Source organism: Sturnus vulgaris, chromosome W (genome assembly GCF_052056855.1).
Source record: "Sturnus vulgaris isolate bStuVul1 chromosome W, bStuVul1.hap1, whole genome shotgun sequence".
Taxonomy (NCBI): Eukaryota; Metazoa; Chordata; class Aves; order Passeriformes; family Sturnidae; genus Sturnus; species Sturnus vulgaris.
In genome coordinates, this window is record NC_142282.1 from 13,669,500 (window position 1) to 14,822,932 (window position 1,153,433).

Below are 1,153,433 nucleotides of genomic sequence, written 5' to 3' on the forward strand. Positions count from 1 at the left end.
GTTCCATGGGATGGGATCCCTGGGATGGGATGGGATCCCTGGTGTGGGATTCCTAGGATGGGATGGGATGGGATGGGATCCCTGGGATGGGATCCCTGGGATGGGATGGGATGGGATCGGATGGGATCGGATGGGATGCGATCCCTGGGATGGGATGGGATGGGATCCTGTGATGGGATGGGATCCATGGGATGGGATGTGTTGGGATGGGATTGGATCCATGGGATGGGATGGGATGGGATGGGATCCCAGGGATGGGAACAGATGAAATGGGATCCCTGGGATGGGATGGGTTGGAATGGGATGGGATCCCTGGGATGGGATGGGATGGGATCCCTGGGATGGTAACAGAAGAACTGGGATCCCTGGGATGGGATGGAATCCCTGGGATGGGATAGCTGGGATGCGATGGGATCCCTGGGATGGGATGGGATGGGATGGTATACCTGGGATCGGATCCCTGGGATGGGATGGGATGAGATCCCTGGATTGGGATGGGATCCCTGGGATGGGATCCCGGGGATGGGATGGGATGGGATGAGATGGGATGGGATCCATGGGATGGGATGGGATCCCTGGGATGGGTTGGGATCCATGGGATGGGATGGGTTGGGATGGGATTGGATCCATGGGATGGGATGGGATGGGATCCCAGGGATGGGAACAGCTGAAATGGGATCCCTGGGATGGGATGGGATCCCTGGGATGGGATGGGTTGGAATGGGATGGGATCCCTGGGACGGGATGGGATGGGATCCCTGGGATGGGAACAGATGAAATGGGATCCATGGGATGGGATGGAATCCCTGGGATGGGATATCTGGGATGGGATGGGATCCCTGGGATGGGATGGGATGGTATGGTATCCCTGGGATGGTGTCCCTGGGATGGGATGGGATGGGATGGGATGGGATGGGATGGGATGGGATGGGATAGGATAGGATGGGATCGGATGGGGTAGAATGGGATGGGTTGGGTTGGGATGGGATCCCTGGGATGGGATGGGATCCCTGGGATGGGATCTCTGGGATGGGATGGTATCCATGGGATGGGATGGGTTGGGATGGGATGGAATCCCTGGGATGGGATGGGATGGGATGGGATCCCTGGGATGGGATGGGATTGGATGAGATGGGATGGGATCGGATGGGATCCCTGGGATGGGATGGGATGGGATCCCTGGGATGGGATGGGATCCCTGGGATGGGATATCTGGGATGGGATGTGATGGGACGGGATGGGATGGGATGGGGTGCGAAGGGATGGGATGGGATGGGTTGGGATGGGTTTGGATGGGATGGTTTTGGATGGGATTTGATGGGATCCCTGGGATGGGATGGGATCCCTGGGATGGGATCTCTGGGATGGGATGGTATCCATGGGATGGGGACCCGGGGATGGGATGGGATCTCTGGTATGGGATCCCTGGGATGGGATGGCATGGGATGGGATGGGATTGGATGGGATGGGATGGGATCGGATGGGATCCCTGGGATGGGATGGGATGGGATCCTTGGGATGGGATGGGATCCCTGGGACGGGATAGCTGGGATGGGATGGGATCCCTGGGATGGGATGGGATCCCTGGGATGGGTTGGGATCCCTGGCATGGGATGGGATGGGATGGGATGGGATGGGATGGGATGGGATGGGATGGGATGGGATAGGATGGGATGGGATGGGATCCCTGGGATGGGATAGCTGGGATGGGATGGGATCCCTGGGATGGGATGGGATCCCTGGGATGGGATCCCTGGGATGGGATGGGATGGGATGGGAACCCTGGGATGGGATGGGATGGGATCCCTGGTGTGGGATGGGATGGGATGGGATGGGATCCCTGGATTGCGTTGGGATCCCTGGGATGGGATGGGATCCGTGGGATGGGATCCGTGGGATCGGATGGGATGGGTTTGGATGGGATGGGATCCCTGGGATGGGATGGGATGGGATGGCATGGCATGGCATGGCATGGGATCCCTGGGATGAGATGGGCTGGGATGGGATCCCCGGGATGAGATGGGATGCGATGGGATGGGATGGGAATGGGATAGGATGGCATGGGTTGGCATGGGATGGGATGGGATCCCTGGGATGGGATGTGATCCCTGGAATGTGATCCGTGGGATGGGATGGGATCCCTGGGATGGGATGGGATCCCTGGGATGGGATCCCTGGGATGGGATGGGATCCCTGGGATGGGATGGGATGGGATGGGATGGGATGGGATGGGATGGGATGGGATGGGATGGGATGGGAAGGGATGGGATGGGATGGAATGGGATGGGATGGGATGGGATGGGTTCCATGGGATGGGATCCCTGGGATGGGATGGGATCCCTGGTGTGGGATTCCTAGGATGGGATGGGATGGGATGGGATGGGATGGGATGGAATGGGATCCCTGGGATGGGATCCCTGGGATGGGATGGGATGGGATCCTGTGATGGGATGGGATCCCTGGGATGGGATGTGATCCCTGGAATGTGATCCGTGGGATGGGATGGGATCCCTGGGATGGGATGGGATCCCTGGGATGGGATCCCTGGGATGGGATGGGATCCCTGGGATGGGATGGGATGGGATGGGATGGGATGGGATGGGATGGGAAGGGATGGGATGGGATGGAATGGGATGGGATGGGATGGGATGGGTTCCATGGGATGGGATCCCTGGGATGGGATGGGATCCCTGGTGTGGGATTCCTAGGATGGGATGGGATGGAATGGGATGGGATGGGATGGAATGGGATCCCTGGGATGGGATCCCTGGGATGGGATGGGATGGGATCCTGTGATGGGATGGGATCCATGGGATGGGATGTGTTGGGATGGGATTGGATCCATGGGATGGGATGGGATGGGATGGGATCCCAGGGATGGGAACTGATGAAATGGGATCCCTGGGATGGGATGGGATGGGTTGGAATGGGATGGGATCCCTGGGATGGGATGGGATGGGATGCCTGGGATGGTAACAGAAGAAATGGGATCCCTGGATTGGGATGGGATCCCTGGGATGGGATGGGATCCCTGGGATGGGATCCCTGGGATGGGATGGGATGGGATGGGATCCCTGGAATGGGATGGGATGGGATCCCTGGTGTGGGATGGGATGGGATGGGATCCCTGGATTGGGTTGGGATCCCTGGGATGGGATGGGATCCGTGGGATGGGATGCGATCCGTGGGATCGGATGGGATGGGTTTTGATGGGATGGGATCCCTGGGATGGGATGGGATGGGATGGGATGGGATGGCATGGCATGGCATGGGATCCCTGGGATGAGATGGGCTGGGATGGGATCCCTGGGATGAGATGGGATGCGATGGGATGGGATGGGAATGGGATAGGATGGGATGGGTTGGCATGGGATGGGATGGGATCCCTGGGATGGGATGTGATCCCTGGAATGTGATCCGTGGGATGGGATGGGATCCCTGGGATGGGATGGGATCCCTGGGATGGGATCCCTGGGATGGGATGGGATCCCTGGGATGGGATGGGATGGGATGGGATGGGATGGGATGGGATGGGATGGGAAGGGATGGGATGGGATGGAATGGGATGGGATGGGATGGGATGGCTTCCATGGGATGGGATCCCTGGGATGGGATGGGATCCCTGGTGTGGGATTCCTAGGATGGGATGGGATGGGAAGGGATGGGATGGGATGGGATCCCTGGGATGGGATCCCTGGGATGGGATGGGATCGGATGGGATCGGATGGGATCGGATGGGATGCGATCCCTGGGATGGGATGGGATGGGATCCTGTGATGGGATGGGATCCATGGGATGGGATGTGTTGGGATGGGATTGGATCCATGGGATGGGATGGGATGGGATGGGATCCCAGGGATGGGAACAGATGAAATGGGATCCCTGGGATGGGATGGGATGGGTTGGAATGGGATGGGATCCCTGGGATGGGATGGGATGGGATCCCTGGGATGGTAACAGAAGAAATGGGATCCCTGGGATGGGATGGAATCCCTGGGATGGGATAGCTGGGATGCGATGGGATCCCTGGGATGGGATGGGATCCCTGGGATGGGTTGGGATCCCTGGGATGGGATGGGATCCCTGGGATGGCAGGGGATCCCTGGGATGGGGGCAGATCCCTGGGATGGGATGGGATGGGATGGTATACCTGGGATGGGATCCCTGGGATGGGATGGGATGAGATCCCTCGATTGGGATGGGATCCCTTGAATGGGATCCCGGGGATGGGATGGGATGGGATGAGATGGGATGGGATCCATGGGATGGGATGGGATCCCTGGGATTGGATGGGATCCCTGGGATGGGATGGGATGGGATGGGATGGGATGGGATGGGATGGGATGGGATAGGATGGGATGGGATGGGATCCCTGGGATGGGATAGCTGGGATGGGATGGGATCCCTGGGATGGGATGGGATCCCTGGGATGGGATCCCTGGGATGGGATGGGATCCCTGGGATGGGATCCCTGGGATGGGATGGGATGGGATCCCTGGTGTGGGATGGGATGGGATGGGATGGGATCCCTGGATTGCGTTGGGATCCCTGGGATGGGATGGGATCCGTGGGATGGGATGGGATCCGTGGGATCGGATGGGATGGGTTTGGATGGGATGGGATCCCTGGGATGGGATGGGATGGGATGGCATGGCATGGCATGGCATGGGATCCCTGGGATGAGATGGGCTGGGATGGGATCCCCGGGATGAGATGGGATGCGATGGGATGGGATGGGAATGGGATAGGATGGCATGGGTTGGCATGGGATGGGATGGGATCCCTGGGATGGGATGTGATCCCTGGAATGTGATCCGTGGGATGGGATGGGATCCCTGGGATGGGATGGGATCCCTGGGATGGGATCCCTGGGATGGGATGGGATCCCTGGGATGGCATGGGATGGGATGGGATGGGATGGGATGGGATGGGATGGGATGGGAAGGGATGGGATGGGATGGAATGGGATGGGATGGGATGGGATGGGATGGGTTCCATGGGATGGGATCCCTGGGATGGGATGGGATCCCTGGTGTGGGATTCCTAGGATGGGATGGGATGGGATGGGATGGGATGGAATGGAATGGGATCCCTGGGATGGGATCCCTGGGATGGGATGGGATGGGATCCTGTGATGGGATGGGATCCCTGGGATGGGATGTGATCCCTGGAATGTGATCCGTGGGATGGGATGGGATCCCTGGGATGGGATGGGATCCCTGGGATGGGATCCCTGGGATGGGATGGGATCCCTGGGATGGGATGGGATGGGATGGGATGGGATGGGATGGGATGGGAAGGGATGGGATGGGATGGAATGGGATGGGATGGGATGGGTTCCATGGGATGGGATCCCTGGGATGGGATGGGATCCCTGGTGTGGGATTCCTAGGATGGGATGGGATGGAATGGGATGGGATGGGATGGAATGGGATCCCTGGGATGGGATCCCTGGGATGGGATGGGATGGGATCCTGTGATGGGATGGGATCCATGGGATGGGATGTGTTGGGATGGGATTGGATCCATGGGATGGGATGGGATGGGATGGGATCCCAGGGATGGGAACTGATGAAATGGGATCCCTGGGATGGGATGGGATGGGTTGGAATGGGATGGGATCCCTGGGATGGGATGGGATGGGATCCCTGGGATGGTAACAGAAGAAATGGGATCCCTGGATTGGGATGGGATCCCTGGGATGGGATGGGATCCCTGGGATGGGATCCCTGGGATGGGATGGGATGGGATGGGATCCCTGGAATGGGATGGGATGGGATCCCTGGTGTGGGATGGGATGGGATGGGATCCCTGGATTGGGTTGGGATCCCTGGGATGGGATGGGATCCGTGGGATGGGATGGGATCCGTGGTATCGGATGGGATGGGTTTTGATGGGATGGGATCCCTGGGATGGGATGGGATGGGATGGGATGGCATGGCATGGCATGGGATCCCTGGGATGAGATGGGCTGGGATGGGATCCCTGGGATGAGATGGGATGCGATGGGATGGGATGGGAATGGGATAGGATGGGATGGGTTGGCATGGGATGGGATGGGATCCCTGGGATGGGATGTGATCCCTGGAATGTGATCCGTGGGATGGGATGGGATCCCTGGGATGGGATGGGATCCCTGGGATGGGATCCCTGGGATGGGATGGGATCCCTGGGATGGGATGGGATGGGATGGGATGGGATGGGAAGGGATGAGATGGGATGGAATGGGATGGGATGGGATGGGATGGCTTCCATGGGATGGGATCCCTGGGATAGGATGGGATCCCTGGTGTGGGATTCCTAGGATGGGATGGGATGGGATGGGATGGGATGGGATCCCTGGGATGGGATCCCTGGGATGGGATGGGATCGGATGGGATCGGATGGGATCGGATGGGATGCGATCCCTGGGATGGGATGGGATGGGATCCTGTGATGGGATGGGATCCATGGGATGGGATGTGTTGGGATGGGATTGGATCCATGGGATGGGATGGGATGGGATGGGATGGGATCCCAGGGATGGGAACAGATGAAATGGGATCCCTGGGATGGGATGGGATGGGTTGGAATGGGATGGGATCCCTGGGATGGGATGGGATGGGATCCCTGGGATGGTAACAGAAGAAATGGGATCCCTGGGATGGGATGGAATCCCTGGGATGGGATAGCTGGGATGCGATGGGATCCCTGGGATGGGATGGGATCCCTGGGATGGGTTGGGATCCCTGGGATGGGATGGGATCCCTGGGATGGCAGGGGATCCCTGGGATGGGGGCAGATCCCTGGGATGGGATGGGATGGGATGGTATACCTGGGATGGGATCCCTGGGATGGGATGGGATGAGATCCCTCGATTGGGATGGGATCCCTTGAATGGGATCCCGGGGATGGGATGGGATGGGATGAGATGGGATGGGATCCATGGGATGGGATGGGATCCCTGGGATTGGATGGGATCCCTGGGATGGGATGGGATCCGTGGGATGGGATGGGATGGGATCGCTGGGATGGGATGGGATCCCTGGGATGGGATCCTTGGGATTGGATCACTCAGAAGGGATGGGATCGGATGGGATCGCTGGGATTGGATCACTGGGATGGTATCGGATCCCTGGGACGGCCTCCCAGGGATGGGATGGGATCCCTGGGATGGGATGGGATGGGATGGGATGGGATGGGATGGGATCCCTGTGATGGGATGGGATCCCTGGGATGGCATGGGATCCCTGGGATGGTATCCCTAGGATGGGATGGGATCCCTGGGATGGGATGGGATGGGATGGGATGGGATGGGATGGGATGGGATGGGATGGGATGGGATGGGATGGGATGGGAAGGGATGGGATGGGAAGGGATGGGATGGGATGGGTTCCATGGGATGGGATCCCTGGGATGGGATAGGATCTCTGGGATTGGATCACTGGGATGGGATGGGATCCCTGGTGTGGGATTCCTAGGATGGGATGGGATGGGATGGGATGGGATCCCTGTGATGGGATGGGATCCCTGGGATGGCATGGGATGGGATCAGATGGGATGGGATGGGATGCGATGCCTGGGATGGGATGGGATGTGATCCCTGGGATGGGATGAGATCCATGGGATGGGATGGGTTGGGATGGGATGGGATGGGATGGGATCGCAGGGATGGTAACAGAAGAAATGGAATCCCTGGGATGGGATGGGATGGGATGGGATCCCTGGGATGGGATGGGATGGGATGGAATAAGATGGAATGGGATGGGTTCCATGGGATGGGATCCCTGGGATGGGATGGGATGGGATGGAATCCCTGGGATGGGATAGGATCGCTGGGATTGGATCACTGGGATGGGATGGGATGGGATCCCTGGGATGGGATGGGATGGGATCCCTGGTGTGGGATGGGATGGGATGGGATGGGATGGGATAGGATGGGATGGGATGGGATCCCTGGGATGGGATCCCTGGATTGGGATGGGATCCCTGGGATGGGATGGGATCCCTGGGATGGGATCCCTGGGATGGGATGGGATGGGATGGGATGGGATCCCTCGGATGGGATGGGGTGGGATCCCTGGTGTGGGATAGGATGGGATGGGATGGGATCCCTGGATTGGGTTGGGATCCCTGGGATGCGATGGGATCCGTGGGATGGGATGGGATCCGTGGGATCGGATGGGATGGGTTTGGATGGGATGGGATCCCTGGGATGGGATGGGATGGGATGGGATGGGATGGGATGGCATGGCATGGCATGGCATGGCATGGGATCCCTGGGATGAGATGGGCTGGGATGGGATCCCTGGGATGAGATGGGATGCGATGGGATGGGATGGGAATGGGATAGGATGGGATGGGTTGGCATGGGATGGGATGGGATCCCTGGGATGGGATGGGATGTGATCCCTGGAATGTGATCCGTGGGATGGGATGGGATCCCTGGGATGGGATGGGATCCCTGGGATGGGATCCCTGGGATGGGATGGGATCCCTGGGATGGGATGGGATGGGATGGGATGGGATGGGAAGGGATGGGATGGGATGGAATGGGATGGGATGGGATGGGATGGGATGGGTTCCATGGGATGGGATCCCTGGGATGGGATGGGATCCCTGGTGTGGGATTCCTAGGATGGGATGGGATGGGATGGGATGGGATGGGATGGGATGGGATGGGATGGGATCCCTGGGATGGGATCCCTGGGATGGGATGGGATCGGATGGGATCGGATGGGATGCGATCCCTGGGATGGGATGGGATCCTGTGATGGGATGGGATCCATGGGATGGGATGTGTTGGGATGGGATTGGATCCATGGGATGGGATGGGATCCCAGGGATGGGAACAGATGAAATGGGATCCCTGGGATGGGATGGGATGGGTTGGAATGGGATGGGATCCCTGGGATGGGATGGGATGGGATCCCTGGGATGGTAACAGAAGAAATGGGATCCCTGGGATGGGATGGAATCCCTGGGATGGGATAGCTGGGATGCGATGGGATCCCTGGGATGGGATGGTATACCTGGGATGGGATCCCTGGGATGGGATGGGATGAGATCCCTGGATTGGGATGGGATCCCTGGGATGGGATCCCGGGGATGGGATGGGATGGGATGAGATGGGATGGGATCCATGGGATGGGATGGGATCCCTGGGATTGGATGGGATCCCTGGGATGGGATGGGATCCATGGGATGGGATGGGATGGGATCCCTGGGATGGGATGGGATCCCTGGGATGGGATCCTTGGGATTGGATCACTCAGAAGGGATGGGATCGGATGGGATCGCTGGGATTGGATCACTGGGATGGTATCGGATCCCTGGGACGGCCTCCCAGGGATGGGATGGGATCCCTGGGATGGGATCCCTGGGATGGGATGTGATCCCTGGAATGGGATGGGATGGGATGGAATGGGATGGGATGTCTGGGATGAGATGGGATCCCTGGGATGGTATCCCTAGGATGGGATGGGATCCCTGGGATGGGATGGGATGGGATGGGATGGGATGGGATGGGATGGGATGGGATGGGATGGGATGGGATGGGAAGGGATGGGATGGGAAGGGATGGGATGGGATGGGTTCCATGGGATGGGATCCCTGGGATGGGGTAGGATCTCTGGGATTGGATCACTGGGATGGGATGGGATGCCTGGTGTGGGATTCCTAGGATGGGATGGGATGGGATGGGATGGGATGGGATGGGATGGGATGGGATGGGATGGGATGGGATGGGATGGGATCCCTGTGATGGGATGGGATCCCTGGGATGGCATGGGATGGGATCGGATGGGATGGGATGGGATGCGATGCCTGGGATGGGATGGGATGTGATCCCTGGGATGGGATGGGATCCATGGGATGGGATGGGTTGGGATGGGATGGGATCCATGGGATGGGATGGGATGGGATGGGATGGGATGGGATGGGATGGGATGGGATCGCAGGGATGGGAACAGATGAAATGGGATCCCTGGGATGGGATGGAATCCCTGGGATGGGATGCCTGGGATGGGATGGGATGGGTTTGGATGGGATGGGATCCCTGGGATGGGATGGGATGGGATGGCATGGCATGGGATTCCTGGGATGAGATGGGCTGGGATGGGATCCCTGGGATGGGATGGGATGGGATGGGATGGGATGGGATGGGAATGGGATAGGATGGGTTGGGTTGGCATGGGATGGGATGGGATCCCTGGGATGGGATGGGATCCCTGGGATGGGATGGGATCTCTGGTATGGGTTGGGATCCCTGGGATTGGATCCCTGGGATGGGATCCCTGGGATGGGATGGGATCCCTGGCAAGGGAAGGGATGGGATTCCTGGGTTGGGAATGGATAGGTTCCCTTGGATGGGACGGGATGGGATGGGACCCCTGGGATGAGATGGAATCCCTGGGATGGGATAGCTGGGATGGGATTGGATCCCTGGGATGGGATGGGATCCCTGCGATGGGTTGAGATCCCTGGGATGGGATCCCTCGGATGGGATAGGATCCCTCGGATGGGATGCCTGGGATGGCATGGGATGGGATGGCATGGCATGGGATCCCTGGGATGAGATGGGCTGGGATGGGATCCCAGAGATGGGATGGGATGGAATAAGATGGGATGGGATGGGTTCCATGGGATGGGATCCCTGGGATGGGATGGGATGGGATCCCTAGGATGGGAGAGGATCGCTGGGATTGGATCACTGGGATGGGATGGGATCCCTGGTGTGGGATTCCTAGGATGGGATGGGATGGGATGGTATGGGATGGGATGGGATGGGATGGGATCCCTGGGATGGCATGGGATCCCTGGGATGGCATGGGATGGGATCGGATGGGATGGGATGGGATCCCTGGGATGGGATGGGATGGGATGGGATGGGATGGGATCCCTGGGATGGGTTGGGATCCATGGGATGGGATGGGTTGGGATGGGATTGGATCCATGGGATGGGATGGGATCCCAGGGATGGGAACAGCTGAAATGGGATCCCTGGGATGGGATGGGATCCCTGGGATGGGATGGGATGGGTTGGAATGGGATGGGATCCCTGGGACGGGATGGGATGGGATCCCTGGGATGGGAACAGATGAAATGGGATCCATGGGATGGGATGGAATCCCTGGGATGGGATATCTGGGATGGGATGGGATCCCTGGGATGGGTTGGGATCCCTGGGATGGGATGGGATCCCTGTGTTGGGATCCCAGGAATGTGATCCCTCGTATGGGATGGGATCCCTGGGATGGGGTGGAATCCCTGGAATGGGATCCCTGGGATGGGATCCCTGTGATGGGATCCCTGGGATGGGATGGGATGCGATGGGGTAGGATGGGATGGGGTAGGATGTGATGGGATGGGTTGGGATGGGATGGGATCCCTGGGATGGGATCTCTGGGATCCCTGGGATGGGATCTCTGGGATCGGATGGTATCCATGGGATGGGATGTGTTGGGATGGGATGGAATCCCTGGGATGGGGACCCGGGGATGGGATGGGATCCCTGGTATGGGATCCCTGGGATGGGATGGGATGGGATGGGATGGGATGGGATCCCTGGGATGGGATCCCTGGGATGGGTTCCCTGGAATGTGATCCCTGGAATAGGATTGGATCCCTGGGATGGGATGGAATCCCTGGGATGGGATCCCTGGGATGGATGGGATGGGTTGGAAGGGGATGGGATCCCTGGGTTGGGATGGCTTCCATGGGATGGGATCCCTGGGATGGGATGGGATGGGATGGGATGCCTGGGATGGGATGGGATCCCTGGGATGGGATGGGATGGGATCCCTTGGATGGGATGGGATGCCTGGGATGGGATGGGATGGGATCCGTGGAATGTGATCCGTGGGATGGGATGGGATCCCTGGGATGGGATGGGATCCCTGGGATGGGATCCCTGGGATGGGATGGGATCCCTGGGATGGGATGGGATGGGATGGGATGGGATGGGATGGGATGGGAAGGGATGGGATGGGATGGAATGGGATGGGATGGGATGGGATGGCTTCCATGGGATGGGATCCCTGGGATGGGATGGGATCCCTGGTGTGGGATTCCTAGGATGGGATGGGATCGGATGGGATCGGATGGGATCGGATGGGATGCGATCCCTGGGATGGGATGGGATGGGATCCTGTGATGGGATGGGATCCATGGGATGGGATGTGTTGGGATGGGATTGGATCCATGGGATGGGATGGGATGGGATGGGATCCCAGGCATGGGAACAGATGAAATGGGATCCCTGGGATGGGATGGGATGGGTTGGAATGGGATGGGATCCCTGGGATGGGATGGGATGGGATCCCTGGGATGGTAACAGAAGAAATGGGATCCCTGGGATGGGATGGAATCCCTGGGATGGGATAGCTGGGATGCGATGGGATCCCTGGGATGGGATGGGATCCCTGGGATGGGTTGGGATCCCTGGGATGGGATGGGATCCCTGGGATGGCAGGGGATCCCTGGGATGGGGGCAGATCCCTGGGATGGGATGGGATGGGATGGTATACCTGGGATGGGATCCCTGGGATGGGATGGGATGAGATCCCTCGATTGGGATGGGATCCCTTGAATGGGATCCCGGGGATGGGATGGGATGGGATGAGATGGGATGGGATCCATGGGATGGGATGGGATCCCTGGGATTGGATGGGATCCCTGGGATGGGATGGGATGGGATGGGATGGGATGGGATGGGATGGGATGGGATAGGATGGGATGGGATGGGATCCCTGGGATGGGATAGCTGGGATGGGATGGGATCCCTGGGATGGGATGGGATCCCTGGGATGGGATCCCTGGGATGGGATGGGATGGGATGGGATCCCTGGGATGGGATGGGATGGGATCCCTGGTGTGGGATGGGATGGGATGGGATGGGATCCCTGGATTGCGTTGGGATCCCTGGGATGGGATGGGATCCGTGGGATGGGATGGGATCCGTGGGATCGGATGGGATGGGTATGGATGGGATGGGATCCCTGGGATGGGATGGGATGGGATGGCATGGCATGGCATGGCATGGGATCCCTGGGATGAGATGGGCTGGGATGGGATCCCCGGGATGAGATGGGATGCGATGGGATGGGATGGGAATGGGATAGGATGGCATGGGTTGGCATGGGATGGGATGGGATCCCTGGGATGGGATGTGATCCCTGGAATGTGATCCGTGGGATGGGATGGGATCCCTGGGATGGGATGGGATCCCTGGGATGGGATCCCTGGGATGGGATGGGATCCCTGGGATGGCATGGGATGGGATGGGATGGGATGGGATGGGATGGGAAGGGATGGGATGGGATGGAATGGGATGGGATGGGATGGGATGGGATGGGTTCCATGGGATGGGATCCCTGGGATGGGATGGGATCCCTGGTGTGGGATTCCTAGGATGGGATGGGATGGGATGGGATGGGATGGAATGGAATGGGATCCCTGGGATGGGATCCCTGGGATGGGATGGGATGGGATCCTGTGATGGGATGGGATCCCTGGGATGGGATGTGATCCCTGGAATGTGATCCGTGGGATGGGATGGGATCCCTGGGATGGGATGGGATCCCTGGGATGGGATCCCTGGGATGGGATGGGATCCCTGGGATGGGATGGGATGGGATGGGATGGGATGGGATGGGATGGGATGGGAAGGGATGGGATGGGATGGAATGGGATGGGATGGGATGGGTTCCATGGGATGGGATCCCTGGGATGGGATGGGATCCCTGGTGTGGGATTCCTAGGATGGGATGGGATGGAATGGGATGGGATGGGATGGAATGGGATCCCTGGGATGGGATCCCTGGGATGGGATGGGATGGGATCCTGTGATGGGATGGGATCCATGGGATGGGATGTGTTGGGATGGGATTGGATCCATGGGATGGGATGGGATGGGATGGGATCCCAGGGATGGGAACTGATGAAATGGGATCCCTGGGATGGGATGGGATGGGTTGGAATGGGATGGGATCCCTGGGATGGGATGGGATGGGATCCCTGGGATGGTAACAGAAGAAATGGGATCCCTGGATTGGGATGGGATCCCTGGGATGGGATGGGATCCCTGGGATGGGATCCCTGGGATGGGATGGGATGGGATCCCTGGAATGGGATGGGATGGGATCCCTGGTGTGGGATGGGATGGGATGGGATCCCTGGATTGGGTTGGGATCCCTGGGATGGGATGGGATCCGTGGGATGGGATGGGATCCGTGGGATCGGATGGGATGGGTTTTGATGGGATGGGATCCCTGGGATGGGATGGGATGGGATGGGATGGGATGGCATGGCATGGCATGGGATCCCTGGGATGAGATGGGCTGGGATGGGATCCCTGGGATGAGATGGGATGCGATGGGATGGGATGGGAATGGGATAGGATGGGATGGGTTGGCATGGGATGGGATGGGATCCCTGGGATGGGATGTGATCCCTGGAATGTGATCCGTGGGATGGGATGGGATCCCTGGGATGGGATGGGATCCCTGGGATGGGATCCCTGGGATGGGATGGGATCCCTGGGATGGGATGGGATGGGATGGGATGGGATGGGAAGGGATGGGATGGGATGGAATGGGATGGGATGGGATGGGATGGCTTCCATGGGATGGGATCCCTGGGATAGGATGGGATCCCTGGTGTGGGATTCCTAGGATGGGATGGGATGGGATGGGATGGGATGGGATCCCTGGGATGGGATCCCTGGGATGGGATGGGATGGGATCCTGTGATGGGATGGGATCCATGGGATGGGATGTGTTGGGATGGGATTGGATCCATGGGATGGGATGGGATGGGATGGGATGGGATCCCAGGGATGGGAACAGATGAAATGGGATCCCTGGGATGGGATGGGATGGGTTGGAATGGGATGGGATCCCTGGGATGGGATGGGATGGGATCCCTGGGATGGTAACAGAAGAAATGGGATCCCTGGGATGGGATGGAATCCCTGGGATGGGATAGCTGGGATGCGATGGGATCCCTGGGATGGGATGGGATCCCTGGGATGGGTTGGGATCCCTGGGATGGGATGGGATCCCTGGGATGGCAGGGGATCCCTGGGATGGGGGCAGATCCCTGGGATGGGATGGGATGGGATGGTATACCTGGGATGGGATCCCTGGGATGGGATGGGATGAGATCCCTCGATTGGGATGGGATCCCTTGAATGGGATCCCGGGGATGGGATGGGATGGGATGAGATGGGATGGGATCCATGGGATGGGATGGGATCCCTGGGATTGGATGGGATCCCTGGGATGGGATGGGATCCGTGGGATGGGATGGGATGGGATCCCTGGGATGGGATGGGATCCCTGGGATGGGATCCTTGGGATTGGATCACTCAGAAGGGATGGGATCGGATGGGATCGCTGGGATTGGATCACTGGGATGGTATCGGATCCCTGGGACGGCCTCCCAGGGATGGGATGGGATCCCTGGGATGGGATGGGATGGGATGGGATCCCTGTGATGGGATGGGATCCCTGGGATGGCATGGGATCCCTGGGATGGTATCCCTAGGATGGGATGGGATCCCTGGGATGGGATGGGATGGGATGGGATGGGATGGGATGGGATGGGATGGGATGGGATGGGAAGGGATGGGATGGGAAGGGATGGGATGGGATGGGTTCCATGGGATGGGATCCCTGGGATGGGATAGGATCTCTGGGATTGGATCACTGGGATGGGATGGGATCCCTGGTGTGGGATTCCTAGGATGGGATGGGATGGGATGGGATGGGATGGGATCCCTGTGATGGGATGGGATCCCTGGGATGGCATGGGATGGGATCAGATGGGATGGGATGGGATGCGATGCCTGGGATGGGATGGGATGTGATCCCTGGGATGGGATGAGATCCATGGGATGGGATGGGTTGGGATGGGATGGGATGGGATGGGATCGCAGGGATGGTAACAGAAGAAATGGAATCCCTGGGATGGGATGGGATGGGATGGGATCCCTGGGATGGGATGGGATGGGATGGAATAAGATGGAATGGGATGGGTTCCATGGGATGGGATCCCTGGGATGGGATGGGATGGGATGGAATCCCTGGGATGGGATAGGATCGCTGGGATTGGATCACTGGGATGGGATGGGATGGGATCCCTGGGATGGGATGGGATGGGATCCCTGGTGTGGGATGGGATGGGATGGGATGGGATGGGATAGGATGGGATGGGATGGGATCCCTGGGATGGGATCCCTGGATTGGGATGGGATCCCTGGGATGGGATGGGATCCCTGGGATGGGATCCCTGGGATGGGATGGGATGGGATGGGATGGGATCCCTCGGATGGGATGGGGTGGGATCCCTGGTGTGGGATGGGATGGGATGGGATGGGATCCCTGGATTGGGTTGGGATCCCTGGGATGCGATGGGATCCATGGGATGGGATGGGATCCGTGGGATCGGATGGGATGGGTTTGGATGGGATGGGATCCCTGGGATGGGATGGGATGGGATGGGATGGGATGGGATGGGATGGCATGGCATGGCATGGCATGGCATGGGATCCCTGGGATGAGATGGGCTGGGATGGGATCCCTGGGATGAGATGGGATGCGATGGGATGGGATGGGAATGGGATAGGATGGGAAGGGTTGGCATGGGATGGGATGGGATCCCTGGGATGGGATGGGATGTGATCCCTGGAATGTGATCCGTGGGATGGGATGGGATCCCTGGGATGGGATGGGATCCCTGGGATGGGATCCCTGGGATGGGATGGGATCCCTGGGATGGGATGGGATGGGATGGGATGGGATGGGATGGGATGGGAAGGGATGGGATGGGATGGAATGGGATGGGATGGGATGGGATGGGATGGGTTCCATGGGATGGGATCCCTGGGATGGGATGGGATCCCTGGTGTGGGATTCCTAGGATGGGATGGGATGGGATGGGATGGGATGGGATGGGATGGGATGGGATCCCTGGGATGGGATCCCTGGGATGGGATGGGATCGGATGGGATCGGATGGGATGCGATCCCTGGGATGGGATGGGATGGGATCCTGTGATGGGATGGGATCCATGGGATGGGATGTGTTGGGATGGGATTGGATCCATGGGATGGGATGGGATCCCAGGGATGGGAACAGATGAAATGGGATCCCTGGGATGGGATGGGATGGGTTGGAATGGGATGGGATCCCTGGGATGGGATGGGATGGGATCCCTGGGATGGTAACAGAAGAAATGGGATCCCTGGGATGGGATGGAATCCCTGGGATGGGATAGCTGGGATGCGATGGGATCCCTGGGATGGGATGGTATACCTGGGATGGGATCCCTGGGATGGGATGGGATGAGATCCCTGGATTGGGATGGGATCCCTGGGATGGGATCCCGGGGATGGGATGGGATGGGATGAGATGGGATGGGATCCATGGGATGGGATGGGATCCCTGGGATTGGATGGGATCCCTGGGATGGGATGGGATCCGTGGGATGGGATGGGATGGGATCCCTGGGATGGGATGGGATCCCTGGGATGGGATCCTTGGGATTGGATCACTCAGAAGGGATGGGATCGGATGGGATCGCTGGGATTGGATCACTGGGATGGTATCGGATCCCTGGGACGGCCTCCCAGGGATGGGATGGGATCCCTGGGATGGGATCCCTGGGATGGGATGTGATCCCTGGAATGGGATGGGATGGGATGGAATGGGATGGGATGTCTGGGATGAGATGGGATCCCTGGGATGGTATCCCTAGGATGGGATGGGATCCCTGGGATGGGATGGGATGGGATGGGATGGGATGGGATGGGATGGGATGGGATGGGATGGGATGGGATGGGATGGGAAGGGATGGGATGGGAAGGGATGGGATGGGATGGGTTCCATGGGATGGGATCCCTGGGATGGGGTAGGATCTCTGGGATTGGATCACTGGGATGGGATGGGATGCCTGGTGTGGGATTCCTAGGATGGGATGGGATGGGATGGGATGGGATGGGATGGGATGGGATGGGATGGGATGGGATGGGATGGGATCCCTGTGATGGGATGGGATCCCTGGGATGGCATGGGATGGGATCGGATGGGATGGGATGGGATGCGATGCCTGGGATGGGATGGGATGTGATCCCTGGGATGGGATGGGATCCATGGGATGGGATGGGTTGGGATGGGATGGGATCCATGGGATGGGATGGGATGGGATGGGATGGGATGGGATGGGATGGGATGGGATGGGATGGGATCGCAGGGATGGGAACAGATGAAATGGGATCCCTGGGATGGGATGGAATCCCTGGGATGGGATGCCTGGGATGGGATGGGATGGGTTTGGATGGGATGGGATCCCTGGGATGGGATGGGATGGGATGGCATGGCATGGGATTCCTGGGATGAGATGGGCTGGGATGGGATCCCTGGGATGGGATGGGATGGGATGGGATGGGATGGGATGGGAATGGGATAGGATGGGTTGGGTTGGCATGGGATGGGATGGGATCCCTGGGATGGGATGGGATCCCTGGGATGGGATGGGATCTCTGGTATGGGTTGGGATCCCTGGGATTGGATCCCTGGGATGGGATCCCTGGGATGGGATGGGATCCCTGGCAAGGGAAGGGATGGGATTCCTGGGTTGGGAATGGATAGGTTCCCTTGGATGGGACGGGATGGGATGGGACCCCTGGGATGAGATGGAATCCCTGGGATGGGATAGCTGGGATGGGATTGGATCCCTGGGATGGGATGGGATCCCTGCGATGGGTTGAGATCCCTGGGATGGGATCCCTCGGATGGGATAGGATCCCTCGGATGGGATGCCTGGGATGGCATGGGATGGGATGGCATGGCATGGGATCCCTGGGATGAGATGGGCTGGGATGGGATCCCAGAGATGGGATGGGATGGGATGGAATAAGATGGGATGGGATGGGTTCCATGGGATGGGATCCCTGGGATGGGATGGGATGGGATCCCTAGGATGGGAGAGGACCGCTGGGATTGGATCACTGGGATGGGATGGGATCCCTGGTGTGGGATTCCTAGGATGGGATGGGATGGGATGGTATGGGATGGGATGGGATGGGATGGGATCCCTGGGATGGCATGGGATCCCTGGGATGGCATGGGATGGGATCGGATGGGATGGGATGGGATCCCTGGGATGGGATGGGATGGGATGGGATGGGATGGGATGGGATGGGATGGGATCACTGGAATGGGATATGATGGGATCCCTGGGATGGGATGGGATCCCTGGGATGGGATCTCTGGGATGGGATGGGATGGGATGGGATGAGACACCTGGGATTGGATGGGATCCCTGGGATGGCATCCCTGGGATGGGATGGGATCCATGGGATGAGATGGGATCCCTGGGATGGAATCGCTGGGATGGGATTGGATCACTGGGATGGGATGGGATGGGATCCCTGGAATGGGATCCCTGGGATAGTATGGGATTCCTGCGTTGGGATCGAATCCCTGGGATGGCATCCGTGAGATGGGATGGGATCTCTGACATGGGATCCCTGGGATGGGATGTGATCCCTGGGATGAGATGGGATGGGATGGAATGGGATGGGATCCCTGGGATGGGATGGGATCCCTGGGATGTTATCCCTGGGATGGGATGGGATCCCTGGGATAGGATGGAATCCCTGGGATGGGATCCCGGGGATGGAATGGGATGGGATGGGATCCCTGGGATGGGATCCCTGTGATGGGATCACTGGGATGGGATGGGATGGGATGGGATGGGAAGGGATCGGATGGGATGGGATGGGAAGGGAGGGGATGGGATCCCTGGGATGGGATGGGATCCCTGGGATGGTGTCCTTGGGATGGGATGGGATGGGATGGGATGGGATGGGATGGGATGGGATGGGATAGGGTGGGATGGGATTGGCTACAATGGGTTGGGATGGGATGGGATCGATGGGATAGGATGGGATGGAATGGGATCCCTGGGATGGTACGGAATGGGATCCCTGGGATGGGATGGGATACCTGGTATGGGATCCCTAGGATGGGATGGGATGGGATGGGATGGGATGGGATGGGATGGGATGGGATGGGATGGGATGGGATGGGATGGGATGGGATCCCCGGAATGGGATGGGATGGGCTCCCTGGGATGGGATGGGATCCCCGGGATGGGATATCTGGGATGGGATGGGATGGGATGGGATGGGATGGGATGGGGTGAGGAGGGATGGGATGGGCTACAATGGGATGGGATGGAACGGGATGGGATCCCTGGGATGGGATGGGATGGGATGGGATGGGATGGGATGGGATGGGGTGGGGAGGGATGGGATGGGCTACAATGGGATGGGATGGGATGGGATGGGATGGGATGGGATGGGATGGGATGGGATGGGATGGGATGGGATGGGATGGGATGGAATGGGATGGGATGGGATGGGATCCCTGGAATGGGATATGATGGGATCCCTGGGATGGGATGGGATCCCTGGGATGGGATCTCTGGGATGGGATGGGATGGGATGGGATGGGATGGGATGGGATGAGACCCCTGGGATGGGATGTGATCCCTGGGATGGCATCCCTGGGATGGGCTGGGATCCATGGGATGAGATGGGATCCCTGGGATGGAATCCCTGGGATGGGATTGGATCACTGGGATGGGATGGGATGGGATCCCTGGAATGGGATCCCTGGGATAGTATGGGATTCCTGCGTTGGGATCGAATCCCTGGGATGGCATCCGTGAGATGGGATGGGATCTCTGACATGGGATCCCTGGGATGGGATGTGATCCCTGGGATGAGATGGGATGGGATGGAATGGGATGGGATCCCTGGGATGGGATGGGATCCCTGGGATGTTATCCCTGGGATGGGATGGGATCCCTGGGATGGGATGGAATCCCTGGGATGGGATCCCGGGGATGGAATGGGATGGGATGGGATCCCTGGGATGGGATCCCTGTGATGGGATCCCTGGGATGGGATGGGATGGGATGGGATGGGATGGGAAGGGATCGGATGGGATGGGATGGGATGGGAAGGGAGGGTATGGGATCCCTGGGATGGGATGGGATCCCTGGGATGGTGTCCCTGGGATGGGATGGGATGGGATCCCTGGGATGGGATGGGATCCCTGGGATGGGATGTGTTCACTGGGATGGGATGGGATCCCTGGAATGGGATGGGATGGGATGGGATGGGATGGGATGGGATGGGATGGGATGGGATGGGATGGGATGGGAAGGGATCCCTGGGATGGGATGGGATCCCTGGGATGGGATGTGTTCACTGGGATGGGATGGGATCCCTGGAATGGGATGGGATGGGATGGGATGGGATTCCTGGGATGGGATGGGATGGGATCCCTGGAATGGGATCCCTGGGATAGTATGGGATTCCTGCGTTGGGATCGAATCCCTGGGATGGCACCCGTGAGATGGGATGGGATCTCTGACATAGGATCCCAGGGTGGGATGTGATCCCTGGGATGAGATGGGATGGGATGGAATGGGATGGGATCCCTGGGATGGGATGGGATGGGATGGGATGGGATGGGGTGGGATGTTATCCCTGGGATGGGATGGGATCCCTGGGATGGGATGGGATGGGAAGGAATGGGATAGGATGGGATGGGATGGGATGCGATGGGATGGGATGGGATGGGATGGGATGGGATGGGATGGGATCCCTGGGATGGGATGGAACGGGATGGGATACCTGGGATGGAATGGGATGGGATGGGAAGGCATCCCTGGGATGGGATGGGATCCCTGGGATGGGATCCCTCGGATGGGATCCATGGGATGGGATGGGTTGGGATGGGTTGGGAACCGTTGGATGGGATCTTATGGGATCCCTGGGATGAGATGGGATGGGATTGGATCCCTGGGATGGGATGAGATGGGATCGTAGCGATGGGATCCCTGGAATGTGATCCCTCGTATGGGATGGGATCCCTGGGATGGGATGGAAGCCCTGGGATGGGATCCCGGGGATGGAATGGGATGGGATGGGATGGGATGGGATGGGATGGTATGGGATGGGATGGGATGCGATGGGATTGGAAGGGATGGGATGGGATGGGAAGGGATGGGAAGGGATGGGATGGGATGGGATCCCTGGGATGGGATGGGATCCCTGGGATGGCATGGGATGGGATCGGATGGGATGGAATGGGATGGGATGGGGTGGGATTGGTTGGGATGGGATGGGATCCCTGGGATGGGAACGGATGGGATCCCAAGGATGGGATGGGATCCCTGGGATGGGATCCCTGGGATGGGATGGGATCCCTGGGATGGGATGTGTTCACTGGCATGGGATGGGATCCCTGGAATGGGATGGGATGGGATCCCTGGGATGGGATCGGATAGGCTCCCTGGGATGGGATGGGATTCGATCCCTGGGGTGGGATGGGATCCCTGGGATGGGATGTGTTCACTGGGATGGGATGGGATCCCTGGAATGGGATGGGATTCCTGGGATGGGATGGGATGGGATCCCTGGAATGGGATCCCTGGGATAGTATGGGATTCCTGCGTTGGGATCGAATCCCTGGGATGGCATCCGTGAGATGGGATGGGATCTCTGACATGGGATCCCTGGGATGGGATGTGATCCCTGGGATGAGATGGGATGGGATGGAATGGGATGGGATCCCTGGGATGGGATGGGATCCCTGGGATGTTATCCCTGGGATGGGATGGGATGGGGTCCCTGGGATGGGATGGAATCCCTGGGATGGGATCCCTGGGATGGGATGGGATGGGATGGGATGGGAAGGGATCGGATGGGATGGGATGGGAAGGGAGGGGATGGGATCCCTGGGATGGGATGGGATCCCTGGGATGGTGTCCCTGGGATGGGATGGGATGGGATGGGGTGGGATGGGATTGGCTACAATGGGTTGGGATGGGATGGGATCGATGGGATAGGATGGGATGGAATGGGATCCCTGGGATGGTACCGAATGGGATCCCTGGGATGGGATGGGATACCTGGTATGGGATCCCTAGGATGGGATGTGGTGGGATGGGATGGGATGGGATCCCCGGAATGGGATGGGATGGGCTCCCTGGGATGGGATGGGATCCCTGGGATGGGATATCTGGGATGGGATGTGATGGGACGGGATGGGATGGGATGGGATGGGGTGGGAAGGGATGGGATGGGCTACAATGGGATGGGATGGGATGGGATGGGATGGGATGGGATGGGATGGGATGGGATGGGATGGGATGGGATGGGATTGGAAGGGATGGGATGGGATGGGAAGGGATGGGAAGGGATGGGATGGGATGGGATCCCTGGGATGGGATGGGATCCCTGGGATGGCATGGGATGGGATCGGATGGGATGGGATGGAATGGGATGGGATGGGGTGGGATTGGTTGGGATGGGATGGGATCCCTGGGATGGGAACGGATGGGATCCCAAGGATGGGATGGGATCCCTGGGATGGGATCCCTGGGATGGGATGTGATCCCTGGGATGGGATGTGTTCACTGGCATGGGATGGGATCCCTGGAATGGGATGGGATGGGATCCCTGGGATGGGATCGGATGGGCTCCCTGGGATGGGATGGGATGGGATGGGATGGGATGGGATGGGGTGGGATGGGATTGGCTACAATGGGTTGGGATGGGATGGGATCGATGGGATAGGATGGGATGGAATGGGTTCCCTGGGATGGTACGGAATGGGATCCCTGGGATGGGATGGGATATCTGGTATGGGATCCCTAGGATGGGATGGGATGGGATGGGATGGGATGGGATGGGATCCCCGGAATGGGATGGGATGGTCTCCCTGGGATGGGATGGGATGGGATGGGATCCCTGGGATGGGATATCTGGGATGGGATGTGATGGGACCGGATGGGATGGGATGGGATGGGGTGGGAAGGGATGGGATGGGCTACAATGGGATGGGATGGGATGGGATGGGATGGGATGGGATGGGATGGGATGGGATGGGATGGGGTGGGGAGGGATGGGATGGGCTACAATGGGATGGGATGGGATGGGATGGGATGGGATGGGATGGGATGGGATGGGATGGGATGGGATGGGATGTGATGGGATGGGATGGAATGGGATGGGATGGGATCCCTGGAATGGGATATGATGGGCTCCCTGGGATGGGATGGGATGGGATCCCTGGGATGGGATGGGATCCCTGGGATGGGATGTGTTCACTGGGATGGGATGGGATCCCTGGAATGGGATGGGATGGGATTCCTGGGATGGGATGGGATGGGATCCCTGGAATGGGATCCCTGGGATAGTATGGGATTCCTGCGTTGGGATCAAATCCCTGGGATGGCATCCGTGAGATGGGATGGGATCTCTGACATGGGATCCCTGGGATGGGATGTGATCCCTGGGATGAGATGGGATGGGATGGAATGGGATGGGATCCCTGGGATGGGATGGGATCCCTGGGATGTTATCCCTGGGATGGGATGGGATCCCTGGGATGGGATGGAATCCCAGGGATGGGATCCCGGGGATGGAATGGGATGGGATGGGATCCCTGGGATGGGATCCCTGTGATGGGATCCCTGGGATGGGATGGGATGGGATGGGATGGGAAGGGATCGGATGGGATGGGATGGGAAGGGAGGGGATGGGATCCCTGGGATGGGATGGGATCCCTGGGATGGTGTCCCTGGGATGGGATGGGATGGGATTCCTGGGATGGGATGGGATGGGATCCCTGGAATGGGATCCCTGGGATAGTATGGGATTCCTGCGTTGGGATCGAATCCCTGGGATGGCATCCGTGAGATGGGATGGGATCTCTGACATGGGATCCCTGGGATGGGATGTGATCCCTGGGATGAGATGGGATGGGATGGAATGGGATGGGATCCCTGGGATGGGATGGGATCCCTGGGATGTTATCCCTGGGATGGGATGGGATCCCTGGGATGGGATGGAATCCCAGGGATGGGATCCCGGGGATGGAATGGGATGGGATGGGATCCCTGGGATGGGATCCCTGTGATGGGATCCCTGGGATGGGATGGGATGGGATGGGATGGGAAGGGATCGGATGGGATGGGATGGGAAGGGAGGGGATGGGATCCCTGGGATGGGATGGGATCCCTGGGATGGTGTCCCTGGGATGGGATGGGATGGCATGGGATGGGATGGGGTGGGATGGGATTGGCTACAATGGGTTGGGATGGGATGGGATCGATGGGATAGGATGGGATGGAATGGGATCCCTGGGATGGTACGGAATGGGATCCCTGGGATGGGATGGGATACCTGGTATGGGATCCCTAGGATGGGATGGGATGGGATGGGATGGGATGGGATGGGATGGGATGGGATGGGATGGGATCCCCGGAATGGGATGGGATGGGCTCCCTGGGATGGGATGGGATGGGATCCCTGGGATGGGATATCTGGGATGGGATGTGATGGGACGGGATGGGATGGGATGGGATGGGATGGGATGGGGTGGGATGGGATGGGATGGGGTGGGGAGGGATGGGATGGGCTACAATGGGATGGGATGGAACGGGATGGGATCCCTGGGATGGGATGGGATGGGATGGGATGGGATGGGATGGGATGGGATGGGATGGGATGGAATGGGATGGGATGGGATGGGATCCCTGGAATGGGATATGATGGGATCCCTGGGATGGGATGGGATCCCTGGGATGGGATCTCTGGGATGGGATGGGATGGGATGGGATGAGACCCCTGGGATTGGATGGGATCCCTGGGATGGCATCCCTGGGATGGGATGGGATCCATGGGATGAGATGGGATCCCTGGGATGGAATCCCTGGGATGGGATTGGATCACTGGGATGGGATGGGATGGGATCCCTGGAATGGGATCCCTGGGATAGTATGGGATTCCTGCGTTGGGATCGAATCCCTGGGATGGCATCCGTGAGATGGGATGGGATCTCTGACATGGGATCCCTGGGATGGGATGTGATCCCTGGGATGAGATGGGATGGGATGGAATGGGATGGGATCCCTGGGATGGGATGGGATCCCTGGGATGTTATCCCTGGGATGGGATGGGATCCCTGGGATGGGATGGAATCCCTGGGATGGGATCCCGGGGATGGAATGGGATGGGATGGGATCCCTGGGATGGGATCCCTGTGATGGGATCCCTGGGATGGGATGGGATGGGATGGGATGGGATGGGATGGGATGGGATGGGATGGGATGGGATGGGATGGGAAGGGATCGGATGGGATGGGATGGGAAGGGAGGGGATGGGATTCCTGGGATGGGATGGGATCCCTGGGATGGTGTCCCTGGGATGGGATGGGATGGGATGGGATCCCTGGGATGGGATGGGATCCCTGGGATGGGATGTGTTCACTGGGATGGGATGGGATCCCTGGAATGGGATGGGATGGGATGGGATGGGATGGGATGGGATGGGAAGGAATCCCTGGGATAGTATGGGATTCCTGCGTTGGGATCGAATCCCTGGGATGGCACCCGTGAGATGGGATGGGATCTCTGACATAGCATCCCTGGGTGGGATGTGATCCCTGGGATGAGATGGGATGGGATGGAATGGGATGGGATCCCTGGGATGGGATGGGATGGGATGGGATGGGGTGGGATGTTATCCCTGGGATGGGATGGGATCCCTGGGATGGGATGGGATGGGAAGGAATGGGATAGGATGGGATGGGATGGGATGGGATGCGATGGGATGGGATGGGATGGGATGGGATGGGATCCCTGGGATGGGATGGAACGGGATGGGATCCCTGGGATGGAATGGGATGGGATGGGAAGGCATCCCTGGGATGGGATGGGATCCTTGGGATGGGATCCCTCGGATGGGATCCATGGGATGGGATGGGTTGGGATGGGTTGGGAACCGTTGGATGGGATCTTATGGGATCCCTGGGATGAGATGGGATGGGATTGGATCCCTGGGATGGGATGAGATGGGATCGTAGCGATGGGATCCCTGGAATGTGATCCCTCGTATGGGATGGGATCCCTGGGATGGGATGGAAGCCCTGGGATGGGATCCCGGGGATGGAATGGGATGGGATGGGATGGGATGGGATGGGATGGGATGGGATGGGATGGGATGCGATGGGATTGGAAGGGATGGGATGGGATGGGATCGGATGGGATGGGATGGGATGGAATGGGATGGGATGGGGTGGGATTGGTTGGGATGGGATGGGATCCCTGGGATGGGAACGGATGGGATCCCAAGGATGGGATGGGATCCCTAGGATGGGATCCCTGGGATGGGATGGGATCCCTGGGATGGGATGTGTTCACTGGCATGGGATGGGATCCCTGGAATGGGATGGGATGGGATCCCTGGGATGGGATCGGATGGGCTCCCTGGGATGGGATGGGATTCGATCCCTGGGATGGGATGGGATCCCTGGGATGGGATGTGTTCACTGGGATGGGATGGGATCCCTGGAATGGGATGGGATGGGATTCCTGGGATGGGATGGGATCCCTGGAATGGGATCCCTGGGATAGTATGGGATTCCTGCGTTGGGATCGAATCCCTGGGATGGCATCCGTGAGATGGGGTGGGATCTCTGACATGGGATCCCTGGGATGGGATGTGATCCCTGGGATGAGATGGGATGGGATGGAATGGGATGGGATCCCTGGGATGGGATGGGATCCCTGGGATGTTATCCCTGGGATGGGATGGGATCCCTGGGATGGGATGGAATCCCTGGGATGGGATCCCTGGGATGGGATGGGATGGGATGGGATGGGATGGGATGGGATGGGAAGGGATCGGATGGGATGGGATGGGAAGGGAGGGGATGGGATCCCCGGGATGGGATGGGATCCCTGGGATGGTGTCCCTGGGATGGGATGGGATGGGATGGGGTGGGATGGGATTGGCTACAATGGGTTGGGATGGGATGGGATCGATGGGATAGGATGGGATGGAATGGGATCCCTGGGATGGTACCGAATGGGATCCCTGGGATGGGATGGGATACCTGGTATGGGATCCCTAGGATGGGATGTGATGGGATGGGATGGGATGGGATCCCCGGAATGGGATGGGATGGGCTCCCTGGGATGGGATGGGATGGGATCCCTGGGATGGGATATCTGGAATGGGATGTGATGGGACGGGATGGGATGGGATGGGATGGGGTGGGAAGGGATGGGATGGGCTACAATGGGATGGGATGGGATGGGATGGGATGGGATGGGATGGGATGGGATGGGATGGGATGGGGTGGGGAGGGATGGGATGGGCTACAATGGGATGGGATGGGATGGGATGGGATGGGATGGGATGGGATGGGATGGGATGGGATGGGATGGGATCACTGGAATGGGATATGATGGGATCCCTGGGATGGGATGGGATCCCTGGGATGGGATCTCTGGGATGGGATGGGATGGGATGGGATGGGATGAGACACCTGGGATTGGATGGGATCCCTGGGATGGCATCCCTGGGATGGGATGGGATCCATGGGATGAGATGGGATCCCTGGGATGGAATCGCTGGGATGGGATTGGATCACTGGGATGGGATGGGATGGGATCCCTGGAATGGGATCCCTGGGATAGTATGGGATTCCTGCGTTGGGATCGAATCCCTGGGATGGCATCCGTGAGATGGGATGGGATCCCTGGGATGGTGTCCTTGGGATGGGATGGGATGGGATGGGATAGGGTGGGATGGGATTGGCTACAATGGGTTGGGATGGGATGGGATCGATGGGATAGGATGGGATGGAATGGGATCCCTGGGATGGTACGGAATGGGATCCCTGGGATGGGATGGGATACCTGGTATGGGATCCCTAGGATGGGATGGGATGGGATGGGATGGGATGGGATGGGATGGGATGGGATGGGATGGGATCCCCGGAATGGGATGGGATGGGCTCCCTGGGATGGGATGGGATCCCCGGGATGGGATATCTGGGATGGGATGGGATGGGATGGGATGGGATGGGATGGGATGGGATGGGATGGGATGGGGTGGGGAGGGATGGGATGGGCTACAGTGGGATGGGATGGGATGGGATGGGATGGGATGGGATGGGATGGGATGGGATGGGATGGGATGGGATGGGATGGGATGGGATGGGATGGAATGGGATGGGATGGGATGGGATCCCTCGAATGGGATATGATGGGATCCCTGGGATGGGATGGGATCCCTGGGATGGGATCTCTGGGATGGGATGGGATGGGATGGGATGGGATGGGATGGGATGGGATGAGACCCCTGGGATTGGATGTGATCCCTGGGATGGCATCCCTGGGATGGGCTGGGATCCATGGGATGAGATGGGATCCCTGGGATGGAATCCCTGGGATGGGATTGGATCACTGGGATGGGATGGGATGGGATCCCTGGAATGGGATCCCTGGGATAGTATGGGATTCCTGCGTTGGGATCGAATCCCTGGGATGGCATCCGTGAGATGGGATGGGATCTCTGACATGGGATCCCTGGGATGGGATGTGATCCCTGGGATGAGATGGGATGGGATGGAATGGGATGGGATCCCTGGGATGGGATGGGATCCCTGGGATGTTATCCCTGGGATGGGATGGGATCCCTGGGATGGGATGGAATCCCTGGGATGGGATCCCGGGGATGGAATGGGATGGGATGGGATCCCTGGGATGGGATCCCTGTGATGGGATCCCTGGGATGGGATGGGATGGGATGGGATGGGATGGGATGGGATGGGATGGGAAGGGATCGGATGGGATGGGATGGGATGGGAAGGGAGGGGATGGGATCCCTGGGATGGGATGGGATCCCTGGGATGGTGTCCCTGGGATGGGATGGGATGGGATGGGATCCCTGGGATGGGATGGGATCCCTGGGATGGGATGTGTTCACTGGGATGGGATGGGATCCCTGGAATGGGATGGGATGGGATGGGATGGGATGGGATGGGATGGGAAGGGATCCCTGGGATGGGATGGGATCCCTGGGATGGGATGTGTTCACTGGGATGGGATGGGATCCCTGGAATGGGATGGGATGGGATGGGATGGGATTCCTGGGATGGGATGGGATGGGATCCCTGGAATGGGATCCCTGGGATAGTATGGGATTCCTGCGTTGGGATCGAATCCCTGGGATGGCACCCGTGAGATGGGATGGGATCTCTGACATAGGATCCCTGGGTGGGATGTGATCCCTGGGATGAGATGGGATGGGATGGAATGGGATGGGATCCCTGGGATGGGATGGGATGGGATGGGATGGGGTGGGATGTTATCCCTGGGATGGGATGGGATCCCTGGGATGGGATGGGATGGGAAGGAATGGGATAGGATGGGATGGGATGGGATGCGATGGGATGGGATGGGCTGGGATGGGATGGGATGGGATGGGATCCCTGGGATGGGATGGAACGGGATGGGATACCTGGGATGGAATGGGATGGGATGGGAAGGCATCCCTGGGATGGGATGGGATCCCTGGGATGGGATCCCTCGGATGGGATCCATGGGATGGGATGGGTTGGGATGGGTTGGGAACCGTTGGATGGGATCTTATGGGATCCCTGGGATGAGATGGGATGGGATTGGATCCCTGGGATGGGATGAGATGGGATCGTAGCGATGGGATCCCTGGAATGTGATCCCTCGTATGGGATGGGATCCCTGGGATGGGATGGAAGCCCTGGGATGGGATCCCGGGGATGGAATGGGATGGGATGGGATGGGATGGGATGGGATGGGATGGGATGGTATGGGATGGGATGCGATGGGATTGGAAGGGATGGGATGGGATTGGAAGGGATGGGATGGGATGGGATCGGATGGGATGGGATGGGATGGAATGGGATGGGATGGGGTGGGATTGGTTGGGATGGGATGGGATCCCTGGGATGGGAACGGATGGGATCCCAAGGATGGGATGGGATCCCTAGGATGGGATCCCTGGGATGGGATGGGATCCCTGGGATGGGATGTGTTCACTGGCATGGGATGGGATCCCTGGAATGGGATGGGATGGGATCCCTGGGATGGGATCGGATGGGCTCCCTGGGATGGGATGGGATTCGATCCCTGGGATGGGATGGGATCCCTGGGATGGGATGTGTTCACTGGGATGGGATGGGATCCCTGGAATGGGATGGGATGGGATTCCTGGGATGGGATGGGATCCCTGGAATGGGATCCCTGGGATAGTATGGGATTCCTGCGTTGGGATCGAATCCCTGGGATGGCATCCGTGAGATGGGGTGGGATCTCTGACATGGGATCCCTGGGATGGGATGTGATCCCTGGGATGAGATGGGATGGGATGGAATGGGATGGGATCCCTGGGATGGGATGGGATCCCTGGGATGTTATCCCTGGGATGGGATGGGATCCCTGGGATGGGATGGAATCCCTGGGATGGGATCCCTGGGATGGGATGGGATGGGATGGGATGGGATGGGATGGGATGGGATGGGATGGGAAGGGATCGGATGGGATGGGATGGGAAGGGAGGGGATGGGATCCCCGGGATGGGATGGGATCCCTGGGATGGTGTCCCTGGGATGGGATGGGATGGGATGGGGTGGGATGGGATTGGCTACAATGGGTTGGGATGGGATGGGATCGATGGGATAGGATGGGATGGAATGGGATCCCTGGGATGGTACCGAATGGGATCCCTGGGATGGGATGGGATACCTGGTATGGGATCCCTAGGATGGGATGTGATGGGATGGGATGGGATGGGATCCCCGGAATGGGATGGGATGGGCTCCCTGGGATGGGATGGGATGGGATCCCTGGGATGGGATATCTGGAATGGGATGTGATGGGACGGGATGGGATGGGATGGGATGGGGTGGGAAGGGATGGGATGGGCTACAATGGGATGGGATGGGATGGGATGGGATGGGATGGGATGGGATGGGATGGGATGGGATGGGATGGGGTGGGGAGGGATGGGATGGGCTACAATGGGATGGGATGGGATGGGATGGGATGGGATGGGATGGGATGGGATGGGATGGGATGGGATCACTGGAATGGGATATGATGGGATCCCTGGGATGGGATGGGATCCCTGGGATGGGATCTCTGGGATGGGATGGGATGGGATGGGATGGGATGAGACACCTGGGATTGGATGGGATCCCTGGGATGGCATCCCTGGGATGGGATGGGATCCATGGGATGAGATGGGATCCCTGGGATGGAATCGCTGGGATGGGATTGGATCACTGGGATGGGATGGGATGGGATCCCTGGAATGGGATCCCTGGGATAGTATGGGATTCCTGCGTTGGGATCGAATCCCTGGGATGGCATCCGTGAGATGGGATGGGATCTCTGACATGGGATCCCTGGGATGGGATGTGATCCCTGGGATGAGATGGGATGGGATGGAATGGGATGGGATCCCTGGGATGGGATGGGATCCCTGGGATGTTATCCCTGGGAAGGGATGGGATCCCTGGGATAGGATGGAATCCCTGGGATGGGATCCCGGGGATGGAATGGGATGGGATGGGATCCCTGGGATGGGATCCCTGTGATGGGATCACTGGGATGGGATGGGATGGGATGGGATGGGAAGGGATCGGATGGGATGGGATGGGAAGGGAGGGGATGGGATCCCTGGGATGGGATGGGATCCCTGGGATGGTGTCCTTGGGATGGGATGGGATGGGATGGGATGGGATAGGGTGGGATGGGATTCGCTACAATGGGTTGGGATGGGATGGGATCGATGGGATAGGATGGGATGGAATGGGATCCCTGGGATGGTACGGAATGGGATCCCTGGGATGGGATGGGATACCTGGTATGGGATCCCTAGGATGGGATGGGATGGGATGGGATGGGATGGGATGGGATGGGATGGGATCCCCGGAATGGGATGGGATGGGCTCCCTGGGATGGGATGGGATCCCCGGGATGGGATATCTGGGATGGGATGGGATGGGATGGGATGGGATGGGATGGGATGGGATGGGATGGGATGGGGTGGGGAGGGATGGGATGGGCTACAATGGGATGGGATGGAACGGGATGGGATCCCTGGGATGGAATGGGATGGGATGGGATGGGATGGGATGGGATGGGATGGGATGGGATGGGGTGGGGAGGGATGGGATGGGCTACAGTGGGATGGGATGGGATGGGATGGGATGGGATGGGATGGGATGGGATGGGATGGGATGGGATGGAATGGGATGGGATGGGATGGGATCCCTCGAATGGGATATGATGGGATCCCTGGGATGGGATGGGATCCCTGGGATGGGATCTCTGGGATGGGATGGGATGGGATGGGATGGGATGGGATGAGACCGCTGGGATTGGATGTGATCCCTGGGATGGCATCCCTGGGATGGGCTGGGATCCATGGGATGAGATGGGATCCCTGGGATGGAATCCCTGGGATGGGATTGGATCACTGGGATGGGATGGGATGGGATCCCTGGAATGGGATCCCTGGGATAGTATGGGATTCCTGCGTTGGGATCGAATCCCTGGGATGGCATCCGTGAGATGGGATGGGATCTCTGACATGGGATCCCTGGGATGGGATGTGATCCCTGGGATGAGATGGGATGGGATGGAATGGGATGGGATCCCTGGGATGGGATGGGATCCCTGGGATGTTATCCCTGGGATGGGATGGGATCCCTGGGATGGGATGGAATCCCTGGGATGGGATCCCGGGGATGGAATGGGATGGGATGGGATCCCTGGGATGGGATCCCTGTGATGGGATCCCTGGGATGGGATGGGATGGGATGGGATGGGATGGGATGGGATGGGATGGGATGGGAAGAGATCGGATGGGATGGGATGGGATGGGAAGGGAGGGGATGGGATCCCTGGGATGGGATGGGATCCCTGGGATGGTGTCCCTGGGATGGGATGGGATGGGATGGGATCCCTGGGATGGGATGGGATCCCTGGGATGGGATGTGTTCACTGGGATGGGATGGGATCCCTGGAATGGGATGGGATGGGATGGGATGGGATGGGATGGGAAGGGATCCCTGGGATGGGATGGGATCCCTGGGATGGGATGTGTTCACTGGGATGGGATGGGATCCCTGGAATGGGATGGGATGGGATGGGATGGGATTCCTGGGATGGGATGGGATGGGATCCCTGGAATGGGATCCCTGGGATAGTATGGGATTCCTGCGTTGGGATCGAATCCCTGGGATGGCACCCGTGAGATGGGATGGGATCTCTGACATAGGATCCCTGGGTGGGATGTGATCCCTGGGATGAGATGGGATGGGATGGAATGGGATGGGATCCCTGGGATGGGATGGGATGGGATGGGATGGGATGGGGTGGGATGTTATCCCTGGGATGGGATGGGATCCCTGGGATGGGATGGGATGGGAAGGAATGGGATAGGATGGGATGGGATGGGATGCGATGGGATGGGATGGGCTGGGATGGGATGGGATGGGATGGGATCCCTGGGATGGGATGGAACGGGATGGGATACCTGGGATGGAATGGGATGGGATGGGAAGGCATCCCTGGGATGGGATGGGATCCCTGGGATGGGATCCCTCGGATGGGATCCATGGGATGGGATGGGTTGGGATGGGTTGGGAACCGTTGGATGGGATCTTATGGGATCCCTGGGATGAGATGGGATGGGATTGGATCCCTGGGATGGGATGAGATGGGATCGTAGCGATGGGATCCCTGGAATGTGATCCCTCGTATGGGATGGGATCCCTGGGATGGGATGGAAGCCCTGGGATGGGATCCCGGGGATGGAATGGGATGGGATGGGATGGGATGGGATGGGATGGGATGGTATGGGATGGGATGCGATGGGATTGGAAGGGATGGGATGGGATGGGAAGGGATGGGAAGGGATGGGATGGGATGGGATCCCTGGGATGGGATGGGATCCCTGGGATGGCATGGGATGGGATCGGATGGGATGGAATGGGATGGGATGGGATGGGGTGGGATTGGTTGGGATGGGATGGGATCCCTGGGATGGGAACGGATGGGATCCCAAGGATGGGATGGGATCCCTGGGATGGGATCCCTGGGATGGGATGGGATCCCTGGGATGGTGTCCCTGGGATGGGATGGGATGGGATGGGGTGGGATGGGATTGGCTACAATGGGTTGGGATGGGATGGGATCGATGGGATAGGATGGGATGGAATGGGATCCCTGGGATGGTACCGAATGGGATCCCTGGGATGGGATGGGATACCTGGTATGGGATCCCTAGGATGGGATGTGGTGGGATGCGATGGGATGGGATCCCCGGAATGGGATGGGATGGGCTCCCTGGGATGGGATGGGATGGGATCCCTGGGATGGGATATCTGGGATGGGATGTGATGGGACGGGATGGGATGGGATGGGATGGGGTGGGAAGGGATGGGATGGGGTGGGAAGGGATGGGATGGGCTACAATGGGATGGGATGGGATGGGATGGGATGGGATGGGATGGGATGGGATGGGATGGGATGGGATGGGATGGGATGGGATGGGGTGGGGAGGGATGGGATGGGCTACAATGGGATGGGATGGGATGGGATGGGATGGGATGGGATGGGATGGGATGGGATGGGATGGGATCCCTGGAATGGGATATGATGGGATCCCTGGGATGGGATGGGATCCCTGGGATGGGATCTCTGGGATGGGATGGGATGGGATGGGATGGGAACCGTTGGATGGGATCTTATGGGATCCCTGGGATGGCATGGGATGGGATTGGATCCCTGGGATGGGATGAGATGGGATCGTAGCGATGGGATCCCTGGAATGTGATCCCTCGTATGGGATGGGATCCCAGGGATGGGATGGAAGCCCTGGGATGGGATCCCGGGGATGGAATGGGATGGGATGGGATGGGATGGGATGGGATGGGATGGGATGCGATGGGATTGGAAGGGATGGGATGGGATGGGAAGGGATGGGAAGGGATGGGATGGGATGGGATCCCTGGGATGGGATGGGATCCCTGGGATGGCATGGGATGGGATCGGATGGGATGGGATGGGATGGAATGGGATGGGATGGGGTGGGATTGGTTGGGATGGGATGGGATCCCTGGGATGGGAACGGATGGGATCCCAAGGATGGGATGGGATCCCTGGGATGGGATCCCTGGGATGGGATGTGATCCCTGGGATGGGATGTGTTCACTGGCATGGGATGGGATCCCTGGAATGGGATGGGATGGGATCCCTGCGATGGGATCGGATGGGCTCCCTGGGATGGGATGGGATTCGATCCCTGGGATGGGATGGGATCCCTGGGATGGGATGTGTTCACTGGGATGGGATGGGATCCCTGGAATGGGATGGGATGGGATTCCTGGGATGGGATGGGATGGGATCCCTGGAATGGGATCCCTGGGATAGTATGGGATTCCTGCGTTGGGATCGAATCCCTGGGATGGCATCCGTGAGATGGGATGGGATCTCTGACATGGGATCCCTGGGATGGGATGTGATCCCTGGGATGAGATGGGATGGGATGGAATGGGATGGGATCCCTGGGATGGGATGGGATCCCTGGGATGTTATCCCTGGGATGGGATGGGATCCCTGGGATGGGATGGAATCCCTGGGATGGGATCCCTGGGATGGGATGGGATGGGATGGGATGGGATGGGATGGGATGGGAAGGGATCGGATGGGATGGGATGGGAAGGGAGGGGATGGGATCCCTGGGATGGGATGGGATCCCTGGGATGGTGTCCCTGGGATGGGATGGGATGGGGTGGGATGGGATTGGCTACAATGGGTTGGGATGGTATGGGATCGATGGGATAGGATGGGATGGAATGGGATCCCTGGGATGGTACCGAATGGGATCCCTGGGATGGGATGGGATACCTGGTATGGGATCCCTAGGATGGGATGTGATGGGATGGGATGGGATGGGATCCCCGGAATGGGATGGGATGGGCTCCCTGGGATGGGATGGGATGGGATCCCTGGGATGGGATATCTGGGATGGGATGTGATGGGACGGGATGGGATGGGATGGGATGGGGTGGGAAGGGATGGGATGGGCTACAATGGGATGGGATGGGATGGGATGGGATGGGATGGGATGGGATGGGATGGGATGGGGTGGGGAGGGATGGGATGGGCTACAATGGGATGGGATGGGATGGGATGGGATGGGATGGGATGGGATGGGATGGGATGGGATGGGATGGGATCCCTGGAATGGGATATGATGGGATCCCGGGGTTGGGATGGGATCCCTGGGATGGGATGGGATCCCTGGGATGTTATCCCTGGGATGGGATGGGATCCCTGGGATTGGATGGAATCCCTGGGATGGGATCCCGGGGATGGAATGGGATGGGATGGGATCCCTGGGATGGGATCCCTGTGATGGGATCCCTGGGATGGGATGGGATGGGATGGGATGGGATGGGATGGGATGGGATGGGAAGGGATCGGATGGGATGGGATGGGAAGGGAGGGGATGGGATCCCTGGGATGGGATGGGATCCCTGGGATGGTGTCCTTGGGATGGGATGGGATGGGATGGGATGGGATGGGATGGGATGGGGTGGGATGGGATTGGCTACAATGGGTTGGGATGGGATGGGATCGATGGGATAGGATGGGATGGAATGGGATCCCTGGGATGGTACGGAATGGGATCCCTGGGATGGGATGGGATACCTGGTATGGGATCCCTAGGATGGGATGGGATGGGATGGGATGGGATCCCCGGAATGGGATGGGATGGGCTCCCTGGGATGGGATGGGATCCCCGGGATGGGATATCTGGGATGGGATGGGATGGGACGGGATGGGATGGGATGGGGTGGGAAGGGATGGGATGGGCTCCAATGGGATGGGATGGGATGGGATGGGATGGGATGGGATGGGATGGGATGGGATGGGATGGGGAGGGATGGGATGGGCTACAATGGTGATACCGAAATTATGAGAAAAAGGACTAATGTAGATATAGTAGTAGTCATGCTAAGGCTTAGAAAACTGCAGTTCTCAGACAGGCCCTGGGAACCAGCCCTGGGAATGAGCTGGGGACTGTGGAAACAATAATTAAAGATAATTAAAGAATTTAGTGGAGCATATAAGAACATCTAGAAACTTTCAGGATAAGGCTAAAGTATAATAATAAATAAAGGGTTCTGGTGATGGGAAAACATGCAAGCGGGAATTAAAGGGGGGTAGCCTATAGTTTTGAATAGACAAGCATGCAAAATTTATAACTTTTAGGAATGATATCTACAAGATTTATGTATCTGTATTGTCTTGAAGAATGTGTACCTCTGTACGTAAACTACTTTGTAAAAAGGTATAAAAAACTTGACGAAAAAGGGAACTGTGGGACCCTGACTTTGGACGCTAGTCCGCAGGTTCCCCGGGCCCTGAATAAAGCACCGCATAAACTGACACTCTGTTAGTTTGTGTTCTGTTTGGGGCATCGGGCAGCAGTTTTCTGGCGACCCAGATGGGACTCCGGAGGCGGCAGGGGCGGTTCGCGAGCTGATCCACTCCACGCCGGCACCAGGTGATTTCTGGGGAGGACATCAACCCGTGCCCGACCCCGCGCCTGACGGACGACCAGGAGGTAAGCCCGAAGGTGCTTTATTCCTTTTATCGAGGGAAAGGGGGGCCTGCCGATTAAGTCGGAACGGCGTTTCCGCACGGGGGTCACAGACGTCTTTAAGGTTGTGGAAAAAGCCTCGGCGCTGACCGTCAGACGCAGCAGTGACTGCGCAGGTTCAGCACTTGCCACTCGCAGAGACGAGAAAGGCAAGATTTGTGGAAAGGGTGTGAGTGTAAAGGGTGTGAGTGTTGTGTGTGGTGTGTATTGGAAAGGGTGTGAGTGTTGTGTGTGGTGTGTATTGTGTTAAAAAAAAAAAAAAAAAAAAAAAGAAAAAAAAAGAAAAAAAAAGAAAAAAAAAAAGAAAAAAAAAGAAAAAAAAAAAAAAGAAAAAAGTGTAATGATGTCTTTAAAAACGTTTAAAACTCTAGCAAGTACCGGGATGGAAATCCCGGACGATTCACCATTGGGCTGTTTATTACAACACTGGAATGCGGGGAACTTTGGTCAAGAATTAAGTAAAAGGAAATTGATTGATTTCTGTAATCATGTATGGCCTTTATATGAACCCGATGGTATGCAATGGCCTAGGAACGGTACACTGAATCCTGACATTATTACACCTTTGATGCATTTCCTGCAAAGTAATGAAAAATGGGATGAAATACCGTATCTAGACCTCTTTTATTATTTGAAAGATAAACCAGAGTGGCAAAAGGAGTGTGGGATCATGGTTTCGAAAACATTAAACCTGAATTGTGAAGGATGTAAGGGGTGGCAGAAAGAGAAGGAATGCTCATTTAATGGTTCTGCTTCGTGAAGCAGTCGGGCCGCAGGGGGAACGGGTCATAGTGAAAGTTCCCTTTTCTCCGAATGATTTGCTAATTTGGAAACAATCAGCGGGGGCGTATCGGGAGGATCCTGAACGAACTGCGCGGGTGGTAAAAATGGTAATTAAGACTCAGAACCCAGATTGGAATGATTTACAAGTTCTGTTAGACACAATAATGGATTCTACTGAAAAGGAAATGGTGTTTAAAGCCATGACAGAGAAAGCACGGGAAATGATTAGGTTGCGGCTTGCGGATGGTACAGTAAATGACTTAGTGCCTAGGGAAGATCCGGAGTGGGATCCCAACTCGACGGGCGGGTCTCGGAGACTTAAAGCTTATCAGGATTTGTTAACAGAAGGAATACGGAATGGAATACCAAAAACTTTGAATTGGTCTAAGTTATATTCGGTCAGACAGGAAAAGAATGAGTCTCCATCAACCTTTTTAACAGCAAGTGGCTGGAAATAATATGAGAGGAGGGAGTCGTGGACGTGGACGAGGAAGGGGAAGAGGAATAGCAAAGGGGGAAATGCCAATGGGGGCGGGAGGACTCATGGGACAATTGAATATGGGAAGAGGAAGAATGCAGCTGGGGATAGATCAATGTGCTCTATGTAAAAATAGAGGACATTGGAAAAATGAGTGTCCTCTCAACCAAGGAATGGGTTTTGGGGGAGGAATTATAGCCAGTGGGGATGGAAATCAGGGACTGATGAATAATACAGGTGCTTTCCCGGGAAATCCACAAGGTGCCGCCCAGGCCTTTATGATGGGGAATTACCAGAATCAGAGCTGACTAGACCAGGATTTAAAGGTAATAATGGAAGTAGATGGGGAACCGTTAGAATTTAGAGTAGATACTGGGGCATCATTCTCAGCTGTCAACACTAAGATAGGACCTTTGAGTGATTCTACTATTCAAGTAGTGGGAGTTACGGGACAAGTTGAGGAACGAACATTTTTGCGGCCATTAGATATAAAATTTGGGGGGAAGGAATTTGACCATCGATTTTTATATATGCCAAATAGCCCAAAATCACTATTTGGGAGGGATTTATTGTCAATGTTAGAAGCAAAGATAATATTTGAAAAAGGTAGAGTAAGATTGGAATTTCCCGAGGAGAATATTGCTAAGCTGTTTGTAGTGAAAGAAGTAGAAGCAGTAGAAATACCACAAGAAATAGAGCAAGCTGTAGTACCATGGGTATGGGAAACAGGAGTACCTGGAAAATCAAAAGCGGCACAACCAGTTGTAATAGAACTAAAAGAAGGAGCCTCCCCAGTAAGGGTAAAACAATATCCTTTGAAATTGGAAGCATGAATAGGAATAGCACCTATGATTGAACAATTTCTTAGCTTAGGAATTTTACAGGAATGTGAGTCAGAATTCAATACTCCAATATTCCCAGTTAGAAAGCCAAATGGTAAGTATAGATTAGTTCAAGATTTAAGAGCAATTAATAATATCACTAAAGATATACACCCAGTAGTAGCTAATCCGTATACATTGTTGACAGCTGTGTCGGAAAAGTTTAAGTGGTTCACAGTGATTGATTTGAAAGATGCATTTTTCTGTATCCCCTTGGCACTTGAAAGTAGGAAATACTTTGCTTTTGAGTGGGAGAACCCAGACACGGGACGCAAGAAGCAGCTCACCTGGACGCGTCTACCACAAGGATTCAAAAACTCACCAACTATTTTTGGAAATCAATTGGCTCGAGAGTTAGAGGAATGGAAGATGACTCAGGTAAAAGAATCACCTTTTTATATGTTCTCCTACAATATGTTGATGATATCTTTATAGCCTCCGCAGAAAAGGATGTTTGCCTTAGACTCACCATTGAACTACTTAATATGCTGGGACAAGCTGGATACCGAGTATCGAGAGAAAAAGCTCAGCTGGTAAGAACCCAAGTGATTTACTTAGGCTGCGAAATCTCACAAGGGGTACGAAAGTTAGGAATCAATCGAGTACAAGCAATTTGCACCATACCCACACCACGAAATCCACAAGAGTTAAGATCCTTTTTGGGCATGATAGGGTGGTGCCGCTTGTGGATTCCGGAATTTGGACTGAAAGCAAAACCCTTGTATGAAGCAGCCAAAAGCCCTGTGTTTCAGTGAGGACAAACGCAAGAAAAGGCATTTCAGAGTCTGAAACAAGCTTTAAAGGAAGCCCCAGCACTAGGATTGCCAGATCTCACAAAACCTTTTCAACTATACGTAAATGAAAGACAGAGACTGGCAATAGGGGTTCTCACCCAAAAATTGGGCTCATGGAAATGCCCGGTGGGGTACTTCTCAAAGCAGCTAGACTCTGTAAGTGCCGGATGGCCCAGTTGTCTTAGGGCTGTGGCAGCAACAGTGCTCCTAATTCGAGAAGCCAGAAAATTGACTTTGGGAAAAAGGATGGAAGTATTTGTTCCCCATATGGTCGTTGCAGTTTTGGAACAAAAAGGGGGGCATTGGCTCTCGTCGAGTCGCATGTTACAATATCAGGCACTCCTCCGAGAACAGGATGACATTGAATTAAAAATAACCAATCATCTTAATCCAGCAGAATTTCTTAGGAGCAGCAGCCAGGAAGAAGGAGGCGAATTGACACATGATTGCGTAGAAATCATTGAACAGGTATATGCCAGCCGGAAGGACCTGAAAGATGAGCCTTTGGAAAATCCGGAATGGGAACTGTTTACAGATGGATCCAGCTTTGTGGAAAACGGAATCAGGTATGCGGGATACGCAGTAGTGACTTTGACACAAATAATAGAAGCTCGAGCTTTAACCTCGGGAACTTCAGCCCAGAAAGCTGAGATACAAGCTCTGGTAAGAGCCTTAGAATTGAGTCAGGGGAAAAGAGTAAACATTTGGACTGATTCAAAATATGCCTTTGGAGTAATACATGTACATGGAGCACTGTGGAAAGAAAGAGGACTGTTGAATTCTCAAGGATCAGAAATTAAGCACAAAGAACAAATATTAGCACTATTGGAAGCAGTGCATAAACCTCAGGCAGTAGCAGTGATGCATGTAAAAGGACATCAAAAGGAAGAGGGAAAAGCGTTCCAAGGAAACCAGCTGGCTGACAGAGTTGCCAAACAGGTTGCTCGAGAGGTATGGACACAATTAGCTTTATTGCCAGTGCGAATTAACCCTGCCACTTCTTTTCTTGAGCAGAAACCATGGTATACACATGAAGATGAGAAGCTTGCTCAATTTGTTCAGGCCCAGAAGAATGAAAAAGGATGGTATGTCACAGCTGAAGGTCAGGTTGTATTGCCAACAAAAGTAATGAAAACAATTTTAGAAATCGAACATAACAAGTGCCATTGGGGAGCAGACGCATTGGTACAGTTTTTAAAACGTGAGATAATTTCCAATCGGATGTTAACAATGGCAAAGCGGATTAACGCCATGTGTCCAGTCTGTATTAAAAATAACCCAGTGACACGAAGGCAGATACAACTAGGAAAGTTACAAGTGGGGCCGCAACCAGGAGACTATTGGCAAATAGATTTCTCAGAGCTACCAAAAGCACAAGGGTACCGTTATTTACTGGTGTATGTGTGTACCTTTTCAGGGTGGCCAGAAGCCTTCCCATGCAGGACTAACCAAGCAAAGGAAGTAATTAAAACTTTACTACGGGAAATCATCCCTAGATTTGGAATCCCATTAGGAATGTCCTCAGATAGAGGACCTCACTTTGTAGCTAGAGTAGTCCAAGAGGTAGCCAGAGTGTTAGGGATAGTTTGGAATCTCCATACGCCCTGGAGACCACAATCTAGTGGCCAAGTGGAACGGATGAATCAGACATTAAAAGGGCAAATTAAGAAAATTTGTCAGGAAGCGAAGATACAGTGGCCTCAGGCACTACCTCTAGCCCTGCTAAGAATCAGGATTAAACCCAGAGAAAGGATAGGAGTAAGTCCATACGAAATTTTGTATGGCAAACCATATCATGCTACAACCTACAAAGGGGACCCTCACTTAGTAGGAGATCAAGTATTGTTGAGTTACATTTTGTCTTTAAATAAAGTCCTTACAGCGCTGCGAGGAGCATTGCAGTGGAACCGGCCTCTGCCCTTGGAGAATCCTGTCCATGACATACAGCCAGGAGATCAAGTATATGTGAAAAACTGGAATACGGAACCCTTGAAAGGAGTATGGGACGGTCCTCACCAGGTGATCATGACTACCTACACGGCAGTGAAAGTCCAAGGGATCGAAAACTGGATTCACTACACTCGAATCAAGAAGGTCCCGTCAAGATGGGAAGTACAGCCTCTGTCAGCAACAAAGCTGGTGTTCAGGGCAAGGCCTTAGTTCTTTTAACATTAGTCTGTATAATGCAGGTGGGAGAAGCGTTTGTTAAAATTACAGTTCCGGAGCCAGATGTAATGGTGCCTGAGGGTGCGGGAGTAAATTTAACCTGTTTGTTTTCTGACAACCAGAGAACTGGATTAAAAGAAGTACATGCAGCCTGGAGACAAATCACCACAGACGAGGTATTTACAGAAGGAATTGTGACACTTTGGGATATGGAACAGCAAAGAGGTAACACCACATTGACAATATCTCATATGCAAGCTGATCAGGTAGGACAATTCTCATGCATTGTGCGGATTAGAGAAAGTTTTGATTATGGGAACATAAATGTAGGTATTCTAAAAGAGAATGGGAGAACATGGCAGGTGACAGAAGCTGGAAAAACACAACAAGAATTGGGACAAGAAAATTTAATAGTGGGATTAGTTAGGGATTTTGGACAAGTACAAAATACTACGTCCATCACTGCATGTTTACCTTTACCTAAAGCTGCGGGAGATCCAATACCATGGGGCATCATTCCCGTTGGGGAAATGCCTCCAGTAACTATAAATGGGACAAAAAGATGTAATAAAGAAGTACGGAATCATACTAAGATGATAGAGGAAACCTATACAGTTCGAGGGAAATGGTCAACACCGGGACAAAAGAGTGAGTGCCTAAAATTACTAAATCCAGTTTTTACAAGAATTGGACGGTTCAAGAATGTAGGATGGTGTACTTATGACATAAGACAAAAAAGACAAAAAACCAGTCACAGAATTTTCTTATGAGATAGTATGTCAAGAAGGGAAGGAAGAATGGGAACATTGGAAAACGATTTGGGGTCCTAGTTTGTTAGAACCTTACAGTTACATAGGACCAGTACATTGGTGTGTCGAATGGTCAGGCCAGAGAGAGCAAGGACATCTAGGAGTGTTAGGAACTGAAACAGTAAGACGGGATCGAGTGACCCTCACACCTAGCTGGAATTGTAGCAAAATCATCACCTGTGATACCCCTGAATCCCAAATTGGTTTAGTGCCAGTACGGATACTATTGAAATGGGGCTGTGAATGTCAAAGGTATAATCATACAATAACAGGTGAAATAAAAGGGGCATGGAAAGATTGTCAGACGACTACCATCAGGAGTCCAGGGCATTCAGTGTGGGTAATGGGGCACGGACAGTGGACTACTCATATGCCTATTAATGGCCCGGTCACACAGATTACTTTAGGAGTCCCTACACTTTGCCCTTTTTGGAAACAGTCTAAATTAACGCAGAAAGAGATGCAGTCACGAACAAAGAGAGAAACAAATGAAGTGGCAAAAGAACTAGGATTGGGAAATGAAGATGAATGGCATGAACCCTCATCAGGAGTTAAATTTGGATGGGTATTGGAGTCCTTGTTTGCACCAATTTCTACATATAGAAACCGGGAGATGCTGTACAAATTAGTAGGACAAACTGAGAGGCTAGCCGCAGTTACAAAGAAAGGATTTAAGGATCTAAACTTACAGTTGCAGGCAACGACAAGAATGACAATTCAAAATAGAGTGGCATTAGATTTGCTTTTATTAAAAGAACATGGAGTCTGTGGGTACCTCCAAGGAAAGGTTGACCATTGCTGCGTACATATCCCAAATGTCACAGAAGAAGTAGAAAAAGACATAAGTCAATTAGAACAAATTAAAACAAAAGTGCATGAAGTCCAGGAGGAAGCTGAACATAACTGGGTAGGAGCACTGTTTAGCTCCCTAGGAATCCAAGTCTCTGGTTGGATATCATCAATTGTACAATATGTAATAATGATTGTATTGATTATTGTAGTATGCATGATTATGTATAGATGTCTTTTAGGAATGATTGCCAGAGAAGGAACTCATACTCGACGTGTTATGAGAGCACTGACCCGGAAAGAAGTAATCCTGCCAACTCGAAAAGAAGACTCACCATCCTACTTAGAAACCATAACTTGAAGAATTGAGCATCCTTGCAGAAAATCTGAAGAATGCTCAAAAGGGGGGAGTTGATACCGAAATAATGAGAAAAAGGACTAATGTAGATATAGTAGTAGTCATGCTAAGGCTTAGAAAACTGCAGTTCTCAGACAGGCCCTGGGAACCAGCCCTGGGAATGAGCTGGGGACTGTGGAAACAATAATTAAAGATAATTAAAGAATTTAGTGGAGCATATAAGAACATCTAGAAACTTTCAGGATAAGGCTAAAGTATAATAATAAATAAAGGGTTCTGGTGATGGGAAAACATGCAAGCGGGAATTAAAGGGGGGTAGCCTATAGTTTTGAATAGACAAGCATGCAAAATTTATAACTTTTAGGAATGATATCTACAAGATTTATGTATCTGTATTGTCTTGAAGAATGTGTACCTCTGTACGTAAACTACTTTGTAAAAAGGTATAAAAAACTTGACGAAAAAGGGAACTGTGGGACCCTGACTTTGGACGCTAGTCCGCAGGTTCCCCGGGCCCTGAATAAAGCACCGCATAAACTGACACTCTGTTAGTTTGTGTTCTGTTTGGGGCATCGGGCAGCAATGGGATGGGATGGGATGGGATGGGATGGGATGGGACGGGATGGGATGGGATGGGATGGGATGGAATGGGATGGGATGGGATAGGATGGGATGGGATGGGATCCCTGGGATGGGATCCCTGGGATGGGATCCCTGGGATGGGATGGGATGGGATGGGATGGGATGGGATGGGATGGGATGGGGTGGGATGGGACGGGTTGGAATGGGATGGGATCCCTGGGATGGGATGGGATGGAATGGAATCCCTGGGATGGGATGGGATCCCTGGGATGGGATATCTGGTATGAGATGGGATGGGATGGGATGGAATGGGATGGGATGGGATGTGACGGGATGGGATGGGATCCCTGGGATGGGATGGAATCCCTAGGATGGTATGGAATCCCTGGGATGGGATGGGATGGGATGGGATGGGATGGGATGGGATGGAAAGGGATGGGATGGGATGGGATGGGATGGGATGGGATGGGATGGGATGGGATGGGATGGGATGGGATGGGATGGGATGGGATGGAAAGGGATGGGATGGGATGGGATGGGATGGGATGGGATGCCATGGCATGGGATCCCTGGGATGAGATGGGATGGGATGGGATCCGTGGGATGGGATGAGATGGGATGGGATGGGATGGGATGAGATGGGATGGGATGGGATGGGATCCCTGGGTTGGGATTGGTTGGGATGGGATACCTGGGATGGGATGGAATCCCTGGGATGAGATCGCTGGGATGGGATGGGATGGGATGGGATGGGATCCCTGTGATGGGATTGCATGGGATGGTATCCCTGGGATGGTGTCCCTCGGATGGGATGGGATGGGATGGGATGGGATGGGATGGGATGGGATTGGATGGGATGGGGTGGGATGGTATGGGATTGGCTACAATCGGTTGGGATGGGATGGGATCGATGGGATGGGATGGGATGGAATGGGATCCCTGGGCTGGTATGGAATGGGATCCATGGGATGGGATGGGATACCTGGTATGGGATCCCTAGGATGGGATGGGATGGGATGTGATGGGATGGGATGGGATGGGATGGGATGGGATGGGATGGGTTGGGATGGGATGGGATAGGATGGGATGGGATGGGATGGGATAGGATCGCTGGGATTGGATCACTGGGATGAGATGGGAACCCTGGGATGGGATCCCTGGGATGGGATGGGATGGGGTGGGATGGGATGGGATGGAATGGAAAGGGATGGGATGGGATTGGATGGGATGGCATGGGTTGGGATCGGTTGGGAACCCTGGGATGTGATGGGATGGGACTTGATCCCTGGGATGGGATGAGATGGGATCCCAGGGATGGGATCCCTGGAATGTGATCCCTCGTATGGGATGGGATCCCTGGGATGGGATGGAATCCCTGGGATGGGATCCCGGGGATGGGATGGGTTGGGATGGGATGGGATCCCTGGGATGGGTTGGGATGGGATGGGATCCCTGGGATGGGATGGGATGGGATGGGTTGGGATGGGATGGGATCCCTGGGATGGGATGGGATCCCTGGAATGGGATCCCTGGAATGGGATCCCAGGGATGGGATGGGATGGGATTGGATGGGATGGGATGGGATGGGATGGGATCCCTGCGCTGGGATGGGATCGGATGGTATCCCTGGGATGGGATACATGGGATGGGATCAGATGGGATGGGATGGGCTAGAATGGGTTGGGATGGGATGGGATCGATGGGATGGGAGGGGAGGGGATGGGATGGGATGGGATGGGATGGGATCCCTGCTATGGGATCCCTGGGATGGGATGGGATCCCTGGGATGGGATCCCTGGGATGGGATCCCTGGGATGGGATGGGATGGAATGGGATGGGATGGGATCCCTGGGATGGGATCGGATGGGATGGGATGGGATGGGATGGGATCCCTGGGATGGGATATGTGGGATGGGATGTGATGGGACGGGATGGGATGGGATGGGATGGGATGGGGTGGGAAGGGATGGGATGGGCTAAAATGGGATGGGATGTGATGGGATGGGATGGGATGGGACGGGATGGGATGGGATGGGATGGGATGGGATGGGTGGGGATGGGATGGGATAGGATGGGATGGGATGGGATGGGATGGGATGGGATAAGATCGCTGGGATTGGATCCCTGGGATGAGATGGGAACCCTGGAATGGGATCCCTGGGATGGGATGGGATGGGATGGGATGGGATGGAATGGGGTGGGATGGGATGGGATGGAATGGAATGGGATGGGATGGGATTGGATGGGATGGCATGGGTTGGGATGGGTTGGGAACCCTGGGATGGGATACCTGGGATGGGTTTGGATGGGATTGGATGGGATGGGATCCCTGGGATGGCTTGGGATCCCTGGGATGGGATACCTGGGATGGGATGGGATGGGATGGGATCGGTTTGGATGGGATGGTATCCCTGGGATGGGATGGGATGGGATGGGATGGCATGGCATGGGATCCCTGGGATGAGATGGGCTGTGATGGGATCCCTGGGATGGGATGGGATGGGATGGTATGGTATGGGATGGGATGGGATGGGATGGGATGGGAATGGGATAGGATGGGATGGGTTGGGATGGGATGGGATCCCTGGGATGGGATGGGATCCCTGGGATGGGATGGGATGGTATCCCTGGGATGGGATTAGTTGGTATGGCATCCCTGCTATGGGATGGGATGGGATCCCTGCTATGGGATGGGATGGGACCCCTGCGCTGGGATGGGATGGGATCCCTGGGATGGGATACCTGGGATGGGTTCGGATGGGATTGGATGGGATGGGATCCCTGGGATGGGTTGGGATCCCTGGGATGGGATGTGTTCACTGGGATGGGATGGGATGGGTTTGGATGGGATGGGATCCCTGGGATGGGATGGGATGGCATGGCATGGGATCCCTGGGATGAGATGGGATGGGATGGGATCCCTGGGATGGGATGGGATGGGATGGGAATGGGATAGGATGGGATGGGTTGCGATGGGATGGGATGGGATGGCATCCCTGGAATGGGATGGGAAACCTGGAATGGGATGGGATGGTATCCCTGGGATGGGATTGGTTGGGATGGGATCCCTGGGATGGGATGGAATACCTGGCATGAGATAGCAGGGATGATAGGGATGGGATGGGATGGGATGGGATGGGATGGGATGGGATGGGATGGGATGGGATGGGATGGGATGGGATCCCTGCTATGGGATGGGATGGGATCCCTGCGCTCGGATGGGATGGGATCCCTGGGATGGGATACCTGGGACGGGTTCGGATGGGGTTGGATGGGATGGGATGGGATCCCTGGGATGGGATGGGATCCCTGGGAATGGGATGTGTTCACTGGGATGGGATGGAATCCCTGGAATGGGATGGGATGGGATTCCTGGGATGGGATGGGATGGGATCCCTGGAATGGGATTCCTGTGATGGGATGGGATCCCTGAGTTGGGATCGAATCCCTGGGATGGCATCCGTGAGATGGGATGGGATCTCTGACATGGGATCCCTGGCATGGGATGTGATCCCTGGGATGAGATGGGATCCCTGGAATGGGATGGGAAGGGATGGGATGGGAAGGGATGGGATTGGATGGGATCCCTGGGATGGGATGGGATCCATGGGATGGGATGGGTTGGGATGGGATTGGATCCCTGGGATGGTATGGGATCCCTGGGATGGGAAGAGATGAAATGGCATCCCCGGGATGGGATGGAATCCCTGGGATGGGATAGCTGGGATGGGATGGGATCCCTGGGATGGGATGGGATGGGATGGGATGGGATGGGATGGGATGGGATGGGATGGGATAGGATGGGATGGGATGGGATGGGATCCCGGGGATGGGATGGGATCCCTGGGATGGGATGGGATAGCTGGGATGGGATGGGATCCCTGGGATGGAATGGGATCCCTGGGATGGGTTGGGATCCCTGGTATGGGATGGGATCCCTGGGTTGGGATCCCAGGAATGTGATCCCTCGTATGGGATTGGATCCCTGGGATGGGTTGGAATCCCTGGGATGGGATCCCTGGGATGGGATGGGATGGGATAGGATGGGATGGGATGGGATGGGATACCTGGGATTGGATGGGATCCCTGGGATGGGATGGGATCCCTGGGATGGGATGGGATGGTATCCCTGGGATGGAATTGGTTGGGATGGGATCCCTGGGATGGGATGGAATACCTGGCATGAGATAGCAGGGATGATATGGGATGGGATGGGATGGGATGGGATGGGATCCCTGCTATGGGATGGGATGGGATCCCTGCTATGGGATGGGATGGGACCCCTGCGCTGGGATGGGATGGGATCCCTGGGATGGGATACCTGGGATGGGTTCAGATGGGATTGGATGGGATGGGATGGGATCCCTGGAATGGGATGGGATCCCTGGGATGGGATGTGTTAACTGGGATGGGATGGGATGGGTTTGGATGGGATGGGATCCCTGGGATGGGATGGGATGGGATGGCATGGCATGGGATCCCTGGGATGAGATGGGCTGGGATGGGATCCCTGGGATGGGATGGGATGGGATGGGATGGGATGGGATGGGATCCCTGGATTGGGATGGGATCCCTGGGATGGGATGGGATCCGTGGGATGGGATGGGATCCGTGGGATGGGATGGGATGGGATCCCTGGGATGGGATGGGATCCCTGGGATGGGATGGGAACTCTGTTATGGGTTGGGATCCCTGGTATTGGATCCCTGGGGTGGGATGGGATCCCTTGAATGGGATGGGATCGCTGGAAAGGGAAGGGATGGGATTACTGAGTTGGGAATGGATGGGATCCCTTGGATGGGATGGGGTGGGATAGGATGGGATGGGATGGGAATGGGATAGGATGGGATGGGATGGGATGGGATGGGTTTGGATGGGATGGGATCCCTGGGATGGGATGGGATGGGATGGGATGGGATGGGATGGGATGGCATGGCATGGCATGGCATGGCATGGCATGGCATGGCATGGCATGGCATGGGATCCCTGGGATGAGATGGGCTGGGATGGGATCCCTGGGATGGGATGGGATGGGAATGGAATAGGATGGGATGGGTTGGGATAGGATGGGATGTGTTGGGATGGGATGGGATGGGTTCCCTGGGATGGGATGGGATCCCTGGGATGGGATGGGATCCCTGGGCTGGGATGGGATGGTATCCCTGGGATGGAATTGGTTGGGATGGGATCCCTGGGATGGGATGGAATACCTGGCATGAGATAGCAGGGATGATATGGGATGGGATGGGATGGGATGGGATGGGATCCCTGCTATGAGATGGGATGGGATCCCTGCTATGGGATGGGATGGAATACCTGGCATGAGATAGCAGGGATGATATGGGATGGGATGGGATGGGATGGGATGGGATGGGATGGGATGGGATGGGATGGGATGGGATGGGATGGGATCCCTGCTATGAGATGGGATGGGATCCCTGCTATGGGATGGGATGGGAAGCCTGCGCTGGGATGGGATGGGATCCCTGGGATGGGATACCTGGGATGGGTTCAGATGGGATTGGATGGGATGGGATGGGATCCCTGGAATGGGATGGGATCCCTGGGATGGGATGTCTTCACTGGGATGGGATGGGATGGGTTTGGATGGGATGGGATCCCTGGGATGGGATGGGATGGGATGGGATGGGATGGGATGGGATGGGATGGGATGGGATGGCATGGCATGGGATCCCTGGGATGAGATGGGCTGGGATGGGATCCCTGGGATGGGATGGGATGGGATGGGATGGGAATGGGATAGGATGGGATGGGTTGCGATGGGATGGGACGGGATGGGATCCCTGGGATTGGGTGGGATCTCTGGGATGGGATGGGATGGTATCCCTGGAATGGGATTGGTTGGGATGGGATCCCTGGGATGGGATGGAATACCTGGCATGAGATAGCAGGGATGATTGGGATGGGATGGGATGGGATGGGATGGGATGGGATGGGATGGGATGGGATGGGATGGGATGGGATCCCTGCTATGGGATGGGATGGGATCCCTGCTATGGGATGGGATGGGATCCCTGGGATGGGATACCTGGGATGGCTTCGGATGGGATTGGATGGGATGGAATCCCTGGAATGGGATGGGATGGGATCCCTGGGATGGGATGTGTTCACTGGGATGGGATGGAATCCCTGGAATGGGATGGGATGGGATTCCTGGGATGGGATGGGATGGGATCCCTGGAATGGGATTCCTGGGATGGGATGGGATCCCTGGGTTGGGATCGAATCCCTGGGATGGCATCCGTGACATGGGCTGGGATCTCTGACATGGGATCCCTGGCATGGGATGTGATCCCTGGGATGAGATGGGATCCCTGGGATGGGATGGGATGGGATGGGATGGGATGGGAAGGGATGGGATGGGAGGGGATGGGATCCCTGGGATTGGATCCCTGGGATGAGATGGAATACCTGGCATGAGATAGCAGGGATGATATGGGATGGGATGGGATGGGATGGGATGGGATGGGATGGGATGGGATGGGATCCCTGGGATGGGATCCATGGGACGGGATGGGTTGGGAACCGTTTGATGGGATCTTATGGGATCCCTGGGATGAGATGGGATGGGATTGGATCCCTGGGATGGGATGAGATGGGATCCTAGGGATGGGATACCTGGAATGTGATCCCTCGTATGGGATGGGATCCCTGGGATGGGATGGGATCCCTGGGATGGGATGGGATGGTATCCCTGGGATGGGATTAGTTGGTATGGGATCCCTGCTATGGGATGGGATGGGATCCCTGCTATGGGATGGGATGGGATGGGATGGGATGGGATGGGATGGGATGGGATGGGATGGGATGGGATGGGATGGGATGGGGTGGGATGGGACGGGTTGGAATGGGATGGGGTCCCTGGGATGGGATGGGATGGAATGGAATCCCTGGGATGGGATGGGATCCCTGGGATGGGATATCTGGTATGAGATGGGATGGGATGGGATGGACTGGGATGGGATGGGATGTGACGGGATGGGATGGGATCCCTGGGATGGGATGAGATGGGATCCCTGGGATGGCATGTGAAGCCTGGGATGGGATGGGATCCCTGGGATGTGATGGGATCCCTGGGATGGGATGGGATCCCTGGGATTAGATCCCTGGGATGGGATGGGATCCCTGGAATGGGATGGGATGCCTGGAATGGGATGGGATGGTATACGATGCCTGGAATGGGAACAGATGGGATGGAATCCCTGGGATGGGATGGAATCCCTGGGATGGGATAGCTGGAATGTGATTGGAACCCTTGGATGGGATGGGATCCCTGGGATGGAATGGAATCCCTAGGATGGTATGGAATCCCTGGGATGGGATGGGATGGGATGGGATGGGATGGGATGGGATGGGATGGGATGGGATGGGATGGAAAGGGATGGGATGGGATGGGATGGGATGGGATCCCTGGGATGGGATGGGATGGGTTTGGATGGGATGGGATCCCTGGGCTGGGATGGGATGGGATGGGATGCCATGGCATGGGATCCCTGGAATGAGATGGGATGGGATGGGATCCGTGGGATGGGATGAGATGGGATGGGATGGGATGAGATGGGATGGGATGGGATGGGATCCCTGGGTTGGGATTGGTTGGGATGGGATACCAGGGATGGGATGGAATCCCTGGGATGAGATCGCTGGGATGGGATGGGATGGGATGGGATCCCTGTGATGGGATTGCATGGGATGGTATCCCTGGGATGGTGTCCCTCGGATGGGATGGGATTGCATGGGATGGGATGGGATCCCTGGGATGGGATGTGTTCACTGGGATGGGATGGAATCCCTGGAATGGGATGGGATGGGATTGGATTCCTGGGATGGGATGGAATGGGATCCCTGGAATGGGATTCCTGGGATGGGATGGGATCCCTGGGTTGTGATCGAATCCCTGGGACGGCATCCGTGAGATGGGATGGGATCTCTGACATGGGATCCCTGGCATGGGATGTGATCCCTGGGATGAGATTGGATCCCTGGGATGAGATGGAATACCTGGCATGAGATAGCAGGGATGATATGGGATGGGATGGGACGGGATGGGATGGGATGGGATGGGATGGGATCCCTGGGATGGTATGGGATCCCAGGGATGGGATCCCTGGGATGGGATCCATGGGATGGGATGGGTTGGGATGGGTTGGGAACCGTTTGATGGGATCTTATGGGATCCCTGGGATGAGATGGGATGGGATTGGATCCCTGGGATGGGATGAGATGGAATGGGATGGGTTTGGATGGGATGGGAACCCTGGGATGGGATGGGATGGCATGGCATGGGATCCCTGGCATGAGATGGGCTGTGATGGCATCCCTGGGATGGGATGGGATGGCATGGCATGGGATCCCTGGGATGAGATGGGCTGTGATGGGATCCCGGGGATGGGATGGGATAGGATGGGATGGGATGGGATGGGATGGGAATGGGATAGGATGGGATGGGTTGGGATGGGATGGGATGGGATGGGATGGGATCCCTGGGATGGGATGGGATCCCTGGGATGGGATGGGATGGTATCCCTGGGATGGGATTAGTTGGTATGGGATCCCTGCTATGGGATGGGATGGGATCCCTGCTATGGGATGGGATGGGACCCCTGCGCTGGGATGGGATGGGATCCCTGGGATGGTATACCTGGGATGGGTTCGGATGGGATTGGATGGGATGGGATGGGATCCCTGGGATGGGTTGGGATCCCTGGGATGGGATGTGTTCACTGGGATGGGATGGGATGGGTTTGGATGGGATGGGATCCCTGGGATGGGATGGGATGGCATGGCATGGGATCCCTGGGATGAGATGGGCTGGGATGGGATCCCTGGGATGGGATGGGATGGGATGAGATGGGATGGGAATGGGATAGGATGGGATGGGTTGCGATGGGATGGGATGGGATGGGATCCCTGGGATGGGATGGGGTCTCTGGGATGGGATGGTATCCCTGGGATGGGATGGAATACCTGGCATGATATAGCAGGGATGATTGGGATGGGATGGGACGGGATGGGATGGGATGGGATGGGATGGGATCCCTGCTATGGGATGGGATGGGATCCCTGCGCTGGGATGGGATGGGATCCCTGGGATGGGATACCTGGGACGGGTTCGGATGGGGTTGGATGGGATGGGATGGGATCCCTGGGATGGGATGGGATGGGATGGGATGGGATGGAATCCCTGGGATGGGGTCCCGGGGATGGGATGGGATGGGATCCCTGGGATGGGATGGGATGGGATGGGATCCCTGGGATGGGATCCCTGAAATGTGATCCCTCGTATGGGATGGGATCCCTGGAATGGGATGGAATCCCTGGGATGGGATCCCTGTGATGGGATGGGATTCCTGGGATGGGATCCCGGGGATGGGATGGGATCCCTGGGATGGCAGGCTATTCCTGGGTTAGGAGTACATCCCTGGGATGGAATGGGATGGGATGGGATTTCATGGGATGGGATGGGATGGGATGGCATCCCTGGGATGGGATGGGATGGCATCCCTGGTATGGGATCCCTGGGATGGGATGCGATGGGACGGGATGGGATGGGGTGGGAAGGGATGGGATGGGCTACAATGGGATGGGATGGGATGGGATGGGATGGGATGGGATGGGATGGGATGGGATGGGATGGGATCCCTGCTATGGGATGGGATGGGATCCCTGCGCTGGGATGGGATGGGATCCCTGGGATGGGATACCTGGGACGGGTTCGGATGGGGTTGGATGGGATGGGATGGGATCCCTGCTATGGGATGGGATGGGATCCCTGCGCTGGGATGGGATGGGATCCCTGGGATGGGATACCTGGGACGGGTTCGGATGGGGTTGGATGGGATGGGATGGGATCCCTGGGATGGGATGGGATGGGATGGGATGGGATGGGATGGGATGGGATGGGATGGGATGGGATGGGATGGGTTTGGATGCGATGGGATCCCTGGGATGGGATGGGATGGCATGGCATGGGATCCCTGGGATGAGATGGGCTGTGATGGGATCCCGGGGATGGGATGGGATAGGATGGGATGGGATGGGATGGGATGGGATGGGAATGGGATAGGATGGGATGGGTTGGGATGGGATGGGATGGGATGGGATCCCTGGGATGGGATGGGATCCCTGGGATGGGATGGGATGGTATCCCTGGGATGTGATTAGTTGGTATGGGATCCCTGCTATGGGATGGGATGGGATCCCTGCTATGGGATGGGATGGGACCCCTGCGCTGGGATGGGATGGGATCCCTGGGATGGGATACCTGGGATGGGTTCGGATGGGATTGGATGGGATGGGATGGGATCCCTGGGATGGGTTGGGATCCCTGGGATGGGATGTGTTCACTGGGATGGGATGGGATGGGATGGGTTTGGATGGGATGGGATCCCTGGGATGGGATGGGATGGCATGGCATGGGATCCCTGGGATGAGATGGGCTGGGATGGGATCCCTGGGATGGGATGGGATGGGATGGGAATGGGATAGGATGGGATGGGTTGCGATGGGATGGGATGGGATGGGATCCCTGGGATGGGATGGGATCTCTGGGATGGGATGGTATCCCTGGGATGGGATGGAATACCTGGCATGATATAGCAGGGATGATTGGGATGGGATGGGACGGGATGGGATGGGATGGGATGGGATGGGATCCCTGCTATGGGATGGGATGGGATCCCTGCGCTGGGATGGGATGGGATCCCTGGGATGGGATACCTGGGACGGGTTCGGATGGGGTTGGATGGGATGGGATGGGATCCCTGGGATGGGATGGGATCCCTGGGATGGGATGTGTTCACTGGGATGGGATGGAATCCCTGGAATGGGATGGGATGGGATTCCTGGGATGGGATGGGATCCCTGGAATGGGATTCCTGGGATGGGATGGGATGGGATCCCTGGGTTGGGATCGAATCCCTGGGATGGCATCCTTGAGATGGGATGGGATCTCTGACATGGGATCCCTGCTATGGGATGTGATCCCTGGGATGAGATGGGATGGGATGGAATGGAATTGGATCCCTGGGATGGGATGGGATCCATGGGATGTTATCCCTGGGATGGGATGGGATCCCTGGGATGGGATGGGATGGGAAGGGATGGGATGGGAGGGGATGGGATCCCTGGGATTGGATCCCTGGGATGAGATGGAATACCTGGCATGAGATAGCAGGGATGATATGGGATGGGATGGGACGGGATGGGATGGGATGGGATGGGATCCCTGGGATGGTATGGGATCCCTGGGATGGGATCCCTCGGATGGGATCCATGGGATGGGATGGGTTGGGATGGGTTGGGAACCGTTTGATGGCATCTTATGGGATCCCTGGGATGAGATGGGATGGGATTGGATCCCAGGGATGGGATGAGATGGGATCCTAGGGATGGGATCCCTGGAATGTGATCCCTCGTATGGGATGGGATCCCTGGGATGGGATGGAATCCCCGGGATGGGATCCCAGGGATGAGATGGGATGGGATTGGATCCCTGGGATGGGATCCCTGGGATGGGATCCCTGGGATGGGATCGCTGGGATGGGATGGGTTGCGATGGGATGGGATGTGTTCACTGGGATGGGATGGAATCCCTGGAATGGGATGGAATCCCTGGAATGGGATGGGATGGGATTCCTGGGATGGGATGGGATGGGATCCCTGGAATGGGATTCCTGGGATGGGATGGGATCCCTGGGTTGGGATCGAATCCCTGGGATGGCGTCCTTGAGATGGGATGGGATCTCTGACATGGGATCCCTGGCATGGGATGTGATCCCTGGGATGAGATGGGATGGGATGGAATGGAATTGGATCCCTGGGATGGGATGGGATCCCTGGGATGTTATCCCTGGGATGGGATGGGATCCCTGGGATGGGATGGGATGGGATGGGATGGGATGGGAATGGGATAGGATGGAAGGGGATGGGATGGGATGGGATCCCTGCTATGGAATGGGATGGGATCCCTGCTATGGGATGGGATGGGATCCCTGCGCTGGGATGGGATGTGATCCCTGGGATTAGATACCTGGCATGGGTTCGGATGGGATTGGATGGGATGGGATGGGATCCCTGGGATGGGATGGGATCCCTGGGATGGGATGTGTTCACTGGGATGGGATGGAATCCCTGGAATGGGATGGGATGGGATTCCTGGGATGGGATGGGATGGGATCCCTGGAATGGGATTCCTGGGATGGGATGGGATCCCTGGGTTGGGATCGAATCCCTGGGATGGCATCCGTGACATGGGCTGGGATCTCTGACATGGGATCCCTGGCATGGGATGTGATCCCTGCGATGAGATGGGATCCCTGGGATGGGATGGGATGGGATGGGATGGGATGGGATGGGATGGGATGGGATGGGATGGGATGGGATGGGAAGGGATGGGATGGGAGGGGATGGGATCCCTGGGATTGGATCCCTGGGATGAGATGGAATACCTGGCATGAGATAGCAGGGATGATATGGGATGGGATGGGATGGGATGGGATGGGATGGGATCCCTGGGATGGGATCCATGGGACGGGATGGGTTGGGAACCGTTTGATGGGATCTTATGGGATCCCTGGGATGAGATGGGATGGGATTGGATCCCTGGGATGGGATGAGATGGGATCCTAGGGATGGGATACCTGGAATGTGATCCCTCGTATGGGATGGGATCCCTGGGATGGGATGGGATCCCTGGGATGGGATGGGATGGTATCCCTGGGATGGGATTAGTTGGTATGGGATCCCTGCTATGGGATGGGATGGGATCCCTGCTATGGGATGGGATGGGATGGGATGGGATGGGATGGGATGGGATGGGATGGGGTGGGATGGGACGGGTTGGAATGGGATGGGGTCCCTGGGATGGGATGGGATGGAATGGAATCCCTGGGATGGGATGGGATCCCTGGGATGGGATATCTGGTATGAGATGGGATGGGATGGGATGGACTGGGATGGGATGGGATGTGACGGGATGGGATGGGATCCCTGGGATGGGATGAGATGGGATCCCTGGGATGGCATGTGAAGCCTGGGATGGGATGGGATCCCTGGGATGGGATGGGATCCCTGGGATGGGATGGGATCCCTGGGATTAGATCCCTGGGATGGGATGGGATCCCTGGAATGGGATGGGATGCCTGGAATGGGATGGGATGGTATACGATGCCTGGAATGGGAACAGATGGGATGGAATCCCTGGGATGGGATGGAATCCCTGGGATGGGATAGCTGGAATGTGATTGGAACCCTTGGATGGTATGGGATCACTGGGATGGTATGGAATCCCTAGGATGGTATGGAATCCCTGGGATGGGATGGGATGGGATGGGATGGGATGGAAAGGGATGGGATGGGATGGGATGGGATGGGATGGAAAGGGATGGGATGGGATGGGATGGGATGGGATCCCTGGGATGGGATGGGATGGGTTTGGATGGGATGGGATCCCTGGGCTGGGATGGGATGGGATGGGATGCCATGGCATGGGATCCCTGGGATGAGATGGGATGGGATGGGATCCGTGGGATGGGATGAGATGGGATGGGATGGGATGAGATGGGATGGGATGGGATGGGATCCCTGGGTTGGGATTGGTTGGGATGGGATACCTGGGATGGGATGGAATCCCTGGGATGAGATCGCTGGGATGGGATGGGATGGGATGGGATCCCTGTGATGGGATTGCATGGGATGGTATCCCTGGGATGGTGTCCCTAGGATGGGATGGGATGGGATGGGATGGGATGGGATGGGATGGGATTGGATGGGATGCGGTGGGATGGTATGGGATTGGCTACAATCGGTTGGGATGGGATGGGATCGATGGGATGGGATGGGATGGAATGGGATCCCTGGGCTGTTATGGAATGGGATCCATGGGATGGGATGGGATACCTGGTATGGGATCCCTAGGATGGCATGGGATGTGATGGGATGGGATGGGATGGGATGGGATGGGGTTGGATGGGATGGCATTCCTGCGATGGGATGGGATCCCTGCGATGGGATCTCCGGGATCGCATGGTATCCAGGGGATGGGATGGGTTGGGATGGGATGGAATCCCTGGGATGGGGTCCCGGGGATGGGATGGGATGGGATCCCTGGGATGGGATGGGATGGGATGGGATCCCTGGGATGGGATCCCTGAAATGTGATCCCTCGTATGGGATGGGATCCCTGAAATGGGATGGAATCCCTGGGATGGGATCCCTGTGATGGGATGGGATTCCTGGGATGGGATCCCGGGGATGGGATGGGATCCCTGGGATGGCAGGCTATTCCTGGGTTAGGAGTACATCCCTGGGATGGAATGGGATGGGATGGGATTTCATGGGATGGGATGGGATGGGATGGCATCCCTGGGATGGAATGGGATGGCATCCCTGGTATGGGATCCCTGGGATGGGATGCGATGGGACGGGATGGGATGGGGTGGGAAGGGATGGGATGGGCTACAATGGGATGGGATGGGATGGGATGCGATGGGATGGGATGGGATGGGATGGGATGGGATGGGATGGGTTGGGATGGGATGGGATGGGATAGGATGGGATGGGATGGGATGGGATAGGATCGCTGGGATTGGATCCCTGGGATGAGATTGGAACCCTGGGATGGGATCCCTGGGATGGGATGGGATGGGGTGGGATGGGATGGGATGGAATGGAAAGGGATGGGATGGGATTGGATGGGATGGCATGGGTTGGGATCGGTTGGGAAACCTGGGATGTGATGGGATGGGACTTGATCCCTGGGATGGGATGAGATGGGATCCCAGGGATGGGATCCCTGGAATGTGATCCCTCGTATGGGATGGGATCCCTGGGATGGGATGGAATCCCTGGGATGGGATCCCGGGGATGGGATGGGTTGGGATGGGATGGGATCCCTGGGATGGGATGGGATGGGATGGGTTGGGATGGGATCCCTGGGATGGGATGGGATCCCTGGAATGGGATCCCTGGAATGGGATCCCAGGGATGGGATGGGATGGGATTGGATGGGATGGGATGGGATGGGATGGGATCCCTGCGCTGGGATGGGATCGGATGGTATCCCTGGGATGGGATACATGAGATGGGATGGGATGGGATGGGATGGGATGGGATGGGATGGGATGGGATGGGATGGGATGGGATGGGATGGGATGGGATGGGATGGGTTGGGATGGGATGGGATAGGATGGGATGGGATGGGATGGGATGGGATGGGATGGGATGGGATGGGATGGGATAGGATCGCTGGGATTGGATCCCTGGGATGAGATGGGAACCCTGGAATGGGATCCCTGGGATGGGATGGGATGGGATGGGATGGGATGGGATGGGATGGAATGGAATGGGATGGGATGGGATTGGATGGGATGGCATGGGTTGGGATGGGTTGGGAACCCTGGGATGGGATACCTGGGATGGGTTCGGATGGGATTGGATGGGATGGGATGGGATCCCTGGGATGGCTTGGGATCCCTGGGATGGGATGTGTTCACTGGGATGGGATGGGATGGGTTTGGATGGGATGGGATCCCTGGGATGGGATGGGATGGCATGGCATGGGATCCCTGGGATGAGATGGGATGGGATGGGATCCCTGCGATGGGATGGGATGGGATGGGATGGTATGGTATGGGAAGGTATGGGAATGGGATAGGATGGGATGGGATGGGATGGGATGGGATGGGATGGGATGGGATGGGATGGGATCCCTGCTATGGGATGGGATGGGATCCCTGCTATGGGATGGGATGGGATCCCTGCGCTGGGATGGGATGGGATCCCTGCGCTGGGATGGGATACCTGGGATGGGTTCGGATGGGATTGGATGGGATGGGATGGGATCCCTGGGATGGGATGGGATCCCTGGGATGGGATGTGTTCACTGGGATGGGATGGAATCCCTGGAATGGGATGGGATTCCTGGGATGGGATGGGATGGGATCCCTGGAATGGGATTCCTGGGATGGGATGGGATGGGATCCCTGGGTTGGGATCGAATCCCTGGGATGGCATCCGTGAGATGGGTTGGGATCTCTGACATGGGATCCCTGGCATGGTATGTGATCCCTGCGATGAGATGGGATCCCTGGGATGGGATGGGATGTGATGGGATGGGAAGGGATGGGATGGGAGGGGATGGGATCCCTGGGATTGGATCCCTGGGATGAGATGGAATACCTGGCATGAGATAGCAGGGATGATATGGGATGGGATGGGACGGGATGGGATGGGATGGGATGGGATCCCTGGGATGGGATCCCTGGGATGGGATCCATGGGATGGGATGGGTTGGGATGGGTTGGGAACCGTTTGATGGGATCCTATGGGATCCCTGGGATGAGATGGGATGGGATTGGATCCCTGGGATGGGATGAGATGGGATCCTAGGGATGGGATCCCTGGGATGGGATGCCTGGGATGGGATGGGATGGGATGGGATGGGATGGGATGGGATGGGATGGGATGGGATGGGATGGGTTTGGATGGGATGGTATCCCTGGGATGGGATGGGATGGCATGGCATGGGATCCCTGGGATGGGATGGGATGGGATGGGATCCCTGGGATGGGATGGGATGGGATGGGAATGGGATAGGATGGGATGGGTTGGGATGGGATGGGATCCCTGGGATGGCTTGGGATCCCTGGGATGGGATGTGTTCACTGGGATGGGATGGGATGGGTTTGGATGGGATGGGATCCCTGGGATGGGATGGGATGGCATGGCATGGGATCCCTGGGATGAGATGGGATGGGATGGGATCCCTGCGATGGGATGGGATGGGATGGGATGGGATGGTATGGTATGGGAAGGTATGGGAATGGGATAGGATGGGATGGGATGGGATGGGATGGGATGGGATGGGATGGGATCCCTGCTATGGGATGGGATGGGATCCCTGCGCTGGGATGGGATGGGATCCCTGGGATTGGATACCTGGCATGGGTTCGGATGGGATTGGATGGGATGGGATGGGATCCCTGGGATGGGATGGGATCCCTGGGATGGGATGTGTTCACTGGGATGGGATGGAATCCCTGGAATGGGATGGGATGGGATTCCTGGGATGGGATGGGATGGGATCCCTGGAATGGGATTCCTGGGATGGGATGGGATCCCTGGGTTGGGATCGAATCCCTGGGATGGCATCCGTGACATGGGCTGGGATCTCTGACATGGGATCCCTGGGATGGGATGTGATCCCTGGGATGAGATGGGATCCCTGGGATGGGATGGGATGGGATGGGATGGGAAGGGATGGGATGGGAGGGGATGGGATCCCTGGGATTGGATCCCTGGGATGAGATGGAATACCTGGCATGAGATAGCAGGGATGATATGGGATGGGATGGGATGGGATGGGATGGGATGGGATGGGATGGGATGGGATGGGATCCCTGGGATGGGATGAGATGGGATCCTAGGGATGGGATACCTGGAATGTGATCCCTCGTATGGGATGGGATCCCTGGGATGGGATGGGATCCCTGGGATGGGATGGGATGGGATCCCTACTATGGGATGGGATGGGATGGGATGGGATGGGATGGGATGGGATGGGATGGGATGGGATGGGATGGGATGGGGTGGGATGGGACGGGTTGGAATGGGATGGGATCCCTGGGATGGGATGGGATGGAATGGAATCCCTGGGATGGGATGGGATCCCTGGGATGGGATGAGATGGGATCCCTGGGATGGCATGTGAAGCCTGGGATGGGATGGGATCCCTGGGATGGGATGGGATCCCTGGGATTAGATCCCTGGGATGGGATGGGATCCCTGGAATGGGATGGGATCCCTGGAATGGGATGGGATACGATGCCTGGAATGGGAACAGATGGGATGGAATCCCTGGGATGGGATGGAATCCCTGGGATGGGATAGCTGGAATGTGATTGGAACCCTTGGATGGGATGGGATCCCTGGGATGGTATGGAATCCCTAGGATGGTATGGAATCCCTGGGATGGGATGGGATGGGATGGGATGGGATGGGATGGGATGGAAAGGGATGGGATGGGATGGGATGGGATGGGATGGGATGGAAAGGGATGGGATGGGATGGGATGGGATGGGATGGGATGGGATCCCTGGGATGGGATGGGATGGGTTTGGATGGGATGGGATCCCTGGGCTGGGATGGGATGGGATGGGATCCGTGGGATGGGATGAGATGGGATGGGATGGGATGAGATGGGATGGGATGGGATGGGATCCCTGGGTTGGGATTGGTTGGGATGGGATACCTGGGATGGGATGGAATCCCTGGGATGAGATCGCTGGGATGGGATGGGATGGGATGGGATCCCTGTGATGGGATTGCATGGGATGGTATCCCTGGGATGGTGTCCCTCGGATGGGATGGGATGGGATGGGATGGGATGGGATGGGATGGGATTGGATGGGATGGGGTGGGATGGTATGGGATTGGCTACAATCGGTTGGGATGGGATGGGATCGATGGGATGGGATGGGATGGAATGGGATCCCTGGGCTGTTATGGAATGGGATCCATGGGATGGGATGGGATACCTGGTATGGGATCCCTAGGATGGCATGGGATGGGATGGGATGGGATGGGATGGGATGGGATGGGATGGGGTTGGATGGGATGGGATGGGGTTGGATGGGATGGCATTCCTGCGATGGGATGGGATCCCTGCGATGGGATCTCTGGGATCGCATGGTATCCAGGGGATGGGATGGGTTGGGATGGGATGGAATCCCTGGGATGGGGTCCCGGGGATGGGATGGGATGGGATCCCTGGGATGGGATGGGATGGGATCCCTGGGATGGGATCCCTGAAATGTGATCCCTCGTATGGGATGGGATCCCTGGAATGGGATGGAATCCCTGGGATGGGATCCCTGGGATGGGATGGGATTCCTGGGATGGGATCCCGGGGATGGGATGGAATCCCTGGGATGGCAGGCTATTCCTGGGTTAGGAGTACATCCCTGGGATGGAATGGGATGGGATGGGATTTCATGGGATGGGATGGGATGGGATGGCATCCCTGGGATGGTATGGGATGGCATCCCTGGTATGGGATCCCTGGGATGGGATGCGATGGGACGGGATGGGATGGGGTGGGAAGGGATGGGATGGGCTACAATGGGATGGGATGGGATGGGATGGGATGGGATGGGATGGGATGGGATGGGATGGGATGGGATGGGATGGGATGGGATGGGTTGGGATGGGATGGGATGGGATAGGATGGGATGCGATGGGATGGGATAGGATCGCTGGGATGGGATCCCTGGGATGGGATCCATGGGATGGGATGGGTTGGGATGGGTTGGGAACCGTTTGATGGGATCCTATGGGATCCCTGGGATGAGATGGGATGGGATTGGATCCCTGGGATGGGATGAGATGGGATCCTAGGGATGGGATCCCTGGGATGGGATGCCTGGGATGGGATGGGATGGGATGGGATGGGATGGGATGGGATGGGATGGGATGGGATGGGTTTGGATGGGATGGTATCCCTGGGATGGGATGGGATGGCATGGCATGGGATCCCTGGGATGGGATGGGATGGGATGGGATCCCTGGGATGGGATGGGATGGGATGGGAATGGGATAGGATGGGATGGGTTGGGATGGGATGGGATCCCTGGGATGGCTTGGGATCCCTGGGATGGGATGTGTTCACTGGGATGGGATGGGATGGGTTTGGATGGGATGGGATCCCTGGGATGGGATGGGATGGCATGGCATGGGATCCCTGGGATGAGATGGGATGGGATGGGATCCCTGCGATGGGATGGGATGGGATGGGATGGGATGGTATGGTATGGGAAGGTATGGGAATGGGATAGGATGGGATGGGATGGGATGGGATGGGATGGGATGGGATGGGATCCCTGCTATGGGATGGGATGGGATCCCTGCGCTGGGATGGGATGGGATCCCTGGGATTGGATACCTGGCATGGGTTCGGATGGGATTGGATGGGATGGGATGGGATCCCTGGGATGGGATGGGATCCCTGGGATGGGATGTGTTCACTGGGATGGGATGGAATCCCTGGAATGGGATGGGATGGGATTCCTGGGATGGGATGGGATGGGATCCCTGGAATGGGATTCCTGGGATGGGATGGGATCCCTGGGTTGGGATCGAATCCCTGGGATGGCATCCGTGACATGGGCTGGGATCTCTGACATGGGATCCCTGGGATGGGATGTGATCCCTGGGATGAGATGGGATCCCTGGGATGGGATGGGATGGGATGGGATGGGATGGGATGGGATGGGAAGGGATGGGATGGGAGGGGATGGGATCCCTGGGATTGGATCCCTGGGATGAGATGGAATACCTGGCATGAGATAGCAGGGATGATATGGGATGGGATGGGATGGGATGGGATGGGATGGGATGGGATGGGATGGGATGGGATGGGATCCCTGGGATGGGATGAGATGGGATCCTAGGGATGGGATACCTGGAATGTGATCCCTCGTATGGGATGGGATCCCTGGGATGGGATGGGATCCCTGGGATGGGATGGGATGGGATCCCTACTATGGGATGGGATGGGATGGGATGGGATGGGATGGGATGGGGTGGGATGGGACGGGTTGGAATGGGATGGGATCCCTGGGATGGGATGGGATGGAATGGAATCCCTGGGATGGGATGGGATCCCTGGGATGGGATGAGATGGGATCCCTGGGATGGCATGTGAAGCCTGGGATGGGATGGGATCCCTGGGATGGGATGGGATCCCTGGGATTAGATCCCTGGGATGGGATGGGATCCCTGGAATGGGATGGGATCCCTGGAATGGGATGGGATGGGATACGATGCCTGGAATGGGAACAGATGGGATGGAATCCCTGGGATGGGATGGAATCCCTGGGATGGGATAGCTGGAATGTGATTGGAACCCTTGGATGGGATGGGATCCCTGGGATGGTATGGAATCCCTAGGATGGTATGGAATCCCTGGGATGGGATGGGATGGGATGGGATGGGATGGGATGGGATGGGATGGAAAGGGATGGGATGGGATGGGATGGGATGGGATGGGATGGAAAGGGATGGGATGGGATGGGATGGGATGGGATCCCTGGGATGGGATGGGATGGGTTTGGATGGGATGGGATCCCTGGGCTGGGATGGGATGGGATGGGATCCGTGGGATGGGATGAGATGGGATGGGATGGGATGAGATGGGATGGGATGGGATGGGATCCCTGGGTTGGGATTGGTTGGGATGGGATACCTGGGATGGGATGGAATCCCTGGGATGAGATCGCTGGGATGGGATGGGATGGGATGGGATCCCTGTGATGGGATTGCATGGGATGGTATCCCTGGGATGGTGTCCCTCGGATGGGATGGGATGGGATGGGATGGGATGGGATGGGATGGGATGGGATGGGATTGGATGGGATGGGGTGGGATGGTATGGGATTGGCTACAATCGGTTGGGATGGGATGGGATCGATGGGATGGGATGGGATGGAATGGGATCCCTGGGCTGTTATGGAATGGGATCCATGGGATGGGATGGGATACCTGGTATGGGATCCCTAGGATGGCATGGGATGGGATGGGATGGGATGGGATGGGATGGGATGGGATGGGATGGGGTTGGATGGGATGGGATGGGGTTGGATGGGATGGCATTCCTGCGATGGGATGGGATCCCTGCGATGGGATCTCTGGGATCGCATGGTATCCAGGGGATGGGATGGGTTGGGATGGGATGGAATCCCTGGGATGGGGTCCCGGGGATGGGATGGGATGGGATCCCTGGGATGGGATGGGATGGGATCCCTGGGATGGGATCCCTGAAATGTGATCCCTCGTATGGGATGGGATCCCTGGAATGGGATGGAATCCCTGGGATGGGATCCCTGGGATGGGATGGGATTCCTGGGATGGGATCCCGGGGATGGGATGGAATCCCTGGGATGGCAGGCTATTCCTGGGTTAGGAGTACATCCCTGGGATGGAATGGGATGGGATGGGATTTCATGGGATGGGATGGGATGGGATGGCATCCCTGGGATGGTATGGGATGGCATCCCTGGTATGGGATCCCTGGGATGGGATGCGATGGGACGGGATGGGATGGGGTGGGAAGGGATGGGATGGGCTACAATGGGATGGGATGGGATGGGATGGGATGGGATGGGATGGGATGGGATGGGATGGGATGGGATGGGATGGGATGGGATGGGATGGGATAGGATGGGATGCGATGGGATGGGATAGGATCGCTGGGATGGGATCCCTGGGATGGGATCCATGGGATGGGATGGGTTGTGATGGGTTGGGAACCGTTTGATGGGATCCTATGGGATCCCTGGGATGAGATGGGATGGGATTGGATCCCTGGGATGGGATGAGATGGGATCCTAGGGATGGGATCCCTGGGATGGGATGCCTGGGATGGGATGGGATGGGATGGGATGGGATGGGATGGGATGGGATGGGATGGGATGGGATGGGTTTGGATGGGATGGTATCCCTGGGATGGGATGGGATGGCATGGCATGGGATCCCTGGGATGGGATGGGATGGGATGGGATCCCTGGGATGGGATGGGATGGGATGGGAATGGGATAGGATGGGATGGGTTGGGATGGGATGGGATCCCTGGGATGGCTTGGGATCCCTGGGATGGGATGTGTTCACTGGGATGGGATGGGATGGGTTTGGATGGGATGGGATCCCTGGGATGGGATGGGATGGCATGGCATGGGATCCCTGGGATGAGATGGGATGGGATGGGATCCCTGCGATGGGATGGGATGGGATGGGATGGGATGGTATGGTATGGGAAGGTATGGGAATGGGATAGGATGGGATGGGATGGGATGGGATGGGATGGGATGGGATGGGATCCCTGCTATGGGATGGGATGGGATCCCTGCGCTGGGATGGGATGGGATCCCTGGGATTGGATACCTGGCATGGGTTCGGATGGGATTGGATGGGATGGGATGGGATCCCTGGGATGGGATGGGATCCCTGGGATGGGATGTGTTCACTGGGATGGGATGGAATCCCTGGAATGGGATGGGATGGGATTCCTGGGATGGGATGGGATGGGATCCCTGGAATGGGATTCCTGGGATGGGATGGGATGGGATGGGATGGGAAGGGATGGGATGGGAGGGGATGGGATCCCTGGGATTGGATCCCTGGGATGAGATGGAATACCTGGCATGAGATAGCAGGGATGATATGGGATGGGATGGGATGGGATGGGATGGGATGGGATGGGATGGGATGGGATGGGATGGGATGGGATCCCTGGGATGGGATGAGATGGGATCCTAGGGATGGGATACCTGGAATGTGATCCCTCGTATGGGATGGGATCCCTGGGATGGGATGGGATCCCTGGGATGGGATGGGATGGGATCCCTACTATGGGATGGGATGGGATGGGATGGGATGGGATGGGATGGGATGGGATGGGGTGGGATGGGACGGGTTGGAATGGGATGGGATCCCTGGGATGGGATGGGATGGAATGGAATCCCTGGGATGGGATGGGATCCCTGGGATGGGATGAGATGGGATCCCTGGGATGGCATGTGAAGCCTGGGATGGGATGGGATCCCTGGGATGGGATGGGATCCCTGGGATTAGATCCCTGGGATGGGATGGGATCCCTGGAATGGGATGGGATCCCTGGAATGGGATGGGATGGGATACGATGCCTGGAATGGGAACAGATGGGATGGAATCCCTGGGATGGGATGGAATCCCTGGGATGGGATAGCTGGAATGTGATTGGAACCCTTGGATGGGATGGGATCCCTGGGATGGTATGGAATCCCTAGGATGGTATGGAATCCCTGGGATGGGATGGGATGGGATGGGATGGGATGGGATGGGATGGGATGGGATGGGATGGAAAGGGATGGGATGGGATGGGATGGGATGGGATGGGATGGGATGGAAAGGGATGGGATGGGATGGGATGGGATGGGATCCCTGGGATGGGATGGGATGGGTTTGGATGGGATGGGATCCCTGGGCTGGGATGGGATGGGATGGGATCCGTGGGATGGGATGAGATGGGATGGGATGGGATGAGATGGGATGGGATGGGATGGGATCCCTGGGTTGGGATTGGTTGGGATGGGATACCTGGGATGGGATGGAATCCCTGGGATGAGATCGCTGGGATGGGATGGGATGGGATGGGATCCCTGTGATGGGATTGCATGGGATGGTATCCCTGGGATGGTGTCCCTCGGATGGGATGGGATGGGATGGGATGGGATGGGATGGGATGGGATGGGATGGGATTGGATGGGATGGGGTGGGATGGTATGGGATTGGCTACAATCGGTTGGGATGGGATGGGATCGATGGGATGGGATGGGATGGAATGGGATCCCTGGGCTGTTATGGAATGGGATCCATGGGATGGGATGGGATACCTGGTATGGGATCCCTAGGATGGCATGGGATGGGATGGGATGGGATGGGATGGGATGGGATGGGATGGGATGGGGTTGGATGGGATGGGATGGGGTTGGATGGGATGGCATTCCTGCGATGGGATGGGATCCCTGCGATGGGATCTCTGGGATCGCATGGTATCCAGGGGATGGGATGGGTTGGGATGGGATGGAATCCCTGGGATGGGGTCCCGGGGATGGGATGGGATGGGATCCCTGGGATGGGATGGGATGGGATCCCTGGGATGGGATCCCTGAAATGTGATCCCTCGTATGGGATGGGATCCCTGGAATGGGATGGAATCCCTGGGATGGGATCCCTGGGATGGGATGGGATTCCTGGGATGGGATCCCGGGGATGGGATGGAATCCCTGGGATGGCAGGCTATTCCTGGGTTAGGAGTACATCCCTGGGATGGAATGGGATGGGATGGGATTTCATGGGATGGGATGGGATGGGATGGCATCCCTGGGATGGTATGGGATGGCATCCCTGGTATGGGATCCCTGGGATGGGATGCGATGGGACGGGATGGGATGGGGTGGGAAGGGATGGGATGGGCTACAATGGGATGGGATGGGATGGGATGGGATGGGATGGGATGGGATGGGATGGGATGGGATGGGATGGGATGGGATGGGATGGGATGGGATGGGTTGGGATGGGATGGGATGGGATAGGATGGGATGCGATGGGATGGGATAGGATCGCTGGGATGGGATCCCTGGGATGAGATTGGAACCCTGGGATGGGATCCCTGGGATGGGATGGGATGGGGTGGGATGGGATGGGATGGGATGGAAAGGGATGGGATGGGATTGGATGGGATGGCATGGGTTGGGATCGGTTGGGAACCCTGGGATGTGATGGGATGGGACTTGATCCCTGGGATGGGATGAGATGGGATCCCAGGGATGGGATCCCTGGAATGTGATCCCTCGTATGGGATGGGATCCCTGGGATGGGATGGAATCCCTGGGATGGGATCCCGGGGATGGGATGGGTTGGGATGGGATGGGATCCCTGGGATGGGATGGGATGGGATGGGATGGGTTGGGATGGGATGGGATCCCAGGGATGGGATGGGATGGGATTGGATGGGATGGGATGGGATGGGATCCCTGCGCTGGGATGGGATCGGATGGTATCCCTGGGATGGGATACATGGGATGGGATGGGATGGGATGGGATGGGATGGGATGGGATGGGATGGGATGGGATGGGATGGGTTGGGATGGGATGGGATAGGATGGGATGGGATGGGATGGGATGGGATGGGATGGGATGGGGTGGGATGGGATGGGATGGAATGGAATGGGATGGCATGGGATTGGATGGGATGGCATGGGTTGGGATGGGTTGGGAACCCTGGGATGGGATACCTGGGATGGGTTCGGATGGGATTGGATGGGATGGGATGGGATCCCTGGGATGGGATGGGATCCCTGGGATGGGATGGGATCCCTGGGATTAGATCCCTGGGATGGGATGGGATCCCTGGAATGGGATGGGATGCCTGGAATGGGATGGGATGGTATACGATGCCTGGAATGGGAACAGATGGGATGGAATCCCTGGGATGGGATGGAATCCCTGGGATGGGATAGCTGGAATGTGATTGGAACCCTTGGATGGGATGGGATCCCTGGGATGGTATGGAATCCCTAGGATGGTATGGAATCCCTGGGATGGGATGGGATGGGATGGGATGGGATGGGATGGGATGGAAAGGGATGGGATGGGATGGGATGGGATGGAAAGGGATGGGATGGGATGGGATGGGATGGGATCCCTGGGATGGGATGGGATGGGTTTGGATGGGATGGGATCCCTGGGCTGGGATGGGATGGGATGGGATGGGATGCCATGGCATGGGATCCCTGGGATGAGATGGGATGGGATGGGATCCGTGGGATGGGATGAGATGGGATGGGATGGGATGAGATGGGATGGGATGGGATGGGATCCCTGGGTTGGGATTGGTTGGGATGGGATACCTGGGATGGGATGGAATCCCTGGGATGAGATCGCTGGGATGGGATGGGATGGGATGGGATCCCTGTGATGGGATTGCATGGGATGGTATCCCTGGGATGGTGTCCCTCGGATGGGATGGGATGGGATGGGATGGGATGGGATGGGATTGGATGGGATGGGGTGGGATGGTATGGGATTGGCTACAATCGGTTGGGATGGGATGGGATCGATGGGATGGGATGGGATGGAATGGGATCCCTGGGCTGTTATGGAATGGGATCCATGGGATGGGATGGGATACCTGGTATGGGATCCCTAGGATGGCATGGGATGGGATGGGATGGGATGGGATGGGATGGGATGGGGTTGGATGGGATGGCATTCCTGCGATGGGATGGGATCCCTGCGATGGGATCTCCGGGATCGCATGGTATCCAGGGGATGGGATGGGTTGGGATGGGATGGAATCCCTGGGATGGGGTCCCGGGGATGGGATGGGATGGGATCCCTGGGATGGGATGGGATGGGATGGGATCCCTGGGATGGGATCCCTGTAATGTGATCCCTCGTATGGGATGGGATCCCTGAAATGGGATGGAATCCCTGGGATGGGATCCCTGTGATGGGATGGGATTCCTGGGATGGGATCCCGGGGATGGGATGGGATCCCTGGGATGGCAGGCTATTCCTGGGTTAGGAGGACATCCCTGGGATGGAATGGGATGGGATGGGATTTCATGGGATGGGATGGGATGGGATGGCATCCCTGGGATGGGATGGGATGGCATCCCTGGTATGGGATCCCTGGGATGGGATGCGATGGGACGGGATGGGATGGGGTGGGAAGGGATGGGATGGGCTACAATGGGATGGGATGGGATGGGATGCGATGGGATGGGACGGGATGGGATGGGATGGGATGGGATGGGAAGGGATGGGATGGGATGGGATGGGATGGGATGGGTTGGGATGGGATGGGATGGGATAGGATGGGATGGGATGGGATGGGATAGGATCGCTGGGATTGGATCCCTGGGATGAGATTGGAACCCTGGGATGGGATCCCTGGGATGGGATGGGATGGGGTGGGATGGGATGGGATGGAATGGAAAGGGATGGGATGGGATTGGATGGGATGGCATGGGTTGGGATCGGTTGGGAAACCTGGGATGTGATGGGATGGGACTTGATCCCTGGGATGGGATGGGATGGAATCCCTGGGATGGGATCCCGGGGATGGGATGGGTTGGGATGGGATGGGATCCCTGGGATGGGATGGGATGGGATGGGTTGGGATGGGATCCCTGGGATGGGATGGGATCCCTGGAATGGGATCCCTGGAATGGGATCCCAGGGATGGGATGGGATGGGACTGGATGGGATGGGATGGGATGGGATGGGATGGGATCCCTGCGCTGGGATGGGATCGGATGGTATCCCTGGGATGGGATGGGATGGGATGGGATGGGATGGGATGGGATGGGATGGGATGGGATGGGATGGGATGGGATGGGATGGGATGGGATAGGATGGGATGGGATGGGATGGGATGGCATGGGTTGGGATGGGTTGGGATGGGTTGGGAACCCTGGGATGGGATGGGATGGCATGGCATGGGATCCCTGGGATGAGATGGGATGGGATGGGATCCCTGCGATGGGATGGGATGGGATGGGATGGGATGGGATGGGATGGGATGGGATGGGATGGGATGGGATGGGATGGGATGGGGTGGGATGGGATGGGATGGGGTGGGATGGGATGGGATGGAATGGAATGGGATGGGATGGGATTGGATGGGATGGCATGGGTTGGGATGGGTTGGGAACCCTGGGATGGGATACCTGGGATGGGTTCGGATGGGATTGGATGGGATGGGATGGGATCCCTGGGATGGCTTGGGATCCCTGGGATGGGATGTGTTCACTGGGATGGGATGGGATGGGTTTGGATGGGATGGGATCCCTGGGATGGGATGGGATGGCATGGCATGGGATCCCTGGGATGAGATGGGATGGGATGGGATCCCTGCGATGGGATGGGATGGGATGGGATGGGATGGGATGGTATGGTATGGGAAGGTATGGGAATGGGATAGGATGGGATGGGATGGGATGGGATGGGATGGGATGGGATCCCTGCTATGGGATGGGATGGGATCCCTGCTATGGGATGGGATGGGATCCCTGCGCTGGGATGGGATACCTGGGATGGGTTCGGATGGGATTGGATGGGATGGGATGGGATCCCTGGGATGGGATGGGATCCCTGGGATGGGATGTGTTCACTGGGATGGGATGGAATCCCTGGAATGGGATGGGATTCCTGGGATGGGATGGGATGGGATCCCTGGAATGGGATTCCTGGGATGGGATGGGATGGGATCCCTGGGTTGGGATCGAATCCCTGGGATGGCATCCGTGAGATGGGTTGGGATCTCTGACATGGGATCCCTGGCATGGTATGTGATCCCTGGGATGAGATGGGATCCCTGGGATGGGATGGGATGTGATGGGATGGGAAGGGATGGGATGGGAGGGGATGGGATCCCTGGGATTGGATCCCTGGGATGAGATGGAATACCTGGCATGAGATAGCAGGGATGATATGGGATGGGATGGGACGGGATGGGATGGGATGGGATGGGATGGGATGGGATGGGATCCCTGGGATGGGATCCCTGGGATGGGATCCATGGGATGGGATGGGTTGGGATGGGTTGGGAACCGTTTGATGGGATCCTATGGGATCCCTGGGATGAGATGGGATGGGATTGGATCCCTGGGATGGGATGAGATGGGATCCTAGGGATGGGATCCCTGGGATGGGATGGGATGGGATGGGATGGGATGGGATGGGATCCCTGGGATGGAATCCCTGGGATAGGATGGGATCCCTGGAATGGGTTGGGATGGGTTGGAATGGGATGGGATCCCTGGGATGGGTTGGGATCCCTGGGATGGGATCCATGGGATGGGTTACTTGGGATTGGATAGGATCCCTGGGATGGGAGAGGTTGGGATGGGATGGGATGGAATGGGATGGGTTGGGATGGGATGGGATGGGTTGGGATGGGATGGGATCCCTGGGATGGGATGGGATCCCTGGGATGGGATCCCTGGAATGTGATCCCTCGTATGGGATGGGATCCCTGGGATGGGATGGGATCCCTGGGATGGGATAGGATCCCTGGGATGGGATGTGATCCCTGGGATGGGATAGCTGGGATGGGATTGGATCTTTGGGATGGGATGGGTTCCTGGGGAAGGGATCCCGGGGATGGGATGGATGGGATGCCTGGGATGGGAGCAGATCCCTGGGATGGGATGGGATGGGATGGGATGGGATGGGATGGGATGGGACGGGACTTGATGGGATGGGATGGGATCCCGGGGATGGGATGGGATCCCTGGGATGGGATGGGATCCCTGGGATTGGATGGGATCCCTGGGATGGGATGGGATCCCTGGGATGGGATAGGATCCCTGGGATGGGATGTGATCCCTGGGATGGGATAGCTGGGATGGGATTGGATCTTTGGGATGGGATGGGATCCCTGGGATGGTATGAGATCCCTGGGATGTGATCCCTGGGATTGGATAGCTGGGATGGGATTGGATCTTTGGGATGGGATGGGATCCCTGGGATGGTATGAGATCCCTGGGATGGGATCCCTGGGATGGGATAGGATCCCTGGGATGGGATGCCTGGGATGGGATGGGATGGGATGGGATGGGATGGGATGGGATCCCTGGGATGGGATGGGATGGGATGGGATCCCTGGGATGGGATGGGATGGGATGGGATGGGAATGGGATAGGATGGGATTGGTTGCGATGGGATGGGACGGGATGGGATGGGATCCCTGGGATGGGATGGGATCTCTGGGATGGGATGGTATCCCTGGGATGGGATTGGTTGGGATGAGATCCCTGGGATGGGATGGAATACCTGGCATGAGACAGCAGGGATGATTGGGATGGGATGGGATGGGATGGGATGGGATGGGATGGGTTGGGATGGGATGGGATGGGATGGGATGGGATGGGATGGGATCCCTGCTATGGGATGGGATGGGATGGGATCCCTGCGCTGGGATGGGATGGGATCCCTGGGATGGGATACCTGGGATGGGTTCGGATGGGATTGGATGGGATGGGATGGGATCCCTGGGATGGGATGGGATCGCTGGGATGGGATGTGTTCACTGGGATGGGATGGAATCCCTGGAATGGGATGGGATGGGATTCCCGGGATAGGATGGGATGGGATCCCTGGGATGGGATCCCTGGAATGTGATCCCTCGTATGGGATGGGATCCCTGGGATGGGATGGGATCCCTGGGATGGGATAGGATCCCTGGGATGGGATGTGATCCCTGGGATGGGATAGCTGGGATGGGATTGGATCTTTGGGATGGGATGGGTTCCTGGGGAAGGGATCCCGGGGATGGGATGGATGGGATGCCTGGGATGGGAGCAGATCCCTGGGATGGGATGGGATGGGATGGGATGGGATGGGATGGGATGGGATGGGATGGGACGGGACTTGATGGGATGGGATGGGATCCCGGGGATGGGATGGGATCCCTGGGATGGGATGGGATCCCTGGGATTGGATGGGATCCCTGGGATGGGATGGGATCCCTGGGATGGGATAGGATCCCTGGGATGGGATGTGATCCCTGGGATGGGATAGCTGGGATGGGATTGGATCTTTGGGATGGGATGGGATCCCTGGGATGGTATGAGATCCCTGGGATGTGATCCCTGGGATTGGATAGCTGGGATGGGATTGGATCTTTGCGATGGGATGGGATCCCTGGGATGGTATGAGATCCCTGGGATGGGATCCCTGGGATGGGATAGGATCCCTGGGATGGGATGCCTGGGATGGGATGGGATGGGATGGGATGGGATGGGATGGGATGGGATGGGATGGGATGGGATGGGATCCCTGGGATGGGATGGGATGGGATGGGATCCCTGGGATGGGATGGGATGGGATGGGATGGGAATGGGATAGGATGGGATTGGTTGCGATGGGATGGGACGGGATGGGATGGGATCCCTGGGATGGGATGGGATCTCTGGGATGGGATGGTATCCCTGGGATGGGATTGGTTGGGATGAGATCCCTGGGATGGGATGGAATACCTGGCATGAGACAGCAGGGATGATTGAGATGGGATGGGATGGGATGGGTTGGGATGGGATGGGATGGGATGGGATGGGATGGGATGGGATCCCTGCTATGGGATGGGATGGGATGGGATCCCTGCGCTGGGATGGGATGGGATCCCTGGGATGGGATACCTGGGATGGGTTCGGATGGGATTGGATGGGATGGGATGGGATCCCTGGGATGGGATGGGATCGCTGGGATGGGATGTGTTCACTGGGATGGGATGGAATCCCTGGAATGGGATGGGATGGGATTCCCGGGATAGGATGGGATGGGATCCCTGGAATGGGATACCTGGGATGGGATGGGATCCCTGGGTTGGGAACGAATCCCTGGGATGGCATCCGTGAGATGGGATGGGATCTCTGACATGGGATCCCTGGAATGGGATACCTGGGATCGGTTCGGATGGGATTGGATGGGATGGGATGGGATCCCTGGGATGGGATGGGATCCCTGGGATGGGATGTGTTCACTGGGATGGGATGGAATCCCTGGAATGGGATGGGATTCCTGGGATGGGATGGGATGGGATCCCTGGAATGGGATACCTGGGATGGGATCCCTGGGTTGGGAACGAATCCCTGGGATGGCATCTGTGAGATGGGATGGGATCTCTGACATGGGATCCCTGGCATGGGATGTGATCCCTGGGATTAGATGGGATGGGATGGAATGGAATTGGATCCCTGGGATGGGATGGGATCCCTGGGATGTTATCCCTGGGATGGGATGGGATCCCTGGGATGGGATGGGATGGGAAGGGATGGGATGGGAGGGGATGGGATCCCTGGGATTGGATCCCTGGGATGAGATGGAATACCTGGCATGAGATAGCAGGGATGATATGGGATGGGATGGGACGGGATGGGATGGGATGGGATGGGATGGGATGGGATAGGACGGGATGGGATGGGATGGGATGGGATGGGATGGGATGGGATGCGATGGGATGGGATGGGATGCGATGGGATGGGATGCGATGGGATGGGATCGCTGGGATGGGATGGGATCCCAGGTATGGGATGGGATCCCTGGGATGGGATCCCTGGGATGGGATGTGTTCACTGGGATGGGATGGAATCCCTGGAATGGGATGGGATGGGATTCCTGGGATGGGATGGGATGGGATGGGATCCCTGGAATGGGATTCCTGGGATGGAATGGGATCCCTGGGTTGGGATCGAATCCCTGGGATGGCATCCGTGAGATGGGATGGGATCTCTGACATGGGATCCCTGGCATGGGATGGGATCTCTGTCATGGGATCCCTGGCATGGGATGTGATCCCTGGGATGAGATGGGATGGGATGGGATGGAATTGGATCCCTGGGATGGGATGGGATGGGATGGGATCCCTGGGATGTTATCCCTGGGATGGGATGGGATCCCTGGGATGGGATGGGATCTCTGGGATGGGATGGGATGGGATCCCTGGGATTGGATCCCTGGGATGAGATGGAATACCTGGCATGAGATAGCAGGGATGATATTGGATGGGATGGGATGGGATCTCTGGGATGGGATGGTATCCCTGGGATGGGATTGGTTGGGATGAGATCCCTGGGATGGGATGGAATACCTGGCATGAGACAGCAGGGATGATTGGGATGGGATGGGATGGGATGGGTTGGGATGGGATGGGATGGGATGGGATGGGATGGGATGGGATGGGATGGGATGGCATGGCATGGCATGGGATCCCTGGGATGAGATGGGCTGGGATGGGATCCCTGGGATGGGATGGGATGGGAATGGGATAGGATGGGATTGGTTGCGATGGGATGGGACGGGATGGGATGGGATCCCTGGGATGGGATGGGATCTCTGGGATGGGATGGTATCCCTGGGATGGGACTGGTTGGGATGGGATCCCTGGGATGGGATGGAATACCTGGCATGAGATAGCAGGGATGATTGGGATGGGATGGGATGGGATGGGATGGGATGGGATGGGATGGGATGGGATGGGATGGGATCCCTGCTATGGGATGGGATGGGATGGGATCCCTGCGCTGGGATGGGATGGGATCCCTGGGATGGGATACCTGGGATGGGTTCGGATGGGATTGGATGGGATGGGATGGGATCCCTGGGATGGGATGGGATCCCTGGGATGGGATGGGATCCCTGGGATGGGATGTGTTCACTGGGATGGGATGGAATCCCTGGAATGGGATGGGATGGGATTCCTGGGATGGGATGGGATGGGATCCCTGGAATGGGATACCTGGGATGGGATGGGATCCCTGGGTTGGGAACGAATCCCTGGGATGGCATCCGTGAGATGGGATGGGATCTCTGACATGGGATCCCTGGAATGGGATACCTGGGATCGGTTCGGATGGGATTGGATGGGATGGGATGGGATCCCTGGGATGGGATGTGTTCACTGGGATGGGATGGAATCCCTAGAATGGGATGGGATGGGATTCCTGGGATGGGATGGGATGGGATCCCTGGAATGGGATACCTGGAATCGGTTCGGATGGGATTGGATGGGATGGGATGGGATCCCTGGGATGGGATGGGATCCCTGGGATGGGATGTGTTCACTGGGATGGGATGGAATCCCTGGAATGGGATGGGATGGGATGGGATTCCTGGGATGGGATGGGATGGGATCCCTGGAATGGGATACCTGGGATGGGATGGGATCCCTGGGTTGGGAACGAATCCCTGGGATGGCATCTGTGAGATGGGATGGGATCTCTGACATGGGATCCCTGGCATGGGATGTGATCCCTGGGATTAGATGGGATGGGATGGAATGGAATTGGATCCCTGGGATGGGATGGGATCCCTGGGATGTTATCCCTGGGATGGGATGGGATCCCTGGGATGGGATGGGATGGGATGGGAAGGGATGGGATGGGAGGAGATGGGATCCCTGGGATTGGATCCCTGGGATGAGATGGAATACCTGGCATGAGATAGCAGGGATCATATGGGATGGGATGGGACGGGATGGGATGGGATGGGATGGGATCCATGGGATGGGATGGGTTGGGATGGGATTGGATCTTTGGGATGGGATGGGATGGGATCCCAGGGATGGGAACAGATGAAATGGGATCCCTCGGATGGGATGGAATCCCTGGGATGGGATAGCTGGGAAGGGATGGTATCCCTGGAATGGGATGGGATGGAATGGGTTGGGATGGGATGGGATCCCTGGGATGGGATGGGATCCCTGGGATGGGAACAGATGAAATGGGATCCCCGGGATGGGATGGAATCCCTGGGATGGGATAGCTGGGATGGGATGGGATCCCTGGGATGGGATGGGATGGCATGGCATGGGATCCCTGGGATGAGATGGGATGGGATGGGAATGGGATAGGATGGGATTGGTTGCGATGGGATGGGACGGGATGGGATGGGATCCCTGGGATGGGATGGGATCTCTGGGATGGGATGGTATCCCTGGGATGGGATTGGTTGGGATGGGATCCCTGGGATGGGATGGAATACCTGGCATGAGATAGCAGGGATGATTGGGATGGGATGGGATGGGATGGGATGGGATGGGATGGGATGGGATGGGATCCCTGCGCTGGGATGGGATGGGATCCCTGGGATGGGATACCTGGGATGGGTTCGGATGGGATTGGATGGGATGGGATGGGATCCCTGGGATGGCATGGGATCCCTGGGATGGGATGTGTTCACTGGGATGGGATGGAATCCCTGGAATGGGATGGGATGGGATTCCTGGAATGGGATGGGATGGGATCCCTGGAATGGGATACCTGGGATGGGATGGGATCCCTGGGTTGGGAACGAATCCCTGGGATGGCATCTGTGAGATGGGATGGGATCTCTGACATGGGATCCCTGGAATGGGATACCTGGGATCGGTTCGGATGGGATTGGATGGGATGGGATCCCTGGAATGGGATGTGTTCACTGGGATGGGATGGAATCCCTGGAATGGGATGGGATGGGATTCCTGGGATGGGATGGGATGGGATCCCTGGAATGGGATACCTGGAATCGGTTCGGATGGGATTGGATGGGATGGGATGGGATCCCTGGGATGGGATGGGATCCCTGGGATGGGATGTGTTCACTGGGATGGGATGGAATCCCTGGAATGGGATGGGATGGGATGGGATTCCTGGGATGGGATGGGATCCCTGGAATGGGATACCTGGGATGGGATGGGATGGGATCCCTGGGTTGGGAACGAATCCCTGGGATGGCATCTGTGAGATGGGATGGGATCTCTGACATGGGATCCCAGGCATGGGATGTGATCCCTGGGATTAGATGGGATGGGATGGAATGGAATTGGATCCCTGGGATGGGATGAGATCCCTGGGATGTTATCCCTGGGATGGGATGGGATCCCTGGGATGGGATGGGATGGGAAGGGATGGGATGGGAGGAGATGGGATCCCTGGGATTGGATCCCTGGGATGAGATGGAATACCTGGCATGACATAGCAGGGATGATATGGGATGGGATGGGACGGGATGGGATGGGATGGGATGGGATGGGATGGGCTGGGATCCATGGGATGGGATGGGTTCACTGGGATGGGATGGAATCCCTGGAATGGGATGGGATGGGATGGGATTCCTGGGATGGGATGGGATGGGATCCCTGGAATGGGATACCTGGGATGGGATGGGATCCCTGGGTTGGGAACGAATCCCTGGGATGGCATCTGTGAGATGGGATGGGATCTCTGACATGGGATCCCTGGCATGGGATGTGATCCCTGGGATTAGATGGGATGGGATGGAATGGAATTGGATCCCTGGGATGGGATGGGATCCCTGGGATGTTATCCCTGGGATGGGATGGGATCCCTGGGATGGGATGGGATGGGAAGGGATGGGATGGGAGGAGATGGGATCCCTGGGATTGGATCCCTGGGATGAGATGGAATACCTGGCATGAGATAGCAGGGATCATATGGGATGGGATGGGACGGGATGGGATGGGATGGGATGGGATCCATGGGATGGGACGGGTTGGGATGGGATTGGATCTTTGGGATGGGATGGGATCCCAGGGATGGGAACAGATGAAATGGGATCCCTCGGATGGGATGGAATCCCTGGGATGGGATAGCTGGGAAGGGATGGTATCCCTGGAATGGGATGGGATGGAATGGGTTGGGATGGGATGGGATCCCTGGGATGGGATGGGATCTCTGGGATGGGATGGTATCCCTGGGATGGGATTGGTTGGGATGGGATCCCTGGGATGGGATGGAATACCTGGCATGAGATAGCAGGGATGATTGGGATGGGATGGGATGGGATGGGATGGGATGGGATGGGATGAGATGGGATGGGATGGGATGGGATGGGATGGGATGGGATGGGATGGGATCCCTGCGCTGGGATGGGATGGGATCCCTGGGATGGGATACCTGGGATGGGTTCGGATGGGATTGGATGGGATGGGATGGGATCCCTGGGATGGCATGGGATCCCTGGGATGGGATGTGTTCACTGGGATGGGATGGAATCCCTGGAATGGGATGGGATGGGATTCCTGGGATGGGATGGGATGGGATCCCTGGAATGGGATACCTGGGATGGGATGGGATCCCTGGGTTGGGAACGAATCCCTGGGATGGCATCTGTGAGATGGGATGGGATCTCTGACATGGGATCCCTGGAATGGGATGGGATGGGATCCCTGGAATGGGATACCTGGGATGGGATGGGATCCCTGGGTTGGGAACGAATCCCTGGGATGGCATCTGTGAGATGGGATGGGATCTCTGACATGGGATCCCTGGAATGGGATACCTGGGATCGGTTCGGATGGGATTGGATGGGATGGGATCCCTGGAATGGGATGTGTTCACTGGGATGGGATGGAATCCCTGGAATGGGATGGGATGGGATTCCTGGGATGGGATGGGATGGGATCCCTGGAATGGGATACCTGGAATCGGTTCGGATGGGATTGGATGGGATGGGATGGGATCCCTGGGATGGGATGGGATCCCTGGGATGGGATGTGTTCACTGGGATGGGATGGAATCCCTGGAATGGGATGGGATGGGATGGGATTCCTGGGATGGGATGGGATCCCTGGAATGGGATACCTGGGATGGGATGGGATGGGATCCCTGGGTTGGGAACGAATCCCTGGGATGGCATCTGTGAGATGGGATGGGATCTCTGACATGGGATCCCAGGCATGGGATGTGATCCCTGGGATTAGATGGGATGGGATGGAATGGAATTGGATCCCTGGGATGGGATGAGATCCCTGGGATGTTATCCCTGGGATGGGATGGGATCCCTGGGATGGGATGGGATGGGAAGGGATGGGATGGGAGGAGATGGGATCCCTGGGATTGGATCCCTGGGATGAGATGGAATACCTGGCATGACATAGCAGGGATGATATGGGATGGGATGGGACGGGATGGGATGGGATGGGATGGGATGGGATGGGCTGGGATCCATGGGATGGGATGGGTTCACTGGGATGGGATGGAATCCCTGGAATGGGATGGGATGGGATGGGATTCCTGGGATGGGATGGGATGGGATCCCTGGAATGGGATACCTGGGATGGGATGGGATCCCTGGGTTGGGAACGAATCCCTGGGATGGCATCTGTGAGATGGGATGGGATCTCTGACATGGGATCCCTGGCATGGGATGTGATCCCTGGGATTAGATGGGATGGGATGGAATGGAATTGGATCCCTGGGATGGGATGGGATCCCTGGGATGTTATCCCTGGGATGGGATGGGATCCCTGGGATGGGATGGGATGGGAAGGGATGGGATGGGAGGAGATGGGATCCCTGGGATTGGATCCCTGGGATGAGATGGAATACCTGGCATGAGATAGCAGGGATCATATGGGATGGGATGGGACGGGATGGGATGGGATGGGATGGGATCCATGGGATGGGACGGGTTGGGATGGGATTGGATCTTTGGGATGGGATGGGATCCCAGGGATGGGAACAGATGAAATGGGATCCCTCGGATGGGATGGAATCCCTGGGATGGGATAGCTGGGAAGGGATGGTATCCCTGGAATGGGATGGGATGGAATGGGTTGGGATGGGATGGGATCCCTGGGATGGGATGGGATCTCTGGGATGGGATGGTATCCCTGGGATGGGATTGGTTGGGATGGGATCCCTGGGATGGGATGGAATACCTGGCATGAGATAGCAGGGATGATTGGGATGGGATGGGATGGGATGGGATGGGATGGGATGGGATGAGATGGGATGGGATGGGATGGGATGGGATGGGATGGGATGGGATGGGATCCCTGCGCTGGGATGGGATGGGATCCCTGGGATGGGATACCTGGGATGGGTTCGGATGGGATTGGATGGGATGGGATGGGATCCCTGGGATGGCATGGGATCCCTGGGATGGGATGTGTTCACTGGGATGGGATGGAATCCCTGGAATGGGATGGGATGGGATTCCTGGGATGGGATGGGATGGGATCCCTGGAATGGGATACCTGGGATGGGATGGGATCCCTGGGTTGGGAACGAATCCCTGGGATGGCATCTGTGAGATGGGATGGGATCTCTGACATGGGATCCCTGGAATGGGATGGGATGGGATCCCTGGAATGGGATACCTGGGATGGGATGGGATCCCTGGGTTGGGAACGAATCCCTGGGATGGCATCTGTGAGATGGGATGGGATCTCTGACATGGGATCCCTGGAATGGGATACCTGGGATCGGTTCGGATGGGATTGGATGGGATGGGATCCCTGGAATGGGATGTGTTCACTGGGATGGGATGGAATCCCTGGAATGGGATGGGATGGGATTCCTGGGATGGGATGGGATGGGATCCCTGGAATGGGATACCTGGAATCGGTTCGGATGGGATTGGATGGGATGGGATGGGATCCCTGGGATGGGATGGGATCCCTGGGATGGGATGTGTTCACTGGGATGGGATGGAATCCCTGGAATGGGATGGGATGGGATGGGATTCCTGGGATGGGATGGGATCCCTGGAATGGGATACCTGGGATGGGATGGGATGGGATCCCTGGGTTGGGAACGAATCCCTGGGATGGCATCTGTGAGATGGGATGGGATCTCTGACATGGGATCCCAGGCATGGGATGTGATCCCTGGGATTAGATGGGATGGGATGGAATGGAATTGGATCCCTGGGATGGGATGAGATCCCTGGGATGTTATCCCTGGGATGGGATGGGATCCCTGGGATGGGATGGGATGGGAAGGGATGGGATGGGATGGGATGGGATGCTATGGGATGGGCTGGGATCCATGGGATGGGATGGGTTGGGATGGGATTGGATCCTTGGGATGGGATGGGATGGGATCCCAGGGATGGGAACAGATGAAATGGGATCCCTCGGATGGGATGGAATCCCTGGGATGGGATAGCTGGGAAGGGATGGTATCCCTGGAATGGGATGGGATGGAATGGGTTGGGATGGGATGGGATCCCTGGGATGGGATGGGATCCCTGGGATGGGAACAGATGAAATGGGATCCCCGGGATGGGATGGAATCCCTGGGATGGGATAGCTGGGATGGGATGGGATCCCTGGGATGGGATGGGATCCCTGGGATGGGATCTCTGGTATGGGTTGGGATCGCTGGGATTGGATCCCTGGGATGGGATGGGATCCCTGGGATGGGATGGGATCCCTGGAAAGGGAAGGGATGGGATTCCTGGGTTGGGAATGGATGGGATCCCTTGGATGGGACGGGGTGGGATAGGATACCTGGGATGGGAACAGATGGGATAGGATCCCTGGGATGGGATGGAATCCCTGGGATGGGATAGCTGGGATGGGATTGGATCCCTGGGATGGGATGGGATCCCTGGGATGGTATGAGATCCCTGGGATGGGATCGCTGGGATGGGATAGGATCCCTGGGATGGGATGGGATGGGATGGGTTTGGATGGGATGGGATCCCTGGGATGGGATGGGATGGCATGGCATGGCATCGCTGGGATGAGATGGGCTGGGATGGGATCCCTGGGATGGGATGGGATGGGATGGCATGGCATGGGATCCCTGGGATGAGATGGGCTAGGATGGGATCCCTGGGATGGGATGGGATGGGAATGGGATAGGATGGGATGGGTTGGGATGGGATGGAATGGGATGGGATCCCTGGGATGGGATGGGATCCCTGGGATGGGATGGGATGGTATCCCTGGGATGGGATTGGTTGGGATGGGATCCCTGGGATGGGATGGAATACCTGGCATGAGACAGCAGGGATGATATGGGATGGGATGGGATGGGATGGGATGGGATGGGATGGGATCCCTGCTATGGGATGGCATGGGATCCCTGCGCTGGGATGGGATGGGATCCCTGGGATGGGATACCTGGGATGGGTTCGGATGGGATTGGATGGGATGGGATCCCTGGGATGGGATGTGTTCACTGGGATGGGATGGAATCCCTGGAATGGGATGGGATCCCTGGGATGGGATGTGTTCACTGGGATGGGATGGAATCCCTGGAATGGGATGGGATGGGATTCCTGGGATGGGATGGGATGGGATCCCTGGAATGGGATACCTGGGATGGGATGGGATGGGATCCCTGGGTTGGGGACGAATCCCTGGGATGGCATCCCTGAGATGGGATGGGATCTCTGACATGGGATCCCTGGCATGGGATGTGATCCCTGGGATTAGATGGGATGGGATGGAAAGGAATTGGATCCCTGGGATGGGATGGGATCCCTGAGATGTTATCCCTGGGATGGGATGGGATCCCTGGGATGGGATGGAATCCCTGGCATGGGATAGTTGGGATGGGATGGTATCCCTGGAATGGGATGGGATGGGATGGGATGGGATAGGATGGGATGGGATGGGATGGGATGGGATGGGATGGGATGGGATGGGATGGGATGCGATGGGATGGGATGCGATGGGATGGGATCCCTGGGATGGGATGGGATCCCAGGTATGGGATGGGATCCCTGGGATGGGATCCCTGGGATGGGATGTGTTCACTGGGATGGGATGGAATCCCTGGAATGGGATGGGATGGGATTCCTGGGATGGGATGGGATGGGATGGGATCCCTGGAATGGGATTCCTGGGATGGAATGGGATCCCTGGGTTGGGATCGAATCCCTGGGATGGCATCCGTGAGATGGGATGGGATCTCTGACATGGGATCCCTGGCATGGGATGGGATCTCTGTCATGGGATCCCTGGCATGGGATGTGATCCCTGGGATGAGATGGGATGGGATGGGATGGAATTGGATCCCTGGGATGGGATGGGATGGGATCCCTGGGATGTTATCCCTGGGATGGGATGGGATCCCTGGGATGGGATGGGATCTCTGGGATGGGATGGGATGGGATGGGATGGGAGGGGATGGGATCCCTGGGATTGGATCCCTGGGATGAGATGGAATACCTGGCATGAGATAGCAGGGATGATATGGGATGGGATGGGACGGGATGGGATGGGATGGGATGGGATGGGATCCCTGGGATGGGATGGGATGGCATGGCATGGGATCCCTGGGATGAGATGGGCTGGGATGGGATCCCTGGGATGGGATGGGATGGGATGGGAATGGGATAGGATGGGATTGGTTGCGATGGGATAGGACGGGATGGGATGGGATCCCTGGGATGGGATGGGATCTCTGGGATGGGATGGTATCCCTGGGATGGGATTGGTGGGGATGGGATCCCTGGGATGGGATTGAATACCTGGAATGAGATAGGAGGGATGATTGGGATGGGATGGGATGGGATGGGATGGGATGGGATGGGATGGGATGGGATGGGATGGGATGGGATCCCTGCTATGGGATGGGATGGGATCCCTGCGCTGGGATGGGATGGGATCCCTGGGATGGGATACCTGGGATGGGTTCGGATGGGATTGGATGGGATGGGATCCCTGGGATGGGATGGGATCGCTGGGATGGGATGTGTTCACTGGGATGGGATGGAATCCCTGGAATGGGATGGGATCCCTGGTCTGGGATGGGATCCCTGGGATGGGATGTGTTCACTGGGATGGGATGGAATCCCTGGAATGGGATGGGATGGGATTCCTGGGATGGGATGGGATGGGATCCCTGGAATGGGATACCTGGGATGGGATGGGATCCCTGGGTTGGGAACGAATCCCTGGGATGGCATCCGTGAGATGGGATGGGATATCTGACATGGGATCCCTGGAATGGGATACCTGGGATCGGTTCGGATGGGATTGGATGGGATGGGATGGGATCCCTGGGATGGGATGGGATCCCTGGGATGGGGACGAATCCCTGGGATGGCATCCGTGAGATGGGATGGGATCTCTGACATGGGATCCCTGGCATGGGATGTGATCCCTGGGATTAGATGGGATGGGATGGAATGGAATTGGATCCCTGGGATGGGATGGGATCTCTGACATGGGATCCCTGGCATGGGAAGTGATCCCTGGGATTAGATGGGATGGGATGGGATGGGAGGGGATGGGATCCCTGGGATTGGATCCCTGGGATGAGATGGAATACCTGGCATGAGATAGCAGGGATGATATGAGATGGGATGGGACGGGATGGGATGGGATGGGATCCGTGGGATGGTATGGGATCCCTGGCATGGGATCCCTGGGATGGGATCCATGGGATGGGATGGGTTGGGATGGGTTGGGAACCGTTTGACGGGATCTTATGGGATCCCTGGGATGAGATGGGATGAGATGGGATCCTAGGGATGGGATCCCTGGAATGTGATCCCTCGTATGGGATGGGATCCCTGGGATGGGATGGAATCCCTGGGATGGGATCCCGGGGATGGGATGGGATGACTGGTATGGGATTCCTGGGATGGGATCCCTGAGATGGGATGGGATGGGATGGGATCCCTGGGATGGGATGGGATCCCTGGGACGGCATGGGATGGGATGGGATGGGATGGGATGGGATGGGATGGGATGGGATGGGATGGGATGGGATGGGATGGGATGGGATGGGATGGAATGGGATGGAATGGGATGGGATCCCTGGGATGGGAACAGATGAAATGGGATCCCTGGAATGGGATGGAATCCCTGGGATGGGACAGCTGGGAAGGGATGGTATCCCTGGAATGGGATGGGATGGGATGGGATGGGTTGGGATGGGATGGGATCACTGGGATGGGATGGGATGGGATCCCTGGGATGGGAACAGATGAAATGGAATCCCCGGGATGGGATGGAATCCCTGGGATGGGATAGATGGGATGGGATGGGATCCCAGGGATGGGATGGGATCCCTGGGATGAGTTGGGATCCCTGGGATGGGATGGGATGGGATGGGAATGGGATAGGATGGGATGGGATGGGATGGGATGGGATGGGATCCCTGGGATGGGATGGGATGGGATGGCATGGCATGGGATCCCTGGGATGAGATGGGCTGGGATGGGATCCCTGGGATGGGATGGGATGGGATGGTATGGGATGGGTTGGGATGGGATTGGTTGGGATGGGATCCCTGGGATGGGATGGAATCCCTGGGATGGGATAGCTGGGATGGGATGGGATCCCTGGGAAGGGATCCCGGGGATGGGATGGGATGGGATGCCTGGGATGGGATGGGATCCCTGGGATGGGATGGGATCCCTGGAATGGGATGGGATCCCTGGAAAGGGAAGGGATGGGATTCCTGGGTTGGGAATGGATGGGTTCCCTTGGATGGGACGGGATGGGATAGGATACATGGGATGGGAACAGATGGGATGGGATCCCTGGGATGGGATGTAATCGCTGGGATGGGATAGCTGGGATGGGATTGGATCCCTGGGATGGGATGGGATAGCTGGGATGGGATTGGATCCCTGGGATGGAATGGGATCCCAGGGATGGGATGGGATGGGATTGGATGGGATGGGATGTGATGGGATGGGATGGGATCCCTGCGCTGGGATGGGATCGGATGGTATCCCTGGGATGGGATATATGGGATGGGATCGGATGGGATTGGATGGGATGGGATCGGATGGGATGGGATGGGCTAGAATGGGTTGGGATGGGATGGGATCGGTGGGATGGGAGGGGAGGGGATGGGATGGGATGGGATGGGATCCCTGGGATGGGATCCCTGGGATGCGATCCCTGGGATGGAATGGGATCCCTGGGATGGGATCGGATGGGATGGGATGGGATGGGATCCCTGGGATGGAATCCCTGGGATAGGATGGGATCCCTGGAATGGGTTGAGATGGGTTGGAATGGGATGGGATCCCTGGGATGGGATGGGATCCCTGGGATGGGATCCATGGGATGGGTTACTTGGGATGGGATAGGATCCCTGGGATGGGAGAGGATGGGATGGGATGGGATCCCTGGTATGGGATGGGATCCCTGGGAAGGGATCCCGGGGATGGGATGGGATGGGATGCCTGGGATGGGAGCAGATCCCTGGGATGGGATGGGATGGGATGGGATGGGATGAGATGGGATGGGATGGGATGGGATCCCTGGGATGGGATGGGATGCCTGGGATGGGATGGGATGGGATCCCTGGGATGGGATTGGTTGGGATGGGATACCTGGGATGGGATGGAATACCTGGCATGAGATAGCAGGGATGATTGGGATGGGATGGGATGGGATGGGATGGGATCCCTGCTATGGGATGGGATGGGATCCCTGCGCTGGGATGGGATGGGATCCCTGGGATGGGATGTGTTCACTGGGATGGGAAGGGACCCCTGGAATGGGATGGGATGGGATACGTGGGACGGGATGGGATCCCATGGATGGGATGGGATGGGATGGGATCCCTGCGATGGGATGGGATGGTATGGTATCCCTGGGATGGTGTCCCTGGGATGGGATGGGATGGGATGGGATTGGCTACAATGGGTTGGGATGGGATGGGATCGATGGGATGGGATGGGATGGGATGGAATGGGATCCCTGGGATGGTACGGAATGGGATCCCTGGGATGGGATGGGATTCCTGGTATGGGATCCCTGGGATGGGATGGAATGGGATGGGATGGGGTAGGATGGGATGGGACGGGTTGGGATGGGATGGGATCCCTGCGATGGGATGGGATCCCTGGGATGGGATCTCTGGGATCGGATGGGATCGATGGGATGGGATGGGTTGGGATGGGATGGAATCCCTGGGATGGGGACCCGGGGATGGGATGGGATCCCTGGGATGAGATCCCTGGGGTGGGATCCCAGGCATGGGATGGGATGGGATGGGACGGGATGGGATGGGATCCCTGCGATAGGATGGGATCCCTGGGATGGGATGGGATGGCATGGCATGGCATCGCTGGGATGAGATGGGCTGGGATGGGATCCCTGGGATGGGATGGGATGGCATGGCATGGCATGGGATCCCTGGGATGAGATGGGCTAGGATGGGATCCCTGGGATGGGATGGGATGGGAATGGGATAGGATGGGATGGGTTGGGATGGGATGGAATGGGATGGGATCCCTGGAATGGGATGGGATCCCTGGGATGGGATGGGATGGTATCCCTGGGATGGGATTGGTTGGGATGGGATCCCTGGGATGGGATGGAATACCTGGCATGAGACAGCAGGGATGATATGGGATGGGATGGGATGGGATGGGATGGGATGGGATGGGATGGGATGGGATGGGATCCCTGCTATGGGATGGCATGGGATCCCTGCGCTGGGATGGGATGGGATCCCTGGGATGGGATACCTGGGATGGGTTCGGATGGGATTGGATGGGATGGGATCCCTGGGATGGGATGTGTTCACTGGGATGGGATGGAATCCCTGGAATGGGATGGGATCCCTGGGATGGGATGTGTTCACTGGGATGGGATGGAATCCCTGGAATGGGATGGGATGGGATTCCTGGGATGGGATGGGATGGGATCCCTGGAATGGGATACCTGGGATGGGATGGGATGGGATCCCTGGGTTGGGGACGAATCCCTGGGATGGCATCCGTGAGATGGGATGGGATCTCTGATATGGGATCCCTGGCATGGGATGTGATCCCTGGGATTAGATGGGATGGGATGGAAAGGAATTGGATCCCTGGGATGGGATGGGATCCCTGAGATGTTATCCCTGGGATGGGATGGGATCCCTGGGATGGGATGGAATCCCTGGCATGGGATAGTTGGGATGGGATGGTATCCCTGGAATGGGATGGGATGGGATGGGATGGGATAGGATGGGATGGGATGGGATGGGATGGGATGGGATGGGATGGGATGGGATGGGATGGGATGGGATGCGATGGGATGGGATGCGATGGGATGGGATGCGATGGGATGGGATCCCTGGGATGGGATGGGATCCCAGGTATGGGATGGGATCCCTGGGATGGGATCCCTGGGATGGGATGTGTTCACTGGGATGGGATGGAATCCCTGGAATGGGATGGGATGGGATTCCTGGGATGGGATGGGATGGGATGGGATCCCTGGAATGGGATTCCTGGGATGGAATGGGATCCCTGGGTTGGGATCGAATCCCTGGGATGGCATCCGTGAGATGGGATGGGATCTCTGACATGGGATCCCTGGCATGGGATGGGATCTCTGTCATGGGATCCCTGGCATGGGATGTGATCCCTGGGATGAGATGGGATGGGATGGGATGGAATTGGATCCCTGGGATGGGATGGGATGGGATCCCTGGGATGTTATCCCTGGGATGGGATGGGATCCCTGGGATGGGATGGGATCTCTGGGATGGGATGGGATGGGATGGGATGGGATGGGATGGGAGGGGATGGGATCCCTGGGATTGGATCCCTGGGATGAGATGGAATACCTGGCATGAGATAGCAGGGATGATATGGGATGGGATGGGACGGGATGGGATGGGATGGGATGGGATGGGATCCCTGGGATGGGATGGGATGGCATGGCATGGGATCCCTGGGATGAGATGGGCTGGGATGGGATCCCTGGGATGGGATGGGATGGGAATGGGATAGGATGGGATTGGTTGCGATGGGATGGGACGGGATGGGATGGGATCCCTGGGATGGGATGGGATCTCTGGGATGGGATGGTATCCCTGGGATGGGATTGGTGGGGATGGGATCCCTGGGATGGGATTGAATACCTGGAATGAGATAGGAGGGATGATTGGGATGGGATGGGATGGGATGGGATGGGATGGGATGGGATGGGATGGGATGGGATGGGATGGGATGGGATGGGATCCCTGCTATGGGATGGGATGGGATCCCTGCGCTGGGATGGGATGGGATCCCTGGGATGGGATACCTGGGATGGGTTCGGATGGGATTGGATGGGATGGGATCCCTGGGATGGGATGGGATCGCTGGGATGGGATGTGTTCACTGGGATGGGATGGAATCCCTGGAATGGGATGGGATCCCTGGTCTGGGATGGGATCCCTGGGATGGGATGTGTTCACTGGGATGGGATGGAATCCCTGGAATGGGATGGGATGGGATTCCAGGGATGGGATGGGATGGGATCCCTGGAATGGGATACCTGGGATGGGATGGGATCCCTGGGTTGGGAACGAATCCCTGGGATGGCATCCGTGAGATGGGATGGGATATCTGACATGGGATCCCTGGAATGGGATACCTGGGATCGGTTCGGATGGGATTGGATGGGATGGGATGGGATCCCTGGGATGGGATGGGATCCCTGGGATGGGGACGAATCCCTGGGATGGAATCCGTGAGATGGGATGGGATCTCTGACATGGGATCCCTGGCATGGGATGTGATCCCTGGGATTAGATGGGATGGGATGGAATGGAATTGGATCCCTGGGATGGGATGGGATCTCTGACATGGGATCCCTGGCATGGGAAGTGATCCCTGGGATTAGATGGGATGGGATGGGATGGGAGGGGATGGGATCCCTGGGATTGGATCCCTGGGATGAGATGGAATACCTGGCATGAGATAGCAGGGATGATATGGGATGGGATGGGACGGGATGGGATGGGATGGGATCCGTGGGATGGTATGGGATCCCTGGCATGGGATCCCTGGGATGGGATCCATGGGATGGGATGGGTTGGGATGGGTTGGGAACCGTTTGACGGGATCTTATGGGATCCCTGGGATGAGATGGGATGAGATGGGATCCTAGGGATGGGATCCCTGGAATGTGATCCCTCGTATGGGATGGGATCCCTGGGATGGAATGGAATCCCTGGGATGGGATCCCGGGGATGGGATGGGATGACTGGTATGGGATTCCTGGGATGGGATCCCTGAGATGGGATGGGATGGGATGGGTTGGGAAGGGATGGGAAGGGGTGGGATGGGCTGGGAAGGGATGGGATGGGATCCCTGGGATGGGATGGGATCCCTGGGACGGCATGGGATGGGATGGGATGGGATGGGATGGGATGGGATGGGATGGGATGGGATGGGATGGGATGGGATGGAATGGGATGGAATGGGATGGGATCCCTGGGATGGGAACAGATGAAATGGGATCCCTGGGATGGGATGGAATCCCTGGGATGGGACAGCTGGGAAGGGATGGTATCCCTGGAATGGGATGGGATGGGATGGGATGGGTTGGGATGGGATGGGATCCCTGGGATGGGATGGGATGGGATGGGATCCCTGGGATGGGAACAGATGAAATGGAATCCCCGGGATGGGATGGAATCCCTGGGATGGGATAGATGGGATGGGATGGGATCCCAGGGATGGGATGGGATCCCTGGGATGAGTTGGGATCCCTGGGATGGGATGGGATGGGATGGGATGGGAATGGGATAGGATGGGATGGGATGGGATGGGATGGGATGGGATGGGATGGGATGGGATCCCTGGGATGGGATGGGATGGCATGGCATGGGATCCCTGGGATGAGATGGGCTGGGATGGGATCCCAAGGATGGGATGGGATGGGATGGTATGGGATGGGTTGGGATGGGATTGGTTGGGATGGGATCCCTGGGATGGGATGGAATCCCTGGGATGGGATAGCTGGGATGGGATGGGATCCCTGGGAAGGGATACCGGGGATGGGATGGGATGGGATCCCTGGGATGGGATGGGATCCCTGGGATGGGATGGGATCCCTGGAATGGGATGGGATCCCTGGAAAGGGAAGGGATGGGATTCCTGGGTTGGGAATGGATGGGTTCCCTTGGATGGGACGGGATGGGATAGGATACATGGGATGGGAACAGATGGGATGGGATCCCTGGGATGGGATGTAATCGCTGGGATGGGATAGCTGGGATGGGATTGGATCCCTGGGATGGGATGGGATAGCTGGGATGGGATTGGATCCCTGGGATGGAATGGGATCCCAGGGATGGGATGGGATGGGATTGGATGGGATGGGATGGGATGGGATGGGATGGGATCCCTGCGCTGGGATGGGATCGGATGGTATCCCTGGGATGGGATACATGGGATGGGATCGGATGGGATGGGATGGGCTAGAATGGGTTGGGATGGGATGGGATCGGTGGGATGGGAGGGGAGGGGATGGGATGGGATGGGATGGGATCCCTGGGATGGGATCCCTGGGATGCGATCCCTGGGATGGAATGGGATCCCTGGGATGGGATCGGATGGGATCCCTGGGATGGAATCCCTGGGATAGGATGGGATCCCTGGAATGGGTTGAGATGGGTTGGAATGGGATGGGATCCCTGGGATGGGATGGGATCCCTGGGATGGGATCCATGGGATGGGTTACTTGGGATGGGATAGGATCCCTGGGATGGGAGAGGATGGGATGGGATGGGATCCCTGGTATGGGATGGGATCCCTGGGAAGGGATCCCGGGGATGGGATGGGATGGGATCCCTGGGATGGGAGCAGATCCCTGGGATGGGATGGGATGGGATGGGATGGGATGGGATGGGATGAGATGGGATGGGATGGGATGGGATCCCTGGGATGGGATGGGATGCCTGGGATGGGATGGGATGGGATCCCTGGGATGGGATTGGTTGGGATGGGATACCTGGGATGGGATGGAATACCTGGCATGAGATAGCAGGGATGATTGGGATGGGATGGGATGGGATGGGATGGGATGGGATGGGATGGGATGGGATGGGATGGGATCCCTGCTATGGGATGGGATGGGATCCCTGCGCTGGGATGGGATGGGATCCCTGGGATGGGATGTGTTCACTGGGATGGGAAGGGACCCCTGGAATGGGATGGGATGGGATACGTGGGACGGGATGGGATCCCATGGATGGGATGGGATGGGATGGGATGGGATCCCTGCGATGGGATGGGATGGTATGGTATCCCTGGGATGGTGTCCCTGGGATGGGATGGGATGGGGTGGGATGGGATGGGATTGGCTACAATGGGTTGGGATGGGATGGGATCGATGGGATGGGATGGGATGGGATGGAATGGGATCCCTGGGATGGTACGGAATGGGATCCCTGGGATGGGATGGGATTCCTGGTATGGGATCCCTGGGATGGGATGGAATGGGATGGGATGGGGTAGGATGGGATGGGACGGGTTGGGATGGGATGGGATCCCTGCGATGGGATGGGATCCCTGGGATGGGATCTCTGGGATCGGATGGGATCGATGGGATGGGATGGGTTGGGATGGGATGGAATCCCTGGGATGGGGACCCGGGGATGGGATGGGATCCCTGGGATGAGATCCCTGGGGTGGGATCCCAGGCATGGGATGGGATGGGATGGGATGGGATGGAATGGGATGGGATCCCTGCGATAGGATGGGATCCCTGGGATGGGATCTCTGGGATCGGATGGGATCAATGGGATGGGATGGGTTGGGATGGGATGGAATTCCTGGGATGGGGACCCGGGGATGGGATGGGATCCCTGGGATGGGATCCCTGGGATGGGATGGGATGGGATGGGATTGGATGGGATGGGATGGGATGGGATCCCTGCGCTGGGATCCCTGCGCTGGGATGGGATCGGATGGTATCCCTGGGATGGGATACATGGGATGGGATTGGATGGAATTGGATGGGATGGGATCGGATGGGATGGGCTAGAATGGGTTGGGATGGGATGGGATCGATGGGATGGGAGGGGAGGGGATGGGATGGGATGGGATGGGATGGGATGGGATCCCTGGGATGGGATCGAATGGGATGGGATCCCTGGGATGGGATGGGATCCCTGGGATGGGATCCCTGCGATGGGTTGGGATGGGATGGGATGGGATGGAATGGGATGGGATGGGATCCCTGAAATGGGATGGGATGGGATGGGATGGGATGGGATCCCTGGGATGGAATCCCTGGGATAGGATGGGATCCCTGGAATGGGTTGGGATGGGTTGGAATGGGATGGGATCCCTGGGATGGGTTGGGATCCCTGGGATGGGATCCATGGGATGGGTTACTTGGGATTGGATAGGATCCCTGGGATGGGAGAGGTTGGGATGGGATGGGATGGAATGGGATGGGCTGGGATGGGATGGGATGGGTTGGGATGGGATGGGATCCCTGGGATGGGATGGGATCCTTGGGATGGGATCCCTGGAATGTGATCCCTCGTATGGGATGGGATCCCTGGGATGGGATGGGATCCTTGGGATGGGATAGGATCCCTGGGATGGGATGTGATCCCTGGGATGGGATAGCTGGGATGGGATTGGATCTTTGGGATGGGATGGGTTCCTGGGGAAGGGATCCCGGGGATGGGATGGATGGGATGCCTGGGATGGGAGCAGATCCCTGGGATGGGATGGGATGGGATGGGATGGGATGGGATGGGATGGGACGGGACTTGATGGGATGGGATGGGATCCCGGGGATGGGATGGGATCCCTGGGATGGGATGGGATCCCTGGGATTGGATGGGATCCCTGGGATGGGATGGGATCCCTGGGATGGGATAGGATCCCTGGGATGGGATGTGATCCCTGGGATGGGATAGCTGGGATGGGATTGGATCTTTGGGATGGGATGGGATCCCTGGGATGGTATGAGATCCCTGGGATGTGATCCCTGGGATTGGATAGCTGGCATGGGATTGGATCTTTGGGATGGGATGGGATCCCTGGGATGGTATGAGATCCCTGGGATGGGATCCCTGGGATGGGATAGGATCCCTGGGATGGGATGCCTGGGATGGGATGGGATGGGATGGGATGGGATGGGATGGGATGGGATGGGATGGGATCCCTGGGATGGGATGGGATGGGATGGGATCCCTGGGATGGAATTCCTGGGATAGGATGGGATCCCTGGAATGGGTTGGGATGGGTTGGAATGGGATGGGATCCGTGGGATGGGTTGGGATCCCTGGGATGGGATCCATGGGATGGGTTACTTGGGATGGGATAGGATCCCTGGGATGGGAGAGGATGGGATGGGATGGGATGGGTTGGGATGGGATGGGATCCCTGGGATGGGATGGGATCCCTGGGATGGGATCCCTGGGATGGGGTGAGATCCCTGGGATGGGATGGAATCCCTGGGATGGGATCCCTGGGATGGGATGGGATCCCTGGGATGGGATGGGATGGGATGGGATGGGATGGGATGGGATGGGATGGGATGGGATGGGATGGGATGGGATGGGATGGGACGGGACTTGATGGGATGGGATGGGATCCCGGGGATGGGATGGGATCCCTGGATTGGGATGGGATCCCTGGGATGGGATCACGGGGATGGAATCCTGGGGATGGGATGGGATGGGATCCCTGGGATGGGATCCCTGGGATGGGATGGGATCCCTGGGATTGGATGGGATCCCTGGGATTGGATGGGATCCCAGGGATGGGATAGGATCCCTGGGATGGGATGTGATCCCTGGGATGGGATAGCTGGGATGGGATTGGATCTTTGGGAAGGGATGGGATCCCTGGGATGGTATGAGATCCCTGGAATGGGATGGGATCCCTGGAAAGGGAAGGGATGGGATTCCTGGGTTGGGAATGGATGGGTTCCCTTGGATGGGACGGGATGGGATAGGATACATGGGATGGGAACAGATGGGATGGGATCCCTGGGATGGGATGTAATCGCTGGGATGGGATAGCTGGGATGGGATTGGATCCCTGGGATGGGATGGGATAGCTGGGATGGGATTGGATGCCTGGGATGGAATGGGATCCCAGGGATGGGATGGGATGGGATTGGATGGGATGGGATGGGATGGGATGGGATGGGATCCCTGCGCTGGGATGGGATCGGATGGTATCCCTGGGATGGGATATATGGGATGGGATCGGATGGGATTGGATGGGATGGGATCGGATGGGATGGGATGGGCTAGAATGGGTTGGGATGGGATGGGATCGGTGGGATGGGAGGGGAGGGGATGGGATGGGATGGGATGGGATCCCTGGGATGGGATCCCTGGGATGGGATCCCTGGGATGGAATGGGATCCCTGGGATGGGATGGGATAGGAATGGGATGGGATGGGATCCCTGGGATGGAATCCCTGGGATAGGATGGGATCCCTGGAATGGGTTGAGATGGGTTGGAATGGGATGGGATCCCTGGGATGGGATGGGATCCCTGGGATGGGATCCATGGGATGGGTTACTTGGGATGGGATAGGATCCCTGGGATGGGAGAGGATGGGATGGGATGGGTTGGGATGGGATGGGATCCCTGGGATGGGACGGGATCCCTGGGATGGGATCCCTGGAATGTGATCCCTCGTATGGGATGGGTTCCCTGGGATGGGATGGGATCCCTGGTATGGGATGGAATCCCTGGGATGGGATCCCTGGGATGGGATGGGATCCCTGGGAAGGGATCCCGGGGATGGGATGGGATGGGATCCCTGGGATGGGAGCAGATCCCTGGGATGGGATGGGATGGGATGGGATGGGATGAGATGGGATGGGATGGGATGGGATCCCTGGGATGGGATGGGATGCCTGGGATGGGATGGGATGGTATCCCTGGGATGGGATTGGTTGGGATGGGATACCTGGGATGGGATGCAATACCTGGCATGAGATAGCAGGGATGATTGGGATGGGATGGGATGGGATGGGATGGGATGGGATGGGATGGGATCCCTGCAATGGGATGGGATGGGATCCCTGCGCTGGGATGGGATGGGATCCCTGGGATGGGATGTGTTCACTGGGATGGGAAGGGACCCCTGGAATGGGATGGGATGGGATACGTGGGACGGGATGGGATCCCATGGATGGGATGGGATGGGATGGGATCCCTGCGATGGGATGGGATGGTATGGTATCCCTGGGATGGTGTCCCTGGGATGGGATGGGATGGGATGGGGTGGGATGGGATGGGATTGGCTACAATGGGTTGGGATGGGATGGGATCGATGGGATGGGATGGGATGGGATGGAATGGGATCCCTGGGATGGTACGGAATGGGATCCCTGGGATGGGATGGGATTCCTGGTATGGGATCCCTGGGATGGGATGGAATGGGATGGGATGGGATGGGGTAGGATGGGATGGGACGGGTTGGGATGGGATGGGATCCCTGCGATGGGATGGGATCCCTGGGATGGGATCTCTGGGATCGGATGGGATCGATGGGATGGGATGGGTTGGGATGGGATGGAATCCCTGGGATGGGGACCCGGGGATGGGATGGGATCCCTGGGATGAGATCCCTGGGATGGGATCCCAGGCATGGGATGGGATGGGATGGGATGGGATGGGATGGGATGGGATGGGATGGGATGGGATCCCTGCGATAGGATGGGATCCCTGGGATGGGATCTCTGGGATCGGATGGGATCAATGGGATGGGATGGGTTGGGATGGGATGGAACCCCTGGGATGGGGACCCGGGGATGGGATGGGATCCCTGGGATGGGATCCCTGGGATGGGATGGGATGGGATGGGATGGGATGGGAGGGGTTGGGATTGGATGGGATGGGATGGGATGGGATCCCTGCGCTGGGATGGGATCGGATGGTATCCCTGGGATGGGATACATGGGATGGGATTGGATGGGATTGGATGGGGTGGGATCGGATGGGATGGGATGGGCTAGAATGGGTTGGGATGGGATGGGATCGATGGGATGGGATCGAATGGGATGGGAGGGGAGGGGATGGGATGGGATGGGATGGGATCCCTGGGATGGGATCGAATGGGATGGGATCCCTGGGATGGGATGGGATCCCTGGGATGGGATGGGATCCCTGGGATGTGATCCCTGCGATGGGTTGGGATGGCATGGGATGGGATGGGATGGGATCCCTGGGATGGAATCCCTGGGATAGGATGGGATCCCTGGAATGGGTTGGGATGGGTTGGAATGGGATGGGATCCCTGGGATGGGTTGGGATCCCTGGCATGGGATCCATGGGATGAGTTACTTGGGATTGGATAGGATCCCTGGGATGGGAGAGGTTGGGATGGGATGGAATGGGATGGGTTGGGATGGGATGGGATGGGTTGGGATGGGATGGGATCCCTGGGATGGGATGGGATCCCTGGGATGGGATCCCTGGAATGTGATCCCTCGTATGGGATGGGATCCCTGGGATGGGATGGGATCCCTGGGATGGGATAGGATCCCTGGAATGGGATAGCTGGGATGGGATTGGATCTTTGGGATGGGATGTGTTCCTGGGGAAGGGATCCCGGGGATGGGATGGATGGGATGCCTGGGATGGGAGCAGATCCCTGGGATGGGATTCGATGGGATGGGATGGGATGGGATGGGATGGGATGGGATGGGATGGGATGGGTTTGCATGGGATGGGATCCCTGGGATGGGATCCCTGGGATGGGATGGGATGGGATGGGATAGGAATGGGATGGGATGGGATGGGTTGGCATGGGATGGGATGGGATGGGATCCCTGAGATGGGATGGGATCCCTGGGATGGGATGGGATCCCTGGAATGGGATGGGATCCCTGGAAAGGGAAGGGATGGGATTCCTGGGTTGGGAATGGATGGGTTCCCTTGGATGGGACGGGATGGGATAGGATACTTGGGATGGGAGCAGATGGGATGGGATCCCTGGGATGGGATGTAATCGCTGGGATGGGATAGCTGGGATGGGATTGGATCCCTGGGATGGGATGGGATCCCTGGGATGGGATGAGATCCCTGGGATGGGATCCCTGGGATGGGATAGGATCCCTGGGATGGTATGCCTGGGATGGGATGGGTTTGGATGGGATGGGATCCCTGGGATGGGATGGGAAGGCATGGCATGGGATCCCTGGGATGAGATGGGCTGGGATGGGATCCCTGGGATGAGATGGGCTGGGATGGGATCCCTGGGATGGGATGGGATGGGATGGGATGGGATGGGATGGGATGGGATAGGAATGGGATGGGATGGGTTGGCATGGGATGGGATGGGATCCCTGCTATGGGATGGGATGGGATCCCTGCTATGGGATGGGATGGGATCCTTGCGCTGGGATGGGATGGTATCCCTGGGATGGTATCCCTGGGATGGTTTCGGATGGGATTGGATGGGATGGGATCCCTGGGATGGGATGGGATCTCTGGGATGGAATGTGTTCACTGGGATGGGATGGGATCCCTGGAATGGGATTCCTGGGATGGGATGGGATCCCTGGGTTGGGATCGAATCCCTGGGATGGCATGCGTGAGATGGGATGGGATCTCTGACATGGGCTCCCTGGCATGGGATGTGATCCCTGGGATGAGATGGGATGGGATGGGATGGGTTGGGATGGGATGGGATGGGATAGGATGGGACGGGATGGGATGGGATGGGATAGGATCCCTGGGATTGGATCCCTGGGATGAGATGCGAACCCTGGGATGGGATCCCTGGGATGTGATCCCTCTTATGGGATGGGATCCCTGGGATGGGATGGAATCCCTGGGATGGGATCCCGGGGATGGGATGGGCTCCCTTGGATGGGATCCCTGGGATGGGATGGGATGGGTTGGGATGGGATGGGATCCCTGGGATGGGATGGGACGGGACGGGATGGGATGGGATGGGATGGGATCCCTGAGATGGGATGGGATCCCTGGAATGGGATCCCTGGAATGGGAACCCAGGGATGGGATGGGATGGGATTGGATGGGATGGGATGGGATGGGATCCCTGCGCTGGGATGGGATCGGATGGTATCCCTGGGATGGGATAAATGGGATGGGATCGGATGGGATTGGATGGGATGGGATGGGCTAGAATGGGTTGGGATGGGATGGGATCGGTGGGATGGGAGGGGAGGGGATGGGATGGGATGGGATCCCTGGGATGGGATCCCTGGGATGGGATCCCTGGGATGGAATGGGATCCCTGGGATGGGATCGGATGGGATGGGATGGGATGGGATCCCTGGGATGGAATCCCTGGGATAGGATGGGATCCCTGGAATGGGTTGAGATGGGTAGGAATGGGATGGGATCCCTGGGATGGGATCCCGGGGCTGGGATGGGCTCCCTGGGATGGGATCCCTGGGATGGGATGGGATGTGTTGGGATGGGATGGGGTCCCTGGGATGGGATGGGACGGGACTTGATGGGATGGGATCCCTGGGATGGGATGGGATGGGACGGGACGGGATGGGATGGGATGGGATGGGATCCCTGAGATGGGATGGGATCCCTGGAATGGGATCCCTGGGATGGGATGGGATCCCTGGGAAGGGATCCCGGGGATGGGATGGGATCCGTGGGATGGGAGCAGATCCCTGGGATGGGATGGGATGGGATGGGATGGGATGGGATGGGACGGCATTTGATGGGATGGGATGGGATGGGATGGGATGGGATGGGATGGGATGGGATGGGATGGGATGGGATGGGATAGGATGGGATGGGGTAGGATGGGATGGGATGGGTTGGGATGGGATGGGATCCCTGGGATGGGATCCCTGGGATGGGATCTCTGGGATCGGATGGTATCCATGGGATGGGATGGCTTGGGATGGGATGGAATCCCTGGGATGGGGACCCGGGGATGGGATGGGATCCCTGGTATGGGATCCCTGGGATGGGATGGGATGGGATGGGATGGGATGGGATGGGATGGGATCCCTGGGATGGGATGGGATCCCTGGGATGGGATCCCTGGAATGTGATCCCTGGGATGGGATGGGATCCCTGGGATGGCATGGAATGCCTGGGATGGGATCCCTGGGATGGGATAGAATCTCTGGGATGGGATCCCTGGGATGGGATGGGATGGGATGGGATCCCTTGGATGGGATCGGATGGGATGCCTGGGATGGGATGGGATGGGTTTCGTGGGATGGGATGTGATCCCTGGGATGGGATGGGGTGAGATGGGATGGGATGGGATGGGATGGGATGGGATTGGTTGGGATGGGATACCTGGGATGGGATGGAATCCCTGGGATGAGATCGCTGGGATGGGATGTGATGGGATGGGATGGGATTGGATGGGATCCCTGCGATGGGATGGGATGGTATGGTATCCCTGGGATGGTGTCCCTGGGATGGGATGGGATGGGATGGGATGGGGTGGGGTGGGATGGGATGGGATTGGCTACAATGGGTTGGGATGGGATGGGATCGATGGGATGGGATGGGATGGGATGGGATGAAATAGGATCCCTGGGATGGTACGGAATGGGATCCCTGGGATGGGATGGGATACCTGGTATGGGATCCCTAGGATGGGATGGGATGGGATGGGATGGGATGGGATGGGATGGGATGGGATGGGATGGGATGGGATGGGATGGGATGGGATGGGATAGGATGGGATGGGATGGGATGGGATGGGATAGGATGGGATGGGATGGGGTAGGATGGGATGGGATGGGTTGGGATGGGATGGGTTCCCTGAGATGGGATGGGAACCCTGGGATGGGATCTCTAGGATGGGATGGTATCCATGGGATGGGATGGGTTGGGATGGGATGGAATCCCTGGGATGGGGACCCGGGGATGGGATCTCTGGTATGGGATCCCTGGGATGGGATGGGATGGGATGGGATGGGATGGGATGGGATGGGATGGGATGGGATTGGATGGGATGGGATGGGATCGGATGGGATCCCTGGGATGGGATGGGATGGGATCCCTGGGATGGGAGCAGATCCCTGGGATGGGATGGGATGGGATGGGATGGGATGGGACGGCATTTGATGGGATGGGATGGGATGGGATGGGATGGGATGGGATGGGATGGGATGGGCTGGGATGGGATAGGATGGGATGGGGTAGGATGGGATGGGATGGGTTGGGATGGGATGGTATCCCTGGGATGGGATCCCTGGGATGGGATCTCTGGAATCGGATGGTATCCATGGGATGGGATGGGTTGGGATGGGATGGAATCCCTGGGATGGGGACCCGGGGATGGGATGTGATCCCTGGTATGGGATCCCTGGGATGGGATGGGATGGGATGGGGTGGGATGGGATGGGATGGGATGCCTGGGATGGGATGGGATCCCTGGGATGGGATGGAATGCCTGGGATGGGATCCCTGGGATAGGATGGGATCCCTGGGTTGGGATCGAATCCCTGGGATGGCATCCCTGGGATGGGATGGAATCTCTGGGATGGGATCCCTGGGATGGGATTGGATGGGTTGGAATGGGATGGGATCCCTGGGTTGGGATGGGTTCCATGGGATGGGATCCCTGGGATGGGATGGGATGGGATGGGATGGGATCCCTGGGATGGGATGGGATGGGATGGGATGGGATGGGATGGGATCCCTTGGATGGGATCGGATGGGATGCCTGGGATGGGATGGGATGGGATTCGTGGGATGGGATGTGATCCCTGGGATGGGATGGGGTGAGATGGGATGGGATGGGATGGGATGTGATCGCTGGGATGGGATGTGATGGGATGGGATGGGATGGGATGGGATGGGATCCCTGCGATGGGATGGGATGGTATGGTATCCCTGGGATGGTGTCCCTGGGATGGGATGGGATGGGATGGGATGGGATAGGATGGGATGGGATGGGGTAGGATGGGATGGGATGAGTTGGGATGGGATGGGTTCCCTGGGATGGGATGGGATCCCTGGGATGGGATCTCTGGGATGGGATGGTATCCATGGGATGGGATGGGTTGGGATGGGATGGAATCCCTGGGATGGGGACCCGGGGATGGGATCTCTGGTATGGGATCCCTGGGATGGGATGGGATGGGATGGGATTGGATTGGATGGGATGGGATGGGATCGGATGGGATCCCTGGGATGGGATGGGATCCCTGGGATGGGATGGGATCCCTGGGATGGGATATCTGGGATGGGATGTGATGGGACGGGACGGAATGGGATGGGGTGGGAAGGGATGGGATGGGCTACAATGGGATGGGATGGGATGGGATGGGATGGGATGGGATGGGATGGGATGGGATGGGATGGGATGGGATTCGATGGGATTCGATGGGGTGGGATGGGATGGGATGGGTTTGCATGGGACGGGATCCCTGGGATGGGATGGGATGGGATGGGATGCCATGGCATGGGATCCGCGGGATGAGATGGGATGGGATGGGATGGGATAGGTGGGATGGGATGGGATCCCTGGGATGGGATGGGATGGGATGGGATGAGATGGGATGGGATGGGATGGGATGGGACGGGATCCCTGGGTTGGGATTGGTTGGGATGGGATACCTGGGATTGGATGGAATCCCTGGGATGAAATCCCTGGGATGGGATGGGATGGGATGGGATGGGATGGGATGGGATGGGATGGGATGGGATGGGATGGGATGGGACGGGATGGGATGGGATGGAATGGGATGGGATGGCATGGGGTGGGATGGGATGGGATGGGACGGGATGGAATGGGATGGGATCCCTGCTATGGGATGGGATGGGATGGGATGGAATGGGATCCCTGGGATGGTACGGAATGGGATCCCTGGGATGGGATGGGATACCTGGTATGGGATCCCTGGGATGGGATGGGATGGGGTAGGATGGGACGGGATGGGATGGGATGGGATCCCTGCGATGGGATGGGATCCCTGGGATGAGAGGGGATGGGATTGGATCCCTGGGATGGGATGAGATGGGATCCCAGGGATGGGATCCCTGGATTGTGATCCCTCGTATGGGTTGGGATCCCTGGGATGGGATGGAATCCCTGGAATGGGATCCCGGGGATGGGATGGGATCCCTGGGATGGGATCCCTGGGATGGGATCCCTGGATTGTGATCCCTCGTATGGGTTGGGATCCCTGGGATGGGATGGAATCCCTGGAATGGGATCCCGGGGATGGGATGGGATCACTGGGATGGGATCCCTGGGATGGGATCCCTGGGATGGAATGGGATGGGATCCCTGGATTGGGATGGGTTCCATGGGATGGGATCCCTGGGATGGGATGGGATGGGAGAGGATCTCTGGGATTGGATCCCTGGGATGAGATGGGATCCCTGGGATGGGATGGGATGGTATGGGATCCCTGGGATGGGATCCCTGAAATGGGATGCGATGGGATGGGATCCCTGGGATGGGATCGGATGGGATGCCTGGGATGGGATGGGATGGGATCCCTGGGATGGGATGTGATCCCTGGGATGGGATGGGGTGAGATGGGATGGGATGGGATCCCTGGGATTGGATGGGATGGGATCCCTGGGATGGGATGGGTTGGGATGGGAGGGAATCCCTGGGATGGGGACCCGGGGATGGGATCCCTGGGATGGGATCCCTGGGATGGGATGGGATGGGATGGGATGGGATGGGATGGGATCCCTGGGATGGGATGGGATGGGATGGAATGGGATCCCTGGGATGGTACGGAATGGGATCCCTGGGATGGGATGCGATACCTGGTATGGGATCCCTAGGATGGGATGGGATGGGATGGGATGCGATGGGATAGGATGGGATGGGATGGGGCAGGATGGGATGGGATGGGTTGGGATGGGATGGGATCCCTGGGATGGGATGGGATCCCTGGGATGGGATTTCTGGGATCGGATGGTATCCATGGGATGGGATGGGTTGGGATGGGATGGAATCCCTGGGATGGGGACCCGGGGATGGGATGGGATCCCTGGTATGGGATCCCTGGGATGGGATGGGATGGGATGGGATGGGATCCCTGGGATGGGATGGGATCCCTGGGATGGGATCCCTGGAATGTGATCCCTGGGATGGGATGGGATCCCTGGGATGGGATGGAATCCCTGGGATGTGATCCCTGGGATAGGATGGGATCCCTGGGTTGGGATCGAATCCCTGGGATGGCATCCCTGGGATGGGATGGAATCTCTGGTATGGGATCCCTGGGATGGGATTGGATGGGTTGGAATGGGATGGGATCCCTGGGTTGGGATGGGTTCCATGGGATGGGATCCCTGGGATGGGATGGGATGGGATGGGATGGGATGGGATGGGATGGGATCCCTGGGATGGGATGTGATGGGGTGGGATGGAAAGGGATGGGATGGGATGGGATGGGATGGGATCCTTGGATGGGATCGGATGGGATGCCCGGGATGGGATGGGATGGGATCCGTGGGATGGGATGTGATCCCTGGGATAGGATGGGGTGAGATGGGATGGGATGGGATCCCTGGGATCTCTGGTATGGGATCCCTGGGTTAGGATTGGTTGGGATGGGATACCTGGGATGGGATGGAATCCCTGGGATGATATCGCTGGGATGGGATGGGATCCCTGCGATGGGATGGGATGGTATGGTATCCCTGGGATGGGATGGGATCCCTGGGATGGCATGGGATGGGATCGGATGGGATGGGATGGGATGGAATGGGATGGGATGGGGTGGGATTGGTTGGGATGGGATGGGATCCCTGGGATGGGAACGGATGGGATCCCTGGGATGGGATGGCATCAATGGGATGGGATCCCTGGGATGGGATGGGATCCCTGGAATGGGATGGGATGGGATTCCTGGGATGGGATGGGATGGGATCCCTGGAATGGGATCCCTGGGATAGTATGGGATCGCTGCGATGGGATCGAATCCCTGGGATGGCATCCTTGAGATGGGATGGGATCTCTGACATGGGATCCCTGGGATGGGATGTGATCCCTGGGATGAGATGGCATGGGATGGAATGGGATGGGATCCCAGGGATGGGATGGGATCCCTGGGATGTTATCCCTGGGATGGGATGGGATGGGATGGGATGGGATGGAATGGGATGGGATCCCTGGGATGGGATGGGATGGGGTGGGATGTTATCCCTGGGATGGGATGGGATGGGAAGGGATGGGATAGGATGGGATGGGATGGGATGCGATGGGATGGGATGGGATGGGATGGGATGGGATGGGATGGGATCCCTGGGATGGGATGGAACGGGATGGGATCCCTGGGATGGGATGGGATGGGATGGGATGGGATGGCATCCCTGGGATGGGATGGGATCCCTGGGATGGGATCCCTCGGATGGGATCCATGGGATGGGATGGGTTGGGATGGGTTGGGAACCGTTGGATGGGATCTTATGGGATCCCTGGGATGAGATGGGATGGGATTGGATCCCTGGGATGGGATGAGATGGGATCCTAGCGATGGGATCCCTGGAATGTGATGCCTCGTATGGGATGGGATCCCTGGGATGGGATGGAATCCCTGGGATGGGATCCCGGGGATGGAATGGGATGGGATGGGATGGGATGGGATGGGATGGGATGGGATGGGATGGGATGGGATTGGAAGGGATGGGATGGGAAGGGATGGGATGGGATCCCTGGGATGGGATGGGATCCCTGGGATGGCATGGGATGGGATCGGATGGGATGGGATGGGATGGAATGGGATGGGATGGGGTGGGATTGGTTGGGATGGGATGGGATCCCTGGGATGGGAACGGATGGGATCCCTAGGATGGGATGGGATCCCTGGGATGGGATCCCTGGGATTGGATGGGATCCCTGGGATGGGATGTGTTCACTGGCCTGGGATGGGATCCCTGGAATGGGATGGGATGGGATTCCTGGGATGGGATGGGATGGGATCCCTGGAATGGGATCCCTGGGATAGTATGGGATTGCTGCGATGGGATCGAATCCCCGGGATGGCATCCTTGAGATGGGATGGGATCTCTGACATGGGATCCCTGGGATGGGATGTGATCCCTGGGATGAGATGGGATGGGATGGGATCCCAGGGATGGGATGGGATCCCTGGGATTTTATCCCTGGGATGGGATGGGATCCCTGGGATGTTATCCCTGGGATGGGATGGGATCCCTGGGATTGGATGGGATGGGAAGGGATGGGATAGGATGGCATGGGATGCGATGGGATGGGATGGGAAGGGATGGGATTCCTGGGATGGGATGGGATCCCTGGGATGGCATGGGATGGGATTGGATGGGATGGGATGGAATGGGATGGGATGGGGTGGGATGGGATTGGTTGGGATGGGATGGGATCCCTGTGATGGGATCGGTTGGGCTCCCTAGGATGGGATGGGATGGGATCCCTGGGATGGGATGGGATCCCTGGGATGGGATGTGTTCACTGGGATGGGATGGGATCCCTGGAATGGGATGGGATGGGTTTCCTGGGATGGGATGGGATGGGATCCCTGGAATGGGATCCCTGGGATAGTATGGGATTCCTGCGTTGGGATCGAATCCCTTGGATGGCATCGGTGAGATGGGATGGGATCTTTGACATGGGATCCCTGGGATGGGATGTGATCCCTGGGATGAGATGGGATGGGATGGAATGGGATGGGATCCCTGGGATGGGATGGAATCCCTGGGATGGGATCCCGGGGATGGAATGGGATGGGATGGGATCCCTGGGATGGGATCCCTGTGATGGGATTCCTGGGATGGGATGGGATGGGATGGGATGGGATGGGATGGGATGGGATGGGATCCCTGGGATGGGATCCCTGGAATGAGATCCCTCGTATGGGATGGGATCCCTGGGATGGGATGGGATTCCTGGGATGGGATGGAATCCCTGGGATGGGATCCCTGGGATGGGATGGGATCCCTGGGATGGGAGCAGATCCCTGGGATGGGATGGGATGGGATTGGATCCCTGGGATGGGATGAGATGGGATCCTAGCGATGGGATCCCTGGAATGTGATCCCTCGTATGGGATGGAATCCCTGGGATGGGATCCCGGGGATGGAATGGGATGGGATGGGATGGGATGGGATGGGATGGGATGGGATGGGATGGGATGGGATGGGATTGGAAGGGATGGGATGGGAAGGGATGGGATGGGATCCCTGGGATGGGATGGGATGGGATTCCTGGGATGGGATGGGATCCCTGGGATGGGATGGGATCCCTGGGATGGGATGAGTTCACTGGGATGGGATGGGATCCCTGGAATGGGATGGGATGGGATTCCTGGGATGGGATGGGATCCCTGGAATGGGATCCCTGGGATAGTATGGGATTCCTGCGTTGGGATCGAATCCCTGGGATGGCACCCGTGAGATGGGATGGGATCTCTGACATAGGATCCCTGGGTGGGATGTGATCCCTGGGATGAGATGGGATGGGATGGAATGGGATGGGATCCCTGGGATGGGATGGGATGGGGTGGGATGTTATCCCTGGGATGGGATGGGATCCCTGGGATGGGGTGGGATGGGAAGGGATGGGATAGGATGGGATGGGATGGGATGCGATGGGATGGGATGGGATGGGATCCCTGGGATGGGATGGGATGGGATGGGATGGGATGGGATGGGATGGCATCCCTGGGATGGGATCCCTGGGATGGGATCCCTCGGATGGGATCCATGGGATGGGATGGGTTGGGATGGGTTGGGAACCGTTGGATGGGATCTTATGGGATCCCTGGGATGAGATGGGATGGGATTGGATCCCTGGGATGGGATGAGATGGGATCCTAGCGATGGGATCCCTGGAATGTGATCCCTCGTATGGGATGGGATCCCTGGGATGGGATGGAATCCCTGGGATGGGATCCCGGGGATGGAATGGGATGGGATGGGATGGGATGGGATGGGATGGGATGGGATGGGATGGGATGGGATGGGATGGGATTGGAAGGGATGGGATGGGATGGGAAGGGATGGGATGGGATCCCTGGGATGGGATGGGATGGGATCCCTGGGATGTTATGGGATCCGTGGGATGTGATGGGATGGGATTCCTGGGATGGGAATGGGTGGGATGGGATGGGATGGGATGGGATGGGATCCCTGGGATGGGATACCTGGGATGGGAATGGGTGGGATGGGATGGGATCGGATGGGATTGGATGGGATGGGATGGGATCCCTGGGATGGGATGGGATGCGATGGGATTGGATGGGATCCCTGGGATGGGATCGGATGGGATCCCTGGGATGGGATGGGATGGGATGGGATGGGATGGGATGGGATGGGATGGGATGGGATGGGATGGGATGGGATGCGATGGGATTGGATGGGATCCCTGGGATGGGATCGGATGGGATCCCTGGGATGGGATGGGATGGGATTGGATGGGATGGGATGGGATCCCTGGGATGGGATGGGATCCCTGGGATGGGATGGGATCCCTGGGATGGGATGTGTTCACTGGGATGGGATGGGATCCCTGGAATGGGATGGGATGGGATGGGATGGGATGGGATGGGATGGGATGGGAAGGGATCCCTGGGATGGGATGGGATCCCTGGGATGGGATGAGTTCACTGGGATGGGATGGGATCCCTGGAATGGGATGGGATGGGATTCCTGGGATGGGATGGGATCCCTGGAATGGGATCCCTGGGATAGTATGGGATTCCTGCGTTGGGATCGAATCCCTGGGATGGCACCCGTGAGATGGGATGGGATCTCTGACATAGGATCCCTGGGTGGGATGTGATCCCTGGGATGAGATGGGATGGGATGGAATGGGATGGGATCCCTGGGATGGGATGGGATGGGGTGGGATGTTATCCCTGGGATGGGATGGGATGGGATGGGATGCCATGGCATGGGATCCGCGGGATGAGATGGGATGGGATGGGATGGGATAGGTGGGATGGGATGGGATCCCTGGGATGGGATGGGATGGGATGGGATGAGATGGGATGGGATGGGATGGGATGGGACGGGATCCCTGGGTTGGGATTGGTTGGGATGGGATACCTGGGATTGGATGGAATCCCTGGGATGAAATCCCTGGGATGGGATGGGATGGGATGGGATGGGATGGGATGGGATGGGATGGGATGGGATGGGATGGGACGGGATGGGATGGGATGGAATGGGATGGGATGGCATGGGGTGGGATGGGATGGGATGGGACGGGATGGAATGGGATGGGATCCCTGCTATGGGATGGGATGGGATGGGATGGAATGGGATCCCTGGGATGGTACGGAATGGGATCCCTGGGATGGGATGGGATACCTGGTATGGGATCCCTGGGATGGGATGGGATGGGGTAGGATGGGACGGGATGGGATGGGATGGGATCCCTGCGATGGGATGGGATCCCTGGGATGAGAGGGGATGGGATTGGATCCCTGGGATGGGATGAGATGGGATCCCAGGGATGGGATCCCTGGATTGTGATCCCTCGTATGGGTTGGGATCCCTGGGATGGGATGGAATCCCTGGAATGGGATCCCGGGGATGGGATGGGATCCCTGGGATGGGATCCCTGGGATGGGATCCCTGGATTGTGATCCCTCGTATGGGTTGGGATCCCTGGGATGGGATGGAATCCCTGGAATGGGATCCCGGGGATGGGATGGGATCACTGGGATGGGATCCCTGGGATGGGATCCCTGGGATGGAATGGGATGGGATCCCTGGATTGGGATGGGTTCCATGGGATGGGATCCCTGGGATGGGATGGGATGGGAGAGGATCTCTGGGATTGGATCCCTGGGATGAGATGGGATCCCTGGGATGGGATGGGATGGTATGGGATCCCTGGGATGGGATCCCTGAAATGGGATGCGATGGGATGGGATCCCTGGGATGGGATCGGATGGGATGCCTGGGATGGGATGGGATGGGATCCCTGGGATGGGATGTGATCCCTGGGATGGGATGGGGTGAGATGGGATGGGATGGGATCCCTGGGATTGGATGGGATGGGATCCCTGGGATGGGATGGGTTGGGATGGGAGGGAATCCCTGGGATGGGGACCCGGGGATGGGATCCCTGGGATGGGATCCCTGGGATGGGATGGGATGGGATGGGATGGGATGGGATGGGATGGGATCCCTGGGATGGGATGGGATGGGATGGAATGGGATCCCTGGGATGGTACGGAATGGGATCCCTGGGATGGGATGCGATACCTGGTATGGGATCCCTAGGATGGGATGGGATGGGATGGGATGCGATGGGATAGGATGGGATGGGATGGGGCAGGATGGGATGGGATGGGTTGGGATGGGATGGGATCCCTGGGATGGGATGGGATCCCTGGGATGGGATTTCTGGGATCGGATGGTATCCATGGGATGGGATGGGTTGGGATGGGATGGAATCCCTGGGATGGGGACCCGGGGATGGGATGGGATCCCTGGTATGGGATCCCTGGGATGGGATGGGATGGGATGGGATGGGATCCCTGGGATGGGATGGGATCCCTGGGATGGGATCCCTGGAATGTGATCCCTGGGATGGGATGGGATCCCTGGGATGGGATGGAATCCCTGGGATGTGATCCCTGGGATAGGATGGGATCCCTGGGTTGGGATCGAATCCCTGGGATGGCATCCCTGGGATGGGATGGAATCTCTGGTATGGGATCCCTGGGATGGGATTGGATGGGTTGGAATGGGATGGGATCCCTGGGTTGGGATGGGTTCCATGGGATGGGATCCCTGGGATGGGATGGGATGGGATGGGATGGGATGGGATGGGATGGGATGGGATGGGATCCCTGGGATGGGATGTGATGGGGTGGGATGGAAAGGGATGGGATGGGATGGGATGGGATGGGATCCTTGGATGGGATCGGATGGGATGCCCGGGATGGGATGGGATGGGATCCGTGGGATGGGATGTGATCCCTGGGATAGGATGGGGTGAGATGGGATGGGATGGGATCCCTGGGATCTCTGGTATGGGATCCCTGGGTTAGGATTGGTTGGGATGGGATACCTGGGATGGGATGGAATCCCTGGGATGATATCGCTGGGATGGGATGGTATGGTATCCCTGGGATGGGATGGGATCCCTGGGATGGCATGGGATGGGATCGGATGGGATGGGATGGGATGGAATGGGATGGGATGGGGTGGGATTGGTTGGGATGGGATGGGATCCCTGGGATGGGAACGGATGGGATCCCTGGGATGGGATGGCATCAATGGGATGGGATCCCTGGGATGGGATGGGATCCCTGGAATGGGATGGGATGGGATTCCTGGGATGGGATGGGATGGGATCCCTGGAATGGGATCCCTGGGATAGTATGGGATCGCTGCGATGGGATCGAATCCCTGGGATGGCATCCTTGAGATGGGATGGGATCTCTGACATGGGATCCCTGGGATGGGATGTGATCCCTGGGATGAGATGGCATGGGATGGAATGGGATGGGATCCCAGGGATGGGATGGGATCCCTGGGATGTTATCCCTGGGATGGGATGGGATGGGATGGGATGGGATGGAATGGGATGGGATCCCTGGGATGGGATGGGGTGGGGTGGGATGTTATCCCTGGGATGGGATGGGATGGGAAGGGATGGGATAGGATGGGATGGGATGGGATGCGATGGGATGGGATGGGATGGGATGGGATGGGATGGGATGGGATCCCTGGGATGGGATGGAACGGGATGGGATCCCTGGGATGGGATGGGATGGGATGGGATGGGATGGCATCCCTGGGATGGGATGGGATCCCTGGGATGGGATCCCTCGGATGGGATCCATGGGATGGGATGGGTTGGGATGGGTTGGGAACCGTTGGATGGGATCTTATGGGATCCCTGGGATGAGATGGGATGGGATTGGATCCCTGGGATGGGATGAGATGGGATCCTAGCGATGGGATCCCTGGAATGTGATGCCTCGTATGGGATGGGATCCCTGGGATGGGATGGAATCCCTGGGATGGGATCCCGGGGATGGAATGGGATGGGATGGGATGGGATGGGATGGGATGGGATGGGATGGGATGGGATGGGATGGGATGGGATTGGAAGGGATGGGATGGGAAGGGATGGGATGGGATCCCTGGAATGGGATGGGATCCCTGGGATGGCATGGGATGGGATCGGATGGGATGGGATGGGATGGAATGGGATGGGATGGGGTGGGATTGGTTGGGATGGGATGGGATCCCTGGGATGGGAACGGATGGGATCCCTAGGATGGGATGGGATCCCTGGGATGGGATCCCTGGGATTGGATGGGATCCCTGGGATGGGATGTGTTCACTGGCCTGGGATGGGATCCCTGGAATGGGATGGGATGGGATTCCTGGGATGGGATGGGATGGGATCCCTGGAATGGGATCCCTGGGATAGTATGGGATTGCTGCGATGGGATCGAATCCCCGGGATGGCATCCTTGAGATGGGATGGGATCTCTGACATGGGATCCCTGGGATGGGATGTGATCCCTGGGATGAGATGGGATGGGATGGGATCCCAGGGATGGGATGGGATCCCGGGGATTTTATCCCTGGGATGGGATGGGATCCCTGGGATGTTATCCCTGGGATGGGATGGGATCCCTGGGATTGGATGGGATGGGAAGGGATGGGACAGGATGGCATGGGATGCGATGGGATGGGATGGGAAGGGATGGGATTCCTGGGATGGGATGGGATCCCTGGGATGGCATGGGATGGGATTGGATGGGATGGGATGGAATGGGATGGGATGGGGTGGGATGGGATTGGTTGGGATGGGATGGGATCCCTGTGATGGGATCGGTTGGGCTCCCTAGGATGGGATGGGATGGGATCCCTGGGATGGGATGGGATCCCTGGGATGGGATGTGTTCACTGGGATGGGATGGGATCCCTGGAATGGGATGGGATGGGTTTCCTGGGATGGGATGGGATGGGATCCCTGGAATGGGATCCCTGGGATAGTATGGGATTCCTGCGTTGGGATCGAATCCCTTGGATGGCATCGGTGAGATGGGATGGGATCTTTGACATGGGATCCCTGGGATGGGATGTGATCCCTGGGATGAGATGGGATGGGATGGAATGGGATGGGATCCCTGGGATGGGATGGAATCCCTGGGATGGGATCCCGGGGATGGAATGGGATGGGATGGGATCCCTGGGATGGGATCCCTGTGATGGGATTCCTGGGATGGGATGGGATGGGATGGGATGGGATGGGATGGGATGGGATGGGATCCCTGGGATGGGATCCCTGGAATGAGATCCCTCGTATGGGATGGGATCCCTGGGATGGGATGGGATTCCTGGGATGGGATGGAATCCCTGGGATGGGATCCCTGGGATGGGATGGGATCCCTGGGATGGGAGCAGATCCCTGGGATGGGATGGGATGGGATTGGATCCCTGGGATGGGATGAGATGGGATCCTAGCGATGGGATCCCTGGAATGTGATCCCTCGTATGGGATGGAATCCCTGGGATGGGATCCCGGGGATGGAATGGGATGGGATGGGATGGGATGGGATGGGATGGGATGGGATGGGATGGGATGGGATTGGAAGGGATGGGATGGGAAGGGATGGGATGGGATCCCTGGGATGGGATGGGATGGGATTCCTGGGATGGGATGGGATGGGATCCCTGGGATGGGATGGGATCCCTGGGATGGGATGAGTTCACTGGGATGGGATGGGATCCCTGGAATGGGATGGGATGGGATTCCTGGGATGGGATGGGATCCCTGGAATGGGATCCCTGGGATAGTATGGGATTCCTGCGTTGGGATCGAATCCCTGGGATGGCACCCGTGAGATGGGATGGGATCTCTGACATAGGATCCCTGGGTGGGATGTGATCCCTGGGATGAGATGGGATGGGATGGAATGGGATGGGATCCCTGGGATGGGATGGGATGGGGTGGGATGTTATCCCTGGGATGGGATGGGATCCCTGGGATGGGGTGGGATGGGAAGGGATGGGATAGGATGGGATGGGATGGGATGCGATGGGATGGGATGGGATGGGATCCCTGGGATGGGATGGGATGGGATGGGATGGGATGGGATGGGATGGGATGGCATCCCTGGGATGGGATCCCTGGGATGGGATCCCTCGGATGGGATCCATGGGATGGGATGGGTTGGGATGGGTTGGGAACCGTTGGATGGGATCTTATGGGATCCCTGGGATGAGATGGGATGGGATTGGATCCCTGGGATGGGATGAGATGGGATCCTAGCGATGGGATCCCTGGAATGTGATCCCTCGTATGGGATGGGATCCCTGGGATGGGATGGAATCCCTGGGATGGGATCCCGGGGATGGAATGGGATGGGATGGGATGGGATGGGATGGGATGGGATGGGATGGGATGGGATTGGAAGGGATGGGATGGGATGGGAAGGGATGGGATGGGATCCCTGGGATGGGATGGGATGGGATCCCTGGGATGTTATGGGATCCGTGGGATGTGATGGGATGGGATTCCTGGGATGGGAATGGGTGGGATGGGATGGGATGGGATGGGATCCCTGGGATGGGATACCTGGGATGGGAATGGGTGGGATGGGATGGGATCGGATGGGATTGGATGGGATGGGATGGGATCCCTGGGATGGGATGGGATGCGATGGGATTGGATGGGATCCCTGGGATGGGATCGGATGGGATCCCTGGGATGGGATGGGATGGGATGGGATGGGATGGGATGGGATGGGATGGGATGGGATGGGATGGGATGGGATGCGATGGGATTGGATGGGATCCCTGGGATGGGATCGGATGGGATCCCTGGGATGGGATGGGATGGGATTGGATGGGATGGGATGGGATCCCTGGGATGGGATGGGATCCCTGGGATGGGATGGGATCCCTGGGATGGGATGTGTTCACTGGGATGGGATGGGATCCCTGGAATGGGATGGGATGGGATGGGATGGGATGGGATGGGATGGGATGGGATGGGAAGGGATCCCTGGGATGGGATGGGATCCCTGGGATGGGATGAGTTCACTGGGATGGGATGGGATCCCTGGAATGGGATGGGATGGGATTCCTGGGATGGGATGGGATCCCTGGAATGGGATCCCTGGGATAGTATGGGATTCCTGCGTTGGGATCGAATCCCTGGGATGGCACCCGTGAGATGGGATGGGATCTCTGACATAGGATCCCTGGGTGGGATGTGATCCCTGGGATGAGATGGGATGGGATGGAATGGGATGGGATCCCTGGGATGGGATGGGATGGGGTGGGATGTTATCCCTGGGATGGGATGGGATCCCTGGGATGGGGTGGGATGGGAAGGGATGGAATCCCGGGGATGGGGACCCGGGGATGGGATGGGATCGATGGGATGGGATGGGTTGGGATGGGATGGAATCCCTGGGATGGGGACCCGGGGATGGGATGGGATCCCTGGGATGGGATCCCTGGGATGGGATGGGATGGGATGGGATGGGATGGGATGGGATGGGATGGGATTGGATGGGATGGGAGGGATACCTGGGATGGGATGGGATGGGATGGGCTCCCTGGGATGGGATGGGATGGGTTCCCTGGGATGGGATATCTGGGATGGGATGCGATGGGACGGGATGGGATGGGATGGGGTGGGAAGGGATGGGATGGGCTACAATGGGATGGGATGGGATGGGATGGGATGGGATGGTACCCTTGGATGGGATGGAATGGGATCCCTGAGATGGGATGCGATCCCTGGGATGGGATGGGATTGGATGGGATGGCATGGGTTGGGATGGGTTGGGAACCCTGGGATGGGATGTTATGGGATCCCTGGGATGAGATGGGATGGGATTGGATCCCTGGGATGGGATGAGATGGGATCCCAGGGATGGGATCCCTGTGATGGGATCCCTGGGATGGGATGGGATGGGATGGGATGGGATGGGATGGGATGGGATGGGATGGGATGGGAAGGGATGGGATGGGATGGAAAGGGATGGGATGGGATCCCTGGGATGAAATAAGATCCCTGGGATGGGATGGGATCCCTGGGATGGCATGGGATGGGAAGGGATGGGATGGGATGGGATGGGATGGGATGGGGTGGGATGGGATTGGTAGGAATGGGATGGGATCCCTGGGATGGGATCGGAGGGGCTCCCTGGGATGGGATGGGATGGGATCCCTGGGATGGGATGGGATCCCTGAGATGGGATGTGTTCACTGGGATGGGATGGGATCCCTGGAATGGGATGGGATGGGATGGGATGGGATTCCTGGGATGGGATGGGATGGGATCCCTGGAATGGGATCCCTGGGATAGTATGGGATTCCTGCATTGGAATCGAATCCCTGGGATGGCATCCGTGAGATGGGATGGGATCTCTGACATGGGATCCCTGGGATGGGATGTGATCCCTGGGATGAGATGGGATGGGATGGAATGGGATGGGATCCCTGGAATGGGATGGGATCCCTGGGATGTTATCCCTGGGATGGGATGGGATCCCTGGGATGGGATGGAATCGCTGGGATGGGATCGCGGTGATGGAATGGGATGGGATGGGATCCCTGGGATGGGATGGGATGGGATGGGATGGGATGGGATGGGATGGGATGGGATGGGATGGGATGGGATGGGAAGGGATGGCATGGGATGGGAAGGGAGGGGATGGGATCCCTGGGATGGGATGGGATCCCTGGGATGGCATGGGATGGGATCGGATGGGATGGGATGGAATGGGATGGGATGGGGTGGGATGGGATTGGTTGGGATGGGATGCGATCCCTGGGATGATATGGGATGGGATGGGATGGGATCCCTGGGATGGGATGGGATCCATGGGATGGGATGGTTTGGGATAGGATTTCTGGGATTGGATCCCTGGGATGAGATGGGATCCCTGGGATGGGATCCCTGGGATGGGATGGGATGGGATGGGATGGGATGGGATCCCTGGGATGTTATGGGATCCGTGGGATGTGATGGGATGGGATTCCTGGGATGGGAATGGGTGGGATGGGATGGGATGGGATGGGATGGGATGGGATGGGATGGGATGGGATCCCTGGGATGGGATACCTGGGATGGGAATGGGTGGGATGGGATGGGATCGGATGGGATTGGATGGGATGGGATGGGATCCCTGGGATGGGATGGGATGCGATGGGATTGGATGGGATCCCTGGGATGGGATCGGATGGGATCCCTGGGATGGGATGGAATGGGATGGGATGGGATGGGATGGGATGGGATGGGATGCGATGGGATTGGATGGGATCCCTGGGATGGGATCGGATGGGATCCCTGGGATGGGATGGGATGGGATTGGATGGGATGGGATAGGATCCCTGGGATGGGATGGGATCCCTGGGATGGGATGTGTTCACTGGGATGGGATGGGATCCCTGGAATGGGATGGGATGGGATGGGATGGGATGGGATGGGATGGGATGGGATGGGATGGGAAGGGATCCCTGGGATGGGATGGGATCCCTGGGATGGGATGAGTTCACTGGGATGGGATGGGATCCCTGGAATGGGATGGAATGGGATTCCTGGGATGGGATGGGATCCCTGGAATGGGATCCCTGGGATAGTATGGGATTCCTGCGTTGGGATCGAATCCCTGGGATGGCACCCGTGAGATGGGATGGGATCTCTGACATAGGATCCCTGGGTGGGATGTGATCCCTGGGATGAGATGGGATGGGATGGAATGGGATGGGATCCCTGGGATGGGATGGGATGGGGTGGGATGTTATCCCTGGGATGGGATGGGATCCCTGGGATGGGGTGGGATGGGAAGGGATGGGATAGGATGGGATGGGATGGGATGCGATGGGATTGGATGGGATCCCTGGGATGGGATCGGATGGGATCCCTGGGATGGGATGGGATGGGATTGGATGGGATGGGATAGGATCCCTGGGATGGGATGGGATCCCTGGGATGGGATGTGTTCACTGGGATGGGATGGGATCCCTGGAATGGGATGGGATGGGATGGGATGGGATGGGATGGGATGGGAAGGGATCCCTGGGATGGGATGGGATCCCTGGGATGGGATGAGTTCACTGGGATGGGATGGGATCCCTGGAATGGGATGGAATGGGATTCCTGGGATGGGATGGGATCCCTGGAATGGGATCCCTGGGATAGTATGGGATTCCTGCGTTGGGATCGAATCCCTGGGATGGCACCCGTGAGATGGGATGGGATCTCTGACATAGGATCCCTGGGTGGGATGTGATCCCTGGGATGAGATGGGATGGGATGGAATGGGATGGGATCCCTGGGATGGGATGGGATGGGGTGGGATGTTATCCCTGGGATGGGATGGGATCCCTGGGATGGGGTGGGATGGGAAGGGATGGGATAGGATGGGATGGGATGGGATGCGATGGGATGGGATGGGATGGGATGGGATGGGATGGGATGGGATCCCTGGGATGGGATGGGATGGGATGGGATGGGATGGGATGGCATCCCTGGGATGGGATCCCTGGGATGGGATCCCTCGGATGGGATCCATGGGATGGGATGGGTTGGGATGGGTTGGGAACCGTTGGATGGGATCTTATGGGATCCCTGGGATGAGATGGGATGGGATTGGATCCCTGGGATGGGATGAGATGGGATCCTAGCGATGGGATCCCTGGAATGTGATCCCTCGTATGGAATGGGATCCCTGGGATGGGATGGAATCCCTGGGATGGGATCCCGGGGATGGAATGGGATGGGATGGGATGGGATGGGATGGGATGGGATGGGATGTGATGGGATGGGATGGGATTGGAAGGGCTGGGATGGGATGGGAAGGGATGGGATGGGATCCCTGGGATGGGATGGGATCCCTGGGATGGCATGGGATGGGATCGGATGGGATGGGATGGGATGGAATGGGATGGGATGGGGTGGGATTGGTTGGGATGGGATGGGATCCCTGGGATGGGAACGGATGGGATCCCTGGGATGGGATGGCATCAATGGGATGGGATCCCTGGGATGGGATGGGATCCCTGGAATGGGATGGGATGGGATTCCTGGGATGGGATGGGATGGGATCCCTGGAATGGGATCCCTGGGATAGTATGGGATCGCTGCGATGGGATCGAATCCCTGGGATGGCATCCTTGAGATGGGATGGGATCTCTGACATGGGATCCCTGGGATGGGATGTGATCCCTGGGATTAGATGGCATGGGATGGAATGGGATGGGATCCCAGGGATGGGATGGGATCCCTGGGATGTTATCCCTGGGATGGGATGGGATGGGATGGGATGGGATGGAATGGGATGGGATCCCTGGGATGGGATGGGATGGGGTGGGATGTTATCCCTGGGATGGGATGGGATCCCTGGGATGGGATGGGATGGGAAGGGATGGGATAGGATGGGATGGGATGGGATGCGATGGGATGGGATGGGATGGGATGGGATGGGATGGGATCCCTGGGATGGGATGGAACGGGATGGGATCCCTGGGATGGGATGGGATGGGATGGGATGGGATGGGATGGGATGGCATCCCTGGGATGGGATGGGATCCCTGGGATGGGATCCCTCGGATGGGATCCATGGGATGGGATGGGTTGGGATGGGTTGGGAACCGTTGGATGGGATCTTATGGGATCCCTGGGATGAGATGGGATGGGATTGGATCCCTGGGATGGGATGAGATGGGATCCTAGCGATGGGATCCCTGGAATGTGATGCCTCGTATGGGATGGGATCCCTGGGATGGGATGGAATCCCTGGGATGGGATCCCGGGGATGGAATGGGATGGGATGGGATGGGATGGGATGGGATGGGATGGGATGGGATGGGATGGGATGGGATGGGATGGGATTGGAAGGGATGGGATGGGAAGGGATGGGATGGGATCCCTGGGATGGGATGGGATCCCTGGGATGGCATGGGATGGGATCGGATGGGATGGGATGGGATGGAATGGGATGGGATGGGGTGGGATTGGTTGGGATGGGAAGGGATCCCTGGGATGGGAACGGATGGGATCCCTAGGATGGGATGGGATCCCTGGGATGGGATCCCTGGGATTGGATGGGATCCCTGGGATGGGATGTGTTCACTGGCCTGGGATGGGATCCCTGGAATGGGATGGGATGGGATTCCTGGGATGGGATGGGATGGGATCCCTGGAATGGGATCCCTGGGATAGTATGGGATTGCTGCGATGGGATCGAATCCCCGGGATGGCATCCTTGAGATGGGATGGGATCTCTGACATGGGATCCCTGGGATGGGATGTGATCCCTGGGATGAGATGGGATGGGATCCCAGGGATGGGATGGGATCCCTGGGATGTTATCCCTGGGATGGGATGGGATCCCTGGGATGTTATCCCTGGGATGGGATGGGATCCCTGGGATTGGATGGGATGGGAAGGGATGGGATAGGATGGCATGGGATGCGATGGGATGGGATGGGAAGGGATGGGATTCCTGGGATGGGATGGGATCCCTGGGATGGCATGGGATGGGATTGGATGGGATGGGATGGAATGGGATGGGATGGGGTGGGATGGGATTGGTTGGGATGGGATGGGATCCCTGTGATGGGATCGGTTGGGCTCCCTAGGATGGGATGGGATGGGATCCCTGGGATGGGATGGGATCCCTGGGATGGGATGTGTTCACTGGGATGGGATGGGATCCCTGGAATGGGATGGGATGGGTTTCCTGGGATGGGATGGGATGGGATCCCTGGGATAGTATGGGATTCCTGCGTTGGGATCGAATCCCTGGGATGGCATCGGTGAGATGGGATGGGATCTTTGACATGGGATCCCTGGGATGGGATGTGATCCCTGGGATGAGATGGGATGGGATGGAATGGGATGGGATCCCTGGGATGGGATGGAATCCCTGGGATGGGATCCCGGGGATGGAATGGGATGGGATGGGATCCCTGGGATGGGATCCCTGTGATGGGATTCCTGGGATGGGATGGGATGGGATGGGATGGGATGGGATGGGATCCCTGGGATGGGATCCCTGGAATGAGATCCCTCGTATGGGATGGGATCCCTGGGATGGGATGGGATTCCTGGGATGGGATGGAATCCCTGGGATGGGATCCCTGGGATGGGATGGGATCCCTGGGATGGGAGCAGATCCCTGGGATGGGATGGGATGGGATTGGATCCCTGGGATGGGATGAGATGGGATCCTAGCGATGGGATCCCTGGAATGTGATCCCTCGTATGGGATGGAATCCCTGGGATGGGATCCCGGGGATGGAATGGGATGGAATGGGATGGGATGGGATGGGATGGGATGGGATGGGATGGGATGGGATGGGATGGGATTGGAAGGGATGGGATGGGAAGGGATGGGATGGGATCCCTGGGATGGGATGGGATGGGATTCCTGGGATGGGATGGGATGGGATCCCTGGAATGGGATCCCTGGGATAGTATGGGATTCCTGCGTTGGGATCGAATCCCTGGGATGGCATCGGTGAGATGGGATGGGATCTTTGACATGGGATCCCTGGGATGGGATGTGATCCCTGGGATGAGATGGGATGGGATGGAATGGGATGGGATCCCTGGGATGGGATGGAATCCCTGGGATGGGATCCCGGGGATGGAATGGGATGGGATGGGATCCCTGTGATGGGATCCCTGTGATGGGATTCCTGGGATGGGATGGGATGGGATGGGATGGGATGGGATCCCAAGGATGGGATCCCTGGAATGAGATCCCTCGTATGGGATGGGATCCCTGGGATGGGATGGGATTCCTGGGATGGGATGGAATCCCTGGGATGGGATCCCTGGGATGGGATGGGATCCCTGGGATGGGAGCAGATCCCTGGGATGGGATGGGATGGGATTGGATCCCTGGGATGGGATGAGATGGGATCCTAGCGATGGGATCCCTGGAATGTGATCCCTCGTATGGGATGGGATCCCTGGGATGGGATGGAATCCCTGGGATGGGATCCCGGGGATGGAATGGGATGGGATGGGATGGGATGGGATGGGATGGGATGGGATGGGATGGGATTGGAAGGGATGGGATGGGAAGGGATGGGATGGGATCCCTGGGATGGGATGGGATCCCTGGGATGGCATGGGATGGGATCGGATGGGATGGGATGGGATGGAATGGGATGGGATGGGGTGGGATTGGTTGGGATGGGATGGGATCCCTGGATGGGATCCCTGGGATGGGATGGGATCCCTGGGATGGGATGTGTTCACTGGCATGGGATGGGATCCCTGGAATGGGATGAGATGGGATTCCTGGGATGGGATGGGATGGGATCCCTGGAATGGGATCCCTGGGATAGTATGGGATTGCTGCGATGGGATCGAATCCCCGGGATGGCATCCTTGAGATGGTATGGGATCTCTGACATGGGATCCCTTGGATGGGATGTGATCCCTGGGATGAGATGGGATGGGATGGGATCCCAGGGATGGGATGGGATCCCTGGGATGTTATCCCTGGGATGGGATGGGATCCCTGGGATGTTATCCCTGGGATGGGATGGGATCCCTGGGATTGGATGGGATGGGACGGGATGGGATAGGATGGCATGGGATGCGATGGGATGGGATGGGAAGGGATGGGATTCCTGGGATGGGATGGGATCCCTGGGATGGCATGGGATGGGATTGGATGGGATGGGATGGAATGGGATGGGATGGGGTGGGATGGGATTGGTTGGGATGGGATGGGATCCCTGTGATGGGATCGGTTGGGCTCCCTAGGATGGGATGGGATGGGATCCCTGGGATGGGATGGGATCCCTGGGATGGGATGTGTTCACTGGGATGGGATGGGATCCCTGGAATGGGATGGGATGGGTTTCCTGGGATGGGATGGGATGGGATCCCTGGAATGGGATCCCTGGGATAGTATGGGATTCCTGCGTTGGGATCGAATCCCTGGGATGGCATCGGTGAGATGGGATGGGATCTTTGACATGGGATCCCTGGGATGGGATGTGATCCCTGGGATGAGATGGGATGGGATGGAATGGGATGGGATCCCTGGGATGGGATGGAATCCCTGGGATGGGATCCCGGGGATGGAATGGGATGGGATGGGATCCCTGGGATGGGATCCCTGTGATGGGATTCCTGGGATGGGATGGGATGGGATGGGAAGGGATCGGATGGGATGGGATGGGAAGGGAGGGGATGGGATCCCTGGGATGGGATGGGATCCCTGTGATGGGATCCCTGGAATGAGATCCCTCGTATGGGATGGGATCCCTGGGATGGGATGGGATTCCTGGGATGGGATGGAATCCCTGGGATGGGATCCCTGGGATGGGATGGGATCCCTGGGATGGGATGGGATCCCTGGGATGGGATGGGATGGGATGGGATGGGATGGGATGGGATGGGATAGGATGGGATGGGATGGGATGGGATGGGATGGGATGGGATGGGATGGGATGGGATGGGATGGGACTTGATGGGATGGGATGGGATCCCGGGGATGGGATGGGATCCCTGCATTGGGATGGGATCCCTGGGATGGGATCCCGGGGATGGGATCCCGGGGATGGGATGGGAAGGGCTGGGATGGGATGGGATGGGATCCCTGGGATGGGATGGGATCCCTGGGATTGGATGGGATCCGTGGGATGGGATAGGATCCCTGGGATGGTACGGAATGTGATCCCTGGGATGGGATGGGATACCTGGTATGGGATCCCTGGGATGGGATGGAATGGGATGGGATGGGATGGGATGGGATGGGGTAGGATGGGATGGGACAAGATGGGATGGGATGGGATCCCTGGGATGGGATCTCTGGGATCGGATGGGATCGATGGGATGGGATGGGTTGGGATGGGATGGAATCCCGGGGATGGGGACCCGGGGATGGCATGGGATCGATGGGATGGGATGGGTTGGGATGGGATGGAATCCCTGGGATGGGGACCCGGGGATGGGATGGGATCCCTGGAATGGGATCCCTGGGATAGTATGGGATTGCTGCGATGGGATCGAATCCCTGGGATGGCATCCTTGAGATGGGATGGGATCTCTGACATGGGATCCCTGGGATGGGATGTGATCCCTGGGATGAGATGGGATGGGATGGAATGGGATGGGATCCCAGGGGTGGGATGGGATCCCTGGGATGTTATCCCTGGGATGGGATGGGATCCCTGGGATTGGATGGGATGTGAAGGGATGGGATAGGATGGCATGGGATGCGATGGGATGGGATGGGAAGGGATGGGATTCCTGGGATGGGATGGGATCCCTGGGATGGCATGGGATGGGATTGGATGGGATGGGATGGAATGGGATGGGATGGGGTGGGATGGGATTAGTTGGGATGGGATGGGATCCCTGGGATGGGATCGGATGGGCTCCCTGGGATGGGATGGGACGGGATCCCTGGGATGGGATGGTATGGGATGGGATGGGATGGGATGCCATGGCATGGGATCCGCGGGATGAGATGGGATGGGATGGGATGGGATGGGATGGGATGGGATGGGATGGGATTGGATGGGATGGGATCGGATGGGATCCCTGGGATGGGATGGGATGGGATCCCTGGGATGGGATGGGATCCCTCGGATGGGATATCTGGGATGGGATGTGATGGGACGGGATGGGATGGAATGGGGTGGCAAGGGATGGGATGGGCTACAATGGGATGGGATGGGATGGGATGGTATCCTTGGATGGGATGGAATGGGATCCCTGAGATGGGATGCGATCCCTTGGATGGGATGGGATTGGATGGGATGGCATGGGTTGGGATGGGTTGGGAACCCTGGGATGGGATGTTATGGGATCCCTGGGATGAGAAGGGATGGGATTGGATCCCTGGGATGGGATGTTATGGGATCCCTGGGATGGGATGGGATGGGATGGGATGGGATGGGATGGGATGGGATGGGATGGGATGGGATGGGATGGGATGGGATGGGATGGGAAGGGATGGGATGGGATGGAAAGGGATGGGATGGGATCCCTGGGATGAAATAAGTTCCCTGGGATGGGATGGGATCCCTGGGATGGCATGGGATGGGAAGGGATGGGATGGGATGGGGTGGGATGGGATTGGTTGGAATGGGATGGGATCCCTGGGATGGGATCGGATGGGCTCCCTGGGATGGGATGGGATGGGATCCCTGGGATGGGATGGGATCCCTGAGATGGGATGTGTTCACTGGGATGGGATGGGATCCCTGGAATGGGATGGGATGGGATGGGATGGGATGGGATGGGATGGGATGGGATTCCTGGGATGGGATGGGATGGGATCCCTGGAATGGGATCCCTGGGAAAGTATGGGATTCCTGCATTGGAATCGAATCCCTGGGATGGCATCCGTGAGATGGGATGGGATCTCTGACATGGGATCCCTGGGATGGGATGTGTTCACTGGGATGGGATGGAATCCCTCGAATGGGATGGGATGGGATGGGATGGGATGGGATGGGATGGGAAGGGATCCCTGGGATGGGATGGGATCCCTGGGATGGGATCCCTGGGATGGGATGTGATGGGATGGGATTCCTGGGATGGGAATGGGTGGGATGGGATGGGATGGGATGGGATGGGATGGGATGGGATCCCTGGGATGGGATACCTGGGATGGGATCGGATGGGATTGGATGGGATGGGATGGGATCCCTGGGATGTTATGGGATCCGTGGGATGTGATGGGATGGGATTCCTGGGATGGGAATGGGTGGGATGGGATGGGATGGGATGGGATGGGATGGGATGGGATGGGATCCCTGGGATGGGATACCTGGGATGGGATCGGATGGGAATGGATGGGATGGGATGGGATCCCTGGGATGGGATGGGATGCGATGGGATTGGATGGGATCCCTGGGATGGGATCGGATGGGATCCCTGGGATGGGATGGGATGGGATGGGATGGGATGGGATCCTTGGGATGGGATCCCTGGGATGGCTTAGGATGGGATTGGATGGGATGGGATGGGATCCCTGGGATGGGATGGGATCCCTGGGATGGGATGTGTTCACTGGGATGGGATGGGATCCCTGGAATGGGATGGGATGGGATGGGATGGGATGGGATGGGATGGGATGGGATGGGAAGGGATCCCTGGGATGGGATGGGATCCCTGGGATGGGATGTGTTCACTGGGATGGGATGGGATCCCTGGAATGGGATCCCTGGGATAGTATGGGATTCCTGCGTTGTGATCGAATCCCTGGGATGGCACCCGTGAGATGGGATGGGATCTCTGACATAGGATCCCTGGGTGGGATGTGATCCCTGGGATGAGATGGGATGGGATGGAATGGGATGGGATCCCTGGGATGGGATGGGATCCCTGGGATGTTATCCCTGGGATGGGATGGGATCCCTGGGATGGGATGGAATCCCCGGGATGGGATCCCGGGGATGGAATGGGATGGGATGGGATCCCTGGGATGGGATGGGATGGGATGGGATCCCTGGGATGGGATGGGATGGGATGGGATGGGATGGGATGGGATGGGATGGGATGGGATGGGATGGGAAGGGATGGCATGGGATGGGAAGGGAGGGGATGGGATCCCTGGGATGGGATGGGATCCATGGGATGGGATGGGTTGGGATAGGATCTCTGGGATTGGATCCCTGGGATGAGATGGGATCCCTGGGATGGGATCCCTGGGATGGGATGGGATGGGATCCCTGGGATGTTATGGAATCCGTGGGATGTGATGGGATGGGATTCCTGGGATGGGAATGGATGGGATGGGATGGGATGGGATGGGATCCCTGGGATGGGATACCTGGGATGGGATCGGATGGGTTTGGATTCGATGGGATGGGATCCCTGGGATGGGATGGGATGCGACGGGATTGGATGGGATCCCTGGGATGGGATCGGATGGGATCCCTGGGATGGGATGGGATGGGATGGGATGGGATGGGATGGGATGGGATGGGATCCTTGGGATGGGATCCCTGGGATGGCTTAGGATGGGATTGGATGGGATGGGATGGGATCCCTGGGATGGGATGGGATCCCTGGGATGGGATGTGTTCACTGGGATGGGATGGGATGGGATGGGATGGGATGGGATGGGATGGGATGGGATGGGATGGGATGGGAAGGGATCCCTGGGATGGGATGGGATCCCTGGGATGGGATGTGTTCACTGGGATGGGATGGGATGCCTGGAATGGGATGGGATGGGATGGGATTCCTGGGATGGGATGGGATGGGATCCCTGGAATGGGATCCCTGGGATAGTATGGGATTGCTGCGATGGGATCGAATCCCTGGGATGGCACCCGTGAGATGGGATGGGATCTCTGACATAGGATCCCTGGGTGGGATGTGATCCCTGGGATGAGATGGGATGGGATGGAATGGGATGGGATCCCTGGGATGGGATGGGATGGGGTGGGATGTTATCCCTGGGATGGGATGGGATCCGTGGGATGGGATGGGATGGGAAGGAATGGGATAGGATGGGATGGGATGGGATGCGATGGGATGGGATGCGATGGGATGGGATGGGATGGGATGGGATCCCTGGGATGGGATGGAACGGGATGGGATCCCTGGGATGGAATGGGATGGGATGGGAAGGCATCCCTGGGATGGGATGGGATCCCTGGGACGGGATCCCTCGGATGGGATCCATGGGATGGGGTGGGTTGGGATGGGTTGGGAACGGTTGGATGGGATCTTATGGGATCCCTGGGATGAGATGGGATGGGATTGGATCCCAGGGATGGGATGAGATGGGATCCTAGCGATGGGATCCCTGGAATGTGATCCCTCGTATGGGATGGGATCCCTGGGATGGGATGGGATCCCTGGGATGGCATGGGATGGGATCGGATGGGATGGGATGGGATGGAATGGGATGGGATGGGGTGGGATTGGTTGGGATGGGATGGGATCCCTGGGATGGGATGGGATCCCTGGGATGGGATGGGATCCCTGGGATGGGATGTGTTCACTGGCATGGGATGGGATCCCTGGAATGGGATGGGATGGGATTCCTGGGATGGGATGGGATGGGATCCCTGGAATGGGATCCCTGGGATAGTATGGGATTGCTGCGATGGGATCGAATCCCTGGGATGGCATCCTTGAGATGGGATGGGATCTCTGACATGGGATCCCTGGGATGGGATGTGATCCCTGGGATGAGATGGGATGGGATGGAATGGGATGGGATCCCAGGGGTGGGATGGGATCCCTGGGATGTTATCCCTGGGATGGGATGGGATCCCTGGGATTGGATGGGATGTGAAGGGATGGGATAGGATGGCATGGGATGCGATGGGATGGGATGGGAAGGGATGGGATTCCTGGGATGGGATGGGATCCCTGGGATGGCATGGGATGGGATTGGATGGGATGGGATGGAATGGGATGGGATGGGGTGGGATGGGATTGGTTGGGATGGGATGGGATCCCTGGGATGGGATCGGATGGGCTCCCTGGGATGGGATGGGATGGGATCCCTGGGATGGGATGTGTTCACTGGGATGGGATGGGATCCCAGGAATGGGATCCCTGGGATAGTATGGGATTCCTGCGTTGGGATCGAATCCCTGGGATGGCATCCGTGAGATGGGATGGGATCTCTGACATGGGATCCCTGGGATGGGATGGGATCCCTGGGATGTTATCCCTGGGATGGGATGGGATGGGATCCCTGGGATGGGATGGAATCCCAGGGATGGGATCCCGGGGATGGAATGGGATGGGATGGGATCCCTGGGATGGGATCCCTGTGATGGGATCCCTGGGATGGGATGGGATGGGATGGGATGGGATGGGATGGGATGGGAAGAGATCGGATGGGATGGGATGGGAAGGGAGGGGATGGGATCCCTGGGATGGGATGGGATCCCTGGGATGGTGTCCCTGGGATGGGATGGGATGGGATGGGGTGGGATGGGATTGGCTATAATGGGTTGGGATGGGATGGGATCGATGGGATAGGATGGGATGGAATGGGATCCCTGGGATGGTACGGAATGGGATCCCTGGGATGGGATGGGATGGGATACCTGGTATGGGATCCCTAGGATGGGATGGGATGGGATGGGATGGGATGGGATGGGATGGGATGGGATGGGATGGGATGGGATCCCCGGAATGGGATGGGATGGGCTCCCTGGGATGGGATGGGATCCCTGGGATGGGATATCTGGGATGGGATGTGATGGGACCGGATGGGATGGGATGGGATGGGGTGGGAAGGGATGGGATGGGCTACAATGGGATGGGATGGGATGGGATGGGATGGGATGGGATGGGATGGGATGGGATGGGATGGGATGGGATGGGATGGGATGGGGTGGGGAGGTATGGGATGGGCTACAATGGGATGGGATGGGATGGGATGGGATGGGATGGGATGGGATGGGATGGGATGGGATGGGATGGGATGGGATGGGATGGGATGGGATGGGATGGAATGGGATGGGATGGGATGGGATCCCTGGAATGGGATATGATGGGCTCCCTGGGATGGGATGGGATGGGATCCCTGGGATGGGATGGGATCCCTGGGATGGGATGTGTTCACTGGGATGGGATGGGATCCCTGGAATGGGATGGGATGGGATTCCTGGGATGGGATGGGATGGGATCCCTGGAATGGGATCCCTGGGATAGTATGGGATTCCTGCGTTGGGATCGAATCCCTGGGATGGCATCCGTGAGATGGGATGGGATCTCTGACATGGGATCCCTGGGATGGGATGTGATCCCTGGGATGAGATGGGATGGGATGGAATGGGATGGGATCCCTGGGATGGGATGGGATCCCTGGGATGTTATCCCTGGGATGGGATGGGATCCCTGGGATGGGATGGAATCCCAGGGATGGGATCCCGGGGATGGAATGGGATGGGATGGGATCCCTGGGATGGGATCCCTGTGATGGGATCCCTGGGATGGGATGGGATGGGATGGGATGGGATGGGAAGGGATCGGATGGGATGGGATGGGAAGGGAGGGGATGGGATCCCTGGGATGGGATGGGATCCCTGGGATGGTGTCCCTGGGATGGGATGGGATCGATGGGATAGCATGGGATGGAATGGGATCCCTGGGATGGTACGGAATGGGATCCCTGGGATGGGATGGGATACCTGGTATGGGATCCCTAGGATGGGATGGGATGGGATGGGATGGGATGGGATGGGATCCCCGGAATGGGATGGGATGGGCTCCCTGGGATGGGATGGGATGGGATCCCTGGGATGGGATATCTGGGATGGGATGTGATGGGACGGGATGGGATGGGATGGGATGGGATGGGGTGGGATGGGATGGGATGGGGTGAGGAGGGATGGGATGGGCTACAATGGGATGGGATGGAACGGGATGGGATCCCTGGGATGGGATGGGATGGGATGGGATGGGATGGGATGGGATGGGATGGGATGGGATGGGATGGGATGGGATGTGATGGGATGGGATGGAATGGGATGGGATGGGATGGGATCCCTGGAATGGGATATGATGGGATCCCTGGGATGGGATGGGATCCCTGGGATGGGATCTCTGGGATGGGATGGGATGGGATGGGATGAGACCCCTGGGATTGGATGGGATCCCTGGGATGGCATCCCTGGGATGGGATGGGATCCATGGGATGAGATGGGATCCCTGGGATGGAATCCCTGGGATGGGATTGGATCACTGGGATGGGATGGGATGGGATTCCTGGAATGGGATCCCTGGGATAGTATGGGATTCCTGCGTTGGGATCGAATCCCTGGGATGGCATCCGTGAGATGGGATGGGATCTCTGACATGGGATCCCTGGGATGGGATGTGATCCCTGGGATGAGATGGGATGGGATGGAATGGGATGGGATCCCTGGGATGGGATGGGATCCCTGGGATGTTATCCCTGGGATGGGATGGGATCCCTGGGATGGGATGGAATCCCTGGGATGGGATCCCGGGGATGGAATGGGATGGGATGGGATCCCTGGGATGGGATCCCTGTGATGGGATCCCTGGGATGGGATGGGATGGGATGGGATGGGATGGGATGGGAAGGGATCGGATGGGATGGGATGGGAAGGGAGGGGATGGGATCCCTGGGATGGGATGGGATCCCTGGGATGGTGTCCCTGGGATGGGATGGGATGGGATCCCTGGGATGGGATGGGATCCCTGGGATGGGATGTGTTCACTGGGATGGGATGGGATCCCTGGAATGGGATGGGATGGGATGGGATGGGATGGGATGGGATGGGATGGGATGGGATGGGATGGGATGGGAAGGAATCCCTGGGATAGTATGGGATTCCTGCGTTGGGATCGAATCCCTGGGATGGCACCCGTGAGATGGGATGGGATCTCTGACATAGGATCCCTGGGTGGGATGTGATCCCTGGGATGAGATGGGATGGGATGGAATGGGATGGGATCCCTGGGATGGGATGGGATGGGATGGGGTGGGATGTTATCCCTGGGATGGGATGGGATCCCTGGGATGGGATGGGATGGGAAGGAATGGGATAGGATGGGATGGGATGGGATGCGATGGGATGGGATGGGATGGGATGGGATCCCTGGGATGGGATGGAACGGGATGGGATCCCTGGGATGGAATGGGATGGGATGGGAAGGCATCCCTGGGATGGGATGGGATCCCTGGGATGGGATCCCTCGGATGGGATCCATGGGATGGGATGGGTTGGGATGGGTTGGGAACCGTTGGATGGGATCTTATGGGATCCCTGGGATGAGATGGGATGGGATTGGATCCCTGGGATGGGATGAGATGGGATCGTAGCGATGGGATCCCTGGAATGTGATCCCTCGTATGGGATGGGATCGCTGGGATGGGATGGAAGCCCTGGGATGGGATCCCGGGGATGGAATGGGATGGGATGGGATGGGATGGGATGGGATGGGATGCGATGGGATTGGAAGGGATGGGATGGGATGGGATCGGATGGGATGGGATGGGATGGAATGGGATGGGATGGGGTGGGATTGGTTGGGATGGGATGGGATCCCTGGGATGGGAACGGATGGGATCCCAAGGATGGGATGGGATCCCTGGGATGGGATCCCTGGGATGGGATGGGATCCCTGGGATGGGATGTGTTCACTGGCATGGGATGGGATCCCTGGAATGGGATGGGATGGGATCCCTGGGATGGGATCGGATGGGCTCCCTGGGATGGGATGGGATTCGATCCCTGGGATGGGATGGGATCCCTGGGATGGGATGGGATCCCTGGAATGGGATCCCTGGGATAGTATGGGATTCCTGCGTTGGGATCGAATCCCTGGGATGGCATCAGTGAGATGGGGTGGGATCTCTGACATGGGATCCCTGGGATGGGATGTGATCCCTGGGATGAGATGGGATGGGATGGAATGGGATGGGATCCCTGGGATGGGATGGGATCCCTGGGATGTTATCCCTGGGATGGGATGGGATCCCTGGGATGGGATGGAATCCCTGGGATGGGATCCCTGGGATGGGATGGGATGGGATGGGATGGGATGGGATTGGATGGGATGGGAAGGGATCGGATGGGATGGGATGGGAAGGGAGGGGATGGGATCCCTGGGATGGGATGGGATCCCTGGGATGGTGTCCCTGGGATGGGATGGGATGGGATGGGGTGGGATGGGATTGGCTACAATGGGTTGGGATGGGATGGGATCGATGGGATAGGATGGGATGGAATGGGATCCCTGGGATGGTACCGAATGGGATCCCTGGGATGGGATGGGATACCTGGTATGGGATCCCTAGGATGGGATGTGATGGGATGGGATGGGATCCCCGGAATGGGATGGGATGGGCTCCCTGGGATGGGATGGGATGGGATCCCTGGGATGGGATATCTGGAATGGGATGTGATGGGACGGGATGGGATGGGATGGGATGGGGTGGGAAGGGATGGGATGGGCTACAATGGGATGGGATGGGATGGAATGGGATGGGATGGGATGGGATGGGATGGGGTGGGGAGGGATGGGATGGGCTACAATGGGATGGGATGGGATGGGATGGGATGGGATGGGATGGGATGGGATGGGATGGGATGGGATGGGATGGGATGGGATGGAATGGGATGGGATGGGATGGGATCCCTGGAATGGGATATGATGGGATCCCTGGGATGGGATGGGATCCCTGGGATGGGATCTCTGGGATGGGATGGGATGGGATGGGATGGGATGAGACCCCTGGGATTGGATGGGATCCCTGGGATGGCATCCCTGGGATGGGCTGGGATCCATGGGATGAGATGGGATCCCTGGGATGGAATCCCTGGGATGGGATTGGATCACTGGGATGGGATGGGATGGGATCCCTGGAATGGGATCCCTGGGATAGTATGGGATTCCTGCGTTGGGATCGAATCCCTGGGATGGCATCCGTGAGATGGGATGGGATCTCTGACATGGGATCCGTGGGATGGGATGTGATCCCTGGGATGAGATGGGATGGGATGGAATGGGATGGGATCCCTGGGATGGGATGGGATCCCTGGGATGTTATCCCTGGGATGGGATGGGATCCCTGGGATGGGATGGAATCCCTGGGATGGGATGTGTTCACTGGGATGGGATGGGATCCCTGGAATGGGATGGGATGGGATGGGATGGGATGGGATGGGATGGGATGGGATGGGATGGGATGGGAAGGAATCCCTGGGATAGTATGGGATTCCTGCGTTGGGATCGAATCCCTGGGATGGCACCCGTGAGATGGGATGGGATCTCTGACATAGGATCCCTGGGTGGGATGTGATCCCTGGGATGAGATGGGATGGGATGGAATGGGATGGGATCCCTGGGATGGGATGGGATGGGATGGGGTGGGATGTTATCCCTGGGATGGGATGGGATCCCTGGGATGGGATGGGATGGGAAGGAATAGGATAGGATGGGATGGGATGGGATGCGATGGGATGGGATGGGATGGGATGGGATGGGATGGGATCCCTGGGATGGGATGGAACGGGATGGGATCCCTCGGATGGAATGGGATGGGATGGGAAGGCATCCCTGGGATGGGATGGGATCCCTGGGATGGGATCCCTCGGATGGGATCCATGGGATGGGATGGGTTGGGATGGGTTGGGAACCGTTGGATGGGATCTTATGGGATCCCTGGGATGAGATGGTATGGGATTGGATCCCTGGGATGGGATGAGATGGGATCGTAGCGATGGGATCCCTGGAATGTGATCCCTCGTATGGGATGGGATCCCTGGGATGGGATGGAAGCCCTGGGATGGGATCCCGGGGATGGAATGGGATGGGATGGGATGGGATGGGATGGGATGGGATGGGATGGGATGGGATGGGATGGGATGGGATAGGATGGGATGGGATGCGATGGGATTGGAAGGGATGGGATGGGATGGGATACCTGGTATGGGATCCCTAGGATGGGATGGGATGGGATGGGATGGGATGGGATGGGATCCCCGGAATGGGATGGGATGGGCTCCCTGGGATGGGATGGGATGGGATCCCTGGGATGGGATATCTGGGATGGGATGTGATGGGACGGGATGGGATGGGATGGGATGGGATGGGGTGGGATGGGATGGGATGGGGTGAGGAGGGATGGGATGGGCTACAATGGGATGGGATGGAACGGGATGGGATCCCTGGGATGGGATGGGATGGGATGGGATGGGATGGGATGGGATGGGATGGGATGGGATGGGATGGGATGTGATGGGATGGGATGGAATGGGATGGGATGGGATGGGATCCCTGGAATGGGATATGATGGGATCCCTGGGATGGGATGGGATCCCTGGGATGGGATCTCTGGGATGGGATGGGATGGGATGGGATGAGACCCCTGGGATTGGATGGGATCCCTGGGATGGCATCCCTGGGATGGGATGGGATCCATGGGATGAGATGGGATCCCTGGGATGGAATCCCTGGGATGGGATTGGATCACTGGGATGGGATGGGATGGGATTCCTGGAATGGGATCCCTGGGATAGTATGGGATTCCTGCGTTGGGATCGAATCCCTGGGATGGCATCCGTGAGATGGGATGGGATCTCTGACATGGGATCCCTGGGATGGGATGTGATCCCTGGGATGAGATGGGATGGGATGGAATGGGATGGGATCCCTGGGATGGGATGGGATCCCTGGGATGTTATCCCTGGGATGGGATGGGATCCCTGGGATGGGATGGAATCCCTGGGATGGGATCCCGGGGATGGAATGGGATGGGATGGGATCCCTGGGATGGGATCCCTGTGATGGGATCCCTGGGATGGGATGGGATGGGATGGGATGGGATGGGATGGGATGGGATGGGAAGGGATCGGATGGGATGGGATGGGAAGGGAGGGGATGGGATCCCTGGGATGGGATGGGATCCCTGGGATGGTGTCCCTGGGATGGGATGGGATGGGATGGGATCCCTGGGATGGGATGGGATCCCTGGGATGGGATGTGTTCACTGGGATGGGATGGGATCCCTGGAATGGGATGGGATGGGATGGGATGGGATGGGATGGGATGGGATGGGATGGGATGGGATGGGAAGGAATCCCTGGGATAGTATGGGATTCCTGCGTTGGGATCGAATCCCTGGGATGGCACCCGTGAGATGGGATGGGATCTCTGACATAGGATCCCTGGGTGGGATGTGATCCCTGGGATGAGATGGGATGGGATGGAATGGGATGGGATCCCTGGGATGGGATGGGATGGGATGGGGTGGGATGTTATCCCTGGGATGGGATGGGATCCCTGGGATGGGATGGGATGGGAAGGAATGGGATAGGATGGGATGGGATGGGATGCGATGGGATGGGATGGGATGGGATGGGATCCCTGGGATGGGATGGAACGGGATGGGATCCCTAGGATGGAATGGGATGGGATGGGAAGGCATCCCTGGGATGGGATGGGATCCCTGGGATGGGATCCCTCGGATGGGATCCATGGGATGGGATGGGTTGGGATGGGTTGGGAACCGTTGGATGGGATCTTATGGGATCCCTGGGATGAGATGGGATGGGATTGGATCCCTGGGATGGGATGAGATGGGATCGTAGCGATGGGATCCCTGGAATGTGATCCCTCGTATGGGATGGGATCCCTGGGATGGGATGGAAGCCCTGGGATGGGATCCCGGGGATGGAATGGGATGGGATGGGATGGGATGGGATGGGATGCGATGGGATTGGAAGGGATGGGATGGGATGGGATCGGATGGGATGGGATGGGATGGAATGGGATGGGATGGGGTGGGATTGGTTGGGATGGGATGGGATCCCTGGGATGGGAACGGATGGGATCCCAAGGATGGGATGGGATCCCTGGGATAGTATGGGATTCCTGCGTTTGGATCGAATCCCTGGGATGGCATCAGTGAGATGGGGTGGGATCTCTGACATGGGATCCCTGGGATGGGATGTGATCCCTGGGATGAGATGGGATGGGATGGAATGGGATGGGATCCCTGGGATGGGATGGGATCCCTGGGATGTTATCCCTGGGATGGGATGGGATCCCTGGGATGGGATGGAATCCCTGGGATGGGATCCCTGGGATGGGATGGGATGGGATGGGATGGGATGGGATGGGATGGGATTGGATGGGATGGGAAGGGATCGGATGGGATGGGATGGGAAGGGAGGGGATGGGATCCCTGGGATGGGATGGGATCCCTGGGATGGTGTCCCTGGGATGGGATGGGATGGGATGGGGTGGGATGGGATTGGCTACAATGGGTTGGGATGGGATGGGATCGATGGGATAGGATGGGATGGAATGGGATCCCTGGGATGGTACCGAATGGGATCCCTGGGATGGGATGGGATACCTGGTATGGGATCCCTAGGATGGGATGTGATGGGATGGGATGGGATGGGATCCCCGGAATGGGATGGGATGGGCTCCCTGGGATGGGATGGGATGGGATCCCTGGGATGGGATATCTGGGATGGGATGTGATGGGACGGGATGGGATGGGATGGGATGGGGTGGGAAGGGATGGGATGGGCTACAATGGGATGGGATGGGATGGGATGGGATGGGATGGGATGGGATGGGATGGGATGGGATGGGATGGGGTGGGGAGGGATGGGATGGGCTACAATGGGATGGGATGGGATGGGATGGGATGGGATGGGATGGGATGGGATGGGATGGGATGGGATCACTGGAATGGGATATGATGGGATCCCTGGGATGGGATGGGATCCCTGGGATGGGATCTCTGGGATGGGCTGGGATGGGATGGGATGGAATGAGACACCTGGGATTGGATGGGATCCCTGGGATGGCATCCCTGGGATGGGATGGGATCCATGGGATGAGATGGGATCCCTGGGATGGAATCGCTGGGATGGGATTGGATCACTGGGATGGGATGGGATGGGATCCCTGGAATGGGATCCCTGGGATAGTATGGGATTCCTGCGTTGGGATCGAATCCCTGGGATGGCATCCGTGAGATGGGATGGGATCTCTGACATGGGATCCCTGGGATGGGATGTGATCCCTGGGATGAGATGGGATGGGATGGAATGGGATGGGATCCCTGGGATGGGATGGGATCCCTGGGATGTTATCCCTGGGATGGGATGGGATCCCTGGGATAGGATGGAATCCCTGGGATGGGATCCCGGGGATGGAATGGGATGGGATGGGATCCCTGGGATGGGATCCCTGTGATGGGATCACTGGGATGGGATGGGATGGGATGGGATGGGAAGGGATCGGATGGGATGGGATGGGAAGGGAGGGGATGGGATCCCTGGGATGGGATGGGATCCCTGGGATGGTGTCCTTGGGATGGGATGGGATGGGATGGGATAGGGTGGGATGGGATTGGCTACAATGGGTTGGGATGGGATGGGATCGATGGGATAGGATGGGATGGAATGGGATCCCTGGGATGGTACGGAATGGGATCCCTGGGATGGGATGGGATACCTGGTATGGGATCCCTAGGATGGGATGGGATGGGATGGGATGGGATGGGATGGGATGGGATGGGATGGGATCCCCGGAATCGGATGGGATGGGCTCCCTGGGATGGGATGGGATCCCCGGGATGGGATATCTGGGATGGGATGGGATGGGATGGGATGGGATGGGATGGGATGGGATGGGATGGGATGGGATGGGGTGGGGAGGGATGGGATGGGCTACAATGGGATGGGATGGAACGGGATGGGATCCCTGGGATGGGATGGGATGGGATGGGATGGGATGGGATGGGGTGGGGAGGGATGGGATGGGCTACAATGGGATGGGATGGGATGGGATGGGATGGGATGGGATGGGATGGGATGGGATGGGATGGGATGGGATGGGATGGGATGGGATGGGATGGAATGGGATGGGATGGGATGGGATCCCTGGAATGGGATATGATGGGATCCCTGGGATGGGATGGGATCCCTGGGATGGGATCTCTGGGATGGGATGGGATGGGATGGGATGAGACCCCTGGGATTGGATGGGATCCCTGGGATGGCATCCCTGGGATGGGCTGGGATCCATGGGATGAGATGGGATCCCTGGGATGGAATCCCTGGGATGGGATTGGATCACTGGGATGGGATGGGATGGGATCCCTGGAATGGGATCCCTGGGATAGTATGGGATTCCTGCGTTGGGATCGAATCCCTGGGATGGCATCCGTGAGATGGGATGGGATCTCTGACATGGGATCCGTGGGATGGGATGTGATCCCTGGGATGAGATGGGATGGGATGGAATGGGATGGGATCCCTGGGATGGGATGGGATCCCTGGGATGTTATCCCTGGGATGGGATGGGATCCCTGGGATGGGATGGAATCCCTGGGATGGGATCCCGGGGATGGAATGGGATGGGATGGGATCCCTGGGATGGGATCCCTGTGATGGGATCCCTGGGATGGGATGGGATGGGATGGGATGGGATGGGATGGGAAGGGATCGGATGGGATGGGATGGGATGGGAAGGGAGGGGATGGGATCCCTGGGATGGGATGGGATCCCTGGGATGGTGTCCCTGGGATGGGATGGGATGGGATGGGATCCCTGGGATGGGATGGGATCCCTGGGATGGGATGTGTTCACTGGGATGGGATGGGATCCCTGGAATGGGATGGGATGGGATGGGATGGGATGGGAAGGGATCCCTGGGATGGGATGGGATCCCTGGGATGGGATGTGTTCACTGGGATGGGATGGCATCCCTGGAATGGGATGGGATGGGATGGGATGGGATTCCTGGGATGGGATGGGATGGGATCCCTGGAATGGGATCCCTGGGATAGTATGGGATTCCTGCGTTGGGATCGAATCCCTGGGATGGCACCCGTGAGATGGGATGGGATCTCTGACATAGGATCCCTGGGTGGGATGTGATCCCTGGGATGAGATGGGATGGGATGGAATGGGATGGGATCCCTGGGATGGGATGGGATGGGATGGGGTGGGATTTTATCCCTGGGATGGGATGGGATCCCTGGGATGGGATGGGATGGGAAGGAATGGGATAGGATGGGATGGGATGGGATGCGATGGGATGGGATGGGATGGGATGGGATGGGATCCCTGGGATGGGATGGAACGGGATGGGATACCTGGGATGGAATGGGATGGGATGGGAAGGCATCCCTGGGATGGGATGGGATCCCTGGGATGGGATCCCTCGGATGGGATCCATGGGATGGGATGGGTTGGGATGGGTTGGGAACCGTTGGATGGGATCTTATGGGATCCCTGGGATGAGATGGGATGGGATTGGATCCCTGGGATGGGATGAGATGGGATCGTAGCGATGGGATCCCTGGAATGTGATCCCTCGTATGGGATGGGATCCCTGGGATGGGATGGGATCCCTGGGATGGCATGGGATGGGATCGGATGGGATGGAATGGGATGGGATGGGGTGGGATTGGTTGGGATGGGATGGGATCCCTGGGATGGGAACGGACGGGATCCCAAGGATGGGATGGGATCCCTGGGATGGGATCCCTGGGATGGGATGGGATCCCTGGGATGGGATGTGTTCACTGGCATGGGATGGGATCCCTGGAATGGGATCGGATGGGATCCCTGGGATGGGATGGGATTCGATCCCTGGGATGGGATCCCTGGGATGGGATGTGTTCACTGGGATGGGATGGGATCCCTGGAATGGGATGGGATGGGATTCCTGGGATGGGATGGGATGGGATCCCTGGAATGGGATCCCTGGGATAGTATGGGATTCCTGCGTTGGGATCGAATCCCTGGGATGGCATCCGTGAGATGGGATGGGATCTCTGACATGGGATCCCTGGGATGGGATGTGATCCCTGGGATGAGATGGGATGGGATGGAATGGGATGGGATCCCTGGGATGGGATGGGATCCCTGGGATGTTATCCCTGGGATGGGATGAGATGGGATCCCTGGGATGGGATGGAATCCCTGGGATGGGATCCCTGGGATGGGATGGGATGGGATGGGATGGGAAGGGATCGGATGGGATGGGATGGGAAGGGAGGGGATGGGATCCCTGGGATGGGATGGGATCCCTGGGATGGTGTCCCTGGGATGGGATGGGATGGGATGGGATGGGGTGGGATGGGATTGGCTACAATGGGTTGGGATGGGATGGGATCGATGGGATAGGATGGGATGGAATGGGATCCCTGGGATGGTACCGAATGGGATCCCTGGGATGGGATGGGATACCTGGTATGGGATCCCTAGGATGGGATGTGGTGGGATGGGATGGGATGGGATGGGATCCCCGGAATGGGATGGGATGGGCTCCCTGGGATGGGATGGGATGGGATCCCTGCGATGGGATATCTGGGATGGGATGTGATGGGACGGGATGGGATGGGATGGGATGGGGTGGCAAGGGATGGGATGGGCTACAATGGGATGGGATGGGATGGGATGGGATGGGATGGGATGGGATGGGGTGGGGAGGGATGGGATGGGCTACAATGGGATGGGATGGGATGGGATGGGATGGGATGGGATGGGATGGGATGGGATGGGATCCCTGGAATGGGATATGATGGGATCCCTGGGATGGGATGGGATCCCTGGGATGGGATCTCTGGGATGGGATGGGATGGGATGGGATGGGAACCGTTGGATGGGATCTTATGGGATCCCTGGGATGAGATGGGATGGGATTGGATCCCTGGGATGGGATGAGATGGGATCGTAGCGATGGGATCCCTGGAATGTGATCCCTCGTATGGGATGGGATCCCTGGGATGGGATGGAAGCCCTGGGATGGGATCCCGGGGATGGAATGGGATGGGATGGGATGGGATGGGATGGGATGGGATGGGATGCGATGGGATTGGAAGGGATGGGATGGGATGGGAAGGGATGGGAAGGGATGGGATGGGATGGGATCCCTGGGATGGGATGGGATCCCTGGGATGGCATGGGATGGGATCGGATGGGATGGGATGGGATGGAATGGGATGGGATGGGGTGGGATTGGTTGGGATGGGATGGGATCCCTGGCATGGGAACGGATGGGATCCCAAGGATGGGATGGGATCCCTGGGATGGGATCCCTGGGATGGGATGTGATCCCTGGGATGGGATGTGTTCACTGGCATGGGATGGGATCCCTGGAATGGGATGGGATGGGATCCCTGGGATGGGATCGGATGGGCTCCCTGGGATGGGATGGGATTCGATCCCTGGGATGGGATGGGATCCCTGGGATGGGATGTGTTCACTGGGATGGGATGGGATCCCTGGCATGGGATGGGATGGGATTCCTGGGATGGGATGGGATGGGATCCCTGGAATGGGATCCCTGGGATAGTATGGGATTCCTGCGTTGGGATCGAATCCCTGGGATGGCATCCGTGAGATGGGATGGGATCTCTGACATGGGATCCCTGGGATGGGATGTGATCCCTGGGATGAGATGGGATGGGATGGAATGGGATGGGATCCCTGGGATGGGATGGGATCCCTGGGATGTTATCCCTGGGATGGGATGGGATCCCTGGGATGGGATGGAATCCCTGGGATGGGATCCCTGGGATGGGATGGGATGGGATGGGATGGGATGGGATGGGATGGGATGGGATGGGAAGGGATCGGATGGGATGGGATGGGAAGGGAGGGGATGGGATCCCTGGGATGGGATGGGATCCCTGGGATGGTGTCCCTGGGATGGGATGGGATGGGATGGGATGGGGTGGGATGGGATTGGCTACAATGGGTTGGGATGGGATGGGATCGATGGGATAGGATGGGATGGAATGGGATCCCTGGGATGGTACCGAATGGGATCCCTGGGATGGGATGGGATACCTGGTATGGGATCCCTAGGATGGGATGTGGTGGGATGGGATGGGATGGGATCCCCGGAATGGGATGGGATGGGCTCCCTGGGATGGGATGGGATGGGATCCCTGGGATGGGATATCTGGGATGGGATGTGATGGGACGGGATGGGATGGGATGGGATGGGGTGGGAAGGGATGGGATGGGCTACAATGGGATGGGATGGGATGGGATGGGATGGGATGGGATGGGATGGGATGGGATGGGATGGGATGGGATGGGATGGGGTGGGGAGGGATGGGATGGGCTACAATGGGATGGGATGGGATGGGATGGGATGGGATGGGATGGGATGGGATGGGATGGGATGGGATGGGATTGGATGGGATGGGATCCCTGGAATGGGATATGATGGGATCCCGGGGTTGGGATGGGATCCCTGGGATGGGATCTCTGGGATGGGATGGGATGGGATGGGATGGGATGGGATGAGACCCCTGGGATTGGATGGGATCCCTGGGATGGCATCCCTGGGATGGGATGGGATCCATGGGATGAGATGGGATCCCTGGGATGGAATCCCTGGGATGGGATTGGATCACTGGGATGGGATGGGATGGGATCCCTGGAATGGGATCCCTGGGATAGTATGGGATTCCTGCGTTGGGATCGAATCCCTGGGATGGCATCCGTGAGATGGGATGGGATCTCTGACATGGGATCCCTGGGATGGGATGTGATCCCTGGGATGAGATGGGATGGGATGGAATGGGATGGGATCCCTGGGATGGGATGGGATCCCTGGGATGTTATCCCTGGGATGGGATGGGATCCCTGGGATAGGATGGAATCCCTGGGATGGGATCCCGGGGATGGAATGGGATGGGATGGGATCCCTGGGATGTTATCCCTGGGATGGGATGGGATCCCTGGGATAGGATGGAATCCCTGGGATGGGATCCCGGGGATGGGATGGGATGGGATGGGATGGGATGGGATGGGATGGGATGGGAAGGGATCGGATGGGATGGGATGGGAAGGGAGGGGATGGGATCCCTGGGATGGGATGGGATCCCTGGGATGGTGTCCTTGGGATGGGATGGGATGGGATGGGATGGGATGGGATGGGATGGGATGGGATGGGGTGGGATGGGATTGGCTACAATGGGTTGGGATGGGATGGGATCGATGGGATAGGATGGGATGGAATGGGATCCCTGGGATGGTACGGAATGGGATCCCTGGGATGGGATGGGATACCTGGTATGGGATCCCTAGGATGGGATGGGATGGGATCCCCGGGATGGGATATCTGGGATGGGATGGGATGGGACGGGATGGGATGGGATGGGGTGGGAAGGGATGGGATGGGATGGGATGGGATGGGATGGGATGGGATGGGATGGGATGGGGAGGGATGGGATGGGCTACAATGGTGATACCGAAATTATGAGAAAAAGGACTAATGTAGATATAGTAGTAGTCATGCTAAGGCTTAGAAAACTGCAGTTCTCAGACAGGCCCTGGGAACCAGCCCTGGGAATGAGCTGGGGACTGTGGAAACAATAATTAAAGATAATTAAAGAATTTAGTGGAGCATATAAGAACATCTAGAAACTTTCAGGATAAGGCTAAAGTATAATAATAAATAAAGGGTTCTTGTGATGGGAAAACATGCAAGCGGGAATTAAAGGGGGGTAGCCTATAGTTTTGAATAGACAAGCATGCAAAATTTATAACTTTTAGGAATGATATCTACAAGATTTATGTATCTGTATTGTCTTGAAGAATGTGTACCTCTGTACGTAAACTACTTTGTAAAAAGGTATAAAAAACTTGACGAAAAAGGGAACTGTGGGACCCTGACTTTGGACGCTAGTCCGCAGGTTCCCCGGGCCCTGAATAAAGCACCGCATAAACTGACACTCTGTTAGTTTGTGTTCTGTTTGGGGCATCGGGCAGCAGTTTTCTGGCGACCCAGATGGGACTCCGGAGGCGGCAGGGGCGGTTCGCGAGCTGATCCACTCCACGCCGGCACCAGGTGATTTCTGGGGAGGACATCAACCCGTGCCCGACCCCGCGCCTGACGGACGACCAGGAGGTAAGCCCGAAGGTGCTTTATTCCTTTTATCGAGGGAAAGGGGGGCCTGCCGATTAAGTCGGAACGGCGTTTCCGCACGGGGGTCACAGACGTCTTTAAGGTTGTGGAAAAAGCCTAGGCGCTGACCGTCAGACGCAGCAGTGACTGCGCAGGTTCAGCACTTGCCACTCGCAGAGACGAGAAAGGCAAGATTTGTGGAAAGGGTGTGAGTGTAAAGGGTGTGAGTGTTGTGTGTGGTGTGTATTGGAAAGGGTGTGAGTGTTGTGTGTGGTGTGTATTGTGTTAAAAAAAAAAAAAAAAAAAAAAGAAAAAAAAAGAAAAAAAAAGAAAAAAAAAAAAGAAAAAAAAAGAAAAAAAAAAAAAAAGAAAAAAGTGTAATGATGTCTTTAAAAACGTTTAAAACTCTAGCAAGTACCGGGATGGAAATCCCGGACGATTCACCATTGGGCTGTTTATTACAACACTGGAATGCGGGGAACTTTGGTCAAGAATTAAGTAAAAGGAAATTGATTGATTTCTGTAATCATGTATGGCCTTTATATGAACCCGATGGTATGCAATGGCCTAGGAACGGTACACTGAATCCTGACATTATTACACCTTTGATGCATTTCCTGCAAAGTAATGAAAAATGGGATGAAATACCGTATCTAGACCTCTTTTATTATTTGAAAGATAAACCAGAGTGGCAAAAGGAGTGTGGGATCATGGTTTCGAAAACATTAAACCTGAATTGTGAAGGATGTAAGGGGTGGCAGAAAGAGAAGGAATGCTCATTTAATGGTTCTGCTTCGTGAAGCAGTCGGGCCGCAGGGGGAACGGGTCATAGTGAAAGTTCCCTTTTCTCCGAATGATTTGCTAATTTGGAAACAATCAGCGGGGGCGTATCGGGAGGATCCTGAACGAACTGCGCGGGTGGTAAAAATGGTAATTAAGACTCAGAACCCAGATTGGAATGATTTACAAGTTCTGTTAGACACAATAATGGATTCTACTGAAAAGGAAATGGTGTTTAAAGCCATGACAGAGAAAGCACGGGAAATGATTAGGTTGCGGCTTGCGGATGGTACAGTAAATGACTTAGTGCCTAGGGAAGATCCGGAGTGGGATCCCAACTCGACGGGCGGGTCTCGGAGACTTAAAGCTTATCAGGATTTGTTAACAGAAGGAATACGGAATGGAATACCAAAAACTTTGAATTGGTCTAAGTTATATTCGGTCAGACAGGAAAAGAATGAGTCTCCATCAACCTTTTTAACAGCAAGTGGCTGGAAATAATATGAGAGGAGGGAGTCGTGGACGTGGACGAGGAAGGGGAAGAGGAATAGCAAAGGGGGAAATGCCAATGGGGGCGGGAGGACTCATGGGACAATTGAATATGGGAAGAGGAAGAATGCAGCTGGGGATAGATCAATGTGCTCTATGTAAAAATAGAGGACATTGGAAAAATGAGTGTCCTCTCAACCAAGGAATGGGTTTTGGGGGAGGAATTATAGCCAGTGGGGATGGAAATCAGGGACTGATGAATAATACAGGTGCTTTCCCGGGAAATCCACAAGGTGCCGCCCAGGCCTTTATGATGGGGAATTACCAGAATCAGAGCTGACTAGACCAGGATTTAAAGGTAATAATGGAAGTAGATGGGGAACCGTTAGAATTTAGAGTAGATACTGGGGCATCATTCTCAGCTGTCAACACTAAGATAGGACCTTTGAGTGATTCTACTATTCAAGTAGTGGGAGTTACGGGACAAGTTGAGGAACGAACATTTTTGCGGCCATTAGATATAAAATTTGGGGGGAAGGAATTTGACCATCGATTTTTATATATGCCAAATAGCCCAAAATCACTATTTGGGAGGGATTTATTGTCAATGTTAGAAGCAAAGATAATATTTGAAAAAGGTAGAGTAAGATTGGAATTTCCCGAGGAGAATATTGCTAAGCTGTTTGTAGTGAAAGAAGTAGAAGCAGTAGAAATACCACAAGAAATAGAGCAAGCTGTAGTACCATGGGTATGGGAAACAGGAGTACCTGGAAAATCAAAAGCGGCACAACCAGTTGTAATAGAACTAAAAGAAGGAGCCTCCCCAGTAAGGGTAAAACAATATCCTTTGAAATTGGAAGCATGAATAGGAATAGCACCTATGATTGAACAATTTCTTAGCTTAGGAATTTTACAGGAATGTGAGTCAGAATTCAATACTCCAATATTCCCAGTTAGAAAGCCAAATGGTAAGTATAGATTAGTTCAAGATTTAAGAGCAATTAATAATATCACTAAAGATATACACCCAGTAGTAGCTAATCCGTATACATTGTTGACAGCTGTGTCGGAAAAGTTTAAGTGGTTCACAGTGATTGATTTGAAAGATGCATTTTTCTGTATCCCCTTGGCACTTGAAAGTAGGAAATACTTTGCTTTTGAGTGGGAGAACCCAGACACGGGACGCAAGAAGCAGCTCACCTGGACGCGTCTACCACAAGGATTCAAAAACTCACCAACTATTTTTGGAAATCAATTGGCTCGAGAGTTAGAAGAATGGAAGATGACTCAGGTAAAAGAATCACCTTTTTATATGTTCTCCTACAATATGTTGATGATATCTTTATAGCCTCCGCAGAAAAGGATGTTTGCCTTAGACTCACCATTGAACTACTTAATATGCTGGGACAAGCTGGATACCGAGTATCGAGAGAAAAAGCTCAGCTGGTAAGAACCCAAGTGATTTACTTAGGCTGCGAAATCTCACAAGGGGTACGAAAGTTAGGAATCAATCGAGTACAAGCAATTTGCACCATACCCACACCACGAAATCCACAAGAGTTAAGATCCTTTTTGGGCATGATAGGGTGGTGCCGCTTGTGGATTCCGGAATTTGGACTGAAAGCAAAACCCTTGTATGAAGCAGCCAAAAGCCCTGTGTTTCAGTGAGGACAAACGCAAGAAAAGGCATTTCAGAGTCTGAAACAAGCTTTAAAGGAAGCCCCAGCACTAGGATTGCCAGATCTCACAAAACCTTTTCAACTATACGTAAATGAAAGACAGAGACTGGCAATAGGGGTTCTCACCCAAAAATTGGGCTCATGGAAATGCCCGGTGGGGTACTTCTCAAAGCAGCTAGACTCTGTAAGTGCCGGATGGCCCAGTTGTCTTAGGGCTGTGGCAGCAACAGTGCTCCTAATTCGAGAAGCCAGAAAATTGACTTTGGGAAAAAGGATGGAAGTATTTGTTCCCCATATGGTCGTTGCAGTTTTGGAACAAAAAGGGGGGCATTGGCTCTCGTCGAGTCGCATGTTACAATATCAGGCACTCCTCCGAGAACAGGATGACATTGAATTAAAAATAACCAATCATCTTAATCCAGCAGAATTTCTTAGGAGCAGCAGCCAGGAAGAAGGAGGCGAATTGACACATGATTGCGTAGAAATCATTGAACAGGTATATGCCAGCCGGAAGGACCTGAAAGATGAGCCTTTGGAAAATCCGGAATGGGAACTGTTTACAGATGGATCCAGCTTTGTGGAAAACGGAATCAGGTATGCGGGATACGCAGTAGTGACTTTGACACAAATAATAGAAGCTCGAGCTTTAACCTCGGGAACTTCAGCCCAGAAAGCTGAGATACAAGCTCTGGTAAGAGCCTTAGAATTGAGTCAGGGGAAAAGAGTAAACATTTGGACTGATTCAAAATATGCCTTTGGAGTAATACATGTACATGGAGCACTGTGGAAAGAAAGAGCACTGTTGAATTCTCAAGGATCAGAAATTAAGCACAAAGAACAAATATTAGCACTATTGGAAGCAGTGCATAAACCTCAGGCAGTAGCAGTGATGCATGTAAAAGGACATCAAAAGGAAGAGGGAAAAGCGTTCCAAGGAAACCAGCTGGCTGACAGAGTTGCCAAACAGGTTGCTCGAGAGGTATGGACACAATTAGCTTTATTGCCAGTGCGAATTAACCCTGCCACTTCTTTTCTTGAGCAGAAACCATGGTATACACATGAAGATGAGAAGCTTGCTCAATTTGTTCAGGCCCAGAAGAATGAAAAAGGATGGTATGTCACAGCTGAAGGTCAGGTTGTATTGCCAACAAAAGTAATGAAAACAATTTTAGAAATCGAACATAACAAGTGCCATTGGGGAGCAGACGCATTGGTACAGTTTTTAAAACGTGAGATAATTTCCAATCGGATGTTAACAATGGCAAAGCGGATTAACGCCATGTGTCCAGTCTGTATTAAAAATAACCCAGTGACACGAAGGCAGATACAACTAGGAAAGTTACAAGTGGGGCCGCAACCAGGAGACTATTGGCAAATAGATTTCTCAGAGCTACCAAAAGCACAAGGGTACCGTTATTTACTGGTGTATGTGTGTACCTTTTCAGGGTGGCCAGAAGCCTTCCCATGCAGGACTAACCAAGCAAAGGAAGTAATTAAAACTTTACTACGGGAAATCATCCCTAGATTTGGAATCCCATTAGGAATGTCCTCAGATAGAGGACCTCACTTTGTAGCTAGAGTAGTCCAAGAGGTAGCCAGAGTGTTAGGGATAGTTTGGAATCTCCATACGCCCTGGAGACCACAATCTAGTGGCCAAGTGGAACGGATGAATCAGACATTAAAAGGGCAAATTAAGAAAATTTGTCAGGAAGCGAAGATACAGTGGCCTCAGGCACTACCTCTAGCCTTGCTAAGAATCAGGATTAAACCCAGAGAAAGGATAGGAGTAAGTCCATACGAAATTTTGTATGGCAAACCATATCATGCTACAACCTACAAAGGGGACCCTCACTTAGTAGGAGATCAAGTATTGTTGAGTTACATTTTGTCTTTAAATAAAGTCCTTACAGCGCTGCGAGGAGCATTGCAGTGGAACCGGCCTCTGCCCTTGGAGAATCCTGTCCATGACATACAGCCAGGAGATCAAGTATATGTGAAAAACTGGAATACGGAACCCTTGAAAGGAGTATGGGACGGTCCTCACCAGGTGATCATGACTACCTACACGGCAGTGAAAGTCCAAGGGATCGAAAACTGGATTCACTACACTCGAATCAAGAAGGTCCCGTCAAGATGGGAAGTACAGCCTCTGTCAGCAACAAAGCTGGTGTTCAGGGCAAGGCCTTAGTTCTTTTAACATTAGTCTGTATAATGCAGGTGGGAGAAGCGTTTGTTAAAATTACAGTTCCGGAGCCAGATGTAATGGTGCCTGAGGGTGCGGGAGTAAATTTAACCTGTTTGTTTTCTGACAACCAGAGAACTGGATTAAAAGTACATGCAGCCTGGAGACAAATCACCACAGACGAGGTATTTACAGAAGGAATTGTGACACTTTGGGATATGGAACAGCAAAGAGGTAACACCACATTGACAATATCTCATATGCAAGCTGATCAGGTAGGACAATTCTCATGCATTGTGCGGATTAGAGAAAGTTTTGATTATGGGAACATAAATGTAGGTATTCTAAAAGAGAATGGGAGAACATGGCAGGTGACAGAAGCTGGAAAAACACAACAAGAATTGGGACAAGAAAATTTAATAGTGGGATTAGTTAGGGATTTTGGACAAGTACAAAATACTACGTCCATCACTGCATGTTTACCTTTACCTAAAGCTGCGGGAGATCCAATACCATGGGGCATCATTCCCGTTGGGGAAATGCCTCCAGTAACTATAAATGGGACAAAAAGATGTAATAAAGAAGTACGGAATCATACTAAGATGATAGAGGAAACCTATACAGTTCGAGGGAAATGGTCAACACCGGGACAAAAGAGTGAGTGCCTAAAATTACTAAATCCAGTTTTTACAAGAATTGGACGGTTCAAGAATGTAGGATGGTGTACTTATGACATAAGACAAAAAAGACAAAAAACCAGTCACAGAATTTTCTTATGAGATAGTATGTCAAGAAGGGAAGGAAGAATGGGAACATTGGAAAACGATTTGGGGTCCTAGTTTGTTAGAACCTTACAGTTACATAGGACCAGTACATTGGTGTGTCGAATGGTCAGGCCAGAGAGAGCAAGGACATCTAGGAGTGTTAGGAACTGAAACAGTAAGACGGGATCGAGTGACCCTCACACCTAGCTGGAATTGTAGCAAAATCATCACCTGTGATACCCCTGAATCCCAAATTGGTTTAGTGCCAGTACGGATACTATTGAAATGGGGCTGTGAATGTCAAAGGTATAATCATACAATAACAGGTGAAATAAAAGGGGCATGGAAAGATTGTCAGACGACTACCATCAGGAGTCCAGGGCATTCAGTGTGGGTAATGGGGCACGGACAGTGGACTACTCATATGCCTATTAATGGCCCGGTCACACAGATTACTTTAGGAGTCCCTACACTTTGCCCTTTTTGGAAACAGTCTAAATTAACGCAGAAAGAGATGCAGTCACGAACAAAGAGAGAAACAAATGAAGTGGCAAAAGAACTAGGATTGGGAAATGAAGATGAATGGCATGAACCCTCATCAGGAGTTAAATTTGGATGGGTATTGGAGTCCTTGTTTGCACCAATTTCTACATATAGAAACCGGGAGATGCTGTACAAATTAGTAGGACAAACTGAGAGGCTAGCCGCAGTTACAAAGAAAGGATTTAAGGATCTAAACTTACAGTTGCAGGCAACGACAAGAATGACAATTCAAAATAGAATGGCATTAGATTTGCTTTTATTAAAAGAACATGGAGTCTGTGGGTACCTCCAAGGAAAGGTTGACCATTGCTGCGTACATATCCCAAATGTCACAGAAGAAGTAGAAAAAGACATAAGTCAATTAGAACAAATTAAAACAAAAGTGCATGAAGTCCAGGAGGAAGCTGAACATAACTGGGTAGGAGCACTGTTTAGCTCCCTAGGAATCCAAGTCTCTGGTTGGATATCATCAATTGTACAATATGTAATAATGATTGTATTGATTATTGTAGTATGCATGATTATGTATAGATGTCTTTTAGGAATGATTGCCAGAGAAGGAACTCATACTCGACGTGTTATGAGAGCACTGACCCGGAAAGAAGTAATCCTGCCAACTCGAAAAGAAGACTCACCATCCTACTTAGAAACCATAACTTGAAGAATTGAGCATCCTTGCAGAAAATCTGAAGAATGCTCAAAAGGGGGGAGTTGATACCGAAATAATGAGAAAAAGGACTAATGTAGATATAGTAGTAGTCATGCTAAGGCTTAGAAAACTGCAGTTCTCAGACAGGCCCTGGGAACCAGCCCTGGGAATGAGCTGGGGACTGTGGAAACAATAATTAAAGATAATTAAAGAATTTAGTGGAGCATATAAGAACATCTAGAAACTTTCAGGATAAGGCTAAAGTATAATAATAAATAAAGGGTTCTGGTGATGGGAAAACATGCAAGCGGGAATTAAAGGGGGGTAGCCTATAGTTTTGAATAGACAAGCATGCAAAATTTATAACTTTTAGGAATGATATCTACAAGATTTATGTATCTGTATTGTCTTGAAGAATGTGTACCTCTGTACGTAAACTACTTTGTAAAAAGGTATAAAAAACTTGACGAAAAAGGGAACTGTGGGACCCTGACTTTGGACGCTAGTCCGCAGGTTCCCCGGGCCCTGAATAAAGCACCGCATAAACTGACACTCTGTTAGTTTGTGTTCTGTTTGGGGCATCGGGCAGCAATGGGATGGGATGGGATGGGATGGGATGGGATGGGATGGGATGGGATGGGATGGGATGGGATGGGACGGGATGGGATGGGATGGGATGGAATGGGATGGGATGGGATAGGATGGGATGGGATGGGATCCCTGGGATGGGATCCCTGGGATGGGATGGGATGGGATGGGATGGGATGGGATGGGATGGGATGGGATGGGATGGGATGGGATGGGGTGGGATGGGACGGGTTGGAATGGGATGGGATCCCTGGGATGGGATGGGATGGAATGGAATCCCTGGGATGGGATGGGATCCCTGGGGTGGGATATCTGGTATGAGATGGGATGGGATGGGATGGAATGGGATGGGATGGGATGTGACGGGATGGGATGGGATCCCTGGGATGGGATGGAATCCCTAGGATGGTATGGAATCCCTGGGATGGGATGGGATGGGATGGGATGGAAAGGGATGGGATGGGATGGGATGGGATGGGATGGGATGGGATGGGATGGGATGGGATGGAAAGGGATGGGATGGGATGGGATGGGATGCCATGGCATGGGATCCCTGGGATGAGATGGGATGGGATGGGATCCGTGGGATGGGATGGAATCCCTGGGATGGGATCCCTGGGATGGGATGGGATTCCTGGGATGGGATCCCGGGGATGGGATGGGATGGGATCCCTGGGATGGCAGGCTATTCCTGGGTTAGGAGTACATCCCTGGGATGGAATGGGATGGGATGGGATTTCATGGGATGGGATGGGATGGGATGGCATCCCTGGGATGGGATGGGATGGCATCCCTGGTATGGGATCCCTGGGATGGGATGCGATGGGACGGGATGGGATGGGGTGGGAAGGGATGGGATGGGCTACAATGGGATGGGATGGGATGCGATGGGATGGGATGGGATGGGATGGGATGGGATGGGATGGGATGGGTTGGGATGGGATGGGATAGGATGGGATGGGATGGGATGGGATAGGATCGCTGGGATTGGATCACTGGGATGAGATGGGAACCCTGGGATGGGATCCCTGGGATGGGATGGGATGGGGTGGGATGGGATGGGATGGGATGGGATGGGATGGAATGGAAAGGGATGGGATGGGATTGGATGGGATGGCATGGGTTGGGATCGGTTGGGAACCCTGGGATGTGATGGGATGGGACTTGATCCCTGGGATGGGATGAGATGGGATCCCAGGGATGGGATCCCTGGAATGTGATCCCTCGTATGGGATGGGATCCCTGGGATGGGATGGAATCCCTGGGATGGGATCCCGGGGATGGGATGGGTTGGGATGGGATGGGATCCCTGGGATGGGTTGGGATGGGATGGGATCCCTGGGATGGGATGGGATGGGATGGGATGGGTTGGGATGGGATGGGATCCCTGGGATGGGATGGGATCCCTGGAATGGGATCCCTGGAATGGGATCCCAGGGATGGGATGGGATGGGATTGGATGGGATGGGATGGGATGGGATGGGATGGGATCCCTGCGCTGGGATGGGATCGGATGGTATCCCTGGGATGGGATACATGGGATGGGATCGGATGGGATGGGATGGGCTAGAATGGGTTGGGATGGGATGGGATCGATGGGATGGGAGGGGAGGGGATGGGATGGGATGGGATGGGATGGGATGGGATGGGATCCCTGCTATGGGATCCCTGGGATGGGATGGGATCCCTGGGATGGGATCCCTGGGATGGGATCCCTGGGATGGGATGGGATGGAATGGGATGGGATGGGATCCCTGGGATGGGATCGGATGGGATGGGATGGGATGGGATGGGATCCCTGGGATGGGATATGTGGGATGGGATGTGATGGGACGGGATGGGATGGGATGGGATGGGATGGGGTGGGAAGGGATGGGATGGGCTAAAATGGGATGGGATGGGATGGGATGGGATGGGATGGGATGGGATGGGATGGGATGGGATGGGATGGGTTGGGATGGGATGGGATAGGATGGGATGGGATGGGATGGGATGGGATGGGATGGGATGGGATGGGATAAGATCGCTGGGATTGGATCCCTGGGATGAGATGGGAACACTGGAATGGGATCCCTGGGATGGGATGGGATGGGATGGGATGGGATGGGATGGGATGGGATGGGATGGAATGGGGTGGGATGGGATGGGATGGAATGGAATGGGATGGGATGGGATTGGATGGGATGGCATGGGTTGGGATGGGTTGGGAACCCTGGGATGGGATACCTGGGATGGGTTTGGATGGGATTGGATGGGATGGGATGGGATCCCTGGGATGGCTTGGGATCCCTGGGATGGGATGTGTTCACTGGGATGGGATGGGATGGGTTTGGATGGGATGGGATCCCTGGGATGGGATGGGATGGCATGGCATGGCATGGGATCCCTGGGATGAGATGGGCTGGGATGGGATCCCTGCGATGGGATGGGATGGGATGGGAATGGGATAGGATGGGATGGGATGGGATGGGATGGGATGGGATGGGATCCCTGCTATGGAATGGGATGGGATCCCTGCGCTGGGATGGGATGGGATCCCTGGGATGGGATACCTGGGATGGGTTCGAATGGGACTGGATGGGATGGGATGGGATCCCTGGGATGGGATGGGATCCCTGGGATGGGATACCTGGGATGGGATGGGATGGGATGAGATCGGTTTGGATGGGATGGTATCCCTGGGATGGGATGGGATGGGATGGCATGGCATGGGATCCCTGGGATGAGATGGGCTGTGATGGGATCCCTGGGATGGGATGGGATGGGATGGGATGGGATGGTATGGTATGGGATGGGATGGGATGGGATGGGAATGGGATAGGATGGGATGGGTTGGGATGGGATGGGATCCCTGGGATGGGATGGGATCCCTGGGATGGGATGGGATGGTATCCCTGGGATGGGATTAGTTGGTATGGGATCCCTGCTATGGGATGGGATGGGATCCCTGCTATGGGATGGGATGGGACCCCTGCGCTGGGATGGGATGGGATCCCTGGGATGGGATACTTGGGATGGGTTCGGATGGGATTGGATGGGATGGGATCCCTGGGATGGGTTGGGATCCCTGGGATGGGATGTGTTCACTGGGATGGGATGGGATGGGTTTGGATGGGATGGGATCCCTGGGATGGGATGGGATGGGATGGGATGGGATCCCTGGGATGGGATGGGATGGGATGGGATCCCTGGTATGGGAAGAGATGAAATGGCATCCCCGGGATGGGATGGAATCCCTGGGATGGGATAGCTGGGATGGGATGGGATCCCTGGGATGGGATGGGATGGGATGGGATGGGATGGGATGGGATGGGATGGGATGGGATAGGATGGGATGGGATGGGATGGGATCCTGGGGATGGGATGGGATCCCTGGGATGGGATCGGATGGGATCCCTGGGATGGGATGGGATCCCTGGGATGGAATGGGATCCCTGGGATGGGTTGGGATCCCTGGTATGGGATGGGATCCCTGGGTTGGGATCCCAGGAATGTGATCCCTCGTATGGGATTGGATCCCTGGGATGGGTTGGAATCCCTGGGATGGGATCCCTGGGATGGGATGGGATGGGATAGGATGGGATGGGATGGGATGGGATACCTGGGATTGGATGGGATCCCTGGGATGGGATGGGATCCCTGGGATGGGATGGGATGGTATCCCTGGGATGGAATTGGTTGGGATGGGATCCCTGGGATGGGATGGAATACCTGGCATGAGATAGCAGGGATGATATGGGATGGGATGGGATGGGATGGGATCCCTGCTATGGGATGGGATGGGATCCCTGCTATGGGATGGAATGGGACCCCTGCGCTGGGATGGGATGGGATCCCTGGGATGGGATACCTGGGATGGGTTCAGATGGGATTGGATGGGATGGGATGGGATCCCTGGAATGGGATGGGATCCCTGGGATGGGATGTGTTAACTGGGGTGGGATGGGATGGGTTTGGATGGGATGGGATCCCTGGGATGGGATGGGATGGGATGGCATGGCATGGGATCCCTGGGATGAGATGGGCTGGGATGGGATCCCTGGGATGGGATGGGATGGGATGGGATGGGATGGGATGGGATCCCTGGATTGGGATGGGATCCCTGGGATGGGATGGGATCCGTGGGATGGGATGGGATCCGTGGGATGGGATGGGATCCCTGGGATGGGATGGGATCCCTGGGATGGGATGGGAACTCTGTTACGGGTTGGGATCCCTGGTATTGGATCCCTGGGGTGGGATGGGATCCCTTGAATGGGATGGGATCGCTGGAAAGGGAAGGGATGGGATTACTGAGTTGGGAATGGATGGGATCCCTTGGATGGGATGGGGTGGGATAGGATGGGATGGGATGGGAATGGGATAGGATGGGATGGGATGGGATGGGATGGGTTTGGATGGGATGGGATCCCTGGGATGGGATGGGATGGGATGGGATGGGATGGGATGGGATGGGATGGGATGGCATGGCATGGCATGGCATGGCATGGCATGGCATGGCATGGCATGGCATGGCATGGGATCCCTGGGATGAGATGGGATGGGATCCCTGGGATGGGATGGGATGGGAATGGAATAGGATGGGATGGGTTGGGATAGGATGGGATGTGTTGGGATGGGATGGGATGGGTTGCCTGGGATGGGATGGGATCCCTGGGATGGGATGGGATCCCTGGGATGGGATGGGATGGTATCCCTGGGATGGAATTGGTTGGGATGGGATCCCTGGGATGGGATGGAATACCTGGCATGAGATAGCAGGGATGATATGGGATGGGATGGGATGGGATGGGATGGGATCCCTGCTATGAGATGGGATGGGATCCCTGCTATGGGATGGGATGGAATACCTGGCATGAGATAGCAGGGATGATATGGGATGGGATGGGATGGGATGGGATGGGATGGGATGGGATGGGATCCCTGCTATGAGATGGGATGGGATCCCTTCTATGGGATGGGATGGGAAGCCTGCGCTGGGATGGGATGGGATCCCTGGGATGGGATACCTGGGATGGGTTCAGATGGGATTGGATGGGATGGGATCCCTGGAATGGGATGGGATCCCTGGGATGGGATGTCTTCACTGGGATGGGATGGGATGGGTTTGGATGGGATGGGATCCCTGGGATGGGATGGGATGGGATGGGATGGGATGGGATGGGATGGCATGGCATGGCATGGGATCCCTGGGATGAGATGGGCTGGGATGGGATCCCTGGGATGGGATGGGATGGGATGGGATGGGAATGGGATAGGATGGGATGGGTTGCGATGGGATGGGACGGGATGGGATCCCTGGGATTGGGTGGGATCTCTGGGATGGGATGGTATCCCTGGAATGGGATTGGTTGGGATGGGATCCCTGGGATGGGATGGAATACCTGGCATGAGATAGCAGGGATGATTGGGATGGGATGGGATGGGATGGGATGGGATGGGATGGGATGGGATGGGATGGGATGGGATGGGATGGGATGGGATCCCTGCTATGGGATGGGATGGGATCCCTGGGATGGGATACCTGGGATGGGTTCGGATGGGATTGGATGGGATGGAATCCCTGGAATGGGATGGGATGGGATCCCTGGGATGGGATGTGTTCACTGGGATGGGATGGAATCCCTGGAATGGGATGGGATGGGATTCCTGGGATGGGATGGGATGGGATCCCTGGAATGGGATTCCTGGGATGGGATGGGATCCCTGGGTTGGGATCGAATCCCTGGGATGGCATCCGTGACATGGGCTGGGATCTCTGACATGGGATCCCTGGCATGGGATGTGATCCCTGGGATGAGATGGGATCCCTGGGATGGGATGGGATGGGATGGGATGGGATGGGATGGGATGGGATGGGATGGGATGGGAAGGGATGGGATGGGAGGGGATGGGATCCCTGGGATTGGATCCCTGGGATGAGATGGAATACCTGGCATGAGATAGCAGGGATGATATGGGATGGGATGGGATGGGATGGGATGGGATGGGATGGGATGGGATGGGATGGGATCCCTGGGATGGGATCCATGGGACGGGATGGGTTGGGAACCGTTTGATGGGATCTTATGGGATCCCTGGGATGAGATGGGATGGGATTGGATCCCTGGGATGGGATGAGATGGGATCCTAGGGATGGGATACCTGGAATGTGATCCCTCGTATGGGATGGGATCCCTGGGATGGGATGGGATCCCTGGGATGGGATGGGATGGTATCCCTGGGATGGGATTAGTTGGTATGGGATCCCTGCTATGGGATGGGATGGGATGGGATGGGATGGGATGGGATGGGATGGGATGGGATGGGATGGGATGGGATGGGATGGGGTGGGATGGGACGGGTTGGAATGGGATGGGGTCCCTGGGATGGGATGGGATGGAATGGAATCCCTGGGATGGGATGGGATCCCTGGGATGGGATATCTGGTATGAGATGGGATGGGATGGGATGGACTGGGATGGGATGGGATGTGACGGGATGGGATGGGATCCCTGGGATGGGATGAGATGGGATCCCTGGGATGGCGTGTGAAGCCTGGGATGGGATGGGATCCCTGGGATGGGATGGGATCCCTGGGATGGTATGGGATCCCTGGGATTAGATCCCTGGGATGGGATGGGATCCCTGGAATGGGATGGGATGCCTGGAATGGGATGGGATGGTATACGATGCCTGGAATGGGAACAGATGGGATGGAATCCCTGGGATGGGATGGAATCCCTGGGATGGGATAGCTGGAATGTGATTGGAACCCTTGGATGGGATGGGATCCCTGGGATGGTATGGAATCCCTAGGATGGTATGGAATCCCTGGGATGGGATGGGATGGGATGGGATGGGATGGGATGGGATGGGATGGGATGGGATGGGATGGGATGGGATGGGATGGAAAGGGATGGGATGGGATGGGATGGGATGGGATGGGATGGGATGGGATGGAAAGGGATGGGATGGGATGGGATGGGATGGGATCCCTGGGATGGGATGGGATGGGTTTGGATGGGATGGGATGCCTGGGCTGGGATGGGATGGGATGGGATGCCATGGCATGGGATCCCTGGGATGAGATGGGATGGGATGGGATCCGTGGGATGGGATGAGATGGGATGGGATGGGATGAGATGGGATGGGATGGGATGGGATCCCTGGGTTGGGATTGGTTGGGATGGGATACCTGGGATGGGATGGAATCCCTGGGATGAGATCGCTGGGATGGGATGGGATGGGATGGGATCCCTGTGATGGGATTGCATGGGATGGTATCCCTGGGATGGTGTCCCTCGGATGGGATGGGATTGCATGGGATGGGATGGGATCCCTGGGATGGGATGTGTTCACTGGGATGGGATGGAATCCCTGGAATGGGATGGGATGGGATTCCTGGGATGGGATGGAATGGGATCCCTGGAATGGGATTCCTGGGATGGGATGGGATCCCTGGGTTGGGATCGAATCCCTGGGACGGCATCCGTGAGATGGGATGGGATCTCTGACATGGGATCCCTGGCATGGGATGTGATCCCTGGGATGAGATTGGATCCCTGGGATGAGATGGAATACCTGGCATGAGATAGCAGGGATGATATGGGATGGGATGGGACGGGATGGGATGGGATGGGATGGGATGGGATGGGATGGGATGGGATGGGATCCCTGGGATGGTATGGGATCCCTGGGATGGGATCCCTGGGATGGGATCCATGGGATGGGATGGGTTGGGATGGGTTGGGAACCGTTTGATGGGATCTTATGGGATCCCTGGGATGAGATGGGATGGGATTGGATCCCTGGGATGGGATGAGATGGGATGGGTTTGGATGGGATGGGATCCCTGGGATGGGATGGGATGGGATGGCATGGCATGGGATCCCTGGCATGAGATGGGCTGTGATGGCATCCCTGGGATGGGATGGGATGGTATGGAATGGGATGGGATGGGATGGGATGGGAATGGGATAGGATGGGATGGGTTGGGATGGGATGGGATGGGATGGGATGGGAATGGGATAGGATGGGATGGGATGGGATGGGATGGGAATGGGATAGGATGGGAGGGGTTGGGATGGGATGGGATGGGATGGGATGGGATGGGATGGGATGGGATGGGATCCCTGGGATGGGATGGGATCCCTGGGATGGGATGGGATGGGATGGGATGGGATGGGATGGGGTGGGATGGGTTTGGATGCGATGGGATCCCTGGGATGGGATGGGATGGCATGGCATGGGATCCCTGGGATGAGATGGGCTGTGATGGCATCCCGGGGATGGGATGGGATAGGATGGGATGGGATGGGATGGGATGGGATGGGATGGGAATGGGATAGGATGGGATGGTTTGGGATGGGATGGGATGGGATGGGATGGCATGGGATCCCTGGGATGGGATGGGATCCCTGGGATGGGATGGGATGGTATCCCTGGGATGGGATTAGTTGGTATGGGATCCCTGCTATGGGATGGGATGGGATCCCTGCTATGGGATGGGATGGGACCCCTGCGCTGGGATGGGATGGGATCCCTGGGATTAGATACCTGGCATGGGTTCGGATGGGATTGGATGGGATGGGATGGGATCCCTGGGATGGGATGGGATCCCTGGGATGGGATGTGTTCACTGGGATGGGATGGGATGGGTTTGGATGGGATGGGATCCCTGGGATGGGATGGGATGGCATGGCATGGGATCCCTGGGATGAGATGGGCTGGGATGGGATCCCTGGGATGGGATGGGATGGGATGGGATGGGAATGGGATAGGATGGGATGGGTTGCGATGGGATGGGATGGGATGGGATCCCTGGGATGGGATGGGATCTCTGGGATGGGATGGTATCCCTGGGATGGGATGGAATACCTGGCATGATATAGCAGGGATGATTGGGATGGGATGGGACGGGATGGGATGGGATGGGATGGGATGGGATGGGATGGGATCCCTGCTATGGGATGGGATGGGATCCCTGCGCTGGGATGGGATGGGATCCCTGGGATGGGATACCTGGGACGGGTTCGGATGGGGTTGGATGGGATGGGATGGGATCCCTGGGATGGGATGGGATCCCTGGGATGGGATGTGTTCACTGGGATGGGATGGAATCCCTGGAATGGGATGGGATGGGATTCCTGGGATGGGATGGGATGGGATCCCTGGGATGGGATGAGATGGGATCCTAGGGATGGGATCCCTGGAATGTGATCCCTCGTATGGGATGGGATCCCTGGGATGGGATGGAATCCCCGGGATGGGATCCCAGGGATGAGATGGGATGGGATTGGATCCCTGGGATGGGATCCCTGGGATGGGATCCCTGGGATGGGATCGCTGGGATGGGATGGGTTGCGATGGGATGGGATGGGATCCCTGGAATGGGATGTGTTCACTGGGATGGGATGGGATCCCTGGAATGGGATTCCTGGGATGGGATGGGATCCCTGGGTTGGGATCGAATCCCTGGGATGGCATCCTTGAGATGGGATGGGATCTCTGACATGGGATCCCTGGCATGGGATGTGATCCCTGGGATGAGATGGGATGGGATGGAATGGAATTGGATCCCTGGGATGGGATGGGATCCCTGGGATGTTATCCCTGGGATGGGATGGGATCCCTGGGATGGGATGGGATGGGAAGGGATGGGATGGGAGGGGATGGGATCCCTGGGATTGGATCCCTGGGATGAGATGGAATACCTGGCATGAGATAGCAGGGATGATATGGGATGGGATGGGACGGGATGGGATGGGATGGGATGGGATGGGATGGGATGGGATGGGATGGGATCCCTGGGATGGTATGGGATCCCTGGGATGGGATCCCTGGGAAGGGATCCATGGGATGGGATGGGTTGGGATGGGTTGGGAACCGTTTGATGGGATCTTATGGGATCCCTGGGATGAGATGGGATGGGATTGGATCCCAGGGATGGGATGAGATGGGATCCTAGGGATGGGATCCCTGGAATGTGATCCCTCGTATGGGATGGGATCCCTGGGATGGGATGGAATCCCCGGGATGGGATCCCGGGGATGAGATGGGATGGGATTGGATCCCTGGGATGGGATCCCTGGGATGGGATGGGATGGGATGGGATGGGATGGGATGGGATGGGAATGGGATAGGATGGGATGGGTTGGGATGGGATGGGATGGGATGGGATGGGAATGGGATAGGATGGGATGGGTTGGGATGGGATGGGATGGGTTGGGATGGGATGGGATGGGATGGGAATGGGATAGGATGGGAGGGGTTGGGATGGGATGGGATGGGATGGGAATGGGATAGGATGGGATGGGTTGGGATGGGATGGGATGTGATGGGATGGGATGGGATCCCTGGGATGGGATGGGATGGCATGGCATGGGATCCCTGGGATGAGATGGGCTGGGATGGGATCCCTGCGATGGGATGGGATGGGATGGGATGGGATGGGATGGGAATGGGATAGGATGTAAGGGGAAGGGATGGGATGGGATCCCTGCTATGGAATGGGATGGGATCCCTGCTATGGGATGGGATGGGATCCCTGCGCTGGGATGGGATGTGATCCCTGGGATTAGATACCTGGCATGGGTTCGGATGGGATTGGATGGGATGGGATGGGATCCCTGGGATGGGATGGGATCCCTGGGATGGGATGTGTTCACTGGGATGGGATGGAATCCCTGGAATGGGATGGGATGGGATTCCTGGGATGGGATGGGATGGGATCCCTGGAATGGGATTCCTGGGATGGGATGGGATCCCTGGGTTGGGATCGAATCCCTGGGATGGCATCCGTGACATGGGCTGGGATCTCTGACATGGGATCCCTGGCATGGGATGTGATCCCTGGGATGAGATGGGATCCCTGGGATGGGATGGGATGGGATGGGATGGGATGGGATGGGATGGGAAGGGATGGGATGGGAGGGGATGGGATCCCTGGGATTGGATCCCTGGGATGAGATGGAATACCTGGCATGAGATAGCAGGGATGATATGGGATGGGATGGGATGGGATGGGATGGGATGGGATCCCTGGGATGGGATCCATGGGACGGGATGGGTTGGGAACCGTTTGATGGGATCTTATGGGATCCCTGGGATGAGATGGGATGGGATTGGATCCCTGGGATGGGATGAGATGGGATCCTAGGGATGGGATACCTGGAATGTGATCCCTCGTATGGGATGGGATCCCTGGGATGGGATGGGATCCCTGGGATGGGATGGGATGGTATCCCTGGGATGGGATTAGTTGGTATGGGATCCCTGCTATGGGATGGGATGGGATCCCTGCTATGGGATGGGATGGGATGGGATGGGATGGGATGGGATGGGATGGGATGGGATGGGATGGGATGGGATGGGATGGGGTGGGATGGGACGGGTTGGAATGGGATGGGGTCCCTGGGATGGGATGGGATGGAATGGAATCCCTGGGATGGGATGGGATCCCTGGGATGGGATATCTGGTATGAGATGGGATGGGATGGGATGGACTGGGATGGGATGGGATGTGACGGGATGGGATGGGATCCCTGGGATGGGATGAGATGGGATCCCTGGGATGGCATGTGAAGCCTGGGATGGGATGGGATCCCTGGGATGGGATGGGATCCCTGGGATGGGATGGGATCCCTGGGATTAGATCCCTGGGATGGGATGGGATCCCTGGAATGGGATGGGATGCCTGGAATGGGATGGGATGGTATACGATGCCTGGAATGGGAACAGATGGGATGGAATCCCTGGGATGGGATGGAATCCCTGGGATGGGATAGCTGGAATGTGATTGGAACCCTTGGATGGGATGGGATCCCTGGGATGGTATGGAATCCCTAGGATGGTATGGAATCCCTGGGATGGGATGGGATGGGATGGGATGGGATGGGATGGGATGGGATGGGATGGGATGGGATGGAAAGGGATGGGATGGGATGGGATGGGATGGGATGGGATGGGATGGGATGGGATGGGATGGAAAGGGATGGGATGGGATGGGATGGGATGGGATCCCGGGGATGGGATGGGATGGGTTTGGATGGGATGGGATCCCTGGGCTGGGATGGGATGGGATGGGATGCCATGGCATGGGATCCCTGGGATGAGATGGGATGGGATGGGATCCGTGGGATGGGATGAGATGGGATGGGATGCTATGAGATGGGATGGGATGGGATGGGATCCCTGGGTTGGGATTGGTTGGGATGGGATACCTGGGATGGGATGGAATCCCTGGGATGAGATCGCTGGGATGGGATGGGATGGGATGGGATCCCTGTGATGGGATTGCATGGGATGGAATCCCTGGGATGGTGTCCCTCGGATGGGATGGGATGGGATGGGATGGGATGGGATTGGATGGGATGGGGTGGGATGGTATGGGATTGGCTACAATCGGTTGGGATGGGATGGGATCGATGGGATGGGATGGGATGGAATGGGATCCCTGGGCTGTTATGGAATGGGATCCATGGGATGGGATGGGATACCTGGTATGGGATCCCTAGGATGGCATGGGATGGGATGGGATGGGATGGGATGGGATGGGATGGGGTTGGATGGGATGGCATTCCTGCGATGGGATGGGATCCCTGCGATGGGATCTCTGGGATCGCATGGTATCCAGGGGATGGGATGGGTTGGGATGGGATGGAATCCCTGGGATGGGGTCCCGGGGATGGGATGGGATGGGATCCCTGGGATGGGATGGGATGGGATGGGATCCCTGGGATGGGATCCCTGAAATGTGATCCCTCGTATGGGATGGGATCCCTGGAATGGGATGGAATCCCTGGGATGGGATCCCTGTGATGGGATGGGATTCCTGGGATGGGATCCCGGGGATGGGATGGGATCCCTGGGATGGCAGGCTATTCCTGGGTTAGGAGTACATCCCTGGGATGGAATGGGATGGGATGGGATTTCATGGGATGGGATGGGATGGGATGGCATCCCTGGGATGGGATGGGATGGCATCCCTGGTATGGGATCCCTGGGATGGGATGCGATGGGACGGGATGGGATGGGGTGGGAAGGGATGGGATGGGCTACAATGGGATGGGATGGGATGGGATGGGATGGGATGGGATGGGATGGGATGGGATGGGATGGGATGGGATGGGATGGGTTGGGATGGGATGGGATGGGATAGGATGGGATGGGTTGGGATGGGATGGGATGGGATGGGATGGGAATGGGATAGGATGGGATGGGTTGGGATGGGATGGGATGGGTTGGGATGGGATGGGATGGGATGGGAATGGGATAGGATGGGAGGGGTTGGGATGGGATGGGATGGGATGGGAATGGGATAGGATGGGATGGGTTGGGATGGGATGGGATGTGATGGGATGGGATGGGATCCCTGGGATGGGATGGGATGGCATGGCATGGGATCCCTGGGATGAGATGGGCTGGGATGGGATCCCTGCGATGGGATGGGATGGGATGGGATGGGATGGGATGGGAATGGGATAGGATGTAAGGGGAAGGGATGGGATGGGATCCCTGCTATGGAATGGGATGGGATCCCTGCTATGGGATGGGATGGGATCCCTGCGCTGGGATGGGATGTGATCCCTGGGATTAGATACCTGGCATGGGTTCGGATGGGATTGGATGGGATGGGATGGGATCCCTGGGATGGGATGGGATCCCTGGGATGGGATGTGTTCACTGGGATGGGATGGAATCCCTGGAATGGGATGGGATGGGATTCCTGGGATGGGATGGGATGGGATCCCTGGAATGGCATTCCTGGGATGGGATGGGATCCCTGGGTTGGGATCGAATCCCTGGGATGGCATCCGTGACATGGGCTGGGATCTCTGACATGGGATCCCTGGCATGGGATGTGATCCCTGGGATGAGATGGGATCCCTGGGATGGGATGGGATGGGATGGGATGGGATGGGATGGGATGGGAAGGGATGGGATGGGAGGGGATGGGATCCCTGGGATTGGATCCCTGGGATGAGATGGAATACCTGGCATGAGATAGCAGGGATGATATGGGATGGGATGGGATGGGATGGGATGGGATGGGATCCCTGGGATGGGATCCATGGGACGGGATGGGTTGGGAACCGTTTGATGGGATCTTATGGGATCCCTGGGATGAGATGGGATGGGATTGGATCCCTGGGATGGGATGAGATGGGATCCTAGGGATGGGATACCTGGAATGTGATCCCTCGTATGGGATGGGATCCCTGGGATGGGATGGGATCCCTGGGATGGGATGGGATGGTATCCCTGGGATGGGATTAGTTGGTATGGGATCCCTGCTATGGGATGGGATGGGATCCCTGCTATGGGATGGGATGGGATGGGATGGGATGGGATGGGATGGGATGGGATGGGATGGGATGGGATGGGGTGGGATGGGACGGGTTGGAATGGGATGGGGTCCCTGGGATGGGATGGGATGGAATGGAATCCCTGGGATGGGATGGGATCCCTGGGATGGGATATCTGGTATGAGATGGGATGGGATGGGATGGACTGGGATGGGATGGGATGTGACGGGATGGGATGGGATCCCTGGGATGGGATGAGATGGGATCCCTGGGATGGCATGTGAAGCCTGGGATGGGATGGGATCCCTGGGATGGGATGGGATCCCTGGGATGGGATGGGATCCCTGGGATTAGATCCCTGGGATGGGATGGGATCCCTGGAATGGGATGGGATGCCTGGAATGGGATGGGATGGTATACGATGCCTGGAATGGGAACAGATGGGATGGAATCCCTGGGATGGGATGGAATCCCTGGGATGGGATAGCTGGAATGTGATTGGAACCCTTGGATGGGATGGGATCCCTGGGATGGTATGGAATCCCTAGGATGGTATGGAATCCCTGGGATGGGATGGGATGGGATGGGATGGGATGGGATGGGATGGGATGGGATGGAAAGGGATGGGATGGGATGGGATGGGATGGGATGGGATGGGATGGGATGGGATGGGATGGAAAGGGATGGGATGGGATGGGATGGGATGGGATCCCGGGGATGGGATGGGATGGGTTTGGATGGGATGGGATCCCTGGGCTGGGATGGGATGGGATGGGATGCCATGGCATGGGATCCCTGGGATGAGATGGGATGGGATGGGATCCGTGGGATGGGATGAGATGGGATGGGATGCTATGAGATGGGATGGGATGGGATGGGATCCCTGGGTTGGGATTGGTTGGGATGGGATACCTGGGATGGGATGGAATCCCTGGGATGAGATCGCTGGGATGGGATGGGATGGGATCCCTGTGATGGGATTGCATGGGATGGAATCCCTGGGATGGTGTCCCTCGGATGGGATGGGATGGGATGGGATGGGATGGGATTGGATGGGATGGGGTGGGATGGTATGGGATTGGCTACAATCGGTTGGGATGGGATGGGATCGATGGGATGGGATGGGATGGAATGGGATCCCTGGGCTGTTATGGAATGGGATCCATGGGATGGGATGGGATACCTGGTATGGGATCCCTAGGATGGCATGGGATGGGATGGGATGGGATGGGATGGGATGGGATGGGGTTGGATGGGATGGCATTCCTGCGATGGGATGGGATCCCTGCGATGGGATCTCTGGGATCGCATGGTATCCAGGGGATGGGATGGGTTGGGATGGGATGGAATCCCTGGGATGGGGTCCCGGGGATGGGATGGGATGGGATCCCTGGGATGGGATGGGATGGGATGGGATCCCTGGGATGGGATCCCTGAAATGTGATCCCTCGTATGGGATGGGATCCCTGGAATGGGATGGAATCCCTGGGATGGGATCCCTGTGATGGGATGGGATTCCTGGGATGGGATCCCGGGGATGGGATGGGATCCCTGGGATGGCAGGCTATTCCTGGGTTAGGAGTACATCCCTGGGATGGAATGGGATGGGATGGGATTTCATGGGATGGGATGGGATGGGATGGCATCCCTGGGATGGGATGGGATGGCATCCCTGGTATGGGATCCCTGGGATGGGATGCGATGGGACGGGATGGGATGGGGTGGGAAGGGATGGGATGGGCTACAATGGGATGGGATGGGATGGGATGGGATGGGATGGGATGGGATGGGATGGGATGGGATGGGATGGGTTGGGATGGGATGGGATGGGATAGGATGGGATGGGATGGGATGGGATAGGATCGCTGGGACTGGATCCCTGGGATGAGATTGGAACCCTGGGATGGGATCCCTGGGATGGGATGGGATGGGGTGGGATGGGATGGGATGGAATGGAAAGGGATGGGATGGGATTGGATGGGATGGCATGGGTTGGGATCGGTTGGGAAACCTGGGATGTGATGGGATGGGACTTGATCCCTGGGATGGGATGACATGGGATCCCAGGGATGGGATCCCTGGAATGTGATCCCTCGTATGGGATGGGATCCCTGGGATGGGATGGAATCCCTGGGATGGGATCCCGGGGATGGGATGGGTTGGGATGGGATGGGATCCCTGGGATGGGATGGGATGGGATGGGATGGGATGGGATGGGATGGGTTGGGATGGGATGGGATCCCTGGGATGGGATGGGATCCCTGGAATGGGATCCCTGGAATGGGATCCCAGGGATGGGATGGGATGGGATTGGATGGGATGGGATGGGATGGGATGGGATGGGATGGGATGGGATGGGATCCCTGCGCTGGGATGGGATCGGATGGTATCCCTGGGATGGGATACATGGGATGGGATGGGATGGGATGGGATGGGATGGGATGGGATGGGATGGGATGGGATGGGATGGGATGGGATGGGTTGGGATGGGATGGGATAGGATGGGATGGGATGGGATGGGATGGGATGGGATGGGATGGGATGGGATGGGATAGGATCGCTGGGATTGGATCCCTGGGATGAGATGGGAACCCTGGAATGGGATCCCTGGGATGGGATGGGATGGGATGGGATGGGTTGGGATGGGATGGGATGGAATGGAATGGGATGGGATGGGATTGGATGGGATGGCATGGGTTGGGATGGGTTGGGAACCCTGGGATGGGATGTGTTCACTGGGATGGGATGGGATGGGTTTGGATGGGATGGGATCCCTGGGATGGGATGGGATGGCATGGCATGGGATCCCTGGGATGAGATGGGATGGGATGGGATCCCTGCGATGGGATGGGATGGGAAGGGATGGGATGGTATGGTATGGGAAGGTATGGGAATGGGATAGGATGGGATGGGATGGGATGGGATGGGATGGGATGGGATGGGATGGGATCCCTGCTATGGGATGGGATGGGATCCCTGCTATGGGATGGGATGGGATCCCTGCGCTGGGATGGGATGGGATCGCTGGGATGGGATACCTGGGATGGGTTCGGATGGGATTGGATGGGATGGGATGGGATCCCTGGGATGGGATGGGATCCCTGGGATGGGATGTGTTCACTGGGATGGGATGGAATCCCTGGAATGGGATGGGATTCCTGGGATGGGATGGGATGGGATCCCTGGAATGGGATTCCTGGGATGGGATGGGATGGGATCCCTGGAATGGGATTCCTGGGATGGGATGGGATGGGATCCCTGGGTTGGGATCGAATCCCTGGGATGGCATCCGTGAGATGGGTTGGGATCTCTGACATGGGATCCCTGGAATGGTATGTGATCCCTGGGATGAGATGGGATCCCTGGGATGGGATGGGATGTGATGGGATGGGAAGGGATGGGATGGGAGGGGATGGGATCCCTGGGATTGGATCCCTGGGATGAGATGGAATACCTGGCATGAGATAGCAGGGATGATATGGGATGGGATGGGACGGGATGGGATGGGATGGGATGGGATGGGATGGGATGGGATCCCTGGGATGGGATCCCTGGGATGGGATCCATGGGATGGGATGGGTTGGGATGGGTTGGGAACCGTTTGATGGGATCCTATGGGATCCCTGGGATGAGATGGGATGGGATTGGATCCCTGGGATGGGATGAGATGGGATCCTAGGGATGGGATCCCTGGGATGGGATGCCTGGGATGGGATGGGATGGGATGGGATGGGATGGGATGGGATGGGATGGGATGGGATGGGATGGGATGGGATGGGATGGGATGGGATGGGATGGGATGGGTTTGGATGGGATGGTATCCCTGGGATGGGATGGGATGGCATGGCATGGGATCCCTGGGATGGGATGGGATGGGATGGGATCCCTGGGATGGGATGGGATGGGATGGGATGGGATGGGATGGGATGGGATGGGATGGGATGGGATGGGAATGGGATAGGATGGGATGGGTTGGGATGGGATGGGATCCCTGGGATGGCTTGGGATCCCTGGGATGGGATGTGTTCACTGGGATGGGATGGGATGGGTTTGGATGGGATGGGATCCCTGGGATGGGATGGGATGGCATGGCATGGGATCCCTGGGATGAGATGGGATGGGATGGGATCCCTGCGATGGGATGGGATGGGATGGGATGGGATGGGATGGTATGGTATGGGAAGGTATGGGAATGGGATAGGATGGGATGGGATGGGATGGGATGGGATGGGATGGGATCCCTGCTATGGGATGGGATGGGATCCCTGCGCTGGGATGGGATGGGATCCCTGCGCTGGGATGGGATGGGATCCCTGGGATTGGATACCTGGCATGGGTTCGGATGGGATTGGATGGGATGGGATGGGATCCCTGGGATGGGATGGGATCCCTGGGATGGGATGTGTTCACTGGGATGGGATGGAATCCCTGGAATGGGATGGGATGGGATTCCTGGGATGGGATGGGATGGGATCCCTGGAATGGGATTCCCGGGATGGGATGGGATCCCTGGGATGTTATCCCTGGGATGGGATGGGATGGGATGGGAAGGGATGGGATGGGAGGGGATGGGATCCCTGGGATTGGATCCCTGGGATGAGATGGAATACCTGGCATGAGATAGCAGGGATGATATGGGATGGGATGGGATGGGATGGGATGGGATGGGATGGGATGGGATGGGATGGGATGGGATCCCTGGGATGGGATCCCTGGGATGGGATCCATGGGACGGGATGGGTTGGGAACCGTTTGATGGGATCTTATGGGATCCCTGGGATGAGATGGGATGGGATTGGATCCCTGGGATGGGATGAGATGGGATCCTAGGGATGGGATACCTGGAATGTGATCCCTCGTATGGGATGGGATCCCTGGGATGGGATGGGATCCCTGGGATGGGATGGGATGGTATCCCTGGGATGGGATTAGTTGGTATGGGATCCCTGCTATGGGATGGGATGGGATCCCTGCTATGGGATGGGATGGGATGGGATGGGATGGGATGGGATGGGATGGGATGGGATGGGATGGGATGGGATGGGGTGGGATGGGACGGGTTGGAATGGGATGGGATCCCTGGGATGGGATGGGATGGAATGGAATCCCTGGGATGGGATGGGATCCCTGGGATGGGATGAGATGGGATCCCTGGGATGGCATGTGAAGCCTGGGATGGGATGGGATCCCTGGGATGGGATGGGATCCCTGGGATTAGATCCCTGGGATGGGATGGGATCCCTGGAATGGGATGGGATCCCTGGAATGGGATGGGATGGGATACGATGCCTGGAATGGGAACAGATGGGATGGAATCCCTGGGATGGGATGGAATCCCTGGGATGGGATAGCTGGAATGTGATTGGAACCCTTGGATGGGATGGGATCCCTGGGATGGTATGGAATCCCTAGGATGGTATGGAATCCCTGGGATGGGATGGGATGGGATGGGATGGGATGGGATGGGATGGGATGGGATGGGATGGGATGGAAAGGGATGGGATGGGATGGGATGGGATGGGATGGGATGGAAAGGGATGGGATGGGATGGGATGGGATGGGATGGGATGGGATCCCTGGGATGGGATGGGATGGGTTTGGATGGGATGGGATCCCTGGGCTGGGATGGGATGGGATGGGATGCCATGGCATGGGATCCCTGGGATGAGATGGGATGGGATGGGATCCGTGGGATGGGATGAGATGGGATGGGATGGGATGAGATGGGATGGGATGGGATGGGATCCCTGGGTTGGGATTGGTTGGGATGGGATACCTGGGATGGGATGGAATCCCTGGGATGAGATCGCTGGGATGGGATGGGATGGGATGGGATCCCTGTGATGGGATTGCATGGGATGGTATCCCTGGGATGGTGTCCCTCGGATGGGATGGGATGGGATGGGATGGGATGGGATTGGATGGGATGGGGTGGGATGGTATGGGATTGGCTACAATCGGTTGGGATGGGATGGGATCGATGGGATGGGATGGGATGGAATGGGATACCTGGGCTGTTATGGAATGGGATCCATGGGATGGGATGGGATACCTGGTATCGGATCCCTAGGATGGCATGGGATGGGATGGGATGGGATGGGATGGGATGGGATGGGATGGGATGGGATGGGGTTGGATGGGATGGGATGGGGTTGGATGGGATGGCATTCCTGCGATGGGATGGGATCCCTGCGATGGGATCTCTGGGATCGCATGGTATCCAGGGGATGGGATGGGTTGGGATGGGATGGAATCCCTGGGATGGGGTCCCGGGGATGGGATGGGATCCCTGGGATGGGATGGGATGGGATCCCTGGGATGGGATCCCTGAAATGTGATCCCTCGTATGGGATGGGATCCCTGGAATGGGATGGAATCCCTGGGATGGGATCCCTGGGATGGGATGGGATTCCTGGGATGGGATCCCGGGGATGGGATGGGATCCCTGGGATGGCAGGCTATTCCTGGGTTAGGAGTACATCCCTGGGATGGAATGGGATGGGATGGGATTTCATGGGATGGGATGGGATGGGATGGCATCCCTGGGATGGGATGGGATGGCATCCCTGGTATGGGATCCCTGGGATGGGATGCGATGGGACGGGATGGGATGGGGTGGGAAGGGATGGGATGGGCTACAATGGGATGGGATGGGATGGGATGGGATGGGATGGGATGGGATGGGATGGGATGGGATGGGATGGGATGGGTTGGGATGGGATGGGATGGGATAGGATGGGATGCGATGGGATGGGATAGGATCGCTGGGATTGGATCCCTGGGATGAGATTGGAACCCTGGGATGGGATCCCTGGGATGGGATGGGATGGGATGGGGTGGGATGGGATGGGATGGGATGGAAAGGGATGGGATGGGATTGGATGGGATGGCATGGGTTGGGATCGGTTGGGAACCCTGGGATGTGATGGGATGGGACTTGATCCCTGGGATGGGATGAGATGGGATCCCAGGGATGGGATCCCTGGAATGTGATCCCTCGTATGGGATGGGATCCCTGGGATGGGATGGAATCCCTGGGATGGGATCCCGGGGATGGGATGGGTTGGGATGGGATGGGATCCCTGGGATGGGATGGGATGGGATGGGTTGGGATGGGATGGGATCCCAGGGATGGGATGGGATGGGATGGGATGGGATGGGATTGGATGGGATGGGATGGGATGGGATGGGATGGGATGGGATGGGATCCCTGCGCTGGGATGGGATCGGATGGTATCCCTGGGATGGGATACATGGGATGGGATGGGATGGGATGGGATGGGATGGGATGGGATGGGATGGGATGGGATGGGATGGGTTGGGATGGGATGGGATAGGATGGGATGGGATGGGATGGGATGGGATGGGATGGGATGGGATGGGATGGGATGGGATGGGTTGGGATGGGATGGGATAGGATGGGATGGGATGGGATGGGATGGGATGGGATGGGATGGGATGGGATGGGATGGGATGGGATGGGATGGGATGGGATGGAATGGAATGGGATGGGATGGGATTGGATGGGATGGCATGGGTTGGGATGGGTTGGGAACCCTGGGATGGGATACCTGGGATGGGTTCGGATGGGATTGGATGGGATGGGATCCCTGGGATGGCTTGGGATCCCTGGGATGGGATGTGTTCACTGGGATGGGATGGGATGGGTTTGGATGGGATGGGATCCCTGGGATGGGACGGGATGGCATGGCATGGGATCCCTGGGATGAGATGGGATGGGATGGGATCCCTGCGATGGGATGGGATGGGATGGGATGGGATGGTATGGTATGGGAAGGTATGGGAATGGGATAGGATGGGATGGGATGGGATGGGATGGGATGGGATGGGATCCCTGCTATGGGATGGGATGGGATCCCTGCTATGGGATGGGATGGGATCCCTGCGCTGGGATGGGATGGGATCGCTGGGATGGGATACCTGGGATGGGTTCGGATGGGATTGGATGGGATGGGATGGGATCCCTGGGATGGGATGGGATCCCTGGGATGGGATGTGTTCACTGGGATGGGATGGAATCCCTGGAATGGGATGGGATTCCTGGGATGGGATGGGATGGGATGGGATCCCTGGAATGGGATTCCTGGGATGGGATGGGATGGGATCCCTGGGTTGGGATCGAATCCCTGGGATGGCATCCGTGAGATGGGTTGGGATCTCTGACATGGGATCCCTGGCATGGTATGTGATCCCTGGGATGAGATGGGATCCCTGGGATGGGATGGGATGTGATGGGATGGGAAGGGATGGGATGGGAGGGGATGGGATCCCTGGGATTGGATCCCTGGGATGAGATGGAATACCTGGCATGAGATAGCAGGGATGATATGGGATGGGATGGGACGGGATGGGATGGGATGGGATGGGATGGGATGGGATGGGATCCCAGGGATGGGATCCCTGGGATGGGATCCATGGGATGGGATGGGTTGGGATGGGTTGGGAACCGTTTGATGGGATCCTATGGGATCCCTGGGATGAGATGGGATGGGATTGGATCCCTGGGATGGGATGAGATGGGATCCTAGGGATGGGATCCCTGGGATGGGATGCCTGGGATGGGATGGGATGGGATGGGATGGGATGGGATGGGATCCCTGGGATGGGATGGGATGGGATGGGAATGGAATAGGATGGGATGGGTTGGGATAGGATGGGATGTGTTGGGATGGGATGGGATGGGTTCCCTGGGATGGGATGGGATCCCTGGGATGGGATGGGATGGGATCCCTGGAATGGGATTCCCGGGATGGGATGGGATCCCTGGGATGTTATCCCTGGGATGGGATGGGATGGGATGGGAAGGGATGGGATGGGAGGGGATGGGATCCCTGGGATTGGATCCCTGGGATGAGATGGAATACCTGGCATGAGATAGCAGGGATGATATGGGATGGGATGGGATGGGATGGGATGGGATGGGATGGGATGGGATGGGATGGGATCCCTGGGATGGGATCCCTGGGATGGGATCCATGGGACGGGATGGGTTGGGAACCGTTTGATGGGATCTTATGGGATCCCTGGGATGAGATGGGATGGGATTGGATCCCTGGGATGGGATGAGATGGGATCCTAGGGATGGGATACCTGGAATGTGATCCCTCGTATGGGATGGGATCCCTGGGATGGGATGGGATCCCTGGGATGGGATGGGATGGTATCCCTGGGATGGGATTAGTTGGTATGGGATCCCTGCTATGGGATGGGATGGGATCCCTGCTATGGGATGGGATGGGATGGGATGGGATGGGATGGGATGGGATGGGATGGGATGGGATGGGATGGGGTGGGATGGGACGGGTTGGAATGGGATGGGATCCCTGGGATGGGATGGGATGGAATGGAATCCCTGGGATGGGATGGGATCCCTGGGATGGGATGAGATGGGATCCCTGGGATGGCATGTGAAGCCTGGGATGGGATGGGATCCCTGGGATGGGATGGGATCCCTGGGATTAGATCCCTGGGATGGGATGGGATCCCTGGAATGGGATGGGATCCCTGGAATGGGATGGGATGGGATACGATGCCTGGAATGGGAACAGATGGGATGGAATCCCTGGGATGGGATGGAATCCCTGGGATGGGATAGCTGGAATGTGATTGGAACCCTTGGATGGGATGGGATCCCTGGGATGGTATGGAATCCCTAGGATGGTATGGAATCCCTGGGATGGGATGGGATGGGATGGGATGGGATGGGATGGGATGGGATGGAAAGGGATGGGATGGGATGGGATGGGATGGGATGGGATGGGATGGGATGGAAAGGGATGGGATGGGATGGGATGGGATGGGATGGGATCCCTGGGATGGGATGGGATGGGTTTGGATGGGATGGGATCCCTGGGCTGGGATGGGATGGGATGGGATGCCATGGCATGGGATCCCTGGGATGAGATGGGATGGGATGGGATCCGTGGGATGGGATGAGATGGGATGGGATGGGATGAGATGGGATGGGATGGGATGGGATCCCTGGGTTGGGATTGGTTGGGATGAGATACCTGGGATGGGATGGAATCCCTGGGATGAGATCCCTGGGATGGGATGGGATGGGATGGGATCCCTGTGATGGGATTGCATGGGATGGTATCCCTGGGATGGTGTCCCTCGGATGGGATGGGATGGGATGGGATGGGATTGGATGGGATGGGGTGGGATGGTATGGGATTGGCTACAATCGGTTGGGATGGGATGGGATCGATGGGATGGGATGGGATGGAATGGGATACCTGGGCTGTTATGGAATGGGATCCATGGGATGGGATGGGATACCTGGTATCGGATCCCTAGGATGGCATGGGATGGGATGGGATGGGATGGGATGGGATGGGATGGGATGGGGTTGGATGGGATGGGATGGGGTTGGATGGGATGGCATTCCTGCGATGGGATGGGATCCCTGCGATGGGATCTCTGGGATCGCATGGTATCCAGGGGATGGGATGGGTTGGGATGGGATGGAATCCCTGGGATGGGGTCCCGGGGATGGGATGGGATGGGATCCCTGGGATGGGATGGGATGGGATCCCTGGGATGGGATCCCTGAAATGTGATCCCTCGTATGGGATGGGATCCCTGGAATGGGATGGAATCCCTGGGATGGGATCCCTGGGATGGGATGGGATTCCTGGGATGGGATCCCGGGGATGGGATGGGATCCCTGGGATGGCAGGCTATTCCTGGGTTAGGAGTACATCCCTGGGATGGAATGGGATGGGATGGGATTTCATGGGATGGGATGGGATGGGATGGCATCCCTGGGATGGGATGGGATGGCATCCCTGGTATGGGATCCCTAGGATGGGATGCGATGGGACGGGATGGGATGGGGTGGGAAGGGATGGGATGGGCTACAATGGGATGGGATGGGATGGGATGGGATGGGATGGGATGGGATGGGATGGGATGGGATGGGATGGGTTGGGATGGGATGGGATGGGATAGGATGGGATGCGATGGGATGGGATAGGATCGCTGGGATTGGATCCCTGGGATGAGATTGGAACCCTGGGATGGGATCCCTGGGATGGGATGGGATGGGATGGGATGGGGTGGGATGGGATGGGATGGGATGGAAAGGGATGGGATGGGATTGGATGGGATGGCATGGGTTGGGATCGGTTGGGAACCCTGGGATGTGATGGGATGGGACTTGATCCCTGGGATGGGATGAGATGGGATCCCAGGGATGGGATCCCTGGAATGTGATCCCTCGTATGGGATGGGATCCCTGGGATGGGATGGAATCCCTGGGATGGGATCCCGGGGATGGGATGGGTTGGGATGGGATGGGATCCCTGGGATGGGATGGGATGGGATGGGTTGGGATGGGATGGGATCCCAGGGATGGGATGGGATGGGATGGGATGGGATGGGATTGGATGGGATGGGATGGGATGGGATGGGATGGGATGGGATGGGATGGGATGGGATCCCTGCGCTGGGATGGGATCGGATGGTATCCCTGGGATGGGATACATGGGATGGGATGGGATGGGATGGGATGGGATGGGATGGGATGGGATGGGATGGGATGGGATGGGTTGGGATGGGATGGGATAGGATGGGATGGGATGGGATGGGATGGGATGGGATGGGATGGGATGGGATGGGATGGGTTGGGATGGGATGGGATAGGATGGGATGGGATGGGATGGGATGGGATGGGATGGGATGGGATGGGATGGGATGGGATGGGATGGAATGGAATGGGATGGGATGGGATTGGATGGGATGGCATGGGTTGGGATGGGTTGGGAACCCTGGGATGGGATACCTGGGATGGGTTCGGATGGGATTGGATGGGATGGGATCCCTGGGATGGCTTGGGATCCCTGGGATGGGATGTGTTCACTGGGATGGGATGGGATGGGTTTGGATGGGATGGGATCCCTGGGATGGGATGGGATGGCATGGCATGGGATCCCTGGGATGAGATGGGATGGGATGGGATCCCTGCGATGGGATGGGATGGGATGGGATGGGATGGTATGGTATGGGAAGGTATGGGAATGGGATAGGATGGGATGGGATGGGATGGGATGGGATGGGATCCCTGCTATGGGATGGGATGGGATCCCTGCTATGGGATGGGATGGGATCCCTGCGCTGGGATGGGATGGGATCGCTGGGATGGGATACCTGGGATGGGTTCGGATGGGATTGGATGGGATGGGATGGGATCCCTGGGATGGGATGGGATCCCTGGGATGGGATGTGTTCACTGGGATGGGATGGAATCCCTGGAATGGGATGGGATTCCTGGGATGGGATGGGATGGGATCCCTGGAATGGGATTCCTGGGATGGGATGGGATGGGATCCCTGGGTTGGGATCGAATCCCTGGGATGGCATCCGTGAGATGGGTTGGGATCTCTGACATGGGATCCCTGGCATGGTATGTGATCCCTGGGATGAGATGGGATCCCTGGGATGGGATGGGATGTGATGGGATGGGAAGGGATGGGATGGGAGGGGATGGGATCCCTGGGATTGGATCCCTGGGATGAGATGGAATACCTGGCATGAGATAGCAGGGATGATATGGGATGGGATGGGACGGGATGGGATGGGATGGGATGGGATGGGATGGGATGGGATCCCAGGGATGGGATCCCTGGGATGGGATCCATGGGATGGGATGGGTTGGGATGGGTTGGGAACCGTTTGATGGGATCCTATGGGATCCCTGGGATGAGATGGGATGGGATTGGATCCCTGGGATGGGATGAGATGGGATCCTAGGGATGGGATCCCTGGGATGGGATGCCTGGGATGGGATGGGATGGGATGGGATGGGATGGGATGGGATGGGATGGGATGGGATGGGTTTGGATGGGATGGTATCCCTGGGATGGGATGGGATGGCATGGCATGGGATCCCTGGGATGGGATGGGATCCCTGGGATGGGATGGGATGGGATGGGATGGAATGGTATGGTATGGGATGGGATGGGATGGGATGGGATGGGATGGGAATGGGATAGGATGGGATGGGTTGGGATGGGATGGGATCCCTGGGATGGGATGGGATCCCTGGGATGGGATGGGATGGGATGGTATCCCTGGGATGGGATTAGTTGGTATGGGATCCCTGCTATGGGATGGGATGGGATCCCTGCTATGGGATGGGATGGGACCCCTGCGCTGGGATGGGATGGGATCCCTGGGATGGGATACCTGGGATGGGTTCGGATGGGATTGGATGGGATGGGATCCCTGGGATGGGTTGGGATCCCTGGGATGGCATGTGTTCACTGGGATGGGATGGGATGGGTTTGGATGGGATGGGATCCCTGGGATGGGATGGGATGGCATGGCATGGGATCCCTGGGATGAGATGGGATGGGATGGGATCCCTGGGATGGGATGGGATGGGATGGGAATGGGATAGGATGGGATGGGTTGCGATGGGATGGGATGGCATCCCTGGAATGGGATGGGAAACCTGGAATGGGATGGGATGGTATCGCTGGGATGGAATTGGTTGGGATGGGATCCCTGGGATGGGATGGAATACCTGGCATGAGATAGCAGGGATGATAGGGATGGGATGGGATGGGATGGGATGGGATGTGATCCCTGCTATGGGATGGGATGGGATCCCTGCTATGGGATGGGATGGGATCACTGGGATGGGATACCTGGGACGGGTTCGGATGGGGTTGGATGGGATGGGATGGGATCCCTGGGATGGGATGGGATCCCTGGGATGGGATGTGTTCACTGGGATGGGATGGAATCCCTGGAATGGGATGGGATGGGATTCCTGGGATGGGATGGGATGGGATCCCTGGAATGGGATTCCTGTGATGGGATGGGATCCCTGGCATGGGATGTGATCCCTGGGATGAGATGGGATCCCTGGGATGGGATGGGAAGGGATGGGATGGGAAGGGATGGGATTGGATGGGATCCCTGGGATGGGATGGGATCCATGGGATGGGATGGGTTGGGATGGGATTGGATCCCTGGGATGGTATGGGATCCCTGGGATGGAAACAGATGAAATGGGATCCCCGGGATGGGATGGAATCCCTGGGATGGGATGGGATGGGATGGGATCCCTGGATTGGGATGGGATCCCTGGGATGGGATGGGATCCGTGGGATGGGATGGGATCCGTGGGATGGGATGGGATGGGATCCCTGGGATGGGATGGGATCCCTGGGATGGGATGGGATCTCTGGTATGGTTTGGGATCCCTGGTATTGGATCCCTGGGGTGGGATGGGATCCCTGGAATGGGATGGGATCGCTGGAAAGGGAAGGGATGGGATTACTGGGTTGGGAATGGATGGGATCCCTTGGATGGGATGGGGTGGGATGGGATGGGAATGGGATAGGATGGGATGGGATGGGATGGGATGGGATGGGATGGGTTTGGATGGGATGGGATCCCTGGGATGGGATGGGATGGGATAAGATGGGATGGGATGGGATGGGATGGGATGGGATGGCATGGCATGGCATGGCATGGCATGGCATGGCATGGCATGGCATGGCATGGCATGGCATGGCATGGGATCCCTGGGATGAGATGGGCTGGGATGGGATCCCTGGGATGGGATGGGATGGGATGGGAATGGAATAGGATGGGATGGGTTGGGATAGGATGGGATGTGTTGGGATGGGATGGGATGGGTTCCCTGGGATGGGATGGGATCCCTGGGATGGGATCCCTGGGATGGGATGGGATGGTATCCCTGGGATGGAATTGGTTGGGATGGGATCCCTGGGATGGGATGGAATACCTGGCATGAGATAGCAGGGATGATATGGGATGGGATGGGATGGGATGGGATGGGATGGGATGGGATGGGATGGGATGGGATGGGATGGGATGGGATGGGATGGGATGGGATGGAATGGGATCCCTGCTATGAGATGGGATGGGATCCCTGCTATGGGATGGGATTGGAAGCCTGCGCTGGGATGGGATGGGATCCCTGGGATGGGATACCTGGGATGGGTTCGGATGGGATTGTATGGGATGGGATGGGATCCCTGGGATGGGATGGGATCCCTGGGATGGGATGGGATTGGATCCCTGGGATGGGATCCCTGGGATGGGATCCCTGGGATGGGATGGGTTGCGATGGGATGGGATGGGATGGGATCTCTGGGATGGGATGGTATCCCTGGGATGGGATTGGTTGGGATGGGATCCCTGGGATGGGATGGAATACCTGGCATAATATAGCAGGGATGATTGGGATGGGATGGGATGGGATGGGATGGGATCCCTGGGATGGGATGTGTTCACTGGGATGGGATGGAATCCCTGGAATGGGATGGGATGGGATTCCTGGGATGGGATGGGATGGGATCCCTGGAATGGGATTCCTGGGATGGGATGGGATCCCTGGGTTGGGATCGAATCCCTGGGATGGCATCCTTGAGATGGGATGGGATCTCTGACATGGGATCCCTGGCATGGGATGTGATCCCTGGGATGAGATGGGATGGGATGGAATGGAATTGGATCCCTGGGATGGGATGGGATCCCTGGGATGTTATCCCTGGGATGGGATGGGATCCCTGGGATGGGATGGGATGGGAAGGGATGGGATGGGAGGGGATGGGATCCCTGGGATTGGATCCCTGGGATGAGATGGAATACCTGGCATGAGATAGCAGGGATGATATGGGATGGGATGGGACGGGATGGGATGGGATGGGATGGGATGGGATGGGATGGGATGGGATCCCTGGGATGGTATGGGATCCCTGGGATGGGATCCCTGGGAAGGGATCCATGGGATGGGATGGGTTGGGATGGGTTGGGAACCGTTTGATGGGATCTTATGGGATCCCTGGGATGAGATGGGATGGGATTGGATCCCAGGGATGGGATGAGATGGGATCCTAGGGATGGGATCCCTGGAATGTGATCCCTCGTATGGGATGGGATCCCTGGGATGGGATGGAATCCCCGGGATGGGATGGGATGGGATGGGATGGGATGGGATGGGATGGGATGGGAATGGGATAGGATGGGATGGGTTGGGATGGGATGGGATGGGATGGGATGGGATGGGAATGGGATAGGATGGGATGGGTTGGGATGGGATGGGATGGGATGGGTTGGGATGGGATGGGATGGGAATGGGATAGGATGGGAGGGGTTGGGATGGGATGGGATGGGAATGGGATAGGATGGGATGGGTTGGGATGGGATGGGATGTGATGGGATGGTATCCCTGGTATGGGATTGGTTGGGATGGGATCCCTGAGATGGGATGGAATATCTGGCATGAGATAGCAGGGATGATATGGGATGGGATGGGATGGGATGGGATGGGATGGGATGGGATGGGATGGGATCCCTGCTATGGGATGAGTTGGGATACCTGCTATGGGACGGAATGGGACCCCTGCGCTGGGATGGGATGGGATCCCTGGGATGGGATCCCTGAAATGTGATCCCTCGTATGGGATGGGATCCCTGGAATGGGATGGAATCCCTGGGATGGGATCCCTGGGATGGGATGGGATTCCTGGGATGGGATCCCGGGGATGGGATGGGATCCCTGGGATGGCAGGCTATTCCTGGGTTAGGAGTACATCCCTGGGATGGAATGGGATGGGATGGGATTTCATGGGATGGGATGGGATGGGATGGCATCCCTGGGATGGGATGGGATGGCATCCCTGGTATGGGATCCCTGGGATGGGATGCGATGGGACGGGATGGGATGGGGTGGGAAGGGATGGGATGGGCTACAATGGGATGGGATGGGATGGGATCCCTGGAATGTGATCCCTCGTATGGGATGGGATCCCTGGGATGGGATGGAATCCCTGGGATGGGATGGGATGGGATTGGATGGGATGGGATGGGATGGGATCCCTGCGCTGGGATGGGATCGGATGGTATCCCTGGGATGGGATACATGGGATGGGATGGGATGGGATGGGATGGGATGGAATGGGATGGGATGGGATGGGATGGGATGGGTTGGGATGGGATGGGATAGGATGGGATGGGATGGGATGGGATAGGATCGCTGGGATTGGATCCCTGGGATGAGATGGGAACCCTGGAATGGGATCCCTGGGATGGGATGGGATGGGATGGGATGGGGTGGGATGGGATGCGATCCCTGGGATGGGATGGGATGGGATGGGATGGGATCCCTGGTATGGGAACAGATGAAATGGGATCCCCGGGATTGGATGGAATCCCTGGGATGGGATAACTGGGATGGGATGGGATCCCTGGGATGGGATGGGATCCCTGGGATGGGTTGGGATCCCTGGGATGGGATGGGATGGGATGGGATGGGATGGGATAGGATGGGATGGGATGGGATCCCTGGGATGGGATCCCTGGATTGGGATGGGATCCCTGGGATGGGATGGGATCCCTGGGATGGGATCCCTGGGATGGGATGGGATGGGATCCCTGGGATGGGATGGGATGGGATCCCTGGTGTGGGATGGGATGGGATGGGATGGGATGGGATCCCTGGATTGGGTTGGGATCCCTGGGATGGGATGGGATCCGTGGGATGGGATGGGATCCGTGGGATCGGATGGGATGGGTTTGGATGGGATGGGATCCCTGGGATGGGATGGGATGGGATGGCATGGAATGGCATGGCATGGGATCCCTGGGATGAGATGGGCTGGGATGGGATCCCTGGGATGGGATGGGATGGGATGGGAATGGAATAGGATGGGATGGGTTGGGATAGGATGGGATGTGTTGGGATGGGATGGGATGGGTTCCCTGGGATGGGATGGGATCCCTGGGATGGGATCCCTGGGATGGGATGGGATGGTATCCCTGGGATGGAATTGGTTGGGATGGGATCCCTGGGATGGGATGGAATACCTGGCATGAGATAGCAGGGATGATATGGGATGGGATGGGATGGGATGGGATGGGATGGGATGGGATGGGATGGGATGGGATGGGATGGAATGGGATCCCTGCTATGAGATGGGATGGGATCCCTGCTATGGGATGGGATGGGAAGCCTGCGCTGGGATGGGATGGGATCCCTGGGATGGGATACCTGGGATGGGTTCGGATGGGATTGTATGGGATGGGATGGGATCCCTGGGATGGGATGGGATCCCTGGGATGGGATGGGATTGGATCCCTGGGATGGGATCCCTGGGATGGGATCCCTGGGATGGGATGGGTTGCGATGGGATGGGATGGGATGGGATCTCTGGGATGGGATGGTATCCCTGGGATGGGATTGGTTGGGATGGGATCCCTGGGATGGGATGGAATACCTGGCATAATATAGCAGGGATGATTGGGATGGGATGGGATGGGATGGGATGGGATCCCTGGGATGGGATGTGTTCACTGGGATGGGATGGAATCCCTGGAATGGGATGGGATGGGATTCCTGGGATGGGATGGGATCCCTGGAATGGGATTCCTGGGATGGGATGGGATCCCTGGGTTGGGATCGAATCCCTGGGATGGCATCCTTGAGATGGGATGGGATCTCTGACATGGGATCCCTGGCATGGGATGTGATCCCTGGGATGAGATGGGATGGGATGGAATGGAATTGGATCCCTGGGATGGGATGGGATCCCTGGGATGTTATCCCTGGGATGGGATGGGATCCCTGGGATGGGATGGGATGGGAAGGGATGGGATGGGAGGGGATGGGATCCCTGGGATTGGATCCCTGGGATGAGATGGAATACCTGGCATGAGATAGCAGGGATGATATGGGATGGGATGGGACGGGATGGGATGGGATGGGATGGGATGGGATGGGATGGGATGGGATCCCTGGGATGGTATGGGATCCCTGGGATGGGATCCCTGGGAAGGGATCCATGGGATGGGATGGGTTGGGATGGGTTGGGAACCGTTTGATGGGATCTTATGGGATCCCTGGGATGAGATGGGATGGGATTGGATCCCAGGGATGGGATGAGATGGGATCCTAGGGATGGGATCCCTGGAATGTGATCCCTCGTATGGGATGGGATCCCTGGGATGGGATGGAATCCCCGGGATGGGATGGGATGGGATGGGATGGGATGGGATGGGAATGGGATAGGATGGGATGGGTTGGGATGGGATGGGATGGGATGGGATGGGATGGGAATGGGATAGGATGGGATGGGTTGGGATGGGATGGGATGGGATGGGTTGGGATGGGATGGGATGGGAATGGGATAGGATGGGAGGGGTTGGGATGGGATGGGATGGGAATGGGATAGGATGGGATGGGTTGGGATGGGATGGGATGTGATGGGATGGTATCCCTGGTATGGGATTGGTTGGGATGGGATCCCTGAGATGGGATGGAATATCTGGCATGAGATAGCAGGGATGATATGGGATGGGATGGGATGGGATGGGATGGGATGGGATGGGATCCCTGCTATGGGATGAGTTGGGATACCTGCTATGGGACGGAATGGGACCCCTGCGCTGGGATGGGATGGGATCCCTGGGATGGGATCCCTGAAATGTGATCCCTCGTATGGGATGGGATCCCTGGAATGGGATGGAATCCCTGGGATGGGATCCCTGGGATGGGATGGGATTCCTGGGATGGGATCCCGGGGATGGGATGGGATCCCTGGGATGGCAGGCTATTCCTGGGTTAGGAGTACATCCCTGGGATGGAATGGGATGGGATGGGATTTCATGGGATGGGATGGGATGGGATGGCATCCCTGGGATGGGATGGGATGGCATCCCTGGTATGGGATCCCTGGGATGGGATGCGATGGGACGGGATGGGATGGGGTGGGAAGGGATGGGATGGGCTACAATGGGATGGGATGGGATGGCATCCCTGGAATGTGATCCCTCGTATGGGATGGGATCCCTGGGATGGGATGGAATCCCTGGGATGGGATGGGATGGGATTGGATGGGATGGGATGGGATGGGATCCCTGCGCTGGGATGGGATCGGATGGTATCCCTGGGATGGGATACATGGGATGGGATGGGATGGGATGGGATGGGATGGAATGGGATGGGATGGGATGGGATGGGTTGGGATGGGATGGGATAGGATGGGATGGGATGGGATGGGATGGGATAGGATCGCTGGGATTGGATCCCTGGGATGAGATGGGAACCCTGGAATGGGATCCCTGGGATGGGATGGGATGGGATGGGATGGGATGGGATGGGATGGGATGGGGTGGGATGGGATGCGATCCCTGGGATGGGATGGGATGGGATCCCTGGTATGGGAACAGATGAAATGGGATCCCCGGGATTGGATGGAATCCCTGGGATGGGATAACTGGGATGGGATGGGATCCCTGGGATGGGATGGGATCCCTGGGATGGGTTGGGATCCCTGGGATGGGATGGGATGGGATGGGATGGGATGGGATGGGATGGGATAGGATGGGATGGGATGGGATCCCTGGGATGGGATCCCTGGATTGGGATGGGATCCCTGGGATGGGATGGGATCCCTGGGATGGGATCCCTGGGATGGGATGGGATGGGATCCCTGGGATGGGATGGGATGGGATCCCTGGTGTGGGATGGGATGGGATGGGATGGGATGGGATCCCTGGATTGGGTTGGGATCCCTGGGATGGGATGGGATCCGTGGGATGGGATGGGATCCGTGGGATCGGATGGGATGGGTTTGGATGGGATGGGATCCCTGGGATGGGATGGGATGGGATGGCATGGAATGGCATGGCATGGGATCCCTGGGATGAGATGGGCTGGGATGGGATCCCTGGGATGAGATGGGATGCGATGGGATGGGATGGGAATGGGATAGGATGGGATGGGTTGGCATGGGATGGGATGGGATCCCTGGGATGGGATGTGATCCCTGGAATGTGATCCGTGGGATGGGATGGCATCCCTGGGATGGGATGGGATCCCTGGGATGGGATCCCTGGGATGGGATGGGATCCCTGGGATGGGATGGGATGGGATGGGATGGGATGGGATGGGATGGGAAGGGATGGGATGGAATGGGATGGGATGGGATGGGATGGGTTCCATGGGATGGGATCCCTGGGATGGGATGGGATCCCTGGTGTGGGATTCCTAGGATGGGATGGGATGGGATGGGATGGGATGGGATGGGATCCCTGGGATGGGATCCCTGGGATGGGATGGGATGGGATCGGATGGGATCGGATGGGATGCGATCCCTGGGATGGGATGGGATGGGATCCTGTGATGGGATGGGATCCATGGGATGGGATGTGTTGGGATGGGATTGGATCCATGGGATGGGATGGGATGGGATGGGATCCCAGGGATGGGAACAGATGAAATGGGATCCCTGGGATGGGATGGGATGGGTTGGAATGGGATGGGATCCCTGGGATGGGATGGGATGGGATCCCTGGGATGGTAACAGAAGAAATGGGATCCCTGGGATGGGATGGAATCCCTGGGATGGGATAGCTGGGATGCGATGGGATCCCTGGGATGGGATGGGATGGGATGGTATACCTGGGATGGGATCCCTGGGATGGGATGGGATGAGGTCCCTGGATTGGGATGGGATCCCTGGGATGGGATCCCGGGGATGGGATGGGATGGGATGAGATGGGATGGGATCCATGGGATGGGATGGGATGCCTGGGATTGGATGGGATCCCTGGGATGGGATGGGATCCGTGGGATGGGATGGGATGGGATGGGATCCCTGGGATGGGATGGGATCCCTGGGATGGGATCCTTGGGATTGGATCACTCAGAAGGGATGGGATCGGATGGGATCGCTGGGATTGGATCACTGGGATGGTATCGGATCCCTGGGACGGCCTCCCAGGGATGGGATGGGATCCCTGGGATGGGATCCCTGGGATGGGATGTGATCCCTGGAATGGGATGGGATGGGATGGAATGGGATGGGATGGGATGGGAAGGGATGGGAAGGGATGGGATGGGAAGGGATGGGATGGGATGGGTTCCATGGGATGGGATCCCTGTGATGGGATGGGATCCCTGGGATGGCATGGGATGGGATCGGATGGGATGGGATGGGATGCGATGCCTGGGATGGGATGGGATGTGATCCCTGGGATGGGATGGGATCCATGGGATGGGATGGGTTGGGATGGGATGGGATCCATTGGATGGGATGGGATGGGATGGGATGGGATCGCAGGGATGGGAACAGATGAAATGGGATCCCTGGGATGGGATGGAATCCCTGGGATGGGATGCCTGGGATGGGATGGGATGGGTTTGGATGGGATGGGATCCCTGGGATGTGATGGGATGGGATGGCATGGCATGGGATTCCTGGGATGAGATGGGCTGGGATGGGATCCCTGGGATGGGATGGGATGGGATGGGATGGGAATGGGATGGGATGGGATGGGATGGGATGGGATGGGAAGGGATGGGATGGAATGGGATGGGATGGGATGGGATGGGTTCCATGGGATGGGATCCCTGGGATGGGATGGGATCCCTGGTGTGGGATTCCTAGGATGGGATGGGATGGGATGGGATGGGATGGGATGGGATGGGATGGGATCCCTGGGATGGGATCCCTGGGATGGGATGGGATGGGATCGGATGGGATCGGATGGGATGCGATCCCTGGGATGGGATGGGATGGGATCCTGTGATGGGATGGGATCCATGGGATGGGATGTGTTGGGATGGGATTGGATCCATGGGATGGGATGGGATGGGATGGGATCCCAGGGATGGGAACAGATGAAATGGGATCCCTGGGATGGGATGGGATGGGTTGGAATGGGATGGGATCCCTGGGATGGGATGGGATGGGATCCCTGGGATGGTAACAGAAGAAATGGGATCCCTGGGATGGGATGGAATCCCTGGGATGGGATAGCTGGGATGCGATGGGATCCCTGGGATGGGATGGGATGGTATACCTGGCATGGGATCCCTGGGATGGGATGGGATGAGATCCCTGGATTGGGATGGGATCCCTGGGATGGGATCCCGGGGATGGGATGGGATGGGATGAGATGGGATGGGATCCATGGGATGGGATGGGATCCCTGGGATTGGATGGGATCCCTGGGATGGGATGGGATCCGTGGGATGGGATGGGATGGGATCCCTGAGATGGGATGGGATCCCTGGGATGGGATGGGATCCCTGGGATGTGATGGGATGGGATCCCTGAGATGGGATGGGATCCCTGGGATGGGATGGGATCCCTGGGATGTGATGGGATGGGATCCCTGGATTGGGATGGGATCCCTGGGATGGGATGGGATCTGTGGGATGGGATGGGATCCGTGGGATGGGATCCCTGGAAAGGGAAGGGATGGGATTCCTGGGTTGGGAATGGATGGGATCCCTTGAATGGGACGGGGTGGGATAGGATACCTGGGATGGGAACAGATGGGATAGGATCCCTGGGATGGGGTGGAATCCCTGGGATGGGATAGCTGGGATGGGATTGGATCCCTGGGATGGGATGGGATCCCTGGGATGGTATGAGATCCCTGGGATGGAATCCTTGGGATGGGATTGGATCCCTGGGATGGGATGCCTGGAATGGGATGGGATGGGATGGGATGGGATGGGATGGGATGGGATCCCTGGGATCAGATGGGCTGGGATGTGATCCCTGGGATGGGATGGGATGGGATGGGATGCGAATGGGATAGGATGGGATGGGTTGGGATGGAATGGGATGGGATGGGGTGGGATGGGATTGGATGGGATGGGATGCGATCCCTGGGATGGCATGGGATGGGATCCCTGGGATGGGATAGGATCCCTGGGATGGGATGCCTGGGATGGGATGGGATGGCATGGGATCCCTGGGATGAGATGGGCTGGGATGGGATCCCTGGGATGAGATGGGCTGGGATGGGATCCCTGCTATGGGATGGGATGGGACCCCTGCGCTGCCATGGGATGGGATCCCTGGGATGGGATGGGATCCCTGGGATGGGATGGGATGGGATCCCTGGAATGGGATTCCTGGGATGGGATATGATCGAATCCCTGGGATGGCATCTGTGAGATGGGATGGGATCTCTGACATGGGATCCCTGGCATGGGATGGGATCCCTGGGATGTTATCCCTGGGATGGGATGGGATCCCTGGGATGGGATGGGATGGGATGGGATGGGAAGGGATGGGATGGGAGGGGATGGGATCCCTGGGATTGGATCCCTGGGATGAGATGGAATACCTGGCATGAGATAGCAGGGATGATTGGGATGGGATGGGATGGGATGGGATGGGATGGGATGGGATGGGACTGGATGGGATGGGATGGGATGGGATGGGATGGGATCCCTGGGATGGTATGGGATCCCTGGGATGGGATCCCTGGGGTGGGATCCATGGGATGGGATGGGTTGGGATGGGTGGGGAACCGTTTGATGGGATCTTATGGGATCCCTGGGATGCGATGGGATGGGATTGGATCCCTGGGATGGGATGAGATGGGATCCTAAGGATGGGATCCCTGGAATGTGATCCCTCGTATGGGATGGGATCCCTGGGATGGGATGGAATCCCTGGGATGTTATCCCTGGGATGCGATGGGATCCCTGGGATGGGATGGGATGGGATGGGATGGGATGGGATGGGATGGGATGGGATGGGATGGGAAGGGATGGGATGGGATGGGATGGGATCCCTGGGATGGGATGGGATCCCTGGGACGGCATGGGATGGGATCGGATGGGATGGGATGGGATGGGATGGAATGGAATGGGATGGGGTGGGATGGGATTGGATGGGATGCGATCCCTGGGATGGGATGGGATGGGATCCCTGGGATGGGATGGGATCCATGGGATGGGATGGGTTGGGATGGGATTGGATCCATGGGATGCGATGGGATGGGATGGGATCCCAAGGATGGAAACAGATGAAATGGGATCCCTGGGATGGGATGGAATCCCTGGGATGGGATAGCTGGGATGGGATGGTATCCCTGGAATGGGATGGGATGGGATGGGATGGGATGGGATCCCTGGGATGGGAACAGATGAAATGGGATCCCCGGGATGGGATGGAATCCCTGGGATGGGATAGCTGGGATGGGATGGGATCCCTGGGATGGGATGGGATCCCTGGTATGTTTTGGGGTCTCTGGGATGGGATGGGATGGGATGGGATGGGATGGGATGGGATTGGATGGGATCCCTGGGATGGGATGGGATCCCTGGGATGGGTTGGGATCCCTGGGATGGGATGGGATGGGATGGGATGAGATGGGATAGGATGGGATGGAATGGGATGGGATGGGGTGGGATCGGATTGGATGGGATGGGATGCGATCCCTGGGATGGGATGGGATGGGATCCCTGGGATGGAATGGGATCCATGGGATGGGATGGGTTGGGATGGGATTGGATCCATGGGATGGGATGGGATGGGATGGCATCCCAGGGATGGGAACAGATGAAATGGGATCCCTGGGATGGGATGGAATCCCTGGGATGGGATAGCTGGGATGGGGTGGTATCCCTGGAATGGGATGGGATGGGATGGTATGGGATGGGATGGGTTGAGATGGGATGGGATGGGATGGGATGGGATGGGGTGGGATGGGATGCGATCCCTGGGATGGGATGGGATGGAATGGGATCCCTGGGATGGGAACAGATGGGATGGGATGGGATGGGAAGGGATGGGATGGGCTGGGAAGGGATGGGATGGGATCCCTGGGATGGGATCCCTGGGATGGGATGGGATGGGATGGGATGGGATGGGATGGGATGGGATGGGAAGGGATGGGATGGGATGGAATGGGATGGGATGGGATGGGATGGGATGGGATGGGATGGGATGGGATGGGATGGGATGGGATGGGGTGGGATGGGATTGGCTGGGATGGGATTGGATGGGATGGGATGCGATCCCTGGGATGGGATGGGATCCCTGGGATGGGATGGCTGGGATGGGATGGGATCCCTGGGATGGGATGGGATGGGATGGGTTGGAATGGGATGGGATCCCTGGGATGGGATGGAATGGGATCCCTGGGATGGGAACAGATGAAATTTGATCCCTGGGATGAGATGGAATCCCCGGGATGGGATGGGATGGGATGGGATGGGATGGGATCCCTGGATTGGGATGGGATCCCTGGGATGGGATGGGATCCGTGGGATGGGATGGGATCCGTGGGATGGGATGGGATGGGTTTGGATGGGATGGGTTCCCTGGGATGGGATGGGATGGCATGGCATGGGATCCCTGGGATGAGATGGGCTGGGATGGGATGGGATGGGAATGGGATAGGATGGGATGGTTTGGCATGGGATGGGATGGGATCCCTGGGATGGGATGTGATCCCTGGAATGTGATCCGTGGGATGGGATGGGATCCCTGGGATGGGATGGGATCCCTGGGATGGGATCCCTGGGATGGGATCCTTGGGCTTGGATCACTCAGAAGGGATGGGATCGGATGGGATCCCTGGGATGGGATCCCTTGGATGGTATCGGATCCCTGGGATGGCCTCCCTGGGATGGCATGGGATCCCTGGGATGGGATCCCTGGGATGGGATGGGATTGGATGGGATCCCTGGGATGGGATGGGATCCCTGGGATGGGTTGGGATTCCTGGGATGGGATGGGATGGGATGGGATGGGTTCCATGGGATGGGATCCCTGGGATGGGATGGGATGGGATGGGATGGGATCCCTGGGATGGGATAGGATCGCTGGGATTGGATCACTGGGATGGGATCCCTGGTGTGGGATTTCTAGGATGGGATGGCATGGGATGGGATGGGATGGGATCCCTGGGATGGGATCCCTGGGATGGCATGGGATGGGATCGGATGGGATGGGATGGGATCTATGGGATGGGATGTGTTGGGACGGGATTGGATCCATGGGATGGGATGGGATGGGATGGGATGGGATCCCAGGGATGGGAACAGATGAAATGGGATCCCTGGGATGGGATGGGATGGTTTGGAATGGGATGGGATCCCTGGGATGGGATGGGATGGGATCCCTGGGATGGAATGGGATCCCTGGGATGGGTTGGGATCCCTGGCATGGGATGGGATCCCTGGGTTGGGATCCCAGGAATGTGATCCCGCGTATGGGATGGGATCCCTGGGATGGGATCCCTGGGATGGGATGGGATCCCTGGGAAGGGATCCCGGGGATGGGATGGGACCGGATCGGATCCCTGGGATGGCAGGGGATCCCTGGGATGGGGGCAGATCCCTGGGATGGGATGGGATGGGATGGGATGGTATACCTGGGATGGGATCCCTGGGATGGGATGGGATGAGATCCCTGGATTGGGATGGGATCCCTGGGATGGGATCCCGGGGATGGGATGGGATGGGATGAGATGGGATGGGATCCATGGGATGGGATGGGATCCCTGGGATTGGATGGGATCCCTGGGATGGGATAGGATCCCTGGGATGGGATGCCTGGGTTGGGTTGGGATGGGTTTGGATGGGTTGGGATCCCTGGGATGGGATGGGATGGGATGGGTTCCATGGGATGGGATCCCTGGGATGGGATGGGATGGGATGGGATGGGATGGGATCCCTGGGATGGGATAGGATCGCTGGGATTGGATCAATGGGATGGGATGGGATCCCTGGTGTGGGATTCCTAGGATGGGATGGCATGCGATGGGATCGGATGGGATGGGATCCCTGGGATGGGATGGGTTCCCTGGGATGGAATGGGATGGGATGGGGTGGGATGGGATTGGATGGGATGGGATGCGATCCCTGGGATGGGATGGGATGGGATGGGATCCCTGGGATGGGATGGGATCCATGGGATGGGATGGGTTGGGATGGGATTGGATCCATGGGATATGATGGGATGGGATCCCAGGGATGGGAACAGATGAAATGGGATCCCTGGGATGGGATGGAATCCCTGGGATGGGATGGCTGGGATGGGATGGGATCCCTGGGATGGGATGGGATGGGATGGGAAGGGATGGGATGGGCTGGGAAGGGATGGGATGGGATCCCTGGGATGGGATGGGATCCCTGGGACGGCATGGGATGGGATCGGATGGGACGGGATGGAATCGGATGGAATGGAGTGGGATGGGATTGGATGGGATGGAATGGGATGGGATGGGGTGGGATGGGATTGGCTGGGATGGGATGCGATCCCTGGGATGGGATGGGATGGGATGGGATCCCTGGGATGGGAACAGATGGGATGGGATGGGATGGGAAGGGATGGGATGGGCTGGGAAGGGATGGGATGGGATCCCTGGGATGGGATGGGATCCCTGGGACGGCATGGGATGGGATGGGATGGGATGGGATGGGATGGGATGGGATGGGATGGGATGGGATGGGATGGGATGGGATGGGATGGAATGGGATGGGATGGGGTGGGATGGGATTGTCTGGGATGGGATGCGATCCCTGGGATGGGATGGGATGGGATGGGATCCCTGGTATGGGAACAGATGAAATGGGATCCCCGGGATTGGATGGAATCCCTGGGATGGGATAACTGGGATGGGATGGGATCCCTGGGATGGGATGGGATCCCTGGGATGGGTTGGGATCCCTGGGATGGGATGGGATGGGATGGGATGGGATGGGATGGGATGGGATAGGATGGGATGGGATGGGATCCCTGGGATGGGATCCCTGGATTGGGATGGGATCCCTGGGATGGGATGGGATCCCTGGGATGGGATCCCTGGGATGGGATGGGATGGGATGGGATCCCTGGGATGGGATGGGATGGGATCCCTGGTGTGGGATGGGATGGGATGGGATGGGATGGGATCCCTGGATTGGGTTGGGATCCCTGGGATGGGATGGGATCCGTGGGATGGGATGGGATCCGTGGGATCGGATGGGATGGGTTTGGATGGGATGGGATCCCTGGGATGGGATGGGATGGGATGGCATGGCATGGCATGGCATGGGATCCCTGGGATGAGATGGGCTGGGATGGGATCCCTGGGATGAGATGGGATGCGATGGGATGGGATGGGAATGGGATAGGATGGGATGGGTTGGCATGGGATGGGATGGGATCCCTGGGATGGGATGTGATCCCTGGAATGTGATCCGTGGGATGGGATGGCATCCCTGGGATGGGATGGGATCCCTGGGATGGGATCCCTGGGATGGGATGGGATCCCTGGGATGGGATGGGATGGGATGGGATGGGATGGGATGGGAAGGGATGGGATGGGATGGAATGGGATGGGATGGGATGGGATGGGTTCCATGGGATGGGATCCCTGGGATGGGATGGGATCCCTGGTGTGGGATTCCTAGGATGGGATGGGATGGGATGGGATCCCTGGGATGGGATCCCTGGGATGGGATGGGATGGGATGGGATGGGATCGGATGGGATGCGATCCCTGGGATGGGATGGGATGGGATCCTGTGATGGGATGGGATCCATGGGATGGGATGTGTTGGGATGGGATTGGATCCATGGGATGGGATGGGATGGGATGGGATCCCAGGGATGGGAACAGAAGAAATGGGATCCCTGGGATGGGATGGAATCCCTGGGATGGGATAGCTGGGATGCGATGGGATCCCTGGGATGGGATGGGATGGGATGGTATACCTGGGATCGGATCCCTGGGATGGGATGGGATGAGATCCCTGGATTGGGATGGGATCCCTGGGATGGGATCCCGGGGATGGGATGGGATGGGATGAGATGGGATGGGATCCATGGGATGGGATGGGATCCCTGGGATTGGATGGGATCCCTGGGATGGGATGGGATCCGTGGGATGGGATGGGATGGGATCCCTGGGATGGGATGGGATCCCTGGGATGGGATCCTTGGGATTGGATCACTCAGAAGGGATGGGATCGGATGGGATCGCTGGGATTGGATCACTGGGATGGTATCGGATCCCTGGGACGGCCTCCCAGGGATGGGATGGGATCCCTGGGATGGGATAGGTTGGAATGGGATGGGATGTCTGGGATGAGATGGGATCCCTGGGATGGTATCCCTAGGATGGGATGGGATCCCTGGGATGGGATGGGATGGGATGGGATGGGATGGGATGGGATGGGATGGGAAGGGATGGGATGGGATGGGTTCCATGGGATGGGATCCCTGTGATGGGATGGGATCCCTGGGATGGCATGGGATGGGATCGGATGGGATGGGATGGGATGCGATGCCTGGGATGGGATGGGATGTGATCCCTGGGATGGGATGGGATCCATGGGATGGGATGGGTTGGGATGGGATGGGATCCATGGGATGGGATGGGATGGGATGGGATGGGATGGGATGGGATCGCAGGGATGGGAACAGATGAAATGGGATCCCTGGGATGGGATGGAATCCCTGGGATGGGATGCCTGGGATGGGATGGGATGGGTTTGGATGGGATGGGATCCCTGGGATGTGATGGGATGGGATGGGATGGCATGGCATGGGATTCCTGGGATGAGATGGGCTGGGATGGGATCCCTGGGATGGGATGGGATGGGATGGAATGGGAATGGGATAGGATGGGTTGGGTTGGCATGGGATGGGATGGGATCCCTGGGATGGGATGGGATCCCTGGGATGGGATGGGATCTCTGCTATGGGTTGGGATCCCTGGGATTGGATCCCTGGGATGGGATGGGATCCCTGGGATGGGATGGGATCCCTGGCAAGGGAAGGGATGGGATTCCTGGGTTGGGAATGGATAGGTTCCCTTGGATGGGACGGGATGGCATGGGATCCCTGGGATGGCATGGGATGGGATCGGATGGGATGGGATGGGATCCCTGGGATGGGATCGGATGGGATGGGATGGGATGGGATGGGATGGGATCCCTGGGATGGGTTGGGATCCATGGGATGGGATGGGTTGGGATGGGATTGGATCCATGGGATGGGATGGGATGGGATCCCAGGGATGGGAACAGCTGAAATGGGATCCCTGGGATGGGATGGGATCCCTGGGATGGGATGGGATGGGTTGGAATGGGATGGGATCCCTGGGACGGGATGGGATGGGATCCCTGGGATGGGAACAGATGAAATGGGATCCATGGGATGGGATGGAATCCCTGGGATGGGATATCTGGGATGGGATGGGATCCCTGGGATGGAATGGGATCCCTGGAATGGGTTGGGATCCCTGGGATGACAGGGGATCCATGGGATGGGAGCAGATCCCTGGGATGGGATGGGATGGGATGGGATGGGATGGGATCCCTGGAATGGGATCCCTGGGATGGGATGGGATCTCTGGCATGGGTTGGGATCCCTGGGATTGGATCCCTGGGATGGGATGGGATCCCTGGAATGGGATGGGATCCCTGGCAAGGGAAGGGATGGGATTCCGGGGTTGGGAATGGATGGGTTCCCTTGGATGGGACGGGTTGAGATAGGATACTTGGAATGGGAACAGATGGGATGGGATCCTTGGGATGGGATGGAATCCCTGGGATGGGATAGCTGGAATGGGATTGGATCCCTGGGATGGGATGGGATCCCTGGGATGGGATGAGATCCCTGGGATGGGATCCCTGGGATGGGATAGGATCCCTCGGATGGAATGCCTGGGATGGGATGGGTTTTGATGGGATGGGATCCCTGGGATGGGATGGGATGGGCTGGAATGGGATCCCTGGGATGGGATGGGATGGGATGGGATGGAATAAGATGGAATGGGATGGGTTCCATGGGATGGGATCCCTGGGATGGGATGGGATGGGATGGAATCCCTGTGATGGGATAGGATCGCTGGGATTGGATCACTGGGATGGGATGGGATCCCTCGTGTGGGATTCCTAGGATGGGATGGGATGGGATGGGATGGGATGGGATGGGATGGGATGGGATGGGTTGGGATGGGATGGGATGGGATGGGTTGGGATGGGATGGGATGGGATGCGATGGGATGGGATCCCTGGGATGGCATGGGATGGGATCGGATGGGATGGGATGGGATGCGATCCCTGGGATGGGATGGGATGGGATTGGATCCATGGGATGGGATGGGATGGGGTGGCATGGGATGGTATGGGATGGGATTGGATGGGATGGGGTGGGATGGGATGGGATCGATGGAATGGGATGGGATGGGATGAAATGGGATCCCTGGGATGGTACGGAATGGGATCCCTGGGATGGGATGGGATACCTGGTATGGGATCCCTAGGATGGGATGGGAGGGGAGGGGAGGGAATGGGATGGGATAGGATGGGATGGGATGGGGTAGGATGGGATGGGATCGGTTGGGATGGGATGGGATCCCTGGGATGGGATGGGATCCCTGGGATGGGATCTCTGGGATGGGATGGTATCCATGGGATGGGATGGGTTGGGATGGGATGGAATCCCTGGGATGGGGACCCGGGGATGGGATGGGAACTCTGGTATGGGATCCCTGGGATGGGATGGCATGGGATGGGATGGGATTGGATGGGATGGGATGGGATCGGATGGGATCCCTGGGATGGGATGGGATGGGATCCTTGGGATGGGATGGGATCCCTGGGACGGGATATCTGGGATGGGATGTGATGGGACGGGATGGGATGGGATGGGGTGGGAAGGGATGGGATGGGATAGGATGGGATGGAATGGGATGGGATGGGGTGGGATGGGATTGGATGGGATGGGATGCGATCCCTGGGATGGGATGGCTGGGATGGGATGGGATCCCTGGGATGGGATGGGATGGGATGGGTTGGAATGGGATGGGATCCCTGGGATGGGATGGAATGGGATCCCTGGGATGGGAACAGATGAAATGGGATCCCTGGGATGAGATGGAATCCCCGGGATGGGATGGGATGGGATGGGATGGGATGGGATCCCTGGATTGGGATGGGATCCCTGGGATGGGATGGGATCCGTGGGATGGGATGGGATCCGTGGGATGGGATGGGATGGGTTTGGATGGGATGGGTTCCCTGGGATGGGATGGGATGGCATGGCATGGGATCCCTGGGATGAGATGGGCTGGGATGGGATGGGATGGGAATGGGATAGGATGGGATGGTTTGGCATGGGATGGGATGGGATCCCTGGGATGGGATGTGATCCCTGGAATGTGATCCGTGGGATGGGATGGGATCCCTGGGATGGGATGGGATCCCTGGGATGGGATCCCTGGGATGGGATCCTTGGGCTTGGATCACTCAGAAGGGATGGGATCGGATGGGATCCCTGGGATGGGATCCCTTGGATGGTATCGGATCCCTGGGATGGCCTCCCTGGGATGGCATGGGATCCCTGGGATGGGATCCCTGGGATGGGATGGGATTGGATGGGATCCCTGGGATGGGATGGGATCCCTGGGATGGGTTGGGATTCCTGGGATGGGATGGGATGGGATGGGATGGGTTCCATGGGATGGGATCCCTGGGATGGGATGGGATGGGATGGGATCCCTGGGATGGGATAGGATCGCTGGGATTGGATCACTGGGATGGGATCCCTGGTGTGGGATTCCTAGGATGGGATGGCATGGGATGGGATGGGATGGGATCCCTGGGATGGGATCCCTGGGATGGCATGGGATGGGATCGGATGGGATGGGATGGGATCTATGGGATGGGATGTGTTGGGACGGGATTGGATCCATGGGATGGGATGGGATGGGATGGGATCCCAGGGATGGGAACAGATGAAATGGGATCCCTGGGATGGGATGGGATGGTTTGGAATGGGATGGGATCCCTGGGATGGGATGGGATCCCTGGGATGGAATGGGATCCCTGGGATGGGTTGGGATCCCTGGCATGGGATGGGATCCCTGGGTTGGGATCCCAGGAATGTGATCCCGCGTATGGGATGGGATCCCTGGGATGGGATCCCTGGGATGGGATGGGATCCCTGGGAAGGGATCCCGGGGATGGGATGGGACCGGATCGGATCCCTGGGATGGCAGGGGATCCCTGGGATGGGGGCAGATCCCTGGGATGGGATGGGATGGGATGGTATACCTGGGATGGGATCCCTGGGATGGGATGGGATGAGATCCCTGGATTGGGATGGGATCCCTGGGATGGGATCCCGGGGATGGGATGGGATGAGATGGGATGGGATCCATGGGATGGGATGGGATCCCTGGGATTGGATGGGATCCCTGGGATGGGATAGGATCCCTGGGATGGGATGCCTGGGTTGGGTTGGGATGGGTTTGGATGGGTTGGGATCCCTGGGATGGGATGGGATGGGATGGGTTCCATGGGATGGGATCCCTGGGATGGGATGGGATGGGATGGGATGGGATCCCTGGGATGGGATAGGATCGCTGGGATTGGATCAATGGGATGGGATGGGATCCCTGGTGTGGGATTCCTAGGATGGGATGGCATGCGATGGGATCGGATGGGATGGGATCCCTGGGATGGGATGGGTTCCCTGGGATGGAATGGGATGGGATGGGGTGGGATGGGATTGGATGGGATGGGATGCGATCCCTGGGATGGGATGGGATGGGATCCCTGGGATGGGATGGGATCCATGGGATGGGATGGGTTGGGATGGGATTGGATCCATGGGATATGATGGGATGGGATCCCAGGGATGGGAACAGATGAAATGGGATCCCTGGGATGGGATGGAATCCCTGGGATGGGATGGCTGGGATGGGATGGGATCCCTGGGATGGGATGGGATGGGATGGGAAGGGATGGGATGGGCTGGGAAGGGATGGGATGGGATCCCTGGGATGGGATGGGATCCCTGGGACGGCATGGGATGGGATCGGATGGGACGGGATGGAATCGGATGGAATGGAGTGGGATGGGATTGGATGGGATGGAATGGGATGGGATGGGGTGGGATGGGATTGGCTGGGATGGGATGCGATCCCTGGGATGGGATGGGATGGGATGGGATCCCTGGGATGGGAACAGATGGGATGGGATGGGATGGGAAGGGATGGGATGGGCTGGGAAGGGATGGGATGGGATCCCTGGGATGGGATGGGATCCCTGGGACGGCATGGGATGGGATGGGATGGGATGGGATGGGATGGGATGGGATGGGATGGGATGGGATGGGATGGGATGGGATGTGATGGAATGGGATGGGATGGGGTGGGATGGGATTGTCTGGGATGGGATGCGATCCCTGGGATGGGATGGGATGGGATGGGATCCCTGGTATGGGAACAGATGAAATGGGATCCCCGGGATTGGATGGAATCCCTGGGATGGGATAACTGGGATGGGATGGGATCCCTGGGATGGGATGGGATCCCTGGGATGGGTTGGGATCCCTGGGATGGGATGGGATGGGATGGGATGGGATGGGATGGGATAGGATGGGATGGGATGGGATCCCTGGGATGGGATCCCTGGATTGGGATGGGATCCCTGGGATGGGATGGGATCCCTGGGATGGGATCCCTGGGATGGGATGGGATGGGATGGGATCCCTGGGATGGGATGGGATGGGATCCCTGGTGTGGGATGGGATGGGATGGGATGGGATGGGATCCCTGGATTGGGTTGGGATCCCTGGGATGGGATGGGATCCGTGGGATGGGATGGGATCCGTGGGATCGGATGGGATGGGTTTGGATGGGATGGGATCCCTGGGATGGGATGGGATGGGATGGCATGGCATGGCATGGCATGGGATCCCTGGGATGAGATGGGCTGGGATGGGATCCCTGGGATGAGATGGGATGCGATGGGATGGGATGGGAATGGGATAGGATGGGATGGGTTGGCATGGGATGGGATGGGATCCCTGGGATGGGATGTGATCCCTGGAATGTGATCCGTGGGATGGGATGGCATCCCTGGGATGGGATGGGATCCCTGGGATGGGATCCCTGGGATGGGATGGGATCCCTGGGATGGGATGGGATGGGATGGGATGGGATGGGATGGGAAGGGATGTGATGGGATGGGATGGGATGGCATGGCATGGGATTCCTGGGATGAGATGGGCTGGGATGGGATCCCTGGGATGGGATGGGATGGGATGGAATGGGAATGGGATAGGATGGGTTGGGTTGGCATGGGATGGGATGGGATCCCTGGGATGGGATGGGATCCCTGGGATGGGATGGGATCCCTGGCAAGGGAAGGGATGGGATTCCTGGGTTGGGAATGGATAGGTTCCCTTGGATGGGACGGGATGGCATGGGATCCCTGGGATGGCATGGGATGGGATCGGATGGGATGGGATGGGATCCCTGGGATGGGATCGGATGGGATGGGATGGGATGGGATGGGATGGGATGGGATCCCTGGGATGGGTTGGGATCCATGGGATGGGATGGGTTGGGATGGGATTGGATCCATGGGATGGGATGGGATGGGATCCCAGGGATGGGAACAGCTGAAATGGGATCCCTGGGATGGGATGGGATCCCTGGGATGGGATGGGTTGGAATGGGATGGGATCCCTGGGACGGGATGGGATGGGATCCCTGGGATGGGAACAGATGAAATGGGATCCATGGGATGGGATGGAATCCCTGGGATGGGATATCTGGGATGGGATGGGATCCCTGGGATGGAATGGGATCCCTGGAATGGGTTGGGATCCCTGGGATGGGGTGGAATCCCTGGGATGGGATCCCTGGGAAGGGATGGGCTCCCTGGGAAGGGATCCCGGGGATCGGATGGGATGGGATGGGATGGGATGGGATGGGTTCCCTGGGATGGGATGGGATCCCTGGGTTGGGATCCCAGTAATGTGATCCCTCGTATGGGATGGGATCCCTGGGATGGGATGGAATCCCTGGGATGGGATCCCTGGGATGGGATGGGATCCCTGGGATGACAGGGGATCCATGGGATGGGAGCAGATCCCTGGGATGGGATGGGATGGGATGGGATGGGATGGGATCCCTGGAATGGGATTCCTGGGATGGGATATGATCGAATCCCTGGGATGGCATCTGTGAGATGGGATGGGATCTCTGACATGGGATCCCTGGCATGGGATGGGATCCCTGGGATGGGATGGGATCTCTGGCATGGGTTGGGATCCCTGGGATTGGATCCCTGGGATGGGATGGGATCCCTGGAATGGGATGGGATCCCTGGCAAGGGAAGGGATGGGATTCCGGGGTTGGGAATGGATGGGTTCCCTTGGATGGGACGGGTTGAGATAGGATACTTGGAATGGGAACAGATGGGATGGGATCCTTGGGATGGGATGGAATCCCTGGGATGGGATAGCTGGAATGGGATTGGATCCCTGGGATGGGATGGGATCCCTGGGATGGGATGAGATCCCTGGGATGGGATCCCTGGGATGGGATAGGATCCCTCGGATGGAATGCCTGGGATGGGATGGGTTATGATGGGATGGGATCCCTGGGATGGGATGGGATGGGCTGGAATGGGATCCCTGGGATGGGATGGGATGGGATGGGATGGGATGGGATGGAATAAGATGGAATGGGATGGGTTCCATGGGATGGGATCCCTGGGATGGGATGGGATGGGATGGAATCCCTGTGATGGGATAGGATCGCTGGGATTGGATCACTGGGATGGGATGGGATCCCTCGTGTGGGATTCCTAGGATGGGATGGGATGGGATGGGATGGGATGGGATGGGATGGGATGGGATGGGTTGGGATGGGATGGGGTGGGATGGGTTGGGATGGGATGGCATGGGATGCGATGGGATGGGATCCCTGGGATGGCATGGGATGGGATCGGATGGGATGGGATGGGATGCGATCCCTGGGATGGGATGGGATGGGATGGGATCGATGGGATGGGATGGGATGGGATGAAATGGGATCCCTGGGATGGTACGGAATGGGATCCCTGGGATGGGATGGGATACCTGGTATGGGATCCCTAGGATGGGATGGGAGGGGAGGGGAGGGAATGGGATGGGATAGGATGGGATGGGATGGGGTAGGATGGGATGGGATCGGTTGGGATGGGATGGGATCCCTGGGATGGGATGGGATCCCTGGGATGGGATCTCTGGGATGGGATGGTATCCATGGGATGGGATGGGTTGGGATGGGATGGAATCCCTGGGATGGGGACCCGGGGATGGGATGGGAACTCTGGTATGGGATCCCTGGGATGGGATGGCATGGGATGGGATGGGATTGGATGGGATGGGATGGGATCGGATGGGATCCCTGGGATGGGATGGGATGGGATCCTTGGGATGGGATGGGATCCCTGGGACGGGATATCTGGGATGGGATGTGATGGGAGGGGATGGGATGGGATGGGGTGGGAAGGGATGGGATGGGATGGAATGGGATGGGATGGGATGGGATGGGAAGGGTTTGGATGGGCCGGGATCCCTGGGATGGGATGGGATGGGATGGGATGGGATGGGATGGGATGGGATGCCATGGCATGGGATCCGCGGGATGAGATGGGATGGGATGGGATACGTGGGATGGGATGGGATCCCTGGGATGGGATGGGATGAGATGGGATGGGATGGGATGGGATGGGATGGGATGGGATGGGATCCCTGGGTTGCGATTGGTTAGGATGGGATACCTGGGATGGGCTGGAATCCCTGGGATGAGATCCCTGGGATGGGGTGGGATGGGATGGGACGGGATGGGATGGGATGGGATCCCTGCCATGGGATGGGATGGTATGGTATAGCTGGGATGGTGTCCCTGGGATGGGATGGGATGGGATGGGATGGGATGGGATGGGATGGGATGGGATGGGATTGGATGGGATGGGGTGGGATGGGATGGGATGGGATTGGCTACAATGGGTTGGGATGGGATGGGATCGATGGGATGGGATGGGATGGGATGGAATGGGATCCCTGGGATGGTACGGAATGGGATCCCTGGGATGGGATGGGATACCTGGTATGGGATCCCTGTGATGGGATGGCATGGGATGGGATGCGATGGGATGGGGTAGGATGGGATGGGATCCCTGCGATGGGATGGGATCCCTGCGATGGGATGGGATCCCTGGGATGAGATGGGATGGGATTGGATCCCTGGGATGGGATGAGATGGGATCCCAGGGATGGGATCCCTGGATTGTGATCCCTCGTATGGGTTGGGATCCCTGGGATGGGATGGAACCTCTGGAATGGGATCCCGGGGATGGGATGGGATCCCTGGGATGGGATCCCTGTGATGGGATCCTTGGGATGGGATGGGATGCGATGGGGTAGGATGGGATGGGGTAGGATGTGATGGGATGGGTTGGGATGGGATGGGATCCCTGGGATGGGATGGGATCCCTGGGATGGGATCTCTGGGATCGGATGGTATCCATGGGATGGGATGTGTTGGGATGGGATGGAATCCCTGGGATGGGGACCCGGGGATGGGATGGGATCCCTGGTATGGGATCCCTGGGATGGGATGGGATGGGATGGGATGGGATGGGATGGGATCCCTGGGATGGGATCCCTGGAATGTGATCCCTGGAATGGGATGGGATCCCTGGGATGGGATGGAATCCCTGGGATGGGATCCCTGGGATGGATGGGATGGGTTGGAATGGGATGGGATCCCTGGGTTGGGATGGCTTCCATGGGATGGGATACCTGGGATGGGATGGGATGGGATGGGATGGGATCCCTGGGATGGGATGGGATGGGATGGGATGGGATGGGATCCCTTGGATGGGATGGGATGGGATACCTGGGATGGGATGGGATACCTGGCATGGGATGGAATCCCTGGGATGAGATCGCTGGGATGGGATATGATGGGATGGGATGCGATGGGATGGGATCCCTGCGATGGGATGGGATGGTATGGTATCCCTGGGATGGTGTCCCTGGGATGGGATGGGATGGGATGGGATGGGATGGGATGGGATGGGATGGGATGGGATGGGATAGGATAGGATGGGATCGGATGGGGTAGAATGGGATGGGTTGGGTTGGGATGGGATCCCTGGGATGGGATGGGATCCCTGGGATGGGATCTCTGGGATGGGATGGTATCCATGGGATGGGATGGGTTGGGATGGGATGGAATCCCTGGGATGGCATGGGATGGGATGGGATCCCTGGGATGGGATGGGATTGGATGAGATGGGATGGGATCGGATGGGATCCCTGGGATGGGATGGGATGGGATCCCTGGGATGGGATGGGATCCCTGGGATGGGATATCTGGGATGGGATGTGATGGGACGGGATGGGATGGGATGAGGTGCGAAGGGATGGGATGGGATGGGTTGGGATGGGTTTGGATGGGATGGTTTTGGATGGGATTTGATGGGATCCCTGGGATGGGATGGGATCCCTGGGATGGGATCTCTGGGATGGGATGGTATCCATGGGATGGGGACCCGGGGATGGGATGGGATCTCTGGTATGGGATCCCTGGGATGGGATGGCATGGGATGGGATGGGATTGGATGGGATGGGATGGGATCGGATGGGATCCCTGGGATGGGATGGGATGGGATCCTTGGGATGGGATGGGATCCCTGGGACGGGATAGCTGGGATGGGATGGGATCCCTGGGATGGGATGGGATCCCTGGGATGGGTTGGGATCCCTGGGATGGGATGGGATGGGATGGGATGGGATGGGATGGGATGGGATGGGATAGGATGGGATGGGATGGGATCCCTGGGATGGGATAGCTGGGATGGGATGGGATCCCTGGGATGGGATGGGATCCCTGGGATGGGATCCCTGGGATGGGATGGGATGGGATGGGAACCCTGGGATGGGATGGGATGGGATCCCTGGTGTGGGATGGGATGGGATGGGATGGGATCCCTGGATTGCGTTGGGATCCCTGGGATGGGATGGGATCCGTGGGATGGGATGGGATCCGTGGGATCGGATGGGATGGGTTTGGATGGGATGGGATCCCTGGGATGGGATGGGATGGGATGGCATGGCATGGCATGGCATGGGATCCCTGGGATGAGATGGGCTGGGATGGGATCCCCGGGATGAGATGGGATGCGATGGGATGGGATGGGAATGGGATAGGATGGCATGGGTTGGCATGGGATGGGATGGGATCCCTGGGCTGGGATGTGATCCCTGGAATGTGATCCGTGGGATGGGATGGGATCCCTGGGATGGGATGGGATCCCTGGGATGGGATCCCTGGGATGGGATGGGATCCCTGGGATGGGATGGGATGGGATGGGATGGGATGGGATGGGATGGGATGGGAAGGGATGGGATGGGATGGAATGGGATGGGATGGGATGGGATGGGTTCCATGGGATGGGATCCCTGGGATGGGATGGGATCCCTGGTGTGGGATTCCTAGGATGGGATGGGATGGGATGGGATGGGATGGGATGGAATGGGATCCCTGGGATGGGATCCCTGGGATGGGATGGGATGGGATCCTGTGATGGGATGGGATCCCTGGGATGGGATGTGATCCCTGGAATGTGATCCGTGGGATGGGATGGGATCCCTGGGATGGGATGGGATCCCTGGGATGGGATCCCTGGGATGGGATGGGATCCCTGGGATGGGATGGGATGGGATGGGATGGGATGGGATGGGATGGGATGGGAAGGGATGGGATGGGATGGAATGGGATGGGATGGGATGGGATGGGTTCCATGGGATGGGATCCCTGGGATGGGATGGGATCCCTGGTGTGGGATTCCTAGGATGGGATGGGATGGAATGGGATGGGATGGGATGGAATGGGATCCCTGGGATGGGATCCCTGGGATGGGATGGGATGGGATCCTGTGATGGGATGGGATCCATGGGATGGGATGTGTTGGGATGGGATTGGATCCATGGGATGGGATGGGATGGGATGGGATCCCAGGGATGGGAACTGATGAAATGGGATCCCTGGGATGGGATGGGATGGGTTGGAATGGGATGGGATCCCTGGGATGGGATGGGATGGGATGCCTGGGATGGTAACAGAAGAAATGGGATCCCTGGATTGGGATGGGATCCCTGGGATGGGATGGGATCCCTGGGATGGGATCCCTGGGATGGGATGGGATGGGATCCCTGGAATGGGATGGGATGGGATCCCTGGTGTGGGATGGGATGGGATGGGATCCCTGGATTGGGTTGGGATCCCTGGGATGGGATGGGATCCGTGGGATGGGATGGGATCCGTGGGATCGGATGGGATGGGTTTTGATGGGATGGGATCCCTGGGATGGGATGGGATGGGATGGGATGGGATGGCATGGCATGGCATGGGATCCCTGGGATGAGATGGGCTGGGATGGGATCCCTGGGATGAGATGGGATGCGATGGGATGGGATGGGAATGGGATAGGATGGGATGGGTTGGCATGGGATGGGATGGGATCCCTGGGATGGGATGTGATCCCTGGAATGTGATCCGTGGGATGGGATGGGATCCCTGGGATGGGATGGGATCCCTGGGATGGGATCCCTGGGATGGGATGGGATCCCTGGGATGGGATGGGATGGGATGGGATGGGATGGGATGGGATGGGATGGGAAGGGATGGGATGGGATGGAATGGGATGGGATGGGATGGGATGGCTTCCATGGGATGGGATCCCTGGGATGGGATGGGATCCCTGGTGTGGGATTCCTAGGATGGGATGGGATGGGATGGGATGGGATGGGATGGGATCCCTGGGATGGGATCCCTGGGATGGGATGGGATCGGATGGGATCGGATGGGATCGGATGGGATGCGATCCCTGGGATGGGATGGGATGGGATCCTGTGATGGGATGGGATCCATGGGATGGGATGTGTTGGGATGGGATTGGATCCATGGGATGGGATGGGATGGGATGGGATCCCAGGGATGGGAACAGATGAAATGGGATCCCTGGGATGGGATGGGATGGGTTGGAATGGGATGGGATCCCTGGGATGGGATGGGATGGGATCCCTGGGATGGTAACAGAAGAAATGGGATCCCTGGGATGGGATGGAATCCCTGGGATGGGATAGCTGGGATGCGATGGGATCCCTGGGATGGGATGGGATCCCTGGGATGGGTTGGGATCCCTGGGATGGGATGGGATCCCTGGGATGGCAGGGGATCCCTGGGATGGGGGCAGATCCCTGGGATGGGATGGGATGGGATGGTATACCTGGGATGGGATCCCTGGGATGGGATGGGATGAGATCCCTCGATTGGGATGGGATCCCTTGAATGGGATCCCGGGGATGGGATGGGATGGGATGAGATGGGATGGGATCCATGGGATGGGATGGGATCCCTGGGATTGGATGGGATCCCTGGGATGGGATGGGATGGGATGGGATGGCATCCCTGGGATGGGATAGCTGGGATGGGATGGGATCCCTGGGATGGGATGGGATCCCTGGGATGGGATCCCTGGGATGGGATGGGATGGGATGGGATCCCTGGGATGGGATGGGATGGGATCCCTGGTGTGGGATGGGATGGGATGGGATGGGATCCCTGGATTGCGTTGGGATCCCTGGGATGGGATGGGATCCGTGGGATGGGATGGGATCCGTGGGATCGGATGGGATGGGTTTGGATGGGATGGGATCCCTGGGATGGGATGGGATGGGATGGCATGGCATGGCATGGCATGGGATCCCTGGGATGAGATGGGCTGGGATGGGATCCCCGGGATGAGATGGGATGCGATGGGATGGGATGGGAATGGGATAGGATGGCATGGGTTGGCATGGGATGGGATGGGATCCCTGGGATGGGATGTGATCCCTGGAATGTGATCCGTGGGATGGGATGGGATCCCTGGGATGGGATGGGATCCCTGGGATGGGATCCCTGGGATGGGATGGGATCCCTGGGATGGCATGGGATGGGATGGGATGGGATGGGATGGGATGGGATGGGAAGGGATGGGATGGGATGGAATGGGATGGGATGGGATGGGATGGGATGGGATGGGTTCCATGGGATGGGATCCCTGGGATGGGATGGGATCCCTGGTGTGGGATTCCTAGGATGGGATGGGATGGGATGGGATGGGATGGAATGGAATGGGATCCCTGGGATGGGATCCCTGGGATGGGATGGGATGGGATCCTGTGATGGGATGGGATCCCTGGGATGGGATGTGATCCCTGGAATGTGATCCGTGGGATGGGATGGGATCCCTGGGATGGGATGGGATCCCTGGGATGGGATCCCTGGGATGGGATGGGATCCCTGGGATGGGATGGGATGGGATGGGATGGGATGGGATGGGATGGGATGGGATGGGATGGGAAGGGATGGGATGGGATGGAATGGGATGGGATGGGATGGGTTCCATGGGATGGGATCCCTGGGATGGGATGGGATCCCTGGTGTGGGATTCCTAGGATGGGATGGGATGGAATGGGATGGGATGGGATGGAATGGGATCCCTGGGATGGGATCCCTGGGATGGGATGGGATGGGATCCTGTGATGGGATGGGATCCATGGGATGGGATGTGTTGGGATGGGATTGGATCCATGGGATGGGATGGGATGGGATGGGATCCCAGGGATGGGAACTGATGAAATGGGATCCCTGGGATGGGATGGGATGGGTTGGAATGGGATGGGATCCCTGGGATGGGATGGGATGGGATCCCTGGGATGGTAACAGAAGAAATGGGATCCCTGGATTGGGATGGGATCCCTGGGATGGGATGGGATCCCTGGGATGGGATCCCTGGGATGGGATGGGATGGGATGGGATCCCTGGAATGGGATGGGATGGGATCCCTGGTGTGGGATGGGATGGGATGGGATCCCTGGATTGGGTTGGGATCCCTGGGATGGGATGGGATCCGTGGGATGGGATGGGATCCGTGGGATCGGATGGGATGGGTTTTGATGGGATGGGATCCCTGGGATGGGATGGGATGGGATGGGATGGCATGGCATGGCATGGGATCCCTGGGATGAGATGGGCTGGGATGGGATCCCTGGGATGAGATGGGATGCGATGGGATGGGATGGGAATGGGATAGGATGGGATGGGTTGGCATGGGATGGGATGGGATCCCTGGGATGGGATGTGATCCCTGGAATGTGATCCGTGGGATGGGATGGGATCCCTGGGATGGGATGGGATCCCTGGGATGGGATCCCTGGGATGGGATGGGATCCCTGGGATGGGATGGGATGGGATGGGATGGGATGGGAAGGGATGGGATGGGATGGAATGGGATGGGATGGGATGGGATGGCTTCCATGGGATGGGATCCCTGGGATAGGATGGGATCCCTGGTGTGGGATTCCTAGGATGGGATGGGATGGGATGGGATGGGATGGGATCCCTGGGATGGGATCCCTGGGATGGGATGGGATGGGATCCTGTGATGGGATGGGATCCATGGGATGGGATGTGTTGGGATGGGATTGGATCCATGGGATGGGATGGGATGGGATGGGATGGGATCCCAGGGATGGGAACAGATGAAATGGGATCCCTGGGATGGGATGGGATGGGTTGGAATGGGATGGGATCCCTGGGATGGGATGGGATGGGATCCCTGGGATGGTAACAGAAGAAATGGGATCCCTGGGATGGGATGGAATCCCTGGGATGGGATAGCTGGGATGCGATGGGATCCCTGGGATGGGATGGGATCCCTGGGATGGGTTGGGATCCCTGGGATGGGATGGGATCCCTGGGATGGCAGGGGATCCCTGGGATGGGGGCAGATCCCTGGGATGGGATGGGATGGGATGGTATACCTGGGATGGGATCCCTGGGATGGGATGGGATGAGATCCCTCGATTGGGATGGGATCCCTTGAATGGGATCCCGGGGATGGGATGGGATGGGATGAGATGGGATGGGATCCATGGGATGGGATGGGATCCCTGGGATTGGATGGGATCCCTGGGATGGGATGGGATCCGTGGGATGGGATGGGATGGGATCCCTGGGATGGGATGGGATCCCTGGGATGGGATCCTTGGGATTGGATCACTCAGAAGGGATGGGATCGGATGGGATCGCTGGGATTGGATCACTGGGATGGTATCGGATCCCTGGGACGGCCTCCCAGGGATGGGATGGGATCCCTGGGATGGGATGGGATGGGATGGGATCCCTGTGATGGGATGGGATCCCTGGGATGGCATGGGATCCCTGGGATGGTATCCCTAGGATGGGATGGGATCCCTGGGATGGGATGGGATGGGATGGGATGGGATGGGATGGGATGGGATGGGATGGGATGGGATGGGATGGGATGGGATGGGAAGGGATGGGATGGGAAGGGATGGGATGGGATGGGTTCCATGGGATGGGATCCCTGGGATGGGATAGGATCTCTGGGATTGGATCACTGGGATGGGATGGGATCCCTGGTGTGGGATTCCTAGGATGGGATGGGATGGGATGGGATGGGATGGGATCCCTGTGATGGGATGGGATCCCTGGGATGGCATGGGATGGGATCAGATGGGATGGGATGGGATGCGATGCCTGGGATGGGATGGGATGTGATCCCTGGGATGGGATGAGATCCATGGGATGGGATGGGTTGGGATGGGATGGGATGGGATGGGATCGCAGGGATGGTAACAGAAGAAATGGAATCCCTGGGATGGGATGGGATGGGATGGGATCCCTGGGATGGGATGGGATGGGATGGAATAAGATGGAATGGGATGGGTTCCATGGGATGGGATCCCTGGGATGGGATGGGATGGGATGGAATCCCTGGGATGGGATAGGATCGCTGGGATTGGATCACTGGGATGGGATGGGATGGGATCCCTGGGATGGGATGGGATGGGATCCCTGGTGTGGGATGGGATGGGATGGGATGGGATGGGATGGGATGGGATAGGATGGGATGGGATGGGATCCCTGGGATGGGATCCCTGGATTGGGATGGGATCCCTGGGATGGGATGGGATCCCTGGGATGGGATCCCTGGGATGGGATGGGATGGGATGGGATGGGATCCCTCGGATGGGATGGGGTGGGATCCCTGGTGTGGGATGGGATGGGATGGGATGGGATCCCTGGATTGGGTTGGGATCCCTGGGATGCGATGGGATCCGTGGGATGGGATGGGATCCGTGGGATCGGATGGGATGGGTTTGGATGGGATGGGATCCCTGGGATGGGATGGGATGGGATGGGATGGGATGGGATGGGATGGCATGGCATGGCATGGCATGGCATGGGATCCCTGGGATGAGATGGGCTGGGATGGGATCCCTGGGATGAGATGGGATGCGATGGGATGGGATGGGAATGGGATAGGATGGGATGGGTTGGCATGGGATGGGATGGGATCCCTGGGATGGGATGGGATGTGATCCCTGGAATGTGATCCGTGGGATGGGATGGGATCCCTGGGATGGGATGGGATCCCTGGGATGGGATCCCTGGGATGGGATGGGATCCCTGGGATGGGATGGGATGGGATGGGATGGGATGGGATGGGAAGGGATGGGATGGGATGGAATGGGATGGGATGGGATGGGATGGGATGGGTTCCATGGGATGGGATCCCTGGGATGGGATGGGATCCCTGGTGTGGGATTCCTAGGATGGGATGGGATGGGATGGGATGGGATGGGATGGGATCCCTGGGATGGGATCCCTGGGATGGGATGGGATCGGATGGGATCGGATGGGATGCGATCCCTGGGATGGGATGGGATGGGATCCTGTGATGGGATGGGATCCATGGGATGGGATGTGTTGGGATGGGATTGGATCCATGGGATGGGATGGGATCCCAGGGATGGGAACAGATGAAATGGGATCCCTGGGATGGGATGGGATGGGTTGGAATGGGATGGGATCCCTGGGATGGGATGGGATGGGATCCCTGGGATGGTAACAGAAGAAATGGGATCCCTGGGATGGGATGGAATCCCTGGGATGGGATAGCTGGGATGCGATGGGATCCCTGGGATGGGATGGTATACCTGGGATGGGATCCCTGGGATGGGATGGGATGAGATCCCTGGATTGGGATGGGATCCCTGGGATGGGATCCCGGGGATGGGATGGGATGGGATGAGATGGGATGGGATCCATGGGATGGGATGGGATCCCTGGGATTGGATGGGATCCCTGGGATGGGATGGGATCCGTGGGATGGGATGGGATGGGATCCCTGGGATGGGATGGGATCCCTGGGATGGGATCCTTGGGATTGGATCACTCAGAAGGGATGGGATCGGATGGGATCGCTGGGATTGGATCACTGGGATGGTATCGGATCCCTGGGACGGCCTCCCAGGGATGGGATGGGATCCCTGGGATGGGATCCCTGGGATGGGATGTGATCCCTGGAATGGGATGGGATGGGATGGAATGGGATGGGATGTCTGGGATGAGATGGGATCCCTGGGATGGTATCCCTAGGATGGGATGGGATCCCTGGGATGGGATGGGATGGGATGGGATGGGATGGGATGGGATGGGATGGGAAGGGATGGGATGGGAAGGGATGGGATGGGATGGGTTCCATGGGATGGGATCCCTGGGATGGGGTAGGATCTCTGGGATTGGATCACTGGGATGGGATGGGATGCCTGGTGTGGGATTCCTAGGATGGGATGGGATGGGATGGGATGGGATGGGATGGGATGGGATGGGATGGGATGGGATGGGATGGGATGGGATGGGATGGGATCCCTGTGATGGGATGGGATCCCTGGGATGGCATGGGATGGGATCGGATGGGATGGGATGGGATGCGATGCCTGGGATGGGATGGGATGTGATCCCTGGGATGGGATGGGATCCATGGGATGGGATGGGTTGGGATGGGATGGGATCCATGGGATGGGATGGGATGGGATGGGATGGGATGGGATGGGATGGGATGGGATCGCAGGGATGGGAACAGATGAAATGGGATCCCTGGGATGGGATGGAATCCCTGGGATGGGATGCCTGGGATGGGATGGGATGGGTTTGGATGGGATGGGATCCCTGGGATGGGATGGGATGGGATGGCATGGCATGGGATTCCTGGGATGAGATGGGCTGGGATGGGATCCCTGGGATGGGATGGGATGGGATGGGATGGGATGGGAATGGGATAGGATGGGTTGGGTTGGCATGGGATGGGATGGGATCCCTGGGATGGGATGGGATCCCTGGGATGGGATGGGATCTCTGGTATGGGTTGGGATCCCTGGGATTGGATCCCTGGGATGGGATCCCTGGGATGGGATGGGATCCCTGGCAAGGGAAGGGATGGGATTCCTGGGTTGGGAATGGATAGGTTCCCTTGGATGGGACGGGATGGGATGGGACCCCTGGGATGAGATGGAATCCCTGGGATGGGATAGCTGGGATGGGATTGGATCCCTGGGATGGGATGGGATCCCTGCGATGGGTTGAGATCCCTGGGATGGGATCCCTCGGATGGGATAGGATCCCTCGGATGGGATGCCTGGGATGGCATGGGATGGGATGGCATGGCATGGGATCCCTGGGATGAGATGGGCTGGGATGGGATCCCAGAGATGGGATGGGATGGGATGGAATAAGATGGGATGGGATGGGTTCCATGGGATGGGATCCCTGGGATGGGATGGGATGGGATCCCTAGGATGGGAGAGGATCGCTGGGATTGGATCACTGGGATGGGATGGGATCCCTGGTGTGGGATTCCTAGGATGGGATGGGATGGGATGGTATGGGATGGGATGGGATGGGATGGGATCCCTGGGATGGCATGGGATCCCTGGGATGGCATGGGATGGGATCGGATGGGATGGGATGGGATCCCTGGGATGGGATGGGATGGGATGGGATGGGATGGGATCCCTGGGATGGGTTGGGATCCATGGGATGGGATGGGTTGGGATGGGATTGGATCCATGGGATGGGATGGGATGGGATCCCAGGGATGGGAACAGCTGAAATGGGATGCCTGGGATGGGATGGGATCCCTGGGATGGGATGGGATGGGTTGGAATGGGATGGGATCCCTGGGACGGGATGGGATGGGATCCCTGGGATGGGAACAGATGAAATGGGATCCATGGGATGGGATGGAATCCCTGGGATGGGATATCTGGGATGGGATGGGATCCCTGGGATGGGTTGGGATCCCTGGGATGGGATGGGATCCCTGTGTTGGGATCCCAGGAATGTGATCCCTCGTATGGGATGGGATCCCTGGGATGGGGTGGAATCCCTGGAATGGGATCCCTGGGATGGGATCCCTGTGATGGGATCCCTGGGATGGGATGGGATGCGATGGGGTAGGATGGGATGGGGTAGGATGTGATGGGATGGGTTGGGATGGGATGGGATCCCTGGGATGGGATCTCTGGGATCCCTGGGATGGGATCTCTGGGATCGGATGGTATCCATGGGATGGGATGTGTTGGGATGGGATGGAATCCCTGGGATGGGGACCCGGGGATGGGATGGGATCCCTGGTATGGGATCCCTGGGATGGGATGGGATGGGATGGGATGGGATGGGATGGGATCCCTGGGATGGGATCCCTGGGATGGGTTCCCTGGAATGTGATCCCTGGAATGGGATGGGATCCCTGGGATGGGATGGAATCCCTGGGATGGGATCCCTGGGATGGATGGGATGGGTTGGAAGGGGATGGGATCCCTGGGTTGGGATGGCTTCCATGGGATGGGATCCCTGGGATGGGATGGGATGCCTGGGATGGGATGGGATCCCTGGGATGGGATGGGATGGGATCCCTTGGATGGGATGGGATGCCTGGGATGGGATGGGATGGGATCCGTGGGATGGGATGTGATCCCTGGGATGGGATGGGGTGAGATGGGATGGGATGGGATGGGATGGGATCCCTGGGATTGGATGGGATGGGATTCCTGGGTTAGGATTGGTTGGGATGGGATACCGGGGATGGGATGGGATACCTGGCATGGGATGGAATCCCTGGGATGAGATCGCTGGGATGGGATGTGATGGGATGGGATGCGATGGGATGGGATGGGATGGGATGGGATGGGATGGGATGGGATGGGATAGGATGGGATGGGATCCCTGGGATGGGATCCCTGGGATGGGATGGGATGGGATGGGATCCCTGGGATGGGATGGGATCCCTGGGATGGGATCCCTGGGATGGGATGGGATGGGATGGGATCCCTGGGATGGGATGGGATGGGATCCCTGGTGTGGGATGGGATGGGATGGGATGGGATCCCTGGATTGCGTTGGGATCCCTGGGATGGGATGGGATCCGTGGGATGGGATGGGATCCGTGGGATCGGATGGGATGGGTTTGGATGGGATGGGATTCCTGGGATGGGATGGGATGGGATGGCATGGCATGGCATGGCATGGGATCCCTGGGATGAGATGGGCTGGGATGGGATCCCTGGGATGAGATGGGATGCGATGGGATGGGATGGGAATGGGATAGGATGGCATGGGTTGGCATGGGATGGGATGGGATCCCTGGGATGGGATGTGATCCCTGGAATGTGATCCGTGGGATGTGATGGGATCCCTGGGATGGGATGGGATCCCTGGGATGGGATCCCTGGGATGGGATGGGATCCCTGGGATGGGATGGGATGGGATCCTGTGATGGGATGGGATCCATGGGATGGGATGTGTTGGGATGGGATTGGATCCATGGGATGGGATGGGATGGGATGGGATCCCAGGGATGGGAACAGATGAAATGGGATCCCTGGGATGGGATGGGATGGGATGGGTTGGAATGGGATGGGATCCCTGGGATGGGATGGGATCCCTGGGATGGTAACAGAAGAAATGGGATCCCTGGGATGGGATGGGATGGGATGGGATCCCTGGGATGGGATGGGATGGGATGGAATAAGATGGAATGGGATGGGTTCCATGGGATGGGATCCCTGGGATGGGATGGGATGGGATGGAATCCCTGGGATGGGATAGGATCGCTGGGATTGGATCACTGGGATGGGATGGGATGGGATGGGATGGGATCCTGGGATGGGATGGGATGGGATCCCTGGTGTGGGATGGGATGGGATGGGATGGGATAGGATGGGATGGGATGGGATCCCTGGGATGGGATCCCTGGATTATGATGGGATCCCTGGGATGGGATGGGATCCCTGGGATGGGATCCCTGGGATGGGATGGGATGGGATCCCTGGAATGGGATGGGATGGGATCCCTGGTGTGGGATGGGATGGGATGGGATGGGATCCCTGGATTGGGTTGGGATCCCTGGGATGGGATGGGATCCGTGGGATGGGATGGGATCCGTGGGATCGGATGGGATGGGTTTTGATGGGATGGGATCCCTGGGATGGGATGGGATGGGATGGCATGGCATGGCATGGCATGGGATCCCTGGGATGAGATGGGCTGGGATGGGATCCCTGGGATGAGATGGGATGCGATGGGATGGGATGGGAATGGGATAGGATGGGATGGGTTGGCATGGGATGGGATGGGATCCCTGGGAGTGGATGTGATCCCTGGAATGTGATCCGTGGGATGGGATGGGATCCCTGGGATGGGATGGGATCCCTGGGATGGGATCCCTGGGATGGGATGGGATCCCTGGGATGGGATGGGATGGGATGGGATGGGATGGGATGGGATGGGAAGGGATGGGATGGGATGGAATGGGATGGGATGGGATGGCTTCCATGGGATGGGATCCCTGGGATGGGATGGGATCCCTGGTGTGGGATTCCTAGGATGGGATGGGATGGGATGGGATGGGATGGGATCCCTGGGATGGGATCCCTGGGATGGGATGGGATCGGATGGGATCGGATGGGATCGGATGGGATGCGATCCCTGGGATGGGATGGGATGGGATCCTGTGATGGGATGGGATCCATGGGATGGGATGTGTTGGGATGGGATTGGATCCATGAGATGGGATGGGATGGGATGGGATCCCAGGGATGGGAACAGATGAAATGGGATCCCTGGGATGGGATGGGATGGGTTGGAATGGGATGGGATCCCTGGGATGGGATGGGATGGGATCCCTGGGATGGTAACAGAAGAAATGGGATCCCTGGGATGGGATGGAATCCCTGGGATGGGATAGCTGGGATGCGATGGGATCCCTGGGATGGGATGGGATCCCTGGGATGGGTTGGGATCCCTGGGATGGGATGGGATCCCTGGGATGGCAGGGGATCCCTGGGATGGGGGCAGATCCCTGGGATGGGATGGGATGGGATGGTATACCTGGGATGGGATCCCTGGGATGGGATGGGATGAGATCCCTCGATTGGGATGGGATCCCTTGAATGGGATCCCGGGGATGGGATGGGATGGGATGAGATGGGATGGGATCCATGGGATTGGATGGGATCCCTGGGATTGGATGGGATCCCTGGGATGGGATGGGATCCGTGGGATGGGATGGGATGGGATCCCTGGGATGGGATGGGATCCCTGGGATGGGATCCTTGGGATTGGATCACTCAGAAGGGATGGGATCGGATGGGATCGCTGGGATTGGATCACTGGGATGGTATCGGATCCCTGGGACGGCCTCCCAGGGATGGGATGGGATCCCTGGGATGGGATGGGATGGGATGGGATGGGATGGGATGGGATCCCTGTGATGGGATGGGATCCCTGGGATGGCATGGGATCCCTGGGATGGTATCCCTAGGATGGGATGGGATCCCTGGGATGGGATGGGATGGGATGGGATGGGATGGGATGGGATGGGATGGGAAGGGATGGGATGGGAAGGGATGGGATGGGATGGGTTCCATGGCATGGGATCCCTGGGATGAGATGTGCTGGGATGGGATCCCAGAGATGGGATGGGATGGGATGGAATAAGATGGGATGGGATGGGTTCCATGGGATGGGATCCCTGGGATGGGATGGGATGGGATCCCTAGGATGGGAGAGGATCGCTGGGATTGGATCACTGGGATGGGATGGGATCCCTGGTGTGGGATTCCTAGGATGGGATGGGATGGGATGGTATGGGATGGGATGGGATGGGATGGGATGGGATCCCTGGGATGGCATGGGATCCCTGGGATGGCATGGGATGGGATCGGATGGGATGGGATGGGATCCCTGGGATGGGATGGGATGGGATGGGATGGGATGGGATGGGATGGGATCCCTGGGATGGGTTGGGATCCATGGGATGGGATGGGTTGGGATGGGATTGGATCCATGGGATGGGATGGGATGGGATCCCAGGGATGGGAACAGCTGAAATGGGATCCCTGGGATGGGATGGGATCCCTGGGATGGGATGGGATGGGTTGGAATGGGATGGGATCCCTGGGACGGGATGGGATGGGATCCCTGGGATGGGAACAGATGAAATGGGATCCATGGGATGGGATGGAATCCCTGGGATGGGATATCTGGGATGGGATGGGATCCCTGGGATGGGTTGGGATCCCTGGGATGGGATGGGATCCCTGTGTTGGGATCCCAGGAATGTGATCCCTCGTATGGGATGGGATCCCTGGGATGGGGTGGAATCCCTGGAATGGGATCCCTGGGATGGGATCCCTGTGATGGGATCCCTGGGATGGGATGGGATGCGATGGGGTAGGATGGGATGGGGTAGGATGTGATGGGATGGGTTGGGATGGGATGGGATCCCTGGGATGGGATCTCTGGGATCCCTGGGATGGGATCTCTGGGATCGGATGGTATCCATGGGATGGGATGTGTTGGGATGGGATGGAATCCCTGGGATGGGGACCCGGGGATGGGATGGGATCCCTGGTATGGGATCCCTGGGATGGGATGGGATGGGATGGGATGGGATGGGATCCCTGGGATGGGATCCCTGGGATGGGTTCCCTGGAATGTGATCCCTGGAATGGGATGGGATCCCTGGGATGGGATGGAATCCCTGGGATGGGATCCCTGGGATGGATGGGATGGGTTGGAATGGGATGGGATCCCTGGGTTGGGATGGCTTCCATGGGATGGGATCCCTGGGATGGGATGGGATGGGATGGGATGGGATGGGATGGGATGCCTGGGATGGGATGGGATCCCTGGGATGGGATGGGATGGGATCCCTTGGATGGGATGGGATGCCTGGGATGGGATGGGATGGGATCCGTGGGATGGGATGTGATCCCTGGGATGGGATGGGGTGAGATGGGATGGGATGGGATGGGATGGGATCCCTGGGTTTGGATGGGATGGGATTCCTGGGTTAGGATTGGTTGGGATGGGATACCGGGGATGGGATGGGATACCTGGCATGGGATGGAATCCCTGGGATGAGATCGCTGGGATGGGATGTGATGGGATGGGATGCGATGGGATGGGATGGGATGGGATGGGATAGGATGGGATGGGATGGGATCCCTGGGATGGGATAGCTGGGATGGGATGGGATCCCTGGGATGGGATGGGATCCCTGGGATGGGATCCCTGGGATGGGATGGGATGGGATGGGATCCCTGGGATGGGATGGGATGGGATCCCTGGTGTGGGATGGGATGGGATGGGATGGGATCCCTGGATTGCGTTGGGATCCCTGGGATGGGATGGGATCCGTGGGATGGGATGGGATCCGTGGGATCGGATGGGATGGGTTTGGATGGGATGGGATTCCTGGGATGGGATGGGATGGCATGGCATGGCATGGCATGGCATGGGATCCCTGGGATGAGATGGGCTGGGATGGGATCCCTGGGATGAGATGGGATGCGATGGGATGGGATGGGAATGGGATAGGATGGCATGGGTTGGCATGGGATGGGATGGGATCCCTGGGATGGGGTGTGATCCCTGGAATGTGATCCGTGGGATGGGATGGGATCCCTGGGATGGGATGGGATCCCTGGGATGGGATCCCTGGGATGGGATGGGATCCATGGGATGGGATGGGATGGGATACTGTGATGGGATGGGATCCATGGGATGGGATGTGTTGGGATGGGATTGGATCCATGGGATGGGATGGGATGGGATGGGATCCCAGGGATGGGAACAGATGAAATGGGATCCCTGGGATGGGATGGGATGGGTTGGAATGGGATGGGATCCCTGGGATGGGATGGGATCCCTGGGATGGTAACAGAAGAAATGGGATCCCTGGGATGGGATGGGATGGGATGGGATCCCTGGGATGGGATGGGATGGGATGGAATAAGATGGAATGGGATGGGTTCCATGGGATGGGATCCCTGGGATGGGATGGGATGGGATGGAATCCCTGGGATGGGATAGGATCGCTGGGATTGGATCACTGGGATGGGATGGGATGGGATGGGATGGGATGGGATGGGATGGGATCCTGGGATGGGATGGGATGGGATCCCTGGTGTGGGATGGGATGGGATGGGATGGGATAGGATGGGATGGGATGGGATCCCTGGGATGGGATCCCTGGATTGGGATGGGATCCCTGGGATGGGATGGGATCCCTGGGATGGGATCCCTGGGATGGGATGGGATGGGATGGGATCCCTGGAATGGGATGGGATGGGATCCCTGGTGTGGGATGGGATGGGATGGGATGGGATCCCTGGATTGGGTTGGGATCCCTGGGATGGGATGGGATCCGTGGGATGGGATGGGATCCGTGGGATCGGATGGGATGGGTTTTGATGGGATGGGATCCCTGGGATGGGATGGGATGGGATGGCATGTCATGGCATGGCATGGGATCCCTGGGATGAGATGGGCTGGGATGGGATCCCTGGGATGAGATGGGATGCGATGGGATGGGATGGGAATGGGATAGGATGGCATGGGTTGGCATGGGATGGGATGGGATCCCTGGGATGGGATGTGATCCCTGGAATGTGATCCGTGGGATGGGATGGGATCCCTGGGATGGGATGGGATCCCTGGGATGGGATCCCTGGGATGGGATGGGATCCCTGGGATGGGATGGGATGGGATGGGATGGGATGGGATGGGATGGGATGGGATGGGATGGGATGGGATGGGATGGGAAGGGATGGGATGGGATGGAATGGGATGGGATGGGATGGCTTCCATGGGATGGGATCCCTGGGATGGGATGGGATCCCTGGTGGGGGATTCCTAGGATGGGATGGGATGGGATGGGATGGGATGGGATGGGATGGGATGGGATCCCTGGGATGGGATCCCTGGGATGGGATGGGATCGGATGGGATCGGATGGGATCGGATGGGATGCGATCCCTGGGATGGGATGGGATGGGATCCTGTGATGGGATGGGATCCATGGGATGGGATGTGTTGGGATGGGATTGGATCCATGAGATGGGATGGGATGGGATGGGATCCCAGGGATGGGAACAGATGAAATGGGATCCCTGGGATGGGATGGGATGGGTTGGAATGGGATGGGATCCCTGGGATGGGATGGGATGGGATCCCTGGGATGGTAACAGAAGAAATGGGATCCCTGGGATGGGATGGAATCCCTGGGATGGGATAGCTGGGATGCGATGGGATCCCTGGGATGGGATGGGATCCCTGGGATGGGTTGGGATCCCTGGGATGGGATGGGATCCCTGGGATGGCAGGGGATCCCTGGGATGGGGGCAGATCCCGGGGATGGGATGGGATGGGATGGTATACCTGGGATGGGATCCCTGGGATGGGATGGGATGAGATCCCTCGATTGGGATGGGATCCCTTGAATGGGATCCCGGGGATGGGATGGGATGGGATGAGATGGGATGGGATCCATGGGATTGGATGGGATCCCTGGGATTGGATGGGATCCCTGGGATGGGATGGGATCCCTGGGATGGGATCCTTGGGATTGGATCACTCAGAAGGGATGGGATCGGATGGGATCGCTGGGATTGGATCACTGGGATGGTATCGGATCCCTGGGACGGCCTCCCAGGGATGGGATGGGATCCCTGGGATGGGATGGGATGGGATGGGATGGGATGGGATGGGATCCCTGTGATGGGATGGGATCCCTGGGATGGCATGGGATCCCTGGGATGGTATCCCTAGGATGGGATGGGATCCCTGGGATGGGATGGGATGGGATGGGATGGGATGGGATGGGATGGGATGGGATGGGATGGGATGGGAAGGGATGGGATGGGAAGGGATGGGATGGGATGGGTTCCATGTGATGGGATCCCTGGGATGGGATAGGATCTCTGGGATTGGATCACTGGGATGGGATGGGATCCCTGGTGTGGGATTCCTAGGATGGGATGGGATGGTATGGGATGGGATGGGATGGGATGGGATGGGATCCCTGTGATGGGATGGGATCCCTGGGATGGCATGGGATGGGATCGGATGGGATGGGATGGGATGCGATGCCTGGGATGGGATGGGATGTGATCCCTGGGATGGGATGAGATCCATGGGATGGGATGGGTTGGGATGGGATGGGATCCATTGGATGGGATGGGATGGGATGGGATGGGATGGGATCGCAGGGATGGTAACAGAAGAAATGGGATCCCTGGGATGGGATGGGATGGGATGGGATCCCTGGGATGGGATGGGATGGGATGGAATAAGATGGAATGGGATGGGTTCCATGGGATGGGATCCCTGGGATGGGATGGGATGGGATGGAATCCCTGGGATGGGATAGGATCGCTGGGATTGGATCACTGGGATGGGATGGGATGGGATCCCTGGGATGGGATGGGATGGGATCCCTGGTGTGGGATGGGATGGGATGGGATGGGATAGGATGGGATGGGATGGGATCCCTGGGATGGGATCCCTGGATTGGGATGGGATCCCTGGGATGGGATGGGATCCCTGGGATGGGATCCCTGGGATGGGATGGGATGGGATGGGATGGGATCCCTGGGATGGGATGGGGTGGGATCCCTGGTGTGGGATGGGATGGGATGGGATGGGATCCCTGGATTGGGTTGGGATCCCTGGGATGCGATGGGATCCGTGGGATCGGATGGGATGGGTTTGGATGGGATGGGATCCCTGGGATGGGATGGGATGGGATGGGATGGGATGGGATGGCATGGCATGGCATGGCATGGCATGGGATCCCTGGGATGAGATGGGCTGGGATGGGATGGGATGGGATGGGATGGGAAGGGATGGGATGGAATGGGATGGGATGGGATGGGATGGGTTCCATGGGATGGGATCCCTGGGATGGGATGGGATCCCTGGTGTGGGATTCCTAGGATGGGATGGGATGGGATGGGATGGGATGGGATGGGATGGGATCCCTGGGATGGGATCCCTGGGATGGGATGGGATGGGATGGGATGGGATGGGATGGGATCGGATGGGATGCGATCCCTGGGATGGGATGGGATGGGATCCTGTGATGGGATGGGATCCATGGGATGGGATGTGTTGGGATGGGATTGGATCCATGGGATGGGATGGGATCCCAGGGATGGGATCTCTGGGATGGGATGGGATCCCTGGGATGGGATGGGATGGGATGGGATGGGAAGGGATGGGATGGAATGGGATGGGATGGGATGGGATGGGTTCCATGGGATGGGATCCCTGGGATGGGATGGGATCCCTGGTGTGGGATTCCTAGGATGGGATGGGATGGGATGGGATGGGATGGGATGGGATGGGATGGGATCCCTGGGATGGGATCCCTGGGATGGGATGGGATGGGATCGGATGGGATCGGATGGGATGCGATCCCTGGGATGGGATGGGATGGGATCCTGTGATGGGATGGGATCCATGGGATGGGATGTGTTGGGATGGGATTGGATCCATGGGATGGGATGGGATCCCAGGGATGGGAACAGATGAAATGGGATCCCTGGGATGGGATGGGATGGGTTGGAATGGGATGGGATCCCTGGGATGGGATGGGATGGGATCCCTGGGATGGTAACAGAAGAAATGGGATCCCTGGGATGGGATGGAATCCCTGGGATGGGATAGCTGGGATGCGATGGGATCCCTGGGATGGGATGGTATACCTGGGATGGGATCCCTGGGATGGGATGGGATGAGATCCCTGGATTGGGATGGGATCCCTGGGATGGGATCCCGGGGATGGGATGGGATGAGATGGGATGGGATCCATGGGATGGGATGGGATCCCTGGGATTGGATGGGATCCCTGGGATGGGATGGGATCCGTGGGATGGGATCCTTGGGATTGGATCACTCAGAAGGGATGGGATCGGATGGGATCGCTGGGATTGGATCACTGGGATGGTATCGGATCCCTGGGACGGCCTCCCAGGGATGGGATGGGATCCCTGGGATGGGATCCCTGGGATGGGATGTGATCCCTGGAATGGGATGGGATGGGATGGAATGGGATGGGATGTCTGGGATGAGATGGGATCCCTGGGATGGTATCCCTAGGATGGGATGGGATCCCTGGGATGGGATGGGATGGGATGGGATGGGATGGGATGGGTTCCATGGGATGGGATCCCTGGGATGGGGTAGGATCTCTGGGATTGGATCACTGGGATGGGATGGGATGCCTGGTGTGGGATTCCTAGGATGGGATGGGATGGGATGGGATGGGATGGGATGGGATGGGATGGGATGGGATGGGATCCCTGTGATGGGATGGGATCCCTGGGATGGCATGGGATGGGATCGGATGGGATGGGATGGGATGCGATGCCAGGGATGGGATGGGATGTGATCCCTGGGATGGGATGGGATCCATGGGATGGGATGGGTTGGGATGGGATGGGATCCATGGGATGGGATGGGATGGGATGGGATGGGATGGGATGGGATCGCAGGGATGGGAACAGATGAAATGGGATCCCTGGGATGGGATGGAATCCCTGGGATGGGATGCCTGGGATGGGATGGGATGGGTTTGGATGGGATGGGATCCCTGGGATGGGATGGGATGGGATGGCATGGCATGGGATTCCTGGGATGAGATGGGCTGGGATGGGATCCCTGGGATGGGATGGGATCCCTGGGATGGGATGGGATCTCTGGTATGGGTTGGGATCCCTGGGATTGGATCCCTGGGATGGGATGGGATCCCTGGGATGGGATGGGATCCCTGGCAAGGGAAGGGATGGGATTCCTGGGTTGGGAATGGATAGGTTCCCTTGGATGGGACGGGATGGGATGGGACCCCTGGGATGAGATGGAATCCCTGGGATGGGATAGCTGGGATGGGATTGGATCCCTGGGATGGGATGGGATCCCTGCGATGGGTTGAGATCCCTGGGATGGGATCCCTCGGATGGGATAGGATCCCTCGGCTGGGATGCCTGGGATGGCATGGGATGGGATGGCATGGCATGGGATCCCTGGGATGAGATGGGCTGGGATGGGATCCCAGAGATGGGATGGGATGGGATGGAATAAGATGGGATGGGATGGGTTCCATGGGATGGGATCCCTGGGATGGGATGGGATGGGATCCCTAGGATGGGAGAGGATCGCTGGGATTGGATCACTGGGATGGGATGGGATCCCTGGTGTGGGATTCCTAGGATGGGATGGGATGGGATGGGATGGGATGGGATGGGATGGGATGGGATCCCTGGGATGGCATGGGATCCCTGGGATGGCATGGGATGGGATCGGATGGGATGGGATGGGATCCCTGGGATGGGATGGGATGGGATGGGATGGGATGGGATGGGATGGGATCCCTGGGATGGGTTGGGATCCATGGGATGGGATGGGTTGGGATGGGATTGGATCCATGGGATGGGATGGGATGGGATGGGATCCCAGGGACGGGAACAGCTGAAATGGGATCCCTGGGATGGGATGGGATCCCTGGGATGGGATGGGATGGGTTGGAATGGGATGGGATCCCTGGGACGGGATGGGATGGGATCCCTGGGATGGGAACAGATGAAATGGGATCCATGGGATGGGATGGAATCCCTGGGATGGGATATCTGGGATGGGATGTGATCCCTGGGATGGGATGGGATTGGATGGGATGGGGTGGGATGGGTTGGGATTGGCTAAAATGGGTTGGGATGGGATGGGATCGATGGGATGGGATGGGATGGGATGAAATAGGATCCCTGGGATGGTACGGAATGGGATCCCTGGGATGGGATGGGATACCTTGTATGGGATCCCTAGGATGGGATGGGATGGGATGGGATGGGATGGGATGGGATGGGATGGGATGGGATGGGATGGGATGGGATGGGATGGGATGGGATGGGATGGGATAGGATAGGATGGGATGGGATGGGGTAGGATGGGAAGGGTTGGGTTGGGATGGGATCCCTGGGATGGGATGGGATCCCTGGGATGGGATCTCTGGGATGGGATGGTATCCATGGGATGGGATGGGTTGGGATGGGATGGAATCCCTGGGATGGGGACCCGGGGATGGGATGGGATCTCTGGTATGGGATCCCTGGGATGGGATGGGATTGGATGGGATGGGATGGGATCGGATGGGATCCCTGGGATGGGATGGGATGGGATCCCTGGGATGGGATGGGATCCCTGGGATGGGATATCTGGGATGGGATGTGATGGGACGGGATGGGATGGGATGGGGTGCGAAGGGATGGGATGGGATGGAATGGGATGGGATGGGATGGGATGGGATGGGAAGGGTTTGGATGGGACGGGATCCCTGGGATGGGATGGGATGGGATGGGATGGGATGGGATGGGATGGGATGCCATGGCATGGGATCCGCGGGATGAGATGGGATGGGATGGGATACGTGGGATGGGATGGGATCCCTGGGATGGGATGGGATGAGATGGGATGGGATGGGATGGGATGGGATGGGATGGGATGGGATGGGATCCCTGGGTTGCGATTGGTTAGGATGGGATACCTGGGATGGGCTGGAATCCCTGGGATGAGATCCCTGGGATGGGATGGGATGGGATGGGATGGGGTGGGATGGGATGGGACGGGATGGGATGGGATGGGCTGGGATCCCTGCGATGGGATGGGATGGTATGGTATAGCTGGGATGGTGTCCCTGGGATGGGATGGGATGGGATGGGATGGGATGGGATGGGATTGGATGGGATGGGGTGGGATGGGATGGGATGGGATTGGCTACAATGGGTTGGGATGGGATGGGATCGATGGGATGGGATGGGATGGGATGGAATGGGATCCCTGGGATGGTACGGAATGGGATCCCTGGGATGGGATGGGATACCTGCTATGGGATCCCTGGGATGGGATGGCATGGGATGGGATGGGATGCGATGGGATGGGGTAGGATGGGATGGGATCCCTGCGATGGGATGGGATCCCTGCGATGGGATGGGATCCCTGGGATGAGATGGGATGGGATTGGATCCCTGGGATGGGATGAGATGGGATCCCAGGGATGGGATCCCTGGATTGTGATCCCTCGTATGGGTTGAGATCCCTGGGATGGGATCCCTCGGATGGGATAGGATCCCTCGGCTGGGATGCCTGGGATGGCATGGGATGGGATGGCATGGCATGGGATCCCTGGGATGAGATGGGCTGGGATGGGATCCCAGAGATGGGATGGGATGGGATGGAATAAGATGGGATGGGATGGGTTCCATGGGATGGGATCCCTGGGATGGGATGGGATGGGATCCCTAGGATGGGAGAGGATCGCTGGGATTGGATCACTGGGATGGGATGGGATCCCTGGTGTGGGATTCCTAGGATGGGATGGGATGGGATGGGATGGGATGGGATGGGATGGGATGGGATGGGATCCCTGGGATGGCATGGGATCCCTGGGATGGCATGGGATGGGATCGGATGGGATGGGATGGGATCCCTGGGATGGGATGGGATGGGATGGGATGGGATGGGATGGGATCCCTGGGATGGGTTGGGATCCATGGGATGGGATGGGTTGGGATGGGATTGGATCCATGGGATGGGATGGGATGGGATGGGATCCCAGGGACGGGAACAGCTGAAATGGGATCCCTGGGATGGGATGGGATCCCTGGGATGGGATGGGATGGGTTGGAATGGGATGGGATCCCTGGGACGGGATGGGATGGGATCCCTGGGATGGGAACAGATGAAATGGGATCCATGGGATGGGATGGAATCCCTGGGATGGGATATCTGGGATGGGATGTGATCCCTGGGATGGGATGGGATTGGATGGGATGGGGTGGGATGGGTTGGGATTGGCTAAAATGGGTTGGGATGGGATGGGATCGATGGGATGGGATGGGATGGGATGAAATAGGATCCCTGGGATGGTACGGAATGGGATCCCTGGGATGGGATACCTTGTATGGGATCCCTAGGATGGGATGGGATGGGATGGGATGGGATGGGATGGGATGGGATGGGATGGGATGGGATGGGATGGGATGGGATGGGATGGGATAGGATAGGATGGGATGGGATGGGGTAGGATGGGAAGGGTTGGGTTGGGATGGGATCCCTGGGATGGGATGGGATCCCTGGGATGGGATCTCTGGGATGGGATGGTATCCATGGGATGGGATGGGTTGGGATGGGATGGAATCCCTGGGATGGGGACCCGGGGATGGGATGGGATCTCTGGTATGGGATCCCTGGGATGGGATGGGATTGGATGGGATGGGATGGGATCGGATGGGATCCCTGGGATGGGATGGGATGGGATCCCTGGGATGGGATGGGATCCCTGGGATGGGATATCTGGGATGGGATGTGATGGGACGGGATGGGATGGGATGGGGTGCGAAGGGATGGGATGGGATGGAATGGGATGGGATGGGATGGGATGGGATGGGAAGGGTTTGGATGGGACGGGATCCCTGGGATGGGATGGGATGGGATGGGATGGGATGGGATGGGATGGGATGCCATGGCATGGGATCCGCGGGATGAGATGGGATGGGATGGGATACGTGGGATGGGATGGGATCCCTGGGATGGGATGGGATGAGATGGGATGGGATGGGATGGGATGGGATGGGATGGGATGGGATCCCTGGGTTGCGATTGGTTAGGATGGGATACCTGGGATGGGCTGGAATCCCTGGGATGAGATCCCTGGGATGGGATGGGATGGGATGGGATGGGGTGGGATGGGATGGGACGGGATGGGATGGGATGGGCTGGGATCCCTGCGATGGGATGGGATGGTATGGTATAGCTGGGATGGTGTCCCTGGGATGGGATGGGATGGGATGGGATGGGATGGGATGGGATTGGATGGGATGGGGTGGGATGGGATGGGATGGGATTGGCTACAATGGGTTGGGATGGGATGGGATCGATGGGATGGGATGGGATGGGATGGAATGGGATCCCTGGGATGGTACGGAATGGGATCCCTGGGATGGGATGGGATACCTGCTATGGGATCCCTGGGATGGGATGGCATGGGATGGGATGGGATGCGATGGGATGGGGTAGGATGGGATGGGATCCCTGCGATGGGATGGGATCCCTGCGATGGGATGGGATCCCTGGGATGAGATGGGATGGGATTGGATCCCTGGGATGGGATGAGATGGGATCCCAGGGATGGGATCCCTGGATTGTGATCCCTCGTATGGGTTGGGATCCCTGGGATGGGATGGAACCTCTGGAATGGGATCCCGGGGATGGGATGGGAACCCTGGGATGGGATCCCTGTGATGGGATCCCTGGGATGGGATGGGATGCGATGGGGTAGGATGGGATGGGGTAGGATGTGATGGGATGGGTTGGGATGGGATGGGATCCCTGGGATGGGATGGGATCCCTGGGGTGGGATCTCTGGGATCGGATGGTATCCATGGGATGGGATGTGTTGGGATGGGATGGAATCCCTGGGATGGGGACCCGGGGATGGGATCCCTGGTATGGGATCCCTGGGATGGGATGGGATCCCTGGGATGGGATCCCTGGGATGGGATCCCTGGGATGGGATCCCTGGAATGTGATCCCTGGAATGGGATGGGATCCCTGGGATGGGATGGAATCCCTGGGATGGGATCCCTGGGATGGATGGGATGGGTTGGAATGGGATGGGATCCCTGGGTTGGGATGGCTTCCATGGGATGGGATCCCTGGGATGGGATGGGATGGGATGGGATGGGATGGGATCCCTGGGATGGGATGGGATGGGATGGGATGGGATGGGTTCCCTTGGATGGGATGGGATGGAATGGGATGGGATTGGCTACAATGGGTTGGGATGGGATGGGATCGATGGGATGGGATGGGATGGGATGGAATGGGATCCCTGGGATGGTACGGAATGGGATCCCTGGGATGGGATGGGATACCTGCTATGGGATCCCTGGGATGGGATGGCATGGGATGGGATGGGATGCGATGGGATGGGGTAGGATGGGATGGGATCCCTGCGATGGGATGGGATCCCTGCGATGGGATGGGATCCCTGGGATGAGATGGGATGGGATTGGATCCCTGGGATGGGATGAGATGGGATCCCAGGGATGGGATCCCTGGATTGTGATCCCTCGTATGGGTTGGGATCCCTGGGATGGGATGGAACCTCTGGAATGGGATCCCGGGGATGGGATGGGAACCCTGGGATGGGATCCCTGTGATGGGATCCCTGGGATGGGATGGGATGCGATGGGGTAGGATGGGATGGGGTAGGATGTGATGGGATGGGTTGGGATGGGATGGGATCCCTGGGATGGGATGGGATCCCTGGGATGGGATCTCTGGGATCGGATGGTATCCATGGGATGGGATGTGTTGGGATGGGATGGAATCCCTGGGATGGGGACCCGGGGATGGGATCCCTGGTATGGGATCCCTGGGATGGGATGGGATCCCTGGGATGGGATCCCTGGGATGGGATCCCTGGGATGGGATCCCTGGAATGTGATCCCTGGAATGGGATGGGATCCCTGGGATGGGATGGAATCCCTGGGATGGGATCCCTGGGATGGATGGGATGGGTTGGAATGGGATGGGATCCCTGGGTTGGGATGGCTTCCATGGGATGGGATCCCTGGGATGGGATGGGATGGGATGGGATGGGATGGGATCCCTGGGATGGGATGGGATGGGATGGGATGGGATGGGTTCCCTTGGATGGGATGGGATGGAATGGGATGGGATGGGATGGGATGGGATTGGCTACAATGGGTTGGGATGGGATGGGATCGATGGGATGGGATGGGATGAAATGGGATCCCTGGGATGGGATGGGATACCTGGTATGGGATCCCTAGGATGGGATGGGAGAGGAGGGGATGGGATGGGATAGGATGGGATGGGATGGGGTAGGATGGGATGGGATGGGTTGGGATGGGATGGGATCCCTGGGATGGGATGGGATCCCTGGGATGGGATCTCTGGGATGGGATGGTATCCATGGGATGTGATGGGTTGGGATGGGATGGAATCCCTGGGATGGGGACCCGGGGATGGGATGGGATCTCTGGTATGGGATCCCTGGGATGGGATGGGATGGGATGGGATGGGAAGGGATGGGATGGAATGGGATGGGATGGGATGGGATGGGTTCCATGGGATGGGATCCCTGGGATGGGATGGGATCCCTGGTGTGGGATTCCTAGGATGGGATGGGATGGGATGGGATGGGATGGGATGGGATGGGATGGGATCCCTGGGATGGGATCCCTGGGATGGGATGGGATGGGATGGGATGGGATCGGATGGGATGCGATCCCTGGGATGGGATGGGATGGGATCCTGTGATGGGATGGGATCCATGGGATGGGATGTGTTGGGATGGGATTGGATCCATGGGATGGGATGGGATCCCAGGGATGGGATCTCTGGGATGGGATGGGATCCCTGGGATGGGATGGGATGGGATGGGATGGGAAGGGATGGGATGGAATGGGATGGGATGGGATGGGATGGGTTCCATGGGATGGGATCCCTGGGATGGGATGGGATCCCTGGTGTGGGATTCCTAGGATGGGATGGGATGGGATGGGATGGGATGGGATGGGATGGGATGGGATGGGATCCCTGGGATGGGATCCCTGGGATGGGATGGGATGGGATCGGATGGGATCGGATGGGATGCGATCCCTGGGATGGGATGGGATGGGATCCTGTGATGGGATGGGATCCATGGGATGGGATGTGTTGGGATGGGATTGGATCCATGGGATGGGATGGGATCCCAGGGATGGGAACAGATGAAATGGGATCCCTGGGATGGGATGGGATGGGTTGGAATGGGATGGGATCCCTGGGATGGGATGGGATGGGATCCCTGGGATGGTAACAGAAGAAATGGGATCCCTGGGATGGGATGGAATCCCTGGGATGGGATAGCTGGGATGCGATGGGATCCCTGGGATGGGATGGTATACCTGGGATGGGATCCCTGGGATGGGATGGGATGAGATCCCTGGATTGGGATGGGATCCCTGGGATGGGATCCCGGGGATGGGATGGGATGAGATGGGATGGGATCCATGGGATGGGATGGGATCCCTGGGATTGGATGGGATCCCTGGGATGGGATGGGATCCGTGGGATGGGATCCTTGGGATTGGATCACTCAGAAGGGATGGGATCGGATGGGATCGCTGGGATTGGATCACTGGGATGGTATCGGATCCCTGGGACGGCCTCCCAGGGATGGGATGGGATCCCTGGGATGGGATCCCTGGGATGGGATGTGATCCCTGGAATGGGATGGGATGGGATGGAATGGGATGGGATGTCTGGGATGAGATGGGATCCCTGGGATGGTATCCCTAGGATGGGATGGGATCCCTGGGATGGGATGGGATGGGATGGGATGGGATGGGATGGGTTCCATGGGATGGGATCCCTGGGATGGGGTAGGATCTCTGGGATTGGATCACTGGGATGGGATGGGATGCCTGGTGTGGGATTCCTAGGATGGGATGGGATGGGATGGGATGGGATGGGATGGGATGGGATGGGATGGGATGGGATGGGATGGGATGGGATCCCTGTGATGGGATGGGATCCCTGGGATGGCATGGGATGGGATCGGATGGGATGGGATGGGATGCGATGCCAGGGATGGGATGGGATGTGATCCCTGGGATGGGATGGGATCCATGGGATGGGATGGGTTGGGATGGGATGGGATCCATGGGATGGGATGGGATGGGATGGGATGGGATGGGATCGCAGGGATGGGAACAGATGAAATGGGATCCCTGGGATGGGATGGAATCCCTGGGATGGGATGCCTGGGATGGGATGGGATGGGTTTGGATGGGATGGGATCCCTGGGATGGGATGGGATGGGATGGCATGGCATGGGATTCCTGGGATGAGATGGGCTGGGATGGGATCCCTGGGATGGGATGGGATCCCTGGGATGGGATGGGATCTCTGGTATGGGTTGGGATCCCTGGGATTGGATCCCTGGGATGGGATGGGATCCCTGGGATGGGATGGGATCCCTGGCAAGGGAAGGGATGGGATTCCTGGGTTGGGAATGGATAGGTTCCCTTGGATGGGACGGGATGGGATGGGACCCCTGGGATGAGATGGAATCCCTGGGATGGGATAGCTGGGATGGGATTGGATCCCTGGGATGGGATGGGATCCCTGCGATGGGTTGAGATCCCTGGGATGGGATCCCTCGGATGGGATAGGATCCCTCGGCTGGGATGCCTGGGATGGCATGGGATGGGATGGCATGGCATGGGATCCCTGGGATGAGATGGGCTGGGATGGGATCCCAGAGATGGGATGGGATGGGATGGAATAAGATGGGATGGGATGGGTTCCATGGGATGGGATCCCTGGGATGGGATGGGATGGGATCCCTAGGATGGGAGAGGATCGCTGGGATTGGATCACTGGGATGGGATGGGATCCCTGGTGTGGGATTCCTAGGATGGGATGGGATGGGATGGGATCCCTGGGATGGCATGGGATCCCTGGGATGGCATGGGATGGGATCGGATGGGATGGGATGGGATCCCTGGGATGGGATGGGATGGGATGGGATGGGATGGGATGGGATCCCTGGGATGGGTTGGGATCCATGGGATGGGATGGGTTGGGATGGGATTGGATCCATGGGATGGGATGGGATGGGATGGGATCCCAGGGACGGGAACAGCTGAAATGGGATCCCTGGGATGGGATGGGATCCCTGGGATGGGATGGGATGGGTTGGAATGGGATGGGATCCCTGGGACGGGATGGGATGGGATCCCTGGGATGGGAACAGATGAAATGGGATCCATGGGATGGGATGGAATCCCTGGGATGGGATATCTGGGATGGGATGTGATCCCTGGGATGGGATGGGATTGGATGGGATGGGGTGGGATGGGTTGGGATTGGCTAAAATGGGTTGGGATGGGATGGGATCGATGGGATGGGATGGGATGGGATGAAATAGGATCCCTGGGATGGTACGGAATGGGATCCCTGGGATGGGATGGGATACCTTGTATGGGATCCCTAGGATGGGATGGGATGGGATGGGATGGGATGGGATGGGATGGGATGGGATGGGATGGGATGGGATGGGATGGGATGGGATGGGATAGGATAGGATGGGATGGGATGGGGTAGGATGGGAAGGGTTGGGTTGGGATGGGATCCCTGGGATGGGATGGGATCCCTGGGATGGGATCTCTGGGATGGGATGGTATCCATGGGATGGGATGGGTTGGGATGGGATGGAATCCCTGGGATGGGGACCCGGGGATGGGATGGGATCTCTGGTATGGGATCCCTGGGATGGGATGGGATTGGATGGGATGGGATGGGATCGGATGGGATCCCTGGGATGGGATGGGATGGGATCCCTGGGATGGGATGGGATCCCTGGGATGGGATATCTGGGATGGGATGTGATGGGACGGGATGGGATGGGATGGGGTGCGAAGGGATGGGATGGGATGGAATGGGATGGGATGGGATGGGATGGGATGGGAAGGGTTTGGATGGGACGGGATCCCTGGGATGGGATGGGATGGGATGGGATGGGATGGGATGGGATGGGATGGGATGGGATGCCATGGCATGGGATCCGCGGGATGAGATGGGATGGGATGGGATACGTGGGATGGGATGGGATCCCTGGGATGGGATGGGATGAGATGGGATGGGATGGGATGGGATGGGATGGGATGGGATGGGATGGGATGGGATCCCTGGGTTGCGATTGGTTAGGATGGGATACCTGGGATGGGCTGGAATCCCTGGGATGAGATCCCTGGGATGGGATGGGATGGGATGGGATGGGGTGGGATGGGATGGGACGGGATGGGATGGGATGGGCTGGGATCCCTGCGATGGGATGGGATGGTATGGTATAGCTGGGATGGTGTCCCTGGGATGGGATGGGATGGGATGGGATGGGATGGGATGGGATTGGATGGGATGGGGTGGGATGGGATGGGATGGGATTGGCTACAATGGGTTGGGATGGGATGGGATCGATGGGATGGGATGGGATGGGATGGAATGGGATCCCTGGGATGGTACGGAATGGGATCCCTGGGATGGGATGGGATACCTGCTATGGGATCCCTGGGATGGGATGGCATGGGATGGGATGGGATGCGATGGGATGGGGTAGGATGGGATGGGATCCCTGCGATGGGATGGGATCCCTGCGATGGGATGGGATCCCTGGGATGAGATGGGATGGGATTGGATCCCTGGGATGGGATGAGATGGGATCCCAGGGATGGGATCCCTGGATTGTGATCCCTCGTATGGGTTGGGATCCCTGGGATGGGATGGAACCTCTGGAATGGGATCCCGGGGATGGGATGGGAACCCTGGGATGGGATCCCTGTGATGGGATCCCTGGGATGGGATGGGATGCGATGGGGTAGGATGGGATGGGGTAGGATGTGATGGGATGGGTTGGGATGGGATGGGATCCCTGGGATGGGATGGGATCCCTGGGATGGGATCTCTGGGATCGGATGGTATCCATGGGATGGGATGTGTTGGGATGGGATGGAATCCCTGGGATGGGGACCCGGGGATGGGATCCCTGGTATGGGATCCCTGGGATGGGATGGGATCCCTGGGATGGGATCCCTGGGATGGGATCCCTGGGATGGGATCCCTGGAATGTGATCCCTGGAATGGGATGGGATCCCTGGGATGGGATGGAATCCCTGGGATGGGATCCCTGGGATGGATGGGATGGGTTGGAATGGGATGGGATCCCTGGGTTGGGATGGCTTCCATGGGATGGGATCCCTGGGATGGGATGGGATGGGATGGGATGGGATGGGATCCCTGGGATGGGATGGGATGGGATGGGATGGGTTCCCTTGGATGGGATGGGATGGAATGGGATGGGATGGGATGGGATGGGATTGGCTACAATGGGTTGGGATGGGATGGGATCGATGGGATGGGATGGGATGAAATGGGATCCCTGGGATGGGATGGGATACCTGGTATGGGATCCCTAGGATGGGATGGGAGAGGAGGGGATGGGATGGGATAGGATGGGATGGGATGGGGTAGGATGGGATGGGATGGGTTGGGATGGGATGGGATCCCTGGGATGGGATGGGATCCCTGGGATGGGATCTCTGGGACGGGATGGTATCCATGGGATGTGATGGGTTGGGATGGGATGGAATCCCTGGGATGGGGACCCGGGGATGGGATGGGATCTCTGGTATGGGATCCCTGGGATGGGATGGGATGGGATGGGATTGGGTGGGATGGGGTCGGATGGGATCCCTGGGATGGGATGGGATGGGATCCTTGGGATGGGATGGGATCCCTGGGACGGGATATCCGGGTTGGGATGTGATGGGACGGGATGGGATGGGTTGGGAAGGGATGGGATGGGATGGGATGGGATGGGATGGGAAGGGTTTGGATGGGACGGGATCCCTGGGATGGGATGGGATGAGATGGGATGGGATGGGATCCCTGGGATGGGATTGGTTGGGATGGGATACCTGGGATGGGCTGGAATCCCTGGGATGAGATCCCTGGCATGGGATGGGATGGGATGGGATGGGATGGGGTGGGATGGGATGGGACGGGACGGGACGGGACGGGACGGGATGGGATGGGATGGGATGGGATGGGATGGGATGGGATGGGATGGGATGGGATCCCTGCGATGGGATGGGATGGTATGGTATAGCTGGGATGGTGTCCCTGGGATGGTATGGGAGGGGATGGGATGGGATGGGATGGGATGGGATGGGATGGGATTGGATGGGATGGGATGGGGTGGGATGGGATGGGATGGGATCGGCTACAATGGGTTGGGATGGGATGGGATCGATGGGATGGGATGGGATGGGATGGGATGGAATGGGATCCCTGGGATGGTATGGAATGGGATCCCTGGGATGGGATGGGATACCTGGTATGGGATCCCTGGGATGGGATGGGATGGGATGGGATGCGATGGGATGGGGTAGGATGGGATGGGATCCCTGGGATGGGATGGGATCCCTGGGATGAGATGGGATGGGATTGGATCCCTGGGATGGGATGAGATGGGATCCCAGGGATGGGATCCCTGGATTGTGATCCCTCGTATGGGTTGGGATCCCTGGGATGGGATGGAATCTCTGGAATGGGATCCCGGGGATGGGATGGGATCCCTGGGATGGGATCACTGTGATGGGATCCCTGGGATGGGATGGGATGCGATGGGGTAGGATGGGATGGGATGGGGTAGGATGGGATGGGATGGGTTGGGATGGGATGGGATCCCTGGGATGGGATGGGATCCCTGGGATGGCATCTCTGGGATCGGATGGTATCCATGGGATGGGATGTGTTGGGATGGGATGGAATCCCTGGGATGGGGACCTGGGGATGGGATGGGATCCCTGGGATGGGATCCCTGAGATGGGATGGGATGGGATGGGATGGGATGGGATGGGATGGGATCCCTGGGATGGGATCCCTGGGATGGGATCCCTGGAATGTGATCCCTGGGATGGGGTGGGATCCCTGGGATGGGATGGAATCCCTGGGATGGGATCCCTGGGATGGGATGGGATCCCTGGGATGGGATCTCTGGGATGGGATGGTATCCATGGGATGGGATGGGTTGGGATGGGATGGAATCCCTGGGATGGGGACCCGGGGATGGGATCTCTGGTATGGGTTCCCTGGGATGGGATGGGATTGGATGGGATGGGATGGGATCGGATGGGATCCCTGGGATGGGATGGGATCCTTGGGATGGGATGGGATCCCTGGGACGGGATATCTGGGATGGGATGTGATGGGACGGGATGGGATGGGATGGGGTGGGAAGGGATGGGATGGGCTACAATGGGATGGGATGGCATGGGATGGGATGGGATGGGATGGGATGGGAAGGATTTGGATGGGACGGGATCCCTGGGATGGAATGGGATGGGATGGGATGGGATGGGATGGGATGGGATGGGATGGGATGGGATGCCATGGCATGGTATCCGCGGGATGAGATGGGATGGGATGGGATACGTGGGATGGGATGGGATCCCTGGGATGGGATGGGATGAGATGGGATGGGATGGGATGGGATGGGATCCCTGGGATGGGATCACTGTGATGGGATCCCTGGGATGGGATGGGATGCGATGGGGTAGGATGGGATGGGATGGGGTAGGATGGGATGGGATGGGTTGGGATGGGATGGGATCCCTGGGATGGGATGGGATCCCTGGGATGGCATCTCTGGGATCGGATGGTATCCATGGGATGGGATGTGTTGGGATGGGATGGAATCCCTGGGATGGGGACCTGGGGATGGGATGGGATCCCTGGGATGGGATCCCTGAGATGGGATGGGATGGGATGGGATGGGATCCCTGGGATGGGATCCCTGGGATGGGATCCCTGGAATGTGATCCCTGGGATGGGGTGGGATCCCTGGGATGGGATGGAATCCCTGGGATGGGATCCCTGGGATGGGATGGGATCCCTGGGATGGGATCTCTGGGATGGGATGGTATCCATGGGATGGGATGGGTTGGGATGGGATGGAATCCCTGGGATGGGGACCCGGGGATGGGATCTCTGGTATGGGATCCCTGGGATGGGATGGGATTGGATGGGATGGGATGGGATCGGATGGGATCCCTGGGATGGGATGGGATCCTTGGGATGGGATGGGATCCCTGGGACGGGATATCTGGGATGGGATGTGATGGGACGGGATGGGATGGGATGGGGTGGGAAGGGATGGGATGGGCTACAATGGGATGGGATGGCATGGGATGGGATGGGATGGGATGGGATGGGATGGGATGGGAAGGATTTGGATGGGACGGGATCCCTGGGATGGGATGGGATGGGATGGGATGGGCTGCCATGGCATGGTATCCGCGGGATGAGATGGGATGGGATGGGATACGTGGGATGGGATGGGATCCCTGGGATGGGATGGGATGAGATGGGATGGGATGGGATGGGATGGGATCCCTGGGTTGGGATTGGTTGGGATGGGATACCTGGGATGGGCTGGAATCCCTGGGATGAGATCCCTGGGATGGGATGGGATGGGGTGGCATGTGATGGTATGGGATGGGATTGGATGGGATGGGGTGGGATGGGATGGGATGGGATGGGATGGGATTGGCTACAATGGGTTGGGATGGGATGGGATCGATGGGATGGGATGGGATGAAATGGGATCCCTGGGATGGTACGGAATGGCATCCCAGGGATGGGATGGGATACCTGGTATGGGATCCCTAGGATGGGATGGGAGGGGAGGGGATGGGATGGGATCCCTGGGATGGGATGGGATCCCTGGGATGGGATCTCTGGGATGGGATGGTATCCATGGGATGGGATGTGTTGGGATGGGATGGAATCCCTGGGATGGGGACCCGGGGATGGGATGGGATCCCTGGTATGGGATCCCTGGGATGGGATGGGATGGGATGGGATGGGATGGGATCCCTGGGATGGGATCCCTGGAATGTGATCCCTGGAATGTGATCCCTGGAATGGGATGGGATCCCTGGGATGGGATGGAATCCCTGGGATGGGATCCCTGGGATGGATGGGATGGGTTGGAATGGGATGGGATCCCTGGGTTGGGATGGCTTCCATGGGATGGGATCCCTGGGATGGGATGGGATGGGATGGGATGCCTGGGATGGGATGGGATCCCTGGGATGGGATGGGATGGGATCCCTTGGATGGGATGGGATGCCTGGGATGGGATGGGATGGGATCCCTGGGATTGGATGGGATGGGATTCCTGGGTTATGATTGGTTGGGATGGGATACCGGGGATGGGATGGGATACCTGGCATGGGATGGAATCCCTGGGATGAGATCGCTGGGATGGGATGTGATGGGATGGGATGCGATGGGATGGGATGGGATCCCTGCGATGGGATGGGATGGTATGGTATCCCTGGGATGATGTCCCTGGGATGGGATGGGATGGGATGGGATGGGATGGGATGGGATGGGATGGGATGGGATGGGATTGGATGGGATGGGGTGGGATGGGTTGGGATTGGCTAAAATGGGTTGGGATGGGATGGGATCGATGGGATGGGATGGGATGGGATGAAATAGGATCCCTGGGATGGTACGGAATGGGATCCCTGGGATGGGATGGGATACCTTGCATGGGATCCCTTGGATGGGATGGGATGGGATGGGATGGGATGGGATGGGATGGGATGGGATGGGATAGGATAGGATGGGATGGGATGGGGTAGGATGGGATGGGTTGGGTTGGGATGGGATCCCTGGGATGGGATGGGATCCCTGGGATGGGATCTCTGGGATGGGATGGTATCCATGGGATGGGATGGGTTGGGATGGGATGGAATCCCTGGGATGGGGACCTGGGGATGGGATGGGATCTCTGGTATGGGATCCCTGGGATGGGATGGGATGGGATTGGATGGGATGGGATGGGATCGGATGGGATCCCTGGGATGGGATGGGATGGGATCCCTGGGATGGGATGGCATCCCTGGGATGGGATGGGATCCCTGGGATGGGATATCTGGGATGGGATGTGATGGGACGGGATGGGATGGGATGGGGTGCGAAGGGATGGGATGGGCTACAATGGGATGGGATGGGATGGGATGGGATGGGATGGGATGGGATGGGATGGGATGGGATGGGATGGGATGGGATGGGATGGGATGGGTTTGGATGGGATGGTTTTGGATGGGATTTGATGGGATCCCTGGGATGGGATGGGATCCCTGGGATGGGATCTCTGGGATGGGATGGTATCCATGGGATGGGATGGGTTGGGATGGGATGGGATGGGATGGGATCGGATGGGATCCCTGGGATGGGATGGGATGGGATCCTTGGGATGGGATGGGATCCCTGGGACGGGATATCTGGGATGGGATGTGATGGGACGGGATGGGATGGGATGGGGTGGGAAGGGATGGGATGGGATGGAATGGGATGGGATCCCTGCGATGGGATGGGATGGTATGGTATAGCTGGGATGGTGTCCCTGGGATGGTATGGGAGGGGATGGGATGGGATGGGATGGGATGGGATGGGATGGGATTGGATGGGATGGGATGGGGTGGGATGGGATGGGATTGGCTACAATGGGTTGGGATGGGATGGGATCGATGGGATGGGATGGGATGGGATGGGATGGGATGGAATGGGATCCCTGGGATGGTATGGAATGGGATCCCTGGGATGGGATGGGATACCTGGTATGGGATCCCTGGGATGGGATGGGATGGGATGGGATGCGATGGGATGGGGTATGATGGGATGGGATCCCTGGGATGGGATGGGATGCGAAGGGGTAGGATGGGATGGGATGGGGTAGGATGGGATGGGATGGGTTGGGATGGGATGGGATCCCTGGGATGGGATGGGATCCCTGGGATGGCATCTCTGGGATCGGATGGTATCCATGGGATGGGATGTGTTGGGATGGGATGGAATCCCTGGGATGGGGACCTGGGGATGGGATGGGATGCCTGGGATGGGATCCCTGAGATGGGATGGGATGGGATGGGATGGGATGGGATGGGATGGGATCCCTGGGATGGGATCCCTGGGATGGGATCCCTGGAATGTGATCCCTGGGATGGGGTGGTATCCCTGGGATGGGATGGAATCCCTGGGATGGGATCCCTGGGATGGGATGGGATCCCTGGGATGGGATCTCTGGGATGGGATGGTATCCATGGGATGGGATGGGTTGGGATGGGATGGAATCCCTGGGATGGGGACCCGGGGATGGGATCTCTGGTATGGGATCCCTGGGATGGGATGGGATTGGATGGGATGGGATGGGATCGGATGGGATCCCTGGGATGGGATGTGATCCTTGGGATGGGATGGGATCCCTGGGACGGGATATCTGGGATGGGATGTGATGGGACGGGATGGGATGGGATGGGGTGGGAAGGGATGGGATGGGCTACAATGGGATGGGATGGCATGGGATGGGATGGGATGGGATGGGATGGGAAGGATTTGGATGGGACGGGATCCCTGGGATGGGATGGGATGGGATGGGATTGGATGGGATGCCATGGCATGGTATCCGCGGGATGAGATGGGATGGGATGGGATACGTGGGATGGGATGGGATCCCTGGGATGGGATGGGATGAGATGGGATGGGATGGGATGGGATGGGATCCCTGGGTTGGGATTGGTTGGGATGGGATACCTGGGATGGGCTGGAATCCCTGGGATGAGATGTGTTGGGATGGGATGGAATCCCTGGGATGGGGACCCGGGGATGGGATCTCTGGTATGGGATCCCTGGGATGGGATGGGATTGGATGGGATGGGATGGGATCGGATGGGATCCCTGGGATGGGATGGGATCCTTGGGATGGGATGGGATCCCTGGGACGGGATATCTGGGATGGGATGTGATGGGACGGGATGGGATGGGATGGGGTGGGAAGGGATGGGATGGGCTACAATGGGATGGGATGGCATGGGATGGGATGGGATGGGATGGGATGGGATGGGATGGGATGGGATTGGCTACAATGGGTTGGGATGGGATGGGATCGATGGGATGGGATGGGATGAAATGGGATCCCTGGGATGGTACGGAATGGGATCCCAGGAATGGGATGGGATACCTGGTATGGGATCCCTAGGATGGGATGGGAGGGGAGGGGATGGGATGGGATCCCTGGGATGGGATGGGATCCCTGGGATGGGATCTCTGGGATGGGATGGTATCCATGGGATGGGATGTGTTGGGATGGGATGGAATCCCTGGGATGGGGACCCGGGGATGGGATGGGATCCCTGGTATGGGATCCCTGGGATGGGATGGGATGGGATGGGATGGGATGGGATGGGATCCCTGGGATGGGATCCCTGGAATGTGATCCGTGGAATGTGATCCCTGGAATGGGATGGGATCCCTGGGATGGGATGGAATCCCTGGGATGGGATCCCTGGGATGGATGGGATGGGTTGGAATGGGATGGGATCCCTGGGTTGGGATGGCTTCCATGGGATGGGATCCCTGGGATGGGATGGGATGGGATGGGATGGGATCCCTGGGATGGGATGGGATCCCTGGGATGGGATGGGATGGGATCCCTTGGATGGGATGGGATGCCTGGGATGGGATGGGATGGGATCCCTGGGATTGGATGGGATGGGATTCCTGGGTTATGATTGGTTGGGATGGGATACCGGGGATGGGATGGGATACCTGGCATGGGATGGAATCCCTGGGATGAGATCGCTGGGATGGGATGTGATGGGATGGGATGCGATGGGATGGGATCCCTGCGATGGGATGGGATGGTATGGTATCCCTGGGATGATGTCCCTGGGATGGGATGGGATGGGATGGGATGGGATGGGATGGGATGGGATGGGATGGGATGGGATTGGATGGGATGGGGTGGGATGGGTTGGGATTGGCTAAAATGGGTTGGGATGGGATCGATGGGATGGGATGGGATGGGATGAAATAGGATCCCTGGGATGGTACGGAATGGGATCCCTGGGATGGGATGGGATACCTTGTATGGGATCCCTTGGATGGGATGGGATGGGATGGGATGGGATGGGATGGGATGGGATGGGATGGGATGGGATGGGATAGGATAGGATGGGATGGGATGGGGTAGGATGGGATGGGTTGGGTTGGGATGGGATCCCTGGGATGGGATGGGATCCCTGGGATGGGATCTCTGGGATGGGATGGTATCCATGGGATGGGATGGGTTGGGATGGGATGGAATCCCTGGGATGGGGACCTGGGGATGGGATGGGATCTCTGGTATGGGATCCCTGGGATGGGATGGGATGGGATTGGATGGGATGGGATGGGATCGGATGGGATCCCTGGGATGGGATGGGATGGGATCCCTGGGATGGGATGGCATCCCTGGGATGGGATGGGATCCCTGGGATGGGATATCTGGGATGGGATGTGATGGGACGGGATGGGATGGGATGGGGTGCGAAGGGATGGGATGGGCTACAATGGGATGGGATGGGATGGGATGGGATGGGATGGGATGGGATGGGATGGGATGGGATGGGTTTGGATGGGATGGTTTTGGATGGGATTTGATGGGATCCCTGGGATGGGATGGGATCCCTGGGATGGGATCTCTGGGATGGGATGGTATCCATGGGATGGGATGGGTTGGGATGGGATGGAATCCCTGGGATGGGGACCCGGGGATGGGATGGGATCTCTGGTATGGGATCCCTGGGATGGGATGGCATGGGATGGGATGGGATTGGATGGGATGGGATGGGATCGGATGGGATCCCTGGGATGGGATGGGATGGGATCCTTGGGATGGGATGGGATCCCTGGGACGGGATATCTGGGATGGGATGTGATGGGACGGGATGGGATGGGACGGGGTGGGAAGGGATGGGATGGGATGGAATGGGATGGGATCCCTGCGATGGGATGGGATGGTATGGTATAGCTGGGATGGTGTCCCTGGGATGGTATGGGAGGGGATGGGATGGGATGGGATGGGATGGGATGGGATGGGATGGGATGGGATGGGATTGGATGGGATGGGATGGGGTGGGATGGGATGGGATGGGATTGGCTACAATGGGTTGGGATGGGATGGGATCGATGGGATGGGATGGGATGGGATGGGATGGAATGGGATCCCTGGGATGGTATGGAATGGGATCCCTGGGATGGGATGGGATACCTGGTATGGGATCCCTGGGATGGGATGGGATGGGATGGGATGCGATGGGATGGGGTATGATGGGATGGGATCCCTGGGATGGGATGGGATCCCTGGGATGAGATGGGATGGGATTGGATCCCTGGGATGGGATGAGATGGGATCCCAGGGATGGGATCCCTGGATTGTGATCCCTCGCATGGGTTGGGATCCCTGGGATGGGATGGAATCTCTGGAATGGGATCCCGGGGATGGGATGGGATCCCTGGGATGGGATCACTGTGATGGGATCCCTGGGATGGGATGGGATGCGATGGGGTAGGATGGGATGGGATGGGGTAGGATGGGATGGGATGGGTTGGGATGGGATGGGATCCCTGGGATGGGATGGGATCCCTGGGATGGCATCTCTGGGATCGGATGGTATCCATGGGATGGGATGTGTTGGGATGGGATGGAATCCCTGGGATGGGGACCTGGGGATGGGATGGGATGCCTGGGATGGGATCCCTGAGATGGGATGGGATGGGATGGGATGGGATCCCTGGGATGGGATCCCTGGGATGGGATCCCTGGAATGTGATCCCTGGGATGGGGTGGTATCCCTGGGATGGGATGGAATCCCTGGGATGGGATCCCTGGGATGGGATGGGATCCCTGGGATGGCATCTCTGGGATGGGATGGTATCCATGGGATGGGATGGGTTGGGATGGGATGGAATCCCTGGGATGGGGACCCGGGGATGGGATCTCTGGTATGGGATCCCTGGGATGGGATGGGATTGGATGGGATGGGATCGGATGGGATCCCTGGGATGGGATGGGATCCTTGGGATGGGATGGGATCCCTGGGACGGGATATCTGGGATGGGATGTGATGGGACGGGATGGGATGGGATGGGGTGGGAAGGGATGGGATGGGCTACAATGGGATGGGATGGCATGGGATGGGATGGGATGGGATGGGATGGGAAGGATTTGGATGGGACGGGATCCCTGGGATGGGATGGGATGGGATGGGATGGGATGGGATGGGATGGGATGGGATTGGATGGGATGCCATGGCATGGTATCCGCGGGATGAGATGGGATGGGATGGGATACGTGGGATGGGATGGGATCCCTGGGATGGGATGGGATGAGATGGGATGGGATGGGATGGGATGGGATCCCTGGGTTGGGATTGGTTGGGATGGGATACCTGGGATGGGCTGGAATCCCTGGGATGAGATGTGTTGGGATGGGATGGAATCCCTGGGATGGGGACCCGGGGATGGGATCTCTGGTATGGGATCCCTGGGATGGGATGGGATTGGATGGGATGGGATGGGATCGGATGGGATCCCTGGGATGGGATGGGATCCTTGGGATGGGATGGGATCCCTGGGACGGGATATCTGGGATGGGATGTGATGGGACGGGATGGGATGGGATGGGGTGGGAAGGGATGGGATGGGCTACAATGGGATGGGATGGCATGGGATGGGATGGGATGGGATGGGATGGGAAGGATTTGGATGGGACGGGATCCCTGGGATGGGATGGGATGGGATGGGATGGGATGGGATTGGATGGGATGCCATGGCATGGTATCCGCGGGATGAGATGGGATGGGATGGGATACGTGGGATGGGATGGGATCCCTGGGTTGGGATTGGTTGGGATGGGATACCTGGGATGGGCTGGAATCCCTGGGATGAGATGTGTTGGGATGGGATGGAATCCCTGGGATGGGGACCCGGGGATGGGATGGGATCCCTGGTATGGGATCCCTGGGATGGGATGGGATGGGATGGGATGGGATGGGATCCCTGGGATGGGATCCCTGGGATGGGATCCCTGTAATGTGATCCCTGGAATGGGATGGGATCCCTGGGATGGGATGGAATCCCTGGGATGGGATCCCTGGGATGGATGGGATGGGTTGGAATGGGATGGGATCCCTGGGTTGGGATGGCTTCCATGGGATGGGATCCCTGGGATGGGATGGGATGGGATGGGATGGGATGGGATCCCTGGGATGGGATGGGATCCCTGGGATGGGATGGGATGGGATCCCTTGGATGGGATGGGATGCCTGGGATGGGATGGGATGGGATCCGTGGGATGGGATGTGATCCCTGGGATGGGATGGGGTGAGATGGGATGGGATGGGATGGGATGGGATCCCTGGGATTGGATGGGATGGGATTCCTGGGTTAGGATTGGTTGGGATGGGATACCGGGGATGGGATGGGATACCTGGCATGGGATGGAATCCCTGGGATGAGATCGCTGGGATGGGATGTGATGGGATGGGATGCGATGGGATGGGATGGGATCCCTGCGATGGGATGGGATGGTATGGTATCCCTGGGATGGTGTCCCTGGGATGGGATGGGATGGGATGGGATGGGATGGGATGGGATGGGATGGGATGGGATTGGATGGGATGGGGTGGGATGGGTTGGGATTGGCTAAAATGGGTTGGGATGGGATGGGATCGATGGGATGGGATGGGATGGGATGAAATAGGATCCCTGGGATGGTACGGAATGGGATCCCTGGGATGGGATGGGATACCTTGTATGGGATCCCTAGGATGGGATGGGATGGGATGGGATGGGATGGGATGGGATGGGATGGGATAGGATAGGATGGGATGGGATGGGGTAGGATGGGATGGGTTGGGTTGGGATGGGATCCCTGGGATGGGATGGGATCCCTGGGATGGGATCTCTGGGATGGGATGGTATCCATGGGATGGGATGGGTTGGGACGGGATGGAATCCCTGGGATGGGGACCCGGGGATGGGATGGGATCTCTGGTATGGGATCCCTGGGATGGGATGGGATGGGATGGGATGGGATCGGATGGGATCCCTGGGATGGGATGGGATGGGATCCCTGGGATGGGATGGGATCCCTGGGATGGGATATCTGGGATGGGATGAGATGGGATGGGATGGGATGGGATGGGATGGGATGGGATCCCTGGGTTGCGATTGGTTAGGATGGGATACCTGGGATGGGCTGGAATCCCTGGGATGAGATCCCTGGGATGGGATGGGATGGGATGGGATGGGATGGGATGGGATGGGATGGGGTGGGATGGGATGGGACGGGATGGGATGGGATGGGATCCCTGCGATGGGATGGGATGGTATGGTATAGCTGGGATGGTGTCCCTGGGATGGGATGGGATGGGATGGGATGGGGTGGGATGGGATGGGATGGGATTGGCTACAATGGGTTGGGATGGGATGGGATCGATGGGATGGGATGGGATGGGATGGGATCCCTGGGATGGTACGGAATGGGATCCCTGGGATGGGATGGGATACCTGGTATGGGATCCCTGGGATGGGATGGCATGGGATGGGATGGGATGCGATGGGATGGGGTAGGATGGGATGGGATCCCTGCGATGGGATGGGATCCCTGCGATGGGATGGGATCCCTGGGATGAGATGGGATGGGATTGGATCCCTGGGATGGGATGAGATGGGATCCCAGGGATGGGATCCCTGGATTGTGATCCCTCGTATGGGTTGGGATCCCTGGGATGGGATGGAACCTCTGGAATGGGATCCCGGGGATGGGATGGGAACCCTGGGATGGGATCCCTGTGATGGGATCCCTGGGATGGGATGGGATGCGATGGGGTAGGATGGGATGGGGTAGGATGTGATGGGATGGGTTGGGATGGGATGGGATCCCTGGGATGGGATGGGATCCCTGGGATGGGATCTCTGGGATCGGATGGTATCCATGGGATGGGATGTGTTGGGATGGGATGGAATCCCTGGGATAGGGACCGGGGGATGGGATGGGATCCCTCGTATGGGATCCCTGGGATGGGATGGGATGGGATGGGATGGGATGGGATGGGATCCCTGGGATGGGATCCCTGGGATGGGATCCCTGGAATGTGATCCCTGGAATGGGATGGGATCCCTGGGATGGGATGGAATCCCTGGGATGTGATCCCAGGGATGGATGGGATGGGTTGGAATGGGATGGGATCCCTGGGTTGGGATGGCTTCCATGGGATGGGATCCCTGGGATGGGATGGGATGGGATGGGATGGGATCCCTGGGATGGGATGGGATGGGATGGGATGGGATGGGTTCCCTTGGATGGGATGGGATGGAATGGGATGGGATGGGATGGGATGGGATGGGATGGGATGGGATGGGATTGGCTACAATGGGTTGGGATGGGATGGGATCGATGGGATGGGATGGGATGAAATGGGATCCCTGGGATGGTACGGAATGGGATCCCTGGGATGGGATGGGATACCTGGTATGGGATCCCTAGGATGGGATGGGAGAGGAGGGGATGGGATGGGATAGGATGGGATGGGATGGGGTAGGATGGGATGGAATGGGTTGGGATGGGATGGGATCCCTGGGATGGGATGGGATCCCTGGGATGGGATCTCTGGGATGGGATGGTATCCATGGGATGTGATGGGTTGGGATGGGATGGAATCCCTGGGATGGGGACCCGGGGATGGGATGGGATCTCTGGTATGGGATCCCTGGGATGGGATGGGATGGGATGGGATTGGGTGGGATGCGGTCGGATGGGATCCCTGGGATGGGATGGGATGGGATCCTTGGGATGGGATGGGATCCCTGGGACGGGATATCCGGGTTGGGATGTGATGGGACGGGATGGGATGGGATGGGGTGGGAAGGGATGGGATGGGATGGGATGGGATGGGATGGGAAGGGTTTGGATGGGACGGGATCCCTGGGATGGGATGGGATGGGATGCCATGGCATGGGATCCGCGGGATGAGATGGGATGGGATGGGATACGTGGGATGGGATGGGATCCCTGGGATGGGATGGGATGAGATGGGATGGGATGGGATGGGATGGGATCCCTGGGTTGGGATTGGTTGGGATGGGATACCTGGGATGGGCTGGAATCCCTGGGATGAGATCCCTGGCATGGGATGGGATGGGATGGGATGGGATGGGATGGGATGGGATGGGGTGGGATGGGATGGGACGGGACGGGACGGGACGGGACGGGACGGGATGGGATGGGATGGGATGGGATGGGATGGGATGGGATCCCTGCGATGGGATGGGATGGTATGGTATAGCTGGGATGGTGTCCCTGGGATGGTATGGGAGGGGATGGGATGGGATGGGATGGGATGGGATGGGATGGGATGGGATGGGATGGGATGGGATGGGATGGGATGGGATGGGGTGGGATGGGATGGGATGGGATGGGATTGGCTACAATGGGTTGGGATGGGATGGGATCGATGGGATGGGATGGGATGGGATGGGATGGAATGGGATCCCTGGGATGGTATGGAATGGGATCCCTGGGATGGGATGGGATACCTGGGATGGGATGGGATGGGATGGGATCCGATGGGATGGGGTAGGATGGGATGGGATCCCTGGGATGGGATGGGATCCCTGGGATGAGATGGGATGGGATTGGATCCCTGGGATGGGATGAGATGGGATCCCAGGGATGGGATCCCTGGATTCTGATCCCTCGTATGGGTTGGGATCCCTGGGATTGGATGGAATCTCTGGAATGGGATCCCGGGGATGGGATGGGATCCCTGGGATGGGATCACTGTGATGGGATCCCTGGGATGGGATGGGATGCGATGGGGTAGGATGGGATGGGGTAGGATGGGATGGGATGGGTTGGGATGGGATGGGATCCCTGGGATGGGATGGGATCCCTGGGATGGCATCTCTGGGATCGGATGGTATCCATGGGATGGGATGTGTTGGGATGGGATGGAATCCCTGGGATGGGGACCTGGGGATGGGATCCCTGGAATGTGATCCCTGGGATGGGGTGGGATCCCTGGGATGGGATGGAATCCCTGGGATGGGATCCCTGGGATGGGATGGGATCCCTGGGATGGGATCTCTGGGATGGGATGGTATCCATGGGATGGGATGGGTTGGGATGGGATGGAATCCCTGGGATGGGGTCCCGGGGATGGGATCTCTGGTATGGGATCCCTGGGATGGGATGTGATGGGACGGGATGGGATGGGATGGGGTGGGAAGGGATGGGATGGGCTACAATGGGATGGGATGGCATGGGATGGGATGGGATGGGAAGGATTTGGATGGGACGGGATCCCTGGGATGGGATGGGATGGGATGGGATGGGATGGGATGGGATGCCATGGCATGGTATCCGCGGGATGAGATGGGATGGGATGGGATACGTGGGATGGGATGGGATCCCTGGGATGGGATGGGATGAGATGGGATGGGATGGGATGGGATCCCTGGGTTGGGATTGGTTGGGATGGGATACCTGGGATGGGCTGGAATCCCTGGGATGAGATCCCTGGGATGGGATGGGATGGGGTGGCATGTGATGGTATGGGATGGGATTGGATGGGATGGGGTGGGATGGGATGGGATGGGATGGGATTGGCTACAATGGGTTGGGATGGGATGGGATCGATGGGATGGGATGGGATGAAATGGGATCCCTGGGATGGTACGGAATGGGATCCCAGGGATGGGATGGGATACCTGGTATGGGATCCCTAGGATGGGATGGGAGGGGAGGGGATGGGATGGGATCCCTGGGATGGGATGGGATCCCTGGGATGGGATCTCTGGGATGGGATGGTATCCATGGGATGGGATGGGTTGGGATGGGATGGAATCCCTGGGATGGGGACCCGGGGATGGGATGGGATGGGATCTCTGGTATGGGATCCCTGGGATGGGATGGCATGGGATGGGATTGGATGGGATCCCTGGGATGGGATGGGATGGGATCCTTGGGATGGGATGGGATCCCTGGGACGGGATATCTGGGATGGGATGTGATGGGACGGGATGGGATGGGATGGGGTGGGAAGGGATGGGATGGGATGGAATGGGATGGGATGGGATGGGATGGGAAGGGTTTGGATGGGACGGGATCCCTGGGATGGGATGGGATGGGATGGGATGCCATGGCATGGGATCCGCGGGATGAGATGCGATGGGATGGGATACGTGGGATGGGATGGGATCCCTGGGATGGGATGGGATGGGATGAGATGGGATGGGATGGGATCCCTGGGTTGCGATTGGTTGGGATGGGATACCTGGGATGGGCTGGAATCCCTGGGATGAGATCCCTGGGATGGGATGGAATGGGATGGGATGGGATGGGATGGGGTGGGATGGGATGGGACGGGATGGGATGGGATGGGATGGGATGGGATCCCTGCGATGGGATGGGATGGTATGGTATAGCTGGGATGGTGTCCCTGGGATGGGAGGGGATGGGATGGGATGGGATAGGATGGGATGGGATGGGATGGGATGGGATGGGATGGGATTGGATGGGATGGGGTGGGATGGGATGGGATTGGCTACATATAGGTTGGGATGGGATGGGATCGATGGGATGGGATGGGATGAAATGGGATCCCGGGGATGGTATGGGATCCCTGGTATGGGATCCCTAGGATGGGATGGGATGGGATGGGATGGGATGGGATGGGATGGGATGGGATGGGATCCCTGGGATTAGATGGGATGGGATCCCTGGGATGGGATGGAATCCCTGGGATGGGATAGCTGGGATGGGATTGGATCCCTGGGATGGGATGGGATCCCTGGGATGGGATGGAATGGGATGGTATGGGGTGGGATGGGACGGGTTGGGATGGGATGGGATCCCTGCGATGGGATGGGATGGTATGGTATAGCAGGGATGGTGTCCCTGGGATGGGATGGGATGGGATGGGATGGGATGGGATGGGATGGGATGGGATGGGATGGGATGGGATTGGATGGGATGGGGTGGGATGGGATGGGATGGGATTGGCTACAATGGGTTGGGATGGGATGGGACGATGGAATGGGATGGGATGGGATGGAATGGGATCCCTGGGATGGTACGGAATGGGATCCCTGGGATGGGATGGGATACCTGGTATGGGATCCCTGGGATGGGATGGGATGGGATGGGATGGGATGGGATGGGATGCGATGGGATGGGGTAGGATGGGATGGGATCCCTGCGATGGGTTGGGATCCCTGGGATGGGATGGAACCTCTGGAATGGGATCCCGGGGATGGGATGGGATCCCTGGGATGGGATCCCTGTGATGGGATCCCTGGGATGGGATGGGATGCGATGGGGTAGGATGGGATGGGGTAGGATGTGATGGGATGGGTTGGGATGGGATGGGATCCCTGGGATGGGATCTCTGGGATCGGATGGTATCCATGGGATGGGATGTGTTGGGATGGGATGGAATCCCTGGGATGGGGACCCGGGGATGGGATGGGATCCCTGGTATGGGATCCCTGGGATGGGATGGGATGGGATGGGATCCCTGGGATGGGATCCCTGGAATGTGATCCCTGGAATGGGATGGGATCCCTGGGATGGGATGGAATCCCTGGGATGGGATCCCTGGGATGGATGGGATGGGTTGGAATGGGATGGGATCCCTGGGTTGGGATGGCTTCCATGGGATGGGATCCCTGGGATGGGATGGGATGGGATGGGATGCCTGGGATGGGATGGGATGGGATGGGATGGGATGGGATCCCTTGGATGGGATGGGATGGGATGCCTGGGATGGGATGGGATGGGATCCGTGGGATGGGATGTGATCCCTGGGATGGGATGGGGTGAGATGAGATGGGATGGGATGGGATCCCTGGGATTGGATGGGATGGGATCCCTGGGTTAGGATTGGTTGGGATGGGATACCTGGGATGGGATGGGATACCTGGTATGGGATGGAATCCCTGGGATGAGATCGCTGGGATGGGATGTGATGGGATGGGATGCGATGGGATGGGATGGGATCCCTGCGATAGGATGGGATGGTATGGTATCCCTGGGATGGTGTCCCTGGGATGGGATGGGATGGGATGGGATGGGATGGGATGGGATGGGATGGGATCCCTGCGATGGGATGGGATCCGTGGGATGGGATGGGATGGGATCCCTGGGATGGGATGGGATCCCTGGGATGGGATCCTTGGGATTGGATCACTCAGAAGGGATGGGATCGGATGGGATCGCTGGGATTGGATCACCGGGATGGTATCGGATCCCTGGGACGGCCTCCCAGGGATGGGATGGGATCCCTGGGATGGGATCCCTGGGATGGGATGTGATCCCTGGAATGGGATGGGATGGGATGGAATGGGATGGGATGTCTGGGATGAGATGGGATCCCTGGGATGGTATCCCTAGGATGGGATGGGATCCCTGGGATGGGATGGGATGGGATGGGATGGGATGGGATGGGAAGGGATGGGATGGGAAGGGATGGGATGGGATGGGTTCCATGGGATGGGATCCCTGGGATGGGATAGGATCTCTGGGATTGGATCACTGGGATGGGATGGGATCCCTGGTGTGGGATTCCTAGGATGGGATGGGATGGGATGGGATGGGATGGGATGGGATGGGATGGGATCCCTGTGATGGGATGGGATCCCTGGGATGGCATGGGATGGGATCGGATGGGATGGGATGGGATGCGATGCCTGGGATGGGATGGGATGTGATCCCTGGGATGGGATGGGATCCATGGGATGGGATGGGTTGGGATGGGATGGGATCCATGGGATGGGATGGGATGGGATGGGATGGGATGGGATCGCAGGGATGGTAACAGAAGAAATGGGATCCCTGGGATGGGATGGGATGGGATGGGATCCTTGGGATGGGATGGGATGGAATAAGATGGAATGGGATGGGTTCCATGGGATGGGATCCCTGGGATGGGATGGGATGGGATGGAATCCCTGGGATGGGATAGGATCGCTGGGATTGGATCACTGGGATGGGATGGGATGGGATGGGATCCCTGGGATGGGATGGGATGGGATCCCTGGTGTGGGATGGGATGGGATGGGATGGGATAGGATGGGATGGGATGGGATCCCTGGGATGGGATCCCTGGATTGGGATGGGATCCCTGGGATGGGATGGGATCCCTGGGATGGGATCCCTGGGATGGGATGGGATGGGATCCCTGGGATGGGATGGGATGGGATCCCTGGTGTGGGATGGGATGGGATGGGATGGGATCCCTGGATTGGGTTGGGATCCCTGGGATGGGATGGGATCCGTGGGATGGGATGGGATCCGTGGGATCGGATGGGATGGGTTTGGATGGGATGGGATCCCTGGGATGGGATGGGATGGGATGGGATGGCATGGCATGGCATGGGATCCCTGGGATGAGATGGGCTGGGATGGGATCCCTGGGATGAGATGGGATGCGATGGGATGGGATGGGAATGGGATAGGATGGGATGGGTTGGCATGGGATGGGATGGGATCCCTGGGATGGGATGTGATCCCTGGAATGTGATCCGTGGGATGGGATGGGATCCCTGGGATGGGATGGGATCCCTGGGATGGGATCCCTGGGATGGGATGGGATCCCTGGGATGGGATGGGATGGGATGGGATGGGATGGGATGGGATGGGATGGGATGGGAAGGGATGGGATGGGATGGAATGGGATGGGATGGGATGGGTTCCATGGGATGGGATCCCTGGGATGGGATGGGATCCCTGGTGTGGGATTCCTAGGATGGGATGGGATGGGATGGGATGGGATGGGATGGGATCCCTGGGATGGGATCCCTGGGATGGGATCCCTGGGATGGGATGGGATCGGATGGGATCGGATGGGATGCGATCCCTGGGATGGGATGGGATGGGATCCTGTGATGGGATGGGATCCATGGGATGGGATGTGTTGGGATGGGATTGGAGCCATGGGATGGGATGGGATGGGATGGGATCCCAGGGATGGGAACAGATGAAATGGGATCCCTGGGATGGGATGGGATGGGATCCCTGGGATGGGATGGGATGGGATGGGATCCCTGGGATGGTAACAGAAGAAATGGGATCCCTGGGATGGGATGGAATCCCTGGGATGGGATAGCTGGGATGGGTTGGGATCCCTGGGATGGGATGGTATCCCTGGGATGGCAGGGGATCCCTGGGATGGGGGCAGATCCCTGGGATGGGATGGGATGGTATACCTGGGATGGGATCCCTGGGATGGGATGGGATGAGATCCCTGGATTGGGATGGGATCCCTGGGATGGGATCCCGGGGATGGGATGGGATGAGATGGGATGGGATCCATGGGATGGGATGGGATCCCTGGGATTGGATGGGATCCCTGGGATTGGATGGGATCCGTGGGATGGGATGGGATGGGATCCCTGGGATGGGATGGGATCCCTGGGATGGGATCCTTGGGATTGGATCACTCAGAAGGGATGGGATCGGATGGGATCGCTGGGATTGGATCACTGGGATGGTATCGGATCCCTTGGACGGCCTCCCAGGGATGGGATGGGATCCCTGGGATGGGATCCCTGGGATGGGATGTGATCCCTGGAATGGGATGGGATGGGATGGAATGGGATGGGATGTCTGGGATGAGATGGGATCCCTGGGATGGTATCCCTAGGATGGGATGGGATCCCTGGGATGGGATGGGATGGGATGGGATGGGATGGGATGGGAAGGGATGGGATGGGAAGGGATGGGATGGGATGGGTTCCATGGGATGGGATCCCTGGGATGGGATAGGATCTCTGGGATTGGATCACTGGGATGGGATGGGATCCCTGGTGTGGGATTCCTAGGATGGGATGGGATGGGATGGGATGGGATGGGATGGGATGGGATCCCTGTGATGGGATGGGATCCCTGCGATGGGTTGAGATCCCTGGGATGGGATCCCTCGGATGGGATAGGATCCCTGGGATGGGATGCCTGGGATGGCATGGGATGGGATGGCATGGCATGGGATCCCTGGGATGAGATGGGCTGGGATGGGATCCCGGAGATGGGATGGGATGGGATGGAATAAGATGGGATGGGATGGGTTCCATGGGATGGGATCCCTGGGATGGGATGGGATGGGATCCCTAGGATGGGAGAGGATCGCTGGGATTGGATCCCTGGGATGGGATGTGATGGGATCCCTAGGATGGGAGAGGATCGCTGGGATTGGATCACTGGGATGGGATGGGATCCCTGGTGTGGGATTCCTAGGATGGGATGGGATGGGATGGGATGGGATGGGATGGGATCCCTGGGATGGCATGGGATCCCTGGGATGGCATGGGGTGGGATCGGATGGGATGGGATGGGATCCCTGGGATGGGATGGGATGGGATGGGATGGGATGGGATCCCTGGGATGGGTTGGGATCCATGGGATGGGATGGGTTGGGATGGGATTGGATCCATGGGATGGGATGGGATGGGATCCCAGGGATGGGAACAGCTGAAATGGGATCCCTGGGATGGGATGGGATCCCTGGGATGGGATGGGATGGGTTGGAATGGGATGGGATCCCTGGGACGGGATGGGATGGGATCCCTGGGATGGGAACAGATGAAATGGGATCCATGGGATGGGATGGAATCCCTGGGATGGGATATCTGGGATGGGATGGGATCCCTGGGATGGAATGGGATCCCTGGGATGGGTTGGGATCCCTGGGATGGGATGGGATCCCTGTGTTGGGATCCCAGGAATGTGATCCCTCGTATGGGATGGGATCCCTGGGATGGGGTGGAATCCCTGGGATGGGATCCCTGGGAAGGGATGGGATCCCTGGGAAGGGATCCCGGGGATCGGATGGGATGGGATGGGATGGGATGGGATGGGATGGGATGGGATGGGATGGGATAGGATAGGATGGGATGGGACGGCATTTGATGGGATGGGATGGGATGGGATCCCTGGGATGGGATGGGATCCCTGGGATGGTGATGGGATCCCTGGGATGGGATGGGATCCCTGGATTGGGATGGGATCCCTGGGATGGGATCCCGGGGATGGGATGGGATGGAATCCCTGGAATGGGATGGGATGGGCTGGAATGGGATCCCTGGGATGGGATGGGATGGGATGGGATCCCTGGGATGGGATGGGATGGGATGGAATAAGATGGAATGGCATGGGTTCCATGGGATGGGATCCCTGGGATGGGATGGGATGGGATTGGATCCATGGGATGGGATGGGATGGGGTGGCATGGGATGGTATGGGATGGGATTGGATGGGATGGGGTGGGATGGGATGGGATCGATGGGATGGGATGGGATGGGATGAAATGGGATCCCTGGGATGGTACGGAATGGGATCCCTGGGATGGGATGGGATACCTGGTATGGGATCCCTAGGATGGGATGTGAGGGGAGGGGATGGGATGGGATGGGATGGGGTGGGAAGGGATGGGATGGGATGGAATGGGATGGGATGGGATGGGATGGGATGGGATGGGAAGGGTTTGGATGGGACGGGATCCCTGGGATGGGATGGGATGGGATGGGATGGGATGGGATGGGATGGGATGGGATGGGATGGGATGGGATGCCATGGCATGGGATCCGCGGGATGAGATGGGATGGGATGGGATACGTGGGATGGGATGGGATACGTGGGATGGGATGGGATGAGATGGGATGGGATGGGATGGGATGGGATCCCTGGGTTGCGATTGGTTAGGATGGGATACCTGGGATGGGCTGGAATCCCTGGGATGAGATCCCTGGGATGGGATGGGATGGGATGGGATGGGGTGGGATGGGATGGGACGGGATGGGATGGGATGGGATGGGATCCCTGCGATGGGATGGGATGGTATGGTATAGCTGGGATGGTGTCCCTGGGATGGGATGGGATGGGATGGGATGGGATGGGATGGGATGGGTTTGGATGGGATGGGGTGGGATGGGATGGGATGGGATTGGCTACAATGGGTTGGGATGGGATGGGATCGATGGGATGGGATGGGATGGAATGGGATCCCTGGGATGGTACGGAATGGGATCCCTGGGATGGGATGGGATACCTGGTATGGGATCCCTGGGATGGGATGGGATGGGATGGGATGCGATGGGATGGGGTAGGATGGGATGGGATCTCTGTGATGGGATCCCTGGGATGGGGTGGGATGCGATGGGGTAGGATGGGATGGGGTAGGATGTGATGGGATGGGTTGGGATGGGATGGGATCCCTGGGATGGGATCTCTGGGATCCCTGGGATGGGATCTCTGGGATCGGATGGTATCCATGGGATGGGATGTGTTGGGATGGGATGGAATCCCTGGCATGGGGACCCGGGGATGGGATGGGATCTCTGGTATGGGATCCCTGGGATGGGATGGGATGGGATGGGATGGGATGGGATGGGATGGGATGGCATGGGATTGGATGGGATGGGATGGGATCGGATGGGATCCCTGGGATGGGATGGGATGGGATCCCTGGGATGGGATGGGATCCCTGGGATGGGATATCTGGGATGGGATGTGATGGGACGGGATGGGATGGGGTGGGAAGGGATGGGATGGGCTACAATGGGATGGGATGGGATGGGATGGGATGGGATGGGTTTGGATGGGACGGGATCCCTGGAATGGGATGGGATGGGATGGGATGGGATGGGATGGGATGGGATGGGATGGGATGGGATGGGATGGGATGCCCTGGCATGGGATCCGCGGGATCATATGGGATGGGATGGGATACGTGGGATGGGATGGGATCCCTGGGATGGGATGGGATGAGATGGGGTGGGATGGGACGGGATGGGATGGGATCCCTGGGTTGGGATTGGTTGGGATGGGATACCTGGGATGGGATGGAATCCCTGGGATGAGATCCCTGGGATGGGATGGGATGGGATGGCATGGGATGGCATGGGGTGGGATGGGATGGGATGGGATGGGATCCCTGCGATGGGATGGGATGGTATGGTATAGCAGGGATGGTGTCCCTGGGATGGGATGGGATGGGATGGGATGGGATGGGATGGGATGGGATGGGATGGGATGGGATGAGATGGGATGGGATGGGATGGGATTGGACGGGATGGGGTGGGATGGGATGGGATTGGCTACAATGGGTTGGGATGGGATGGGATGGATGGGATGGGATGGGATGGGATGGAATGGGATCCCTGGGATGGTACGGAATGGGATCCCTGGGATGGGATGGGATACCTGGTATGGGATCCCTGGGATGGGATGGGATGGGATGGGATGGGATGGGATGGGATGGGATGGGATGGGATGGGATGGGATGGGGTAGGATGGGATGGGACGGGATGGGATGGGATGGGATCCCTGCGATGGGATGGGATCCCTGGGATGAGATGGGATTCGATTGGATCCCTGGGATGGGATGAGATGGGATCCCAGGGATGGGATCCCTGGATTGTGATCCCTCGTATGGGTTGGGATCCCTGGGATGGGATTGAATCCCTGGAATGGGATCCCGGGGATGGGATGGGATCCCTGGGATGGGATCCCTGGGATGGTATCCCTGGGATGGGATGGGATGGGATGGGATGGGATGGGATGGGATGGGATGGGATCCCTGGGATGGGATGGGATGGGAGAGGATCTCTGGGATTGGATCCCTGGGATGAGATGGGATCCCTGGGATGGGATGGGATCCCTGGGATGAGATGGGATGCGATGGGATGGGATCCCTGGGATGGGATCGGATGGGATGCCTGGGATGGGATGGGATGGGATCCGTGGGATGGGATCCATGGGATGGGTTACTTGGGATGGGATAAGATCCCTGGGATGGGAGAGGATGGGATGGGACGGGATGGGTTGGGAGGGGATGGGATGCCTGGGATGGGATGGGATCCCTGGGATGGGATCCCTGGAATGTGATCCCTCGTATGGGATGGGATCCCTGGGATGGGATGGAATCCCTGGGATGGGATCCCTGGGATAGGATGGGATCCCTGGGTTGGGATCGAATCCCTGGGATGGCATCCCTGGGATGGGATGGAATCTCTGGGATGGGATCCCTGGGATGGGATGGGATGGGATGGGATGGGATCAGATGGGATGGGATGGGCTAGAATGGGTTGGGATGGGATGGGATCGATGGGATGGGAGGGGAGGGGATGGGATGGGATCCCTGGGATGGGATCCCTGGGATGGGATGGGATGGGATTGGATGGTATGGGATGGGATTCGATGGGATGGGATGGGATCCCTGGGATGGGATCCGATGGGATGGGATGGGATGGGATCCCTGGGATGGGATGGGATCCCTGTGATGGGATGGGATGGTATCCCTGGGATGGGATTGGTTGGGATGGGATCCCATGGTTGGGATGGAATACCTGGCATGAGATAGCAGGGATGATATGGGATGGGATGGGATGGGATGGGATGGGATCCCTGGGATGGGATGGGATGCGATGGGATGGGATGGGATGGGATGGGATCCCTGGGATTGGATGGGACGGGATGGGATCCCTGGGTTGGGATTGGTTGGGATGGGATACCTGGGATGGGATGGAATCCCTGGGATGGGATGTGATGGGATGGGATGGGATGGGATGGGATGGGATGGGATGGGATTGGATGGGATGGGGTGGGATGGGATGGGATTGGCTACAATGGGTTGGGATGGGATGGGATGAAATGGGATCCCTGGGATGGTACGGAATGGGATCCCTGGGATGGGATGGGATGCCTGCTATGGGATCCCTAGGATGGGATGGGATGGGATGGGATGGGATGGGATGGGATGGGATGGGATGGGATGGGATGGGATGGGATGGGATGGGATGGGATGGGATGGGATGGGATAGGATGGGATGGGGTAGGATGGGATGGGATGGGTTGGGATGGGATGGAATTCCTGGGATGGGATGGGATGGGATCCCTGGGATGGAATGGGATGGGATCCCTGGGATGGGATGTGTTGGGATGGGATGGAATCCCTGGGATGGGGACCCGGGGATGGGATCCCTGTTATGGGATCCCTGGGATGGGAACAGATGAAATGGGATCCCTGAAATGGGATGGAATCCCTGGGGTGGGATAGCTGGGGTGGGATGGGATCCCTGGGATGGGATGGGATGGGATGGGATGGGATGGGATCCCTGGGATGGGTTGGGATCCCTGGGATGGGATGGGATCCCTGGTATGGGATCCCTGGGATGGGAACAGATGAAATGGGATCAGTGGGATGGGATGGAATCCCTGGGGTGGGATAGCTGGGATGGGATGGGATCCCTGGGTTGGGATGGGTTGGGATCCCTGGGATGGGATGGGATCCCTGGGATGGGATGGGATGCCTGGGATGGGATGGGATCCCTGGGATGGGATCCCTGGAATGTGATCCCTCGTATGGGATGGGATCCCTGGGATGGGATGGAATCCCTGGGATGGGATCCCTGGGATAGGATGGGATCCCTGGGTTGGGATCGAATCCCTGGGATGGCATCCCTGGGATGGCATGGAATCTCTGGGATGGGATCCCTGGGATGGGATGGGATGGGTTGGAATGGGATGGGATCCCTGGGTTGGGATGGGTTCCATGGGATGGGATCACTGGTATGGGATGGGATGGGATGGGCTCCCTGGGATGGGATCCCTGGGATGGGATGGGATGGGATGGGATGGGATGGGCTCCCTGGGATGGGATGGGATACCAGGGATGGGATATCTGGGATGGGATGGGATGGGATGGGATGGGATGGGATGGGATGGGATGGGACGGGACGGGATGGGACGGGATGGGATGGGATCCCTGGGATGGGATGGGATGGGAAGGGATGGGATAGGATGGGATGGGATGCGATGTGATGGGATGGGATGGGATGCGATGGGATGGGATCCCTGGGATGGGATGGAATGGGATGGGATCCCTGGGATGGGATGGGATGGGATGGCGTCCCTGGGATGGGATGGGATCCCCGGGATGGGATCCCTAGGATGGGATCAATGGGATTGGATGGGATAGGATGGGATCCCTGGGATGGGATGGGATGCGATGGGATGGGATGGGATGGGATCCCTGGGATTGGATGGAACGGGATGGGATCCCTGGGTTGGGATTGGTTGGGATGGGATACCTGGGATGGGATGGAATCCCTGGGATGGGATGTGATGGGATGGGATGTGATGGGATGGGATGGGATGGGATTGGATGGGATGGGGTGGGATGGGATGGGATTGGCTACAATGGGTTGGGATGGGATGGGATCGATGGGATGGGATGGGATGAAATGGGATCCCTGGGATGGTACGGAATGGGATCCCTGGGATGGGATGGGATACCTGCTATGGGATCCCTAGGATGGGATGGGATGGGATGGGATGGGATGGGATGGGATGGGATGGGATGGGATGGGATGGGATGGGATGGGATGGGATGGGATGGGATGGGATGGGATAGGATGGGATGGGGTAGGATGGGATGGGATGGGTTGGGATGGGATGGAATTCCTGGGATGGGATGGGATGGGATCCCTGGGATGGAATGGGATGGGATCCCTGGGATGGGATGGGTTGGGATGGGATGGAATCCCTGGGTTGGGGACCCGGGGATGGGATCCCTGTTATGGGATCCCTGGGATGGGAACAGATGAAATGGGATCCCTGGGATGGGATGGAATCCCTGGGGTGGGATAGCTGGGGTGGGATGGGATCCCTGGGATGGGATGGGATGGGTTGGAATGGGATGGGATCCCTGGGTTGGGATGGGTTCCATGGGATGGGATCACTGGTATGGGATGGGATGGGATGGGCTCCCTGGGATGGGATCCCTGGGATGGGATGGGATGGGATGGGCTCCCTGGGATGGGATGGGATGGGAAGGGATGGGATAGGATGGGATGGGATGCGATGTGATGGGATGGGATGGGATGCGATGGGATGGGATCCCTGGGATGGGATGGAATGGGATGGGATCCCTGGGATGGGATGGGATGGGATGGCATCCCTGGGATGGGATGGGATCCCTGGGATGGGATCCCTAGGATGGGATCCATGGGATGGGATAGGTTGGGATGGGTTGGGAACCGTTGGATGGGATCTTATGCGATCCCTGGGATGAGATGGGATGGGATTGGATCCCTGGGATGGGATGAGATGGGATCCTAGCGATGGGATCCCTGGAATGTGATCCCTCGTATGGGATGGGATGGAATGCCTGGGATGGGATCCCGGGGATGCGATGGGATCCCTGGGATGGGATGGGATGGGATGGGATGGGATGGGATGGGATGGGATAGGATGGGATGGGATGGGGTAGGATGGGAAGGGATGGGTTGGGATGGGATGGGATCCCTGGGATGGGATCCCTGGGATGGGATCCCTGGGATGGGATGGGATCCCTGTGATGGGATCCCTTGGATGGGATGGGATGGGATGGGATTGGATGGTATGGGATGGGATTCGATGGGATGGGATGGGATCCCTGGGATGGGATGGGATGGGATGGGATGGGATGGGATGGGATGGGATGGGATCCCTGGGATGGGATGGGATGGGATCCCTGGGATGGGATCCTTGGATGGGATCGGATGGGATGGGATGGGATGGGATCCTTGGATGGGATCGGATGGGATGCCTGGGATGGGATGGGATCCGTGGGATGGGATGTGATCCCTGGGATGGGATGGGGTGAGATGGGATGGGATGGGATGGGATCCCTGGGATTGGATGGGATGGGATCCCTGGGTTAGGATTGGTTGGGATGGGATACCTGGGATGGGATGGAATCCCTGAGATGAGATCGCTGGGATGGGATGTGATGGGATGGGATGGGATGGGATGGGATGGGATCCCTGGGATGTTATTCCTGGGTTGGGATGGGATCCCTGGGATGGGATGGGATGGGATGGGATGGGATGGGAAGGGATGGGATAGGATGGGATGGGATGCGATGGGATGGGATGGGCTAGAAGGGGTTGGGATGGGATGGGATCGATGGGATGGGAGGGGAGGGGATGGGATGGGATCCCTGGGATGGGATCCCTGGGATGGGATGGGATGGGATGGGATGGGATGGGATTGGATGGTATGGGATGGGATTCGATGGTATGGGATGGGATCCCTGGGATGGGATCCGATGGGATGGGATGGGATGGGATCCCTGGGATGGGATGGGATCCCTGTGATGGGATGGGATGGTATCCCTGGGATGGGATTGGTTGGGATGGGATCCCATGGTTGGGATGGAATACCTGGCATGAGATAGCAGGGATGATATGGGATGGGATGGGATGGGATGGGATGGGATGGGATGGGATCCCTGGGATGGGATACCTGGGATGGGATCGGATGGGATTGGATGGGATAGGATGGGATCCCTGGGATGGGATGGGATGCGATGGGATGGGATGGGATGGGATCCCTGGGATTGGATGGGACGGGATGGGATCCCTGGGTTGGGATTGGTTGGGATGGGATACCTGGGATGGGATGGAATCCCTGGGATGGGATGTGATGGGATGGGATGTGATGGGATGGGATGGTATGGGATTGGATGGGATGGGGTGGGATGGGATGGGATTGGCTACAATGGGTTGGGATGGGATGGGATCGATGGGATGGGATGGGATGAAATGGGATCCCTGGGATGGTACGGAATGGGATCCCTGGGATGGGATGGGATACCTGCTATGGGATCCCTAGGATGGGATGGGATGGGATGGGATGGGATGGGATGGGATGGGATGGGATGGGATGGGATAGGATGGGATGGGGTAGGATGGGATGGGATGGGTTGGGATGGGATGGAATTCCTGGGATGGGATGGGATGGGATGGGATCCCTGGGATGGAATGGGATGGGATCCCTGGGATGGGATGGGTTGGGATGGGATGGAATCCCTGGGTTGGGGACCCGGGGATGGGATCCCTGTTATGGGATCCCTGGGATGGGAACAGATGAAATGGGATCCCTGGGATGGGATGGAATCCCTGGGGTGGGATAGCTGGGGTGGGATGGGATCCCTGGGATGGGATGGGATGGGTTGGAGTGGGATGGGATCCCTGGGTTGGGATGGGTTCCATGGGATGGGATCACTGGTATGGGATGGGATGGGATGGGCTCCCTGGGATGGGATCCCTGGGATGGGATGGGATGGGATGGGCTCCCTGGGATGGGATGGGATACCAGGGATGGGATATCTGGGATGGGATGGGATGGGATGGGATGGGATGGGATGGGATGGGATGGGACGGGACGGGATGGGATCCCTGGGATGGGATGGGATGGGAAGGGATGGGATAGGATGGGATGGGATGCGATGTGATGGGATGGGATGGGATGCGATGGGATGGGATCCCTGGGATGGGATGGAATGGGATGGGATCCCTGGGATGGGATGGGATGGGATGGCATCCCTGGGATGGGATGGGATCCCTGGGATGGGATCCCTAGGATGGGATCCATGGGATGGGATAGGTTGGGATGGGTTGGGAACCGTTGGATGGGATCTTATGCGATCCCTGGGATGAGATGGGATGGGATGGGATCCCTGGGATGGGATCCCTGGAATGTGATCCCTGGGATGGGATGGGATCCCTTGGATGGGTTGGGATGGGATGGGATCCCTGGTATGGGATCCCTGGGATGGGATGGGATGGGATGGGATCCCTGGTATGGGATCCCTGGGATGGGAACAGATGAAATGGGATCCCTGGGATGGGATGGAATCCCTGGGGTGGGATAGCTGGGATGGGATGGGATCCTTGGGATGGGATGGGATGGGATCCCTGGGATGGGATGGGATCCCTGGGATGGGATGGGATGCCTGGGATGGGATGGGATCCCTGGGATGGGATCCCTGGAATGTGATCCCTCGTATGGGATGGGATCCCTGGGATGGGATGGAATCCCTGGGATGGGATCCCTGGGATAGGATGGGATCCCTGGGTTGGGATCGAATCCCTGGGATGGCATCCCTAGGATGGGATGGAATCTCTGGGATGGGATCCCTGGTATGGGATTGGATGGGTTGGAATGGGATGGGATCCCTCGGTTGGGATGGGTTCCATGGGATGGGATCCCTGGGACGGGATGGGATGGGATGGGATGGGATCCCTGGGATGGGATGGGATGGGATGGGATGGGATCCCTGGGATGGGATCCTTGGATGGGATCGGATGGGATGGGATGGGATGGGATCCTTGGATGGGATCGGATGGGATGCCTGGGATGGGATGGGACCCGTGGGATGGGATGTGATCCCTGGGATGGGATGGGGTGAGATGGGATGGGATGGGATGGGATGGGATGGGATCCCTGGGATTGGATGGGATGGGATCCCTGGGTTAGGATTGGTTGGGATGGGATACCTGGGATGGGATGGAATACCTGAGATGAGATCGCTGGGATGGGATGTGATGGGATGGGATGGGATGGGATGGGATCCCTGCGATGGGATGGGATGGGATCCCTGGGATGGGATCCCTGGGATGGGATATCTGGGATGGGATGTGATGGGACGGGATGGGATAGGATGGGGTGGGAAGGGATGGGATGGGCTACAATGGGATGGGATGGGATGGGATGGGATGGGATGGGATGGGATGGGATGGGATGGGATGGGATGGGTTTGGATGGGATGGGATCCCTGGGATGGGATGGGATGGGATGGGATGGGATGGGATGGGATGGGATGGGATGGGATGCCATGGCATGGGATCCGCGGGATGAGATGGGATGGGATGGGATACGTGGGATGGGATGGGATCCCTGGGATGGGATGGGATGAGATGGGATGGGATGGGATCCCTGGGTTGGGACTGGTTGGGATGGGATACCTGGGATGGGATGGAATCCCTGGGATGAGATCGCTGGGATGGGATGGGATGGGATGGGATGGGATGGGATGGGATGGGGTGGGATGGGATCCCTGCGATGGGATGGGATGGTATGGTATCCCTGGGATGGTGTCCCTGGGATGGGATGGGATGGGATTGGATGGGATGGGGTGGGATGGGATCCCTGGGTTGGGATTGGTTGGGATGGGATACCTGGGATGGGATGGAATCCCTGGGATGAGATCCCTGGGATGGGATGGGATGGGATGGGATGGGATGGGATGGGATGGGATGGGATGGGATGGCATGGGGTGGGATGGGATGGGACGGGATGGGATGGGATGGGATCCCTGCGATGGGATGGGATGGGATGGGATGGGATGGAATGGGATCCCTGGGATGGTACGGAATGGGATCCCTGGGATGGGATGGGATACCTGGTATGGGATCCCTGGGATGGGATGGGATGGGATGGGATTGGATCCCTGGGATGGGATGAGATGGGATCCCAGGGATGGGATCCCTGGATTGTGATCCCTCGTATGGGTTGGTATCCCCGGGATGGGATGGAATCCCTGGAATGGGATCCCGGGGATGGGATGGGATGGGATGGGATGGGATGGGATGGGATCCCTGGATTGGGATGGGTTCCATGGGATGGGATCCCTGGGATGGGATCGGATGGGATGGGATGGGATCCCTGGGATGGGTTGGGATCCCTGGGATGGGATCCATGGGATGGGTTACTTGGGATGGGATAGGATCCCTGGGATGGGAGAGGATGGGATGGGATAAGTTGCGATGGGATGGGATCCCTGGGATGGGATCCCTGGGATGGGATATCTGCGATGGGATGTGATGGGACGGGATGGGATAGGATGGGATGGGATGGGATGGGGTGGGATGGGATGGGATGGGATGGGATGGGGTGGGATGGGATGGGATGGGATTGGCTACAATGGGTTGGGATGGGATGGGATCGATGGGATGGGATGGGATGGGATGGAATGGGATCCCTGTGATGGTACGGAATGGGATCCCTGGGATGGGATGGGATACCTGGTATGGGATCCCTAGGATGGGATGGGATGGGATGGGATGGGATGCGATGGGATAGGATGGGATGGGATGGGGCAGGATGGGATGGGATGGGTTGGGATGGGATGGGATCCCTGGGATGGGATGGGACCCCTGGGATGGGATCTCTGGGATCGGATGGTATCCATGGGATGGGATGGGTTGGGATTGGATGGAATCCCTGGGATGGGGACCCGGGGATGGGATGGGATCCCTGGTATGGGATCCCTGGGATGGGATGGGATGGGATGGGATCCCTGGGATGGGATGGGATCCCTGGGATGGGATCCCTGGAATGTGATCCCTGGGATGGGATGGGATCCCTGGGATGGGTTGGGATGGGATGGGATCCCTGGGATGGGTTGGGATCCCTGGGATGGGATGGGATCCCTGGTATGGGATCCCTGGGATGGGAACAGATGAAATGGGATCCCTGGGATGGGATGGAATCCCTGGGGTGGGATAGCTGGGATGGGATGGGATCCTTGGGATGGGATGGGATGGGATCCCTGGGATGGGATGGGATCCCTGGGATGGGATGGGATGCCTGGGATGGGATGGGATCCCTGGGATGGGATCCCTGGAATGTGATCCCTCGTATGGGATGGGATCCCTGGGATGGGATGGAATCCCTGGGATGGGATCCCTGGGATAGGATGGGATCCCTGGGTTGGGATCGAATCCCTGGGATGGGATCCCTGGGATGGGATGGGATGGGATGGGATCCCTGGATTGGGATGGGTTCCATGGGATGGGATCCCTGGGATGGGATCGGATGGGATGGGATGGGATCCCTGGGATGGGTTGGGATCCCTGGGATGGGATGGCCTCCCTGGGATGGGATCCATGGGATGGGTTACTTGGGATGGGATAGGATCCCTGGGATGGGAGAGGATGGGATGGGATAAGTTGGGATGGGATGGGATCCCTGGGATGGGATGGGATGGGATCCCTGTGATGGGAACAGATAAAATGGGATCCCTGGGATGGGATGGAATCCCTGGGATGGGATAGCTGGGAAGGGTTGGGATCCCTGGGATGGGATCCATGGGATGTGATCCCTCGTATGGGATGGGATCCCTGGGATGGGATGGAATACCTGGGATGGGATCCCTGGGATGGGATGGGATGGGATGGGATGGGATGGGATGGGATGGGATGGGATCCCTGGGATGTTATGGGATCCGTGGGATGTGATGGGATGGGATGGGATTCCGGGGATGGGAATGGGTGGGATGGGATGGGATCACAGGGATGGGATGGAATTCCTGGGATGAGATCGCTGGGATGGGATGTGATGGGATGGGATGGAATGGGATGGGATGGGATCCCTGCGATGGGATGGGATGGTATGGGATGGGATCCCTGGGATGGGATCGGATGGGATGGGATGGGTTGGGATGGTATGGTATCCCTGGGATGGTGTCCCTGGGATGGGATGGGATGGGATGGGATGGGATGGGATGGGATGGGATGGGATGGGATCGATGGGATGGGATGGGATGGAATGGGATCCCTGGGGTGGTACGGTATGGGATCCCTGGGATGGGATACCTGGTATGGGATCCCTACGATGGGATGGGATGGGATGGGATGGGATGGGATGGGATGGGATAGGATGGGATGGGATGGGGTAGGATGGGATGGGATGGGTTGGGATGGGATGGGATCCCTGGGATGGGATCCCTGGGATGGGATCTCTGGGATCGGATGGTATCCATGGGATGGGATGGGTTGGGATGGGATGGAATCCCTGGGATGGGGACCCGGGGATGGGATGGGATCCCTGGTATGGGATCCCTGGGATGGGATGGGATGGGATGGGATGGGATGGGATGGGATGGGATGGGATCCCTGGTATGGGATGGGATCCCTGGGATGGGATCCCTGGGATGGGATCCCTGGGATAGGAGGGGATCCCTGGGATGGGATCGAATCCCTGGGATGGCATCCCTGGGATGGGATGGAATCTCTGGGATGGGATCCCTGGGATGGGATTGGATGGGTTGGAATGGGATGGGATCCCTGGGTTGGGATGGGTTCCATGGGATGGGATCCCTGGGATGGGATGTGATGGGATGGGATTGGATGGGATGGGATGGGATCCCTGGGATGGGATGGGATGGGATGGGATCCCTGGGATGGGATGGGATGGGATGGGATCCCTTGGATGGGATCGGATGGGATGCCTAGGATGGGATGGGATGGGATCCGTGGGATGGGATGTGATCCCTGGGATGGGATGGGGTGAGATGGGATGGGATGGGATGGGATCCCTGGGATTGGATGGGATGGGATCCCTGGGTTAGGATTGGTTGGGATGGGATACCTGGGATGGGATGGAATCCCTGGGATGAGATCGCTGTGATGGGATGTGATGGGATGGGATGGGATTGGATCCCTGCGATGGGATGGGATGGTATGGTATCCCTCGGATGGTGTCCCTGGGATTGGATGGGATGGGATGGGATGGGATGGGATGGGATGGGGTGGGATGGGATGGGATTGGCTACGATGGGTTGGGATGGGATGGGATCGATGGGATGGGATGGGATGAAATAGGATCCCTGGGATGGTACGGAATAGGATCCCTGGGATGGGATGGGATACCTGGTATGGGATCCCTAGGATGGGATGGGATGGGATGGGATGGGATGGGATGGGATGGGATGGGATGGGATGGGATGGGATAGGATGGGATGGGATGGGGTAGGATGGGATGGGATGGGATGGGTTGGGATGGGATGGAATCCCTGGGATGGGGACCTGGGGATGGGATCTCTGGTATGGGATCCCTGGGATGGGATGGGATGGGATGGTATGGGATGGGATGGGATGGGATTGGATGGGATGGGATGGGATTGGATGGGATCCCTGGGATGGGTTGGGATCCCTGGGATGGGATGGGATCCCTGGTATGGGATCCCTGGGATGGGAACAGATGAAATGGGATCCCTGGGATGGGATGGAATCCCTGGGGTGGGATAGCTGGGATGGGATGGGATCCTTGGGATGGGATGGGATCCCTGGGATGGGATGGGATCCCTGGGATGGGATGGGATGCCTGGGATGGGATGGGATCCCTGGGATGGGATCCCTGGAATGTGATCCCTCGTATGGGATGGGATCCCTGGGATGGGATGGAATCCCTGGGATGGGATCCCTGGGATAGGATGGGATCCCTGGGTTGGGATCGAATCCCTGGGATGGCATCCCTAGGATGGGATGGAATCTCTGGGATGGGATCCCTGGTATGGGATTGGATGGGTTGGAATGGGATGGGATCCCTCGGTTGGGATGGGTTCCATGGGATGGGATCCCTGGGACGGGATGGGATGGGATGGGATGGGATCCCTGGGATGGGATGGGATGGGATGGGATGGGATGGGATCCCTGGGATGGGATCCTTGGATGGGATCGGATGGGATGGGATGGGATGGGATCCTTGGATGGGATCGGATGGGATGCCTGGGATGGGATGGGATCCGTGGGATGGGATGTGATCCCTGGGATGGGATGGGGTGAGATGGGATGGGATGGGATGGGATCCCTGGGATTGGATGGGATGGGATCCCTGGGTTAGGATTGGTTGGGATGGGATACCTGGGATGGGATGGAATCCCTGAGATGAGATCGCTGGGATGGGATGTGATGGGATGGGATGGGATGGGATGGGATCCCTGCGATGGGATGGGATGGGATCCCTGGGATGGGATCCCTGGGATGGGATATCTGGGATGGGATGTGATGGGACGGGATGGGATAGGATGGGATGGGATGGGATGGGGTGGGATGGGATGGGATGGGATGGGATGGGATGGGGTGGGATGGGATGGGATTGGCTACAATGGGTTGGGATGGGATGGGATCGATGGGATGGGATGGGATGGGATGGAATGGGATCCCTGTGATGGTACGGAATGGGATCCCTGGGATGGGATGGGATACCTGGTATGGGATCCCTAGGATGGGATGGGATGGGATGGGATGCGATGGGATAGGATGGGATGGGGCAGGATGGGATGGGATGGGTTGGGATGGGATGGGATCCCTGGGATGGGATGGGATCCCTGGGATGGGATCTCTGGGATCGGATGGTATCCATGGGATGGGATGGGTTGGGATTGGATGGAATCCCTGGGATGGGGACCCGGGGATGGGATGGGATCCCTGGTATGGGATCCCTGGGATGGGATGGGATGGGATGGGATCCCTGGGATGGGATGGGATCCCTGGGATGGGATCCCTGGAATGTGATCCCTGGGATGGGATGGGATCCCTTGGATGGGTTGGGATGGGATGGGATCCCTGGTATGGGATCCCTGGGATGGGATGGGATGGGATGGGATCCCTGGTATGGGATCCCTGGGATGGGAACAGATGAAATGGGATCCCTGGGATGGGATGGAATCCCTGGGGTGGGATAGCTGGGATGGGATGGGATCCTTGGGATGGGATGGGATGGGATCCCTGGGATGGGATGGGATGCCTGGGATGGGATGGGATCCCTGGGATGGGATCCCTGGAATGTGATCCCTCGTATGGGATGGGATCCCTGGGATGGGATGGAATCCCTGGGATGGGATCCCTAGGATGGGATGGAATCTCTGGGATGGGATCCCTGGTATGGGATTGGATGGGTTGGAATGGGATGGGATCCCTCGGTTGGGATGGGTTCCATGGGATGGGATCCCTGGGACGGGATGGGATGGGATGGGATGGGATCCCTGGGATGGGATGGGATGGGATCCCTGGCATGGGATCCTTGGATGGGATCGGATGGGATGGGATGGGATGGGATCCTTGGATGGGATCGGATGGGATGCCTGGGATGGGATGGGATCCGTGGGATGGGATGTGATCCCTGGGATGGGATGGGGTGAGATGGGATGGGATGGGATGGGATGGGATGGGATCCCTGGGATTGGATGGGATGGGATCCCTGGGTTAGGATTGGTTGGGATGGGATACCTGGGATGGGATGGAATACCTGAGATGAGATCGCTGGGATGGGATGTGATGGGATGGGATGGGATGGGATGGGATCCCTGCGATGGGATGGGATGGGATCCCTGGGATGGGATCCCTGGGATGGGATATCTGGGATGGGATGTGATGGGACGGGATGGGATAGGATGGGGTGGGAAGGGATGGGATGGGCTACAATGGGATGGGATGGGATGGGATGGGATGGGATGGGATGGGATGGGATGGGATGGGATGGGATGGGATGGGATGGGATGGGTTTGGATGGGATGGGATCCCTGGGATGGGATGGGATGGGATGGGATGGGATGGGATGGGATGGGATGGGATGCCATGGCATGGGATCCGCGGGATGAGATGGGATGGGATGGGATACGTGGGATGGGATGGGATCCCTGGGATGGGATGGGATGAGATGGGATGGGATGGGATCCCTGGGTTGGGACTGGTTGGGATGGGATACCTGGGATGGGATGGAATCCCTGGGATGAGATCGCTGGGATGGGATGGGATGGGATGGGATGGGATGGGATGGGATGGGGTGGGATGGGATCCCTGCGATGGGATGGGATGGTATGGTATCCCTGGGATGGTGTCCCTGGGATGGGATGGGATGGGATTGGATGGGATGGGGTGGGATGGGATCCCTGGGTTGGGATTGGTTGGGATGGGATACCTGGGATGGGATGGAATCCCTGGGATGAGATCCCTGGGATGGGATGGGATGGGATGGGATGGGATGGGATGGCATGGGGTGGGATGGGATGGGACGGGATGGGATGGGATGGGATCCCTGCGATGGGATGGGATGGGATGGGATGGAATGGGATCCCTGGGATGGTACGGAATGGGATCCCTGGGATGGGATGGGATACCTGGTATGGGATCCCTGGGATGGGATGGGATGGGATGGGATTGGATCCCTGGGATGGGATGAGATGGGATCCCAGGGATGGGATCCCTGGATTGTGATCCCTCGTATGGGTTGGTATCCCCGGGATGGGATGGAATCCCTGGAATGGGATCCCGGGGATGGGATGGGATGGGATGGGATGGGATGGGATGGGATGGGATGGGATGGGATCCCTGGATTGGGATGGGTTCCATGGGATGGGATCCCTGGGATGGGATCGGATGGGATGGGATGGGATCCCTGGGATGAGTTGGGATCCCTGGGATGGGATCCATGGGATGGGTTACTTGGGATGGGATAGGATCCCTGGGATGGGAGAGGATGGGATGGGATAAGTTGGGATGGGATGGGATCCCTGGGATGGGATCCCTGGGATGGGATATCTGGGATGGGATGTGATGGGACGGGATGGGATAGGATGGGATGGGATGGGATGGGGTGGGATGGGATGGGATGGGATGGGATGGGGTGGGATGGGATGGGATGGGATTGGCTACAATGGGTTGGGATGGGATGGGATCGATGGGATGGGATGGGATGGGATGGAATGGGATCCCTGTGATGGTACGGAATGGGATCCCTGGGATGGGATGGGATACCTGGTATGGGATCCCTAGGATGGGATGGGATGGGATGGGATGGGATGGGATGCGATGGGATAGGATGGGATGGGATGGGGCAGGATGGGATGGGATGGGTTGGGATGGGATGGGATCCCTGGGATGGGATGGGATCCCTGGGATGGGATCTCTGGGATCGGATGGTATCCATGGGATGGGATGGGTTGGGATTGGATGGAATCCCTGGGATGGGGACCCGGGGATGGGATGGGATCCCTGGTATGGGATCCCTGGGATGGGATGGGATGGGATGGGATCCCTGGGATGGGATGGGATCCCTGGGATGGGATCCCTGGAATGTGATCCCTGGGATGGGATGGGATCCCTGGGATGGGTTGGGATGGGATGGGATCCCTGGGATGGGTTGGGATCCCTGGGATGGGATGGGATCCCTGGTATGGGATCCCTGGGATGGGAACAGATGAAATGGGATCCCTGGGATGGGATGGAATCCCTGGGGTGGGATAGCTGGGATGGGATGGGATCCTTGGGATGGGATGGGATGGGATCCCTGGGATGGGATGGGATCCCTGGGATGGGATGGGATGCCTGGGATGGGATGGGATCCCTGGGATGGGATCCCTGGAATGTGATCCCTCGTATGGGATGGGATCCCTGGGATGGGATGGAATCCCTGGGATGGGATCCCTGGGATAGGATGGGATCCCTGGGTTGGGATCGAATCCCTGGGATGGGATCCCTGGGATGGGATGGGATGGGATGGGATCCCTGGATTGGGATGGGTTCCATGGGATGGGATCCCTGGGATGGGATCGGATGGGATGGGATGGGATCCCTGGGATGGGTTGGGATCCCTGGGATGGGATGGCCTCCCTGGGATGGGATCCATGGGATGGGTTACTTGGGATGGGATAGGATCCCTGGGATGGGAGAGGATGGGATGGGATAAGTTGGGATGGGATGGGATCCCTGGGATGGGATGGGATGGGATCCCTGTGATGGGAACAGATAAAATGGGATCCCTGGGATGGGATGGAATCCCTGGGATGGGATAGCTGGGAAGGGTTGGGATCCCTGGGATGGGATCCATGGGATGTGATCCCTCGTATGGGATGGGATCCCTGGGATGGGATGGAATACCTGGGATGGGATCCCTGGGATGGGATGGGATGGGATGGGATGGGATGGGATGGGATGGGATGGGATCCCTGGGATGTTATGGGATCCGTGGGATGTGATGGGATGGGATGGGATTCCGGGGATGGGAATGGGTGGGATGGGATGGGATCACAGGGATGGGATGGAATTCCTGGGATGAGATCGCTGGGATGGGATGTGATGGGATGGGATGGAATGGGATGGGATGGGATCCCTGCGATGGGATGGGATGGTATGGGATGGGATCCCTGGGATGGGATCGGATGGGATGGGATGGGTTGGGATGGTATGGTATCCCTGGGATGGTGTCCCTGGGATGGGATGGGATGGGATGGGATGGGATGGGATGGGATGGGATGGGATGGGGTGGGATGAGATGGGATTGGCTACAATGGTTTGGGATGGGATGGGATCGATGGGATGGGATGGGATGGAATGGGATCCCTGGGGTGGTACGGTATGGGATCCCTGGGATGGGATACCTGGTATGGGATCCCTACGATGGGATGGGATGGGATGGGATGGGATGGGATGGGATAGGATGGGATGGGATGGGGTAGGATGGGATGGGATGGGTTGGGATGGGATGGGATCCCTGGGATGGGATCCCTGGGATGGGATCTCTGGGATCGGATGGTATCCATGGGATGGGATGGGTTGGGATGGGATGGAATCCCTGGGATGGGGACCCGGGGATGGGATGGGATCCCTGGTATGGGATCCCTGGGATGGGATGGGATGGGATGGGATGGGATGGGATGGGATGGGATGGGATCCCTGGTATGGGATGGGATCCCTGGGATGGGATCCCTGGGATGGGATCCCTGGGATAGGAGGGGATCCCTGGGATGGGATCGAATCCCTGGGATGGCATCCCTGGGATGGGATGGAATCTCTGGGATGGGATCCCTGGGATGGGATTGGATGGGTTGGAATGGGATGGGATCCCTGGGTTGGGATGGGTTCCATGGGATGGGATCCCTGGGATGGGATGTGATGGGATGGGATTGGATGGGATGGGATGGGATCCCTGGGATGGGATGGGATGGGATGGGATCCCTGGGATGGGATGGGATGGGATGGGATCCCTTGGATGGGATCGGATGGGATGCCTAGGATGGGATGGGATGGGATCCGTGGGATGGGATGTGATCCCTGGGATGGGATGGGGTGAGATGGGATGGGATGGGATGGGATCCCTGGGATTGGATGGGATGGGATCCCTGGGTTAGGATTGGTTGGGATGGGATACCTGGGATGGGATGGAATCCCTGGGATGAGATCGCTGTGATGGGATGTGATGGGATGGGATGGGATTGGATCCCTGCGATGGGATGGGATGGTATGGTATCCCTCGGATGGTGTCCCTGGGATTGGATGGGATGGGATGGGATGGGATGGGATGGGATGGGATGGGATGGGATGGGGTGGGATGGGATGGGATTGGCTACGATGGGTTGGGATGGGATGGGATCGATGGGATGGGATGGGATGAAATAGGATCCCTGGGATGGTACGGAATAGGATCCCTGGGATGGGATGGGATACCTGGTATGGGATCCCTAGGATGGGATGGGATGGGATGGGATGGGATGGGATGGGATGGGATGGGATAGGATGGGATGGGATGGGGTAGGATGGGATGGGATGGGTTGGGATGGGATGGAATCCCTGGGATGGGGACCTGGGGATGGGATCTCTGGTATGGGATCCCTGGGATGGGATGGGATGGGATGGTATGGGATGGGATGGGATGGGATTGGATGGGATGGGATGGGATTGGATGGGATCCCTGGGATGGGATGGGATCCCTGGGATGGGATGGGATCCCTGGGATGGGATATCTGGGATGGGATGTGATGGGACGGGATGGGATGGGATGGGGTGGGAAGGGTTGGGATGGGCTACAATGGGATGGGATGGGATGGGATGGGATGGGATGGGATGGGATGGGATGGGATGGGATGGGATGGGATGGGATGGGATGCCATGGCATGGGATCCGCGGGATGAGATGGGATGGGATGGGATACGTGGGATGGGTTGGGATCCCTGGGATGGGATGGGATGGGATGGGATGGGATGGGATGGGATGGGATGGGGTGGGATGGGATCCCTGGGTTGGGACTGGTTGGGGTGGGATACCTGGGATGGGATGGAATCCCTGGGATGAGATCGCTGGGATGGGATGGGATGGGATGGGATGGGATGGGATGGGATGGGATGGGACGGGATGGGATGGGATCCCTGCGATGGGATGGGATGGGATTGGATGGGATGGGGTGGGATGGGATGGGATTGGCTACAATGGGTTGGGATGGGATGGGATCGATGGGATGGGATGGGATGAAATGGGATCCCTGGGATGGTACGGAATGGGATCCCTGGGATGGGATGGGATGGGATACCTGGTATGGGATCCCTAGGAAGGGATGGGAGGGGATGGGATGGGATAGGATGGGATGGGATGGGGTAGGATGGTGTTGGGGGTTGAATGCTTCGCTTTTCTTTCTGTGGAATTTCTCCCATTGTTATGCTAATTAATTGTGGCTACACCTTAAAACGACAGATAATGTTCTCTCGTAGGGGGGTGGCTGGAGGGGGAGGGGGGGGAACCGGAAAAGGAAAGGTGGGATAGGGGGGTCTGGAGCGGGGGACGCTCTCTCGCTTGGCTCCTGGAGTGGGAAGACAACCTGGGCTCTGCTCTGGCATCTTCCCCTGTCATCCCAGCGCTGAGATCCACGCTCCCTGCCTTTGGACATCGCTCCGCTGCTCTCCCAGCTCACCCTACTACCTCCGGACACTCTGCTGAGCACCACGACCAACACCGTGAGGGGGGAGTAACTTTCCCCATCCTCTCTCTCCCCTGGGCCGCGGCCGCCATCACCCAGCCCTCTTCAACTGCGCGGGACCTGCCCTGCCCCCACAGCACCGGTAACAGCACAGGGAGACGGCCTGCGGCCAGAAGGGACTGGAGTGGAGCTAGACTGTTTCTGTTGCCAATTTTTATAGCTGTTGTTGTTTTTTTTCTGCTTTGTTAAATACCAGTAAAGAACTGTTATTCTCATCCCCATATCTCCTGCCTGAAGGTGTCTGAATTGGACCTAAAATAATTAAAAGGGAGGGGGATTGCACTCTGCATCGCAGAAAAGGGGCTCCTGCCTTTCCTTAGACCATACCTGTCTTTCAAACCGAGACAGATTTTGGCGCCCAACGTGGGGCATTGCCTGAGGGCATTGAGAGAGGGGTAGAAAAGGGGATAACAGTTCTTAAATTACCCAAGCTTGTGGTAGGTGACACCATGCTGTCCAGCTTACCCTGGATTGGCCTCCATGTGGTCACTGCTATATCTCTCCCATTTGCAAGCCCTTTTTTTAAACATGAGTTTCATAACCAAGGTTACTGTGGCTATTATCCAGTTTATTATGTGGGTTGATCAGTTGAGGAATTCATGGATTTTTAATTTTCTCTGGAAGATGGCCACATGGATTCAGAGCTATCACACTCTAAGTGTGTGTTTCTGGGGCTACTTCAATAATGGTACTTACTGTGAGGAAGTGGCAGCAGGTGAAATTTTTTCTCAACCCATCACAGGGTTTTTGAAGTTCACCCCACCAGTCTTCAAGGGGTTCCAATCCACTTTAAATGCTAATGACATTATATTGTGGCTAGTGTTGCTTATATCCCTGTTAAACCTGTTCTATCTAACATTCAGAGATAAGGGGAGATTGACTTGGATAACAGCCCTGATACCTACCCGAGGAAATAGTGATGTTACCCCAGAGCCTGATCCTGTCCCAGAGACTAGGGAGGTTACCCCAGAGCCTGATCTTGTCCCAGAGACTAGGGAGGTTACCCCAGAGCCTGATCCTATCCCAGAGACTAGGGATATTACCCCAGAGTTTGACCCTGCTCCACAGCCCACCTCGGAAAGGAACCACCCAGAATGGGTGGGGGTGCTAGCAAAGGAGATACGTGAGATGGGCCAGATGCTGAAGGAGTACCTCTCCCCAGCTGGTGAGAAACCCTCCCCCTGCCTTAAAGAGGGAGACTCTGGTGGTGCAGCAGTGGGACCCACAGATGTTACATCTGTCCAGGTTCCAGCTGAACTGCAAGGGCACTCACAGCCAGCAGCAGTTGCCCCTGTGGAAACTAGGAAGTCTAAGATGAAAACAAGGCACCTAGATAATAAGGGTCAGGAAGGGGGCCCCTCACAACCAGCAGGGGAGCCAGAAGTTGAGATCATCACCGAGTCCCTGTCATACGAGAGTCTCCGTAACCTGCGAAAAGACATTGTACGACGGGGCCGTGAGGCTTTTACAACCTGGTTACTGCGGGTCTGGGACCTTATGGGTACAGGTGTGCAACTGGATGGTACTGAGGCAAAGAATTTGGGAGCCTTGACCCAGGACTCAGGTGTGGACCAGGTATTTGTAAGGGAGACAGGTCTCCTTTCCCTCTGGGAGCGACTTTTAATGAGTGTGAGAGAGAGATTTGTCCACAGGGAAAGAATGCAGGAGTACCACCAGAGAACACGTTGGAATACCCTTGAGGAAGGGATCCAAAAGCTGAGAGAAGTGGCAGTACTGGAGGTGCTCTTTGGGAGGGATGGACAGCATGACAATGACCCTGACAAGGTCAGGTGCACAGGGCAGATGTTGTGGAATCTGGCAAACCTGGGCCCATCTCAATATACCCCCTTTATTGCAATGATTGATGCTGATACCAACCAAGTGACAGTGGGTTCTGTTGCCAACAGGCTCAGGAATTATCAGAGTATGATGGCTGGCCCAGTGCAGGCTCATGTCTCTGCTGTGGCTAAGGACCTCAGAGAGGAGTTTAAGGAGGAGATGAAGGAGATAAGGGAAGAGGTGAGGAAGATCAGTGCAGCACCAGTGAGAGTCATGGACCCCAAAAGTAGAGCCCAACGCCCCCCAGCTAGGGAGAGAGGGTACACCCCACGTGCTGACCTGTGGTTTTTTCTACGTGACCACGGGGAAGACATGAGAAGGTGGGATGGGAAACCCACTTCCGTCCTGGCAGCACGGGTGCGCCAAATCAGGGAGGGGAACACCAACAGAGGGAACTCCACTAAAGTGAGGGTAGCCTCAGCCTCCCATGGAGGTGCAGGGTATTACAGAAGGGAGGATGATCTGTCAGATCCCCTTGAAGGAACCTCCAGTATGTATGCCCAGGAGAGAAATAATAACCAGGGCTAGAGGGGCCCTGCCTCTAGCCAGGGAGAGGCACGGGAAAACCGGATCTTTTGGACGGTGTGGATCCGATGGCCTGGCACATCAGAGCCACAGGAACACAGAGCATTGGTTGACACTGGTTCACAATGTACATTAATACCATCAGGACATGTCGGAAAGGAACCTGTTTCAATTGCTGGGGTTACAGGGGGATCTCAGGAATTGACTCTGCTGGAGGCTGAGGTGAGCCTGACTGGGAAAGAGTGGCAGAAACATCCAATTGTGACTGGCCCAGAGGCACCATGTATCCTAGGCATAGACTTCCTCAGGAATGGCTATTACAAAGACCCAAAGGGACTCAGGTGGGCTTTTGGAATAGCTGCTGTGGCAGCAGAGGGCATTAAGCAGTTGAACACCCTGCCTGGGCTATCAGAAAACCCATCTGCAGTGGGACTCCTCAGGGTGAAAGAGCAACAGGTGCCAATTGCTACCTCAACAGTGCACCGCCGGCAGTACCGGACGAATCGAGATGCCGTGATCCCCATCCACAAGATGATCCGTGAGCTGGAGAGCCAAGGGGTGGTCAGCAAAACCCACTCACCCTTCAACAGCCCCATCTGGCCTGTGCGTAAATCTGAAGGAGAATGGAGATTGACAGTGGACTATCGTGCACTGAATGAGGTGACTCCACCGCTGAGCGCTGCCGTGCCGGACATGCTGGAACTGCAGTACGAGCTGGAGTCCAAGGCAGCAAAGTGGTACGCCACCATTGACATCGCCAATGCATTCTTCTCCATTCCTCTGGCAGCAGAGTGCAGGCCTCAGTTCGCTTTCACCTGGAGGGGTGTGCAATACATGTGGAACCGACTGCCCCAGGGGTGGAAACACAGCCCCACCATCTGTCATGGGCTGATCCAGGCTACACTGGAGAAGGGTGGAGCTCCAGAACATCTGCAGTACATTGATGACATCATTGTGTGGGGGGATACGGCAATGGAAGTATTTCAGAAAGGAGAAAAGATCATTGAGATTCTGCTGGGAGCCGGCTTCGCCATTAAAAAGAGCAAAGTCAAAGGGCCTGCCCAAGAGATCCAGTTCCTGGGAGTAAAGTGGCAAGATGGACGGCGCCAGATCCCCAGTGAGGTCATCAATAAGATCACTGCAATGTCTCCACCAACCAGCAAGAAGGAAACACAAGCCTTCCTAGGTGCCATAGGCTTTTGGAGAATGCACATTCCTGAGTACAGCCAGATTGTGAGCCCTCTTTACCTGGTCACCCGCAAGAAGAACGATTTCCACTGGGGCCCTGAGCAGCAGCAAGCCTTTGCCCAGATCAAGCAGGAGATTGCTCATGCAGTAGCCCTTGGCCCAGTCAGGACGGGACCAGATGTGAAGAACGTGCTCTACTCTGCAGCCGGGAACCATGGTCTGTCCTGGAGCCTTTGGCAGAAGGTGCCTGGTGAGACGCGAGGCCGACCACTGGGGTTCTGGAGCCGAAGCTACAGAGGGTCCGAGGCCAACTACACTCCGACAGAGAGGGAGATCTTGGCCGCCTATGAAGGGGTCCAAGCAGCCTCAGAGGTGGTTGGCACAGAAACACAACTCCTCCTGGCACCCCGACTGCCAGTGCTGAGCTGGATGTTTAAAGGAAAGGTTCCCTCAACCCACCATGCCACTGACGCCACATGGAGTAAATGGATTGCCCTCATCACACAACGTGCCCGTATTGGAAACCCGAATCGCCCTGGGATTTTGGAGATTATTACCAACTGGCCGGAAGGGGAAGACTTTGGCCTTGCCGACGAAGAGGAACAGGAACAGGTGACCCGGGCCGAAGAAGCCCCACCGTATAACCAACTGCCAGCAGATGAAACATGCTATGCTCTTTTCACTGATGGTTCCTGCCGCATCGTGGGGATGAACCGGAAGTGGAAAGCAGCCGTATGGAGCCCCACACGACAGGTTGCACAAGCTACCGAAGGAGAAGGTGGATCGAGTCAACTTGCTGAACTCAAAGCTGTTCAGCTGGCCCTGGACATTGCTGAAAGAGAGAAGTGGCCAAAACTCTACCTTTACACTGATTCATGGATGGTAGCCAATGCTCTGTGGGGATGGCTGGAAAGGTGGAAAAAGGCTAACTGGCAACGTAGGGGAAAACCAATCTGGGCTGCCAATGAATGGAAAGACATTGCCACCCGGGTAGAGAAGTTGCCTGTGAAAGTCCGTCACGTAGATGCCCATGTCCCCAAGAGTCGGGCTAATGAGGAACACCGACACAATGAGCAGGTAGATCAGGCTGCACAGATAGAGGTGTCGCAGATAGATTTAGACTGGCAGCACAAGGGAGAGTTGTTCCTGGCTCGATGGGCCCATGATGCCTCAGGTCATCAGGGCAGAGATGCCACATATAAGTGGGCACGAGACCGAGGGGTGGATCTAACCATGGACAGTATTTCTCAAGTTATCCATGACTGTGAGACATGCGCTGCCATCAAGCAAGCCAAGCGGGTGAAGCCCCTCTGGTATGGGGGGCGATGGTCCAAATATAAGTATGGAGAGGCCTGGCAGATTGACTACATCACACTGCCTCAAACCCGCCAGGGCAAGCGCTATGTACTGACCATGGTGGAAGCCACCACTGGATGGTTGGAGACCTACCCTGTGCCTCATGCCACTGCTCGGAACACCATCCTGGGCCTGGAAAAACAAGTTCTTTGGAGGCATGGTACCCCTGAGAGAATTGAGTCAGACAATGGGACTCATTTCAAGAACAGCCTTATAAACACCTGGGCTAGAGAACACGGCATTGAGTGGGTGTACCATATCCCCTACCATGCACCAGCTGCAGGGAAAGTTGAACGGTGCAATGGCCTGCTTAAAACCATCTTGAAGGCACTGGGTGGGGGAACTTTCAAGAACTGGGAGATTAATCTACCAAAGGCCACCTGGTTAGTGAACACCCGAGGTTCCACTAACCGAGCAGGCCCTGCCCAATCTGAGCCCTTGGGAATATCGAATGGAGATAAGGTTCCAGTGGTACACATGAGAGGTATGCTAGGAAAAACTGTTTGGGTGAATCCTGCCTCCAGCAAAGACAATCCCATCCATGGAGTTGTATTCGCTCAAGGACCAGGTTGCACCTGGTGGGTGATGCAAAAGAATGGAGAGACCAGATGCATACCCCAAGGAGACCTTGTTTTAGGGTGAAATACCTATAGTACTGTGCCTATGTCTCTAACTGCATGTATGTATATATAATGTAACAGTGTAATTTGATATAGCATATTAGTATGGGAGAAATTCAGGGGTGGATAATGTTGGGGGTTGAATGCTTCGCTTTTCTTTCTGTGGAATTTCTCCCATTGTTATGCTAATTAATTGTGGCTACACCTTAAAACGACAGATAATGTTCTCTCGTAGGGGGGTGGCTGGAGGGGGAGGGGGGGGAACCGGAAAAGGAAAGGTGGGATAGGGGGGTCTGGAGCGGGGGACGCTCTCTCGCTTGGCTCCTGGAGTGGGAAGACAACCTGGGCTCTGCTCTGGCATCTTCCCCTGTCATCCCAGCGCTGAGATCCACGCTCCCTGCCTTTGGACATCGCTCCGCTGCTCTCCCAGCTCACCCTACTACCTCCGGACACTCTGCTGAGCACCACGACCAACACCGTGAGGGGGGAGTAACTTTCCCCATCCTCTCTCTCCCCTGGGCCGCGGCCGCCATCACCCAGCCCTCTTCAACTGCGCGGGACCTGCCCTGCCCCCACAGCACCGGTAACAGCACAGGGAGACGGCCTGCGGCCAGAAGGGACTGGAGTGGAGCTAGACTGTTTCTGTTGCCAATTTTTATAGCTGTTGTTGTTTTTTTTCTGCTTTGTTAAATACCAGTAAAGAACTGTTATTCTCATCCCCATATCTCCTGCCTGAAGGTGTCTGAATTGGACCTAAAATAATTAAAAGGGAGGGGGATTGCACTCTGCATCGCAGAAAAGGGGCTCCTGCCTTTCCTTAGACCATACCTGTCTTTCAAACCGAGACAGATGGGATGGTATGGGTTGGGATGGGATGGAATCCCTGGGATGGGGACCCGGGGATGGGATGGGATCTCTGGTATGGGATCCCTGGGATGGGATGGGATGGAATGGGATGGGATGGGATGGGATCCCTGGGATGGGATGGGATCTCTGGTATGGGATCCCTGGGATGGGATGGGACGGGATGGGATGGGGTGGGAAGGGATGGGATGGGCTACAATGGGATGGGATGGGATGGGATGGGATGGGATGGGATGGGATGGGATGGGATGGGATGAGATGGGATGGGATGGGATGGGATGGGATGGGATGGTTTTGGATGGGACGGGATCCCTGGGATGGGATGGGATGGGATGGGATGCCATGGCATGGGATCCGCGGGATGAGATGGGATGGGATGGGATGGGATGGGATGGGATTGGATGGGATGGGATCGGATGGGATCCCTGGGATGGGATGGGATGTGATCCCTGGGATGGGATGGGATCCCTGGGATGGGATATCTGGGATGGGATGTGATGGGACGGGTTGGGATGGGATGGGGTGGGAAGGGATGGGATGGCCTACAATGGGATGGGATGGGATGGGATGGGATGGGATGGGATGGGTTTGGATGGGACGGGATCCCTGGGATGGGATGGGATGGGATGCCATGGCATGGGATCCGCGGGATGAGATGGGGTGGGATGGGATCGGATGGGATGGGATGGGATGGGATTGGATGGGATGGGATCGGATGGGATCCCTGGGATGGGATGGGATGGGATGGGATACGTGGGATGGGATGGGATGCCTGGGATGGGATGTGTTCACTGGGATGGGATGGGTTCCCTGGAATGGCATGGGATGGGATTCCTGGGATGGGATGGGATGGGATGGGATGGGATGGGATTGGATGGGATCCCTGGGATGGGATGGGATGGGTTTGGATGGGATGGGATCCCTGGGCTGGGATGGGATGGGACGCCATGGCATGGGATCCCTGGGATGAGATGGGATGGGATGGGATCCGTGGGATGGGATGAGATGGGATGGGATGGGATGAGATGGGATGGTATGGGATGGGATGGGGTGGGATGGGATGGGATGGGTTTGGATGGGACGGGATCCCTGGGATGGGATGGGATGGGATGGGATGGGATGGGATGGGATGGGATGCCATGGCATGGGATCCGCGGGATGAGATGGGATGGGATGGGATACGTGGGATGGGATGGGATGGGATGGGATGGGATGCCATGGCATGGGATCCGCGGGATGAGATGGGATGGGATGGGATACGTGGGATGGGATGGGATCCCTGGGATGGGATGAGATGGGATGGGATGGGATGGGATGCGATGGGATCCCTGGGTTGGGATTGGTTGGGATGGGATACCTGGGATGGGATGGAATCCCTGGGATGAGATCCCTGGGATGGGATGGGATGGGATGGGATGGAATGGGATCCCTGCGATGGGATGGGATGGGATGGGATGGGATGGAATGGGATCCCTGGGATGGTACGGAATGGGATCCCTGGGATGGGATGGGATACCTGGGATGGGATCCCTGGGATGGGATGGGATGGGTTTGGATGGGATGGGATCCCTGGGCTGGGATGGGATGGGACGCCATGGCATGGGATCCCTGGGATGAGATGGGATGGGATGGGATGCGTGGGATGGGATGAGATGGGATGGGATGGGATGAGATGGGATGGGATGGGATGGGATGGGGTGGGATGGGATGGGATGGGTTTGGATGGGACGGGATCCCTGGGATGGGATGGGATGGGATGGGATGGGATGGGATGCCATGGCATGGGATCCGCGGGATGAGATGGGATGGGATGGGATACGTGGGATGGGATGGGATCCCTGGGATGGGATGAGATGGGATGGGGTGGGATGGGATGCGATGGGATCCCTGGGTTGGGATTGGTTGGGATGGGATACCTGGGATGGGATGGAATCCCTGGGATGAGATCCCTGGGATGGGATGGGATGGGATGGAATGGGATCCCTGCGATGGGATGGGATGGGATGGGATGGGATGGAATGGGATCCCTGGGATGGTACGGAATGGGATCCCTGAGATGGGATGGGATACCTGGGATGGGATCCCTGGGATGGGACGGGATGGGATGGGATGGGGTAGGATGGGATGGGACGGGATGGGATGGGATGGGATCCCTGCGATGGGATCTCTGGGATGGGATGGGATGGGATGGGATGGGGTAGGATGGGATGGGATGGGTTGGGATGGGATGGAATCCCTGTGATGGGGACCCGGGGATGGGATGGGATCTCTGGTATGGGATCCCTGGGATGGGATGCGATGGGATGGGATGGGATGGGATGGGATCGGATGGGATCCCTGGGATGGGATGGGATCCCTGGGATGGGATGGGATCCCTGGGATGGGATATCTGGGATGGGGTGTGATGGGACGGGACGGGATGGGATGGGGTGGGAAGGGATGGGATGGGCTACAATGGGATGGGATGGGATGGGATGGGATGGGATGGGATGGGATGGGATGGGATGGGATGGGATGGGATGGGATGGGATGGGATGGGATGGGATGGGATGGGGTGGGATGGGATGGGATTGGTTTGGATGGGACGGGATCCCTGGGATGGGATGGGATACGTGGGATGGGATGGGATCCCTGGGATGGGATGAGATGGGATGGGATGGGATGCGATGGGATCCCTGGGTTGGGATTGGTTGGGATGGGATACCTGGGATGGGATGGAATCCCTGGGATGAGATCCCTGGGATGGGATGGGACGGGATGGGATGGGATGGGATGGGATGGCATGGGGTGGGATGGGATGGGACGGGATGGGATGGGATGGGATCCCTGGGATGGTACGGAATGGGATCCCTGGGATGGGATGGGATACCTGGTATGGGATCCCTGGGATGGGATTGGATGGGATGGGATCCGTGGGATGGGATGAGATGGGATGGGATGGGATGAGATGGGATGGGATGGGATGGGATGGGATGGGATGGGGTGGGATGGTATGGGATTGGTTACAATCGGTTGGGATGGGATGGGATCGATGGGATGGGATGGGATGGAATGGGATCCCTGGGCTGGTATGGAATGGGATCCATGGGATGGGATGGGATACCTGGTATGGGATCCCTAGGATGGGATGGGATGGGATGGGGTGGGATGGGATGGGATGGGATGGGGTAGGATGGGATGGGATGGGATGGGTTGGGATGGGATGGGATGGGATGGGATGGGTTGGGATGGGATGGGATGGGATGGGATAGGATGGGATGGGATGGGATGGGATGGGATTGGATGGGATGGGATGGGATGGGATGGGATCGCTGGGATTGGATCCCTGGGATGAGATGGGAACCCTGGGATGGGATCCCTGGGATGGGATGGGATGGGGTGGGATGGGATGGGATGGAATGGAAAGGGATGGGATGGGATTGGATGGGATGGCATGGGTTGGGATCGGTTGGGAACCCTGGGATGTGATGGGATGGGACTTGATCCCTGGGATGGGATGAGATGGGATCCCAGGGATGGGATCCCTGGAATGTGATCCCTCGTATGGGATGGGATCCCTGGGATGGGATGGAATCCCTGGGATGGGATCCCGGGGATGGGATGGGCTCCCTGGGATGGGATCCCTGGGATGGGATGGGATGGGATGGGATGGGTTGGGATGGGATGGGATCCCTGGGATGGGATGGGATACCTGGAATGGGATCCCTGGAATGGGATCCCAGGGATGGGATGGGATGGGATTGGATGGGATGGGATGGGATGGGATGGGATGGGATCCCAGCGCTGGGATGGGATCGGATGGTATCCCTGGGATGGGATACATGGGATGGGATCGGATGGGATAGGATGGGATGGGATCGAATGGGACGGGATGGGCTAGAATGGGTTGGAATGGGATGGGATCGATGGGATGGGAGGGGAGGGGATGGGATGGAATGGGATGGGATGGGATCCCTGGGATGGGATCGGATGGGATGGGATGGGAAGGGCTGGGATCCCTGGGATGGAATCCCTGGGATAGGGTGGGATCCCTGGAACGGGTTGGGATGGGTTGGAACGGGATGGGATCCCTGGGATGGGATGGGATGCCTGGGATGGGATCCATGGGATGGGTTACTTGGGATGGGATAGGATCCCTGGGATGGGAGAGGATGGGATGGGATGGGATGGGATGGGTTGGGATGGGATGGGATCCCTGGGATGGGATGGGATCCCTGGGATAGGATCCCTGGAATGTGATCCCTCGTATGGGATGGGATCCCTGGGATGGGATGGGATTCCTGGGATGGGATGGAATCCCTGGGATGGGATCCCTGGGATGCGATGGGATCCCTGGGAAGGGATCCCGGGGATGGGATGGGATCCCTGGGATTTGAGCAGATCCCTGGGATGGGATGGGATGGGATGGGATGGGATGGTATCCCTGGGATGGGATCCCTGGGATGGGATGGGATCCCTGGGATTGGATGGGATCCCTGGGATTGGATAGGATCCCTGGGATGGGATAGGATCCCTGGGATGGGATCGGATGGGATGGGATGGAATGGGATGGGATGGAATGGGATCCCTGGGATGGTACGGAATGTGATCCCTGGGATGGGATGGGATACCTGGTATGGGATCCCTGGGATGGGATGGGATGGGGTAGGATGGGATGGGACGGGATAGGATGGGATGGGATCCCTGCGATGGGATGGGATCCCTGGGATGGGATCTCTGGGATCGGATGGGATCGATGGGATGGGATGGGTTGGGATGGGATGGAATCCCGGGGGTGGGGACCCGGGGATGGGATGGGATCCCTGGGATGGGATCCGTGGGATGGGATGGGATGGGATTGGATGGGATGGGAGGGATACCTGGGATGGGATGGGATGGGCTCCCTGGGATGGGATGGGATGGGATCCCTGGGATGGGATATCTGGGATGGGATGTGATGGGACGGGATGCCATGGCATGGGATCCGTGGGATGAGATGGGATGGGATGGGATGGGATGGGTTGGGATGGGATGGGATCCCTGGGATGGGATGGGATCCCTGGGATAGGATCCCTGGAATGAGATCCCTCGTATGGGATGGGATCCCTGGGATGGGATGGGATTCCTGGGATGGGATGGAATCCCTGGGATGGGATCCCTGGGATGGGATGGGATCCCTGGGAAGGGATCCCGGGGATGGGATGGGATCCCTGGGATTTGAGCAGATCCCTGGGATGGGATGGGATGGGATGGGATGGGATGGTATCCCTGGGATGGGATCCCTGGGATGGGATGGGATCCCTGGGATTGGATGGGATCCCTGGGATTGGATAGGATCCCTGGGATGGGATAGGATCCCTGGGATGGGATCGGATGGGATGGGATGGAATGGGATGGGATGGAATGGGATCCCTGGGATGGTACGGAATGTGATCCCTGGGATGGGATGGGATACCTGGTATGGGATCCCTGGGATGGGATGGGATGGGATGGGATGGGATGGGGTAGGATGGGATGGGACGGGATAGGATGGGATGGGATCCCTGCGATGGGATGGGATCCCTGGGATGGGATCTCTGGGATCGGATGGGATCGATGGGATGGGATGGGTTGGGATGGGATGGAATCCCGGGGGTGGGGACCCGGGGATGGGATGGGATCCCTGGGATGGGATCCGTGGGATGGGATGGGATGGGATTGGATGGGATGGGAGGGATACCTGGGATGGGATGGGATGGGCTCCCTGGGATGGGATGGGATGGGATCCCTGGGATGGGATATCTGGGATGGGATGTGATGGGACGGGATGCCATGGCATGGGATCCGTGGGATGAGATGGGATGGGATGGGATGGGATGGGATGGGATGGGATGGGATGGGATGGGATGGGATGGGATGGGATGGGATGGGATGGGATTGGATGGGATGGGATCGGATGGGATCCCTGGGATGGGATGGGATGGGATCCCTGGGATGGGATGGGATGGGATATCTGGGATGGGATGTGATGGGACGGGATGGGATGGGATGTGGTGGGAAGGGATGGGATGGTCTACAATGGGATGGGATGGGATGGGATGGGATGGTATCCTTGGATGGGATGGATTGGGATCCCTGAGATGGGATGCGATCCCTGGGATGGGATGGGATTGGATGGGATGGCATGGGTTGGGATGGGTTGGGAACCCTGGGATGGGATGTTATGGGATCCCTGGGATGAGATGGGATGGGATTGGATCCCTGGGATGGGATGAGATGGGATCCCAGGGATGGGATCCCTGTGATGTGATCCCTGGGATGGGATGGGATGGGATGGGATGGGATGGGATGGGAAGGGATGGGATGGGATGGAAAGGGATGGGATGGGATCCCTGGGATGGGATCCCTGGGATGGGATGGGATCCCTGGGATTGGATGGGATCCCTGGGATTGGATAGGATCCCTGGGATGGGATAGGATCCCTGGGATGGGATCGGATGGGATGGGATGGAATGGGATGGGATGGAATGGGATCCCTGGGATGGTACGGAATGTGATCCCTGGGATGGGATGGGATACCTGGTATGGGATCCCTGGGATGGGATGGGATGGGATGGGATGGGATGGGGTAGGATGGGATGGGACGGGCTAGGATGGGATGGGATCCCTGCGATGGGATGGGATCCCTGGGATGGGATCTCTGGGATCGGATGGGATCGATGGGATGGGATGGGTTGGGATGGGATGGAATCCCGGGGATGGGGACCCGGGGATGGGATGGGATCGATGGGATGGGATGGGTTGGGATGGGATGGAATCCCTGGGATGGGGACCCGGGGATGGGATGGGATCCCTGGGATGGGATCCGTGGGATGGGATGGGATGGGATTGGATGGGATGGGAGGGATACCTGGGATGGGATGGGATGGGCTCCCTGGGATGGGATGGGATGGGATCCCTGGGATGGGATATCTGGGATGGGATGTGATGGGACGGGATGCCATGGCATGGGATCCGTGGGATGAGATGGGATGGGATGGGATGGGATGGGATGGGATGGGATGGGATGGGATGGGATGGGATGGGATGGGATTGGATGGGATGGGATCGGATGGGATCCCTGGGATGGGATGGGATGGGATCCCTGGGATGGGATGGGATATCTGGGATGGGATGTGATGGGACGGGATGGGATGGGATGTGGTGGGAAGGGATGGGATGGTCTACAATGGGATGGGATGGGATGGGATGGTATCCTTGGATGGGATGGATTGGGATCCCTGAGATGGGATGCGATCCCTGGGATGGGATGGGATTGGATGGGATGGCATGGGTTGGGATGGGTTGGGAACCCTGGGATGGGATGTTATGGGATCCCTGGGATGAGATGGGATGGGATTGGATCCCTGGGATGGGATGAGATGGGATCCCAGGGATGGGATCCCTGTGATGTGATCCCTGGGATGGGATGGGATGGGATGGGATGGGAAGGGATGGGATGGGATGGAAAGGGATGGGATGGGATCCCTGGGATGAAATAAGATCCCTGGGATGGGATGGGATCCCTGGGATGGCATGGGATGGGAAGGGATGGGATGGGATGGGGTGGGATGGGATTGGTGGGAATGGGATGGGATCCCTGGGATGGGATCGGATGGGCTCCCTGGGATGGGATGGGATGGGATCCCTGGGATGGCATGGGATCCCTGAGATGGGATGTGTTCACTGGGATGGGATGGGATCCCTGGAATGGGATGGGATGGGATGGGATGGGATGGGATTCCTGGGATGGGATGGGATGGGATGGGATCCCTGGAATGGGATCCCTGGGATAGTATGGGATTCCTGCATTGGAATCGAATCCCTGGCATGGCATCCGTGAGATGGTATGGGATCTCTGACATGGGATCCCTGGGATGGGATGTGATCCCTGGGATGAGATGGGATGGGATGGAATGGGATGGGATCCCTGGAATGGGATGGGATCCCTGGGATGTTATCCCTGGGATAGGATGGGATCCCTGGGATGGGATGGAATCCCTGGGATGGGATCCCGGGGATGGAATGGGATGGGATGGGATCCCTGGGATGGGATGGCATGGGATGGGATCGGATGGGATGGGATGGGATGGAATGGGATGGGATGGGGTGGGATGGGATTGGTTGGGATGGGATGCGATCCCTGGGATGATATGGGATGGGATGGGATGGGATCCCTGGGATGGGATGGGATCCATGGGATGGGATGGTTTGGGATAGGATTTCTGGGATTGGATCCCTGGGATGAGATGGGATCCCTGGGATGGGATCCCTGGGATGGGATGGGATGGGATCCCTGGGATGTTATGGGATCCGTGGGATGTGATGGGATGGGATTCCTGGGATGGGAATGGGTGGGATGGGATGGGATGGGATGGGATGGGATGGGATCCCTGGGATGGGATACCTGGGATGGGAATGGGTGGGATGGGATGGGATCGGATGGGATTGGATGGGATGGGATGGGATCCCTGGCATGGGATGGGATGCGATGGGATTGGATGGGATCCCTGGGATGGGATCGGATGGGATCCCTGGGATGGGATGGGATGGGATGGGATGGGATGGGATGGGATCCTTGGGATGGGATCCCTGGGATGGCTTAGGATGGGATTGGATGGGATGGGATGGGATCCCTGGGATGGGATGGGATCCCTGGGATGGGATGTGTTCACTGGGATGGGATGGGATCCCTGGAATGGGATGGGATGGGATGGGATGGGATGGGATGGGATGGCATCCCTGGGATGGGATGGGATCCCTTGGATGGGATCCCTCGGATGGGATCCATGGGATGGGATGGGTTGGGATGGGTTGGGAACCGTTGGATGGGATCTTATGGGATCCCTGGGATGAGATGGGATGGGATTGGATCCCTGGGATGGGATGAGATGGGATCCTAGCGATGGGATCCCTGGAATGTGATCCCTCATATGGGATGGGATCCCTGGGATGGGATGGAATCCCTGGGATGGGATCCCGGGGATGGAATGGGATGGGATGGGATGGGATGGGATGGGATGGGATGGGATGGGATGGGATGGGATTGGAAGGGATGGGTTGGGATGGGAAGGGATGGGATGGGATCCCTGGGATGGGATGGGATCCCTGGGATGGCATGGGATGGGATCGGATGGGATGGGATGGGATGGAATGGGATGGGATGGGGTGGGATTGGTTGGGATGGGATGGGATCCCTGGGATGGGAACGGATGGGATCCCTGGGATGGGATGGCATCAATGGGATGGGATCCCTGGGATGGGATGGGATCCCTGGAATGGGATGGGATGGGATTCCTGGGATGGGATGGGATGGGATCCCTGGAATGGGATCCCTGGGATAGTATGGGATTGCTGCGATGGGATCGAATCCCTGGGATGGCATCCTTGAGATGGGATGGGATCTCTGACATGGGATCCCTGGGATGGGATGTGATCCCTGGGATGAGATGGGATGGGATGGAATGGGATGGGATCCCAGGGATGGGATGGGATCCCTGGGATGTTATCCCTGGGATGGGATGGGATGGGATGGAATGGGATGGGATCCCTGGGATGGGATGGGATGGGGTGGGATGTTATCCCTGGGATGGGATGGGATCCCTGGGATGGGATGGGATGGGATGGGATGGGAAGGGATGGGATAGGATGGGATGGGATGGGATGCGATGGGATTGGATGGGATGGGATGGGATCCCTGGGATGGGATGGGATTCCTGGGATGGGATCCCGGGGATGGGATGGGATGGGATCCCTGGGATGGCAGGGTATTCCTCGGTTAGGAGTACGTCCCTGGGATGGAATGGGATGGGATGGGATTTCAAGGGATGGGATGGGATGGGATGGGATGGCATCCCTGGGATGGGATGGGATGGCATCCCTGGTATGGGATCCCTGGGATGGGATGCGATGGGACGGGATGGGATGGGGTGGGAAGGGATGGGATGGGCTACAGTGGGAAGGGATGGGATGGGATGGGATGGGATAGGATCGCTAGGATTGGATCCCTGGGATGAGATGGGAACCCTGGGATGGGATCCCTGGGATGGGATGGGATGGGGTGGGATGGGATGGGATGGAATGGAAAGGGATGGGATGGGATTGGATGGGATGGCATGGGTTGGGATCGGTTGGGAACCCTGGGATGTGATGGGATGGGACTTGATCCCTGGGATGGGATGAGATGGGATCCCAGGGATGGGATCCCTCGAATGTTATCCCTCGTATGGGATGGGATCCCTGGGATGGGATGGAATCCCTGGGATGGGATGGGTTGGGATGGGATGGGATGGGATGGGATGGGATGGGATCCCTGCGCTGGGATGGGATCGGATGGGATGGGATCCCTGGGATGGGATCGGATGGGATGGGATGGGATATGCTGGGATCCCTGGGATGGAATCCCTGGGATAGGATGGGATCCCTGGAACGGGTTGGGATGGGTTGGAATGGGATGGGATCCCTGGGATGGGATGGGATCCCTGGGATGGGATCCATGGGATGGGTTACTTGGGAAGGGATAGGATCCCTGGGATGGGAGAGGATGGGATGGGATGGGATGGGATGGGATGGGATGGGATGGGTTGGGATGGGATGGGATCCCTGGGATGGGATGGGATCCCTGGGATGGGATCCCTGGAATGAGATCCCTCGTATGGGATGGGATCCCTGGGATGGGATGGGATTTCTGGGATGGGATGGAATCCCTGGGATGGGATCCCTGGGATGGGATCCCTGGGAAGGGATCCCGGGGATGGGATGGGATGGGCTCCCTGGGATGGGATGGAATCCCTGGGATGGGATAGCTGGAATGTGATTGGAACCCTGGGATGGGATGGGATCCCTGGGATGGTATGGAATCCCTAGGATGGTATGGAATCCCTGGGATGGGATGGGATGGGATGGTATCCCTGGGATGGGATACATGGGATGGGATCGGATGGGATTGGATGGGATGGGATCGAATGGGATGGGATGGGCTAGAATGGGTTGGAATGGGATGGGATCGATGGGATGGGAGGGGAGGGGATGGGATGGAATGGGATGGGATCCCTGGGATGGGATCGGATGGGATGGGATGGGAAGGGCTGGGATCCCTGGGATGGAATCCCTGGGATAGGGTGGGATCCCTGGAACGGGTTGGGATGGGTTGGAACGGGATGGGATCCCTGGGATGGGATGGGATGCCTGGGATGGGATCCATGGGATGGGTTACTTGGGATGGGATAGGATCCCTGGGATGGGATGGGATGGGATGGGTTGGGATGGGATGGGATCCCTGGGATGGGATGGGATCCCTGGGATAGGATCCCTGGAATGAGATCCCTCGTATGGGATGGGATCCCTGGGATGGGATGGGATTCCTGGGATGGGATGGAATCCCTGGGATGGGATCCCTGGGATGGGATGGGATCCCTGGGAAGGGATCCCGGGGATGGGATGGGATCCCTGGGATGGGAGCAGATCCCTGTGATGGGATGGGATGGGATGGGATGGGATGGGATGGGATAGGATGGGATGGGATGGGATGGGATGGGATGGGACGGGACTTGATGGGATGGGATGGGATCCCGGGGTTGGGATGGGATCCCTGCATTGGGATGGGTTTGGCTGGGATGGGATCCCGGGGATGGGATCCCGGGGATGGGATGGGATGGGCTGGGATGGGATCCCTGGGATGGGATCCCTGGGATGGGATGGGATCCCTGGGATTGGATGGGATCCCTGGGATTGGATAGGATCCCTGGGATGGGATAGGATCCCTGGGATGGGATCGGATGGGATGGGATGGAATGGGATGGGATGGAATGGGATCCCTGGGATGGTACGGAATGTGATCCCTGGGATGGGATGGGATACCTGGTATGGGATGCCTGGGATGGGATGGGATGGGATGGGATGGGATGGGGTAGGATGGGATGGGACGGGATAGGATGGGATGGGATCCCTGCGATGGGATGGGATCCCTGGGATGGGATCTCTGGGATCGGATGGGATCGATGGGATGGGATGGGTTGGGATGGGATGGAATCCCGGGGATGGGGACCCGGGGATGGGATGGGATCGATGGGATGGGATGGGTTGGGATGGGATGGAATCCCTGGGATGGGGACCCGGGGATGGGATGGGATCCCTGGGATGGGATCCGTGGGATGGGATGGGATGGGATGGGATTGGATGGGATGGGAGGGATACCTGGGATGGGATGGGATGGGCTCCCTGGGATGGGATGGGATGGGATCCCTGGGATGGGATATCTGGGATGGGATGTGATGGGACGGGATGCCATGGCATGGGATCCGTGGGATGAGATGGGATGGGATGGGATGGGATGGGATGGGATGGGATGGGATGGGATGGGATGGGATCGGATGGGATCCCTGGGATGGGATGGGATGGGATCCCTGGGATGGGATGGGATGGGATATCTGGGATGGGATGTGATGGGACGGGATGGGATGGGATGTGGTGGGAAGGGATGGGATGGTCTACAATGGGATGGGATGGGATGGGATGGGATGGTATCCTTGGATGGGATGGAATGGGATCCCTGAGATGGGATGCGATCCCTGGGATGGGATGGGATTGGATGGGATGGCATGGGTTGGGATGGGTTGGGAACCCTGGGATGGGATGTTATGGGATCCCTGGGATGAGATGGGATGGGATTGGATCCCTGGGATGGGATGAGATGGGATCCCAGGGATGGGATCCCTGTGATGTGATCCCTGAGATGGGATGGGATGGGATGGGATGGGATGGGATGGGATGGGAAGGGATGGGATGGGATGGAAAGGGATGGGATGGGATCCCTGGGATGAAATAAGATCCCTGGGATGGGATGGGATCCCTGGGATGGCATGGGATGGGAAGGGATGGGATGGGATGGGGTGGGATGGGATTGGTGGGAATGGGATGGGATCCCTGGGATGGGATCGGATGGGCTCCCTGGGATGGGATGGGATGGGATCCCTGGGATGGCATGGGATCCCTGAGATGGGATGTGTTCACTGGGATGGGATGGGATCCCTGGAATGGCATGGGATGGGATGGGATGGGATGGGATGGGATTCCTGGGATGGGATGGGATGGGATCCCTGGAATGGGATCCCTGGGATAGTATGGGATTCCTGCATTGGAATCGAATCCCTGGGATGGCATCCGTGAGATGGGATGGGATCTCTGACATGGGATCCCTGGGATGGGATGTGATCCCTGGGATGAGATGGGATGGGATGGAATGGGATGGGATCCCTGGAATGGGATGGGATCCCTGGGATGTTATCCCTGGGATGGGATGGGATCCCTGGGATGGGATGGAATCCCTGGGATGGGATCCCGGGGATGGAATGGGATGGGATGGGATCCCTGGGATGGGATGGGATGGGATGGGATGGGATGGGATGGGATGGGATGGGATGGGATGGGATGGGATGGGATGGGATGGGATGGGAAGGGATGGCATGGGATGGGAAGGGAGGGGACGGGAACCCCCGGATGGGATGGGATCCCTGGGATGGCATGGGATGGGATCGGATGGGATGGGATGGGATGGAATGGGATGGGATGGGGTGGGATGGGATTGGTTGGGATGGGATGCGATCCCTGGGATGATATGGGATGGGATGGGATGGGATCCCTGGGATGGGATGGGATCCATGGGATGGGATGGTTTGGGATAGGATTTCTGGGATTGGATCCCTGGGATGAGATGGGATCCCTGGGATGGGATCCCTGGGATGGGATGGGATGGGATCCCTGGGATGTTATGGGATCCGTGGGATGTGATGGGATGGGATTCCTGGGATGGGAATGGGTGGGATGGGATGGGATGGGATGGGATGGGATGGGATGGGATCCCTGGGATGGGATACCTGGGATGGGAATGGGTGGGATGGGATGGGATCGGATGGGATTGGATGGGATGGGATGGGATCCCTGGGATGGGATGGGATGCGATGGGATTGGATGGGATCCCTGGTATGGGATCGGATGGGATCCCTGGGATGGGATGGGATGGGATGGGATGGGATCCTTGGGATGGGATCCCTGGGATGGCTTAGGATGGGATTGGATGGGATGGGATCCCTGGGATGGGATGGGATCCCTGGGATGGGATGTGTTCACTGGGATGGGATGGGATCCCTGGAATGGGATGGGATGGGATGGGATGGCATCCCTGGGATGGGATGGGATCCCTGGGATGGGATCCCTCGGATGGGATCCATGGGATGGGATGGGTTGGGATGGGTTGGGAACCGTTGGATGGGATCTTATGGGATCCCTGGGATGAGATGGGATGGGATTGGATCCCTGGGATGGGATGAGATGGGATCCTAGCGATGGGATCCCTGGAATGTGATCCCTCATATGGGATGGGATCCCTGGGATGGGATGGAATCCCTGGGATGGGATCCCGGGGATGGAATGGGATGGGATGGGATGGGATGGGATGGGATGGGATGGGATGGGATGGGATGGGATGGGATGGGATGGGATGGGATGGGATGGGATAGGATGGGATGGGATGGGATGGGATGGGATGGGATGGGATGGGATGGGATGGGATGGGATGGGACGGGACTTGATGGGATGGGATGGGATCCCGGGGTTGGGATGGGATCCCTGCATTGGGATGGGTTTGGCTGGGATGGGATCCCGGGGATGGGATCCCGGGGATGGGATGGGATGGGCTGGGATGGGATCCCTGGGATGGGATCCCTGGGATGGGATGGGATCCCTGGGATTGGATGGGATCCCTGGGATTGGATAGGATCCCTGGGATGGGATAGGATCCCTGGGATGGGATCGGATGGGATGGGATGGAATGGGATGGGATGGAATGGGATCCCTGGGATGGTACGGAATGTGATCCCTGGGATGGGATGGGATACCTGGTATGGGATCCCTGGGATGGGATGGGATGGGATGGGATGGGGTAGGATGGGATGGGACGGGATAGGATGGGATGGGATCCCTGCGATGGGATGGGATCCCTGGGATGGGATCTCTGGGATCGGATGGGATCGATGGGATGGGATGGGTTGGGATGGGATGGAATCCCGGGGATGGGGACCCGGGGATGGGATGGGATCGATGGGATGGGATGGGTTGGGATGGGATGGAATCCCTGGGATGGGGACCCGGGGATGGGATGGGATCCCTGGGATGGGATCCGTGGGATGGGATGGGATGGGATTGGATGGGATGGGAGGGATACCTGGGATGGGATGGGATGGGCTCCCTGGGATGGGATGGGATGGGATCCCTGGGATGGGATATCTGGGATGGGATGTGATGGGACGGGATGCCATGGCATGGGATCCGTGGGATGAGATGGGATGGGATGGGATGGGATGGGATGGGATGGGATGGGATGGGATGGGATGGGATGGGATGGGATTGGATGGGATGGGATCGGATGGGATCCCTGGGATGGGATGGGATGGGATCCCTGGGATGGGATGGGATGGGATATCTGGGATGGGATGTGATGGGACGGGATGGGATGGGATGTGGTGGGAAGGGATGGGATGGTCTACAATGGGATGGGATGGGATGGGATGGGATGGTATCCTTGGATGGGATGGATTGGGATCCCTGAGATGGGATGCGGTCCCTGGGATGGGATGGGATTGGATGGGATGGCATGGGTTGGGATGGGTTGGGAACCCTGGGATGGGATGTTATGGGATCCCTGGGATGAGATGGGATGGGATTGGATCCCTGGGATGGGATGAGATGGGATCCCAGGGATGGGATCCCTGTGATGTGATCCCTGGGATGGGATGGGATGGGATGGGATGGGATGGGATGGGATGGGATGGGATGGGATGGGATGGGATGGGAAGGGATGGGATGGGATGGAAAGGGATGGGATGGGATCCCTGGGATGGGATCCCTGGGATGGGATGGGATCCCTGGGATTGGATGGGATCCCTGGGATTGGATAGGATCCCTGGGATGGGATAGGATCCCTGGGATGGGATCGGATGGGATGGGATGGAATGGGATGGGATGGAATGGGATCCCTGGGATGGTACGGAATGTGATCCCTGGGATGGGATGGGATACCTGGTATGGGATCCCTGGGATGGGATGGGATGGGATGGGATGGGGTAGGATGGGATGGGACGGGATAGGATGGGATGGGATCCCTGCGATGGGATGGGATCCCTGGGATGGGATCTCTGGGATCGGATGGGATCGATGGGATGGGATGGGTTGGGATGGGATGGAATCCCGGGGATGGGGACCCGGGGATGGGATGGGATCGATGGGATGGGATGGGTTGGGATGGGATGGAATCCCTGGGATGGGGACCCGGGGATGGGATGGGATCCCTGGGATGGGATCCGTGGGATGGGATGGGATGGGATTGGATGGGATGGGAGGGATACCTGGGATGGGATGGGATGGGCTCCCTGGGATGGGATGGGATGGGATCCCTGGGATGGGATATCTGGGATGGGATGTGATGGGACGGGATGCCATGGCATGGGATCCGTGGGATGAGATGGGATGGGATGGGATGGGATGGGATGGGATGGGATGGGATTGGATGGGATGGGATCGGATGGGATCCCTGGGATGGGATGGGATGGGATCCCTGGGATGGGATGGGATGGGATATCTGGGATGGGATGTAATGGGACGGGATGGGATGGGATGTGGTGGGAAGGGATGGGATGGTCTACAATGGGATGGGATGGGATGGGATGGGATGGTATCCTTGGATGGGATGGATTGGGATCCCTGAGATGGGATGCGATCCCTGGGATGGGATGGGATTGGATGGGATGGCATGGGTTGGGATGGGTTGGGAACCCTGGGATGGGATGTTATGGGATCCCTGGGATGAGATGGGATGGGATTGGATCCCTGGGATGGGATGAGATGGGATCCCAGGGATGGGATCCCTGTGATGTGATCCCTGGGATGGGATGGGATGGGATGGGATGGGATGGGAAGGGATGGGATGGGATGGAAAGGGATGGGATGGGATCCCTGGGATGAAATAAGATCCCTGGGATGGGATGGGATCCCTGGGATGGCATGGGATGGGAAGGGATGGGATGGGATGGGGTGGGATGGGATTGGTGGGAATGGGATGGGATCCCTGGGATGGGATCGGATGGGCTCCCTGGGATGGGATGGGATGGGATCCCTGGGATGGCATGGGATCCCTGAGATGGGATGTGTTCACTGGGATGGGATGGGATCCCTGGAATGGGATGGGATGGGATGGGATGGGATGGGATGGGATTCCTGGGATGGGATGGGATGGGATGGGATCCCTGGAATGGGATCCCTGGGATAGTATGGGATTCCTGCATTGGAATCGAATCCCTGGGATGGCATCCGTGAGATGGTATGGGATCTCTGACATGGGATCCCTGGGATGGGATGTGATCCCTGGGATGAGATGGGATGGGATGGAATGGGATGGGATCCCTGGAATGGGATGGGATCCCTGGGATGTTATCCCTGGGATGGGATGGGATCCCTGGGATGGGATGGAATCCCTGGGATGGGATCCCGGGGATGGAATGGGATGGGATGGGATCCCTGGGATGGGATGGCATGGGATGGGATCGGATGGGATGGGATGGGATGGAATGGGATGGGATGGGGTGGGATGGGATTGGTTGGGATGGGATGCGATCCCTGGGATGATATGGGATGGGATGGGATGGGATCCCTGGGATGGGATGGGATCCATGGGATGGGATGGTTTGGGATAGGATTTCTGGGATTGGATCCCTGGGATGAGATGGGATCCCTGGGATGGGATCCCTGGGATGGGATGGGATGGGATCCCTGGGATGTTATGGGATCCGTGGGATGTGATGGGATGGGATTCCTGGGATGGGAATGGGTGGGATGGGATGGGATGGGATGGGATGGGATGGGATGGGATGGGATCCCTGGGATGGGATACCTGGGATGGGAATGGGTGGGATGGGATGGGATCGGATGGGATTGGATGGGATGGGATGGGATCCCTGGGATGGGATGGGATGCGATGGGATTGGATGGGATCCCTGGGATGGGATCGGATGGGATCCCTGGGATGGGATGGGATGGGATGGGATGGGATGGGATGGGATGGGATCCTTGGGATGGGATCCCTGGGATGGCTTAGGATGGGATTGGATGGGATGGGATGGGATCCCTGGGATGGGATGGGATCCCTGGGATGGGATGTGTTCACTGGGATGGGATGGGATCCCTGGAATGGGATGGGATGGGATGGGATGGGATGGGATGGCATCCCTGGGATGGGATGGGATCCCTTGGATGGGATCCCTCGGATGGGATCCATGGGATGGGATGGGTTGGGATGGGTTGGGAACCGTTGGATGGGATCTTATGGGATCCCTGGGATGAGATGGGATGGGATTGGATCCCTGGGATGGGATGAGATGGGATCCTAGCGATGGGATCCCTGGAATGTGATCCCTCATATGGGATGGGATCCCTGGGATGGGATGGAATCCCTGGGATGGGATCCCGGGGATGGAATGGGATGGGATGGGATGGGATGGGATGGGATGGGATGGGATGGGATGGGATGGGATTGGAAGGGATGGGTTGGGATGGGAAGGGATGGGATGGGATCCCTGGGATGGGATGGGATCCCTGGGATGGCATGGGATGGGATCGGATGGGATGGGATGGGATGGAATGGGATGGGATGGGGTGGGATTGGTTGGGATGGGATGGGATCCCTGGGATGGGAACGGATGGGATCCCTGGGATGGGATGGCATCAATGGGATGGGATCCCTGGGATGGGATGGGATCCCTGGAATGGGATGGGATGGGATTCCTGGGATGGGATGGGATGGGATCCCTGGAATGGGATCCCTGGGATAGTATGGGATTGCTGCGATGGGATCGAATCCCTGGGATGGCATCCTTGAGATGGGATGGGATCTCTGACATGGGATCCCTGGGATGGGATGTGATCCCTGGGATGAGATGGGATGGGATGGAATGGGATGGGATCCCAGGGATGGGATGGGATCCCTGGGATGTTATCCCTGGGATGGGATGGGATGGGATGGAATGGGATGGGATCCCTGGGATGGGATGGGATGGGATGGGGTGGGATGTTGTCCCTGGGATGGGATGGGATCCGTGGGATGGGATGGGATGGGATGGGATGGGAAGGGATGGGATAGGATGGGATGGGATGGGATGCGATGGGATTGGATGGGATGGGATGGGATCCCTGGGATGGGATGGAACGGGATGGGATCCCTGGGATGGGATGGGATGGGATGGGATGGCATCCCTGGGATGGGATGGGATCCCTGGGATGGGATCCCTTGGATGGGATCCATGGGATGGGATGGGTTGGGATGGGTTGGGAACCGTTGGATGGAATCTTATGGGATCCCTGGGATGAGATGGGATGGGATTGGATCCCTGGGATGGGATGAGATGGGATCCTAGCGATGGGATCCCTGGAATGTGATCCCTCGTATGGGATGGGATCCCTGGGATGGGATGGAATCCCTGGGATGGGATCCCGGGGATGGAATGGGATGGGATGGGATGGGATGGGATGGGATGGGATGGGATGGGATGGGATTGGAAGGGATGGGATGGGATGGGAAGGGATGGGATGGGATCCCTGGGATGGCATGGGATGGGATGGGATGGGATGGGATGGAATGGGATGGGATGGGGTGGGATTGGTGGGGATGGGATGGGATCCCTGGGATGGGAACGGATGGGATCCCTAGGATGGGATGGGATCCCTGGGATGGGATCCCTGGGATGGGATGGGATCCCTGGGATGGGATGTGTTCACTGGCATGGGACGGGATCCCTGGAATGGGATGGGATGGGATTCCTGGGATGGGATGGGATCCCTGGAATGGGATCCCTGGGATAGTATGGGATTGCTGCGATGGGATCGAATCCCCGGGATGGCATCCTTGAGATGGGATGGGATATCTGACATGGGATCCCTGGGATGGGATGTGATCCCTGGGATGAGACGGGATGGGATGGGATCCCAGGGATGGGATGGGATCCCTGGGATGTTATCCCTGGGATGGGATGGGATCCCTGGGATGTTATCCCTGGGACGGGATGGGATCCCTGGGATTGGATGGGATGGGAAGGGATTGGATGGGATCCCTGGGATTGGATAGGATCCCTGGGATGGGATAGGATCCCTGGGATGGGATCGGATGGGATGGGATGGGATGGAATGGGTTGGGATGGAATGGGATCCCTGGGATGGTACGGAATGTGATCCCTGGGATGGGATGGGATACCTGGTATGGGATCCCTGGGATGGGATGGAATGGGATGGGATGGGATGGGGTAGGATGGGATGGGACGGGATGGGATGGGATGGGATCCGTGCGATGGGATGGGATCCCTGGGATGGGATCTCTGGGATCGGATGGGATCGATGGGATCGGATGAGTTGGGATGGGATGGAATCCCGGGGATGGGGACCCGGGGATGGCATGGGATCGATGGGATGGGATGGGTTGGGATGGGATGGAATCCCTGGGATGGGGACCCGGGGATGGGATGGGATCCCTGGGATGGGATCCCTGGGATGGGATGGGATGGGATGGGATGGGATGGGATGGGATGGGATGGGATTGGATGGGATGGGATGGGAGGGATACCTGGGATGGGATGGGATGGGATGGGCTCCCTGGGATGGGATGGGATCCCTGGGATGGGATATCTGGGATGGGATGTGATGGGACGGGATGGGATGGGATGGGGTGGGAAGGGATGGGATGGGCTACAATGGGATGGGATGGGATGGGATGGGATGGGATGGGAAGGGATGGGATGGGATAGAAAGGGATGGGATGGGATCCCTTGGATGGGATGGGATCCCTGGGATGGCATGGGATGGGATGGGATGGGATGGGATGGGGTGGGATGGGATTGGTTGGGATGGGTTTGGATGGGACGGGATCCCTGGGATGGGATGGGATGGGATGGGATGCCATGGCATGGGATCCGCGGGATGAGATGGGATGGGATGGGATGGGATGGGATTGGATGGTATGGGATCGGATGGGATCCCTGGGATGGGATGGGATGGGATCCCTCGGATGGGATATCTGGGATGGGATGTGATGGGACGGGATGGGATGGGATGGCGTGGGAAGGGATGGGATGGGCTACAATGGGATGGGATGGGATGGGATGGTATCCTTGGATGGGATGGAATGGGATCCCTGAGATGGGATGCGATCCCTGGGATGGGATGGGATTGGATGGGATGGCATGGGTTGGGATGGGTTGGGAACCCTGGGATGGGATGTTATGGGATCCCTGGGATGAGATGGGATGGGATTGGATCCCTGGGATGGGATGAGATGGGATCCCAGGGATGGGATCCCTGTGATGGGATCCCTGGAATGGGATGGGATGGGATGGGATCGGATGGGATGGGATGGGATGGGATGGGATGGGAAGGGATGGGATGGGATGGAAAGGGATGGGATGGGATCCCTGGGATGAAATAAGATCCCTGGGATGGGATGGGATCCCTGGGATGGCATGGGATGGGAAGGGATGGGATGGGGTGGGATGGGATTGGTTGGAATGGGATGGGATCCCTGAGATGGGATGTGTTCACTGGGATGGGATGGGATCCCTGGAATGGGATGGGATGGGATGGGATGGGATGGGATGGGATTCCTGGGATGGGATGGAATGGGATCCCTGGAATGGGATCCCTGGGATAGTATGGGATTCCTGCATTGGAATCGAATCCCTGGGATGGCATTCGTGAGATGGGATGGGATCCCTGGGATGGGATCCCTGGGATGGGATGGGATGGGATGGGATCCCTGGGATGTTATGGGATCCGTGGGATGTGATGGGATGGGATTCCTGGGATGGGAATGGGTGGGATGGGATGGGATGGGATGGGATGGGATGGGATGGGATCCCTGGGATGGGATACCTGGGATGGGATCGGATGGGATTGGATGGGATGGGATGGGATCCCTGGGATGTTATGGGATCCGTGGGATGTGATGGGATGGGATTCCTGGGATGGGAATGGGTGGGATGGGATGGGATGGGATCCCTGGGATGGGATACCTGGGATGGGATAGGATGGGATTGGATGGGATGGGATGGGATCCCTGGGATGGGATGGGATGCGATGGGATTGGATGGGATCCCTGGGATGGGATCGGATGGGATCCCTGGGATGGGATGGGATGGAATGGGATGGAATGGGATCCCTGGGATGGTACGGAATGGGATCCCTGGGATGGGATGGGATACCTGGTATGGGATCCCTGGGATGGGATTGTATGGGATGGGATCCGTGGGATGGGATGTGATGGGATGGGATGGGATGGGATGAGATGGGATCGGATGGGATGGGATGGGATGGGGTGGGATGGGATGGGATGGGTTTGGATGGGACGGGATCCCTGGGATGGGATGGGATGAGATGGGATGGGATGGGATGGGATCCCTGGGTTGGGATTGGTTGGGATGGTATCCCTGGGATGGTGTCACTGGGATGGGATGGGATGGGATGGGATGGGATTGGATGGGATGGGATGGGGTAGGATGGGATGGGACGGGATGGGATGGGATGGGATCCCTGCGATGGGATGGGATCCCTGGGATGGGATCTCTGGGATCGGATGGGATCGATGGGATCGGATGAGTTGGGATGGGATGGAATCCCGGGGATGGGGACCCGGGGATGGCATGGGATCGATGGGATGGGATGGGTTGGGATGGGATGGAATCCCTGGGATGGGGACCCGGGGATGGGATGGGATCCCTGGGATGGGATCCCTGGGATGGGATGGGATGGGATGGGATGGGATGGGATGGGATGGGATTGGATGGGATGGGATGGGAGGGATACCTGGGATGGGATGGGATGGGATGGGCTCCCTGGGATGGGATGGGATGGGATCCCTGGGATGGGATATCTGGGATGGGATGTGATGGGACGGGATGGGATGGGATGGGGTGGGAAGGGATGGGATGGGCTACAATGGGATGGGATGGGATGGGATGGGGTGGGATGGGATTGGTTGGGATGGGTTTGGATGGGACGGGATCCCTGGGATGGGATGGGATGGGATGGGATGGGATGGGATGGGATGGGATGGGATGGGATGCCATGGCATGGGATCCGCGGGATGAGATGGGATGGGATGGGATGGGATGGGATGGGATGGGATGGGATGGGATGGGATGGGATGGGATTGGATGGGATGGGATCGGATGGGATCCCTGGGATGGGATGGGATGGGATCCCTCGGATGGGATATCTGGGATGGGATGTGATGGGACGGGATGGGATGGGATGGGGTGGGAAGGGATGGGATGGGCTACAATGGGATGGGATGGGATGGGATGGTATCCTTGGATGGGATGGAATGGGATCCCTGAGATGGGATGCGATCCCTGGGATGGGATGGGATTGGATGGGATGGCATGGGTTGGGATGGGTTGGGAACCCTGGGATGGGATGTTATGGGATCCCTGGGATGAGATGGGATGGGATTGGATCCCTGGGATGGGATGAGATGGGATCCCAGGGATGGGATCCCTGTGATGGGATCCCTGGAATGGGATGGGATGGGATGGGATGGGATGGGATGGGATGGGATGGGATGGGATGGGATGGGATGGGATGGGATGGGAAGGGATGGGATGGGATGGAAAGGGATGGGATGGGATCCCTGGGATGAAATAAGATCCCTGGGATGGGATGGGATCCCTGGGATGGCATGGGATGGGAAGGGATGGGATGGGATGGGGTGGGATGGGATTGGTTGGAATGGGATGGGATCCCTGAGATGGGCTGTGTTCACTGGGATGGGATGGGATCCCTGGAATGGGATGGGATGGGATGGGATGGGATGGGATGGGAAGGGATGGGATGGGATTCCTGGGATGGGATGGGATGGGATCCCTGGAATTGGATCCCTGGGATAGTATGGGATTCCTGCATTGGAATCGAATCCCTGGGATGGCATTCGTGAGATGGGATGGGATCTCTGACATGGGATCCCTGGGATGGGATGTGTTCACTGGGATGGGATGGAATCCCTCGAATGGGATGGGATGGGATGGGATGGGATGGGAAGGGATCCCTGGGATGGGATGGGATCCCTGGGATGGGATCCCTGGGATGTTATGGGATCCGTGGGATGTGATGGGATGGGATTCCTGGGATGGGAATGGGTGGGATGGGATGGGATGGGATGGGATGGGATGGGATCCCTGGGATGTTATGGGATCCGTGGGATGTGATGGGATGGGATTCCTGGGATGGGAATGGGTGGGATGGGATGGGATGGGATGGGATGGGATGGGATCCCTGGGATGGGATACCTGGGATGGGATCGGATGGGATTGGATGGGATGGGATGGGATCCCTGGGATGGGATGGGATGCGATGGGATTGGATGGGATCCCTGGGATGGGATCCCTGGGATGGGATGGAATCCCTGGGATGGGATCCCGGGGATGGAATGGGATGGGATGGGATGGGATGGGATGGGATGGGAAGGGATGGGATGGGAAGGGATGGGATGGGATCCCTGGGATGGGATGGGATCCCTGGGATGGCATGGGATGGGATCGGATGGGATGGGATGGGATGGGATCCCTGGGATGGGATGAGTTCACTGGGATGGGATGGGATCCCTGGAATGGGATGGGATTCCTGGGATGGGATGGGATGGGATCCCTGGAATGGGATCCCTGGGATAGTATGGGATTCCTGCGTTGGGATCGAATCCCTGGGATGGCACCCGTGAGATGGGATGGGATCTCTGACATAGGATCCCTGGGTGGGATGTGATCCCTGGGATGAGATGGGATGGGATGGAATGGGATGGGATCCCTGGGATGGGATGGGATGGGGTGGGATGTTATCCCTGGGATGGGATGGGATCCCTGGGATGGGGTGGGATGGGAAGGGATGGGATAGGATGGGATGGGATGGCATCCCTGGGATGGGATGGGATCCCTGGGATGGGATCCCTCGGATGGGATCCATGGGATGGGATGGGTTGGGATGGGTTGGGAACCGTTGGATGGGATCTTATGGGATCCCTGGGATGAGATGGGATGGGATTGGATCCCTGGGATGGGATGAGATGGGATCCTAGCGATGGGATCCCTGGAATGTGATCCCTCGTATGGGATGGGATCCCTGGGATGGGATGGAATCCCTGGGATGGGATCCCGGGGATGGAATGGGATGGGATGGGATGGGATGGGTTGGGATGGGATGGGATGGGATTGGAAGGGATGGGATGGGATGGGAAGGGATGGGATGGGATGGGATGGTTTGGGATGGGATGGGATGGTTTGGGATGGGATGGGATGGGATGGGATGGGAAGGGATGGCATGGGATGGGAAGGGAGGGGATGGGATCCCTGGGATGGCATGGGATGGGATCGGATGGGATGGGATGGGATGGAATGGGATGGGATGGGGTGGGATGGGATTGGTTGGGATGGGATGCGATCCCTGGGATGATATGGGATGGGATGGGATGGGATGGGATCCCTGGGATGGGATGGGATCCATGGGATGGGATGGTTTGGGATAGGATTTCTGGGATTGGATCCCTGGGATGAGATGGGATCCCTGGGATGGGATCCCTGGGATGGGATGGGATGGGATCCCTGGGATGTTATGGGATCCGTGGGATGTGATGGGATGGGATTCCTGGGATGGGAATGGGTGGGATGGGATGGGATGGGATGGGATGGGATGGGATCCCTGGGATGGGATACCTGGGATGGGAATGGGTGGGATGGGATGGGATGGGATGGGATGGGATGGGATGGGATTGGATGGGATGGGATGGGATCCCTGGGATGGGATGGGATGCGATGGGATTGCATGGGATCCCTGGGATGGGATCGGATGGGATCCCTGGGATGGGATGGGATGGGATGGGATGGGATGGGATGGGATGGGATGGGATCCTTGGGATGGGATCCCTGGGATGGCTTAGGATGGGATTGGATGGGATGGGATGGGATCCCTGGGATGGGATGGGATCCCTGGGATGGGATGTGTTCACTGGGATGGGATGGGATCCCTGGAATGGGATGGGATGGGATGGGATGGGATGGGATGGGATGGGATGGGATGGGATGGGATGGGAAGGGATCCCTGGGATGGGATGGGATGGGATCCCTGGGATGGGATGAGTTCACTGGGATGGGATGGGATCCCTGGATTGGGATGGGATGGGATTCCTGGGATGGGATGGGATGGGATCCCTGGAATGGGATCCCTGGGATAGTATGGGATTCCTGCGTTGGGATCGAAAACCTGGGATGGCACCCGTGAGATGGGATGGGATCTCTGACATAGGATCCCTGGGTGGGATGTGATCCCTGGGATGAGATGGGATGGGATGGAATGGGGTGGGATCCCTGGGATGGGATGGGATGGGGTGGGATGTTATCCCTGGGATGGGATGGGATCCCAGGGATGGGGTGGGATGGGAAGGGATGGGATAGGATGGGATGGGATGGGATCCCTGGGATGGGATCCCTCGGATGGGATCCATGGGATGGGATGGGTTGGGATGGGTTGGGAACCGTTGGATGGGATCTTATGGGATCCCTGGGATGAGATGGGATGGGATTGGATCCCTGGGATGGGATGAGATGGGATCCTAGCGATGGGATCCCTGGAATGTGATCCCTCGTATGGGATGGGATCCCTGGGATGGGATGGAATCCCTGGGATGGGATCCCGGGGATGGAATGGGATGGGATGGGATGGGATGGGATGGGATGGGATGGGATGGGATGGGATGGGATTGGAAGGGATGGGATGGGAAGGGATGGGATGGGATCCCTGGGATGGGATGGGATCCCTGGGATGGCATGGGATGGGATCGGATGGGATGGGATGGGATGGAATGGGATGGGAGGGGGTGGGATTGGTTGGGATGGGATGGGATCCCTGGGATGGGAACGGATGGGATCCCTGGGATGGGATGGCATCAATGGGATGGGATCCCTGGGATGGGATGGGATCCCTGGAATGGGATGGGATGGGATTCCTGGGATGGGATGGGATGGGATCCCTGGAATGGGATCCCTGGGATAGTATGGGATTGCTGCGATGGGATCGAATCCCTGGGATGGCATACTTGAGATGGGATGGGATCTCTGACATGGGATCCCTGGGATAGGATGTGATCCCTGGGATGAGATGGGATGGGATGGAATGGGATGGGATGTTATCCCTGGGATGGGATGGGATCCCTGGGATGGGATGGGATGGGATGGGAAGGGATGGGATAGGATGGGATGGGATGGGATGCGATGGGATGGGATGGGATGGGATGGGATGGGATCCCTGGGATGGGATGGAACGGGATGGGATCCCTGGGATGGGAAGGGATGGGATGGGATGGCATCCCTGGGATGGGATGGGATCCCTGGGATGGGATCCCGGGGATGGAATGGGATGGGATGGGATCCCTGGGATGGGATGGGATGGGATGGGAAGGGATGGCATGGGATGGGAAGGGAGGGGATGGGATCTTTGGGATGGCATGGGATGGGATCGGATGGGATGGGATGGGATGGGATGGGATGGGATGGGAAGGGATGGGATGGGATGGAAAGGGATGGGATGGGATCCCTGGGATGAAATAAGATTCCTGGGATGGGATGGGATCCCTGGGATGGCATGGGATGGGAAGGGATGGGATGGGATGGGGTGGGATGGGATTGGTGGGAATGGGATGGGATCCCTGGGATGGGATCGGATGGGCTCCCTGGGATGGGATGGGATGGGATCCCTGGGATGGGATGGGATCCCTGAGATGGGATGTGTTCACTGGGATGGGATGGGATCCCTGGAATGGGATGGGATGGGATGGGATGGCATGGGATGGGAAGGGAGGGGATGGGATCCCTGGGATGGCATGGGATGGGATAGGATGGGATGGGATGGGATGGAATGGGATGGAATGGGATGGGATGGGGTGGGATGGGATTGGTTGGGATGGCATGGGATGGGATGGGATGGGATGGGATGGGATTGGATGGGATGGGATCGGATGGGATCCCTGGGATGGGATGGGATGGGATCCCTGGGATGGGATGGGATGGGATATCTGGGATGGGATGTGATGGGACGGGATGGGATGGGCTACAATGGGATGGGATGGGATGGGATGGTATCCTTGGATGGGATGGAATGGGATCCCTGAGATGGGATGCGATCCCTGGGATGGGATGGGATTGGATGGGATGGCATGGGTTGGGTTGGGTTGGGAACCCTGGGATGGGATGTTATGGGATCCCTGGGATGAGATGGGATGGGATTGGATGGGATGGGAAGGGATGGGATGGGATGGAAAGGGATGGGATGGGATCCCTGGGATGAAATAAGATTCCTGGGATGGGATGGGATCCCTGGGATGGCATGGGATGGGAAGGGATGGGATGGGATGGGGTGGGATGGGATTGGTGGGAATGGGATGGGATCCCTGGGATGGGATCGGATGGGCTCCCTGGGATGGGATGGGATGGGATCCCTGGGATGGGATGGGATCCCTGAGATGGGATGTGTTCACTGGGATGGGATGGGATCCCTGGAATGGGATGGGATGGGATGGGATGGGATGGGATGGGATGGGATGGGATGGGATGGGATTCCTGGGATGGGATGGGATGGGATCCCTGGAATGGGATCCCTGGGATAGTATGGGATTCCTGCATTGGAATCGAATCCCTGGGATGGCATCCGTGAGATGGGATGGGATCTCTGACATGGGATCCCTGGGATGGGATGTGATCCCTGGGATGAGATGGGATGGGATGGAATGGGATGGGATCCCTGGAATGGGATGGGATCCCTGGGATGTTATCCCTGGGATGGGACGGGATCCCTGGGATGGGATGGAATCCCTGGGATGGGATCCCGGGGATGGAATAGGATGGGATGGGATCCCTGGGATGGGATGGGATGGGATGGGATGGGATGGGATGGGATGGGAAGGGATGGCATGGGATGGGAAGGGAGGGGATGGGATCCCTGGGATGGCATGGGATGGGATCGGATGGGATGGGATGGGATGGAATGGGATGGGATGGGGTGGGATGGGATTGGTTGGGATGGGATGCGATCCCTGGGATGATATGGGATGGGATGGGATGGGATCCCTGGGATGGGATGGGATCCATGGGATGGGATGGTTTGGGATAGGATTTCTGGGATTGGATCCCTGGGATGTGATGGGATCCCTGGGATGGGATCCCTGGGATGGGATGGGATGGGATCCCTGGGATGTTATGGGATCCGTGGGATGTGATGGGATGGGATTCCTGGGATGGGAATGGGTGGGATGGGATGGGAATGGGTGGGATGGGATGGGATGGGATGGGATGGGATGGGATGGGATCCCTGGGATGGGATACCTGGGATGGGAATGGGTGGGATGGGATGGGATCGGATGGGATTGGATGGGATGGGATCCCTGGGATGGGATCGGATGGGATCCCTGGGATGGGATGGGATGGGATCCCTGGGATGGGATGGGATGGGATGGGATGGGATCCTTGGGATGGGATCCCTGGGATGGCTTAGGATGGGATTGGATGGGATGGGATGGGATCCCTGGGATGGGATGGGATCCCTGGGATGGGATGTGTTCACTGGGATGGGATGGGATCCCTGGAATGGGATGGGATGGGATGGGATGGGATGGGAAGGGATCCCTGGGATGGGATGGGATCCCTGGGATGGGATGAGTTCACTGGGATGGGATGGGATCCCTGGAATGGGATCGGATGGGATTCCTGGGATGGGATGGGATGGGATCCCTGGAATGGGATCCCTGGGATAGTATGGGATCCCTGCGTTGGGATCGAATCCCTGGGATGGCACCCGTGAGATGGGATGGGATCTCTGACATAGGATCCCTGGGTGGGATGTGATCCCTGGGATGGGATGGGATGGGGTGGGATGTTATCCCGGGGATGGGATGGGATCCCTGGGATGGGGTGGGATGGGAAGGGATGGGATAGGATGGAATGGGATGGGATGCGATGGGATGGGATGGGATCCCTGGGATGGGATGGGATGGGATGGGATGGGATGGGATGGGATGGGATGGCATCCCTGGGATGGGATGGGATCCCTGGGATGGGATCCCTCGGATGGGATCCATGGGATGGGGTGGGTTGGGATGGGTTGGGAACCGTTGGATGGGATCTTATGGGATCCCTGGGGTGAGATGGGATGGGATTGGATCCCTGGGATGGGATGAGATGGGATCCTAGCGATGGGATCCCTGGAATGTGATCCCTCGTATGGGATGGGATCCCTGGGATGGGATGGAATCCCTGGGATGGGATCCCGGGGATGGAATGGGATGGGATGGGATGGGATGGGATGGTATGGGATTGGAAGGGATGGGATGGGAAGGGATGGGATGGGATGGTTTGGGATGGGATGGTTTGGGATGGGATGGGATGGGATGGGATGGGAAGGGATGGCATGGGATGGGAAGGGAGGGGATGGGATCCCTGGGATGGCATGGGATGGGATCGGATGGGATGGGATGGGATGGAATGGGATGGGATGGGGTGGGATTGGATTGCTTGGGATGGGATGCGATCCCTGGGATGATATGGGACGGGATGGGATGGGATCCCTGGGATGGGATGGGATCCATGGGATGGGATGGTTTGGGATAGGATTTCTGGGATTGGATCCCTGGGATGAGATGGGATCCCTGGGATGGGATCCCTGGGACGGGATGGGATGGGATCCCTGGGATGGGATGGGATGCATGGGATGGGATGGTTTGGGATAGGATTTCTGGGATTGGATCCCTGGGATGAGATGGGATCCCTGGGATGGGATCCCTGGGATGGGATGGGATGGGATCCCTGGGATGTTATGGGATCCGTGGGATGTGATGGGATGGGATTCCTGGGATGGGAATGGGTGGGATGGGATGGGAATGGGTGGGATGGGATGGGATGGGATGGGATGGGATGGGATGGGATGGGATCCCTGGGATGGGATACCTGGGATGGGAATGGGTGGGATGGGATGGGATCGGATGGGATTGGATGGGATGGGATGGGATCCCTGGGATGGGATGGGATGCGATGGGATTGGATGGGATCCCTGGGATGGGATCGGATGGGATCCCTGGGATGGGATGGGATGGGATGGGATGGGATGGGATGGGATGGGATCCTTGGGATGGGATCCCTGGGATGGCTTAGGATGGGATTGGATGGGATGGGATCCCTGGGATGGGATGGGATCCCTGGGATGGGATGGGATGGGATGGGATGGGATGGGATGGGAAGGGATCCCTGGGATGGGATGGGATCCCTGGGATGGGATGAGTTCACTGGGATGGGATGGGATCCCTGGAATGGGATGGGATGGGATCCCTGGAATGGGATCCCTGGGATAGTATGGGACTCCTGCGTTGGGATCGAATCCCTGGGATGGCACCCGTGAGATGGGATGGGATCTCTGACATAGGATCCCTGGGTGGGATGTGATCCCTGGGATGAGATGGGATGGGATGGAATGGGATGGGATCCCTGGGATGGGATGGGATGGGGTGGGATGTTATCCCTGGGATGGGATGGGATCCCTGGGATGGGGTGGGATGGGAAGGGATGGGATAGGATGGGATGGGATGGGATGGGATGCGATGGGATGGGATGGGATGGGATGGGATGGGATGGGATGGGATCCCTGGGATGGGATGGGATGGGATGGGATGGGATGGGATGGGATGGCATCCCTGGGATGGGATGGGATCCCTGGGATGGGATCCCTCGGATGGGATCCATGGGATGGGATGGGTTGGGATGGGTTGGGAACCGTTGGATGGGATCTTATGGGATCCCTGGGATGAGATGGGATGGGATTGGATCCCTGGGATGGGATGAGATGGGATCCTAGCGATGGGATCCCTGGAATGTGATCCCTCGTATGGGATGGGATCCCTGGGATGGGATGGAATCCCTGGGATGGGATCCCGGGGATGGGATGGGCTCCCTGGGATGGGATCCCTGGGATGGGATGGAATCCCTGGGATGGGATCCCGGGGATGGAATGGGATGGGATGGGATGGGATGGGATGGGATGGGATGGGATGGGATGGGATGGGATGGGATGGGATGGGAAGGGATGGGATGGGAAGGGATGGGATGGGATCCCTGGGATGGGATGGGATCCCTGGGATGGCATGGGATGGGATCGGATGGGATGGGATGGGATGGGATCCCTGGGATGGGATGAGTTCACTGGGATGGGATGGGATCCCTGGAATGGGATGGGATTCCTGGGATGGGATGGGATGGGATCCCTGGAATGGGATCCCTGGGATAGTATGGGATTCCTGCGTTGGGATCGAATCCCTGGGATGGCACCCGTGAGATGGGATGGGATCTCTGACATAGGATCCCTGGGTGGGATGTGATCCCTGGGATGAGATGGGATGGGATGGAATGGGATGGGATCCCTGGGATGGGATGGGATGGGGTGGGATGTTATCCCTGGGATGGGATGGGATCCCTGGGATGGGGTGGGATGGGAAGGGATGGGATAGGATGGGATGGGATGGCATCCCTGGGATGGGATGGGATCCCTGGGATGGGATCCCTCGGATGGGATCCATGGGATGGGATGGGTTGGGATGGGTTGGGAACCGTTGGATGGGATCTTATGGGATCCCTGGGATGAGATGGGATGGGATTGGATCCCTGGGATGGGATGAGATGGGATCCTAGCGATGGGATCCCTGGAATGTGATCCCTCGTATGGGATGGGATCCCTGGGATGGGATGGAATCCCTGGGATGGGATCCCGGGGATGGAATGGGATGGGATGGGATGGGATGGGTTGGGATGGGATGGGATGGGATTGGAAGGGATGGGATGGGATGGGAAGGGATGGGATGGGATGGGATGGTTTGGGATGGGATGGGATGGTTTGGGATGGGATGGGATGGGATGGGATGGGAAGGGATGGCATGGGATGGGAAGGGAGGGGATGGGATCCCTGGGATGGCATGGGATGGGATCGGATGGGATGGGATGGGATGGAATGGGATGGGATGGGGTGGGATGGGATTGGTTGGGATGGGATGCGATCCCTGGGATGATATGGGATGGGATGGGATGGGATGGGATCCCTGGGATGGGATGGGATCCATGGGATGGGATGGTTTGGGATAGGATTTCTGGGATTGGATCCCTGGGATGAGATGGGATCCCTGGGATGGGATCCCTGGGATGGGATGGGATGGGATCCCTGGGATGTTATGGGATCCGTGGGATGTGATGGGATGGGATTCCTGGGATGGGAATGGGTGGGATGGGATGGGATGGGATGGGATGGGATCCCTGGGATGGGATACCTGGGATGGGAATGGGTGGGATGGGATGGGATGGGATGGGATGGGATGGGATGGGATTGGATGGGATGGGATGGGATCCCTGGGATGGGATGGGATGCGATGGGATTGCATGGGATCCCTGGGATGGGATCGGATGGGATCCCTGGGATGGGATGGGATGGGATGGGATGGGATGGGATGGGATGGGATGGGATCCTTGGGATGGGATCCCTGGGATGGCTTAGGATGGGATTGGATGGGATGGGATGGGATGCCTGGGATGGGATGGGATCCCTGGGATGGGATGTGTTCACTGGGATGGGATGGGATCCCTGGAATGGGATGGGATGGGATGGGATGGGATGGGATGGGATGGGATGGGATGGGAAGGGATCCCTGGGATGGGATGGGATGGGATCCCTGGGATGGGATGAGTTCACTGGGATGGGATGGGATCCCTGGATTGGGATGGGATGGGATTCCTGGGATGGGATGGGATGGGATCCCTGGAATGGGATCCCTGGGATAGTATGGGATTCCTGCGTTGGGATCGAATCCCTGGGATGGCACCCGTGAGATGGGATGGGATCTCTGACATAGGATCCCTGGGTGGGATGTGATCCCTGGGATGAGATGGGATGGGATGGAATGGGGTGGGATCCCTGGGATGGGATGGGATGGGGTGGGATGTTATCCCTGGGATGGGATGGGATCCCAGGGATGGGGTGGGATGGGAAGGGATGGGATAGGATGGGATGGGATGGGATCCCTGGGATGGGATCCCTCGGATGGGATCCATGGGATGGGATGGGTTGGGATGGGTTGGGAACCGTTGGATGGGATCTTATGGGATCCCTGGGATGAGATGGGATGGGATTGGATCCCTGGGATGGGATGAGATGGGATCCTAGCGATGGGATCCCTGGAATGTGATCCCTCGTATGGGATGGGATCCCTGGGATGGGATGGAATCCCTGGGATGGGATCCCGGGGATGGAATGGGATGGGATGGGATGGGATGGGATGGGATGGGATGGGATGGGATGGGATGGGATGGGATGGGATGGGATTGGAAGGGATGGGATGGGAAGGGATGGGATGGGATCCCTGGGATGGGATGGGATCCCTGGGATGGCATGGGATGGGATCGGATGGGATGGGATGGGATGGAATGGGATGGGAGGGGGTGGGATTGGTTGGGATGGGATGGGATCCCTGGGATGGGAACGGATGGGATCCCTGGGATGGGATGGCATCAATGGGATGGGATCCCTGGGATGGGATGGGATCCCTGGAATGGGATGGGATGGGATTCCTGGGATGGGATGGGATGGGATCCCTGGAATGGGATCCCTGGGATAGTATGGGATTGCTGCGATGGGATCGAATCCCTGGGATGGCATACTTGAGATGGGATGGGATCTCTGACATGGGATCCCTGGGATAGGATGTGATCCCTGGGATGAGATGGGATGGGATGGAATGGGATGGGATGTTATCCCTGGGATGGGATGGGATCCCTGGGATGGGATGGGATGGGATGGGAAGGGATGGGATAGGATGGGATGGGATGGGATGCGATGGGATGGGATGGGATGGGATGGGATCCCTGGGATGGGATGGAACGGGATGGGATCCCTGGGATGGGAAGGGATGGGATGGGATGGCATCCCTGGGATGGGATGGGATCCCTGGGATGGGATCCCGGGGATGGAATGGGATGGGATGGGATCCCTGGGATGGGATGGGATGGGATGGGAAGGGATGGCATGGGATGGGAAGGGAGGGGATGGGATCTTTGGGATGGCATGGGATGGGATCGGATGGGATGGGATGGGATGGGATGGGATGGGATGGGAAGGGATGGGATGGGATGGAAAGGGATGGGATGGGATCCCTGGGATGAAATAAGATTCCTGGGATGGGATGGGATCCCTGGGATGGCATGGGATGGGAAGGGATGGGATGGGATGGGGTGGGATGGGATTGGTGGGAATGGGATGGGATCCCTGGGATGGGATCGGATGGGCTCCCTGGGATGGGATGGGATGGGATCCCTGGGATGGGATGGGATCCCTGAGATGGGATGTGTTCACTGGGATGGGATGGGATCCCTGGAATGGGATGGGATGGGATGGGATGGCATGGGATGGGAAGGGAGGGGATGGGATCCCTGGGATGGCATGGGATGGGATAGGATGGGATGGGATGGGATGGAATGGGATGGGATGGGGTGGGATGGGATTGGTTGGGATGGGATGCGATCCCTGGGATGATATGGGATGGGATGGGATGGGATGGGATCCCTGGGATGGGATGGGATCCATGGGATGGGATGGTTTGGGATAGGATTTCTGGGATTGGATCCCTGGGATGTGATGGGATCCCTGGGATGGGATCCCTGGGATGGGATGGGATGGGATGGGATCCCTGGGATGTTATGGGATCCGTGGGATGTGATGGGATGGGATTCCAGGGATGGGAATGGGTGGGATGGGATGGGAATGGGTGGGATGGGATGGGATGGGATGGGATGGGATGGGATGGGATCCCTGGGATGGGATACCTGGGATGGGAATGGGTGGGATGGGATGGGATCGGATGGGATTGGATGGGATGGGATCCCTGGGATGGGATGGAATCCCTGGGATGGGATCCCGGGGATGGAATGGGATGGGATGGGATGGGATGGGATGGGATGGGATGGGATGGGATGGGATGGGATGGGATGGGATGGGATGGGATGGGATGGGATGGGAAGGGATGGGATGGGAAGGGATGGGATGGGATCCCTGGGATGGGATGAGTTCACTGGGATGGGATGGGATCCCTGGAATGGGATGGGATTCCTGGGATGGGATGGGATGGGATCCCTGGAATGGGATCCCTGGGATAGTATGGGATTCCTGCGTTGGGATCGAATCCCTGGGATGGCACCCGTGAGATGGGATGGGATCTCTGACATAGGATCCCTGGGTGGGATGTGATCCCTGGGATGAGATGGGATGGGATGGAATGGGATGGGATCCCTGGGATGGGATGGGATGGGGTGGGATGTTATCCCTGGGATGGGATGGGATCCCTGGGATGGGGTGGGATGGGAAGGGATGGGATAGGATGGGATGGGATGGCATCCCTGGGATGGGATGGGATCCCTGGGATGGGATCCCTCGGATGGGATCCATGGGATGGGATGGGTTGGGATGGGTTGGGAACCGTTGGATGGGATCTTATGGGATCCCTGGGATGAGATGGGATGGGATTGGATCCCTGGGATGGGATGAGATGGGATCCTAGCGATGGGATCCCTGGAATGTGATCCCTCGTATGGGATGGGATCCCTGGGATGGGATGGAATCCCTGGGATGGGATCCCGGGGATGGAATGGGATGGGATGGGATGGGATGGGTTGGGATGGGATGGGATGGGATTGGAAGGGATGGGATGGGATGGGAAGGGATGGGATGGGATGGGATGGTTTGGGATGGGATGGGATGGTTTGGGATGGGATGGGATGGGATGGGATGGGAAGGGATGGCATGGGATGGGAAGGGAGGGGATGGGATCCCTGGGATGGCATGGGATGGGATCGGATGGGATGGGATGGGATGGAATGGGATGGGATGGGGTGGGATGGGATTGGTTGGGATGGGATGCGATCCCTGGGATGATATGGGATGGGATGGGATGGGATGGGATCCCTGGGATGGGATGGGATCCATGGGATGGGATGGTTTGGGATAGGATTTCTGGGATTGGATCCCTGGGATGAGATGGGATCCCTGGGATGGGATCCCTGGGATGGGATGGGATGGGATCCCTGGGATGTTATGGGATCCGTGGGATGTGATGGGATGGGATTCCTGGGATGGGAATGGGTGGGATGGGATGGGATGGGATGGGATGGGATCCCTGGGATGGGATACCTGGGATGGGAATGGGTGGGATGGGATGGGATGGGATGGGATGGGATGGGATGGGATGGGATTGGATGGGATGGGATGGGATCCCTGGGATGGGTTGGGATGCGATGGGATTGCATGGGATCCCTGGGATGGGATCGGATGGGATCCCTGGGATGGGATGGGATGGGATGGGATGGGATGGGATGGGATCCTTGGGATGGGATCCCTGGGATGGCTTAGGATGGGATTGGATGGGATGGGATGGGATCCCTGGGATGGGATGGGATCCCTGGGATGGGATGTGTTCACTGGGATGGGATGGGATCCCTGGAATGGGATGGGATGGGATGGGATGGGATGGGATGGGATGGGATGGGATGGGATGGGAAGGGATCCCTGGGATGGGATGGGATGGGATCCCTGGGATGGGATGAGTTCACTGGGATGGGATGGGATCCCTGGATTGGGATGGGATGGGATTCCTGGGATGGGATGGGATGGGATCCCTGGAATGGGATCCCTGGGATAGTATGGGATTCCTGCGTTGGGATCGAATCCCTGGGATGGCGCCCGTGAGATGGGATGGGATCTCTGACATAGGATCCCTGGGTGGGATGTGATCCCTGGGATGAGATGGGATGGGATGGAATGGGGTGGGATCCCTGGGATGGGATGGGATGGGGTGGGATGTTATCCCTGGGATGGGATGGGATCCCAGGGATGGGGTGGGATGGGAAGGGATGGGATAGGATGGGATGGGATGGGATCCCTGGGATGGGATCCCTCGGATGGGATCCATGGGATGGGATGGGTTGGGATGGGTTGGGAACCGTTGGATGGGATCTTATGGGATCCCTGGGATGAGATGGGATGGGATTGGATCCCTGGGATGGGATGAGATGGGATCCTAGCGATGGGATCCCTGGAATGTGATCCCTCGTATGGGATGGGATCCCTGGGATGGGATGGAATCCCTGGGATGGGATCCCGGGGATGGAATGGGATGGGATGGGATGGGATGGGATGGGATGGGATGGGATGGGATGGGATGGGATTGGAAGGGATGGGATGGGAAGGGATGGGATGGGATCCCTGGGATGGGATGGGATCCCTGGGATGGCATGGGATGGGATCGGATGGGATGGGATGGGATGGAATGGGATGGGAGGGGGTGGGATTGGTTGGGATGGGATGGGATCCCTGGGATGGGAACGGATGGGATCCCTGGGATGGGATGGCATCAATGGGATGGGATCCCTGGGATGGGAAGGGATCCCTGGAATGGGATGGGATGGGATTCCTGGGATGGGATGGGATGGGATCCCTGGAATGGGATCCCTGGGATAGTATGGGATTGCTGCGATGGGATCGAATCCCTGGGATGGCATACTTGAGATGGGATGGGATCTCTGACATGGGATCCCTGGGATAGGATGTGATCCCTGGGATGAGATGGGATGGGATGGAATGGGATGGGATGTTATCCCTGGGATGGGATGGGATCCCTGGGATGGGATGGGATGGGATGGGAAGGGATGGGATAGGATGGGATGGGATGGGATGCGATGGGATGGGATGGGATGGGATGGGATCCCTGGGATGGGATGGAACGGGATGGGATCCCTGGGATGGGAAGGGATGGGATGGGATGGCATCCCTGGGATGGGATGGGATCCCTGGGATGGGATCCCGGGGATGGAATGGGATGGGATGGGATCCCTGGGATGGGATGGGATGGGATGGGAAGGGATGGCATGGGATGGGAAGGGAGGGGATGGGATGTTTGGGATGGCATGGGATGGGATCGGATGGGATGGGATGGGATGGGATGGGATGGGAAGGGATGGGATGGGATGGAAAGGGATGGGATGGGATCCCTGGGATGAAATAAGATTCCTGGGATGGGATGGGATCCCTGGGATGGCATGGGATGGGAAGGGATGGGATGGGATGGGGTGGGATGGGATTGGTGGGAATGGGATGGGATCCCTGGGATGGGATCGGATGGGCTCCCTGGGATGGGATGGGATGGGATCCCTGGGATGGGATGGGATCCCTGAGATGGGATGTGTTCACTGGGATGGGATGGGATCCCTGGAATGGGATGGGATGGGATGGGATGGGATGGGATTCCTGGGATGGGATGGGATGGGATCCCTGGAATGGGATCCCTGGGATAGTATGGGATTCCTGCATTGGAATCGAATCCCTGGGATGGCATCCGTGAAATGGGATGGGATCTCTGACATGGGATCCCTGGGATGGGATGTGATCCCTGGGATGAGATGGGATGGGATGGAATGGGATGGGATCCCTGGAATGGGATGGGATCCCTGGGATGTTATCCCTGGGATGGGACGGGATCCCTGGGATGGGATGGAATCCCTGGGATGGGATCCCGGGGATGGAATAGGATGGGATGGGATCCCTGGGATGGGATGGGATGGGATGGGATGGGATGGGAAGGGATGGCATGGGATGGGAAGGGAGGGGATGGGATCCCTGGGATGGCATGGGATGGGATAGGATGGGATGGGATGGGATGGAATGGGATGGGATGGGGTGGGATGGGATTGGTTGGGATGGGATGCGATCCCTGGGATGATATGGGATGGGATGGGATGGGATCCCTGGGATGGGATGGGATCCATGGGATGGGATGGTTTGGGATAGGATTTCTGGGATTGGATCCCTGGGATGTGATGGGATCCCTGGGATGGGATCCCTGGGATGGGATGGGATGGGATCCCTGGGATGTTATGGGATCCGTGGGATGTGATGGGATGGGATTCCAGGGATGGGAATGGGTGGGATGGGATGGGAATGGGTGGGATGGGATGGGATGGGATGGGATGGGATGGGATCCCTGGGATGGGATACCTGGGATGGGAATGGGTGGGATGGGATGGGATCGGATGGGATTGGATGGGATGGGATCCCTGGGATGGGATGGGATGCGATGGGATTGGATGGGATCCCTGGGATGAGATCGGATGGGATCCCTGGGATGGGATGGGATGGGATGGGATGGGATGGGATGGGATGGGATGGGATGGGATCCTTGGGATGGGATGGGATCCCTGGGATGGGATGTGTTCACTGGGATGGGATGGGATCCCTGGAATGGGATGGGATGGGATGGGATGGGATGGGATGGGATGGGATGGGAAGGGATCCCTGGGATGGGATGGGATCCCTGGGATGGGATGAGTTCACTGGGATGGGATGGGATCCCTGGAATGGGATGGGATGGGATTCCTGGGATGGGATGGGATCCCTGGAATGGGATCCCTGGGATAGTATGGGATCCCTGCGTTGGGATCGAATCCCTGGGATGGCACCCGTGAGATGGGATGGGATCTCTGACATAGGATCCCTGGGTGGGATGTGATCCCTGGGATGAGATGGGATGGGATGGAATGGGATGGGATCCCTGGGATGGGATGGGATGGGGTGGGATGTTATCCCGGGGATGGGATGGGATCCCTGGGATGGGGTGGGATGGGAAGGGATGGGATAGGATGGGATGGGATGGGATGGGATGCGATGGGATGGGATGGGATGGGATCCCTGGGATGGGATGGGATGGGATGGGATGGGATGGGATGGGATGGGATGGCATCCCTGGGATGGGATGGGATCCCTGGGATGGGATCCCTCGGATGGGATCCATGGGATGGGGTGGGTTGGGATGGGTTGGGAACCGTTGGATGGGATCTTATGGGATCCCTGGGGTGAGATGGGATGGGATTGGATCCCTGGGATGGGATGAGATGGGATCCTAGCGATGGGATCCCTGGAATGTGATCCCTCGTATGGGATGGGATCCCTGGGATGGGATGGAATCCCTGGGATGGGATCCCGGGGATGGAATGGGATGGGATGGGATGGGATGGGATGGGATGGGACGGGATGGGATGGGATGGGATGGGATTGGAAGGGATGGGATGGGAAGGGATGGGATGGGATGGGATGGTTTGGGATGGGATGGTTTGGGATGGGATGGGATGGGATGGGATGGGAAGGGATGGCATGGGATGGGAAGGGAGGGGATGGGATCCCTGGGATGGCATGGGATGGGATCGGATGGGATGGGATGGGATGGAATGGGATGGGATGGGGTGGGATGGGATTGCTTGGGATGGGATGCGATCCCTGGGATGATATGGGATGGGATGGGATGGGATCCCTGGGATGGGATGGGATCAATGGGATGGGATGGTTTGGGATAGGATTTCTGGGATTGGATCCCTGGGATGAGATGGGATCCCTGGGATGGGATCCTTGGGATGGGATGGGATGGGATCCCTGGGATGTTATGGGATCCGTGGGATGTGAAGGGATGGGATTCCTGGGATGGGAATGGGTGGGATGGGATGGGAATGGGTGGGATGGGATGGGATGGGATGGGATGGGATGGGATGGGATGGGATGGGATGGGATCCCTGGGATTGGATACCTGGGATGGGAATGGGTGGGATGGGATGGGATCGGATGGGATTGGATGGGATGGGATGGGATCCCTGGGATGGGATGGGATGCGATGGGATTGGATGGGATCCCTGGGATGGGATCGGATGGGATCCCTGGGATGGGATGGGATGGGATGGGATGGGATGGGATCCTTGGGATGGGATCCCTGGGATGGCTTAGGATGGGATTGGATGGGATGGGATGGGATCCCTGGGATGGGATGGGATCCCTGGGATGGGATGTGTTCACTGGGATGGGATGGGATCCCTGGAATGGGATGGGATGGGATGGGATGGGATGGGATGGGATGGGAAGGGATCCCTGGGATGGGATGGGATCCCTGGGATGGGATGAGTTCACTGGGATGGGATGGGATCCCTGGAATGGGATGGGATGGGATTCCTGGGATGGGATGGGATGGGATCCCTGGAATGGGATCCCTGGGATAGTATGGGATTCCTGCGTTGGGATCGAATCCCTGGGATGGCACCCGTGAGATGGGATGGGATCTCTGACATAGGATCCCTGGGTGGGATGTGATCCCTGGGATGAGATGGGATGGGATGGAATGGGATGGGATCCCTGGGATGGGATGGGATGGGGTGGGATGTTATCCCTGGGATGGGATGGGATCCCTGGGATGGGGTGGGATGGGAAGGGATGGGATAGGATGGGATGGGATGGGATGGGATGCGATGGGATGGGATGGGATGGGATGGGATGGGATGGGATCCCTGGGATGGGATGGGATGGGATGGGATGGGATGGGATGGGATGGGATGGGATGGCATCCCTGGGATGGGATGGGATCCCTGGGATGGGATCCCTCGGATGGGATCCATGGGATGGGATGGGTTGGGATGGGTTGGGAACCGTTGGATGGGATCTTATGGGATCCCTGGGATGAGATGGGATGGGATTGGATCCCTGGGATGGGATGAGATGGGATCCTAGCGATGGGATCCCTGGAATGTGATCCCTCGTATGGGATGGGATCCCTGGGATGGGATGGAATCCCTGGGATGGGATCCCGGGGATGGAATGGGCTCCCTGGGATGGGATCCCTGGGATGGGATGGAGTCCCTGGGATGGGATCCCGGGGATGGAATGGGATGGGATGGGATGGGATGGGATGGGATGGGATGGGATGGGATGGGAAGGGATGGGATGGGAAGGGATGGGATGGGATCCCTGGGATGGGATGGGATCCCTGGGATGGCATGGGATGGGATCGGATGGGATGGGATGGGATGGGATGGGGTGGGATTGGTTGGGATGGGATGGGATCCCAGGGATGGGAACGGATGGGATCCCTGGGATGGGATGGCATCAATGGGATGGGATCCCTGGGATGGGATGGGATCCCTGGAATGGGATGGGATGGGATTCCTGGGATGGGATGGGATGGGATCCCTGGAATGGGATCCCTGGGATAGTATGGGATTGCTGCGATGGGATCGAATCCCTGGGATGGCATCCTTGAGATGGGATGGGATCTCTGACATGGGATCCCTGGGATGGGATGTGATCCCTGGGATGAGATGGGATGGGATGGAATGGGATGGGATCCCAGGGATGGGATGGGATCCCTGGGATGTTATCCCTGGGATGGGATGGGATGGGATGGGATGGGATGGAATGGGATGGGATCCCTGGGATGGGATGGGATGGGGTGGGATGTTATCCCTGGGATGGGATGGGATCCCTGGGATGGGATGGGATGGGATGGGAAGGGATGGGATAGGATGGGATGGGATGGGATGCGATGGGATGGGATGGGATGGGATGGGATCCCTGGGATGGGATGGAACGGGATGGGATCCCTGGGATGGGATGGGATGGGATGGGATGGCATCCCTGGGATGGGATGGGATCCCTGGGATGGGATCCCGGGGATGGAATGGGATGGGATGGGATCCCTGGGATGGGATGGGATGGGATGGGAAGGGATGGCATGGGATGGGAAGGGAGGGGATGGGATCCCTGGGATGGCATGGGATGGGATCGGATGGGATGGGATGGGATGGGATGGGATGGGGTGGGATGGGATTGGTTGGGATGGGATGCGATCCCTGGGATGATATGGGATGGGATGGGATGGGATCCCTGGGATGGGATGGGATCCATGGGATGGGATGGTTTGGGATAGGATTTCTGGGATGGGATCCCTGGGATGAGATGGGATCCCTGGGATGGGATCCCTGGGATGGGATGGGATGGGATCCCTGGGATGTTATGGGATCCGTGGGATGTGATGGGATGGGATTCCTGGGATGGGAATGGGTGGGATGGGATGGGAATGGGAATGGGTGGGATGGGATGGGATGGGATGGGATGGGATGGGATGCCTGGGATGGGATACCTGGGATGGGAATGGGTGGGATGGGATCGGATGGGATTGGATGGGATGGGATGGGATCCCTGGGATGGGATCGGATGGGATCCCTGGGATGGGATGGGATGGGATGGGATGGGATGGGATGGGATCCTTGGGATGGGATCCCTGGGATGGCTTAGGATGGGATTGGATGGGATGGGATGGGATCCCTGGGATGGGATGGGATCCCTGGGATGGGATGAGTTCACTGGGATGGGATGGGATCCCTGGAATGGGATGGGATGGGATTCCTGGGATGGGATGGGATGGGATCCCTGGAATGGGATCCCTGGGATAGTATGGGATTCCTGCGTTGGGATCGAATCCCTGGGATGGCACCCGTGAGATGGGATGGGATCTCTGACATAGGATCCCTGGGTGGGATGTGATCCCTGGGATGAGATGGGATGGGATGGAATGGGATGGGATCCCTGGGATGGGATGGGATGGGGTGGGATGTTATCCCTGGGATGGGATGGGATCCCTGGGATGGGGTGGGATGGGAAGGGATGGGATAGGATGGGATGGGATGGGATGGGATGCGATGGGATGGGATGGGATGGGATGGGATGGGATCCCTGGGATGGGATGGGATGGGATGGGATGGGATGGGATGGGATGGGATGGGATGGGATGGCATCCCTGGGATGGGATGGGATCCCTGGGATGGGATCCCTCGGATGGGATCCATGGGATGGGATGGGTTGGGATGGGTTGGGAACCGTTGGATGGGATCTTATGGGATCCCTGGGATGAGATGGGATGGGATTGGATCCCTGGGATGGGATGAGATGGGATCCTAGCGATGGGATCCCTGGAATGTGATCCCTCGTATGGGATGGGATCCCTGGGATGGGATGGAATCCCTGGGATGGGATCCCGGGGATGGAATGGGCTCCCTGGGATGGGATCCCTGGGATGGGATGGAATCCCTGGGATGGGATCCCGGGGATGGGATGGGATGGGATGGGATGGGATGGGATGGGATGGGATGGGATGGGATGGGATGGGAAGGGATGGGATGGGAAGGGATGGGATGGGATCCCTGGGATGGGATGGGATCCCTGGGATGGCATGGGATGGGATCGGATGGGATGGGATGGGATGGGATGGGGTGGGATTGGTTGGGATGGGATGGGATCCCTGGGATGGGAACGGATGGGATCCCTGGGATGGGATGGCATCAATGGGATGGGATCCCTGGGATGGGATGGGATCCCTGGAATGGGATGGGATGGGATTCCTGGGATGGGATGGGATGGGATCCCTGGAATGGGATCCCTGGGATAGTATGGGATTGCTGCGATGGGATCGAATCCCTGGGATGGCATCCTTGAGATGGGATGGGATCTCTGACATGGGATCCCTGGGATGGGATGTGATCCCTGGGATGAGATGGGATGGGATGGAATGGGATGGGATCCCAGGGATGGGATGGGATCCCTGGGATGTTATCCCTGGGATGGGATGGGATGGGATGGGATGGGATGGAATGGGATGGGATCCCTGGGATGGGATGGGATGGGGTGGGATGTTATCCCTGGGATGGGATGGGATCCCTGGGATGGGATGGGATGGGATGGGAAGGGATGGGATAGGATGGGATGAGATGGGATGCGATGGGATGGGATGGGATGGGATGGGATGGGATCCCTGGGATGGGATGGAACGGGATGGGATCCCTGGGATGGGATGGGATGGGATGGCATCCCTGGGATGGGATGGGATCCCTGGGATGGGATCCCGGGGATGGAATGGGATGGGATGGGATCCCTGGGATGGGATGGGATGGGATGGGAAGGGATGGCATGGGATGGGAAGGGAGGGGATGGGATCCCTGGGATGGCATGGGATGGGATCGGATGGGATGGGATGGGATGGGATGGGATGGGGTGGGATGGGATTGGTTGGGATGGGATGCGATCCCTGGGATGATATGGGATGGGATGGGATGGGATCCCTGGGATGGGATGGGATCCATGGGATGGGATGGTTTGGGATAGGATTTCTGGGATGGGATCCCTGGGATGAGATGGGATCCCTGGGATGGGATCCCTGGGATGGGATGGGATCCCTGGGATGTTATGGGATCCGTGGGATGTGATGGGATGGGATTCCTGGGATGGGAATGGGTGGGATGGGATGGGAATGGGAATGGGTGGGATGGGATGGGATGGGATGGGATGGGATGGGATGCCTGGGATGGGATACCTGGGATGGGAATGGGTGGGATGGGATCGGATGGGATTGGATGGGATGGGATGGGATCCCTGGGATGGGATCGGATGGGATCCCTGGGATGGGATGGGATGGGATGGGATGGGATGGGATGGGATCCTTGGGATGGGATCCCTGGGATGGCTTAGGATGGGATTGGATGGGATGGGATGGGATCCCTGGGATGGGATGGGATCCCTGGGATGGGATGTGTTCACTGGGATGGGATGGGATCCCTGGAATGGGATGGGATGGGATGGGATGGGAAGGGATCCCTGGGATGGGATGGGATCCCTGGGATGGGATGAGTTCACTGGGATGGGATGGGATCCCTGGAATGGGATGGGATTCCTGGGATGGGATGGGATGGGATCCCTGGAATGGGATCCCTGGGATAGTATGGGATTCCTGCGTTGGGATCGAATCCCTGGGATGGCACCCGTGAGATGGGATGGGATCTCTGACATAGGATCCCTGGGTGGGATGTGATCCCTGGGATGAGATGGGATGGGATGGAATGGGATGGGATCCCTGGGATGGGATGGGATGGGGTGGGATGTTATCCCTGGGATGGGATGGGATCCCTGGGATGGGGTGGGATGGGAAGGGATGGGATAGGATGGGATGGGATGGGATGGGATGCGATGGGATGGGATGGGATGGGATGGGATCCCTGGGATGGGATGGGATGGGATGGGATGGGATGGGATGGGATCCCTGGGATGGGATCCCTCGGATGGGATCCATGGGATGGGATGGGTTGGGATGGGTTGGGAACCGTTGGATGGGATCTTATGGGATCCCTGGGATGAGATGGGATGGGATTGGATCCCTGGGATGGGATGAGATGGGATCCTAGCGATGGGATCCCTGGAATGTGATCCCTCGTATGGGATGGGATCCCTGGGATGGGATGGAATCCCTGGGATGGGATCCCGGGGATGGAATGGGATGGGATGGGATGGGATGGGATGGGATGGGATGGGTTGGGATGGGATGGGATTGGAAGGGATGGGATGGGATGGGAAGGGATGGGATGGGATGGGATGGGATGGGATGGCATGGTTTGGGATGGGATGGTTTGGGATGGGATGGGATGGGATGGGATGGGAAGGGATGGCATGGGATGGGAAGGGAGGGGATGGGATCCCTGGGATGGCATGGGATGGGATCGGATGGGATGGGATGGGATGGAATGGGATGGGATGGGGTGGGATGGGATTGGTTGGGATGGGATGCGATCCCTGGGATGATATGGGATGGGATGGGATGGGATGGGATCCCTGGGATGGGATGGGATCCATGGGATGGGATGGTTTGGGATAGGATTTCTGGGATTGGATCCCTGGGATGAGATGGGATCCCTGGGATGGGATCCCTGGGATGGGATGGGATGGGATCCCTGGGATGTTATGGGATCCGTGGGATGTGATGGGATGGGATTCCTGGGATGGGAATGGGTGGGATGGGATGGGATGGGATGGGATGGGATGGGATGGGATGGGATGGGATCCCTGGGATGGGATACCTGGGATGGGAAGGGGTGGGATGGGATGGGATGGGATTGGATGGGATGGGATGGGATCCCTGGGATGGGATGGGATGCGATGGGATTGGATGGGATCCCTGGGATGGGATCGGATGGGATCCCTGGGATGGGATGGGATGGGATGGGATGGGATGGGATCCTTGGGATGGGATCCCTGGGATGGCTTAGGATGGGATTGGATGGGATGGGATGGGATCCCTGGGATGGGATGGGATCCCTGGGATGGGATGTGTTCACTGGGATGGGATGGGATCCCTGGAATGGGATGGGATGGGATGGGATGGGATGGGATGGGATGGGATGGGAAGGGATCCCTGGGATGGGATGGGATCCCTGGGATGGGATGAGTTCACTGGGATGGGATGGGATCCCTGGATTGGGATGGGATGGGATTCCTGGGATGGGATGGGATGGGATCCCTGGAATGGGATCCCTGGGATAGTATGGGATTCCTGCGTTGGGATCGAATCCCTGGGATGGCACCCGTGAGATGGGATGGGATCTCTGACATAGGATCCCTGGGTGGGATGTGATCCCTGGGATGAGATGGGATGGGATGGAATGGGGTGGGATCCCTGGGATGGGATGGGATGGGGTGGGATGTTATCCCTGGGATGGGATGGGATCCCTGGGATGGGGTGGGATGGGAAGGGATGGGATAGGATGGGATGGGATGGGATGGGATCCCTGGGATGGGATCCCTCGGATGGGATCCATGGGATGGGATGGGTTGGGATGGGTTGGGAACCGTTGGATGGGATCTTATGGGATCCCTGGGATGAGATGGGATGGGATTGGATCCCTGGGATGGGATGAGATGGGATCCTAGCGATGGGATCCCTGGAATGTGATCCCTCGTATGGGATGGGATCCCTGGGATGGGATGGAATCCCTGGGATGGGATCCCGGGGATGGAATGGGATGGGATGGGATGGGATGGGATGGGATGGGATGGGATGGGATGGGATGGGATGGCATGGGATGGGATGGGATTGGAAGGGATGGGATGGGAAGGGATGGGATGGGATCCCTGGGATGGGATGGGATCCCTGGGATGGCATGGGATGGGATCGGATGGGATGGGATGGGATGGGATGGAATGGGATGGGAGGGGGTGGGATTGGTTGGGATGGGATGGGATCCCTGGGATGGGAACGGATGGGATCCCTGGGATGGGATGGCATCAATGGGATGGGATCCCTGGGATGGGATGGGATCCCTGGAATGGGATGGGATGGGATTCCTGGGATGGGATGGGTTGGGATCCCTGGAATGGGATCCCTGGGATAGTATGGGATTGCTGCGATGGGATCGAATCCCTGGGATGGCATACTTGAGATGGGATGGGATCTCTGACATGGGATCCCTGGGATAGGATGTGATCCCTGGGATGAGATGGGATGGGATGGAATTGGATGGGATCCCAGGGATGGGATGGGATCCCTGGGATGTTATCCCTGGGATGGGATGGGATGGGATGGGATGGGATGGAATGGGATGGGATCCCTGGGATGGGATGGGATGGGGTGGGATGTTATCCCTGGGATGGGATGGGATCCCTGGGATGGGATGGGATGGGATGGGAAGGGATGGGATAGGATGGGATGGGATGGGATGCGATGGGATGGGATGGGATGGGATCCCTGGGATGGGATGGAACGGGATGGGATCCCTGGGATGGGATGGGATGGGATGGGATGGCATCCCTGGGATGGGATGGGATCCCTGGGATGGGATCCCGGGGATGGAATGGGATGGGATGGGATCCCTGGGATGGGATGGGATGGGATGGGAAGGGATGGCATGGGATGGGAAGGGAGGGGATGGGATCCCTGGGATGGCATGGGATGGGATCGGATGGGATGGGATGGGATGGAATGGGATGGGATGGGGTGGGATGGGATTGGTTGGGATGGGATGCGATCCCTGGGATGATATGGGATGGGATGGGATGGGATCCCTGGGATGGGATGGGATCCATGGGATGGGATGGTTTGGGATAGGATTTCTGGGATTGGATCCCTGGGATGAGATGGGATCCCTGGGATGGGATCCCTGGGATGGGATGGGATGGGATCCCTGGGATGTTATGGGATCCGTGGGATGTGATGGGATGGGATTCCTGGGATGGGAATGGGTGGGATGGGATGGGAATGGGTGGGATGGGATGGGATGGGATGGGATGGGATGGGATGGGATGGGATCCCTGGGATGGGATACCTGGGATGGCAATGGGTGGGATGGGATGGGATCGGATGGGATTGGATGGGATGGGATGGGATCCCTGGGATGGGATCGGATGGGATCCCTGGGATGGGATGGGATGGGATGGGATGGGATGGGATGGGATCCTTGGGATGGGATCCCTGGGATGGCTTAGGATGGGATTGGATGGGATGGGATGGGATCCCTGGGATGGGATCCCTGGGATGGGATGTGTTCACTGGGATGGGATGGGATCCCTGGAATGGGATGGGATGGGATGGGATGGGAAGGGATCCCTGGGATGGGATGGGATCCCTGGGATGGGATGAGTTCACTGGGATGGGATCCCTGGAATGGGATGGGATTCCTGGGATGGGATGGGATGCGATCCCTGGAATGGGATCCCTGGGATAGTATGGGATTCCTGCGCTGGGATCGAATCCCTGGGATGGCACCCGTGAGATGGGATGGGATCTCTGACATAGGATCCCTGGGTGGGATGTGATCCCTGGGATGAGATGGGATGGAATGGAATGGGATGGGATCCCTGGGATGGGATGGGATGGGGTGGGATGTTATCCCTGGGATGGGATGGGATCCCTGGGATGGGGTGGGATGGGAAGGGATGGGATAGGATGGGATGGGATGGGATGGGATGCGATGGGATGGGATGGGATGGGATGGGATCCCTGGGATGGGATGGGATGGGATGGGTTGGGAACCGTTGGATGGGATCTTATGGGATCCCTGGGATGAGATGGGATGGGATTGGATCCCTGGGATGGGATGAGATGGGATCCTAGCGATGGGATCCCTGGAATGTGATCCCTCGTATGGGATGGGATCCCTGGGATGGGATGGAATCCCTGGGATGGGATCCCGGGGATGGAATGGGATGGGATGGGATGGGATGGGATGGGATGGGATTGGAAGGGATGGGATGGGGAGGGATGGGATGGGATCCCTGGGATGGGATGGGATCCCTGGGATGGCATGGGATGGGATCGGATGGGATGGGATGGGATGGGATGGAATGGGATGGGATGGGGTGGGATTGGTTGGGATGGGATGGGAGCCCTGGGATGGGATGGCATCAATGGGATGGGATCCCTGGGATGGGATGGGATCCCTGGAATGGGATGGGATGGGATTCCTGGGATGGGATGGGATGGGATCCCTGGAATGGGATCCCTGGGATAGTATGGGATTGCTGCGATGGGATCGAATCCCTGGGATGGCATCCTTGAGATGGGATGGGATCTCTGACATGGGATCCCTAGGATGGGATGGGATGGGGTGGGATGTTATCCCTGGGATGGGATGGGATCCCTGGGATGGGATGGGATGGGATGGGATGGGAAGGGATGGGATAGGATGGGATGGGATGGGATGCGATGGGATGGGATGGGATGGGATGGGATCCCTGGGATGGGATGGAACGGGATGGGATCCCTGGGATGGGATGGGATGGGATGGGATGGGATGGCATCCCTGGGATGGGATGGGATCCCCGGGATGTGATCCCGGGGATGGAATGGGATGGGATGGGATCCCTGGGATGGGATGGGATGGGATGGGAAGGGATGGCATGGGATGGGAAGGGAGGGGATGGGATCCCTGGGATGGCATGGGATGGGATCGGATGGGATGGGATGGAATGGGATGGGATGGGGTGGGATGGGATTGGTTGGGATGGGTTGCGATCCCTGGGATGATATGGGATGGGATGGGATGGGATCCCTGGGATGGGATGGGATGGGGTGGGATGGGATTGGATGGGATGGGATGGGAGGGATACCTGGGATGGGATGGGATGGGATGGGCTCCCTGGGATGGGATGGGATGGGATCCCTGGGATGGGATATCTGGGATGGGATGTGATGGGACGGGATGGGATGGGATGGGGTGGGAAGGGATGGGATGGGCTACAATGGGATGGGATGGGATGGGATGGGATGGGATGAGATGGGATGGGATGGGATGGGATGGGATGGGATGGGATGGGATGGGATGGGATGGGATGGGATGGGATGGGATGGGATGGGATGGGAAGGGATGGGATGGGATAGAAAGGGATGGGATGGGATCCCTTGGATGGGATGGGATCCCTGGGATGGCATGGGATGGGATGGGATGGGATGGGATGGGGTGGGATGGGATTGGTTGGGATGGGTTTGGATGGGACGGGATCCCTGGGATGGGATGGGATGGGATGGGATGGGGTGCCATGGCATGGGATCCGCGGGATGAGATGGGATGGGATGGGATGGGATGGGATGGGATGGGATGGGATGGGATGGGATGGGATGGGATGGGATGGGATGGGATTGGATGGGATCGGATGGGATCCCTGGGATGGGATGGGATGGGATCCTTGGGATGGGATGGGATCCCTCGGATGGGATATCTGGGATGGGATGTGATGGGACGGGATGGGATGGGATGGGGTGGGAAGGGATGGGATGGGCTACAATGGGATGGGATGGGATGGGATGGTATCCTTGGATGGGATGGAATGGGATCCCTGAGATGGGATGCGATCCCTGGGATGGGATGGGATTGGATGGGATGGCATGGGTTGGGATGGGTTGGGAACCCTGGGATGGGATGCTATGGGATCCCTGGGATGAGATGGGATGGGATTGGATCCCTGGGATGGGATGAGATGGGATCCCAGGGATGGGATCCCTGTGATGGGATCCCTGGGATGGGATGGGATGGGATGGGATGGGATGGGATGGGATGGGATGGGATGGGAAGGGATGGGATGGGATGGAAAGGGATGGGATGGGATGGAAAGGGATGGGATGGGATCCCTGGGATGAAATAAGATCCCTGGGATGGGATGGGATCCCTGGGATGGGATCGGATGGGCTCCCTGGGATGGGATGGGATGGGATCCCTGGGATGGGATGGGATCCCTGAGATGGGATGTGTTCACAGGGATGGGATGGGATCCCTCGAATGGGATGGGATGGGATGGGATGGCATCCCTGGTATGGGATCCCTGGGATGGGATGCGATGGGACGGGATGGGGTGGGAAGGGATGGGATGGGCTACAGTGGGATGGGATGGGATGGGATGGGATGGGATGGGATAGGATCGCTGGGATTGGATCCCTGGGATGAGATGGGAACCCTGGGATGGGATCCCTGGGATGGGATGGGATGGGGTGGGATGGGATGGGATGGAATGGAAAGGGATGGGATGGGATTGGATGGGATGGCATGGGTTGGGATCGGTTGGGAACCCTGGGATGTGATGGGATGGGACTTGATCCCTGGGATGGGATGAGATGGGATCCCAGGGATGGGATCCCTGGAATGTGATCCCTCGTATGGGATGGGATCCCTGGGATGGGATGGAATCCCTGGGATGGGATCCCGGGAATGGGATGGGCTCCCTGGGATGAGATCCCTGGGATGGGATGGGATGGGATGGGATGGGATGGGATGGGATGGGTTGGGATGGGATGGGATCCCTGGGATGGGATGGGATCCCTGGAATGGGATCCCTGGAATGGGATCCCAGGGATGGGATGGGATGGGATTGGATGGGATGGGATGGGATGGGATGGGATTCCTGGGATGGGATGGGATGGGATCCCTGGAATGGGATCCCTGGGATAGTATGGGATTCCTGCATTGGATTCGAATCCCTGGGATGGCATCCGTGAGATGGGATGGGATCTCTGACATGGGATCCCTGGGATGGGATGTGTTCACTGGGATGGGATGGAATCCCTCGAATAGGATGGGATGGGATGGGATGGGATGGGATGGGATGGGATGGGAAGGGATCCCTGGGATGGGATGGGATCCCTGGGATGGGATACCTGGGATGGGATAGGATGGGATTGGATGGGATGGGATCCCTGGGATGGGATGGGATACCTGGTATGGGATCCCTGGGATGGGTTTGGATGGGACGGGATCCCTGGGATGGGATGGGATGAGATGGGATGGGATGGGATGGGATCCCTGGGTTGGGATTGGTTGGGATGGGATACCTGGGATGGCATGGAATCCCTGGGATGAGATCGCTGGGATGGGATGGGATGGGATGGGATGGGATCCCTGGGATGGGATGGGATCCCTGAGATGGGATGTGTTCACAGGGATGGGATGGGATCCCTCGAATGGGATGGGATGGGATGGGATGGCATCCCTGGTATGGGATCCCTGGGATGGGATGCGATGGGACGGGATGGGGTGGGAAGGGATGGGATGGGCTACAGTGGGATGGGATGGGATGGGATGGGATGGGATGGGATGGGATAGGATCGCTGGGATTGGATCCCTGGGATGAGATGGGAACCCTGGGATGGGATCCCTGGGATGGGATGGGATGGGGTGGGATGGGATGGGATGGAATGGAAAGGGATGGGATGGGATTGGATGGGATGGCATGGGTTGGGATCGGTTGGGAACCCTGGGATGTGATGGGATGGGACTTGATCCCTGGGATGGGATGAGATGGGATCCCAGGGATGGGATCCCTGGAATGTGATCCCTCGTATGGGATGGGATCCCTGGGATGGGATGGAATCCCTGGGATGGGATCCCGGGAATGGGATGGGCTCCCTGGGATGAGATCCCTGGGATGGGATGGGATGGGATGGGATGGGATGGGATGGGATGGGATGGGTTGGGATGGGATGGGATCCCTGGGATGGGATGGGATCCCTGGAATGGGATCCCTGGAATGGGATCCCAGGGATGGGATGGGATGGGATTGGATGGGATGGGATGGGATGGGATGGGATTCCTGGGATGGGATGGGATGGGATCCCTGGAATGGGATCCCTGGGATAGTATGGGATTCCTGCATTGGATTCGAATCCCTGGGATGGCATCCGTGAGATGGGATGGGATCTCTGACATGGGATCCCTGGGATGGGATGTGTTCACTGGGATGGGATGGAATCCCTCGAATAGGATGGGATGGGATGGGATGGGATGGGATGGGATGGGAAGGGATCCCTGGGATGGGATGGGATCCCTGGGATGGGATACCTGGGATGGGATAGGATGGGATTGGATGGGATGGGATCCCTGGGATGGGATGGGATACCTGGTATGGGATCCCTGGGATGGGTTTGGATGGGACGGGATCCCTGGGATGGGATGGGATGAGATGGGATGGGATGGGATGGGATCCCTGGGTTGGGATTGGTTGGGATGGGATACCTGGGATGGCATGGAATCCCTGGGATGAGATCGCTGGGATGGGATGGGATGGGATGGGATGGGATCCCTGTGATGGGATTACATGGGATGGTATCCCTGGGATGGTGTCACTGGGATGGGATGGGATGGGATGGGATGGGATGGGATGGGATGGGATGGGATGGGAAGGGATTGGATGGGATGGGGTGGGATGGTATGGGATTGGCTACAATCGGTTGGGATGGGATGGGATCGATGGGATGGGATGGGATGGAATGGGATCCCTGGGCTGGTATGGAATGCGATCCATGGGATGGGATGGGATACCTGGTATGGGATCCCTAGGATGGGATGGGATGGGATGGGATGGGATGGGATGGGATGGGATGGGATGGGATGGGGTAGGATGGGATGGGATGGGTTGGGATGGGATGGCATTCCTGCGATGGGATGGGATCCCTGCGATGGGATCTCTGGGATCGCATGGTATCCAGGGGATGGGATGGGTTGGGATGGGATGGAATCCCTGGGATGGGGTCCCGGGGATGGGATGGGATGGGATGGGATGGGATGGGATGGGATCCCTGGTATGGGATGGCATGGGATCCCTGGGATGGGATGGGATCCCTGGGATGGGATCCCTGAAATGTGATCCCTCGTATGGGATGGGATCCCTGGAATGGGATGGAATCCCTGGGATGGGATCCCTGGGATGGGATGGGATTCCTGGGATGGGATCCCGGGGATGGGATGGGATGGGATCCCTGGGATGGCAGGGTATTCCTGGTTTAGGAGTACATCCCTGGGATGGAATGGGATGGGATGGGATTTCATGGGATGGGATGGGATGGGATGGCATCCCTGGGATGGGATGGGATGGCATCCCTGGTATGGGATCCCTGGGATGGGATGCGATGGGACGGGATGGGGTGGGAAGGGATGGGATGGGCTACAGTGGGATGGGATGGGATGGGATGGGATGGGATGGGATAGGATCGCTGGGATTGGATCCCTGGGATGAGATGGGAACCCTGGGATGGGATCCCTGGGATGGGATGGGATGGGGTGGGATGGGATGGGATGGAATGGAAAGGGATGGGATGGGATTGGATGGGATGGCATGGGTTGGGATCGGTTGGGAACCCTGGGATGTGATGGGATGGGACTTGATCCCTGGGATGGGATGAGATGGGATCCCAGGAATGGGATCCCTGGAATGTGATCCCTCGTATGGGATGGGATCCCTGGGATGGGATGGAATCCCTGGGATGGGATCCCGGGGATGAGATGGGCTCCCTGGGATGGGATCCCTGGGATGGGATGGGATGGGATGGGTTGGGATGGGATGGGATCCCTGGGATGGGATGGGATCCCTGGAATGGGATCCCTGGAATGGGATCCCAGGGATGGGATGGGATGGGATGGGATTGGATGGGATGGGATGGGATGGGATGGGATCCCTGCGCTGGGATGGGATCGGATGGTATCCCTGGGATGGGATACATGGGATGGGATCGGATGGGATTGGATGGGATGGGATCGAATGGGATGGGATGGGCTAGAATGGGTTGGGATGGGATGGGATCGATGGGATGGGAGGGGAGGGGATGGGATGGGATGGGATGGGATCCCTGGGATGGGATCCCTGGGATGGGATCCCTGGGATGGGATGGGACGGGATGGGATGGAATGGGATGAGATGGGATCCCAGGGATGGGATCCCTGGAATGTGATCCCTCGTATGGGATGGGATTCCTGGGATGGGATGGAATCTCTGGGATGGGATCCCGGGGATGGGATGGGCTCCCTGGGATGGGATCCCTGGGATGGGATGGGATGGGATGGGTTGGGATGGGATGGGATCCCTGGGATGGGATGGGATCCCTGGAATGGGATCCCTGGAATGGGATCCCAGGGATGGGATGGGATGGGATTGGATGGGATGGCATGGGTTGGGATCGGTTGGGAACCCTGGGATGTGATGGGATGGGACTTGATCCCTGGGATGGGATGAGATGGGATCCCAGGAATGGGATCCCTGGAATGTGATCCCTCGTATGGGATGGGATCCCTGGGATGGGATGGAATCCCTGGGATGGGATCCCGGGGATGAGATGGGCTCCCTGGGATGGGATCCCTGGGATGGGATGGGATGGGATGGGTTGGGATGGGATGGGATCCCTGGGATGGGATGGGATCCCTGGAATGGGATCCCTGGAATGGGATCCCAGGGATGGGATGGGATGGGATGGGATTGGATGGGATGGGATGGGATGGGATGGGATCCCTGCGCTGGGATGGGATCGGATGGTATCCCTGGGATGGGATACATGGGATGGGATCGGATGGGATTGGATGGGATGGGATCGAATGGGATGGGATGGGCTAGAATGGGTTGGGATGGGATGGGATCGATGGGATGGGAGGGGAGGGGATGGGATGGGATGGGATGGGATGGGATCCCTGGGATGGGATCCCTGGGATGGGATCCCTGGGATGGGATGGGACGGGATGGGATGGAATGGGATGGGATGGGATCCCTGGGATGGGATCGGATGGGATGGGATGGGATATGCTGGGATCTCTGGGATGGAATCCCTGGGATAGGATGGGATCCCTGGAACGGGTTGGGATGGGATTGGAATGGGATGGGATCCCTGGAATGGGATCCCTGGGATGGGATCCATGGGATGGGTTACTTGGGATGGGATAGGATCCCTGGGATGGGAGAGGATGGGATGGGATGGGATGGGATGGGATGGGTTGGGATGGGATGGGATCCCTGGGATGGGATGGGATCCCTGGGATGGGATCCCTGGAATGAGATCCCTCGTATGGGATGGGATCCCTGGGATGGGATGGGATTCCTGGGATGGGATGGAATCCCTGGGATGGGATCCCTGGGATGGGATGGGATCCCTGGGAAGGGATCCCAGGGATGGGATGGGATGGGATCCCTGGGATGGGATGGAATCCCTGGGATGGGGTAGCTGGAATGTGATTGGAACCCTCGGATGGGATGGGATCCCTGGGATGGTATGGAATCCCTAGGATGGTATGGAATCCCTGGGATGGGATGGGATGGGATGTGATGGGATGGGATGGGATGGAAAGGGATGGGATGGGATGGGATGGAAAGGGATGGGATGGGATGGGATGGGATCCCTGGGTTGGGATTGGTTGGGATGGGATACCTGGGATGGCATGGAATCCCTGGGATGAGATCGCTGGGATGGGATGGGATGGGATGGGATGGGATGGGATGGGTTCCCTGTGATGGGATGGCATGGGATGGGATCCCTGGGATGGTGTCACTGGGATGGGATGGGATGGGATGGGATGGGATGGGATGGGATGGGATGGGATTGGCTACAATCGGTTGGGATGGGATGGGATCGATGGGATGGGATGGGATGGAATGGGATCCCTGGGCTGGTATGGAATGGGATCCATGGGATGGGATGGGATACCTGGTATGGGATCCCTAGGATGGGATGGGATGGGATGGGATGGGATGGGATGGGATGGGATGGGATGGGGTAGGATGGGATGGGATGGGATGGGATGGGATGGGTTGGGATGGGATGGAATCCCTGGGATGGGGTCCCGGGGATGGGATTGGATGGGATGGGATCCCTGGGATCGGATGGCATGGGATCCCTGGGATGGGATGGGATCCCTGGGATGGGATCCCTGAAATGTGATCCCTCGTATGGGATGGGATCCCTGGAATGGGATGGAATCCCTGGGATGGGATCCCTGGGATGGGATTCCTGGGATGGGATCCCGGGGATGGGATGGGATGGGATCCCTGGGATCTCAGGGTATTCCTGGGTTAGGAGTACATCCCTGGGATGGAATGGGATGGGATGGGATTTCATGGGATGGGATGGGATGGGATGGCATCCCTGGGATGGGATCCCTGGGATGGGATGCGATGGGATGGGATGGGATGGGATGGGTTGGGATGGGATGGGATGGGATAGTATGGGATGGGATGGGATGGGATGGGATGGGATGGGATGGGATGGGATGGGATGGGATGGGATAGGATCGCTGGGATTGGATCCCTGGGATGAGATGGGAACCCTGGGATGGGATCCCTTGGATGGGATGGGATGGGGTGGGATGGGATGGAATGGAAAGGGATGGGATGGGATGGGATTGGATGGGATGGCATGGGTTGGGATCGCTTGGGAACCCTGGGATGTGATGGGATGGGACTTGATCCCTGGGATGGGATGAGATGGGATCCCAGGGATGGGATCCCTGGAATGTGATCCCTCGTATGGGATGGGATCCCTGGGATGGGATGGAATCCCTGGGATGGGATCCCGGGGATGGGATGGGCTCCCTGGGATGGGATCCCTGGGATGGGATGGGATGGGATGGGATGGGATGGGATGGGTTGGGATGGGATGGGATCCCTGGGATGGGATGGGATCCCTGGAATGGGATCCCTGGAATGGGATCCCAGGGATGGGATGGGATGGGATTGGATGGGATGGGATGGGATGGGATGGGATGGGATGGGATGGGATGGGATGGGATCCCTGCGCTGGGATGGGATCGGATGGTATCCCTGGGATGGGATACATGGGATGGGATCGGATGGGATTGGATGGGATGGGATCGAATGGGATGGGATGGGCTAGAATGGGTTGGGATGGGATGGGATCGATGGGATGGGAAGGGAGGGGATGGGATCCCTGGGATGGGATCGGATGGGATGGGATGGGAAGGGCTGAGATCCCTGGGATGGAATCCCTGGGATAGGGTGGGATCCCTGGAACGGGTTGGGATGGGTTGGAATGGGATGGGATCCCTGGGATGGGATGGGATGCCTGGGATGGGATCCATGGGATGGGTTACTTGGGATGGGATAGGATGCCTGGGATGGGAGAGGATGGGATGGGATGGGATGGGTTGGGATGGGATGGGATCCCTGGGATGGGATGGGATTCCTGGGATGGGATGGAATCCCTGGGATGGGATCCCTGGGATGGGATGGGATCCCTGGGAAGGGATCCCGGGGATGGGATGGGATGGGATCCCTGGGATGGGAGCATATCCCTGGGATGGGGTGGGATGGGATGGGATGGGATGGAATGGGATGGGATGGGACGGGACTTGATGGGATGGGATGGGATCCCGGGGTTGGGATGGGATCCCTGCATTGGGATGGGTTTGGCTGGGATGGGATCCCGGGGATGGGATCCCGGGGATGGGATCCCGGGGATGGGATGGGATGGGCTGGGATGGGATGGGATGGGATCCCTGGGATGGGATCCCTGGGATTGGATGGGATCCCTGGGATGGGATGGGATCCCTGGGATGGGATAGGATCCCTGGGATGGGATCGGATGGGATGGGATGGGATGGAATGGGATGGGATGGAATGGGATCCCTGGGATGGTACGGAATGTGATCCCTGGGATGGGATGGGATACCTGGCATGGGATCCCTGGGATGGGATGGAATGGGATGGGATGGGATGGGGTAGGATGGGATGGGACGGGATAGGATGGGATGGGATCCCTGCGATGGGATGGGATCCCTGGGATGGGATCTCTGGGATCGGATGGGATCGATGGGATGGGATGGGTTGGGATGGGATGGAATCCCGGGGGTGGGGACCCGGGGATGGGATGGGATCGATGGGATGGGATGGGTTGGGATGGGATGGAATCCCTGGGATGGGGACCCGGGGATGGGATGGGATCCCTCGGATGGGATCCCTGGGATGGGATGGGATGGGATTGGATGGGATGGGAGGGATACCTGGGATGGGATGGGATGGGATGGGATGGGATGGGCTCCCTGGGATGGGATGGGATCCATGGGATGGGATGGTTTGGGATAGGATTTCTGGGATTGGATCCCTGGGATGAGATGGGATCCCTGGGATGGGATCCCTGGGATGGGATGGGATGGGATCCCTGGGATGATATGGGATGGGATGGGATGGGATCCCTGGGATGGGATGGGATCCATGGGATGGGATGGTTTGGGATAGGATTTCTGGGATTGGATCCCTGGGATGAGATGGGATCCCTGGGATGGGATCCCTGGGATGGGATGGGATGGGATCCCTGGGATGTTATGGGATCCGTGGGATGTGATGGGATGGGATTCCTGGGATGGGAATGGGTGGGATGGGATGGGATGGGATGGGATGGGATCCCTGGGATGGGATACCTGGGATGGGAATGGGTGGGATGGGATGGGATCGGATGGGATTGGATGGGATTGGATGGGATCCCTGGGATGGGATGGGATGCGATGGGATTGGATGGGATCCCTGGGATGGGATCGGATGGGATCCCTGGGATGGGATGGGATGGGATGGGATGGGATGGGATGGGATGCGATGGGATGCGATGGGATTGGATGGGATCCCTGGGATGGGATGGGATCCCTGGGATGGGATGTGTTCACTGGGATGGGATGGGATCCCTGGAATGGGATGGGATGGGATGGGATGGGATGGGATGGGATGGGATGGGATGGGATGGGAAGGGATCCCTGGGATGGGATGGGATCCCTGGGATGGGATGAGTTCACTGGGATGGGATGGGATCCCTGGAATGGGATGGGATGGGATTCCTGGGATGGGATGGGATCCCTGGAATGGGATCTCTGGGATCGGATGGGATCGATGGGATGGGATGGGTTGGGATGGGATGGAATCCCGGGGATGGGGACCCGGGGATGGGATGGGATCGATGGGATGGGATGGGATGGGTTGGGATGGGATGGAATCCCTGGGATGGTGTCACTGGGATGGGATGGGATGGGATGGGATGGGATGGGATGGGATGGGATGGGATGGGATTGGCTACAATCGGTTGGGATGGGATGGGATCGATGGGATGGGATGGGATGGAATGGGATCCCTGGGCTGGTATGGAATGGGATCCATGGGATGGGATGGGATACCTGGTATGGGATCCCTAGGATGGGATGGGATGGGATGGGATGGGATGGGATGGGATGGGATGGGATGGGATGGGATGGGGTAGGATGGGATGGGATGGGATGGGATGGGTTGGGATGGGATGGAATCCCTGGGATGGGGTCCCGGGGATGGGATTGGATGGGATGGGATCCCTGGGATCGGATGGCATGGGATCCCTGGGATGGGATGGGATCCCTGGGATGGGATCCCTGAAATGTGATCCCTCGTATGGGATGGGATCCCTGGAATGGGATGGAATCCCTGGGATGGGATCCCTGGGATGGGATTCCTGGGATGGGATCCCGGGGATGGGATGGGATGGGATCCCTGGGATCTCAGGGTATTCCTGGGTTAGGAGTACATCCCTGGGATGGAATGGGATGGGATGGGATTTCATGGGATGGGATGGGATGGGATGGCATCCCTGGGATGGGATCCCTGGGATGGGATGCGATGGGATGGGATGGGATGGGATGGGTTGGGATGGGATGGGATGGGATAGTATGGGATGGGATGGGATGGGATGGGATGGGATGGGATGGGATGGGATGGGATAGGATCGCTGGGATTGGATCCCTGGGATGAGATGGGAACCCTGGGATGGGATCCCTTGGATGGGATGGGATGGGGTGGGATGGGATGGAATGGAAAGGGATGGGATGGGATGGGATTGGATGGGATGGCATGGGTTGGGATCGCTTGGGAACCCTGGGATGTGATGGGATGGGACTTGATCCCTGGGATGGGATGAGATGGGATCCCAGGGATGGGATCCCTGGAATGTGATCCCTCGTATGGGATGGGATCCCTGGGATGGGATGGAATCCCTGGGATGGGATCCCGGGGATGGGATGGGCTCCCTGGGATGGGATCCCTGGGATGGGATGGGATGGGATGGGATGGGATGGGATGGGTTGGGATGGGATGGGATCCCTGGGATGGGATGGGATCCCTGGAATGGGATCCCTGGAATGGGATCCCAGGGATGGGATGGGATGGGATTGGATGGGATGGGATGGGATGGGATGGGATGGGATGGGATGGGATGGGATGGGATGGGATCCCTGCGCTGGGATGGGATCGGATGGTATCCCTGGGATGGGATACATGGGATGGGATCGGATGGGATTGGATGGGATGGGATCGAATGGGATGGGATGGGCTAGAATGGGTTGGGATGGGATGGGATCGATGGGATGGGAAGGGAGGGGATGGGATCCCTGGGATGGGATCGGATGGGATGGGATGGGAAGGGCTGAGATCCCTGGGATGGAATCCCTGGGATAGGGTGGGATCCCTGGAACGGGTTGGGATGGGTTGGAATGGGATGGGATCCCTGGGATGGGATGGGATGCCTGGGATGGGATCCATGGGATGGGTTACTTGGGATGGGATAGGATGCCTGGGATGGGAGAGGATGGGATGGGATGGGATGGGTTGGGATGGGATGGGATCCCTGGGATGGGATGGGATTCCTGGGATGGGATGGAATCCCTGGGATGGGATCCCTGGGATGGGATGGGATCCCTGGGAAGGGATCCCGGGGATGGGATGGGATGGGATCCCTGGGATGGGAGCATATCCCTGGGATGGGGTGGGATGGGATGGGATGGGATGGAATGGGATGGGATGGGACGGGACTTGATGGGATGGGATGGGATCCCGGGGTTGGGATGGGATCCCTGCATTGGGATGGGTTTGGCTGGGATGGGATCCCGGGGATGGGATCCCGGGGATGGGATCCCGGGGATGGGATGGGATGGGCTGGGATGGGATGGGATGGGATCCCTGGGATGGGATCCCTGGGATTGGATGGGATCCCTGGGATGGGATGGGATCCCTGGGATGGGATAGGATCCCTGGGATGGGATCGGATGGGATGGGATGGGATGGGATGGGATGGAATGGGATGGGATGGAATGGGATCTCTGGGATGGTACGGAATGTGATCCCTGGGATGGGATGGGATACCTGGCATGGGATCCCTGGGATGGGATGGAATGGGATGGGATGGGATGGGGTAGGATGGGATGGGACGGGATAGGATGGGATGGGATCCCTGCGATGGGATGGGATCCCTGGGATGGGATCTCTGGGATCGGATGGGATCGATGGGATGGGATGGGTTGGGATGGGATGGAATCCCGGGGGTGGGGACCCGGGGATGGGATGGGATCGATGGGATGGGATGGGTTGGGATGGGATGGAATCCCTGGGATGGGGACCCGGGGATGGGATGGGATCCCTCGGATGGGATCCCTGGGATGGGATGGGATGGGATTGGATGGGATGGGAGGGATACCTGGGATGGGATGGGATGGGATGGGATGGGATGGGATGGGCTCCCTGGGATGGGATGGGATCCATGGGATGGGATGGTTTGGGATAGGATTTCTGGGATTGGATCCCTGGGATGAGATGGGATCCCTGGGATGGGATCCCTGGGATGGGATGGGATGGGATCCCTGGGATGATATGGGATGGGATGGGATGGGATCCCTGGGATGGGATGGGATCCATGGGATGGGATGGTTTGGGATAGGATTTCTGGGATTGGATCCCTGGGATGAGATGGGATCCCTGGGATGGGATCCCTGGGATGGGATGGGATGGGATCCCTGGGATGTTATGGGATCCGTGGGATGTGATGGGATGGGATTCCTGGGATGGGAATGGGTGGGATGGGATGGGATGGGATGGGATGGGATCCCTGGGATGGGATACCTGGGATGGGAATGGGTGGGATGGGATGGGATCGGATGGGATTGGATGGGATTGGATGGGATCCCTGGGATGGGATGGGATGCGATGGGATTGGATGGGATCCCTGGGATGGGATCGGATGGGATCCCTGGGATGGGATGGGATGGGATGGGATGGGATGGGATGGGATGCGATGGGATGCGATGGGATTGGATGGGATCCCTGGGATGGGATGGGATCCCTGGGATGGGATGTGTTCACTGGGATGGGATGGGATCCCTGGAATGGGATGGGATGGGATGGGATGGGATGGGATGGGATGGGATGGGATGGGAAGGGATCCCTGGGATGGGATGGGATCCCTGGGATGGGATGAGTTCACTGGGATGGGATGGGATCCCTGGAATGGGATGGGATGGGATTCCTGGGATGGGATGGGATCCCTGGAATGGGATCTCTGGGATCGGATGGGATCGATGGGATGGGATGGGTTGGGATGGGATGGAATCCCGGGGATGGGGACCCGGGGATGGGATGGGATCGATGGGATGGGATGGGATGGGTTGGGATGGGATGGAATCCCTGGGATGGGGACCCGGGGATGGGATGGGATCCCTGGGATGGGATCCCTGGGATGGGATGGGATGGGATGGGATGGGATTGGATGGGATGGGAGGAATACCTGGGATGGGATGGGATGGGATGGGCTCCCTGGGATGGGATGGGATGGGTTCCCTGGGATGGGATATCTGGGATGGGATGCGATGGGACGGGATGCCATGGCATGGGATCCGTGGGATGAGATGGGATGGGATGGGATGGGATGGGATGGGATGGGATGGGATGGGATGGGATGGGATCGGATGGGATCCCTGGGATGGGATGGGATGGGATCCCTGGGATGGGATGGGATGGGATGGGATATCTGGGATGGGATGTGATGGGACGGGATGGGATGGGATGGGGTGGGAAGGGATGGGATGGGCTACAATGGGATGGGATGGGATGGGATGGGATGGTACCCTTGGATGGGATGGAATGGGATCCCTGAGATGGGATGCGATCCCTGGGATGGGATGGGATTGGATGGGATGGCATGGGTTGGGATGGGTTGGGAACCCTGGGATGGGATGTTATGGGATCCCTGGGATGAGATGGGATGGGATTGGATCCCTGGGATGGGATGAGATGGGATCCCAGGGATGGGATCCCTGTGATGGGATCCCTGGGATGGGATGGGATGGGATGGGATGGGATGGGAAGGGATGGGATGGGATGGAAAGGGATGGGATGGGATCCCTGGGATGAAATAAGATCCCTGGGATGGGATGGGATCCCTGGGATGGCATGGGATGGGAAGGGATGGGATGGGATGGGATGGGATGGGGTGGGATGGGATTGGTGGGAATGGGATGGGATCCCTGGGATGGGATCGGAGGGGCTCCCTGGGATGGGATGGGATGGGATCCCTGGGATGGGATGGGATCCCTGAGATGGGATGTGTTCACTGGGATGGGATGGGATCCCTGGAATGGGATGGGATGGGATGGGATGGGATGGGATGGGATGGGATGGGATGGGATGGGATTCCTGGGATGGGATGGGATGGGATCCCTGGAATGGGATCCCTGGGATAGTATGGGATTCCTGCATTGGAATCGAATCCCTGGGATGGCATCCATGAGATGGGATGGGATCTCTGACATGGGATCCCTGGGATGGGATGTGATCCCTGGGATGAGATGGGATGGGATGGAATGGGATGGGATCCCTGGAATGGGATGGGATCCCTGGGATGGGATCCCGGGGATGAGATGGGCTCCCTGGGATGGGATCCCTGGGATGGGATGGGATGGGATGGGTTGGGATGGGATGGGATCCCTGGGATGGGATGGGATCCCTGGAATGGGATCCCTGGAATGGGATCCCAGGGATGGGATGGGATGGGATGGGATTGGATGGGATGGGATGGGATGGGATGGGATCCCTGCGCTGGGATGGGATCGGATGGTATCCCTGGGATGGGATACATGGGATGGGATCGGATGGGATTGGATGGGATGGGATCGAATGGGATGGGATGGGCTAGAATGGGTTGGGATGGGATGGGATCGATGGGATGGGAGGGGAGGGGATGGGATGGGATGGGATGGGATGGGATCCCTGGGATGGGATCCCTGGGATGGGATCCCTGGGATGGGATGGGACGGGATGGGATGGAATGGGATGGGATGGGATCCCTGGGATGGGATCGGATGGGATGGGATGGGATATGCTGGGATCTCTGGGATGGAATCCCTGGGATAGGATGGGATCCCTGGAACGGGTTGGGATGGGATTGGAATGGGATGGGATCCCTGGAATGGGATCCCTGGGATGGGATCCATGGGATGGGTTACTTGGGATGGGATAGGATCCCTGGGATGGGAGAGGATGGGATGGGATGGGATGGGATGGGATGGGTTGGGATGGGATGGGATCCCTGGGATGGGATGGGATCCCTGGGATGGGATCCCTGGAATGAGATCCCTCGTATGGGATGGGATCCCTGGGATGGGATGGGATTCCTGGGATGGGATGGAATCCCTGGGATGGGATCCCTGGGATGGGATGGGATCCCTGGGAAGGGATCCCAGGGATGGGATGGGATGGGATCCCTGGGATGGGATGGAATCCCTGGGATGGGGTAGCTGGAATGTGATTGGAACCCTCGGATGGGATGGGATCCCTGGGATGGTATGGAATCCCTAGGATGGTATGGAATCCCTGGGATGGGATGGGATGGGATGTGATGGGATGGGATGGGATGGAAAGGGATGGGATGGGATGGGATGGGATGGAAAGGGATGGGATGGGATGGGATGGGATCCCTGGGTTGGGATTGGTTGGGATGGGATACCTGGGATGGCATGGAATCCCTGGGATGAGATCGCTGGGATGGGATGGGATGGGATGGGATGGGATGGGATGGGATGGGTTCCCTGTGATGGGATGGCATGGGATGGGATCCCTGGGATGGTGTCACTGGGATGGGATGGGATGGGATGGGATGGGATGGGATGGGATGGGATTGGCTACAATCGGTTGGGATGGGATGGGATCGATGGGATGGGATGGGATGGAATGGGATCCCTGGGCTGGTATGGAATGGGATCCATGGGATGGGATGGGATACCTGGTATGGGATCCCTAGGATGGGATGGGATGGGATGGGATGGGATGGGATGGGATGGGATGGGGTAGGATGGGATGGGATGGGATGGGTTGGGATGGGATGGAATCCCTGGGATGGGGTCCCGGGGATGGGATTGGATGGGATGGGATCCCTGGGATCGGATGGCATGGGATCCCTGGGATGGGATGGGATCCCTGGGATGGGATCCCTGAAATGTGATCCCTCGTATGGGATGGGATCCCTGGAATGGGATGGAATCCCTGGGATGGGATCCCTGGGATGGGATTCCTGGGATGGGATCCCGGGGATGGGATGGGATGGGATCCCTGGGATCTCAGGGTATTCCTGGGTTAGGAGTACATCCCTGGGATGGAATGGGATGGGATGGGATTTCATGGGATGGGATGGGATGGGATGGCATCCCTGGGATGGGATCCCTGGGATGGGATGCGATGGGATGGGATGGGATGGGATGGGTTGGGATGGGATGGGATGGGATAGTATGGGATGGGATGGGATGGGATGGGATGGGATGGGATGGGATGGGATGGGATGGGATGGGATGGGATAGGATCGCTGGGATTGGATCCCTGGGATGAGATGGGAACCCTGGGATGGGATCCCTTGGATGGGATGGGATGGAATGGAAAGGGATGGGATGGGATGGGATTGGATGGGATGGCATGGGTTGGGATCGCTTGGGAACCCTGGGATGTGATGGGATGGGACTTGATCCCTGGGATGGGATGAGATGGGATCCCAGGGATGGGATCCCTGGAATGTGATCCCTCGTATGGGATGGGATCCCTGGGATGGGATGGAATCCCTGGGATGGGATCCCGGGGATGGGATGGGCTCCCTGGGATGGGATCCCTGGGATGGGATGGGATGGGATGGGATGGGATGGGTTGGGATGGGATGGGATCCCTGGGATGGGATGGGATCCCTGGAATGGGATCCCTGGAATGGGATCCCAGGGATGGGATGGGATGGGATTGGATGGGATGGGATGGGATGGGATGGGATGGGATGGGATGGGATCCCTGCGCTGGGATGGGATCGGATGGTATCCCTGGGATGGGATACATGGGATGGGATCGGATGGGATTGGATGGGATGGGATCGAATGGGATGGGATGGGCTAGAATGGGTTGGGATGGGATGGGATCGATGGGATGGGAAGGGAGGGGATGGGATCCCTGGGATGGGATCGGATGGGATGGGATGGGAAGGGCTGAGATCCCTGGGATGGAATCCCTGGGATAGGGTGGGATCCCTGGAACGGGTTGGGATGGGTTGGAATGGGATGGGATCCCTGGGATGGGATGGGATGCCTGGGATGGGATCCATGGGATGGGTTACTTGGGATGGGATAGGATGCCTGGGATGGGAGAGGATGGGATGGGATGGGATGGGTTGGGATGGGATGGGATCCCTGGGATGGGATGGGATTCCTGGGATGGGATGGAATCCCTGGGATGGGATCCCTGGGATGGGATGGGATCCCTGGGAAGGGATCCCGGGGATGGGATGGGATGGGATCCCTGGGATGGGAGCATATCCCTGGGATGGGGTGGGATGGGATGGGATGGGATGGAATGGGATGGGATGGGACGGGACTTGATGGGATGGGATGGGATCCCGGGGTTGGGATGGGATCCCTGCATTGGGATGGGTTTGGCTGGGATGGGATCCCGGGGATGGGATCCCGGGGATGGGATCCCGGGGATGGGATGGGATGGGCTGGGATGGGATGGGATGGGATCCCTGGGATGGGATGGGATCCCTGGGATTGGATGGGATCCCTGGGATGGGATGGGATCCCTGGGATGGGATAGGATCCCTGGGATGGGATCGGATGGGATGGGATGGGATGGAATGGGATGGGATGGAATGGGATCCCTGGGATGGTACGGAATGTGATCCCTGGGATGGGATGGGATACCTGGCATGGGATCCCTGGGATGGGATGGAATGGGATGGGATGGGATGGGGTAGGATGGGATGGGACGGGATAGGATGGGATGGGATCCCTGCGATGGGATGGGATCCCTGGGATGGGATCTCTGGGATCGGATGGGATCGATGGGATGGGATGGGTTGGGATGGGATGGAATCCCGGGGGTGGGGACCCGGGGATGGGATGGGATCGATGGGATGGGATGGGTTGGGATGGGATGGAATCCCTGGGATGGGGACCCGGGGATGGGATGGGATCCCTCGGATGGGATCCCTGGGATGGGATGGGATGGGATGGGATTGGATGGGATGGGAGGGATACCTGGGATGGGATGGGATGGGATGGGATGGGATGGGCTCCCTGGGATGGGATGGGATCCATGGGATGGGATGGTTTGGGATAGGATTTCTGGGATTGGATCCCTGGGATGAGATGGGATCCCTGGGATGGGATCCCTGGGATGGGATGGGATGGGATCCCTGGGATGATATGGGATGGGATGGGATGGGATCCCTGGGATGGGATGGGATCCATGGGATGGGATGGTTTGGGATAGGATTTCTGGGATTGGATCCCTGGGATGAGATGGGATCCCTGGGATGGGATCCCTGGGATGGGATGGGATGGGATCCCTGGGATGTTATGGGATCCGTGGGATGTGATGGGATGGGATTCCTGGGATGGGAATGGGTGGGATGGGATGGGATGGGATGGGATGGGATCCCTGGGATGGGATACCTGGGATGGGAATGGGTGGGATGGGATGGGATCGGATGGGATTGGATGGGATTGGATGGGATCCCTGGGATGGGATGGGATGCGATGGGATTGGATGGGATCCCTGGGATGGGATCGGATGGGATCCCTGGGATGGGATGGGATGGGATGGGATGGGATGGGATGGGATGGGATGGGATGCGATGGGATGCGATGGGATTGGATGGGATCCCTGGGATGGGATGGGATCCCTGGGATGGGATGTGTTCACTGGGATGGGATCCCTGGAATGGGATGGGATGGGATGGGATGGGATGGGATGGGATGGGATGGGATGGGATGGGAAGGGATCCCTGGGATGGGATGGGATCCCTGGGATGGGATGAGTTCACTGGGATGGGATGGGATCCCTGGAATGGGATGGGATGGGATTCCTGGGATGGGATGGGATCCCTGGAATGGGATCTCTGGGATCGGATGGGATCGATGGGATGGGATGGGTTGGGATGGGATGGAATCCCGGGGATGGGGACCCGGGGATGGGATGGGATCGATGGGATGGGATGGGATGGGTTGGGATGGGATGGAATCCCTGGGATGGGGACCCGGGGATGGGATGGGATCCCTGGGATGGGATCCCTGGGATGGGATGGGATGGGATGGGATGGGATTGGATGGGATGGGAGGAATACCTGGGATGGGATGGGATGGGATGGGCTCCCTGGGATGGGATGGGATGGGTTCCCTGGGATGGGATATCTGGGATGGGATGCGATGGGACGGGATGCCATGGCATGGGATCCGTGGGATGAGATGGGATGGGATGGGATGGGATGGGATGGGATGGGATGGGATGGGAACCCTGGGATGGGATGTTATGGGATCCCTGGGATGAGATGGGATGGGATTGGATCCCTGGGATGGGATGAGATGGGATCCCAGGGATGGGATCCCTGTGATGGGATCCCTGGGATGGGATGGGATGGGATGGGATGGGATGGGATGGGATGGGATGGGATGGGAAGGGATGGGATGGGATGGAAAGGGATGGGATGGGATCCCTGGGATGAAATAAGATCCCTGGGATGGGATGGGATCCCTGGGATGGCATGGGATGGGAAGGGATGGGATGGGATGGGATGGGATGGGGTGGGATGGGATTGGTGGGAATGGGATGGGATCCCTGGGATGGGATCGGAGGGGCTCCCTGGGATGGGATGGGATGGGATCCCTGGGATGGGATGGGATCCCTGAGATGGGATGTGTTCACTGGGATGGGATGGGATCCCTGGAATGGGATGGGATGGGATGGGATGGGATGGGATGGGATGGGATGGGATGGGATGGGATGGGATGGGATTCCTGGGATGGGATGGGATGGGATCCCTGGAATGGGATCCCTGGGATAGTATGGGATTCCTGCATTGGAATCGAATCCCTGGGATGGCATCCATGAGATGGGATGGGATCTCTGACATGGGATCCCTGGGATGGGATGTGATCCCTGGGATGAGATGGGATGGGATGGAATGGGATGGGATCCCTGGAATGGGATGGGATCCCTGGGATGTTATCCCTGGGATGGGATGGGATCCCTGGAATGGGATGGAATCCCTGGGATGGGATCGCGGTGATGGAATGGGATGGGATGGGATCCCTGGGATGGGATGGGATGGGATGGGATGGGATGGGATGGGATGGGATGGGATGGGATGGGATGGGATGGGATGGGAAGGGATGGCATGGGATGGGAAGGGAGGGGATGGGATCCCTGGGATGGGATGGGATCCCTGGGATGGCATGGGATGGGATCGGATGGGATGGGATGGAATGGGATGGGATGGGGTGGGATGGGATTGGTTGGGATGGGATGCGATCCCTGGGATGATATGGGATGGGATGGGATGGGATCCCTGGGATGGGATGGGATCCATGGGATGGGATGGTTTGGGATAGGATTTCTGGGATTGGATCCCTGGGATGAGATGGGATCCGTGGGATGTGATGGGATGGGATTCCTGGGATGGGAATGGGTGGGATGGGATGGGTTGGGATGGGATGGGATCCCTGGGATGGGATACCTGGGATGGGAATGGGTGGGATGGGATGGGATCGGATGGGATTGGATGGGATGGGATGGGATCCCTGGGATGGGATGGGATGCGATGGGATTGGATGGGATCCCTGGGATGGGATCGGATGGGATCCCTGGGATGTTATGGGATCCGTGGGATGTGATGGGATGGGATTCCTGGGATGGGAATGGGTGGGATGGGATGGGTTGGGATGGGATGGGATCCCTGGGATGGGATACCTGGGATGGGAATGGGTGGGATGGGATGGGATCGGATGGGATTGGATGGGATGGGATGGGATCCCTGGGATGGGATGGGATGCGATGGGATTGGATGGGATCCCTGGGATGGGATCGGATGGGATCCCTGGGATGGGATGGGATGGGATGGGATGGGATGGGATGCGATGGGATTGGATGGGATCCCTGGGATGGGATCGGATGGGATCCCTGGGATGGGATGGGATGGGATGGGATTGGATGGGATGGGATGGGATCCCTGGGATGGGATGGGATCCCTGGGATGGGATGTGTTCACTGGGATGGGATGGGATCCCTGGAATGGGATGGGATGGGATGGGATGGGATGGGATGGGATGGGATGGGATGGGATGGGATGGGAAGGGATCCCTGGGATGGGATGGGATCCCTGGGATGGGATGAGTTCACTGGGATGGGATGGGATCCCTGGAATGGGATGGGATGGGATTCCTGGGATGGGATGGGATCCCTGGAATGGGATCCCTGGGATAGTATGGGATTCCTGCGTTGGGATCGAATCCCTGGGATGGCACCCGTGAGATGGGATGGGATCTCTGACATAGGATCCCTGGGTGGGATGTGATCCCTGGGATGAGATGGGATGGGATGGAATGGGATGGGATCCCTGGGATGGGATGGGATGGGGTGGGATGTTATCCCTGGGATGGGATGGGATCCCTGGGATGGGGTGGGATGGGAAGGGATGGGATAGGATGGGATGGGATGGGATGGGATGCGATGGGATGGGATGGGATGGGATGGGATGGGATGGGATGGGATCCCTGGGATGGGATGGGATGGGATGGGATGGGATGGGATGGCATCCCTGGGATGGGATCCCTGGGATGGGATCCCTCGGATGGGATCCATGGGATGGGATGGGTTGGGATGGGTTGGGAACCGTTGGATGGGATCTTATGGGATCCCTGGGATGAGATGGGATGGGATTGGATCCCTGGGATGGGATGAGATGGGTTCCTAGCGATGGGATCCCTGGAATGTGATCCCTCGTATGGGATGGGATCCCTGGGATGGAATGGAATCCCTGGGATGGGATCCCGGGGATGGAATGGGATGGGATGGGATGGGATGGGATGGGATGGGATGGGATGGGATGGGATTGGAAGGGATGGGATGGGATGGGAAGGGATGGGATGGGATCCCTGGGATGGGATGGGATCCCTGGGATGGGAACGGATGGGATCCCTGGGATGGGATGGCATCAATGGGATGGGATCCCTGGGATGGGATGGGATCCCTGGAATGGGATGGGATGGGATTCCTGGGATGGGATGGGATCGGATGGTATCCCTGGGATGGGATACATGGGATGGGATCGGATGGGATTGGATGGGATGGGATCGAATGGGATGGGATGGGCTAGAATGGGTTGGGATGGGATGGGATCGATGGGATGGGAAGGGAGGGGATGGGATCCCTGGGATGGGATCGGATGGGATGGGATGGGAAGGGCTGAGATCCCTGGGATGGAATCCCTGGGATAGGGTGGGATCCCTGGAACGGGTTGGGATGGGTTGGAATGGGATGGGATCCCTGGGATGGGATGGGATGCCTGGGATGGGATCCATGGGATGGGTTACTTGGGATGGGATAGGATGCCTGGGATGGGAGAGGATGGGATGGGATGGGATGGGTTGGGCTGGGATGGGATCCCTGGGATGGGATGGGATTCCTGGGATGGGATGGAATCCCTGGGATGGGATCCCTGGGATGGGATGGGATCCCTGGGAAGGGATCCCGGGGATGGGATGGGATGGGATCCCTGGGATGGGAGCATATCCCTGGGATGGGGTGGGATGGGATGGGATGGGATGGAATGGGATGGGATGGGACGGGACTTGATGGGATGGGATGGGATCCCGGGGTTGGGATGGGATCCCTGCATTGGGATGGGTTTGGCTGGGATGGGATCCCGGGGATGGGATCCCGGGGATGGGATCCCGGGGATGGGATGGGATGGGCTGGGATGGGATGGGATGGGATCCCTGGGATGGGATGGGATCCCTGGGATTGGATGGGATCCCTGGGATGGGATGGGATCCCTGGGATGGGATAGGATGGGATGGGATGGGATGGAATGGGATGGGATGGAATGGGATCCCTGGGATGGTACGGAATGTGATCCCTGGGATGGGATGGGATACCTGGCATGGGATCCCTGGGATGGGATGGAATGGGATGGGATGGGATGGGGTAGGATGGGATGGGACGGGATAGGATGGGATGGGATCCCTGCGATGGGATGGGATCCCTGGGATGGGATCTCTGGGATCGGATGGGATCGATGGGATGGGATGGGTTGGGATGGGATGGAATCCCGGGGGTGGGGACCCGGGGATGGGATGGGATCGATGGGATGGGATGGGTTGGGATGGGATGGAATCCCTGGGATGGGGACCCGGGGATGGGATGGGATCCCTCGGATGGGATCCCTGGGATGGGATGGGATGGGATGGGATTGGATGGGATGGGAGGGATACCTGGGATGGGATGGGATGGGATGGGATGGGCTCCCTGGGATGGGATGGGATCCATGGGATGGGATGGTTTGGGATAGGATTTCTGGGATTGGATCCCTGGGATGAGATGGGATCCCTGGGATGGGATCCCTGGGATGGGATGGGATGGGATCCCTGGGATGATATGGGATGGGATGGGATGGGATCCCTGGGATGGGATGGGATCCATGGGATGGGATGGTTTGGGATAGGATTTCTGGGATTGGATCCCTGGGATGAGATGGGATCCCTGGGATGGGATCCCTGGGATGGGATGGGATGGGATCCCTGGGATGTTATGGGATCCGTGGGATGTGATGGGATGGGATTCCTGGGATGGGAATGGGTGGGATGGGATGGGATGGGATGGGATGGGATCCCTGGGATGGGATACCTGGGATGGGAATGGGTGGGATGGGATGGGATCGGATGGGATTGGATGGGATGGGATGGGATCCCTGGGATGGGATGGGATGCGATGGGATTGGATGGGATCCCTGGGATGGGATGGGATGGGATCCCTGGGATGGGATGGGATGGGATGGGATGGGATGGGATGGGATGGGATGGGATGGGATGCGATGGGATTGGATGGGATCCCTGGGATGGGATGGGATCCCTGGGATGGGATGTGTTCACTGGGATGGGATGGGATCCCTGGAATGGGATGGGATGGGATGGGATGGGATGGGATGGGATGGGATGGGATGGGATGGGATGGGATGGGAAGGGATCCCTGGGATGGGATGGGATCCCTGGGATGGGATGAGTTCACTGGGATGGGATGGGATCCCTGGAATGGGATGGGATGGGATTCCTGGGATGGGATGGGATCCCTGGAATGGGATCTCTGGGATCGGATGGGATCGATGGGATGGGATGGGTTGGGATGGGATGGAATCCCGGGGATGGGGACCCGGGGATGGGATGGGATCGATGGGATGGGATGGGATGGGTTGGGATGGGATGGAATCCCTGGGATGGGGACCCGGGGATGGGATGGGATCCCTGGGATGGGATCCCTGGGATGGGATGGGATGGGATGGGATGGGATTGGATGGGATGGGAGGGATACCTGGGATGGGATGGGATCGAATGGGATGGGATGGGCTAGAATGGGTTGGGATGGGATGGGATCGATGGGATGGGAAGGGAGGGGATGGGATCCCTGGGATGGGATCGGATGGGATGGGATGGGAAGGGCTGAGATCCCTGGGATGGAATCCCTGGGATAGGGTGGGATCCCTGGAACGGGTTGGGATGGGTTGGAATGGGATGGGATCCCTGGGATGGGATGGGATGCCTGGGATGGGATCCATGGGATGGGTTACTTGGGATGGGATAGGATGCCTGGGATGGGAGAGGATGGGATGGGATGGGATGGGTTGGGCTGGGATGGGATCCCTGGGATGGGATGGGATTCCTGGGATGGGATGGAATCCCTGGGATGGGATCCCTGGGATGGGATGGGATCCCTGGGAAGGGATCCCGGGGATGGGATGGGATGGGATCCCTGGGATGGGAGCATATCCCTGGGATGGGGTGGGATGGGATGGGATGGGATGGAATGGGATGGGATGGGACGGGACTTGATGGGATGGGATGGGATCCCGGGGTTGGGATGGGATCCCTGCATTGGGATGGGTTTGGCTGGGATGGGATCCCGGGGATGGGATCCCGGGGATGGGATCCCGGGGATGGGATGGGATGGGCTGGGATGGGATGGGATGGGATCCCTGGGATGGGATGGGATCCCTGGGATTGGATGGGATCCCTGGGATGGGATGGGATCCCTGGGATGGGATAGGATGGGATGGGATGGGATGGAATGGGATGGGATGGAATGGGATCCCTGGGATGGTACGGAATGTGATCCCTGGGATGGGATGGGATACCTGGCATGGGATCCCTGGGATGGGATGGAATGGGATGGGATGGGATGGGGTAGGATGGGATGGGACGGGATAGGATGGGATGGGATCCCTGCGATGGGATGGGATCCCTGGGATGGGATCTCTGGGATCGGATGGGATCGATGGGATGGGATGGGTTGGGATGGGATGGAATCCCGGGGGTGGGGACCCGGGGATGGGATGGGATCGATGGGATGGGATGGGTTGGGATGGGATGGAATCCCTGGGATGGGGACCCGGGGATGGGATGGGATCCCTCGGATGGGATCCCTGGGATGGGATGGGATGGGATGGGATTGGATGGGATGGGAGGGATACCTGGGATGGGATGGGATGGGATGGGATGGGCTCCCTGGGATGGGATGGGATCCATGGGATGGGATGGTTTGGGATAGGATTTCTGGGATTGGATCCCTGGGATGAGATGGGATCCCTGGGATGGGATCCCTGGGATGGGATGGGATGGGATCCCTGGGATGATATGGGATGGGATGGGATGGGATCCCTGGGATGGGATGGGATCCATGGGATGGGATGGTTTGGGATAGGATTTCTGGGATTGGATCCCTGGGATGAGATGGGATCCCTGGGATTGGATGGGATCCCTGGGATGGGATGGGATCCCTGGGATGGGATAGGATGGGATGGGATGGGATGGAATGGGATGGGATGGAATGGGATCCCTGGGATGGTACGGAATGTGATCCCTGGGATGGGATGGGATACCTGGCATGGGATCCCTGGGATGGGATGGAATGGGATGGGATGGGATGGGGTAGGATGGGATGGTACGGGATAGGATGGGATGGGATCCCTGCGATGGGATGGGATCCCTGGGATGGGATCTCTGGGATCGGATGGGATCGATGGGATGGGATGGGTTGGGATGGGATGGAATCCCGGGGGTGGGGACCCGGGGATGGGATGGGATCGATGGGATGGGATGGGTTGGGATGGGATGGAATCCCTGGGATGGGGACCCGGGGATGGGATGGGATCCCTCGGATGGGATCCCTGGGATGGGATGGGATGGGATGGGATTGGATGGGATGGGAGGGATACCTGGGATGGGATGGGATGGGATGGGATGGGCTCCCTGGGATGGGATGGGATCCATGGGATGGGATGGTTTGGGATAGGATTTCTGGGATTGGATCCCTGGGATGAGATGGGATCCCTGGGATGGGATCCCTGGGATGGGATGGGATGGGATCCCTGGGATGATATGGGATGGGATGGGATGGGATCCCTGGGATGGGATGGGATCCATGGGATGGGATGGTTTGGGATAGGATTTCTGGGATTGGATCCCTGGGATGAGATGGGATCCCTGGGATGGGATCCCTGGGATGGGATGGGATGGGATCCCTGGGATGTTATGGGATCCGTGGGATGTGATGGGATGGGATTCCTGGGATGGGAATGGGTGGGATGGGATGGGATGGGATGGGATGGGATCCCTGGGATGGGATACCTGGGATGGGAATGGGTGGGATGGGATGGGATCGGATGGGATTGGATGGGATGGGATGGGATCCCTGGGATGGGATGGGATGCGATGGGATTGGATGGGATCCCTGGGATGGGATGGGATGGGATCCCTGGGATGGGATGGGATGGGATGGGATGGGATGGGATGGGATGGGATGGGATGGGATGGGATGCGATGGGATTGGATGGGATCCCTGGGATGGGATGGGATCCCTGGGATGGGATGTGTTCACTGGGATGGGATGGGATCCCTGGAATGGGATGGGATGGGATGGGATGGGATGGGATGGGATGGGATGGGATGGGATGGGATGGGAAGGGATCCCTGGGATGGGATGGGATCCCTGGGATGGGATGAGTTCACTGGGATGGGATGGGATCCCTGGAATGGGATGGGATGGGATTCCTGGGATGGGATGGGATCCCTGGAATGGGATCTCTGGGATCGGATGGGATCGATGGGATGGGATGGGTTGGGATGGGATGGAATCCCGGGGATGGGGACCCGGGGATGGGATGGGATCGATGGGATGGGATGGGATGGGTTGGGATGGGATGGAATCCCTGGGATGGGGACCCGGGGATGGGATGGGATCCCTGGGATGGGATCCCTGGGATGGGATGGGATGGGATGGGATGGGATTGGATGGGATGGGAGGGATACCTGGGATGGGATGGGATGGGATGGGCTCCCTGGGATGGGATGGGATGGGTTCCCTGGGATGGGATATCTGGGATGGGATGCGATGGGACGGGATGCCATGGCATGGGATCCGTGGGATGAGATGGGATGGGATGGGATGGGATGGGATGGGATGGGATGGGATGGGATCGGATGGGATCCCTGGGATGGGATGGGATGGGATCCCTGGGATGGGATGGGATATCTGGGATGGGATGTGATGGGACGGGATGGGATGGGATGGGGTGGGAAGGGATGGGATGGGCTACAATGGGATGGGATGGGATGGGATGGGATGGTACCCTTGGATGGGATGGAATGGGATCCCTGAGATGGGATGCGATCCCTGGGATGGGATGGGATTGGATGGGATGGCATGGGTTGGGATGGGTTGCGAACCCTGGGATGGGATGTTATGGGATCCCTGGGATGAGATGGGATGGGATTGGATCCCTGGGATGGGATGAGATGGGATCCCAGGGATGGGATCCCTGTGATGGGATCCCTGGGATGGGATGGGATGGGATGGGATGGGATGGGATGGGATGGGATGGGATGGGATGGGATGGGAAGGGATGGGATGGGATGGAAAGGGATGGGATGGGATCCCTGGGATGAAATAAGATCCCTGGGATGGGATGGGATCCCTGGGATGGCATGGGATGGGAAGGGATGGGATGGGATGGGATGGGATGGGATGGGGTGGGATGGGATTGGTGGGAATGGGATGGGATCCCTGGGATGGGATCGGAGGGGCTCCCTGGGATGGGATGGGATGGGATCCCTGGGATGGGATGGGATCCCTGAGATGGGATGTGTTCACTGGGATGGGATGGGATCCCTGGAATGGGATGGGATGGGATGGGATGGGATGGGATGGGATGGGATGGGATTCCTGGGATGGGATGGGATGGGATCCCTGGAATGGGATCCCTGGGATAGTATGGGATTCCTGCATTGGAATCGAATCCCTGGGATGGCATCCGTGAGATGGGATGGGATCTCTGACATGGGATCCCTGGGATGGGATGTGATCCCTGGGATGAGATGGGATGGGATGGAATGGGATGGGATCCCTGGAATGGGATGGGATCCCTGGGATGTTATCCCTGGGATGGGATGGGATCCCTGGGATGGGATGGAATCCCTGGGATGGGATCGCGGTGATGGAATGGGATGGGATGGGATCCCTGGGATGGGATGGGATGGGATGGGATGGGATGGGATGGGATGGGATGGGATGGGATGGGAAGGGATGGCATGGGATGGGAAGGGAGGGGATGGGATCCCTGGGATGGGATGGGATCCCTGGGATGGCATGGGATGGGATCGGATGGGATGGGATGGAATGGGATGGGATGGGGTGGGATGGGATTGGTTGGGATGGGATGCGATCCCTGGGATGATATGGGATGGGATGGGATGGGATCCCTGGGATGGGATGGGATCCATGGGATGGGATGGTTTGGGATAGGATTTCTGGGATTGGATCCCTGGGATGAGATGGGATCCCTGGGATGGGATCCCTGGGATGGGATGGGATGGGATCCCTGGGATGTTATGGGATCCGTGGGATGTGATGGGATGGGATTCCTGGGATGGGAATGGGTGGGATGGGATGGGTTGGGATGGGATGGGATCCCTCGGATGGGATACCTGGGATGGGAATGGGTGGGATGGGATGGGATCGGATGGGATTGGATGGGATGGGATGGGATCCCTGGGATGGGATGGGATGCGATGGGATTGGATGGGATCCCTGGGATGGGATCGGATGGGATCCCTGGGATGGGATGGGATGGGATGGGATGGGATGGGATGGGATGGGATGCGATGGGATTGGATGGGATCCCTGGGATGGGATCGGATGGGATCCCTGGGATGGGATGGGATGGGATGGGATTGGATGGGATGGGATGGGATCCCTGGGATGGGATGGGATCCCTGGGATGGGATGTGTTCACTGGCATGGGATGGGATCCCTGGAATGGGATGGGATGGGATGGGATGGGATGGGATGGGATGGGATGGGATAGGATGGGAAGGGATCCCTGGGATGGGATGGGATCCCTGGGATGGGATGAGTTCACTGGGATGGGATGGGATCCCTGGAATGGGATGGGATGGGATTCCTGGGATGGGATGGGATCCCTGGAATGGGATCCCTGGGATAGTATGGGATTCCTGCGTTGGGATCGAATCCCTGGGATGGCACCCGTGAGATGGGATGGGATCTCTGACATAGGATCCCTGGGTGGGATGTGATCCCTGGGATGAGATGGGATGGGATGGAATGGGATGGGATCCCTGGGATGGGATGGGATGGGGTGGGATGTTATCCCTGGGATGGGATGGGATCCCTGGGATGGGGTGGGATGGGAAGGGATGGGATAGGATGGGATGGGATGGGATGCGATGGGATGGCATCCCTGGGATGGGATGGGATGGGATGGGATGGGATGGGATGGCATCCCTGGGATGGGATCCCTGGGATGGGATCCCTCGGATGGGATCCATGGGATGGGATGGGTTGGGATGGGTTGGGAACCGTTGGATGGGATCTTATGGGATCCCTGGGATGAGATGGGATGGGATTGGATCCCTGGGATGGGATGAGATGGGATCCTAGCGATGGGATCCCTGGAATGTGATCCCTCGTATGGGATGGGATCCCTGGGATGGGATGGAATCCCTGGGATGGGATCCCGGGGATGGGATGGGATGGGATGGGATGGGATGGGATGGGATGGGATGGGATGGGATGGGATGGGATGGGATGGGATGGGATTGGAAGGGATGGGATGGGATGGGAAGGGATGGGATGGGATCCCTGGGATGGGATGGGATCCCTGGGATGGCATGGGATGGGATCGGATGGGATGGGATGGGATGGAATGGGATGGGATGGGGTGGGATTGGTTGGGATGGGATGGGATCCCTGGGATGGGAACGGATGGGATCCCTGGGATGGGATGGCATCAATGGGATGGGATCCCTGGGATGGGATGGGATCCCTGGAATGGGATGGGATGGGATTCCTGGGATGGGATGGGATGGGATCCCTGGAATGGGATCCCTGGGATAGTATGGGATCGCTGCGATGGGATCGAATCCCTGGGATGGCATCCTTGAGATGGGATGGGATCTCTGACATGGGATCCCTGGGATGGGATGTGATCCCTGGGATGAGATGGGATGGGATGGAATGGGTTGGGATCCCAGGGATGGGATGGGATCCCTGGGATGTTATCCCTGGGATGGGATGGGATGGGATGGGATGGAATGGGATGGGATCCCTGGGATGGGATGGGATGGGGTGGGATGTTATCCCTGGGATGGGATGGGATCCCTGGGATGGGATGGGATGGGAAGGGATGGGATAGGATGGGATGGGATGGGATGCGATGGGATGGGATGGGATGGGATGGGATGGGATGGGATGGGATGGGATCCCTGGGATAGGATGGAACGGGATGGGATCCCTGGGATGGGATGGGATGGGATGGGATGGGATGGGATGGCATCCCTGGGATGGGATGGGATCCCTGGGATGGGATCCCTCGGATGGGATCCATGGGATGGGATGGGTTGGGATGGGTTGGGAACCGTTGGATGGGATCTTATGGGATCCCTGGGATGAGATGGGATGGGATTGGATCCCTGGGATGGGATGAGATGGGATCCTAGCGATGGGATCCCTGGAATGTGATCCCTCGTATGGGATGGGATCCCTGGGATGGGATGGAATCCCTGGGATGGGATCCCGGGGATGGAATGGGATGGGATGGGATGGGATGGGATGGGATGGGATGGGATGGGATGGGATGGGATGGGATTGGAAGGGATGGGATGGGAAGGGATGGGATGGGATCCCTGGGATGGGATGGGATCCCTGGGATGGCATGGGATGGGATCGGATGGGATGGGATGGGATGGAATGGGATGGGATGGGGTGGGATTGGTTGGGATGGGATGGGATCCCTGGGATGGGAACGGATGGGATCCCTAGGATGGGATGGGATCCCTGGGATGGGATCCCTGGGATGGGATGGGATCCCTGGGATGGGATGTGTTCACTGGCATGGGATGGGATCCCTGGAATGGGATGGGATGGGATTCCTGGGATGGGATGGGATGGGATCCCTGGAATGGGATCCCTGGGATAGTATGGGATTGCTGCGATGGGATCGAATCCCCGGGATGGCATCCTTGAGATGGGATGGGATCTCTGACATGGGATCCCTTGGATGGGATGTGATCCCTGGGATGAGATGGGATGGGATGGGATCCCAGGGATGGGATGGGATCCCTGGGATGTTATCCCTGGGATGGGATGGGATCCCTGGGATGTTATCCCTGGGATGGGATGGGATCCCTGGGATTGGATGGGATGGGAAGGGATGGGATAGGATGGCATGGGATGCGATGGGATGGGATGGGATGGGAAGGGATGGGATTCCTGGGATGGGATGGGATCCCTGGGATGGCATGGGATGGGATTGGATGGGATGGGATGGAATGGGATGGGATGGGGTGGGATGGGATTGGTTGGGATGGGATGGGATCCCTGTGATGGGATCGGTTGGGCTCCCTAGGATGGGATGGGATGGGATCCCTGGGATGGGATGGGATCCCTGGGATGGGATGTGTTCACTGGGATGGGATGGGATCCCTGGAATGGGATGGGATGGGTTTCCTGGGATGGGATGGGATGGGATCCCTGGAATGGGATCCCTGGGATAGTATGGGATTCCTGCGTTGGGATCGAATCCCTGGGATGGCATCGGTGAGATGGGATGGGATCTTTGACATGGGATCCCTGGGATGGGATGTGATCCCTGGGATGAGATGGGATGGGATGGAATGGGATGGGATCCCTGGGATGGGATGGAATCCCTGGGATGGGATCCCGGGGATGGAATGGGATGGGATGGGATCCCTGGGATGGGATCCCTGTGATGGGATTCCTGGGATGGGATGGGATGGGATGGGATGGGATGGGATGGGATCCCTGGGATGGGATCCCTGGAATGAGATCCCTCGTATGGGATGGGATCCCTGGGATGGGATGGGATTCCTGGGATGGGATGGAATCCCTGGGATGGGATCCCTGGGATGGGATGGGATCCCTGGGATGGGAGCAGATCCCTGAGATGGGATGGGATGGGATTGGATCCCTGGGATGGGATGAGATGGGATCCTAGCGATGGGATCCCTGGAATGTGATCCCTCGTATGGGATGGGATCCCTGGGATGGGATGGAATCCCTGGGATGGGATCCCGGGGATGGAATGGGATGGGATGGGATGGGATGGGATGGGATGGGATGGGATGGGATGGGATGGGATTGGAAGGGATGGGATGGGAAGGGATGGGATGGGATCCCTGGGATGGGATGGGATCCCTGGGATGGCATGGGATGGGATCGGATGGGATGGGATGGGATGGAATGGGATGGGATGGGGTGGGATTGGTTGGGATGGGATGGGATCCCTGGGATGGGAACGGATGGGATCCCTGGGATGGGATGGCATCAATGGGATGGGATCCCTGGGATGGGATGGGATCCCTGGAATGGGATGGGATGGGATTCCTGGGATGGGATGGGATGGGATCCCTGGAATGGGATCCCTGGGATAGTATGGGATCGCTGCGATGGGATCGAATCCCTGGGATGGCATCCTTGAGATGGGATGGGATCTCTGACATGGGATCCCTGGGATGGGATGTGATCCCTGGGATGAGATGGGATGGGATGGAATGGGATGGGATCCCAGGGATGGGATGGGATCCCTGGGATGTTATCCCTGGGATGGGATGGGATGGGATGGGATGGGATGGAATGGGATGGGATCCCTGGGATGGGATGGGATGGGGTGGGATGTTATCCCTGGGATGGGATGGGATCCCTGGGATGGGATGGGATGGGAAGGGATGGGATAGGATGGGATGGGATGGGATGCGATGGGATGGGATGGGATGGGATGGGATGGGATGGGATCCCTGGGATAGGATGGAACGGGATGGGATCCCTGGGATGGGATGGGATGGGATGGGATGGGATGGGATGGCATCCCTGGGATGGGATGGGATCCCTGGGATGGGATCCCTCGGATGGGATCCATGGGATGGGATGGGTTGGGATGGGTTGGGAACCGTTGGATGGGATCTTATGGGATCCCTGGGATGAGATGGGATGGGATTGGATCCCTGGGATGGGATGAGATGGGATCCTAGCGATGGGATCCCTGGAATGTGATCCCTCGTATGGGATGGGATCCCTGGGATGGGATGGAATCCCTGGGATGGGATCCCGGGGATGGAATGGGATGGGATGGGATGGGATGGGATGGGATGGGATGGGATGGGATGGGATTGGAAGGGATGGGATGGGAAGGGATGGGATGGGATCCCTGGGATGGGATGGGATCCCTGGGATGGCATGGGATGGGATCGGATGGGATGGGATGGGATGGAATGGGATGGGATGGGGTGGGATTGGTTGGGATGGGATGGGATCCCTGGGATGGGAACGGATGGGATCCCTAGGATGGGATGGGATCCCTGGGATGGGATCCCTGGGATGGGATGGGATCCCTGGGATGGGATGTGTTCACTGGCATGGGATGGGATCCCTGGAATGGGATGGGATGGGATTCCTGGGATGGGATGGGATGGGATCCCTGGAATGGGATCCCTGGGATAGTATGGGATTGCTGCGATGGGATCGAATCCCCGGGATGGCATCCTTGAGATGGGATGGGATCTCTGACATGGGATCCCTTGGATGGGATGTGATCCCTGGGATGAGATGGGATGGGATGGGATCCCAGGGATGGGATGGGATCCCTGGGATGTTATCCCTGGGATGGGATGGGATCCCTGGGATGTTATCCCTGGGATGGGATGGGATCCCTGGGATTGGATGGGATGGGAAGGGATGGGATAGGATGGCATGGGATGCGATGGGATGGGATGGGAAGGGATGGGATTCCTGGGATGGGATGGGATCCCTGGGATGGCATGGGATGGGATTGGATGGGATGGGATGGAATGGGATGGGATGGGGTGGGATGGGATTGGTTGGGATGGGATGGGATCCCTGTGATGGGATCGGTTGGGCTCCCTAGGATGGGATGGGATGGGATCCCTGGGATGGGAGCATATCCCTGGGATGGGGTGGGATGGGATGGGATGGGATGGAATGGGATGGGATGGGACGGGACTTGATGGGATGGGATGGGATCCCGGGGTTGGGATGGGATCCCTGCATTGGGATGGGTTTGGCTGGGATGGGATCCCGGGGATGGGATCCCGGGGATGGGATCCCGGGGATGGGATGGGATGGGCTGGGATGGGATGGGATGGGATCCCTGGGATGGGATGGGATCCCTGGGATTGGATGGGATCCCTGGGATGGGATGGGATCCCTGGGATGGGATAGGATCCCTGGGATGGGATCGGATGGGATGGGATGGGATGGAATGGGATGGGATGGAATGGGATCCCTGGGATGGTACGGAATGTGATCCCTGGGATGGGATGGGATACCTGGCATGGGATCCCTGGGATGGGATGGAATGGGATGGGATGGGATGGGGTAGGATGGGATGGGACGGGATAGGATGGGATGGGATCCCTGCGATGGGATGGGATCCCTGGGATGGGATCTCTGGGATCGGATGGGATCGATGGGATGGGATGGGTTGGGATGGGATGGAATCCCGGGGGTGGGGACCCGGGGATGGGATGGGATCGATGGGATGGGATGGGTTGGGATGGGATGGAATCCCTGGGATGGGGACCCGGGGATGGGATGGGATCCCTCGGATGGGATCCCTGGGATGGGATGGGATGGGATGGGATGGGATTGGATGGGATGGGAGGGATACCTGGGATGGGATGGGATGGGATGGGATGGGCTCCCTGGGATGGGATGGGATCCATGGGATGGGATGGTTTGGGATAGGATTTCTGGGATTGGATCCCTGGGATGAGATGGGATCCCTGGGATGGGATCCCTGGGATGGGATGGGATGGGATCCCTGGGATGATATGGGATGGGATGGGATGGGATCCCTGGGATGGGATGGGATCCATGGGATGGGATGGTTTGGGATAGGATTTCTGGGATTGGATCCCTGGGATGAGATGGGATCCCTGGGATGGGATCCCTGGGATGGGATGGGATGGGATCCCTGGGATGTTATGGGATCCGTGGGATGTGATGGGATGGGATTCCTGGGATGGGAATGGGTGGGATGGGATGGGATGGGATGGGATGGGATGGGATCCCTGGGATGGGATACCTGGGATGGGAATGGGTGGGATGGGATGGGATCGGATGGGATTGGATGGGATGGGATGGGATCCCTGGGATGGGATGGGATGCGATGGGATTGGATGGGATCCCTGGGATGGGATCGGATGGGATCCCTGGGATGGGATGGGATGGGATGGGATGGGATGGGATGGGATGGGATGGGATGCGATGGGATTGGATGGGATCCCTGGGATGGGATCGGATGGGATCCCTGGGATGGGATGGGATGGGATTGGATGGGATGGGATGGGATCCCTGGGATGGGATGGGATCCCTGGGATGGGATGTATTCACTGGGATGGGATGGGATCCCTGGAATGGGATGGGATGGGATGGGATGGGATGGGATGGGATGGGATGGGAAGGGATCCCTGGGATGGGATGGGATCCCTGGGATGGGATGAGTTCACTGGGATGGGATGGGATCCCTGGAATGGGATGGGATGGGATTCCTGGGATGGGATGGGATCCCTGGAATGGGATCTCTGGGATCGGATGGGATCGATGGGATGGGATGGGTTGGGATGGGATGGAATCCGGGGGATGGTTACCCGGGGATGGGATGGGATCGATGGGATGGGATGGGATGGGTTGGGATGGGATGGAATCCCTGGGATGGGGACCCGGGGATGGGATGGGATCCCTGGGATGGGATCCCTGGGATGGGATGGGATCCCTGGGATGGGATTGGATGGGATGGGAGGGATACCTGGCAGGGGATGGGATGGGATGGGCTCCCTGGGATGGGATGGGATGGGTTCCCTGGGATGGGTTCCCTGGGATGGGATGGGATGGGATGGGATGGTACCCTTGGATCGATGGAATGGGATCCCTGAGATGGGATGCGATCCCTGGGATGGGATGGGATTGGATGGGATGGCATGGGTTGGGATGTGTTGGGAACCCTGGGATGGGATGTTATGGGATCCCTGGGATGAGATGGGATGGGATTGGATCCCTGGGATGGGATGAGATGGGATCCCAGGGATGGGATCCCTGTGATGGGATCCCTGGGATGGGATGGGATGGGATGGGATGGGATGGGATGGGATGGGATGGGATGGGATGGGATGGGATGGGATGGGATGGGATGGGATGGGATGGGATGGGAAGGGATGGGATGGGATGGAAAGGGATGGGATGGGATCCCTGGGATGAAATAAGATCCCTGGGATGGGATGGGATCCCTGGGATGGCATGGGATGGGAAGGGATGGGATGGGATGGGATGGGATGGGGTGGGATGGGATTGGTGGGAATGGGATGGGATCCCTGGGATGGGATCGGAGGGGCTCCCTGGGATGGGATGGGATGGGATCCCTGGGATGGGATGGGATCCCTGAGATGGGATGTGTTCACTGGGATGGGATGGGATCCCTGGAATGGGATGGGATGGGATGGGATGGGATGGGATGGGATGGGATGGGATGGGATGGGATTCCTGGGATGGGATGGGATGGGATCCCTGGAATGGGATCCCTGGGATAGTATGGGATTCCTGCATTGGAATCGAATCCCTGGGATGGCATCCGTGAGATGGGATGGGATCTCTGACATGGGATCCCTGGGATGGGATGTGATCCCTGGGATGAGATGGGATGGGATGGAATGGGATGGGATCCCTGGAATGGGATGGGATCCCTGGGATGTTATCCCTGGGATGGGATGGGATCCCTGGGATGGGATGGAATCCCTGGGATGGGATCGCGGTGATGGAATGGGATGGGATGGGATCCCTGGGATGGGATGGGATGGGATGGGATGGGATGGGATGGGATGGGATGGGAAGGGATGGCATGGGATGGGAAGGGAGGGGATGGGATCCCTGGGATGGGATGGGATCCCTGGGATGGCATGGGATGGGATCGGATGGGATGGGATGGAATGGGATGGGATGGGGTGGGATGGGATTGGTTGGGATGGGATGCGATCCCTGGGATGATATGGGATGGGATGGGATGGGATCCCTGGGATGGGATGGGATCCATGGGATGGGATGGTTTGGGATAGGATTTCTGGGACTGGATCCCTGGGATGAGATGGGATCCCTGGGATGGGATCCCTGGGATGGGATGGGATCCCTGGGATGTTATGGGATCCGTGGGATGTGATGGGATGGGATTCCTGGGATGGGAATGGGTGGGATGGGATGGGTTGGGATGGGATGGGATCCCTGGGATGGGATACCTGGGATGGGAATGGGTGGGATGGGATGGGATCGGATGGGATTGGATGGGATGGGATGGGATCCCTGGGATGGGATGGGATGCGATGGGATTGGATGGGATCCCTGGGATGGGATCGGATGGGATCCCTGGGATGGGATGGGATGGGATGGGATGGGATGGGATGGGATGGGATGGGATGCGATGGGATTGGATGGGATCCCTGGGATGGGATCGGATGGGATCCCTGGGATGGGATGGGATGGGATTGGATGGGATGGGATGGGATCCCTGGGATGGGATGGGATCCCTGGGATGGGATGTATTCACTGGGATGGGATGGGATCCCTGGAATGGGATGGGATGGGATGGGATGGGATGGGATGGGATGGGATGGGATGGGATGGGATGGGAAGGGATCCCTGGGATGGGATGGGATCCCTGGGATGGGATGAGTTCACTGGGATGGGATGGGATCCCTGGAATGGGATGGGATGGGATTCCTGGGATGGGATGGGATCCCTGGAATGGGATCCCTGGGATAGTATGGGATTCCTGCGTTGGGATCGAATCCCTGGGATGGCACCCGTGAGATGGGATGGGATCTCTGACATAGGATCCCTGGGTGGGATGGAATGGGATGGGATGGGATGGGATGGGATGGGGTAGGATGGGATGGGACAAGATGGGATGGGATGGGATCCCTGGGATGGGATCTCTGGGATCGGATGGGATCGATGGGATGGGATGGGTTGGGATGGGATGGAATCCCGGGGATAGGGACCCGGGGATGGCATGGGATCGATGGGATGGGATGGGTTGGGATGGGATGGAATCCCTGGGATGGGGACCCGGGGATGGGATGGGATCCCTGGAATGGGATCCCTGGGATAGTATGGGATTGCTGCGATGGGATCGAATCCCTGGGATGGCATCCTTGAGATGGGATGGGATCTCTGACATGGGATCCCTGGGATGGGATGTGATCCCTGGGATGAGATGGGATGGGATGGAATGGGATGGGATCCCAGGGGTGGGATGGGATCCCTGGGATGTTATCCATGGGATGGGATGGGATCCCTGGGATTGGATGGGATGTGAAGGGATGGGATAGGATGGCATGGGATGCGATGGGATGGGATGGGAAGGGATGGGATTCCTGGGATGGGATGGGATCCCTGGGATGGCATGGGATGGGATTGGATGGGATGGGATGGGATGGAATGGAATGGGATGGGATGGGGTGGGATGGGATTGGTTGGGATGGGATGGGATCCCTGGGATGGGATCGGATGGGCTCCCTGGGATGGGATGGGACGGGATCCCTGGGATGGGATGGGATGGGATGGGATGGGATGGGATGCCATGGCATGGGATCCGCGGGATGAGATGGGATGGGATGGGATGGGATGGGATGGGATGGGATGGGATTGGATGGGATGGGATCGGATGGGATCCCTGGGATGGGATGGGATGGGATCCCTGGGATGGGATGGGATCCCTCGGATGGGATATCTGGGATGGGATGTGATGGGACGGGATGGGATGGAATGGGGTGGCAAGGGATGGGATGGGCTACAATGGGATGGGATGGGATGGGATGGTATCCTTGGATGGGATGGAATGGGATCCCGGAGATGGGATGCGATCCCTTGGATGGGATGGGATTGGATGGGATGGCATGGGTTGGGATGGTTTGGGAACCCTGGGATGGGATGTTATGGGATCCCTGGGATGAGAAGGGATGGGATTGGATCCCTGGGATGGGATGTTATGGGATCCCTGGGATGGGATGGGATGGGATGGGATGGGATGGGATGGGAAGGGATGGGATGGGATGGAAAGGGATGGGATGGGATCCCTGGGATGAAATAAGATCCCTGGGATGGGATGGGATCCCTGGGATGGCATGGGATGGGAAGGGATGGGATGGGGTGGGGTGGGATGGGATTGGTTGGAATGGGATGGGATCCCTGGGATGGGATCGGATGGGCTCCCTGGGATGGGATGGGATCCCTGGGATGGGATGGGATCCCTGAGATGGGATGTGTTCACTGGGATGGGATGGGATCCCTGGAATGGGATGGGATGGGATGGGATGGGATGGGATGGGATGGGATGGGATGGGATGGGATGGGATTCCTGGGATGGGATGGGATGGGATCCCTGGAATGGGATCCCTGGGATAGTATGGGATTCCTGCATTGGAATCGAATCCCTGGGATGGCATCCGTGAGATGGGATGGGATCTCTGACATGGGATCCCTGGGATGGGATGTGTTCACTGGGATGGGATGGAATCCCTCGAATGGGATGGGATGGGATGGGATGGGATGGGATGGGATGGGATGGGATGGGATGGGATGGGATGGGAAGGGATCCCTGGGATGGGATGGGATCCCTGGGATGGGATCCCTGGGATGGGATGTGATGGGATGGGATTCCTGGGATGGGAATGGGTGGGATGGGATGGGATGGGATGGGATGGGATGGGATGGGATGGGATCCCTGGGATGGGATACCTGGGATGGGATCGGATGGGATTGGATGGGATGGGATGGGATCCCTGGGATGTTATGGGATCCGTGGGATGTGATGGGATGGGATTCCTGGGATGGGAATGGGTGGGATGGGATGGGATGGGATGGGATGGGATGGGATGGGATCCCTGGGATGGGATACCTGGGATGGGATCGGATGGGAATGGATGGGATGGGATGGGATCCCTGGGATGGGATGGGATGCGATGGGATTGGATGGGATCCCTGGGATGGGATCGGATGGGATCCCTGGGATGGGATGGGATGGGATGGGATGGGATGGGATGGGATCCTTGGGATGGGATCCCTGGGATGGCTTAGGATGGGATTGGATGGGATGGGATGGGATCCCTGGGATGGGATGGGATCCCTGGGATGGGATGTGTTCACTGGGATGGGATGGGATCCCTGGAATGGGATGGGATGGCATGGGATGGGATGGGATGGGATGGGAAGGGATCCCTGGGATGGGATGGGATCCTTGGGATGGGATGTGTTCACTGGGATGGGATGGGATCCCTGGAATGGGATGGGATGGGATGGGATGGGATTCCTGGGATGGGATGGGATGGGATCCCTGGAATGGGATCCCTGGGATAGTATGGGATTCCTGCGTTGTGATCGAATCCCTGGGATGGCACCCGTGAGATGGGATGGGATCTCTGACATAGGATCCCTGGGTGGGATGTGATCCCTGGGATGAGATGGGATGGGATGGAATGGGATGGGATCCCTGGGATGGGATGGGATCCCTGGGATGTTATCCCTGGGATGGGATGGGATCCCTGGGATGGGATGGAATCCCTGGGATGGGATCCCTGGGATGGGATCCCTGTGATGGGATCCCTGGGATGGGATGGGATGGGATGGGATGGGATGGGATGGGATGGGATGGGATGGGATGGGAAGGGATGGCATGGGATGGGACGGGAGGGGATGGGATCCCTGGGATGGGATGGGATCCCTGGGATGGCATGGGATGGGATCGGATGGGATGGGATGGAATGGGATGGGATGGGGTGGGATGGGGTGGGATGGGATTGGTTGGGATGGGATGGGATCCCTGGGATGGGATGGGATCCATGGGATGGGATGGGTTGGGATAGGATCTCTGGGATTGGATCCCTGGGATGAGATGGGATCCCTGGGATGGGATCCCTGGGATGGGATGGGATGGGATCCCTGGGATGTTATGGAATCCGTGGGATGTGATGGGATGGGATTCCTGGGATGGGAATGGGTGGGATGGGATGGGATGGGATGGGATCCCTGGGATGGGATACCTGGGATGGGATCGGATGGGATTGGATTCGATGGGATGGGATCCCTGGGATGGGATGGGATGCGATGGGATTGGATGGGATCCCTGGGATGGGATCGGATGGGATCCCTGGGATGGGATGGGATGGGATGGGATGGGATCCTTGGGATGGGATCCCTGGGATGGCTTAGGATGGGATTGGATGGGATGGGATGGGATCCCTGGGATGGGATGGGATCCCTGGGATGGGATGTGTTCACTGGGATGGGATGGGATCCCTGGAATGGGATGGGATGGGATGGGATGGGATGGGATGGGATGGGATGGGAAGGGATCCCTGGGATGGGGTGGGATCCCTGGGATGGGATGTGTTCACTGGGATGGGATGGGATGCCTGGAATGGGATGGGATGGGATTCCTGGGATGGGATGGGATGGGATCCCTGGAATGGGATCCCTGGGATAGTATGGGATTGCTGCGATGGGATCGAATCCCTGGGATGGCATCCTTGAGATGGGATGGGATCTCTGACATAGGATCCCTGGGTGGGATGTGATCCCTGGGATGAGATGGGATGGGACGGAATGGGATGGGATCCCTGGGATGGGATGGGATGGGGTGGGATGTTATCCCTGGGATGGGATGGGATCCCTGGGATGGGAAGGAATGGGATAGGATGGGATGGGATGGGATGCGATGGGATGGGATGGGATGGGATGGGATGGGATGGGATCCCTGGGATGGGATGGAACGGGATGGGATCCCTGGGATGGAATGGGATGGGATGGGAAGGCATCCCTGGGATGGGATGGGATCCCTGGGATGGGATCCCTCGGATGGGATCCCTGGGATGAGATGGGATGGGATTGGATCCCAGGGATGGGATGAGATGGGATCCTAGCGATGGGATCCCTGGAATGTGATCCCTCGTATGGGATGGGATCCCTGGGATGGGATGGGATCCCTGGGATGGCATGGGATGGGATCGGATGGGATGGGATGGAATGGGATGGGATGGGGTGGGATTGGTTGGGATGGGATGGGATCCCTGGGATGGGATGGGATCCCTGGGATGGGATGGGATCCCTGGGATGGGATGGGATCCCTGGGATGGGATGTGTTCACTGGCATGGGATGGGATCCCTGGAATGGGATGGGATGGGATTCCTGGGATGGGATGGGATGGGATCCCTGGAATGGGATCCCTGGGATAGTATGGGATTGCTGCGATGGGATCGAATCCCTGGGATGGCATCCTTGAGATGGGATGGGATCTCTGACATGGGATCCCTGGGATGGGATGTGATCCCTGGGATGAGATGGGATGGGATGGAATGGGATGGGATCCCAGGGGTGGGATGGGATCCCTGGGATGTTATCCCTGGGATGGGATGGGATCCCTGGGATTGGATGGGATGTGAAGGGATGGGATAGGATGGCATGGGATGCGATGGGATGGGATGGGAAGGGATGGGATTCCTGGGATGGGATGGGATCCCTGGGATGGAATGGGATGGGATGGGGTGGTATGGGATTGGTTGGGATGGGATGGGATCCCTGGGATGGGATCGGATGGGCTCCCTGGGATGGGATGGGATGGGATCCCTGGGATGGGATGTGTTCACTGGGATGGGATGGGATCCCAGGAATGGGATCCCTGGGATAGTATGGGATTCCTGCGTTGGGATCGAATCCCTGGGATGGCATCCGTGAGATGGGATGGCATCTCTGACATGGGATCCCTGGGATGGGATGGGATCCCTGGGATGTTATCCCTGGGATGGGATGGGATGGGATCCCTGGGATGGGATGGAATCCCAGGGATGGGATCCCGGGGATGGAATGGGATGGGATGGGATCCCTGGGATGGGATCCCTGTGATGGGATCCCTGGGATGGGATGGGATGGGATGGGATGGGATGGGATGGGATGGGATGGGAAGAGATCGGATGGGATGGGATGGGAAGGGAGGGGATGGGATCCCTGGGATGGGATGGGATCCCTGGGATGGTGTCCCTGGGATCGGATGGGATGGGATGGGATGGGATGGGATGGGATGGGATGGGATGGGATGGGATTGGCTATAATGGGTTGGGATGGGATGGGATCGATGGGATAGGATGGGATGGAATGGGATCCCTGGGATGGTACGGAATGGGATCCCTGGGATGGGATGGGATACCTGGTATGGGATCCCTAGGATGGGATGGGATGGGATGGGATGGGATGGGATGGGATGGGATGGGATGGGATGGGATCCCCGGAATGGGATGGGATGGGCTCCCTGGGATGGGATGGGATGGGATCCCTGGGATGGGATATCTGGGATGGGATGTGATGGGACCGGATGGGATGGGATGGGATGGGGTGGGAAGGGATGGGATGGGCTACAATGGGATGGGATGGGATGGGATGGGATGGGATGGGATGGGATGGGATGGGGTGGGGAGGGATGGGATGGGCTACAATGGGATGGGATGGGATGGGATGGGATGGGATGGGATGGGATGGGAAGGGATCCCTGGGATGGGATGGGATCCCTGGGATGGGATGTGTTCACTGGGATGGGATGGGATGCCTGGAATGGGATGGGATGGGATGGGATTCCTGGGATGGGATGGGATGGGATCCCTGGAATGGGATCCCTGGGATAGTATGGGATTGCTGCGATGGGATCGAATCCCTGGGATGGCACCCGTGAGATGGGATGGGATCTCTGACATAGGATCCATGGGTGGGATGTGATCCCTGGGATGAGATGGGATGGAATGGGATGGGATCGCTGGGATGGGATGGGATGGGGTGGGATGTTATCCCTGGGATGGGATGGGATCCCTGGGATGGGATGGGATGGGAAGGAATGGGATAGGATGGGATGGGATGGGATGCGATGGGATGGGATGGGATGGGATGGGATGGGATGGGATCCCTGGGATGGGATGGAACGGGATGGGATCCCTGGGATGGAATGGGATGGGATGGGAAGGCATCCCTGGGATGGGATGGGATCCCTGGGATGGGATCCCTCGGATGGGATCCATGGGATGGGGTGGGTTGGGATGGGTTGGGAACGGTTGGATGGGATCTTATGGGATCCCTGGGATGAGATGGGATGGGATTGGATCCCAGGGATGGGATGAGATGGGATCCTAGCGATGGGATCCCTGGAATGTGATCCCTCGTATGGGATGGGATCCCTGGGATGGGATGGAAGCCCTGGGATGGGATTCCGGGGGTGGAATGGGATGGGATGGGATGGGATGGGATGGGATGGGATGGGATTGGAAGGGATGGGATGGGAAGGGATGGGATGGGATCCCTGGGATGGGATGGGATCCCTGGGATGGCATGGGATGGGATCGGATGGGATGGGATGGGATGGAATGGGATGGGATCGCTGGGATGGGATGGGATGGGGTGGGATGTTATCCCTGGGATGGGATGGGATCCCTGGGATGGGATGGGATGGGAAGGAATGGGATAGGATGGGATGGGATGGGATGCGATGGGATGGGATGGGGTGGGATGGGATGGGATGGGATCCCTGGGATGGGATGGAACGGGATGGGATCCCTGGGATGGAATGGGATGGGATGGGAAGGCATCCCTGGGATGGGATGGGATCCCTGGGATGGGATCCCTCGGATGGGATCCATGGGATGGGGTGGGTTGGGATGGGTTGGGAACGGTTGGATGGGATCTTATGGGATCCCTGGGATGAGATGGGATGGGATTGGATCCCAGGGATGGGATGAGATGGGATCCTAGCGATGGGATCCCTGGAATGTGATCCCTCGTATGGGATGGGATCCCTGGGATGGGATGGAAGCCCTGGGATGGGATTCCGGGGGTGGAATGGGATGGGATGGGATGGGATGGGATGGGATGGGATTGGAAGGGATGGGATGGGAAGGGATGGGATGGGATCCCTGGGATGGGATGGGATCCCTGGGATGGCATGGGATGGGATCGGATGGGATGGGATGGGATGGAATGGGATGGGATGGGGTGGGATTGGTTGGGATGGGATGGGATCCCTGGGATGGGAACGGATGGGATCCCTGGGATGGGATGGGATCCCTGGGATGGGATCCCTGGGATGGGATGGGATCCCTGGGATGGGATGTGTTCACTGGCATGGGATGGGATCCCTGGAATGGGATGGGATGGGATTCCTGGGATGGGATGGGATGGGATCCCTGGAATGGGATCCCTGGGATAGTATGGGATTGCTGCGATGGGATCGAATCCCTGGGATGGCATCCTTGAGATGGGATGGGATCTCTGACATGGGATCCCTGGGATGGGATGTGATCCCAGGGATGAGATGGGATGGGATGGAATGGGATGGGATCCCAGGGGTGGGATGGAATCCCTGGGATGTTATCCCTGGGATGGGATGGGATCCCTGGGATTGGATGGGATGTGAAGGGATGGGATAGGATGGCATGGGATGCGATGGGATGGGATGGGAAGGGATGGGATTCCTGGGATGGGATGGGATCCCTGGGATGGCATGGGATGGGATTGGATGGGATGGGATGGAATGGGATGGGATGGGGTGGGATGGGATTGGTTGGGATGGGATGGGATCCCTGGGATGGGATCGGATGGGCTCCCTGGGATGGGATGGGATGGGATGGGATCCCTGGGATGGGATGGGATCCCTGGGATGGGATGCGTTCACTGGGATGGGATGGGATCCCAGGAATGGGATGGGATGGGATGGGATCCCTGGGATGGGATGGGATCCCTGGGATGGGATGCGTTCACTGGGATGGGATGGGATCCCAGGAATGGGATGGGATGGGATTCCTGGGATGGGATGGGATGGGATCCCTGAAATGGGATCCCTGGGATAGTATGGGATTCCTGCGTTGGGATCGAATCCCTGGGATGGCATCCGTGAGATGGGATGGGATCTCTGACATGGGATCCCTGGGATGGGATGTGATCCCTGGGATGAGATGGGATGGGATGGAATGGGATGGGATCCCTGGGATGGGATGGGATCCCTGGGATGTTATCCCTGGGATGGGATGGGATCCCTGGGATGGGATGGAATCCCAGGGATGGGATCCCGGGGATGGAATGGGATGGGATGGGATCCCTGGGATGGGATCCCTGGGATGGTGTCCCTGGGATGGGATGGGATGGGATGGGGTGGGATGGGATTGGCTACAATGGGTTGGGATGGGATGGGATCGATGGGATAGGATGGGATGGAATGGGATCCCTGGGATGGTACGGAATGGGATCCCTGGGATGGGATGGGATACCTGGTATGGGATCCCTAGGATGGGATGGGATGGGATGGGATGGGATGGGATGGGATGGGATGGGATGGGATGGGATGGGATGGGATCCCCGGAATGGGATGGGATGGGCTCCCTGGGATGGGATGGGATGGGATCCCTGGGATGGGATATCTGGGATGGGATGTGATGGGACGGGATGGGATGGGATGGGATGGGATGGGATGGGGTGGGATGGGATGGGATGGGGTGGGGAGGGATGGGATGGGCTACAATGGGATGGGATGGAACGGGATGGGATCCCTGGGATGGGATGGGATGGGATGGGATGGGATGGGATGGGATGGGATGGGATGGGATGGAATGGGATGGGATGGGATGGGATCCCTGGAATGGGATATGATGGGATCCCTGGGATGGGATGGGATCCCTGGGATGGGATCTCTGGGATGGGATGGGATGGGATGAGACCCCTGGGATTGGATGGGATCCCTGGGATGGCATCCCTGGGATGGGATGGGATCCATGGGATGAGATGGGATCCCTGGGTTGGAATCCCTGGGATGGGATTGGATCACTGGGATGGGATGGGATGGGATCCCTGGAATGGGATCCCTGGGATAGTATGGGATTCCTGCGTTGGGATCGAATCCCTGGGATGGCATCCGTGAGATGGGATGGGATCTCTGACATGGGATCCCTGGGATGGGATGTGATCCCTGGGATGAGATGGGATGGGATGGAATGGGATGGGATCCCTGGGATGGGATGGGATCCCTGGGATGTTATCCCTGGGATGGGATGGGATCCCTGGGATGGGATGGAATCCCTGGGATGGGATCCCGGGGATGGAATGGGATGGGATGGGATCCCTGGGATGGGATCCCTGGGATGGGATCCCTGTGATGGGATCCCTGGGATGGGATGGGATGGGATGGGATGGGATGGGATGGGAAGGGATCGGATGGGATGGGATGGGAAGGGAGGGGATGGGATCCCTGGGATGGGATGGGATCCCTGGGATGGTGTCCCTGGGATGGGATGGGATGGGATGGGATCCCTGGGATGGGATGGGATCCCTGGGATGGGATGTGTTCACTGGGATGGGATGGGATCCCTGGAATGGGATGGGATGGGATGGGATGGGATGGGATGGGATGGGATGGGAAGGAATCCCTGGGATAGTATGGGATTCCTGCGTTGGGATCGAATCCCTGGGATGGCACCCGTGAGATGGGATGGGATCTCTGACATAGGATCCCTGGGTGGGATGTGATCCCTGGGATGAGATGGGATGGGATGGAATGGGATGGGATCCCTGGGATGGGATGGGATGGGATGGGGTGGGATGTTATCCCTGGGATGGGATGGGATCCCTGGGATGGGATGGGAAGGAATGGGATAGGATGGGATGGGATGGGATGCGATGGGATGGGATGGGATGGGATGGGATGGGATGGGATCCCTGGGATGGGATGGAACGGGATGGGATACCTGGGATGGAATGGGATGGGATGGGAAGGCATCCCTGGGATGGGATGGGATCCCTGGGATGGGATCCCTCGGATGGGATCCATGGGATGGGATGGGTTGGGATGGGTTGGGAACCGTTGGATGGGATCTTATGGGATCCCTGGGATGAGATGGGATGGGATTGGATCCCTGGGATGGGATGAGATGGGATCGTAGCGATGGGATCCCTGGAATGTGATCCCTCGTATGGGATGGGATCCCTGGGATGGGATGGAAGCCCTGGGATGGGATCCCGGGGATGGAATGGGATGGGATGGGATGGGATGGGATGGGATGGGATGGGATGGGATGGGATGCGATGGGATTGGAAGGGATGAGATGGGATGGGATCGGATGGGATGGGATGGGATGGAATGGGATGGGATGGGGTGGGATTGGTTGGGATGGGATGGGATCCCTGGGATGGGAACGGATGGGATCCCAAGGATGGGATGGGATCCCTGGGATGGGATCCCTGGGATGGGATGGGATCCCTGGGATGGGATGTGTTCACTGGCATGGGATGGGATCCCTGGAATGGGATGGGATGGGATCCCTGGGATGGGATCGGATGGGCTCCCTGGGATGGGATGGGATTCGATCCCTGGGATGGGATGGGATCCCTGGGATGGGATGTGTTCACTGGGATGGGATGGGATCCCTGGAATGGGATGGGATGGGATTCCTGGGATGGGATGGGATCCCTGAAATGGGATCCCTGGGATAGTATGGGATTCCTGCGTTGGGATCGAATCCCTGGGATGGCATCCGTGAGATGGGGTGGGATCTCTGACATGGGATCCCTGGGATGGGATGTGATCCCTGGGATGAGATGGGATGGGATGGAATGGGATGGGATCCCTGGGATGGGATGGGATCCCTGGGATGTTATCCCTGGGATGGGATGGGATCCCTGGGATGGGATGGAATCCCTGGGATGGGATCCCTGGGATGGGATGGGATGGGATGGGATGGGATGGGATGGGATGGGAAGGGATCGGATGGGATGGGATGGGAAGGGAGGGGATGGGATCCCTGGGATGGGATGGGATCCCTGGGATGGTGTCCCTGGGATGGGATGGGATGGGATGGGGTGGGATGGGATTGGCTACAATGGGTTGGGATGGGATGGGATCGATGGGATAGGATGGGATGGAATGGGATCCCTGGGATGGTACCGAATGGGATCCCTGGGATGGGATGGGATACCTGGTATGGGATCCCTAGGATGGGATGTGATGGGATGGGATGGGATGGGATCCCCGGAATGGGATGGGATGGGCTCCCTGGGATGGGATGGGATGGGATCCCTGGGATGGGATATCTGGGATGGGATGTGATGGGACGGGATGGGATGGGATGGGATGGGGTGGGAAGGGATGGGATGGGCTACAATGGGATGGGATGGGATGGGATGGGATGGGATGGGATGGGATGGGATGGGATGGGATGGGATGGGGTGGGGAGGGATGGGATGGGCTACAATGGGATGGGATGGGATGGGATGGGATGGGATGGGATGGGATGGGATCACTGGAATGGGATATGATGGGATCCCTGGGATGGGATGGGATCCCTGGGATGGGATCTCTGGGATGGGATGGGATGGGATGGGATGAGACACCTGGGATTGGATGGGATCCCTGGGATGGCATCCCTGGGATGGGATGGGATCCATGGGATGAGATGGGATCCCTGGGATGGAATCGCTGGGATGGGATTGGATCACTGGGATGGGATGGGATGGGATCCCTGGAATGGGATCCCTGGGATAGTATGGGATTCCTGCGTTGGGATCGAATCCCTGGGATGGCATCCGTGAGATGGGATGGGATCTCTGACATGGGATCCCTGGGATGGGATGTGATCCCTGGGATGAGATGGGATGGGATGGAATGGGATGGGATCCCTGGGATGGGATGGGATCCCTGGGATGTTATCCCTGGGATGGGATGGGATCCGTGGGATAGGATGGAATCCCTGGGATGGGATCCCGGGGATGGAATGGGATGGGATGGGATCCCTGGGATGGGATCCCTGTGATGGGATCACTGGGATGGGATGGGATGGGATGGGATGGGATGGGAAGGGATCGGATGGGATGGGATGGGAAGGGAGGGGATGGGATCCCTGGGATGGGATGGGATCCCTGGGATGGTGTCCTTGGGATGGGATGGGATGGGATGGGATGGGATGGGATGGGATGGGATAGGGTGGGATGGGATTGGCTACAATGGGTTGGGATGGGATGGGATCGATGGGATAGGATGGGATGGAATGGGATCCCTGGGATGGTACGGAATGGGATCCCTGGGATGGGATGGGATACCTGGTATGGGATCCCTAGGATGGGATGGGATGGGATGGGATGGGATGGGATGGGATGGGATGGGATGGGATCCCCGGAATGGGATGGGATGGGCTCCCTGGGATGGGATGGGATCCCCGGGATGGGATATCTGGGATGGGATGGGATGGGATGGGATGGGATGGGGTGGGGAGGGATGGGATGGGCTACAATGGGATGGGATGGAACGGGATGGGATCCCTGGGATGGGATGGGATGGGATGGGATGGGATGGGATGGGATGGGATGGGATGGGATGGGATGGGGTGGGGAGGGATGGGATGGGCTACAATGGGATGGGATGGGATGGGATGGGATGGGATGGGATGGGATGGGATGGGATGGGATGGGATGGGATGGGATGGGATGGAATGGGATGGGATGGGATGGGATCCCTGGAATGGGATATGATGGGATCCCTGGGATGGGATGGGATCCCTGGGATGGGATCTCTGGGATGGGATGGGATGGGATGGGATGGGATGGGATGGGATGAGACCCCTGGGATGGGATGTGATCCCTGGGATGGCATCCCTGGGATGGGCTGGGATCCATGGGATGAGATGGGATCCCTGGGATGGAATCCCTGGGATGGGATTGGATCACTGGGATGGGATGGGATGGGATCCCTGGAATGGGATCCCTGGGATAGTATGGGATTCCTGCGTTGGGATCGAATGCCTGGGATGGCATCCGTGAGATGGGATGGGATCTCTGACATGGGATCCCTGGGATGGGATGTGATCCCTGGGATGAGATGGGATGGGATGGAATGGGATGGGATCCCTGGGATGGGATGGGATCCCTGGGATGTTATCCCTGGGATGGGATGGGATCCCTGGGATGGGATGGAATCCCTGGGATGGGATCCCGGGGATGGAATGGGATGGGATGGGATCCCTGGGATGGGATCCCTGTGATGGGATCCCTGGGATGGGATGGGATGGGATGGGATGGGATGGGATGGGATGGGATGGGAAGGGATCGGATGGGATGGGATGGGATGGGAAGGGAGGGGATGGGATCCCTGGGATGGGATGGGATCCCTGGGATGGTGTCCCTGGGATGGGATGGGATGGGATGGGATCCCTGGGATGGGATGGGATCCCTGGGATGGGATGTGTTCACTGGGATGGGATGGGATCCCTGGAATGGGATGGGATGGGATGGGATGGGATGGGATGGGATGGGATGGGATGGGATGGGATGGGATGGGAAGGGATCCCTGGGATGGGATGGGATCCCTGGGATGGGATGTGTTCACTGGGATGGGATGGGATCCCTGGAATGGGATGGGATGGGATGGGATTCCTGGGATGGGATGGGATGGGATCCCTGGAATGGGATCCCTGGGATAGTATGGGATTCCTGCGTTGGGATCGAATCCCTGGGATGGCACCCGTGAGATGGGATGGGATCTCTGACATAGGATCCCAGGGTGGGATGTGATCCCTGGGATGAGATGGGATGGGATGGAATGGGATGGGATCCCTGGGATGGGATGGGATGGGATGGGATGGGATGGGATGGGGTGGGATGTTATCCCTGGGATGGGATGGGATCCCTGGGATGGGATGGGATGGGATGGGATGCGATGGGATGGGATGGGATGCGATGGGATGGGATGGGATGGGATGGGATGGGATGGGATCCCTGGGATGGGATGGAACGGGATGGGATACCTGGGATGGAATGGGATGGGATGGGAAGGCATCCCTGGGATGGGATGGGATCCCTGGGATGGGATCCCTCGGATGGGATCCATGGGATGGGATGGGTTGGGATGGGTTGGGAACCGTTGGATGGGATCTTATGGGATCCCTGGGATGAGATGGGATGGGATTGGATCCCTGGGATGGGATGAGATGGGATCGTAGCGATGGGATCCCTGGAATGTGATCCCTCGTATGGGATGGGATCCCTGGGATGGGATGGAAGCCCTGGGATGGGATCCCGGGGATGGAATGGGATGGGATGGGATGGGATGGGATGGGATGGTATGGGATGGGATGGGATGCGATGGGATTGGAAGGGATGGGATGGGATGGGAAGGGATGGGAAGGGATGGGATGGGATGGGATCCCTGGGATGGGATGGGATCCCTGGGATGGCATGGGATGGGATCGGATGGGATGGAATGGGATGGGATGGGGTGGGATTGGTTGGGATGGGATGGGATCCCTGGGATGGGAACGGATGGGATCCCAAGGATGGGATGGGATCCCTGGGATGGGATCCCTGGGATGGGATGGGATGGGATCCCTGGGATGGGATCGGATAGGCTCCCTGGGATGGGATGGGATTCGATCCCTGGGGTGGGATGGGATCCCTGGGATGGGATGTGTTCACTGGGATGGGATGGGATCCCTGGAATGGGATGGGATTCCTGGGATGGGATGGGATGGGATCCCTGGAATGGGATCCCTGGGATAGTATGGGATTCCTGCGTTGGGATCGAATCCCTGGGATGGCATCCGTGAGATGGGATGGGATCTCTGACATGGGATCCCTGGGATGGGATGTGATCCCTGGGATGAGATGGGATGGGATGGAATGGGATGGGATCCCTGGGATGGGATGGGATCCCTGGGATGTTATCCCTGGGATGGGATGGGATGGGATCCCTGGGATGGGATCGGATAGGCTCCCTGGGATGGGATGGGATTCGATCCCTGGGGTGGGATGGGATCCCTGGGATGGGATGTGTTCACTGGGATGGGATGGGATCCCTGGAATGGGATGGGATTCCTGGGATGGGATGGGATGGGATCCCTGGAATGGGATCCCTGGGATAGTATGGGATTCCTGCGTTGGGATCGAATCCCTGGGATGGCATCCGTGAGATGGGATGGGATCTCTGACATGGGATCCCTGGGATGGGATGTGATCCCTGGGATGAGATGGGATGGGATGGAATGGGATGGGATCCCTGGGATGGGATGGGATCCCTGGGATGTTATCCCTGGGATGGGATGGGATGGGATCCCTGGGATGGGATGGAATCCCTGGGATGGGATCCCTGGGATGGGATGGGATGGGATGGGATGGGATGGGAAGGGATCGGATGGGATGGGATGGGAAGGGAGGGGATGGGATCCCTGGGATGGGATGGGATCCCTGGGATGGTGTCCCTGGGATGGGATGGGATGGGATGGGGTGGGATGGGATTGGCTACAATGGGTTGGGATGGGATGGGATCGATGGGATAGGATGGGATGGAATGGGATCCCTGGGATGGTACCGAATGGGATCCCTGGGATGGGATGGGATACCTGGTATGGGATCCCTAGGATGGGATGTGGTGGGATGGGATGGGATGGGATCCCCGGAATGGGATGGGATGGGCTCCCTGGGATGGGATGGGATCCCTGGGATGGGATATCTGGGATGGGATGTGATGGGACGGGATGGGATGGGATGGGATGGGGTGGGAAGGGATGGGATGGGCTACAATGGGATGGGATGGGATGGGATGGGATGGGATGGGATGGGATGGGATGGGATGGGATGGGATTGGAAGGGATGGGATGGGATGGGAAGGGATGGGAAGGGATGGGATGGGATGGGATCCCTGGGATGGGATGGGATCCCTGGGATGGCATGGGATGGGATCGGATGGGATGGGATGGAATGGGATGGGATGGGGTGGGATTGGTTGGGATGGGATGGGATCCCTGGGATGGGAACGGATGGGATCCCAAGGATGGGATGGGATCCCTGGGATGGGATCCCTGGGATGGGATGTGATCCCTGGGATGGGATGTGTTCACTGGCATGGGATGGGATCCCTGGAATGGGATGGGATGGGATCCCTGGGATGGGATCGGATGGGCTCCCTGGGATGGGATGGGATGGGATGGGATGGGGTGGGATGGGATTGGCTACAATGGGTTGGGATGGGATGGGATCGATGGGATAGGATGGGATGGAATGGGTTCCCTGGGATGGTACGGAATGGGATCCCTGGGATGGGATGGGATATCTGGTATGGGATCCCTAGGATGGGATGGGATGGGATGGGATGGGATGGGATGGGATGGGATGGGATCCCCGGAATGGGATGGGATGGTCTCCCTGGGATGGGATGGGATGGGATGGGATCCCTGGGATGGGATATCTGGGATGGGATGTGATGGGACCGGATGGGATGGGATGGGATGGGGTGGGAAGGGATGGGATGGGCTACAATGGGATGGGATGGGATGGGATGGGATGGGATGGGATGGGATGGGATGGGATGGGATGGGATGGGGTGGGGAGGGATGGGATGGGCTACAATGGGATGGGATGGGATGGGATGGGATGGGATGGGATGGGATGGGATGGGATGGGATGGGATGGGATGGGATGGGATGGGATGGGATGGGATGGGATGTGATGGGATGGGATGGAATGGGATGGGATGGGATCCCTGGAATGGGATATGATGGGCTCCCTGGGATGGGATGGGATGGGATCCCTGGGATGGGATGGGATCCCTGGGATGGGATGTGTTCACTGGGATGGGATGGGATCCCTGGAATGGGATGGGATGGGATTCCTGGGATGGGATGGGATGGGATCCCTGGAATGGGATCCCTGGGATAGTATGGGATTCCTGCGTTGGGATCAAATCCCTGGGATGGCATCCGTGAGATGGGATGGGATCTCTGACATGGGATCCCTGGGATGGGATGTGATCCCTGGGATGAGATGGGATGGGATGGAATGGGATGGGATCCCTGGGATGGGATGGGATCCCTGGGATGTTATCCCTGGGATGGGATGGGATCCCTGGGATGGGATGGAATCCCAGGGATGGGATCCCGGGGATGGAATGGGATGGGATGGGATCCCTGGGATGGGATCCCTGTGATGGGATCCCTGGGATGGGATGGGATGGGATGGGATGGGATGGGAAGGGATCGGATGGGATGGGATGGGAAGGGAGGGGATGGGATCCCTGGGATGGGATGGGATCCCTGGGATGGTGTCCCTGGGATGGGATGGGATGGGATTCCTGGGATGGGATGGGATGGGATCCCTGGAATGGGATCCCTGGGATAGTATGGGATTCCTGCGTTGGGATCGAATCCCTGGGATGGCATCCGTGAGATGGGATGGGATCTCTGACATGGGATCCCTGGGATGGGATGTGATCCCTGGGATGAGATGGGATGGGATGGAATGGGATGGGATCCCTGGGATGGGATGGGATCCCTGGGATGTTATCCCTGGGATGGGATGGGATCCCTGGGATGGGATGGAATCCCAGGGATGGGATCCCGGGGATGGAATGGGATGGGATGGGATCCCTGGGATGGGATCCCTGTGATGGGATCCCTGGGATGGGATGGGATGGGATGGGATGGGAAGGGATCGGATGGGATGGGATGGGAAGGGAGGGGATGGGATCCCTGGGATGGGATGGGATCCCTGGGATGGTGTCCCTGGGATGGGATGGGATGGCATGGGATGGGATGGGGTGGGATGGGATTGGCTACAATGGGTTGGGATGGGATGGGATCGATGGGATAGGATGGGATGGAATGGGATCCCTGGGATGGTACGGAATGGGATCCCTGGGATGGGATGGGATACCTGGTATGGGATCCCTAGGATGGGATGGGATGGGATGGGATGGGATGGGATGGGATGGGATGGGATGGGATCCCCGGAATGGGATGGGATGGGCTCCCTGGGATGGGATGGGATGGGATCCCTGGGATGGGATATCTGGGATGGGATGTGATGGGACGGGATGGGATGGGATGGGATGGGATGGGATGGGGTGGGATGGGATGGGATGGGGTGGGGAGGGATGGGATGGGCTACAATGGGATGGGATGGAACGGGATGGGATCCCTGGGATGGGATGGGATGGGATGGGATGGGATGGGATGGGATGGGATGGGATGGGATGGGATGGGATGGGATGGAATGGGATGGGATGGGATGGGATCCCTGGAATGGGATATGATGGGATCCCTGGGATGGGATGGGATCCCTGGGATGGGATCTCTGGGATGGGATGGGATGGGATGGGATGAGACCCCTGGGATTGGATGGGATCCCTGGGATGGCATCCCTGGGATGGGATGGGATCCATGGGATGAGATGGGATCCCTGGGATGGAATCCCTGGGATGGGATTGGATCACTGGGATGGGATGGGATGGGATCCCTGGGATGTTATCCCTGGGATGGGATGGGATCCCTGGGATGGGATGGAATCCCTGGGATGGGATCCCGGGGATGGAATGGGATGGGATGGGATCCCTGGGATGGGATCCCTGTGATGGGATCCCTGGGATGGGATGGGATGGGATGGGATGGGATGGGATGGGATGGGATGGGATGGGAAGGGATCGGATGGGATGGGCTGGGAAGGGAGGGGATGGGATCCCTGGGATGGGATGGGATCCCTGGGATGGTGTCCCTGGGATGGGATGGGATGGGATGGGATGGGATCCCTGGGATGGGATGGGATCCCTGGGATGGGATGTGTTCACTGGGATGGGATGGGATCCCTGGAATGGGATGGGATGGGATGGGATGGGATGGGATGGGATGGGATGGGATGGGATGGGAAGGAATCCCTGGGATAGTATGGGATTCCTGCGTTGGGATCGAATCCCTGGGATGGCACCCGTGAGATGGGATGGGATCTCTGACATAGCATCCCTGGGTGGGATGTGATCCCTGGGATGAGATGGGATGGGATGGAATGGGATGGGATCCCTGGGATGGGATGGGATGGGATGGGATGGGGTGGGATGTTATCCCTGGGATGGGATGGGATCCCTGGGATGGGATGGGATGGGAAGGAATGGGATAGGATGGGATGGGATGGGATGGGATGCGATGGGATGGGATGGGATGGGATGGGATGGGATCCCTGGGATGGGATGGAACGGGATGGGATCCCTGGGATGGAATGGGATGGGATGGGAAGGCATCCCTGGGATGGGATGGGATCCTTGGGATGGGATCCCTCGGATGGGATCCATGGGATGGGATGGGTTGGGATGGGTTGGGAACCGTTGGATGGGATCTTATGGGATCCCTGGGATGAGATGGGATGGGATTGGATCCCTGGGATGGGATGAGATGGGATCGTAGCGATGGGATCCCTGGAATGTGATCCCTCGTATGGGATGGGATCCCTGGGATGGGATGGAAGCCCTGGGATGGGATCCCGGGGATGGAATGGGATGGGATGGGATGGGATGGGATGGGACGGGATGGGATGGGATGGGATTGGAAGGGATGGGATGGGATGGGATGGGATCGGATGGGATGGGATGGGATGGAATGGGATGGGATGGGGTGGGATTGGTTGGGATGGGATGGGATCCCTGGGATGGGAACGGATGGGATCCCAAGGATGGGATGGGATCCCTAGGATGGGATCCCTGGGATGGGATGGGATCCCTGGGATGGGATGTGTTCACTGGCATGGGATGGGATCCCTGGAATGGGATGGGATGGGATCCCTGGGATGGGATCGGATGGGCTCCCTGGGATGGGATGGGATTCGATCCCTGGGATGGGATGGGATCCCTGGGATGGGATGTGTTCACTGGGATGGGATGGGATCCCTGGAATGGGATGGGATGGGATTCCTGGGATGGGATGGGATCCCTGGAATGGGATCCCTGGGATAGTATGGGATTCCTGCGTTGGGATCGAATCCCTGGGATGGCATCCGTGAGATGGGGTGGGATCTCTGACATGGGATCCCTGGGATGGGATGTGATCCCTGGGATGAGATGGGATGGGATGGAATGGGATGGGATCCCTGGGATGGGATGGGATCCCTGGGATGTTATCCCTGGGATGGGATGGGATCCCTGGGATGGGATGGGATGGGATGGGATGGGATGGGATGGGATGGGAAGGGATCGGATGGGATGGGATGGGAAGGGAGGGGATGGGATCCCCGGGATGGGATGGGATCCCTGGGATGGTGTCCCTGGGATGGGATGGGATGGGATGGGGTGGGATGGGATTGGCTACAATGGGTTGGGATGGGATGGGATCGATGGGATAGGATGGGATGGAATGGGATCCCTGGGATGGTACCGAATGGGATCCCTGGGATGGGATGGGATACCTGGTATGGGATCCCTAGGATGGGATGTGATGGGATGGGATGGGATGGGATCCCCGGAATGGGATGGGATGGGCTCCCTGGGATGGGATGGGATGGGATCCCTGGGATGGGATATCTGGAATGGGATGTGATGGGACGGGATGGGATGGGATGGGATGGGGTGGGAAGGGATGGGATGGGCTACAATGGGATGGGATGGGATGGGATGGGATGGGATGGGATGGGATGGGATGGGATGGGGTGGGGAGGGATGGGATGGGCTACAATGGGATGGGATGGGATGGGATGGGATGGGATGGGATGGGATGGGATGGGATGGGATGGGATCCCTGGGATGGGATGGGATCCCTGGGATGTTATCCCTGGGAAGGGATGGGATCCCTGGGATAGGATGGAATCCCTGGGATGGGATCCCGGGGATGGAATGGGATGGGATGGGATCCCTGGGATGGGATCCCTGTGATGGGATCACTGGGATGGGATGGGATGGGATGGGATGGGAAGGGATCGGATGGGATGGGATGGGAAGGGAGGGGATGGGATCCCTGGGATGGGATGGGATCCCTGGGATGGTGTCCTTGGGATGGGATGGGATGGGATGGGATGGGATGGGATGGGATAGGGTGGGATGGGATTGGCTACAATGGGTTGGGATGGGATGGGATCGATGGGATAGGATGGGATGGAATGGGATCCCTGGGATGGTACGGAATGGGATCCCTGGGATGGGATGGGATACCTGGTATGGGATCCCTAGGATGGGATGGGATGGGATGGGATGGGATGGGATGGGATGGGATGGGATGGGATGGGATGGGATGGGATCCCCGGAATGGGATGGGATGGGCTCCCTGGGATGGGATGGGATCCCCGGGATGGGATATCTGGGATGGGATGGGATGGGATGGGATGGGATGGGATGGGATGGGGTGGGGAGGGATGGGATGGGCTACAATGGGATGGGATGGAACGGGATGGGATCCCTGGGATGGAATGGGATGGGATGGGATGGGATGGGATGGGATGGGATGGGATGGGGTGGGGAGGGATGGGATGGGCTACAGTGGGATGGGATGGGATGGGATGGGATGGGATGGGATGGGATGGGATGGGATGGGATGGGATGGGATGGGATGGGATGGGATGGGATGGGATGGAATGGGATGGGATGGGATGGGATCCCTCGAATGGGATATGATGGGATCCCTGGGATGGGATGGGATCCCTGGGATGGGATCTCTGGGATGGGATGGGATGGGATGGGATGGGATGGGATGAGACCCCTGGGATTGGATGTGATCCCTGGGATGGCATCCCTGGGATGGGCTGGGATCCATGGGATGAGATGGGATCCCTGGGATGGAATCCCTGGGATGGGATTGGATCACTGGGATGGGATGGGATGGGATCCCTGGAATGGGATCCCTGGGATAGTATGGGATTCCTGCGTTGGGATCGAATCCCTGGGATGGCATCCGTGAGATGGGATGGGATCTCTGACATGGGATCCCTGGGATGGGATGTGATCCCTGGGATGAGATGGGATGGGATGGAATGGGATGGGATCCCTGGGATGGGATGGGATCCCTGGGATGTTATCCCTGGGATGGGATGGGATCCCTGGGATGGGATGGAATCCCTGGGATGGGATCCCGGGGATGGAATGGGATGGGATGGGATCCCTGGGATGGGATCCCTGTGATGGGATCCCTGGGATGGGATGGGATGGGATGGGATGGGATGGGATGGGATGGGATGGGAAGGGATCGGATGGGATGGGATGGGATGGGATGGGAAGGGAGGGGATGGGATCCCTGGGATGGGATGGGATCCCTGGGATGGTGTCCCTGGGATGGGATGGGATGGGATGGGATCCCTGGGATGGGATGGGATCCCTGGGATGGGATGTGTTCACTGGGATGGGATGGGATCCCTGGAATGGGATGGGATGGGATGGGATGGGATGGGATGGGATGGGATGGGATGGGAAGGGATCCCTGGGATGGGATGGGATCCCTGGGATGGGATGTGTTCACTGGGATGGGATGGGATCCCTGGAATGGGATGGGATGGGATGGGATGGGATTCCTGGGATGGGATGGGATGGGATCCCTGGAATGGGATCCCTGGGATAGTATGGGATTCCTGCGTTGGGATCGAATCCCTGGGATGGCACCCGTGAGATGGGATGGGATCTCTGACATAGGATCCCTGGGTGGGATGTGATCCCTGGGATGAGATGGGATGGGATGGAATGGGATGGGATCCCTGGGATGGGATGGGATGGGATGGGATGGGGTGGGATGTTATCCCTGGGATGGGATGGGATCCCTGGGATGGGATGGGATGGGAAGGAATGGGATAGGATGGGATGGGATGGGATGCGATGGGATGGGATGGGCTGGGATGGGATGGGATGGGATGGGATCCCTGGGATGGGATGGAACGGGATGGGATACCTGGGATGGAATGGGATGGGATGGGAAGGCATCCCTGGGATGGGATGGGATCCCTGGGATGGGATCCCTCGGATGGGATCCATGGGATGGGATGGGTTGGGATGGGTTGGGAACCGTTGGATGGGATCTTATGGGATCCCTGGGATGAGATGGGATGGGATTGGATCCCTGGGATGGGATGAGATGGGATCGTAGCGATGGGATCCCTGGAATGTGATCCCTCGTATGGGATGGGATCCCTGGGATGGGATGGAAGCCCTGGGATGGGATCCCGGGGATGGAATGGGATGGGATGGGATGGGATGGGATGGGATGGGATGGGATGGGATGGGATGGTATGGGATGGGATGCGATGGGATTGGAAGGGATGGGATGGGATGGGAAGGGATGGGAAGGGATGGGATGGGATGGGATCCCTGGGATGGGATGGGATCCCTGGGATGGCATGGGATGGGATCGGATGGGATGGAATGGGATGGGATGGGATGGGGTGGGATTGGTTGGGATGGGATGGGATCCCTGGGATGGGAACGGATGGGATCCCAAGGATGGGATGGGATCCCTGGGATGGGATCCCTGGGATGGGATGGGATCCCTGGGATGGTGTCCCTGGGATGGGATGGGATGGGATGGGGTGGGATGGGATTGGCTACAATGGGTTGGGATGGGATGGGATCGATGGGATAGGATGGGATGGAATGGGATCCCTGGGATGGTACCGAATGGGATCCCTGGGATGGGATGGGATACCTGGTATGGGATCCCTAGGATGGGATGTGGTGGGATGCGATGGGATGGGATCCCCGGAATGGGATGGGATGGGCTCCCTGGGATGGGATGGGATGGGATCCCTGGGATGGGATATCTGGGATGGGATGTGATGGGACGGGATGGGATGGGATGGGATGGGGTGGGAAGGGATGGGATGGGGTGGGAAGGGATGGGATGGGCTACAATGGGATGGGATGGGATGGGATGGGATGGGATGGGATGGGATGGGATGGGATGGGATGGGATGGGATGGGATGGGATGGGATGGGGTGGGGAGGGATGGGATGGGCTACAATGGGATGGGATGGGATGGGATGGGATGGGATGGGATGGGATGGGATGGGATGGGATCCCTGGAATGGGATATGATGGGATCCCTGGGATGGGATGGGATCCCTGGGATGGGATCTCTGGGATGGGATGGGATGGGATGGGATGGGAACCGTTGGATGGGATCTTATGGGATCCCTGGGATGGCATGGGATGGGATTGGATCCCTGGGATGGGATGAGATGGGATCGTAGCGATGGGATCCCTGGAATGTGATCCCTCGTATGGGATGGGATCCCAGGGATGGGATGGAAGCCCTGGGATGGGATCCCGGGGATGGAATGGGATGGGATGGGATGGGATGGGATGGGATGGGATGGGATGGGATGGGATGGGATGGGATGCGATGGGATTGGAAGGGATGGGATGGGATGGGAAGGGATGGGAAGGGATGGGATGGGATGGGATCCCTGGGATGGGATGGGATCCCTGGGATGGCATGGGATGGGATCGGATGGGATGGGATGGGATGGAATGGGATGGGATGGGGTGGGATTGGTTGGGATGGGATGGGATCCCTGGGATGGGAACGGATGGGATCCCAAGGATGGGATGGGATCCCTGGGATGGGATCCCTGGGATGGGATGTGATCCCTGGGATGGGATGTGTTCACTGGCATGGGATGGGATCCCTGGAATGGGATGGGATGGGATCCCTGCGATGGGATCGGATGGGCTCCCTGGGATGGGATGGGATTCGATCCCTGGGATGGGATGGGATCCCTGGGATGGGATGTGTTCACTGGGATGGGATGGGATCCCTGGAATGGGATGGGATGGGATTCCTGGGATGGGATGGGATGGGATCCCTGGAATGGGATCCCTGGGATAGTATGGGATTCCTGCGTTGGGATCGAATCCCTGGGATGGCATCCGTGAGATGGGATGGGATCTCTGACATGGGATCCCTGGGATGGGATGTGATCCCTGGGATGAGATGGGATGGGATGGAATGGGATGGGATCCCTGGGATGGGATGGGATCCCTGGGATGTTATCCCTGGGATGGGATGGGATCCCTGGGATGGGATGGAATCCCTGGGATGGGATCCCTGGGATGGGATGGGATGGGATGGGATGGGATGGGATGGGATGGGATGGGAAGGGATCGGATGGGATGGGATGGGAAGGGAGGGGATGGGATCCCTGGGATGGGATGGGATCCCTGGGATGGTGTCCCTGGGATGGGATGGGATGGGGTGGGATGGGATTGGCTACAATGGGTTGGGATGGTATGGGATCGATGGGATAGGATGGGATGGAATGGGATCCCTGGGATGGTACCGAATGGGATCCCTGGGATGGGATGGGATACCTGGTATGGGATCCCTAGGATGGGATGTGATGGGATGGGATGGGATGGGATCCCCGGAATGGGATGGGATGGGCTCCCTGGGATGGGATGGGATGGGATCCCTGGGATGGGATATCTGGGATGGGATGTGATGGGACGGGATGGGATGGGATGGGATGGGGTGGGAAGGGATGGGATGGGCTACAATGGGATGGGATGGGATGGGATGGGATGGGATGGGATGGGATGGGATGGGGTGGGGAGGGATGGGATGGGCTACAATGGGATGGGATGGGATGGGATGGGATGGGATGGGATGGGATGGGATGGGATGGGATGGGATGGGATCCCTGGAATGGGATATGATGGGATCCCGGGGTTGGGATGGGATCCCTGGGATGGGATGGGATCCCTGGGATGTTATCCCTGGGATGGGATGGGATCCCTGGGATTGGATGGAATCCCTGGGATGGGATCCCGGGGATGGAATGGGATGGGATGGGATCCCTGGGATGGGATCCCTGGGATGGGATGGGATGGGATGGGATGGGATGGGATGGGATGGGATGGGATGGGAAGGGATCGGATGGGATGGGATGGGAAGGGAGGGGATGGGATCCCTGGGATGGGATGGGATCCCTGGGATGGTGTCCTTGGGATGGGATGGGATGGGATGGGATGGGATGGGATGGGATGGGGTGGGATGGGATTGGCTACAATGGGTTGGGATGGGATGGGATCGATGGGATAGGATGGGATGGAATGGGATCCCTGGGATGGTACGGAATGGGATCCCTGGGATGGGATGGGATACCTGGTATGGGATCCCTAGGATGGGATGGGATGGGATGGGATGGGATCCCCGGAATGGGATGGGATGGGCTCCCTGGGATGGGATGGGATCCCCGGGATGGGATATCTGGGATGGGATGGGATGGGACGGGATGGGATGGGATGGGGTGGGAAGGGATGGGATGGGCTCCAATGGGATGGGATGGGATGGGATGGGATGGGATGGGATGGGATGGGATGGGATGGGATGGGATGGGGAGGGATGGGATGGGCTACAATGGTGATACCGAAATTATGAGAAAAAGGACTAATGTAGATATAGTAGTAGTCATGCTAAGGCTTAGAAAACTGCAGTTCTCAGACAGGCCCTGGGAACCAGCCCTGGGAATGAGCTGGGGACTGTGGAAACAATAATTAAAGATAATTAAAGAATTTAGTGGAGCATATAAGAACATCTAGAAACTTTCAGGATAAGGCTAAAGTATAATAATAAATAAAGGGTTCTGGTGATGGGAAAACATGCAAGCGGGAATTAAAGGGGGGTAGCCTATAGTTTTGAATAGACAAGCATGCAAAATTTATAACTTTTAGGAATGATATCTACAAGATTTATGTATCTGTATTGTCTTGAAGAATGTGTACCTCTGTACGTAAACTACTTTGTAAAAAGGTATAAAAAACTTGACGAAAAAGGGAACTGTGGGACCCTGACTTTGGACGCTAGTCCGCAGGTTCCCCGGGCCCTGAATAAAGCACCGCATAAACTGACACTCTGTTAGTTTGTGTTCTGTTTGGGGCATCGGGCAGCAGTTTTCTGGCGACCCAGATGGGACTCCGGAGGCGGCAGGGGCGGTTCGCGAGCTGATCCACTCCACGCCGGCACCAGGTGATTTCTGGGGAGGACATCAACCCGTGCCCGACCCCGCGCCTGACGGACGACCAGGAGGTAAGCCCGAAGGTGCTTTATTCCTTTTATCGAGGGAAAGGGGGGCCTGCCGATTAAGTCGGAACGGCGTTTCCGCACGGGGGTCACAGACGTCTTTAAGGTTGTGGAAAAAGCCTCGGCGCTGACCGTCAGACGCAGCAGTGACTGCGCAGGTTCAGCACTTGCCACTCGCAGAGACGAGAAAGGCAAGATTTGTGGAAAGGGTGTGAGTGTAAAGGGTGTGAGTGTTGTGTGTGGTGTGTATTGGAAAGGGTGTGAGTGTTGTGTGTGGTGTGTATTGTGTTAAAAAAAAAAAAAAAAAAAAAAAGAAAAAAAAAGAAAAAAAAAAGAAAAAAAAAAAGAAAAAAAAAGAAAAAAAAAAAAAAGAAAAAAGTGTAATGATGTCTTTAAAAACGTTTAAAACTCTAGCAAGTACCGGGATGGAAATCCCGGACGATTCACCATTGGGCTGTTTATTACAACACTGGAATGCGGGGAACTTTGGTCAAGAATTAAGTAAAAGGAAATTGATTGATTTCTGTAATCATGTATGGCCTTTATATGAACCCGATGGTATGCAATGGCCTAGGAACGGTACACTGAATCCTGACATTATTACACCTTTGATGCATTTCCTGCAAAGTAATGAAAAATGGGATGAAATACCGTATCTAGACCTCTTTTATTATTTGAAAGATAAACCAGAGTGGCAAAAGGAGTGTGGGATCATGGTTTCGAAAACATTAAACCTGAATTGTGAAGGATGTAAGGGGTGGCAGAAAGAGAAGGAATGCTCATTTAATGGTTCTGCTTCGTGAAGCAGTCGGGCCGCAGGGGGAACGGGTCATAGTGAAAGTTCCCTTTTCTCCGAATGATTTGCTAATTTGGAAACAATCAGCGGGGGCGTATCGGGAGGATCCTGAACGAACTGCGCGGGTGGTAAAAATGGTAATTAAGACTCAGAACCCAGATTGGAATGATTTACAAGTTCTGTTAGACACAATAATGGATTCTACTGAAAAGGAAATGGTGTTTAAAGCCATGACAGAGAAAGCACGGGAAATGATTAGGTTGCGGCTTGCGGATGGTACAGTAAATGACTTAGTGCCTAGGGAAGATCCGGAGTGGGATCCCAACTCGACGGGCGGGTCTCGGAGACTTAAAGCTTATCAGGATTTGTTAACAGAAGGAATACGGAATGGAATACCAAAAACTTTGAATTGGTCTAAGTTATATTCGGTCAGACAGGAAAAGAATGAGTCTCCATCAACCTTTTTAACAGCAAGTGGCTGGAAATAATATGAGAGGAGGGAGTCGTGGACGTGGACGAGGAAGGGGAAGAGGAATAGCAAAGGGGGAAATGCCAATGGGGGCGGGAGGACTCATGGGACAATTGAATATGGGAAGAGGAAGAATGCAGCTGGGGATAGATCAATGTGCTCTATGTAAAAATAGAGGACATTGGAAAAATGAGTGTCCTCTCAACCAAGGAATGGGTTTTGGGGGAGGAATTATAGCCAGTGGGGATGGAAATCAGGGACTGATGAATAATACAGGTGCTTTCCCGGGAAATCCACAAGGTGCCGCCCAGGCCTTTATGATGGGGAATTACCAGAATCAGAGCTGACTAGACCAGGATTTAAAGGTAATAATGGAAGTAGATGGGGAACCGTTAGAATTTAGAGTAGATACTGGGGCATCATTCTCAGCTGTCAACACTAAGATAGGACCTTTGAGTGATTCTACTATTCAAGTAGTGGGAGTTACGGGACAAGTTGAGGAACGAACATTTTTGCGGCCATTAGATATAAAATTTGGGGGGAAGGAATTTGACCATCGATTTTTATATATGCCAAATAGCCCAAAATCACTATTTGGGAGGGATTTATTGTCAATGTTAGAAGCAAAGATAATATTTGAAAAAGGTAGAGTAAGATTGGAATTTCCCGAGGAGAATATTGCTAAGCTGTTTGTAGTGAAAGAAGTAGAAGCAGTAGAAATACCACAAGAAATAGAGCAAGCTGTAGTACCATGGGTATGGGAAACAGGAGTACCTGGAAAATCAAAAGCGGCACAACCAGTTGTAATAGAACTAAAAGAAGGAGCCTCCCCAGTAAGGGTAAAACAATATCCTTTGAAATTGGAAGCATGAATAGGAATAGCACCTATGATTGAACAATTTCTTAGCTTAGGAATTTTACAGGAATGTGAGTCAGAATTCAATACTCCAATATTCCCAGTTAGAAAGCCAAATGGTAAGTATAGATTAGTTCAAGATTTAAGAGCAATTAATAATATCACTAAAGATATACACCCAGTAGTAGCTAATCCGTATACATTGTTGACAGCTGTGTCGGAAAAGTTTAAGTGGTTCACAGTGATTGATTTGAAAGATGCATTTTTCTGTATCCCCTTGGCACTTGAAAGTAGGAAATACTTTGCTTTTGAGTGGGAGAACCCAGACACGGGACGCAAGAAGCAGCTCACCTGGACGCGTCTACCACAAGGATTCAAAAACTCACCAACTATTTTTGGAAATCAATTGGCTCGAGAGTTAGAGGAATGGAAGATGACTCAGGTAAAAGAATCACCTTTTTATATGTTCTCCTACAATATGTTGATGATATCTTTATAGCCTCCGCAGAAAAGGATGTTTGCCTTAGACTCACCATTGAACTACTTAATATGCTGGGACAAGCTGGATACCGAGTATCGAGAGAAAAAGCTCAGCTGGTAAGAACCCAAGTGATTTACTTAGGCTGCGAAATCTCACAAGGGGTACGAAAGTTAGGAATCAATCGAGTACAAGCAATTTGCACCATACCCACACCACGAAATCCACAAGAGTTAAGATCCTTTTTGGGCATGATAGGGTGGTGCCGCTTGTGGATTCCGGAATTTGGACTGAAAGCAAAACCCTTGTATGAAGCAGCCAAAAGCCCTGTGTTTCAGTGAGGACAAACGCAAGAAAAGGCATTTCAGAGTCTGAAACAAGCTTTAAAGGAAGCCCCAGCACTAGGATTGCCAGATCTCACAAAACCTTTTCAACTATACGTAAATGAAAGACAGAGACTGGCAATAGGGGTTCTCACCCAAAAATTGGGCTCATGGAAATGCCCGGTGGGGTACTTCTCAAAGCAGCTAGACTCTGTAAGTGCCGGATGGCCCAGTTGTCTTAGGGCTGTGGCAGCAACAGTGCTCCTAATTCGAGAAGCCAGAAAATTGACTTTGGGAAAAAGGATGGAAGTATTTGTTCCCCATATGGTCGTTGCAGTTTTGGAACAAAAAGGGGGGCATTGGCTCTCGTCGAGTCGCATGTTACAATATCAGGCACTCCTCCGAGAACAGGATGACATTGAATTAAAAATAACCAATCATCTTAATCCAGCAGAATTTCTTAGGAGCAGCAGCCAGGAAGAAGGAGGCGAATTGACACATGATTGCGTAGAAATCATTGAACAGGTATATGCCAGCCGGAAGGACCTGAAAGATGAGCCTTTGGAAAATCCGGAATGGGAACTGTTTACAGATGGATCCAGCTTTGTGGAAAACGGAATCAGGTATGCGGGATACGCAGTAGTGACTTTGACACAAATAATAGAAGCTCGAGCTTTAACCTCGGGAACTTCAGCCCAGAAAGCTGAGATACAAGCTCTGGTAAGAGCCTTAGAATTGAGTCAGGGGAAAAGAGTAAACATTTGGACTGATTCAAAATATGCCTTTGGAGTAATACATGTACATGGAGCACTGTGGAAAGAAAGAGGACTGTTGAATTCTCAAGGATCAGAAATTAAGCACAAAGAACAAATATTAGCACTATTGGAAGCAGTGCATAAACCTCAGGCAGTAGCAGTGATGCATGTAAAAGGACATCAAAAGGAAGAGGGAAAAGCGTTCCAAGGAAACCAGCTGGCTGACAGAGTTGCCAAACAGGTTGCTCGAGAGGTATGGACACAATTAGCTTTATTGCCAGTGCGAATTAACCCTGCCACTTCTTTTCTTGAGCAGAAACCATGGTATACACATGAAGATGAGAAGCTTGCTCAATTTGTTCAGGCCCAGAAGAATGAAAAAGGATGGTATGTCACAGCTGAAGGTCAGGTTGTATTGCCAACAAAAGTAATGAAAACAATTTTAGAAATCGAACATAACAAGTGCCATTGGGGAGCAGACGCATTGGTACAGTTTTTAAAACGTGAGATAATTTCCAATCGGATGTTAACAATGGCAAAGCGGATTAACGCCATGTGTCCAGTCTGTATTAAAAATAACCCAGTGACACGAAGGCAGATACAACTAGGAAAGTTACAAGTGGGGCCGCAACCAGGAGACTATTGGCAAATAGATTTCTCAGAGCTACCAAAAGCACAAGGGTACCGTTATTTACTGGTGTATGTGTGTACCTTTTCAGGGTGGCCAGAAGCCTTCCCATGCAGGACTAACCAAGCAAAGGAAGTAATTAAAACTTTACTACGGGAAATCATCCCTAGATTTGGAATCCCATTAGGAATGTCCTCAGATAGAGGACCTCACTTTGTAGCTAGAGTAGTCCAAGAGGTAGCCAGAGTGTTAGGGATAGTTTGGAATCTCCATACGCCCTGGAGACCACAATCTAGTGGCCAAGTGGAACGGATGAATCAGACATTAAAAGGGCAAATTAAGAAAATTTGTCAGGAAGCGAAGATACAGTGGCCTCAGGCACTACCTCTAGCCCTGCTAAGAATCAGGATTAAACCCAGAGAAAGGATAGGAGTAAGTCCATACGAAATTTTGTATGGCAAACCATATCATGCTACAACCTACAAAGGGGACCCTCACTTAGTAGGAGATCAAGTATTGTTGAGTTACATTTTGTCTTTAAATAAAGTCCTTACAGCGCTGCGAGGAGCATTGCAGTGGAACCGGCCTCTGCCCTTGGAGAATCCTGTCCATGACATACAGCCAGGAGATCAAGTATATGTGAAAAACTGGAATACGGAACCCTTGAAAGGAGTATGGGACGGTCCTCACCAGGTGATCATGACTACCTACACGGCAGTGAAAGTCCAAGGGATCGAAAACTGGATTCACTACACTCGAATCAAGAAGGTCCCGTCAAGATGGGAAGTACAGCCTCTGTCAGCAACAAAGCTGGTGTTCAGGGCAAGGCCTTAGTTCTTTTAACATTAGTCTGTATAATGCAGGTGGGAGAAGCGTTTGTTAAAATTACAGTTCCGGAGCCAGATGTAATGGTGCCTGAGGGTGCGGGAGTAAATTTAACCTGTTTGTTTTCTGACAACCAGAGAACTGGATTAAAAGAAGTACATGCAGCCTGGAGACAAATCACCACAGACGAGGTATTTACAGAAGGAATTGTGACACTTTGGGATATGGAACAGCAAAGAGGTAACACCACATTGACAATATCTCATATGCAAGCTGATCAGGTAGGACAATTCTCATGCATTGTGCGGATTAGAGAAAGTTTTGATTATGGGAACATAAATGTAGGTATTCTAAAAGAGAATGGGAGAACATGGCAGGTGACAGAAGCTGGAAAAACACAACAAGAATTGGGACAAGAAAATTTAATAGTGGGATTAGTTAGGGATTTTGGACAAGTACAAAATACTACGTCCATCACTGCATGTTTACCTTTACCTAAAGCTGCGGGAGATCCAATACCATGGGGCATCATTCCCGTTGGGGAAATGCCTCCAGTAACTATAAATGGGACAAAAAGATGTAATAAAGAAGTACGGAATCATACTAAGATGATAGAGGAAACCTATACAGTTCGAGGGAAATGGTCAACACCGGGACAAAAGAGTGAGTGCCTAAAATTACTAAATCCAGTTTTTACAAGAATTGGACGGTTCAAGAATGTAGGATGGTGTACTTATGACATAAGACAAAAAAGACAAAAAACCAGTCACAGAATTTTCTTATGAGATAGTATGTCAAGAAGGGAAGGAAGAATGGGAACATTGGAAAACGATTTGGGGTCCTAGTTTGTTAGAACCTTACAGTTACATAGGACCAGTACATTGGTGTGTCGAATGGTCAGGCCAGAGAGAGCAAGGACATCTAGGAGTGTTAGGAACTGAAACAGTAAGACGGGATCGAGTGACCCTCACACCTAGCTGGAATTGTAGCAAAATCATCACCTGTGATACCCCTGAATCCCAAATTGGTTTAGTGCCAGTACGGATACTATTGAAATGGGGCTGTGAATGTCAAAGGTATAATCATACAATAACAGGTGAAATAAAAGGGGCATGGAAAGATTGTCAGACGACTACCATCAGGAGTCCAGGGCATTCAGTGTGGGTAATGGGGCACGGACAGTGGACTACTCATATGCCTATTAATGGCCCGGTCACACAGATTACTTTAGGAGTCCCTACACTTTGCCCTTTTTGGAAACAGTCTAAATTAACGCAGAAAGAGATGCAGTCACGAACAAAGAGAGAAACAAATGAAGTGGCAAAAGAACTAGGATTGGGAAATGAAGATGAATGGCATGAACCTTCATCAGGAGTTAAATTTGGATGGGTATTGGAGTCCTTGTTTGCACTAATTTCTACATATAGAAACCGGGAGATGCTGTACAAATTAGTAGGACAAACTGAGAGGCTAGCCGCAGTTACAAAGAAAGGATTTAAGGATCTAAACTTACAGTTGCAGGCAACGACAAGAATGACAATTCAAAATAGAGTGGCATTAGATTTGCTTTTATTAAAAGAACATGGAGTCTGTGGGTACCTCCAAGGAAAGGTTGACCATTGCTGCGTACATATCCCAAATGTCACAGAAGAAGTAGAAAAAGACATAAGTCAATTAGAACAAATTAAAACAAAAGTGCATGAAGTCCAGGAGGAAGCTGAACATAACTGGGTAGGAGCACTGTTTAGCTCCCTAGGAATCCAAGTCTCTGGTTGGATATCATCAATTGTACAATATGTAATAATGATTGTATTGATTATTGTAGTATGCATGATTATGTATAGATGTCTTTTAGGAATGATTGCCAGAGAAGGAACTCATACTCGACGTGTTATGAGAGCACTGACCCGGAAAGAAGTAATCCTGCCAACTCGAAAAGAAGACTCACCATCCTACTTAGAAACCATAACTTGAAGAATTGAGCATCCTTGCAGAAAATCTGAAGAATGCTCAAAAGGGGGGAGTTGATACCGAAATAATGAGAAAAAGGACTAATGTAGATATAGTAGTAGTCATGCTAAGGCTTAGAAAACTGCAGTTCTCAGACAGGCCCTGGGAACCAGCCCTGGGAATGAGCTGGGGACTGTGGAAACAATAATTAAAGATAATTAAAGAATTTAGTGGAGCATATAAGAACATCTAGAAACTTTCAGGATAAGGCTAAAGTATAATAATAAATAAAGGGTTCTGGTGATGGGAAAACATGCAAGCGGGAATTAAAGGGGGGTAGCCTATAGTTTTGAATAGACAAGCATGCAAAATTTATAACTTTTAGGAATGATATCTACAAGATTTATGTATCTGTATTGTCTTGAAGAATGTGTACCTCTGTACGTAAACTACTTTGTAAAAAGGTATAAAAAACTTGACGAAAAAGGGAACTGTGGGACCCTGACTTTGGACGCTAGTCCGCAGGTTCCCCGGGCCCTGAATAAAGCACCGCATAAACTGACACTCTGTTAGTTTGTGTTCTGTTTGGGGCATCGGGCAGCAATGGGATGGGATGGGATGGGATGGGATGGGATGGGATGGGACGGGATGGGATGGGATGGGATGGGATGGAATGGGATGGGATGGGATAGGATGGGATGGGATGGGATCCCTGGGATGGGATCCCTGGGATGGGATGGGATGGGATGGGATGGGATGGGATGGGATGGGATGGGATGGGATGGGATGGGATGGGGTGGGATGGGACGGGTTGGAATGGGATGGGATCCCTGGGATGGGATGGGATGGAATGGAATCCCTGGGATGGGATGGGATCCCTGGGATGGGATATCTGGTATGAGATGGGATGGGATGGGATGGAATGGGATGGGATGGGATGTGACGGGATGGGATGGGATCCCTGGGATGGGATGGAATCCCTAGGATGGTATGGAATCCCTGGGATGGGATGGGATGGGATGGGATGGGATGGGATGGGATGGAAAGGGATGGGATGGGATGGGATGGGATGGGATGGGATGGGATGGGATGGGATGGGATGGGATGGAAAGGGATGGGATGGGATGGGATGGGATGGGATGGGATGGGATGGGATGGGATGCCATGGCATGGGATCCCTGGGATGAGATGGGATGGGATGGGATCCGTGGGATGGGATGAGATGGGATGGGATGGGATGGGATGAGATGGGATGGGATGGGATGGGATCCCTGGGTTGGGATTGGTTGGGATGGGATACCTGGGATGGGATGGAATCCCTGGGATGAGATCGCTGGGATGGGATGGGATGGGATGGGATGGGATCCCTGTGATGGGATTGCATGGGATGGTATCCCTGGGATGGTGTCCCTCGGATGGGATGGGATGGGATGGGATGGGATTGGATGGGATGGGGTGGGATGGTATGGGATTGGCTACAATCGGTTGGGATGGGATGGGATCGATGGGATGGGATGGGATGGAATGGGATCCCTGGGCTGGTATGGAATGGGATCCATGGGATGGGATGGGATACCTGGTATGGGATCCCTAGGATGGGATGGGATGGGATGTGATGGGATGGGATGGGATGGGATGGGGTTGGATGGGATGGCATTCCTGCGATGGGATGGGATCCCTGCGATGGGATCTCTGGGATCGCATGGTATCCAGGGGATGGGATGGGTTGGGATGGGATGGAATCCCTGGGATGGGGTCCCGGGGATGGGATGGGATGGGATGGGATCCCTGGGATGGGATGGGATGGGATCCCTGGGATGGGATGGGATCCCTGGGATGGGATCCCTGAAATGTGATCCCTCGTATGGGATGGGATCCCTGGAATGGGATGGAATCCCTGGGATGGGATCCCTGGGATGGGATGGGATTCCTGGGATGGGATCCCGGGGATGGGATGGGATGGGATCCCTGGGATGGCAGGCTATTCCTGGGTTAGGAGTACATCCCTGGGATGGAATGGGATGGGATGGGATTTCATGGGATGGGATGGGATGGGATGGCATCCCTGGGATGGGATGGGATGGCATCCCTGGTATGGGATCCCTGGGATGGGATGCGATGGGACGGGATGGGATGGGGTGGGAAGGGATGGGATGGGCTACAATGGGATGGGATGGGATGCGATGGGATGGGATGGGATGGGATGGGATGGGTTGGGATGGGATGGGATAGGATGGGATGGGATGGGATGGGATAGGATCGCTGGGATTGGATCACTGGGATGAGATGGGAACCCTGGGATGGGATCCCTGGGATGGGATGGGATGGGGTGGGATGGGATGGGATGGAATGGAAAGGGATGGGATGGGATTGGATGGGATGGCATGGGTTGGGATCGGTTGGGAACCCTGGGATGTGATGGGATGGGACTTGATCCCTGGGATGGGATGAGATGGGATCCCAGGGATGGGATCCCTGGAATGTGATCCCTCGTATGGGATGGGATCCCTGGGATGGGATGGAATCCCTGGGATGGGATCCCGGGGATGGGATGGGTTGGGATGGGATGGGATCCCTGGGATGGGTTGGGATGGGATGGGATCCCTGGGATGGGATGGGATGGGATGGGTTGGGATGGGATGGGATCCCTGGGATGGGATGGGATCCCTGGAATGGGATCCCTGGAATGGGATCCCAGGGATGGGATGGGATGGGATTGGATGGGATGGGATGGGATGGGATGGGATCCCTGGGATGGGATGGGATGGGATGGGTTGGGATGGGATGGGATCCCTGGGATGGGATGGGATCCCTGGAATGGGATCCCTGGAATGGGATCCCAGGGATGGGATGGGATGGGATTGGATGGGATGGGATCGGATGGTATCCCTGGGATGGGATACATGGGATGGGATCGGATGGGATGGGATGGGCTAGAATGGGTTGGGATGGGATGGGATCCCTGGGATGGGTTGGGATGGGATGGGATCCCTGGGATGGGATGGGATGGGATGGGTTGGGATGGGATGGGATCCCTGGGATGGGATGGGATCCCTGGAATGGGATCCCTGGAATGGGATCCCAGGGATGGGATGGGATGGGATTGGATGGGATGGGATGGGATCGGATGGTATCCCTGGGATGGGATACATGGGATGGGATCGGATGGGATGGGATGGGCTAGAATGGGTTGGGATGGGATGGGATCGATGGGATGGGAGGGGAGGGGATGGGATGGGATGGGATGGGATGGGATCCCTGCTATGGGATCCCTGGGATGGGATGGGATCCCTGGGATGGGATCCCTGGGATGGGATCCCTGGGATGGGATGGGATGGAATGGGATGGGATGGGATCCCTGGGATGGGATCGGATGGGATGGGATGGGATGGGATGGGATCCCTGGGATGGGATATGTGGGATGGGATGTGATGGGACGGGATGGGATGGGATGGGATGGGATGGGGTGGGAAGGGATGGGATGGGCTAAAATGGGATGGGATGGGATGGGATGGGATGGGATGGGACGGGATGGGATGGGATGGGATGGGATGGGTGGGGATGGGATGGGATAGGATGGGATGGGATGGGATGGGATGGGATGGGATGGGATGGGATAAGATCGCTGGGATTGGATCCCTGGGATGAGATGGGAACCCTGGAATGGGATCCCTGGGATGGGATGGGATGGGATGGGATGGGATGGAATGGGGTGGGATGGGATGGGATGGAATGGAATGGGATGGGATGGGATTGGATGGGATGGCATGGGTTGGGATGGGTTGGGAACCCTGGGATGGGATACCTGGGATGGGTTTGGATGGGATTGGATGGGATGGGATCCCTGGGATGGCTTGGGATCCCTGGGATGGGATACCTGGGATGGGATGGGATGGGATGGGATCGGTTTGGATGGGATGGTATCCCTGGGATGGGATGGGATGGGATGGGATGGCATGGCATGGGATCCCTGGGATGAGATGGGCTGTGATGGGATCCCTGGGATGGGATGGGATGGGATGGTATGGTATGGGATGGGATGGGATGGGATGGGATGGGAATGGGATAGGATGGGATGGGTTGGGATGGGATGGGATCCCTGGGATGGGATGGGATCCCTGGGATGGGATGGGATGGTATCCCTGGGATGGGATTAGTTGGTATGGGATCCCTGCTATGGGATGGGATGGGATCCCTGCTATGGGATGGGATGGGACCCCTGCGCTGGGATGGGATGGGATCCCTGGGATGGGATACCTGGGATGGGTTCGGATGGGATTGGATGGGATGGGATCCCTGGGATGGGTTGGGATCCCTGGGATGGGATGTGTTCACTGGGATGGGATGGGATGGGTTTGGATGGGATGGGATCCCTGGGATGGGATGGGATGGCATGGCATGGGATCCCTGGGATGAGATGGGATGGGATGGGATCCCTGGGATGGGATGGGATGGGATGGGAATGGGATAGGATGGGATGGGTTGCGATGGGATGGGATGGGATGGCATCCCTGGAATGGGATGGGAAACCTGGAATGGGATGGGATGGTATCCCTGGGATGGGATTGGTTGGGATGGGATCCCTGGGATGGGATGGAATACCTGGCATGAGATAGCAGGGATGATAGGGATGGGATGGGATGGGATGGGATGGGATGGGATGGGATGGGATGGGATGGGATCCCTGCTATGGGATGGGATGGGATCCCTGCGCTCGGATGGGATGGGATCCCTGGGATGGGATACCTGGGACGGGTTCGGATGGGGTTGGATGGGATGGGATGGGATCCCTGGGATGGGATGGGATCCCTGGGAATGGGATGTGTTCACTGGGATGGGATGGAATCCCTGGAATGGGATGGGATGGGATTCCTGGGATGGGATGGGATGGGATCCCTGGAATGGGATTCCTGTGATGGGATGGGATCCCTGAGTTGGGATCGAATCCCTGGGATGGCATCCGTGAGATGGGATGGGATCTCTGACATGGGATCCCTGGCATGGGATGTGATCCCTGGGATGAGATGGGATCCCTGGAATGGGATGGGAAGGGATGGGATGGGAAGGGATGGGATTGGATGGGATCCCTGGGATGGGATGGGATCCATGGGATGGGATGGGTTGGGATGGGATTGGATCCCTGGGATGGTATGGGATCCCTGGGATGGGAAGAGATGAAATGGCATCCCCGGGATGGGATGGAATCCCTGGGATGGGATAGCTGGGATGGGATGGGATCCCTGGGATGGGATGGGATGGGATGGGATGGGATGGGATGGGATGGGATGGGATGGGATAGGATGGGATGGGATGGGATGGGATCCCGGGGATGGGATGGGATCCCTGGGATGGGATGGGATAGCTGGGATGGGATGGGATCCCTGGGATGGAATGGGATCCCTGGGATGGGTTGGGATCCCTGGTATGGGATGGGATCCCTGGGTTGGGATCCCAGGAATGTGATCCCTCGTATGGGATTGGATCCCTGGGATGGGTTGGAATCCCTGGGATGGGATCCCTGGGATGGGATGGGATGGGATAGGATGGGATGGGATGGGATGGGATGGGATACCTGGGATTGGATGGGATCCCTGGGATGGGATGGGATCCCTGGGATGGGATGGGATGGTATCCCTGGGATGGAATTGGTTGGGATGGGATCCCTGGGATGGGATGGAATACCTGGCATGAGATAGCAGGGATGATATGGGATGGGATGGGATGGGATGGGATCCCTGCTATGGGATGGGATGGGATCCCTGCTATGGGATGGGATGGGACCCCTGCGCTGGGATGGGATGGGATCCCTGGGATGGGATACCTGGGATGGGTTCAGATGGGATTGGATGGGATGGGATGGGATCCCTGGAATGGGATGGGATCCCTGGGATGGGATGTGTTAACTGGGATGGGATGGGATGGGTTTGGATGGGATGGGATCCCTGGGATGGGATGGGATGGGATGGCATGGCATGGGATCCCTGGGATGAGATGGGCTGGGATGGGATCCCTGGGATGGGATGGGATGGGATGGGATGGGATGGGATGGGATCCCTGGATTGGGATGGGATCCCTGGGATGGGATGGGATCCGTGGGATGGGATGGGATCCGTGGGATGGGATGGGATGGGATCCCTGGGATGGGATGGGATCCCTGGGATGGGATGGGAACTCTGTTATGGGTTGGGATCCCTGGTATTGGATCCCTGGGGTGGGATGGGATCCCTTGAATGGGATGGGATCGCTGGAAAGGGAAGGGATGGGATTACTGAGTTGGGAATGGATGGGATCCCTTGGATGGGATGGGGTGGGATAGTATGGGATGGGATGGGAATGGGATAGGATGGGATGGGATGGGATGGGATGGGTTTGGATGGGATGGGATCCCTGGGATGGGATGGGATGGGATGGGATGGGATGGGATGGGATGGCATGGCATGGCATGGCATGGCATGGCATGGCATGGGATCCCTGGGATGAGATGGGCTGGGATGGGATCCCTGGGATGGGATGGGATGGGAATGGAATAGGATGGGATGGGTTGGGATAGGATGGGATGTGTTGGGATGGGATGGGATGGGTTCCCTGGGATGGGATGGGATCCCTGGGATGGGATGGGATCCCTGGGCTGGGATGGGATGGTATCCCTGGGATGGAATTGGTTGGGATGGGATCCCTGGGATGGGATGGAATACCTGGCATGAGATAGCAGGGATGATATGGGATGGGATGGGATGGGATGGGATGGGATGGGATGGGATGGGATGGGATCCCTGCTATGAGATGGGATGGGATCCCTGCTATGGGATGGGATGGAATACCTGGCATGAGATAGCAGGGATGATATGGGATGGGATGGGATGGGATGGGATGGGATGGGATGGGATGGGATGGGATGGGATGGGATCCCTGCTATGAGATGGGATGGGATCCCTGCTATGGGATGGGATGGGAAGCCTGCGCTGGGATGGGATGGGATCCCTGGGATGGGATACCTGGGATGGGTTCAGATGGGATTGGATGGGATGGGATGGGATCCCTGGAATGGGATGGGATCCCTGGGATGGGATGTCTTCACTGGGATGGGATGGGATGGGTTTGGATGGGATGGGATCCCTGGGATGGGATGGGATGGGATGGGATGGGATGGGATGGGATGGGATGGGATGGGATGGGATGGCATGGCATGGGATCCCTGGGATGAGATGGGCTGGGATGGGATCCCTGGGATGGGATGGGATGGGATGGGATGGGAATGGGATAGGATGGGATGGGTTGCGATGGGATGGGACGGGATGGGATCCCTGGGATTGGGTGGGATCTCTGGGATGGGATGGGATGGGATCCCTGGAATGGGATTGGTTGGGATGGGATCCCTGGGATGGGATGGAATACCTGGCATGAGATAGCAGGGATGATTGGGATGGGATGGGATGGGATGGGATGGGATGGGATGGGATGGGATGGGATCCCTGCTATGGGATGGGATGGGATCCCTGCGCTGGGATGGGATGGGATCCCTGGGATGGGATACCTGGGATGGCTTCGGATGGGATTGGATGGGATGGAATCCCTGGAATGGGATGGGATGGGATCCCTGGGATGGGATGTGTTCACTGGGATGGGATGGAATCCCTGGAATGGGATGGGATGGGATTCCTGGGATGGGATGGGATGGGATCCCTGGAATGGGATTCCTGGGATGGGATGGGATCCCTGGGTTGGGATCGAATCCCTGGGATGGCATCCGTGACATGGGCTGGGATCTCTGACATGGGATCCCTGGCATGGGATGTGATCCCTGGGATGAGATGGGATCCCTGGGATGGGATGGGATGGGATGGGATGGGATGGGATGGGAAGGGATGGGATGGGAGGGGATGGGATCCCTGGGATTGGATCCCTGGGATGAGATGGAATACCTGGCATGAGATAGCAGGGATGATATGGGATGGGATGGGATGGGATGGGATGGGATGGGATGGGATGGGATCCCTGGGATGGGATCCATGGGACGGGATGGGTTGGGAACCGTTTGATGGGATCTTATGGGATCCCTGGGATGAGATGGGATGGGATTGGATCCCTGGGATGGGATGAGATGGGATCCTAGGGATGGGATACCTGGAATGTGATCCCTCGTATGGGATGGGATCGCTGGGATGGGATGGGATCCCTGGGATGGGATGGGATGGTATCCCTGGGATGGGATTAGTTGGTATGGGATCCCTGCCATGGGATGGGATGGGATCCCTGCTATGGGATGGGATGGGATGGGATGGGATGGGATGGGATGGGATGGGGTGGGATGGGACGGGTTGGAATGGGATGGGGTCCCTGGGATGGGATGGGATGGAATGGAATCCCTGGGATGGGATGGGATCCCTGGGATGGGATATCTGGTATGAGATGGGATGGGATGGGATGGACTGGGATGGGATGGGATGTGACGGGATGGGATGGGATCCCTGGGATGGGATGAGATGGGATCCCTGGGATGGCATGTGAAGCCTGGGATGGGATGGGATCCCTGGGATGTGATGGGATCCCTGGGATGGGATGGGATCCCTGGGATTAGATCCCTGGGATGGGATGGGATCCCTGGAATGGGATGGGATGCCTGGAATGGGATGGGATGGTATACGATGCCTGGAATGGGAACAGATGGGATGGAATCCCTGGGATGGGATGGAATCCCTGGGATGGGATAGCTGGAATGTGATTGGAACCCTTGGATGGGATGGGATCCCTGGGATGGAATGGAATCCCTAGGATGGTATGGAATCCCTGGGATGGGATGGGATGGGATGGGATGGGATGGGATGGGATGGGATGGGATGGGATGGGATGGGATGGGATGGAAAGGGATGGGATGGGATGGGATGGGATGGGATGGGATGGGATCCCTGGGATGGGATGGGATGGGTTTGGATGGGATGGGATCCCTGGGCTGGGATGGGATGGGATGGGATGCCATGGCATGGGATCCCTGGAATGAGATGGGATGGGATGGGATCCGTGGGATGGGATGAGATGGGATGGGATGGGATGAGATGGGATGGGATGGGATGGGATCCCTGGGTTGGGATTGGTTGGGATGGGATACCAGGGATGGGATGGAATCCCTGGGATGAGATCGCTGGGATGGGATGGGATGGGATGGGATCCCTGTGATGGGATTGCATGGGATGGTATCCCTGGGATGGTGTCCCTCGGATGGGATGGGATTGCATGGGATGGGATGGGATCCCTGGGATGGGATGTGTTCACTGGGATGGGATGGAATCCCTGGAATGGGATGGGATGGGATTGGATTCCTGGGATGGGATGGAATGGGATCCCTGGAATGGGATTCCTGGGATGGGATGGGATCCCTGGGTTGTGATCGAATCCCTGGGACGGCATCCGTGAGATGGGATGGGATCTCTGACATGGGATCCCTGGCATGGGATGTGATCCCTGGGATGAGATTGGATCCCTGGGATGAGATGGAATACCTGGCATGAGATAGCAGGGATGATATGGGATGGGATGGGACGGGATGGGATGGGATGGGATGGGATGGGATCCCTGGGATGGTATGGGATCCCAGGGATGGGATCCCTGGGATGGGATCCATGGGATGGGATGGGTTGGGATGGGTTGGGAACCGTTTGATGGGATCTTATGAGATCCCTGGGATGAGATGGGATGGGATTGGATCCCTGGGATGGGATGAGATGGAATGGGATGGGTTTGGATGGGATGGGAACCCTGGGATGGGATGGGATGGCATGGCATGGGATCCCTGGCATGAGATGGGCTGTGATGGCATCCCTGGGATGGGATGGGATGGCATGGCATGGGATCCCTGGGATGAGATGGGCTGTGATGGGATCCCGGGGATGGGATGGGATAGGATGGGATGGGATGGGATGGGATGGGAATGGGATAGGATGGGATGGGTTGGGATGGGATGGGATGGGATGGGATGGGATCCCTGGGATGGGATGGGATCCCTGGGATGGGATGGGATGGTATCCCTGGGATGGGATTAGTTGGTATGGGATCCCTGCTATGGGATGGGATGGGATCCCTGCTATGGGATGGGATGGGACCTCTGCGCTGGGATGGGATGGGATCCCTGGGATGGGATACCTGGGATGGGTTCGGATGGGATTGGATGGGATGGGATGGGATCCCTGGGATGGGTTGGGATCCCTGGGATGGGATGTGTTCACTGGGATGGGATGGGATGGGTTTGGATGGGATGGGATCCCTGGGATGGGATGGGATGGCATGGCATGGGATCCCTGGGATGAGATGGGCTGGGATGGGATCCCTGGGATGGGATGGGATGGGATGAGATGGGATGGGAATGGGATAGGATGGGATGGGTTGCGATGGGATGGGATGGGATGGGATCCCTGGGATGGGATGGGGTCTCTGGGATGGGATGGTATCCCTGGGATGGGATGGAATACCTGGCATGATATAGCAGGGATGATTGGGATGGGATGGGACGGGATGGGATGGGATGGGATGGGATGGGATCCCTGCTATGGGATGGGATGGGATCCCTGCGCTGGGATGGGATGGGATCCCTGGGATGGGATACCTGGGACGGGTTCGGATGGGGTTGGATGGGATGGGATGGGATCCCTGGGATGGGATGGGATGGGATGGGATGGGATGGAATCCCTGGGATGGGGTCCCGGGGATGGGATGGGATGGGATCCCTGGGATGGGATGGGATGGGATGGGATCCCTGGGATGGGATCCCTGAAATGTGATCCCTCGTATGGGATGGGATCCCTGGAATGGGATGGAATCCCTGGGATGGGATCCCTGTGATGGGATGGGATTCCTGGGATGGGATCCCGGGGATGGGATGGGATCCCTGGGATGGCAGGCTATTCCTGGGTTAGGAGTACATCCCTGGGATGGAATGGGATGGGATGGGATTTCATGGGATGGGATGGGATGGGATGGCATCCCTGGGATGGGATGGGATGGCATCCCTGGTATGGGATCCCTGGGATGGGATGCGATGGGACGGGATGGGATGGGGTGGGAAGGGATGGGATGGGCTACAATGGGATGGGATGGGATGGGATGGGATGGGATGGGATGGGATGGGATGGGATGGGATGGGATGGGATGGGATGGGATGGGATCCCTGCTATGGGATGGGATGGGATCCCTGCGCTGGGATGGGATGGGATCCCTGGGATGGGATACCTGGGACGGGTTCGGATGGGGTTGGATGGGATGGGATGGGATCCCTGCTATGGGATGGGATGGGATCCCTGCGCTGGGATGGGATGGGATCCCTGGGATGGGATACCTGGGACGGGTTCGGATGGGGTTGGATGGGATGGGATGGGATCCCTGGGATGGGATGGGATGGGATGGGATGGGATGGGATGGGATGGGATGGGATGGGATGGGATGGGATGGGTTTGGATGCGATGGGATCCCTGGGATGGGATGGGATGGCATGGCATGGGATCCCTGGGATGAGATGGGCTGTGATGGGATCCCGGGGATGGGATGGGATAGGATGGGATGGGATGGGATGGGATGGGATGGGAATGGGATAGGATGGGATGGGTTGGGATGGGATGGGATGGGATGGGATCCCTGGGATGGGATGGGATCCCTGGGATGGGATGGGATGGTATCCCTGGGATGTGATTAGTTGGTATGGGATCCCTGCTATGGGATGGGATGGGATCCCTGCTATGGGATGGGATGGGACCCCTGCGCTGGGATGGGATGGGATCCCTGGGATGGGATACCTGGGATGGGTTCGGATGGGATTGGATGGGATGGGATGGGATCCCTGGGATGGGTTGGGATCCCTGGGATGGGATGTGTTCACTGGGATGGGATGGGATGGGATGGGTTTGGATGGGATGGGATCCCTGGGATGGGATGGGATGGCATGGCATGGGATCCCTGGGATGAGATGGGCTGGGATGGGATCCCTGGGATGGGATGGGATGGGATGGGAATGGGATAGGATGGGATGGGTTGCGATGGGATGGGATGGGATGGGATCCCTGGGATGGGATGGGATCTCTGGGATGGGATGGTATCCCTGGGATGGGATGGAATACCTGGCATGATATAGCAGGGATGATTGGGATGGGATGGGACGGGATGGGATGGGATGGGATGGGATGGGATCCCTGCTATGGGATGGGATGGGATCCCTGCGCTGGGATGGGATGGGATCCCTGGGATGGGATACCTGGGACGGGTTCGGATGGGGTTGGATGGGATGGGATGGGATCCCTGGGATGGGATGGGATCCCTGGGATGGGATGTGTTCACTGGGATGGGATGGAATCCCTGGAATGGGATGGGATGGGATTCCTGGGATGGGATGGGATGGGATCCCTGGAATGGGATTCCTGGGATGGGATGGGATGGGATCCCTGGGTTGGGATCGAATCCCTGGGATGGCATCCTTGAGATGGGATGGGATCTCTGACATGGGATCCCTGCTATGGGATGTGATCCCTGGGATGAGATGGGATGGGATGGAATGGAATTGGATCCCTGGGATGGGATGGGATCCATGGGATGTTATCCCTGGGATGGGATGGGATCCCTGGGATGGGATGGGATGGGAAGGGATGGGATGGGAGGGGATGGGATCCCTGGGATTGGATCCCTGGGATGAGATGGAATACCTGGCATGAGATAGCAGGGATGATATGGGATGGGATGGGACGGGATGGGATGGGATGGGATGGGATCCCTGGGATGGTATGGGATCCCTGGGATGGGATCCCTCGGATGGGATCCATGGGATGGGATGGGTTGGGATGGGTTGGGAACCGTTTGATGGGATCTTATGGGATCCCTGGGATGAGATGGGATGGGATTGGATCCCAGGGATGGGATGAGATGGGATCCTAGGGATGGGATCCCTGGAATGTGATCCCTCGTATGGGATGGGATCCCTGGGATGGGATGGAATCCCCGGGATGGGATCCCAGGGATGAGATGGGATGGGATTGGATCCCTGGGATGGGATCCCTGGGATGGGATCCCTGGGATGGGATCGCTGGGATGGGATGGGTTGCGATGGGATGGGATGGGATCCCTGGGATGGGATGTGTTCACTGGGATGGGATGGAATCCCTGGAATGGGATGGGATGGGATTCCTGGGATGGGATGGGATGGGATCCCTGGAATGGGATTCCTGGGATGGGATGGGATCCCTGGGTTGGGATCGAATCCCTGGGATGGCGTCCTTGAGATGGGATGGGATCTCTGACATGGGATCCCTGGCATGGGATGTGATCCCTGGGATGAGATGGGATGGGATGGAATGGAATTGGATCCCTGGGATGGGATGGGATCCCTGGGATGTTATCCCTGGGATGGGATGGGATCCCTGGGATGGGATGGGATGGGATGGGATGGGATGGGAATGGGATAGGATGGAAGGGGATGGGATGGGATGGGATCCCTGCTATGGAATGGGATGGGATCCCTGCTATGGGATGGGATGGGATCCCTGCGCTGGGATGGGATGTGATCCCTGGGATTAGATACCTGGCATGGGTTCGGATGGGATTGGATGGGATGGGATGGGATCCCTGGGATGGGATGGGATCCCTGGGATGGGATGTGTTCACTGGGATGGGATGGAATCCCTGGAATGGGATGGGATGGGATTCCTGGGATGGGATGGGATGGGATCCCTGGAATGGGATTCCTGGGATGGGATGGGATCCCTGGGTTGGGATCGAATCCCTGGGATGGCATCCGTGACATGGGCTGGGATCTCTGACATGGGATCCCTGGCATGGGATGTGATCCCTGGGATGAGATGGGATCCCTGGGATGGGATGGGATGGGATGGGATGGGATGGGATGGGATGGGATGGGATGGGATGGGATGGGATGGGATGGGATGGGAAGGGATGGGATGGGAGGGGATGGGATCCCTGGGATTGGATCCCTGGGATGAGATGGAATACCTGGCATGAGATAGCAGGGATGATATGGGATGGGATGGGATGGGATGGGATGGGATGGGATCCCTGGGATGGGATCCATGGGACGGGATGGGTTGGGAACCGTTTGATGGGATCTTATGGGATCCCTGGGATGAGATGGGATGGGATTGGATCCCTGGGATGGGATGAGATGGGATCCTAGGGATGGGATACCTGGAATGTGATCCCTCGTATGGGATGGGATCCCTGGGATGGGATGGGATCCCTGGGATGGGATGGGATGGTATCCCTGGGATGGGATTAGTTGGTATGGGATCCCTGCTATGGGATGGGATGGGATCCCTGCTATGGGATGGGATGGGATGGGATGGGATGGGATGGGATGGGATGGGATGGGATGGGATGGGGTGGGATGGGACGGGTTGGAATGGGATGGGGTCCCTGGGATGGGATGGGATGGAATGGAATCCCTGGGATGGGATGGGATCCCTGGGATGGGATATCTGGTATGAGATGGGATGGGATGGGATGGACTGGGATGGGATGGGATGTGACGGGATGGGATGGGATCCCTGGGATGGGATGAGATGGGATCCCTGGGATGGCATGTGAAGCCTGGGATGGGATGGGATCCCTGGGATGGGATGGGATCCCTGGGATGGGATGGGATCCCTGGGATTAGATCCCTGGGATGGGATGGGATCCCTGGAATGGGATGGGATGCCTGGAATGGGATGGGATGGTATACGATGCCTGGAATGGGAACAGATGGGATGGAATCCCTGGGATGGGATGGAATCCCTGGGATGGGATAGCTGGAATGTGATTGGAACCCTTGGATGGTATGGGATCACTGGGATGGTATGGAATCCCTAGGATGGTATGGAATCCCTGGGATGGGATGGGATGGGATGGGATGGGATGGAAAGGGATGGGATGGGATGGGATGGGATGGGATGGGATGGAAAGGGATGGGATGGGATGGGATGGGATGGGATCCCTGGGATGGGATGGGATGGGTTTGGATGGGATGGGATCCCTGGGCTGGGATGGGATGGGATGGGATGCCATGGCATGGGATCCCTGGGATGAGATGGGATGGGATGGGATCCGTGGGATGGGATGAGATGGGATGGGATGGGATGAGATGGGATGGGATGGGATGGGATCCCTGGGTTGGGATTGGTTGGGATGGGATACCTGGGATGGGATGGAATCCCTGGGATGAGATCGCTGGGATGGGATGGGATGGGATGGGATCCCTGTGATGGGATTGCATGGGATGGTATCCCTGGGATGGTGTCCCTAGGATGGGATGGGATGGGATGGGATGGGATGGGATGGGATGGGATGGGATTGGATGGGATGGGGTGGGATGGTATGGGATTGGCTACAATCGGTTGGGATGGGATGGGATCGATGGGATGGGATGGGATGGAATGGGATCCCTGGGCTGTTATGGAATGGGATCCATGGGATGGGATGGGATACCTGGTATGGGATCCCTAGGATGGCATGGGATGTGATGGGATGGGATGGGATGGGATGGGATGGGGTTGGATGGGATGGCATTCCTGCGATGGGATGGGATCCCTGCGATGGGATCTCCGGGATCGCATGGTATCCAGGGGATGGGATGGGTTGGGATGGGATGGAATCCCTGGGATGGGGTCCCGGGGATGGGATGGGATGGGATCCCTGGGATGGGATGGGATGGGATGGGATCCCTGGGATGGGATCCCTGAAATGTGATCCCTCGTATGGGATGGGATCCCTGAAATGGGATGGAATCCCTGGGATGGGATCCCTGTGATGGGATGGGATTCCTGGGATGGGATCCCGGGGATGGGATGGGATCCCTGGGATGGCAGGCTATTCCTGGGTTAGGAGTACATCCCTGGGATGGAATGGGATGGGATGGGATTTCATGGGATGGGATGGGATGGGATGGCATCCCTGGGATGGAATGGGATGGCATCCCTGGTATGGGATCCCTGGGATGGGATGCGATGGGACGGGATGGGATGGGGTGGGAAGGGATGGGATGGGCTACAATGGGATGGGATGGGATGGGATGCGATGGGATGGGATGGGATGGGATGGGATGGGATGGGATGGGATGGGATGGGTTGGGATGGGATGGGATGGGATAGGATGGGATGGTATGGGATGGGATAGGATCGCTGGGATTGGATCCCTGGGATGAGATTGGAACCCTGGGATGGGATCCCTGGGATGGGATGGGATGGGGTGGGATGGGATGGGATGGAATGGAAAGGGATGGGATGGGATTGGATGGGATGGCATGGGTTGGGATCGGTTGGGAAACCTGGGATGTGATGGGATGGGACTTGATCCCTGGGATGGGATGAGATGGGATCCCAGGGATGGGATCCCTGGAATGTGATCCCTCGTATGGGATGGGATCCCTGGGATGGGATGGAATCCCTGGGATGGGATCCCGGGGATGGGATGGGTTGGGATGGGATGGGATCCCTGGGATGGGATGGGATGGGATGGGTTGGGATGGGATGGGATGGGATCCCTGGAATGGGATTCCTGGGATGGGATGGGATCCCTGGGTTGGGATCGAATCCCTGGGATGGCGTCCTTGAGATGGGATGGGATCTCTGACATGGGATCCCTGGCATGGGATGTGATCCCTGGGATGAGATGGGATGGGATGGAATGGAATTGGATCCCTGGGATGGGATGGGATCCCTGGGATGTTATCCCTGGGATGGGATGGGATCCCTGGGATGGGATGGGATGGGATGGGATGGGATGGGAATGGGATAGGATGGAAGGGGATGGGATGGGATGGGATCCCTGCTATGGAATGGGATGGGATCCCTGCTATGGGATGGGATGGGATCCCTGCGCTGGGATGGGATGTGATCCCTGGGATTAGATACCTGGCATGGGTTCGGATGGGATTGGATGGGATGGGATGGGATCCCTGGGATGGGATGGGATCCCTGGGATGGGATGTGTTCACTGGGATGGGATGGAATCCCTGGAATGGGATGGGATGGGATTCCTGGGATGGGATGGGATGGGATCCCTGGAATGGGATTCCTGGGATGGGATGGGATCCCTGGGTTGGGATCGAATCCCTGGGATGGCATCCGTGACATGGGCTGGGATCTCTGACATGGGATCCCTGGCATGGGATGTGATCCCTGGGATGAGATGGGATCCCTGGGATGGGATGGGATGGGATGGGATGGGATGGGATGGGATGGGATGGGATGGGATGGGATGGGATGGGATGGGAAGGGATGGGATGGGAGGGGATGGGATCCCTGGGATTGGATCCCTGGGATGAGATGGAATACCTGGCATGAGATAGCAGGGATGATATGGGATGGGATGGGATGGGATGGGATGGGATGGGATCCCTGGGATGGGATCCATGGGACGGGATGGGTTGGGAACCGTTTGATGGGATCTTATGGGATCCCTGGGATGAGATGGGATGGGATTGGATCCCTGGGATGGGATGAGATGGGATCCTAGGGATGGGATACCTGGAATGTGATCCCTCGTATGGGATGGGATCCCTGGGATGGGATGGGATCCCTGGGATGGGATGGGATGGTATCCCTGGGATGGGATTAGTTGGTATGGGATCCCTGCTATGGGATGGGATGGGATCCCTGCTATGGGATGGGATGGGATGGGATGGGATGGGATGGGATGGGATGGGATGGGATGGGATGGGGTGGGATGGGACGGGTTGGAATGGGATGGGGTCCCTGGGATGGGATGGGATGGAATGGAATCCCTGGGATGGGATGGGATCCCTGGGATGGGATATCTGGTATGAGATGGGATGGGATGGGATGGACTGGGATGGGATGGGATGTGACGGGATGGGATGGGATCCCTGGGATGGGATGAGATGGGATCCCTGGGATGGCATGTGAAGCCTGGGATGGGATGGGATCCCTGGGATGGGATGGGATCCCTGGGATGGGATGGGATCCCTGGGATTAGATCCCTGGGATGGGATGGGATCCCTGGAATGGGATGGGATGCCTGGAATGGGATGGGATGGTATACGATGCCTGGAATGGGAACAGATGGGATGGAATCCCTGGGATGGGATGGAATCCCTGGGATGGGATAGCTGGAATGTGATTGGAACCCTTGGATGGTATGGGATCACTGGGATGGTATGGAATCCCTAGGATGGTATGGAATCCCTGGGATGGGATGGGATGGGATGGGATGGGATGGAAAGGGATGGGATGGGATGGGATGGGATGGGATGGGATGGAAAGGGATGGGATGGGATGGGATGGGATGGGATCCCTGGGATGGGATGGGATGGGTTTGGATGGGATGGGATCCCTGGGCTGGGATGGGATGGGATGGGATGCCATGGCATGGGATCCCTGGGATGAGATGGGATGGGATGGGATCCGTGGGATGGGATGAGATGGGATGGGATGGGATGAGATGGGATGGGATGGGATGGGATCCCTGGGTTGGGATTGGTTGGGATGGGATACCTGGGATGGGATGGAATCCCTGGGATGAGATCGCTGGGATGGGATGGGATGGGATGGGATCCCTGTGATGGGATTGCATGGGATGGTATCCCTGGGATGGTGTCCCTAGGATGGGATGGGATGGGATGGGATGGGATGGGATGGGATGGGATGGGATTGGATGGGATGGGGTGGGATGGTATGGGATTGGCTACAATCGGTTGGGATGGGATGGGATCGATGGGATGGGATGGGATGGAATGGGATCCCTGGGCTGTTATGGAATGGGATCCATGGGATGGGATGGGATACCTGGTATGGGATCCCTAGGATGGCATGGGATGTGATGGGATGGGATGGGATGGGATGGGATGGGGTTGGATGGGATGGCATTCCTGCGATGGGATGGGATCCCTGCGATGGGATCTCCGGGATCGCATGGTATCCAGGGGATGGGATGGGTTGGGATGGGATGGAATCCCTGGGATGGGGTCCCGGGGATGGGATGGGATGGGATCCCTGGGATGGGATGGGATGGGATGGGATCCCTGGGATGGGATCCCTGAAATGTGATCCCTCGTATGGGATGGGATCCCTGAAATGGGATGGAATCCCTGGGATGGGATCCCTGTGATGGGATGGGATTCCTGGGATGGGATCCCGGGGATGGGATGGGATCCCTGGGATGGCAGGCTATTCCTGGGTTAGGAGTACATCCCTGGGATGGAATGGGATGGGATGGGATTTCATGGGATGGGATGGGATGGGATGGCATCCCTGGGATGGAATGGGATGGCATCCCTGGTATGGGATCCCTGGGATGGGATGCGATGGGACGGGATGGGATGGGGTGGGAAGGGATGGGATGGGCTACAATGGGATGGGATGGGATGGGATGCGATGGGATGGGATGGGATGGGATGGGATGGGATGGGATGGGATGGGTTGGGATGGGATGGGATGGGATAGGATGGGATGGTATGGGATGGGATAGGATCGCTGGGATTGGATCCCTGGGATGAGATTGGAACCCTGGGATGGGATCCCTGGGATGGGATGGGATGGGGTGGGATGGGATGGGATGGAATGGAAAGGGATGGGATGGGATTGGATGGGATGGCATGGGTTGGGATCGGTTGGGAAACCTGGGATGTGATGGGATGGGACTTGATCCCTGGGATGGGATGAGATGGGATCCCAGGGATGGGATCCCTGGAATGTGATCCCTCGTATGGGATGGGATCCCTGGGATGGGATGGAATCCCTGGGATGGGATCCCGGGGATGGGATGGGTTGGGATGGGATGGGATCCCTGGGATGGGATGGGATGGGATGGGTTGGGATGGGATCCCTGGGATGGGATGGGATCCCTGGAATGGGATCCCTGGAATGGGATCCCAGGGATGGGATGGGATGGGATTGGATGGGATGGGATGGGATGGGATGGGATGGGATCCCTGCGCTGGGATGGGATCGGATGGTATCCCTGGGATGGGATACATGGGATGGGATGGGATGGGATGGGATGGGATGGGATGGGATGGGTTGGGATGGGATGGGATAGGATGGGATGGGATGGGATGGGATGGGATGGGATGGGATGGGATGGGATGGGATAGGATCGCTGGGATTGGATCCCTGGGATGAGATGGGAACCCTGGAATGGGATCCCTGGGATGGGATGGGATGGGATGGGATGGGATGGAATGGAATGGGATGGGATGGGATTGGATGGGATGGCATGGGTTGGGATGGGTTGGGAACCCTGGGATGGGATACCTGGGATGGGTTCGGATGGGATTGGATGGGATGGGATGGGATCCCTGGGATGGCTTGGGATCCCTGGGATGGGATGTGTTCACTGGGATGGGATGGGATGGGTTTGGATGGGATGGGATCCCTGGGATGGGATGGGATGGCATGGCATGGGATCCCTGGGATGAGATGGGATGGGATGGGATCCCTGCGATGGGATGGGATGGGATGGGATGGTATGGTATGGGAAGGTATGGGAATGGGATAGGATGGGATGGGATGGGATGGGATGGGATGGGATGGGATGGGATGGGATGGGATGGGATGGGATCCCTGCTATGGGATGGGATGGGATCCCTGCTATGGGATGGGATGGGATCCCTGCGCTGGGATGGGATGGGATCCCTGCGCTGGGATGGGATACCTGGGATGGGTTCGGATGGGATTGGATGGGATGGGATGGGATCCCTGGGATGGGATGGGATCCCTGGGATGGGATGTGTTCACTGGGATGGGATGGAATCCCTGGAATGGGATGGGATTCCTGGGATGGGATGGGATGGGATCCCTGGAATGGGATTCCTGGGATGGGATGGGATGGGATCCCTGGGTTGGGATCGAATCCCTGGGATGGCATCCGTGAGATGGGTTGGGATCTCTGACATGGGATCCCTGGCATGGTATGTGATCCCTGGGATGAGATGGGATCCCTGGGATGGGATGGGATGTGATGGGATGGGAAGGGATGGGATGGGAGGGGATGGGATCCCTGGGATTGGATCCCTGGGATGAGATGGAATACCTGGCATGAGATAGCAGGGATGATATGGGATGGGATGGGACGGGATGGGATGGGATGGGATGGGATCCCTGGGATGGGATCCCTGGGATGGGATCCATGGGATGGGATGGGTTGGGATGGGTTGGGAACCGTTTGATGGGATCCTATGGGATCCCTGGGATGAGATGGGATGGGATTGGATCCCTGGGATGGGATGAGATGGGATCCTAGGGATGGGATCCCTGGGATGGGATGCCTGGGATGGGATGGGATGGGATGGGATGGGATGGGATGGGATGGGATGGGTTTGGATGGGATGGTATCCCTGGGATGGGATGGGATGGCATGGCATGGGATCCCTGGGATGGGATGGGATGGGATGGGATCCCTGGGATGGGATGGGATGGGATGGGAATGGGATAGGATGGGATGGGTTGGGATGGGATGGGATCCCTGGGATGGCTTGGGATCCCTGGGATGGGATGTGTTCACTGGGATGGGATGGGATGGGTTTGGATGGGATGGGATCCCTGGGATGGGATGGGATGGCATGGCATGGGATCCCTGGGATGAGATGGGATGGGATGGGATCCCTGCGATGGGATGGGATGGGATGGGATGGGATGGTATGGTATGGGAAGGTATGGGAATGGGATAGGATGGGATGGGATGGGATGGGATGGGATGGGATGGGATGGGATGGGATGGGATCCCTGCTATGGGATGGGATGGGATCCCTGCGCTGGGATGGGATGGGATCCCTGGGATTGGATACCTGGCATGGGTTCGGATGGGATTGGATGGGATGGGATGGGATCCCTGGGATGGGATGAGATGGGATGGGATGGGATGAGATGGGATGGGATGGGATGGGATCCCTGGGTTGGGATTGGTTGGGATGGGATACCTGGGATGGGATGGAATCCCTGGGATGAGATCGCTGGGATGGGATGGGATGGGATGGGATCCCTGTGATGGGATTGCATGGGATGGTATCCCTGGGATGGTGTCCCTAGGATGGGATGGGATGGGATGGGATGGGATGGGATGGGATGGGATGGGATTGGATGGGATGGGGTGGGATGGTATGGGATTGGCTACAATCGGTTGGGATGGGATGGGATCGATGGGATGGGATGGGATGGAATGGGATCCCTGGGCTGTTATGGAATGGGATCCATGGGATGGGATGGGATACCTGGTATGGGATCCCTAGGATGGCATGGGATGTGATGGGATGGGATGGGATGGGATGGGATGGGGTTGGATGGGATGGCATTCCTGCGATGGGATGGGATCCCTGCGATGGGATCTCCGGGATCGCATGGTATCCAGGGGATGGGATGGGTTGGGATGGGATGGAATCCCTGGGATGGGGTCCCGGGGATGGGATGGGATGGGATCCCTGGGATGGGATGGGATGGGATGGGATCCCTGGGATGGGATCCCTGAAATGTGATCCCTCGTATGGGATGGGATCCCTGAAATGGGATGGAATCCCTGGGATGGGATCCCTGTGATGGGATGGGATTCCTGGGATGGGATCCCGGGGATGGGATGGGATCCCTGGGATGGCAGGCTATTCCTGGGTTAGGAGTACATCCCTGGGATGGAATGGGATGGGATGGGATTTCATGGGATGGGATGGGATGGGATGGCATCCCTGGGATGGAATGGGATGGCATCCCTGGTATGGGATCCCTGGGATGGGATGCGATGGGACGGGATGGGATGGGGTGGGAAGGGATGGGATGGGCTACAATGGGATGGGATGGGATGGGATGCGATGGGATGGGATGGGATGGGATGGGATGGGATGGGATGGGATGGGTTGGGATGGGATGGGATGGGATAGGATGGGATGGTATGGGATGGGATAGGATCGCTGGGATTGGATCCCTGGGATGAGATTGGAACCCTGGGATGGGATCCCTGGGATGGGATGGGATGGGGTGGGATGGGATGGGATGGAATGGAAAGGGATGGGATGGGATTGGATGGGATGGCATGGGTTGGGATCGGTTGGGAAACCTGGGATGTGATGGGATGGGACTTGATCCCTGGGATGGGATGAGATGGGATCCCAGGGATGGGATCCCTGGAATGTGATCCCTCGTATGGGATGGGATCCCTGGGATGGGATGGAATCCCTGGGATGGGATCCCGGGGATGGGATGGGTTGGGATGGGATGGGATCCCTGGGATGGGATGGGATGGGATGGGTTGGGATGGGATCCCTGGGATGGGATGGGATCCCTGGAATGGGATCCCTGGAATGGGATCCCAGGGATGGGATGGGATGGGATTGGATGGGATGGGATGGGATGGGATGGGATGGGATCCCTGCGCTGGGATGGGATCGGATGGTATCCCTGGGATGGGATACATGGGATGGGATGGGATGGGATGGGATGGGATGGGATGGGATGGGTTGGGATGGGATGGGATAGGATGGGATGGGATGGGATGGGATGGGATGGGATGGGATGGGATGGGATGGGATAGGATCGCTGGGATTGGATCCCTGGGATGAGATGGGAACCCTGGAATGGGATCCCTGGGATGGGATGGGATGGGATGGGATGGGATGGAATGGAATGGGATGGGATGGGATTGGATGGGATGGCATGGGTTGGGATGGGTTGGGAACCCTGGGATGGGATACCTGGGATGGGTTCGGATGGGATTGGATGGGATGGGATGGGATCCCTGGGATGGCTTGGGATCCCTGGGATGGGATGTGTTCACTGGGATGGGATGGGATGGGTTTGGATGGGATGGGATCCCTGGGATGGGATGGGATGGCATGGCATGGGATCCCTGGGATGAGATGGGATGGGATGGGATCCCTGCGATGGGATGGGATGGGATGGGATGGTATGGTATGGGAAGGTATGGGAATGGGATAGGATGGGATGGGATGGGATGGGATGGGATGGGATGGGATGGGATGGGATGGGATGGGATGGGATGGGATCCCTGCTATGGGATGGGATGGGATCCCTGCTATGGGATGGGATGGGATCCCTGCGCTGGGATGGGATGGGATCCCTGCGCTGGGATGGGATACCTGGGATGGGTTCGGATGGGATTGGATGGGATGGGATGGGATCCCTGGGATGGGATGGGATCCCTGGGATGGGATGTGTTCACTGGGATGGGATGGAATCCCTGGAATGGGATGGGATTCCTGGGATGGGATGGGATGGGATCCCTGGAATGGGATTCCTGGGATGGGATGGGATGGGATCCCTGGGTTGGGATCGAATCCCTGGGATGGCATCCGTGAGATGGGTTGGGATCTCTGACATGGGATCCCTGGCATGGTATGTGATCCCTGGGATGAGATGGGATCCCTGGGATGGGATGGGATGTGATGGGATGGGAAGGGATGGGATGGGAGGGGATGGGATCCCTGGGATTGGATCCCTGGGATGAGATGGAATACCTGGCATGAGATAGCAGGGATGATATGGGATGGGATGGGACGGGATGGGATGGGATGGGATGGGATCCCTGGGATGGGATCCCTGGGATGGGATCCATGGGATGGGATGGGTTGGGATGGGTTGGGAACCGTTTGATGGGATCCTATGGGATCCCTGGGATGAGATGGGATGGGATTGGATCCCTGGGATGGGATGAGATGGGATCCTAGGGATGGGATCCCTGGGATGGGATGCCTGGGATGGGATGGGATGGGATGGGATGGGATGGGATGGGATGGGATGGGTTTGGATGGGATGGTATCCCTGGGATGGGATGGGATGGCATGGCATGGGATCCCTGGGATGGGATGGGATGGGATGGGATCCCTGGGATGGGATGGGATGGGATGGGAATGGGATAGGATGGGATGGGTTGGGATGGGATGGGATCCCTGGGATGGCTTGGGATCCCTGGGATGGGATGTGTTCACTGGGATGGGATGGGATGGGTTTGGATGGGATGGGATCCCTGGGATGGGATGGGATGGCATGGCATGGGATCCCTGGGATGAGATGGGATGGGATGGGATCCCTGCGATGGGATGGGATGGGATGGGATGGGATGGTATGGTATGGGAAGGTATGGGAATGGGATAGGATGGGATGGGATGGGATGGGATGGGATGGGATGGGATGGGATGGGATGGGATCCCTGCTATGGGATGGGATGGGATCCCTGCGCTGGGATGGGATGGGATCCCTGGGATTGGATACCTGGCATGGGTTCGGATGGGATTGGATGGGATGGGATGGGATCCCTGGGATGGGATGGGATCCCTGGGATGGGATGTGTTCACTGGGATGGGATGGAATCCCTGGAATGGGATGGGATGGGATTCCTGGGATGGGATGGGATGGGATCCCTGGAATGGGATTCCTGGGATGGGATGGGATCCCTGGGTTGGGATCGAATCCCTGGGATGGCATCCGTGACATGGGCTGGGATCTCTGACATGGGATCCCTGGGATGGGATGTGATCCCTGGGATGAGATGGGATCCCTGGGATGGGATGGGATGGGATGGGATGGGAAGGGATGGGATGGGAGGGGATGGGATCCCTGGGATTGGATCCCTGGGATGAGATGGAATACCTGGCATGAGATAGCAGGGATGATATGGGATGGGATGGGATGGGATGGGATGGGATGGGATGGGATGGGATCCCTGGGATGGGATGAGATGGGATCCTAGGGATGGGATACCTGGAATGTGATCCCTCGTATGGGATGGGATCCCTGGGATGGGATGGGATCCCTGGGATGGGATGGGATCCCTACTATGGGATGGGATGGGATGGGATGGGATGGGATGGGATGGGATGGGATGGGATGGGATGGGATGGGATGGGGTGGGATGGGACGGGTTGGAATGGGATGGGATCCCTGGGATGGGATGGGATGGAATGGAATCCCTGGGATGGGATGGGATCCCTGGGATGGGATGAGATGGGATCCCTGGGATGGCATGTGAAGCCTGGGATGGGATGGGATCGCTGGGATGGGATGGGATCCCTGGGATTAGATCCCTGGGATGGGATGGGATCCCTGGAATGGGATGGGATCCCTGGAATGGGATGGGATGGGATACGATGCCTGGAATGGGAACAGATGGGATGGAATCCCTGGGATGGGATGGAATCCCTGGGATGGGATAGCTGGAATGTGATTGGAACCCTTGGATGGGATGGGATCCCTGGGATGGTATGGAATCCCTAGGATGGTATGGAATCCCTGGGATGGGATGGGATGGGATGGGATGGGATGGGATGGAAAGGGATGGGATGGGATGGGATGGGATGGGATGGGATGGGAAGGGATGGGATGGGATGGGATGGGATGGGATGGGATCCCTGGGATGGGATGGGATGGGTTTGGATGGGATGGGATCCCTGGGCTGGGATGGGATGGGATGGGATCCGTGGGATGGGATGAGATGGGATGGGATGGGATGAGATGGGATGGGATGGGATGGGATCCCTGGGTTGGGATTGGTTGGGATGGGATACCTGGGATGGGATGGAATCCCTGGGATGAGATCGCTGGGATGGGATGGGATGGGATGGGATCCCTGTGATGGGATTGCATGGGATGGTATCCCTGGGATGGTGTCCCTCGGATGGGATGGGATGGGATGGGATGGGATGGGATGGGATTGGATGGGATGGGGTGGGATGGTATGGGATTGGCTACAATCGGTTGGGATGGGATGGGATCGATGGGATGGGATGGGATGGAATGGGATCCCTGGGCTGTTATGGAATGGGATCCATGGGATGGGATGGGATACCTGGTATGGGATCCCTAGGATGGCATGGGATGGGATGGGATGGGATGGGATGGGATGGGATGGGATGGGATGGGGTTGGATGGGATGGGATGGGGTTGGATGGGATGGCATTCCTGCGATGGGATGGGATCCCTGCGATGGGATCTCTGGGATCGCATGGTATCCAGGGGATGGGATGGGTTGGGATGGGATGGAATCCCTGGGATGGGGTCCCGGGGATGGGATGGGATGGGATCCCTGGGATGGGATGGGATGGGATCCCTGGGATGGGATCCCTGAAATGTGATCCCTCGTATGGGATGGGATCCCTGGAATGGGATGGAATCCCTGGGATGGGATCCCTGGGATGGGATGGGATTCCTGGGATGGGATCCCGGGGATGGGATGGAATCCCTGGGATGGCAGGCTATTCCTGGGTTAGGAGTACATCCCTGGGATGGAATGGGATGGGATGGGATTTCATGGGATGGGATGGGATGGGATGGCATCCCTGGGATGGTATGGGATGGCATCCCTGGTATGGGATCCCTGGGATGGGATGCGATGGGACGGGATGGGATGGGGTGGGAAGGGATGGGATGGGCTACAATGGGATGGGATGGGATGGGATGGGATGGGATGGGATGGGATGGGATGGGATGGGATGGGATGGGATGGGATGGGTTGGGATGGGATGGGATGGGATAGGATGGGATGCGATGGGATGGGATAGGATCGCTGGGATGGGATCCCTGGGATGAGATTGGAACCCTGGGATGGGATCCCTGGGATGGGATGGGATGGGATCCCTGTGATGGGATTGCATGGGATGGTATCCCTGGGATGGTGTCCCTCGGATGGGATGGGATGGGATGGGATGGGATGGGATGGGATGGGATTGGATGGGATGGGGTGGGATGGTATGGGATTGGCTACAATCGGTTGGGATGGGATGGGATCGATGGGATGGGATGGGATGGAATGGGATCCCTGGGCTGTTATGGAATGGGATCCATGGGATGGGATGGGATACCTGGTATGGGATCCCTAGGATGGCATGGGATGGGATGGGATGGGATGGGGTTGGATGGGATGGGATGGGGTTGGATGGGATGGCATTCCTGCGATGGGATGGGATCCCTGCGATGGGATCTCTGGGATCGCATGGTATCCAGGGGATGGGATGGGTTGGGATGGGATGGAATCCCTGGGATGGGGTCCCGGGGATGGGATGGGATGGGATCCCTGGGATGGGATGGGATGGGATCCCTGGGATGGGATCCCTGAAATGTGATCCCTCGTATGGGATGGGATCCCTGGAATGGGATGGAATCCCTGGGATGGGATCCCTGGGATGGGATGGGATTCCTGGGATGGGATCCCGGGGATGGGATGGAATCCCTGGGATGGCAGGCTATTCCTGGGTTAGGAGTACATCCCTGGGATGGAATGGGATGGGATGGGATTTCATGGGATGGGATGGGATGGGATGGCATCCCTGGGATGGTATGGGATGGCATCCCTGGTATGGGATCCCTGGGATGGGATGCGATGGGACGGGATGGGATGGGGTGGGAAGGGATGGGATGGGCTACAATGGGATGGGATGGGATGGGATGGGATGGGATGGGATGGGATGGGATGGGATGGGATGGGTTGGGATGGGATGGGATGGGATAGGATGGGATGCGATGGGATGGGATAGGATCGCTGGGATGGGATCCCTGGGATGGGATCCATGGGATGGGATGGGTTGGGATGGGTTGGGAACCGTTTGATGGGATCCTATGGGATCCCTGGGATGAGATGGGATGGGATTGGATCCCTGGGATGGGATGAGATGGGATCCTAGGGATGGGATCCCTGGGATGGGATGCCTGGGATGGGATGGGATGGGATGGGATGGGATGGGATGGGATGGGATGGGATGGGATGGGTTTGGATGGGATGGTATCCCTGGGATGGGATGGGATGGCATGGCATGGGATCCCTGGGATGGGATGGGATGGGATGGGATCCCTGGGATGGGATGGGATGGGATGGGAATGGGATAGGATGGGATGGGTTGGGATGGGATGGGATCCCTGGGATGGCTTGGGATCCCTGGGATGGGATGTGTTCACTGGGATGGGATGGGATGGGTTTGGATGGGATGGGATCCCTGGGATGGGATGGGATGGCATGGCATGGGATCCCTGGGATGAGATGGGATGGGATGGGATCCCTGCGATGGGATGGGATGGGATGGGATGGGATGGTATGGTATGGGAAGGTATGGGAATGGGATAGGATGGGATGGGATGGGATGGGATGGGATGGGATGGGATGGGATGGGATGGGATGGGATCCCTGCTATGGGATGGGATGGGATCCCTGCGCTGGGATGGGATGGGATCCCTGGGATTGGATACCTGGCATGGGTTCGGATGGGATTGGATGGGATGGGATGGGATCCCTGGGATGGGATGGGATCCCTGGGATGGGATGTGTTCACTGGGATGGGATGGAATCCCTGGAATGGGATGGGATGGGATTCCTGGGATGGGATGGGATGGGATCCCTGGAATGGGATTCCTGGGATGGGATGGGATCCCTGGGTTGGGATCGAATCCCTGGGATGGCATCCGTGACATGGGCTGGGATCTCTGACATGGGATCCCTGGGATGGGATGTGATCCCTGGGATGAGATGGGATCCCTGGGATGGGATGGGATGGGATGGGATGGGATGGGAAGGGATGGGATGGGAGGGGATGGGATCCCTGGGATTGGATCCCTGGGATGAGATGGAATACCTGGCATGAGATAGCAGGGATGATATGGGATGGGATGGGATGGGATGGGATGGGATGGGATGGGATGGGATGGGATCCCTGGGATGGGATGAGATGGGATCCTAGGGATGGGATACCTGGAATGTGATCCCTCGTATGGGATGGGATCCCTGGGATGGGATGGGATCCCTGGGATGGGATGGGATGGGATCCCTACTATGGGATGGGATGGGATGGGATGGGATGGGATGGGATGGGATGGGATGGGATGGGATGGGATGGGGTGGGATGGGACGGGTTGGAATGGGATGGGATCCCTGGGATGGGATGGGATGGAATGGAATCCCTGGGATGGGATGGGATCCCTGGGATGGGATGAGATGGGATCCCTGGGATGGCATGTGAAGCCTGGGATGGGATGGGATCCCTGGGATGGGATGGGATCCCTGGGATTAGATCCCTGGGATGGGATGGGATCCCTGGAATGGGATGGGATCCCTGGAATGGGATGGGATGGGATACGATGCCTGGAATGGGAACAGATGGGATGGAATCCCTGGGATGGGATGGAATCCCTGGGATGGGATAGCTGGAATGTGATTGGAACCCTTGGATGGGATGGGATCCCTGGGATGGTATGGAATCCCTAGGATGGTATGGAATCCCTGGGATGGGATGGGATGGGATGGGATGGGATGGGATGGAAAGGGATGGGATGGGATGGGATGGGATGGGATGGGATGGAAAGGGATGGGATGGGATGGGATGGGATGGGATCCCTGGGATGGGATGGGATGGGTTTGGATGGGATGGGATCCCTGGGCTGGGATGGGATGGGATGGGATCCGTGGGATGGGATGAGATGGGATGGGATGGGATGAGATGGGATGGGATGGGATGGGATCCCTGGGTTGGGATTGGTTGGGATGGGATACCTGGGATGGGATGGAATCCCTGGGATGAGATCGCTGGGATGGGATGGGATGGGATGGGATCCCTGTGATGGGATTGCATGGGATGGTATCCCTGGGATGGTGTCCCTCGGATGGGATGGGATGGGATGGGATGGGATGGGATGGGATGGGATTGGATGGGATGGGGTGGGATGGTATGGGATTGGCTACAATCGGTTGGGATGGGATGGGATCGATGGGATGGGATGGGATGGAATGGGATCCCTGGGCTGTTATGGAATGGGATCCATGGGATGGGATGGGATACCTGGTATGGGATCCCTAGGATGGCATGGGATGGGATGGGATGGGATGGGATGGGATGGGATGGGATGGGATGGGGTTGGATGGGATGGGATGGGGTTGGATGGGATGGCATTCCTGCGATGGGATGGGATCCCTGCGATGGGATCTCTGGGATCGCATGGTATCCAGGGGATGGGATGGGTTGGGATGGGATGGAATCCCTGGGATGGGGTCCCGGGGATGGGATGGGATGGGATCCCTGGGATGGGATGGGATGGGATCCCTGGGATGGGATCCCTGAAATGTGATCCCTCGTATGGGATGGGATCCCTGGAATGGGATGGAATCCCTGGGATGGGATCCCTGGGATGGGATGGGATTCCTGGGATGGGATCCCGGGGATGGGATGGAATCCCTGGGATGGCAGGCTATTCCTGGGTTAGGAGTACATCCCTGGGATGGAATGGGATGGGATGGGATTTCATGGGATGGGATGGGATGGGATGGCATCCCTGGGATGGTATGGGATGGCATCCCTGGTATGGGATCCCTGGGATGGGATGCGATGGGACGGGATGGGATGGGGTGGGAAGGGATGGGATGGGCTACAATGGGATGGGATGGGATGGGATGGGATGGGATGGGATGGGATGGGATGGGATGGGATGGGATGGGATGGGATGGGATGGGATGGGATGGGATGGGATGGGTTGGGATGGGATGGGATGGGATAGGATGGGATGCGATGGGATGGGATAGGATCGCTGGGATGGGATCCCTGGGATGAGATTGGAACCCTGGGATGGGATCCCTGGGATGGGATGGGATGGGGTGGGATGGGATGGGATGGGATGGAAAGGGATGGGATGGGATTGGATGGGATGGCATGGGTTGGGATCGGTTGGGAACCCTGGGATGTGATGGGATGGGACTTGATCCCTGGGATGGGATGAGATGGGATCCCAGGGATGGGATCCCTGGAATGTGATCCCTCGTATGGGATGGGATCCCTGGGATGGGATGGAATCCCTGGGATGGGATCCCGGGGATGGGATGGGTTGGGATGGGATGGGATCCCTGGGATGGGATGGGATGGGATGGGATGGGATGGGATGGGTTGGGATGGGATGGGATCCCAGGGATGGGATGGGATGGGATTGGATGGGATGGGATGGGATGGGATGGGATGGGATGGGATGGGATGGGATCCCTGCGCTGGGATGGGATCGGATGGTATCCCTGGGATGGGATACATGGGATGGGATGGGATGGGATGGGATGGGATGGGATGGGATGGGTTGGGATGGGATGGGATAGGATGGGATGGGATGGGATGGGATGGGATGGGATGGGGTGGGATGGGATGGGATGGAATGGAATGGGATGGCATGGGATTGGATGGGATGGCATGGGTTGGGATGGGTTGGGAACCCTGGGATGGGATACCTGGGATGGGTTCGGATGGGATTGGATGGGATGGGATGGGATCCCTGGGATGGGATGGGATCCCTGGGATGGGATGGGATCCCTGGGATTAGATCCCTGGGATGGGATGGGATCCCTGGAATGGGATGGGATGCCTGGAATGGGATGGGATGGTATACGATGCCTGGAATGGGAACAGATGGGATGGAATCCCTGGGATGGGATGGAATCCCTGGGATGGGATAGCTGGAATGTGATTGGAACCCTTGGATGGGATGGGATCCCTGGGATGGTATGGAATCCCTAGGATGGTATGGAATCCCTGGGATGGGATGGGATGGGATGGGATGGGATGGGATGGAAAGGGATGGGATGGGATGGGATGGGATGGGATGGAAAGGGATGGGATGGGATGGGATGGGATGGGATGGGATCCCTGGGATGGGATGGGATGGGTTTGGATGGGATGGGATCCCTGGGCTGGGATGGGATGGGATGGGATGGGATGCCATGGCATGGGATCCCTGGGATGAGATGGGATGGGATGGGATCCGTGGGATGGGATGAGATGGGATGGGATGGGATGAGATGGGATGGGATGGGATGGGATCCCTGGGTTGGGATTGGTTGGGATGGGATACCTGGGATGGGATGGAATCCCTGGGATGAGATCGCTGGGATGGGATGGGATGGGATCCCTGTGATGGGATTGCATGGGATGGTATCCCTGGGATGGTGTCCCTCGGATGGGATGGGATGGGATGGGATGGGATGGGATTGGATGGGATGGGGTGGGATGGTATGGGATTGGCTACAATCGGTTGGGATGGGATGGGATCGATGGGATGGGATGGGATGGAATGGGATCCCTGGGCTGTTATGGAATGGGATCCATGGGATGGGATGGGATACCTGGTATGGGATCCCTAGGATGGCATGGGATGGGATGGGATGGGATGGGATGGGATGGGATGGGGTTGGATGGGATGGCATTCCTGCGATGGGATGGGATCCCTGCGATGGGATCTCCGGGATCGCATGGTATCCAGGGGATGGGATGGGTTGGGATGGGATGGAATCCCTGGGATGGGGTCCCGGGGATGGGATGGGATGGGATGGGATCCCTGGGATGGGATGGGATGGGATGGGATCCCTGGGATGGGATCCCTGTAATGTGATCCCTCGTATGGGATGGGATCCCTGAAATGGGATGGAATCCCTGGGATGGGATCCCTGTGATGGGATGGGATTCCTGGGATGGGATCCCGGGGATGGGATGGGATCCCTGGGATGGCAGGCTATTCCTGGGTTAGGAGGACATCCCTGGGATGGAATGGGATGGGATGGGATTTCATGGGATGGGATGGGATGGGATGGCATCCCTGGGATGGGATGGGAAGGCATCCCTGGTATGGGATCCCTGGGATGGGATGCGATGGGACGGGATGGGATGGGGTGGGAAGGGATGGGATGGGCTACAATGGGATGGGATGGGATGGGATGCGATGGGATGGGACGGGATGGGATGGGATGGGATGGGATGGGATGGGATGGGATGGGATGGGTTGGGATGGGATGGGATGGGATAGGATGGGATGGGATGGGATGGGATAGGATCGCTGGGATTGGATCCCTGGGATGAGATTGGAACCCTGGGATGGGATCCCTGGGATGGGATGGGATGGGGTGGGATGGGATGGGATGGAATGGAAAGGGATGGGATGGGATTGGATGGGATGGCATGGGTTGGGATCGGTTGGGAAACCTGGGATGTGATGGGATGGGACTTGATCCCTGGGATGGGATGAGATGGGATCCCAGGGATGGGATCCCTGGAATGTGATCCCTCGTATGGGATGGGATCCCTGGGATGGGATGGAATCCCTGGGATGGGATCCCGGGGATGGGATGGGTTGGGATGGGATGGGATCCCTGGGATGGGATGGGATGGGTTGGGATGGGATCCCTGGGATGGGATGGGATCCCTGGAATGGGATCCCTGGAATGGGATCCCAGGGATGGGATGGGATGGGACTGGATGGGATGGGATGGGATGGGATGGGATCCCTGCGCTGGGATGGGATCGGATGGTATCCCTGGGATGGGATACATGGGATGGGATGGGATGGGATGGGATGGGATGGGATGGGATGGGATGGGATGGGATGGGATGGGATGGGTTGGGATGGGATGGGATAGGATGGGATGGGATGGGATGGGATGGCATGGGTTGGGATGGGTTGGGATGGGTTGGGAACCCTGGGATGGGATGGGATGGCATGGCATGGGATCCCTGGGATGAGATGGGATGGGATGGGATCCCTGCGATGGGATGGGATGGGATGGGATGGGATGGGATGGGATGGGATGGGATGGGATGGGGTGGGATGGGATGGGATGGAATGGAATGGGATGGGATGGGATTGGATGGGATGGCATGGGTTGGGATGGGTTGGGAACCCTGGGATGGGATACCTGGGATGGGTTCGGATGGGATTGGATGGGATGGGATGGGATCCCTGGGATGGCTTGGGATCCCTGGGATGGGATGTGTTCACTGGGATGGGATGGGATGGGTTTGGATGGGATGGGATCCCTGGGATGGGATGGGATGGCATGGCATGGGATCCCTGGGATGAGATGGGATGGGATGGGATCCCTGCGATGGGATGGGATGGGATGGGATGGGATGGTATGGTATGGGAAGGTATGGGAATGGGATAGGATGGGATGGGATGGGATGGGATGGGATGGGATGGGATGGGATCCCTGCTATGGGATGGGATGGGATCCCTGCTATGGGATGGGATGGGATCCCTGCGCTGGGATGGGATGGGATCCCTGCGCTGGGATGGGATACCTGGGATGGGTTCGGATGGGATTGGATGGGATGGGATGGGATCCCTGGGATGGGATGGGATCCCTGGGATGGGATGTGTTCACTGGGATGGGATGGAATCCCTGGAATGGGATGGGATTCCTGGGATGGGATGGGATGGGATCCCTGGAATGGGATTCCTGGGATGGGATGGGATGGGATCCCTGGGTTGGGATCGAATCCCTGGGATGGCATCCGTGAGATGGGTTGGGATCTCTGACATGGGATCCCTGGCATGGTATGTGATCCCTGGGATGAGATGGGATCCCTGGGATGGGATGGGATGTGATGGGATGGGAAGGGATGGGATGGGAGGGGATGGGATCCCTGGGATTGGATCCCTGGGATGAGATGGAATACCTGGCATGAGATAGCAGGGATGATATGGGATGGGATGGGACGGGATGGGATGGGATGGGATGGGATGGGATGGGATGGGATCCCTGGGATGGGATCCCTGGGATGGGATCCATGGGATGGGATGGGTTGGGATGGGTTGGGAACCGTTTGATGGGATCCTATGGGATCCCTGGGATGAGATGGGATGGGATTGGATCCCTGGGATGGGATGAGATGGGATCCTAGGGATGGGATCCCTGGGATGGGATGGGATGGGATGGGATGGGATGGGATGGGATCCCTGGGATGGAATCCCTGGGATAGGATGGGATCCCTGGAATGGGTTGGGATGGGTTGGAATGGGATGGGATCCCTGGGATGGGTTGGGATCCCTGGGATGGGATCCATGGGATGGGTTACTTGGGATTGGATAGGATCCCTGGGATGGGAGAGGTTGGGATGGGATGGGATGGAATGGGATGGGTTGGGATGGGATGGGATGGGTTGGGATGGGATGGGATCCCTGGGATGGGATGGGATCCCTGGGATGGGATCCCTGGAATGTGATCCCTCGTATGGGATGGGATCCCTGGGATGGGATGGGATCCCTGGGATGGGATAGGATCCCTGGGATGGGATGTGATCCCTGGGATGGGATAGCTGGGATGGGATTGGATCTTTGGGATGGGATGGGTTCCTGGGGAAGGGATCCCGGGGATGGGATGGATGGGATGCCTGGGATGGGAGCAGATCCCTGGGATGGGATGGGATGGGATGGGATGGGATGGGATGGGATGGGATGGGATGGGATGGGATGGGATGGGACGGGACTTGATGGGATGGGATGGGATCCCGGGGATGGGATGGGATCCCTGGGATGGGATGGGATCCCTGGGATTGGATGGGATCCCTGGGATGGGATGGGATCCCTGGGATGGGATAGGATCCCTGGGATGGGATGTGATCCCTGGGATGGGATAGCTGGGATGGGATTGGATCTTTGGGATGGGATGGGATCCCTGGGATGGTATGAGATCCCTGGGATGTGATCCCTGGGATTGGATAGCTGGGATGGGATTGGATCTTTGGGATGGGATGGGATCCCTGGGATGGTATGAGATCCCTGGGATGGGATCCCTGGGATGGGATAGGATCCCTGGGATGGGATGCCTGGGATGGGATGGGATGGGATGGGATGGGATGGGATGGGATGGGATGGGATGGGATGGGATGGGATGGGATCCCTGGGATGGGATGGGATGGGATGGGATCCCTGGGATGGAATTCCTGGGATAGGATGGGATCCCTGGAATGGGTTGGGATGGGTTGGAATGGGATGGGATCCGTGGGATGGGTTGGGATCCCTGGGATGGGATCCATGGGATGGGTTACTTGGGATGGGATAGGATCCCTGGGATGGGAGAGGATGGGATGGGATGGGATGGGATGGGATGGGATGGGTTGGGATGGGATGGGATCCCTGGGATGGGATGGGATCCCTGGGATGGGATCCCTGGGATGGGGTGAGATCCCTGGGATGGGATGGAATCCCTGGGATGGGATCCCTGGGATGGGATGGGATCCCTGGGATGGGATGGGATGGGATGGGATGGGATGGGATGGGATGGGATGGGATGGGACGGGACTTGATGGGATGGGATGGGATCCCGGGGATGGGATGGGATCCCTGGATTGGGATGGGATCCCTGGGATGGGATCACGGGGATGGAATCCTGGGGATGGGATGGGATGGGATCCCTGGGATGGGATCCCTGGGATGGGATGGGATCCCTGGGATTGGATGGGATCCCTGGGATTGGATGGGATCCCAGGGATGGGATAGGATCCCTGGGATGGGATGTGATCCCTGGGATGGGATAGCTGGGATGGGATTGGATCTTTGGGAAGGGATGGGATCCCTGGGATGGTATGAGATCCCTGGAATGGGATGGGATCCCTGGAAAGGGAAGGGATGGGATTCCTGGGTTGGGAATGGATGGGTTCCCTTGGATGGGACGGGATGGGATAGGATACATGGGATGGGAACAGATGGGATGGGATCCCTGGGATGGGATGTAATCGCTGGGATGGGATAGCTGGGATGGGATTGGATCCCTGGGATGGGATGGGATAGCTGGGATGGGATTGGATGCCTGGGATGGAATGGGATCCCAGGGATGGGATGGGATGGGATTGGATGGGATGGGATGGGATGGGATGGGATGGGATCCCTGCGCTGGGATGGGATCGGATGGTATCCCTGGGATGGGATATATGGGATGGGATCGGATGGGATTGGATGGGATGGGATCGGATGGGATGGGATGGGCTAGAATGGGTTGGGATGGGATGGGATCGGTGGGATGGGAGGGGAGGGGATGGGATGGGATGGGATGGGATCCCTGGGATGGGATCCCTGGGATGGGATCCCTGGGATGGAATGGGATCCCTGGGATGGGATGGGATAGGAATGGGATGGGATGGGATCCCTGGGATGGAATCCCTGGGATAGGATGGGATCCCTGGAATGGGTTGAGATGGGTTGGAATGGGATGGGATCCCTGGGATGGGATGGGATCCCTGGGATGGGATCCATGGGATGGGTTACTTGGGATGGGATAGGATCCCTGGGATGGGAGAGGATGGGATGGGATGGGTTGGGATGGGATGGGATCCCTGGGATGGGACGGGATCCCTGGGATGGGATCCCTGGAATGTGATCCCTCGTATGGGATGGGTTCCCTGGGATGGGATGGGATCCCTGGTATGGGATGGAATCCCTGGGATGGGATCCCTGGGATGGGATGGGATCCCTGCGATGGGATGGGATGGTATGGTATCCCTGGGATGGTGTCCCTGGGATGGGATGGGATGGGATGGGATGGGGTGGGGTGGGATGGGATGGGATGGGATGAAATAGGATCCCTGGGATGGTACGGAATGGGATCCCTGGGATGGGATGGGATACCTGGTATGGGATCCCTAGGATGGGATGGGATGGGATGGGATGGGATGGGATGGGATGGGATGGGATGGGATGGGATGGGATGGGATGGGATGGGATAGGATGGGATGGGATGGGATGGGATGGGATAGGATGGGATGGGATGGGGTAGGATGGGATGGGATGGGTTGGGATGGGATGGGTTCCCTGAGATGGGATGGGAACCCTGGGATGGGATCTCTAGGATGGGATGGTATCCATGGGATGGGATGGGTTGGGATGGGATGGAATCCCTGGGATGGGGACCCGGGGATGGGATCTCTGGTATGGGATCCCTGGGATGGGATGGGATGGGATGGGATGGGATGGGATGGGATGGGATTGGATGGGATGGGATGGGATCGGATGGGATCCCTGGGATGGGATGGGATGGGATCCCTGGGATGGGAGCAGATCCCTGGGATGGGATGGGATGGGATGGGATGGGATGGGATGGGACGGCATTTGATGGGATGGGATGGGATGGGATGGGATGGGATGGGATGGGATGGGATGGGATAGGATGGGATGGGGTAGGATGGGATGGGATGGGTTGGGATGGGATGGTATCCCTGGGATGGGATCCCTGGGATGGGATCTCTGGAATCGGATGGTATCCATGGGATGGGATGGGTTGGGATGGGATGGAATCCCTGGGATGGGGACCCGGGGATGGGATGTGATCCCTGGTATGGGATCCCTGGGATGGGATGGGATGGGATGGGGTGGGATGGGATGGGATGTGATGCCTGGGATGGGATGGGATCCCTGGGATGGGATGGAATGCCTGGGATGGGATCCCTGGGATAGGATGGGATCCCTGGGTTGGGATCGAATCCCTGGGATGGCATCCCTGGGATGGGATGGAATCTCTGGGATGGGATCCCTGGGATGGGATTGGATGGGTTGGAATGGGATGGGATCCCTGGGTTGGGATGGGTTCCATGGGATGGGATCCCTGGGATGGGATGGGATGGGATGGGATGGGATGGGATCCCTGGGATGGGATGGGATGGGATGGGATGGGATCCCTTGGATGGGATCGGATGGGATGCCTGGGATGGGATGGGATGGGATTCGTGGGATGGGATGTGATCCCTGGGATGGGATGGGGTGAGATGGGATGGGATGGGATGGGATGTGATCGCTGGGATGGGATGTGATGGGATGGGATGGGATGGGATGGGATCCCTGCGATGGGATGGGATGGTATGGTATCCCTGGGATGGTGTCCCTGGGATGGGATGGGATGGGATGGGATGGGATGGGATGGGATAGGATGGGATGGGATGGGGTAGGATGGGATGGGATGAGTTGGGATGGGATGGGTTCCCTGGGATGGGATGGGATCCCTGGGATGGGATCTCTGGGATGGGATGGTATCCATGGGATGGGATGGGTTGGGATGGGATGGAATCCCTGGGATGGGGACCCGGGGATGGGATCTCTGGTATGGGATCCCTGGGATGGGATGGGATGGGATGGGATTGGATTGGATGGGATGGGATGGGATCGGATGGGATCCCTGGGATGGGATGGGATCCCTGGGATGGGATGGGATCCCTGGGATGGGATATCTGGGATGGGATGTGATGGGACGGGACGGAATGGGATGGGGTGGGAAGGGATGGGATGGGCTACAATGGGATGGGATGGGATGGGATGGGATGGGATGGGATGGGATGGGATGGGATGGGATGGGATGGGATTCGATGGGATTCGATGGGGTGGGATGGGATGGGATGGGTTTGCATGGGACGGGATCCCTGGGATGGGATGGGATGGCATGGGATGCCATGGCATGGGATCCGCGGGATGAGATGGGATGGGATGGGATGGGATGGGATAGGTGGGATGGGATGGGATCCCTGGGATGGGATGGGATGGGATGGGATGAGATGGGATGGGATGGGATGGGATGGGACGGGATCCCTGGGTTGGGATTGGTTGGGATGGGATACCTGGGATTGGATGGAATCCCTGGGATGAAATCCCTGGGATGGGATGGGATGGGATGGGATGGGATGGGATGGGATGGGATGGGATGGGATGGGACGGGATGGGATGGGATGGAATGGGATGGGATGGCATGGGGTGGGATGGGATGGGATGGGACGGGATGGAATGGGATGGGATCCCTGCTATGGGATGGGATGGGATGGGATGGAATGGGATCCCTGGGATGGTACGGAATGGGATCCCTGGGATGGGATGGGATACCTGGTATGGGATCCCTGGGATGGGATGGGATGGGGTAGGATGGGACGGGATGGGATGGGATGGGATCCCTGCGATGGGATGGGATCCCTGGGATGAGAGGGGATGGGATTGGATCCCTGGGATGGGATGAGATGGGATCCCAGGGATGGGATCCCTGGATTGTGATCCCTCGTATGGGTTGGGATCCCTGGGATGGGATGGAATCCCTGGAATGGGATCCCGGGGATGGGATGGGATCCCTGGGATGGGATCCCTGGGATGGGATCCCTGGATTGTGATCCCTCGTATGGGTTGGGATCCCTGGGATGGGATGGAATCCCTGGAATGGGATCCCGGGGATGGGATGGGATCACTGGGATGGGATCCCTGGGATGGGATCCCTGGGATGGAATGGGATGGGATCCCTGGATTGGGATGGGTTCCATGGGATGGGATCCCTGGGATGGGATGGGATGGGAGAGGATCTCTGGGATTGGATCCCTGGGATGAGATGGGATCCCTGGGATGGGATGGGATGGTATGGGATCCCTGGGATGGGATCCCTGAAATGGGATTCGATGGGATGGGATCCCTGGGATGGGATCGGATGGGATGCCTGGGATGGGATGGGATGGGATCCCTGGGATGGGATGTGATCCCTGGGATGGGATGGGGTGAGATGGGATGGGATGGGATCCCTGGGATTGGATGGGATGGGATCCCTGGGATGGGATGGGTTGGGATGGGAGGGAATCCCTGGGATGGGGACCCGGGGATGGGATCCCTGGGATGGGATCCATGGGATGGGATGGGATGGGATGGGATGGGATGGGATGGGATGGGATTGGATGGGATGGGATGGGATGGGATGGGATACCTGGGATGGGATGGGATGGGATCCCTGGGATGGGATGGGATGGGATGGAATGGGATCCCTGGGATGGTACGGAATGGGATCCCTGGGATGGGATGCGATACCTGGTATGGGATCCCTAGGATGGGATGGGATGGGATGGGATGCGATGGGATAGGATGGGATGGGATGGGGCAGGATGGGATGGGATGGGTTGGGATGGGATGGGATCCCTGGGATGGGATGGGATCCCTGGGATGGGATTTCTGGGATCGGATGGTATCCATGGGATGGGATGGGTTGGGATGGGATGGAATCCCTGGGATGGGGACCCGGGGATGGGATGGGATCCCTGGTATGGGATCCCTGGGATGGGATGGGATGGGATGGGATGGGATGGGATCCCTGGGATGGGATGGGATCCCTGGGATGGGATCCCTGGAATGTGATCCCTGGGATGGGATGGGATCCCTGGGATGGGATGGAATCCCTGGGATGGGATCCCTGGGATAGGATGGGATCCCTGGGTTGGGATCGAATCCCTGGGATGGCATCCCTGGGATGGGATGGAATCTCTGGTATGGGATCCCTGGGATGGGATTGGATGGGTTGGAATGGGATGGGATCCCTGGGTTGGGATGGGTTCCATGGGATGGGATCCCTGGGATGGGATGGGATGGGATGGGATGGGATGGGATGGGATGGGATCCCTGGGATGGGATGGGATGGGATGGGATGGGGTGGGATGGAAAGGGATGGGATGGGATGGGATGGGATGGGATCCTTGGATGGGATCGGATGGGATGCCCGGGATGGGATGGGATGGGATCCGTGGGATGGGATGTGATCCCTGGGATGGGATGGGGTGAGATGGGATGGGATGGGATGGGATGGGATCCCTGGGATCTCTGGTATGGGATCCCTGGGTTAGGATTGGTTGGGATGGGATACCTGGGATGGGATGGAATCCCTGGGATGATATCGCTGGGATGGGATGGGATCCCTGCGATGGGATGGGATGGTATGGTATCCCTGGGATGGTGTCCCTGGGATGGGATGGGATGGGATGGGATGGGATGGGATGGGATGGGATGGGATTGGATGGGATGGGGTGGGGTGGGATGGGATTGGCTACAATGGGTTGGGATGGGATGGGATCAATGGGATGGGATGGGATAGGATGAATTAGGATCCCTGGGATGGTACGGAATGGGATCCCTGGGATGGGATGGGATACCTGGTATGGGATCCCTAGGATGGGATGGGATGGGATGGGATGGGATGGGATGGGATGGGATGGGATGGGATGGGATGGGATGCCATGGCATGGGATCCGCGGGATGAGATGGGATGGGATGGGATACGTGGGATGGGATGGGATCCCTGGGATGGGATGGGATGGGATGAGATGAGATGGGATGGGATGGGATCCCTGGGTTGGGAATGGTTGGGATGGGATACCTGGGATGGGATGGAATCCCTGGGATGAGATCGCTGGGATGGGATGGGATGGGATGGGATGGGATGGGATGGGATGGGGTGGGATGGGATGGAAGGGATGGGATGGGATGGGATCCCTGCGATGGGATGGGATGGTATGGTATCCCTGGGATGGTGTCCCTGGGATGGGATGGGATGGGATGGGATGGGATGGGATGGGATGGGATGGGATGGGATTGGATGGGATTGGCTACAATGGGTTGGGATGGGATGGGATCGATGGGATGGGATGGGATGAAATGGGATCCCTGGGATGGTACGGAATGGGATCCCTGGGATGGGATCGGATACCTGGTATGGGATCCCTAGGATGGGATGGGAGGGGATGGGATGGGATGGGATAGGATGGGATGGGATGGGGTAGGATGGGATGGGATGGGTTGGGATGGGATGGGATACCTGGGATGGGATGGTATCCCTGGGATGGGATTTCTGGGATGGGATGGTATCCATGGGATGGGATGGGTTGGGATGGGATGGAATCCCTGGGATGGGGACCCGGGGATGGGATCTCTGGTATGGGATCCCTGGGATGGGATGGGATGGGATTGGATGGGATGGGATGGGATGGGATCGGATGGGATCCCTGGGATGGGATGGGATCCCTGGGATGTGATATCTGGGATGGGATGTGATGGGACGGGACGGAATGGGATGGGGTGGGAAGGGATGGGATGGGCTACAATGGGATGGGATGGGATGGGATGGGATGGGATGGGATGGGATGGGATGGGATGGGATGGGATGGAATGGGATCCCTGGGATGGTACGGAATGGGATCCCTGGGATGGGATGCGATACCTGGTATGGGATCCCTAGGATGGGATGGGATGGGATGGGATGGGATGGGGCAGGATGGGATGGGATGGGTTGGGATGGGATGGGATCCCTGGGATGGGATGGGATCCCTGGGATGGGATTTCTGGGATCGGATGGTATCCATGGGATGGGATGGGTTGGGATGGGATGGAATCCCTGGGATGGGGACCCGGGGATGGGATGGGATCCCTGGTATGGGATCCCTGGAATGGGATGGGATGGGATGGGATGGGATGGGATGGGATGGGATCCCTTGGATGGGATGGGATCCCTGGGATGGGATCCCTGGAATGTGATCCCTGGGATGGGATGGGATCCCTGGGATGGGATGGAATCCCTGGGATGGGATCCCTGGGATAGGATGGGATCCCTGGGTTGGGATCGAATCCCTGGGATGGGATCCCTGGGATGGGATGGAATCTCTGGGATGGGATCCCTGGGATGGGATTGGATGGGTTGGAATGGGATGGGATCCCTGGGTTGGGATGGGTTCCATGGGATGGGATCCCTGGGATGGGATGGGATGGGATGGGATGGGATGGGATGGGATGGGATGGGATGGGATGGGATCCCTGGGATGGGATGGGATGGGATGGGATGGGGTGGGATGGAAAGGGATGGGATGGGATGGGATGGGATGGGATGGGATCCTTGGATGGGATCGGATGGGATGCCCGGGATGGGATGGGATGGGATCCGTGGGATGGGATGTGATCCCTGGGATGGGATGGGGTGAGATGGGATGGGATGGGATGGGATGGGATCCCTGGGATTGGATGGGATGGGATCCCTGGGTTAGGATTGGTTGGGATGGGATACCTGGGATGGGATGGAATCCCTGGGATGATATCGCTGGGATGGGATGGGATGGGATGGGATCCCTGCGATGGGATGGGATGGTATGGTATCCCTGGGATGGTGTCCCTGGGATGGGATGGGATGGGATGGGATGGGATGGGATGGGATGGGATGGGATTGGATGGGATGGGGTGGGGTGGGATGGGATTGGCTACAATGGGTTGGGATGGGATGGGATCAATGGGATGGGATGGGATAGGATGAAATAGGATCCCTGGGATGGTATGGAATGGGATCCCTGGGATGGGATGGGATACCTGGTATGGGATCCCTAGGATGGGATGGGATGGGATGGGATGGGATGGGATGGGATGGGATGGGATGGGATGGGATGGGATGGGATGGGATGGGATGCCATGGCATGGGATCCGCGGGATGAGATGGGATGGGATGGGATACGTGGGATGGGATGGGATCCCTGGGATGGGATGGGATGGGATGAGATGAGATGGGATGGGATGGGATCCCTGGGTTGGGAATGGTTGGGATGGGATACCTGGGATGGGATGGAATCCCTGGGATGAGATCGCTGGGATGGGATGGGATGGGATGGGATGGGATGGGATGGGATGGGATGGGGTGGGATGGGATGGAAGGGATGGGATGGGATGGGATCCCTGCGATGGGATGGGATGGTATGGTATCCCTGGGATGGTGTCCCTGGGATGGGATGGGATGGGATGGGATGGGATGGGATGGGATGGGATGGGATGGGGTGGGATGGGATTGGCTACAATGGGTTGGGATGGGATGGGATCGATGGGATGGGATGGGATGAAATGGGATCCCTGGGATGGTACGGAATGGGATCCCTGGGATGGGATCGGATACCTGGTATGGGATCCCTAGGATGGGATGGGAGGGGATGGGATGGGATGGGATAGGATGGGATGGGATGGGGTAGGATGGGATGGGATGGGTTGGGATGGGATGGGATACCTGGGATGGGATGGAATCCCTGGGATGAAATCCCTGGGATGGGATGGGATGGGATGGGATGGGATGGGATGGGATGGGACGGGATGGGATGGGATGGAATGGGATGGGATGGCATGGGGTGGGATGGGATGGGATGGGACGGGATGGAATGGGATGGGATCCCTGCGATGGGATGGGATGGGATGGGATGGAATGGGATCCCTGGGATGGTACGGAATGGGATCCCTGGGATGGGATGGGATACCTCGTATGGGATCCCTGGGATGGGATGGGATGGGGTAGGATGGGACGGGATGGGATGGGATGGGATCCCTGCGATGGGATGGGATCCCTGGGATGAGAGGGGATGGGATTGGATCCCTGGGATGGGATGAGATGGGATCCCAGGGATGGGATCCCTGGATTGTGATCCCTCGTATGGGTTGGGATCCCTGGGATGGGATGGAATCCCTGGAATGGGATCCCGGGGATGGGATGGGATCCCTGGGATGGGATCCCTGGGATGGGATCCCTGGATTGTGATCCCTCGTATGGTTTGGGATCCCTGGGATGGGATGGAATCCCTGGAATGGGATCCCGGGGATGGGATGGGATCCCTGGGATGGGATCCCTGGGATGGGATCCCTGGGATGGAATGGGATGGGATCCCTGGATTGGGATGGGTTCCATGGGATGGGATCCCTGGGATGGGATGGGATGGGAGAGGATCTCTGGGATTGGATCCCTGGGATGAGATGGGATCCCTGGGATGGGATGGGATGGTATGGGATCCCTGGGATGGGATCCCTGAAATGGGATGCGATGGGATGGGATCCCTGGGATGGGTTGGGATGGGATGCCTGGGATGGGATGGGATGGGATCCCTGGGATGGGATGTGATCCCTGGGATGGGATGGGGTGAGATGGGATGGGATGGGATCCCTGGGATTGGATGGGATGGGATCCCTGGGATGGGATGGGTTGGGATGGGAGGGAATCCCTGGGATGGGGACCCGGGGATGGGATCCCTGGGATGGGATCCCTGGGATGGGATGGGATGGGATGGGATGGGATGGGATGGGGTTGGATGGGATGGGATGGGATGGGATGGGATGGGATCCCTGGGATGGGATGGGATGGGATGGAATGGGATCCCTGGGATGGTACGGAATGGGATCCCTGGGATGGGATGCGATACCTGGTATGGGATCCCTAGGATGGGATGGGATGGGATGGGATGGGATGCGATGGGATAGGATGGGATGGGATGGGGCAGGATGGGATGGGATGGGTTGGGATGGGATGGGATCCCTGGGATGGGATGGGATCCCTGGGATGGGATTTCTGGGATCGGATGGTATCCATGGGATGGGATGGGTTGGGATGGGATGGAATCCCTGGGATGGGGACCCGGGGATGGGATGGGATCCCTGGTATGGGATCCCTGGGATGGGATGGGATGGGATGGGATGGGATGGGATCCCTGGGATGGGATGGGATCCCTGGGATGGGATCCCTGGAATGTGATCCCTGGGATGGGATGGGATCCCTGGGATGGGATGGAATCCCTGGGATGGGATCCCTGGGATAGGATGGGATCCCTGGGTTGGGATCGAATCCCTGGGATGGCATCCCTGGGATGGGATGGAATCTCTGGTATGGGATCCCTGGGATGGGATTGGATGGGTTGGAATGGGATGGGATCCCTGGGTTGGGATGGGTTCCATGGGATGGGATCCCTGGGATGGGATGGGATGGGATGGGATGGGATCCCTGGGATGGGATGGGATGGGATGGGATGGGATGGGGTGGGATGGAAAGGGATGGGATGGGATGGGATGGGATGGGATGGGATCCTTGGATGGGATCGGATGGGATGCCCGGGATGGGATGGGATGGGATCCGTGGGATGGGATGTGATCCCTGGGATGGGATGGGGTGAGATGGGATGGGATGGGATGGGATGGGATCCCTGGGATCTCTGGTATGGGATCCCTGGGTTAGGATTGGTTGGGATGGGATACCTGGGATGGGAAGGAATCCCTGGGATGATATCGCTGGGATGGGATGGGATCCCTGCGATGGGATGGGATGGTATGGTATCCCTGGGATGGTGTCCCTGGGATGGGATGGGATGGGATGGGATGGGATGGGATGGGATGGGATGGGATTGGATGGGATGGGGTGGGGTGGGATGGGATTGGCTACAATGGGTTGGGATGGGATGGGATCAATGGGATGGGATGGGATAGGATGAAATAGGATCCCTGGGATGGTACGGAATGGGATCCCTGGGATGGGATGGGATACCTGGTATGGGATCCCTAGGATGGGATGGGATGGGATGGGATGGGATGGGATGGGATGGGATGCCATGGCATGGGATCCGCGGGATGAGATGGGATGGGATGGGATACGTGGGATGGGATGGGATCCCTGGGATGGGATGGGATGGGATGAGATGAGATGGGATGGGATGGGATCCCTGGGTTGGGAATGGTTGGGATGGGATACCTGGGATGGGATGGAATCCCTGGGATGAGATCGCTGGGATGGGATGGGATGGGATGGGATGGGATGGGATGGGATGGGATGGGGTGGGATGGGATGGAAGGGATGGGATGGGATGGGATCCCTGCGATGGGATGGGATGGTATGGTATCCCTGGGATGGTGTCCCTGGGATGGGATGGGATGGGATGGGATGGGATGGGATGGGATGGGATGGGATGGGATGGGATTGGATGGGATGGGGTGGGATGGGATTGGCTACAATGGGTTGGGATGGGATGGGATCGATGGGATGGGATGGGATGAAATGGGATCCCTGGGATGGTACGGAATGGGATCCCTGGGATGGGATCGGATACCTGGTATGGGATCCCTAGGATGGGATGGGAGGGGATGGGATGGGATGGGATAGGATGGGACGGGATGGGGTAGGATGGGATGGGATGGGTTGGGATGGGATGGGATACCTGGGATGGGATGGTATCCCTGGGATGGGATTTCTGGGATGGGATGGTATCCATGGGATGGGATGGGTTGGGATGGGATGGAATCCCTGGGATGGGGACCCGGGGATGGGATCTCTGGTATGGGATCCCTGGGATGGGATGGGATGGGATGGGATGGGATTGGATGGGATGGGATGGGATGGGATCGGATGGGATCCCTGGGATGGGATGGGATCCCTGGGATGGGATGGGATCCCTGGGATGGGATATCTGGGATGGGATGTGATGGGACGGGACGGAATGGGATGGGGTGGGAAGGGATGGGATGGGCTACAATGGGATGGGATGGGATGGGATGGGATGGGATGGGATGGGATGGGATGGAATCCCTTGGATGGGATGGGATCCCTGGGATGGGATCCCTGGAATGTGATCCCTGGGATGGGATGGGATCCCTGGGATGGGATGGAATCCCTGGGATGGGATCCCTGGGATAGGATGGGATCCCTGGGTTGGGATCGAATCCCTGGGATGGGATCCCTGGGATGGGATGGAATCTCTGGGATGGGATCCCTGGGATGGGATTGGATGGGTTGGAATGGGATGGGATCCCTGGGTTGGGATGGGTTCCATGGGATGGGATCCCTGGGATGGGATGGGATGGGATGGGATGGGATCCCTGGGATGGGATGGGATGGGATGGGATGGGGTGGGATGGAAAGGGATGGGATGGGATGGGATGGGATGGGATCCTTGGATGGGATCGGATGGGATGCCCGGGATGGGATGGGATGGGATCCGTGGGATGGGATGTGATCCCTGGGATGGGATGGGGTGAGATGGGATGGGATGGGATGGGATGGGATCCCTGGGATTGGATGGGATGGGATCCCTGGGATGGGATGGAATCCCTGGGATGATATCGCTGGGATGGGATGGGATGGGATGGGATCCCTGCGATGGGATGGGATGGTATGGTATCCCTGGGATGGTGTCCCTGGGATGGGATGGGATGGGATGGGATGGGATGGGATGGGATGGGATGGGATGGGATTGGATGGGATGGGGTGGGGTGGGATGGGATTGGCTACAATGGGTTGGGATGGGATGGGATCAATGGGATGGGATGGGATAGGATGAAATAGGATCCCTGGGATGGTACGGAATGGGATCCCTGGGATGGGATGGGATACCTGGTATGGGATCCCTAGGATGGGATGGGATGGGATGGGATGGGATGGGATGGGATGGGATGGGATGGGATGGGATGGGATGCCATGGCATGGGATCCGCGGGATGAGATGGGATGGGATGGGATACGTGGGATGGGATGGGATCCCTGGGATGGGATGGGATGGGATGAGATGAGATGGGATGGGATGGGATCCCTGGGTTGGGAATGGTTGGGATGGGATACCTGGGATGGGATGGAATCCCTGGGATGAGATCGCTGGGATGGGATGGGATGGGATGGGATGGGATGGGATGGGATGGGATGGGGTGGGATGGGATGGAAGGGATGGGATGGGATGGGATCCCTGCGATGGGATGGGATGGTATGGTATCCCTGGGATGGTGTCCCTGGGATGGGATGGGATGGGATGGGATGGGATGGGATGGGATGGGATGGGGTGGGATGGGATTGGCTACAATGGGTTGGGATGGGATGGGATCGATGGGATGGGATGGGATGAAATGGGATCCCTGGGATGGTACGGAATGGGATCCCTGGGATGGGATCGGATACCTGGTATGGGATCCCTGGGATGGGATGGGATGGGGTAGGATGGGACGGGATGGGATGGGATGGGATCCCTGCGATGGGATGGGATCCCTGGGATGAGAGGGGATGGGATTGGATCCCTGGGATGGGATGAGATGGGATCCCAGGGATGGGATCCCTGGATTGTGATCCCTCGTATGGGTTGGGATCCCTGGGATGGGATGGAATCCCTGGAATGGGATCCCGGGGATGGGATGGGATCCCTGGGATGGGATCCCTGGGATGGGATCCCTGGATTGTGATCCCTCGTATGGGTTGGGATCCCTGGGATGGGATGGAATCCCTGGAATGGGATCCCGGGGATGGGATGGGATCCCTGGGATGGGATCCCTGGGATGGGATCCCTGGGATGGAATGGGATGGGATCCCTGGATTGGGATGGGATCCCTGGAATGGGATCCCTGGAATGGGAACCCAGGGATGGGATGGGATGGGATTGGATGGGATGGGATGGGATGGGATGGGATCCCTGCGCTGGGATGGGATCGGATGGTATCCCTGGGATGGGATAAATGGGATGGGATCGGATGGGATTGGATGGGATGGGATGGGCTAGAATGGGTTGGGATGGGATGGGATCGGTGGGATGGGAGGGGAGGGGATGGGATGGGATGGGATCCCTGGGATGGGATCCCTGGGATGGGATCCCTGGGATGGAATGGGATCCCTGGGATGGGATCGGATGGGATGGGATGGGATGGGATCCCTGGGATGGAATCCCTGGGATAGTATGGGATCCCTGGAATGGGTTGAGATGGGTAGGAATGGGATGGGATCCCTGGGATGGGATCCCGGGGCTGGGATGGGCTCCCTGGGATGGGATCCCTGGGATGGGATGGGATGTGTTGGGATGGGATGGGGTCCCTGGGATGGGATGGGACGGGACTTGATGGGATGGGATCCCTGGGATGGGATGGGATGGGACGGGACGGGATGGGATGGGATGGGATGGGATCCCTGAGATGGGATGGGATCCCTGGAATGGGATCCCTGGGATGGGATGGGATCCCTGGGAAGGGATCCCGGGGATGGGATGGGATCCGTGGGATGGGAGCAGATCCCTGGGATGGGATGGGATGGGATGGGATGGGATGGGACGGCATTTGATGGGATGGGATGGGATGGGATGGGATGGGATGGGATGGGATGGGATGGGATAGGATGGGATGGGGTAGGATGGGATGGGATGGGTTGGGATGGGATGGGATCCCTGGGATGGGATCCCTGGGATGGGATCTCTGGGATCGGATGGTATCCATGGGATGGGATGGCTTGGGATGGGATGGAATCCCTGGGATGGGGACCCGGGGATGGGATGGGATCCCTGGTATGGGATCCCTGGGATGGGATGGGATGGGATGGGATGGGATGGGATGGGATCCCTGGGATGGGATGGGATCCCTGGGATGGGATCCCTGGAATGTGATCCCTGGGATGGGATGGGATCCCTGGGATGGCATGGAATGCCTGGGATGGGATCCCTGGGATGGGATAGAATCTCTGGGATGGGATCCCTGGGATGGGATGGGATGGGATGGGATCCCTTGGATGGGATCGGATGGGATGCCTGGGATGGGATGGGATGGGTTTCGTGGGATGGGATGTGATCCCTGGGATGGGATGGGGTGAGATGGGATGGGATGGGATGGGATGGGATGGGATGGGATCCCTGGGATTGGATGGGATGGGATCCCTGGGTTAGGATTGGTTGGGATGGGATACCTGGGATGGGATGGAATCCCTGGGATGAGATCGCTGGGATGGGATGTGATGGGATGGGATGGGATTGGATGGGATCCCTGCGATGGGATGGGATGGTATGGTATCCCTGGGATGGTGTCCCTGGGATGGGATGGGATGGGATGGGATGGGGTGGGGTGGGATGGGATGGGATTGGCTACAATGGGTTGGGATGGGATGGGATCGATGGGATGGGATGGGATGGGATGGGATGAAATAGGATCCCTGGGATGGTACGGAATGGGATCCCTGGGATGGGATGGGATACCTGGTATGGGATCCCTAGGATGGGATGGGATGGGATGGGATGGGATGGGATGGGATGGGATGGGATGGGATGGGATGGGATGGGATGGGATGGGATGGGATAGGATGGGATGGGATGGGATGGGATGGGATAGGATGGGATGGGATGGGGTAGGATGGGATGGGATGGGTTGGGATGGGATGGGTTCCCTGAGATGGGATGGGAACCCTGGGATGGGATCTCTAGGATGGGATGGTATCCATGGGATGGGATGGGTTGGGATGGGATGGAATCCCTGGGATGGGGACCCGGGGATGGGATCTCTGGTATGGGATCCCTGGGATGGGATGGGATGGGATGGGATGGGATGGGATGGGATGGGATGGGATGGGATTGGATGGGATGGGATGGGATCGGATGGGATCCCTGGGATGGGATGGGATGGGATCCCTGGGATGGGAGCAGATCCCTGGGATGGGATGGGATGGGATGGGATGGGATGGGATGGGACGGCATTTGATGGGATGGGATGGGATGGGATGGGATGGGATGGGATGGGATGGGATGGGATGGGATGGGATGGGATAGGATGGGATGGGGTAGGATGGGATGGGATGGGTTGGGATGGGATGGTATCCCTGGGATGGGATCCCTGGGATGGGATCTCTGGAATCGGATGGTATCCATGGGATGGGATGGGTTGGGATGGGATGGAATCCCTGGGATGGGGACCCGGGGATGGGATGTGATCCCTGGTATGGGATCCCTGGGATGGGATGGGATGGGATGGGGTGGGATGGGATGGGATGGGATGCCTGGGATGGGATGGGATCCCTGGGATGGGATGGAATGCCTGGGATGGGATCCCTGGGATAGGATGGGATCCCTGGGTTGGGATCGAATCCCTGGGATGGCATCCCTGGGATGGGATGGAATCTCTGGGATGGGATCCCTGGGATGGGATTGGATGGGTTGGAATGGGATGGGATCCCTGGGTTGGGATGGGTTCCATGGGATGGGATCCCTGGGATGGGATGGGATGGGATGGGATGGGATCCCTGGGATGGGATGGGATGGGATGGGATGGGATGGGATCCCTTGGATGGGATCGGATGGGATGCCTGGGATGGGATGGGATGGGATTCGTGGGATGGGATGTGATCCCTGGGATGGGATGGGGTGAGATGGGATGGGATGGGATGGGATGTGATCGCTGGGATGGGATGTGATGGGATGGGATGGGATGGGATGGGATCCCTGCGATGGGATGGGATGGTATGGTATCCCTGGGATGGTGTCCCTGGGATGGGATGGGATGGGATGGGATGGGATGGGATAGGATGGGATGGGATGGGGTAGGATGGGATGGGATGAGTTGGGATGGGATGGGTTCCCTGGGATGGGATGGGATCCCTGGGATGGGATCTCTGGGATGGGATGGTATCCATGGGATGGGATGGGTTGGGATGGGATGGAATCCCTGGGATGGGGACCCGGGGATGGGATCTCTGGTATGGGATCCCTGGGATGGGATGGGATGGGATGGGATTGGATTGGATGGGATGGGATGGGATCGGATGGGATCCCTGGGATGGGATGGGATCCCTGGGATGGGATGGGATCCCTGGGATGGGATATCTGGGATGGGATGTGATGGGACGGGACGGAATGGGATGGGGTGGGAAGGGATGGGATGGGCTACAATGGGATGGGATGGGATGGGATGGGATGGGATGGGATGGGATGGGATGGGATGGGATGGGATTCGATGGGATTCGATGGGGTGGGATGGGATGGGATGGGTTTGCATGGGACGGGATCCCTGGGATGGGATGGGATGGCATGGGATGCCATGGCATGGGATCCGCGGGATGAGATGGGATGGGATGGGATGGGATAGGTGGGATGGGATGGGATCCCTGGGATGGGATGGGATGGGATGGGATGAGATGGGATGGGATGGGATGGGATGGGACGGGATCCCTGGGTTGGGATTGGTTGGGATGGGATACCTGGGATTGGATGGAATCCCTGGGATGAAATCCCTGGGATGGGATGGGATGGGATGGGATGGGATGGGATGGGATGGGATGGGATGGGATGGGATGGGATGGGATGGGATGGGACGGGATGGGATGGGATGGAATGGGATGGGATGGCATGGGGTGGGATGGGATGGGATGGGACGGGATGGAATGGGATGGGATCCCTGCTATGGGATGGGATGGGATGGGATGGAATGGGATCCCTGGGATGGTACGGAATGGGATCCCTGGGATGGGATGGGATACCTGGTATGGGATCCCTGGGATGGGATGGGATGGGGTAGGATGGGACGGGATGGGATGGGATGGGATCCCTGCGATGGGATGGGATCCCTGGGATGAGAGGGGATGGGATTGGATCCCTGGGATGGGATGAGATGGGATCCCAGGGATGGGATCCCTGGATTGTGATCCCTCGTATGGGTTGGGATCCCTGGGATGGGATGGAATCCCTGGAATGGGATCCCGGGGATGGGATGGGATCCCTGGGATGGGATCCCTGGGATGGGATCCCTGGATTGTGATCCCTCGTATGGGTTGGGATCCCTGGGATGGGATGGAATCCCTGGAATGGGATCCCGGGGATGGGATGGGATCACTGGGATGGGATCCCTGGGATGGGATCCCTGGGATGGAATGGGATGGGATCCCTGGATTGGGATGGGTTCCATGGGATGGGATCCCTGGGATGGGATGGGATGGGAGAGGATCTCTGGGATTGGATCCCTGGGATGAGATGGGATCCCTGGGATGGGATGGGATGGTATGGGATCCCTGGGATGGGATCCCTGAAATGGGATTCGATGGGATGGGATCCCTGGGATGGGATCGGATGGGATGCCTGGGATGGGATGGGATGGGATCCCTGGGATGGGATGTGATCCCTGGGATGGGATGGGGTGAGATGGGATGGGATGGGATCCCTGGGATTGGATGGGATGGGATCCCTGGGATGGGATGGGTTGGGATGGGAGGGAATCCCTGGGATGGGGACCCGGGGATGGGATCCCTGGGATGGGATCCATGGGATGGGATGGGATGGGATGGGATGGGATGGGATGGGATGGGATGGGATTGGATGGGATGGGATGGGATGGGATGGGATACCTGGGATGGGATGGGATGGGATCCCTGGGATGGGATGGGATGGGATGGAATGGGATCCCTGGGATGGTACGGAATGGGATCCCTGGGATGGGATGCGATACCTGGTATGGGATCCCTAGGATGGGATGGGATGGGATGGGATGCGATGGGATAGGATGGGATGGGATGGGGCAGGATGGGATGGGATGGGTTGGGATGGGATGGGATCCCTGGGATGGGATGGGATCCCTGGGATGGGATTTCTGGGATCGGATGGTATCCATGGGATGGGATGGGTTGGGATGGGATGGAATCCCTGGGATGGGGACCCGGGGATGGGATGGGATCCCTGGTATGGGATCCCTGGGATGGGATGGGATGGGATGGGATGGGATGGGATGGGATCCCTGGGATGGGATGGGATCCCTGGGATGGGATCCCTGGAATGTGATCCCTGGGATGGGATGGGATCCCTGGGATGGGATGGAATCCCTGGGATGGGATCCCTGGGATAGGATGGGATCCCTGGGTTGGGATCGAATCCCTGGGATGGCATCCCTGGGATGGGATGGAATCTCTGGTATGGGATCCCTGGGATGGGATTGGATGGGTTGGAATGGGATGGGATCCCTGGGTTGGGATGGGTTCCATGGGATGGGATCCCTGGGATGGGATGGGATGGGATGGGATGGGATGGGATGGGATCCCTGGGATGGGATGGGATGGGATGGGATGGGGTGGGATGGAAAGGGATGGGATGGGATGGGATGGGATGGGATCCTTGGATGGGATCGGATGGGATGCCCGGGATGGGATGGGATGGGATCCGTGGGATGGGATGTGATCCCTGGGATGGGATGGGGTGAGATGGGATGGGATGGGATGGGATGGGATCCCTGGGATCTCTGGTATGGGATCCCTGGGTTAGGATTGGTTGGGATGGGATACCTGGGATGGGATGGAATCCCTGGGATGATATCGCTGGGATGGGATGGGATCCCTGCGATGGGATGGGATGGTATGGTATCCCTGGGATGGTGTCCCTGGGATGGGATGGGATGGGATGGGATGGGATGGGATGGGATGGGATTGGATGGGATGGGGTGGGGTGGGATGGGATTGGCTACAATGGGTTGGGATGGGATGGGATCAATGGGATGGGATGGGATAGGATGAATTAGGATCCCTGGGATGGTACGGAATGGGATCCCTGGGATGGGATGGGATACCTGGTATGGGATCCCTAGGATGGGATGGGATGGGATGGGATGGGATGGGATGGGATGGGATGGGATGGGATGGGATGGGATGGGATGGGATGCCATGGCATGGGATCCGCGGGATGAGATGGGATGGGATGGGATACGTGGGATGGGATGGGATCCCTGGGATGGGATGGGATGGGATGAGATGAGATGGGATGGGATGGGATCCCTGGGTTGGGAATGGTTGGGATGGGATACCTGGGATGGGATGGAATCCCTGGGATGAGATCGCTGGGATGGGATGGGATGGGATGGGATGGGATGGGATGGGATGGGATGGGGTGGGATGGGATGGAAGGGATGGGATGGGATGGGATCCCTGCGATGGGATGGGATGGTATGGTATCCCTGGGATGGTGTCCCTGGGATGGGATGGGATGGGATGGGATGGGATGGGATGGGATGGGATTGGATGGGATTGGCTACAATGGGTTGGGATGGGATGGGATCGATGGGATGGGATGGGATGAAATGGGATCCCTGGGATGGTACGGAATGGGATCCCTGGGATGGGATCGGATACCTGGTATGGGATCCCTAGGATGGGATGGGAGGGGATGGGATGGGATGGGATAGGATGGGATGGGATGGGGTAGGATGGGATGGGATGGGTTGGGATGGGATGGGATACCTGGGATGGGATGGTATCCCTGGGATGGGATTTCTGGGATGGGATGGTATCCATGGGATGGGATGGGTTGGGATGGGATGGAATCCCTGGGATGGGGACCCGGGGATGGGATCTCTGGTATGGGATCCCTGGGATGGGATGGGATGGGATTGGATGGGATGGGATGGGATGGGATCGGATGGGATCCCTGGGATGGGATGGGATCCCTGGGATGTGATATCTGGGATGGGATGTGATGGGACGGGACGGAATGGGATGGGGTGGGAAGGGATGGGATGGGCTACAATGGGATGGGATGGGATGGGATGGGATGGGATGGGATGGGATGGGATGGGATGGGATGGGATGGGATGGGATGGAATGGGATCCCTGGGATGGTACGGAATGGGATCCCTGGGATGGGATGCGATACCTGGTATGGGATCCCTAGGATGGGATGGGATGGGATGGGATGGGATGGGGCAGGATGGGATGGGATGGGTTGGGATGGGATGGGATCCCTGGGATGGGATGGGATCCCTGGGATGGGATTTCTGGGATCGGATGGTATCCATGGGATGGGATGGGTTGGGATGGGATGGAATCCCTGGGATGGGGACCCGGGGATGGGATGGGATCCCTGGTATGGGATCCCTGGAATGGGATGGGATGGGATGGGATGGGATGGGATGGGATGGGATCCCTTGGATGGGATGGGATCCCTGGGATGGGATCCCTGGAATGTGATCCCTGGGATGGGATGGGATCCCTGGGATGGGATGGAATCCCTGGGATGGGATCCCTGGGATAGGATGGGATCCCTGGGTTGGGATCGAATCCCTGGGATGGGATCCCTGGGATGGGATGGAATCTCTGGGATGGGATCCCTGGGATGGGATTGGATGGGTTGGAATGGGATGGGATCCCTGGGTTGGGATGGGTTCCATGGGATGGGATCCCTGGGATGGGATGGGATGGGATGGGATGGGATGGGATGGGATGGGATGGGATCCCTGGGATGGGATGGGATGGGATGGGATGGGATGGGGTGGGATGGAAAGGGATGGGATGGGATGGGATGGGATGGGATGGGATGGGATCCTTGGATGGGATCGGATGGGATGCCCGGGATGGGATGGGATGGGATCCGTGGGATGGGATGTGATCCCTGGGATGGGATGGGGTGAGATGGGATGGGATGGGATGGGATGGGATCCCTGGGATTGGATGGGATGGGATCCCTGGGTTAGGATTGGTTGGGATGGGATACCTGGGATGGGATGGAATCCCTGGGATGATATCGCTGGGATGGGATGGGATGGGATGGGATCCCTGCGATGGGATGGGATGGTATGGTATCCCTGGGATGGTGTCCCTGGGATGGGATGGGATGGGATGGGATGGGATGGGATGGGATTGGATGGGATGGGGTGGGGTGGGATGGGATTGGCTACAATGGGTTGGGATGGGATGGGATCAATGGGATGGGATGGGATAGGATGAAATAGGATCCCTGGGATGGTACGGAATGGGATCCCTGGGATGGGATGGGATACCTGGTATGGGATCCCTAGGATGGGATGGGATGGGATGGGATGGGATGGGATGGGATGGGATGGGATGGGATGGGATGGGATGCCATGGCATGGGATCCGCGGGATGAGATGGGATGGGATGGGATACGTGGGATGGGATGGGATCCCTGGGATGGGATGGGATGGGATGAGATGAGATGGGATGGGATGGGATCCCTGGGTTGGGAATGGTTGGGATGGGATACCTGGGATGGGATGGAATCCCTGGGATGAGATCGCTGGGATGGGATGGGATGGGATGGGATGGGATGGGATGGGATGGGATGGGATGGGGTGGGATGGGATGGAAGGCATGGGATGGGATGGGATCCCTGCGATGGGATGGGATGGTATGGTATCCCTGGGATGGTGTCCCTGGGATGGGATGGGATGGGATGGGATGGGATGGGATGGGATGGGGTGGGATGGGATTGGCTACAATGGGTTGGGATGGGATGGGATCGATGGGATGGGATGGGATGAAATGGGATCCCTGGGATGGTACGGAATGGGATCCCTGGGATGGGATCGGATACCTGGTATGGGATCCCTAGGATGGGATGGGAGGGGATGGGATGGGATGGGATAGGATGGGATGGGATGGGGTAGGATGGGATGGGATGGGTTGGGATGGGATGGGATACCTGGGATGGGATGGAATCCCTGGGATGAAATCCCTGGGATGGGATGGGATGGGATGGGATGGGATGGGATGGGATGGGATGGGATGGGACGGGATGGGATGGGATGGAATGGGATGGGATGGCATGGGGTGGGATGGGATGGGATGGGACGGGATGGAATGGGATGGGATCCCTGCGATGGGATGGGATGGGATGGGATGGAATGGGATCCCTGGGATGGTACGGAATGGGATCCCTGGGATGGGATGGGATACCTCGTATGGGATCCCTGGGATGGGATGGGATGGGGTAGGATGGGACGGGATGGGATGGGATGGGATCCCTGCGATGGGATGGGATCCCTGGGATGAGAGGGGATGGGATTGGATCCCTGGGATGGGATGAGATGGGATCCCAGGGATGGGATCCCTGGATTGTGATCCCTCGTATGGGTTGGGATCCCTGGGATGGGATGGAATCCCTGGAATGGGATCCCGGGGATGGGATGGGATCCCTGGGATGGGATCCCTGGGATGGGATCCCTGGATTGTGATCCCTCGTATGGTTTGGGATCCCTGGGATGGGATGGAATCCCTGGAATGGGATCCCGGGGATGGGATGGGATCCCTGGGATGGGATCCCTGGGATGGGATCCCTGGGATGGAATGGGATGGGATCCCTGGATTGGGATGGGTTCCATGGGATGGGATCCCTGGGATGGGATGGGATGGGAGAGGATCTCTGGGATTGGATCCCTGGGATGAGATGGGATCCCTGGGATGGGATGGGATGGTATGGGATCCCTGGGATGGGATCCCTGAAATGGGATGCGATGGGATGGGATCCCTGGGATGGGTTGGGATGGGATGCCTGGGATGGGATGGGATGGGATCCCTGGGATGGGATGTGATCCCTGGGATGGGATGGGGTGAGATGGGATGGGATGGGATCCCTGGGATTGGATGGGATGGGATCCCTGGGATGGGATGGGTTGGGATGGGAGGGAATCCATGGGATGGGGACCCGGGGATGGGATCCCTGGGATGGGATCCCTGGGATGGGATGGGATGGGATGGGATGGGATGGGGTTGGATGGGATGGGATGGGATGGGATGGGATGGGATCCCTGGGATGGGATGGGATGGGATGGAATGGGATCCCTGGGATGGTACGGAATGGGATCCCTGGGATGGGATGCGATACCTGGTATGGGATCCCTAGGATGGGATGGGATGGGATGGGATGGGATGCGATGGGATAGGATGGGATGGGATGGGGCAGGATGGGATGGGATGGGTTGGGATGGGATGGGATCCCTGGGATGGGATGGGATCCCTGGGATGGGATTTCTGGGATCGGATGGTATCCATGGGATGGGATGGGTTGGGATGGGATGGAATCCCTGGGATGGGGACCCGGGGATGGGATGGGATCCCTGGTATGGGATCCCTGGGATGGGATGGGATGGGATGGGATGGGATGGGATGGGATCCCTGGGATGGGATGGGATCCCTGGGATGGGATCCCTGGAATGTGATCCCTGGGATGGGATGGGATCCCTGGGATGGGATGGAATCCCTGGGATGGGATCCCTGGGATAGGATGGGATCCCTGGGTTGGGATCGAATCCCTGGGATGGCATCCCTGGGATGGGATGGAATCTCTGGTATGGGATCCCTGGGATGGGATTGGATGGGTTGGAATGGGATGGGATCCCTGGGTTGGGATGGGTTCCATGGGATGGGATCCCTGGGATGGGATGGGATGGGATGGGATGGGATCCCTGGGATGGGATGGGATGGGATGGGATGGGATGGGATGGGGTGGGATGGAAAGGGATGGGATGGGATGGGATGGGATGGGATGGGATCCTTGGATGGGATCGGATGGGATGCCCGGGATGGGATGGGATGGGATCCGTGGGATGGGATGTGATCCCTGGGATGGGATGGGGTGAGATGGGATGGGATGGGATGGGATCCCTGGGATCTCTGGTATGGGATCCCTGGGTTAGGATTGGTTGGGATGGGATACCTGGGATGGGAAGGAATCCCTGGGATGATATCGCTGGGATGGGATGGGATCCCTGCGATGGGATGGGATGGTATGGTATCCCTGGGATGGTGTCCCTGGGATGGGATGGGATGGGATGGGATGGGATGGGATGGGATGGGATGGGATGGGATTGGATGGGATGGGGTGGGGTGGGATGGGATTGGCTACAATGGGTTGGGATGGGATGGGATCAATGGGATGGGATGGGATAGGATGAAATAGGATCCCTGGGATGGTACGGAATGGGATCCCTGGGATGGGATGGGATACCTGGTATGGGATCCCTAGGATGGGATGGGATGGGATGGGATGGGATGGGATGGGATGGGATGGGATGGGATGCCATGGCATGGGATCCGCGGGATGAGATGGGATGGGATGGGATACGTGGGATGGGATGGGATCCCTGGGATGGGATGGGATGGGATGAGATGAGATGGGATGGGATGGGATCCCTGGGTTGGGAATGGTTGGGATGGGATACCTGGGATGGGATGGAATCCCTGGGATGAGATCGCTGGGATGGGATGGGATGGGATGGGATGGGATGGGATGGGGTGGGATGGGATGGAAGGGATGGGATGGGATGGGATCCCTGCGATGGGATGGGATGGTATGGTATCCCTGGGATGGTGTCCCTGGGATGGGATGGGATGGGATGGGATGGGATGGGATGGGATGGGATGGGATGGGATGGGATGGGATGGGATGGGATTGGATGGGATGGGGTGGGATGGGATTGGCTACAATGGGTTGGGATGGGATGGGATCGATGGGATGGGATGGGATGAAATGGGATCCCTGGGATGGTACGGAATGGGATCCCTGGGATGGGATCGGATACCTGGTATGGGATCCCTAGGATGGGATGGGAGGGGATGGGATGGGATGGGATAGGATGGGACGGGATGGGGTAGGATGGGATGGGATGGGTTGGGATGGGATGGGATACCTGGGATGGGATGGTATCCCTGGGATGGGATTTCTGGGATGGGATGGTATCCATGGGATGGGATGGGTTGGGATGGGATGGAATCCCTGGGATGGGGACCCGGGGATGGGATCTCTGGTATGGGATCCCTGGGATGGGATGGGATGGGATGGGATTGGATGGGATGGGATGGGATGGGATCGGATGGGATCCCTGGGATGGGATGGGATCCCTGGGATGGGATGGGATCCCTGGGATGGGATATCTGGGATGGGATGTGATGGGACGGGACGGAATGGGATGGGGTGGGAAGGGATGGGATGGGCTACAATGGGATGGGATGGGATGGGATGGGATGGGATGGGATGGGATGGGATGGAATCCCTTGGATGGGATGGGATCCCTGGGATGGGATCCCTGGAATGTGATCCCTGGGATGGGATGGGATCCCTGGGATGGGATGGAATCCCTGGGATGGGATCCCTGGGATAGGATGGGATCCCTGGGTTGGGATCGAATCCCTGGGATGGGATCCCTGGGATGGGATGGAATCTCTGGGATGGGATCCCTGGGATGGGATTGGATGGGTTGGAATGGGATGGGATCCCTGGGTTGGGATGGGTTCCATGGGATGGGATCCCTGGGATGGGATGGGATGGGATGGGATGGGATGGGATCCCTGGGATGGGATGGGATGGGATGGGATGGGGTGGGATGGAAAGGGATGGGATGGGATGGGATGGGATGGGATCCTTGGATGGGATCGGATGGGATGCCCGGGATGGGATGGGATGGGATCCGTGGGATGGGATGTGATCCCTGGGATGGGATGGGGTGAGATGGGATGGGATGGGATGGGATGGGATCCCTGGGATTGGATGGGATGGGATCCCTGGGATGGGATGGAATCCCTGGGATGATATCGCTGGGATGGGATGGGATGGGATGGGATCCCTGCGATGGGATGGGATGGTATGGTATCCCTGGGATGGTGTCCCTGGGATGGGATGGGATGGGATGGGATGGGATGGGATGGGATGGGATGGGATGGGATTGGATGGGATGGGGTGGGGTGGGATGGGATTGGCTACAATGGGTTGGGATGGGATGGGATCAATGGGATGGGATGGGATAGGATGAAATAGGATCCCTGGGATGGTACGGAATGGGATCCCTGGGATGGGATGGGATACCTGGTATGGGATCCCTAGGATGGGATGGGATGGGATGGGATGGGATGGGATGGGATGGGATGGGATGGGATGGGATGGGATGGGATGGGATGGGATGCCATGGCATGGGATCCGCGGGATGAGATGGGATGGGATGGGATACGTGGGATGGGATGGGATCCCTGGGATGGGATGGGATGGGATGAGATGAGATGGGATGGGATGGGATCCCTGGGTTGGGAATGGTTGGGATGGGATACCTGGGATGGGATGGAATCCCTGGGATGAGATCGCTGGGATGGGATGGGATGGGATGGGATGGGATGGGATGGGATGGGATGGGATGGGGTGGGATGGGATGGAAGGGATGGGATGGGATGGGATCCCTGCGATGGGATGGGATGGTATGGTATCCCTGGGATGGTGTCCCTGGGATGGGATGGGATGGGATGGGATGGGATGGGATGGGTTGGGATGGGGTGGGATGGGATTGGCTACAATGGGTTGGGATGGGATGGGATCGATGGGATGGGATGGGATGAAATGGGATCCCTGGGATGGTACGGAATGGGATCCCTGGGATGGGATCGGATACCTGGTATGGGATCCCTAGGATGGGATGGGAGGGGATGGGATGGGATAGGATGGGATGGGATGGGGTAGGATGGGATGGGATGGGTTGGGATGGGATGGGATACCTGGGATGGGATGGAATCCCTGGGATGAAATCCCTGGGATGGGATGGGATGGGATGGGATGGGATGGGATGGGACGGGATGGGATGGGATGGAATGGGATGGGATGGCATGGGGTGGGATGGGATGGGATGGGACGGGATGGAATGGGATGGGATCCCTGCGATGGGATGGGATGGGATGGGATGGAATGGGATCCCTGGGATGGTACGGAATGGGATCCCTGGGATGGGATGGGATACCTGGTATGGGATCCCTGGGATGGGATGGGATGGGGTAGGATGGGACGGGATGGGATGGGATGGGATCCCTGCGATGGGATGGGATCCCTGGGATGAGAGGGGATGGGATTGGATCCCTGGGATGGGATGAGATGGGATCCCAGGGATGGGATCCCTGGATTGTGATCCCTCGTATGGGTTGGGATCCCTGGGATGGGATGGAATCCCTGGAATGGGATCCCGGGGATGGGATGGGATCCCTGGGATGGGATCCCTGGGATGGGATCCCTGGATTGTGATCCCTCGTATGGGTTGGGATCCCTGGGATGGGATGGAATCCCTGGAATGGGATCCCGGGGATGGGATGGGATCCCTGGGATGGGATCCCTGGGATGGGATCCCTGGGATGGAATGGGATGGGATCCCTGGATTGGGATGGGTTCCATGGGATGGGATCCCTGGGATGGGATGGGATGGGATGGGAGAGGATCTCTGGGATTGGATCCCTGGGATGAGATGGGATCCCTGGGATGGGATGGGATGGTATGGGATCCCTGGGATGGGATCCCTGAAATGGGATGCGATGGGATGGGATCCCTGGGATGGGATGGGATGGGATGCCTGGGATGGGATGGGATGGGATCCCTGGGATGGGATGTGATCCCTGGGATGGGATGGGGTGAGATGGGATGGGATGGGATCCCTGGGATTGGATGGGATCCCTGGGATGGGATGGGTTGGGATGGGAGGGAATCCCTGGGATGGGGACCCGGGGATGGGATCCCTGGGATGGGATCCCTGGGATGGGATGGGATGGGATGGGATGGGATGGGATGGGATGGGATGGGATGGGATGGGATGGGATTGGATGGGATGGGATGGGATGGGATGGGATCCCTGGGATGGGATGGGATGGGATGGAATGGGATCCCTGGGATGGTACGGAATGGGATCCCTGGGATGGGATGCGATACCTGGTATGGGATCCCTAGGATGGGATGGGATGGGATGCGATGGGATGCGATGGGATAGGATGGGATGGGATGGGGCAGGATGGGATGGGATGGGTTGGGATGGGATGGGATCCCTGGGATGGGATGGGATCCCTGGGATGGGATTTCTGGGATCGGATGGTATCCATGGGATGGGATGGGTTGGGATGGGATGGAATCCCTGGGATGGGGACCCGGGGATGGGATGGGATCCCTGGTATGGGATCCCTGGGATGGGATGGGATGGGATGGGATGGGATGGGATCCCTGGGATGGGATGGGATCCCTGGGATGGGATCCCTGGAATGTGATCCCTGGGATGGGATGGGATCCCTGGGATGGGATGGAATCCCTGGGATGGGATCCCTGGGATAGGATGGGATCCCTGGGTTGGGATCGAATCCCTGGGATGGCATCCCTGGGATGGGATGGAATCTCTGGTATGGGATCCCTGGGATGGGATTGGATGGGTTGGAATGGGATGGGATCCCTGGGTTGGGATGGGTTCCATGGGATGGGATCCCTGGGATGGGATGGGATGGGATGGGATGGGATGGGATGGGATGGGATCCCTGGGATGGGATGGGATGGGATGGGATGGGGTGGGATGGAAAGGGATGGGATGGGATGGGATGGGATGGGATGGGATGGGATCCTTGGATGGGATCGGATGGGATGCCCGGGATGGGATGGGATGGGATCCGTGGGATGGGATGTGATCCCTGGGATGGGATCGCTGGGATGGGATGGGATGGGATGGGATGGGATGGGATGGGATGGGATGGGGTGGGATGGGATGGAAGGGATGGGATGGGATGGGATCCCTGCGATGGGATGGGATGGTATGGTATCCCTGGGATGGTGTCCCTGGGATGGGATGGGATGGGATGGGATGGGATGGGATGGGATGGGATGGGATGGGATTGGATGGGATGGGGTGGGATGGGATTGGTACAATGGGTTGGGATGGGATGGGATCGATGGGATGGGATGGGATGAAATGGGATCCCTGGGATGGTACGGAATGGGATCCCTGGGATGGGATCGGATACCTGGTATGGGATCCCTAGGATGGGATGGGAGGGGATGGGATGGGATGGGATAGGATGGGATGGGGTAGGATGGGATGGGATTTCTGGGATGGGATGGTATCCATGGGATGGGATGGGTTGGGATGGGATGGAATCCCTGGGATGGGGACCCGGGGATGGGATCTCTGGTATGGGATCCCTGGGATGGGATGGGATGGGATGGGATTGGATTGGATGGGATGGGATGGGATCGGATGGGATCCCTGGGATGGGATGGGATCCCTGGGATGGGATGGGATCCCTGGGATGGGATATCTGGGATGGGATGTGATGGGACGGGACTGAATGGGATGGGATGGGATGGGATAGGATGGGATGGGATGGGATGGGATGGGATGGGATGGGATTCGATGGGGTGGGATGGGATGGGATGGGTTTGCATGGGACGGGATCCCTGGGATGGGATGGGATGGTATGGGATGCCATGGCATGGGATCCGCGGGATGAGATGGGATGGGATGGGATAGGTGGGATGGGATGGGATCCCTGGGATGGGATGGGATGAGATGGGATGGGATGGGATGGGATGGGACGGGATCCCTGGGTTGGGATTGGTTGGGATGGGATACCTGGGATGGGATGGAATCCCTGGGATGAAATCCCTGGGATGGGATGGGATGGGATGGGATGGGATGGGATGGGATGGGATGGGATGGGATGGGATGGGACGGGATGGGATGGGATGGAATGGGATGGGATGGCATGGGGTGGGATGGGATGGGATGGGACGGGATGGAATGGGATGGGATCCCTGCTATGGGATGGGATGGGATGGGATGGAATGGGATCCCTGGGATGGTACGGAATGGGATCCCTGGGATGGGATGGGATACCTGGTATGGGATCCCTGGGATGGGATGGGATGGGGTAGGATGGGACGGGATGGGATGGGATGGGATCCCTGCGATGGGATGGGATCCCTGGGATGAGAGGGGATGGGATTGGATCCCTGGGATGGGATGAGATGGGATCCCAGGGATGGGATCCCTGGATTGTGATCCCTCGTATGGGTTGGGATCCCTGGGATGGGATGGAATCCCTGGAATGGGATCCCGGGGATGGGATGGGATCCCTGGGATGGGATCCCTGGGATGGGATCCCTGGATTGTGATCCCTCGTATGGGTTGGGATCCCTGGGATGGGATGGAATCCCTGGAATGGGATCCCGGGGATGGGATGGGATCACTGGGATGGGATCCCTGGGATGGGATCCCTGGGATGGAATGGGATGGGATCCCTGGATTGGGATGGGTTCCATGGGATGGGATCCCTGGGATGGGATGGGATGGGAGAGGATCTCTGGGATTGGATCCCTGGGATGAGATGGGATCCCTGGGATGGGATGGGATGGTATGGGATCCCTGGGATGGGATCCCTGAAATGGGATGCGATGGGATGGGATCCCTGGGATGGGATCGGATGGGATGCCTGGGATGGGATGGGATGGGATCCCTGGGATGGGATGTGATCCCTGGGATGGGATGGGGTGAGATGGGATGGGATGGGATCCCTGGGATTGGATGGGATGGGATCCCTGGGATGGGATGGGTTGGGATGGGAGGGAATCCCTGGGATGGGGACCCGGGGATGGGATCCCTGGGATGGGATCCCTGGGATGGGATGGGATGGGATGGGATGGGATGGGATGGGATTGGATGGGATGGGATGGGATGGGATGGGATCCCTGGGATGGGATGGGATGGGATGGAATGGGATCCCTGGGATGGTACGGAATGGGATCCCTGGGATGGGATGCGATACCTGGTATGGGATCCCTAGGATGGGATGGGATGGGATGGGATGCGATGGGATAGGATGGGATGGGATGGGGCAGGATGGGATGGGATGGGTTGGGATGGGATGGGATCCCTGGGATGGGATGGGATCCCTGGGATGGGATTTCTGGGATCGGATGGTATCCATGGGATGGGATGGGTTGGGATGGGATGGAATCCCTGGGATGGGGACCCGGGGATGGGATGGGATCCCTGGTATGGGATCCCTGGGATGGGATGGGATGGGATGGGATGGGATGGGATCCCTGGGATGGGATGGGATCCCTGGGATGGGATCCCTGGAATGTGATCCCTGGGATGGGATGGGATCCCTGGGATGGGATGGAATCCCTGGGATGTGATCCCTGGGATAGGATGGGATCCCTGGGTTGGGATCGAATCCCTGGGATGGCATCCCTGGGATGGGATGGAATCTCTGGTATGGGATCCCTGGGATGGGATTGGATGGGTTGGAATGGGATGGGATCCCTGGGTTGGGATGGGTTCCATGGGATGGGATCCCTGGGATGGGATGGGATGGGATGGGATGGGATGGGATGGGATGGGATCCCTGGGATGGGATGTGATGGGGTGGGATGGAAAGGGATGGGATGGGATGGGATGGGATGGGATCCTTGGATGGGATCGGATGGGATGCCCGGGATGGGATGGGATGGGATCCGTGGGATGGGATGTGATCCCTGGGATAGGATGGGGTGAGATGGGATGGGATGGGATCCCTGGGATCTCTGGTATGGGATCCCTGGGTTAGGATTGGTTGGGATGGGATACCTGGGATGGGATGGAATCCCTGGGATGATATCGCTGGGATGGGATGGGATCCCTGCGATGGGATGGGATGGTATGGTATCCCTGGGATGGTGTCCCTGGGATGGGATGGGATGGGATGGGATGGGATGGGATGGGATGGGATGGGATTGGATGGGATGGGGTGGGGTGGGATGGGATTGGCTACAATGGGTTGGGATGGGATGGGATCAATGGGATGGGATGGGATAGGATGAAATAGGATCCCTGGGATGGTACGGAATGGGATCCCTGGGATGGGATGGGATACCTGGTATGGGATCCCTAGGATGGGATGGGATGGGATGGGATGGGATGGGATGGGATGGGATGGGATGGGATGGGATGCCATGGCATGGGATCCGCGGGATGAGATGGGATGGGATGGGATACGTGGGATGGGATGGGATCCCTGGGATGGGATGGGATGGGATGAGATGAGATGGGATGGGATGGGATCCCTGGGTTGGGAATGGTTGGGATGGGATACCTGGGATGGGATGGAATCCCTGGGATGAGATCGCTGGGATGGGATGGGATGGGATGGGATGGGATGGGATGGGATGGGGTGGGATGGGATGGAAGGGATGGGATGGGATGGGATCCCTGCGATGGGATGGGATGGTATGGTATCCCTGGGATGGTGTCCCTGGGATGGGATGGGATGGGATGGGATGGGATGGGATGGGATGGGATGGGATGGGATGGGATGGGATTGGATGGGATGGGGTGGGATGGGATTGGCTACAATGGGTTGGGATGGGATGGGATCGATGGGATGGGATGGGATGAAATGGGATCCCTGGGATGGTACGGAATGGGATCCCTGGGATGGGATCGGATGGGATGCCCTGGATGGGATGGGATGGGATCCGTGGGATGGGATGTGATCCCTGGGATAGGATGGGGTGAGATGGGATGGGATGGGATGGGATCCCTGCGATGGGATGGGATGGTATGGTATCCCTGGGATGGTGTCCCTGGGATGGGATGGGATGGGATGGGATGGGATGGGATGGGATGGGATGGGATGGGATGGGATTGGATGGGATGGGGTGGGATGGGATTGGCTACAATGGGTTGGGATGGGATGGGATCGATGGGATGGGATGGGATGAAATGGGATCCCTGGGATGGTACGGAATGGGATCCCTGGGATGGGATCGGATACCTGGTATGGGATCCCTAGGATGGGATGGGAGGGGATGGGATGGGATAGGATGGGATGGGATGGGGTAGGATGGGATGGGATGGGTTGGGATGGGATGGGATACCTGGGATGGGATGGTATCCCTGGGATGGGATTTCTGGGATGGGATGGTATCCATGGGATGGGATGGGTTGGGATGGGATGGAATCCCTGGGATGGGGACCCGGGGATGGGATCTCTGGTATGGGATCCCTGGGATGGGATGGGATGGGATGGGATGGGATTGGATGGGATGGGATGGGATGGGATGGGATCGGATGGGATCCCTGGGATGGGATGGGATCCCTGGGATGGGATGGGATCCCTGGGATGGGATATCTGGGATGGGATGTGATGGGACGGGACGGAATGGGATGGGGTGGGAAGGGATGGGATGGGCTACAATGGGATGGGATGGGATGGGATGGGATGGGATGGGATGGGATGGGATGGGATGGGATGGAATGGGATCCCTGGGATGGTACGGAATGGGATCCCTGGGATGGGATGCAATACCTGGTATGGGATCCCTAGGATGGGATGGGATGGGATGGGATGCGATGGGATAGGATGGGATGGGATGGGGCAGGATGGGATGGGATGGGTTGGGATGGGATGGGATCCCTGGGATGGGATGGGATCCCTGGGATGGGATTTCTGGGATCGGATGGTATCCATGGGATGGGATGGGTTGGGATGGGATGGAATCCCTGGGATGGGGACCCGGGGATGGGATGGGATCCCTGGTATGGGATCCCTGGGATGGGATGGGATGGGATGGGATGGGATGGGATGGGATCCCTTGGATGGGATGGGATCCCTGGGATGGGATCCCTGGAATGTGATCCCTGGGATGGGATGGGATCCCTGGGATGGGATGGAATCCCTGGGATGGGATCCCTGGGATAGGATGGGATCCCTGGGTTGGGATCGAATCCCTGGGATGGGATCCCTGGGATGGGATGGAATCTCTGGGATGGGATCCCTGGGATGGGATTGGATGGGTTGGAATGGGATGGGATCCCTGGGTTGGGATGGGTTCCATGGGATGGGATCCCTGGGATGGGATGGGATGGGATGGGATGGGATGGGATGGGATGGGATCCCTGGGATGGGATGGGATGGGATGGGATGGGGTGGGATGGAAAGGGATGGGATGGGATGGGATGGGATGGGATGGGATGGGATGGGATGGGATCCTTGGATGGGATCGGATGGGATGCCCGGGATGGGATGGGATGGGATCCGTGGGATGGGATGTGATCCCTGGGATGGGATGGGGTGAGATGGGATGGGATGGGATGGGATGGGATGGGATGCCTGGGATTGGATGGGATGGGATCCCTGGGTTAGGATTGGTTGGGATGGGATACCTGGGATGGGATGGAATCCCTGGGATGATATCGCTGGGATGGGATGGGATGGGATGGGATCCCTGCGATGGGATGGGATGGTATGGTATCCCTGGGATGGTGTCCCTGGGATGGGATGGGATGGGATGGGATGGGATGGGATGGGATTGGATGGGATGGGGTGGGGTGGGATGGGATTGGCTACAATGGGTTGGGATGGGATGGGATCAATGGGATGGGATGGGATAGGATGAAATAGGATCCCTGGGATGGTACGGAATGGGATCCCTGGGATGGGATGGGATACCTGGTATGGGATCCCTAGGATGGGATGGGATGGGATGGGATGGGATGGGATGCCATGGCATGGGATCCGCGGGATGAGATGGGATGGGATGGGATACGTGGGATGGGATGGGATCCCTGGGATGGGATGGGATGGGATGAGATGAGATGGGATGGGATGGGATCCCTGGGTTGGGAATGGTTGGGATGGGATACCTGGGATGGGATGGAATCCCTGGGATGAGATCGCTGGGATGGGATGGGATGGGATGGGATGGGATGGGATGGGATGGGATGGGGTGGGATGGAAGGGATGGGATGGGATGGGATCCCTGCGATGGGATGGGATGGTATGGTATCCCTGGGATGGTGTCCCTGGGATGGGATGGGATGGGATGGGATGGGATGGGGTGGGATGGGATTGGCTACAATGGGTTGGGATGGGATGGGATCGATGGGATGGGATGGGATGAAATGGGATCCCTGGGATGGTACGGAATGGGATCCCTGGGATGGGATCGGATACCTGGTATGGGATCCCTAGGATGGGATGGGAGGGGATGGGATGGGATAGGATGGGATGGGATGGGGTAGGATGGGATGGGATGGGTTGGGATGGGATGGGATACCTGGGATGGGATGGAATCCCTGGGATGAAATCCCTGGGATGGGATGGGATGGGATGGGATGGGATGGGATGGGATGGGATGGGATGGGACGGGATGGGATGGGATGGAATGGGATGGGATGGCATGGGGTGGGATGGGATGGGATGGGACGGGATGGAATGGGATGGGATCCCTGCGATGGGATGGGATGGGATGGGATGGAATGGGATCCCTGGGATGGTACGGAATGGGATCCCTGGGATGGGATGGGATACCTGGTATGGGATCCCTGGGATGGGATGGGATGGGGTAGGATGGGACGGGATGGGATGGGATGGGATCCCTGCGATGGGATGGGATCCCTGGGATGAGAGGGGATGGGATTGGATCCCTGGGATGGGATGAGATGGGATCCCAGGGATGGGATCCCTGGATTGTGATCCCTCGTATGGGTTGGGATCCCTGGGATGGGATGGAATCCCTGGAATGGGATCCCGGGGATGGGATGGGATCCCTGGGATGGGATCCCTGGGATGGGATCCCTGGATTGTGATCCCTCGTATGGGTTGGGATCCCTGGGATGGGATGGAATCCCTGGAATGGGATCCCGGGGATGGGATGGGATCCCTGGGATGGGATCCCTGGGATGGGATCCCTGGGATGGAATGGGATGGGATCCCTGGATTGGGATGGGTTCCATGGGATGGGATCCCTGGGATGGGATCGAATCCCTGGGATGGGATCCCTGGGATGGGATGGAATCTCTGGGATGGGATCCCTGGGATGGGATTGGATGGGTTGGAATGGGATGGGATCCCTGGGTTGGGATGGGTTCCATGGGATGGGATCCCTGGGATGGGATGGGATGGGATGGGATGGGATCCCTGGGATGGGATGGGATGGGATGGGATGGGGTGGGATGGAAAGGGATGGGATGGGATGGGATGGGATCCTTGGATGGGATCGGATGGGATGCCCGGGATGGGATGGGATGGGATCCGTGGGATGGGATGTGATCCCTGGGATGGGATGGGGTGAGATGGGATGGGATGGGATGGGATGGGATGGGATCCCTGGGATTGGATGGGATGGGATCCCTGGGATGGGATGGAATCCCTGGGATGATATCGCTGGGATGGGATGGGATGGGATCCCTGCGATGGGATGGGATGGTATGGTATCCCTGGGATGGTGTCCCTGGGATGGGATGGGATGGGATGGGATGGGATGGGATGGGATGGGATGGGATGGGATGGGATTGGATGGGATGGGGTGGGGTGGGATGGGATTGGCTACAATGGGTTGGGATGGGATGGGATCAATGGGATGGGATGGGATAGGATGAAATAGGATCCCTGGGATGGTACGGAATGGGATCCCTGGGATGGGATGGGATACCTGGTATGGGATCCCTAGGATGGGATGGGATGGGATGGGATGGGATGGGATGGGATGGGATGGGATGGGATGGGATGGGATGCCATGGCATGGGATCCGCGGGATGAGATGGGATGGGATGGGATACGTGGGATGGGATGGGATCCCTGGGATGGGATGGGATGGGATGAGATGAGATGGGATGGGATGGGATCCCTGGGTTGGGAATGGTTGGGATGGGATACCTGGGATGGGATGGAATCCCTGGGATGAGATCGCTGGGATGGGATGGGATGGGATGGGATGGGATGGGATGGGATGGGATGGGATGGGATGGGGTGGGATGGGATGGAAGGGATGGGATGGGATGGGATCCCTGCGATGGGATGGGATGGTATGGTATCCCTGGGATGGTGTCCCTGGGATGGGATGGGATGGGATGGGATGGGATGGGATGGGATGGGATGGGGTGGGATGGGATTGGCTACAATGGGTTGGGATGGGATGGGATCGATGGGATGGGATGGGATGAAATGGGATCCCTGGGATGGTACGGAATGGGATCCCTGGGATGGGATCGGATACCTGGTATGGGATCCCTAGGATGGGATGGGAGGGGATGGGATGGGATAGGATGGGATGGGATGGGGTAGGATGGGATGGGATGGGTTGGGATGGGATGGGATACCTGGGATGGGATGGAATCCCTGGGATGAAATCCCTGGGATGGGATGGGATGGGATGGGATGGGATGGGATGGGATGGGATGGGATGGGACGGGATGGGATGGGATGGAATGGGATGGGATGGCATGGGGTGGGATGGGATGGGATGGGACGGGATGGAATGGGATGGGATCCCTGCGATGGGATGGGATGGGATGGGATGGAATGGGATCCCTGGGATGGTACGGAATGGGATCCCTGGGATGGGATGGGATACCTGGTATGGGATCCCTGGGATGGGATGGGATGGGGTAGGATGGGACGGGATGGGATGGGATGGGATCCCTGCGATGGGATGGGATCCCTGGGATGAGAGGGGATGGGATTGGATCCCTGGGATGGGATGAGATGGGATCCCAGGGATGGGATCCCTGGATTGTGATCCCTCGTATGGGTTGGGATCCCTGGGATGGGATGGAATCCCTGGAATGGGATCCCGGGGATGGGATGGGATCCCTGGGATGGGATCCCTGGGATGGGATCCCTGGATTGTGATCCCTCGTATGGGTTGGGATCCCTGGGATGGGATGGAATCCCTGGAATGGGATCCCGGGGATGGGATGGGATCCCTGGGATGGGATCCCTGGGATGGGATCCCTGGGATGGAATGGGATGGGATCCCTGGATTGGGATGGGTTCCATGGGATGGGATCCCTGGGATGGGATGGGATGGGATGGGAGAGGATCTCTGGGATTGGATCCCTGGGATGAGATGGGATCCCTGGGATGGGATGGGATGGTATGGGATCCCTGGGATGGGATCCCTGAAATGGGATGCGATGGGATGGGATCCCTGGGATGGGATCGGATGGGATGCCTGGGATGGGATGGGATGGGATCCCTGGGATGGGATGTGATCCCTGGGATGGGATGGGGTGAGATGGGATGGGATGGGATCCCTGGGATTGGATGGGATCCCTGGGATGGGATGGGTTGGGATGGGAGGGAATCCCTGGGATGGGGACCCGGGGATGGGATCCCTGGGATGGGATCCCTGGGATGGGATGGGATGGGATGGGATGGGATGGGATGGGATGGGATGGGATGGGATTGGATGGGATGGGATGGGATGGGATGGGATCCCTGGGATGGGATGGGATGGGATGGAATGGGATCCCTGGGATGGTACGGAATGGGATCCCTGGGATGGGATGCGATACCTGGTATGGGATCCCTAGGATGGGATGGGATGGGATGGGATGGGATGCGATGGGATAGGATGGGATGGGATGGGGCAGGATGGGATGGGATGGGTTGGGATGGGATGGGATCCCTGGGATGGGATGGGATCCCTGGGATGGGATTTCTGGGATCGGATGGTATCCATGGGATGGGATGGGTTGGGATGGGATGGAATCCCTGGGATGGGGACCCGGGGATGGGATGGGATCCCTGGTATGGGATCCCTGGGATGGGATGGGATGGGATGGGATGGGATGGGATCCCTGGGATGGGATGGGATCGCTGGGATGGGATCCCTGGAATGTGATCCCTGGGATGGGATGGGATCCCTGGGATGGGATGGAATCCCTGGGATGGGATCCCTGGGATAGGATGGGATCCCTGGGTTGGGATCGAATCCCTGGGATGGCATCCCTGGGATGGGATGGAATCTCTGGTATGGGATCCCTGGGATGGGATTGGATGGGTTGGAATGGGATGGGATCCCTGGGTTGGGATGGGTTCCATGGGATGGGATCCCTGGGATGGGATGGGATGGGATGGGATGGGATGGGATGGGATGGGATGGGATGGGATGGGATCCCTGGGATGGGATGGGATGGGATGGGATGGGGTGGGATGGAAAGGGATGGGATGGGATGGGATGGGATGGGATGGGATGGGATCCTTGGATGGGATCGGATGGGATGCCCGGGATGGGATGGGATGGGATCCGTGGGATGGGATGTGATCCCTGGGATGGGATCGCTGGGATGGGATGGGATGGGATGGGATGGGATGGGATGGGATGGGATGGGATGGGGTGGGATGGGATGGAAGGGATGGGATGGGATGGGATCCCTGCGATGGGATGGGATGGTATGGTATCCCTGGGATGGTGTCCCTGGGATGGGATGGGATGGGATGGGATGGGATGGGATTGGATGGGATGGGGTGGGATGGGATTGGTACAATGGGTTGGGATGGGATGGGATCGATGGGATGGGATGGGATGAAATGGGATCCCTGGGATGGTACGGAATGGGATCCCTGGGATGGGATCGGATACCTGGTATGGGATCCCTAGGATGGGATGGGAGGGGATGGGATGGGATGGGATAGGATGGGATGGGGTAGGATGGGATGGGATTTCTGGGATGGGATGGTATCCATGGGATGGGATGGGTTGGGATGGGATGGAATCCCTGGGATGGGGACCCGGGGATGGGATCTCTGGTATGGGATCCCTGGGATGGGATGGGATGGGATGGGATTGGATTGGATGGGATGGGATGGGATCGGATGGGATCCCTGGGATGGGATGGGATCCCTGGGATGGGATGGGATCCCTGGGATGGGATATCTGGGATGGGATGTGATGGGACGGGACTGAATGGGATGGGATGGGATGGGATAGGATGGGATGGGATGGGATGGGATGGGATGGGATGGGATTCGATGGGGTGGGATGGGATGGGATGGGTTTGCATGGGACGGGATCCCTGGGATGGGATGGGATGGGATGGGATGGGATGCCATGGCATGGGATCCGCGGGATGAGATGGGATGGGATGGGATAGGTGGGATGGGATGGGATCCCTGGGATGGGATGGGATGAGATGGGATGGGATGGGATGGGATGGGATGGGATGGGACGGGATCCCTGGGTTGGGATTGGTTGGGATGGGATACCTGGGATGGGATGGAATCCCTGGGATGAAATCCCTGGGATGGGATGGGATGGGATGGGATGGGATGGGATGGGATGGGATGGGATGGGATGGGATGGGACGGGATGGGATGGGATGGAATGGGATGGGATGGCATGGGGTGGGATGGGATGGGATGGGACGGGATGGAATGGGATGGGATCCCTGCTATGGGATGGGATGGGATGGGATGGAATGGGATCCCTGGGATGGTACGGAATGGGATCCCTGGGATGGGATGGGATACCTGGTATGGGATCCCTGGGATGGGATGGGATGGGGTAGGATGGGACGGGATGGGATGGGATGGGATCCCTGCGATGGGATGGGATCCCTGGGATGAGAGGGGATGGGATTGGATCCCTGGGATGGGATGAGATGGGATCCCAGGGATGGGATCCCTGGATTGTGATCCCTCGTATGGGTTGGGATCCCTGGGATGGGATGGAATCCCTGGAATGGGATCCCGGGGATGGGATGGGATCCCTGGGATGGGATCCCTGGGATGGGATCCCTGGATTGTGATCCCTCGTATGGGTTGGGATCCCTGGGATGGGATGGAATCCCTGGAATGGGATCCCGGGGATGGGATGGGATCACTGGGATGGGATCCCTGGGATGGGATCCCTGGGATGGAATGGGATGGGATCCCTGGATTGGGATGGGTTCCATGGGATGGGATCCCTGGGATGGGATGGGATGGGAGAGGATCTCTGGGATTGGATCCCTGGGATGAGATGGGATCCCTGGGATGGGATGGGATGGTATGGGATCCCTGGGATGGGATCCCTGAAATGGGATGCGATGGGATGGGATCCCTGGGATGGGATCGGATGGGATGCCTGGGATGGGATGGGATGGGATCCCTGGGATGGGATGTGATCCCTGGGATGGGATGGGGTGAGATGGGATGGGATGGGATCCCTGGGATTGGATGGGATGGGATCCCTGGGATGGGATGGGTTGGGATGGGAGGGAATCCCTGGGATGGGGACCCGGGGATGGGATCCCTGGGATGGGATCCCTGGGATGGGATGGGATGGGATGGGATGGGATTGGATGGGATGGGATGGGATGGGATGGGATGGGATCCCTGGGATGGGATGGGATGGGATGGGATGGAATGGGATCCCTGGGATGGTACGGAATGGGATCCCTGGGATGGGATGCGATACCTGGTATGGGATCCCTAGGATGGGATGGGATGGGATGCGATGGGATAGGATGGGATGGGATGGGGCAGGATGGGATGGGATGGGTTGGGATGGGATGGGATCCCTGGGATGGGATGGGATCCCTGGGATGGGATTTCTGGGATCGGATGGTATCCATGGGATGGGATGGGTTGGGATGGGATGGAATCCCTGGGATGGGGACCCGGGGATGGGATGGGATCCCTGGTATGGGATCCCTGGGATGGGATGGGATGGGATGGGATGGGATGGGATCCCTGGGATGGGATGGGATCCCTGGGATGGGATCCCTGGAATGTGATCCCTGGGATGGGATGGGATCCCTGGGATGGGATGGAATCCCTGGGATGGGATCCCTGGGATAGGATGGGATCCCTGGGTTGGGATCGAATCCCTGGGATGGCATCCCTGGGATGGGATGGAATCTCTGGTATGGGATCCCTGGGATGGGATTGGATGGGTTGGAATGGGATGGGATCCCTGGGTTGGGATGGGTTCCATGGGATGGGATCCCTGGGATGGGATGGGATGGGATGGGATGGGATCCCTGGGATGGGATGTGATGGGGTGGGATGGAAAGGGATGGGATGGGATGGGATGGGATGGGATCCTTGGATGGGATCGGATGGGATGCCCGGGATGGGATGGGATGGGATCCGTGGGATGGGATGTGATCCCTGGGATAGGATGGGGTGAGATGGGATGGGATGGGATGGGATCCCTGGGATCTCTGGTATGGGATCCCTGGGTTAGGATTGGTTGGGATGGGATACCTGGGATGGGATGGAATCCCTGGGATGATATCGCTGGGATGGGATGGGATCCCTGCGATGGGATGGGATGGTATGGTATCCCTGGGATGGTGTCCCTGGGATGGGATGGGATGGGATGGGATGGGATGGGATGGGATGGGATGGGATGGGATGGGATGGGATTGGATGGGATGGGGTGGGGTGGGATGGGATTGGCTACAATGGGTTGGGATGGGATGGGATCAATGGGATGGGATGGGATAGGATGAAATAGGATCCCTGGGATGGTACGGAATGGGATCCCTGGGATGGGATGGGATACCTGGTATGGGATCCCTAGGATGGGATGGGATGGGATGGGATGGGATGCCATGGCATGGGATCCGCGGGATGAGATGGGATGGGATGGGATACGTGGGATGGGATGGGATCCCTGGGATGGGATGGGATGGGATGAGATGAGATGGGATGGGATGGGATCCCTGGGTTGGGAATGGTTGGGATGGGATACCTGGGATGGGATGGAATCCCTGGGATGAGATCGCTGGGATGGGATGGGATGGGATGGGATGGGATGGGATGGGATGGGATGGGATGGGATGGGATGGGGTGGGATGGGATGGAAGGGATGGGATGGGATGGGATCCCTGCGATGGGATGGGATGGTATGGTATCCCTGGGATGGTGTCCCTGGGATGGGATGGGATGGGATGGGATGGGATGGGATGGGATCCCTGGGATGGGATCGGATGGGATGCCCGGGATGGGATGGGATGGGATCCGTGGGATGGGATGTGATCCCTGGGATAGGATGGGGTGAGATGGGATGGGATGGGATCCCTGCGATGGGATGGGATGGTATGGTATCCCTGGGATGGTGTCCCTGGGATGGGATGGGATGGGATGGGATGGGATGGGATGGGATGGGATGGGATGGGATGGGATTGGATGGGATGGGGTGGGATGGGATTGGCTACAATGGGTTGGGATGGGATGGGATCGATGGGATGGGATGGGATGAAATGGGATCCCTGGGATGGTACGGAATGGGATCCCTGGGATGGGATCGGATACCTGGTATGGGATCCCTAGGATGGGATGGGAGGGGATGGGATGGGATGGGATAGGATGGGATGGGATGGGGTAGGATGGGATGGGATGGGTTGGGATGGGATGGGATACCTGGGATGGGATGGTATCCCTGGGATGGGATTTCTGGGATGGGATGGTATCCATGGGATGGGATGGGTTGGGATGGGATGGAATCCCTGGGATGGGGACCCGGGGATGGGATCTCTGGTATGGGATCCCTGGGATGGGATGGGATGGGATGGGATTGGATGGGATGGGATGGGATGGGATGGGATCGGATGGGATCCCTGGGATGGGATGGGATCCCTGGGATGGGATGGGATCCCTGGGATGGGATATCTGGGATGGGATGTGATGGGACGGGACGGAATGGGATGGGGTGGGAAGGGATGGGATGGGCTACAATGGGATGGGATGGGATGGGATGGGATGGGATGGGATGGGATGGGATGGGATGGAATGGGATCCCTGGGATGGTACGGAATGGGATCCCTGGGATGGGATGCGATACCTGGTATGGGATCCCTAGGATGGGATGGGATGGGATGGGATGCGATGGGATAGGATGGGATGGGATGGGGCAGGATGGGATGGGATGGGTTGGGATGGGATGGGATCCCTGGGATGGGATGGGATCCCTGGGATGGGATTTCTGGGATCGGATGGTATCCATGGGATGGGATGGGTTGGGATGGGATGGAATCCCTGGGATGGGGACCCGGGGATGGGATGGGATCCCTGGTATGGGATCCCTGGGATGGGATGGGATGGGATGGGATGGGATGGGATCCCTTGGATGGGATGGGATCCCTGGGATGGGATCCCTGGAATGTGATCCCTGGGATGGGATGGGATCCCTGGGATGGGATGGAATCCCTGGGATGGGATCCCTGGGATAGGATGGGATCCCTGGGTTGGGATCGAATCCCTGGGATGGGATCCCTGGGATGGGATGGAATCTCTGGGATGGGATCCCTGGGATGGGATTGGATGGGTTGGAATGGGATGGGATCCCTGGGTTGGGATGGGTTCCATGGGATGGGATCCCTGGGATGGGATGGGATGGGATGGGATGGGATGGGATGGGATCCCTGGGATGGGATGGGATGGGATGGGATGGGGTGGGATGGAAAGGGATGGGATGGGATGGGATGGGATGGGATGGGATGGGATGGGATCCTTGGATGGGATCGGATGGGATGCCCCGGATGGGATGGGATGGGATCCGTGGGATGGGATGTGATCCCTGGGATGGGATGGGGTGAGATGGGATGGGATGGGATGGGATGGGATGGGATGCCTGGGATTGGATGGGATGGGATCCCTGGGTTAGGATTGGTTGGGATGGGATACCTGGGATGGGATGGAATCCCTGGGATGATATCGCTGGGATGGGATGGGATGGGATGGGATCCCTGCGATGGGATGGGATGGTATGGTATCCCTGGGATGGTGTCCCTGGGATGGGATGGGATGGGATGGGATGGGATGGGATGGGATGGGATGGGATGGGATGGGATGGGATTGGATGGGATGGGGTGGGGTGGGATGGGATTGGCTACAATGGGTTGGGATGGGATGGGATCAATGGGATGGGATGGGATAGGATGAAATAGGATCCCTGGGATGGTACGGAATGGGATCCCTGGGATGGGATGGGATACCTGGTATGGGATCCCTAGGATGGGATGGGATGGGATGGGATGGGATGGGATGGGATGGGATGGGATGGGATGGGATGGGATGCCATGGCATGGGATCCGCGGGATGAGATGGGATGGGATGGGATACGTGGGATGGGATGGGATCCCTGGGATGGGATGGGATGGGATGAGATGAGATGGGATGGGATGGGATCCCTGGGTTGGGAATGGTTGGGATGGGATACCTGGGATGGGATGGAATCCCTGGGATGAGATCGCTGGGATGGGATGGGATGGGATGGGATGGGATGGGATGGGATGGGATGGGATGGGGTGGGATGGAAGGGATGGGATGGGATGGGATCCCTGCGATGGGATGGGATGGTATGGTATCCCTGGGATGGTGTCCCTGGGATGGGATGGGATGGGATGGGATGGGATGGGATGGGATGGGGTGGGATGGGATTGGCTACAATGGGTTGGGATGGGATGGGATCGATGGGATGGGATGGGATGAAATGGGATCCCTGGGATGGTACGGAATGGGATCCCTGGGATGGGATCGGATGCCTGGTATGGGATCCCTAGGATGGGATGGGAGGGGATGGGATGGGATGGGATAGGATGGGATGGGATGGGGTAGGATGGGATGGGATGGGTTGGGATGGGATGGGATACCTGGGATGGGATGGAATCCCTGGGATGAAATCCCTGGGATGGGATGGGATGGGATGGGATGGGATGGGATGGGATGGGACGGGATGGGATGGGATGGAATGGGATGGGATGGCATGGGGTGGGATGGGATGGGATGGGACGGGATGGAATGGGATGGGATCCCTGCGATGGGATGGGATGGGATGGGATGGGATGGAAAGGGATCCCTGGGATGGTACGGAATGGGATGCCTGGGATGGGATGGGATACCTGGTATGGGATCCCTGGGATGGGATGGGATGGGGTAGGATGGGACGGGATGGGATGGGATGGGATCCCTGCGATGGGATGGGATCCCTGGGATGAGAGGGGATGGGATTGGATCCCTGGGATGGGATGAGATGGGATCCCAGGGATGGGATCCCTGGATTGTGATCCCTCGTATGGGTTGGGATCCCTGGGATGGGATGGAATCCCTGGAATGGGATCCCGGGGATGGGATGGGATCCCTGGGATGGGATCCCTGGGATGGGATCCCTGGATTGTGATCCCTCGTATGGGTTGGGATCCCTGGGATGGGATGGAATCCCTGGAATGGGATCCCGGGGATGGGATGGGATCCCTGGGATGGGATCCCTGGGATGGGATCCCTGGGATGGAATGGGATGGGATCCCTGGATTGGGATGGGTTCCATGGGATGGGATCCCTGGGATGGGATGGGATGGGAGAGGATCTCTGGGATTGGATCCCTGGGATGAGATGGGATCCCTGGGATGGGATGGGATGGTATGGGATCCCTGGGATGGGATCCCTGAAATGGGATGCGATGGGATGGGATCCCTGGGATGGGATCGGATGGGATGCCTGGGATGGGATGGGATGGGATCCCTGGGATGGGATGTGATCCCTGGGATGGGATGGGGTGAGATGGGATGGGATGGGATCCCTGGGATTGGATGGGATGGGATCCCTGGGATGGGATGGGTTGGGATGGGAGGGAATCCCTGGGATGGGGACCCGGGGATGGGATCCCTGGGATGGGATCCCTGGGATGGGATGGGATGGGATGGGATGGGATGGGATGGGATGGGATGGGATGGGATGGGATTGGATGGGATGGGATGGGATGGGATCCCTGGGATGGGATGGGATGGGATGGAATGGGATCCCTGGGATGGTACGGAATGGGATCCCTGGGATGGGATGCGATACCTGGTATGGGATCCCTAGGATGGGATGGGATGGGATGGGATGCGATGGGATAGGATGGGATGGGATGGGGCAGGATGGGATGGGATGGGTTGGGATGGGATGGGATCCCTGGGATGGGATGGGATCCCTGGGATGGGATTTCTGGGATCGGATGGTATCCATGGGATGGGATGGGTTGGGATGGGATGGAATCCCTGGGATGGGGACCCGGGGATGGGATGGGATCCCTGGTATGGGATCCCTGGGATGGGATGGGATGGGATGGGATGGGATGGGATCCCTGGGATGGGATGGGATGGGATCCCTGGGATGGGATCCCTGGAATGTGATCCCTGGGATGGGATGGGATCCCTGGGATGGGATGGAATCCCTGGGATGGGATCCCTGGGATAGGATGGGATCCCTGGGTTGGGATCGAATCCCTGGGATGGCATCCCTGGGATGGGATGGAATCTCTGGTATGGGATCCCTGGGATGGGATTGGATGGGTTGGAATGGGATGGGATCCCTGGGTTGGGATGGGTTCCATGGGATGGGATCCCTGGGATGGGATGGGATGGGATGGGATGGGATGGGATCCCTGGGATGGGATGGGATGGGATGGGATGGGGTGGGATGGAAAGGGATGGGATGGGATGGGATCCTTGGATGGGATCGGATGGGATGCCCGGGATGGGATGGGATGGGATCCGTGGGATGGGATGTGATCCCTGGGATGGGATGGGGTGAGATGGGATGGGATGGGATGGGATCCCTGGGATCTCTGGTATGGGATCCCTGGGTTAGGATTGGTTGGCATGGGATACCTGGGATGGGATGGAATCCCTGGGATGATATCGCTGGGATGGGATGGGATCCCTGCGATGGGATGGGATGGGATGGGATGGGATGGGATGGGATGGGATGGGATGGGATTGGATGGGATGGGGTGGGGTGGGATGGGATTGGCTACAATGGGTTGGGATGGGATGGGATCAATGGGATGGGATGGGATAGGATGAAATAGGATCCCTGGGATGGTACGGAATGGGATCCCTGGGATGGGATGGGATACCTGGTATGGGATCCCTAGGATGGGATGGGATGGGATGGGATGGGATGGGATGGGATGGGATGGGATGGGATGGGATGGGATGGGATGGGATGGGATGGGATGCCATGGCATGGGATCCGCGGGATGAGATGGGATACGTGGGATGGGATGGGATCCCTGGGATGGGATGGGATGGGATGAGATGAGATGGGATGGGATGGGATCCCTGGGTTGGGAATGGTTGGGATGGGATACCTGGGATGGGATGGAATCCCTGGGATGAGATCGCTGGGATGGGATGGGATGGGATGGGATGGGATGGGATGGGGTGGGATGGGATGGAAGGGATGGGATGGGATGGGATCCCTGCGATGGGATGGGATGGTATGGTATCCCTGGGATGGTGTCCCTGGGATGGGATGGGATGGGATGGGATGGGATGGGATTGGATGGGATGGGGTGGGATGGGATTGGCTACAATGGGTTGGGATGGGATGGGATCGATGGGATGGGATGGGATGAAATGGGATCCCTGGGATGGTACGGAATGGGATCCCTGGGATGGGATCGGATACCTGGTATGGGATCCCTAGGATGGGATGGGAGGGGATGGGATGGGATGGGATAGGATGGGATGGGATGGGGTAGGATGGGATGGGATGGGTTGGGATGGGATGGGATACCTGGGATGGGATGGTATCCCTGGGATGGGATTTCTGGGATGGGATGGTATCCATGGGATGGGATGGGTTGGGATGGGATGGAATCCCTGGGATGGGGACCCGGGGATGGGATCTCTGGTATGGGATCCCTGGGATGGGATGGGATGGGATGGGATTGGATGGGATGGGATGGGATCGGATGGGATCCCTGGGATGGGATGGGATCCCTGGGATGGGATGGGATCCCTGGGATGGGATATCTGGGATGGGATGTGATGGGACGGGACGGAATGGGATGGGGTGGGAAGGGATGGGATGGGCTACAATGGGATGGGATGGGATGGGATGGGATGGGATGGGATGGGATGGGATGGAATGGGATCCCTGGGATGGTACGGAATGGGATCCCTGGGATGGGATGCGATACCTGGTATGGGATCCCTAGGATGGGAAGGGATGGGATGGGATGCGATGGGATAGGATGGGATGGGATGGGGCAGGATGGGATGGGATGGGTTGGGATGGGATGGGATCCCTGGGATGGGATGGGATCCCTGGGATGGGATTTCTGGGATCGGATGGTATCCATGGGATGGGATGGGTTGGGATGGGATGGAATCCCTGGGGTGGGGACCCGGGGATGGGATGGGATCCCTGGTATGGGATCCCTGGGATGGGATGGGATGGGATGGGATGGGATGGGATCCCTTGGATGGGATGGGATCCCTGGGATGGGATCCCTGGAATGTGATCCCTGGGATGGGATGGGATCCCTGGGATGGGATGGAATCCCTGGGATGGGATCCCTGGGATAGGATGGGATCCCTGGGTTGGGATCGAATCCCTGGGATGGGATCCCTGGGATGGGATGGAATCTCTGGGATGGGATCCCTGGGATGGGATTGGATGGGATGGGATGGGATGGGATGGGATGGGATGGGATGGGATGGGATCCCTGGGATGGGATGGGATGGGATGGGATGGGGTGGGATGGAAAGGGATGGGATGGGATGGGATGGGATGGGATCCTTGGATGGGATCGGATGGGATGCCCGGGATGGGATGGGATGGGATCCGTGGGATGGGATGTGATCCCTGGGATGGGATGGGGTGAGATGGGATGGGATGGGATGGGATGGGATGGGATGGGATGGGATGGGATGGGATGGGATCCCTGGGATTGGATGGGATGGGATCCCTGGGTTAGGATTGGTTGGGATGGGATACCTGGGATGGGATGGAATCCCTGGGATGAGATCGCTGGGATGGGATGTGATGGGATGGGATGGGATTGGATGGGATCCCTGCGATGGGATGGGATGGTATGGTATCCCTGGGATGGTGTCCCTGGGATGGGATGGGATGGGATGGGATGGGGTGGGGTGGGATGGGATGGGATTGGCTACAATGGGTTGGGATGGGATGGGATCGATGGGATGGGATGGAATGGGATGAAATAGGATCCCTGGGATGGTACGGAATGGGATCCCTGGGATGGGATGGGATACCTCGTATGGGATCCCTAGGATGGGATGGGATGGGATGGGATAGGATGGGATGGGATGGGATGGGATAGGATGGGATGGGATGGGGTAGGATGGGATGGGATGGGTTGGGATGGGATGGGTTCCCTGAGATGGGATGGGAACCCTGGGATGGGATCTCTAGGATGGGATGGTATCCATGGGATGGGATGGGGTGGGATGGGATGGAATCCCTGGGATGGGGACCCGGGGATGGGATCTCTGGTATGGGATCCCTGGGATGGGATGGGATGGGATGGGATGGGATGGGATGGGATGGGATGGGATTGGATGGCATGGGATGGGATCGGATGGGATCCCTGGGATGGGATGGGATGGGATCCCTGGGATGGGAGCAGATCCCTGGGATGGGATGGGATGGGATGGGATGGGATGGGATGGGACGGCATTTGATGGGATGGGATGGGATGGGATGGGATGGGATGGGATGGGATGGGATGGGATGGGATGGGATAGGATGGGATGGGGTAGGATGGGATGGGATGGGTTGGGATGGGATGGGATCCCTGGGATGGGATCCCTGGGATGGGATCTCTGGAATCGGATGGTATCCATGGGATGGGATGGGTTGGGATGGGATGGAATCCCTGGGATGGGGACCCGGGGATGGGATGGGATCCCTGGTATGGGATCCCTGGGATGGGATGGGATGGGATGGGATGGGATGGGGTGGGATGGGATGGGATGGGATCCCTGGGATGGGATGGGATCCCTGGGATGGGATGGAATGCCTGGGATGGGATCCCTGGGATAGGATGGGATCCCTGGGTTGGGATCGAATCCCTGGGATGGCATCCCTGGGATGGGATGGAATCTCTGGGATGGGATCCCTGGGATGGGATTGGATGGGTTGGAATGGGATGGGATCCCTGGGTTGGGATGGGTTCCATGGGATGGGATCCCTGGGATGGGATGGGATGGGATGGGATGGGATGGGATCCCTGGGATGGGATGGGATGGGATGGGATGGGATGGGATCCCTTGGATGGGATCGGATGGGATGCCTGGGATGGGATGGGATGGGATTCGTGGGATGGGATGTGATCCCTGGGATGGGATGGGGTGAGATGGGATGGGATGGGATGGGATCCCTGGGATTGGATGGGATGGGATCCCTGGGTTAGGATTGGTTGGGATGGGATTCGTGGGATGGGATGTGATCGCTGGGATGGGATGTGATGGGATGGGATGGGGTGGGATGGGATGGGATCCCTGCGATGGGATGGGATGGTATGGTATCCCTGGGATGGTGTCCCTGGGATGGGATGGGATGGGATGGGATGGGATGGGATGGGATGGGATGGGATGGGATAGGATGGGATGGGATGGGGTAGGATGGGATGGGATGAGTTGGGATGGGATGGGTTCCCTGCGATGGGGTGGGATCCCTGGGATGGGATCTCTGGGATGGGATGGTATCCATGGGATGGGATGGGTTGGGATGGGATGGAATCCCTGGGATGGGGACCCGGGGATGGGATCTCTGGTATGGGATCCCTGGGATGGGATGGGATGGGATGGGATTGGATGGGATGGGATAGGATGGGATCGGATGGGATCCCTGGGATGGGATGGGATGGATCCCTGGGATGGGATGGGATCCCTGGGATGGGATATCTGGGATGGGATGTGATGGGGTGGGAAGGGTTGGGATGGGCTACAATGGGATGGGATGGGATGGGATGGGATGGGATGGGATGGGATGGGATGGGATGGGATGCCATGGCATGGGATCCGCGGGATGAGATGGGATGGGATGGGATACGTGGGATGGGTTGGGATCCCTGGGATGGGATGGGATTAGATGGGATGGGATGGGATGGGATGGGATGGGATGGGATGGGGTGGGATGGGATCCCTGGGTTGGTACTGGTTGGGATGGGATACCTGGGATGGGATGGAATCCCTGGGATGAGATCGCTGGGATGGGATGGGATGGGATGGGATGGGATGGGATGGGTTGGGATGGGATGGGATGGGACGGGATGGGATCACTGCCATGGGATGGGATGGGATGGGATGGGATGGGATGGGATGGGATGGGATGGGATGGGATGGGATGGGATGGGATTGGATGGGATGGGGTGGGGCAGGATGGGATGGGATGGGTTGGGATGGGATGGGATCCCTGGGATGGGATGGGATCCCTGGGATGGGATTTCTGGGATCGGATGGTATCCATGGGATGGGATGGGTTGGGATGGGATGGAATCCCTGGGATGGGGACCCGGGGATGGGATGGGATCCCTGGTATGGGATCCCTGGGATGGGATGGGATGGGATGGGATCCCTGGGATGGGATGGGATCCCTGGGATGGGATCCCTGGAATGTGATCCCTGGGATGGGATGGGATCCCTGGGATGGGATGGAATCCCTGGGATGGGATCCCTGGGATAGGATGGGATCCCTGGGTTTGGATCGAATCCCTGGGATGGCATCCCTGGGATGGGATGGAATCTCTGGGATGGGATCCCTGGGATGGGATTGGATGGGTTGGAATGGGATGGGATCCCTGGGTTGGGATGGGTTCCATGGGATGGGATCCCTGGGATGGGATGGGATGGGATGGGATGGGGTGGGATGGAAAGGGATGGGATGGGATGGGATGGGATCCTTGGATGGGATCGGATGGGATGCCCGGGATGGGATGGGATGGGATCCGTGGGATGGGATGTGATCCCTGGGATGGGATGGGGTGAGATGGGATGGGATGGGATGGGATCCCTGGGATTGGATGGGATGGGATCCCTGGGTTAGGATTGGTTGGGATGGGATACCTGGGATGGGATGGAATCCCTGGGATGATATCGCTGGGATGGGATGGGATGGGATGGGATGGGATGGGATCCCTGCGATGGGATGGGATGGTATGGTATCCCTGGGATGGTGTCCCTGGGATGGGATGGGATGGGATGGGATGGGATGGGATGGGATTGGATGGGATGGGGTGGGGTGGGATGGGATTGGCTACAATGGGTTGGGATGGGATGGGATCAATGGGATGGGATGGGATAGGATGAAATAGGATCCCTGGGATGGTACGGAATGGGATCCCTGGGATGGGATGGGATACCTGGTATGGGATCCCTAGGATGGGATGGGATGGGATGGGATGGGATGGGATGGGATGGGATGGGATGGGATGGGATGGGATGGGATGGGATGGGATGCCATGGCATGGGATCCGCGGGATGAGATGGGAATGGATGGGATACGTGGGATGGGATGGGATCCCTGGGATGGGATGGGATGGGATGAGATGAGATGGGATGGGATGGGATCCCTGGGGTGGGAATGGTTGGGATGGGATACCTGGGATGGGTTGGAATCCCTGGGATGAGATCGCTGGGATGGGATGGGATGGGATGGGATGGGATGGGATGGGGTGGGATGGGATGGAAGGGATGGGATGGGATGGGATCCCTGCGATGGGATGGGATGGTATGGTATCCCTGGGATGGTGTCCCTGGGATGGGATGGGATGGGATGGGATGGGATGGGATGGGATTGGATGGGATGGGGTGGGATGGGATTGGTACAATGGGTTGGGATGGGATGGGATCGATGGGATGGGATGGGATGAAATGGGATCCCTGGGATGGTACGGAATGGGATCCCTGGGATGGGAGCGGATACCTGGTATGGGATCCCTAGGATGGGATGGGAGGGGATGGGATGGGATGGGATAGGATGGGATGGGGTAGGATGGGATGGGATTTCTGGGATGGGATGGTGTCCATGGGATGGGATGGGTTGGGATGGGATGGAATCCCTGGGATGGGGACCCGGGGATGGGATCTCTGGTATGGGATCCCTGGGATGGGATGGGATGGGATGGGATTGGATTGGATGGGATGGGATGGGATCGGATGGGATCCCTGGGATGGGATGGGATCCCTGGGATGGGATGGGATCCCTGGGATGGGATATCTGGGATGGGATGTGATGGGACGGGACGGAATGGGATGGGGTGGGAAGGGATGGGATGGGCTACAATGGGATGGGATGGGATGGGATGGGATGGGATGGGATGGGATGGGATGGGATGGGATGGGATGGGATGGGATGGGATTCGATGGGGTGGGATGGGATGGGATGGGTTTGCATGGGACGGGATCCCTGGGATGGGATGGGATGGGATGGGATGCCATGGCATGGGATCCGCGGGATGAGATGGGATGGGATGGGATAGGTGGGATGGGATGGGATCCCTGGGATGGGATGGGATGAGATGGGATGGGATGGGATGGGATGGGACGGGATCCCTGGGTTGGGATTGGTTGGGATGGGATACCTGGGATGGGATGGAATCCCTGGGATGAAATCCCTGGGATGGGATGGGATGGGATGGGATGGGATGGGATGGGATGGGATGGGATGGGACGGGATGGGATGGGATGGAATGGGATGGGATGGCATGGGGTGGGATGGGATGGGATGGGACGGGATGGAATGGGATGGGATCCCTGCGATGGGATGGGATGGGATGGGATGGAATGGGATCCCTGGGATGGTACGGAATGGGATCCCTGGGATGGGATGGGATACCTGGTATGGGATCCCTGGGATGGGATGGGATGGGGTAGGATGGGACGGGATGGGATGGGATGGGATCCCTGCGATGGGATGGGATCCCTGGGATGAGAGGGGATGGGATTGGATCCCTGGGATGGGATGAGATGGGATCCCAGGGATGGGATCCCTGGATTGTGATCCCTCGTATGGGTTGGGATCCCTGGGATGGGATGGAATCCCTGGAATGGGATCCCGGGGATGGGATGGGATCCCTGGGATGGGATCCCTGGGATGGGATCCCTGGATTGTGATCCCTCGTATGGGTTGGGATCCCTGGGATGGGATGGAATCCCTGGAATGGGATCCCTGGGATGGGATGGGATCACTGGGATGGGATCCCTGGGATGGGATCCCTGGGATGGAATGGGATGGGATCCCTGGATTGGGATGGGTTCCATGGGATGGGATCCCTGGGATGGGATGGGATGGGAGAGGATCTCTGGGATTGGATCCCTGGGATGAGATGGGATCCCTGGGATGGGATGGGATGGTATGGGATCCCTGGGATGGGATCCCTGAAATGGGATGCGATGGGATGGGATCCCTGGGATGGGATCGGATGGGATGCCTGGGATGGGATGGGAGGGGATCCCTGGGATGGGATGTGATCCCTGGGATGGGATGGGGTGAGATGGGATGCGATGGGATCACTGGGATTGGATGGGATGGGATCCCTGGGATGGGATGGGTTGGGATGGGAGGGAATCCCTGGGATGGGGACCCGGGGATGGGATCCCTGGGATGGGATCCCTGGGATGGGATGGGATGGGATGGGATGGGATGGGATGGGATGGGATGGGATGGGATTGGATGGGATGGGATGGGATGGGATGGGATCCCTGGGATGGGATGGGATGGGATGGAATGGGATCCCTGGGATGGTACGGAATGGGATCCCTGGGATGGGATGCGATACCTGGTATGGGATCCCTAGGATGGGATGGGATGGGATGCGATGGGATAGGATGGGATGGGATGGGGCAGGATGGGATGGGATGGGTTGGGATGGGATGGGATCCCTGGGATGGGATGGGATGGGATCCCTGGGATGGGATTTCTGGGATCGGATGGTATCCATGGGATGGGATGGGTTGGGATGGGATGGAATCCCTGGGATGGGGACCCGGGGATGGGATGGGATCCCTGGTATGGGATCCCTGGGATGGGATGGGATGGGATGGGATGGGATGGGATGGGATCCCTGGGATGGGATGGGATCCCTGGGATGGGATCCCTGGAATGTGATCCCTGGGATGGGATGGGATCCCTGGGATGGGATGGAATCCCTGGGATGGGATCCCTGGGATAGGATGGGATCCCTGGGTTGGGATCGAATCCCTGGGATGGCATCCCTGGGATGGGATGGAATCTCTGGTATGGGATCCCTGGGATGGGATTGGATGGGTTGGAATGGGATGGGATCCCTGGGTTGGGATGGGTTCCATGGGATGGGATCCCTGGGATGGGATGGGATGGGATGGGATGGGATGGGATGGGATGGGATGGGATGGGATGGGATCCCTGGGATGGGATGGGATGGGATGGGACGGGGTGGGATGGAAAGGGATGGGATGGGATGGGATGGGATGGGATGGGATCCTTGGATGGGATCGGATGGGATGCCCGGGATGGGATGGGATGGGATCCGTGGGATGGGATGTGATCCCTGGGATGGGATGGGGTGAGATGGGATGGGATGGGATGGGATGGGATCCCTGGGATCTCTGGTATGGGATCCCTGGGTTAGGACTGGTTGGGATGGGATACCTGGGATGGGATGGAATCCCTGGGATGATATCGCTGGGATGGGATGGGATCCCTGCGATGGGATGGGATGGTATGGTATCCCTGGGATGGTGTCCCTGGGATGGGATGGGATGGGATGGGATGGGATGGGATGGGATGGGATGGGATGGGATGGGATTGGATGGGATGGGGTGGGGTGGGATGGGATTGGCTACAATGGGTTGGGATGGGATGGGATGGGATGGGATGGGATGGGATGGGATGGGATGGGATGGGATTCGATGGGGTGGGATGGGATGGGATGGGTTTGCATGGGACGGGATCCCTGGGATGGGATGGGATGGCATGCCATGGCATGGGATCCGCGGGATGAGATGGGATGGGATACGTGGGATGGGATGGGATCCCTGGGATGGGATGGGATGAGATGGGATGGGATGGGATGGGATGGGATCCCTGGGTTGGGATTGGTTGGGATGGGATACCTGGGATGGGATGGAATCCCTGGGATGAAATCCCTGGGATGGGATGGGATGGGATGGGATGGGATGGGATGGGATGGGACGGGATGGGATGGGATGGGATGGAATGGGATGGGATGGCATGGGGTGGGATGGGATGGGATGGGACGGGATGGAATGGGATGGGATCCCTGCGATGGGATGGGATGGGATGGGATGGAATGGGATCCCTGGGATGGTACGGAATGGGATCCCTGGGATGGGATGGGATACCTGGTATGGGATCCCTGGGATGGGATGGGATGGGGTAGGATGGGACGGGATGGGATGGGATGGGATCCCTGCGATGGGATGGGATCCCTGGGATGAGATGGGATGGGATTGGATCCCTGGGATGGGATGAGATGGGATCCCAGGGATGGGATCCCTGGATTGTGATCCCTCTTATGGGTTGGGATCCCTGGGATGGGATGGAATCCCTGGAATGGGATCCCGGGGATGGGACGGGATCCCTGGGATGGGATCCCTGGGATGGGATCCCTGGATTGTGATCCCTCGTATGGGTTGGGATCCCTGGGATGGGATGGAATCCCTGGAATGGGATCCCGGGGATGGGATGGGATCACTGGGATGGGATCCCTGGGATGGGATCCCTGGGATGGAATGGGATGGGATCCCTGGATCGGGATGGGTTCCATGGGATGGGATCCCTGGGATGGGATGGGATGGGAGAGGATCTCTGGGATTGGATCCCTGGGATGAGATGGGATCCCTGGGATGGGATGGGATGGTATGGGATCCCTGGGATGGGATCCCTGAAATGGGGTGCGATGGGATGGGATCCCTGGGATGGGATCGGATGGGATGCCTGGGATGGGATGGGATGGGATCCCTGGGATGGGATGGGATCCCTGGGATGGGATGGGATGAGATGGGATGGGATGGGATGGGATGGGATCCCTGGGTTGGGATTGGTTGGGATGGGATACCTGGGATGGGATGGAATCCCTGGGATGAAATCCCTGGGATGGGATGGGATGGGATGGGATGGGATGGGATGGGACGGGATGGGATGGGATGGGATGGAATGGGATGGGATGGCATGGGGTGGGATGGGATGGGATGGGACGGGATGGAATGGGATGGGATCCCTGCGATGGGATGGGATGGGATGGGATGGAATGGGATCCCTGGGATGGTACGGAATGGGATCCCTGGGATGGGATGGGATACCTGGTATGGGATCCCTGGGATGGGATGGGATGGGGTAGGATGGGACGGGATGGGATGGGATGGGATCCCTGCGATGGGATGGGATCCCTGGGATGAGATGGGATGGGATTGGATCCCTGGGATGGGATGAGATGGGATCCCAGGGATGGGATCCCTGGATTGTGATCCCTCTTATGGGTTGGGATCCCTGGGATGGGATGGAATCCCTGGAATGGGATCCCGGGGATGGGACGGGATCCCTGGGATGGGATCCCTGGGATGGGATCCCTGGATTGTGATCCCTCGTATGGGTTGGGATCCCTGGGATGGGATGGAATCCCTGGAATGGGATCCCGGGGATGGGATGGGATCACTGGGATGGGATCCCTGGGATGGGATCCCTGGGATGGAATGGGATGGGATCCCTGGATCGGGATGGGTTCCATGGGATGGGATCCCTGGGATGGGATGGGATGGGAGAGGATCTCTGGGATTGGATCCCTGGGATGAGATGGGATCCCTGGGATGGGATGGGATGGTATGGGATCCCTGGGATGGGATCCCTGAAATGGGGTGCGATGGGATGGGATCCCTGGGATGGGATCGGATGGGATGCCTGGGATGGGATGGGATGGGATCCCTGGGATGGGATGTGATCCCTGGGATGGGATGGGGTGAGATGGGATGGGATCCCTGGGATTGGATGGGATGGGATCCCTGGGATGGGATGGGTTGGGATGGGAGGGAATCCCTGGGATGGGGACCCGGGGATGGGATGGGATCCCTGGGATGGGATCCCTGGGATGGGATGGGATGGGATGGGATGGGATGGGATGGGATTGGATGGGATGGGATGGGATGGGATCCCCGGGATGGGATGGGATGGGATGGGATGGGATCCCAGGGATGGGATGGGATCCCTGTGATGGGATGGGATCTCTGGGATGCCATGGGATGGGATCGGATGGGATGGGATGGAATGGGATGGGATCGGGTGGGATGGGATTGGTTGGGATGGGATGCGGTCCCTGGGATGGTATGGGATGGGATGGGATGGGATCCCTGGGATGGGATGGGATCCATGGGATGGGATGGAATGTGATGGGGTGGGATGGGATGGGATGGGTTGGGATGGGATGGGATCCCTGGGATGGGATGGGATGGGATCCCTGGGATGGGAACAGATGAAATGGGATCCCTGGGATGGGATGGAATCCCTGGGATGGGATAGCTGGGATGGGATGGGATCCCTGGGATGGGATCCCTGGGAAGGGTTGGGATCCCTGGGGTGGGATCCATGGGTTGGGTTACTTGGGATGGGATGGGATCCCTGGGATGGGATCCCTGGAATGTGATCCCTCGTATGGGATGGGATCCCTGGGATGGGATGGAATCCCTGGGATGGGATCCCTGGGATGGGATGGGATCCCTGGGATGTTATGGGATCCGTGGGATGTGATGGGATGGGATTCCGGGGATGGGAATGGGTGGGATGGGATGGGATCACAGGGATGGGATGGAATTCCTGGGATGAGATCGCTGGGATGGGATGTGATGGGATGGGATGGAATGGGATGGGATGGGATCCCTGCGATGGGATGGGATGGTATGGGATGGGATCCCTGGGATGGTGTCCCTGGGATGGGATGGGATGGGATGGGATGGGATGGGATGGGGTGGGATGGGATGGGATGGGGTGGGATGGGATTGGATGGGATGGGGTGGGATGGGATGGGATTGGCTACAATGGTTTGGGATGGGATGGGATCGATGGGATGGGATGGGATGGAATGGAATGGGATCCCTGGGATGGTACGGAATGGGATCCCTGGGATGGGATACCTGGTATGGGATCCCTACGATGGGATGGGATGGGATGGGATGGGATGGGATGGGATGGGATGGGATGGGATGGGATGGGATAGGATGGGATGGGATGGGGTAGGATGGGATGGGGTAGGATGGGATGGGATGGGTTGGGATGGGATGGGATCCCTGGGATGGGATCCCTGGGATGGGATCTCTGGGATCGGATGGTATCCATGGGATGGGATGGGTTGGGATGGGATGGAATCCCTGGGATGGGGACCCGGGGATGGGATGGGATCCCTGGTATGGGATCCCTGGGATGGGATGGGATGGGATGGGATCCCTGGGATGGGATGGGATCCCTGGGATGGGATCCCTGGAATGTGATCCCTGGGATGGGATGGGATCCCTGGGATGGGATGGAATCCCTGGGATGGGATCCCTGGGATAGGATGGGATCCCTGGGTTGGGATCGAATCCCTGGGATGGCATCCCTGGGATGGGATGGAATCTCTGGGATGGGATCCCTGGGATGGGATTGGATGGGTTGGAATGGGATGGGATCCCTGGGTTGGGATGGGTTCCATGGGATGGGATCCCTGGGATGGGATGGGATGGGATGGGATGGGATGGGATGGGATCCCTGGGATGGGATTGGATGGGATGGGATCCCTTGGATGGATCGGATGGGATGCCTGGGTTGGGATGGGATGGGATCCGTGGGATGGGATGTGATCCCTGCGATGGGATGGGGTGAGATGGGATGGGATGGGATGGGATGGGATGGGATCCCTGGGATTGGATGGGATGGGATCCCTGGGTTAGGATTGGTTGGGATGGGATCCCTGGGATGGAATCCCTGGGATGAGATCGCTGGGATGGGATGTGATGGGATGGGATGGGATGGGATGGGATGGGATGGGATGGGATGGGATCCCTGCGATGGGATGGGATGGTATGGTATCCCTGGGATGGTGTCCCTGGGATGGGATGGGATGGGATGGGATGGGATGGGGTGGGATGGGATGGGATTGGCTACAATGGGTTGGGATGGGATGGGATCGATGGGATGGGATGGGGTGGGATGAAATAGGATCCCTGGGATGGTACGGAATGGGATCCCTGGGATGGGATGGGATACCTGGTATGGGATCCCTAGGATGGGATGGGATGGGATGGGATGGGATGGGATGGGATGGGATGGGATGGGATGGGATGGGATGGGATGGGATGGGATGGGATGGGGTAGGATGGGATGGGATGGGTTGGGATGGGATGGGTTCGCTGGGATGGGATGGGATACCTGGTATGGGATCTCTGGGATGGGATGGTATCCATGGGATGGGATGGGTTGGGATGGGATGGAATCCCTGGGATGGGGACCCGGGGATGGGATGGGATCTCTGGTATGGGATCCCTGGAATGGGATGGGATGGGATGGGATGGGATGGGATTGGATCGATGGGATCGGATTGGATCCCTGGGATGGGATGGGATCCCTGGGATGGGATGGGATCCCTGGGATGGGATATCTGGGATGGGATGTGATGGGACGGGACGGAATGGGATGGGGTGGGAAGGGATGGGATGGGCTACAATGGGATGGGATGGGATGGGATGGGATGGGATGGGATGGGATGGGATGGGATGGGATGGGATGGGATGGGATGGGATTCGATGGGGTGGGATGGGATGGGATGGGTTTGCATGGGACGGGATCCCTGGGATGGGATGGGATGCCATGGCATGGGATCCGCGGGATGAGATGGGATGGGATGGGATACGTGGGATTGGATGGGATCCCTGGGATGAGATGGGATGAGATGGGATGGGATGGGACCCCTGGGTTGGGATTGGTTGGGATGGGATACCTGGGATGGGATGGAATCCCTGGGATGAAATCCCTGGGATGGGATGGGATGGGATGGGATGGGATGGAATGGGATGGGATGGCATGGGGTGGGATGGGATGGGATGGGACGGGATGGAATGGGATGGGATCCCTGCGATGGGATGGGTTGGGATGGGATGGGATGGGATGGAATGGGATCCCTGGGATGGTACGGAATGGGAACCCTGGGATGGGATGGGATACCTGGTATGGGATCCCTGGGATGGGATGGGATGGGATGGGATGGGATGGGATGGGATGGGATGGGATGGGATCCCTGGGATGGGATGGGATCCCTGGGATGGGATCCCTGGAATGTGATCCCTGGGATGGGATGGGATCCCTGAGATGGGATGGAATCCCTGGGATGGGATCCCTGGGATAGGATGGGATCCCTGGGTTGGGATCGAATCCCTGGGATGGGATCCCTGGGATGGGATGGAATCTCTGGGATGGGATCCCTGGGATGGGATTGGATGGGTTGGAATGGGATGGGATCCCTGGGTTGGGATGGGTTCCATGGGATGGGATCCCTGGGATGGGATGGGATGGGATGGGATGGGATGGGATGGGATGGGATGGGATGGGATGGGATGGGATGGGATCCCTGGGATGGGATGGGATGGGATGGGATGGGATGGGGTGGGATGGAAAGGGATGGGATGGGATGGGATGGGATCCTTGGATGGGATCGGATGGGATGCCCGGGATGGGATGGGATGGGATCCGTGGGATGGGATGTGATCCCTGGGATGGGATGGGGTGAGATGGGATGGGATGGGATGGGATGGGATGGGATCCCTGGGATTGGATGGGATGGGATCCCTGGGTTAGGATTGGTTGGGATGGGATACCTGGGATGGGATGGAATCCCTGGGATGATATCGCTGGGATGGGATGGGATCCCTGCGATGGGATGGGATGGTATGGTATCCCTGGGATGGTGTCCCTGGGATGGGATGGGATGGGATGGGATGGGATGGGATGGGATGGGATGGGATGGGATGGGATTGGATGGGATGGGGTGGGGTGGGATGGGATTGGCTACAATGGGTTGGGATGGGATGGGATCAATGGGATGGGATGGGATAGGATGAAATAGGATCCCTGGGATGGTACGGAATGGGATCCCTGGGATGGGATGGGATACCTGGTATGGGATCCCTAGGATGGGATGGGATGGGATGGGATGGGATGGGATGGGATACGTGGGATGGGATGGGATCCCTGGGATGGGATGGGATGGGATGAGATGAGATGGGATGGGATGGGATCCCTGGGTTGGGAATGGTTGGGATGGGATACCTGGGATGGGATGGAATCCCTGGGATGAGATCGCTGGGATGGGATGGGATGGGATGGGATGGGATGGGATGGGATGGGATGGGATGGGATGGGATGGGGTGGGATGGGATGGAAGGGATGGGATGGGATGGGATCCCTGCGATGGGATGGGATGGTATGGTATCCCTGGGATGGTGGCCCTGGGATGGGATGGGATGGGATGGGATGGGATGGGATGTGATGGGATGGGATGGGGTGTGATGGGATTGGCTACAATGGGTTGGGATGGGATGGGATCGATGGGATGGGATGGGATGAAATGGGATCCCTGGGATGGGATGAGATGGGATCCCAGGGATGGGATCCCTGGATTGTGATCCCTCTTATGGGTTGGGATCCCTGGGATGGGATGGAATCCCTGGAATGGGATCCCGGGGATGGGACGGGATCCCTGGGATGGGATCCCTGGGATGGGATCCCTGGATTGTGATCCCTCGTATGGGTTGGGATCCCTGGGATGGGATGGAATCCCTGGAATGGGATCCCGGGGATGGGATGGGATCACTGGGATGGGATCCCTGGGATGGGATCCCTGGGATGGAATGGGATGGGATCCCTGGATTGGGATGGGTTCCATGGGATGGGATCCCTGGGATGGGATGGGATGGGAGAGGATCTCTGGGATTGGATCCCTGGGATGAGATGGGATCCCTGGGATGGGATGGGATGGTATGGGATCCCTGGGATGGGATCCCTGAAATGGGGTGCGATGGGATGGGATCCCTGGGATGGGATCGGATGGGATGCCTGGGATGGGATGGGATGGGATGGGATCCCTGGGATGGGATGTGATCCCTGGGATGGGATGGGGTGAGATGGGATGGGATCCCTGGGATTGGATGGGATGGGATCCCTGGGATGGGATGGGTTGGGATGGGAGGGAATCCCTGGGATGGGGACCCGGGGATGGGATGGGATCCCTGGGATGGGATCCCTGGGATGGGATGGGATGGGATGGGATGGGATGGGATTGGATGGGATGGGATGGGATCCCCGGGATGGGATGGGATGGGATGGGATGGGATCCCAGGGATGGGATGGGATCCCTGTGATGGGATGGGATCTCTGGGATGCCATGGGATGGGATCGGATGGGATGGGATGGAATGGGATGGGATCGGGTGGGATGGGATTGGTTGGGATGGGATGCGGTCCCTGGGATGGTATGGGATGGGATGGGATGGGATCCCTGGGATGGGATGGGATCCATGGGATGGGATGGAATGTGATGGGGTGGGATGGGATGGGATGGGTTGGGATGGGATGGGATCCCTGGGATGGGATGGGATGGGATCCCTGGGATGGGAACAGATGAAATGGGATCCCTGGGATGGGATGGAATCCCTGGGATGGGATAGCTGGGATGGGATGGGATCCCTGGGATGGGATCCCTGGGAAGGGTTGGGATCCCTGGGGTGGGATCCATGGGTTGGGTTACTTGGGATGGGATGGGATCCCTGGGATGGGATCCCTGGAATGTGATCCCTCGTATGGGATGGGATCCCTGGGATGGGATGGAATCCCTGGGATGGGATCCCTGGGATGGGATGGGATGGGATGGGATCCCTGGGATGTTATGGGATCCGTGGGATGTGATGGGATGGGATTCCGGGGATGGGAATGGGTGGGATGGGATGGGATCACAGGGATGGGATGGAATTCCTGGGATGAGATCGCTGGGATGGGATGTGATGGGATGGGATGGAATGGGATGGGATGGGATCCCTGCGATGGGATGGGATGGTATGGGATGGGATCCCTGGGATGGTGTCCCTGGGATGGGATGGGATGGGATGGGATGGGATGGGATGGGATGGGATGGGATGGGATGGGATGGGATGGGGTGGGATGGGATGGGATGGGGTGGGATGGGATTGGATGGGATGGGGTGGGATGGGATGGGATTGGCTACAATGGTTTGGGATGGGATGGGATCGATGGGATGGGATGGGATGGAATGGAATGGGATCCCTGGGATGGTACGGAATGGGATCCCTGGGATGGGATACCTGGTATGGGATCCCTACGATGGGATGGGATGGGATGGGATGGGATGGGATGGGATGTGATGGGATGGGATGGAATGGGATGGGATGGGATCCCTGCGATGGGATGGGATGGTATGGGATGGGATCCCTGGGATGGTGTCCCTGGGATGGGATGGGATGGGATGGGATGGGATGGGATGGGATGGGATGGGGTGGGATGGGATGGGATGGGGTGGGATGGGATTGGATGGGATGGGGTGGGATGGGATGGGATGGGTTTGCATGGGATGGGATCCCTGGGATGGGATCCCTGGGATGGGATGGGATGGGATGGGATGGGATGGGATGGGATGGGATGGGATCCCTGGGATGGGATGGGATGGGATGGGATGGGGTGGGATGGAAAGGGATGGGATGGGATGGGATGGGATGGGATCCTTGGATGGGATCGGATGGGATGCCCGGGATGGGATGGGATGGGATCCGTGGGATGGGATGTGATCCCTGGGATGGGATGGGGTGAGATGGGATGGGATGGGATGGGATGGGATCCCTGGGATCTCTGGTATGGGATCCCTGGGTTAGGATTGGTTGGGATGGGATACCTGGGATGGGATGGAATCCCTGGGATGATATCGCTGGGATGGGATGGGATCCCTGCGATGGGATGGGATGGTATGGTATCCCTGGGATGGTGTCCCTGGGATGGGATGGGATGGGATGGGATGGGATGGGATGGGATGGGATGGGATGGGATGGGATGGGATGGGATGGGATTGGATGGGATGGGGTGGGGTGGGATGGGATTGGCTACAATGGGTTGGGATGGGATGGGATCAATGGGATGGGATGGGATAGGATGAAATAGGATCCCTGGGATGGTACGGAATGGGATCCCTGGGATGGGATGGGATACCTGGTATGGGATCCCTAGGATGGGATGGGATGGGATGGGATGGGATGGGATGGGATGGGATGCCATGGCATGGGATCCGCGGGATGAGATGGGATACGTGGGATGGGATGGGATCCCTGGGATGGGATGGGATGGGATGAGATGAGATGGGATGGGATGGGATCCCTGGGTTGGGAATGGTTGGGATGGGATACCTGGGATGGGATGGAATCCCTGGGATGAGATCGCTGGGATGGGATGGGATGGGATGGGATGGGATGGGATGGGATGGGATGGGGAGGGATGGGATGGAAGGGATGGGATGGGATGGGATCCCTGCGATGGGATGGGATGGTATGGTATCCCTGGGATGGTGTCCCTGGGATGGGATGGGATGGGATGGGATGGGATGGGATGGGATGGAATGGGATGGGATGGCATGGGGTGGGGTGGGATGGGATGGGACGGGATGGAATGGGATGGGATCACTGCGATGGGATGGGATGGGATGGGATGGAATGGGATCCCTGGGATGGTACGGAATGGGATCCCTGGGATGGGATGGGATACCTGGTATGGGATCCCTAGGATGGGATGGGAGGGGATGGGATGGGATGGGATAGGATGGGATGGGATGGGGTAGGATGGGATGGGATGGGTTGGGATGGGATGGGATACCTGGGATGGGATGGTATCCCTGGGATGGGATTTCTGGGATGGGATGGTATCCATGGGATGGGATGGGTTGGGATGGGATGGAATCCCTGGGATGGGGACCCGGGGATGGGATCTCTGGTATGGGATCCCTGGGATGGGATGGGATGGGATGGGATTGGATGGGATGGGATGGGATGGGATCGGATGGGATCCCTGGGATGGGATGGAATCCCTGGGATGAGATCGCTGGGATGGGATGGGATGGGATGGGATGGGATGGGATGGGATGGGATGGGGTGGGATGGGATGGAAGGGATGGGATGGGATGGGATCCCTGCGATGGGATGGGATGGTATGGTATCCCTGGGATGGTGTCCCTGGGATGGGATGGGATGGGATGGGATGGGATGGGATGGGATGTGATGGGATGGGATGGGGTGGGATGGGATTGGCTACAATGGGTTGGGATGGGATGGGATCGATGGGATGGGATGGGATGAAATGGGATCCCTGGGATGGTACGGAATGGGATCCCTGGGATGGGATCGGATACCTGGTATGGGATCCCTAGGATGGGATGGGAGGGGATGGGATGGGATAGGATGGGATGGGATGGGGTAGGATGGGATGGGATGGGTTGGGATGGGATGGGATACCTGGGATGGGATGGAATCCCTGGGATGAAATCCCTGGGATGGGATGGGATGGGATGGGATGGGATGGGATGGGATGGGATGGGGTGGGATGGGATGGAAGGGATGGGATGGGATGGGATCCCTGCGATGGGATGGGATGGTATGGTATCCCTGGGATGGTGTCCCTGGGATGGGATGGGATGGGATGGGATGGGATGGGATGGGATGGGATGGGATGGGATGGGGTGGGATGGGATTGGCTACAATGGGTTGGGATGGGATGGGATCGATGGGATGGGATGGGATGAAATGGGATCCCTGGGATGGTACGGAATGGGATCCCTGGGATGGGATCGGATACCTGGTATGGGATCCCTAGGATGGGATGGGAGGGGATGGGATGGGATAGGATGGGATGGGATGGGGTAGGATGGGATGGGATGGGTTGGGATGGGATGGGATACCTGGGATGGGATGGAATCCCTGGGATGAAATCCCTGGGATGGGATGGGATGGGATGGGATGGGATGGGATGGGATGGGATGGGATGGGACGGGATGGGATGGGATGGAATGGGATGGGATGGCATGGGGTGGGATGGGATGGGATGGGACGGGATGGAATGGGATGGGATCCCTGCGATGGGATGGGATGGGATGGGATGGAATGGGATCCCTGGGATGGTACGGAATGGGATCCCTGGGATGGGATGGGATACCTCGTATGGGATCCCTGGGATGGGATGGGATGGGGTAGGATGGGACGGGATGGGATGGGATGGGATCCCTGCGATGGGATGGGATCCCTGGGATGAGAGGGGATGGGATTGGATCCCTGGGATGGGATGAGATGGGATCCCAGGGATGGGATCCCTGGATTGTGATCCCTCGTATGGGTTGGGATCCCTGGGATGGGATGGAATCCCTGGAATGGGATCCCGGGGATGGGATGGGATCCCTGGGATGGGATCCCTGGGATGGGATCCCTGGATTGTGATCCCTCGTATGGTTTGGGATCCCTGGGATGGGATGGAATCCCTGGAATGGGATCCCGGGGATGGGATGGGATCCCTGGGATGGGATCCCTGGGATGGGATCCCTGGGATGGAATGGGATGGGATCCCTGGATTGGGATGGGTTCCATGGGATGGGATCCCTGGGATGGGATGGGATGGGAGAGGATCTCTGGGATTGGATCCCTGGGATGAGATGGGATCCCTGGGATGGGATGGGATGGTATGGGATCCCTGGGATGGGATCCCTGAAATGGGATGCGATGGGATGGGATCCCTGGGATGGGTTGGGATGGGATGCCTGGGATGGGATGGGATGGGATCCCTGGGATGGGATGTGATCCCTGGGATGGGATGGGGTGAGATGGGATGGGATGGGATCCCTGGGATTGGATGGGATGGGATCCCTGGGATGGGATGGGTTGGGATGGGAGGGAATCCCTGGGATGGGGACCCGGGGATGGGATCCCTGGGATGGGATCCCTGGGATGGGATGGGATGGGATGGGATGGGATGGGGTTGGATGGGATGGGATGGGATGGGATGGGATGGGATCCCTGGGATGGGATGGGATGGGATGGAATGGGATCCCTGGGATGGTACGGAATGGGATCCCTGGGATGGGATGCGATACCTGGTATGGGATCCCTAGGATGGGATGGGATGGGATGGGATGGGATGCGATGGGATAGGATGGGATGGGATGGGGCAGGATGGGATGGGATGGGTTGGGATGGGATGGGATCCCTGGGATGGGATGGGATCCCTGGGATGGGATTTCTGGGATCGGATGGTATCCATGGGATGGGATGGGTTGGGATGGGATGGAATCCCTGGGATGGGGACCCGGGGATGGGATGGGATCCCTGGTATGGGATCCCTGGGATGGGATGGGATGGGATGGGATGGGATGGGATGGGATCCCTGGGATGGGATGGGATCCCTGGGATGGGATCCCTGGAATGTGATCCCTGGGATGGGATGGGATCCCTGGGATGGGATGGAATCCCTGGGATGGGATCCCTGGGATAGGATGGGATCCCTGGGTTGGGATCGAATCCCTGGGATGGCATCCCTGGGATGGGATGGAATCTCTGGTATGGGATCCCTGGGATGGGATTGGATGGGTTGGAATGGGATGGGATCCCTGGGTTGGGATGGGTTCCATGGGATGGGATCCCTGGGATGGGATGGGATGGGATGGGATGGGATCCCTGGGATGGGATGGGATGGGATGGGATGGGATGGGGTGGGATGGAAAGGGATGGGATGGGATGGGATGGGATGGGATGGGATGGGATCCTTGGATGGGATCGGATGGGATGCCCGGGATGGGATGGGATGGGATCCGTGGGATGGGATGTGATCCCTGGGATGGGATGGGGTGAGATGGGATGGGATGGGATGGGATGGGATCCCTGGGATCTCTGGTATGGGATCCCTGGGTTAGGATTGGTTGGGATGGGATACCTGGGATGGGAAGGAATCCCTGGGATGATATCGCTGGGATGGGATGGGATCCCTGCGATGGGATGGGATGGTATGGTATCCCTGGGATGGTGTCCCTGGGATGGGATGGGATGGGATGGGATGGGATGGGATGGGATGGGATGGGATGGGATTGGATGGGATGGGGTGGGGTGGGATGGGATTGGCTACAATGGGTTGGGATGGGATGGGATCAATGGGATGGGATGGGATAGGATGAAATAGGATCCCTGGGATGGTACGGAATGGGATCCCTGGGATGGGATGGGATACCTGGTATGGGATCCCTAGGATGGGATGGGATGGGATGGGATGGGATGGGATGGGATGCCATGGCATGGGATCCGCGGGATGAGATGGGATGGGATGGGATACGTGGGATGGGATGGGATCCCTGGGATGGGATGGGATGGGATGAGATGAGATGGGATGGGATGGGATCCCTGGGTTGGGAATGGTTGGGATGGGATACCTGGGATGGGATGGAATCCCTGGGATGAGATCGCTGGGATGGGATGGGATGGGATGGGATGGGATGGGATGGGATGGGATGGGATGGGATGGGATGGGGTGGGATGGGATGGAAGGGATGGGATGGGATGGGATCCCTGCGATGGGATGGGATGGTATGGTATCCCTGGGATGGTGTCCCTGGGATGGGATGGGATGGGATGGGATGGAATGGGATGGGATGGGATGGGATGGGATGGGATTGGATGGGATGGGGTGGGATGGGATTGGCTACAATGGGTTGGGATGGGATGGGATCGATGGGATGGGATGGGATGAAATGGGATCCCTGGGATGGTACGGAATGGGATCCCTGGGATGGGATCGGATACCTGGTATGGGATCCCTAGGATGGGATGGGAGGGGATGGGATGGGATGGGATAGGATGGGACGGGATGGGGTAGGATGGGATGGGATGGGTTGGGATGGGATGGGATACCTGGGATGGGATGGTATCCCTGGGATGGGATTTCTGGGATGGGATGGTATCCATGGGATGGGATGGGTTGGGATGGGATGGAATCCCTGGGATGGGGACCCGGGGATGGGATCTCTGGTATGGGATCCCTGGGATGGGATGGGATGGGATGGGATTGGATGGGATGGGATGGGATGGGATCGGATGGGATCCCTGGGATGGGATGGGATCCCTGGGATGGGATGGGATCCCTGGGATGGGATATCTGGGATGGGATGTGATGGGACGGGACGGAATGGGATGGGGTGGGAAGGGATGGGATGGGCTACAATGGGATGGGATGGGATGGGATGGGATGGGATGGGATGGGATGGGATGGGATGGGATGGGATGGGATGGAATCCCTTGGATGGGATGGGATCCCTGGGATGGGATCCCTGGAATGTGATCCCTGGGATGGGATGGGATCCCTGGGATGGGATGGAATCCCTGGGATGGGATCCCTGGGATAGGATGGGATCCCTGGGTTGGGATCGAATCCCTGGGATGGGATCCCTGGGATGGGATGGAATCTCTGGGATGGGATCCCTGGGATGGGATTGGATGGGTTGGAATGGGATGGGATCCCTGGGTTGGGATGGGTTCCATGGGATGGGATCCCTGGGATGGGATGGGATGGGATGGGATCCCTGGGATGGGATGGGATGGGATGGGATGGGGTGGGATGGAAAGGGATGGGATGGGATGGGATGGGATGGGATGGGATCCTTGGATGGGATCGGATGGGATGCCCGGGATGGGATGGGATGGGATCCGTGGGATGGGATGTGATCCCTGGGATGGGATGGGGTGAGATGGGATGGGATGGGATGGGATCCCTGGGATTGGATGGGATGGGATCCCTGGGATGGGATGGAATCCCTGGGATGATATCGCTGGGATGGGATGGGATGGGATGGGATCCCTGCGATGGGATGGGATGGTATGGTATCCCTGGGATGGTGTCCCTGGGATGGGATGGGATGGGATGGGATGGGATGGGATGGGATGGGATGGGATGGGATGGGATGGGATGGGATGGGATTGGATGGGATGGGGTGGGGTGGGATGGGATTGGCTACAATGGGTTGGGATGGGATGGGATCAATGGGATGGGATGGGATAGGATGAAATAGGATCCCTGGGATGGTACGGAATGGGATCCCTGGGATGGGATGGGATACCTGGTATGGGATCCCTAGGATGGGATGGGATGGGATGGGATGGGATGGGATGGGATGGGATGGGATGGGATGGGATGGGATGGGATGGGATGGGATGGGATGGGATGGGATGGGATGCCATGGCATGGGATCCGCGGGATGAGATGGGATGGGATGGGATACGTGGGATGGGATGGGATCCCTGGGATGGGATGGGATGGGATGAGATGAGATGGGATGGGATGGGATCCCTGGGTTGGGAATGGTTGGGATGGGATACCTGGGATGGGATGGAATCCCTGGGATGAGATCGCTGGGATGGGATGGGATGGGATGGGATGGGATGGGATGGGATGGGATGGGATGGGATGGGGTGGGATGGGATGGAAGGGATGGGATGGGATGGGATCCCTGCGATGGGATGGGATGGTATGGTATCCCTGGGATGGTGTCCCTGGGATGGGATGGGATGGGATGGGATGGGATGGGATGGGGTGGGATGGGATTGGCTACAATGGGTTGGGATGGGATGGGATCGATGGGATGGGATGGGATGAAATGGGATCCCTGGGATGGTACGGAATGGGATCCCTGGGATGGGATCGGATACCTGGTATGGGATCCCTAGGATGGGATGGGAGGGGATGGGATGGGATAGGATGGGATGGGATGGGGTAGGATGGGATGGGATGGGTTGGGATGGGATGGGATACCTGGGATGGGATGGAATCCCTGGGATGAAATCCCTGGGATGGGATGGGATGGGATGGGATGGGATGGGATGGGATGGGATGGGACGGGATGGGATGGGATGGAATGGGATGGGATGGCATGGGGTGGGATGGGATGGGATGGGACGGGATGGAATGGGATGGGATCCCTGCGATGGGATGGGATGGGATGGGATTGAATGGGATCCCTGGGATGGTACGGAATGGGATCCCTGGGATGGGATGGGATACCTGGTATGGGATCCCTGGGATGGGATGGGATGGGGTAGGATGGGACGGGATGGGATGGGATGGGATCCCTGCGATGGGATGGGATCCCTGGGATGAGAGGGGATGGGATTGGATCCCTGGGATGGGATGAGATGGGATCCCAGGGATGGGATCCCTGGATTGTGATCCCTCGTATGGGTTGGGATCCCTGGGATGGGATGGAATCCCTGGAATGGGATCCCGGGGATGGGATGGGATCCCTGGGATGGGATCCCTGGGATGGGATCCCTGGATTGTGATCCCTCGTATGGGTTGGGATCCCTGGGATGGGATGGAATCCCTGGAATGGGATCCCGGGGATGGGATGGGATCCCTGGGATGGGATCCCTGGGATGGGATCCCTGGGATGGAATGGGATGGGATCCCTGGATTGGGATGGGTTCCATGGGATGGGATCCCTGGGATGGGATGGGATGGGATGGGAGAGGATCTCTGGGATTGGATCCCTGGGATGAGATGGGATCCCTGGGATGGGATGGGATGGTATGGGATCCCTGGGATGGGATCCCTGAAATGGGATGCGATGGGATGGGATCCCTGGGATGGGATCGGATGGGATGCCTGGGATGGGATGGGATGGGATCCCTGGGATGGGATGTGATCCCTGGGATGGGATGGGGTGAGATGGGATGGGATGGGATCCCTGGGATTGGATGGGATCCCTGGGATGGGATGGGTTGGGATGGGAGGGAATCCCTGGGATGGGGACCCGGGGATGGGATCCCTGGGATGGGATCCCTGGGATGGGATGGGATGGGATGGGATGGGATGGGATGGGATGGGATGGGATTGGATGGGATGGGATGGGATGGGATGGGATGGGATCCCTGGGATGGGATGGGATGGGATGGAATGGGATCCCTGGGATGGTACGGAATGGGATCCCTGGGATGGGATGCGATACCTGGTATGGGATCCCTAGCATGGGATGGGATGGGATGCGATGGGATGCGATGGGATAGGATGGGATGGGATGGGGCAGGATGGGATGGGATGGGTTGGGATGGGATGGGATCCCTGGGATGGGATGGGATCCCTGGGATGGGATTTCTGGGATCGGATGGTATCCATGGGATGGGATGGGTTGGGATGGGATGGAATCCCTGGGATGGGGACCCGGGGATGGGATGGGATCCCTGGTATGGGATCCCTGGGATGGGATGGGATGGGATGGGATGGGATGGGATCCCTGGGATGGGATGGGATCCCTGGGATGGGATCCCTGGAATGTGATCCCTGGGATGGGATGGGATCCCTGGGATGGGATGGAATCCCTGGGATGGGATCCCTGGGATAGGATGGGATCCCTGGGTTGGGATCGAATCCCTGGGATGGCATCCCTGGGATGGGATGGAATCTCTGGTATGGGATCCCTGGGATGGGATTGGATGGGTTGGAATGGGATGGGATGGGATGGGATGGGATCCCTGGGATGGGATGGGATGGGATGGGATGGGGTGGGATGGAAAGGGATGGGATGGGATGGGATGGGATGGGATGGGATCCTTGGATGGGATCGGATGGGATGCCCGGGATGGGATGGGATGGGATCCGTGGGATGGGATGTGATCCCTGGGATGGGATCGCTGGGATGGGATGGGATGGGATGGGATGGGATGGGATGGGATGGGATGGGATGGGGTGGGATGGGATGGAAGGGATGGGATGGGATGGGATCCCTGCGATGGGATGGGATGGTATGGTATCCCTGGGATGGTGTCCCTGGGATGGGATGGGATGGGATGGGATGGGATGGGATGGGATGGGATGGGATTGGATGGGATGGGGTGGGATGGGATTGGTACAATGGGTTGGGATGGGATGGGATCGATGGGATGGGATGGGATGAAATGGGATCCCTGGGATGGTACGGAATGGGATCCCTGGGATGGGATCGGATACCTGGTATGGGATCCCTAGGATGGGATGGGAGGGGATGGGATGGGATGGGATAGGATGGGATGGGGTAGGATGGGATGGGATTTCTGGGATGGGATGGTATCCATGGGATGGGATGGGTTGGGATGGGATGGAATCCCTGGGATGGGGACCCGGGGATGGGATCTCTGGTATGGGATCCCTGGGATGGGATGGGATGGGATGGGATTGGATTGGATGGGATGGGATGGGATCGGATGGGATCCCTGGGATGGGATGGGATCCCTGGGATGGGATGGGATCCCTGGGATGGGATATCTGGGATGGGATGTGATGGGACGGGACTGAATGGGATGGGATGGGATGGGATAGGATGGGATGGGATGGGATGGGATGGGATGGGATGGGATTCGATGGGGTGGGATGGGATGGGATGGGTTTGCATGGGACGGGATCCCTGGGATGGGATGGGATGGTATGGGATGCCATGGCATGGGATCCGCGGGATGAGATGGGATGGGATGGGATAGGTGGGATGGGATGGGATCCCTGGGATGGGATGGGATGAGATGGGATGGGATGGGATGGGATGGGACGGGATCCCTGGGTTGGGATTGGTTGGGATGGGATACCTGGGATGGGATGGAATCCCTGGGATGAAATCCCTGGGATGGGATGGGATGGGATGGGATGGGATGGGATGGGATGGGATGGGATGGGATGGGACGGGATGGGATGGGATGGAATGGGATGGGATGGCATGGGGTGGGATGGGATGGGATGGGACGGGATGGAATGGGATGGGATCCCTGCTATGGGATGGGATGGGATGGGATGGAATGGGATCCCTGGGATGGTACGGAATGGGATCCCTGGGATGGGATGGGATACCTGGTATGGGATCCCTGGGATGGGATGGGATGGGGTAGGATGGGACGGGATGGGATGGGATGGGATCCCTGAGATGGGATGGGATCCCTGGGATGAGAGGGGATGGGATTGGATCCCTGGGATGGGATGAGATGGGATCCCAGGGATGGGATCCCTGGATTGTGATCCCTCGTATGGGTTGGGATCCCTGGGATGGGATGGAATCCCTGGAATGGGATCCCGGGGATGGGATGGGATCCCTGGGATGGGATCCCTGGGATGGGATCCCTGGATTGTGATCCCTCGTATGGGTTGGGATCCCTGGGATGGGATGGAATCCCTGGAATGGGATCCCGGGGATGGGATGGGATCACTGGGATGGGATCCCTGGGATGGGATCCCTGGGATGGAATGGGATGGGATCCCTGGATTGGGATGGGTTCCATGGGATGGGATCCCTGGGATGGGATGGGATGGGAGAGGATCTCTGGGATTGGATCCCTGGGATGAGATGGGATCCCTGGGATGGGATGGGATGGTATGGGATCCCTGGGATGGGATCCCTGAAATGGGATGCGATGGGATGGGATCCCTTGGATGGGATCGGATGGGATGCCTGGGATGGGATGGGATGGGATCCCTGGGATGGGATGTGATCCCTGGGATGGGATGGGGTGAGATGGGATGGGATGGGATCCCTGGGATTGGATGGGATGGGATCCCTGGGATGGGATGGGTTGGGATGGGAGGGAATCCCTGGGATGGGGACCCGGGGATGGGATCCCTGGGATGGGATCCCTGGGATGGGATGGGAAGGGATGGGATGGGATGGGATGGGATTGGATGGGATGGGATGGGATGGGATGGGATCCCTGGGATGGGATGGGATGGGATGGAATGGGATCCCTGGGATGGTACGGAATGGGATCCCTGGGATGGGATGCGATACCTGGTATGGGATCCCTAGGATGGGATGGGATGGGATGGGATGCGATGGGATAGGATGGGATGGGATGGGGCAGGATGGGATGGGATGGGTTGGGATGGGATGGGATCCCTGGGATGGGATGGGATCCCTGGGATGGGATTTCTGGGATCGGATGGTATCCATGGGATGGGATGGGTTGGGATGGGATGGAATCCCTGGGATGGGGACCCGGGGATGGGATGGGATCCCTGGTATGGGATCCCTGGGATGGGATGGGATGGGATGGGATGGGATGGGATCCCTGGGATGGGATGGGATCCCTGGGATGGGATCCCTGGAATGTGATCCCTGGGATGGGATGGGATCCCTGGGATGGGATGGAATCCCTGGGATGTGATCCCTGGGATAGGATGGGATCCCTGGGTTGGGATCGAATCCCTGGGATGGCATCCCTGGGATGGGATGGAATCTCTGGTATGGGATCCCTGGGATGGGATTGGATGGGTTGGAATGGGATGGGATCCCTGGGTTGGGATGGGTTCCATGGGATGGGATCCCTGGGATGGGATGGGATGGGATGGGATGGGATGGGATGGGATGGGATCCCTGGGATGGGATGTGATGGGGTGGGATGGAAAGGGATGGGATGGGATGGGATGGGATGGGATCCTTGGATGGGATCGGATGGGATGCCCGGGATGGGATGGGATGGGATCCGTGGGATGGGATGTGATCCCTGGGATAGGATGGGGTGAGATGGGATGGGATGGGATCCCTGGGATCTCTGGTATGGGATCCCTGGGTTAGGATTGGTTGGGATGGGATACCTGGGATGGGATGGAATCCCTGGGATGATATCGCTGGGATGGGATGGGATCCCTGCGATGGGATGGGATGGTATGGTATCCCTGGGATGGTGTCCCTGGGATGGGATGGGATGGGATGGGATGGGATGGGATGGGATGGGATGGGATGGGATGGGATTGGATGGGATGGGGTGGGGTGGGATGGGATTGGCTACAATGGGTTGGGATGGGATGGGATCAATGGGATGGGATGGGATAGGATGAAATAGGATCCCTGGGATGGTACGGAATGGGATCCCTGGGATGGGATGGGATACCTGGTATGGGATCCCTAGGATGGGATGGGATGGGATGGGATGGGATGGGATGGGATGGGATGGGATGGGATGGGATGGGATGGGATGCCATGGCATGGGATCCGCGGGATGAGATGGGATGGGATGGGATACGTGGGATGGGATGGGATCCCTGGGATGGGATGGGATGGGATGAGATGAGATGGGATGGGATGGGATCCCTGGGTTGGGAATGGTTGGGATGGGATACCTGGGATGGGATGGAATCCCTGGGATGAGATCGCTGGGATGGGATGGGATGGGATGGGATGGGATGGGATGGGATGGGATGGGATGGGATGGGGTGGGATGGGATGGAAGGGATGGGATGGGATGGGATCCCTGCGATGGGATGGGATGGTATGGTATCCCTGGGATGGTGTCCCTGGGATGGGATGGGATGGGATGGGATGGGATGGGATGGGATGGGATGGGATGGGATGGGATTGGATGGGATGGGGTGGGATGGGATTGGCTACAATGGGTTGGGATGGGATGGGATCGATGGGATGGGATGGGATGAAATGGGATCCCTGGGATGGTACGGAATGGGATCCCTGGGATGGGATCGGATGGGATGCCCGGGATGGGATGGGATGGGATCCGTGGGATGGGATGTGATCCCTGGGATAGGATGGGGTGAGATGGGATGGGATGGGATGGGATCCCTGCGATGGGATGGGATGGTATGGTATCCCTGGGATGGTGTCCCTGGGATGGGATGGGATGGGATGGGATGGGATGGGATGGGATGGGATGGGATGGGATTGGATGGGATGGGGTGGGATGGGATTGGCTACAATGGGTTGGGATGGGATGGGATCGATGGGATGGGATGGGATGAAATGGGATCCCTGGGATGGTACGGAATGGGATCCCTGGGATGGGATCGGATACCTGGTATGGGATCCCTAGGATGGGATGGGAGGGGATGGGATGGGATGGGATAGGATGGGATGGGATGGGGTAGGATGGGATGGGATGGGTTGGGATGGGATGGGATACCTGGGATGGGATGGTATCCCTGGGATGGGATTTCTGGGATGGGATGGTATCCATGGGATGGGATGGGTTGGGATGGGATGGAATCCCTGGGATGGGGACCCGGGGATGGGATCTCTGGTATGGGATCCCTGGGATGGGATGGGATGGGATGGGATGGGATTGGATGGGATGGGATGGGATGGGATCGGATGGGATCCCTGGGATGGGATGGGATCCCTGGGATGGGATGGGATCCCTGGGATGGGATATCTGGGATGGGATGTGATGGGACGGGACGGAATGGGATGGGGTGGGAAGGGATGGGATGGGCTACAATGGGATGGGATGGGATGGGATGGGATGGGATGGGATGGGATGGGATGGGATGGGATGGGATGGGATGGGATGGAATGGGATCCCTGGGATGGTACGGAATGGGATCCCTGGGATGGGATGCAATACCTGGTATGGGATCCCTAGGATGGGATGGGATGGGATGGGATGCGATGGGATAGGATGGGATGGGATGGGGCAGGATGGGATGGGATGGGTTGGGATGGGATGGGATCCCTGGGATGGGATGGGATCCCTGGGATGGGATTTCTGGGATCGGATGGTATCCATGGGATGGGATGGGTTGGGATGGGATGGAATCCCTGGGATGGGGACCCGGGGATGGGATGGGATCCCTGGTATGGGATCCCTGGGATGGGATGGGATGGGATGGGATGGGATGGGATGGGATGGGATCCCTTGGATGGGATGGGATCCCTGGGATGGGATCCCTGGAATGTGATCCCTGGGATGGGATGGGATCCCTGGGATGGGATGGAATCCCTGGGATGGGATCCCTGGGATAGGATGGGATCCCTGGGTTGGGATCGAATCCCTGGGATGGGATCCCTGGGATGGGATGGAATCTCTGGGATGGGATCCCTGGGATGGGATTGGATGGGTTGGAATGGGATGGGATCCCTGGGTTGGGATGGGTTCCATGGGATGGGATCCCTGGGATGGGATGGGATGGGATGGGATGGGATGGGATGGGATGGGATCCCTGGGATGGGATGGGATGGGATGGGATGGGATGGGATGGGGTGGGATGGAAAGGGATGGGATGGGATGGGATGGGATGGGATGGGATGGGATGGGATGGGATGGGATCCTTGGATGGGATCGGATGGGATGCCCGGGATGGGATGGGATGGGATCCGTGGGATGGGATGTGATCCCTGGGATGGGATGGGGTGAGATGGGATGGGATGGGATGGGATGGGATGGGATGCCTGGGATTGGATGGGATGGGATCCCTGGGTTAGGATTGGTTGGGATGGGATACCTGGGATGGGATGGAATCCCTGGGATGATATCGCTGGGATGGGATGGGATGGGATGGGATCCCTGCGATGGGATGGGATGGTATGGTATCCCTGGGATGGTGTCCCTGGGATGGGATGGGATGGGATGGGATGGGATGGGATGGGATTGGATGGGATGGGGTGGGGTGGGATGGGATTGGCTACAATGGGTTGGGATGGGATGGGATCAATGGGATGGGATGGGATAGGATGAAATAGGATCCCTGGGATGGTACGGAATGGGATCCCTGGGATGGGATGGGATACCTGGTATGGGATCCCTAGGATGGGATGGGATGGGATGGGATGGGATGGGATGGGATGGGATGCCATGGCATGGGATCCGCGGGATGAGATGGGATGGGATGGGATACGTGGGATGGGATGGGATCCCTGGGAGGGGATGGGATGGGATGAGATGAGATGGGATGGGATGTGGATCCCTGGGTTGGGAATGGTTGGGATGGGATACCTGGGATGGGATGGAATCCCTGGGATGAGATCGCTGGGATGGGATGGGATGGGATGGGATGGGATGGGATGGGATGGGATGGGATGGGATGGGGTGGGATGGAAGGGATGGGATGGGATGGGATCCCTGCGATGGGATGGGATGGTATGGTATCCCTGGGATGGTGTCCCTGGGATGGGATGGGATGGGATGGGATGGGGTGGGATGGGATTGGCTACAATGGGTTGGGATGGGATGGGATCGATGGGATGGGATGGGATGAAATGGGATCCCTGGGATGGTACGGAATGGGATCCCTGGGATGGGATCGGATACCTGGTATGGGATCCCTAGGATGGGATGGGAGGGGATGGGATGGGATGGGATAGGATGGGATGGGATGGGGTAGGATGGGATGGGATGGGTTGGGATGGGATGGGATACCTGGGATGGGATGGAATCCCTGGGATGAAATCCCTGGGATGGGATGGGATGGGATGGGATGGGATGGGATGGGATGGGACGGGATGGGATGGGATGGAATGGGATGGGATGGCATGGGGTGGGATGGGATGGGATGGGACGGGATGGAATGGGATGGGATCCCTGCGATGGGATGGGATGGGATGGGATGGAATGGGATCCCTGGGATGGTACGGAATGGGATCCCTGGGATGGGATGGGATACCTGGTATGGGATCCCTGGGATGGGATGGGATGGGGTAGGATGGGACGGGATGGGATGGGATGGGATCCCTGCGATGGGATGGGATCCCTGGGATGAGAGGGGATGGGATTGGATCCCTGGGATGGGATGAGATGGGATCCCAGGGATGGGATCCCTGGATTGTGATCCCTCGTATGGGTTGGGATCCCTGGGATGGGATGGAATCCCTGGAATGGGATCCCGGGGATGGGATGGGATCCCTGGGATGGGATCCCTGGGATGGGATCCCTGGATTGTGATCCCTCGTATGGGTTGGGATCCCTGGGATGGGATGGAATCCCTGGAATGGGATCCCGGGGATGGGATGGGATCCCTGGGATGGGATCCCTGGGATGGGATCCCTGGGATGGAATGGGATGGGATCCCTGGATTGGGATGGGTTCCATGGGATGGGATCCCTGGGATGGGATCGAATCCCTGGGATGGGATCCCTGGGATGGGATGGAATCTCTGGGATGGGATCCCTGGGATGGGATTGGATGGGTTGGAATGGGATGGGATCCCTGGGTTGGGATGGGTTCCATGGGATGGGATCCCTGGGATGGGATGGGATGGGATGGGATGGGATCCCTGGGATGGGATGGGATGGGATGGGATGGGGTGGGATGGAAAGGGATGGGATGGGATGGGATGGGATGGGATCCTTGGATGGGATCGGATGGGATGCCCGGGATGGGATGGGATGGGATCCGTGGGATGGGATGTGATCCCTGGGATGGGATGGGGTGAGATGGGATGGGATGGGATGGGATGGGATCCCTGGGATTGGATGGGATGGGATCCCTGGGATGGGATGGAATCCCTGGGATGATATCGCTGGGATGGGATGGGATGGGATGGGATCCCTGCGATGGGATGGGATGGTATGGTATCCCTGGGATGGTGTCCCTGGGATGGGATGGGATGGGATGGGATGGGATGGGATGGGATGGGATGGGATGGGATGGGATTGGATGGGATGGGGTGGGGTGGGATGGGATTGGCTACAATGGGTTGGGATGGGATGGGATCAATGGGATGGGATGGGATAGGATGAAATAGGATCCCTGGGATGGTACGGAATGGGATCCCTGGGATGGGATGGGATACCTGGTATGGGATCCCTAGGATGGGATGGGATGGGATGGGATGGGATGGGATGGGATGGGATGGGATGGGATGGGATGGGATGGGATGGGATGGGATGCCATGGCATGGGATCCGCGGGATGAGATGGGATGGGATGGGATACGTGGGATGGGATGGGATCCCTGGGATGGGATGGGATGGGATGAGATGAGATGGGATGGGATGGGATCCCTGGGTTGGGAATGGTTGGGATGGGATACCTGGGATGGGATGGAATCCCTGGGATGAGATCGCTGGGATGGGATGGGATGGGATGGGATGGGATGGGATGGGATGGGATGGGATGGGATGGGGTGGGATGGGATGGAAGGGATGGGATGGGATGGGATCCCTGCGATGGGATGGGATGGTATGGTATCCCTGGGATGGTGTCCCTGGGATGGGATGGGATGGGATGGGATGGGATGGGATGGGATGGGATGGGATGGGATGGGGTGGGATGGGATTGGCTACAATGGGTTGGGATGGGATGGGATCGATGGGATGGGATGGGATGAAATGGGATCCCCGGGATGGTACGGAATGGGATCCCTGGGATGGGATCGGATACCTGGTATGGGATCCCTAGGATGGGATGGGAGGGGATGGGATGGGATAGGATGGGATGGGATGGGGTAGGATGGGATGGGATGGGTTGGGATGGGATGGGATACCTGGGATGGGATGGAATCCCTGGGATGAAATCCCTGGGATGGGATGGGATGGGATGGGATGGGATGGGATGGGATGGGATGGGACGGGATGGGATGGGATGGAATGGGATGGGATGGCATGGGGTGGGATGGGATGGGATGGGACGGGATGGAATGGGATGGGATCCCTGCGATGGGATGGGATGGGATGGGATGGAATGGGATCCCTGGGATGGTACGGAATGGGATCCCTGGGATGGGATGGGATACCTGGTATGGGATCCCTGGGATGGGATGGGATGGGGTAGGATGGGACGGGATGGGATGGGATGGGATCCCTGCGATGGGATGGGATCCCTGGGATGAGAGGGGATGGGATTGGATCCCTGGGATGGGATGAGATGGGATCCCAGGGATGGGATCCCTGGATTGTGATCCCTCGTATGGGTTGGGATCCCTGGGATGGGATGGAATCCCTGGAATGGGATCCCGGGGATGGGATGGGATCCCTGGGATGGGATCCCTGGGATGGGATCCCTGGATTGTGATCCCTCGTATGGGTTGGGATCCCTGGGATGGGATGGAATCCCTGGAATGGGATCCCGGGGATGGGATGGGATCCCTGGGATGGGATCCCTGGGATGGGATCCCTGGGATGGAATGGGATGGGATCCCTGGATTGGGATGGGTTCCATGGGATGGGATCCCTGGGATGGGATGGGATGGGATGGGAGAGGATCTCTGGGATTGGATCCCTGGGATGAGATGGGATCCCTGGGATGGGATGGGATGGGATGGTATGGGATCCCTGGGATGGGATCCCTGAAATGGGATGCGATGGGATGGGATCCCTGGGATGGGATCGGATGGGATGCCTGGGATGGGATGGGATGGGATCCCTGGGATGGGATGTGATCCCTGGGATGGGATGGGGTGAGATGGGATGGGATGGGATCCCTGGGATTGGATGGGATCCCTGGGATGGGATGGGTTGGGATGGGAGGGAATCCCTGGGATGGGGACCCGGGGATGGGATCCCTGGGATGGGATCCCTGGGATGGGATGGGATGGGATGGGATGGGATGGGATGGGATGGGATGGGATGGGATGGGATTGGATGGGATGGGATGGGATGGGATGGGATCCCTGGGATGGGATGGGATGGGATGGAATGGGATCCCTGGGATGGTACGGAATGGGATCCCTGGGATGGGATGCGATACCTGGTATGGGATCCCTAGGATGGGATGGGATGGGATGGGATGGGATGCGATGGGATAGGATGGGATGGGATGGGGCAGGATGGGATGGGATGGGTTGGGATGGGATGGGATCCCTGGGATGGGATGGGATCCCTGGGATGGGATTTCTGGGATCGGATGGTATCCATGGGATGGGATGGGTTGGGATGGGATGGAATCCCTGGGATGGGGACCCGGGGATGGGATGGGATCCCTGGTATGGGATCCCTGGGATGGGATGGGATGGGATGGGATGGGATGGGATGGGATCCCTGGGATGGGATGGGATCCCTGGGATGGGATCCCTGGAATGTGATCCCTGGGATGGGATGGGATCCCTGGGATGGGATGGAATCCCTGGGATGGGATCCCTGGGATAGGATGGGATCCCTGGGTTGGGATCGAATCCCTGGGATGGCATCCCTGGGATGGGATGGAATCTCTGGTATGGGATCCCTGGGATGGGATTGGATGGGTTGGAATGGGATGGGATCCCTGGGTTGGGATGGGTTCCATGGGATGGGATCCCTGGGATGGGATGGGATGGGATGGGATGGGATGGGATGGGATGGGATGGGATCCCTGGGATGGGATGGGATGGGATGGGATGGGGTGGGATGGAAAGGGATGGGATGGGATGGGATGGGATGGGATCCTTGGATGGGATCGGATGGGATGCCCGGGATGGGATGGGATGGGATCCGTGGGATGGGATGTGATCCCTGGGATGGGATCGCTGGGATGGGATGGGATGGGATGGGATGGGATGGGATGGGATGGGGTGGGATGGGATGGAAGGGATGGGATGGGATGGGATCCCTGCGATGGGATGGGATGGTATGGTATCCCTGGGATGGTGTCCCTGGGATGGGATGGGATGGGATGGGATGGGATGGGATGGGATTGGATGGGATGGGGTGGGATGGGATTGGTACAATGGGTTGGGATGGGATGGGATCGATGGGATGGGATGGGATGAAATGGGATCCCTGGGATGGTACGGAATGGGATCCCTGGGATGGGATCGGATACCTGGTATGGGATCCCTAGGATGGGATGGGATGGGATGGGATGGGATGGGATGGGATGGGATGGGATGGGATGGGATGGGATGCCATGGCATGGGATCCGCGGGATGAGATGGGATGGGATGGGATACGTGGGATGGGATGGGATCCCTGGGATGGGATGGGATGGGATGAATGGGATGGGATGGGATAGGATGAAATAGGATCCCTGGGATGGTACGGAATGGGATCCCTGGGATGGGATGGGATACCTGGTATGGGATCCCTAGGATGGGATGGGATGGGATGGGATGGGATGGGATGGGATGGGATGCCATGGCATGGGATCCGCGGGATGAGATGGGATGGGATGGGATACGTGGGATGGGATGGGATCCCTGGGATGGGATGGGATGGGATGAGATGAGATGGGATGGGATGTGGATCCCTGGGTTGGGAATGGTTGGGATGGGATACCTGGGATGGGATGGAATCCCTGGGATGAGATCGCTGGGATGGGATGGGATGGGATGGGATGGGATGGGATGGGATGGGATGGGATGGGATGGGGTGGGATGGAAGGGATGGGATGGGATGGGATCCCTGCGATGGGATGGGATGGTATGGTATCCCTGGGATGGTGTCCCTGGGATGGGATGGGATGGGATGGGATGGGGTGGGATGGGATTGGCTACAATGGGTTGGGATGGGATGGGATCGATGGGATGGGATGGGATGAAATGGGATCCCTGGGATGGTACGGAATGGGATCCCTGGGATGGGATCGGATACCTGGTATGGGATCCCTAGGATGGGATGGGAGGGGATGGGATGGGATGGGATAGGATGGGATGGGATGGGGTAGGATGGGATGGGATGGGTTGGGATGGGATGGGATACCTGGGATGGGATGGAATCCCTGGGATGAAATCCCTGGGATGGGATGGGATGGGATGGGATGGGATGGGATGGGATGGGATGGGACGGGATGGGATGGGATGGAATGGGATGGGATGGCATGGGGTGGGATGGGATGGGATGGGACGGGATGGAATGGGATGGGATCCCTGCGATGGGATGGGATGGGATGGGATGGAATGGGATCCCTGGGATGGTACGGAATGGGATCCCTGGGATGGGATGGGATACCTGGTATGGGATCCCTGGGATGGGATGGGATGGGGTAGGATGGGACGGGATGGGATGGGATGGGATCCCTGCGATGGGATGGGATCCCTGGGATGAGAGGGGATGGGATTGGATCCCTGGGATGGGATGAGATGGGATCCCAGGGATGGGATCCCTGGATTGTGATCCCTCGTATGGGTTGGGATCCCTGGGATGGGATGGAATCCCTGGAATGGGATCCCGGGGATGGGATGGGATCCCTGGGATGGGATCCCTGGGATGGGATCCCTGGATTGTGATCCCTCGTATGGGTTGGGATCCCTGGGATGGGATGGAATCCCTGGAATGGGATCCCGGGGATGGGATGGGATCCCTGGGATGGGATCCCTGGGATGGGATCCCTGGGATGGAATGGGATGGGATCCCTGGATTGGGATGGGTTCCATGGGATGGGATCCCTGGGATGGGATCGAATCCCTGGGATGGGATCCCTGGGATGGGATGGAATCTCTGGGATGGGATCCCTGGGATGGGATTGGATGGGTTGGAATGGGATGGGATCCCTGGGTTGGGATGGGTTCCATGGGATGGGATCCCTGGGATGGGATGGGATGGGATGGGATGGGATCCCTGGGATGGGATGGGATGGGATGGGATGGGGTGGGATGGAAAGGGATGGGATGGGATGGGATGGGATGGGATCCTTGGATGGGATCGGATGGGATGCCCGGGATGGGATGGGATGGGATCCGTGGGATGGGATGTGATCCCTGGGATGGGATGGGGTGAGATGGGATGGGATGGGATGGGATGGGATGGGATCCCTGGGATTGGATGGGATGGGATCCCTGGGATGGGATGGAATCCCTGGGATGATATCGCTGGGATGGGATGGGATGGGATGGGATCCCTGCGATGGGATGGGATGGTATGGTATCCCTGGGATGGTGTCCCTGGGATGGGATGGGATGGGATGGGATGGGATGGGATGGGATGGGATGGGATGGGATGGGATGGGATGGGATGGGATTGGATGGGATGGGGTGGGGTGGGATGGGATTGGCTACAATGTGTTGGGATGGGATGGGATCAATGGGATGGGATGGGATAGGATGAAATAGGATCCCTGGGATGGTACGGAATGGGATCCCTGGGATGGGATGGGATACCTGGTATGGGATCCCTAGGATGGGATGGGATGGGATGGGATGGGATGGGATGGGATGGGATGGGATGGGATGCCATGGCATGGGATCCGCGGGATGAGATGGGATGGGATGGGATACGTGGGATGGGATGGGATCCCTGGGATGGGATGGGATGGGATGAGATGAGATGGGATGGGATGGGATCCCTGGGTTGGGAATGGTTGGGATGGGATACCTGGGATGGGATGGAATCCCTGGGATGAGATCGCTGGGATGGGATGGGATGGGATGGGATGGGATGGGATGGGATGGGGTGGGATGGGATGGAAGGGATGGGATGGGATGGGATCCCTGCGATGGGATGGGATGGTATGGTATCCCTGGGATGGTGTCCCTGGGATGGGATGGGATGGGATGGGATGGGATGGGATGGGATGGGATGGGGTGGGATGGGATTGGCTACAATGGGTTGGGATGGGATGGGATCGATGGGATGGGATGGGATGAAATGGGATCCCTGGGATGGTACGGAATGGGATCCCTGGGATGGGATCGGATACCTGGTATGGGATCCCTAGGATGGGATGGGAGGGGATGGGATGGGATAGGATGGGATGGGATGGGGTAGGATGGGATGGGATGGGTTGGGATGGGATGGGATACCTGGGATGGGATGGAATCCCTGGGATGAAATCCCTGGGATGGGATGGGATGGGATGGGATGGGATGGGATGGGATGGGATGGGACGGGATGGGATGGGATGGAATGGGATGGGATGGCATGGGGTGGGATGGGATGGGATGGGACGGGATGGAATGGGATGGGATCCCTGCGATGGGATGGGATGGGATGGGATGGAATGGGATCCCTGGGATGGTACGGAATGGGATCCCTGGGATGGGATGGGATACCTGGTATGGGATCCCTGGGATGGGATGGGATGGGGTAGGATGGGACGGGATGGGATGGGATGGGATCCCTGCGATGGGATGGGATCCCTGGGATGAGAGGGGATGGGATTGGATCCCTGGGATGGGATGAGATGGGATCCCAGGGATGGGATCCCTGGATTGTGATCCCTCGTATGGGTTGGGATCCCTGGGATGGGATGGAATCCCTGGAATGGGATCCCGGGGATGGGATGGGATCCCTGGGATGGGATCCCTGGGATGGGATCCCTGGATTGTGATCCCTCGTATGGGTTGGGATCCCTGGGATGGGATGGAATCCCTGGAATGGGATCCCGGGGATGGGATGGGATCCCTGGGATGGGATCCCTGGGATGGGATCCCTGGGATGGAATGGGATGGGATCCCTGGATTGGGATGGGTTCCATGGGATGGGATCCCTGGGATGGGATCGAATCCCTGGGATGGGATCCCTGGGATGGGATGGAATCTCTGGGATGGGATCCCTGGGATGGGATTGGATGGGTTGGAATGGGATGGGATCCCTGGGTTGGGATGGGTTCCATGGGATGGGATCCCTGGGATGGGATGGGATGGGATGGGATGGGATCCCTGGGATGGGATGGGATGGGATGGGATGGGGTGGGATGGAAAGGGATGGGATGGGATGGGATGGGATGGGATCCTTGGATGGGATCGGATGGGATGCCCGGGATGGGATGGGATGGGATCCGTGGGATGGGATGTGATCCCTGGGATGGGATGGGGTGAGATGGGATGGGATGGGATGGGATGGGATGGGATCCCTGGGATTGGATGGGATGGGATCCCTGGGATGGGATGGAATCCCTGGGATGATATCGCTGGGATGGGATGGGATGGGATGGGATCCCTGCGATGGGATGGGATGGTATGGTATCCCTGGGATGGTGTCCCTGGGATGGGATGGGATGGGATGGGATGGGATGGGATGGGATGGGATGGGATGGGATGGGATGGGATTGGATGGGATGGGGTGGGGTGGGATGGGATTGGCTACAATGGGTTGGGATGGGATGGGATCAATGGGATGGGATGGGATAGGATGAAATAGGATCCCTGGGATGGTACGGAATGGGATCCCTGGGATGGGATGGGATACCTGGTATGGGATCCCTAGGATGGGATGGGATGGGATGGGATGGGATGGGATGGGATGGGATGGGATGGGATGCCATGGCATGGGATCCGCGGGATGAGATGGGATGGGATGGGATACGTGGGATGGGATGGGATCCCTGGGATGGGATGGGATGGGATGAGATGAGATGGGATGGGATGGGATCCCTGGGTTGGGAATGGTTGGGATGGGATACCTGGGATGGGATGGAATCCCTGGGATGAGATCGCTGGGATGGGATGGGATGGGATGGGATGGGATGGGATGGGATGGGGTGGGATGGGATGGAAGGGATGGGATGGGATGGGATCCCTGCGATGGGATGGGATGGTATGGTATCCCTGGGATGGTGTCCCTGGGATGGGATGGGATGGGATGGGATGGGATGGGATGGGATGGGATGGGGTGGGATGGGATTGGCTACAATGGGTTGGGATGGGATGGGATCGATGGGATGGGATGGGATGAAATGGGATCCCTGGGATGGTACGGAATGGGATCCCTGGGATGGGATCGGATACCTGGTATGGGATCCCTAGGATGGGATGGGAGGGGATGGGATGGGATAGGATGGGATGGGATGGGGTAGGATGGGATGGGATGGGTTGGGATGGGATGGGATACCTGGGATGGGATGGAATCCCTGGGATGAAATCCCTGGGATGGGATGGGATGGGATGGGATGGGATGGGATGGGATGGGATGGGATGGGACGGGATGGGATGGGATGGAATGGGATGGGATGGCATGGGGTGGGATGGGATGGGATGGGACGGGATGGAATGGGATGGGATCCCTGCGATGGGATGGGATGGGATGGGATGGAATGGGATCCCTGGGATGGTACGGAATGGGATCCCTGGGATGGGATGGGATACCTGGTATGGGATCCCTGGGATGGGATGGGATGGGGTAGGATGGGACGGGATGGGATGGGATGGGATCCCTGCGATGGGATGGGATCCCTGGGATGAGAGGGGATGGGATTGGATCCCTGGGATGGGAAGAGATGGGATCCCAGGGATGGGATCCCTGGATTGTGATCCCTCGTATGGGTTGGGATCCCTGGGATGGGATGGAATCCCTGGAATGGGATCCCGGGGATGGGATGGGATCCCTGGGATGGGATCCCTGGGATGGGATCCCTGGATTGTGATCCCTCGTATGGGTTGGGATCCCTGGGATGGGATGGAATCCCTGGAATGGGATCCCGGGGATGGGATGGGATCCCTGGGATGGGATCCCTGGGATGGGATCCCTGGGATGGAATGGGATGGGATCCCTGGATTGGGATGGGTTCCATGGGATGGGATCCCTGGGATGGGATGGGATGGGATGGGAGAGGATCTCTGGGATTGGATCCCTGGGATGAGATGGGATCCCTGGGATGGGATGGGATGGGATGGTATGGGATCCCTGGGATGGGATCCCTGAAATGGGATGCGATGGGATGGGATCCCTGGGATGGGATCGGATGGGATGCCTGGGATGGGATGGGATGGGATCCCTGGGATGGGATGTGATCCCTGGGATGGGATGGGGTGAGATGGGATGGGATGGGATCCCTGGGATTGGATGGGATCCCTGGGATGGGATGGGTTGGGATGGGAGGGAATCCCTGGGATGGGGACCCGGGGATGGGATCCCTGGGATGGGATCCCTGGGATGGGATGGGATGGGATGGGATGGGATGGGATGGGATGGGATGGGATTGGATGGGATGGGATGGGATGGGATGGGATCCCTGGGATGGGATGGGATGGGATGGAATGGGATCCCTGGGATGGTACGGAATGGGATCCCTGGGATGGGATGCGATACCTGGTATGGGATCCCTAGGATGGGATGGGATGGGATGGGATGGGATGCGATGGGATAGGATGGGATGGGATGGGGCAGGATGGGATGGGATGGGTTGGGATGGGATGGGATCCCTGGGATGGGATGGGATCCCTGGGATGGGATTTCTGGGATCGGATGGTATCCATGGGATGGGATGGGTTGGGATGGGATGGAATCCCTGGGATGGGGACCCGGGGATGGGATGGGATCCCTGGTATGGGATCCCTGGGATGGGATGGGATGGGATGGGATGGGATGGGATCCCTGGGATGGGATGGGATCCCTGGGATGGGATCCCTGGAATGTGATCCCTGGGATGGGATGGGATCCCTGGGATGGGATGGAATCCCTGGGATGGGATCCCTGGGATAGGATGGGATCCCTGGGTTGGGATCGAATCCCTGGGATGGCATCCCTGGGATGGGATGGAATCTCTGGTATGGGATCCCTGGGATGGGATTGGATGGGTTGGAATGGGATGGGATCCCTGGGTTGGGATGGGTTCCATGGGATGGGATCCCTGGGATGGGATGGGATGGGATGGGATGGGATGGGATGGGATCCCTGGGATGGGATGGGATGGGATGGGATGGGGTGGGATGGAAAGGGATGGGATGGGATGGGATGGGATGGGATGGGATCCTTGGATGGGATCGGATGGGATGCCCGGGATGGGATGGGATGGGATCCGTGGGATGGGATGTGATCCCTGGGATGGGATCGCTGGGATGGGATGGGATGGGATGGGATGGGATGGGATGGGATGGGATGGGGTGGGATGGGATGGAAGGGATGGGATGGGATGGGATCCCTGCGATGGGATGGGATGGTATGGTATCCCTGGGATGGTGTCCCTGGGATGGGATGGGATGGGATGGGATGGGATGGGATGGGATTGGATGGGATGGGGTGGGATGGGATTGGTACAATGGGTTGGGATGGGATGGGATCGATGGGATGGGATGGGATGAAATGGGATCCCTGGGATGGTACGGAATGGGATCCCTGGGATGGGATCGGATACCTGGTATGGGATCCCTAGGATGGGATGGGAGGGGATGGGATGGGATGGGATAGGATGGGATGGGGTAGGATGGGATGGGATTTCTGGGATGGGATGGTATCCATGGGATGGGATGGGTTGGGATGGGATGGAATCCCTGGGATGGGGACCCGGGGATGGGATCTCTGGTATGGGATCCCTGGGATGGGATGGGATGGGATGGGATTGGATTGGATGGGATGGGATGGGATCGGATGGGATCCCTGGGATGGGATGGGATCCCTGGGATGGGATGGGATCCCTGGGATGGGATATCTGGGATGGGATGTGATGGGACGGGACTGAATGGGATGGGATGGGATGGGATAGGATGGGATGGGATGGGATGGGATGGGATTCGATGGGGTGGGATGGGATGGGATGGGTTTGCATGGGACGGGATCCCTGGGATGGGATGGGATGGGATGGGATGCCATGGCATGGGATCCGCGGGATGAGATGGGATGGGATGGGATAGGTGGGATGGGATGGGATCCCTGGGATGGGATGGGATGAGATGGGATGGGATGGGATGGGATGGGATGGGACGGGATCCCTGGGTTGGGATTGGTTGGGATGGGATACCTGGGATGGGATGGAATCCCTGGGATGAAATCCCTGGGATGGGATGGGATGGGATGGGATGGGATGGGATGGGATGGGATGGGATGGGATGGGACGGGATGGGATGGGATGGAATGGGATGGGATGGCATGGGGTGGGATGGGATGGGATGGGACGGGATGGAATGGGATGGGATCCCTGCTATGGGATGGGATGGGATGGGATGGAATGGGATCCCTGGGATGGTACGGAATGGGATCCCTGGGATGGGATGGGATACCTGGTATGGGATCCCTGGGATGGGATGGGATGGGGTAGGATGGGACGGGATGGGATGGGATGGGATCCCTGCGATGGGATGGGATCCCTGGGATGAGAGGGGATGGGATTGGATCCCTGGGATGGGATGAGATGGGATCCCAGGGATGGGATCCCTGGATTGTGATCCCTCGTATGGGTTGGGATCCCTGGGATGGGATGGAATCCCTGGAATGGGATCCCGGGGATGGGATGGGATCCCTGGGATGGGATCCCTGGGATGGGATCCCTGGATTGTGATCCCTCGTATGGGTTGGGATCCCTGGGATGGGATGGAATCCCTGGAATGGGATCCCGGGGATGGGATGGGATCACTGGGATGGGATCCCTGGGATGGGATCCCTGGGATGGAATGGGATGGGATCCCTGGATTGGGATGGGTTCCATGGGATGGGATCCCTGGGATGGGATGGGATGGGAGAGGATCTCTGGGATTGGATCCCTGGGATGAGATGGGATCCCTGGGATGGGATGGGATGGTATGGGATCCCTGGGATGGGATCCCTGAAATGGGATGCGATGGGATGGGATCCCTGGGATGGGATCGGATGGGATGCCTGGGATGGGATGGGATGGGATCCCTGGGATGGGATGTGATCCCTGGGATGGGATGGGGTGAGATGGGATGGGATGGGATCCCTGGGATTGGATGGGATGGGATCCCTGGGATGGGATGGGTTGGGATGGGAGGGAATCCCTGGGATGGGGACCCGGGGATGGGATCCCTGGGATGGGATCCCTGGGATGGGATGGGATGGGATGGGATGGGATGGGATGGGATTGGATGGGATGGGATGGGATGGGATGGGATGGGATGGGATCCCTGGGATGGGATGGGATGGGATGGAATGGGATCCCTGGGATGGTACGGAATGGGATCCCTGGGATGGGATGCGATACCTGGTATGGGATCCCTAGGATGGGATGGGATGGGATGCGATGGGATAGGATGGGATGGGATGGGGCAGGATGGGATGGGATGGGTTGGGATGGGATGGGATCCCTGGGATGGGATGGGATCCCTGGGATGGGATTTCTGGGATCGGATGGTATCCATGGGATGGGATGGGTTGGGATGGGATGGAATCCCTGGGATGGGGACCCGGGGATGGGATGGGATCCCTGGTATGGGATCCCTGGGATGGGATGGGATGGGATGGGATGGGATGGGATCCCTGGGATGGGATGGGATCCCTGGGATGGGATCCCTGGAATGTGATCCCTGGGATGGGATGGGATCCCTGGGATGGGATGGAATCCCTGGGATGGGATCCCTGGGATAGGATGGGATCCCTGGGTTGGGATCGAATCCCTGGGATGGCATCCCTGGGATGGGATGGAATCTCTGGTATGGGATCCCTGGGATGGGATTGGATGGGTTGGAATGGGATGGGATCCCTGGGTTGGGATGGGTTCCATGGGATGGGATCCCTGGGATGGGATGGGATGGGATGGGATGGGATGGGATGGGATCCCTGGGATGGGATGTGATGGGGTGGGATGGAAAGGGATGGGATGGGATGGGATGGGATGGGATCCTTGGATGGGATCGGATGGGATGCCCGGGATGGGATGGGATGGGATCCGTGGGATGGGATGTGATCCCTGGGATAGGATGGGGTGAGATGGGATGGGATGGGATGGGATCCCTGGGATCTCTGGTATGGGATCCCTGGGTTAGGATTGGTTGGGATGGGATACCTGGGATGGGATGGAATCCCTGGGATGATATCGCTGGGATGGGATGGGATCCCTGCGATGGGATGGGATGGTATGGTATCCCTGGGATGGTGTCCCTGGGATGGGATGGGATGGGATGGGATGGGATGGGATGGGATGGGATGGGATGGGATTGGATGGGATGGGGTGGGGTGGGATGGGATTGGCTACAATGGGTTGGGATGGGATGGGATCAATGGGATGGGATGGGATAGGATGAAATAGGATCCCTGGGATGGTACGGAATGGGATCCCTGGGATGGGATGGGATACCTGGTATGGGATCCCTAGGATGGGATGGGATGGGATGGGATGGGATGGGATGGGATGGGATGGGATGCCATGGCATGGGATCCGCGGGATGAGATGGGATGGGATGGGATACGTGGGATGGGATGGGATCCCTGGGATGGGATGGGATGGGATGAGATGAGATGGGATGGGATGGGATCCCTGGGTTGGGAATGGTTGGGATGGGATACCTGGGATGGGATGGAATCCCTGGGATGAGATCGCTGGGATGGGATGGGATGGGATGGGATGGGATGGGATGGGGTGGGATGGGATGGAAGGGATGGGATGGGATGGGATCCCTGCGATGGGATGGGATGGTATGGTATCCCTGGGATGGTGTCCCTGGGATGGGATGGGATGGGATGGGATGGGATGGGATGGGATGGGATGGGATGGGATGGGATGGGATGGGATGGGATTGGATGGGATGGGGTGGGATGGGATTGGCTACAATGGGTTGGGATGGGATGGGATCGATGGGATGGGATGGGATGAAATGGGATCCCTGGGATGGTACGGAATGGGATCCCTGGGATGGGATCGGATGGGATGCCCGGGATGGGATGGGATGGGATCCGTGGGATGGGATGTGATCCCTGGGATAGGATGGGGTGAGATGGGATGGGATGGGATGGGATCCCTGCGATGGGATGGGATGGTATGGTATCCCTGGGATGGTGTCCCTGGGATGGGATGGGATGGGATGGGATGGGATGGGATGGGATGGGATGGGATGGGATGGGATTGGATGGGATGGGGTGGGATGGGATTGGCTACAATGGGTTGGGATGGGATGGGATCGATGGGATGGGATGGGATGAAATGGGATCCCTGGGATGGTACGGAATGGGATCCCTGGGATGGGTTCGGATACCTGGTATGGGATCCCTAGGATGGGATGGGAGGGGATGGGATGGGATGGGATAGGATGGGATGGGATGGGGTAGGATGGGATGGGATGGGTTGGGATGGGATGGGATACCTGGGATGGGATGGTATCCCTGGGATGGGATTTCTGGGATGGGAAGGTATCCATGGGATGGGATGGGTTGGGATGGGATGGAATCCCTGGGATGGGGACCCGGGGATGGGATCTCTGGTATGGGATCCCTGGGATGGGATGGGATGGGATGGGATTGGATGGGATGGGATGGGATGGGATGGGATGGGATGGGATCCCTGGGATGGGATGGGATCCCTGGGATGGGATGGGATCCCTGGGATGGGATATCTGGGATGGGATGTGATGGGACGGGACGGAATGGGATGGGGTGGGAAGGGATGGGATGGGCTACAATGGGATGGGATGGGATGGGATGGGATGGGATGGGATGGAATGGGATCCCTGGGATGGTACGGAATGGGATCCCTGGGATGGGATGCGATACCTGGTATGGGATCCCTAGGATGGGATGGGATGGGATGGGATGCGATGGGATAGGATGGGATGGGATGGGGCAGGATGGGATGGGATGGGTTGGGATGGGATGGGATCCCTGGGATGGGATGGGATCCCTGGGATGGGATTTCTGGGATCGGATGGTATCCATGGGATGGGATGGGTTGGGATGGGATGGAATCCCTGGGATGGGGACCCGGGGATGGGATGGGATCCCTGGTATGGGATCCCTGGGATGGGATGGGATGGGATGGGATGGGATGGGATGGGATCCCTTGGATGGGATGGGATCCCTGGGATGGGATCCCTGGAATGTGATCCCTGGGATGGGATGGGATCCCTGGGATGGGATGGAATCCCTGGGATGGGATCCCTGGGATAGGATGGGATCCCTGGGTTGGGATCGAATCCCTGGGATGGGATCCCTGGGATGGGATGGAATCTCTGGGATGGGATCCCTGGGATGGGATTGGATGGGTTGGAATGGGATGGGATCCCTGGGTTGGGATGGGTTCCATGGGATGGGATCCCTGGGATGGGATGGGATGGGATGGGATGGGATGGGATGGGATGGGATGGGATGGGATCCCTGGGATGGGATGGGATGGGATGGGATGGGGTGGGATGGAAAGGGATGGGATGGGATGGGATGGGATGGGATGGGATGGGATGGGATCCTTGGATGGGATCGGATGGGATGCCCCGGATGGGATGGGATGGGATCCGTGGGATGGGATGTGATCCCTGGGATGGGATGGGGTGAGATGGGATGGGATGGGATGGGATGGGATGGGATGCCTGGGATTGGATGGGATGGGATCCCTGGGTTAGGATTGGTTGGGATGGGATACCTGGGATGGGATGGAATCCCTGGGATGATATCGCTGGGATGGGATGGGATGGGATGGGATCCCTGCGATGGGATGGGATGGTATGGTATCCCTGGGATGGTGTCCCTGGGATGGGATGGGATGGGATGGGATGGGATGGGATGGGATTGGATGGGATGGGGTGGGGTGGGATGGGATTGGCTACAATGGGTTGGGATGGGATGGGATCAATGGGATGGGATGGGATAGGATGAAATAGGATCCCTGGGATGGTACGGAATGGGATCCCTGGGATGGGATGGGATACCTGGTATGGGATCCCTAGGATGGGATGGGATGGGATGGGATGGGATGGGATGGGATGGGATGGGATGGGATGGGATGGGATGCCATGGCATGGGATCCGCGGGATGAGATGGGATGGGATGGGATACGTGGGATGGGATGGGATCCCTGGGATGGGATGGGATGGGATGAGATGAGATGGGATGGGATGGGATCCCTGGGTTGGGAATGGTTGGGATGGGATACCTGGGATGGGATGGAATCCCTGGGATGAGATCGCTGGGATGGGATGGGATGGGATGGGATGGGATGGGATGGGATGGGATGGGATGGGATGGGGTGGGATGGAAGGGATGGGATGGGATGGGATCCCTGCGATGGGATGGGATGGTATGGTATCCCTGGGATGGTGTCCCTGGGATGGGATGGGATGGGATGGGATGGGATGGGATGGGATGGGATGGGGTGGGATGGGATTGGCTACAATGGGTTGGGATGGGATGGGATCGATGGGATGGGATGGGATGAAATGGGATCCCTGGGATGGTACGGAATGGGATCCCTGGGATGGGATCGGATACCTGGTATGGGATCCCTAGGATGGGATGGGAGGGGATGGGATGGGATGGGATAGGATGGGATGGGATGGGGTAGGATGGGATGGGATGGGTTGGGATGGGATGGGATACCTGGGATGGGATGGAATCCCTGGGATGAAATCCCTGGGATGGGATGGGATGGGATGGGATGGGATGGGATGGGATGGGATGGGACGGGATGGGATGGGATGGAATGGGATGGGATGGCATGGGGTGGGATGGGATGGGATGGGACGGGATGGAATGGGATGGGATCCCTGCGATGGGATGGGATGGGATGGGATGGGATGGAAAGGGATCCCTGGGATGGTACGGAATGGGATCCCTGGGATGGGATGGGATACCTGGTATGGGATCCCTGGGATGGGATGGGATGGGGTAGGATGGGACGGGATGGGATGGGATGGGATCCCTGCGATGGGATGGGATCCCTGGGATGAGAGGGGATGGGATTGGATCCCTGGGATGGGATGAGATGGGATCCCAGGGATGGGATCCCTGGATTGTGATCCCTCGTATGGGTTGGGATCCCTGGGATGGGATGGAATCCCTGGAATGGGATCCCGGGGATGGGATGGGATCCCTGGGATGGGATCCCTGGGATGGGATCCCTGGATTGTGATCCCTCGTATGGGTTGGGATCCCTGGGATGGGATGGAATCCCTGGAATGGGATCCCGGGGATGGGATGGGATCCCTGGGATGGGATCCCTGGGATGGGATCCCTGGGATGGAATGGGATGGGATCCCTGGATTGGGATGGGTTCCATGGGATGGGATCCCTGGGATGGGATGGGATGGGAGAGGATCTCTGGGATTGGATCCCTGGGATGAGATGGGATCCCTGGGATGGGATGGGATGGTATGGGATCCCTGGGATGGGATCCCTGAAATGGGATGCGATGGGATGGGATCCCTGGGATGGGATCGGATGGGATGCCTGGGATGGGATGGGATGGGATCCCTGGGATGGGATGTGATCCCTGGGATGGGATGGGGTGAGATGGGATGGGATGGGATCCCTGGGATTGGATGGGATGGGATCCCTGGGATGGGATGGGTTGGGATGGGAGGGAATCCCTGGGATGGGGACCCGGGGATGGGATCCCTGGGATGGGATCCCTGGGATGGGATGGGATGGGATGGGATGGGATGGGATGGGATGGGATGGGATGGGATGGGATTGGATGGGATGGGATGGGATGGGATCCCTGGGATGGGATGGGATGGGATGGAATGGGATCCCTGGGATGGTACGGAATGGGATCCCTGGGATGGGATGCGATACCTGGTATGGGATCCCTAGGATGGGATGGGATGGGATGGGATGCGATGGGATAGGATGGGATGGGATGGGGCAGGATGGGATGGGATGGGTTGGGATGGGATGGGATCCCTGGGATGGGATGGGATCCCTGGGATGGGATTTCTGGGATCGGATGGTATCCATGGGATGGGATGGGTTGGGATGGGATGGGATCCCTGGGATGGGATGGGATGGGATCCCTGGGATGGGATCCCTGGAATGTGATCCCTGGGATGGGATGGGATCCCTGGGATGGGATGGAATCCCTGGGATGGGATCCCTGGGATAGGATGGGATCCCTGGGTTGGGATCGAATCCCTGGGATGGCATCCCTGGGATGGGATGGAATCTCTGGTATGGGATCCCTGGGATGGGATTGGATGGGTTGGAATGGGATGGGATCCCTGGGTTGGGATGGGTTCCATGGGATGGGATCCCTGGGATGGGATGGGATGGGATGGGATGGGATGGGATCCCTGGGATGGGATGGGATGGGATGGGATGGGGTGGGATGGAAAGGGATGGGATGGGATGGGATCCTTGGATGGGATCGGATGGGATGCCCGGGATGGGATGGGATGGGATCCGTGGGATGGGATGTGATCCCTGGGATGGGATGGGGTGAGATGGGATGGGATGGGATGGGATGGGATCCCTGGGATCTCTGGTATGGGATCCCTGGGTTAGGATTGGTTGGGATGGGACACCTGGGATGGGATGGAATCCCTGGGATGATATCGCTGGGATGGGATGGGATCCCTGCGATGGGATGGGATGGTATGGTATCCCTGGGATGGTGTCCCTGGGATGGGATGGGATGGGATGGGATGGGATGGGATGGGATGGGATGGGATGGGATGGGATGGGATGGGATGGGATTGGATGGGATGGGGTGGGGTGGGATGGGATTGGCTACAATGGGTTGGGATGGGATGGGATCAATGGGATGGGATGGGATAGGATGAAATAGGATCCCTGGGATGGTACGGAATGGGATCCCTGGGATGGGATGGGATACCTGGTATGGGATCCCTAGGATGGGATGGGATGGGATGGGATGGGATGGGATGGGATGGGATGGGATGGGATGGGATGGGATGCCATGGCATGGGATCCGCGGGATGAGATGGGATACGTGGGATGGGATGGGATCCCTGGGATGGGATGGGATGGGATGAGATGAGATGGGATGGGATGGGATCCCTGGGTTGGGAATGGTTGGGATGGGATACCTGGGATGGGATGGAATCCCTGGGATGAGATCGCTGGGATGGGATGGGATGGGATGGGATGGGATGGGATGGGATGGGATGGGGTGGGATGGGATGGAAGGGATGGGATGGGATCCCTGCGATGGGATGGGATGGTATGGTATCCCTGGGATGGTGTCCCTGGGATGGGATGGGATGGGATGGGATGGGATGGGATGGGATGGGATGGGATGGGATTGGATGGGATGGGGTGGGATGGGATTGGCTACAATGGGTTGGGATGGGATGGGATCGATGGGATGGGATGGGATGAAATGGGATCCCTGGGATGGTACGGAATGGGATCCCTGGGATGGGATCGGATACCTGGTATGGGATCCCTAGGATGGGATGGGAGGGGATGGGATGGGATGGGATAGGATGGGATGGGATGGGGTAGGATGGGATGGGATGGGTTGGGATGGGATGGGATACCTGGGATGGGATGGTATCCCTGGGATGGGATTTCTGGGATGGGATGGTATCCATGGGATGGGATGGGTTGGGATGGGATGGAATCCCTGGGATGGGGACCCGGGGATGGGATCTCTGGTATGGGATCCCTGGGATGGGATGGGATGGGATGGGATTGGATGGGATGGGATGGGATGGAATCGGATGGGATCCCTGGGATGGGATGGGATCCCTGGGATGGGATGGGATCCCTGGGATGGGATATCTGGGATGGGATGTGATGGGACGGGACGGAATGGGATGGGGTGGGAAGGGATGGGATGGGCTACAATGGGATGGGATGGGATGGGATGGGATGGGATGGGATGGGATGGGATGGGATGGAATGGGATCCCTGGGATGGTACGGAATGGGATCCCTGGGATGGGATGCGATACCTGGTATGGGATCCCTAGGATGGGAAGGGATGGGATGGGATGCGATGGGATAGGATGGGATGGGATGGGGCAGGATGGGATGGGATGGGTTGGGATGGGATGGGATCCCTGGGATGGGATGGGATCCCTGGGATGGGATTTCTGGGATCGGATGGTATCCATGGGATGGGATGGGTTGGGATGGGATGGAATCCCTGGGGTGGGGACCCGGGGATGGGATGGGATCCCTGGTATGGGATCCCTGGGATGGGATGGGATGGGATGGGATGGGATGGGATGGGATGGGATCCCTTGGATGGGATGGGATCCCTGGGATGGGATCCCTGGAATGTGATCCCTGGGATGGGATGGGATCCCTGGGATGGGATGGAATCCCTGGGATGGGATCCCTGGGATAGGATGGGATCCCTGGGTTGGGATCGAATCCCTGGGATGGGATCCCTGGGATGGGATGGAATCTCTGGGATGGGATCCCTGGGATGGGATTGGATGGGATGGGATGGGATGGGATGGGATGGGATGGGATGGGATCCCTGGGATGGGATGGGATGGGATGGGATGGGGTGGGATGGAAAGGGATGGGATGGGATGGGATGGGATGGGATCCTTGGATGGGATCGGATGGGATGCCCGGGATGGGATGGGATGGGATCCGTGGGATGGGATGTGATCCCTGGGATGGGATGGGGTGAGATGGGATGGGATGGGATGGGATGGGATGGGATCCCTGGGATTGGATGGGATGGGATCCCTGGGTTAGGATTGGTTGGGATGGGATACCTGGGATGGGATGGAATCCCTGGGATGAGATCGCTGGGATGGGATGTGATGGGATGGGATGGGATTGGATGGGATCCCTGCGATGGGATGGGATGGTATGGTATCCCTGGGATGGTGTCCCTGGGATGGGATGGGATGGGATGGGATGGGGTGGGGTGGGATGGGATGGGATTGGCTACAATGGGTTGGGATGGGATGGGATCGATGGGATGGGATGGGATGGGATGGGATGAAATAGGATCCCTGGGATGGTACGGAATGGGAGCCCTGGGATGGGATGGGATACCTCGTATGGGATCCCTAGGATGGGATGGGATGGGATGGGATAGGATGGGATGGGATGGGATGGGATAGGATGGGATGGGATGGGGTAGGATGGGATGGGATGGGTTGGGATGGGATGGGTTCCCTGAGATGGGATGGGAACCCTGGGATGGGATCTCTAGGATGGGATGGTATCCATGGGATGGGATGGGGTGGGATGGGATGGAATCCCTGGGATGGGGACCCGGGGATGGGATCTCTGGTATGGGATCCCTGGGATGGGATGGGATGGGATGGGATGGGATGGGATGGGATGGGATTGGATGGCATGGGATGGGATCGGATGGGATCCCTGGGATGGGATGGGATGGGATCCCTGGGATGGGAGCAGATCCCTGGGATGGGATGGGATGGGATGGGATGGGATGGGATGGGATGGGACGGCATTTGATGGGATGGGATGGGATGGGATGGGATGGGATGGGATGGGATGGGATGGGATGGGATGGGACGGGATAGGATGGGATGGGGTAGGATGGGATGGGATGGGTTGGGATGGGATGGGATCCCTGGGATGGGATCCCTGGGATGGGATCTCTGGAATCGGATGGTATCCATGGGATGGGATGGGTTGGGATGGGATGGAATCCCTGGGATGGGGACCCGGGGATGGGATGGGATCCCTGGTATGGGATCCCTGGGATGGGATGGGATGGGATGGGATGGGATGGGATGGGATGGGGTGGGATGGGATGGGATGGGATCCCTGGGATGGGATGGGATCCCTGGGATGGGATGGAATGCCTGGGATGGGATCCCTGGGATAGGATGGGATCCCTGGGTTGGGATCGAATCCCTGGGATGGCATCCCTGGGATGGGATGGAATCTCTGGGATGGGATCCCTGGGATGGGATTGGATGGGTTGGAATGGGATGGGATCCCTGGGTTGGGATGGGTTCCATGGGATGGGATCCCTGGGATGGGATGGGATGGGATGGGATGGGATGGGATGGGATCCCTGGGATGGGATGGGATGGGATGGGATGGGATGGGATGGGATCCCTTGGATGGGATCGGATGGGATGCCTGGGATGGGATGGGATGGGATTCGTGGGATGGGATGTGATCCCTGGGATGGGATGGGGTGAGATGGGATGGGATGGGATGGGATCCCTGGGATTGGATGGGATGGGATCCCTGGGTTAGGATTGGTTGGGATGGGATTCGTGGGATGGGATGTGATCGCTGGGATGGGATGTGATGGGATGGGATGGGGTGGGATGGGATGGGATCCCTGCGATGGGATGGGATGGTATGGTATCCCTGGGATGGTGTCCCTGGGATGGGATGGGATGGGATGGGATGGGATGGGATGGGATGGGATGGGATGGGATGGGATGGGATGGGATAGGATGGGATGGGATGGGGTAGGATGGGATGGGATGAGTTGGGATGGGATGGGTTCCCTGGGATGGGGTGGGATCCCTGGGATGGGATCTCTGGGATGGGATGGTATCCATGGGATGGGATGGGTTGGGATGGGATGGAATCCCTGGGATGGGGACCCGGGGATGGGATCTCTGGTATGGGATCCCTGGGATGGGATGGGATGGGATGGGATTGGATGGGATGGGATAGGATGGGATCGGATGGGATCCCTGGGATGGGATGGGATGGATCCCTGGGATGGGATGGGATCCCTGGGATGGGATATCTGGGATGGGATGTGATGGGGTGGGAAGGGTTGGGATGGGCTACAATGGGATGGGATGGGATGGGATGGGATGGGATGGGATGGGATGGGATGGGATGGGATGGGATGGGATGGGATGGGATGGGATGGGATGGGATGGGATGGGATGGGATGCCATGGCATGGGATCCGCGGGATGAGATGGGATGGGATGGGATACGTGGGATGGGTTGGGATCCCTGGGATGGGATGGGATTAGATGGGATGGGATGGGATGGGATGGGATGGGATCCCTGGGATCTCTGGTATGGGATCCCTGGGTTAGGATTGGTTGGGATGGGATACCTGGGATGGGATGGAATCCCTGGGATGATATCGCTGGGATGGGATGGGATCCCTGCGATGGGATGGGATGGTATGGTATCCCTGGGATGGTGTCCCTGGGATGGGATGGGATGGGATGGGATGGGATGGGATGGGATGGGATGGGATGGGATTGGATGGGATGGGGTGGGGTGGGATGGGATTGGCTACAATGGGTTGGGATGGGATGGGATCAATGGGATGGGATGGGATAGGATGAAATAGGATCCCTGGGATGGTACGGAATGGGATCCCTGGGATGGGATGGGATACCTGGTATGGGATCCCTAGGATGGGATGGGATGGGATGGGATGGGATGGGATGGGATGGGATGGGATGGGATGGGATGGGATGGGATGCCATGGCATGGGATCCGCGGGATGAGATGGGATACGTGGGATGGGATGGGATCCCTGGGATGGGATGGGATGGGATGAGATGAGATGGGATGGGATGGGATCCCTGGGTTGGGAATGGTTGGGATGGGATACCTGGGATGGGATGGAATCCCTGGGATGAGATCGCTGGGATGGGATGGGATGGGACGGGATGGGATGGGATGGGATGGGATGGGATGGGGTGGGATGGGATGGAAGGGATGGGATGGGATGGGATCCCTGCGATGGGATGGGATGGTATGGTATCCCTGGGATGGTGTCCCTGGGATGGGATGGGATGGGATGGGATGGGATGGGATGGGATGGGATGGGATGGGATGGGATGGGATTGGATGGGATGGGGTGGGATGGGATTGGCTACAATGGGTTGGGATGGGATGGGATCGATGGGATGGGATGGGATGAAATGGGATCCCTGGGATGGTACGGAATGGGATCCCTGGGATGGGATCGGATACCTGGTATGGGATCCCTAGGATGGGATGGGAGGGGATGGGATGGGATGGGATGGGATAGGATGGGATGGGATGGGGTAGGATGGGATGGGATGGGTTGGGATGGGATGGGATACCTGGGATGGGATGGTATCCCTGGGATGGGATTTCTGGGATGGGATGGTATCCATGGGATGGGATGGGTTGGGATGGGATGGAATCCCTGGGATGGGGACCCGGGGATGGGATCTCTGGTATGGGATCCCTGGGATGGGATGGGATGGGATGGGATTGGATGGGATGGGATGGGATGGGATCGGATGGGATCCCTGGGATGGGATGGGATCCCTGGGATGGGATGGGATCCCTGGGATGGGATATCTGGGATGGGATGTGATGGGACGGGACGGAATGGGATGGGGTGGGAAGGGATGGGATGGGCTACAATGGGATGGGATGGGATGGGATGGGATGGGATGGGATGGGATGGGATGGGATGGGATGGAATGGGATCCCTGGGATGGTACGGAATGGGATCCCTGGGATGGGATGCGATACCTGGTATGGGATCCCTAGGATGGGAAGGGATGGGATGGGATGCGATGGGATAGGATGGGATGGGATGGGGCAGGATGGGATGGGATGGGTTGGGATGGGATGGGATCCCTGGGATGGGATGGGATCCCTGGGATGGGATTTCTGGGATCGGATGGTATCCATGGGATGGGATGGGTTGGGATGGGATGGAATCCCTGGGGTGGGGACCCGGGGATGGGATGGGATCCCTGGTATGGGATCCCTGGGATGGGATGGGATGGGATGGGATGGGATGGGATGGGATGGGATGGGATGGGATGGGATGGGATCCCTTGGATGGGATGGGATCCCTGGGATGGGATCCCTGGAATGTGATCCCTGGGATGGGATGGGATCCCTGGGATGGGATGGAATCCCTGGGATGGGATCCCTGGGATAGGATGGGATCCCTGGGTTGGGATCGAATCCCTGGGATGGGATCCCTGGGATGGGATGGAATCTCTGGGATGGGATCCCTGGGATGGGATTGGATGGGATGGGATGGGATGGGATGGGATGGGATGGGATGGGATCCCTGGGATGGGATGGGATGGGATGGGGTGGGATGGAAAGGGATGGGATGGGATGGGATGGGATGGGATCCTTGGATGGGATCGGATGGGATGCCCGGGATGGGATGGGATGGGATCCGTGGGATGGGATGTGATCCCTGGGATGGGATGGGGTGAGATGGGATGGGATGGGATGGGATGGGATGGGATCCCTGGGATTGGATGGGATGGGATCCCTGGGTTAGGATTGGTTGGGATGGGATACCTGGGATGGGATGGAATCCCTGGGATGAGATCGCTGGGATGGGATGTGATGGGATGGGATGGGATTGGATGGGATCCCTGCGATGGGATGGGATGGTATGGTATCCCTGGGATGGTGTCCCTGGGATGGGATGGGATGGGATGGGATGGGGTGGGGTGGGATGGGATGGGATTGGCTACAATGGGTTGGGATGGGATGGGATCGATGGGATGGGATGGGATGGGATGGGATGAAATAGGATCCCTGGGATGGTACGGAATGGGATCCCTGGGATGGGATGGGATACCTCGTATGGGATCCCTAGGATGGGATGGGATGGGATGGGATAGGATGGGATGGGATGGGATGGGATAGGATGGGATGGGATGGGGTAGGATGGGATGGGATGGGTTGGGATGGGATGGGTTCCCTGAGATGGGATGGGAACCCTGGGATGGGATCTCTAGGATGGGATGGTATCCATGGGATGGGATGGGGTGGGATGGGATGGAATCCCTGGGATGGGGACCCGGGGATGGGATCTCTGGTATGGGATCCCTGGGATGGGATGGGATGGGATGGGATGGGATGGGATGGGATTGGATGGCATGGGATGGGATCGGATGGGATCCCTGGGATGGGATGGGATGGGATCCCTGGGATGGGAGCAGATCCCTGGGATGGGATGGGATGGGATGGGATGGGATGGGATGGGACGGCATTTGATGGGATGGGATGGGATGGGATGGGATGGGATGGGATGGGATGGGATGGGATGGGATGGGATGGGATAGGATGGGATGGGGTAGGATGGGATGGGATGGGTTGGGATGGGATGGGATCCCTGGGATGGGATCCCTGGGATGGGATCTCTGGAATCGGATGGTATCCATGGGATGGGATGGGTTGGGATGGGATGGAATCCCTGGGATGGGGACCCGGGGATGGGATGGGATCCCTGGTATGGGATCCCTGGGATGGGATGGGATGGGATGGGATGGGATGGGGTGGGATGGGATGGGATGGGATCCCTGGGATGGGATGGGATCCCTGGGATGGGATGGAATGCCTGGGATGGGATCCCTGGGATAGGATGGGATCCCTGGGTTGGGATCGAATCCCTGGGATGGCATCCCTGGGATGGGATGGAATCTCTGGGATGGGATCCCTGGGATGGGATTGGATGGGTTGGAATGGGATGGGATCCCTGGGTTGGGATGGGTTCCATGGGATGGGATCCCTGGGATGGGATGGGATGGGATGGGATGGGATGGGATGGGATGGGATCCCTGGGATGGGATGGGATGGGATGGGATGGGATGGGATGGGATCCCTTGGATGGGATCGGATGGGATGCCTGGGATGGGATGGGATGGGATTCGGGGGCTGGGATGTGATCCCTGGGATGGGATGGGGTGAGATGGGATGGGATGGGATGGGATCCCTGGGATTGGATGGGATGGGATCCCTGGGTTAGGATTGGTTGGGATGGGATTCGTGGGATGGGATGTGATCGCTGGGATGGGATGTGATGGGATGGGATGGGGTGGGATGGGATGGGATCCCTGCGATGGGATGGGATGGTATGGTATCCCTGGGATGGTGTCCCTGGGATGGGATGGGATGGGATGGGATGGGATGGGATGGGATGGGATGGGATGGGATGGGATGGGATGGGATAGGATGGGATGGGATGGGGTAGGATGGGATGGGATGAGTTGGGATGGGATGGGTTCCCTGGGATGGGGTGGGATCCCTGGGATGGGATCTCTGGGATGGGATGGTATCCATGGGATGGGATGGGTTGGGATGGGATGGAATCCCTGGGATGGGGACCCGGGGATGGGATCTCTGGTATGGGATCCCTGGGATGGGATGGGATGGGATGGGATTGGATGGGATGGGATAGGATGGGATCGGATGGGATCCCTGGGATGGGATGGGATGGATCCCTGGGATGGGATGGGATCCCTGGGATGGGATATCTGGGATGGGATGTGATGGGGTGGGAAGGGTTGGGATGGGCTACAATGGGATGGGATGGGATGGGATGGGATGGGATGGGATGGGATGGGATGGGATGGGATGGGATGGGATGGGATGGGATGGGATGGGATGCCATGGCATGGGATCCGCGGGATGAGATGGGATGGGATGGGATACGTGGGATGGGTTGGGATCCCTGGGATGGGATGGGATTAGATGGGATGGGATGGGATGGGATGGGATGGGATGGGATGGGGTGGGATGGGATCCCTGGGTTGGTACTGGTTGGGATGGGATACCTGGGATGGGATGGAATCCCTGGGATGAGATCGCTGGGATGGGATGGGATGGGATGGGATGGGATGGGATGGGATGGGTTGGGATGGGATGGGATGGGACGGGATGGGATCACTGCCATGGGATGGGATGGGATGGGATGGGATGGGATGGGATGGGATGGGATGGGATGGGATGGGATGGGATGGGATGGGATTGGATGGGATGGGGTGGGGCAGGATGGGATGGGATGGGTTGGGATGGGATGGGATCCCTGGGATGGGATGGGATCCCTGGGATGGGATTTCTGGGATCGGATGGTATCCATGGGATGGGATGGGTTGGGATGGGATGGAATCCCTGGGATGGGGACCCGGGGATGGGATGGGATCCCTGGTATGGGATCCCTGGGATGGGATGGGATGGGATGGGATCCCTGGGATGGGATGGGATCCCTGGGATGGGATCCCTGGAATGTGATCCCTGGGATGGGATGGGATCCCTGGGATGGGATGGAATCCCTGGGATGGGATCCCTGGGATAGGATGGGATCCCTGGGTTTGGATCGAATCCCTGGGATGGCATCCCTGGGATGGGATGGAATCTCTGGGATGGGATCCCTGGGATGGGATTGGATGGGTTGGAATGGGATGGGATCCCTGGGTTGGGATGGGTTCCATGGGATGGGATCCCTGGGATGGGATGGGATGGGATGGGATGGGGTGGGATGGAAAGGGATGGGATGGGATGGGATGGGATCCTTGGATGGGATCGGATGGGATGCCCGGGATGGGATGGGATGGGATCCGTGGGATGGGATGTGATCCCTGGGATGGGATGGGGTGAGATGGGATGGGATGGGATGGGATCCCTGGGATTGGATGGGATGGGATCCCTGGGTTAGGATTGGTTGGGATGGGATACCTGGGATGGGATGGAATCCCTGGGATGATATCGCTGGGATGGGATGGGATGGGATGGGATCCCTGCGATGGGATGGGATGGTATGGTATCCCTGGGATGGTGTCCCTGGGATGGGATGGGATGGGATGGGATGGGATGGGATGGGATGGGATGGGATTGGATGGGATGGGGTGGGGTGGGATGGGATTGGCTACAATGGGTTGGGATGGGATGGGATCAATGGGATGGGATGGGATAGGATGAAATAGGATCCCTGGGATGGTACGGAATGGGATCCCTGGGATGGGATGGGATACCTGGTATGGGATCCCTAGGATGGGATGGGATGGGATGGGATGGGATGGGATGGGATGGGATGGGATGGGATGGGATGGGATGGGATGGGATGGGATGGGATGGGATGCCATGGCATGGGATCCGCGGGATGAGATGGGAATGGATGGGATACGTGGGATGGGATGGGATCCCTGGGATGGGATGGGATGGGATGAGATGAGATGGGATGGGATGGGATCCCTGGGTTGGGAATGGTTGGGATGGGATACCTGGGATGGGTTGGAATCCCTGGGATGAGATCGCTGGGATGGGATGGGATGGGATGGGATGGGATGGGATGGGATGGGATGGGATGGGGTGGGATGGGATGGAAGGGATGGGATGGGATGGGATCCCTGCGATGGGATGGGATGGTATGGTATCCCTGGGATGGTGTCCCTGGGATGGGATGGGATGGGATGGGATGGGATGGGATGGGATTGGATGGGATGGGGTGGGATGGGATTGGTACAATGGGTTGGGATGGGATGGGATCGATGGGATGGGATGGGATGAAATGGGATCCCTGGGATGGTACGGAATGGGATCCCTGGGATGGGAGCGGATACCTGGTATGGGATCCCTAGGATGGGATGGGAGGGGATGGGATGGGATAGGATGGGATGGGGTAGGATGGGATGGGATTTCTGGGATGGGATGGTGTCCATGGGATGGGATGGGTTGGGATGGGATGGAATCCCTGGGATGGGGACCCGGGGATGGGATCTCTGGTATGGGATCCCTGGGATGGGATGGGATGGGATGGGATTGGATTGGATGGGATGGGATGGGATCGGATGGGATCCCTGGGATGGGATGGGATCCCTGGGATGGGATGGGATCCCTGGGATGGGATATCTGGGATGGGATGTGATGGGACGGGACGGAATGGGATGGGGTGGGAAGGGATGGGATGGGCTACAATGGGATGGGATGGGATGGGATGGGATGGGATGGGATGGGATGGGATGGGATGGGATGGGATGGGATGGGATGGGATGGGATGGGATGGGATGGGATGGGATTCGATGGGGTGGGATGGGATGGGATGGGTTTGCATGGGACGGGATCCCTGGGATGGGATGGGATGGGATGCCATGGCATGGGATCCGCGGGATGAGATGGGATGGGATGGGATAGGTGGGATGGGATGGGATCCCTGGGATGGGATGGGATGAGATGGGATGGGATGGGATGGGATGGGACGGGATCCCTGGGTTGGGATTGGTTGGGATGGGATACCTGGGATGGGATGGAATCCCTGGGATGAAATCCCTGGGATGGGATGGGATGGGATGGGATGGGATGGGATGGGATGGGATGGGACGGGATGGGATGGGATGGAATGGGATGGGATGGCATGGGGTGGGATGGGATGGGATGGGACGGGATGGAATGGGATGGGATCCCTGCGATGGGATGGGATGGGATGGGATGGAATGGGATCCCTGGGATGGTACGGAATGGGATCCCTGGGATGGGATGGGATACCTGGTATGGGATCCCTGGGATGGGATGGGATGGGGTAGGATGGGACGGGATGGGATGGGATCCCTGCGATGGGATGGGATCCCTGGGATGAGAGGGGATGGGATTGGATCCCTGGGATGGGATGAGATGGGATCCCAGGGATGGGATCCCTGGATTGTGATCCCTCGTATGGGTTGGGATCCCTGGGATGGGATGGAATCCCTGGAATGGGATCCCGGGGATGGGATGGGATCCCTGGGATGGGATCCCTGGGATGGGATCCCTGGATTGTGATCCCTCGTATGGGTTGGGATCCCTGGGATGGGATGGAATCCCTGGAATGGGATCCCTGGGATGGGATGGGATCACTGGGATGGGATCCCTGGGATGGGATCCCTGGGATGGAATGGGATGGGATCCCTGGATTGGGATGGGTTCCATGGGATGGGATCCCTGGGATGGGATGGGATGGGAGAGGATCTCTGGGATTGGATCCCTGGGATGAGATGGGATCCCTGGGATGGGATGGGATGGTATGGGATCCCTGGGATGGGATCCCTGAAATGGGATGCGATGGGATGGGATCCCTGGGATGGGATCGGATGGGATGCCTGGGATGGGATGGGAGGGGATCCCTGGGATGGGATGTGATCCCTGGGATGGGATGGGGTGAGATGGGATGCGATGGGATCACTGGGATTGGATGGGATGGGATCCCTGGGATGGGATGGGTTGGGATGGGAGGGAATCCCTGGGATGGGGACCCGGGGATGGGATCCCTGGGATGGGATCCCTGGGATGGGATGGGATGGGATGGGATGGGATGGGATGGGATGGGATGGGATTGGATGGGATGGGATGGGATGGGATGGGATGGGATCCCTGGGATGGGATGGGATGGGATGGGATGGAATGGGATCCCTGGGATGGTACGGAATGGGATCCCTGGGATGGGATGCGATACCTGGTATGGGATCCCTAGGATGGGATGGGATGGGATGCGATGGGATAGGATGGGATGGGATGGGGCAGGATGGGATGGGATGGGTTGGGATGGGATGGGATCCCTGGGATGGGATGGGATGGGATCCCTGGGATGGGATTTCTGGGATCGGATGGTATCCATGGGATGGGATGGGTTGGGATGGGATGGAATCCCTGGGATGGGGACCCGGGGATGGGATGGGATCCCTGGTATGGGATCCCTGGGATGGGATGGGATGGGATGGGATGGGATGGGATGGGATCCCTGGGATGGGATGGGATCCCTGGGATGGGATCCCTGGAATGTGATCCCTGGGATGGGATGGGATCCCTGGGATGGGATGGAATCCCTGGGATGGGATCCCTGGGATAGGATGGGATCCCTGGGTTGGGATCGAATCCCTGGGATGGCATCCCTGGGATGGGATGGAATCTCTGGTATGGGATCCCTGGGATGGGATTGGATGGGTTGGAATGGGATGGGATCCCTGGGTTGGGATGGGTTCCATGGGATGGGATCCCTGGGATGGGATGGGATGGGATGGGATGGGATGGGATGGGATGGGATGGGATGGGATCCCTGGGATGGGATGGGATGGGATGGGACGGGGTGGGATGGAAAGGGATGGGATGGGATGGGATGGGATGGGATCCTTGGATGGGATCGGATGGGATGCCCGGGATGGGATGGGATGGGATCCGTGGGATGGGATGTGATCCCTGGGATGGGATGGGGTGAGATGGGATGGGATGGGATGGGATGGGATCCCTGGGATCTCTGGTATGGGATCCCTGGGTTAGGATTGGTTGGGATGGGATACCTGGGATGGGATGGAATCCCTGGGATGATATCGCTGGGATGGGATGGGATCCCTGCGATGGGATGGGATGGTATGGTATCCCTGGGATGGTGTCCCTGGGATGGGATGGGATGGGATGGGATGGGATGGGATGGGATGGGATGGGATTGGATGGGATGGGGTGGGGTGGGATGGGATTGGCTACAATGGGTTGGGATGGGATGGGATGGGATGGGATGGGATGGGATGGGATTCGATGGGGTGGGATGGGATGGGATGGGTTTGCATGGGACGGGATCCCTGGGATGGGATGGGATGGGATGCCATGGCATGGGATCCGCGGGATGAGATGGGATGGGATACGTGGGATGGGATGGGATCCCTGGGATGGGATGGGATGAGATGGGATGGGATGGGATGGGATGGGATCCCTGGGTTGGGATTGGTTGGGATGGGATACCTGGGATGGGATGGAATCCCTGGGATGAAATCCCTGGGATGGGATGGGATGGGATGGGATGGGATGGGATGGGATGGGATGGGATGGGATGGGACGGGATGGGATGGGATGGGATGGAATGGGATGGGATGGCATGGGGTGGGATGGGATGGGATGGGACGGGATGGAATGGGATGGGATCCCTGCGATGGGATGGGATGGGATGGGATGGAATGGGATCCCTGGGATGGTACGGAATGGGATCCCTGGGATGGGATGGGATACCTGGTATGGGATCCCTGGGATGGGATGGGATGGGGTAGGATGGGACGGGATGGGATGGGATGGGATCCCTGCGATGGGATGGGATCCCTGGGATGAGATGGGATGGGATTGGATCCCTGGGATGGGATGAGATGGGATCCCAGGGATGGGATCCCTGGATTGTGATCCCTCTTATGGGTTGGGATCCCTGGGATGGGATGGAATCCCTGGAATGGGATCCCGGGGATGGGACGGGATCCCTGGGATGGGATCCCTGGGATGGGATCCCTGGATTGTGATCCCTCGTATGGGTTGGGATCCCTGGGATGGGATGGAATCCCTGGAATGGGATCCCGGGGATGGGATGGGATCACTGGGATGGGATCCCTGGGATGGGATCCCTGGGATGGAATGGGATGGGATCCCTGGATCGGGATGGGTTCCATGGGATGGGATCCCTGGGATGGGATGGGATGGGAGAGGATCTCTGGGATTGGATCCCTGGGATGAGATGGGATCCCTGGGATGGGATGGGATGGTATGGGATCCCTGGGATGGGATCCCTGAAATGGGGTGCGATGGGATGGGATCCCTGGGATGGGATCGGATGGGATGCCTGGGATGGGATGGGATGGGATCCCTGGGATGGGATTTGATCCCTGGGATGGGATGGGGTGAGATGGGATGGGATCCCTGGGATTGGATGGGATGGGATCCCTGGGATGGGATGGGTTGGGATGGGAGGGAATCCCTGGGATGGGGACCCGGGGATGGGATGGGATCCCTGGGATGGGATCCCTGGGATGGGATGGGATGGGATGGGATGGGATGGGATGGGATGGGATTGGATGGGATGGGATGGGATGGGATCCCCGGGATGGGATGGGATGGGATGGGATGGGATCCCAGGGATGGGATGGGATCCCTGTGATGGGATGGGATCTCTGGGATGCCATGGGATGGGATCGGATGGGATGGGATGGAATGGGATGGGATCGGGTGGGATGGGATTGGTTGGGATGGGATGCGGTCCCTGGGATGGTATGGGATGGGATGGGATGGGATCCCTGGGATGGGATGGGATCCATGGGATGGGATGGAATGTGATGGGGTGGGATGGGATGGGATGGGTTGGGATGGGATGGGATCCCTGGGATGGGATGGGATGGGATCCCTGGGATGGGAACAGATGAAATGGGATCCCTGGGATGGGATGGAATCCCTGGGATGGGATAGCTGGGATGGGATGGGATCCCTGGGATGGGATCCCTGGGATGGGATGGGATGGGATGGGATGGGATGGGATGGGATGGGATGGGATGGGATTGGATGGGATGGGATGGGATGGGATGGGATGGGATCCCTGGGATGGGATGGGATGGGATGGGATGGAATGGGATCCCTGGGATGGTACGGAATGGGATCCCTGGGATGGGATGCGATACCTGGTATGGGATCCCTAGGATGGGATGGGATGGGATGCGATGGGATAGGATGGGATGGGATGGGGCAGGATGGGATGGGATGGGTTGGGATGGGATGGGATCCCTGGGATGGGATGGGATGGGATCCCTGGGATGGGATTTCTGGGATCGGACGGTATCCATGGGATGGGATGGGTTGGGATGGGATGGAATCCCTGGGATGGGGACCCGGGGATGGGATGGGATCCCTGGTATGGGATCCCTGGGATGGGATGGGATGGGATGGGATGGGATGGGATGGGATCCCTGGGATGGGATGGGATCCCTGGGATGGGATCCCTGGAATGTGATCCCTGGGATGGGATGGGATCCCTGGGATGGGATGGAATCCCTGGGATGGGATCCCTGGGATAGGATGGGATCCCTGGGTTGGGATCGAATCCCTGGGATGGCATCCCTGGGATGGGATGGAATCTCTGGTATGGGATCCCTGGGATGGGATTGGATGGGTTGGAATGGGATGGGATCCCTGGGTTGGGATGGGTTCCATGGGATGGGATCCCTGGGATGGGATGGGATGGGATGGGATGGGATGGGATGGGATGGGATGGGATGGGATCCCTGGGATGGGATGGGATGGGATGGGACGGGGTGGGATGGAAAGGGATGGGATGGGATGGGATGGGATGGGATCCTTGGATGGGATCGGATGGGATGCCCGGGATGGGATGGGATGGGATCCGTGGGATGGGATGTGATCCCTGGGATGGGATGGGGTGAGATGGGATGGGATGGGATGGGATGGGATCCCTGGGATCTCTGGTATGGGATCCCTGGGTTAGGATTGGTTGGGATGGGATACCTGGGATGGGATGGAATCCCTGGGATGATATCGCTGGGATGGGATGGGATCCCTGCGATGGGATGGGATGGTATGGTATCCCTGGGATGGTGTCCCTGGGATGGGATGGGATGGGATGGGATGGGATGGGATGGGATGGGATGGGATTGGATGGGATGGGGTGGGGTGGGATGGGATTGGCTACAATGGGTTGGGATGGGATGGGATGGGATGGGATGGGATGGGATGGGATGGGATTCGATGGGGTGGGATGGGATGGGATGGGTTTGCATGGGACGGGATCCCTGGGATGGGATGGGATGGGATGCCATGGCATGGGATCCGCGGGATGAGATGGGATGGGATACGTGGGATGGGATGGGATCCCTGGGATGGGATGGGATGAGATGGGATGGGATGGGATGGGATGGGATGGGATCCCTGGGTTGGGATTGGTTGGGATGGGATACCTGGGATGGGATGGAATCCCTGGGATGAAATCCCTGGGATGGGATGGGATGGGATGGGATGGGATGGGATGGGATGGGATGGGACGGGATGGGATGGGATGGGATGGAATGGGATGGGATGGCATGGGGTGGGATGGGATGGGATGGGACGGGATGGAATGGGATGGGATCCCTGCGATGGGATGGGATGGGATGGGATGGAATGGGATCCCTGGGATGGTACGGAATGGGATCCCTGGGATGGGATGGGATACCTGGTATGGGATCCCTGGGATGGGATGGGATGGGGTAGGATGGGACGGGATGGGATGGGATGGGATCCCTGCGATGGGATGGGATCCCTGGGATGAGATGGGATGGGATTGGATCCCTGGGATGGGATGAGATGGGATCCCAGGGATGGGATCCCTGGATTGTGATCCCTCTTATGGGTTGGGATCCCTGGGATGGGATGGAATCCCTGGAATGGGATCCCGGGGATGGGACGGGATCCCTGGGATGGGATCCCTGGGATGGGATCCCTGGATTGTGATCCCTCGTATGGGTTGGGATCCCTGGGATGGGATGGAATCCCTGGAATGGGATCCCGGGGATGGGATGGGATCACTGGGATGGGATCCCTGGGATGGGATCCCTGGGATGGAATGGGATGGGATCCCTGGATCGGGATGGGTTCCATGGGATGGGATCCCTGGGATGGGATGGGATGGGAGAGGATCTCTGGGATTGGATCCCTGGGATGAGATGGGATCCCTGGGATGGGATGGGATGGTATGGGATCCCTGGGATGGGATCCCTGAAATGGGGTGCGATGGGATGGGATCCCTGGGATGGGATCGGATGGGATGCCTGGGATGGGATGGGATGGGATCCCTGGGATGGGATGTGATCCCTGGGATGGGATGGGGTGAGATGGGATGGGATCCCTGGGATTGGATGGGATGGGATCCCTGGGATGGGATGGGTTGGGATGGGAGGGAATCCCTGGGATGGGGACCCGGGGATGGGATGGGATCCCTGGGATGGGATCCCTGGGATGGGATGGGATGGGATGGGATGGGATGGGATGGGATTGGATGGGATGGGATGGGATGGGATCCCCGGGATGGGATGGGATGGGATGGGATGGGATCCCAGGGATGGGATGGGATCCCTGTGATGGGATGGGATCTCTGGGATGCCATGGGATGGGATCGGATGGGATGGGATGGAATGGGATGGGATCGGGTGGGATGGGATTGGTTGGGATGGGATGCGGTCCCTGGGATGGTATGGGATGGGATGGGATGGGATCCCTGGGATGGGATGGGATCCATGGGATGGGATGGAATGTGATGGGGTGGGATGGGATGGGATGGGTTGGGATGGGATGGGATCCCTGGGATGGGATGGGATGGGATCCCTGGGATGGGAACAGATGAAATGGGATCCCTGGGATGGGATGGAATCCCTGGGATGGGATAGCTGGGATGGGATGGGATCCCTGGGATGGGATCCCTGGGAAGGGTTGGGATCCCTGGGGTGGGATCCATGGGTTGGGTTACTTGGGATGGGATGGGATCCCTGGGATGGGATCCCTGGAATGTGATCCCTCGTATGGGATGGGATCCCTGGGATGGGATGGAATCCCTGGGATGGGATCCCTGGGATGGGATGGGATCCCTGGGATGTTATGGGATCCGTGGGATGTGATGGGATGGGATTCCGGGGATGGGAATGGGTGGGATGGGATGGGGTCACAGGGATGGGATGGAATTCCTGGGATGAGATCGCTGGGATGGGATGTGATGGGATGGGATGGAATGGGATGGGATGGGATCCCTGCGATGGGATGGGATGGTATGGGATGGGATCCCTGGGATGGTGTCCCTGGGATGGGATGGGATGGGATGGGATGGGATGGGATGGGATGGGGTGGGATGGGATGGGATGGGGTGGGATGGGATTGGATGGGATGGGGTGGGATGGGATGGGATTGGCTACAATGGTTTGGGATGGGATGGGATCGATGGGATGGGATGGGATGGAATGGAATGGGATCCCTGGGATGGTACGGAATGGGATCCCTGGGATGGGATACCTGGTATGGGATCCCTACGATGGGATGGGATGGGATGGGATGGGATGGGATGGGATGGGATGGGATGGGATGGGATAGGATGGGATGGGATGGGGTAGGATGGGATGGGATGGGTTGGGATGGGATGGGATCCCTGGGATGGGATCCCTGGGATGGGATCTCTGGGATCGGATGGTATCCATGGGATGGGATGGGTTGGGATGGGATGGAATCCCTGGGATGGGGACCCGGGGATGGGATGGGATCCCTGGTATGGGATCCCTGGGATGGGATGGGATGGGATGGGATCCCTGGGATGGGATGGGATCCCTGGGATGGGATCCCTGGAATGTGATCCCTGGGATGGGATGGGATCCCTGGGATGGGATGGAATCCCTGGGATGGGATCCCTGGGATAGGATGGGATCCCTGGGTTGGGATCGAATCCCTGGGATGGCATCCCTGGGATGGGATGGAATCTCTGGGATGGGATCCCTGGGATGGGATTGGATGGGTTGGAATGGGATGGGATCCCTGGGTTGGGATGGGTTCCATGGGATGGGATCCCTGGGATGGGATGGGATGGGATGGGATGGGATGGGATGGGATCCCTGGGATGGGATTGGATGGGATGGGATCCCTTGGATGGATCGGATGGGATGCCTGGGTTGGGATGGGATGGGATCCGTGGGATGGGATGTGATCCCTGCGATGGGATGGGGTGAGATGGGATGGGATGGGATGGGATGGGATCCCTGGGATTGGATGGGATGGGATCCCTGGGTTAGGATTGGTTGGGATGGGATCCCTGGGATGGAATCCCTGGGATGAGATCGCTGGGATGGGATGTGATGGGATGGGATGGGATGGGATGGGATGGGATGGGATCCCTGCGATGGGATGGGATGGTATGGTATCCCTGGGATGGTGTCCCTGGGATGGGATGGGATGGGATGGGATGGGGTGGGATGGGATGGGATTGGCTACAATGGGTTGGGATGGGATGGGATCGATGGGATGGGATGGGGTGGGATGAAATAGGATCCCTGGGATGGTACGGAATGGGATCCCTGGGATGGGATGGGATACCTGGTATGGGATCCCTAGGATGGGATGGGATGGGATGGGATGGGATGGGATGGGATGGGATGGGATGGGATGGGATGGGATGGGATGGGATGGGATGGGATGGGGTAGGATGGGATGGGATGGGTTGGGATGGGATGGGTTCCCTGGGATGGGATGGGATACCTGGTATGGGATCTCTGGGATGGGATGGTATCCATGGGATGGGATGGGTTGGGATGGGATGGAATCCCTGGGATGGGGACCCGGGGATGGGATGGGATCTCTGGTATGGGATCCCTGGAATGGGATGGGATGGGATGGGATGGGATGGGATTGGATCGATGGGATCGGATTGGATCCCTGGGATGGGATGGGATCCCTGGGATGGGATGGGATCCCTGGGATGGGATATCTGGGATGGGATGTGATGGGACGGGACGGAATGGGATGGGGTGGGAAGGGATGGGATGGGCTACAATGGGATGGGATGGGATGGGATGGGATGGGATGGGATGGGATGGGATGGGATGGGATGGGATGGGATGGGATGGGATGGGATTCGATGGGGTGGGATGGGATGGGATGGGTTTGCATGGGACGGGATCCCTGGGATGGGATGGGATGCCATGGCATGGGATCCGCGGGATGAGATGGGATGGGATGGGATACGTGGGATTGGATGGGATCCCTGGGATGAGATGGGATGAGATGGGATGGGATGGGACCCCTGGGTTGGGATTGGTTAGGATGGGATACCTGGGATGGGATGGAATCCCTGGGATGAAATCCCTGGGATGGGATGGGATGGGATGGGATGGGATGGGATGGAATGGGATGGGATGGCATGGGGTGGGATGGGATGGGATGGGACGGGATGGAATGGGATGGGATCCCTGCGATGGGATGGGTTGGGATGGGATGGGATGGGATGGAATGGGATCCCTGGGATGGTACGGAATGGGAACCCTGGGATGGGATGGGATACCTGGTATGGGATCCCTGGGATGGGATGGGATGGGATGGGATGGGATGGGATGGGATCCCTGGGATGGGATGGGATCCCTGGGATGGGATCCCTGGAATGTGATCCCTGGGATGGGATGGGATCCCTGAGATGGGATGGAATCCCTGGGATGGGATCCCTGGGATAGGATGGGATCCCTGGGTTGGGATCGAATCCCTGGGATGGGATCCCTGGGATGGGATGGAATCTCTGGGATGGGATCCCTGGGATGGGATTGGATGGGTTGGAATGGGATGGGATCCCTGGGTTGGGATGGGTTCCATGGGATGGGATCCCTGGGATGGGATGGGATGGGATGGGATGGGATGGGATGGGATGGGATGGGATGGGATCCCTGGGATGGGATGGGATGGGATGGGATGGGATGGGATGGGGTGGGATGGAAAGGGATGGGATGGGATGGGATGGGATCCTTGGATGGGATCGGATGGGATGCCCGGGATGGGATGGGATGGGATCCGTGGGATGGGATGTGATCCCTGGGATGGGATGGGGTGAGATGGGATGGGATGGGATGGGATGGGATGGGATCCCTGGGATTGGATGGGATGGGATCCCTGGGTTAGGATTGGTTGGGATGGGATACCTGGGATGGGATGGAATCCCTGGGATGATATCGCTGGGATGGGATGGGATCCCTGCGATGGGATGGGATGGTATGGTATCCCTGGGATGGTGTCCCTGGGATGGGATGGGATGGGATGGGATGGGATGGGATGGGATGGGATGGGATGGGATTGGATGGGATGGCGTGGGGTGGGATGGGATTGGCTACAATGGGTTGGGATGGGATGGGATCAATGGGATGGGATGGGATAGGATGAAATAGGATCCCTGGGATGGTACGGAATGGGATCCCTGGGATGGGATGGGATACCTGGTATGGGATCCCTAGGATGGGATGGGATGGGATGGGATGGGATGGGATGGGATACGTGGGATGGGATGGGATCCCTGGGATGGGATGGGATGGGATGAGATGAGATGGGATGGGATGGGATCCCTGGGTTGGGAATGGTTGGGATGGGATACCTGGGATGGGATGGAATCCCTGGGATGAGATCGCTGGGATGGGATGGGATGGGATGGGATGGGATGGGATGGGATGGGATGGGATGGGATGGGGTGGGATGGGATGGAAGGGATGGGATGGGATGGGATCCCTGCGATGGGATGGGATGGTATGGTATCCCTGGGATGGTGGCCCTGGGATGGGATGGGATGGGATGGGATGGGATGGGATGTGATGGGATGGGATGGGGTGTGATGGGATTGGCTACAATGGGTTGGGATGGGATGGGATCGATGGGATGGGATGGGATGAAATGGGATCCCTGGGATGGGATGAGATGGGATCCCAGGGATGGGATCCCTGGATTGTGATCCCTCTTATGGGTTGGGATCCCTGGGATGGGATGGAATCCCTGGAATGGGATCCCGGGGATGGGACGGGATCCCTGGGATGGGATCCCTGGGATGGGATCCCTGGATTGTGATCCCTCGTATGGGTTGGGATCCCTGGGATGGGATGGAATCCCTGGAATGGGATCCCGGGGATGGGATGGGATCACTGGGATGGGATCCCTGGGATGGGATCCCTGGGATGGAATGGGATGGGATCCCTGGATTGGGATGGGTTCCATGGGATGGGATCCCTGGGATGGGATGGGATGGGAGAGGATCTCTGGGATTGGATCCCTGGGATGAGATGGGATCCCTGGGATGGGATGGGATGGTATGGGATCCCTGGGATGGGATCCCTGAAATGGGGTGCGATGGGATGGGATCCCTGGGATGGGATCGGATGGGATGCCTGGGATGGGATGGGATGGGATGGGATCCCTGGGATGGGATGTGATCCCTGGGATGGGATGGGGTGAGATGGGATGGGATCCCTGGGATTGGATGGGATGGGATCCCTGGGATGGGATGGGTTGGGATGGGAGGGAATCCCTGGGATGGGGACCCGGGGATGGGATGGGATCCCTGGGATGGGATCCCTGGGATGGGATGGGATGGGATGGGATGGGATGGGATTGGATGGGATGGGATGGGATGGGATCCCCGGGATGGGATGGGATGGGATGGGATGGGATCCCAGGGATGGGATGGGATCCCTGTGATGGGATGGGATCTCTGGGATGCCATGGGATGGGATCGGATGGGATGGGATGGAATGGGATGGGATCGGGTGGGATGGGATTGGTTGGGATGGGATGCGGTCCCTGGGATGGTATGGGATGGGATGGGATGGGATCCCTGGGATGGGATGGGATCCATGGGATGGGATGGAATGTGATGGGGTGGGATGGGATGGGATGGGTTGGGATGGGATGGGATCCCTGGGATGGGATGGGATGGGATCCCTGGGATGGGAACAGATGAAATGGGATCCCTGGGATGGGATGGAATCCCTGGGATGGGATAGCTGGGATGGGATGGGATCCCTGGGATGGGATCCCTGGGAAGGGTTGGGATCCCTGGGGTGGGATCCATGGGTTGGGTTACTTGGGATGGGATGGGATCCCTGGGATGGGATCCCTGGAATGTGATCCCTCGTATGGGATGGGATCCCTGGGATGGGATGGAATCCCTGGGATGGGATCCCTGGGATGGGATGGGATGGGATGGGATCCCTGGGATGTTATGGGATCCGTGGGATGTGATGGGATGGGATTCCGGGGATGGGAATGGGTGGGATGGGATGGGATCACAGGGATGGGATGGAATTCCTGGGATGAGATCGCTGGGATGGGATGTGATGGGATGGGATGGAATGGGATGGGATGGGATCCCTGCGATGGGATGGGATGGTATGGGATGGGATCCCTGGGATGGTGTCCCTGGGATGGGATGGGATGGGATGGGATGGGATGGGATGGGGTGGGATGGGATGGGATGGGGTGGGATGGGATTGGATGGGATGGGGTGGGATGGGATGGGATTGGCTACAATGGTTTGGGATGGGATGGGATCGATGGGATGGGATGGGATGGAATGGAATGGGATCCCTGGGATGGTACGGAATGGGATCCCTGGGATGGGATACCTGGTATGGGATCCCTACGATGGGATGGGATGGGATGGGATGGGATGGGATGGGATGGGATGGGATGGGGTGGGGTGGGATGGGATTGGCTACAATGGGTTGGGATGGGATGGGATCAATGGGATGGGATGGGATAGGATGAAATAGGATCCCTGGGATGGTACGGAATGGGATCCCTGGGATGGGATGGGATACCTGGTATGGGATCCCTAGGATGGGATGGGATGGGATGGGATGGGATGGGATGGGATACGTGGGATGGGATGGGATCCCTGGGATGGGATGGGATGGGATGAGATGAGATGGGATGGGATGGGATCCCTGGGTTGGGAATGGTTGGGATGGGATACCTGGGATGGGATGGAATCCCTGGGATGAGATCGCTGGGATGGGATGGGATGGGATGGGGTAGGATGGGATGGGATGGGTTGGGATGGGATGGGATCCCTGGGATGGGATCCCTGGGATGGGATCTCTGGGATCGGATGGTATCCATGGGATGGGATGGGTTGGGATGGGATGGAATCCCTGGGATGGGGACCCGGGGATGGGATGGGATCCCTGGTATGGGATCCCTGGGATGGGATGGGATGGGATGGGATCCCAGGGATGGGATGGGATCCCTGTGATGGGATGGGATCTCTGGGATGCCATGGGATGGGATCGGATGGGATGGGATGGAATGGGATGGGATCGGGTGGGATGGGATTGGTTGGGATGGGATGCGGTCCCTGGGATGGTATGGGATGGGATGGGATGGGATCCCTGGGATGGGATGGGATCCATGGGATGGGATGGAATGTGATGGGGTGGGATGGGATGGGATGGGTTGGGATGGGATGGGATCCCTGGGATGGGATGGGATGGGATCCCTGGGATGGGAACAGATGAAATGGGATCCCTGGGATGGGATGGAATCCCTGGGATGGGATAGCTGGGATGGGATGGGATCCCTGGGATGGGATCCCTGGGAAGGGTTGGGATCCCTGGGGTGGGATCCATGGTTTGGGTTACTTGGGATGGGATGGGATCCCTGGGATGGGATCCCTGGAATGTGATCCCTCGTATGGGATGGGATCCCTGGGATGGGATGGAATCCCTGGGATGGGATCCCTGGGATGGGATGGGATGGGATGGGATCCCTGGGATGTTATGGGATCCGTGGGATGTGATGGGATGGGATTCCGGGGATGGGAATGGGTGGGATGGGATGGGATCACAGGGATGGGATGGAATTCCTGGGATGAGATCGCTGGGATGGGATGTGATGGGATGGGATGGAATGGGATGGGATGGGATCCCTGCGATGGGATGGGATGGTATGGGATGGGATCCCTGGGATGGTGTCCCTGGGATGGGATGGGATGGGATGGGATGGGATGGGATGGGATGGGATGGGATGGGGTGGGATGGGATGGGATGGGGTGGGATGGGATTGGATGGGATGGGGTGGGATGGGATGGGATGGGTTTGCATGGGATGGGATCCCTGGGATGGGATCCCTGGGATGGGATGGGATGGGATGGGATGGGATGGGATGGGATGGGATGGGATCCCTGGGATGGGATGGGATGGGATGGGATGGGATGGGATGGGGTGGGATGGAAAGGGATGGGATGGGATGGGATGGGATGGGATCCTTGGATGGGATCGGATGGGATGCCCGGGATGGGATGGGATGGGATCCGTGGGATGGGATGTGATCCCTGGGATGGGATGGGGTGAGATGGGATGGGATGGGATGGGATGGGATCCCTGGGATCTCTGGTATGGGATCCCTGGGTTAGGATTGGTTGGGATGGGATACCTGGGATGGGATGGAATCCCTGGGATGATATCGCTGGGATGGGATGGGATCCCTGCGATGGGATGGGATGGTATGGTATCCCTGGGATGGTGTCCCTGGGATGGGATGGGATGGGATGGGATGGGATGGGATGGGATGGGATGGGATGGGATGGGATTGGATGGGATGGGGTGGGGTGGGATGGGATTGGCTACAATGGGTTGGGATGGGATGGGATCAATGGGATGGGATGGGATAGGATGAAATAGGATCCCTGGGATGGTACGGAATGGGATCCCTGGGATGGGATGGGATACCTGGTATGGGATCCCTAGGATGGGATGGGATGGGATGGGATGGGATGGGATGGGATGGGATGGGATGCCATGGCATGGGATCCGCGGGATGAGATGGGATACGTGGGATGGGATGGGATCCCTGGGATGGGATGGGATGGGATGAGATGAGATGGGATGGGATGGGATCCCTGGGTTGGGAATGGTTGGGATGGGATACCTGGGATGGGATGGAATCCCTGGGATGAGATCGCTGGGATGGGATGGGATGGGATGGGATGGGATGGGATGGGATGGGATGGGGAGGGATGGGATGGAAGGGATGGGATGGGATGGGATCCCTGCGATGGGATGGGATGGTATGGTATCCCTGGGATGGTGTCCCTGGGATGGGATGGGATGGGATGGGATGGGATGGGATGGGATGGGATGGGATGGAATGGGATGGGATGGCATGGGGTGGGATGGGATGGGATGGGACGGGATGGAATGGGATGGGATCACTGCGATGGGATGGGATGGGATGGGATGGAATGGGATCCCTGGGATGGTACGGAATGGGATCCCTGGGATGGGATGGGATACCTGGTATGGGATCCCTAGGATGGGATGGGGTAGGATGGGATGGGATGGGTTGGGATGGGATGGGATACCTGGGATGGGATGGTATCCCTGGGATGGGATTTCTGGGATGGGATGGTATCCATGGGATGGGATGGGTTGGGATGGGATGGAATCCCTGGGATGGGGACCCGGGGATGGGATCTCTGGTATGGGATCCCTGGGATGGGATGGGATGGGATGGGATTGGATGGGATGGGATGGGATGGGATCGGATGGGATCCCTGGGATGGGATGGAATCCCTGGGATGAGATCGCTGGGATGGGATGGGATGGGATGGGATGGGATGGGATGGGATGGGATGGGGTGGGATGGGATGGAAGGGATGGGATGGGATGGGATCCCTGCGATGGGATGGGATGGTATGGTATCCCTGGGATGGTGTCCCTGGGATGGGATGGGATGGGATGGGATGGGATGGGATGGGATGGGATGGGATGGGATGGGATGGGATGGGATGGGATGTGATGGGATGGGATGGGGTGGGATGGGATTGGCTACAATGGGTTGGGATGGGATGGGATCGATGGGATGGGATGGGATGAAATGGGATCCCTGGGATGGTACGGAATGGGATCCCTGGGATGGGATCGGATACCTGGTATGGGATCCCTAGGATGGGATGGGAGGGGATGGGATGGGATAGGATGGGATGGGATGGGGTAGGATGGGATGGGATGGGTTGGGATGGGATGGGATACCTGGGATGGGATGGAATCCCTGGGATGAAATCCCTGGGATGGGATGGGATGGGATGGGATGGGATGGGATGGGACGGGATGGGATGGGATGGAATGGGATGGGATGGGATGGCATGGGGTGGGATGGGATGGGATGGGACGGGATGGAATGGGATGGGATCCCTGCGATGGGATGGGATGGGATGGGATGGAATGGGATCCCTGGGATGGTACGGAATGGGATCCCTGGGATGGGATGGGATACCTGGTATGGGATCCCTGGGATGGGATGGGATGGGATGGGGCAGGATGGGATGGGACGGGATGGGATGGGATCCCTGCGATGGGATGGGATCCCTGGGATGAGAGGGGATGGGATTGGATCCCTGGGATGGGATGAGATGGGATCCCAGGGATGGGATCCCTGGATTGTGATCCCTCGTATGGGTTGGGATCCCTGGGATGGGATGGAATCCCTGGAATGGGATCCCGGGGATGGGATGGGATCCCTGGGATGGGATCCCTGGGATGGGATCCCTGGATTGTGATCCCTCGTATGGGTTGGGATCCCTGGGATGGGATGGAATCCCTGGAATGGGATCCCGGGGATGGGATGGGATCCCTGGGATGGGATCCCTGGGATGGGATCCCTGGGATGGAATGGGATGGGATCCCTGGATTGGGATGGGTTCCATGGGATGGGATCCCTGGGATGGGATGGGATGGGAGAGGATCTCTGGGATTGGATCCCTGGGATGAGATGGGATCCCTGGGATGGGATGGGATGGTATGGGATCCCTGGGATGGGATCCCTGAAATGGGATGCGATGGGATGGGATCCCTGGGATGGGATCGGATGGGATGCCTGGGATGGGATGGGATGGGATCCCTGGGATGGGATGTGATCCCTGGGATGGGATGGGGTGAGATGGGATGGGATGGGATCCCTGGGATTGGATGGGATGGGATCCCTGGGATGGGATGGGTTGGGATGGGAGGGAATCCCTGGGATGGGGACCCGGGGATGGGATCCCTGGGATGGGATCCGTGGGATGGGATGGGATGGGATGGGATTGGATGGGATGGGATGGGATGGGATGGGAGCCCTGGGATGGGATGGGATGGGATGGAATGGGATCCCTGGGATGGTACGGAATGGGATCCCTGGGATGGGATGCGATACCTGGTATGGGATCCCTAGGATGGGATGGGATGGGATGGGATGCGATGGGATAGGATGGGATGGGATGGGGCAGGATGGGATGGGATGGGTTGGGATGGGATGGGATCCCTGGGATGGGATGGGATCCCTGGGATGGGATTTCTGGGATCGGATGGTATCCATGGGATGGGATGGGTTGGGATGGGATGGAATCCCTGGGATGGGGACCCGGGGATGGGATGGGATCCCTGGTATGGGATCCCTGGGATGGGATGGGATGGGATGGGATGGGATGGGATGGGATGGGATGGGATCCCTGGGATGGGATGGGATCCCTGGGATGGGATCCCTGGAATGTGATCCCTGGGATGGGATGGGATCCCTGGGATGGGATGGAATCCCTGGGATGGGATCCCTGGGATAGGATGGGATCCCTGGGTTGGGATCGAATCCCTGGGATGGCATCCCTGGGATGGGATGGAATCTCTGGTATGGGATCCCTGGGATGGGATTGGATGGGTTGGAATGGGATGGGATCCCTGGGTTGGGATGGGTTCCATGGGATGGGATCCCTGGGATGGGATGGGATGGGATGGGATGGGATGGGATCCCTGGGATGGGATGGGATGGGATGGGGTGGGATGGAAAGGGATGGGATGGGATGGGATGGGATGGGATCCTTGGATGGGATCGGATGGGATGCCCGGGATGGGATGGGATGGGATCCGTGGGATGGGATGTGATCCCTGGGATGGGATGGGGTGAGATGGGATGGGATGGGATGGGATGGGATCCCAGGGATCTCTGGTATGGGATCCCTGGGTTAGGATTGGTTGGGATGGGATACCTGGGATGGGATGGAATCCCTGGGATGATATCGCTGGGATGGGATGGGATCCCTGCGATGGGATGGGATGGTATGGTATCCCTGGGATGGTGTCCCTGGGATGGGATGGGATGGGATGGGATGGGATGGGATTGGATGGGATGGGGTGGGGTGGGATGGGATTGGCTACAATGGGTTGGGATGGGATGGGATCAATGGGATGGGATGGGATAGGATGAAATAGGATCCCTGGGATGGTACGGAATGGGATCCCTGGGATGGGATGGGATACCTGGTATGGGATCCCTAGGATGGGATGGGATGGGATGGGATGGGATGGGATGGGATGGGATGGGATGGGATGCCATGGCATGGGATCCGCGGGATGAGATGGGATACGTGGGATGGGATGGGATCCCTGGGATGGGATGGGATGAGATGAGATGGGATGGGATGGGATCCCTGGGTTGGGAATGGTTGGGATGGGATACCTGGGATGGGATGGAATCCCTGGGATGAGATCGCTGGGATGGGATGGGATGGGATGGGATGGGATGGGATGGGATGGGATGGGATGGGATGGGGAGGGATGGGATGGAAGGGATGGGATGGGATCCCTGCGATGGGATGGGATGGTATGGTATCCCTGGGATGGTGTCCCTGGGATGGGATGGGATGGGATGGGATGGGATGGGATGGGATGGGATGGGATGGGATGGGATGGGATTGGATGGGATGGGGTGGGATGGGATTGGCTGCAATGGGTTGGGATGGGATGGGATCGATGGGATGGGATGGGATGAAATGGGATCCCTGGGATGGTACGGAATGGGATCCCTGGGATGGGATCGGATACCTGGTATGGGATCCCTAGGATGGGATGGGAGGGGATGGGATGGGATGGGATAGGATGGGATGGGATGGGGTAGGATGGGATGGGTTGGGATGGGATGGGATACCTGGGATGGGATGGTATCCCTGGGATGGGATTTCTGGGATGGGATGGTATCCATGGGATGGGATGGGTTGGGATGGGATGGAATCCCTGGGATGGGGACCCGGGGATGGGATCTCTGGTATGGGATCCCTGGGATGGAATGGGATGGGATGGGATTGGATGGGATGGGATGGGATCGGATGGGATCCCTGGGATGGGATGGGATCCCTGGGATGGGATGGGATCCCTGGGATGGGCTATCTGGGATGGGATGTGATGGGACGGGACGGAATGGGATGGGGTGGGAAGGGATGGGATGGGCTACAATGGGATGGGATGGGATGGGATGGGATGGGATGGGATGGGATGGGATGGGATGGGATGGGATGGAATGGGATCCCTGGGATGGTACGGAATGGGATCCCTGGGATGGGATGCGATACCTGGTATGGGATCCCTAGGATGGGATGGGATGGGATGGGATGCGATGGGATAGGATGGGATGGGATGGGGCAGGATGGGATGGGATGGGTTGGGATGGGATGGGATCCCTGGGATGGGATGGGTTTCCCTGGGATGGGATTTCTGGGATCGGATGGTATCCATGGGATGGGATGGGTTGGGATGGGATGGAATCCCTGGGATGGGGACCCGGGGATGGGATGGGATCCCTGGTATGGGATCCCTGGGATGGGATGGGATGGGATGGGATGGGATGGGATGGGATGGGATCCCTTGGATGGGATGGGATCCCTGGGATGGGATCCCTGGAATGTGATCCCTGGGATGGGATGGGATCCCTGGGATGGGATGGAATCCCTGGGATGGGATCCCTGGGATAGGATGGGATCCCTGGGTTGGGATCGAATCCCTGGGATGGGATCCCTGGGATGGGATGGAATCTCTGGGATGGGATCCCTGGGATGGGATTGGATGGGTTGGAATGGGATGGGATCCCTGGGTTGGGATGGGTTCCATGGGATGGGATCCCTGGGATGGGATGGGATGGGATGGGATGGGATGGGATGGCATGGGATGGGATCCCTGGGATGGGATGGGATGGGATGGGATGGGGTGGGATGGAAAGGGATGGGATGGGATGGGATGGGATGGGATCCTTGGATGGGATCGGATGGGATGCCCGGGATGGGATGGGATGGGATCCGTGGGATGGGATGTGATCCCTGGGATGGGATGGGGTGAGATGGGATGGGATGGGATGGGATGGGATGCCTGGGATTGGATGGGATGGGATCCCTGGGTTAGGATTGGTTGGGATGGGATACCTGGGATGGGATGGAATCCCTGGGATGATATCGCTGGGATGGGATGGGATGGGATGGGATCCCTGCGATGGGATGGGATGGTATGGTATCCCTGGGATGGTGTCCCTGGGATGGGATGGGATGGGATGGGATGGGATGGGATGGGATTGGATGGGATTGGATGGGATGGGGTGGGGTGGGATGGGATTGGCTACAATGGGTTGGGATGGGATGGGATCATTGGGATGGGATGGGATAGGATGAAATAGGATCCCTGGGATGGTACGGAATGGGATCCCTGGGATGGGATGGGATACCTGGTATGGGATCCCTAGGATGGGATGGGATGGGATGGGATGGGATGGGATGGGATGGGATGGGATGCCATGGCATGGGATCCGCGGGATGAGATGGGATGGGATGGGATACGTGGGATGGGATGGGATCCCTGGGATGGGATGGGATGGGATGAGATGAGATGGGATGGGATGGGATCCCTGGGTTGGGAATGGTTGGGATGGGATACCTGGGATGGGATGGAATCCCTGGGATGAGATCGCTGGGATGGGATGGGATGGGATGGGATGGGGTGGGATGGGATGGAAGGGATGGGATGGGATGGGATCCCTGCGATGGGATGGGATGGTATGGTATCCCTGGGATGGTGTCCCTGGGATGGGATGGGATGGGATGGGATGGGATGGGATGGGATGGGATGGGATGGGATGGGATGGGGTGGGATGGGATTGGCTACAATGGGTTGGGATGGGATGGGATCGATGGGATGGGATGGGATGAAATGGGATCCCTGGGATGGTACGGAATGGGATCCCTGGGATGGGATCGGATACCTGGTATGGGATCCCTAGGATGGGATGGGAGGGGATGGGATGGGATGGGATAGGATGGGATGGGATGGGGTAGGATGGGATGGGATGGGTTGGGATGGGATGGGATACCTGGGATGGGATGGTATCCCTGGGATGGGATTTCTGGGATGGGATGGTATCCATGGGATGGGATGGGTTGGGATGGGATGGAATCCCTGGGATGGGGACCCGGGGATGGGATCTCTGGTATGGGATCCCTGGGATGGGATGGGATGGGATGGGATTGGATGGGATGGGATGGGATGGGATCGGATGGGATCCCTGGGATGGGATGGGATCCCTGGGATGGGATGGGATCCCTGGGATGGGATATCTGGGATGGGATGTGATGGGACGGAATGGGATGGGGTGGGAAGGGATGGGATGGGCTACAATGGGATGGGATGGGATGGGATGGGATGGGATGGGATGGGATGGGATGGGATGGGATGGGATGGGATTCGATGGGGTGGGATGGGATGGGATGGGTTTGCATGGGACGGGATCCCTGGGATGGGATGGGATGGGATGGGATGGGATGCCATGGCATGGGATCCGCGGGATGAGATGGGATGGGATACGTGGGATGGGATGGGATCCCTGGGATGGGATGGGATGAGATGGGATGGGATGGGATGGGATGGGATCCCTGGGTTGGGATTGGTTGGGATGGGATACCTGGGATGGGATGGAATCCCTGGGATGAAATCCCTGGGATGGGATGGGATGGGATGGGATGGGATGGGACGGGATGGGATGGGATGGGATGGAATGGGATGGGATGGCATGGGGTGGGATGGGATGGGATGGGACGGGATGGAATGGGATGGGATCCCTGCGATGGGATGGGATGGGATGGGATGGAATGGGATCCCTGGGATGGTACGGAATGGGATCCCTGGGATGGGATGGGATACCTGGTATGGGATCCCTGGGATGGGATGGGATCCCTGGGATGGGATGGGATGAGATGGGATGGGATGGGATGGGATGGGATCCCTGGGTTGGGATTGGTTGGGATGGGATACCTGGGATGGGATGGAATCCCTGGGATGAAATCCCTGGGATGGGATGGGATGGGATGGGATGGGATGGGATGGGACGGGATGGGATGGGATGGGATGGAATGGGATGGGATGGCATGGGGTGGGATGGGATGGGATGGGACGGGATGGAATGGGATGGGATCCCTGCGATGGGATGGGATGGGATGGGATGGAATGGGATCCCTGGGATGGTACGGAATGGGATCCCTGGGATGGGATGGGATACCTGGTATGGGATCCCTGGGATGGGATGGGATGGGGTAGGATGGGACGGGATGGGATGGGATGGGATCCCTGCGATGGGATGGGATCCCTGGGATGAGATGGGATGGGATTGGATCCCTGGGATGGGATGAGATGGGATCCCAGGGATGGGATCCCTGGATTGTGATCCCTCGTATGGGTTGGGATCCCTGGGATGGGATGGAATCCCTGGAATGGGATCCCGGGGATGGGATGGGATCCCTGGGATGGGATCCCTGGGATGGGATCCCTGGATTGTGATCCCTCGTATGGGTTGGGATCCCTGGGATGGGATGGAATCCCTGGAATGGGATCCCGAAGATGGGATGGGATCCCTGGGATGGGATGGGATGAGATGGGATGGGATGGGATGGGATGGGATCCCTGGATTGGGATGGGTTCCATGGGATGGGATCCCTGGGATGGGATGGGATGGGATGGGATGGGAGAGGATCTCTGGGATTGGATCCCTGGGATGAGATGGGATCCCTGGGATGGGATGGGATGGGATGGGATGGGATGGGATGGTATGGGATCCCTGGGATGGGATGGGATGAGATGGGATGGGATGGGATGGGATGGGATGGGATCCCTGGATTGGGATGGGTTCCATGGGATGGGATCCCTGGGATGGGATGGGATGGGATGGGATGGGAGAGGATCTCTGGGATTGGATCCCTGGGATGAGATGGGATCCCTGGGATGGGATGGGATGGGATGGGATGGGATGGGAACAGATGGGATGGGATCCCTGGGATGGGAAGTAATCGCTGAGATGGGATAGCTGGGATGGGATTGGATCCCTGGGATGGGATGGGATCCCTGGGATGGGATGAGATCCCTGGGATGGGATCCCTGGGATGAGATAGGATCCCTGGGATGGGATGCCAGGGATGGGATGGGTTTGGATGGGATGGGATCCCTGGGAATGGGATGGGATGGCATGGCATGGGATCCCTGGGATGAGATGGGCTGGGATGGGATCCCTGGGATGAGATGGGCTGGGATGGGATCCCTGGGATGGGATGGGATGGGATGGGATAGGAATGGGATGGGATGGGATGGGTTGGCATGGGATGGGATGGGATGGGATGGGATCCCTGCAATGGGATGGGATGGGATCCCTGCTATGGGATGGGATGGGATCCTTGCGCTGGGATGGGATGGGATGGTACCCCTGGGATGGTATCCCTGGGATGGGTTCGGATGGGATTGGATGGGATGGGATCCCTGGGATGGGATGGGATCTCTGGGATGGGATGTGTTCACTGGAATGGGATGGGATCCCTGGAACGGGATTCCTGGGATGGGATGGGATCCCTGGGTTGGGATCGAATCCCTGGGATGGCATCCGTGAGATGGGATGGGATCTCTGACATGGGCTCCCTGGCATGGGATGTGATCCCTGGGATGAGATGGGATGGGATCTGATGGGTTGGGATGGGATGGGATGGGATAGGATGGGACGGGATGGGATGGGATAGGATCGCTGGGATTGGATCCCTGGGATGAGATGGGAACCCTGGGATGGGATCCCTGGGATGTGATCCCTCTTATGGGATGGGATCCCTGGGATGGGATGGAATCCCTGGGATGGGATCCCGGGGATGGGATGGGCTCCCTGGGATGGGATCCCTGGGATGGGATGGGATGGGTTGGGATGGGATGGGATCCCTGGGATGGGATGGGACGGGACGGGATGGGATGGGATGGGATCCCTGAGATGGGATGGGATCCCTGGAATGGGATCCCTGGAATGGGATCCCAGGGATGGGATGGGATGGGATTGGATGGGATGGGATGGGATGGGATCCCTGCGCTGGGATGGGATCGGATGGTATCCCTGGGATGGGATACATGGGATGGGATCGGATGGGATTGGATGGGACGGGATCGGATGGGATGGGATGGGCTAGAATGGGTTGGGATGGAATGGGATCGGTGGGATGGGAGGTGAGGGGATGGGATGGGATGGGATGGGATCCCTGGGATGGGATCACTGGGATGGGATCCCTGGGATGGAATGGGATCCCTGGGATGGGATCGGATGGGATGGGATGGGATCCCTGGGATGGAATCCCTGGGATAGGATGGGATCCCTGGAATGGGTTGAGATGGGTTGGAATGTGATGGGATCCCTGGGATGGGATCCCGGGAATGGGATGGGCTCCCTGGGATGGGATCCCTGGGATGGGATGGGATGGGTTGGGATCCCTGGGATGGGATCCCTGGGATGGGATGGGATGGGATACCTGGTATGGGATCCCTAGGATGGGATGGGATGCGATGGGATGGGATGGGATGGGATGGGATGGGATGGGATGGGATGGGGTAGGATGGGATGGGATCGGTTGGGATGGGATCGGATCCCTGGGATGGGATGGGATCCCTGGGATGGGATGGGTTGGGATGGGATGGAATCCCTGGGATGGGGACCCGGGGATGGGATGGGATCTCTGGTATGGGATCCCTGGGATGGGATGGGATGGGATGGGATGGGATGGGATGGGATGGGATGGGATGGGATTGGATTGGATGGGATGGGATGGGATCGGATGGGATCCCTGGGATGGGATGGGATCCCTGGGATGGGATGGGATCCCTGGGATGGGATATCTGGGATGGGATGTGATGGGACGGGACGGGATGGGATGGGATGGGATAGGATGGGATGGGATGGGGTAGGATGGGATGGGATGCGTTGGGATGGGATGGGATCCCTGGGATGGGATGGGATCCCTGGGATGGGATCTCTGGGATGGGATGGGATCCCTGGGATGGGATGGGATGAGATGGGATGGGATGGGATGGGATCCCTGGGTTGGGATTGGTTGGGATGGGATACCTGGGATGGGATGGAATCCCTGGGATGAAATCCCTGGGATGGGATGGGATGGGATGGGATGGGATGGGATGGGATGGGGTGGGATGGGATTGGATTGGCTACAATGGGTTGGGATGGGATGGGATCAATGGGATGGGATGGCATAGGATGAAATAGGATCCCTGGGATGGTACGGAATGGGATCCCTGGGATGGGATGGGATGGGATGGGATGGGTTCCCTGGGATGGGATGGGATCCCTGGGATGGGATCTCTGGGATGGGATGGTATCCATGGGATGGGATGGGTTGGGATGGAATCCCTGGGATGGGGACCCGGGGATGGGATCTCTGGTATGGGATCCCTGGGATGGGATGGGATGGGATGGGATGGGATTGGATGGGAGGGGATGGGATCGGATGGGATCCCTGGGATGGGATGGGATGGGATCCCTGGGATGGGATGGGATCCCTGGGATGGGATATCTGGGATGGGATGTGATGGGACGGGATGGGATGGGATGGGATGGGGTGGGAAGGGTTGGGATGGGCTACAATGGGATGGGATGGGATGGGATGGGATGGGATGGGATGGGATGGGATGGGATGGGATGGGTTTGGATGGGATGGGATGGGGTGGGATGGGATCCCTGGGTTGGGACTGGTTGGGATGGGATACCTGGGATGGGATGGAATCCCTGGGATGAGATCGCTGGGATGGGATGGGATGGGATGGGATGGGATGGAATGGGATCCCTGGGATGGTACGGAATGGGATCCCTGGGATGGGATGGTATACCTGGTATGGGATCCCTAGGATGGGATGGGATTGGATGGGATGCGATGGGATAGGATGGGATGGGATGGGGCAGGATGGGATGGGATGGGTTGGGATGGGATGGGATCCCTGGGATGGGATGGGATCCCTGGGATGGGATCTCTGGGATCGGATGGTATCCATGGGATGGGATGGGTTGGGATGGGATGGAATCCCTGGGATGGGGACCCGGGGATGGGATGGGATCCCTGGGATGGGATCCCTGGAATGTGATCCCTGGGATGGGATCCCTGGGATGGGATGGAATCCCTGGGATGGGATCCCTGGGATAGGATGGGATCCCTGGGTTGGGATCGAATCCCTGGGATGCCATCCCTGGGATGGGATGGAATCTCTGGGATGGGATCCCTGGGATGGGATTGGATGGGTTGGAATGGGATGGGATCCCTGGGTTGGGATGGGTTCCATGGGATGGGATCCCTGGGATGGGATGGGATGGGATGGGATGGGATCCCTGGGATGGGATGGGATGGGATGGGATGGGATGGGATCCCTGGGATGGGATGGGATGGGATGGGATCCTTGGATGGGATCGGATGGGATGCCTGGGATGGGATGGGATGGCATTCGTGGGATGGGATGTGATCCCTGGGATGGGATGGGGTGAGATGGGATGGGATGGGATGGGATCCCTGGGATTGGATGGGATGGGATCCCTGGGTTAGGATTGGTTGGGATGGGATACCTGGGATGGGATGGAATCCCTGGGATGAGATCGCTGGGATGGGATGGGATGGGATGGGATCCCTGCGATGGGATGGGATGGTATGGTATCCCTGGGATGGTGTCCCTGGGATGGGATGGGATGGGATGGGATGGGATGGGATGGGATGGGATGGGATGGGATTGGATGGGATGGGGTGGGATGGGATGGGATTGGCTACAATGGGTTGGGATGGGATGGGATCAATGGGATGGGATGGGATAGGATGAAATAGGATCCCTGGGATGGTACGGAATGGGATCCCTGGGATGGGATGGGATGGGATGGGATGGGATGGGATAGGATGGGATGGGATGGGATGGGGTAGGATGGGATGGGTTGGGATGGGATCGGATCCCTGGGATGGGATGGGATCCCTGGGATGGGATGGGTTGGGATGGGATGGAATCCCTGGGATGGGGACCCGGGGATGGGATGGGATCTCTGGTATGGGATCCCTGGGATGGGATGGGATGGGATGGGATGGGATGGGATGAGATCGGATGGGATCCCTGGGATGGGATGGGATGGGATCCCTGGGATGGGATGGGATCCCTGGGATGGGATATCTGGGATGGGATGTGATGGGACGGGATGGGATGGGATGGGGTGGGAAGGGATGGGATGGGCTACAATGGGATGGGATGGGATGGGATGGGATGGGATGGGATGGGATGGGATGGGATGGGATGGGATGGGATGGGATCGGATGGCTATGGATGGGATGGGATCCCTGGGATGGGATGGGATGGGATGGGATGGGATGGGATGGGATGGGATGCCATGGCATGGGATCCGCGGGATGAGATGGGATGGGATGGGATACGTGGGATGGGATGGGATCCCTGGGATGGGATGGGATGAGAGGGGATGGGATGGGATCCCTGGGTTGGGACTGGTTGGGATGGGATACCTGGGATGGGATGGAATCCCTGGGATGAGATCGCTGGGATGGGATGGGATGGGGTGGGATGGGATGGGAGGGGATGGGATGGGATGGGATCCCTGCGATGGGATGGGATGGTATGGTATCCCTGGGATGGTGTCCCTGGGATGGGGTGGGATGGGATGGGATGGGATGGGATGGGATTGGATGAGATGGGGTGGGATGGGATTGGCTAAAATGGGTTGGGATGGGATGGGATCGATGGGATGGGATGGGATACCTGGTATGGGATCCCTAGGATGGGATGGGAGGGGATGGGATGGGATGGGATGGGATGGGATGGGGTAGGATGGGATGGGATGGGTTGGGATGGGATACCTGGGATGGGATGGGATCCCTGGGATGGGATCTCTGGGATGGGATGGTATCCATGGGATGGGATGGGTTGGGATGGGATGGAATCCCTGGGATGGGGACCCGGGGATGGGATGGGATCTCTGGTATGGGATCCCTGGGATGGGATGGGATGGGATGGGATGGGATGGGATGGGATGGGATGGGATGGGATGGGATGGGATTGGATGGGATGGGATGGGATCGGATGGGATCCCTGGGATGGGATGGGATCCCTGGGATGGGATGGGATCCCTGGGATGGGATATCTGGGATGGGATGTGATGGGACGGGACGGGATGGGATGGGATGGGATAGGATGGGATCGGATGGGGTAGGATGGGATGGGATGGGTTGGGATGGGATGGGATACCTGGGATGGGATGGGATCCCTGGGATGGGATCTCTGGGATGGGATGGGATCCCTGGGATGGGATGGGATGAAATGGGATGGGATGGGATGGGATCCCTGGGTTGGTATTGGTTGGGATGGGATACCTGGGATGGGATGGAATCCCTGGGATGAAATCCCTGGGATGGGATGGGATGGGATGGGATGGGATGGGATGGGATGGGATGGGATGGGATGGAATGGGATGGGATGGCATGGGGTGGGATGGGATGGGATGGGATGGGATGGGACGGGATGGAATGGGATGGGATCCCTGCGATGGGATGGGATGGGATGGGATGGAATGGGATCCCTGGGATGGTACGGAATGGGATCCCTGGGATGGGATGGGATACCTGGTATGGGATCCCTGGGATGGGATGGGATGGGGTAGGATGGGACGGGATGGGATGGGATGGGATCCCTGCGATGGGATGGGATCCCTGGGATGAGATGGGATGGGATTGGATCCCTGGGATGGGATGAGATGGGATCCCAGGGATGGGATCCCTGGATTGTGATCCCTCGTATGGGTTGGGATCCCTGGGATGGGATGGAATCCCTGGAATGGGATCCCGGGGATGGGATGGGATCCCTGGGATGGGATCCCTGGGATGGGATCCCTGGATTGTGATCCCTCGTATGGGTTGGGATCCCTGGGATGGGATGGAATCCCTGGAATGGGATCCCGGGGATGGGATGGGATCCCTGGGATGGGATGGGATGAGATGGGATGGGATGGGATGGGATGGGATCCCTGGATTGGGATGGGTTCCATGGGATGGGATCCCTGGGATGGGATGGGATGGGATGGGATGGGAGAGGATCTCTGGGATTGGATCCCTGGGATGAGATGGGATCCCTGGGATGGGATGGGATGGGATGGGATGGGATGGGATGGGATGGGATGGTATGGGATCCCTGGGATGGGATGGGATGAGATGGGATGGGATGGGATGGGATGGGATGGGATCCCTGGATTGGGATGGGTTCCATGGGATGGGATCCCTGGGATGGGATGGGATGGGATGGGATGGGAGAGGATCTCTGGGATTGGATCCCTGGGATGAGATGGGATCCCTGGGATGGGATGGGATGGGATGGGATGGGATGGGATGGGATGGGATCCCTGGGATGGGATCCCTGAAATGGGATGCGATGGGATGGGATCCCTGCGATGGGATCGGATGGGATGCCTGGGATGGGATGGGATGGGATCCCTGGGATGGGATGGGGTGAGATGGGATGGGATGGGATCCCTGGGATTGGATGGGATGGGATGCCTAAGATGGGGACCCGGGGATGGGATGGGATCCCTGGGATGGGATGCCTGGGATGGGATGGGATGGGATGGGATGGGATGGGATGGGATGGGATGGGATGGTATGGGATTGGATGGGATTGGATGGGATGGGATGGGATCCCTGGGATGGGATGGGATGGGATCCCTGGGATGGGATGGGATCCCTGTGATGGGATGGGATCTCTGGGATGCCATGGGATGGGATCAGATGGGATGGGATGGAATGGGATGGGATCGGGTGGGATGGGATTGGTTGGGATGGGATGCGGTCCCTGGGATGGTATGGGATGGTTTGGGATGGGATCCCTGGGATGGGATGGGATCCATGGGATGGGATGGAATGTGATGGGGTGGGATGGGATGGGATGGGTTGGGATGGGATGGGATCCCTGGGATGGGATGGGATGGGATCCCTGGGATGGGAACAGATGAAATGGGATCCCTGGGATGGGATGGAATCCCTGGGATGGGATAGCTGGGATGGGACGGGATCCCTGGGATGGGATCCCTGGGAAGGGTTGGGATCCCTGGGGTGGGATCCATGGGATGGGTTACTTGGGATGGGATGGGATCCCTGGGATGGGATCCCTGGAATGTGATCCCTCGTATGGGATGGGATCCCTGGGATGGGATGGAATCCCTGGGATGGGATCCCTGGGATGGGATGGGATGGGATCCCTGGGATGTTATGGGATCCGTGGGATGTGATGGGATGGGATTCCGGGGATGGGAATGGGTGGGATGGGATGGGATCACAGGGATGGGATGGAATTCCTGGGATGAGATCGCTGGGATGGGATGTGATGGGATGGGATGGAATGGGATGGGATGGGATCCCTGCGATGGGATGGGATGGTATGGGATGGGATCCCTGGGATGGGATCGGATGGGATGGGATGGGTTGGGATGGTATGGTATCCCTGGGATGGTGTCGATGGGATGGGATGGGATGGGATGGGATGGGATGGGATGGGATGGGATGGGATGGGATGGGATGGGGTGGGTTGGGATTGGATGGGATGGGGTGGGATGGGATGGGATTGGCTACAATGGTTTGGGATGGGATGGGATCGATGGGATGGGATGGGATGGGATGGAATGGGATCCCTGGGATGGTACGGAATGGGATCCCTGGGATGGGATACCTGGTATGGGATCCCTACGATGGGATGGGATGGGATGGGATGGGATGGGATGGGATGGGATGGGATGGGATGGGATGGGATGGGATAGGATAGGATGGGATGGGATGGGGTAGGATGGGATGGGATGGGTTGGGATGGGATGGGATCCCTGGGATGGGATCCCTGGGATGGGATCTCTGGGATCGGATGGTATCCATGGGATGGGATGGGTTGGGATGGGATGGAATCCCTGGGATGGGGACCCGGGGATGGGATGGGATCCCTGGTATGGGATCCCTGGGATGGGATGGGATGGGATGGGATGGGATGGGATGGGATGGGATGGGATGGGATCCCTGGGATGGGATGGGATCCCTGGGATGGGATCCCGGGAATGTGATCCCTGGGATGGGATGGGATCCCTGGGATGGGATGGAATCCCTGGGATGGGATCCCTGGGATAGGATGGGATCCCTGGGTGGGGATCGAATCCCTGGGATGGCATCCCTGGGATGGGATGGAATCTCTGGGATGGGATCCCTGGGATGGGATTGGATGGGTTGGAATGGGATGGGATCCCTGGGTTGGGATGGGTTCCATGGGATGGGATCCCTGGGATGGGATGGGATGGGATGGGATGGGATCCCTGGGATGGGATTGGATGGGATGGGATGGGATCCCTGGGATGGGATCGGATGGGATGGGATGGGTTGGGATGGTATGGTATCCCTGGGATGGTGTCCCTGGGATGGGATGGGATGGGATGGGATGGGATGGGATGGGATGGGATGGGGTGGGATGGGATTGGATGGGATGGGGTGGGATGGGATGGGATTGGCTACAATGGTTTGGGATGGGATGGGATCGATGGGATGGGATGGGATGGGATGGAATGGGATCCCTGGGATGGTACGGAATGGGATCCCTGGGATGGGATACCTGGTATGGGATCCCTACGATGGGATGGGATGGGATGGGATGGGATGGGATGGGATGGGATGGGATGGGATGGGATGGGATAGGATAGGATGGGATGGGATGGGGTAGGATGGGATGGGATGGGTTGGGATGGGATGGGATCCCTGGGATGGGATCCCTGGGATGGGATCTCTGGGATCGGATGGTATCCATTGGATGGGATGGGTTGGGATGGGATGGAATCCCTGGGATGGGGACCCGGGGATGGGATGGGATCCCTGGTATGGGATCCCTGGGATGGGATGTGGTCCCTAGGGTGGGATGGGGTGAGATGGGATGGGATGGGATCCCTGGGATTGGATGGGATGGGATCCCTGGGATGGGGACCCGGGGATGGGATGGGATCCCTGGGATGGGATGCCTGGGATGGGATGGGATGGGATGGGATGGGATGGGATGGGATGGGATGGGATGGGATGGGATGGGATGGGATGGGATGGGATTGGATGGGATTGGATGGGATGGGATGGGATCCCTGGGATGGGATGGGATGGGATCCCTGGGATGGGATGGGATCCCTGTGATGGGATGGGATCTCTGGGATGCCATGGGATGGGATCGAATGGGATGGGATGGAATGGGATGGGATCGGGTGGGATGGGATTGGTTGGGATGGGATGCGGTCCCTGGGATGGTATGGGATGGGATGGGATCCCTGGGATGGGATGGGATCCATGGGATGGGATGGAATGTGATGGGGTGGGATGGGATGGGATGGGTTGGGATGGGATGGGATCCCTGGGATGGGATGGGATGGGATCCCTGGGATGGGAACAGATGAAATGGGATCCCTGGGATGGGATGCAATCCCTGGGATGGGACGGGATCCCTGGGATGGGATCCCTGGGAAGGGTTGGGATCCCTGGGGTGGGATCCATGGGATGGGTTACTTGGGATGGGATGGGATCCCTGGGATGGGTTCCCTGGAATGTGATCCCTCGTATGGGATGGGATCCCTGGGATGGGATGGAATCCCTGGGATGGGATCCCTGGGATGGGATGGGATGGGATGGGATCCCTGGGATGTTATGGGATCCGTGGGATGTGATGGGATGGGATTCCGGGGATGGGAATGGGTGGGATGGGATGGGATCACAGGGATGGGATGGAATTCCTGGGATGAGATCGCTGGGATGGGATGTGATGGGATGGGATGGAATGGGATGGGATGGGATCCCTGCGATGGGATGGGATGGTATGGGATGGGATCCCTGGGATGGGATCGGATGGGATGGGATGGGTTGGGATGGTATGGTATCCCTGGGATGGTGTCCCTGGGATGGGATGGGATGGGATGGGATGGGATGGGATGGGATGGGATGGGGTGGGATGGGATTGGATGGGATGGGGTGGGATGGGATGGGATTGGCTACAATGGTTTGGGATGGGATGGGATCGATGGGATGGGATGGGATGGGATGGAATGGGATCCCTGGGATGGTACGGAATGGGATCCCTGGGATGGGATACCTGGTATGGGATCCCTACGATGGGATGGGATGGGATGGGATGGGATGGGATGGGATGGGATAGGATAGGATGGGATGGGATGGGGTAGGATGGGATGGGATGGGTTGGGATGGGATGGGATCCCTGGGATGGGATCCCTGGGATGGGATCTCTGGGATCGGATGGTATCCATGGGATGGGATGGGTTGGGATGGGATGGAATCCCTGGGATGGGGACCCGGGGATGGGATGGGATCCCTGGTATGGGATCCCTGGGATGGGATGGGATGGGATGGGATGGGATGGGATGGGATGGGATGGGATGGGATGGGATGGGATCCCTGGGATGGGATGGGATCCCTGGGATGGGATGGGATGGAATCCCTGGGATAGGATGGGATCCCTGGGTTGGGATCGAATCCCTGGGATGGCATCCCTGGGATGGGATGGAATCTCTGGGATGGGATCCCTGGGATGGGATTGGATGGGTTGGAATGGGATGGGATCCCTGGGTTGGGATGGGTTCCATGGGATGGGATCCCTGGGATGGGATGGGATGGGATGGGATGGGATCCCTGGGATGGGATTGGATGGGATGGGATCCCTTGGATGGGATCGGATGGGATGCCTGGGATGGGATGGGATGGGATGGGATGGGATGGGATGGGATGGGATGGGATGGGATGGGGTAGGATGGGATGGGATGGGTTGGGATGGGATGGGTTCCCTGGGATGGGATGGGATCCCTGGGATGGGATCTCTAGGATGGGATGGTAACCATTGGATGGGATGGGTTGGGATGGGATGGAATCCCTGGGATGGGGACCCGGGGATGGGATCTCTGGTATGGGATCCCTGGGATGGGATGGGATGGGATGGGATGGGATGGGATGGGATCGGATGGGATCCCTGGGATGGGATGCGATGGGATCCCTGGGATGGGATGGGATCCCTGGGATGGGATATCTGGGATGGGATGTGATGGGACGGGATGGGATGGGATGGGGTGGGAAGGGTTGGGATGGGCTACAATGGGATGGGATGGGATGGGATGGGATGGGATGGGTTTGGGATGGGATGGGATGGGATGGGATGGGATGGGTTTGGATGGGATGGTTTTGGATGGGATGCCATGGCATGGGATCCGCGGGATGAGATGGGATGGGATGGGATACGTGGGATGGGTTGGGATCCCTGGGATGGGATGGGATGAGATGTGTTGGGATGGGATGGGATGGGGTGGGATGGGATCCCTGGGTTGGGACTGGTTGGGATGGGATACCTGGGATGGGATGGAATCCCTGGGATGAGATCGCTGGGATGGGATGGGATGGGATGGGATGGGATGGGATGGGATGGGATGGGATGGGATGGGATGGGGTGGGATGGGATGGGATGGGACGGGATGGGATGGGATCCCTGCGATGGGATGGGATGGGATGGGATTGGATGGGATGGGATGGAGTGGGATGGGATTGGATTGGCTACAATGGGTTGGGATGGGATGGGATCCCTGGGATGGTACGGAATGGGATCCCTGGGATGGGATGGTATACCTGGTATGGGATCCCTAGGATGGGATGGGATGGGATGGGATGCGATGGGATAGGATGGGATGGGATGGGGCAGGATGGGATGGGATGGGTTGGGATGGGATGGGATCCCTGGGATGGGATGGGATCCCTGGGATGGGGACCCGTGGATGGGATGGGATCCCTGGGATGGGATCCCTGGAATGTGATCCCTGGGATGGGATGGGATCCCTGGGATGGGATGGAATCCCTGGGATGGGATCCCTGGGATAGGATGGGATCCCTGGGTTGGGATCAAATCCCTGGGATGCCATCCCTGGGATGGGATGGAATCTCTGGGATGGGATCCCTGGGATGGGATTGGATGGGTTGGAATGGGATGGGATCCCTGGGTTGGGATGGGTTCCATGGGATGGGATCCCTGGGATGGGATGGGATGGGATGGGATGGGATCCCTGGGATGGGATGGGATGGGATGGGATCCCTGGGATGGGATGGGATGGGATGGGATGGGATCCTTGGATGGGATCGGATGGGATGCCTGGGATGGGATGGGATGGCATCCGTGGGATGGGATGTGATCCCTGGGATGGGATGGGGTGAGATGGGATGGGATGGGATCCCTGGGATTGGATGGGATGGGATCCCTGGGATTGGATGGGATGGGATGGGATGGGATACCTGGGATGGGATGGAATCCCTGGGATGAGATCGCTGGGATGGGATGGGATGGGATGGGATCCCTGCGATGGGATGGGATGGTATGGTATCCCTGGGATGGTGTCCCTGGGATGGGATGGGATGGGATGGGATGGGATGGGATTGGATGGGATGGGGTGGGATTGGATGGGATTGGCTACAATGGGTTGGGATGGGATGGGATCAATGGGATGGGATGGGATAGGATGAAATAGGATCCCTGGGATGGTACGGAATGGGATCCCTGGGATGGGATGGGATGGGATGGGATGGGATGGGATGGGATGGGATGGGATGGGATGGGATGGGATGGGATAGGATGGGATGGGATGGGGTAGGATGGGATGGGATGGGTTGGGATGGGATCGGATCCCTGGGATGGGATGGGATCCCTGGGATGGGATGGGATCCCAGGGATGGGATGCGATGAGATGGGATGGGATGGGATGGGATCCCTGGGTTGGGATTGGTTGGGATGGGATACCTGGGATGGGATGGAATCCCTGGGATCAAATCCGTGGGATGGGATGGGATGGGATGGGATGGGATGGGATGGGATGGGATGGGATGGGATGGGATGGAATGGGATGGGATGGCATGGGGTGGGATGGGATGGGATGGGACGGGATGGAATGGGATGGGATCCCTGCGATGGGATGGGATGGGATGAGATGGAATGGGATCCCTGGGATGGGATGGGATCCCTGGGATGTCATGGGATGGGATTGGATCCCTGGGATGGGATGAGATGGGATCCCAGGGATGGGATCCCTGGATTGTGATCCCTCGTATGGGTTGGGATCCCTGGGATGGGATGGAATCCCTGGAATGGGATCCCGGGGATGGGATGGGATCCCTGGGATGGGATCCCTGGATTGTGATCCCTCGTATGGGTTGGGATCCCTGGGATGCCATGGGATGGGATCGGATGGGATGGGATGGAATGGGATGGGATCGGGTGGGATGGGATTGGTTGGGATGGGATGCGGTCCCTGGGATGGTATGGGATGGGATGGGATCCCTGGGATGGGATGGGATCCATGGGATGGGATGGAATGTGATGGGGTGGGATGGGATGGGATGGGTTGGGATGGGATGGGATCCCTGGGATGGGATGGGATGGGATCCCTGGGATGGGAACAGATGAAATGGGATCCCTGGGATGGGATGGAATCCCTGGGATGGGATAGCTGGGATGGGATGGGATGGGATCCCTGGGATGGGATCCCTGGGAAGGTTTGGGATCCCTGGGGTGGGATCCCTGGAATGTGATCCCTCGTATGGGATGGGATCCCTGGGATGGGATGGGATCCCTGGGATGGGATCTCTGGGATGGGATGTGATGGGACGGGATGGGATGGGATGGGGTGGGAAGGGTTGGGATGGGCTACAATGGGATGGGATGGGATGGGATGGGATGGGATGGGATGGGATGGGATGGGTTTGGATGGGATGGGATCCCTGGGATGGGATGGGATGGGATGGGATGCCATGGCATGGGATCCGCGGGATGAGATGGGATGGGATGGGATGGGATACGTGGGATGGGTTGGGATCCCTGGGATGGGATGGGATGAGATGGGATGGGATGGGATGGGATGGGATGGGGTGGGATGGGGTGGGATGGGATCCCTCGGTTGGGACTGGTTGGGATGGGATACCTGGGATGGGATGGAATCCCTGGGACGAGATCGCTGGGATGGGATGGGATGGGATGGGATGGGATGGGCTGGGATGGGATGGGATGGGGTGGGATGGGATGGGATGGGACGGGATGGGATGGGATCCCTGCGATGGGATGGGATGGGATGGGATTGGATGGGATGGGGTGGGATGGGATGGGATCGATGGGATGGGATGGGATGAAATGGGATCCCTGGGATGGTACGGAATGGGATCCCTGGGATGGGATGGAATGGGATACCTGGTATGGGATCCCTAGGAAGGGATGGGAGGGGATGGGATGGGATAGGATGGGATGGGCTACAATGGGATGGGATGTGATGGGATGGGATGGGATCCCTGGGATGGGATCCCTGGGATGGGATCTCTGGGATCGGATGGTATCCATGGGATGGGATGGGTTGGGATGGGATGGAATCCCTGGGATGGGGACCCGGGGATGGGATGGGATCCCTGGTATGGGATCCCTGGGATGGGATGGGATGGGATGGGATGGGATGGGATGCGATGGGATGGGATGGGATCCCTGGGATGGGATGGGATCCATGGGATGGGATGGAATGTGATGGGGTGGGATGGGATGGGATGGGTTGGGATGGGATGGGATCCCTGGAATGGGATGGGATGGGATCCCTGGCATGGGATGGGATCCCTGGGATGGGATATCTGGGATGGTATGTGATGGGACGGGATGGGATGGGGTGGGAAGGGATGGGATGGGCTACAATGGGATGGGATGGGATGGGATGGGATGGGATGGGATGGGATGGGATGGGATGGGATGGGATGGGATGGGTTTGGATGGGACGGGATCCCTGGGATGGGATGGGATGGGATGCCATGGCATGGGATCCGCGGGATGAGATGGGATGGGATGGGATGGGATGGGATGGGATCGGATGGGATGGGATGGGCTTGGATGGGATGGGATCGGATGGGATCCCTGGGATGGGAAGGGATGTGATCCCTGGGATGGGATGGGATCCCTGGGATGGGATATCTGGGATGGGATGTGATGGGACGGGATGGGATGGGATGGGGTGGGAAGGGATGGGATGGGCTACAATGGGATGGGATGTGATGGGATGGGATGGGATGGGATGGGTTTGGATGGGACGGGATCCCTGGGATGGGATGGGATGGGATGCCATGGCATGGGATTCGCGGGATGAGATGGGATGGGATGGGATGGGATGGGATGGGATGGGATGGGATGGGATGGGATGGGATGGGATGGGATCGGATTGGATGGGATGGGATCGGATGGGATCCCTGGGATTGGATGGGATGGGATCCCTGGGATGGGATGGGATCCCTGGGATGGGATGGGATGGGATGGGATGGGATGGGATGGGATGGGATGGGATGGGATGGGGTGGGATGGGATTGGTTGGGATGGGATGGGATCCCTGGGATGGGATCGGATGGGCTCCCTGGGATGGGATGGGATGGGATGGGATCCCTGGGATGGGATGGGATCCCTGAGATGGGATGTGTTCACTGGGATGGGATGGGATCCCTGGAATGGGATGGGATGGGATCCCTGGCATGGGATGGGATGGGATGGGATTGGATGGGGTGGGATGGGATGGGATTGGCTACAATGGGTTGGGATGGGATGGGATCGATGGGATGGGATGGGATGAAATGGGATCCCTGGGATGGTACGGAATGGGATCCCTGGGATGGGATGGAATGGGATACCTGGTATGGGATCCCTAGGAAGGGATGGGAGGGGATGGGATGGGATAGGATGGGATGGGATGGGGTAGGATGGGATGGGATGCGTTGGGATGGGATGGGATCCCTGGAATGGGATGGAATGGGATCCCTGGCATGGGATGGGATCCCTGGGATGGGATATCTGGGATGGGATGTGATGGGACGGGATGGGATTGGGTGGGAAGGGATGGGATGGGCTACAATGGGATGGGATGGGATGGGATGGGATGGGATGGGATGGTATGTGATGGGATGGGATGGGATGGGATGGGATGGGTTTGGATGGGACGGGATCCCTGGGATGGGATGGGATGGGATGCCATGGCATGGGATCCGCGGGATGAGATGGGATGGGATGGGATGGGATGGGATGGGATGGGATGGGATGGGATGGGATGGGATGGGCTTGGATGGGATGGGATCGGATGGGATCCCTGGGATGGGAAGGGATGTGATCCCTGTGATGGGATGGGATCCCTGGGATGGGATATCTGGGATGGGATGTGATGAGACGGGATGGGATGGGATGGGGTGGGAAGGGATGGGATGGGCTACAATGGGATGGGATGTGATGGGATGGGATGGGATGGGTTTGGATGGGACGGGATCCCTGGGATGGGATGGGATGCCATGGCATGGGATCCGCGGGATGAGATGGGATGGGATGGGATGGGATGGGATGGGATGGGATCGGATTGGATGGGATGGGATCGGATGGGATCCCTGGGATGGGATGGGATGGGATCCCTGGGATGGGATGGGATCCATGGGATGGGATGGGATGGGATGGGATCCCTGGGATGGGATGGGATGGGAAGGGATGGGATGGGATAGAAAGGGATGGGATGGGATACCTGGGATGGGATGGGATCCCTGGGATGGCATGGGATGGGATGGGATGGGATGGGATGGGGTGGGATGGGATTGGTTGGGATGGGATGGGATCCCTGGGATGGGATCGGATGGGATCCCTGGGATGGGATGGGATCCCTGAGATGGGATGTGTTCACTGGGATGGGATGGGATCCCTGGAATGGGATGGGATGGCATCCCTGGCATGGGATGGGATCCCTGGGATGGGATATGTGGGATGGGATGGGATGGGATGGGGTGGAATGGGATGGGTTTGGATGGGACGGGATCCCTGGGATGGGATGGGATGGGATGGGATGGGATCCCAGGGATGGGGTCCCTGTGATGGGATGGGATGGGATGGGATCCCTGGGATGGGATGGGATGGGATGGGATGGGATCCTTGGATGGGATCGGATGGGATGCCTGGGATGGGATGGGATGGCATCCGTGGGATGGGATGTGATCCCTGGGATGGGATGGGGTGAGATGGGATGGGATGGGATCCCTGGGATTGGATGGGATGGGATCCCTGGGATTGGATGGGATGGGATGGGATACCTGGGATGGGATGGAATCCCTGGGATGAGATCGCTGGGATGGGATGGGATGGGATGGGATCCCTGCGATGGGATGGGATGGTATGGTATCCCTGGGATGGTGTCCCTGGGATGGGATGGGATGGGATGGGATGGGATGGGATTGGATGGGATGGGGTGGGATTGGATGGGATTGGCTACAATGGGTTGGGATGGGATGGGATCAATGGGATGGGATGGGATAGGATGAAATAGGATCCCTGGGATGGTACGGAATGGGATCCCTGGGATGGGATGGGATGGGATGGGATGGGATGGGATGGGATGGGATGGGATGGGATGGGATGGGATAGGATGGGATGGGATGGGGTAGGATGGGATGGGATGGGTTGGGATGGGATCGGATCCCTGGGATGGGATGGGATCCCTGGGATGGGATGGGATCCCAGGGATGGGATGCGATGAGATGGGATGGGATGGGATGGGATCCCTGGGTTGGGATTGGTTGGGATGGGATACCTGGGATGGGATGGAATCCCTGGGATCAAATCCGTGGGATGGGATGGGATGGGATGGGATGGGATGGGATGGGATGGGATGGGATGGGATGGGATGGGATGGAATGGGATGGGATGGCATGGGGTGGGATGGGATGGGATGGGACGGGATGGAATGGGATGGGATCCCTGCGATGGGATGGGATGGGATGAGATGGAATGGGATCCCTGGGATGGGATGGGATCCCTGGGATGTCATGGGATGGGATTGGATCCCTGGGATGGGATGAGATGGGATCCCAGGGATGGGATCCCTGGATTGTGATCCCTCGTATGGGTTGGGATCCCTGGGATGGGATGGAATCCCTGGAATGGGATCCCGGGGATGGGATGGGATCCCTGGGATGGGATCCCTGGATTGTGATCCCTCGTATGGGTTGGGATCCCTGGGATGCCATGGGATGGGATCGGATGGGATGGGATGGAATGGGATGGGATCGGGTGGGATGGGATTGGTTGGGATGGGATGCGGTCCCTGGGATGGTATGGGATGGGATGGGATCCCTGGGATGGGATGGGATCCATGGGATGGGATGGAATGTGATGGGGTGGGATGGGATGGGATGGGTTGGGATGGGATGGGATCCCTGGGATGGGATGGGATGGGATCCCTGGGATGGGAACAGATGAAATGGGATCCCTGGGATGGGATGGAATCCCTGGGATGGGATAGCTGGGATGGGATGGGATCCCTGGGATGGGATCCCTGGGAAGGTTTGGGATCCCTGGGGTGGGATCCCTGGAATGTGATCCCTCGTATGGGATGGGATCCCTGGGATGGGATGGGATCCCTGGGATGGGATCTCTGGGATGGGATGTGATGGGACGGGATGGGATGGGATGGGGTGGGAAGGGTTGGGATGGGCTACAATGGGATGGGATGGGATGGGATGGGATGGGATGGGATGGGATGGGATGGGATGGGATGGGATGGAATCCCTGGGATGGGGACCCGGGGATGGGATCTCTGGTATGGGATCCCTGGGATGGGATGGGATGGGATGGGATGGGATGGGATGGGATGGGATTGGATGGGATGGGACGGGATCGGATGGGATCCCTGGGATGGGATGGGATGGGATCCCTGGGATGGGATGGGATCCCTGGGATGGGATATCTGGGATGGGATGTGATGGGACGGGATGGGATGGGATGGGGTGGGAAGGGTTGGGATGGGCTACAATGGGATGGGATGGGATGGGATGGGATGGGATGGGATGGGATGGGATGGGATGGGATGGGATGGGATGGGATGGGATGGGTTTGGATGGGATGGGATCCCTGGGATGGGATGGGATGGGATGGGATGCCATGGCATGGGATCCGCGGGATGAGATGGGATGGGATGGGATGGGATACGTGGGATGGGTTGGGATCCCTGGGATGGGATGGGATGAGATGGGATGGGATGGGATGGGATGGGATGGGGTGGGATGGGGTGGGATGGGATCCCTCGGTTGGGACTGGTTGGGATGGGATACCTGGGATGGGATGGAATCCCTGGGACGAGATCGCTGGGATGGGATGGGATGGGATGGGATGGGATGGGCTGGGATGGGATGGGATGGGGTGGGATGGGATGGGATGGGACGGGATGGGATGGGATCCCTGCGATGGGATGGGATGGGATGGGATGGGATTGGATGGGATGGGGTGGGATGGGATGGGATCGATGGGATGGGATGGGATGAAATGGGATCCCTGGGATGGTACGGAATGGGATCCCTGGGATGGGATGGAATGGGATACCTGGTATGGGATCCCTAGGAAGGGATGGGAGGGGATGGGATGGGATAGGATGGGATGGGCTACAATGGGATGGGATGTGATGGGATGGGATGGGATCCCTGGGATGGGATCCCTGGGATGGGATCTCTGGGATCGGATGGTATCCATGGGATGGGATGGGTTGGGATGGGATGGAATCCCTGGGATGGGGACCCGGGGATGGGATGGGATCCCTGGTATGGGATCCCTGGGATGGGATGGGATGGGATGGGATGGGATGGGATGCGATGGGATGGGATGGGATCGCTGGGATGGGATGGGATCCATGGGATGGGATGGAATGTGATGGGGTGGGATGGGATGGGATGGGTTGGGATGGGATGGGATCCCTGGAATGGGATGGGATGGGATCCCTGGCATGGGATGGGATCCCTGGGATGGGATATCTGGGATGGTATGTGATGGGACGGGATGGGATGGGGTGGGAAGGGATGGGATGGGCTACAATGGGATGGGATGGGATGGGATGGGATGGGATGGGATGGGATGGGATGGGATGGGATGGGATGGGATGGGATGGGATGGGATGGGATGGGTTTGGATGGGACGGGATCCCTGGGATGGGATGGGATGGGATGCCATGGCATGGGATCCGCGGGATGAGATGGGATGGGATGGGATGGGATGGGATGGGATGGGATGGGATGGGATCGGATGGGATGGGATGGGCTTGGATGGGATGGGATCGGATGGGATCCCTGGGATGGGAAGGGATGTGATCCCTGGGATGGGATGGGATCCCTGGGATGGGATATCTGGGATGGGATGTGATGGGACGGGATGGGATGGGATGGGGTGGGAAGGGATGGGATGGGCTACAATGGGATGGGATGTGATGGGATGGGATGGGATGGGATGGGTTTGGATGGGACGGGATCCCTGGGATGGGATGGGATGGGATGCCATGGCATGGGATTCGCGGGATGAGATGGGATGGGATGGGATGGGATGGGATGGGATGGGATGGGATCGGATTGGATGGGATGGGATCGGATGGGATCCCTGGGATTGGATGGGATGGGATCCCTGGGATGGGATGGGATCCCTGGGATGGGATGGGATGGGATGGGATGGGATGGGATGGGATGGGATGGGGTGGGATGGGATTGGTTGGGATGGGATGGGATCCCTGGGATGGGATCGGATGGGCTCCCTGGGATGGGATGGGATGGGATGGGATCCCTGGGATGGGATGGGATCCCTGAGATGGGATGTGTTCACTGGGATGGGATGGGATCCCTGGAATGGGATGGGATGGGATCCCTGGCATGGGATGGGATCCCTGGGATGGGATATGTGGGATGGGATGGGATGGGATGGGATGGGATGGGATGGGATGGGATGGGATGGGATGGGATGGGATGGGATGGGATGGGATGGGAAGGGATGGGATGGGATGGAAAGGGATGGGATGGGATCCCTGGGATGAAATAAGATCCCTGGGATGGGATCCCTGGGATGGGATGGGATGGGAAGGGATGGGATGGGATGGGATGGGATGGGATGGGGTGGGATGGGATGGGATTGGTTGGGATGGGATGGGATCCCTGGGATGGGATCGGATGGGCTCCCTGGGATGGGATGGGATGGGATCCCTGGGATGGGATGGGATCCCTGAGATGGGATGTGTTCACTGGGATGGGATTGGATCCCTGGAATGGGATGGGATGGGATGGGATGGGATGGGATGGGATGGGATCGGATGGGATCCCTGGGATGGGAAGGGATGTGATCCCTGGGATGGGATGGGATCCCTGGGATGGGGACCCGTGGATGGGATGGGATCTCTGGTATGGGATCCCTGGGATGGGATGGGATGGGATGGGATGGGATGGGATGGGATGGGATGGGATGGGATGGGATGGGATGGGATGGGATAGGATGGGATGGGATGGGGTAGGATGGGATGGGATGGGTTGGGATGGGATCGGATCCCTGGGATGGGATGGGATCCCTGGGAAGGGATGGGATACCTGGGATGGGATGGGATGGGATGGGATGGGATGGGATGGGATGGAATGGGATGGGATGGCATGGGGTGGCATGGGATGGGATGGGATCGCTGCGATGGGATGGGATGGGATGAGATGGAATGGGATCCCTGGGATGGTACGGAATGGGATCCCTGGGATGGGATGGGATACCTGGTATGGGATCCCTGGGATGGGATGGGATGGGATGGGGTAGGATGGGATGGGACGGGATGGGCTGGGATCCCTGCGATGGGATGGGATCCCTGGGATGACATGGGATGGGATTGGATCCCTGGGATGGGATGAGATGGGATCCCAGGGATGGGATCCCTGGATTGTGATCCCTCGTATGGGTTGGGATCCCTGGGATGGGATGGAATCCCTGGAATGGGATCCCGGGGATGGGATGGGATCCCTGGGATGGGATCCCTGGATTGTGATCCCTCGTATGGGTTGGGATCCCTGGGATGCCATGGGATGGGATCGGATGGGATGGGATGGAATGGGATGGGATCGGGTGGGATGGGATTGGTTGGGATGGGATGCGGTCCCTGGGATGGTATGGGATGGGATGGGATCCCTGGGATGGGATGGGATCCATGGGATGGGATGGAATGTGATGGGGTGGGATGGGATGGGATGGGTTGGGATGGGATGGGATCCCTGGGATGGGATGGGATGGGATCCCTGGGATGGGAACAGATGAAATGGGATCCCTGGGATGGGATGGAATCCCTGGGATGGGATAGCTGGGATGGGATGGGATCCCTGGGATGGGATCCCTGGGAAGGTTTGGCATGGGATCCGCCGGATGAGATGGGATGGGATGGGATGGGATACGTGGGATGGGTTGGGATCCCTGGGATGGGATGGGATGAGATGGGATGGGATGGGATGGGATGGGATGGGATGGGATGGGTTTGGATGGGATGGGATCCCTGGGATGGGATGGGATGGGATGGGATGGGATGGGATGGGATGGGATGCCATGGCATGGGATCCGCGGGATGAGATGGGATGGGATGGGATGGGATACGTGGGATGGGTTGGGATCCCTGGGATGGGATGGGATGAGATGGGATGGGATGGGATGGGGTGGGATGGGATCCCTGGGTTGGGACTGGTTGGGATGGGATACCTGGGATGGGATGGAATCCCTGGGACGAGATCGCTGGGATGGGATGGGATGGGATGGGATGGGATGGGATGGGATGGGATGGGATGGGATGGGGTGGGATGGGATGGGATGGGACGGGATGGGATGGGATCCCTGCGATGGGATGGGATGGGATGGGATTGGATGGGGTGGGATGGGATGGGATTGGCTACAATGGGTTGGGATGGGATGGGATCGATGGGATGGGATGGGATGAAATGGGATCCCTGGGATGGTACGGAATGGGATCCCTGGGATGGGATGGAATGGGATACCTGGTATGGGATCCCTAGGAAGGGATGGGAGGGGATGGGATGGGATAGGATGGGATGGGATGGGGTAGGATGGGATGGGATGCGTTGGGATGGGATGGGATCCCTGGAATGGGATGGAATGGGATCCCTGGCATGGGATGGGATCCCTGGGATGGGATATCTGGGATGGGATGTGATGGGACGGGATGGGATTGGGTGGGAAGGGATGGGATGGGCTACAATGGGATGGGATGGGATGGGATGGGATGGGATGGTATGTGATGGGATGGGATGGGATGGGATGGGATGGGTTTGGATGGGACGGGATCCCTGGGATGGGATGGGATGGGATGCCATGGCATGGGATCCGCGGGATGAGATGGGATGGGATGGGATGGGATGGGATGGGATGGGATGGGATGGGATGGGATGGGATGGGCTTGGATGGGATGGGATCGGATGGGATCCCTGGGATGGGAAGGGATGTGATCCCTGTGATGGGATGGGATCCCTGGGATGGGATATCTGGGATGGGATGTGATGAGACGGGATGGGATGGGATGGGGTGGGAAGGGATGGGATGGGCTACAATGGGATGGGATGTGATGGGATGGGATGGGATGGGTTTGGATGGGACGGGATCCCTGGGATGGGATGGGATGCCATGGCATGGGATCCGCGGGATGAGATGGGATGGGATGGGATGGGATGGGATGGGATGGGATGGGATGGGATGGGATCGGATTGGATGGGATGGGATCGGATGGGATCCCTGGGATGGGATGGGATGGGATCCCTGGGATGGGATGGGATCCATGGGATGGGATGGGATGGGATGGGATCCCTGGGATGGGATGGGATGGGAAGGGATGGGATGGGATAGAAAGGGATGGGATGGGATACCTGGGATGGGATGGGATCCCTGGGATGGCATGGGATGGGATGGGATGGGATGGGGAGGGATGGGATTGGTTGGGATGGGATGGGATCCCTGGGATGGGATCGGATGGGATCCCTGGGATGGGATGGGATCCCTGAGATGGGATGTGTTCACTGGGATGGGATGGGATCCCTGGAATGGGATGGGATGGCATCCCTGGCATGGGATGGGATCCCTGGGATGGGATATGTGGGATGGGATGGGATGGGATGGGGTGGAATGGGATGGGTTTGGATGGGACGGGATCCCTGGGATGGGATGGGATGGGATGGGATGGGATCCCAGGGATGGGGTCCCTGTGATGGGATCCCTGGGATGGGATGGGATGGGATGGGATGGGATCCCAGGGATGGGGTCCCTGTGATGGGATCCCTGGGATGGGATGGGATGGGATGGGATGGGATGGGATGGGATGGGATGGGATGGGATGGGATGGGATGGGATGGGATGGGATGGGATGGGACGGATGGGATGGGATGGAAAGGGATGGGATGGGATCCCTGGGATGAAATAAGATCCCTGGGATGGGATCCCTGGAATGGGATGGGATGGGAAGGGATGGGATGGGATGGGATGGGATGGGATGGGATGGGATGGGGTGGGATGGGATGGGATTGGTTGGGATGGGATGGGATCCCTGGGATGGGATCGGATGGGCTCCCTGGGATGGGATGGGATGGGATCCCTGGGATCGGATGGGATCCCTGAGATGGGATGTGTTCACTGGGATGGGATTGGATCCCTGGAATGGGATGGGATGGGATGGGATCGGATGGGATCCCTGGGATGGGAAGGGATGTGATCCCTGGGATGGGATGGGATCCCTGGGATGGGGACAAGTGGATGGGATGGGATCTCTGGTATGGGATCCCTGGGATGGGATGGGATGGGATGGGATGGGATGGGATGGGATGGGATAGGATGGGATGGGATGGGGTAGGATGGGATGGGATGGGTTGGGATGGGATCGGATCCCTGGGATGGGATGGGATCCCTGGGAAGGGATGGGATCCCTGGGATGGGATGGGATGAGATGGGATGGGATGGGATGGGATCCCTGGGTTGGGATTGGTTGGGATGGGATACCTGGGATGGGATGGAATCCCTGGGATGAAATCCGTGGGATGGGATGGGATGGGATGGGATGGGATGGGATGGGATGGGATGGAATGGGATGGGATGGCATGGGGTGGGATGGGATGGGATGGGATCCCTGCGATGGGATGGGATGGGATGAGATGGAATGGGATGCCTGGGATGGTACGGAATGGGATCCCTGGGATGGGATGGGATACCTGGTATGGGATCCCTGGGATGGGATGGGATGGGATGGGGTAGGATGGGATGGGACGGGATGGGATGGGATCCCTGCGATGGGATGGGATCCCTGGGATGACATGGGATGGGATTGGATCCCTGGGATGGGATGAGATGGGATCCCAGGGATGGGATCCCTGGATTGTGATCCCTCGTATGGGTTGGGATCCCTGGGATGGGATGGAATCCCTGGAATGGGATCCCGGGGATGGGATGGGATCCCTGGGATGGGATCCCTGGATTGTGATCCCTCGTATGGGTTGGGATCCCTGGGATGCCATGGGATGGGATCGGATGGGATGGGATGGAATGGGATGGGATCGGGTGGGATGGGATTGGTTGGGATGGGATGCGGTCCCTGGGATGGTATGGGATGGGATGGGATCCCTGGGATGGGATGGGATCCATGGGATGGGATGGGATGGGATGGGTTGGGATGGGATGGGATCCCTGGGATGGGATGGGATGGGATCCCTGGGATGGGAACAGATGAAATGGGATCCCTGGGATGGGATGGAATCCCTGGGATGGGATAGCTGGGATGGGATGGGATCCCTGGGATGGGATCCCTGGGAAGGTTTGGGATCCCTGGGGTGGGATCCCTGGAATGTGATCCCTCGTATGGGATGGGATCCCTGGGATGGGATCTCTGGGATGGGATGGTATCCATGGGATGGGATGGGTTGGGATGGGATGGAATCCCTGGGATGGGGACCCGGGGATGGGATCTCTGGTATGGGATCCCTGGGATGGGATGGGATGGGATGGGATGGGATGGGATGGGATGGGATGGGATGGGATGGGATGGGATTGGATGGGATGGGACGGGATCGGATGGGATCCCTGGGATGGGATGGGATGGGATCCCTGGGATGGGATGGGATCCCTGGGATGGGATATCTGGGATGGGATGTGATGGGACGGGATGGGATGGGATGGGGTGGGAAGGGTTGGGATGGGCTACAATGGGATGGGATGGGATGGGATGGGATGGGATGGGATGGGATGGGATGGGTTTGGATGGGATGGGATCCCTGGGATGGGATGGGATGGGATGGGATGGGATGGGATGGGATGGGATGGGATGCCATGGCATGGGATGCCATGGCATGGGATCCGCGGGATGAGATGGGATGGGATGGGATGGGATACGTGGGATGGGTTGGGATCCCTGGGATGGGATGGGATGAGATGGGATGGGATGGGATGGGATGGGATGGGATGGGGTGGGATGGGATGGGATGGGACGGGATGGGATGGGATCCCTGCGATGGGATGGGATGGGATGGGATTGGATGGGATGGGGTGGGATGGGATGGGATTGGCTACAATGGGTTGGGATGGGATGGGATCGATGGGATGGGATGGGATGAAATGGGATCCCTGGGATGGTACGGAATGGGATCCCTGGGATGGGATGGGATGGGATGGGATACCTGGTATGGGTTCCCTAGGAAGGGATGGGAGGGGTTGGGATGGGATAGAATGGGATGGGATGGGGTAGGATGGGATGGGATGCGTTGGGATGGGATGGGATCCCTGGAATGGGATGGGATGGGATCCCTGGCATGGGATGGGATCCCTGGGATGGGATATCTGGGATGGGATGTGATGGGACGGGATGGGATGGGCTACAATGGGATGGGATGGGATGGGATGGGATGGGATGGGATGGGATGGGATGGGATGGGATGGGATGGGATGGGATGGGATGTGATGGGATGGGATGGGATGGGATGGGATGGGATGGGATGGGATGGGATGGGTTTGGATGGGACGGGATCCCTGGGATGGGATGGGATGGGATGCCATGGCATGCGATCCGCGGGATGAGATGGGATGGGATGGGATGGGATGGGATGGGATGGGATGGGATGGGATGGGATGGGATCGGATGGGATGGGATGGGCTTGGATGGGATGGGATCGGATGGGATCCCTGGGATGGGAAGGGATGTGATCCCTGGGATGGGATGGGATCCCTGGGATGGGATATCTGGGATGGGATGTGATGGGACGGGATGGGATGGGGTGGGAAGGGATGGGATGGGCTACAATGGGATGGGATGTGATGGGATGGGATGGGATGGGTTTGGATGGGACGGGATCCCTGGGATGGGATGGGATGGGATGCCATGGCATGGGATCCGCGGGATGATATGGGATGGGATGGGATGGGATGGGATGGGATGGGATGGGATGGGATGGGATGGGATCGGATTGGATGGGATGGGATCGGATGGGATCCCTGGGATGGGATGGGATGGGATCCCTGGGATTGGATGGGATCCCTGGGATGGGATGGGATGGGATCCCTGGGATGGGATGGGATGGGAAGGGATGGGATGGGATAGAAAGGGATGGGATGGGATCCCTGGGATGGGATGGGATCCCTGGGATGGCCTGGGATGGGATGGGATGGGATGGGGTGGGATGGGATTGGTTGGGATGGGATGGGATCCCGGGGATGGGATCGGATGGGCTCCCTGGGATGGGATGGGATGGGATCCCTGGGATGGGATGGGATCCCTGAGATGGGATGTGTTCACTGGGATGGGATGGGATCCCTGGAATGGGATGGGATGGGATCCCTGGCATGGGATGGGATATGTGGGATGGGATATGTGGGATGGGATGGGATGGGATGGGATGGGATGGGATGGGATGGGGTGGAATGGGATGGGTTTGGATGGGACGGGATCCCTGGGATGGGATGGGATGGGATGCCATGGCATGGGATCCGCGGGATGAGATGGGATGGGATGGGATGGGATCGGATCCCTGGGATGGGATGGGATCCCTGGGAGGGATGGGATCCCTGGGATGGGATGGGATGAGATGGGATGGGATGGGATGGGATCCCTGGGTTGGGATTGGTTGGGATGGGATACCTGGGATGGGATGGAATCCCTGGGATGAAATCCGTGGGATGGGATGGGATGGGATGGGATGGGATGGGATGGGATGGAATGGGATGGGATGGCATGGGGTGGGATGGGATGGGATGGGACGGGATGGAATGGGATGGGATCCCTGCGATGGGATGGGATGGGATGAGATGGAATGGGATCCCTGGGATGGTACGGAATGGGATCCCTGGGATGGGATGGGATACCTGGTATGGGATCCCTGGGATGGGATGGGATGGGATGGGGTAGGATTGGATGGGACGGGATGGGATGGGATCCCTGCGATGGGATGGGATCCCTGGGATGACATGGGATGGGATTGGATCCCTGGGATGGGATGAGATGGGATCCCAGGGATGGGATCCCTGGATTGTGATCCCTCGTATGGGATGGGATCCCTGGGATGGGATCCCTGGATTGTGATCCCTCGTATGGGTTGGGATCCCTGGGATGCCATGGGATGGGATCGGATGGGATGGGATGGAATGGGATGGGATCGGGTGGGATGGGATTGGTTGGGATGGGATGCGGTCCCTGGGATGGTATGGGATGGGATGGGATCCCTGGGATGGGATGGGATCCATGGGATGGGATGGAATGTGATGGGGTGGGATGGGATGGGATGGGTTGGGATGGGATGGGATCCCTGGGATGGGATGGGATGGGATCCCTGGGATGGGACCAGATGAAATGGGATCCCTGGGAAGGTTTGGGATCCCTGGGGTGGGATCCATGGGATGGGTTACTTGGGATGGGATGGGATCCCTGGGTTGGGATCCCTGGAATGTGATCCCTCGTATGGGATGGGATCCCTGGGATGGGATGGGATCCCTGGGATGGGATCTCTGGGATGGGATGGTATCCATGGGATGGGATGGGTTGGGATGGGATGGAATCCCTGGGATGGGGGCCCGGGGATGGGATTTCTGGTATGGGATCCCTGGGATGGGATGGGATGGGATGGGATGGGATGGGACGGGATCGGATGGGATCCCAAGATGGGATGGGATGGGATCCCTGGGATGGGATGGGATCCCTGGGATGGGATATCTGGGATGGGATGTGATGGGACGGGATGGGATGGGATGGGGTGGGAAGGGTTGGGATGGGCTACAATGGGATGGGATGGGATGGGATGGGATGGGATGGGATGGGATGGGATGGGATGGGTTTGGATGGGATGGGATCCCTGGGATGGGATGGGATGGGATCCCTGGGATGGGATGGGATCCCTGGGATGGGATATCTGGGATGGGATGTGATGGGACGGGATGGGATGGGATGGGGTGGGAAGGGTTGGGATGGGCTACAATGGGATGGGATGGGATGGGATGGGATGGGATGGGATGGGATGGGATGGGATGGGATGGGATGGGTTTGGATGGGATGGGATCCCTGGGATGGGATGGGATGGGATGGGATGGGATGGGATGCCATGGCATGGGATCCGCGGGATGAGATGGGATGGGATGGGATGGGATGGGGTATGTGGGATGGGTTGGGATCCCTGGGATGGGATGGGATGAGATGGGATGGGATGGGATGGGATGGGATGGGGTGGGATGGGATCCCTGGGTTGGGACTGGTTGGGATGGGATACCTGGGATGGGATGGAATCCCTGGGACGAGATCGCTGGGATGGGATGGGATGGGATGGGATGGGATGGGATGGGATGGGACGGGATGGGATGGGATCCCTGCGATGGGATGGGATGGGATGGGATGGGATTGGATGGGATGGGGTGGGATGGGATGGGATTGGCTACAATGGGTTGGGATGGGATGGGATCGATGGGATGGGATGGGATGAAATGGGATCCCTGGGATTGTACGGAATGGGATCCCTGGGATGGGATGGGATGGGACACCTGGTATGGGATCCCTAGGAAGGGATGGGAGGGGATGGGATGGGATGGGATAGGATGGGATGGGATGGGGTAGGATGGGATGGGATGCGTTGGGATGGGATGGGATCCCTGGGATAGGATGGGATCCCTGGGATGGGGACCCGTGGATGGGATGGGATCTCTGGTATGGGATCCCTGGTATGGGATGGGATGGGATGGGATGGGATGGGATGGGATGGGATGGGATGGGATTGGATGGGATGGGATCCCTGGGATGGGATGGGATCCCTGGAATGGGATATCTGGGATGGGATGTGATGGGACGGGATGGGATGGGGTGGGAAGGGATGGGATGGGCTACGATGGGATGGGATGGGATGGGATGGGATGGGATGGGATGGGATGGGATGGGATGGGATGGGATGGGATGGGATGGGATTGGCTACAATGGGTTGGGATGGGATGGGATCGATGGGATGGGATGGGATGAAATGGGATCCCTGGGATTGTACGGAATGGGATCCCTGGGATGGGATGGGATGGGATACCTGGTATGGGATCCCTAGGAAGGGATGGGAGGGGATGGGATGGGATGGGATAGGATGGGATGGGATGGGGTAGGATGGGATGGGATGCGTTGGGATGGGATGGGATCCCTGGGATAGGATGGGATCCCTGGGATGGGGACCCGTGGATGGGATGGGATCTCTGGTATGGGATCCCTGGGATGGGATGTGATGGGATGGGATGGGATTGGATGGGATGGGATCCCTGGGATGGGATGGGATCCCTGGAATGGGATATCTGGGATGGGATGTGATGGGACGGGATGGGATGGGGTGGGAAGGGATGGGATGGGCTACAATGGGATGGGATGGGGTGGGAAGGGATGGGATGGGCTACAATGGGATGGGATGGGATGGGATGGGATGGGATGGGATGGGATGGGATGGGATGGGATGGGATGGGATGGGATGGGATGGGATGGGATGGGATGGGTTTGGATGGGACGGGATCCCTGGGATGGGATGGGATGGGATGCCATGGCATGGGATCCGCGAGAGGAGATGGGATGGGATGGGATGGGATGGGATGGGATGGGATGGGATGGGATGGGATGGGATGGGCTTGGATGGGATGGGATCGGATGCGATCCCTGGGGTGGGAAGGGATGTGATCCCTGGGATGGGATGGGATCCCTGGGATGGGATATCTGGGATGGGATGTGATGGGACGGGATGGGATGGGGTGGGAAGGGATGGGATGGGCTACAATGGGATGGGATGTGATGGGATGGGTTTGGATGGGACGGGATCCCTGGGATGGGATGGGATGGGATGCCATGGCATGGGATCCGCGGCATGAGATGGGATGGGATGGGATGGGATGGGATGGGATGGGATGGGATGGGATGGGATCGGATTGGATGGGATGGGATCGGATGGGATCCCTGGGATGGGATGGGATGGGATCCCTGGGATGGGATGGGATCCCTGGGATGGGATGGGATCCCTGGGATGGGATGGGATGGGAAGGGATGGGATGGGATAGAAAGGGATGGGATGGGATCCCTGGGATGGGCTGGGATCCCTGGGATGGCATGGGATGGGATGGGATGGGATGGGATGGGATGGGATGGGATGGGATGGGATGGGGTGGGATGGGATTGGTTGGGATGGGATGGGATCCCTGGGATGGGATCGGATGGGCTCCCTGGGATGGGATGGGATGGGATCCCTGGGATGGGATGGGATCCCTGAGATGGGATGTGTTCACTGGGATGGGATGGGATCCCTGGAATGGGATGGGATGGGATCCCTGGCATGGGATGGGATCCCTGGGATGGGATATGTGGGATGGGATGGGATGGGATGGGATGGGATGGGATGGGATGGGATGGGATGGGGTGGAATGGGATGGGTTTGGATGGGACGGGATCCCTGGGATGGGATGGGATGGGATGCCATGGCATGGGATCCGCGGGATGAGATGGGATGGGATGGGATGGGATGGGATGGGATGGGATGGGATCCCAGGGATGGGGTCCCTGTGATGGGATCCCTGGGATGGGATGGGATGGGATGGGATGGGATGGGATGGGATGGGATGGGATGGGATGGGATGGGATGGGAAGGGATGGGATGGGATGGAAAGGGATGGGATGGGATCCCTGGGATGAAATAAGATCCCTGGGATGGGATCCCTGGGATGGGATGGGATGGGATGGGATGGGATGGGATGGGATGGGATAGAAAGGGATGGGATGGGACGGGATGGGATGGGATGGGATGGGATGGGATGGGATGGGGTGGGATGGGATGGGATTGGTTGGGATGGGATGGGATCCCTGGGATGGGATCGGATGGGCTCCCTGGGATGGGATGGGATCCCTGGGATGGGATGGGATCCCTGAGATGGGATGTGTTCACTGGGATGGGATTGGATCCCTGGAATGGGATGGGATGGGATGGGATGGGATGGGATGGGATGGGATGGGATGGGATGGGATAGGATGGGATGGGATTGGATGGGATGGGATGGGATGGGATGGGATGGGATGGGATGGGATGGGATGGGATGGGACGGGATGGGATGGGGTGGGAAGGGATGGGATGGGCTACAATGGGATGGGATGGAATTCCTGGGATGAGATCGCTGGGATGGGATGTGATGGGATGGGATGGAATGGGATGGGATGGGATCCCTGCGATGGGATGGGATGGTATGGGATGGGATCCCTGGGATGGGATCGGATGGGATGGGATGGGTTGGGATGGTATGGTATCCCTGGGATGGTGTCCCTGGGATGGGATGGGATGGGATGGGATGGGATGGGATGGGATGGGATGGGATGGGATGGGATGGGGTGGGATGGGATTGGATGGGATGGGGTGGGATGGGATGGGATTGGCTACAATGGTTTGGGATGGGATGGGATCGATGGGATGGGATGGGATGGGATGGAACGGGATCCCTGGGATGGTACGGAATGGGATCCCTGGGATGGGATACCTGGTATGGGATCCCTACGATGGGATGGGATGGGATGGGATGGGATGGTATGGGATCCCTGGGATGGGATGGGATCCCTGGAATGGGATATCTGGGATGGGATGTGATGGGACGGGATGGGATGGGGTGGGAAGGGATGGGATGGGCTACGATGGGATGGGATGGGATGGGATGGGATGGGATGGGATGGGATGGGATTGGCTACAATGGGTTGGGATGGGATGGGATCGATGGGATGGGATGGGATGAAATGGGATCCCTGGGATTGTACGGAATGGGATCCCTGGGATGGGATGGGATGGGATACCTGGTATGGGATCCCTAGGAAGGGATGGGAGGGGATGGGATGGGATGGGATAGGATGGGATGGGATGGGGTAGGATGGGATGGGATGCGTTGGGATGGGATGGGATCCCTGGGATAGGATGGGATCCCTGGGATGGGGACCCGTGGATGGGATGGGATCTCTGGTATGGGATCCCTGGGATGGGATGTGATGGGATGGGATGGGATTGGATGGGATGGGATCCCTGGGATGGGATGGGATCCCTGGAATGGGATATCTGGGATGGGATGTGATGGGACGGGATGGGATGGGGTGGGAAGGGATGGGATGGGCTACAATGGGATGGGATGTGATGGGATGGGTTTGGATGGGACGGGATCCCTGGGATGGGATGGGATGGGATGCCATGGCATGGGATCCGCGGCATGAGATGGGATGGGATGGGATGGGATGGGATGGGATCGGATTGGATTGGATGGGATGGGATCGGATGGGATCCCTGGGATGGGATGGGATGGGATCCCTGGGATGGGATGGGATCCCTGGGATGGGATGGGATCCCTGGGATGGGATGGGATGGGAAGGGATGGGATGGGATAGAAAGGGATGGGATGGGATCCCTGGGATGGGCTGGGATCCCTGGGATGGCATGGGATGGGATGGGATGGGATGGGATGGGGTGGGATGGGATTGGTTGGGATGGGATGGGATCCCTGGGATGGGATCGGATGGGCTCCCTGGGATGGGATGGGATGGGATCCCTGGGATGGGATGGGATCCCTGAGATGGGATGTGTTCACTGGGATGGGATGGGATCCCTGGAATGGGATGGGATGGGATCCCTGGCATGGGATGGGATCCCTGGGATGGGATATGTGGGATGGGATGGGATGGGATGGGATGGGATGGGATGGGATGGGATGGGGTGGAATGGGATGGGTTTGGATGGGACGGGATCCCTGGGATGGGATGGGATGGGATGCCATGGCATGGGATCCGCGGGATGAGATGGGATGGGATGGGATGGGATGGGATGGGATGGGATCCCAGGGATGGGGTCCCTGTGATGGGATCCCCGGGATGGGATGGGATGGGATGGGATGGGATGGGATGGGATGGGAAGGGATGGGATGGGATGGAAAGGGATGGGATGGGATCCCTGGGATGAAATAAGATCCCTGGGATGGGATCCCTGGGATGGGATGGGATGGGATGGGATGGGATGGGATGGGATAGAAAGGGATGGGATGGGATGGGATGGGATGGGATGGTGTGGGATGGGATGGGATTGGTTGGGATGGGATGGGATCCCTGGGATGGGATCGGATGGGCTCCCTGGGATGGGATGGGATCCCTGGGATGGGATGGGATCCCTGAGATGGGATGTGTTCACTGGGATGGGATTGGATCCCTGGAATGGGATGGGATGGGATGGGATGGGATGGGATGGGATCGGATGGGATGGGATGGGATTGGATGGGATGGGATGGGATGGGATGGGATGGGATGGGATGGGATGTGATGGGACGGGATGGGATGGGGTGGGAAGGGATGGGATGGGCTACAATGGGATGGGATGGAATTCCTGGGATGAGATCGCTGGGATGGGATGTGATGGGATGGGGTGGGATGGGATTGGATGGGATGGGGTGGGATGGGATGGGATTGGCTACAATGGTTTGGGATGGGATGGGATCGATGGGATGGGATGGGATGGGATGGAATGGGATCCCTGGGATGGTACGGAATGGGATCCCTGGGATGGGATACCTGGTATGGGATCCCTACGATGGGATGGGATGGGATGGGATGGGATGGGATGGGATGGGATGGGATGGGATGGGATGGGATCGGGTGGGATGGGATGGAATGGGATGGGATCGGGTGGGATGGGATTGGTTGGGATGGGATGCGGTCCCTGGGATGGTATGGGATGGGATGGGATGGGATCCCTGGGATGGGATGGGATCCATGGGATGGGATGGAATGTGATGGGGTGGGATGGGATGGGATGGGTTGGGATGGGATGGGATCCCTGGGATGGGATGGGATGGGATCCCTGGGATGGGAACAGATGAAATGGGATCCCTGGGATGGGATGGAATCCCTGGGATGGGATAGCTGGGATGGGACGGGATCCCTGGGATGGGATCCCTGGGAAGGGTTGGGATCCCTGGGGTGGGATCCATGGGATGGGTTACTTGGGATGGGATGGGATCCCTGGGATGGGATCCCTGGAATGTGATCCCTCGTATGGGATGGGATCCCTGGGATGGGATGGAATCCCTGGGATGGGATCCCTGGGATGGGATGGGATGGGATGGGATGGGATCCCTGGGATGTTATGGGATCCGTGGGATGTGATGGGATGGGATTCCGGGGATGGGAATGGGTGGGATGGGATGGGATCACAGGGATGGGATGGAATTCCTGGGATGAGATCGCTGGGATGGGATGTGATGGGATGGGATGGAATGGGATGGGATCCCTGCGATGGGATGGGATGGTATGGGATGGGATCCCTGGGATGGGATCGGATGGGATGGGATGGGTTGGGATGGTATGGTATCCCTGGGATGGTGTCCCTGGGATGGGATGGGATGGGATGGGATGGGATGGGATGGGATGGGATGGGATGGGATGGGATGGGATGGGATGGGGTGGGATGGGATTGGATGGGATGGGGTGGGATGGGATGGGATTGGCTACAATGGTTTGGGATGGGATGGGATCGATGGGATGGGATGGGATGGGATGGAATGGGATCCCTGGGAGGGTACGGAATGGGATCCCTGGGATGGGATACCTGGTATGGGATCCCTACGATGGGATGGGATGGGATGGGATGGGATGGGATGGGATGGGATGGGATAGGATAGGATAGGATGGGATGGGGTAGGATGGGATGGGATGGGTTGGGATGGGATGGGATCCCTGGGATGGGATCCCTGGGATGGGATCTCTGGATTCGGATGGTATCCATGGGATGGGATGGGTTGGGATGGGATGGAATCCCTGGGATGGGGACCCGGGGATGGGATGGGATCCCTGGTATGGGATCCCTGGGATGGGATGGGATGGGATGGGATGGGATGGGATGGGATCCCTGGGATGGGATGGGATCCCTGGGATGGGATCCCGGGAATGTGATCCCTGGGATGGGATGGGATCCCTGGGATGGGATGGAATCCCTGGGATGGGATCCCTGGGATAGGATGGGATCCCTGGGTTGGGATCGAATCCCTGGGATGGCATCCCTGGGATGGGATGGAATCTCTGGGATGGGATCCCTGGGATGGGATTGGATGGGTTGGAATGGGATGGGATCCCTGGGTTGGGATGGGTTCCATGGGATGGGATCCCTGGGATGGGATGGGATGGGATCCCTGGGATGGGATTGGATGGGATGGGATCCCTTGGATGGGATCGGATGGGATGCCTGGGATGGGATGGGATGGGATCCGTGGGATGGGATGTGATCCCTGGGATGGGATGGGGTGAGATGGGATGGGATGGGATGGGATCCCTGGGATTGGATCGGATGGGATCCCTGGGTTAGGATTGGTTGGGATGGGATACCTGGGATGGGATGGAATCCCTGGGATGAGATCGCTGGGATGGGATGTGATGGGATGGGATGGGATGGGATGGGATCCCTGCGATGGGATGGGATGGTATGGTATCCCTGGGATGGTGTCCCTGGGATGGGATGGGATGGGATGGGATGGGATGGGATGGGATGGGATGGGATCGGGTGGGATGGGATGGAATGGGATGGGATCGGGTGGGATGGGATTGGTTGGGATGGGATGCGGTCCCTGGGATGGTATGGGATGGGATGGGATGGGATCCCTGGGATGGGATGGGATCCATGGGATGGGATGGAATGTGATGGGGTGGGATGGGATGGGATGGGTTGGGATGGGATGGGATCCCTGGGATGGGATGGGATGGGATCCCTGGGATGGGAACAGATGAAATGGGATCCCTGGGATGGGATGGAATCCCTGGGATGGGATAGCTGGGATGGGACGGGATCCCTGGGATGGGATCCCTGGGAAGGGTTGGGATCCCTGGGGTGGGATCCATGGGATGGGTTACTTGGGATGGGATGGGATCCCTGGGATGGGATCCCTGGAATGTGATCCCTCGTATGGGATGGGATCCCTGGGATGGGATGGAATCCCTGGGATGGGATCCCTGGGATGGGATGGGATGGGATGGGATCCCTGGGATGTTATGGGATCCGTGGGATGTGATGGGATGGGATTCCGGGGATGGGAATGGGTGGGATGGGATGGGATCACAGGGATGGGATGGAATTCCTGGGATGAGATTGCTGGGATGGGATGTGATGGGATGGGATGGAATGGGATGGGATGGGATCCCTGCGATGGGATGGGATGGTATGGGATGGGATCCCTGGGATGGGATCGGATGGGATGGGATGGGTTGGGATGGTATGGTATCCCTGGGATGGTGTCCCTGGGATGGGATGGGATGGGATGGGATGGGATGGGATGGGATGGGATGGGATGGGATGGGGTGGGATGGGATTGGATGGGATGGGGTGGGATGGGATGGGATTGGCTACAATGGTTTGGGATGGGATGGGATCGATGGGATGGGATGGGATGGGATGGAATGGGATCCCTGGGATGGTACGGAATGGGATCCCTGGGATGGGATACCTGGTATGGGATCCCTACGATGGGATGGGATGGGATGGGATGGGATGGGATGGGATGGGATGGGATGGGATGGGATGGGATGGGATGGGATGGGATAGGATAGGATGGGATGGGATGGGGTAGGATGGGGTGGGATGGGTTGGGATGGGATGGGATCCCTGGGATGGGATCCCTGGGATGGGATCTCTGGGATCGGATGGTATCCATGGGACGGGATGGGTTGGGATGGGATGGAATCCCTGGGATGGGGACCCGGGGATGGGATGGGATCCCTGGTATGGGATCCCTGGGATGGGATGGGATGGGATGTGATGGGATGGGATGGGATGGGATGGGATCCCTGGGATGGGATGGGATCCCTGGGATGGGATCCCTGAAATGTGATCCCTGGGATGGGATGGGATGGGATGGAATCCCTGGGATAGGATGGGATCCCTGGGTTGGGATCGAATCCCTGGGATGGCATCCCTGGGATGGGATCCCTGGGATGGGATTGGATGGGTTGGAATGGGATGGGATCCCTGGGTTGGGATGGGTTCCATGGGATGGGATCCCTGGGATGGGATGGGATGGGATGGCATGGGATCCCTGGGATGGGATGGGATGGGATGGGATCCCTTGGATGGGATCGGATGGGATGCTTGGGATGGGATGGGATGGGATGGGATGGGATGGGATGGGGTAGGATGGGATGGGATGGGTTGGGATGGGATGGGTTCCCTGGGATGGGATGGGATCCCTGGGATGGGATCTCTAGGATGGGATGGTAACCATTGGATGGGATGGGTTGGGATGGGATGGAATCCCTGGGATGGGGACCCGGGGATGGGATCTCTGGTATGGGATCCCTGGGATGGGATGGGATGGGATGGGATGGGATGGGATGGGATGGGATGTGATGGGATGGGATGGGATGGGATTGGATGGGATGGGATGGGATCGGATGGGATCCCTGGGATGGGATGGGATGGGATCCCTGGGATGGGATGGGATCCCTGGGATGGGATATCTGGGATGGGATGTGATGGGACGGGATGGGATGGGATGGGGTGGGAAGGGTTGGGATGGGCTAAAATGGGATGGGATGGGATGGGATGGGATGGGATGGGATGGGATGGGATGGGATGGGTTTGGATGGGATGGTTTTGGATGGGATGCCATGGCATGGGATCCGCGGGATGAGATGGGATGGGATGGGATAAGTGGGATGGGTTGGGATCCCTGGGATGGGATGGGATGAGATGTGTTGGGATGGGATGGGATGGGGTGGGATGGGATCCCTGGGTTGGGACTGGTTGGGATGGGATACCTGGGATGGGATGGAATCCCTGGGATGAAATCCGTGGGATGGGATGGGATGGGATGGGATGGGATCGGATGGGATGGGATGGAATGGGATGGGATGGCATGGGGTGGGATGGGATGGGACGGGATGGAATGGGATGGGATCCCTGCGATGGGATGGGATGGGATGAGATGGAATGGGATCCCTGGGATGGTACGGAATGGGATCCCTGGGATGGGATGGGATACCTGGTATGGGATCCCTGGGATGGGATGGGATGGGCTGGGGTAGGATGGGATGGGACGGGATGGGATGGGATCCCTGCGATGGGATGGGATCCCTGGGATGACATGGGATGGGATTGGATCCCTGGGATGGGATGAGATGGGATCCCAGGGATGGGATCCCTGGATTGTGATCCCTCGTATGGGTTGGGATCCCTGGGATGGGATGGAATCCCTGGAATGGGATCCCGGGGATGGGATGGGATCCCTGGGATGGGATCCCTGGATTGTGATCCCTCGTATGGGTTGGGATCCCTGGGATGCCATGGGATGGGATCGGATGGGATGGAATGGGATGGGATCGGGTGGGATGGGATTGGTTGGGATGGGATGCGGTCCCTGGGATGGTATGGGATGGGATGGGATCCCTGGGATGGGAAGGGATGTGATCCCTGGGATGGGATGGGATCCCTGGGATGGGATCGGATGGGATGGGATGGGTTGGGATGGTATGGTATCCCTGGGATGGTGTCCCTGGGATGGGATGGGATGGGATGGGATGGGATGGGATGGGATGGGATGGGATGGGATGGGATGGGGTGGGATGGGATTGGATGGGATGGGGTGGGATGGGATGGGATTGGCTACAATGGTTTGGGATGGGATGGGATCGATGGGATGGGATGGGATGGGATGGAATGGGATCCCTGGGATGGTACGGAATGGGATCCCTGGGATGGGATACCTGGTATGGGATCCCTACGATGGGATGGGATGGGATGGGATGGGATGGGATGGGATGGGATGGGATGGGATGGGATGGGATGGGATGGGATGGGATAGGATAGGATGGGATGGGATGGGGTAGGATGGGGTGGGATGGGTTGGGATGGGATGGGATCCCTGGGATGGGATCCCTGGGATGGGATCTCTGGGATCGGATGGTATCCATGGGACGGGATGGGTTGGGATGGGATGGAATCCCTGGGATGGGGACCCGGGGATGGGATGGGATCCCTGGTATGGGATCCCTGGGATGGGATGGGATGGGATGTGATGGGATGGGATGGGATGGGATGGGATCCCTGGGATGGGATGGGATCCCTGGGATGGGATCCCTGAAATGTGATCCCTGGGATGGGATGGGATGGGATGGAATCCCTGGGATAGGATGGGATCCCTGGGTTGGGATCGAATCCCTGGGATGGCATCCCTGGGATGGGATCCCTGGGATGGGATTGGATGGGTTGGAATGGGATGGGATCCCTGGGTTGGGATGGGTTCCATGGGATGGGATCCCTGGGATGGGATGGGATGGGATGGCATGGGATCCCTGGGATGGGATGGGATGGGATGGGATCCCTTGGATGGGATCGGATGGGATGCTTGGGATGGGATGGGATGGGATGGGATGGGATGGGATGGGGTAGGATGGGATGGGATGGGTTGGGATGGGATGGGTTCCCTGGGATGGGATGGGATCCCTGGGATGGGATCTCTAGGATGGGATGGTAACCATTGGATGGGATGGGTTGGGATGGGATGGAATCCCTGGGATGGGGACCCGGGGATGGGATCTCTGGTATGGGATCCCTGGGATGGGATGGGATGGGATGGGATGGGATGGGATGGGATGGGATGTGATGGGATGGGATGGGATGGGATTGGATGGGATGGGATGGGATCGGATGGGATCCCTGGGATGGGATGGGATGGGATCCCTGGGATGGGATGGGATCCCTGGGATGGGATATCTGGGATGGGATGTGATGGGACGGGATGGGATGGGATGGGGTGGGAAGGGTTGGGATGGGCTAAAATGGGATGGGATGGGATGGGATGGGATGGGATGGGATGGGATGGGATGGGATGGGTTTGGATGGGATGGTTTTGGATGGGATGCCATGGCATGGGATCCGCGGGATGAGATGGGATGGGATGGGATAAGTGGGATGGGTTGGGATCCCTGGGATGGGATGGGATGAGATGTGTTGGGATGGGATGGGATGGGGTGGGATGGGATCCCTGGGTTGGGACTGGTTGGGATGGGATACCTGGGATGGGATGGAATCCCTGGGATGAAATCCGTGGGATGGGATGGGATGGGATGGGATGGGATCGGATGGGATGGGATGGAATGGGATGGGATGGCATGGGGTGGGATGGGATGGGACGGGATGGAATGGGATGGGATCCCTGCGATGGGATGGGATGGGATGAGATGGAATGGGATCCCTGGGATGGTACGGAATGGGATCCCTGGGATGGGATGGGATACCTGGTATGGGATCCCTGGGATGGGATGGGATGGTGTCCTGGTTTTGGGCAAATTTGGGGGAAAACCTCCAGAAGGAGCCCCCAGACAGCAAACCCCACGACTCCTCCCCCCCCACCCCACCGGGTTCGGGAAGAATTTCCTTGGAGAAGAGTGGGAGAAAAAACCTGTTTATTTAACAAGCAAGACACTCCCCAGCACAGGGAAAAAAGACAACACCAGCTGACAAAAAAACTCTTTCACCGTTCTGAAGGGATGACAAACTCAGTCTCTCTGGCGAGTGGTCGCTCAGTTATCAGTCTCTGGCGCTGGGGATGACTGCTGCAGGTGACAAAGTGTAGCCTCCCGGTGTTTCTTGGGGTTCCCAGGTCCCCGTCCGTTCAGATGGTATCCAGGAGAGGGAGGGGACGGGGTGGAAGAGAAAACAGTCCAGGGAAAAAGTTGGACTGCCTAGCTGAACTAACTAATAAGCAGAAAGCAAGGGCAAAGCGAAGGAAAGAAAAAGGCAGAAGCGAGCAAGCAGGCAAGCAAGCAGGCAAGCAAGCAAGCAAGCAAGCAAGCAAGCAAGCCGAGCTAAAACCTCTCCTAAACATAGACCATGGGGGAGGTGAGCCGGCTGATAACAAGACAAAACAAAGCTTCACTCTCAGACTCAGTCCTGGAAGCACAGGACATAATACCAAACATAATCAGGACACACGATTGGAGATAGAAACACCATAACATCACCCTAGGACATTCCACCCCTTATCTCCATATCGTGAACATACTAAACAGCATGTAAAAACTTCAGCAAGTAGAAATTTCCATCTTTCACTTATTCGGACACATTTCCTTCTGTCTCATGCTGCCTCACCCCACAATCAGATCTCCCTGAGGCACACATCGTGTTGTTCCATCTCTCTGCATTACCCACCATGTACAACCTGGTCCTTGAGCAAAGACAATCCCACGAATGGGTTTGTCTGTACTCGGGGCAGAATTGATCCAAACTGCCTTCCCCAACAAACCTCTGATATGTGCCACTGGGACTTTGTCTCCATCTACTATATTCAGGGACTTAGACTGGGCAGGGCCCGCTCGGTTGGTGGAACCCCGGGTGTTAACTAACCAAGTGGCCTTTGCTAAATGCTGCTCCCAGTTTTTGAATGATCCCCCACCCAATGCTCTCAAGGTGGTTTTTAACAGTCCATTGTACCTTTCCACCTTCCCTGCAGCTGGTGCATGGTAGGGGATATGGTACACCCACTCAATGCCATGTTCCCTAGCCCAAGTGTTGATAAGGCTATTCTTGAAATGAGTCCCATTGTCTGACTCAATCCTCTCAGGGGTGCCATGCCTCCAAAGGACCTGCTTTTCCAGGCCCAGGATGGTGTTACGGGCTGTAGCATGAGACACAGGGTAGGTCTCCAACCATCCAGTGGTGGCTTCCACCATGGTCAGTACATAGCGCTTGCCCTGGCGGGTTTGAGGCAGTGTGATGTAGTCAATCTGCCAGGCCTCTCCATACTTGTACTTGGACCACCGCCCCCCATACCAGAGGGGCTTCACCCGCTTGGCTTGCTTGATGGCAGCGCACGTCTCACAGTCATGGATAACTTGAGAAATACTGTCCATGGTTAGATCCACCCCTCGGTCTCGTGCCCACTTATATGTGGCATCTCTGCCCTGATGACCTGAGGCATCATGGGCCCATCGAGCCAGGAACAACTCTCCCTTGTGTTCCCAATCAAGGTCTATCTTCGACACCCCTATCTTTGCAGCCTGATCTACCTGCTGATTGTTTTTCTGCTCTTCATTAGCCCTACTTCTGGGAACATGGGCATCTACATGGCGAACCTTCACAGGTAATTTCTCTAACCGGGTAGCGATATCTTTCCACTCTTCGGCAGCCCAAATTGGTTTTCCTCTACGCTGCCAGTTAGCCTCTTTCCATCTCTCCAACCATCCCCACAGAGCATTGGCTACCATCCATGAATCGGTATAAAGGTAAAGCTTTGGCCACTTCTCTCTTTCAGCAATGTCTAAGGCCAGTTGAACCGCTTTGAGTTCAGCAAGTTGACTGGATCCACCCTCTCCTTCAGTGGCCTCTGCTACCCGTCGCGTGGGGCTCCATACGGCTGCTTTCCACCTCCGATTCATCCCCACAATGCGACAGGAACCGTCGGTGAATAGAGCATAGCGTGTTTCCTCTGCTGGCAGTTGGTTATATGGTGGAGCTTCTTCAGCCCGTGTCACTGGTTCTTGTTCCTCATCTGTGACACCAAAACTTTCACCTTCAGGCCAATTTGTAATTACTTCCAAAATCCCAGGGCGATTCAGTTTTCCAATCCGGGTGCGCTGTGTAATGAGGGCAATCCACTTGCTCCATGTAGCACTGGTGGCATGGTGGGTTGAGGGAACCTTTCCTCTGAACATCCACCCCAGCACTGGCAGTCGGGGTGCCAGGAGGAGTTGTGCTTCTGTGCCAACCACCTCTGAGGCTGCTTGGACCCCTTCGTAGGCAGCCAAGATCTCCTTCTCTGTTGGGGTGTAGTTAGCTTCAGACCCTCTGTAGCTCCGACTCCAAAATCCTAATGGTCGGCCTCGAGTCTCACCAGGCACCTTCTGCCACAGGCTCCAGGACAGACCATGGTTCCCGGCTGCAGAGTAGAGCACGTTCTTCACATCTGGTCCCGTCCTGACTGGGCCAAGGGCTACTGCATGAGCAATTTCCTGCTTTATCTGGGCAAAAGCTTGTTGCTGCTCAGGGCCCCAATGGAAATCGTTCTTCTTGCGGGTGACCAGGTAAAGAGGGCTCACAATCTGACTGTACTCAGGAATGTGCATCCTCCAAAAACCTATGGCGCCTAAGAAAGCTTGTGTCTCCTTCTTGTTGGTTGGTGGGGACATAGCTGTGATTTTGTTGATGACATCAGTAGGAATCTGACGCCGTCCATCTTGCCACTTCACTCCCAGGAACTGGATCTCTCGAGCAGGTCCCTTAACTTTACTCTTCTTGATGGCGAAGCCGGCTTCCAGGAGGATTTGGATGATTCTCTCTCCTTTCTTGAACACTTCTGCTGCTGTGTTCCCCCACACAATGATATCATCAATATATTGTAAATGTTCTGGAGCCTCACCTTTTTCTAGTGTAGTCTGGATCAGTCCATGGCAGATAGTAGGACTGTGCTTCCACCCCTGGGGCAGTCGATTCCAGGTGTACTGCACTCCCCTCCATGTGAAAGCGAACTGAGGCCTGCACTCTGCTGCCAGAGGAATGGAGAAAAATGCATTGGCGATATCGATAGTGGCGTACCACTTTGCTGCCTTGGACTCCAGCTCGTACTGCAGTTCCAGCATGTCCGGCACGGCAGCACTCAGTGGTGGAGTCACCTCATTCAATGCACGATAGTCTACGGTCAGTCTCCATTCTCCTTCAGATTTACGTACAGGCCAGATGGGGCTGTTGAAGGGTGAGTGGGTTTTGCTGACCACCCCTTGGCTCTCCAGCTCACGGATCATTTTATGGATGGGAACCACAGCATCTCGAGTTGTTCTGTATTGTCGGCGATGCACTATGGAAGTGGCAATTGGTACCTTTTGCTCTTCTCCTTTCAGAAGTCCTACAGTACTTGGATTCTCAGACAGTCCAGACAAGGTGTTCAATTGCTGGATGCCCTCTGTCACCACAGCTGCTATCCCAAATGCCCACCTGAATCCTTTTGGATCTTTAAAATACCCCCTTCGGAGGTAATCTATGCCCAAAATGCATGGGGCCTCTGGGCCAGTCACAATAGGATGTTTTTTCCATTCATGTCCAGTCAAGCTCACATCAGCTTCCACCAAGGTAAAGTCCTGTGATCCACCTGTCACACCAGCAATAGAAACAGATTCTGCCCCCACATATCTTGATGGGACTAATGTGCATTGGGCACCAGTATCAACCAAAGCTTTATACTTTTGTGGTTCCGATGTGCCAGGCCAACGAATCCACACAGTCCAGAAGACACGATTTTCCCTCGCCTCTCCCTGGCTAGAGGCAGGGCCCCTCTAAGCCTGTTTATCCTTCTTTCCTTGGGCATATGTCTTAGAGGTTCCTTCAAGGGGATCAGATATATCATCATCATCATACTTGGCAGCTTGGCTACGGGCAACTGGAGCTGCTCTCCTTTTGGTGGAACTTCCTCTTTGGGTCTTGCCTTCCTTCAATTCACGCACCCGTTGTGCCAGAGCAGCAGTAGATTTTCCATCCCATCTCCTCATGTTTTCTCCGCAATCACGTAGGAAGAACCACAGCTCAGCTCGTGGGGTGTACCTCCTCTCCCCATCAGGGGAACGTCTGCGTTGGATACCAGGGCCTCTAATTTGTACTGCTGAGATTTGGAGAAGGTCCTCTTTAATCTCCTCCCTGAGTCTTTTATGATTCTCCTCTATCTTGTCTTCTAATTTCTGCAGACGTGTTTCCACAGCTGCAATTCTGGCATGTGTTGGGCCATGCACAGCATCTGCATATGCTCGGAGCTTCTTTGCCATATCAAGCACGGTCTCATCCCTCTCGTCCCGCTTCATTATTGCTAAAGCAGAAGCATATTCATGGGGCCCAAGTCGTACAAGTTTTCGCCACATCACAGATGTACATGGTACCAAGTCCGGATTCCTAGTTGTTATGTCATCTGAGAAGATAATCTCTGCCACTGCCATTTCTCTCAGGCGTTGGATCCCTTGTTCTATCGTCTTCCAGTGGGTCTGCTGCATATAAAGATCATCTGCACACAGGTATCTTTGTGCTACACTGTCCAGGACCCGTGCCCAGAGGCTGTGAGGGTTAGGCCCTCTCATCATTCCTTGGTCGATGACAGGATCATGTGACAGGGATCCCAAATGCCTGGCTTCAGTGCCATCCAGAATTGTAGCCTCGCCTGCAGCATCCCAAAGACGGACCAACCAACTAATTATAGACTCATCAGGTCGTCGGGTGTAATCCTTTCTTAGGCCACGGAGGTCCTTTAGGGAAAAAGACTCAATATTGGCCTCTGATCTTTTACCAGTTGCTTTGACTCCTGGTTTTATGTCAGGAGGCGTCGAGGGTCCTTCTCCTGCATCATCATCATCATCATCCACTGGTCGATCAGTCTTGTCTGTGCACTTTCCACTTCTCGTGCTGGTAGCAACAGCCATTGGTTGAGGCTTACTGACAGGTTTAGCTGCTGGCTTAGGCTCACTGTCTGGTGTAGTTGTTGGCCTCGAGCCTGGGGTGTTGGCTGCAGCCTGAGTGACTGGGATAGTGGCTGATTTATCTGCCTGTCCCCCTTCCTCTGTCTGCTGCCCTACAGTATCTAGCAGGGTACGGTAAGCATATGCCAGGGCCCAGCTCACTGCAATGATCTTCTTCTCCTTAGAATTACCATGGCACTTCTCTTTCAGGTACTTTGCTACCTCAGCTGGGTTCTGAATTTGTTCACATGGAAAATCCCAGGATGTAGGGTCAGAAAATTCCTTTAAGATTTGGCCCATATCCTCCCATTTCCCACACCATTCAGGATTCCTCACGCCTGGCTCTACTCTGGGGTCAAGGGTCTCAGCCCCTCTAGAAATCTCAGCTCTCATTCTAGAGAAACTGCAGACTGTATAGAGAAAGCTTACTATATTAAACACCAGAAAGATGGTCTCTTTAACACTCAGGGGGAACTGAACATTCTCTAATAAGGATGTAACAAATTCAGAGGAGAAGAAGGAGAACAAAGGCTGAAAAGCCTCATCCCCTGCTTCTCCTCTAACAAACTGAGTGCACAACCACAGCCAAGAACCATACATTCCTGGAACAGATTCCAGCACCTTTATAAATCTCCTGCAGGCCATTAAAACCAAGCCCAGCCCGATGGATATTTTGGTCAATGCCCCTCTGCTACAGAAACTACGCATTAGGGACAATACCGGAGCTATTTCTGGATAAGCAAATAAACCCAGGGACCACAAAGGTATTAAGACTTCAAAAAACCCTAGGGACCAAAATCCCATGCAGGCCTCCACCCCAAAAGACATGAATTCCAACAACATAGCCAATAACTGCTCTATACCAACGCAAAAGAATTTGAACCAAATTATTATTATTAGAACAGGGTTTTTTTCCCACTTTCTCGAGCCCCACGTTGGGCGCCAATTTATTTGTCCTGGTTTTGGGCAAATTTGGGGGAAAACCTCCAGAAGGAGCCCCCAGACAGCAAACCCCACGACTCCTCCCCCCCCACCCCACCGGGTTCGGGAAGAATTTCCTTGGAGAAGAGTGGGAGAAAAAACCTGTTTATTTAACAAGCAAGACACTCCCCAGCACAGGGAAAAAAGACAACACCAGCTGACAAAAAAACTCTTTCACCGTTCTGAAGGGATGACAAACTCAGTCTCTCTGGCGAGTGGTCGCTCAGTTATCAGTCTCTGGCGCTGGGGATGACTGCTGCAGGTGACAAAGTGTAGCCTCCCGGTGTTTCTTGGGGTTCCCAGGTCCCCGTCCGTTCAGATGGTATCCAGGAGAGGGAGGGGACGGGGTGGAAGAGAAAACAGTCCAGGGAAAAAGTTGGACTGCCTAGCTGAACTAACTAATAAGCAGAAAGCAAGGGCAAAGCGAAGGAAAGAAAAAGGCAGAAGCGAGCAAGCAGGCAAGCAAGCAGGCAAGCAAGCAAGCAAGCAAGCAAGCAAGCAAGCCGAGCTAAAACCTCTCCTAAACATAGACCATGGGGGAGGTGAGCCGGCTGATAACAAGACAAAACAAAGCTTCACTCTCAGACTCAGTCCTGGAAGCACAGGACATAATACCAAACATAATCAGGACACACGATTGGAGATAGAAACACCATAACATCACCCTAGGACAGATGGGCTGGGGTAGGATGGGATGGGACGGGATGGGATGGGATCCCTGCGATGGGATGGGATCCCTGGGATGACATGGGATGGGATTGGATCCCTGGGATGGGATGAGATGGGATCCCAGGGATGGGATCCCTGGATTGTGATCCCTCGTATGGGTTGGGATCCCTGGGATGGGATGGAATCCCTGGAATGGGATCCCGGGGATGGGATGGGATCCCTGGGATGGGATCCCTGGATTGTGATCCCTCGTATGGGTTGGGATCCCTGGGATGCCATGGGATGGGATCGGATGGGATGGAATGGGATGGGATCGGGTGGGATGGGATTGGTTGGGATGGGATGCGGTCCCTGGGATGGTATGGGATGGGATGGGATCCCTGGGATGGGAAGGGATGTGATCCCTGGGATGGGATGGGATCCCTGGGATGGGATATCTGGGATGGGATGTGATGGGATGGGATGGGATGGGGTGGGAAGGGATGGGATGGGCTACAATGGGATGGGATGTGATGGGATGGGATGGGATGGGATGGGTTTGGATGGGACGGGATCCCTGGGATGGGATGGGATGGGATCCCTGGGATGGGATGGGATGGGAAGGGATGGGATGGGATAGAAAGGGATGGGATGGGATACCTGGGATGGGATGGGATCCCTGGGAGGGCATGGGATGGGATGGGATGGGATGGGGTGGGATGGGATTGGTTGGGATGGGATGGGATCCCTGGGATGGGATCGGATGGGCTCCCTGGGATGGGATGGGATGGGATGGGATCCCTGGGATGGGATCCCTGAGATGGGATGTGTTCACTGGGATGGGATGGGATCCCTGGAATGGGATGGGATGGGATCCCTGGCATGGGATGGGATCCCTGGGATGGGATATCTGGGATGGGATGTGATGGGACGGGATGGGATGGGATGGGGTGGGAAGGGTTGGGATGGGCTACAATGGGATGGGATGGGATGGAATCCCTGGGATGGGGACCCGGGGATGGGATCTCTGGTATGGGATCCCTGGGATGGGATGGGATGGGATGGGATGGGATGGGATGGGATGGGATGGGATGGGATGGGATTGGATGGGATGGGACGGGATCGGATGGGATCCCTGGGATGGGATGGGATGGGATCCCTGGGATGGGATGGGATCCCTGGGATGGGATATCTGGGATAGGATGTGATGGGACGGGATGGGATGGGATGGGGTGGGAAGGGTTGGGATGGGCTACAATGGGATGGGATGGGATGGGATGGGATGGGATGGGATGGGATGGGATGGGTTTGGATGGGATGGGATCCCTGGGATGGGATGGGATGGGATGGGATGGGATGGGATGGGATGGGATGGGATGCCATGGCATGGGATCCGCGGGATGAGATGGGATGGGATGGGATAAGTGGGATGGGTTGGGATCCCTGGGATGGGATGGGATGAGATGGGATGGGATGGGATGGGATGGGGTGGGATGGGGTGGGATGGGATCCCTGGGTTGGGACTGGTTGGGATGGGATACCTGGGATGGGATGGAATCCCTGGGACGAGATCGCTGGGATGGGATGGGATGGGATGGGATGGGATGGGATGGGATGGGATGGGATGGGATGGGATGGGGTGGGATGGGATGGGATGGGACGGGATGGGATGGGATCCCTGCGATGGGATGGGATGGGATGGGATGGGATGGGATTGGATGGGATGGGGTGGGATGGGATGGGATTGGCTACAATGGGTTGGGATGGGATGGGATCGATGGGATGGGATGGGATGAAATGGGATCCCTGGGATGGTACGGAATGGGATCCCTGGGATGGGATGGGATGGGATGGGATACCTGGTATGGGATCCCTAGGAAGGGATGGGAGGGGATGGGATGGGATAGGATGGGATGGGATGAGGTAGGATGGGATGGGATGCGTTGGGATGGGATGGGATCCCTGGAATGGGATGGGATGGGATCCCTGGCATGGGATGGGATCCCTGGGATGGGATATCTGGGATGGGATGTGATGGGACGGGATGGGATGGGGTGGGAAGGGATGGGATGGGCTACAATGGGATGGGATGGGATGGTATGTGATGGGATGGGATGGGATGGGATGGGATGGGATGGGTTTGGATGGGACGGGATCCCTGGGATGGGATGGGATGGGATGCCATGGCATGGGATCCGCGGGATGAGATGGGATGGGATGGGATGGGATGGGATCCCTGGGATGAAATAAGATCCCTGGGATGGGATCCCTGGGATGGGATGGGATGGGAAGGGATGGGATGGGATGGGATGGGGTGGGATGGGATGGGATTGGTTGGGATGGGATGGGATCCCTGGGATGGGATCGGATGGGCTCCCTGGGATGGGATGGGATGGGATGGGATCCCTGGGATGGGATGGGATCCCTGAGATGGGATGTGTTCACTGGGATGGGATTGGATCCCTGGAATGGGATGGGATGGGATGGGATGGGATGGGATGGGATGGGATGGGATGGGATGGGATCGGATGGGATGGGATGGGATTGGATGGGATGGGATCGGATGGGATACCTGGGATGGGAAGGGATGTGATCCCTGGGATGGGATGGGATCCCTGGGATGGGGACCCGTGGATGGGATGGGATCTCTAGTATGGGATCCCTGGGATGGGATGGGATGGGATGGGATGGGATGGGATAGGATGGGATGGGATGGGGTAGGATGGGATGGGATGGGTTGGGATGGGATGGGATCCCTGGGATGGGATGTGATCCCTGGGATGGGATGGGATCCCTGGGATGGGATGGGATGAGATGGGATGGGATGGGATGGGATCCCTGAGTTGGGATTGGTTGGGATGGGATACCTGGGATGGGATGGAATCCCTGGGATGAAATCCGTGGGATGGGATGGGATGGGATGGGATGGGATGGGATGGGATGGGGTGGAATGGGATGGGATGGCATGGGGTGGGATGGGATGGGATGGGACGGGATGGAATGGGATGGGATCCCTGCGATGGGATGGGATGGGATGAGATGGAATGGGATCCCTGGGATGGTACGGAATGGGATCCCTGGGATGGGATGGGATACCTGGTATGGAATCCCTGGGATGGGATGGGATGGGGTAGGATGGGATGGGACGGGATGGGATGGGATCCCTGCGATGGGATGGGATCACTGGGATGACATGGGATGGGATTGGATCCCTGGGATGGGATGAGATGGGATCCCAGGGATGGGATCCCTGGATTGTGATCCCTCGTATGGGTTGGGATCCCTGGGATGGGATGGAATCCCTGGAATGGGATCCCGGGGATGGGATGGGATCCCTGGGATGGGATCCCTGGATTGTGATCCCTCGTATGGGTTGGGATCCTTGGGATGCCATGGGATGGGATCGGATGGGATGGGATGGAATGGGATGGGATCGGGTGGGATGGGATTGGTTGGGATGGGATGCGGTCCCTGGGATGGTATGGGATGGGATGGGATCCCTGGGATGGGATGGGATCCATGGGATGGGATGGGATGGGATCCCTGGGATGCGATGGGATGGGATCCCTGGGATGGGAACAGATGAAATGGGATCCCTGGGATGGGATGGAATCCCTGGGATGGGATAGCTGGGATGGGATGGGATCCCTGGGATGGGATCCCTGGGAAGGTTTGGGATCCCTGGGGTGGGATCCCTGGAATGTGATCCCTCGTATGGGATGGGATCCCTGGGATGGGATGGGATCCCTGGGATGGGATCTCTGGGATGGGATGTGATGGGACGGGATGGGATGGGATGGGGTGGGAAGGGTTGGGATGGGCTACAATGGGATGGGATGGGATGGAATCCCTGGGATGGGGACCCGGGGATGGGATCTCTGGTATGCGATCCCTGGGATGGGATGGGATGGGATGGGATGGGATGGGATGGGATGGGATGGGATGGGATTGGATGGGATGGGACGGGATCGGATGGGATCCCTGGGATGGGATGGGATGGGATCCCTGGGATGGGATGGGATCCCTGGGATGGGATATCTGGGATGGGATGTGATGGGACGGGATGGGATGGGATGGGGTGGGAAGGGTTGGGATGGGCTACAATGGGATGGGATGGGATGGGATGGGATGGGATGGGATGGGATGGGATGGGATGGGATGGGATGGGATGGGATGGGATGGGATGGGATGGGATGGGTTTGGATGGGATGGGATCCCTGGGATGGGATGGGATGGGATGGGATGCCATGGCATGGGATCCGCGGGATGAGATGGGATGGGATGGGATACGTGGGATGGGTTGGGATCCCTGGGATGGGATGGGATGAGATGGGATGGGATGGGATGGGATGGGGTGGGATGGGGTGGGATGGGATCCCTGGGTTGGGACTGGTTGGGATGGGATACCTGGGATGGGATGGAATCCCTGGGACGAGATCGCTGGGATGGGATGGGATGGGATGGGATGGGATGGGATGGGATGGGATGGGATGGGATGGGATGGGATGGGGTGGGATGGGATGGGATGGGACGGGATGGGATGGGATCCCTGCGATGGGATGGGATGGGATGGGATGGGATTGGATGGGATGGGGTGGGATGGGATGGGATTGGCTACAATGGGTTGGGATGGGATGGGATCGATGGGATGGGATGGGATGAAATGGGATCCCTGGGATGGTACGGAATGGGATCCCTGGGATGGGATGGGATGGGATGGGATACCTGGTATGGGATCCCTAGGAAGGGATGGGAGGGGATGGGATGGGATAGGATGGGATGGGATGAGGTAGCATGGGATGGGATGCGTTGGGATGGGATGGGATCCCTGGAATGGGATGGGATGGGATCCCTGGCATGGGATGGGATCCCTGGGATGGGATATCTGGGATGGGATGTGATGGGACGGGATGGGATGGGGTGGGAAGGGATGGGATGGGCTACAATGGGATGGGATGGGATGGTATGTGATGTGATGGGATGGGATGGGATGGGATGGGTTTGGATGGGACGGGATCCCTGGGATGGGATGGGATGGGATGGGATGCCATGGCATGGGATCCGCGGAATGAGATGGGATGGGATGGGATGGGATGGGATGGGATGGGATGGGATGGGATGGGATGGGATGGGATGGGATGGGATCGGATGGGATGGGATGGGCTTGGATGGGATGGGATCGGATGGGATCCCTGGGATGGGAAGGGATGTGATCCCTGGGATGGGATGGGATCCCTGGGATGGGATATCTGGGATGGGATGTGATGGGATGGGATGGGATGGGGTGGGAAGGGATGGGATGGGCTACAATGGGATGGGATGTGATGGGATGGGATGGGATGGGATGGGTTTGGATGGGACGGGATCCCTGGGATGGGATGGGATGGGATCCCTGGGATGGGATGGGATGGGAAGGGATGGGATGGGATAGAAAGGGATGGGATGGGATACCTGGGATGGGATGGGATCCCTGGGAGGGCATGGGATGGGATGGGATGGGATGGGGTGGGATGGGATTGGTTGGGATGGGATGGGATCCCTGGGATGGGATCGGATGGGCTCCCTGGGATGGGATGGGATGGGATGGGATCCCTGGGATGGGATCCCTGAGATGGGATGTGTTCACTGGGATGGGATGGGATCCCTGGAATGGGATGGGATGGGATCCCTGGCATGGGATGGGATCCCTGGGATGGGATATCTGGGATGGGATGTGATGGGACGGGATGGGATGGGGTGGGAAGGGATGGGATGGGCTACAATGGGATGGGATGGGATGGTATGTGATGGGATGGGATGGGATGGGATGGGATGGGATGGGTTTGGATGGGACGGGATCCCTGGGATGGGATGGGATGGGATGCCATGGCATGGGATCCGCGGGATGAGATGGGATGGGATGGGATGGGATGGGATCCCTGGGATGAAATAAGATCCCTGGGATGGGATCCCTGGGATGGGATGGGATGGGAAGGGATGGGATGGGATGGGATGGGGTGGGATGGGATGGGATTGGTTGGGATGGGATGGGATCCCTGGGATGGGATCGGATGGGCTCCCTGGGATGGGATGGGATGGGATGGGATGGGATCCCTGGGATGGGATGGGATCCCTGAGATGGGATGTGTTCACTGGGATGGGATTGGATCCCTGGAATGGGATGGGATGGGATGGGATGGGATGGGATGGGATGGGATGGGATGGGATCGGATGGGATGGGATGGGATTGGATGGGATGGGATCGGATGGGATACCTGGGATGGGAAGGGATGTGATCCCTGGGATGGGATGGGATCCCTGGGATGGGGACCCGTGGATGGGATGGGATCTCTAGTATGGGATCCCTGGGATGGGATGGGATGGGATGGGATGGGATGGGATAGGATGGGATGGGATGGGGTAGGATGGGATGGGATGGGTTGGGATGGGATGGGATCCCTGGGATGGGATGTGATCCCTGGGATGGGATGGGATCCCTGGGATGGGATGGGATGAGATGGGATGGGATGGGATGGGATCCCTGAGTTGGGATTGGTTGGGATGGGATACCTGGGATGGGATGGAATCCCTGGGATGAAATCCGTGGGATGGGATGGGATGGGATGGGATGGGATGGGATGGGATGGGGTGGAATGGGATGGGATGGCATGGGGTGGGATGGGATGGGATGGGACGGGATGGAATGGGATGGGATCCCTGCGATGGGATGGGATGGGATGAGATGGAATGGGATCCCTGGGATGGTACGGAATGGGATCCCTGGGATGGGATGGGATACCTGGTATGGAATCCCTGGGATGGGATGGGATGGGGTAGGATGGGATGGGACGGGATGGGATGGGATCCCTGCGATGGGATGGGATCACTGGGGTGACATGGGATGGGATTGGATCCCTGGGATGGGATGAGATGGGATCCCAGGGATGGGATCCCTGGATTGTGATCCCTCGTATGGGTTGGGATCCCTGGGATGGGATGGAATCCCTGGAATGGGATCCCGGGGATGGGATGGGATCCCTGGGATGGGATCCCTGGATTGTGATCCCTCGTATGGGTTGGGATCCTTGGGATGCCATGGGATGGGATCGGATGGGATGGGATGGAATGGGATGGGATCGGGTGGGATGGGATTGGTTGGGATGGGATGCGGTCCCTGGGATGGTATGGGATGGGATGGGATCCCTGGGATGGGATGGGATCCATGGGATGGGATGGGATGGGATCCCTGGGATGCGATGGGATGGGATCCCTGGGATGGGAACAGATGAAATGGGATCCCTGGGATGGGATGGAATCCCTGGGATGGGATAGCTGGGATGGGATGGGATCCCTGGGATGGGATCCCTGGGAAGGTTTGGGATCCCTGGGGTGGGATCCCTGGAATGTGATCCCTCGTATGGGATGGGATCCCTGGGATGGGATGGGATCCCTGGGATGGGATCTCTGGGATGGGATGTGATGGGACGGGATGGGATGGGATGGGGTGGGAAGGGTTGGGATGGGCTACAATGGGATGGGATGGGATGGAATCCCTGGGATGGGGACCCGGGGATGGGATCTCTGGTATGCGATCCCTGGGATGGGATGGGATGGGATGGGATGGGATGGGATGGGATGGGATGGGATGGGATGGGATGGGATGGGATTGGATGGGATGGGACGGGATCGGATGGGATCCCTGGGATGGGATGGGATGGGATCCCTGGGATGGGATGGGATCCCTGGGATGGGATATCTGGGATGGGATGTGATGGGACGGGATGGGATGGGATGGGGTGGGAAGGGTTGGGATGGGCTACAATGGGATGGGATGGGATGGGATTGGATGGGATGGGATGGGATGGGATGGGATGGGATGGGATGGGATGGGTTTGGATGGGATGGGATCCCTGGGATGGGATGGGATGGGATGGGATGCCATGGCATGGGATCCGCGGGATTAGATGGGATGGGATGGGATACGTGGGATGGGTTGGGATCCCTGGGATGGGATGGGATGAGATGGGATGGGATGGGATGGGATGGGGTGGGATGGGGTGGGATGGGATCCCTGGGTTGGGACTGGTTGGGATGGGATACCTGGGATGGGATGGAATCCCTGGGACGAGATCGCTGGGATGGGATGGGATGGGATGGGATGGGATGGGATGGGATGGGATGGGATGGGATGGGGTGGGATGGGATGGGATGGGACGGGATGGGATGGGATCCCTGCGATGGGATGGGATGGGATGGGATGGGATTGGATGGGATGGGGTGGGATGGGATGGGATTGGCTACAATGGGTTGGGATGGGATGGGATCGATGGGATGGGATGGGATGAAATGGGATCCCTGGGATGGTACGGAATGGGATCCCTGGGATGGGATGGGATGGGATGGGATACCTGGTATGGGATCCCTAGGAAGGGATGGGAGGGGATGGGATGGGATAGGATGGGATGGGATGAGGTAGCATGGGATGGGATGCGTTGGGATGGGATGGGATCCCTGGAATGGGATGGGATGGGATCCCTGGCATGGGATGGGATCCCTGGGATGGGATATCTGGGATGGGATGTGATGGGACGGGATGGGATGGGGTGGGAAGGGATGGGATGGGCTACAATGGGATGGGATGGGATGGTATGTGATGTGATGGGATGGGATGGGATGGGATGGGTTTGGATGGGACGGGATCCCTGGGATGGGATGGGATGGGATGGGATGCCATGGCATGGGATCCGCGGAATGAGATGGGATGGGATGGGATGGGATGGGATGGGATGGGATGGGATGGGATGGGATGGGATGGGATGGGATCGGATGGGATGGGATGGGCTTGGATGGGATGGGATCGGATGGGATCCCTGGGATGGGAAGGGATGTGATCCCTGGGATGGGATGGGATCCCTGGGATGGGATATCTGGGATGGGATGTGATGGGATGGGATGGGATGGGGTGGGAAGGGATGGGATGGGCTACAATGGGATGGGATGTGATGGGATGGGATGGGATGGGATGGGTTTGGATGGGACGGGATCCCTGGGATGGGATGGGATGGGATCCCTGGGATGGGATGGGATGGGAAGGGATGGGATGGGATAGAAAGGGATGGGATGGGATACCTGGGATGGGATGGGATCCCTGGGAGGGCATGGGATGGGATGGGATGGGATGGGGTGGGATGGGATTGGTTGGGATGGGATGGGATCCCTGGGATGGGATCGGATGGGCTCCCTGGGATGGGATGGGATGGGATGGGATCCCTGGGATGGGATCCCTGAGATGGGATGTGTTCACTGGGATGGGATGGGATCCCTGGAATGGGATGGGATGGGATCCCTGGCATGGGATGGGATCCCTGGGATGGGATATCTGGGATGGGATGTGATGGGACGGGATGGGATGGGGTGGGAAGGGTTGGGATGGGCTACAATGGGATGGGATGGGATGGGATGGGATGGGATGGGATGGGATGGGATGGGATGGGATGGGATGGGATGGGTTTGGATGGGATGGGATCCCTGGGATGGGATGGGATGGGATGGGATGGGATGGGATGGGATGGGATGGGATGGGATGCCATGGCATGGGATCCGCGGGATGAGATGGGATGGGATGGGATACGTGGGATGGGTTGGGATCCCTGGGATGGGATGGGATGGGATGAGATGGGATGGGATGGGATGGGATGGGGTGGGATGGGGTGGGATGGGATCCCTGGGTTGGGACTGGTTGGGATGGGATACCTGGGATGGGATGGAATCCCTGGGACGAGATCGCTGGGATGGGATGTGATGGGATGGGATGGGATGGGATGGGATGGGATGGGGTGGGATGGGATGGGATGGGACGGGATGGGATAGGATCCCTGCGATGGGATGGGATGGGATGGGATGGGATTGGATGGGATGGGGTGGGATGGGATGGGATTGGCTACAATGGGTTGGGATGGGATGGGATCGATGGGATGGGATGGGATGAAATGGGATCCCTGGGATGGTACGGAATGGGATCCCTGGGATGGGATGGGATGGGATACCTGGTATGGGATCCCTAGAAAGGGATGGGAGGGGATGGGATGGGATAGGATGGGATGGGATGGGGTAGGATGGGATGGGATGCGTTGGGATGGGATGGGATCCCTGGGATAGGATGGGATCCCTGGGATGGGGACCCGTGGATGGGATGGGATCTCTGGTATGGGATCCCTGGGATGGGATGGGATGGGATGGGATGGGATTGGATGGGTTTGGATGGGACGGGATCCCTGGGATGGGATGGGATGGGATGCCATGGCATGGGATCCGCGAGAGGAGATGGGATGGGATGGGATGGGATGGGATGGGATGGGATGGGATGGGATGGGATGGGCTTGGATGGGATGGGATCGGATGCGATCCCTGGGGTGGGAAGGGATGTGATCCCTGGGATGGGATGGGATCCCTGGGATGGGATATCTGGGATGGGATGTGATGGGACGGGATGGGATGGGATGGGGTGGGAAGGGATGGGATGGGCTACAATGGGATGGGATGTGATGGGATGGGATGGGATGGGTTTGGATGGGACGGGATCCCTGGGATGGGATGGGATGGGATGCCATGGCATGGGATCCGCGGGATGAGATGGGATGGGATGGGATGGGATGGGATGGGATGGGATGGGATGGGATGGGATGGGATGGGATTGGATGGGATGGGATCGGATGGGATGCCTGGGATGGGATGGGATGGGATCCCTGGGATGGGATGGGATCCCTGGGGTGGGATGGGATGGGATCCCTGGGATGGGATGGGATGGGAAGGGATGGGATGGGATAGAAAGGGATGGGATGGGATCCCAGGGATGGGATGGGATCCCTGGGATGGCATGGGATGGGATGGGATGGGATGGGATGGGATGGGATGGGGTGGGATGGGATTGGTTGGGATGGGATGGGATCCCTGGGATGGGATGGGATCCATGGGATGGGATGGAATGTGATGGGGTGGGATGGGATGGGATGGGTTGGGATGGGATGGGATCCCTGGGATGGGATGGGATGGGATCCCTGGGATGGGAACAGATGAAATGGGATCCCTGGGATGGGATGGAATCCCTGGGATGGGATAGCTGGGATGGGATGGGATCCCTGGGATGGGATCCCTGGGAAGGTTTGGGATCCCTGGGGTGGGATCCCTGGAATGTGATCCCTCGTATGGGATGGGATCCCTGGGATGGGATGGGATCCCTGGGATGGGATCTCTGGGATGGGATGGTATCCATGGGATGGGATGGGTTGGGATGGGATGGAATCCCTGGGATGGGGACCCGGGGATGGGATCTCTGGTATGGGATCCCTGGGATGGGATGGGATGGGATGGGATGGGATGGGATGGGATGGGTTTGGATGGGACGGGATCCCTGGGATGGGATGGGATGGGATCCCTGGGATGGGATGGGATGGGATCCCTGGGATGGGATGGGATCCCTGGGATGGGATATCTGGGATGGGATGTGATGGGACGGGATGGGATGGGATGGGGTGGGAAGGGTTGGGATGGGATGGGATGGGATGGGATGGGATGGGATGGGATGGGATGGGATGGGTTTGGATGGGATGGGATCCCTGGGATGGGATGGGATGGGTTGGGATGGGATGGGATGGGATGCCATGGCATGGGATCCGCGGGATGAGATGGGATGGGATGGGATACGTGGGATGGGTTGGGATCCCTGGGATGGGATGGGATGAGATGGGATGGGATGGGATGGGATGGGGTGGGATGGGATCCCTGGGTTGGGACTGGTTGGGATGGGATACCTGGGATGGGATGGAATCCCTGGGACGAGATCGCTGGGATGGGATGGGATGGGATGGGATGGGATGGGATGGGATGGGATGGGATGGGATGGGATGGGGTGGGATGGGATGGGATGGGACGGGATGGGATGGGATCCCTGCGATGGGATGGGATGGGATGGGATTGGATGGGATGGGGTGGGATGGGATGGGATTGGCTACAATGGGTTGGGATGGGATGGGATCGATGGGATGGGATGGGATGAAATGGGATCCCTGGGATGGTACGGAATGGGATCCCTGGGATGGGATGGGATGGGATACCTGGTATGGGATCCCTAGGAAGGGATGGGAGGGGATGGGATGGGATAGGATGGGATGGGATGGGGTAGGATGGGATGGGATGCGTTGGGATGGGATGGGATCCCTGGAATGGGATGGGATGGGATCCCTGGCATGGGATGGGATCCCTGGGATGGGATATCTGGGATGGGATGTGATGGGACGGGATGGGATGGGGTGGGAAGGGATGGGATGGGCTACAATGGGATGGGATGGGATGGGATGGGATGGGATGGGATGGTATGTGATGGGATGGGATGGGATGGGATGGGATGGGATGGGTTTGGATGGGACGGGATCCCTGGGATGGGATGGGATGGGATGCCATGGCATGGGATCCGCGGGATGAGATGGGATGGGATGGGATGGGATGGGATGGGATGGGATCGGATGGGATTGGATGGGCTTGGATGGGATCCCTGGGATGGGAAGGGATGTGATCCCAGGGATGGGATGGGATCCCTTGGATGGGATATCTGGGATGGGATGTGATGGGACGGGATGGGATGGGGTGGGAAGGGATGGGATGGGCTACAATGGGATGGGATGTGATGGGATGGGTTTGGATGGGACGGGATCCCTGGGATGGGATGGGATGGGATGCCATGGCATGGGATCCGCGGGATGAGATGGGATGGGATGGGATGGGATCCCTGGGATGGGATGGAATCCCTGGGATGGGATAGCTGGGATGGGATTGGATCCCTGGGATGGGATGAGATCCCTGGGATGGGATCCCTGGGATGGGATAGGATCCCTGGGATGGGATGCCTGGGTTAGGTTGGGATGGGTTTGGATGGGATTGGATCCCTGGGATGGGATGGAATGGGATGGCATGGCATGGATTCCCTGGGATGAGATGGGCTGGGATGGGATCCTTGGGGTGGGAAGGGATGGGATGGAATGGGATGGCATGTGATGCGTTCCATGGGATGGGATTCCTGGGATGGGATGGGATCCCTGGGATGGGATAGGATCGCTGGGATAGGATCACTGGGATGGGATGGGATCCCTGGTGTGGGATTCCTAGGATGGGATGGCATGGGATGGGATCAGATGGGATGGGATGGGATCCCTGGGATGGGATGGGTTCCCTGGGGTGGCATGGGATGGGATCGGATGGGATGGGATGGGATGCGATCCCTGGGATGGGATGGGATCCCTGCGATGGGATCCCTGGGATGGGATGGGATCCATGGGATGGGATGTGTTGGGATGGGATTGGATCCATGGGATGTGATGGGATGGGATCCGAGGGAAGGGAACAGATGAAATGGGATCCCTGGGATGGGATGGAATCCCTGGGATGGGATGGCTGGGATGGGATGGGATCCCTGGGATGGGATGGGATGGGATGGGTTGGAATGGGATGGAATCCCTGGGATGGGATGGCTGGGATGGGATGGGATGGGATGGGATGGGATGGGATCGATGGGATGGGATCCCTGGGATGGGAGGGGATGGGATCCCTGGGATGGGATGGGATCCCTGAGATGGGATATCTGGGATGGGATGTGATGGGACGGGATGGGATGGGATGGGATGGGATAGGATGGGATGGTTTGGCATGGGATGGGATGATGTCCCTGGGATGGGATGGGATGAGATGGGATGGGATGGGATGGGATGGGATGGGATCCCTGGGATGGGATGGGATGGGATGCCATGGCATGGGATCCGCGGGATGAGATGGGATGGGATGGGATGGCATGGGATGGGATGGGATGGGATCGGATTGGATGGGATGGGATCGGATGGGATCCCTGGGATGGCATGGGATGGGATGGGATGGGATGGGATGGGATGGGATGGGATGGGATGGGGTGGGATGGGATTGGTTGGGATGGGATGGGATCCCTGGGATGGGATCGGATGGGCTCCCTGGGATGGGATGGGATCCCTGGGGTGGCATGGGATGGGATCGGATGGGATGGGATGGGATGCGATCCCTGGGATGGGATGGGATCCCTGCGATGGGATCCCTGGGATGGGATGGGATCCATGGGATGGGATGTGTTGGGATGGGATTGGATCCATGGGATGTGATGGGATGGGATCCGAGGGAAGGGAACAGATGAAATGGGATCCCTGGGATGGGATGGAATCCCTGGGATGGGATGGCTGGGATGGGATGGGATCCCTGGGATGGGATGGGATGGGATGGGTTGGAATGGGATGGAATCCCTGGGATGGGATGGCTGGGATGGGATGGGATGGGATGGGATGGGATGGGATGGGATGGGATGGGATCGATGGGATGGGATCCCTGGGATGGGAGGGGATGGGATCCCTGGGATGGGATGGGATCCCTGAGATGGGATATCTGGGATGGGATGTGATGGGACGGGATGGGATGGGATGGGATGGGATAGGATGGGATGGTTTGGCCTGGGATGGGATGATGTCCCTGGGATGGGATGGGATGAGATGGGATGGGATGGGATGGGATCCCTGGGATGGGATGGGATGGGATGGGATGGGATCGGATTGGATGGGATGGGATCGGATGGGATCCCTGGGAGGGCATGGGATGGGATGGGATGGGATGGGATGGGATGGGATGGGATGGGATGGGATGGGATGGGATGGGATGGGGTGGGATGGGATTGGTTGGGATGGGATGGGATCCCTGGGATGGGATCGGATGGGCTCCCTGGGATGGGATGGGATCCCTGGGATGGGATGGGATGGGATCCCTGAGATGGGATGTGTTCACTGGGATGGGATATGTGGGATGGGATGGGATGGGATGGGATGGGGTGGAATGGGATGGGTTTGGATGGGACGGGATCCCTGGGATGGGATGGGATGGGATGGGATGCCATGGCATGGGATCCGCGGGATGAGATGGGATGGGATGGGATGGGATGGGATGGGATGGGATCCCAGGGATGGGGTCCCTGTGATGGGGTCCCTGGGATGGGATGGGATGGGATGGGATGGGATGGGATGGGATGGGATGGGATGGGAAGGGATCGGATGGAAAGGGATGGGATGGGATCCCTGGGATGAAATAAGATCCCTAGGATGGGATGCCTGGGATGGGATGGGATGGGAAGGGATGGGATGGGATGGGATGGGATGGGATGGGGTGGGATGGGATGGGATTGGTTGGGATGGGATGGGATCCCTGGGATGGGATGGGATCCCTGAGATGGGATGTGTTCACTGGGATGGGATTGGAACCCTGGAATGGGATGGGATGGGATGGGATGGGATGGGATGGGATGGGATGGGATGGGATGGGATGGGATGGGATGGGATGGGATGGGATGGGATTGGATGGGATGGGATGGGATGGGATCCCTGGGATGGGAAGGGATGTGATCCCTGGGATGGGATGGGATCCCTGGGATGGGGACCCGTGGATGGGATGGGATCTCTGGTATGGGATGCCTGGGATGGGATGGGATGGGATGGGATGGGATGGGATGGGATGGGATGGGATGGGATGGGATGCGATCCCTGGGATGGGATGGGATCCCTGCGATGGGATCCCTGGGATGGGATGGGATCCATGGGATGGGATGTGTTGGGATGGGATTGGATCCATGGGATGTGATGGGATGGGATCCGAGGGAAGGGAACAGATGAAATGGGATCCCTGGGATGGGATGGAATCCCTGGGATGGGATGGCTGGGATGGGATGGGATCCCTGGGATGGGATGGGATGGGATGGGTTGGAATGGGATGGAATCCCTGGGATGGGATGGCTGGGATGGGATGGGATGGGATGGGATGGGATGGGATGGGATCGATGGGATGGGATCCCTGGGATGGGAGGGGATGGGATCCCTGGGATGGGATGGGATCCCTGAGATGGGATATCTGGGATGGGATGTGATGGGACGGGATGGGATGGGATGGGATGGGATAGGATGGGATGGTTTGGCCTGGGATGGGATGATGTCCCTGGGATGGGATGGGATGAGATGGGATGGGATGGGATGGGATCCCTGGGATGGGATGGGATGGGATGCCATGGCATGGGATCCGCGGGATGAGATGGGATGGGATGGGATGGGATGGCATGGGATGGGATGGGATGGGATCGGATTGGATGGGATGGGATCGGATGGGATCCCTGGGAGGGCATGGGATGGGATGGGATGGGATGGGATGGGATGGGATGGGATGGGATGGGATGGGATGGGATGGGATGGGATGGGGTGGGATGGGATTGGTTGGGATGGGATGGGATCCCTGGGATGGGATCGGATGGGCTCCCTGGGATGGGATGGGATCCCTGGGATGGGATGGGATGGGATCCCTGAGATGGGATGTGTTCACTGGGATGGGATATGTGGGATGGGATGGGATGGGATGGGATGGGGTGGAATGGGATGGGTTTGGATGGGACGGGATCCCTGGGATGGGATGGGATGGGATGGGATGCCATGGCATGGGATCCGCGGGATGAGATGGGATGGGATGGGATGGGATGGGATGGGATCCCAGGGATGGGGTCCCTGTGATGGGGTCCCTGGGATGGGATGGGATGGGATGGGATGGGATGGGATGGGATGGGAAGGGATCGGATGGAAAGGGATGGGATGGGATCCCTGGGATGAAATAAGATCCCTAGGATGGGATGCCTGGGATGGGATGGGATGGGAAGGGATGGGATGGGATGGGATGGGATGGGATGGGATGGGATGGGATGGGGTGGGATGGGATGGGATTGGTTGGGATGGGATGGGATCCCTGGGATGGGATGGGATCCCTGAGATGGGATGTGTTCACTGGGATGGGATTGGATCCCTGGAATGGGATGGGATGGGATGGGATGGGATGGGATGGGATGGGATGGGATGGGATGGGATGGGATTGGATGGGATGGGATGGGATGGGATCCCTGGGATGGGAAGGGATGTGATCCCTGGGATGGGATGGGATCCCTGGGATGGGGACCCGTGGATGGGATGGGATCTCTGGTATGGGATGCCTGGGATGGGATGGGATGGGATGGGATGGGATGGGATGGGATGGGATGGGATGGGATGGGATGGGATGGGATTGGATGGGATTGGATGGGATGGGATCCCTGGGATGGGATGGGATCCCTGGAATGGGATATCTGGGATGGGATGTGATGGGACGGGATGGGATGGGGTGGGAAGGGATGGGAAGGGATGGGATGGGCTACAATGGGATGGGATGGGATGGGATGGGATGGGATGGGATGGGATGGGATGGGATGGGATGGGATGGGATGGGATGGGATGGGATGGGTTTGGATGGGACGGGATCCCTGGGATGGGATGGGATGGGATGGGATGGGATGCCATGGCATGGGATCCGCGGAATGAGATGGGATGGGATGGGATGGGATGGGATGGGATGGGATGGGATGGGATGGGATGGGATGGGATGGGATCGGATGGGATGGGATGGGCTTGGATGGGATGGGATCGGATGGGATCCCTGGGATGGGAAGGGATGTGATCCCTGGGATGGGATGGGATCCCTGGGATGGGATATCTGGGATGGGATGTGATGGGATGGGATGGGATGGGGTGGGAAGGGATGGGATGGGCTACAATGGGATGGGATGTGATGGGATGGGATGGGATGGGATGGGTTTGGATGGGACGGGATCCCTGGGATGGGATGGGATGGGATCCCTGGGATGGGATGGGATGGGAAGGGATGGGATGGGATAGAAAGGGATGGGATGGGATACCTGGGATGGGATGGGATCCCTGGGAGGGCATGGGATGGGATGGGATGGGATGGGGTGGGATGGGATTGGTTGGGATGGGATGGGATCCCTGGGATGGGATCGGATGGGCTCCCTGGGATGGGATGGGATGGGATGGGATCCCTGGGATGGGATCCCTGAGATGGGATGTGTTCACTGGGATGGGATGGGATCCCTGGAATGGGATGGGATGGGATCCCTGGCATGGGATGGGATCCCTGGGATGGGATATCTGGGATGGGATGTGATGGGACGGGATGGGATGGGATGGGGTGGGAAGGGTTGGGATGGGCTACAATGGGATGGGATGGGATGGGATGGGATGGGATGGGATGGGATGGGATGGGATGGGATGGGTTTGGATGGGATGGGATGGGATGGGATGGGATGGGATGGTATGTGATGGGATGGGATGGGATGGGATGGGATGGGATCCCTGGGATGGTATGGAATGGGATGGGATGGGATCCCTGGAATGGGATGGGATCCATGGGATGGGATGGGTTGGGATGGGATTGGATCCCTGGGATGGGATGCGATGGGATGGGATCCCTGGGATGGGTTGGGATCCCTGGGATGGGATGGGATCCCTGGGATGGGATCCATGGGATGGGTTACTTGGGATGGGATAGGATCCCTGGGATGGGAGAGGATGGGATGGGACGGGATGGGTTGGGATGGGATGGGATCCCTGGGATGGGATGGGATGGGATGCGATGGGATGGGGTAGGATGGAATGGGATCCCTGGGATGGGATGGAATCTCTGGAATGGGATCCCGGGGATGGGATCCCTGGGATGGGATCCCTGGGATGGGATGGGATGGGATGGGATGCGATGGGGTAGGATGGGATGGGATGGGGTAGGATGGGATGGGATGGGTTGGGATGGGATGGGATCCCTGGGATGGGATGGGATCCCTGGGATGGGATCTCTGGGATAGGATGGTATCCATGGGATGGGATGGGTTGGGATGGGATGCAATCCCTGGGATGGGGACCCGGGGATGGGATGGGATCCCTGGTATGGGATCCCTGGGATGGGATGGGATCCCTGGGATGGGATCCCTGGGATGGGATCCCTGGGATGGGATGGGATCCCTGGGATGGGATGGAATCCCTGGGATGGGATCCCTGGGATAGGATGGTATCCCTGTGTTGGGATCGAATCCCTGGGATGGCATCCCTGGGATGGGATGGAATCTCTGGGATGGCATCCCTAGGATGGATGGGATGGGTTGGAATGGGATGGGATTGGCTACAATGGGTTGGGATGGGATGGGATCGATGGGATGGGATGGGATGGGATGAAATACGATCCCTGGGATGGTACGGAATGGGATCCCTGGGATGGGATGGTATACCTTGTATGGGATCCCTAGGATGGGATGGGATGTGATGGGATGGTATGGGATGGGATGGGACGGGATAGGATGGAATGGGATGGGGTAGGATGGGATGGGTTGGGTTGGGATGGGATCCCTGGGATGGGATGGGATCCCTGGGATGGGATCTCTGGGATGGGATGTTATCCATGGGATGGGATGGGTTGGGATGGGATGGAATCCCTGGGATGGGGACCCGGGGATGGGATGGGATCTCTGGTATGGGATCCCGGGGATGGGATGGGATGGGACTGGATGGGATGGGATCGGATGGGATCCCTGGGATGGGATCCCTGGGATGGGATGGGATCCCTGGGATGGGATGGGATGGGATCCCTGGGATGGGATATCTGGAATGGGATGCGATGGGACGGGATGGGATGGGATGGGGTGCGAAGGGATGGGATGGGCTACAATGGGATGGGATGGGATGGGATGGGATGGGATGGGATGGGATGGGTTTGGATGGGATGGTTTTGGATGGGATTGGATGGGATCCCTGGGATGGGATGGGATGGAATGGGATGGGATGGGATGGGATGCCATGGCATGGGATCCGCGGGATGAGATGGGATGGGATACGTGGGATGGGATCCCTGGGATGGGATGGGATGAGATGGGATGGGATGGGATGAGATGGGATGGGATGGGATGGGATGGGATGGGATGGGATGGGATGGGATCCCTGGGTTGGGATTGGTTGGGATGGGATACCTGGGATGGGATGGAATCCGTGGGATGAGATCGCTGGGATGGGATGGGATGGGATGGGATGGGAAGGGGTGGGATGGGATGGGATGGGACGGGATGGGATGGGATGGGATGGGATGGGATGGGATGGGATGGGATCCCTGCGATGGGATGGGATGGGATGGTATGGTATCCCTGGGATGGTGTCCCTGGAATGGGATGGGATGGGATGGGATGGGATGGGATGGGATGGGATGGGATGGGATGGGATGGGATTGGATGGGATGGGATGGGGTAGGATGGGATGAGATTGGCTACAATGGGTTGGGATGGGAGGGGATCGATGGGATGGGATGGGATGAAATGGGATCCCTGGGATGGTACGGAATGGGATGGGATGGGATGGGATGGGGTGGGATGGGATACCTGGTATGGGATCCCTAGGATGGGATGGGAGGGGATGGGATGGGATAGGATGGGATGGGATGGGGTAGGATGGGATGGGATGGGTTTGGATGGGACGGGATCCCTGGGATGGGATGGGATGGGATGGGTTGCCACGGCATGGGATCCGCGGGATGAGATGGGATGGGATGGGATACGTGGGATGGGATGGGATCCCTGGGATTGGATGGGATGAGATGGGATGGGATGGGATGGGATGGGATCCCTGGGTTGGGATTGGTTGGGATGGGATGGGATGGGATGGGATGGGATCCCTGGGTTGGGATTCGTTGGGATGGGATACCTGGGATGGGCTGGAATCCCTGGGATGAGATCCTTGGGATGGGACGGGATGGGATGGGATGGGATCCCTGCGATGGGATGGGATGGTATGGTATAGCTGGGATGGTGTCCCTAGGATGGGATGGGATGGAATGGGATGGGATGGCATGGCATGGGATGGGATGGGATGGGATGGGATGGGATGGGATGGGATGGGATGGGATGGGATGGGATGGGATTGGATGGGATGGGATGGGGTGGGATGGGATGGGATTGGCTACAATGGGTTGGGATGGGATGGGATCGATGGGATGGGATGGGATGGGATGGAAAGGGATCCCTGGGATGGTACGGAATGGGATCCCTGCGATGGGATGCGATCCCTGGGATGAGATGGGATGGGATTGGATCCCTGGGATGGGATGGGTTCCATGGGATGGGATCCCAGGAATGGGATGGGATGGGAGAGGATCTCTGGGATTGGATCCCTGGGATGAGATGGGATCCCTGGGATGGGATGGGATGGGATGGGATCCCTGGGATGGGATGGGGTGAGATGGGATGGGATGGGTTGGGATGGGATGGGATCCCTGGGATGGGATGGGATGGGATCCCTGGGATGGGATGGGATGGGATGGGATGGGATGGGATCCCTGGGATGGGATGGGATCCCTGGGATGGGATATCTGGGATGGGATGTGATGGGACGGGATGGGATGGGATGGGACGGGATGGGATGGGATAGGATGGGATGGGATGGGGTAGGATGGGATGGGATGGGTTTGGATGGGATGGGATCCCTGGGATGGGATGGGATGGGATGGGATAGGATGGGATGGGATGGGATGGGCTACAATGGGATGGGATGGGATAGGATGGGATGGGATGGGATGGGATCCCTGGGATGGGATAGGATGGCTAGGATTGGTTCACTGGGATGGGATGGGATCCCTGGTGTGGGAACAGATGAAATGGGATCCCTGGGATGGGATGGAATCCCTGGGGTGGGATAGCTGGGATGGGATGGGATCCCTGGGATGGGATGGGATGGGATGGGATGGGATGGGATGGGATGGGATGGGATGGGATCCCTGGGATGGGTTGGGATCCCTGGGATGGGATGGGATCCCTGGGATGGGATCCATGGGATGGGTTACTTGGGATGGGATAGGATCCCTGGGATGGGAGAGGATGGGATGGGACGGGATGGGATGGGATGGGATGCGATGGGATGGGATGCGATGGGATGGGGTAGGATGGGATGGGATCCCTGCGATGGGATGGGATCCCTGGGATGATATGGGATGGGATTGGATCCCTGGGATGGGATGAGATGGGAGCCCAGGGATGGGATCCCTGGATTGTGATCCCTCGTATGGGTTGGGATCCCTGGGATGGGATGGAATCTCTGGAATGGGATCCCGGGGATGGGATCCCGGGGATGGGATCCCTGGGATGGGATCCCTGGGATGGGATGGGATGGGATGCGATGGGGTAGGATGGGATGGGATGGGGTAGGATGGGATGGGATGGGTTGGGATGGGATGGGATCCCTGGGATGGGATGGGATCCCTGGGATGGGATCTCTGGGATAGGATGGTATCCATGGGATGGGATGGGTTGGGATGGGATGCAATCCCTGGGATGGGGACCCGGGGATGGGATGGGATCCCTGGTATGGGATCCCTGGGATGGGATGGGATCCCTGGGATGGGATCCCTGGGATGGGATCCCTGGGATGGGATGGGATCCCTGGGATGGGATGGGATCCCTGGGATGGGATGGAATCCCTGGGATGGGATCCCTGGGATAGGATGGTATCCCTGTGTTGGGATCGAATCCCTGGGATGGCATCCCTGGGATGGGATGGAATCTCTGGGATGGGATCCCTGGGATGGATGGGATGGGTTGGAATGGGATGGGATTGGCTACAATGGGTTGGGATGGGATGGGATCGATGGGATGGGATGGGATGGGATGAAATAGGATCCCTGGGATGGGATTGGATACCTTGTATGGGATCCCTAGGATGGGATGGGATGGGATGGGATGGGATGGGATGGGATGGGATGGGATGGGATGGGATGGGACGGGATAGGATGGAATGGGATGGGGTAGGATGGGATGGGTTGGGATGGGATCCCTGGGATGGGATGGGATGGGATCCCTGGGATGGGATCTCTGGGATGGGATGTTATCCATGGGATGGGATGGGTTGGGATGGGATGGAATCCCTGGGATGGGGACCCGGGGATGGGATGGGATCTCTGGTATGGGATCCCGGGGATGGGATGGGATGGGATGGGATGGGATTGGATGGGATGGGATGGGATCGGATGGGATCCCTGGGATGGGATGGGATGGGATCCCTGGGATGGGATGGGATCCCTGGGATGGGATATCTGGGATGGGATGTGATGGGACGGGATGGGATGGGATGGGGTGCGAAGGGATGGGATGGGCTACAATGGGATGGGATCCCTGGGATGGGATGGGATGGGATGGGATAGGATGGGATGGGATGGGATGGGCTACAATGGGATGGGATGGGATAGGATGGGATGGGATGGGATCCCTGGGATGGGATAGGATGGCTAGGATTGGTTCACTGGGATGGGATGGGATCCCTGGGATGGGATGGGATGGAATGGGATGGGCTGGGATGCCATGGCATGGGATCCGCGGGATGAGATGGGATGGGATACGTGGGATGGGATCCCTGGGATGGGATGGGATGAGATGGGATGGGATGGGATGGGATGGGATGGGATCCCTGGGTTGGGATTGGTTGGGATGGGATACCTGGGATGGGATGGAATCCCTGGGATGAGATCGCTGGGATGGGATGGGATGGGATGGGATGGGAAGGGGTGGGATGGGATGGGATGGGATGGGACGGGATGGGATGGGATGGGATCCCTGCGATGGGATGGGATGGGATGGTATGGTATCCCTGGGATGGTGTCCCTGGAATGGGATGGGATGGGATGGGATGGGAATGGATGGGATGGGATGGGGTAGGATGGGATGAGATTGGCTACAATGGGTAGGGATGGGAGGGGATCGATGGGATGGGATGGGATGAAATGGGATCCCTGGGATGGTACGGAATGGGATGGGATGGGCTGGGATGGGATGGGATACCTGGTATGGGATCCCTAGGATGGGATGGGAGGGGATGGGATGGGATAGGATGGGATGGGATGGGGTAGGATGGGATGGGATGGGTTTGGATGGGACGGGATCCCTGGGATGGGATGGGATGGGATGGGTTGCCATGGCATGGGATCCGCGGGATGAGATGGGATGGGATGGGATACGTGGGATGGGATCCCTGGGATGGGATGGGATGAGATGGGATGGGATGGGATGGGATGGGATCCCTGGGTTGGGATTGGTTGGGATGGGATACCTGGGATGGGCTGGAATCCCTGGGATGAGATCCTTGGGATGGGATGGGATGGGATGGGATGGGATGGGATGGGGTGGGATGGGATGGGAAGGGACGGGATGAGATGGGATGGGATCCCTGCGATGGGATGGGATGGTATGGTATAGCTGGGATGGTGTCCCTAGGATGGGATGGGATGGAATGGGATGGGATGGGATGGGATGGGATGGGATGGGATGGGATTGGATGGGATGGGATGGGGTGGGATGGGATGGGATTGGCTACAATGGGTTGGGCTGGGATGGGATCGATGGGATGGGATGGGATGGGATGGGATCCCTGGGATGGGATCCCTTGGATGGGATGTGATCCCTGGGATGGGATCCCTGGGATGGGATGGGATGGGATCGATGGGATGGGATGGGATGGGATGGGTTGGGATGGGTTGGGATGGGATAGGATCGCTGGGATTGGATCCCTGGGATGAGATGGGAACCCTGTGATGGGATCCCTGGGATGGGATGGGATGGGATGGGATGGGATGGGGTGGGATGGAATGGGATGGGATGGAATGGAATGGGATGGGATGGGATTGGATTGGATGGCATGGGTTGGGATGGGATTCGATGGGATGGGATGGGATCCCTGGGATGGGATCGGATGGGATGGGATGGGATCCCTGGGATGGAATCCCTGGGATAGGATGGGATCCCTGGGTTGGGATCGAATCCCTGGGATGTTATCCCTGGGATGGGATTGGATCCCTGGGATGGGATGGGATGGGATGGGATGGGATGGGATGGGATGGGATGGGATGGGATGGGATGGGATGGAATGGGATGGGATGTGATGGCATGGGATGGGATCCCGGGAATGGGATGGGATCCCTGGAATGGGATGGGATTCCTGGGATGGGAATGGATGGGATGGGATGGGATTGGATGGGATGGGATCCCTGTGATGGGATGGGATCCCTGTGATGGGATGGGATGGGATCCCTGTGATGGGATTTGTTGGGATGGGATCCCTGGGATGGGATGGAATCTCTGGGATGAGATCGCTGGGATGGGATGGGATGGGATCCCTGCGCTGGGATGGGATCGGATGGTATCCCTGGGATGGGATCCCTGGGATGGGATGGGATGGGATCCCTGGGTTGGGATGGGTTCCATGGGATGGGATCCCTGGGATGGGATGGGATGGGATAGGATCTCTGGGATTGGATCCCAGGGATGAGATGGGATCCCTGGGATGGGATTTGTTGGGATGGGATCCCTGCGCTGGGATGGGATCGGATGGTATCCCTGGGATGGGATACATGGGATGGGATCGGATGTGATTGCATGGGATTGGATTGGATGGGATGTGATGGGCTAGAATGGGTTGGGATGGGATGGGATCAATCGGATGGGAGCGGAGGGGATGGGATGGGATGGGTTGGGATCCCTGGGATGGGATCCCTTGGATGGGATGTGATCCCTGGGATGGGATCCCTGGGATGGGATGGGATGGGATCGATGGGATGGGATGCGATGGGATGGGTTGGGATGGGTTTGGATGGGTTGGGATGGGATAGGATCGCTGGGATTGGATCCCTGGGATGAGATGGGAACCCTGTGATGGGATCCCTGTGATGGGATGGGATGGGATGGGATGGGATGGGATGGGATGGGATGGGATGGGATGGGATGGGATGGAATGGGATGGGATGGGATTGGATTGGATGGCATGGGTTGGGATGGGATTCGATGGGATGGGATGGGATCCCTGGGATGGGATCGGATGGGATGGGATGGGATCCCTGGGATGGAATCCCTGGGATAGGATGGGATCCCTGGGTTGGGATCGAATCCCTGGGATGTTATCCCTTGGATGGGATTGGATCCCTGGGATGGGATGGGATGGGATGGGATGGGATGGGATGGGATGGGATGGGATGGGATGGGATGGGATGGGATGGGATGGGATGGGATGGGATGGAATGGGATGGGATCCCTGGAATGGGATGGGATCCCTGGAATGGGATGGGATGGGATCCCTGTGATGGGATTTGTTGGTATGGGATCCCTGGGATGGGATGGAATACCTGGGATGAGATCGCTGGGATGGGATGGGATCCCTGCGCTGGGATGGGATCGCATGGTATCCCTGGGATGGGATACATGGGATGGGATCGGATGTGATTGCATGGGATGGGATTGGATGGGATGGGATGGGCTCGAATGGGTTGGGATGGGATGGGATCAATGGGATGGGAGCGGAGGGGATGGGATGGGATGGGATGGGACGGGTTGGGATCCCTGGGATGGGATCCCTTGGATGGGATGTGATCCCTGGGATGGGATGGGATGGGATGGGATGGGATCGATGGGATGGGATGGGTTGGGATGGGTTGGGATGGGATAGGATCGCTGGGATTGGATCCCGGGGATGAGATGGGAACCCTGTGATAGGATCCCTGGGATGGGATGGGATGGGATGGGATGGGATGGGATGGGATGGGATGGAATGGAATGGGATGGGATGGAATGGAATGGGATGGGATGGGATTGGATGGGATGGCATGGGTTGGGATGGGATTCGATGGGATGGGATGGGATGGGATCCCTGGGATGGGATTGGATGGGATGGGATGGGATCCCTGGGATGGAATCCCTGGGATAGGATGGGATCCCTGGGTTGGGATCGAATCCCTGGGATGGCATCCCTGGGATGGGATGGAATCTCAGGGATGGGATCCCTGGGATGGGATGGGTTGGAATGGGATGGGATCCCTGGGATGGGATGGGATCCCTGGGATGGGATGGGATCCCTGGGTTGGGATGGGTTCCATGGGATGGGATCCCTGGGATGGGATGGGATGGGATGGGATGGGATGGGATGGGATAGGATCTCTGGGATAGGATCCCTGGGATGAGATGGGATCCCTGGGATGGGATCCCTGGGATGGGATGGGATCCCTGGGATGTTATCGGATCCGTGGGATGTGATGGGATGGGATTCCTGGGATGGGAATGGGTGGGATGGGATGGGATGGGATCCCTGGAATGGGATGGGATCCCTGTGATGGGATGAGATGGTATCCCAGCGATGGGATTGGTTGGGATGGGATCCCTGGGATGGGATGGAATACCTGGCATGAGATAGCAGGGATGATATGGGATGGGATGGGATGGGATGGGATGGGATGGGATGGGATGGGATGGGATGGGATGGGATTGGATGGGATGGGATGGGATCCCTGGGGTGGGATACCTGGGGTGGGATGGGATGGGATTGGATGGGATGGGATGGGATCCCTGGGATGGGATGGGATGCGATGGGATGGGATGGGATCCCTGGGATGGGATCCCTGGGATGGGATGGGATGGGATCACTGGGATGGGATGGGATCCCTGGGATGGGATGTGTTCACTGGAATGGGATGGGATCCCTGGAATGGGATGGGATGGGATTCCTGGGATGGGATGGGATCCCTGGCATAGTATGGGATTCCTGCGTTGGGATCGAATCCCTGGGATGGCATCCGTGAGATGGGATGAGATCTCTAACATGGGATCCCTGGGATGGGATGTGATCCCTGGGATGAGATGGGATGGGATGGAATGGGATGGGATCCCTGGGATGGGATCCCTGGGGTGTTATCCCTGGGATGGGATGGGATCCCTGGGATGGGATGGGATCCCTGGGATGGGATGGGATGGGAAGGGATGGGATCCATGGGAAGGGATGGGTTGGGATGGGTTGGGAACCGTTGGATGGGATCTTATGGGATCCCTGGGATGAGATGGGATGGGATTGGATCCCTGGGATGGGATGAGATGTGATGCTAGGGATGGGATCCCTGGAATGTGATCCCTCGAATGGGATGGGATCCATGGGATGGGATCCCCGGGATGGGATGGGATGGGATGGGATGGGATGGGATAGGATCTCTGGGATTGAATCCCTGGGATGGGATGGGATCCCTGGGATGTTATGGGATCCGCGGGATGTGATGGGATGGGATTCCTGGGATGGGAATGGGTGGGGTGGGATGGGATGGGATGGGATCCCTGGGATGGGATGGGATGGGATCCCTGGGTTGAGATGGGTTCCATGGGATGGGATCCCTGGGATGGGATGGGATGGGATAGGATCTCTGGGATTGGATCCCTGGGATGAGTTGGGATCCCTGGGATGGGATGGGATCCCTGTGATGGGATGGGATGGGATCCCTGGGATGGGATTTGTTGGGATGGGATCCCTGGCATGGGATCGGATGGGATGGGATGGGATCCCTGGGATGGAATCCCTGGGATAGGATGGCATCCCTGGGTTGGGATCGAATCCCTGGGATGGCATCCCTGGGATGGGATGGAATCTCTGGGATGGGATCCCTGGGATGGGATGGGTTGGAATGGGCTGGGATCCCTGAGATGGGATGGGATCCCTGGGATGGGATGGGATGGGATCCCTGGGTTGGGATGGGTTCCATGGGATGGGATCCCTGGGATGGGATGGCATGGGATGGGATGGGATAGGATCTCTGGGATAGGATCCCTGGGATGAGATGGGATCCCTGGGATGGGATCCCTTGGGATGGGATGGGATGGGATGGGATCCCTGGGATGTTATGGGATCCGTGGGATGTGATGGGATGGGATTCCTGGGATGGGAATGGGTGGGATGGGATGGGATGGGATCCCTGGAATGGGATGGGATCCCTGTGATGGGATGAGATGGTATCCCAGCGATGGGATTGGTTGGGATGGGATCCCTGGGATGGGATGGAATACCTGGCATGAGATAGCAGGGATGATATGGGATGGGATGGGATGGGATGGGATGGGATGGGATGGGATGGGATGGGATGGGATGGGATGGGCTGGGATGGGATGGGATGGGATTGGATGGGATGGGATCCCTGGAATGGGATACCTGGGGTGGGATGGGATGGGATTGGATGGGATGGGATGGGATCCCTGGGATGGGATGGGATGCGATGGGATGGGATGGGATCCCTGGGATGGGATGCCGGGGATGGAATGGAATGGGATGGGATCCCTGTGATGGTATCCCTGGGATGGGATGGGATGGGATGGGATGGGATGGGATGGGATGGGATGGGATGGGATGGGATGGGATGGGATGGGATGGGAAGGGATGGGATGGGATGGGAAGGGATGGGATGCGATCCCTGGGATGGGAAGGGATGGGACGGGATGGGATCACTGGGATGGGATGGGATCCATGGGATGGGATGGGTTGGGATGGGATTGGATCCCTGGGATGGGATGGAATCCCTGGGATGGGATAGCTGGGATGGGATGGGATCCCTGGGATGGGATGGGATCCCTGGGATGGGATGGCCTCCCTGGGATGGGATCCATGGGATGGGTTACTTGGGATGGGATAGGATCCCTGGGATGGGAGAGGATGGGATGGGATATGTTGGGATGGGATGGGATCCCTGGGATGGGATGGGATCCCTGGGATGGGATACCTGGAATGTGATCCCTCGTATGGGATGGGATCACTGGGATGGGATGGAATCCCAGGGATGGGATCCCTGGGATGGGATGGGATGGGATGGGATCCCTGGGATGTTATGGGATGCGTGGGATGTGATGGGATGGGATTCCTGGGATGGGAATGGGTGGGATGGGATGGGATCACTGGGATGGGATGGAATCCCTGGGACGAGATCGCTGGGATGGGATGTGATGGGATGGGATGGGTTGGGATGGGATGGGATGGGATTGGATGGGATGGGTTGGGATGGGATGGTATCCCTGGGATGGTGTCCCTGGGATGGGATGGGATGGGATGGGATGGGATGGGATGGGATGGCATGGGATGGGGTGGGATGGGATGGGATTGGATGGGATGGGGTGCGATGGGATGGAATTGGCTACACTGGGTTGGGATGGGATGGGATCGATGGGATGGGATGGGATGGAATGGGATCCCTGGGATGGTACGGAATGGGATCCCTGGGATGGGATGGGATACCTGCTATGGGATCCCTAGGATGGGATGGGATGGGATGCGATGGGATAGGATGGGATGGGATGCGATGGGATAGGATGGGATGGGATGGGGTAGGATGTGATGGGATCCCTGGGATGGGATGGGATCCCTGGGATGGGATCTCTGGGATCGGATGGTATCCATGGGATGGGATGGGTTGGAATGGGATGGAATCCCTGCGATGGGGACCAGGGGATGGGATGGGATCCCTGGTATGGGATCCCTGGGATGGGATGGGATGGGATCCCTGGGATGGGATGGGATCCCTGGGATGGGATCCCTGGAATGTGTTCACTGGGATGGGATTGGATCCCTGGGATGGGATGGGATTGGATGGGATGGCATGGGTTGGGATGGGTTGGGAACACTGGGATGGGATGTTATGGGATCCCTGGGATGAGATGGGATGGGATTGGATCCCTGGGATGGGATGAGATGGGATCCCAGGGATGGGATCCCTGGATTGTGATAGCTCGTATGGGATGGGATCCCTGGGATGGGATGGGATCGCTGGGATGGGATCCCTGGGATGGGATGGGATTGGATGGGTTGGGATACCTGGGATGGGCTGGGATGGCATGGGATGGGATGGGATGGTATCCTTGGATGGGATGGAATGGGATCCCTGAGATAAGATGTGATCCCTGGGATGGGATCCCTGGGCTGGGATGGGATCCCTGGAATGGGATGGGATCCCTGGAATGGGATGGGATGGGATTCCTGGGATGGGAATGGATGGGATGTGATGGGATTGGATGGGATGGGATCACTGTGATAGGATGGGATCCCTGGGTTGGGATCGAATCCCTGGGATGGCATCCCTGGGATGGGATGGAATCTCTGGGATGGGATCCCTGGGGTGGGATGGGTTGGAATGGGATGGGATCCCTGGGATCGGACGGGATCCCTGGGATGGGATGGGATGGGATCCCTGTGTTGGGATGGGTTCCATGGGATGGGATCCCCGGGATGGGATGGGATGGGATGGGATGGGATAGGATCTCTGGGATTGAATCCCTGGGATGGGATGGGATCCCTGGGATGTTATGGGATCCGCGGGATGTGATGGGATGGGATTCCTGGGATGGGAATGGGTGGGGTGGGATGGGATGGGATGGGATGGGATGGGATCCCTGGGATGGGATGGGATCCCTGTGATGGGAAGGGATGGTATCCCTGCGATGGGATCGGTTGGGATGGGATCCCTGGGATGGGATGGAATACCTGGCATGAGATAGCAGGGATGATATGGGATGGGATGGGATGGGATGGGATGGGATGGGATCCCTGGGATGGGATGGGATGCGATGGGATGGGATGGGATCCCTGGGATGGGATGGGATTCCTGGGATGGTATCCCTGGGATGGGTTAGGATGGGATTGGATGGAATGGGATGGGATGGGATGGGATCCCTGGGATGGGATGGGATGCGATGGGATGGGATGGGATCCCTGGGATGGGATGGGATGGGATCCCTGGGATGTTATCCCTGGAATGGGATTGGATCCCTGGGATGGGATGGGATGGGATGGGATGGCATGGGATGGGATGGGATGGGATGGGATGGGATGGGATGGGATGGGATGGGATGGGATGGGATGGCATGGGATGGGATCCCTGGAATGGGATGGGATCCCTGGAATGGGATGGGATGGGATTCCTGGGATGGGAATGGATGGGATGGGATGGGATTGGATGGGATGGGATCACTGGGATGGGATGGGATCCCTGTGATGGGATGGGATGGGATCCCTGGGATGGGATTTGTTGGGATGGGATCCCTGGGATGGGATGGAATACCTGGGATGAGATCGCTGGGATGGGATGGGATGGGATCCCTGGGCTGGGATGGGATCGGATGGTATCCCTGGGATGGGATATATGGGATGGGATCCCTGGGATGGGATGGAATACCTGGGATGAGATCGCTGGGATGGGATGGGATGGGATGGGATGGGATGGGATGGGATGGGATGGGATCCCTGGGCTGGGATGGGATCGGATGGTATCCCTGGGATGGGATACATGGGATGGGATCGGATGTGATTGCATGGGATGGGATTGGATGGGATGGGATGGGCTAGAATGGGTTGGGATGGGATGGGATCAATGGGATGGGAGCGGAGGGGATGGGATGGGTTGGGATCCCTGGGATGGGATCCCTTGGATGGGATGTGATCCCTGGGATGGGATCCCTGGGATGGGATGGGATGGGATCGATGGGATGGGATGGGATGGGATGGGTTGGGATGGGTTGGGATAGGATAGGATCGCTGGGATTGGATCCCTGGGATGAGATGGGAACCCTGCGATGGTATCCCTGGGTTGGGATGGGATGGGATGGGATGGGATGGGATGGGATGGGATGGGATGGGATGGAATGGGATGGGATGGAATGGGATGGGATGGGATTGGATTGGATGGCATGGGTTGGGATGGGATTCGATGGGATGGGATGGGATCCCTGGGATGGGATCGGATGGGATGGGATGGGATCCCTGGGATGGAATCCCTGGCATAGGATGGGATCCCTGGGTTGGGATCGAATCCTTGGGATGTTATCCCTGGGATGGGATTGGATCCCTGGGATGGGATGGGATGGGATGGGATGGGATGGGATGGGATGGGATGGGATGGGATGGGATGGGATGGGATGGGATGGAATGGGATGGGATGGGATGTGATGGCATGGGATGGGATCCCTGGAATGGGATGGGATGGGATTCCTGGGATGGGAATGGATGGGATGGGATGGGATTGGATGGGATGGGATCGTGTGATGGGATGGGATCCCTGTGATGGGATGGGATGGGATCCCTGTTATGGGATTTGTTGGGATGGGATCCCTGGGATGGGAAGGAATCCCTGGGATGAGATCGCTGGGATGGGATGGGATGGGAGGGATGGGATCGTGTGATGGGATGGGATCCCTGTGATGGGATGGGATGGGATCCCTGTGATGGGATTTGTTGGGATGGGATCCCTGGGATGGGAAGGAATCCCTGGGATGAGATCGCTGGGATGGGATGGGATGGGATCCCTGCGCTGGGATGGGATCGGATGGTATCCCTGGGATGGGATACATGGGATGGGATCGGATGAGATTGCATGGGATGGGATTGGATGGGATGGGATGGGCTAGAATGGGTTGGGATGGGATGGGATCAATGGGATGGGAGCGGAGGGGATGGGATGGGATGGGTTGGGATCCCTGGGATGGGATCCCTTGGATGGGATGTGATCCCTGGTATGGGATCCCTGGGATGGGATGGGATGGGATGGGATCGATGGGATGGGATGGGTTGGGATGGGTTGGGATGGGATAGGATCGCTGGGATTGGATCCCTGGGATGAGATGGGAACCCTGTGATGGGATCCCTGGGATGGGATGGGATGGGATGGGATGGGATGGGATGGGATGGGATGGGATGGGATGGGATGGGATGGAATGGGATGGGATGGAATGGAATGGGATGGGATGGGATTGGATGGGATGGCATGGGTTGGGATGGGATTCGATGGGATGGGATGGGATCCCTGGGATGGGATCGGATGGGATGGGATGGGATCCCTGGGATGGAATCCCTGGGATAGGATGGGATCCCTGGGTTGGGATCGAATCCCTGGGATGGCATCCCTGGGATGGGATGGAATCTCTGGGATGGGATGGGATGGGATCCCTGGGTTGGGGTGGGTTCCATGGGATGGGATCCCTGGGATGGGATGGGATGGGATAGGATCTCTGGGATTGGATCCCTGGGATGAGATGGGATCCCTGGGATGGGATGGGATCCCTGGGATGGGATGGGATGGTATCCCTGGGATGGGATTTTTTGGGATGGGATCCCTGGGATGGGATGGAATACCTGGGATGAGATCGCTGGGATGGGATGGGATGGGATGGGATCCCTGGGCTGGGATGGGATCGGATGGTATCCCTGGGATGGGATACATGGGATGGGATCGGATGTGATTGCATGGGATGGGATTGGATGGGATGGGATGGGCTAGAATGGGTTGGGATGGGATGGGATCAATCGGATGGGAGCGGAGGGGATGGGATGGGATGGGTTGGGATCCCTGGGATGGGATCTCTTGGATGGGATGTGATCCCTGGGATGGGATCCCTGGGATGGGATGGGATGGGATCGATGGGATGGGATGGGATGGGTTTGGATGGGTTGGGATGGGATAGGATCGCTGGGATTGGATCCCTGGGATGAGATGGGAACCCTGTGATGGGATCCCTGTGATGGGATGGGATGGGATGGGATGGGATGGGATGGGATGGGATGGGATGGGATGGGATGGAATGGGATGGGATGGAATGGAATGGGATGGGATGGGATTGGATTGGATGGCATGGGTTGGGATGGGATTCGATGGGATGGGATGGGATCCCTGGGATGGGATCGGATGGGATGGGATGGGATCCCTGGGATGGAATCCCTGGGATAGGATGGGATCCCTGGGTTGGGATCGAATCCCTGGGATGTTATCCCTGGGATGGGATTGGATCCCTGGGATGGGATGGGATGGGATGGGATGGGTTGGGATGGGATGGGATCAATGGGATGGGAGCGGAGGGGATGGGATGGGATGGGATGGGTTGGGATCCCTGGGATGGGTTCTGTTGGATGGGATGTGATCCCTGGGATGGGATCCCTGGGATGGGATGGGATGGGATCGATGGGATGGGATGGGATGGGATGGGTTGGGATGGGTTGGGATGGGATAGGATCGCTGGGATTGGATCCCTGGGATGAGATGGGAACCCTGTGATGGGATCCCTGGGATGGGATGGGATGGGATGGGATGGGATGGGATGGGGTGGGATGGAATGGGATGGGATGGAATGGAATGGGATGGGATGGGATTGGATTGGATGGCATGGATTGGGATGGGATTCGATGGGATGGGATGGGATCCCTGGGATGGGATGGGATGGGATGGGATGGGATGGGATCCCTGGGATGGAATCCCTGGGATAGGATGGGATCCCTGGGTTGGGATCGAATCCCTGGGATGTTATCCCTGGGATGGGATTGGATCCCTGGGATGGGATGTGATGGGATGGGATGGGATGGGATGGGATGGGATGGGATGGAATGGGATGGGATGTGATGGCATGGGATGGGATCCCGGGAATGGGATGGGATCCCTGGAATGGGATGGGATTCCTGGGATGGGAATGGATGGGATGGGATGGGATTGGATGGGATGGGATCCCTGTGATGGGATGGGATCCCTGTGATGGGATGGGATGGGATCCCTGTGATGGGATTTGTTGGGATGGGATCCCTGGGATGGGATGGAATCTCTGGGATGAGATCGCTGGGATGGGATGGGATGGGATCCCTGCGCTGGGATGGGATCGGAAGGTATCCCTGGGATGGGATACATGGGATGGGATCGGATGAGATTGCATGGGATGGGATTGGATGGGATGGGATGGGCTAGAATGGGTTGGGATGGGATGGGATCAATCGGATGGGAGCGGAGGGGATGGGATGGGATGGGATGGGTTGGGATCCCTGGGATGGGATCCCTTGGATGGGATGTGATCCCTGGTATGGGATCCCTGGGATGGGATGGGATGGGATGGGATGGGATCGATGGGATGGGATGGGATGGGTTGGGATGGGTTGGGATGGGATAGGATCGCTGGGATGAGATGGGAACCCTGTGATGGGATCCCTGGGATGGGCTGGGATGGGATTGGATGGGATGGGATGGGATGGAATGGGATGGGATGGAATGGAATGGGATGGGATGGGATTGGATGGGATGGCATGGGTTGGGATGGGATTCGATGGGATGGGATGGGATCCCTGGGATGGGATCGGATGGGATGGGATCCCTGGGATGGAATCCCTGGGATATGATGGGACCCCTGTGTTGGGATCGAATCCCTGGGATGGCATCCCTGGGATGGGATGGAATCTCTGGGATGGGATCCCTGGGATGGGATGGGATGGGTTGGAATGGGATGGGATCCCTGGGATGGGATGGGATCCCTGGGATGGGATGGGATGGGATCCCTGGGTTTGGATGGGTTCCATGGGATGGGATCCCTGGGATGGGATGGGATGGGATAGGATCTCTGGGATTGGATCCCAGGGATGAGATGGGATCCCTGGGATGGGATTTGTTGGGATGGGATCCCTGCGCTGGGATGGGATCGGATGGTATCCCTGGGATGGGATACATGGGATGGGATCGGATGTGATTGCATGGGATTGGATTGGATGGGATGGGATGGGCTAGAATGGGTTGGGATGGGATGGGATCAATCGGATGGGAGCGGAGGGGATGGGATGGGATGGGTTGGGATCCCTGGGATGGGATCCCTTGGATGGGATGTGATCCCTGGGATGGGATCCCTGGGATGGGATGGGATCGATGGGATGGGATGCGATGGGATGGGTTGGGATGGGTTGGGATGGGTTGGGATGGGATAGGATCGCTGGGATTGGATCCCTGGGATGAGATGGGAACCCTGTGATGGGATCCCTGGGATGGGATGGGATGGGATGGGATGGGATGGGATGGGATGGAATGGGATGGGATGGAATGGGATGGGATGGGATTGGATTGGATGGCATGGGTTGGGATGGGATTCGATGGGATGGGATGGGATCCCTGGGATGGGATCGGATGGGATGGGATGGGATCCCTGGTATGGAATCCCTGGGATAGGATGGGATCCCTGGGTTGGGATCGAATCCCTGGGATGTTATCCCTTGGATGGGATTGGATCCCTGGGATGGGATGGGATGGGATGGGATGGGATGGGATGGGATGGGATGGGATGGGATGGGATGGGATGGGATGGGATGGGATGGGATGGGATGGGATGGAATGGGATGGGATGGCATGGGATGGGATCCCTGGAATGGGATGGGATCCCTGGAATGGGATGGGATGGGATTCCTGGGATGGGAATGGATGGGATGGGATGGGATTGGATGGGATGGGATCCCTGTGATGGGATGGGATCCCTGTGATGGGATGGGATGGGATCCCTGTGATGGGATTTGTTGGTATGGGATCCCTGGGATGGGATGGAATACCTGGGATGAGATCGCTGGGATGAGATATGATGGGATCCCTGCGCTGGGATGGGATCGGATGGTATCCCTGGGATGGGATACATGGGATGGGATCGGATGTGATTGCATGGGATGGGATTGGATGGGATGGGATGGGCTCGAATGGGTTGGGATGGGATGGGATCAATGGGATGGGAGCGGAGGGGATGGGATGGGATGGGATGGGACGGGTTGCGATCCCTGGGATGGGATCTCTTGGATGGGATGTGATCCCTGGGATGGGATGGGATGGGATGGGATGGGATGGGATCGATGGGATGGGATGGGTTGGGATGGGTTGGGATGGGATAGGATCGCTGGGATTGGATCCCGGGGATGAGATGGGAACCCTGTGATAGGATCCCTGGGATGGGATGGGATGGGATGGGATGGGATGGGATGGAATGGGATGGGATGGGATGGAATGGAATGGGATGGGATGGGATTGGATGGGATGGCATGGGTTGGGATGGGATTCGATGGGATGGTATGGGATGGGATCCCTGGGATGGGATTGGATGGGATGGGATGGGATCCCTGGGATGGGATCCCTTGGATGGGATGTGATCCCTGGTATGGGATCCCTGGGATGGGATGGGATGGGATGGGATCGATGGGATGGGATGGGTTGGGATGGGTTGGGATGGGATAGGATCGCTGGGATTGGATCCCTGGGATGAGATGGGAACCCTGTGATGGGATCCCTGGGATGGGATGGGATGGGATGGGATGGGATGGGATGGGATGGGATGGGATGGGATGGGATGGGATGGAATGGGATGGGATGGAATGGAATGGGATGGGATGGGATTGGATGGGATGGCATGGGTTGGGATGGGATTCGATGGGATGGGATGGGATCCCTGGGATGGGATCGGATGGGATGGGATGGGATCCCTGGGATGGAATCCCTGGGATAGGATGGGATCCCTGGGTTGGGATCGAATCCCTGGGATGGCATCCCTGGGATGGGATGGAATCTCTGGGATGGGATGGGATGGGATCCCTGGGTTGGGGTGGGTTCCATGGGATGGGATCCCTGGGATGGGATGGGATGGGATAGGATCTCTGGGATTGGATCCCTGGGATGAGATGGGATCCCTGGGATGGGATGGGATCCCTGGGATGGGATGGGATGGTATCCCTGGGATGGGATTTTTTGGGATGGGATCCCTGGGATGGGATGGAATACCTGGGATGAGATCGCTGGGATGGGATGGGATGGGATGGGATCCCTGGGCTGGGATGGGATCGGATGGTATCCCTGGGATGGGATACATGGGATGGGATCGGATGTGATTGCATGGGATGGGATTGGATGGGATGGGATGGGCTAGAATGGGTTGGGATGGGATGGGATCAATCGGATGGGAGCGGAGGGGATGGGATGGGATGGGTTGGGATCCCTGGGATGGGATCTCTTGGATGGGATGTGATCCCTGGGATGGGATCCCTGGGATGGGATGGGATGGGATCGATGGGATGGGATGGGATGGGTTTGGATGGGTTGGGATGGGATAGGATCGCTGGGATTGGATCCCTGGGATGAGATGGGAACCCTGTGATGGGATCCCTGTGATGGGATGGGATGGGATGGGATGGGATGGGATGGGATGGGATGGGATGGGATGGGATGGGATGGGATGGGATGGGATGGAATGGGATGGGATGGAATGGAATGGGATGGGATGGGATTGGATTGGATGGCATGGGTTGGGATGGGATTCGATGGGATGGGATGGGATCCCTGGGATGGGATCGGATGGGATGGGATGGGATCCCTGGGATGGAATCCCTGGGATAGGATGGGATCCCTGGGTTGGGATCGAATCCCTGGGATGTTATCCCTGGGATGGGATTGGATCCCTGGGATGGGATGGGATGGGATGGGATGGGTTGGGATGGGATGGGATCAATGGGATGGGAGCGGAGGGGATGGGATGGGATGGGATGGGTTGGGATCCCTGGGATGGGTTCTGTTGGATGGGATGTGATCCCTGGGATGGGATCCCTGGGATGGGATGGGATGGGATCGATGGGATGGGATGGGATGGGATGGGTTGGGATGGGTTGGGATGGGATAGGATCGCTGGGATTGGATCCCTGGGATGAGATGGGAACCCTGTGATGGGATCCCTGGGATGGGATGGGATGGGATGGGATGGGATGGGGTGGGATGGAATGGGATGGGATGGAATGGAATGGGATGGGATGGGATTGGATTGGATGGCATGGATTGGGATGGGATTCGATGGGATGGGATGGGATCCCTGGGATGGGATGGGATGGGATGGGATGGGATGGGATCCCTGGGATGGAATCCCTGGGATAGGATGGGATCCCTGGGTTGGGATCGAATCCCTGGGATGTTATCCCTGGGATGGGATTGGATCCCTGGGATGGGATGTGATGGGATGGGATGGGATGGGATGGGATGGGATGGGATGGAATGGGATGGGATGTGATGGCATGGGATGGGATCCCGGGAATGGGATGGGATCCCTGGAATGGGATGGGATTCCTGGGATGGGAATGGATGGGATGGGATGGGATTGGATGGGATGGGATCCCTGTGATGGGATGGGATCCCTGTGATGGGATGGGATGGGATCCCTGTGATGGGATTTGTTGGGATGGGATCCCTGGGATGGGATGGAATCTCTGGGATGAGATCGCTGGGATGGGATGGGATGGGATCCCTGCGCTGGGATGGGATCGGATGGTATCCCTGGGATGGGATACATGGGATGGGATCGGATGAGATTGCATGGGATGGGATTGGATGGGATGGGATGGGCTAGAATGGGTTGGGATGGGATGGGATCAATCGGATGGGAGCGGAGGGGATGGGATGGGATGGGATGGGTTGGGATCCCTGGGATGGGATCCCTTGGATGGGATGTGATCCCTGGTATGGGATCCCTGGGATGGGATGGGATGGGATGGGATGGGATCGATGGGATGGGATGGGATGGGTTGGGATGGGTTGGGATGGGATAGGATCGCTGGGATTGGATCCCTGGGATGAGATGGGAACCCTGTGATGGGATCCCTGGGATGGGCTGGGATGGGATTGGATGGGATGGGATGGGATGGAATGGGATGGGATGGAATGGAATGGGATGGGATGGGATTGGATGGGATGGCATGGGTTGGGATGGGATTCGATGGGATGGGATGGGATCCCTGGGATGGGATCGGATGGGATGGGATCCCTGGGATGGAATCCCTGGGATATGATGGGACCCCTGTGTTGGGATCGAATCCCTGGGATGGCATCCCTGGGATGGGATGGAATCTCTGGGATGGGATCCCTGGGATGGGATGGGATGGGTTGGAATGGGATGGGATCCCTGGGATGGGATGGGATCCCTGGGATGGGATGGGATGGGATCCCTGGGTTTGGATGGGTTCCATGGGATGGGATCCCTGGGATGGGATGGGATGGGATAGGATCTCTGGGATTGGATCCCAGGGATGAGATGGGATCCCTGGGATGGGATTTGTTGGGATGGGATCCCTGCGCTGGGATGGGATCGGATGGTATCCCTGGGATGGGATACATGGGATGGGATCGGATGTGATTGCATGGGATTGGATTGGATGGGATGGGATGGGCTAGAATGGGTTGGGATGGGATGGGATCAATCGGATGGGAGCGGAGGGGATGGGATGGGATGGGTTGGGATCCCTGGGATGGGATCCCTTGGATGGGATGTGATCCCTGGGATGGGATCCCTGGGATGGGATGGGATCGATGGGATGGGATGCGATGGGATGGGTTGGGATGGGTTGGGATGGGTTGGGATGGGTTGGGATGGGATAGGATCGCTGGGATTGGATCCCTGGGATGAGATGGGAACCCTGTGATGGGATCCCTGGGATGGGATGGGATGGGATGGGATGGGATGGGATGGGATGGGATGGAATGGGATGGGATGGAATGGGATGGGATGGGATTGGATTGGATGGCATGGGTTGGGATGGGATTCGATGGGATGGGATGGGATCCCTGGGATGGGATCGGATGGGATGGGATGGGATCCCTGGTATGGAATCCCTGGGATAGGATGGGATCCCTGGGTTGGGATCGAATCCCTGGGATGTTATCCCTTGGATGGGATTGGATCCCTGGGATGGGATGGGATGGGATGGGATGGGATGGGATGGGATGGGATGGGATGGGATGGGATGGGATGGGATGGGATGGGATGGAATGGGATGGGATGGCATGGGATGGGATCCCTGGAATGGGATGGGATCCCTGGAATGGGATGGGATGGGATTCCTGGGATGGGAATGGATGGGATGGGATGGGATTGGATGGGATGGGATCCCTGTGATGGGATGGGATGGGATCCCTGTGATGGGATTTGTTGGTATGGGATCCCTGGGATGGGATGGAATACCTGGGATGAGATCGCTGGGATGAGATATGATGGGATCCCTGCGCTGGGATGGGATCGGATGGTATCCCTGGGATGGGATACATGGGATGGGATCGGATGTGATTGCATGGGATGGGATTGGATGGGATGGGATGGGCTCGAATGGGTTGGGATGGGATGGGATCAATGGGATGGGAGCGGAGGGGATGGGATGGGATGGGATGGGACGGGTTGCGATCCCTGGGATGGGATCTCTTGGATGGGATGTGATCCCTGGGATGGGATGGGATGGGATGGGATGGGATGGGATCGATGGGATGGGATGGGTTGGGATGGGTTGGGATGGGATAGGATCGCTGGGATTGGATCCCGGGGATGAGATGGGAACCCTGTGATAGGATCCCTGGGATGGGATGGGATGGGATGGGATGGGATGGGATGGAATGGGATGGGATGGGATGGAATGGAATGGGATGGGATGGGATTGGATGGGATGGCATGGGTTGGGATGGGATTCGATGGGATGGTATGGGATGGGATCCCTGGGATGGGATTGGATGGGATGGGATGGGATCCCTGGGATGGAATCCCTGGGATAGGATGGGATCCCTGGGTTGGGATCGAATCCCTGGGATGGCATCCCTGGGATGGGATGGAATCTCAGGGATGGGATGGGATCCCTGGGTTGGGATGGGTTCCATGGGATGGGATCCCTGGGATGGGATGGGATGGGATGGGATGGGATGGGATGGGATAGGATCTCTGGGATAGGATCCCTGGGATGAGATGGGATCCCTGGGATGGGATCCCTGGGCTGGGATGGGATCCCTGGGATGTTATCAGATCCGTGGGATGTGATGGGATGGGATTCCTGGGATGGGAATGGGTGGGATGGGATGGGATGGGATCCCTGGAATGGGATGGGATCCCTGTGATGGGATGAGATGGTATCCCAGCGATGGGATTGGTTGGGATGGGATCCCTGGGATGGGATGGAATACCTGGCATGAGATAGCAGGGATGATATGGGATGGGATGGGATGGGATGGGATGGGATGGGATGGGATGGGATGGGATGGGATGGGATTGGATGGGATGGGATCCCTGGGATGGGATACCTGGGGTGGGATGGGATGGGATTGGATGGGATGGGATGGGATCCCTGGGATGGGATGGGATGCGATGGGATGGGATGTGATCCCTGGGATGGGATCCCTGGGATGGGATGGGATGGGATCCCTGGGATGGGATGGGATCCCTGGGATGGGATGTGTTCACTGGGATGGGATGGGATCCCTGGAATGGGATGGGATGGGATTCCTGGGATGGGATGGGATCCCTGGCATAGTATGGGATTCCTGCGTTGGGATCCAATCCCTGGGATGGCATCCGTGAGATGGGATGAGATCTCTAACATGGGATCCCTGGGATGGGATGTGATCCCTGGGATGAGATGGGATGGGATGGAATGGGATGGGATCCCTGGGATGGGATCCCTGGGGTGTTATCCCTGGGATGGGATGGGATCCCTGGAATGGGATCCCGGGGATGGGATGGGATCCCTGGGATGGGATCCCTGGATTGTGATCCCTCGTATGGGTTGGGATCCTTGGGATGCCATGGGATGGGATCGGATGGGATGGGATGGAATGGGATGGGATCGGGTGGGATGGGATTGGTTGGGATGGGATGCGGTCCCTGGGATGGTATGGGATGGGATGGGATCCCTGGGATGGGATGGGATCCATGGGATGGGATGGGATGGGATCCCTGGGATGCGATGGGATGGAATCCCTGGGATGGGATAGCTGGGATGGGATGGGATCCCTGGGATGGGATCCCTGGGAAGGTTTGGGATCCCTGGGGTGGGATCCCTGGAATGTGATCCCTCGTATGGGATGGGATCCCTGGGATGGGATGGGATCCCTGGGATGGGATCTCTGGGATGGGATGTGATGGGACGGGATGGGATGGGATGGGGTGGGAAGGGTTGGGATGGGCTACAATGGGATGGGATGGGATGGAATCCCTGGGATGGGGACCCGGGGATGGGATCTCTGGTATGGGATCCCTGGGATGGGATGGGATGGGATGGGATGGGATGGGATGGGATGGGATTGGATGGGATGGGACGGGATCGGATGGGATCCCTGGGATGGGATGGGATGGGATCCCTGGGATGGGATGGGATCCCTGGGATGGGATATCTGGGATGGGATGTGATGGGACGGGATGGGATGGGATGGGGTGGGAAGGGTTGGGATGGGCTACAATGGGATGGGATGGGATGGGATGGGATGGGATGGGATGGGATGGGATGGGATGGGATGGGTTTGGATGGGATGGGATCCCTGGGATGGGATGGGATGGGATGGGATGCCATGGCATGGGATCCGCGGGATGAGATGGGATGGGATGGGATACGTGGGATGGGTTGGGATCCCTGGGATGGGATGGGATGAGATGGGATGGGATGGGATGGGATGGGGTGGGATGGGGTGGGATGGGATCCCTGGGTTGGGACTGGTTGGGATGGGATACCTGGGATGGGATGGAATCCCTGGGACGAGATCGCTGGGATGGGATGGGATGGGATGGGATGGGATGGGATGGGATGGGATGGGATGGGATGGGGTGGGATGGGATGGGATGGGACGGGATGGGATGGGATCCCTGCGATGGGATGGGATGGGATGGGATGGGATTGGATGGGATGGGGTGGGATGGGATGGGATTGGCTACAATGGGTTGGGATGGGATGGGATCGATGGGATGGGATGAAATGGGATCCCTGGGATGGTACGGAATGGGATCCCTGGGATGGGATGGGATGGGATGGGATACCTGGTATGGGATCCCTAGGAAGGGATGGGAGGGGATGGGATGGGATAGGATGGGATGGGATGAGGTAGCATGGGATGGGATGCGTTGGGATGGGATGGGATCCCTGGAATGGGATGGGATGGGATCCCTGGCATGGGATGGGATCCCTGGGATGGGATATCTGGGATGGGATGTGATGGGACGGGATGGGATGGGGTGGGAAGGGATGGGATGGGCTACAATGGGATGGGATGGGATGGTATGTGATGTGATGGGATGGGATGGGATGGGATGGGTTTGGATGGGACGGGATCCCTGGGATGGGATGGGATGGGATGGGATGCCATGGCATGGGATCCGCGGAATGAGATGGGATGGGATGGGATGGGATGGGATGGGATGGGATGGGATGGGATCGGATGGGATGGGATGGGCTTGGATGGGATGGGATCGGATGGGATCCCTGGGATGGGAAGGGATGTGATCCCTGGGATGGGATGGGATCCCTGGGATGGGATATCTGGGATGGGATGTGATGGGATGGGATGGGATGGGGTGGGAAGGGATGGGATGGGCTACAATGGGATGGGATGTGATGGGATGGGATGGGATGGGATGGGTTTGGATGGGACGGGATCCCTGGGATGGGATGGGATGGGATCCCTGGGATGGGATGGGATGGGAAGGGATGGGATGGGATAGAAAGGGATGGGATGGGATACCTGGGATGGGATGGGATCCCTGGGAGGGCATGGGATGGGATGGGATGGGATGGGGTGGGATGGGATTGGTTGGGATGGGATGGGATCCCTGGGATGGGATCGGATGGGCTCCCTGGGATGGGATGGGATGGGATCCCTGGGATGGGATCCCTGAGATGGGATGTGTTCACTGGGATGGGATGGGATCCCTGGAATGGGATGGGATGGGATCCCTGGCATGGGATGGGATCCCTGGGATGGGATATCTGGGATGGGATGTGATGGGACGGGATGGGATGGGATGGGGTGGGAAGGGTTGGGATGGGCTACAATGGGATGGGATGGGATGGGATGGGATGGGATGGGATGGGATGGGATGGGATGGGTTTGGATGGGATGGGATCCCTGGGATGGGATGGGATGGGATGGGATGGGATGGGATGGGATGGGATGGGATGCCATGGCATGGGATCCGCGGGATGAGATGGGATGGGATGGGATACGTGGGATGGGTTGGGATCCCTGGGATGGGATGGGATGGGATGAGATGGGATGGGATGGGATGGGATGGGATGGGGTGGGATGGGGTGGGATGGGATCCCTGGGTTGGGACTGGTTGGGATGGGATACCTGGGATGGGATGGAATCCCTGGGACGAGATCGCTGGGATGGGATGTGATGGGATGGGATGGGATGGGATGGGATGGGGTGGGATGGGATGGGATGGGACGGGATGGGATAGGATCCCTGCGATGGGATGGGATGGGATGGGATGGGATTGGATGGGATGGGGTGGGATGGGATGGGATTGGCTACAATGGGTTGGGATGGGATGGGATCGATGGGATGGGATGGGATGAAATGGGATCCCTGGGATGGTAGGGAATGGGATCCCTGGGATGGGATGGGATGGGATACCTGGTATGGGATCCCTAGGAAGGGATGGGAGGGGATGGGATGGGATAGGATGGGATGGGATGGGGTAGGATGGGATGGGATGCGTTGGGATGGGATGGGATCCCTGGGATAGGATGGGATCCCTGGGATGGGGACCCGTGGATGGGATGGGATCTCTGGTATGGGATCCCTGGGATGGGATGGGATGGGATGGGATGGGATGGGATGGGATTGGATGGGTTTGGATGGGACGGGATCCCTGGGATGGGATGGGATGGGATGCCATGGCATGGGATCCGCGAGAGGAGATGGGATGGGATGGGATGGGATGGGATGGGATGGGATGGGATGGGATGGGCTTGGATGGGATGGGATCGGATGCGATCCCTGGGGTGGGAAGGGATGTGATCCCTGGGATGGGATGGGATCCCTGGGATGGGATATCTGGGATGGGATGTGATGGGACGGGATGGGATGGGATGGGGTGGGAAGGGATGGGATGGGCTACAATGGGATGGGATGTGATGGGATGGGATGGGATGGGTTTGGATGGGACGGGATCCCTGGGATGGGATGGGATGGGATGGGATGCCATGGCATGGGATCCGCGGGATGAGATGGGATGGGATGGGATGGGATGGGATGGGATGGGATGGGATGGGATTGGATGGGATGGGATCGGATGGGATCCCTGGGATGGGATGGGATCCCTGGGATGGGATGGGATCCCTGGGATGGGATGGGATGGGATCCCTGGGATGGGATGGGATGGGAAGGGATGGGATGGGATAGAAAGGGATGGGATGGGATCCCAGGGATGGGATGGGATCCCTGGGATGGCATGGGATGGGATGGGATGGGATGGGATGGGATGGGATGGGATGGGATGGGATGGGGTGGGATGGGATTGGTTGGGATGGGATGGGATCCCTGGGATGGGATGGGATCCATGGGATGGGATGGAATGTGATGGGGTGGGATGGGATGGGATGGGTTGGGATGGGATGGGATCCCTGGGATGGGATGGGATGGGATCCCTGGGATGGGAACAGATGAAATGGGATCCCTGGGATGGGATGGAATCCCTGGGATGGGATAGCTGGGATGGGATGGGATCCCTGGGATGGGATCCCTGGGAAGGTTTGGGATCCCTGGGGTGGGATCCCTGGAATGTGATCCCTCGTATGGGATGGGATCCCTGGGATGGGATGGGATCCCTGGGATGGGATCTCTGGGATGGGATGGTATCCATGGGATGGGATGGGTTGGGATGGGATGGAATCCCTGGGATGGGGACCCGGGGATGGGATCTCTGGTATGGGATCCCTGGGATGGGATGGGATGGGATGGGATGGGATGGGATGGGTTTGGATGGGACGGGATCCCTGGGATGGGATGGGATGGGATCCCTGGGATGGGATGGGATGGGATCCCTGGGATGGGATGGGATCCCTGGGATGGGATATCTGGGATGGGATGTGATGGGACGGGATGGGATGGGATGGGGTGGGAAGGGTTGGGATGGGATGGGATGGGATGGGATGGGATGGGATGGGTTTGGATGGGATGGGATCCCTGGGATGGGATGGGATGGGTTGGGATGGGATGGGATGGGATGGGATGGGATGCCATGGCATGGGATCCGCGGGATGAGATGGGATGGGATGGGATACGTGGGATGGGTTGGGATCCCGGGGATGGGATGGGATGAGATGGGATGGGATGGGATGGGATGGGGTGGGATGGGATCCCTGGGTTGGGACTGGTTGGGATGGGATACCTGGGATGGGATGGAATCCCTGGGACGAGATCGCTGGGATGGGATGGGATGGGATGGGATGGGATGGGATGGGATGGGATGGGATGGGATGGGGTGGGATGGGATGGGATGGGATGGGGTGGGATGGGATGGGATGGGATGGGATGGGATGGGATTGGATGGGATGGGGTGGGATGGGATGGGATTGGCTACAATGGGTTGGGATGGGATGGGATCGATGGGATGGGATGGGATGAAATGGGATCCCTGGGATGGTACGGAATGGGATCCCTGGGATGGGATGGGATGGGATACCTGGTATGGGATCCCTAGGAAGGGATGGGAGGGGATGGGATGGGATAGGATGGGATGGGATGGGGTAGGATGGGATGGGATGCGTTGGGATGGGATGGGATCCCTGGAATGGGATGGGATGGGATCCCTGGCATGGGATGGGATCCCTGGGATGGGATATCTGGGATGGGATGTGATGGGACGGGATGGGATGGGGTGGGAAGGGATGGGATGGGCTACAATGGGATGGGATGGGATGGGATGGGATGGGATGGGATGGTATGTGATGGGATGGGATGGGATGGGATGGGATGGGTTTGGATGGGACGGGATCCCTGGGATGGGATGGGATGGGAGGCCATGGCATGGGATCCGCGGGATGAGATGGGATGGGATGGGATGGGATGGGATGGGATGGGATGGGATCGGATGGGATGGGATGGGCTTGGATGGGATCCCTGGGATGGGAAGGGATGTGATCCCAGGGATGGGATGGGATCCCTTGGATGGGATATCTGGGATGGGATGTGATGGGACGGGATGGGATGGGGTGGGAAGGGATGGGATGGGCTACAATGGGATGGGATGTGATGGGATGGGTTTGGATGGGACGGGATCCCTGGGATGGGATGGGATGGGATGGGATGCCATGGCATGGGATCCGCGGGATGAGATGGGATGGGATGGGATGGGATCCCTGGGATGGGATGGAATCCCTGGGATGGGATAGCTGGGATGGGATTGGATCCCTGGGATGGGATGAGATCCCTGGGATGGGATCCCTGGGATGGGATAGGATCCCTGGGATGGGATGCCTGGGTTAGGTTGGGATGGGTTTGGATGGGATTGGATCCCTGGGATGGGATGGAATGGGATGGCATGGCATGGATTCCCTGGGATGAGATGGGCTGGGATGGGATCCTTGGGGTGGGAAGGGATGGGATGGAATGGGATGGCATGGGATGCGTTCCATGGGATGGGATTCCTGGGATGGGATGGGATCCCTGGGATGGGATAGGATCGCTGGGATAGGATCACTGGGATGGGATGGGATCCCTGGTGTGGGATTCCTAGGATGGGATGGCATGGGATGGGATCAGATGGGATGGGATGGGATCCCTGGGATGGGATGGGTTCCCTGGGGTGGCATGGGATGGGATCGGATGGGATGGGATGGGATGCGATCCCTGGGATGGGATGGGATCCCTGCGATGGGATCCCTGGGATGGGATGGGATCCATGGGATGGGATGTGTTGGGATGGGATTGGATCCATGGGATGTGATGGGATGGGATCCGAGGGAAGGGAACAGATGAAATGGGATCCCTGGGATGGGATGGAATCCCTGGGATGGGATGGCTGGGATGGGATGGGATCCCTGGGATGGGATGGGATGGGATGGGTTGGAATGGGATGGAATCCCTGGGATGGGATGGCTGGGATGGGATGGGATGGGATGGGATGGGATGGGATCGATGGGATGGGATCCCTGGGATGGGAGGGGATGGGATCCCTGGGATGGGATGGGATCCCTGAGATGGGATATCTGGGATGGGATGTGATGGGACGGGATGGGATGGGATGGGATGGGATAGGATGGGATGGTTTGGCATGGGATGGGATGATGTCCCTGGGATGGGATGGGATGAGATGGGATGGGATGGGATGGGATCCCTGGGATGGGATGGGATGGGATGCCATGGCATGGGATCCGCGGGATGAGATGGGATGGGATGGGATGGCATGGGATGGGATGGGATGGGATCGGATTGGATGGGATGGGATCGGATGGGATCCCTGGGATGGCATGGGATGGGATGGGATGGGATGGGATGGGGTGGGATGGGACTGGTTGGGATGGGATGGGATCCCTGGGATGGGATCGGATGGGCTCCCTGGGATGGGATGGGATCCCTGGGGTGGCATGGGATGGGATCGGATGGGATGGGATGGGATGCGATCCCTGGGATGGGATGGGATCCCTGCGATGGGATCCCTGGGATGGGATGGGATCCATGGGATGGGATGTGTTGGGATGGGATTGGATCCATGGGATGTGATGGGATGGGATCCGAGGGAAGGGAACAGATGAAATGGGATCCCTGGGATGGGATGGAATCCCTGGGATGGGATGGCTGGGATGGGATGGGATCCCTGGGATGGGATGGGATGGGATGGGTTGGAATGGGATGGAATCCCTGGGATGGGATGGCTGGGATGGGATGGGATGGGATGGGATGGGATGGGATGGGATGGGATGGGATCGATGGGATGGGATCCCTGGGATGGGAGGGGATGGGATCCCTGGGATGGGATGGGATCCCTGAGATGGGATATCTGGGATGGGATGTGATGGGACGGGATGGGATGGGATGGGATGGGATAGGATGGGATGGTTTGGCCTGGGATGGGATGATGTCCCTGGGATGGGATGGGATGAGATGGGATGGGATGGGATGGGATCCCTGGGATGGGATGGGATGGGATGCCATGGCATGGGATCCGCGGGATGAGATGGGATGGGATGGGATGGCATGGGATGGGATGGGATGGGATCGGATTGGATGGGATGGGATCGGATGGGATCCCTGGGAGGGCATGGGATGGGATGGGATGGGATGGGATGGGATGGGATGGGATGGGATGGGATGGGATGGGATGGGATGGGATGGGGTGGGATGGGATTGGTTGGGATGGGATGGGATCCCTGGGATGGGATCGGATGGGCTCCCTGGGATGGGATGGGATCCCTGGGATGGGATGGGATGGGATCCCTGAGATGGGATGTGTTCACTGGGATGGGATATGTGGGATGGGATGGGATGGGATGGGATGGGATGGGGTGGAATGGGATGGGTTTGGATGGGACGGGATCCCTGGGATGGGATGGGATGGGATGGGATGCCATGGCATGGGATCCGCGGGATGAGATGGGATGGGATGGGATGGGATGGGATGGGATGGGATCCCAGGGATGGGGTCCCTGTGATGGGATCCCTGGGATGGGATGGGATGGGATGGGATGGGATGGGATGGGATGGGATGGGAAGGGATCGGATGGAAAGGGATGGGATGGGATCCCTGGGATGAAATAAGATCCCTAGGATGGGATCCCTGGGATGGGATGGGATGGGAAGGGATGGGATGGGATTGGATGGGATGGGGTGGGATGGGATGGGATTGGCTACAATGGGTTGGGATGGGATGGGATCGATGGGATGGGATGGGATGAAATGGGATCCCTGGGATGGTACGGAATGGGATCCCTGGGATGGGATGGGATGGGATACCTGGTATGGGATCCCTAGGAAGGGATGGGAGGGGATGGGATGGGATAGGATGGGATGGGATGGGGTAGGATGGGATGGGATGCGTTGGGATGGGATGGGATCCCTGGAATGGGATGGGATGGGATCCCTGGCATGGGATGGGATCCCTGGGATGGGATATCTGGGATGGGATGTGATGGGACGGGATGGGATGGGGTGGGAAGGGATGGGATGGGCTACAATGGGATGGGATGGGATGGGATGGGATGGGATGGGATGGGATGGGATGGGATGGTATGTGATGGGATGGGATGGGATGGGATGGGATGGGTTTGGATGGGACGGGATCCCTGGGATGGGATGGGATGGGAGGCCATGGCATGGGATCCGCGGGATGAGATGGGATGGGATGGGATGGGATGGGATGGGATGGGATGGGATGGGATGGGATCGGATGGGATTGGATGGGCTTGGATGGGATCCCTGGGATGGGAAGGGATGTGATCCCAGGGATGGGATGGGATCCCTTGGATGGGATATCTGGGATGGGATGTGATGGGACGGGATGGGATGGGGTGGGAAGGGATGGGATGGGCTACAATGGGATGGGATGTGATGGGATGGGTTTGGATGGGACGGGATCCCTGGGATGGGATGGGATGGGATGGGATGCCATGGCATGGGATCCGCGGGATGAGATGGGATGGGATGGGATGGGATCCCTGGGATGGGATGGAATCCCTGGGATGGGATAGCTGGGATGGGATTGGATCCCTGGGATGGGATGAGATCCCTGGGATGGGATCCCTGGGATGGGATAGGATCCCTGGGATGGGATGCCTGGGTTAGGTTGGGATGGGTTTGGATGGGATTGGATCCCTGGGATGGGATGGAATGGGATGGCATGGCATGGATTCCCTGGGATGAGATGGGCTGGGATGGGATCCTTGGGGTGGGAAGGGATGGGATGGAATGGGATGGCATGGGATGCGTTCCATGGGATGGGATTCCTGGGATGGGATGGGATCCCTGGGATGGGATAGGATCGCTGGGATAGGATCACTGGGATGGGATGGGATCCCTGGTGTGGGATTCCTAGGATGGGATGGCATGGGATGGGATCAGATGGGATGGGATGGGATCCCTGGGATGGGATGGGTTCCCTGGGGTGGCATGGGATGGGATCGGATGGGATGGGATGGGATGCGATCCCTGGGATGGGATGGGATCCCTGCGATGGGATCCCTGGGATGGGATGGGATCCATGGGATGGGATGTGTTGGGATGGGATTGGATCCATGGGATGTGATGGGATGGGATCCGAGGGAAGGGAACAGATGAAATGGGATCCCTGGGATGGGATGGAATCCCTGGGATGGGATGGCTGGGATGGGATGGGATCCCTGGGATGGGATGGGATGGGATGGGTTGGAATGGGATGGAATCCCTGGGATGGGATGGCTGGGATGGGATGGGATGGGATGGGATGGGATGGGATCGATGGGATGGGATCCCTGGGATGGGAGGGGATGGGATCCCTGGGATGGGATGGGATCCCTGAGATGGGATATCTGGGATGGGATGTGATGGGACGGGATGGGATGGGATGGGATGGGATAGGATGGGATGGTTTGGCATGGGATGGGATGATGTCCCTGGGATGGGATGGGATGAGATGGGATGGGATGGGATGGGATCCCTGGGATGGGATGGGATGGGATGCCATGGCATGGGATCCGCGGGATGAGATGGGATGGGATGGGATGGCATGGGATGGGATGGGATGGGATCGGATTGGATGGGATGGGATCGGATGGGATCCCTGGGATGGCATGGGATGGGATGGGATGGGATGGGATGGGATGGGGTGGGATGGGACTGGTTGGGATGGGATGGGATCCCTGGGATGGGATCGGATGGGCTCCCTGGGATGGGATGGGATCCCTGGGGTGGCATGGGATGGGATCGGATGGGATGGGATGGGATGCGATCCCTGGGATGGGATGGGATCCCTGCGATGGGATCCCTGGGATGGGATGGGATCCATGGGATGGGATGTGTTGGGATGGGATTGGATCCATGGGATGTGATGGGATGGGATCCGAGGGAAGGGAACAGATGAAATGGGATCCCTGGGATGGGATGGAATCCCTGGGATGGGATGGCTGGGATGGGATGGGATCCCTGGGATGGGATGGGATGGGATGGGTTGGAATGGGATGGAATCCCTGGGATGGGATGGCTGGGATGGGATGGGATGGGATGGGATGGGATGGGATGGGATGGGATGGGATGGGATCGATGGGATGGGATCCCTGGGATGGGAGGGGATGGGATCCCTGGGATGGGATGGGATCCCTGAGATGGGATATCTGGGATGGGATGTGATGGGACGGGATGGGATGGGATGGGATGGGATAGGATGGGATGGTTTGGCCTGGGATGGGATGATGTCCCTGGGATGGGATGGGATGAGATGGGATGGGATGGGATGGGATCCCTGGGATGGGATGGGATGGGATGCCATGGCATGGGATCCGCGGGATGAGATGGGATGGGATGGGATGGCATGGGATGGGATGGGATGGGATCGGATTGGATGGGATGGGATCGGATGGGATCCCTGGGAGGGCATGGGATGGGATGGGATGGGATGGGATGGGATGGGATGGGATGGGATGGGATGGGATGGGATGGGATGGGGTGGGATGGGATTGGTTGGGATGGGATGGGATCCCTGGGATGGGATCGGATGGGCTCCCTGGGATGGGATGGGATCCCTGGGATGGGATGGGATGGGATCCCTGAGATGGGATGTGTTCACTGGGATGGGATATGTGGGATGGGATGGGATGGGATGGGATGGGATGGGGTGGAATGGGATGGGTTTGGATGGGACGGGATCCCTGGGATGGGATGGGATGGGATGGGATGCCATGGCATGGGATCCGCGGGATGAGATGGGATGGGATGGGATGGGATGGGATGGGATGGGATCCCAGGGATGGGGTCCCTGTGATGGGATCCCTGGGATGGGATGGGATGGGATGGGATGGGATGGGATGGGATGGGATGGGATGGGATGGGATGGGAAGGGATCGGATGGAAAGGGATGGGATGGGATCCCTGGGATGAAATAAGATCCCTAGGATGGGATCCCTGGGATGGGATGGGATGGGAAGGGATGGGATGGGATGGGATGGGATGGGATGGGGTGGGATGGGATGGGATTGGTTGGGATGGGATGGGATCCCTGGGATGGGATGGGATCCCTGAGATGGGATGTGTTCACTGGGATGGGATTGGATCCCTGGAATGGGATGGGATGGGATGGGATGGGATGGGATGGGATGGGATGGGATGGGATGGGATGGGATGGGATGGGATGGGATGGGATGGGATTGGATGGGATGGGATGGGATGGGATGGGATCCCTGGGATGGGAAGGGATGTGATCCCTGGGATGGGATGGGATCCCTGGGATGGGGACCCGTGGATGGGATGGGATCTCTGGTATGGGATGCCTGGGATGGGATGGGATGGGATGGGATGGGATGGGATGGGATGGGATGGGATGGGATGGGATGGGATGGGATGGGATGGGATTGGATGGGATTGGATGGGATGGGATCCCTGGGATGGGATGGGATCCCTGGAATGGGATATCTGGGATGGGATGTGATGGGACGGGATGGGATGGGGTGGGAAGGGATGGGTAGGGATGGGATGGGCTACAATGGGATGGGATGGGATGGGATGGGATGGGATGGGATGGGATGGGATGGGATGGGATGGGATGGGATGGGATGGGATGGGTTTGGATGGGACGGGATCCCTGGGATGGGATGGGATGGGATGGGATGCCATGGCATGGGATCCGCGGAATGAGATGGGATGGGATGGGATGGGATGGGATGGGATGGGATGGGATGGGATGGGATGGGATGGGATGGGATGGGATGGGATCGGATGGGATGGGATGGGCTTGGATGGGATGGGATCGGATGGGATCCCTGGGATGGGAAGGGATGTGATCCCTGGGATGGGATGGGATCCCTGGGATGGGATATCTGGGATGGGATGTGATGGGATGGGATGGGATGGGGTGGGAAGGGATGGGATGGGCTACAATGGGATGGGATGGGATGGGATGGGATGGGATGGGATGGGATGGGTTTGGATGGGACGGGATCCCTGGGATGGGATGGGATGGGATCCCTGGGATGGGATGGGATGGGAAGGGATGGGATGGGATAGAAAGGGATGGGATGGGATACCTGGGATGGGATGGGATCCCTGGGAGGGCATGGGATGGGATGGGATGGGATGGGGTGGGATGGGATTGGTTGGGATGGGATGGGATCCCTGGGATGGGATCGGATGGGCTCCCTGGGATGGGATGGGATGGGATGGGATCCCTGGGATGGGATCCCTGAGATGGGATGTGTTCACTGGGATGGGATGGGATCCCTGGAATGGGATGGGATGGGATCCCTGGCATGGGATGGGATCCCTGGGATGGGATATCTGGGATGGGATGTGATGGGACGGGATGGGATGGGATGGGGTGGGAAGGGTTGGGATGGGCTACAATGGGATGGGATGGGATGGGATGGGATGGGTTTGGATGGGATGGGATGGGATGGGATGGGATGGGATGGGATGGGATGGGATGGTATGTGATGGGATGGGATGGGATGGGATGGGATGGGATCCCTGGGATGGTATGGAATGGGATGGGATGGGATCCCTGGAATGGGATGGGATCCATGGGATGGGATGGGTTGGGATGGGATTGGATCCCTGGGATGGGATGCGATGGGATGGGATCCCTGGGATGGGTTGGGATCCCTGGGATGGGATGGGATCCCTGGGATGGGATCCATGGGATGGGTTACTTGGGATGGGATAGGATCCCTGGGATGGGAGAGGATGGGATGGGACGGGATGGGTTGGGATGGGATGGGATCCCTGGGATGGGATGGGATGGGATGCGATGGGATGGGGTAGGATGGAATGGGATCCCTGGGATGGGATGGAATCTCTGGAATGGGATCCCGGGGATGGGATCCCTGGGATGGGATCCCTGGGATGGGATGGGATGGGATGGGATGCGATGGGGTAGGATGGGATGGGATGGGGTAGGATGGGATGGGATGGGTTGGGATGGGATGGGATCCCTGGGATGGGATGGGATCCCTGGGATGGGATCTCTGGGATAGGATGGTATCCATGGGATGGGATGGGTTGGGATGGGATGCAATCCCTGGGATGGGGACCCGGGGATGGGATGGGATCCCTGGTATGGGATCCCTGGGATGGGATGGGATCCCTGGGATGGGATCCCTGGGATGGGATCCCTGGGATGGGATCCCTGGGATGGGATGGGATCCCTGGGATGGGATGGAATCCCTGGGATGGGATCCCTGGGATAGGATGGTATCCCTGTGTTGGGATCGAATCCCTGGGATGGCATCCCTGGGATGGGATGGAATCTCTGGGATGGCATCCCTAGGATGGATGGGATGGGTTGGAATGGGATGGGATTGGCTACAATGGGTTGGGATGGGATGGGATCGATGGGATGGGATGGGATGGGATGAAATACGATCCCTGGGATGGTACGGAATGGGATCCCTGGGATGGGATGGTATACCTTGTATGGGATCCCTAGGATGGGATGGGATGTGATGGGATGGTATGGGATGGGATGGGACGGGATAGGATGGAATGGGATGGGGTAGGATGGGATGGGTTGGGTTGGGATGGGATCCCTGGGATGGGATGGGATCCCTGGGATGGGATCTCTGGGATGGGATGTTATCCATGGGATGGGATGGGTTGGGATGGGATGGAATCCCTGGGATGGGGACCCGGGGATGGGATGGGATCTCTGGTATGGGATCCCGGGGATGGGATGGGATGGGACTGGATGGGATGGGATCGGATGGGATCCCTGGGATGGGATCCCTGGGATGGGATGGGATCCCTGGGATGGGATGGGATGGGATCCCTGGGATGGGATATCTGGAATGGGATGCGATGGGACGGGATGGGATGGGATGGGGTGCGAAGGGATGGGATGGGCTACAATGGGATGGGATGGGATGGGATGGGATGGGATGGGATGGGATGGGTTTGGATGGGATGGTTTTGGATGGGATTGGATGGGATCCCTGGGATGGGATGGGATGGAATGGGATGGGATGGGATGGGATGGGATGCCATGGCATGGGATCCGCGGGATGAGATGGGATGGGATACGTGGGATGGGATCCCTGGGATGGGATGGGATGAGATGGGATGGGATGGGATGAGATGGGATGGGATGGGATGGGATGGGATGGGATGGGATGGGATGGGATCCCTGGGTTGGGATTGGTTGGGATGGGATACCTGGGATGGGATGGAATCCCTGGGATGAGATCGCTGGGATGGGATGGGATGGGATGGGATGGGATGGGAAGGGGTGGGATGGGATGGGATGGGACGGGATGGGATGGGATGGGATGGGATGGGATGGGATGGGATCCCTGCGATGGGATGGGATGGGATGGTATGGTATCCCTGGGATGGTGTCCCTGGAATGGGATGGGATGGGATGGGATGGGATGGGATGGGATTGGATGGGATGGGATGGGGTAGGATGGGATGAGATTGGCTACAATGGGTTGGGATGGGAGGGGATCGATGGGATGGGATGGGATGAAATGGGATCCCTGGGATGGTACGGAATGGGATGGGATGGGATGGGATGGGGTGGGATGGGATACCTGGTATGGGATCCCTAGGATGGGATGGGAGGGGATGGGATGGGATAGGATGGGATGGGATGGGGTAGGATGGGATGGGATGGGTTTGGATGGGACGGGATCCCTGGGATGGGATGGGATGGGATGGGTTGCCACGGCATGGGATCCGCGGGATGAGATGGGATGGGATGGGATACGTGGGATGGGATGGGATCCCTGGGATTGGATGGGATGAGATGGGATGGGATGGGATGGGATGGGATCCCTGGGTTGGGATTGGTTGGGATGGGATGGGATGGGATGGGATGGGATCCCTGGGTTGGGATTGGTTGGGATGGGATACCTGGGATGGGCTGGAATCCCTGGGATGAGATCCTTGGGATGGGACGGGATGGGATGGGATGGGATCCCTGCGATGGGATGGGATGGTATGGTATAGCTGGGATGGTGTCCCTAGGATGGGATGGGATGGAATGGGATGGGATGGCATGGGATGGGATGGGATGGGATGGGATGGGATGGGATGGGATGGGATGGGATGGGATGGGATGGGATTGGATGGGATGGGATGGGGTGGGATGGGATGGGATTGGCTACAATGGGTTGGGATGGGATGGGATCGATGGGATGGGATGGGATGGGATGGAATGGGATCCCTGGGATGGTACGGAATGGGATCCCTGCGATGGGATGCGATCCCTGGGATGAGATGGGATGGGATTGGATCCCTGGGATGGGATGGGTTCCATGGGATGGGATCCCAGGAATGGGATGGGATGGGAGAGGATCTCTGGGATTGGATCCCTGGGATGAGATGGGATCCCTGGGATGGGATGGGATGGGATGGGATCCCTGGGATGGGATGGGGTGAGATGGGATGGGATGGGTTGGGATGGGATGGGATCCCTGGGATGGGATGGGATGGGATCCCTGGGATGGGATGGGATGGGATGGGATGGGATGGGATGGGATCCCTGGGATGGGATGGGATCCCTGGGATGGGATATCTGGGATGGGATGTGATGGGACGGGATGGGATGGGATGGGACGGGATGGGATGGGATAGGATGGGATGGGATGGGGTAGGATGGGATGGGATCCCTGGGATGGGATGGGATGGGATCCCTGGGATGGGATGGGATGGGATGGGATAGGATGGGATGGGATGGGATGGGCTACAATGGGATGGGATGGGATAGGATGGGATGGGATGGGATGGGATCCCTGGGATGGGATAGGATGGCTAGGATTGGTTCACTGGGATGGGATGGGATCCCTGGTGTGGGAACAGATGAAATGGGATCCCTGGGATGGGATGGAATCCCTGGGGTGGGATAGCTGGGATGGGATGGGATCCCTGGGATGGGATGGGATGGGATGGGATGGGATCCCTGGGATGGGTTGGGATCCCTGGGATGGGATGGGATCCCTGGGATGGGATCCATGGGATGGGTTACTTGGGATGGGATAGGATCCCTGGGATGGGAGAGGATGGGATGGGACGGGATGGGATGGGATGGGATGCGATGGGATGGGATGCGATGGGATGGGGTAGGATGGGATGGGATCCCTGCGATGGGATGGGATCCCTGGGATGATATGGGATGGGATTGGATCCCTGGGATGGGATGAGATGGGATCCCAGGGATGGGATCCCTGGATTGTGATCCCTCGTATGGGTTGGGATCCCTGGGATGGGATGGAATCTCTGGAATGGGATCCCGGGGATGGGATCCCTGGGATGGGATCCCTGGGATGGGATGGGATGGGATGCGATGGGGTAGGATGGGATGGGATGGGTTGGGATCGATGGGATGGGATCCCTGGGATGGGAGGGGATGGGATCCCTGGGATGGGATGGGATCCCTGAGATGGGATATCTGGGATGGGATGTGATGGGACGGGATGGGATGGGATGGGATGGGATAGGATGGGATGGTTTGGCATGGGATGGGATGATGTCCCTGGGATGGGATGGGATGAGATGGGATGGGATGGGATGGGATGGGATCCCTGGGATGGGATGGGATGGGATGCCATGGCATGGGATCCGCGGGATGAGATGGGATGGGATGGGATGGCATGGGATGGGATGGGATGGGATCGGATTGGATGGGATGGGATCGGATGGGATCCCTGGGATGGCATGGGATGGGATGGGATGGGATGGGATGGGATGGGATGGGATGGGATGGGGTGGGATGGGACTGGTTGGGATGGGATGGGATCCCTGGGATGGGATCGGATGGGCTCCCTGGGATGGGATGGGATCCCTGGGGTGGCATGGGATGGGATCGGATGGGATGGGATGGGATGCGATCCCTGGGATGGGATGGGATCCCTGCGATGGGATCCCTGGGATGGGATGGGATCCATGGGATGGGATGTGTTGGGATGGGATTGGATCCATGGGATGTGATGGGATGGGATCCGAGGGAAGGGAACAGATGAAATGGGATCCCTGGGATGGGATGGAATCCCTGGGATGGGATGGCTGGGATGGGATGGGATCCCTGGGATGGGATGGGATGGGATGGGTTGGAATGGGATGGAATCCCTGGGATGGGATGGCTGGGATGGGATGGGATGGGATGGGATGGGATGGGATGGGATGGGATGGGATGGGATGGGATCGATGGGATGGGATCCCTGGGATGGGAGGGGATGGGATCCCTGGGATGGGATGGGATCCCTGAGATGGGATATCTGGGATGGGATGTGATGGGACGGGATGGGATGGGATGGGATGGGATAGGATGGGATGGTTTGGCCTGGGATGGGATGATGTCCCTGGGATGGGATGGGATGAGATGGGATGGGATGGGATGGGATCCCTGGGATGGGATGGGATGGGATGCCATGGCATGGGATCCGCGGGATGAGATGGGATGGGATGGGATGGCATGGGATGGGATGGGATGGGATGGGATCGGATTGGATGGGATGGGATCGGATGGGATCCCTGGGAGGGCATGGGATGGGATGGGATGGGATGGGATGGGATGGGATGGGATGGGATGGGATGGGATGGGGTGGGATGGGATTGGTTGGGATGGGATGGGATCCCTGGGATGGGATCGGATGGGCTCCCTGGGATGGGATGGGATCCCTGGGATGGGATGGGATGGGATCCCTGAGATGGGATGTGTTCACTGGGATGGGATATGTGGGATGGGATGGGATGGGATGGGATGGGATGGGGTGGAATGGGATGGGTTTGGATGGGACGGGATCCCTGGGATGGGATGGGATGGGATGGGATGCCATGGCATGGGATCCGCGGGATGAGATGGGATGGGATGGGATGGGATGGGATGGGATGGGATCCCAGGGATGGGGTCCCTGTGATGGGATCCCTGGGATGGGATGGGATGGGATGGGATGGGATGGGATGGGATGGGATGGGAAGGGATCGGATGGAAAGGGATGGGATGGGATCCCTGGGATAAAATAAGATCCCTAGGATGGGATCCCTGGGATGGGATGGGATGGGATGGGAAGGGATGGGATGGGATGGGATGGGATGGGATGGGGTGGGATGGGATGGGATTGGTTGGGATGGGATGGGATCCCTGGGATGGGATGGGATCCCTGAGATGGGATGTGTTCACTGGGATGGGATTGGATCCCTGGAATGGGATGGGATGGGATGGGATGGGATGGGATGGGATGGGATGGGATGGGATGGGATGGGATGGGATGGGATTGGATGGGATGGGATGGGATGGGATCCCTGGGATGGGAAGGGATGTGATCCCTGGGATGGGATGGGATCCCTGGGATGGGGACCCGTGGATGGGATGGGATCTCTGGTATGGGATGCCTGGGATGGGATGGGATGGGATGGGATGGGTTGGGATGGGATGGGATGGGATTGGATGGGATTGGATGGGATGGGATCCCTGGGATGGGATGGGATCCCTGGAATGGGATATCTGGGATGGGATGTGATGGGACGGGATGGGATGGGGTGGGAAGGGATGGGTAGGGATGGGATGGGCTACAATGGGATGGGATGGGATGGGATGGGATGGGATGGGATGGGATGGGATGGGATGGGATGGGATGGGATGGGATGGGTTTGGATGGGACGGGATCCCTGGGATGGGATGGGATGGGATGGGATGCCATGGCATGGGATCCGCGGAATGAGATGGGATGGGATGGGATGGGATGGGATGGGATGGGATGGGATGGGATGGGATGGGATCGGATGGGATGGGATGGGCTTGGATGGGATGGGATCGGATGGGATCCCTGGGATGGGAAGGGATGTGATCCCTGGGATGGGATGGGATCCCTGGGATGGGATATCTGGGATGGGATGTGATGGGATGGGATGGGATGGGGTGGGAAGGGATGGGATGGGCTACAATGGGATGGGATGTGATGGGATGGGATGGGATGGGATGGGTTTGGATGGGACGGGATCCCTGGGATGGGATGGGATGGGATCCCCGGGATGGGATGGGATGGGAAGGGATGGGATGGGATAGAAAGGGATGGGATGGGATACCTGGGATGGGATGGGATCCCTGGGAGGGCATGGGATGGGATGGGATGGGATGGGGTGGGATGGGATTGGTTGGGATGGGATGGGATCCCTGGGATGGGATCGGATGGGCTCCCTGGGATGGGATGGGATGGGATGGGATCCCTGGGATGGGATCCCTGAGATGGGATGTGTTCACTGGGATGGGATGGGATCCCTGGAATGGGATGGGATGGGATCCCTGGCATGGGATGGGATCCCTGGGATGGGATATCTGGGATGGGATGTGATGGGACGGGATGGGATGGGATGGGGTGGGAAGGGTTGGGATGGGCTACAATGGGATGGGATGGGATGGGATGGGATGGGATGGGATGGGATGGGATGGGATGGGATGGGATGGGTTTGGATGGGATGGGATGGGATGGGATGGGATGGGATGGGATGGGATGGGATGGTATGTGATGGGATGGGATGGGATGGGATGGGATGGGATGGGATCCCTGGGATGGTATGGAATGGGATGGGATGGGATCCCTGGAATGGGATGGGATCCATGGGATGGGATGGGTTGGGATGGGATTGGATCCCTGGGATGGGATGCGATGGGATGGGATCCCTGGGATGGGTTGGGATCCCTGGGATGGGATGGGATCCCTGGGATGGGATCCATGGGATGGGTTACTTGGGATGGGATAGGATCCCTGGGATGGGAGAGGATGGGATGGGACGGGATGGGTTGGGATGGGATGGGATCCCTGGGATGGGATGGGATGGGATGCGATGGGATGGGGTAGGATGGAATGGGATCCCTGGGATGGGATGGAATCTCTGGAATGGGATCCCGGGGATGGGATCCCTGGGATGGGATCCCTGGGATGGGATGGGATGGGATGGGATGCGATGGGGTAGGATGGGATGGGATGGGGTAGGATGGGATGGGATGGGTTGGGATGGGATGGGATCCCTGGGATGGGATGGGATCCCTGGGATGGGATCTCTGGGATAGGATGGTATCCATGGGATGGGATGGGTTGGGATGGGATGCAATCCCTGGGATGGGGACCCGGGGATGGGATGGGATCCCTGGTATGGGATCCCTGGGATGGGATGGGATCCCTGGGATGGGATCCCTGGGATGGGATCCCTGGGATGGGATCCCTGGGATGGGATGGGATCCCTGGGATGGGATGGAATCCCTGGGATGGGATCCCTGGGATAGGATGGTATCCCTGTGTTGGGATCGAATCCCTGGGATGGCATCCCTGGGATGGGATGGAATCTCTGGGATGGCATCCCTAGGATGGATGGGATGGGTTGGAATGGGATGGGATTGGCTACAATGGGTTGGGATGGGATGGGATCGATGGGATGGGATGGGATGGGATGAAATACGATCCCTGGGATGGTACGGAATGGGATCCCTGGGATGGGATGGTATACCTTGTATGGGATCCCTAGGATGGGATGGGATGTGATGGGATGGTATGGGATGGGATGGGACGGGATAGGATGGAATGGGATGGGGTAGGATGGGATGGGTTGGGTTGGGATGGGATCCCTGGGATGGGATGGGATCCCTGGGATGGGATCTCTGGGATGGGATGTTATCCATGGGATGGGATGGGTTGGGATGGGATGGAATCCCTGGGATGGGGACCCGGGGATGGGATGGGATCTCTGGTATGGGATCCCGGGGATGGGATGGGATGGGACTGGATGGGATGGGATCGGATGGGATCCCTGGGATGGGATCCCTGGGATGGGATGGGATCCCTGGGATGGGATGGGATGGGATCCCTGGGATGGGATATCTGGAATGGGATGCGATGGGACGGGATGGGATGGGATGGGGTGCGAAGGGATGGGATGGGCTACAATGGGATGGGATGGGATGGGATGGGATGGGATGGGATGGGATGGGATGGGATGGGATGGGATGGGATGGGATGGGATGGGTTTGGATGGGATGGTTTTGGATGGGATTGGATGGGATCCCTGGGATGGGATGGGATGGAATGGGATGGGATGGGATGGGATGGGATGCCATGGCATGGGATCCGCGGGATGAGATGGGATGGGATACGTGGGATGGGATCCCTGGGATGGGATGGGATGAGATGGGATGGGATGGGATGAGATGGGATGGGATGGGATGGGATGGGATGGGATGGGATGGGATGGGATGGGATGGGATCCCTGGGTTGGGATTGGTTGGGATGGGATACCTGGGATGGGATGGAATCCCTGGGATGAGATCGCTGGGATGGGATGGGATGGGATGGGATGGGATGGGATGGGAAGGGGTGGGATGGGATGGGATGGGACGGGATGGGATGGGATGGGATGGGATGGGATGGGATGGGATGGGATCCCTGCGATGGGATGGGATGGGATGGTATGGTATCCCTGGGATGGTGTCCCTGGAATGGGATGGGATGGGATGGGATGGGATGGGATGGGATGGGATGGGATTGGATGGGATGGGATGGGGTAGGATGGGATGAGATTGGCTACAATGGGTTGGGATGGGAGGGGATCGATGGGATGGGATGGGATGAAATGGGATCCCTGGGATGGTACGGAATGGGATGGGATGGGATGGGATGGGGTGGGATGGGATACCTGGTATGGGATCCCTAGGATGGGATGGGAGGGGATGGGATGGGATAGGATGGGATGGGATGGGGTAGGATGGGATGGGATGGGTTTGGATGGGACGGGATCCCTGGGATGGGATGGGATGGGATGGGATGGGTTGCCACGGCATGGGATCCGCGGGATGAGATGGGATGGGATGGGATACGTGGGATGGGATGGGATCCCTGGGATTGGATGGGATGAGATGGGATGGGATGGGATGGGATGGGATCCCTGGGTTGGGATTGGTTGGGATGGGATGGGATGGGATGGGATGGGATCCCTGGGTTGGGATTGGTTGGGATGGGATACCTGGGATGGGCTGGAATCCCTGGGATGAGATCCTTGGGATGGGACGGGATGGGATGGGATGGGATCCCTGCGATGGGATGGGATGGTATGGTATAGCTGGGATGGTGTCCCTAGGATGGGATGGGATGGAATGGGATGGGATGGCATGGGATGGGATGGGATGGGATGGGATGGGATGGGATGGGATGGGATGGGATGGGATGGGATGGGATGGGGTGGGATGGGATGGGATTGGCTACAATGGGTTGGGATGGGATGGGATCGATGGGATGGGATGGGATGGGATGGAATGGGATCCCTGGGATGGTACGGAATGGGATCCCTGCGATGGGATGCGATCCCTGGGATGAGATGGGATGGGATTGGATCCCTGGGATGGGATGGGTTCCATGGGATGGGATCCCAGGAATGGGATGGGATGGGAGAGGATCTCTGGGATTGGATCCCTGGGATGAGATCGGATCCCTGGGATGGGATGGGATGGGATGGGATCCCTGGGATGGGATGGGGTGAGATGGGATGGGATGGGTTGGGATGGGATGGGATCCCTGGGATGGGATGGGATGGGATCCCTGGGATGGGATGGGATGGGATGGGATGGGATGGGATGGGATGGGATCCCTGGGATGGGATGGGATCCCTGGGATGGGATATCTGGGATGGGATGTGATGGGACGGGATGGGATGGGATGGGACGGGATGGGATGGGATAGGATGGGATGGGATGGGGTAGGATGGGATGGGATGGGTTTGGATGGGATGGGATCCCTGGGATGGGATGGGATGGGATGGGATAGGATGGGATGGGATGGGATGGGCTACAATGGGATGGGATGGGATAGGATGGGATGGGATGGGATGGGATCCCTGGGATGGGATAGGATGGCTAGGATTGGTTCACTGGGATGGGATGGGATCCCTGGTGTGGGAACAGATGAAATGGGATCCCTGGGATGGGATGGAATCCCTGGGGTGGGATAGCTGGGATGGGATGGGATCCCTGGGATGGGATGGGATGGGATGGGATGGGATGGGATGGGATGGGATCCCTGGGATGGGTTGGGATCCCTGGGATGGGATGGGATCCCTGGGATGGGATCCATGGGATGGGTTACTTGGGATGGGATAGGATCCCTGGGATGGGAGAGGATGGGATGGGACGGGATGGGATGGGATGGGATGCGATGGGATGGGATGCGATGGGATGGGGTAGGATGGGATGGGATCCCTGCGATGGGATGGGATCCCTGGGATGATATGGGATGGGATTGGATCCCTGGGATGGGATGAGATGGGATCCCAGGGATGGGATCCCTGGATTGTGATCCCTCGTATGGGTTGGGATCCCTGGGATGGGATGGAATCTCTGGAATGGGATCCCGGGGATGGGATCCCTGGGATGGGATCCCTGGGATGGGATGGGATGGGATGCGATGGGGTAGGATGGGATGGGATGGGGTAGGATGGGATGGGATGGGTTGGGATGGGATGGGATCCCTGGGATGGGATGGGATCCCTGGGATGGGATCTCTGGGATAGGATGGTATCCATGGGATGGGATGGGTTGGGATGGGATGCAATCCCTGGGATGGGGACCCGGGGATGGGATGGGATCCCTGGTATGGGATCCCTGGGATGGGATGGGATCCCTGGGATGGGATCCCTGGGATGGGATCCCTGGGATGGGATGGGATCCCTGGGATGGGATGGAATCCCTGGGATGGGATCCCTGGGATAGGATGGTATCCCTGTGTTGGGATCGAATCCCTGGGATGGCATCCCTGGGATGGGATGGAATCTCTGGGATGGGATCCCTGGGATGGATGGGATGGGTTGGAATGGGATGGGATTGGCTACAATGGGTTGGGATGGGATGGGATCGATGGGATGGGATGGGATGGGATGAAATAGGATTCCTGGGATGGGATTGGATACCTTGTATGGGATCCCTAGGATGGGATGGGATGGGATGGGATGGGATGGGATGGGATGGGATGGGATGGGATGGGATGGGATGGGATGGGACGGGATAGGATGGAATGGGATGGGGTAGGATGGGATGGGTTGGGATGGGATCCCTGGGATGGGATGGGATGGGATCCCTGGGATGGGATCTCTGGGATGGGATGTTATCCATGGGATGGGATGGGTTGGGATGGGATGGAATCCCTGGGATGGGGACCCGGGGATGGGATGGGATCTCTGGTATGGGATCCCGGGGATGGGATGGGATGGGATGGGATGGGATTGGATGGGATGGGATGGGATCGGATGGGATCCCTGGGATGGGATGGGATGGGATCCCTGGGATGGGATGGGATCCCTGGGATGGGATATCTGGGATGGGATGTGATGGGACGGGATGGGATGGGATGGGGTGCGAAGGGATGGGATGGGCTACAATGGGATGGGATCCCTGGGATGGGATGGGATGGGATGGGATAGGATGGGATGGGATGGGATGGGCTACAATGGGATGGGATGGGATAGGATGGGATGGGATGGGATCCCTGGGATGGGATAGGATGGCTAGGATTGGTTCACTGGGATGGGATGGGATCCCTGGGATGGGATGGGATGGAATGGGATGGGCTGGGATGCCATGGCATGGGATCCGCGGGATGAGATGGGATGGGATGAGATGGGATGGGATGGGATGGGATGGGATGGGATGGGATCCCTGGGTTGGGATTGGTTGGGATGGGATACCTGGGATGGGATGGAATCCCTGGGATGAGATCGCTGGGATGGGATGGGATGGGATGGGATGGGATGGGAAGGGGTGGGATGGGATGGGATGGGATGGGACGGGATGGGATGGGATGGGATCCCTGCGATGGGATGGGATGGGATGGTATGGTATCCCTGGGATGGTGTCCCTGGAATGGGATGGGATGGGATGGGATGGGAATGGATGGGATGGGATGGGGTAGGATGGGATGAGATTGGCTACAATGGGTAGGGATGGGAGGGGATCGATGGGATGGGATGGGATGAAATGGGATCCCTGGGATGGTACGGAATGGGATGGGATGGGATGGGCTGGGATGGGATGGGATACCTGGTATGGGATCCCTAGGATGGGATGGGAGGGGATGGGATGGGATAGGATGGGATGGGATGGGGTAGGATGGGATGGGATGGGTTTGGATGGGACGGGATCCCTGGGATGGGATGGGATGGGATGGGTTGCCATGGCATGGGATCCGCGGGATGAGATGGGATGGGATGGGATACGTGGGATGGGATGGGATCCCTGGGATGGGATGGGATGAGATGGGATGGGATGGGATGGGATGGGATCCCTGGGTTGGGATTGGTTGGGATGGGATACCTGGGATGGGCTGGAATCCCTGGGATGAGATCCTTGGGATGGGATGGGATGGGATGGGATGGGATGGGATGGGATGGGATGGGATGGGATGGGGTGGGATGGGATGGGAAGGGACGGGATGAGATGGGATGGGATCCCTGCGATGGGATGGGATGGTATGGTATAGCTGGGATGGTGTCCCTAGGATGGGATGGGATGGAATGGGATGGGATGGGATGGGATGGGATGGGATGGGATGGGATGGGATGGGATGGGATTGGATGGGATGGGATGGGGTGGGATGGGATGGGATTGGCTACAATGGGTTGGGCTGGGATGGGATCGATGGGATGGGATGGGATGGGATGGGATCCCTGGGATGGGATCCCTTGGATGGGATGTGATCCCTGGGATGGGATCCCTGGGATGGGATGGGATGGGATCGATGGGATGGGATGGGATGGGATGGGTTGGGATGGGTTGGGATGGGATAGGATCGCTGGGATTGGATCCCTGGGATGAGATGGGAACCCTGTGATGGGATCCCTGGGATGGGATGGGATGGGATGGGATGGGATGGGATGGGATGGGATGGGGTGGGATGGAATGGGATGGGATGGAATGGAATGGGATGGGATGGGATTGGATTGGATGGCATGGGTTGGGATGGGATTCGATGGGATGGGATGGGATCCCTGGGATGGGATCGGATGGGATGGGATGGGATCCCTGGGATGGAATCCCTGGGATAGGATGGGATCCCTGGGTTGGGATCGAATCCCTGGGATGTTATCCCTGGGATGGGATTGGATCCCTGGGATGGGATGGGATGGGATGGGATGGGATGGGATGGGATGGGATGGAATGGGATGGGATGTGATGGCATGGGATGGGATCCCGGGAATGGGATGGGATCCCTGGAATGGGATGGGATTCCTGGGATGGGAATGGATGGGATGGGATGGGATTGGATGGGATGGGATCCCTGTGATGGGATGGGATCCCTGTGATGGGATGGGATGGGATCCCTGTGATGGGATTTGTTGGGATGGGATCCCTGGGATGGGATGGAATCTCTGGGATGAGATCGCTGGGATGGGATGGGATGGGATCCCTGCGCTGGGATGGGATCGGATGGTATCCCTGGGATGGGATCCCTGGGATGGGATGGGATGGGATCCCTGGGTTGGGATGGGTTCCATGGGATGGGATCCCTGGGATGGGATGGGATGGGATAGGATCTCTGGGATTGGATCCCAGGGATGAGATGGGATCCCTGGGATGGGATTTGTTGGGATGGGATCCCTGCGCTGGGATGGGATCGGATGGTATCCCTGGGATGGGATACATGGGATGGGATCGGATGTGATTGCATGGGATTGGATTGGATGGGATGTGATGGGCTAGAATGGGTTGGGATGGGATGGGATCAATCGGATGGGAGCGGAGGGGATGGGATGGGATGGGTTGGGATCCCTGGGATGGGATCCCTTGGATGGGATGTGATCCCTGGGATGGGATCCCTGGGATGGGATGGGATGGGATCGATGGGATGGGATGCGATGGGATGGGTTGGGATGGGTTTGGATGGGTTGGGATGGGATAGGATCGCTGGGATTGGATCCCTGGGATGAGATGGGAACCCTGTGATGGGATCCCTGTGATGGGATGGGATGGGATGGGATGGGATGGGATGGGATGGGATGGGATGGAATGGGATGGGATGGGATTGGATTGGATGGCATGGGTTGGGATGGGATTCGATGGGATGGGATGGGATCCCTGGGATGGGATCGGATGGGATGGGATGGGATCCCTGGGATGGAATCCCTGGGATAGGATGGGATCCCTGGGTTGGGATCGAATCCCTGGGATGTTATCCCTTGGATGGGATTGGATCCCTGGGATGGGATGGGATGGGATGGGATGGGATGGGATGGGATGGGATGGGATGGGATGGGATGGGATGGGATGGGATGGAATGGGATGGGATCCCTGGAATGGGATGGGATCCCTGGAATGGGATGGGATCCCTGGAATGGGATGGGATGGGATCCCTGTGATGGGATTTGTTGGTATGGGATCCCTGGGATGGGATGGAATACCTGGGATGAGATCGCTGGGATGGGATGGGATCCCTGCGCTGGGATGGGATCGGATGGTATCCCTGGGATGGGATACATGGGATGGGATCGGATGTGATTGCATGGGATGGGATTGGATGGGATGGGATGGGCTCGAATGGGTTGGGATGGGATGGGATCAATGGGATGGGAGCGGAGGGGATGGGATGGGATGGGACGGGTTGGGATCCCTGGGATGGGATCCCTTGGATGGGATGTGATCCCTGGGATGGGATGGGATGGGATGGGATGGGATCGATGGGATGGGATGGGTTGGGATGGGTTGGGATGGGATAGGATCGCTGGGATTGGATCCCGGGGATGAGATGGGAACCCTGTGATAGGATCCCTGGGATGGGATGGGATGGGATGGGATGGGATGGGATGGGATGGAATGGAATGGGATGGGATGGAATGGAATGGGATGGGATGGGATTGGATGGGATGGCATGGGTTGGGATGGGATTCGATGGGATGGGATGGGATGGGATCCCTGGGATGGGATTGGATGGGATGGGATGGGATCCCTGGGATGGAATCCCTGGGATAGGATGGGATCCCTGGGTTGGGATCGAATCCCTGGGATGGCATCCCTGGGATGGGATGGAATCTCAGGGATGGGATCCCTGGGATGGGATGGGTTGGAATGGGATGGGATCCCTGGGATGGGATGGGATCCCTGGGATGGGATGGGATCCCTGGGTTGGGATGGGTTCCATGGGATGGGATCCCTGGGATGGGATGGGATGGGATGGGATGGGATGGGATAGGATCTCTGGGATAGGATCCCTGGGATGAGATGGGATCCCTGGGATGGGATCCCTGGGATGGGATGGGATCCCTGGGATGTTATCGGATCCGTGGGATGTGATGGGATGGGATTCCTGGGATGGGAATGGGTGGGATGGGATGGGATGGGATCCCTGGAATGGGATGGGATCCCTGTGATGGGATGAGATGGTATCCCAGCGATGGGATTGGTTGGGATGGGATCCCTGGGATGGGATGGAATACCTGGCATGAGATAGCAGGGATGATATGGGATGGGATGGGATGGGATGGGATGGGATGGGATGGGATGGGATGGGATGGGATGGGATGGGATGGGATTGGATGGGATGGGATGGGATCCCTGGGGTGGGATACCTGGGGTGGGATGGGATGGGATTGGATGGGATGGGATGGGATCCCTGGGATGGGATGGGATGCGATGGGATGGGATGGGATCCCTGGGATGGGATCCCTGGGATGGGATGGGATGGGATCCCTGGGATGGGATGGGATCCCTGGGATGGGATGTGTTCACTGGAATGGGATGGGATCCCTGGAATGGGATGGGATGGGATTCCTGGGATGGGATGGGATCCCTGGCATAGTATGGGATTCCTGCGTTGGGATCGAATCCCTGGGATGGCATCCGTGAGATGGGATGAGATCTCTAACATGGGATCCCTGGGATGGGATGTGATCCCTGGGATGAGATGGGATGGGATGGAATGGGATGGGATCCCTGGGATGGGATCCCTGGGGTGTTATCCCTGGGATGGGATGGGATCCCTGGGATGGGATGGGATGGGAAGGGATGGGATCCATGGGAAGGGATGGGTTGGGATGGGTTGGGAACCGTTGGATGGGATCTTATGGGATCCCTGGGATGAGATGGGATGGGATTGGATCCCTGGGATGGGATGAGATGTGATGCTAGGGATGGGATCCCTGGAATGTGATCCCTCGAATGGGATGGGATCCATGGGATGGGATCCCCGGGATGGGATGGGATGGGATGGGATGGGATAGGATCTCTGGGATTGAATCCCTGGGATGGGATGGGATCCCTGGGATGTTATGGGATCCGCGGGATGTGATGGGATGGGATTCCTGGGATGGGAATGGGTGGGGTGGGATGGGATGGGATGGGATCCCTGGGATGGGATGGGATGGGATCCCTGGGTTGAGATGGGTTCCATGGGATGGGATCCCTGGGATGGGATGGGATGGGATAGGATCTCTGGGATTGGATCCCTGGGATGAGTTGGGATCCCTGGGATGGGATGGGATCCCTGTGATGGGATGGGATGGGATCCCTGGGATGGGATTTGTTGGGATGGGATCCCTGGCATGGGATCGGATGGGATGGGATGGGATCCCTGGGATGGAATCCCTGGGATAGGATGGCATCCCTGGGTTGGGATCGAATCCCTGGGATGGCATCCCTGGGATGGGATGGAATCTCTGGGATGGGATCCCTGGGATGGGATGGGTTGGAATGGGCTGGGATCCCTGAGATGGGATGGGATCCCTGGGATGGGATGGGATGGGATCCCTGGGTTGGGATGGGTTCCATGGGATGGGATCCCTGGGATGGGATGGCATGGGATGGGATGGGATAGGATCTCTGGGATAGGATCCCTGGGATGAGATGGGATCCCTGGGATGGGATCCCTTGGGATGGGATGGGATGGGATGGGATCCCTGGGATGTTATGGGATCCGTGGGATGTGATGGGATGGGATTCCTGGGATGGGAATGGGTGGGATGGGATGGGATGGGATCCCTGGAATGGGATGGGATCCCTGTGATGGGATGAGATGGTATCCCAGCGATGGGATTGGTTGGGATGGGATCCCTGGGATGGGATGGAATACCTGGCATGAGATAGCAGGGATGATATGGGATGGGATGGGATGGGATGGGATGGGATGGGATGGGATGGGATGGGATGGGATGGGATGGGATGGGATCCCTGGGATGGGATACCTGGGGTGGGATGGGATGGGATTGGATGGGATGGGATGGGATCCCTGGGATGGGATGGGATGCGATGGGATGGGATGGGATCCCTGGGATGGGATGCCGGGGATGGAATGGAATGGGATGGGATCCCTGTGATGGTATCCCTGGGATGGGATGGGATGGGATGGGATGGGATGGGATGGGATGGGATGGGATGGGATGGGATGGGATGGGAAGGGATGGGATGGGATGGGAAGGGATGGGATGCGATCCCTGGGATGGGAAGGGATGGGACGGGATGGGATCACTGGGATGGGATGGGATCCATGGGATGGGATGGGTTGGGATGGGATTGGATCCCTGGGATGGGATGGAATCCCTGGGATGGGATAGCTGGGATGGGATGGGATCCCTGGGATGGGATGGGATCCCTGGGATGGGATGGCCTCCCTGGGATGGGATCCATGGGATGGGTTACTTGGGATGGGATAGGATCCCTGGGATGGGAGAGGATGGGATGGGATATGTTGGGATGGGATGGGATCCCTGGGATGGGATGGGATCCCTGGGATGGGATACCTGGAATGTGATCCCTCGTATGGGATGGGATCACTGGGATGGGATGGAATCCCAGGGATGGGATCCCTGGGATGGGATGGGATGGGATGGGATCCCTGGGATGTTATGGGATGCGTGGGATGTGATGGGATGGGATTCCTGGGATGGGAATGGGTGGGATGGGATGGGATCACTGGGATGGGATGGAATCCCTGGGACGAGATCGCTGGGATGGGATGTGATGGGATGGGATGGGTTGGGATGGGATGGGATGGGATTGGATGGGATGGGTTGGGATGGGATGGTATCCCTGGGATGGTGTCCCTGGGATGGGATGGGATGGGATGGGATGGGATGGGATGGGATGGGATGGGATGGGATGGGATGGCATGGGATGGGGTGGGATGGGATGGGATTGGATGGGATGGGGTGCGATGGGATGGAATTGGCTACACTGGGTTGGGATGGGATGGGATCGATGGGATGGGATGGGATGGAATGGGATCCCTGGGATGGTACGGAATGGGATCCCTGGGATGGGATGGGATACCTGCTATGGGATCCCTAGGATGGGATGGGATGGGATGCGATGGGATAGGATGGGATGGGATGCGATGGGATAGGATGGGATGGGATGGGGTAGGATGTGATGGGATCCCTGGGATGGGATGGGATCCCTGGGATGGGATCTCTGGGATCGGATGGTATCCATGGGATGGGATGGGTTGGGATGGGATGGAATCCCTGCGATGGGGACCAGGGGATGGGATGGGATCCCTGGTATGGGATCCCTGGGATGGGATGGGATGGGATCCCTGGGATGGGATGGGATCCCTGGGATGGGATCCCTGGAATGTGATCCCTGAGATGGGATGCGATCCCTGGGATGGGATGGGATTGGATGGGATGGCATGGGTTGGGATGGGTTGGGAACACTGGGATGGGATGTTATGGGATCCCTGGGATGAGATGGGATGGGATTGGATCCCTGGGATGGGATGAGATGGGATCCCAGGGATGGGATCCCTGGATTGTGATAGCTCGTATGGGATGGGATCCCTGGGATGGGATGGGATCGCTGGGATGGGATCCCTGGGATGGGATGGGATTGGATGGGTTGGGATACCTGGGATGGGCTGGGATGGCATGGGATGGGATGGGATGGTATCCTTGGATGGGATGGAATGGGATCCCTGAGATAAGATGTGATCCCTGGGATGGGATCCCTGGGCTGGGATGGGATCCCTGGAATGGGATGGGATCCCTGGAATGGGATGGGATGGGATTCCTGGGATGGGAATGGATGGGATGTGATGGGATTGGATGGGATGGGATCACTGTGATAGGATGGGATCCCTGGGTTGGGATCGAATCCCTGGGATGGCATCCCTGGGATGGGATGGAATCTCTGGGATGGGATCCCTGGGGTGGGATGGGTTGGAATGGGATGGGATCCCTGGGATCGGACGGGATCCCTGGGATGGGATGGGATGGGATCCCTGTGTTGGGATGGGTTCCATGGGATGGGATCCCCGGGATGGGATGGGATGGGATGGGATGGGATAGGATCTCTGGGATTGAATCCCTGGGATGGGATGGGATCCCTGGGATGTTATGGGATCCGCGGGATGTGATGGGATGGGATTCCTGGGATGGGAATGGGTGGGGTGGGATGGGATGGGATGGGATGGGATCCCTGGGATGGGATGGGATCCCTGTGATGGGAAGGGATGGTATCCCTGCGATGGGATCGGTTGGGATGGGATCCCTGGGATGGGATGGAATACCTGGCATGAGATAGCAGGGATGATATGGGATGGGATGGGATGGGATGGGATGGGATGGGATCCCTGGGATGGGATGGGATGCGATGGGATGGGATGGGATCCCTGGGATGGGATGGGATTCCTGGGATGGTATCCCTGGGATGGGTTAGGATGGGATTGGATGGAATGGGATGGGATGGGATGGGATCCCTGGGATGGGATGGGATGCGATGGGATGGGATGGGATCCCTGGGATGGGATGGGATGGGATCCCTGGGATGTTATCCCTGGAATGGGATTGGATCCCTGGGATGGGATGGGATGGGATGGCATGGGATGGGATGGGATGGGATGGGATGGGATGGGATGGGATGGGATGGGATGGGATGGGATGGAATGGGATGGGATGGGATGGCATGGGATGGGATCCCTGGAATGGGATGGGATCCCTGGAATGGGATGGGATGGGATTCCTGGGATGGGAATGGATGGGATGGGATGGGATTGGATGGGATGGGATCACTGGGATGGGATGGGATCCCTGTGATGGGATGGGATGGGATCCCTGGGATGGGATTTGTTGGGATGGGATCCCTGGGATGGGATGGAATACCTGGGATGAGATCGCTGGGATGGGATGGGATGGGATCCCTGGGCTGGGATGGGATCGGATGGTATCCCTGGGATGGGATATATGGGATGGGATCCCTGGGATGGGATGGAATACCTGGGATGAGATCGCTGGGATGGGATGGGATGGGATGGGATGGGATGGGATGGGATCCCTGGGCTGGGATGGGATCGGATGGTATCCCTGGGATGGGATACATGGGATGGGATCGGATGTGATTGCATGGGATGGGATTGGATGGGATGGGATGGGCTAGAATGGGTTGGGATGGGATGGGATCAATGGGATGGGAGCGGAGGGGATGGGATGGGTTGGGATCCCTGGGATGGGATCCCTTGGATGGGATGTGATCCCTGGGATGGGATCCCTGGGATGGGATGGGATGGGATCGATGGGATGGGATGGGATGGGATGGTTTGGGATGGGTTGGGATGGGATAGGATCGCTGGGATTGGATCCCTGGGATGAGATGGGAACCCTGCGATGGTATCCCTGGGATGGGATGGGATGGGATGGGATGGGATGGGATGGGATGGGATGGGATGGGATGGGATGGAATGGGATGGGATGGAATGGGATGGGATGGGATTGGATTGGATGGCATGGGTTGGGATGGGATTCGATGGGATGGGATGGGATCCCTGGGATGGGATCGGATGGGATGGGATGGGATCCCTGGGATGGAATCCCTGGGATAGGATGGGATCCCTGGGTTGGGATCGAATCCTTGGGATGTTATCCCTGGGATGGGATTGGATCCCTGGGATGGGATGGGATGGGATGGGATGGGATGGGATGGGATGGGATGGGATGGGATGGGATGGGATGGGATGGAATGGGATGGGATGGGATGTGATGGCATGGGATGGGATCCCTGGAATGGGATGGGATGGGATTCCTGGGATGGGAATGGATGGGATGGGATGGGATTGGATGGGATGGGATCGTGTGATGGGATGGGATCCCTGTGATGGGATGGGATGGGATCCCTGTTATGGGATTTGTTGGGATGGGATCCCTGGGATGGGAAGGAATCCCTGGGATGAGATCGCTGGGATGGGATGGGATGGGAGGGATGGGATCGTGTGATGGGATGGGATCCCTGTGATGGGATGGGATGGGATCCCTGTGATGGGATTTGTTGGGATGGGATCCCTGGGATGGGAAGGAATCCCTGGGATGAGATCGCTGGGATGGGATGGGATGGGATCCCTGCGCTGGGATGGGATCGGATGGTATCCCTGGGATGGGATACATGGGATGGGATCGGATGAGATTGCATGGGATGGGATTGGATGGGATGGGATGGGCTAGAATGGGTTGGGATGGGATGGGATCAATGGGATGGGAGCGGAGGGGATGGGATGGGATGGGTTGGGATCCCTGGGATGGGATCCCTTGGATGGGATGTGATCCCTGGTATGGGATCCCTGGGATGGGATGGGATGGGATGGGATCGATGGGATGGGATGGGTTGGGATGGGTTGGGATGGGATAGGATCGCTGGGATTGGATCCCTGGGATGAGATGGGAACCCTGTGATGGGATCCCTGGGATGGGATGGGATGGGATGGGATGGGATGGGATGGGATGGGATGGGATGGGATGGAATGGGATGGGATGGAATGGAATGGGATGGGATGGGATTGGATGGGATGGCATGGGTTGGGATGGGATTCGATGGGATGGGATGGGATCCCTGGGATGGGATCGGATGGGATGGGATGGGATCCCTGGGATGGAATCCCTGGGATAGGATGGGATCCCTGGGTTGGGATCGAATCCCTGGGATGGCATCCCTGGGATGGGATGGAATCTCTGGGATGGGATCCCTGGGATGGGATGGGATGGGATGGGTTGGAATGGGATGGGATCCCTGGGATGGGATGGGATCCCTGGGATGGGATGGGATGGGATCCCTGGGTTGGGGTGGGTTCCATGGGATGGGATCCCTGGGATGGGATGGGATGGGATAGGATCTCTGGGATTGGATCCCTGGGATGAGATGGGATCCCTGGGATGGGATGGGATCCCTGTGATGGGATGGGATGGTATCCCTGGGATGGGATTTTTTGGGATGGGATCCCTGGGATGGGATGGAATACCTGGGATGAGATCGCTGGGATGGGATGGGATGGGATGGGATCCCTGGGCTGGGATGGGATCGGATGGTATCCCTGGGATGGGATACATGGGATGGGATCGGATGTGATTGCATGGGATGGGATTGGATGGGATGGGATGGGCTAGAATGGGTTGGGATGGGATGGGATCAATCGGATGGGAGCGGAGGGGATGGGATGGGATGGGATGGGTTGGGATCCCTGGGATGGGATCTCTTGGATGGGATGTGATCCCTGGGATGGGATCCCTGGGATGGGATGGGATGGGATCGATGGGATGGGATGGGATGGGTTTGGATGGGTTGGGATGGGATAGGATCGCTGGGATTGGATCCCTGGGATGAGATGGGAACCCTGTGATGGGATCCCTGTGATGGGATGGGATGGGATGGGATGGGATGGGATGGGATGGGATGGGATGGAATGGGATGGGATGGAATGGAATGGGATGGGATGGGATTGGATTGGATGGCATGGGTTGGGATGGGATTCGATGGGATGGGATGGGATCCCTGGGATGGGATCGGATGGGATGGGATGGGATCCCTGGGATGGAATCCCTGGGATAGGATGGGATCCCTGGGTTGGGATCGAATCCCTGGGATGTTATCCCTGGGATGGGATTGGATCCCTGGGATGGGATGGGATGGGATGGGATGGGTTGGGATGGGATGGGATCAATGGGATGGGAGCGGAGGGGATGGGATGGGATGGGATGGGTTGGGATCCCTGGGATGGGTTCTGTTGGATGGGATGTGATCCCTGGGATGGGATCCCTGGGATGGGATGGGATGGGATCGATGGGATGGGATGGGATGGGATGGGTTGGGATGGGTTGGGATGGGATAGGATCGCTGGGATTGGATCCCTGGGATGAGATGGGAACCCTGTGATGGGATCCCTGGGATGGGATGGGATGGGATGGGATGGGATGGGATGGGATGGGATGGGGTGGGATGGAATGGGATGGGATGGAATGGAATGGGATGGGATGGGATTGGATTGGATGGCATGGATTGGGATGGGATTCGATGGGATGGGATGGGATCCCTGGGATGGGATGGGATGGGATGGGATGGGATCCCTGGGATGGAATCCCTGGGATAGGATGGGATCCCTGGGTTGGGATCGAATCCCTGGGATGTTATCCCTGGGATGGGATTGGATCCCTGGGATGGGATGTGATGGGATGGGATGGGATGGGATGGGATGGGATGGGATGGAATGGGATGGGATGTGATGGCATGGGATGGGATCCCGGGAATGGGATGGGATCCCTGGAATGGGATGGGATTCCTGGGATGGGAATGGATGGGATGGGATGGGATTGGATGGGATGGGATCCCTGTGATGGGATGGGATCCCTGTGATGGGATGGGATGGGATCCCTGGGATGGGATTTGTTGGGATGGGATCCCTGGGATGGGATGGAATCTCTGGGATGAGATCGCTGGGATGGGATGGGATGGGATCCCTGCGCTGGGATGGGATCGGATGGTATCCCTGGGATGGGATACATGGGATGGGATCGGATGAGATTGCATGGGATGGGATTGGATGGGATGGGATGGGCTAGAATGGGTTGGGATGGGATGGGATCAATCGGATGGGAGCGGAGGGGATGGGATGGGATGGGATGGGTTGGGATCCCTGGGATGGGATCCCTTGGATGGGATGTGATCCCTGGTATGGGATCCCTGGGATGGGATGGGATGGGATGGGATGGGATCGATGGGATGGGATGGGATGGGTTGGGATGGGTTGGGATGGGATAGGATCGCTGGGATTGGATCCCTGGGATGAGATGGGAACCCTGTGATGGGATCCCTGGGATGGGCTGGGATGGGATTGGATGGGATGGGATGGGATGGAATGGGATGGGATGGAATGGAATGGGATGGGATGGGATTGGATGGGATGGCATGGGTTGGGATGGGATTCGATGGGATGGGATGGGATCCCTGGGATGGGATCGGATGGGATGGGATCCCTGGGATGGAATCCCTGGGATATGATGGGACCCCTGTGTTGGGATCGAATCCCTGGGATGGCATCCCTGGGATGGGATGGAATCTCTGGGATGGGATCCCTGGGATGGGATGGGATGGGTTGGAATGGGATGGGATCCCTGGGATGGGATGGGATCCCTGGGATGGGATGGGATGGGATCCCTGGGTTGGGATGGGTTCCATGGGATGGGATCCCTGGGATGGGATGGGATGGGATAGGATCTCTGGGATTGGATCCCAGGGATGAGATGGGATCCCTGGGATGGGATTTGTTGGGATGGGATCCCTGCGCTGGGATGGGATCGGATGGTATCCCTGGGATGGGATACATGGGATGGGATCGGATGTGATTGCATGGGATTGGATTGGATGGGATGGGATGGGCTAGAATGGGTTGGGATGGGATGGGATCAATCGGATGGGAGCGGAGGGGATGGGATGGGATGGGTTGGGATCCCTGGGATGGGATCCCTTGGATGGGATGTGATCCCTGGGATGGGATCCCTGGGATGGGATGGGATCGATGGGATGGGATGCGATGGGATGGGTTGGGATGGGTTGGGATGGGTTGGGATGGGATAGGATCGCTGGGATTGGATCCCTGGGATGAGATGGGAACCCTGTGATGGGATCCCTGGGATGGGATGGGATGGGATGGGATGGGATGGGATGGGATGGGATGGAATGGGATGGGATGGAATGGGATGGGATGGGATTGGATTGGATGGCATGGGTTGGGATGGGATTCGATGGGATGGGATGGGATCCCTGGGATGGGATCGGATGGGATGGGATGGGATCCCTGGTATGGAATCCCTGGGATAGGATGGGATCCCTGGGTTGGGATCGAATCCCTGGGATGTTATCCCTTGGATGGGATTGGATCCCTGGGATGGGATGGGATGGGATGGGATGGGATGGGATGGGATGGGATGGGATGGGATGGGATGGGATGGGATGGGATGGGATGGAATGGGATGGGATGGCATGGGATGGGATCCCTGGAATGGGATGGGATCCCTGGAATGGGATGGGATGGGATTCCTGGGATGGGAATGGATGGGATGGGATGGGATTGGATGGGATGGGATCCCTGTGATGGGATGGGATCCCTGTGATGGGATGGGATGGGATCCCTGTGATGGGATTTGTTGGTATGGGATCCCTGGGATGGGATGGAATACCTGGGATGAGATCGCTGGGATGAGATATGATGGGATCCCTGCGCTGGGATGGGATCGGATGGTATCCCTGGGATGGGATACATGGGATGGGATCGGATGTGATTGCATGGGATGGGATTGGATGGGATGGGATGGGCTCGAATGGGTTGGGATGGGATGGGATCAATGGGATGGGAGCGGAGGGGATGGGATGGGATGGGATGGGACGGGTTGCGATCCCTGGGATGGGATCTCTTGGATGGGATGTGATCCCTGGGATGGGATGGGATGGGATGGGATGGGATCGATGGGATGGGATGGGTTGGGATGGGTTGGGATGGGATAGGATCGCTGGGATTGGATCCCGGGGATGAGATGGGAACCCTGTGATAGGATCCCTGGGATGGGATGGGATGGGATGGGATGGGATGGGATGGAATGGGATGGGATGGGATGGAATGGAATGGGATGGGATGGGATTGGATGGGATGGCATGGGTTGGGATGGGATTCGATGGGATGGGATGGGATGGGATCCCTGGGATGGGATTGGATGGGATGGGATGGGATCCCTGGGATGGAATCCCTGGGATAGGATGGGATCCCTGGGTTGGGATCGAATCCCTGGGATGGCATCCCTGGGATGGGATGGAATCTCAGGGATGGGATGGGATCCCTGGGTTGGGATGGGTTCCATGGGATGGGATCCCTGGGATGGGATGGGATGGGATGGGATGGGATGGGATGGGATGGGATGGGATGGGATAGGATCTCTGGGATAGGATCCCTGGGATGAGATGGGATCCCTGGGATGGGATCCCTGGGATGGGATGGGATCCCTGGGATGTTATCGGATCCGTGGGATGTGATGGGATGGGATTCCTGGGATGGGAATGGGTGGGATGGGATGGGATGGGATCCCTGGAATGGGATGGGATCCCTGTGATGGGATGAGATGGTATCCCAGCGATGGGATTGGTTGGGATGGGATCCCTGGGATGGGATGGAATACCTGGCATGAGATAGCAGGGATGATACGGGATGGGATGGGATGGGATGGGATGGGATGGGATGGGATGGGATGGGATGGGATGGGATGGGATGGGATGGGATGGGATTGGATGGGATGGGATCCCTGGGATGGGATACCTGGGGTGGGATGGGATGGGATTGGATGGGATGGGATGGGATCCCTGGGATGGGATGGGATGCGATGGGATGGGATGTGATCCCTGGGATGGGATCCCTGGAATGGGATGGGATGGGATCCCTGGGATGGGATGGGATCCCTGGGATGGGATGTGTTCACTGGGATGGGATGGGATCCCTGGAATGGGATGGGATGGGATTCCTGGGATGGGATGGGATCCCTGGCATAGTATGGGATTCCTGCGTTGGGATCCAATCCCTGGGATGGCATCCGTGAGATGGGATGAGATCTCTAACATGGGATCCCTGGGATGGGATGTGATCCCTGGGATGAGATGGGATGGGATGGAATGGGATGGGATCCCTGGGATGGGATCCCTGGGGTGTTATCCCTGGGATGGGATGGGATCCCTGGGATGGGATGGGATGGGAAGGGATGGGATCCATGGGAAGGGATGGGTTGGGATGGGTTGGGAACCGTTGGATGGGATCTTATGGGATCCCTGGGATGAGATGGGATGGGATTGGATCCCTGGGATGGGATGAGATGTGATGCTAGGGATGGGATCCCTGGAATGTGATCCCTCGTATGGGATGGGATCCGTGGGATGGGATCCCTGGGATGGTATCCCTGGGATGGGATGGCATGGGATGGGATGGGATGGGATGGGATGGGAAGGGATGGGATGGGATGGGATCCCTGGGATGGGAATGGGTGGGATCGGATGGGATCACTGGGATGGGATGGAATCCCTGGGATGGGAGGGGATGGGATGGGATGGGATGGGATCCCTGGGATGGAATCCCTGGGATAGGATGGGATCCCTGGGTTGGGATCGAATCCCTGGGATGGCATCCCTGGGATGGGATGGAATCTCTGGGATGGGATCCCTGGGATGGGATGGGATGGGTTGGAATGGGATGGGATCCCTGGGATGGGATGGGATCCCTGGGATGGGATGGGATGGGATCCCTGGGTTGGGGTGGGTTCCATGGGATGGGATCCCTGGGATGGGATGGGATGGGATAGGATCTCTGGGATTGGATCCCTGGGATGAGATGGGATCCCTGGGATGGGATGGGGTCCCTGTGATGGGATGGGATGGTATCCCTGGGATGGGATTTGTTGGGATGGGATCCCTGGGATGGGATGGAATACCTGGGATGAGATCGCTGGGATGGGATGGGATGGGATCCCTGGGCTGGGATGGGATCGGATGGTATCCCTGGGATGGGATACATGGGATGGGATCGGATGTGATTGCATGGGATGGGATTGGATGGGATGGGCTAGAATGGGTTGGGATGGGATGGGATCAATCGGATGGGAGCGGAGGGGATGGGATGGGATGGGATGGGTTGGGATCCCTGGGATGGGATCCCTTGGATGGGATGTGATCCCTGGGATGGGATCCCTGGGATGGGATGGGATGGGATCGATGGGATGGGATGGGATGGGTTGGGATGGGTTGGGATGGGATAGGATCGCTGGGATTGGATCCCTGGGATGAGATGGGAACCCTCTGATGGGATCCCTGTGATGGGATGGGATGGGATGGGATGGGATGGGATGGAATGGAATGGGATGGGATGGGATTGGATTGGATGGCATGGGTTGGGATGGGATTCGATGGGATGGGATGGGATCCCTGGGATGGGATCGGATGGGATGGGATGGGATCCCTGGGATGGAATCCCTGGGATAGGATGGGATCCCTGGGTTGGGATCGAATCCCTGGGATGGCATCCCTGGGATGGGATGGAATCTCTGGGATGGGATCCCTGGGATGGATGGGATGGGTTGGAATGGGATGGGATTGGCTACAATGGGTTGGGATGGGATGGGATCGATGGGATGGGATGGGATGGGATGAAATAGGATCCCTGGGATGGGATTGGATACCTTGTATGGGATCCCTAGGATGGGATGGGATGGGATGGGATGGGATGGGATGGGATGGGACGGGATAGGATGGAATGGGATGGGGTAGGATGGGATGGGTTGGGATGGGATCCCTGGGATGGGATGGGATGGGATCCCTGGGATGGGATCTCTGGGATGGGATGTTATCCATGGGATGGGATGGGTTGGGATGGGATGGAATCCCTGGGATGGGGACCCGGGGATGGGATGGGATCTCTGGTATGGGATCCCGGGGATGGGATGGGATGGGATGGGATTGGATGGGATGGGATGGGATCGGATGGGATCCCTGGGATGGGATGGGATGGGATCCCTGGGATGGGATGGGATCCCTGGGATGGGATATCTGGGATGGGATGTGATGGGATGGGATGGGAAGGGGTGGGATGGGATGGGATGGGCTACAATGGGATGGGATCCCTGGGATGGGATGGGATGGGATGGGATGGGATAGGATGGGATGGGATGGGATGGGCTACAATGGGATGGGATGGGATAGGATGGGATGGGATGGGATCCCTGGGATGGGATAGGATGGCTAGGATTGGTTCACTGGGATGGGATGGGATCCCTGGGATGGGATGGGATGGAATGGGATGGGCTGGGATGCCATGGCATGGGATCCGCGGGATGAGATGGGATGGGATACGTGGGATGGGATCCCTGGGATGGGATGGGATGAGATGGGATGGGATGGGATGGGATGGGATGGGATGGGATCCCTGGGTTGGGATTGGTTGGGATGGGATACCTGGGATGGGATGGAATCCCTGGGATGAGATCGCTGGGATGGGATGGGATGGGATGGGATGGGAAGGGGTGGGATGGGATGGGATGGGATGGGACGGGATGGGATGGGATGGGATCCCTGCGATGGGATGGGATGGGATGGTATGGTATCCCTGGGATGGTGTCCCTGGAATGGGATGGGATGGGATGGGATGGGATGGGAATGGATGGGATGGGATGGGGTAGGATGGGATGAGATTGGCTACAATGGGTAGGGATGGGAGGGGATCGATGGGATGGGATGGGATGAAATGGGATCCCTGGGATGGTACGGAATGGGATGGGATGGGATGGGATGGGATGGGATGGGATACCTGGTATGGGATCCCTAGGATGGGATGGGAGGGGATGGGATGGGATAGGATGGGATGGGATGGGGTAGGATGGGATGGGATGGGTTTGGATGGGACGGGATCCCTGGGATGGGATGGGATGGGATGGGTTGCCATGGCATGGGATCCGCGGGATGAGATGGGATGGGATGGGATACGTGGGATGGGATGGGATCCCTGTGATGGGATGGGATGAGATGGGATGGGATGGGATGGGATGGGATGGGATCCCTGGGTTGGGATTGGTTGGGATGGGATACCTGGGATGGGCTGGAATCCCTGGGATGAGATCCTTGGGATGGGATGGGATGGGATGGGATGGGATGGGATGGGATGGGATGGGATGGGGTGGGATGGGATGGGAAGGGACGGGATGAGATGGGATGGGATCCCTGCGATGGGATGGGATGGTATGGTATAGCTGGGATGGTGTCCCTAGGATGGGATGGGATGGAATGGGATGGGATGGGATGGGATGGGATTAGATGGGATGGGATGGGGTGGGATGGGATGGGATTGGCTACAATGGGTTGGGCTGGGATGGGATCGATGGGATGGGATGGGATGGGATGGGATCCCTGGGATGGGATCCCTTGGATGGGATGTGATCCCTGGGATGGGATCCCTGGGATGGGATGGGATGGGATCGATGGGATGGGATGGGATGGGATGGGTTGGGATGGGTTGGGATGGGATAGGATCGCTGGGATTGGATCCTTGGGATGAGATGGGAACCCTGTGATGTGATCCCTGGGATGGGATGGGATGGGATGGGATGGGATGGGATGGGATGGGATGGGATGGGATGGGGTGGGATGGAATGGGATGGGATGGAATGGAATGGGATGGGATGGGATTGGATTGGATGGCATGGGTTGGGATGGGATTCGATGGGATGGGATGGGATCCCTGGGATGGGATCGGATGGGATGGGATGGGATCCCTGGGATGGAATCCCTGGGATAGGATGGGATCCCTGGGTTGGGATCGAATCCCTGGGATGTTATCCCTGGGATGGGATTGGATCCCTGGGATGGGATGGGATGGGATGGGATGGGATGGGATGGGATGGGATGGGATGGGATGGAATGGGATGGGATGTGATGGCATGGGATGGGATCCCGGGAATGGGATGGGATCCCTGGAATGGGATGGGATTCCTGGGATGGGAATGGATGGGATGGGATGGGATTGGATGGGATGGGATCCCTGTGATGGGATGGGATCCCTGTGATGGGATGGGATGGGATCCCTGTGATGGGATTTGTTGGGATGGGATCCCTGGGATGGGATGGAATCTCTGGGATGAGATCGCTGGGATGGGATGGGATGGGATCCCTGCGCTGGGATGGGATCGGATGGTATCCCTGGGATGGGATACATGGGATGGGATCGGATGAGATTGCATGGGATGGGATTGGATGGGATGGGATGGGCAAGAATGGGTTGGGATGGGATGGGATCAATGGGATGGGAGCGGAGGGGATGGGATGGGATGGGATGGGTTGGGATCCCTGGGATGGGATCCCTTGGATGGGATGTGATCCCTGGTATGGGATCCCTGGGATGGGATGGGATGGGATGGGATGGGATGGGATGGGATCGATGGGATGGGATGGGATGGGTTGGGATGGGTTGGGATGGGATAGGATCGCTGGGATTGGATCCCTGGGATGAGATGGGAACCCTGTGATGGGATCCCTGGGATGGGCTGGGATGGGATTGGATGGGATGGGATGGGATGGAATGGGATGGGATGGAATGGAAGGGGATGGGGTGGGATTGGATGGGATGGCATGGGTTGGGATGGGATTCGATGGGATGGGATGGGATCCCTGGGATGGGATCGGATGGGATGGGATGGGATCCCTGGGATGGAATCCCTGGGATAGGATGGGATCCCTGGGTTGGGATCGAATCCCTGGGATGGCATCCCTGGGATGGGATGGAATCTCTGGGATGGGATCCCTGGGATGGGATGGGATGGGTTGGAATGGGATGGGATCCCTGGGATGGGATGGGATCCCTGGGATGGGATGGGATGGGATCCCTGGGTTGGGATGGGTTCCATGGGATGGGATCCCTGGGATGGGATGGGATGGGATAGGATCTCTGGGATTGGATCCCAGGGATGAGATGGGATCCCTGGGATGGGATTTGTTGGGATGGGATCCCTGCGCTGGGATGGGATCGGATGGTATCCCTGGGATGGGATACATGGGATGGGATCGGATGTGATTGCATGGGATTGGATTGGATGGGATGGGATGGGCTAGAATGGGTTGGGATGGGATGGGATCAATCGGATGGGACCGGAGGGGATGGGATGGGATGGGTTGGGATCCCTGGGATGGGATCCCTTGGATGGGATGTGATCCCTGGGATGGGATCCCTGGGATGGGATGGGATGGGATCGATGGGATGGGATGCGATGGGATGGGTTGGGATGGGTTTGGATGGGTTGGGATGGGATAGGATCGCTGGGATTGGATCCCTGGGATGAGATGGGAACCCTGTGATGGGATCCCTGTGATGGGATGGGATGGGATGGGATGGGATGGGATGGGATGGGATGGGATGGGATGGGATGGAATGGGATGGGATGGGATTGGATTGGATGGCATGGGTTGGGATGGGATTCGATGGGATGGGATGGGATCCCTGGGATGGGATCGGATGGGATGGGATGGGATCCCTGGGATGGAATCCCTGGGATAGGATGGGATCCCTGGGTTGGGATCGAATCCCTGGGATGTTATCCCTTGGATGGGATTGGATCCCTGGGATGGGATGGGATGGGATGGGATGGGATGGGATGGGATGGGATGGGATGGGATGGGATGGGATGGGATGGGATGGGATGGGATGGAATGGGATGGGATGGCATGGGATGGGATCCCTGGAATGGGATGGGATCCCTGGAATGGGATGGGATGGGATCCCTGTGATGGGATTTGTTGGTATGGGATCCCTGGGATGGGATGGAATACCTGGGATGAGATCGCTGGGATGGGATGGGATCCCTGCGCTGGGATGGGATCGGATGGTATCCCTGGGATGGGATACATGGGATGGGATCGGATGTGATTGCATGGGATGGGATTGGATGGGATGGGATGGGCTCGAATGGGTTGGGATGGGATGGGATCAATGGGATGGGAGCGGAGGGGATGGGATGGGATGGGATGGGACGGGTTGGGATCCCTGGGATGGGATCCCTTGGATGGGATGTGATCCCTGGGATGGGATGGGATGGGATGGGATCGATGGGATGGGATGGGTTGGGATGGGTTGGGATGGGATAGGATCGCTGGGATTGGATCCCGGGGATGAGATGGGAACCCTGTGATAGGATCCCTGGGATGGGATGGGATGGGATGGGATGGGATGGGATGGGATGGAATGGAATGGGATGGGATGGGATGGAATGGAATGGGATGGGATGGGATTGGATGGGATGGCATGGGTTGGGATGGGATTCGATGGGATGGGATGGGATGGGATCCCTGGGATGGGATTGGATGGGATGGGATGGGATCCCTGGGATGGAATCCCTGGGATAGGATGGGATCCCTGGGTTGGGATCGAATCCCTGGGATGGCATCCCTGGGATGGGATGGAATCTCAGGGATGGGATCCCTGGGATGGGATGGGTTGGAATGGGATGGGATCCCTGGGATGGGATGGGATCCCTGGGATGGGATGGGATCCCTGGGTTGGGATGGGTTCCATGGGATGGGATCCCTGGGATGGGATGGGATGGGATGGGATGGGATGGGATGGGATGGGATGGGATGGGATAGGATCTCTGGGATAGGATCCCTGGGATGAGATGGGATCCCTGGGATGGGATCCCTGGGATGGGATGGGATCCCTGGGATGTTATCGGATCCGTGGGGTGTGATGGGATGGGATTACTGGGATGGGAATGGGTGGGATGGGATGGGATGGGATCCCTGGAATGGGATGGGATCCCTGTGATGGGATGAGATGGTATCCCAGCGATGGGATTGGTTGGGATGGGATCCCTGGGATGGGATGGAATACCTGGCATGAGATAGCAGGGATGATATGGGATGGGATGGGATGGGATGGGATGGGATGGGATGGGATGGGATGGGATGGGATTGGATGGGATGGGATGGGATCCCTGGGGTGGGATACCTGGGGTGGGATGGGATGGGATTGGATGGGATGGGATGGGATCCCTGGGATGGGATGGGATGCGATGGGATGGGATGGGATCCCTGGGATGGGATCCCTGGGATGGGATGGGATGGGATCCCTGGGATGGGATGGGATCCCTGGGATGGGATGTGTTCACTGGAATGGGATGGGATCCCTGGAATGGGATGGGATGGGATTCCTGGGATGGGATGGGATCCCTGGCATAGTATGGGATTCCTGCGTTGGGATCGAATCCCTGGGATGGCATCCGTGAGATGGGATGAGATCTCTAACATGGGATCCCTGGGATGGGATGTGATCCCTGGGATGAGATGGGATGGGATGGAATGGGATGGGATCCCTGGGATGGGATCCCTGGGGTGTTATCCCTGGGATGGGATGGGATCCCTGGGATGGGATGGGATCCCTGGGATGGGATGGGATGGGAAGGGATGGGATCCATGGGAAGGGATGGGTTGGGATGGGTTGGGAACCGTTGGATGGGATCTTATGGGATCCCTGGGATGAGATGGGATGGGATTGGATCCCTGGGATGGGATGAGATGTGATGCTAGGGATGGGATCCCTGGAATGTGATCCCTCGAATGGGATGGGATCCATGGGATGGGATCCCCGGGATGGGATGGGATGGGATGGGATGGGATAGGATCTCTGGGATTGAATCCCTGGGATGGGATGGGATCCCTGGGATGTTATGGGATCCGCGGGATGTGATGGGATGGGATTCCTGGGATGGGAATGGGTGGGGTGGGATGGGATGGGATGGGATCCCTGGGATGGGATGGGATGGGATCCCTGGGTTGGGATGGGTTCCATGGGATGGGATCCCTGGGATGGGATGGGATGGGATAGGATCTCTGGGATTGGATCCCTGGGATGAGTTGGGATCCCTGGGATGGGATGGGATCCCTGTGATGGGATGGGATGGGATCCCTGGGATGGGATTTGTTGGGATGGGATCCCTGGGATGGGATCGGATGGGATGGGATGGGATCCCTGGGATGGAATCCCTGGGATAGGATGGCATCCCTGGGTTGGGATCGAATCCCTGGGATGGCATCCCTGGGATGGGATGGAATCTCTGGGATGGGATCCCTGGGATGGGATGGGTTGGAATGGGCTGGGATCCCTGAGATGGGATGGGATCCCTGGGATGGGATGGGATGGGATCCCTGGGTTGGGATGGGTTCCATGGGATGGGATCCCTGGGATGGGATGGGATGGGATGGGATGGGATAGGATCTCTGGGATAGGATCCCTGGGATGAGATGGGATCCCTGGGATGGGATGGGATGGGATCCCTGGGATGTTATGGGATCCGTGGGATGTGATGGGATGGGATTCCTGGGATGGGAATGGGTGGGATGGGATGGGATGGGATCCCTGGAATGGGATGGGATCCCTGTGATGGGATGAGATGGTATCCCAGCGATGGGATTGGTTGGGATGGGATCCCTGGGATGGGATGGAATACCTGGCATGAGATAGCAGGGATGATATGGGATGGGATGGGATGGGATGGGATGGGATGGGATGGGATGGGATGGGATGGGATGGGATGGGATTGGATGGGATGGGATCCCTGGGATGGGATACCTGGGGTGGGATGGGATGGGATTGGATGGGATGGGATGGGATCCCTGGGATGGGATGGGATGCGATGGGATGGGATGGGATCCCTGGGATGGGATGCCGGGGATGGAATGGAATGGGATGGGATCCCTGTGATGGTATCCCTGGGATGGGATGGGATGGGATGGGATGGGATGGGATGGGATGGGATGGGATGGGATGGGATGGGATGGGATGGGATGGGATGGGATGGGAAGGGATGGGATGGGATGGGAAGGGATGGGATGCGATCCCTGGGATGGGAAGGGATGGGACGGGATGGGATCACTGGGATGGGATGGGATCCATTGGATGGGATGGGTTGGGATGGGATTGGATCCCTGGGATGGGATGGAATGTGATGGGGTGGGATGGGATGGGATGGGTTGGGATGGGATGGGATCCCTGGGATGGGAACAGATGAAGTGGGATCCCTGGGATGGGATGGAATCCCTGGGATGGGATAGCTGGGATGGGATGGGATCCCTGGGATGGGATGGGATCCCTGGGATGGGTTGGGATCCCTGGGATGGGATGGCCTCCCTGGGATGGGATCCATGGGATGGGTTACTTGGGATGGGATAGGATCCCTGGGATGGGAGAGGATGGGATGGGATATGTTGGGATGGGATGGGATCCCTGGGATGGGATGGGATCCCTGGGATGGGATACCTGGAATGTGATCCCTCGTATGGGATGGGATCACTGGGATGGGATGGAATCCCTGGGATGGGATCCCTGGGATGGGATGGGATGGGATGGGATCCCTGGGATGTTATGGGATGCGTGGGATGTGATGGGATGGGATTCCTGGGATGGGAATGGGTGGGATGGGATGGGATCACTGGGATGGGATGGAATCCCTGGGACGAGATCGCTGGGATGGGATGTGATGGGATGGGATGGGTTGGGATGGGATGGGATGGGATTGGATGGGATGGGTTGGGATGGGATGGTATCCCTGGGATGGTGTCCCTGGGATGGGATGGGATGGGATGGGATGGGATGGGATGGGATGGGATGGGATGGGATGGGATGGGATGGGATGGGATGGGATGGGATGGCATGGGATGGGGTGGGATGGGATGGGATTGGATGGGATGGGGTGCGATGGGATGGGATTGGCTACACTGGGTTGGGATGGGATGGGATCGATGGGATGGGATGGGATGGAATGGGATCCCTGGGATGGTACGGAATGGGATCCCTGGGATGGGATGGGATACCTGCTATGGGATCCCTAGGATGGGATGGGATGGGATGTGATGGGATAGGATGGGATGGGATGCGATGGGATAGGATGGGATGGGATGGGGTAGGATGTGATGGGATCCCTGGGATGGGATGGGATCCCTGGGATGGGATCTCTGGGATCGGATGGTATCCATGGGATGGGATGGGTTGGGATGGGATGGAATCCCTGCGATGGGGACCAGGTGTCTTGAGTTTGAGTTGCCAATTTGAATAAACTTATTTTTCTTGTTGTGAGACAGAACCAGGAGCAAAAGAGCAAGGCAGGCCTAAAACTTGAGAGAGTACAAAAGAAAATTTATTAACTACACAAACAAAAAGAGAGGAAAAAAAAAAAAAAATTCAGAATAAGATTTTTTTAGATCACTCCTTCCCTCCCTCTCCCAATCTTCATAACAAAACAAACATATAACAAATACTTCGGTCAGTGCCCAATTTAGTCTTTCTCAGTTCACTTCTGGAGAGAGAAGCCTCTTCTTGTTGAAGTTGTAGGGATTTTTCCCACAAGAAGGAAAAAAACAGTTCTCTTGTGGTTTTATCTTTCACGATTTGCATCCGCCCGGGAACCTGCAACCGTGACGCTCCTCCCACCTCTACAGCTGTCCCAAAGTTGTAGATGTGGGCCATGTCTGCTCCATGGGGTATTACTTTTAAGAATGAAATGTTCAACCGCAAAGATTCTCTCTGTCCTTTTTTCTCTGCTCAGGCTTTATCTTCAGAAAACCAAAATCCCCTTCTTTTCTCAGGACAGAAATTCTCAACACAGGTGCTCTTTAGTCAAATCATCTATTAAATGGAACATTTTCATCCCCCCATGTCTCTTTCCATGGTTTATAGGAATATTCAGTACATCAGTTCATTCCTACAATTTCACAAAAAGATTTTCAGCCATTTCAGCATCTTCTCATTCTCTTTCCATCTTAAAAACTTAGCTCTTACATCACTGACTTCAGAAATCTTCTTATTCCCTTTCATATTCAAAGGAAAGGCTGGAGGCTTTGCAAATCTTATCTGAACACTAAAGAGTTAAAGTTTAACACAACTACAAGAGTTGGGCCAGGCTCAGGCCGTGCTGGGGAGGGCGGCTGAGGTGTTAACCAGCCTTTCTGGGGCTGGGCAGCAGCCCCACACTGCTCATGGCCACCCGGGCAGGCCCGGCCCGGCCGGCAGCAGCAAGAGTCGGCCTCCCCCCACGCCAGAGCCGCAGGCCCGTGGAGGAGGAAGCCGTGAAGGTCTTATCACACAACTTTTTTCTCCCCCTGGCCATCGGGTCCCCCTCGTTGGCAAACGGGGCCCAAGCGGCCTCCCGAGCCTCCCCCCCCCCCCCCCCCCGCATGGGGGAGAGGGAAGCTCGGGTTGGTGTTACCTGCTCAGCCGCCGGAAGACAAAGAGGGTCAGTTCCGGACCACCCCCCTCAAAATGTGTGCTCACGGAGCGAACCAACCCCCTCTAATTGGCTGTTGCAGGTATCCCAACCCCCACAGAGGAAACTCCCTTAGGAAGAATCTCCCCTGAGTCTCCTCTTCCTAAGTCAACCCATCACATTCCACCCCTCGCAACGTGAACACACATTTCAAAAATTATTATCAAAATTACATTCAACTAACTACATTAAACAGGGAAGAAAAAAAAAAAAGGAAAAAATTAACATTAACCACCACCCCTAGACACTTTACCATAATTATAATATAAACTTTCTACTATCATTCTTACTTTATACTCTAATACATGCTTTGCCCTTACTCCCTTTAATCCCGTCTCACAACTCCAACTCTTATTAATTTTCTTATTAATTTGCCCGCATTCTCCACCAAAAATGTCTTGGTTTAATTTTGACTTTCCCGGCCAATGCACCAAATTAATGTCTTGAGTTTGAGTTGCCAATTTGAATAAACTTATTTTTCTTGTTGAGAGGAATGTTAAATTTGTCTTTACAAATGAGTTGTGGATCAGCCTATAGATAAGGCTAGCACTGAGAGATAAAAGAAACAATGGGATGGATTCCACTGATTGATGAATGGAAAGAGATATTTGCCTTTACAAACAAACTGTAGGGCTGCTGATAAATGAAATTGGATATCGAAAGATGAAAGAAGCAACGGGGGGAAAACTATGAATTCTATAAGAATTAAAAATTAAAAGGGAGGGTTATACATTAGAGGGGAATTTCAGGTATCAGGCGTTCCGGGAAGTCTGTGCCTCTCAAGTACCTAAGCCAATGGGGAAAGAGAGAGGGAAATGCGGCCGGGAAAATAGGATAAAAAGGAGGCTGCGTCCTCCGAAAATTTGAGAGATCCCAGGGGAATGTCCCATGGCCTCTCCCTTTATTCGAATAAAGCAAAAAGGACTCCTCTGTCTCCTTTTTGGACATAAACCTCTGGTGTTTGTGGATTAATTTTCCTGACAATTTGGGGGCTCGTCCGGGATCTTTCCACCGTCCGGGGCGGCGGGCGGCGAGCGGAGCTGAAGGCGCGCCTCACCCAGTTTGGGTGATCAGCTCCCCTTGGTGCCGGCCGGCACCGGGCGATTGATTGGGTTCCCGAGACTGTCCAGGAGACAGACGAGTGGCGGACCAGGGGGGTCCGTGAAGAGTCCGCAGGGAAGGACTACTGAAAATCTCACCGGTGAGTAAAATGGGATCTTCGGGGAGCAAACCTGGGAGGGCACCCATGGAGGGTAGCACAGGTAAACCTGAGAGGGCACCCATGGAGGGTAGCACAGGTAAAACGGGGCACCCAGAGAGGGTTGGAAAGGTGAAGCCGCGAAGGGGCCCCGGCAAATGGGATGACGATCCCATAATACCCCCGGAGAGTCCCTTGGGGTGAATGCTGAGGTCTTGGGAAAGATTGTATATTCACCCAGAAGTAACTATGGAAATTATGGTAAAATATTGTTATTTTGTGTGGCCAGAGTATAAGTTGGCAAGGGAACTTATATGGCTACTTATGGAACAGATCAAATTCATTTGTGTCGAATTTTGTGAAGGTATTTAGAGGAAAGTGGTGAGGATTAGAATGTTTTTCAGCACCTTCCCCCGTCTTGTCCTCCAGTGTGGCTAGCTGACCCAGAGCCAGCTGCAGGTCGTCTGTATCCTCAACTTTCAGAGCAAGGGGATCAGGGAAATGTTATTCCTACAGCCTCACCTGAGAAGGATAATGGTGTAGGGGGAGGGGAGCAGCATGTTGTATCACCCCCCAGAACTATAAGAGGAACTCAGTTTAGGGCATCAGAAGCCCCCCAAGAGACAGGGGTACACCAGATGCCACTCTGTCAAGTTCCTTTGGAAGTCAAGGGGGAGGATTTGGGTTTGTAATTGTACCACTTACTACCCAGGATATAAGAGGGTTGAAAAAAGAATTACCCCCATATTTGGATGATCCCATAGGGGTGGGGGAAAAGATAGAGGAATATTTGGGAAATGCGGATTATACATGGAAGGATTGCGATTTTCTTTTGGGAATTTTGTTTGGGTCATCAGAGAAACGAATGACTTTGCAGAAAGCTCGGCAGCTGTGGGAGAATGAACACCCACAAGCAGCAGGGGGGGCTGGACCCAATGCACCTACGGTGGATGATGCCATCCCCCAGGCAGACCCCCAGTGGGACCCAAATAACCAGGCCAGTCTGGCTCGCCTTCGCGATTACCGTGCTTATTTGATCAGGGCAATCAAGTCTGCGGCTCCCAGAACTAACAACATAGCTAAGGCTATGTCGTTAGAACAGGAGAAACAGGAAAGTCCCTCTCATTGGTTGGAGAGGATTAGGGATGCCTTGAGGAAGCACGGGGGGATGGATCCTGAAGGGCCAGCTTTCAACACATTGCTTAAAGTACAATTTGTTACTAAAGCCTGGCCTGATATACGGAAAGGAATACAGAAGGATGAAGAGTGGCAGAATAAGCCTCTAGAGGAATTGGTTAGAAAAACACAGCAGATATATGTAAGAAGGGATGAGGAAAAGGCAAAAACTAAAGCAAGGATGATGGCAGAGTTTTTGCAGCCCCAGAGGAATAAACCGCAGGGTCCAACGGGTCCCCAGGGACAGAGGGGACGGGGTCGGCCACAAGGAAGGGGCAGAGGGATTCCTTCCTCGGCAGGGGACAGCCGACCCAAACAGCGGCTGGGGAAGAACCAGTGTGATGTCTGCAGGGCAGAAGGGCATTGGAAAAACGAGTGTCCGCAAAAACAACCGGACCCTCAGGAGGAGGAAGTCCAGAGAATAATAGAAATGGATTGTTAGGGGTGTCAGGGGCTCCTATTATACCAAAGACCCACCACTCAAGAGCCCTTGATAACTTTTAAGGTGGGTCCGGATCGAGAGGAGGTGTGTTTTTTGGTAGACACGGGGGCGTCTCGGTCCACCTTAAATTTTATACCTAAGGGGGGGAAATTGTCAAAAAGATCCTTGGTTATTCAAGAAGTAAGCGGGAAGGATGAGCGAGTGCATTTTATTCAACCGCTGTTAATAAATGTGGGGGACAGATTTGAACTGCATGAATTCTTGTTTGTTCCTAATTGTGATTGTAATTTACTGGGAAGAGATTTGATGGCTAGAATGGGAATGCAAATTAGTATTGTACGAAGTGACACGGAGTCCGAAACTGTGATATCTTTGTGTAAAATGTCTGAAAAGGCTTATGCTAAAATAAATCCGGAAGTATGGGCAGCTCCAGGGAAATATGGGAAACTGGACATAGAGCCTCTCCAAATTACTTTGAAGCAACCAGGACAAGTGGTGTCTAAAAAGCAATGCCCTCTTTCAAGGGAGGGAAAGAAGGGGTTACAGCCTATTATTGAGTCCCTGCTAAAAGCAGGTCTTTTAAACCCGTGTATGTCTCCCTATAACACTCCTATCCTGCCGGTTAAGAAACCAGATGGAACCTACAGAACGGTACAGGATTTAAAAATAATAAATAATATTGTCAAACCAAGGCATCCTACAGTTCCAGATCCATACACAATCCTGAATCAAATCCCTTCTTCACATCAGTATTATTCTGTACTGGATTTGAAGGATGCTTTCTGGGGGTGTCCAATCACAGAAGATGGTGGGCGGTGTTTTGCTTTTGAGTGGGAACAAGAGAAAGGAGCGAAAATGATGGAACAGCAATTGCCATGGACGGTGTTCCCTCAGGGATATACAGAGTCGCCGGTTCTGTTTGGGCAAGCTTTGCAGAAAATATTAAGAGAGTTTACTCCACCCTTGGGAGTCGGGTTGTTGCAGTGTGTAGATGATTTGCTCTTGTCGGGGGAGCAGGAAGGGGTGGTTGAAGAGGCTACTGTAAAGCTGCTTGGTTTTCTTGCAAAAAAGGGATTTTGCAGGTGCCGTTGCCCCAGACTGAAAAGGAGTTGCAGCGGTTTTTGGGGTTGGTGGGGTGCTGTGGAGCGTGGATCGAGGGTTTTTCTGTGGTGGCCAGACCTTTATGTGGCTTTTTGGCTCGGGGCAGTCCTGGTGTCGTGGTGTGGACACCAGAGGGAGAGAAGAGCTTTGGGAAATTGGGAGACAAATTGGTTGGGGCCCTGGTCTTGGCTCTTCCAGATGCAGAGGGGGAATTTCGGCTATGTGTGGATGTCGAGCAGGGTCATGCTGGAGGAGTTTTGGTGCGGGAGCATGGAGGAACGCGGGGGCCTGTTGCCTATTTTTCTGAATTGTTGGACCCGGTGGCCAGAGGCTGGCCCCATTGTCTGCAGAGCTGTGCAGCCACAGCTCTGATGGTGGCTGAGGCCCGAAAGCTGACAAGGGGAGGGTATCTCATTGTTAAAGTCCCACATCAGATTAAAGCTTTGCTAACTGAGAGAGCCTCTAAGTGGATGACGAGTGCTCGATTATTACAGTATGAATCTTGTTTAATGGAACAGGAGGATTTAAAATTTAAAGGTGGGGAAATTTTTAATCCAGCCTCTTATTTAAATGGCCCTGGAGAAAAGGGGGGGCAGAAGAAATCCATGATTGTATCCAGGTTATAGACCTCCAGACACGGGTTAGGGAAGATCTACGGGATATTCCCTGGCCTGAGGGAGAATGTGTTCATTGATGGGTCCTCCAAGGTGGTAGAAGGGAAACGATTTACAGGATACTCTATCGTGAATGGGAAGCAATTAAAGGAAGGGGGGAGGTTACCACACACCTGATCAACTCAGACAGCAGAGCTGTACGCGCTTGTGAGAGCCTGTGAATTATACCAGGACAAGACAGTAAATATCTTTACTGATTCTAAATATGCATATGGGGTAATACATGCATTTGGAAAACTATGAGAAGAAAGAGGTTTATTAAGCTGCAAAGGAATGACATTAGCTCACGAGAACTTAATCTCTTGCCTATTGGAGGCAGTGAATTTACCAAAAAAAAGGTGGCGATAATCCACATTAAGGGGCATCAGGCAGGATGGTCGGAGGAGGCAATAGGAAACCGACTAGCTGATGAAGAAGCTCTCAAAGCTGCATTGTTGCCAGAAGTCTCTAAGATCCTGCCTATGCTCCCAGTAACTGCACCGCTGCCAGAAAAACTCTCTTTTCCACCAGAAGAACTTGAAATAATTAAAAAGAGTGGGGCAGAAGAAAGAGAAAATAATTGGTTTACAAGGGATGGTAAGCAGTGGATACCAAAAGCTCTAGCCTTACAATTGTTAAAACAGCTTCATGAAGGGAGTCATTGGGGCTCCCGAGGACTGGCAGAAGCCTTCCTCAAAATGAACGCTGCTGTTGGTCTCTTTAGTCTGGCAAAGCGAGCCACTGAAGGCTGTTTGACTTGTGCTAAAACCAACAACAAAGTTACAAAGAAACTGGCCAGGGGAGGGAGGCGTTGGGCAGTACGTCCCTTCCAGAGATGCCAGGTGGATTTTACTGAAATGCCTCGAGTGGCAAGATTTAAATATCTTCTGGTAATAGTATGTCAATTAACCGGGTGGCCAGAAGCATTTCCAACTGTGTCAGCAACTACAGGATCAGTTGTTAAAATATTTTTGGAACAAAAAAATTCCAAGATATGGGATGGTGGAAGCGATAGATTCAGATAGGGAAACTCATTTTACAGGAAAAATTCTTCAAGGAGTTATGACTGCTTTAGGAATACGGTGGAACCTCCATACCCCCTGGCACCCACAGAGTTCGGGCCAGGTTGAGAGGATGAATGGAGAAATAAAGAAACATCTCCTGAAGCTGGTGATAGAAACTAAAATGCCATGGGTACGGCTCCTGCCCCTGGCTTTAGCAAGGATAAGAGCCAGACCCAGGGGAGATATTCAATTATCTCCCTTTGAATTGATGTTTGGAATTCCTTACCCTTGTAATTCTCAGCCGAGTGGGGGGATAGAGATAAGTGATGTGTATTTGAAACAATATGTGGCTCGGATACTGTCTCCTGTGAAATCTCTTCGACAGGAAGCTCAGCTGGCACAGACCCTACCTTTGGACTTTGCTGTTCACAACATCCAACCGGGAGACTGGGTCCTAGTTAAGGAGTGGGAAGAAGCACCACTGGTGGCGAAGTGGCGTGGACCTTTCCAGGTGTTGCTGACCACAGAAACAGCCGTCAAGACAGCTGAACACGGGTGGACCCATCACACTCCGGTCAAGGTCTCTGCAGCCCCAGAGATTTGGACATCTCAGCTGGAGGAGAAGGACGGGAAGCCGCGACTGACACTCGGCAGGAGTGGACTGGAGCAGCAGCCAGTGCGTCGACATCGGGGGAAGCCTCGTGTGCCCACCCACAGAGTGCCTGCTGAAATAGTCTGTGTGGGCATCCCTCCTCTCAGATCTCCAGTCACTGGGGGCCAACCCTTGCTGTCATTGTTTTCTTTATGTTAAGCTGTTTCTGTGCCTTCACTCGCCACAAGTGGTGTGAAAAACAACGTGAAAGTAAAAGTTAAGTTAGGAAATTAGATTACACAATCAGAATGTTTCTCTTACCTTTATATTATCAGTTAGGTTGGAGCCAAAAATGGGAAAATAATTGTTTTGACCTTAGGAGAAAAAGTAGCAAAAACCTTTATGGGAATGGGACATGTTTTCTTGGCTACCTGGTGGACTATGGGTTAAACAACTACTTTTTTTTCCTCTTATGTGCTGTAGCAACTCTAATATTTTTACCATGCATGATCCCTTGCTTAGTACAACTTATTCAACATGTGATCAAAGGGATGCAGGTAATAGCCACGCCTACTGATCCAGAGATGGTTACAAAAGAAATTGATGTCACTCCAAATAATTACAAAACCAAAAAGAACTCAGAAACAAGAAATTAAGTCAATGATAGCTAAAGTTTGTAAAGACAATTATTAAACAAATAAAAGAGGAGGGATTGAGAGGAATGTTAAATTTGTCTTTACAAATGAGTTGTGGATCAGCCTATAGATAAGGCTAGCACTGAGAGATAAAAGAAACAATGGGATGGATTCCACTGATTGATGAATGGAAAGAGATATTTGCCTTTACAAACAAAGTGTAGGGCTGCTGATAAATGAAATTGGATATCGAAAGATGAAAGAAGCAACGGGGGGAAAACTATGAATTCTATAAGAATTAAAAATTAAAAGGGAGGGTTATACATTAGAGGGGAATTTCAGGTATCAGGCGTTCCGGGAAGTCTGTGCCTCTCAAGTACCTAAGCCAATGGGGAAAGAGAGAGGGAAATGCGGCCGGGAAAATAGGATAAAAAGGAGGCTGCGTCCTCCGAAAATTTGAGAGATCCCAGGGGAATGTCCCATGGCCTCTCCCTTTATTCGAATAAAGCAAAAAGGACTCCTCTGTCTCCTTTTTGGACATAAACCTCTGGTGTTTGTGGATTAATTTTCCTGACATTGTTGTGAGACAGAACCAGGAGCAAAAGAGCAAGGCAGGCCTAAAACTTGAGAGAGTACAAAAGAAAATTTATTAACTACACAAACAAAAAGAGAGGAAAAAAAAAAAAAAATTCAGAATAAGATTTTTTTAGATCACTCCTTCCCTCCCTCTCCCAATCTTCATAACAAAACAAACATATAACAAATACTTCGGTCAGTGCCCAATTTAGTCTTTCTCAGTTCACTTCTGGAGAGAGAAGCCTCTTCTTGTTGAAGTTGTAGGGATTTTTCCCACAAGAAGGAAAAAAACAGTTCTCTTGTGGTTTTATCTTTCACGATTTGCATCCGCCCGGGAACCTGCAACCGTGACGCTCCTCCCACCTCTACAGCTGTCCCAAAGTTGTAGATGTGGGCCATGTCTGCTCCATGGGGTATTACTTTTAAGAATGAAATGTTCAACCGCAAAGATTCTCTCTGTCCTTTTTTCTCTGCTCAGGCTTTATCTTCAGAAAACCAAAATCCCCTTCTTTTCTCAGGACAGAAATTCTCAACACAGGTGCTCTTTAGTCAAATCATCTATTAAATGGAACATTTTCATCCCCCCATGTCTCTTTCCATGGTTTATAGGAATATTCAGTACATCAGTTCATTCCTACAATTTCACAAAAAGATTTTCAGCCATTTCAGCATCTTCTCATTCTCTTTCCATCTTAAAAACTTAGCTCTTACATCACTGACTTCAGAAATCTTCTTATTCCCTTTCATATTCAAAGGAAAGGCTGGAGGCTTTGCAAATCTTATCTGAACACTAAAGAGTTAAAGTTTAACACAACTACAAGAGTTGGGCCAGGCTCAGGCCGTGCTGGGGAGGGCGGCTGAGGTGTTAACCAGCCTTTCTGGGGCTGGGCAGCAGCCCCACACTGCTCATGGCCACCCGGGCAGGCCCGGCCCGGCCGGCAGCAGCAAGAGTCGGCCTCCCCCCACGCCAGAGCCGCAGGCCCGTGGAGGAGGAAGCCGTGAAGGTCTTATCACACAACTTTTTTCTCCCCCTGGCCATCGGGTCCCCCTCGTTGGCAAACGGGGCCCAAGCGGCCTCCCGAGCCTCCCCCCCCCCCCCCCCGCATGGGGGAGAGGGAAGCTCGGGTTGGTGTTACCTGCTCAGCCGCCGGAAGACAAAGAGGGTCAGTTCCGGACCACCCCCCTCAAAATGTGTGCTCACGGAGCGAACCAACCCCCTCTAATTGGCTGTTGCAGGTATCCCAACCCCCACAGAGGAAACTCCCTTAGGAAGAATCTCCCCTGAGTCTCCTCTTCCTAAGTCAACCCATCACACCAGGGGATGGGATGGGATCCCTGGTATGGGATCCCTGGGATGGGATGGGATCCCTGGGATGGGATGGGATCCCTGGGATGGGATCCCTGGAATGTGATCCCTGAGATGGGATGCGATCCCTGGGATGGGATGGGATTGGATGGGATGGCATGGTGTCCTAGGGTGATGTTATGGTGTTTCTATCTCCAATCGTGTGTCCTGATTATGTTTGGTATTATGTCCTGTGCTTCCAGGACTGAGTCTGAGAGTGAAGCTTTGTTTTGTCTTATTATCAGCCGGCTCACCTCCCCCATGGTCTATGTTTAGGAGAGGTTTTAGCTCGGCTTGCTTGCTTGCTTGCTTGCTTGCTTGCTTGCTTGCTTGCTTGCTTGCCTGCTTGCTCGCTTCTGCCTTTTTCTTTCCTTCGCTTTGCCCTTGCTTTTGCTTATTAGTTAGTTCAGCTAGGCAGTCCAACTTTTTCCCTGGACTGTTTTCTCTTCCACCCCGTCCCCTCCCTCTCCTGGATACCATCTGAACGGACGGGGACCTGGGAACCCCAAGAAACACCGGGAGGCTACACTTTGTCACCTGCAGCAGTCATCCCCAGCGCCAGAGACTGATAACTGAGCGACCACTCGCCAGAGAGACTGAGTTTGTCATCCCTTCAGAACGGTGAAAGAGTTTTTTTTGTCAGCTGGTGTTGTCTTTTTTTCCCTGTGCTGGGGAGTGTCTTGCTTGTTAAATAAACAGGTTTTTTTCTCCCACTCTTCTCCGAGGAAATTCTTCCCGAACCCGGTGGGGTGGGGGGGGAGGAGTCGTGGGGTTTGCTGTCTGGGGGCTCCTTCTGGAGGTTTTCCCCCAAATTTGCCCAAAACCAGGACAAATACATTGGCGCCCAACTCGAGGCTCGAGAAAGTGGGAAAAAACCCTGTTCTAATAATAATAATTTGGTTCAAATTCTTTTGTGTTGATATAGAGCAGTTATTGGCTATGTTGTTGGAATTCATGTCTTTTGGGGTGGAGGCCTGCATGGGATTCTGGTCCCTAGGGTTTTTTGAAGTCCTAATACCTTTGTGGTCCCTGGGTTTATTTGCTTATCCAGAAATAGCTCCGGTATTGTCCCTAATGCGTAGTTTCTGTAGCAGAGGGGCATTGACCAAAATATCCATCGGGCTGGGCTTGGTTTTAATGGCCTGCAGGAGATTTATAAAGGTGCTGGAATCTGTTCCAGGAATGTATGGTTCTTGGTTGTGGTTGTGCACTCAGTTTGTTAGAGGAGAAGCAGGGGATGAGGCTTTTCAGCCTTTGTTCTCCTTCTTCTCCTCTGAATTTGTTACATCCTTATTAGAGAATGTTCAGTTCCCCCTGAGTGTTAAAGAGACCATCTTTCTGGTGTTTAATATAGTAAGCTTTCTCTATACAGTCTGCAGTTTCTCTAGAATGAGAGCTGAGATTTCTAGAGGGGCTGAGACCCCTGACCCCAGAGTAGAGCCAGGCGTGAGGAATCCTGAATGGTGTGGGAAATGGGAGGATATGGGCCAAATCTTAAAGGAATTTTCTGACCCTACATCCTGGGATTTTCCATGTGAACAAATTCAGAACCCAGCTGAGGTAGCAAAGTACCTGAAAGAGAAGTGCCATGGTAATTCTAAGGAGAAGAAGATCATTGCAGTGAGCTGGGCCCTGGCATATGCTTACCGTACCCTGCTAGATACTGTAGGGCAGCAGACAGAGGAAGGGGGACAGGCAGATAAATCAGCCACTATCCCAGTCACTCAGGCTGCAGCCAACACCCCAGGCTCGAGGCCAACAACTACACCAAACAGTGAGCCTAAGCCAGCAGCTAAACCTGTCAGTAAGCCTCAACCAATGGCTGTTGCTACCAGCACGAGAAGTGGAAAGTGCACAGACAAGACTGATCGACCAGTGGATGATGATGATGATGATGATGCAGGAGAAGGACCCTCGACGCCTCCTGACATAAAACCAGGAGTCAAAGCAACTGGTAAAAGATCAGAGGCCAATATTGAGTCTTTTTCCCTAAAGGACCTCCGTGGCCTAAGAAAGGATTACACCCGACGACCTGATGAGTCTATAATTAGTTGGTTGGTCCGTCTTTGGGATGCTGCAGGCGAGGCTACAATTCTGGATGGCACTGAAGCCAGGCATTTGGGATCCCTGTCACATGATCCTGTCATCGACCAAGGAATGATGAGAGGGCCTAACCCTCACAGCCTCTGGGCACGGGTCCTGGACAGTGTAGCACAAAGATACCTGTGTGCAGATGATCTTTATATGCAGCAGACCCACTGGAAGACGATAGAACAAGGGATCCAACGCCTGAGAGAAATGGCAGTGGCAGAGATTATCTTCTCAGATGACATAACAACTAGGAATCCGGACTTGGTACCATGTACATCTGTGATGTGGCGAAAACTTGTACGACTTGGGCCCCATGAATATGCTTCTGCTTTAGCAATAATGAAGCGGGACGAGAGGGATGAGACCGTGCTTGATATGGCAAAGAAGCTCCGAGCATATGCAGATGCTGTGCATGGCCCAACACATGCCAGAATTGCAGCTGTGGAAACACGTCTGCAGAAATTAGAAGACAAGATAGAGGAGAATCATAAAAGACTCAGGGAGGAGATTAAAGAGGACCTTCTCCAAATCTCAGCAGTACAAATTAGAGGCCCTGGTATCCAACGCAGACGTTCCCCTGATGGGGAGAGGAGGTACACCCCACGAGCTGAGCTGTGGTTCTTCCTACGTGATTGCGGAGAAAACATGAGGAGATGGGATGGAAAATCTACTGCTGCTCTGGCACAACGGGTGCGTGAATTGAAGGAAGGCAAGACCCAAAGAGGAAGTTCCACCAAAAGGAGAGCAGCTCCAGTTGCCCGTAGCCAAGCTGCCAAGTATGATGATGATGATATATCTGATCCCCTTGAAGGAACCTCTAAGACATATGCCCAAGGAAAGAAGGATAAACAGGCTTAGAGGGGCCCTGCCTCTAGCCAGGGAGAGGCGAGGGAAAATCGTGTCTTCTGGACTGTGTGGATTCGTTGGCCTGGCACATCGGAACCACAAAAGTATAAAGCTTTGGTTGATACTGGTGCCCAATGCACATTAGTCCCATCAAGATATGTGGGGGCAGAATCTGTTTCTATTGCTGGTGTGACAGGTGGATCACAGGACTTTACCTTGGTGGAAGCTGATGTGAGCTTGACTGGACATGAATGGAAAAAACATCCTATTGTGACTGGCCCAGAGGCCCCATGCATTTTGGGCATAGATTACCTCCGAAGGGGGTATTTTAAAGATCCAAAAGGATTCAGGTGGGCATTTGGGATAGCAGCTGTGGTGACAGAGGGCATCCAGCAATTGAACACCTTGTCTGGACTGTCTGAGAATCCAAGTACTGTAGGACTTCTGAAAGGAGAAGAGCAAAAGGTACCAATTGCCACTTCCATAGTGCATCGCCGACAATACAGAACAACTCGAGATGCTGTGGTTCCCATCCATAAAATGATCCGTGAGCTGGAGAGCCAAGGGGTGGTCAGCAAAACCCACTCACCCTTCAACAGCCCCATCTGGCCTGTACGTAAATCGGAAGGAGAATGGAGACTGACCGTAGACTATCGTGCATTGAATGAGGTGACTCCACCACTGAGCGCTGCCGTGCCGGACATGCTGGAACTGCAGTACGAGCTGGAGTCCAAGGCAGCAAAGTGGTACGCCACTATCGATATCGCCAATGCATTCTTCTCCATTCCTCTGGCAGCAGAGTGCAGGCCTCAGTTCGCTTTCACATGGAGGGGAGTGCAGTACACCTGGAATCGACTGCCCCAGGGGTGGAAGCACAGTCCTACTATCTGCCATGGACTGATCCAGACTACACTAGAAAAAGGTGAGGCTCCAGAACATTTACAATATATTGATGATATCATTGTGTGGGGGAACACAGCAGCAGAAGTGTTCAAGAAAGGAGAGAGAATCATCCAAATCCTCCTGGAAGCCGGCTTCGCCATCAAGAAGAGTAAAGTTAAGGGACCTGCTCGAGAGATCCAGTTCCTGGGAGTGAAGTGGCAAGATGGACGGCGTCAGATTCCTACTGATGTCATCAACAAAATCACAGCTATGTCCCCACCAACCAACAAGAAGGAGACACAAGCTTTCTTAGGCGCCATAGGTTTTTGGAGGATGCACATTCCTGAGTACAGTCAGATCGTGAGCCCTCTTTACCTGGTCACCCGTAAGAAGAACGATTTCCATTGGGGCCCTGAGCAGCAACAAGCTTTTGCCCAGATAAAGCAGGAAATTGCTCATGCAGTAGCCCTTGGCCCAGTCAGGACGGGACCAGATGTGAAGAACGTGCTCTACTCTGCAGCCGGGAACCATGGTCTGTCCTGGAGCCTGTGGCAGAAGGTGCCTGGTGAGACTCGAGGCCGACCATTAGGATTTTGGAGTCGGAGCTACAGAGGGTCTGAAGCTAACTACACCCCAACAGAGAAGGAGATCTTGGCTGCCTACGAAGGGGTCCAAGCAGCCTCAGAGGTGGTTGGCACAGAAGCACAACTCCTTCTGGCACCCCGACTACCAGTGCTGGGGTGGATGTTCAGAGGAAAGGTTCCCTCAACCCACCATGCCACCAGTGCTACATGGAGCAAGTGGATTGCCCTCATTACACAGCGCACCCGGATTGGAAAACTGAATCGCCCTGGGATTTTGGAAGTAATTACAAATTGGCCTGAAGGTGAAAGTTTTGGTGTCACAGATGAGGAACAAGAACCAGTGACACGGGCTGAAGAAGCTCCACCATATAACCAACTGCCAGCAGAGGAAACACGCTATGCTCTATTCACCGACGGTTCCTGTCGCATTGTGGGGATGAATCGGAGGTGGAAAGCAGCCGTATGGAGCCCCACGCGACGGGTAGCAGAGGCCACTGAAGGAGAGGGTGGATCCAGTCAACTTGCTGAACTCAAAGCGGTTCAACTGGCCTTAGACATTGCTGAAAGAGAGAAGTGGCCAAAGCTTTACCTTTATACCGATTCATGGATGGTAGCCAATGCTCTGTGGGGATGGTTGGAGAGATGGAAAGAGGCTAACTGGCAGCGTAGAGGAAAACCAATTTGGGCTGCCGAAGAGTGGAAAGATATCGCTACCCGGTTAGAGAAATTACCTGTGAAGGTTCGCCATGTAGATGCCCATGTTCCCAGAAGTAGGGCTAATGAAGAGCAGAAAAACAATCAGCAGGTAGATCAGGCTGCAAAGATAGGGGTGTCGAAGATAGACCTTGATTGGGAACACAAGGGAGAGTTGTTCCTGGCTCGATGGGCCCATGATGCCTCAGGTCATCAGGGCAGAGATGCCACATATAAGTGGGCACGAGACCGAGGGGTGGATCTAACCATGGACAGTATTTCTCAAGTTATCCATGACTGTGAGACGTGCGCTGCCATCAAGCAAGCCAAGCGGGTGAAGCCCCTCTGGTATGGGGGGCGGTGGTCCAAGTACAAGTATGGAGAGGCCTGGCAGATTGACTACATCACACTGCCTCAAACCCGCCAGGGCAAGCGCTATGTACTGACCATGGTGGAAGCCACCACTGGATGGTTGGAGACCTACCCTGTGTCTCACGCTACAGCCCGTAACACCATCCTGGGCCTGGAAAAGCAGGTCCTTTGGAGGCATGGCACCCCTGAGAGGATTGAGTCAGACAATGGGACTCATTTCAAGAATAGCCTTATCAACACTTGGGCTAGGGAACATGGCATTGAGTGGGTGTACCATATCCCCTACCATGCACCAGCTGCAGGGAAGGTGGAAAGGTACAATGGACTGTTAAAAACCACCTTGAGAGCATTGGGTGGGGGATCATTCAAAAACTGGGAGCAGCATTTAGCAAAGGCCACTTGGTTAGTTAACACCCGGGGTTCCACCAACCGAGCGGGCCCTGCCCAGTCTAAGTCCCTGAATATAGTAGATGGAGACAAAGTCCCAGTGGCACATATCAGAGGTTTGTTGGGGAAGGCAGTTTGGATCAATTCTGCCCCGAGTACAGACAAACCCATTCGTGGGATTGTCTTTGCTCAAGGACCAGGTTGTACATGGTGGGTAATGCAGAGAGATGGAACAACACGATGTGTGCCTCAGGGAGATCTGATTGTGGGGTGAGGCAGCATGAGACAGAAGGAAATATGTAAGTGTCAAAGGTCTGAGCAAGTGAGATAGAAGGAAATGTGTAAGTGTCGAAGGTTTGAGTAAGTGAAAGATGGAAATTTCTACTTGCTGAAGTTTTTACATGCTGTTTAGTATGTTCACGATATGGAGATAAGGGGTGGAATGTCCTAGGGTGATGTTATGGTGTTTCTATCTCCAATCGTGTGTCCTGATTATGTTTGGTATTATGTCCTGTGCTTCCAGGACTGAGTCTGAGAGTGAAGCTTTGTTTTGTCTTATTATCAGCCGGCTCACCTCCCCCATGGTCTATGTTTAGGAGAGGTTTTAGCTCGGCTTGCTTGCTTGCTTGCTTGCTTGCCTGCTTGCTTGCTTGCTTGCTTGCTTGCTTGCCTGCTTGCTCGCTTCTGCCTTTTTCTTTCCTTCGCTTTGCCCTTGCTTTTGCTTATTAGTTAGTTCAGCTAGGCAGTCCAACTTTTTCCCTGGACTGTTTTCTCTTCCACCCCGTCCCCTCCCTCTCCTGGATACCATCTGAACGGACGGGGACCTGGGAACCCCAAGAAACACCGGGAGGCTACACTTTGTCACCTGCAGCAGTCATCCCCAGCGCCAGAGACTGATAACTGAGCGACCACTCGCCAGAGAGACTGAGTTTGTCATCCCTTCAGAACGGTGAAAGAGTTTTTTTTGTCAGCTGGTGTTGTCTTTTTTTCCCTGTGCTGGGGAGTGTCTTGCTTGTTAAATAAACAGGTTTTTTTCTCCCACTCTTCTCCGAGGAAATTCTTCCCGAACCCGGTGGGGTGGGGGGGGAGGAGTCGTGGGGTTTGCTGTCTGGGGGCTCCTTCTGGAGGTTTTCCCCCAAATTTGCCCAAAACCAGGACACATGGGTTGGGATGGGTTGGGAACACTGGGATGGGATGTTATGGGATCCCTGGGATGAGATGGGATGGGATTGGATCCCTGGGATGGGATGAGATGGGATCCCAGGGATGGGATCCCTGGATTGTGATAGCTCGTATGGGATGGGATCCCTGGGATGGGATGGGATCGCTGGGATGGGATCCCTGGGATGGGATGGGATTGGATGGGTTGGGATACCTGGGATGGGCTGGGATGGCATGGGATGGGATGGGATGGTATCCTTGGATGGGATGGAATGGGATCCCTGAGATAAGATGTGATCCCTGGGATGGGATCCCTGGGCTGGGATGGGATCCCTGGAATGGGATGGGATCCCTGGAATGGGATGGGATGGGATTCCTGGGATGGGAATGGATGGGATGTGATGGGATTGGATGGGATGGGATCACTGTGATAGGATGGGATCCCTGGGTTGGGATCGAATCCCTGGGATGGCATCCCTGGGATGGGATGGAATCTCTGGGATGGGATCCCTGGGGTGGGATGGGTTGGAATGGGATGGGATCCCTGGGATCGGACGGGATCCCTGGGATGGGATGGGATGGGATCCCTGTGTTGGGATGGGTTCCATGGGATGGGATCCCCGGGATGGGATGGGATGGGATGGGATGGGATGGGATAGGATCTCTGGGATTGAATCCCTGGGATGGGATGGGATCCCTGGGATGTTATGGGATCCGCGGGATGTGATGGGATGGGATTCCTGGGATGGGAATGGGTGGGGTGGGATGGGATGGGATGGGATGGGATGGGATCCCTGGGATGGGATGGGATCCCTGTGATGGGAAGGGATGGTATCCCTGCGATGGGATCGGTTGGGATGGGATCCCTGGGATGGGATGGAATACCTGGCATGAGATAGCAGGGATGATATGGGATGGGATGGGATGGGATGGGATGGGATGGGATCCCTGGGATGGGATGGGATGCGATGGGATGGGATGGGATCCCTGGGATGGGATGGGATTCCTGGGATGGTATCCCTGGGATGGGTTAGGATGGGATTGGATGGAATGGGATGGGATGGGATGGGATCCCTGGGATGGGATGGGATGCGATGGGATGGGATGGGATCCCTGGGATGGGATGGGATTCCTGGGATGGTATCCCTGGGATGGGTTAGGATGGGATTGGATGGAATGGGATGGGATCCCTGGGATGGGATGGGATCCCTGGGATGGGATGTGTTCACTGGGATGGGTTGGGATCCCTGGAATGGGATGGGATGGGATTCCTGGGATGGGATGGGATGGGATCCCTGGGATAGTATGGTATTCCTGCGTTGGGATCGAATCCCTGGGATGGCATCCGTGAGATGGGATGAGATCTCTAACATGGGATCCCTGGGATGGGATGTGATCCCTGGGATGAGAAGGGATGGGATGGAATGGGATGGGATCCCTGGGATGGGATGGGATGGGATCCCTGAGATAAGATGTGATCCCTGGGATGGGATCCCTGGGCTGGGATGGGATCCCTGGAATGGGATGGGATCCCTGGAATGGGATGGGATGGGATTCCTGGGATGGGAATGGATGGGATGTGATGGGATTGGATGGGATGGGATCACTGTGATAGGATGGGATCCCTGGGTTGGGATCGAATCCCTGGGATGGCATCCCTGGGATGGGATGGAATCTCTGGGATGGGATCCCTGGGGTGGGATGGGTTGGAATGGGATGGGATCCCTGGGATCGGACGGGATCCCTGGGATGGGATGGGATGGGATCCCTGTGTTGGGATGGGTTCCATGGGATGGGATCCCCGGGATGGGATGGGATGGGATGGGATGGGATAGGATCTCTGGGATTGAATCCCTGGGATGGGATGGGATCCCTGGGATGTTATGGGATCCGCGGGATATGATGGGATGGGATTCCTGGGATGGGAATGGGTGGGGTGGGATGGGATGGGATGGGATGGGATGGGATCCCTGGGATGGGATGGGATCCCTGTGATGGGAAGGGATGGTATCCCTGCGATGGGATCGGTTGGGATGGGATCCCTGGGATGGGATGGAATACCTGGCATGAGATAGCAGGGATGATATGGGATGGGATGGGATGGGATGGGATGGGATGGGATCCCTGGGATGGGATGGGATGCGATGGGATGGGATGGGATCCCTGGGATGGGATTCCTGGGATGGTATCCCTGGGATGGGTTAGGATGGGATTGGATGGAATGGGATGGGATGGGATGGGATCCCTGGGATGGGATGGGATGCGATGGGATGGGATGGGATCCCTGGGATGGGATGGGATTCCTGGGATGGTATCCCTGGGATGGGTTAGGATGGGATTGGATGGAATGGGATGGGATCCCTGGGATGGGATGGGATCCCTGGGATGGGATGTGTTCACTGGGATGGGTTGGGATCCCTGGAATGGGATGGGATGGGATTCCTGGGATGGGATGGGATGGGATCCCTGGGATAGTATGGTATTCCTGCGTTGGGATCGAATCCCTGGGATGGCATCCGTGAGATGGGATGAGATCTCTAACATGGGATCCCTGGGATGGGATGTGATCCCTGGGATGAGAAGGGATGGGATGGAATGGGATGGGATCCCTGGGATGGGATGGGATGGGATCCCTGGGATGTTATCCCTGGAATGGGATTGGATCCCTGGGATGGGATGGGATGGGATGGGATGGGATGGGATGGGATGGGATGGGATGGGATGGGATGGAATGGGATGGGATGGGATGGCATGGGATGGGATCCCTGGAATGGGATGGGATCCCTGGAATGGGATGGGATGGGATTCCTGGGATGGGAATGGATGGGATGGGATGGGATTGGATGGGATGGGATCACTGGGATGGGATGGGATCCCTGTGATGGGATGGGATGGGATCCCTGGGATGGGATTTGTTGGGATGGGATCCCTGGGATGGGATGGAATACCTGGGATGAGATCGCTGGGATGGGATGGGATGGGATCCCTGGGCTGGGATGGGATCGGATGGTATCCCTGGGATGGGATATATGGGATGGGATCCCTGGGATGGGATGGAATACCTGGGATGAGATCGCTGGGATGGGATGGGATGGGATGGGATGGGATGGGATGGGATGGGATCCCTGGGCTGGGATGGGATCGGATGGTATCCCTGGGATGGGATACATGGGATGGGATCGGATGTGATTGCATGGGATGGGATTGGATGGGATGGGATGGGATGGGCTGGAATGGGTTGGGATGGGATGGGATCAATGGGATGGGAGCGGAGGGGATGGGATGGGTTGGGATCCCTGGGATGGGATCCCTTGGATGGGATGTGATCCCTGGGATGGGATCCCTGGGATGGGATGGGATGGGATCGATGGGATGGGATGGGATGGGATGGGATGGGTTGGGATGGGTTGGGATGGGATAGGATCGCTGGGATTGGATCCCTGGGATGAGATGGGAACCCTGCGATGGTATCCCTGGGATGGGATGGGATGGGATGGGATGGGATGGGATGGGATGGGATGGGATGGAATGGGATGGGATGGAATGGGATGGGATGGGATTGGATTGGATGGCATGGGTTGGGATGGGATTCGATGGGATGGGATGGGATCCCTGGGATGGGATCGGATGGGATGGGATGGGATCCCTGGGATGGAATCCCTGGGATAGGATGGGATCCCTGGGTTGGGATCGAATCCTTGGGATGTTATCCCTGGGATGGGATTGGATCCCTGGGATGGGATGGGATGGGATGGGATGGGATGGGATGGGATGGAATGGGATGGGATGTGATGGCATGGGATGGGATCCCTGGAATGGGATGGGATGGGATTCCTGGGATGGGAATGGATGGGATGGGATGGGATTGGATGGGATGGGATCGTGTGATGGGATGGGATCCCTGTGATGGGATGGGATGGGATCCCTGTGATGGGATTTGTTGGGATGGGATCCCTGGGATGGGAAGGAATCCCTGGGATGAGATCGCTGGGATGGGATGGGATGGGAGGGATGGGATCGTGTGATGGGATGGGATCCCTGTGATGGGATGGGATGGGATCCCTGTGATGGGATTTGTTGGGATGGGATCCCTGGGATGGGAAGGAATCCCTGGGATGAGATCGCTGGGATGGGATGGGATGGGATCCCTGCGCTGGGATGGGATCGGATGGTATCCCTGGGATGGGATACATGGGATGGGATCGGATGAGATTGCATGGGATGGGATTGGATGGGATGGGATGGGCTAGAATGGGTTGGGATGGGATGGGATCAATGGGATGGGAGCGGAGGGGATGGGATGGGATGGGTTGGGATCCCTGGGATGGGATCCCTTGGATGGGATGGGATGGGATGGGATCGATGGGATGGGATGGGTTGGGATGGGTTGGGATGGGATAGGATCGCTGGGATTGGATCCCTGGGATGAGATGGGAACCCTGTGATGGGATCCCTGGGATGGGATGGGATGGGATGGGATGGGATGGGATGGGATGGGATGGAATGGGATGGGATGGAATGGAATGGGATGGGATGGGATTGGATGGGATGGCATGGGTTGGGATGGGATTCGATGGGATGGGATGGGATCCCTGGGATGGGATCGGATGGGATGGGATGGGATCCCTGGGATGGAATCCCTGGGATAGGATGGGATCCCTGGGTTGGGATCGAATCCCTGGGATGGCATCCCTGGGATGGGATGGAATCTCTGGGATGGGATCCCTGGGATGGGATGGGATGGGATGGGTTGGAATGGGATGGGATCCCTGGGATGGGATGGGATCCCTGGGATGGGATGGGATGGGATCCCTGGGTTGGGGTGGGTTCCATGGGATGGGATCCCTGGGATGGGATGGGATGGGATAGGATCTCTGGGATTGGATCCCTGGGATGAGATGGGATCCCTGGGATGGGATGGGATCCCTGTGATGGGATGGGATGGTATCCCTGGGATGGGATTTTTTGGGATGGGATCCCTGGGATGGGATGGAATACCTGGGATGAGATCGCTGGGATGGGATGGGATGGGATGGGATCCCTGGGCTGGGATGGGATCGGATGGTATCCCTGGGATGGGATACATGGGATGGGATCGGATGTGATTGCATGGGATGGGATTGGATGGGATGGGATGGGCTAGAATGGGTTGGGATGGGATGGGATCAATCGGATGGGAGCGGAGGGGATGGGATGGGATGGGTTGGGATCCCTGGGATGGGATCCCTTGGATGGGATGTGATCCCTGGGATGGGATCCCTGGGATGGGATGGGATGGGATCGATGGGATGGGATGGGATGGGTTTGGATGGGTTGGGATGGGATAGGATCGCTGGGATTGGATCCCTGGGATGAGATGGGAACCCTGTGATGGGATCCCTGTGATGGGATGGGATGGGATGGGATGGGATGGGATGGGATGGGATGGAATGGGATGGGATGGAATGGAATGGGATGGGATGGGATTGGATTGGATGGCATGGGTTGGGATGGGATTCGATGGGATGGGATGGAATCCCTGGGATAGGATGGGATCCCTGGGTTGGGATCGAATCCCTGGGATGTTATCCCTGGGATGGGATTGGATCCCTGGGATGGGATGGGATGGGATGGGATGGGTTGGGATGGGATGGGATCAATGGGATGGGAGCGGAGGGGATGGGATGGGATGGGATGGGTTGGGATCCCTGGGATGGGATCCCTTGGATGGGATGTGATCCCTGGGATGGGATCCCTGGGATGGGATGGGATGGGATCGATGGGATGGGATGGGATGGGATGGGTTGGGATGGGTTGGGATGGGATAGGATCGCTGGGATTGGATCCCTGGGATGAGATGGGAACCCTGTGATGGGATCCCTGGGATGGGATGGGATGGGATGGGATGGGATGGGATGGGATGGGATGGGATGGGATGGGGTGGGATGGAATGGGATGGGATGGAATGGAATGGGATGGGATGGGATTGGATTGGATGGCATGGATTGGGATGGGATTCGATGGGATGGGATGGGATCCCTGGGATGGGATGGGATGGGATGGGATGGGATCCCTGGGATGGAATCCCTGGGATAGGATGGGATCCCTGGGTTGGGATCGAATCCCTGGGATGTTATCCCTGGGATGGGATTGGATCCCTGGGATGGGATGTGATGGGATGGGATGGGATGGGATGGGATGGGATGGGATGGAATGGGATGGGATGTGATGGCATGGGATGGGATCCCGGGAATGGGATGGGATCCCTGGAATGGGATGGGATTCCTGGGATGGGAATGGATGGGATGGGATGGGATTGGATGGGATGGGATCCCTGTGATGGGATGGGATCCCTGTGATGGGATGGGATGGGATCCCTGTGATGGGATTTGTTGGGATGGGATCCCTGGGATGGGATGGAATCTCTGGGATGAGATCGCTGGGATGGGATGGGATGGGATCCCTGCGCTGGGATGGGATCGGATGGTATGCCTGGGATGGGATACATGGGATGGGATCGGATGAGATTGCATGGGATGGGATTGGATGGGATGGGATGGGCTAGAATGGGTTGGGATGGGATGGGATCAATCGGATGGGAGCGGAGGGGATGGGATGGGATGGGATGGGTTGGGATCCCTGGGATGGGATCCCTTGGATGGGATGTGATCCCTGGTATGGGATCCCTGGGATGGGATGGGATGGGATGGGATGGGATCGATGGGATGGGATGGGATGGGTTGGGATGGGTTGGGATGGGATAGGATCGCTGGGATTGGATCCCTGGGATGAGATGGGAACCCTGTGATGGGATCCCTGGGATGGGCTGGGATGGGATTGGATGGGATGGGATGGGATGGAATGGGATGGGATGGAATGGAATGGGATGGGATGGGATTGGATGGGATGGCATGGGTTGGGATGGGATTCGATGGGATGGGATGGGATCCCTGGGATGGGATCGGATGGGATGGGATCCCTGGGATGGAATCCCTGGGATATGATGGGACCCCTGTGTTGGGATCGAATCCCTGGGATGGCATCCCTGGGATGGGATGGAATCTCTGGGATGGGATCCCTGGGATGGGATGGGATGGGTTGGAATGGGATGGGATCCCTGGGATGGGATGGGATCCCTGGGATGGGATGGGATGGGATCCCTGGGTTGGGATGGGTTCCATGGGATGGGATCCCTGGGATGGGATGGGATGGGATAGGATCTCTGGGATTGGATCCCAGGGATGAGATGGGATCCCTGGGATGGGATTTGTTGGGATGGGATCCCTGCGCTGGGATGGGATCGGATGGTATCCCTGGGATGGGATACATGGGATGGGATCGGATGTGATTGCATGGGATTGGATTGGATGGGATGGGATGGGCTAGAATGGGTTGGGATGGGATGGGATCAATCGGATGGGAGCGGAGGGGATGGGATGGGATGGGTTGGGATCCCTGGGATGGGATCCCTTGGATGGGATGTGATCCCTGGGATGGGATCCCTGGGATGGGATGGGATGGGATCGATGGGATGGGATGCGATGGGATGGGTTGGGATGGGTTGGGATGGGTTGGGATGGGATAGGATCGCTGGGATTGGATCCCTGGGATGAGATGGGAACCCTGTGATGGGATCCCTGGGATGGGATGGGATGGGATGGGATGGGATGGGATGGGATGGAATGGGATGGGATGGAATGGGATGGGATGGGATTGGATTGGATGGCATGGGTTGGGATGGGATTCGATGGGATGGGATGGGATCCCTGGGATGGGATCGGATGGGATGGGATGGGATCCCTGGTATGGAATCCCTGGGATAGGATGGGATCCCTGGGTTGGGATCGAATCCCTGGGATGTTATCCCTTGGATGGGATTGGATCCCTGGGATGGGATGGGATGGGATGGGATGGGATGGGATGGGATGGGATGGGATGGGATGGGATGGGATGGGATGGGATGGGATGGGATGGGATGGAATGGGATGGGATGGCATGGGATGGGATCCCTGGAATGGGATGGGATCCCTGGAATGGGATGGGATGGGATTCCTGGGATGGGAATGGATGGGATGGGATGGGATTGGATGGGATGGGATCCCTGTGATGGGATGGGATCCCTGTGATGGGATGGGATGGGATCCCTGTGATGGGATTTGTTGGTATGGGATCCCTGGGATGGGATGGAATACCTGGGATGTGATCGCTGGGATGAGATATGATGGGATCCCTGCGCTGGGATGGGATCGGATGGTATCCCTGGGATGGGATACATGGGATGGGATCGGATGTGATTGCATGGGATGGGATTGGATGGGATGGGATGGGCTCGAATGGGTTGGGATGGGATGGGATCAATGGGATGGGAGCGGAGGGGATGGGATGGGATGGGATGGGACGGGTTGCGATCCCTGGGATGGGATCTCTTGGATGGGATGTGATCCCTGGGATGGGATGGGATGGGATGGGATGGGATCGATGGGATGGGATGGGTTGGGATGGGTTGGGATGGGATAGGATCGCTGGGATTGGATCCCGGGGATGAGATGGGAACCCTGTGATAGGATCCCTGGGATGGGATGGGATGGGATGGGATGGGATGGGATGGAATGGGATGGGATGGGATGGAATGGAATGGGATGGGATGGGATTGGATGGGATGGCATGGGTTGGGATGGGATTCGATGGGATGGGATGGGATGGGATCCCTGGGATGGGATGGGATCCCTGGGATGGGATGTGTTCACTGGGATGGGATGGGATCCCTGGAATGGGATGGGATGGGATTCCTGGGATGGGATGGGATCCCTGGCATAGTATGGGATTCCTGCGTTGGGATCCAATCCCTGGGATGGCATCCGTGAGATGGGATGAGATCTCTAACATGGGATCCCTGGGTTGGGATGTGATCCCTGGGATGAGATGGGATGGGATGGAATGGGATGGGATCCCTGGGATGGGATCCCTGGGGTGTTATCCCTGGGATGGGATGGGATCCCTGGGATGGGATGGGATGGGAAGGGATGGGATCCATGGGAAGGGATGGGTTGGGATGGGTTGGGAACCGTTGGATGGGATCTTATGGGATCCCTGGGATGAGATGGGATGGGATTGGATCCCTGGGATGGGATGAGATGTGATGCTAGGGATGGGATCCCTGGAATGTGATCCCTCGTATGGGATGGGATCCGTGGGATGGGATCCCTGGGATGGTATCCCTGGGATGGGATGGCATGGGATGGGATGGGATGGGATGGGAAGGGATGGGATGGGATGGGATCCCTGGGATGGGAATGGGTGGGATCGGATGGGATCACTGGGATGGGATGGAATCCCTGGGATGGGAGGGGATGGGATGGGATGGGATGGGATGGGATGGGATCCCTGGGATGGAATCCCTGGGATAGGATGGGATCCCTGGGTTGGGATCGAATCCCTGGGATGGCATCCCTGGGATGGGATGGAATCTCTGGGATGGGATCCCTGGGATGGGATGGGATGGGTTGGAATGGGATGGGATCCCTGGGATGGGATGGGATCCCTGGGATGGGATGGGATGGGATCCCTGGGTTGGGGTGGGTTCCATGGGATGGGATCCCTGGGATGGGATGGGATGGGATAGGATCTCTGGGATTGGATCCCTGGGATGAGATGGGATCCCTGGGATGGGATGGGGTCCCTGTGATGGGATGGGATGGTATCCCTGGGATGGGATTTGTTGGGATGGGATCCCTGGGATGGGATGGAATACCTGGGATGAGATCGCTGGGATGGGATGGGATGGGATCCCTGGGCTGGGATGGGATCGGATGGTATCCCTGGGATGGGATACATGGGATGGGATCGGATGTGATTGCATGGGATGGGATTGGATGGGATGGGCTAGAATGGGTTGGGATGGGATGGGATCAATCGGATGGGAGCGGAGGGGATGGGATGGGATGGGATGGGTTGGGATCCCTGGCATGGGATCCCTTGGATGGGATGTGATCCCTGGGATGGGATCCCTGGGATGGGATGGGATGGGATCGATGGGATGGGATGGGATGGGTTGGGATGGGTTGGGATGGGATAGGATCGCTGGGATTGGATCCCTGGGATGAGATGGGAACCCTCTGATGGGATCCCTGTGATGGGATGGGATGGGATGGGATGGGATGGGATGGGATGGAATGGGATGGGATGGGATTGGATTGGATGGCATGGGTTGGGATGGGATTCGATGGGATGGGATGGGATCCCTGGGATGGGATCGGATGGGATGGGATGGGATCCCTGGGATGGAATCCCTGGGATAGGATGGGATCCCTGGGTTGGGATCGAATCCCTGGGATGTTATCCCTGGGATGGGATTGGATCCCTGGGATGGGATGGGATGGGATGGGTTGGGATGGGATGGGATCAATGGGATGGGAGCGGAGGGGATGGGATGGGATGGGTTGGGATCCCAGGGATGGGATCCCTTGGATGGGATGTGATCCCTGGGATGGGATCCCTGGGATGGGATGGGATGGGATGGGATGGGATGGGATGGGATGGGATGGCATAGGATCGATGGGATGGGATGGGATGGGATGGGATGGGTTGGGATGGGTTGGGATGGGATAGGATCGCTGGGATTGGATCCCTGGGATGAGATGGGAACCCTGTGATGGGATCCCTGGGATGGGATGGGATGGGATGGGATGGGATGGGATGGGATGGGGTGGGATGGCATGGGATGGGATGGAATGGAATGGGATGGGATGGGATTGGATTGGATGGCATGGGTTGGGATGGGATTCGATGGGATGGGATGGGATCCCTGGGATGGGATCGGATGGGATGGGATGGGATCCCTGGGATGGAATCCCTGGGATAGGATGGGATCCCTGGGTTGGGATCGAATCCCTGGGATGTTATCCCTGGGATGGGATTGGATCCCTGGGATGGGATGGGATGGGATGGGATGGGATGGGATGGGATGGGATGGGATGGGATGGAATGGGATGGGATGGGATGTGATGGCATGGGATGGGATCCCGGGAATGGGATGGGATCCCTGGAATGGGATGGGATGGGATTCCTGGGATGGGAATGGATGGGATGGGATGGGATTGGATGGGATGGGATCCCTGTGATGGGATGGGATCCCTGTGATGGGATGGGATGGGATCCCTGTGATGGGATTTGTTGGGATGGGATCCCTGGGATGGGATGGAATTTCTGGGATGAGATCGCTGGGATGGGATGGGATGGGATCCCTGCGCTGGGATGGGATCGGATGGTATCCCTGGGATGGGATACATGGGATGGGATCGGATGAGATTGCATGGGATGGGATTGGATGGGATGGGATGGGCTAGAATGGGTTGGGATGGGATGGGATCAATGGGATGGGAGCGGAGGGGATGGGATGGGATGGGTTGGGATTCCTGGGATGGGATCCCTTGGATGGGATGTGATCCCTGGTATGGGATCCCTGGGATGGGATGGGATGGGATGGGATCGATGGGATGGGATGGGTTGGGATGGGTTGGGATGGGATAGGATCGCTGGGATTGGATCCCTGGGATGAGATGGGAACCCTGTGATGGGATCCCTGGGATGGGCTGGGATGGGATTGGATGGGATGGGATGGGATGGAATGGGATGGGATGGAATGGGATGGGATGGGATGGGATGGGATGGAATGGGATGGGATGGAATGGGATGGGATGGGATTGGATTGGATGGCATGGGTTGGGATGGGATTCGATGGGATGGGATGGGATCCCTGGGATGGGATCGGATGGGATGGGATGGGATCCCTGGGATGGAATCCCTGGGATAGGATGGGATCCCTGGGTTGGGATCGAATCCCTGGGATGTTATCCCTTGGATGGGATTGGATCCCTGGGATGGGATGGGATGGGATGGGATGGGATGGGCTGGGATGGGATGGGATGGGATGGGATGGGATGGGATGGGATGGGATGGGATGGGATGGGATGGAATGGGATGGGATGGCATGGGATGGGATCCCTGGAATGGGATGGGATCCCTGGAATGGGATGGGATGGGATTCCTGGGATGGGAATGGATGGGATGGGATGGGATGGGATTGGATGGGATGGGATCCCTGTGATGGGATGGGATCCCTGTGATGGGATGGGATGGGATCCCTGTGATGGGATTTGTTGGTATGGGATCCCTGGGATGGGATGGAATACCTGGGATGGGATCCCTGCGCTGGGATGGGATCGGATGGTATCCCTGGGATGGGATACATGGGATGGGATCGGATGTGATTGGATGGGATGGGATGGGCTCGAATGGGTTGGGATGGGATGGGATCAATGGGATGGGAGCGGAGGGGATGGGATGGGATGGGATGGGTTGGGATCCCTGGGATGGGATCCCTTGGATGGGATGTGATCCCTGGGATGGGATGGGATGGGATGGGATGGGATGGGATCGATGGGATGGGATGGGTTGGGATGGGTTGGGATGGGATAGGATCGCTGGGATTGGATCTCGGGGATGAGATGGGAACCCTGTGATGGGATCCCTGGGATGGGATGGGATGGGATGGGATGGGATGGGATGGGATGGGATGGAATGGAATGGGATGGGATGGAATGGAATGGGATGGGATGGGATTGGATGGGATGGCATGGGTTGGGATGGGATTCGATGGGATGGGATGGGATCCCTGGGATGGAATCCCTGGGATAGGATGGGATCCCTGGGTTGGGATCGAATCCCTGGGATGGCATCCCTGGGATGGGATGGAATCTCAGGGATGGGATCCCTGGGATGGGATGGGTTGGAATGGGATGGGATCCCTGGGATGGGATGGGATCCCTGGGATGGGATGGGATCCCTGGGTTGGGATGGGTTCCATGGGATGGGATCCCTGGGATGGGATGGGATGGGATGGGATGGGATGGGATGGGATGGGATAGGATCTCTGGGATAGGATCCCTGGGATGAGATGGGATCCCTGGGATGGGATCCCTGGGATGGGATGGGATCCCTGGGATGTTATCGGATCCGTGGGATGTGATGGGATGGGATTCCTGGGATGGGAATGGGTGGGATGGGATGGGATGGGATCCCTGGAATGGGATGGGATCCCTGTGATGGGATGAGATGGTATCCCAGCGATGGGATTGGTTGGGATGGGATCCCTGGGATGGGATGGAATACCTGGCATGAGATAGCAGGGATGATATGGGATGGGATGGGATGGGATGGGATGGGATGGGATGGGATGGGATGGGATCCCTGGGATGGGATACCTGGGGTGGGATGGGATGGGATTGGATGGGATGGGATGGGATCCCTGGGATGGGATGGGATGCGATGGGATGGGATGGGATCCCTGGGATGGGATCCCTGGGATGGGATGGGATGGGATCCCTGGGATGGGATGGGATCCCTGGGATGGGATGTGTTCACTGGGATGGGATGGGATCCCTGGAATGGGATGGGATGGGATTCCTGGGATGGGATGGGATCCCTGGCATAGTATGGGATTCCTGCGTTGGGATCGAATCCCTGGGATGGCATCCGTGAGATGGGATGAGATCTCTAACATGGGATCCCTGGGATGGGATGTGATCCCTGGGATGAGATGGGATGGGATGGAATGGGATGGGATCCCTGGGATGGGATCCCTGGGGTGTTATCCCTGGGATGGGATGGGATCCCTGGGATGGGATGGGATCCCTGGGATGGGATGGGATCCCTGGGATGGGATGGGATCCATGGGAAGGGATGGGTTGGGATGGGTTGGGAACCGTTGGATGGGATCTTATGGGATCCCTGGGATGAGATGGGATGGGATTGGATCCCTGGGATGGGATGAGATGTGATGCTAGGGATGGCATCCCTGGAATGTGATCCCTCGTATGGGTTGGGATCCGTGGGATGGGATCCCTGGGATGGTATCCCTGGGATGGGATGGGATGGGATGGGATGGGATGGGATGGGATGGGATGGGATGGGATGGGATGGGAAGGGATGGGATGCGATCCCTGGGATGGTATGGGATGGGATGGGATGGGATCACTGGGATGGGATGGGATCCATGGGATGGGATGGGTTGGGATGGGATTGGATCCCTGGGATGGGATGGAATGTGATGGGGTGGGATGGGATGGGTTGGGATGGGATGGGATCCCTGGGTTGGGATGGGTTCCATGCGATGGGATCCCTGGGATGGGATGGGATGGGATCCCTGGAATGGGATGGGATGGGATGGGATGGGATGGGATCCATGGGATGGGATGGGTTGGGATGGGATTGGATCCCTGGGATAGGATGGAATGTGATGGGGTGGGATGGGATGGGATGGGTTGGGATGGGATGGGATCCCTGGGATGGGATGGGATGGGATGGGATCCCTGGGATGGGAACAGATGAAATGGGATCCCTGGGATGGGATGGAATCCCTGGGATGGGATGGGATGGGATGGGATGGGATGGGATGGGATCCCTGGGATGGGTTGGGATCCCTGGGATGGGATGGCCTCCCTGGGATGGGATCCATGGGATGGGTTACTTGGGATGGGATAGGATCCCTGGGATGGGAGAGGATGGGATGGGATATGTTGGGATGGGATGGGATCATTGGGATGGGATGGGATCCCTGGGATGGGATCCCTGGAATGTGATCCCTCGTATGGGATGGGATCACTGGGATGGGATGGAATCCCTGGGATGGGATCCCTGGGATGGTATGGGATGGGATGGGATGGGATCACTGGGATGGGATGGGATCCATGGGATGGGATGGGTTGGGATGGGATTGGATCCCTGGGATGGGATGGAATGTGATGGGGTGGGATGGGATGGGTTGGGATGGGATGGGATCCCTGGGTTGGGATGGGTTCCATGCGATGGGATCCCTGGGATGGGATGGGATGGGATCCCTGGAATGGGATGGGATGGGATGGGATGGGATGGGATGGGATGGGATGGGATCCATGGGATGGGATGGGTTGGGATGGGATTGGATCCCTGGGATAGGATGGAATGTGATGGGGTGGGATGGGATGGGATGGGTTGGGATGGGATGGGATCCCTGGGATGGGATGGGATGGGATGGGATCCCTGGGATGGGAACAGATGAAATGGGATCCCTGGGATGGGATGGAATCCCTGGGATGGGATGGGATGGGATGGGATGGGATGGGATGGGATGGGATGGGATGGGATGGGATGGGATCCCTGGGATGGGTTGGGATCCCTGGGATGGGATGGCCTCCCTGGGATGGGATCCATGGGATGGGTTACTTGGGATGGGATAGGATCCCTGGGATGGGAGAGGATGGGATGGGATATGTTGGGATGGGATGGGATCATTGGGATGGGATGGGATCCCTGGGATGGGATCCCTGGAATGTGATCCCTCGTATGGGATGGGATCACTGGGATGGGATGGAATCCCTGGGATGGGATCCCTGGGATGGGATGGGATGGGATGGGATGGGATGGGATGGGATGGGATCCCTGGGATGTTATGGGATCCGTGGGATGTGATGGGATGGGATTCCTGGGATGGGAATGGGTGGGATCGGATGGGATCACTGGGATGGGATGGAATCCCTGGGATGGGATGGGATGGGATGGGATGGGATCCCTGGGATGGAATCCCTGGGATAGGATGGGATCCCTGGGTTGGGATCGAATCCCTGGGATGGCATCCCTGGGATGGGATGGAATCTCTGGGATGGGATCCCTGGGATGGGATGGGATGGGTTGGAATGGGATGGGATCCCTGGGATGGGATGGGATCCCTGGGATGGGATGGGATGGGATCCCTGGGTTGGGGTGGGTTCCATGGGATGGGATCCCTGGGATGGGATGGGATGGGATAGGATCTCTGGGATTGGATCCCTGGGATGAGATGGGATCCCTGGGATGGGATGGGATCCCTGGGATGGGATGGGATGGGATGGTATCCCTGGGATGGGATTTGTTTTGATGGGATCCCTGGGATGGGATGGAATACCTGGGATGAGATCGCTGGGATGGGATGGGATGGGATCCCTGGGCTGGGATGGGATCGGATGGTATCCCTGGGATGGGATACATGGGATGGGATCGGATGTGATTGCATGGGATGGGATTGGATGGGATGGGATGGGCTAGAATGGGTTGGGATGGGATGGGATCAATCGGATGGGAGCGGAGGGGATGGGATGGGATGGGATGGGATGGGATGGGTTGGGATCCCTGGGATGGGATCCCTTGGATGGGATGTGATCCCTGGGATGGGATCCCTGGGATGGGATGGGATGGGATCGATGGGATGGGATGGGATGGGTTGGGATGGGATAGGATCGCTGGGATTGGATCCCTGGGATGAGATGGGAACCCTCTGATGGGATCCCTGTGATGGAATGGGATGGGATGGGATGGGATGGGATGGGATGGGATGGGATGGGATGGGATGGGATGGGATGGAATGGAATGGGATGGGATGGGATTGGATTGGATGGCATGGGTTGGGATGGGATTCGATGGGATGGGATGGGATCCCTGGGATGGGATCGGATGGGATGGGATGGGATCCCTGGGATGGAATCCCTGAGATAGGATGGGATCCCTGGGTTGTTATCGAATCCCTGGGATGTTATCCCTGGGATGGGATTGGATCCCTGGGATGGGATGGGATGGGATGGGATGGGTTGGGATGGGATGGGATCAATGGGATGGGAGCGGAGGGGATGGGATGGGATGGGATGGGTTGCGATCCCTGGGATGGGATCCCTTGGATGGGATGTGATCCCTGGGATGGGATCCCTGGGATGGGATGGGATGGGATGGGATAGGATCGATGGGATGGGATGGGATGGGATGGGTTGGGATGGGTTGGGATGGGATAGGATCGCTGGGATTGGATCCCTGGGATGAGATGGGAACCCTGTGATGGGATCCCTGGGATGGGATGGGATGGGATGGGATGGGATGGGATGGGATGGGGTGGGATGGCATGGGATGGGATGGAATGGAATGGGATGGGATGGGATTGGATTGGATGGCATGGGTTGGGATGGGATTCGATGGGATGGGATGGGATCCCTGGGATGGGATCCCTTGGATGGGATGTGATCCCTGGGATGGGATCCCTGGGATGGGATGGGATGGGATCGATGGGATGGGATGCGATGGGATGGGGTGGGATGGGATAGGATCGCTGGGATTGGATCCCTGGGATGAGATGGGAACCCTGTGATGGGATCCCTGGGATGGGATGGGATGGGATGGGATGTGATGGGATGGGATGGGATGGGACGGGATGGAATGGGATGGGATGGGATCCCTGGGATGGGATCGGATGGGATGGGATCCCTGGGATGGAATCCCTGGGATAGGATGGGATCCCTGGGTTGGGATCGAATCCCTGGGATGTTATCCCTTGGATGGGATTGGATCCCTGGGATGGGATGGGATGGGATGGGATGGGATGGGATGGGATGGGATGGAATGGGATGGGATGGCATGGGATGGGATCCCTGGAATGGGATGGGATCCCTGGAATGGGATGGGATGGGATTCCTGGGATGGGAATGGATGGGATGGGATGGGATTGGATGGGATGGGATCCCTGTGATGGGATGGGATCCCTGTGATGGGATGGGATGGGATCCCTGGGATGGGATTTGTTGGGATGGGATCCCTGGGATGGGATGGAATACCTGGGATGAGATCGCTGGGATGGGATGGGATGGGATCCCTGCGCTGGGATGGGATCGGATGGTATCCCTGGGATGGGATACATGGGATGGGATCGGATGTGATTGCATGGGATGGGATTGGATGGGATGGGATGGGCTCGAATGGGTTGGGATGGGATGGGATCAATGGGATGGGAGCGGAGGGGATGGGATGGGATGGGTTGGGATCCCTGGGATGGGATCCCTTGGATGGGATGTGATCCCTGGGATGGGATGGGATGGGATGGGATGGGATGGGATGGGATCGATGGGATGGGATGGGTTGGGATGGGTTGGGATGGGATAGGATCGCTGGGATTGGATCCCGGGGATGAGATGGGAACCCTGTGATGGGATCCCTGGGATGGGATGGGATGGGATGGGATGGGATGGGATGGGATGGGATGGAATGGAATGGGATGGGATGGAATGGAATGGGATGGGATGGGATTGGATGGGATGGCATGGGTTGGGATGGGATTCGATGGGATGGGATGGGATGGGATCCCTGGGATGGGATTGGATGGGATGGGATGGGATCCCTGGGATGGAATCCCTGGGATAGGATGGGATCCCTGGGTTGGGATCGAATCCCTGGGATGGCATCCCTGGGATGGGATGGAATCTCAGGGATGGGATGGGATCCCTGGGTTGGGATGGGTTCCATGGGATGGGATCCCTGGGATGGGATGGGATGGGATGGGATGGGATGGGATAGGATCTCTGGGATAGGATCCCTGGGATGAGATGGGATCCCTGGGATGGGATCCCTGGGATGGGATGGGATCCCTGGGATGTTATCGGATCCGTGGGATGTGATGGGATGGGATTCCTGGGATGGGAATGGGTGGGATGGGATGGGATGGGATCGCTGGAATGGGATGGGATCCCTGTGATGGGATGAGATGGTATCCCAGCGATGGGATTGGTTGGGATGGGATCCCTGGGATGGGATGGAATACCTGGCATGAGATAGCAGGGATGATATGGGATGGGATGGGATGGGATGGGATGGGATGGGATGGGATGGGATGGGATGGGATGGGATGGGATGGGATTGGATGGGATGGGATGGGATCCCTGGGATGGGATACCTGGGGTGGGATGGGATGGGATTGGATGGGATGGGATGGGATCCCTGGGATGGGATGGGATGCGATGGGATGGGATGTGATCCCTGGGATGGGATCCCTGGGATGGGATGGGATGGGATCCCTGGGATGGGATGGGATCCCTGGGATGGGATGTGTTCACTGGGATGGGATGGGATCCCTGGAATGGGATGGGATGGGATTCCTGGGATGGGATGGGATCCCTGGCATAGTATGGGATTCCTGCGTTGGGATCCAATCCCTGGGATGGCATCCGTGAGATGGGATGAGATCTCTAACATGGGATCCCTGGGATGGGATGTGATCCCTGGGATGAGATGGGATGGGATGGAATGGGATGGGATCCCTGGGATGGGATCCCTGGGGTGTTATCCCTGGGATGGGATGGGATCCCTGGGATGGGATGGGAAGGGATGGGATCCATGGGAAGGGATGGGTTGGGATGGGTTGGGAACCGTTGGATGGGATCTTATGGGATCCCTGGGATGAGATGGGATGGGATTGGATCCCTGGGATGGGATGTGATGTGATGCTAGGGATGGGATCCCTGGAATGTGATCCCTCGTATGGGATGGGATCCGTGGGATGGGATCCCTGGGATGGTATCCCTGGGATGGGATGGCATGGGATGGGATGGGATGGGATGGGAAGGGATGGGATGGGATGGGATGGGATCCCTGGGATGGGAATGGGTGGGATCGGATGGGATCACTGGGATGGGATGGAATCCCTGGGATGGGAGGGGATGGGATGGGATGGGATGGGATCCCTGGGATGGAATCCCTGGGATAGGATGGGATCCCTGGGTTGGGATCGAATCCCTGGGATGGCATCCCTGGGATGGGATGGAATCTCTGGGATGGGATCCCTGGGATGGGATGGGATGGGTTGGAATGGGATGGGATCCCTGGGATGGGATGGGATCCCTGGGATGGGATGGGATGGGATCCCTGGGTTGGGGTGGGTTCCATGGGATGGGATCCCTGGGATGGGATGGGATGGGATAGGATCTCTGGGATTGGATCCCTGGGATGAGATGGGATCCCTGGGATGGGATGGGATCCCTGTGATGGGATGGGATGGTATCCCTGGGATGGGATTTGTTGGGATGGGATCCCTGGGATGGGATGGAATACCTGGGATGAGATCGCTGGGATGGGATGGGATGGGATCCCTGGGCTGGGATGGGATCGGATGGTATCCCTGGGATGGGATACATGGGATGGGATCGGATGTGATTGCATGGGATGGGATTGGATGGGATGGGCTAGAATGGGTTGGGATGGGATGGGATCAATCGGATGGGAGCGGAGGGGATGGGATGGGATGGGATGGGTTGGGATCCCTGGGATGGGATCCCTTGGATGGGATGTGATCCCTGGGATGGGATCCCTGGGATGGGATGGGATGGGATCGATGGGATGGGATGGGATGGGTTGGGATGGGTTGGGATGGGATAGGATCGCTGGGATTGGATCCCTGGGATGAGATGGGAACCCTCTGATGGGATCCCTGTGATGGGATGGGATGGGATGGGATGGGATGGGATGGGATGGGATGGGATGGAATGGAATGGGATGGGATGGGATTGGATTGGATGGCATGGGTTGGGATGGGATTCGATGGGATTGGATGGGATCCCTGGGATGGGATCGGATGGGATGGGATGGGATCCCTGGGATGGAATCCCTGGGATAGGATGGGATCCCTGGGTTGGGATCGAATCCCTGGGATGTTATCCCTTGGATTGGATTGGATCCCTGGGATTGGATGGGATGGGATGGGTTGGGATGGGATGGGATCAATGGGATGGGAGCGGAGGGGATGGGATGGGATGGGTTGGGATCCCAGGGATGGGATCCCTTGGATGGGATGTGATCCCTGGGATGGGATCCCTGGGATGGGATGGGATGGGATGGGATGGGATGGGATGGGATAGGATCGATGGGATGGGATGGGATGGGATGGGATGGGTTGGGATGGGTTGGGATGGGATAGGATCGCTGGGATTGGATCCCTGGGATGAGATGGGAACCCTGTGATGGGATCCCTGGGATGGGATGGGATGGGATGGGATGGGATGGGATGGGATGGGATGGGGTGGGATGGCATGGGATGGGATGGAATGGAATGGGATGGGATGGGATTGGATTGGATGGCATGGGTTGGGATGGGATTCGATGGGATGGGATGGGATCCCTGGGATGGGATCGGATGGGATGGGATGGGATCCCTGGGATGGAATCCCTGGGATAGGATGGGATCCCTGGGTTGGGATCGAATCCCTGGGATGTTATCCCTGGGATGGGATTGGATCCCTGGGATGGGATGGGATGGGATGGGATGGGATGGGATGGGATGGGATGGGATGGGATGGGATGGGATGGGATGGGATGGGATGGAATGGGATGGGATGGGATGTGATGGCATGGGATGGGATCCCGGGAATGGGATGGGATCCCTGGAATGGGATGGGATGGGATTCCTGGGATGGGAACGGATGGGATGGGATGGGATTGGATGGGATGGGATCCCTGTGATGGGATGGGATCCCTGTGATGGGATGGGATGGGATCCCTGTGATGGGATTTGTTGGGATGGGATCCCTGGGATGGGATGGAATCTCTGGGATGAGATCGCTGGGATGGGATGGGATGGGATCCCTGCGCTGGGATGGGATCGGATGGTATCCCTGGGATGGGATACATGGGATGGGATCGGATGAGATTGCATGGGATGGGATTGGATGGGATGGGATGGGCTAGAATGGGTTGGGATGGGATGGGATCAATGGGATGGGAGCGGAGGGGATGGGATGGGATGGGTTGGGATCCCTGGGATGGGATCCCTTGGATGGGATGTGATCCCTGGTATGGGATCCCTGGGATGGGATGGGATGGGATGGGATGGGATGTGATGGGATGGGATGGGATGGGACGGGATGGAATGGGATGGGATGGGATCCCTGGGATGGGATCGGATGGGATGGGATCCCTGGGATGGAATCCCTGGGATAGGATGGGATCCCTGGGTTGGGATCGAATCCCTGGGATGTTATCCCTTGGATGGGATTGGATCCCTGGGATGGGATGGGATGGGATGGGATGGGTTGGGATCCCAGGGATGGGATCCCTTGGATGGGATGTGATCCCTGGGATGGGATCCCTGGGATGGGATGGGATGGGATGGGATGGGATGGGATGGGATGGGATAGGATCGATGGGATGGGATGGGATGGGATGGGATGGGTTGGGATGGGTTGGGATGGGATAGGATCGCTGGGATTGGATCCCTGGGATGAGATGGGAACCCTGTGATGGGATCCCTGGGATGGGATGGGATGGGATGGGATGGGATGGGATGGGATGGGATGGGATGGGGTGGGATGGCATGGGATGGGATGGAATGGAATGGGATGGGATGGGATTGGATTGGATGGCATGGGTTGGGATGGGATTCGATGGGATGGGATGGGATCCCTGGGATGGGATCGGATGGGATGGGATGGGATCCCTGGGATGGAATCCCTGGGATAGGATGGGATCCCTGGGATGGGATGGGATGGGATGGGATGGGATGGGATGGGATGGGATGGGATGGGATGGAATGGGATGGGATGGGATGTGATGGCATGGGATGGGATCCCGGGAATGGGATGGGATCCCTGGAATGGGATGGGATGGGATTCCTGGGATGGGAATGGATGGGATGGGATGGGATTGGATGGGATGGGATCCCTGTGATGGGATGGGATCCCTGTGATGGGATGGGATGGGATCCCTGTGATGGGATTTGTTGGGATGGGATCCCTGGGATGGGATGGAATCTCTGGGATGAGATCGCTGGGATGGGATGGGATGGGATCCCTGCGCTGGGATGGGATCGGATGGTATCCCTGGGATGGGATACATGGGATGGGATCGGATGAGATTGCATGGGATGGGATTGGATGGGATGGGATGGGCTAGAATGGGTTGGGATGGGATGGGATCAATGGGATGGGAGCGGAGGGGATGGGATGGGATGGGTTGGGATCCCTGGGATGGGATCCCTTGGATGGGATGTGATCCCTGGTATGGGATCCCTGGGATGGGATGGGATGGGATGGGATGGGCTGGGATGGGATGGGATGGGATGGGATGGGATGGGATGGGATGGGATGGAATGGGATGGGATGGCATGGGATGGGATCCCTGGAATGGGATGGGATGGGATTCCTGGGATGGGAATGGATGGGATGGGATGGGATGGGATTGGATGGGATGGGATCCCTGTGATGGGATGGGATCCCTGTGATGGGATGGGATGGGATCCCTGTGATGGGATTTGTTGGTATGGGATCCCTGGGATGGGATGGAATACCTGGGATGGGATCCCTGCGCTGGGATGGGATCGGATGGTATCCCTGGGATGGGATACATGGGATGGGATCGGATGTGATTGGATGGGATGGGATGGGCTCGAATGGGTTGGGATGGGATGGGATCAATGGGATGGGAGCGGAGGGGATGGGATGGGATGGGATGGGTTGGGATCCCTGGGATGGGATCCCTTGGATGGGATGTGATCCCTGGGATGGGATGGGATGGGATGGGATCGATGGGATGGGATGGGTTGGGATGGGTTGGGATGGGATAGGATCGCTGGGATTGGATCTCGGGGATGAGATGGGAACCCTGTGATGGGATCCCTGGGATGGGATGGGATGGGATGGGATGGGATGGGATGGGATGGGATGGGATGGGATGGGATGGAATGGAATGGGATGGGATGGAATGGAATGGGATGGGATGGGATTGGATGGGATGGCATGGGTTGGGATGGGATTCGATGGGATGGGATGGGATAGGATCCCTGGGATGGGATTGGATGGGATGGGATGGGATCCCTGGGATGGAATCCCTGGGATAGGATGGGATCCCTGGGTTGGGATCGAATCCCTGGGATGGCATCCCTGGGATGGGATGGAATCTCAGGGATGGGATCCCTGGGATGGGATGGGTTGGAATGGGATGGGATCCCTGGGATGGGATGGGATCCCTGGGATGGGATGGGATCCCTGGGTTGGGATGGGTTCCATGGGATGGGATCCCTGGGATGGGATGGGATGGGATGGGATGGGATGGGATGGGATGGGATGGGATAGGATCTCTGGGATAGGATCCCTGGGATGAGATGGGATCCCTGGGATGGGATCCCTGGGATGGGATGGGATCCCTGGGATGTTATCGGATCCGTGGGATGTGATGGGATGGGATTCCTGGGATGGGAATGGGTGGGATGGGATGGGATGGGATGGGATCCCTGGAATGGGATGGGATCCCTGTGATGGGATGAGATGGTATCCCAGCGATGGGATTGGTTGGGATGGGATCCCTGGGATGGGATGGAATACCTGGCATGAGATAGCAGGGATGATATGGGATGGGATGGGATGGGATGGGATGGGATGGGATGGGATGGGATGGGATGGGATGGGATCCCTGGGATGGGATACCTGGGGTGGGATGGGATGGGATTGGATGGGATGGGATGGGATCCCTGGGATGGGATGGGATGCGATGGGATGGGATGGGATCCCTGGGATGGGATCCCTGGGATGGGATGGGATGGGATCCCTGGGATGGGATGGGATCCCTGGGATGGGATGTGTTCACTGGGATGGGATGGGATCCCTGGAATGGGATGGGATGGGATTCCTGGGATGGGATGGGATGGGATCCCTGGCATAGTATGGGATTCCTGCGTTGGGATCGAATCCCTGGGATGGCATCCGTGAGATGGGATGAGATCTCTAACATGGGATCCCTGGGATGGGATGTGATCCCTGGGATGAGATGGGATGGGATGGAATGGGATGGGATCCCTGGGATGGGATCCCTGGGGTGTTATCCCTGGGATGGGATGGGATCCCTGGGATGGGATGGGATCCCTGGGATGGGATGGGATCCCTGGGATGGGATGGGATCCATGGGAAGGGATGGGTTGGGATGGGTTGGGAACCGTTGGATGGGATCTTATGGGATCCCTGGGATGAGATGGGATGGGATTGGATCCCTGGGATGGGATGAGATGTGATGCTAGGGATGGCATCCCTGGAATGTGATCCCTCGTATGGGATGGGATCCGTGGGATGGGATCCCTGGGATGGTATCCCTGGGATGGGATGGGATGGGATGGGATGGGATGGGATGGGATGGGAAGGGATGGGATGCGATCCCTGGGATGGTATGGGATGGGATGGGATGGGATCACTGGGATGGGATGGGATCCATGGGATGGGATGGGTTGGGATGGGATTGGATCCCTGGGATGGGATGGAATGTGATGGGGTGGGATGGGATGGGTTGGGATGGGATGGGATCCCTGGGTTGGGATGGGTTCCATGCGATGGGATCCCTGGGATGGGATGGGATGGGATCCCTGGAATGGGATGGGATGGGATGGGATGGGATGGGATGGGATGGGATGGGATGGGATCCATGGGATGGGATGGGTTGGGATGGGATTGGATCCCTGGGATAGGATGGAATGTGATGGGGTGGGATGGGATGGGATGGGTTGGGATGGGATGGGATCCCTGGGATGGGATGGGATGGGATGGGATCCCTGGGATGGGAACAGATGAAATGGGATCCCTGGGATGGGATGGAATCCCTGGGATGGGATGGGATGGGATTGGATGGGATGGGATGGGATGGGATGGGATGGGATCCCTGGGATGGGATGGCCTCCCTGGGATGGGATGGGATCCATGGGATGGGTTACTTGGGATGGGTTACTTGGGATGGGATAGGATCCCTGGGATGGGAGAGGATGGGATGGGATATGTTGGGATGGGATGGGATCATTGGGATGGGATGGGATCCCTGGGATGGGATCCCTGGAATGTGATCCCTCGTATGGGATGGGATCACTGGGATGGGATGGAATCCCTGGGATGGGATCCCTGGGATGGGATGGGATGGGATGGGATGGGATGGGATGGGATCCCTGGGATGTTATGGGATCCGTGGGATGTGATGGGATGGGATTCCTGGGATGGGAATGGGTGGGATCGGATGGGATCACTGGGATGGGATGGAATCCCTGGGATGGGATGGGATGGGATGGGATGGGATCCCTGGGATGGAATCCCTGGGATAGGATGGGATCCCTGGGTTGGGATCGAATCCCTGGGATGGCATCCCTGGGATGGGATGGAATCTCTGGGATGGGATCCCTGGGATGGGATGGGATGGGTTGGAATGGGATGGGATCCCTGGGATGGGATGGGATCCCTGGGATGGGATGGGATGGGATCCCTGGGTTGGGGTGGGTTCCATGGGATGGGATCCCTGGGATGGGATGGGATGGGATAGGATCTCTGGGATTGGATCCCTGGGATGAGATGGGATCCCTGGGATGGGATGGGATCCCTGTGATGGGATGGGATGGTATCCCTGGGATGGGATTTGTTTTGATGGGATCCCTGGGATGGGATGGAATACCTGGGATGAGATCGCTGGGATGGGATGGGATGGGATCCCTGGGCTGGGATGGGATCGGATGGTATCCCTGGGATGGGATACATGGGATGGGATCGGATGTGATTGCATGGGATGGGATTGGATGGGATGGGATGGGCTAGAATGGGTTGGGATGGGATGGGATCAATCGGATGGGAGCGGAGGGGATGGGATGGGATGGGATGGGATGGGTTGGGATCCCTGGGATGGGATCCCTTGGATGGGATGTGATCCCTGGGATGGGATCCCTGGGATGGGATGGGATGGGATCGATGGGATGGGATGGGATGGGTTGGGATGGGATAGGATCGCTGGGATTGGATCCCTGGGATGAGATGGGAACCCTCTGATGGGATCCCTGTGATGGAATGGGATGGGATGGGATGGGATGGGATGGGATGGGATGGGATGGGATGGGATGGGATGGGTTGGAATGGAATGGGATGGGATGGGATTGGATTGGATGGCATGGGTTGGGATGGGATTCGATGGGATGGGATGGGATCCCTGGGATGGGATCGGATGGGATGGGATGGGATCCCTGGGATGGAATCCCTGAGATAGGATGGGATCCCTGGGTTGTTATCGAATCCCTGGGATGTTATCCCTGGGATGGGATTGGATCCCTGGGATGGGATGGGATGGGATGGGTTGGGATGGGATGGGATCAATGGGATGGGAGCGGAGGGGATGGGATGGGTTGCGATCCCTGGGATGGGATCCCTTGGATGGGATGTGATCCCTGGGATGGGATCCCTGGGATGGGATGGGATGGGATGGGATAGGATCGATGGGATGGGATGGGATGGGATGGGTTGGGATGGGTTGGGATGGGATAGGATCGCTGGGATTGGATCCCTGGGATGAGATGGGAACCCTGTGATGGGATCCCTGGGATGGGATGGGATGGGATGGGATGGGATGGGATGGGATGGGATGGGATGGGATGGGATGGGATGGGGTGGGATGGCATGGGATGGGATGGAATGGAATGGGATGGGATGGGATTGGATTGGATGGCATGGGTTGGGATGGGATTCGATGGGATGGGATGGGATCCCTGGGATGGGATCCCTTGGATGGGATGTGATCCCTGGGATGGGATCCCTGGGATGGGATGGGATGGGATCGATGGGATGGGATGCGATGGGATGGGGTGGGATGGGATAGGATCGCTGGGATTGGATCCCTGGGATGAGATGGGAACCCTGTGATGGGATCCCTGGGATGGGATGGGATGGGATGGGATGGGATGTGATGGGATGGGATGGGATGGGACGGGATGGAATGGGATGGGATGGGATCCCTGGGATGGGATCGGATGGGATGGGATCCCTGGGATGGAATCCCTGGGATAGGATGGGATCCCTGGGTTGGGATCGAATCCCTGGGATGTTATCCCTTGGATGGGATTGGATCCCTGGGATGGGATGGGATGGGATGGGATGGGATGGGATGGGATGGAATGGGATGGGATGGCATGGGATGGGATCCCTGGAATGGGATGGGATCCCTGGAATGGGATGGGATGGGATTCCTGGGATGGGAATGGATGGGATGGGATGGGATTGGATGGGATGGGATCCCTGTGATGGGATGGGATCCCTGTGATGGGATGGGATGGGATCCCTGGGATGGGATTTGTTGGGATGGGATCCCTGGGATGGGATGGAATACCTGGGATGAGATCGCTGGGATGGGATGGGATGGGATCCCTGCGCTGGGATGGGATCGGATGGTATCCCTGGGATGGGATACATGGGATGGGATCGGATGTGATTGCATGGGATGGGATTGGATGGGATGGGATGGGCTCGAATGGGTTGGGATGGGATGGGATCAATGGGATGGGAGCGGAGGGGATGGGATGGGATGGGTTGGGATCCCTGGGATGGGATCCCTTGGATGGGATGTGATCCCTGGGATGGGATGGGATGGGATGGGATGGGATGGGATGGGATGGGATCGATGGGATGGGATGGGTTGGGATGGGTTGGGATGGGATAGGATCGCTGGGATTGGATCCCGGGGATGAGATGGGAACCCTGTGATGGGATCCCTGGGATGGGATGGGATGGGATGGGATGGGATGGGATGGGATGGGATGGGATGGGATGGAATGGAATGGAATGGGATGGGATGGAATGGAATGGGATGGGATGGGATTGGATGGGATGGCATGGGTTGGGATGGGATTTGATGGGATGGGATGGGATGGGATCCCTGGGATGGGATTGGATGGGATGGGATGGGATCCCTGGGATGGAATCCCTGGGATAGGATGGGATCTCTGGGTTGGGATCGAATCCCTGGGATGGCATCCCTGGGATGGGATGGAATCTCAGGGATGGGATCCCTGGGATGGGATGGGTTGGAATGGGATGGGATCCCTGGGATGGGATGGGATCCCTGGGGTGGGATGGGATCCCTGGGATGGGATGGGATGGGATGGGATGGGATGGGATGGGATGGGATAGGATCTCTGGGATAGGATCCCTGGGATGAGATGGGATCCCTGGGATGGGATCCCTGGGATGGGATGGGATGCCTGGGATGTTATCGGATCCGTGGGATGTGATGGGATGGGATTCCTGGGATGGGAATGGGTGGGATGGCATGGGATGGGATCCCTGGAATGGGATGGGATCCCTGTGATGGGATGAGATGGTATCCCAGCGATCGGATTGGTTGGGATGGGATCCCTGGGATGGGATGGAATACCTGGCATGAGATAGCAGGGATGATATGGGATGGGATGGGATGGGATGGGATGGGATGGGATGGGATGGGATGGGATGGGATGGGATGGGATGGGATGGGATGGGATGGGATGGAATGGGATGGGATGGGATTGGATTGGATGGCATGGGTTGGGATGGGATTCGATGGGATGGGATGGGATCCCTGGGATGGGTTCGGATGGGATGGGATGGGATCCCTGGGATGGAATCCCTGGGATAGGATGGGATCCCTGGGTTGGGATCGAATCCCTGGGATGTTATCCCTTGGATGGGATTGGATCCCTGGGATGGGATGGGATGGGATGGGATGGGATGGGCTGGGATGGGATGGGATGGGATGGGATGGGATGGGATGGGATGGGATGGGATGGGATGGGATGGGATGGGATGGGATGGGATGGGATGGAATGGGATGGGATGGCATGGGATGGGATCCCTGGAATGGGATGGGATCCCTGGAATGGGATGGGATGGGATTCCTGGGATGGGAATGGATGGGATGGGATGGGATGGGATTGGATGGGATGGGATCCCTGTGATGGGATGGGATCCCTGTGATGGGATTTGTTGGTATGGGATCCCTGGGATGGGATGGAATACCTGGGATGAGATCGCTGGGATGGGATGGGATGGGATCCCTGCGCTGGGATGGGATCGGATGGTATCCCTGGGATGGGATACATGGGATGGGATCGGATGTGATTGCATGGGATGGGATTGGATGGGATGGGATGGGCTCGAATGGGTTGGGATGGGATGGGATCAATGGGATGGGAGCGGAGGGGATGGGATGGGATGGGATGGGTTGGGATCCCTGGGATGGGATCCCTTGGATGGGATGTGATCCCTGGGATGGGATGGGATGGGATGGGATCGATGGGATGGGATGGGTTGGGATGGGATAGGATCGCTGGGATTGGATCCCGGGGATGAGATGGGAACCCTGTGATGGGATCCCTGGGATGGGATGGGATGGGATGGGATGGGATGGGATGGGATGGGATGGGATGGAATGGAATGGGATGGGATGGAATGGAATGGGATGGGATGGGATTGGATGGGATGGCATGGGTTGGGATGGGATTCGATGGGATGTGATGGGATGGGATCCCTGGGATGGGATTGGATGGGATGGGATGGGATCCCTGGGATGGAATCCCTGGGATAGGATGGGATCCCTGGGTTGGGATCGAATCCCTGGGATGGCATCCCTGGGATGGGATGGAATCTCAGGGATGGGATGGGATCCCTGGGTTGGGATGGGTTCCATGGGATGGGATCCCTGGGATGGGATGGGATGGGATGGGATGGGATGGGATAGGATCTCTGGGATAGGATCCCTGGGATGAGATGGGATCCCTGGGATGGGATCCCTGGGATGGGATGGGATCCCTGGGATGTTATCGGATCCGTGGGATGTGATGGGATGGGATTCCTGGGATGGGAATGGGTGGGATGGGATGGGATGGGATCGCTGGAATGGGATGGGATCCCTGTGATGGGATGAGATGGTATCCCAGCGATGGGATTGGTTGGGATGGGATCCCTGGGATGGGATGGAATACCTGGCATGAGATAGCAGGGATGATATGGGATGGGATGGGATGGGATGGGATGGGATGGGATGGGATGGGATGGGATGGGATGGGATGGGATGGGATGGGATGGGATGGGATTGGATGGGATGGGATGGGATCCCTGGGATGGGATACCTGGGGTGGGATGGGATGGGATTGGATGGGATGGGATGGGATCCCTGGGATGGGATGGGATGCGATGGGATGGGATGTGATCCCTGGGATGGGATCCCTGGGATGGGATGGGATGGGATCCCTGGGATGGGATGGGATCCCTGGGATGGGATGTGTTCACTGGGATGGGATGGGATCCCTGGAATGGGATGGGATGGGATTCCTGGGATGGGATGGGATCCCTGGCATAGTATGGGATTCCTGCGTTGGGATCCAATCCCTGGGATGGCATCCGTGAGATGGGATGAGATCTCTAACATGGGATCCCTGGGATGGGATGTGATCCCTGGGATGAGATGGGATGGGATGGAATGGGATGGGATCCCTGGGATGGGATCCCTGGGGTGTTATCCCTGGGATGGGATGGGATCCCTGGGATGGGATGGGAAGGGATGGGATCCATGGGAAGGGATGGGTTGGGATGGGTTGGGAACCGTTGGATGGGATCTTATGGGATCCCTGGGATGAGATGGGATGGGATTGGATCCCTGGGATGGGATGTGATGTGATGCTAGGGATGGGATCCCTGGAATGTGATCCCTCGTATGGGATGGGATCCGTGGGATGGGATCCCTGGGATGGTATCCCTGGGATGGGATGGCATGGGATGGGATGGGATGGGATGGGAAGGGATGGGATGGGATGGGATGGGATCCCTGGGATGGGAATGGGTGGGATCGGATGGGATCACTGGGATGGGATGGAATCCCTGGGATGGGAGGGGATGGGATGGGATGGGATGGGATCCCTGGGATGGAATCCCTGGGATAGGATGGGATCCCTGGGTTGGGATCGAATCCCTGGGATGGCATCCCTGGGATGGGATGGAATCTCTGGGATGGGATCCCTGGGATGGGATGGGATGGGTTGGAATGGGATGGGATCCCTGGGATGGGATGGGATCCCTGGGATGGGATGGGATGGGATCCCTGGGTTGGGGTGGGTTCCATGGGATGGGATCCCTGGGATGGGATGGGATGGGATAGGATCTCTGGGATTGGATCCCTGGGATGAGATGGGATCCCTGGGATGGGATGGGATCCCTGTGATGGGATGGGATGGTATCCCTGGGATGGGATTTGTTGGGATGGGATCCCTGGGATGGGATGGAATACCTGGGATGAGATCGCTGGGATGGGATGGGATGGGATCCCTGGGCTGGGATGGGATCGGATGGTATCCCTGGGATGGGATACATGGGATGGGATCGGATGTGATTGCATGGGATGGGATTGGATGGGATGGGCTAGAATGGGTTGGGATGGGATGGGATCAATCGGATGGGAGCGGAGGGGATGGGATGGGATGGGATGGGTTGGGATCCCTGGGATGGGATCCCTTGGATGGGATGTGATCCCTGGGATGGGATCCCTGGGATGGGATGGGATGGGATCGATGGGATGGGATGGGATGGGTTGGGATGGGTTGGGATGGGATAGGATCGCTGGGATTGGATCCCTGGGATGAGATGGGAACCCTCTGATGGGATCCCTGTGATGGGATGGGATGGGATGGGATGGGATGGGATGGGATGGGATGGAATGGAATGGGATGGGATGGGATTGGATTGGATGGCATGGGTTGGGATGGGATTCGATGGGATTGGATGGGATCCCTGGGATGGGATCGGATGGGATGGGATGGGATCCCTGGGATGGAATCCCTGGGATAGGATGGGATCCCTGGGTTGGGATCGAATCCCTGGGATGTTATCCCTTGGATTGGATTGGATCCCTGGGATTGGATGGGATGGGATGGGTTGGGATGGGATGGGATCAATGGGATGGGAGCGGAGGGGATGGGATGGGATGGGTTGGGATCCCAGGGATGGGATCCCTTGGATGGGATGTGATCCCTGGGATGGGATCCCTGGGATGGGATGGGATGGGATGGGATGGGATGGGATGGGATGGGATGGGATAGGATCGATGGGATGGGATGGGATGGGATGGGTTGGGATGGGTTGGGATGGGATAGGATCGCTGGGATTGGATCCCTGGGATGAGATGGGAACCCTGTGATGGGATCCCTGGGATGGGATGGGATGGGATGGGATGGGATGGGATGGGATGGGATGGGATGGGATGGGGTGGGATGGCATGGGATGGGATGGAATGGAATGGGATGGGATGGGATTGGATTGGATGGCATGGGTTGGGATGGGATTCGATGGGATGGGATGGGATCCCTGGGATGGGATCGGATGGGATGGGATGGGATCCCTGGGATGGAATCCCTGGGATAGGATGGGATCCCTGGGTTGGGATCGAATCCCTGGGATGTTATCCCTGGGATGGGATTGGATCCCTGGGATGGGATGGGATGGGATGGGATGGGATGGGATGGGATGGGATGGGATGGGATGGGATGGGATGGGATGGAATGGGATGGGATGGGATGTGATGGCATGGGATGGGATCCCGGGAATGGGATGGGATCCCTGGAATGGGATGGGATGGGATTCCTGGGATGGGAACGGATGGGATGGGATGGGATTGGATGGGATGGGATCCCTGTGATGGGATGGGATCCCTGTGATGGGATGGGATGGGATCCCTGTGATGGGATTTGTTGGGATGGGATCCCTGGGATGGGATGGAATCTCTGGGATGAGATCGCTGGGATGGGATGGGATGGGATCCCTGCGCTGGGATGGGATCGGATGGTATCCCTGGGATGGGATACATGGGATGGGATCGGATGAGATTGCATGGGATGGGATTGGATGGGATGGGATGGGCTAGAATGGGTTGGGATGGGATGGGATCAATGGGATGGGAGCGGAGGGGATGGGATGGGATGGGTTGGGATCCCTGGGATGGGATCCCTTGGATGGGATGTGATCCCTGGTATGGGATCCCTGGGATGGGATGGGATGGGATGGGATGGGATGTGATGGGATGGGATGGGATGGGACGGGATGGAATGGGATGGGATGGGATCCCTGGGATGGGATCGGATGGGATGGGATCCCTGGGATGGAATCCCTGGGATAGGATGGGATCCCTGGGTTGGGATCGAATCCCTGGGATGTTATCCCTTGGATGGGATTGGATCCCTGGGATGGGATGGGATGGGATGGGATGGGATGGGTTGGGATCCCAAGGATGGGATCCCTTGGATGGGATGTGATCCCTGGGATGGGATCCCTGGGATGGGATGGGATGGGATGGGATGGGATGGGATGGGATGGGATAGGATCGATGGGATGGGATGGGATGGGATGGGATGGGTTGGGATGGGTTGGGATGGGATAGGATCGCTGGGATTGGATCCCTGGGATGAGATGGGAACCCTGTGATGGGATCCCTGGGATGGGATGGGATGGGATGGGATGGGATGGGATGGGATGGGATGGGATGGGATGGGGTGGGATGGCATGGGATGGGATGGAATGGAATGGGATGGGATGGGATTGGATTGGATGGCATGGGTTGGGATGGGATTCGATGGGATGGGATGGGATCCCTGGGATGGGATCGGATGGGATGGGATGGGATCCCTGGGATGGAATCCCTGGGATAGGATGGGATCCCTGGGATGGGATGGGATGGGATGGGATGGGATGGGATGGGATGGGATGGGATGGAATGGGATGGGATGGGATGTGATGGCATGGGATGGGATCCCGGGAATGGGATGGGATCCCTGGAATGGGATGGGATGGGATTCCTGGGATGGGAATGGATGGGATGGGATGGGATTGGATGGGATGGGATCCCTGTGATGGGATGGGATCCCTGTGATGGGATGGGATGGGATCCCTGTGATGGGATTTGTTGGGATGGGATCCCTGGGATGGGATGGAATCTCTGGGATGAGATCGCTGGGATGGGATGGGATGGGATCCCTGCGCTGGGATGGGATCGGATGGTATCCCTGGGATGGGATACATGGGATGGGATCGGATGAGATTGCATGGGATGGGATTGGATGGGATGGGATGGGCTAGAATGGGTTGGGATGGGATGGGATCAATGGGATGGGAGCGGAGGGGATGGGATGGGATGGGTTGGGATCCCTGGGATGGGATCCCTTGGATGGGATGTGATCCCTGGTATGGGATCCCTGGGATGGGATGGGATGGGATGGGATGGGCTGGGATGGGATGGGATGGGATGGGATGGGATGGGATGGGATGGGATGGGATGGGATGGAATGGGATGGGATGGCATGGGATGGGATCCCTGGAATGGGATGGGATGGGATTCCTGGGATGGGAATGGATGGGATGGGATGGGATGGGATTGGATGGGATGGGATCCCTGTGATGGGATGGGATCCCTGTGATGGGATGGGATGGGATCCCTGTGATGGGATTTGTTGGTATGGGATCCCTGGGATGGGATGGAATACCTGGGATGGGATCCCTGCGCTGGGATGGGATCGGATGGTATCCCTGGGATGGGATACATGGGATGGGATCGGATGTGATTGGATGGGATGGGATGGGCTCGAATGGGTTGGGATGGGATGGGATCAATGGGATGGGAGCGGAGGGGATGGGATGGGATGGGATGGGTTGGGATCCCTGGGATGGGATCCCTTGGATGGGATGTGATCCCTGGGATGGGATGGGATGGGATGGGATCGATGGGATGGGATGGGTTGGGATGGGTTGGGATGGGATAGGATCGCTGGGATTGGATCTCGGGGATGAGATGGGAACCCTGTGATGGGATCCCTGGGATGGGATGGGATGGGATGGGATGGGATGGGATGGGATGGGATGGGATGGGATGGGATGGAATGGAATGGGATGGGATGGAATGGAATGGGATGGGATGGGATTGGATGGGATGGCATGGGTTGGGATGGGATTCGATGGGATGGGATGGGATAGGATCCCTGGGATGGGATTGGATGGGATGGGATGGGATCCCTGGGATGGAATCCCTGGGATAGGATGGGATCCCTGGGTTGGGATCGAATCCCTGGGATGGCATCCCTGGGATGGGATGGAATCTCAGGGATGGGATCCCTGGGATGGGATGGGTTGGAATGGGATGGGATCCCTGGGATGGGATGGGATCCCTGGGATGGGATGGGATCCCTGGGTTGGGATGGGTTCCATGGGATGGGATCCCTGGGATGGGATGGGATGGGATGGGATGGGATGGGATGGGATGGGATAGGATCTCTGGGATAGGATCCCTGGGATGAGATGGGATCCCTGGGATGGGATCCCTGGGATGGGATGGGATCCCTGGGATGTTATCGGATCCGTGGGATGTGATGGGATGGGATTCCTGGGATGGGAATGGGTGGGATGGGATGGGATGGGATGGGATCCCTGGAATGGGATGGGATCCCTGTGATGGGATGAGATGGTATCCCAGCGATGGGATTGGTTGGGATGGGATCCCTGGGATGGGATGGAATACCTGGCATGAGATAGCAGGGATGATATGGGATGGGATGGGATGGGATGGGATGGGATGGGATGGGATGGGATGGGATGGGATGGGATCCCTGGGATGGGATACCTGGGGTGGGATGGGATGGGATTGGATGGGATGGGATGGGATCCCTGGGATGGGATGGGATGCGATGGGATGGGATGGGATCCCTGGGATGGGATCCCTGGGATGGGATGGGATGGGATCCCTGGGATGGGATGGGATCCCTGGGATGGGATGTGTTCACTGGGATGGGATGGGATCCCTGGAATGGGATGGGATGGGATTCCTGGGATGGGATGGGATGGGATCCCTGGCATAGTATGGGATTCCTGCGTTGGGATCGAATCCCTGGGATGGCATCCGTGAGATGGGATGAGATCTCTAACATGGGATCCCTGGGATGGGATGTGATCCCTGGGATGAGATGGGATGGGATGGAATGGGATGGGATCCCTGGGATGGGATCCCTGGGGTGTTATCCCTGGGATGGGATGGGATCCCTGGGATGGGATGGGATCCCTGGGATGGGATGGGATCCCTGGGATGGGATGGGATCCATGGGAAGGGATGGGTTGGGATGGGTTGGGAACCGTTGGATGGGATCTTATGGGATCCCTGGGATGAGATGGGATGGGATTGGATCCCTGGGATGGGATGAGATGTGATGCTAGGGATGGCATCCCTGGAATGTGATCCCTCGTATGGGATGGGATCCGTGGGATGGGATCCCTGGGATGGTATCCCTGGGATGGGATGGGATGGGATGGGATGGGATGGGATGGGATGGGATGGGAAGGGATGGGATGCGATCCCTGGGATGGTATGGGATGGGATGGGATGGGATCACTGGGATGGGATGGGATCCATGGGATGGGATGGGTTGGGATGGGATTGGATCCCTGGGATGGGATGGAATGTGATGGGGTGGGATGGGATGGGTTGGGATGGGATGGGATCCCTGGGTTGGGATGGGTTCCATGCGATGGGATCCCTGGGATGGGATGGGATGGGATCCCTGGAATGGGATGGGATGGGATGGGATGGGATGGGATGGGATGGGATGGGATGGGATGGGATGGGATCCATGGGATGGGATGGGTTGGGATGGGATTGGATCCCTGGGATAGGATGGAATGTGATGGGGTGGGATGGGATGGGATGGGTTGGGATGGGATGGGATCCCTGGGATGGGATGGGATGGGATGGGATCCCTGGGATGGGAACAGATGAAATGGGATCCCTGGGATGGGATGGAATCCCTGGGATGGGATGGGATGGGATTGGATGGGATGGGATGGGATGGGATGGGATGGGATCCCTGGGATGGGATGGCCTCCCTGGGATGGGATGGGATCCATGGGATGGGTTACTTGGGATGGGTTACTTGGGATGGGATAGGATCCCTGGGATGGGAGAGGATGGGATGGGATATGTTGGGATGGGATGGGATCATTGGGATGGGATGGGATCCCTGGGATGGGATCCCTGGAATGTGATCCCTCGTATGGGATGGGATCACTGGGATGGGATGGAATCCCTGGGATGGGATCCCTGGGATGGGATGGGATGGGATGGGATGGGATGGGATGGGATCCCTGGGATGTTATGGGATCCGTGGGATGTGATGGGATGGGATTCCTGGGATGGGAATGGGTGGGATCGGATGGGATCACTGGGATGGGATGGAATCCCTGGGATGGGATGGGATGGGATGGGATGGGATGGGATCCCTGGGATGGAATCCCTGGGATAGGATGGGATCCCTGGGTTGGGATCGAATCCCTGGGATGGCATCCCTGGGATGGGATGGAATCTCTGGGATGGGATCCCTGGGATGGGATGGGATGGGTTGGAATGGGATGGGATCCCTGGGATGGGATGGGATCCCTGGGATGGGATGGGATGGGATCCCTGGGTTGGGGTGGGTTCCATGGGATGGGATCCCTGGGATGGGATGGGATGGGATAGGATCTCTGGGATTGGATCCCTGGGATGAGATGGGATCCCTGGGATGGGATGGGATCCCTGTGATGGGATGGGATGGTATCCCTGGGATGGGATTTGTTTTGATGGGATCCCTGGGATGGGATGGAATACCTGGGATGAGATCGCTGGGATGGGATGGGATGGGATCCCTGGGCTGGGATGGGATCGGATGGTATCCCTGGGATGGGATACATGGGATGGGATCGGATGTGATTGCATGGGATGGGATTGGATGGGATGGGATGGGCTAGAATGGGTTGGGATGGGATGGGATCAATCGGATGGGAGCGGAGGGGATGGGATGGGATGGGATGGGATGGGTTGGGATCCCTGGGATGGGATCCCTTGGATGGGATGTGATCCCTGGGATGGGATCCCTGGGATGGGATGGGATGGGATCGATGGGATGGGATGGGATGGGTTGGGATGGGATAGGATCGCTGGGATTGGATCCCTGGGATGAGATGGGAACCCTCTGATGGGATCCCTGTGATGGAATGGGATGGGATGGGATGGGATGGGATGGGATGGGATGGGATGGGTTGGAATGGAATGGGATGGGATGGGATTGGATTGGATGGCATGGGTTGGGATGGGATTCGATGGGATGGGATGGGATCCCTGGGATGGGATCGGATGGGATGGGATGGGATCCCTGGGATGGAATCCCTGAGATAGGATGGGATCCCTGGGTTGTTATCGAATCCCTGGGATGTTATCCCTGGGATGGGATTGGATCCCTGGGATGGGATGGGATGGGATGGGTTGGGATGGGATGGGATCAATGGGATGGGAGCGGAGGGGATGGGATGGGTTGCGATCCCTGGGATGGGATCCCTTGGATGGGATGTGATCCCTGGGATGGGATCCCTGGGATGGGATGGGATGGGATGGGATAGGATCGATGGGATGGGATGGGATGGGATGGGTTGGGATGGGTTGGGATGGGATAGGATCGCTGGGATTGGATCCCTGGGATGAGATGGGAACCCTGTGATGGGATCCCTGGGATGGGATGGGATGGGATGGGATGGGATGGGATGGGATGGGATGGGGTGGGATGGCATGGGATGGGATGGAATGGAATGGGATGGGATGGGATTGGATTGGATGGCATGGGTTGGGATGGGATTCGATGGGATGGGATGGGATCCCTGGGATGGGATCCCTTGGATGGGATGTGATCCCTGGGATGGGATCCCTGGGATGGGATGGGATGGGATCGATGGGATGGGATGCGATGGGATGGGGTGGGATGGGATAGGATCGCTGGGATTGGATCCCTGGGATGAGATGGGAACCCTGTGATGGGATCCCTGGGATGGGATGGGATGGGATGGGATGGGATGTGATGGGATGGGATGGGATGGGACGGGATGGAATGGGATGGGATGGGATCCCTGGGATGGGATCGGATGGGATGGGATCCCTGGGATGGAATCCCTGGGATAGGATGGGATCCCTGGGTTGGGATCGAATCCCTGGGATGTTATCCCTTGGATGGGATTGGATCCCTGGGATGGGATGGGATGGGATGGGATGGGATGGGATGGGATGGAATGGGATGGGATGGCATGGGATGGGATCCCTGGAATGGGATGGGATCCCTGGAATGGGATGGGATGGGATTCCTGGGATGGGAATGGATGGGATGGGATGGGATTGGATGGGATGGGATCCCTGTGATGGGATGGGATCCCTGTGATGGGATGGGATGGGATCCCTGGGATGGGATTTGTTGGGATGGGATCCCTGGGATGGGATGGAATACCTGGGATGAGATCGCTGGGATGGGATGGGATGGGATCCCTGCGCTGGGATGGGATCGGATGGTATCCCTGGGATGGGATACATGGGATGGGATCGGATGTGATTGCATGGGATGGGATTGGATGGGATGGGATGGGCTCGAATGGGTTGGGATGGGATGGGATCAATGGGATGGGAGCGGAGGGGATGGGATGGGATGGGTTGGGATCCCTGGGATGGGATCCCTTGGATGGGATGTGATCCCTGGGATGGGATGGGATGGGATGGGATGGGATGGGATCGATGGGATGGGATGGGTTGGGATGGGTTGGGATGGGATAGGATCGCTGGGATTGGATCCCGGGGATGAGATGGGAACCCTGTGATGGGATCCCTGGGATGGGATGGGATGGGATGGGATGGGATGGGATGGGATGGGATGGGATGGAATGGAATGGAATGGGATGGGATGGAATGGAATGGGATGGGATGGGATTGGATGGGATGGCATGGGTTGGGATGGGATTTGATGGGATGGGATGGGATGGGATCCCTGGGATGGGATTGGATGGGATGGGATGGGATCCCTGGGATGGAATCCCTGGGATAGGATGGGATCTCTGGGTTGGGATCGAATCCCTGGGATGGCATCCCTGGGATGGGATGGAATCTCAGGGATGGGATCCCTGGGATGGGATGGGTTGGAATGGGATGGGATCCCTGGGATGGGATGGGATCCCTGGGGTGGGATGGGATCCCTGGGATGGGATGGGATGGGATGGGATGGGATGGGATGGGATGGGATAGGATCTCTGGGATAGGATCCCTGGGATGAGATGGGATCCCTGGGATGGGATCCCTGGGATGGGATGGGATGCCTGGGATGTTATCGGATCCGTGGGATGTGATGGGATGGGATTCCTGGGATGGGAATGGGTGGGATGGGATGGGATGGGATCCCTGGAATGGGATGGGATCCCTGTGATGGGATGAGATGGTATCCCAGCGATCGGATTGGTTGGGATGGGATCCCTGGGATGGGATGGAATACCAGGCATGAGATAGCAGGGATGATATGGGATGGGATGGGATGGGATGGGATGGGATGGGATGGGATGGGATGGGATGGGATGGGATGGGATGGGATGGAATGGGATGGGATGGAATGGGATGGGATGGGATTGGATTGGATGGCATGGGTTGGGATGGGATTCGATGGGATGGGATGGGATCCCTGGGATGGGATCGGATGGGATGGGATGGGATCCCTGGGATGGAATCCCTGGGATAGGATGGGATCCCTGGGTTGGGATCGAATCCCTGGGATGTTATCCCTTGGATGGGATTGGATCCCTGGGATGGGATGGGATGGGATGGGCTGGGATGGGATGGGATGGGATGGGATGGGATGGGATGGGATGGGATGGGATGGGATGGAATGGGATGGGATGGCATGGGATGGGATCCCTGGAATGGGATGGGATCCCTGGAATGGGATGGGATGGGATTCCTGGGATGGGAATGGATGGGATGGGATGGGATGGGATTGGATGGGATGGGATCCCTGTGATGGGATGGGATCCCTGTGATGGGATTTGTTGGTATGGGATCCCTGGGATGGGATGGAATACCTGGGATGAGATCGCTGGGATGGGATGGGATGGGATCCCTGCGCTGGGATGGGATCGGATGGTATCCCTGGGATGGGATACATGGGATGGGATCGGATGTGATTGCATGGGATGGGATTGGATGGGATGGGATGGGCTCGAATGGGTTGGGATGGGATGGGATCAATGGGATGGGAGCGGAGGGGATGGGATGGGATGGGATGGGTTGGGATCCCTGGGATGGGATCCCTTGGATGGGATGTGATCCCTGGGATGGGATGGGATGGGATGGGATGGGATCGATGGGATGGGATGGGTTGGGATGGGTTGGGATGGGATAGGATCGCTGGGATTGGATCCCGGGGATGAGATGGGAACCCTGTGATGGGATCCCTGGGATGGGATGGGATGGGATGGGATGGGATGGGATGGGATGGGATGGGATGGGATGGAATGGAATGGGATGGGATGGAATGGAATGGGATGGGATGGGATTGGATGGGATGGCATGGGTTGGGATGGGATTCGATGGGATGTGATGGGATGGGATCCCTGGGATGGGATTGGATGGGATGGGATGGGATCCCTGGGATGGAATCCCTGGGATAGGATGGGATCCCTGGGTTGGGATCGAATCCCTGGGATGGCATCCCTGGGATGGGATGGAATCTCAGGGATGGGATGGGATCCCTGGGTTGGGATGGGTTCCATGGGATGGGATCCCTGGGATGGGATGGGATGGGATGGGATGGGATGGGATAGGATCTCTGGGATAGGATCCCTGGGATGAGATGGGATCCCTGGGATGGGATCCCTGGGATGGGATGGGATCCCTGGGATGTTATCGGATCCGTGGGATGTGATGGGATGGGATTCCTGGGATGGGAATGGGTGGGATGGGATGGGATGGGATCGCTGGAATGGGATGGGATCCCTGTGATGGGATGAGATGGTATCCCAGCGATGGGATTGGTTGGGATGGGATCCCTGGGATGGGATGGAATACCTGGCATGAGATAGCAGGGATGATATGGGATGGGATGGGATGGGATGGGATGGGATGGGATGGGATGGGATGGGATGGGATCCCTGGGATGGGATACCTGGGGTGGGATGGGATGGGATTGGATGGGATGGGATGGGATCCCTGGGATGGGATGGGATGCGATGGGATGGGATGTGATCCCTGGGATGGGATCCCTGGGATGGGATGGGATGGGATCCCTGGGATGGGATGGGATCCCTGGGATGGGATGTGTTCACTGTGATGGGATGGGATCCCTGGAATGGGATGGGATGGGATTCCTGGGATGGGATCCCTGGGGTGTTATCCCTGGGATGGGATGGGATCCCTGGGATGGGATGGGATCCCTGGGATGGGATGGGATGGGAAGGGATGGGATCCATGGGAAGGGATGGGTTGGGATGGGTTGGGAACCGTTGGATGGGATCTTATGGGATCCCTGGGATGAGATGGGATGGGATTGGATCCCTGGGATGGGATGTGATGTGATGCTAGGGATGGGATCCCTGGAATGTGATCCCTCGTATGGGATGGGATCCGTGGGATGGGATCCCTGGGATGGTATCCCTGGGATGGGATGGCATGGGATGGGATGGGATGGGATGGGAAGGGATGGGATGGGATGGGATGGGATCCCTGGGATGGGAATGGGTGGGATCGGATGGGATCACTGGGATGGGATGGAATCCCTGGGATGGGAGGGGATGGGATGGGATGGGATGGGATCCCTGGGATGGAATCCCTGGGATAGGATGGGATCCCTGGGTTGGGATCGAATCCCTGGGATGGCATCCCTGGGATGGGATGGAATCTCTGGGATGGGATCCCTGGGATGGGATGGGATGGGTTGGAATGGGATGGGATCCCTGGGATGGGATGGGATCCCTGGGATGGGATGGGATGGGATCCCTGGGTTGGGGTGGGTTCCATGGGATGGGATCCCTGGGATGGGATGGGATGGGATAGGATCTCTGGGATTGGATCCCTGGGATGAGATGGGATCCCTGGGATGGGATGGGATCCCTGTGATGGGATGGGATGGTATCCCTGGGATGGGATTTGTTGGGATGGGATCCCTGGGATGGGATGGAATACCTGGGATGAGATCGCTGGGATGGGATGGGATGGGATCCCTGGGCTGGGATGGGATCGGATGGTATCCCTGGGATGGGATACATGGGATGGGATCGGATGTGATTGCATGGGATGGGATTGGATGGGATGGGCTAGAATGGGTTGGGATGGGATGGGATCAATCGGATGGGAGCGGAGGGGATGGGATGGGATGGGATGGGTTGGGATCCCTGGGATGGGATCCCTTGGATGGGATGTGATCCCTGGGATGGGATCCCTGGGATGGGATGGGATGGGATCGATGGGATGGGATGGGATGGGTTGGGATGGGTTGGGATGGGATAGGATCGCTGGGATTGGATCCCTGGGATGAGATGGGAACCCTCTGATGGGATCCCTGTGATGGGATGGGATGGGATGGGATGGGATGGGATGGGATGGGATGGGATGGAATGGAATGGGATGGGATGGGATTGGATTGGATGGCATGGGTTGGGATGGGATTCGATGGGATGGGATGGGATCCCTGGGATGGGATCGGATGGGATGGGATGGGATCCCTGGGATGGAATCCCTGGGATAGGATGGGATCCCTGGGTTGGGATCGAATCCCTGGGATGTTATCCCTGGGATGGGATTGGATCCCTGGGATTGGATGGGATGGGATGGGTTGGGATGGGATGGGATCAATGGGATGGGAGCGGAGGGGATGGGATGGGATGGGTTGGGATCCCAGGGATGGGATCCCTTGGATGGGATGTGATCCCTGGGATGGGATCCCTGGGATGGGATGGGATCCCTGTGATGGGATTTGTTGGGATGGGATCCCTGGGATGGGATGGAATCTCTGGGATGAGATCGCTGGGATGGGATGGGATGGGATCCCTGCGCTGGGATGGGATCGGATGGTATCCCTGGGATGGGATACATGGGATGGGATCGGATGAGATTGCATGGGATGGGATTGGATGGGATGGGATGGGCTAGAATGGGTTGGGATGGGATGGGATCAATGGGATGGGAGCGGAGGGGATGGGATGGGATGGGTTGGGATCCCTGGGATGGGATCCCTTGGATGGGATGTGATCCCTGGTATGGGATCCCTGGGATGGGATGGGATGGGATGGGATGGGATCGATGGGATGGGATGGGATGTGATGGGATGGGATGGGATGGGACGGGATGGAATGGGATGGGATGGGATCCCTGGGATGGGATCGGATGGGATGGGATCCCTGGGATGGAATCCCTGGGATAGGATGGGATCCCTGGGTTGGGATCGAATCCCTGGGATGTTATCCCTTGGATGGGATTGGATCCCTGGGATGGGATGGGATGGGATGGGATGGAATGGGATGGGATGGCATGGGATGGGATCCCTGGAATGGGATGGGATCCCTGGAATGGGATGGGATGGGATTCCTGGGATGGGAATGGATGGGATGGGATGGGATTGGATGGGATGGGATCCCTGTGATGGGATGGGATCCCTGTGATGGGATGGGATGGGATCCCTGGGATGGGATTTGTTGGGATGGGATCCCTGGGATGGGATGGAATACCTGGGATGAGATCGCTGGGATGGGATGGGATGGGATCCCTGCGCTGGGATGGGATCGGATGGTATCCCTGGGATGGGATACATGGGATGGGATCGGATGTGATTGCATGGGATGGGATTGGATGGGATGGGATGGGATGGGATGGGCTCGAATGGGTTGGGATGGGATGGGATCAATGGGATGGGAGCGGAGGGGATGGGATGGGATGGGTTGGGATCCCTGGGATGGGATCCCTTGGATGGGATGTGATCCCTGGGATGGGATGGGATGGGATGGGATGGGATGGGATCGATGGGATGGGATGGGTTGGGATGGGTTGGGATGGGATAGGATCGCTGGGATTGGATCCCGGGGATGAGATGGGAACCCTGTGATGGGATCCCTGGGATGGGATGGGATGGGATGGGATGGGATGGGATGGGATGGGATGGGATGGGATGGGATGGGATGGAATGGAATGGGATGGGATGGAATGGAATGGGATGGGATGGGATTGGATGGGATGGCATGGGTTGGGATGGGATTCGATGGGATGGGATGGGATCCCTGGGATGGGATTGGATGGGATGGGATGGGATCCCTGGGATGGAATCCCTGGGATAGGATGGGATCCCTGGGTTGGGATCGAATCCCTGGGATGGCATCCCTGGGATGGGATGGAATCTCAGGGATGGGATCCCTGGGATGGGATGGGTTGGAATGGGATGGGATCCCTGGGATGGGATGGGATCCCTGGGATGGGATGGGATCCCTGGGATGGGATGGGATGGGATGGGATGGGATGGGATGGGATGGGATGGGATGGGATGGGATGGGATAGGATCTCTGGGATAGGATCCCGGGGATGAGATGGGATCCCTGGGATGGGATCCCTGGGATGGGATGGGATGCCTGGGATGTTATCGGATCCGTGGGATGTGATGGGATGGGATTCCTGGGATGGGAATGGGTGGGATGGGATGGGATGGGATCCCTGGAATGGGATGGGATCCCTGTGATGGGATGAGATGGTATCCCAGCGATCGGATTGGTTGGGATGGGATCCCTGGGATGGGATGGAATACCTGGCATGAGATAGCAGGGATGATATGGGATGGGATGGGATGGGATGGGATGGGATGGGATGGGATGGGATGGGATGGGATGGGATGGGATGGGATGGAATGGGATGGGATGGAATGGGATGGGATGGGATTGGATTGGATGGCATGGGTTGGGATGGGATTCGATGGGATGGGATGGGATCCCTGGGATGGGATCGGATGGGATGGGATGGGATCCCTGGGATGGAATCCCTGGGATAGGATGGGATCCCTGGGTTGGGATCGAATCCCTGGGATGTTATCCCTTGGATGGGATTGGATCCCTGGGATGGGATGGGATGGGATGGGATGGGCTGGGATGGGATGGGATGGGATGGGATGGGATGGGATGGGATGGGATGGGATGGGATGGGATGGAATGGGATGGGATGGCATGGGATGGGATCCCTGGAATGGGATGGGATCCCTGGAATGGGATGGGATGGGATTCCTGGGATGGGAATGGATGGGATGGGATGGGATGGGATTGGATGGGATGGGATCCCTGTGATGGGATGGGATCCCTGTGATGGGATTTGTTGGTATGGGATCCCTGGGATGGGATGGAATACCTGGGATGAGATCGCTGGGATGGGATGGGATGGGATCCCTGCGCTGGGATGGGATCGGATGGTATCCCTGGGATGGGATACATGGGATGGGATCGGATGTGATTGCATGGGATGGGATTGGATGGGATGGGATGGGCTCGAATGGGTTGGGATGGGATGGGATCAATGGGATGGGAGCGGAGGGGATGGGATGGGATGGGATGGGTTGGGATCCCTGGGATGGGATCCCTTGGATGGGATGTGATCCCTGGGATGGGATGGGATGGGATCCCTGGGATGGGATGGGATCCCTGGGATGGGATGTGTTCACTGTGATGGGATGGGATCCCTGGAATGGGATGGGATGGGATTCCTGGGATGGGATCCCTGGGGTGTTATCCCTGGGATGGGATGGGATCCCTGGGATGGGATGGGATCCCTGGGATGGGATGGGATGGGAAGGGATGGGATCCATGGGAAGGGATGGGTTGGGATGGGTTGGGAACCGTTGGATGGGATCTTATGGGATCCCTGGGATGAGATGGGATGGGATTGGATCCCTGGGATGGGATGTGATGTGATGCTAGGGATGGGATCCCTGGAATGTGATCCCTCGTATGGGATGGGATCCGTGGGATGGGATCCCTGGGATGGTATCCCTGGGATGGGATGGCATGGTATGGGATGGGATGGGATGGGAAGGGATGGGATGGGATGGGATGGGATCCCTGGGATGGGAATGGGTGGGATCGGATGGGATCACTGGGATGGGATGGAATCCCTGGGATGGGAGGGGATGGGATGGGATGGGATGGGATCCCTGGGATGGAATCCCTGGGATAGGATGGGATCCCTGGGTTGGGATCGAATCCCTGGGATGGCATCCCTGGGATGGGATGGAATCTCTGGGATGGGATCCCTGGGATGGGATGGGATGGGTTGGAATGGGATGGGATCCCTGGGATGGGATGGGATCCCTGGGATGGGATGGGATGGGATCCCTGGGTTGGGGTGGGTTCCATGGGATGGGATCCCTGGGATGGGATGGGATGGGATAGGATCTCTGGGATTGGATCTCTGGGATGAGATGGGATCCCTGGGATGGGATGGGATCCCTGTGATGGGATGGGATGGTATCCCTGGGATGGGATTTGTTGGGATGGGATCCCTGGGATGGGATGGAATACCTGGGATGAGATCGCTGGGATGGGATGGGATGGGATCCCTGGGCTGGGATGGGATCGGATGGTATCCCTGGGATGGGATACATGGGATGGGATCGGATGTGATTGCATGGGATGGGATTGGATGGGATGGGCTAGAATGGGTTGGGATGGGATGGGATCAATCGGATGGGAGCGGAGGGGATGGGATGGGATGGGATGGGTTGGGATCCCTGGGATGGGATCCCTTGGATGGGATGTGATCCCTGGGATGGGATCCCTGGGATGGGATGGGATGGGATCGATGGGATGGGATGGGATGGGTTGGGATGGGTTGGGATGGGATAGGATCGCTGGGATTGGATCCCTGGGATGAGATGGGAACCCTCTGATGGGATCCCTGTGATGGGATGGGATGGGATGGGATGGGATGGGATGGGATGGGATGGGATGGAATGGAATGGGATGGGATGGGATTGGATTGGATGGCATGGGTTGGGATGGGATTCGATGGGATGGGATGGGATCCCTGGGATGGGATCGGATGGGATGGGATCCCTGGGATGGAATCCCTGGGATAGGATGGGATCCCTGGGTTGGGATCGAATCCCTGGGATGTTATCCCTGGGATGGGATTGGATCCCTGGGATTGGATGGGATGGGATGGGTTGGGATGGGATGGGATCAATGGGATGGGAGCGGAGGGGATGGGATGGGATGGGTTGGGATCCCAGGGATGGGATCCCTTGGATGGGATGTGATCCCTGGGATGGTATCCCTGGGATGGGATTTGTTGGGATGGGATCCCTGGGATGGGATGGAATACCTGGGATGAGATCGCTGGGATGGGATGGGATGGGATCCCTGGGCTGGGATGGGATCGGATGGTATCCCTGGGATGGGATACATGGGATGGGATCGGATGTGATTGCATGGGATGGGATTGGATGGGATGGGCTAGAATGGGTTGGGATGGGATGGGATCAATCGGATGGGAGCGGAGGGGATGGGATGGGATGGGATGGGTTGGGATCCCTGGGATGGGATCCCTTGGATGGGATGTGATCCCTGGGATGGGATCCCTGGGATGGGATGGGATGGGATCGATGGGATGGGATGGGATGGGTTGGGATGGGTTGGGATGGGTTGGGATGGGATAGGATCGCTGGGATTGGATCCCTGGGATGAGATGGGAACCCTCTGATGGGATCCCTGTGATGGGATGGGATGGGATGGGATGGGATGGGATGGGATGGGATGGGATGGGATGGAATGGAATGGGATGGGATGGGATTGGATTGGATGGCATGGGTTGGGATGGGATTCGATGGGATGGGATGGGATCCCTGGGATGGGATCGGATGGGATGGGATCCCTGGGATGGAATCCCTGGGATAGGATGGGATCCCTGGGTTGGGATCGAATCCCTGGGATGTTATCCCTGGGATGGGATTGGATCCCTGGGATTGGATGGGATGGGATGGGTTGGGATGGGATGGGATCAATGGGATGGGAGCGGAGGGGATGGGATGGGATGGGTTGGGATCCCAGGGATGGGATCCCTTGGATGGGATGTGATCCCTGGGATGGGATCCCTGGGATGGGATGGGATGGGATGGGATGGGATGGGATGGGATAGGATCGATGGGATGGGATGGGATGGGATGGGTTGGGATGGGTTGGGATGGGATAGGATCGCTGGGATTGGATCCCTGGGATGAGATGGGAACCCTGTGATGGGATCCCTGGGATGGGATGGGATGGGATGGGATGGGATGGGATGGGATGGGATGGGATGGGATGGGGTGGGATGGCATGGGATGGGATGGAATGGAATGGGATGGGATGGGATTGGATTGGATGGCATGGGTTGGGATGGGATTCGATGGGATGGGATGGGATCCCTGGGATGGGATCGGATGGGATGGGATGGGATCCCTGGGATGGAATCCCTGGGATAGGATGGGATCCCTGGGTTGGGATCGAATCCCTGGGATGTTATCCCTGGGATGGGATTGGATCCCTGGGATGGGATGGGATGGGATGGGATGGGATGGGATGGGATGGGATGGGATGGGATGGGATGGAATGGGATGGGATGGGATGTGATGGCATGGGATGGGATCCCGGGAATGGGATGGGATCCCTGGAATGGGATGGGATGGGATTCCTGGGATGGGAACGGATGGGATGGGATGGGATTGGATGGGATGGGATCCCTGTGATGGGATGGGATCCCTGTGATGGGATGGGATGGGATCCCTGTGATGGGATTTGTTGGGATGGGATCCCTGGGATGGGATGGAATCTCTGGGATGAGATCGCTGGGATGGGATGGGATGGGATCCCTGCGCTGGGATGGGATCGGATGGTATCCCTGGGATGGGATACATGGGATGGGATCGGATGAGATTGCATGGGATGGGATTGGATGGGATGGGATGGGCTAGAATGGGTTGGGATGGGATGGGATCAATGGGATGGGAGCGGAGGGGATGGGATGGGATGGGTTGGGATCCCTGGGATGGGATCCCTTGGATGGGATGTGATCCCTGGTATGGGATCCCTGGGATGGGATGGGATGGGATGGGATGGGATGGGATCGATGGGATGGGATGGGATGTGATGGGATGGGATGGGATGGGATGGGACGGGATGGAATGGGATGGGATGGGATCCCTGGGATGGGATCGGATGGGATGGGATCCCTGGGATGGAATCCCTGGGATAGGATGGGATCCCTGGGTTGGGATCGAATCCCTGGGATGTTATCCCTTGGATGGGATTGGATCCCTGGGATGGGATGGGATGGGATGGGATGGGATGGGATGGAATGGGATGGGATGGCATGGGATGGGATCCCTGGAATGGGATGGGATCCCTGGAATGGGATGGGATGGGATTCCTGGGATGGGAATGGATGGGATGGGATGGGATTGGATGGGATGGGATCCCTGTGATGGGATGGGATCCCTGTGATGGGATGGGATGGGATCCCTGTGATGGGATTTGTTGGGATGGGATCCCTGGGATGGGATGGAATACCTGGGATGAGATCGCTGGGATGGGATGGGATGGGATCCCTGCGCTGGGATGGGATCGGATGGTATCCCTGGGATGGGATACATGGGATGGGATCGGATGTGATTGCATGGGATGGGATTGGATGGGATGGGATGGGATGGGATGGGCTCGAATGGGTTGGGATGGGATGGGATCAATGGGATGGGAGCGGAGGGGATGGGATGGGATGGGTTGGGATCCCTGGGATGGGATCCCTTGGATGGGATGTGATCCCTGGGATGGGATGGGATGGGAAGGGATGGGATGGGATCGATGGGATGGGATGGGTTGGGATGGGTTGGGATGGGATAGGATCGCTGGGATTGGATCCCGGGGATGAGATGGGAACCCTGTGATGGGATCCCTGGGATGGGATGGGATGGGATGGGATGGGATGGGATGGGATGGGATGGGATGGAATGGAATGGGATGGGATGGAATGGAATGGGATGGGATGGGATTGGATGGGATGGCATGGGTTGGGATGGGATTCGATGGGATGGGATGGGATGGGATCCCTGGGATGGGATTGGATGGGATGGGATGGGATCCCTGGGATGGAATCCCTGGGATAGGATGGGATCCCTGGGTTGGGATCGAATCCCTGGGATGGCATCCCTGGGATGGGATGGAATCTCAGGGATGGGATCCCTGGGATGGGATGGGTTGGAATGGGATGGGATCCCTGGGATGGGATGGGATCCCTGGGATGGGATGGGATCCCTGGGATGGGATGGGATGGGATGGGATGGGATGGGATGGGATGGGATGGGATAGGATCTCTGGGATAGGATCCCTGGGATGAGATGGGATCCCTGGGATGGGATCCCTGGGATGGGATGGGATGCCTGGGATGTTATCGGATCCGTGGGATGTGATGGGATGGGATTCCTGGGATGGGAATGGGTGGGATGGGATGGGATGGGATCCCTGGAATGGGATGGGATCCCTGTGATGGGATGAGATGGTATCCCAGCGATCGGATTGGTTGGGATGGGATCCCTGGGATGGGATGGAATACCTGGCATGAGATAGCAGGGATGATATGGGATGGGATGGGATGGGATGGGATGGGATGGGATGGGATGGGATGGAATGGGATGGGATGGAATGGGATGGGATGGGATTGGATTGGATGGCATGGGTTGGGATGGGATTCGATGGGATGGGATGGGATCCCTGGGATGGGATCGGATGGGATGGGATGGGATCCCTGGGATGGAATCCCTGGGATAGGATGGGATCCCTGGGTTGGGATCGAATCCCTGGGATGTTATCCCTTGGATGGGATTGGATCCCTGGGATGGGATGGGATGGGATGGGATGGGCTGGGATGGGATGGGATGGGATGGGATGGGATGGGATGGGATGGGATGGGATGGAATGGGATGGGATGGCATGGGATGGGATCCCTGGAATGGGATGGGATCCCTGGAATGGGATGGGATGGGATTCCTGGGATGGGAATGGATGGGATGGGATGGGATGGGATTGGATGGGATGGGATCCCTGTGATGGGATGGGATCCCTGTGATGGGATTTGTTGGTATGGGATCCCTGGGATGGGATGGAATACCTGGGATGAGATCGCTGGGATGGGATGGGATGGGATCCCTGCGCTGGGATGGGATCGGATGGTATCCCTGGGATGGGATACATGGGATGGGATCGGATGTGATTGCATGGGATGGGATTGGATGGGATGGGATGGGCTCGAATGGGTTGGGATGGGATGGGATCAATGGGATGGGAGCGGAGGGGATGGGATGGGATGGGTTGGGATCCCTGGGATGGGATCCCTTGGATGGGATGTGATCCCTGGGATGGGATGGGATGGGATGGGATGGGATCGATGGGATGGGATGGGTTGGGATGGGTTGGGATGGGATAGGATCGCTGGGATTGGATCCCGGGGATGAGATGGGAACCCTGTGATGGGATCCCTGGGATGGGATGGGATGGGATGGGATGGGATGGGATGGAATGGAATGGGATGGGATGGAATGGAATGGGATGGGATGGGATTGGATGGGATGGCATGGGTTGGGATGGGATTCGATGGGATGTGATGGGATGGGATCCCTGGGATGGGATTGGATGGGATGGGATGGGATCCCTGGGATGGAATCCCTGGGATAGGATGGGATCCCTGGGTTGGGATCGAATCCCTGGGATGGCATCCCTGGGATGGGATGGAATCTCTGGGATGGGATGGGATCCCTGGGTTGGGATGGGTTCCATGGGATGGGATCCCTGGGATGGGATGGGATGGGATGGGATGGGATGGGATGGGATAGGATCTCTGGGATAGGATCCCTGGGATGAGATGGGATCCCTGGGATGGGATCCCTGGGATGGGATGGGATCCCTGGGATGTTATCGGATCCGTGGGATGTGATGGGATGGGATTCCTGGGATGGGAATGGGTGGGATGGGATGGGATGGGATCGCTGGAATGGGATGGGATCCCTGTGATGGGATGAGATGGTATCCCAGCGATGGGATTGGTTGGGATGGGATCCCTGGGATGGGATGGAATACCTGGCATGAGATAGCAGGGATGATATGGGATGGGATGGGATGGGATGGGATGGGATGGGATGGGATGGGATGGGATGGGATGGGATGGGATGGGATTGGATGGGATGGGATGGGATCCCTGGGATGGGATACCTGGGGTGGGATGGGATGGGATTGGATGGGATGGGATGGGATCCCTGGGATGGGATGGGATGCGATGGGATGGGATGTGATCCCTGGGATGGGATCCCTGGGATGGGATGGGATGGGATCCCTGGGATGGGATGGGATCCCTGGGATGGGATGTGTTCACTGGGATGGGATGGGATCCCTGGAATGGGATGGGATGGGATTCCTGGGATGGGATGGGATCCCTGGGATAGTATGGGATTCCTGCGTTGGGATCCAATCCCTGGGATGGCATCCGTGAGATGGGATGAGATCTCTAACATGGGATCCCTGGGATGGGATGTGATCCCTGGGATGAGATGGGATGGGATGGAATGGGATGGGATCCCTGGGATGGGATCCCTGGGGTGTTATCCCTGGGATGGGATGGGATCCCTGGGATGGGATGGGATCCCTGGGATGGGATGGGATGGGAAGGGATGGGATCCATGGGAAGGGATGGGTTGGGAACCGTTGGATGGGATCTTATGGGATCCCTGGGATGAGATGGGATGGGATTGGATCCCTGGGATGGGATGTGATGTGATGCTAGGGATGGGATCCCTGGAATGTGATCCCTCGTATGGGATGGGATCCGTGGGATGGGATCCCTGGGATGGTATCCCTGGGATGGGATGGCATGGGATGGGATGGGATGGGATGGGAAGGGATGGGATGGGATGGGATGGGATCCCTGGGATGGGAATGGGTGGGATCGGATGGGATCACTGGGATGGGATGGAATCCCTGGGATGGGAGGGGATGGGATGGGATGGGATGGGATCCCTGGGATGGAATCCCTGGGATAGGATGGGATCCCTGGGTTGGGATCGAATCCCTGGGATGGCATCCCTGGGATGGGATGGAATCTCTGGGATGGGATCCCTGGGATGGGATGGGATGGGTTGGAATGGGATGGGATCCCTGGGATGGGATGGGATCCCTGGGATGGGATGGGATGGGATCCCTGGGTTGGGGTGGGTTCCATGGGATGGGATCCCTGGGATGGGATGGGATGGGATAGGATCTCTGGGATTGGATCCCTGGGATGAGATGGGATCCCTGGGATGGGATGGGATCCCTGTGATGGGATGGGATGGTATCCCTGGGATGGGATTTGTTGGGATGGGATCCCTGGGATGGGATGGAATACCTGGGATGAGATCGCTGGGATGGGATGGGATGGGATCCCTGGGCTGGGATGGGATCGGATGGTATCCCTGGGATGGGATACATGGGATGGGATCGGATGTGATTGCATGGGATGGGATTGGATGGGATGGGCTAGAATGGGTTGGGATGGGATGGGATCAATCGGATGGGAGCGGAGGGGATGGGATGGGATGGGATGGGTTGGGATCCCTGGGATGGGATCCCTTGGATGGGATGTGATCCCTGGGATGGGATCCCTGGGATGGGATGGGATCGATGGGATGGGATGGGATGGGTTGGGATGGGTTGGGATGGGATAGGATCGCTGGGATTGGATCCCTGGGATGAGATGGGAACCCTCTGATGGGATCCCTGTGATGGGATGGGATGGGATGGGATGGGATGGGATGGGATGGGATGGGATGGGATGGGATGGAATGGAATGGGATGGGATGGGATTGGATTGGATGGCATGGGTTGGGATGGGATTCGATGGGATGGGATGGGATCCCTGGGATGGGATCGGATGGGATGGGATGGGATCCCTGGGATGGAATCCCTGGGATAGGATGGGATCCCTGGGTTGGGATCGAATCCCTGGGATGTTATCCCTGGGATGGGATTGGATCCCTGGGATTGGATGGGATGGGATGGGTTGGGATGGGATGGGATCAATGGGATGGGAGCGGAGGGGATGGGATGGGATGGGTTGGGATCCCAGGGATGGGATCCCTTGGATGGGATGTGATCCCTGGGATGGGATCCCTGGGATGGGATGGGATGGGATGGGATGGGATGGGATGGGATGGGATGGGATGGGATGGGATAGGATCGATGGGATGGGATGGGATGGGATGGGATGGGTTGGGATGGGTTGGGATGGGATAGGATCGCTGGGATTGGATCCCTGGGATGAGATGGGAACCCTGTGATGGGATCCCTGGGATGGGATGGGATGGGATGGGATGGGATGGGATGGGGTGGGATGGCATGGGATGGGATGGAATGGAATGGGATGGGATGGGATTGGATTGGATGGCATGGGTTGGGATGGGATTCGATGGGATGGGATGGGATCCCTGGGATGGGATCGGATGGGATGGGATCCCTGGGATGGAATCCCTGGGATAGGATGGGATCCCTGGGTTGGGATCGAATCCCTGGGATGTTATCCCTGGGATGGGATTGGATCCCTGGGATGGGATGGGATGGGATGGGATGGGATGGGATGGGATGGGATGGGATGGGATGGAATGGGATGGGTTGGGATGGGATAGGATCGCTGGGATTGGATCCCGGGGATGAGATGGGAACCCTGTGATGGGATCCCTGGGATGGGATGGGATGGGATGGGATGGGATGGGATGGAATGGAATGGGATGGGATGGAATGGAATGGGATGGGATGGGATTGGATGGGATGGCATGGGTTGGGATGGGATTCGATGGGATGTGATGGGATGGGATCCCTGGGATGGGATTGGATGGGATGGGATGGGATCCCTGGGATGGAATCCCTGGGATAGGATGGGATCCCTGGGTTGGGATCGAATCCCTGGGATGGCATCCCTGGGATGGGATGGAATCTCTGGGATGGGATGGGATCCCTGGGTTGGGATGGGTTCCATGGGATGGGATCCCTGGGATGGGATGGGATGGGATGGGATGGGATAGGATCTCTGGGATAGGATCCCTGGGATGAGATGGGATCCCTGGGATGGGATCCCTGGGATGGGATGGGATCCCTGGGATGTTATCGGATCCGTGGGATGTGATGGGATGGGATTCCTGGGATGGGAATGGGTGGGATGGGATGGGATGGGATCGCTGGAATGGGATGGGATCCCTGTGATGGGATGAGATGGTATCCCAGCGATGGGATTGGTTGGGATGGGATCCCTGGGATGGGATGGAATACCTGGCATGAGATAGCAGGGATGATATGGGATGGGATGGGATGGGATGTGATGGGATGGGATGGGATGGGATGGGATGGGATTGGATGGGATGGGATGGGATCCCTGGGATGGGATACCTGGGGTGGGATGGGATGGGATTGGATGGGATGGGATGGGATCCCTGGGATGGGATGGGATGCGATGGGATGTGATCCCTGGGATGGGATCCCTGGGATGGGATGGGATGGGATCCCTGGGATGGGATGGGATCCCTGGGATGGGATGTGTTCACTGGGATGGGATGGGATCCCTGGAATGGGATGGGATGGGATTCCTGGGATGGGATGGGATCCCTGGGATAGTATGGGATTCCTGCGTTGGGATCCAATCCCTGGGATGGCATCCGTGAGATGGGATGAGATCTCTAACATGGGATCCCTGGGATGGGATGTGATCCCTGGGATGAGATGGGATGGGATGGAATGGGATGGGATCCCTGGGATGGGATCCCTGGGGTGTTATCCCTGGGATGGGATGGGATCCCTGGGATGGGATGGGATCCCTGGGATGGGATGGGATGGGAAGGGATGGGATCCATGGGAAGGGATGGGTTGGGAACCGTTGGATGGGATCTTATGGGATCCCTGGGATGAGATGGGATGGGATTGGATCCCTGGGATGGGATGTGATGTGATGCTAGGGATGGGATCCCTGGAATGTGATCCCTCGTATGGGATGGGATCCGTGGGATGGGATCCCTGGGATGGTATCCCTGGGATGGGATGGCATGGGATGGGATGGGATGGGATGGGAAGGGATGGGATGGGATGGGATGGGATCCCTGGGATGGGAATGGGTGGGATCGGATGGGATCACTGGGATGGGATGGAATCCCTGGGATGGGAGGGGATGGGATGGGATGGGATGGGATCCCTGGGATGGAATCCCTGGGATAGGATGGGATCCCTGGGTTGGGATCGAATCCCTGGGATGGCATCCCTGGGATGGGATGGAATCTCTGGGATGGGATCCCTGGGATGGGATGGGATGGGTTGGAATGGGATGGGATCCCTGGGATGGGATGGGATCCCTGGGATGGGATGGGATGGGATCCCTGGGTTGGGGTGGGTTCCATGGGATGGGATCCCTGGGATGGGATGGGATGGGATAGGATCTCTGGGATTGGATCCCTGGGATGAGATGGGATCCCTGGGATGGGATGGGATCCCTGTGATGGGATGGGATGGTATCCCTGGGATGGGATTTGTTGGGATGGGATCCCTGGGATGGGATGGAATACCTGGGATGAGATCGCTGGGATGGGATGGGATGGGATCCCTGGGCTGGGATGGGATCGGATGGTATCCCTGGGATGGGATACATGGGATGGGATCGGATGTGATTGCATGGGATGGGATTGGATGGGATGGGCTAGAATGGGTTGGGATGGGATGGGATCAATCGGATGGGAGCGGAGGGGATGGGATGGGATGGGTTGGGATCCCTGGGATGGGATCCCTTGGATGGGATGTGATCCCTGGGATGGGATCCCTGGGATGGGATGGGATGGGATCGATGGGATGGGATGGGATGGGTTGGGATGGGTTGGGATGGGATAGGATCGCTGGGATTGGATCCCTGGGATGAGATGGGAACCCTCTGATGGGATCCCTGTGATGGGATGGGATGGGATGGGATGGGATGGGATGGAATGGAATGGGATGGGATGGGATTGGATTGGATGGCATGGGTTGGGATGGGATTCGATGGGATGGGATGGGATCCCTGGGATGGGATCGGATGGGATGGGATGGGATCCCTGGGATGGAATCCCTGGGATAGGATGGGATCCCTGGATTGGGATCGAATCCCTGGGATGTTATCCCTGGGATGGGATTGGATCCCTGGGATTGGATGGGATGGGATGGGTTGGGATGGGATGGGATCAATGGGATGGGAGCGGAGGGGATGGGATGGGATGGGTTGGGATCCCAGGGATGGGATCCCTTGGATGGGATGTGATCCCTGGGATGGGATCCCTGGGATGGGATGGGATGGGATGGGATGGGATGGGATGGGATGGGATGGGATGGGATGGGATGGGATAGGATCGATGGGATGGGATGGGATGGGATGGGATGGGTTGGGATGGGTTGGGATGGGATAGGATCGCTGGGATTGGATCCCTGGGATGAGATGGGAACCCTGTGATGGGATCCCTGGGATGGGATGGGATGGGATGGGATGGGATGGGATGGGATGGGATGGGATGGGGTGGGATGGCATGGGATGGGATGGAATGGAATGGGATGGGATGGGATTGGATTGGATGGCATGGGTTGGGATGGGATTCGATGGGATGGGATGGGATCCCTGGGATGGGATCGGATGGGATGGGATCCCTGGGATGGAATCCCTGGGATAGGATGGGATCCCTGGGTTGGGATCGAATCCCTGGGATGTTATCCCTGGGATGGGATTGGATCCCTGTGATGGGATGGGATGGGATGGGATGGGATGGGATGGGATGGGATGGGATGGGATGGGATGGGATGGGATGGGATGGGATGGGATGGAATGGGATGGGATGGGATGTGATGGCATGGGATGGGATCCCGGGAATGGGATGGGATCCCTGGAATGGGATGGGATGGGATTCCTGGGATGGGAACGGATGGGATGGGATGGGATGGGATGGGATGGGATGGGAAGGGATGGGATGGGATGGGATGGGATGGGATGGGAAGGGATGGGATGCGATCCCTGGGATGGTATGGGATGGGATGGGATGGGATCACTGGGATGGGATGGGATCCATGGGATGGGATGGGTTGGGATGGGATTGGATCCCTTGGATGGGATGGAATGTGATGGGGTGGGATGGGATGGGTTGGGATGGGATGGGATCCCTGGGTTGGGATGGGTTCCATGCGATGGGATCCCTGGGATGGGATGGGATGGGATCCCTGGAATGGGATGGGATGGGATGGGATGGGATGGGATGGGATGGGATCCATGGGATGGGATGGGTTGGGATGGGATTGGATCCCTGGGATAGGATGGAATGTGATGGGGTGGGATGGGATGGGATGGGTTGGGATGGGATGGGATCCCTGGGATGGGATGGGATGGGATGGGATCCCTGGGATGGGAACAGATGAAATGGGATCCCTGGGATGGGATGGAATCCCTGGGATGGGATGGGATGGGATGGGATGGGATGGGATGGGATGGGATGGGATGGGATGGGATCCCTGGGATGGGTTGGGATCCCTGGGATGGGATGGCCTCCCTGGGATGGGATCCATGGGATGGGTTACTTGGGATGGGATAGGATCCCTGGGATGGGAGAGGATGGGATGGGATATGTTGGGATGGGATGGGATCATTGGGATGGGATGGGATCCCTGGGATGGGATCCCTGGAATGTGATCCCTCGTATGGGATGGGATCACTGGGATGGGATGGAATCCCTGGGATGGGATCCCTGGGATGGGATGGGATGGGATGGGATGGGATCCCTGGGATGTTATGGGATCCGTGGGATGTGATGGGATGGGATTCCTGGGATGGGAATGGGTGGGATCGGATGGGATCACTGGGATGGGATGGAATCCCTGGGATGGGATGGGATGGGATGGGATCCCTGGGATGGAATCCCTGGGATAGGATGGGATCCCTGGGTTGGGATCGAATCCCTGGGATGGCATCCCTGGGATGGGATGGAATCTCTGGGATGGGATCCCTGGGATGGGATGGGATGGGTTGGAATGGGATGGGATCCCTGGGATGGGATGGGATCCCTGGGATGGGATGGGATGGGATCCCTGGGTTGGGGTGGGTTCCATGGGATGGGATCCCTGGGATGGGATGGGATGGGATAGGATCTCTGGGATTGGATCCCTGGGATGAGATGGGATCCCTGGGATGGGATGGGATCCCTGTGATGGGATGGGATGGTATCCCTGGGATGGGATTTGTTGGGATGGGATCCCTGGGATGGGATGGAATACCTGGGATGAGATCGCTGGGATGGGATGGGATGGGATCCCTGGGCTGGGATGGGATCGGATGGTATCCCTGGGATGGGATACATGGGATGGGATCGGATGTGATTGCATGGGATGGGATTGGATGGGATGGGATTGGATGGGATGGGATGGGCTAGAATGGGTTGGGATGGGATGGGATCAATCGGATGGGAGCGGAGGGGATGGGATGGGATGGGATGGGTTGGGATCCCTGGGATGGGATCCCTTGGATGGGATGTGATCCCTGGGATGGGATCCCTGGGATGGGATGGGATGGGATCGATGGGATGGGATGGGATGGGTTGGGATGGGATAGGATCGCTGGGATTGGATCCCTGGGATGAGATGGGAACCCTCTGATGGGATCCCTGTGATGGAATGGGATGGGATGGGATGGGATGGGATGGGATGGGATGGGATGGGATGGGATGGGATGGGATGGAATGGAATGGGATGGGATGGGATTGGATTGGATGGCATGGGTTGGGATGGGATTCGATGGGATGGGATGGGATCCCTGGGATGGGATCGGATGGGATGGGATGGGATCCCTGGGATGGAATCCCTGGGATAGGATGGGATCCCTGGGTTGTTATCGAATCCCTGGGATGTTATCCCTGGGATGGGATTGGATCCATGGGATGGGATGGGATGGGATGGGTTGGGATGGGATGGGATCAATGGGATGGGAGCGGAGGGGATGGGATGGGATGGGATGGGTTGCGATCCCTGGGATGGGATCCCTTGGATGGGATGTGATCCCTGGGATGGGATCCCTGGGATGGGATGGGATGGGATGGGATGGGATGGGATGGGATAGGATCGATGGGATGGGATGGGATGGGATGGGATGGGTTGGGATGGGTTGGGATGGGATAGGATCGCTGGGATTGGATCCCTGGGATGAGATGGGAACCCTGTGATGGGATCCCTGGGATGGGATGGGATGGGATGGGATGGGATGGGATGGGATGGGGTGGGATGGCATGGGATGGGATGGGATGGAATGGAATGGGATGGGATGGGATTGGATTGGATGGCATGGGTTGGGATGGGATTCGATGGGATGGGATGGGATCCCTGGGATGGGATCGGATGGGATGGGATCCCTGGGATGGAATCCCTGGGATAGGATGGGATCCCTGGGTTGGGATCGAATCCCTGGGATGTTATCCCTGGGATGGGATTGGATCCCTGGGATGGGATGGGATGGGATGGGATGGGATGGGATGGGATGGGATGGGATGGGATGGGATGGGATGGGATGGAATGGGATGGGATGGGATGTGATGGCATGGGATGGGATCCCGGGAATGGGATGGGATCCCTGGAATGGGATGGGATGGGATTCCTGGGATGGGAATGGATGGGATGGGATGGGATTGGATGGGATGGGATCCCTGTGATGGGATGGGATCCCTGTGATGGGATGGGATGGGATCCCTGTGATGGGATTTGTTGGGATGGGATCCCTGGGATGGGATGGAATCTCTGGGATGAGATCGCTGGGATGGGATGGGATGGGATCCCTGCGCTGGGATGGGATCGGATGGTATCCCTGGGATGGGATACATGGGATGGGATCGGATGAGATTGCATGGGATGGGATTGGATGGGATGGGATGGGCTAGAATGGGTTGGGATGGGATGGGATCAATGGGATGGGAGCGGAGGGGATGGGATGGGATGGGTTGGGATCCCTGGGATGGGATCCCTTGGATGGGATGTGATCCCTGGTATGGGATCCCTGGGATGGGATGGGATGGGATGGGATGGGATCGATGGGATGGGATGGGATGGGTTGGGATGGGTTGGGATGGGATAGGATCGCTGGGATTGGATCCCTGGGATGAGATGGGAACCCTGTGATGGGATCCCTGGGATGGGCTGGGATGGGATTGGATGGGATGGGATGGGATGGGATGGAATGGGATGGGATGGAATGGAATGGGATGGGATGGGATTGGATGGGATGGGATGGCATGGGTTGGGATGGGATTCGATGGGATGGGATGGGATCCCTGGGATGGGATCGGATGGGATGGGATCCCTGGGATGGAATCCCTGGGATATGATGGGACCCCTGTGTTGGGATCGAATCCCTGGGATGGCATCCCTGGGATGGGATGGAATCTCTGGGATGGGATCCCTGGGATGGGATGGGATGGGTTGGAATGGGATGGGATCCCTGGGTTGGGATGGGTTCCATGGGATGGGATCCCTGGGATGGGATGGGATGGGATAGGATCTCTGGGATTGGATCCCTGGGATGAGATGGGAACCCTGTGATGGGATCCCTGCGATGCGATGGGATGGTATGGGATGGGATCACTGGGATGGGATCGGATGGGATGCCTGGGATGGGATGGGATGGGATCCGTGGGATGGGATGTGATCCCTGGGATGGGATGGGGTGAGATGGGATGGGATGGGATGGGATGGGATCGATGGGATGGAATGGGATGGGTTGGGATGGGATAGGATCGCTGGGATTGGATCCCTGGGATGAGATGGGATCCCTGGGATGGGATCCCTGGGATGGGATGGGATGGGATCCCTGGGATGTTATGGGATCCGTGGGATGTGATGGGATGGGATTCCTGGGATGGGAATGGGTGGGATGGGATGGGATCCCTGGAATGGGATGGGATCCCTGGGATGGGATGGAATACCTGGCATGAGATAGCAGGGATGACATGGGATGGGATGGGATGGGATGGGATGGGATGGGATGGGATGGGATGGGATGGGATCCCAGCGATGGGATACCTGGGATGGGATCTGATGGGATTGGATGGGATGGGATGGGATCCCTGGGATGGGATGGGATGCGATGGGATGGGATCCCTGGGATGGGATGGGATGGGATGGGATGGGATGGGATCACTGGGATGGGATGGGATACCTGGCATGGGATGTGTTCAGTGGGATGGGATGGGATCCCTGGAATGGGATGGGATGAGATTCCTGGGATGGGATGGGTTGGGATCCCAGGGATAGTATGGGATTCCTGCGTTGGGATCGAATCCCTGGGATGGCATCCGTGAGATGGGATGAGATCTCTAACATGGGATCCCTGGGATGGGATGTGATTGCTGGGATGAAATGGGATGGGATGGAATGGGATGGGATCCCTGGGATGGGATCCCTGGGATGTTATCCCTGGGATGGGATGGGATCCCTGGGATGGGATGGGATGGGATGGGAAGGGATGGGATCCATGGGAAGGGATGGGTTGGGATGGTTTGGGAACCGTTGGATGGGATCTTATGGGATCCCTGGGATGAGATGAGATGGGATTGGATCCCTGGGATGGGATGAGATGTGATCCTAGGGATGGGATCCCTGGAATGTGATCCCTCGTATGGGATGGGATCCGTGGGATGGGATGGAATCCCTGGGATGGGATGCCGGGGATGGAATGGAATGGGATGGGATCCCTGGGATGGGATCCCTGTGATGGTATCCCTGGGATGGGATGGGATGGGATGGGATGGGATGGGATGGGATGGGAAGGGATGGGATGGGATGGGATGGGATGGGAAGGGATGGGATGGGATGGGAAGGGAAGGGATGGGATGCGATCCCTGGGATGGGATGGTATGGGATGGGATGGGATCACTGGGATGGGATGGGATTGGATCCCTGGGATGGGATGGAATGTGATGGGGTGGGATGGGATGGGATGGGTTGGGATGGGATGGGATCCCTTGGATGGGATCCCTGGGATGGGAACAGATGAAGTGGGATCCCTGGGATGGGATGGAATCCCTGGGATGGGATAGCTGGGATGGGATGGGATCCCTGGGATGGGATGGGATCCCTGGGATGGGTTGGGATCCCTGGGATGGGATGGCCTCCCTGGGATGGGATCCATGGGATGGGTTACTTGGGATGGGATAGGATCCCTGGGATGGGAGAGGATGGGATGGGATATGTTGGGATGGGATGGGATCCCTGGGATGGGATGGGATCCCTGGGATGGGATACCTGGAATGTGATCCCTCGTATGGGATGGGATCACTGGGATGGGATGGAATCCCTGGGATGGGATCCCTGGGATGGGATGGGATGGGATGGGATGGGATCCCTGGGATTTTATGGGATCCGGGGGATGTGATGGGATGGGATTCCTGGGATGGGAATGGGTGGGATGGGATGGGATCACTGGGATGGGATGGAATCCCTGGGACGAGATCGCTGGGATGGGATGTGATGGGATGGGATGGGTTGGGATGGGATGGTATGGGATGGGATCACTGGGATGGGATTGGATGGGATGGGTTGGGATGGGATGGTATCCCTGGGATGGTGTCCCTGGGATGGGATGGGATGGGATGGGATGGGATGGGATGGGATGGGATGGCATGGGATGGGGTGGGATGGGATGGGATTGGATGGGATGGGGTGCGATGGGATGGGATTGGTTACACTGGGTTGGGATGGGATGGGATCGATGGGATGGGATGGGATGGAATGGGATCCCTGGGATGGTACGGAATGGGATCCCTGGGATGGGATGGGATACCTGGGATGGGATCCCTAGGATGGGATGGGATGGGATGCGATGGGATAGGATGGGATGGGATGCGATGGGATAGGATGGGATGGGATGGGGTAGGATGTGATGGGATCCCTGGGATGGGATGGGATCCCTGGGATGGGATCTCTGGGATCGGATGGTATCCATGGGATGGGATGTGTTGGGATGGGATGGAATCCCTGCGATGGGGACCAGGGGATGGGATGGGATCCCTGGTATGGGATCCCTGGGATGGGATGGGATGGGATGGGATGGGATCCCTGGGATGGGATGGGATCCCTGGGATGGGATCCCTGGAATGTGATCCCTGAGATGGGATGCGATCCCTGGGATGGGATGGGATTGGATGGGATGGCATGGGTTGGGATGGGTTGGGAACACTGGGATGGGATGTTATGGGATCCCTGGGATGAGATGGGATGGGATTGGATCCCTGGGATGGGATGAGATGGGATCCCAGGGATGGGATCCCTGGATTGTGATAGCTCGTATGGGATGGGATCCCTGGGATGGGATGGGATCGCTGGGATGGGATCCCTGGGATGGGATGGGATTGGATGGGTTGGGATACCTGGGATGGGCTGGGATGGCATGGGATGGGATGGGATGGTATCCTTGGATGGGATGGAATGGGATCCCTGAGATGGGATGCGATCCCTGGAATGGGATGGGATGGGATTCCTGGGATGGGAATGGATGGGATGTGATGGGATTGGATGGGATGGGATCACTGTGATAGGATGGCATCCCTGGGTTGGGATCGAATCCCTGGGATGGCATCCCTGGGATGGGATGGAATCTCTGGGATGGGATCCCTGGGGTGGGATGGGTTGGAATGGGATGGGATCCCTGGGATCGGACGGGATCCCTGGGATGGGATGGGATGGGATCCCTGGGTTGGGATGGGTTCCATGGGATGGGATCCCCGGGATGGGATGGGATGGGATGGGATAGGATCTCTGGGATTGAATCCCTGGGATGGGATGGGATCCCTGGGATGTTATGGGATCCGCGGGATGTGATGGGATGGGATTCCTGGGATGGGAATGGGTGGGGTGGGATGGGATGGGATGGGATGGGATGGGATGGGATGGGATGGGATCCCTGGGATGGGATACCTGGGATGGGATGGGATGGGATTGGATGGGATGGGATGGGAATGGATCCCTGGGATGGGATGGGATGCGATGGGATCCGTGGGATGGGATGTGATCCCTGGGATGGGATGGGGTGAGATGGGATGGGATGGGATGGGATGGGATCGATGGGATGGAATGGGATGGGTTGGGATGGGATAGGATCGCTGGGATTGGATCCCTGGGATGAGATGGGATCCCTGGGATGGGATCCCTGGGATGGGATGGGATGGGATCCCTGGGATGTTATGGGATCCGTGGGATGTGATGGGATGGGATTCCTGGGATGGGAATGGGTGGGATGGGATGGGATGGGATCCCTGGAATGGGATGGGATTCCTGTGATGGGATGGGATGGTATCCCAGCGATGGGATTGGTTGGGATGGGATCCCTGGGATGGGATGGAATACCTGGCATGAGATAGCAGGGATGACATGGGATGGGATGGGATGGGATGGGATGGGATGGGATGGGATGGGATGGGATCCCAGCGATGGGATACCTGGGATGGGATCTGATGGGATTGGATGGGATGGGATGGGATCCCTGGGATGGGATGGGATGCGATGGGATGGGATCCCTGGGATGAGATGGGATGGGATGGGATGGGATGGGATCACTGGGATGGGATGGGATACCTGGGATGGGATGTGTTCACTGGGATGGGATGGGATCCCTGGAATGGGATGGGATGAGATTCCTGGGATGGGATGGGTTGGGATCCCAGGGATAGTATGGGATTCCTGCGTTGGGATCGAATCCCTGGGATGGCATCCGTGAGATGGGATGAGATCTCTAACATGGGATCCCTGGGATGGGATGTGATTGCTGGGATGAAATGGGATGGGATGGAATGGGATGGGATCCCTGGGATGGGATCCCTGGGATGTTATCCCTGGGATGGGATGGGATCCCTGGGATGGGATGGGATGGGATGGGATGGGAAGGGATGGGATCCATGGGAAGGGATGGGTTGGGATGGTTTGGGAACCGTTGGATGGGATCTTATGGGATCCCTGGGATGAGATGGGATGGGATTGGATCCCTGGGATGGGATGAGATGTGATCCTAGGGATGGGATCCCTGGAATGTGATCCCTCGTATGGGATGGGATCCGTGGGATGGGATGGAATCCCTGGGATGGGATGCCGGGGATGGAATGGAATGGGATGGGATCCCTGGGATGGGATCCCTGTGATGGTATCCCTGGGATGGGATGGGATGGGATGGGATGGGATGGGAAGGGAAGGGATGGGATGGGATGGGAAGGGATGGGATGCGATCCCTGGGATGGTATGGGATGGGATGGGATCACTGGGATGGGATGGGATTGGATCTCTGGGATGGGATGGAATGTGATGGGGTGGGATGGGATGGGATGGGTTGGGATGGGATGGGATCCCTTGGATGGGATGGGATCCCTGGGATGGGAACAGATGAAGTGGGATCCCTGGGATGGGATGGAATCCCTGGGATGGGATAGCTGGGATGGGATGGGATCCCTGGGATGGGATGGGATCCCTGGGATGGGTTGGGATCCCTGGGATGGGATGGCCTCCCTGGGATGGGATCCATGGGATGGGTTACTTGGGATGGGATAGGATCCCTGGGATGGGAGAGGATGGGATGGGATATGTTGGGATGGGATGGGATCCCTGGGATGGGATGGGATCCCTGGGATGGGATACCTGGAATGTGATCCCTCGTATGGGATGGGATCACTGGGATGGGATGGAATCCCTGGGATGGGATCCCTGGGATGGGCTGGGATGGGATTGGATGGGATGGGATGGGATGGGATGGAATGGGATGGGATGGAATGGAATGGGATGGGATGGGATTGGATTGGTTGGGATGGCATGGGTTGGGATGGGATTCGATGGGATGGGATGGGATCCCTGGGATGGGATCGGATGGGATGGGATCCCTGGGATGGAATCCCTGGGATATGATGGGACCCCTGTGTTGGGATCGAATCCCTGGGATGGCATCCCTGGGATGGGATGGAATCTCTGGGATGGGATCCCTGGGATGGGATGGGATGGGTTGGAATGGGATGGGATCCCTGGGTTGGGATGGGTTCCATGGGATGGGATCCCTGGGATGGGATGGGATGGGATAGGATCTCTGGGATTGGATCCCTGGGATGAGATGGGAACCCTGTGATGGGATCCCTGCGATGCGATGGGATGGTATGGGATGGGATCACTGGGATGGGATCGGATGGGATGCCTGGGATGGGATGGGATGGGATCCGTGGGATGGGATGTGATCCCTGGGATGGGATGGGATGCGATGGGATGGGATCCCTGGGATGGGATGGGATGGGATGGGATGGGATGGGATCACTGGGATGGGATGGGATACCTGGCATGGGATGTGTTCAGTGGGATGGGATGGGATCCCTGGAATGGGATGGGATGAGATTCCTGGGATGGGATGGGTTGGGATCCCAGGGATAGTATGGGATTCCTGCGTTGGGATCGAATCCCTGGGATGGCATCCGTGAGATGGGATGAGATCTCTAACATGGGATCCCTGGGATGGGATGTGATTGCTGGGATGAAATGGGATGGGATGGAATGGGATGGGATCCCTGGGATGGGATCCCTGGGATGTAATCCCTGGGATGGGATGGGATCCCTGGGATGGGATGGGATGGGATGGGAAGGGATGGGATCCATGGGAAGGGATGGGTTGGGATGGTTTGGGAACCGTTGGATGGGATCTTATGGGATCCCTGGGATGAGATGGGATGGGATTGGATCCCTGGGATGGGATGAGATGTGATCCTAGGGATGGGATCCCTGGAATGTGATCCCTCGTATGGGATGGGATCCGTGGGATGGGATGGAATCCCTGGGATGGGATGCCGGGGATGGAATGGAATGGGATGGGATCCCTGGGATGGGATCCCTGTGATGGTATCCCTGGGATGGGATGGGATGGGATGGGATGGGATGGGATGGGAAGGGATGGGATGGGATGGGAAGGGAAGGGATGGGATGGAATCTCTGGGATGGGATGGTATGGGATGGGATGGGATCACTGGGATGGGATGGGATTGGATCCCTGGGATGGGATGGAATGTGATGGGGTGGGATGGGATGGGATGGGTTGGGATGGGATGGGATCCCTTGGATGGGATGGGATGGGATGGGATCCCTGGGATGGGAACAGATGAAGTGGGATCCCTGGGATGGGATGGAATCCCTGGGATGGGATAGCTGGGATGGGATGGGATCCCTGGGATGGGATGGGATCCCTGGGATGGGTTGGGATCCCTGGGATGGGATGGCCTCCCTGGGATGGGATCCATGGGATGGGTTACTTGGGATGGGATAGGATCCCTGGGATGGGAGAGGATGGGATGGGATATGTTGGGATGGGATGGGATCCCTGGGATGGGATGGGATCCCTGGGATGGGATACCTGGAATGTGATCCCTCGTATGGGATGGGATCACTGGGATGGGATGGAATCCCTGGGATGGGATCCCTGGGATGGGATGGGATGGGATGGGATGGGATGGGATCCCTGGGATTTTATGGGATCCGTGGGATGTGATGGGATGGGATTCCTGGGATGGGAATGGGTGGGATGGGATGGGATCACTGGGATGGGATGGAATCCCTGGGACGAGATCGCTGGGATGGGATGTGATGGGATGGGATGGGTTGGGATGGGATGGTATGGGATGGGATCACTGGGATGGGATTGGATGGGATGGGTTGGGATGGGATGGTATCCCTGGGATGGTGTCCCTGGGATGGGATGGGATGGGATGGGATGGGATGGGATGGGATGGCATGGGATGGGGTGGGATGGGATGGGATTGGATGGGATGGGGTGCGATGGGATGGGATTGGTTACACTGGGTTGGGATGGGATGGGATCGATGGGATGGGATGGGATGGAATGGGATCCCTGGGATGGTACGGAATGGGATCCCTGGGATGGGATGGGATACCTGGGATGGGATCCCTAGGATGGGATGGGATGGGATGCGATGGGATAGGATGGGATGGGATGCGATGGGATAGGATGGGATGGGATGGGGTAGGATGTGATGGGATCCCTGGGATGGGATGGGATCCCTGGGATGGGATCTCTGGGATCGGATGGTATCCATGGGATGGGATGTGTTGGGATGGGATGGAATCCCTGCGATGGGGACCAGGGGATGGGATGGGATCCCTGGTATGGGATCCCTGGGATGGGATGGGATGGGATGGGATCCCTGGGATGGGATGGGATCCCTGGGATGGGATCCCTGGAATGTGATCCCTGAGATGGGATGCGATCCCTGGGATGGGATGGGATTGGATGGGATGGCATGGGTTGGGATGGGTTGGGAACACTGGGATGGGATGTTATGGGATCCCTGGGATGAGATGGGATGGGATTGGATCCCTGGGATGGGATGAGATGGGATCCCAGGGATGGGATCCCTGGATTGTGATAGCTCGTATGGGATGGGATCCCTGGGATGGGATGGGATCGCTGGGATGGGATCCCTGGGATGGGATGGGATTGGATGGGTTGGGATACCTGGGATGGGCTGGGATGGCATGGGATGGGATGGGATGGTATCCTTGGATGGGATGGAATGGGATCCCTGAGATGGGATGCGATCCCTGGAATGGGATGGGATGGGATTCCTGGGATGGGAATGGATGGGATGTGATGGGATTGGATGGGATGGGATCACTGTGATAGGATGGCATCCCTGGGTTGGGATCGAATCCCTGGGATGGCATCCCTGGGATGGGATGGAATCTCTGGGATGGGATCCCTGGGGTGGGATGGGTTGGAATGGGATGGGATCCCTGGGATCGGACGGGATCCCTGGGATGGGATGGGATGGGATCCCTGGGTTGGGATGGGTTCCATGGGATGGGATCCCCGGGATGGGATGGGATGGGATGGGATAGGATCTCTGGGATTGAATCCCTGGGATGGGATGGGATCCCTGGGATGTTATGGGATCCGCGGGATGTGATGGGATGGGATTCCTGGGATGGGAATGGGTGGGGTGGGATGGGATGGGATGGGATGGGATGGGATGGGATCCCTGGGATGGGATACCTGGGATGGGATGGGATGGGATTGGATGGGATGGGATGGGAATGGATCCCTGGGATGGGATGGGATGCGATGGGATCCGTGGGATGGGATGTGATCCCTGGGATGGGATGGGGTGAGATGGGATGGGATGGGATGGGATGGGATCGATGGGATGGAATGGGATGGGTTGGGATGGGATAGGATCGCTGGGATTGGATCCCTGGGATGAGATGGGATCCCTGGGATGGGATCCCTGGGATGGGATGGGATGGGATCCCTGGGATGTTATGGGATCCGTGGGATGTGATGGGATGGGATTCCTGGGATGGGAATGGGTGGGATGGGATGGGATGGGATCCCTGGAATGGGATGGGATTCCTGTGATGGGATGGGATGGTATCCCAGCGATGGGATTGGTTGGGATGGGATCCCTGGGATGGGATGGAATACCTGGCATGAGATAGCAGGGATGACATGGGATGGGATGGGATGGGATGGGATGGGATGGGATGGGATGGGATCCCAGCGATGGGATACCTGGGATGGGATCTGATGGGATTGGATGGGATGGGATGGGATCCCTGGGATGGGATGGGATGCGATGGGATGGGATCCCTGGGATGAGATGGGATGGGATGGGATGGGATGGGATGGGATGGGATCACTGGGATGGGATGGGATACCTGGGATGGGATGTGTTCACTGGGATGGGATGGGATCCCTGGAATGGGATGGGATGAGATTCCTGGGATGGGATGGGTTGGGATCCCAGGGATAGTATGGGATTCCTGCGTTGGGATCGAATCCCTGGGATGGCATCCGTGAGATGGGATGAGATCTCTAACATGGGATCCCTGGGATGGGATGTGATTGCTGGGATGAAATGGGATGGGATGGAATGGGATGGGATCCCTGGGATGGGATCCCTGGGATGTTATCCCTGGGATGGGATGGGATCCCTGGGATGGGATGGGATGGGATGGGATGGGAAGGGATGGGATCCATGGGAAGGGATGGGTTGGGATGGTTTGGGAACCGTTGGATGGGATCTTATGGGATCCCTGGGATGAGATGGGATGGGATTGGATCCCTGGGATGGGATGAGATGTGATCCTAGGGATGGGATCCCTGGAATGTGATCCCTCGTATGGGATGGGATCCGTGGGATGGGATGGAATCCCTGGGATGGGATGCCGGGGATGGAATGGAATGGGATGGGATCCCTGGGATGGGATCCCTGTGATGGTATCCCTGGGATGGGATGGGATGGGATGGGATGGGATGGGATGGGAAGGGATGGGATGGGATGGGATGCGATCCCTGGGATGGTATGGGATGGGATCACTGGGATGGGATGGGATTGGATCTCTGGGATGGGATGGAATGTGATGGGGTGGGATGGGATGGGATGGGTTGGGATGGGATGGGATCCCTTGGATGGGATGGGATGGGATCCCTGGGATGGGAACAGATGAAGTGGGATCCCTGGGATGGGATGGAATCCCTGGGATGGGATAGCTGGGATGGGATGGGATCCCTGGGATGGGATGGGATCCCTGGGATGGGTTGGGATCCCTGGGATGGGATGGCCTCCCTGGGATGGGATCCATGGGATGGGTTACTTGGGATGGGATAGGATCCCTGGGATGGGAGAGGATGGGATGGGATATGTTGGGATGGGATGGGATCCCTGGGATGGGATGGGATCCCTGGGATGGGATACCTGGAATGTGATCCCTCGTATGGGATGGGATCACTGGGATGGGATGGAATCCCTGGGATGGGATCCCTGGGATGGGATGGGATGGGATGGGATCCCTGGGATTTTATGGGATCCGTGGGATGTGATGGGATGGGATTCCTGGGATGGGAATGGGTGGGATGGGATGGGAATGGGTGGGATGGGATGGGATCACTGGGATGGGATGGAATCCCTGGGACGAGATCGCTGGGATGGGATGTGATGGGATGGGATGGGTTGGGATGGGATGGTATGGGATGGGATCACTGGGATGGGATTGGATGGGATGGGTTGGGATGGGATGGTATCCCTGGGATGGTGTCCCTGGGATGGGATGGGATGGGATGGGATGGGATGGGATGGCATGGGATGGGGTGGGATGGGATTGGATGGGATGGGGTGCGATGGGATGGGATTGGTTACACTGGGTTGGGATGGGATGGGATCGATGGGATGGGATGGGATGGAATGGGATCCCTGGGATGGTACGGAATGGGATCCCTGGGATGGGATGGGATACCTGGGATGGGATCCCTAGGATGGGATGGGATGGGATGCGATGGGATAGGATGGGATGGGATGCGATGGGATAGGATGGGATGGGATGGGGTAGGATGTGATGGGATCCCTGGGATGGGATCTCTGGGATCGGATGGTATCCATGGGATGGGATGTGTTGGGATGGGATGGAATCCCTGCGATGGGGACCAGGGGATGGGATGGGATCCCTGGTATGGGATCCCTGGGATGGGATGGGATGGGATGGGATCCCTGGGATGGGATGGGATCCCTGGGATGGGATCCCTGGAATGTGATCCCTGAGATGGGATGCGATCCCTGGGATGGGATGGGATTGGATGGGATGGCATGGGTTGGGATGGGTTGGGAACACTGGGATGGGATGTTATGGGATCCCTGGGATGAGATGGGATGGGATTGGATCCCTGGGATGGGATGAGATGGGATCCCAGGGATGGGATCCCTGGATTGTGATAGCTCGTATGGGATGGGATCCCTGGGATGGGATGGGATCGCTGTGATGGGATCCCTGGGATGGGATGGGATTGGATGGGTTGGGATACCTGGGATGGGCTGGGATGGCATGGGATGGGATGGGATGGTATCCTTGGATGGGATGGAATGGGATCCCTGAGATGGGATGCGATCCCTGGGATGGGATCCCTGGGCTGGGATGGGATCCCTGGAATCGGATGGGATCCCTGGAATGGGATGGGATGGGATTCCTGGGATGGGAATGGATGGGTTGTGATGGGATTGGATGGGATGGGATCACTGTGATAGGATGGCATCCCTGGGTTGGGATCGAATCCCTGGGATGGCATCCCTGGGATGGGATGGAATCTCTGGGATGGGATCCCTGGGGTGGGATGGGTTGGAATGGGATGGGATCCCCGGGATCGGACGGGATCCCTGGGATGGGATGGGATGGGATGGGATCCCTGGGTTGGGATGGGTTCCATGGGATGGGATCCCCGGGATGGGATGGGATGGGATGGGATAGGATCTCTGGGATTGAATCCCTGGGATGGGATGGGATCCCTGGGATGTTATGGGATCCGCGGGATGTGATGGGATGGGATTCCTGGGATGGGAATGGGTGGGGTGGGATGGGATGGGATGGGATGGGATGGGATACCTGGGATGGGATGGGATGGGATTGGATGGGATGGGATGGGAATGGATCCCTGGGATGGGATGGGATGCGATGGGATGGGATGGGATGGGATCCCTGGGATGGGATGGGATTCCTGGGATGGTATCCCTGGGATGGGTTAGGATGGGATTGGATGGAATGGTATGGGATCCCTGGGATGGGATGGGATCCCTGGGATGGGATGTGTTCACTGGGATGGGTTGGGATCCCTGGAATGGGATGGGATGGGATTCCTGGGATGGGATGGGATGGGATCCCTGGGATATTATGGTATTCCTGCGTTGGGATCGAATCCCTGGGATGGCATCCGTGAGATGGGATGAGATCTCTAACATGGGATCCCTGGGATGGGATGTGATCCCTGGGATGAGAAGGGATGGGATATAATGGGATGGGATCCCTGGGATGGGATGGGTTGGGATGGGTTGGGATGGGATAGGATCGCTGGGATTGGATCCCGGGGATGAGATGGGAACCCTGTGATGGGATCCCTGGGATGGGATGGGATGGGATGGGATGGGATGGGATGGGATGGGATGGGATGGGATGGGATGGAATGGAATGGGATGGGATGGAATGGAATGGAATGGGATGGGATGGGATGGCATGGGATGGGATCCCTGGAATGGGATGGGATCCCTGGAATGGGATGGGATTGGATCCCTGGGATGGGATGGGATGGGATGGGATGGGATGGGATGGGATGGGATGGGATGGGATGGGATGGGATGGGATGGGATGGGATGGAATGGGATGGGATGGGATGGCATGGGATGGGATCCCTGGAATGGGATGGGATCCCTGGAATGGGATGGGATCCCTGGAATGGGATGGGATGGGATTCCTGGGATGGGAATGGATGGGATGGGATGGGATTGGATGGGATGGGATCCCTGGGATGGGATGGGATCCCTGGGATGGGATCGGATGGTATCCCTGGGATGGGATACATGGGGTGGGATCGGATGTGATTGCATGGGATGGGATTGGATGGGATGGGATGGGCTAGAATGGGTTGGGATGGGATGGGATCAATGGGATGGGAGCGGAGGGGATGGGATGGGATGGGTTGGGATCCCTGGGATGGGATCCCTTGGATGGGATGTGATCCCTGGTATGGGATCCCTGGGATGGGATGGGATGGGATAGATGGGATGGGATGGGATGGGTTGGGATGGGTTGGGATGGGATAGGATCGCTGGGATTGGATCCCTGGGATGAGATGGGAACCCTGTGATGGGATCCCTGGTATGGGATGGGATGGGATAGGATGGGATGGGATGGAATAGGATGGGATGGAATGGAATGGGATGGGATGGGATTGGATGGGATGGCATGGGTTGGGATGGGATTCGATGGGATGGGATGGGATCCCTGGGATGGGATCGGATGGGATGGGATGGGATCCCTGGGATGGAATCCCTGGGATAGGATGGGATCCGTGGGTTGGGATCGAATCCCTGGGATGGCATCCCTGGGATGGGATGGAATCTCTGGGATGGGATCCCTGGGATGGGATGGGATGGGTTGGAATGGGATGGGATCCCTGGGATGGGATGGGATCCCTGGGATGGGATGGCATGGGATCCCTGGGTTGGGATGGGTTCCATGGGATGGGATCCCTGGGATGGGATGGGATGGGATAGGATCTCTGGGATTGGATCCCTGGGATGAGTTGGGATCCCTGGGATGGGATGGGATCCCTGTGATGGGATGGGATGGGATCCCTGGGATGGGATTTGTTGGGATGGGATCCCTGGGATGGGATCGGATGGGATGGGATGGGATCCCTGGGATGGAATCCCTGGGATAGGATGGCATCCCTGGGTTGGGATCGAATCCCTGGGATGGCATCCCTGGGATGGGATGGAATCTCTGGGATGGGATCCCTGGGATGGGATGGGTTGGAATGGGCTGGGATCCCTGAGATGGGATGGGATCCCTGGGATGGGATGGGATGGGATCCCTGGGTTGGGATGGGTTCCATGGGATGGGATCCCTGGGATGGGATGGGATGGGATGGGATGGGATGGGATGGGATAGGATCTCTGGGATAGGATCCCTGGGATGAGATGGGATCCCTGGGATGGGATCCCTGGGATGGGATGGGATGGGATCCCTGGGATGTTATGGGATCCGTGGGATGTGATGGGATGGGATTCCTGGGATGGGAATGGGTGGGATGGGATGGGATCCCTGGAATGGGATGGGATCCCTGTGATGGGATGAGATGGTATCCCAGCGATGGGATTGGTTGCGATGGGATCCCTGGGATGGGATGGAATACCTGGCATGAGATAGCAGGGATGATATGGGATGGGATGGGATGGGATGGGATGGGATGGGATGGGATGGGATGGGATGGGATGGGATTGGATGGGATGGGATCCCTGGGATGGGATACCTGGGGTGGGATGGGATGGGATTGGATGGGATGGGATGGGATCCCTGGGATGGGATGGGATGCGATGGGATGGGATGGGATCCCTGGGATGGGATGCCGGGGATGGAATGGAATGGGATGGGATCCCTGTGATGGTATCCCTGGGATGGGATGGGATGGGATGGGATGGGATGGGATGGGATGGGATGGGATGGGATGGGATGGGATGGGATGGGATGGGAAGGGATGGGATGGGATGGGAAGGGATGGGATGCGATCCCTGGGATGGGAAGGGATGGGATGGGATGGGATCACTGGGATGGGATGGGATCCATGGGATGGGATGGGTTGGGATGGGATTGGATCCCTGGGATGGGATGGAATGTGATGGGGTGGGATGGGATGGGATGGGTTGGGATGGGATGGGATCCCTGGGATGGGAACAGATGAAGTGGGATCCCTGGGATGGGATGGAATCCCTGGGATGGGATAGCTGGGATGGGATGGGATCCCTGGGATGGGATGGGATCCCTGGGATGGGTTGGGATCCCTGGGATGGGATGGCCTCCCTGGGATGGGATCCATGGGATGGGTTACTTGGGATGGGGTAGGATCCCTGGGATGGGAGAGGATGGGATGGGATATGTTGGGATGGGATGGGATCCCTGGGATGGGATGGGATCCCTGGGATGGGATACCTGGAATGTGATCCCTCGTATGGGATGGGATCACTGGGATGGGATGGAATCCCTGGGATGGGATCCCTGGGATGGAATGGGATGGGATGGGATCCCTGGGATGTTATGGGATGCGTGGGATGTGATGGGATGGGATTCCTGGGATGGGAATGGGTGGGATGGGATGGGATCACTGGGATGGGATGGAATCCCTGGGACGAGATCGCTGGGATGGGATGTGATGGGATGGGATGGGTTGGGATGGGATGGGATGGGATGGGATGGGATGGGATGGGATGGGATTGGATGGGATGGGTTGGGATGGGATGGTATCCCTGGGATGGTGTCCCTGGGATGGGATGGGATGGGATGGGATGGGATGGGATGGGATGGGATGGGATGGGATGGGATGGCATGGGATGGGGTGGGATGGGATGGGATTGGATGGGATGGGGTGCGATGGGATGGGATTGGCTACACTGGGTTGGGATGGGATGGGATCGATGGGATGGGATGGGATGGAATGGGATCCCTGGGATGGTACGGAATGGGATCCCTGGGATGGGATGGGATACCTGCTATGGGATCCCTAGGATGGGATGGGATGGGATGCGATGGGATAGGATGGGATGGGATGGGGTAGGATGTGATGGGATCCCTGGGATGGGATGGGATCCCTGGGATGGGATCTCTGGGATCGGATGGTATCCATGGGATGGGATGGGTTGGGATGGGATGGAATCCCTGCGATGGGGACCAGGGGATGGGATGGGATCCCTGGTATGGGATCCCTGGGATGGGATGGGATGGGATCCCTGGGATGGGATGGGATCCCTGGGATGGGATCCCTGGAATGTGATCCCTGAGATGGGATGCGATCCCTGGGATGGGATGGGATTGGATGGGATGGCATGGGTTGGGATGGGTTGGGAACACTGGGATGGGATGTTATGGGATCCCTGGGATGAGATGGGATGGGATTGGATCCCTGGGATGGGATGAGATGGGATCCCAGGGATGGGATCCCTGGATTGTGATAGCTCGTGTGGGATGGGATCCCTGGGATGGGATGGGATCGCTGGGATGGGATCCCTGGGATGGGATGGGATTGGATGGGTTGGGATACCTGGGATGGGCTGGGATGGCATGGGATGGGATGGGATGGTATCCTTGGATGGGATGGAATGGGATCCCTGAGATGGGATGCGATCCCTGGGATGGGATCCCTGGGCTGGGATGGGATCCCTGGAATGGGATGGGATCCCTGGAATGGGATGGGATGGGATTCCTGGGATGGGAATGGATGGGATGTGATGGGATTGGATGGGATGGGATCACTGTGATAGGATGGGATCCCTGGGTTGGGATCGAATCCCTGGGATGGCATCCCTGGGATGGGATGGAATCTCTGGGATGGGATCCCTGGGGTGGGATGGGTTGGAATGGGATGGGATCCCTGGGATCGGACGGGATCCCTGGGATGGGATGGGATCCCTGGGTTGGGATGGGTTCCATGGGATGGGATCCCCGGGATGGGATGGGATGGGATGGGATGGGATGGGATGGGATGGGATGGGATAGGATCTCTGGGATTGAATCCCTGGGATGGGATGGGATCCCTGGGATGTTATGGGATCCGCGGGATGTGATGGGATGGGATTCCTGGGATGGGAATGGGTGGGGTGGGATGGGATGGGATGGGAAGGGATGGGATCCCTGGGATGGGATGGGATCCCTGTGATGGGAAGGGATGGTATCCCTGCGATGGGATCGGTTGGGATGGGATCCCTGGGATGGGATGGAATACCTGGCATGAGATAGCAGGGATGATATGGGATGGGATGGGATGGGATGGGATGGGATGGGATGGGATGGGATGGGATCCCTGGGATGGGATGGGATGCGATGGGATGGGATGGGATCCCTGGGATGGGATGGGATTCCTGGGATGGTATCCCTGGGATGGGTTAGGATGGGATTGGATGGAATGGGATGGGATGGGATGGGATCCCTGGGATGGGATGGGATGCGATGGGATGGGATGGGATCCCTGGGATGGGATGGGATTCCTGGGATGGTATCCCTGGGATGGGTTAGGATGGGATTGGATGGAATGGGATGGGATCCCTGGGATGGGATGGGATCCCTGGGATGGGATGTGTTCACTGGGATGGGTTGGGATCCCTGGAATGGGATGGGATGGGATTCCTGGGATGGGATGGGATGGGATCCCTGGGATAGTATGGTATTCCTGCGTTGGGATCGAATCCCTGGGATGGCATCCGTGAGATGGGATGAGATCTCTAACATGGGATCCCTGGGATGGGATGTGATCCCTGGGATGAGAAGGGATGGGATGGAATGGGATGGGATCCCTGGGATGGGATGGGATGGGATCCCTGGGATGTTATCCCTGGGATGGGATTGGATCCCTGGGATGGGATGGGATGGGATGGGATGGCATGGGATGGGATGGGATGGGATGGGATGGAATGGGATGGGATGGGATGGCATGGGATGGGATCCCTGGTATGGGATGGGATTCCTGGGATGGGAATGGATGGGATGGGATGGGATGGGATTGGATGGGATGGGATCACTGGGATGGGATGGGATCACTGGGATGGGATGGGATGGGATCCCTGGGATGGGATTTGTTGGGATGGGATCCCTGGGATGGGATGGAATACCTGGGATGAGATCGCTGGGATGGGATGGGATGGGATGGGATCCCTGGGCTGGGATGGGATCGGATGGTATCCCTGGGATGGGATATATGGGATGGGATCCCTGGGATGGGATGGAATACCTGGGATGAGATCGCTGGGATGGGATGGGATGGGATGGGATCCCTGGGCTGGGATGGGATCGGATGGTATCCATGGGATGGGATACATGGGATGGGATCGGATGTGATTGCATGGGATGGGATTGGATGGGATGGGGTGGGATGGAATGGGATGGGATGGAATGGAATGGGATGGGATGGGATTGGATTGGATGGCATGGGTTGGGATGGGATTCGATGGGATGGGATGGGATCCCTGGGATGGGATCGGATGGTATGGGATGGGATCCCTGGGATGGAATCCCTGGGATAGGATGGGATCCCTGGGTTGGGATCGAATCCCTGGGATGTTATCCCTGGGATGGGATTGGATCCCTGGGATGGGATGGGATGGGATGGGATGGGATGGGATGGGATGGGATGGGATGGAATGGGATGGGATGTGATGGCATGGGATGGGATCCCGGGAATGGGATGGGATCCCTGGAATGGGATGGGATTCCTGGGATGGGAATGGATGGGATGGGATTGGATGGGATGGGATCCCTGTGATGGGATGGGATCCCTGTGATGGGATGGGATGGGATCCCTGTGATGGAATTTGTTGGGATGGGATCCCTGGGATGGGATGGAATCTCTGGGATGAGATCGCTGGGATGGGATGGGATGGGATCCCTGCGCTGGGATGGGATTGGATGGTATCCCTGGGATGGGATACATGGGATGGGATCGGATGAGATTGCATGGGATGGGATTGGATGGGATGGGCTAGAATGGGTTGGGATGGGATGGGATCAATGGGATGGGAGCGGAGGGGATGGGATGGGATGGGTTGGGATCCCTGGGATGGGATCCCTTGGATGGGATGTGATCCCTGGTATGGGATCCCTGGGATGGGATGGGATGGGATGGGATGGGTTGGGATGGGTTGGGATGGGATAGGATCGCTGGGATTGGATCCCTGGGATGAGATGGGAACCCTGTGATGGGATCCCTGGGATGGGCTGGGATGGGATTGGATGGGATGGGATGGGATGGAATGGGATGGGATGGAATGGAATGGGATGGGATGGGATTGGATGGGATGGCATGGGTTGGGATGGGATTCGATGGGATGGGATGGGATCCCTGGGATGGGATCGGATGGGATGGGATCCCTGGGATGGAATCCCTGGGATATGATGGGACCCCTGTGTTGGGATCGAATCCCTGGGATGGCATCCCTGGGATGGGATGGAATCTCTGGGATGGGATCCCTGGGATGGGATGGGATGGGTTGGAATGGGATGGGATCCCTGGGATGGGATGGGATCCCTGGGATGGGATGGGATGGGATCCCTGGGTTGGGATGGGTTCCATGGGATGGGATCCCTGGGATGGGATGGGATGGGATAGGATCTCTGGGATTGGATCCCAGGGATGAGATGGGATCCCTGGGATGGGATTTGTTGGGATGGGATCCCTGGGATGGGATGGAATTCCTGGGATGAGATCGCTGGGATGGGATGGGATGGGATGGGATCCCTGCGCTGGGATGGGATCGGATGGTATCCCTGGGATGGGATACATGGGATGGGATCGAATGTGATTGCATGGGATTGGATTGGATGGGATGGGATGGGCTAGAATGGGTTGGGATGGGATGGGATCAATCGGATGGGAGCGGAGGGGATGGGATGGGATGGGTTGGGATCCCTGGGATGGGATCCCTTGGATGGGATGTGATGCCTGGGATGGGATCCCTGGGATGTGATGGGATGGGATCGATGGGATGGGATGCGATGGGATGGGTTGGGATGGGTTGGGATGGGTTGGGATGGGATAGGATCGCTGGGATTGGATCCCTGGGATGAGATGGGAACCCTGTGATGGGATCCCTGGGATGGGATGGGATGGGATGGGATGGAATGGGATGGGATGGAATGGGATGGGATGGGATTGGATTGGATGGCATGGGTTGGGATGGGATTCGATGGGATGGGATGGGATCCCTGGGATGGGATCGGATGGGATGGGATGGGATCCCTGGGATGGAATCCCTGGGATAGGATGGGATCCCTGGGTTGGGATCGAATCCCTGGGATGTTATCCCTTGGATGGGATTGGATCCCTGGGATGGGATGGGATGGGATGGAATGGGATGGGATGGCATGGGATGGGATCCCTGGAATGGGATGGGATCCCTGGAATGGGATGGGATGGGATTCCTGGGATGGGAATGGATGGGATGGGATGGGATTGGATGGGATGGGATCCCTGTGATGGGATGGGATCCCTGTGATGGGATGGGATGGGATCCCTGTGATGGGATTTGTTGGTATGGGATCCCTGGGATGGGATGGAATACCTGGGATGAGATCGCTGGGATGGGATGGGATGGGATCCCTGCGCTGGGATGGGATCGGATGGTATCCCTGGGATGGGATACATGGGATGGGATCGGATGTGATTGCATGGGATGGGATTGGATGGGATGGGATGGGCTCGAATGGGTTGGGATGGGATGGGATCAATGGGATGGGAGCGGAGGGGATGGGATGGGATGGGTTGGGATCCCTGGGATGGGATCCCTTGGATGGGATGTGATCCCTGGGATGGGATGGGATGGGATGGGATGGGATCGATGGGATGGGATGGGTTGGGATGGGTTGGGATGGGATAGGATCGCTGGGATTGGATCCCGGGGATGAGATGGGAACCCTGTGATGGGATCCCCGGGATGGGATGGGATGGGATGGGTTGGAATGGGATGGGATCCCTGGGATGGGATGGGATCCCTGGGATGGGATGGGATGGGATCCCTGGGTTGGGGTGGGTTCCATGGGATGGGATCCCTGGGATGGGATGGGATGGGATGGGATAGGATCTCTGGGATTGGATCCCTGGGATGAGATGGGATCCCTGGGATGGGATGGGATCCCGGTGATGGGATGGGATGGTATCCCTGGGATGGGATTTGTTGGGATGGGATCCCTGGGATGGGATGGAATACCTGGGATGAGATCGCTGGGATGGGATGGGATGGGATGGGATGGGATGGGATGGGATCCCTGGGCTGGGATGGGATCGGATGGTATCCCTGGGATGGCATACATGGGATGCGATCGGATGTGATTGCATGGGATGGGATTGGATGGGATGGGTTGGGATCCCTGGGATGGGATCCCTTGGATGGGATGTGATCCCTGGGATGGGATCCCTGGGATGGGATGGGATGGGATGGGATGGGATCCCTGGGATGGAATCCCTGGGATAGGATGGGATCCCTGGGTTGGGATCGAATCCCTGGGATGTTATCCCTGGGATGGGATTGGATCCCTGGGATGGGATGGGATGGGATGGGATGGGATGGGATGGGATGGGATGGGATCAATGGGATGGGAGCGGAGGGGATGGGATGGGATGGGATGGGTTGGGATCCCTGGGATGGGATCCCTTGGATGGGATGTGATCCCTGGGATGGGATCCCTGGGATGGGATCTGATGGGATCGATGGGATGGGATGCGATGGGATGGGTTGGGATGGGATAGGATCGCTGGGATTGGATCCCTGGGATGAGATGGGAACCCTGTGATGGGATCCCTGGGATGGGATGGGATGGGATGGGATGGGATGGGATGGGGTGGGATGGCATGGGATGGGATGGAATGGAATGGGATGGGATGGGATTGGATTGGATGGCATGGGTTGGGATGGGATTCGATGGGATGGGATGGGATCCCTGGGATGGGATGGGATGGGATGGGATGGGATCCCTGGGATGTTATGGGATCCGTGGGATGTGATGGGATGGGATTCCTGGGATGGGAATGGGTGGGATCGGATGGGATCACTGGGATGGGATGGAATCCCTGGGATGGGATGGGATGGGATGGGATGGGATGGGATGGGATGGGATGGGATCCCTGGGATGGAATCCCTGGGATAGGATGGGATCCCTGGGTTGGGATCGAATCCCTGGGATGGCATCCCTGGGATGGGATGGAATCTCTGGGATGGGATCCCTGGGATGGGATGGGATGGGATGGGTTGGAATGGGATGGGATCCCTGGGATGGGATGGGATCCCTGGGATGGGATGGGATGGGATCCCTGGGTTGGGGTGGGTTCCATGGGATGGGATCCCTGGGATGGGATGGGATGGGATAGGATCTCTGGGATTGGATCCCTGGGATGAGATGGGATCCCTGGGATGGGATGGGATCCCGGTGATGGGATGGGATGGTATCCCTGGGATGGGATTTGTTGGGATGGGATCCCTGGGATGGGATGGAATACCTGGGATGAGATCGCTGGGATGGGATGGGATGGGATGGGATGGGATGGGATGGGATGGGATCCCTGGGCTGGGATGGGATCGGATGGTATCCCTGGGATGGCATACATGGGATGCGATCGGATGTGATTGCATGGGATGGGATTGGATGGGATGGGATGGGCTAGAATGGGTTGGGATGGGATGGGATCAATCGGATGGGAGCGGAGGGGATGGGATGGGATGGGATGGGTTGGGATCCCTGGGATGGGATCCCTTGGATGGGATGTGATCCCTGGGATGGGATCCCTGGGATGGGATGGGATGGGATCGATGGGATGGGATGGGATGGGTTGGGATGGGTTGGGATGGGATAGGATCGCTGGGATTGGATCCCTGGGATGAGATGGGAACCCTCTGATGGGATCCCTGGGATGGGATGGGATGGGATGGGATGGGATGGGATGGAATGGGATGGGATGGAATGGAATGGGATGGGATGGGATTGGATTGGATGGCATGGGTTGGGATGGGATTCGATGGGATGGGATGGGATCCCTGGGATGGGATCGGATGGGATGGGATGGGATCCCTGGGATGGAATCCCTGGGATAGGATGGGATCCCTGGGTTGGGATCGAATCCCTGGGATGTTATCCCTGGGATGGGATTGGATCCCTGGGATGGGATGGGATGGGATGGGATGGGATGGGATGGGATGGGATGGGAGCGGAGGGGATGGGATGGGATGGGATGGGTTGGGATCCCTGGGATGGGATCCCTTGGATGGGATGTGATCCCTGGGATGGGATCCCTGGGATGGGATCTGATGGGATCGATGGGATGGGATGCGATGGGATGGGTTGGGATGGGATAGGATCGCTGGGATTGGATCCCTGGGATGAGATGGGAACCCTGTGATGGGATCCCTGGGATGGGATGGGATGGGATGGGATGGGATGGGATGGGGTGGGATGGCATGGGATGGGATGGAATGGAATGGGATGGGATGGGATTGGATTGGATGGCATGGGTTGGGATGGGATTCGATGGGATGGGATGGGATCCCTGGGATGGGATGGGATGGGATGGGATGGGATCCCTGGGATGTTATGGGATCCGTGGGATGTGATGGGATGGGATTCCTGGGATGGGAATGGGTGGGATCGGATGGGATCACTGGGATGGGATGGAATCCCTGGGATGGGATGGGATGGGATGGGATGGGATGGGATGGGATGGGATCCCTGGGATGGAATCCCTGGGATAGGATGGGATCCCTGGGTTGGGATCGAATCCCTGGGATGGCATCCCTGGGATGGGATGGAATCTCTGGGATGGGATCCCTGGGATGGGATGGGATGGGATGGGTTGGAATGGGATGGGATCCCTGGGATGGGATGGGATCCCTGGGATGGGATGGGATGGGATCCCTGGGTTGGGGTGGGTTCCATGGGATGGGATCCCTGGGATGGGATGGGATGGGATGGGATAGGATCTCTGGGATTGGATCCCTGGGATGAGATGGGATCCCTGGGATGGGATGGGATCCCTGTGATGGGATGGGATGTTATCCCTGGGATGGGATTTGTTGGGATGGGATCCCTGGGATGGGATGGAATACCTGGGATGAGATCGCTGGGATGGGATGGGATGGGATGGGATGGGATGGGATCCCTGGGCTGGGATGGGATCGGATGGTATCCCTGGGATGGCATACATGGGATGCGATCGGATGTGATTGCATGGGATGGGATTGGATGGGATGGGATGGGCTAGAATGGGTTGGGATGGGATGGGATCAATCGGATGGGAGCGGAGGGGATGGGATGGGATGGGTTGGGATCCCTGGGATGGGATCCCTTGGATGGGATGTGATCCCTGGGATGGGATCCCTGGGATGGGATGTGATGGGATCGATGGGATGGGATGGGATGGGTTGGGATGGGTTGGGATGGGATAGGATCGCTGGGATTGGATCCCTGGGATGAGATGGGAACCCTCTGATGGGATCCCTGGGATGGGATGGGATGGGATGGGATGGGATGGGATGGGATGGGATGGGATGGGATGGGATGGAATGGGATGGGATGGAATGGAATGGGATGGGATGGGATTGGATTGGATGGCATGGGTTGGGATGGGATTCGATGGGATGGGATGGGATCCCTGGGATGGGATCGGATGGGATGGGATGGGATCCCTGGGATGGAATCCCTGGGATAGGATGGGATCCCTGGGTTGGGATCGAATCCCTGGGATGTTATCCCTGGGATGGGATTGGATCCCTGGGATGGGATGGGATGGGATGGGATGGGATGGGATGGGATCAATGGGATGGGAGCGGAGGGGATGGGATGGGATGGGTTGGGATCCCTGGGATGGGATCCCTTGGATGGGATGTGATCCCTGGGATGGGATCCCTGGGATGGGATGGGATGGGATCGATGGGATGGGATGGGATGGGATGGGTTGGGATGGGTTGGGATGGGATAGGATCGCTGGGATTGGATCCCTGGGATGAGATGGGAACCCTGTGATGGGATCCCTGGGATGGGATGGGATGGGATGGGATGGGATGGGATGGGATGGGATGGGGTGGGATGGCATGGGATGGGATGGAATGGAATGGGATGGGATGGGATTGGATTGGATGGCATGGGTTGGGATGGGATTCGATGGGATGGGATGGGATCCCTGGGATGGGATCGGATGGGATGGGATGGGATCCCTGGGATGGAATCCCTGGGATAGGATGGGATCCCTGGGTTGGGATCGAATCCCTGGGATGTTATCCCTGGGATGGGATTGGATCCCTGGGATGGGATGGGATGGGATGGGATGGGATGGGATGGGATGGGATGGGATGGGATGGGATGGGATGGGATGGAATGGGATGGGATGGGATGTGATGGCATGGGATGGGATCCCGGGAATGGGATGGGATCCCTGGAATGGGATGGGATGGGATTCCTGGGATGGGAATGGATGGGATGGGATGGGATTGGATGGGATGGGATCCCTGTGATGGGATGGGATCCCTGTGATGGGATGGGATGGGATCCCTGTGATGGGATTTGTTGGGATGGGATCCCTGGGATGGGATGGAATCTCTGGGATGAGATCGCTGGGATGGGATGGGATGGGATCCCTGCGCTGGGATGGGATCGGATGGTATCCCTGGGATGGGATACATGGGATGGGATCGGATGAGATTGCATGGGATGGGATTGGATGGGATGGGATGGGCTAGAATGGCTTGGGATGGGATGGGATCAATGGGATGGGAGCGGAGGGGATGGGATGGGATGGGTTGGGATCCCTGGGATGGGATCCCTTGGATGGGATGTGATCCCTGGTATGGGATCCCTGGGATGGGATGGGATGGGATGGGATGGGATCGATGGGATGGGATGGGATGGGTTGGGATGGAATGGAATGGGATAGGATCGCTGGGATTGGATCCCTGGGATGAGATGGGAACCCTGTGATGGGATCCCTGGGATGGGATGGGATGGGATGGGATGGAATGGGATGGGATGGAATGGGATGGGATGGGATTGGATTGGATGGCATGGGTTGGGATGGGATTCGATGGGATGGGATGGGATCCCTGGGATGGGATCGGATGGGATGGGATGGGATCCCTGGGATGGAATCCCTGGGATAGGATGGGATCCCTGGGTTGGGATCGAATCCCTGGGATGTTATCCCTTGGATGGGATTGGATCCCTGGGATGGGATGGGATGGGATGGGATGGGATGGGATGGGATGGGATGGAATGGGATGGGATGGCATGGGATGGGATCCCTGGAATGGGATGGGATCCCTGGAATGGGATGGGATGGGATTCCTGGGATGGGAATGGATGGGATGGGATGGGATTGGATGGGATGGGATCCCTGTGATGGGATGGGATCCCTGTGATGGGATGGGATGGGATCCCTGTGATGGGATTTGTTGGTATGGGATCCCTGGGATGGGATGGAATACCTGGGATGAGATCGCTGGGATGGGATGGGATGGGATCCCTGCGCTGGGATGGGATCGGATGGTATCCCTGGGATGGGATACATGGGATGGGATCGGATGTGATTGCATGGGATGGGATTGGATGGGATGGGATGGGCTCGAATGGGTTGGGATGGGATGGGATCAATGGGATGGGAGCGGAGGGGATGGGATGGGATGGGTTGGGATCCCTGGGATGGGATCCCTTGGATGGGATGTGATCCCTGGGATGGGATGGGATGGGATGGGATGGGATCGATGGGATGGGATGGGTTGGGATGGGTTGGGATGGGATAGGATCGCTGGGATTGGATCCCGGGGATGAGATGGGAACCCTGTGATGGGATCCCCGGGATGGGATGGGATGGGATGGGATGGGATGGGATGGGATGGGATGGGATGGGATGGGATGGGATTGGATGGGATGGCATGGGTTGGGATGGGATTCGATGGGATGGGATGGGATGGGATCCCTGGGATGGGATTGGATGGGATGGGATGGGATCCCTGGGATGGAATCCCTGGGATAGGATGGGATCCCTGGGATGGGATGGAATCTCAGGGATGGGATCCCTGGGATGGGATGGGTTGGAATGGGATGGGATCCCTGGGATGGGATGGGATCCCTGGGATGGGATGGGATCCCTGGGTTGGGATGGGTTCCATGGGATGGGATCCCTGGGATGGGATGGGATGGGATGGGATGGGATGGGATGGGATAGGATCTCTGGGATAGGATCCCTGGGATGAGATGGGATCCCTGGGATGGGATCCCTGGGATGGGATGGGATCCCTGGGATGTTATCGGATCAGTGGGATGTGATGGGATGGGATTCCTGGGATGGGAATGGGTGGGATGGGATGGGATGGGATCCCTGGAATGGGATGGGATCCCTGTGATGGGATGAGATGGTATCCCAGCGATGGGATTGGTTGGGATGGGATCCCTGGGATGGGATGGAATACCTGGCATGAGATAGCAGGGATGATATGGGATGGGATGGGATGGGATGGGATGGGATGGGATGGGATGGGATGGGATGGGATGGGATTGGATGGGATGGGATGGGATCCCTGGGATGGGATACCTGGGGTGGGATGGGATGGGATTGGATGGGATGGGATGGGATCCCTGGGATGGGATGGGATGCGATGGGATGGGATGGGATCCCTGGGATGGGATCCCTGGGATGGGATGGGATGGGATCCCTGGGATGGGATGGGATCCCTGGGATGGGATGTGTTCACTGGGATGGGATGGGATCCCTGGAATGGGATGGGATGGGATTCCTGGGATGGGATGGGATCCCCTGGCATAGTATGGGATTCCTGCGATGGGATCGAATCCCTGGGATGGCATCCGTGAGATGGGATGAGATCTCTAACATGGGATCCCTGGGATGGGATGTGATCCCTGGGATGAGATGGGATGGGATGGAATGGGATGGGATCCCTGGGATGGGATCCCTGGGGTGTTATCCCTGGGATGGGATGGGATCCCTGGGATGGGATGGGATCCCTGGGATGGGATGGGATGGGAAGGGATGGGATCCATGGGAAGGGATGGGTTGGGATGGGTTGGGAACCGTTGGATGGGATCTTATGGGATCCCTGGGATGAGATGGGATGGGATTGGATCCCTGGGATGGGATGAGATGTGATGCTAGGGATGGGATCCCTGGAATGTGATCCCTCGAATGGGATGGGATCCGTGGGATGGGATCCCTGGGATGGTATCCCTGGGATGGGTTGGGATGGGATGGGATGGGATGGGATGGGAAGGGATGGGATGCGATCCCTGGGATGGTATGGGATGGGATGGGATGGGATCACTGGGATGGGATGGGATCCATGGGATGGGATGGGTTGGGATGGGATTGGATCCCTGGGATGGGATGGAATGTGATGGGGTGGGATGGGATGGGTTGGGATGGGATGGGATCCCTGGGTTGGGATGAGTTCCATGCGATGGGATCCCTGGGATGGGATGGGATGGGATGGGATCCCTGGGATGGGATGGGATGGGATGGGATGGGATGGGATGGAATGGAATGGGATGGGATCGGGTGGGATGGGATTGGTTGGGATGGGATGCGATCCCTGGGATGGGATGGGATGGGATGGGATGGGATCCCTGGGATGGGATGGGATCCATGGGATGGGATGGGTTGGGATGGGATTGGATCCCTGGGATAGGATGGAATGTGATGGGGTGGGATGGGATGGGATGGGTTGGGATGGGATGGGATCCCTGGGATGGGATGGGATGGGATCCCTGGGATGGGAACAGATGAAATGGGATCCCTGGGATGGGATGGAATCCCTGGGATGGGATGGGATGGGATCCCTGGGATGGGAACAGATGAAATGGGATCCCTGGGATGGGATGGAATCCCTGGGATGGGATGGGATGGGATGGGATGGGATGGGATCCCTGGGATGGGTTGGGATCCCTGGGATGGGATGGCCTCCCTGGGATGGGATCCATGGGATGGGTTACTTGGGATGGGATAGGATCCCTGGGATGGGAGAGGATGGGATGGGATATGTTGGGATGGGATGGGATCATTGGGATGGGATGGGATCCCTGGGATGGGATCCCTGGAATGTGATCCCTCGTATGGGATGGGATCACTGGGATGGGATGGAATCCCTGGGATGGGATCCCTGGGATGGGATGGGATGGGATCCCTGGGATGTTATGGGATCCGTGGGATGTGATGGGATGGGATTCCTGGGATGGGAATGGGTGGGATCGGATGGGATCACTGGGATGGGATGGAATCCCTGGGATGGGATGGGATGGGATGGGATGGGATCCCTGGGATGGAATCCCTGGGATAGGATGGGATCCCTGGGTTGGGATCGAATCCCTGGGATGGCATCCCTGGGATGGGATGGAATCTCTGGGATGGGATCCCTGGGATGGGATGGGATGGGTTGGAATGGGATGGGATCCCTGGGATGGGATGGGATCCCTGGGATGGGATGGGATGGGATCCCTGGGTTGGGGTGGGTTCCATGGGATGGGATCCCTGGGATGGGATGGGATGGGATAGGATCTCTGGGATTGGATCCCTGGGATGAGATGGGATCCCTGGGATGGGATGGGATCCCGGTGATGGGATGGGATGGTATCCCTGGGATGGGATTTGTTGGGATGGGATCCCTGGGATGGGATGGAATACCTGGGATGAGATCGCTGGGATGGGATGGGATGGGATGGGATGGGATGGGATGGGATGGGATCCCTGGGCTGGGATGGGATCGGATGGTATCCCTGGGATGGCATACATGGGATGCGATCGGATGTGATTGCATGGGATGGGATTGGATGGGATGGGTTGGGATCCCTGGGATGGGATCCCTTGGATGGGATGTGATCCCTGGGATGGGATCCCTGGGATGGGATGGGATGGGATGGGATGGGATCCCTGGGATGGAATCCCTGGGATAGGATGGGATCCCTGGGTTGGGATCGAATCCCTGGGATGTTATCCCTGGGATGGGATTGGATCCCTGGGATGGGATGGGATGGGATGGGATGGGATGGGATGGGATGGGATGGGATCAATGGGATGGGAGCGGAGGGGATGGGATGGGATGGGATGGGTTGGGATCCCTGGGATGGGATCCCTTGGATGGGATGTGATCCCTGGGATGGGATCCCTGGGATGGGATCTGATGGGATCGATGGGATGGGATGCGATGGGATGGGTTGGGATGGGATAGGATCGCTGGGATTGGATCCCTGGGATGAGATGGGAACCCTGTGATGGGATCCCTGGGATGGGATGGGATGGGATGGGATGGGATGGGATGGGATGGGGTGGGATGGCATGGGATGGGATGGAATGGAATGGGATGGGATGGGATTGGATTGGATGGCATGGGTTGGGATGGGATTCGATGGGATGGGATGGGATCCCTGGGATGGGATGGGATGGGATGGGATGGGATCCCTGGGATGTTATGGGATCCGTGGGATGTGATGGGATGGGATTCCTGGGATGGGAATGGGTGGGATCGGATGGGATCACTGGGATGGGATGGAATCCCTGGGATGGGATGGGATGGGATGGGATGGGATGGGATGGGATGGGATGGGATCCCTGGGATGGAATCCCTGGGATAGGATGGGATCCCTGGGTTGGGATCGAATCCCTGGGATGGCATCCCTGGGATGGGATGGAATCTCTGGGATGGGATCCCTGGGATGGGATGGGATGGGATGGGTTGGAATGGGATGGGATCCCTGGGATGGGATGGGATCCCTGGGATGGGATGGGATGGGATCCCTGGGTTGGGGTGGGTTCCATGGGATGGGATCCCTGGGATGGGATGGGATGGGATAGGATCTCTGGGATTGGATCCCTGGGATGAGATGGGATCCCTGGGATGGGATGGGATCCCGGTGATGGGATGGGATGGTATCCCTGGGATGGGATTTGTTGGGATGGGATCCCTGGGATGGGATGGAATACCTGGGATGAGATCGCTGGGATGGGATGGGATGGGATGGGATGGGATGGGATGGGATGGGATCCCTGGGCTGGGATGGGATCGGATGGTATCCCTGGGATGGCATACATGGGATGCGATCGGATGTGATTGCATGGGATGGGATTGGATGGGATGGGATGGGCTAGAATGGGTTGGGATGGGATGGGATCAATCGGATGGGAGCGGAGGGGATGGGATGGGATGGGATGGGTTGGGATCCCTGGGATGGGATCCCTTGGATGGGATGTGATCCCTGGGATGGGATCCCTGGGATGGGATGGGATGGGATCGATGGGATGGGATGGGATGGGTTGGGATGGGTTGGGATGGGATAGGATCGCTGGGATTGGATCCCTGGGATGAGATGGGAACCCTCTGATGGGATCCCTGGGATGGGATGGGATGGGATGGGATGGGATGGAATGGGATGGGATGGAATGGAATGGGATGGGATGGGATTGGATTGGATGGCATGGGTTGGGATGGGATTCGATGGGATGGGATGGGATCCCTGGGATGGGATCGGATGGGATGGGATGGGATCCCTGGGATGGAATCCCTGGGATAGGATGGGATCCCTGGGTTGGGATCGAATCCCTGGGATGTTATCCCTGGGATGGGATTGGATCCCTGGGATGGGATGGGATGGGATGGGATGGGATGGGATCAATGGGATGGGAGCGGAGGGGATGGGATGGGATGGGATGGGTTGGGATCCCTGGGATGGGATCCCTTGGATGGGATGTGATCCCTGGGATGGGATCCCTGGGATGGGATCTGATGGGATCGATGGGATGGGATGCGATGGGATGGGTTGGGATGGGATAGGATCGCTGGGATTGGATCCCTGGGATGAGATGGGAACCCTGTGATGGGATCCCTGGGATGGGATGGGATGGGATGGGATGGGATGGGATGGGGTGGGATGGCATGGGATGGGATGGAATGGAATGGGATGGGATGGGATTGGATTGGATGGCATGGGTTGGGATGGGATTCGATGGGATGGGATGGGATCCCTGGGATGGGATGGGATGGGATGGGATGGGATCCCTGGGATGTTATGGGATCCGTGGGATGTGATGGGATGGGATTCCTGGGATGGGAATGGGTGGGATCGGATGGGATCACTGGGATGGGATGGAATCCCTGGGATGGGATGGGATGGGATGGGATGGGATGGGATGGGATGGGATGGGATCCCTGGGATGGAATCCCTGGGATAGGATGGGATCCCTGGGTTGGGATCGAATCCCTGGGATGGCATCCCTGGGATGGGATGGAATCTCTGGGATGGGATCCCTGGGATGGGATGGGATGGGATGGGTTGGAATGGGATGGGATCCCTGGGATGGGATGGGATCCCTGGGATGGGATGGGATGGGATCCCTGGGTTGGGGTGGGTTCCATGGGATGGGATCCCTGGGATGGGATGGGATGGGATGGGATAGGATCTCTGGGATTGGATCCCTGGGATGAGATGGGATCCCTGGGATGGGATGGGATCCCTGTGATGGGATGGGATGTTATCCCTGGGATGGGATTTGTTGGGATGGGATCCCTGGGATGGGATGGAATACCTGGGATGAGATCGCTGGGATGGGATGGGATGGGATGGGATGGGATGGGATGGGATCCCTGGGCTGGGATGGGATCGGATGGTATCCCTGGGATGGCATACATGGGATGCGATCGGATGTGATTGCATGGGATGGGATTGGATGGGATGGGATGGGCTAGAATGGGTTGGGATGGGATGGGATCAATCGGATGGGAGCGGAGGGGATGGGATGGGATGGGATGGGTTGGGATCCCTGGGATGGGATCCCTTGGATGGGATGTGATCCCTGGGATGGGATCCCTGGGATGGGATGTGATGGGATCGATGGGATGGGATGGGATGGGTTGGGATGGGTTGGGATGGGATAGGATCGCTGGGATTGGATCCCTGGGATGAGATGGGAACCCTCTGATGGGATCCCTGGGATGGGATGGGATGGGATGGGATGGGATGGGATGGGATGGGATGGGATGGGATGGGATGGAATGGGATGGGATGGAATGGAATGGGATGGGATTGGATTGGATGGCATGGGTTGGGATGGGATTCGATGGGATGGGATGGGATCCCTGGGATGGGATCGGATGGGATGGGATGGGATCCCTGGGATGGAATCCCTGGGATAGGATGGGATCCCTGGGTTGGGATCGAATCCCTGGGATGTTATCCCTGGGATGGGATTGGATCCCTGGGATGGGATGGGATGGGATGGGATGGGATGGGATCAATGGGATGGGAGCGGAGGGGATGGGATGGGATGGGTTGGGATCCCTGGGATGGGATCCCTTGGATGGGATGTGATCCCTGGGATGGGATCCCTGGGATGGGATGGGATGGGATCGATGGGATGGGATGGGATGGGATGGGTTGGGATGGGTTGGGATGGGATAGGATCGCTGGGATTGGATCCCTGGGATGAGATGGGAACCCTGTGATGGGATCCCTGGGATGGGATGGGATGGGATGGGATGGGATGGGATGGGATGGGATGGGATGGGGTGGGATGGCATGGGATGGGATGGAATGGAATGGGATGGGATGGGATTGGATTGGATGGCATGGGTTGGGATGGGATTCGATGGGATGGGATGGGATCCCTGGGATGGGATCGGATGGGATGGGATGGGATCCCTGGGATGGAATCCCTGGGATAGGATGGGATCCCTGGGTTGGGATCGAATCCCTGGGATGTTATCCCTGGGATGGGATTGGATCCCTGGGATGGGATGGGATGGGATGGGATGGGATGGGATGGGATGGGATGGGATGGGATGGGATGGGATGGAATGGGATGGGATGGGATGTGATGGCATGGGATGGGATCCCGGGAATGGGATGGGATCCCTGGAATGGGATGGGATGGGATTCCTGGGATGGGAATGGATGGGATGGGATGGGATTGGATGGGATGGGATCCCTGTGATGGGATGGGATCCCTGTGATGGGATGGGATGGGATCCCTGTGATGGGATTTGTTGGGATGGGATCCCTGGGATGGGATGGAATCTCTGGGATGAGATCGCTGGGATGGGATGGGATGGGATCCCTGCGCTGGGATGGGATCGGATGGTATCCCTGGGATGGGATACATGGGATGGGATCGGATGAGATTGCATGGGATGGGATTGGATGGGATGGGATGGGCTAGAATGGCTTGGGATGGGATGGGATCAATGGGATGGGAGCGGAGGGGATGGGATGGGATGGGTTGGGATCCCTGGGATGGGATCCCTTGGATGGGATGTGATCCCTGGTATGGGATCCCTGGGATGGGATGGGATGGGATGGGATGGGATCGATGGGATGGGATGGGATGGGTTGGGATGGAATGGAATGGGATGGGATGGGATTGGATGGGATGGCATGGGTTGGGATGGGATTCGATGGGATGGGATGGGATCCCTGGGATGGGATCGGATGGGATGGGATCCCTGGGATGGAATCCCTGGGATATGATGGGACCCCTGTGTTGGGATCGAATCCCTGGGATGGCATCCCTGGGATTGGATGGAATCTCTGGGATGGGATCCCTGGGATGGGATGGGATGGGTTGGAATGGGATGGGATCCCTGGGATGGGATGGGATCCCTGGGATGGGATGGGATGGGATCCCTGGGTTGGGATGGGTTCCATGGGATGGGATCCCTGGGATGGGATGGGATGGGATAGGATCTCTGGGATTGGATCCCTGGGATGAGATGGGATCCCTGGGATGGGATGGGATCCCTGTGATGGGATGGGATGGGATCCCTGGGATGGGATTTGTTGGGATGGGATCCCTGGGATGGGATGGAATACCTGGGATGAGATCGCTGGGATGGGATGGGATGGGATGGGATGGAATGGAATGGGATGGGATGGAATGGAATGGGATGGGATGGGATTGGATGGGATGGCATGGGTTGGGATGGGATTCGATGGGATGGGATGGGATCCCTGGGATGGAATCCCTGGGATAGGATGGGATCCCTGGGTTGGGATCGAATCCCTGGGATGGCATCCCTGGGATGGGATGGAATCTCAGGGATGGGATCCCTGGGTTGGGATGGGTTCCATGGGATGGGATCCCTGGGATGGGATGGGATGGGATGGGATAGGATCTCTGGGATAGGATCCCTGGGATGAGATGGGAACCCTGTGATGGGATCCCTGGGATGGGATGGGATGGGATGGGATGGGATGGGATGGGATGGGATGGGATGGAATGGGATGGGATGGAATGGGATGGGATGGGATTGGATTGGATGGCATGGGTTGGGATGGGATTCGATGGGATGGGATGGGATCCCTGGGATGGGATCGGATGGGATGGGATGGGATCCCTGGGATGGAATCCCTGGGATAGGATGGGATCCCTGGGTTGGGATCGAATCCCTGGGATGTTATCCCTTGGATGGGATTGGATCCCTGGGATGGGATGGGATGGGATGGGATGGGATGGGATGGGATGGGATGGGATGGGATGGAATGGGATGGGATGGCATGGGATGGGATCCCTGGAATGGGATGGGATCCCTGGAATGGGATGGGATGGGATTCCTGGGATGGGAATGGATGGGATGGGATGGGATTGGATGGGATGGGATCCCTGTGATGGGATGGGATCCCTGTGATGGGATGGGATGGGATCCCTGTGATGGGATTTGTTGGTATGGGATCCCTGGGATGGGATGGAATACCTGGGATGAGATCGCTGGGATGGGATGGGATGGGATCCCTGCGCTGGGATGGGATCGGATGGTATCCCTGGGATGGGATACATGGGATGGGATCGGATGTGATTGCATGGGATGGGATTGGATGGGATGGGATGGGCTCGAATGGGTTGGGATGGGATGGGATCAATGGGATGGGAGCGGAGGGGATGGGATGGGATGGGTTGGGATCCCTGGGATGGGATCCCTTGGATGGGATGTGATCCCTGGGATGGGATGGGATGGGATCGATGGGATGGGATGGGTTGGGATGGGTTGGGATGGGTTGGGATGGGATAGGATCGCTGGGATTGGATCCCGGGGATGAGATGGGAACCCTGTGATGGGATCCCTGGGATGGGATGGGATGGGATGGGATGGGATGGGATGGGATGGGATGGAATGGAATGGGATGGGATGGAATGGAATGGGATGGGATGGGATTGGATGGGATGGCATGGGTTGGGATGGGATTCGATGGGATGGGATGGGATGGGATCCCTGGGATGGGATTGGATGGGATGGGATCCCTGGGATGGAATCCCTGGGATAGGATGGGATCCCTGGGTTGGGATCGAATCCCTGGGATGGCATCCCTGGGATGGGATGGAATCTCAGGGATGGGATCCCTGGGATGGGATGGGTTGGAATGGGATGGGATCCCTGGGATGGGATGGGATCCCTGGGATGGGATGGGATCCCTGGGTTGGGATGGGTTCCATGGGATGGGATCCCTGGGATGGGATGGGATGGGATGGGATGGGATGGGATGGGATGGGATAGGATCTCTGGGATAGGATCCCTGGGGTGAGATGGGATCCCTGGGATGGGATGGGATGGGAAGGGATGGGATCCATGGGAAGGGATGGGTTGGGATGGGTTGGGAACCGTTGGATGGGATCTTATGGGATCCCTGGGATGAGATGGGATGGGATTGGATCCCTGGGATGGGATGAGATGTGATGCTAGGGATGGGATCCCTGGAATGTGATCCCTCATATGGGATGGGATCCGTGGGATGGGATCCCTGGGATGGTATCCCTGGGATGGGATGGGATGGGATGGGATGGGAAGGGATGGGATGCGATCCCTGGGATGGTATGGGATGGGATGGGATGGGATCACTGGGATGGGATGGGATCCATGGGATGGGATGGGTTGGGATGGGATTGGATCCCTGGGATGGGATGGAATGTGATGGGGTGGGATGGGATGGGTTGGGATGGGATAGGATCCCTGGGTTGGGATGGGTTCCATGCGATGGGATCCCTGGGATGGGATGGGATGGGATGGGATCCCTGGAAAGGGATGGGATGGGATGGGATGGGATGGGATGGGATGGGATCCATGGGATGGGATGGGTTGGGATGGGATTGCATCCCTGGGATAGGATGGAATGTGATGGGGTGGGATGGGATGGGATGGGTTGGGATGGGATGGGATCCCTGGGATGGGATGGGATGGGATGGGATCCCTGGGATGGGAACAGATGAAATGGGATCCCTGGGATGGGATGGAATCCCTGGGATGGGATGGGATGGGATGGGATGGGATGGGATGGGATCCCTGGGATGGGTTGGGATCCCTGGGATGGGATGGCCTCCCTGGGATGGGATCCATGGGATGGGTTACTTGGGATGGGATAGGATCCCTGGGATGGGAGAGGATGGGATGGGATATGTTGGGATGGGATGGGATCATTGGGATGGGATGGGATCCCTGGGATGGGATCCCTGGAATGTGATCCCTCGTATGGGATGGGATCACTGGGATGGGATGGAATCCCTGGGATGGGATCCCTGGGATGGGATGGGATGGGATGGGATCCCTGGGATGTTATGGGATCCGTGGGATGTGATGGGATGGGATTCCTGGGATGGGAATGGGTGGGATCGGATGGGATCACTGGGATGGGATGGAATCCCTGGGATGGGATGGGATGGGATGGGATCCCTGGGATGGGATCCCTGGGATGGGGTGGGATCCCTGGGATGGGATGGGATCGCTATGATGGGATGGGATCCCTGGGATGAGATCCTTGGGATGGGATCCCTGGGATGGGATGGGATGGGATGGGATGGGATGGGATGGGATGGGATGGGATGGGATACCTGGGATGGGATGGGATGGGATGGGATGGGATGGGATCCCTGTAATGGGATGGAATCCCTGGGATGGGATGGGATCCCTGGGATGGGATCCCTGGGATTGGATGGGATCCCTGGGATGGGATGGGATGGGATAGGATCCCTGGGATGGGATGGGATCCGTGGGATGGTATCGCTGGGATGGGATGGGATGTGATGGGATGGGATGGGATCCCTGAGATGGGATGGGATCCCTGGGAAGGGGTGCCTGGCAGGGGATGGGATCCCTGGGTTGCGATGGGATTCCACGGAAGCGATGGGACCCCCGGGATGGGATCCCTGGGATGGGATGGGATCCCTGGGATGGGATGGGATCCCAGGGATGGGATCCCTGGGAAGGGATCCCTGGGATGGGATGGGATGGGATGGGATACCTGTGATGGGATGGGATGGGATGGGATGGGATGGGATGGGATGGGATGGGACGGGATCCCTGTGATGTGATGGAATCCCTGGGATGGGATGGGATGGGATGGGATACCTGGGATGGGATCCCTGGGATGCGGTGGGATCCCTGGGATGGGATGGGATCCCTGGGATGGGATGGGATCCATGGTAAGTGGTGCCTGGGATGGCATGGGATCCGTGGGACGGGATGGGATCCCTGGTATGGGATCTCTGGGATGGGATGGGATGTGATGGGATGGGATGGGATGGGATTCCTGGGAAGGGGTGCCTGGGACGGGATGGGATCCCTGGGATGCGATGGGATGGGATGGAATCCCGGGGAAGGGAACCCCGGGATGGGATGGGATGGGATGGGATGGGATGGGATGGGATGGGATGGGATGTGATGGGATGGGATGGGATTCCAGGGAAGGGGTGCCTGGGACGGGATGGGATCCCTGGGATGCGATGGGATTCCACGGAAGCGATGGGACCTCTGGGATGGGATCCCTGGGATGGGATGGGATTGAATGGGATCCCTGGGATGGGATCCCTGGGATGGGGTGGGATCCCTGGGATGGGATGGGATCGCTGTGAAGGGATGGGATCCCTGGGATGAGATCCCTGGGATGGGATCCCTGGGATGGGATCCTTGGGATGGGATGCCTGGGATGGGATGGGATGGGATGGGATGGGATGGGATGGGATACCTGGGATGGGATGGGATGGGATGGGATCCCTGTGATGGGATGGAATCCCTGGGATGGAATCCCTGGGATGGGATGGGATCCCTGGGATGGGATCCCTGGGATTGGATGGTATCCCTGGGATGGGATCCCTGGGATTGGATGGGATCCCTGCGCTGGGATGGGTTGGGATCCCTGGGATGGGATGGGATCCCAGGGATGGGATGGGATGGGATCCCTGGGATGGGATGGGATCCGTGGGACGGGATGGGATACCTGGGATGGTATCGCTGGGATGGGATGGGATGTGATGGGATGGGATGGGATCCCTGGGATGGGATGGGATCCCTGGGAAGGGGTGCCTGGGATGGGATGGGATCCCTGGGATGCTATGGGATTCCACGGAAGCGATGGGACCCCTGGGATGGGATCCCTGGGATGGGATGGGATTCCTGGGATGGGATGGGATCCCAGGGATGGGATCCCTGGGAAGGGATCCCTGGGATGGGATGGGATGGGATACCTGGGATGGGATGGGATGGGATGGGACGGGATCCCTGTGATGGGATGGAATCCCTGGGATGGGATGGGATCCCTGGGATGGGATCCCTGGGATGGGATCCCTGGGATGAGATGGGATGGGATGGGATGGGATGGGATCCCTGGGATGGGATCCCTGGGATGCGGTGGGACCCCTGGGATGGCATGGGATCCGTGGGACGGGATGGGATCCCGGGTATGGGATCTCTGGGATGGGATGGGATGTGATGGGATGGGATGGGATTCCTGGGAAGGGGTACCTGGGACGGGATGGGATCCCTGGGATGGTATCGCTGGGATGGGATGGGATGTGATGGGATGGGATGGGATCCCTGGGATGGGATGGGATCCCTGGGAAGGGGTGCCTGGGATGGGATGGGATCCCTGGGATGCTATGGGATTCCACGGAAGCGACGGGACCCCTGGGATGGGATCCCTGGGATGGGATGGGATTCCTGGGATGGGATGGGATCCCAGGGATGGAATCCCTGGGAAGGGATCCCTGGGATGGGATGGGATGGGATGGGATACCTGGGATGGGATGGGATGGGATGGGATGGGATGGGACGGGATCCCTGTGATGGGATGGAATCCCTGGGATGGGATGGGATCCCTGGGATGGGATCCCTGGGATCGGATGTGATCCCTGGGATGGGATGGGATGGGATGGGATGGGATCCCTGGGATGGGATCCCTGGGATGCGGTGGGACCCCTGGGATGGCATGGGATCCGTGGGACGGGATGGGATCCCGGGTATGGGATCTCTGGGATGGGATGGGATGGGATGTGATGGGATGGGATGGGATGGGATTCCTGGGAAGGGGTACCTGGGACGGGATGGGATCCCTGGGATGCGATGGGATGGGATGGGATCCCGGGGAAGGGAACCCCGGGATGGGAAGGGATGGGATGGGATGGGATACCTGGGATGGCATGGGATGGGATGGGATGGGATGGGATCCCTGTGATGGGATGGAATCCCTGGGATGGGATGGGATCCCTGGGATGGGATCCCTTGGATTGGATGGGATCCCTGGAATGGGATGGGATGGGATGGATGGGATCCCTGGGATGGGATCCCTGGGATGGGGTGGGATCCCTGGGATGGGGTGGGATCCCTGGGATGGGATCCCTGGAATGGGATGGGATCCATGGGATGGGATGGGATGGGATGGGATGGGATGGGATGGGATACCTGGGATGGGATGGGATCCGTTGGACGGGATGGGATCTCTGGGATGGTATCGCTGGGATGGGATGGGATGGGATGGGATGGGATGGGATCCCTGGGAAGGGGTGCCTGGGATGGGATGGGATCCCTGGGATGCGATGGGATTCCACGGAAGCGATGGGACCCCTGGGATGGGATCCCTGGGATGGGATGGGATCCCTGGGAAGGGATCCCTGGGATTGGATGGGATGGGATGGGATGGGATGGGATACCTGGGATGGGATGGGATGGGATGGGATGGGATGGGATGGGATCCCTGTGATGGGATGGAATCCCTGGGAAGGGATGGGATCCCTGGGATGCGATGGGATTCCACGGAAGCGATGGGACCTCTGGGATGGGATGCCTGGGATGGGATGGGATGGGATGGGATGGGATGGGATGGGATGGGATCCCTGGGATGGGATCCCTGGGATGGAGTGGGATCCCTGGGATCGGATGGGATCGCTGTGAAGGGATGGGATCCCTGGGATGAGATCCCTGGGATGGGATCCCTGGGATGGGATCCTTGGGATGGGATCCCTGGGATGGGATGGGATGGGATGGGATGGGATACCTGTGATGGGATGGGATGGGATGGGATGGGATCCCTGGGATGGTATCGCTGGGATGGGATGGGATGTGCTGGGATGGGATGGGATCCCTGGGATGGGATGGGATCCCTGGGATGCGATGGGATTCCACGGAAGTGATGGGACCCCTGGGATGGGATCCCTGGGATGGGATGGTATCCCAGGGATGGGATCCCTGGGAAGGGATCCCTGGGATGGGATGGGATGGGATGGGATGGGATGGGATGGGTTGGGATCCCTGGGATTGGATGGGATCCCTGGGATGGGATGGGATGGGATGGGATGGGATCCCTGGGATGGGATCCCTGGGATGCGGTGGGATCGCTGGGATGGGATGGGATCCCTGGGATTGGATGGTATCGCTGGGATGGGATGGGATGGGATGGGATGGGATCCCTGGGATGGGATCCCTGGGATGCGGTGGGATCGCTGGGATGGGATGGGATCCCTGGGATGGGATCCATGGTAAGGGGTGCCTGGGATGGCATGGGATCCGTGGGACGGGATGGGATCCCGGGTATGGGATCTCTGGGATGGGATGGGATGTGATGGGATGGGATGGGATGGGATGGGATTCCTGGGAAGGGGTGCCTGGGACGGGATGGGATCCCTGGGATGCGATGGGATGGGATGGGATCCCGGGGAAGGGAACCCCAGGATGGGAAGGGATGGGATGGGATGGGATGGGATGGGATCCCTGTGATGGGATGGAATCCCTGGGATGGGATGGGATCCCTGGGATGGGATGGGATGGGATGGATGGGATCCCTGGGATGGGATCCCTGGGATGGGGTGGGATCCCTGGGATGGGATGGGATCCCTGGAATGGGATGGGAACCATGGTAAGGGGTGCCTGGGATGGCATGGGATCCCTGGGAAGCGATGGGATCCCTGGGATGGGATCCCTGGGATTGGATGGGATCCCTGGGATGGGATCCCTGGGATTGGATGGGATCCCTGGGATGGGATGGGGTGGGTTCCCTGGGATGGGATGGGATCCCAGGGATGGGATGGGATGGGATGGGATCCCTGGGATGGGATGGGATCCATGGGACGGGATGGGATCCCTGGGATGGTATCGCTGGGATGGGATGGGATGGGATGGGATGGGATCCCTGGGATGGGATGGGATGGGATCCCTGGGAAGGGATCCCTGGGATGGGATGGGATGGGATGGGATGGGATACCTGTGATGGGATGGGATGGGATGGGATGGGATGGGACGGGATCCCTGTGATGGGATGGAATCCCTGGGATGGGATGGGATCCCTGGGAAGGGATCCCTGGGATGGGATGGGATGGGATGGGATGGGATACCTGTGATGGGATGGGATGGGATGGGATGGGACGGGATCCCTGTGATGGGATGGAATCCCTGGGATGGGATGGGATCCCTGGGATGGGATCCCTGGGATTGGATGGGATCCCTGGGATGGGATGGGATGGGATGGGATGGGATAGAATCCCTGGGATGGGATGCCTGGGTTGCGGTGGGATTCCTGGGATGGGATGGGATCCCTGGGATGGGATGGGATCCATGGTAAGGGGTGCCTGGGATGGCATGGGATCCGCGGGACGGGATGGGATCCCTGGGATTGTATCGCTGGGTTGGTATCCCTGGAATGGGATGGGATGGGATCCCTGTGATGAGATGGGATGGGATGGGATGGGATCCCTGGGATGGGATGGGATGGGATGGGATGGGATGGGATGGGATGTGGTCCCTGGGATGGGAAGGGATCCCTGCGATGGGATCCCTGGGATGGGAAGTGATGGGATGGGATGGGGTCCCTGGGATGGTATGGGATCCCTGGGATCGGATGGGATCCCTGGGATGGTATCCCTGGGATGGAATGGGATCCCTGGGATGGGATGTCATGGGATCTCTGGATGGGATGGGATGGGATGGGATGGGATGGGATGGGATGGGATGGGATGGGATGGGATGAGATGGGATGGGATCCCTGTGATGGGATGGGATGGGATGGGACGGGATCCCTGTGATGGGATGGAATCCCTGGGATGGGATGGGATCCCTGGGATGGGATCCCTGGGATTGGATGGGATCCCTGGGATGGGATGGGATGGGATAGAATCCCTGGGATGGGATGCCTGGGATGCGGTGGGATCCCTGGGATGGGATGGGATCCCTGGGATGGGATGGGATCCATGGTAAGGGGTGCCTGGGATGGCATGGGATCCGTGGGACGGGATGGGATCCCTGGGATGGTATCGCTGGGTTGGTATCCCTGGAATGGGATGGGATGGGATCCCTGTGATGAGATGGGATGGGATGGGATGGGATCCCTGGGATGGGATAGGATGGGATGGGATGTGGTCCCTGGGATGGGAAGGGATCCCTGCGATGGGATCCCTGGGATGGGAAGTGATGGGATGGGATGGGGTCCCTGGGATGGTATGGGATCCCTGGGATCGGATGGGATCCCTGGGATGGTATCCCTGGGATGGGATGGGATCCCTGGGATGGGATGTCATGGGATCTCTGGATGGGATGGGATGGGATGGGATGGGATGGGATGGGATGGTATGGGATGGGATGGGATGGGATGAGATGGGATGGGATTCCTGGGAAGGGGTGCCTGGGACGGGATGGGATCCCTGGGATGCGATGGGATGGGATGGGATCCCGGGGAAGGGAACCCCGGGATGGGATGGGATGGGATGGGATGGGATGGGATGGGATGGGATACCTGGGATGGGATGGGATGGGATCCCTGTGATGGGATGGAATCCCTGGGATGGGATGGGATCCCTGGGATGGGATCCCTGGGATTGGATGGGATCCCTGGGATGGGGTGGGATGGGATCCCTGGGATGGGATGCCTGGGATGCGGTGGGATCCCTGGGATGGGATGGGATCCCTGGGATGGGATGGGATCCATGGTAAGGGGTGCCTGGGATGGCATGGGAACCCTGGGAAGAGATGGGATCCCAGGGATGGGATGGGATGGGATGGGATGGGATGGGATGGGATGGGATACCTGGGATGGGATGGGATCCCAGGGATGGGATGGGATGGGATGGGATGGGATCCCTGGGATGGGATGGGATCCGTGGGACGGGATAGGATCCCTGGGATGGTATCGCTGGGATGGGATGGGATGGGATGGGATGTGATGGGCTGGGATGAGATCCCCGGGATGGGATGGGATCCCTGGGAAAAGGTGCCTGGGATGGGATGGGATCCCTGGGATGCGATGGGATTCCACGGAAGCGATGGGACCCCTGGGATGGGATCCCTGGGATGGGATGGGATGGGATGGGATGGGATGGGATACCTGGGATGGGATGGGATGGGATGGGATGGGATGGGATGGGATCCCTGTGATGGGATGGAATCCCTGGGATGGGATGGGATCCCTGGGATGGGATGCCTGGGATGGGATGGGATCCATGGGACGGGATGGGATCCCTGGGATGGTATCACTGGGATGGGATGGGATGGGATGGGATGGGATGGGATGGGATCCCTGGGATGGGATGGGATCCCTGGGATGGGATGGGATGGGATGGGATCCCTGGGAAGGGATCCCTGGGATGGGATGGGATGGGATGGGATGGGATGGGATGGGATGGGATGGGATACCTGTGATGGGATGGGATGGGATGGGATGGGATGGGATGGGATGGGACGGGATCCCTGTGATGGGATGGAATCCCTGGGATGGGATGGGATCCCTGGGATGGGATCCCTGGGATTGGATGGGATCCCTGGGATGGGATCCCTGGGATTGGATGGGATCCCTGGGATGGGATGGGGTGGGATCACTGGGATGGGATGGGATCCCAGGGATGGGATGGGATGGGATGGGATGGGATGGGATGGGATGGGATCCCTGGGATGGGATGGGATCCGTGGGACGGGATGGGATCCCTGGGATGGTATCGCTGGGATGGGATGGGATGTGATGGGATGGGACGGGATCCCTGGGATGGGATGGAATCCCTGGGAAGGGGTGCCTGGGATGGAATGGGATCCCTGGGATCCGATGGGATTCCACGGAAGCGATGGGACCCCTGGGATGGGATCCGTGGGATGGGATGGGATCCCAGGGATGGGATGGAATCCCTGAGATGGGATGGGACCCCTGGAATGGGATCCCTGGGATTGGATGGGATCCCTGGGATGGGATGGGATGGGATGGGATGGGACCCCTGGGATGGGATCCCTGGGATGCGGTGGAATCCCTGGGATGGGATGGGATCCCTGCGATGGGATGGGATCCATGGTAAGGGGTGCCTGGGATGGCATGGGATCGGTGGGACGGGATGGGATCCCGGGTATGGGATCTCTGGGATGGGATGGGATGTGATGGGATGGGATAGGATGGGATGGGATTCCTGGGAAGGGGTGCCTGGGACGGGATGGGATCCCTGGGATGCGATGGGATGGGATGGGATCCCGGGGAAGGGAACCCCAGGATGGGAAGGGATGGGATGGGATGGGATACCTGGGATGGGATGGGATGGGATGGGATCCCTGTGATGGGATGGAATCCCTGGGATGGGATGGGATCCCTGGGATGGGATCCCTTGGATTGGATGGGATCCCTGGGATGGGATGGGATGGGATGGGATGGGATGGATGGGATCCCTGGGATGGGATCCCTGGGATGGGGTGGGATCCCTGGGATGGGATGGGATCCCTGGAATGGGATGGGATCCATGGTAAGGGGTGCCTGGGATGGCATGGGATCCCTGGGAAGCGATGGGATCCCAGGGATGGGATGGGATGGGATACCTGGGATGGGATGGGATCCGTTGGACGGGATGGGATCTCTGGGATGGTATCGCTGGGATGGGATGGGATGGGATGGGATAGGATGGGATGGAATGGGATCCCTGGGAAGGTGTGCCTGGGACGGGATGGGATCCCTGGGATGCGATGGGATTCCACGGAAGCGATGGGACCCCTGGGATGGGATCCCTGGGATGGGATGGGATCCATGGGATGGGATGGGATGGGATGGGATGGGATCCCTGGGAAGGGATCCCTGGGATTGGATGGGATGGGATGGGATGGGATGGGATACCTGTGATGGGATGGGATGGGATGGGATGGGATGGGATGGGATCCCTGTGATGGGATGGAATCCCTGGGATGGGATGGGATCCCTGGGATGGGATCCCTGGGATGGGATGGGATCCCTGGGATGGGATCCCTGGGATTGGATGGGATCCCTGGGATGGGATCCCTGGGATTGGATGGGATCCCTGGGATGGGATCCCTGGGATTGGATGGGATCCCTGGGATGGGATGGGGTGGGATCCCTGGGATGGGATGGGATGCCAGGGATGGGATGCGATGGGATGGGATCCCTGGGATGGGATGGGATCCATGGGACGGGATGGGATCCCTGGGATGGTATCGCTGGGATTTGATGGGATCCCTGGGATGGGATGGGATGGGATGGGATCCCTGGGAAGGGATCCCTGGGATGGGATGGGATGGGATGGGATGGGATGGGATACCTGTGATGGGATGGGATGGGATGGGATGGGACGGGTTCCCTGTGATGGGATGGAATCCCTGGGATGGGATGGGATCCCTGGGATGGGATGCCTGGGATGCGGTGGGATCCCTGGGATGGGATGGGATGGGATCCCTGGGATGGGATGGGATCCATGGTAAGGGGTGCCTGGGATGGCATGGGATCCGTGGGACGGGATGGGATCCCTGGGATGGTATAGCTGGGTTGGTATCCCTGGAATGGGATGGTATGGGATCCCTGTGATGAGATGGGATGGGATGGGATGGGATGGGATGGGATGTGGTCCCTGGGATGGGAAGGGATCCCTGGGATGGGATCCCTGGGATGGGATGTGATGGGATGGGATGGGGTCCCTGGGATGGGATGGGATCCCTGGGATGGGATCCCTGGGATGGTATGGGATCCCTGGGATCGGATGGGATCCCTGGGATGGTATCCCTGGGATGGGATGGGATCCCTGGGATGGGATGTCATGGGATCTCTGGATGGGATGGGATGGGATGGGATGGGATGGGATGGGAGGGATACCTGGGATGGGATGGGATCCCTGGGTTGGGTTCTTTGGATGGAATGGGATGAGTTGGGATGGGATGGGATGGGATCCGTGGGATGGGATCCCTGGGATGGGATGGTATCCCTGGGATGAGATGGGATCCCTGGGTTGGATCGATGGGATGGGATGGGATGGGATCCCTGGGATGGGATGGGACGGGATGGGACGGTATGGGATTCCTGGGATGGGGTCCCTGGAATGAGATGTGATGGGATGGGATCCCTGGGATGAGATGGGATCCCTGGGATGGGATCCCTGGGATGGGATCGATGGGGTCGATGGGATGGGATGGGATGGAATGGGATGAATCCCTGGGATGGGATGGGATCCCTGGGTTGGGTTCCTTGGATGGAATGGGATGGGATGGGATGGGATGGGATGGGATGGGATGGGATGGGACGGGATCCCTTGGATTGGATGGGATCCCTGGGATGGGATGGGATGGATGGGATCCCTGGGATGGGATCCCTGGGATGGGATGGGATCCCTGGGATGGGATGGGATGGGATGGGATGGGATGTGGTCCCTGGGATGGGATGGAATCCCAGGGATGGGATGGGATCCCTGAGATGGGATCCCTGGGATTGGATGGGATCCCTGGGATGGGATCCCTGGGATTGGATGGGATCCCTGGGATGGGATGGGGTGGGATCCCTGGGATGGGATGGGATCCCAGGGATGGGATGGGATGGGATGGGATCCCTGGGATGGGATGGGATCCATGGGACGGGATGGGATCCCTGGGATGGTATCGCTGGGATGGGATGGGATCCCTGGGATGGGATGGGATGGGATCCCTGGGAAGGGATCCCTGGGATGGGATGGGATGGGATGGCATGGGATACCTGTGATGGGATGGGATGGGATGGGATGGGATGGGATGGGACGGGATCCCTGAGATGGGATGGAATCCCTGGGATGGGATGGGATCCCTGGGATGGGATCCCTGGGATTGGATGGGATCCCTGGGATGGGATGGGATGGGATGGGATGGGATGGGATGGGATCCCTGGGATGGGATGCCTGGGATGGGATGGGATGGGATCCCTGTGATGGGATGGAATCCCTGGGATGGGATGGGATCCCTGGGATGGGATCCCTGGGATTGGATGGGATCCCTGGGATGGGATGGGATAGGATGGGATCCCTGGGATGGGATGCCTGGGATGCGGTGGGATCCCTGGGATGGGATGGGATGGGATCCCTGGGATGGGATGGGATCCATGGTAAGGGGTGCCTGGGATGGCATGGGATCCGTGGGACGGGATGGGATCCCTGGGATGGTATCGCTGGGTTGGTATCCCTGGAATGGGATGGGATGGGATCCCTTTGATGAGATGGGATGGGATGGGATCCCTGGGATGGGATGGGATGGGATGGGATGTCGTCCCTGGGATGGGAAGGGATCCCTGGGATGCGATGGGATTCCACGGAAGCGATGGGACCCCTGGGATGGGATCCCTGGGATGGGATGGGATCCATGGGATGGGATGGGATGGGATGGGATGGGATGGGATGGGATGGGATCCCTGGGAAGGGATCCCTGGGATTGGATGGGATGGGATGGGATGGGATACCTGTGATGGGATGGGATGGGATGGGATGGGATGGGATGGGATGGGATGGAATGGGATCCCTGGGAAGGTGTGCCTGGGACGGGATGGGATCCCTGGGATGCGATGGGATTCCACGGAAGCGATGGGACCCCTGGGATGGGATCCCTGGGATGGGATGGGATCCATGGGATGGGATGGGATGGGATGGGATGGGATCCCTGGGAAGGGATCCCTGGGATTGGATGGGATGGGATGGGATGGGATACCTGTGATGGGATGGGATGGGATGGGATGGGATGGGATGGGATGGGATGGGATGGGATCCCTGTGATAGGATGGAATCCCTGGGATGGGATGGGATCCCTGGGATGGGATCCCTGGGATTGGATGGGATCCCTGGGATGGGATGGGGTGGGATCCCTGGGATGGGATGGGATCCCAGGGATGGGATGGGATGGGATGGGATGGGATGGGATGGGATGGGATCCCTGGGATGGGATGGGATCCGTGGGACGGGATGGGATCCCTGGGATGGTATCGCTGGGATGGGATGGGATGTGATGGGATGGGACGGGATCCCTGGGATGGGATGGAATCCCTGGGAAGGGGTGCCTGGGATGGAATGGGATCCCTGGGATGCGATGGGATTCCACGGAAGCGATGGGACCCCTGGGATGGGATCCGTGGGATGGGATGGGATCCCAGGGATGGGATCCCTGGGAAGGGATCCCTGGGATGGGATGGGATGGGATGGGATACCTGTGATGGGATGGGATGGGATGGGATGGGATGGGATGGGATGGGATGGGATGGGATGGGATGGGACGGGATCCCTGTGATGGGATGGAATCCCTGGGATGGGATGGGACCCCTGGAATGGGATCCCTGGGATTGGATGGGATCCCTGGGATGGGATGGGATGGGATGGGATCCCTGAGATGGGATCCCTGGGATGCGGTGGAATCCCTGGGATGGGATGGGATCCCTGGGATGGGATGGGATCCATGGTAAGGGGTGCCTGGGATGGCATGGGATCGGTGGGACGGGATGGGATCCCGGGTATGGGATCCCTGGGATGGGATGGGATGTGATGGGATGGGATAGGATGGGATGGGATTGCTGGGAAGGGGTGCCTGGGACGGGATGGGATCCCTGGGATGCGATGGGATGGGATGGGATCCCGGGGAAGGGAACTCCAGGATGGGAAGGGATGGGATGGGATACCTGGGATGGGATGGGATGGGTTGGGATGGGATGGGATGGGATCCCTGTGATGGGATGGAATCCCTGGGATGGGATGGGATCCCTGGGATGGGATCCCTTGGATTGGATGGGATCCCTGGGATGGGATGGGATGGGATGGGATGGGATGGGATGGATGGGATCCCTGGGATGGGATCCCTGGGATGGGGTGGGATCCCTGGGATGGGATGGGATCCCTGGAATGGGATGGGATCCATGGTAAGGGGTTCCTGGGATGGCATGGGATCCCTGGGAAGCGATGGGATCCCAGGGATGGGATGGGATGGGATACCTGGGATGGGATGGGATCCGTTGGACGGGATGGGATCTCTGGGATGGTATCGCTGGGATGGGATGGGATGGGATGGGATAGGATGGGATGGAATGGGATCCCTGGGAAGGTGTGCCTGGGACGGGATGGGATCCCTGGGATGCGATGGGATTCCACGGAAGCGATAGGACCCCTGGGATGGGATCCCTGGGATGGGATGGGATCCATGGGATGGGATGGGATGGCATGGGATCCCTGGGAAGGGATCCCTGGGATTGGATGGGATGGGATGGGATGGGATACCTGTGATGGGATGGGATGGGATGGGATGGGATCCCTGTGATGGGATGGAATCCCTGGGATGGGATGGGATCCCTGGGATGGGATCCCTGGGATTGGATGGGATCCCTGGGATGGGATCCCTGGGATTGGATGGGATCCCTGGGATGGGATGGGGTGGGATCCCTGGGATGGGATGGGATGCCAGGGATGGGATGCGATGGGATGGGATCCCTGGGATGGGATGGGATCCATGGGACGGGATGGGATCCCTGGGATGGTATCGCTGGGATGGGATGGGATCCCTGGGATGGGATGGGATGGGATGGGATGGGATCCCTGGGAAGGGATCCCTGGGATGGGATGGGATGGGATGGGATGGGATACCTGTGATGGGATGGGATGGGATGGAATGGGATGGGATCCCTGGGATGGGATGGGATCCATGGTAAGGGGTGCCTGGGATGGCATGGGATCCGTGGGACGGGATGGGATCCCTGGGATGGTATCGCTGGGTTGGTATCCCTGGAATGGGATGGGATGGGATCCCTGTGATGAGATGGGATGGGATGGGATGGGATGGGATGTGGTCCCTGGGATGGGAAGGGATCCCTGGGATGGGATCCCTGGGATGGGATGTGATGGGATGGGATGGGGTCCCTGGGATGGGATGGGATCCCTGGGATGGGATCCCTGGGATGGTATGGGATCCCTGGGATCGGATGGGATCCCTGGGATGGTATCCCTGGGATGGGATGGGATCCCTGGGATGGGATGTCATGGGATCTCTGGATGGGATGGGATGGGATGGGATGGGATGGGATGGGATGGGATGGGATGGGAGGGATACCTGGGATGGGATGGGATCCCTGGGTTGGGTTCTTTGGATGGAATGGGATGAGTTGGGATGGGATGGGATGGGATCCGTGGGATGGGATCCCTGGGAAGGGATGGTATCCCTGGGATGAGATGGGATCCCTGGGTTGGATCGATGGGATGGGATGGGATGGGATCCCTGGGATGGGATGGGACGGGATGGGACGGTATGGGATTCCTGGGATGGGGTCCCTGGAATGAGATGTGATGGGATGGGATCCCTGGGATGAGATGGGATCCCTGGGATGGGATCCCTGGGATGGGATCGATGGGATCGATGGGATGGGATGGGATGGAATGGGATGAATCCCTGGGATGGGATGGGATCCCTGGGTTGGGTTCCTTGGATGGAATGGGATGGGATGGGATGGGATGGGATGGGATGGGATGGGATGGGATCCCTTGGATTGGATGGGATCCCTGGGATAGGATGGGATGGGATGGATGGGATCCCTGGGATGGGATCCCTGGGATGGGATGGGATCCCTGGGATGGGATGGGATGGGATGGGATGTGGTCCCTGGGATGGGATGGAATCCCTGGGATGGGATGGGATCCCTGAGATGGGATCCCTGGGATTGGATGGGATCCCTGGGATGGGATCCCTGGGATTGGATGGGATCCCTGGGATGGGATGGGATGGGATGGGATGGGATGGGATCCCTGTGATGGGATGGAATCCCTGGGATGGGATGGGATCCCTGGGATGGGATCCCTGGGATTGGATGGGATCCCTGGGATGGGATGGGATAGGATGGGATCCCTGGGATGGGATGCCTGGGATGCGGTGGGATCCCTGGGATGGGATGGGATGGGATCCCTGGGATGGGATGGGATCCATGGTAAGGGGTGCCTGGGATGGCATGGGATCCGTGGGACGGGATGGGATCCCTGGGATGGTATCGCTGGGTTGGTATCCCTGGAATGGGATGGGATGGGATCCCTTTGATGAGATGGGATGGGATGGGATCCCTGGGATGGGATGGGATGGGATGTCGTCCCTGGGATGGGAAGGGATCCCTGGGATGCGATGGGATTCCACGGAAGCGATGGGACCCCTGGGATGGGATCCCTGGGATGGGATGGGATCCATGGGATGGGATGGGATGGGATGGGATGGGATGGGATGGGATCCCTGGGAAGGGATCCCTGGGGTTGGATGGGATGGGATGGGATGGGATACCTGTGATGGGATGGGATGGGATGGGATGGGATGGGATGGAATGGGATCCCTGGGAAGGTGTGCCAGGGACGGGATGGGATCCCTGGGATGCGATGGGATTCCACGGAAGCGATGGGACCCCTGGGATGGGATCCCTTGGATGGGATGGGATCCATGGGATGGGATGGGATGGGATGGGATGGGATCCCTGGGAAGGGATCCCTGGGATTGGATGGGATGGGATGGGATACCTGTGATGGGATGGGATGGGATGGGATGGGATGGGATGGGATGGGATGGGATCCCTGTGATGGGATGGAATCCCTGGGATGGGATGGGATCCCTGGGATGGGATCCCTGGGATTGGATGGGATCCCTGGGATGGGATCCCTGTGATGGGATGGAATCCCTGGGATGGGATGGGATCCCTGGGATGGGATCCCTGGGATTGGATGGGATCCCTGGGATGGGATCCCTGGGATTGGATGGGATCCCTGGGATGGGATGGGGTGGGATCCCTGGGATGGGATGGGATCCCAGGGATGGGATGGGATGGGATGGGATCCCTGGGATGGGACGGGATCCCTGGGATGGGATGGAATCCCTGGGAAGGGGTGCCTGGGATGGAATGGGATCCCTGGGATGCGATGGGATTCCACGGAAGCGATGGGACCCCTGGGATGGGATCCGTGGGATGGGATGGGATCCCAGGGATGGGATCCCTGGGAAGGGATCCCTGGGATGGGATGGGATGGGATGGGATGGGATACCTGTGATGGGATGGGATGGGATGGGATGGGATGGGATGGGATGGGATGGGACGGGATCCCTGTGATGGGATGGAATCCCTGGGATGGGATGGGACCCCTGGAATGGGATCCCTGGGATTGGATGGGATCCCTGGGATGGGATGGGATGGGATGGGATCCCTGGGATGGGATCCCTGGGATGCGGTGGAATCCCTGGGATGGGATGGGATCCCTGGGATGGGATGGGATCCATGGTAAGGGGTGCCTGGGATGGCATGGGATCGGTGGGACGGGATGGGATCCCGGGTATGGGATCTCTGGGATGGGATGGGATGTGATGGGATGGGATAGGATGGGATGGGATTCCTGGGAAGGGGTGCCTGGGACGGGATGGGATCCCTGGGATGCGATGGGATGGGATGGGATCCCGGGGAAGGGAACCCCAGGATGGGAAGGGATGGGATGGGATGGGATACCTGGGATGGGATGGGATGGGATGGGATGGGATGGGATGGGATCCCTGGGAAGGGATCCCTGGGATTGGATGGGATGGGATGGGATGGGATACCTGTGATGGGATGGGATGGGATGGGATGGGATGGGATGGGATGGGATGGGATCCCTGTGATGGGATGGAATCCCTGGGATGGGATGGGATCGCTGCGATGGAATGGAATGGGATGTTATCCCTGGGATGGGATCTCTGGGATGGGATGGGATGGGATGGGATGGGATGGGACGGGATGGGACGGGATGGGATAGGTTGGGATGGGATGGGATCCCTGGGATGGGATGGGATGCGATCCCTGGGATGAGATGGGATGGGGTGCGATCCCTGGGATGAGATGGGATGGGATGGGATCCCTGAGATGGGATGGGATGGGATGGGATGGGATGGGATGGGATGGGATGGGATCCCTACGATGGGATGGGATCCCTGCGACGGGGTGGGATGGGATGGGATCCCTGGGATGGGATCCCTGGGATGGGATTGGATGGGATGGGATGGGGTGGGATCCCTGGGATGGGATGGGATGGGATCCCCGGGATGGGATGGGATGGGATGGGATCCCTGCGATGAAATGGGATGTGATTGGATGCCTGGGATTGGATGGGATGGCATCCCTGGGTTGGGATCCCTGGAATGTGATCCCTCGTATGGGATGGCATTCCTGGAATGGGATGGAATCCCTGGGATGGGATCCCTGGGATGGGATGGGATACCTGGGATGGGATCCCTGGGATTGATGGGATGGGATGGGATGGGATGGGATGGGATGGGATGGGATGGGATCCCTGGGATGGGAGGGGATCCCTGGGATGGGATGGGATGGGATGGGATGGGATGGGATGGGATGGGATGGGATGGGATGCGATGGGATGGGATGGGATGGGATGGGATGGGATGGGATGCGGTGGGATGGGATGTGTTGGGATGGGAGGGTATCCCTGGGATGGGATGGGATGGGATGGGATGGGATCCCTGGGATGGGAGGGGATCCATGGGATGGGATGGGATGGGATGGGATGGGATGGGATGGGATGGGATGGGATGGGATGGGATGAGATGGGATAGGATGGGATCCATGGGGGGGGATGTGATGGGATGGGATGGGATCCCTGGGATGGGATGGGATCCCTGGGATGGGATCCCTGGGATGGGATGGGATCCCGGGGATGGCATCCCTCGGATGGGATGGGATCGCTGCGATGGGATGGAATGGGATGTTATCCCTGGGATGGGATCTCTGGGATGGGATGGGATGGGATGGGATGGGATGGGATGGGATGGGATGGGACGGGATGGGACGGGATGGGATAGGTTGGGATGGGATGGGATCCCTGGGATGGGATGGGATGCGATCCCTGGGATGAGATGGGATGGGGTGCGATCCCTGGGATGAGATGGGATGGGATGGGATCCCTGAGATGGGATGGGATGGGATGGGATGGGATGGGATGGGATGGGATCCCTACGATGGGATGGGATCCCTGCGACGGGGTGGGATGGGATGGGATCCCTGGGATGGGATCCCTGGGATGGGATCACTGGGATGTGATGGGATGTGATGGGATGTGATGGGATGGGATGGAATGGGATGGAATGGGATGGGATGGGATCCCTGAGATGGGATGGGATCCCTGGGATGGGATCACTGGGATGTGATGGAATGGGATGGGATGGGATGGGATGGGATCCCTGGGATGGGATGGGATCCCTGGGATGGGGTCCCTGGGATGGGATGGGATCCCTACGATGGGATGGGATCCCTGCGATGGGATGGGATGGGATCCCTGGGATGGGATCCCTGGGATGGGATTGGATGGGATGGGATGGGATGGGGTGGGATCCCTGGGATGGGATGGGATGGGATGGGATGGGATGGGATGGGATCCCTGGGATGGGATTAGATCCCTGGGATGGGATCCCTCGGAAGGGGTGGGGTCCCTGGGATGGGATGGGATCCCTTGGATGGGATGGGATTCCTGGAAGTGGATGGGATGGGATTCCTGGGATGGGAATGGATGGGATGGGATGGGATGGGATGGGATGGGATGGGATGGGATGGGACGGGATGGGATGGGATGGGATGGCATGGGATGGGATGGGATGGCATGGGATGGGATGGGATGGGATCCCTGGGATGGGATCCCTGTGATGGGATGGGATCCCTGGGATGGGACGGGATCCCTGGGATGGGATGTGATCCCTGGGATGGGATCACTGGGATGTGATGGGATGTGATGGGATGGGTTGGAATGGGATGGAATGGGATGGAATGGGATGGGATGGGATCCCTGGGATGGGATGGGATCCCTGCGATGGGGTCCCTGGGATGGGATGGGATGGGATCCCTACGATGGGATGGGATCCCTGGGATGGGATGGGATCCCTGGGATGGGATCCCTGGGATGGGATTGGATGGGATGGGATGGGATGGGATCCTTGGGATGGGATGGGATGGGATCCCTGGGATGGGGTGGGATGCCTGGGATGCGGTCCCTTGGATGGGATGGGATGGGATCCCTTCGATGGGATGGGATGGGATCCCGCGTATGGGATGCCTGGGATGGGATTGGGTGGGATGGGATGGGATGGGGTGGGATCCCTGGGATGGGATGGGATGGGATCCCCGGGATGGGATGGGATGGGATCCCTGGGATGGGATGGGATGGGATGGTATCCCTGCGATGAAATGGGATGCGATTGGATGCCTGGGATTGGATGTGATGGCATCCCTGGGTTGGGATCCCTGGAATGTGATCCCTCGTATGGGATGGCATCCCTGGAATGGGATGGAATCCCTGGGATGGGATCCCTGGGATGGGATGGGATACCTGGGATGGGATCCCTGGGATTGATGGGATGGGATGGGATGGGTTGGGATGGGATGGGATGGGATGGGATGGGATGGGATGGGATGGGATGGGATGGGATGGGATTGGATGGGATGGGATGGGATCCCTGGGATGGGAGGGGATCCCTGGGATGGGATGGGATGGGATGGGATGGGATGGGATGCGATGGGATGGGATGGGATGGGATGGGATGCGGTGGGATGGGATGTGTTGGGATGGGAGGGTATCCCTGGGATGGGATGGGATGGGATGGGATGGGATGGGATGGGATGGGATGGGATGGGATGGGATCCCTGGGATGGGAGGGGATCCCTGGGATGGGATGGGATGGGATGGGATGGGATGGGATGGGATGGGATGGGATGCGATGGGATGGGATGGGATGGGATGGGATGGGATAGGATGGGATCCATGGGGGGGGATGTGATGGGATGGGATGGGATCCCTGGGATGGGATGGGATCCCTGGGATGGGATCCCTGGGATGGGATCCCTGAGATGGGATGGGATCCCGGGGACGGCATCCCTCGGATGGGATGGGATCGCTGCGATGGGATGGAATGGGATGTTATCCCCGGGATGGGATCTCTGGGATGGGATGGGATGGGATGGGATGGGATGGGACGGGATGGGACGGGATGGGGTAGGTTGGGATGGGATGGGATCCCTGGGATGGGATGGGATGCGATCCCTGGGATGAGATGGGATGGGGTGCGATCCCTGGGATGAGATGGGATGGGATGGGATCCCTGAGATGGGATGGCATGGGATGGGATGGGATGGGATCCCTACGATGGGATGGGATCCCTGCGACGGGTTGGGATGGGATGGGATCCCTGGGATGGGATCCCTGGGATGGGATTGGATGGGATGGGATGGGATGGGGTGGGATCCCTGGGATGGGATGGGATGGGATGGGAACGGATGGGATCCCTGGGATGGGATTAGATCCCTGGGATGGGATCCCTCGGAAGGGATGGGGTTCCGGGGATGGGATGGGATCCCTTGGATGGGATGGGATTCCTGGAAGTGGATGGGATGGGATTCCTGGGATGGGAATGGATGGGATGGGATGGGATGGGATGGGATGGGATGGGATCCCTACGATGGGATGGGATCCCTGCGATGGGATGGGATGGGATGGGATCCCTGGGTTGGGATCCCTGGGATGGGATTGTATGGGATGGGATGGGATGGGATGGGATCCCTGGGATGGGATTAGATCCCTGGGATGGGATCCCTCGGAAGGGATGGGGTCCCTGGGATGGGATGGGATCCCTTGGATGGGATGGGATTCCTGGAAGTGGATGGGATGGGATTCCTGGGATGGGAATGGATGGGATGGGATGAGATGGGATGGGATGGGATGGCATGGGATGGGATGGGATCCCTGGGATGGGATCCCTGTGATGGGACGGGATCCCTGGGATAGGATGGGAACCCAGGGTTGGCATCGGATCCCTGGGATGGGATCCCTGGGATGGGATGGGATCCCTGGGATGGGATGGGATCCAGGGGATGGGATGGGATGGGATGGGATGGGATGAGATGGGATAGGATGGGATCCATGGGATGGGATGTGATGGGATGGGATGCCTGGGATGGGATGGGATCCCTGGGATGGGATCCCTGGGATGGTATGGGATCCCAGGGATGGGATCCCTGGGATGGGATGGGATCTCTGCGATGGGATGGGATGTTATCCCTGGGATGGGATCTCTGGGATTGGATGGAATGGGATGGGATGGGATGTGATCCCTGGGATGGGATGGGATGGGATGGGATGGGATCTCTGAGATGGGATGGGATCCCTGGGATGGGATCACTGGGATTTGATGGGATGTGATGGGATGGGATGGAATGGGATGGAATGGGATGGAATGGGATGGGATGGGATAGGATGGGATGGGATGGGATGGGATCCCTGGGATGGGATGGGATCCCTGGGATGGGGTCCCTGGGATGGGATGGGATGGGATCCCTACGATGGATGGGATCCCTAGGATGGGATGGGATCCCTGGGATGGGATGGGATGGGATGGGATCCCTGGGATGGGATCCCTGGGATGGGATTGGATGGGATGGGATGGGATGGGATGGGATTGGATGGGATGAGATGGGATAGGATGGGATCCATGGGATGGGATGTGATGGGATGGGATGGGATCCTTGGGATGGGATGGGATCCCTGGGATGGGATCCCTGGGATGGGATCTCTGGAATGGGATGGGATGGGATGGGATGGGACGGGATGGGATGGGATGGGATGGGATGGGATGGGATGGGATGGGATCCCTGGGATGGGATGGGATGAGATGGGATCCCTGGGATGGGATGGGATGTGATCCGTGGGCTGAGATGGGATGGGATGGATGGGATCCCTGAAATGGGATGGGATGGGATCCCGCGTATGGGATGCCTGGGATGGGATTGCGTGGGATGGGATGGGATGGGGTGGGATCCCTGGGATGGGATGGGATGGGATCCCCGGGATGGGGTGGGATGGGATGGGATCCCTGCGATGAAATGGGATGCGATTGGATGCCTGGGATTGGATGGGATGGCATCCCTGGGTTGGGATCCCTGGAATGTGATCCCTCGTATGGGATGGCATTCCTGGAATGGGATGGAATCCCTGGGATGGGATCCCTGGGATGGGATGGGATACCTGGGATGGGATCCCTGGGATTGATGGGATGGGATGGGATGGGATGGGATGGGATGGGATGGGATGGGATGGGATGGGATGGGATGGGGTGGGATCCCTGGGATGGGAGGGGATCCCTGGGATGGGATGGGATGGGATGGGATGGGATGGGATGCGATGGGATGGGATGGGATGGGATGGGATGGGATGGGATAGGATGGGAACCATGGGATGGGATGTGATGGGATCCCTGGGATGGGATGGGATCCCTGGGATGGGGTCCCTGGGGTGGGATGGGATCCCTACGATGGGATGGGATCCCTGCGATGGGGTGGGATGGGATCGCTGGGATGGGATCCCTGGGATGGGATGGTATGGGATGGGATGGGATGGGATGGGATGGGATGGGATGGGATGGGATGAGATGGGATAGGATGGGATCCATGGGATGGGATGTGATGGGATGGGATGCCTGGGATGGGATGGGATCCCTGGGATGGGATCCCTGGGATGGTATGGGATCCCAGGGATGGGATCCCTGGGATGGGATGGGATCTCTGCGATGGGATGGGATGTTATCCCTGGGATGGGATCTCTGGGATTGGATGGAATGGGATGGGATGGGATGTGATCCCTGGGATGGGATGGGATGGGATGGGATGGGATGGGATCCCTGAGATGGGATGGGATCCCTGGGATGGGATCACTGGGATTTGATGGGATGTGATGGGATGGGATGGAATGGGATGGAATGGGATGGGACGGGATAGGATGGGATGGGATGGGATGGGATCCCTGGGATGGGATGGGATCCCTGGGATGGGGTCCCTGGGATGGGATGGGATGGGATCCCTACGATGGATGGGATCCCTAGGATGGGATGGGATCCCTGGGATGGGATGGGATGGGATGGGATCCCTGGGATGGGATCCCTGGGATGGGATTGGATGGGATGGGATGGGATGGGATGGGATTGGATGGGATGAGATGGGATAGGATGGGATCCATGGGATGGGATGTGATGGGATGGGATGGGATCCTTGGGATGGGATGGGATCCCTGGGATGGGATCCCTGGGATGGGATCTCTGGAATGGGATGGGATGGGATGGGATGGGACGGGATGGGATGGGATGGGATGGGATGGGATCCCTGGGATGGGATGGGATGAGATGGGATCCCTGGGATGGGATGGGATGTGATCCGTGGGCTGAGATGGGATGGGATGGATGGGATCCCTGAAATGGGATGGGATGGGATCCCGCGTATGGGATGCCTGGGATGGGATTGCGTGGGATGGGATGGGATGGGGTGGGATCCCTGGGATGGGATGGGATGGGATCCCCGGGATGGGGTGGGATGGGATGGGATCCCTGCGATGAAATGGGATGCGATTGGATGCCTGGGATTGGATGGGATGGCATCCCTGCGTTGGGATCCCTGGAATGTGATCCCTCGTATGGGATGGCATTCCTGGAATGGGATGGAATCCCTGGGATGGGATCCCTGGGATGGGATGGGATACCTGGGATGGGATCCCTGGGATTGATGGGATGGGATGGGATGGGATGGGATGGGATGGGATGGGATGGGATGGGATGGGATGGGATGGGATCCCTGGGATGGGAGGGGATCCCTGGGATGGGATGGGTTGGGATGGGATGGGATGGGATGGGATGCGATGGGATGGGATGGGATGGGATGGGATGGGATAGGATGGGATCCATGGGATGGGATGTGATGGGATCCCTGGGATGGGATGGGATCCCTGGGATGGGGTCCCTGGGGTGGGATGGGATCCCTACGATGGGATGGGATCCCTGCGATGGGGTGGGATGGGATCGCTGGGATGGGATGGGATGTGATGGGATGGGATGGAATGGGATGGAATGGGATGGAATGGGATGGGATGGGATCCCTGGGATGGGATGGGATCCCTGCGATGGGGTCCCTGGGATGGGATGGGATGGGATCCCTACGATGGGATGGGATCCCTGGGATGGGATGGGATCCCTGGGATGGGATCCCTGGGATGGGATTGGATGGGATGGGATGGGATGGGATCCTTGGGATGGGATGGGATGGGATCCCTGGGATGGGGTGGGATGCCTGGGATGCGGTCCCTTGGATGGGATGGGATGGGATCCCTTCGATGGGATGGGATGGGATCCCGCGTATGGGATGCCTGGGATGGGATTGGGTGGGATGGGATGGGATGGGGTGGGATCCCTGGGATGGGATGGGATGGGATCCCCGGGATGGGATGGGATGGGATCCCTGGGATGGGATGGGATGGGATGGTATCCCTGCGATGAAATGGGATGCGATTGGATGCCTGGGATTGGATGTGATGGCATCCCTGGGTTGGGATCCCTGGAATGTGATCCCTCGTATGGGATGGCATCCCTGGAATGGGATGGAATCCCTGGGATGGGATCCCTGGGATGGGATGGGATACCTGGGATGGGATCCCTGGGATTGATGGGATGGGATGGGATGGGTTGGGATGGGATGGGATGGGATGGGATGGGATGGGATGGGATTGGATGGGATGGGATGGGATCCCTGGGATGGGAGGGGATCCCTGGGATGGGATGGGATGGGATGGGATGCGATGGGATGGGATGGGATGGGATGGGATGGGATGCGGTGGGATGGGATGTGTTGGGATGGGAGGGTATCCCTGGGATGGGATGGGATGGGATGGGATGGGATGGGATGGGATGGGATGGGATGGGATGGGATGGGACGGGATGGGATGGGATGGGATGGCATGGGATGGGATGGGATGGCATGGGATGGGATGGGATGGGATCCCTGGGATGGGATCCCTGTGATGGGATGGGATCCCTGGGATGGGAAGGGATCCCTGGGATGGGATGTGATCCCTGGGATGGGATCACTGGGATGTGATGGGATGTGATGGGATGGGATGGAATGGGATGGAATGGGATGGAATGGGATGGGATGGGATCCCTGGGATGGGATGGGATCCCTGCGATGGGGTCCCTGGGATGGGATGGGATGGGATCCCTACGATGGGATGGGATCCCTGGGATGGGATGGGATCCCTGGGATGGGATCCCTGGGATGGGATTGGATGGGATGGGATGGGATGGGATCCTTGGGATGGGATGGGATGGGATCCCTGGGATGGGGTGGGATGCCTGGGATGCGGTCCCTTGGATGGGATGGGATGGGATCCCTTCGATGGGATGGGATGGGATCCCGCGTATGGGATGCCTGGGATGGGATTGGGTGGGATGGGATGGGATGGGGTGGGATCCCTGGGATGGGATGGGATGGGATCCCCGGGATGGGATGGGATGGGATCCCTGGGATGGGATGGGATGGGATGGTATCCCTGCGATGAAATGGGATGCGATTGGATGCCTGGGATTGGATGTGATGGCATCCCTGGGTTGGGATCCCTGGAATGTGATCCCTCGTATGGGATGGCATCCCTGGAATGGGATGGAATCCCTGGGATGGGATCCCTGGGATGGGATGGGATACCTGGGATGGGATCCCTGGGATTGATGGGATGGGATGGGATGGGTTGGGATGGGATGGGATGGGATGGGATGGGATGGGATGGGATGGGATGGGATGGGATTGGATGGGATGGGATGGGATCCCTGGGATGGGAGGGGATCCCTGGGATGGGATGGGATGGGATGGGATGGGATGGGATGGGATGGGATGCGATGGGATGGGATGGGATGGGATGGGATGCGGTGGGATGGGATGTGTTGGGATGGGAGGGTATCCCTGGGATGGGATGGGATGGGATGGGATGGGATGGGATGGGATGGGATGGGATGGGATCCCTGGGATGGGAGGGGATCCCTGGGATGGGATGGGATGGGATGGGATGGGATGGGATGGGATGGGATGGGATGGGATGCGATGGGATGGGATGGGATGGGATGGGATGGGATAGGATGGGATCCATGGGGGGGGATGTGATGGGATGGGATGGGATCCCTGGGATGGGATGGGATCCCTGGGATGGGATCCCTGGGATGGGATCCCTGAGATGGGATGGGATCCCGGGGATGGCATCCCTCGGATGGGATGGGATCGCTGCGATGGGATGGAATGGGATGTTATCCCTGGGATGGGATCTCTGGGATGGGATGGGATGGGACGGGATGGGACGGGATGGGGTAGGTTGGGATGGGATGGGATCCCTGGGATGGGATGGGATGCGATCCCTGGGATGAGATGGGATGGGGTGCGATCCCTGGGATGAGATGGGATGGGATGGGATCCCTGAGATGGGATGGGATGGGATGGGATGGGATGGGATGGGATGGGATCCCTACGATGGGATGGGATCCCTGCGACGGGTTGGGATGGGATGGGATCCCTGGGATGGGATCCCTGGGATGGGATTGGATGGGATGGGATGGGATGGGGTGGGATCCCTGGGATGGGATGGGATGGGATGGGAACGGATGGGATCCCTGGGATGGGATTAGATCCCTGGGATGGGATCCCTCGGAAGGGATGGGGTTCCGGGGATGGGATGGGATCCCTTGGATGGGATGGGATTCCTGGAAGTGGATGGGATGGGATTCCTGGGATGGGAATGGATGGGATGGGATGGGATGGGATGGGATGGGATGGGATGGGATGGGATGGGATGGGATGGGATGGGATGGGATCCCTACGATGGGATGGGATCCCTGCGATGGGATGGGATGGGATGGGATCCCTGGGTTGGGATCCCTGGGATGGGATTGTATGGGATGGGATGGGATGGGATGGGATCCCTGGGATGGGATTAGATCCCTGGGATGGGATCCCTCGGAAGGGATGGGGTCCCTGGGATGGGATGGGATCCCTTGGATGGGATGGGATTCCTGGAAGTGGATGGGATGGGATTCCTGGGATGGGAATGGATGGGATGGGATGAGATGGGATGGGATGGGATGGCATGGGATGGGATGGGATCCCTGGGATGGGATCCCTGTGATGGGACGGGATCCCTGGGATAGGATGGGAACCCAGGGTTGGCATCGGATCCCTGGGATGGGATCCCTGGGATGGGATGGGATCCTTGGGATGGGATGGGATCCAGGGGATGGGATGGGATGGGATGGGATGGGATGGGATGGGATGGGATGAGATGGGATAGGATGGGATCCATGGGATGGGATGTGATGGGATGGGATGCCTGGGATGGGATGGGATCCCTGGGATGGGATCCCTGGGATGGTATGGGATCCCAGGGATGGGATCCCTGGGATGGGATGGGATCTCTGCGATGGGATGGGATGTTATCCCTGGGATGGGATCTCTGGGATTGGATGGAATGGGATGGGATGGGATGTGATCCCTGGGATGGGATGGGATGGGATGGGATGGGATCCCTGAGATGGGATGGGATCCCTGGGATGGGATCACTGGGATTTGATGGGATGTGATGGGATGGGATGGAATGGGATGGAATGGGATGGGATGGGATAGGATGGGATGGGATGGGATGGGATCCCTGGGATGGGATGGGATCCCTGGGATGGGGTCCCTGGGATGGGATGGGATGGGATCCCTACGATGGATGGGATCCCTAGGATGGGATGCGATCCCTGGGATGGGATGGGATGGGATGGGATCCCTGGGATGGGATCCCTGGGATGGGATTGGATGGGATGGGATGGGATGGGATTGGATGGGATGAGATGGGATAGGATGGGATCCATGGGATGGGATGTGATGGCATGGGATGGGATCCTTGGGATGGGATGGGATCCCTGGGATGGGATCCCTGGGATGGGATCTCTGGAATGGGATGGGATGGGATGGGATGGGATGGGACGGGATGGGATGGGATGGGATGGGATGGGATGGGATCCCTGGGATGGGATGGGATGAGATGGGATCCCTGGGATGGGATGGGATGTGATCCGTGGGCTGAGATGGGATGGGATGGATGGGATCCCTGAAATGGGATGGGATGGGATCCCGCGTATGGGATGCCTGGGATGGGATTGCGTGGGATGGGATGGGATGGGGTGGGATCCCTGGGATGGGATGGGATGGGATCCCCGGGATGGGGTGGGATGGGATGGGATCCCTGCGATGAAATGGGATGCGATTGGATGCCTGGGATTGGATGGGATGGCATCCCTGGGTTGGGATCCCTGGAATGTGATCCCTCGTATGGGATGGCATTCCTGGAATGGGATGGAATCCCTGGGATGGGATCCCTGGGATGGGATGGGATACCTGGGATGGGATCCCTGGGATTGATGGGATGGGATGGGATGGGATGGGATGGGATGGGATCCCTGGGATGGGAGGGGATCCCTGGGATGGGATGGGATGGGATGGGATGGGATGGGATGGGATGGGATGGGATGGGATGCGATGGGATGGGATGGGATGGGATGGGATGGGATAGGATGGGATCCATGGGATGGGATGTGATGGGATCCCTGGGATGGGATGGGATCCCTGGGATGGGGTCCCTGGGGTGGGATGGGATCCCTACGATGGGATGGGATCCCTGCGATGGGGTGGGATGGGATCGCTGGGATGGGATCCCTGGGATGGGATGGGATGGGATGGGATGGGATGGGATGGGATGGGATGGGATGGGATGGGATGGGATGGGATGGGATGAGATGGGATAGGATGGGATCCATGGGATGGGATGTGATGGGATGGGATGCCTGGGATGGGATGGGATCCCTGGGATGGGATCCCTGGGATGGTATGGGATCCCAGGGATGGGATCCCTGGGATGGGATGGGATCTCTGCGATGGGATGGGATGTTATCCCTGGGATGGGATCTCTGGGATTGGATGGAATGGGATGGGATGGGATGTGATCCCTGGGATGGGATGGGATGGGATGGGATGGGATCCCTGAGATGGGATGGGATCCCTGGGATGGGATCACTGGGATTTGATGGGATGTGATGGGATGGGATGGAATGGGATGGAATGGGATGGGATGTGATGGGATGGGATTGAATGGGATGGAATGGGATGGGATAGGATGGGATGGGATGGGATGGGATCCCTGGGATGGGATGGGATCCCTGGGATGGGGTCCCTGGGATGGGATGGGATGGGATCCCTACGATGGATGGGATCCCTAGGATGGGATGGGATCCCTGGGATGGGATGGGATGGGATGGGATCCCTGGGATGGGATCCCTGGGATGGGATTGGATGGGATGGGATGGGATGGGATGGGATGGGATTGGATGGGATGAGATGGGATAGGATGGGATCCATGGGATGGGATGTGATGGGATGGGATGGGATCCTTGGGATGGGATGGGATCCCTGGGATGGGATCCCTGGGATGGGATCTCTGGAATGGGATGGGATGGGATGGGATGGGACGGGATGGGATGGGATGGGATGGGATGGGATCCCTGGGATGGGATGGGATGAGATGGGATCCCTGGGATGGGATGGGATGTGATCCGTGGGCTGAGATGGGATGGGATGGATGGGATCCCTGAAATGGGATGGGATGGGATCCCGCGTATGGGATGCCTGGGATGGGATTGCGTGGGATGGGATGGGATGGGGTGGGATCCCTGGGATGGGATGGGATGGGATCCCCGGGATGGGGTGGGATGGGATGGGATCCCTGCGATGAAATGGGATGCGATTGGATGCCTGGGATTGGATGGGATGGCATCCCTGGGTTGGGATCCCTGGAATGTGATCCCTCGTATGGGATGGCATTCCTGGAATGGGATGGAATCCCTGGGATGGGATCCCTGGGATGGGATGGGATACCTGGGATGGGATCCCTGGGATTGATGGGATGGGATGGGATGGGATGGGATGGGATGGGATGGGATGGGATGGGATGGGATGGGATCCCTGGGATGGGAGGGGATCCCTGGGATGGGATGGGTTGGGATGGGATGGGATGGGATGGGATGGGATGGGATGGGATGGGATGGGATGGGATAGGATGGGATCCATGGGATGGGATGTGATGGGATCCCTGGGATGGGATGGGATCCCTGGGATGGGGTCCCTGGGGTGGGATGGGATCCCTACGATGGGATGGGATCCCTGCGATGGGGTGGGATGGGATCGCTGGGATGGGATGGGATGTGATGGGATGGGATGGAATGGGATGGAATGGGATGGAATGGGATGGGATGGGATCCCTGGGATGGGATGGGATCCCTGCGATGGGGTCCCTGGGATGGGATGGGATGGGATCCCTACGATGGGATGGGATCCCTGGGATGGGATGGGATCCCTGGGATGGGATCCCTGGGATGGGATTGGATGGGATGGGATGGGATGGGATCCTTGGGATGGGATGGGATGGGATCCCTGGGATGGGGTGGGATGCCTGGGATGCGGTCCCTTGGATGGGATGGGATGGGATCCCTTCGATGGGATGGGATGGGATCCCGCGTATGGGATGCCTGGGATGGGATTGGGTGGGATGGGATGGGATGGGGTGGGATCCCTGGGATGGGATGGGATGGGATCCCCGGGATGGGATGGGATGGGATCCCTGGGATGGGATGGGATGGTATCCCTGCGATGAAATGGGATGCGATTGGATGCCTGGGATTGGATGTGATGGCATCCCTGGGTTGGGATCCCTGGAATGTGATCCCTCGTATGGGATGGCATCCCTGGAATGGGATGGAATCCCTGGGATGGGATCCCTGGGATGGGATGGGATACCTGGGATGGGATCCCTGGGATTGATGGGATGGGATGGGATGGGTTGGGATGGGATGGGATGGGATGGGATGGGATGGGATGGGATGGGATTGGATGGGATGGGATGGGATCCCTGGGATGGGAGGGGATCCCTGCGACGGGTTGGGATGGGATGGGATCCCTGGGATGGGATCCCTGGGATGGGATTGGATGGGATGGGATGGGGTGGGATCCCTGGGATGGGATGGGATGGGATGGGATGGGATGGGATGGGATGGGATGGGATCCCTGGGATGGGAGGGGATCCCTGGGATGGGATGGGATGGGATGGGATGGGATGGGATGCGATGGGATGGGATGGGATGGGATGGGATGGGATGGGATGGTATGGGATGGGATGGGATGGGATGCGGTGGGATGGGATGTGTTGGGATGGGAGGGTATCCCTGGGATGGGATGGGATGGGATGGGATGGGATGGGATGGGATGGGATGGGATCCCTGGGATGGGAGGGGATCCATGGGATGGGATGGGATGGGATGGGATGGGATGGGATGGGATGGGATGGGATGGGATGGGATGGGATGGGATGGGATCCCTACGATGGGATGGGATCCCTGCGACGGGTTGGGATGGGATGGGATCCCTGGGATGGGATCCCTGGGATGGGATTGGATGGGATGGGATGGGGTGGGATCCCTGGGATGGGATGGGATGGGATGGGATGGGATGGGATGGGATGGGATGGGATCGGATGGGATCCCTGGGATGGGATTAGATCCCTGGGATGGGATCCCTCGGAAGGGATGGGGTTCCGGGGATGGGATCCCTTGGATGGGATGGGATTCCTGGAAGTGGATGGGATGGGATTCCTGGGATGGGAATGGATGGGATGGGACGGGATGGGATGGGATGGGATGGGATCCCTGGGATGGGATCCCTGTGATGGGACGGGATCCCTGGGATAGGATGGGAACCCAGGGTTGGCATCGGATCCCTGGGATGGGATCCCTGGGATGGGATGAGATCCCTGGGATGGGATGGGATCCAGGGGATGGGATGGGATGGGATGGGATGGGATGAGATGGGATAGGATGGGATCCATGGGATGGGATGTGATGGGATGGGATGCCTGGGATGGGATGGGATCCCTGGGATGGGATCCCTGGGATGGTATGGGATCCCAGGGATGGGATCCCTGGGATGGGATGGGATCTCTGCGATGGGATGGGATGGGATGTTATCCCTGGGATGGGATCTCTGGGATTGGATGGAATGGGATGGGATGGGATGGGATGTGATCCCTGGGATGGGATGGGATGGGATGGGATGGGATCCCTGAGATGGGATGGGATCCCTGGGATGGGATCACTGGGATTTGATGGGATGTGATGGGATGGGATGGAATGGGATGGAATGGGATGGAATGGGATGGGATGGGATAGGATGGGATGGGATGGGATGGGATCCCTGGGATGGGATGGGATCCCTGGGATGGGGTCCCTGGGATGGGATGGGATGGGATCCCTACGATGCATGGGATCCCTAGGATGGGATGGGATCCCTGGGATGGGATGGGATGGGATGGGATCCCTGGGATGGGATCCCTGGGATGGGATTGGATGGGATGGGATGGGATGGGATTGGATGGGATGAGATGGGATAGGATGGGATCCATGGGATGGGATGTGATGGGATGGGATGGGATCCTTGGGATGGGATGGGATCCCTGGGATGGGATCCCTGGGAGGGGATCTCTGGAATGGGATGGGATGGGATGGGATGGGACGGGATGGGATGGGATGGGATGGGATGGGATCCCTGGGATGGGATGGGATGAGATGGGATCCCTGGGATGGGATGGGATGTGATCCGTGGGCTGAGATGGGATGGGATGGATGGGATCCCTGAAATGGGATGGGATGGGATCCCGCGTATGGGATCCCTGGGATGGGATTGCGTGGGATGGGATGGGATGGGGTGGGATCCCTGGGATGGGATGGGATGGGATCCCCGGGATGGGATGGGATGGGATGGGATCCCTGCGATGAAATGGGATGCGATTGGATGCCTGGGATTGGATGGGATGGCATCCCTGGGTTGGGATCCCTGGAATGTGATCCCTCGTATGGGATGGCATTCCTGGAATGGGATGGAATCCCTGGGATGGGATCCCTGGGATGGGATGGGATACCTGGGATGGGATCCCTGGGATTGATGGGATGGGATGGGATGGGATGGGATGGGATGGGATGGGATGGGATGGGATGGGATGGGATCCCTGGGATGGGAGGGGATCCCTGGGATGGGATGGGATGGGATGGGATGGGATGGGATGGGATGGGATGCGATGGGATGGGATGGGATGGGATGGGATGGGATGGGATGGGATGCGGTGGGATGGGATGTGTTGGGATGGGAGGGTATCCCTGGGATGGGATGGGATGGGATGGGATGGGATGGGATCCCTGGGATGGGAGGGGATCCATGGGATGGGATGGGATGGGATGGGATGGGATGGGATGGGATGGGATGGGATGGGATGGGATGGGATGGGATGGGATGAGATGGGATAGGATGGGATCCATGGGGGGGGATGTGATGGGATGGGATGGGATCCCTGGGGTGGGATGGGATCCCTGGGATGGGATCCCTGGGATGGGATGGGATCCCGGGGATGGCATCCCTCGGATGGGATGGGATCGCTGCGATGGGATGGAATGGGATGTTATCCCTGGGATGGGATCTCTGGGATGGGATGGGATGGGATGGGATGGGATGGGACGGGATGGGACAGGATGGGATAGGTTGGGATGGGATGGGATCCCTGGGATGGGATGGGATGGGATGGGATCCCTGAGATGGGATGGGATGGGATGGGATGGGATCCCTGAGATGGGATAGGATGGGATGGGATGGGATGTGATCCCTGGGATGGGATGGGATGGGATGGGATGGGATGGGATCCCTGAGATGGGATGGGATCCCTGGGATGGGATCACTGGGATGTGATGGGATGTGATGGGATGGGATGGAATGGGATGGAATGGGATGGAATGGGATGGGATGGGATAGGATGGGATGGGATGGGATGGGATCCCTGGGATGGGATGGGATCCCTGGGATGGGGTCCCTGGGATGGGATGGGATGGGATCCCTACGATGGGATGGGATCCCTGGGATGGGATGGGATGGGATGGGATGGGATGGGATGGGATGGGATGGGATCCCTGGGATGGGATGGGATGGGACGGGATGGGATGGGATGGGATGGGATCCCTGGGATGGGACGGGATGAGATGGGATCCCTGGGATGGGATGGGATGCGATCCGTGGGCTGAGATGGGATGGGATGGATGGGATCCATGAAATGGGATGGGATGGGATCCCGCGTATGGGATGCCTGGGATGGGATTGGGTGGGATGGGATGGGATGGGATGTTATCCCTGGGATGGGATCTCTGGGATTGGATGGAATGGGATGGGATGGGATGAGATGGGATAGGATGGGATCCCTGAGATGGGATAGGATGGGATGGGATGTGATCCCTGGGATGGGATGGGATGGGATCCCTGAGATGGGATGGGATCCCTGGGATGGGATCACTGGGATGTGATGGGATGTGATGGGATGGGATGGAATGGGATGGAATGGGATGGGATGGGATAGGATGGGATGGGATGGGATGGGATGGGATCCCTGGGATGAGATGGGATCCCTGGGATGGGGTCCCTGGGATGGGATGGGATCCCTACGATGGGATGGGATCCCTGGGATGGGATGGGATGGGATCCCTGGGATGGGATCCCTGGGATGGGATTGGATGGGATGGGATGGGATGGGATGGGATCCTTGGGATGGGATGGGATGGGATCCCTGGGATGGGGTGGGATGCCTGGGATGCGGTCCCTTGGATGGGATGGGATGGGATCCCTACGATGTGATGGGATCCCTGCGATGGGATGGGATGGGATGGGATCCCTGGGATGGGATCCCTGGGATGGGATGGGATGGGATTGGATGGGATGAGATGGGATAGGATGGGATCCATGGGATGGGATGTGATGGGATGGGATGGGATCCCTGGGATGGGATGGGATCCCTGGGATGGGATCCCTGGGATGGGATCTCTGGAATGGGATGGGATGGGACGGGATGGGACGGGATGGGATGGGATGGGATGGGATCCCTGGGATGGGATGGGATGGGATGGGATGGGATGGGATGGGATCCCTGAGATGGGATCACTGGGATGTGATGGGATGGGATGGGATGGGATGGAATGGGATGGAATGGGATGGAATGGGATGGAATGGGATGGGATGGGATGGGATGGGATGGGATGGGATGGGATCCCTGGGATTGGATGGGATCCCTGGGATGGGGTCCCTGGGATGGGATGGGATGGGATCCCTATGATGGGATGGGATCCCTGCGATGGGATGGGATGGGATGGGATCCCTGCGATGGGATCCCTGGGATGGGATTGGATGCTATGGGATGGGATGGGATGGGATCCATGGGATGGGATGGGATGGGATCCCTGGGATGGGATGGGATCCCTGGGATGGGGTCCCTGGGATGGGATGGGATGGGATCCCTACGATGGGATGGGATCCCTGGGATGGGATGGTATGGGATGGGATGGGATGAGATGGGATAGGATGGGATCCATGGGATGGGATGTGATGTGATGGGATGGGATCCCTGGGATGGGATGGGATCCCTGGGATGGGATCCCTGGGATGGGATCTCTGGAATGGGATGGGATGGGACGGGATGGGATGGGATGGGATGGGATGGGATGGGATGGGACGAGACGGGATGGGATAGGTTGGGATGGGATGGGATCCCTGGGATGGGATGGGATGCGATCCCTGGGCAGAGATGGGATGGGATGGATGGGATCCCTGAAATGGGATGGGATGGGATCCCGCGTATGGGATGCCTGGTATGGGATTGGGTGGGATGGGATGAGGTGGGATCCCTGGGATGGGATGGGATCCCTGGGATGGGATCCCTGGGATGGGATCTCTGGAATGGGATGGGATGGGACGGGATGGGATGGGATGGGATGGGATGGGATGGGATGGGATGGGATGGGATGGGATGGGATGGGACGGGACGGGATGGGATAGGCTGGGATGGGATGGGATCCCTGGGATGGGATGGGATGCGATCCCTGGGCTGAGATGGGATGGGATGAATGGGATCCCTGAAATGGGATGGGATGGGATCCCGCGTATGGGATGCCTGGTATGGGATTGGGTGGGATGGGATGGGGTGGGATCCCTGGGATGGGATGGGATCCCTGGGATGGGATGGGATGGGATGGGATGGGATGGGATGGAATCCCTGCGATGAAATGGGATGCGATTGGATGCCTGGGATTGGATGGGATGGCATCCCTGGGTTGGGATCCCTGGAATGTGATCCCTCGTATCGGATGGCATCCCTGGAATGGGATGGAATCTGTGGGATGGGATCCCTGGGATGGGATGGGATACCTGGGATGGGATCCCTGGGATTGATGGGATGGGATGGGATGGGATGGGATCCCTGGGATGGGAGGGGATCCCTGGGATAAGATGGGATGGGATGGGATGGGATGGGATGGGATGGGATGGGATGGGATGGGATGGGATGGGATGGGATTGGATGGGATGGGATGGGATGGGATCCCTGGGATGGGAGGGGATCCCTGGGATGGGATGGGATGGGATGGGATGGGATGGGATGTGTTGGGATGGGAGGGTATCCCTGGGATGGGATGGGATGGGATGGGATGGAATGGGATGGGATGGGATGGGATGAGATGGGATAGGATGGGATCCATGGGATGGGATGTGATGGGATCCCTGGGATGGGATGGGATCCCTGGGATGGGGTCCCTGGGGTGGGATGGGATCCCTACGATGGGATGGGATCCCTGCGATGGGGTGGGATGGGATCGCTGGGATGGGATCCCTGGGATGGGATGGTATGGGATGGGATGGGATGGGATGGGATGGGATGGGATGGGATGAGATGGGATAGGATGGGATCCATGGGATGGGATGTGATGGGATGGGATGGGATCCCTGGGATGGGATGGGATCCCTGGGATGGGATCCCTGGGATGGGATCTCTGGAATGGGATGGGATGGGATGGGACGGGATGGGATGGGATCGGATGGGATGGGATGGGACGGGACGGGATGGGATAGGTTGGGATGAGATGGGATCCCTGGGATGGGATGGGATGCGATCCCTGGGCTGAGATGGGTTGGGATGGATGGGATCCCTGAAATGGGATGGGATGGGATCCCGCGTATGGGATGCCTGGGATGGGATTGGGTGGGATGGGATGGGATGGGGTGGGATCCCTGGGATGGGATGGGATGGGATGTGATGGGATGGGATGGGATGGGATGGGATGGGATGGGATGGGATCCCTGCGATGAAATGGGATGCGATTGGATGACTGGGATTGGATGGGATGGCATCCCTGGGTTGGGATCCCTGGAATGTGATCCCTCGTATGGGATGGCATCCCTGGAATGGGATGGAATCTCTGGGATGGGATCCCTGGGATGGGATGGGATACCTGGGATGGGATCCCTGGGATTGATGGGATGGGATGGGATGGGATGGGATCCCTGGGATGGGAGGGGATCCCTGGGATAAGATGGGATGGGATGGGATGGGATGGGATGGGATGGGATGGGATGGGATGGGATGGGATGGGATGGGATGGGATGGGATGGGATGGGATTGGATGGGATGGGATGGGATGGGATCCCTGGGATGCGAGGGGATCCCTGGGATGGGATGGGATGGGATGGGATGAAATGGGATGGGAGGGTATCCCTGGGTTGGGATGGGATCCATGGGATGGGATGTGATGGGATGGGATGGGATCCCTGGGATGGGATGGGATCCCTGGGATGGGATCCCTGGGATGGGATCTCTGGAATGGGATGGGATGGGATGGGACGGGATGGGATGGGATGGGATGGAACGGGATGGGTTGGGATAGGTTGGGTTGGGATGGGATCCCTGGGATGAGATGGGATGGGGTGCCATCCCTGGGATGAGATGGGATGGTATGGGATCCCTGTGATGGGATGGGATGGGATGGGATTCCTGGGATGGGATGGGATGGGATCCCTGAGATGGGATGGGATCCCTGGGATGGGATCACTGGGATGTGATGGGATGGGATGGGATGGAATGGGATGGAATGGGGTGAGATGGGATGGGATGGGATGGGATGGGATGGGATCCCTGGGATGGGATGGGATCCCTGGGATGGGGTCCCTGGGATGGGATGGGATCCCTACGATGGGATGGGATCCCTGGGATGGGGTGGGATGGGATCCCTGGGATGGGATCCCTGGGATGGGATGGTATGGGATGGGATGGGATGGGATGAGATGGGATAGGATGGGATCCATGGGATGGGATGTGATGGGATGGGATGGGATCCCTGGGACGGGGTGGGATCCCTGGGATGGGATCCCTGGGATGGGATCTCTGGAATGGGATGGGATGGGATGGGACGGGATGGGATGGGATGGGATGGGATGGGACGGGATGGGATGGGATAGGTTGGGATGAGATGGGATCCCTGGGATGGGATGGGATGCGATCCCTGGGCTGAGATGGGTTGGGATGGATGGGATCCCTGAAATGGGATGGGATGGGATCCCGCGTATGGGATGCCTGGGATGGGATTGGGTGGGATGGGATGGGATGGGGTGGGATCCCTGGGATGGGATGGGATGGGATCCCTGGGATGGGATGGGATGGGATGGGATGGGATGGGATGGGATGGGATCCCTGCGATGAAATGGGATGCGATTGGATGACTGGGATTGGATGGGATGGCATCCCTGGGTTGGGATCCCTGGAATGTGATCCCTCGTATGGGATGGCATCCCTGGAATGGGATGGAATCTCTGGGATGGGATCCCTGGGATGGGATGGGATGGGATACCTGGGATGTGATCCCTGGGATTGATGGGATGGGATGGGATGGGATGGGATGGGATGGGATGGGATCCCTGGGATGGGAGGGGATCCCTGGGATAAGATGGGATGGGATGGGATGGGATGGGATGGGATGGGATGGGATTGGATGGGATGGGATGGGATCCCTGGGATGGGATGGGATCCCTGGGATGGGATGGGATGGGATGGGATTGGATGGGATGGGATGGGATGGGATGGGATGGGGTGGGATGGGATGTGTTGGGATGGGATGGGATCCCAGGGATGGGATGGGATGGGATGGGATCCATGGGATGGGATGGGATGGGATGGGATGGGATGGGATGGGATGGGATGGGATGGGATGGGATGGGATGGGATGGGATGGGATGGGATGTGATGGGATGGGAGGGTATCCCTGGGTTGGGATGGGATCCCTGGGATGGGATGGGATCCCCGGGATGGCATCCCTCGGATGGGATGGGATCTCTGCGATTGGATGGGATGGGATGTTATCCCTGGGATGGGATCTCTGGGATGGGATGGGATGGGATGGGATGGGATGGGATGGGATGGGATGGGATGGGATGGGATGGGACGGGATGGGATGGGATAGGTTGGGATGGGATGGGATCCCTGGGATGGGATGGGATACGATCCCTGGGATGAGATGGGATGGGGTGCGATCCCTGGGATGGGATGGGATGGGATGGGATGGGATCCCTGAGATGGGATGGGATGGGATGGGATGGGATGGGATGGGATGTGATCCCTGGGATGGGATGGGATGGGATTGGATGGGATGGGATCAGTGGGATGGGATGGGATGGGATGGGATGGGATGGGATGGGATCCCTGGGATGGGATGCCTGGGATGGGATCCCTGGGATGGGATGGGCTGGGATCTCTGGGATAGGATGGGATCCCAGGGTTGGGATCGGATCCCTGGGATGGGATTCCTGGGATGGGATGCGATCCCTGGGATGGGATCCCTGGAATGAGATGTGATCCCTGGGATGGGATGGGATGGGATGGGACCCCTGGGATGGGATGGGATGGGATGGGATGAGATCCCTGGGATGGGATGGGATGGGATAGGTTGGGATGGGATCCCTGCGATGAAATGGGATGGGATTGGATGCCTGGGATTGGATGGGATGGGATCCCTGGGTTGGGATCCCTGGAATGTGATCCCTCGTATGGGATGGCATCCCTGGGATGGGATGGCATCCCTGGGATGGGATCCCTGGGATGGGATGGGATACCTGGGATGGGATACCTGGGATTGATGGGATGGGATGGGATGGGATGTGATGGGATGGGATGGGATGGGATCCCTGGGATGGGAGGGGATCCCTGGGATGGGATGGGATGGGATGGGATGGGATGAGATGGGATAGGATGGGATCCATGGGATGGGATGTGATGGGATGGGATGGGATCCCTGGGATGGGATGGGATCCCTGGGATGGGATCCCTGGGATGGGATCTCTGGACTGGGATGGGCTGGGATGGGACGGGATGGGATGGGATCGGATGGGATGGGATGGGACGGGACGGGACAGGATGGGATAGGTTGGGATGAGATGGGATCCCTGGGATGGGATGGGATGCGATCCCTGGGCTGAGATGGGTTGGGATGGATGGGATCCCTGAAATGGGATGGGATGGGATCCCGCGTATGGGATGCCTGGGATGGGATTGGGTGGGATGGGATGGGATGGGGTGGGATCCCTGGGATGGGATGGGATGGGATCCCTGGGATGGGATGGGATGGGATGTGATGGGATGGGATGGGATGGGATCCCTGCGATGAAATGGGATGCGATTGGATGACTGGGATTGGATGGGATGGCATCCCTGGGTTGGGATCCCTGGAATGTGATCCCTCGTATGGGATGGCATCCCTGGAATGGGATGGAATCTCTGGGATGGGATCCCTGGGATGGGATGGGATACCTGGGATGGGATCCCTGGGATTGATGGGATGGGATGGGATGGGATGGGATCCCTGGGATGGGAGGGGATCCCTGGGATAAGATGGGATGGGATGGGATGGGATGGGATGGGATGGGATGGGATGGGATGGGATGGGATGGGATGGGATTGGATGGGATGGGATCCCTAAGATGGGAGGGGATCCCTGGGATGGGATGGGATGGGATGGGATGGGATGGGATGGGATGGGATGGGATGAAATGGGATGGGAGGGTATCCCTGGGTTGGGATGGGATCCATGGGATGGGATGTGATGGGATGGGATGGGATCCCTGGGATGGGATGGGATCCCTGGGATGGGATCTCTGTAATGGGATGGGATGGGATGGGACGGGATGGGATGGGATGGGATGGGATGGGACGGGATGGGTTGGGATAGGTTGGGTTGGGATGGGATCCCTGGGATGAGATGGGATGGGGTGCCATCCCTGGGATGAGATGGGATGGTATGGGATCCCTGTGATGGGATGGGATGGGATGGGATTCCTGGGATGGGATGGGATGGGATCCCTGAGATGGGATGGGATCCCTGGGATGGGATCACTGGGATGTGATGGGATGGGATGGGATGGAATGGGATGGAATGGGGTGAGATGGGATGGGATGGGATGGGATGGGATCCCTGGGATGGGATGGGATCCCTGGGATGGGGTCCCTGGGATGGGATGGGATCCCTACGATGGGATGGGATCCCTGGGATGGGGTGGGATGGGATCCCTGGGATGGGATCCCTGGGATGGGATGGTATGGGATGGGATGGGATGGGATGAGATGGGATAGGATGGGATCCATGGGATGGGATGTGATGGGATGGGATCCCTGGGATGGGGTGGGATCCCTGGGATGGGATCCCTGGGATGGGATCTCTGGAATGGGATGGGATGGGACGGGATGGGATGGGATGGGATGGGATGGGATGGGATGGGATGGGATGGGATGGGACGGGACGGGATGGGATAGGTTGGGATGAGATGGGATCCCTGGGATGGGATGGGATGCGATCCCTGGGCTGAGATGGGTTGGGATGGATGGGATCCCTGAAATGGGATGGGATGGGATCCCGCGTATGGGATGCCTGGGATGGGATTGGGTGGGATGGGATGGGATGGGGTGGGATCCCTGGGATGGGATGGGATGGGATACCTGGGATGGGATGGGATGGGATGGGATGACTGGGATTGGATGGGATGGCATCCCTGGGTTGGGATCCCTGGAATGTGATCCCTCGTATGGGATGGCATCCCTGGAATGGGATGGAATCTCTGGGATGGGATCCCTGGGATTGGATGGGATGGGATACCTGGGATGGGATCCCTGGGATTGATGGGATGGGATGGGATGGGATGGGATGGGATGGGATGGGATGGGATGGGATGGGATGGGATGGGATGGGATCCCTGGGATGGGAGGGGATCCCTGGGATAAGATGGGATGGGATGGGATGGGATGGGATGGGATGGGATGGGATGGGATTGGATGGGATGGGATGGGATGTGTTGGGATGGGATGGGAGGGTATCCCTGGGATGGGATGGGATCCCGGGGTTGGGATGGGATCCATGGGATGGGATGGGATGGGATGGGATGGGATGGGATGGGATGGGATGGGATGGGATGGGATGTGTTGGGATGGGAGGGTATCCCTGGGATGGGATGGGATGGGCTGGGATCTCTGGGATAGGATGGGATCCCAGGGTTGGGATCGGATCCCTGGGATGGGATTCCTGGGATGGGATGCGATGCCTGGGATGGGATCCCTGGAATGAGATGTGATCCCTGGGATGGGATGGGATGGGATGGGATGGGATGGGATGGGACCCCTGGGATGGGATGGGATTGGATGGGATGGGATGGGATGGGGTGGGATGGGATGTGTTGGGATGGGATGGTATCCCTGGCATGGGATGGGATGGGATGGGATGGGATGGGATCCCTGGGTTGGGATGGGATCCATGGGATGGGATGGGATGGGATGGGATGGGATGGGATGGGATGGGATGGGATGGGATGGGATGGGATGAGATGGGATAGGATGGGATCCATGGGATGGGATGTGATGGGATGGGATCCCTGGGATGGGCTGGGATCCCTGGGATGGGATCTCTGGGATGGGGTGGGATCCCAGGGATGGGATCCCTGGGATAAGATGGGATCTCTGCGATGGGATGGGATGGGATGTTATCCCTGGGATGGGATCTCTGGGATGGGATGGGATGGGATGGGATGGGATGGGATGGGATGGGATGGGATGGGATGGGATGGGATCCCTGGGATGGGAGGGGATCCCTGCGATGAGATGGGATGGGGTGCCATCCCTGGGATGAGATGGGATGGGATCCCTGAGATGGGATGGGATGGGATGGGATGTGATCCCTGGGATGGGATGGGATGGGATGGGATGGGATGGGATGGGATGCGATGGGATCCCTGAGATGGGATGGGATCCCTGGGATGGGATCACTGGGATGTGATGGGATGGGATGGAATGGGATGGGATGGGATGGGATGGGATGGGATCCCTGGGAAGGGATGGGATCCCTGGGATGGGGTCCCTGGGATGGGATGGGATCCCTATGATGGGATGGGATCCCTGCGATGGGATGGGATGGGATGGGATCCCTGGAATGGGATCCCTGGGATGGGATTGGATGGGATGGGATGGGATGGGATGGGATCCATGGGATGGGATGGGATGGGATCCCTGGGATTGGATGGGATCCCTGGGATGGGGTCTCTGGGATGGGATGGGATGGGATCCCTACGATGGGATGGGATCCCTGGGATGGGATGGTATGGGATGGGATGGGATGAGATGGGATCGGATGGGATCCATGGGATGGGATGTGATGGGATGGGATGGGATCCCTGAGATGGGATGGGATCCCTGGGATGGGATCCCTGGGATGGGATCTCTGGAATGGGATGGGATGGGACGGGATGGGATGGGATGGGATGGGATGGGATGGGATGGGACGGGTCGGGATGGGATAGGTTGGGATGGGATGGGATCCCTGGGATGGGATGGGATGCGATCCCTGGGCTGAGATGGGATGGGATGGATGGAATCCCTGAAATGGGATGGGATGGGATTCCGCGTACGGGATGCCTGGTATGGGATTGGGTGGGATGGGATGGGGTGGGATCCCTGGGATGGGAGGGGCTCCCTGGGATAAGATGGGATGGGATGGGATGGGATTGGATTGGATGGGATGGGATGGGATCCCTGGGATGGGAGGGGATCCCTGGGATGGGATGGGATGGGATGGGATGGGATGGGATGGGATGGGATGGGATGGGATGGGATGGGATGGGATGGGATGGGATGGGATGTGTTGGGATGGGAGGGTATCCCTGGGATGGGATGGGATGGGATGGGATCCCTGGGTTGGGATGGGATCCATGGGATGGGATGGGATGGGATGGGATGGGATGGGATGGGATGGGATCCCTGGGATGGGAGGGGAACCCTGGGATGGGATGGGATGGGATTGGATGGGATGGGATGGGATGGGATCCCTGGGATGGGAGGGGATCCCTGGGATGGGATGGGATGGGGTGGGATGGGATGTGTTGGGATGGGAGGGTATCCCAGGGATGGGATGGGATGGGATGGGATCCCTGGGTTGGGATGGGATCCATGGGATGGGATGGGATGGGATGGGATGGGATGGGATGGGATGGGATGGGATGGGATGGGATGGGATGGGATGAGATGGGATAGGATGGGATCCATGGGATGGGATGTGATGGGATGGGATGGGATCCCTACGATGGGATGGGATCCCTGCGATGGGATCCCTGGGATGGGATGGGATGGGATCCCCGGGATGGCATCCCTCGGATGGGATGGGATCTCTGCGATTGGATGGGATGGGATGTTATCCCTGGGATGGGATCTCTGGGATGGGATGGGATGGGATGGGATGGGATGGGATGGGACGGGATGGGATGGGATAGGTTGGGATGGGATGGGATCCCTGGGATGGGATGGGATGCGATCCCTGGGATGAGATGGGATGGGGTGCGATCCCTGGGAGGAGATGGGATGGGATGGGATCCCTGAGATGGGATGGGATGGGATGGGATGGGATGTGATCCCTGGGATGGGATGGGATGGGATGGGATGGGATCCCTCCGCAGGGATGGGATCCCTGGGATGGGATCACTGGGATGTGATGGGATGGGATGGAATGGGATGGGATGGGATGGGATGGGATGGGATCCCTACGATGGGATGGGATCCCTGCGATGGGATGGGATGGGATGGGATCCCTGGGATGGGATCCCTGGGATGGGATGGGATGAGATGGGACGGGATGGGATGGGATAGGTTGGGATGGGATGGGATCCCTGGGATGGGATGGGATGCGATCCCTGGGATGAGATGGGATGGGGTGCGATCCCTGGGAGGAGATGGGATGGGATGGGATCCCTGAGATGGGATGGGATGGGATGGGATGGGATGGGATGGGATGGGATGTGATCCCTGGGATGGGATGGGATGGGATGGGTTGGGATCAGTGGGATGGGATGGGATGGGATGGGATGGGATGGGATGGGATGGGATGGGATCCCTGGGATGGGATGCCTGGGATGGGATCCCTGGGATGGGATGGGCTGGGATCTCTGGGATAGGATGGGATCCCAGGGTTGGGATCGGATCCCTGGGATGGGATTCCTGGGATGGGATGCGATCCCTGGGATGGGATCCCTGGAATGAGATGTGATCCCTGGGATGGGATGGGATGGGATGGGATGGGACCCCTGGGATGGGATGGGATGGGATGGGATGGGATGAGATCCCTGGGATGGGATGGGATGGGATGGGATCCCTGAGATGGGATGGGATGGGATGGGATGGGATGTGATCCCTGGGATGGGATGGGATGGGATGGGATCCCTCCGCAGGGATGGGATCCCTGGGATGGGATCACTGGGATGTGATGGGATGGGATGGAATGGGATAGGATGGGATCCCTACGATGGGATGGGATCCCTGCGATGGGATGGGATGGGATCCCTGGGATGGGATCCCTGGGATGGGATGGGATGAGATGGGACGGGATGGGATGGGATAGGTTGGGATGGGATGGGATCCCTGGGATGGGATGGGATGCGATCCCTGGGATGAGATGGGATGGGGTGCGATCCCTGGGAAGAGATGGGATGGGATGGGATCCCTGAGATGGGATGGGATGGGATGGGATGGGATGGGATGGGATGGGATGTGATCCCTGGGATGGGATGGGATGGGATGGGATGGGATGGGATCAGTGGGATGGGATGGGATGGGATGGGATGGGATCCCTGGGATGGGATGCCTGGGATGGGATCCCTGGGATGGGATGGGCTGGGATCTCTGGGATAGGATGGGATCCCAGGGTTGGGATCGGATCCCTGGGATGGGATTCCTGGGATGGGATGCGATCCCTGGGATGGGATCCCTGGAATGAGATGTGATCCCTGGGATGGGATGGGATGGGATGGGACCCCTGGGATGGGATGGGATGGGATGGGATGGGATGGGATGAGATCCCTGGGATGGGATGGGATGGGATGGGATGGGATGGGATGGGATAGGTTGGGATGGGATCCCTGCGATGAAATGGGATGGGATTGGATGCCTGGGATTGGATGGGATGGGATCCCTGGGATGGGATGGGATCCCAGGGATGGGATCCCTGGGATAAGATGTGATCTCTGCGATGGGATGGGATGGGATGTTATGCCTGGGATGGGATCTCTGGGATGGGATGGGATGGGATGGGATGGGATGGGATCCCTGGGATGGGAGGGGATCCCTGCGATGAGATGGGATGGGGTGCCATCCCTGGGATGAGATGGGATGGGATCCCTGAGATGGGATGGGATGGGATAGGATGTGATCCCTGGGATGGGATGGGATGGGATGGGATGGGATGGGATGGGATGGGATGCGATGGGATCCCTGAGATGGGATGGGATCCCTGGGATGGGATCACTGGGATGTGATGGGATGGGATGGAATGGGATGGGATGGGATGGGATGGGATCCCTGGGAAGGGATGGGATCCCTGGGATGGGGTCCCTGGGATGGGATGGGATCCCTATGATGGGATGGGATCCCTGCGATGGGATGGGATGGGATGGGATCCCTGGGATGGGATCCCTGGGATGGGATTGGATGGGATGGGATGGGATGGGATCCATGGGATGGGATGGGATGGGATCCCTGGGATTGGATGGGATCCCTGGGATGGGGTCCCTGGGATGGGATGGGATGGGATCCCTACGATGGGAAGGGATCCCTGGGATGGGATGGTATGGGATGGGATGGGATGAGATGGGATCGGATGGGATCCATGGGATGGGATGTGATGGGATGGGATGGGATCCCTGAGATGGGATGGGATCCCTGGGATGGGATCCCTGGGATGGGATCTCTGAAATGGGATGGGATGGGACGGGATGGGATGGGATGGGATGGGATGGGATGGGACGGGTCGGGATGGGATAGGTTGGGATGGGATGGGATCCCTGGGATGGGATGGGATGCGATCCCTGGGCTGAGATGGGATGGGATGGATGGAATCCCTGAAATGGGATGGGATGGGATTCCGCGTACGGGATGCCTGGTATGGGATTGGGTGGGATGGGATGGGGTGGGATCCCTGGGATGGGAGGGGCTCCCTGGGATAAGATGGGATGGGATGGGATGGGATGGGATTGGATTGGATGGGATGGGATGGGATCCCTGGGATGGGAGGGGATCCCTGGGATGGGATGGGATGGGATGGGATGGGATGGGATGGGATGGGATGTGTTGGGATGGGAGGGTATCCCTGGGATGGGATGGGATCCCTGGGTTGGGATGGGATCCATGGGATGGGATGGGATGGGATGGGATGGGATGGGATGGGATGGGATGGGATGGGATGGGATGGGATGGGATGGGATGGGATGTGTTGGGATGGGTGGGTATCCCTGGGATGGGATGGGATGGGCTGGGATCTCTGGGATAGGATGGGATCCCAGGGTTGGGATCGGATCCCTGGGATGGGATTCCTGGGATGGGATGCGATGCCTGGGATGGGATCCCTGGAATGAGATGTGATCCCTGGGATGGGATGGGATGGGATGGGACCCCTGGGATGGGATGGGATTGGATGGGATGGGATGGGATGGGATCCATTGGATGGGATGGGATGGGATGGGATCCCTACGATGGGATGGGATCCCTGGGATGGGATGGTATGGGCTGGGATGGGATGAGATGGGATAGGATGGGATCCATGGGATGGGATGTGATGGGATGGGATGGGATCCCTGAGAAGGGATGGGATCCCTGGGATGGGATCCCTGGGATGGGATCTCTGGAATGGGATGGGATGGGACGGGATGGGATGGGATGGGATGGGATGGGATGGGATGGTATGGGACGGGTCGGGATGGGTTAGGTTGGGATGGGATGGGATCCCTGGGATGGGATGGGATGCGATCCCTGGGCTGAGATGGGATGGGATGGATGGAATCCCTGAAATGGTATGGGATGGGATTCCGCGTACGGGATGCCTGGTATGGGATTGGGTGGGATGGGATGGGGTGGGATCCCTGGGATGGGAGGGGATCCCTGGGATAAGATGGGATGGGATGGGATGGGATTGGATTGGATGGGATGGGATGGGATCCCTGGGATGGGAGGGGATCCCTGGGATGGGATGGGATGGGATGGGATGGGATGTGTTGGGATGGGAGGGTATCCCTGGGATGGGATGGGATGGGATGGGATCCCTGGGTTGGGATGGGATCCATGGGATGGGATGGGATGGGATGGGATGGGATGGGATGGGATGGGATGGGATCCCTGGGATGGGAGGGGAACCCTGGGATGGGATGGGATGGGATTGGATGGGATGGGATGGGATGGGATCCCTGGGATGGGAGGGGATCCCTGGGATGGGATGGGATGGGATGGGATGGGGTGGGATGGGATGTGTTGGGATGGGAGGGTATCCCAGGGATGGGATGGGATGGGATGGGATCCCTGGGTTGGGATGGGATCCATGGGATGGGATGGGATGGGATGGGATGGGATGGGATGGGATGGGATGGGATGGGATGGGATGGGATGGGATGGGATGCGATGGGATGGGATGGGATGGGATGAGATGGGATAGGATGGGATCCATGGGATGGGATGTGATGGGATGGGATGGGATCCCTACGATGGGATGGGATCCCTGCGATGGGATCCCTGGGATGGGATGGGATGGGATCCCCGGGATGGCATCCCTCGGATGGGATGGGTTCTCTGCGATTGGATGGGATGGGATGTTATCCCTGGGATGGGATCTCTGGGATGGGATGGGATGGGATGGGACGGGATGGGATGGGATAGGTTGGGATGGGATGGGATCCCTGGGATGGGATGGGATGCGATCCCTGGGATGAGATGGGATGGGGTGCGATCCCTGGGAGGAGATGGGATGGGATGGGATCCCTGAGATGGGATGGGATGGGATGGGATGTGATCCCTGGGATGGGATGGGATGGGATGGGATGGGATGGGATGGGATGGGATCCCTCCGCAGGGATGTGATCCCTGGGATGGGATCACTGGGATGTGATAGGATGGGATGGAATGGGATGGGATGGGATGGGATGGGATCCCTACGATGGGATGGGATCCCTGCGATGGGATGGGATGGGATGGGATCCCTGGGATGGGATCCCTGGGATGGGATGGGATTCCTGGGATGGGAATGGATGGGATGGGATAGGTTGGGATGGGATGGGATCCCTGGGATGGGATGGGATGCGATCCCTGGGATGAGATGGGATGGGATGGGATCCCTGGGGTGGGATGGGATGGGATCCCTGAGATGGGATGGGATCCCTGGGATGGGATCCCTGGGATGGGATGGGATCCCCGGGATGGCATCCCTCGGATGGGATGGGATCTCTGCGATGGGGTGGGATGGGATGTTATCTCTGGGATGGGATCTCTGGGATGGGATGGGATGGGATGGGATGGGATGGGATGGGACGGGATGGGATGGGATAGGTTGGGATGGGATGGGATCCCTGGGATGGGATGGGATGCGATCCCTGGGATGAGATGGGATGGGATCCCTGAGATGGGATGGGATGGGATGGGATGGGATGGGATCTGATCCCTGGGATGGGATGGGATGGGATGGGATGGGATGGGATGGGATGGGATGGGATCCCTGGGATGGGATAGGATGGGATCTCTGGGATAGGATGGGATCCCAGGGTTGGGATCGGATCCCTGGGATGGGATTCCTGGGATGGGATGCGATCCCTGGGATGGGATCCCTGGAATGAGATGTGATCCCTGGGATGGGATGGGATGGGATGGGACCCCTGGGATGGGATGGGATTGGATGGGATAGGTTGGGATGGGATCCCTGCGATGAAATGGGATGGGATTGGATGCATGGGATTGGATGGGATGGGATCCCTGGGTTGGGATCCCTGGAATGTGATCCCTCGTATGGGATGGCATCCCTGGGATGGGATGGCATCCCTGGGATGGGATCCCTGGGATGGGATGGGATACCTGGGATGGGATACCTGGGATTGATGGGATGGGATGGGATGGCATGGGATGGGATGGGATGGGATGGGATGGGATCCCTGGGATGGGAGGGGATCCCTGGGATGGGATGGGATGGGATGGGATGGGATGGGATGGGATGGGATCCCTGGGATGGGAGGGGATCCCTGGGATGGGATGGGATGGGATGGGATGGGATGGGATGGGATGGGATGGGATGGGATGCGATGGGATGGGATCCCTGGGATGGGAGGGGATCCCTGGGATGGGATGGGATGGGATGGGATGGGATGGGATGGGATGGGATGGGATGGGATGGGATGGGATGGGATGGGGTGGGATGGGATGTGTTGGGATGGGAGGGTATCCCAGGGATGGGATGGGATGGGATCCCTGGGTTGGGATGGGATCCATGGGATGGGATGGGATGGGATGGGATGGGATGGGATGGGATGGGATGGGATGGGATCCCTGGGATGGGATGGGATGGGATGGGATGGGATGGGATGGGATCCCTCCGCATGGATGGGATCCCTGGGATGGGATCACTGGGATGTGATAGGATGGGATGGAATGGGATGGGATGGGATGGGATGGGATGGGATCCCTACGATGGGATGGGATCCCTGCGATGGGATGGGATGGGATGGGATCCCTGGGATGGGATCCCTGGGATGGGATGGGATTCCTGGGATGGGAATGGATGGGATGGGATAGGTTGGGATGGGATGGGATCCCTGGGATGGGATGGGATGCGATCCCTGGGATGAGATGGGATGGGATGGGATCCCTGGGGTGGGATGGGATGGGATCCCTGAGATGGGATGGGATCCCTGGGATGGGATCCCTGGGATGGGATGGGATCCCCGGGATGGCATCCCTCGGATGGGATGGGATCTCTGCGATGGGGTGGGATGGGATGTTATCTCTGGGATGGGATCTCTGGGATGGGATGGGATGGGATGGGATGGGACGGGATGGGATGGGATAGGTTGGGATGGGATGGGATCCCTGGGATGGGATGGGATGCGATCCCTGGGATGAGATGGGATGGGATCCCTGAGATGGGATGGGATGGGATGGGATGGGATGGGATCTGATCCCTGGGATGGGATGGGATGGGATGGGATGGGATGGGATGGGATCCCTGGGATGGGATGGGCTGGGATCTCTGGGATAGGATGGGATCCCAGGGTTGGGATCGGATCCCTGGGATGGGATTCCTGGGATGGGATGCGATCCCTGGGATGGGATCCCTGGAATGAGATGTGATCCCTGGGATGGGATGGGATGGGATGGGACCCCTGGGATGGGATGGGATTGGATGGGATAGGTTGGGATGGGATCCCTGCGATGAAATGGGATGGGATTGGATGCCTGGGATTGGATGGGATGGGATCCCTGGGTTGGGATCCCTGGAATGTGATCCCTCGTATGGGATGGCATCCCTGGGATGGGATGGCATCCCTGGGATGGGATCCCTGGGATGGGATGGGATACCTGGGATGGGATACCTGGGATTGATGGGATGGGATGGGATGGGATGGGATGGGATGGGATGGGATGGGATGGGATGGGATGGGATCCCTGGGATGGGAGGGGATCCCTGGGATGGGATGGGATGGGATGGAATGGGATGGGATGGGATGAGATGGGATAGGATGGGATCCATGGGATGGGATGTGATGGGATGGGATCCCTACGATGGGATGGGATCCCTGCGATGGGATCCCTGGGATGGGATGGGATGGGATCCCCGGGATGGCATCCCTCGGATGGGATGGGATCTCTGCGATTGGATGGGATGGGATGTTATCCCTGGGATGGGATCTCTGGGATGGGATGGGATGGGATGGGACGGGATGGGATGGGATAGGTTGGGATGGGATGGGATCCCTGGGATGGGATGGGATGCGATCCCTGGGATGAGATGGGATGGGGTGCGATCCCTGGGAGGAGATGGGATGGGATGGGATCCCTGAGATGGGATGGGATGGGATGGGATGGGATGGGATGTGATCCCTGGGATGGGATGGGATGGGATGGGATCCCTCCGCAGGGATGGGATCCCTGGGATGGGATCACTGGGATGTGATGGGATGGGATGGAATGGGATGGGATGGGATGGGATGGGATCCCTACGATGGGATGGGATCCCTGCGATGGGATGGGATGGGATGGGATCCCTGGGATGGGATCCCTGGGATGGGATGGGATGAGATGGGACGGGATGGGATGGGATAGGTTGGGATGGGATGGGATCCCTGGGATGGGATGGGATGCGATCCCTGGGATGAGATGGGATGGGGTGCGATCCCTGGGAGGAGATGGGATGGGATGGGATCCCTGAGATGGGATGGGATGGGATGGGATGGGATGGGATGGGATGGGATGGGATGTGATCCCTGGGATGGGATGGGATGGGATGGGATGGGATGGGATGGGATCAGTGGGATGGGATGGGATGGGATGGGATCCCTGGGATGGGATGCCTGGGATGGGATCCCTGGGATGGGATGGGCTGGGATCTCTGGGATAGGATGGGATCCCAGGGTTGGGATCGGATCCCTGGGATGGGATTCCTGGGATGGGATGCGATCCCTGGGATGGGATCCCTGGAATGAGATGTGATCCCTGGGATGGGATGGGATGGGATGGGACCCCTGGGATGGGATGGGATGGGATGGGATGGGATGGGATGGGATGGGATGGGATCCCTGGGATGGGATGGGATGGGATGGGATGGGATCCCTGAGATGGGATGGGATGGGATGGGATGGGATGTGATCCCTGGGATGGGATGGGATGGGATGGGATGGGATCCCTCCGCAGGGATGGGATCCCTGGGATGGGATCACTGGGATGTGATGGGATGGGATGGAATGGGATGGGATGGGATCCCTACGATGGGATGGGATCCCTGCGATGGGATGGGATGGGATGGGATCCCTGGGATGGGATCCCTGGGATGGGATGGGATGAGATGGGACGGGATGGGATGGGATAGGTTGGGATGGGATGGGATCCCTGGGATGGGATGGGATGCGATCCCTGGGATGAGATGGGATGGGGTGCGATCCCTGGGAAGAGATGGGATGGGATGGGATCCCTGAGATGGGATGGGATGGGATGGGATGGGATGGGATGGGATGTGATCCCTGGGATGGGATGGGATGGGATGGGATCAGTGGGATGGGATGGGATGGGATGGGATGGGATCCCTGGGATGGGATGCCTGGGATGGGATCCCTGGGATGGGATGGGCTGGGATCTCTGGGATAGGATGGGATCCCAGGGTTGGGATCGGATCCCTGGGATGGGATTCCTGGGATGGGATGCGATCCCTGGGATGGGATCCCTGGAATGAGATGTGATCCCTGGGATGGGATGGGATGGGATGGGACCGCTGGGATGGGATGGGATGGGATGGGATGGGATGGGATGAGATCCCTGGGATGGGATGGGATGGGATGGGATGGGATGGGATGGGATAGGTTGGGATGGGATCCCTGCGATGAAATGGGATTGGATTGGATGCCTGGGATTGGATGGGATGGGATCCCTGGGATGGGATGGGATCCCAGGGATGGGATCCCTGGGATAAGATGGGATCTCTGCGATGGGATGGGATGGGATGTTATCCCTGGGATGGGATCTCTGGGATGGGATGGGATGGGATGGGATGGGATGGGATCCCTGGGATGGGAGGGGATCCCTGCGATGAGATGGGATGGGGTGCCATCCCTGGGATGAGATGGGATGGGATCCCTGAGATGGGATGGGATGGGATAGGATGTGATCCCTGGGATGGGATGGGATGGGATGGGATGCGATGGGATCCCTGAGATGGGATGGGATCCCTGGGATGGGATCACTGGGATGTGATGGGATGGGATGGAATGGGATGGGATGGGATGGGATGGGATGGGATGGGATCCCTGGGAAGGGATGGGATCCCTGGGATGGGGTCCCTGGGATGGGATGGGATCCCTATGATGGGATGGGATCCCTGCGATGGGATGGGATGGGATGGGATCCCTGGGATGGGATCCCTGGGATGGGATTGGATGGGATGGGATGGGATGGGATCCATGGGATGGGATGGGATGGGATCCCTGGGATTGGATGGGATCCCTGGGATGGGGTCCCTGGGATGGGATGGGATGGGATCCCTACGATGGGAAGGGATCCCTGGGATGGGATGGTATGGGATGGGATGGGATGGGATGGGATCGGATGGGATCCATGGGATGGGATGTGATGGGATGGGATGGGATCCCTGAGATGGGATGGGATCCCTGGGATGGGATCCCTGGGATGGGATCTCTGAAATGGGATGGGATGGGACGGGATGGGATGGGATGGGATGGGATGGGATGGGACGGGTCGGGATGGGATCCCTGGGATGGGATCCCTGGGATGGGATGGGATGCGATCCCTGGGCTGAGATGGGATGGGATGGATGGAATCCCTGAAATGGGATGGGATGGGATTCCGCGTACGGGATGCCTGGTATGGGATTGGGTGGGATGGGATGGGGTGGGATCCCTGGGATGGGAGGGGCTCCCTGGGATAAGATGGGATGGGATGGGATGGGATGGGATTGGATTGGATGGGATGGGATGGGATCCCTGGGATGGGAGGGGATCCCTGGGATGGGATGGGATGGGATGGGATGGGATGGGATGGGATGGGATGGGATGGGATGGGATGTGTTGGGATGGGAGGGTATCCCTGGGATGGGATGGGATCCCTGGGTTGGGATGGGATCCATGGGATGGGATGGGATGGGATGGGATGGGATGGGATGGGATGGGATGGGATGGGATGGGATGTGTTGGGATGGGTGGGTATCCCTGGGATGGGATGGGATGGGCTGGGATCTCTGGGATAGGATGGGATCCCAGGGTTGGGATCGGATCCCTGGGATGGGATTCCTGGGATGGGATGCGATGCCTGGGATGGGATCCCTGGAATGAGATGTGATCCCTGGGATGGGATGGGATGGGATGGGATGGGATGGGATGGGATGGGACCCCTGGGATGGGATGGGATTGGATGGGATGGGATGGGATGGGATCCATGGGATGGGATGGGATGGGATGGGATCCCTGGGTTGGGATGGGATCCATGGGATGGGATGGGATGGGATGGGATGGGATGGGATGGGATGGGATGGGATGGGATCCCTGGGATGGGAGGGGAACCCTGGGATGGGATGGGATGGGATTGGATGGGATGGGATGGGATGGGATCCCTGGGATGGGAGGGGATCCCTGGGATGGGATGGGGTGGGATGGGATGTGTTGGGATGGGAGGGTATCCCAGGGATGGGATGGGATGGGATGGGATCCCTGGGTTGGGATGGGATCCATGGGATGGGATGGGATGGGATGGGATGGGATGGGATGGGATGGGATGGGATGGGATGCGATGGGATGGGATGGGATGGGATGAGATGGGATAGGATGGGATCCATGGGATGGGATGTGATGGGATGGGATGGGATCCCTACGATGGGATGGGATCCCTGCGATGGGATCCCTGGGATGGGATGGGATGGGATCCCCGGGATGGCATCCCTCGGATGGGATGGGATCTCTGCGATTGGATGGGATGGGATGTTATCCCTGGGATGGGATCTCTGGGATGGGATGGGATGGGATGGGATGGGACGGGATGGGATGGGATAGGTTGGGATGGGATGGGATCCCTGGGATGGGATGGGATGCGATCCCTGGGATGAGATGGGATGGGGTGCGATCCCTGGGAGGAGATGGGATGGGATGGGATCCCTGAGATGGGATGGGATGGGATGGGATGTGATCCCTGGGATGGGATGGGATGGGATGGGATGGGATCCCTCCGCAGGGATGGGATCCCTGGGATGGGATCACTGGGATGTGATAGGATGGGATGGAATGGGATGGGATGGGATGGGATGGGATGGGATCCCTACGATGGGATGGGATCCCTGCGATGGGATGGGATGGGATGGGATCCCTGGGATGGGATCCCTGGGATGGGATGGGATTCCTGGGATGGGAATGGATGGGATGGGATAGGTTGGGATGGGATGGGATCCCTGGGATGGGATGGGATGCGATCCCTGGGATGAGATGGGATGGGATGGGATCCCTGAGATGGGATGGGATCCCTGGGATGGGATCCCTGGGATGGGATGGGATCCCCGGGATGGCATCCCTCGGATGGGATGGGATCTCTGCGATGGGGTGGGATGGGATGTTATCTCTGGGATGGGATCTCTGGGATGGGATGGGATGGGATGGGATGGGATGGGATGGGATGGGATCCCTGGGATGGGATAGGATGGGATCTCTGGGATAGGATGGGATCCCAGGGTTGGGATCGGATCCCTGGGATGGGATTCCTGGGATGGGATGCGATCCCTGGGATGGGATCCCTGGAATGAGATGTGATCCCTGGGATGGGATGGGATGGGATGGGACACCTGGGATGGGATGGGATTGGATGGGATAGGTTGGGATGGGATCCCTGCGATGAAATGGGATGGGATTGGATGCCTGGGATTGGATGGGATGGGATCCCTGGGTTGGGATCCCTGGAATGTGATCCCTCGTATGGGATGGCATCCCTGGGATGGGATGGCATCCCTGGGATGGGATCCCTGGGATGGGATGGGATACCTGGGATGGGATACCTGGGATTGATGGGATGGGATGGGATGGCATGGGATGGGATGGGATGGGATGGGATGGGATGGGATGGGATGGGATGGGATGGGATGGGATGGGATCCCTGGGATGGGAGGGGATCCCTGGGATGGGATGGGATGGGATGGGATGGGATGGGATGGGATGGGATGGGATCCCTGGGATGGGAGGGGATCCCTGGGATGGGATTCGATGGGATGGGATGGAATGGGATGGGATGGGATGGGATGGGATGGGATGGGATGGGATGGGATGGGATGGGATGCGATGGGATGGGATCCCTGGGATGGGAGGGGATCCCTGGGATGGGATGGGATGGGATGGGATGGGATGGGATGGGATGGGATGGGATGGGGTGGGATGGGATGTGTTGGGATGGGAGGGTATCCCAGGGATGGGATGGGATGGGATCCCTGGGTTGCGATGGGATCCATGGGATGGGATGGGATGGGATGGGATGGGATGGGATGGGATGGGATGGGATGGGATGGGATGGGATCCCTACGATGGGATGGGATCCCTGCGATGGGATGGGATGGGATGTTATCCCTGGGATGGGATCTCTGGGATGGGATGGGATGGGATGGGATGGGATGGGATGGGACGGGATGGGATGGGATAGGTTGGGATGGGATGGGATCCCTGGGATGGGATGGGATGCGATCCCTGGGATGAGATGGGATGGGATGGGATCCCTGGGGTGGGATGGGATGGGATCCCTGAGATGGGATGGGATCCCTGGGATGGGATCCCTGGGATGGGATGGGATCCCCGGGATGGCATCCCTCGGATGGGATGGGATCTCTGCGATGGGATGGGATGGGATGTTATCTCTGGTATGGGATGTCTGGGATGGGATGGGATGGGATGGGATGGGACGGGATGGGATGGGATAGGTTGGGATGGGATGGGATCCCTGGGATGGGATGGGATGCGATCCCTGGGATGAGATGGGATGGGATCCCTGAGATGGGATGGGATGGGATGGGATGGGATGGGATCTGATCCCTGGGATGGGATGGGATGGGATGGGATGGGATGGGAGGGGATCAGTGGGATGGGATGGGATGGGATGGGATGGGATGGGATGGGATCCCTGGGATGGGATGCCTGGGATGGGATCCCTGGGATGGGATGGGCTGGGATCTCTGGGATAGGATGGGATCCCAGGGTTGGGATCGGATCCCTGGGATGGGATTCCTGGGATGGGATGCGATCCCTGGGATGGGATCCCTGGAATGAGATGTGATCCCTGGGATGGGATGGGATGGGATGGGATGGGAGCCCTGGGATGGGATGGGATGGGATGGGATGGGATGGGATGGGATAGGTTGGGATGGGATCCCTGCGATGGGATGGGATCCCTGGGATGGGATGGTATGGGCTGGGATGGGATGAGATGGGATAGGATGGGATCCATGGGATGGGATGTGATGGGATGGGATGGGATCCCTGAGAAGGGATGGGATCCCTGGGATGGGATCCCTGGGATGGGATCTCTGGAATGGGATGGGATGGGACGGGATGGGATGGGATGGGATGGGATGGGATGGGATGGGACGGGTCGGGATGGGATAGGTTGGGATGGGATGGGATCCCTGGGATGGGATGGGATGCGATCCCTGGGCTGAGATGGGATGGGATGGATGGAATCCCTGAAATGGTATGGGATGGGATTCCGCGTACGGGATGCCTGGTATGGGATTGGGTGGGATGGGATGGGGTGGGATCCCTGGGATGGGAGGGGATCCCTGGGATAAGATGGGATGGGATGGGATTGGATTGGATGGGATGGGATGGGATCCCTGGGATGGGAGGGGATCCCTGGGATGGGATGGGATGGGATGGGATGGGATGGGATGGGATGGGATGGGATGGGATGGGATGGAATGTGTTGGGATGGGAGGGTATCCCTGGGATGGGATGGGATGGGATGGGATCCCTGGGTTGGGATGGGATCCATGGGATGGGATGGGATGGGATGGGATGGGATGGGATGGGATGGGATGGGATGGAATGGGATGGGATGGGATGGGATCCCTGGGATGGGAGGGGAACCCTGGGATGGGATGGGATGGGATTGGATGGGATGGGATTGGATGGGATGGGATGGGATGGGATCCCTGGGATGGGAGGGGATCCCTGGGATGGGATGGGATGGGATGGGGTGGGATGGGATGTGTTGGGATGGGAGGGTATCCCAGGGATGGGATGGGATGGGATGGGATCCCTGGGTTGGGATGGGATCCATGGGATGGGATGGGATGGGATGGGATGGGATGGGATGGGATGGGATGGGATGGGATGGGATGGGATGGGATGGGATGAGATGGGATAGGATGGGATCCATGGGATGGGATGTGATGGGATGGGATGGGATCCCTACGATGGGATGGGATCCCTGCGATGGGATCCCTGGGATGGGATGGGATGGGATCCCCGGGAGGGCATCCCTCGGATGGGATGGGATCTCTGCGATTGGATGGGATGGGATGGGATCCATGGGATGGGATGGGATGGGATGGGATCCCTGGGTTGGGATGGGATCCATGGGATGGGATGGGATGGGATGGGATGGGATGGGATGGGATGGGATGGGATGGGATGGGATCCCTGGGATGGGAGGGGAACCCTGGGATGGGATGGGATGGGATTGGATGGGATGGGATGGGATGGGATCCCTGGGATGGGAGGGGATCCCTGGGATGGGATGGGATGGGATGGGGTGGGATGGGATGTGTTGGGATGGGAGGGTATCCCAGGGATGGGATGGGATGGGATGGGATCCCTGGGTTGGGATGGGATCCATGGGATGGGATGGGATGGGATGGGATGGGATGGGATGGGATGGGATGGGATGGGATGGGATGGGATGGGATGCGATGGGATGGGATGGGATGAGATGGGATAGGATGGGATCCATGGGATGGGATGTGATGGGATGGGATGGGATCCCTACGATGGGATGGGATCCCTGCGATGGGATCCCTGGGATGGGATGGGATGGGATCCCCGGGATGGCATCCCTCGGATGGGATGGGATCTCTGCGATTGGATGGGATGGGATGTTATCCCTGGGATGGGATCTCTGGGATGGGATGGGATGGGATGGGACGGGATGGGATGGGATAGGTTGGGATGGGATGGGATCCCTGGGATGGGATGGGATGGGGTGCGATCCCTGGGAGGAGATGGGATGGGATGGGATCCCTGAGATGGGATGGGATGGGATGGGATGTGATCCCTGGGATGGGATGGGATGGGATGGGATGGGATCCCTCCGCAGGGATGGGATCCCTGGGATGGGATCACTGGGATGTGATAGGATGGGATGGAATGGGATGGGATGGGATGGGATGGGATGGGATCCCTACGATGGGATGGGATCCCTGCGATGGGATGGGATGGGATGGGATCCCTGGGATGGGATCCCTGGGATGGGATGGGATTCCTGGGATGGGAATGGATGGGATGGGATAGGTTGGGATGGGATGGGATCCCTGGGATGGGATGGGATGCGATCCCTGGGATGAGATGGGATGGGATGGGATCCCTGGGGTGGGATGGGATGGGATCCCTGAGATGGGATGGGATCCCTGGGATGGGATCCCTGGGATGGGATGGGATCCCCGGGATGGCATCCCTCGGATGGGATGGGATCTCTGCGATGGGGTGGGATGGGATGTTATCTCTGGGATGGGATCTCTGGGATGGGATGGGATGGGATGGGATGGGATGGGATGGGATGGGATGGGATGGGATGGGATGGGACGGGATGGGATGGGATAGGTTGGGATGGGATGGGATCCCTGGGATGGGATGGGATGGGATCCCTGAGATGGGATGGGATGGGATGGGATGGGATGGGATGGGATGGGATGGGATCTGATCCCTGGGATGGGATGGGATGGGATGGGATGGGATGGGATCCCTGGGATGGGATAGGATGGGATCTCTGGGATAGGATGGGATCCCAGGGTTGGGATCGGATCCCTGGGATGGGATTCCTGGGATGGGATGCGATCCCTGGGATGGGATCCCTGGAATGAGATGTGATCCCTGGGATGGGATGGGATGGGATGGGACACCTGGGATGGGATGGGATTGGATGGGATAGGTTGGGATGGGATCCCTGCGATGAAATGGGATGGGATTGGATGCCTGGGATTGGATGGGATGGGATCCCTGGGTTGGGATCCCTGGAATGTGATCCCTCGTATGGGATGGCATCCCTGGGATGGGATGGCATCCCTGGGATGGGATCCCTGGGATGGGATGGGATACCTGGGATGGGATACCTGGGGTTGATGGGATGGGATGGGATGGCATGGGATGGGATGGGATGGGATGGGATGGGATGGGATCCCTGGGATGGGAGGGGATCCCTGGGATGGGATGGGATGGGATGGGATGGGATGGGATGGGATGGGATGGGATCCCTGGGATGGGACGGGATCCCTGGGATGGGATTCGATGGGATGGGATGGGATGGGATGGGATGGGATGGGATGGGATGGGATGGGATGGGATGGGATGGGATGCGATGGGATGGGATCCCTGGGATGGGAGGGGATCCCTGGGATGGGATGGGATGGGATGGGATGGGATGGGATGGGATGGGATGGGATAGGTTGGGATGGGATGGGATGGGATGGGGTGGGATGGGATGTGTTGGGATGGGAGGGTATCCCAGGGATGGGATGGGATGGGATCCCTGGGTTGCGATGGGATCCATGGGATGGGATGGGATGGGATGGGATGGGATGGGATGGGATGGGATGGGATGGGATGGGATCCCTACGATGGGATGGGATCCCTGCGATGGGATGGGATGGGATGTTATCCCTGGGATGGGATCTCTGGGATGGGATGGGATGGGATGGGATGGGATGGGATGGGACGGGATGGGATGGGATAGGTTGGGATGGGATGGGATCCCTGGGATGGGATGGGATGCGATCCCTGGGATGAGATGGGATGGGATGGGATCCCTGGGGTGGGATGGGATGGGATCCCTGAGATGGGATGGGATCCCTGGGATGGGATCCCTGGGATGGGATGGGATCCCCGGGATGGCATCCCTCGGATGGGATGGGATCTCTGCGATGGGATGGGATGGGATGTTATCTCTGGTATGGGATGTCTGGGATGGGATGGGATGGGATGGGATGGGACGGGATGGGATGGGATAGGTTGGGATGGGATGGGATGGGATCCCTGGGATGGGATGGGATGCGATCCCTGGGATGAGATGGGATGGGATCCCTGAGATGGGATGGGATGGGATGGGATGGGATGGGATCTGATCCCTGGGATGGGATGGGATGGGATGGGATGGGATGGGATGGGAGGGGATCAGTGGGATGGGATGGGATGGGATGGGATGGGATGGGATGGGATGGGATCCCTGGGATGGGATGCCTGGGATGGGATCCCTGGGATGGGATGGGCTGGGATCTCTGGGATAGGATGGGATCCCAGGGTTGGGATCGGATCCCTGGGATGGGATTCCTGGGATGGGATGCGATCCCTGGGATGGGATCCCTGGAATGAGATGTGATCCCTGGGATGGGATGGGATGGGATGGGATGGGAGCCCTGGGATGGGATGGGATGGGATGGGATGGGATGGGATGGGATAGGTTGGGATGGGATCCCTGCGATGGGATGGGATCCCTGGGATGGGATGGTATGGGCTGGGATGGGATGAGATGGGATAGGATGGGATCCATGGGATGGGATGTGATGGGATGGGATGGGATCCCTGAGAAGGGATGGGATCCCTGGGATGGGATCCCTGGGATGGGATCTCTGGAATGGGATGGGATGGGACGGGATGGGATGGGATGGGATGGGATGGGATGGGAAGGGTCGGGATGGGATAGGTTGGGATGGGATGGGATCCCTGGGATGGGATGGGATGCGATCCCTGGGCTGAGATGGGATGGGATGGATGGAATCCCTGAAATGGTATGGGATGGGATTCCGCGTACGGGATGCCTGGTATGGGATTGGGTGGGATGGGATGGGGTGGGATCCCTGGGATGGGAGGGGATCCCTGGGATAAGATGGGATGGGATGGGATGGGATTGGATTGGATGGGATGGGATGGGATCCCTGGGATGGGAGGGGATCCCTGGGATGGGATGGGATGGGATGGGATGGGATGGGATGGGATGGGATGGGATGGGATGGGATGGGATGGGATGGGATGGGATGTGTTGGGATGGGAGGGTATCCCTGGGATGGGATGGGATGGGATGGGATGGGATCCCTGGGTTGGGATGGGATCCATGGGATGGGATGGGATGGGATGGGATGGGATGGGATGGGATGGGATGGGATGGGATGGGATGGGATGGGATGGGATGGGATGGGATCCCTGGGATGGGAGGGGAACCCTGGGATGGGATGGGATGGGATTGGATGGGATGGGATTGGATGGGATGGGATGGGATGGGATCCCTGGGATGGGAGGGGATCCCTGGGATGGGATGGGATGGGATGGGGTGGGATGGGATGTGTTGGGATGGGAGGGTATCCCAGGGATGGGATGGGATGGGATGGGATCCCTGGGTTGGGATGGGATCCATGGGATGGGATGGGATGGGATGGGATGGGATGGGATGGGATGGGATGGGATGGGATGGGATGGGATGGGATGGGATGAGATGGGATAGGATGGGATCCATGGGATGGGATGTGATGGGATGGGATGGGATCCCTACGATGGGATGGGATCCCTGCGATGGGATCCCTGGGATGGGATGGGATGGGATCCCCGGGAGGGCATCCCTCGGATGGGATGGGATCTCTGCGATTGGATGGGATGGGATGTTATCCCTGGGATGGGATCTCTGGGATGGGATGGGATGGGATGGGACGGGATGGGATGGGATAGGTTGGGATGGGATGGGATCCCTGGGATGGGATGGGATGCGATCCCTGGGATGAGATGGGATGGGGTGCGATCCCTGGGAGGAGATAGGATGGGATCCCTGAGATGGGATGGGATGGGATGGGATGTGATCCCTGGGATGGGATGGGATGGGATGGGATGGGATGGGATGGGATGGGATCCCTCCGCATGGATGGGATCCCTGGGATGGGATCACTGGGATGTGATAGGATGGGATGGAATGGGATGGGATGGGATGGGATGGGATGGGATCCCTACGATGGGATGGGATCCCTGCGATGGGATGGGATGGGATGGGATCCCTGGGATGGGATCCCTGGGATGGGATGGGATTCCTGGGATGGGAATGGATGGGATGGGATAGGTTGGGATGGGATGGGATCCCTGGGATGGGATGGGATGCGATCCCTGGGATGAGATGGGATGGGATGGGATCCCTGGGGTGGGATGGGATGGGATCCCTGAGATGGGATGGGATCCCTGGGATGGGATCCCTGGGATGGGATGGGATCCCCGGGATGGCATCCCTCGGATGGGATGGGATCTCTGCGATGGGGTGGGATGGGATGTTATCTCTGGGATGGGATCTCTGGGATGGGATGGGATGGGATGGGATGGGATGGGACGGGATGGGATGGGATAGGTTGGGATGGGATGGGATCCCTGGGATGGGATGGGATGCGATCCCTGGGATGAGATGGGATGGGATCCCTGAGATGGGATGGGATGGGATGGGATGGGATGGGATCTGATCCCTGGGATGGGATGGGATGGGATGGGATGGGATGGGATGGGATGGGATCCCTGGGATGGGATGGGCTGGGATCTCTGGGATAGGATGGGATCCCAGGGTTGGGATCGGATCCCTGGGATGGGATTCCTGGGATGGGATGCGATCCCTGGGATGGGATCCCTGGAATGAGATGTGATCCCTGGGATGGGATGGGATGGGATGGGACCCCTGGGATGGGATGGGATTGGATGGGATAGGTTGGGATGGGATCCCTGCGATGAAATGGGATGGGATTGGATGCCTGGGATTGGATGGGATGGGATCCCTGGGTTGGGATCCCTGGAATGTGATCCCTCGTATGGGATGGCATCCCTGGGATGGGATGGCATCCCTGGGATGGGATCCCTGGGATGGGATGGGATACCTGGGATGGGATACCTGGGATTGATGGGATGGGATGGGATGGGATGGGATGGGATGGGATGGGATGGGATCCCTGGGATGGGAGGGGATCCCTGGGATGGGATGGGATGGGATGGGATGGGATCCCTGGGATGGGATCCCTGGGATGGGAGGGGATCCCTGGGATGGGATGGGATGGGATGGGATGGGATGGGATGCGATGGGATGGGATCCCTGGGATGGGAGGGCATCCCTGGGATGGGATGGGATGGGATGGGATGGGATGGGATGGGATGGGGTGGGATGGGATGTGTTGGGATGGGAGGGTATACCAGGGATGGGATGGCATGGGATCCCTGGGTTGGGATGGGATCCATGGGATGGGATGTGATGGGATGGGATGGGATCCCTACGATGGGATGGGATCCCTGCGATGGGATCCCTGGGATGGGATGGGATGGGATCCCCGGGAGGGCATCCCTCGGATGGGATGGGATCTCTGCGATTGGATGGGATGGGATGGGACGGGATGGGATGGGATAGGTTGGGATGGGATGGGATCCCTGGGATGGGATGGGATGCGATCCCTGGGATGAGATGGGATGGGGTGCGATCCCTGGGAGGAGATAGGATGGGATGGGATCCCTGAGATGGGATGGGATGGGATGGGATGTGATCCCTGGGATGGGATGGGATGGGATGGGATGGGATGGGATGGGATGGGATCCCTCCGCATGGATGGGATCCCTGGGATGGGATCACTGGGATGTGATAGGATGGGATGGAATGGGATGGGATGGGATGGGATGGGATGGGATGGGATGGGATCCCTACGATGGGATGGGATCCCTGCGATGGGATGGGATGGGATGGGATCCCTGGGATGGGATCCCTGGGATGGGATGGGATTCCTGGGATGGGAATGGATGGGATGGGATAGGTTGGGATGGGATGGGATCCCTGGGATGGGATGGGATGCGATCCCTGGGATGAGATGGGATGGGATGGGATCCCTGGGGTGGGATGGGATGGGATCCCTGAGATGGGATGGGATCCCTGGGATGGGATCCCTGGGATGGGATGGGATCCCCGGGATGGCATCCCTCGGATGGGATGGGATCTCTGCGATGGGGTGGGATGGGATGTTATCTCTGGGATGGGATCTCTGGGATGGGATGGGATGGGATGGGATGGGATGGGATGGGACGGGATGGGATGGGATAGGTTGGGATGGGATGGGATCCCTGGGATGGGATGGGATGCGATCCCTGGGAGGAGATGGGATGGGATCCCTGAGATGGGATGGGATGGGATGGGATGGGATGGGATCTGATCCCTGGGATGGGATGGGATGGGATGGGATGGGATGGGATGGGATCCCTGGGATGGGATGGGCTGGGATCTCTGGGATAGGATGGGATCCCAGGGTTGGGATCGGATCCCTGGGATGGGATTCCTGGGATGGGATGCGATCCCTGGGATGGGATCCCTGGAATGAGATGTGATCCCTGGGATGGGATGGGATGGGATGGGACCCCTGGGATGGGATGGGATTGGATGGGATAGGTTGGGATGGGATCCCTGCGATGAAATGGGATGGGATTGGATGCCTGGGATTGGATGGGATGGGATCCCTGGGTTGGGATCCCTGGAATGTGATCCCTCGTATGGGATGGCATCCCTGGGATGGGATGGCATCCCTGGGATGGGATCCCTGGGATGGGATGGGATACCTGGGATGGGATACCTGGGATTGATGGGATGGGATGGGATGGGATGGGATGGTATGGGATGGGATCCCTGGGATGGGAGGGGATCCCTGGGATGGGATGGGATGGGATGGGATGGGATGGGATGGGATCCCTGGGATGGGAGGGGATCCCTGGGATGGGATGGGATGGGATGGGATGGGATGGGATGCGATGGGATGGGATCCCTGGGATGGGAGGGGATCCCTGGGATGGGAAGGGATGGGATGGGATGGGATGGGATGGGATGGGATGGGACGGGATGGGATGGGATAGGTTGGGATGGGATGGGATCCCTGGGATGGGATGGGATGCGATCCCTGGGATGAGATGGGATGGGATCCCTGAGATGGGATGGGATGGGATGGGATGGGATGGGATCTGATCCCTGGGATGGGATGGGATGGGATGGGATGGGATGGGATGGGATGGGATCCCTGGGATGGGATGGGCTGGGATCTCTGGGATAGGATGGGATCCCAGGGTTGGGATCGGATCCCTGGGATGGGATTCCTGGGATGGGATGCGATCCCTGGGATGGGATCCCTGGAATGAGATGTGATCCCTGGGATGGGATGGGATGGGATGGGACCCCTGGGATGGGATGGGATTGGATGGGATAGGTTGGGATGGGATCCCTGCGATGAAATGGGATGGGATTGGATGCCTGGGATTGGATGGGATGGGATCCCTGGGTTGGGATCCCTGGAATGTGATCCCTCGTATGGGATGGCATCCCTGGGATGGGATGGCATCCCTGGGATGGGATCCCTGGGATGGGATGGGATACCTGGGATGGGATACCTGGGATTGATGGGATGGGATGGGATGGGATGGGATGGTATGGGATGGGATCCCTGGGATGGGAGGGGATCCCTGGGATGGGATGGGATGGGATGGGATGGGATGGGATGGGATCCCTGGGATGGGAGGGGATCCCTGGGATGGGATGGGATGGGATGGGATGGGATGGGATGGGATGGGATGCGATGGGATGGGATCCCTGGGATGGGAGGGGATCCCTGGGATGGGATGGGATGGGATGGGATGGGATGGGATGGGATGGGATGGGGTGGGATGGGATGTGTTGGGATGGGAGGGTATCCCAGGGCTGGGATGGCATGGGATCCCTGGGTTGGGATGGGATCCATGGGATGGGATGGGATGGGATGGGATGGGATGTGTTGGGATGGGAGGGTATCCCAGGGATGGGATGGGATGGGATGGGATCCCTGGGTTGGGATGGGATCCATGGGATGGGATGGGATGGGATGGGATGGGATGGGATGGGATGGGATGGGATGCGATGGGATGGGATGGGATGGGATGAGATGGGATAGGATGGGATCCATGGGATGGGATGTGATGGGATGGGATGGGATCCCTACGATGGGATGGGATCCCTGCGATGGGATCCCTGGGATGGGATGGGATGGGATCCCCGGGATGGCATCCCTCGGATGGGATGGGATCTCTGCGATTGGATGGGATGGGATGTTATCCCTGGGATGGGATCTCTGGGATGGGATGGGATGGGATGGGATGGGACGGGATGGGATGGGATAGGTTGGGATGGGATGGGATCCCTGGGATGGGATGGGATGCGATCCCTGGGATGAGATGGGATGGGGTGCGATCCCTGGGAGGAGATGGGATGGGATGGGATCCCTGAGATGGGATGGGATGGGATGGGATGTGATCCCTGGGATGGGATGGGATGGGATGGGATGGGATCCCTCCGCAGGGATGGGATCCCTGGGATGGGATCACTGGGATGTGATAGGATGGGATGGAATGGGATGGGATGGGATGGGATGGGATGGGATCCCTACGATGGGATGGGATCCCTGCGATGGGATGGGATGGGATGGGATCCCTGGGATGGGATCCCTGGGATGGGATGGGATTCCTGGGATGGGAATGGATGGGATGGGATAGGTTGGGATGGGATGGGATCCCTGGGATGGGATGGGATGCGATCCCTGGGATGAGATGGGATGGGATGGGATCCCTGAGATGGGATGGGATCCCTGGGATGGGATCCCTGGGATGGGATGGGATCCCCGGGATGGCATCCCTCGGATGGGATGGGATCTCTGCGATGGGGTGGGATGGGATGTTATCTCTGGGATGGGATCTCTGGGATGGGATGGGATGGGATGGGATGGGATGGGATGGGATGGGATCCCTGGGATGGGATAGGATGGGATCTCTGGGATAGGATGGGATCCCAGGGTTGGGATCGGATCCCTGGGATGGGATTCCTGGGATGGGATGCGATCCCTGGGATGGGATCCCTGGAATGAGATGTGATCCCTGGGATGGGATGGGATGGGATGGGACACCTGGGATGGGATGGGATTGGATGGGATAGGTTGGGATGGGATCCCTGCGATGAAATGGGATGGGATTGGATGCCTGGGATTGGATGGGATGGGATCCCTGGGTTGGGATCCCTGGAATGTGATCCCTCGTATGGGATGGCATCCCTGGGATGGGATGGCATCCCTGGGATGGGATCCCTGGGATGGGATGGGATACCTGGGATGGGATACCTGGGATTGATGGGATGGGATGGGATGGCATGGGATGGGATGGGATGGGATGGGATGGGATGGGATGGGATGGGATGGGATGGGATGGGATGGGATCCCTGGGATGGGAGGGGATCCCTGGGATGGGATGGGATGGGATGGGATGGGATGGGATGGGATGGGATGGGATCCCTGGGATGGGAGGGGATCCCTGGGATGGGATTCGATGGGATGGGATGGAATGGGATGGGATGGGATGGGATGGGATGGGATGGGATGGGATGGGATGGGATGCGATGGGATGGGATCCCTGGGATGGGAGGGGATCCCTGGGATGGGATGGGATGGGATGGGATGGGATGGGATGGGATGGGATGGGATGGGGTGGGATGGGATGTGTTGGGATGGGAGGGTATCCCAGGGATGGGATGGGATGGGATCCCTGGGTTGCGATGGGATCCATGGGATGGGATGGGATGGGATGGGATGGGATGGGATGGGATGGGATGGGATGGGATGGGATGGGATGGGATCCCTACGATGGGATGGGATCCCTGCGATGGGATGGGATGGGATGTTATCCCTGGGATGGGATCTCTGGGATGGGATGGGATGGGATGGGATGGGATGGGATGGGACGGGATGGGATGGGATAGGTTGGGATGGGATGGGATCCCTGGGATGGGATGGGATGCGATCCCTGGGATGAGATGGGATGGGATGGGATCCCTGGGGTGGGATGGGATGGGATCCCTGAGATGGGATGGGATCCCTGGGATGGGATCCCTGGGATGGGATGGGATCCCCGGGATGGCATCCCTCGGATGGGATGGGATCTCTGCGATGGGATGGGATGGGATGTTATCTCTGGTATGGGATGTCTGGGATGGGATGGGATGGGATGGGATGGGACGGGATGGGATGGGATAGGTTGGGATGGGATGGGATCCCTGGGATGGGATGGGATGCGATCCCTGGGATGAGATGGGATGGGATCCCTGAGATGGGATGGGATGGGATGGGATGGGATGGGATCTGATCCCTGGGATGGGATGGGATGGGATGGGATGGGATGGGAGGGGATCAGTGGGATGGGATGGGATGGGATGGGATGGGATGGGATGGGATCCCTGGGATGGGATGCCTGGGATGGGATCCCTGGGATGGGATGGGCTGGGATCTCTGGGATAGGATGGGATCCCAGGGTTGGGATCGGATCCCTGGGATGGGATTCCTGGGATGGGATGCGATCCCTGGGATGGGATCCCTGGAATGAGATGTGATCCCTGGGATGGGATGGGATGGGATGGGATGGGATGGGAGCCCTGGGATGGGATGGGATGGGATGGGATGGGATGGGATGGGATAGGTTGGGATGGGATCCCTGCGATGGGATGGGATCCCTGGGATGGGATGGTATGGGCTGGGATGGGATGAGATGGGATAGGATGGGATCCATGGGATGGGATGTGATGGGATGGGATGGGATCCCTGAGAAGGGATGGGATCCCTGGGATGGGATCCCTGGGATGGGATCTCTGGAATGGGATGGGATGGGACGGGATGGGATGGGATGGGATGGGATGGGATGGGATGGGACGGGTCGGGATGGGATAGGTTGGGATGGGATGGGATCCCTGGGATGGGATGGGATGCGATCCCTGGGCTGAGATGGGATGGGATGGATGGAATCCCTGAAATGGTATGGGATGGGATTCCGCGTACGGGATGCCTGGTATGGGATTGGGTGGGATGGGATGGGGTGGGATCCCTGGGATGGGAGGGGATCCCTGGGATAAGATGGGATGGGATGGGATTGGATTGGATGGGATGGGATGGGATCCCTGGGATGGGAGGGGATCCCTGGGATGGGATGGGATGGGATGGGATGGGATGGGATGGGATGGGATGGGATGGGATGGGATGGAATGTGTTGGGATGGGAGGGTATCCCTGGGATGGGATGGGATGGGATGGGATCCCTGGGTTGGGATGGGATCCATGGGATGGGATGGGATGGGATGGGATGGGATGGGATGGGATGGGATGGGATGGAATGGGATGGGATGGGATGGGATCCCTGGGATGGGAGGGGAACCCTGGGATGGGATGGGATGGGATTGGATGGGATGGGATTGGATGGGATGGGATGGGATGGGATCCCTGGGATGGGAGGGGATCCCTGGGATGGGATGGGATGGGATGGGGTGGGATGGGATGTGTTGGGATGGGAGGGTATCCCAGGGATGGGATGGGATGGGATGGGATCCCTGGGTTGGGATGGGATCCATGGGATGGGATGGGATGGGATGGGATGGGATGGGATGGGATGGGATGGGATGGGATGGGATGGGATGGGATGGGATGAGATGGGATAGGATGGGATCCATGGGATGGGATGTGATGGGATGGGATGGGATCCCTACGATGGGATGGGATCCCTGCGATGGGATCCCTGGGATGGGATGGGATGGGATCCCCGGGAGGGCATCCCTCGGATGGGATGGGATCTCTGCGATTGGATGGGATGGGATGGGATCCATGGGATGGGATGGGATGGGATGGGATCCCTGGGTTGGGATGGGATCCATGGGATGGGATGGGATGGGATGGGATGGGATGGGATGGGATGGGATGGGATGGGATGGGATCCCTGGGATGGGAGGGGAACCCTGGGATGGGATGGGATGGGATTGGATGGGATGGGATGGGATGGGATCCCTGGGATGGGAGGGGATCCCTGGGATGGGATGGGATGGGATGGGGTGGGATGGGATGTGTTGGGATGGGAGGGTATCCCAGGGATGGGATGGGATGGGATGGGATCCCTGGGTTGGGATGGGATCCATGGGATGGGATGGGATGGGATGGGATGGGATGGGATGGGATGGGATGGGATGGGATGGGATGGGATGGGATGCGATGGGATGGGATGGGATGGGATGAGATGGGATAGGATGGGATCCATGGGATGGGATGTGATGGGATGGGATGGGATCCCTACGATGGGATGGGATCCCTGCGATGGGATCCCTGGGATGGGATGGGATGGGATCCCCGGGATGGCATCCCTCGGATGGGATGGGATCTCTGCGATTGGATGGGATGGGATGTTATCCCTGGGATGGGATCTCTGGGATGGGATGGGATGGGATGGGACGGGATGGGATGGGATAGGTTGGGATGGGATGGGATCCCTGGGATGGGATGGGATGGGGTGCGATCCCTGGGAGGAGATGGGATGGGATGGGATCCCTGAGATGGGATGGGATGGGATGGGATGTGATCCCTGGGATGGGATGGGATGGGATGGGATGGGATCCCTCCGCAGGGATGGGATCCCTGGGATGGGATCACTGGGATGTGATAGGATGGGATGGAATGGGATGGGATGGGATGGGATGGGATGGGATCCCTACGATGGGATGGGATCCCTGCGATGGGATGGGATGGGATGGGATCCCTGGGATGGGATCCCTGGGATGGGATGGGATTCCTGGGATGGGAATGGATGGGATGGGATAGGTTGGGATGGGATGGGATCCCTGGGATGGGATGGGATGCGATCCCTGGGATGAGATGGGATGGGATGGGATCCCTGGGGTGGGATGGGATGGGATCCCTGAGATGGGATGGGATCCCTGGGATGGGATCCCTGGGATGGGATGGGATCCCCGGGATGGCATCCCTCGGATGGGATGGGATCTCTGCGATGGGGTGGGATGGGATGTTATCTCTGGGATGGGATCTCTGGGATGGGATGGGATGGGATGGGATGGGATGGGATGGGATGGGATGGGATGGGATGGGATGGGACGGGATGGGATGGGATAGGTTGGGATGGGATGGGATCCCTGGGATGGGATGGGATGGGATCCCTGAGATGGGATGGGATGGGATGGGATGGGATGGGATGGGATGGGATCTGATCCCTGGGATGGGATGGGATGGGATGGGATGGGATGGGATCCCTGGGATGGGATAGGATGGGATCTCTGGGATAGGATGGGATCCCAGGGTTGGGATCGGATCCCTGGGATGGGATTCCTGGGATGGGATGCGATCCCTGGGATGGGATCCCTGGAATGAGATGTGATCCCTGGGATGGGATGGGATGGGATGGGACACCTGGGATGGGATGGGATTGGATGGGATAGGTTGGGATGGGATCCCTGCGATGAAATGGGATGGGATTGGATGCCTGGGATTGGATGGGATGGGATCCCTGGGTTGGGATCCCTGGAATGTGATCCCTCGTATGGGATGGCATCCCTGGGATGGGATGGCATCCCTGGGATGGGATCCCTGGGATGGGATGGGATACCTGGGATGGGATACCTGGGGTTGATGGGATGGGATGGGATGGCATGGGATGGGATGGGATGGGATGGGATGGGATGGGATCCCTGGGATGGGAGGGGATCCCTGGGATGGGATGGGATGGGATGGGATGGGATGGGATGGGATGGGATGGGATCCCTGGGATGGGACGGGATCCCTGGGATGGGATTCGATGGGATGGGATGGGATGGGATGGGATGGGATGGGATGGGATGGGATGGGATGGGATGCGATGGGATGGGATCCCTGGGATGGGAGGGGATCCCTGGGATGGGATGGGATGGGATGGGATGGGATGGGATGGGATGGGATGGGATAGGTTGGGATGGGATGGGATGGGATGGGGTGGGATGGGATGTGTTGGGATGGGAGGGTATCCCAGGGATGGGATGGGATGGGATCCCTGGGTTGCGATGGGATCCATGGGATGGGATGGGATGGGATGGGATGGGATGGGATGGGATGGGATGGGATGGGATGGGATCCCTACGATGGGATGGGATCCCTGCGATGGGATGGGATGGGATGTTATCCCTGGGATGGGATCTCTGGGATGGGATGGGATGGGATGGGATGGGATGGGATGGGACGGGATGGGATGGGATAGGTTGGGATGGGATGGGATCCCTGGGATGGGATGGGATGCGATCCCTGGGATGAGATGGGATGGGATGGGATCCCTGGGGTGGGATGGGATGGGATCCCTGAGATGGGATGGGATCCCTGGGATGGGATCCCTGGGATGGGATGGGATCCCCGGGATGGCATCCCTCGGATGGGATGGGATCTCTGCGATGGGATGGGATGGGATGTTATCTCTGGTATGGGATGTCTGGGATGGGATGGGATGGGATGGGATGGGACGGGATGGGATGGGATAGGTTGGGATGGGATGGGATGGGATCCCTGGGATGGGATGGGATGCGATCCCTGGGATGAGATGGGATGGGATCCCTGAGATGGGATGGGATGGGATGGGATGGGATGGGATCTGATCCCTGGGATGGGATGGGATGGGATGGGATGGGATGGGATGGGAGGGGATCAGTGGGATGGGATGGGATGGGATGGGATGGGATGGGATGGGATGGGATCCCTGGGATGGGATGCCTGGGATGGGATCCCTGGGATGGGATGGGCTGGGATCTCTGGGATAGGATGGGATCCCAGGGTTGGGATCGGATCCCTGGGATGGGATTCCTGGGATGGGATGCGATCCCTGGGATGGGATCCCTGGAATGAGATGTGATCCCTGGGATGGGATGGGATGGGATGGGATGGGAGCCCTGGGATGGGATGGGATGGGATGGGATGGGATGGGATGGGATAGGTTGGGATGGGATCCCTGCGATGGGATGGGATCCCTGGGATGGGATGGTATGGGCTGGGATGGGATGAGATGGGATAGGATGGGATCCATGGGATGGGATGTGATGGGATGGGATGGGATCCCTGAGAAGGGATGGGATCCCTGGGATGGGATCCCTGGGATGGGATCTCTGGAATGGGATGGGATGGGACGGGATGGGATGGGATGGGATGGGATGGGATGGGAAGGGTCGGGATGGGATAGGTTGGGATGGGATGGGATCCCTGGGATGGGATGGGATGCGATCCCTGGGCTGAGATGGGATGGGATGGATGGAATCCCTGAAATGGTATGGGATGGGATTCCGCGTACGGGATGCCTGGTATGGGATTGGGTGGGATGGGATGGGGTGGGATCCCTGGGATGGGAGGGGATCCCTGGGATAAGATGGGATGGGATGGGATGGGATTGGATTGGATGGGATGGGATGGGATCCCTGGGATGGGAGGGGATCCCTGGGATGGGATGGGATGGGATGGGATGGGATGGGATGGGATGGGATGGGATGGGATGGGATGGGATGGGATGGGATGGGATGTGTTGGGATGGGAGGGTATCCCTGGGATGGGATGGGATGGGATGGGATGGGATCCCTGGGTTGGGATGGGATCCATGGGATGGGATGGGATGGGATGGGATGGGATGGGATGGGATGGGATGGGATGGGATGGGATGGGATGGGATGGGATGGGATGGGATCCCTGGGATGGGAGGGGAACCCTGGGATGGGATGGGATGGGATTGGATGGGATGGGATTGGATGGGATGGGATGGGATGGGATCCCTGGGATGGGAGGGGATCCCTGGGATGGGATGGGATGGGATGGGGTGGGATGGGATGTGTTGGGATGGGAGGGTATCCCAGGGATGGGATGGGATGGGATGGGATCCCTGGGTTGGGATGGGATCCATGGGATGGGATGGGATGGGATGGGATGGGATGGGATGGGATGGGATGGGATGGGATGGGATGGGATGGGATGGGATGGGATGAGATGGGATAGGATGGGATCCATGGGATGGGATGTGATGGGATGGGATGGGATCCCTACGATGGGATGGGATCCCTGCGATGGGATCCCTGGGATGGGATGGGATGGGATCCCCGGGAGGGCATCCCTCGGATGGGATGGGATCTCTGCGATTGGATGGGATGGGATGTTATCCCTGGGATGGGATCTCTGGGATGGGATGGGATGGGATGGGACGGGATGGGATGGGATAGGTTGGGATGGGATGGGATCCCTGGGATGGGATGGGATGCGATCCCTGGGATGAGATGGGATGGGGTGCGATCCCTGGGAGGAGATAGGATGGGATCCCTGAGATGGGATGGGATGGGATGGGATGTGATCCCTGGGATGGGATGGGATGGGATGGGATGGGATGGGATCCCTCCGCATGGATGGGATCCCTGGGATGGGATCACTGGGATGTGATAGGATGGGATGGAATGGGATGGGATGGGATGGGATGGGATGGGATCCCTACGATGGGATGGGATCCCTGCGATGGGATGGGATGGGATGGGATCCCTGGGATGGGATCCCTGGGATGGGATGGGATTCCTGGGATGGGAATGGATGGGATGGGATAGGTTGGGATGGGATGGGATCCCTGGGATGGGATGGGATGCGATCCCTGGGATGAGATGGGATGGGATGGGATCCCTGGGGTGGGATGGGATGGGATCCCTGAGATGGGATGGGATCCCTGGGATGGGATCCCTGGGATGGGATGGGATCCCCGGGATGGCATCCCTCGGATGGGATGGGATCTCTGCGATGGGGTGGGATGGGATGTTATCTCTGGGATGGGATCTCTGGGATGGGATGGGATGGGATGGGATGGGATGGGACGGGATGGGATGGGATAGGTTGGGATGGGATGGGATCCCTGGGATGGGATGGGATGCGATCCCTGGGATGAGATGGGATGGGATCCCTGAGATGGGATGGGATGGGATGGGATGGGATGGGATCTGATCCCTGGGATGGGATGGGATGGGATGGGATGGGATGGGATGGGATGGGATCCCTGGGATGGGATGGGCTGGGATCTCTGGGATAGGATGGGATCCCAGGGTTGGGATCGGATCCCTGGGATGGGATTCCTGGGATGGGATGCGATCCCTGGGATGGGATCCCTGGAATGAGATGTGATCCCTGGGATGGGATGGGATGGGATGGGACCCCTGGGATGGGATGGGATTGGATGGGATAGGTTGGGATGGGATCCCTGCGATGAAATGGGATGGGATTGGATGCCTGGGATTGGATGGGATGGGATCCCTGGGTTGGGATCCCTGGAATGTGATCCCTCGTATGGGATGGCATCCCTGGGATGGGATGGCATCCCTGGGATGGGATCCCTGGGATGGGATGGGATACCTGGGATGGGATACCTGGGATTGATGGGATGGGATGGGATGGGATGGGATGGGATGGGATGGGATGGGATCCCTGGGATGGGAGGGGATCCCTGGGATGGGATGGGATGGGATGGGATGGGATCCCTGGGATGGGATCCCTGGGATGGGAGGGGATCCCTGGGATGGGATGGGATGGGATGGGATGGGATGGGATGCGATGGGATGGGATCCCTGGGATGGGAGGGCATCCCTGGGATGGGATGGGATGGGATGGGATGGGATGGGATGGGATGGGGTGGGATGGGATGTGTTGGGATGGGAGGGTATACCAGGGATGGGATGGCATGGGATCCCTGGGTTGGGATGGGATCCATGGGATGGGATGTGATGGGATGGGATGGGATCCCTACGATGGGATGGGATCCCTGCGATGGGATCCCTGGGATGGGATGGGATGGGATCCCCGGGAGGGCATCCCTCGGATGGGATGGGATCTCTGCGATTGGATGGGATGGGATGGGACGGGATGGGATGGGATAGGTTGGGATGGGATGGGATCCCTGGGATGGGATGGGATGCGATCCCTGGGATGAGATGGGATGGGGTGCGATCCCTGGGAGGAGATAGGATGGGATGGGATCCCTGAGATGGGATGGGATGGGATGGGATGTGATCCCTGGGATGGGATGGGATGGGATGGGATGGGATGGGATGGGATGGGATCCCTCCGCATGGATGGGATCCCTGGGATGGGATCACTGGGATGTGATAGGATGGGATGGAATGGGATGGGATGGGATGGGATGGGATGGGATGGGATGGGATCCCTACGATGGGATGGGATCCCTGCGATGGGATGGGATGGGATGGGATCCCTGGGATGGGATCCCTGGGATGGGATGGGATTCCTGGGATGGGAATGGATGGGATGGGATAGGTTGGGATGGGATGGGATCCCTGGGATGGGATGGGATGCGATCCCTGGGATGAGATGGGATGGGATGGGATCCCTGGGGTGGGATGGGATGGGATCCCTGAGATGGGATGGGATCCCTGGGATGGGATCCCTGGGATGGGATGGGATCCCCGGGATGGCATCCCTCGGATGGGATGGGATCTCTGCGATGGGGTGGGATGGGATGTTATCTCTGGGATGGGATCTCTGGGATGGGATGGGATGGGATGGGATGGGATGGGATGGGACGGGATGGGATGGGATAGGTTGGGATGGGATGGGATCCCTGGGATGGGATGGGATGCGATCCCTGGGAGGAGATGGGATGGGATCCCTGAGATGGGATGGGATGGGATGGGATGGGATGGGATCTGATCCCTGGGATGGGATGGGATGGGATGGGATGGGATGGGATGGGATCCCTGGGATGGGATGGGCTGGGATCTCTGGGATAGGATGGGATCCCAGGGTTGGGATCGGATCCCTGGGATGGGATTCCTGGGATGGGATGCGATCCCTGGGATGGGATCCCTGGAATGAGATGTGATCCCTGGGATGGGATGGGATGGGATGGGACCCCTGGGATGGGATGGGATTGGATGGGATAGGTTGGGATGGGATCCCTGCGATGAAATGGGATGGGATTGGATGCCTGGGATTGGATGGGATGGGATCCCTGGGTTGGGATCCCTGGAATGTGATCCCTCGTATGGGATGGCATCCCTGGGATGGGATGGCATCCCTGGGATGGGATCCCTGGGATGGGATGGGATACCTGGGATGGGATACCTGGGATTGATGGGATGGGATGGGATGGGATGGGATGGTATGGGATGGGATCCCTGGGATGGGAGGGGATCCCTGGGATGGGATGGGATGGGATGGGATGGGATGGGATGGGATCCCTGGGATGGGAGGGGATCCCTGGGATGGGATGGGATGGGATGGGATGGGATGGGATGGGATGCGATGGGATGGGATCCCTGGGATGGGAGGGGATCCCTGGGATGGGAAGGGATGGGATGGGATGGGATGGGATGGGATGGGATGGGACGGGATGGGATGGGATAGGTTGGGATGGGATGGGATCCCTGGGATGGGATGGGATGCGATCCCTGGGATGAGATGGGATGGGATCCCTGAGATGGGATGGGATGGGATGGGATGGGATGGGATCTGATCCCTGGGATGGGATGGGATGGGATGGGATGGGATGGGATGGGATGGGATCCCTGGGATGGGATGGGCTGGGATCTCTGGGATAGGATGGGATCCCAGGGTTGGGATCGGATCCCTGGGATGGGATTCCTGGGATGGGATGCGATCCCTGGGATGGGATCCCTGGAATGAGATGTGATCCCTGGGATGGGATGGGATGGGATGGGATGGGACCCCTGGGATGGGATGGGATTGGATGGGATAGGTTGGGATCCCTCCGCATGGATGGGATCCCTGGGATGGGATCACTGGGATGTGATAGGATGGGATGGAATGGGATGGGATGGGATGGGATGGGATGGGATGGGATCCCTACGATGGGATGGGATCCCTGCGATGGGATGGGATGGGATGGGATCCCTGGGATGGGATCCCTGGGATGGGATGGGATTCCTGGGATGGGAATGGATGGGATGGGATAGGTTGGGATGGGATGGGATCCCTGGGATGGGATGGGATGCGATCCCTGGGATGAGATGGGATGGGATGGGATCCCTGGGGTGGGATGGGATGGGATCCCTGAGATGGGATGGGATCCCTGGGATGGGATCCCTGGGATGGGATGGGATCCCCGGGATGGCATCCCTCGGATGGGATGGGATCTCTGCGATGGGGTGGGATGGGATGTTATCTCTGGGATGGGATCTCTGGGATGGGATGGGATGGGATGGGATGGGATGGGATGGGATGGGACGGGATGGGATGGGATAGGTTGGGATGGGATGGGATCCCTGGGATGGGATGGGATGCGATCCCTGGGATGAGATGGGATGGGATCCCTGAGATGGGATGGGATGGGATGGGATGGGATGGGATCTGATCCCTGGGATGGGATGGGATGGGATGGGATGGGATCCCTGGGATGGGATGGGCTGGGATCTCTGGGATAGGATGGGATCCCAGGGTTGGGATCGGATCCCTGGGATGGGATTCCTGGGATGGGATGCGATCCCTGGGATGGGATCCCTGGAATGAGATGTGATCCCTGGGATGGGATGGGATGGGATGGGACCCCTGGGATGGGATGGGATTGGATGGGATAGGTTGGGATGGGATCCCTGCGATGAAATGGGATGGGATTGGATGCCTGGGATTGGATGGGATGGGATCCCTGGGTTGGGATCCCTGGAATGTGATCCCTCGTATGGGATGGCATCCCTGGGATGGGATGGCATCCCTGGGATGGGATCCCTGGGATGGGATGGGATACCTGGGATGGGATACCTGGGATTGATGGGATGGGATGGGATGGGATGGGATGGTATGGGATGGGATCCCTGGGATGGGAGGGGATCCCTGGGGTGGGATGGGATGGGATGGGATGGGATGGGATGGGATGGGATCCCTGGGATGGGAGGGGATCCCTGGGATGGGATGGGATGGGATGGGATGGGATGGGATGGGATGCGATGGGATGGGATCCCTGGGATGGGAGGGGATCCCTGGGATGGGAAGGGATGGGATGGGATGGGATGGGATGGGATGGGATGGGATGGGACGGGATGGGATGGGATAGGTTGGGATGGGATGGGATCCCTGGGATGGGATGGGATGCGATCCCTGGGATGAGATGGGATGGGATCCCTGAGATGGGATGGGATGGGATGGGATGGGATGGGATCTGATCCCTGGGATGGGATGGGATGGGATGGGATGGGATGGGATGGGATGGGATCCCTGGGATGGGATGGGCTGGGATCTCTGGGATAGGATGGGATCCCAGGGTTGGGATCGGATCCCTGGGATGGGATTCCTGGGATGGGATGCGATCCCTGGGATGGGATCCCTGGAATGAGATGTGATCCCTGGGATGGGATGGGATGGGATGGGACCCCTGGGATGGGATGGGATTGGATGGGATAGGTTGGGATGGGATCCCTGCGATGAAATGGGATGGGATTGGATGCCTGGGATTGGATGGGATGGGATCCCTGGGTTGGGATCCCTGGAATGTGATCCCTCGTATGGGATGGCATCCCTGGGATGGGATGGCATCCCTGGGATGGGATCCCTGGGATGGGATGGGATACCTGGGATGGGATACCTGGGATTGATGGGATGGGATGGGATGGGATGGGATGGTATGGGATGGGATCCCTGGGATGGGAGGGGATCCCTGGGATGGGATGGGATGGGATGGGATGGGATGGGATCCCTGGGATGGGATGGGATGGGATGGGATGGGATGGGATGGGATGCGATGGGATGGGATCCCTGGGATGGGAGGGGATCCCTGGGATGGGATGGGATGGGATGGGATGGGATGGGATGGGATGGGATGGGATGGGATGGGATGGGGTGGGATGGGATGTGTTGGGATGGGAGGGTATCCCAGGGCTGGGATGGCATGGGATCCCTGGGTTGGGATGGGATCCATGGGATGGGATGGGATGGGATGGGATGGGATGGGATGGGATGGGATGGGATGGGATGGGATGGGATGGGATGGGATCCCTACGATGGGATGGGATCCCTGCGATGGGATGGGATGGGATGTTATCCCTGGGATGGGATCTCTGGGATGGGATGGGATGGGATGGGATGGGATGGGATGGGATGGGATGGGATGGGACGGGATGGGATGGGATAGGTTGGGATGGGATGGGATCCCTGGGATGGGATGGGATGCGATCCCTGGGATGAGATGGGATGGGATGGGATCCCTGGGGTGGGATGGGATGGGATCCCTGAGATGTGATGGGATCCCTGGGATGGGATCCCTGAGATGGGATGGGATCCCCGGGATGGCATCCCTCGGATGGGATGGGATCTCTGCGATGGGATGGGATGGGATGTTATCTCTGGTATGGGATGTCTGGGATGGGAGGGGATGGGATGGGATGGGATGGGACGGGATGGGATGGGATAGGTTGGGCCAGGCATGGGATCCCTGGGATGGGATGGGATGCGATCCCTGGGATGAGATGGGAGGGGATGGGATCCCTGGGGTGGGATGGGATGGGATCCCTGAGATGGGATGGGATCCCTGGGATGGGATCCCTGGGATGGGATGGGATCCCCGGGATGGCATCCCTCGGATGGGATGGGATCTCTGCGATGGGATGGGATGTTATCTCTGGTATGGGATGTCTGGGATGGGATGGGATGGGATGGGATGGGATGGGATGGGACGGGATGGGATGGGATAGGTTGGGATGGGATGGGATCCCTGGGATGGGATGGGATGCGATCCCTGGGATGAGATGGGATGGGATCCCTGAGATGGGATGGGATGGGATGGGATGGGATCTCTGCGATGGGGTGGGATGGGATGTTATCTCTGGGATGGGATGGGATGGGATGGGATGGGATGGGATGGGATGGGATGGGATGGGATGGGATGGGACGGGACGGGATGGGATAGGTTGGGATGGGATGGGATCCCTGGGATGGGATGGGATGCGATCCCTGGGATGAGATGGGATGGGATCCCTGAGATGGGATGGGATGGGATGGGATGGGATGGGATGGGATCTGATCCCTGGGATGGGATGGGATGGGATGGGATGGGATGGGATGGGATGGGATCCCTGGGATGGGATGGGCTGGGATCTCTGGGATAGGATGGGATCCCAGGGTTGGGATCGGATCCCTGGGATGGGATTCCTGGGATGGGATGCGATCCCTGGGATGGGATCCCTGGAATGAGATGTGATCCCTGGGATGGGATGGGATGGGATGGGACCCCTGGGATGGGATGGGATTGGATGGGATAGGTTGGGATGGGATCCCTGCGATGAAATGGGATGGGATTGGATGCCTGGGATTGGATGGGATGGGATCCCTGGGTTGGGATCCCTGGAATGTGATCCCTCGTATGGGATGGCATCCCTGGGATGGGATGGCATCCCTGGGATGGGATCCCTGGGATGGGATGGGATACCTGGGATGGGATACCTGGGATTGATGGGATGGGATGGGATGGGATGGGATGGGATGGGATCCCTGGGATGGGAGGGGATCCCTGGGATGGGATGGGATGGGATGGGATGGGATGGGATCCCTGGGATGGGAGGGGATCCCTGGGATGGGATGGGATGGGATGGGATGGGATGGGATGGGATGGGATGCGATGGGATGGGATCCCTGGGATGGGAGGGGATCCCTGGGATGGGATGGGATGCGATGGGATGGGATGGGATGGGATGGGATGGGATGGGATGGGGTGGGATGGGATGTGTTGGGATGGGAGGGTATACCAGGGATGGGATGGCATGGGATCCCTGGGTTGGGATGGGATCCATGGGATGGGATGGGATGGGATGGGATGGGATGGGATGGGATGGGATGGGATGGGATGGGATGGGATCCCTACGATGGGATGGGATCCCTGCGATGGGATGGGATGGGATGTTATCCCTGGGATGGGATCTCTGGGATGGGATGGGATGGGATGGGATGGGATGGGATGGGACGGGATGGGATGGGATAGGTTGGGATGGGATGGGATCCCTGGGATGGGATGGGATGCGATCCCTGGGATGAGATGGGATGGGATGGGATCCCTGGGGTGGGATGGGATGGGATCCCTGAGATGGGATGGGATCCCTGGGATGGGATCCCTGGGATGGGATGGGATCCCCGGGATGGCATCCCTCGGATGGGATGGGATCTCTGCGATGGGATGGGATGGGATGTTATCTCTGGTATGGGATGTCTGGGATGGGAGGGGATGGGATGGGATGGGATGGGACGGGATGGGATGGGATAGGTTGGGCCAGGGATGGGATCCCTGGGATGGGATGGGATGCGATCCCTGGGATGAGATGGGATGGGATGGGATCCCTGGGGTGGGATGGGATGGGATCCCTGAGATGGGATGGGATCCCTGGGATGGGATCCCTGGGATGGGATGGGATCCCCGGGATGGCATCCCTCGGATGGGATGGGATCTCTGCGATGGGATGGGATGTTATCTCTGGTATGGGATGTCTGGGATGGGATGGGATGGGATGGGGTGGGATGGGATGGGACGGGATGGGATGGGATAGGTTGGGATGGGATGGGATCCCTGGGATGGGATGGGATGCGATCCCTGGGATGAGATGGGATGGGATCCCTGAGATGGGATGGGATGGGATGGGATGGGATGGGATCTGATCCCTGGGATGGGATGGGATGGGATGGGATGGGATGGGATGGGATGGGATGGGAGGGGATCAGTGGGATGGGATGGGATGGGATGGGATGGGATGGGATGGGATGGGATCCCTGGGATGGGATGCCTGGGATGGGATCCCTGGGATGGGATGGGCTGGGATCTCTGGGATAGGATGGGATCCCAGGGTTGGGATCGGATCCCTGGGATGGGATTCCTGGGATGGGATGCGATCCCTAGGATGGGATCCCTGGAATGAGATGTGATCCCTGGGATGGGATGGGATGGGATGGGATGGGATGGGATGGGACCCCTGGGATGGGATGGGATGGGATGGGATGGGATGGGATAGGTTGGGATGGGATCCTTGCGATGAAATGGGATGGGATTGGATGCCTGGGATTGGATGGGATGGGATCCCTGGGTTGGGATCCCTGGAATGTGATCCCTCGTATGGGATGGCATCCCTGGGATGGGATCCCTGGGATGGGATGGGATACCTGGGATGGGATACCTGGGATTGATGGGATGGGATGGGATGGGATGGGATGGGATGGGATGGGATGGGATCCCTGGGATGGGAGGGGATCCCCGGGATGGGATGGGATGGGATGGGATGGGATGGGATGGGATTGGATGGGATGGGATGGGATGGGATGGGATGGGATCCCTGGGATGGGATGGGATGGGATGGGATGCGATGGGATGGGATCCCTGGGATGGGAGGGGATCCCTGGGATGGGATGGGATGGGATGGGATGGGATTGGATGGGATGGGATGGGATCCCTGGGATGGGAGGGGATCCCTGGGATGGGATGGGATGGGATGGGATGGGATGGGATGGGATGGGATGGGGTGGGATGGGATGTGTTGGGATGGGAGGGTATCCCAGGGATGGGATGGGATGGGATCCCTGGGTTGGGATGGGATCCATGGGATGGGATGGGATGGGATGGGATGGGATGGGATGGGATGGGATGGGATGGGATGGAATGGGATGGGATGGGATGAGATGTGATAGGATGGGATCCATGGGATGGGATCTCTGGGATGGGATGGGATCCCAGGGATGGGATCCCTGGGATAAGATGGGATCTCTGCGATGGGATGGGATGGGATGTTATCCCTGGGATGGGATCTCTGGGATGGGATGGGATGGGATGGGATGGGACGGGATGGGATGGGATCCCTGGGATGGGAGGGGATCCCTGGGATGGGATGGGATGGGATGGGATGGGATGGGGTGGGATGGGATGTGTTGGGATGGGATGGGATGGGATGGGATGGGATGGGATGGGATGGGATGGGATGGGATGGGATCCCTGGGTTGGGATGGGATCCATGGGATGGGATGTGATGGGATGGGATGGGATCCCTGGGATGGGATGGGATCCCAGGGATGGGATCCCTGGGATGGGATGGGATCTCTGCGATGGGATGGGATGGGATGTTACCCGTCGGATGGGATCTCTGGGATGGGATGTGATGGGATGGGATGGGATGGGATGGGACGGGATGGGTTGGGATAGGTTGGGATGGGATGGGATCCCTGGGATGAGATGGGATGGGGTGCCATCCCTGGGATGAGATGGGATGGTATGGGATCCCTGAGATGGGATGGGATTCCTGGGATGGGATGGGATAGGATGGGATCCCTGAGTTGGGATGGGATCCCTGGGATGGGGTCCCTGGGATGGGATGGGATCCCTACGATGGGATGGGATCCCTGCGATGGGATGGGATGGGATGGGATCCCTGGGATGGGATCCCTGGGATGGGGTCCCTGGGATGGGATGGGATGGGATGGGATGGGATGGGATGGGATGGGATGGGATCCCTGCGATGGGATGGGATCCCTGGGATGGGATGGGATGGGATCCCTGGGATGGGGCCCCTGGGATGGGATGGGATCCCTACGATGGGATGGGATCCCTGCGATGGGGTGGGATGGGATCCCTGGGATGGGATCCCTGGGATGGGATGGTATGGGATGGGATGGGATGGGATGGGATGAGATGGGATAGGATGGGATCCATGGGATATGATGTGATGGGATGGGATGGCATCCCTGGGATGGGATGGGATCCCTGGGATGGGATCCTTGGGATGGGATCTCTGGAATGGGATGGGATGGGATGGGACGGGATGGGATGGGATGGGATGGGATGGGATGGGACGGGACGGGACGGGATGGGATGGGATGGGATGGGATGGGATGGGATGGGATGGGATCCCTACGATGGGATGGGATCCCTGCGATGGGATGGGATGGGATGTTATCCCTGGGATGGGATCTCTGGGATGGGATGGGATGGGATGGGATGGGATGGGACGGGATGGGATGGGATAGGTTGGGATGGGATGGGATCCCTGGGATGGGATGGGATGCGATCCCTGGGATGAGATGGGATGGGATGGGATCCCTGGGGTGGGATGGGATGGGATCCCTGAGATGGGATGGGATCCCTGGGATGGGATCCCTGGGATGGGATGGGATCCCCGGGATGGCATCCCTCGGATGGGATGGGATCTCTGCGATGGGATGGGATGGGATGTTATCTCTGGTATGGGATGTCTGGGATGGGAGGGGATGGGATGGGATGGGATGGGACGGGATGGGATGGGATAGGTTGGGATGGGATGGGATCCCTGGGATGGGATGGGATGCGATCCCTGGGATGAGATGGGATGGGATGGGATCCCTGGGGTGGGATGGGATGGGATCCCTGAGATGGGATGGGATCCCTGGGATGGGATCCCTGGGATGGGATGGGATCCCCGGGATGGCATCCCTCGGATGGGATGGGATCTCTGCGATGGGATGGGATGGGATGTTATCTCTGGTATGGGATGTCTGGGATGGGAGGGGATGGGATGGGATGGGATGGGACGGGATGGGATGGGATAGGTTGGGCCAGGGATGGGATCCCTGGGATGGGATGGGATGCGATCCCTGGGATGAGATGGGATGGGATGGGATCCCTGGGGTGGGATGGGATGGGATCCCTGAGATGGGATGGGATCCCTGGGATGGGATCCCTGGGATGGGATGGGATCCCCGGGATGGCATCCCTCGGATGGGATGGGATCTCTGCGATGGGATGGGATGTTATCTCTGGTATGGGATGTCTGGGATGGGATGGGATGGGATGGGATGGGATGGGATGGGATGGGATGGGATGGGATGGGGTGGGATGGGATGTGTTGGGATGGGAGGGTATCCCAGGGCTGGGATGGCATGGGATCCCTGGGTTGGGATGGGATCCATGGGATGGGATGGGATGGGATGGGATGGGATGGGATGGGATGGGATGGGATGGGATGGGATGGGATGGGATGGGATGGGATCCCTACGATGGGATGGGATCCCTGCGATGGGATGGGATGGGATGTTATCCCTGGGATGGGATCTCTGGGATGGGATGGGATGGGATGGGATGGGATGGGATGGGATGGGACGGGATGGGATGGGATAGGTTGGGATGGGATGGGATCCCTGGGATGGGATGGGATGCGATCCCTGGGATGAGATGGGATGGGATGGGATCCCTGGGGTGGGATGGGATGGGATCCCTGAGATGTGATGGGATCCCTGGGATGGGATCCCTGAGATGGGATGGGATCCCCGGGATGGCATCCCTCGGATGGGATGGGATCTCTGCGATGGGATGGGATGGGATGTTATCTCTGGTATGGGATGTCTGGGATGGGAGGGGATGGGATGGGATGGGATGGGACGGGATGGGATGGGATAGGTTGGGCCAGGCATGGGATCCCTCGGATGGGATGGGATGCGATCCCTGGGATGAGATGGGAGGGGATGGGATCCCTGGGGTGGGATGGGATGGGATCCCTGAGATGGGATGGGATCCCTGGGATGGGATCCCTGGGATGGGATGGGATCCCCGGGATGGCATCCCTCGGATGGGATGGGATCTCTGCGATGGGATGGGATGTTATCTCTGGTATGGGATGTCTGGGATGGGATGGGATGGGATGGGATGGGATGGGATGGGACGGGATGGGATGGGATAGGTTGGGATGGGATGGGATCCCTGGGATGGGATGGGATGCGATCCCTGGGATGAGATGGGATGGGATCCCTGAGATGGGATGGGATGGGATGGGATGGGATCTCTGCGATGGGGTGGGATGGGATGTTATCTCTGGGATGGGATGGGATGGGATGGGATGGGATGGGATGGGATGGGATGGGATGGGATGGGATGGGATGGGATGGGATGGGACGGGACGGGATGGGATAGGTTGGGATGGGATGGGATCCCTGGGATGGGATGGGATGCGATCCCTGGGATGAGATGGGATGGGATCCCTGAGATGGGATGGGATGGGATGGGATGGGATGGGATGGGATCTGATCCCTGGGATGGGATGGGATGGGATGGGATGGGATGGGATGGGATGGGATCCCTGGGATGGGATGGGCTGGGATCTCTGGGATAGGATGGGATCCCAGGGTTGGGATCGGATCCCTGGGATGGGATTCCTGGGATGGGATGCGATCCCTGGGATGGGATCCCTGGAATGAGATGTGATCCCTGGGATGGGATGGGATGGGATGGGACCCCTGGGATGGGATGGGATTGGATGGGATAGGTTGGGATGGGATCCCTGCGATGAAATGGGATGGGATTGGATGCCTGGGATTGGATGGGATGGGATCCCTGGGTTGGGATCCCTGGAATGTGATCCCTCGTATGGGATGGCATCCCTGGGATGGGATGGCATCCCTGGGATGGGATCCCTGGGATGGGATGGGATACCTGGGATGGGATACCTGGGATTGATGGGATGGGATGGGATGGGATGGGATGGGATGGGATCCCTGGGATGGGAGGGGATCCCTGGGATGGGATGGGATGGGATGGGATGGGATGGGATGGGATCCCTGGGATGGGAGGGGATCCCTGGGATGGGATGGGATGGGATGGGATGGGATGGGATGGGATGCGATGGGATGGGATCCCTGGGATGGGAGGGGATCCCTGGGATGGGATGGGATGCGATGGGATGGGATGGGATGGGATGGGATGGGATGGGATGGGGTGGGATGGGATGTGTTGGGATGGGAGGGTATACCAGGGATGGGATGGCATGGGATCCCTGGGTTGGGATGGGATCCATGGGATGGGATGGGATGGGATGGGATGGGATGGGATGGGATGGGATGGGATGGGATGGGATGGGATGGGATCCCTACGATGGGATGGGATCCCTGCGATGGGATGGGATGGGATGTTATCCCTGGGATGGGATCTCTGGGATGGGATGGGATGGGATGGGATGGGATGGGATGGGACGGGATGGGATGGGATAGGTTGGGATGGGATGGGATCCCTGGGATGGGATGGGATGCGATCCCTGGGATGAGATGGGATGGGATGGGATCCCTGGGGTGGGATGGGATGGGATCCCTGAGATGGGATGGGATCCCTGGGATGGGATCCCTGGGATGGGATGGGATCCCCGGGATGGCATCCCTCGGATGGGATGGGATCTCTGCGATGGGATGGGATGGGATGTTATCTCTGGTATGGGATGTCTGGGATGGGAGGGGATGGGATGGGATGGGATGGGACGGGATGGGATGGGATAGGTTGGGCCAGGGATGGGATCCCTGGGATGGGATGGGATGCGATCCCTGGGATGAGATGGGATGGGATGGGATCCCTGGGGTGGGATGGGATGGGATCCCTGAGATGGGATGGGATCCCTGGGATGGGATCCCTGGGATGGGATGGGATCCCCGGGATGGCATCCCTCGGATGGGATGGGATCTCTGCGATGGGATGGGATGTTATCTCTGGTATGGGATGTCTGGGATGGGATGGGATGGGATGGGGTGGGATGGGATGGGACGGGATGGGATGGGATAGGTTGGGATGGGATGGGATCCCTGGGATGGGATGGGATGCGATCCCTGGGATGAGATGGGATGGGATCCCTGAGATGGGATGGGATGGGATGGGATGGGATGGGATCTGATCCCTGGGATGGGATGGGATGGGATGGGATGGGATGGGATGGGAGGGGATCAGTGGGATGGGATGGGATGGGATGGGATGGGATGGGATGGGATGGGATCCCTGGGATGGGATGCCTGGGATGGGATCCCTGGGATGGGATGGGCTGGGATCTCTGGGATAGGATGGGATCCCAGGGTTGGGATCGGATCCCTGGGATGGGATTCCTGGGATGGGATGCGATCCCTAGGATGGGATCCCTGGAATGAGATGTGATCCCTGGGATGGGATGGGATGGGATGGGATGGGATGGGATGGGACCCCTGGGATGGGATGGGATGGGATGGGATGGGATGGGATAGGTTGGGATGGGATCCTTGCGATGAAATGGGATGGGATTGGATGCCTGGGATTGGATGGGATGGGATCCCTGGGTTGGGATCCCTGGAATGTGATCCCTCGTATGGGATGGCATCCCTGGGATGGGATCCCTGGGATGGGATGGGATACCTGGGATGGGATACCTGGGATTGATGGGATGGGATGGGATGGGATGGGATGGGATGGGATGGGATGGGATCCCTGGGATGGGAGGGGATCCCCGGGATGGGATGGGATGGGATGGGATGGGATGGGATGGGATTGGATGGGATGGGATGGGATGGGATGGGATGGGATCCCTGGGATGGGATGGGATGGGATGGGATGCGATGGGATGGGATCCCTGGGATGGGAGGGGATCCCTGGGATGGGATGGGATGGGATGGGATTGGATGGGATGGGATGGGATCCCTGGGATGGGAGGGGATCCCTGGGATGGAATGGGATGGGATGGGATGGGATGGGATGGGATGGGATGGGGTGGGATGGGATGTGTTGGGATGGGAGGGTATCCCAGGGATGGGATGGGATGGGATCCCTGGGTTGGGATGGGATCCATGGGATGGGATGGGATGGGATGGGATGGGATGGGATGGGATGGGATGGGATGGGATGGAATGGGATGGGATGGGATGAGATGTGATAGGATGGGATCCATGGGATGGGATGTGATGGGATGGGATGGGATCCCTGGGATGGGATCTCTGGGATGGGATGGGATCCCAGGGATGGGATCCCTGGGATAAGATGGGATCTCTGCGATGGGATGGGATGGGATGTTATCCCTGGGATGGGATCTCTGGGATGGGATGGGATGGGATGGGATGGGACGGGATGGGATGGGATCCCTGGGATGGGAGGGGATCCCTGGGATGGGATGGGATGGGATGGGATGGGATGGGGTGGGATGGGATGTGTTGGGATGGGATGGGATGGGATGGGATGGGATGGGATGGGATGGGATGGGATCCCTGGGTTGGGATGGGATCCATGGGATGGGATGTGATGGGATGGGATGGGATCCCTGGGATGGGATGGGATCCCAGGGATGGGATCCCTGGGATGGGATGGGATCTCTGCGATGGGATGGGATGGGATGTTACCCGTCGGATGGGATCTCTGGGATGGGATGTGATGGGATGGGATGGGATGGGATGGGACGGGATGGGTTGGGATAGGTTGGGATGGGATGGGATCCCTGGGATGAGATGGGATGGGGTGCCATCCCTGGGATGAGATGGGATGGTATGGGATCCCTGAGATGGGATGGGATTCCTGGGATGGGATGGGATAGGATGGGATCCCTGAGTTGGGATGGGATCCCTGGGATGGGGTCCCTGGGATGGGATGGGATCCCTACGATGGGATGGGATCCCTGCGATGGGATGGGATGGGATGGGATCCCTGGGATGGGATCCCTGGGATGGGGTCCCTGGGATGGGATGGGATGGGATGGGATGGGATGGGATGGGATGGGATCCCTGCGATGGGATGGGATCCCTGGGATGGGATGGGATGGGATCCCTGGGATGGGGCCCCTGGGATGGGATGGGATCCCTACGATGGGATGGGATCCCTGCGATGGGGTGGGATGGGATCCCTGGGATGGGATCCCTGGGATGGGATGGTATGGGATGGGATGGGATGGGATGAGATGGGATAGGATGGGATCCATGGGATATGATGTGATGGGATGGGATGGCATCCCTGGGATGGGATGGGATCCCTGGGATGGGATCCTTGGGATGGGATCTCTGGAATGGGATGGGATGGGATGGGACGGGATGGGATGGGATGGGATGGGATGGGATGGGACGGGACGGGACGGGATGGGATGGGATGGGATGGGATGGGATGGGATGGGATCCCTACGATGGGATGGGATCCCTGCGATGGGATGGGATGGGATGTTATCCCTGGGATGGGATCTCTGGGATGGGATGGGATGGGATGGGATGGGATGGGACGGGATGGGATGGGATAGGTTGGGATGGGATGGGATCCCTGGGATGGGATGGGATGCGATCCCTGGGATGAGATGGGATGGGATGGGATCCCTGGGGTGGGATGGGATGGGATCCCTGAGATGGGATGGGATCCCTGGGATGGGATCCCTGGGATGGGATGGGATCCCCGGGATGGCATCCCTCGGATGGGATGGGATCTCTGCGATGGGATGGGATGGGATGTTATCTCTGGTATGGGATGTCTGGGATGGGAGGGGATGGGATGGGATGGGATGGGACGGGATGGGATGGGATAGGTTGGGATGGGATGGGATCCCTGGGATGGGATGGGATGCGATCCCTGGGATGAGATGGGATGGGATGGGATCCCTGGGGTGGGATGGGATGGGATCCCTGAGATGGGATGGGATCCCTGGGATGGGATCCCTGGGATGGGATGGGATCCCCGGGATGGCATCCCTCGGATGGGATGGGATCTCTGCGATGGGATGGGATGGGATGTTATCTCTGGTATGGGATGTCTGGGATGGGAGGGGATGGGATGGGATGGGATGGGACGGGATGGGATGGGATAGGTTGGGCCAGGGATGGGATCCCTGGGATGGGATGGGATGCGATCCCTGGGATGAGATGGGATGGGATGGGATCCCTGGGGTGGGATGGGATGGGATCCCTGAGATGGGATGGGATCCCTGGGATGGGATCCCTGGGATGGGATGGGATCCCCGGGATGGCATCCCTCGGATGGGATGGGATCTCTGCGATGGGATGGGATGTTATCTCTGGTATGGGATGTCTGGGATGGGATGGGATGGGATGGGATGGGATGGGATGGGACGGGATGGGATGGGATAGGTTGGGATGGGATGGGATCCCTGGGATGGGATGGGATGCGATCCCTGGGATGAGATGGGATGGGATCCCTGAGATGGGATGGGATGGGATGGGATGGGATGGGATCTGATCCCTGGGATGGGATGGGATGGGATGGGATGGGATGGGATGGGAGGGGATCAGTGGGATGGGATGGGATGGGATGGGATGGGATGGGATGGGATGGGATGGGATCCCTGGGATGGGATGCCTGGGATGGGATGGGATGGCATCCCTGGGTTGGGATCCCTGGAATGTGATCCCTCGTATGGGATGGCATCCCTGGAATGGGATGGAATCTCTGGGATGGGATCCCTGGGATGGGATGGGATACCTGGGATGGGATCCCTGGGATTGATGGGATGGGATGGTATGGGATGGGATGGGATCCCTGGGATGGGAGGGGATCCCTGGGATAAGATGGGATGGGATGGGATGGGATGGGATGAGATGGGATGGGATGGGATGGGATGGGATTGGATGGGATGGGATGAGATCCCTGGGATGGGAGGGGATCCCTGGGATGGGATGGGATGGGATGGGATGGGATGGGATTGGATGGGATGGGATGGGATGGGATGGGATGGGATGGGATGGGATGGGGTGGGATGGGATGTGTTGGGATGGGAGGGTATCCCAGGGATGGGATGGGATGGGATGGGATCCATGGGATGGGATGGGATGGGATGGGATGGGATGGGATCCATGGGATGGGATGGGATGGGATGGGATGGGATGGGATGGGAGGGTATCCCTGGGTTGGGATGGGATCCCTGGGATGGGATGGGATCCCCGGGATGGCATCCCTCGGATGGGATGGGATCTCTGCGATTGGATGGGATGGGATTTTATCCCTGGGATGGGATCTCTGGGATGGGATGGGATGGGACGGGATGGGATGGGATAGGTTGGGATGGGATGGGATCCCTGGGATGGGATGGGATGCGATCCCTGGGATGAGATGGGATGGGGTGCGATCCCTGGGAGGAGATGGGATGGGATGGGATCCCTGAGATGGGATGGGATGGGATGGGATGGGATGGGATGTGATCCCTGGGATGGGATGGGATGGCATGGGATGGGATGGGATGGGATCAGTGGGATGGGATGGGATGGGATGGGATGGGATGGGATCCCTGGGATGGGATGCCTGGGATGGGATCCCTGGGATGGGATGGGCTGGGATCTCTGGGATAGGATGGGATCCCAGGGTTGGGATCGGATCCCTGGGATGGGATTCCTGGGATGGGATGCGATCCCTGGGATGGGATGGGATGGGATGGGATGGGATGGGACCCCTGGGATGGGATGGGATGGGATGGGATGAGATCGCTGGGATGGGATGGGATGGGATGGGATGGGATAGGTTGGGATGGGATCCCTGCGATGAAATGGGATGGGATTGGATGCCTGGGATTGGATGGGATGGGATCCCTGGGTTGGGATCCCTGGAATGTGACCCCTCGTATGGGATGGCATCCCTGGGATGGGATGGCATCCCTGGGATGGGATCCCTGGGATGGGATGGGATACCTGGGATGGGATACCTGGGATTGATGGGATGGGATGGGATGGGATGGGATGGGATGTGATGGGATGGGATGGGATGGGATCCCTGGGATGGGAGGGGATCCCTGGGATGGGGTGGGATGGGATGGGATGGGATGGGATGGGATGGGATCCCTGGGATGGGATCCCTGGGATGGGATGGGATGGGATGGGATGGGATGGGATCCCTGGGATGGGATGTGTTGGGATGGGATGGTATCCCTGGCATGGGATGGGATGGGATGGGATGGCATGGGATCCCTGGGTTGGGATGGGATGGGATGGGATGGGATGAGATGGGATAGGATGGGATCCATGGGATGGGATGTGATGGGATGGGATCCCTGGGATGGGATGGGATCCCTGGGATGGGATCTCTGGGATGGGGTGGGATCCCAGGGATGGGATCCCTGGGATAAGATGGGATCTCTGCGATGGGATGGGATGGGATGTTATCCCTGGGATGGGATCTCTGGGATGGGATGGGATGGGATGGGATGGGATGGGAAGGGATGGGACGGGATGGGAAGGGATGGGATGGGATGGGATGGGATGGGTTGGGACGGGACGGGATGGGATAGGTTGGGATGAGATGGGATCCCTGGGATGGGATGGGATGCGATCCCTGGGCTGAGATGGGTTGGGATGGATGGGATCCCTGAAATGGGATGGGATGGGATCCCGCGTATGGGATGCCTGGGATGGGATTGGGTGGGATGGGATGGGATGGGGTGGGATCCCTGGGATGGGATGGGATGGGATCCCTGGGATGGGATGGGATGGGATGGGATGGGATGGGATGGGATCCCTGCGATGAAATGGGATGCGATTGGATGACTGGGATTGGATGGGATGGCATCCCTGGAATGGGATGGAATCCCTGGGATGGGATCCCTGGGATGGGATGGGATACCAGGGATGGGATCCCTGGGATTGATGGGATGGGATGGGATTTGATGGGATGGGATGGGATGGGATCCCTGGGATGGGAGGGGATCCCTGCGATGGGATGGGATGGGATGTTATCCCTGGGATGGGATCTCTGGGATGGGATGGGATGGAATAGGATGGGATGGGATGGGATGGGATGGGATCCCTACGATGGGATGGGATCCCTGCGATGGGATGGGATGGGATGGGATCCCTGGGATGGGATCCCTGGGATGGGATGGGATTCCTGGGATGGGAATGGATGGGATGGGATGGGATGGGATGGGATCCCTACGATGGGATGGGATCCCTGCGATGGGATGGGATGGGATGTTATCCCTGGGATGGGATCTCTGGGATGGGATGGGATGGGATGGGATGGGATGGGATGGGATGGGATGGGATGTGATGGGATGGGAGGGTATCCCTGGGTTGCGATGGGATCCCTGGGATGGGATGGGATCCCCGGGATGGCATCCCTCGGATGGGATGGGATCTCTGCGATTGGATGGGATGGGATGTTATCCCTGGGATGGATCTCTGGGATGGGATGGGATGGGATGGGATGGGACGGGATGGGATGGGATAGGTTGGGATGGGATGGGATCCCTGGGATGGGATGGGATGCGATCCCTGGGATGAGATGGGATGGGGTGCGATCCCTGGGAGGAGATGGGATGGGATGGGATCCCTGAGATGGGATGGGATGGGATGGGATGGGATGGGATGTGATCCCTGGGATGGGATGGGATGGGATGGGATGGGATGGGATCAGTGGGATGGGATGGGATGGGATTGGATGGGATGGGATCCCTGGGATGGGATGCCTGGGATGGGATCCCTGGGATGGGATGGGCTGGGATCTCTGGGATAGGATGGGATCCCAGGGTTGGGATCGTATCCCTGGGATGGCATTCCTGGGATGGGATGCGATCCCTGGGATGGGATCCCTGGAATGAGATGTGATCCCTGGGATGGGATGGGATGGGATGGGATGGGACCCCTGGGATGGGATGGGATGGGATGGGATGAGATCCCTGGGATGGGATGGGATGGGATGGGATGGGATGGGGTAGGTTGGGATGGGATCCCTGCGATGAAATGGGATGGGATTGGATGCCTCGGATTGGATGGGATGGGATCCCTGTGTTGGGATCCCTGGAATGTGATCCCTCGTATGGGATGGCATCCCTGGGATGGGATGGCATCCCTGGGATGGGATCCCTGGGATGGGATGGGATACCTGGGATGGGATACCTGGGATTGATGGGATGGGATGGGATGGGATGGGACGGGATGTGATGGGATGGGATGGGATGGGATCCCTGGGATGGGAGGGGATCCCTGGGATGGGGTGGTATGGGATGGGATGGGATGGGATCCCTGGGATGGGATGGGATCCCTGGGATGGGATGGGATCCCTGGGATGGGATGGGATGGGATGGGATGGGATGGGATGGGATGGGATGGGATGGGATGGGATGGGATGCGATGGGATGGGATGGGATGGTATCCCTGGCATGGGATGGGATGGGATGGGATGGGATGGGATCCCTGGGTTGGGATGGGATGGGATGGGATGGGATGGGATAGGATGGGATCCATGGGATGGGATGTGATGGGATGGGATCCCTGGGATGGGATGGGATCTCTGGGATGGGATCTCTGGGATGGGGTGGGATCCCAGGGATGGGATCCCTGGGATAAGATGGGATCTCTGGGATGGGATGGGATGGGATGGGATGGGACCCCTGGGATGGGATGGGATGGGATGGGATGGGATGGGATGAGATCCCTGGGATGGGATGGGATGGGATGGGATGGGATGGGGTAGGTTGGGATGGGATCCCTGCGATGAAATGGGATGGGATTGGATGCCTCGGATTGGATGGGATGGGATCCCTGTGTTGGGATCCCTGGAATGTGATCCCTCGTATGGGATGGCATCCCTGGGATGGGATGGCATCCCTGGGATGGGATCCCTGGGATGGGATGGGATACCTGGGATGGGATACCTGGGATTGATGGGATGGGATGGGATGGGATGGGATGGGACGGGATGTGATGGGATGGGATGGGATGGGATCCCTGGGATGGGAGGGGATCCCTGGGATGGGGTGGTATGGGATGGGATGGGATGGGATCCCTGGGATGGGATGGGATCCCTGGGATGGGATGGGATCCCTGGGATGGGATGGGATGGGATGGGATGGGATGGGATGGGATGGGATGGGATGGGATGGGATGCGATGGGATGGGATGGGATGGGGTGGGATGGGATGTGTTGGGATGGGATGGTATCCCTGGCATGGGATGGGATGGGATGGGATGGGATGGGATCCCTGGGTTGGGATGGGATGGGATGGGATGGGATGGGATAGGATGGGATCCATGGGATGGGATGTGATGGGATGGGATCCCTGGGATGGGATGGGATCTCTGGGATGGGATCTCTGGGATGGGGTGGGATCCCAGGGATGGGATCCCTGGGATAAGATGGGATCTCTGGGATGGGATGGGATGGGATGGGATGGGAAGGGATGGGACGGGATGGGAAGGGATGGAATGGGATGGGATGGGATGGGACGGGACGGGATGGGATAGGTTGGGATGAGATGGGATCCCTGGGATGGGATGGGATGCGATCCCTGGGCTGAGATGGGTTGGGATGGATGGGATCCCTGAAATGGGATGGGATGGGATCCCGCGTATGGGATGCCTGGGATGGGATTGGGTGGGATGGGATGGGATGGGGTGGGATGCCTGGGATGGGATGGGATGGGATCCCTGGGATGGGATGGGATGGGATGGGATGGGATGGGATGGGATCCCTGCGATGAAATGGGATGCGATTGGATGACTGGGATTGGATGGGATGGCATCCCTGGAATGGGATGGAATCCCTGGGATGGGATCCCTGGGATGGGATGGGATACCTGGGATGGGATCCCTGGGATTGATGGGATGGGATGGGATTTGATGGGATGGGATCCCTGAGATGGGAGGGGATCCCTGCGATGGGATGGGATGGGATGTTATCCCTGGGATGGGATCTCTGGGATGGGATGGGATGGGATGGGACGGGATGGGATGGGATCCCTGGGATGGGAGGGGATCCCTGGGATGGGATGGGATGGGATGGGATGGGATCCCTGGGTTGGGATGGGATCCATGGGATGGGATGTGATGGGATGGGATGGGATCCCTGGGATGGGATGGGATCCCAGGGATGGGATCCCTGGGATGGGATGGGATCTCTGCGATGGGATGGGATGGGATGTTACCCGTCGGATGGGATCTCTGGGATGGGATGGGATGGGATGGGATGGGACGGGATGGGTTGGGATAGGTTGGGATGGGATGGGATCCCTGGGATGAGATGGGATGGGGTGCCATCCCTGGGATGAGATGGGATGGTATGGGATCCCTGAGATGGGATGGGATGGGATTCCTGGGATGGGATGGGATAGGATGGGATCCCTGAGATGGGATGGGATCCCTGGGATGGGATCACTGGGATGTGATGGGATGGGATGGGATGGAATGGGATGGAATGGGATGAGATGGGATGGGATGGGATGGGATGGGATGGGATGGGATGGGATGGGATGGGATCCCTGGGATGGGATGGGATCCCTGGGATGGGATGGGATCCCTGGGATGGGGTCCCTGGGATGGGATGGGATCCCTACGATGGGATGGGATCCCTGCGATGGGGTGGGATGGGATCCCTGGGATGGGATCCCTGGGATGGGATGGTATGGGATGGGATGGGATGGGATGAGATGGGATAGGATGGGATCCATGTGATGGGATGTGATGGGATGGGATGGGATCCCTGGGATGGGATGGGATCCCTGGGATGGGATCCCTGGGATGGGATCTCTGGAATGGGATGGGATGGGATAGGACGGGATGGGATGGGATGGGATGGGATGGGATGGGATGGGATGGGACGGGATGGGTTGGGATAGGTTGGGATGGGATGGGATCCCTGGGATGAGATGGGTTGGGATGGATGGGATCCCTGAAATGGGATGGGATGGGATCCCGCGTATGGGATGCCTGGGATGGGATTGGGTGGGATGGGATGGGGTGGGATCCCTGGGATGGGATGGGATGGGATCCCTGGGATGGGATGGGATGGGATGGGATGGGATGGGATGGGATCCCTGCGATGAAATGGGATGCGATTGGATGACTGGGATTGGATGGGATGGCATCCCTGGAATGGGATGGAATCCCTGGGATGGGATCCCTGGGATGGGATGGGATACCTGGGATGGGATCCCTGGGATTGATGGGATGGGATGGGATTTGATGGGATGGGATGGGATGGGATCCCTGGGATGGGAGGGGATCCCTGCGATGGGATGGGATGGGATGGGATGGGATGGGATGGGATGGGATGGGATGGGATGGGATGGGGTGGGATGGGATGTGTTGGGATGGGATGGTATCCCTGGGATGGGATGGGATGGGATGGGATCCCTGGGTTGGGATGGGATCCATGGGATGGGATGTGATGGGATGGGATGGGATGGGATGGGATCCCTGGGATGGGATGGGATCTCTGGGATGGGATGGGATGGGATGTTACCCGTCGGATGGGATCTCTGGGATGGGATGGGATGGGATGGGATGGGATGGGATGGGATGGGATGGGATGGGATGGGATGGGACGGGATGGGTTGGGATGGGTTGGGATGGGATGGGATCCCTGGGATGAGATGGGATGGGGTGCCATCCCTGGGATGAGATGGGATGGTATGGGATCCCTGAGATGGGATGGGATGGGATTCCTGGGATGGGATGGGATAGGATGGCATCCCTGAGATGGGATGGGATCCCTGGGATGGGATCACTGGGACGTGATGGGATGGGATGGGATGGAATGGGATGGAATGGGATGAGATGGGATGGGATGGGATGGGATGGGATGGGATGGGATCCCTGGGATGGGATGGGATCCCTGGGATGGGATGGGATGGGATCCCTGGAATGAGATGGGATCCCTGGGATGGGGTCCCTGGGATGGGATGGGATCCCTACGATGGGATGGGATCCCTGCGATGGGGTGGGATGGGATCCCTGGGATGGGATTCCTGGGATGGGATGGTATGGGATGGGATGGGATGAGATGGGATAGGATGGGATCCATGGGATGGGATGTGATGGGATGGGATGGGATCCCTGGGATGGGATGGGATCCCTGGGATGGGATCCCTGGGATGGGATCTCTGGAATGGGATGGGATGGGATAGGACGGGATGGGATGGGATGGGATGGGATGGGATGGGACGGGATGGGTTGGGATAGGTTGGGATGGGATGGGATCCCTGGGATGAGATGGGATGGGGTGCCATCCCTGGGATGAGATGGGATGGTATGGGATCCCTGTGATGGGACGGGATGGGATGGGATTGCTGGGATGGGATGGGATGGGATCCCTGAGATGGGATGGGATCCCTGGGATGGGATCACTGGGATGTGATGGGATGGGATGGGATGGAATGGGATGGAATGGGATGAGATGGGATGGAATGGGATGGGATGGGATCCCTGGAATGGGATGGGATCCCTGGGATGGGGTCCCTGGGATGGGATGGGATGGGATCCCTACGATGGGATGGGATCCCTGCGATGGGATGGGATGGGATGGGATCCCTGGGATGGGATCCCTGGGGTGGGATTGGATGGGATGGGATGGGATGGGATGGGATCCATGGGATGGGATGGGATGGGATCCCTGGGATGGGATGGGATCCCTACGATGGGATGGGATCCCTGCGATGGGGTGGGATGGGATCCCTGGGATGGGATCCCTGGGATGGGATGGGATGGTATGGGATGGGATGGGATGGGATGGGATGGGATGAGATGGGATAGGATGGGATCCATGGGATGGGATGTGATGGGATGGGATGGGATCCCTGGGATGGGGTGGGATCCCTGGGATGGGATCCCTGGGATGGGATCTCTGGAATGGGATAGGATGGGATGGGACGGGATGGGATGGGATGGGATGGGATGGGACGGGACGGGATGGGATAGGTTGGGATGAGATGGGATCCCTGGGATGGGATGGGATGCGATCCCTGGGCTGAGATGGGTTGGGATGGATGGGATCCCTGAAATGGGATGGGATGGGATCCCGCGTATGGGATGCCTGGGATGGGATTTGGTGAGATGGGATGGGATGGGGTGGGATCCCTGGGATGGGATGGGATGGGATGGGATGGGATGGGATGGGATGGGATCCCTGCGATGAAATGGGATGCGATTGGATGACTGGGATTGGATGGGATGGCATCCCTGGGTTGGGATCCCTGGAATGTGATCCCTCGTATGGGATGGCATCCCTGGAATGGGATGGAATCTCTGGGATGGGATCCCTGGGATGGGATGGGATACCTGGGATGGGATCCCTGGGATTGATGGGATGGGATGGGATGGGATGGGATGGGATCCCTGGGATGGGAGGGGATCCCTGGGATGAGATGGGATGGGATGGGATGGGATGGGATGGGATTGGATGGGATGGGATGGGATCCCTGGGATGGGAGGGGATCCCTGGGATGGGATGGGATGGGATGGGATGGGATGGGATGGGATGAAATGGGATGGGAGGGTATCCCTGGGTTGGGATGGGATCCATGGGATGGGATGGGATGGGATGGGATCCCTGGGATGGGAGGGGATCCCTGGGATGGGATGGGATGGGATGGGATTGGATGGGATGGGATGGGATCCCTGGGATGGGATGGGATGGGATGGGATGGGATGGGATGGGATGGGATCCCCGGGATGGCATCCCTCGGATGGGATGGGATCTCTGCGATTGGATGGGATGGGATGTTATCCCTGGGATGGGATTCCTCGGATGGGATGGGATGGGATGGGACGGGATGGGATGGGATAGGTTGGGATGGGATGGGATCCCTGGGATGGGATGGGATGCGATCCCTGGGATGAGATGGGATGGGGTGCGATCCCTGGGAGGAGATGGGATGGGATGGGATCCCTGAGATGGGATGGGATGGGATGGGATGGGATGGGATGGGATGGGATGTGATCCCTGGGATGGGATGGGATGGGATGGGATCAGTGGGATGGGATGGGATGGGATGGGATGGGATGGGATCCCTGGGATGGGATCCCTGGGATGGGATGCCTGGGATGGGATCCCTGGGATGGGATGGGCTGGGATCTCTGGGATAGGATGGGATCCCAGGGTTGGGATCGGATCCCTGGGATGGGATTCCTGGGAGGGGATGCGATCCCTGGGATGGGATCCCTGGAATGAGATGTGATCCCTGGGATGGGATGGGATGGGATGGGACCCCTGGGATGGGATGGGATGAGATCCCTGGGATGGGATGGGATGGGATGGGATGGGATGGGATGGGATGGGATAGGTTGGGATGGGATCCCTGCGATGAAATGGGATGGGATTGGATGCCTGGGATTGGATGGGATGGGATCCCTGGGTTGGGATCCCTGGAATGTGATCCCTCGTATGGGATGGCATCCCTGGGATGGGATGGCATCCCTGGGATGGGATCCCTGGGATGGGATGGGATACCTGGGATGGGATACCTGGGATTGATGGGATGGGATGGGATGGGATGTGATGGGATGGGATGGGATGGGACACCTGGGATGGGAGGGGATCCCTGGGATGGGATGGGATGGGATGGGATGGGATGGGATGGGATGGGATGGGATCCCTGGGATGGGAGGGGATCCCTGGGATGGGATGGGATGGGATGGGATGGGATGGGATGGGATGGGATGGGATGGGATGCGATGGAATGGGATGGGATGGGGTGGGATGGGATGTGTTGGGATGGGATGGTATCCCTGGCATGGGATGGGATGGGATGGGATGGGATGGGATGGGATGGGATCCCTGGGTTGGGATGGGATCCATGCGATGGGATGGGATGGGATGGGATGGGATGGGATGGGATGGGATGGGATGGGATGGGATGGGATGAGATGGGATAGGATGGGATCCATGGGATGGGATGTGATGGGATGGGATCCCTGGGATGGGATGGGATCCCTGGGATGGGATCTCTGGGATGGGGTGGGATCCCAGGGATGGGATCCCTGGGATAAGATGGGATCTCTGCGATGGGATGGGATGGGATGTTATCCCTGGGATGGGATCTCTGGGATGGGATGGGATGGGATGGGATGGGATGGGATGGGATGGGAAGGGATGGGATGGGATGGGATGGGATGGGATAGGTTGGGATGAGATGGGATCCCTGGGATGGGATGGGATGCGATCCCTGGGCTGAGATGGGTTGGGATGGATGGGATCCCTGAAATGGGATGGGATGGGATCCCGCGTATGGGATGCCTGGGATGGGATTGGGTGGGATGGGATGGGATGGGGTGGGATCCCTGGGATGGGATGGGATGGGATGGGATGGGATGGGATGGGATGGGATGGGATGGGATCCCTGCGATGAAATGGGATGCGATTGGATGACTGGGATTGGATGGGATGGCATCCCTGGAATGGGATGGAATCCCTGGGATGGGATCCCTGGGATGGGATGGGATACCTGGGATGGGATCCCTGGGATTGATGGGATGGGATGGGATGGGATCCCTGGGATGGGAGGGGATCCCTGCGATGGGATGGGATGGGATGTTATCCCTGGGATGGGATCTCTGGGATGGGATGGGATGGGATGGGATGGGATGGGATGGGACGGGATGGGATGGGATGGGATCCCTGGGATGGGAGGGGATCCCTGGGATGGGATGGGATGGGATGGGATGGGATGGGATGGGATGGGATGGGATGGGATGGGATGGGGTGGGATGGGATGTGTTGGGATGGGATGGTATCCCTGGGATGGGATGGGATGGGATGGGATCCCTGGGTTGGGATGGGATCCATGGGATGGGATGTGATGGGATGGGATGGGATGGGATCCCTGGGATGGGATGGGATCTCTGCGATGGGATGGGATGTTACCCGTCGGATGGGATCTCTGGGATGGGATGGGATGGGATGGGATGGGATGGGACGGGATGGGATCCCTGGGATGGGAGGGGATCCCTGGGATGGGATGGGATGGGATGGGATGGGATGGGATGGGATGGGATGGGATCCCTGGGATGGGAGGGGATCCCTGGGATGGGATGGGATGGGATGGGATGGGATGGGATGGGATGGGATGGGATGGGATGGGATGGGATGGGATGGGATGCGATGGAATGGGATGGGATGGGGTGGGATGGGATGTGTTGGGATGGGATGGTATCCCTGGCATGGGATGGGATGGGATGGGATGGGATGGGATGGGATCCCTGGGTTGGGATGGGATCCATGCGATGGGATGGGATGGGATGGGATGGGATGGGATGGGATGGGATGGGATGGGATGGGATGGGATGGGATGGGATGAGATGGGATAGGATGGGATCCATGGGATGGGATGTGATGGGATGGGATCCCTGGGATGGGATGGGATCCCTGGGATGGGATCTCTGGGATGGGGTGGGATCCCAGGGATGGGATCCCTGGGATAAGATGGGATCTCTGCGATGGGATGGGATGGGATGTTATCCCTGGGATGGGATCTCTGGGATGGGATGGGATGGGATGGGATGGGATGGGAAGGGATGGGATGGGATGGGATGGGATGGGATAGGTTGGGATGAGATGGGATCCCTGGGATGGGATGGGATGCGATCCCTGGGCTGAGATGGGTTGGGATGGATGGGATCCCTGAAATGGGATGGGATGGGATCCCGCGTATGGGATGCCTGGGATGGGATTGGGTGGGATGGGATGGGATGGGGTGGGATCCCTGGGATGGGATGGGATGGGATGGGATGGGATGGGATGGGATGGGATCCCTGCGATGAAATGGGATGCGATTGGATGACTGGGATTGGATGGGATGGCATCCCTGGAATGGGATGGAATCCCTGGGATGGGATCCCTGGGATGGGATGGGATACCTGGGATGGGATCCCTGGGATTGATGGGATGGGATGGGATTTGATGGGATGGGATGGGATGGGATCCCTGGGATGGGAGGGGAATCCTGCGATGGGATGGGATGGGATGTTATCCCTGGGATGGGATCTCTGGGATGGGATGGGATGGGATGGGATGGGATGGGATGGGATGGGATGGGATGGGATGGGATGGGACGGGATGGGATGGGATCCCTGGGATGGGAGGGGATCCCTGGGATGGGATGGGATGGGATGGGATGGGATGGGATGGGATGGGATGGGATGGGGTGGGATGGGATGTGTTGGGATGGGATGGTATCCCTGGGATGGGATGGGATGGGATGGGATCCCTGGGTTGGGATGGGATCCATGGGATGGGATGTGATGGGATGGGATGGGATCCCTGGGATGGGATGGGATCCCAGAGATGGGATCCCTGGGATGGGATGGGATCTCTGCGATGGGATGGGATGGGATGGGATGGGACGGGATGGGTTGGGATGGGTTGGGATGGGATGGGATCCCTGGGATGAGATGGGATGGGGTGCCATCCCTGGGATGACATGGGATGGTATGGGATCCCTGAGATGGGATGGGATGGCATCCCTGGGATGGGATCCCTGGGATGGGATGGGATGAGATGGGATAGGATGGGATCCATGGGATGGGATGTGATGGGATGGGATGGGATCCCTGGGATGGGATGGGATCCCTGGGATGGGATCCCTGGGATGGGATCTCTGGAATGGGATGGGATGGGATAGGACGGGATGGGATGGGATGGGATGGGATGGGATGGGATGGGATGGGATGGGACGGGATGGGTTGGGATAGGTTGGGATGGGATGGGATCCCTGGGATGAGATGGGTTGGGATGGATGGGATCCCTGAAATGGGATGGGATGGGATCCCGCGTATGGGATGCCTGGGATGGGATTGGGTGGGATGGGATGGGGTGGGATCCCTGGGATGGGATGGGATGGGATCCCTGCGATGAAATGGGATGCGATTGGATGACTGGGATTGGATGGGATGGCATCCCTGGAATGGGATGGAATCCCTGGGATGGGATCCCTGGGATGGGATGGGATACCTGGGATGGGATCCCTGGGATTGATGGGATGGGATGGGATTTGATGGGATGGGATGGGATGGGATCCCTGGGATGGGAGGGGATCCCTGCGATGGGATGGGATGGGATGTTATCCCTGGGATGGGATCTCTGGGATGGGATGGGATGGGATGGGATGGGATGGGATGGGACGGGATGGGATGGGATGGGATCCCTGGGATGGGAGGGGATCCCTGGGATGGGATGGGATGGGATGGGATGGGATGGGGTGGGATGGGATGTGTTGGGATGGGATGGTATCCCTGGGATGGGATGGGATGGGATGGGATGGGATCCCTGGGTTGGGATGGGATCCATGGGATGGGATGTGATGGGATGGGATGGGATGGGATCCCTGGGATGGGATGGGATCTCTGCGATGGGATGGGATGTTACCCGTCGGATGGGATCTCTGGGATGGGATGGGATGGGATGGGATGGGATGGGATGGGACGGGATGGGTTGGGATGGGTTGGGATGGGATGGGATCCCTGGGATGAGATGGGATGGGGTGCCATCCCTGGGATGAGATGGGATGGTATGGGATCCCTGAGATGGGATGGGATGGGATTCCTGGGATGGGATGGGATAGGATGGGATCCCTGAGATGGGATGGGATCCCTGGGATGGGATCACTGGGACGTGATGGGATGGGATGGGATGGAATGGGATGGAATGGGATGAGATGGGATGAGATGGGATAGGATGGGATCCATGGGATGGGATGTGATGGGATGGGATGGGATCCCTGGGATGGGATGGGATCCCTGGGATGGGATCCCTGGGATGGGATCTCTGGAATGGGATGGGATGGGATAGGACGGGATGGGATGGGATGGGATGGGATGGGATGGGACGGGATGGGTTGGGATAGGTTGGGATGGGATGGGATCCCTGGGATGAGATGGGATGGGGTGCCATCCCTGGGATGAGATGGGATGGTATGGGATCCCTGTGATGGGACGGGATGGGATGGGATTGCTGGGATGGGATGGGATGGGATCCCTACGATGGGATGGGATCCCTGCGATGGGGTGGGATGGGATCCCTGGGATGGGATCCCTGGGATGGGATGGTATGGGATGGGATGGGATGAGATGGGATAGGATGGGATCCATGGGATGGGATGTGATGGGATGGGATGGGATCCCTGGGATGGGATGGGATCCCTGGGATGGGATCCCTGGGATGGGATCTCTGGAATGGGATGGGATGGGATAGGACGGGATGGGATGGGATGGGATGGGATGGGATGGGACGGGATGGGTTGGGATAGGTTGGGATGGGATGGGATCCCTGGGATGAGATGGGATGGGGTGCCATCCCTGGGATGAGATGGGATGGTATGGGATCCCTGTGATGGGACGGGATGGGATGGGATTGCTGGGATGGGATGGGATGGGATCCCTGAGATGGGATGGGATCCCTGGGATGGGATCACTGGGATGTGATGGGATGGGATGGGATGGAATGGGATGGAATGGGATGAGATGGGATGGAATGGGATGGGATGGGATCCCTGGCATGGGATGGGATCCCTGGGATGGGGTCCCTGGGATGGGATGGGATGGGATCCCTACGATGGGATGGGATCCCTGCGATGGGATGGGATGGGATGGGATCCCTGGGATGGGATCCCTGGGGTGGGATTGGATGGGATGGGATGGGATGGGATGGGATCCATGGGATGGGATGGGATGGGATCCCTGGGATGGGATGGGATCCCTGGGATGGGGTCCCTGGGATGGGATGGGATCCCTACGATGGGATGGGATCCCTGCGATGGGGTGGGATGGGATCCCTGGGATGGGATCCATGGGATGGGATGGGATGGGATGGGATGGGATGGGATGGGATGGGATGGGATGGGATGGGATGGGATGGGATGGGATGGGATGGGATGAGATGGGATAGGATGGGATCCATGGGATGGGATGTGATGGGATGGGATCCCTGGGATGGGATGGGATCCCTGGGATGGGATCTCTGGGATGGGGTGGGATCCCAGGGATGGGATCCCTGGGATAAGATGGGATCTCTGCGATGGGATGGGATGGGATGTTATCCCTGGGATGGGATCTCTGGGATGGGATGGGATGGGATGGGATGGGATGGGATGGGATGGGCTGGGATGGGATGGGATGGGATGGGATGGGACGGGACGGGATGGGATAGGTTGGGATGAGATGGGATCCCTGGGATGGGATGGGATGCGATCCCTGGGCTGAGATGGGTTGGGATGGATGGGATCCCTGAAATGGGATGGGATGGGATCCCGCGTATGGGATGCCTGGGATGGGATTGGGTGGGATGGGATGGGATGGGGTGGGATCCCTGGGATGGGATGGGATGGGATGGGATGGGATGGGATCCCTGCGATGAAATGGGATGCGATTGGATGACTGGGATTGGATGGGATGGCATCCCTGGAATGGGATGGAATCCCTGGGATGGGATCCCTGGGACGGGATGGGATACCTGGGATGGGATCCCTGGGATTGATGGGATGGGATGGGATTTGATGGGATGGGATGGGATGGGATCCCTGGGATGGGAGGGGAATCCTGCGATGGGATGGGATGGGATGTTATCCCTGGGATGGGATCTCTGGGATGGGATGGGATGGGATGGGATGGGATGGGATAGGATGGGATGGGATGGGATGGGATGGGACGGGATGGGATGGGATCCCTGGGATGGGAGGGGATCCCTGGGATGGGATGGGATGGGATGGGATGGGATGGGATGGGATGGGATGGGATGGGATGGGGTGGGATGGGATGTGTTGGGATGGGATGGTATCCCTGGGATGGGATGGGATGGGATGGGATCCCTGGGTTGGGATGGGATCCATGGGATGGGATGTGATGGGATGGGATGGGATCCCTGGGATGGGATGGGATCCCAGAGATGGGATCCCTGGGATGGGATGGGATCTCTGCGATGGGATGGGATGGGATGGGATGGGATGGGATGGGATGGGATGGGACGGGATGGGTTGGGATGGGTTGGGATGGGACGGGATCCCTGGGATGAGATGGGATGGGGTGCCATCCCTGGGAGGAGATGGGATGGTATGGGATCCCTGAGATGGGATGGGATGGCATCCCTGGGATGGGATCCCTGGGATGGGATGGGATACCTGGGATGGGATGGGATGGGATGGGATGGGATGGGATGGGATGGGATGGGATGGGATGCGATGGGATGGGATGGGATGGGGTGGGATGGGATGTGTTGGGATGGGATGGGATAGGATGGGATCCATGGGATGGGATGTGATGGGATGGGATCCCTGGGATGGGATGGGATCCCTGGGATGGGATCTCTGGGATGGGGTGGGATCCCAGGGATGGGATCCCTGGGATAAGATGGGATCCCTGGGATGGGATGGGATGCGATCCCTGGGATGAGATGGGATGGGGTGCGATCCCTGGGAGGAGATGGGATGGGATGGGATCCCTGAGATGGGATGGGATGGGATGGGATGGGATGGGATGGGATGGGATGTGATCCCTGGGATGGGATGGGATGGGATGGGATCAGTGGGATGGGATGGGATGGGATGGGATGGGATGGGATCCCTGGGATGGGATCCCTGGGATGGGATGCCTGGGATGGGATCCCTGGGATGGGATGGGCTGGGATCTCTGGGATAGGATGGGATCCCAGGGTTGGGATCGGATCCCTGGGATGGGATTCCTGGGAGGGGATGCGATCCCTGGGATGGGATCCCTGGAATGAGATGTGATCCCTGGGATGGGATGGGATGGGATGGGACCCCTGGGATGGGATGGGATGAGATCCCTGGGATGGGATGGGATGGGATGGGATGGGATGGGATGGGATGGGATAGGTTGGGATGGGATCCCTGCGATGAAATGGGATGGGATTGGATGCCTGGGATTGGATGGGATGGGATCCCTGGGTTGGGATCCCTGGAATGTGATCCCTCGTATGGGATGGCATCCCTGGGATGGGATGGCATCCCTGGGATGGGATCCCTGGGATGGGATGGGATACCTGGGATGGGATACCTGGGATTGATGGGATGGGATGGGATGGGATGTGATGGGATGGGATGGGATGGGACACCTGGGATGGGAGGGGATCCCTGGGATGGGATGGGATGGGATGGGATGGGATGGGATGGGATGGGATGGGATCCCTGGGATGGGAGGGGATCCCTGGGATGGGATGGGATGGGATGGGATGGGATGGGATGGGATGGGATGGGATGGGATGGGATGCGATGGAATGGGATGGGATGGGGTGGGATGGGATGTGTTGGGATGGGATGGTATCCCTGGCATGGGATGGGATGGGATGGGATGGGATGGGATGGGATGGGATCCCTGGGTTGGGATGGGATCCATGCGATGGGATGGGATGGGATGGGATGGGATGGGATGGGATGGGATGGGATGGGATGGGATGGGATGAGATGGGATAGGATGGGATCCATGGGATGGGATGTGATGGGATGGGATCCCTGGGATGGGATGGGATCCCTGGGATGGGATCTCTGGGATGGGGTGGGATCCCAGGGATGGGATCCCTGGGATAAGATGGGATCTCTGCGATGGGATGGGATGGGATGTTATCCCTGGGATGGGATCTCTGGGATGGGATGGGATGGGATGGGATGGGATGGGATGGGATGGGAAGGGATGGGATGGGATGGGATGGGATGGGATAGGTTGGGATGAGATGGGATCCCTGGGATGGGATGGGATGCGATCCCTGGGCTGAGATGGGTTGGGATGGATGGGATCCCTGAAATGGGATGGGATGGGATCCCGCGTATGGGATGCCTGGGATGGGATTGGGTGGGATGGGATGGGATGGGGTGGGATCCCTGGGATGGGATGGGATGGGATGGGATTGCTGGGATGGGATGGGATGGGATCCCTGAGATGGGATGGGATCCCTGGGATGGGATCACTGGGATGTGATGGGATGGGATGGGATGGAATGGGATGGAATGGGATGAGATGGGATGGAATGGGATGGGATGGGATCCCTGGCATGGGATGGGATCCCTGGGATGGGGTCCCTGGGATGGGATGGGATGGGATCCCTACGATGGGATGGGATCCCTGCGATGGGATGGGATGGGATGGGATCCCTGGGATGGGATCCCTGGGGTGGGATTGGATGGGATGGGATGGGATGGGATGGGATCCATGGGATGGGATGGGATGGGATCCCTGGGATGGGATGGGATCCCTGGGATGGGGTCCCTGGGATGGGATGGGATCCCTACGATGGGATGGGATCCCTGCGATGGGGTGGGATGGGATCCCTGGGATGGGATCCATGGGATGGGATGGGATGGGATGGGATGGGATGGGATGGGATGGGATGGGATGGGATGGGATGGGATGGGATGAGATGGGATAGGATGGGATCCATGGGATGGGATGTGATGGGATGGGATCCCTGGGATGGGATGGGATCCCTGGGATGGGATCTCTGGGATGGGGTGGGATCCCAGGGATGGGATCCCTGGGATAAGATGGGATCTCTGCGATGGGATGGGATGGGATGTTATCCCTGGGATGGGATCTCTGGGATGGGATGGGATGGGATGGGATGGGATGGGATGGGATGGGCTGGGATGGGATGGGATGGGATGGGATGGGACGGGACGGGATGGGATAGGTTGGGATGAGATGGGATCCCTGGGATGGGATGGGATGCGATCCCTGGGCTGAGATGGGTTGGGATGGATGGGATCCCTGAAATGGGATGGGATGGGATCCCGCGTATGGGATGCCTGGGATGGGATTGGGTGGGATGGGATGGGATGGGGTGGGATCCCTGGGATGGGATGGGATGGGATGGGATGGGATGGGATCCCTGCGATGAAATGGGATGCGATTGGATGACTGGGATTGGATGGGATGGCATCCCTGGAATGGGATGGAATCCCTGGGATGGGATCCCTGGGACGGGATGGGATACCTGGGATGGGATCCCTGGGATTGATGGGATGGGATGGGATTTGATGGGATGGGATGGGATGGGATCCCTGGGATGGGAGGGGAATCCTGCGATGGGATGGGATGGGATGTTATCCCTGGGATGGGATCTCTGGGATGGGATGGGATGGGATGGGATGGGATGGGATAGGATGGGATGGGATGGGATGGGATGGGACGGGATGGGATGGGATCCCTGGGATGGGAGGGGATCCCTGGGATGGGATGGGATGGGATGGGATGGGATGGGATGGGATGGGATGGGATGGGATGGGGTGGGATGGGATGTGTTGGGATGGGATGGTATCCCTGGGATGGGATGGGATGGGATGGGATCCCTGGGTTGGGATGGGATCCATGGGATGGGATGTGATGGGATGGGATGGGATCCCTGGGATGGGATGGGATCCCAGAGATGGGATCCCTGGGATGGGATGGGATCTCTGCGATGGGATGGGATGGGATGGGATGGGATGGGATGGGATGGGATGGGACGGGATGGGTTGGGATGGGTTGGGATGGGACGGGATCCCTGGGATGAGATGGGATGGGGTGCCATCCCTGGGAGGAGATGGGATGGTATGGGATCCCTGAGATGGGATGGGATGGCATCCCTGGGATGGGATCCCTGGGATGGGATGGGATACCTGGGATGGGATGGGATGGGATGGGATGGGATGGGATGGGATGGGATGGGATGGGATGGGATGCGATGGGATGGGATGGGATGGGGTGGGATGGGATGTGTTGGGATGGGATGGGATAGGATGGGATCCATGGGATGGGATGTGATGGGATGGGATCCCTGGGATGGGATGGGATCCCTGGGATGGGATCTCTGGGATGGGGTGGGATCCCAGGGATGGGATCCCTGGGATAAGATGGGATCTCTGCGATGGGATGGGATGGGATGTTATCCATGGGATGGGATGGGATGGGATGGGATGGGATGGGATGGGATGGGATGGGATGGGATGGGATGGGATGGGAAGGGATGGGATGGGATGGGATGGGATGGGACGGGACGGGATGGGATAGGTTGGGATGAGATGGGATCCCTGGGATGGGATGGGATGCGATCCCTGGGCTGAGATGGGTTGGGATGGATGGGATCCCTGAAATGGGATGGGATGGCATCCCGCGTATGGGATGCCTGGGATGGGATTGGGTGGGATGGGATGGGGTGGGATCCCTGGGATGGGATGGGATGGGATGGGATGGGATGGGATGGGATCCCTGCGATGAAATGGGATGCGATTGGATGACTGGGATTGGATGGGATGGCATCCCTGGAATGGGATGGAATCCCTGGGATGGGATCCCTGGGATGGGATGGGATACCTGGGATGGGATCCCTGGGATTGATGGGATGGGATGGGATTTGATGGGATGGGATGGGATGGGATCCCTGGGATGGGAGGGGAATCCTGCGATGGGATGGGATGGGATGTTATCTCTGGGATGGGATGGGATGGGATGGGATGGGATGGGATGGGATGGGATGGGACGGGATGGGATGGGATCCCTGGGATGGGAGGGGATCCCTGGGATGGGATGGGATGGGATGGGATGGGATGGGGTGGGATGGGATGTGTTGGGATGGGATGGTATCCCTGGGATGGGATGGGATGGGATGGGATCCCTGGGTTGGGATGGGATCCATGGGATGGGATGTGATGGGATGGGATGGGATCCCTGGGATGGGATGGGATCCCAGGGATGGGATCCCTGGGATGGGATGGGATGGGATGGGATCCCTGGGTTGGGATGGGATCCATGGGATGGGATGTGATGGGATGGGATGGGATCCCTGGGATGGGATGGGATCCCAGAGATGGGATCCCTGGGATGGGATGGGATCTCTGCGATGGGATGGGATGGGATGGGACGGGATGGGTTGGGATGGGTTGGGATGGGATGGGATCCCTGGGATGAGATGGGATGGGGTGCCATCCCTGGGATGACATGGGATGGTATGGGATCCCTGAGATGGGATGGGATGGCATCCCTGGGATGGGATCCCTGGGATGGGATGGGATGAGATGGGATAGGATGGGATCCATGGGATGGGATGTGATGGGATGGGATGGGATCCCTGGGATGGGATGGGATCCCTGGGATGGGATCCCTGGGATGGGATCTCTGGAATGGGATGGGATGGGATAGGACGGGATGGGATGGGATGGGATGGGATGGGATGGGATGGGATGGGATGGGATGGGATGGGACGGGATGGGTTGGGATAGGTTGGGATGGGATGGGATCCCTGGGATGAGATGGGTTGGGATGGATGGGATCCCTGAAATGGGATGGGATGGGATCCCGCGTATGGGATGCCTGGGATGGGATTGGGTGGGATGGGATGGGGTGGGATCCCTGGGATGGGATGGGATGGGATCCCTGGGATGGGATGGGATGGGATGGGATGGGATGGGATGGGATGGGATGGGATGGGATCCCTGCGATGAAATGGGATGCGATTGGATGACTGGGATTGGATGGGATGGCATCCCTGGAATGGGATGGAATCCCTGGGATGGGATCCCTGGGATGGGATGGGATACCTGGGATGGGATCCCTGGGATTGATGGGATGGGATGGGATTTGATGGGATGGGATGGGATGGGATCCCTGGGATGGGAGGGGATCCCTGCGATGGGATGGGATGGGATGTTATCCCTGGGATGGGATCTCTGGGATGGGATGGGATGGGATGGGATGGGACGGGATGGGATGGGATGGGATCCCTGGGATGGGAGGGGATCCCTGGGATGGGATGGGATGGGATGGGATGGGATGGGATGGGGTGGGATGGGATGTGTTGGGATGGGATGGTATCCCTGGGATGGGATGGGATGGGATGGGATGGGATCCCTGGGTTGGGATGGGATCCATGGGATGGGATGTGATGGGATGGGATGGGATGGGATCCCTGGGATGGGATGGGATCTCTGCGATGGGATGGGATGTTACCCGTCGGATGGGATCTCTGGGATGGGATGGGATGGGATGGGATGGGATGGGATGGGACGGGATGGGTTGGGATGGGTTGGGATGGGATGGGATCCCTGGGATGAGATGGGATGGGGTGCCATCCCTGGGATGAGATGGGATGGTATGGGATCCCTGAGATGGGATGGGATGGGATTCCTGGGATGGGATGGGATAGGATGGGATCCCTGAGATGGGATGGGATCCCTGGGATGGGATCACTGGGACGTGATGGGATGGGATGGGATGGAATGGGATGGAATGGGATGAGATGGGATGAGATGGGATAGGATGGGATCCATGGGATGGGATGTGATGGGATGGGATGGGATCCCTGGGATGGGATGGGATCCCTGGGATGGGATCCCTGGGATGGGATCTCTGGAATGGGATGGGATGGGATAGGACGGGATGGGATGGGATGGGATGGGATGGGATGGGATGGGATGGGACGGGATGGGTTGGGATAGGTTGGGATGGGATGGGATCCCTGGGATGAGATGGGATGGGGTGCCATCCCTGGGATGAGATGGGATGGTATGGGATCCCTGTGATGGGACGGGATGGGATGGGATTGCTGGGATGGGATGGGATGGGATCCCTACGATGGGATGGGATCCCTGCGATGGGGTGGGATGGGATCCCTGGGATGGGATCCCTGGGATGGGATGGTATGGGATGGGATGGGATGAGATGGGATAGGATGGGATCCATGGGATGGGATGTGATGGGATGGGATGGGATCCCTGGGATGGGATGGGATCCCTGGGATGGGATCCCTGGGATGGGATCTCTGGAATGGGATGGGATGGGATAGGACGGGATGGGATGGGATGGGATGGGATGGGATGGGACGGGATGGGTTGGGATAGGTTGGGATGGGATGGGATCCCTGGGATGAGATGGGATGGGGTGCCATCCCTGGGATGAGATGGGATGGTATGGGATCCCTGTGATGGGACGGGATGGGATGGGATTGCTGGGATGGGATGGGATGGGATCCCTGAGATGGGATGGGATCCCTGGGATGGGATCACTGGGATGTGATGGGATGGGATGGGATGGAATGGGATGGAATGGGATGAGATGGGATGGAATGGGATGGGATGGGATCCCTGGCATGGGATGGGATCCCTGGGATGGGGTCCCTGGGATGGGATGGGATGGGATCCCTACGATGGGATGGGATCCCTGCGATGGGATGGGATGGGATGGGATCCCTGGGATGGGATCCCTGGGGTGGGATTGGATGGGATGGGATGGGATGGGATGGGATCCATGGGATGGGATGGGATGGGATCCCTGGGATGGGATGGGATCCCTGGGATGGGGTCCCTGGGATGGGATGGGATCCCTACGATGGGATGGGATCCCTGCGATGGGGTGGGATGGGATCCCTGGGATGGGATCCCTGGGATGGGATGGTATGGGATGGGATGGGATGGGATGGGATGGGATGGGATGGGATGAGATGGGATAGGATGGGATCCATGGGATGGGATGTGATGGGATGGGATCCCTGGGATGGGATGGGATCCCTGGGATGGGATCTCTGGGATGGGGTGGGATCCCAGGGATGGGATCCCTGGGATAAGATGGGATCTCTGCGATGGGATGGGATGGGATGTTATCCCTGGGATGGGATCTCTGGGATGGGATGGGATGGGATGGGATGGGATGGGATGGGCTGGGATGGGATGGGATGGGATGGGATGGGACGGGACGGGATGGGATAGGTTGGGATGAGATGGGATCCCTGGGATGGGATGGGATGCGATCCCTGGGCTGAGATGGGTTGGGATGGATGGGATCCCTGAAATGGGATGGGATGGGATCCCGCGTATGGGATGCCTGGGATGGGATTGGGTGGGATGGGATGGGATGGGGTGGGATCCCTGGGATGGGATGGGATGGGATGGGATGGGATGGGATGGGATGGGATCCCTGCGATGAAATGGGATGCGATTGGATGACTGGGATTGGATGGGATGGCATCCCTGGAATGGGATGGAATCCCTGGGATGGGATCCCTGGGACGGGATGGGATACCTGGGATGGGATCCCTGGGATTGATGGGATGGGATGGGATTTGATGGGATGGGATGGGATGGGATCCCTGGGATGGGAGGGGAATCCTGCGATGGGATGGGATGGGATGTTATCCCTGGGATGGGATCTCTGGGATGGGATGGGATGGGATGGGATGGGATAGGATGGGATGGGATGGGATGGGATGGGACGGGATGGGATGGGATCCCTGGGATGGGAGGGGATCCCTGGGATGGGATGGGATGGGATGGGATGGGATGGGATGGGATGGGGTGGGATGGGATGTGTTGGGATGGGATGGTATCCCTGGGATGGGATGGGATGGGATGGGATCCCTGGGTTGGGATGGGATCCATGGGATGGGATGTGATGGGATGGGATGGGATCCCTGGGATGGGATGGGATCCCAGAGATGGGATCCCTGGGATGGGATGGGATCTCTGCGATGGGATGGGATGGGATGGGATGGGATGGGACGGGATGGGTTGGGATGGGTTGGGATGGGACGGGATCCCTGGGATGAGATGGGATGGGGTGCCATCCCTGGGATGAGATGGGATGGTATGGGATCCCTGAGATGGGATGGGATGGCATCCCTGGGATGGGATCCCTGGGATGGGATGGGATACCTGGGATGGGATGGGATGGGATGGGATGGGATGGGATGGGATGGGATGGGATGGGATGGGATGGGATGGGATGGGATGCGATGGGATGGGATGGGATGGGGTGGGATGGGATGTGTTGGGATGGGATGGGATAGGATGGGATCCATGGGATGGGATGTGATGGGATGGGATCCCTGGGATGGGATGGGATCCCTGGGATGGGATCTCTGGGATGGGGTGGGATCCCAGGGATGGGATCCCTGGGATAAGATGGGATCTCTGCGATGGGATGGGATGGGATGTTATCCATGGGATGGGATGGGATGGGATGGGATGGGATGGGATGGGATGGGATGGGATGGGATGGGATGGGATGGGAAGGGATGGGATGGGATGGGATGGGATGGGACGGGACGGGATGGGATAGGTTGGGATGAGATGGGATCCCTGGGATGGGATGGGATGCGATCCCTGGGCTGAGATGGGTTGGGATGGATGGGATCCCTGAAATGGGATGGGATGGCATCCCGCGTATGGGATGCCTGGGATGGGATTGGGTGGGATGGGATGGGGTGGGATCCCTGGGATGGGATGGGATGGGATGGGATGGGATGGGATGGGATCCCTGCGATGAAATGGGATGCGATTGGATGACTGGGATTGGATGGGATGGCATCCCTGGAATGGGATGGAATCCCTGGGATGGGATCCCTGGGATGGGATGGGATACCTGGGATGGGATCCCTGGGATTGATGGGATGGGATGGGATTTGATGGGATGGGATGGGATGGGATCCCTGGGATGGGAGGGGAATCCTGCGATGGGATGGGATGGGATGTTATCTCTGGGATGGGATGGGATGGGATGGGATGGGATGGGATGGGACGGGATGGGATGGGATCCCTGGGATGGGAGGGGATCCCTGGGATGGGATGGGATGGGATGGGATGGGATGGGATGGGATGGGATGGGATGGGATGGGGTGGGATGGGATGTGTTGGGATGGGATGGTATCCCTGGGATGGGATGGGATGGGATGGGATCCCTGGGTTGGGATGGGATCCATGGGATGGGATGTGATGGGATGGGATGGGATCCCTGGGATGGGATGGGATCCCAGGGATGGGATCCCTGGGATGGGATGGGATGGGATGGGATCCCTGGGTTGGGATGGGATCCATGGGATGGGATGTGATGGGATGGGATGGGATCCCTGGGATGGGATGGGATCCCAGAGATGGGATCCCTGGGATGGGATGGGATCTCTGCGATGGGATGGGATGGGATGGGACGGGATGGGTTGGGATGGGTTGGGATGGGATGGGATCCCTGGGATGAGATGGGATGGGGTGCCATCCCTGGGATGACATGGGATGGTATGGGATCCCTGAGATGGGATGGGATGGCATCCCTGGGATGGGATCCCTGGGATGGGATGGGATGAGATGGGATAGGATGGGATCCATGGGATGGGATGTGATGGGATGGGATGGGATCCCTGGGATGGGATGGGATCCCTGGGATGGGATCCCTGGGATGGGATCTCTGGAATGGGATGGGATGGGATAGGACGGGATGGGATGGGATGGGATGGGATGGGATGGGATGGGATGGGACGGGATGGGTTGGGATAGGTTGGGATGGGATGGGATCCCTGGGATGAGATGGGTTGGGATGGATGGGATCCCTGAAATGGGATGGGATGGGATCCCGCGTATGGGATGCCTGGGATGGGATTGGGTGGGATGGGATGGGGTGGGATCCCTGGGATGGGATGGGATGGGATCCCTGGGATGGGATGGGATGGGATGGGATGGGATGGGATGGGATGGGATGGGATCCCTGCGATGAAATGGGATGCGATTGGATGACTGGGATTGGATGGGATGGCATCCCTGGAATGGGATGGAATCCCTGGGATGGGATCCCTGGGATGGGATGGGATACCTGGGATGGGATCCCTGGGATTGATGGGATGGGATGGGATTTGATGGGATGGGATGGGATGGGATCCCTGGGATGGGAGGGGATCCCTGCGATGGGATGGGATGGGATGTTATCCCTGGGATGGGATCTCTGGGATGGGATGGGATGGGATGGGATGGGATGGGACGGGATGGGATGGGATGGAATCCCTGGGATGGGAGGGGATCCCTGGGATGGGATGGGATGGGATGGGATGGGATGGGATGGGGTGGGATGGGATGTGTTGGGATGGGATGGTATCCCTGGGATGGGATGGGATGGGATGGGATGGGATCCCTGGGTTGGGATGGGATCCATGGGATGGGATGTGATGGGATGGGATGGGATGGGATCCCTGGGATGGGATGGGATCTCTGCGATGGGATGGGATGTTACCCGTCGGATGGGATCTCTGGGATGGGATGGGATGGGATGGGATGGGATGGGACGGGATGGGTTGGGATGGGTTGGGATGGGATGGGATCCCTGGGATGAGATGGGATGGGGTGCCATCCCTGGGATGAGATGGGATGGTATGGGATCCCTGAGATGGGATGGGATGGGATTCCTGGGATGGGATGGGATAGGATGGGATCCCTGAGATGGGATGGGATCCCTGGGATGGGATCACTGGGACGTGATGGGATGGGATGGGATGGAATGGGATGGAATGGGATGAGATGGGATGAGATGGGATAGGATGGGATCCATGGGATGGGATGTGATGGGATGGGATGGGATCCCTGGGATGGGATGGGATCCCTGGGATGGGATCCCTGGGATGGGATCTCTGGAATGGGATGGGATGGGATAGGACGGGATGGGATGGGATGGGATGGGATGGGACGGGATGGGTTGGGATAGGTTGGGATGGGATGGGATCCCTGGGATGAGATGGGATGGGGTGCCATCCCTGGGATGAGATGGGATGGTATGGGATCCCTGTGATGGGACGGGATGGGATGGGATTGCTGGGATGGGATGGGATGGGATCCCTACGATGGGATGGGATCCCTGCGATGGGGTGGGATGGGATCCCTGGGATGGGATCCCTGGGATGGGATGGTATGGGATGGGATGGGATGAGATGGGATAGGATGGGATCCATGGGATGGGATGTGATGGGATGGGATGGGATCCCTGGGATGGGATGGGATCCCTGGGATGGGATCCCTGGGATGGGATCTCTGGAATGGGATGGGATGGGATAGGACGGGATGGGATGGGATGGGATGGGATGGGATGGGACGGGATGGGTTGGGATAGGTTGGGATGGGATGGGATCCCTGGGATGAGATGGGATGGGGTGCCATCCCTGGGATGAGATGGGATGGTATGGGATCCCTGTGATGGGACGGGATGGGATGGGATTGCTGGGATGGGATGGGATGGGATCCCTGAGATGGGATGGGATCCCTGGGATGGGATCACTGGGATGTGATGGGATGGGATGGGATGGAATGGGATGGAATGGGATGAGATGGGATGGAATGGGATGGGATGGGATCCCTGGCATGGGATGGGATCCCTGGGATGGGGTCCCTGGGATGGGATGGGATGGGATCCCTACGATGGGATGGGATCCCTGCGATGGGATGGGATGGGATGGGATCCCTGGGATGGGATCCCTGGGGTGGGATTGGATGGGATGGGATGGGATGGGATGGGATGGGATCCATGGGATGGGATGGGATGGGATCCCTGGGATGGGATGGGATCCCTGGGATGGGGTCCCTGGGATGGGATGGGATCCCTACGATGGGATGGGATCCCTGCGATGGGGTGGGATGGGATCCCTGGGATGGGATCCCTGGGATGGGATGGTATGGGATGGGATGGGATGGGATGGGATGGGATGGGATGGGATGGGATGGGATGAGATGGGATAGGATGGGATCCATGGGATGGGATGTGATGGGATGGGATCCCTGGGATGGGATGGGATCCCTGGGATGGGATCTCTGGGATGGGGTGGGATCCCAGGGATGGGATCCCTGGGATAAGATGGGATCTCTGCGATGGGATGGGATGGGATGTTATCCCTGGGATGGGATCTCTGGGATGGGATGGGATGGGATGGGATGGGATGGGATGGGATGGGCTGGGATGGGATGGGATGGGATGGGATGGGATGGGACGGGACGGGATGGGATAGGTTGGGATGAGATGGGATCCCTGGGATGGGATGGGATGCGATCCCTGGGCTGAGATGGGTTGGGATGGATGGGATCCCTGAAATGGGATGGGATGGGATCCCGCGTATGGGATGCCTGGGATGGGATTGGGTGGGATGGGATGGGATGGGGTGGGATCCCTGGGATGGGATGGGATGGGATGGGATGGGATGGGATCCCTGCGATGAAATGGGATGCGATTGGATGACTGGGATTGGATGGGATGGCATCCCTGGAATGGGATGGAATCCCTGGGATGGGATCCCTGGGACGGGATGGGATACCTGGGATGGGATCCCTGGGATTGATGGGATGGGATGGGATTTGATGGGATGGGATGGGATGGGATCCCTGGGATGGGAGGGGAATCCTGCGATGGGATGGGATGGGATGTTATCCCTGGGATGGGATCTCTGGGATGGGATGGGATGGGATAGGATGGGATGGGATGGGATGGGATGGGACGGGATGGGATGGGATCCCTGGGATGGGAGGGGATCCCTGGGATGGGATGGGATGGGATGGGATGGGATGGGATGGGATGGGATGGGATGGGATGGGGTGGGATGGGATGTGTTGGGATGGGATGGTATCCCTGGGATGGGATGGGATGGGATGGGATCCCTGGGTTGGGATGGGATCCATGGGATGGGATGTGATGGGATGGGATGGGATCCCTGGGATGGGATGGGATCCCAGAGATGGGATCCCTGGGATGGGATGGGATCTCTGCGATGGGATGGGATGGGATGGGATGGGATGGGATGGGACGGGATGGGTTGGGATGGGTTGGGATGGGACGGGATCCCTGGGATGAGATGGGATGGGGTGCCATCCCTGGGATGAGATGGGATGGTATGGGATCCCTGAGATGGGATGGGATGGCATCCCTGGGATGGGATCCCTGGGATGGGATGGGATACCTGGGATGGGATGGGATGGGATGGGATGGGATGGGATGGGATGGGATGGGATGCGATGGGATGGGATGGGATGGGGTGGGATGGGATGTGTTGGGATGGGATGGGATAGGATGGGATCCATGGGATGGGATGTGATGGGATGGGATCCCTGGGATGGGATGGGATCCCTGGGATGGGATCTCTGGGATGGGGTGGGATCCCAGGGATGGGATCCCTGGGATAAGATGGGATCTCTGCGATGGGATGGGATGGGATGTTATCCATGGGATGGGATGGGATGGGATGGGATGGGATGGGATGGGATGGGATGGGATGGGATGGGATGGGATGGGATGGGAAGGGATGGGATGGGATGGGATGGGATGGGACGGGACGGGATGGGATAGGTTGGGATGAGATGGGATCCCTGGGATGGGATGGGATGCGATCCCTGGGCTGAGATGGGTTGGGATGGATGGGATCCCTGAAATGGGATGGGATGGCATCCCGCGTATGGGATGCCTGGGATGGGATTGGGTGGGATGGGATGGGGTGGGATCCCTGGGATGGGATGGGATGGGATGGGATGGGATGGGATGGGATGGGATCCCTGCGATGAAATGGGATGCGATTGGATGACTGGGATTGGATGGGATGGCATCCCTGGAATGGGATGGAATCCCTGGGATGGGATCCCTGGGATGGGATGGGATACCTGGGATGGGATCCCTGGGATTGATGGGATGGGATGGGATTTGATGGGATGGGATGGGATGGGATGCCTGGGATGGGAGGGGAATCCTGCGATGGGATGGGATGGGATGTTATCTCTGGGATGGGATGGGATGGGATGGGATGGGATGGGATGGGACGGGATGGGATGGGATCCCTGGGATGGGAGGGGATCCCTGGGATGGCATGGGATGGGATGGGATGGGATGGGGTGGGATGGGATGTGTTGGGATGGGATGGTATCCCTGGGATGGGATGGGATGGGATGGGATCCCTGGGTTGGGATGGGATCCATGGGATGGGATGTGATGGGATGGGATGGGATCCCTGGGATGGGATGGGATCCCAGGGATGGGATCCCTGGGATGGGATGGGATCTCTGCGATGGGATGGGATGGGATGTTACCCGTCGGATGGGATCTCTGGGATGGGATGGGATGGGATGGGATGGGATGGGATGGGATGGGATGGGACGGGACGGGATGGGTTGGGATGGGTTGGGATGGGATGGGATCCCTGGGATGAGATGGGATGGGGTGCCATCCCTGGGATGAGATGGGATGGTATGGGATCCCTGAGATGGGATGGGATGGGATTCCTGGGATGGGATGGGATAGGATGGGATCCCTGAGATGGGATGGGATTCCTGGGATGGGATCACTGGGATGTGATGGGATGGGATGGGATGGAATGGGATGGAATGGGATGAGATGGGATGGGATGGGATGGGATCCCTGGGATGGGATGGGATCCCTGGGATGGGATGGGATCGCTGGGATGGGATGGGATGGGATCCCTGGAATGAGATGGGATCCCTGGGATGGGGTCCCTGGGATGGGATGGGATCCCTACGATGGGATGGGATCCCTGCGATGGGGTGGGATGGGATCCCTGGGATGGGATCCCTGGGATGGGATGGTATGGGATGGTATGGGATGGGATGAGATGGGATAGGATGGGATCCATGGGATGGGATGTGATGGGATGGGATCCCTGGGATGGGATGGGATCCCTGGGATGGGATCCCTGGGATGGGATCTCTGGAATGGGATGGGATGGGATAGGACGGGATGGGATGGGATGGGATGGGATGGGACGGGATGGGTTGGGATAGGTTGGGATGGGATGGGATCCCTGGGATGAGATGGGATGGGGTGCCATCCCTGGGATGAGATGGGATGGTATGGGATCCCTGTGATGGGATGGGATGGGATGGGATTGCTGGGATGGGATGGGATGGGATGGGATGGGATGGGATGGGATGGGATGGGATGGGATGGGATGGGATGGAATGGGATGGGATGGGATCCCTGGGATGGGATGGGATCCCTGGGATGGGGTTCCTGGGATGGGATGGGATGGGATCCCTACGATGGGATGGGATCCCTGCGATGGGATGGGATGGGATGGGATCCCTGGGATGGGATCCCTGGGGTGGGATTGGATGGGATGGGATGGGATGGGATGGGATGGGATCCATGGGATGGGATGGGATGGGATCCCTGGGATGGGATGGGATCCCTGGGATGGGGTCCCTGGGATGGGATGGGATCCCTACGATGGGATGGGATCCCTGCGATGGGGTGGGATGGGATCCCTGGGATGGGATCCCTGGGATGGGATGGTATGGGATGGGATGGGTTGGGATGGGATGAGATGGGATAGGATGGGATCCATGGGATGGGATGTGATGGGATGGGATGGGATCCCTGGGATAGGGTGGGATCCCTGGGATGGGATCCCTGGGATGGGATCTCTGGAATGGGATAGGATGGGATGGGACGGGATGGGATGGGATGGGAAGGGATGGGATGGGATGGGACGGGACGGGATTGGATAGGTTGGGATGAGATGGGATCCCTGGGATGGGATGGGATGCGATCCCTGGGCTGAGATGGGTTGGGATGGATGGGATCCCTGAAATGGGATGGGATGGGATCCCTCGTATGGGATGCCTGGGATGGGATTTGGTGGGATGGGATAGGATGGGGTGGGATCCCTGGGATGGGATGGGATGGGATCCCTGGGATGGGATGGGATGGGATGGGATGGGATGGGATGGGATGGGATCCCTGCGATGAAATGGGATGCGATTGGATGACTGGGATTGGATGGGATGGCATCCCTGGGTTGGGATCCCTGGAATGTGATCCCTCGTATGGGATGGCATCCCTGGAATGGGATGGAATCTCTGGGATGGGATCCCTGGGATGGGATGGGATACCTGGGATGGGATCCCTGGGATTGATGGGATGGGATGGGATGGGATGGGATCCCTGGGATGGGAGGGGATCCCTGGGATAAGATGGGATGGGATGGGATGGGATTGGATGGGATGGGATGGGATCCCTGGGATGGGAGGGGATCCCTGGGATGGGATGGGATGGGATGGGATGGGATGGGATGGGATGAAATGGGATGGGAGGGTATCCCTGGGTTGGGATGGGATCCATGGGATGGGATGGGATGGGATGGGATCCCTGGGATGGGAGGGGATCCTTGGGATAGGATGGGATGGGATGGGATTGGATGGGATGGGATGGGATCCCTGGGATGGGATGGGATGGGATGGGATGGGATCCCCGGGATGGCATCCCTCGGATGTGATGGGATCTCTGCGATTGGATGGGATGGGATGTTATCCCTGGGATGGGATCTCTGGGATGGGATGGGATGGGATGGGATGGGACGGGATGGGATGGGATAGGTTGGGATGGGATGGGATCCCTGGGATGGGATGGGATGCGATCCCTGGGATGAGATGGGATGGGGTGCGATCCCTGGGAGGAGATGGGATGGGATGGGATGGGATGGGATGGGATGGGATGGGATGGGATGGGATGGGATGGGATGGGATGTGATCCCTGGGATGGGATGGGATGGGATGGGATCAGTGGGATGGGATGGGATGGGATGGGATCCCTGGGATGGGATCCCTGGGATGGGATGCCTGGGATGGGATCCCTGGGATGGGATGGGCTGGGATCTCTGGGATAGGATGGGATCCCAGGGTTGGGATCGGATCCCTGGGATGGGATTCCTGGGATGGGATGCGATCCCTGGGATGGGATCCCTGGAATGAGATGTGATCCCTGGGATGGGATGGGATGGGATGGGACCCCTGGGATGGGATGGGATGGGATGGGATGAGATCCCTGGGATGGGATGGGATGGGATGGGATGGGATGGGATGGGATGGGATAGGTTGGGATGGGATCCCTGCGATGAAATGGGATGGGATTGGATGCCTGGAATTGGATGGGATGGGATCCCTGGGTTGGGATCCCTGGAATGTGATCCCTCTTATGGGATGGCATCCCTGGGATGGGATGGCATCCCTGGGATGGGATCCCTGGGATGGGATGGGATACCTGGGATGGGATACCTGGGATTGATGGGATGGGATGGGATGGGATGTGATGGGATGGGATGGGATCCCTGGGATGGGAGGGGATCCCTGGGATGGGATGGGATGGGATGGGATGGGATGGGATCCCTGGGATGGGAGGGGATCCCTGGGATGGGATGGGATGCGATGGGATGGGATGGGATGGGATGGGATGGGATGGGATGCGATGGGATGGGATGGGATGGGGTGGGATGGGATGTGTTGGGATGGGATGGTATCCCTGGCATGGGATGGGATGGGATGGGATGGGATGGGATGGGATCCCTGGGTTGGGATGGGATCCATGGGATGGGATGGGATGGGATGGGATGGGATGGGATGGGATGGGATGGGATGGGATGGGATGGGATGAGATGAGATGGGATAGGATGGGATCCATGGGATGGGATGTGATGGGATGGGATCCCTGGGATGGGATGGGATACCTGGGATGGGATACCTGGGATTGATGGGATGGGATGGGATGGGATGGGATGGGATGGGATGGGATGGGATGGGATCCCTGGGATGGGAGGGGATCCCTGGGATGGGATGGGATGGGATGGGATGGGATGGGATCCCTGGGATGGGAGGGGATCCCTGGGATGGGATGGGATGGGATGGGATGGGATGGGATGGGATGGGATGGGATGGGATGCGATGGAATGGGATGGGATGGGGTGGGATGGGATGTGTTGGGATGGGATGGTATCCCTGGCATGGGATGGGATGGGATGGGATGGGATGGGATGGGATCCCTGGGTTGGGATGGGATCCATGCGATGGGATGGGATGGGATGGGATGGGATGGGATGGGATGGGATGGGATGGGATGGGATGAGATGGGATAGGATGGGATCCATGGGATGGGATGTGATGGGATGGGATCCCTGGGATGGGATGGGATCCCTGGGATGGGATCTCTGGGATGGGGTGGGATCCCAGGGATGGGATCCCTGGGATAAGATGGGATCTCTGCGATGGGATGGGATGTTATCCCTGGGATGGGATCTCTGGGATGGGATGGGATGGGATGGGATGGGATGGGAAGGGATGGGATGGGATGGGATGGGATGGGATGGGATGGGATGGGACGGGACGGGATGGGATAGGTTGGGATGAGATGGGATCCCTGGGATGGGATGGGATGCGATCCCTGGGCTGAGATGGGTTGGGATGGATGGGATCCCTGAAATGGGATGGGATGGGATCCCGCGTATGGGATGCCTGGGATGGGATAGGGTGGGATGGGATGGGATGGGGTGGGATCCCTGGGATGGGATGGGATGGGATGGGATGGGATGGGATGGGATGGGATCCCTGCGATGAAATGGGATGCGATTGGATGACTGGGATTGGATGGGATGGCATCCCTGGAATGGGATGGAATCCCTGGGATGGGATCCCTGGGATGGGATGGGATACCTGGGATGGGATCCCTGGGATTGATGGGATGGGATGGGATTTGATGGGATGGGATGGGATGGGATCCCTGGGATGGGAGGGGAATCCTGCGATGGGATGGGATGGGATGTTATCTCTGGGATGGGATGGGATAGGATGGGATGGGATGGGATGGGATGGGACGGGATGGGATGGGATCCCTGGGATGGGAGGGGATCCCTGGGATGGGATGGGATGGGATGGGATGGGATGGGATGGGATGGGATGGGGTGGGATGGGATGTGTTGGGATGGGATGGTATCCCTGGGATGGGATGGGATGGGATGGGATCCCTGGGTTGGGATGGGATCCATGGGATGGGATGTGATGGGATGGGATGGGATCCCTGGGATGGGATGGGATCCCAGGGATGGGATCCCTGGGATGGGATGGGATCTGTGCGATGGGATGGGATGGGATGTTACCCGTCGGATGGGATCTCTGGGATGGGATGGGATGGGATGGGATGGGATGGGATGGGATGGGATGGGACGGGACGGGATGGGTTGGGATGGGTTGGGATGGGATGGGATCCCTGGGATGAGATGGGATGGGGTGCCATCCCTGGGATGAGATGGGATGGTATGGGATCCCTGAGATGGGATGGGATGGGATTCCTGGGATGGGATGGGATAGGATGGGATCCCTGAGATGGGATGGGATCCCTGGGATGGGATCACTGGGATGTGATGGGATGGGATGGGATGGAATGGGATGGAATGGGATGAGATGGGATGGGATGGGATGGGATCCCTGGGATGGGATGGGATCCCTGGGATGGGATGGGATCCCTGGGATGGGATGGGATGGGATCCCTGGAATGAGATGGGATCCCTGGGATGGGGTCCCTGGGATGGGATGGGATCCCTACGATGGGATGGGATCCCTGCGATGGGGTGGGATGGGATCCCTGGGATGGGATCCCTGGGATGGGATGGTATGGGATGGTATGGGATGGGATGAGATGGGATAGGATGGGATCCATGGGATGGGATGTGATGGGATGGGATGGGATCCCTGGGATGGGATGGGATCCCTGGGATGGGATCCCTGGGATGGGATCTCTGGAATGGGATGGGATGGGATAGGACGGGATGGGATGGGATGGGATGGGATGGGACGGGATGGGTTGGGATAGGTTGGGATGGGATGGGATCCCTGGGATGAGATGGGATGGGGTGCCATCCCTGGGATGAGATGGGATGGTATGGGATCCCTGTGATGGGATGGGATGGGATGGGATTGCTGGGATGGGATGGGATGGGATGGGATGGGATGGGATGGGATGGGATGGGATGGGATGGGATGGGATGGAATGGGATGGGATGGGATCCCTGGGATGGGATGGGATCCCTGGGATGGGGTCCCTGGGATGGGATGGGATGGGATCCCTACGATGGGATGGGATCCCTGCGATGGGATGGGATGGGATGGGATCCCTGGGATGGGATCCCTGGGGTGGGATTGGATGGGATGGGATGGGATGGGATCCATGGGATGGGATGGGATGGGATCCCTGGGATGGGATGGGATCCCTGGGATGGGGTCCCTGGGATGGGATGGGATCCCTACGATGGGATGGGATCCCTGCGATGGGGTGGGATGGGATCCCTGGGATGGGATCCCTGGGATGGGATGGTATGGGATGGGATGGGTTGGGATGGGATGAGATGGGATAGGATGGGATCCATGGGATGGGATGTGATGGGATGGAATGGGATCCCTAGGATAGGGTGGGATCCCTGGGATGGGATCCCTGGGATGGGATCTCTGGAATGGGATAGGATGGGATGGGACGGGATGGGATGGGATGGGAAGGGATGGGATGGGATGGGACGGGACGGGATTGGATAGGTTGGGATGAGATGGGATCCCTGGGATGGGATGGGATGCGATCCCTGGGCTGAGATGGGTTGGGATGGATGGGATCCCTGAAATGGGATGGGATTGGATCCCGCGTATGGGATGCCTGGGATGGGATTTGGTGGGATGGGATGGGATGGGGTGGGATCCCTGGGATGGGATGGGATGGGATCCCTGGGATGGGATGGGATGGGATGGGATGGGATGGGATCCCTGCGATGAAATGGGATGCGATTGGATGACTGGGATTGGATGGGATGGCATCCCTGGGTTGGGATCCCTGGAATGTGATCCCTCGTATGGGATGGCATCCCTGGAATGGGATGGAATCTCTGGGATGGGATCCCTGGGATGGGATGGGATACCTGGGATGGGATCCCTGGGATTGATGGGATGGGATGGGATGGGATGGGATCCCTGGGATGGGAGGGGATCCCTGGGATAAGATGGGATGGGATGGGATGGGATGGGATGGGATCGGATGGGATGGGATGGGATGAGATGAGATGGGATAGGATGGGATCCATGGGATGGGATGTGATGGGATGGGATCCCTGGGATGGGATGGGATCCCAGGGATGGGATCCCTGGGATAAGATGGGATCTCTGCGATGGGATGGGATGGGATGTTATCCCTGGGATGGGATCTCTGGGATGGGATGGGATGGGATGGGATGGGATGGGATGGGATGGGATGGGATGGGAAGGGATGGGATGGGATGGGATGGGATGGGACGGGACGGGATGGGATAGGTTGGGATGAGATGGGATCCCTGGGATGGGATGGGATGCGATCCCTGGGCTGAGATGGGTTGGGATGGATGGGATCCCTGAAATGGGATGGGATGGGATCCCGCGTATGGGATGCCTGGGATGGGATTGGGTGGGATGGGATGGGATGGGGTGGGATCCCTGGGATGGGATGGGATGGGATCCCTGGAATGGGATGGGATGGGATGGGATGGGATCCCTGCGATGAAATGGGATGCGATTGGATGACTGGGATTGGATGGGATGGCATCCCTGGAATGGGATGGAATCCCTGGGATGGGATCCCTGGGATGGGATGGGATACCTGGGATGGGATCCCTGGGATTGATGGGATGGGATGGGATTTGATGGGATGGGATGGGATGGGATGGGATGGGATGGGATCCCTGGGATGGGAGGGGATCCCTGCGATGGGATGGGATGGGATGTTATCCCTGGGATGGGATCTCTGGGATGGGATGGGATGGGATGGGACGGGATGGGATGGGATCCCTGGGATGGGAGGGGATCCCTGGGATGGGATGGGATGGGATGGGATGGGATGGGATGGGAGGGGATGGGATGGGGTGGGATGGGATGTGTTGGGATGGGATGGTATCCCTGGGATGGGATGGGATGGGATGGGATCCCTGGGTTGAGATGGGATCCATGGGATGGGATGTGATGGGATGGGATGGGATCCCTGGGATGGGATGGGATCCCAGGGATGGGATCCCTGGGATGGGATGGGATCTCTGCGATGGGATGGGATGTTACCCGTCGGATGGGATCTCAGGGATGGGATGGGATGGGATGGGATGGGATGGGATGGGACGGGATGGGTTGGGATGGGTTGGGATGGGATGGGATCCCTGGGATGAGATGGGATGGGGTGCCATCCCTGGGATGAGATGGGATGGTATGGGATCCCTGAGATGGGATGGGATGGGATTCCTGGGATGGGATGGGATAGGATGGGATCCCTGAGATGGGATGGGATCCCTGGGATGGGATCACTGGGATGTGATGGGATGGGATGGGATGGAATGGGATGGAATGGGATGAGATGGGATGGGATGGGATGGGATGGGATGGGATGGGATGGGATGGGATCCCTGGAATGAGATGGGATCCCTGGGATGGGGTCCCTGGGATGGGATGGGATCCCTACGATGGGATGGGATCCCTGCGATGGGGTGGGATGGGATCCCTGGGATGGGATCCCTGGGATGGGATGGTATGGGATGGGATGGGATGGGATGAGATGGGATAGGATGGGATCCATGGGATGGGATGGGATCCCTGGGATGGGATCCCTGGGATGGGATCTCTGGAATGGGATGGGATGGGATGGGATGGGACGGGATGGGATGGGATGGGATGGGATGGGACGGGACGGGATGGGATAGGTTGGGATGAGATGGGATCCCTGGGATGGGATGGGATGGGATGGGATGGGATGGGATGGGATGGGATGGGATGGGAGGGGATGGGATGGGATAGGTTGGGATGGGATCCCTTGCCATGAAATGGGATGGGATTGGATGCCTGGGATTGGATGGGATGGGATCCCTGGGGTGGGATTGGATGGGATGGGATGGGATGGGATGGGATCCCTTGCCATGAAATGGGATGGGATTGGATGCCTGGGATTGGATGGGATGGGATCCCTGGGGTGGGATTGGATGGGATGGGATGGGATGGGATGGGATCCATGGGATGGGATGGGATGGGATCCCTGGGATGGGATGGGATCCCTGGGATGGGGTCCCTGGGGTGGGATGGGATCCCTACGATGGGATGGGATCCCTGCGATGGGGTGGGATGGGATCCCTGGGATGGGATCCCTGGGATGGGATGGGATGGGATGGGATGGGATGGGATGGGATGGGATGGGATGAGATGGGATAGGATGGGATCCATGGGATGGGATGTGATGGGATGGGATGGGATCCCTGGGATGGGGTGGGATCCCTGGGATGGGATCCCTGGGATGGGATCTCTGGAATGGGATAGGATGGGACGGGATGGGATGGGATGGGACGGGACGGGATGGGATAGGTTGGGATGAGATGGGATCCCTGGGATGGGATGGGATGCGATCCCTGGGCTGAGATGGGTTGGGATGGATGGGATCCCTGAAATGGGATGGGATGGGATCCCGCGTATGGGATGCCTGGGATGGGATTTGGTGGGATGGGATGGGGTGGGATCCCTGGGATGGGATGGGATGGGATCCCTGGGATGGGATGGGATGGGATGGGATGGGATGGGATGGGATGGGATCCCTGCGATGAAATGGGATGCGATTGGATGACTGGGATTGGATGGGATGGCATCCCTGGGTTGGGATCCCTGGAATGTGATCCCTCGTATGGAATGGCATCCCTGGAATGGGATGGAATCTCTGGGATGGGATCCCTGGGATGGGATGGGATACCTGGGATGGGATCCCTGGGATTGATGGGATGGGATGGGATGGGATGGGATCCCTGGGATGGGAGGGGATCCCTGGGATAAGATGGGATGGGATGGGATGGGATGGGATTGGATGGGATGGGATGGGATCCCTGGGATGGGAGGGGATCCCTGGGATGGGATGGGATGGGATGGGATGGGATGGGATGGGATGGGATGGGATGGGATGAAATGGGATGGGAGGGTATCCCTGGGTTGGGATGGGATCCATGGGATGGGATGGGATGGGATCCCTGGGATGGGAGGGGATCCCTGGGATAGGATGGGATGGGATGGGATTGGATGGGATGGGATGGGATCCCTGGGATGGGGTGGGATCCCCGGGATGGCATCCCTCGGATGGGATGGGATCTCTGCGATTGGATGGGATGGGATGTTATCCCTGGGATGGGATCTCTGGGATGGGATGGGATGGGATGGGACGGGATGGGATGGGATAGGTTGGGATGGGATGGGATCCCTGGGATGGGATGGGATGCGATCCCTGGGATGAGATGGGATGGGGTGCGATCCCTGGGAGGAGATAGGATGGGATGGGATCCCTGAGATGGGATGGGATGGGATGGGATGTGATCCCTGGGATGGGATGGGATGTGATCCCTGGGATGGGATGGGATGGGATCAGTGGGATGGGATGGGATGGGATGGGATGGGATGGGATGGGATGGGATCCCTGGGATGGGATCCCTGGGATGGGATGCCTGGGATGGGATCCCTGGGATGGGATGGGCTGGGATCTCTGGGATAGGATGGGATCCCAGGGTTGGGATCGGATCCCTGGGATGGGATTCCTGGGATGGGATGCGATCCCTGGGATGGGATCCCTGGAATGAGATGTGATCCCTGGGATGGGATGGGATGGGATGGGACCCCTGGGATGGGATGGGATGGGATGGGATGAGATCCCTGGGATGGGATGGGATGGGATGGGATGGGATAGGTTGGGATGGGATCCCTGCGATGAAATGGGATGGGATTGGATGCCTGGGATTGGATGGGATGGGATCCCTGGGTTGGGATCCCTGGAATGTGATCCCTCGTATGGGATGGCATCCCTGGGATGGGATGGCATCCCTGGGATGGGATCCCTGGGATAAGATGGGATCTCTGCGATGGGATACCTGGGATTGATGGGATGGGATGGGATGGGATGTGATGGGATGGGATGGGATGGGATCCCTGGGATGGGAGGGGATCCCTGGGATGGGATGGGATGGGATGGGATGGGATGGGATGGGATGGGATGGGATGGGATCCCTGGGATGGGAGGGGATCCCTGGGATGGGATGGGATGGGATGGGATGGGATGGGATGGGATGGGATGGGATGGGATGCGATGGGATGGGATGGGATGGGGTGGGATGGGATGTGTTGGGATGGGATGGTATCCCTGGCATGGGATGGGATGGGATGGGATGGGATGGGATCCCTGGGTTGGGATGGGATCCATGCGATGGGATGGGATGGGATGGGATGGGATGGGATGGGATGGGATGGGATGGGATGGGATGGGATGAGATGGGAAAGGATGGGATCCATGGGATGGGATGTGATGGGATGGGATCCCTGGGATGGGATGGGATCCCTGGGATGGGATCTCTGGGATGGGGTGGGATCCCAGGGATGGGATCCCTGGGATAAGTTGGGATCTCTGCGATGGGATGGGATGGGATGTTATCCCTGGGATGGGATCTCTGGGATGGGATGGGATGGGATGGGATGGGATGGGATGGGATGGGAAGGGATGGGATGGGATGGGATGGGACGGGACGGGATGGGATAGGTTGGGATGAGATGGGATCCCTGGGATGGGATGGGATGCGATCCCTGGGCTGAGATGGGTTGGGATGGATGGGATCCCTGAAATGGGATGGGATGGGATCCCGCGTATGGGATGCCTGGGATGGGATTGGGTGGGATGGGATGGGATGGGGTGGGGTCCTTGGGATGGGATGGGATGGGATCCCTGGGATGGGATGGGATGGGATGGGATGGGATGGGATGGGATGGGATCCCTGCGATGAAATGGGATGCGATTGGATGACTGGGATTGGATGGGATGGCATCCCTGGAATGGGATGGAATCCCTGGGATGGGATCCCTGGGATGGGATGGGATACCTGGGATGGGATCCCTGGGATTGATGGGATGGGATGGGATTTGATGGGATGGGATGGGATGGGATCCCTGGGATGGGAGGGGATCCCTGCGATGGGATGGGATGGGATGTTATCCCTGGGATGGGATCTCTGGGATGGGATGGGATGGGATGGGATGGGACGGGATGGGATGGGATCCCTGGGATGGGAGGGGATCCCTGGGATGGGATGGGATGGGATGGGATGGGGTGGGATGGGATGTGTTGGGATGGGATGGTATCCCTGGGATGGGATGGGATGGGATGGGATCCCTGGGTTGGGATGGGATCCATGGGATGGGATGTGATGGGATGGGATGGGATCCCTGGGATGGGATGGGATCCCAGGGATGGGATCCCTGGGATGGGATGGGATCTCGGCGATGGGATGGGATGGGATGTTACCCGTCGGATGGGATCTCTGGGATGGGATGGGATGGGATAGGATGGGATGGGATGGGACGGGATGGGTTGGGATGGGTTGGGATGGGATGGGATCCCTGGGATGAGATGGGATGGGGTGCCATCCCTGGGATGAGATGGGATGGTATGGGATCCCTGAGATGGGATGGGATGGGATTCCTGGGATGGGATGGGATAGGATGGGATCCCTGAGATGGGATGGGATCCCTGGGATGGGATCACTGGGATGTGATGGGATGGAATGGGATGGAATGGGATGAGATGGGATGGGATGGGATGGGATGGGATGGGATGGGATGGGATCCCTGGGATGGGATGGGATCCCTGGGATGGGATGGGATGGGATCCCTGGAATGAGATGGGATCCCTGGGATGGGGTCCCTGGGATGGGATGGGATCCCTACGATGGGATGGGATCCCTGCGATGGGGTGGGATGGGATCCCTGGGATGGGATCCCTGGGATGGGATGGGATGGGATGGGATGGGTTGGGATGGGATGAGATGGGATAGGATGGGATCCATGGGATGGGATGTGATGGGATGGGATGGGATCCCTGGGATAGGGTGGGATCCCTGGGATGGGATCCCTGGGATGGGATCTCTGGAATGGGATAGGATGGGATGGGACGGGATGGGATGGGATGGGAAGGGATGGGATGGGATGGGACGGGACGGGATTGGATAGGTTGGGATGAGATGGGATCCCTGGGATGGGATGGGATGCGATCCCTGGGCTGAGATGGGTTGGGATGGATGGGATCCCTGAAATGGGATGGGATGGGATCCCGCGTATGGGATGCCTGGGATGGGATTTGGTGGGATGGGATGGGATGGGGTGGGATCCCTGGGATGGGATGGGATGGGATCCCTGGGATGGGATGGGATGGGATGGGATGGGATGGGATGGGATGGGATCCCTGCGATGAAATGGGATGCGATTGGATGACTGGGATTGGATGGGATGGCATCCCTGGGTTGGGATCCCTGGAATGTGATCCCTCGTATGGGATGGCATCCCTGGAATGGGATGGAATCTCTGGGATGGGATCCCTGGGATGGGATGGGATACCTGGGATGGGATCCCTGGGATTGATGGGATGGGATGGGATGGGATGGGATCCCTGGGATGGGAGGGGATCCCTGGGATAAGATGGGATGGGATGGGATGGGATGGGATTGGATGGGATGGGATGGGATCCCTGGGATGGGAGGGGATCCCTGGGATGGGATGGGATGGGATGGGATGGGATGGGATGGGATGGGATGGGATGGGATGGGATGGGATGAAATGGGATGGGAGGGTATCCCTGGGTTGGGATGGGATCCATGGGATGGGTTGGGATGGGATGGGATCCCTGGGATGGGAGGGGATCCTTGGGATAGGATGGGATGGGATGGGATTGGATGGGATGGGATGGGATCCCTGGGATGGGATGGGATGGGATGGGATGGGATGGGATGGGATCCCCGGGATGGCATCCCTCGGATGTGATGGGATCTCTGCGATTGGATGGGATGGGATGTTATCCCTGGGATGGGATCTCTGGGATGGGATGGGATGGGATGGGATGGGACGGGATGGGATGGGATAGGTTGGGATGGGATGGGATCCCTGGGATGGGATGGGATGCGATCCCTGGGATGAGATGGGATGGGGTGCGATCCCTGGGAGGAGATGGGATGGGATGGGATGGGATGGGATGGGATGGGATGGGATGTGATCCCTGGGATGGGATGGGATGGGATGGGATCCCTGGGATGGGATGCCTGGGATGGGATCCCTGGGATGGGATGGGCTGGGATCTCTGGGATAGGATGGGATCCCAGGGTTGGGATCGGATCCCTGGGATGGGATTCCTGGGATGGGATGCGATCCCTGGGATGGGATCCCTGGAATGAGATGTGATCCCTGGGATGGGATGGGATGGGATGGGACCCCTGGGATGGGATGGGATGGGATGGGATGAGATCCCTGGGATGGGATGGGATGGGATGGGATGGGATGGGATGGGATAGGTTGGGATGGGATCCCTGCGATGAAATGGGATGGGATTGGATGCCTGGAATTGGATGGGATGGGATCCCTGGGTTGGGATCCCTGGAATGTGATCCCTCGTATGGGATGGCATCCCTGGGATGGGATGGCATCCCTGGGATGGGATCCCTGGGATGGGATGGGATACCTGGGATGGGATACCTGGGATTGATGGGATGGGATGGGATGGGATCTGATGGGATGGGATGGGATGGGATCCCTGGGATGGGAGGGGATCCCTGGGATGGGATGGGATGGGATGGGATGGGATCCCTGGGATGGGAGGGGATCCCTGGGATGGGATGGGATGGGATGGGATGGGATGGGATGGGATGGGATGGGATGGGATGGGATGCGATGGGATGGGATGGGATGGGGTGGGATGGGATGTGTTGGGATGGGATGGTATCCCTGGCATGGGATGGGATGGGATGGGATGGGATGGGATGGGATGGGATCCCTGGGTTGGGATGGGATCCATGGGATGGGATGGGATGGGATGGGATGGGATGGGATGGGATGGGATGGGATGGGATGGGATGGGATGAGATGAGATGAGATGGGATAGGATGGGATCCATGGGATGGGATGTGATGGGATGGGATCCCTGGGATGGGATGGGATCCCAGGGATGGGATCCCTGGGATAAGATGGGATCTCTGCGATGGGATGGGATGGGATGTTATCCCTGGGATGGGATCTCTGGGATGGGATCTCTGGGATGGGATGGGATGGGATGGGATGGGATGGGAAGGGATGGGATGGGATGGGATGGGATGGGATGGGATGGGACGGGACGGGATGGGATAGGTTGGGATGAGATGGGATCCCTGGGATGGGATGGGATGCGATCCCTGGGCTGAGATGGGTTGGGATGGATGGGATCCCTGAAATGGGATGGGATGGGATCCCGCGTATGGGATGCCTGGGATGGGATTGGGTGGGATGGGATGGGATGGGGTGGGATCCCTGGGATGGGATGGGATGGGATCCCTGGAATGGGATGGGATGGGATGGGATGGGATGGGATCCCGCGTATGGGATGCCTGGGATGGGATTTGGTGGGATGGGATGGGGTGGGATCCCTGGGATGGGATGGGATGGGATCCCTGGGATGGGATGGGATGGGATGGGATGGGATCCCTGCGATGAAATGGGATGCGATTGGATGACTGGGATTGGATGGGATGGCATCCCTGGAATGGGATGGAATCCCTGGGATGGGATCCCTGGGATGGGATGGGATACCTGGGATGGGATCCCTGGGATTGATGGGATGGGATGGGATTTGATGGGATGGGATGGGATGGGATGGGATGGGATGGGATGGGATGGGATCCCTGGGATGGGAGGGGATCCCTGCGATGGGATGGGATGGGATGTTATCCCTGGGATGGGATCTCTGGGATGGGATGGGATGCGATCCCTGGGATGAGATGGGATGGGGTGCGATCCCTGGGAGGAGATGGGATGGGATGGGATGGGATGGGATGGGATGGGATGGGATGGGATGTGATCCCTGGGATGGGATGGGATGGGATGGGATCCCTGGGATGGGATGCCTGGGATGGGATCCCTGGGATGGGATGGGCTGGGATCTCTGGGATAGGATGGGATCCCAGGGTTGGGATCGGATCCCTGGGATGGGATTCCTGGGATGGGATGCGATCCCTGGGATGGGATCCCTGGAATGAGATGTGATCCCTGGGATGGGATGGGATGGGATGGGACCCCTGGGATGGGATGGGATGGGATGGGATGAGATCCCTGGGATGGGATGGGATGGGATGGGATGGGATGGGATGGGATGGGATGGGATAGGTTGGGATGGGATCCCTGCGATGAAATGGGATGGGATTGGATGCCTGGAATTGGATGGGATGGGATCCCTGGGTTGGGATCCCTGGAATGTGATCCCTCGTATGGGATGGCATCCCTGGGATGGGATGGCATCCCTGGGATGGGATCCCTGGGATGGGATGGGATACCTGGGATGGGATACCTGGGATTGATGGGATGGGATGGGATGGGATCTGATGGGATGGGATGGGATCCCTGGGATGGGAGGGGATCCCTGGGATGGGATGGGATGGGATGGGATGGGATCCCTGGGATGGGAGGGGATCCCTGGGATGGGATGGGATGGGATGGGATGGGATGGGATGGGATGGGATGGGATGGGATGCGATGGGATGGGATGGGATGGGGTGGGATGGGATGTGTTGGGATGGGATGGTATCCCTGGCATGGGATGGGATGGGATGGGATGGGATGGGATGGGATGGGATGGGATGGGATCCCTGGGTTGGGATGGGATCCATGGGATGGGATGGGATGGGATGGGATGGGATGGGATGGGATGGGATGGGATGGGATGGGATGGGATGAGATGAGATGAGATGGGATAGGATGGCATCCATGGGATGGGATGTGATGGGATGGGATCCCTGGGATGGGATGGGATCCCAGGGATGGGATCCCTGGGATAAGATGGGATCTCTGCGATGGGATGGGATGGGATGTTATCCCTGGGATGGGATCTCTGGGATGGGATGGGATGGGATGGGATGGGATGGGATGGGAAGGGATGGGATGGGATGGGATGGGATGGGACGGGACGGGATGGGATAGGTTGGGATGAGATGGGATCCCTGGGATGGGATGGGATGCGATCCCTGCGCTGAGATGGGTTGGGATGGATGGGATCCCTGAAATGGGATGGGATGGGATCCCGCGTATGGGATGCCTGGGATGGGATTGGGTGGGATGGGATGGGATGGGGTGGGATCCCTGGGATGGGATGGGATGGGATCCCTGGAATGGGATGGGATGGGATGGGATGGGATGGGATCCCGCGTATGGGATGCCTGGGATGGGATTTGGTGGGATGGGATGGGGTGGGACCCCTGGGATGGGATGGGATGGGATCCCTGGGATGGGATGGGATGGGATGGGATGGGATGGGATGGGATGGGATGGGATCCCTGCGATGAAATGGGATGCGATTGGATGACTGGGATTGGATGGGATGGCATCCCTGGAATGGGATGGAATCCCTGGGATGGGATCCCTGGGATGGGATGGGATACCTGGGATGGGATCCCTGGGATTGATGGGATGGGATGGGATTTGATGGGATGGGATGGGATGGGATGGGATGGGATCCCTGGGATGGGAGGGGATCCCTGCGATGGGATGGGATGGGATGTTATCCCTGGGATGGGATCTCTGGGATGGGATGGGATGGGATGGGACGGGATGGGATGGGATCCCTGGGATGGGAGGGGATCCCTGGGATGGGATGGGATGGGATGGGATGGGATGGGATGGGATGGGATGGGGTGGGATGGGATGTGTTGGGATGGGATGGTATCCCTGGGATGGGATGGGATGGGTTCCCTGGGTTGAGATGGGATCCATGGGATGGGATGTGATGGGATGGGATGGGATCCCTGGGATGGGATGGGATCCCAGGGATGGGATCCCTGGGATGTGATGGGATCTCTGCGATGGGATGGGATGTTACCCGTCGGATGGGATCTCTGGGATGGGATGGGATGGGATGGGATGGGATGGGATGGGATGGGATGGGATGGGACGGGATGGGTTGGGATGGGTTGGGATGGGATGGGATCCCTGGGATGAGATGGGATGGGGTGCCATCCCTGGGATGAGATGGGATGGTATGGGATCCCTGAGATGGGATGGGATGGGATTCCTGGGATGGGATGGGATAGGATGGGATCCCTGAGATGGGATGGGATCCCTGGGATGGGATCACTGGGATGTGATGGGATGGGATGGGATGGAATGGGATGGAATGGGATGAGATGGGATGGGATGGGATGGGATGGGATGGGATGGGATGGGATGGGATCCCTGGGATGGGATGGGATCCCTGGGATGGGATGGGATGGGATCCCTGGAATGAGATGGGATCCCTGGGATGGGGTCCCTGGGATGGGATGGGATCCCTACGATGGGATGGGATCCCTGCGATGGGGTGGGATGGGATCCCTGGGATGGGATCCCTGGGATGGGATGGTATGGGATGGGATGGGATGGGATGAGATGGGATAGGATGGGATCCATGGGATGGGATGGGATCCCTGGGATGGGATCCCTGGGATGGGATCTCTGGAATGGGATGGGATGGGATGGGACGGGATGGGATGGGATGGGATGGGATGGGATGGGATGGGATGGGATGGGACGGGACGGGATGGGATAGGTTGGGATGAGATGGGATCCCTGGGATGGGATGGGATGGGATGGGATGGGATGGGATGGGATGGGATGGGATGGGATGGGAGGGGATGGGATGGGATAGGTTGGGATGGGATCCCTTGCCATGAAATGGGATGGGATTGGATGCCTGGGATTGGATGGGATGGGATCCCTGGGGTGGGATTGGATGGGATGGGATGGGATGGGATGGGATCCATGGGATGGGATGGGATGGGATCCCTGGGATGGGATGGGATCCCTGGGATGGGGTCCCTGGGGTGGGATGGGATCCCTACGATGGGATGGGATCCCTGCGATGGGGTGGGATGGGATCCCTGGGATGGGATCCCTGGGATGGGATGGTATGGGATGGGATGGGATGGGATGGGATGGGATGGGATGGGATGGGATGGGATGAGATGGGATAGGATGGGATCCATGGGATGGGATGTGATGGGATGGGATGGGATCCCTGGGATGGGGTGGGATCCCTGGGATGGGATCCCTGGGATGGGATCTCTGGAATGGGATAGGATGGGATGGGACGGGATGGGATGGGATGGGATGGGATGGGACGGGACGGGATGGGATAGGTTGGGATGAGATGGGATCCCTGGGATGGGATGGGATGCGATCCCTGGGCTGAGATGGGTTGGGATGGATGGGATCCCTGAAATGGGATGGGATGGGATCCCGCGTATGGGATGCCTGGGATGGGATTTGGTGGGATGGGATGGGGTGGGATCCCTGGGATGGGATGGGATGGGATCCCTGGGATGGGATGGGATGGGATGGGATGGGATGGGATGGGATGGGATGGGATCCCTGCGATGAAATGGGATGCGATTGGATGACTGGGATTGGATGGGATGGCATCCCTGGGTTGGGATCCCTGGAATGTGATCCCTCGTATGGAATGGCATCCCTGGAATGGGATGGAATCTCTGGGATGGGATCCCTGGGATGGGATGGGATACCTGGGATGGGATCCCTGGGATTGATGGGATGGGATGGGATGGGATGGGATCCCTGGGATGGGAGGGGATCCCTGGGATAAGATGGGATGGGATGGGATGGGATGGGATGGGATGGGATGGGATGGGATGGGATGGGATGGGGTGGGATGGGATGTGTTGGGATGGGATGGTATCCCTGGGATGGGATGGGATGGGATGGGTTCCCTGGGTTGAGATGGGATCCATGGGATGGGATGTGATGGGATGGGATGGGATCCCTGGGATGGGATGGGATCCCAGGGATGGGATCCCTGGGATGTGATGGGATCTCTGCGATGGGATGGGATGTTACCCGTCGGATGGGATCTCTGGGATGGGATGGGATGGGATGGGACGGGATGGGATGGGATCCCTGGGATGGGAGGGGATCCCTGGGATGGGATGGGATGGGATGGGATGGGATGGGATGGGATGGGATGGGATGGGATGGGATGGGGTGGGATGGGATGTGTTGGGATGGGATGGTATCCCTGGGATGGGATGGGATGGGATGGGTTCCCTGGGTTGAGATGGGATCCATGGGATGGGATGTGATGGGATGGGATGGGATCCCTGGGATGGGATGGGATCCCAGGGATGGGATCCCTGGGATGTGATGGGATCTCTGCGATGGGATGGGATGTTACCCGTCGGATGGGATCTCTGGGATGGGATGGGATGGGATGGGATGGGATGGGATGGGATGGGATGGGATGGGACGGGATGGGTTGGGATGGGTTGGGATGGGATGGGATCCCTGGGATGAGATGGGATGGGGTGCCATCCCTGGGATGAGATGGGATGGTATGGGATCCCTGAGATGGGATGGGATGGGATTCCTGGGATGGGATGGGATAGGATGGGATCCCTGAGATGGGATGGGATCCCTGGGATGGGATCACTGGGATGTGATGGGATGGGATGGGATGGAATGGGATGGAATGGGATGAGATGGGATGGGATGGGATGGGATGGGATGGGATGGGATGGGATGGGATCCCTGGGATGGGATGGGATCCCTGGGATGGGATGGGATGGGATCCCTGGAATGAGATGGGATCCCTGGGATGGGGTCCCTGGGATGGGATGGGATCCCTACGATGGGATGGGATCCCTGCGATGGGGTGGGATGGGATCCCTGGGATGGGATCCCTGGGATGGGATGGTATGGGATGGGATGGGATGGGATGGGATGAGATGGGATAGGATGGGATCCATGGGATGGGATGGGATCCCTGGGATGGGATCCCTGGGATGGGATCTCTGGAATGGGATGGGATGGGATGGGATGGGACGGGATGGGATGGGATGGGATGGGATGGGATGGGATGGGATGGGACGGGACGGGATGGGATAGGTTGGGATGAGATGGGATCCTTGGGATGGGATGGGATGGGATGGGATGGGATGGGATGGGATGGGATGGGAGGGGATGGGATGGGATAGGTTGGGATGGGATCCCTTGCCATGAAATGGGATGGGATTGGATGCCTGGGATTGGATGGGATGGGATCCCTGGGGTGGGATTGGATGGGATGGGATGGGATGGGATGGGATCCATGGGATGGGATGGGATGGGATCCCTGGGATGGGATGGGATCCCTGGGATGGGGTCCCTGGGGTGGGATGGGATCCCTACGATGGGATGGGATCCCTGCGATGGGGTGGGATGGGATCCCTGGGATGGGATCCCTGGGATGGGATGGTATGGGATGGGATGGGATGGGATGGGATGGGATGAGATGGGATAGGATGGGATCCATGGGATGGGATGTGATGGGATGGGATGGGATCCCTGGGATGGGGTGGGATCCCTGGGATGGGATCCCTGGGATGGGATCTCTGGAATGGGATAGGATGGGATGGGACGGGATGGGATGGGATGGGATGGGATGGGACGGGACGGGATGGGATAGGTTGGGATGAGATGGGATCCCTGGGATGGGATGGGATGCGATCCATGGGCTGAGATGGGTTGGGATGGATGGGATCCCTGAAATGGGATGGGATGGGATCCCGCGTATGGGATGCCTGGGATGGGATTTGGTGGGATGGGATGGGGTGGGATCCCTGGGATGGGATGGGATGGGATCCCTGGGATGGGATGGGATGGGATGGGATGGGATGGGATGGGATGGGATGGGATGGGATCCCTGCGATGAAATGGGATGCGATTGGATGACTGGGATTGGATGGGATGGCATCCCTGGGTTGGGATCCCTGGAATGTGATCCCTCGTATGGAATGGCATCCCTGGAATGGGATGGAATCTCTGGGATGGGATCCCTGGGATGGGATGGGATACCTGGGATGGGATCCCTGGGATTGATGGGATGGGATGGGATGGGATGGGATCCCTGGGATGGGAGGGGATCCCTGGGATAAGATGGGATGGGATGGGATGGGATTGGATGGGATGGGATGGGATCCCTGGGATGGGAGGGGATCCCTGGGATGGGATGGGATGGGATGGGATGGGATGGGATGGGATGGGATGGGATGGGATGGGATGAAATGGGATGGGAGGGTATCCCTGGGTTGGGATGGGATCCATGGGATGGGATGGGATGGGATGGGATCCCTGGGATGGGAGGGGATCCCTGGGATAGGATGGGATGGGATGGGATTGGATGGGATGGGATGGGATCCCTGGGATGGGGTGGGATCCCCGGGATGGCATCCCTCGGATGGGATGGGATCTCTGCGATTGGATGGGATGGGATGTTATCCCTGGGATGGGATCTCTGGGATGGGATGGGATGGGACGGGATGGGATGGGATAGGTTGGGATGGGATGGGATCCCTGGGATGGGATGGGATGCGATCCCTGGGATGAGATGGGATGGGGTGCGATCCCTGGGAGGAGATGGGATGGGATGGGATCCCTGAGATGGGATGGGATGGGATGGGATGGGATGGGATGTGATCCCTGGGATGGGATGGGATGGGATCAGTGGGATGGGATGGGATGGGATGGGATGGGATGGGATCCCTGGGATGGGATCCCTGGGATGGGATGCCTGGGATGGGATCCCTGGGATGGGATGGGCTGGGATCTCTGGGATAGGATGGGATCCCAGGGTTGGGATCGGATCCCTGGGATGGGATTCCTGGGATGGGATGCGATCCCTGGGATGGGATCCCTGGAATGAGATGTGATCCCTGGGATGGGATGGGATGGGATGGGACCCCTGGGATGGGATGGGATGGGATGGGATGAGATCCCTGGGATGGGATGGGATGGGATGGGATGGGATGGGATAGGTTGGGATGGGATCCCTGCGATGAAATGGGATGGGATTGGATGCCTGGGATTGGATGGGATGGGATCCCTGGGTTGGGATCCCTGGAATGTGATCCCTCGTATGGGATGGCATCCCTGGGATGGGATGGCATCCCTGGGATGGGATCCCTGGGATAAGATGGGATCTCTGCGATGGGATACCTGGGATTGATGGGATGGGATGGGATGGGATGTGATGGGATGGGATGGGATGGGATCCCTGGGATGGGAGGGGATCCCTGGGATGGGAGGGGATCCCTGGGATGGGATGGGATGGGATGGGATGGGATGGGATGGGATGGGATGGGATGGGATGGGAGGGGATCCCTGGGATGGGATGGGATGGGATGGGATGGGATGGGATGGGATGGGATGGGATGGGATGCGATGGGATGGGATGGGATGGGTTGGGATGGGATGTGTTGGGATGGGATGGTATCCCTGGCATGGGATGGGATGGGATGGGATGGGATGGGATCCCTGGGTTGGGATGGGATCCATGCGATGGGATGGGATGGGATGGGATGGCATGGGATGGGATGGGATGAGATGGGAAAGGATGGGATCCATGGGATGGGATGTGATGGGATGGGATCCCTGGGATGGGATGGGATCCCTGGGATGGGATCTCTGGGATGGGGTGGGATGTTATCCCTGGGATGGGATCTCTGGGATGGGATGGGATGGGATGGGATGGGATGGGATGGGATGGGAAGGGATGGGATGGGATGGGATGGGACGGGACGGGATGGGATAGGTTGGGATGAGATGGGATCCCTGGGATGGGATGGGATGCGATCCCGGGGCTGAGATGGGTTGGGATGGATGGGATCCCTGAAATGGGATGGGATGGGATCCCGCGTATGGGATGCCTGGGATGGGATTGGGTGGGATGGGATGGGATGGGGTGGGGTCCCTGGGATGGGATGGGATGGGATCCCTGGGATGGGATGGGATGGGATGGGATGGGATGGGATGGGATCCCTGCGATGAAATGGGATGCGATTGGATGACTGGGATTGGATGGGATGGCATCCCTGGAATGGGATGGAATCCCTGGGATGGGATCCCTGGGATGGGATGGGATACCTGGGATGGGATCCCTGGGATTGATGGGATGGGATGGGATTTGATGGGATGGGATGGGATGGGATCCCTGGGATGGGAGGGGATCCCTGCGATGGGATGGGATGGGATGTTATCCCTGCAATGGGATCTCTGGGATGGGATGGGATGGGATGGGATGGGATGGGATGGGATGGGACGGGATGGGATGGGATCCCTGGGATGGGAGGGGATCCCTGGGATGGGATGGGATGGGATGGGATGGGATGGGGTGGGATGGGATGTGTTGGGATGGGATGGTATCCCTGGGATGGGATGGGATGGGATGGGATCCCTGGGTTGGGATGGGATCCATGGGATGGGATGTGATGGGATGGGATGGGATCCCTGGGATGGGATGGGATCCCAGGGATGGGATCCCTGGGATGGGATGGGATCTCGGCGATGGGATGGGATGGGATGTTACCCGTCGGATGGGATCTCTGGGATGGGATGGGATGGGATGGGATGGGATGGGATGGGATGGGACGGGATGGGTTGGGATGGGTTGGGATGGGATGGGATCCCTGGGATGAGATGGGATGGGGTGCCATCCCTGGGATGAGATGGGATGGTATGGGATCCCTGAGATGGGATGGGATGGGATTCCTGGGATGGGATGGGATAGGATGGGATCCCTGAGATGGGATGGGATCCCTGGGATGGGATCACTGGGATGTGATGGGATGGAATGGGATGGAATGGGATGAGATGGGATGGGATGGGATGGGATGGGATGGGATGGGATCCCTGGGATGGGATGGGATCCCTGGGATGGGATGGGATGGGATCCCTGGAATGAGATGGGATCCCTGGGATGGGGTCCCTGGGATGGGATGGGATCCCTACGATGGGATGGGATCCCTGCGATGGGGTGGGATGGGATCCCTGGGATGGGATCCCTGGGATGGGATCTCTGGAATGGGATGGGATGGGATAGGACGGGATGGGATGGGATGGGATGGGATGGGACGGGATGGGTTGGGATAGGTTGGGATGGGATGGGATCCCTGGGATGAGATGGGATGGGGTGCCATCCCTGGGATGAGATGGGATGGTATGGGATCCCTGTGATGGGATGGGATGGGATGGGATTGCTGGGATGGGATGGGATGGGATGGGATGGGATGGGATGGGATGGGATGGGATGGGATGGGATGGGATGGAATGGGATGGGATGGGATCCCTGGGATGGGATGGGATCCCTGGGATGGGGTCCCTGGGATGGGATGGGATGGGATCCCAACGATGGGATGGGATCCCTGCGATGGGATGGGATGGGATCCCTGGGATGGGATCCCTGGGGTGGGATTGGATGGGATGGGATGGGATGGGATGGGATCCATGGGATGGGATCCCTGGGATGGGATGGGATCCCTGGGATGGGGTCCCTGGGATGGGATGGGATCCCTACGATGGGATGGGATCCCTGCGATGGGGTGGGATGGGATCCCTGGGATGGGATCCCTGGGATGGGATGGTATGGGATGGGATGGGATGGGATGGGATGGGATGGGATGGGATGAGATGGGATAGGATGGGATCCATGGGATGGGATGAGATGGGATAGGATGGGATCCATGGGATGGGATGGGATCCCAGGGATGGGATCCCTGGGATGTGATGGGATCTCTGCGATGGGATGGGATGTTACCCGTCGGATGGGATCTCTGGGATGGGATGGGATGGGATGGGATGGGATGGGATGGGATGGGACGGGATGGGTTGGGATGGGTTGGGATGGGATGGGATCCCTGGGATGAGATGGGATGGGGTGCCATCCCTGGGATGAGATGGGATGGTATGGGATCCCTGAGATGGGATGGGATGGGATTCCTGGGATGGGATGGGATAGGATGGGATCCCTGAGATGGGATGGGATCCCTGGGATGGGATCACTGGGATGTGATGGGATGGGATGGGATGGAATGGGATGGAATGGGATGAGATGGGATGGGATGGGATGGGATGGGATGGGATGGGATGGGATGGGATCCCTGGGATGGGATGGGATCCCTGGGATGGGATGGGATGGGATCCCTGGAATGAGATGGGATCCCTGGGATGGGGTCCCTGGGATGGGATGGGATCCCTACGATGGGATGGGATCCCTGCGATGGGGTGGGATGGGATCCCTGGGATGGGATCCCTGGGATGGGATGGTATGGGATGGGATGGGATGGGATGGGATGGGATGAGATGGGATAGGATGGGATCCATGGGATGGGATGGGATCCCTGGGATGGGATCCCTGGGATGGGATCTCTGGAATGGGATGGGATGGGATGGGATGGGACGGGATGGGATGGGATGGGATGGGATGGGATGGGATGGGACGGGACGGGATGGGATAGGTTGGGATGAGATGGGATCCTTGGGATGGGATGGGATGGGATGGGATGGGATGGGATGGGATGGGAGGGGATGGGATGGGATAGGTTGGGATGGGATCCCTTGCCATGAAATGGGATGGGATTGGATGCCTGGGATTGGATGGGATGGGATCCCTGGGGTGGGATTGGATGGGATGGGATGGGATGGAATCCATGGGATGGGATGGGATGGGATCCCTGGGATGGGATGGGATCCCTGGGATGGGGTCCCTGGGGTGGGATGGGATCCCTACGATGGGATGGGATCCCTGCGATGGGGTGGGATGGGATCCCTGGGATGGGATCCCTGGGATGGGATGGTATGGGATGGGATGGGATGGGATGGGATGGGATGGGATGAGATGGGATAGGATGGGATCCATGGGATGGGATGTGATGGGATGGGATGGGATCCCTGGGATGGGGTGGGATCCCTGGGATGGGATCCCTGGGATGGGATCTCTGGAATGGGATAGGATGGGATGGGACGGGATGGGATGGGATGGGATGGGATGGGACGGGACGGGATGGGATAGGTTGGGATGAGATGGGATCCCTGGGATGGGATGGGATGCGATCCATGGGCTGAGATGGGTTGGGATGGATGGGATCCCTGAAATGGGATGGGATGGGATCCCGCGTATGGGATGCCTGGGATGGGATTTGGTGGGATGGGATGGGGTGGGATCCCTGGGATGGGATGGGATGGGATCCCTGGGATGGGATGGGATGGGATGGGATGGGATGGGATGGGATGGGATGGGATCCCTGCGATGAAATGGGATGCGATTGGATGACTGGGATTGGATGGGATGGCATCCCTGGGTTGGGATCCCTGGAATGTGATCCCTCGTATGGAATGGCATCCCTGGAATGGGATGGAATCTCTGGGATGGGATCCCTGGGATGGGATGGGATACCTGGGATGGGATCCCTGGGATTGATGGGATGGGATGGGATCCCTGGGATGGGAGGGGATCCCTGGGATAAGATGGGATGGGATGGGATGGGATTGGATGGGATGGGATGGGATCCCTGGGATGGGAGGGGATCCCTGGGATGGGATGGGATGGGATGGGATGGGATGGGATGGGATGGGATGGGATGGGATGAAATGGGATGGGAGGGTATCCCTGGGTTGGGATGGGATCCATGGGATGGGATGGGATGGGATGGGATCCCTGGGATGGGAGGGGATCCCTGGGATAGGATGGGATGGGATGGGATTGGATGGGATGGGATGGGATCCCTGGGATGGGGTGGGATCCCCGGGATGGCATCCCTCGGATGGGATGGGATCTCTGCGATTGGATGGGATGGGATGTTATCCCTGGGATGGGATCTCTGGGATGGGATGGGATGGGACGGGATGGGATGGGATAGGTTGGGATGGGATGGGATCCCTGGGATGGGATGGGATGCGATCCCTGGGATGAGATGGGATGGGGTGCGATCCCTGGGAGGAGATGGGATGGGATGGGATCCCTGAGATGGGATGGGATGGGATGGGATGGGATGGGATGGGATGTGATCCCTGGGATGGGATGGGATGGGATGGGATCAGTGGGATGGGATGGGATGGGATGGGATGGGATGGGATCCCTGGGATGGGATCCCTGGGATGGGATGCCTGGGATGGGATCCCTGGGATGGGATGGGCTGGGATCTCTGGGATAGGATGGGATCCCAGGGTTGGGATCGGATCCCTGGGATGGGATTCCTGGGATGGGATGCGATCCCTGGGATGGGATCCCTGGAATGAGATGTGATCCCTGGGATGGGATGGGATGGGATGGGACCCCTGGGATGGGATGGGATGGGATGGGATGAGATCCCTGGGATGGGATGGGATGGGATGGGATAGGTTGGGATGGGATCCCTGCGATGAAATGGGATGGGATTGGATGCCTGGGATTGGATGGGATGGGATCCCTGGGTTGGGATCCCTGGAATGTGATCCCTCGTATGGGATGGCATCCCTGGGATGGGATGGCATCCCTGGGATGGGATCCCTGGGATAAGATGGGATCTCTGCGATGGGATACCTGGGATTGATGGGATGGGATGGGATGGGATGTGATGGGATGGGATGGGATGGGATCCCTGGGATGGGAGGGGATCCCTGGGATGGGAGGGGATCCCTGGGATGGGATGGGATGGTATGGGATGGGATGGGATGGGATGGGATGGGAGGGGATCCCTGGGATGGGATGGGATGGGATGGGATGGGATGGGATGGGATGGGATGGGATGCGATGGGATGGGATGGGATGGGTTGGGATGGGATGTGTTGGGATGGGATGGTATCCCTGGCATGGGATGGGATGGGATGGGATGGGATGGGATCCCTGGGTTGGGATGGGATCCATGCGATGGGATGGGATGGGATGGGATGGCATGGGATGGGATGGGATGAGATGGGAAAGGATGGGATCCATGGGATGGGATGTGATGGGATGGGATCCCTGGGATGGGATGGGATCCCTGGGATGGGATCTCTGGGATGGGGTGGGATCCCAGGGATGGGATCCCTGGGATAAGTTGGGATCTCTGCGATGGGATGGGATGTTATCCCTGGGATGGGATCTCTGGGATGGGATGGGATGGGATGGGATGGGATGGGATGGGATGGGATGGGAAGGGATGGGATGGGATGGGATGGGACGGGACGGGATGGGATAGGTTGGGATGAGATGGGATCCCTGGGATGGGATGGGATGCGATCCCGGGGCTGAGATGGGTTGGGATGGATGGGATCCCTGAAATGGGATGGGATGGGATCCCGCGTATGGGATGCCTGGGATGGGATTGGGTGGGATGGGATGGGATGGGGTGGGGTCCCTGGGATGGGATGGGATGGGATCCCTGGGATGGGATGGGATGGGATGGGATGGGATGGGATGGGATCCCTGCGATGAAATGGGATGCGATTGGATGACTGGGATTGGATGGGATGGCATCCCTGGAATGGGATGGAATCCCTGGGATGGGATCCCTGGGATGGGATGGGATACCTGGGATGGGATCCCTGGGATTGATGGGATGGGATGGGATTTGATGGGATGGGATGGGATCCCTGGGATGGGAGGGGATCCCTGCGATGGGATGGGATGGGATGTTATCCCTGCAATGGGATCTCTGGGATGGGATGGGATGGGATGGGATGGGATGGGATGGGACGGGATGGGATGGGATGGGATCCCTGGGATGGGAGGGGATCCCTGGGATGGGATGGGATGGGATGGGATGGGATGGGGTGGGATGGGATGTGTTGGGATGGGATGGTATCCCTGGGATGGGATGGGATGGGATGGGATCCCTGGGTTGGGATGGGATCCATGGGATGGGATGTGATGGGATGGGATGGGATCCCTGGGATGGGATGGGATCCCAGGGATGGGATCCCTGGGATGGGATGGGATCTCGGCGATGGGATGGGATGGGATGTTACCCGTCGGATGGGATCTCTGGGATGGGATGGGATGGGATGGGATGGGATGGGATGGGATGGGACGGGATGGGTTGGGATGGGTTGGGATGGGATGGGATCCCTGGGATGAGATGGGATGGGGTGCCATCCCTGGGATGAGATGGGATGGTATGGGATCCCTGAGATGGGATGGGATGGGATTCCTGGGATGGGATGGGATAGGATGGGATCCCTGAGATGGGATGGGATCCCTGGGATGGGATCACTGGGATGTGATGGGATGGAATGGGATGGAATGGGATGAGATGGGATGGGATGGGATGGGATGGGATGGGATCCCTGGGATGGGATGGGATCCCTGGGATGGGATGGGATGGGATCCCTGGAATGAGATGGGATCCCTGGGATGGGGTCCCTGGGATGGGATGGGATCCCTACGATGGGATGGGATCCCTGCGATGGGGTGGGATGGGATCCCTGGGATGGGATCCCTGGGATGGGATCTCTGGAATGGGATGGGATGGGATAGGACGGGATGGGATGGGATGGGATGGGATGGGACGGGATGGGTTGGGATAGGTTGGGATGGGATGGGATCCCTGGGATGAGATGGGATGGGGTGCCATCCCTGGGATGAGATGGGATGGTATGGGATCCCTGTGATGGGATGGGATGGGATGGGATTGCTGGGATGGGATGGGATGGGATGGGATGGGATGGGATGGGATGGGATGGAATGGGATGGGATGGGATCCCTGGGATGGGATGGGATCCCTGGGATGGGGTCCCTGGGATGGGATGGGATGGGATCCCAACGATGGGATGGGATCCCTGCGATGGGATGGGATGGGATGGGATCCCTGGGATGGGATCCCTGGGGTGGGATTGGATGGGATGGGATGGGATGGGATGGGATCCATGGGATGGGATCCCTGGGATGGGATGGGATCCCTGGGATGGGGTCCCTGGGATGGGATGGGATCCCTACGATGGGATGGGATCCCTGCGATGGGGTGGGATGGGATCCCTGGGATGGGATCCCTGGGATGGGATGGTATGGGATGGGATGGGATGGGATGGGATGGGATGGGATGGGATGGGATGGGATGAGATGGGATAGGATGGGATCCATGGGATGGGATGAGATGGGATAGGATGGGATCCATGGGATGGGATGTGATGGGATGGGATGGGATCCCTGGGATGGGATCTCTGGAATGGGATAGGATGGGATGGGACGGGATGGGATGGGATGGGATGGGATGGGATGGGACGGGACGGGATGGGATAGGTTGGGATGAGATGGGATCCCTGGGATGGGATGGGATGCGATCCCTGGGCTGAGATGGGTTGGGATGGATGGGATCCCTGAAATGGGATGGGATGGGATCCCGCGTATGGGATGCCTGGGATGGGATTTGGTGGGATGGGATGGGATGGGGTGGGATCCCTGGGATGGGATGGGATGGGATCCCTGGGATGGGATGGGATGGGATGGGATGGGATCCCTGCGATGAAATGGGATGCGATTGGATGACTGGGATTGGATGGGATAGCATCCCTGGGTTGGGATCCCTGGAATGTGATCCCTCGTATGGGATGGCATCCCTGGAATGGGATGGAATCTCTGGGATGGGATCCCTGGGATGGGATGGGATACCTGGGATGGGATCCCTGGGATTGATGGGATGGGATGGGATGGGATGGGATCCCTGGGATGGGAGGGGATCCCTGGGATAAGATGGGATGGGATGGGATGGGATGGGATGGGATTGGATGGGATGGGATGGGATCCCTGGGATGGGATGGGATCCCTGGGATGGGAGGGGATCCCTGGGATGGGATGGGATGGGATGGGATGGGATGGGATGAAATGGGATGGGAGGGTATCCCTGGGTTGGGATGGGATCCATGGGATGGGATGGGATGGGATGGGATCCCTGGGATGGGAGGGGATCCCTGGGATGGGATGGGATGGGATGGGATGGGATGGGATCCCTGGGATGGGAGGGGATCCCTGGGATGGGATGGGATGGGATGGGATGGGATGGGATGGGATGGGATGGGATGGGATGGGATGCGATGGGATGGGATGGGATGGGGTGGGATGGGATGTGTTGGGATGGGATGGTATCCCTGGCATGGGATGGGATGGGATGGGATGGGATCCCTGGGTTGGGATGGGATCCATGGGATGGGATGGGATGGGATGGGATGGGATGGGATGGGATGGGATGGGATGGGATGGGATGGGATGGGATGAGATGGGATAGGATGGGATCCATGGGATGGGATGTGATGTGATGGGATCCCTGGGATGGGATGGGATCCCAGGGATGGGATCCCTGGGATAAGATGGGATCTCTGCGATGGGATGGGATGGGATGTTATCCCTGGGATGGGATCTCTGGGATGGGATGGGATGGGATGGGATGGGATGGGAAGGGATGGGATGGGATGGGATGGGATGGGACGGGACGGGATGGGATAGGTTGGGATGAGATGGGATCCCTGGGATGGGATGGGATGCGATCCCTGGGCTGAGATGGGTTGGGATGGATGGGATCCCTGAAATGGGATGGGATGGGATCCCGCGTATGGGATGCCTGGGATGGGATTGGGTGGGATGGGATGGGATGGGGTGGGATCCCTGGGATGGGATGGGATGGGATGGGATTGGATGGGATGGGATGGGATCCCTGGGATGGGATGGGATGGGATGGGATCCCTGGGATGGGATGGGATCCCAGGGATGGGATCCCTGGGATGGGATGGGATCTCTGCGATGGGATGGGATGTTACCCGTCGGATGGGATCTCTGGGATGGGATGGGATGGGATGAAATGGGACGGGATGGGTTGGGATGGGTTGGGATGGGATGGGATCCCTGGGATGAGATGGGATGGGGTGCCATCCCTGGGATGAGATGGGATGGTATGGGATCCCTGAGATGGGATGGGATGGGATTCCTGGGATGGGATGGGATAGGATGGGATCCCTGAGATGGGATGGGATCCCTGGGATGGGATCACTGGGATGTGATGGGATGGGATGGGATGGAATGGGATGGAATGGGATGAGATGGGATGGGATGGGATGGGATGGGATGGGATCCCTGGGATGGGATGGGATCCCTGGGATGGGATGGGATGGGATCCCTGGAATGAGATGGGATCCCTGGGATGGGGTCCCTGGGATGGGATGGGATGGGATCCCTACGATGGGATGGGATCCCTGCGATGGGGTGGGATGGGATCCCTGGGATGGGATCCCTGGGATGGGATGGTATGGGATGGGATGGGATGGGATGAGATGGGATAGGATGGGATCCATGGGATGGGATGGGATCCCTGGGATGGGATCCCTGGGATGGGATCTCTGGAATGGGATGGGATGGGATGGGATGGGACGGGATGGGATGGGATGGGATGGGATGGGATGGGATGGGATGGGACGGGACGGGATGGGATAGGTTGGGATGAGATGGGATCCCTGGGATGGGATGGGATGGGATGGGATGGGATGGGATGGGATGGGATGGGATGGGATGGGAGGGGATGGGATGGGATAGGTTGGGATGGGATCCCTGCGATGAAATGGGATGGGATTGGATGCCTGGGATTGGATGGGATGGGATCCCTGGGGTGGGATTGGATGGGATGGGATGGGATGGGATCCATGGGATGGGATGGGATGGGATCCCTGGGATGGGATGGGATCTCTGGGATGGGGTCCCTGGGGTGGGATGGGATCCCTACGATGGGATGGGATCCCTGCGATGGGGTGGGATGGGATCCCTGGGATGGGATCCCTGGGATGGGATGGTATGGGATGGGATGGGATGGGATGGGATGAGATGGGATAGGATGGGATCCATGGGATGGGATGTGATGGGATGGGATGGGATCCCTGGGATGGGGTGGGATCCCTGGGATGGGATCCCTGGGATGGGATCTCTGGAATGGGATAGGATGGGATGGGACGGGATGGGATGGGATGGGATGGGATGGGACGGGACGGGATGGGATAGGTTGGGATGAGATGGGATCCCTGGGATGGGATGGGATGCGATCCCTGGGCTGAGATGGGTTGGGATGGATGGGATCCCTGAAATGGGATGGGATGGGATGCCGCGTATGGGATGCCTGGGATGGGATTTGGTGGGATGGGATGGGATGGGGTGGGATCCCTGGTATGGGATGGGATCCCTGGGATGGGATGGGATGGGATGGGATGGGATCCCTGCGATGAAATGGGATGCGATTGGATGACTGGGATTGGATGGGATGGCATCCCTGGGTTGGGATCCCTGGAATGTGATCCCTCGTATGGGATGGCATCCCTGGAATGGGATGGAATCTCTGGGATGGGATCCCTGGGATGGGATGGGATACCTGGGATGGGATCCCTGGGATTGATGGGATGGGATGGGATGGGATGGGATCCCTGGGATGGGAGGGGATCCCTGGGATAAGATGGGATGGGATGGGATGGGATGGGATGGGATTGGATGGGATGGGATGGGATCCCTGGGATGGGAGGGGATCCCTGGGATGGGATGGGATGGGATGGGATGGGATGGGATGGGATGAAATGGGATGGGAGGGTATCCCTGGGTTGGGATGGGATCCATGGGATGAGATGGGATGGGATGGGATGGGATCCCTGGGATGGGAGGGGATCCCTGGGATAGGATGGGATGGGATGGGATTGGATGGGATGGGATGGGATCCCTGGGATGGGATGGGATGGGATGGGATGGGGTGGGATCCCCGGGATGGCATCCCTCGGATGGGATGGGATCTCTGCGATTGGATGGGATGGGATGGGATGGGACGGGATGGGATGGGATAGGTTGGGATGGGATGGGATCCCTGAGATGGGATGGGATGGGATGGGATGGGATGTGATCCCTGGGATGGGATGGGATGGGATGGGATCAGCGGGATGGGATGGGATGGGATGGGATGGGATGGGATGGGATCCCTGGGATGGGATCCCTGGGATGGGATGCCTGGGATGGGATCCCTGGGATGGGATGGGCTGGGATCTCTGGGATAGGATGGGATCCCAGGGTTGGGATCGGATCCCTGGGATGGGATTCCTGGGATGGGATGCGATCCCTGGGATGGGATCCCTGGAATGAGATGTGATCCCTGGGATGGGATGGGATGGGATGGGATGGGACCCCTGGGATGGGATGGGATGGGATGGGATGAGATCCCTGGGATGGGATGGGATGGGATGGGATGGGATGGGATGGGATGGGATAGGTTGGGATGGGATCCCTGCGATGAAATGGGATGGGATTGGATGCCTGGGATTGGATGGGATGGGATCCCTGGGTTGGGATCCCTGGAATGTGATCCCTCGTATGGGATGGCATCCCTGGGATGGGATGGCATCCCTGGGATGGGATCCCTGGGATAAGATGGGATCTCTGCGATGGGATGCCTGGGATTGATGGGATGGGATGGGATGGGATGGGATGTGATGGGATGGGATGGGATGGGATCCCTGGGATGGGAGGGGATCCCTGGGATGGGATGGGATGGGATGGGATGGGATGGGATGGGATGGGATGGGATCCCTGGGATGGGAGGGGAACCCTGGGATGGGATGGGATGGGATGGGATGGGATGGGATGGGATGGGATGGGATGGGATGGGATGGGATGGGATGCGATGGGATGGGATGGGATGGGGTGGGATGGGATGTGTTGGGATGGGATGGTATCCCTGGCATGGGATGGGATGGGATGGGATGGGATGGGATCCCTGGGTTGGGATGGGATCCATGCGATGGGATGGGATGGGATGGGATGGGATGGGATGGGATGGGATGGGATGAGATGGGAAAGGATGGGATCCATGGGATGGGATGTGATGGGATGGGATCCCTGGGATGGGATGGGATCCCTGGGATGGGATCTCTGGGATGGGGTGGGATCCCAGGGATGGGATCCCTGGGATAAGTTGGGATCTCTGCGATGGGATGGGATGGGATGTTATCCCTGGGATGGGATCTCTGGGATGGGATGGGATGGGATGGGATGGGATGGGAAGGGATGGGATGGGATGGGATCGGACGGGACGGGATGGGATAGGTTGGGATGAGATGGGATCCCTGGGATGGGATGGGATGCGATCCCTGGGCTGAGATGGGTTGGGATGGATGGGATCCCTGAAATGGGATGGGATGGGATCCCGCGTATGGGATGCCTGGGATGGGATTGGGTGGGATGGGATGGGATGGGGTGGGATCCCTGGGATGGGATGGGATGGGATCCCTGGGATGGGATGGGATGGGATGGGATGGGATGGGATGGGATGGGATCCCTGCGATGAAATGGGATGCGATTGGATGACTGGGATTGGATGGGATGGCATCCCTGGAATGGGATGGAATCCCTGGGATGGGATCCCTGGGATGGGATGGGATACCTGGGATGGGATCCCTGGGATTGATGGGATGGGATGGGATTTGATGGGATGGGATGGGATGGGATCCCTGGGATGGGAGGGGATCCCTGCGATGGGATGGGATGGGATGTTATCCCTGGGATGGGATCTCTGGGATGGGATGGGATGGGATGGGATGGGATGGGATGGGATGGGACGGGATGGGATGGGATCCCGGGGATGGGAGGGGATCCCTGGGATGGGATGGGATGGGATGGGATGGGGTGGGATGGGATGTGTTGGGATGGGATGGTATCCCTGGGATGGGATGGGATGGGATGGGATGGGATGGGATGGGATGGGATGGGATCCCTGGGTTGGGATGGGATCCATGGGATGGGATGTGATGGGATGGGATGGGATCCCTGGGATGGGATGGGATCCCAGGGATGGGATCCCTGGGATGGGATGGGATCTCGGCGATGGGATGGGATGGGATGTTACCCGTCGGATGGGATCTCTGGGATGGGATGGGATGGGATGGGATGGGATGGGATGGGACGGGATGGGTTGGGATGGGTTGGGATGGGATGGGATCCCTGGGATGAGATGGGATGGGGTGCCATCCCTGGGATGAGATGGGATGGTATGGGATCCCTGAGATGGGATGGGATGGGATTCCTGGGATGGGATGGGATAGGATGGGATCCCTGAGATGGGATGGGATCCCTGGGATGGGATCACTGGGATGTGATGGGATGGGATGGGATGGAATGGGATGGAATGGGATGAGATGGGATGGGATGGGATGGGATGGGATGGGATCCCTGGGATGGGATGGGATCCCTGGGATGGGATGGGATGGGATCCCTGGAATGAGATGGGATCCCTGGGATGGGGTCCCTGGGATGGGATGGGATCCCTACGATGGGATGGGATCCCTGCGATGGGGTGGGATGGGATCCCTGGGATGGGATCCCTGGGATGGGATGGTATGGGATGGGATGGGATGGGATGAGATGGGATAGGATGGGATCCATGGGATGGGATGGGATCCCTGGGATGGGATCCCTGGGATGGGATCTCTGGAATGGGATGGGATGGGATGGGATGGGACGGGACGGGATGGGATGGGATGGGATGGGATGGGATGGGACGGGACGGGATGGGATAGGTTGGGATGAGATGGGATCCCTGGGATGGGATGGGATGGGATGGGATGGGATGGGATGGGATGGGATAGGTTGGGATGGGATCCCTGCGATGAAATGGGATGGGATTGGATGCCTGGGATTGGATGGGATGGGATCCCTGGGTTGGGATCCCTGGAATGTGATCCCTCGTATGGGATGGCATCCCTCGTATGGGATGGCATCCCTGGGATGGGATCCCTGGGATAAGATGGGATCTCTGCGATGGGATACCTGGGATTGATGGGATGGGATGGGATGGGATGGGATGGGATGGGATGGGATGGGATGGGATGGGATGGGATGGGATGGGATGGGATGGGATGGGATGTGATGGGATGGGATGGGATGGGATGGGATCCCTGGGATGGGAGGGGATCCCTGGGATGGGATGGGATGGGATGGGATCCTTGGGATGGGAGGGGATCCCTGGGATGGGATGGGATGGGATGGGATGGGATGGGATGCGATGGGATGGGATGGGATGCGATGGGATGGGATGGGATGGGGTGGGATGGGATGTGTTGGGATGGGATGGTATCCCTGGCATGGGATGGGATGGGATGGGATGGGATGGGATGGGATGGGATCCCTGGGTTGGGATGGGATCCATGCGATGGGATGGGATGGGATGGGATGGGATGGGATGAGATGGGAAAAGATGGGATCCATGGGATGGGATGTGATGGGATGGGATCCCTGGGATGGGATGGGATCCCTGGGATGGGATCTCTGGGATGGGGTGGGATCCCAGGGATGGGATCCCTGGGATAAGTTGGGATCTCTGCGATGGGATGGGATGGGATGTTATCCCTGGGATGGGATCTCTGGGATGGGATGGGATGGGATGGGATGGGATGGGATGGGATGGGAAGGGATGGGATGGGATGGGATGGGACGGGACGGGATGGGATAGGTTGGGATGAGATGGGATCCCTGGGATGGGATGGGATGCGATCCCTGGGCTGAGATGGGTTGGGATGGATGGGATCCCTGAAATGAGATGGGATGGGATCCCGCGTATGGGATGCCTGGGATGGGATTGGGTGGGATGGGATGGGATGGGGTGGGATCCCTGGGATGGGATGGGATGGGATCCCTGGGATGGGATGGGATGGGATGGGATGGGATGGGATGGGATGGGATGGGATCCCTGCGATGAAATGGGATGCGATTGGATGACTGGGATTGGATGGGATGGCATCCCTGGAATGGGATGGAATCCCTGGGATGGGATCCCTGGGATGGGATGGGATACCTGGGATGGGATCCCTGGGATTGATGGGATGGGATGGGATTTGATAGGATGGGATGGGATGGGATCCCTGGGATGGGAGGGGATCCCTGCGATGGGATGGGATGGGATGTTATCCCTGGGATGGGATCTCTGGGATGGGATGGGATGGGATGGGATGGGATGGGACGGGATGGGATGGGATCCCTGGGATGGGAGGGGATCCCTGGGATGGGATGGGATGGGATGGGGTGGGATGGGATGTGTTGCGATGGGATGGTATCCCTGGGATGGGATGGGATGGGATGGGATGGGATGGGATGGGATCCCTGGGTTGGGATGGGATCCATGGGATGGGATGTGATGGGATGGGATGGGATCCCTGGGATGGGATGGGATCCCAGGGATGGGATCCCTGGGATGGGATGGGATCTCGGCGATGGGATGGGATGGGATGTTACCCGTCGGATGGGATCTCTGGGATGGGATGGGATGGGATGGGATGGGATGGGATGGGACGGGATGGGTTGGGATGGGTTGGGATGGGATGGGATCCCTGGGATGAGATGGGATGGGGTGCCATCCCTGGGATGAGATGGGATGGTATGGGATCCCTGAGATGGGATGGGATGGGATTCCTGGGATGGGATGGGATAGGATGGGATCCCTGAGATGGGATGGGATCCCTGGGATGGGATCACTGGGATGTGATGGGATGGGATGGGATGGAATGGGATGGGATCCCTGGGATGGGATGGGATCCCTGGGATGGGATGGGATGGGATCCCTGGAATGAGATGGGATCCCTGGGATGGGGTCCCTGGGATGGGATGGGATCCCTACGATGGGATGGGATCCCTGCGATGGGGTGGGATGGGATCCTTGGGATGGGATCCCTGGGATGGGATGGTATGGGATGGGATGGGATGGGATGAGATGGGATAGGATGGGATCCATGGGATGGGATGTGATGGGATGGGATGGGATCCCTGGGATGGGATGGGATCCCTGGGATGGGATCCCTGGGATGGGATCTCTGGAATGGGATGGGATGGGATGGGATGGGACGGGATGGGATGGGATGGGATGGGATGGGATGGGATGGGACGGGACGGGATGGGATAGGTTGGGATGAGATGGGATCCCTGGGATGGGATGGGATGGGATGGGATCCCTGGGTTGGGATGGGATCCATGGGATGGGATGTGATGGGATGGGATGGGATCCCTGGGATGGGATGGGATCCCTGGGATGGGATCCCTGGGATGGGATCTCTGGAATGGGATGGGATGGGATGGGACGGGATGGGATGGGATGGGATGGGACGGGATGGGGTGGGATAGGTTGGGATGGGATGGGATCCCTGGGATGAGATGGGATGGGGTGCCATCCCTGGGATGAGATGGGATGGTATGGGATCCCTGAGATGGGATGGGATGGGATTCCTGGGATGGGATGGGATAGGATGGGATCCCTGAGATGGGATGGGATCCCTGGGATGGGATCACTGGGATGTGATGGGATGGGATGGGATGGAATGGGATGGAATGGGATGAGATGGGATGGGATGGGATGGGATGGGATGGGATCCCTGGGATGGGATGGGATCCCTGGGATGGGATGGGATGGGATCCCTGGAATGAGATGGGATCCCTGGGATGGGGTCCCTGGGATTGGATGGGATCCCTACGATGGGATGGGATCCCTGCGATGGGGTGGGATGGGATCCCTGGGATGGGATCCCTGGGATGGGATGGTATGGGATGGGATGGGATGGGATGGGATGAGATGGGATAGGATGGGATCCATGGGATGGGATGTGATGGGATGGGATGGGATCCCTGGGATGGGATGGGATCCCTGGGATGGGATCCCTGGGATGGGATCCCTGGGATGGGATCTCTGGAATGGGATGGGATGGGATAGGACGGGATGGGATGGGATGGGATGGGATGGGATGGGATGGGATGGGACGGGATGGGTTGGGATAGGTTGGGATGGGATGGGATCCCTGGGATGAGATGGCATGGGGTGCCATCCCTGGGATGAGATGGGATGGTATGGGATCCCTGAGATGGGATGGGATGGGATTGCTGGGATGGGATGGGATGGGATCCCTGAGATGGGATGGAATCCCTGGGATGGGATCACTGGGATGTGATGGGATGGGATGGGATGGGATGGGATCCCTGGGATGGGGTCCCTGGGATGGGATGGGATCCCTACGATGGGATGGGATCCCTGCGATGGGGTGGGATGGGATCCCTGGGATGGGATCCCTGGGATGGGATGGTATGGGATGGGATGGGATGGGATGGGATGGGATGAGATGGGATAGGATGGGATCCATGGGATGGGATGTGATGGGATGGGATGGGATCCCTGGGATGGGGTGGGATCCCTGGGATGGGATCCCTGGGATGGGATCCCTGGGATGGGATCTCTGGAATGGGATGGGATGGGATGGGACGGGATGGGATGGGATGGGATGGGATGGGACGGGACGGGATGGGATAGGTTGGGATGAGATGGGATCCCTGGGATGGGATGGGATGCGATCCCTGGGCTGAGATGGGTTGGGATGGATGGGATCCCTGAAATGGGATGGGATGGGATCCCGCGTATGGGATGCCTGGGATGGGATTTGGTGGGATGGGATGGGGTGGGATCCCTGGGATGGGATGGGATGGGATCCCTGGGATGGGATGGGATGGGATGGGATGGGATGGGATGGGATGGGATGGGATCCCTGCGATGAAATGGGATGCGATTGGATGACTGGGATTGGATGGGATGGCATCCCTGGGTTGGGATCCCTGGAATGTGATCCCTCGTATGGAATGGCATCCCTGGAATGGGATGGAATCTCTGGGATGGGATCCCTGGGATGGGATGGGATACCTGGGATGGGATCCCTGGGATTGATGGGATGGGATGGGATGGGATGGGATCCCTGGGATGGGAGGGGATCCCTGGGATAAGATGGGATGGGATGGGATGGGATGGGATGGGATGGGATGGGATGGGATGGGATGGGATGGGATGGGGTGGGATGGGATGTGTTGGGATGGGATGGTATCCCTGGGATGGGATGGGATGGGATGGGTTCCCTGGGTTGAGATGGGATCCATGGGATGGGATGTGATGGGATGGGATGGGATCCCTGGGATGGGATGGGATCCCAGGGATGGGATCCCTGGGATGTGATGGGATCTCTGCGATGGGATGGGATGTTACCCGTCGGATGGGATCTCTGGGATGGGATGGGATGGGATGGGACGGGATGGGATGGGATCCCTGGGATGGGAGGGGATCCCTGGGATGGGATGGGATGGGATGGGATGGGATGGGATGGGATGGGATGGGATGGGATGGGATGGGATGGGGTGGGATGGGATGTGTTGGGATGGGATGGTATCCCTGGGATGGGATGGGATGGGATGGGTTCCCTGGGTTGAGATGGGATCCATGGGATGGGATGTGATGGGATGGGATGGGATCCCTGGGATGGGATGGGATCCCAGGGATGGGATCCCTGGGATGTGATGGGATCTCTGCGATGGGATGGGATGTTACCCGTCGGATGGGATCTCTGGGATGGGATGGGATGGGATGGGATGGGATGGGATGGGATGGGACGGGATGGGTTGGGATGGGTTGGGATGGGATGGGATCCCTGGGATGAGATGGGATGGGGTGCCATCCCTGGGATGAGATGGGATGGTATGGGATCCCTGAGATGGGATGGGATGGGATTCCTGGGATGGGATGGGATAGGATGGGATCCCTGAGATGGGATGGGATCCCTGGGATGGGATCACTGGGATGTGATGGGATGGGATGGGATGGAATGGGATGGAATGGGATGAGATGGGATGGGATGGGATGGGATGGGATGGGATGGGATGGGATGGGATCCCTGGGATGGGATGGGATCCCTGGGATGGGATGGGATGGGATCCCTGGAATGAGATGGGATCCCTGGGATGGGGTCCCTGGGATGGGATGGGATCCCTACGATGGGATGGGATCCCTGCGATGGGGTGGGATGGGATCCCTGGGATGGGATCCCTGGGATGGGATGGTATGGGATGGGATGGGATGGGATGGGATGAGATGGGATAGGATGGGATCCATGGGATGGGATGGGATCCCTGGGATGGGATCCCTGGGATGGGATCTCTGGAATGGGATGGGATGGGATGGGATGGGACGGGATGGGATGGGATGGGATGGGATGGGATGGGATGGGATGGGACGGGACGGGATGGGATAGGTTGGGATGAGATGGGATCCTTGGGATGGGATGGGATGGGATGGGATGGGATGGGATGGGATGGGATGGGAGGGGATGGGATGGGATAGGTTGGGATGGGATCCCTTGCCATGAAATGGGATGGGATTGGATGCCTGGGATTGGATGGGATGGGATCCCTGGGGTGGGATTGGATGGGATGGGATGGGATGGGATGGGATCCATGGGATGGGATGGGATGGGATCCCTGGGATGGGATGGGATCCCTGGGATGGGGTCCCTGGGGTGGGATGGGATCCCTACGATGGGATGGGATCCCTGCGATGGGGTGGGATGGGATCCCTGGGATGGGATCCCTGGGATGGGATGGTATGGGATGGGATGGGATGGGATGGGATGGGATGAGATGGGATAGGATGGGATCCATGGGATGGGATGTGATGGGATGGGATGGGATCCCTGGGATGGGGTGGGATCCCTGGGATGGGATCCCTGGGATGGGATCTCTGGAATGGGATAGGATGGGATGGGACGGGATGGGATGGGATGGGATGGGATGGGACGGGACGGGATGGGATAGGTTGGGATGAGATGGGATCCCTGGGATGGGATGGGATGCGATCCATGGGCTGAGATGGGTTGGGATGGATGGGATCCCTGAAATGGGATGGGATGGGATCCCGCGTATGGGATGCCTGGGATGGGATTTGGTGGGATGGGATGGGGTGGGATCCCTGGGATGGGATGGGATGGGATCCCTGGGATGGGATGGGATGGGATGGGATGGGATGGGATGGGATGGGATGGGATGGGATCCCTGCGATGAAATGGGATGCGATTGGATGACTGGGATTGGATGGGATGGCATCCCTGGGTTGGGATCCCTGGAATGTGATCCCTCGTATGGAATGGCATCCCTGGAATGGGATGGAATCTCTGGGATGGGATCCCTGGGATGGGATGGGATACCTGGGATGGGATCCCTGGGATTGATGGGATGGGATGGGATGGGATGGGATCCCTGGGATGGGAGGGGATCCCTGGGATAAGATGGGATGGGATGGGATGGGATTGGATGGGATGGGATGGGATCCCTGGGATGGGAGGGGATCCCTGGGATGGGATGGGATGGGATGGGATGGGATGGGATGGGATGGGATGGGATGGGATGGGATGAAATGGGATGGGAGGGTATCCCTGGGTTGGGATGGGATCCATGGGATGGGATGGGATGGGATGGGATCCCTGGGATGGGAGGGGATCCCTGGGATAGGATGGGATGGGATGGGATTGGATGGGATGGGATGGGATCCCTGGGATGGGGTGGGATCCCCGGGATGGCATCCCTCGGATGGGATGGGATCTCTGCGATTGGATGGGATGGGATGTTATCCCTGGGATGGGATCTCTGGGATGGGATGGGATGGGACGGGATGGGATGGGATAGGTTGGGATGGGATGGGATCCCTGGGATGGGATGGGATGCGATCCCTGGGATGAGATGGGATGGGGTGCGATCCCTGGGAGGAGATGGGATGGGATGGGATCCCTGAGATGGGATGGGATGGGATGGGATGGGATGGGATGTGATCCCTGGGATGGGATGGGATGGGATCAGTGGGATGGGATGGGATGGGATGGGATGGGATGGGATCCCTGGGATGGGATCCCTGGGATGGGATGCCTGGGATGGGATCCCTGGGATGGGATGGGCTGGGATCTCTGGGATAGGATGGGATCCCAGGGTTGGGATCGGATCCCTGGGATGGGATTCCTGGGATGGGATGCGATCCCTGGGATGGGATCCCTGGAATGAGATGTGATCCCTGGGATGGGATGGGATGGGATGGGACCCCTGGGATGGGATGGGATGGGATGAGATCCCTGGGATGGGATGGGATGGGATGGGATGGGATGGGATAGGTTGGGATGGGATCCCTGCGATGAAATGGGATGGGATTGGATGCCTGGGATTGGATGGGATGGGATCCCTGGGTTGGGATCCCTGGAATGTGATCCCTCGTATGGGATGGCATCCCTGGGATGGGATGGCATCCCTGGGATGGGATCCCTGGGATAAGATGGGATCTCTGCGATGGGATACCTGGGATTGATGGGATGGGATGGGATGGGATGTGATGGGATGGGATGGGATGGGATCCCTGGGATGGGAGGGGATCCCTGGGATGGGAGGGGATCCCTGGGATGGGATGGGATGGGATGGGATGGGATGGGATGGGATGGGATGGGATGGGAGGGGATCCCTGGGATGGGATGGGATGGGATGGGATGGGATGGGATGGGATGGGATGGGATGGGATGCGATGGGATGGGATGGGATGGGTTGGGATGGGATGTGTTGGGATGGGATGGTATCCCTGGCATGGGATGGGATGGGATGGGATGGGATGGGATCCCTGGGTTGGGATGGGATCCATGCGATGGGATGGGATGGGATGGGATGGCATGGGATGGGATGGGATGAGATGGGAAAGGATGGGATCCATGGGATGGGATGTGATGGGATGGGATCCCTGGGATGGGATGGGATCCCTGGGATGGGATCTCTGGGATGGGGTGGGATGTTATCCCTGGGATGGGATCTCTGGGATGGGATGGGATGGGATGGGATGGGATGGGATGGGATGGGATGGGAAGGGATGGGATGGGATGGGATGGGACGGGACGGGATGGGATAGGTTGGGATGAGATGGGATCCCTGGGATGGGATGGGATGCGATCCCGGGGCTGAGATGGGTTGGGATGGATGGGATCCCTGAAATGGGATGGGATGGGATCCCGCGTATGGGATGCCTGGGATGGGATTGGGTGGGATGGGATGGGATGGGGTGGGGTCCCTGGGATGGGATGGGATGGGATCCCTGGGATGGGATGGGATGGGATGGGATGGGATGGGATGGGATCCCTGCGATGAAATGGGATGCGATTGGATGACTGGGATTGGATGGGATGGCATCCCTGGAATGGGATGGAATCCCTGGGATGGGATCCCTGGGATGGGATGGGATACCTGGGATGGGATCCCTGGGATTGATGGGATGGGATGGGATTTGATGGGATGGGATGGGATGGGATCCCTGGGATGGGAGGGGATCCCTGCGATGGGATGGGATGGGATGTTATCCCTGCAATGGGATCTCTGGGATGGGATGGGATGGGATGGGATGGGATGGGATGGGACGGGATGGGATGGGATCCCTGGGATGGGAGGGGATCCCTGGGATGGGATGGGATGGGATGGGATGGGATGGGGTGGGATGGGATGTGTTGGGATGGGATGGTATCCCTGGGATGGGATGGGATGGGATGGGATCCCTGGGTTGGGATGGGATCCATGGGATGGGATGTGATGGGATGGGATGGGATCCCTGGGATGGGATGGGATCCCAGGGATGGGATCCCTGGGATGGGATGGGATCTCGGCGATGGGATGGGATGGGATGTTACCCGTCGGATGGGATCTCTGGGATGGGATGGGATGGGATGGGATGGGATGGGATGGGATGGGACGGGATGGGTTGGGATGGGTTGGGATGGGATGGGATCCCTGGGATGAGATGGGATGGGGTGCCATCCCTGGGATGAGATGGGATGGTATGGGATCCCTGAGATGGGATGGGATGGGATTCCTGGGATGGGATGGGATAGGATGGGATCCCTGAGATGGGATGGGATCCCTGGGATGGGATCACTGGGATGTGATGGGATGGAATGGGATGGAATGGGATGAGATGGGATGGGATGGGATGGGATGGGATGGGATCCCTGGGATGGGATGGGATCCCTGGGATGGGATGGGATGGGATCCCTGGAATGAGATGGGATCCCTGGGATGGGGTCCCTGGGATGGGATGGGATCCCTACGATGGGATGGGATCCCTGCGATGGGGTGGGATGGGATCCCTGGGATGGGATCCCTGGGATGGGATCTCTGGAATGGGATGGGATGGGATAGGACGGGATGGGATGGGATGGGATGGGATGGGACGGGATGGGTTGGGATAGGTTGGGATGGGATGGGATCCCTGGGATGAGATGGGATGGGGTGCCATCCCTGGGATGAGATGGGATGGTATGGGATCCCTGTGATGGGATGGGATGGGATGGGATTGCTGGGATGGGATGGGATGGGATGGGATGGGATGGGATGGGATGGGATGGGATGGGATGGGATGGGATGGAATGGGATGGGATGGGATCCCTGGGATGGGATGGGATCCCTGGGATGGGGTCCCTGGGATGGGATGGGATGGGATCCCAACGATGGGATGGGATCCCTGCGATGGGATGGGATGGGATCCCTGGGATGGGATCCCTGGGGTGGGATTGGATGGGATGGGATGGGATGGGATGGGATCCATGGGATGGGATCCCTGGGATGGGATGGGATCCCTGGGATGGGGTCCCTGGGATGGGATGGGATCCCTACGATGGGATGGGATCCCTGCGATGGGGTGGGATGGGATCCCTGGGATGGGATCCCTGGGATGGGATGGTATGGGATGGGATGGGATGGGATGGGATGGGATGGGATGGGATGAGATGGGATAGGATGGGATCCATGGGATGGGATGAGATGGGATAGGATGGGATCCATGGGATGGGATGGGATCCCAGGGATGGGATCCCTGGGATGTGATGGGATCTCTGCGATGGGATGGGATGTTACCCGTCGGATGGGATCTCTGGGATGGGATGGGATGGGATGGGATGGGATGGGATGGGATGGGATGGGACGGGATGGGTTGGGATGGGTTGGGATGGGATGGGATCCCTGGGATGAGATGGGATGGGGTGCCATCCCTGGGATGAGATGGGATGGTATGGGATCCCTGAGATGGGATGGGATGGGATTCCTGGGATGGGATGGGATAGGATGGGATCCCTGAGATGGGATGGGATCCCTGGGATGGGATCACTGGGATGTGATGGGATGGGATGGGATGGAATGGGATGGAATGGGATGAGATGGGATGGGATGGGATGGGATGGGATGGGATGGGATGGGATGGGATCCCTGGGATGGGATGGGATCCCTGGGATGGGATGGGATGGGATCCCTGGAATGAGATGGGATCCCTGGGATGGGGTCCCTGGGATGGGATGGGATCCCTACGATGGGATGGGATCCCTGCGATGGGGTGGGATGGGATCCCTGGGATGGGATCCCTGGGATGGGATGGTATGGGATGGGATGGGATGGGATGGGATGGGATGAGATGGGATAGGATGGGATCCATGGGATGGGATGGGATCCCTGGGATGGGATCCCTGGGATGGGATCTCTGGAATGGGATGGGATGGGATGGGATGGGACGGGATGGGATGGGATGGGATGGGATGGGATGGGATGGGACGGGACGGGATGGGATAGGTTGGGATGAGATGGGATCCTTGGGATGGGATGGGATGGGATGGGATGGGATGGGATGGGATGGGAGGGGATGGGATGGGATAGGTTGGGATGGGATCCCTTGCCATGAAATGGGATGGGATTGGATGCCTGGGATTGGATGGGATGGGATCCCTGGGGTGGGATTGGATGGGATGGGATGGGATGGGATGGGATCCATGGGATGGGATGGGATGGGATCCCTGGGATGGGATGGGATCCCTGGGATGGGGTCCCTGGGGTGGGATGGGATCCCTACGATGGGATGGGATCCCTGCGATGGGGTGGGATGGGATCCCTGGGATGGGATCCCTGGGATGGGATGGTATGGGATGGGATGGGATGGGATGGGATGGGATGGGATGAGATGGGATAGGATGGGATCCATGGGATGGGATGTGATGGGATGGGATGGGATCCCTGGGATGGGGTGGGATCCCTGGGATGGGATCCCTGGGATGGGATCTCTGGAATGGGATAGGATGGGATGGGACGGGATGGGATGGGATGGGATGGGATGGGACGGGACGGGATGGGATAGGTTGGGATGAGATGGGATCCCTGGGATGGGATGGGATGCGATCCATGGGCTGAGATGGGTTGGGATGGATGGGATCCCTGAAATGGGATGGGATGGGATCCCGCGTATGGGATGCCTGGGATGGGATTTGGTGGGATGGGATGGGGTGGGATCCCTGGGATGGGATGGGATGGGATCCCTGGGATGGGATGGGATGGGATGGGATGGGATGGGATGGGATGGGATGGGATCCCTGCGATGAAATGGGATGCGATTGGATGACTGGGATTGGATGGGATGGCATCCCTGGGTTGGGATCCCTGGAATGTGATCCCTCGTATGGAATGGCATCCCTGGAATGGGATGGAATCTCTGGGATGGGATCCCTGGGATGGGATGGGATACCTGGGATGGGATCCCTGGGATTGATGGGATGGGATGGGATCCCTGGGATGGGAGGGGATCCCTGGGATAAGATGGGATGGGATGGGATGGGATTGGATGGGATGGGATGGGATCCCTGGGATGGGAGGGGATCCCTGGGATGGGATGGGATGGGATGGGATGGGATGGGATGGGATGGGATGGGATGGGATGAAATGGGATGGGAGGGTATCCCTGGGTTGGGATGGGATCCATGGGATGGGATGGGATGGGATGGGATCCCTGGGATGGGAGGGGATCCCTGGGATAGGATGGGATGGGATGGGATTGGATGGGATGGGATGGGATCCCTGGGATGGGGTGGGATCCCCGGGATGGCATCCCTCGGATGGGATGGGATCTCTGCGATTGGATGGGATGGGATGTTATCCCTGGGATGGGATCTCTGGGATGGGATGGGATGGGACGGGATGGGATGGGATAGGTTGGGATGGGATGGGATCCCTGGGATGGGATGGGATGCGATCCCTGGGATGAGATGGGATGGGGTGCGATCCCTGGGAGGAGATGGGATGGGATGGGATCCCTGAGATGGGATGGGATGGGATGGGATGGGATGGGATGGGATGTGATCCCTGGGATGGGATGGGATGGGATGGGATCAGTGGGATGGGATGGGATGGGATGGGATGGGATGGGATCCCTGGGATGGGATCCCTGGGATGGGATGCCTGGGATGGGATCCCTGGGATGGGATGGGCTGGGATCTCTGGGATAGGATGGGATCCCAGGGTTGGGATCGGATCCCTGGGATGGGATTCCTGGGATGGGATGCGATCCCTGGGATGGGATCCCTGGAATGAGATGTGATCCCTGGGATGGGATGGGATGGGATGGGACCCCTGGGATGGGATGGGATGGGATGGGATGAGATCCCTGGGATGGGATGGGATGGGATGGGATAGGTTGGGATGGGATCCCTGCGATGAAATGGGATGGGATTGGATGCCTGGGATTGGATGGGATGGGATCCCTGGGTTGGGATCCCTGGAATGTGATCCCTCGTATGGGATGGCATCCCTGGGATGGGATGGCATCCCTGGGATGGGATCCCTGGGATAAGATGGGATCTCTGCGATGGGATACCTGGGATTGATGGGATGGGATGGGATGGGATGTGATGGGATGGGATGGGATGGGATCCCTGGGATGGGAGGGGATCCCTGGGATGGGAGGGGATCCCTGGGATGGGATGGGATGGTATGGGATGGGATGGTATGGGATGGGATGGGAGGGGATCCCTGGGATGGGATGGGATGGGATGGGATGGGATGGGATGGGATGGGATGGGATGCGATGGGATGGGATGGGATGGGTTGGGATGGGATGTGTTGGGATGGGATGGTATCCCTGGCATGGGATGGGATGGGATGGGATGGGATGGGATCCCTGGGTTGGGATGGGATCCATGCGATGGGATGGGATGGGATGGGATGGCATGGGATGGGATGGGATGAGATGGGAAAGGATGGGATCCATGGGATGGGATGTGATGGGATGGGATCCCTGGGATGGGATGGGATCCCTGGGATGGGATCTCTGGGATGGGGTGGGATCCCAGGGATGGGATCCCTGGGATAAGTTGGGATCTCTGCGATGGGATGGGATGTTATCCCTGGGATGGGATCTCTGGGATGGGATGGGATGGGATGGGATGGGATGGGATGGGATGGGATGGGAAGGGATGGGATGGGATGGGATGGGACGGGACGGGATGGGATAGGTTGGGATGAGATGGGATCCCTGGGATGGGATGGGATGCGATCCCGGGGCTGAGATGGGTTGGGATGGATGGGATCCCTGAAATGGGATGGGATGGGATCCCGCGTATGGGATGCCTGGGATGGGATTGGGTGGGATGGGATGGGATGGGGTGGGGTCCCTGGGATGGGATGGGATGGGATCCCTGGGATGGGATGGGATGGGATGGGATGGGATGGGATGGGATCCCTGCGATGAAATGGGATGCGATTGGATGACTGGGATTGGATGGGATGGCATCCCTGGAATGGGATGGAATCCCTGGGATGGGATCCCTGGGATGGGATGGGATACCTGGGATGGGATCCCTGGGATTGATGGGATGGGATGGGATTTGATGGGATGGGATGGGATCCCTGGGATGGGAGGGGATCCCTGCGATGGGATGGGATGGGATGTTATCCCTGCAATGGGATCTCTGGGATGGGATGGGATGGGATGGGATGGGATGGGATGGGATGGGACGGGATGGGATGGGATCCCTGGGATGGGAGGGGATCCCTGGGATGGGATGGGATGGGATGGGATGGGATGGGGTGGGATGGGATGTGTTGGGATGGGATGGTATCCCTGGGATGGGATGGGATGGGATGGGATCCCTGGGTTGGGATGGGATCCATGGGATGGGATGTGATGGGATGGGATGGGATCCCTGGGATGGGATGGGATCCCAGGGATGGGATCCCTGGGATGGGATGGGATCTCGGCGATGGGATGGGATGGGATGTTACCCGTCGGATGGGATCTCTGGGATGGGATGGGATGGGATGGGATGGGATGGGATGGGATGGGACGGGATGGGTTGGGATGGGTTGGGATGGGATGGGATCCCTGGGATGAGATGGGATGGGGTGCCATCCCTGGGATGAGATGGGATGGTATGGGATCCCTGAGATGGGATGGGATGGGATTCCTGGGATGGGATGGGATAGGATGGGATCCCTGAGATGGGATGGGATCCCTGGGATGGGATCACTGGGATGTGATGGGATGGAATGGGATGGAATGGGATGAGATGGGATGGGATGGGATGGGATGGGATGGGATCCCTGGGATGGGATGGGATCCCTGGGATGGGATGGGATGGGATCCCTGGAATGAGATGGGATCCCTGGGATGGGGTCCCTGGGATGGGATGGGATCCCTACGATGGGATGGGATCCCTGCGATGGGGTGGGATGGGATCCCTGGGATGGGATCCCTGGGATGGGATCTCTGGAATGGGATGGGATGGGATAGGACGGGATGGGATGGGATGGGATGGGATGGGACGGGATGGGTTGGGATAGGTTGGGATGGGATGGGATCCCTGGGATGAGATGGGATGGGGTGCCATCCCTGGGATGAGATGGGATGGTATGGGATCCCTGTGATGGGATGGGATGGGATGGGATTGCTGGGATGGGATGGGATGGGATGGGATGGGATGGGATGGGATGGGATGGAATGGGATGGGATGGGATCCCTGGGATGGGATGGGATCCCTGGGATGGGGTCCCTGGGATGGGATGGGATGGGATCCCAACGATGGGATGGGATCCCTGCGATGGGATGGGATGGGATGGGATCCCTGGGATGGGATCCCTGGGGTGGGATTGGATGGGATGGGATGGGATGGGATGGGATCCATGGGATGGGATCCCTGGGATGGGATGGGATCCCTGGGATGGGGTCCCTGGGATGGGATGGGATCCCTACGATGGGATGGGATCCCTGCGATGGGGTGGGATGGGATCCCTGGGATGGGATCCCTGGGATGGGATGGTATGGGATGGGATGGGATGGGATGGGATGGGATGGGATGGGATGGGATGGGATGAGATGGGATAGGATGGGATCCATGGGATGGGATGAGATGGGATAGGATGGGATCCATGGGATGGGATGTGATGGGATGGGATGGGATCCCTGGGATGGGATCTCTGGAATGGGATAGGATGGGATGGGACGGGATGGGATGGGATGGGATGGGATGGGATGGGACGGGACGGGATGGGATAGGTTGGGATGAGATGGGATCCCTGGGATGGGATGGGATGCGATCCCTGGGCTGAGATGGGTTGGGATGGATGGGATCCCTGAAATGGGATGGGATGGGATCCCGCGTATGGGATGCCTGGGATGGGATTTGGTGGGATGGGATGGGATGGGGTGGGATCCCTGGGATGGGATGGGATGGGATCCCTGGGATGGGATGGGATGGGATGGGATGGGATCCCTGCGATGAAATGGGATGCGATTGGATGACTGGGATTGGATGGGATAGCATCCCTGGGTTGGGATCCCTGGAATGTGATCCCTCGTATGGGATGGCATCCCTGGAATGGGATGGAATCTCTGGGATGGGATCCCTGGGATGGGATGGGATACCTGGGATGGGATCCCTGGGATTGATGGGATGGGATGGGATGGGATGGGATCCCTGGGATGGGAGGGGATCCCTGGGATAAGATGGGATGGGATGGGATGGGATGGGATGGGATTGGATGGGATGGGATGGGATCCCTGGGATGGGATGGGATCCCTGGGATGGGAGGGGATCCCTGGGATGGGATGGGATGGGATGGGATGGGATGGGATGAAATGGGATGGGAGGGTATCCCTGGGTTGGGATGGGATCCATGGGATGGGATGGGATGGGATGGGATCCCTGGGATGGGAGGGGATCCCTGGGATGGGATGGGATGGGATGGGATGGGATGGGATCCCTGGGATGGGAGGGGATCCCTGGGATGGGATGGGATGGGATGGGATGGGATGGGATGGGATGGGATGGGATGGGATGGGATGGGATGCGATGGGATGGGATGGGATGGGGTGGGATGGGATGTGTTGGGATGGGATGGTATCCCTGGCATGGGATGGGATGGGATGGGATGGGATCCCTGGGTTGGGATGGGATCCATGGGATGGGATGGGATGGGATGGGATGGGATGGGATGGGATGGGATGGGATGGGATGGGATGGGATGAGATGGGATAGGATGGGATCCATGGGATGGGATGTGATGTGATGGGATCCCTGGGATGGGATGGGATCCCAGGGATGGGATCCCTGGGATAAGATGGGATCTCTGCGATGGGATGGGATGGGATGTTATCCCTGGGATGGGATCTCTGGGATGGGATGGGATGGGATGGGATGGGATGGGATGGGAAGGGATGGGATGGGATGGGATGGGACGGGACGGGATGGGATAGGTTGGGATGAGATGGGATCCCTGGGATGGGATGGGATGCGATCCCTGGGCTGAGATGGGTTGGGATGGATGGGATCCCTGAAATGGGATGGGATGGGATCCCGCGTATGGGATGCCTGGGATGGGATTGGGTGGGATGGGATGGGATGGGGTGGGATCCCTGGGATGGGATGGGATGGGATGGGATTGGATGGGATGGGATGGGATCCCTGGGATGGGATGGGATGGGATGGGATCCCTGGGATGGGATGGGATCCCAGGGATGGGATCCCTGGGATGGGATGGGATCTCTGCGATGGGATGGGATGTTACCCGTCGGATGGGATCTCTGGGATGGGATGGGATGGGATGAAATGGGACGGGATGGGTTGGGATGGGTTGGGATGGGATGGGATCCCTGGGATGAGATGGGATGGGGTGCCATCCCTGGGATGAGATGGGATGGTATGGGATCCCTGAGATGGGATGGGATGGGATTCCTGGGATGGGATGGGATAGGATGGGATCCCTGAGATGGGATGGGATCCCTGGGATGGGATCACTGGGATGTGATGGGATGGGATGGGATGGAATGGGATGGAATGGGATGAGATGGGATGGGATGGGATGGGATGGGATGGGATCCCTGGGATGGGATGGGATCCCTGGGATGGGATGGGATGGGATCCCTGGAATGAGATGGGATCCCTGGGATGGGGTCCCTGGGATGGGATGGGATGGGATCCCTACGATGGGATGGGATCCCTGCGATGGGGTGGGATGGGATCCCTGGGATGGGATCCCTGGGATGGGATGGTATGGGATGGGATGGGATGGGATGAGATGGGATAGGATGGGATCCATGGGATGGGATGGGATCCCTGGGATGGGATCCCTGGGATGGGATCTCTGGAATGGGATGGGATGGGATGGGATGGGATGGGACGGGATGGGATGGGATGGGATGGGATGGGATGGGATGGGATGGGACGGGACGGGATGGGATAGGTTGGGATGAGATGGGATCCCTGGGATGGGATGGGATGGGATGGGATGGGATGGGATGGGATGGGATGGGATGGGATGGGAGGGGATGGGATGGGATAGGTTGGGATGGGATCCCTGCGATGAAATGGGATGGGATTGGATGCCTGGGATTGGATGGGATGGGATCCCTGGGGTGGGATTGGATGGGATGGGATGGGATGGGATCCATGGGATGGGATGGGATGGGATCCCTGGGATGGGATGGGATCTCTGGGATGGGGTCCCTGGGGTGGGATGGGATCCCTACGATGGGATGGGATCCCTGCGATGGGGTGGGATGGGATCCCTGGGATGGGATCCCTGGGATGGGATGGTATGGGATGGGATGGGATGGGATGGGATGAGATGGGATAGGATGGGATCCATGGGATGGGATGTGATGGGATGGGATGGGATCCCTGGGATGGGGTGGGATCCCTGGGATGGGATCCCTGGGATGGGATCTCTGGAATGGGATAGGATGGGATGGGACGGGATGGGATGGGATGGGATGGGATGGGACGGGACGGGATGGGATAGGTTGGGATGAGATGGGATCCCTGGGATGGGATGGGATGCGATCCCTGGGCTGAGATGGGTTGGGATGGATGGGATCCCTGAAATGGGATGGGATGGGATGCCGCGTATGGGATGCCTGGGATGGGATTTGGTGGGATGGGATGGGATGGGGTGGGATCCCTGGTATGGGATGGGATCCCTGGGATGGGATGGGATGGGATGGGATGGGATCCCTGCGATGAAATGGGATGCGATTGGATGACTGGGATTGGATGGGATGGCATCCCTGGGTTGGGATCCGTGGAATGTGATCCCTCGTATGGGATGGCATCCCTGGAATGGGATGGAATCTCTGGGATGGGATCCCTGGGATGGGATGGGATACCTGGGATGGGATCCCTGGGATTGATGGGATGGGATGGGATGGGATGGGATCCCTGGGATGGGAGGGGATCCCTGGGATAAGATGGGATGGGATGGGATGGGATGGGATGGGATTGGATGGGATGGGATGGGATCCCTGGGATGGGAGGGGATCCCTGGGATGGGATGGGATGGGATGGGATGGGATGGGATGGGATGAAATGGGATGGGAGGGTATCCCTGGGTTGGGATGGGATCCATGGGATGAGATGGGATGGGATGGGATGGGATCCCTGGGATGGGAGGGGATCCCTGGGATAGGATGGGATGGGATGGGATTGGATGGGATGGGATGGGATCCCTGGGATGGGATGGGATGGGATGGGATGGGGTGGGATCCCCGGGATGGCATCCCTCGGATGGGATGGGATCTCTGCGATTGGATGGGATGGGATGGGATGGGACGGGATGGGATGGGATAGGTTGGGATGGGATGGGATCCCTGAGATGGGATGGGATGGGATGGGATGGGATGTGATCCCTGGGATGGGATGGGATGGGATGGGATCAGCGGGATGGGATGGGATGGGATGGGATGGGATGGGATGGGATCCCTGGGATGGGATCCCTGGGATGGGATGCCTGGGATGGGATCCCTGGGATGGGATGGGCTGGGATCTCTGGGATAGGATGGGATCCCAGGGTTGGGATCGGATCCCTGGGATGGGATTCCTGGGATGGGATGCGATCCCTGGGATGGGATCCCTGGAATGAGATGTGATCCCTGGGATGGGATGGGATGGGATGGGATGGGACCCCTGGGATGGGATGGGATGGGATGGGATGAGATCCCTGGGATGGGATGGGATGGGATGGGATGGGATGGGATGGGATGGGATAGGTTGGGATGGGATCCCTGCGATGAAATGGGATGGGATTGGATGCCTGGGATTGGATGGGATGGGATCCCTGGGTTGGGATCCCTGGAATGTGATCCCTCGTATGGGATGGCATCCCTGGGATGGGATGGCATCCCTGGGATGGGATCCCTGGGATAAGATGGGATCTCTGCGATGGGATGCCTGGGATTGATGGGATGGGATGGGATGGGATGGGATGTGATGGGATGGGATGGGATGGGATCCCTGGGATGGGAGGGGATCCCTGGGATGGGATGGGATGGGATGGGATGGGATGGGATGGGATGGGATGGGATCCCTGGGATGGGAGGGGAACCCTGGGATGGGATGGGATGGGATGGGATGGGATGGGATGGGATGGGATGGGATGCGATGGGATGGGATGGGATGGGGTGGGATGGGATGTGTTGGGATGGGATGGTATCCCTGGCATGGGATGGGATGGGATGGGATGGGATGGGATCCCTGGGTTGGGATGGGATCCATGCGATGGGATGGGATGGGATGGGATGGGATGGGATGGGATGGGATGGGATGGGATGGGATGGGATGAGATGGGAAAGGATGGGATCCATGGGATGGGATGTGATGGGATGGGATCCCTGGGATGGGATGGGATCCCTGGGATGGGATCTCTGGGATGGGGTGGGATCCCAGGGATGGGATCCCTGGGATAAGTTGGGATCTCTGCGATGGGATGGGATGGGATGTTATCCCTGGGATGGGATCTCTGGGATGGGATGGGATGGGATGGGATGGGATGGGAAGGGATGGGATGGGATGGGATCGGACGGGACGGGATGGGATAGGTTGGGATGAGATGGGATCCCTGGGATGGGATGGGATGCGATCCCTGGGCTGAGATGGGTTGGGATGGATGGGATCCCTGAAATGGGATGGGATGGGATCCCGCGTATGGGATGCCTGGGATGGGATTGGGTGGGATGGGATGGGATGGGGTGGGATCCCTGGGATGGGATGGGATGGGATCCCTGGGATGGGATGGGATGGGATGGGATGGGATGGGATGGGATCCCTGCGATGAAATGGGATGCGATTGGATGACTGGGATTGGATGGGATGGCATCCCTGGAATGGGATGGAATCCCTGGGATGGGATCCCTGGGATGGGATGGGATACCTGGGATGGGATCCCTGGGATTGATGGGATGGGATGGGATTTGATGGGATGGGATGGGATGGGATCCCTGGGATGGGAGGGGATCCCTGCGATGGGATGGGATGGGATGTTATCCCTGGGATGGGATCTCTGGGATGGGATGGGATGGGATGGGATGGGATGGGATGGGATGGGACGGGATGGGATGGGATCCCGGGGATGGGAGGGGATCCCTGGGATGGGATGGGATGGGATGGGATGGGGTGGGATGGGATGTGTTGGGATGGGATGGTATCCCTGGGATGGGATGGGATGGGATGGGATGGGATGGGATGGGATGGGATGGGATCCCTGGGTTGGGATGGGATCCATGGGATGGGATGTGATGGGATGGGATGGGATCCCTGGGATGGGATGGGATCCCAGGGATGGGATCCCTGGGATGGGATGGGATCTCGGCGATGGGATGGGATGGGATGTTACCCGTCGGATGGGATCTCTGGGATGGGATGGGATGGGATGGGATGGGATGGGACGGGATGGGTTGGGATGGGTTGGGATGGGATGGGATCCCTGGGATGAGATGGGATGGGGTGCCATCCCTGGGATGAGATGGGATGGTATGGGATCCCTGAGATGGGATGGGATGGGATTCCTGGGATGGGATGGGATAGGATGGGATCCCTGAGATGGGATGGGATCCCTGGGATGGGATCACTGGGATGTGATGGGATGGGATGGGATGGAATGGGATGGAATGGGATGAGATGGGATGGGATGGGATGGGATGGGATGGGATCCCTGGGATGGGATGGGATCCCTGGGATGGGATGGGATGGGATCCCTGGAATGAGATGGGATCCCTGGGATGGGGTCCCTGGGATGGGATGGGATCCCTACGATGGGATGGGATCCCTGCGATGGGGTGGGATGGGATCCCTGGGATGGGATCCCTGGGATGGGATGGTATGGGATGGGATGGGATGGGATGAGATGGGATAGGATGGGATCCATGGGATGGGATGGGATCCCTGGGATGGGATCCCTGGGATGGGATCTCTGGAATGGGATGGGATGGGATGGGATGGGACGGGACGGGATGGGATGGGATGGGATGGGATGGGATGGGACGGGACGGGATGGGATAGGTTGGGATGAGATGGGATCCCTGGGATGGGATGGGATGGGATGGGATGGGATGGGATGGGATGGGATAGGTTGGGATGGGATCCCTGCGATGAAATGGGATGGGATTGGATGCCTGGGATTGGATGGGATGGGATCCCTGGGTTGGGATCCCTGGAATGTGATCCCTCGTATGGGATGGCATCCCTCGTATGGGATGGCATCCCTGGGATGGGATCCCTGGGATAAGATGGGATCTCTGCGATGGGATACCTGGGATTGATGGGATGGGATGGGATGGGATGGGATGGGATGGGATGGGATGGGATGGGATGGGATGGGATGGGATGGGATGGGATGGGATGGGATGGGATGGGATGTGATGGGATGGGATGGGATGGGATGGGATCCCTGGGATGGGAGGGGATCCCTGGGATGGGATGGGATGGGATGGGATCCCTGGGATGGGAGGGGATCCCTGGGATGGGATGGGATGGGATGGGATGGGATGGGATGCGATGGGATGGGATGGGATGCGATGGGATGGGATGGGATGGGGTGGGATGGGATGTGTTGGGATGGGATGGTATCCCTGGCATGGGATGGGATGGGATGGGATGGGATGGGATGGGATGGGATCCCTGGGTTGGGATGGGATCCATGCGATGGGATGGGATGGGATGGGATGGGATGGGATGAGATGGGAAAAGATGGGATCCATGGGATGGGATGTGATGGGATGGGATCCCTGGGATGGGATGGGATCCCTGGGATGGGATCTCTGGGATGGGGTGGGATCCCAGGGATGGGATCCCTGGGATAAGTTGGGATCTCTGCGATGGGATGGGATGGGATGTTATCCCTGGGATGGGATCTCTGGGATGGGATGGGATGGGATGGGATGGGATGGGATGGGATGGGAAGGGATGGGATGGGATGGGATGGGACGGGACGGGATGGGATAGGTTGGGATGAGATGGGATCCCTGGGATGGGATGGGATGCGATCCCTGGGCTGAGATGGGTTGGGATGGATGGGATCCCTGAAATGAGATGGGATGGGATCCCGCGTATGGGATGCCTGGGATGGGATTGGGTGGGATGGGATGGGATGGGGTGGGATCCCTGGGATGGGATGGGATGGGATCCCTGGGATGGGATGGGATGGGATGGGATGGGATGGGATGGGATGGGATGGGATCCCTGCGATGAAATGGGATGCGATTGGATGACTGGGATTGGATGGGATGGCATCCCTGGAATGGGATGGAATCCCTGGGATGGGATCCCTGGGATGGGATGGGATACCTGGGATGGGATCCCTGGGATTGATGGGATGGGATGGGATTTGATAGGATGGGATGGGATGGGATCCCTGGGATGGGAGGGGATCCCTGCGATGGGATGGGATGGGATGTTATCCCTGGGATGGGATCTCTGGGATGGGATGGGATGGGATGGGATGGGATGGGACGGGATGGGATGGGATCCCTGGGATGGGAGGGGATCCCTGGGATGGGATGGGATGGGATGGGGTGGGATGGGATGTGTTGCGATGGGATGGTATCCCTGGGATGGGATGGGATGGGATGGGATGGGATGGGATGGGATCCCTGGGTTGGGATGGGATCCATGGGATGGGATGTGATGGGATGGGATGGGATCCCTGGGATGGGATGGGATCCCAGGGATGGGATCCCTGGGATGGGATGGGATCTCGGCGATGGGATGGGATGGGATGTTACCCGTCGGATGGGATCTCTGGGATGGGATGGGATGGGATGGGATGGGATGGGATGGGACGGGATGGGTTGGGATGGGTTGGGATGGGATGGGATCCCTGGGATGAGATGGGATGGGGTGCCATCCCTGGGATGAGATGGGATGGTATGGGATCCCTGAGATGGGATGGGATGGGATTCCTGGGATGGGATGGGATAGGATGGGATCCCTGAGATGGGATGGGATCCCTGGGATGGGATCACTGGGATGTGATGGGATGGGATGGGATGGAATGGGATGGGATCCCTGGGATGGGATGGGATCCCTGGGATGGGATGGGATGGGATCCCTGGAATGAGATGGGATCCCTGGGATGGGGTCCCTGGGATGGGATGGGATCCCTACGATGGGATGGGATCCCTGCGATGGGGTGGGATGGGATCCTTGGGATGGGATCCCTGGGATGGGATGGTATGGGATGGGATGGGATGGGATGAGATGGGATAGGATGGGATCCATGGGATGGGATGTGATGGGATGGGATGGGATCCCTGGGATGGGATGGGATCCCTGGGATGGGATCCCTGGGATGGGATCTCTGGAATGGGATGGGATGGGATGGGATGGGACGGGATGGGATGGGATGGGATGGGATGGGATGGGATGGGACGGGACGGGATGGGATAGGTTGGGATGAGATGGGATCCCTGGGATGGGATGGGATGGGATGGGATCCCTGGGTTGGGATGGGATCCATGGGATGGGATGTGATGGGATGGGATGGGATCCCTGGGATGGGATGGGATCCCTGGGATGGGATCCCTGGGATGGGATCTCTGGAATGGGATGGGATGGGATGGGACGGGATGGGATGGGATGGGATGGGACGGGATGGGGTGGGATAGGTTGGGATGGGATGGGATCCCTGGGATGAGATGGGATGGGGTGCCATCCCTGGGATGAGATGGGATGGTATGGGATCCCTGAGATGGGATGGGATGGGATTCCTGGGATGGGATGGGATAGGATGGGATCCCTGAGATGGGATGGGATCCCTGGGATGGGATCACTGGGATGTGATGGGATGGGATGGGATGGAATGGGATGGAATGGGATGAGATGGGATGGGATGGGATGGGATGGGATGGGATCCCTGGGATGGGATGGGATCCCTGGGATGGGATGGGATGGGATCCCTGGAATGAGATGGGATCCCTGGGATGGGGTCCCTGGGATTGGATGGGATCCCTACGATGGGATGGGATCCCTGCGATGGGGTGGGATGGGATCCCTGGGATGGGATCCCTGGGATGGGATGGTATGGGATGGGATGGGATGGGATGGGATGAGATGGGATAGGATGGGATCCATGGGATGGGATGTGATGGGATGGGATGGGATCCCTGGGATGGGATGGGATCCCTGGGATGGGATCCCTGGGATGGGATCCCTGGGATGGGATCTCTGGAATGGGATGGGATGGGATAGGACGGGATGGGATGGGATGGGATGGGATGGGATGGGATGGGATGGGACGGGATGGGTTGGGATAGGTTGGGATGGGATGGGATCCCTGGGATGAGATGGCATGGGGTGCCATCCCTGGGATGAGATGGGATGGTATGGGATCCCTGAGATGGGATGGGATGGGATTGCTGGGATGGGATGGGATGGGATCCCTGAGATGGGATGGGATCCCTGGGATGGGATCACTGGGATGTGATGGGATGGGATGGGATGGGATGGGATCCCTGGGATGGGGTCCCTGGGATGGGATGGGATCCCTACGATGGGATGGGATCCCTGCGATGGGGTGGGATGGGATCCCTGGGATGGGATCCCTGGGATGGGATGGTATGGGATGGGATGGGATGGGATGGGATGGGATGAGATGGGATAGGATGGGATCCATGGGATGGGATGTGATGGGATGGGATGGGATCCCTGGGATGGGGTGGGATCCCTGGGATGGGATCCCTGGGATGGGATCCCTGGGATGGGATCTCTGGAATGGGATGGGATGGGATGGGATGGGACGGGATGGGATGGGATGGGATGGGATGGGACGGGACGGGATGGGATAGGTTGGGATGAGATGGGATCCCTGGGATGGGATGGGATGGGATGGGATGGGATGGGATAGGTTGGGATGGGATCCCTGCGATGAAATGCATGGGATTGGATGCCTGGGATTGGATGGGATGGGATCCCTGGGTTGGGATCCCTGGAATGTGATCCCTCGTATGGGATGGCATCCCTGGGATGGGATGGCATCCCTGGGATGGGATCCCAGGGATAAGATGGGATCTCTGCGATGGGATGGGATGGGATGTGATGGGATGGGATGGGATGGGATCCCTGGGATGGGAGGGGATCCCTGGGATGGGATGGGATGGGATGGGATGGGATGGGATCCCTGGGATGGGAGGGGATCCCTGGGATGGGATGGGATGGGATGGGATGGGATGGGATGGGATGGGATGGGATGGGATGGGATGCGATGGGATGGGATGGGATGGGGTGGGATGGGATGTGTTGGGATGGGATGGTATGCCTGGCATGGGATGGGATGGGATGGGATGGGATGGGATGGGATCGCTGGGATGGGATGGGATGGGATGGGATGGGATGGGATGGGATGGGATAGGTTGGGATGGGATCCCTGCGATGAAATGGGATGGGATTGGATGCCTGGGATTGGATGGGATGGGATCCCTGGGTTGGGATCCCTGGAATGTGATCCCTCGTATGGGATGGCATCCCTGGGATGGGATGGCATCCCTGGGATGGGATCCCTGGGATGGGATGGGATACCTGGGATGGGATACCTGGGATTGATGGGATGGGATGGGATGGGATGTGATGGGATGGGATGGGATGGGATCCCTGGGATGGGAGGGGATCCCTGGGATGGGATGGGATGGGATGGGATGGGATGGGATCCCTGGGATGGGAGGGGATCCCTGGGATGGGATGGGATGGGATGGGATGGGATGGGATGGGATGGGATGGGATGGGATGGGATGGGATGCGATGGGATGGGATGGGATGGGGTGGGATGGGATGTGTTGGGATGGGATGGTATCCCTTGCATGGGATGGGATGGGATGGGATGGGATGGGATGGGATGGGATGGGATGGGATGGGATCCCTGGGTTGGGATGGGATCCATGGGATGGGATGGGATGGGATGGGATGGGATGGGATGGGATGGGATGGGATGGGATGGGATGGGATGGGATGGGATGGGATGGGATGAGATGGGATAGGATGGGATCCATGGGATGGGATGTGATGGGATGGGATCCCTGGGATGGGATGGGATCCCTGGGATGGGATCTCTGGGATGGGATGGGATCCCAGGGATGGGATCCCTGGGATAAGATGGGATCTCTGCGATGGGATGGGATGGGATGGGATGTTATCCCTGGGATGGGATCTCTGGGATGGGATGGGATGGGATGGGATGGGATGGGAAGGGATGGGATGGGATGGGATGGGATGGGATGGGATGGGATGGGACGGGACGGGATGGGATAGGTTGGGATGAGATGGGATCCCTGGGATGGGATGGGATGCGATCCCTGGGCTGAGATGGGTTGGGATGGATGGGATCCCTGAAATGGGATGGGATGGGATCCCGCGTATGGGATGCCTGGGATGGGATTGCGTGGGATGGGATGGGATGGGGTGGGATCCCTGGGATGGGATGGGATGGGATCCCTGGGATGGGATGGGATGGGATGGGATGGGATGGGATGGGATGGGATGGGGTGGGATGGGATGTGTTGGGATGGGATGGTATCCCTGGGATGGGATGGGATGGGATGGGATGGGATGGGATGGGATGGGATGGGATCCCTGGGTTGGGATGGGATCCATGGGATGGGATGTGATGGGATGGGATGGGATCCCTGGGTTGGGATGGGATCCCTGGGATGGGATGGGATCTCTGCGATGGGATGGGATGGGATGTTACCCGTCGGATGGGATCTCTGGGATGGGATGGGATGGGATGGGATGGGATGGGATGGGACGGGATGGGATGGGATGGGTTGGGATGGGATGGGATGGGTTGGGATGGGATGGGATCCCTGGGATGAGATGGGATGGGGTGCCATCCCTGGGATGAGATGGGATGGTATGGGATCCCTGAGATGGGATGGGATGGGATTCCTGGGATGGGATGGGATAGGATGGGATCCCTGTGATGGGATGGGATCCCTGGGATGGGATCACTGGGATGTGATGGGATGGGATGGGATGGGATGGAATGGGATGGAATGGGATGAGATGGGATGGGATGGGATGGGATGGGATGGGATGGGATCCCTGGGATGGGATGGGATCCCTGGGATGGGATGGGATGGGATCCCTGGAATGAGATGGGATCCCTGGGATGGGGTCCCTGGGATGGGATGGGATCCCTACGATGGGATGGGATCCCTGCGATGGGGTGGGATGGGATCCCTGGGATGGGATCCCTGGGATGGGATGGTATGGGATGGGATGGGATGGGATGAGATGGGATAGGATGGGATCCATGGGATGGGATGGGATCCCTGGGATGGGATCCCTGGGATGGGATCTCTGGAATGGGATGGGATGGGATGGGATGGGATGGGACGGGACGGGATGGGATGGGATGGGATGGGATGGGACGGGACGGGATGGGATAGGTTGGGATGAGATGGGATCCCTGGGATGGGATGGGATGGGATGGGATGGGATGGGATAGGTTGGGATGGGATCCCTGCGATGAAATGGGATGGGATTGGATGCCTGGGATTGGATGGGATGGGATCCCTGGGTTGGGATCCCTGGAATGTGATCCCTCGTATGGGATGGCATCCCTGGGATGGGATGGCATCCCTGGGATGGGATCCCTGGGATAAGATGGGATCTCTGCGATGGGATACCTGGGATTGATGGGATGGGATGGGATGGGATGTGATGGGATGGGATGGGATGGGATGGGATCCCTGGGATGGGAGGGGATCCCTGGGATGGGATGGGATGGGATGGGATGGGATGGGATGGGATCCCTGGGATGGGAGGGGATCCCTGGGATGGGATGGGATGGGATGGGATGGGATGGGATGGGATGGGATGGGATGGGATGGGATGGGATGGGATGGGATGAGATGGGATGGGATGGGATGGGGTGGGATGGGATGTGTTGGGATGGGATGGTATCCCTGGCATGGGATGGGATGGGATGGGATGGGATGGGATCCCTGGGTTGGGATGGGATCCATGCGATGGGATGGGATGGGATGGGATGGGATGGGATGGGATGGGATGGGATGGGATGGGATGGGATGGGATGGGATGAGATGGGAAAGGATGGGATCCATGGGATGGGATGTGATGGGATGGGATCCCTGGGATGGGATGGGATCCCTGGGATGGGATCTCTGGGTTGGGTGGGATCCCAGGGATGGGATCCCTGGGATAAGTTGGGATCTCTGCGATGTGATGGGATGGGATGTTATCCCTGGGATGGGATCTCTGGGATGGGATGGGATGGGATGGGATGGGATGGGATGGGATGGGATGGGATGGGAAGGGATGGGATGGGATGGGATGGGACGGGACGGGATGGGATAGGTTGGGATGAGATGGGATCCCTGGGATGGGATGGGATGCGATCCCTGGGCTGAGATGGGTTGGGATGGATGGGATCCCTGAAATGGGATGGGATGGGATCCCGCGTATGGGATGCCTGGGATGGGATTGGGTGGGATGGGATGGGATGGGGTGGGATCCATGGGATGGGATGGGATGGGATCCCTGGGATGGGATGGGATGGGATGGGATCCCTGCGATGAAATGGGATGCGATTGGATGACTGGGATTGGATGGGATGGCATCCCTGGAATGGGATGGAATCCCTGGGATGGGATCCCTGGGATGGGATGGGATACCTGGGATGGGATCCCTGGGATTGATGGGATGGGATGGGATTTGATGGGATGGGATGGGATGGGATCCCTGGGATGGGAGGGGATCCCTGCGATGGGATGGGATGGGATGTTATCCTTGGGATGGGATCTCTGGGATGGGATGGGATGGGATGGGATGGGATGGGATGGGACGGGATGGGATGGGATCCCTGGGATGGGATGGGATCCCTGGGATGGGATCACTGGGATGTGATGGGATGGGATGGGATGGGATGGAATGGGATGGAATGGGATGAGATGGGATGGGATGGGATGGGATGGGATCCCTGGGATGGGATGGGATCCCTGGGATGGGATGGGATGGGGTCCCTGGAATGAGATGGGATCCCTGGGATGGGGTCCCTGGGATGGGATGGGATCCCTACGATGGGATGGGATCCCTGCGATGGGGTGGGATGGGATCCCTGGGATGGGATCCCTGGGATGGGATGGTATGGGATGGGATGGGATGAGATGGGATAGGATGGGATCCATGGGATGGGATGTGATGGGATGGGATGGGATCCCTGGGATGGGATGGGATCCCTGGGATGGGATCCCTGGGATGGGATCTCTGGAATGGGATGGGATGGGATGGGATGGGATGGGATGGGACGGGATGGGATGGGATGGGATGGGATGGGACGGGACGGGATGGGATAGGTTGGGATGAGATGGGATCCCTGGGATGGGATGGGATGGGATGGGATGGGATGGGATGGGATGGGATCCCTGGGTTGGGATGGGATCCATGGGATGGGATGTGATGGGATGGGATGGGATCCCAGGGATGGGATGGGATCCCTGGGATGGGATCCCTGGGATGGGATCTCTGCGATGGGATGGGATGGGATGGGATGGGATGGGACGGGATGGGATGGGATGGGATGGGATGGGATGGGATGGGATGGGATGGGATGGGACGGGATGGGTTGGGATAGGTTGGGATGGGATGGGATCCCTGGGATGAGATGGGATGGGGTGCCATCCCTGGGATGAGATGGGATGGGATGGGATCCCTGCGATGGGATGGGATGGGATGGGATTCCTGGGATGGGATCCCTGGGGTGGGATTGGATGGGATGGGATGGGATGGGATGGGATCCATGGGATGGGATGGGATCCCTGGGATGGGATGGGATCCCTGGGATGGGGTCCCTGGGATGGGATGGGATCCCTACGATGGGATGGGATCCCTGCGATGGGGTGGGATGGGATCCCTGGGATGGGATCCCTGGGATGGGATGGTATGGGATGGGATGGGATGGGATGGGATGGGATGGGATGAGATGGGATAGGATGGGATCCATGGGATGGGATGAGATGGGATAGGATGGGATCCATGGGATGGGATGGGATCCCTGGGATGGGATCCCTGGGATGGGATCTCTGGAATGGGATGGGATGGGATGGGATGGGACGGGACGGGATGGGATGGGATGGGATGGGATGGGATGGGATGGGACGGGACGGGATGGGATAGGTTGGGATGAGATGGGATCCCTGGGATGGGATGGGATGGGATGGGATGGGATGGGATGGGATAGGTTGGGATGGGATCCCTGCGATGAAATGGGATGGGATTGGATGCCTGGGATTGGATGGGATGGGATCCCTGGGTTGGGATCCCTGGAATGTGATCCCTCGTATGGGATGGCATCCCTGGGATGGGATGGCATCCCTGGGATGGGATCCCTGGGATAAGATGGGATCTCTGCGATGGGATACCTGGGATTGATGGGATGGGATGGGATGTGATGGGATGGGATGGGATGGGATGGGATCCCTGGGATGGGAGGGGATCCCTGGGATGGGATGGGATGGGATGGGATGGGATGGGATGGGATCCCTGGGATGGGAGGGGATCCCTGGGATGGGATGGGATGGGATGGGATGGGATGGGATGGGATGGGATGGGATGGGATGGGATGGGATGGGATGGGATGAGATGGGATGGGATGGGATGGGGTGGGATGGGATGTGTTGGGATGGGATGGTATCCCTGGCATGGGATGGGATGGGATGGGATGGGATGGGATCCCTGGGTTGGGATGGGATCCATGCGATGGGATGGGATGGGATGGGATGGGATGGGATGGGATGGGATGGGATGGGATGGGATGGGATGGGATGGGATGGGATGGGATGAGATGGGAAAGGATGGGATCCATGGGATGGGATGTGATGGGATGGGATCCCTGGGATGGGATGGGATCCCTGGGATGGGATCTCTGGGTTGGGTGGGATCCCAGGGATGGGATCCCTGGGATAAGTTGGGATCTCTGCGATGTGATGGGATGGGATGTTATCCCTGGGATGGGATCTCTGGGATGGGATGGGATGGGATGGGATGGGATGGGATGGGATGGGATGGGAAGGGATGGGATGGGATGGGATGGGACGGGACGGGATGGGATAGGTTGGGATGAGATGGGATCCCTGGGATGGGATGGGATGCGATCCCTGGGCTGAGATGGGTTGGGATGGATGGGATCCCTGAAATGGGATGGGATGGGATCCCGCGTATGGGATGCCTGGGATGGGATTGGGTGGGATGGGATGGGATGGGGTGGGATCCATGGGATGGGATGGGATGGGATCCCTGGGATGGGATGGGATGGGATGGGATGGGATCCCTGCGATGAAATGGGATGCGATTGGATGACTGGGATTGGATGGGATGGCATCCCTGGAATGGGATGGAATCCCTGGGATGGGATCCCTGGGATGGGATGGGATACCTGGGATGGGATCCCTGGGATTGATGGGATGGGATGGGATTTGATGGGATGGGATGGGATGGGATCCCTGGGATGGGAGGGGATCCCTGCGATGGGATGGGATGGGATGTTATCCTTGGGATGGGATCTCTGGGATGGGATGGGATGGGATGGGATGGGATGGGATGGGACGGGATGGGATGGGATCCCTGGGATGGGATGGGATCCCTGGGATGGGATCACTGGGATGTGATGGGATGGGATGGGATGGGATGGAATGGGATGGAATGGGATGAGATGGGATGGGATGGGATGGGATGGGATCCCTGGGATGGGATGGGATCCCTGGGATGGGATGGGATGGGATCCCTGGAATGAGATGGGATCCCTGGGATGGGGTCCCTGGGATGGGATGGGATCCCTACGATGGGATGGGATCCCTGCGATGGGGTGGGATGGGATCCCTGGGATGGGATCCCTGGGATGGGATGGTATGGGATGGGATGGGATGAGATGGGATAGGATGGGATCCATGGGATGGGATGTGATGGGATGGGATGGGATCCCTGGGATGGGATGGGATCCCTGGGATGGGATCCCTGGGATGGGATCTCTGGAATGGGATGGGATGGGATGGGATGGGATGGGATGGGACGGGATGGGATGGGATGGGATGGGATGGGACGGGACGGGATGGGATAGGTTGGGATGAGATGGGATCCCTGGGATGGGATGGGATGGGATGGGATGGGATCCCTGGGTTGGGATGGGATCCATGGGATGGGATGTGATGGGATGGGATGGGATCCCAGGGATGGGATGGGATCCCTGGGATGGGATCCCTGGGATGGGATCTCTGCGATGGGATGGGATGGGATGGGATGGGATGGGACGGGATGGGATGGGATGGGATGGGATGGGATGGGATGGGATGGGACGGGATGGGTTGGGATAGGTTGGGATGGGATGGGATCCCTGGGATGAGATAGGATGGGGTGCCATCCCTGGGATGAGATGGGATGGGATGGGATCCCTGCGATGGGATGGGATGGGATGGGATTCCTGGGATGGGATCCCTGGGGTGGGATTGGATGGGATGGGATGGGATGGGATGGGATCCATGGGATGGGATGGGATCCCTGGGATGGGATGGGATCCCTGGGATGGGGTCCCTGGGATGGGATGGGATCCCTGGGATGGGATCACTGGGATGTGATGGGATGGGATGGGATGGGATGGAATGGGATGGAATGGGATGAGATGGGATGGGATGGGATGGGATGGGATCCCTGGGATGGGATGGGATCCCTGGGATGGGATGGGATGGGATCCCTGGAATGAGATGGGATCCCTGGGATGGGGTCCCTGGGATGGGATGGGATCCCTACGATGGGATGGGATCCCTGCGATGGGGTGGGATGGGATCCCTGGGATGGGATCCCTGGGATGGGATGGTATGGGATGGGATGGGATGAGATGGGATAGGATGGGATCCATGGGATGGGATGTGATGGGATGGGATGGGATCCCTGGGATGGGATGGGATCCCTGGGATGGGATCCCTGGGATGGGATCTCTGGAATGGGATGGGATGGGATGGGATGGGATGGGATGGGACGGGATGGGATGGGATGGGATGGGATGGGACGGGACGGGATGGGATAGGTTGGGATGAGATGGGATCCCTGGGATGGGATGGGATGGGATGGGATGGGATGGGATCCCTGGGTTGGGATGGGATCCATGGGATGGGATGTGATGGGATGGGATGGGATCCCAGGGATGGGATGGGATCCCTGGGATGGGATCCCTGGGATGGGATCTCTGCGATGGGATGGGATGGGATGGGACGGGACGGGATGGGATGGGATGGGATGGGATGGGATGGGATGGGATGGGACGGGATGGGTTGGGATAGGTTGGGATGGGATGGGATCCCTGGGATGAGATGGGATGGGGTGCCATCCCTGGGATGAGATGGGATGGGATGGGATCCCTGCGATGGGATGGGATGGGATGGGATTCCTGGGATGGGATCCCTGGGGTGGGATTGGATGGGATGGGATGGGATGGGATGGGATCCATGGGATGGGATGGGATCCCTGGGATGGGATGGGATCCCTGGGATGGGGTCCCTGGGATGGGATGGGATCCCTACGATGGGATGGGATCCCTGCGATGGGGTGGGATGGGATCCCTGGGATGGGATCCCTGGGATGGGATGGTATGGGATGGGATGGGATGGGATGGGATGGGATGAGATGGGATAGGATGGGATCCATGGGATGGGATGGGATGGGATGGGATGGGATCCCTGGGATGAGGTGGGATCCCTGGGATGGGATCCCTGGGATGGGATCTCTGGAATGGGATGGGATGGGATGGGATGGGACGGGACGGGACGGGACGGGACAGGACGGGATGGGATGGGATGGGATGGGATGGGATGGGATGGGATGGGATGGGACGGGACGGGATGGGATAGGTTGGGATGAGATGGGATCCCTGGGATGGGATGGGATGCGATCCCTGGGCTGAGATGGGTTGGGATGGATGGGATCCCTGAAATGGGATGGGATGGGATCCAGCGTATGGGATGCCTGGGATGGGATTAGGTGGGATGGGATGGGATGGGGTGGGATCCCTGGGATGGGCTGGGATGGGATCCCTGGGATGGGATGGGATGGGATGGGATGGGATCCCTGGGATGGGAGGGGATCCCTGCGATGGGATGGGATGGGATGTTATCCCTGGGATGGGATCTCTGGGATGGGATGGGATGGGATGGGATCCCTGGGATGGGATCCCTGGGATGGGAGGGGATCCCTGCGATGGGATGGGATGGGATGGGATGGGATGGGATGGGATGGGATGGGATGGGATGGGGTGGGATGGGATGTGTTGGGATGGGATGGTATCCCTGGGATGGGATGGGATGGGATGGGATGGGATCCCTGGTTTGGGATGGGATCCATGGGATGGGATGTGATGGGATGGGATGGGATCCCTGGGATGGGATGGGATCCCAGGGATGGGATCCCTGGGATGGGATGGGATAGGATCTCTGCGATGGGATGGGATGGGATGTTACCCGTCGGATGGGATCTCTGGGATGGGATGGGATGGGATGGGATGGGATGGGATGGGATGGGACGGCATGGGTTGGGATGGGTTGGGATGGGATGGGATCCCTGGGATGAGATGGGATAGGATGGGATCCCTGAGATGGGATGGGATGGGATTCCTGGGATGGGATGGGATAGGATGGGATCCCTGAGATGGGATGGGATCCCTGGGATGGGATCACTGGGATGTGATGGGATGGGATGGGATGGAATGGGATGAGATGGGATGGGATGGGATGGGATGGGATGGGATCCCTGGGATGGGATGGGATCCCTGGGATGGGATGGGATGGGATCCCTGGAATGAGATGGGATCCCTGGGATGGGGTCCCTGGGATGGGATGGGATCCCTACGATGGGATGGGATCCCTGCGATGGGGTGGGATGGGATCCCTGGGATGGGATCCCTGGGATGGGATGGGATGGGATGGGATGGGATGGGATGAGATGGGATAGGATGGGATCCATGGGATCCATGGGATGGGATCCCTGGGATGGGATCCCTGGGATGGGATCTCTGGAATGGGATGGGATGGGATGGGATGGGATGGGATGGGACGGGATGGGATGGGATGGGATGGGATGGGATGGGACGGGACGGGATGGGATAGGTTGGGATGAGATGGGATCCCTGGGATGGGATGAGATGGGATGGGATAGGTTGGGATGGGATCCCTGCGATGAAATGGGATGGGATTGGATGCCTGGGATTGGATGGGATGGGATCCCTGGGTTGGGATCCCTGGAATGTGATCCCTCGTATGGGATGGCATCCCTGGGATGGGATGGCATCCCTGGGATGGGATCCCTGGGATAAGATGGGATCTCTGCGATGTGATACCTGGGATTGATGGGATGGGATGGGATGGGGTGTGATGGGATGGGATGGGATGGGATCCCTGGGATGGGAGGGGATCCCTGGGATGGGATGGGATGGGATGGGATGGGATGGGATGGGATGGGATGGGATGGGATCCCTGGGATGGGAGGGGATCCCTGGGATGGGATGGGATGGGATGGGATGGGATGGGATGGGATGCGATGGGATGGGATGGGGTGGGATGGGATGTGTTGGGATGGGATGGTATCCCTGGCATGGGATGGGATGGGATGGGATGGGATGGGATCCCTGGGTTGGGATGGGATCCATGCGATGGGATGGGATGGGATGGGATGGGATGGGATGGGATGGGATGGGATGGGATGGGTTGAGATGGGAAAGGATGGGATCCATGGGATGGGATGTGATGGGATGGGATCCCTGGGATGGGATGGGATCCCTGGGATGGGATCTCTGGGATGGGGTGGGATCCCAGGGATGGGATCCCTGGGATAAGTTGGGATCTCTGCGATGGGATGGGATGGGATGTTATCCCTGGGATGGGATCTCTGGGATGGGATGGGATGGGATGGGATGGGATGGGATGGGATGGGAAGGGATGGGATGGGATGGGATGGGATGGGATGGGACGGGACGGGATGGGATAGGTTGGGATGAGATGGGATCCCTGGGATGGGATGGGATGCGATCCCTGGGCTGAGATGGGTTGGGATGGATGGGATCCCTGAAATGGGATGGGATGGGATCCCGCGTATGGGATGCCTGGGATGGGATTGGGTGGGATGGGATGGGATGGGGTGGGATCCCTGGGATGGGATGGGATGGGATCCCTGGGATGGGATGGGATGGGATGGGATGGGATGGGATGGGATGGGATCCCTGCGATGAAATGGGATGCGATTGGATGACTGGGATTGGATGGGATGGCATCCCTGGTTTGGGATCCCTGGAATGTGATCCCTCGTATGGGATGGCATCCCTGGAATGGGATGGGATACCTGGGATGGGATCCCTGGGATTGATGGGATGGGATGGGATGGGATGGGATGGGATGGGATGGGATGGGATTGGATGGGATGGGATCCCTGGGATGGGATGGGATCCCTGGGATGGGATGGGATGGGATGGGATGGGATGGGATGGGATGGGATGGGATGGGATGAAATGGGATGGGATCTATGGGATGGGATGGGATGGGATGGGATGGGATCCCTGGGATGGGAGGGGATCCCTGGGATGGGATGGAATGGGATTGGATGGGATGGGATGGGATCCCTGGGATGGGATGGGATGGGATGGGATGGGATGGGATGGGATGGGATCCCCGGGATGGCATCCCTCGGATGGGATGGGATCTCTGCGATTGGATGGGATGGGATGTTATCCCTGGGATGGGATCTCTGGGATGGGATGGGATGAGATGGGACGGGATGGGATGGGATAGGTTGGGATGGGATGGGATCCCTGGGATGGGATGGGATGCGATCCCTGGGATGAGATGGGATGGGGTGCGATCCCTGGGAGGAGATGGGATGGGATGGGATCCCTGAGATGGGATGGGATGGGATGGGATGGGATGGGATGTGATCCCTGGGATGGGATGGGATGGGATGGGATGGGATGGGATCAGTGGGATGGGATGGGATGGGATGGGATGGGATGGGATGGGATCCCTGGGATGGGATGCCTGGGATGGGATCCCTGGGATGGGATGGGCTGGGATCTCTGGGATAGGATGGGATCCCAGGGTTGGGATCGGATCCCTGGGATGGGATTCCTGGGATGGGATGCGATCCCTGGGATGGGATCCCTGGAATGAGATGTGATCCCTGGGATGGGATGGGATGGGATGGGACCCCTGGGATGGGATGGGATGGGATGAGATCCCTGGGATGGGATGGGATGGGATGGGATGGGATAGGTTGGGATGGGATCCCTGCGATGAAATGGGATGGGATTGGATGCCTGGGATTGGATGGGATGGCATCCCTGGGATGGGATGGCATCCCTGGGATGGGATCCCTGGGATGGGATGGGATACCTGGGATGGGATACCTGGGATTGATGGGATGGGATGGGATGGGATGGGATGTGATGGGATGGGATGGGATCCCTGGGATGGGAGGGGATCCCTGGGATGGGATGGGATGGGATGGGATGGGATCCCTGGGATGGGAGGGGATCCCTGGGATGGGATGGGATGGGATGGGATGGGATGGGATGCGATGGGATGGGATGGGGTGGGATGGGATGTGTTGGGATGGGATGGTATCCCTGGCATGGGATGGGATGGGATGGGATGGGATGGGATGGGATGGGATCCCTGGGTTGGGATGGGATCCATGGGATGGGATGGGATGGGATGGGATGGGATGGGATGGGATGGGATGGGATGGGATGGGATGGGATGGGATGGGATGAGATGGGATAGGATGGGATCCATGGGATGGGATGTGATGGGATGGGATCCCTGGGATGGGATCTCTGGGATGGGGTGGGATCCCAGGGATGGGATCCCTGGGATAAGATGGGATCTCTGCGATGGGATGGGATGGGATGTTATCCCTGGGATGGGATCTCTGGGATGGGATGGGATGGGATGGGATGGGATGGGATGGGATGGGATGGGATGGGATGGGATGGGAAGGGATGGGATGGGATGGGATGGGATGGGACGGGACGGGATGGGATAGGTTGGGATGAGATGGGATCCCTGGGATGGGATGGGATGCGATCCCTGGGCTGAGATGGGTTGGGATGGATGGGATCCCTGAAATGGGATGGGATGGGATCCCGCGTATGGGATGCCTGGGATGGGATTGGGTGGGATGGGATGGGATTGGGTGGGATCCCTGGGATGGGATGGGATGGGATCCCTGGGATGGGATGGGATGGGATGGGATGGGATGGGATGGGATCCCTGCGATGAAATGGGATGCGATTGGATGACTGGGATTGGATGGGATGGCATCCCTGGAATGGGATGGAATCCCTGGGTTGGGATCCCTGGGATGGGATGGGATACCTGGGATGGGATCCCTGGGATTGATGGGATGGGATGGGATTTGATGGGATGGGATGGGATCCCTGGGATGGGATCCCTGGGATGGGAGGGGATCCCTGGGATGGGATGGGATGGGATGGGATGGGGTGGGATGGGATGGGATGGGATGGGACGGGATGGGATGGGATAGGTTGGGATGCGATGGGATCCCTGGGATGAGATGGGATGGGGTGCCATCCCTGGGATGAGATGGGATGGGATGGGATCCCTGAGATGGGATGGGATGGGATGGGATGTGATCCCTGGGATGGGATGGGATGGGATGGGATGGGATGGGATCCTTGAGATGGGATGGGATCCCTGGGATGGGATCACTGGGATGTGATGGGATGGGATGGGATGGAATGGGATGGGATGGGATGGGATGGGATGGGATCCCTGGGATGGGATCCCTGGGATGGGATTGGATGGGATGGGATGGGATGGGATCCCTGAGATTGGATGGGATCCCTGGGATGGGGTCCCTGGGATGGGATGGGATCCCTACGATGGGATGGGATCCCTGGGATGGGATGGTATGGGATGGGATGGGATGAGATGCGATAGGATGGGATCCCTGGGATGGGATGGGATCCCTGGGATGGGATCCCTGGGATGGGATCTCTGGAATGGGATGGGATGGGACGGGATGGGATGGGATGGGATGGGATGGGACGGGACGGGATGGGATAGAATGGGATCAGATGGGATCCCTGGGATGGGATGGGATGCGATCCCTGGGCTGAGATGGGTTGGGATGGATGGGATCCCTGAAATGGGATGGGATGGGATCCCGCGTATGGGATGCCTGGGATGGGATTGGGTGGGATGGGATGGGATGGGGTGGGATCCCTGGGATGGGATGGGATGGGATCCCTGGGATGGGATGGGATGGGATGGGATGGGATGGGATGGGATCCCTGGAATGGGATGGAATCCCTGGGATGGGATCCCTGGGATGGGATGGGATACCTGGGATGGGATCCCTGGGATTGATGGGATGGGATGGGATGGGATGGGATGGGATGGGATGGGATGGGATGGGATGGGATCCCTGGGATGGGAGGGGATCCCTGCGATGGGATGGGATGGGATGGGATCCCTGGGATGGGATCCCTGGGATGGGATCCCTGGGATGGGATCCCTGGGATGGGATGGGATGGGATGGGATGGGATGGGATGGGATGGGATGGGATCCCTGCGATGAAATGGGATGCGATTGGATGCCTGGGATTGGATGGGATGGCATCCCTGGAATGGGATGGAATCCCTGGGATGGGATCCCTGGGATGGGATGGGATACCTGGGATGGGATCCCTGGGATTGATGGGATGGGATGGGATGGGATGGGATGGGGTGGGATGGGATGGGATGGGATGGGATGGCATCCCTTGAATGGGATGGAATCCCTGGGATGGGATCCCTGGGATGGGATGGGATACCTGGGATGGGATCCCTGGGATTGATGGGATGGGATGGGATGGGATGGGATGGGATGGGATGGGATCCCTGGGATGGGAGGGGATCCCTGCGATGAGATGGGATGGGGTGCCATCCCTGGGATGAGATGGGATGGGATCCCTGAGATGGGATGGGATGGGATGGGATGTGATCCCTGGGATGGGATGGGATGGGATGGGATGGGATGGGATCCCTGAGATGGGATGGGATCCCTGGGATGGGATCACTGGGATGTGATGGGATGGGATGGGATGGGATGGGATGGGATCCCTGGGAAGGGATGGGATCCCTGGGATGGGGTCCCTGGGATGGGATGGGATCCCTATGATGGGATGGGATCCCTGCGATGGGATGGGATCCCTGGGATGGGATCCCTGGGATGGGATTGGATGGGATGGGATGGGATGGGATGGGATCCATGGGATGGGATGGGATGGGATCCCTGGGATTGGATGGGATCCCTGGGATGGGGTCCCTGGGATGGGATGGGATGGGATCCCTACGATGGGATGGGATCCCTGGGATGGTATGGGATGGGATGGGATGAGATGGGATAGGATGGGATCCATGGGATGGGATGTGATGGGATGGGATGCCTGAGATGGGATGGGATCCCTGGGATGGGATCCCTGGGATGGGATCTCTGGAATGGGATGGGATGGGACGGGATGGGATGGGATGGGATGGGATGGGATGGGATGGGACGGGTCGGGATGGGATAGGTTGGGATGGGATGGGATCCCTGGGATGGGATGGGATGCGATCCCTGGGCTGAGATGGGATGGGATGGATGGGATCCCTGAAATGGGATGGGATGGGATTCCGCGTATGGGATGCCTGGTATGGGATTGGGTGGGATGGGATGGGATGGGATGGGATGGGATGGGATGGGATGGGATGGGACGGGATGGGTTGGGATGGGATGGGATGGGATGGGATCCCTGCGATGAAATGGGATGCGATTGGATGACTGGGATTGGATGGGATGGCATCCCTGGAATGGGATGGAATCCCTGGGATGGGATCCCTGGGATGGGATGGGATACCTGGGATGGGATCCCTGGGATTGATGGGATGGGATGGGATTTGATGGGATGGGATGGGATGGGATCCCTGGGATGGGAGGGGATCCCTGCGATGGGATGGGATGGGATGTTATCCCTGGGATGGGATCTCTGGGATGGGATGGGATGGGATGGGATGGGATGGGATGGGATGGGACGGGATGGGATGGGATCCCTGGGATGGGAGGGGATCCCTGGGATGGGATGGGATGGGATGGGATGGGGTGGGATGGGATGTGTTGGGATGGGATGGTATCCCTGGGATGGGATGAGATGGGATGGGATGGGATGGGATGGGATGGGATCCCTGGGTTGGGATGGGATCCATGGGATGGGATGTGATGGGATGGGATGGGATCCCTGGGATGGGATGGGATCCCAGGGATGGGATCCCTGGGATGGGATGGGATGCGATCCCTGGGCTGAGATGGGTTGGGATGGATGGGATCCCTGAAATGGGATGGGATGGGATCCCGCGTATGGGATGCCTGGGATGGGATTGGGTGGGATGGGATGGGATTGGGTGGGATCCCTGGGATGGGATGGGATGGGATCCCTGGGATGGGATGGGATGGGATGGGATGGGATGGGATGGGATGGGATGGGATCCCTGCGATGAAATGGGATGCGATTGGATGACTGGGATTGGATGGGATGGCATCCCTGGAATGGGATGGAATCCCTGGGTTGGGATCCCTGGGATGGGATGGGATACCTGGGATGGGATCCCTGGGATTGATGGGATGGGATGGGATTTGATGGGATGGGATGGGATCCCTGGGATGGGATCCCTGGGATGGGAGGGGATCCCTGGGATGGGATGGGATGGGATGGGATGGGGTGGGATGGGATGGGATGGGATGGGACGGGATGGGATGGGATAGGTTGGGATGCGATGGGATCCCTGGGATGAGATGGGATGGGGTGCCATCCCTGGGATGAGATGGGATGGGATGGGATCCCTGAGATGGGATGGGATGGGATGGGATGTGATCCCTGGGATGGGATGGGATGGGATGGGATGGGATGGGATCCTTGAGATGGGATGGGATCCCTGGGATGGGATCACTGGGATGTGATGGGATGGGATGGGATGGAATGGGATGGGATGGGATGGGATGGGATGGGATCCCTGGGATGGGATGGGATCCCTGGGATGGGGTCCCTGGGATGGGATGGGATGGGATCCCTATGATGGGATGGGATCACTGCGATGGGATGGGATGGGATGGGATCCCTTGGATGGGATCCCTGGGATGGGATTGGATGGGATGGGATGGGATGGGATCCCTGAGATTGGATGGGATCCCTGGGATGGGGTCCCTGGGATGGGATGGGATCCCTACGATGGGATGGGATCCCTGGGATGGGATGGTATGGGATGGGATGGGATGAGATGCGATAGGATGGGATCCCTGGGATGGGATGGGATCCCTGGGATTGGATCCCTGGGATGGGATCTCTGGAATGGGATGGGATGGGACGGGATGGGATGGGATGGGATGGGATGGGATGGGATGGGATGGGACGGGACGGGATGGGATAGAATGGGATCAGATGGGATCCCTGGGATGGGATGGGATGCGATCCCTGGGCTGAGATGGGTTGGGATGGATGGGATCCCTGAAATGGGATGGAATGGGATCCCGCGTATGGGATGCCTGGGATGGGATTGGGTGGGATGGGATGGGATGGGGTGGGATCCCTGGGATGGGATGGGATGGGATCCCTGGGATGGGATGGGATGGGATGGGATGGGATGGGATCCCTGGAATGGGATGGAATCCCTGGGATGGGATCCCTGGGATGGGATGGGATACCTGGGATGGGATCCCTGGGATTGATGGGATGGGATGGGATGGGATGGGATGGGATGGGATGGGATGGGATCCCTGGGATGGGAGGGGATCCCTGCGATGGGATGGGATGGGATGGGATCCCTGGGATGGGATCCCTGGGATGGGATCCCTGGGATGGGATGGGATGGGATGGGATGGGATGGGATGGGATGGGATGGGATGGGATCCCTGCGATGAAATGGGATGCGATTGGATGCCTGGGATTGGATGGGATGGCATCCCTGGAATGGGATGGAATCCCTGGGATGGGATCCCTGGGATGGGATGGGATACCTGGGATGGGATCCCTGGGATTGATGGGATGGGATGGGATGGGATGGGATGGGGTGGGATGGGATGGGATGGGATGGGATGGCATCCCTTGAATGGGATGGAATCCCTGGGATGGGATCCCTGGGATGGGATGGAATACCTGGGATGGGATCCCTGGGATTGATGGGATGGGATGGGATGGGATGGGATGGGATGGGATGGGATCCCTGGGATGGGAGGGGATCCCTGCGATGAGATGGGATGGGGTGCCATCCCTGGGATGAGATGGGATGGGATCCCTGAGATGGGATGGGATGGGATGGGATGTGATCCCTGGGATGGGATGGGATGGGATGGGATGGGATGGGATCCCTGAGATGGGATGGGATCCCTGGGATGGGATCACTGGGATGTGATGGGATGGGATGGGATGGGATGGGATGGGATCCCTGGGAAGGGATGGGATCCCTGGGATGGGGTCCCTGGGATGGGATGGGATCCCTATGATGGGATGGGATCCCTGCGATGGGATGGGATCCCTGGGATGGGATCCCTGGGATGGGATTGGATGGGATGGGATGGGATGGGATGGGATCCATGGGATGGGATGGGATGGGATCCCTGGGATTGGAGGGGATCCCTGGGATGGGGTCCCTGGGATGGGATGGGATGGGATCCCTACGATGGGATGGGATCCCTGGGATGGTATGGGATGGGATGGGATGAGATGGGATAGGATGGGATCCATGGGATGGGATGTGATGGGATGGGATGCCTGAGATGGGATGGGATCCCTGGGATGGGATCCCTGGGATGGGATCTCTGGAATGGGATGGGATGGGACGGGATGGGATGGGATGGGATGGGATGGGATGGGATGGGACGGGTCGGGATGGGATAGGTTGGGATGGGATGGGATCCCTGGGATGGGATGGGATGCGATCCCTGGGCTGAGATGGGATGGGATGGATGGGATCCCTGAAATGGGATGGGATGGGATTCCGCGTATGGGATGCCTGGTATGGGATTGGGTGGGATGGGATGGGATGGGATGGGATGGGATGGGATGGGACGGGATGGGTTGGGATGGGATGGGATGGGATGGGATCCCTGCGATGAAATGGGATGCGATTGGATGACTGGGATTGGATGGGATGGCATCCCTGGAATGGGATGGAATCCCTGGGATGGGATCCCTGGGATGGGATGGGATACCTGGGATGGGATCCCTGGGATTGATGGGATGGGATGGGATTTGATGGGATGGGATGGGATGGGATGGGATCCCTGGGATGGGAGGGGATCCCTGCGATGGGATGGGATGGGATGTTATCCCTGGGATGGGATCTCTGGGATGGGATGGGATGGGATGGGATGGGATGGGATGGGATGGGATGGGACGGGATGGGATGGGATCCCTGGGATGGGAGGGGATCCCTGGGATGGGATGGGATGGGATGGGGTGGGATGGGATGTGTTGGGATGGGATGGTATCCCTGGGATGGGATGAGATGGGATGGGATGGGATGGGATGGGATCCCTGGGTTGGGATGGGATCCATGGGATGGGATGTGATGGGATGGGATGGGATCCCTGGGATGGGATGGGATCCCAGGGATGGGATCCCTGGGATGGGATGGGATCTCGGCGATGGGATGGGATGGGATGTTACCCGTCGGATGGGATCTCTGGGATGGGATGGGATGGGATGGGATGGGATGGGATGGGACGGGATGGGTTGGGATGGGTTGGGATGGGATGGGCTCCCTGGGATGAGATGGGATGGGGTGCCATCCCTGGGATGAGATGGGATGGGATGGGATTCCTGGGATGGGATGGGATAGGATGGGATCCCTGAGATGGGATGGGATCCCTGGGATGGGATCACTGGGATGTGATGGGATGGGATGGGATGGGATGGAATGGGATGGAATGGGATGAGATGGGATGGGATGGGATGGGATGGGATGGGATGGGATCCCTGGGATGGGATGGGATCCCTGGGATGGGATGGGATGGGATCCCTGGAATGAGATGGGATCCCTGGGATGGGGTCCCTGGGATGGGATGGGATCCCTACGATGGGATGGGATCCCTGCGATGGGGTGGGATGGGATCCCTGGGATGGGATCCCTGGGATGGGATGGTATGGGATGGGATGGGATGAGATGGGATAGGATGGGATCCATGGGATGGGATGTGATGGGATGGGATGGGATCCCTGGGATGGGATGGGATCCCTGGGATGGGATCCCTGGGATGGGATCTCTGGAATGGGATGGGATGGGATGGGATGGGACGGGATGGGATGGGATGGGATGGGATGGGATGGGACGGGACGGGATGGGATAGGTTGGGATGAGATGGGATCCCTGGGATGGGATGGGATGGGATGGGATGGGATGGGATGGGATGGGATGGGATCCCTGGGTTGGGATGGGATCCATGGGATGGGATGTGATGGGATGGGATGGGATCCCAGGGATGGGATGGGATCCCTGGGATGGGATCCCTGGGATGGGATCTCTGCGATGGGATGGGATGGGATGGGATGGGATGGGACGGGATGGGATGGGATGGGATGGGATGGGATGGGACGGGATGGGTTGGGATAGGTTGGGATGGGATGGGATCCCTGGGATGAGATGGGATGGGGTGCCATCCCTGGGATGAGATGGGATGGGATGGGATCCCTGCGATGGGATGGGATGGGATGGGATTCCTGGGATGGGATCCCTGGGGTGGGATTGGATGGGATGGGATGGGATGGGATGGGATGGGATCCATGGGATGGGATGGGATCCCTGGGATGGGATGGGATCCCTGGGATGGGGTCCCTGGGATGGGATGGGATCCCTACGATGGGATGGGATCCCTGCGATGGGGTGGGATGGGATCCCTGGGATGGGATCCCTGGGATGGGATGGTATGGGATGGGATGGGATGGGATGGGATGAGATGGGATAGGATGGGATCCATGGGATGGGATGGGATGGGATGGGATGGGATCCCTGGGATGGGGTGGGATCCCTGGGATGGGATCCCTGGGATGGGATCTCTGGAATGGGATGGGATGGGATGGGATGGGACGGGACGGGACGGGACGGGATGGGATGGGATGGGATGGGATGGGATGGGATGGGACGGGACGGGATGGGATAGGTTGGGATGAGATGGGATCCCTGGGATGGGATGGGATGCGATCCCTGGGCTGAGATGGGTTGGGATGGATGGGATCCCTGAAATGGGATGGGATGGGATCCAGCGTATGGGATGCCTGGGATGGGATTAGGTGGGATGGGATGGGATGGGGTGGGATCCCTGGGATGGGCTGGGATGGGATCCCTGGGATGGGATGGGATGGGATGGGATGGGATCCCTGGGATGGGAGGGGATCCCTGCGATGGGATGGGATGGGATGTTATCCCTGGGATGGGATCTCTGGGATGGGATGGGATGGGATGGGATGGGACGGGATGGGATGGGATCCCTGGGATGGGAGGGGATCCCTGGGATGGGATGGGATGGGATGGGATGGGATGGGATGGGATGGGATGGGATGGGATGGGGTGGGATGGGATGTGTTGGGATGGGATGGTATCCCTGGGATGGGATGGGATGGGATGGGATGGGATCCCTGGTTTGGGATGGGATCCATGGGATGGGATGTGATGGGATGGGATGGGATCCCTGGGATGGGATGGGATCCCAGGGATGGGATCCCTGGGATGGGATGGGATAGGATCTCTGCGATGGGATGGGATGGGATGTTACCCGTCGGATGGGATCTCTGGGATGGGATGGGATGGGATGGGATGGGATGGGATGGGATGGGACGGGATGGGTTGGGATGGGTTGGGATGGGATGGGATCCCTGGGATGAGATGGGATAGGATGGGATCCCTGAGATGGGATGGGATGGGATTCCTGGGATGGGATGGGATAGGATGGGATCCCTGAGATGGGATGGGATCCCTGGGATGGGATCACTGGGATGTGATGGGATGGGATGGGATGGAATGGGATGGAATGGGATGAGATGGGATGGGATGGGATGGGATGGGATCCCTGGGATGGGATGGGATCCCTGGGATGGGATGGGATGGGATCCCTGGAATGAGATGGGATCCCTGGGATGGGGTCCCTGGGATGGGATGGGATCCCTACGATGGGATGGGATCCCTGCGATGGGGTGGGATGGGATCCCTGGGATGGGATCCCTGGGATGGGATGGGATGGGATGGGATGGGATGGGATGGGATGAGATGGGATAGGATGGGATCCATGGGATGGGATGGGATCCCTGGGATGGGATCCCTGGGATGGGATCTCTGGAATGGGATGGGATGGGATGGGATGGGATGGGACGGGATGGGATGGGATGGGATGGGATGGGATGGGATGGGACGGGACGGGATGGGATAGGTTGGGATGAGATGGGATCCCTGGGATGGGATGAGATGGGATGGGATAGGTTGGGATGGGATCCCTGCGATGAAATGGGATGGGATTGGATGCCTGGGATTGGATGGGATGGGATCCCTGGGTTGGGATCCCTGGAATGTGATCCCTCGTATGGGATGGCATCCCTGGGATGGGATGGCATCCCTGGGATGGGATCCCTGGGATAAGATGGGATCTCTGCGATGTGATACCTGGGATTGATGGGATGGGATGGGATGGGGTGTGATGGGATGGGATGGGATGGGATCCCTGGGATGGGAGGGGATCCCTGGGATGGGATGGGATGGGATGGGATGGGATGGGATGGGATGGGATGGGATGGGATGGGATGGGATCCCTGGGATGGGAGGGGATCCCTGGGATGGGATGGGATGGGATGGGATGGGATGGGATGGGATGGGATGGGATGGGATGGGATGGGATGGGATGGGATGCGATGGGATGGGATGGGGTGGGATGGGATGTGTTGGGATGGGATGGTATCCCTGGCATGGGATGGGATGGGATGGGATGGGATGGGATGGGATCCCTGGGTTGGGATGGGATCCATGCGATGGGATGGGATGGGAATGGATGGGATGGGATGGGATGGGATGGGATGGGATGGGATGGGATGGGATGGGATGGGTTGAGATGGGAAAGGATGGGATCCATGGGATGGGATGTGATGGGATGGGATCCCTGGGATGGGATGGGATCCCAGGGATGGGATCCCTGGGATAAGTTGGGATCTCTGCGATGGGATGGGATGGGATGTTATCCCTGGGATGGGATCTCTGGGATGGGATGGGATGGGATGGGATGGGATGGGATGGGATGGGATGGGAAGGGATGGGATGGGATGGGATGGGACGGGACGGGATGGGATAGGTTGGGATGAGATGGGATCCCTGGGATGGGATGGGATGCGATCCCTGGGCTGAGATGGGTTGGGATGGATGGGATCCCTGAAATGGGATGGGATGGGATCCCGCGTATGGGATGCCTGGGATGGGATTGGGTGGGATGGGATGGGATGGGGTGGGATCCCTGGGATGGGATGGGATGGGATCCCTGGGATGGGATGGGATGGGATGGGATGGGATGGGATGGGATCCCTGCGATGAAATGGGATGCGATTGGATGACTGGGATTGGATGGGATGGCATCCCTGGTTTGGGATCCCTGGAATGTGATCCCTCGTATGGGATGGCATCCCTGGAATGGGATGGGATACCTGGGATGGGATCCCTGGGATTGATGGGATGGGATGGGATGGGATGGGATGGGATGGGATGGGATGGGATGGGATGGGATGGGATGGGATTGGATGGGATGGGATCCCTGGGATGGGATGGGATCCCTGGGATGGGATGGGATGGGATGGGATGGGATGGGATGGGATGGGATGGGATGGGATGAAATGGGATGGGAGGGTATCCCTGGGTTGGGATGGGATCTATGGGATGGGATGGGATGGGATGGGATCCCTGGGATGGGAGGGGATCCCTGGGATGGGATGGGATGGGATTGGATGGGATGGGATGGGATCCCTGGGATGGGATGGGATGGGATGGGATGGGATGGGATGGGATGGGATGGGATCCCCGGGATGGCATCCCTCGGATGGGATGGGATCTCTGCGATTGGATGGGATGGGATGTTATCCCTGGGATGGGATCTCTGGGATGGGATGGGATGAGATGGGACGGGATGGGATGGGATAGGTTGGGATGGGATGGGATCCCTGGGATGGGATGGGATGCGATCCCTGGGATGAGATAGGATGGGGTGCGATCCCTGGGAGGAGATGGGATGGGATGGGATCCCTGAGATGGGATGGGATGGGATGGGATGGGATGGGATGGGATGGGATGGGATGGGATGTGATCCCTGGGATGGGATGGGATGGGATGGGATGGGATGGGATCAGTGGGATGGGATGGGATGGGATGGGATCCCTGGGATGGGATGCCTGGGATGGGATCCCTGGGATGGGATGGGCTGGGATCTCTGGGATAGGATGGGATCCCAGGGTTGGGATCGGATCCCTGGGATGGGATTCCTGGGATGGGATGCGATCCCTGGGATGGGATCCCTGGAATGAGATGTGATCCCTGGGATGGGATGGGATGGGATGGGACCCCTGGGATGGGATGGGATGGGATGAGATCCCTGGGATGGGATGGGATGGGATGGGACGGGACGGGATGGGATAGGTTGGGATGAGATGGGATCCCTGGGATGGGATGGGATGCGATCCCTGGGCTGAGATGGGTTGGGATGGATGGGATCCCTGAAATGGGATGGGATGGGATCCCGCGTATGGGATGCCTGGGATGGGATTGGGTGGGATGGGATGGGATGGGGTGGGATCCCTGGGATGGGATGGGATGGGATCCCTGGGATGGGATGGGATGGGATGGGATGGGATGGGATGGGATGGGATGGGATGGGATGGGATGGGATCCCTGCGATGAAATGGGATGCGATTGGATGACTGGGATTGGATGGGATGGCATCCCTGGTTTGGGATCCCTGGAATGTGATCCCTCGTATGGGATGGCATCCCTGGAATGGGATGGGATACCTGGGATGGGATCCCTGGGATTGATGGGATGGGATGGGATGGGATGGGATGGGATGGGATGGGATGGGATGGGATGGGATGGGATGGGATGGGATTGGATGGGATGGGATCCCTGGGATGGGATGGGATCCCTGGGATGGGATGGGATGGGATGGGATGGGATGGGATGGGATGGGATGAAATGGGATGGGAGGGTATCCCTGGGTTGGGATGGGATCTATGGGATGGGATGGGATGGGATGGGATCCCTGGGATGGGAGGGGATCCCTGGGATGGGATGGGATGGGATTGGATGGGATGGGATGGGATCCCTGGGATGGGATGGGATGGGATGGGATGGGATGGGATGGGATCCCCGGGATGGCATCCCTCGGATGGGATGGGATCTCTGCGATTGGATGGGATGGGATGTTATCCCTGGGATGGGATCTCTGGGATGGGATGGGATGAGATGGGACGGGATGGGATGGGATAGGTTGGGATGGGATGGGATCCCTGGGATGGGATGGGATGCGATCCCTGGGATGAGATAGGATGGGGTGCGATCCCTGGGAGGAGATGGGATGGGATGGGATCCCTGAGATGGGATGGGATGGGATGGGATGGGATGGGATGGGATGGGATGGGATGTGATCCCTGGGATGGGATGGGATGGGATGGGATGGGATGGGATCAGTGGGATGGGATGGGATGGGATGGGATCCCTGGGATGGGATGCCTGGGATGGGATCCCTGGGATGGGATGGGCTGGGATCTCTGGGATAGGATGGGATCCCAGGGTTGGGATCGGATCCCTGGGATGGGATTCCTGGGATGGGATGCGATCCCTGGGATGGGATCCCTGGAATGAGATGTGATCCCTGGGATGGGATGGGATGGGATGGGACCCCTGGGATGGGATGGGATGGGATGAGATCCCTGGGATGGGATGGGATGGGATGGGATGGGATTGGTTGGGATGGGATCCCTGCGATGAAATGGGATGGGATTGGATGCCTGGGATTGGATGGGATGGCATCCCTGGGATGGGATGGCATCCCTGGGATGGGATCCCTGGGATGGGATGGGATACCTGGGATGGGATACCTGGGATTGATGGGATGGGATGGGATGGGATGGGATGTGATGGGATGGGATGGGATCCCTGGGATGGGAGGGGATCCCTGGGATGGGATGGGATGGGATGGGATGGGATCCCTGGGATGGGAGGGGATCCCTGGGATGGGATGGGATGGGATGGGATGGGATGGGATGGGATGGGATGGGGTGGGATGGGATGTGTTGGGATGGGATGGTATCCCTGGCATGGGATGGGATGGGATGGGATGGGATGGGATGGGATCCCTGGGTTGGGATGGGATCCATGGGATGGGATGGGATGGGATGGGATGGGATGGGATGGGATGGGATGGGATGGGATGGGATGGGATGAGATGGGATAGGATGGGATCCATGGGATGGGATGTGATGGGATGGGATCCCTGGGATGGGATCTCTGGGATGGGGTGGGATCCCAGGGATGGGATCCCTGGGATAAGATGGGATCTCTGCGATGGGATGGGATGGGATGTTATCCCTGGGATGGGATCTCTGGGATGGGATGGGATGGGATGGGATGGGATGGGATGGGATGGGATGGGATGGGAAGGGATGGGATGGGATGGGATGGGATGGGACGGGACGGGATGGGATAGGTTGGGATGAGATGGGATCCCTGGGATGGGATGGGATGCCATCCCTGGGCTGAGATGGGTTGGGATGGATGGGATCCCTGAAATGGGATGGGATGGGATCCCGCGTATGGGATGCCTGGGATGGGATTGGGTCGGATGGGATGGGATTGGGTGGGATCCCTGGGATGGGATGGGATGGGATCCCTGGGATGGGATGGGATGGGATGGGATGGGATGGGATGGGATCCCTGCGATGAAATGGGATGCGATTGGATGACTGGGATTGGATGGGATGGCATCCCTGGAATGGGATGGAATCCCTGGGTTGGGATCCCTGGGATGGGATGGGATACCTGGGATGGGATCCCTGGGATTGATGGGATGGGATGGGATTTGATGGGATGGGATGGGATCCCTGGGATGGGATCCCTGGGATGGGAGGGGATCCCTGGGATGGGATGGGATGGGATGGGATGGGATGGGATGGGATGGGGTGGGATGGGATGGGATGGGATGGGACGGGATGGGATGGGATAGGTTGGGATGCGATGGGATCCCTGGGATGAGATGGGATGGGGTGCCATCCCTGGGATGAGATGGGATGGGATGGGATCCCTGAGATGGGATGGGATGGGATGGGATGTGATCCCTGGGATGGGATGGGATGGGATGGGATGGGATGGGATGGGATCCTTGAGATGGGATGGGATCCCTGGGATGGGATCACTGGGATGTGATGGGATGGGATGGGATGGAATGGGATGGGATGGGATGGGATGGGATGGGATCCCTGGGATGGGATGGGATCCCTGGGATGGGGTCCCTGGGATGGGATGGGATGGGATCCCTATGATGGGATGGGATCACTGCGATGGGATGGGATGGGATGGGATCCCTGGGATGGGATCCCTGGGATGGGATTGGATGGGATGGGATGGGATGGGATCCCTGAGATTGGATGGGATCCCTGGGATGGGGTCCCTGGGATGGGATGGGATCCCTACGATGGGATGGGATCCCTGGGATGGGATGGTATGGGATGGGATGGGATGAGATGCGATAGGATGGGATCCCTGGGATGGGATGGGATCCCTGGGATGGGATCCCTGGGATGGGATCTCTGGAATGGGATGGGATGGGATGGGACGGGATGGGATGGGATGGGATGGGATGGGATGGGACGGGACGGGATGGGATAGAATGGGATCAGATGGGATCCCTGGGATGGGATGGGATGCGATCCCTGGGCTGAGATGGGTTGGGATGGATGGGATCCCTGAAATGGGATGGGATGGGATCCCGCGTATGGGATGCCTGGGATGGGATTGGGTGGGATGGGATGGGATGGGGTGGGATCCCTGGGATGGGATGGGATGGGATCCCTGGGATGGGATGGGATGGGATGGGATGGGATGGGATGGGATCCCTGGAATGGGATGGAATCCCTGGGATGGGATCCCTGGGATGGGATGGGATACCTGGGATGGGATCCCTGGGATTGATGGGATGGGATGGGATGGGATGGGATGGGATGGGATGGGATCCCTGGGATGGGAGGGGATCCCTGCGATGGGATGGGATGGGATGGGATCCCTGGGATGGGATCCCTGGGATGGGATCCCTGGGATGGGATCCCTGGGATGGGATGGGATGGGATGGGATGGGATGGGATGGGATGGGATGGGATGGGATGGGATCCCTGCGATGAAATGGGATGCGATTGGATGCCTGGGATTGGATGGGATGGCATCCCTGGAATGGGATGGAATCCCTGGGATGGGATCCCTGGGATGGGATGGGATACCTGGGATGGGATCCCTGGGATTGATGGGATGGGATGGGATGGGATGGGGTGGGATGGGATGGGATGGGATGGCATCCCTTGAATGGGATGGAATCCCTGGGATGGGATCCCTGGGATGGGATGGGATACCTGGGATGGGATCCCTGGGATTGATGGGATGGGATGGGATGGGATGGGATGGGATGGGATGGGATGGGATGGGATGGGATCCCTGGGATGGGAGGGGATCCCTGCGATGAGATGGGATGGGGTGCCATCCCTGGGATGAGATGGGATGGGATCCCTGAGATGGGATGGGATGGGATGGGATGTGATCCCTGGGATGGGATGGGATGGGATGGGATGGGATGGGATCCCTGAGATGGGATGGGATCCCTGGGATGGGATCACTGGGATGTGATGGGATGGGATGGGATGGGATGGGATGGGATCCCTGGGAAGGGATGGGATCCCTGGGATGGGGTCCCTGGGATGGGATGGGATCCCTATGATGGGATGGGATCCCTGCGATGGGATGGGATCCCTGGGATGGGATCCCTGGGATGGGATTGGATGGGATGGGATGGGATGGGATGGGATCCATGGGATGGGATGGGATGGGATCCCTGGGATTGGATGGGATCCCTGGGATGGGGTCCCTGGGATGGGATGGGATGGGATCCCTACGATGGGATGGGATCCCTGGGATGGTATGGGATGGGATGGGATGAGATGGGATAGGATGGGATCCATGGGATGGGATGTGATGGGATGGGATGCCTGAGATGGGAAGGGATCCCTGGGATGGGATCCCTGGGATGGGATCTCTGGAATGGGATGGGATGGGACGGGATGGGATGGGATGGGATGGGATGGGATGGGATGGGATGGGATGGGATGGGACGGGTCGGGATGGGATAGGTTGGGATGGGATGGGATCCCTGGGATGGGATGGGATGCGATCCCTGGGCTGAGATGGGATGGGATGGATGGGATCCCTGAAATGGGATGGGATGGGATTCCGCGTATGGGATGCCTGGTATGGGATTGGGTGGGATGGGATGGGGTGGGATCCCTGGGATGGGAGGGGATCCCTGGGATAAGATGGGATGGGATGGGATGGGATGGGATGGGATTGGATTGGATGGGATGGGATCCCTGGGATGGGAGGGGATCCCTGGGATGGGATGGGATGGGATGGGATGGGATCCCTGGGTTGGGATGGGATCCATGGGATGGGATGGGATGGGATGGGATGGGATCCCTGGGATGGGAGGGGAACCCTGGGATAGGATGGAATGGGATTGGATTGGATGGGATGGGATCCCTGGGATGGGAGGGGATCCCTGGGATGGGATGGGATGGGATGGGATGGGATGGGATCCCTGGGTTGGGATGGGATCCATGGGATGGGATGGGATGGGATGGGATGGGATCCCTGAGATGGGATGGGATGGGATGGGATGGGATGTGATCCCTGGGATGGGATGGGATGGGATGGGATGGGATCCCTCGGAAGGGATGGGATCCCTGGGATGGGATCACTGGGATGTGATGGGATGGGATGGAATGGGATGGGATGGGATGGGATGGGATGGGATGGGATGGGATCCCTACGATGGGATGGGATCCCTGCGATGGGATGGGATGGGATGGGATCCCTGGGATGGGATCCCTGCGATGGGATGGGATTCCTGGGATGGGAATGGATGGGATGGGGTGGGATGGGATGGGATGGGATGGGATGGGATCCCTACGATGGGATGGGATCCCTGCGATGGGATGGGATGGGATGTTATCCCTGGGATGGGATCTCTGGGATGGGATCTCTGGGATGGGATGGGATGGGATGGGATGGGACGGGATGGGATGGGATAGGTTGGGATGGGATGGGATCCCTGGGATGGGATGGGATGCGATCCCTGGGATGAGATGGGATGGGTGGGATCCCTGAGATGGGATGGGATGGGATGGGATGGGATGGGATGGGATGGGATGGGATGTCATCCCTGGGATGGGATGGGATGGGATGGGATGGGTTCAGTGGGATGGGATGGGATGGGATGGGATCCCTGGGATGGGATGCCTGGGATGGGATCCCTGGGATGGGATGGGCTGGGATCTCTGGGATAGGATGGGATCTCAGTGTTGGGATCGGATCCCTGGGATGGGATTCCTGGGATGGGATGCTATCCCTGGGATGGGATCCCTGGAATGAGATGTGATCCCTGGGATGGGATGGGATGGGATGGGATGGGACCCCTGGGAAGGGGTGGGATGGGATGGGATGGGATGGGATTGGATAGGATGGGATCCCTGGGTTGGGATCCCTGGAATGTGATCCCGCGTATGGGATGGCATCCCTGGTATGGGATGGCATCCCTGGGATGGGATCCCTGGGATGGGATGGGATACCTGGGATGGGATACCTGGGATTGATGGGATGGGATGGGATGGGATGGGATGGGATGGGATGGGATGGGATGGGATGGGATGGGATGGGATGGGATGGGATGGGATCCCTGGGATGGGAGGGGATCCCTGGGATGGGATGGGATGGGATGGGATGGGATGGGATGGGATGGGATGGGATGGGATGGGATGGGATGGGATGGGATTGGATGGGATGGGATGGGATGGGATGGGATCCCTGGGATGGGAGGGGATCCCTGGAATGGGATGGGATGTGATGGTATGGGATGGGATGGGATGGGATGCGATGGGATGGGATGGGATGGGGTGGGATGGGATGTGTTGGGATGGGATGGTATCCCTGGCATGGGATGGGATGGGATGGGATGGGATGGGATCCCTGGGTTGTGATGGGATCCATGGGATGGGATGGGATGGGATCCCTGGGTTGGGATGGGATGGGATGGGATGGGATGGTATGGGATGGGATGGGATCCCTACGATGGTATGGGATCCCTGCGACGGCATGGGATGGGATGGGATCCCTTGGATGGAATTCCTGGGATGGGAATGGATGGGATGGGATGGGATGGGATGGGATGGGGTGGGATCCCTGGGATGGGATGGGAAGGGATGGGATGGGATCGGATGGGATCCCTGGGATGGGATTAGATCCCTGGGATGGGATCCCTCGGAAGGGATGGGGTCCCGGGGATGGGATGGGATCCCTTGGATGGGATGGGATTCCTGGAAGTGGATGGGATGGGATCCCCGGGTTGGGAATGGATGGGATGGGATGGGTTGGGATGGGATGGGATGGGATGGGATCCCTATGATGGGATGGGATCCCTGCGATGGGATGGGATGGGATGGGATCCCTGGGTTGGGATCCCTGGGATGGAATTGGATGGGATGGGATGGGATGGGATGGGATGGGATGGGATGGGGTGGGATCCCTGGGATGGGGTCCCTGGGATGGGATGGGATGGGATCCCTACGATGGGATGGGATCCCTGGGATGGGATGGTATGGGATGGGATGGGATGAGATGGGATAGGATGGGATCCCTGGGATGGGATGGGATCCCTGGGATGGGATCCCTGGGATGGAATCTCTGGAATGGGATGGGATGGGACGGGATGGGATGGGCTGGGATGGGATGGGACGGGAGGGGATGGGATAGGTTGGGATGGGATGGGATGGGATCCCTGGGATGGGATGGGATGCGATCCCTGGGCTGAGATGGGATGGGATGGGATGGGATCCCTGGGATGGGAGGGGATCCCTGGGATAAGATGGGATGGGATGGGATGGGATGGGATGGGATGGGATGGGATGGGATCCCTGGGATGGGAGGGGATCCCTGGGATGGGATGGGATGGGATGGGATGGGATGTGTTGGGATGGGAGGGTATCCCTGGGATGGGATGGGATGGGATGGGATCCCTGGGTTGGGATGGGATCCATGGGGTGGGATGGGATGGGATGGGATGGGATGGGATCCCTGGGATGGGAGGGGATCCCTGGGATGGGATGGGATGGGATGGGATGGGATTGGATGGGATGGGATGGGATCCCTGGGATGGGAGGGGATCCCTGGGATGGGATGGCATGGGATGGGATGGGATGGGATGGGATGGGATGGGATCCCTGGGTTGGGATGGGATCCATGGGATGGGATGGGATGGGATGGGATGGGATGGGATGGGATGGGATGGGATGGGATGGGATGGGATGGGATGAGATGGGATGAGATAGGATGGGATCCATGGGATGGGATGTGATGGGATGGGATGGGATCCCTGGGATGGGATGGGATCCCTGGGATGGGATCTCTGGGATGGGATGGGATGGGATGGGATGGGATGGGATGGGATCCCTGGGAAGGGATGGGATCCCTGGGATGGGGTCCCTGGGATGGGATGGGATCCCTATGATGGGATGGGATCCCTGCGATGGGATGGGATCCCTGGGATGGGATCCCTGGGATGGGATTGGATGGGATGGGATGGGATGGGATGGGATCCATGGGATGGGATGGGATGGGATCCCTGGGATTGGATGGGATCCCTGGGATGGGGTCCCTGGGATGGGATGGGATGGGATCCCTACGATGGGATGGGATCCCTGGGATGGTATGGGATGGGATGGGATGAGATGGGATAGGATGGGATCCATGGGATGGGATGTGATGGGATGGGATGCCTGAGATGGGATGGGATCCCTGGGATGGGATCCCTGGGATGGGATCTCTGGAATGGGATGGGATGGGACGGGATGGGATGGGATGGGATGGGATGGGATGGGATGGGATGGGATGGGACGGGTCGGGATGGGATAGGTTGGGATGGGATGGGATCCCTGGGATGGGATGGGATGCGATCCCTGGGCTGAGATGGGATGGGATGGATGGGATCCCTGAAATGGGATGGGATGGGATTCCGCGTATGGGATGCCTGGTATGGGATTGGGTGGGATGGGATGGGGTGGGATCCCTGGGATGGGAGGGGATCCCTGGGATAAGATGGGATGGGATGGGATGGGATGGGATGGGATTGGATTGGATGGGATGGGATCCCTGGGATGGGAGGGGATCCCTGGGATGGGATGGGATGGGATGGGATGGGATCCCTGGGTTGGGATGGGATCCATGGGATGGGATGGGATGGGATGGGATGGGATCCCTGGGATGGGAGGGGAACCCTGGGATAGGATGGAATGGGATTGGATTGGATGGGATGGGATCCCTGGGATGGGAGGGGATCCCTGGGATGGGATGGGATGGGATGGGATGGGATGGGATGGGATGGGATCCCTGGGTTGGGATGGGATCCATGGGATGGGATGGGATGGGATGGGATGGGATCCCTGAGATGGGATGGGATGGGATGGGATGGGATGGGATGTGATCCCTGGGATGGGATGGGATGGGATGGGATCCCTCGGAAGGGATGGGATCCCTGGGATGGGATCACTGGGATGTGATGGGATGGGATGGAATGGGATGGGATGGGATGGGATGGGATGGGATGGGATCCCTACGATGGGATGGGATCCCTGCGATGGGATGGGATGGGATGGGATCCCTGGGATGGGATCCCTGCGATGGGATGGGATTCCTGGGATGGGAATGGATGGGATGGGGTGGGATGGGATGGAATGGGATGGGATGGGATCCCTACGATGGGATGGGATCCCTGCGATGGGATGGGATGGGATGTTATCCCTGGGATGGGATCTCTGGGATGGGATCTCTGGGATGGGATGGGATGGGATGGGACGGGATGGGATGGGATAGGTTGGGATGGGATGGGATCCCTGGGATGGGATGGGATGCGATCCCTGGGATGAGATGGGATGGGTGGGATCCCTGAGATGGGATGGGATGGGATGGGATGGGATGGGATGGGATGGGATGTCATCCCTGGGATGGGATGGGATGGGATGGGATGGGTTCAGTGGGATGGGATGGGATGGGATGGGATCCCTGGGATGGGATGCCTGGGATGGGATCCCTGGGATGGGATGGGCTGGGATCTCTGGGATAGGATGGGATCTCAGTGTTGGGATCGGATCCCTGGGATGGGATTCCTGGGATGGGATGCTATCCCTGGGATGGGATCCCTGGAATGAGATGTGATCCCTGGGATGGGATGGGATGGGATGGGATGGGACCCCTGGGAAGGGGTGGGATGGGATGGGATGGGATTGGATAGGATGGGATCCCTGGGTTGGGATCCCTGGAATGTGATCCCGCGTATGGGATGGCATCCCTGGTATGGGATGGCATCCCTGGGATGGGATCCCTGGGATGGGATGGGATACCTGGGATGGGATACCTGGGATTGATGGGATGGGATGGGATGGGATGGGATGGGATGGGATGGGATGGGATGGGATGGGATGGGATGGGATGGGATGGGATGGGATGGGATGGGATGGGATCCCTGGGATGGGAGGGGATCCCTGGGATGGGATGGGATGGGATGGGATGGGATGGGATGGGATGGGATGGGATGGGATGGGATGGGATGGGATTGGATGGGATGGGATGGGATGGGATGGGATCCCTGGGATGGGAGGGGATCCCTGGAATGGGATGGGATGTGATGGTATGGGATGGGATGGGATGGGATGCGATGGGATGGGATGGGATGGGGTGGGATGGGATGTGTTGGGATGGGATGGTATCCCTGGCATGGGATGGGATGGGATGGGATGGGATGGGATCCCTGGGTTGTGATGGGATCCATGGGATGGGATGGGATGGGATGGGATCCCTGGGTTGGGATGGGATGGGATGGGATGGGATGGTATGGGATGGGATGGGATCCCTACGATGGTATGGGGTCCCTGCGACGGCATGGGATGGGATGGGATCCCTTGGATGGAATTCCTGGGATGGGAATGGATGGGATGGGATGGGATGGGATGGGATGGGGTGGGATCCCTGGGATGGGATGGGAAGGGATGGGATGGGATCGGATGGGATCCCTGGGATGGGATTAGATCCCTGGGAAGGGATCCCTCGGAAGGGATGGGGTCCCGGGGATGGGATGGGATCCCTTGGATGGGATGGGATTCCTGGAAGTGGATGGGATGGGATCCCCGGGTTGGGAATGGATGGGATGGGATGGGTTGGGATGGGATGGGATGGGATGGGATCCCTATGATGGGATGGGATCCCTGCGATGGGATGGGATGGGATGGGATCCCTGGGTTGGGATCCCTGGGATGGAATTGGATGGGATGGGATGGGATGGGATGGGATGGGGTGGGATCCCTGGGATGGGGTCCCTGGGATGGGATGGGATGGGATCCCTACGATGGGATGGGATCCCTGGGATGGGATGGTATGGGATGGGATGGGATGAGATGGGATAGGATGGGATCCCTGGGATGGGATGGGATCCCTGGGATGGGATCCCTGGGATGGAATCTCTGGAATGGGATGGGATGGGACGGGATGGGATGGGCTGGGATGGGATGGGACGGGAGGGGATGGGATAGGTTGGGATGGGATGGGATGGGATCCCTGGGATGGGATGGGATGCGATCCCTGGGCTGAGATGGGATGGGATGGGATGGGATCCCTGGGATGGGAGGGGATCCCTGGGATAAGATGGGATGGGATGGGATGGGATGGGATGGGATGGGATGGGATGGGATCCCTGGGATGGGAGGGGATCCCTGGGATGGGATGGGATGGGATGGGATGGGATGTGTTGGGATGGGAGGGTATCCCTGGGATGGGATGGGATGGGATGGGATCCCTGGGTTGGGATGGGATCCATGGGGTGGGATGGGATGGGATGGGATGGGATGGGATCCCTGGGATGGGAGGGGATCCCTGGGATGGGATGGGATGGGATGGGATGGGATGGGATTGGATGGGATGGGATGGGATCCCTGGGATGGGAGGGGATCCCTGGGATGGGATGGCATGGGATGGGATGGGATGGGATGGGATGGGATGGGATGGGATCCCTGGGTTGGGATGGGATCCATGGGATGGGATGGGATGGGATGGGATGGGATGGGATGGGATGGGATGGGATGGGATGGGATGGGATGGGATGAGATGGGATGAGATAGGATGGGATCCATGGGATGGGATGTGATGGGATGGGATGGGATCCCTGGGATGGGATGGGATCCTTTGGATGGGATCTCTGGGATGGGATGGGATCCCAGGGATGGGATCCCTGGGATAAGATGGGATCTCTGAGATGGGATGGGATGGGATGTTATCCCTGGGATGGGAACTCTGGGATGGGATGGGATGGGATGGGATGGGATGGGATGGGATGGGACGGGATGGGATGGGATCCCTGGGATGGGAGGGGATCCCTGGGATGGGATGGGATGGGATGGGATGGGATGGGATGGGATGGGATGGGATGGGGTGGGATGGGGTGGGATGGGATGTGTTGGGATGGGATGGTATCCCTGGGATGGGATGGGATGGGATGGGATGGGATGGGATGGGATGGGATGGGATCCCTGGGTTGGGATGGGATCCATGGGATGGGATGTGATGGAATGGGATGGGATCCCTGGGATGGGATGGGATCCCAGGGATGGGATCCCTGGGATGGGATGGGATCTCTGCGATGGGATGGGATGGGATGGGATGGGATGGGATGGGATGGGATGGGATGGGACGGGATGGGTTGGGATAGGTTGGGATGGGATGGGATCCCTGGGATGAGATGGGAAGGGGTGCCATCCCTGGGATGAGATGGGATGGTATGGGATCCCTGAGATGGGATGGGATGGAATGGGATGGGATTCCTGGCATGGGATGGGATGGGATGGGATCCCTGAGATGGGATGGGATCCCTGGGATGGGATCACTGGGATGTGATGGGATGGGATGGGATGGAATGGGATCCCTGGGATGGGATGGGATCCCTGGGATGGGGTCCCTGGGATGGGATGGAATGGGATCCCTACGATCGGATGGGATCCCTGCGATGGGATGGGATGGGATGGGATCCCTGGGATGGGATCCCTGGTGTGGGATTGAATGGGATGGGATGGGATGGGATGGGATCCATGGGATGGGATGGGATGGGATCCCTGGGATGGGATGGGATCCCTGGGATGGGGTCCCTGGGATGGGATGGGATGGGATCCCTACAATGGGATGGGATCCCTGCGATGGGGTGGGATGGGATCCCTGGGATGGGATCCCTGGGATGGGATGGGATGGTATGGGATGGTATGGGATGGTATGGGATGAGATGGGATAGGATGGGATAGGATGGGATCCATGGGATGGGATGTGATGGGATGGGATGGGATCCCTGGGATGGGATGGGATCCCTCGGATGGGATCCCTGGGATGGGATCTCTGGAATGGGATGGGATGGGACGGGATGGGATGGGATGGGATGGGATGGGATGGGACGGGACGGGATGGGATAGGATGGGATCAGATGGGATCCCTGGGATGGGATGGGATGCGATCCCTGGGCTGAGATGGGTTGGGATGGAAGGGATCCCTGAAATGGGATGGGATGGGATCCCGCGTATGGGATGCCTGGGATGGGATTGGGTGGGATGGGATGGGATGGGGTGGGATCCCTGGGATGGGATGGGATGGGATCCCTGGGATGGGATGGGATGGGATGGGATGGGATCCCTGGAATGGGATGGAATCCCTGGGATGGGATCCCTGGGATGGGATGGGATGCCTGGGATGGGATCCCTGGGATTGATGGGATGGGATGGGATGGGATGGGATGGGATGGGATGGGATGGGATGGGATGGGATGGGATGGGATGGGATCCCTGGGATGGGAGGGGATCCCTGCGATGGGATGGGATGGGATGGGATCCCTGGGATGGGATCCCTGGGATGGGATCCCTGGGATGGGATCCCTGGGATGGGATGGGATGGGATGGGATGGGATCCCTGCGATGAAATGGGATGCGATTGGATGCCTGGGATTGGATGGGATGGCATCCCTGGAATGGGATGGAATCCCTGGGATGGGATCCCTGGGATGGGATGGGATACCTGGGATGGGATCCCTGGGATTGATGGGATGGGATGGGATGGGATGGGATGGGATGGGATGGGATGGGATGGGATGGGATGGGATGGGATGGGATGGCATCCCTTGAATGGGATGGAATCCCTGGGATGGGATCCCTGGAATGGGATGGGATACCTGGGATGGGATCCCTGGGATTGATGGGATGGGATGGGATGGGATGGGATGGGATGGGATGGGATGGGATGGGATGGGATGGGATCCCTGGAATGGGAGGGGATCCCTGCGATGAGATGGGATGGGGTGCCATCCCTGGGATGAGATGGGATGGGATCCCTGAGATGGGATGGGATGGGATGGGATGGGATCCCTGGGATGGGATCACTGGGATGTGATGGGATGGGATGGAATGGGATGGGATGGGATGGGATGGGATGGGATCCCTGGGAAGGGATGGGATCCCTGGGATGGGGTCCCTGGGATGGGATGGGATCCCTATGATGGGATGGGATCCCTGCGATGGGATGGGATGGGATGGGATCCCTGGGATGGGATCCCTGGGATGGGATTGGATGGGATGGGATGGGATGGGATCCATGGGATGGGATGGGATGGGATCCCTGGGATTGGATGGGATCCCTGGGATGGGGTCCCTGGGATGGGATGGGATGGGATCCCTACGATGGGATGGGATCCCTGGGATGGTATGGGATGGGATGGGATGAGATGGGATAGGATGGGATCCATGGCATGGGATGTGATGGGATGGGATGCCTGAGATGGGATGGGATCCCTGGGATGGGATCCCTGGGATGGGATCTCTGGAATGGGATGGGATGGGACGGGATGGGATGGGATGGGATGGGATGGGATGGGACGGGTCGGGATGGGATAGGTTGGGATGGGATGGGATCCCTGGGATGGGATGGGATGCGATCCCTGGGCTGAGATGGGATGGGATGGATGGGATCCCTGAAATGGGATGGGATGGGATTCCGCGTATGGGATGCCTGGTATGGGATTGGGTGGGATGGGATGGGGTGGGATCCCTGGGATGGGAGGGGATCCCTGGGATAAGATGGGATGGGATGGGATGGGATGGGATGGGATGGGATTGGATTGGATGGGATGGGATCCCTGGGATGGGAGGGGATCCCTGGGATGGGATGGGATGGGATGGGATGGGATGGGATGGGATGGGATCCCTGGGTTGGGATGGGATCCATGGGATGGGATGGGATGGGATGGGATGGGATGGGATCCCTGGGATGGGAGGGGAACCCTGGGATAGGATGGGATGGGATGGGATTGGATGGGATGGGATGGGATCCCTGGGATGGGAGGGGATCCCTGGGATGGGATGGGATGGGATGGGATGGGATGGGATGGGGTGGGATGGGATGTGTTGGGATGGGAGGGTATCCCAAGGATGGGATGGGATGGGATGGGATGGGATCCCTGGGTTGGGATGGGATCCATGGGATGGGATGGGATGGGATGGGATGGGATGGGATGGGATGGGATGGGATGGGATGGGATGGGATGGGATGAGATGGGATAGGATGGGATCCATTGGATGGGATGTGATGGGATGGGATCCCTGGGATGGGATGGGAACCCTGGGATGGGATCCCTGGGATGGGATGGGATCCCCGGGATGGCATCCCTCGGATGGGATGGGATCTCTGCGATTGGATGGGATGGGATGTTATCCCTGGGACGGGATCTCTGGGATGGGATGGGATGGGATGGGATGGGATGGGAGGGGACGGGATGGGATGGAATCGGTTGGGATGGGATGGGATCCCTGGGATGGGATGGGATGCGATCCCTGGGATGAGATGGGATGGGGTGCGATCCCTGGGAGGAGATGGGATGGGATGGGATCCCTGAGATGGGATGGGATGGGATGGGATGGGATGTGATCCCTGGGATGGGATGGGATGGGATGGGATGGGATCCCTCGGAAGGGATGGGATCCCTGGGATGGGATCACTGGGATGTGATGGGATGGGATGGAATGGGATGGGATGGGATGGGATGGGATGGGATGGGATGGGATGGGATGGGATGGGATGGGATCCCTACGATGGGATGGGATCCCTGCGATGGGATGGGATGGGATGGGATCCCTGGGATGGGATCCCTGGGATGGGATGGGATTCCTGGGATGGGAATGGATGGGATGGGGTGGGATGGGATGGGATGGGATGGGATGGGATGGGATGGGATCCCTACGATGGGATGGGATCCCTGCGATGGGATGGGATGGGATGTTATCCCTGGGATGGGATCTCTGGGATGGGATGGGATGGGACGGGATGGGATGGGATAGGTTGGGATGGGATGGGATCCCTGGGATGGGATGCGATCCCTGGGATGAGATGGGATGGGATGGGATCCCTGGGGTGGGATGGGATGGGATCCCTGAGATGGGATGTTATCCCTGGGATGGGATCCCTGGGTTGGGATGGGATCCCCGGGATGGCATCCCTCGGATGGGATGGGATCTCTGCGATGGGATGGGATGGGATGTTATCTCTGGGATGGGATCTCTGGGATGGGATGGGATGGGATGGGATGGGATGGGACGGGATGGGATGGGATAGGTTGGGATGGGATGGGATCCCTGGGATGGGATGGGATGCGATCCCTGGGATGAGATGGGATGGGATGGGATCCCTGAGATGGGATGGGATGGGATGGGATGGGATGGGATGGGATGGGATGTCATCCCTGGGATGGGATGGGATGGGATGGGATGGGATGGGATGGGATGGGATGGGATGGGATCAGTGGGATGGGATGGGATGGGATGGGATGGGATGGGATCCCTGGGATGGGATGCCTGGGATGGGATCCCTGGGATGGGATGGGCTGGGATCTCTGGGATAGGATGGGATCTCAGGGTTGGGATCGGATCCCTGGGATGGGATTCCTGGGATGGGATGCTATCCCTGGGATGGGATCCCTGGAATGAGATGTGATCCCTGGGATGGGATGGGATGGGACCCCTGGGAAGGGGTGGGATGGGATGGGATGGGATTGGATAGGATGGGATCCCTGGGTTGGGATCCCTGGAATGTGATCCCTCGTATGGGATGGCATCCCTGGGATGGGATGGCATCCCTGGGATGGGATCCCTGGGATGGGATGGGATACCTGGGATGGGATACCTGGGATTGATGGGATGGGATGGGATGGGATGGGATGGGATGGGATGGGATCCCTGGGATGGGAGGGGATCCCTGGGATGGGATGGGATGGGATGGGATGGGATGGGATGGGATGGGATGGGATGGGATGGGATGGGATCCCTGGGATGGGAGGGGATCCCTGGAATGGGATGGGATGGGATGGGATGGGATGGGATGGGATGGGATGGGATGGGATTGGATTGGATGGGATGGGATCCCTGGGATGGGAGGGGATCCCTGGGATGGGATGGGATGGGATGGGATGGGATCCCTGGGTTGGGATGGGATCCATGGGATGGGATGGGATGGGATGGGATGGGATCCCTGGGATGGGAGGGGAACCCTGGGATAGGATGGAATGGGATTGGATTGGATGGGATGGGATCCCTGGGATGGGAGGGGATCCCTGGGATGGGATGGGATGGGATGGGATGGGATGGGATGGGATGGGATCCCTGGGTTGGGATGGGATCCATGGGATGGGATGGGATGGGATGGGATGGGATCCCTGAGATGGGATGGGATGGGATGGGATGGGATGGGATGTGATCCCTGGGATGGGATGGGATGGGATGGGATCCCTCGGAAGGGATGGGATCCCTGGGATGGGATCACTGGGATGTGATGGGATGGGATGGAATGGGATGGGATGGGATGGGATGGGATGGGATGGGATCCCTACGATGGGATGGGATCCCTGCGATGGGATGGGATGGGATGGGATCCCTGGGATGGGATCCCTGCGATGGGATGGGATTCCTGGGATGGGAATGGATGGGATGGGGTGGGATGGGATGGAATGGGATGGGATGGGATCCCTACGATGGGATGGGATCCCTGCGATGGGATGGGATGGGATGTTATCCCTGGGATGGGATCTCTGGGATGGGATCTCTGGGATGGGATGGGATGGGATGGGACGGGATGGGATGGGATAGGTTGGGATGGGATGGGATCCCTGGGATGGGATGGGATGCGATCCCTGGGATGAGATGGGATGGGTGGGATCCCTGAGATGGGATGGGATGGGATGGGATGGGATGGGATGGGATGGGATGTCATCCCTGGGATGGGATGGGATGGGATGGGATGGGTTCAGTGGGATGGGATGGGATGGGATGGGATCCCTGGGATGGGATGCCTGGGATGGGATCCCTGGGATGGGATGGGCTGGGATCTCTGGGATAGGATGGGATCTCAGTGTTGGGATCGGATCCCTGGGATGGGATTCCTGGGATGGGATGCTATCCCTGGGATGGGATCCCTGGAATGAGATGTGATCCCTGGGATGGGATGGGATGGGATGGGATGGGACCCCTGGGAAGGGGTGGGATGGGATGGGATGGGATTGGATAGGATGGGATCCCTGGGTTGGGATCCCTGGAATGTGATCCCGCGTATGGGATGGCATCCCTGGTATGGGATGGCATCCCTGGGATGGGATCCCTGGGATGGGATGGGATACCTGGGATGGGATACCTGGGATTGATGGGATGGGATGGGATGGGATGGGATGGGATGGGATGGGATGGGATGGGATGGGATGGGATGGGATGGGATGGGATGGGATGGGATGGGATCCCTGGGATGGGAGGGGATCCCTGGGATGGGATGGGATGGGATGGGATGGGATGGGATGGGATGGGATGGGATGGGATGGGATGGGATGGGATTGGATGGGATGGGATGGGATGGGATGGGATCCCTGGGATGGGAGGGGATCCCTGGAATGGGATGGGATGTGATGGTATGGGATGGGATGGGATGGGATGCGATGGGATGGGATGGGATGGGGTGGGATGGGATGTGTTGGGATGGGATGGTATCCCTGGCATGGGATGGGATGGGATGGGATGGGATGGGATCCCTGGGTTGTGATGGGATCCATGGGATGGGATGGGATGGGATGGGATCCCTGGGTTGGGATGGGATGGGATGGGATGGGATGGTATGGGATGGGATGGGATCCCTACGATGGTATGGGGTCCCTGCGACGGCATGGGATGGGATGGGATCCCTTGGATGGAATTCCTGGGATGGGAATGGATGGGATGGGATGGGATGGGATGGGATGGGGTGGGATCCCTGGGATGGGATGGGAAGGGATGGGATGGGATCGGATGGGATCCCTGGGATGGGATTAGATCCCTGGGATGGGATCCCTCGGAAGGGATGGGGTCCCGGGGATGGGATGGGATCCCTTGGATGGGATGGGATTCCTGGAAGTGGATGGGATGGGATCCCCGGGTTGGGAATGGATGGGATGGGATGGGTTGGGATGGGATGGGATGGGATGGGATCCCTATGATGGGATGGGATCCCTGCGATGGGATGGGATGGGATGGGATCCCTGGGTTGGGATCCCTGGGATGGAATTGGATGGGATGGGATGGGATGGGATGGGATGGGGTGGGATCCCTGGGATGGGGTCCCTGGGATGGGATGGGATGGGATCCCTACGATGGGATGGGATCCCTGGGATGGGATGGTATGGGATGGGATGGGATGAGATGGGATAGGATGGGATCCCTGGGATGGGATGGGATCCCTGGGATGGGATCCCTGGGATGGAATCTCTGGAATGGGATGGGATGGGACGGGATGGGATGGGCTGGGATGGGATGGGACGGGAGGGGATGGGATAGGTTGGGATGGGATGGGATGGGATCCCTGGGATGGGATGGGATGCGATCCCTGGGCTGAGATGGGATGGGATGGGATGGGATCCCTGGGATGGGAGGGGATCCCTGGGATAAGATGGGATGGGATGGGATGGGATGGGATGGGATGGGATGGGATGGGATCCCTGGGATGGGAGGGGATCCCTGGGATGGGATGGGATGGGATGGGATGGGATGTGTTGGGATGGGAGGGTATCCCTGGGATGGGATGGGATGGGATGGGATCCCTGGGTTGGGATGGGATCCATGGGGTGGGATGGGATGGGATGGGATGGGATGGGATCCCTGGGATGGGAGGGGATCCCTGGGATGGGATGGGATGGGATGGGATGGGATGGGATTGGATGGGATGGGATGGGATCCCTGGGATGGGAGGGGATCCCTGGGATGGGATGGCATGGGATGGGATGGGATGGGATGGGATGGGATGGGATGGGATCCCTGGGTTGGGATGGGATCCATGGGATGGGATGGGATGGGATGGGATGGGATGGGATGGGATGGGATGGGATGGGATGGGATGGGATGGGATGAGATGGGATGAGATAGGATGGGATCCATGGGATGGGATGTGATGGGATGGGATGGGATCCCTGGGATGGGATGGGATCCTTTGGATGGGATCTCTGGGATGGGATGGGATCCCAGGGATGGGATCCCTGGGATAAGATGGGATCTCTGAGATGGGATGGGATGGGATGTTATCCCTGGGATGGGAACTCTGGGATGGGATGGGATGGGATGGGATGGGATGGGATGGGATGGGACGGGATGGGATGGGATCCCTGGGATGGGAGGGGATCCCTGGGATGGGATGGGATGGGATGGGATGGGATGGGATGGGATGGGATGGGATGGGATGGGGTGGGATGGGGTGGGATGGGATGTGTTGGGATGGGATGGTATCCCTGGGATGGGATGGGATGGGATGGGATGGGATGGGATGGGATGGGATGGGATCCCTGGGTTGGGATGGGATCCATGGGATGGGATGTGATGGAATGGGATGGGATCCCTGGGATGGGATGGGATCCCAGGGATGGGATCCCTGGGATGGGATGGGATCTCTGCGATGGGATGGGATGGGATGGGATGGGATGGGATGGGATGGGATGGGATGGGACGGGATGGGTTGGGATAGGTTGGGATGGGATGGGATCCCTGGGATGAGATGGGAAGGGGTGCCATCCCTGGGATGAGATGGGATGGTATGGGATCCCTGAGATGGGATGGGATGGAATGGGATGGGATTCCTGGCATGGGATGGGATGGGATGGGATCCCTGAGATGGGATGGGATCCCTGGGATGGGATCACTGGGATGTGATGGGATGGGATGGGATGGAATGGGATCCCTGGGATGGGATGGGATCCCTGGGATGGGGTCCCTGGGATGGGATGGAATGGGATCCCTACGATCGGATGGGATCCCTGCGATGGGATGGGATGGGATGGGATCCCTGGGATGGGATCCCTGGTGTGGGATTGAATGGGATGGGATGGGATGGGATGGGATCCATGGGATGGGATGGGATGGGATCCCTGGGATGGGATGGGATCCCTGGGATGGGGTCCCTGGGATGGGATGGGATGGGATCCCTACAATGGGATGGGATCCCTGCGATGGGGTGGGATGGGATCCCTGGGATGGGATCCCTGGGATGGGATGGGATGGTATGGGATGGTATGGGATGGTATGGGATGAGATGGGATAGGATGGGATAGGATGGGATCCATGGGATGGGATGTGATGGGATGGGATGGGATCCCTGGGATGGGATGGGATCCCTCGGATGGGATCCCTGGGATGGGATCTCTGGAATGGGATGGGATGGGACGGGATGGGATGGGATGGGATGGGATGGGATGGGACGGGACGGGATGGGATAGGATGGGATCAGATGGGATCCCTGGGATGGGATGGGATGCGATCCCTGGGCTGAGATGGGTTGGGATGGAAGGGATCCCTGAAATGGGATGGGATGGGATCCCGCGTATGGGATGCCTGGGATGGGATTGGGTGGGATGGGATGGGATGGGGTGGGATCCCTGGGATGGGATGGGATGGGATCCCTGGGATGGGATGGGATGGGATGGGATGGGATCCCTGGAATGGGATGGAATCCCTGGGATGGGATCCCTGGGATGGGATGGGATGCCTGGGATGGGATCCCTGGGATTGATGGGATGGGATGGGATGGGATGGGATGGGATGGGATGGGATGGGATGGGATGGGATGGGATGGGATGGGATCCCTGGGATGGGAGGGGATCCCTGCGATGGGATGGGATGGGATGGGATCCCTGGGATGGGATCCCTGGGATGGGATCCCTGGGATGGGATCCCTGGGATGGGATGGGATGGGATGGGATGGGATCCCTGCGATGAAATGGGATGCGATTGGATGCCTGGGATTGGATGGGATGGCATCCCTGGAATGGGATGGAATCCCTGGGATGGGATCCCTGGGATGGGATGGGATACCTGGGATGGGATCCCTGGGATTGATGGGATGGGATGGGATGGGATGGGATGGGATGGGATGGGATGGGATGGGATGGGATGGGATGGGATGGGATGGCATCCCTTGAATGGGATGGAATCCCTGGGATGGGATCCCTGGAATGGGATGGGATACCTGGGATGGGATCCCTGGGATTGATGGGATGGGATGGGATGGGATGGGATGGGATGGGATGGGATGGGATGGGATGGGATGGGATCCCTGGAATGGGAGGGGATCCCTGCGATGAGATGGGATGGGGTGCCATCCCTGGGATGAGATGGGATGGGATCCCTGAGATGGGATGGGATGGGATGGGATCCCTGGGATGGGATCACTGGGATGTGATGGGATGGGATGGAATGGGATGGGATGGGATGGGATGGGATGGGATCCCTGGGAAGGGATGGGATCCCTGGGATGGGGTCCCTGGGATGGGATGGGATCCCTATGATGGGATGGGATCCCTGCGATGGGATGGGATGGGATGGGATCCCTGGGATGGGATCCCTGGGATGGGATTGGATGGGATGGGATGGGATGGGATCCATGGGATGGGATGGGATGGGATCCCTGGGATTGGATGGGATCCCTGGGATGGGGTCCCTGGGATGGGATGGGATGGGATCCCTACGATGGGATGGGATCCCTGGGATGGTATGGGATGGGATGGGATGAGATGGGATAGGATGGGATCCATGGCATGGGATGTGATGGGATGGGATGCCTGAGATGGGATGGGATCCCTGGGATGGGATCCCTGGGATGGGATCTCTGGAATGGGATGGGATGGGACGGGATGGGATGGGATGGGATGGGATGGGATGGGACGGGTCGGGATGGGATAGGTTGGGATGGGATGGGATCCCTGGGATGGGATGGGATGCGATCCCTGGGCTGAGATGGGATGGGATGGATGGGATCCCTGAAATGGGATGGGATGGGATTCCGCGTATGGGATGCCTGGTATGGGATTGGGTGGGATGGGATGGGGTGGGATCCCTGGGATGGGAGGGGATCCCTGGGATAAGATGGGATGGGATGGGATGGGATGGGATGGGATGGGATTGGATTGGATGGGATGGGATCCCTGGGATGGGAGGGGATCCCTGGGATGGGATGGGATGGGATGGGATGGGATGGGATGGGATGGGATCCCTGGGTTGGGATGGGATCCATGGGATGGGATGGGATGGGATGGGATGGGATGGGATCCCTGGGATGGGAGGGGAACCCTGGGATAGGATGGGATGGGATGGGATTGGATGGGATGGGATGGGATCCCTGGGATGGGAGGGGATCCCTGGGATGGGATGGGATGGGATGGGATGGGATGGGATGGGGTGGGATGGGATGTGTTGGGATGGGAGGGTATCCCAAGGATGGGATGGGATGGGATGGGATGGGATCCCTGGGTTGGGATGGGATCCATGGGATGGGATGGGATGGGATGGGATGGGATGGGATGGGATGGGATGGGATGGGATGGGATGGGATGGGATGAGATGGGATAGGATGGGATCCATTGGATGGGATGTGATGGGATGGGATCCCTGGGATGGGATGGGAACCCTGGGATGGGATCCCTGGGATGGGATGGGATCCCCGGGATGGCATCCCTCGGATGGGATGGGATCTCTGCGATTGGATGGGATGGGATGTTATCCCTGGGACGGGATCTCTGGGATGGGATGGGATGGGATGGGATGGGATGGGAGGGGACGGGATGGGATGGAATCGGTTGGGATGGGATGGGATCCCTGGGATGGGATGGGATGCGATCCCTGGGATGAGATGGGATGGGGTGCGATCCCTGGGAGGAGATGGGATGGGATGGGATCCCTGAGATGGGATGGGATGGGATGGGATGGGATGTGATCCCTGGGATGGGATGGGATGGGATGGGATGGGATCCCTCGGAAGGGATGGGATCCCTGGGATGGGATCACTGGGATGTGATGGGATGGGATGGAATGGGATGGGATGGGATGGGATGGGATGGGATGGGATGGGATGGGATGGGATGGGATGGGATCCCTACGATGGGATGGGATCCCTGCGATGGGATGGGATGGGATGGGATCCCTGGGATGGGATCCCTGGGATGGGATGGGATTCCTGGGATGGGAATGGATGGGATGGGGTGGGATGGGATGGGATGGGATGGGATGGGATGGGATGGGATCCCTACGATGGGATGGGATCCCTGCGATGGGATGGGATGGGATGTTATCCCTGGGATGGGATCTCTGGGATGGGATGGGATGGGACGGGATGGGATGGGATAGGTTGGGATGGGATGGGATCCCTGGGATGGGATGCGATCCCTGGGATGAGATGGGATGGGATGGGATCCCTGGGGTGGGATGGGATGGGATCCCTGAGATGGGATGTTATCCCTGGGATGGGATCCCTGGGTTGGGATGGGATCCCCGGGATGGCATCCCTCGGATGGGATGGGATCTCTGCGATGGGATGGGATGGGATGTTATCTCTGGGATGGGATCTCTGGGATGGGATGGGATGGGATGGGATGGGATGGGACGGGATGGGATGGGATAGGTTGGGATGGGATGGGATCCCTGGGATGGGATGGGATGCGATCCCTGGGATGAGATGGGATGGGATGGGATCCCTGAGATGGGATGGGATGGGATGGGATGGGATGGGATGGGATGGGATGTCATCCCTGGGATGGGATGGGATGGGATGGGATGGGATGGGATGGGATGGGATGGGATGGGATCAGTGGGATGGGATGGGATGGGATGGGATGGGATGGGATCCCTGGGATGGGATGCCTGGGATGGGATCCCTGGGATGGGATGGGCTGGGATCTCTGGGATAGGATGGGATCTCAGGGTTGGGATCGGATCCCTGGGATGGGATTCCTGGGATGGGATGCTATCCCTGGGATGGGATCCCTGGAATGAGATGTGATCCCTGGGATGGGATGGGATGGGACCCCTGGGAAGGGGTGGGATGGGATGGGATGGGATTGGATAGGATGGGATCCCTGGGTTGGGATCCCTGGAATGTGATCCCTCGTATGGGATGGCATCCCTGGGATGGGATGGCATCCCTGGGATGGGATCCCTGGGATGGGATGGGATACCTGGGATGGGATACCTGGGATTGATGGGATGGGATGGGATGGGATGGGATGGGATGGGATGGGATCCCTGGGATGGGAGGGGATCCCTGGGATGGGATGGGATGGGATGGGATGGGATGGGATGGGATGGGATGGGATGGGATGGGATGGGATCCCTGGGATGGGAGGGGATCCCTGGAATGGGATGGGATGGGATGGGATGGGATGGGATGGGATGGGATGGGATGGGATGCGATGGGATGGGATGGGATGGGGTGGGATGGGATGTGTTGGGATGGGATGGTATCCCTGGCATGGGATGGGATGGGATGGGATGGGATGGGATCCCTGGGTTGTGATGGCATCCATGGGATGGGATGGGATGGGATGGGATGGGATGGGATGGGATGGGATGAGATGGGATAGGATGGGATCCATGGGATGGGATGTGATGGGATGGGATGGGATGGGATCCCTGGGATGGGATGGGATCCCTGGGATGGGATCTCTGGGATGGGATGGGATCCCAGGGATGGGATCCCTGGGATAAGATGGGATCTCTGCGATGGGATGGGATGGGATGTTATCCCTGGGATGGGGTCTCTGGGATGGGATGGGATGGGATGGGATGGGAAGGGATGGGATGGGATGGGATGGGATGGGATGGGATGGGATGGGATGGGATGGGATGGGATCCCTGCGATGAAATGGGATGCGATTGGATGACTGGGATTGGATGGGATGGCATCCCTGGAATGGGATGGAATCCCTGGGATGGGATCCCTGGGATGGGATGGGATACCTGGGATGGGATCCCTGGGATTGATGGGATGGGATGGGGTTTGATGGGATGGGATGGGATGGGATCCCTGGGATGGGAGGGGATCCCTGCGATGGGATGGGATGGGATGGGATCCCTGGGATGGGAGGGGATCCCTGGGATGGGATGGGATGGGATGGGATGGGATGGGATGGGATGGGATGGGACGGGATGGGATGGGATAGGTTGGGATGCGATGGGATCCCTGGGATGAGATGGGATGGGGTGCCATCCCTGGGATGAGATGGGATGGGATGGTATCCCTGAGATGGGATGGGATGGGATGGGATGGGATGGGATCCTTGAGATGGGATGGGATCCCTGGGATGGGATCACTGGGATCTGATGGGATGGGATGGGATGGAATGGGATGGAATGGGATGGGATGGGATGGGATGGGATGGGATGGGATCCCTGGGATGGGATGGGATCCCTGGGATGGGGTCCCTGGGATGGGATGGGATCCCTATGATGGGATGGGATCCCTGCGATGGGATGGGATGGGATGGGATCCCTGGGATGGGATGGGATGGGATGGCATCCCTGGGATTGGATGGGATCCCTGGGATGGGGTCCCTGGGATGGGATGGGATGGGATCCCTACGATGGGATGGGATCCCTGGGATGGGATTGGATGGGATGGGATGGGATCCATGGGATGTGATGGGATGGGATGGGAGCCCTGGGATGGGATGGGATCCCTGGGATGGGATCCCTGGGATGGGATCTCTGGAATGGGATGGGATGGGACGGGATGGGATGGGCTGGGATGGGATGGGACGGGAGGGGATGGGATAGGTTGGGATGGGATGGGATCCCTGGGATGGGATGGGATGCGATCCCTGGGCTGAGATGGGATGGGATGGGATCCCGCGTATGGGATGCCTGGGATGGGATTGGGTGGGATGGGATGGGGTGGGATGGGATCCCTGCGATGAAATGGGATGCGATTGGATGCCTGGGATTGGATGGGATAGCATCCCTGGGTTGGGATCCCTGGTATGTGATCCCTCGTATGGGATGGCATCCCTGGAATGGGATGGAATCTCTGGGATGGGATCCCTGGGATGGGATGGGATACCTGGGATGGGATCCCTGGGATTGATGGGATGGGATGGGATGGGATGGGATGGGATCCCTGGGATGGGATGGGATCCCTGGGATGGGAGGTGATCCCTGGGATGGGATGGGATGGGATTGGATGGGATGGGATGGGATGGGATCCCTGGGATGGGAGGGGATCCCTGGGATGGGATGGGATGGGATGGGATGGGATGAGATGGGTTGGGATGGGATGTGTTGGGATGGGAGGGTACCCCTGGGATGGGATGGGATGGGATGGGATCCCTGGGTTGGGATGGGATCCATGGGATGGGATGGGATGGGATGGGATGGGATGGGATGGGATGGGATGGGATGGGATGGGATGGGATGGGATCCGTGGGATGGGATCCCTGGGATGGGAGGGGATCCCTGGGATGGGATGGGATGGGATTGGATGGGATGGGATGGGATCCCAGGGATGGGAGGGGATCCCTGGGATGGGATGGGATGGGATGGGATGGGATGGGATGGGATCCCTGGGATGGGATGGGATCCATGGGATTGGATGGGATGGGATGGGATGGGATGGGATGGGATGGGATGGGATGAGATGGGATAGGATGGGATCCATGGGATGGGATGTGATGGGATGGGATGGGATCCCTGGGATGGGATGGGATCCCGGGGATGGCATCCCTCGGATGGGATGGGATCTCTGCGATTGGATGGGATGGGATGTTATCCCTGGGATGGGATCTCTGGGATGGGATGGGATGGGATGGGATGGGATGGGATCCCTGGGATGGGATGGGATGCGATCCCTGGGATGAGATGGGTTGGGGTGCGATCCCTGGGATGGGATGGGATGGGATGGGATGGGATCCCTCGGAAGGGATGGGATCCCTGGGATGGGATCACTGGGATGTGATGGGATGGGATGGAATGGGATGGGATGGGATGGGATCCCTACGATGGGATGGGATCCCTGGGATGGGATCCCTGGGATGGGATTGGATGGGATGGGATGGGATGGGATGGGGTGGGATCCCTGGGATGGGATGGGATGGGATGGGATGGGATCGGATGGGATCCCTGGGATGGGATTAGATCCCTGGGATGGGATCCCTCGGAACGGATGGGGTCCCTGGGATGGGATGGGATCCCTTGGATGGGATGGGATTCCTGGAAGTGGAGGGGATGGGATTCCTGGGATGGGAATGGATGGGATGGGATGGGATGGGATGGGATGGGATCCCTGGGATGGGATTACATCCCTGGGATGGGATCCGTCGGAAGGGATGGGGTCCCTGGGATGGGATGGGATCCCTTGGATGGGATGGGATTCCTGGAAGTGGATGGGATGGGATTCCTGGGATGGGAATGGATGGGATGGGATGGGATGGGATGGGATGGGATGGGATGGGATGGGATGGGATGGGATGGGATGGGATGGGATGGCATGGCATGGCATGGGATGGGATGGGATGGCATGGGATGGCATGGGATGGGATGGGATCCCTGGGATGGGATCCCTGTGATGGGACGGGATCCCTGGGATAGGATGGGAACCCAGGGTTGGCATCGGATCCCTGAGATGGGATCCCTGGGATGGGATGGGATCCCTGGGATGGGATGGGATCCCTGGGATGGGATGGGATGGGATGGGATGGGATCCCTGGGATGGCATCCCTGGGATGGGATGGGACCCCTTGGATAGGATGGGATCCCAGGGTTGGGATCGGATCCCTGGGCTGGGATTGCTGGGATGGGATGCGATCCCTGGGATGGGATCCCTGGAATGAGATGAGATCCCTGGGATGGGATGGGATGGCATGGGATGGCATGGGATGGCATCCCTGGGATGGGATGGGATGGGATGGGATGGAATGGGATGGGATAGGTTGGGATGGGATGGGATCCCTGGGATGGGATGGGATGCGATCCCTGGGATGAGATGGGATGGGATGGGATCCCTGGGATGGGATGGGATCCCTGGGATGGGATCCCTGGGATGGGATGGGATGGGATGGGATGGGATGGGATGGGATAGGTTGGGATGGGATGGGCTCCCTGGGATGGGATGGGATGCGATCCCTGGGATGAGATGGGATGGGATCCCTGAGATGGGATGGGATCCCTGGGATGGGATCCCTGGGATGGGATGGGATCCCCGGGATGGCATCCCTCGGATGGGATGGGATCTCTGCGATGGGATGGGATGGGATGTGATGGGATGGGATGGAATGGGATGGGATGGGATGGGATGGGATGGGATCCCTACGATGGGATGGGATCCCTGGGATTGGATGGGATCCCTTGGATGGGATGGGATTCCTGGAAGTGGATGGGATGGGAATGGATGGGATGGGATGGGATGGGATGGGATGGGATGGGATCCCTACGATGGGATGGGATCCCTGGGATGGGATTGGATGGGATGGGATGGGATGGGATGGGATGGGGTGGGATCCGTGGGATGGGATGGGATGGGATGGGATCCCTACGATGGGATGGGATCCCTGCGACGGGATGGGATGGGATGGGATCCCTGGGATGGGATTCCTGGGATGGGAATGGATGGGATGGGATGGGATGGGATGGGATGGGGTGGGATCCCTGGGATGGGATGGGATGGGATGGGAAGGGATGGGATGGGATCGGATGGGATCCCTGGGATGGGATTAGATCCCTGGGATGGGATCCCTCGGAAGGGATGGGGTCCCGGGGATGGGATGGGATCCCTTGGATGGGATGTGATTCATGGAAGTGGATGGGATGGGATCCCTGGGATGGGAATGGATGGGATGGGATGGGATGGGATGGGATGGGATGGGATTCCTACGATGGGATGGGATCCCTGCGATGGGATGCGATGGGATGGGATGGGATGGGATGGGATCCCTGGGATGGCATCCCTGGGATGGGATGGGACCCCTTGGATAGGATGGGATCCCAGGGTTGGGATCGGATCCCTGGGCTGGGATTGCTGGGATGGGATGCGATCCCTGGGATGGGATCCCTGGAATGAGATGTGATCCCTGGGATGGGATGGGATGGCATGGGATGCTATGGGATCCCTGGGATGGGATGGGATGGCATGTTATCCCTGGGATGGCATCTCTGGGATGGGATGGGATGGGATGGGATGGGATGGGATGGGATAGGTTAGGATGGGATGGGATCCCTGGGATGGGATGGGATGCGATCCCTGGGATGAGATGGGATGGGGTGCGATCCCTGGGATGAGATGGGATGGGATGGGATCCCTGAGATGGGATGGGATGGGATGGGATGGGATGGGATCCCTGGGATGGGATGGGATGGGATGGGATGGGATGGGATCCCTGGGATGGGAGGGGATCCCTGGGATGGGATGGGATGGGATGGGATTGGATGGGATGGGATAGGTTGGGATGGGATGGGCTCTCTGGGATGGGATGGGATGCGATCCCTGGGATGAGATGGGTTGGGGTGCGATCCCTGGGATGAGATGGGATGGGATGGGACCCCTGAGATGGGATGGGATGGGATGGGATCCCTCGGAAGGGATGGGATCCCTGGGATGGGATCACTGGGATGTGATGGGATGGGATGGGATGGGATCCCTACGATGGGATGGGATCCCTGCGACGGGATGGGATGGGATGGGATCCCTGGGATGGGATTGGATGGGATTGGATGGGATTGGATGGGATGGGATGGGGTGGGATCCCTGGGATGGGATGGGATGGGATGGGATGGGATGGGATGGGATCGGATGGGATCCCTGGGATGTGATTAGATCCCTGGGATGGGATCCCTCGGAAGGGATGGGGTCCCTCGGAAGGGCTGGGGTCCCTGGGATGGGATGGGATCCCTTGGATGGGATGGGATTCCTGGAAGTGGATGGGATGGGAATGGATGGGATGGGATGGGATGGGATGGGATGGGATGGGATCCCTACGATGGGATGGGATCCCTGCGATGGGATGGGATGGGATGGGATCCCTGGGTTGGGATGGGATGGGATGGGATGGTATGGGATGGGATGGGATCCCTACGATGGGATGGGATCCCTGCGACGGCATGGGATGGGATGGGATCCCTTGGATGGAATTCCTGGGATGGGAATGGATGGGATGGGATGGGATGGGATGGGATGGGGTGGGATCCCTGGGATGGGATGGGATGGGATGGGAAGGGATGGGATGGGATCGGATGGGATCCCTGGGATGGGATTAGATCCCTGGGATGGGATCCCTCGGAAGGGATGGGGTCCCGGGGATGGGATGGGATCCCTTGGATGGGATGGGATTCCTGGAAGTGGATGGGATGGGATCCCCGGGTTGGGAATGGATGGGATGGGATGGGTTGGGATGGGATGGGATGGGATGGGATGGGATCCCTATGATGGGATGGGATGGGATTCCTGGGTTGGGATCCCTGGGATGGGATGGGACCCCTTGGATAGGATGGGATCCCAGGGTTGGGATCGGATCCCTGGGCTGGGATTGCTGGGATGGGATGCGATCCCTGGGATGGGATCCCTGGAATGAGATGTGATCCCTGGGATGGGATGGGATGGCATGGGATGCTATGGGATCCCTGGGATGGGATGGGATGGGATGTTATCCCTGGGATGGGATCTCTGGGATGGGATGGGATGGGATGGGATGGGATGGGATGGGATGGGATGGGATGGGATGGGATGGGACGGGATGGGATGGGATAGGTTGGGATGGGATGGGATCCCTGGGATGGGATGGGATGCGATCCCTGGGATGAGATGGGATGGGGTGCGATCCCTGGGATGAGATGGGATGGGATGGGATCCCTGAGATGGGATGGGATGGGATGGGATGGGATGGGATCAGTGGGATGGGATGGGATGGGATGGGATGGGATGGGATGGGATGGGATGTGTTGGGATGGGAGGGTATCCCTGGGATGGGATGGGATGGGATGGGATCCCTGGGTCGGGATGGGATCCATGGGATGGGATGGGATGGGAATGGATGGGATGGGATGGGATGGGATGGGATGGGATGGCATCCCTACGATGGGATGGGATCCCTGCGATGGGATGGGATGGGATGGGATCCCTGGGTTGGGATCCCTGGGATGGGATTGGATGGGATGGGATGGGATGGGATGGGGTGGGATCCCTGGGATGGGATGGGATGGGATGGGATGGGATGGGATGGTATGGGATGGGATGGGATCCCTACGATGGGATGGGATCCCTGCGACGGCATGGGATGGGATGGGATCCCTTGGATGGAATTCCTGGGATGGGAATGGATGGGATGGGATGGGATGGGATGGGATGGGGTGGGATCCCTGGGATGGGATGGGATGGGATGGGAAGGGATGGGATGGGATCGCATGGGATCCCTGGGATGGGATTAGATCCCTGGGATGGGATCCCTCGGAAGGGATGGGGTCCCGGGGATGGGATGGGATCCCTTGGATGGGATGGGATTCCTGGAAGTGGATGGGATGGGATCCCTGGGTTGGGAATGGATGGGATGGGATGGGATGGGATGGGATGGGATGGGATGGGATGGGATCCCTATGACGGGATGGGATGCCTGCGATGGGATGGGATGGGATGGGATCCCTGGGTTGGGATGGGATCCATGGGATGGGATGGGATGGGATGGGATGGGATGGGATGGGATCCCTGGGATGGGAGGGGATCCCTGGGATGGGATGGGATGGGATTGGATGGGATGGGATAGGTTGGGATGGGATGGGCTCTCTGGGATGGGATGGGATGTGATCCCTGGGATGAGATGGGATGGGATGGGATCCCTGGGGTGGGATGGGATGGGATCCCTGAGATGGGATGGGATCCCTGGGATGGGATCCCTGGGATGGGATGGGATCCCCGGGATGGCATCCCTCGGATGGGATGGGATCTCTGCGATGGGATGGGATGGGATGTTATCCCTGGGATGGGATCTCTGGGATGGGATGGGATGGGATGGGATGGGATCGGACGGGATGGGATAGGTTGGGATGGGATGGGATCCCTGGGATGGGATGGGATGCGATCCCTGGGATGAGATGGGTTGGGGTGCGATCCCTGGGATGAGATGGGATGGGATGGGATCCCTCGGAAGGGATGGGATCCCTGGGATGGGATCACTGGGATGTGATGGGATGGGATGGAATGGGATGGGATGGGATGGGATGGGATGGGATCCCTACGATGGGATGGGATCCCTGCGACGGGATGGGATGGGATGGGATCCCTGGGATGGGATTGGATGGGATGGGATGGGGTGGGATCCCTGGGATGGGATGGGATGGGATGGGATGCGATGGGATCGGATGGGATCCCTGGGATGGGATTAGATCCCTGGGATGGGATGGGATTCCTGGAAGTGGGTGGGATGGGAATGGATGGGATGGGATGGGATGGGATGGGATGGGATGGGATCCCTACGATGGGATGGGATCCCTGCGATGGGATGGGATGGGATGGGATCCCTGGGTTGGGATCCCTGGGATGGGATTGGATGGGATGGGATGGGATGGGATGGGGTGGGATCCCTGGGATGGGATGGGATGGGATGGGATGGGATGGGATCCCTACGATGGGATGGGATCCCTGCGACGGCATGGGATGGGATGGGATCCCTTGGATGGAATTCCTGGGATGGGAATGGATGGGATGGGATGGGATGGGATGGGATGGGATGGGATGGGATGGGATGGGATGGGGTGGGATCGGATGGGATCCCTGGGATGGGATTAGATCCCTGGGATGGGATCCCTCGGAAGGGATGGGGTCCCGGGGATGGGATGGGATCCCTTGGATGGGATGGGATTCCTGGAAGTGGATGGGATGGGATCCCTGGGTTGGGAATGGATGGGATGGGATGGGTTGGGATGGGATGGGATGGGATGGGATGGGATCCCTATGATGGGATGGGATCCCTGCGATGGGATGGGATGGGATGGGATCCCTGGGTTGGGATGGGATCCATGGGATGGGATGGGATGGGATGGGATGGGATGGGATGGGATGGGATCCCTGGGATGGGAGGGGATCCCTGGGATGGGATGGGATGGGATGGGATTGGATGGGATGGGATAGGTTAGGATGGGATGGGCTCTCTGGGATGGGATGGGATGCGATCCCTGGGATGAGATGGGATGGGATGGGATTCCTGGGGTGGGATGGGATGGGATCCCTGAGATGGGATGGGATCCCTGGGATGGGATCCCTGGGATGGGATGGGATCCCCGGGATGGCATCCCTCGGATGGGATGGGATCTATGCGATGGGATGGGATGGGATGTTATCCCTGGGATGGGATCTCTGGGATGGGATGGGATGGGATGGGATGGGATGGGATGGGATGGGATGGGATCGGACGGGATGGGATAGGTTAGGATCGGATGGGATCCCTGGGATGGGATGGGATGCGATCCCTGGGATGAGATGGGTTGGGGTGCGATCCCTGGGATGAGATGGGATGGGATGGGACCCCTGAGATGGGATGGGATGGGATGGGATGGGATGGGATGGGATCCCTCGGAAGGGATGGGATCCCTGGGATGGGATCACTGGGATGTGATGGGATGGGATGGAATGAGATGGGATGGGATGGGATGGGATGGGATCCCTACGATGGGATGGGATCCCTGCGATGGGATGGGATGGGATGGGATCCCTGGGATGGGATTGGATGGGATTGGATGGGATGGGATGGGGTGGGATCCCTGGGATGGGATGGGATGGGATGGGATGGGATGGGATCGGATGGGATCCCTGGGATGGGATTAGATCCCTGGGATGGGATCCCTCGGAAGGGATGGGGTCCCTGGGATGGGATGGGATCCCTTGGATGGGATGGGATTCCTGGAAGTGGATGGGATGGGAATGGATGGGATGGGATGGGATGGGATGGGATCCCTTGGATGGAATTCCTGGAATGGGAATGGATGGGATGGGATGGGATGGGATGGGGTGGGATCCCTGGGATGGGATGGGATGGGATGGGATGGGAAGGGATGGGATGGGATCGGATGGGATCCCTGGGATGGGATTAGATCCCTGGGATGGGATCCCTCGGAAGGGATGGGGTCCCGGGGATGGGATGGGATCCCTTGGATGGGATGGGATTCCTGGAAGTGGATGGGATGGGATCCCTGGGTTGGGAATGGATGGGATGGGATGGGTTGGGATGGGATGGGATGGGATCCCTATGATGGGATGGGATCCCTGCGATGGGATGGGATGGGATGGGATCCCTGGGTTGGGATCCCTGGGATGGAATTGGATGGGATGGGATGGGATGGGGTGGGATCCCTGGGATGGGATGGGATGGGATGGGATGGGATGGGATGGGATCCCTGGGATGGGATTAGATCCCTGGGATGGGATCCCTCGGAAGGGATGGGGTCCCTGGGATGGGATGGGATCCCTTGGATGGGATGGGATTCCTGGAAGTGGATGGGATGGGATTCCTGGGATGGGAATGCATGGGATGGGATGGGATGGGATGGGATGGGATGGGATGGGATGGGATGGGATGGGATGGGATGGGATGGGATGGGATGGCATGGGATGGGATGGCATGGGATGGGATGGGATCCCTGGGATGGGATCCCTGTGATGGGGCGGGATCCCTGGGATAGGATGGGAACCCAGGGTTGGCATCGGATCCCTGGGATGGGATGGGATCCCTGGGATGGGATGGGATCCCTGGGATGGGATGGGATGGGATGGGATGGGATGGGATCCCTGGAATGAGATGTGATCCCTGGGATGGGATGGGATGGCATGGGATGCTATGGGATCCCTGGGATGGGATGGGATGGGATGTTATCCCTGGGATGGGATCTCTGGGATGTGATGGGATGGGATGGAATGGGATGGGATGGGATGGGATGGGATGGGATCCCTACGATGGGATGGGATCCCTGCGACGGGATGGGATGGGATGGGATCCCTGGGATGGGATTGGATGGGATGGGATGGGGTGGGATCCCTGGGATGGGATGGGATGGGATGGGATGCGATGGGATCGGATGGGATCCCTGGGATGGGATTAGATCCCTGGGATGGGATGGGATTCCTGGAAGTGGGTGGGATGGGAATGGATGGGATGGGATGGGATGGGATGGGATGGGATGGGATGGGATCCCTACGATGGGATGGGATCCCTGCGATGGGATGGGATGGGATGGGATCCCTGGGTTGGGATCCCTGGGATGGGATTGGATGGGATGGGATGGGATGGGATGGGGTGGGATCCCTGGGATGGGATGGGATGGGATGGGATGGGATGGGATCCCTACGATGGGATGGGATCCCTGCGACGGCATGGGATGGGATGGGATCCCTTGGATGGAATTCCTGGGATGGGAATGGATGGGATGGGATGGGATGGGATGGGATGGGATGGGATGGGATGGGATGGGGTGGGATCCCTGGGATGGGATGGGATGGGATGGGAAGGGATGGGATGGGATCGGATGGGATCCCTGGGATGGGATTAGATCCCTGGGATGGGATCCCTCGGAAGGGATGGGGTCCCGGGGATGGGATGGGATCCCTTGGATGGGATGGGATTCCTGGAAGTGGATGGGATGGGATCCCTGGGTTGGGAATGGATGGGATGGGATGGGTTGGGATGGGATGGGATGGGATGGGATGGGATGGGATCCCTATGATGGGATGGGATCCCTGCGATGGGATGGGATGGGATGGGATCCCTGGGTTGGGATGGGATCCATGGGATGGGATGGGATGGGATGGGATGGGATGGGATGGGATGGGATCCCTGGGATGGGAGGGGATCCCTGGGATGGGATGGGATGGGATGGGATTGGATGGGATGGGATAGGTTAGGATGGGATGGGCTCTCTGGGATGGGATGGGATGCGATCCCTGGGATGAGATGGGATGGGATGGGATTCCTGGGGTGGGATGGGATGGGATCCCTGAGATGGGATGGGATCCCTGGGATGGGATCCCTGGGATGGGATGGGATCCCCGGGATGGCATCCCTCGGATGGGATGGGATCTCTGCGATGGGATGGGATGGGATGTTATCCCTGGGATGGGATCTCTGGGATGGGATGGGATGGGATGGGATGGGATGGGATGGGATGGGATGGGATGGGATCGGACGGGATGGGATAGGTTAGGATCGGATGGGATCCCTGGGATGGGATGGGATGCGATCCCTGGGATGAGATGGGTTGGGGTGCGATCCCTGGGATGAGATGGGATGGGATGGGACCCCTGAGATGGGATGGGATGGGATGGGATGGGATGGGATCCCTCGGAAGGGATGGGATCCCTGGGATGGGATCACTGGGATGTGATGGGATGGGATGGAATGAGATGGGATGGGATGGGATGGGATGGGATCCCTACGATGGGATGGGATCCCTGCGATGGGATGGGATGGGATGGGATCCCTGGGATGGGATTGGATGGGATTGGATGGGATGGGATGGGGTGGGATCCCTGGGATGGGATGGGATGGGATGGGATGGGATGGGATCGGATGGGATCCCTGGGATGGGATTAGATCCCTGGGATGGGATCCCTCGGAAGGGATGGGGTCCCTGGGATGGGATGGGATCCCTTGGATGGGATGGGATTCCTGGAAGTGGATGGGATGGGAATGGATGGGATGGGATGGGATGGGATGGGATGGGATGGGATCCCTACGATGGGATGGGATCCCTGCGATGGGATGGGATGGGATGGGATCCCTGGGTTGGGATCCCTGGGATGGGATTGGATGGGATGGGATGTGATGGGATGGGATGGGGTGGGATCCCTGGGATGGGATGGGATGGGATGGTATGGGATGGGATGGGATCCCTACGACGGGATGGGATGGGATGGGATCCCTTGGATGGAATTCCTGGAATGGGAATGGATGGGATGGGATGGGATGGGATGGGGTGGGATCCCTGGGATGGGATGGGATGGGATGGGATGGGAAGGGATGGGATGGGATCGGATGGGATCCCTGGGATGGGATTAGATCCCTGGGATGGGATCCCTCGGAAGGGATGGGGTCCCGGGGATGGGATGGGATCCCTTGGATGGGATGGGATTCCTGGAAGTGGATGGGATGGGATCCCTGGGTTGGGAATGGATGGGATGGGATGGGTTGGGATGGGATGGGATGGGATCCCTATGATGGGATGGGATCCCTGCGATGGGATGGGATGGGATGGGATCCCTGGGTTGGGATCCCTGGGATGGAATTGGATGGGATGGGATGGGATGGGGTGGGATCCCTGGGATGGGATGGGATGGGATGGGATGGGATGGGATGGGATCCCTGGGATGGGATTAGATCCCTGGGATGGGATCCCTCGGAAGGGATGGGGTCCCTGGGATGGGATGGGATCCCTTGGATGGGATGGGATTCCTGGAAGTGGATGGGATGGGATTCCTGGGATGGGAATGCATGGGATGGGATGGGATGGGATGGGATGGGATGGGATGGGATGGGATGGGATGGGATGGGATGGGATGGGATGGGATGGGATGGGATGGCATGGGATGGGATGGCATGGGATGGGATGGGATCCCTGGGATGGGATCCCTGTGATGGGGCGGGATCCCTGGGATAGGATGGGAACCCAGGGTTGGCATCGGATCCCTGGGATGGGATGGGATCCCTGGGATGGGATGGGATCCCTGGGATGGGATGGGATGGGATGGGATGGGATGGGATCCCTGGGATGGCATCCCTGGGATGGGATGGGATGGGACCCCTTGGATAGGATGGGATCCCAGGGTTGGGATCGGATCCCTGGGCTGGGATTGCTGGGATGGGATGCGATCCCTGGGATGGGATCCCTGGAATGAGATGTGATCCCTGGGATGGGATGGGATGGCATGGGATGCTATGGGATCCCTGGGATGGGATGGGATGGGATGGGATGTTATCCCTGGGATGGGATCTCTGGGATGGGATGGGATGGGATGGGATGGGATGGGATGGGATGGGATGGGACGGGATGGGATGGGATAGGTTGGGATGGGATGGGATCCCTGGGATGGGATGGGATGCGATCCCTGGGATGAGATGGGTTGGGGTGCGATCCCTGGGATGAGATGGGATGGGATGGGACCCCTGAGATGGGATGGGATGGGATGGGATGGGATGGGATCCCTCGGAAGGGATGGGATCCCTCGGAAGGGATGGGGTCCCGGGGATGGGATGGGATCCCTTGGATGGGATGGGATTCCTGGAAGTGGATGGGATGGGATCCCTGGGTTGGGAATGGATGGGATGGGATGGGTTGGGATGGGATGGGATGGGATGGGATGGGATGGGATGGGATCCCTATGATGGGATGGGATCCCTGCGATGGGATGGGATGGGATGGGATCCCTGGGTTGGGATCCCTGGGATGGAATTGGATGGGATGGGATGGGATGGGATGGGGTGGGATCCCTGGGATGGGATGGGATGGGATGGGATGGGATCCCTGGGATGGGATTAGATCCCTGGGATGGGATCCCTCGGAAGGGATGGGGTCCCTGGGATGGGATGGGATCCCTTGGATGGGATGGGATTCCTGGAAGTGGATGGGATGGGATTCCTGGGATGGGAATGCATGGGATGGGATGGGATGGGATGGGATGGGATGGGATGGGATGGGATGGGATGGGATGGGATGGGATGGGATGGGATGGGATGGGATGGCATGGGATGGGATGGGATGGGATGGCATGGGATGGGATGGGATCCCTGGGATGGGATCCCTGTGATGGGGCGGGATCCCTGGGATAGGATGGGAACCCAGGGTTGGCATCGGATCCCTGGGATGGGATGGGATCCCTGGGATGGGATGGGATCCCTGGGATGGGATGGGATGGGATGGGATGGGATCCCTGGGATGGCATCCCTGGGATGGGATGGGACCCCTTGGATAGGATGGGATCCCAGGGTTGGGATCGGATCCCTGGGCTGGGATTGCTGGGATGGGATGCGATCCCTGGGATGGGATCCCTGGAATGAGATGTGATCCCTGGGATGGGATGGGATGGCATGGGATGCTATGGGATCCCTGGGATGGGATGGGATGGGATGTTATCCCTGGGATGGGATCTCTGGGATGGGATGGGATGGGATGGGATGGGATGGGATGGGATGGGATGGGACGGGATGGGATGGGATAGGTTGGGATGGGATGGGATCCCTGGGATGGGATGGGATGCGATCCCTGGGATGAGATGGGTTGGGGTGCGATCCCTGGGATGAGATGGGATGGGATGGGACCCCTGAGATGGGATGGGATGGGATGGGATGGGATGGGATGGGATCCCTCGGAAGGGATGGGATCCTTGGGATGGGATCACTGGGATGTGATGGGATGGGATGGAATGGGATGGGATGGGATGGGATGGGATGGGATGGGATGGGATGGGATGGGATCCCTACGATGGGATGGGATCCCTGCGACGGGATGGGATGGGATGGGATCCCTGGGATGGGATTGGATGGGATTGGATGGGATGGGATGGGGTGGGATCCCTGGGATGGGATGGGATGGGATGGGATGGGATGGGATGGGATGGGATCGGATGGGATCCCTGGGATGGGATTAGATCCCTGGGATGGGATCCCTCGGAAGGGATGGGGTCCCTGGGATGGGATGGGATCCCTTGGATGGGATGGGATTCCTGGAAGTGGATGGGATGGGAATGGATGGGATGGGATGGGATGGTATGGGATGGGATGGGATCCCTACGATGGGATGGGATCCCTGCGACGGCATGGGATGGGATGGGATCCCTTGGATGGAATTCCTGGAATGGGAATGGATGGGATGGGATGGGATGGGATGGGATGGGATGGGATGGGGTGGGATCCCTGGGATGGGATGGGATGGGATGGGAAGGGATCCCTGGGATGGGATCCCTGGGATGGGATTAGATCCCTGGGATGGGATCCCTCGGAAGGGATGGGGTCCTGGGGATGGGATGGGATCCCTTGGATGGGATGGGATTCCTGGAAGTGGATGGGATGGGATCCCTGGGTTGGGAATGGATGGGATGGGATGGGTTGGGATGGGATGGGATGGGATGGGATCCCTATGATGGGATGGGATCCCTGCGATGGGATGGGATGGGATGGGATCCCTGGGTTGGGATCCCTGGGATGGAATTGGATGGGATGGGATGGGATGGGATGGGGTGGGATCCCTGGGATGGGATGGGATGGGATGGGATCCCTGGGATGGGATTAGATCCCTGGGATGGGATCCCTCGGAAGGGATGGGGTCCCTGGGATGGGATGGGATCCCTTGGATGGGATGGGATTCCTGGAAGTGGATGGGATGGGATTCCTGGGATGGGAATGCATGGGATGGGATGGGATGGGATGGGATGGGATGGGATGGGATGGGATGGGATGGGATGGGATGGGATGGCATGGGATGGGATGGCATGGGATGGGATGGCATGGGATGGGATGGGATCCCTGGGATGGGATCCCTGTGATGGGGCGGGATCCCTGGGATAGGATGGGAACCCAGGGTTGGCATCGGATCCCTGGGATGGGATGGGATCCCTGGGATGGGATGGGATCCCTGGGATGGGATGGGATGGGATGGGATGGGATGGGATGGGATCCCTGGGATGGCATCCCTGGGATGGGATGGGACCCCTTGGATAGGATGGGATCCCAGGGTTGGGATCGGATCCCTGGGCTGGGATTGCTGGGATGGGATGCGATCCCTGGGATGGGATCCCTGGAATGAGATGTGATCCCTGGGATGGGATGGGATGGCATGGGATGCTATGGGATCCCTGGGATGGGATGGGATGGGATGTTATCCCTGGGATGGGATCTCTGGGATGGGATGGGATGGGATGGGATGGGATGGGATGGGATGGGATGGGATGGGACGGGATGGGATGGGATAGGTTGGGATGGGATGGGATCCCTGGGATGGGATGGGATGCGATCCCTGGGATGAGATGGGTTGGGGTGCGATCCCTGGGATGAGATGGGATGGGATGGGACCCCTGAGATGGGATGGGATGGGATGGGATGGGATGGGATGGGATCCCTCGGAAGGGATGGGATCCTTGGGATGGGATCACTGGGATGTGATGGGATGGGATGGAATGGGATGGGATGGGATGGGATGGGATGGGATGGGATGGGATGGGATGGGATCCCTACGATGGGATGGGATCCCTGCGACGGGATGGGATGGGATGGGATCCCTGGGATGGGATTGGATGGGATTGGATGGGATGGGATGGGGTGGGATCCCTGGGATGGGATGGGATGGGATGGGATGGGATGGGATGGGATGGGATCGGATGGGATCCCTGGGATGGGATTAGATCCCTGGGATGGGATCCCTCGGAAGGGATGGGGTCCCTGGGATGGGATGGGATCCCTTGGATGGGATGGGATTCCTGGAAGTGGATGGGATGGGAATGGATGGGATGGGATGGGATGGGATGGTATGGGATGGGATGGGATCCCTACGATGGGATGGGATCCCTGCGACGGCATGGGATGGGATGGGATCCCTTGGATGGAATTCCTGGAATGGGAATGGATGGGATGGGATGGGATGGGATGGGATGGGATGGGGTGGGATCCCTGGGATGGGATGGGATGGGATGGGAAGGGATGGGATGGGATCGGATGGGATCCCTGGGATGGGATTAGATCCCTGGGATGGGATCCCTCGGAAGGGATGGGGTCCCGGGGATGGGATGGGATCCCTTGGATGGGATGGGATTCCTGGAAGTGGATGGGATGGGATCCCTGGGTTGGGAATGGATGGGATGGGATGGGTTGGGATGGGATGGGATGGGATGGGATGGGATCCCTATGATGGGATGGGATCCCTGCGATGGGATGGGATGGGATGGGATCCCTGGGTTGGGATCCCTGGGATGGAATTGGATGGGATGGGATGGGATGGGATGGGGTGGGATCCCTGGGATGGGATGGGATGGGATGGGATCCCTGGGATGGGATTAGATCCCTGGGATGGGATCCCTCGGAAGGGATGGGGTCCCTGGGATGGGATGGGATCCCTTGGATGGGATGGGATTCCTGGAAGTGGATGGGATGGGATTCCTGGGATGGGAATGCATGGGATGGGATGGGATGGGATGGGATGGGATGGGATGGGATGGGATGGCATGGGATGGGATGGCATGGGATGGGATGGCATGGGATGGGATGGCATGGGATGGGATGGGATCCCTGGGATGGGATCCCTGTGATGGGGCGGGATCCCTGGGATAGGATGGGAACCCAGGGTTGGCATCGGATCCCTGGGATGGGATGGGATCCCTGGGATGGGATGGGATCCCTGGGATGGGATGGGATCCCTGGGATGGGATGGGATGGGATGGGATGGGATGGGATCCCTGGGATGGCATCCCTGGGATGGGATGGGACCCCTTGGATAGGATGGGATCCCAGGGTTGGGATCGGATCCCTGGGCTGGGATTGCTGGGATGGGATGCGATCCCTGGGATGGGATCCCTGGAATGAGATGTGATCCCTGGGATGGGATGGGATGGGATGGCATGGGATGCTATGGGATCCCTGGGATGGGATGGGATGGGATGTTATCCCTGGGATGGGATCTCTGGGATGGGATGGGATGGGATGGGATGGGATGGGATGGGACGGGATGGGATGGGATAGGTTGGGATGGGATGGGATCCCTGGGATGGGATGGGATGCGATCCCTGGGATGAGATGGGATGGGGTGCGATCCCTGGGATGAGATGGGATGGGATGGGATCCCTGAGATGGGATGGGATGGGATGGGATGGGATGGGATGGGATGGGATCCCTGGGATGGGATGGGATGGGATGGGATGGGATCAGTGGGATGGGATGGGATGGGATGGGATGGGATGGGATGGGATGGGATGGGATGTGTTGGGATGGGAGGGTATCCCTGGGATGGGATGGGATGGGATGGGATCCCTGGGTTGGGATGGGATCCATGGGATGGGATGGGATGGGAATGGATGGGATGGGATGGGATGGGATGGGATGGGATCCCTACGATGGGATGGGATCCCTGCGATGGGATGGGATGGGATGGGATCCCTGGGTTGGGATCCCTGGGATGGGATTGGATGGGATGGGATGGGATGGGGTGGGATCCCTGGGATGGGATGGGATGGGATGGTATGGGATGGGATGGGATCCCTACGATGGGATGGGATCCCTGCGACGGCATGGGATGGGATGGGATCCCTTGGATGGAATTCCTGGGATGGGAATGGATGGGATGGGATGGGATGGGATGGGATGGGATGGGATGGGATGGGATGGGGTGGGATCCCTGGGATGGGATGGGATGGGATGGGAAGGGATGGGATGGGATCGGATGGGATCCCTGGGATGGGATTAGATCCCTGGGATGGGATCCCTCGGAAGGGATGGGGTCCCGGGGATGGGATGGGATCCCTTGGATGGGATGGGATTCCTGGAAGTGGCTGGGATGGGATCCCTGGGTTGGGAATGGATGGGATGGGATGGGATGGGATGGGATGGGATCCCTATGATGGGATGGGATCCCTGCGATGGGATGGGATGGGATGGGATCCCTGGGTTGGGATGGGATCCATGGGATGGGATGGCATGGGATGGGATGGGATGGGATGGGATCCCTGGGATGGGAGGGGATCCCTGGGATGGGATGGGATGGGATGGGATTGGATGGGATGGGATAGGTTGGGATGGGATGGGCTCTCTGGGATGGGATGGGATGCGATCCCTGGGATGAGATGGGATGGGATGGGATCCCTGGGGTGGGATGGGATGGGATCCCTGAGACGGGATGGGATCCCTGGGATGGGATCCCTGGGATGGGATGGGATCCCCGGGATGGCATCCCTCGGATGGGATGGGATCTCTGCGATGGGATGGGATGGGATGTTATCCCTGGGATGGGATCTCTGGGATGGGATGGGATGGGATGGGATGGGATGGGACGGGATGGGATGGGATAGGTTGGGATGGGATGGGATCCCTGGGATGGGATGGGATGCGATCCCTGGGATGAGATGGGATGGGGTGCGATCCCTGGGATGAGATGGGATGGGATCCCTGAGATGGGATGGGATGGGATGGGATGGGATCCCTGGGATGGGATGGGATGGGATGGGATGGGATCAGTGGGATGGGATGGGATGGGATGGGATGGGATGGGATGTGTTGGGATGGGAGGGTATCCCTGGGATGGGATGGGATGGGATCCCTGGGTTGGGATGGGATCCATGGGATGGGATGGGATGGGATGGGATGGGATGGGATGGGATGGGATCCCTGGGATGGGATCCCTGGGATGGGATGGGATGGGATTGGATGGGATGGTATGGGATGGGATCCCTGGGATGGGAGGGGATCCCTGGGATGGGATGGGATGGGATGGGATGGGATGGGATCCCTGGGTTGGGATGGGATCCATGGGATGGGATGGGATGGGATGGGATGGGATGGGATGGGATGGGATGGGATGGGATGGCATCCCTGGGATGGGGTGGGATGCCTGGGATGCGGTCCCTTGGATGGGATGGGATGGGATCCCTACGATGGGATGGGATCCCTGCGATGGGATGGGATGGGATGGGATGGGATCCCTGGGATGGGATCCCTGGGATGGGATGGGATGGGATGGGATGGGACTGGATGGGATGAGATGGGATAGGATGGGATCCATGGGATGGGATGTGATGGGATGGGACGGGATCCCTGGGATGGGATGGGATCCCTGGGATGGGATCCCTGGGATGGGATCTCTGGAATGGGATGGGACGGGATGGGATGGGATGGGATGGGATCCCTGGGATGGGATGGGATGAGATGGGATCCCTGGGATGGGATGGGATGCGATCCGTGGGCTGAGATGGGATGGGATGGATGGGATCCCTGAAATGGGATGGGATGGGATCCCGCGTATGGGATGCCTGGGATGGGATTGGGTGGGATGGGATGGGGTGGGATCCCTGGGATGGGATGGGATGGGATCCCCGGGATGGGATGGGATGGGATCCCTGGGATGGGATGGGATGGGATGGGGTGGGATCCCTGGGATGGGATGGGATGGGATGGGATGGGGTGGGATCCCTGGGATGGGATGGGATGGGATGGGATGGTATGGGATGGGATGGGATCCTTTGGATGGAATTCCTGGAATGGGAATGGATGGGATGGGATGGGATGGGATGGGGTGGGATCCCTGGGATGGGATTAGATCCCTGGGATGGGATCCCTCGGAAGGGATGGGGTCCCGGGGATGGGATGGGATCCCTTGGATGGGATGGGATTCCTGGAAGTGGATGGGATGGGATCCCTGGGTTGGGAATGGATGGGATGGGATGGGTTGGGATGGGATGGGATGGGATGGGATCCCTATGATGGGATGGGATCCCTGCGATGGGATGGGATGGGATGGGATCCCTGGGTTGGGATCCCTGGGATGGAATTGGATGGGATGGGATGGGATGGGATGGGGTGGGATCCCTGGGATGGGATGGGATGGGATCCCTGGGATGGGATTAGATCCCTGGGATGGGATCCCTCAGAAGGGATGGGGTCCCTGGGATGGGATGGGATCCCTTGGATGGGATGGGATTCCTGGAAGTGGATGGGATGGGATTCCTGGGATGGGAATGCATGGGATGGGATGGGATGGGATGGGATGGGATGGGATGGGATGGGATGGGATGGGATGGGATGGGATGGGATGGGATGGGATGGGATGGGATGGCATGGGATGGGATGGCATGGGATGGGATGGCATGGGATGGGATGGCATGGGATGGGATGGGATCCCTGGGATGGGATCCCTGTGATGGGGCGGGATCCCTGGGATAGGATGGGAACCCAGGGTTGGCATCGGATCCCTGGGATGGGATGGGATCCCTGGGATGGGATGGGATCCCTGGGATGGGATGGGATCCCTGGGATGGGATGGGATGGGATCCCTGGGATGGCATCCCTGGGATGGCATCCCTGGGATGGGATGGGACCCCTTGGATAGGATGGGATCCCAGGGTTGGGATCGGATCCCTGGGCTGGGATTGCTGGGATGGGATGCGATCCCTGGGATGGGATCCCTGGAATGAGATGTGATCCCTGGGATGGGATGGGATGGCATGGGATGCTATGGGATCCCTGGGATGGGATGGGATGGGATGTTATCCCTGGGATGGGATCTCTGGGATGGGATGGGATGGGATGGGATGGGATGGGATGGGACGGGATGGGATGGGATAGGTTGGGATGGGATGGGATCCCTGGGATGGGATGGGATGCGATCCCTGGGATGAGATGGGATGGGGTGCGATCCCTGGGATGAGATGGGATGGGATGGGATCCCTGAGATGGGATGGGATGGGATGGGATGGGATGGGATCCCTGGGATGGGATGGGATGGGATGGGATCAGTGGGATGGGATGGGATGGGATGGGATGGGATGGGATGGGATGGGATGGGATGGGATGGGATGGGATGGGATGTGTTGGGATGGGAGGGTATCCCTGGGATGGGATGGGATGGGATGGGATCCCTGGGTTGGGATGGGATCCATGGGATGGGATGGGATGGGAATGGATGGGATGGGATGGGATGGGATGGGATGGGATGGGATGGGATCCCTACGATGGGATGGGATCCCTGCGATGGGATGGGATGGGATGGGATCCCTGGGTTGGGATCCCTGGGATGGGATTGGATGGGATGGGATGGGATGGGATGGGGTGGGATCCCTGGGATGGGATGGGATGGGATGGGATGGGATGGTATGGGATGGGATGGGATCCCTACGATGGGATGGGATCCCTGCGACGGCATGGGATGGGATGGGATCCCTTGGATGGAATTCCTGGGATGGGAATGGATGGGATGGGATGGGATGGGATGGGATGGGATGGGATGGGATGGGATGGGATGGGGTGGGATCCCTGGGATGGGATGGGATGGGATGGGAAGGGATGGGATGGGATCGGATGGGATCCCTGGGATGGGATTAGATCCCTGGGATGGGATCCCTCGGAAGGGATGGGGTCCCGGGGATGGGATGGGATCCCTTGGATGGGATGGGATTCCTGGAAGTGGATGGGATGGGATCCCTGGGTTGGGAATGGATGGGATGGGATGGGATGGGATGGGATGGGATGGGATCCCTATGATGGGATGGGATCCCTGCGATGGGATGGGATGGGATGGGATCCCTGGGTTGGGATGGGATCCATGGGATGGGATGGCATGGGATGGGATGGGATGGGATGGGATGGGATGGGATCCCTGGGATGGGAGGGGATCCCTGGGATGGGATGGGATGGGATGGGATGGGATTGGATGGGATGGGATAGGTTGGGATGGGATGGGCTCTCTGGGATGGGATGGGATGCGATCCCTGGGATGAGATGGGATGGGATGGGATCTCTGGGGTGGGATGGGATGGGATCCCTGAGATGGGATGGGATCCCTGGGATGGGATCCCTGGGATGGGATGGGATCCCCGGGATGGCATCCCTCGGATGGGATGGGATCTCTGCGATGGGATGGGATGGGATGTTATCCCTGGGATGGGATCTCTGGGATGGGATGGGATGGGATGGGATGGGATGGGATGGGATGGGATCGGACGGGATGGGATAGGTTGGGATGGGATGGGATCCCTGGGATGGGATGGGATGCGATCCCTGGGATGAGATGGGTTGGGGTGCGATCCCTGGGATGAGATGGGATGGGATGGGACCCCTGAGATGGGATGGGATGGGATGGGATGGGATGGGATCCCTCGGAAGGGATGGGATCCCTGGGATGGGATCACTGGGATGTGATGGGATGGGATGGAATGGAATGGGATGGGATGGGATGGGATGGGATGGGATGGGATGGGATCCCTACGATGGGATGGGATCCCTGCGACGGGATGGGATGGGATGGGATCCCTGGGATGGGATTGGATGGGATTGGATGGGATGGGATGGGGTGGGATCCCTGGGATGGGATGGGATGGGATGGGATGGGATGGGATGGGATCGGATGGGATCCCTGGGATGGGATTAGATCCCTGGGATGGGATCCCTCAGAAGGGATGGGGTCCCTGGGATGGGATGGGATCCCTTGGATGGGATGGGATTCCTGGAAGTGGATGGGATGGGAATGGATGGGATGGGATGGGATGGGATGGGATGGGATGGGATGGGATGGGATGGGATCCCTACGATGGGATGGGATCCCTGCGATGGGATGGGATGGGATGGGATCCCTGGGTTGGGATCCCTGGGATGGGATTGGATGGGATGGGATGGGATGGGATGGGATGGGGTGGGATCCCTGGGGTGGGATGGGATGGGATGGGATGGGATGGTATGGGATGGGATGGGATCCCTACGATGGGATGGGATCCCTGCGACGGCATGGGATGGGATGGGATCCCTTGGATGGAATTCCTGGGATGGGAATGGATGGGATGGGATGGGATGGGATGGGATGGGATGGGATGGGATGGGGTGGGATCCCTGGGATGGGATGGGATGGGATGGGATGGGAAGGGATGGGATGGGATCGGATGGGATCCCTGGGATGGCATTAGATCCCTGGGATGGGATCCCTCGGAAGGGATGGGGTCCCGGGGATGGGATGGGATCCCTTGGATGGGATGGGATTCCTGGAAGTGGATGGGATGGGATCCCTGGGTTGGGAATGGATGGGATGGGATGGGTTGGGATGGGATCCCTATGATGGGATGGGATCCCTGCGATGGGATGGGATGGGATGGGATCCCTGGGTTGGCATCCCTGGGATGGAATTGGATGGGATGGGATGGGATGGGATGGGGTGGGATCCCTGGGATGGGATGGGATGGGAAGGGATGGGATCCCTGGGATGGGATTAGATCCCTGGGATGGGATCCCTCGGAAGGGATGGGGTCCCTGGGATGGGATCCCTTGGATGGGATGGGATTCCTGGAAGTGGATGGGATGGGATTCCTGGGATGGGAATGCATGGGATGGGATGGGATGGGATGGGATGGGATGGGATGGGATGGGATGGGATGGGATGGGATGGGATGGCATGGGATGGGATGGGATCCCTGGGATGGGATCCCTGTGATGGGGCGGGATCCCTGGGATAGGATGGGAACCCAGAGTTGGCATCGGATCCCTGGGATGGGATGGGATCCCTGGGATGGGATGGGATCCCTGGGATGGGATGGGATGGGATGGGATGGGATGGGATGGGATGGGATCCCTGGGATGGCATCCCTGGGATGGGATGGGACCCCTTGGATAGGATGGGATCCCAGGGTTGGGATCGGATCCCTGGGCTGGGATTGCTGGGATGGGATGCGATCCCTGGGATGGGATGCGATCCCTGGGATGGGATCCCTGGAATGAGATGTGATCCCTGGGTTGGGATGGGATGGCATGGGATGCTATGGGATCCCTGGGATGGGATGGGATGGGATGTTATCCCTGGGATGGGATCTCTGGGATGGGATGGGATGGGATGGGATGGGATGGGACGGGATGGGATGGGATAGGTTGGGATGGGATGGGATCCCTGGGATGGGATGGGATGCGATCCCTGGGATGAGATGGGATGGGGTGCGATCCCTGGGATGAGATGGGATGGGATGGGATCCCTGAGATGGGATGGGATGGGATGGGATGGGATGGGATCCCTGGGATGGGATCCCTGGGATGGGATGGGATGGGATGGGATGGGATCCCTGGGATGGGATCCCTGGGATGGGAGGGGATCCCTGGGATGGGATGGGATTGGATGGGATGGGATGGGATGGGATCCCTGGGATGGGAGGGGATCCCTGGGATGGGATGGGATGGGATGGGATGGGATGGGATGGGATCCCTGGGTTGGGATGGGATCCATGGGATGGGATGGGATGGGATGGGATGGGATGGGATGGGATGGGATGGGATGGGATGGGATCCCTGGGATGGGGTGGGATGCCTGGGATGCGGTCCCTTGGATGGGATGGGATGGGATCCCTACGATGGGATGGGATCCCTGCGATGGGATGGGATGGGATGGGATCCCTGGGATGGGATCCCTGGGATGGGATGGTATGGGATGGGATGGGATGGGATGGGATGAGATGGGATAGGATGGGATCCATGGGATGGGATGTGATGGGATGGGACGGGATCCCTGGGATGGGATGGGATCCCTGGGATGGGATCCCTGGGATGGGATCTCTGGAATGGGATGGGACGGGATGGGATGGGATGGGATGGGATCCCTGGGATGGGATGGGATGAGATGGGATCCCTGGGATGGGATGGGATGCGATCCGTGGGCTGAGATGGGATGGGATGGATGGGATCCCTGAAATGGGATGGGATGGGATCCCGCGTATGGGATGCCTGGGATGGGATTGGGTGGGATGGGATGGGATGGGGTGGGATCCCTGGGATGGGATGGGATGGGATCCCCGGGATGGGATGGGATCCCTGGGATGGGATGGGATGGGATGGGATGGGATGGGATGGGATGGGGTGGGATCCCTGGGATGGGATGGGATGGGATGGGATGGGATGGGATCCCTTGGATGGAATTCCTGGGATGGGAATGGATGGGATGGGATGGGATGGGATGGGATGGGATGGGATGGGATGGGATGGGATGGCATGGGATGGGATGGGATCCCTGGGATGGGATCCCTGTGATGGGGCGGGATCCCTGGGATAGGATGGGAACCCAGGGTTGGCATCGGATCCCTGGGATGGGATGGGATCCCTTGGATGGGATGGGATCCCCGGGATGGGATGGGATGGGATGGGATGGGATGGGATGGGATCCCTGGGATGGCATCCCTGGGATGGGATGGGACCCCTTGGATAGGATGGGATCCCAGGGTTGGGATCGGATCCCTGGGCTGGGATTGCTGGGATGGGATGCGATCCCTGGGATGGGATCCCTGGAATGAGATGTGATCCCTGGGATGGGATGGGATGGCATGGGATGCTATGGGATCCCTGGGATGGGATGGCATGGGATGGGATGGGATGGGATGGGATCCCTGGGATGGGAGGGGATCCCTGGGATGGGATGGGATGGGATGGGATTGGATGGGATGGGATAGGTTGGGATGGGATGGGCTCTCTGGGATGGGATGGGATGCGATCCCTGGGATGAGATGGGATGGGATGGGATCCCTGGGGTGGGATGGGATGGGATCCCTGAGACGGGATGGGATCCCTGGGATGGGATCCCTGGGATGGGATGGGATCCCCGGGATGGCATCCCTCGGATGGGATGGGATCTCTGCGATGGGATGGGATGGGATGTTATCCCTGGGATGGGATCTCTGGGATGGGATGGGATGGGATGGGATGGGATGGGATGGGACGGGATGGGATGGGATAGGTTGGGATGGGATGGGATCCCTGGGATGGGATGGGATGCGATCCCTGGGATGAGATGGGATGGGGTGCGATCCCTGGGATGAGATGGGATGGGATCCCTGAGATGGGATGGGATGGGATGGGATGGGATGGGATGGGATGGGATCCCTGGGATGGGATGGGATGGGATGGGATGGGATGGGATCAGTGGGATGGGATGGGATGGGATGGGATGGGATGGGATGGGATGGGATGGGATGGGATGGGATGTGTTGGGATGGGAGGGTATCCCTGGGATGGGATGGGATGGGATCCCTGGGTTGGGATGGGATCCATGGGATGGGATGGGATGGGATGGGATGGGATGGGATGGGATGGGATCCCTGGGATGGGATCCCTGGGATGGGATGGGATGGGATTGGATGGGATGGTATGGGATGGGATCCCTGGGATGGGAGGGGATCCCTGGGATGGGATGGGATGGGATGGGATGGGATCCCTGGGTTGGGATGGGATCCATGGGATGGGATGGGATGGGATGGGATGGGATGGGATGGGATGGGATGGGATGGGATGGCATCCCTGGGATGGGGTGGGATGCCTGGGATGCGGTCCCTTGGATGGGATGGGATGGGATCCCTACGATGGGATGGGATCCCTGCGATGGGATGGGATGGGATGGGATCCCTGGGATGGGATCCCTGGGATGGGATGGGATGGGATGGGATGGGACTGGATGGGATGAGATGGGATAGGATGGGATCCATGGGATGGGATGTGATGGGATGGGACGGGATCCCTGGGATGGGATGGGATCCCTGGGATGGGATCCCTGGGATGGGATCTCTGGAATGGGATGGGACGGGATGGGATGGGATGGGATGGGATCCCTGGGATGGGATGGGATGAGATGGGATCCCTGGGATGGGATGGGATGCGATCCGTGGGCTGAGATGGGATGGGATGGATGGGATCCCTGAAATGGGATGGGATGGGATCCCGCGTATGGGATGCCTGGGATGGGATTGGGTGGGATGGGATGGGGTGGGATCCCTGGGATGGGATGGGATGGGATCCCCGGGATGGGATGGGATGGGATCCCTGGGATGGGATGGGATGGGATGGGATGGGATGGGGTGGGATCCCTGGGATGGGATGGGATGGGATGGGATGGGATGGGATGGGGTGGGATCCCTGGGATGGGATGGGATGGGATGGGATGGTATGGGATGGGATGGGATCCCTTGGATGGAATTCCTGGAATGGGAATGGATGGGATGGGATGGGATGGGATGGGATGGGATGGGATGGGATGGGATGGGATGGGGTGGGATCCCTGGGATGGGATGGGATGGGATGGGAAGGGATGGGATGGGATCGGATGGGATCCCTGGGATGGGATTAGATCCCTGGGATGGGATCCCTCGGAAGGGATGGGGTCCCGGGGATGGGATGGGATCCCTTGGATGGGATGGGATTCCTGGAAGTGGATGGGATGGGATCCCTGGGTTGGGAATGGATGGGATGGGATGGGTTGGGATGGGATGGGATGGGATGGGATGGGATCCCTATGATGGGATGGGATCCCTGCGATGGGATGGGATGGGATGGGATCCCTGGGTTGGGATCCCTGGGATGGAATTGGATGGGATGGGATGGGATGGGATGGGGTGGGATCCCTGGGATGGGATGGGATGGGATGGGATGGGATCCCTGGGATGGGATTAGATCCCTGGGATGGGATCCCTCAGAAGGGATGGGGTCCCTGGGATGGGATGGGATCCCTTGGATGGGATGGGATTCCTGGAAGTGGATGGGATGGGATTCCTGGGATGGGAATGCATGGGATGGGATGGGATGGGATGGGATGGGATGGGATGGGATGGGATGGGATGGGATGGGATGGGATGGGATGGGATGGGATGGCATGGGATGGGATGGCATGGGATGGGATGGCATGGGATGGGATGGGATCCCTGGGATGGGATCCCTGTGATGGGGCGGGATCCCTGGGATAGGATGGGAACCCAGGGTTGGCATCGGATCCCTGGGATGGGATGGGATCCCTGGGATGGGATGGGATCCCTGGGATGGGATGGGATCCCTGGGATGGGATGGGATGGGATGGGATGGGATGGGATCCCTGGGATGGTATCCCTGGGATGGGATGGGACCCCTTGGATAGGATGGGATCCCAGGGTTGGGATCGGATCCCTGGGCTGGGATTGCTGGGATGGGATGCGATCCCTGGGATGGGATCCCTGGAATGAGATGTGATCCCTGGGATGGGATGGGATGGCATGGGATGCTATGGGATCCCTGGGATGGGATGGGATGGGATGGGATGTTATCCCTGGGATGGGATCTCTGGGATGGGATGGGATGGGATGGGATGGGATGGGACGGGATGGGATGGGATAGGTTGGGATGGGATGGGATCCCTGGGATGGGATGGGATGCGATCCCTGGGATGAGATGGGATGGGGTGCGATCCCTGAGATGGGATGGGATGGGATGGGATGGGATGGGATCCCTGGGATGGGATGGGATGGGATGGGATGGGATCAGTGGGATGGGATGGGATGGGATGGGATGGGATGGGATGGGATGGGATGGGATGGGATGGGATGTGTTGGGATGGGAGGGTATCCCTGGGATGGGATGGGATGGGATGGGATCCCTGGGTTGGGATGGGATCCATGGGATGGGATGGGATGGGAATGGATGGGATGGGATGGGATGGGATGGGATGGGATGGGATGGGATGGGATGGGATCCCTACGATGGGATGGGATCCCTGCGATGGGATGGGATGGGATGGGATCCCTGGGTTGGGATCCCTGGGATGGGATTGGATGGGATGGGATGGGATGGGATGGGGTGGGATCCCTGGGATGGGATGGGATGGGATGGGATGGGATGGTATGGGATGGGATGGGATCCCTACGATGGGATGGGATCCCTGCGACGGCATGGGATGGGATGGGATCCCTTGGATGGAATTCCTGGGATGGGAATGGATGGGATGGGATGGGATGGGATGGGATGGGATGGGATGGGATGGGGTGGGATCCCTGGGATGGGATGGGATGGGATGGGAAGGGATGGGATGGGATCGGATGGGATCCCTGGGATGGGATTAGATCCCTGGGATGGGATCCCTCGGAAGGGATGGGGTCCCGGGGATGGGATGGGATCCCTTGGATGGGATGGGATTCCTGGAAGTGGATGGGATGGGATCCCTGGGTTGGGAATGGATGGGATGGGATGGGATGGGATGGGATGGGATGGGATCCCTATGATGGGATGGGATCCCTGCGATGGGATGGGATGGGATGGGATCCCTGGGTTGGGATGGGATCCATGGGATGGGATGGCATGGGATGGGATGGGATGGGATGGGATGGGATGGGATGGGATCCCTGGGATGGGAGGGGATCCCTGGGATGGGATGGGATGGGATGGGATGGGATTGGATGGGATGGGATAGGTTGGGATGGGATGGGCTCTCTGGGATGGGATGGGATGCGATCCCTGGGATGAGATGGGATGGGATGGGATCCCTGGGGTGGGATGGGATGGGATCCCTGAGATGGGATGGGATCCCTGGGATGGGATCCCTGGGATGGGATGGGATCCCCGGGATGGCATCCCTCGGATGGGATGGGATCTCTGCGATGGGATGGGATGGGATGTTATCCCTGGGATGGGATCTCTGGGATGGGATGGGATGGGATGGGATGGGATGGGATGGGATGGGATCGGACGGGATGGGATAGGTTGGGATGGGATGGGATCCCTGGGATGGGATGGGATGCGATCCCTGGGATGAGATGGGTTGGGGTGCGATCCCTGGGATGAGATGGGATGGGATGGGACCCCTGAGATGGGATGGGATGGGATGGGATGGGATGGGATCCCTCGGAAGGGATGGGATCCCTGGGATGGGATCACTGGGATGTGATGGGATGGGATGGAATGGAATGGGATGGGATGGGATGGGATGGGATGGGATGGGATGGGATCCCTACGATGGGATGGGATCCCTGCGACGGGATGGGATGGGATAGGATCCCTGGGATGGGATTGGATGGGATTGGATGGGATGGGATGGGGTGGGATCCCTGGGATGGGATGGGATGGGATGGGATGGGATGGGATCGGATGGGATCCCTGGGATGGGATTAGATCCCTGGGATGGGATCCCTCAGAAGGGATGGGGTCCCTGGGATGGGATGGGATCCCTTGGATGGGATGGGATTCCTGGAAGTGGATGGGATGGGAATGGATGGGATGGGATGGGATGGGATGGGATGGGATGGGATCCCTACGATGGGATGGGATCCCTGCGATGGGATGGGATGGGATGGGATCCCTGGGTTGGGATCCCTGGGATGGGATTGGATGGGATGGGATGGGATGGGGTGGGATCCCTGGGATGGGATGGGATGGGATGGGATGGTATGGGATGGGATGGGATCCCTACGATGGGATGGGATCCCTGCGACGGCATGGGATGGGATGGGATCCCTTCGATGGAATTCCTGGGATGGGAATGGATGGGATGGGATGGGATGGGATGGGATGGGATGGGATGGGATGGGATGGGATGGGATGGGGTGGGATCCCTGGGATGGGATGGGATGGGATGGGATGGGATCCCTACGATGGGATGGGATCCCTGCGACGGCATGGGATGGGATGGGATCCCTTGGATGGAATTCCTGGGATGGGAATGGATGGGATGGGATGGGATGGGATGGGATGGGATGGGATGGGATGGGGTGGGATCCCTGGGATGGGATGGGATGGGATGGGAAGGGATGGGATGGGATCGGATGGGATCCCTGGGATGGGATTAGATCCCTGGGATGGGATCCCTCGGAAGGGATGGGGTCCCGGGGATGGGATGGGATCCCTTGGATGGGATGGGATTCCTGGAAGTGGATGGGATGGGATCCCTGGGTTGGGAATGGATGGGATGGGATGGGATGGGATGGGATGGGATGGGATCCCTATGATGGGATGGGATCCCTGCGATGGGATGGGATGGGATGGGATCCCTGGGTTGGGATGGGATCCATGGGATGGGATGGCATGGGATGGGATGGGATGGGATGGGATGGGATGGGATGGGATCCCTGGGATGGGAGGGGATCCCTGGGATGGGATGGGATGGGATGGGATGGGATTGGATGGGATGGGATAGGTTGGGATGGGATGGGCTCTCTGGGATGGGATGGGATGCGATCCCTGGGATGAGATGGGATGGGATGGGATCCCTGGGGTGGGATGGGATGGGATCCCTGAGATGGGATGGGATCCCTGGGATGGGATCCCTGGGATGGGATGGGATCCCCGGGATGGCATCCCTCGGATGGGATGGGATCTCTGCGATGGGATGGGATGGGATGTTATCCCTGGGATGGGATCTCTGGGATGGGATGGGATGGGATGGGATGGGATGGGATGGGATCGGACGGGATGGGATAGGTTGGGATGGGATGGGATCCCTGGGATGGGATGGGATGCGATCCCTGGGATGAGATGGGTTGGGGTGCGATCCCTGGGATGAGATGGGATGGGATGGGACCCCTGAGATGGGATGGGATGGGATGGGATGGGATGGGATCCCTCGGAAGGGATGGGATCCCTGGGATGGGATCACTGGGATGTGATGGGATGGGATGGAATGGAATGGGATGGGATGGGATGGGATGGGATGGGATGGGATGGGATGGGATCCCTACGATGGGATGGGATCCCTGCGACGGGATGGGATGGGATAGGATCCCTGGGATGGGATTGGATGGGATTGGATGGGATGGGATGGGGTGGGATCCCTGGGATGGGATGGGATGGGATGGGATGGGATGGGATCGGATGGGATCCCTGGGATGGGATTAGATCCCTGGGATGGGATCCCTCAGAAGGGATGGGGTCCCTGGGATGGGATGGGATCCCTTGGATGGGATGGGATTCCTGGAAGTGGATGGGATGGGAATGGATGGGATGGGATGGGATGGGATGGGATGGGATGGGATCCCTACGATGGGATGGGATCCCTGCGATGGGATGGGATGGGATGGGATCCCTGGGTTGGGATCCCTGGGATGGGATTGGATGGGATGGGATGGGATGGGATGGGGTGGGATCCCTGGGATGGGATGGGATGGGATGGGATGGTATGGGATGGGATGGGATCCCTACGATGGGATGGGATCCCTGCGACGGCATGGGATGGGATGGGATCCCTTCGATGGAATTCCTGGGATGGGAATGGATGGGATGGGATGGGATGGGATGGGATGGGATGGGATGGGATGGGATGGGATGGGGTGGGATCCCTGGGATGGGATGGGATGGGATGGGATGGGAAGGGATGGGATGGGATCGGATGGGATCCCTGGGATGGGATTAGATCCCTGGGATGGGATCCCTCGGAAGGGATGGGGTCCCGGGGATGGGATGGGATCCCTTGGATGGGATGGGATGAGATGGGATCCCTGGGATGGGATGGGATGCGATCCGTGGGCTGAGATGGGATGGGATGGATGGGATCCCTGAAATGGGATGGGATGGGATCCCGCGTATGGGATGCCTGGGATGGGATTGGGTGGGATGGGATGGGATGGGGTGGGATCCCTGGGATGGGATGGGATGGGATCCCCGGGATGGGATGGGATGGGATCCCTGGGATGGGATGGGATGGGATGGGATGGGATGGGATGGGATGGGATGGGATGGGGTGGGATCCCTGGGATGGGATGGGATGGGATGGGATGGGATCCCTTGGATGGAATTCCTGGGATGGGAATGGATGGGATGGGATGGGATGGGATGGGATGGGATGGGATGGCATGGGATGGGATGGGATGGGATGGCATGGGATGGGATGGGATCCCTGGGATGGGATCCCTGTGATGGGGCGGGATCCCTGGGATAGGATGGGAACCCAGGGTTGGCATCGGATCCCTGGGATGGGATGGGATCCCTTGGATGGGATGGGATCCCCGGGATGGGATGGGATGGGATGGGATGGGATGGGATCCCTGGGATGGCATGCCTGGGATGGGATGGGACCCCTTGGATAGGATGGGATCCCAGGGTTGGGATCGGATCCCTGGGCTGGGATTGCTGGGATGGGATGCGATCCCTGGGATGGGATCCCTGGAATGAGATGTGATCCCTGGGATGGGAAGGGATGGCATGGGATGCTATGGGATCCCTGGGATGGGATGGCATGGGATGGGATGGGATGGGATGGGATCCCTGGGATGGGAGGGGATCCCTGGGATGGGATGGGATGGGATGGGATTGGATGGGATGGGATAGGTTGGGATGGGATGGGCTCTCTGGGATGGGATGGGATGCGATCCCTGGGATGAGATGGGATGGGATGGGATCCCTGGGGTGGGATGGGATGGGATCCCTGAGACGGGATGGGATCCCTGGGATGGGATCCCTGGGATGGGATGGGATCCCCGGGATGGCATCCCTCGGATGGGATGGGATCTCTGCGATGGGATGGGATGGGATGTTATCCCTGGGATGGGATCTCTGGGATGGGATGGGATGGGATGGGATGGGATGGGATGGGATGGGATGGGATGGGATGGGACGGGATGGGATGGGATAGGTTGGGATGGGATGGGATCCCTGGGATGGGATGGGATGCGATCCCTGGGATGAGATGGGATGGGGTGCGATCCCTGGGATGAGATGGGATGGGATCCCTGAGATGGGATGGGATGGGATGGGATGGGATGGGATCCCTGGGATGGGATGGGATGGGATGGGATGGGATCAGTGGGATGGGATGGGATGGGATGGGATGGGATGGGATGGGATGGGATGGGATGGGATGTGTTGGGATGGGAGGGTATCCCTGGGATGGGATGGGATGGGATCCCTGGGTTGGGATGGGATCCATGGGATGGGATGGGATGGGATGGGATGGGATGGGATGGGATCCCTGGGATGGGATCCCTGGGATGGGATGGGATGGGATTGGATGGGATGGTATGGGATGGGATCCCTGGGATGGGAGGGGATCCCTGGGATGGGATGGGATGGGATGGGATGGGATCCCTGGGTTGGGATGGGATCCATGGGATGGGATGGGATGGGATGGGATGGGATGGGATGGGATGGGATGGGATGGGATGGGATGGCATCCCTGGGATGGGGTGGGATGCCTGGGATGCGGTCCCTTGGATGGGATGGGATGGGATCCCTACGATGGGATGGGATCCCTGCGATGGGATGGGATGGGATGGGATCCCTGGGATGGGATCCCTGGGATGGGATGGGATGGGATGGGATGGGACTGGATGGGATGAGATGGGATAGGATGGGATCCATGGGATGGGATGTGATGGGATGGGACGGGATCCCTGGGATGGGATGGGATCCCTGGGATGGGATCCCTGGGATGGGATCTCTGGAATGGGATGGGACGGGATGGGATGGGATGGGATGGGATCCCTGGGATGGGATGGGATGAGATGGGATCCCTGGGATGGGATGGGATGCGATCCGTGGGCTGAGATGGGATGGGATGGATGGGATCCCTGAAATGGGATGGGATGGGATCCCGCGTATGGGATGCCTGGGATGGGATTGGGTGGGATGGGATGGGGTGGGATCCCTGGGATGGGATGGGGTGGGATCCCCGGGATGGGATGGGATGGGATCCCTGGGATGGGATGGGATGGGATGGGATGGGGTGGGATCCCTGGGATGGGATGGGATGGGATGGGATGGGATGGGGTGGGATCCCTGGGATGGGATGGGATGGGATGGGATGGTATGGGATGGGATGGGATCCCTTGGATGGAATTCCTGGAATGGGAATGGATGGGATGGGATGGGATGGGATGGGATGGGATGGGGTGGGATCCCTGGGATGGGATGGGATGGGATGGGAAGGGATGGGATGGGATCGGATGGGATCCCTGGGATGGGATTAGATCCCTGGGATGCGATCCCTCGGAAGGGATGGGGTCCCGGGGATGGGATGGGATCCCTTGGATGGGATGGGATTCCTGGAAGTGGATGGGATGGGATCCCTGGGTTGGGAATGGATGGGATGGGATGGGTTGGGATGGGATGGGATGGGATGGGATGGGATCCCTATGATGGGATGGGATCCCTGCGATGGGATGGGATGGGATGGGATCCCTGGGATGGGATCCCTCAGAAGGGATGGGGTCCCTGGGATGGGATGGGATCCCTTGGATGGGATGGGATTCCTGGAAGTGGATGGGATGGGATTCCTGGGATGGGAATGCATGGGATGGGATGGGATGGGATGGGATGGGATGGGATGGGATGGGATGGGATGGGATGGGATGGGATGGGATGGGATGGGATGGGATGGCATGGGATGGGATGGCATGGGATGGGATGGCATGGGATGGGATGGCATGGGATGGGATGGGATCCCTGGGATGGGATCCCTGTGATGGGGCGGGATCCCTGGGATAGGATGGGAACCCAGGGTTGGCATCGGATCCCTGGGATGGGATGGGATCCCTGGGATGGGATGGGATCCCTGGGATGGGATGGGATCCCTGGGATGGGATGGGATGGGATGGGATGGGATCCCTGGGATGGTATCCCTGGGATGGGATGGGACCCCTTGGATAGGATGGGATCCCAGGGTTGGGATCGGATCCCTGGGCTGGGATTGCTGGGATGGGATGCGATCCCTGGGATGGGATCCCTGGAATGAGATGTGATCCCTGGGATGGGATGGGATGGCATGGGATGCTATGGGATCCCTGGGATGGGATGGGATGGGATGTTATCCCTGGGATGGGATCTCTGGGATGGGATGGGATGGGATGGGATGGGATGGGATGGGATGGGACGGGATGGGATGGGATAGGTTGGGATGGGATGGGATCCCTGGGATGGGATGGGATGCGATCCCTGGGATGAGATGGGATGGGGTGCGATCCCTGGGATGAGATGGGATGGGATGGGATCCCTGAGATGGGATGGGATGGGATGGGATGGGATGGGATCCCTGGGATGGGATGGGATGGGATCAGTGGGATGGGATGGGATGGGATGGGATGGGATGGGATGGGATGGGATGGGATGGGATGGGATGGGATGGGATGTGTTGGGATGGGAGGGTATCCCTGGGATGGGATGGGATGGGATGGGATCCCTGGGTTGGGATGGGATCCATGGGATGGGATGGGATGGGAATGGATGGGATGGGATGGGATGGGATGGGATGGGATGGGATGGGATCCCTACGATGGGATGGGATCCCTGCGATGGGATGGGATGGGATGGGATCCCTGGGTTGGGATCCCTGGGATGGGATTGGATGGGATGGGATGGGATGGGATGGGGTGGGATCCCTGGGATGGGATGGGATGGGATGGGATGGGATGGGATGGGATGGTATGGGATGGGATGGGATCCCTACGATGGGATGGGATCCCTGCGACGGCATGGGATGGGATGGGATCCCTTGGATGGAATTCCTGGGATGGGAATGGATGGGATGGGATGGGATGGGATGGGATGGGATGGGATGGGATGGGATGGGATGGGGTGGGATCCCTGGGATGGGATGGGATGGGATGGGAAGGGATGGGATGGGATCGGATGGGATCCCTGGGATGGGATTAGATCCCTGGGATGGGATCCCTCGGAAGGGATGGGGTCCCGGGGATGGGATGGGATCCCTTGGATGGGATGGGATTCCTGGAAGTGGATGGGATGGGATCCCTGGGTTGGGAATGGATGGGATGGGATGGGATGGGATGGGATGGGATGGGATGGGATCCCTATGATGGGATGGGATCCCTGCGATGGGATGGGATGGGATGGGATCCCTGGGTTGGGATGGGATCCATGGGATGGGATGGCATGGGATGGGATGGGATGGGATGGGATGGGATCCCTGGGATGGGAGGGGATCCCTGGGATGGGATGGGATGGGATGGGATGGGATTGGATGGGATGGGATAGGTTGGGATGGGATGGGCTCTCTGGGATGGGATGGGATGCGATCCCTGGGATGAGATGGGATGGGATGGGATCCCTGGGGTGGGATGGGATGGGATCCCTGAGATGGGATGGGATCCCTGGGATGGGATCCCTGGGATGGGATGGGATCCCCGGGATGGCATCCCTCGGATGGGATGGGATCTCTGCGATGGGATGGGATGGGATGTTATCCCTGGGATGGGATCTCTGGGATGGGATGGGATGGGATGGGATGGGATGGGATGGGGTGGGATGGGATCGGACGGGATGGGATAGGTTGGGATGGGATGGGATCCCTGGGATGGGATGGGATGCGATCCCTGGGATGAGATGGGTTGGGGTGCGATCCCTGGGATGAGATGGGATGGGATGGGACCCCTGAGATGGGATGGGATGGGATGGGATGGGATGGGATCCCTCGGAAGGGATGGGATCCCTGGGATGGGATCACTGGGATGTGATGGGATGGGATGGAATGGAATGGGATGGGATGGGATGGGATGGGATGGGATGGGATGGGATGGGATCCCTACGATGGGATGGGATCCCTGCGACGGGATGGGATGGGATAGGATCCCTGGGATGGGATTGGATGGGATTGGATGGGATGGGATGGGGTGGGATCCCTGGGATGGGATGGGATGGGATGGGATGGGATGGGATCGGATGGGATCCCTGGGATGGGATTAGATCCCTGGGATGGGATCCCTCAGAAGGGATGGGGTCCCTGGGATGGGATGGGATCCCTTGGATGGGATGGGATTCCTGGAAGTGGATGGGATGGGAATGGATGGGATGGGATGGGATGGGATGGGATGGGATGGGATCCCTACGATGGGATGGGATCCCTGCGATGGGATGGGATGGGATGGGATCCCTGGGTTGGGATCCCTGGGAGGGGATTGGATGGGATGGGATGGGATGGGATGGGGTGGGATCCCTGGGATGGGATGGGATGGGATGGTATGGGATGGGATGGGATCCCTACGATGGGATGGGATCCCTGCGACGGCATGGGATGGGATGGGATCCCTTGGATGGAATTCCTGGGATGGGAATGGATGGGATGGGATGGGATGGGATGGGATGGGATGGGATGGGATGGGATGGGGTGGGATCCCTGGGATGGGATGGGATGGGATGGGATGGGAAGGGATGGGATGGGATCGGATGGGATCCCTGGGATGGGATTAGATCCCTGGGATGGGATCCCTCGGAAGGGATGGGGTCCCGGGGATGGGATGGGATCCCTCGGATGGGATGGGATTCCTGGAAGTGGATGGGATGGGATCCCTGGGTTGGGAATGGATGGGATGGGATGGGTTGGGATGGGATGGGATGGGATGGGATGGGATCCCTATGATGGGATGGGATCCCTGCGATGGGATGGGATGGGATGGGATCCCTGGGTTGGGATCCCTGGGATGGAATTGGATGGGATGGGATGGGATGGGATGGGGTGGGATCCCTGGGATGGGATGGGATGGGAAGGGATGGGATCCCTGGGATGGGATTAGATCCCTGGGATGGGATCCCTCGGAAGGGATGGGGTCCCTTGGATGGGATGGGATTCCTGGAAGTGGATGGGATGGGATTCCTGGGATGGGAATGCATGGGATGGGATGGGATGGGATGGGATGGGATGGGATGGGATGGGATGGGATGGGATGGGATGGGATGGGATGGCATGGGATGGGATGGGATCCCTGGGATGGGATCCCTGTGATGGGGCGGGATCCCTGGGATAGGATGGGAACCCAGGGTTGGCATCGGATCCCTGGGATGGGATGGGATCCCTGGGATGGGATGGGATCCCTGGGATGGGATGGGATGGGATGGGATGGGATGGGATGGGATGGGATGGGATCCCTGGGATGGCATCCCTGGGATGGGATGGGACCCCTTGGATAGGATGGGATCCCAGGGTTGGGATCGGATCCCTGGGCTGGGATTGCTGGGATGGGATGCGATCCCTGGGATGGGATGCGATCCCTGGGATGGGATCCCTGGAATGAGATGTGATCCCTGGGTTGGGATGGGATGGCATGGGATGCTATGGGATCCCTGGGATGGGATGGGATGGGATGTTATCCCTGGGATGGGATCTCTGGGATGGGATGGGATGGGATGGGATGGGATGGGATGGGATGGGATGGGATGGGACGGGATGGGATGGGATAGGTTGGGATGGGATGGGATCCCTGGGATGGGATGGGATGCGATCCCTGGGATGAGATGGGATGGGGTGCGATCCCTGGGATGAGATGGGATGGGATGGGATCCCTGAGATGGGATGGGATGGGATGGGATGGGATGGGATCCCTGGGATGGGATCCCTGGGATGGGATGGGATGGGATGGGATCCCTGGGATGGGATCCCTGGGATGGGAGGGGATCCCTGGGATGGGATGGGATGGGATGGGATTGGATGGGATGGGATGGGATGGGATCCCTGGGATGGGAGGGGATCCCTGGGATGGGATGGGATGGGATGGGATGGGATGGGATCCCTGGGTTGGGATGGGATCCATGGGATGGGATGGGATGGGATGGGATGGGATGGGATGGGATGGGATGGGATGGGATGGGATCCCTGGGATGGGGTGGGATGCCTGGGATGCGGTCCCTTGGATGGGATGGGATGGGATCCCTACGATGGGATGGGATCCCTGCGATGGGATGGGATGGGATGGGATCCCTGGGATGGGATCCCTGGGATGGGATGGAATGGGATGGGATGGGATTGGATGGGATGAGATGGGATAGGATGGGATCCATGGGATGGGATGTGATGGGATGGGACGGGATCCCTGGGATGGGATGGGATCCCTGGGATGGGATCCCTGGGATGGGATCTCTGGAATGGGATGGGACGGGATGGGATGGGATGGGATCCCTGGGATGGGATGGGATGAGATGGGATCCCTGGGATGGGATGGGATGTGATCCGTGGGCTGAGATGGGATGGGATGGATGGGATCCCTGAAATGGGATGGGATGGGATCCCGCGTATGGGATGCCTGGGATGGGATTGGGTGGGATGGGATGGGATGGGGTGGGATCCCTGGGATGGGATGGGATGGGATAGCCGGGATGGGATGGGATGGGATCCCTGGGATGGGATGGGATGGGATGGGATGGGATGGGATGGGATGGGATGGGGTGGGATCCCTGGGATGGGATGGGATGGGATGGGATGGGATCCCTTGGATGGAATTCCTGGGATGGGAATGGATGGGATGGGATGGGATGGGATGGGATGGGATGGGATGGGATGGGATGGGATGGGATGGCATGGGATGGGATGGGATCCCTGGGATGGGATCCCTGTGATGGGGCGGGATCCCTGGGATAGGATGGGAACCCAGGGTTGGCATCGGATCCCTGGGATGGGATGGGATCCCTTGGATGGGATGGGATCCCCGGGATGGGATGGGATGGGATGGGATGTGATGGGATGGGATCCCTGGGATGGCATCCCTGGGATGGGATGGGACCCCTTGGATAGGATGGGATCCCAGGGTTGGGATCGGATCCCTGGGCTGGGATTGCTGGGATGGGATGCGATCCCTGGGATGGGATCCCTGGAATGAGATGTGATCCCTGGGATGGGATGGGATGGGATGTTATCCCTGGGATGGGATCTCTGGGATGGGATGGGATGGGATGGGATGGGATGGGATCAGTGGGATGGGATGGGATGGGATGGGATGGGATGGGATGGGATGGGATGTGTTGGGATGGGAGGGTATCCCTGGGATGGGATGGGATGGGATGGGATCCCTGGGTTGGGATGGGATCCATGGGATGGGATGGGATGGGATGGGATGGGATGGGATGGGATGGGATGGGATGGGATGGGATGGGATCCCTGGGATGGGATCCCTGGGATGGGAGGGGATCCCTGGGATGGGATGGGGTGGGATTGGATGGGATGGTATGGGATGGGATCCCTGGGATGGGAGGGGATCCCTGGCATGGGATGGGATGGGATGGGATGGGATCCCTGGGTTGGGATGGGATCCATGGGATGGGATGGGATGGGATGGGATGGGATGGGATGGGATGGGATGGGATCCCTGGGATGGGGTGGGATGCCTGGGATGCGGTCCCTTGGATGGGATGGGATGGGATCCCTACGATGGGATGGGATCCCTGCGATGGGATGGGATGGGATGGGATCCCGGGGATGGGATCCCTGGGATGGGATGGTATGGGATGGGATGGGATTGGATGGGATGAGATGGGATAGGATGGGATTCATGGGATGGGATGTGATGGGATGGGACGGGATCCCTGGGATGGGATGGGATCCCTGGGATGGGATCCCTGGGATGGGATCTCTGGAATGGGATGGGACGGGATGGGATGGGATGGGATGGGATCCCTGGGATGGGATGGGATGAGATGGGATCCCTGGGATGGGATGCGATCCGTGGGCTGAGATGGGATGGGATGGATGGGATCCCTGAAATGGGATGGGATGGGATGGGATCCCGCGTATGGGATGCCTGGGATGGGATTGGGTGGGATGGGATGGGGTGGGATCCCTGGGATGGGATGGGATGGGATCCCCGGGATGGGATGGGATGGGATCCCTGGGATGGGATGGGATGGGATGGGATGGGGTGGGATCCCTGGGATGGGATGGGATGGGATGGGATGGGATCCCTGGGATGGGATTAGATCCCTGGGATGGGATGGGATTCCTGGAAGTGGATGGGATGGGATTCCTGGGATGGGAATGAATGGGATGGGATGGGATGGGATGGGATGGGATGGGATGGCATGGGATGGGATCCCTGGGATGGGATCCCTGTGATGGGGCGGGATCCCTGGGATAGGATGGGAACCCAGGGTTGGCATCGGATCCCTGGGATGGGATGGGATCCCTGGGATGGGATGGGATCCCTGGGATGGGATGGGATGGGATGGGATCCCTGGGATGGCATCCCTGGGATGGGATGGGACCCCTTGGATAGGATGGGATCCCAGGGTTGGGATCGGATCCCTGGGCTGGGATTGCTGGGATGGGATGCGATCCCTGGGATGGGATCCCTGGAATGAGATGTGAACCCTGGGATGGGATGGGATGGGATGGCATGGGATGAGATGGGATAGGATGGGATCCATGGGATGGGATGAGATGGGATGGGACGGGATCCCTGGGATGGGATGGGATCCCTGGGATGGGATCCCTGGGATGGGATCTCTGGAATGGGATGGGACGGGATGGGATGGGATGGGATGGGATCCCTGGGATGGGATGGGATGAGATGGGATCCCTGGGATGGGATGGGATGCGATCCGTGGGCTGAGATGGGATGGGATGGATGGGATCCCTGAAATGGGATGGGATGGGATCCCGCGTATGGGATGCCTGGGATGGGATTGGGTGGGATGGGATGGGATGGGGTGGGATCCCTGGGATGGGATGGGATGGGATCCCCGGGATGGGATGGGATGGGATCCCTGGGATGGGATGGGATGGGATGGGATGGGATGGGATCCCTGCGATGAAATGGGATGCGATTGGATGCCTGGGATTGGATGGGATGGCATCCCTGGGTTGGGACCCCTGGAATGTGATCCCTCGTATGGGATGGCATCCCTGGAATGGGATGGAATCCCTGGGATGGGATCCCTGGGATGGGATGGGATTCCTGGGATGGGATCCCTGGGATTGATGGGATGGGATGGGATGGGATGGGATCCCTGGGATGGGAGGGGATCCCTGGGATGGGATGGGATGGGATGGGATGGGATGTGTTGGGATGGGAGGGTATCCCTGGGATGGGATGGGATGGGATCCCTGGGTTGGGATGGGATCCATCGGATGGGATGTGATGGGATGGGTTGGGATGGGATGAGATGGGATAGGATGGGATCCATGGGGGGGGATGTGATGGGATGGGATGGGATCCCTGGGATGGGATGGGATCCCTGGGATGGGATCCCTGGGATGGGATGGGATCCCCGGGATGGCATCCCTCGGATGGGATGGGATCGCTGCGATGGGATGGAATGGGATGTTATCCCTGGGATGGGATCTCTGGGATGGGATGGGATGGGACGGGATGGGACGGGACGGGATGGGATAGGTTGGGATGGGATGGGATCCCTGGGATGGGATGGGATGCGATCCCTGGGATGAGATGGGATGGGGTGCGATCCCTGGGATGAGATGGGATGGGATGGGATCCCTGAGATGGGATGGGATGGGATGGGATGGGATGGGATGGCATGGGATGGCATCCCTGGGATGGGATGGGATGGGATGGGATGGGATGGGATGGGATGGGATGGGATGGGATGCTATGGGATCCCTGGGATGGGATGGGATGGGATGGATTGGGATGGGATGGGATGGGATGGGATGGGATGGGATGGGATGGGATGGGATGGGATGGGATGGAATGGGATGGGATAGGTTGGGATGGGATCCCTGGGATGGGATGGGATGCGATCCCTGGGATGAGATGGGATGGGATGGGATCCCTGGGATGGGATGGGATCCCTGGGATGGGATCCCTGGGATGGGATGGGATGGGATGGGATGGGATGGGATAGGTTGGGGTGGGATGGGATCCCTGGGATGGGATGGGATGCGATCCCTGGGATGAGATGGGATGGGATGGGATCCCTGGGGTGGGATGGGATGGGATCCCTGGGGTGGGATGAGATGGGATCCCTGAGATGGGATGGGATCCCTGCGATGGGATGGGATGGGATGGGATCCCTGGGTTGGGATCCCTGGGATGGGATTGGATGGGATGGGATGGGATGGGATGGGGTGGGATCCCTGGGATGGGATGGGATGGGATGGGATGGTATGGGATGGGATGGGATCCCTACGATGGGATGGGATCCCTGCGACGGCATGGGATGGGATGGGATCCCTTGGATGGAATTCCTGGGATGGGAATGGATGGGATGGGATGGGATGGGATGGGATGGGATGGGATGGGATGGGGTGGGATCCCTGGGATGGGATGGGATGGGATGGGAAGGGATGGGATGGGATCGGATGGGATCCCTGGGATGGGATTAGATCCCTGGGATGGGATCCCTCGGAAGGGATGGGGTCCCGGGGATGGGATGGGATCCCTTGGATGGGATGGGATTCCTGGAAGTGGATGGGATGGGATCCCTGAGTTGGGAATGGATGGGATGGGATGGGATGGGATGGGATGGGATGGGATCCCTATGATGGGATGGGATCCCTGCGATGGGATGGGATGGGATGGGATCCCTGGGTTGGGATGGGATCCATGGGATGGGATGGCATGGGATGGGATGGGATGGGATGGGATGGGATCCCTGGGATGGGAGGGGATCCCTGGGATGGGATGGGATGGGATGGGATGGGATTGGATGTGATGGGATAGGTTGGGATGGGATGGGCTCTCTGGGATGGGATGGGATGCGATCCCTGGGATGAGATGGGATGGGATGGGATCCCTGGGGTGGGATGGGATGGGATCCCTGAGATGGGATGGGATCCCTGGGATGGGATCCCTGGGATGGGATGGGATCCCCGGGATGGCATCCCTCGGATGGGATGGGATCTCTGCGATGGGATGGGATGGGATGTTATCCCTGGGATGGGATCTCTGGGATGGGATGGGATGGGATGGGATGGGATGGGATGGGATCGGACGGGATGGGATAGGTTGGGATGGGATGGGATCCCTGGGATGGGATGGGATGCGATCCCTGGGATGAGATGGGTTGGGGTGCGATCCCTGGGATGAGATGGGATGGGATGGGACCCCTGAGATGGGATGGGATGGGATGGGATGGGATGGGATCCCTCGGAAGGGATGGGATCCCTGGGATGGGATCACTGGGATGTGATGGGATGGGATGGAATGGAATGGGATGGGATGGGATGGGATGGGATGGGATGGGATGGGATCCCTACGATGGGATGGGATCCCTGCGACGGGATGGGATGGGATAGGATCCCTGGGATGGGATTGGATGGGATTGGATGGGATGGGATGGGGTGGGATCCCTGGGATGGGATGGGATGGGATGGGATGGGATGGGATCGGATGGGATCCCTGGGATGGGATTAGATCCCTGGGATGGGATCCCTCAGAAGGGATGGGGTCCCTGGGATGGGATGGGATCCCTTGGATGGGATGGGATTCCTGGAAGTGGATGGGATGGGAATGGATGGGATGGGATGGGATGGGATGGGATGGGATGGGATGGGATCCCTACGATGGGATGGGATCCCTGCGATGGGATGGGATGGGATCCCTGGGTTGGGATCCCTGGGATGGGATTGGATGGGATGGGATGGGATGGGATGGGGTGGGATCCCTGGGATGGGATGGGATGGGATGGGATGGTATGGGATGGGATGGGATCCCTACGATGGGATGGGATCCCTGCGACGGCATGGGATGGGATGGGATCCCTTGGATGGAATTCCTGGGATGGGAATGGATGGGATGGGATGGGATGGGATGGGATGGGATGGGATGGGATGGGATGGGGTGGGATCCCTGGGATGGGATGGGATGGGATGGGATGGGATGGGAAGGGATGGGATGGGATCGGATGGGATCCCTGGGATGGGATTAGATCCCTGGGATGGGATCCCTCGGAAGGGATGGGGTCCCGGGGATGGGATGGGATCCCTTGGATGGGATGGGATTCCTGGAATTGGATGGGATGGGATCCCTGGGTTGGGAATGGATGGGATGGGATGGGTTGGGATGGGATGGGATGGGATGGGATGGGATCCCTATGATGGGATGGGATCCCAGCGATGGGATGGGATGGGATGGGATCCCTGGGTTGGGATCCCTGGGATGGAATTGGATGGGATGGGATGGGATGGGATGGGGTGGGATCCCTGGGATGGGATGGGATGGGAAGGGATGGGATCCCTGGGATGGGATTAGATCCCTGGGATGGGATCCCTCGGAAGGGATGGGGTCCCTGGGATGGGATGGGATCCCTTGGATGGGATGGGATTCCTGGAAGTGGATGGGATGGGATTCCTGGGATGGGAATGCATGGGATGGGATGGGATGGGATGGGATGGGATGGGATGGGATGGGATGGGATGGGATGGGATGGGATGGCATGGGATGGGATGGGATCCCTGGGATGGGATCCCTGTGATGGGGCGGGATCCCTGGGATAGGATGGGAACCCAGGGTTGGCATCGGATCCCTGGGATGGGATGGGATCCCTGGGATGGGATGGGATCCCTGGGATGGGATGGGATGGGATGGGATGGGATGGGATGGGATGGGATGGGATCCCTGGGATGGCATCCCTGGGATGGGATGGGACCCCTTGGATAGGATGGGATCCCAGGGTTGGGATCGGATCCCTGGGCTGGGATTGCTGGGATGGGATGCGATCCCTGGGATGGGATGCGATCCCTGGGATGGGATCCCTGGAATGAGATGTGATCCCTGGGTTGGGATGGGATGGCATGGGATGCTATGGGATCCCTGGGATGGGATGGGATGGGATGTTATCCCTGGGATGGGATCTCTGGGATGGGATGGGATGGGATGGGATGGGATGGGATGGGATGGGACGGGATGGGATGGGATAGGTTGGGATGGGATGGGATCCCTGGGATGGGATGGGATGCGATCCCTGGGATGAGATGGGATGGGGTGCGATCCCTGGGATGAGATGGGATGGGATGGGATCCCTGAGATGGGATGGGATGGGATGGGATGGGATGGGATGGGATCCCTGGGATGGGATCCCTGGGATGGGATGGGATGGGATGGGATGGGATCCCTGGGATGGGATCCCTGGGATGGGAGGGGATCCCTGGGATGGGATGGGATGGGATGGGATTGGATGGGATGGGATGGGATGGGATCCCTGGGATGGGAGGGGATCCCTGGGATGGGATGGGATGGGATGGGATGGGATGGGATCCCTGGGTTGGGATGGGATCCATGGGATGGGATGGGATGGGATGGGATGGGATGGGATGGGATGGGATGGGATGGGATGGGATGGGATCCCTGGGATGGGGTGGGATGCCTGGGATGCGGTCCCTTGGATGGGATGGGATGGGATCCCTACGATGGGATGGGATCCCTGCGATGGGATGGGATGGGATGGGATCCCTGGGATGGGATCCCTGGGATGGGATGGTATGGGATGGGATGGGATTGGATGGGATGAGATGGGATAGGATGGGATCCATGGGATGGGATGTGATGGGATGGGACGGGATCCCTGGGATGGGATGGGATCCCTGGGATGGGATCCCTGGGATGGGATCTCTGGAATGGGATGGGACGGGATGGGATGGGATGGGATGGGATCCCTGGGATGGGATGGGATGAGATGGGATCCCTGGGATGGGATGGGATGCGATCCGTGGGCTGAGATGGGATGGGATGGATGGGATCCCTGAAATGGGATGGGATGGGATCCCGCGTATGGGATGCCTGGGATGGGATTGGGTGGGATGGGATGGGATGGGGTGGGATCCCTGGGATGGGATGGGATGGGATCCCCGGGATGGGATGGGATGGGATCCCTGGGATGGGATGGGATGGGATGGGATGGGATGGGATGGGATGGGATGGGATGGGGTGGGATCCCTGGGATGGGATGTGATGGGATGGGATGGGATCCCTTGGATGGAATTCCTGGGATGGGAATGGATGGGATGGGATGGGATGGGATGGGATGGGATGGGATGGGATGGGATGGCATGGGATGGGATGGGATCCCTGGGATGGGATCCCTGTGATGGGGCGGGATCCCTGGGATAGGATGGGAACCCAGGGTTGGCATCGGATCCCTGGGATGGGATGGGATCCCTTGGATGGGATGGGATCCCCGGGATGGGATGGGATGGGATGGGATGGGATGGGATGGGATCCCTGGGATGGCATCCCTGGGATGGGATGGGACCCCTTGGATAGGATGGGATCCCAGGGTTGGGATCGGATCCCTGGGCTGGGATTGCTGGGATGGGATGCGATCCCTGGGATGGGATCCCTGGAATGAGATGTGATCCCTGGGATGGGATGGGATGGCATGGGATGCTATGGGATCCCTGGGATGGGATGGGATGGGATGTTATCCCTGGGATGGGATCTCTGGGATGGGATGGGATGGGATGGGATGGGATGGGATCAGTGGGATGGGATGGGATGGGATGGGATGGGATGGGATGTGTTGGGATGGGAGGGTATCCCTGGGATGGGATGGGATGGGATGGGATCCCTGGGTTGGGATGGGATCCATGGGATGGGATGGGATGGGATGGGATGGGATGGGATGGGATGGGATGGGATGGGATGGGATCCCTGGGATGGGATCCCTGGGATGGGAGGGGATCCCTGGGATGGGATGGGGTGGGATTGGATGGGATGGTATGGGATGGGATCCCTGGGATGGGAGGGGATCCCTGGCATGGGATGGGATGGGATGGGATGGGATCCCTGGGTTGGGATGGGATTCATGGGATGGGATGGGATGGGATGGGATGGGATGGGATGGGATGGGATGGGATGGGATGGGATCCCTGGGATGGGGTGGGATGCCTGGGATGCGGTCCCTTGGATGGGATGGGATGGGATCCCTACGATGGGATGGGATCCCTGCGATGGGATGGGATGGGATGCGATCCCTGGGATGGGATCCCTGGGATGGGATGGTATGGGATGGGATGGGATTGGATGGGATGAGATGGGATAGGATGGGATCCATGGGATGGGATGTGATGGGATGGGACGGGATCCCTGGGATGGGATGGGATCCCTGGGATGGGATCCCTGGGATGGGATCTCTGGAATGGGATGGGACGGGATGGGATGGGATGGGATGGGATCCCTGGGATGGGATGGGATGAGATGGGATCCCTGGGATGGGATGGGATGCGATCCGTGGGCTGAGATGGGATGGGATGGATGGGATCCCTGAAATGGGATGGGATGGGATCCCGCGTATGGGATGCCTGGGATGGGATTGGGTGGGATGGGATGGGATGGGGTGGGATCCCTGGGATGGGATGGGATGGGATCCCCGGGATGGGATGGGATGGGATCCCTGGGATGGGATGGGATGGGATGGGATGGGATGGGATGGGATGGGATGGGATGGGATGGGATGGGGTGGGATCCCTGGGATGGGATGGGATGGGATGGGATGGGATCCCTTGGATGGAATTCCTGGGATGGGAATGGATGGGATGGGATGGGATGGGATGGGATGGGATGGGATGGGATGGCATGGGATGGGATGGGATCCCTGGGATGGGATCCCTGTGATGGGGCGGGATCCCTGGGATAGGATGGGAACCCAGGGTTGGCATCGGATCCCTGGGATGGGATGGGATCCCTTGGATGGGATGGGATCCCCGGGATGGGATGGGATGGGATGGGATGGGATGGGATGGGATCCCTGGGATGGCATCCCTGGGATGGGATGGGACCCCTTGGATAGGATGGGATCCCAGGGTTGGGATCGGATCCCTGGGCTGGGATTGCTGGGATGGGATGCGATCCCTGGGATGGGATCCCTGGAATGAGATGTGATCCCTGGGATGGGATGGGATGGCATGGGATGCTATGGGATCCCTGGGATGGGATGGGATGGGATGTTATCCCTGGGATGGGATCTCTGGGATGGGATGGGATGGGATGGGATGGGATGGGATCAGTGGGATGGGATGGGATGGGATGGGATGGGATGGGATGTGTTGGGATGGGAGGGTATCCCTGGGATGGGATGGGATGGGATGGGATCCCTGGGTTGGGATGGGATCCATGGGATGGGATGGGATGGGATGGGATGGGATGGGATGGGATGGGATGGGATGGGATGGGATCCCTGGGATGGGATCCCTGGGATGGGAGGGGATCCCTGGGATGGGATGGGGTGGGATTGGATGGGATGGTATGGGATGGGATCCCTGGGATGGGAGGGGATCCCTGGCATGGGATGGGATGGGATGGGATGGGATCCCTGGGTTGGGATGGGATCCATGGGATGGGATGGGATGGGATGGGATGGGATGGGATGGGATGGGATGGGATGGGATGGGATCCCTGGGATGGGGTGGGATGCCTGGGATGCGGTCCCTTGGATGGGATGGGATGGGATCCCTACGATGGGATGGGATCCCTGCGATGGGATGGGATGGGATGCGATCCCTGGGATGAGATGGGATGGGGTGCGATCCCTGGGATGAGATGGGATGGGATCCCTGAGATGGGATGGGATGGGATGGGATGGGATGGGATCCCTGGGATGGGATGGGATGGGATGGGATGGGATGGGATCAGTGGGATGGGATGGCATGGGATGGGATGGGATGGGATGTGTTGGGATGGGAGGGTATCCCTGGGATGGGATGGGATGGGATGGGATGGGATGGGATGGGATCCCTGGGTTGGGATGGGATCCATGGGATGGGATGGGATGGGATGGGATGGGATGGGATGGGATGGGATGGGATGGGATGGGATGGGATCCCTGGGATGGGATCCCTGGGATGGGAGGGGATCCCTGGGATGGGATGGGGTGGGATTGGATGGGATGGTATGGGATGGGATCCCTGGGATGGGAGGGGATCCCTGGGATGGGATGGGATGGGATGGGATGGGATCCCTGGGTTGGGATGGGATCCATGGGATGGGATGGGATGGGATGGGATGGGATGGGATGGGATCCCTGGGATGGGGTGGGATGCCTGGGATGCGGTCCCTTGGATGGGATGGGATGGGATCCCTACGATGGGATGGGATCCCTGCGATGGGATGGGATGGGATGGGATCCCGGGGATGGGATCCCTGGGATGGGATGGTATGGGATGGGATGGGATTGGATGGGATGAGATGGGATAGGATGGGATTCATGGGATGGGATGTGATGGGATGGGACGGGATCCCTGGGATGGGATGGGATCCCTGGGATGGGATCCCTGGGATGGGATCTCTGGAATGGGATGGGACGGGATGGGATGGGATGGGATGGGATCCCTGGGATGGGATGGGATGAGATGGGATCCCTGGGATGGGATGGGATGCGATCCGTGGGCTGAGATGGGATGGGATGGATGGGATCCCTGAAATGGGATGGGATGGGATCCCGCGTATGGGATGCCTGGGATGGGATTGGGTGGGATGGGATGGGGTGGGATCCCTGGGATGGGATGGGATGGGATCCCCGGGATGGGATGGGATGGGATCCCTGGGATGGGATGGGATGGGATGGGATGGGGTGGGATCCCTGGGATGGGATGGGATGGGATGGGATGGGATCCCTGGGATGGGATTAGATCCCTGGGATGGGATCCCTCGGAAGGGATGGGGTCCCTGGGATGGGATGGGATCCCTTGGATGGGATGGGATTCCTGGAAGTGGATGGGATGGGATTCCTGGGATGGGAATGAATGGGATGGGATGGGATGGGATGGGATGGGATGGGATGGCATGGGATGGGATGGGATCCCTGGGATGGGATCCCTGTGATGGGGCGGGATCCCTGGGATAGGATGGGAACCCAGGGTTGGCATCGGATCCCTGGGATGGGATGGGATCCCTGGGATGGGATGGGATCCCTGGGATGGGATGGGATGGGATGGGATCCCTGGGATGGCATCCCTGGGATGGGATGGGACCCCTTGGATAGGATGGGATCCCAGGGTTGGGATCGGATCCCTGGGCTGGGATTGCTGGGATGGGATGCGATCCCTGGGATGGGATCCCTGGAATGAGAAGTGAACCCTGGGATGGGATGGGATGGGATGGCATGGGATGAGATGGGATAGGATGGGATCCATGGGATGGGATGAGATGGGATGGGACGGGATCCCTGGGATGGGATGGGATCCCTGGGATGGGATCCCTGGGATGGGATCTCTGGAATGGGATGGGACGGGATGGGATGGGATGGGATGGGATCCCTGGGATGGGATGGGATGAGATGGGATCCCTGGGATGGGATGGGATGCGATCCGTGGGCTGAGATGGGATGGGATGGATGGGATCCCTGAAATGGGATGGGATGGGATCCCGCGTATGGGATGCCTGGGATGGGATTGGGTGGGATGGGATGGGATGGGGTGGGATCCCTGGGATGGGATGGGATGGGATCCCCGGGATGGGATGGGATGGGATCCCTGGGATGGGATGGGATGGGATGGGATGGGATGGGATCCCTGCGATGAAATGGGATGCGATTGGATGCCTGGGATTGGATGGGATGGCATCCCTGGGTTGGGACCCCTGGAATGTGATCCCTCGTATGGGATGGCATCCCTGGAATGGGATGGAATCCCTGGGATGGGATCCCTGGGATGGGATGGGATTCCTGGGATGGGATCCCTGGGATTGATGGGATGGGATGGGATGGGATGGGATGGGATCCCTGGGATGGGAGGGGATCCCTGGGATGGGATGGGATGGGATGGGATGGGATGTGTTGGGATGGGAGGGTATCCCTGGGATGGGATGGGATGGGATCCCTGGGTTGGGATGGGATCCATCGGATGGGATGTGATGGGATGGGTTGGGATGGGATGAGATGGGATAGGATGGGATCCATGGGGGGGGATGTGATGGGATGGGATGGGATCCCTGGGATGGGATGGGATCCCTGGGATGGGATCCCTGGGATGGGATGGGATCCCCGGGATGGCATCCCTCGGATGGGATGGGATCGCTGCGATGGGATGGAATGGGATGTTATCCCTGGGATGGGATCTCTGGGATGGGATGGGATGGGACGGGATGGGACGGGACGGGATGGGATAGGTTGGGATGGGATGGGATCCCTGGGATGGGATGGGATGCGATCCCTGGGATGAGATGGGATGGGGTGCGATCCCTGGGATGAGATGGGATGGGATGGGATCCCTGAGATGGGATGGGATGGGATGGGATGGGATGGGATGGGATGGGATGGCATGGGATGGCATCCCTGGGATGGGATGGGATGGGATGGGATGGGATGGGATGGGATGGGATGGGATGCTATGGGATCCCTGGGATGGGATGGGATGGGATGGATTGGGATGGGATGGGATGGGATGGGATGGGATGGGATGGGATGGGATGGAATGGGATGGGATAGGTTGGGATGGGATCCCTGGGATGGGATGGGATGCGATCCCTGGGATGAGATGGGATGGGATGGGATGGGATCCCTGGGATGGGATGGGATCCCTGGGATGGGATCCCTGGGATGGGATGGGATGGGATGGGATGGGATAGGTTGGGGTGGGATGGGATCCCTGGGATGGGATGGGATGCGATCCCTGGGATGAGATGGGATGGGATGGGATCCCTGGGGTGGGATGGGATGGGATCCCTGGGGTGGGATGAGATGGGATCCCTGAGATGGGATGGGATCCCTGGGATGGGATGGGATCCCCGGGATGGCACCCCTCGGATGGGATGGGATCTCTGCGATGGGATGGGATGGGATGGGATGGGATGGGATGGGATGGGATGTGATCCCTGGGATGGGATGGGATGGGACGGGATGGGATGGGATCCCTCGGAAGGGATGGGATCCCTGGGATGGGATCACTGGGATGTGATGGGATGGGATGGGATGGAATGGGATGGGATGGGATGGGATGGGATCCCTACGATGGGATGGGATCCCTGCGATGGGATGGGATGGGATCCCTGGGATGGGATCCCTGGGATGGGATTGGATGGGATGGGATGGGATGGGATGGGATGGGATGTGATCCCTGGGATGGGATGGGATGGGATGGGATGGGATCCCTGGGATGGGATGGGATCCCTGGGATGGGATCACTGGGATGTGATGGAATGGGATGGGATGGGATGGGATGGGATGGGATGGGATGGGATGGGATGGCATGGGATGGGATCCCTGGGATGGGATCCCTGTGATGGGGCGGGATCCCTGGGATAGGATGGGAACCCAGGTTTGGCATCGGATCCCTGGGATGGGATGGGATCCCTGGGATGGGATGGGATGGGATGGGATGGGATGGGATGGGATGGGATCCCTGGGATGGCATCCCTGGGATGGGATGGGACCCCTTGGATAGGATGGGATCCCAGGGTTGGGATCGGATCCCTGGGCTGGGATTGCTGGGATGGGATGCGATCCCTGGGATGGGATCCCTGGAATGAGATGTGATCCCTGGGATGGGATGGGATGGCATGGGATGCTATGGGATCCCTGGGATGGGATGGGATGGGATGTTATCCCTGGGATGGGATCTCTGGGATGGGATGGGATGGGATGGGATGGGATGGGATGGGATGGGACGGGATGGGATGGGATAGGTTGGGATGGGATGGGATCCCTGGGATGGGATGGGATGCGATCCCTGGGATGAGATGGGATGGGGTGCGATCCCTGGGATGAGATGGGATGGGATCCCTGAGATGGGATGGGATGGGATGGGATGGGATGGGATGGGATGGGATCCCTGGGATGGGATGGGATGGGATGGGATGGGATCAGTGGGATGGGATGGGATGGGATGGGATGGGATGGGATGGGATGGGATGGGATGGGATGGGATGTGTTGGGATGGGAGGGTATCCCTGGGATGGGATGGGATGGGATGGGATCCCTGGGTTGGGATGGGATCCATGGGATGGGATGGGATGGGATGGGATGGGATGGGATGGGATGGCATGGGATGGCATCCCTGGGATGGGATGGGATGGGATGGGATGCTATGGGATCCCTGGGATGGGATGGGATGGGATGGGATGGGATGGAATGGGATGGGATAGGTTGGGATGGGATGGGATCCCTGGGAAGGGATGGGATGCGATCCCTGGGATGAGATGGGGTGGGATGGGATCCCTGGGATGGGATGGGATCCCTGGGATGGGATCCCTGGGATGGGATGGGATGGGATGGGATGGGATGGGATAGGTTGGGATGGGATGGGATCCCTGGGATGGGATGGGATGCGATCCCTGGGATGAGATGGGATGGGATGGGATCCCTGGTGTGGGATGGGATGGGATCCCTGAGATGGAATGGGATCCCTGGATTGGGATCCCTGGGATGGGATGGGATCCCCGGGATGGCATCCCTCGGATGGGATGGGATCTCTGCGATGGGATGGGATGTTATCCCTGGGATGGGATGTCTGGGATGGGATGGGATGGGATGGGATCGGACGGGATGGGATAGGTTGGGATGGGATCCCTACGATGGGATGGGATCCCTGCGACGGGATGGGATGGGATGGGATGGGATCCCTGGCATGGGATTGGATGGGATTGGATGGGATGGGATGGGATGGGGTGGGATCCCTGGGATGGGATGGGATGGGATGGGATGGGATGGGATGGGATCGGATGGGATCCCTGGGATGGGATTAGATCCCTGGGATGGGATCCCTCGGAAGGGATGGGGTCCCTGGGATGGGATGGGATCCCTTGGATGGGATGGGATTCCTGGAAGTGGATGGGATGGGAATGGATGGGATGGCATGGGATGGGATGGGATGGGATCCCTGGGATGGCATCCCTGGGATGGGATGGGACCCCTTGGATAGGATGGGATCCCAGGGTTGGGATCGGATCCCTGGGCTGGGATTGCTGGGATGGGATGCGATCCCTGGGATGGGATCCCTGGAATGAGATGTGATCCCTGGGATGGGATGGAATGGGATGGCATGGGATGCTATGGGATCCCTGGGATGGGATGGGATGGGATGGGATGGGATGTTATCCCTGGGATGGGATCTCTGGGATGGGATGGAATCCCTGGGATGGGATCCCTGGGATGGGATGGGATACCTGGGATGGGATCCCTGGGATTGATGGGATGGGATGGGATGGGATGGGATGGGATGGGATGGGATGGGATGGGATCCCTGGGATGGGAGGGGATCCCTGGGATGGGATGGGATGGGATGGGATGGGATGGGATGGGATGGGATGGGATCCCTGGGATGGGAGGGGATCCCTGGGATGGGATGGGATGGGATGGGATGGGATGGGATGGGATCTCTGGGATGGGAGGGGATCCCTGGGATGGGATGGGATGGGATGGGATGGGATGGGATGGGATGGGATGGGATGGGATAGGATGGGATGGGATGGGATGGGATGGGATGGGATCTGTTGGGATGGGAAGGTATCCCTGGGATGGGATGGGATGGGATGGGATGGGATGGGATGGGATGGGATGGGATGGGATGGGATGGGATGTGTTGGGATGGGAGGGTATCCCTGGGATGGGATGGGATGGGATGGGATCCCTGGGTTGGGATGGGATCCATGGGATGGGATGGGATGGGATGGGATGGGATGGGATGGCATGGGATGGCATCCCTGGGATGGGATGGGATGGGATGGGATGCTATGGGATCCCTGGGATGGGATGGGATGGGATGGGATGGGATGGAATGGGATGGGATAGGTTGGGATGGGATGGGATCCCTGGGAAGGGATGGGATGCGATCCCTGGGATGAGATGGGGTGGGATGGGATCCCTGGGATGGGATGGGATCCCTGGGATGGGATCCCTGGGATGGGATGGGATGGGATGGGATGGGATGGGATAGGTTGGGATGGGATGGGATCCCTGGGATGGGATGGGATGCGATCCCTGGGATGAGATGGGATGGGATGGGATCCCTGGTGTGGGATGGGATGGGATCCCTGAGATGGAATGGGATCCCTGGATTGGGATCCCTGGGATGGGATGGGATCCCCGGGATGGCATCCCTCGGATGGGATGGGATCTCTGCGATGGGATGGGATGTTATCCCTGGGATGGGATGTCTGGGATGGGATGGGATGGGATGGGATCGGACGGGATGGGATAGGTTGGGATGGGATCCCTACGATGGGATGGGATCCCTGCGACGGGATGGGATGGGATGGGATGGGATCCCTGGCATGGGATTAGATGGGATTGGATGGGATGGGATGGGATGGGGTGGGATCCCTGGGATGGGATGGGATGGGATGGGATGGGATGGGATGGGATGGGATCGGATGGGATCCCTGGGATGGGATTAGATCCCTGGGATGGGATCCCTCGGAAGGGATGGGGTCCCTGGGATGGGATGGGATCCCTTGGATGGGATGGGATTCCTGGAAGTGGATGGGATGGGAATGGATGGGATGGCATGGGATGGGATGGGATGGGATCCCTGGGATGGCATCCCTGGGATGGGATGGGACCCCTTGGATAGGATGGGATCCCAGGGTTGGGATCGGATCCCTGGGCTGGGATTGCTGGGATGGGATGCGATCCCTGGGATGGGATCCCTGGAATGAGATGTGATCCCTGGGATGGGATGGAATGGGATGGCATGGGATGCTATGGGATCCCTGGGATGGGATGGGATGGGATGGGATGTTATCCCTGGGATGGGATCTCTGGGATGGGATGGAATCCCTGGGATGGGATCCCTGGGATGGGATGGGATACCTGGGATGGGATCCCTGGGATTGATGGGATGGGATGGGATGGGATGGGATGGGATGGGATGGGATGGGATGGGATCCCTGGGATGGGAGGGGATCCCTGGGATGGGATGGGATGGGATGGGATGGGATGGGATGGGATCCCTGGGATGGGAGGGGATCCCTGGGATGGGATGGGATGGGATGGGATGGGATCTCTGGGATGGGAGGGGATCCCTGGGATGGGATGGGATGGGATGGGATGGGATGGGATGGGATAGGATGGGATGGGATGGGATGGGGTGGGATGGGATCTGTTGGGATGGGAAGGTATCCCTGGGATGGGATGGGATGGGATGGGATAGGATCCCTGGGTTGGGATGGGATCCATGGGATGGGATGGGATGGGATGGGATCCCTGGGATGGGATGGGATGGGATTGGATGGGATGGGATGGGATCCCTGGGATGGGAGGGGATCCCTGGGATGGGATGGGATGGGATGGGATGGGATGGGATGGGGTGGGATGGGATGTGTTGGGATGGGATGGTATCCCTGGGATGGGATGGGATGGGATGGCATGGGATGGGATGGGATCCCTGGGTTGGGATGGGATCCAAGGGATGGGATGGGATGGGATGGGATGGGATGGGATGGGATGGGATGGGATCCCTGGGATGGGAGGGGATCCCTGGGATGGGATGGGATACCTGGGATGGGATCCCTGGGATTGATGGGATGGGATGGGATGGGATGGGATGGGATGGGATGGGATGGGATCCCTGGGATGGGAGGGGATCCCTGGGATGGGATGGGATGGGATGGGATGGGATGGGATGGGATGGGATGGGATGGGATGGGATGGGATCCCTGGGATGGGAGGGGATCCCTGGGATGGGATGGGATGGGATGGGATGGGATGGGATCTCTGGGATGGGAGGGGATCCCTGGGATGGGATGGGATGGGATGGGATGGGATGGGATGGGATGGGATGGGATAGGATGGGATGGGATGGGATGGGGTGGGATGGGATCTGTTGGGATGGGAAGGTATCCCTGGGATGGGATGGGATGGGATGGGATAGGATCCCTGGGTTGGGATGGGATCCATGGGATGGGATGGGATGGGATGGGATCCCTGGGATGGGATGGGATGGGATTGGATGGGATGGGATGGGATCCCTGGGATGGGAGGGGATCCCTGGGATGGGATGGGATGGGATGGGATGGGATGGGGTGGGATGGGATGTGTTGGGATGGGATGGTATCCCTGGGATGGGATGGGATGGGATGGCATGGGATGGGATGGGATCCCTGGGTTGGGATGGGATCCAAGGGATGGGATGGGATGGGATGGGATGGGATGGGATGGGATGGGATGAGATGGGATAGGATGGGATCCATGGGATGCCTGGGATGGGATGGGATCCCTGGGATGGGATGGGATCCCTGGGATGGGATCCCTGGGATGGTATGGGATCCCAGGGATGGGATCCCTGGGATGGGATGGGATCTCTGCGATGGGATGGGATGGGATGTTATCCCTGGGATGGGATCTCTGGGATTGGATGGAATGGGATGGGATGGGATGTGATCCCTGGGATGGGATCCCTGGGATGGGATTGGATGGGATGGGATGGGATTGGATGGGATGAGATGGGATAGGATGGGATCCATGGGATGGGATGTGATGGGATGGGATGGGATCCTTGGGATGGGATGGGATCCCTGCGATGGGATCCCTGGGATGGGATCTCTGGAATGGGATGGGATGGGACGGAATGGGATGGGATGGGATGGGATGGGATCCCTGGGATGGGATGGGATGGGATGGGATCCCTGGGATGGGATGGGATGGGATGAGATGGGATCCCTGGGATGGGATGGGATGTGATCCGTGGGCTGAGATGGGATGGGATGGATGGGATCCCTGAAATGGGATGGGATGGGATCCCGCGTATGGGATGCCTGGGATGGGATTGCGTGGGATGGGATGGGATGGGGTGGGATCCCTGGGATGGGATGGGATCCCCGGGATGGGATGGGATGGGATTCCTGGGATGGGATGGGATGGGATGGGATGGGATCCCTGCGATGAAATGGGATGCGATTGGATGCCTGGGATTGGATGGGATGGCATCCCTGGGTTGGGATCCCTGGAATGTGATCCCTCGTATGGGATGGCATCACTGGAATGGGATGGAATCCCTGGGATGGGATCCCTGGGATGGGATGGGATACCTGGGATGGGATCCCTGGGATTTATGGGATGGGATGGGATGGGATGGGATGGGATGGGATGGGATGGGATCCCTGGGATGGGACGGGATCCCTGGGATGGGATGGGATGGGATGGGATGGGATGGGATGGGATGGGATGGGATGGGATCCCTGGGATGGGAGGGGATCCCTGGGATGGGATGGGATGGGATGGGATGGGATGGGATGGGATGGGATGGGATGGGATGGGATGCGGTGGGATGGGATGTGTTGGGATGGGAGGGTATCCCTGGGTTGGGATGGGATGGGATGGGATCCCTGGGATGGGAGGGGATCCATGGGATGGGATGGGATGGGATGGGATGGGATGGGATGGGATGGGATGGGATGGGATGGGATGAGATGGGATAGGATGGGATCCATGGGGGGGGATGTGATGGGATGGGATGGGATCCCTGGGATGGGATGGGATCCCTGGGATGGGATCCCTGGGATGGGATGGGATCCCGGGGATGGCATCCCTCGGATGGGATGGGATCGCTGCGATGGGATGGAATGGGATGTTATCCCTGGGATGGGATCTCTGGGATGGGATGGGATGGGATGGGATCCCTGCGATGAAATGGGATGCGATTGGATGCCTGGGATTGGATGGGATGGCATCCCTGGGTTGGGATCCCTGGAATGTGATCCCTCGTATGGGATGGCATCACTGGAATGGGATGGAATCCCTGGGATGGGATCCCTGGGATGGGATGGGATACCTGGGATGGGATCCCTGGGATGGGAGGGGATCCCTGAGATGGGATGGGATGGGATGGGATGGGATGGGATGGGATGGGATGCGATGGGATGGGATCGGATGGGATGGGATGGGATGGGATGCGGTGGGATGGGATGTGTTGGGATGGGAGGGTATCCCTGGGATGGGATGGGATGGGATGGGATCCCTGGGATGGGAGGGGATCCATGGGATGGGATGGGATGGGATGGGATGGGATGGGATGGGATGGGATGGGATGGGATGGGATGGGATGGGATGGGATGAGATGGGATAGGATGGGATCCACGGGGGGGGATGTGATGGGATGGGATGGGATCCCTGGGATGGGATGGGATCCCTGGGATGGGATCCCTGGGATGGGAGGGGATCCATGGGATGGGATGGGATGGGATGGGATGGGATGGGATCCCTGGGATGGGAGGGGATCCCTGGGATGGGATGGGATGGGATGGGATGGGATGGGATGGGATGCGGTGGGATGGGATGTGTTGGGATGGGAGGGTATCCCTGGGATGGGATGGGATCCCTGGGATGGGATCCCTGGGATGGGAGGGGATCCATGGGATGGGATGGGATGGGATGGGATGGGATGGGATGGGATGGGATGGGATGGGATGGGATGGGATGAGATGGGATAGGATGGGATGGGATGGGATGGGATGGGATGGGATGCGGTGGGATGGGATGTGTTGGGATGGGAGGGTATCCCTGGGATGGGATGGGATGGGATGGGATCCCTGGGATGGGAGGGGATCCATGGGATGGGATGGGATGGGATGGGATGGGATGGGATGGGATGGGATGGGATGAGATGGGATAGGATGGGATCCATGGGGGGGGATGTGATGGGATGGGATGGGATCCCTGGGATGGGATGGGATCCCTGGGATGGGATCCCTGGGATGGGATGGGATCCCGGGGATGGCATCCCTCGGATGGGATGGGATCGCTGCGATGGGATGGAATGGGATGTTATCCCTGGGATGGGATCTCTGGGATGGGATGGGATGGGATGGGATCCCTGCGATGAAATGGGATGCGATTGGATGCCTGGGATTGGATGGGATGGCATCCCAGGGTTGGGATCCCTGGAATGTGATCCCTCGTATGGGATGGCATCACTGGAATGGGATGGAATCCCTGGGATGGGATCCCTGGGATGGGATGGGATACCTGGGATGGGATCCCTGGGATGGGAGGGGATCCCTGAGATGGGATGGGATGGGATGGGATGGGATGGGATGGGATGGGATGCGATGGGATGGGATCGGATGGGATGGGATGGGATGGGATGCGGTGGGATGGGATGTGTTGGGATGGGAGGGTATCCCTGGGATGGGATGGGATGGGATGGGATCCCTGGGATGGGAGGGGATCCATGGGATGGGATGGGATGGGATGGGATGGGATGGGATGGGATGGGATGGGATGGGATGGGATGGGATGAGATGGGATAGGATGGGATCCATGGGGGGGGATGTGATGGGATGGGATGGGATCCCTGGGATGGGATGGGATCCCTGGGATGGGATCCCTGGGATGGGAGGGGATCCATGGGATGGGATGGGATGGGATGGGATGGGATGGGATGGGATGGGATGGGATGAGATGGGATAGGATGGGATCCATAGGGGGGGATGTGATGGGATGGGATGGGATCCCTGGGATGGGATGGGATCCCTGGGATGGGATCCCTGGGATGGGAGGGGATCCATGGGATGGGATGGGATGGGATGGGATGGGATGGGATGGGATGGGATGGGATGGGATGGGATGGGATGGGATGGGATGGGATCCCTGGGATGGGAGGGGATCCCTGGGATGGGATGGGATGGGATGGGATGGGATGGGATGGGATGGGATGGGATGGGATGGGATGGGATGAGATGGGATAGGATGGGATGGGATGGGATGGGATGGGATGGGATGCGGTGGGATGGGATGTGTTGGGATGGGAGGGTATCCCTGGGATGGGATGGGATCCCTGGGATGGGATCCCTGGGATGGGAGGGGATCCATGGGATGGGATGGGATGGGATGGGATGGGATGGGATGGGATGGGATGGGATGAGATGGGATAGGATGGGATCCATCGGGGGGGATGTGATGGGATGGGATGGGATCCCTGGGATGGGATGGGATCCCTGGGATGGGATCCCTGGGATGGGATGGGATCCCGGGGATGGCATCCCTCGGATGGGATGGGATCGCTGCGATGGGATGGAATGGGATGTTATCCCTGGGATGGGATCTCTGGGATGGGATGGGATGGGATGGGATCCCTGCGATGAAATGGGATGCGATTGGATGCCTGGGATTGGATGGGATGGCATCCCTGGGTTGGGATCCCTGGAATGTGATCCCTCGTATGGGATGGCATCACTGGAATGGGATGGAATCCCTGGGATGGGATCCCTGGGATGGGATGGGATACCTGGGATGGGATCCCTGGGATGGGAGGGGATCCCTGAGATGGGATGGGATGGGATGGGATGGGATGGGATGGGATGGGATGGGATGGGATGGGATGGGATGCGATGGGATGGGATCGGATGGGATGGGATGGGATGGGATGCGGTGGGATGGGATGTGTTGGGATGGGAGGGTATCCCTGGGATGGGATGGGATGGGATGGGATCCCTGGGATGGGAGGGGATCCATGGGATGGGATGGGATGGGATGGGATGGGATGGGATGGGATGGGATGGGATGGGATGGGATGGGTTGGGATGGAATGGGATGGGATAGGTTGGGATGGGATGGGATACCTGGGATGGGATGGGATGCGATCCCTGGGATGAGATGGGATGGGATGGGATCCCTGCTATGGGATGGGATCCCTGGGATGGGATTGGGTGGGATGGGATGGGATGGGATAGGTTGGGATGGGATGGGATCTCTGGGATGGGATGGGATGCGATCCCTGGGATGAGATGGGATGGGATGGGATCCCAGGGGTGGGATGGGATGGGATCCCTGAGATGGGATGGGATCCCTGGGATGGGATCCCTGGGATGGGATCCCCGGGATGGCATCCCTCGGATGGGATGGGATCTCTGCGATGGGATGGAATGGGATGTTATCCCTGGGATGGGATCTCTGGGATGGGATGGGATGGGATTGGATGGGATGGGATGGGATGGGACGGGATGGGATGGGATAGGTTGGGATGGGATGGGATCCCTGGGATGGGCTGGGATGCGATCCCTGGGATGAGATGGGATGGGGTGCGATCCCTGGGATGAGATGGGATGGGATGGGATCCCTGAGATGGGATGGGATGGGATGGGATGGGATGGGATGGGATGGGATGTGATCCCTGGGATGGGATGGGATGGGATGGGATGGGATCAGTGGGATGGGATGGGATGGGATGGGATGGGATTGGATGGGATGGGATACCTGGGATGGGATGCCTGGGATGGGATCCCTGGGATAGGATCTCTGGGATAGGATGGGATCCCAGGGTTGGGATCGGATCCCTGGGATGGGATCCCTGGAATGAGATGTGATCCCTGGGATGGGATGGGATGGGACCCCTGGGATGGGATGGGATGGGATGAGATCCCTGGGATGGGATGGGATATGATGGGATGGGATGGGATGGGATCCCTGGGATGTGAGGGGATCCCTGGGATGGGATGGGATGGGATGGGATGGGATGGGATGGGATGGGATGGGATGGGATGGGATCCCTGGGATGGGAGGGGATCCCTGGGATGGGATGGGATGGGATGGGATGGGATGGGATGGGATGGGATGGGATGGGATGGGATGGGATGGGATGGGGTGGGATGGGATGGGATGGGATGGGATGGGATGGGATGGTATACCTGGCATGGGATGGGATGGGATGGGATGGGATGGGATCCCTGGGTTGGGATGGGATCCCTGGGATGGGATGGGATGGGATGGGATGGGATGGGATGGGATGGGATGGGATGGGATGAGATGGGATAGGATGGGATCCATGGGATGGGATGTGATGGGATGGGATGGGATCCCTGGAATGGGATGGGATCCCTGGGATGGGATCCCTGGGATGGGATGGGATCCCAGGGATGGGATGGGATGGGATGGGATGGGATGGGATGGGATGGGATGGGATGGGATGGGATGGGACGGGATGGGATGGGATGGGATGGGGTGGGATGGGATGTGTTGGGATGGGATGGTATCCCTGGGATGGGATGGGATGGGATGGGATCCCTGGGTTGGGATGGGATCCATGGGATGGGATGGGATGGGATGGGATGGGATGGGGTGGGATGGGATCAGATGGGATAGGATGGGATCCATGGGATGGGATGTGATGGGATGGGATGGGATCCCTGGGATGGGATGGGATCCCAGGGATGGGATCCCTGGGATGGGATGGGATCTCTGCGATGGGATGGGACGTTATCCCTCGGATGGGATCTCTGGGATGGGATGGGATGGGATGGGATGGGATGGGATGGGATGGGATGGGACGGGATGGGATGGGATAGGTTGGGATGGGATGGGATGGGATCCCTGGGATGGGATGGGATGCGATTCCTGGGATGAGATGGGATGGGGTGCGATCCCTGGGATGAGATGGGATGGGATGGGATCCCTGAGATGGGATGGGATGGGATGGGATGGGATGGGATGGGATGGGATGGGATGGGATGGGATGTGATCCCTGGGATGGGATGGGATGGGATGGGATGGGATGGGATGGGATGGGATGGGATCCCTGGGGTGGGATGGGATGGGATCCCTGAGATGGGATGGGATCCCTGGGATGGGATCCCTGGGATGGGATGGGATCCCCGGGATGGCATCCCTCGGAAGGGATGGGATCTCTGCGATGGGATGGAATGGGATGTTATCCCTGAGATGGGATCTCTGGGATGGGATGGGATGGGATCCCTGGGATGGGATGGGATGGGATGGGACGGGATGGGATGGGATAGGTTGGGATGGGATGGGATCCCTGGGATGGGATGGGATGCGATCCCTGGGATGAGATGGGATGGGGTGCGATCCCTGGGATGAGATGGGATGGGATGGGATCCCTGAGATGGGATGGGATGGGATGGGATGGTATCCCTGGGATGGGATGGGATGGGATGGGATGGGATGGGATGGGATGGGATGGGATCCCTGGGTTGGGATGGGATCCATGGGATGGGATGGGATGGGATGGGATGGGATGGGATGGGATGGGATGGGATGGGATCAGATGGGATAGGATGGGATCCATGGGATGGGATGTGATGGGATGGGATGGGATCCCTGGGATGGGATCCCTGGGATGGGATCTCTGTAATGGGATGGGATGGGACGGGATGGGATGGGATGGGATGGGATGGGATGGGATGGGATCTCTGCGATGGGATGGGATGGGATGTTATCCCTTGGATGGGATCTCTGGGATGGGATGGGATGGGATGGGATGCGATCCCTGGGATGAGATGGGATGCGATCCCTGGGATGAGATGGGATGGGGTGCGATCCCTGGGATGAGATGGGATGGGATGGGATCCCTGAGATGG